General features: G+C 42.0%; 7 protein-coding genes and 1 long non-coding RNA gene across 52 annotated transcripts; 3 read left to right on the top strand and 5 right to left on the bottom strand.

The window, feature by feature from the left end:
* The first annotated feature begins 18567 nt into the window (after positions 1 to 18567).
* PRKAA2 (protein kinase AMP-activated catalytic subunit alpha 2) lies at positions 18568 to 54442 on the top strand. 5 transcript variants are annotated; one of them, XM_073357585.1, is made up of 10 exons: positions 18962 to 23913; positions 28420 to 28528; positions 30929 to 31070; positions 34113 to 34206; positions 35722 to 35866; positions 36827 to 36914; positions 39504 to 39728; positions 42924 to 43428; positions 46040 to 46166; positions 46769 to 54442. In XM_073357585.1, exons 4-10 carry the CDS (start codon positions 34147 to 34149, stop codon positions 47002 to 47004), a joined length of 1386 nt encoding a protein of 461 aa, XP_073213686.1. In that variant the 5' UTR covers positions 18962 to 23913; positions 28420 to 28528; positions 30929 to 31070; positions 34113 to 34146; the 3' UTR covers positions 47005 to 54442. The 5 variants fall into 5 exon arrangements, with proteins under 5 accessions (XP_073213684.1, XP_073213688.1, XP_073213686.1 ...); XM_073357583.1 differs by lacking the exons at positions 18962 to 23913; positions 28420 to 28528 and adding an exon at positions 18568 to 18671 and having other exon boundaries at positions 46769 to 54441; XM_073357584.1 differs by having other exon boundaries at positions 18962 to 28528.
* FYB2 (FYN binding protein 2) lies at positions 34428 to 103112 on the bottom strand. 3 transcript variants are annotated; one of them, XR_012160473.1, is made up of 24 exons: positions 103006 to 103112; positions 93013 to 93799; positions 91612 to 91806; positions 86819 to 86852; positions 76239 to 76339; positions 75313 to 75344; positions 74148 to 74179; positions 72453 to 72543; positions 71936 to 72080; positions 68351 to 68477; positions 68211 to 68254; positions 66756 to 66825; positions 65201 to 65293; positions 62643 to 62671; positions 61610 to 61670; positions 60890 to 60979; positions 58471 to 58567; positions 56834 to 56990; positions 56634 to 56667; positions 56082 to 56166; positions 37586 to 37668; positions 37394 to 37501; positions 36821 to 37100; positions 34428 to 34617 (listed from the first exon to the last, which is right to left on the bottom strand). XR_012160473.1 is itself a non-coding variant. In XM_073357582.1 (20 exons), exons 1-20 carry the CDS (start codon positions 103012 to 103014, stop codon positions 56160 to 56162), a joined length of 2235 nt encoding a protein of 744 aa, XP_073213683.1. In that variant the 5' UTR covers positions 103015 to 103112; the 3' UTR covers positions 54621 to 56159. The 3 variants fall into 3 exon arrangements, 1 of the variants encoding a protein (XP_073213683.1); XR_012160472.1 differs by having other exon boundaries at positions 37394 to 37668; XM_073357582.1 differs by lacking the exons at positions 34428 to 34617; positions 36821 to 37100; positions 37394 to 37501; positions 37586 to 37668 and having other exon boundaries at positions 54621 to 56166.
* Positions 103113 to 117420: 14308 nt separating this feature from the next.
* C8A (complement C8 alpha chain) lies at positions 117421 to 160401 on the top strand. 2 transcript variants are annotated; one of them, XM_073357579.1, is made up of 11 exons: positions 117421 to 117631; positions 120431 to 120527; positions 121794 to 121938; positions 125874 to 126018; positions 129374 to 129563; positions 136614 to 136814; positions 140308 to 140548; positions 148843 to 148971; positions 151116 to 151273; positions 157763 to 157985; positions 159846 to 160401. In XM_073357579.1, the coding sequence occupies exons 1-11, from the start codon at positions 117519 to 117521 to the stop codon at positions 159995 to 159997; spliced, it is 1794 nt and encodes a 597-aa protein (XP_073213680.1). In that variant the 5' UTR covers positions 117421 to 117518; the 3' UTR covers positions 159998 to 160401. The 2 variants fall into 2 exon arrangements, with proteins under 2 accessions (XP_073213680.1, XP_073213682.1); XM_073357581.1 differs by lacking the exon at positions 148843 to 148971.
* A 19143-nt stretch (positions 160402 to 179544) lies between these two features.
* Positions 179545 to 207326, bottom strand: C8B (complement C8 beta chain). Its single transcript, XM_073358256.1, has 12 exons — positions 207235 to 207326; positions 203176 to 203332; positions 201684 to 201825; positions 200072 to 200213; positions 195988 to 196120; positions 190757 to 190954; positions 189707 to 189947; positions 187603 to 187731; positions 186857 to 187020; positions 183878 to 184031; positions 182797 to 182865; positions 179545 to 179871 (listed from the first exon to the last, which is right to left on the bottom strand). The coding sequence occupies exons 1-12, from the start codon at positions 207324 to 207326 to the stop codon at positions 179720 to 179722; spliced, it is 1773 nt and encodes a 590-aa protein (XP_073214357.1). The 3' UTR covers positions 179545 to 179719.
* A 10874-nt stretch (positions 207327 to 218200) lies between these two features.
* DAB1 (DAB adaptor protein 1) lies at positions 218201 to 977110 on the bottom strand. Of its 28 annotated transcripts, XM_073357552.1 has the most exons (20): positions 977014 to 977110; positions 930717 to 930800; positions 589221 to 589292; positions 452761 to 452906; positions 442040 to 442152; positions 402225 to 402427; positions 312552 to 312691; positions 310462 to 310560; positions 278072 to 278203; positions 277137 to 277256; positions 276585 to 276623; positions 275030 to 275095; positions 267884 to 267943; positions 246118 to 246174; positions 241757 to 241819; positions 239798 to 239906; positions 236434 to 236982; positions 233012 to 233139; positions 231910 to 232008; positions 218201 to 221292 (listed from the first exon to the last, which is right to left on the bottom strand). In XM_073357552.1, exons 6-19 carry the CDS (start codon positions 402289 to 402291, stop codon positions 231925 to 231927), a joined length of 1713 nt encoding a protein of 570 aa, XP_073213653.1. In that variant the 5' UTR covers positions 402292 to 402427; positions 442040 to 442152; positions 452761 to 452906; positions 589221 to 589292; positions 930717 to 930800; positions 977014 to 977110; the 3' UTR covers positions 218201 to 221292; positions 231910 to 231924. The 28 variants fall into 28 exon arrangements, with proteins under 28 accessions (XP_073213653.1, XP_073213650.1, XP_073213667.1 ...); XM_073357549.1 differs by lacking the exons at positions 930717 to 930800; positions 977014 to 977110 and adding an exon at positions 893770 to 894029; XM_073357566.1 differs by lacking the exons at positions 930717 to 930800; positions 977014 to 977110 and adding an exon at positions 893770 to 894029 and having other exon boundaries at positions 267890 to 267943.
* On the top strand, positions 249624 to 277527 carry LOC140916233 (uncharacterized). Its single transcript, XR_012160471.1, has 3 exons — positions 249624 to 249841; positions 250956 to 251096; positions 275056 to 277527. It is a non-coding gene; the product is annotated as an uncharacterized lncRNA (long non-coding RNA).
* Positions 977111 to 1058467: 81357 nt separating the features above from the next.
* On the bottom strand, positions 1058468 to 1089111 carry OMA1 (OMA1 zinc metallopeptidase). 3 transcript variants are annotated; one of them, XM_073357546.1, is made up of 9 exons: positions 1089027 to 1089111; positions 1086538 to 1087080; positions 1085180 to 1085408; positions 1083658 to 1083831; positions 1083448 to 1083555; positions 1081028 to 1081156; positions 1075214 to 1075288; positions 1068182 to 1068331; positions 1058468 to 1059083 (listed from the first exon to the last, which is right to left on the bottom strand). In XM_073357546.1, exons 2-9 carry the CDS (start codon positions 1087059 to 1087061, stop codon positions 1058859 to 1058861), a joined length of 1614 nt encoding a protein of 537 aa, XP_073213647.1. In that variant the 5' UTR covers positions 1087062 to 1087080; positions 1089027 to 1089111; the 3' UTR covers positions 1058468 to 1058858. The 3 variants fall into 3 exon arrangements, with proteins under 3 accessions (XP_073213647.1, XP_073213646.1, XP_073213648.1); XM_073357545.1 differs by lacking the exon at positions 1089027 to 1089111 and adding an exon at positions 1088297 to 1089020; XM_073357547.1 differs by lacking the exons at positions 1081028 to 1081156; positions 1089027 to 1089111 and having other exon boundaries at positions 1086538 to 1089020.
* A 24027-nt stretch (positions 1089112 to 1113138) lies between these two features.
* Positions 1113139 to 1153168, bottom strand: LOC140916230 (histone H2A deubiquitinase MYSM1-like). Of its 9 annotated transcripts, none has more exons than XM_073357535.1 (21): positions 1153049 to 1153168; positions 1149668 to 1149743; positions 1149357 to 1149427; positions 1148001 to 1148078; positions 1147844 to 1147870; positions 1147227 to 1147305; positions 1143482 to 1143580; positions 1141797 to 1142575; positions 1140127 to 1140257; positions 1137169 to 1137272; positions 1135659 to 1135736; positions 1133647 to 1133735; positions 1133242 to 1133296; positions 1133105 to 1133155; positions 1132250 to 1132324; positions 1131708 to 1131896; positions 1131311 to 1131443; positions 1128440 to 1128545; positions 1128240 to 1128297; positions 1127157 to 1127189; positions 1113182 to 1114694 (listed from the first exon to the last, which is right to left on the bottom strand). In XM_073357535.1, the coding sequence occupies exons 1-21, from the start codon at positions 1153123 to 1153125 to the stop codon at positions 1113738 to 1113740; spliced, it is 3345 nt and encodes a 1114-aa protein (XP_073213636.1). In that variant the 5' UTR covers positions 1153126 to 1153168; the 3' UTR covers positions 1113182 to 1113737. The 9 variants fall into 9 exon arrangements, with proteins under 9 accessions (XP_073213644.1, XP_073213645.1, XP_073213643.1 ...); XM_073357536.1 differs by having other exon boundaries at positions 1128240 to 1128294; XM_073357541.1 differs by lacking the exon at positions 1113182 to 1114694 and adding an exon at positions 1121915 to 1122939 and having other exon boundaries at positions 1153049 to 1153164.
* Between the last annotated feature and the right edge of the window lie 265 nt (positions 1153169 to 1153433).

Here is a 1153433-nt window from a genome sequence, read left to right as displayed (position 1 = left end):
CCACACAGTCCGTATATTCAAAGCATTCCCCGTCTGGGATCCAGTTTATTAAGTCCTGCACAAAGACTTTCCAGATAGAACTCATACCTACAAAGTCTTCATTCCTGTTTCAATGGGGCCCAGCCCCTCCTTTCTGAGGGTCTGTCTCTCCTTCTAAGTTTACTTCTTTCACCCCAGTCCCACAGCCCCTCCTCCCTAAAGGTCTATCTGCCCTTATCTTCTGTCAGCCTAGCTGCATCTACACTGGGGTTTTTGCCAGCATAATGATGTTCACAGAATGTGTGGGTTTTGTCACACCCCTAAGCAACAAAGCTGTGCCAACAAAGCTTTGTAGTATAGACCTGCCTTTGCAGCACACTGAGGAGCCATAACAAGGTGTAAGAATGTGTAAGTTAGAACAGGGTGAGGGCTACTTTAACTGACACTTCCTTTACATTTTCATGCTAATTGCTTTTCTTGCAGCATTCCCCTCTTCTGACTCCTTGTGTGAGCAACAGCAGCTCAGATGCCCCAGGCTAGTCTACATTACACAGGCTTTGCCAATACAACAGAACCGATCTAGCCCGCTAGTGGAGATGCACCTTCTACTGGCAAAAGGAGTTCCGTTGCCGGTAAAGTTAAACCACCTTCCCAAATTGGCAAAAAGACCCTTTTGCTGATAGAAAGAAAAGGAGTACTCGTGGCACCTGAGAGACTAAGGTGCCACGAGTACTCCTTTTCTTTTTGTGAATACAGACTAACACGGCTGCTACTCTGAAACCTTTTGCTGATGTAAGCTGGATCTACACAGGGGCTTTTGCACGGCTGCTACTCTGAAACCCGCATAGCTGTGTCAGTCAGAGATGTGGGGTTTTTCCATACTGGGGCCCGGACGAGCTTTGTAGTGCAGACCTAGCCACCCATATTCTTAGGTGAGGTGTAAGTTCCACATTAGTGATTAGATGTGACTATAACTATCGCCTCTGAATTTGGCTCACTAAGGGCAGAGGGAGTCTAAGGGCTTGTCTACATGGGGAAATTTATTGACAGAACTATATCAGTATAATTATACCACCATAACTATGCTGATATAACTCCTCATGTTGATATTCCATTTCTGGATTTAGAATGCCTTCTTTTTTTTTGGTTTCGTTTATGTCTCTTTGGAAGTGGTTTAAGCTAATCCCCCCAAAAAGGCACTCAAAATCCCCTAAGGGAGCATCTACATGGTGAGTTATACCAGCATAGCTATAGCAGTATAATTATACTGGTGTAGTTCTGCTGGTAAATTTTCCGAGACAGACAAGCCTAAACTGGTGGAGGAGGCTGGGTGGACATTCTTACATCAGTTTAAAACTGGTTTATAACAGTTTATCTTGAGTTGATTGGAAACTGGCTTTGCAGGGGAAAAAAGGTGAGCCTGGAGAAAACAGGGGGGAGGGATAGCTCAGTGGTTTGAGCATTGGCCTGCTAAACCCAGGGTTGTCAGTTCAATCCTTGAGGGGGCCATTTAGGGATCTGGGGCAAAAATTGGGGATTGGCCCTGCTTTGAGCAGGGGGTTGGACTAGATGATCTCCTGAGGTCCCTTCCAACCCTGATATTCTATGATTTAGCAGATGACATCAGTTTTATGAAGATATGCAGCAAAAGAGAGATAATCTTACAAATTCTGCAAGCAAATAGGTCTTATTATCAATAAATCAAAGAAGAAAGTTATGAAAATTAATTTACCTACCAATGATTTTATCTACGTGGAAAGTGAAGCCTTGAAAACTGTTAATAAGTTACTTTTCTGGGTAGCATCATTGTTGGATGTAAAGGCCAGCATAGGTAAAGCAAGTGCTGTATTTTAAAAACAATATAGTATGGATGTCCAATGTGATAAGCAAAACCAGTAAGATCTTAAGATCTTTAGAAGCAACAACCTGAGCATCCTCCTCTGTAGAGCACAGTCCTGGAAAATTAATATGTCCATCCACCACAAATTGAACAGCTGTCAATGCAGGGGTCTGTGTAGAATATTCCAGGTAAATGGCCTGCTAAAATAAGTAATGAAGAGGGCTGTACATCTATTTACAAAGAAGTACAGAAGAAGTGAGGGGCATAACTGGGACATCTTTTAAGAATAATAGGCTTCCTGAATAAGCATTTATTTAGTGACCCCAGGGCAAGATATTGGAGAGGCCAACCTCCTTAGCACACTAGTGCATACACCAAAGCACAATAATGGCTGAAGCAGAGTAATTACATCTGAATATAAAGGACTTGGAACAACAAGCCCAGGAGAGGGCTGATAGGTACCATTTGACTTCTGCCTGATGCATCTGATGACATGGGAAGAATGATGGTGGTGATGATGATTAGGAACTGGTTTAAGATAAACCATTTTAGCATAACCAGTACAAATCCCTGTGTAGGCATTCTGATTTTGGTTTAAGAGTGACTTCTTTTGGTTTAACTAAATCAGTTTTAAGCTCTGTCTACTTGAGAGAGTTATACCAGTTTAATTTAAGGTGTGATGTTAAACAGATTTAGATGAACTTGTGCAAAAGGTTGTGTGGACATTTATTTTGGTTTAAGGCCTGGTTGGCACTTTAAACATATATCAGCATAGCTATGACAGTCAGAGGTGTGAAACCCCTCATTCCCCCCCCCCCCAAAGACAGAGCTATGCCAACCAAACCCTCAGCATAATAGATACAACTGTGCCCACAGAAAACGGCTTCTGTCAGCACAGCTTCTGTCGGTCGGTGGGGTAGGGTGGGGTGTTCCTATGCTGGCAGAACTCTTTCTGTCAGCATACACTGCATCTATAGTGTAGACATAGCCTAAGTCAATTAGGAATTAGTTTAAACTAAACTCAAATAAGCCAAAATGAGTGTCTATGCCAGGATTGCAGCCATTTAATTAAATCTGTTTCAGAACCATATAGACAAGGCCTAATTAAGTTGCCGCAAACTTGTGGATAAGCAAAGCCTTGAACATTAAGGGTAGAATTTTCTATGCCGTGGAATATGTACAGATGTTCACTCTGTTCCGTGGTAACATCCTGTTAAGTACAGAGATCTGATGATTATATTACTGTATAATGTTTCTCTAAACAAACAGTGTTGTAATGACTATAGTTTTTTTTTGTTTCTGATATTTACATGGCCAGGATTTGTAAACCTGATAAAACCTCCTAAATAAATGAACAGTTAGAGAAAAGAAGAGAGCGAGAAAGAAAAATAGACTTTTCAAAAGAGTTGTATGGCCAATTATTTCTAAAGGGAACTGGGTACCCATGTTCCTCAGGCAGCTTTGAAATTGCCACCTTTAGGGTGTTGGAAGAAGGTGTAAGTGGCAACAACTAGACTTACTCTCCAGACTAGTGATAGTCCCCTTTGAATGTGGCCCTCAGCGCTCAAAATGAGTTCTACCCTAGTGTTGTGTGTTTGCTTTATGGCCTATCCTTTCTTATCAGTTCAACCCAGACCCTTAGATGCAAAAGGCAGCCAAACTCAGCAGGCGCACAGATTCTTCTCACTATCACATGAGGCTTTCTCTTTTAGATTGTAAGCTCTTGGGGGCAAGGACTGCCACTGAGTATACATTTGCACCATTCCTGGCATGGCACTACTGCGATGTAAATGTTAAACTATAATAATGACAGTTCTGTCAATAAATTGGCTATTCTGTCTGCAGTGTCATCACTCACTGTTTTACAAGTGCAACTTAAAGGAACCTTCTGATGCCAGGTTCCAGGTTTGTTCCTTTATATATGACCCTCCTCAGTGATACTGCACTTTCACGAACTAGTCGGCTCATCTGTTTTGCTGGAGCCAGACTGCATTTGTCTCTGCTGTGTGACAGTACGTGAATCACTTGCATGCTCAAGTCTGTGAATCAGGAGCAACACAGCTTCCCTTGAATTTGGAATAAGGTGACTCCTTTTCTCATACACATACTCCATCACCCCTTGTTTACAAAAAAAAGTCCTCACCCTCTTAGTCCGTTCATGTTGGCTAGCAAGCAGAAGAGTCTGCGAGATCAGAGTCTCTCTTTTCCTATTATGCCCAATAGGTACATCCACTGCATATACTGTCTTATGATTTGTGTGTTGCTGGGAAAACAGACATTACCAGATCAATATAGCAGTACCTCTCAAGATCCTACTGAGCCAAGAATTCCTTGATATTGAATAGGATTCCTTATCAAAGCTTTCCATGGTTTTAAAACTTACATTCAAACAAGTTGGTAGGTAGATGCTTAGTTTAAAAAAAAATGCACTAGAGAAACAAGTCAGTCATGAAGAATGAATACAGCATGTCAGAGACATATTTAAAACTAAAGTGACAAAGCAGTATATTGCGGGGAACAATCCTCTGTTATTTTCATGTTATTATTATTAATGTTGTGGTACTGTGTGGGAGCCCCAGTCGTGCAATGGGAGTCCATTGTGGTACATGCTGTACAATCATATAACAAAAGAGATGGCCCCTGCCCCAAAGACCTTATAATCTAAGTAAAGGATGATGAAGACAACCTACTAGGTCTTTTTCATCTCTAATTTCACCAAGCCAAGTCCTGAAGGCCTTAATACTGAATTTCTGAAATTGATGGGAATTTTGCCTGAGTAAAGACTTCAGTAAAGACTTTTTATTCTATGATCTACCCCCAGTAGCATTGTATAAAGGTAAAACCTCAGTAGTTGCTGCATCAGTACACTATATGGGGAAAATTAAGATAAGAAAACAGGAATCAAAGCAAAACTATTTCCCCCTGTTTATTTTCCCCCCTACTGTTACTCACACCTTCTTGTCAACTGATGGAAATGGGCCATCCTGATTATCACTACAAAAGGTTTTTTTTCTCCTGCTGATAATAGCTCATCTTAACTGATCACTCTCATTATAGTGGATACGGCAACACTCATTTTTCATGTTCTCTGTGTGTGTATATATATATATATATCTTCCTACTGTATTGTCCACTGCATGCATCTGATGAAGTGGGTTTTAGTCCATGAAAGCTTAGGCTCAAATAAATTTGTTAGTCTCTAAGGTGCCACAAGTCCTCCTCGTTCTTTTTGCTGATAAAGACTAACACGGCTGTTACTCTGAAATCTGTTCTATTTAGGTTCTTATACTGCTCCCATCACCAATGTAGCTGAGTGCCTTCCAGTAGTGCCTTAAGTGATGTGTCTAACATCTGTCGTCTGTGGATCATTCTCTCTTGCATCCTCTCCAAGGAGATTTGTGTGTGCAGTGGAGAGTTTTGGTTTCGTAGGGTTTTGTCTGGGGATTAAAAAAAATGTACACGCGGCAGTGTGTTTATATTGGAAAAGGCAGGTTGAAAAACTGCACCTTGCGCTTGGCATAGAAAGTGGGGAGATTTGGGATGGGCCTTAGTTCCTGGGAAAGTTTGTTCAACAGCTTCATAGGGAATGTCTACGCTGCAAAAAAAAAAAAAATCCAGCCGCAGCGAGTCTCAGAGCCAGCGTCTGCAGACCTGGCTTCACGCTAGGGTGTGTGGAGATGTTCCCGCGCAGGAAACCCATCCTCCCCTCCCCCAGTTTGAGCTTCTCCAAGTGGCACAGTCCATAGCGCAAGGCCGGTGCGTCCGAGTCGGAAGATTCTGAGACTTGCTGCCGCCGGGTCCTTTTTTGCAATGTAGACACACACATACTGCTCCCCACCCCCCCAACCCACACACTCTGTTTCCTCCACAGGTGAGCTTTACCCTGATGGTAAAATTAATGAAACTAGTACTGGTGTGGAACCACAGTAATGTAAGAATAAAGCCAGGCCTACAGTAGAAACTTTTGCCAGCATAGCAATCTTGTTAATGGTGTGATTTTTTTTTTTTTTTTTTAACATTTCTAGACAAGCATGAGCTCTAGTGTAGATACAATTATACTAGCATAAAAGGGCTTTTGCTGGTCGAGCTTTTTTCATGTGGGGAACAGGCATAAGCTATGCTGACAAAAGCACCGTTGGTGGCCAAACAGGAATGCAAAGCAGCGTCCTCCTTACATGGACTTTCAGATGCATCGTGCCTGAACTAAAAAGAAAAGCTCCATGTACACAACTGACTGACAGCTATAGCGTCTCTCTGTATGTTGACTTCATGAAAGTGTTCGCTCAATGTATTCCAAGCAGTGGAATCAAGTTTGGATTCGCAGTTATTTGTGCACTAGAAACCAATGGTAATCGAATGTAAGTTTCAGTATAAAAGGTCTAGCTGGCAGCCTGGTGTCATTTGCTGTGGTTTGAGACTCCTAGGTCCTAACTGATGGGGCAGAGGAAAGGGAAAACGTGGTGGCATGTTGCAGGTAAAGCGATGAGCAGGAGGCCAGTGTTCCCTCTAATTTTTTACATCCATGTGTGGAATGAATTTTGTTATGTTAAGTTACAAAATTCATGTGGTGGGGGTGGGGCCGAGGGGTTTGGCGTGTGGGAGGGGGCCCAGGGCTGGGGCAGAGTATTGGGTGTGGGGGAAGGGGTGAGGGCTCTGGCTGGGAGGGTGCGGGCTCTGAGGTGGGGCTGGGAATGAGAGGTTCAAGGTGCAGGAGGGGGCTCAGGACTGTGGCAGAGGGTTGGGTGCAGGGGGTGAGGGCTCCAGCTAGGGATGAAGGCTCTGGAGTGGGGCCGGGCACGAGGGGTTTGGGATGCGGGAGGGGGCTCAGGGCTGAGGCAGAGGGTTGGAGTATGGGGGGGGTGCGGGCTCTGGGGAGGGGCCAGGGATGAGGGGTTCAAGATGCAGGAGGGGGCTCAGGCCTGGTGCAGAGGGTTGGGGTACAGGGGGGGGTGCAGGCTCTGGGGTGGGGCCGGGGATGAGAGGTTTGGGGTGCAGGCTGCCCTGGATTTGTGGTGGGGAGAGAGGACTCCCCCCAGCACTCTCTCACCGCAGCAGCTTGGGGCCAGAGTAAAGGTGCCTCTCCTCAGCTGCGGGACTGGGATGGGCTGAGGGAGGGGCTCCTTTACCCGGCATCTGCTGTGGGCCTGGGCAGGGCCGGGCCAGGGGAGGGGCTTCTCTCCCTGGCCGTGGCAAGTCTGGGACGGGGATGGGGACGGGGGGTGCCTCTCCCCCCGCCGCGGCAAGTCTGTGCCAGGGCCGGCGGGAAGGGGCACCTCTCACCACTGCGGCAGGTCCATGCTGGGGGAGAGGCATCTCCCATGCACAGCCGTGAGCCCCTGCGCGGGGCTTTATAGGCCGTTGCGCAGCCGCACAACTTAGAGGGATCTTAGGGCAGGACCCCCTTTTTTTGTTCTGGGTTGTACAGCACCCAGCACAACGTGGTCCTGGTCCATGACTAGGGCCCCTAGGCACTATGCTAATACAACTAATAAATAAATAACAATATTAATAGGAGCAATGCATTGCCTAAAGGGTTTCCCTATGAGCTGGAACACATAATAGTTCCTTCCCATAAAAATAAATGATCACCCTAGTATAACCTTCATACAGTTACTGCACTGGGTTACATGACATGCTGGAAATCATTCTGCAGATGACCATTCCTTTCGATTTTTTGCCTACATTCTTTCTAATGACAGTTCTCCATTGAAGGCCAATATTTTATTATAAAGAGGGTTCAATTTATTAAAGAGGGTTAAATTTCTTTTCAACTAATCATTGGCCAAGTCTACTACCCACTTACCTAAAAAAATGAGGGCCAAATTCATTGGCCGGAAGCCTTTTGTTTTCACTATTGCTTGATTAGTCATTTCTGTCTGGAAAAATCATCCAAACTATCTTCCCCTTCGCCCACATACAGAAAGAAGTGAGCATATTGTAATCTGCTTTGCATAACATGCATCTCTGAGACACTCTTAATAAGCAGACATTAGACACACTGACTTAAAAGATGCAATATGGCATTTGTTGTTGCCTATTTACTGCAAGCGCCAATTCAGCCCTACTGATCAGCAGTCACCTCAGTGGAGGCCCAAACCTGGTCTCATTGAAGCCCATTTGCTGTGGACTTCACTGGGACCAAGATTTGACCTTGAATGATCTAAGCTTCCAGCTGTATGGTTGTGGGGCTGTGTTTGTTTGTACTGGGGAGGGGTGGGGGGTGGGGCTCACTACAAAAGTTCAAGGGAATTCAAATAAATCTGTGTATCCAAAACATTTTTCTCTTTTCCTGATTCAGCAAACTCTGTGAAAACATTCTAGTTTCTATTTATGAACATATCTCCAGAGGCTATTGTTGCTGCTTCTTGGTTTCTTAAAATTACTCCTGAGAGCATTCTAAGGAGGGGAGGGCACTATAATCTTAACCGAGAGAGGAATTGTTTATAATATGCCAGATTTACAAACATGATGAAAACAGATTAGTCGATCTCCTGAGGACAGAGAAAAATGGTCTGAAAAATCAGCTCTGAAAAGATTTTTCATTTACATGACAAATATCCAGTTTTAGGGTGACCAGATGTCCCAATGTTATAGGGACAGTCCTGATATTTGGGGCTTTTTCTTATATAGGCACCTATTACCCACCACCCCCATCCCGATTTTTCACACTTGCTATTTGGTCACCCTATCCAATATGCACTAGAATAAGCCAATCTCTCTGCTGAAGAAGGAAGGTTTCTTTCCCATTGTTGGATCATATTAAAGAAGTTCTCTATTAAAATCACAAATGAGTTTGATTCCCCATCGTTTAAATTCCAGGGTATTACTAATTAAGAGGTCGCTTGGTTTTTGGTACTGTTTCTCTCCCTCTATGTGTGAAACTTGCAAGCTGCTAATTGTGTTAGTACATTCTAAGACAGAGTCTGTTCTCAAAGCAATTCTTTGTAACAACAACTACTCACACAGAGAGAGACTCAAAGCAATACTCTGTAACAACAGAAACAGCATCCAGAGACTCCCCGCCCTTTTGTTGTATTCATCTCACTTTTTTAACAATTGTGATTAAAATAGAGATAGAGGATGTATGTGGATGGATGCTTGGTGTGGATAATAACTGAATGATCAGGGAGGTGCCAGCCTAAGAATCCAGTGTCCATCGGCTGAAGAAGGCGTCAAGTGGAAATAACCAGAGGACCCCCGGAGGACAGACTGGAATCCACCCAACAGCCTGAAGAATGGGAGAACCAAAGAACAAGATAACATCTGGCAGCATTTGTGCTGGAAATGGCCCACCTGATGATCACTTTAGATAAGCTATTACCAGCAGGACAGTGGGGTGGGAGGAGGTATTTTTTCATATTCTCTGTGTATAAATAAAGTCTGCTGCAGTTTCCACGGCATGCATCCGATGAAGTGAGCTGTAGCTCACGAAAGCTCATGCTCAAATAAATTGGTTAGTCTCTAAGGTGCCACAAGTACTCCTTTTCTTTTTGCATCTGGCAGCATGGAACTATCAGGAATGTGCCATCTGCTGAGTGATTCAGCAACAGCATGATGAAGCAATTCCAATAGACTGGCACAGGAAGAAATTCCTATAAAAATGGACTCTGGAAAGTGAGAACTTTGGGGTCTGATTCTGCAAACCAACTTCCAGGAGCACCAGATGAGCATCTGACAAGGCCCTGCTTCCTCCTCATGTCCTGGCCAGTGGCTTGGCATGAGCAACTCTAAGGCTGGTAACTATGATAACAACCTTGCAGAACCTGTGTGTGTGTGCGCGTGTGTATGAATGAATGTGTGAATAAATATGAAATGGAATGGAATGTTATAGCTATAACTAACTGCTTACTATGATTCTTTCTATATTCACAATAAATGTGGCATTTTGCCTTTTCCCCTTTAATAAGATCCTGCTGGTTTTTATTTTATTGGTATAACACCATGAGTGTGAATTAATATAGTTTAATAATCTTAAAAATGCCTATTTCCTGCATTATTCAGAAAGACCCTGATCCAACATACATTGAAGGCAGTGGAAAACCCATTGACTTCAAATGTGTATTGGCTGATATTGCAAAATTATGGTGATGCATAAACATACTAAAGAGCACATGTAAAATAATATCTCTAGTATAATATAGCAGTATCATTGCAATCATTGCACTGCCATTAAGGAGTCTGGAATTCCACAGCACTCATGCACACAGCTAAAATTATCACAAACAATTTTACCTATATACAAGAGAAAGAATTTTTAATATGCCTGACCTGATTTGGGTTTGCTTTTAAAATATGATGGTGAGTGGACAAAGGAAGCATGGTTGAGTGGGCAAATCAGAGGTCCAGAAGTGAGGAGGAATGCCCCAGATTGTATGTGATTTGCATCTCAGTTTCCTGTCAGTAAATGATAATACCTGCTTGACAGGTGTCTTTTGGAATTCAAATTTGCACAGTGCTTTGAGATGCATAGGTGGGAGAGGCCAGAGATTACTAAGCATTAGAAGATAAGTTACTGACCCCCACTCCCTGGCAGAAGCGCTGAGCTGGTGGAATGGGGCAAGCCCACATGCCCCAACCCCACTCCCTAGCAGGAGTGCCAGGCGGGCAGAGCGGGCAAGCCCATGTACCCCAACCCCGCTAAACCCCTGCCTCAACCAAGCTTCACAGTCATCATTGGTGAGTACAGCATTACATTGTTTGTTTAAAATTATTTAAAATTTATATTGTATATGTATATAATGTCTTTTGTCTGGTGAAAAAAATTTCCCTGAAACCTCACCCCCCTATTTACATTAATTCTTATGGGGAAACTGGATTCACTTAACATCGTTTCGCTTAAAGTTGCATTTTTCAGGAACACAACTACAACGTTAAGTGAGGAGTTACTACACATTCATATAGCCTCCCCAGGTGAAAAAAATTTCCCTGAAACCTAACCCCCCTATTTACATTAATTCTTATGGGGAAACTGGATTCACTTAACATAGTTTCGCTTAAAGTTGCATTTTTCAGGAACACAACTACAACGTTAAGTGAGGAGTTACTACACATTCATATAGCCTCCCCAACTTAGATTGCTCTCTTCAGGGAGCCCAGAACCGTAAGCCACGATATAACCTCTCAGCCTCAGCAAGAGAGTTCTGCTGGAGTTTAAACTGTGTGACAGTTCCCTGACATACCAATCTGTCTGCCTAACCAGCAAACGCCTCGATACTCTGCCAGTCTAAACCTTGCCTTGCAGGTAACATTCAGTGAACCCCAGTTCCTGAGTTCCCCAGATGCATCTACCTCTCTGCAGCATTCAGTCCCTCTCCCTGGACACTCACAGCAATTAACCAAGTCTGTTGTCTCCAAAGAGACAGAAAACACACCAAGCAACAGGGCTGAGGATGCATATAACAGCACTGAGGTGGTTTACAGTAAAACTGAAAATAAGTCTATTAATAAAAAACACCGATTTAAATGATACTAAGCAGAAGAAAAACAGCCAGGTCTGGTTACAAACAAAACAAAAATAACATACTTTCTAATGGCTAAATAACTTTAGCAAGCTACAATCTTGGCCTGATTAGCCTTCTCACTCCCACCAAATTTGCAGTGTCTCCAGCCTCTCAGACAGGAGGATCCACCCTTCATAGACACAGAGGGCGCTTTCCCCTTGGTCCCTTAAGTGTTGGATAACTAAGGGGTTCTTTCCTCTTCTTTTCATAGTCCAGTAAACCAGCATTCTTTTGACATGTACACCCCAGACCGAGTTCTTCTTCCCCATGGGTGTGCAGATGCCATGCTGTCTTCCTCATCCACTGGTCAACTTGCTTTTTTCATTGTCTTAATGACTTTGTTCACATTATATGTAAATGTACTTTCATTGTTCTTTGCTTGTAATCCAGCCTTGGAGCCAGATAAATCCATATTCTTGGACAGGGTTGTTTATCAACTGCCACCAAAACATAGGTTAAGAACATATTTCCAGCCCATACATACATCACACAATGATATTCATGACCAGCGTGTCACCAGTTTTACATGATACCTTACAAGACACTGGCTAGATATTCTGACAATAGTGTGTTCGGTGTACCTTTTGCCAGCTGATATAAAGGGACTCTCAGGGTCACAGTGACCACCAAAATCATTTCATGTAAGTCAACAAACAGCCAACAGAGTATAACTTTTGGTTACTACCAGCCAGGTCTGGATTCAAACCAATGATGCAGAAGTGAAAATCTCTATTTTCCATTGCAAGTTACCCCAGAATGCAGTCTCCCAGTGTGGTACTTTAAGGGTCTCATTGACTCCCACTTGACTCCTGAAGTCAATAATAGGCCCTAACGTAACCAAACATAGGAATAAGTCAATAGCCATTAACCTTATAAAGAGCCCTATATTTGCCTGAATAATAAAATAGTTTCCTCTTATTTACTAGACTGATTCACGCAAGATGAAACTATCCTCTCTAAGATAGTGAATGGGGCCCAATGAGAAAAGGGAGCTCCTATTCGCAGACACTTCTGCATGGGTTTTATCATTGGCCCACAGTGTGGAAACAGCTGGTATGTTTTGAATGTTTAATACCTACCACTGAAAACTGAGAACATTTTCAGTTTGGAAAAGAGAATTCAGCAGTCAAAATGCAACTCAGGGAAAGCGACAGTTGAAATTTACTACCCATGGTGCATGCCGCATCTACGTACTTAATAATAATAACAGCTGTAAGACAATCAACCAGGGATCTAAATGAATGCTTGTCTTCTCAACCAAATGTAGGAACATGATTATTTTGAGTCAGTAGCAATACAGACTCTAGTGAGAAGAATATTTCAAATCATGTAATACATCTTCAGGGTTTGTTTGGTTTTTTCCCCCCATGTAATAATATTTTAAAGAAGTCACTCAAACTAAGACTTCTGACACAAAACGCCAGATTAGAGCCCCAAAACAGCAAATCTCTGTGTGCTTAAACTGTTCAAGCAGTGCTTTAATTTTAATTCACATTTGAGAAAGGTTCCTAGCAGATGGAGAAAGTAAGGACCCTATTCATGAAACCTTTGGCGATTTGCCACAAAAATGGCACATTTATTGAGCACAGAGAAAAAATGTGGAATGTGCCTTTTCCACATCAGGAATGCATTTATCCAATTCATAAATCCTTTCCCCTCTCCCCACATCATTCACTAAAATTAAGTAGTTTTGTAGTTTTAAAATTTGTAGTTTGCCACTGGGATTGGGTGGGGCAGGGGGGAGAGGAGAGAAGAGAATGCTTCTCAAAGGGACAAGACCCAAAAAGAGGGAGACTTCAATGTGCTTATTAAACACACACACACACACACACACACACAACAGTATCACATGGATGTTAGGGCAAAACTGGAGACTGCCCAGACCAATTACAGACCACAGGAGCCATAACGAAGCTAACAAGGATGCGAATAACCCATTATCCTAGCAGTCTGCCAATATATTAAAGTATGTTAGAGCAAATGATTCTAAAAAAAGGGCATAAAAGTAATTAGTACAAGATTTTAAAATGTATTATGATCATTTTCTTATATTACAATAGCAGTCCCAGTCAAGCTTGGAGCCCCACTGTACAAGGTGCTGTACATAAAGTAACAGGTACTCCTTGCCCCAAAGAACTTACAGTCTAAACAGACAGGCAAAGGGTGGGAGAAAGGGAGGATTATTATCAATTTGTACAGATGGGGAACCGGGACACACAGAGATTAAGTAACTTTCCCAAGATTGTACAGGAACTCTGTGGCAGAGCTGCAAACTGAAGTGAGATCACCTGAGTCCCAGTCTAGTGCCTTAACCATGAGAACATAAATTATATAAGCTAAACACAGGGCAGGGAGCAAAGAAAATATAGTGGAGAAAAACCAATGAAGTGGGATGCATAAAGCTGTGGGCTTATTCTGCATTCCTGGCTTCTGAATGAAGAAAATGCAGTAAGCTCAAACAAGGCTTGACTTACTGTATGCATGATTGGCCAAATCCTGAAGTCCATTGTCAGTCAAACCCCTAATGAAACTGTGCCTGTGTGGAAAGCAGGGAGGAAAATGCAACTCCTGGCGGCCGGAGTCAGGAACATAGAGGAGTCACCATTGGAAGAATTTGGAATAGCTTGGACTTTTGTTCCTATTTCAGAAAATGGGCAGACCATCCAGGAGACACTGGTGGACATTTCAGTGGCATTTTTTGGCCTACACCTGGAGGAGGAGGAGGACGCTACAGACATGGCAGACTTGAACTGGCTGATGCTGCGCATGACTCTCGGTGTAGCCGCTGATGCCCCTCACAAAGCCTGGCACTTCTGCAGTAGCCACAAGCACAGAGTGATGGAATCCCATCATCTTGTAGGCCTGGGATGACAAGCCGTTGTTCCAGAACTTTCGCATGAAAAAGAATACCACATTTCTGGAGCTTTGTGAGCAGCTTGCCCCAACCTCCAGCATCATGACACATCAATGAGGCTGGCCTTCCTGGTCCAGAAGCAGGTTGCTATAACCACCTGGAAGCTGGCTACCCCAGACTACTACAGGTCAGTTGCTAACCAGTTTGGTGTTGGAAAGTCAACTGTGGGAAAAGCGGGGGCAGAAGTTTCTGAGGCAAGCAGGCGTGTGAGTTACTCAAAGACAGTAGGCATAACCAATAGCCCTGAAGTAATTGCTGGTTTTGAGAATGGGTTTTCCAGACCATGCCAAGGCCATTGATGGGACTCATGTTCATAGTTTGCCTCCCTCAAGGAGCACATGAGTTCATAAACTGCAAAAGATACTACTCTATTGTTATGCAGGCCCTTGTGGTCCATAATCACTGACCTGTGGATGCCAACATGGGCTGTATTGGAACAGTTCCTGATGCCGGAGTTTTCTGCTGATCGGGAGTCTACCTTCATTGTCATGCCAAGACACTATTCTCATCAAATGACATTGTCATAAATAGAGTATCAGTCCCCACTATTATTCTAGGGGAACCTACCTACCTCCTTTTTGCTTGGCTTATGAAACTGTATCCTGATCTCAGAGACCCTGGCAAAAGAAGGATTTATTACACTCTCCGTAGGCATAGAATAGTCATTGAATTTCCATTTGGCAGACTGAAAACCCGCTGGTGCTGCTTACAGACCTGTTTGGATTCCAGTGGCATCCATGACGTCCGCATTATTATGGCTAGCTGTGCTCTTCCCAATCTTTGTGAAGCCAAAGAGGAGCCATTTGCCGCTGAATGGACCTCTGACAGTAATATGGCAGACTCAGTACACTCAGCCAGAAAATGTCCCACCACAGCTGGAGCAGGATGCCTCCAGGCCACAGAACCCAGGGATGCTTTGTGCTCCCACATCATGGACTTCCATGGGCCCAGGGAAGAGGGAGACTAACATGTTTATGGATGTGTTTGTACAACAATAACAACAGTAAATGAAGTACTGTCACTGTACACCATGAATGGCACCCACCCCAGAGCCCGCCCTCAGCTGGAGGCCCCTGCCCCAACCCGGAGCCCCCTCCTGCACCCTGAACTCCTCATTTCTGGCACCACCCCAGAGCCCACACCCCCAGTCGGGGCCCTTACCTCCCTCCCGCACCCCAACCCCCACTTTTGTGAGCATTTATGGCCCACCATACAATTTCCATACCCAGATGTGGCCCTCAGGCCAAAAAGTTTGCCCACCCCTGGTCTTGAACCAACCTGAGAGTGATGCTGCTACAGGAGGTGCCAAAGGATTCAGAAGGAAAGGAAGACATTAGTCTTGTTCATCTAAAGAGCCTATACAGCCTGGTTGCCAACTCTTTTACTCTGCAACGCAAGGGTTTTTTTTTTTTTATTTTTATTTTTTTTAAATGAGTAAGAAAGGGGAAATCGCTAGTAGGGAAAAGGCTAATTAGCAATAAATAAGCATAGCCTTCAGGTGGTTAGTCTGGGTCATAAATGGAGAGTTTAAAATTATCTGTCTAGTTTTTGAGAGCAATTCTAACAAGAATGAGTAAAAATAGTCTACTTGAAACAGCTATGTTAGCTATTATTATATGACATGATTATCTCTGATTGCTTCAGTGTTGAAATGGAAAAGACTCACTAATGTTTATCATTTTTATTACTGGTTTGTTTATGGTGGCACTCACTAGATGAGAGGCGCTTTCCAGCCACTCATGATGAGACAGTCCCTTCCCCAAGGTGCTCACGGCCTCGGGACTGACAGAGATTAGGGGAAAGGGCAGAACACATATGGCTTTTTTATACAGGGCAAGTAGAAGAGGGTCTTCAAAAGAGACTTAGTTGTGGCCAGGGCCGAGTGCAGGCTGTGTGGAAGAAGACTGGATGTGATTCCATGAGAAACTGATAAACTAGGAAGCATGTTTGGGAATGGGGAGAGGCAACATGAAGCTTGACAAAGAGGAAGGGACACAGGTTTGAATGTGGTGACAGGATAGTAACATTTGTTGCTCTAGTGGATGGGGCACCGGTTTGAAGAAGGAAGCGACATGAATCAATGGGCAAGGAAGGCAGCTTTAGCTGCTGCACTGATTTCTGATTATTAATCATTTTCCCCTTCCTGTGCATCATCTTTATTCTGTCATACTAATAGACTGTCCATCTGACAGGAATGCTCCTGCATCCAGGCCATTAAACTATGTCTAAGGCTTGGACAAATGGGTACTACTGGTCATCAAACACTGGCACCAAACTACAAGTTTAAGACTAGGCAATTGGTAACAAAGCAAGTAGTTTGCCGAAATACACACTGCCCCCTCCCCTCCCAGCATATCCCCCCAACCCCTCCCCCACACCTCCAGTCCTGGGCAGTCCAGGCTCGCCTTCCCTCCACAGACTGGCATCAAACCTTTGTGGCTTGGTACCACCTCCCCCGCCCCCCGGCTCAATGCCTTATCCTAGCCCTGCAGCCCCAGCACCCGTATCCCACTGTCGTCACCTAGCACCACTCTTCCCACCCACCCCCAGCTTGGCATCATGCAGTCTTCCTCTTCCACTCTGCGTCCCTTTCTTCCCCCAGCCTGGCACCATGATGCCGCCACCGGACACCTATCCCCACCCCCAGTGGCCTAGCCCCATGCCCTTCTCCTGGCCTGACACTGTGCGATCACCCCTTCGTCCACCTCCCCCAGTCTCCCCCCAGCTTAGCACTGCCCCACTCCCTTCCCCATCATCTTGGCACAGTGTTTCCACCCTCCATTTCACAGTGCTACCCCTTCCTCCCCAGCTTGAATCCCCCCTTCCAACTTGACCCGACGATGTCCCCGTTCCTTGCCTGTCCCTGTGCTGCCCCTGTCCTCTCCCCTACTCTGTCCTGGAATGTGCTGCCTCGGCTCCCAGTCTCACATCTATTTCCCACCCGTCTAGCACAGTACCAGGCCATACTGGGTCAGACCACAGGTCCATCGAGCCCCGTATCCTGTCTCCTGACAGCGCCCAATGCCAGGTGCCCCAGCGGGAATGAACAGAACAGGTAACCAACAAGTGATCCACCCCCTCGCCCATTCCCAGCGCCTGGCACACAGAGGTTAGGGACACCATGCTCCCCTTGACATTCCCCAATACTGACGCTGTGCACTCTGCCTCCCTCCCACCCCTGACACTGTGCCATCCCTCTCCCCTTCCCAAGCCTGGCAGCCACCCCTCAGCGTGGCACTCCCCCCTCCTCCCCCTGGGCACGCACCCTGCTAGCCTGACACTCAGACATTCCTATCCCTGCCCCCAAGCCTGGCACCCACCCCTCAGCCTGGCACCCACCCCTCCTCCCCCTGGGCACGCACCCTGCTAGCCTGACACTCAGACATTCCTATCCCTGCCCCCAAGCCTGGCACCCACCCCTCAGCCTGGCACCCACCCCTCCTCCCCCTGGGCACGCACCCTGCTAGCCTGACACTCAGACATTCCTATCCCTGCCCCCAAGCCTGGCACCCACCCCTCAGCCTGGCACCCACCCCTCCTCCCCCTGGGCACGTACCCTGCTAGCCTGACACTCAGACATTCCTATCCCTGCCCCCAAGCCTGGCACCCACCCCTCAGCCTGGCACCCACCCCTCCTCCCCCTGGGCACGTACCCTGCTAGCCTGACACTCAGACATTCCTATCCCTGCCCCCAAGCCTGGCACCCACCCCTCAGCCTGGCACCCACCCCTCCTCCCCCTGGGCACGTACCCTGCTAGCCTGACACTCAGACATTCCTATCCCTGCCCCCAAGCCTGGCACCCACCCCTCAGCCTGGCACCCACCCCTCCTCCCCCTGGGCACGTACCCTGCTAGCCTGACACTCAGACATTCCTATCCCTGCCCCCAAGCCTGGCACCCACCCCTCAGCCTGGCACCCACCCCTCCTCCCCCTGGGCACGCACCCTGCTAGCCTGACACTCAGACATTCCTATCCCTGCCCCCAAGCCTGGCACCCACCCCTCAGCCTGGCACCCACCCCTCCTCCCCCGGGCACGCACCCTGCAGCCTCCCTCCCTCCCTGACATTCTGCTATTCCTAGCCCCCCCCGCCGCCCCCCAGCCTTGCGCCCACTCTTCAGCGTGGCATTTACCCCTCCTCCCCCTCTGCATGCACCCTGCCTCCCTCCCGGCCAGCCCTTGCGCTATTCCCATCCCCCCAGCCTGGCACCACGCCACCCGGCCCCCTCCCCCGTGCCACCCCCCACGCCCGGGCTGGCATCGCCCTGCCCCGGGCCGCCCCGCTGCCCGCGCCCCCCCGCCCGGCCCTGCTGCATTGTGGTCCCTCCGGCAGCGCGCAGCGAAGATGGCTGAGAGGCAGAAGCACGACGGGCGGGTGAAGATCGGGCACTACGTGCTGGGGGACACCCTCGGCGTCGGCACCTTCGGCAAAGTCAAGAGCTGAGTATCGGGGCTGGGCGCGGCGGCCGCCGCCCGGGCAGGGGGCGCCGGGGAAACGGGATCGCCCGGCGCCGGGCTGGGAGCAGCCCTGGCTTCTGCTCCACGGGCTGGGCAGAGCCGGGCCCCCGCGCCCCCCCCAGCACGGCCCGCACCGGGCAGCCCCCGGCTCCCTTCCCCAGGGCACGCACCGGGCAGCCCCCGCGCCCCCCCAGCACGGCCCGCACCGGGCAGCCCCCGGCTCCCTTCCCCAGGGCACGCACCGGGCAGCCCCCGCGCCCCCCCCAGCACGGCCCGCACCGGGCAGCCCCCGGCTCCCTTCCCCCAGGGCCCGCACCGGGCAGCCCCCGGCTCCCTTCCCCAGGACACGCACCGGGCAGCCCCCGCGCCCCCCCAGCACGGCCCGCACCGGGCAGCCCCCGGCTCCCTTCCCCAGGGCACGCACCGGGCAGCCCCCACACCCCCCCAGCACGGCCCGCACCGGGCAGCCCCCGGCTCCCTTCCCCCAGGGCCCGCACCGGGCAGCCCCCCGGCTCCCTTCCCCAGGACACGCACCGGGCAGCCCCCGCGCCCCCCCAGCACGGCCCGCACCGGGCAGCCCCCGGCTCCCTTCCCCCAGGGCCCGCACCGGGCAGCCCCCCGGCTCCCTTCCCCAGGACACGCACCGGGCAGCCCCCCGGCTCCCTTCCCCCCAGGGCACGCACCGGGCAGCCCCCGGCTCCCTTCCCCCCAGGGCACGCACCGGGGAGCCCCCGGCTCCCTTCCCCCCAGGGCACGCACCGGGGAGCCCCCGGCTCCCTTCCCCCCAGGGCACGCACCGGGGAGCCCCCGGCTCCCTTCCCCCCAGGGCACGCACCGGGCAGCCCCCTCGCTCCCATCCCCCCAGGGCACACACCGGGCAGCCCCCTTGCTTCCTTTTCCAGGTCACGCACCAGGCAGCCCTCTCGCTCCCATCCCCCAGGGCACACACCGGGCAGCCCCTGGCTCCCTTCCCCCAGGGCACCAGCTGTGCAGCCCCCTCGCTCCCTTCCCCAGGGCACGCACTGGGCAGCCCCGTTGCTCTCTTCCCCAGGGCACGCACAGGCAGCCCCCTCGCTCCTTTCCCCAGGGCACGCACTGGGCAGCCCCGTTGCTCTCTTCCCCAGGGCATGCACCGGGCAGCCCCCTCGCTCCTTTCCCCAGGGCACGCACCGGGCAGTCCTCTGTGCATGCTCCATGCAGCCCCTGGCTCCCTTCCCCCAGGGCACCAGCCGTGCAGCCCCATCCCCTTGCCCCAGTGCGCGCCACCCCCCATTTCCTGCCCCGGCACAAGCACAGTGCAGTACCCCTCTTGCCACCAGTGTATACACCGTTCATCCCTCCAGTTCCCTCCACTGGCCTGCACCCTCCCTCTCATGGATGCACTGGGTGAAGTCCTGTCCACTCCCTCTCCTCTCGCCTATGCTCTCTCCCCTCATGTATGCCCCTTTCCTATGTCCAGTGCACCAGGTGAGGCCTGTCCAATCTGTAGGCATGTACTAGGTGAGTTCCTCTTCCCTGTGTCACCCTCACCACTCCAGTGCCTGTACTCCTTCCCTCCCTCCGCTGTGCAGCCTTTCTCTACCCATCATAAACCAGGCCAGGCGGGCAGCGTCTGGAATCCACTTCCTCTGTGCATGCCCGGTACCCTCGCCATAGCCACAGCAGGGGACAGGCTTTCTTGTGGTCGGTTACTACAGCCAGAGACCACAGTGACTGGGATTCCTGTGAAGGGAATCAGACCTGGCAACCGAGGCTGGAAATATTTGCCACGGGCATGTTCAGGCAGCAGCACAATGTCAAGCCACATAGGTAGCAGGCTGAGGCAGCCAGGCATGCTGCAGAGAATTGGCTTGTGAAGCAGGGCAGTGATTAAAGCTGAATGATACCCTCTCTGTTGTTCACCACACAAAAGAGCGTGGCTGTTAGGGTGACCAAATCTCCTGATTTCACAGGGACAGTCCCGATATTCGGGGCTTTTTCTTATATAGGTGCCTGTTACTCCCACCCCCTCCCAATTTTTCACACTTGCTCTCTGGTCACCCTAGTCCTAGTGGGTGTCAACTTGAAGAACTGAATGCTTCCCTCTTCACCTGGCATATGTCCTTCCTAAAGCTGGAGTGTCCCTGCTGCCTGTGGGGCTGGTGGAGAGTGGGGACGCAGGGTAATCCTAGAGAGAAGAGGGTAATTGGGTGTGGGCAGGAAGTTTCAGGGAGATTCAACCCCCGCTCTTCAATAACCACATGCAGCCGTTTCTAACCCTGACCTTTACATTCCTCCTTTGCCTGTGGGTAAGAATAGAGAGTGTTCAAACGTTCGTTCCTCAGTATGGAGGAGATTGGGACCGAAATGGTGACTGAAGGGACCTACCTGTCTTAGCATCTTTGCCCCTGTTGTGTGATATAGATCATCCTTGAGTTCCAGCTGTGTCACCACTGTAGAAGAAGTAGCAGGTGTCATGTTGGGGAATAGGAGCAAGAGCCAAAGATGATTTCATCTCCCTATCCCTAGACAGGGGCTTTGGGTTCAGAACTGTAGCAGAAGGGATGGGGGAGTCAGGGTTGATTTATTCATAGGGATTCCTACAGCAAAGGCTGATTGGTGATCAGTCAGAATTCACCTTGCCCTTTCAAGTCAGATACAAGCTTTCCCTCAGCGCTCTGAAAGACTTGTGAATAAAAGTACATGCACCTTCTTTTTCCCCCTATTAATTCCAACGTTAAGTTGAAGTTTGACTTTTCTCAGGTAACAGTGCCAAAGAAAAATACACAATTCATCTGCTCGCTAAGAAAAAAAAAAGTTCCTCTTCACTCAAAGCCTGGCAAAAGGGGGCCATTTAAATCGTTAAACCATTACTGTACACAATCCTGACTTTCATACACAGCCAGCAGGTTCCAAAAGACATGTGTAAATCAATGGAAACTATTGGGATTTAAGAACAGTTCTTTTCATGGAGTAGTGCCTTATACGTATAATTTTTCTCAGTATTTTGCCGAAAACACCATCCCCTTTTCTAGTGGGAGTTCGGTATATGCAAAGTGGATTTATGGTATCCAAACTGAGATTAAACTACGTGTGCTCTTTGTGTGCTAAATTATAGCAATTTTGATTTAATGGGCACTAAAGTAGCCTGTAATCATTATGTTCTAACAAGAAACATGAAGGAAATTAGATATATTATGAGCTATTGATTCAAGCATATATATATTTTGCATAATTATTTCCTATTCACTAAGAATATGAGATACGTAGTCATTTTACAACCATTTTTCAGGCTGATTTGTTTTTAATAACCCTAGTGATCTGGCACTCGCACTTTGCACAGTGCATTAGGGAAGTCACTGAAGAGTATGCTTTTGGGAGGCAAGAACAAAGATAAGAAAACATAAGGTACCACACAATAATTAAGAGGGGGGGAAAGTGTGGGGATTATCAAGGAGGAAAAAAAGAAGTGGTTTCTTGAAGATGATGGATGGTTTTAAGCAGGGACTGGATTTCGGTTAAAAGAGGAACAGGTAATAGGATCCAGCAAGAGATCCAGGATGGGATGGGTTGAGTGGCTAAAAGGAGTTGTGAGAAGTGTCAAAGACAACAGTGAGATTACAGGTCACAGGGTTTCGTTAGGTGTAGGCAAAATTATAGTGATTAATAATAGCAGTAAACATATTATGGCAGCGCCCAAGAGCCCCAGCCAAGATCACTGCCCCATTGTCCTGGGCACTGTGCAAACAGATCAGAGTCAAACCCTGTGCCAGAGGGCTGACAATGTAGAAGACAAATTAGCCACAAGTAGGGGATGGTGATATAACACACACGCAAATGATTATGATGAAGAATTGGGCAGCTGTGTTAGTTACATGTTTTATTGTTTTTCTTTATAATCGGGGGTGGAGGTAGGGGCAGGAGAGAGGAAGTTAATAGAAGGAAATGAGTTCTCTCACTGTCCCATCAGCTCTTGTGTTCCCGTGGTAGTACTTGCAGAAGCAGTTAAGTGCTTTGACTTTTACTGCATCAGAGAAACCCAGGTGCCTATGAAGTAAAGTTCATACAGAGTTTCTGTGGAGAGCTAGGACATTTGGGGACTTCAGCGTTCATTCAACTTTCATGACTGGTGCAACTTATCGCAAGAGAAATATTGTTTCTTTTCACAACTATTTTTTGCTCAAAATAGCTAAATCAGAAAGGGCCATTTTTTGAAACAGATTTGTTTACATCTCTTCCATGCGCGCCTTGCTAACCGCTTGAGATGCATGTTTGCCATACGCTGACAATAATGCAGTGTTCAATAGCAGAAGTAGGTACTTAAGAAGAGTAACACTATTAATTTTCTTTTGACTTGGCTTCTCTGAGGCTGCAGTCAGCACTGATGACTAGCCCGTGCAGTCATTGTCTTGTAAGAACTGGATGGCTGCTGCTTTTTCTCTCATTATCCTGGTCACTTCCACCACCAGACTAACCTACACTAGCCCAGGCCTTGATAGTCCCAGTGTCACTTCTGTTTGTGTTTGCAGAAATTGGCCGGAATACTCGTCACTAACAGGAAAGTGACTAAAGCCAATTTTAAACACAGCCCTCCCACCTTTCTCGTCTAGGGAATCGAGTGAGCAAATTATTTGGTTTTGTTTGTATTAACTTTCTGAGAAATTCCCCCTCTCTTCCCAATGGCTCATGGCAAATGTCAAGAGCTGAAAGCTCTACGGGGCTTGTGTCAGGCCACTGCAGTCAGGAGAAGACATCTATTGACTCGAATAGGCTTTGCATCAGGCCCTGAACGGGCGTAATAAAGTAAAGGGAGAAGTGCACTGAAAAATGGTGGTGATGCTGATAATCCAGGAGTGTTAGCATTTTTGGGTTCTCTGGGCCCCTCTCTTTAGGAGGAAAAACTACATCAAAAATCTCTGAGTCTCTCCTTTGTGGAGTGTGCCCACACCTTTCCCCCCAAAGGGAGGGCTTTGTGACCCCATGGAGGGGTACATCCTGCCAACCCCAAGGATCTGTGGGTCAAAGTAGCACTACCCCCCCAGGCCTAATGATTGTCTTCCCCTCCACGCACATAGTAAGGTCACCCCATTTCCAATGGCAGCCAATGCTACTATGAAGGTTTGCTGCCACTGACTGAATAGCCCACCCCACTACTGCTCACCTCACGCCTAACAGGGAGGGGAGGTACAGAGGCGAGTTCCAGCAACATTACTTCATGGAGGTTTCCCAGCAGACAACCACCAGGTACCAAAAGAGAATGTGCTACAATACCATCTGCTTCTCACTCTTCCCTTGTTTGTGGAGCCCCACATACGTGATGGTGCAGGGGGATTTCTGCAGTTCTCAAGGGAGTGTACATTGGAGCTGCTGCTCCTTCCATATCACATCACCCCTTCCAAGATATGCTCGTATTATCCCCCCTCCATCAGAATCAGAGGAGGAGAGAACCTTTTGTTTTGGGCTGTGTGTGAGCAAAGGACAGGAACCAATATCCCCCCTCACACAAGAACCTGGGGGAAATTAATTGCAGGATCTACATTTCTAAAACCTATTTCTAATATTAGTGTATGAAAAATTGTTCATGTACTGCGAGCAACAAGTTTCACACCTTCCACTACATGGAATCTAGAAATGTAAGGCTGGAGGGACCTCAAGAAGTCATCAAGTCCAGCCCCCTGCGCTGAGGCAGGACCAAGTAAACTTAGACTATCCCTGACAGGTGCTTCTTAAAAATCTCCAGTGATGGGGTTCCACAACCTCCTTTAGAACCTATTCCAGAGCTTAACTACCCTTATAGTTAGAAACTTTTTCCTAATATCTACCATAAATCTCCATTGCTGCAGATTAAGCAGATTAATACTTGACTAACTCCAGTGGATAGGGAGAACTGTCCTCTTTTTAACAGCCTCTGACAATTGATCACTATCCTCTTTATAACAGCTCTCAACAGCTGTTATCAGGGGCACCCTCATTCTTCTTTTCTCAAGACAAAACATGCCCAGGTTTTATAACCTTTCCTCAGAGATCAGGTTTCTAAACCTTTTATCGTTTTGGTTGCTCGCCTCTGGCCAGTCTCCAGTTTGTCCACATCTTTCCTAAGGAGTGGTGCCCAGGATTGACATGGTACTCCACCTGAGGCCTCCTCACCAGTGCCAGCTAGAGTGGGATAATTACCTGCCATGTCTTACATATGACATTCCTGTTAATACCACCCAGAATGATACAACCCTTTTTAGCAACTGCATCACATTGTTGACTCATATTCAAGTCGTGATCTACTGTAATCCTCAGATCCTTTTCAGCAGTACTGCCCCCTAGCCAGTTATGCCCCACTATGTAGAGGAACACAGACTCCTAACTAGACCCAGTAGCTTAAGATAAAATCATTAGAAAGAACAGAACACAAGCTAACAACTAAAGATCAAATGAAGGCTAGGCACAACAACCTACTAAACGGGGTGGAAAAGTGTGTTTACTCCAGTATGGAAAGATTCCTCTGGCTGGAAACAGCTACATTGGAAACCTGCTGTGTTTAAAAGGCAATTTATAGTCAGTCTTTTGTCTCTCAAGACATGCGTGTAGACTTAACAAGTCACTGGGGAGTGAAACAATAATAGCTCTGTATCTGATGCTTACTGTAAGCAAAAGATGGATTACAAAGCAGACTGTTATTTTTAATTATTGATGTGTTTGAACTTAAAAAAAAAAAAAACCCTGCAAAGATGCATGTTGTTTTTCAGGGATGGAAAGAAGATAAGCTACTCAGTAACATTATTTCTTTAAATACAGTCTTTCAGGCCTGGTCTATCCTTATGAGTGAGGATGGGAGTGATGTAAATACATGGTAGAATATAATATGTCATTTGTATATAAAGGATGGTGCTGAACCTAGGGATGAGATCTGGGTTTTGTTCCTGGCTGTGTCACTTGTGCATGACTGTGACCAAGCTACTTAACTGTGTTGTGCCTCAGTTTCCCCACCCAAAGCAGTTATTTCATTCTTACTGACCACAAGAGATGGGGCATGGTATCATTCTTTAATTTCGGAAAATGGTTTGAGATTCTCCAATAGAAGGTGCTTCTGTGGGCACAGGCAAAGTATTATTTATTATGCATCACACTGTTGAGGTGTGTGATTTGTAGGCCTTAAATGTGGGGTTTCTATTGTCCTACCAAATCATATGTCCTGTGGGCTTATTCATCCCTGATGCAAGGTCTATAGGTATTGATCTGATGTGCTCCATTCCGGCCCCCTTTCTCTCCTCTCCCTCTTCTCATTACACTATTAACCTGTACTCCATGTACATGTTACATTAACCCTGGCTGGAAGAGAGACCAACTTCCTTCCAGAACTATGCCACAAAGGGCCTGGGGAGAATTCTCCCAGGGCAGGGTCACCATAAGTGGCCATACACTGTCCCCCTCACAGATGTAGAAGGGGGGTTGCTTTAGCATAGCGTTTTCTAGAAATTCTGGGCTACAGAGCAGTCCATTAGCAGCATGGCATAGGGTGCTGTAGGAGCTGTAGCTCATGAAAGCTTATGCTCAATTAAATTTGTTAGTCTCTATGGTGCCACAAGTCCTCCTTTTCTTTCTGTGGATACAGACTAACATGGCTGCTACTCTGAAACCTTGGGAAGCTGTAATTTCCAGAATCCCAAGAGATGCAAAGGTGCATCCTAATACTGATGACTGGTATTTTCTACATACTGCACAATGAGAATGACCCTGTTTACCTCAGCCCATAGTTAAATCCCTGACTTGCATGTACAATACAAACTGTAGCATATTGCAGTTCATGCAAAACGGGGCTTTTATTTTCAAGGGTGGCCAAGTGTTTTATTTTTGGGACACTCTTATTGAGGAAAGAATCTCTGGCAGTGTTTATCTCTTCGCTAATAATAATGACCTCCTTCACCCAGAATGGTAACAGCCTTACTGCTCTGTCATTTTCATGCTCTGCTCCTGTCCGCACTCACACACTGCAGTGAGCTTCTAGTGATCTGCTTAAAGCCTTTAAAATGATATGCTGTTAATAAGTTAATGGCAGGGTTTTTACTCCCTGTCTTGTGCTTCAGAATATTATTCTGTGGCCTCCCTGATTACGAATGTCACCGTATCTTTGTGTTTATTGTAAACAAGTTTTCAGTGTAATCTAAAAAAAAAAAAAAATCAAAACCAAAACAAACGAAAACCCCACCTGTGCCCCACCTTTTTAATGTAGTATAAGAAACATTAACAGTTTTGTAACTGTATGTAATCCAACACTGTTAGATAGAAACAGCTGATTATGGCATACTTTAGAAAATACGTATTAGAGTGCATTAAGCAAATTCTCAAGTAGAAATAAATCAGCTTTTAAAAAATGTAGTGATCTTAATCTCTTAAAATATGTCAATGGTTTCATTGGTTTTCCCCGGTTTTAGATTAAATTTTGGATCTCTTTTCATACAGAGAACTCCTTAGATCTGTACTGATTAAGTATAGATTTATTTTAAAGACTTAAATAAAGTTGATTGCTATGGAAGATAGTAAAATAAGTGACATCAACGATAGGAAAGGCACCCACAGCATTTACTAAACGTATGGCAATTAAAGATATGTAGAATCAGGACAAAACTGAGAATTTTCAGTTCAAACGTAATCTCAGTGCTAAAATACAGCTGCGAGTGCGAGAGCTGGATATTTACCAAAAATTTTAGACAGAGAAGTAGATAGTTTTGAAAATAAATGTCTGCGAAAGATTCTGGGCATTGGCCGGAAAGACTTTGTTACAATGAAGAGTTCTGAGAAATCGCCAACTATCAGCTCATTCATTGCCACCAGAATCAGAAGGATACACTGGACATATCTGGGGCACGTACTCCAGCTACCAACACACAGATTCCCACATGAAGGTACTGGTGTAAGGAAACGAGGGCAGTCAAGAGAAATCTGAAGAAGACCTCTTAGAAACAGGGGGCAGAACAGGCCATCTCTGTGCCATAGAAGAGATAGAAGTAGCAGCAAATGACAGAGAGGAATGGAAGATACTAGTTTTTGCCATGTGTTCTAATATAGGCCTGGGAAGTATGTTATGTAATGGTAATTAACTATATGAAGCTAAAAGCAAAATATTAACCAATCCTGCAAAAACGTATACAGGTACTTACGTTTGCATGCTGTGAGTAACTATGGGATGACTTACATGTTGAAATTCTGGCCTCTTTGAAGTCTCAGTGTCAAAAACTCCTATTAACATCCGTTGAGCCAGAATTCCACCCACTCGATGTCAAGTTAAGCATGTGTAAGTCTTTGCAGGATCCTCACCATTTATAAAATTATGGCCAAAAAATGGCGTTAAAGGGTTTCAAGTTGTCAGCTGCAATATAAATGGTAATGCCGAAGGCATTATTGCTATGATATGCAAGGAGCTTCCTATAGATTTAACTTTGTTATAATTTTGCCTTCATACACGCAGAACACTTTGTGGCACAGGCTGTTCAATCATAAGGAATGGGTCTAATTCCGAGTTCTCTCACACCATTTTTAATCTGATGTGATTCCACTAACCTCAGTAGAATTACTCCCAGTTTACATCAGTGTAAGTGAGAGCAAAGTCAGTCCCAATGTGCTCAATAGGAGACAAACAGCATCAACACATTTCTCTCTAACCTGTATTTTTAAAGAATGTACTCAAGTTTGCAGCTGCAGCATCCCCCCTAAAATCAGGGCTTACTACAAGGCTTAAGGACTGATTTCCCACTGCAGTATTCAGGAGCCAAGAAACACAACTGTGGAAACTTCCATTGAATAAAGACTTCTGCAGAATTTGGCCTTTGCTGTTAGTTTGCACAGCGGGAGGATTGCATATAATTATGTAAGTGTGTAAAGTTCTATTTTTAAGACTAGGTTATTTGAGATTTACTCTACCCCTGTGTGACAATGAATATTCGTCCCCGTGATGTATGTATATCTATTTCTGATTAACCTAATCTTTACATGCTGTAAATCCTTGCAACTTAGCCTTGGATATGAGCTCCACAGAGACAGATTGCCCCTTCAGGGACATATTTTTTCAATATTTTTTGTTTAATTTGTTTTTAGCACTTGTGTGCTAAGACTCTATAGGGAAAGTAATCTACCCCAGACTACATAACGGTCTAGAACTTGTCATTATTCTTGATTATATCTTTGTGCTGAACTTAACCCTCGTTCAGAGGGCTAGTTTAAGACCTGTGCATCACGTAAGTCCCATTTAAGCCCTGTAAGTCCACTGAGAGCTTGTCTACACTTATTGGGGGAATTGACGAGCAGCGATCGATGCATCAGCGGTCAATTTAGCGGGTCTAGTGAAGACCCGCTAAATCTAGTGAAGAACTGCTAAATCAACCACAGATTGCTCTCCTGTCGACTCCTGTACTCCACTGGATCGAGAAGGGTAGGGGGAGTCGACGGGAGAGCGTCTCCTGTCAACACTGCATAATGTGGACCCCGTGGTAAGTAGGTCTAAGCTATGTCAATTTGAATTAGGCTATTCACCTAACTCAAATAGTGTAGCTTATATCGAATTTCCCCTGTAGTGTAGACAAGGCCTAAGTGGTACATAAGCCTTGTATTAATCAATTTCTCCCTTGAAGAACTGGAAGCCCTATGTAAAGGCAAGTCCCTTCCTGGCATCCTACTCCCTAGACCAGTGCTACTCAAAGTGTTGGTCTGCGGACCGAGCCACCGGCTGCCGGTCTGCGCGCACAAATTGGGGGGAAAAAAATTGCCGGTCCTCCACATCAGATAGCTTGAGAAGCACTGCCTTAGAGGACACTCTAACTAGAGCTGGTCTGGAATTTTTCAGCAAAACTGAGCGTCAGGCTCCCATGTGAGGGCCCTAACCACTAGGCTATTGTCTGTTCTTAGGGGAAGGCCGAGGGTCATAATATCTCACACTCACAGAAGATTTTAAAGGTCTACTTTTTGTTCTGATGCAGAATGAAAACAGATTTTTACATTACAATTTTTTTTACCAAATGGAATTATTTTCCAGACAGCCCACCGCTAGAGACCACAAGAAAATCCTGAGATTTCCACTAAGTGTTGATTAAGCTTTTGCAAAGATAGATGTCTGTGTAAGGCCTTCAAGACTGGACCCTTTGGTTATGGTGAAAACAGTTTGGGAGAGGTTGGTTGGAGTATTCATCAAGTCCATAGTATGGCATGTGAACATAACCTGTCATTCAGTCTAAATGCATTTTAGCAGCTAAGTATTTTCTAATTCTCACAAGAAGTAGTACATTAAGTGATGACAGAAGGAGGCTGGCTGGCTTAAACTGACAAAAGCTGGGAAATTTCACATTAAGTTAAAAACTCTGAGCCAGATTCTCCTCTCGTGTTACACCACTGTCACCCATGTAAGTGATATGGACCAGTACAACTCAGAGCAGAGTTTGGCTTGCTCTACTGAAGCGCTCGATAAGGCATGCTTGGAAAATCCCAGTATATGATTTATGCAGGGCTTTGTGGGCGAGAGAAAGTAGCTTTAGTTTCCAGAAGGCAGCATAGGAAGGATTAGAAATATGTGTAGTTAGGGGAAGTTTTGCAACATGATGGGAGAGACAGGGTTAACTCCACCCTTTCACCTCCCTAATGGTTTGACGTTCAGTGAGAACGAAGCTGCACTTTAAAATACATAACTAGTCAGAAACTACTTGCTTGTGGATCTCTGGGTAAAACATGTATAGACTTGTCATCCTTCAGTAAAGCTTGCAGGATTTTGAGCACTCTGTATAGAACTTCATAGATAATGCTCAATTCCATTCTCTCCATCCTGAGTGACGATGGGAGGACCTGCTTAGGAGTGAGTGGAAAAAGTGCCTCAGAAACAAGCTCTCTGACCACATAGTTTCCATGTCCATCAGAGCTATGGCCTCTGAAACTTTCTGTAAAGTGGTCAGCTGTGTCCACATTATAAATCCAGGCTTGGGGCCTGGACTGAGGTCACCAGACTCATTTCACACAGGGCCACTCGTCATCTTCAGATGGTAACAACGTGTTTTGGACTTGAATCACTAACCTAGAGGTGATATTCCTTTATTAGTCATCTGAGTCATGGAGTCCAAACACCAGTCCCCTGTGCAGGCCTGGTGGTTCCCAACTTTCAGACAGTTTACCCATCATGACCCTCCTTCCATTGTTCCCTCAGAACCCACCTATGTCAGTAAGCTAAATTACTCCTACAGGTCATTGCATCCTCTTTAGTGACATTCTAATGTTCTCTTTTCATTAGTTGGAGAACACCAGCTGACAGGACATAAAGTAGCCGTAAAAATTTTAAATAGACAGAAAATTCGGAGCTTGGATGTGGTTGGGAAAATCAAGAGAGAAATTCAAAACCTAAAACTCTTTCGGCACCCTCATATTATCAAACTGTAAGTACAATTGCTAGTGTTCTCTGTGTTCATATTGCATTTCAGTTCTATGTTGTGTCAGAGGGAATTCTCTTGAATGCATTTTTGTTTTACTAGCAAATTAAATTACACTTGCAGAAGATGGAAAAGACTGAAATGGTTAGTTTGCATTTTGAGAAGTGTATCGGGGAACAGAGCCAGCTAATTAATATTCTCTAAATAATTCATTCAAGACATTCTTTAGTTTTTTGCAAATAAGTTGACACATCTATTCATTATGGGCCTGTCCCATGCCCACTGAAATCAGCGATTTCAAAGGGCTTTGGATCAGGCTGCCTTTGTGCTGTTCCAGTCATGGACCTACCAAGTTATAAATTAAGGCCTTGATCCTACAAGTCTTATACACATGCTTCACTTTACTTGACTTCAGTGGAATGACTCCCAGTAATATACAAAGCTAAGCAGGTGTGCAGGTTTTTGCTGAGTTAGGGCCCAGTCTTGCGACATTGAAGTCAATAAGAGCAGAGTCAGAGCCTTAGAAAACTATACAGACCAGTTTTGCTGGGAAGTTTGGGGTATTATCTTGGCAATCCCATGCATAGTAAACTTTATTGAATCAAGTTCTACATACTTACACCTGTGTAAGCCCTGTTGTTTTTCAATGGAATGGCAATGGTGACTGAGAACTGAGGGCTACAAGGAACTACCATAGATGTCAATGGGAGTTAGTGTTCTCTCTTCTCTTTTGGCCTGATCCAGCAGTTAATGAGACTTTGAAGTTAATGTGACTTTTGTCTGTGTAATGACTACATGATCAGGCTCTCGAGGTGAAATCCTAGCCCCAAACCAATAGGAGTTCTCCATTAGTGGTCTGGATATCAGAAGACTAAAGTTACCATTTTCTGTTTATGATGTTGAAATTCAGGAAAGAGGTTCCAAAATTGACACTCTGAGGTATCCGAATTTAAGTTGCAAATAGGTAACTGCACTGCAGTAGTTTAGCGTTCTCAGATTAAAAATCCAGAAACCTCCAGGTTTAAATGCACAAATCAAGTTATTATAGTAGCCAGCCATTAAATACATTTGGCATGTCTATAAAATAAAGTGGTTGAATGGCTATTAGAAATATAATTTGTTGTTTAGAGCACTCTTGAAACTGGCATGTCATCTAGTGAGCCTTCCTCTTAGAGGGAAGGGGTCAAATTCTGCTTCCAGTTAATCCACCATAATTCTGAAGTTACTATTGACTTTAATGGAGTTACTCCACAGTATCATTAGCATCTTTGAGAACAGATTGGTACCATTTCATAAATCAGGTAGCAAAAAGTGCTTCTCAAAGAGCAATCTGGCACTCTGAGTCTCAACTGGTTCTCATATATGTCAAAGAGAACAAATTATGGCCTAAAAATTAAATCGCAGTTAACAACATCAATATGGTCTGGGCTAACTAATTGAATCATGAAATGGTATGTTAAAAGAAAATTAGGAAGTGAGAATGGATTACATTTACTTTCCATTTTATTTGATTTTTTTCCCTGTACACAGTAACGAATTATCAGAGACTTTGGTATACTGGATCTCAAACCACCTTAAAGTGTATTAACCCTTATTGATCTTTTGCGGGTTTTACTGAACACGATGTATTTACATGCAGTTTTAAGAAGACAGGAAGTTATTTGTTCACTTCTAGTGTAATGATACAGAACACAAATTCAACTATAAGCAGTGCAAACACAAAATCTGAGTACAAGAAAATGGTTGTGAACCTTAGCTGGTGTTGCTATAAATTTATGTAGCTTCACTGAAGTCAATAAAGTTATGCCAATTTACTCTAGCTGAGAAACTGGAGTGTAATAGGACAGATTCAAACTTTACCTGCCTATAGTACCTAGAGTTCTTTTCTCCTGCATCCGCAGTACAAGAGGGGATGGGGGGAGGGAAGGTTAATATTCCTTTTTTGCTTTTACAGCAATCTCTTAAAACATTGCTGTAAATCTTAGCCAAAATGGAAGTTTGAAAATCAGGTTAGTCCTAAGTGTGGTAAACTAATGTAGCAAAGATTTCAGAGGATTATGTAAAAGCTTAAGAAATAAAGAAGTGAATTTGTGAAACAGATGCTTTCAACAGACCATTGAAATTATATTGAGATTATATTTGTTTGCATCTTGAAATATAAGCAATTGCTTTTCATATATAGAAAGGTTTCAGAGTAACAGCCGTGTTAGTCTATATTCGCAAAAAGAAAAGGAGTACTTGTGGCACCTTAGAGACTAACCAATTTATTAGAGCATAAGCTTTCGTGAGCTACAGCTCACTTCATCAGATGCATATCGTGGAAACTGCAGCAGACTTTATATATACACAGAGAATATGAACCAATACCTCCTCCCACCCCACTGTCCTGCTGGTAATAGCTTATCTAAAGTGATCATCAGGTGGGCCATTTCCAGCACAAATCCAGGTTTTCTCACCCTCCACCCCCCCACACAAATTCACTCTCCTGCTGGTGATAGTCCATCCAAAGTGACAACTCTTTACACAATGTGCATGACAATCAAGTTGGGCTATTTCCTGCACAAATCCAGGTTTTCTCACATCCCCCCCACCCCCATACACACACAAACTCACTCTCCTGCTGGTAATAGCTCATCCAAACTGACCACTCTTCAAGTTTAAATCCAAGTTAAACCAGAACATCTGGGGGGGGGGGTAGGAAAAAACAAGAGGAAACAGGCTCCCTTGCATAATGACTTAGCCACTCCAAGTCTCTATTTAAGCCTAAATTAATAGTATCCAATTTGCAAATGAATTCCAATTCAGCAGTTTCTCACTGGAGTCTGGATTTGAAGTTTTTTTGTTTTAAGATAGTGACCTTCATGTCTGTGATTGCGTGACCAGAGAGATTGAAGTGTTCTCCGACTGGTTTATGAATGTTATAATTCTTGACACAAGATCAAAACAAATGTTTATTTTACAGAAGAAGTTATAATAGTAAACTGTTTAAAAATCTTGCTCTGTTGTTACTAATTAAGTCTTTCTAAATTCTCTCTTTTGTTTTTGAAGATACCAGGTCATCAGCACTCCAACGGATTTTTTCATGGTAATGGAATATGTATCTGGTGGCGAATTGTTTGATTACATCTGTAAGCATGGACGTGTAAGTGACTGTATATTGTCAAGATAAAGATTTGGGTGGGAAAAGGATGGTGCTGCAGAGTAAAATGGTTTTGCAAAATGGGATGCTTTTTAGCTAAATGGAACAAAAATAGTCCTATCCTGAATATCTTGCATTTGGCCTAGAATACAGTTGTATACATCTCTTTGCAACTACTCCATGTTGTGTTACAACATATAAACAAAAAATAAAAACAAGCCAGAAAAATAAGCCAATCAAATAATAAACCTACTGTTAAGTACAAGGAGAATCACTCGTAACTCCCTTACGGATGTCTTGGTAGGTTTCATACAGCCACCAGCCAGGAACAGCAGAACGTATAAGATGGACGAATAAAGGTCTCAGTTAGGATACCGGGAAAGTTCAGGCTACAGTGCTAATGTTCTTCTCTTCCTGTAGGGTCACAAAAGAAATGCATTTTGTACTAACCTATTTCGTATGAGGACACTGATAGGAGAAGTCATTTCCATTGGTCCTTACATTTATGAATACAATTCTGATTTACAGCATGATTTTTTTTTCTCAGTTTATAGAAAATACTTGATCTTTCTAAGTATTAAAGTTAGGCCCTTTCTGGACTTTGACATTTAGAAACGACATTTTTCGTGAAAGAACATTACAAACTGGTCAGTATAAATGACCAGAAACGCACTTTATTTGATCTAATTCCCCATTGCATTCTTCCTAATTATAGAATCATAGAGCTGCTCCATTTTTAACCTCTACAAAGCCACCTACTTCATTCCTCATGGCTGAATTTGTTCCCTGTAGAACATTGTGCAATGCTTTCTCAAGTCTAGATTAAAATCTCCTGTGATAGGACTGCTATTGGTTCCCTTGAGAGACTAGGCCACAGTTTAATAGATTTCACTATTAGGAAGGTCTTTGTCAGTGCTTAATTTGTAATGAAAGAGGTGTTGACGCTCAAAGCAATTTTTTTTTGCATTGACACAGCAAGCCCAGAGGTGCAGGGGCTATAAACTGCCAAGCCAAGATGTGCCGGGGCTCAGCCCTGACACAAATTAAACACAGGTCTTTGTGACAGCCAGTCTAAATTGAAAAGGAGTACTTGTGGCACCTTAGAGACTAACCAATTTATTTGAGCATGAGCTTTCGTGAGCTACAGCTCACTGGATGAAGTGAGCTGTAGCTCACGAAAGCTCATGCTCAAATAAATTGGTTAGTCTCTAAGGTGCCACAAGTACTCCTTTTCTTTTTGCGAATACAGACTAACACGGCTGTTACTCTGAAACCAGTCTAAATTGAGCTTTTCCTAATTTTGTCACACGGCTCCTAGTTATTAGCTTTATTTCAAAGCAGTAATGCAGTATAAAATGCAAGGGGAAAAATCTGCTTTATACATTTGTCTCAGTTTACAGTGTTTTTACTGTAATTTTATCTGTGCATCATAGAGCTTTTCAGCTCACGACGGAGCCAAAGGTGTTTTGCCAAGTGTCGTTTCAGAGAAAGGTTTAACCGTCTCCCGGTGTTTTGTAGGTGGAAGATGCGGAAGCTAGACGCCTTTTCCAGCAGATTCTCTCTGCAGTGGATTACTGTCACAGGCATATGGTTGTCCACAGAGACCTGAAACCAGAGAATGTGCTGCTGGATGCACACATGAATGCCAAGATAGCTGATTTTGGTATGTGACCCCAACAGCATTCCAGAAATGTAGCCAGCTACAAGCCACTTGCTGGAGTGTGTCAACATAACATGCCTTACAGAACTGAGTCAGTTTGCACGGCCATGAACAATTTCATAATTTTAATTGAAGAGTTCATAATCGTAAACACTCACCCTTCAACGAAGACAGGCATTGCTAGTGAGATCTCTTGTGTTTGTAGTATAAACATACATGGGTTTTAGCACAGTGGAGAAACAAGGTAATTTGCAAATTCATCACTGTTTTCAGCGTAATAATTAAAAAAAATTAGCTAACATTCATGGTAGACTCCAATGCAGTAACATCAGGACGGAATTTGTCCCTGTATGACCATAAGAACGGCCACACTGGGTCAGACCAAAGGTCCATCTAGCCTAGTATCCTGTCTTCCAACAGTGGCCAATGCCAGGTACTTCAGAGGGAATGAACAGAACCCGTAATTATCAAGTGATCCATCCCTGTTGCCCATTACCAGCATCCAGCAGACAGAGGCTAGGGACACCATCCCTGCCCATCTTGGCTAATAGCCTTGATGGACCTATGCTCCATGAATGTATCTAAGTTTTGGGGGTTTTTTTGAAGCCTGTTATGTCTAATCTCATGTGCCTACTCCTTTTGTAGAACTATTTGTGTGTTGGGATCACTTCATTTTACACACAAGCAGTGACAGGAGTCTTCAATATGATTTAGAAAGCTAGTTAACAGTCTGAGGCAGCTCACTGCAGATGCATTCTTTCTCCTAGTGATAAGTGATGTGAGAATTATTTGTAATACATAATGCCCCACCATTCCAGAAACCCCCAATTGTTTAATTTTATTATTTCATAATTTCCCCCACTCCTTCCCTTGGTACTCCTCCCGTCATCCTTTTAGAAGCATAGAATTCTCGCTAACCATACATTCAAAGCATGCGTCAATATGCAAGAGTCTTACTTTTAGGGTTGTCGAACATGATGTCAGATGGTGAATTTCTGCGAACCAGCTGTGGCTCCCCAAACTATGCAGCTCCTGAAGTCATCTCCGGAAGGTATAACTTATCATTGAGAAAACCCAGTTGAATGCAAGTGTATGGTCCGGTGTGATTCTTGCATTTGTTCTTGTATTTGAAACTTATTTTGTACTACTGTTAAAGATAGCTGAAGCTCCCCCTCACACGCCTTCATTTTTAAAAGTGGGAGTGAATCTAGTCACAAAGCCTTGTGTCGTTTTCTTTCTATGATTAAAAAAAGAAAACGATCTTTCTAAAAATTGTAAAGAGTTATTAAAAGACATTTGTGGTTTATATACCTAAATAAAGAATTAGGTAAATATATTTTTGACCTGAATCCTTTTCATGTGCAAGGAGTTTCCCTCCCCAAAATTCTTATTCACCTAACATGCTAAATGTTTCATCTGTCTATCTTTAATTTTGTTATGTTGTTAAAGAGAACTAGTCAATGATAGACCAACCAATTTTACCCACCCGCTTCCCAAACCTTAACAATGGTCTCTACCCCTTTTCCATACCTTCCCAGTGGTTCCATCTGAAGAGTCTTATCTTCTGGCTTCTTTTAATCAATTTCTTTTTTCAGAAGAATGGTTGCTGCTGTCATGGGACGGAATGGTCATGACTTCCTGTTAAATAAATGATGAACAAACCTGTGAAGCAGTCACGCCCTACCGAACGGCTGTTATTTGGCATTTCTATAGCACCCTTACCTATTGAAAGCACTGCCCAATCCTGAATTAATCTTCATCACACCCAGATGGAAGTACGACCTTTCCTTTCCCATTTCACAGTTCTGAAAATGGAGTTTCGGAGAAAAACTGATTTGGCCAAGCCCATACAGCAGGCCAGTGACAAAACCAGGATTAGAAGGAAGGATTTCCTAATTTAGAATCTTGCACATATTCTTCATAGCCACCTGTTTTCCGGTCTCGTACCAGTTATTTTTTTATACCATGTCTTGTTTGCATTCATTTTAACAGAAACCGGGTGGCAAAATCGCAGTACACTTTCCCCATATAATTTTTCCTGCTGTATCTCATCTAACAGGCCAAATAAACACAGCATTTTGGTTAATGTGGATTATTTTTGATTAAGTTCCCTGTCACTTATGCCAGTGGAAGTGATGGCAGAGTTCCTTCTGAATTAGGCCCTCCGGAGGACTGAGTTGAGGCAACAACTCCACTTACAGGGATCAGTGAGTCATGCTGGCTGGACACGGGGCAAAGCCAGGAGGTCCACAGCTGCTGCAGCTCCAGAAAGAAGCTGCAAATCAAGGTTGTCCCCACTTCATTTAGTAGAGCCCTAACTGTGCTTTCATTCAAGCAGTATAGAAGAGAGTGTTCTATCAGAGGACAGCAAGAGAAAAGGTACAAGTTATTGCCCTCTAGGTCCCGAAGGATTGCAAGGACTCAACCAATTCAGCTTATTAGCAATGAATAAAAGAAACAAAAACACCATATACGTCTAAACCAGGTTCATCTACTAATCCCCTGACTGTATTGCCTTCCCTTTATCAGGCCTCCCCGCAAACTCCCTCACTGCTGCTCAGCTTCTCATTTTATATCCTGGAAGGGTTTCCCAACCTGCCTTGCTCTTAAAGGGACAGCACCTGTCAGAGTTATCATTACAATGTTTTTCACATAGCATGGAGATTGGTCAGACTACTAGTTCTGTTGTATGACATTGCACATGGATTTATGTAGGAGACCAGAGTATGTGAGCAGATTCAAAATTCACCTTCTGCCATGGCCTGATGAGTAACAAAGCATGAAAGGACAGGTTGTAAGACAGAGTAGATATATCCGCTTGGGTCTAAAATACAAATCCGTGATCATCCTATCAATCTGAGAACCAGCAGAAACACTGGGCCCCCAGAATTGTCAAAAACAAGACCATAAAGGGTGGTATACTTATGCATCTAAATAATTGGCCAGTTTTTTCAAAAAATGCTGAGTACGGAGCTGCTCTCATTGTCCTCAGAAGGAGCTGCTGGGTGACAAGCACTTTTGAAAATAAAGCGAGCTATTTAGGTGCCTGAGTATGGCTGTAGGAGCCCAACTTTTGAAATTTTGGCCAAGGAGGAGCATGCTCACAATGTTACTGAAAAAAATCCAACACGCAGTAATCAAAGCAGTGTATCAAGGGCACCCAAGCTTTGTGATAACCATGCCCACATTAGCAGTTTCCTAGAAGCCTAAGTACTGGATCGGACTTGAATACAAATTTCTTACAGAAAAAATAAATGTACAGAGGTGTAATATTTGCTTGTAGTTATATCTGTCTTGGTGGATGTATAGAAATAGTTGGCTGAGTCCATCAGCCATTGGAACAAGAGAAAAAGCTTTTCACAGAGCTGTTGGGAAGGAAGAGTAAACTTGTTTCCTTGCCTCTTCATTAGCTTCTGTGGGTTGCACCTTCGTGTCTCAGTCTGAGTGAACCAGAGACGCTTCAGTGAGGCTCAGTTTTAGGACACTGGGGTAGGAGTACGAACTGAAGCATTTAGCTTTCAGAGGCCACTTTTAAGCTCCTCTGCTATATTATAACCTCTACTACAAAGCATATAATGCCAATTGGCAAACAGATAAAACATGGAAAGGAAATCTTCTCTGTTGCCTTGACTTTGTTTAGGTTGTATGCTGGGCCTGAGGTGGATATCTGGAGTTGTGGTGTTATTCTCTATGCTCTTCTCTGCGGGACGCTGCCATTTGATGACGAACACGTTCCCACGCTCTTTAAGAAGATCCGTGGAGGTGTTTTCTACATCCCCGAATACCTCAACCGTTCAGTTGCCACTCTCCTCATGCACATGCTGCAGGTTGACCCACTCAAGCGAGCAACCATCAAGGACATAAGGTAACGTCACACATCAGAAGTCACAGCAGAAGCCTGTCTCCTCAAATATACCTTCTTGCATGTGGTGGGCAAGCTGTGTTGCGGACACAAGGCTAGTTGACCCTGAAAACTTACAATGGCAAAGCTACATCTCTCGGGGGTGCGAAAAATCCATACCCCTGAGAAATGTAGCGATGACTACCTAAGCCTGGTGTAGACAGTGCTAAGTTGATGGAAGAATTCTTCTGTTGAACTACCTACTGCATCTCAGGTAGGTATATTAACTACAGTGACGGGAGAACCCCTCCCATCGCTGTAACGAGCGTCTACACTGAAACGCTACAGTGGTGCAGCGGCAGCTTTTTAAGTGTCAACATACCCATAGTTTATGAAGGTTAGTAGGTGCATTTCAGCAAGTAACCGGGACCTTTTCTGTTGCATTAAAAAATGGTCTCAAATACCCTTAACGGTGCTTGGCAAAAGTAGCCACGTGATGCAGTAATGCTAAGAAATTAGCATTCATCTGCCATGTTTTGTTGCTTAATTAAAAAACTTCTCCTTCCTTCTGAATGCAGGTTCAGCATACGGTGTATTTAATATGCAGAGTCACAGCAAAACATGAAAAGATGCATAGACCAAGAATGCAGGATCCACAGCCCGTGCTCTAAAAATGAAACACCTGAAAAATATTCCTTAATGAGGGCAAATGGCTCACCTTTAAATGTAGTATAATTTTCTCATCTAGCAAATGAATAAGCTGGTGCTGTACTTCTGCCTGCTCACATTCCCATATAAATTCAGCTTAATGTGAGCACTGAGGTTTTTTTAGTCCATATTTGGGCCTTTAAATATAATTAAAAATGCCTGTCTGACAGCAGGACTTAAACTGAATAATTTTAGTACGGTGTAAACTAGGAGCATGCTCGATCTTCTGTGAAATACAGAATCATCATTAAATCTAAATGGTGTTTTAAAATAGGTATATAAATGTCACAGCCATCTGAAAGTCCTTGGGTCTTTAATTCGTTTGGAAATGATGGTTTTATAGTGCCACTGCTGTCCTAAAGTGAAAATGGGGCTTTTTTTCCCAAGTCTCTCAGTTTAGTGGCTCTAATGCATCTTAGGGGAGGAGCGCCCATGAGGGGACAACAGGTGGTAATGGGATGTGGCAGATGGGTGACCACTTTGTAGCTACATCAGTGACCAAGAGTCTTTACCGTCTGATGGGTGTTTGGGTCTCAGGCCAGTTCCTAACATACAAATAAAATCACAGTTGCCGTGCCGGACGAACGATATAGGGTTTAGTTCACATGCAGGTGCGATTATTAGGGGTTGGCAGCACACACAGTCCTGTAGGTGTGGGTTTGCATGAGGAATCCCGCCCCACCACCAAAGGCCCCAGCTCTGGGATGCCATCCTACACATTATGTTTACTGCCTTTGAGCTGCATACGACCATCCAATTGCTCCTGGAGGTTTAAAGGAGCAATTTTGTGGCAACGCCATCCCCACACCCAGATTATGCTCTCCAGGGTGTGACCAATGCCTACCACAGGCCATGCGTGAGAGGGAGATGTTAGTGACCACTCCATCCCCATGCAGGAGCAGAGAAACACCCTGATTGTCAACTGTCCCTAAGGCTGAGTTGCCCCATAGTTCCTAATGAAATAACCAGCGATTGCCACGAGTGTTTCCCCAGTCCCACTGCCCTGTGGAGATGGAAGATTGATGCATGCTGAACACCTCCCCTCCCACTCAAAGACTTTGAAAGCATTGGAAAAGGCAGTGGCCACAGTTCATGCCTCATGAAAAACTGAAATCCCAAGGGAGGCCTGTAGCGGGGGGCCTGTCTGCAGACAGCACAGGCGAAATGGGGAGGGAGCAAGGGTGGAGGTGCCTTTTGGAGAGTGGCCTGTCTGTAAACTGAACATCAGCCTGGATTTGTGAACCAAGGCTGTTGTTCACTGATGCGGTGTCACGGGGTCCACTCACCACTGGCAGCACCACCGCCAGGACGCTCTGAGGATTAGCTCTGACCAGCCATTGCACCCTCCTCCCGTGTTGTCTCACCCATCCTGCAGGCCCCTCTTGCTCCAGGAACCACAGCCTCCCCTCCAGCCACAGTCACCCCATGTTCCCCTTTCCAGGGGTAACAAAGTCCCTCTTGACAGATGGGCTCAGGCAGTCTTCCTGCTCACTGCCCTGCTGGTGCCACTTGGTCAGCAGCCGGTCGGGGAACCCAGGCCCACCCTCTACTCCGGGTCCCGTCTCAGGGGCCGCTAGTCAGCAGCCAAGGTCTGCATTCCTATTCCTTGCTACTGTTCCCCTGAACTGTCTCCCACCTTCTTGGCTCCCCCGCCAGCCTCCCTCCTCCCAGGGAGCACCCACACATTACCCTCTATACTCCTGAATACACCTTCGCTTCTCCCAGGAAATGCCTGCAGTGCCCCCATTGCCAACTTCCTAGCTTATATAGGTCTTACTTGGTCCTGCCCAGGAGGCCTGTTCTATTTAAATCCCTGGCTCCGCCTCCAGGTGCAGGTTGGGGAGGTAATTGGCCTACTTGGCCACCTTAACCCTTGCAAGCCTTGTGTCGGGTGGACACCCTATCACATGCAGGAGACCTTGCACACACGCTCATTGCTTTGTTTGGTGTGACTATTTCACACAACTTACAGTCTTGTTGGAAGTTACAACAGAAAGACCAAAAATGGAAACTGTCCTTCGCCCGTCTCGTCAGTATTGTTGTGGTACCTTAATCTGAAGAAAGCATGCACTGGTGTTACCTGTGTGTTGATAAATAATTAATAGTTTGCAGGGCTGTCAAATGAAGGCCTTCGACGAGCATTTTGTTTTCTAGAATATGATAGTAGTGGCCACGCCTGTTTCGAGTTCCACCAAACTCTTGGCCACACTGATGTCTTGTGGCAATGAGTTCCACTGCCTGAATGAAGACTCAGACATCACTAAAAATAATGAACTTGATTGTCAACCAGTGTAAATCATTGTAGCTCTATTGAAACAACAAAGTTTTGCCAGTTTACACCAGCTGAGGGTCTGTCTCGTTGGTTCGACCCCCTTCACCCTCCCCACCACCCCAGGCTGTAGCTCATAGAATGAATCACAGCTAGGTTGCCCATCTGCAAATACAGACTCACGGCTATGCTCGCTCTCTCTCTCTCTCTGTAGTCACAGTTTCATTTCTTTTTCCCCCTAGAGAACACGAGTGGTTTAAACAAGACTTGCCCAGTTACTTGTTTCCAGAGGATCCTTCTTACGATGCTAATGTCATTGATGATGACGCAGTGCGGGAAGTTTGTGAGAAGTTTGAATGCACGGAGTCAGAGGTGATGAACAGCTTGTATAGTGGTGACCCACAAGACCAGCTTGCAGTAGCTTACCACCTTATCATTGACAATCGGAGAATCATGAATCAAGCCAGTGAGTTCTACCTCGCCTCTAGTCCGCCCACTGGCTCATTTATGGATGACAGCACTATGCACATACCTCCGGGGGTGAAACCGCACCCAGAGCGGATGCCTCCTTTAATAGCAGACAGTCCCAAAACACGGTGTCCCTTGGATGCACTGAATACTACCAAGCCAAAATCTCTGACTGTGAAAAAAGCCAAGTGGCATCTAGGAATCCGCAGTCAAAGCAAACCGTATGACATTATGGCTGAAGTGTATCGAGCTATGAAACAGCTGGATTTTGAATGGAAGGTAGGAAATATCAGTGCTTTGTGGCCATTTTCAAGGATCATTTTCTTATAAGTTCTCCTGATCTGAATTGATCAGTGCAGATAGTAAGTATTGTTACAGGATTGTCTGTTTTGAACTATATCATCATCTCTAGTTTATTATTTTTAAACAAACACTCAACCTGAAAAATGCTAGTTGTGGCTAAATAAGCTCCACCTGTATTACTGACATAAAATACTTATAAAATGCATAAAATGCACTTCCTTATTTTAACTCTCTCAGCCTGCCTTGTTGAGCTGTAGGGCTAGCAGGAGCTGGTCATATTTCTAATTTTAGCGACTGAATACCTTGAAACCTCCCCCATGGGTCATAACAATCACATGTCCTGAAACTACACAATCGGTTTCCTTTATTCTCTTCTTAAGGAATATATAGGCTATGTTACTTTGTAGACAAAAGTTCTTTTACTACAAGGGAACTGATTATAGCATTGCACTAGTGAAACTGTACTTCTGGGTGAAGGCACAGCCATGTCTAGCTCATGCTTACAGTCACTTAACGCTTCCCAAACAATGTGCCGGTTGGGGCTGAACTTTCCATGCTTGATTTTTCTTTTTTTGCTTGGTAATATTCTCTTTTAACTGGGTTTTCTGAGATATTGGTGCATGAGATAGGACAGGTATTTTTGCAGTAGCTAGCAATTCAATTTTTCTTGTGCTCAGATAAGTTCTTGCCATTGATTTAACCCTCATTAAGAACTACTGTGCCTGATTCTCCACCGCCTTGTGTAGTCACTTACCTGTGACCATCTGACTCATTAGCCTTTTACAACCACTTTGCACCAGGGTAAATAGCAACACAAGATGGAAGGCAGTGCAGAATCAGGACCATAACCATTGACACGCTGGCATGACGCACCTACGTTTATGCCCAGTAGTTCATTCGAGAATGGTTTACTTAATGGTGTAAAGCGTGTGAACGTTACCATTGCTGCATATGCTACTTTTGAAATGCCAGCATTTAAAAAATCACCCATAATAATGTGTTAAAGTTTCCAACATTTAATTCATTTGTGGGTAGCTATGTGAAATGAGTGGGAAAATGGCTCAGCTCAGGCCACTGCGTGCAGTAACAGAGTCCCATCATTAGAGGCAGCTCAGGACAGGTTTGAAAGCGGATTTACAGATTGTGGCAAGTACAAGTTTTAGTGGTTCCCAAAGGAGTTAACCGAGTGGAACTTTTCTTAGATTATAAATCCAGAATGAACCATTCGATTGTCTAGTCCAGTGGCTCTCAACTACTGTACCCCTTTCAGCAGTCTGATAGGTCTTGCGTACCCCAAGTTTCACCTCACTTAAAAACAACTTGCTTACAAAATCAGACATAAAAATACAAAAGTGTCACAGCACTGAAAATAGCTGACTTTCTCATTTTTATCATAAAACTATAAAATACATCAATTGGAATATAAATATTTTACTTACATTTCAGTGTATAGTTTATATTGCGCTATCTACAAGTCATTGTATGAAATTTTAGTTTGTACTGACTTTGCTAGTGCTTTTTATGTCCCCTGTTGTAAAACTAGGCAAATATCTAGCTAGATGAGTTGACGTAGAAAACTTCTGCATGCCTCCAGGGGTACACGTACCCCTGATTGAGAACCACTGATCTAGTCTGATCTGCATAAGACAGACTGTAGAACTTCTCCCAGTCACCCAAGTAGAGATCCCAATTACTTGTGTTTGACTAAAGCATATCTTCTAAACCTTGGACTATTTTTGAACACAGGTGACTGTATTCATGTTTTACCCTACTCCCTGTTTTGGCAGGCAGAGGGCAGAATAAGGGTGTTTAGTTATATTACCATTTCATTCAACTAATATTTGCTCTCTGAAGTAAATCTGAATGTGTCGCTCTTCTTCCCCAAGAATATTCTCTCTCTGTTCAGTGAATTGATTTGCTGGCATTTCTGGAAGCCTGCTCCCTTTCTCAGTATTATTTATTTGTGTGACAGTAGCACCTAGAGGCCAAGTCCTCGTTGCCCAAGGCATTGTCCAAACATATGACAGAGTCCCTGCCCCAAAGAGCTTACAGCCTAAATAAAGATATTGGGGTCTGTAACAGCTAGCAGCTTTGTTAGATGCACAGCAAGACAGAGAGCTAATGAGCCAAATTTATCCCTCGTGTAGCTCTACAAATGGAAGTGGAATTCTAACCAGAATGAAGTTAGCTAAATAGTTCTGTAGGCGATGAAGTTTTTTCTAGTATTAGGCTTGAGCAATATTGTCCGCACCCTAAGACTAACTCCACAAACACGATTCGCATCCCAACAGACCTGCCATCCATGCAAATCCTTTATAAATAGTGTACAAAAGGAACAGATTGTATTGAGAGTTACACGTGTGGGCTTAGTAGGGTGGCAAGAGAGGTCTGCGCAACCCTAACTGAAAACCACTTAACATAAAAAAGCCCACACACATATTTTAGAAGCAACTAGGATATTTATTTATGTATGTTAAAGCAATCATTCTTTCCAGAGTGTTCTTTTCTTGAAATGTTTCACGCTGGGGAGGTGGGAAATGTTCTACCACCTTGAATTTTATTCCTGAAAGAAAGTTACCTGTTTTAGGTGGTGAACGCCTATCATCTTAGAGTGCGTCGAAAGAATCCGGTGACCGGGAATTATGTGAAAATGAGTTTACAGCTTTACCAGGTTGACAATCGCAGCTATCTTTTGGACTTTAAAAGCATTGATGGTAAGCAGGAAGTGTTGTGGCATGACAGTTGAATCGCATAGAATGGGGAATTTCAAGGGTTTTGTCACTTTCTATTTTCAGACTCTCCTATAGTATCTCTAGTCCACTTGAGTAACTGGTCCATTCATCTCCACTAGCGCAACTGTGACAGTTTAATAGTTCTTTATACTTGCAAAAGGGGAAAAATCAATTCCAGCGAGCCTACCCATTTGTCACTGCACCACATACTTTTCCCTCATCTGCTGCAAATGCATTTTGATCTTAAGTGATCACACACAGCAAAGTGTGTAGAAGTAGCTAGATACCAGAGCACTTATGTATTTTTACTTTATAGAATCTCCCAAGCAGGTACACGCAGCGAGCTTTAATCTAAGACTTCCTTTTCCCCCTCCTAATGTAACACCCATTTTAGCTGGTACACTTCTAGGGTGAAATCCTGGCCCCACTGAAGGTAACAGGAGTTTGGTGACTTCAGCGGAGCCAGAATTTCATTCCTAGCATGGGTGCGCTGTTGATGCAAGTGTTCCTTTCTTGGCCAGGTCCCACCCCCGGGGTAGCAGCTGAGTAGATTTTAAATAACGCTGTTTGTTTGTGCATTTAAGATGATGTCATGGAGCAGAGGTCAGGCTCATCCACACCACAGCGCTCATGCTCTGCGGCTGGCTTGCACAGACCAAGACTGAGTATTGATTCTACCACTGCTGAATTCCAGTCGCTTACTGGATCCCTGACTGGCTCCTTGATGGGGAGCGTGGCCTCTGTTACGCCACGCCTGGGTAGCCACACCATGGATTTTTTTGAAATGTGTGCCAGTCTGATCATGGCATTAGCTCGCTGATGCTCAGTGCTGAGGCACCTGTCCCTCGACACACGTGATTGCACGGAGAATCTGGTCCTAGGTGGTTTCTTTTTCCGTTTGTTTTGTCGTATCTGGGCATAGCGTACGCTGTCGTGCACAAACACTCCCTCCAAACCCAAATACTCCCTTCGGTGGCTCCAGTTGCCATTACAAAGCACTGAGGGAAACTAGAAACAGGTTTGTCTCATTTATTACACTAGTTTCACCACAGTATAAACCAAACTGCTTTTACTAGTGAAGATGAAATGTGAAAAACCGGGCCTGGTTTTAAAACAGTAACTGCATCAGTGAGCAACCCTTCCCGCAGTGCTGCCTGTCTCTACGTATGGAAACTTGGCTGAACCTCAATATCTACAATATGGGTATTCTCTAGTGACATACATATTGTATCCCCTCTGCTAGTCAAGGGGGCTCACTTGCGTGAACCAGATGAGAGGTATAAACAAGTAACTATATTAAACAAAATCCAGCTCTAATAAAACTCCTGCAATATTTACAAACTGATGCCAGCCAATCTCTGTGAACAGCTCTGGCATAAAAACCAGCAGCTGCATGGAGGTTTCTGGGATCTTGGAACATGCAACCCCGTTTTAGATATCAGGTGGCAGAAGTGCAGGGTCACACATGAGGCACGGCTCACGCCCCTCAGAGACCTTCACACATTAAGGCTTTGAATTAGAGAGAGCTGTTTCCCCAGAAGATTTCCCCCTCCCTCCTCCTGCTTTGGGTCTATGGAATAGTCCTGGCCGGGTGGCCTCCTTTTAATGTTCAAGGCTACTTGGTTTTTCCCCCTCTCTGGCCACCAATTGCATTGCACAATATATACTCAACCTGCTTTTGGTCACGTTAGGGCTCCTGTAAATTACTACAAGCCTTGCCTCACCTCCTACCAAATATTTCAGATAGCTGTCTTGTAAGCAGCACAGATTTCTGAGCTGGGGAAAAATTCTTAACTTCTCAGTAGATGAAGCCGATACCAAGGTTTGTGCAACGCTCTGTTTAACATTTCTGGAGCGGGGAGAAATAGTCACTGGTCTCCCTTTCAGGGTATCAGCCCTCCTGAGCAGAAGCAAGTGTTGGGGAGGTAGAGGGACTGGGTGGAGGGAGCCATTAGAACACACTACACTGAAGGTACTTGGTAGGAGCAAAGGAAAAAAGAAACTAGACGAGGGATTTCTGGAGGGAGAGAGCCTGAGAGATTGGTGGGGAGTTGACACTGTCTGGGTGGTATTATCAAGGACAGTGGGGAAGGGGTGGGGGAGGGAGGAGGAGAGAACCACTCCATTCTGCTCCTCACCCCATTAGCTGCCCAGGCCCATCCCAATCCTCGTTCAGCCCATAAGTGACAAATAGTTGGATTGCTTAAGTGGTAGTGGCAATTTTCCTTTGCGAAATGCACAGGCACCTGGGAGTTTCCATAGGGTTTATATTTCAAATGATCTCTCAGAGCAGGTCCTTTTCTTTATCCTTGATCCCTTTCCCAAGTCAGCTGCCAAATGTACCTTACCAGTCCTACAGCGCAGAGGGTCTCCCTCTTGTACTGTTTCAGAATAGTCAGCAGTTAAGTTTCAAAGTGGCGTTCCAGACCGTAGGGCTTTCATGTACTTCTAACACTTAATAGACTGTGACCTTCGCTGCTATAGTGATAAGGCAGGGATGTCTTATAGATTTATTATTTCTTTACTATTGGCTAACTGAAGGATAAGCTTTTGCTAAAATAAAGAGATGGACGTGTAAGGTTAAAAGTTTTGTTACACAAGGGTAAACTCCAGGGATGAACTTTTACCAAAACTTTTTTTTTTTTAAAAATGACTTAGGCTTAATCTAATGGGCACCATTGGCATTTGCCTAGTTTTGCTATGGTATTTAATTCCTATCACCTGACTATCAGAGACCAGGGTCAAACTAATCAAGTCAAGAAACAGACACTGCATGAAAACATTGCCAAAAATCTTGACTGTTTATTTAAAAAAGTAAAAGGAGAATTTTGGCAAGGGGGCTGCTTCTACATTAGTGAAAACGATCATCATTCTACTTGTAAAGCTATTAAAAACAGCCCATAAGGTTCTTTGGCTAGGAACTATTTATTGTGTTATTAAACTCCACTATACATCCTGAAAGTTTCTATAAGAAGCAAGAAAAAATCATCATACATTAGGCCTTTTGTCTTAATTGTTTGAGATAATGTAGACAAATATGGGATATTTTGCTACCTACTGGCTGTTAGTGGGACACTTTCAGCTTAAAAAAAAGTCTAATTTTTAAAAACAAGTTGCCTTACTTTTGTTGCAGATCACACTTTAGACTTACACAAGTGTAACTTTACAACTCTGGCTTTTCCACTATCTGTGCCCATTATTTACTCTGTGCCTGTCTTTCAGGTTAGACAAGAAGAGCAGCGTAGTCTGTTTCAAAATCAATTTCACTGTCAGAGTCCTGTATACAGTACTAGCCCAGTGCTGCAGTATTTGAATTACAAGCCCTGCAGCAGAATGACTGTGCTTTTCAAAGAAACGCAAGGAATGCGTGTCGGGTTCTTTGCTTGTTACATAACCTATTTTTGAAAAAATAAAATATAATACTGTAGGGTGGAGGGATCTCCATGGCTTTGAACCTGTGCCTGGTATTTGTAAAATTTTACAAGCCTTTTGCTTGTGTGTCAGTGATGATGCAAGTCAGTGGAGAATCCAGCCCCCTACCTCTATACACTTGGGGCCAAATGTGATTTCCTTCTGGCCCCTGTAAGTTCATGTCACTTTCGTAATAGGGATTCCAGTTTTGTCCACGCATTGTTTACCTAGCATTTTAAACACAAAAAGTAACAGAACTTTGTTCTTCTGTCGAAAAATACAGTGCTGATAATGTACCTCAGGCTGCTGCAGATCCAGGCCCATGCCTGGAGAAAGTGATGCACATGACCTGCATGTCTGCTCCAAATTTTTTACGACACCTTTGGGGAAAAAACCCTGGGCATGGGGGAAATGGACCTTTCTGATCCATAGAATAGGCCTAATAGGCCTTAACCAGAGCAAGTTTTCAGTTTTAAGGCAGGAAGGGGTAGAATAGTACAGCGGTGGACTACTGGAGGCTGGCAGTAGTTTGGACATTGTAGATGGAGGGCATCTGAGAGGTGAGCAGGGCCTACTACTCATTAGTATCTGAGTCATGACAACATGGCCTCCATCACCACTGCATTGTGCACCATAGTCTTCAATCTGTTTGTCCTTTATTGTCAGGTAGGGAAGTGTTAATTATCCCCACTCGCCTAAGGTAACACACCAAGTCTGTAGGAGAGCAGGGAACTGAACTCTCTTCTCCCACATCCTACATTGGCACCACTAGAGTTCCTTTAAGATGACACACTCCCTTCCTACAGGGTTAGGACATGTGGAATTACTAGGCACTAGGGTAAGACTTACCACTTACATAGCACTTTACATCTTTAAGATACTGTGCAAACATTAACTAATGAATGAAGCCACACAGCCATGCCTTATTGAGTAGGTAGTAATAGAATATCCCAGTTTTACAGATGAAGAAACACTTTCCAAAAGAGGCTAAGCAACTTTTGTACTACAAGTCAACAGAACACATTAGTAGCAACCATATTAGTACTCAGGTGTTCCTAACTGTCAACTCCTATAGTCAATTTACTAGATAACACTGCTCTGCAGAAGGCTTAATAGAGTAGCACCTCTATTAATATAGAACATTAAACTATCCATTCAACTATCTAACCCAACTCAGCTGTATATTTTGCAATCTTTTGAGGAACTGTATTAGTTAATGCTACTCATATAGGACCATGCTTCTGGCATCTAACGATACAGAAGCTGCTGTACTCAGATATAGTTTCAGATGGTCATTAGCCACATCTTTAGCCAACTTTTTGGTTATACTTATGCATTTATCATCATTTGGGCAAGCAGGGTAGATATATTTTAATTATACAGACTTGAACTACTCAAAGTGCAATTTTCAAGCAGTGGATATCTACATTTTGCAAATCACAGGTTTACCGAGATGTCAGAACACTGACATTTTCTAGACTCAAAACTGAACTTTTCAAGATTGAAGGCAGGATTTTTTTTTTTTTTTTTAACGAGACAAGTTAATTTTTACCCAACACTCAACATATTAAAATTTAGTCCTTCCAAAGGTGTACTTTAGGACAGACACACTAACACCGTAGGAAGAAATGACACAGCTTTTTGTCAGTCTCTGCTGTATTCTTATTGTGGTCATACCAATTCATTTACATCAAAACAGAAGAGGTTATCTAGTTTAGACGACCTATCAATCAATTCCTGCCCAATTTACAAAAAAACTCAAGCATCAATGGGGTATTTTATACATCAGATTTAGAAGAAAAATCCATACATTTTACATACAAAATGAATTTGTGCCTTCTACATATGTTAATTGCAGAAAGTCATAATTTCATTTCACTTGGTCTGCAAACAACATGTTTGATTCAGCATCATGCTGACAAGAAATGCATAGAATCTTTATAAATACTTGAAGTGCATTTGTTGTGTTCTCATTTTGGCTCAGTCTTTAACTAGTTTAGTTCTAGAAAGAAATGTCACCCTATTGATAAAAGACACCTGCTCTAATTTCTTTAATATTTTACTTGTAGTGTACAAGGATGCAGTGAAGTGCAACTTAAAATGTACCATCAAGCTACTGCATTCACCCTTCTGTTTTCCCCTCAGTCTTATTTTCAATATTTCCTGTTGCTTATTTAACACTTCCCTTTAGTATGCTTTTGGTTCTTCCCCATCACACATTTGGATATTTATTTTTATAGCTTCTTTTTGTAAGACACACTAGAAGATCATTACTCAGATTTAACATGGACTATAAATGTATTGGTGAGTAAAATGTACCCACTTACCCTATCCCCCCCCCCACACACACGCTTCAAGTCTTCATGGATATTGGTATCAGATTTTTAACCAACACTAAAAAAAAAATCCCACTTTGTGTATGTGTTTGTGTGACTGAACACTGACTCAGTACAAACTAGGATGTTGATATTATATGCAATGGTCTAAGCATTTTATGCACACATCTTTGCCATTGTTAATAATCAGGAGAACTGATCAGCATATCAAAGATCCAAATGGTAAGCGTGAATCATTTTTTCCTATAAAACCAAGTAGTACTCTATTCTCAAGCAAAGTCTTGATGCTCCTGCTGCAGCTGCCTTAACTTATCTTTGTAACTTATTTATAAGACTGTTCATGCTCATCTGTGGTTTTCTGATCTTTTAAAATGTGGGGTGGGGGACAGGGGGAGATAGCATTTCACAAAGCTGTGAAGTAGATACTGCAAACATTGTAATATTTATTCTTGTTGCTGGAAGCCTGTTCGTGTGTTTCATATGTTATAATTGTATATCTTATAGCTTTTTTTTCCCCTTTAGAGTACAAAGCAAAACTGAAAATTACATGACAGCTACAGTGTCCTTGACCCATTATATTAAGACAGATATCCTAAATTCTAAGTAATCTCAGACTAGTACATTGCATTTTCCTATTAATATTTTATTTTAAAGAAAATGGATATTTATGATTCTCTCATTAAAATATTTTAGCTGCTAATATTAAGAGCTCAGACTATAAAGATTTAAAAAAAGGAATGTCAAACATGGGGTTCAGAAGACAAATTCTCTAAAGAGTTTTGTTTTTCTTGGCTTTTCACATTTCATTAACAGAAGAACCAAGAAAGGAAAGGGTTTTGTTTTTTTTTGTTTTTTTAAACTCTTATGATTAAAATATTTTTTGGATAATCGTTATTGTGGAAGGGCACTGAGCATAGTTTCAGTTTTGTTCTTTGTGCACATAATTATGTCTCAGATAATCACAAAAAAGCCTTTTACCTTCCATTTATGGTGTGGAAACTTTGTCTTTGTGTACTGCACTGCATGGGATGCGGTCTCCATGGTTGACATTTGCACTTTAATAAAGTCAGAAGAAAAAAAATGATAGCAACAAATGTTTTAAATATAAACTAGAATATCTCAGTACTGTTGGACTTATGATTAGTCCATTTCCCCCTAGTTGCCAATATCAAGAGACAACTGAGAAAAATTAAGGTTCGCCACACATAAAAGAAAATGAACTTCCCCTTACAGATCAGTTATTTCATAATCATTTTGCCATTGGCTTCAAGGGGCCAGGATCTCACTTTCTGTCCCAGTATTCTTGACGTACCTCATGTTTGGATATTTTAGACCTCAAAATTTCACTGGATTCCATAATATTAATAGCCAAACACCTTAACGGGATGGATGAAATCAATGTGATCTAGTGGTTACTAACAAACACACAGAATCCAACCTTGGCTCCCTGTGCAAAAAGCTGGGGAGGAGCAAGGGGCTGTGGGGCGGGGGAGATCTTGCAACGGCACATCCCTTGATTGCAGGGGAATGGTATAAAAGCTGGTTTGGAAAGCTTGTGATCTGGTTGCAGGCTCTGTTGCAGCACATGGAATGGGTGATCTAGTGGTTTTACATAGTTTGCAACATGCATTTTGATTTCCTCTCAGTTCCTCAGCTTCTTTACATGGTGTTTCCATGGCCACAGAACTGACAACTAAGCCAAAGAAACTTGGGTTCTCTCAGTACCAATAAAATGATGGTTGGCATATTACCAAGAGCATTTGTGTTTTCAGAAAATGGGTGGGAAGTTTATATAGATTTTATTTTAAGTCTTCATCAATTTTCAAACAGAACTACAAAGGGGAGCCATCTCTAAAATAGTTTCCTGTGTGCAACACATTGATGTGATTACAACTAAATGTGTGTATTAAATTTTCCTAATTCACTGGAGTACAAATTAGTATGCACTACAGAAGTTTATGCACAATCAGCCTTTCACATATCAAGTACTATTGTTCAGTACATACAGTTGCCAGAACAGTATGTTGGAATCAGTCGGCAAACTGATGCCTTGTAGAGATGATTTAATTTTGTTTTAACAAGAGAAATAGACACGTTCATTGCAGCCAACACCAACATGAAGCTGTTCTGTAAAAGGACACAATCTATTTTTCTTTTTAATTGCCTTGAAGGGATAGAGTTTCACTAGTGGCATATGCAAAAAGAAAAGGAGGACTTGTGGCACCTTAGAGACTAACCAATTTATTTGAGCATAAGCTTTCATGAGCTACAGGTGATTTAGGGCCCAATCCTGTGATCCTCAGTGTCATGCATTGAAGTCAGTAAAGTACAGGTTGAAGAGGTTTGGATTCAGAGAGTTATGGAATGACACCAGCTCCTCAGCTGGTGTAGATTGTCACGTCTCCATGGGCTCAAGTTGAGGATCTGCCCCAGTAAGTATTTTACAGCTGCACCTTCATTCTATGGTTTGATGGGGTTTTTTGGTTGTTCTGTCAGTTTTAGAACAGATACCTTTGTTACTATATAATGAACTATATATATATATATAAAATGAACAATCCTACACGTAATTTTCTTCTTACTGATTTCAATAAACCAAATAAAAAAATAAAAAAAATTCAGGCCAACAGTGTTCTTAAAAAAAAAAAAAAATTAAGACTCAGATGCATTTGCATTGCTAAAGCCCAAATCTAAGATTCTTATATAAGAAAGCGATAGGCAACTTGCCATAGCAACTTAGCTAAATATAGTTACACTGAAAAGGCGGTAGATGACGGACATAATACAAATTCCAGTCTGTTCTGAAACCAGATGAACACTTCAGCATCACAAGTAGTCCATCTAGATTTTGAGAAGTCTAAATATTTGTGCTGGCAACCTTGCAAAGCTGTGCATGCTTAACTTTTTTTTGTAAGTATGGATGCGGGCCAGCACACTTAATGGTAACCACATGTTAAAATAATAATAAAAATCCCTGTATGTCTACTTCTGAGTAAATGTGAAATATTTGCTCTGTTTTCTTGAAGGTTTCCATGCCAGGCTTGAATTAACTGTGGAGTGAACACAGCATTTTTGTTGTGGCGTGTGCACTTAGCCACGGAAAACATCTATTTCTGAATAAGCCACCCCCTAACAATTTTTAGGACTACTCAGCTTACTGTGTATAAAGGAACAGATTCCAGTCTCAGGTACAGGTATTTCATGCCACAGAATCTTGAAAAACTTTTAATACATACAGGAGACAGAGTTAGAGCCGTAGCGTAATTCTTTTTCTGAGCAGTATTTCCTCATGGTCCTTTAGACTAGAAGTGGATCAGATTCCCCACCTATTCTTTTTAGGACCAGTAACTACATGGTAGACCAAAAGCAAGGCATTACTAGTAGATATAGTCCTCCGTTTTAGGAACAGATTTTAAAAAAAATGGTTAGGACTAGATTGTAAATGCACAAGTGACAGACACTTACCTCTTTCAATGGGAGTAAGGTACCTGTCATTTCTGCCTTTGAAATATGGCCCCAGTAGGCCCAGCAATTTAGCTTTCTAAAGTCAAAAATCAATATAATAAAGTGAATTTTGCATTTAGTGTTTATTTACAAACTACTTTTAAAATTAATATTTCTTAAAGATACAAGTAACTCCTCCATCGCTAATATGGTTTTTAACCCAGCAACAACAGTACCAAATATTTCACAATTCGTTCTCTAGCTCAAATCCAGAAACATAGCTTAGTCATAAGAATCCATAATTTGCATACAAGTGCATCAAAAGTTCCTCAGGAAGTTAACATTTCCAACATCATTAAGAAAGTGACAGTAACAAGACAAATGTCATGTAATCATTATGCACAGTGAATGCCTAGTAAATATTAAGAATCCTACCCTACAAATTCCAAGCTACATACAGTGTAGAAAAATTCACAGGTAAGGTAACTGAATGTCCACCTTTAGGTAGACCTTGTACAAAGTAAGCAACACTAGAAGTAGTGAACAGAGGGATAATTCCCTGAACAAGTTGCACGTGTTACCTGTTGTACATTCAATGGGTGTTTCATCTTTTTAAAATATATAGATCCTTTTAAATGGAAAAAAAAACACACACTTCTAATTTACATTCATATCCGCTTTCCACAATTGGCATGTATAGGCACACCTGCACCATCTTTGGGAAGCTTAAAGCAGATTCTCCACAAGGCTCCACAGGAAGAGGCTGTCCATCAGATGACCAATATTAATGGCTGGCCCACAAAAGAAAAAAAAGTTTTACTGTAATAGGCATCTTGCCAAAATATGCATCGAATTGTCTGTTGCAATGTTGCATTTATATACTTATTTACATCTGATGCTTTTAAACTTTTAATACTAAGCTGAACGTATATAAAAATCTACCACATTGTCAGCAGGCGTAAATTGGCCTAGCTTCCCTGACTTCAATGGCACATCGTCCGTTTACGTCAGTCTAGTATGCTGGCACAGTATATTTCTAGCTGCAGTCAGACTAGCATTAGTACAGCTTTAAGTTGCTGCTTAAAGTTACTACTGCTTAGTATTACAAAGTAGGGAAATATTTGAGTTAAACACTATTTTTATATGAACAAATTAAAACACAAAAACTTTCCCACCAGCAATAGAAGTTTTATATGCCCTCAATACAGCGAGAGTTTCTGACCATAGGAATTGTAAAAACAAATAAATCCAGATTTACCTGAAATCCAAATGCTCCAATAGCACATAGCCATCTAAGGAGGAAAAGAAAATCAATATGCACATGATTCATCTGCAACTTTGTATATTTGCTTGCTGTGCTAGTCACAAACTGCCTGCAGCAACTTTCTAAATATCTTTGTCTCACAAAAGTTGATTAAAACATGATCCCGTGTCGTTAAGCAACCGTTGCAAACTTACATTTGCCCTCAGAATTGCGACATATTACTTGATTCTCTTCTGTGACGTCAATAACATCGAGTTGTTCTCCGGCGGTGATTGGTAAATCAAGTTTTCCTTTGCTTGCGACAGAACAGTGTGCAACTGCTGTGTTGATGATTGTGATTTCCTTATTGTACTAAAAAAATATTATATATATATAAAAATACATCACTACATATTAGGCCCTTTATCTATCTTCTGATCTCAGAACTATAACTATCGAAGATGGAAGTACTTTTGTAAAATAATGATTAAGGTGATTTGGGGGGAGAACTATTACAAGTGTTTAAAGATAGTGAAAACCCAAAGAAGGACAGGAATTCTTAGGGCTGCACACAAAGGAGGATAAATTTAAGTAAATTAAACCACATTTTAAAAAATAAAGTTTCCTCTTAATGCCCGTGTAAGTGTTCAAGACAGTGAGATCAATTACAACTATGGTACAGCCTCCTGGGGGAAGTGATTGAAGTGTCTCATGGGACATTTAAAAATGGACTGAACAACATACTAAATAACGGGCTTTAAGGTGGTACCGTAATCAGATGTGTGCATAGGTTTGATCCAAAAATTCTCCCATTAAAAAACAAAAAAAAACAAAAAAACAAAAACAACCCCCCCACACACACTTCACAACCACACATGACAGAACAAAAATTCTCAGAGGAAACTTAGTCATAACTTGCCATGACACCTTGCAATGATAAGTCTCTAATCCACATTGCAGCTCCTCCCATGGATGGCTGATGTCAGCTCAACTCCTGCCTCTCCATATTAAGAACAGAGGTGTTGCTGAGAGAGATCCTTTCCTGTGCCCTTTGGGAAAGATCTCCTAATTGTGCAGCTACTGGCATCTGTTAGTTTACCATTCCCACTTCCTTCCTAGCAGCAGGACCCTTCCTTCCGAGTGCCTCTCTATTCCCTCCCCAAACAGACTGGCCTCTCCGCTGTGAGAGACACCTAATTTCACCATCCAGAAGACTAGACCAAGTTCCCCGTTGCAGCAGGCAGTTCTTGAATGATGTTAATAATTAAAGCGAATTCATTTGTTACAGAGGACTAGATTCCCAAAGACTCTGCTAGAGCAGAAGCAGCAATCCTACTCTTATAAACCATAGCACGAACTCAGCAGGGCAGCTTATAGCCTACCAAGCCTGTACAGCATTATGGAAAATGTTTATATAAAGGTCCTTTGAATCAGTATCTCCCAGTTTGGTGGGTGCAATCGAGAGGTGGCTCAGGAAAGGGTACCATGTGGGTTAGACTGCACCTGCTGAGTCACTAGAACCAAAAAGCTGGATTAAGGGAGGGAAAGAGGAGCTGATGATTTCTCTGTTCCACCCCTATTCTGGCCCCAGCCAATTCTGAGGCAGCTCTATTCCCACCATCCCCAGCTGGAAAAGATTGTGCGATATACTAGGTTACAAGGGGATTTGTGTGGCCTTTTAAAGGGACTGAACCACAGATCTGGAATATAGGATGCTGCTGACTATCTAGCGTACCATGAATAAAGATTGTTCACTTTCTGTAGTTCATCCTTTAAGTATCGCACATAACCATAGTTGGCCTCTCACACTGCTGATTGTTTTCTTTAAAGAGGAAAGAAAAAGAACACATACCATAAATTTCTCTCTAAATAACTTCTCTTCTTTTGCCACCTTCTTTCTCTTGTCTATGTTATATTTCTTGGCTTTGAAGAAGTTTCTAGAGGAAAGACTGCATCAAGAAGGGAGACATTCTTAGAAGCTCCTTTTTAATCCTTCAGTGAGCGAAGCAGCATGAAACACAGCACAATGCATACAGCAGCACTGAACAATTCTAATTTAGCCTGGAATGAATCATTGCAAGAACAAAGCAAGCGGACTGTGTCAGGGTCTTCTCACAGTGCATATTAAAAACACAAACATATGCAGCTTGGATCAATCTAGGCTTAGTGACAGATTCACTTCACCTGTGTTTTGCATAAAGCTGTGCTTTTTTTTTTTAGGGATACAGTCACGATAGAGCATTTTAAATAGTTTAAGTTAGTAATTTTTATGGAGGTAGGGCAGGAGGAGAATGGGGCAGCTTTCTCCCTTCAGCAATTTCCATTCCCTACCCCGACCCTGCTATTTAAGATTTTATTGGACACTTAAGGCCCTGATCTGCGTAGAGTCCAAATGAAGTCAATGGGACAGAATGTGGGAATGGGAGTCTACATCATTACCCTTTTTAATCAATGGAGAAGCATAGTGCTCTGAAAGCCCCACTTTCCTAGTACACTATCAAATGATGTACAATTAGAAATCAGAAAGGCTACAAAATTAATAAGCCTTTCCAGTCTGAGACTTAAGTGGAGCTATAATAGTTTACACCAGCTCAGGATCTTCCCCTCCACTTGCATTTGAGAGATGTTAAAGATGGTTTGAAAAAGAAATCCAGAATAGTGATCAATTCTGGATCATTAATAAATAGGAAACTATGGAAAAAGGAGTATACCCTTTCCACCTCAATAGCCATTCTAGAACACATTTATTATTAAGTTTTAGTCAATGAAGTTTACCTTTGAAATTCAGTGGTAAATCTCCAGTTAATATTATATGCTTCTATTAACTCAGACGAGGGAATTTTGGGCTCAGTTTTTTTGCAAGGGCTCTCTATAGACTTCAGTGGCATAGGATTAAATGTCCTTTGAGCTTTTAAACACAGGGTGAAATCCCAGCCCCATTGCAACCACTGGCAAAACTCCAATTGTGGGTGAAATCTCGTACCACTGAAGTCAGTCTTGTTTGAGATTAATTTTCTCTAGGTACAAGAAGCGTTGATCCCCATTATTTGGAAAGGAGGGTCATACAGTGTGATGACGATATCAGAATATTCTAAAACTAAAATAAGACACACTTGTAAGTTACTTACCTTCAGCTACTTTCCACCATTCAGTTAAAAAAAATAGGAAATAAGATCCAATATTAGGCAGTTCTTAAAGACTAAGCATTTAAGATCATATTAACAAGATTCTTCATTGATACTTTCAGCCCCTAAAATCTCTATGTCCACGTAACAGAGGAAATCTCATGTTAGTTACATTGCATTTCTTCCTTCAGCCATTACACAAGTCTCAGTAGAAACAGAATAAGAGTGACTGCTAGTCAACATGCTAGGTGATACCTGTGAACGGTCAGCAATGCTTGTTTAAAAGTCCCAGAATATTAGTTGCTATCTAGAGCTGTGCACACGTTTGTATTTGAAGTGAAACTGGAAAGTTTGGGGCATTTCGCTTAAGTTTTCACAGCAGGAAAAGCCAACATTACTGAATGTAGTGTTATTGTGGCCATGTTGGTCCCAGGATATTAGAGAGACAAGGTGCATGAGGTAATTTCTTTTATTGGTCAACTTCTGTTGGTTAGAAAGAGAAGCTTTCAAGCTTACCCAAAGCTCTCACCTTATCTTACATGGTGGGTTAAAGCATCCGTACATCAATGAGCACTAGGGAACTTTTAATGCGTTTCAGCAGGATCTACACAGACAGTTACTGTGCAGCACCCTGGAGGACTAATCCCAGCTTGCCACATGGTACGTGCTTGTGTGGACACTGACTATGTTGTATGCACATCCTAGAGACATCTAAAAAGAGGTAGTTCTTCTGGCCAGTGTTTTCTCCCAGCACAGACCAATCACTGATACTTTGGTCTCAAATGCTTGTTTAAAGAGGTTGTATTTAGGCTGAGGAGCTGTTCCACTACACTGCACAGCATTAGGTAGATATAGTCCTACCTCAACTAGAGAGAAGAGAGGCTACAAAACTTCAGGATAAAACTTTGGGGAAAGAAGGCCCTTGAAGAATTCCCCACTCACACATACACACCAAGGTTATACGTTTCCTTCAAGTCTAGTTTCTGCAAACTTTGGTGGACCGTTTTCATGAAATTTTGCAAAGTGAAAGGATACTCTCTCAGTGTTATCAAAGTCTAATAAAATGCTCTCTCTCAAAGTTTAAATTAACCTTGTACTTAATCGGGAAGAATACATACAATTATAGAAAAAAAGATCTTTCGTTACCTTTCTATATCTTCACTGCTTCTTGTTTGATCTTTATCTTTTGGCATCAGAAATTTTAGCTTCCAATTTTTGTGTTTGTCGTCCTTCTCTCTAGGGGAAAAAAGGAGCAATTGAGGATATTTATAACAATCCTTTTCAAACAGAAGGGCGGCACAAGGATTTTTTATTTAAAGAGATATCGAATTTCACACACCACTGAAACGCAAACACTTAATGCAGGAACCTTGCTGCTTATACCAGTTTACATCAATACTGCTCAATAGTTGAAGAGCAAGAAATGAAGTACATGCTATCTAGTTAAGATTACAGGGAGACATTTTTGCAGAAGGCAAAATGCAGCTACACAAGAGTTGGACTGGGCACATTGGGGATTAAATCCCCATCTCTTATGGATAGTTTCATGAGCCACAAGGAGACAAGGCTTCACTTTACATTGTAGCCAAAAGACAGCACTATGCTAGGGTTCACTTACAACACTTTTAGGATGCCACCTGCCAATTCAGAAACATCCTTTCCTAGAGCACCTGAGCTTTTCCTAGAGAACTCCTATAAATACTGACCCTACCTTGCTTAGCTTATAAAAAGGTACAGTGAAAGTGTCTCTCTGAAGGCCAACATAGTATGCCACAGATTTGTGGAGGAATGTTGCCTGCAGCATAAGAACCTGTTTTGGAGAAATATTACAGTAGTCATCCTCTTTTGTAAAAGTGGGTTACTTACTTTGCATCTTTTTGATCCACATCAATGCCATCATATGCCATGTTTCCTTGGGACACCACCTCTGTTATCAAAACATTCAGCGTAACAGTGAGTCAGAAAACATTCATCTGAGTACGGTATTTGAAACCACTGACTGTAATAAAACTGGGACTGCACCTCGCCTGTCTGAAATGCTATCAATCCAAAGAAACTAAATGTTGTAGCAATGAAGGATTCTCAAGGCAAAAGGAAGGAGACTTCCCCATGAGTAGGCACCGGTGGCTAGGGAGAAAATTAAAAACACCCAAAGACATCTCTAAAAGAGTCATTTGCCTGAGCGCACTGCTCTGGTTGGAAATTTACAGTTCTTGGGATGTAACAGTTGGGATTTCATTCTGCTCTCAACTAGTTTAATGCCATTTAAAAAGAAAATCTATATTTTTTAATGCTAGAAAGGACTATTATGATCACCTATCCCAACTTCCTACATAACACAGGCCAGGAATTTGAACCCAGGTCTCAAGTCCCAGGTTTGTGCCCTAAGCACTGGACCAGACTTTCTAAGGAATTAGCCTCAATTTACTCATGGGACACAGTCAGGCCCTATAAATTATTCTGAGGAATATGGTACATTCGTTCTGATAGGAGGATGAAATTCTAGGGCTCAATTCAGACTCTGTTAAAGTGGAGGCAATCCAGTTGAGTCCACTGGAATCATTCCCATTTGTACCAGATCCAAATCTGGCCTTTTCCCCTTCACGACCCGAAATGGCTTTCACAAAAGATTCTCAAGAACGGTCAGAGGAATCCTGGAGTGCTTTATTGAGCAAGTCAGCTACTGAATCAGTTTACATCTGCGCAAGAATAACCTCGCCTCCATACCCCACCTCAAAACCACAAGTAAAGTGCACACCTATATTAAGTCTTTAAAATTAACACTGCTACATACCAATTTTAGAGCGTTACAGTACACAGTCTATTTTAAAAGAGGCAAGACACCCATACCACCCCTTCCAGGCACATTCCAATGTAATCACACACATACACAGCTTACCTAAGTTTGGTACTGAACTGGACAATATGCTGGAGGGGGCGGTAGGGAGAGAGAGAAAACACATGGAGGAAAAAAAATTAATTTACATACAAACATGTTAAAACAGCTATCTTAGCAGCATGGCAACTGTACCGGTGGCTCAAGGGAAGATTCTACATTGAGGCTCTGGAATGCTACAGGTCTAAGAATAAATTATGTTCTCACGCCCCCTCGTCCCAATGATCCATTAAATCTTTGAAGAGTCAGTCTGTCCTTTTATATTCTGTGTCTCCCTAACATACGTGTGAACATTTTTCAGACCTCCAAAGCTAAGAGGCAGACACACAGTCTAAAATGGTTATTATGGGGACGCCACAATTGAAAGTGCCTTTTCAAAGGCCAGAACATAGAAGAAAGGAAAGAGCTGACACTGGCCAAATATTTCTCCCATACTGGTCAATGAATGCAGCATGCCATGCACCTGTCTGTAAGCTAACATGGAGTTTTATGACGACCTCCTTATTAGGTCTTAATTACAAGATCCACAGCAGCGTTCAGAACTCTTTTCTGTGATACAAGAAGGTATAGTGTGAAAGTTTACGCAACATATGGTAGATCATTAGTATGATCATAATTTAGCAGGTATGGAGCAAGGAGATGCTAAAGAGTGAGGGAACAGAGGAAAGAGTGAGAACGGATTTAAAGAAATGAGGCAAGCATCAGAGCTTTTTACAGAAATAAAAAACCCAAGACCGCCAAAATGATGGATGAGTACCTAAAAGAAGAGAGGACACATACTGTACCTGTGGTTAAAGGCCCACTAAATACCCACACCTTCTCTTTTTAGAAAATGAAGCAGACAAATCAGTTCACGTCCATGTGTGTGTAGATAATATTTTGCACAAGTGCCGGAGTTCAGTCAACTTGCAGCCACTTATCCAACTCTTTCTAAAAGCGGTCTGCTTTCCCTAAATTCAAGTGCTGGATATTAAGAGAAGTTGTGTACATGACAGACAGCTTTCATACTGTAGCTCCCACTACACATTCCCAAAACACAGCTATATTCCTTTAAAGCCAGAAAAAAAATCCCACCAGACATTCTCAGGACCAAAAGAGTATGGCACCATAGTGCACCTGCTTCATCTGACAGTAGGCGTTTTGCAGAGAGGGGTCAAGAGACCTTATGTTCTGCAGCCAACCATCATGCATTCATGAAGTGAGAAACTGACACAAGCCAGCATCTTGAATATGAAGCCAACAGGACTCGAAAGAGTACTAGAAAAAGGTAGACAATATTCCTTCATGTGTCATTAACTTGTTATACCAGAGACTGAATGGTCTCCTCTTTCTGATCAGATACTATTGCCAGCGTGAATGTGAAAGGCAAATCTTCTCCTCTAAGGTACCACCTTTCCCAACCTACAGGTGACACAAGTACACACAGGTCTCTGCGTTGCTAATACCATATTGCTGTGTCTGTCTCCTACAGACATGCAACGTTTTTCAAGGTTTCATCAGCAGTGCAGAGAGAGGAAGTCAGAGCTTTACTTAGCTCTCCACAGAATGTGGTTCAGGTAAGTCATTTTAAAAATAAAGGAGTTGGTTGAGATCAGTGGGTTTTTATGCCAGACTAATCCATGAAGTAGATGGGAGGCTTTCCACGGACTTCAAAATTTCTACTCTGCCGTCCTCCGCCTCTGCCCCAATGATTAGGGTTTAATTCTGTCTCTCAAGGCAAAAAGTGGGGGAAAAGCCATTGATATTGCTGCTCCTAAGAATGATGGATCAGACTAACAGAACCTTGTTCTGACCTCCCACTGATGGAAATCCAGAGTAACTTCCCTGCAGTTATACCATTGTAAATTTGGATCAGAATCAGGCCCAGTGATTTTTGGGGAGGGGGGGGGGAGTCAGATTCCTACTTTCATTACTCAAGAAAGGAACCAAATATCTCATGAGTAAAACAGCTGCCTTAAGAACAATTTAAAAGTCATAGATTAACAGAATGGATGTACTAGTCACATACCCCTAATGGAAAGCATTATCTTTGGATTCTTTAAGGGTGCTAAATAATACACTTACAACACAAGATTTTTTCCCCCTCTTTATGAACTTGAATTTAAGAAGGTTTTTGCCCATCAACTGGAAAAGGAAAATATTAAATCAATTAATTTTTCCTCTTCACTGATTTACATACGTTCAACTTGTTTTGATTACTGGACCACCACCACAACCCAAGCCAATTAGCAGTTTGGAAGGACATAAGCGTCCTCATGCTTCAAGACATTATCCAACCTATGATTTAGGAAGAAACTTGCAGATTATTCCATAATTGATATATTCAGGGTATCTTGCACTTTTTTCTGAAGTGTTTGGTGCTGTCCATTGTGAGAGACAAGATACTGGACCAGATGCACCCTAGGCGTGATCCATTATGGAAATTCCTATGGAACAGCTGGTCATCATAAATGACTTTTTAGGCAGATTTGCCAAACAAGCTATGTCCAGAACTACAAAAAGAAAAAGTGATAGTTTCCAAACATGAACCCAGCAGGAGCTGTTTAGGCAACATTTCTTACCGGCGGTTTTCCTTCATCTTGGCATTCTTCAATTTAGTTATGTCTTTCTTGAAAAACTTCCCAAGTTGCTTTAGTTTTTCTTTTCTATCTGAACTAGGTACGAAGAAAATACATTGGGAAGGAAAAAAAAAAAAAAAAAAAAAGCGTGAGACTTAATGCTGAATGCCCACAAAAGTTGCCATATTGGCAGTGCTAGAGATTATCCTCTATTCAGAAAGCAGGGACTGCACCTTAAGAAGTACTTAGGCCCCAGTCCAGCAAAGCACTTAAGCATGTGCTTAACTCACTGGGGACTACTCACATGCTTAGAGTTAAGCTTAAGTGCTTTGCTGGACTGGGGCCTTCAATCTAAATTCCCTCTTGCATTGGTTTTAGTTCACACATGGGATTTTTCAAAGCCAGTTAGTTACTAATGAAAAAAAAGTCAGTTTCCTCCCCTACCACATTCAGAAATTGAGTGTTTTCGTGGAACTCCAAATCTCGGATAAAAGGAACAGTGCTTTGCTGGGTCCAGTTCCTGGTAGACATTACAGATGGAAGGACAGTCTTGTGGTTAAGGCCAAGCCTGGGAGTCAAACCACCTCTTTCTTTCCAGGCTCCACCACACATCTCTGTCGTGTATGGCCTTGGGCAAGACAAATTCTCTTTATGTCTACAAAAGGGGGAACTGTACTTGCTTATGGCACAGGGGTGTTGCAAAACTTATTTCCCATAGTGGATGTATACTGAGGTGTTTAAGAAGAACCAAGATAGAAGGTACTCGATAAGTAAGTACTAAATACAGCGAGCACAATTCCTTGAGCACTGGCTGCACGCTGTACTGGCAGGAAGACTATCTAAAAGGATGGCCTTGTGGTTACGGCACTGAACTAAGACTCAGGATATTAAGTTTCAATGCCCAGCTCTGCTGTAAACTTCTTTGTCCAAGTCACAATCTATTTCTCCATTTCCCCATCTGCAACGGGAGGATAAGGAAACTTCATTTCTCCTACTATTTAGTATCTATTTAGACAAGGGACTGGCTGTGCATGTATGGCATTTAGCACAATGGACCATGGTCTTGTTTAAATTAAAGGTGCACCTAGAGGCACCAAAGAGCATTGCTATTCCCTCTCTCCCAATCCTCTAGGTTTCAAACTTCCCATATTTTCTCCACACGAAAGATATAAGTTAGGTTTAAACCCAGGTGCAATTACTCCTCACGTCCATAAAGGAGCACTATGCACAAGATAAATAACTCCACATTCTGCTGTATAAAAACCAGACATCAGGTGCACCTTTTAAGCAGTTTTGTGGAGCAATGCCTCACCATTTGCTATAGTCAAGGGCTGAGTCAGCTACACTGTGGAAAGGTGTATGAAGTCTCATTCCACACACAGAGTGATCTTACTGAGCGAATGATTGGAAATGCAGTTAGTAAATGTCAGCTAATGTCAAACAACAAAAATCAATATCCCTTCTACAGTTGTAAAACATGTACTTATATCCAATAGCCAACAGGCACAGTACATAGAAGTGCATTCAGCTGCTTGAAGGCATACAAATGGCAACTCACTCCAGTTTGATTGGATTATAATCCCCATTATGAATATCTTCATATATTTCGTCATACTTGTCTTCTGAAACTTAAAAACAAGACAGATGTATTCACAAATCATTCAATGGTAACAATCTTCAAGGTCTGCTAAACAGAACAAACGGCTCTGGAACAGGAGAACCACTTAGCACTAACTAGGCTATGGCTACACTATGAGCTAGCGGTGGGGATCCCCAGCTCACGTGTAAATAGTCACACTAGCGCACATCTCAGCTAGCATACTAAACACAGAAGTGTGGCTGCCGCAGCACCAGGTAGCTACCAGACTACCAGAACCCTGCTGTCTATGCAAGCTGGGAATCAGACCCCCTAGCTTGTAGCATAAAGTGCAACAAACATTCACAAGAGACTCTTTATTCCCAGATGGAAGCTTGCCACATTGCTGAACGCTCCGCATTGGAGTGGTGCTGATCAATAAAAGAATCTAAGAACACTCATTGTATTTATACATGAGCTAACAGTGGAAAGTTCAACACAGTGCACACGCCGTTCTTTGTAAACTTGTTTTCTTTTTAAAGTGTTAGTGCTCTAGTGGTTAGAAAATGTATTACAATCAGGTGGCTAAAACTGTGCAGTCTAAGGCTTAAACAAATCTTGCATATGAGCTGCAGGGGTAGATTTATTAAGATATCAAAATTCATCCAATGAATGACATTATTAGGATAATATTTGACTAACATGAGATTGCCGTCACATCACACTAGGAATCCCACTAAGAAAAAAAATCTATCACACCACCAGAAAAGTGGTAGGTTTAACGATGGTATTTGTGATTTTGTCTCCCAGTAATATGGATGTGACAACTTTAACTACAATTGCTTAAAATGGATACAGACAGGCGCTTACGGGTGAAATTCATTATAGCAGATCCATATGGCCAAGTGAAGCTTCAACAATATATTGGTGGAAAATCCTGTCCCTGGTTCCATGGGCATGGAGGTTTCCACATGGAGAGGAAACCAGTGCAATTCCGGGCTGGGGGAGGAAGAGGAGGAGGAGGAAGAAAAGAAAGGAATATGGGCAGGTTTTGGAGAGGCCACTCTCAAAGCACTGCAGAGCTATTTAAGGGTTAGATCCAGGATCACCACCGCTATAGAATGCTAAAGTCACAGAGTCTACTCCTGCAGTTAGGCTGCAGTAGCAGCTGCAATGCACAGCTTAGGGGTAAAGGAAGAATTCTTTCCTCATTGTCTTGGCAGAGATCCCAGTGCCCTGCTCACTTTCCTGGGCTGACTGGAAACGTAGCAGAGGACTGGACTGTAGTGTGAGATTCAAGTGCAGCATAGGGCCATATGCAACTCTTTTCTGGGGTGAGCTCCACTCCAGGCACAAGAGGCACCCTTTTAAATGGAGGTATGCCTCAACGTAATGAATGATCCCCAAGTTCAAACTTCCCAACTTTGCCATACTTACAGCTATCTGAAGTGAACGAGCTAAAGGTGTCAGAGGCTTGATTCCTGGAAAATGAAGTATCAAGACAGTTTGATATATCAGTTTACTAGATTGCAGGTTTTAGAAGACATCTCAAAACCCAGTCGTTAGCATGTACTCACACAGCATGCTTTATATCTTCTACATCATCATACACATCCTCTGATGTCTGCATTGGCTTCAGAATCCTTTGGCTTAAAGCCACCATGTCTTCATCTGCTTTCAGGGCACCCACGCACACATAGCGAGCTGAAAATGAAACAGCATCTTGCCTTAGAAGCTCTTCTGATCGCCTACTATCAGGTCAAGGATGATCATCTTTGATGACTCATGTTGGTGTCACAATAAATATGTCAAAAAGAAAAGGAGGACTTGTGGCACCTTAGAGACTAACCAATTTATTAGAGCATAAGCTTTCGTGAGCTACAGCTCACTTCAAGCTATGCTCTAATAAATTGGTTAGTCTCTAAGGTGCCACAAGTCCTCCTTTTCTTTTTGCGAATACAGACTAACACGGCTGTTACTCTGAAACCAATAAATATGTCAGTTGCAGAGGAAGCCAAACTTCCTTAGATCTAGGAGTTAAGAGGGTCTTTGATTGCTCTAAGCTGCTTTGCAAGAAAAGCAAAAAAAAAAAAAAAGAGTCTTAAAGACTTATTTTAGAGATTTACCAGTTTGCTCAGTACCTGAAGCCCTCAACTGTGAAATTTTTCAACTGCAAGAACCAAAATAGGATTTAAAAAAATAAAATAAGATGAGCATTTACTGAAATAAATGAAGAGATTGAATTGTTAGGATCTTTGGAGTGGTTGATATGGTTTAGAGAGTAAGGATTGATAGATTACTTAAGCCTGGGGAATATACCTGCAAATCATGGTAGAAGAAAAAAAAATAAAAAAAAAGTCTCATTTGTGATTTTAGCTGATGTCTATTACACTGAGAACTAGGACAATTAAGTGCGTGAACTGTTTCAGTTAAGTAAAAATATAGACACCAGCTCAACAGACACTCCTCCAACAATGTTAGGTCTAAAGTTGTGCATTTGACCAGTCCAAAAATTATTGGTAAATTTACAAGTATATGTAAGGCTGTACAAAAGTATGGATTTTTTCTGGTTCAAAAGTTGCAGCCACCGTTTGTTGAAGCCGAGGTTTTGGTGTGCTCAGTGCACAACCCATTTGAAAAACAAAAACAGGTTGCCTTTATATACTTGCTTTTAAAATAGATTCACCACCCCTGGGTGCTCACCCACCCATACACTTCAGCACCTTCTTCCAAGGCACGCAGCCTGCCTTCTAAGCAGGGCAACAGCTCAGATATGTCCCAATAGCTCTTGAAGGCAAGCGAGACCAAGAGGTAGCCATACAAATTGGAGTACCGTTGCTACCTCACAAATAGGGGGAAACACCCCCACCCCGACGACCCAAATTTGAGTGCTGTTGCTACCTCATTCACCGATTTGTAACCCCCAACCCCGATCACCCAAATTTGGCTCAGCTGCCTCTGTCATGATGGAGAGAAGCTAGGCCAAATTTGAGGGAATGGTATTACAATCTGGCACACAAGCTTGCAGTGCCAACACCCCTCAAATTTGTGGCAACTGTTAAAAAAAAACAACAAAAAAAAAAAACACAACCCAACAACCACCCTGCGATGTGTGTTCAGAGTTATGGCCCATGATTTTCTTACAGCCTTAAATACTGGTCAAACATTTTAAAGCACTAATTTATTAGAACAACAACAACAAAAAAACCACTAAGACTTTATGTTCTCCAATAGGCTTAGCCTTCGAGAGATACTTATGCCTAATTTCAAAACAAAAGTTAATACAACTCCAGTTCAGTAACTCAGAAAAATATGAAACAATTAAATGGAGTTATGGGGTTTTTTGGTTTGGTTTTGTTGTAAGAAGACGGGCACCATGATGCAAGTCAAAAGATAGGCTGCCACTGCCATCAGGACGTCCTTGCTAGAATGTATTAATATTTGACAGTGATCAAATAATGTAAGTGATCAGTTGACCAGCTTGCCAAGCCTAGTTAGGTCTTGAAGGAGTTTGAAGGAAAAAAAACAGGTTGGATTAAGAAACTTAAGAGACAGAGCCAAAAGCAACTAGTATTTTTAAATGGATGCCTCCATGCTCAGCTGCCACACCAGAAATATGCAACACTGACATTTCTGCCCATATTATGAATTTCATCATAATGCTTCAGAGCAAAATTAACTTCTCACTTTTGGTCTCTCTGATTTTTCAAAAGCACCTAGCATTGGCCGCACTCTGCTCCTATTTACATCAATGGGAGCAGAGATAGGTCAACCTTGAACAATACTAAAAACTCCACCCAAAATTACCTCCAGCCATTCAAGAGATCCGTCATAATCTACAGCTCAATCCTGAACAGTCTCTGTCAATAGCAGCAAAGTTAAGCAGCATGGTTTAAAAATAACATCGCTGTCAGGAATGAATTGAAATAAATTACTTACAGGGAAAGCCAATTTACACTTGGAAGCTACAGAATAAGTTGAAAAAGAAGAAGTATGTTCCCCATTCACTACAAACTAAAGTGGAGTGCGTCTGGCAACTGTATAGCTTAAGATGATAACAGAAGCCCAAACAACGTACTAGCACTTTGGGTCTGCACCATAATGAAGAAAATAAGGGCTCATTCTTTAAATTTTGTAGTCTCATTAGAACTAATCATGCCAGCAAGGGGTGGGGGGTGGAAATTGGCAAACGAAAAACAAACAAAAAAAATTATTTGTATATGTGGTCAATTGAAGCTATTTGGCCTAAGTTTGTGATGAATTTGCCAAATAAATAGTTTCAACCAAAAAAAGCTTACCCTAGATTCACAAGGGGACTTTGGTGCCATTCACAAAACCCAGAGGAGGTGGTAGTAATGAAGCCATCCCCCTTACGCCCAGTAACCTTGCGGTTTGGGCGCTCACCCGGGATGTGGGAGACCCACATTTGAATCCATGCTCTGGAGTAGGATCTTGAACTCAGCTCTTCTCCCTTCCAGCTGAGTGCCCTAACCAACAGCCTATAGCATCATTCTTACTCTCTTCCCCAATGACTATTCAAGGACTCTGGACAAAGTAGAACGGCTTCAACACGACAGACAGAGTCCCACCTCAGAACATCCTTGTGTGATGCTTAGGCCACTTACCTGGTACGTTGGAGACCTGACTTCAAGTGCCAGCTCCAGAGTGGGGATTCAGACCCAGGTTTCCATATCCCAGGTTAGTGCCCTGGTCACTCCATAGAAAGGGGACACCACCAGTTCCAGTTTTGACAGTCTAGCCCTTCATTTCCTTCGCTTTTAACTTAATGCCCAACATAAAAATGCATGGTTTGATATGAAATTTTTCTCTGCTTACTTTTAATTCACTGAAAATTTTTGGTTTTCGTTCAACTCAAACCAAAACTTCCAGAGAGCTGAAAAATCAGTTATTTGCACAACTCTGTTCAACACTCCCAAGTCAGGACAATCTAATTTGAACAGATAGTCTTAAACTACAGAAGTATTAGTGTCCATGCAGCATTCTGTGCTACTGTAACTTAACTGGTTTAAAATTACACGGTAAGTTAGACCAGTGTGACTTTCTCATGCAGACAAGGCCTGAAATATTTTAGGTAATAAAAAAAAAAGTGAACAGAAGTTTGAAGAAAGAGTACAATAAAACAAAGGCAATGTGATACTCACAATGTTCTACTCCATCTTTTGCCAGCCATTTCCCAGTTTGGATGATGTCAGTTGTATCTCCCTGCTTAGCCTGTAGCTTGTTCTTCCTACCTTCATTGCCTTGATGTATTTGTGATTTATGTAGCATGTCCTCACCACCACTAATCTAATGAGAGAAATGTAGATGTGGTTAGTGCAGTGCTTGAATCAGATTCATAATTTACAAGCAACATGAAAAAACATAGCTCAACTAGTAACCCACTATATAGAACAGAGGTATAATAGATTATATGCAACTCAGAAACAGAAATAGTATCGGTCATATTACTAAACATTTATCATCACTGAAGGGAGAAAACAAAGGATTTAAAATTCCATCATCTATCCTCATTTGGGAGACTAAAGACTGCTTCCAATCCCTGGGCCAAGAGTTAGTTTCACTGTGCTTTAAAAACAAAACTGCATCATACCCTAGTCCCTCATTGTCCACCCCAACACTGCACCTAAATATATAAGGGGCACCTCAATGACATATTACCTTGGATGCTTTATTCATTTGCTGTTGCCTCTCTCTACCAAGATCCCATTTCAATTTTTCCTTTTTTTCATCCTCTGTGACTCTTTCAGTGCTGAAATATTAGAAGATACTTACACAAGCCCAGGCTACGATAGATGTGTTACTACATAGCATCTCCCCCCTACTCTACTTGTTAGGAGAGAGATGAGGCTGTATTGTGTAGACAGTATTATATTCCATAATGCCAGCGCTAAAATCTGAGTCAGCTCCAACATGCAGACAGAGCAGATGGTAACCCAGAGCAATAATTTTCAAAGCACTATTCACAATTTGAATGACAGCAAGCCAGGAGGAATGGACTCTTTGATAATGGAAAGCCCATAGACTAGATCCATTGCGGACGATCTCGCCTGGGTGGTTTCATGTGGCTGACCCTGGTCCAGCTTTACAGAAAAAAGTCTTGCCAACTAAAAAAAAAAGTACGGGTTGATGAGAGAAAGATGAGGCAGTCCATAGCCAATGACCTTCTGGGTTATCAAGACCACAACTCCTATCACCTGTCCCATATTTATCTAGTCAGCTTGACTGGTTCACTTTATGTTTAATTCCCAGCACTATATCAGACATATATGAGGATGGGTGAACCAATTCTGACATGTGTTTCTGTTTCAGTGTCCCTCACACACTCCGATTTGGCACAGCTTAGCTCTCCCTCATACAGTCTCCGTCTCCCTCTTTGGTTCCTGACTCCATCAGAACTCTCCAGGACTACACCATCCCTTCCACATTCTCCTCTACAGTTGCCCTCCCATCCTACTACATAATCCCAAAGCCCACTTTCATGTATGTTTACTTGTGAAATCATTTTGGTGTCCCTCTGAACACCCAAGCCACTTTGGTGATGCAATGTCTCTCCTCATTCTATTCCCAAATTGCTTTTTTCCCCTCAGGCACACATTTAACAAAAATAATCCAATTTATCACATGCTACGGCAATCTCCATTAAAGCAAGCAGGTTACCAAGCTACAATAAATTACATTTACTACAGCATTTGAAGTATTTATTTTTACTCTTACAATAATCCAGGGTGAACTTCAAAGTTGCCTTTTTCCTTCATCACATCTAGTTGAAGAGCTGGACAAATAATTCTTAAGTAGAGCCGGTTGGAATATTTTCAATTAAATGAAATTGAAATGTTTTGTGGAGACATCAGTTTGGATGAAAAATTCATTTCAAGTTGTTTTGGATCTGGGTTCAGGGCTCTCTGGTGACTTCTAGAGAGTGATGGGAGACTTCCTAAAGTGCCTGACTGAGAGCAGAGTTTTGTCATCCCAGATCACACACTTGAACCTGGGTCTCCTAGGCTAGAGTGTCAGTCTCTTTCCCGTTCCCACATTAAAAAGTTCACATTTCCCGGGGGAGAGGAAAAGGACATTTTGACAATTCAGCTTTTTGCAAAATCGTTTGAGAGGTTTTGCTTTTGTTCCACTGCAAAACAAAAATGAAGTTTGAAACCTTGAACGCTGCCAGAAAATGCAATTGTATTCACAAGTGTGTTTGTGGAATTTCACTGTATTTCTCAAATAAAATATTCTGTGAATACCTTACAGGTTATTTACCCAGCTCTATTACAGAGTTAAAAAGGTAATTTGCCTTTCCTAAACCTGTTTAGAGGAGCAGAAATAAAAAGTGATTCAAATAAATGAAGAAGTTACCTGGATGAGGCAAACAGAAAAGTTTTCTGCTTCTATTGAAAAAGAAAGTAAAACACCTTCACTTATTATGCCTTGTTCGGCAAGAAGTCAAGCTTTACACAATGCCACTCAATATTTGATATTTTAAAGTGTTTCTCTGTACAAGCAACATTAACCCACGTAGTAGCCCGCATTTAAGCATGAGTTTTATGATTAGCATAAAAGCAGGATCTTTCCCTTCTTTTCTAGCATAAAAGCAGTTTCTGAAAAAGATGTGCATATTGACCTGAGTAACAAAAGAAAGAAAGAAAAAAGAGTCAATGAAATTACTCATGGGAGTAAAATCAAGCATGTGCTGAGGTGCTTGCAAGATTGGGCCTAATCTTTTAAATATTAGTTTTGTTTCGCAAAATATTTCTAAATACAATTTGCTTTTTTGACCATTAGAAATAAAGAAAGCCAAAACTCCTCTCTACTGCATTATAGATAAGCCACTTGAGAGTTTAAAAAAAAAAAAGTGCTTATTTGCTTTATTGAGTGAGGTCCAGTTTCAAATTTTAGCTCTGAACTGAAAAGTGATCAATGTGTCCAGGAAATATCCTCATGTTTCAAGTCTTTTGCCCTCTTGGAATCGGATTTAAGAATTTCAGAGGCGATGGCCCCATCTGATTTCCCTTCATGTGTGACAGAACCAGAAGTCACACCCTTAAGGGATATTTTCTGACACCAGTTCAATTATTTTCTTCCATACCCATCAGACGCTGGCTAAATATGTCGCTGTGGCGAGGAAGCATGAACACAGTTTTTGCCATCAAGCCTTTGAGTAGAGAATTACCAGCACATTCCTATCTTTGACAGAGGTTTACACAGGCATCTCCCTTATGGAATTTTAAAGCTCTCAGAGACTTACTCAAGACCTGTTTGATATAAAACACGCTGTTAAATTCAGATTGTATCACTATTTCTTTAAACATCAGAAGCGTGAGGCTAGGGTTTTCAAAGAGAGCTAAGGAAATTGGTTCCATAGATCCCACAGGATGGGTACATAAGTCTCCAGAGCCCCACAGAACAGCCCATTATGTGAAGGATACAATAGTCACAAGTTTCCAAGGCATCAAAACATAGCACCAGCATGTCTTATAGATTTATCTATAATGTCAGGTGAGGGTTGCAGAAGATGACCTACCTTTTCGTGTTCTCGGATTCCCGTGCTCGATACTAGAATAAAGATTTATAAACCATTACTGCATTTTAGCATGTTCTGGAGATACAATCTTCCACAGTTTCACAGGCTGTAGTTCAGTGGCATTAAAAAGGGAACTGTGGCTATAAAGAAGACTAGCCCACATATTCAGCCAAGGGTACTCTAGGCTACATGGGGGAAAACACCCACTTTTGCAGGGCCCAATGGTCAGTTCCCTGAATGAGGACTGGTTCACACGCTGTCAGCTTAATCTTTTCACGCCCCTTGGATCAAGTACAAGAATTGGCCTGTCCCAAACACAACCCTGAGCAAATAAGTTGTATTCGGTCAAGGAGAAACAGGGAGGAAGAGCCACCAGGAAGGGGAACAAGGAAAAAAAAAAAAAAAGCAGCACAAGAATAAACTTGACAGAACAAACAAGGCAAAGGCTGGGGGGGGGGGGAGAAGAGGGTAATGAAGGTGGCATAAGTCATAAGGGGATGGAAGAGTTCCATGCATTGGAAGTAGCACCTCCCCCCCCCCAAAAAAAAACACAAACAAAACAAAAAGGAGGCTAAAGTCTGCCAAGTTAACGTCTCCTCCTTTGTCCCCTCCTCGACAGTCAAGTGACTTTTTCCATTGCCGTTCTACTTCAGCCCCCTCCCCCCCATCGTGATCCTATAACTCCATCACACACATTTTCAGTCTCACACACACGTCTGTTTCCTTCTAGTGGCAAAGAGGAGAGGTGAGGTTAGGCTGTAAAGCAGGAATATTCCCCTTTAGTCACAAACGGGGCATTTTTGTGAAAAAGGGTAACTCAGACATGCAACAGAGCTTCTAACAGATTAGGAGGAACAATGCCATTTCTTTAAAAAGTAGTTACACCCCACATACTATACCTATATTAATTGGCTTAACAGACTCACAGTCAGCAATATCCTGAATGGCAAACGAGGTTAGAGAGTTCCCAGATTGTTTCACATATGACATGGTTTCTTCATAATTATGTACTTCTTCAGATTCAGCACTAGGGAATGATGAGAGGAAGGGGTGGGGTGGGAGAGTTTTTTTGAAAAACCCTACACAATAAAGAAATGGATCTTGAAGAACTTTGGCATACAATCTATGAGAAATGAATTATTACTGGAATTTCTATCTTAATTAAGAGGCCTGCACTAAGATGCACACCGTCTCATGCTACATCTACTCTAGAAATCATCCATAGGAGAACTTCAGTTGAAATTCACCTTGCCCACATAAAGCCCAAGTTACTGGGCTTTGTGTAGACACAAACCTCCACATATACCCCCATCCCACAACCTGAGTCCAGAACAAAAGGCAGCAGCCATACCTCCCTTAGTGATCAACATTCACTGCACTTGAAGTGAGCTCATGGCCACTTTGCATCACCAAAACCTCTAGACCGAAGCACTAGTGTGCTCTGGAAATTATTCATGACAATCCCCAGTGTATCATTGGGATGAGCCTACAACACGCTACTAGGTTGCTTGTGTGCAGAGTCCACTCTCTGTCATGCTGACCAACAGTATCCCATTGTTTCCTGATACTCCCTCATGGGTCTTTTGTCTTTTACTTAGATTGTAATCTGTTTGTGGCAGGGACTGTCCTTTTGTTTTGCATTTGTACAGCACCGAGCACAACAGGATTTTGGTCTAGGGCTCCTCGGGACTAGGAGAATACAAATACATAATAACGACCACAAGAACAGCAGAGACTTTTGCACTTCAGCATGCAGATTGCTTCTTTGAAGCATGATTAGTTTGTTCGGGTTGCTACGTACTGATAATTCTCGGCAGGGTGCAGGGGTGGGGGTGGGGCCGGGGCCCACTCTGGTGCAGAAGTTTCAGCTCCACCACTGAAATTGAATAGAAGCATTGAACCATAGACATTTTTCCTTTGGATGCAGGGAGTGGAGAAACCCACACAGCTTGAAGTCCAGTTCTAGCAAACTCTCAACCAGTATAAGTGGGAGAGGCTTTGTTGAGAGCACACAGAAAACAGAGGAAGTTTCCTTTTCCGATTTCTGCAAATCAATGCAATTTTCTAGCAAGGTTTTGCACTTGGCATTTTAAAAAGGCCAGAACTGGATAGCTATAGGAGCGTGCACATTGAATGTGAAATAGTGAGGTAAGAACATTAGAAAACTTTTTTCTTTTATTAAAAGCCAACTGACAAGATCCCTTAACACAAGTTTATCAGAAAACCGTTTCTGGAACCCCTAAGATGTCACTATACTGTTATTAAACTTAGTAGGAACAGAGTAAAGATTACGTTTTCCTACTAAGCAGTTAAGCGGGAGGGGAAGGAAATCAGAGGGTAAGAAAAGAAACAAACATTAAAATACTGAAGTCAGTGCTTGAGGTAAAATTAAAAAATAAGTCTGTGCCACAGTTGAACAAAATTTCCCCATCACACCCTGTTCATTTTATTAGCGGATCTACCAGAAATCAAGCCAAACTTGGCAGTATTTAGCTTTCATATGCAGATTGCTCAGTCACTTCATGCATTCATTTCTAATGACCCTATCACTGTGCTACACTCTAGGGATTAAATTACAGCATGGGGAGGGGAGAAGCTCCCTGTGAATGGGTGTGGAGAGCTACTGAGATGGGGTGGGAAGGAAGCAAGTGCACTTTGCATACCCCCCTCCCCCAACACCCTGCCCCCACCCTGGTGCCAGAGCTCTATCCCATCACCCACATCGGTGGCTGGTGCCCTGTGCGCTCCCTCTAGCCTCTGCCCAGGTGCTATTGTCCTGTGCTGTCTCCCACGCTTCCCTGGCAGCTGGTTGGCATGCACCTGCTCCTCTCCCAGGCTGGGCGTCTCCACGGGAGCCTGTGGTGGCTGGAACGCAGGACTGTGAGTCATACTTGCTCCCTAATGGCCAGCCTGATCCCACATACTGCAACTGAGGTTGCCAGTTTTGGTTGGACGTATTCCTGGAGGTTTCACCACAGGACAATCTTTCATTTCTGGAGACTCCAGGACAAATCTTGGAGGGTTGGCAGCCCTAACTGCAGCAGCTGCTCTATCCCTTCCTCCAGGCCCCACTCTTGTCTCTGCCCCCCTTCTGTATGCACACAGGGTGGAGCATAGTCATGTCCTGCTCTTATCTCCAGGAAATATTGTGGAGGCAGAAACAGATTCCTACCCATCTCCCCCAAACATGTCCATTTCAAGAGCTCTAGCCACCCTGTGCTTCCCCCCAGCATCATGCAGGATTTCAGCTGCTGCCCCAATGAATGTCTGCCACAGTGAAATTCACCGTGGTGGACAGGGCTGTGCTAGACCCACTGTGATAAACAGAGCTGTTACTGTATTTACACATGATTATGTAAGTTGATCAGTTAGTGAACTGGTGACTACAGAACGTTCAATCTACAGGGCTGGTGGAAAATGCAAGCAAGCAGCAAAACAATTGCTTGAGAAGAGCCCAGGATCCTGATAAACACTTCAGGACCATTCAGAGATGATGCTCGAGCTATTAGCTGTGAGGATTCTACTCCTGGGGCTCAGCCAAGTTTGAAAACTTGTTTTGCCATACAGGGACCCTGAGAAGACACAGGATCTCTGGCTGGATAAAAATTGATTCCCCCGGCCCCCCACATGCAAAGGTAGTAGCTGTTGGGGGATGTTGTTGGTGAGGTGTTCAGGCTGACAGAAGTATCTAATCCTGCCTGGGCCACCATTACTGATAATTGGGCTTTCGAGGAGCTAAACATGTATAGACTGCTTGTTGTTTTAAAGTTCTCCTCTGTTTTATTCTATTGTTAAGATTAAATAGCCTGTTAAAACCAAAGTATCTGAAGACAGACTCCTGAAGGGAGGAACCACAGGCACTTAATCCAGAGAGGGACGTGCTGGATAAACACAATGCATATACAGGATACTGTAGCCCAGCGTCCAGTCTCAAAATAGTAGAATCACATGATTCCCTTTCCAAAGAGAGGGGGAGTGCATTCAGAGAAGGGACAGATGCAAGCAGCCCTGTAACCACTGCACCTTCACAAATCCACATCCCTAAATGATCATGGTAGGGCCAGGGAACTCATGTGACTTGGTCTACTGATGAGCATAGTTTTGGTTGTGCAAAGCGTCCATGATCTCATTTCAATTTATCATGGGGGCAGGGTGAATTGCAACTCAAGTTGGATAATTTCACTGTTAAATATTAAACAGCCTACTATCTGTATCATATTAGGAGTTCAAAGTAACTAATCTTTGCTGCAATATATTACTTGAACAGTTTAATTTCTAAACAAGAATTATATTGCTAATATACAGTGGAACACGTGGAAAAATAAGTCTCTTCCTGCTTGGCATATACAAGGAAACTTGGTTAATTTATAAACTAATTGCCTCAGTAACATTTAGAATGTGTGTGGTATTTATTGTAATGGATTGAAAACTACAATTACACGCATTAACTTCCCCACTGTGTTATTTAAAATACATGAATTTTCAATTCAGCCATTGTATTCCCTTTGTTTAGTCAAACATGAATAGTCATGAGTAAAAGGTGCTTGCTCATATCAATGTTTGCACCCACAGCGAAATAGATATTTATCCATATATGGTATTTGGTTTTTCACACCAGAGTTGTTCACTCCTTGCCACTACAGTTCCAGTTTTCCAGAAATGCAGCCAAATTACCACGACTTTCTTGTTTATGATGTGATTGATCAACTAAAAGCAAACCGTCAAATAAATGCTGAACCACCAATAGATGTAAGTGTATTTGCATAAGGCTTTTGCAGAGTTGCAAACAGCCAAATCAAAATGTGCACTTTCCACTGGGGTCTGGTTGCGGGGGGGGGGGGGGGCGAGGAGGGGAGAGTATGATTCTATAATTAGATGCTAATCCTAATAAATTTGCACTCCGTGTGCACATGTAAGGTTCAACAGGCAACCTTAAAAATCACAGAATATCAGGGTTGGAAGGGACCTCAGGAGGTCATCTAGTCCAACCCCCTGCTCAAACCAGGACCAATCCCCAACTAAATCATCCCAGCCAGGGCTTTGTCAAGCCTGACCTTAAAAACTTCTAGGGAAGGAGATTCCACCACCTCCCTAGGCAACGCATTCCAGTGTTTCACCACCCTCCTAGTGAAAAAGTTTTTCCTAATATCCAACCTAAACCTCCCCCACTGCAACTTGAGACCAGTACTCCTTGTTCTGTCATCTGCTACCACTGAGAACAGTCTAGAGCCATCCTCTTTGGAACCCCCTTTCAGGTAGTTGAAAGCAGCTATCAAATCCCCCCTCATTCTTCTCTTCTGCAGACTAAACAATCCCAGTTCCCTCAGCCTCTCCTCATAAGTCATGTGTTCCAGTCCCCTAATCATTTTTGTTGCCCTCCGCTGGACTCCTTCCAAATTTTTCCACATCCTTCTTGTAGTGTGGGGCCCCAAAACTGGACACAGATGAGGCTTCACCAATGTCGAATAGAGGGGGAACGATCACGTCCCTCGATCTGCTGGCAATGCCCCTACATATACATCCCAAAATGCCATTGCCAAGAAGGCCAATGAGGGCACACTGTTGACTCATATCCAGCTTCTCGTCCACTGTAACCCCTAGGTCCTTTTCTGCAGAACTGTTGCCTAGCCGCTCGGTCCCTAGTCTGTAGCGGTGCATGGGATTCTTCCATCCTAAGTGCAGGACTCTGTACTTGTCCTTGCTGAACCTCATCAGATTTCTTTTGGCCCAATCCTCTAATTTGTCTAGGGCCCTCTGTATCCTATCCCTATCCTCCAGCGTATCTACCTCTCCTCCCAGTTTAGTGTCATCTGCAGACTTGCTGAGAGTGCAATCCACACCATCCTCCAGATCATTTATGAAGATATTGAACAAAACCGGCCCGAGGACTGACCCTTGGGGCACTCCACTTGATACCGGCTGCCAACTAGACATGGAGCCATTGATCACTACCCCCTTGAGCCTGACAATCTAACCAACTTTCTATCCACCTTACAGTCCATTCATCCAGCCCATACTTCTTTAACTGGCTGGCAAGAATACTGTGGGAGACTGTGTCAAAAGCTTTGCTAAAGTCAAGGAACAACATGTCCACCGCTTTCCCCTCATCCACAGGGACAGTTATCTCGTCATAGAAGGCAATTTGATTAGTCAGGCATGACTTACCCTTGGTGAATCCATGCTGACTGTTCCTGATCACTTTCCTCTCCTCTAAGTGCTTCAGAATGGATTCCTTGAGGACCTGCTCCATGATTTTTCCAGGGACTGAGGTGAGGCTGACTGGCCTGTAGTTCCCAGGATCCTCCTCCTTCCCTTTTTAAAAGATGGGCACTACATTAGCCTTTTTCCAGTCATCTGGGACTTCCCCCGATCGCCATGAGTTTTCAAAGATAATGGTCAATGGCTCTGCAATCACATCCGACAACTCCTTTAGCACTCTCGGATGCAGCGCATTCAGCCCCATGAACTTGTGCTCATCCAGCTTTTCTAAATAGTCCCGAACCACTTCTTTCTCCACAGAGGGCTGGTCACCTCCTCACCAGGCTGTGCTGCCCAGTGCAGTAGTCTGGGATCTGACTTTGTTCATGAAGACAGAGGCAAAAAAGGCATCGAGTATGTTAGCTTTTTCCACATCCTCTGTCACTAGGTTGCCTCCCTCATTCAGTAAGGGGCCCACACTTTCCTTGACTTTCTTCTTGTTGCTAACATACCTGAAGAAACCCTTCTTGCTGCTCTTAACATCTCTTGCCAGCTGCAACTCCAGGTGTTATTTGGCCTTCCTGATTTCACTCCTGCATGCCTGAGCAATATTTTTATACTCTTCCGGGGTCATTTGTCCAATCTTCCACTTCTTATAAGCTTCCTTTTTGTGTTTAAAATCAGCAAGGATTTACTGTTAAGCCAAGCTGGTCATCTGCCATACTTACTATTCTTTGTACACATCGGGATGGTTTGTCCCTGTAACCTCAATAAGGATTCTTTAAAATACAGCCAGCTCTCCTGGACTCCTTTTCCCCTCATGTTATTCTCCCAGGGGATCCTGCCCATCAGTTCCCTGAGGGAGTCAAAGTCTGCTTTTCTGAAGTCCAGGGTCCGTATTCTGCTGCTCTCCTTTCTTCCCTGTGTCAGCATCCTGAACTCGACTATCTCATGGTCACTGCCTCCCAGGTTCCCATCCACTTTTGCTTCCCCTACTAATTCTTCCTGGTTTGTGAGCAGCAGGTCAAGAAGAGCTCTGCCCCAGTTGGTTCCTCCAGCACTTGCACCAGGAAATTGTCCCCTATGCTTTCCAAAAGCTTCCTGGATTGTCTGTGCACTGCTGTATTGCTCTCCCAGCAGATATCAGGGTGATTAAAGTCTCCCCATGAGAACCAGGGCCTGCGATCTAGTAACTTCTGTGAGTTGCCAGAAGAAAGCCTCGTCCACCTCATCCCCCTGGTCCAATGGTCTATAGCAGACTCCCACCACGACATCACCCTTGGTACTCACACTTCTAAACTTAATCCAGAGACAGGTTTTTCTGCAGTTTCATACCAGAGCTCTCAGCAGTCATACTGCTCTCTTACATACAATGCAACTCCCCCACCTTTTCTGCCCTGCCTGTCCTTCCTGAACAGTTTATATCCATCCATGACAGTATTCCAGTCATGTGAGTTATCCCACCAAGTCTCTGTTATTCCAATCTCATCATAATTCCTTGACTGTGCCAGGACTTCCAGTTCTCCCTGCTTGTTTCCCAGGCTTCTTGCATTTGTGTATAGGTACGTGAGATAACTCGTGGATCATTCCTCTTTCTCAGTCTGAGGCAGGAGGCCTGCTCTCTCATGTGCTCCTGCTCGTGCTTCCTCCCGGTATCCCACTTCCCCACCTACCTCAGGGCTTTGGTCTCCTTCCCCCGGTGAACCTAGTTTAAAGCCCTTCTCACTAGGTTAGCCAGCCTGCTTGCGAAGATGCTCTTCCCTCTGTTCGTTAGGTGGAGCCAGTCTCTGCCTAGCACTCCTCCTTCTTGGAACACCATCCCATGGTCAAAGAATCCAAAGCCTTCTCTCCGACACCACCTGCCATTAGTTGACTTCCACGATTCGACGGTCTCTACCCAGGCCTTTTCCTTCCAAGGGGAGGACGGATGAGAAGACCACTTGCGCCTCAAACTCTTTTATCCTTCTTCCCAGAGCCATGTAGTCTGCAGTGATCCGCTCAAGGTCATTCTTGGCAGTATTATTGGTGCCCACGTGGAGAAGCAGGAAGGGGTAGCGATCTGAGGGCTTGATGAGTCTTGGCAGTCTGTCACATCGTAGGAAATCTGGTATTTCCTACCTTTTCAGTGCTTAGTTTTGCAATCTTCATGTTGTTTAACATGGTTTTGTATGTATTTAAAATAAGCAAACTGGAAAAAAAAAATTCCATCACATGGAAACATTAACATCCACATGTGCCATCAGCAGGGTTGGAACCTTTAGGTCTACCACACAGACTGCTGCCACTTGAGCTAAATGTCTAATGGAGAGCAGTAGTAGGTCATCATCCTCTAGGAGGGGGAGGAACTAGCAGAGATAAGACACTTTGCCAGCTGGTTTCAGAGATATTTCCTGGCAGGAATGTTGAGACTCAGGAATCTTGGGTTCCATTCCAGGTTCTGAAGGAGAATGTGCCCCTTTTGCCCTTCCCCATCTACCTACCCACTCCAAGATGGATTCCTTCTGCCCAGCCCAATCTCTTCCCTCCCCAGCCCCCATGGCTCTTCATCAGAGTCCCCTTGTACAGCCAGACTTTCTGGACCGATTCAAGGCCTTGCCTACACTCCAAAAAAGTCCTGGTTTAGCATTTGGTGTAGTTGCACAGATGCTGACCCTTTGAAGCAGGTATTAACCTTGAAAGAATCAACTGATGCAAATCTCAGCTTCTATTGACAACACTTATGGAGTCATCATCAGTATGGAGATTCCAAATGCCAAATTAAGACTATTAATGTGGACACTTGGCCTTAGATTCTCTATTTTTATTTAAGTCTTTGGGCACAGTTCTGCAAGGTACTTAGAACACATGCTTAAACTTTAAGCATACAAGTACCTAGGAATCAGTGTACTGCTCTGGGTTCAAAGAGGTACCTATGAGGTGGCCAGTGTAGAACACGAGCAATACAAATCCCATTCCGAAGATCACACAAGTATAAACAAAAAATACCAAGAGTGGGGAGCAAAATCTCATATATTTTAGGGCTGTGCTTTCTGCATAAACAGAACGAAAGATCAAAATCCTTTTCTGTGGACAGATAAGGAGAACAGTAAACCTCCAGCACCTGCAAATTATGCCAGGTCTGTGTTTCGGCAATAATTCTCAAAGCATTTCATTTCTAAAACATCAAGCTGGAGAATATGGGAAATGAGGGGGGTGGGAGGAGATCACCACACCCATGTGTGTGGGTAACAATCTGCTTTGAAACCAGAAGACAGCTTGTCAGAAAGCATGTCATGTAGTGTTTACTGCAGGCTAAACAAAGGAGCACTAGCAAGAACCAGCTAGATACACACACACACACACACACCTCTAGCCTTTCAATAATGTTCATAGTAAACAGAGGACAGGAGATGAGAACAAGGTCTCCTGGTCTAAGCATAATTTTTTAAAGACTTCTTTTCTGCAAGGTCGGTTCACAAGCCACCTATGAACCTAGCTCTCCCAGGTTCAAACGTCTCCATTTACCACCTCATGACATTCTAAAGACTTTGGGGAATTTTGTAATTTCCTTTCCTCTATTGTTGTAAAGTTTATAGCTTGTGTAAGCTTTAAGTTCTTATTGTATGTGTCTATCAGGACCTTGCCTAAGTATAAGAGGGTAATTTGGTTGCTAGTCATTCATATCTTAGGGCAGGTCTACACTACAGCAGGGAATCCATACTCTGAGATCGATCCAGCAGGTCTAGTAAAAACCCAAAAATCAACTGCAGATCACTCTCCAGTTGACCCCTGTACTCTACCCCCAACAAGAACTCTACTCCCATTGACCTCCCTGGTGTAGGCCCCTGTCATAAATATAAAGGGAAGGGTAAACCCCTTTGAAATCCCTCCTGGCCAGGGGAAAGCTCCTCTCACCTGTAAAGGGTTAAGAAGCTAAAGGTAACCTCGCTGGCACCTGACCAAAATGACCAATGAGGAGACAAGATACTTTCAAAAGCTGGGAGGAGGGAGAGAAACAAAGGGTCTGTGTCTGTCTGTATGCTGCGCTTGCCAGGGACAGAACAGGAATGGAGTCTTAGAACTTTTAGTAAGTAATCTAGCTAGGTATGTGTTAGATTATGATTTCTCTAAATGGCTGAGAAAAGAATTGTGCTGAATAGAATAACTATTTCTGTCTGTGTATCTTTTTTGTAACTTAAGGTTTTGCCTAGAGGAGTTCTCTATGTTTTTGAATCTAATTACCCTGTAAGATATCTACCATCCTGATTTTACAGGGGGGATTTCTTTATTTCTATTTACTTCTATTTTTTATTAAAAGTCTTCTTGTAAAACACTGAATGCTTTTTCATTGTTCTCAGATCCAAGGGTTTGGGTCTGTGGTCACCTATGCAAATTGGTGAGGCTTTTTATCCAACATTTCCCAGGAAAGGGGGGGTGCAAGTGTTGGGAGGATTGTTCATTGTTCTTAAGATCCAAGGGTCTGGATCTGTAGTCACCTAGGCAAATTGGTGAGGCTTTTTACCAAACCTTGTCCAGGAAGTGGGGTGCAAGGTTTTGGGAAGTATTTTGGGGGGAAGGACGCGTCCAAACAGCTCTTCCCCAGTAACCAGTATTAGTTTGGTGGTGGTAGCGGCCAGTCCAAGGTGTAATATTTTGTACCTTGGGGAAGTTTTGACCTAAGCTGGTAAAGATAAGCTTAGGAGGTTTTCATGCAGGTCCCCACATCTGTACCCTAGAGTTCAGAGTGGGGGAGGAACCGTGACAGCCCCACAGTAACTTGACCTAAGGTACGTCGACTCCAGCTACGTTATTCACATAGCTGGAGTTGCATAGCGTAGGTTGACTTACCATGGTTGTGTAGACATGACCTTTGACTCAGCAAATATCTGACACTCTCATTGGAGGCCTATGGTGGTACTTTTCAGACATGTGTGTGTCTGCAAGGAACACCAACTCAATTCACACTGGCAGCAAGGAAAGCCTACTCACTCAAAGACCTGTCCAGGCTATATTCAAAACAGATTATCTAGCGAGAAGGAACTCCCATTATTAATTCCCTCAGCCACCCAGGTCTTCTTGAATAGGAGTTATACCAGTCAGACATGTAATTTAGTGAATCCCCACACATTATACAAAGTGCTTGCTTCAGGAGGATTCTTTCAGTGTCATTTAAATGCAAAAATTGTGCATAATGGAATTATAAAAGTAGCACTTTATTGCTTACAAGTATGTCTCATCTTCAGAAGAGCTTAAAATTCTGACAGGAACTATTGTTTGTTTTAGTGTAAATATATGTTTCTGTAGCCTAAAGTTAAATCCACACACTTACTTTTCAGGAGTCACGTAGTCATCTTCTACAACAGCTGCAAACAAAAACAACAGTGTTTGACAAGTGGCAAACAAAATATGGTTGCTACGACATTCAACACGAGACTACAGTGGAACAAGAGAATGGGCTGAGGAGCACAGTAGTCAGCCTGACAGAGGACCATGTGGCAAAGAAGGGTATTGACACAAGTTTCCAGGTGTAAACATTAAAATTAAGATCTTTTGTCTGTATACCTCTTCCTATGCGCAGTTATTCTGTTTCCCTGGAAAAAGAGGTACTAGTACAGTAATAGGGGATTTGATCATTCGAAATATAGCTAATTGAGTTTGTGATGACCAGGAGAACATGGTGAATTGCCTGCAGGGTGTGAAGGTTGTGGACCTCTCCAAACATCGAGATAGATTTATGGGCTGTGCTGGGGAGGAGCCAGTGGTCGTGGTAGATGTAGGTACCAATGACATACAGAAAGGTAGGAGTGAGGTCCTGGAGGGCAAATTTAGGCTACTAGGAAAGAGATTAAAGTTCAGGACTTCCATGATAGCATTCTCTGAAATGCTTCCAGTTCCACAAAGGGGCAGTTAGACAGGCAGAACTGCAGGCAGGACTGGCTCTAGGCACCAGCCAAGCAAGCACGTGCTTGGGGTGGCACAATTCCAGGGGTGGCATTCCGGCCACCCTTTTTTTTTTGGGTGGGGGGAGGGAAGGAGGAAGTTGTTTTGCGTGGGCAGTTATGCTCTTGGAGCTTGGGGCAGCAAATTTTTTGCTTGGGGTGGCAAAAAACAAAAAAACCAAACAACCTAGAGCCGGCCCTGACTGCAGAGTCTCAATGCGTGGATGAGAAAATGGTGTTCGGAATTTAGGTTTATTAGGAACCGAGGAACCTTTTGGCGAAGGAGGATCCTATACAGGAAGGATGGGTTTCACCTAAACCAAAACCGAACCAGATTGCAGTCATGTAAAATGTAAAAGTCATAGAGGAGTCTTTAAACTAACAGCTGAGGGAAAGCTGACAGATGCGGAGGACCACATGGTTCAGACAGACATCCTTAGAGGAGGCTTTATTAAAGGGGATACTCTATAGCCTAGTAAAGAGGAGAGGAAAAAGTTGATAAAGTACAGATAGGGTCTTAGAAGCTGCCCCACCACCTATTGACTCAGTAGCCTCCAAGACCTTACCCACTCCGTTCCCAAGAACTCAGTTAGACTTCAAAACATGTCACTGAAATTTCTTTGTTTGCATACAATTAAACTACACTTGAGTTGATCAGGCTGAAGCACAGGGGATGGGTACAGGGCATACCAAATATCCAAAAGTTACACAGCAAACCTCTTCCTTTATATACATTTATGGATTGGCTTGGTCACTGTGCTCTGTACAAGCATGACTTATTTTTCCCCCCCTCTTATATTCCAGGCTTATTTACCCACTGTAAATGGTTCCTCAAGTGTTCCCCCTCCCCACCCCATCTTAGTACAGACATTCTGTTTCTAGCTTACTAGTTCATTTACCTCCCTAATCCTATCTCCCAAGAAACGAGGCCTCACCCACCTCCAATTACTCAGATCAAGCCAGGCCTATAGTTGAGACTGAAAAGAAATGAGTCAAATGAAAAAGAATCCCATTCAATTACATCACATAAAATTGGTCAATATTTAGTTGTCTGCCTTCATAAGTGATTGCATACAAACACATGAAGTCTAAATATTAAGATGGGGAACTTGAATACCTGGTATTAAATGAGGATTTTGATGCAACAGGCATCACAGAAACTTGATGGAACAAATGATAATCAGTGGCACACAGTAATCCCAGGCTACAATATATATGGAAATGGCAGAGTAGGTTGGAGAGTGGCCCTATACGTGAAAGAAAGCAGTCAACTATAGTGAAAATCTTATATGAATCAAACTGTACCATAGACTGTTTATGGATAGAAACTCCATTCTTAAACAAGAGGATAGTGGTAGGAATATACACTTCCGATCACCTGACCAGGACAGGGATTTTGAAATGCTCAAGGAGATTAGAAAGGCTACAAAAAACAGAAAACCCAATAATGGGGGATTTCAACTATCCCCATATTGAGTCAACATGGCATTTGTAAAAGGAAATCCTGCCTCACCAATCTATTAGAGTTCTTTGAGGGTGTCAAACATGTAGATAAGGGTGATCTAGTGTACTTGGACTTTCGGAAAGCCTTTGACAAGGTCCCTCACCAAAAGGTGCTTAAGCAGTCACAGGAGAAGAGGGAAGGTCTTCTCATGGATCAGTAACTGGTTAAAAGATAGGAAACAAAGGGTATCAATAAACAGTTTTCACAATAGAGAGGTAAATAGCAGCAGTTCCACAAGGATCTGTATGGAACCAGTGCTGTTCAACATTCATAAATGATATGGAAAAAAGGGGTAAACAGTGAGGTGACAAAATCTGCAGACGATACAAAACTAATCAAGCTAGTTAAGTCCAAAGCAGACTGCAAAGAGTTACAGAGGCATCTCACTAAACTGGATGACTGGGTAAGAAAATGGCAGATGAAAGTCAATGTTGATAAGTGCAGAGTAATGCACGTTGGAAAACAATCCCAACTATACATACAAAATGATGTGGTTTAAATTTGTTGTTTAAACTCAAGAAAGATCTTGGAGTCATCATGGATAGTCCTCTGAACTGCTCAATGTGCAGCAGCAGCAAAAAAAAAAGCAGCTAACAATGTTAGGAACCATTAGGAAAGGGATAGATAATAAGACAGAAAATATCATGCTGCCTCTATATAAATCCATGGTACACCCACACCTTGAATACTTCCTGTAGTTCTGGTTGCTCCATCTCAAAAAAAAAAAAAAAAAAAAAAGATATATTAGAATAGGAAAAAGTTCAGAGAAGGGCAACAAAAATCACGAGGGGCATGGAACAGCTTCCCTTTGAGGAGAGATTAAAAAGACTGGTACTAATCAGCTTGGAAAAGAGGTGAGTAAGGGGGAATATGATAGAGGTCTATAAAAATCATGAGTGGTGTGGATAAAATGAAGGAGGAAGGTGTTATTTACCTATTCATATAAACACAAACTCTGGGTTACCCAATGAAGTTAATAGGCAGCCGGTTTAAAAATCATACATAAGGAAGTAATTCTTCCCACAGGGCATAGCCAACCAGTAGAACTCATTACCAGGGGATGTTGTGAAGACCAAAAGGATAGCTGGATTCAAAACAGAATTAGACAAGTTCATGGATGGAGGACAGGTCCATCAATGGCTATTAGCCAAGATGGTCAAGGACACAACTCCATGCTATCGATGTTGCTAAACGTATGACTGCTAAAAGCTAGAACTGGACGACAGGGGATGGATCACTCAATAAATTGCCCCGTTCTGTTCACTCCCTCAGAAACAGCTGGCACTGGCCAATGGACCATTGGTCTGACCTAGTATGGCCATGGTCTTTTTCTGTAGATAAATAGTTGACCAGCAAAGGGAGATGGCCAAAAAAAAAGGGTATAAGTTTAGTTTTAAAACAAAAGTTTTCAGTAACGTAACAATAGGTTATAATTTTAATGTAATTAGAAGTCAGAAAATGCAAGACAACCTAGGGTTCTTGTGGGAATGGTATTAAAGGTTTCCCAACTTTCTGCAGATATTTGTGCTAGCACTCATCTGAATTAGTGCTCTAAAAATAGCAGCATAGCACATGCTAGCCACCCTGAGTGTGTACACACACACACACACACACACACACACACAGAGTCCAGGAACATTTGCACTCAGGCAACTAGCTCACACCACAATGGCTACACTACTATTTTTAACAGGCTAGCTCAATGAGAGATGGGAATCATGCCACTACATCCAAGTGCAGATGTAAGATAAGAAACTTAGTCAGTAATCCATAGTATCCCACACATACAGTTCCAGTGAGTTAAGTTTACCCCGACAAAAAGTTTTGTTTCTCAACATTTGAGGGTTTAAAGCTTCACCACTGAATTCCAATGAAAAAAAAGATTAATGCACCAACTCCTACTGATTTCATTGTGCATGTCCACAGCTGTATTGTCAGAAGTTTATGGAACTTCCCATTGAAATAGTCAAAAGAGGGATACAAATCAGCTCACATTTTGAGCAGCTAGTTTGCAGTTGTCAGCAATAATAGTCATTATAAAAGAATGCCTAGAAATTACAGCTGGTAGGAAAATGGCCTCTGTCCCATGAGAAATTTTAAGTTGATTTTGGTTCTGAATCTGAAACCCCAGCCCTCCCAAAAAAACTGTCAAAACAAAATCTTGACTCCCTTTCCATCCAAAAGGTCTTTTAAAAAAAAAAATCCACCCTGTTCCTACAAAACATTTCAAGTTAAGGTAGGTATACACTTGCAGTGGCTGGTAGAGTGCAGATGCTACATGCCCAGATAGCATGGGTATAAACAGCAGAGTATATGGTAATGCATGTCTTAGGTGAGTAGAATGCCCTATACGCCTCAGCCCCGGGGTGTATACCCTACATACCCAAACAGTGCCCACTGCAGTGAAAGGCTCTTACAGCAGGGAAGCATAGGGAAAGGCTCTGGCAGCTCCCTTAGGAGCCTTTCCCCACAATTTCCCCTGCTAGAGCCTTTCACTGCCATGTTTGCCCAACACACCAGTGAGCGTGGACACGGACTGCCTTCCGAGGCAGTGAGTAGCTCATGGTGGAGTGTCGCGTAAACAAGGTCTTTGATGAAATGGCATTTTCTGACAGAAAACTTAAAATCAAAGGAGTTTCTAGCAGAGCTGGTTGAAAACCAAGACAAAAAATCTCTTACCTGTTTTGTTTTTTCTGTTGACATGCGGAGCTGACTGCCAGAAGGCACAGAGATTCACTTTTGGGGGCCTTAGAGGTTTCTTTGGAGGGGAACCAAGAGATTCAACTGAAGGAAGTAGTTTAACTTTTGGAGGCTTGCTATCTTTGACATCAAGTTGTCTTTCCGTACCAGCTTGATGGAGGAAAGGTTCTGATGCTGTTTGTAATAAGAGCCACAAGGAGAGAGTCAGTTATTACTTCTCATTTCAAGTAAAAAATGCATGTAGGACTGTGTGCATAAATTGGCAAAAATTGGTAGGAATGTCTAACAGTTTCCTTCCCAGTTAAAATTTGCCTATTCTCATTTTATATGTAGACACTGACTCAGTGTGGGGCCTGATTTTTCAGTGGTGCTATAGAAGGAGTAGAAGTAAGTAGTAGTAAGAAAGCAGAAGGCTCTTTTTCTGTTTCTTCAGAGTGTTATACAATGGAGCCACATTTGAGAGTGATCTGTTTCTTGATTTGTTGTTAAACAAAATTGAATTTTCTGTGCCAATAAGTTTTTCCATTTTCTAGACTTCAGCAGTATAACTTTTTTAAATATGCAGTTCCAGTAAGGTAGCTTTCCAGAGTAAACAGGATTTCATAGAATCGTAGAACTAGAAGGGAACTCGAGAGGGTCATCTAATCCAGTCCCCTGTACTCAAGGCAGGGCTAAGGATTTAATCTTTTCAATATTTTGGCACTAAATCTGAAGCTGATAAAATGAACTTGCTGCTCAATACCTCCTTGGTAGCATGTTTCTTGCTCAAGGGAGCAAGCGCATTCTTAGTTTGGACCTGAACTTCCCAAAGTTGGGGGAAATGTACAGATTGGAGGATTCAAACCAGCTCCATTTTTACTCAAAAGTTAGCTTTATAGAAAATAAATCCCTTAATTTTTTTGCAGAGCGTATGAAACATGAATACCATGGCATAAGAATCCAGCCTGTCCAATGTTCGGTGTAAGGAAGGCAAACTGAAAGGAAGGCAAACTGATTCAAATGAAACACATTCTTCCCCCTTAACCTTGTTTCCAGAACTTGAACCCCGCCCCCTACCCCACAGTCCTCTGCCCCCCCAGCCGAGTTTGAAAGGACCTAGCTAGCCAGTTACTCACCTTCCTTTCTTTTCCTACCAAAATTATTTGTCAGTTTTGTGCACCCCTACATATCAGTTCTCGCCATATCTTGCTACGGCGAAGCACCACTAGAAGAGAGTTCTCTCTGGGAGCCTCCTGTTCAATTCTGCAGCATGTAGGTACCCATCCAAACTGATCCTATATGCTCTCTCTTTTGGATCTGCATTAAAGTTTTCATAGCTGAGCCTCAAAACTGGCAGAATGCCATATAAATACCACGTAAATGTTGAGAGGCTGGATTTACCTTTCAGATACTGAGAGGTCTCACTTGGCTTGTGTGGATCATAAGCAGGCTGAGAGAATCCAGTCACCTTAGGGCTTTGCTCAGTGCTCTTGTAACCTCTGGATGGACGGGGAGGTGATGAAGACTGGGGCAGTACAGGCATTTTGCTGTCTGGGAGAGATCTCTTTTGGGTAGAGAAATCCAGTGCTGGGAAGGAGCAAGTACTTCTCATTTTGTTGCTCTCTGCTCCGAGGGCAGCGTTCAGAACCCCTGGCTGAGCAGAAGGATTCCCACTTACACACGATGGCAGCACTGCACACTTTCTGTCATTCTGAGCTGAAGCACTTTCCCAGATCTGCAGAGTATGATGGAAGGAGTTTAACAGTCCTTCCTCCGAATGTGCATTAACAGCTGCCTGCTGATAAATGCAAGAATTTGGACAGGGTTTCTGCGAATTCCCTCTAGGGGGTGCATCTCCACAAAGGGATCCCTCCAAAGCTTTATTCTTTGTATCTTCATTCTTCCCTGCTAGGTACAAGTTGCCATGCTTGACTCTAGGCAATATTAAAGGTTTGACCTGCATTAGCTCTGAGCTATGCACAGCAAAACCAAGTTGTTCTCTCTTTTGTTCAGACTCCAGCACTTTTCCTTGGTTCAGGATTCTGGGACTGGACACACCCTTAGTGTTGGAGCTTGGTAGATGTACACCTTCTGCAGGAGGCTTCTTGGGTGGTTGTGACACAGTATTTGAAAAATTGGCATCATTTTGAAATTTAGCTCTGAATGCTCTGAAGTCACTTATGCCTTCCTAAAGGTGGGGAAAAGCAGCAGAAAAGGTTATTGGCATTCTCCAAAGAGGCAATTAGTCCAGACGGTTCATTTGGTGGAAAAGTGGATTAAAATGTAATGGCCATTTACAAAAAACATTACATGAATTGCCAAAGGGTGCAAACACCATACCGCTCACCCGAAACTAAACAGAAGACCAATATTAAGTCTCATGTGTTTAAATTTAGACAAGCTACTTCAGCATAAACCCCTCCCCTCGACTTACACAGTCTCCAAAAGGAGTAAAGAGTGACTTTCAGCCACAGAGACAAGGTGGGTCATGTAATAGCTTTTATTGGACCAACTTCTGTTGGAGAGAGACAAGCTTTTGCCAAACAAGGCCACTCCCCCAGAGAAGTAGATCAAATCATGGAACAGGCCATGCAAATACCCCAAGAGAACTTGCTTCAGTGCAAAAATAAAATCCCTTCTGATGACACACTTAGTTGTCACCTCACAGTGGAATCCTTGTGGGGTAATCTGATGAAGTGAGCTGTAGCTCACGAAAGCTCATGCTCAAATAAATTGGTTAGTCTCTAAGGTGCCACAAGTCCTCCTTTTCTTTTTGCAAACAACCACAATCCATACTCAGTGGGGACCCCATCCTCAAACCCCACTTCTGGCTGGCCTCAACCACCACCACAACCTCTCCAAGATCAGCAGCAGCGGCAGGTTCCCCACAACACAGCAATGCAAAGTGGCATGAGACACTGCCAGAACAATATATCTCCACTGCTACAATGATCAACACTTTTCAAGATCCATGGATCCTACACATGCCTATCACAACATGCGGTGTCCCTATAACTATGTGGGTGAAATGAGACAATCACTACACTATTAATGAGGAGTCCTTGTGGCACCTTAGAGACTAACCAATTTGAGCATAAGCTTTCATGAGCTACAGCTCACTTCATCGGATGCATAATAGTTTTATACACACAGACCATGAAAAAAAAAAAAAAACCTCTCATGGTCTGTGTGTATAAAACTATTATGCATCCGATGAAGTGAGCTGTAGCTCACGAAAGCTCATGCTCAAATAAATTGGTTAGTCTCTAAGGTGCCACAAGTCCTCCTTTTCTTTTTACTTATTCTAAAGTCGCTGTTCCAGCCTGCATTTTGCTGTGATGCTGGCAGTCCTTTTCCCAGACCTGGGGAAGAGCTCTGTGGGGCTGGAAAGCACTTCTCTCACACACATAAATTGGTCCAGTAAAAGATATTACCTCACCCACCTTGTCTCTCTCATATCCTGGGATCGACACAGCTACAGGTACACTGGATATGGACCCGCATAGGTGCGGATTGGAAGATAGTTGCTTGGTTACACTCATTACCATCCCGCAAGGTGCCGAACACACCAATATTCCATTGAAGCCAATGGCATGAGAAGACACTCAGACCACACCCCATCAGGGCTGAGGTGAGAGACAAGGGCTTAGGAGTCATTACTAATGAGGGAGGTGGAGATGAGAACTGGGATTCAGGGACCCCTTTGAATGACAGCACAGTGAAAGGAGAGTCCTAGAGGGAGTTTTGAGACAGATGGACACACTATTATTACCAGAGAGACATAGTTAACCAAGCAGCAGCTGAGCCAAAAGATTTCTTCAAATCAAGAGCAAATTTCACGTATACACATCCACCAGGATGTATTTTTGGTAAGAAGGCAGCTGCATACACCAAATAGGAAAACAAGAAGGGAGCTGGTGTAAACTGGTCATAGATCCATTGATTTCAGTTGATCTGCCCCCAAATGAAGACTGACTCATCACTAGTTCCACACCTCATAAGCTAGTACTTTTCAAGTGCTAATTGTTTCAGTTCAATGAAGCGTGGGGGGCAGGGGGCCGATGGAGGTAAGTGCTGGGAACGATACAAGCTAACTGACATTAAGAAAACTATTTTATTTAAGGACATGAAACACAGTCATGTGTGCCTGCTGCTGCCAGGGCACTTAATACCCGTCCACCCACAGACTAGCTTTCTAGAGTCTCCTTCTCAGAAAAGTTTCAGAGTAGCAGCCGTGTTAGTCTGTATCCGCAAAAAGAAAAAGGAGGACTTGTGGCATCTTAGAGACTAACCAATTTATTTGAGCATAAGCTTTCATCGGATGCATGTAGCTGTAGCTCACGAAAGCTTATGCTCAAATAAATTGGTTAGTCTCTAAGATGCCACAAGTCCTCCTTTTTCTTTTTGCGGATACAGACTAACACGGCTGCTACTCTGAAACCTGTTAGAATAAGTGGTAATTCACTCATTCTTTTATCTCAGGTCAGTGCAGCATGGAACTTGTATCAGATTTCCAACACTTTCCTTGATCCTCAGATTTATAATCACCATGTCAAGGTTCCTCCCCCACTCTGAACTCTAGGGTACAGATGTGGGGACCTGCATGAAAAACCTCCTAAGCTTATCTTTACCAGCTTAGGTCAAAACTTCCCCAAGGTACAAAATATTCCACCCGTTGTCCTTGGACTGGCCGCTACCACCACCAAACTAATACTGGTTACTGGGGAAGAGCTGTTTGGATGCGTCCTTCCCCCCAAAATACTTCCCAAAACCTTGCACCGCACTTCCTGGACAAGGTTTGGTAAAAAGCCTCACCAATTTACCTAGGTGACTACAGACCCAGACCCTTGGATCTTAAGAACAATGAACAATCCTCCCAACACTTGCACCCCCCCTTTCCTGGGAAATGTTGGATAAAAAGCCTCACCAATTTGCATAGGTGACCACAGACCCAAACCCTTGGATCTGAGAACAATGAAAAAGCATTCAGTTTCTTACAAGAAGACTTTTAATAAAAATAGAAGTAAATAGAAATGAAGAAATTCCCCCTGTAAAATCAGGATGGTAGATATCTTACAGGGTAATTAGATTCAAAAACATAGAGAACCCCTCTAGGCAAAACCTTAAGTTACAAAAAAGATACACAGACAGAAATAGTTATTCTATTCAGCACAATTCTTTTCTCAGCCATTTAAAGAAATCATAATCTAACACATACCTAGCTAGATTACTTACTAAAAGTTCTAAGACTCCATTCCTGGTCTATCCCCGACAAAGACAAGCATATAAACAGACACAGACCCTTTGTTTCTCTCCCTCCTCCCAGCTTTTGAAAGTATCTTGTCTCCTCATTGGTCATTTTGGTCAGGTGCCAGCGAGGTTACCTTTAGCTTCTTAACCCTTTACAGGTGAGAGGACCTTTCCCCTGGCCAGGAGGGATTTCAAAGGGGTTTACCCTTCCCTTTATATTTATGACATACCACTATTCATTCAGCGTGCCAGATAAACACATAACACGGGGTAGGAAAGGCAAGTTATCCAGGCAGGAGAATATATTTTCAGTAAAAGTCAGTTTTCTACATTTGCCTGAAACATTAACATTAAAAAACACAAAAAAAAAACCCCGAACTTTTTAATTTAAATTTTAAAAAAAGGTGTGGGCAAAGTTTAGTGAACTTTGTAGGTTTGTCCCAGGCATTTTGCTGTCCTATGATGAAAAATAAGGAGTCTGTGATATTTATCTGCAATACACTTTTTGAATTCAGTCCTGAGTAAAACTAAAGAAAGCCGGACGTCAAATTTATGAGCTACTCAAGTCCTTGGACTTGGACTGCTCTATAAAACTTGTTATATACCATGATTACATTAGGTGCACTGCACCAGGTTAACTATTTAGTTCAATGCAAAGAATTGCGATACTTCACAAGAACCTGTCTAATGAGGAAATTGGAAAAAATAATTTAGGACACAACTTCCTTCTTCAGGGTGGGGGCAGGGCAGAGGAAGTGTTTAGACCCTTAACATTAAGGCAGAACAGATGAATAGCATACTGAGGTTTTACTGAATTGTATTTAATTGCACAATTTATTAAACACTGCATTTCTCTTGAATAACCCCTTTCAGTAATATTACTTTCACATAACAGCGTATGATGTAAAGAACCTACTCGCAGAGGAGAGTGAATTGCTTCTATTATATTTCATAATTGGGGCCAGCTGAGTGATTCACTATAAGAAGCCGTACTAGTCTATTATGGAGATTTCCAGAAAGAAAGAAAAACTGACTCACCCCCTGTCCAAGTCACCACACAGAGAGCCACACGTACACCAAACAGACAACGGGACAAAATCAGGTGCCATTGTTTCTGTTGCAGGGGCACCAAGCAGCTGTGTATACTGAAGCAACACCTGAAGGACTTAACACTGTTTATAGCTCCTTAAATGCATTTCAGGTGTTTAATGGTACCAATGAGAAACTGGTTAATACATGAGACATACGCAACCATACATGAGGAAACCAGTATTTTTGTGCTTATAAATGCAATCCGCATGTTAGACAAGACTGGTCTTCTTTGGTACAGTGTACGTAGTTCATTAAACCCACACCTGTTTGTTAACCACCTAATGGTAAAATGGGATGGCAAGAGTTAACGGTTCCGTCTTCTGTTCTGTGTCCTACCTCTCCCCACCCTTGCCTTAATTAAAAAGGATGTGAATACAAATCCCTCTTTCCCTCAGGTTATTTCTCTTGCCTTGAAATGGCAACTATAATTCACTTTGCTTAATTAATTGACAGATTATCTAGTTTCACCCTGGCTTCTTTAAGTGTCTGTGTTCTTTGCTGAACTGCTATTTCCCCCCCACTTTGCAGACATGGGATCTAGGAAGGAAGAGCGATTTTTAAGTGCAGATGTTGTTAAAGCTTTATAATATTTCTAGACTAACTACAGCCATAGTACTTTAGAGACTCTCCAATTCTCCCCACCTTCCCCCTCCCCACACTTCTTGAAAAGGAAACACATATCACAAACCTGGTCAGATTCAGGTAGTTGGCACTTGCTACACTTTGTATGCCCATGAAACACAGACCTAAGAAAGGCACACTTGGCACGACCATACGTACTAGAGCTGGGCAAATTATTTATGAAAAGTTATAACACTTGAGCAGATCTAACATTCCATGCAGGAGGGTGCCTGTTATGAAAACAAGACCAAGTGAACGAGGACATTGTCGAACCTCAAATGTAATAGCAGAGGTAAAGAGACGCAAGCACATGCTAGCTAGACAAATCCTAGAAAGGTCAGTTTCACAATGAAATCCATGGTGGCCCTCCACCCCTACCAACCTACCAGGTATCTTGAGGTTCTTCCCAATATGCGGTCACTTCCTCCCCAAATCCCCATGAATTTCTGGAGTAGAAATAGGAAATAGCCTGAAGCGCACCCTACAATAGCAACCAAAGCACCCTATGTGGTAAGAAAGGAAAACACCGCAGGCAGAGAGCAACCTGCAAAGATTAGCATGGTACTATTGTGATAACTACAAATTTACTCTAATTGGGAGTTCAATTGTAAAAAGTGAATGTAATTTCATAAGATGTTGCAATAATCTATAAAACAACAAATGCTGGTGGAAAGAGTTGCAGAAGGCAGATAAAGAATGAATCAGTCCAAACGAAGAGGCCCGCTGACAGAACTCAAGGACTGCGTTAAGACCATGCTGGGTAAATAAGAAGAGCGTGGAACTAGAAATGGTGAACTAGAATTGAGGTGTTGGAAACTAGACCTGAATAGGAGACAAAATAATTACAGGATATTCCATCCATCACTCCCTTTTGGGGGTCCTTAAGGAAAGACTTCCCCCCTCCACGCCAAAATCAGCAACCGGAGTGAGCTTCACCATTATGGCTGCTGCCATGCCTGTCCCCCCAGGACTCCTAGCCTTCTTCACCCTAATCTTGAGATGTCCTGACCAAATTGGGCCAGAAAGGAAGTCATTTGACACACCCCACCACCTGAGATGTGACCCTGTATCTCTCCTCTGACCCCCGGCAAACTTTTCCTGCCTCACCTTATTTCTATTCTCGTTCCTTCTGCTTAAGACAACATTTTTGCAACAAGCTTACAGCAGCATGACCAGAAAGAAGCAACAGCAATGCCCTAAGCAACCAGGTCCTGCTACAAGTTAACCAGGTTTCAGTGTGACCGATAAGGCCATGGGCTGGGTCGGTGTTTCACCAGCAGCGAGGTTGAAAGTGCATGCGAGTCAACACCAGAGACAGAAGCTGTTTTCTCTGCTTTTGATGTTCTTTTCTCTCCCCTCTCATCAGTATGTTCTAGGATACAGGATTAGATTTCAACAGCAACAGTTCCAGCCCATCTCAGCTAACTTCTCTTTCCTCACAAGGACAGTTATTACAGTCTTTCACACCATCTAAGAGACCGTCAAACAAGGGCAGCTTTCCTTCTAAAAACAAAAACTCTCCAGTGTAAGGGCAAGGGAACAAGAGATGTTGTTAAAATTAAAGCCTTACTTAATATCTTAATTTCAAATGCTTTCACTGTTTTCCCTTCTTTTCTTCATCCTTAATAAAAAAAGGTTAAAGCAGGGGTCAGCGATCTTCAGCATGCAGCCCATCAGAGTAATCTGCTGGCGGGCCGCGGGACGTTTTATTTACATTGACCATCCGCAGGCATAGCCACCGCAGTTCCCAGTGGCTGTGAGTCACTGTTCCCAGCCAATAGGAGCTGCAGGAAGTGGCAGCCAGCACATCCCTGAGGCCCACACCACTTCCCGCAGCTCCCATTGGCTGGGAACAGCGGACCGCGGGCACTGGGAGCTGCAGGGGGCTGTGCCTGAGGACGATCAACGTAACAAAACGTCTCGCAGCCCGCCAGGGGATTACCCTGCTGGGCTGCGGGCCGAAGGCTGCCAACCCCTGGGTTAAAGTGATTTTTAATGGTGTTTGCCATCGTACTATGCAGGTTGAGGTTGCTGTACACCAAACCAGAACCTTCTTTTAAACGGCTTAATGTTGCTCTTCAACTAGGTTATGTTAACACCTTTGGCCCACGTATTAATTTAAATGGCATTTAACAGTAGCCTCAGGGCTCCCTGGAAATCAAGCATTCACAGAGTTAGGGAGCTTCAATTCCAGGCATCAGAGGAGCTTAGAAGTAAAGCCCCCCGCTCCCCTACTTGACAATATAAAACTGCTGCAGGGGGTAAAGGATGTATTTTCCTTTCCAGTTGCCTGTTCTGGGTGAGGATAGGTCTTTTCCTAGGGCTTCCAAGAGCCACAGGAGTGGTACAGAGCTGTCTCCAAAAGATACAAAATGGGAGATGGGTCTCCAGGACCACCAGGTGCCCAAACAGGTAAAGGGCACTGGACTTCCAGGGAATGTTGGGTGGAGAAAGGAGTAGAACTGAGATGTCCTGGTAAGATTCACAGGCCTTTTAGCTATATAAATATCCTCCGGTCAGAATCATGATAATTTCAAACCTGACTGATCAGAGGGGATCCAACACTCACTGCAAACCCTTTGCACAGATTCAGCCTGTGTGACAACAGTCAGTCATACTCAGATGGACCATGTGGCTAACCTCAGTGCAGCCTTAAAACAAAGCAGCACCTCAATGCATAAGTACATTTCTCGATCCAAGCTAGCAGTCCCTCTATACCAAGTCTCCATGTCAGCCCTCTGAGAGCAGATAACAGAGCTCAAGGCTGTGGTCAGAGGCAGCTAGCTATAAATTAGAGCCAGTCAGGCAATGAAAGAGAATTCACCAAGTCACTATATTTAAGAGATTACCAGAAACTTGCAGCAAGTAGTCAGTGAATTATTTGCCCTGCTGTAGTCATAATACGCTTAGCAAGTACAACACCAACTTTAAAAAAAAAAAAAAAAACACACGACATTCTCAGGCTTGAAAGCTATTGATGTTTTACAGCCAGGGAACTGACTTTCCCCTTGCAAATAAATTGCTATTCCAATATAAATACCTCCCAATTAAAAAAAAAAAAAGAAAAAAGAAAAACAAAGGATCTGTCTAAGAAAGAGGAACAGCTAGGGGATTTTGGTGCTGGTAATAGTATCTCGCTAGGCCAGTCTATACACATGAAGAAAAGGAGTACTTGTGGCACCTTAGAGACTAACCAATTTATTTGAGCATGAGCTTTCGTGAGCTACAGCTCACTTCATCAGATGCATACCGTGGAAACTGCAGGAGACATTATATACACACAGAGATCATGAAACAATACCTCCTCCCACCCCACTGTCCTGCTGGTAATAGCTTATCTAAAGTGATCATCAAGTTGGGCCATTTCCAGCACAAATCCAGGTTCTCACCCTCCACCCACACACTCACTCTCCTGCTGGTAATAGCCTATCTAAAGCGACAACTCTCTACACAATGTGCATGATAATCAAGTTGGGCCATTTCCTGCACAAATCCAGGTTCTCTCACCCCCCTCCAAAAAACACTTTAGATAAGCTATTACCAGCAGGACAGTGGGGTGGGAGGAGGTATTGTTTCATGTTCTCTGTGTGTATATAAAGTCTGCTGCAGTTTCCACGGTATGCATCCGATGAAGTGAGCTGTAGCTCACGAAAGCTCATGCTCAAATAAATTGGTTAGTCTCTAAGGTGCCACAAGTACTCCTTTTCTTTTTGCGAATACAGACTAACACGGCTGTTACTCTGAAATCTATACACATGTAGGATAATTGGCAATTTAATATTTTGCTGTAAGAAACCATAACCTCACTCAGACAGTACACATGACAGATTTGAGAGAAAGAACTGCAATCCCCTTTGTGAAAGTTATTGGTTGGTGAAGTCTGAACAGAAAATGGATCAAAGGAGCTCATCTTGTTGGATCCCAACTGCACTCTGACCCTACACGACACACTCAACACAGATAGCTGAAAACTTGCCACATACTTCCCGGACTGCTCTATTTCACAATAAGAGGTGCATCACCTGTTAACTAGCTACCTAGATTTTTCCTGCAAATCCACCCGTGCTTAGATGCAAATGGAGAAGAGGAGCTCAGTACAGGCTGATAATCAGAACTAGGAGAAACAGGCATTGTTAACGGAGAACACAACACCCGCAGCTGAAGTTTCTTCCCCAGCCCCTTAAGTTTCCACCATAGGAGCAGGACAAGAGACCCCAGCTAACCAGAAGAAACACAGAGCAGCCAGGCTGTCTGGGATGCCCTCCTCAGGCAATGCTCAGAAGTTATTTCCACACCTGTTGCCTAGTCACAAAGACAATCACCTGAAACTATAAAGCAGAGCAAGAAAAAGTCAAACAGCAAACATGTCCCAGGGGAATATCCATTAGCCCTAGCATTGCAAAGCCAACAACAATAAAAAACAACACTTACTACTTCCATATCTTCTCAGCTGTCCAACAGCCACAGAGTAGCTCAGCTTTGTAGCATATTTTACTCTCACTGTCTCCAGCCAGCGTTTACAGAGATTCACGTCCTCTCTCCCCAGCAGCTGTTAGCAATTACACTGCAGAGAGCTGAAGAAGTAAAAGCCAAGGGAAGGTGGGGCATGCACAGCACACCTGAGCACCAGTCCTGCAGCACCCAGACCTGGCTCCTCCCTTTCCAGTCCCTCAGGGGCGTGGAGTGCAGAATATCTTCACCTGGAGCCAGCTCCGCCTCACTCAGATGGACCTCCCTGTTCAGAACGTCTAAGGGTCACACCTGGGGCAGTGTGAGTTGTATAGTTGTCTATGGTACCTCAGGACCTTTCACAGCCTCCGCTTCTGAAGTGGCAAGAAGCAGCCCAGGATCAGCACTACAGATATGCAACCTGCGCTCTGCAATGGAGCCACTCGCTAGGCAGCATTTGTCTGCCAAATTGAGAGAGCTTATGTGAGGGCAGGGCAGAGACTAGAGGGAGGGGGTGGAAGGCAGGTGAGTTGTCTGGGGGCAGGAGTTATCAGTGGTGTATGAGTGAGGTTCCAGCTGCAAAGAGCTTGTGTATGAGCCAGGGGTAGGATGCAGAAGGAAGAGATGTGTTGGGAATAATCAGGAGTGGAGTTTAGGGGTTAGGTGGAAGGTTTCAGTTGGTGTATGGGAAGGACAAGATTGAGAGGTAAGAGGGTTCTAGAGGAGTACCCTGATTAGGGAATGGGGGCAGTAGGACGGCCTATGAGTGAGCAGTAGAGAGTTGGGGGCAGGGTGAGTGAGGGGACAAACTAAGTCTCAAAAGGTGTCCATACACCAAGGTAGATCCATTTTCAAACATAGGCTGGCTTGCCACAGTTCAGCAGTTTCCTATCTTCTTGCTGCTGCTGCTAACAATTTGAAAAAAAGCCAGCAACATGCTCTGCTCTGTTTAAGAACCTGTAAACCCCTGCCCTGTGGAGCTAACAATCTAAATACTGGTTTCAGAGTAGCAGCCATGTTAGTCGGTATCTGCAAAAAGAAAGGGAGGACTTGTGGCACCTTAGAGACTAACAAATTTATTTGAGCATAAGCTTTTGTGAGCTTCAGCTCACTTCATCGGATGCATTCAGTGGAAAATACAGTGGGGAGATTTGTATACACAGAGAACATGAAACAATGGGTGTTAACATACACACTGTAGCGATAGTGATCTGGTAAGGTGAGCTATTACCAGCAGGAGAGGGGGGAAGCTTTTGTAGTGATAATCAAGGTGGGCCATTTCCAGCAGTTGACAAGAATGTTTGGGGGAGGGGGGGAATAGTTTTACTTTATGTAATGACCCATCCAGTCCCAGTCTCTATTCAAGCCTAAGTTAATTGTATCCAGTTTGCAAATTAATTCCAATTCAGCAGTCTCTCGTTGGAGTCTTGTTTTGGTTTTTTTTGTTAAAGAATTGCCACTTTTAGGTTTGTAATTGAGTGACCAAAGAGACTGAAGTGTTCTCCAACTGGTTTTTGAATGTTATAATTCTTGACATCTGATTTGTGTCCATTCTTTTACGTAGACTGTCCAGTTTGACCAATGTACATGGCAGAGGGGCATTGCTGGCACATGATGGCATATATCACATTGGTAGAGGTGCAGGTGAACGAGCCTCTGATAGTGTGGCTGATGTGATTAGGCCCTGCATTTGCTGAAGGCCTTGGGTTATATCACTACAAACAGACAGAGTGGTGCCGGAGGAAAGCACTATACCTTCTTATTGCATTTAATTCTGAACCTCAGCAGTGTTCTGCAAATCTTTGTTGTGGCCTTTGCCAAAAACTCTTGTATTGTACAAGAAAGCCTTATGCTATTTTCTGAGGCATCATGCTCTTCCCCCATGAGATCTCTCGTCTCCACCCTCACTCCGTGGATGAGCTGTGTAATGATGGCTCATGGCAGGCAGGAGAACTTATGGGCTGCCATGTGGGGGCTGGATTTCAGAAGAGCTGAACGTGTGCACCTCCAGCTGGAGTCAGCAGGAGGAGCTGCAGTTTCTCACTCCTCTGAAAAAATCAGGCCCCATATTTGATTTTTTTTGGATCCCCAGGACTCATAAGAACATAAGAGCAGCCATACTGGGTCAGACTAAAGGTCTATCTAGCCCCGTCATAAGCTCACATACTCTGAGTTAAGGGTACAGAAGGATCAGTTATGCAATTCAGAAGTTTCCTGAATTGCTGATTCTGCACAAGACATGCAGCCTCCTAATCAGAGGGCTTTACTTTATTTTAAAAACTTCTTTAAATGGAAACAGAATTCCAATTGTGCGTATTACCTAGGAACAGTGCTTCTCCTTAACCATTAGACCCCTACTTCCCTTTAATGCCAGACTTCAATTAATGTCATTGGGAATTCTTGATGAGTAGGACAAGCAGCATTTGCCCCTTCATGTTAGACCCTTCTAGATATATTGGGTGGGATTTTCAAAAGTGTTCAGCATTAGCCAAACTTTACCCCTCATGCTGTTGGTTATAAAACTCCCACTTGTTATCTATCTAGGACAAACTACAGCCAGCGGGATGGTCCTGCCCGGCTTCTGAGCTCCCGGCTGGGGAGGCTAGCCGCCGTCCGTCCCCTGCTGCCTCAGCGTATTTCTGTCCGGGCAGCGGGGCTGCAAGCTCCTGCTGCTCTGAGCAGCATGGTAATGGGGTGGTGGCGTGCATGGTGGGGGGCAAGCGGTCCGGGGGGGCAGTCAGGGGACAGGGGGTGGTTGGATGGGGCGGAGGTTCTGGGGTGGGACAGTCAGGGGTTGGGGAACAGGGGGTTGGATAGGGTGTGAGAATCCAGGGGGGCCTGTTAGGGGTCAGGGGGCAGACAGGGACTAGGGGGTGGGATCCTGGGGGGGGAGCACGGTCAGGGGACAAGGAGCGGGGGGGGGTGTTGGAAGTTCTGAGGGGGGTGGGAAGTGGGAGAGGGCGGGGCCAGGCTGTTTGGGGAGGCACAGCCTTCCCTACCTGGCCCGCCATACAGTTTTTACCCCAATGTGGTCCTCGGGTCAAAAAGGTTGCCTGCCCCGATCTAGGAGGTTCTACATTTGTAGGGACAAATTGTCTGACTCATGCAGAACTCCCCATGGCATTAGCATCTCTGCTTTAGTACTTCACCTGCATGCATCATGCCTTTTGTATTGCTAACTTCTTACCACAATCCCCTTTGGTACCCTTTATTTTTGCATAAAGAAAGACGTGTGTCAGTCCAATCCCAAAGTGAGATGGTTTAATCAGTATGTGAATTCCCAGCTTCAAGGTACACAGTCCAAGACATGGAAAGATTTGGTTGTAAAATACCACCTATGCCACACAGACCTGGGAGGATCCATTAACTAATTACTGCTTGTAAAAAGTGTTATACAGGTGTTAAGTACTTATCAATTATATCCATTTTCCTGAGGAGTAATGGAATGCACAGCAAGACAAGTTATCACTGAATTGGGACTAGAAGCCAGATGCCCTGAATCTATCCTGTGCTCTTATCCTTGGACATCTTATTTCCATTCCATGGTGCTCTGTCAGGCCTTTTCTTTGACACCAATCCTTTCCTCTTTACCAGCAGGAAAAATGAAGGGTACAGATATTGTATTTCATCAGTCCACCAGTCCTATCCATTATAAATCAGACAGCATGACTACTCCTCCTCGAGCATAAATAAGAGCCATCAGAGAGATGACAGCAGACATTTCCCCAGCAGGAAAGAGCTTCTTCCTTCTCACCAGGTAGCAGAGCTTAGTACAAACAAACATCCCCTCTTAACAAGTCTAAATGTATTTCATAGTGAGGTATCTCTGCTTCTTAGTGAGCTATTTATCAGAGTCCTAGGGACACGCCTGTCTTCTGTTATCGTGGGATATATCTTCCCTAGAGAATGGCCTAGAGGGTTCTGTCTTTTGTTTCAACACAGAGCCAATTTTCTTCAGAGCAGCTTTCCCAGGAACAAGACTTGTTAATCCAGCAATTGGAGAATTAACTGCCCCAGCACTCATGAATTCTCCTTTTCCTTTTAACTGATTGGCGACTGTTATCTTTCTCAGTGAGAGAAGTCAATGTTCTCCTTAAGCCCACAGAATGCATATCATAGAAGAGAACTGACCAGGGCTGTACAGTAGCGGTTAACATCTACTCAGCTAAAAGTGATCTTGCAGTGTGACAGCAACTTTATGGGACGTTCATATTTATAAACAAAATGCAGATCTTATCCCTATGTGCCAGTAGATGGCACTCTTTGTATGTACTATAGACAGATACTGCTTTTGGGGTACAACTCAACAATAATGCGCTTTGAGAGTGCAGTACCCTGCCCTTCCATTTATTTTTTCAAATCCAAGTAGAGATCCATTTCTCTCTGTTCTTCACTAAACCCCATTCCAGCCTTCCTGAAACCTGTGCATCAGGTAGAAGGAAAGCCCTGACTGCATTCATTCAGGACGGTCTAACTTTAATGGCACCAGTGTGCCGGAGAATGGGCTGGCTGGGCTACTGCAGCAGATCCTGTGGCATTTAGGGGCTGGCCATACAGGTGGCTGGATGTTCTGAAGTTGCTTAGGCTGTGTGACATATGTCCACACCGTTAAATCATGCTGCATTTGCTAGGCTCTTCAGAAGCTTGTGTGAAGCTTTTAGGGTGGAACATTGTACACTGGTCTCAGTGAAAACAAAAAGCCAGCGTGCTATTGTACATGTTAGTTTGAGCCAGAAGCAAGATGCTTATTAGCTGCATCTTGCCCTTAAGGTAGGTTGAGCATAACATCCATTATATGCCTTAGTACTAAAGTCTTCTAAAAGGCAGAGTAGAGTCATTGATAAGCCAGAGAGATGTATCACCTCATTGCTTTAATTACAAGCTTTATTTGCAGCTACAGTTTGATCAATCCAATGAAGGCAAACTCAGATTTGTGTTCATGTGAAACCAAGTATTTCTTCTCAGCAGCAGCATATCCTTCAAACCAGTACTCTGCTCAGATCACACAGCTAAGAGCGAATAAAGAATAGGAGAGAATATTACAAATATACTGCATATTTGTGCTGAAAATGAAAGAAAATTATCTAGAATTTTACTGCCTTAGGGATCAAAACACTGGAGACCAGGGAGCAGAGAGCAAAATGAGGTATAAATACTGTGAAACACACCTCACTGTGCATGTGTGAAGGTATGTTTGCTCCATGCCTGCAAATCTCTTCTGCATGGATGGGGTTCCCTAGATCTGGAAAGGATGGATGGGGCCAGGACAGGGGAGGACTGGAGATGCTTTCCACTCCAATGTTCTCTTAGAAACCTTCAAGTGCATTGGCAGTGCAAAGGCCACTGGGAGAGTCAGGTGCACCTGGAGTCTAAAGGCGGAGAAGCAGAATGGCAGATCACAGGCAGGTGAAAGGCTTCAGGTCCACCAAGAGAGAGGCAGGACCAGAAAACCACCTTTTACGGAATGTGGAACCAGTAGGAGCAGCGAGCTGGCACCCTCAGCAGGAGAGGATTATGGAAATGGCCCCAAGATAAGAGTAGGAAGGGCTAATGTGGAACAAAGGAGGTGGCTGATGAAAGGAGTGGGTGTTATGAAAAGGGTGCAAAAACAAAAGAGGTGGGTTGCAACCTGTTGAGCTCGGAGTACTCCTGGTGCACGTCTAGAGTTGTGTGTCAGTACCAAAGAGTTAGTCAGGAAACAGTAGCATAAATGCTGCTTAATGGTGCAAATGAATAATCAAGCCACTTGTGACATTCAAACTCTGGATTTTTTTAAATATAGACGTTTCCAAAGAAAGATTAAAAGAATCAGAAATACAGATGAATTGCAAGAGAATTTCACTGGTACAACTGTATTTGTAAGTCTTAAAATACTTTCAGGCTTTTTTGTTTGCACGGCCTCTTCTCTTAATTGGGCAGGCTCTTAATGGAGATGATTGATTGCCCCTTGGGTTGTTCCACCTAACACTTCTATTAATGTGGCATGTAGACTCAAGGGAAAGTATTCAGGGCCAGGTCCTGAATATACACATACACAGTCACATCAGAATGAGTGAGAAGACAATCAGGCTCTGTGCACTCATGTTTGTTCGGGCTGGCTGGGTTCAGCCTGTATTAAATCATTAACTGATCATTGTTAGGTGGGGGTACAGTATAAGGAGGATCATGTTATGACTTTTGTTTTGGGTGGGGAGAGCAAGAGAGACTAAAAGATCTGATATCCCTCCTGCTCCCTACCTGGGACTAGGAAGACTGATGGGGATAAAAAGGCACTTTAAAAGCTGAGAAAGGAAAGTGTTGTTTTCCATTCACAATATCAATGAGATATTTAGAAGTTTTTTCTTCTCACAAAGACTTTTACTAAGAGCTGCTCTAGGCCTTTTGGAAAATCCTCCACGTATCAACTTGTGGCTTCTTCAACAAGGTCCTGGTTACACACACGCACACATTTCTTTTGCACACACAGGTGTTTACTTTTTTCTTGGAAAGGATCATAAGGAAAAAAACTTCAAGAATGACACTTCTCACAGTGTTGACTTCTTTCACAGCCTCATTTGGAGTTTTCAGGTAATGACTGAGTCCTTTTGGGGAAGCTACTGTTCGAGAAACTGGGGGGTTATGACCGATCACTTCATCTCATGGACATAAGAAAGGCAGGCTGCTTAAGATGGCCTTCTAAAGAAAAGGCCAAATTATCCTTTGGACAGAAAAAAAGAGGTGGCGGCAAAGGTGGCCTTAAAATACATTTACGTCTCCTGAATTCTGGCCCAGGCTGAGGGTCTTCTTGGCCCCCCAACACAATGTAGAGCAACCCTCAGGTTGCTCTAAATGGCACCATCGTATAATGGCCCTGTATAGGTCATTATATCAATACCACGTAGCTGGAGTGCAGTGCACGTGGGGTACTCCCAGGAAATGGAAGCCAGGGTAGAGTTTTTACACCAGCTCTAAGGTGCTGGGACATGGCCTAAGATGGGGTATTCAATGGGGGCACGTCAACCCCCTTTAAGGCCCTTTTAAAGTGACTGCTTTAGTCAAGTGATGCCTGGGACATCATTGCTGGAAACATTAGGTTACTGTCATAGTATTAGAGGGTGGGAATAGACTGAAAATTCATAGTCACTCATCATAGCCACAGAAGTAATTGCATGTTGCGTGTGCAGTCACAGACCCCCAAAGGAAGGGGAAAATAGATATTTCCAGAGAATGTTTCCTAAGGTCGTTGCAGGTTTGTGGAAAGGAAAGTGAGCGGAGACTGACAGCTGCAACTGAATAGGTTTCACAAGCTGACAGAGCCGCATGTGTACTGTGTAAATGCACACATTGCCCTAAGAAAAGAGAAGGGCATAGCTGAGGCATTCTAGTGGTATCTGACACCCACATATGGGAAGCAAGAGGAGCTCAGCAAGAGGTGTATTTGAACCCCACTGTGGAGAAGACAAGCACAAGAAGCCCAGTGCAGAGCATGCCTGACCAGAATTTGAGTATCTCAAGTGTCTCATTTTGACATTGCGCAAGTGGGCGAAGCTTATTTTGCGGGTGGAGCTTAGAAGAGTAAAACCACAGGGTTGGTTTTCAGTTTGACCTCTCTCTAACTGATGCCTGCAAACGTATTTCCATCGAGTAGCTTGCCTTATGCTATCCACAGACAAACCTGAGGCATTGCTGGCCTAGAAGAAGGACTTCCTGAAGAAGAGATGGCACTTGCAGTGCTATGGAGCCTGCTGGTCTAAACTTACTATTGCTTGGAAGCTATACCTTAGCGAAATGCTCCATCTAGCTACCTTGCAACAGGGTGCACTACCATATGCAAATTTTGGATGAGTGCAAAATGTTAAGGCCCAAACTCAGGTGCATACAGTTAGGCAAGTTTGCACTGGCTTGGATGTCTCTCCAGCATGCTCCCAAAACAGGAACATGGTAGTTTCTCAGGGTATAAACAAAAGTTTCCAATAAGGAACTCTCCCTGTCTACGTACAAACGAAATCAGAATGAAAGCCCTTTTCTGGGGACCAGTCAGGAAAGCAAAATCTCTTCCTGAGTTTGAGAGAGAAAAGACTAGATAAGCCACTCCTTATTTTCTATCTCCTGTTATCCGTGGTACTTAGGCCCAGTAGGTTAAGAAGCTCCTACTCCATCTGTTCCCCAGACATTTAACAGCTCCATATTTTCGTTCCAAACATCAGCAGGCCTGACACAAAAAAGAAGAGGTTTAATCCTTGGCTCTGCCTAGGTGACCTAGGCCCAGCTAACCAGGCCAAGGAGGGAAATGGTTAGTGTACCTCCTGACACATGTCAATTCCTAATGAGACACCTAAAAGCAACTTGTTTTTCCAGAGATGCTGAGCACCCATAGTTCTGAATGACTTCACTGGGGGCTCAGCATGTTGAAAACCAGGCCATGTTTTTAGGTGCCTAAATATGGATTAAATTGTCTAACTTTAGGCACCAACATGTGGAAATTTTGGCTAAAGTGACCATGTGTGATTCAAGATCATCACATAGGTTTGTTTGGATACAGTGGTGCCTCAATGCCATGATGATGGCTGCACAAAAAACTGCTGATAGGCCAGTCAGACAGAATCTATGAATTCCCCCAAAGTTGTCGGTGGTTACCAAGATTACAGGTCTGGACCAGTGATGGACCCAAATTAAACACCTCACACTGAATTCATCCGATGAAGTGAGCTGTAGCTCAAGAAAGCTTATGCTCAAATAAATTGGTTAGTCTCTAAGGTGCCACTAGTACTCCTTTTCTTTTTGCGAATACAGACTAACACGGCTGCTACTCTGAAACCTCACACTGAAACACTCCAGAACTTTGAAGAAATTTGGAACCTGTGTTGACAGGACTGGCTTTAAAATATAACTCTCATGTAACTATATGTATTGAGCAGCATCAGATTCCAACAGGCTGAAACTGATTCTCAGTGCAGTGTCTTTAGGATGAACAGACTGGTGGCAAGATAGCCCTTTTCATTAAGAGAACGATGTACAGAAATGATTTAACAAACTTGCTGATGCTTTGCGTAGCTGCAGCCTGCAACTATCCTGTGCTGGGCTTCTTCGTTTCTGTCCCAGCACAAAGCATGTCAGAAACCAAAGTCTGCATAAAGAGCATCCAGCAAGTCCTCCATGAAGTATAGTATCTCTACACTCCCTGGAGGACTTGCTGTATATCACTCTCTGCAGAGGGAAGCTCAAAGACTGCGCATCACTTAACCCTCACGTAATGCTACCCAGCTAAAGTGGTGCAGAGCCTTGTGCTGAAGTCACTTTCAGAGATGGATCATTCCTACTAAACCGAGCTTCTAGTTATTTCCGTAGAAAGGTATTCTGTTGCATTTGTTTTCCACTAGAGGGAGTGCTAGGCTCATCTGTCTCTGTCAGGGTTTAGAATCATGGTAACTGTTTAGCTATTTTAAGATGTTTGCAACTTTACTGATCCTAAAAGTAGACAATGTAGATGTTCAATTAAAAAGTATCAAGCTGAAAAGTATTGGTCAGTCCAATCAAAGTTATCACATGATTAATTTCAGAAATTTTAAGAGGAGCTCTATTCAGGCATTGTAGGGAGGGCAATGAAAAAACACAATTAAAAAAAAAAAAAGACTTCTTGAGCTTTGTCTTTTATCTATCCAAGTATCTGTTGTAGGTATTACTAAGGGACTGGTTGTCATAATATGGTCCTGATCCATCAAAGCCCCAAAGCATCTTTAAACTTAAAACATGCAGGAAGTCCCATTGCATGCAAAAGGACAATTCATGTCTTTAAAGTTAAACATGTGCTTGGATGGATCACATACTATGGACATGAACCAAAGCCCATTGAAGTCAATGGAGACCTGTACCCCCACTATTAGACTCCTCACTTGTTGAATCCCATAGAGATCAATTCTTTCTGGACCTCTTCAACATCTACATGCAGCCATTAGATCAGGGGTGGGCAAACTTTTTGAGCCGAGGGCCACATCTAGGTGGGGAAATTGTATGCAGGGCCGGGGCAGGGGGTTGGGGTGCGGGAACAGGTTCAGGGCAAGGGATTGGGCAGAGGAGGGGTGTATGAGGGAGCTCAAGGAAGGGGGTTGGGGTGCAGGGGCCTCAGGGCAGGGAGTTAGGGTGCAGAAGGGGTGTGAGGTGCAGGCAGGGAGTTGTGGGGTGGGGTGCAGGAGGGGTTCAGGCTCCAGCCCTGTGCTGCTTACCTACAGCGGCTCCGGGGTGGCAGCAGCATGCACTGGGGCCAGGACAGGCTCCCTGCCTGCCTTCCCTGGCCCCACACAGCACTGCTCTGGGAAGCGGCCGGCACCACGTCCATGCGCAGACCCTAGAGTGGGGGGCACAGGGCTCCATCCGCTGCCCTTGCCACGCCTCCAGGTACCTCCCCCAAAGCTCCCATTGGCCGCGGTTCCCCGTTCCCAGCAAATGGGAGCTGCAGGGGACGGTGCCTGGAGGCAAGGGCAAACATGAAGCCCTCTGCCCCCCACTCCCCTGGGGCCCCATGGACGTGGTGCTGGCCACTTCTGAGAGTGGTGCGGGGCCTACAGCACCATGGGGGGCAATCCCATGTGCCAGATCCAAAGTCCTGAGGGGCTGGATCCAGCCCACAGACCATAGTTTGCCCACCCCTGCACTAGATAAAATGATCAGGCAACTGGAATCAAGTGCCAGCAAAATGTAGAGGACGGGGTGGTATATTACAGTGAGGCCATTTCCAGCTCGACTTCTCCTTCATCCATACAATCACACCACTGCCACCAAAATGCACAGCCACTGGACAAGATCAGTTCATGGACAAAGAAGAGTTGGCTGAAGCTGAACCTAAGTAAACGGTGATGTGGTGGGCAAGAGGAAGCCTTCTGAAGAGTTAGCAGCCACGGTGCAGTCTGCTTTCATTGAAGGTACACACCACAACTGGTCAATATAGTCTATGCTTTAGTGCTCTTGGATTCCTCACTGCGGCTACGCTCTCATATAGCAGCATCTGTGAACAACACTTTCTACCACCTCCAGTGGACTAGGGGACTGCATCGCATCCTGACGGATAATGACCTGCCCTCAGCTATTCACGTCTTTGTCACCTCTCGGGTGGACTATTGCAATGTAATATACCTGGGCATGAAGCCTTCGGCGCTTAGGAAACTCCAGCTAAAAGAGAATGCTGCAGCGTATCTCCTCAACAACACAGGCTACCACAATGTCAGAAACTGAGAAATGGATGGTCAGGCCTAGTGATTGGTGCATCGGCGGTCAGGCCTAGCGGTCGGGCCTGGGGTTGGAGCCAGGGGTCAGAGCAGGAATCAAGAAGGGGGTTGGAACATGGTTGGAGCAGGAACATGCACAGGGTGGGGCTGGAACAGAAGCAACAAGGGATAGTCTCTCTGAGGTAGCAACGTTGAGCAGACTGGAATGGCTGCTCTCCTTGGGAGCCTATATCCCTGGCCTTGGGGTCACCTAGTTAAACCTTTGCCTGTGGACTGGCTGAGTGCTGGTTGATTGACATGGAGCCCTCAAGCAATCAGGTTTAGGAATGACACAGCAGGCTCAGGCTCAGCAGGACTTGTCAGGCTCAGAAATGACTCATTGCACGCAGGCCCATCAAACCTGTTCTCCACCCTGTACACTGGCTTTCCAGAGAATATTGAATTAAGTTCAAAGTCTTACTCCTTAGCTTCAAGGTTCTCCGTAGCCTTGGCCCAGGATATTAAAAGGCCACCTAAAGCTTTGGGATGAAGACCATGGTTGACAACTCTGTTCCTCTGACACAGTGAAACTCTCAACAATAAGGGTAACGCTCATCTGCTTAGAAGGTAAACCTTTCACAGGGTCCAGTCTGAGACTATGGAATGAACTCCCCCAGGAACTAAGGTCCATCACAAATTCATCACCTTCCACTCTAAGGGCTTGTCTACACTACCCACTGGATCAGCAGGCAGCGATCGATCCAGCGGGGGTCGATTTATCGCATCTAGTATAGACGTGATAAATCAACCACTAAGCGCTCTCCCATCGACTCTAGTACTCCACCAGAACGAGAAGTGCAAGCGGAGTCGACAGGAGAGCGTTAGATCTACTTACCGCGGTGTCTTCACTGCAATAAGTTGACAGCTACGTACATTGACTTCAGCTACGCTATTCACATAGCTGAAGTTGCGGATCTTAGATGGACCCCACACAGTAGTGTAGACAAGCCCTAAGTGCGAGGCACATTTATTTGACATTGCCTTCTCTAACATTAATACATACCAATGTGCATATGTATATAAAAAAAACAACCACCCACACACAACACAACCCGACCAGCAGAAGACACTCCACTGCATACATTTCTCCTCTTGGGGAGAAAATGAGAGCACAAACATGCGACAGATGTTAGGCACATTGCATAATGCAATACTGGAAAGTACTCAGTTACTACAGTGATGAGTGTGGTATAGGAACTAGAAAAGAAGTTGACTTCAGTGGTCTTTAGATCAGTCCTAAATTAGCATCATATTCAGGAATTAAGATTTATAGTATTAAAAATAGTGTACCCCAAAATGTCTATGAAAAAAGTAAGGGTAGTTCTCTCAGAGAATCTGATTCCTTACAGTGGAAGAGATTTGAATACAGTAAAAAATGTAACCCTCAAATACAGAAGTGCTAGTTCTAAATTGCTACACAGAAATTTAATGTTAGTTAGTGTGATATCATCATACCGTAAGCCCAGGCTTTTGTAGGCTTATTGTTTAATACAGCTGTCTTACCATATGTGGCATTCAGGTGATATTTACAAGACTGATGGTTTCTGCATGCAGAAATTAATTCCAGCTGTTGTGGATAAGACACTAGTATTTATGACTGAGCTGGAGACCTGTTGAAGTGAAACAAAATACTATATTGTTATCAGTGAGGAAAAAGAATGATTCCCCCATGCAGCTTGAGCAAAACATTAAGAAAGTAGAGATGCAATTCACACAAGAGCCATCTAAATCTCTTCAACTGGAACAGAGAATAGCAAGGAACACGTGTGATCAAATTTGTTTACACTGAGCTAATCTGCCTCAGATTTTAGGTACACAAGGGCTCTAAATGAAAAGTTATGAGGCTTCTAATTATATGCCAGCAATACAGAGTACCTCAACATCAGGAGAAACTGATTTGGAATAAAAATATTAACATAGTACCTGATCCAGAGCTTCCATTGAAACCAGTGGGAGCTTTTCTATTGACTTCACCAGGTACAGGATCAAGCCCATAGCCTAACCCCGATTTGAGAGTCTTCTTTTATCCCCATTTATCCAGCTTATTGTTTTGTCCCAATCTGAAGCTCTGGGGATACTTTCCTGAAGTTAGACCGTATAAATTGTGCATCTAACGCATTGCCAGCATTTCAAGCAAAGAGGTTCAAAGAATTAGAAACAGCAATCCAACACACAGACAAGTTCAATTCATAATGTTGTAAATGGAATCATAACTGAAAGTGAGATTATATGTAACACCTTGGAAAGCATTTCTTTAATTCCACCTCTAACAGGATGTGCATTGCTTTACCGCTTAAATCTCTCCATATCAATTCGCCCTCTAATAAAAAATAAATAATTGACCAAGCCCAGCAGTTAGAAATTGTTGCACAAACCAGCCCAGCCTTATTTCTAGGAGGCATTCCACAAATAATTTTCATTATATATGGTATGTTTCTGATCTGTTATCATGGAGAAGGCATTTGACTGTGCAAAGCAGCCATTTATATTAAAGGTCGTCAGAACTTTGGGCTGCAGATGGATTTGATAGCTGGGTTCACAGAGCATATAGAATAGAACAGAACTTTAGATTTCAGGTGCATCTTTTTCGTCCCAGATCACTTTAGAAAACAAAGATTTAGATTCCGGTGACGCAGTGACTGCATAGGCAAACCCGACAGCCATTATGAGTCAGGCAATAACTCACCCACATCCTTGGACTCTGGGAACTATTTTATTGAAACAGACAATGGAGAAAAATGAATTGCCATTACCTTTAGTATTCCTTACAGTGCATGGCATTTTCTGTTCCTTGTCACCGAATTCTAGAATATTCAATTTGCCATACTGCCAAACTTCCCCACAGCTAATTATTTTAGTTATCAGAAGCACCAAAAATTACATACAAGTTACAAAATTAAATGAAATAGGAATCCCTCTCCCACAAAATTAGTCAGAGTGCCTGAGGTTGGTCCAATGATCATTTCACTGATAAGTCTTATTTGACTTTAATGTGTAAATAGAAACTTGGTTAAATATATTCCCTTGCCTAATATCTGGGCATTTGTTTAAAAAGAAGGCAATGACCTTCAGAATACATCTTGGGGCCCCGTGATTTGATTTGTGCTTTTGTCAATGATTTACAGTATTCTGCAATGCTCAGAATTGGGAGGTTTTGCTATTCTACCCATCAGCACTGGAACCAAAGGGTCTCCAAGGCAAAGGAAAAACTTGTTTTCAACTATTTTATAGGAAATATTTACATATGTAAAAGAAATGTGGTGGAGCCTGAATGAAGTTTCTCCTCTGATTCTCTGGTTAGCCTATCTAATATCATGTCAGGATACAGTTACAGCACATAGTGAGGTAACAGGATTGCCTTCCCAGAGGTAAGTCTATCTCTATATAATTTAACATACAGCTGTACATTACTGTCTATCTGGCTAGCCCATCAATTCAGTCTCAAATGGAGGCATATGGGCACTGTTATCTGTAAACAGCTACCAGAAAAGAATATTGGCAATCATCCAAATCATAGTCTAGTAATTGGCATTCCTTGTTGTTTGCATAATACTTTATTCTTTTAAGGGAGAATATTCATTCATTTTAAATTTACTGTGCTATATTTGTGTACTTTGGGTTGCTATCTCCTATATATCAAGCTTTATTTATAATTAATATTTTGCTTTCAATTGTAGTGTTTGCAACACTACAGTTATGTCATATTTATGATTTGAATGTTAAACATTATTTGATTTGCTCAACATTGAAATAATGAATTAAATGTCTTTATATTTATTTCCCCATTGTATCTCATTACGATGTCATTGTGGCTTAAAAAAGGAACAAACAAGTGACATTTCTTTAAAGAAAACAGTTTGAAGATAGGAAAAAATATTGGATTTTTCTGCAGCTGTTAATTGCAAACTTGTTTTAAAGGCAAATATGATTTTGAAGGCTCAAAAAAGATATCCGTGATAATTGGAACATGGAGGCAGGGAGGACATAGAAAGGAAATAATGCTTGGTAGAGATACATTTAATTATGAAGGCTTACTCTGGTAATCCCTTTTGAAAGTGAACAAAGCAGAGATTTTTGATGTTTGATGAACTTATCAAACAAGGCAGAATAATGAAAAGGTAAATTTAAAAAGCTAGGTGAAGGTGAGCCAATTAAATACTTTATGAAGTGCTGAAGGGTATAGCCACCAAACCCTTCCGTCAGGACGAATATATGTTTTCTAGGGTGCTCCGTCTTCATGTTTCTGCTGTTTGTCTGCAGATCCAGTGTGTTTTCATCTAGCACACTGATCTGTATCCACAGGCTCCTTTGCTGAGCATTTGTGTGTTTCATTTAGTATTCTCTCTTCTCAAGCTTCTGATGAATCCCTAATGTACCCCATACCTCCTCTAATTATCAGTGTTTCTTTTTGGACCATAGTCTCTTAAGTAAAACAGATTGCTCATTAGTTAATCGCCAAAAATAATCATCATGCTGAGGGTTAGAAATAAACCCACAAAACATGTTTTGAGCTAAGGCAGACACCGCTATTTTGGTACAGTACTCCACAACACAAAACAATGCTTTATCCAAATACAAATTGTAAGATTTGATGGGCAAAAGCTCATAAGTACTGCACTGGGTGATAAGACAAATATTTCCCTGGTGCTATGTATGAGCTTCTTTGAGGATCTGATCCAAAGCCCGTTGAAGTCAATAAGAGTCTTTCAATGGGCTTTGGATCAGGCCTAGAGAGAATTATGTCTGTACACTGAATTTCTGAGCCTTATACAGCACTTTTTTTTTTTTTTTTTTTTTTTTACTCCTTACGTGGCTAAAACTCCCTTTGAGGACAATGAGAGTTTTCTTTGAGTAGGGAGTGAGTGAGTGAGTTTTGAATAAGGCCCTCTATGCCTCAGCCTTAATAGTTGTTGTGTCCTTTCCTTTGGGGGGATTTAGTTTCCCTATATGCTGTAGTGTACAGTGCATTTCAACCATATCATTAAATTAGACTGTAAAATTATAAGGTGGATTCCATATACTCACACGGATATTGTTTGGTTGTGTTATCAGAACACTGGGGCAAATTACTGGTTGGTGCAAATGTGTAGAGCTCTGTTGACTTCAGTGGAGTTTCACTTATTTACACCAGAAGAGAATTTGACCCGTGGTCTTTACAGATTTGAATGGTTATTCTGCTCTCAGTTATACCGATAAAAAGCCAGTGCAATAGACTGATGGCAAAGGGATTTCACAGGCAAAAGGAAGGGTACAATTTAGCCCAATCACATTTAGAATTGTATTGACATGGTTTCATTCCATCTACGCATTTCAGAATCATTTCCAAATTTCCATTAATGTTTTTTTAACTCTGTGTTGACATTGTAATGCCATGTTCATGCACTTGTAATTACATTATCTTGACAATTTGGGGGTGAGATGTGAGAGGAAAAGCGAAAAGTGGAATTCACTCGAAACTTTTATATTTTTGCTATTCCTCCACTTCACTACAGAGTATTTTGCTTTCTTTTTCCTCAATGTAGTAGTTGCACCTCATCCTTTTGCAATACCCTCTCCTACTGGATCTTCTGTGTCTATTGTATTCGTGGCCTCCACCTTTACATTTCCTCTCATATTAATTATATGCTTTCCTTTACAAATTGTCCTCAAAAGAAGCTTCAAGGTCAAAATGCTGTTTGTTATTTTTACTTGGATTCTCAGTGTGAATTCAAATCAGCTTTCTCTTCTGTCTCCAGCATTCTGTTTCTGGTCATATTCTAGAACGTGGGTATAAACCATTATTTATTAGGAGCTTTATGTTTGGTTTTTACAACACCCATTATCACATATACCATACTGGAAAAGGAGGTAATCTATTGGTAGAGCAGGAAACAGGAGATCAAGACATCCAGTTCCTGCTTTTTCTTCTGCCACTGGCAAATTCTATTGGTCAGATTTTTAGCTGGCGCAGCCTGGTGCAGCTCCAATGAGCTCAGTGCAGTTACACTGATTTACACCACCTGTGGTTTGGAGCCAACTCTCCCCAGCAAAAGTTTCTAGTTTCCTCTAAAATCTGTGATTGTATGGAAAATGGATATGATTTTCCTCCTGCTGCTTGGCTCCACAGCTATTATCTCTTCTTAAAACTCCACGCCAAAACTTAGGCCGGTATCATTTACTCTCTTCAGAAGAACCAGCCGAGATGTCAATACTCCAGCTCCTGTGAACTGTCAGCTAAGCCAGTGGTCAGAATGGACTGGTTGCTTTCCTTGCCAAGAGAAAAAAGTAAGTCTCAACCATAATGTATTCACTTATCTTCAGATGTGTCTGATGAGCACGTACACAGATTAATTATATGTATTATGCATATTCATAGTTTCTGAAACATCCAGTAAACTCATCCAAATATGATAAACATTATCTTGTATTAGAAACACGGGGCCTGAGTCTCCTCTCACTTATGCTGGTGTAAATTAGGAGTAATTTAATTGAAGCCAAAAGTGTTAGAAAGGTGCAAAACTGGTGCAAATGAGAGAAGAATCAGGCATGCAATATTTGGCTAATTGTTTTCTTCTTTATTTAGCTGGGTTTTAATTGAATTTCTGTTGACTCAATGCAAATACTCAGATATAAAAACACTTTGGAAAGCATTCTTTGTTCATCAGCTCTGTTTACTCTGATTTTTGTATCATTTCACGTGTTTCTTCATAACTGTTAAGTATTGGTCATAACTTCTATTTTCCACTTATATTATAGGCAGAAAGCAAGAGGTCAAGCATATGGAATGAGAGAGAAAGGAAGAACTATACTCCAGATGGGGTTGCTCTTCCTTTTCTTTTTGTTCAGTTTGATAGGCAGCAGCATCCACCATTAATCTCAGTTGTGATTTTTGTTTGTCTGCATCTGATATTCCTATAGCTCTCACCACATTCCACTCCAAAGCATATGTAACTGGAAAAGCTTAATACCACATCAAAGGCATAGAACAAAGGCACAAGGTCCAGAATTTGGAAAAATTAACTAACTTTGCCAGGTGTTGGGCCTAATGGAACAGGGACAGTTAGTTAAAATGTGTGCAATTAACAGAAAATGAGGACTGGGAAGTTTCTCTGCTCCATCCGAAAGGATTGCAGTATCTGCAGGATGTTGAAATTAATATGTAATCTATTCCACCACTGTTAAAGAGCCGCTTAGTTCAAAATAATAGGTGTTATTCAACTCACACTGGTGTAAATCAGGAGTAACTCCACTGAAGTCAATGGATGTACACCAAATTTACAACAGTGGAAGGAGGGGGAAAAAAAAATCCAGCCCATTGTCTCTCACCTTATTTTCATTCTTGCTAAGCCCTTTAATTTCCATAGTTGGCTGCAGTAATATTTATTTATTCCTAAATAATTAAAACACGTTCTAACAGGTTAATTTGTAAAGGAGATTTGTTTTTACCACTAAATATTTAATCGAAATCTTATAATTTCTGGGTATAAAGTTCTTGTTAATTGGCCAGTTTCTTTGCTTTTTTATTTTATTTTATTATTCAATGTGATTTAGTACAGATACAGAACTTTGCTGCAGCCTGCCAAGTTTAAGGGGAGTAAATGCACTGGTCATTTTTGGGATGAGGCAGCATGCCGAGCAACAGAAACATGTGCAGCAAGCCAACGCTGTGGAAAAGATTTTCAGTGTGAAGAGACAGGTAAGTAAAATGCTATCGGGAATAACAGCAAACGAATTTTGGTCCTGGATGAGATAATCAATGAGAGCAATGGACCAGTACCTCAGCTTCCTCAGTGTAAATTCTCTGGCTAGATTACATTTCCCATGATGCACCACTTTCTCTCCTCATGGTAAGGGAAGGGAATGTGTCCTATGAGTCCCTGGATGTGGTGTATCATGGGAGATGTAGTCTGCCCAGATTTCAGATATTGGCTTAATCACAACCTCTCTCATTTCAGGTATTCGGTTTTTTGATGAAAAATTAAAATTTGTGGAAAACAGATAGCTTTCATGAAAATGTTGTTTTGTCAAAAAACCAAACAAACAATTTTCTATCAAAAAGAGTTTTGACAGAAATTTTTTCTACCAGCACTAGCTACGGTAGAATCAGGAGATCAGGTGGCTGTCCCTGCAAGATTAGGTTGAATCAGTATAGTTTTTACTTACAACACAATAGTGCCAAGTTCTGCTTTCTAGTATATAATACCATTTTAGATGTTAGGAAATATTTGCACCATATCTAGGGACAGATCTTTAGCTGGTGGAAATCAGCATTCCTTTGCAGACATCAATGGAGCGACACCAATTTACTCCAGCGGCAGATATGTCCCTTCATTTTCAGTGGCACAAGTATTCTCAAGTTGTGCCTCCTGCAAACATTCATTTCTGAATATAATTATTGTAACAAATTCCCAAAGCACCTTCTGCAACTTGAAAAGGCAAATCTGTACATTAACCTGACAGAGTTAATTGCACTTAGCCAACTGAAGCAATTTATTCTTGTAGTTCCTATTCAGGAACATGATCTTAGATAATAAACATACTGGAGCATCGCAAAATGAACTTGACAAGATTCCCACACAGTGGATCCATTATTTAGAACTTAGGAGGTGTCCAACCCAGGCTCCACAGTTGTGCTCCACTGCACATTGCCAGGGAAAGTTTTAGGATGGTTTCAAGTTCAAACTCTGCTTTTCTCTAAACAATAAGGCCCAAATCCTGGTCCAAGTAACCCAGATAAGCATTAAGAAGATTTGTAGATGCAGGGAGGGAATAGTCCTTTCTTTCAAGCTATAGTGATATAGCAGAAAGCACTGAAGTAGCCCTTGTGGCTCTTTTGCCCATCGCTGTAGTGAAGAATAGCTAGCAGATCACAGATCCACCAGCTTGCTGGCTCCCTAAATTCCTGCTCAAAGGGGTGCATGGATCCCCATGAATCACAGAGTATATGCCCCCTGCCTAGTCCTCTGGAATCCTGCCCCCTCTCTGCTGCAGGCAGAAGATACCAGTTCTACTCCTGCAATAGCTCATCTCTACCTGGGAGGGAGAGAGAGAGAGGGCAGTGTGACTTCCTAAGACATAAGAATGGCCATACTGGGTCAGACCTAAGGTCCATCTAGCACAGTATCCTGTCTTCTGAAAGTGGCCAATGCCAGGTGTCCCAGAGGGAGTGAATAGTGCAGGTAAGACATTGTAATACATATGAAAAACAATACAGGATATAAATACAGGAATAAAATGGTCAGACACATAGAAGAACATAAATTGTTGCGCAAAAGTCAACATGGTTTCTATAAAGGGAGATCATGTCTTACTAATCTATTAGAGTTCTTTGAGGGGGTCAAACAAACATGTGGACAAGGGGGATCCAGTGGACATAGTGTACTTAGATTTCCAGAAAGCCTTTGACAAGGTCCCTCACCAAAGGCTCTTACGTAAATCAAGTTGTCATAGGTAAGAGGAAAGATCCTTTCATGGACTGAGAACTGGTTAAAAGACAGGGAACAAAGGATAGAAATAAATGGTAAATTTTCAGAATGGAAAGGGGTAACTAGTGGTAGTTCCCCAAGGGTTAGTCCTAGGACCAATCCTATTCAACTTATTCATAAATGATCTGGAGATGGGGTAAACAGTGAGGTGGCAAAGTTTGCAGATGATACTAAATTGCTCAAGATAGTTAAGACCAAAGCAGACTGTGAAGAACTTCGAAAAGATCTCACAAAACTAAGTGATTGGGCAACAAAATGGCAAATGAAATTTAATGTGGATAAATGTAAAGTAATGCACACTGGAAAAAATAACTCCAACTATACATACAATATGACTGGGGCTAATTTAGCTATGACGAATCAGGAGAAAGATCTTGGAGTCATCGTGGATAGTTCTCTGAAGATGTCCACCCAGTGTGCAGCGGCAGTCAAAAATGCTAACGGGATGTTAGGAACCATTAAAAAAGGGATAGAGAATAAGAAGGAGAAGATCTTATTCCCCTTATAGAAATCCATGAATACTGTGTTCAGATGTGGTCCCCTCATCTCAAAAAAGACATACTGGCATTAGAAAAGCTTCAGAAAAGGGCAACAAAAATGATTAGGGGACTGGAACACATGATTTATGAGGAGAGGTCGAGGGAACTAGGATTGTTTAGTCTGCAGAAGAGAAGAATGAGAATGAGAAGAATTTGATAACTGCTTTCAACTACCTGAAAGGGGGCTCCAAAGAGGATGGATCTAGGCTGTTATTAGTGGTAGCAGATGACAGAACAAGGAGTAATGGTCTCAAGTTGCAGTGGGAGAGGTTTAGGTTGGATATTAGGAAACACTATTTCACTAGGAGGGTGGTGAAGCACTGGAATGGGTTACTTAGGGAGGTGGTGGAATCTCCTTCATTTGAAGTTTTTAAGGTCAGGCTTGACAAAGCCCTGGCTGGGATGATTTAGTTGGGGATTGGTCCTGCTTTGAGCAGGGGGTTGGACTAGATGACCTCCTGAGGTCCCTTCCAACCCTGATATTCTATGATGATATGATAGAGGTATATAAAATCATGAGTGGTGTGGAGAAATTGAATAAGGAAAAGTTATTTACTCGTTCCCATAATATAAGAACTAGAGGCCACCAAATGAAATTAATGGGTAGCAGGTTTAAAACAAATAAAAGGAAGCTCTTCTTCACTCAGCGCACGGTCAACCTGTGGAACTCCTTGCCTGAGGAGGTTGTGAAGGCTAGGACTAAAACAGGGTTTAAAAGAGAACTGGATAAATTCATGGAGGTTAAGTCCATTAATGGCTATTAGCCAGGATGGGTAAGGAATGGTGTCCCTAGCCTCTGTTTGTCAGAGGGCGGAGATGGATGGCAGGAGAGAGAGATCACTAGATCACCATCTGTTAGGTTCACTCCCTCTGGGGCACCTGGCATTGGCCACTGTCGGTAGACAGGATACTGGGCTGGATGGACCTTTGGTCTGACCCAGTATAGCCGTTCTTATGTACAGTGGTCACCTTTAATAGTTCCACCATTTGCCAGCCCTGACCACACAGAGGTTTCTGAGATACCAAGCTTTCCCCTGTACATGAATAGGGGTATTGTAAATGCCAGTGTGGGGGGTAACTTAACAAAGGGTGACTTTTTACTGGTGACCACTGTACAGTTTTCTGTGAACAAGACATCAAGTGCACCTTGCCTACTGGCCTCTTGAACCAGAGTAGGTAATTCACCATGAAGGGAAGCAGGTTGCCTATGGCAGCTTAACATCCAGCTGCGGGGAGAAGCTGAGTTACTGGATCCCTGGATGCTCAAGCCATACTGCTACCACAGCCAGGGCTGCCCACACTCAGATGTCTCTCTATGGGCCACCAGTGAAAGAAGATTGTGGTTGTTCTGCACCACCTGTGCCCATGAAGGAGCTTTAGCTGCTAGGGTCTCTGAAGACTCTACGATGACAGAAGCCAGTGTAGACCCTGGAGTGTAATACACTCCTTTTACTGAAATAAATGGAACTTTTGCCTGAATAAGGAGATGCAGGCTCAACCCTTCTTTATGGACTTGTGTCAGTGAACACTTAAACCAAAATTACCTACTTAGACTGAACAAGCATTGTAGAGATGATTAAGAGATTACATGTACATATACACTTCAGGTCGCTGTATAAAACCCCACCTTGTATGTAACGGAGAGCCAGACTGCAGAGATGGGTCTGATGAGAGTAACTGTGAGGATGAAGATATTGAAATCCTCTGTGAAAACCTACAGCCAATTCCTGGGTCTGAAAGAGCAGCCCAAGGGTGAGTAATTAATCTCTATTTGCTGTTCTTTCAGTCAGACCAGGATTACATTTTTATGTTGCTCTTATTCTGTAGTAGCATCATTTCTCTATGAATTGAGCTCTGACAGCATGCATAGTACTGTACAAAACAGAGGAGGAGGATTTTGTCCCAAGGACTTCACAGTCTAAATGGTACAGCAGTGAGTAGCACTGTAGCAGACAGGGCACTGGACTTTGAGTCAACAGACATGGCATCTGATCCAAGTTCTGCATCTGACTCACTCTGGAAGCTTGAACAAATCACTTTAACTGCAGTTTAGACATGCCCAGAGAGGTTAACACCTGCAGCTGACCCATGTCAGCTGGCTCAGTCTCGCAAGACTTAGGCTAGGGGGCTATTTCATTGCAGTGTTGACATTTGGGCTTGGGCTCGGGCTCGGGCTCACCTGGCAGTGTCTCAGAGCCCAGGCTTCAACCCAAGCGTCTACCCCACAATTAAACAGCCCCCTAGCTGGAGCCCTCTGAGCAGGAGTCAGCTGACACAGGCCAGCCACTGGCATTCAGTTGCAGTGTAGACATGCCCTCCATGTTTCTGCTTGCCCCTCAGGGTAATAATAATAATTCCCCACCTTTGTAATGCCCTATTAAGCTATAACTTTCTCTATTTAATGAAAGCAATATATGAAGTGAAATAGAACATTCTGAATGCTAAGTCTGATTGCTTTCCCCACTTTGAAGAATTAAGAGCATTGATTTAGAGCATTCAGGGCCTGTCCTCAGTGTACCTACTTGCAGGAGAAAGTATTGCTTAATCAAATCCTAAACTGATTATGACTGAATTAGGTAAGAAAAAAGTGGAATCTAAGACAGGTAACACTGGCAAATGGCATCATTTAAAGTATATATATATATATATATATATATAAGCTTAGCCTTATGTGAAAGAAAATAGGAGCTACAGTATGAGAATGTGGTCCTTCATCATATAACCACTACATTAACTTGATCCAAAGCTACAGAAGTTGGTGGAAAGACTCCTTATGAGTTAAATGGTGTTGGTGGGGTTTTTTTGGAAGAAGCCCCAAAGGAGTCTATCAAAAGCTTATCAGTCCACATATTTATTTTGTTTTCATTGTCATAGACTACTGTCATTTATATTTCCCTCGGCAAAGCACACAATATTAAGTGTTCAGTATCTTCATAATTGGAAATCATGCCTCACCAATCTATTAGAATTCTTTGAAGGGATCAACATGCCTGTGGACAAGGGGGAAAACCATTGAAGATAGTGTACTTAGATTTTCAGAAAGCCTTTGACCAGGTCCCTGACTAAAGGCTCTTAAGCAAAGTAAGCTGTCATGGGATAAGAGGGAAGGTCCTCTCATGGACTGGTAACTGGTTAAAAGATAGGAAACAAAGGGTAGGAATAAATGGTCGGTTTTCAGAATGGAGAGCGGTAAATAGTGGTGTCCCCCAGTGGTCTGTACTGGGACCAGTCCTATTCAACATATTCATAAATGATCTGGGAAAAAGGGTAAAACGGTGAGGTGGCAAACTTTGCAGATGATACAAAAAACTACTCAGGATAGTTAAGTCCAAGGCAGACTACAAACAGCTACAAAGGGACCTCTGAAAACTGGGTGACTGGGCAACAAAATGGCAGATGAAATTCAATGTGGATAAATGCAAAGTAATGCACATTGGAAAACATAATCCCAACTATACATATAAAATGATGGGGTCTAAATTAGCTGTTGCCACTCAAGAAAGATCTTGTGGATAGTTCTCTGAAAACATCCAGTCAATGGGCAGTGGCAGTCAAAAAAGCGACCAGCATGTTGGGCATCATTAAGAAAGGGCAAGATAATAAGACAGAAAATATCATATTGCCCCTATATAAACCCATGGTACGCCCACATCTTGAATACTGCATGCAGATGTGGTCACTCCATCTCAAAAAAGATATATGAAATTGGAAAAGGTTCAGAAAAGGGCAACAAAAATTAGGGGTATGGAATGGCTTCTGTATGAGGAAAGATTAATAAGACTGGGACTTTTCTGCTTGAAAAAGAGACGACGACAAAGGGGAGATATGATAGAGGTCTATAAAATCATGACTGGTGTGGAGAAAGTAAATAAGGAAGTGTTATTTACTCCTTCTCATAACACAAGAACTAGGGGTCACCAAATGAAATTAATAGGCAGCATGTTTAAAAAAAAAAGAAAAAAGAAATATTTTTTCACAAAACGCAGTCAGTCATTGGAATTCTTTGCCAGAGGATGTTGTGAAGGCCAAGACTAACAGGATTCAAAAAAGAACTAGATAAGTTCATGGAGGATAGGTCCATCAATGGCTATTAGCCAGGATGGGCAGGGATGGTGTCCCTAGATGGTGTTCTGTTTGGCAGAACCTAGGGATGGGCGACAGGGGATGGATCACTTGATGATTACCTGTTCTGTTCATTCCCTCTGGGGCACCTGGCATTGGCCACTGTCGGAAGACAGGACACTGGGCTAGATGGACCTTAGGTCTGACCCAGTATGGCCATTCTTATGTTCTTGAAGAGGATTTCCAGTTCTGAGGAATTTCTTAATGGACATCAGTGTATGCTACTTTCATTTCAGGCTACCAAGTTAGCAAAAAGACATTGACAAACTGAAGGGAATTGAGAGAAGAGAATCTAAAATGGTCAGGGAGCAGGAGGAAATGACTAATATGGAATGACTAAGTGAACCAACTATGAATAATTTGACTAGGTGGGAGCAGTCTACAAATATATGGAGGGTGTTAACACCCAAGGGGAAACAGGTAAATGAGAGAACTAGCAAAAAGTGGTGAAATTGAGAAACAGAACGTTTACTTTGAATACCAGGAACAATTCTGTGACACTGAGATGGATTAGGAGGCTGTGAAATGATTTCCCAAGGGACTTGATGGAAGCCCCACAATTTGGGACATTTTTATAACTCTACCTGACCAAATACTAGAAAATGAACTACAGAGAACCATCTTTTATTGGAAGATAGATGAACTGGATGATTTCATTACTGTCTTCCATCTCTAATTTATGATTCTACCATACTGTCTTTGAAATAACAGGCTATTTGTCTCATTTTTAGTCAGAGAGACAAATCACTTTAGCTTAGTTCCCCCAGGAGAGGGCAAAAATGGAGAGGTGTGGAATCAAAACCTCCCATTTATGAAGTCGAAGATCCTGAGTCATTGCTATCCAAAGCAAACAGAGTCCAGTGTCTGAGAACAGAATGTATGTAAAGTCAAAGGGGGCGGGGGGAGAGAGAAAAGGTAGCGATTTTTCTTGTAGTAGCAAAGAAAGCTATAATTAATTTCTGGATGATGTCTCTTTTCATTAAAGATACAATGTTCTTACACAAGAAGAAATGCAATTTGTATATGATCCTAAGTATTATGGAGGCCAGTGTGAGTACATTTACAATGGAGAATGGCGGGAATTGAAGTATGACTCTGCATGTGAACATTTGTACTATGGGGATGATGAGAAATATTTTAGAAAACCCTACAATTTCCATGTATATCAATTTCTAGTAAGTATTTAAGATGTTAATTTAGAAACATTTTCTCACTAGGAACTGAAGTTTGCCTTAGAGATGTTATGTAGATTTTCTCAGGATATATATTACAGTTATTTGCAGCAGTAGAAAGATAACATTGAAGACCTACTTTCATGGATGAGCAGCCTCATATGCTCTGGGGCTGTTACTGAGATTGTGCATTTTGATACAATAGATTACTAGAGCAATTCCATATGTTTTGGGTCCAGTACTCCCTTCAATCAGGCTCTCCTTCAAATCCTTCCACAACACCCACCTTTTACAACAGTCTCTAAAGCAACAATTTTTTAGTTAACAAGAAGCATTTGCACAACATAGTTATTTTTAAAATCCACACATCAAGGAACTAATGTGATTCTTGCTGCATCACCCAAGCAATCCTATTACTTATTCTGGTTGAGTGGACAAGGCACTGAACTGGGTTTCTGGTCCCAGCTCGGCTATTAACGAACTGTGACACCTTGGACAAGTCACGTCACCCTCTCTGTGCCTCAGTTTCCCCATTTGTTAAATGGGGATGATGATACTTGCCCACTTTTACAGTGCATTGAGATCTGCAGGCTGGATGACAAGTGCCATAGAAGAGCTAAGGCACCTCCCACCCCCACCTCTGTCTGTATAATGCTGGAGCTTTAAAATTCCACCTCTCCTGCTGAGAACTTCCTACACTGCAGGGTAAAGTCATCACTGCCATGGTTAGCAGTTAGTGTGCTTTGACCATTGCTTATCCTAATCCCCGCTTTGTTACTTTTTGCTCCTCCTGTCAGGTTGTTATACCCACTTTTTGTCTATAGCCTCTTTGAGGCAGGGAAGGCCTCTTTGTTACCTCTTTGTACATTTCCCAGCACATGGAGGCAAGAGCTTTTAGGCACTAACACAAAACAAATAACAAACAGGGGAGGAAGGATAATCTAATGGTTAGGGTACTAGTCTAGGAACTATGGAGATTTTGCTCTGCCACAGACTTTCTACGTGAGCTTGGTTAAGTCACTCAGAACCAGATTTTCAAAGATATTTCAGCACCTAAAAATACAGATCAGAGCCTAGCGTGGTTTTCAAAAGCACCTAAGGATTGTAAGAAGGTGCTTTCTTATGCCTAACTCTCTCCATTCATCGTATGCGGGGCCTGGGCACCCAGCTTGAGGCTGAAGATTCCACTGCGTGGCAGGCAGCCTATGAGTTAGGCATTGCAGTGCTGAACAGAGTATCTTTAAGGATCTGGGCCCACAACCCTAAATCCCATTGAAATAGTTTTGAGTTAGATGCTTAACTTGCTTAGGATCTGTAGCATGAGGTCAAACACAGAGAGCCATGCTTTACGCACCTAGTAGAGAACCCTCTCACCAGGAAGGTCCCCCATTTAGTAAGCTCCCCATAGGAAAATATCCTGATCATGTCTGTTAACTGTGGAGAAACAGGAATGCTATAGTCATGCCACAGGGACTTCTGAAAATCCTAGAAGGGACCTGTCTTCATTTTTAGGTGCCTTTGAAAATCTGGCCCTAGCCCTAGGCCATATTTGAAAATGGGTCTTCAGCTTCTAAGTCAATTTTCACCCTTTCAAAAATTTTACTATGCATTCCCACAGAACACACACTTCTTCCTGCAGTGGAGATGGACTTTTAGGCCTGGTCTACCCTGCTACTTTTTAGCACTGCAACTTTCTCACTCAAGGATGTGAAAAAACACCCCCCTGAGTGCTGCAATTTTCAGCGCTGCAAAGTGGCAGTGTAGACAGTGGACCAGCGCTGGGAGCTACTCCCCTTGTGGGGGTGGTTTTTTTACAGCGCTCTCCCAGCACTGGGGCCGCGACTACACAGCCACGTTAAAGCGCTGCCATGGCAGTGCTTAACGTTGCTAATGAAGACATGCCCTCAGATTAATACATTTTAAGGCCAGAAGGGACCACTGTGATCTAGTCTGACCACCTGAACAACACACCCCGCAGGACTTCCCTAAATTAAATTCCTGCTTCAAGTCCAGTTGTTGTGCTCAAACTAGAGCGTATCTTAAACATTTTCAGTCACGAAGAACCATTGGTAAATTGTTCCAATGGTTAGTTGCCCTTGCTGTTAAAAAAATTCCACCTTATTTCCCGTGTGAATTTGTCTAGCTTCAATGTCCAGCCATTGGATCTTGTTTTACCTTGATAATAGAAAGCTCTTCAATCTAGCAGACCAAATTTGTATTCCCATGTAGATATATATAAACTGTGATAAAATCACCCCCTTTCTCTTAGATAAACTAAAGAGATCGAGCTCCTGGAGTCTCTCAGTATATGGCATGCTGTCCAATCCTTTTAATCATTCTCGAGGCTCTTCTCTGAACCCTCTCCAATTTTTCAACATCCTTCCTGAAGTACGGACACCAGAACTGGACCTGGTATTCCTGCAGTGGTCACCCAGTGCCAAATGCAGAAGTAATATAACCTCCTTACTCCTCTCAATATTCCCCTGTTTATACAGCCAAGGATTCCATTAGCTCTTTTGGCTACAGTGTCGCACTTCAGGCTTCTGTTCAGTCCCTGCTTGCCAGGATAGAGTCCATCCTATAAATATGGCTTGTATATTTTGTGCCTAGATGTATGAATTTTGATTTTGGCCATATTGAAAGGCATATTGTTTGCCAGATCCCAGCTTATCAAGCAATCTAGATGGCTCTGTATCAGTGACCAGTTCTATTTGTTATTTACCACTCCCCTGATCTGTGAGTCATCTACAAACTTTAGCAGTCATGACTTCATGTTTTCTTCCAAGTCATTGATAAAAATTTTAAATATTTAGGGCCAAGAATCTGCAGGACTCCAAGAGAAAAAACACCTATTAGATGAAAAGAAAAGGAGGACTTGTGGCACCTTAGAGACTAACCAATTTATTTGAGCATGAGCTTTCGTGAGCTACAGCTCACTTCATCAGATGTTTACCGTGGAAACTGCAGCAGACTTTATATACACACAGAAATCATGAAACAATACCTCCTCCCACCCCACTGTCCTGCTGGTAATAGCTTATCTAAAGTGATCAACAGGTGGGCCATTTCCAGCACAAATCCAGGTTTTCTCACCCTCCACCCCCCCGACACAAATTCACTCTCCTGCTGGTGCTAGCCCATCCAAAGTGACAACTCTTTACATAATCAAGTCGGGCTATTTCCTGCATAGATCAAGGTTTTCTCACATCCCCCCCACCCCCATACACACACAAACTCACTCTCCTGCTGGTAATAGCTCATCTAAACTGACCATTCTCCAGGTTTAAATCCAAGTTAAACCAGAACATCTGGGGGGGGGGGTAGGAAAAAACAAGAGGAAACAGGCTACCTTGCATAATGACTTAGCCACTCCCAGTCTCTATTTAAGCCTAAATTAATAGTATCCAATTTGCAAATGAATTCCAATTCAGCAGTTTCTTGCTGGAGTCTGGATTTGAAGTTTTTTTGTTTTAAGATAGCGACCTTCATGTCTGTGATTGCGTGACCAGAGAGATTGAAGTGTTCTCCGACTGGTTTATGAATGTTATAATTCTTGACATCTGATTTGTGTCCATTTATTCTTTTACGTAGAGACTGTCCAGTTTGACCAATGTACATGGCAGAGGGGCATTGCTGGCACATGATGGCATAGATCACATTGGTGGATGTGCAGGTGAACGAGCCTCTGATAGTGTGGCTGATGTTATTAGGCCCTGTGATGGTGTCCCCTGAATAGATATGTGGGCACAATTGGCAACGGGCTTTGTTGCAAGGATAAGTTCCTGGGTTAGTGGTTCTGTTGTGTGGTATGTGGTTGTTGGTGAGTATTTGCTTCAGGTTGCGGGGCTGTCTGTAGGCAAGGACTGGCCTGTCTCCCAAGACTTGTGAGAGTGTTGGGTCATCCTTTAGGATAGGTTGTAGATCCTTAATAATGCGTTGGAGGGGTTTTAGTTGGGGGCTGAAGGTGACGGCTAGTGGCGTTCTGTTATTTTCTTTGTTAGGCCTGTCCTGTAGTAGGTAACTTCTGGGAACTCTTCTGGCTCTATCAATCTGTTTCTTTACTTCTGCAGGTGGGTATTGTAGTTGTAAGAAAGCTTGACAGAGATCTTGTAGGTGTTTGTCTCTGTCTGAGGGGTTGGAGCAAATGCGGTTGTATCGCAGAGCTTGGCTGTAGACGATGGATCGTGTGGTGTGGTCAGGGTGAAAGCTGGAGGCATGCAGGTAGGAATAGCGGTCAGTAGGTTTACGGTATAGGGTGGTGTTTATGTGGCCATTGTTTATTAGCACTGTAGTGTCCAGGAAGTGGATCTCTTGTGTGGACTGGACCAGGCTGAGGTTGGTGGTGGGATGGAAATTGTTGAAATCATGGTGGAATTCCTCAAGGGCTTCTTTTCCATGGGTCCAGATGATGAAGATGTCATCAATATAGCGCAAGTAGAGTAGGGGCTTTAGGGGACGAGAGCTGAGGAAGCGTTGTTCTAAATCAGCCATAAAAATGTTGGCATACTGTGGGGCCATGCGGGTACCCATAGCAGTGCCGCTGATCTGAAGGTATTGTCACTTTGGATGGGCTAGCACCAGCAGGAGAGTGAATTTGTGTCGGGGGGTGGAGGGTGAGAAAACCTGGATTTGTGCTGGAAATGGCCCACCTGTTGATCACTTTAGATAAGCTATTACCAGCAGGACAGTGGGGTGGGAGGAGGTATTGTTTCATGATTTCTGTGTGTATATAAAGTCTGCTGCAGTTTCCACGGTAAACATCTGATGAAGTGAGCTGTAGCTCACGAAAGCTCATGCTCAAATAAATTGGTTAGTCTCTAAGGTGCCACAAGTACTCCTTTTCTTTTTGCGAATACAGACTAACACGGCTGTTCCTCTGAAACCTATTAGATGACGTTTTCCCCATTTGCAATTATATTGAGAGACGTATCCCATTTTTAATCCATTTAATGTTTGCCGTGTTGCTTGTGTCATTCTAGTTTCTTAATCAAAATGTGGTGCAGTACCAAATGCCTTGCAGAACTCTAAATGCGCTACTTCACTGTAAAGCTCCAAAACGGTATTTTCTCTGTATGCCCCTCAAGATGGCAAGCTATTCTATGCAGAGACTTGTTGCTTTCACTAAAAAATGTTATGCACTGTATAAACTACCAAAAAATTAAAAGAATGTTAAGATTGCAAAGTCAAGCACTAAAAAGTTAAGGAAGCCAGAACTAAGGTTGCCTGTGCAATCTTAATTTGGCCCTCTTGTGTGTAAGCGTTATGCTGCAGTTTATAATTACATGATCACATACCATATTTTCCACAGGATAGAAAATTCAATGCACAGGATGGACGGTGCTCACTTAACAAGCACCTGTTCAATATTTTGTGCCCCAACCCCGAGGGGCTTATTCACTGCATACTATTCAGATAGTGCTCTGAAGAAAGAATTACTAATTTCTTCATGGTCTTTTCTCTGGCACTCATCCCTACAGTATCTGAGTGATTCACAGACATCTATTAAATTATCTTCACAACATCCCTGTGAGGAGGGTAATATTATCCCCATTTTAGAGATGTGGGGTTGAAGTACTGAGATTAAAATCCACAAATTTTGAGTTTAGGAGGACCTAATTTTTCAGAGTACGTAGCATTATAAAGCAGTTCATGTGGTGAAAGCACAGCCCCCCTCCTCCCAGCTCCTCATCCAATTTCCATGTCCCTCACACCACCACCAACTGACACCCTCTTCCTGTTTTCCTCACTAGCTCCCACTCCTCGACCTGGCTCCCTGCCCAACTTGTCCCAACTTCTACTCCCTCTACCCTGCCTCCCCCGCACCAACTCTCAGTCTCAGCTTCCCTTTCTGCTCCCAGTTACAATTTCTTTGCCCAGCCAATCCCAGTTTCTCTCCCGCCCCAGACATCTTGTCCCAGTCTACTCATTTTCCCCCTCCCTGGTCCAGCTTTTTGACCATTGTGTGTTCAGCTCAGAGAGCTTTCTCCTCCACACTGCCTGGGTACCATCGCTGAGGGTCCAAGGCCTGGGCTACATGGGGGTGGGGGCGGGAACCGATCTAAGTTACGCCACTTCAGCTTACATGAATAACGTAGCTGACGTCGATGTACTTAGACCTACTCACTGCGGTGTCTTCACTGCCGCGAGTCTACTGCTGCCGCTCCCCCGGCGACTCTGCCTGCGCGTCTCATGGTGCTGGAGTACAGGAGTCGATGGGAGAGCGCTCGGGGGTCGATTTATCGCGTCTAGACTAGATGCGATAAATCGACCCCCGCTGGATCGATAGTGGCCCACCGATCCCGCGGGTAGTACAGATATACCCGAAGAGAGAGAGACCCCTGCTCTTAGTTCCAGTGCCCAGCATAGACAGCTAGGAGCAGCACTTACAGCAAAAGTCCATCTGAGCCCCTGTAGCCCTGGGATGGACCGTGTTCAGTAACTCTGTGGGAATGGTGCATGCTCATGCTAGGAGCTGTCAGGGGCTCACTGTGGGTGGAATGTGCTTAGATTTTAATTGCTAAAATCTAAGCCATCTCTTCTGAGCAGGTGTTTATAATTTATAATTTAATCTATGGTGTAGATTTTTAAAAGACTCAAAACTTGGTTAAATTGAGTCAGATTTGGCAAAAGGCACATCCCTAACACAAAGGCCACCACCATGCCAAATTTCAAGTCACTGCTCTCAAGTATAGGGGCACTAGAGTTGTTCAAAGAATGTTTTTATTGTGAGCAAAAACAAAAAAAAATTATTTCCCCCTAACCCCATTCTCAGAAACAGTTGAACCATTTTTGATGATATTTTCCAGAAAATATTCAGAGTGAGTTAGGCACCACCTGGGAAAATTTCAGCAAAAACAATTAAGGTTTGGCAAAGTTATAAGCAACTGAAAACAGGGTTTTGTAATGGGAAGTGTCAGACTACTTTAATAATAAGCTGCATTACCTTACCACTGACTTCATTTGGGGCAGGATCAGATACGTCAGCACAGAGAGTTATAGGATAAAGAAGGCAGGTCATAGCTGCAAAAGTAATGCCTCTTCTTTTCATTTCAGGCTCATGCTGATTCTGGATTCTCTGTTGAGTTTTATGATGATTCGAGAGATTTAATTGATGCCATAAAAAAAGATAAATCCACAAATTATGGCTTTACCTTTGGAATAAGTTATGCTAACATACCTCCCCTTTTTGAGCTAGGTTTCAGTTTATCAAAGGGTAAAGGATCCCTGAAGAATTTCACACAGTATAACGAGAAGGTAACAAAATAATGGTGCATGTGTTCTCTCAGTCATGTCTTGTTGCATTGTGCAATTTCAATTTAACTTCTGTTAGTTTATTCCCTTACTTGCATGTTTTTTAAACAATAGTAATCGTACCTTCATTTGTTCATGTAATTGCAAATGTGTCATCATTAGTAATCTTGTTTGTTGGTCTTATTACATTTAAGCAAACAGAATCATTATAATGGGAATAAAATTGAATTACAAAGTATAAGAATAAATGTCATCTTGCCCCTTCCTGTTTCATGGCTATATTAAGTATATAAATAAAGAAATGCTTAAAGTGACAAACAGGGAGGGGAAAATATCAAGATGTTCATCAAAACAGTTGTCCTCAGGGAATGAGCTCCAGTGGCAAATAGATCTTGTTCAATTTAATACAAGCTGCAATATGGTGGTAAATTAAGCTTCTATTGTATCATAAGTTAAAAGTATCTTAGTAAACAAATAGTACTAAATGGAAGTGTTTATTTTTAGTAGAAAGTTTGTATCATGGCCAAATATGTCGTGACTCCCATTTAGATTTAATAATATTAATGATAATATTTTATATTTATACTATGCCTGTGATCTACTTTTCTCTTGGTTAGTGACAAGGAACAGTAAAAGAGAATGATCTTGACAGTGTCCTACTTGAAGTGCTTACAAAACTGCTCTAAGCTGGCACCATTAAAGTATCTAGTTCTTCCTTGTCTAGAGTCACATAATTTTTTTGATGAAAACAATCAGTGATTTTATATCCTCAGAAAATGACTCATTAAAAGGGCTGGGTCACAAGCGTCACTCACCGCACCTCCTGCTGGTTCTCCCAGGGAATAGCTCCACCAGCCTGTGCTCCCATTCCGGTGGTGTCTTCCGCCATCCTATCTCCCACTACACTGCTCACTACCAGATCTACATCTTCCTCTTCATGACTTGGCCCTCCGGCCAGGTCACTAAAGTCCTCCCCTTCTGGGGAATTCAAAGGTCTTCCAGACTCTGCTGTCAGGATGGCATCTCCGACACGTTGTGCCACTATCCAGTGGCTGGTAGGGGAACCAAGGCCTGCCCTCTACACTGGGTTCCAGCTCAGGGATCCTATAACATGCAGCCAAGGCCTATATCTCTTTATTTCCCTGGGCTTCTTCCTACTTCACTGGTTTCTCCCCTCTCTGGGTTTACCAGCATCTTAACTCCTTCCACTTAGTGAATGAGTGAGTAACTGTAGCCTGCCTTCCTACCACCACTGCTTGTGGCCAGCTACTTGGCTATATACTGGACCCCTCCTGCTCCGGCACAGCTGAGCCTACTCATAATTAGTGGCCTGCTCCCTGGCTCCCCCTTCAGGTGCACCTAGGGGATTTAATTGGCCTGCTTGGCCACCTTAACCTCTTCCAAGTCTGTGTGGGGCTGACACCCCATCACAGGCAGGGCAGCCCATTGTGTCAGTTTCTGAGACTTGGAGCAATGGCTCAAACATGAGAGAACTTGCAGGAGAATGCTCTCCAGTCACGTGGACTTTGGGGAACAGCATCCTCTGCCCTCAACAGGAGAACGGCCAGGGTGTCTGCACAGCTGAGACACAGCTAATTAATGCTGAGTAGGGGAAGCAACGCCAGGCACCAGCTGCCATGTGGATTTGTTGATATACTCACTCTTCTCCTCTGCACCCCCTTGCAGAGACATGCTATGAAATGTACTAGGTGTGTGTGTGCACACATGTGACATTGCTATAGAGAAGATACAAGATTCTACTATTAGTACTATCTAAAGAAGGTCTTCTTTAACTTAAGTGGTAAAAGCTTATGTTTTCTGGAGCTGAAGGACCACAGTTCTAGTACCAGGGCCAAGGGGAGAGGAGAGTGTGTATGTGTGTGTTAGCGAGCATGTGTGAGCAATATAGTAATTGCATCTGGGTGTGGCACCTGGATCTTTTACATGGCCCCAAGAATCACATCGACTTTGTTTGGTGGAGTTCCCCTGCAGAGGTTCTCCATTGCTTGGCTGTCCAGCAGAGTGGCCATAACATAGTTTTGCTGTGTAAAGGGAAGTTACCAGGTTAAATCTGGCCACTAGGTTTAGGTTTTACAAAACAAATACATTTTAACAGAACCTAACACCAATAGAAATTATTCAATTTTTAAAAAATATTTCTATTTTTAAGACATATAAACATTCTCTGGAAGCATTGCAATTCCATTATTGAAGCTTTGGGCTAGGCCATAGGAGCCCGCACCAAAATTGACTAAAAATTGTAAAGTGAAACTGACAAGCCGACTTTAATGGTCAAAGCTGAGAGATACGCAAAAGTGAACAAACAGCATAAACAGTGACATGTCAGTTAGATGTTCAATTGTCAAAGGAATTATTTGTAATACAGGAAAGGAGTAGAGCAGCAGTTCTCAAACTGTGGGTCAGGACCCTCTTTGAATGGCGTCACCAGGGGTGGCTTAGACTTGCTGGGGCCTGGGGCTGAAGCCCAAACCCCACTGCCCAGTGCTGAAGCCAAAGCCCAAGGGCTTCAGCTCTGGGTGGCAGGGCTCAGATTGCAAGCCCCCTGACAAGGGGCTGAAGCCTTTGAGTTTCAGCTTTGTACCCCCCACAGCCCGCCCGGAGTGGTGGGGCTTGGGCTTTGGACTCTCTCCTCCGCGGGGCAGTGGGCCTTGGGTGGGCTCAGGCTTCAGTGCCCCTCCTGGGGTTGGGAAGTAATTTTTGTTGTCAGAAAGGGGTCACGGTGCAATGAAGTTTGAGAACCCCTGGAGTAGAGCATCCGATTTACAGGGGAAAAAAGCATAAGGAGCCTATTCTGATTTCACGTATACAGTATTGCGAACGCCAAGTGCACAGGTGCTGGGACTAGAGGTTCCTGGGGGGTGCAGCCACACCCTCTGGCTTGAAGTGGTTTCCATCATATACAGGGTTTGCAGCTTGGTTCGATGGCTCTCAGTACCCCACTATACAAATTGTTCCAGCTCCACTGCCCAGGTGATCAAAAATCATGACTCCAGCTCCCCAAAATCACGAGATTTGCTTTAAAATATGTTAAGAAATAAAATGTATTTTTAGTTTCCTTCTTGTTTTTTGATCCTTTAAGGGACACTTGGGTCACACTTTCAAGCTTTTCTCTGCAACCATAAGAGCTAGAAACTTTTTTTTTAAATGAAAGCTGAGATTTTCTCAGAATCACTTGACTCCAGGAACTGAAGCTGTAAGAAAAAGAGCAGATATTGAGAGATTTGAGATAAAAATCACAAGAGTTGGCAACACTGCTTACCTCCATTCCAGACCAATATATCTCTATTGGCTTCAGTGAGGATACATTAGTGTTCTTTAGTGGAGAATCAGACTCAGACAATGTTCCTTTAGAGGGCTCCCAGCTTGGTGTAAACCCACTGAATGTTTATATCGCTATTCTGCAATGTGGACCCATGCATATTTCTCAGGGAAGAGGCACGTTTCCCTTTTAATGTCTGTTTTGCTTTATCTGCAGAACATAGAATTCATTAGAGCCATAACAAAGGTACAGACAGCGCGGTTCAAAATGAGACGGGATAACATAGTTCTGGATGAAGACGTGCTTCAGTCCCTGATGGCGCTTCCAGAAAGCTACAACTATGGAATGTATGCCCAATTTATTAATGACTACGGTACCCATTTCATGACATCTGGGACCATGGGAGGCATCTTTGAATATATCCTCGTCATTAACAAAGAAGAAATGGATAGAAAAGGTTAGAATAATGCTACAAATTCCATGTCCGTCATTTTATTCTCCGACTGTCCCCCTCTGATTGTTTAATGTTATAAACTGTTCAGACTAACGGCTGGGTTCCTCCCTCTTCATCCTCCCAGGCATGGAGCAATAGTGCTAGCCCGGCTAAAGCAGCACCTACCACCTGAGGATACATATAGCCACTCACCACCTGGCACGTCCTACCCCTGACCCATCTACCTCCACCAAATTCCCCCCCACCACTGCTCACGGGACCAGCTGCCACTGTTCCACACTAGGCTCATGCAGAGCCACTTACACGGACTTTCCACAGTTTGCCCTCCTGTGCAGCAAATCAGCAGCTTCTGAGTAGCATTTGGGCCTTCTGGCCTTAGAGAGCAGGGCCAGGAGTGAGCTCACAGTGGCTAAAATTAGGCACTCTGAGTCACTCCCAGCGCTTTAGTATTCTTGGCTTCAGTACATTTCATAGGTGAGTTAAATATAATGAGTCAAATTCCGCAGCTGGTGTCATTTGGCATAAATGGAATTACACTGATTTACACCAGCTGAGGTTCTGGCCCTAAATCTTTTTTAAAGTACATCTCCTTTTGGTCACTAGGAGGCATGTGAGAAGTTAAACTGGAGGCTCTCTAGGTTTGATTATTTATCTTTTATCCTGCTGTAAGGTGTTAAATAAACCAATAAGTACACCTCACAGTCAGCATGCAGTTCCTGTCCAGCTCATTCATTGTACTGGGGAATCTACATGGCTTTTTCATCTTTTTAATCTTTATATTAGTATGGCTGCTATACGGGAGGCATCATCCCTGTGGACATGAACTCATCTCCAATGTGCTCTCTCAAAACAGGCGAACTCAGAAGACTGAGGTATTCTGTAACCTTGACTCTGAAAAGATGTGACCTGTCAGGGGGTTTTAAAGTTCATGATTAGGGTTTCCCTTTCCAATGGGCTAAACCAGAACCACAAGTCCAAACCTCCCCACACTTTGGGGGTAGTTCCTACATCCAGACTCAATATGGATCCAAATTTTGCAGCTCTCATTACCTCCCAGAAGAAGGACTGTCAATTATCTTTTGCACGACGCCTGGTTAAACAAACAGGTATATCCTGTGGGGATGAAAACAGAGGAAAGTCACCAGCAAGGCATCTTGTTCTACTTTCTTACATCAAAGTTTCCCTTGGCAGTAATTAGTAGTTTTGGCAGGAGTCTGGATTTGTCCAGTACCCTTTCTTGACCGTATCATTCTCCTATAACTTACATATAATGGCGCTGCATCTTTTCCACCAGCTAATTTTGCAACCAATGACTGCCTTGTGTCATCAGCATCTAGGCTTCCCAAATCTGAACCTGTTCTTTTCACATCCTTTTTGCTCTCCCTGGCTTATTACTACAGAAAGGGAGGACAGCACCTGGAGAAAAGTTCATTTATCAGTACAGAGATCGGGATGGGTCCAGAATTCAGTAAGGGATTTCATGTCCATATTCAGAAGCCTGAAGACTTAAATAACTGGCTGCCTGGGAACAAAACAACCACATACAGAGATCCAGAGGAAAGAATGACACTGTCACTCAAACTTCAACAATCAGTGCAGGCCTCAATCATATATGATGGAACCCTTAGTGAGACCTAGTCTAAAAACCAAGCTCTCCTCTGAGAGGGTCGCCATGAGTGACCCAGACACAAGTGTATCAGGATCGACCCCCAAGGACATTCTCTTCACACTGTTGGGGAAAATTGTAGCTTTGATTATACTTGCTAGCACTAAGATCAAGAAAAAAGGCATTACACAGACAGATCAAGATACACTCAAAGGCATTTGTTTGTTCTGAATGTGTGAAAAATGCATTGTACTTGGCCTTACATCTGCCATTTGACACTGGATGGCTTGTAATCTCAGGAATGACAGAGTTCTGCTCACTACAGCTTTCAATCAATGGAGGTGTGCAGGGCTGCATGGTTATGCCTGTAAATTATGTTTATGTAATGTATCATCTGCAGTTTGGATTGCATGCACATCAGTTTCTGGGTAGTTGAAACATAAAGCCTCTTCTAATCAAGAATGAGGATGCAGAACAACATAGTCCTTTGGTACACTCACAAGATTGTTAGTGAAAATGCAAAGTCAACTACCGTGTGATAGATACCACAACCCTTATACATCCAATGATACAAGCAGGCATTAGTCATCTATAGCATCTGTTAGAGGTTCTGCTTTGGTTTCAACCTGGTGGCCTAAGATGGAGACTATGATGAAAGCAATAGTAAAAGACAGCCAGATGCTCAGCTGGTATAAATCAGCTTCATTGACTTCAGTAAGACTATGGCAGTTTATGATTTGGCCTGGAGTAGTTTGGGTATCTACAATGACACATATTCAATGCTCAGAGCCAACCATAGAGAGTGTTACAAAAGAAGTACTTAGCAACAGAAATGATTTGTACAGCTCTCCTGAAGTCTGTGTCCTTATTCTTGGAGACGCTCTGTGTCCTCCACTCCTGGAAGAGTGAGTGACAAAGAGGTGACCAAGATCTTGGCAAGGAAGACTTTAAGAAGCAGACTGCCAAGTTAGAGGAAAGGATTAATCACCAGCAGCTGGACAGGAGCTGTTATTTTACTTTATCTTGTGCTTACTGTGTATCTGAGATGAGATTTACTGCTACAAAGGTGCCCTATTTTAAAAATGAGGGATGTTGGAGTTCTGCAAGAGATAAAAAATGTGCCCCAGAAGAGAGATAATTTTCATTCTAATGTAGGATACTTGTATAATTTCCATTTACAGTGGATACCAGTAAAAACTCAACATTTATCAACTGATAAAGCATTATATCTCATAGGGAATGAAACTGCAGAGTCTCAGATTCCACCACATGGTAATAATTGGTAAGTGTTGATGGTTTAATAGTGACCACTATATGTCATAGAAAGTTACGTAGGCGTCTATATCCTAAAATATCAGTGCAGGGCTTATATTATGCCATACATGGGTACTGGACAGATTTCCTATTGAATGAGGTGGTTCCTCACTATGTTGTTACATGGTGTGTATGAGTCAGATCCTCAGCTGCTGTAAATCAGTACAGCTCAATTGAAATCAGTTGAATTTACACCAGTTGAAGAACTGGCCCTGTACTTTCTTTAAAAAAAAAAACACCAAAAAACGTTATCACTAAAACTTGAGCCACTGAGCTGCATAAACGAGCACTAACTAATACAACTAGTTTGTCCTAACCAATTACTAAGCTATATCCCGATATTACGCCATTTAGAACGAAGGCAAAAATCCCATTGAAGTGGAAATTTGTCTCAATAAGGACTGAGTAAAAATGAATAAGGGTATCAGGATAAGGCACCTTGTGAATCATGCCACCAACATTTTTCATTCCTTCTTTTTAAAATAAATTCTAAATTTATTACACAGCAGAAAAATTGAGTAATTCATTAACAGCTATAACGACATTTTGGGGAGATGCAGTCAGCACAGAATAGTATGGAAAGAGCCTTTTCATATTCTGATTAATTCAAAATGCAGCAATAAATCTCATGAGTAGGACACATTCAACTATCTGAAATTACATCAGATGATAAACAATCATGGTTTCCCCTCCTGCAAAGAGCCAGTATTCTGTATGACCACCCTTTTGCAACAATAACCACTTCAATATTTATCAAGACTGGATCTACAGTATTCGTGACAACCAATTGCAAATTGTATTGACAGACCCTTGCTGAGCATAATTATTCAACAGGAACCATGGTGAATCAATTAATCAGAGTGTATCTCAACTTTAATTTTATGGCACTTCAATGCTGAGATAAGCAATCATTCATGTTGCTTTGAGTGAATGAATTTTATCTGGTTTCAGAGTAGCAGCCGTGTTAGTCTCTATTTGCAAAAAGAAAAGGAGTACTTGTGGCACCTTAGAGACTAACCAATTTATTTGAGCATAAGCTTTCGTGAGCTACAGCTCACTTCATCGGATGCATTCAGTGGAAAATACAGTGGGGAGATTTATATACAGAGAACATGAAACAATGGGTGTTATCATACACACAGTAAGGAGAGTGATCACTTAAGATGAGCTAATACCAGCAGGAGAGCGGGGCCGTGGGGGGGTGGGGGGAGAAAACCTTTTGTAGTGATAATCAAGGTGGGCCATTTCCAGCAGTTGACAAGAACGTCTGAGGAACAGTGGGGGGGGGGGGGAGGGGAGGAAATAAACATGGGGAAATAGTTTTACTTTGTGTAATGACCCATCCACTCCCAGTCTTGACAGAGCCAGAAGAGTACCCAGAAGTCACCTACTACAGGACAGGCCCAAAAAAGAAAATAACAGAACTCCACTAGCCGTCACCTTCAGCCCCCAACTAAAACCTCTCCAACGCATCATCAAGGATCTACAACCTATCCTGAAGGACGACCCATCACTCTCACAGATCTTGGGAGACAGGCCAGTCCTTGCTTACAGACAGCCCCCCAACCTGAAGCAAATACTCACTGGCAACCACACACCACACAACAGAACCACTAACCCAGGAACCTATCCTTGCAACAAAGCCCGTTGCCAACTGTGTCCACATATCTATTCAGGGGACACCATCGTAGGGCCTAATCACATCAGCCACACTATCAGAGGCTCTTTCACCTGCACATCTACCAATGTGATATATGCCATCATGTGCCAGCAATGCCCCTCTGCCATGGTCAAACTGGACAGTCTCTACGTAAAAGAATAAATGGACACAAATCAGATGTCAAGAATTATAACATTCATAAACCAGTCGGAGAACACTTCAATCTCTCTGGTCACTTGATTACAGACCTAAAAGTCGCAATATTACAACAAAAAGACTTCAAAAACAGACTCCAACAAGAGACTGCTGAATTGGAATTAATTTGCAAACTGGATACAATTAACTTAGGCTTGAATAGAGACTGGGAGTGGATGGGTCATATACAAAGTAAAACTATCTCCCCTTGTTTATTCCCCCCTCTTCCCCATTGTTCCTTAGACGTTCTTGTCAACTGCTGGAAATGGCCCATCTTGATTATCACTACAAAAGGTTCCCCCCATCCACGCTCTTGCTGGTAATAGCAGTGATCACTCTCCTTACAGTGTGTATGATAACACCCATTGTTTCATGTTCTCTGTGTATATAAATCTCCACACTGTATTTTCCACTGAATGTATCTGATGAAGGGAATTTTATCTATTTCTGTTTACAATTGTTGAATATTTTACTCCTTGTAATTGAATGCTGCATGTTTACTCTTTCTCAGGGCCCAGGCCTATAATGCAATGAGACCTTCTATTCCTATTGAAGTCAATGAGAAATGAAGGGTTAGGCACTCTCCATCTCCCATCAACTTGAATGGGAGTTCAGGGGGCAGACTGCCTCTCTTGAGGTGCTCAGCATCTCACATGCTCAGGGTCTGATCCTGCACCAGTAAGTCAATGAGCCAGATTCTGGTCTCAATTGTTGCAGGCATGCACAGGTGTGACTCAACTGGAGTTACTCCTTATTCACAGGAGTAGCAGTAGAGAAGAGACTTGTGCTCAACAGCATTTGCTAGTTACTTCAATGGAAGCAAACTCAGGCCTACAGGCCTGTCATAAATATAAAGGGAAGGGTAAAGCCCTTTGAAATCCCTCCTGGCCAGGGGAAAGCTCCTCTCACCTGTAAAGGGTTAAGAAGCTAAAGGTAACCTCGCTGGCACCTGACCAAAATGACCAATGAGGAGACAAGATACTTTCAAAAGCTGGGAGGAGGGAGAGAAACAAAGGGTCTGTGTCTGTCTGTAGTCGTCTTGGCCAGGGACAGAACAGGAATGGAGTCTTAGAACTTTTAGTAAGTAATCTAGCTAGGTATGTGTTAGATTATGATTTCTTTAAATGGCTGAGAAAAGAATTGTGCTGAATAGAATAACTATTTCTGGCTGTGTATCTTTTTTGTAACTTAAGGTTTTGCCTAGAGGAGTTCTCTATGTTTTTTTAATCTAATTACCCTGTAAGATATCTACCATCCTGATTTTACAGGGGGGGGATTTCTTTATTTCTATTTACTTCTATTTTTTATTAAAAGTCTTCTTGTAAAACACTGAATGCTTTTTCATTGTTCTCAGATCCAAGGGTTTGGGTCTGTGGTCACCTATGCAAATTGGTGAGGCTTTTTATCCAACATTTCCCAGGAAAGGGGGGGTGCAAGTGTTGGGAGGATTGTTCATTGTTCTTAAGATCCAAGGGTCTGGGTCTGTAGTCACCTAGGCAAATTGGTGAGGCTTTTTACCAAACCTTGTCCAGGAAGTGGGGTGCAAGGTTTTGGGAAGTATTTTGGGGGGAAGGACGCGTCCAAACAGCTCTTCCCCAGTAACCAGTATTAGTTTGGTGGTGGTAGCGGCCAGTCCAAGGACAACGGGGGGAATATTTTGTACCTTGGGGAAGTTTTGACCTAAGCTGGTAAAGATAAGCTTAGGAGGTTTTTTTCATGCAGGTCCCCACATCTGTACCCTAGAGTTCAGAGTGGGGGAGGAACCGTGACAAGGCCTGATACTGATGAGAGGCAGTGTGGCCTAGTGGGAGGACTGAACTTAGCATCAGGCCACCTATGTTCTATTCCCGCCTTGGCAACCAGCCTGCTGGGTGACCTTGGGCAAGTCTGTTTGCCTCTTTATGCTTCAGTTTCTCGATCTGTAAAATGGGCATAATGATACAGTAAAGTTCTTCATAAAGCACTACTGATTAGAGCCCTGCATGGATACAAAAGCAGCTATCCCTGGTCACGCTAGCGTGTGTATGCAAGTAGCTCACACGGTCCTGGACAGGAGATGCAAAGGAGCGTTGAAGGGACGCTGTGACCAGGGACAGCTGCCAGTGAGCCTGGTGCCCGCCCCAGTGGGCAGGGCTGGGGGGGAGGAGGGGTACAGCCACGCCAGAGGAACTGCTTGCACTGGGCACTGGTTCCTGCAAGCAGCGGCCCGACACGCTGCTGCTTTCACCGCTGTGGTTCCTGGCCCCGTCGCTGGCCATGGTCTCACTCGTTGGCAGTAGAGCCCTGCAACGCTGCAGATATCCACCTTATATCCATGGATACAAATTTTGTATTCACGCAGGGCTCTACTACTGATGAAAAGGGCTATATAAAAGCTAGGTATTATTATCCTGCATTCACTGAAATCAATGGAAGACTTGCCATTAACTTCTGCTGAACTTGCCTTTATAAATATATATGTGTGTGTGTGTGTGTGTGTGTGTGTACACACACACACACACACACACTGAAATTTACACATAACAAAACATTGTTGACCTAAGAAATGTGCCTGCTACTGTACTTTGGTGAAACCACTTCTTTATTTCAGTTCTCTTCTCTACAGCTTGTTCACAGGACTCCAGCTATTTATTTTTTACAATACATACAGCCGTAGTGGTGGTTAACGGTAATATAAGAGCATGCAATAAACCTTCAGTGATTTTCAAAGGATAAACAATTGATACATTTTTATTGAAGTTACTATTCTAGCCAGTCATTTTATCTCACTAGAACAACTCATGCAAATTGACCCAAATGGTATTGTAATTCTGTGGCAGCTATTTTCAGTACGAAGGTTTTTTCAGTATCCGTTCAGTAATGTTTTGTAAAACATTATCTACTGGCCAAAATCTATGGGGCCAGTACTTCAGCTGGTCACTTGAGCTACGTCAATTTATATCAGCTCAGGTTATGATCAATGTATCCCAGGAAGTCATATCTGGCTAAGGCAAAACTCCTATAAAAAGGCAAACGCTCTCTGCAACACTGTCTTCTGACCCTCTATCTAATTATGTAGCTAATATGCCAGTCTCAGTATGCAGATGATTAAGAAGCATATTATGATGTAGGCACCAGATACTCCGTTGCTAAAAATTGGCATAGGTCTATTGACTTTAGTGGGTTTAAATAGAATGTAAACAGATAGAACGGAACCTGACATATGAAGGGACTTCCTAGATTTGAGATTTTTCACTCTTCTTTTAGAAGAAAATCTTTTGGGGCAAGTATTTTGCCCTTTCAGACTTAACAATCACTGACATACCTGAGCCATATATTTGGCTTCCACATCAGAACGACAAAGCCCAGCAAAATCATTTTCACAATGATGGCAATAATTTCTTAGCTTCCACAAATGTGCCATACATAGCTGTATGAATATTTTATTGGTTGATGTGCCCGCAAGTACCACTGGGAAAAAAATAATGCCGTTCTTACCAATAATGACACTGACATTATTGTTTTTCTTGTTTTGTTTTACAGCCATTAGTGCTGAAACAATAAGTTCCTGTTTTGGTCTGTCAGGAGGCCTCATGTACCAAAAGGAAAGAACAGATATATCAATGTCACTATCATACAAAAAGTGTGATAAGGAAGGATTCCTTAAAACTGGTATGATGCCCGAAAAGGGAATACACAGAATATATTTGTTTTACTAGTAAATCTTGAGCTGAATTCACCATTGGTGTAAGTGGATCAAACTGCATTTGTGGAGTTCTTACCCACTGATGTCAGTAATGACTCTGGCCTATTATCCCTGTTGCCATTAGCAGATTTCTGACTACCCTGGATCTGGAGGTGCAAGTGGAGGTTAGGCTATGGTTTAAAGTAGAGATGGATGAAGCTCAAGGGGTTAAATGAACCTCTCAAAATAAATGTTGGGTTGTAGTGTTCACAAAACTAATTCAGATTCACAAACCATTTTCCCTATTATTCTAACTTGTGTTTTTTCAAGGGAGATTCAATTTAACCTCTAACTAAAGGGTAATATGCATTAGGGTTTGAACAACTCCCTGTCCACAACCTCTAAAGCTAGGGTAGTACAAGTGGGCATTCTACATGGTGGGTCAAGATCCTGAACTGGTGTAAATCAGTAATGGAGATACACTGATTTACACCAGCTGAGGAACTTCCCATGTGTTTATTTTGACTAGACCTGAGCAAAAATTGGAATATCCATCTTACAGAAAATTCCAGTATTGCAATATTTACTATTACTCCAAATCAGAACAAAAAGTCAAAAGAGCAAAACTTTTAATGGAACAAAATTTTTCAGTTTGGAAATGTTTTGTTTGGACAATTTTGAATTGAAACAAAACTTTCTGACAGTCTCAAATCAAAATATCATTCTGGGGGACATGGGGCACCCAAACTACAACTCCCATGAGACATCATTGCGCCATACGTAGATGCAGTTTAAGGTCAAACTAAGTCAAAAGTGTATGTTTTGTTTCAATTCAAGAAACCAAAATATTTTAATTTAGATCAAACTGACCCAAAACAAAATATTTTGTTATTTCCCCACTGTGGCAAGGCATCTCACCAGACATAGCACTTCCCCATCTGGTGGTGGCCGGGCTTGGGGTAAGTCAGGCCCACTCTAGACAGTGTTTGTTTTCTCCCTCTGCATTTATTTGTCTGTATTTTCAGGGTAGGCCTCAGGGCAAACCTAAGCAGTGCACCTCCACCAACCAAAAAAGAAACAAATTTACAAACATAGGAACAAAGGGGGAATACCTTTCCCGGCCCCCACACTGTGGGGGGGACGTTGTCCTGTTGTTTCCCCTGGGGTGTCAGTCCTTCCCCTAAACAGGCACTCAATTTTGGTTGTTTACCCTCTGGGGAAGAGAACAGCCTCTCATGCTGGAGAAACCCATCTCCTTGCTGCCACTATCCCTGCAGCAGCTTCTCTCCCTCCTCCCCCCATGAGTTTTAAAAGGTCTCAGGTAGCCCTTAACTGGACTCAGGTGTCCCTAATTGACTTGAGGTAACTCCTTCTCAGCTGATAGGAAAAATGGCTTTTATCAGTCTAGGGCTTCCACCACTCTCTTGCAGCTGTCCAGTCTGACTTTGTCACACCACATAAAATTTCAATTGTGCAGAAAATCCATTTGCTGTAGAAAAAGCATTTCAACAGAACATTCCCAATAGCTCTCATTTCCTCCTTAGAATGTTTCTCTTTCTGCCTATGTCTTCCACAGTCTATTTGATTTTTTTTCCATCTCCAACTATCTCATTTAGACTCAGGGGACCTGAGTACTATTCCCTGATGACGTGATGTGTGTGACCTTGGGCAAGTCTCTTCGCCTCTATTAACCAAGCAAACAAAAATGTGTAGGGGAATAATGGTATTTACCAAGATTTGAAAATGATACAAGTGACAAGTATTGCTATTTTGTACATGGACTGGGGGGTACAAAGATCATATAAAGCCATCTTTGCCCCACATATTGGGTCCTGTGTATATGTCAGAGAGACAAGAGGATCAGAGCCATGGAGTTTAGAAATTCTTTAACTCCTACATCACCATGATTATAGCAGCTAGAATGTTTAACTCATCAGACGCTATCTTGTAATAATGGGGAAGGCTGTTTAGGGCTTGCTCCTAGGCTCATTGAAGTCAATGGCAAATCTCCCATTGACTTTAATGGTGCAGGATCAGGGCCTTAATGGGGGCAAGTGCCTATCCACCGAGTCACACTTTCTACTGTGTGTGGAAATGGTAACTAATATTTAGCTATAACTCAACTTTCCAGATCCTGAAACCAAGCATGCAGTAGTGGAAGATATTATCTCTCGGATTCAAGGTGGAGATGTTGGTTCAAGTGGAGGGCTTTTAAACAGTTGGAATGCCAATATGTATCGTCACTGGGGAAGATCATTAAAATATAATCCTGCTGTTATTGATTTTGAGGTAAGACTTTCTGCAGTTGAAGAAACTCCACCACTATGAGGAATGAAAGTGGAGTAGACCAGATCATTTCATATTTTCATTGTGATCCCATCAGAGAACAAGATTAAATGTAATGAGCCGCTGATCTGGTAACCTCTCAGACCTTCCACAATGGGGAGTGCACTTCTTAGCAACAGCATCAAAGGTGAGACAGACAAGAAGCTTAATGCTGGCTTAGTGCAGAGTTTAGTTTTTGATGTGTCCCTATGCACAACAAAACAGCTTCCCAAGGAATGGTTTTCAGTGGTCACCTAATCACTATTATTCTCATGACAGCTGAAATTTGTGTTCTCCCAGTTAAATAGGGAACCAAAAGGAGACGTGAAGGGATGGGCTCCTCCCCAACACAGCCACTTTGCAGATGCTAATAGAGCTCATAGGCTGTCATAGTGGATGCACCCCATGCAATCCAATGTGGGGAATAAAGACAATTTACAGGTCTGGTGGTCATGCTCATAACCCCCTGCACTTCAATAGACATACCTGCTCCTATGGAGTGGGGTACTGCAGAACTTGGCTTCAAGACATTCCTTTGTCTTGGCTTCTTGCACTGCTTACATGTTGCTCCGCTGCCCTTCGATATCACAGTGTTAGGCACTATATACATAGCAAAATAGGTAGCTATTTCTTCTGCGGTTTTGCCCTCCTGTGGCCATGGAGCAGGATCCAGTATTTCATTCTTAAAGATGAGACAAAATAGCAAAGAGCATAGAGTTTTCTAGTTAGGGTAAACGATATTTTATTGGTTAGATTGTACTGCTGGGGCATAATGAAGCATTTTTACATTTCTTGCCTTTCATACAATTTTATTGCAATGAAATGGGAAACCTAAAAAACTTCTGCAAAACTTAAAACTGCCTACAACCGCCCGCCCCCACAAATGTTAAATGCCACAAGTTAAAAATAGACTCAGATGGATTTACCTTTAATTCAATTCTTGATTAATCACTGCAGCAGTTTAGGGAACTATAATTCTCAAGGGTATTAGCAAATACCTATCTCCTATTTGTTGTAAGTAGTAATACAAAATTTGTCATCAGCAAGAGTGCTAGTTTTAGGCAGTCTTTGCAAAAAAGGTTGCATGTTGAATGCTCTAATTTAGGAGCAAAGTTTATATCTCAACTTGCAACACTGTCAAAGAAGATCAACAAAATAAAAAAAAAATATCCAGAGACAGTTCTGTGCTAGGCTGGTAGAAAAGCTAATCCCACATTTGATGCAACTGCTTCTTTTAATTGAAATAGTAAACAGAATTTGGCCACTGCTTTTCCCAGACTTTAATAAGAGGGAAGGTTCTTTCATGGATCAGTAACTGGTTAAAAGATAGAAAACAAAGGGTAGGAATAAATGGTCAGTTTTCAGCATGGAGAGAGGTAAATAGTGGTGTCCCTCAGGGGTCTGTACTGGGACCAGTGCTGTTCATCATATTCACAAATGATCTGGAAAAAGGGGTAAACAGTGAGGAAGAAAAATTTGTAGATGATACAAAATTGCTCAAGATAGTTCAGTTTCAAAGCTGACTGCGAAGAGTTACAAAGGGATCTCACAAAACTGGGTGACTGGGCAAGAAAATGGCAGATGAAATTCAGTGCTGATAAATGCAAAGTAATGCACATTGGAAAACATAATCCCAACTATACATACAAAATGATGGGGGCTAAGTTAGCTGTTACCACTCAAGAAAGAGATCTTGGAGTCATTGTGGATAGCTCGCTGAAAACATCCGCTCAATTTGCAGTGGCAGTCAAAAAAGCTAACAAAATGTTACAAACCACTAGGAAAGGGATAGATAACAAGATAGAAAATATCATAATACCTCCATATAAATCCATGGTATGCCCACATCTTGAATACTGCATGAAGATCTGGTCATCCCATCTCAAAAAATGTATATTGGAATTGGAAAGGGTGCAGAGAAGGGCAACTAAAATGATTAGGGGTATGGAACAGCTTCCATATGAGGAGAGATTAAAAAGACTGGGGCTTTTCAGCTTGGAAAAGAGACAACTAAGGGGGGATATGATGGAGGGGTATATAATCATGAGTAAGTTTGCAATTTAGTCACAGAGGTCATGGAATCCATTTCTTCAGCCAGTGCCATCTGGGGAGCTGCAGGGTCCCCTGCCGCCTGTCCCCTGGAGCTCCTGGCTGCCCCAAGCGGCAGGGAGGACCCCTGCCACTCCTGACCACAGCAGCGGCAGGAAGGACCCCGGCAGCTCAGAGCCACCAGTGGAGGGGAACCCTGGAGCTCTGAGTCCCAATGGGAGTGAGGGCCCCTGGAGCTCCCAGCCCATGGGCAGATGTCCAGGCTCCTCATTTTGTCATGGATATTTTTAGTAAAAGTCAGGGACAGGTCATTATTGCCTGTGACCTGTCCATGGCTTTTACTAAAAATATCCGTGACAAAATCTTAGCCTTACTCATGACTGGTGTGGAGAAAGTGAATAAGGAAGTGTTATTTACTTCTGCACATAACACAAGAACCTGGGGTCATCCAATGACTTAACAGGCACCAGGTTTAAAACAAACAAAAGGAAGTATTTCTTCGCACAACGCACAGTTAACCTGTGGAACTCATTGCCAGGGGATGGTGTGAAGGCCAAAACTATAACAGGGTTCAAAAAAGAATTAGATAAGTTCATGGAGGATAGGTCCATCAATGGTTATTAGCCATGATGGGCAGCGGTGCATAACCATGCTCTGAAGTGTCCCTCACCTCTGTTTGCCAGAAGCTGGGAATGGGCAACAGGCAGTGGATCACTTGATGATTACCTGTTCTGTTCATTCCCTTTGAAGCACCTGGCATTGGGCACTGTCAGAAGACAGGATGCTGGGCTGAATGGACCATTGGTCTGATCCAGTGTGGCCGTTCTTATGTTCCACTCCATGCCTTTATAAAAAAATCCCCCTTCTTGAAGGCAATGTGGGGATGGCTCTGAGGGATTAGGCATTGTTCTAGTTATAGGAATAAGTAGATCAAGTGCATGAAATACAGAATCTCTGATTTCTAGGTTACCCTGTCATTGTGTTTGCCTGAAACAGTGGGTCAATTCACAAAGTGCACTCACTTGAATTTTACAGCTGTGAATAGATATTCAACTCAAGATGGCTACCTGGGCATTACTTTCCATAACAAAAATCAACAATCCTGTGTTGGCTCAACCAAAAAGGTGTAATCAGAACCCCTGACCAGGCTGGGCCTCCTGGGTTAAGACAGGAGAAATCCTTCCTCCCCTGGTCCCAACTTCACCCAGAAATGGCCCCTGGAAAAAATCATTCAAACCTTTTTATCTTGCCAGCTGAGCGCTGATTGCCTTCAGCCTGCTCCCGGCCCTGCTAGCTGCTGGAGGACCAATTCATGTTGGTCAGACCAGCAGCTGATTCTGGGTGCCCTCTCTAGACAGTTCTTGGAGTTCTAAACACACAGTTTGCTGGCTGTTTGATGGCCTCTGTAAATTAGTAGTCTAGGTCCTGCTGCTTCCGGACAAACAATAAGTGAAATAAAAATCAGGAAAAATCACAACTAAAATTGGAGGGGCCAAAACCAGAACTAGGGTGATCAGATGTTCCGATTTTATAGGGACAGTCCCGATATTTGGAGCTTTTGCTTACATAGGTACCTATTACCCTCCACCCCCTGTCCCGATTTTTCACACTTGCTGTCTAGTCACCCTAACCAGAATGCCCACAAGTCTTGTGTGTCCCATAAAATGGAACAAGGACATTCCAGACAAACTGCCACACCACCCTGAGTGTTTTCAGGAAGGGAGTCATTGAGAGGAGATAGAACAGGAAAGGAGGAGATCAGTGAGGAGGAAAAAGAATTCAGTGTGGTCATACGCTGCAGCTTTTATTTTGTGCCATTGCTATCTCTCAGCGCATCACCGCCTTTGACAAGACATTTTCTTAAAAGGCATGGCTCTGAGTGTGTGGCAGTGGAGGGGGCGTTTCTCTCCTTGCACTTAAGGGTGGAAAATCTTCCATGAGAATTTATAATTGCCAGCCCACTCTGGGACTACAGCTGTGCGAGGAAATGAGGAGCATCTAGGTAATTGTACAGGTATGGAGTCGTGCCACTCCATTGTCATTCCCCTCATTCTAACTTAAAAGCATGTCTGCCTCTGACTTTGGCAACAAAATGTGATAGAAGGTAGAAAGGAACCCAGAAGCAGGAATTATCCACACTATTAGCTGGGTAAACAGGAAATTACAGAACATTCTGCCATATTGACAAAATGGTCTGTTTAAATAGATTTCAGAGTAGCAGCCATGTTAGTCTGTATTCGCAAAAAGAAAAGGAGTACTTGTGGCATCTTAGAGACAAACAAATTTATTTGAACATAAGCTTTTGTGAGCTACAGCTCACTTCATGTGAGCTGTAGCTCACGAAAGCTTATGTTCAAATAAATTTGTTAGTCTCTAAGGTGCCACAAGTACTCCTTTTCTTTTTGTTTAAATAGAAACACTCTCAGTATCAGCTGAGCATTCTGCTGCAGGTTATCCACCCTTCTGTGCAAGTTTTCATCAACTCTGGGCAAAATTTGCTGCAATTTTCTAGTAACTCACTCGGTGACCTCTCAGTTGGCGGCTTTGGGAGCTCTGCAATTGCTTGGGGATCTGGAGTGAGTTCAGATAGCTGCTAAGCACTTGTGTCCACTTGAATGTTCCTCTAGAGCAAGCCCTAGGTAAAGAGGGTAAGGGCAGAATTTCTGAGAGGGGTGAATTGTTGCATAGAAAAGCCCCTAGGGAAAGGAATCCTCATGGTAGTCTTTGCAAGCAGATTACTGCAACTGAAGGGTGTGAAAGTGATTTAATCAAGAAAGTTTCAGTTCCTAAAAGCCAGAAATTTTCTGTTGTGAATGAAGCCACTGACTTTCCTGTTGAAGGATCCAGTGTGGATAGCTTTGAGAAGGTCTCAGATGGAGTGAAAGCTGTTAAGAAAGTTAAACAGTCCCATAACCAAGTGGCTGTGTTTGGCCAACTTGTTGGGGAGACCAGGTTGTTGAGAAAGGAATGTCCCCATGCTAATTCTGTAAGTGAACAGTATGTGTCCCAGGTGAAGAGGGTGCTGGGCTGCCTCAAGGAGGCAGGACCAACAGTAAAAGCTTAAAAGTGTAAGGTGGAGATAATCAGAGAGTGGCCTGTTCCCCAGACCAAGGAACAGGTCCAGGCCTCTATTGGGATAGCGGGGTACTATTGGAGGTTTGTACCCCACTTGAGCTCCCTAACTGCCCCCATCACTGAACTATGTAAGAAGGAGAAGCCAGACGAGCTTATCTTTAGCTCACTCTTATTTGTTAAAGAGTCTTGTGCACATTGTTTTTAAGCAGCATTTTCAAAGCCATGTAGGACTTCCTCAGAAAACCTTTTCTATGCTCTTTGTGTAATAGGAGAAAACCCAGTCTCTGCAACCAGTGTGATCATTTGTGCATGTATCAGTCTCATTCATGTATATGTACACACACACACACACACACATATATATAAAGCCAACCTTGATTTTTAAAATGCACTTTGTTTGAACAGTCATGTCCTTGACAAAATCTATTTTGAAACCTATAAGGGGCAGGATATTAAGTCCAACTTTTGCTACTTTTCGGTGCCTAAAATTAGCTAGCTAAAATACTTATATAGACAGCCAAATGAAAGCCTCCTTTTTCAGGGTGCTGAACATTTCAATAGGAATGGTGGGTCCTTAGCACCGCAGGAAACCAGTTCACTTTCACTTAAGTGGCTAAATATGGACGTTAGGTTCATAGTTTTAGATACCCACATTTCAATCCATTGGCCTAAATACATGGCAGATTTAGATGTTAGTATTTTTAGACTCATGATGTTTTAAATATTTCATATGGTACAATATGTTTTAACTGTAGCATACCGTATCATGGATGTACCTAGTATGTGTGCTTCATACATAGAGATCTATGCGTGTAGTATATATTGATGCTGAACTGATACTGCTTTGATTAAGGTGGTTAGGCTAGAGTTTAGATTAAATGGCATTGAAATGCCACCAGCTGCTACCAAAGGATTCTGATCCAAGATGGCAGAAATCATGCAAAACTCTTGTAAGACTGTGGGTGGGATCATTTAAATATGAATAACAAAATAAGGCCCCTTGTGGTTTTTGATCTGATTTGGGAGCAGAATCAAAGGGATGCACATAAGTCCACGTATTCAAATAATTCCAACACCTCCAAAATTACCAGGGCTTTGGAGAGGAGGTTTCTGGCTCTGGCCCATCTGTAATGTTGTACACAGCCTATATCTATCTGTCTGTAAATTTTTTCTTTAGCTCTGAGGTGTTCTCCAATAAATTTCCAACATGCTATGGCTGTAGTACTTTATAAATTGAACTGTACTCATTAAATTAAATCCCCTTTTTTGTGTACCCACTAAAGCAATTATAATCCATCACTGCCACATTTTCTCTTCTGTTCTATGCAGCTACAACCCATACATGAAATCCTCCGTAGAAGCAACCTTGGTGATATTGAAACAAAAAGGCAAAACCTGAAAAGGGCTTTGGACGATTACTTAACAGAGTTCAACGCCTGCCGCTGTGGCCCTTGTCAGAACAATGCTGAACCCATGCTTCTCGGGGACACCTGTGTTTGTCAGTGTCCACAGGGTTATGAGGGCCCAGCCTGCGAGAAGACCAGACGCAAAGGTAGGGCGACAACATGCATACATGGCGGTGAGGAGGGGGGTGGGAAATAGCAACTGTATTCTCACCCTGGGCAATACTAATCAGCAGCTATTTGAATCCATTCATCAATCAAACCTTCACTTCTAAACCACCTTTCGTGCCAAGCAGTCTTAGGGGCTTTGCAAAAGAGTAAAATTAACTGCTCAAGTAATTATTATAAATAAGCCAGGTTAAACAAGGGAGGCTTTAAAAGCTGGAGAGATGTCAGCACCACAAATTGGCGGAGACAGCAAAGTCTGAGCTGAAGAATAGCAGCCGGCTAACAGCTCTAACAGCCAGCTTTGCCCAGCTCTGTGAGAATCATCAAGGGATCAGTTTTTTTAGGCATGTATATAAGGCATGTGTAGATCACTACAATAAACCAGACTAGATCCTTCTTCTTTTGTGGTTACAAGTGTGATCTCAGACATGTCAGGGAAAGGAATCAATCACCAGCAAGGCTGGGGAAATGTGCAGAACCCGACAGCAGCACTCTGCTGCAGTTGTAAGGTGCACCAGGCTCCATCAAGGAGCCCGTGAAATATGATCTGACTGGAGGTTGGATCGACTCTTCAGTGTCAGACAGAAATAACCGAGGCGGAAATGTGGAAATACCCTTTAAATGGCCCAACACTGATCTCTCACTATGGAAACTGAAAGGAGTCATTATACCCAGATGGTCCTCATTGATCTGTGTGTCACTGGGAGGAACTAGACTTCTAGAGCCATTTGACCCAGGCGTCCTTGAGGTACTGATTTGCAAGAGGTAATGTGACATCTGCTTTTGGACCTCTGCTAATCAGGAAGATACTTGTAGGTATTACAGTGATGGATAACAACGCAAAACCCAGAGTAAGAGAGAGAGAATAGATAGACTGAGAAAGCCATGGCAGAGGCCAGGGGGTGATGCTTGATGCTATCAGCAAAACAGTAGTGACTAGAGGTCAGATTTTAAAAAGCATTTAGACACCTGAAGGTGGAGATAGGCACCTTATGGGATTTTCAAAAGCACCTAAATACCTAACACTGATTGAAATCAATAGGAGTTAGGCCCTGGGCTCACGTCACTGGAAAACTGATGCCTTGGTAATACAGATAGTAAGAGCATATGGGTTCATCAGGACTTCATAGCAAACTTCAGCACAACTGGATTAATACAGTGTCTGTGATACACAAAGAGACCAGTTGAGTAAATAAAAAAAAAATGCAGTGACAGCCCCATCATGTGCTCCCATCAATCTAAAGAGACACCACAATCTATAGTATTGAACTCTGCTGACAAGTAAGAGTATACAGTAATGAAAAAGTCCTGAAATGACCCTTCCACAAAGAATCTCTGCAGCATTTCCCCAAGCAGCATTACTATGATGACCTGCCTGGAACAAGACTGAAACTTTTATCCTTTTGGAGGTGAGACAGATGCATCACCGAGACACGTTGCCAATCACTTTGGAAAGAGAAGCCAAATTGTAACCCAGCAAATTATCAGAGAAGCAGAATAAAAAGCAATGAACTACCAATCTGAATTGGGTAAATATTCTTTAGAAGATCCTATTTTCAAAGTGCCATATAAACATTTATCCTCACAACAACCCTACATGCTAGGTAAGTCTCAAGGATGCAGAGGGAACCAGTGTCAGAGCTAGGATTAGATCTCTGGTCTAAAGAATAAGTTTATCATGGTAGCCTCTGACTTACTCCCATAAGAAACTTCAGTTGACTTTGCACCAGCTCTCAAGTGCAGCATGCCACTGCAATAAAGCAATTTAGCTTTCAGCTGAGACTCACTTACTTGTGAAATGGACCTTATAATCTAATATATTTTTTAAAATCATTTTACAGGCAGTAAGACAAATGGTAGCTGGAGCTGCTGGTCATCCTGGACTCCCTGCCAGTCTGGAACAAAGAGACGTACAAGGCAATGTAATAACCCAGCCCCACAAAATGGTGGAACATGGTGTGCTGGAAAGAGTGTGCAGACGGAGACGTGCTAAGGGCTGGCTATGTCTGGGATAAGTTATGACACTGATTAATGGGAGTATATGTTAGATAGTGGTTTGCATAGTAGGCCATAACTACCACTGGAGTAACCCATCTGAAGTCAGTAGAATTACACTAGTGATAAATCTGGCCTATAGTTTTACATTCACAGGAAGACATAGTGGAGCCACCAAATGAAATCTGAACATTGCCCAATAAATTCTGCAACACACACACAGGGTAGCATTTTACCCTCAATTTGTGATGACAGTTTGCAAGGTGGTGGAGAATCAGGGCAAATGCTTTTTACTGAACAACAATGGGGTTATAAAGTAATAAAACACATTTAGTAAAACAGTTTGCCTAGTAAGCTTCACTAACTGAACTGTTTGTATTTGGAAGACAAATTAAAAGCTCATGATCCTTGAATTGAATGAGTTTTGTGTTGACATGTGTCTCATATAATTTTTATTTCTGTAACAATGCAAGCAAGCTATTTCAGGTTGGTGCACTCAGAACTTTAAGCACAGCATATCTGGCAGGATACTGCTTCCAGTGACTCCAAATGGATTTTTGCTGTCGTTTTCAATGGGAGCAATATTAAGCCCAAAGATGCTAAAGTTCCAGGGTGAAATGTGCGGAGATCAAGGAAGAAGGAGGCATGCCTCGGGGCCCTATTTCACCCTGGGGTGTTCACTACTTCCTACCACCCAACACAGATGTAATGAGGTTAAGTGGTGTCCGTATAAAATAAGTAAGAACTATTAATTATTCCTCAAGAAAGGCTTTTAATAATTTCAACTAAAATAACAGCATAAACAAAACAAGAAAAGGAAAATGAAAGACCAACACTGAATAAGAATTAATACAAAAGGCAGATTATACCAAAGACAAGCACAAGTACAAGTAATATTGTGGACCATTTGCGAGTTCCTGAACAGAGACTCTACATATGCTGGTCCTGGCAGGTTATAATAAAAGCCCCGAAGACAAGCACAGCTAAAACTATTGTTCACCAGCCCTATATTTCTGGTGTTTTTAAAGGCAACATAAAGCTGATGAATGACAGTGCTACACGCATTTTCTAGGGCTATGTAAAAAGACGAGCAATAACACATGCAAAGCTATTATGCATCAGCCATCTACTACTGATTTTATACTATGATATCAATACGACTATGGTCAGTTCAGCTCGAGCAACCAGACTTCTTTACTCCATAGACTTACCCTGCATTTGTCCGAAAAATATGTTACCCTTCAGTCGGCCGTTTTCTGCACTGGCCAGGTACAGACAGTTGAGAAGTGCACGTCCCTTCGGTTCAGGGGGTGTGGGTCAGGTATGACCGACAACACACAAACTCCTGTGCCTTCGTCTTTTTATCTGGTCTGACGGCCGTGTTTTAGAACAGACCAACCAATCAGGGTGGGCCACATTGTTTATGTGAAAAGAAAAGGAGTACTTGTGGTACCTTAGAGACTAACCAATTTATTTGAGCATAAGCTTTCGTGAGCTACAGCTCACTTCATCGGATGCATATGCATCCGATGAAGTGAGCTGTAGCTCACGAAAGCTTATGCTCAAATAAATTGGTTAGTCTCTAAGGTGCCACAAGTACTCCTTTTCTTTTTGCGAATACAGACTAACACGGCTGTTACTCTGAAACCTGTCATTGTTTATGTGGTTGCTCTAATTGTATAATTGATGCATATTTCATTTTTAGGCCTATTTATTTTTTGTAGCCCATTAGATTTTGAATGTGGGTAGTTTTGGACTGATAAGTACATAGGAGTCAGCATAAATCGCTATCTGGTCGCCTCGTTTCCTGACCACAAGTTACAAGTGTAAGCTTTACTTTTTGCAGGGCTTGCATTTTGCAGAATATGGAAGTTTGAGGCCTAACATTTGCAATACTTCTATTTCATTCAAGCTTGACAAGAAGAGTTGTTCAATTTATTCACAAAATGTTAATATAAACTGATAAGGAATAACAAAATCAGAGCCAAATGAAATGGTTCTACAGAGGACATTCCTGTACAAACGAGGCTATTCCTCTTTAAGATCAGTGATGACCCGTCCGTTAGAACACAAGCATTTTATCTCCAAGGCACCCAGAGCTGGAGAAGACGTTAACAGATTTGTTGATTTAAGAGCTTTTTCTGAATGTAAGAGGTAAATCTTAGTGCAAGAATACATACAGTATTGAACTGCATCCAAGACTGCAGAGAGAGTCCACTGATCAGTGCTTCTAAAGAACTGCTGTTAAAACCTGGATGGAAATTGAATAGCACTTAGTTTTACTGTGCTTTTCATTAAAAGGCGGAAAAAAGAGTCATGAATGTGAATCTGGTATTATGAAAAAAACCAAACCCAAGTACAAGGAACAATGCTTGGGAAAGAGGGAGAAAAATGCTATAGTACCATTGTTCGGCAGAAGAAATTGCTTGGTTATTGCTATTCTTTTGGGGAAAGAGAGTTTTCCAATAACATGTCAATGGCGAATTAGGGCCAAGTCCTCAGCTGGCGTAAATCAGTGGAGTAGCTCCATTGACTCAGCAGATTGACACCAGCTGCTCAGCTCGAGCCCCATATTTTTGTGAGTTTGCCAGAAAGACAAACATTTTTCATTTTACCTTGAATTTATTTTTCACTTTTGTTTTCAAAAACTAGAGGCTAGTTTTTTGTAAGAGGGAATGCACTGTTTTGACCTGAACATCCAAAATACAGTTTTCTGTGAAAATGGCAAAATATCTCAACAACATCTACTGGGATACGAATTCATCCATCTGCTCAGAAGTTGCAGCTTTTTGCCATTTTTGCAGAGAAAGGCTATGTTCACCAGGACTGGAGCCACAAACACTAGCTCAGTAATAAATATTTTAAGACCTTCAAATTGTAACTAGCTCCACTCAGGTGGGATACTGAAGGTGTGGGCCCCTTACTGAATGAGGGAGGCAACCTAGTGACAGAGGATGTGGAAAAAGCTAATGTACTCAATGCTTTTTTTGCCTCTGTCTTCACTAACAAGGTCAGCTCCCAGACTGCTGCGCTGGGCATCACAAAATGGGGAAGAGATGGCCAGCCCTCTGTGGAGATAGAGGTGGTTAGGGACTATTTAGAAAAGCTGGATGTGCACAAGTCCATGGGGCCGGACGAGTTGCATCCGAGAGTGCTGAAGGAATTGGCGGCTGTGATTGCAGAGCCATTGGCCATTATCTTTGAAAACTCGTGGCGAACCGGGGAAGTCCCGGATGACTGGAAAAAGGCTAATGTAGTGCCAATCTTTAAAAAAGGGAAGAAGGAGGATCCTGGGAACTACAGGCCAGTCAGCCTCACCTCAGTCCCTGGAAAAATCATGGAGCAGGTCCTCAAAGAATCAATCCTGAAGCACTTGCATGAGAGGAAGGTGATCAGGAACAGCCAGCATGGATTCACCAAGGGAAGGTCATGCCTGACTAATCTAATCGCCTTTTATGATGAGATTACTGGTTCTGTGGATGAAGGGAAAGCAGTGGATGTATTGTTTCTTGACTTTAGCAAAGCTTTTGACACGGTCTCCCACAGTATTCTTGTCAGCAAGTTAAGGAAGTATGGGCTGGATGAATGCACTATAAGGTGGGTAGAAAGCTGGCTAGATTGTCGGGCTCAACAGGTAGTGATCAATGGCTCCGTGTCTAGTTGGCAGCCGGTATCAAGTGGAGTGCCCCAAGGGTCGGTCCTGGGGCCGGTTTTGTTCAATATCTTCATAAATGATCTGGAGGATGGTGTGGATTGCACTCTCAGCAAATTTGCGGATGATACTAAACTGGGAGGAGTGGTAGATACACTGGAGGGGAGGGATAGGATACAGAAGGACCTAGACAAATTGGAGGATTGGGCCAAAAGAAATCTGATGAGGTTCAATAAGGATAAGTGCAGGGTCCTGCACTTAGGATGGAAGAATCCAATGCACCGCTACAGACTAGGGACCGAATGGCTAGGCAGCAGTTCTGCGGAAAAGGACCTAGGGGTGACAGTGGACGAGAAGCTGGATATGAGTCAGCAGTGTGCCCTTGTTGCCAAGAAGAAGAAGGCCAATGGCATTTGGGATGTATAAGTAGGGGCATAGCGAGCAGATCGAGGGACGTGATCGTTCCCTTCTATTCGACATTGGTGAGGCCTCATCTGGAGTACTGTGTCCAGTTTTGGGCCCCACACTACAAGAAGGATGTGGATAAATTGGAGAGAGTCCAGCGAAAGGCAACAAAAATGATTAGGGGTCTAGAACACATGACTTATGAGGAGAGGCTGAGGGAGCTGGGATTGTTTAGCCTGCAGAAGAGAAGAATGAGGGGGGATTTGATAGCTGCTTTCAACTACCTGAAAGGGGGTTCCAAAGAGGATGGCTCTAGACTGTTCTCAATGGTAGCAGATGACAGAACGAGGAGTAATGGTCTCAAGTTGCAGTGGGGGAGGTTTAGATTGGATATTAGGAAAAACTTTTTCACTAAGAGGGTGGTGAAACACTGGAATGCGTTACCTAGGGCGGTGGTAGAATCTCCTTCCTTAGAGGTTTTTAAGGTCAGGCTTGACAAAGCCCTGGCTGGGATGATTTAACTGGGAACTGGTCCTGCTTCGAGCAGGGGGTTGGACTAGATGACCTTCAGGGGTCCCTTCCAACCCTGATATTCTATGATTCTATGATACTGCACCTGTGCAAAACCTGACTGAAACCTTCATGACTGCAGGGGCCTGCCCATGCAACCAGTTGTAGGACTGGGCCTTAGTTTTAAAAATCTATGGCATTATTAATAACAAAGGAATGGCAATTGCGTGTAAATATATGGGGCAATGCAGTTACATTAATCTGGCCCAGTTTTTACCTAATACTGTCCGTTTAGGACTGAATAAATGACTGAAATGAAAGGAACCTAGTAACTGTAGAATGGTTTTTAGCTAGAAGCAATAACTGGGATTCAATTTCAGTTTTCCTGAATGTGTAATATTCTGGGAGAGGGCTCAAGACAAGGTGATGCTGTCACATCATCTTGGAGAAATGCCCCTTCTTGGACAATCACTATACTTCTGTGACAGCTGCCGAATCCCCTGTGTGCTTTAAGCCTCCAAAATCTGAACAGTGCCCATGCACTGTCCCTAGCTTGGGGTCCTGAGAGCTTTGACCCTGTGGTCCAGTTGCTTGACTCTTGGGACTAGTGCTGACCCGCCCTTCCCACGACATCCTCATTGGTTGAACACACCCTCACCCAGAACTCCAGCCATGTGGTCATTCTTGGTCCACAGGTTAACGCTTCAGGAGCATGTGGTAGGAAACACACACACAGACACTTTGCACAGGATTTTAACACCATTGCTCTGTACTCACACAATAAATAAATAAACCTATATAAAATGTCAAACTCTACATGCATTTCCCTGCCTCAGTTTCCACACCACTCCCCAGCATTCTTTGGGCTGGGGTCACAGTTCTCTGGGGGCATTCAGGATCTTTCTCCTGCAATGCATGGCTTGTCTTCTCAGTCATGGAGTTTTTCTCTCTCTCCTGCCAGCTCACCATGCTCTGATCTTGGTTGATCCCCTCAGCTAAATCACTCCTCAGCTATGAAAGCATCCCAGTCTTCTTCCCTCTCCTGCCCAAAACTTCCTGTGTGGCTCTCTGAGTCTTCCCCGACGCATCCATCCTCTGTGAGTTTTAAAGGCTAACATCAGTACCTTGGTTTGTTTGCCCTGCTGCTGCTAATTTTCCACTCTCCAAATCCCTGGCCCTTGTTGAGGGGTTGGGGAGAACTGTTTTCACATGAGAAAAACTTCTCAGCATACCCATTGTGTGGTCAGAGTACATTTGGTAAAACTAACTAATCTCCATTGTCCCTAACCAGATGGGGATGTGCTAGAAACCCTGTCAGCCCATTGTGGATTCCACATTAACATAGAGGCATTCAATGTTACAGCAATTTTTATAGTAACAACTTCATCATATCAACCTGAAGTCCTAAGATTCTCTCTGGAACATATCAAGGGAGACTATGCCAGGCTGGGGAAGATGCTTAAGGAAATCGAGGCTCAGGTGATCTTCAGTGGGATTCTGCCTGTTCCTAGAGAAGGACAACAAAGGTGTGACAAGATTATGATGCTCAAAAGATGGCTCAGGCAGTGGTGCTATAAGGAGGGCTTTGGGATGTTTGGCCACTGGGAAGCATCCATGGTCAGAGGACTGTTCTCTCGGGATGGACATCACCTGAGTAGGGAGGGAAATAGACTTGTAGGATGAAGGATGGCACAACTGATCAAGAGAGCTTTAAACTAGGAATTTAGGGGAGATGGTTGGGAGATGTCCAGGTAATCTCCACGCCAGATTTTCTCTTTGAGAGGGAAGAAAACGAAGTAAGACAGGATACAGCCGTGGGTAGGAGAATGGACATAAGGCAGAAGGGTAGTGTACATACCAATCTAATAGGTAATATTGGCGGTGGAATATCTGTGCCTAATTGGGTAAAGAATCTGAGCGAAGCCAAACAGCAAAAATTAAGATGTTTGTACACCAATGCGAGGAGCCTAGGTAACAAAATGGAGGAACTAGAGCTACGGGTGCAGGAAGTGAAACCAGATATTCTAGGGATACAGAAACATGGTGGAATAGTCGTCATGACTGGACTACAGGTATTGAAGGGAATGTGCTGTTTAGGAAAGACAGAAATAAAGGCAAAGGTGGGGGAGTAGCACTGTATATCAATGATGAGGTAGACTGTAAAGAAATAAGAAGTGATGGAATGGATAAGACAGAGTCTGTCTGGGCAAAAAATCACATTGGGGAAGAAAGCTCCTAGAGCATCCCCTGGGATAGTGCTTGGGGTGTGCTATAGACCGCCGGGATCCAATCTAGATATGGATAGAGACCTCTTTAATGTTTTAAAAGAAGTAAATACTAATGGGAATTGTGTGATCATGGGAGACTTTAACTTCCCAGGTACAGCCTGGAGGACAAGTGCTAATAATAATAATAGGGCTCAGATTTTCCTGGATGTGATAGCTGATGGATTCCTTCACCAAGCAGTTGCTGAATCGACAAGAGGAGATGCCATTTTAGATTTGGTTTTGGTGAGCAGTGAGGACCTCATAGAAGAAATGGTTGTAGGGGACAACCTTGGTTTGAGCGATCATGAGCTAGTTCAGTTCAAACTAAATGGAAGGATAAACAAAAATAGATCTATGACTAGGGTTTTTTATTTCAAAAAGGCTAACTTTAAAAAATTAAGGAAATTAGTTAGGGAAGTGGATTGGACTGAAAAACTTGTGGATCTAAAGGTGGAGGAGGCTTGGAATTACTTTAAGTCAAAATTGCAGAAACTAATCAGAAGCCTGCATCCCAAGAAAGGGGAAAAAATTCATAGGCGGGAGTTGTAGACCAGGCTGGATGAGCAAGCATCTCAGAGAGGTGATTAAGAAAAAGCAGAAAGCCTATAAGGAGTGGAAGATGGAAGGGATTAGCAAGGAAAGCTAACTTACTGAGGACAGAACATGTAGGAATAAAGTGAGAAAGACCAAAAGCCATGCAGAGTTGGACCTTCCAAAGGGAATTAAAAACAATAGTAAAAGGTTCTATAGACGTATAAATAAGAAGAAAACAAAGAAAGAAGAAGTGGGACCGCTTAACACTGAGGATGGAGTGGAGGTTAAGGATAATCTAGGGATGGCCCAATATCTAAACAAATACTTTGCCTCAGTCTTTAATGAGGCTAATGAGCAGCTTGGGGATAATGGTAGGACGAGAAATGGAAATGAGGATATGGAGGTAGACATTACCACATCCGAGGTAGAAGCGAAACACGAACAGCTTAATGGGACTAAATTGGGGGCCCCGGATAATCTTCATCAAGAATATTAAAGGAACTGGCACATGAAATTGCAAGCCCATTAGCAAGAATTTTTAATCAATCTGTAAACTCAGGGGTTGTACCGTATGACTGGAGAATTGCTAACATAGTTCCTATTTTTAAGAAAAGTAAAAAAAGTAATCCGGGTAACTACAGGCCTGTTAGTTTGACATCTGTAGTATGCAAGGTCTTGGAAAAAATTTGAAGGAGAAAGTAGTTAAGGACATTGAAGTCAATGGTAATTGGGACAAAATACAACATGGCTTTACAAAAGGTAGATCGTGTCAAACCAACCTGATCTCCTTCTTTGAGAAGGTAATAGATTTTTTAGACAAAGGGAACCCAGTGGATCTAAGTTATCTCTATTTCAGTAAGGCATTTGATATGGTTCCACATGGAGAATTATGAGCTAAATTGGAAAAGACGGGGATCAATATGAAAATTGAAAGGTGGATAAGGAACTGGTTAAAGGGGAGACTACAGTGGGTCACACTGAAAGGTGAACTGTCAGGCTGGAAGGAGGTTAATAGTGGAGTTCCTCAGGGATCAGTTTTGGGACCAATATTATTTAATCTTTTTATTATTGAACTTGGCACAAAAAGCGGGAATGTGCTAATAAAGTTTGCAGATGACACAAAGCTGAGAGGTATTGCCAATACAGAAAAGGACCAGGATATCATACAGGAAGATCTAGATGACCTTTTAAAATGGAGTAATAGGATGAAATTTAATAGTGAAAAGTGCAAGGTCATGCATTTAGGGATTAATAACAAGAATTTCTGTTATAAACTGGGGATGCATTATTTGGAAGTAACAGAGGAGGAGAAGGACCTCGGAGTATTGGTTGATCACAGGATGACTATGAGCCACCAATGTGATATGGCTGTGAAAAAAGCTAATGCGGTCTTGGGCTGCATCAGGCGAGGTATTTCCAGTAGAGATAAGGAGGTGTTAGTACTGTTATACAAGGCACTGGTGTGACCTCATCTGTAATATTGTGTGCAGTTCTGGTCTCCCATGTTTAAGAAGGATGAATTCAAACTGGAACAGGTACAGAGAAGGGCTACTAGGAGGATCCGAGGAATGGAAAACCTGTCTTATGAAAGGAGACTCAATGAGCTTGGTTCTAACTAAAAGAAGGCTGAGAGGAGATATGATTGCTATCTATAAATGTATCAGAGGGATAAATACCACCGAGGGAGAAGAATTATTTAAGCTCAATACCAATGTGGACACAAGAACAAATGGATATAAACTGGCCATCAGGAAGTTTAGACTCGAAATTAGACGAAGGTTTCTATAACCATCAGGGGAGTGAAGTTCTGGAACAGCCTTCCAAGGGAAGCAGTGGGGACAAAAGACATATCTGGTTTCAAGACAAAGCTTGATAAGTTTATGGAGGAGATGATATGATGGGATAGCCTAATTTTGGCAATTAATAGATCTTCGACTATTAGTGGTAGATATGCCCAATGGCCTGTGATGGGATGTTAGATGGGGTGGGATCTGAGTTACTACAGAGAATTCTTTCCTGGGTGTCTGGCTGGTGAGTCTTGCCCATGTGCTCAGGGTTTAGCTGATTGCCATATTTGGGGTCGGGAAGGAATTTTCCCCCAGGACAGATTGGCAGAGGCCCTGGGGGTTTTTTGCCTTCCTCTGCAGCGTGGGGCATGGGTCACTTGCTGGAGGATTCTCTGCACCTTGAAGTCTTTAAACCACGATTTGAGGACTTCAATAGCTCAGACATAAGTTAGGGGTTTGTTACAGGAGTTGGTGGGTGAGATTCCGTGGCCCGCATTGTTCACGAGGTCAGACTAGATGATCGTGATAGTCCCTTCTGACCTTAAAGTCTATGATTCTAAGTTGTACAGAGCGATTTCTCCAAATGATCACAGATCTACAAAAAAGACTGTTCAACAATCTCCCGATAACAAATGACAGTGAAAAACAGACGCTGAGGTTTTATTCAAATGTCAGTTAGAAGTCTCCTAACTCCCCCGAGGCTTTCCCACTTCATCCAGGGCCCAGACATTCTCAGAACTGAAACTGAGAACTCAGAGAAATGAAATGGAAGTGCAGAGAAAGAGGGAACGTGCCTCTGTGGTCTGTAAAAGATTATGAGAAATTATGCATTTATGATCCAGTCAAAGAAACTAAGATAACCAACAACAAGGAGCCCGGCATGCAAGTTGCAGCAGATGAGATGAGACAAGGAAGAGTAGGTTTCTTACCTAAACTAGTTTCAGAGTGGTAGCCGTGTCAGTGTGTATCAGCAAAAAATAACCGGGAGTACTTGTGGCACCTTAGAGACTAACAAATTTATCTGGGCATAAGCTTTCCCACTTCATCGGAGGCATGCAGTGGAAAATACAGTAGGAAGATATATATACACAGAGAACATGAAAAAATGGGTGTTGCCATACCAACTGTAAGGAGACCAATCAATTAAGGTGGGCTATTATCAGCAAGAGAAAAAAAACTTTTGTAGGATGGCCCATTTCAAACAGTTGACAAGAAGGTGTGAGTAACAGTAGGGAAAAAAATTAGCAGAGACAAACACCTACAAGCTCTCTATCAAGCGTTCTTAAAACTACAATACCCACCTGCTGAAGTGAAGAAACAGATTGACAGAGCCAGAATACCCAGAAGTCACCTACTCCAGGACAGGCCCAACAAAGAAAGTAACAGAATGCCACTAGCTGTCACCTTCAGCCCCCAACTAAATCCTCTCCAGCACATCATCAAGGATCTACAACCTATCCTGAAGGACAATCCTTCACTCTCACAGATCTTGGGAGATAGGCCAGTCCTTGCTTACAGACAGCCCCCCAACCTGAAGCAAATACTCACCAGCAACCACATACCACACAACAAAAACACTAACCCAGGAACCTATCCTTGCAACAAAGCCCATTACCAACTCTGTCCACATATTTATTCAAGGGACACCATCATAGAACCTAATCACATCAGCCACACTATCAGAGGCTCGTTCACCTGCGCATCTACCAATGTGATATATGCCATCATGTGCCCTCTGCCATGTACATTGGCCAAACTGGACAGTCTCTATGCAAAAGAATAAATGGACACAAATCAGACGTCAAGAATTATAACATTCAAAAATCAGTCAGAGAACACTTCAATCTCCCTGGTCACTCAATTTCAGACCTAAAAGTCGCAATTCTCCAACAAAACAACTTCAAAAACAGACTCCAACGAGAAACTGCAGAATCTGAATTCATTTGCAAACTGGACACCATTAAATTAGTCTTGAATAAAAGACTGGGAGTGGATGGGTCATTACACAAAGTAAAAACTATTTCCCCATGCTAATATTTCCCCCCTATTGTTACTCACACCTTCTTGTCAACTGTCTGAAATGGGCCATCCTAATTATCACTACAAAATTTTTTTTTCTCCTGCTGATAATAGCCCACCTTAACTGATTAGTCTCATTACAGTTGATATGGCAACACCCATTTTTTCATGTTCTCTCTCTATATATATCTTCCTACTGTATTTTCCACTGCATGCACCTGATGAAGTGGATTTTAGCCCACGAAAGCTTATGCCCAAATAAATTTGTTAGTTTCTAAGGTGCCACAAGTACTCCTCGTTTTTTACCTAAACTAAAATCTTATAAGGTACATTAAAATAGCATTCCATCCTGCTTTTAATGAATGAATTCTACCCTCCTGCACACTGATATATATTTAATGCTGCTATTTATCCTATATATTTCTTAAGGGATAGCTCTTCAGAGACCTTGTTTATTTCTCTTATAGTTAAATGCTAGACCAGGGGTCAGCAACCTTTCAGAAGTGGTGTGCCCAGTCTTCATTTATTCACTTTAATTTAAGGTTTTGCGTGCCAGTAATACATTTTAACATTTTTAGAAGGTCTTGTGCTATAAGTCTATATATTATATAACTCAACTATTGTCGCATGTAAAGTAAACAAGGTTTTCAAAATGTTTAAGAAGCTTCATTTCAAATTAAATTAAAATGCTGATCTTACGGCGCCAGCCCACTCAGCCTGCTGCCAGCCTGCGGTTCCATTCACCTAGTCCAGCAGCAGGCTGAGCGGGGCCCTGGCTGGCAAGGGGCCAGCAGCCAGAACCCCAGACCAGCAGCAGGCTGAGTGGGGCTGGCGGCCAGGACCCCAGACTGGCAGTGGGTTGAGCGGGGCTGGCAGCCGGAACCCGAGATCGGCAGTGGGCTGAGTGGCTCAGCCCGCTACCGGTCTGGGGTTCCGTCTACCGGCTCCTGCCAGCCAGGGTCCCGGCTGCCAGCCCTGCTCAGCCCACTGCCAGTCTGGGATCCTGGCCCTGCCCACATAGAGTGGGTACCTACCTTTTCCCTGGTTCTAGCCCATTCTCTTCCTCTCTCTCTGCACTGAGCTGAGGGTGGGAGTGTACTGAGCACTGGGCTGGGGGTTGGGATGTAGGGTCTGGCCAGGAGCTAGAATGAGGGAGGGGGCTCAGGGTTGGGGCAGGAGGTTTGGGGGTGGAGTGCTTCCCTGGGCAGCTCCCATTTGGTGAGGGGGTGGGGGTGGGAATGTAGGGGGTGCAAGAGTCAGGACATGGGGTTTGGGGGGGCTGGGTATGTGTGTGTGGGGTGCAGTAGTCAGGGCAGGGGGCTGGAGGTGTGTGAGGGGGTGCAGAAGTCAGGGCAAGAGCTGTGGGGGGGCTGGGTATGTGTGTGGGGGGGTGCTGGAGTTAGGGCTGGGGTCATGGGGGGTGCAGGAGTGAGGGCAGAGGGCTGTGTGTGTGTGTTGGGGGAGTGCAGGGGTCAGGGCAGAGGGCTGGGTGTGTGTGGGGGGGAGTGCAGGGGTCAGAGCAGAGGGTTGGGTGTGTGTGAGGGGGGTGCAGGGATCAGGGCAGAGGGCTGGGTGTGTGTGAGAAGGGTGCAGGGGTGAGGGCAGAGGGCTGGGTGTGTGTGTGGGGGGGTGCAGGGATCAGGGCAGAGGGCTGGGTGTGTGTGGGGGGGAGTGCAGGGGTCAGAGCAGAGGGTTGGGTGTGTGTGAGGGGGGTGCAGGGATCAGGGCAGAGGGCTGGGTGTGTGTGAGAAGGGTGCAGGGGTGAGGGCAGAGGGCTGGGTGTGTGTGTGGGGGGGTGCAGGGGTCAGAGCAGAGGGTTGGGTGTGTGTGTGGGGGGGTGCAGGGGTCAGGGCAGAGGGCTGGGGGTGTGGGCTGCGGTCGTGGGGGTGCTCCCAGTCCCCTGCCCAGAGCGGGTCATGGCAGGGGGCTGTAGGGGATATGCCCTAATTCTACCCCCAGTCCCCATGGCCCCGTCCCCACCTCTTCTCCACCTCCTGCCCAGAGCAGCGAGGGCGGGGCAGCTCCTCTTCTCCCCCTTCCCCCGCAAGGGCCATCAGCTGATCGGGGCCAGGGAGGGAGAGGAGGAGGGGCAGGAACCCCGCACACTGCGGGAAGAGGCAGGGGAGGAGGGAAGCTTGCCTGCCCTGCAGCAGCAGCCAGCAGGACCAAGCTTCTTCACCCTGACGGGGGGTGGGGGCGGACAAGAGCGGGCCGGGGCGGGCAGGATTTTTAATAGCACGCTGCTCCCTGCCGGGTTCCCGGCCTGGGTTCGGCAGTGGGCTGAGCGGGGCGTGGCTGGGACTCGGCAGGCAGCAGGGTGCCATAGGTTGCCGACCTCTGTGCTAGACGGATGATGCTGTGAATAAACAGTCTCAAAATCAAGTAATTTTATGCATGTAAGCCAACGAGTTTATTAACAAAGGGAGGGTAGCAAGCAAGGAACCAGTACACAACAGACAACAGCAAATGATTGATGACAGACAACTTAGTTTGCAAGGTGCAGACCCAAGATAACTGACATATAGAAGAGCAGATAATGGCAGAGCTTCAGACAGAGAACTGTTTTCTCCCTAAAGGTCAATGTCATGCTGACTACCTGACTCTCTGATTCCCTTTGAGGCTGGGTTTTCACAGACACAAGGATCCCCAGCAATATCTGCTCTAAAATTACTGCCTTTCCTTTCTGTATACTGTGCAATACAAATGTACATAAGCAAATGACACATCAAAAAAATTCCCTAGATTCCAGATTCTTTGGGGAGAGCTGTCTCGTGTGTTTGGAAAGCACCTACCACAATGAGGTCATGATCCCTACATTACAAATGTTGCATCATTATCATAAATAAGGAAGTAATAGTTCCACTGATTTCTCAAAGTAGGAAAAGTTAAAACACAACTATACTAGGAGACAAAGAAAGGAGGCAAATGTGGTTGTGTAACTTGGTCAAATTATGGCAATTCTACTGGGCACTTACCAAGAGGTGGAATGTTTTAGTGGTTGTAGCATTATGTCTCCTTCTCCTTCCTGCGAACCTCTTCCCCCTTTCCACTCTCATTTTCTTTCTTACTTTGCTTTATTTAGTTATTTTTTTTAATGCTATATCCAGGATTTGGAGCCTGGATTCTAGGTCCTATTCACTACTCTGCATAGATTTGCCGCTTAATCTTTTTGTGTCTCTGTTATTCTATCTGTAAACTGTGTGAAATAACACTTATCTACTGCACAGAGATGTCATGGAGCTTTATTAATTCTGAAAAGCGCTTGGACAAAGGAGGCTTTGGGGAGAAACTGATTTTTTAATGCAGCTCTGAAGGGCAGAGTTGAAAGGGTAGTGCATTGATGGCCATTCTTTACCTCACCAATATTCCCTCACCAATATGTGGGCCCTCTGCAGAGTCAACAAATGTGTCTTTCTGTGAATATTTGAGAATACTGGTTGCTAGACAGAAATTGGTCTTATTGTACTTAGATTAAGAAAATTAAAGTTATGCTTATTTACTACTAGATATCCCAGGAGAAGTTGGAGCAGTATAATTATATCCATTTGACACAGGAGAAGCTGACCAAGGCTACTGCACTGGGATTAGAACTCAGGGATTCCAAGCCCCTAGTCTTGAGGTCAGATGAGCAGGCCACAGCTACGCCAGTATGGGAGAAGATAAGTAAAGTTTGTCTGTATAGCTAATTATTACAAAAGAAGAGTGCATAGTCTTACCTGGTGAGAAAAAGGTAGAATGAAGGGTGTAAATTGGACACCAAGTTGATTCGCTTGTTCCCCAACCTGTTAGGGGCTGAGAGTATCAAATAGGCTTTGCCCTGGAAAGATGAAATGTGGCTCACATAATTGACTAGCACACCCCTTTAGTAGATTGAGAAACAGCACTTATAGGATCCAGAAGACAAACTAAAAAGACAGACCAGTGTGATGGCCTTCAAGCAAAAAGTAGAAAATTTTAGAGATATCCTCTACACTGACAACCATATTTATAAAAGTAACTGGCACATTTGCATTCACAATTTTTGCACAAGAAAAAAACCTGTATTAGCCATGAGCAAAGGACAATTTCATGTATGAACTGGGAGTTAGCCTTACACTTTACTTATCCAAATGGCACTTGGTTGCTAGTTAACTAGGAGTCCGTGTCTATACTTAAATAACGACAGTGGCACCTCTGTGATGTTTCAGTGTAAACACTCACTACAGCGACAAAAGGGGTTCTCCCATCACCATAGCGAATCCACCTCCCCGAGAGGTGGTAGCTATGTCAACAGATGAATTCTTCTGTCAATATAGTGCTGTCTTCCTTAGGGGTTAGATTGGTTTAACTATGTCACTTGGGGGTGTGAATTTTTCACACCCCTGAGTGATGCAGCTGGATCAACCTAATTTTTCAGTGTAGACCTGGCCTAAGTGTTTGCACATGCCAAAATTGTGCCTGTAAACACAGAAGTGTGCTGAGACTTTTAACAGAACCTGATCCTTGGTCTCCAGCCCAGGAAGCGTCTAAATGGTTTGCTGGGGATATTGTTTTGGGAAATAAGATCTTGGTACATGTAGTTCTATTGTGATCTCAGAGAAGCCCATTTCTCAGAACTGCTAAGAGCTAGTCAAAAGTGAAGAGATGATTGCCACTTACTCTAGATTGGATCCCTGGATGTGAAAGGCCCATTGAGCCAAAACACTGAATGAGCATCACTAAAAAGGACTAGAAAAGTAGAATGAAGGAGCATGCAAACATCCTGTACACAACTGGATTTTTTACTGTAGCTCTCTCATGTTATCATACGTGAAATATTAATACAAATTTCCAGAGAAATCAGAACCACCAAAAAGACTGTAGCATTTATTTAATATGTAGCTAAATGAAGCAATAAAAGCTTTGGAGTAGCAGCCGTGTTAGTCTGTATTCGCAAAAAGAAAAGGAGGACTTGTGGCACCTTAGAGACTAACCAATTTATCTGAGCATAAGCTTTCGTGAGCTACAGCTCGCTTCATCGGATGCATTCAGTGGAAAATACAGTGAGGAGATTTATATACACACAGAACATGAAACAATGGGTGTTTATCATGCACACTGTAAGGAGAGTGATCACTTAAGATGAGCTATTACCAGCAGGAGAGTGGGGGGGGGGGAGTGGACCTTTTGTAGTGACAATCAAGGTGGGCCATTTCCAGCAGTTGACAAGAACGTCTGAGGAACAGTGGGCGGGGGGAGGGAGGAAATAAACATGGGGAAATAGTTTTACTTTGTGTAATGACCCATCCACTCCCAGTCTCTATTCAAACCTAAGTTAATTGTATCCAGTTTGCAAATTAATTCCAATTTAGCAGTCTCTCGTTGGAGTCTGTTTTTGAAGTCTTTTTGTTGAAGAATTGCCACTTTTAGGTCAGAAATCGAGTGACCAGAGAGATTGAAGTGTTCTCCGACTGGTTTATGAATGTTATAATTCTTGACATCTGATTTGTGTCCATTTATTCTTTTACGCAGAGACTGTCCAGTTTGACCAATGTACATGGCAGAGGGGCACTGCTGGCTCATGATGGCATATATCACATTGGTAGATGTGCAGGTGAACGAGCCTCTGATAGTGTGGCTGATGTGATTAGGCCCTGTGATGGTGTCCCCTGAATAGATATGTGGACGCGGTTGGCAATGGGCTTTGTTGCAAGGATAGGTTCCTGGGTTAGTGGTTCTGGTGTGTGGTTGCTGGTGAGTATTTGCTTCAGGTTGGGGGGCTGTCTGTAGGCAAGGACTGGCCTGTCTCCCAAGATTTGTGAGAGCAATGGGTCGTCCTTCAGGATAGGTTGTAGATCCTTGATGATGCGTTGGAGAGGTTTTAGTTGGGGGCTGAAGGTGACGGCTAGTGGCTTGTGCATCATGATTTTTTATTACCCTAGGCCATAATAAATCATAAGTTAGTTCAAAAACCACAAGGACAAAACAAAGTTCTGTCTTTTAAGGGAGAATTCCAAGGCTTACAGGCCCCAAATTGAATCTCCAACAGAAATTATACTTAAATAATCCTGCTGATTTTGAAATATTGGTGTTACCCTTCACCCCAGGCCTGACACACTGATAAAATATTTGTCTGCTCAGTGGATCTTTCGAAGTCAGGTTACAAAGTTTGTTTGTGACTGCAGATGCAGTTGATGGATGGGCATGTGAGCCTCTGATTTGCCTAATTACTCCATCATCATGCTCAGGAAAGCTGTTGAAATACAAAACAGAACACACTCCTGTAGAGCAGGATACCTTGTTAATTTCCATCCTTGGCCTGTTTCGAAGCAGGGAGAACTCAAGTGCGACACTGCATGTTTGCATGCAAGTTGCATGGACACCTGTGAGATGCAACAATGTTGGTTAATCAGGGTTCTGTGTCTAACAGGCATGCTGGTATCCCTTTAAATATATTTTGCTTTGGCTGTGCCCTCTTTGACGGGGACCCTAATGAGCCTCCTGGCAAACTTCCAGCACATAAAAGCGTTAACAGTTACAGCATAAAAACGGAAGCGTTTTTGGGTTGGCAGCTCAATTATGTAGCCCATTATGAGAAGAGTGTTTTCTGCTTTTATATCTGCAACATGTTTTTCCTTTCTTAATGCCGTCACAAAGACCTAGTCCATAACTGTGTAGACAGCATGAGGATTAAAATCAAATGTATGTTCCATTGTTTAAAATGTCAGTGAGCATGAGTTCTTTTTAGCAGAATTGCATAAAGAGAATGCTAGTTAGAAAGGACAGTAAGTGGCAAGGACTGGAAAACCAGACAAAAGAATATTTGCCCTTGCAAATGTTACAAACCTACAACAAATAGGCAAGCAGATAAATATTTGCATATGTTGCCATATTCATAGTTTTGCTGGAACACTGACATGACTATAGTTATTACACAGCATGGTCACCTACAGACTAATGTCTTTGCAAAGGTCATCATCCAATAATGAAGATACAAGAACTGAGTGTTTCTGTCCCATTTCACACAGAATTTGAGTCTTAAGAACCTGGGGCAATCATGATAGGTACATCAGAAATGCATGAAGACAGCTAGTTTGTTTTTGCTATGGTTTGTTTGCTGGCCTCTCTGTATTTCAAATATTTGAACTGGCTGGACTAGCAGTGGGTGTTTTGAAACACTGAGGTGTTCAGGGGGACCAAATAGTGGACCAATTGGCCCACCTTTGTGACAACGAAGGCTAGTTTTGCCATCATTGCTAGTTTTGCCATCATTGTTCCCAAGACAGTGATATTTCTGGAGAATGTAAAGTAGAATGCTGATTGGCTTGCATTATGACCTCATTCTGAGACATCATTTTCCATACACCACTTCCCGTTTGGCCACAACATCCATGGGGTACAGTATTCATTCTGGCATATGGTTTTGCATACTTCAAAATTCATGATTTTAATTTCTTTAATTGCCTTTTGGATATTATGTTCCAGCCTCCTTCTAAATGTATTTGTTCTATGGAAAGCTTATCCCATGTGCAGCCCAAGGTCCTGTGTGCTTCAGCAGTAGCCATGGGAACTATAAGTTGTGGGCTACAGACTGCGGCATGTTGGGAGACTTTCTTGGTTTCTGCCAGGATGTACCCTCTGCCCTCCCAGCAGGAAGTTTCAGCACTGACTGAAGCTGGAAGCACGAGGCAGGCAAGCAGAGAGGTGGCTGCTGGACTGTAATCCTGTTCTGTGTTTCTTTACAGAATAAAGTCTTGCTCTTGTTCCTGGTGGTTTGACTGAGGTGAATACACACTGACACACAATACAGAGCACACAGAGGAGCCTCAGGAGCAGTTTCCCAAAGTTGTGTAAAAAGTCACAAGGCAGATTTCCCCTAGCTTGAATAACTTCATGCTGGGCCAGTGAACAGGACAGGGGGCTACACATGAATAAGAGTACAAATTATTGCACAGGTTAGCGTGTATTTGAGTATTTGAGAGTGTATTTGATGCTTTGGTGTATTTGAGTATTTGAGAGTACTACTCAATTCAATTCTCTTTCCTTCAAAACAATTTCTAATAGGATAAACATCTGACTCAAATTTCACATTAGTTGCTGTTGCTCTGATGCAGATTTTGTTTTTAATTTTCTGCATTTTGCTCAACACGACACAGCTGTCTTCTGAGGAGTCACATCTGCTTTCCTGTGTATGCAAGATAAAATGCCCTTTTCCCTATCTCAGGGGAATCTGAGAACACATTAGATTAAAACTCAAGAAAAATCAACAGGTATCACATAATGCAAGAAATAAAGTTTTGTTTGATTAGCCCATTGAAATGAAGGCCTATAGCAAAGCCACAATATTAAAACAAACAAGGACACTTAATCCTGCAGGACAATTGTCCAGCATGTCAAATCAGAATGACTCATATTAAAAATACGAATCCTGTTCCAATGCCTGTTAGATCTTTCTGTTGACTTCAGTGTGCATTGGATCAGGCCCTTAAAGAGGAATAAAGAGGCTTGATCAAGTCAATTATAATTATCTTCCCACTAACTTTTCAAGGCGGTAGTCATTTTAGTTTATATATTTTTAGTAATTTTCCTTAACACCTAATAGTTTCAACATCTGGCCCAGTGCATGGCTTGCCACCATTTTGTGGGGCAGGGTTATTGCACTGTCTTCTTGTCATCCGTTGTCCTCCAGAGCATGCAGACCAGCTGGACCAGCAACCCCAGTTTCCATCTATAGTAACATCTGGAGAAACCGTGAAGAAAGAAAAGGGTGTCACAACAGAGGTTTCTTTTCAAACAGGGTGCTCCCAGCTCACACAAATCATACCTACATGCAAACACAATACCCCTCGTCCACATTGCTAAGAATATCTTGGACTATTAAAACTGGACAATTATTTAAAGATGCTAATTCTCTATCAATTGTTGATGGTGCTTGTTCAAACTTTGCATTTCATTCAACTGGGAAAATGAAAAGACACAAGGTGATTTTACCTCTTCTGTTTGAGACTAAGGGAGTCTGAGGGAGCTGAAGGACAAAAACTAGGATCACTTTACATTCTGAGGAGTCAGAGGAAGCTGTTAGCAGGTTTATGTTTAAGTAGCAGGTGGCCTACTTTATCTTACTTTTTCTGCCAGACCCCCTCTCTTCAAAACATCCCATTTTGGCCGGGACAGTCCCTTCTTTAAACCCAGGCCCAACTGTCCCGACTTTTTTTTTTTTTTTTTTCCAAAAGGAGGCATTTGTCCCGTTTGCTCTTGCTGACTTGATCAGTTGACAAGAGCAAATAGGACAAATGCCCACTTTTGTCAAAAAAGGTAGGGTGTGGTGCAGAGGAACGTGGAGGCGGGAGAGCAGAGATGCCAGCCCCTTGCAGGGGAGGACACAGAGTTGCGGGGGGTGGGGGGAGGGAGGGAGGGAGAGAGCATTCCAGCATGGGGGGAGGAGTCAGCAGGGTTCCAGCAACTGGGCAACAGCCTCCTGAGGGGGCCCCCGCGGGGTTCCAGCGACCGGGCAACCGCCTCCTGAGGGGGCCCCCGCGGGGTTCCAGGGACCGGGCAACAGCCTCCTGAGGGGGCCCCCGCGGGGTTCCAGGGACCGGGCAACAGCCTCCTGAGGGGGCCCCCGCGGGGTTCCAGGGACCGGGCAACAGCCTCCTGAGGGGACCCCCGCGGGGTTCCAGGGACCGGGCAACAGCCTCCTGAGGGGACCCCCGCGGGGTTCCAGCGACCGGGCAACAGCCTCCTGAGGGGACCCCCGCGGGGTTCCAGCGACCGGGCAACCGCCTCCTGAGGGGGCCCCCGCGGGGTTCCAGGGACCGGGCAACCGCCTCCTGAGGGGGCCCCCGCGGGGTTCCAGGGACCGGGCAACCGCCTCCTGAGGGGGCCCCCGCGGGGTTCCAGCGACCGGGCAACAGCCTCCTGAGGGGACCCCCGCGGGGTTCCAGCGACCGGGAACAGCCTCCTGAGGAGACCCCCGCGGGGTTCCAGCGACCGGGCAACAGCCTCCTGAGGGGACCACCGCCGGGTTCCAGCGACCGGGCAACAGCCTCGCGTGGTGGGTGGGGGTGGGGAGCAGCTGGTGGTGTCACATTTTCTCTTTGGGAAATATGGTCACCTCTTCTTAATCCTGGACATGCAAGTGACACATATTAAACTCTTTAGATTCAGTAAGCCAAACTCAATGCAGGTGAAGTTACATGTTGATAAGTATCTAATGGAGATTTTACTGCTAAGGCATACACAGTAAGCAGACCTGAACAATGTGTAAGTGATAGCAATTAAAGACTGATAGGACTCACTTAGAATTAGCTATGAAGTTGTCCCTGTGCCCTGGGAAATTTTAGCTGAAAATGTATTTCACTCTGGCTTGGATAGGAAACAGTCATTTAGACTGAAAACTGAAGAAATGACTGTAAATGAAGGGCAATGATAAATGGCAATGTACCAAATTACGGGGATCTACTGTAGCTCTGCAGGGATTGATGTAAAAACTAGTCTTATTTAACATTACAATTAATGATCTGAAGGAAATAAATAGCAATTACATTTGCAGATGATATTAAATTGGGAGGAGTTATGAACACTAGTCTGGAGAGAAAAATTATACAAAGGAACCTAGGGACATTAGCACCAGGGGTGGAAAATAACAAAATGAGATTTGACTGGGAAAAATTAAAATGTGCTGTAGTATAGCTGAGGAAGAATAATCTGACACATTTACTCAGTGGAAGGGACAAACTTGGGAAGCAGAGATGCTGGAGGAGACCAAAGGCCCATAATGGACTGCAAAGTAGTCATGAGTTTATAATGGGATATAAGTGCTGGTTTGTGCTGCATATTCAAAATCAGCTCCTCCTCAAAGCACAGAAATAATGATAAGGCTTTGGTGTGAAATCGTGTATAAAATTGCACTGAGTTCTGGACACCACAGCAACAGAAACATACCGCCACACTGGAAGGACTTCTGAGGAAAGGACCAAAGGGATGGATTTATAAGGAAAGATTAAAATCTATCTATCTTTTAATCTTTCCATACTTTGATATACCGTATATACTCATTCATAAGCCGAATTTTTGTAGTAAAAAAGGGAAGCATCAGAGAAGGGGGTCGCCTTATGAACGGGTATAGAGAGCGGGAGAGGTGGGACGCAGCCCCTCCCCCCTACAGAGGGGGCAAGGAGAGGCAGCACAGCCAGCAGAGCCAGAAGGGAAGAGGTGAGGCCAGAGTCTCTCTGCTTCTTGCCACGCTGCTCTCCCCCAAGCCTCCGAAGCAGCTGCAGCTCCGGGGCTGGCAGGCTGCAGCTGCGCCTCCCAGTCTGGCCCGCCGGAGGGCGCTGCAGCCGTGCTGCCCAGCGTTCCGGAGCATCCTCCCCTGGGCCTCCCCAGATAAGGTGGGAAGGGATGGGATGGGGAGAGTGTGGGGGTCCCCAAAATCAGCGGCAAAACTCACCTTGACTTAAATGCTCCAGGCCCTAACAGTTCCGATTCCCAGCCCTGTGCTTTAGCCACTAGGCCATATAGTTCTTAATGATTGCATAAAAAGACCAAAATAACTTACACACATAATCATATGACTGGCCATTCCATTTCAACTCTCCTTTTAGGGTTGTTTTTCTCTTTAACTTGGGATCCACATTTATTTAATCATCTTTCTAATCCCTCTTACCTTTTCTTTCTGTGATCTCACAGGCAGTACCATGATATCCTATAGGACAGATACATTCACAGCGCGTTTCTAGAAGGATAACAGTGAAAGCTGGATTACTGTACTTCACTACAGTATATTATTGTACTGAACATTTCTCTATCGACTCCAGTTTCCATATATGGGTAGGTGAAGAAGCTGCCTCTCTGGGGCAGAGACCATCTTTTCTGTACATGCAAGTGCATCGCCTAGTAGAATGGGGCCCTGATCCCAGAATTCATTGTCTGGGTGTTAATGACAATAGTCATTTGAAAACATCTTTCATGGCAAATTATCCTAAATGGAATGATAAGAGGACTCAAGGCCTAATAAGTTATTTAAACAACTGTAATCACCCGAGGAATCAGTTAAGAGCTATAATCAAACTGGTTGGTACCTGAATCAATAATTTCTGCATTAGACACATTTAGATGATAACCAGATTCTCATCAAGACTTTTGCAGATTCAAATTTGAATTAGGTACTTGAAAAATATCTTCTTTTATTAGCAAAACCCACACACCAAAAATCTCCATTTAGAAAATGTGTTTTTTATTCAATTTAATTACTTTCCCCCAGCATTTTTAAATCATTGTCAGCTTCAAAATGAGGGCAGCTTCCATTAAAAATGGAGGGAAGGAAAGGATACAATACTGAACAATTCTGATGATGATACCAGTACTGAGCACTTATATGGTGTTTTTCATCTTCACAACACAACATTAATTAATGCCGAGACATTAGGATGATGGTAATGATCTTGAAAGCAAAGAAAGAGACTTAAAGACATGAACTTTTCTTCTGATGAATAATTGAGGTGGGAACTGTTTCTTAAATGTAACTGATAAAGACACTTGCTAAAATGGTGTTAATTTGCTGCTGCGGCTAATAAACAATGGAGATTTATGAATGAAATTGCTCTTTTTTAAAATATATTTTCTTTATAATGTTAACCAGGATGAACAGGAGAACGGAATGAACACAGATTACCAGCCAGTTAAGCCTCCTACCTACAGCTCCCCTGTTCGTTTATACTAGAGATGTATTAGACGTGAGATTCTACCTTTCAAAAAGGCAATTCCATTGCCATGACATGGAGCACAATGACAGGAACTGGTCTCCAGCTGAAACTCCACAAGGGCACGCTTCATATTTTCCCTTAGTGTATTTGCATTTGCAAAGTCCGTTGCAGTCACCAGTTCAGACAGGGGTTCTGCCTAAGCAGGAGGGAGAAAAGAGGGGAAGAAACAAGTGTTGTATTCATTCCAAAGGTCAAGATGTTTTCATAAGGTCAGCCCTGCACTGCAAGCTATGGTGGGACCTCAGTTTGTGAACAAAACGTAGGCCCTGTATTAATGAGATTTGTGTTCCGTGGAGATACCAATAAAAGCTTTCTAAAATGGGAACGTATTAGTCCTATCAGCTGTGCAGAGCAGCTACAGCTTTGGGAGAAAGAGCTGGACTTGCCTCTATTTTGTGCATCTTCAGCAGAATAATTATGTTAAGTTCCTGCTGCAGGGACAAATTCTGCCACCAGTTACACTTCTGCACCCCCACGACTATAATGGGCGTGCACACGTGTAAGTGAGGGCACAGACTGAACATCATGGGGTTGCCAAGGGTAGAATTTGATACAGAGTAGAACCAGGTGTAACGGAGAATAGAATTTGCCCCACAGATTCTTCTTGGCAGATGATAACACAGTAGCCAGTAAGAATAAAATCGGAGGATTCCTAAGCTAAGTTTGCATGTTTGGTAGTTACAATCAAAGGATCAGTTCCTCAGTTTGTATCACCTGATGATTCAGCCCAAAGTCATTATTGTAAGCTGAGCAAATTTGCTATGCGTGCCATCAGGACACAGCAAACATGAAGTCCCACAATACCATTTGTACAAGGTCACGTCATTCAGAGGACAAATGCATTTTAAGGAAAAAAGGTACTTTCTTGTTACTGCCCCTGTCTCTCCATTTCTCAACAATGATCTTTGATCCACCTTTTACTTTTTGAATTCATATCATATAAATAAGGAAATGCCTTGAGAATGACCTGCCAAGTGCTTTTAGTAGATGATTTATGAACTGCTTTGCTTTATTTTTTCCCTGTGGAAGCATTTTTAGGACTCATGTTTAGCCGCACACTACTGGTGCTTTTGATCTTCATACTCCTCCAGGATATCAGCAGGCCAAATCCAAATTATACCAATCTGTGGTTTCTACTAGCTGATCTGGTCACTGATATCAGGTTAGAATCTAAAGAGTTAGGAAAAAAACCTAGCCTTAGTTTGTGTTCAGAATTTTCTTTAAATGGGATACTTGGACAAGTACAGACACTGAAATCTCTGGGACTCAATGCAATTATGAAATCATGAGTAGATTACCTGAAACAGTTGATTTTATATCTTCCTTTAAACCTGAGATGAGTTCTAGTTAACAAAGAAATGGATTATATTGTCAAAGCAGAAGATTTGCGTGGGTTGAGGGCAAGCTGAAAACATGGACATTATGTGAAATTTTTATTAAAAAAAGGGGAAAACCAACATAATAATCAGTGCCAAGCCAGAGTGAACTATGAAGCCCTGGAAAAATAAACACCTATTTGACCAATACAGTCAAATGTAGAAAGGGCTGCTCTAAAGCCCGTTGAAGTCAACAGTCTTTCTGTTGGCTCAGGGGGCTTTGGATTAGTCCTTGAATGCGTAGATTGCCAAAGTATTAAACATATTTCCACTAGAGAGAAAATAAACACTAGCTATGGGCTCAATCTAAGGACTTTTATCTGGATCCAGATTTCAAATGAACACCCCAAAGCTCCAGTGGGTTTGAATCAAGGCTTTTGGGTTCAGACTAGAGCAGGCTGAAAAATGGCTTTTTTAAAGAAAATTGTCTGTGAAAGAGAAAAGAACACATTTTCATCAAAAGGTTCCACAGAAAATTTAGACATTTCCATTTTTCTAATTGACAAGTTTCAGTTAAAAAACAAACAAAAAAACCGATATAGGATTTCTGCCACAGTGCCTCATGGGAGTCATAGTTCAGCTGCCTTATGCCCTCATTCTCCTCCCTGGCCCAGGCTCTTTGGCTGGGCTACATCTCCCATGATGCACCACGGTCTCCCCTCTCGCTGAGACATCAGCGCATCCTGGGGAGTCCCTAGCTACAGTGCATCCTGGGAGATGTAGCCTGTGCAGGGGAACCAGGCCTATAGAGGAATATGAGGCACCTAAGCTACAGATCTTATGAGGCACTGAGAGGCGGGGTGCGTGTGTATGTATGTGTGTGTGTATTCCAAATCAACATTTTTCCACTTTTTAGAATACATTTTGGGATTTGAGTGTTAGGTTTTTTTTGACAAAATATATTTTTTTTGTGAAAAACAGACACTTTTCCCCAAAACATTTATTTAACCAAAATCCAATTTTCCACTGAAGAGCAGTCCAACAAAAAACAGCCCTAGTGCAGGGCCATACCCAAGAAGAATATTCTTCTGCCTTCACAATAGTCAACCAAACGTTAAATGAACTAATTGTGACATTCAAAATTATGAGGCTCTACTGACATTTTTTCCTCTTGTTATTTTTCACATTCATGCTCCTCTATACATTCGAGACCTGGCCAAGACTGGAAGTAGGAAAGCCTAGTAAAAATCTATTCTCATGAGATTCTATCTTAGTTTTACAGATTTATGAGCTTTAGATAGTCTGGACAAACAGCCAGACTCTTTGATGCACTCCTTGGTTTTCTGAACCAAACAGAATTGCTACTATACAGTGCATGGTAAATATGGAAGGCAAGGGTAATTCAGAAAAAAAGGAAGGTCATTTTATTACACTCTAATATTAAATGCCATCAGGTATATTTCTAATACAGCACTGCCTAGATTCTTCAAACTTCAATTATCTGACATGCCTTGTTACCTAAAACAGGTCAATTAGTTACTCTGAAAATCTCCCTGATTATTCAAAACCTCACTTATCTGAATGAATTCCAAGTCCCCCATGGCACTCGATTAACTGAGGCTCTATGGTGTATTATTTTCAGTACCTTTAGCTCTATGATTTCAGGATTGTACTGTACTGCATCTCCCCACTCCTGCATTAGCTGAGCAGTTGGCAGATCTTTGTAGGCAAGTGTCGTGATATGCTCACTCCCTCCTCCACGAACAAGGACTATGAAATCTTCCACAACTTGCTTTTGCCTGATGCTGTCTGCAAACAGGGGTAAAGCGACCAGCTCAGCTTTGCTATTTCTTTGTGGATCACAAATAAAATAAAAAGCTAGGAGCAAAGCGGACTCTGCCAGTTACATATCCCATTTAGAAACAAAACGGGAAAGTGACCTTGGTCACAATTATTTATATAGAGCCAAATATCTGGCACTCCCTCTGTCTTAAAAGGGAGTGGTGTCTGAGGGAGGACTTCAAGATTTGGCCCATAGTTTTTCTTTTGACATTACTGTAAATGAAAAAAACCAAACCAACAATAGATGCATTCACAGATTTTAAAGGAAGGAGGGGATCATTTAGCCACAGGGGAAAGAATAATAAACCAGCCTCCCCTTACGGGGGCTATCACTGAAAAGCACCAGAAACTGCAACTAGTGCAGGGTACAGCACCTCTTTCCTGAGTAAAGGACTTGATCCTGCTTCTGTTAAAGTCAATGGTGTGAAATCAAACTCCATAAAACAAAGCCCATTTCCTGCATGCAGATCCATTTTACGTCTGAAATTGAGCATATATTGCTCTCACATAAAAAAGAACATACAAAGCACAAGATTATTTGATGTTTACCTCCAATTTCATTTAAAACAGCCTTACAGCCAGCAGCTGACATTCCCAAACTTATATAAACTCCATAGACATTTCCACCAACTTTAAAGCCATGCTGTGCACAGGACTGGATGTCACTTAAAGAGTAACCTAAAAAACACAGTAAAACAACACATATTTATAAAAACAACACTCCATTTTAAGCACTTTTTGCTGAATTTTTTTGCCTTCCCCCTCCCCCCCAGGGAATTTTTAGGGCCGAATCCTGCTCTAAAAATGGATCTGGTGTCCTCAGCTCCCAGTGACTTTGATGGAGTTGAGTGCTCTCGGGATCAGACCTTTAGTAAAGAAAAAATTTCCTCTCAAGAGTTTATATGTTTTTGCTTGCGGGGCTACATCAAATGTCATGGAATTCCTGGCACAGAGGAAGTGGCACATTACAAATAATGAGCATCATAAAGATATGGTTACCCCTTTTGACCCAAGCCCTGTTGCAAGTTACAGGTTTGCAAATTAACGACTAAGGGCCCAATCCTGCAAACACTTGCCATCGAGCATAGTGCTTACCATGCTGGGTGACTTAAATGAGATTCCTTAGGGCTGTAAACCATGCATTCAGTAGCAAATGTTTGCAGGATTCGGCCCTAAATGAGTTAGCAGTTAAGGTCCCAATTCAGCAGTGTACTTAACCACATGACTTACTTTAACAAATTAGCAGTCCCACTGAAGTTAGACATGTGCTTCAATACCTAGCTGAACTTGGGCCTTAACAAGCAAGGATGATGCACTACCTTCACTTCATCAATGACAGCCTCTCTGCCAGCAATCACATGTGACAGTCACTCACTGCCAGGGAATACTACTAGCACTAAATTAGTGCTCACTGGACTCAATAAAAAGGGATTATCCTAATTAAATTACATTCCAACATTGGCTATAGAACTTATCAAATTGGCAAATAAAGTTAGATTTCAGCTTTAACATCTAACTGGCACCTTGGCAAATCCATCTGATGGACCCTCCATTCACGCTTATATTGTTTATTTTGACTGTAAGATCTTTGATTCAAGGACTGTCTCTTGCAATGTGTATGTATAGTGCCTAATCTCGTGATCAACTGGGGCTTCTAGACACTATTGTAATCCCAGTAATAAACAGTAATAATAATATATTGGTGTTTAGATGTGAGCTTCTAGAAAAAATATATAGCTAGAGATGGGCCCAAAACAAAACCTCAGATCTTGAATACCACTGAAATTCTGAATGCCTGAAATACAGATGTAAGTTCTGTCCCTCTGGCTCAAGTCTAAATATAGCATTACCTACTAACGTACTACTCAACAGAAGAGCAAACAGATAGTGGATCCTGCTGTGTAACACAAAGAGTACATTTGCAAATAGGCACTGAAGGCTGTCCCTGAACCTCCAATGCCAATGGGTAAACAAAATAATGCTGCTCTTGATTATCATCCCACAACTCTCTGTGTTCCACACAAACCCTTGTAAAGGAGCACGAGTCAAACAACTAGAGCAGCATCCGGCAGAAAAGTCACCCAGCAAATGACTGACTGTCTCCTAGATTCCTGCATGCTGGTAAAGTTATGGAGGCTGGAGGAGTTTCACAACTACCATTTGTAAAGCGCTGAATAGAAGAATGTAGGTTTTGATTTTCAAAGCCAACTAGGGATTTAGCCATGGGATTCTCATTCTAGTCAGCTTTGGAAAGATCAACTGCAGGGCCTGGTATGCTGAAGCGATAAGCACCAGCAGCTCCAGCTGAGGTTGATGAAAGCGAAGGGTGTTCAGCACCATTTGAAAATTAGGTCTTTGGTTTACATACAGAAGGGGAAAGCATTATCTTGTTCAGAATCTCTTAGGGATAATGCTACAGACATCAGTGCCCCTGCCTCCAATAGCCTCATCTCACCCCAGGCTTACCCCCTCTCTAGCCACAGAGCCTAATCCCCACAGAGCAGCGTCTGGAGGTTCAGGTAGGACCAATGCTGTGGAGGCGGTAACTGGTTTCCTAGATAGGAATGCGTGTGGCAGCAGAAGTAGTAGATCTGACCCCAAAGCTTTAAGAACTCTCTTTCATTAAATGCTGTATAGTACTGGATACACATACCTGCCTTTTGGAGTTCTTCGCTGTTCACAACTAAAGTATATTCGTAGATGCCGCCAAGAGTAGCTTCAGTAATGTAATGCGTCCCATAATCTCTGTAAAGTTCTCTGTATTCACCATAGCTGTACTCTAAAGGCAGCTGATGGAGTCTCTGCAGGAACTCATAATGGAGCATCAGAGTCCGAGGCTTCAGTTTATAACGGGCAACATCCAGCTCAGAACGGGCATGAATAAATTTGCTGGACTACATGAAATGTAGACACACAACAGCATCCAAGTGAAATGAGGGACATGGTTCTCCATGCAAAGTATGTTACCTCAGTGAGTGTTATATATACTGTCCGTGCATTGTATAAATGGATGTTACTGGTCTGCATTAAACAGCTCACACAAATCTGTATACTCTACATAGATCTTAATTTGTAAAATATGCCATTCCCAACACGTAAAGTGAGGGAGCAATTTTACACAATGGAAACAAAGACATTCCCTCAAACAAACTATTGTCCAACCCAACGTATATCCTTCCCCTCCATACCCCTTTTGGGACAAAAGCCTGGATAATAAAATGGGCTTTCCACTGTGCCCTAAATGCATTCAGACTCAGGTTTGTTTGGGCCATCAAGGGAAACACTTTCAGGAGCTGAGGATCTTTCAATTTAAAAAGGCTTGCAACCTGGATAATCAAATCTAGGCCCCTTATCAGGCTCAAAGCAGGACTCACTGGGTGGAATTCTGTGGGCTGTGTTATGGAAGACGTCACACTAGGTGATCATAGTGGTCCTTTCTGTCCTCAAAAATCAATGAATGTGTGAGTTACCCCAGGTTCTCCTTCTCTCTCTAATGGTGTCTATTGCAGGAGCTTCTCGGGCCCTTGGTGAGCACCACTTCGAACAAAGTGTAGTTCTACTGATTTCCTTGGAGCTAAACTTCAAAAGCTGAGGATCTAGTCCTATATTTTTTTATACACATATACACACATGTACATTTAAACTTCACACCTCAGGTGTTAACTACTAAACTGAGAACAGTTTTAAGTGGAAAGTCACTTACAGTTGCAGAAAACTTTTTCATCCTTTGAATGAACTTCTTGAACCTGTTGTCACTATAACTGTAACCAAGTTCAAACACTCCTGGTATCTTTATTCCAAAGCCAAAGCTAGTCTGCGAAGCTTTTGCCCTGAGGATATTTTCTTCAAAACTTGAATAAGATTCGTATTCAGTCAATGTAAATTCATATTTGCCTTTGGTCTAAACAAAAAGCAAAACCAACACACTTTATTTCTTGCATACTGATTTCATACCTGAAGCAGAGGGAAGATGTCTTGATAGTCTTGCAACAAACATACTTTTGAATTAGTGCTTGCACTTTGAAGATGAAAAGCCTGGTATAATTGCTAATTATTATTATTACGACAATACCCCTTGATTTGCAGTACAGGTTAATAAAATGCAGATGAGAGCTACTGTCTCCTCCGTATTGCAATTGCCTACGTCTTAAAGTCCATGAAAGTTTAAACAAGTTTAAAATTGTGAAAGGAACAAAGCTTGCTTAATAGGCATCACGTATCAAATCACACTAGACAACACACAGCATTAACTTCAATGGGCTTTTAATCAGGCTCTGTATCTTTGATGCCCATTAAAGGTAAATGACAAGTTTGAAAATTACTTGGGTGCCTGCCCTTTCATACAGTACGTTCTGGATATTTTAAAACAATAATACTTATTTGCACTTCTGTAGCCTCCTATAACCATATGACTCCTATAAGCATATGGTGTGGATTGCACCCTCAGCAAGTTTGCAGATGACACTAAACTGGGAGGAGAGGTAGATACGCTGGAGGGTAGGGATAGGATACAGAGGGCCCTAGACAAATTAGAGGATTGGGCCAAAAGAAATCTGATGAGGTTCAACAAGGACAAGTGCAGAGTCCTGCACTTAGGACGGAAGAATCCCATGCACCGCTACAGATTGCACCCTCAGCAAGTTTGCAGATGACACTAAACTGGGAGGAGAGGTAGATACGCTGGAGGGCAGGGATAGGATACAGAGGGCCCTAGACAAATTAGAGGATTGGGCCAAAAGAAATCTGATGAGGTTCAACAAGGACAAGTGCAGAGTCCTGCACTTAGGACGGAAGAATCCCATGCACCGCTACAGACTAGGGACCGAATGGCTAGGCAGAAAAGGACCTAGGGGTTACAGTGGACGAGAAGCTGGATATGAGTCAACCGTGTGCCCTTGTTGCCAAGAAGGCCAATGGCATTTTGGGATGTATAAGTAGGGGCATTGCCAACAGATCGAGGGACGTGATTGTTCCCCTCTATTCAACATTGGTGAGGCCTCATCTGGAGTACTGTGTCCAGTTCTGGGCCCCACACTACAAGAAGGCAGTGGTGAGCAGGAGCCGGTTCGCACCAGTTAGCGCGAACCAGTTATTAAATTTTGAGGCAGTTTTAGAACCAGTTGTTAACCCGCTTCCCTGCAGGGGGCGCTGACGCTTTGATGGGCTCCGGCTGGGAAGTGATGTAATTCCTCCTCCGGCCACCAGGGTCGCTGCGCTGTGGGATCCATGTGGGCTGCTGCCTGGCCCTGAGCACAAGCCCTGTTGCTGTTGCCCCTCCCCTGGCCCCAGGGCTCCCGATGCTGCCTGGTGGGTCCCCGGCTGCTCTGCTGGGCCTGGGCTGCGTCCTGCTGCTCTCCCCGTGAGCACCCACCACCCTGCCTCCAGCCACCCCCGCACCCCCTGCCCGCAGCAGCCCCTGCCGCACCCCCTGCCCGCAGCCAGCCCCGGCACACCCCCTGCCCTACCCGCACCAGCCCCTGCCGCACCCCCTGCCTGCAGCCAGCCCCTGCCTCCAGCCACCCCTGCAGCAGCCCCTGCCGCACCCCCTGCCCGCAGCCAGCCCTGGCACACCCCCTGCCCTACGCGCACCAGCCCTGCCGCACCCCCTCCCTGCAGCCAGCCCCTGTCTCCAGCCACCCCCGCACCCTCTGCCCTGCCTGCAGCCAGCCCCTGCCGCACCCCCTGCCTGCAGCCAGCCCCTGCCTCCAGCCACCCCCGCACCAGCCCCTGCCGCACCCCCTCCCTGCAGCCAGCCCGTCTTCAGCCACCCCCGCACCCCCTGCCCTGCCCGCAGCCAGCCCCTGCTGCACACACCCCTGCCCTTCCCGCAGCCAACCCCTGCTGCACGCACCCCTGCCCTATTTCCAGCCAGCCCTGCACCCCCTGCCTGCAGCCAGCCCCTGCCGCACCCCCTGCCCAGTATCCAGCCAACCCCTGCCACATGCACCCCCTGCCCTGCTCACAGCCAGCTCCTGTCTTCAGCCACCCCCGCACCCTCTGCTCTGCCCACACCAGCCCCTGCCGCACCCCCTGCCCTGCACCCCCTGCCCTGCCTGCAGCCAGCCCCTACCTCCAGTCAGCCCCTGCCCTGTCTCCAGCCACCCCACACCCCCTTGCCTCCAGCCAACCCCGCACCCTCCTGTCTCCAGCCAGCTCCGCACCCCTTGCCCTGCCTGCAGCCAGCTCCGCACCCCCTTGCCTCCAGTCAACCCCGCACCCCCTGCCCTGCCCGCAGGCAGCCCTGCACCCCCTGCCTCCAGCTAGCCCTGCCCCACGCCCCTGTTTGCAGCTGGCCCCACGTCCACTGGTGTCCTGCAGTTCCCAGGGCAGTAACCCTGCACACCTGCTTCAATGAGGGGGGCAGGGAGCAGCTGGCATCCACACATGTGCACACCCTAGGGTGACCGGACAGCAAGTGTGAAAAATCAGGACAGGGGGTGGGGGATAATAGGAGCCTATATAAGAAAAAGACCCAAAATCGGGACTGTCCCTATAAAATCGGGACATCTGGTCACCCTAGCACACCCCCAGGGAGTGGCAGGGCCCCACACATGTGAAACGGAGCTCGTTTCTAGTTCAGGCCCATCTTTTTAAAAAAGAACTTTAGACAGGGTTAACACACACCCATATTTTCCTGGACAGGTCAAATTTTTTGGTTCTTAAATCGCCGTCCGGGAGGAATTTTTAAATTTTAAAAATTACTCCCGGGAAAATACGGATGTATGGTAACCCTATTGGTACAAAAAATACATACTGGGGCACATCCCTTAAATCAGAACTTTTTATAGGGAACCGGTTGTTAAGATTTTGGCAGCTCATCACTGCAAGAAGGATGTGGAAAAATTGGAAAATGTCCAGCGGAGGGCAACAAAAATAATTAGGGGACTGGAACACATGACTTATGAGGGAAGGCTGAGGGAACTGGGATTGTTTAGCCTGCAGAAGAGAAGAATGAGGGGGGATTTGATAGCTGTTTTCAACTACCTGAAAGAGGGTTCCAAAGAGGATGGATCTAGACTGTTCTCAGTGGTAGCAGATGATAGAACGAGGACTAATGGTCTCAAGTTGCAGTGGGGGAGGTTTAGGGTGGATATTAGGAAAACCTTTTTCACTAGGAGGGTGGTGAAACACTGGAATGGGTTACTTAGGGAGGTGGTGGAATCTCCTTCCTTTGAGGTTTTTAAGGTCAGGCTTGACAAAGCCCTGGCTGGGATGATTTAGTTGGGGATTGGTCCTGCTTTGAGCAGGAGGTTGGACTAGATGATCTCCTGAGGTCCCTTCCAACCCTGATATTCTATGATTCTATGACTCACTGCCGGCACGCCCCTGGTGGCTGGGTGTAGCATAGGAAGCTCTCCTCCTTTAGTGCCCTGTGGTGATCAGCTTCTCCTTGCAACTCGGCCAGGTCACACAGAGTCTCACTCCTTCTGGGGTAAGCCAGCAGTCCAACATCCTGTTGAACTTTCAGTCTGAGTCTGGACTCACCAGTCCTTACGCCTGATATCAGGGGGGCTTCACCAGTCCTTACACCTTGCAGGGGGGTTTCCGTTCCACCTTCCCTGGTGGGCTGGTAGGGAAACCCAATGCCCTCCCACTCCCCTGGAGTCCAGACTTGAGTAGGAAGTCAAGGCCTCGCTACACAGACCCCTGGCTGCCTCCCTGGACCACCTCCTGCCTTGCCCAGTCTGCAGCCTTTGCTGCAACCTCTTTCCTGGCTCCCAGTGTATCAGTACCACTCTTCCCAGGCCTCGTCAACGGGCCCACTGCACAGCTTCTTAGCATCTGGTTCTGCTGCAGGAGAGTTTTCTCAACTGACTCAGCAGGAGTCTTCATGCTCCCTGCAGATCCGTCAAGCAGCATACTGAACCCTGGCGTGAGCTCACCAACTCAGCTCCCTGACTCCAGCCAGGCTTCTCACTGAGAGAGACCCAGAGGTCTGCACTCCTTCCTGGTTTACCCCTAACTGAGCCTGGTTCGACCCTTTTAGCTCCTCCCTCCAGCTTTGACACTTACGACAGGTGTAGCAGGGCAAGGCTGATTGCGCCCTCAGATTCTCATTAACCCCTTCAGGCCCAGTGTGGAGTTGGCACATCCCATCACATTTCCTTTCTATCAGAGGACCTCACGGTGCTTTCCTCACACTGCCCCTTGGATGTCAGTATTTTCACACCACTTTTATGAATCAGGTTTTTGAGGCAAAGAGAAAGTAAGGCCCTGATCCCCCACCGTTAAAGTCATTGGGAGTTTTGCCATTGACTTCAATGCGCAGAAGATCAAACCCTACCTGAATTTGCCAAAATTCACATCAGAAATCTTTGGCAGAGCCAGAATTAGGGCCCAGATCCCCTGATTTCCAGTCCTCTGCCTGGACCATGAGATCATCCTTCCCCTGAACATGCAACTCAGTCAAAATAAAGTCTGTGCTGTGTGCAACAGCGAACAATGGTAAAAGTGCCCCACATTGCATGTTACCATGAACACAAATATTTCACTTTCATGATGAACACTGGAATCATTCCTTTCTCCTTCCCCTACAGTTTTATATTTAATAATCGATTTCCTCATATTATGAGCATTACTATTTCAGGCACCCATTGTGTACTGCATCATTATAGAGAATCTCTGAAATCTAGTTCACTTTCTTGCAAGCAAATCAAGGAAACAACAGAACCTAGCTGAGAATTTTGGATGGCTTCATTACAGAAACTTTACTTTTTCATATTTGTGACATTTAGAGAACATATACATGATTATTAGAATATAACAATAACTTATTATGTTCCCTAATATTTTCAAAGTAGGTCAAAATTTAGTCCTAAACCACTTGACCCCAATTCTTGAAATTCATTAAAATGTTATGTGTCGACACGCTGCACTGAAAACTATTGGAAATTTAATTAAAGTTTGCTTGCAGAAAAAATATCTGATTCTTACCTCTGGGGAGTAGCTTTCTACATTGTATGGTTTTCTAAACCTGGTATCCATAATATAATGTGGAGTACACCCCCCAGCATAGTACCTGTGATCAAGAACCAAACCTTCCAGATTGTTCGTGAGGATATTTAACCTGTGTAGGAGGCATAACAGTGAAAAATAACGTTTATAATTTAAGTAGCAGCAAAATATACAATTTGGCTAAGAAAGGCAAGGTTTTTTCCCTATTTCCTTTTGTGCCTGCCTATTTTGTTGCCTAGGGATTCTGTCATCAGAACTTTCCATCTTCTATCATCCACTCTAAGTGGTCTAGGAGAACCTTCCCATCCAACAAGCAAATGAAAGAGGGAGTCATGTTTTGAAACATTGCTGAAGATAATATTAACCACAGAAGAATTACATTCAGTCAGCTGGGACTGACATTATGGCATCATACCATCAGTGCGAGCAACATTTGTATACTTTACCCAGCCAATAAACGTACATGGAATTGAAATTGTGCTGGAAAGTAAGGATTTGGAGTAGCTCTTTCAGGAATGGCAGAAGGGGCAGAGGTGGGCAAAATATACACTAGGCACTGGATTAGATCCTAAATCCATCTGTAAACAGTAAACATGCAGTCTGACAATCTTTTTACGTAGGGAGAATGGCTTTTTTTTGGTGATGGGACCAAGAGTTCTCTCTTATTCACCACCATCACCAAAGGGTGAATCCCAGTGGAATCTCATCTAGACAGTGGTGCACAGTCTCAGGATATGGCGCTAATCTGAATGAGATCATGTTTAAATAGCAGTGAGCATCACTAGAGGAAAAATCACAAAAGAAAAAATACCGATGAAACTGGGAAATCCCCAGAACCTATAACTGTTATGTTGTGCTCCAGGTCTTTGTTAGTCCTCACTTTCCTTAGTTTGGAGTCAAAAAGTTGCATAAAAAGGTCTCCGAAATTGTTAAAATTAGCTTCAATCTTAGAACAAAGTGAAAAGTGGGAAGGTACACTAAAATTATATGACTGAGCAATTGTGGCTTCAAAGAGATGAGAGGCATGTTTCTGTAAGAGTTCAAATTATTTTTTAATTTGTACTACGGTATGAAGCAGTATGAAGCATCAGTGATGACACACACAGCAGTAACATCTTCAGAGAGTTGCACAGAAATGAGCATTTTCCCTTTAATGTGATTTTTACAATATGAAGCAATATTTTTAGGGGGGTGCATGTGAAGTGAGATTAGGGGACTATTTTCCCACAGTAGGATCTTAAAGGCAGTTATCATCCTATAAGAGTTGGATCATATTCAACCACCCCAAAATTCAGGATTGTTTAGTTCTTGGGTGAAATTTTGCGCCCTCTGAAGATGATGGCGAAACATCCATTGGCTTAAATGGGGCCAGGATTTCACCCTGGGAGTTTTGTTTCCATCCATTTCAAATGTAGAGGTCCACTGCAACATATAGATCTGAATCCAGATTCAGATTTTAAGCAGTCCAATGCTCCAGGATGTTTGTGTGACCCTAAGAGCCCTTCAGTGCCCACTGACAAAGAGTTCACTATCACATAACAGCAACTCCTATCAGGCCTGACAAACTCACTATACCTAGCAAATTGCTGTCATAGTATTTATCTCTAAAGAATGTTGTTTAGAGTGTCAAATGAAAGCTTATATCATACTGGTCATCATAAGCATTGCGAGACGTACATATGGTCATTAGTCAAGAAGGTGTATGTATGTACTAAAAATAGGTTTGAACCATGTAAACAGGTAGGGTAGATAAACAAGTTTTTCCCAGACAAAGCAATGTTTATTTACCTGCCTGTCTCCAATGTCTAGCTAGCATTGTGCAAATCAACACAAAGCAAGCTTCATTTGAAAGACAACAGGAAAAGCAAGTTGCCAGGAGAATGAGAAAGACAATATGGCATCAGCACACTGAAGAGCAAAAAGCAGGGGAGAACAACTTTGTCTGGGGGTACACATCATAGGGATACATTCCAAAGGTTTTCTGGAGCCTAAGGAAGAGGAAAGGAACTGAGGGACACTCCTGGCAGAGAGGAGTGAAAAATGAAAAATGTGGATCCCGATTTGACTGAAAATCAGCAATGTATGCAAAAGGACTGAGGGTGAGAAAAATGCTTTAGCCAAAAGACTGTAGCTGGCTAAAGGTATTGTGACAAAGTTCCTGCTCTACATTGGTGGGTCTTGCGCTTATTGGCGGATTTGCTCACCTTGGAGCTTCACGGCAGCCCTCAGCTTGATTGTTTTTCTGAATTCACAGTCCAGGTCGACTCCTCCTGTGTCTGACCAGGAGTTGGGAGGATTTGGGGGGAACCCGGGCCCGCCCTCTACTCCGGGTTCCAGCGCAGGGCCCTGTCGAATGCAGCTGTCCAGAGTGCCTCCTGGAACAGCTGTGTGACAGCTACAACTCCCTGGGCTACTTCCCCATGGCCTCCTCCCAACACCTTCTTTATCCTCACCACAGGACCTTCCTCCTGGTGTCTGATAATGCTTGTACACCTCAGTCCTCCAACAGTCCGTGTTCTCACTCTCAGCTCCTAGTGCCTCTTGCTCCCAGCTCCTCACATGCACACCACAAACTGAAGTGAGCTCCTTTTTAAAACCCAGGTGCCCTGATTAGCCTGCCTTACTTGATTCTAGCAGCTTCTTGATTGGCTGCAGGTGTTCTAATCAGCCCGTCTTAATTGTCTCGAGAAGGTTCCTGATTGTTCTGGAACCTTCCCTGTTACCTTACCCAGGGAAAAGGGACCTACTTAACCTGGGGCTAATATATCTGCCTTCTATTACTCTCCTATAGCCATCTGGCCCGACCCTGTCACAGTATGTTTAATCTCTTCCCAGTGCTTTATATTTTTGTTTTATTTGTAACCAGTTCTGTTTCCACTACCCTTACTCAGCTGTTACTAAAAACTTCTCTTTGTTTTACCAGAAGTAGAATTCAGTGCTGTAATATTAAATTAAGTGTGACTACTCGGTTTAATCAAACAAGCTGGTGCGTACACTGTCTCTCTGCAGATAGCAAATTTCGTAATCTCTGTGAGTGTCAAATGATGGGCTGGATACCCCAGAGGAATGTTCTTCCAGGGACTCGGGAACTTGGGTGCACCAAGTGTTACGTGCAAGGCAAAGTGTGGCCTGGCAGAATCCTGAGAAGTTTGTCTGGGGTGGCTAACAGACTCTGGTGACAGGGAGCTCTCACCTAGTTTAGCACCAGCAAGTCTCTCTTTTGCTAAAGCAGAGGGGTAACAAGGTCACCCATAGGTCTAGGTGCCCCGAGAAAGTGTCCCACTTTGGACACAGGATTTTGATTCAGGCCATTCTATAATTTAATCATGATTTAATTTTCTTTTCAAATATCAACATCCCCACCCAGTGTTTTATTTCAGAGCCAGATATTTAAATAGGTGTCATCCCAGCCTCCTGGAGGCCAGGCGAAATTTTTCATACACATAGAGTAGTTATCAGGCCATATTCTGATCTCGATTACACCCATGTAAATCTGGAGTAACTCCTTTGACTTCAACCCACACAACAACAAAATCCATGATTTCTCAGGTGTCCAATGGTTCAAATAACAATGATCTGTAGATGTTTTAGAAGGTTTGTCGTTCACTACCTACGCACCCAGCTTTGGCACAATTGGCACATTTCCAGAAGAGAATAAGTGAACACACTACCCTACAAAGCAGCTCCCTTCTCATGACTACTGGCAGGCTAACTACCTATGCCATGTGGAGCATTACAACCAGACAATTCATTTAGTGTGTTCATTGCACACACTGATGTTTTTTGGTCTCAGTGACTGTTATTTACTAAGGTTCCAATGAAAACCTTTTCGGGTCAATATGAATTTTTCCAGTGGGCTTTGGATCAGGACCCAAGACCCGTCAATTGTTACAACATTTACAATTTAATATTTAGCAATCTGAGACTACATCAACATATTTTCCTTATCTGAAAGGGAAGTGCAGGGAACTTTAACCATTTCAGGTTACTATATGTCTCCATTCTCAAGAAGTCATTTAATTAAATTTGCTATGTTTGGTTTATGCAAAGGATGCCTACTTACCCTCTTGCCAGATTCTCTATTGCCCAATATTGCTCCATCTTCTGGTTGCATTTTCTATACACCTTTTTACAGTTTTTTTCATCTGACTGATCCCCACAGTCATCATCTCCATTGCAAAGCAACCTCCGTGTAATGCATCTTCCTAAGAGGCAACATTGAAATTGCTTAATTAAGAAGTCCTTTACCATTTTTATTATTAAAAACTACAAAGCCACAGTCGTCACCCCATAAAGCTTATAAACTAATAGAATACAACATGTTGATGAGAGCTGGTTGGAAAATATTTCGTTATCCGCCCTAGAAATTTCTACTTTTCATTAAAAAAAGTCTGAAAACTGCTAAAAAGTGTAAAATGGATACAAGCTGAAAAAAAAGTTAAGTTAGTTTGTTTTTCCAGTGGAAAAATCAAACGCTTTTGATTAGGGCAGAAATTTTCCGCAAAAATTTTTGTTTAGTCAAAAATCCAATTTTCTTCTGAAAAAAAAAATGTCCTTGGAAATTTTTCCACCAGCCCCAATAATAAATAATTATAATTATTTTCTTACGTATATGATCGATTACAAGAACAAATAACTTGAAATTCCAATGAACAAATTTGGGACATTTTAAATGACAGGATTAATTAAAATGAGAGAGGAGCATACTGGCAACACGTTCTTAATAAGAGAAATAACAGACATGAAGGCTGCGTGTCTATCATTTCTTTTATTATTATAATTGCTCTACAGAGACCTCAAAAGAATTCTATGAATCAAGGCAGAGACAGAACAATTTTGTTTTCTCATGCTGTGTTTTCCATCCATAATAAGATCCTTACAACTGAGATGTTAATGAATTATATAAAAATAATACCTCACTCTTATATGATGCTTTTCATAAGTAGGCCTTTAAACACTTCACAATGTTTGATGTATTTATTCTCACAACACTCTTGTGAGCTAGGGAAGTGCTTTTATTCTCATTTTACGGAAGGGGAACTGAGGCACAGAAAGGCTAAATGTTTGGTTTGACCAAATTAAAAAAAAAAATCAGTTTTTCATTTTGCCAAGAAAAAACAAATAATTGTTATTTCCAGTCAGCCGAACTGAAAACTCAATTATTCACCCAGCTCTCGTTATATTTCCCTTAATCTCTTTAGAGGGCTCCACCAGTTCCACCAATGTGATTGTGAAAAGAGAACTAATGAATGCTACAGAACAGTAATTTATATGGGGTAGGCAGAACTGTCACGACTACAACAACAAATCCATATAAAGCTTTTCCCTTATGATCTCAGGCATGTGTAAAAATCATGGGCACATATTTTGCAGCTGCTATCTGACTTTTTGAACCACTTTTATGGCAGCTTTTATTATCAAGACTATTTTTTAATTTCCGACTTTCCAAAACAACTGGATTTTAAAGAGATGCTCGAGATTGGCAGACTGGAACTTGGCCTACATTACAGTTAAAATCACAGTCATTTGCAAATGTGATGTAAGTGCTGATACACTTTGGGCCTCATCCTGGCATACCTTTACTCGGGCAAACCCCATAAAAAAGCAAAAAGCTCTTGTGAGTTCTGTCATTAATTTCAACAGGAGCAGGAGTGTCCCCCAATTCAAGAACTTACCTGTAATCGCACATACAAAGCCTTCGCATCTAACTTTATTTCTGCAAGGACGGTTTGTAACACAATCTTCTGTTTCTTTGTCAGAGTAGTCACACAGGTCTCCATTGAACTGAGAAGGCCGTTCCACATGAGCAAATCTGTACTGTAATGACATAGAAAACATTTACTCACCTGTGTAGAATGGATGAATTTTATGGTTCCTAAATTAAAATACAAACTTCTTGTATTGAGACATATTTGCTATAGGAGTAACACCAAGAAAAATAGTAAATATGGCAGAATTTTGATTTTCTTGCAATGGACCTAATTTAAAAATTAATTTGGGGTAGTTTTCATTTTATTAAACAAGATTTTCCACACTTAGTAGTGTTGGAATAAAAAATATAGTTTTTAGTTTGTCATTAAGATAGATTTTGTTTAAATAGGACTAATTGCTCAGAGTGGGAAAGAATAAGGAAGGGTTCAATGGCATTTCCCTTCTTTCAATTAGAGTTGGTAATGACACCTCTTGTTATTCTCTGTCTATCTGTGTATTTACTAAACCTTCCACACCATTATCAATATTTTCCTGACCACACCCCGTGAGGTAATTCTCTGATCCATCCAATAGATTATCCTTCTGCACCTTTTCCATTTCCTAGACAAACTCGTAACTGAGAGTCTTCACTCCTTACACAGCTGGAGCATCATTACTCCGACTGCAAAGGGCTGAAGCAAGACTGACGTGGGATAGCCACTCTAAGAATGGTTATCTTAACCTGTTAACAAGTGATCCTGTGCACTGTTTAAAACAATGGGATTTTTGCCATTGACTTCATTAGGAACAGGATCTTAGTTTGAAGCTGTTCCATATATAGAAAATGCTCAATGGCAGGTAATGAAAAGAGTCTCCCAGCCCCGTGAGGTGTTGTGTGCCCTCAATTCCCATTCAAATCCAGAGTTGCTGAGAGTGCTTAGCAACTTGCAGGAGCCCTGTGGTCACTGGCCCTATGTGTGAATGCTCCCGCCAAAGGACTATGATCACTTGCTACTTCTTATACAAGACAGGAAAAATTAATGGCCTGTTCCTACACTCCCTTACCGCAGCAAATTTCCATGGAAGTCAATGGTAGCTATGTTTAGATAAAGAATTGCAGGATTGAGCTGACAAAGGTGAACCGGAATTCCAAAGCAAAGGGTTGCAAGCCCCACACGTCCCAATAAAAAGAAGAGTTACTTGCCGGGAACTCTGACATGAATTTCATCCCTGTGCAGGGAAGCCTAGCACAAGGCCTAGACGTGCACTTAAGCCCTAGGAGGTCTCTTGTGATGCTCCCGAGGTACGTAGGTCTTGCACATTGCCTGTGCAGATTCTCCCTGCAGGAGATGTGAGGGGCCATGGGCCAGAGTGACTCCATCACTGAGTCTTTGCAGAGACAATATTATGAAAGACTGTCTTGCCTTTTAGTTTCTCGTATTTCTCATGATTCATATTAAGGTCATTGATACTCACTCTTTTCTTTTGACAGGGGTCACAGGTGCTCCACGATGACCAGCTGGAAAGCACACAGTCAATCGGCTGCGGAGGGTTGTTTACTGATCGGGCCCATCTGCCTTTGGCTAGGCTCACATTGACTCCATTTAGCCGAAGGAGGGGTTCCCTTTCACCACTAAATGTTCACAATGAATACAAACTTGAGTGTGTAGGATTACAAAGCTAGGAGAATGGAACAGAGGCTGTGTGTGTGTGTGTCTCTCTCTCTCTGTCCCTCCACACTAAAACAATCCCTTTGTTGTGCTCTACTAAAATCTTTCATGCAAAATACAGAGTTGGCTACCGATCTCACACTGGGTATACAACTGTGCAGCTCCTGATTTACACTGTTATAACTGAGAGCAGAATCAGGACCATAATGTTTTAATTTGAGTGTCAAAGGGTAAGGTATTATCTAAGTGTAAAACATCACCACACAAACATACTGCTCTGTTCTATTCAGGTTCTCAAATCATGCCCATCACCATGGTCTCAAACAAGGTAATTAATGATACAATCACGACTTGACAAAAATCCTGCAGCTGGATCGTAACTGTAAACACCATGGTCTCTCCTAAAGAATTAGCAAAAATTGATTTTGTAGCAGACTTGTTTATCTAAAGGCCGGACAAAATTCCACTGGAAACTGCATGGGTCGCTTAAAGCAATGGGAGTGCCTGTTGCTGATGGTCCTCCAAGCAGCTTTTACTGTACTTTCCATTTGTGAGAAATGTTGGTATTATTTTTCGCAAAAGTATGTGTGTCTCAGTTTCCCCACTCACTTTTATATTGTTAACCAGTGTGTGAGAATGGGTTAGTTTCTTTTCTGGGACAAAAAGAAAAGGAGTACTTGTGGCACCTTAGAGACTAACCAATTTATTAGAGCATAAGCTTTCATGAGCTACAGCTCACTTCCTCAGATGCATATCGTGGAAACTGCAGCAGGCTTTATATATACACAGAGAATATGAAACAATACCTACTCCCACCCCACTGTCCTGCTGGTAATAGCTTATCTAAAGTGATCATCAGGTGGGCCATTTCCAGCACAAATCCAGGTTTTCTCACCCTCCACCCCCCACACAAATTCACTCTCCTGCTGGTGATAGCCCATCCAAAGTGACAACTCTTTACACAATGTGCATGACAATCAAGTTGGGCTATTTCCTGCACAAATCCAGGTTTTCTCACATCCCCCCCACCCCCATACACACACAAACTCACTCTCCTGCTGGTAATAGCTCATCCAGACTGACCACTCTTCAAGTTAAAATCCAAGTTAAACCAGAACATCTGGGGGAGGGGAGGGGTAGGAAAAAACAAGAGGAAACAGGCTCCCTTGCATAATGACTTAGCCACTCCAAGTCTCTATTTAAGCCTAAATTAATAGTCTCTCTGGTCACGCAATCACAGACATGAAGGTCGCTATCTTAAAACAAAAAAACTTCAAATCCAGACTCCAGCGAGAAACTGCTGAATTGGAATTCATTTGCAAATTGGATACTATTAATTTTGTCAGTTTGGATGAGCTATTACCAGCAGGAGAGTGAGTTTGTGTGTGTATGGGGGTGGGGGGGGATGTGAGAAAACCTGGATTTGTGCAGGAAATAGCCCAACTTGATTGTCATACACATTGTGTAAAGAGTTGTCACTTTGGATGGGCTATCACCAGCAGGAGAGTGAATTTGTGTGGGGGGGTGGAGGGTGAGAAAACCTGGATTTGTGCTGGAAATGGCCCACCTGATGATCACTTTAGATAAGCTATTACCAGCAGGACAGTGGGGTGGGAGTAGGTATTGTTTCATATTCTCTGTGTATATATAAAGCCTGCTGCAGTTTCCACGATATGCATCTGAGGAAGTGAGCTGTACCTCACGAAAGCTTATGCTCTAATAAATTGGTTAGTCTCTAAGGTGCCACAAGTACTCCTTTTCTTTTTGCGAATACAGACTAACACGGCTGTTACTCTGAAACCTGTTTTCTGGGACAGAAGAACAGAAAATGGAGTGAGTGGGTGGGAGTCAAGTAGGCAGGTCAGTGTGGATAAGCGTATGTCATCATATGAATGGAGTTACCTTGAAGATACAATAGAAGACCACCGACCAGGCATTAACTTGTAAAGACTGCCAGCCCAGGGGGGCAGAACATGAAATGGTGTGACTGGAGCTTGAACCAAAGAACTGAGGTGTGAGCAGACTGCAGTAAGAATCCTGCTGTCCAGGGCTAGCTGGTGGGGCTGGAGGGGTGCATGTGTCAATCCTGGATGTTTGGGCACGAGAGAGAGTTTGGGCTGCCAGCCTGCACATGCATGTAGGCTTTGCTTTTCCATTCTACTCTGAGGACACAAATTACTGCATTCCAGTTGTCTAATAAAAGGTGTCTTGTTAGGAAACATCTGTCCTGAGTCTCAGCAAACATCTGCTGGTTGCACAGCTCCAAAGAGGGTAAGTCTCCAACAGGAGCCAAGCTCTTTAAGACCTGTTGAAGGAGTCATGGTGAGAAACAAAGTGCTGAAGTCTGCGACCCAGTCAAAAGTGGAGATCCAGGGCCTAGCACGAAGAAGAGTATACTCCTAAAGAGTCTATGTTAAGGTCTGAGGCCTGGCATGGCTTGTGGATCCATGACACCTACTAATAGCAAACTAAAAATCCCTGTCTTTCTATCAGTAATTTGAAAGTCTCAAGGGCATCTGTACATTTATTCTCACCAGTGACTTTAATGACAAAACAGATGAAATTAATTCATTTTACCAGTGGTTAATCAAAAAGTCAGTCAACCAAGATGACGATTTAGATAAATAATGCAGAATATTTATAGTTGCCGGTGGTGATTTGTTAAAAATGCCAATCACTTCTCTTGGAGAGGTGCTGAGACAAAGTCTGCTCATAGCGATACTGCTGTGAATCCCAGGCAGTTCCACTGACTTCACTACACCGGCTTGACACTGGTGTATCTGGAAGCAGAATTTTACCCACACTGTACAAATCTTTTTTCCAAGTATGAAGACTGGTTTTAAATTAATATCTATAGCCAAGGGCACATTGCACTTTCTCAACTATGGATTAAAAGAATGTGCATATTTTTTTTCAAGAACATTGCAAAGGACTTTTTATTCTAAAACTTAGAGCTCAATTTTGTCTTGAAGGCCTAAGCCCTGATTTGGGGTTGATTGACAACTGCGCCCTCTCTCACCTACAAAAGAGTTCCAGGAACTCCCAGGGAGCACAGTAATTCTATCGTCTCTCCTTGGCTTTTCTGTTTCCTGCAGAGCTTACCAATGCTATTCCCTAAAGGCCTTAGGAGTTTGGGGGGCCTGATGTTAGATGCCTCCTCCACACAACCCACCATCAAGAAGCAAATTGCCCCATCAGTGCCCCCAGCCTCCACTAGCACAAGAAATGCAAAAAAAAATTAAGCTGTGAGGTAGACCCTCCTGTATAGCAAATTATTCTTAATATTGTGCATTCAATATTACATGTAAAAAAGAAAGAGGGGAAAATGATCAGCCAGCTATGTAGTCCAGGTGCTGGGTTTTGTTTATATGAAATGAGGACCAAAAGGTATTAGACCAGTTGAGAAATTTAGGGTCATAGTAGCTAGGTAAAAAAAGGAAAGACCTCTTATATGATCTAATACTCCACCCCCTGGCAAGTACCAATTATATTCAGATAGTAGAAGAGCTATAAAATATTAGCCTATTTTCTTTTGACCCCTAAATCAAGCTTAAATCTAATAATCCTCAAAATGCCCTTGTGAGGTACACATAGTAAATAACTGCACTGCAAACAGATTTTCACTTCATCACAACGTGACTACAACATTTTGGCATGTAAGATTTATTAGACTGGATTATTTTTTTCAAGCCAGTCACTTCATAATATGCTTAAAAACAGTGCCTTTTCTTACTTCACTAGAAACTCCAAAATGGCTTCAGATGACATTCCTTATTCACCATAAAAGGAAAAGCAGACGGTCAGTGTTACATTTCATTATCTATCATGTCATTGCATGGATATTTATTCAAGAACATTCACTTACCTAAAGCAATGCACAGTTAGGAAGCCCAGTACTGCACAAAACAGAAACAGTTTCACTGGGTACAAGAGAAGTATAGTATGCGATATATTCATGATTCTAAGGTAATATCAGCAAATATCACTGGCAATCCTAAGCCACCAGAACTCCAGTTCAGCCTTCTATGGGCTCTGAAAGTGGTTCAAGCAGCAAAGGGTAAATTAGTCGATCTTTTGTTTACCATGTAGAAAAACTATGACCCACCTCCTGACAAATTCACATGACAACCTTTATAGTTGCTAGCACACAGCTTTCTACAGGAAGTTCTGAAAACTCTGTTGGAGAATGTCAGAGAAAATAAAAATCAGCTTAGGAGCAATTTACATTTCTCCTACATTTGTTAGGTTTCCTCAAGGCATTGCTGAAAAAGTAAATATTTCACCAGTAAAGTCACATATTTAAATCTTGCCTTAGAAAATAGTCAATGGGAAGTGACATGAGAGTTAAAAATCTGGCGGCTAGGAGATGGGACGACTGGAAAAATACTTAAAAAACCCCAACCTATCTGTTTGTTGTTGAAAAGGAATGAGAGAGACAAGGCATGGACAGGTTTCTGCTTAATTCTGCAGTGAAACTTTCCATTCCACAGACAAGAGGCCATTTCCTGAGAAGTGCAGGCACTTCACTGGAAGTTAGAAGTGTTTGGCCCTGTTTGGGCCCATGCCACTTGTTGAGTAAGGATTGCAGTATCCAACCCAATTAAATTGCCTTTCTAAAAGAGAGCCTCTAGTTCTATGGAGATCAGATCAGATAACGATAGGGGTCGCTTCTAGCCTTAAAATTTATGAATCATCTTGTATTAAATGTCAGGTTACATAGAAATTGCCTTTTTCCTCATATCTAAGGTTTTACAATGGCTAGGCAAGAGGTGACCTGGGGATAGTATTTATTATGCATAATGGGTTCCATTTTACTCTTACCGTGCTGTTCCACCCCTCTTTTTCCCCTTGTGTAGACTGAGCTCTCTGGGGCAGGAATGGTCTTATTTATGTGTTTGCATAGCACCTTAGTTGACAGCATTGCTGGTTCTGTTTGTTCATGTTTGGTGGCCATCTGGGTGGAATTTAAAGATGCCCTGGGATTCTCAGAAATTATGAGAATGGCCCCACGGTCCTGGTGAACATCTCCTCTCTTAATAAAATAGATCCCAGTGCTGAAGGGATGGATCCTTCTAGGCGCTGCTGAACTCCACCTAGGTAACGAGCACCCTCAATTCTCACTGATTTCAGAAAAGAGTTCAGGGTGCTCAATATCTTGCAGATTTGTGTCCTAAGGCGGCATGTGAGCGACATCTGTGTGCAAAACGGCTGTTGCAGTGGCCTACATAGTCACTTTGGTAATTTGTCTGGGAGCACAATGTAGTAAAATCTCATTCCGCGGGCAAGTTAGTGATAGAAAAGTAAGGGAGGTGTCATTTGAATCGTAAAAATCTACAGAATCATTATTTTAATGGTTTTACCCTCTGTGGTGTGAAAGGGGGAAAACGCTGGCCACTAGCTTCAGGTCCTCTGGTCTGTGGAAATTTTGATAATATACCATCAGAAATGGGTGAAGAGTTGGATATCATTTGAAAGCCCTTTCTCCCACGGACACGAGACGCCTAGAACAATTGTATTGATATATAGTCAAAAAAATATTTACAACTCAACTTTTTTAATGATACTTTAACACAGGGACGCATGTCTGACATAAAAAAAGGCACTGATCTTTGGTAACCCTAAAAAGTTAGCCTTGACATGTAGGACTGAAAACATTTATTCATCAGGTCATCAGCAGTGTCATCTCCTTCCAGGGTGGCACTGCTAGGCACGTTGTCACACTCCTCCTCCTTCATGCTACACTTGCACATCTCTGTACAAGGCAGGCTGCTAGCCAAATATTTCCAGGTTGCTAAGCATTTGGTCTTTCCACATGAGCATTTTATTACCTGAAGGGCTGATTCAGGAACGCATGGTATTTCACATGTAACTGGTGTGATCAGTCCACCCTCCAAGACCCATCTATGCCTGACAGGGGAAGGTAGTTTTGGATGCACTCGACCATCCTGGAGCCATTCCATTGCTTGATAATTTACCCTCTTGCTAGAGGGTATAAATGCATTTCTTGTCAACTTTTCTCTGTTTGTCTGCTTCTTAGAAAATGTAGCTCTGCAAGTGTTGTAATGTTGGTCTTCAAATGGTAAACCTGGTGTATGAACACCTCCAGTGCATTTATGACCAAATCAGGGTCTATCTCAACCATTCCAAGCACTTTCAGAGCAAGGAAAAAGTCTTCAGAGGCTGACTCAGATGCTTCCCAGTAAGATAATTTGATCTTTCCAGCCAACCTTCCAGTAGTGTCACATCCCGAAAGGATGTGGAAGCCTGGCAATGGGGTGACTTTTAATGGTCCGAGTGATACGAACACATCTCTGAGGGATATACAGCGATTCTGTTCCCCAGCCGCAGTCACAAAAATGGAATCTGGCGGAAGTCTGGGGTAATGTTTCACAGAGAGTGCTAGAACATCTGTGTCTTGTGCAAAACTCCAGAGTTCATTAGAAACTCTCTCTCTGTGGCATTGATGGCAAGCAAGATAATTTTAGTGCAAGCCTACACATGGGAACTATGAAGAAACTCCACTGAACAGTGCAAGGCAGCAGCTTCATTACACCAGGCGATGCCAAAATTCTTCAAGCAATTCTTCACATGCAGTACAATTTTTTCAGGTTTGACATCAGCTATGGATCCCTGAATGTCCAACTAGCAGGACAAACTAGTTCTCCATAAAAATTTAGCAGCTGCAAATAGAGTCTTCATATCACTGTTGACATTAGCACTTTCTTCTGCTTTTGATAGTGCCACGTCTTTTGCTGCATTTAAGGATATGTGCTGCAATTCATTTCTGTGGATAGGATTGCTAAAAACTACCCATATCCCACAGTTCATTTTCAATATGTGCGACTGACTGGGCTGTGGGTGGTCAGGCCTAGTGATTGAAACAAGAGTTTGGTCTACTGCTTAGAGATGGGTCCGGGAGAACAGAGTCCATGGATGAGCCAAGGGTCAGCACTGGAGGCACAGTAACTGAATGCCAGAGCCAGTGGGTAACGAGAGTCGTTGGCCAGAGGTGGAGCCAAAGATCAGTACTAGAGGAACAGAAGCTGAATGCTGGAGCTGGAGGATAACCAGAGTCATAGGCCAAAGGATCAAATCCAGAACTGAGAAGCCAGAGAGGAACAGGGGCTGGCACCAGAGCGGAAGGTAGCTGGAACAGGAGCAGGTTTGGAAACAAGGATGGGAACCAGGCAGAAGCATAGACTGGAAGCAGATTGGAGCAGGGCAGATGCAGGGATTAGAAGCAGGAGCAGGCAAGCACAGATGCGAGCATGGTACACATTGAGCTGCTACTGATCTACTGTGGGTGCCAGGCTCAGAAGCAGGGCCGCTAAACAGCAACCAATCAGATGCTGTGGCTACTCTGTCAGTTCCAAGGCAGCACAAGTAGGCTCACTGGTTACCCAGCAGCGAAGTTTGTCAGGGAGCAGGCCAGCAGCTGGTCCGGCCTCTGACAACAAGTGCTTTAAAAGCCTTTCTGCGAAGCGTGAGTTCCTCTTCAATCCCATTCAAAGCATGTATTTCTCTGTACTTAGCCTTTGCGTCAGCCATCGCCACCACTTTTCCATCCATTACAGCCTCTGTGAGGCAATTTATGAACTCCAGCTGAGTTGCACCGTTTTCCGTAGTAAAACCTTTATTTGTTTCTGTTACTTTTACTTTTGCCGCAACACATTACATACATATTTGATGTAGCACTCAATATGATACATGATGTCATACGCGTGGGTGACTCTGGGGTCAATGCACCCACTTTCCAAGCAACGTTCTCACTAAGAATGACTGCTTCATACAGTTTCTCACCTTCTCGCATGTTGAAACTGTGCTTAATGCATGCCTTCAGGCTTCCAGCGTATCACAGAAGCAGGTGTTCTTCTCAAAACATATGCCATCAGACCTACTGTAAGGCGAGTCTTGCACTTGTCCCAACATCTTCAACTTTTTCCTGATGCTTGATTTACGTTCTCTCCAACCTTGTCAAATTCAGCTAATGAGTGCACTTCTTATAGCATGTAAGGTGCCACCAAGCATTGTGTTTAACCAGATCCTCTGTGATGGTATTTACCAAAGATTCAACTACTAGTCCTCTACCTCCTGATGTCCAAAAATGATCCAGATCAAAGTGAAAACAAGGATTTTGTAATAAATTACTTTGGGATTGCAATGAGTTATGTTATGTAATGTATGTTGTGGACCTGTTTGCATACCATTGGTGGATGGATTCCAGTAAATTTCTTGCCGGATGTTGATTCTTAATGGCGACTCATTACAGCTATTTTGGCATAATAAACAAAGATGACAATCAATACCACTGAATTGCTTCTTTTTTGCCGATGAGGGCAAATCAACTGGAAGCACTCCTTCCATTTACAGAAGTCTGTAACCGGTATTCTGTTCTAAGCATTAACTGATATAACACAGCACTGTCAGTTGAGAGCCTTTTGCAAGGGTTGCATGTTTCACATGCCCGTGTTAAAGTATAATTAAAAACATTGCTAAATATTTTCTCAAATATATAGCTACATAATTGTCCCAGGGGTCTCATGTTTGGTACCATTGTGTTTGCGAGAGAAAGGGCTTTTGAATGAGGCTCAACTTGACCCATTTCTGATAAGACTGTATTTTCAACATTTCCATCAACCAGAGGACCTACAGCTAGAGGTGGGGTGAAGTAGCAAGCCCCTCCCCCCCCGACTATGCTGCAGAGGGTGACACCATTGACATTATGATTCGGTAGATTATTACAAATCATATGACACCTCTCTTACCTTTTTATCAATAACTTGCCCAAGGAATTATACATGCTCTCAGACAAACTGGCATAAACTACAATAAATGGTAAAGGAGGAGGAATGATCTGGTGATTCGGTGCTGGATGGGGACTCCAGAGATCTGGGTTCAACGCCTTGCTCTGCCATAGACTTCTTGGGAGACCTGAGACAAGACCCAGAGGGCCAGATTTTCACATGCGCTCTACAGCTCCAGCGTAAGCATCGACATTAATGGCTAGACTTAGTTCAGCTCTCATTTTGGTGCCTAAATGGGAGCTTACTATTGAGATTATAAGCTCTTTAAAACAGACTGTGTCTCACTGCATATGCACACATAAGGCACAGGGGGGACCCTGATCTTGGTTTGGGCTTCTAGGCATTATTGTCACACAAATACTAAATAATATTGGTAAAGTGCTTTTGCTCATATGTGAATGAAAGGTGTCCTATAAAAATTAAGCACATCAATTCTAACAATAGAAATCATAGTTAAAACTAAAATCCAACCTCAGTTTAGTGAACTGGTCTCTTTTGGTTCTCCAGTTACTTATAACTATATTATTCAGCCATGCATCTGAAGCAATCAGCTTCTGCATCTTTAGAACAAAGCAACATAATGTTAATGATTTAACACAGAACAAGCAAAAGTCTTTATGGGAAATGCTCATGAAAATCTGTGGTTATGTTGGCCACCTTTTAACCTAATATCACTGAGCATGGAGACAATGATTAACTCCTCTTTCATCTCTATACATGGAGGACAAATGATTAGGAAAGATGGTCTAGGCTGTTCAGAGTTTTATATCTGTTTCAAATTATGCTGTCTCAATATAAAACAATGTTGTGTTTATCAGATGTAGCTGACTCAACCTTTGACACGATCGATTTGGTTGTTAATCATTGGTGCACAGATAAACCCCATTTACAGGAAAGACCTCTCAGTGTGGGGGTCTGTGTGGGAAGGCAGTATACCATTTAGCAGTAACCATACCAGAGCCAAGATTACAGACATAAGGCATGCAATGTATACTTTAAAACCAACAATTGAGTGCAGAGTGATCTGCACATTAACCACATTTGAGTTACTGGATTAACAGATAAAGAGGGTGGTATTAATCAGAAAGAGATAGAGGTATCCATGTGCTGGCGTTCACCATACACCACTGCACTCTCCAAAGTGGACTTCAAAGCAAAATCAGTCACATACAATAAGAGATGGGCCTAAAATGCAAAATTCAGAGCTGGATCCTCTAAATTTTAACTCATAGAATCATAGAATATCAGGGTTGGAAGGGACCTCAGGAGGTCATCTAGTCCAACACCCTGCTCAAAGCAGGACCAATCCCCAATTTTTGCCCCAGATCCCTAAATGGCCCCCTCAAGGATTGAACTCACAACCCTGGGTTTAGCAGGCCAATGCTCAAACCACTGATTTTTTTAGTGGGCCCAAATACTAAGGAAATGGGTTTTTTTCTTGCCATCAACAAGGCCCGCCATTTAGCCCTAGTTTTTTCCTGCCCTTTACTTTCACGGATATCTCTGACTCTGAATGAACACAGATTTCCTGCTTTCTTAACCCTGGTATTGTTTCCTTTAAATTGGCTGTGATTTCCCTGCCTTGCTGGTAAGGGGTGCTCTGACAAATACAGATGGTGCCTAGAGAGCTATGAAATGGGATTGAAAAGATACCAAATAATACCAGATATTTAAAGATACTTTAAAAATTCTTCTCTTGCTGAAAACTACTTAAAGAGAGTATTTTAAGTCTATTATTCTTTTTGAGAGTTGTCAGGCCCTGATAAGAGATGTTAGGCTTGATAGATGAACCACAAGGCAAACAGTTCCATTGAGATAAGACTATTTAGAGCTGTAAAAACTAATAGGTGGACAGTCGTTTTACTAATGGACCTGATATTCCAGGATGATTTCATTTTGTTACGAGTAATCAGGGAATCGTATCAGGCTATCTCGCCATAGTTCTCATTGTCAGGTTGCTACACGTGGTGATGTATAATTCAGTTTCCACACACCTTCTGACAACAACCACAAGAAGGAAAAAAATACCTTTTTATCTTCTGAGCCAAGCCATTTATTTATCCTAAGTTATTTATGAGACTTACTCCTTTTGCAGTCCTTTATACTTGAGTGCAGGGGACTGGACTAGAAGACTTCTCCAAGTCCCTTCCAGTCCTACACTTCTTTGATTCTATACAGAGCCTGATCCTGCAAATCCTTAATCGTACTTGAGTAAGTCCTACTTAAATAAGGTCTACCCTTGGGAGAGTTTGTAGGACTGGCCCTACAATCAGGAAATCTGTACTGGTGGTATAGGAAAGCAATACCAAACCATAGCCACAATTCTTCACTGAACTTCATGCAGAGTCCCATGGATTTCAATGGGGCTCTACGAGGGCATCATCTCCATGATGAACCCAAATATTCTGCAGAGCAGGTAGTGTAGAGATGCCAGAAGGTACAATACAAATACTTGTGAAAAATGGTATCAGTGAAAAGAGTCACAAATGACTCAGGCTCAGAGAGTCGTTCCAGAGATTTTTTCCAAATATTGCATTTGCTGGTAGCCAAAGAGACTTTTATTTTGTTCATTTACCCTGACACGTTTAGCATTTGGTGGAAAGAAACAGTCACACAACATGGCTTCAAATTTGCTCCATGGCTATTTGAGAGTAGGCATTCTCACTCGCTCCTTTCTGACGACGTTCTCCTAATTGCTAATGTCGTTTTCTAGAAAAGTAATACATATGAAATTGAATTACTCTGTAAAGGACATAAGTCATGTAAAAAAAAAGACACAGTTCAGGAAAAGGACTTGCATGAGAAGCTATGTCATAGCATAGGAAAAAGAAGCAATTATCTTTAGCAACTGTTATCACATTATGGTGGTTAAGATTTCATTGTACGAAACCACCATGGCTATTATAATGCAGTAAAGGTAAAACCATGAATTGCCATCTACCTCACCAATTGCTTTATAAGAATTCACTGACATGGAAAGGGAAATCTGCCAGAACCTTGAGCCTTTGTGATTTTACTGGCTGAGCCTCAAGCCTTCTGCCAGTGACACTCTGACTGCTACATGGATCATGCCCTTAATTAGCACCTGTCAAATGAATATAATTTCCTTATCATTTTATAGAACATATCCAAATGTATTTCTTGGGTTATACTCACATTCTGTTAGTGATCCACCTAGCCCAGATTATAATGTTAGCATTATGCATTGAGTTACTGCAAAAAGAATCAGATTTGTTTATGATATTTTCCCTTTTTGGTAATCTTGCCATAAGATGAGTCATGCTCTTCCACCTTCGTAAAAGGCTTTGAGATCCTTAGAATTTAAGGTACTAGAGAAGTGGAAAAAAATATTATTTCTCACTATATTAACATAACTAGTTACTTAGTTGTATATCAGTTCTTCCTTTGCCATGCTGGGCGTGTTCAGTTACACCTGATAAGGTGCATTGTATTTTATTTCTTAATGAACTCTGCTTCAAGCCTTTATACAGTTGTTATATTTTGCAGATTAGCTCTTCAGTCTTTACTTCACCACAAAACTGTAATTGCACCGTTGCTACCACAGAGTATCTTTCCATTTGTGATGTGTGCTATAGGACTGCTCATCACCCCTAGCCCACATTGGAGTTTTATAATTAAAAATATCTTTGTCTTCCTCCATTAAGTGTTTGCATCTTGTGCAGAACTATAGCAATAGGATGCTTTCAAGTACCTGTATCTCTGAGCAGATTTCTCCTCTCTTGAGGACTCTGTGTTGACTGCCAGGAATCCAACAAATCACTATTAGAAATCCCCTAATAATACATGCAAATACCTAGAAGGTTTTGCTCCTGCTTATCTTTGTGACATAATTTATCTCTTCCAATCCTGAACAAATTCTGAGGGTTTGTTTCCTATACTGTACTTCTGGTTTTTGCCAGTTTTATTTTTGATTCTTTCTTCTTCTTTCACCCTTTTAGATGGAAATTCTCCTCCTACATACGAACTTTAGACTTCTGGAGTCCTCGAGCCTTTGAAAAAATAATTTTAAGACTTTATTGGCTTGTTGATGTTATAATTTGATATTTATTGTGTGGTGCCTAGAGACTCCGATTAGGATTGGGTTTCCATTGTGCTATGCAGTGTACACACATATAATGAAAGACATCCCTTGCCCCAAGGATCTTACAATCTAAGCAAAGAAGGAAGCATATCACCTTATTTGATCTGTGCAGACTGAGATTGGTACATGAAAAAGGGCCATAAACCTGTGTTATGCAGGTGGTCAGACTAGATGACCCAAACGATCCATTCTGGCCTCAAAAATCTATGAAGTCACATGTTAAAAGTGCAAATGTTGGACTGAATTCTCCTCCCACTTACAGCTCTGCAAAATAATTGAAGTAAACAGAGTTTCATGAGTATAAGTGAGTCAAGAATTTGGTCCCTAATGTAAAAAGTTAGGCTGTCACATCAAATTAAGCCAATACCTCTCTTTATTATTGCATTTAAATGGTCAGAACCTAAATTTTACGGCATTTCTCAAGTTTTTATCAAAAGAACTTTCCATGGAAAGTTTACTAATATTTATCTAATATTTAAATACATTGACTGTTATAATTAGATTAGCTTTTGCATGCATTTACTTTAGGAACATGAGCTCGGATTAAACTCTTATCAAACAGTATGCATCCATGTAAGCCATTAATGGCTCAGTATAATCTGCAGGAAGATGGGACACTTCTTTGTTGTTGTTTTCTTTTAGAGGAGAGGAGGCAGCATCAAAACAAGATTTTTTTTTGTGCTTAAATTTCTGTCCCACATATTGTATACTTTGGCATCACTCACTGGACAAAACATGTCAGTTATTCTCCATACGCAGCTCCTGTTACCTTCAATTTTGGTGCTCAGCAATTAAGAAAATCAGGCCAATTTTATTCTGCTGTGAAAATATGGACTTAAGAAGATAAAAACGGCCATACTGGGTCAGACCAAAGATCTATCTAGCCTAATATCCTGTCTTCCAACAGTGGCCAATACCAGGCGCCCCAAAGGGAATGAACAGAACAGATAATCATCAAAGGATCCATCCACTGTCGCCCATTCCCAACTTCTGACAAACAAGAGGCTAGGGACACCATCCCTGCCCATCCTGGCTAATAGCCAATGATGGACCTATCCTCCATGCATTTATCTAGTTACCCTGTTATAGTCTTGGCCTTCACAACATCCCCTGGCAAGGAGTTCCACAGGTTGACCTGGTGCCTCAATACAATAAGGCATCCAGACGTATATATAACGTTAAGCATGTGAAATAAATGGGGCTACTCAACTGCTTAAAATTACACACATGCTTAAGTGCCTTTGGGCACCTCCTTTTGAAAATGTTGGCCATAAAGTCAAACTTTTACTTTCATTATACGGCTTTTGCCTAGCCTAAGAGTTGTCATGATTACATGATTTTTCTGAAGGCTGAAATTTCAGTATGATGATGACTCACAACTTCTCTAGTCATGAACCAGCTTCCGCTTGAGATGGTCTTATACGCCATGGTCTTCCTCATATGATCATATATTTGATTAGATGTGAGATATGGGCCAATATTTTCAAAAATGACTAGTGATGTTGGGTGTCTACCTTAAGAAACCCAAAAAGGGGACTAATTTTTGGAGGGCAGGTCCTCAACACTTCTGGGTACAAGGTCCGCTTAAGGTTGGGCACCCCCAAAAAATCCCTAGTCTTAGATAAGCTTGTCCATGGCAAATTGTACTCAAGAGAAACTCTGGCACCTTTCTGTGAGCAGCTTTCTGCAATGGGCAGAGACTATGGAACAAATTAACTTGAAGGACAATGATTTTTTTAAACATTTTTATTTGTAACAGTATTACATGGTGTGTTACAGAAATTAATGGAAAATTTCTAAAAATTTGTTGGTTTTTTTGTTGAATGCATTACACAAAGTTAAAAATAATGTGTCCATATATGTTAACAAATGGTCATCATCTGAGGTAAAGTTAAAGTAGGTCTAGAAACATACTGCAACAGTCATTTTATCTTTCTCATCTTTATTAAAAAAATATGTGTCAGAATGCAGAAATAAAAATGAATGAAAACCACAGAGTAAACATTTTTGCAAAGAAGGTGCCCAGTACATTATTAGATGATAGGTTTCATCAGACACTTGGATGACTACTGTCTATCAAAATATTTTTCATGACATGTAAAGATCAAGAAACTTCTGGGGATGGTAACAGGATGTTGGGTGGGATTCCCTGGTTTTAAAATTTAAAGTGACAAATTTAGTGCTAGTGAAGGATGAGGGTTTAAACAATTGCACAAGCTGGATCTGTTATTTATCTACAATACTGGTACAGTGCAGACTCCCCACATTCCTCTGCATCTCAACTATCACAAGGAAGGGCAGTCTAGTGATAATAATATGGTAGCTATCAATGTATTTTAAAAAAATATTGGTTAAAAATAAAAAAATGCCCAATGACAATGTGTACTATGGTCTCTCATAAAACTGATCTTAAAATCCCAGCCTCATTTAGTTTGTACTACTTTTCCAATCTGAGCCCTACATATGTAATGTCAGTGGATTCACGGAGTCTTGACTCTGCTTTTCCTTCTCTTTAAACATTTTACTGCATAACTGAAAATGTCTTGACTATGGAAAGCTTTGAATGTTTATGAGGAAACAAAATTATTGTCTTCATGGTTCAATACCGCAAGACAAAACCTAAAAACTGTCGTATCGAGGAAGAAAGTAGCACCACTTATTGAGATCAAAATTATGAAAATATCCTTAAAAAAGAAATGCCCCGTGGAAATATTTTTTTCCTTATTTTAATCCCCAAACCACACAATCCATCTGGTTTTGATTTAACTCCTACAGTTAGAAAACTGTTTGCATCTTTCTTCTGATGTGAAAATATGACTTTGCTACAAGTGTCTCTACATGCCTATGGAATATGCACCAAACAATGACGGACCGGAGGATAAGATCTCTTCTCTGCATGGTCATTAGGTCTACCCATATGTAATATGTCATTCATATATCTTCGGTAACTCACAATTCTCTAGTTTAGCTAATTCAAAAGATCAGACTGGAACCATGAGATTTGGGTGTACATATCAACAATCACCAGTTCATCTTTCAGCTTTCTTTGTTTACAGTAAATATGCCGTCTTCTAAACCATTTTTAGCTTATATAGAGATGAAAGAAAGTAAAAGATTTACAACTCCAGGCCTATTTAAATCAATGACAGAAATATAAATCCTAATGTTTCAAGTTAAAAACAAAATCTGCGCAATAAGCCTAAAAACAGATTAATCAGTTGATTTCTTTAATATTTTTTTTTTAGTGTTAAACCACTAAATTCAATAGACTGTAACTGCATAGGAACACCAGGAAAACACATTTGACCTGTATAACAATTCTCTGTAGGGCAAAAATATATAGATTCTTTATGAAAATCATGTGCTAACATATGAACCCAAACACGGCACGTTTGCTTCATAAATGTAAAAAAAGGAGCTTTTTAATTCTTCTGCTCTGTGTGTAAACAGTTTGATGACTTCCATTTAGAGATTTCAGAATCAAAGAAATGTCTATGAAATGTGTTTTTTTTTTTTTTTAATGTGGAGAATGTATACTTGTGTGGAAAAATCTAGATCATAAAATCTTGCGTTCCCAGCAATTTTACGAGTTGCTGACAAGCAAATTGCTGTTGGCAGAGGCACTCCAGCCTCTCTGCCTATTGTAATAAGCATGTGAAAAAACATATGGGATGCAAAAACCACAAATTGGGTTTGCCACGCCTCCCAAGCACTGCAATTTGCTACCTTCTCTACAGTGTAATGGCATTATTAAAAGAATTTTCATAACATTTATATTTACAAAAAACTGGCAACTTTCATTTGAACTCCTTAAAGCCATTTCCCCTTAAACATTTAAAGAGTTTAACGGTGAGATTTTTTTCAAGTTATAAAATAAAAATCCCATTTGAATTTTCCGATGTACAAAAAGTGATAAAGATGAACAATTTGATCACAGAATCAGTTTGTTGTTCCAAAATTCATGCCGTCATTGTCCCATTTATTAAAGTCTGTTTCGTCTAAAATCCATAAACCAGAATTATACCAGAATTATTTGGCAAATGATTTTTTTCTTCAAAAATGGCACACAGAGAAGAAAACACTTGTCTGCATAGCATTACAGCAGCAAGATAGCGAAGAAATAAAAAATATTCCTTTACTGTACTTTGTTTTATGTGTTTCCTAGGAAATAACATATTTTTCACCTCTTTCATCAATGGGATTTGATGTCCTTTTTCCACCCACAGAATGAGTACTCAAACAGAAAGCAGCAATTCTTCCTCACGATGCGCTATAACTTAAAGGTCCATTTGGCAATGTTTTTCAACCAGGATGGATAATCAACACAGTTTGATTCTGCGGTTTCAAGTTAAGAATCATTTCCATAGGAGGCATTTTGCTGTTAAATTCTGTTACCCATACAAAACAACAGAATAGGAAATACAAAAAAATAACACAGCCTGTCTTTTTTTTTTAAAATATGCCAAGACGGAGGTGAGGTGGGGTGAGGGAGGGGAATATAATGTCAAGAGTAGCCTGATATAAATGACAATGAGAAACATGTCACCATGACATAAAAAGTGCAGACTTGTGCCTGAAAGGCTGTTGAATGATGATGCCACTGCTACATATGGATTCTGATTTTTTTGCTTAAAAGAAAAACAATGGCTAATACTTATTCAATTTCAAATGCCCGTTGTCCAGGTGGGAGGTATCGAAGAGGACAAAAGTTTAAATGAAGAACAAGGAGTAAGATTTCGTACTGTGGGTGCTCAGAACTCAGACGCTCGGCATGGTAAGCGGGGCTCGTTTTTATGTTTGTGCTGCCATAGAAATTTGCCATTCGTTGCCAAAAACTGTCAGGTACGTTTGGTAGGGCAATCCTCTATCCTTTGTCGGACAAGATCAATCGAAATCAAGCATAAGAGCCAAAAGGCCTGTCAGGTTGTAGATTTTCACTTGAGTCTTGAAGCACCACAAGCCTGTAATAATGCTATTTCTTAGGTCTGTTGATCTGGGCGTAGAGAGGTTCTGTTTCCTGAAGACAATAAAAATAAAAATAAGCAGAGATGTCTGAAGACGTTTTTAGAACATCTGCTTGTGAATAGCAATGCATCTAGAGAGAAAACCCAAAGGTAACAGCTAAGGAAATGTTTGCTTGCCTTCATGTGTTGAATGATTATGGCTTCCCAAAGGAATTTTTAAGAAAAAGCAATTCAACATTACATCAGAGAGAAGTTTCAGACATATACTGAGCCTCAATTAAACTTTACCATATGCACTGTACACTGGTTCTCAGGAGGTGTTGGTGAGTATGTGTGTGTGAAGAAATTCAGTAATAATTATATATCTAGATATTCTGAAGTTCATGGGCCAGATCCTTCAGTGGTGCAAATCACCATAACTCCACGGATTTCAGGCTAAGGATCTGGTCCAAACATTACAGCACAAAACATAGCTGGGTATTTTTATATGGTTGATATAGAACTAATGTTTGCTAACAGATAAATTGCTATTGTAAGATGACCTCATGACACTGCAATTAGATTTAAGATGAATAAACTTTACATTTCTACTATATATGTTATGAGTTCCGATATGAAAAACCATGAAAGTTAATTTTGCAGGGGTTAATGATAAGTCTAATTATACCACTACTGAAAGAAAGCATGCTGTTTTGCTCAACAGGTATTTTATTATGAATTTCTTAGAAATAGAAAACTGCCATGTCTTCAGAGTGATATTTCATATATCTGACACTGTGTTTTCTTGATACTATATTCATTCTGGCTGCAAGATATCGTAAGACTGCCCTCTACTTCATTTTCAGAAACTAATCTTTTAAACTGAGAATGACACCTCAAAAGAGAACGAGACAGGCAGAAAGGCTAATTAATGCCACATTGCATTAACTTTCCACACACAATATGATAAATATTCAAATACCATGGTATGAAGTTAAATTTAGCCGTTAGAATCAAATTCACATTACAGAGAGGACAGCAAAAGCTAACATGAAATAAATAAGTTATAGGGTTTGGCAAACTGAACAACTGGCCAATGGGGAATAAGAAAGCTTATTGTGTTGAGTTGGTGGCTACTCATTAGTTGCTAGCCATTACAGTTGCAAAGGTAACCTGCTGAATGTAAACCAACACACGCCTGTCTTCCTGAATCTGCACACACACAGCCTGAAGTATGAACTATCCACATCTCAAATCCTGGCCTCAGTGTAATGCCCAAGCTGCTGGTCTGTGTGCGAGGGAGTTTCTCTGGAGTTAAGAGAAGGAATCCTTCATTCCCATGTGAATTTGCAGGAGTCGAGCTTTTCCATGGATCCTATATAGCCTCAGCCTCAGTGTTGATTGTGCTTTTATGGAGGAACAATGGCTGGCTGGAACCAATTTTCTCACTTTCAGTCACTGCTGTGTCCCCCATTTGCAGAGATCCCACACACATCTAGGCTTCATGGCTCATGGGGATTTCACACTCCTGGTACAAACTCATAAAATCCTGCCCTACTGTTAAACTCTCCATGGCTGCAGACCAGTGGGATGTGGTTTTCCCATAATGTGTGAACTGCTTCCATACATCTCAGTGGAAGCCCATCTGTCTCTCTGTGCCCGTCTTCACTTTACTCCTCAAAACAGCTGTACGTTTCAAAGGTTCGAGCTGTCCCTCTCCTACCCATGCCAACCCCGAGCTAACTATGGCAACTGGTGAACAGTAAGAAAAATCTTCTCCTGAATGATTTGGTTAAGGGGTGAAGCAATTATCTACAGTCAGAAGCACACATATGTTGTGACCTTGAAAAACTGAAGGTACGCAGAAGAGGTGACCAGAAATATGGCTCATATGCTCTGTTCTGAAGAACACCCCACCTGCGCCGAATTTTCATGCACAGTCGACACAGAACTGGCAGAATGATCCTGGCTAGTCCAGAGAAAATCAGTACTAATAACATGAGAAATTTAACGCATGATAGGCCACTCTCCTGGCAGTTGCTGGTCCTGGGGTAGGGGAAAAAAAAGGGACAATTAACCCAGGACAAGAATTCCAGTTATTAAATGCTACAAAGAAAAAAAATCTCTGAAAATGTCGTGTGTGCTTATTAAAGCTGTCCTCAAATAGCTCTAACTTATGCAGATGCACTTAAGTGGCAGATCCACAAGATCTCACCGACCTTGTAATCATATAGGAGATTTACATATATGTCAGGATGAACTCTTCTTCAAGAGTTTCTCCAGCGTATTAGGCATAAAGAGGCAAAACATTAGATGTGCCTAACTTATTACTTTCACCCAGTGTTCATCTGGAACATACATTTAAGGTGGCCAAAGTAATCATAATGCCACTCTGATTTCATTTACATTTTTTTTTCTGTTCTCTCAGAGCCCTGGCAGATAAAGGATGGTGTTAGGCACTTTTGTCTCTCCTCCTTTAATAGGGTTTCCCTTACTAGTGCCAAAGCAAGATTCCAGCTGATCTCCTCAATAAGAAATTCTGTTTTTGTCAGAGACAGAGAATGATCTCCTAAGATTAGTCTGAGAAAATTCAGAGAGTGGTTGTTGACCATACCCAGCAGTGAAGAATTAACAGCAATGCTTTAGAGAGGAGCAAAGGACAGCACAAAGGGACAGAAAGGTCCTGAAAATAAAAAAATAAAAAAAGAAGAGAGGAGAGCAGATTCTAAAGAGCATGCTCATCTCATCCTCTCAAGACCACAGGTAGCCCCTCCTCACAAACACCACACATGTAGGGCTCTGTGGGTGTCCCTGCCAGACAGATGAGGGAAGCAGAAATGAAAAGCGGTCTTCTTACAGAGTGCATTCCTATCAAAACTCAGATGAAATACTACTTAAAGGCAACCAAACTTAATGATTCTCATAGCAGCATTAACCTTTACTCTAAGCTTTCTACCTTCCTCCCAATGAGGGATGGTAGGATATTGGTAACGGCAGAAAGAGCAAATGGGAGAATGACTCTTGAGTGAGGCTCCTGTCAGGGAAAATAGGAGCCTGAAAGTAGCACGGAGGGTTGACAGTTCATGTAGATGTCTTGAACCTCACAGAGTTTTCCCCTTGTATGAGACAGGACGGTTGGACCCAATGGCAATATCAGAAAAATGCTGGAATATCCAGTTCCTATAGGTAGGGCCCTACCAAATTCACGGCCATGAAAAACGCATCATGGACCGTGAAATCTGGTCTCCTCCTGTGAAAGCTGATCTTTTGTGTGCTTTTAGCCTAAACGATACAGATTTCACGGGGGAGAACAGCTTTTCTCAAATTGGGGGTCCTGACCCAAAAGGGAGTTGCGGGGGGGTTGCAAGGTTATTTTAGGGGGTTTGCGGCATTGCCACCCTTACTTCTGCGCTGCCTTCAGAGCTGGGAGGCCGGAGAGTAGCGGCTGTTGGTGGGGTGCCCAGCTCTGAAGGCAGCGCCCCGTCAGGAGCAGTGCAGAAGTAGGGGTGGCAAAACCGTACCATGCCACCCTTACACTGCGCTGCTGCCTTGAGAGCTGGGTGGTTGGGGAGTGGCAGCTGCTGACTGAGGGCTCAGCTCTGCAGACAGCAGGGCAGATGGCTCTGCCTTCAGAGCTGGGCTCCTGGCCAACAGCTGCCGCTCTCCAGCTGCCCAGCTCTGAAGGCAGAGCCACCAGCAGCAGCAGCGCAGAATTTAGGGTAACAGTACTGCAACAACCCCCTCCCTACAGTAACTTTGCGACCCCCCCCCAACTTCTTTTTGGGTCAGGATCCCAACAATTACACCATCGTAAAATTTCAGATTTAAATAGCTGAAATCATGACATTTACTATTTTTAAAATCCCATGACCGTGAAATTGATTAAAATGTACAGTGAATTTGGTAGGGCCCTAACTATAGGGGGAAACTGAGCTTCTGTGCACTGAACAGAAATGGATACTTCTTTTTTATTGCTAAATATTACTTGAAGTGTTCCATTGACATTAAGATGTGCAGTTTATCATAGATGCTTTAAAAAGTGACTCTCCCAATCCATATTTGCAATCAATAATCAAATTAGTGTTTGGCTCAACCCTACTCAGATGCCAGTGTATGGTTACTTATTGTGGACAGTGTCTGTTAAATACAAATGACTGTGATTATAAATGTTCAATGAAAAAGGATATGGGCACCCAAGTCAATTATTTGAGAAAAGGGCCTGGCCTATTAGGAAGTAGGTCCAAAATGTTCAAAGATAGGTGCCTGAAATGAGACATCTAAATCCATATCTGGGAAACTAAAGTAGTACCCTGTATTTAGAGGTGATGAGTGCCAATCTCACTAGGAACTGTGGATATTCAGTACCTCTGAAAATCTGGCCATTTATTTAGGTCCATAACTTTAGGCCCCCAAGTTTAAAGAAGTTTGGCCTACTTACCCTTGATTGCAATGAACAGTATGTTTTTCAAAAAATAACTACATATTTTTGTTGAAGTTATACCTCATACTTCAATATTTCTTTTTAAGGGGTGTTTTTTGTAATAATTGATACCAAAAGCAAACAACATACATTTATTTGGGTGACTGTTCACAGCTCTGGCTTAGAACTGTATCAGCTAACTGGATGTAAACATTATAAACATAATTCCATTTTTAATGTATTACTAATATGTTCTCCTCAAACAAATCAGTTACCGTAGGGCATAATCAACAAGTGTCGGTATCAGGGTGGGTTTGTGATGTGAGAGTATGCACAAGACTTGCGGGTGTTCATTGGCAACTTTCTGCAGTCCTCAAGTGATCATTTCAATATACATTGTACATGTACAATGCTGCATAAAAGATGCATTACATTCTACAGTTGCTGTCCTCTCAGATTTCTTTAACCTCGCTCCTCTCATGCAGATTTTCAGCACAGGGTTTTCCTTCTGGCTAGGTGATCAGTAAGCACAATCTCAGCAGATAAGCTTCATGAAATGAGACTGGACTTTCTGATCATCCAGCCTGTGCTGAGAATCTGCAGCAGAAAAGGGAGGTTAAGGGAATCTGGGAGAACAGCACTCTGGAGTGTAATGTGTCTTTGATACAACATGCTTTGTGTGTATAAAACCCAGATTCAGTAAACCAGGCTCTAAGGGACCTGACAGCAGTCAAAAAGTATAAACCCTGGTGTAATAGAAGGGCTTGTCCTATTCTTCTACTGATGCTTAAGTTATTTCAAAATAACTTCAATTGTGTTTAAATTCCAGTAGCTGTGTAAATTTTACTCCAATCATCTATTTAGTTAATATTATTTGATATTCAGTGTTTTGGATGTTATAGTGACTATATCAGACTGGAAACATTTTCCAATGTCCAACATTTAATTAACTATTAGAATTTTAAAAGGCAAGTCACTTAGTATCTTAGTACAGACAACTGTGAGGACAATCCAGAAAGAAAATCCCACCCTCTTGGTCCTGGTGTAATTTAGGGTTGCTATGTAGAATTGCACTGCTGCTATTTTTTTTCCTGTTCAGGTTCTTTGGAGAATACCATGGTGAAGAGGTGACTGGGCCTGCAAAGGGCAAAATGGGACTCTTCATGATTTCCTTTCAGTGGACGTTCCAGAGTTTACAGCCAACTGCAGGGAAGGAGCTACCACCAACCCTACGAGTTTCTATCTAGGCTCTGATTGAGTTTATTGAATTAAGCTGAACTGATGGATCCTGGAAAGAGGTCTCTGAGATGTTGTGAGTCTATTCTGTTCTGAGATTCCTAATACAATGCCAGAACCTTGAAGTTGATGGAAAGCCAGGGCACGCTGGGCAGCATCAATGTATTATACCCTCTATGGTTCATCATCTTGCTTAGCATGGATTAACAGCTGGCTTATAATAGTCCATCCTGGAACTGATAAACCCAGTAAGTACTTTTGTCAAGGAGGATACATGTTGTTTTCTGACCACCCAGAGATGGAAGCCAGGAGTCAACCAGCTAATTGTTGGACTACTGACATATGTCAGTGATGACAACAGCATCATGAGTTTGACTTATTTCAAGATCTTATAGTTGTCTGCACACACCTCAGACAGCAGTTGCAGAGCTTTTCTAGGAAGGATTGCTCCAGGAGAACGTGATCAGCTCTAGCCACAAATATTTTGAAGATTTGCCGAGAATCACTTCTAAGATTCACATACATGAACACTGGGTAACAAATCATTGCATCCGTATTTGTTCCATTACTTTAAATAGCTTGTGTTGAAATAACCATGGTGCCAAAGAACATCTTACACTTTTTCAGAGCTTGCTCACTGTCAGACCTTACTCTTCTTTAGGAATTAGTCCCAATAGTCCACAAAGGACTGTATTATTTTTGTGGTACTAGGATATCAGGGACTAGGGTTCAGATTCAAATGACCTAGAAGAATTACTTCCACAGTTAACATGTATATTCTTGAGATGCCAGTCATGGATGAACCAAATACATTGATGTCAAAAAGCCAAAGGTCCCTTTGTCCCTTCTCACACTCTTACTTGCATTGACTTTCACCACTGAAACTATCCAGTGTTGCTTGATAATAGATCAATATGCTGATAAAGATTACAAGTCCCTGCTGATGTAGAGTTAGTGGCTGAACTTGAAATATACTGAGGACCAGCAACTTCCGCATCAGTAAGAGTTGCAGGTACTCAACATATCTCAGGATCAGTCCCATACTTTTTATACATGGTGATGGTATCCACAGGGACTAAAGCAGAATAACTGAAAATCCCTTTTCTATTGTCAATACTGCTTTGACTAGGCAACGGAGAAGTAAGATATGTAGCTTATTTTACAGAATTTTAGCTAAACAAATATTTTCTTTTTTCTTCCCCTTTCACTTTGGTAATCTAGAAAGAGAAATAGGATTATGCCACCTCAAGCATAAATCAAAACCCAGCTAATGAAAGCATTCTTTTTATACACTGTTTTTCTCCTCCTTTCTGTACAATCACTTCACAAATTTGCTTTTCTCAACTAGAGAGAAAATGACTGGATTAAATTCTTATTAGGAATAGCTCTGCAGATACTCAAGCTTCCTTTAGCTGTGAAGTCAGGCCTGCCTGCTTTTGGTCTCAAACAACAGTGGGGCAAAGATTTAACTTATCAATAAATACCAGATTTACCTAAGCACTCAACAGCCATTACTAAACAAGTTAGTTGTGACAACAGCTGCTGTGTGATAAGAAGTTGGAAAGATTCAGTTTAAAACTACAAGAGGATGAGAGGAGAAATACAGACATGGAGATAGCAACTGAAAAATGCCAATTTAGTTTAAACGAGAACACCTAAGACTGCAAGGAACTGAGAAACCAAACGGTTAACATAGGAAATAAATCAGATTAAGAAATATCAGTTGGTGACTATACTCTACCTGAATACACTGAGATAGAAGATATTATATGTGCAGAGCTGATTATGAAGATGCTGGGAACAGATAAATTCTGAAATCCCTTCATAATGCATCATAGAATGTTCTGTTCTTGGAAAGGACAAGGTGGGTGAGGTAATGTCTTTTATTGGACCAGCTTCTGCTGGTGAAAGAGACAAGTTTTTGAGCTATACAGAATTCTTCTGGTCTGAAAATGAGTTTTGTGTAGCTCAAAAGCTTGTCGCTTTCACCAACAGAAGCTGGTCCAATAAAAGATATTACCTCACCCACCTTGTATTGCTAATATCCTGGGACCAACACAGCTAAAACAACACTGCAAACAAAATGTTCTTGGGAAGTCCACTCATCCCACTTGTATATTATGCGATTCTTGCAATAAAGAACTAGGTTCTGAAATGACCATGTGATCTCATCTACCTTTTAATGTAAAAAGCCAGCCTCTACACAGACTGTAATCCTAGGTCTTCTTTTGTACTAGAATATGTTTCTCATTACAATGAGGCTAAAAAATGCTTGGCCTGACATATATGCTATTTTACGTGTTGAATTAAAAATTCTCCTTGGAGTCTCTCCAGAACTTAGGCCTTCCCTCCCCCACCCCATCATTGATGATACAATGTTTCTGTGTAAGAGGAACTGATCCTAGCAAGTGGATTTCTTCTAGTCTGCTGTTGAATGGTACTGAATTGAGACCCTATGGTATTTAGATTGTAAGCTCTTTGGGGCAGGGACTGCATTTTTGTTCTGTGTTTGCATACTGTGTACCACAACAGGGCCCTGGTCCATGACTAGAGCCCCTAGACATGACTACAATACAAATAATAAATAACAATGATATTTTATAATGCCCAGAGTTATATGATGTAATGATAATGTGTGTTAACTTGAATAGGTTGAATTGTGAAACATGTACTTTTGGCTAGGCCCAAAATGAATGACAACATTGAAATCAACCAGAAGTTGTGGTTATAATTTGTATCCCTGTAGTGTCTAGGAGCCCTAGTTCTCTCCATTGTGCTTGGCAATATAAAAACAGAACAAAAAGACATCTCTGCCACAAGGAGTGTACAATCTAATGTAGTATGTAACAATCGACTTTGATGGTTGTCACAAGCAACCTGCAGTAGCCTTGATAGCAAAACTTGTATGAAATGCACGAGCCATCTTTGTATCAGTCAACAAACGAGAAGGAGGAACTCTTCATTACTGTCAGATAGTTCTGAAAATTATCTTGACCCTGATAATCATCAATAAACATTTGTTCATAAATCTGTAGATGTACTTTGCAGAGACACTGTAATATGGGGAGAAGGCCCAGATCTTCAACCTCCAATTAAAGTTCACAATGGGGGAATCCTGGAAAGGTACAAAGCTGGCATAGCTGGCTTATTGCCAGCCTCTAGCGGTACCCGACTCCCCAGTGCAGGGGTTGTGTCAATGCTGGCTGGGGCAGAAGGGAGCAGAAAAAGGTGGATCTGAATTACCATGTGGTCCACCAACCCCTGCTGGTGGAATGATCCTTAGGGAGCAACTCTAGCTCATTTAAATTAGCCTTCTGGGTGCTCTGACTTGACCTGTGGTGGATTCTACCACTTGAACATCTTTGGACCCAAATTTAGGGAGGCATAAAGATGGCTTAGAGCCACTTTTGCTTCCCCTCACACTCATCCTTATGCCGCTGAAGACTGGTGTGATGCTTTTTGCACTGCATTATTTATGGTTAGTAAATAGTCGAAATATCCCCAAAATTTACCAAAGCAAAGTTATCTTAAATTCTTTCACCAGATTTAATATATTAAGCAAGTGGGCTCCTAAAGCAACTATTCATTTTCAGAAGAGACAACTTATTTATGCTTAAGATACATAAGTAGCTGTTGAATATAGTGCAGTATCTAGACAAAAATGAAAATTATTCTATCAATGTAAGGGATTTGTTCCAGCAGCAGTGTGCTGAGAAACAGAAGCTATAGTAAGTCACATATTTGAGTGTTAAAAAAATATGAATGACAAAAGAGCACAGCTAATTAAACATATTCTTCAAATCGTAACGTTAAAACATATTTGGATGGAAAGACAATGCTCAACAACCGGAATCACTGTAGCTTCACTGTCTCTTTGCAAAACATATATACTGGACTGCAAATATCTCTGAGTGTCTCACAGAACTTTCACTAAGTGCTACATTTCCAATGTGTTCTGTAAGGAAAAAGATGCAAAGATCATCTCCCCCATATAACTGGATTTAACACTGTTTTGTGTCCTGGTCAAATAATGAAAATCATCATACCTAAAATGTGCATATGTAAAATCGCCATCACTTCCTGATGGTTTTAATTTGACATTGGAGATAAAAAGCCAAAAACTTCAACTTCAGTGTTACATTTTTGATACACAGATGATAATAAATGGAGTTCTTCAACTGCTCTACCACACTGATTTAGGGGGACGTGCGGGCACATCTTTATTTATTTATTTTTTAAAATTCCTTCCAGTGAGCAAGTTGTTTTATTCCACTGAATCTGTTACATCTGTGCAAATACCAGTATCATTTTTATCTAAGATAAACTTCTGCACAACATATTGAGGTTTACTAGTAATAGCTGAAATTTCTGTATTTACTCCCTAAAATTCTGACATCACTTAAAAACAAGTCTGCACTCACAGTACATTTGTTTGAACCAGTGATACTCAGACCTCATGATTCAGGAGCCAAATTAGTGATCAACATTACCCGAAGGAGCCACAGCGGTGTGAACTCATTGTTTCATTTACTACAGTACTATTCATATTTAAACAGTGTGACTGGAAATATCTAATTTATGTGTGTATTTTTTTTTCCTCACAGCAAATAAGTTAATAACTTAATGCAAGTTGATAACTTAAATGGCTAATAACATAGTAAAAGCCTCCTGATCAGTTCATAACTTAGACCGGTTAATAATTAAATCACACACGATTTTAATATCAGGTGCTGCAAAGAGCCGCAGGAGACGCATTAAAAAGCCGCTTGCGGCTCGCCAGTTGCAGAGTATCACTGGTTTAAAGCATGTAGGCAGCTGTAACAGAGAGGTGCACAACGTGAAACACTTAGCAAACGGCAAAAGCCATGCAAACCACTGAGGATGAGGAATAAATAGGGGGTGGGAGTGGAGAGGGAAAGGGAATGATGTAGTAAAGGAAAAATAAATGATGCATCCATGGGAGCGATGGTAGGCATTGGTAAAAGAATAAGTGAACACCTCAAGATGGAAAGAGAAAAAAAGGACAGATACCTACCCCAACCTGCGCTATCTAGCTACCGACCTGTGGACTTATAGTATCACCAGTAGGCTCACCAAATGGATCACTGTTGGAAGAGGCCTGAGATCCATCAGGCTAGAATACAAGAACATAACACCTTTTTTCTCAACAACAGGAAGTGAAAAGGCAGTAAGAGGTTATTTTCATGCTAGGGACACATTCTATCACGTGCAGCTACTGTACGTTTTAAAACACAAAGGGTGAGATCCTACAATTAATGTGCTTTCAAAATTTGCAAGGACTTCAAATGGGTGTTGCATACATAAAGGCACTGATTTAATGCCTGTTGAAGGTGATAAAAGAGATGCCACGACTGCAATAGGCATTGGTCAGACCCAAAATGACTGCAGGCCCAGTCCCTGAAAGCAGATCTTTGACTAAATTCATGAGCAAATCTATGTGAATCAGAGAGAGTCTAATCTTGTGTAATTTATGCCCTCTTCTATCCCCTCTGCATGTAAATTACAGCAATTTGGGCTCTGTCTAGCCTTTCTTTGACTTAAACTCAAAGCCAATTACCAGAGCATTTTATGACATACAATCCCCATTTAGCCAACCTTTGACTTTGGCCCACTGAGTCTCACTAAGTGTAATGGAATCTTAATGGAGAAAAATCATATACTAAAGGCCCACAGGTAAGGTATGTAACAAGAATAGCAACTAGCAAGAAAATGTAAGAATGTGTAAGTCAGTGTGGGCCACAGTGTTTTAACATATATACTCTTACACCTTCTTCTGCTTCCTTGGCATGTATGTTACATCAACCTGAAGTCCCTTACACATCCGTAAGTGGTGTAAGTACTTTTATGGATGTTTGAGGGTAACTAACTTACACCGCTTTACATATCACCTCGGAGTTTGGCTCCTTAATATGAATACATACTATTGTAAATATCTTGTTAATGTTCGATAGCTATCAAACCCATACTTGGAAATGAACGTTCTCTGCAACTTCCCTTAAAAAAAATCCACCAATCCTGTTGAAAAATCTATTTGACATTTCCAGCTAACTTTCAGTTACTCCCTGATATTTTCTAGCTAGAAAAGTCTAGTTAGTATTAGGAGTCATGCTACTCACAGCCTCCTGCTCTTCACTTTTGCTTGGGCTTTCAAACCCCTCTTCGAAGAGGTCATCTGCAGTAGGATCACTGGTATGAGACACGGATGATTTTGATGGAGAACTCTGTCTAGGAGCAGGGGTTGGAGCTAAACAAAGATGACGGCAATAATAATAGGAAATCAATTCATTAAATTTGTTCAGATGGACACACTATTGAAAATCTAGTCATACTTAAACCCCCCAATTATATTATTCCTAAATTGCTTGTTTTCTGCTAAGATGTGTTTTGTAAAATGAAGCAAACAAAATCATAGTCTATAGACTGAAAATTATAACAAAAATGTCACCAACTCCTTATTTTTATTCCGAGCTTTAAATTCATTTACCCCAACATAAGAAAACTCCACAAATCAGTGTTCGAATTCTGTGATTTGAAACAAACAAACTTAATGTAAAACCTATTTCCTCTGTCAGCCTTTTCAGAAACTAGGATGTTTGTTTTTAGACCAGATGGATGTCGGGGGAGTTTTTGACCAAAAAGAAATTTCAAATGCCAAGAAAAAGATATTGATGGTGGATCTTTAGGTAGACTGAAAACACAGGGCTTGTCTATATGGAGAGACAGTGCACGGAAAGCCGGGTTGTAAATCGGCTGCACTCTAGCCTGAAATAGCAGTAGGTCAAAGCACTCTACAGAACGAATAGTGCATGGCAGCAGCATCCACCCAGAATCAAAGAGAATCATAGAAGATTAGGGTTGGAAGAGACCTCAGGAGGTCATCTAGTCCAACCCCCTGCTCAAAGCAGGACCAACCCCAACTAAATCATCCCAGCCAGGGCTTTGTCAAGCCAGGCCTTAAAAACCTCTAAGGATGGAGATTCCACCACCTCCCTAGGTAACCCATTCCAGTGCTTCACCACCCTCCTAGTGAAATAGTGTTTCCTAATATCCACTCTAGACCTCCCCCACTGCAACTTGAGACCATAGCTCCTTGTTATGTCATCTGACACCATTGAAAACAGCCTGGTTCCAACCTCTGGAACTCCCCTTCAGGTAGTTGAAGGCTGCTATTAAATCCCCCCTCACTCTTCTCTTCTGCAGGTTAAATAAGCCCAGTTCCCTCAGCTTCTCCTCATAAGTCATGTGCTCCAGCTCCTTAATCATTTTCGTTGCCTTCCGCTGGACTCTCTCCAATTTGTCCACATCCTTTCTGTAGTGGGGGGCCCCAAACTGGATGCAATACTCCAGATGTGGCCTCACCAATGCCCAATAGAGGGGAATAATCACTTCCCTCAATCTGCTGGCAGCACTCCTACTAATGCAGCCCAATATGCCGTTAGCCTTCTTGGCAACAAGGGCACACTGTTGACTCACATCCAGCTTCTCGTCCACTGTAGCCTCCCGGGTCTTTTTCTGCCAAACTGCTGCTTAGCCAGTTGGTCCCCAGCCTGTAGCGGTGCATGGGATTCTTCCATCCTAAGTGCAGGACTCTGCACTTGTTCTTGTTGAACCTCATCAGATTTCTTTTAGCCCAATCCTCCAATTTGTCTAGGTCACTTTGGACCCTGTCCCTACCCTCCGGCATATCTACCTATCCTCCCAGCTTAGCGTCATCCACAAACTTGCTGAGGGTGTAGTCCATCCCATCATCCAGATCATTAATGAAGATGTTAAACAAAACCGGCCCCAGGACTGACTCCTGGGGCATTCTGCTTGATACCAGCTGCCAACTAGACATCGAGCCGTTGATCACTACTGGTTGAGTCCTACGATCTAGCCAGCTTTCTATCCACCTTATAGTACATTCATCCAATCCATACTTTTTTAACTTGCTGGCAAGAATACCGTGGGGATCGTAACAAAAACTTGCTAAAGTCAAGATATATGACATCCACTGCTTTCCCCATATCCACAGAACCAGTTATCTCATCATCAAAGGCAATCTGATTGGTCAGGCATGACTTGCCCTTCGTGAATCCATGTTGACTGTTCCTGATCACCTTCCTCTCCTCCCAGTGCTTCCAAATGGATTCCTTGAGGACCTGCTCCATGATTTTTCAGCGACTGAGGTGAGGCTGACCGGTTTGTAGTTCCCCGGATTCTCCTTCTTCCCTTTTTTAAAGATGGGCACTATATTTGCCTTTTTCCAATTGTCCGAGACCTCCCCCGATCACCTTGAGTTTTCAAAGATAATGGCCAATGGCTCTGCAATCACATCAGCCAACTCCCTCAGCACCCTTGGATACATTGCAATCGGCCCCATGGACTTGTGTATGTCCAGCTTTTCTAAATAGTCCTTAACCTGTTCTTTCACCACTGAGGGCTGCTCACCTCCTCCCCATACTGTGCTGCCCAGTGCAGCAGTCTGGGAGCTGACCTTGTCTGTGAAGACCAAGGCAAAAAAAGCATTGAGTACTTCAGCTTTTTCCACATCATCTGTCACTAGGTTGCCTCCCCCATTCAGTAAAGGTCCCACACTTTCCCTGACCTTCTTCTGGTTGCTAACATACCTGTAGAAACCCTTCTTGTTACCCTTCACATCCTTTCCTAGCTACAGCTCCAATTGTGCTTTACACCCCTGCATGGTTGAGCAATATTTTTATACTCCTCCCTAGTCATCTGTCCAAGTTTCCACTTCTTGTAAGCTTCCTTTTTGTGTTGTAAGCTCACCGAAGATTTCTCTGTTAAGCCAACCTGGTCACGTGCCATATTTGCTATTCTTTCTGCACATTGGGATGGCTTGCTGGGCTGTTCTCAGTGGTGGCAGATGACAGATTATTTAGTTGGTGTTGGTCCTGCTTTGAGTCTTCTATGATTAGTGTTATTAAGTTCAATCTAGCTTCTATGCAACTCAATAGACACCTGTTGGCTTCCATGGGAGTTAGATCTATACCAGTGTTAGCACTCGTATAATGGAATCTCTTTATAAACAATTTTTTGCAACTCCACAGTATTAGCACATTTATGCACCTAGAGTGAAATTCACTCCAGTACAGAGGGCCTGAAGAAGGCCTATTCAACACTTAAATCCTACTGAAGTCTCCAAAAATACAGCTGGAGTGGGACTTAAAATGGCCCCCTGTAGGGATGAATTTCACGCCTACTGAGTGAATATTTTCTCATCAATATTTTTAATATTTTCCAAACCAGTTTAAATGTGCTTAGTTTAGGCATATTTTGAAGAGCAGACCTATTACTGTTTTATTAAAAATTAAATTTTAGCTTTCAACCTTTGAAGTTGTTGATTTCAATCGCCTCTGTAATTTGTAGCTTAAATCATGTTTCCCTAGCTCCAGGATGCCACTAACAAGCTTGATCTTGCATGAAGATACAAAGCTCACGTGTAGTCCAACATAGTACACCAGAGAAAAGGGAAAAGCTTTGAGGAGACGGTCACATTTGAGGAAGAGACTGTGACTGGAAGGATTTGGGTACTTACGTGAATTTGTAGATGGCGTTGTAGAAGTCACAGGAGTCAAATTTAATTGAGAGATGTCAAAGTCATCACAATCATCTGCATCCTGTGCCATCCCGACTTTGTTAAAATAGCTGGAGAAGGCCTCTGAGGTACAACTGAGGGAAGGCTGGTCTGGTTTTCGTGATGGCACTGGCGGAGGCTGAGCCATCTGGAAATCTTTGAACATTTCTTTTCCCATTTTCTGTCTGGGCCTGTCTGTCTGTGGACTTGATCTGGTGGAATCGCTTGTGGGTGGAACAGTAGCTATGGGAGCAATGGTACCTTGAAACATGGCTGCTTGTAAAGGCATAACAGTTTGTGTTGGCATGAAGGCAGTTGGTTGGAACTGACCAGCTACAGATGGCCATGGTTGCTGGGTAGGAGAAAAAATACCAGGTTGGCCCCATGCTATTGGCTGTCCTCCCTGCATCACCTGAGCAACTGGAGGCTGAGCACTCATGGCCAATTGTTGTTGAACGAGGGGTTGCTGTCCCCAGAAGGAGGGCAGGACAGCTCCCATTGCAACATAACCTTAAAGAATAACAACAGGATTGTTTTAGCGCATGAACATGAACAGCAAGAGGATGTGGTACAGGAAACACTGTTAGTCAAAAATACACAGACTGTGTCAGGAGTCACAGGGACTTTTACCAATTTACATCACTTCCTTAAATGTGTCAATCCTGTGCTCTTGGCAGGTGTGCAAACAGTTCAATAAATAAAGCGTAACTGGACTGACTTTAATAATAATCCTCATCCCCACTCATTAGGGAAAAAAAATTATTTCCCTCCTCCTCAAATCACATGAATCCTCCCCCTTCCCATAAACTAGAGAGAAAAGGTGGCATGTTGGAACACAGTTTGCCTTGAAAATCAGCTAACCTGGGTTTTGGTAGACGAAAGAGTAACGTGAGCGCCAGAGCAGAGGACTCCTCTCAAAAAATGCCATCTTGTGTAACTCTACCCCACTTCTATGCTAGATCCGCAGAGAACAGGAGTCTCTTACAGCCTCACTAAAGAACTCTACCTTGTTAGCTCATGCTATAGCAGCTCATGCGTTTTGCTCTGGAGGTCCCTGATTCAATCCTTAGTATGTTGGCCCAGATGGGAGCCATCAAATTTACCGTTCCGGTTCAAGCCAGACGACGGTTAGCTCAGGGGCCTGCTTTGATTGCAATTGCTACTGTATCTCATGATAATAGAGGTTTTCTCTGAGGGAGGCAGGACTCAAACCATTAAGGCCTTTGTAGAGGAAAACCAACCTTTTAAATTGCACCCAGAAATGGACACAGTGCAGATTATGAAGCACATGGGCTCCCTCTGAGAAGCAACCCTAAGTAAAGGAATGGCTAAATTTCAAATAGTTCATGTTTCTTAGTGGTCTTCAGGCTTGGCACTAAGTAGAACACTTTGCAATAATCCTATCTGAAAGTTACAGATAACTGAGGCAAGATCTATAAAAGATAAAGGCATAACCTCACCAAATACAGATGAAAAAGCACACTTGGCTACTTCAACACCCAGAAGCTGCTAAGCATGCATGCTATGAATTAAGAAAACATACTTGAAAAATTAGAGGTATGTTGTTTTGTATAATAGATGCCAAAAAATTGCGCTGGGTAATAGCTTATAATGAAAACCTTCTAGCTAGGGGAAAGAGTTGAATATTAAAAACTGGAGTCATTAAAACATTCTAACTTTGATTTGACACTGCTCAGACAAAACTTCCCTGTCAAACTAATGGGAATCTTGGCTGAGTCTGGACTGTATGACTAGACCTTTAGTTTGTCATTTACAATTAAAAAGAAAAAAAGCAGATGAATCCAACAGAGTTTTCGACTGTGTTTAATATAAAAGGATTTCTGAAACTCTACCCTGAAAACCTCTATTAAAGAAGAAACTAAGTGACAGCGCTTATGTTTTACTAATACAAAATGATGTTATATTAATACGAGACCCAAGTGCTACATTAATAATTTTAATTTATTGTTAATATTTTACAATGTGGGATCTCTCTTTCCTCTTCTTTTTACTGGTATAGCAGTAGAAAAGAAATCTTTCCTTGACCTATAAGTTTTCCTTACCCTGCTTTTACCTTTTACTTTTGGTTTATTTCTGGGTTTATTGCAATGCAAACTGTAAAGGAGTAAGACAGCAAAACAAAAATCATAAGCAATTGATCTTGGAATCATTTAGCCAAGGAGAACAATAACATAGCTGAATATGTATTTCAACAAATGGTTATGACGGGGAATGTGAAGTAGGAGCCTCCGCAACTTTGTCAGAGCAATGAGGAATTTCCCACTCCATAACCCCAAAACACAGCATTGTAGTTATGACCTTTCTGACGAAAGGACACTGGAGGGTACTTCTTTGGAAGTACATCAGAGTTTTCCATAACCAGTTAACAAACAGGATCAAAGTGCTTATCTGGTTCTATTCCATGTATCAGGTATGTTACTTTCAAGTGCTAACATAATAATGGAACATTGATACAGTAAAAGATTTCCACTGTGTTACATTTCAGGACAGATGATGCCGTACATCATAGCACTGAAGGTGCTAACCATCCAGAAAACTACTGTTGAATGATTCAAGACACTCCTTTTTCTCCTTCCCAAATGGGACGGAATGAGCTGTTTTTGCAATGCTCCCAGCCCCTGGCAGACCAGAGAGCAAGACCAGAAGTCAAACCCACATCTCCTGCATGTCAGTGCAGAATCTTACACAAACTCTGAATTTTGAGCACTTTGAGGAACATAGCAAAGCCTAGCTGAAACGTCACACTTTGGCTACATGGAATAGCTTTAAAAATGGTCACAAATTTTTCATGTTTCTTGCTGTGCCATCATTTACTGTACATAGTTCAGAATGTCTACAGTTATTACTGGAAATTCAAAGCTAAATAACTTTCCCTCTCCTATTACAACAATCGCTTATAGGTATGTAAACTATATACTTGAACTTCCAGAGACTTTTTAGTCCCAGATCTTTCTTTACTTCATTAGATGTTAGCAAACTCAATATACTGAAGGTTCGACTTGGTACTGATTTGGATTTTCTTTGTCCTGAAGTACAGTACTGTAAGACATTACTGTAAGTAAGTACATTACCGTAAGACAGGCTGTACTTTCACATTTCTATAGTGGAAAACTTTTTTTTAACCCTTATGTTTTGGACGTTGAGACATAAAACAGAACAGATACCTGAGTTCCACAGTTTAGTTATTATTTTCAAAATATATTATTATATTTAATATATAATATATATATATAATATATATAATAATATTTTCAAAATAACCAGCCCTAAAATTAGTCTTTAAATAATCCTATCGGGTTCTTACCTGAGGGTACAGCAGCAGTGCTGAAAGGTACAGAACCAAACGTGTCTGTACTAGCAGGAAGTGACTGGCATGAAGATGGGATAAAGGCATCACCTGGAGTTGCAGGAGTCTACAAAATGAGACAGGAATAAAATACAACAGTGACATATCAGCTACTGTTTCTGCCATCAGCAATCGGCATGCACTGAGGTGCCACATCACCTTTATCTCCAAAAAGAGAGATGCAGATGTAAAGAAGCAGCAGGAAAAAGATCATCAGCACCACAAGACAGAAGACAACAGGAAAAGAGAGAAAAAATACAGAACTCTTAGGCCATGAAGAAAAAGAACAATATAACTTGCATAATCATGTATCATGTGCAAATTTCTGACAGCACCTGTTTCTTAAGAAATAGAAGTCTGTGATTCTGAAGCTTAATAGTTTAACTGAGGATTGATGTAAACAACAGACACAGAAAATAATGCAGAAAGGATTTTAAACCAGGGTGAAATTACTGTATTACAGAAGAATGATTAAATATTGCTCCAGTTCATCAATAGGCCTAGAGGCAAAGTCCTGCATGTTAGAAGAAGACTGGTCCCATTGTTAAAGATAAGGATTAGAAGATGGGAGATCTGAACTCTCTTCCTAGATGTGCCACAAAATTCCTTTGTTACCTTACTGCACAGTGCCTCAGTTTCCCTATCTGGAAAAGGAGAATATTAATATTCCCCTATGTCACAATCTGTTTTGAGGCTTAAAAATGAACTGGAAAAATTCTCTATTTCTACTTTATAATGAAAACAGCTTGTTTCAAAGGCTTCCATCTCCTTAAAGTAACACACACATTTTTGTTTTTAACTTGTTTTTAGGTCCTTCTTCCCTCCCTTAGCTGAAGGACTGGGATATGATCTTTGGAGGTTCCAAAGAGTGATGTCATTCAAAGCTGTAACCACATCTGATGCTCTCCTTCCCAAACAACTGAGTTTTAGACAGAGTCCCACACAGCAGATGCCACTGCTAAACGGAAGTGATGGGAGCTGCAGCTCAGGTTACAGCCCTGTATGACATCACCATTCAGATCTCTATTTAAAAAAAAAAAAAAAAAAAGGTTGAGGCCATCCTTGCACATCACAAAGGAGCAGTGCGATGGGGTGTTCAGCCTACACAAGGCCTGAAGGGGTTGTAGTGGCTGGGTAGGCCAATTAACTGCACTGGCTGTATCTGGAGGAAGAGACAGGGAGCAATGAGGATTAATTAAAAAGGAAGCTCAGCTGCACAAGAACAGGAGGGGCCTGCATAAAGCCCAGTAGCTGAGAGGACAATGGGGCTGCAGAGAGAGAGAGAGGCTGCAGTCACTGTTACAGTGACAGATGGCAAGGGAGGAAATCGCCCAGGGATACACGGTAAGGGCTAGGACCCGATTACTTGTTGTAGAGTCCCTGGTCTGGAACCCCTTGTAGAGGGCAGGCCTGAGTTCCCCTACCAGCTACGGGGGAAGTGGCACCATTAGGGCAGTGAAAGAGAAGACTGTGACGGACAGTGGGTCCTGAGAGACATTGATGCATGTGATTTCCCCGGTAGGGGAAAACCACAGTGACCGGACTGGGGGAATCAAGCCATGAAGTGGGAGCAGTTGAGTCCTGAGAGAGCAAGACAGGGGGTGACGGTGTGCAACCGCAGGAAGAGGCATCAGCCTGGCAGAGTTAATCCCCAGACGTGGTCAGAAGGAGATGTGCCAGCGGTGAGTAGAGCACCCCGAGACAAGCAGTGATTGGAGAAAACCATTTTTTTTCCTTTTTGAATATGTTTGCTTCCTAGTTCACCTTTATTTCACTACTGTTTGAAAAAACACTTTGAAATCCTTCATTTTGGAGTGCATGCTACTCACCCTCCTGCATTTCTAGACATGGCTACAGTAAACCTGCTTTTTACCGGCCAGGTAGAAAAAGGCAGGGCAAGTTTCCCTGGGTACTTACTGGGGGAGAGGTTACATCAGGAGGAGTGGACATGTCCCCAAAAAGCTCTAGTTGGGTAACAGCCTGCAAAGAGAAGAATACATCTGTATTTATCCTTTAAGGAGAATCAAGGAAGAGGGTGCCTGAGACTGTAAACAAGTAATGAATTCATATAATCTATCCAAAATAAAGCTATTTATGCCTTGATTGTCCCCTCCGTGGGGACGGACTAGGCCCTGGGGCTGGCTCACAAACCTAGAGGAAGCTCAAACAGCCCCTGGGAAACTCTCTTATGGGGGATCCACCACAGAAGGGGATAGGGTAGAGAGAAAGCATCCACAATGGGGCTATATTCTCTTTCCCCTCTTAGCTTCACTGGGCACAGGGGATGTGTGTATGTCCCATTGCCACCCAACCCTTCCACCATGGCCCCATCTCTGATCTCTCAAGCCCCAGACTACAACCTCTGTGGGGTCCAGGGGAAGTGGGTCGAATGTTGCTATGGAGTTGGCTGAGGCCCCACCTTCCCCATGGGATGAGTGCGGCCTGCACGAGCCCTAGGCGATGAGAGGAGACACAGTTAGGCATTACCACTGGATAGCTCTAAATGCTAGAAATGTTTTACCAGGGACTCCATTTGGAGTTTGGTTTTGAAACAGATCAACCAAAGAGGTCTCTCTCAGTTGGACCAGAAGGGGGAAAACCCATTCATAACATATAGCAGCCTCAGTGGCTGCATAAGCAAAGTATCGGCCGAAGCTCAGACTCAGCACTCACAGAGATGAATTTACACTGGGCAGAGCCACTAGTGACATGGAAACCCAAGCAGTTCTGAGGAAGCCTTGCTTTGACTGTGTCTTCTACAGTACACAAGCCAAAATAGCATGAAACTTGATAGTGATCAAGTATTTACATCTGCCATATAATATTAATGATTCCTCCTGCACCAAACTTCTATGAAAGTATAATTTAAGTATTTTGATCAAAAAGAGCTGCTTGAAGGTATTTAGGTACTGATCGTAAGTGGGATCAGTTGCTGCAGTACTATCCTCCCAAAATTATTTGTATATTTAATTTTTAAAGGAACTTATCACATTTCCTGTTGTATTGCACAAAGTCAGATTACTACTGTATCTGTGCAGTGTGAATTATTGTCCCATTATGAAACAGCCTAGGAAAACAAGATGACATGATAAATTGATGAGTATTCAGAGGAGTGAAATTTATACACAATTAATAGAGCTGGTTGAAATTGTTTAGGTGGGATACTTTTTTCTTTCTGAGAAATAAATTTGCTGGAAATGAAAATTTTTGTTCCTTTCAAAATTTTTCCAGTTTTGTGATGAAAACATGAACCTTCCCAACAAAAAAATGTGTGGTATTTGATTTTTTTTCATTGTGAAACTAGAAAATTCCTGTGAAAATTACCAAAAAAAGGCAGGGGGAATTTTTGTTACTTTAATTTTTTCCCCAAGGAAAATACTCACCATTTTCTGACTAGCTTTAACAATTAATTACTGGTCAAGATTCTGGAGTCAAATTGCCTTCCCCCACCAACCTTATAATTTAGACCAGGGATAGCCCCTGTTTCACCCAACCTCTGAAAAATATCAGGGTAAAAATCTTCATAGTTTCATTTTAAATTTATCTATAGACACACCACTTTGAAGGATTCTGGTGGGAATCCAAAGCTCTGAGCAGCTCCCAGTTCTGACAGTAGTTCTTCCAAAGCTTTATCCTGTATCCTTTATTCAAGTAAGTAACCCCACTGAAGTTATGGGAGTTTTCAGTATAGATTATTCGACAGGCAAAGGTTACAGAGTTTGGGCCATAGTTAAAACCAGAAAGAACCAAAATATTCGGGAACTCCAAATGGTTCTGAGAGCTGAGGTATCCATGGAACTTCCACTGCTCTCCACCTAAAACTCCATGCATGGGAGGTAACAGAGCAAGTAATAACACTTAGGACTTGCATAACTATGGGTGCTCTCCATCAGAGCCACGGGGCAGATGTTGGGGGACTCAGCCAATGGCACTGCACATCTGTTCTGTCAGGGGTAGGGGCCACTGAAGCAAGAAGCCAAACTGGCAGAACAGTTCCTAGCTTCACATGGAAGAGTTTAAAATCTACCCCCTACTTTTCTTACCAAAGGGACATTACAGGGAATGCTCAGAGGGGAATTCAGTGAGGTTTTCCTCCTTTCCTCCACTTCTCCTGTGGCTTCTTCTGGAGCCCAAGAACATGAAAAATCAGGCTTTTAAATTTTAATGGGATTGAACATCCATCTTAACTCTGTTTCTTGTCCCATCCCCCACTTTAGGTGGGATCACAAGGTCTGGAGACAACTTTGCAGCCCTCTAATTCAATAGGAGAGTTGATGATAGGCTTGGAATTCTGCTGAGTTCTAAATCATATAGGGCCATGGGAGTAGCCATGCTTAGCACTTAGGACAGTTGGGCTACATTCTATTTTCTGAATCATCTTACATGAAACAAAAAAAGAGGGCAAATGTTAAAGGTTCTCCTCATATCATCAGCTCCCAGCTTTTTGCCACGAATGATCTTTTAAGGAGGAAGGCTACTAATTCAAAATGCAATAGTTTGAGTGATTTTTATATTTTTCTTATATATGTATTGTTTAAAAAAGAGGCAACGCTACAGTAAATTAGACACTCTCTGCCTTGAATTAGTCTAGCTGCATTAATGGCACTCAGCCTAGGAATGAATTATTTCACATCTCCTCACATTCTGTATTGTGTTAAATAGATCATTTTGTGTTTTGGTGATATGCTAAGACATTTTCCACTAAAGGTCTATATTTCCTTTCAAGAGTGTGAGTGTAATTCTTATAGTCATGGGAATGGGATTTACGCATGTATATGGGGAGAGGATTAGCCCCCTTCATTTTTTAAGGCTGCACTTATTTTCTTGGGTACTAATAGAAGAACTATAGAACTAGTCTCTCCAAGAGAAGAAGCAGATCACTCTAGTACCATGCACAAAATTGCTAACCATTTAATCTTAGCAATGTCTAGAAAAACCTGAATAATAATGATACTCCTAATTTAATCATTTCAGATGAAACTTCATGCCAACCAGCTGCCACCAATGGCTGCGGGGGTTGTGACAATAGCACAGAGTCACTTCCTTCTAAGAACTCTAAATTGCTGTAAAGCTTCTGGCTAGAACCTCCCCCAGCCTCCTCTTGTCTGACTTCCTGCTAGCATTCTAAAGAAACTGTACATGTCCCTTCATAGATGAGACTGTGTGGGTTTTCCCTGCCCACAGGGAAAGATCCTCCAAGCCTTCCTCTCCCACCATAAGGGAGAGAAAGTGAGAAGCAGAGCTGCCAGTGACTGCAAGGGGTACCAGGTAGTGAGACCGTGTCCTGCACTACCCAGGTTGTCAGCCTAGGGGAAGAGTCTATGTAGTGGGCGAGGGGCAGAAGTTTTGATGGAACCCTTATCCCACGATTCATATTAATGTAGCCTAATGTAGAATAATCTACATTAATGAATCTACATTAGAATGAATCCCATGATTCATATTCTAGCCTAATGCAGAATAAGTATAACTGAGAATTTAACACAATGATTCTTTTTGAACTCAAGGTTTCAGCATTTAGTTCAACAGCAGCAGGTCACATAACCACTCTGTGACTGTCACTCTGTAAAATGGAGATAATGATACTTTTCAAAGTGCTTTAAGATGTGTGCACCTGTGGAAATTCATCTCAGATAAAACTCCAAGGAGCTCACGAGAGCCTCTCTGATATCACAGCGATGGGGACTATATAAACCGATTGCTGGATAGAGCACTATTGAGTTGCCATTACTGTTTATGCTAATAAGCCCTTCTACATGGTGACCCCAGAAAAAGAGCAATATATTGGCATGACTGCAACTTTGTGTACAACAGATGCTAGAAAGCTATGTCAGCAAATGTAAATTGTAATTTAGCGTGAAAATAACTTTTGAGGATACTTGTTAGAGAAGCTTAAACTGCAACATTTGAATCTGGATTTCAAATCCCACGAAGTCTGGGATTGTTTGGATGAGGAGTTCTAGTTCTGGATCCTTGCTAGGGCTAAATTCTCTACTGGTCTAAACGAGTACAGCTCTTTTTACATAAATGGAGTTTCAGACATTGGCAGACATTTTGGCAGCTAATCTTTACCTTTCATTGGTTTTAAACAGTTTCACTTTCTGGGTCACCAAACAGATGAATTTTCCAACTATATAATTTCTTTTTAAATTATCCGTACTTGGCATTAGCTACATTCTGGTGCAGCTAAACCCAAATGGAACATTTTCAAATCGCACTAATTCTAGTGGTGATTTCATCTACATTTCCCTTTTGTATTTTTAGTGTCATAACCTTACCTGAGTGACTGTAACAAGATTTTCATCAATATCCAGCAATAAGTTTCCATTCTGCAGCTGTAAAGCATGATTTATGACAATGAAATGAATGATTTATGAAAATGACATGAGTTCTGAGCATGACAATGATAACCTCCATAATTATTGACTTCCCTATGGAAACGAAAACCCTTTCAGTCTTGTAGCAAGCTGCTGTACTCACCTCAAAGATAACAAATCACACGTTTAAAAATGGTGCATTTGAATGCTGCTAACATAGAGTGCAAATATACACGACACTTGCCTGTAGGACACTCTTGTACAACGCCAGTTCTGTCATGTATAAGGCTACATCAGTGCAGACATTAGAAACAGTTACTCTTTAAGGGATTTATAAGTTTAGCTATAAAAATTCATTATGGTGCCCGCTCCTGCTCCCATTGAAGTTAATGGGAATCTTTATTGACTTCACTGGGGGAGGGAGTTGGCATTCTCAGCTAAACAATTTGATAATATACATGTGGGGTAAGAAAAGGCTCTAAAAGCAAATAATATATGCAGCAAAATACAGTGTCTATTTAACTAGGTAAAACTATGGGTTTTGAAAAGTGTATTTATAAATTAATAAATGCATATCTAAGATTACAAATACCCTTTCTATAATCTGCAAGAGAATATTTTTTAAAATGGTGGTATTAATGAATCCAAGATAAATCCAAATCTACAGGGTTGTGTGTAAATGTATGTATAATGGAATATACTAAAAATCCCACTGTTAGCTATAAAAATAATAGCTGATCACCTGACTTAAATGTCATCAGGGGACTAAATTTCAATGTGATAAACATAACTGTTTTAAAGTGGGAGGGGACAAATCAGAATGATTTTTGCAACATAGCGAGAACTACAAGAGCAAATGAATTAAAGTTTAATCTGTGCTCCGTTTAAGAGTGGAGGGGGCCAGAAGATGCCATTCCAGGAAGCTGGAATAACAAAGGCCCAGGAAATGGGCTGACAGCAGAAGAGAGCCAGGAGTCCTGGGGAATTAGGAGTTGGATGTAGGGGAAACCCCAGAACGCTATTCCATTAAGGGCCCGAGATCAGGAGCCCTGTCATGTAGGATTGGACAGGACTCCCTTCTTTTCCAGTCAATCGGGAGGAGCTCTCTGGAGGAGGGCAGTATATAGACTGCTTTCTCCTTCAGAAAAGTAAAGACACTGGCAAGAGAAGGAGGTCAGAGCCAGAAGGCTAAATTCCAGGGAGAGACAGCCATGAGAAGCAGCCCTGTGAAGAGCAGGCTGTGGCTGTGAGTGGATGGCAGAAGAGCCAGAGATAAACGTGAACCTTTGGGCTGCAGTGACAGACTTTATTGGTGGGGCAGTTTGGAAGTGTTTCCCAGCATTACACCAGCCCCAAGCAGAAGGCAGTAGAACTTCTAAGATGCCATGGGGGGAGTTTGTAAGGAAAGAGGGAGCACCCAGGGACAGCTGCTGCAAAGGGAATTCTGGTCATGAGGGACTGCTCAGGAAGTGGCAGCCCTGTTACCTGATGACAAACCCACCAGTCAGCAATTCACTGGAAGTTTAAAAATAGCCTGAAAGGGTGGTTCTCCTGTGTCTCTGATAATAAAATTTGGGCAAAAAGTAATTTCAGATGAAGAAAGTATGACATATTATATATACAGGGCCCAATACTGTAGACTCTGTATATGAGGAATTCCTACTGAAGTTAAGGGAAGCATGAAATCAGGTTTAGGCTATTAGCCCCAGAACCTCACTATAAATCCAGAAAGCATTCTTGATATAAAAATTGAAAGGCTTAGGCCTTGAATAAGGACCTCAGGCTTTAGCCAACAGATTATATTTCTTGATTTTGACCATCACTTCACCTAGTCATCTCTCCCAATTCTTTACAGGTTTTACAATCATGGTAGTTCTGAGTCAGATTCTGCCCTCAGCCATACTCCTGCACCTACACTGATTGCTCTGCAAAACCATTTGAAAAGTAACCATACCATAGCATGGAAGAAACACGTGTGCAGCATAATAACAGACCATTAGTAATAACTTGACAGTGCTACAGTGGGACATCCCTGAAAACAGTTTGCCTATCATGTCACTGCACATCCCCAAGTGCCCAATTATCATGTCGCACTTGGACTACATCCTCCATCAGTTCACGTTCAGCATCACTTACTGTTGAGCAGAGACTTCCAAAAGGTGAAATATTAGTGTCTATTAGAGAGAGCGCGGGAGTGTTCAATAGCAACTTCTCCAGGGTTGCATTAGTGTAACTGAGGACAGAATTTGGCTTATTGAGTCTTTCTTTGGTTAGACATTTCAATACAAAAGGATTTATCTTTATCAGCGAAAGTAAACAATCCTCTCCCACTCGACTATATAAAAAAAGAGAAATCTGGAAAGATGCTTGGTTCCTTGATCTTTCTGTAGAATTCCTGTCTCTGTGGATTTCTCTGTGTCGTGATGTAAAAGCTGCCTTTAATTACTGGAAAATGCATCTTGTCTTACATGAAAACACCGCCACAGCTTATTCAGCAAGGAAAACAAAAGTCAGCTGTAACCACTTAGAGGTGGGCACTGGAAATACTATTAATCCTCATATCTTGGTGGTATTAAACCTTATAGTGAAAGCTGAGTCTTCCCATGTAGACATATGCTGTAGTCTTTTAAACATTAAATATTTAAATCTGGCTTCTTAAAGCAGGCTTTAAACCACTCCAGCTGGCAATGAAACTTCTTGTGACATTTTTCACTCTTCAGTGGATACAAGGGAGCGGAAGGTGCATTATACAGAAGAAAGCCTAGAGACTATGACTACAGAGTTATGCAAGTTGTAGCTTTCATACACCTAAATACAAGAAAGTCACTTCTACACTTTATCTGTTGATGCAGTAGGGGTTGGAAAAGTACTTTGTTGTGTTTCTTGAATTATTGCAAAGATATAGATTTACAGTAGAAGAACTCTGAGGCAGGGACCCCTGTATTGAGGGGCTGGTAAAACACCTTGCAAACCTTGCTACAGAAATAATAGGCCAGGTACTCAGCTGTTGTTAATCAGCATAGCTCCACTGACGTCAATGGACACATGCTGATTTACAACAGCTGAGGACCTAAGTTAATATTTCTGTACTTTGATTATGAATGAGACAGTAACAGTGATGACTCAGGAATCATGGTGTTGAAACTTCAGAGGATGAAAGGAGAGGGAGTGGTCAAAAAGGATGAATAGTGCATGGCAGCTCATCTTATTGTCTAATATAGAGTTCAGTGGGTTAAAATGACAGAATAAAGTACTGTAGGAAGTACAGTAATTAACCAGTAAGGAAAGTAATTTACTTTTTATTTCTTCCTTCTTTCCTCTTAGTGGGTTCTTGAGAATGTCATGAGCACTCCAAAGAGCAGAATATCACTCAGCTAATTCAAGCTGCATAGGTCTGATAAGAGGACAGATGCTTGACACAGCTACTTGTTTGCAAGGGTGGATGTTGAGTCTGAAGGCGTCTGTCTGTACAAGTTGTGATAAGGAACAGACCCTCTGGTTTGGAGTAAATAATTTAAAGTAGCTCTTACATTGAACTGACGTTGCTTGACTGTGTTTCAGCTAACTTTGTATATAAAGTTCAGGAGACTGAAGTGAGTGATGCAAGAAAGCCAGCAGGGCACTAGAAGAAAAGCAAAATGACACCTGGAGACCAAAAAGGCAATACATAGAAGACCAATTCTCGGTAAGACAGGATAAGATTCTCAGTGCCCCAGTTAAAAAGATGCTCTGCCTGAAAATGCCCTGGCAAGGACCTGAACTATTCACATTCTGAAGTTAGCTGGCCACTAAAGTTCATACGTCAAGTCCTTCAGTTTGTATCTTTATGAAATATTTATATCTTGTTAAATATATTTCAAATCAAATGCATATTAAATATTTTAAGCTTTCAGAATTTTCAACATTATATACACAGATGTTTCCTTAAATGGCAATTTACAGTTCAGACTGCTAACAGCTGTAGAAGCAAAATAACTTCTTTCAGCGTCCCCATTGTATATTTTAGAGATGGGCATGAGCCACAATGCTTGAGTCAGGTTCCAAAATTTCTCAAAACTTGAAGTGTTTGCACATCTGGGAGTTTATTTATTATTTATAACCCATTGTAAAAAGCTGAGCCATGTTTAAAGTTGGGTCTGAACTTCCCAAAAGTCCAGGAATGTTTGGATCTGGGATTTTGGTCCAGGCCCATCTCTAGTGAATTCACACACAGGTAAAGATTGTCATATCTTGACGAGCACTCCATGTACCATATTCTTCTCTCAGTTACAGTGGAGTAACTCCACATAGCATATTGCTGCTACTCCGGATTTACACAAGTGTAACCGAGGGCAGAATCTGGCCTACTCTGCCGGTGCAGAATGCAGTTGCTAACCTTAATGGAACAGGTTGCTAAAAGAACTTAGGACCAGATCTTCAACTGCTGTAGGTTGGCTTAGCTCCACAGACTCCAACTGAGCTACATCTATTTAAACCATATGAGTATCTGGCCCAGAGTAACTGCACTAGTTCTCTGATCACTTTCAGGTGCAGTTCAAGTGCTGATGTTTATCTTTAGTTGACTTGGTTCCTGACAGTTTGCTTCTCTCCTTAAACCCTTTCTGCTACGGTCTCTTGTTGTTGGTCCCCTGGGACAAAACTCTCTTTAATGTCCAAAGGAAAGTTCTCCCACTTGAGAGGTCCTTCTTTTGGACATTTCTCACTGGGGGAGTAAACCTGAGCTTGAGCTTGGCAAGATTCAGATCATGATGTAAGATGTATTCAGCTACGTTAGCTTTGGCTTGAATCTCCATCTTTAGAGCATGTCTACACTGCAGCTGGATAGATGCACATGTACCAGCTTTGATCAAGCTATCCTGTTAACAATAGCAGCATAGCCAGGACAGTGCAGGTGATGGCCTGGGCTAGCCATCTGAGCGCAAATCCATCCGAGACGCTAGGTAAGTACTTGGGCGGCCAGCCCATGCCACCACAGCTACAGAGTTATAGTAAGTATGCTAACTCCACCAGCGCTAGTGTGTCTGTGAATCCGAGTTGGAAATTAAACCTCCAGCTGCAGTGCAGCTGTACTCTCAGCCTGTTTCTCTGTTCCTGCCCCCCTCTGCCCCTTTGTTAGTTCACTGGGGATTGCTATGTATAAATGGTGGTTAAAATGTTTTTTGTAAGTAAATGGTATAGCAATAAATGAGGTATGGGGTAAGTTTAAGAGTAATTGACACACTTGGTGGGTTGTTTAAGAAGTGTTTGAGTATAATTATCCTCTCATTTGTTAGTATTTCATACAAAGTAGGCTTCCTCAGATAATCTAAATATGTGTATTGATTCCTTTAGGCTTATTTTATTTCATTTGATTTGAAGCTGAGTTAATTCTGAATTCCCTCTGTGCCATAGGTGTTTATTCTTGATGGAAATGCAATTTGAAAGATTCATTCTAGGTGTTTACCTCTGATAGACTCTAGTCAATCAAGAATCCAAAGTGGTGACTATTATCTGTCATAGAATATCAGGGTTGGAAGGGACCTCAGGAGGTCATCTATTGCTCAAAGCAGGACCAATCCCCATATACAGTACCTAACAACTTCTCCTTCGTTTTTAAGTTTTACTCTCTAGTCTTTAAAAATTCCCTTTTAAGCTATTCTACACAGAGATCTTCCCACACAGAACTAGTCTAAAACAATTATTTTATTTACCTGTTAGAAAATACAAATGGAACTAACATGTGCCTAAAATAACCCTGGTTATTTTGCATCATTACCCCTTCTCCAATTTTCTTTTCTGACTCTTTGAGGCAGACTTTTTTTTCCTTTATTTGTGCAGTGACTGGCCCAATGGCACAGTGACTGGCATTTGCACACTACTGTAATTATTATTAAAAACAGGAATGAGACCAAAACCTCATTTGAATTTGGGGCTTAGATCTGAATATCATATAGCATATTCATAATGGGCTAAACAACTCCTCAAATCTGAACACCCTTGAGGTTGGGAGTGGCTTATGAATTTAGAAAGTGTATTAAAAATGAAGCAGGTTAAAACCTGAAGAGATCTGATAATAAAGAAAGCCCACGTTATCAGGTATTAACCTGTGGTCACCACATTGTTTTTCTTGTATCCCGAGCAAAACAAAAAACACACAAATAGGATGCATCAGTGAACCTCAATATTTAGCGTTTTAAACCGCTAAAATCAGTTTCTTCCTTCCCTTTTTGTATTATCAGAACAATCCATTTTTCATTTACAATGAGTAGTCATGTCACAAATATTAAAAAAAACTTTGGAAGCCCAGAAATGCCACTTAAGCAGTTAAACTAAATGTCACCACATTACTCATGGCTTTAAGAGTTGACACAGCCTGCTTGCCATTTAAATTTATATTTAATATGTACTAACAGGGCTTGATATTCACACTCTAGAAAAATGAGTGTCCTTCTTTAAGTACTGTGCTAACAACACCCCGGAGAGTTCACTTTCACTGTACGTAGCCACTGGAATACAAAGAGAATTTAATATACAGTATTTCTTACCATGTACTGTAGAACAGCCCCTTCTCAGTTGTAGATTTATATACTGTTGCTACCCTGGTGTATGTGTATGAGAGTGTATGCGCATATATATGACAGAGTTTAAATGCCAACACACAAATGAGGTCCAACGTTTTGGTATATACTGTGGCAGATTCTGGCCTGCATCAGATTTCTGTTCAGCACAGGAAGGGGGTGGGAGGTTGAGAGAGTGTAATGGAGCTGATTCTGGCTGAATGTCTCAGGGCTAACCTCAGCCTCAGCTCTAATTCCATTGAGAGTTCTAGACCCCTTCATAGTCTCTACATCAGTGGAGCAGAGCTCTGACATCTTCCCTGCCCCTAAGCTGGGAATGGGAAACAGGCGAAGGGCCCGGACACAGCACATGCACCACACGAGTATTCCCCGATGCCAGGGGAATTCTTGACTGGATGATAGCATGTTTATGGCACCTGTGTGGCATAAAGGGGCCACAGTGTCAGTTCTTGTGTCTGTATTGTGAGTTCCATGACATTTGGTGGCTTTCTTAAGGTTCCAACTGCTAGAGTCATGTGGTGATGTGAGAATCTCTCTCTCTCTCCTTTTTTTTTTTTTGGTACTAAAAGCTAAGCTACAGGCCTATGTGGTTACAGAGAAAAATCTGGAAACATGAAACGACTCCAGTACCCTAAAGACTCAATCTCCCACCCCCAACCAGAGGCAAATAAAAAATAACCCAGAATTGATTATTTTTTAAAAAACACACTTATTTTTAAGCCACTCCTGGTTTTTGAACTCTAGGGATTAGCAGTACTGGAGCCATAACCAGGCTTGAGAATCAAGCCCTTTATTTATCCCAGCAATGTTGAATTCTGCATTAGGGTGATACTTTCCTGAAGTCCATGCATGTGTAATCATATAGGATAAAAAAATGGGGTTTCACATATGTCAATTCATAATAGTGTGGTGTAACGGTTGTATTGGCACTTGTATAGGATGACCTGCACAAGTCTCCAAGGGCGTCATCATGAAATAGTAACGCACTGTATTCGAATACCTTTTACCATGCATTGTGTAATAGGTTTGGACGTGCCTTAATAATTTATGAATACTGTATGAGACGTACCTGTTGAGATGGACTGTATACCTACATTGGGTTAGTGGAATGTTTATTATGCACCTATATTGCTTTAATTCAATGGGGGCTCTTCCCAGGAAGACAAGAAAGGTAAGAAAGAACAGCCTAGCACATACTTGAAAAGACAACTGGAAATCTGTTAGACTTGATGATCCTGCATCCTGTTCCCAAGGAAGTTGCAAGACTTGTTTGGCCACTAGTGCGAACGGACAGACCAAAGGGCTATAAACAGTTAGGCCACGTCTACACTGCACTTTCATCGTTAAAACTTATTTCGCTCAAGGGTGTGAGAAAAACACTGCCTGAATGACAAAGGTTTTAATGATGAAAAGCTCTGGTGTGGACAGCGCTTCAACGGTGGGAGCCACTCTCCTGACGACAAAGTTACTGACCCTTGGTGGGGGTGATTTTATTTTGTCAACGGGAGAGCTCTTTCCCGGTGACAAAGAGCGGCTACACTGTGCAATTTACACCCGCGCGGGACGTAGCCTTATGAGGCCTGGTCTACACTAGAAAATTAACTCTGGTTACCTACGTGTGTCAGTCGTGTGGTGTTTTAAATGTAGACACGCCATTTGCATGTGGGTGTTGGCGTGGCTGGGGGTATGACTGAAAGACTGGTGGATTTAAAACAATGCCCTGTGGGTCTTGGGGTGCCTGTATGCAATTTATATCTACTAGGATACCCAGGTGGAAGATGGATAGACACCTGGTAAATGTAAATGTAAATATAGTCTGGTTTAAGATAGTTTCCTCAGAAAAGCATTAGTTCCAAATAAACAATACTTGGCTTAAAGAAGGCTGTCTGGTCATCGAATGCCAGTGGTCATAGCTTCAGAATCGCAGGTACTGAACCTAACTCAGGTCTGCTGAGTTAATTATGGTCAAACCCAGGCAACTGCAGCCCAAGACCAGCCTGAGAATGGGAGACATGAGTGATTCCACACCAAGAGAGGTGATGGCTCAAGGCCTGACACCGGATCGGGGCAGGGATGCACTCAAAGACACTAGGAGGGGTCAGAGGTGCAGTCAGCCCAGTAACTGTGACAGCCAGCTGGTGACTCCCTTTTCTAGGACCATCCAGGACTGGGGAAGCCCAAAAATGGAGTAATACCACCTTTGCCTTCCATCTTCATATTATGCGCTGATCACTCCAACACTCCACTGCCTCATAGTCACATTGACTTTTATGTAGCAGCAGAAGAATGTTACTCTTTGACAAAGTTATGTTCTATATTATTTCTTAAAGTCACAGAAAATGATACAGCTTAATGTTTACTGCGTAAAGAAAATATAATAATATATAGGAAAACAATGCCAGGTAAACTTCTACCTCTAATTTTCTATTTCTCTGTGTTGGAGTTTTTTTCAGAGGCTAATACAGTGAAAATTCCATCCAGCTTCCATAATGCAGAAACTGGGTGGATGTTTGTGAATCTGCCTTTAAAGTTATCTGAATGCACAGACATTACAATGCATCAGACACCATCATCATTTAATCCTGGAGCATCTGTACAAACACAGAGAGCACTTCAGGGTCACCATTCACTCCTGTCTATGGCTAGTTCCTCCATTAAGCCCAGCCGGGTCATGTCCTGGCATACAGTGTTCTATCACAGTCAGTGATCAGCCTCTACGTCAAACTAACCTTCATTGTGTTTATTTTATTTTCTTATCATCTTCCACGGTACCTCCACCATTATAATCTTTCTGATTGTAGCCAATCCTCTACCATGATTTCACTTGCTATTCTCCTTCTAACTTCATTTGTTTTAAAATCATTCCACTTGACAGCTGCCATCTTTTGAAGAACTCTCATCTCTACTGCCTCCAGCCTTCTGATGTCAGTTGCATTTAATGCAGCTGCTTCCAGCCCACAGAGTGTTAGCACGCTGGTTTGAGAAATTTTCATTTTGGTACCAAACGTGTTTCTATTAGTCCATAATTTCTGCAGTTTCTGTGCAGCAGTTGTAGCTAAGGAACATCTCCTTTTAACCTCATCCTTGATGGCCGAGCCATCCCTTGGGTAGGGTGAATCAGGGTGACTGCTCTGGGCCCCGCGGGCCGGCGCAATTGGCTGTCACGGTCGGTCCCGGAAGACATAGGCACAGGAACTAGGTGTGCGGGCGATGCTGCAGCGCCCCCGAGGTCCCGGCTTCCACCCCTCTATTAAAAATGTTTCAGTGCCACTGCTGGAAGACGAATCCATCACTTCCGCAGGGCCCACCATCTTGTTGGCAGTTAGCGGAAACAGCGCCCGGCTTGGCCATTCACATTTCGGTGCAGAGAGTCCCCAGCCCTGGCCAGAGATCTGAGCTAGCGTAGCGCTGTGACCAACAATAGCCCCGCAGTAGGCATCGTCAACTGCCAGCAGCAGTAGGCAGCCCAGCACCAGCCCAGCTCCGTCCCGCCAGCCCAGCTCCGTCCCGCCAGCCCAGCTCCGTCCCGCCAGCCCAGCTCCGTCCCGCCAGCCCAGATCCGTCCCGCCAGCCCAGATCCATCCCGCCAGCCCAGCTGCCAATGCAGAGCGGGTCCCCCCACACCGGCGGGTGGTGATTTGTCCGGGTCCCGCACCCCGCTAGGGACGGACCTGCTTGATGGACCTGTTGGCACTGATCAAACTTCCTAGGTAAATATAAGGTTCTACTTGTTCTACTACTTCACTGCTGCTGCATTTCAGCACATTATCTATTGTCTCTTTTCAAAGATACAACCAACTCTAAGGAGACAAAGTAGCATAAGTTCAATTTTCCAAGGTTGCAAAGAGTATAAGCATTAATTCAAACATTGTCTGCCAGTTGTATGATGTCACTTGCATAAACTAAGGAGCTTAACTCTAGATCATCCAATGCCATACCCTCCAATTTGTCTAAAATTCTTATTGTCCAGTTTAAAAACATGAAGAAAAGTGATAGTGACTCCATAGAATCACCACATCATATAAGACTTTATTATTAACTTTTGCCATGAACACCACTAAAGGACCTGGTATGATCTATAATGGTCATCTGTTATATGTTGCCATGAGGATGTTAACAGGGGCATGGCTGGTAAATGATGTTAATCAGAAACGGTTACTATACGGGGAGAATTTTTTAAAGCATGAACAACTTAACCATTCAATTAAAAATGAAAAAGTCAATGGAACTGATTCTCATCTCATCTATACCAATGTAAATCACAATTAATCCAAACCAACTCCATAGAAGTCAATGGAAATAGCATGAAATTGAAATCAGGCCCATTGTATCAAGGGGAACTAATTTCTCTTTTGGGCACACATCCTGCAAAATTCCATGTTAAAGAACAAAGCTGGGCAAGCCCAGTGACAGTGAAACGCAGTGCAACTGTAAGTCCAAAATCAGCCCTTCCTTCCTTTCAGGCTATTTCCACATCATCAGATCATTCTCTGTGCTCTCTGTTTGCTTGCTGGTTCCCTGCTGTACATGTGCTACAAGCAATGCAGGCATGGAGACTGATCACAGGGAGTGCTGCTGGGACACACTTGAAGATGTATGAGTAGTATCCTCATGCTGAATGCCTAAATTGAAAGTCACTGAAAGCACTAAGCTAGGAAATAAAACTTGGTGGCAAAGAGCACGATACCATCTCAGTGCTCAGTACTGTGTGATCCTAATTATGGAGGATGCAGTCAGATCTCTGCCTGCCTCACTGTTCCTCTATTGTGTTAAATATACCATTTTTGGCAGAAATATATTTGATTTGCTGAACTTAACATTACAATTCTGTGAGAATTTGTGCAGGTAAATTGCACTTGCTTGGATGTTTATAGAAAGCGAACACAACTTAGGGCACAAGCTCAGCCAAAGGAAATTCATTTGCAGATTTTAAGGGTAAATCTTTTGCAATATTTGCCCAAAACTACTCCCAGGCAACTTCAAGACAGCTACAAGTCCCTGGGCTACTTCGCCCTGGCCTCCTCCCAACACCTTCTTTATTCTCACCACAGGACCTTCCTCCTGATGTCTGATAATGCTTGTACTTCTCAGTCTTCCAGTAGTATGCCTTCTCCCTCTCAGCTTCTTGCACCTCTTGCTCCCAGCTCCTCACACGCACACCACAAACTGAAGTGAGCTCCTTTTTAAAATCCAGGTGCCCTGATTAGCCTGCCTTAATTGATTCTAGCAGCTTCTTGATTGGCCGCAGGTGTTCTAATCAGCCTGTTTGCCTTAATTGTTTCCAGAAAGTTTCTGATTGTTCTGGAACCTTCCTTGTTACCTTACCCAGGGAAAAAGGACCTACTTAACCTGGGGCTAATATATCTGCCTTCTATCACTCTCCTATAGCCATCTGGCCCGACCCTGTCACAAATGGTACTTATCTCTGAAAGGAAAAACTGTGTTTCTTTGAAAATAACAGATCCGTATACTCAAAACTTTACCTTAAATCCTCTAAAAGAAATGCCGGTGTTTTTTGGTTTTGTTTTAACAGTTTCTCTAGGACACATTTGAAATTCAGAAATTACTTTATTTTTGTCTTATTTTTTATGGCCAAAACGTTTTTTTTTTTTACTGTCACGACTTTAAAATTCATTCAACTACACAACTATGAATGTTATACACAGCCGTATATAATTTTGAAGTCAGGAAAAGTATCTGGTAAAATAACCTTGTAATTGAACAAACTTCTAAGAGCTCTTTCTTTGACCTCAATAACTAACATTGTCCAGTAAAGCAGGTTTCTGAAAAAGTGAGATAAGAAAACAGCATCATTTATAATGATGCTTTTTCTACCCAAAACTTTATCACACATCTCCAGAACATATACTCGACATGAATAGGGAAACAGAGAAAGATTACTAAGCAAAGATATGCTAGCTGTTACAGGGTTTTGAGAATGAATGTTGGAGATGGGAAATTTATGGCTTATGGACACATTCAGGATCTGAACTTGCAAATGCAATTGTGCTCTCCCACTGGCACCAAGGGGATTACTCGCATGAGTAAAGATATGCAGGATGGGGCTCTCTGTAGATAACATAAATATAGCAGTCAGAGGCTGCTCAAGATAATCTGCCACCCTAGGCAGAACATCAGCATGCCCGCTCTCTCCTACCACACAGCATGACCCCTGTGTGTATTAACAGTTCCTTTACATGGGTGCCAGGCAGGGCCCAGTAGTCAGGACGTGAAGCTTCCAGCAGGGGTAAAAGGAACAAAGCCCCCTACACTTGAGGATCTGGAGATTGAAGGCAGGAGGAAAATATTGAAAATAAGCCCCCCCTGAGAAAGTCTGGCCCACATGGACTGGATTGAACTGTGGTACTAAACCTGGCTGGATGGGGAAGTGCCCTCCCACATCTTCTTGGGATCGGGTATAAAGGTTTATGGGACCTAAGTGACTCCTGTAAAACTGCACCCACATTTCAAAGGGGATGCCCATGCAGACAGGAGTGACTCCCTGTGACATTCTGACCCTGCCACCTAGGTCAGTTCCCCTTTGGGGATGAGAGAATAGCAAATATAGCAGTGTGCTCCTTTGTAAACAAGCTTCTCTGAAAAGACCTCCACCCTGAGGGGTCAGCAGCCCTGCCCAGCCCCACACTAGGGATCTATCCCCATGAGGACCATGTGCTGCGACTCATGGCATGGGGCTCCACAGGCCCCACCATCCCAGGTGAACCCCTCTGGGTGTCAATCCAAAGTGCACCCTAGGGTGCACAGGAAGTTGCATCAGATCAAGGGGGTTGCAGGAAATCAGGATCTGAGTCCAGAAACAGAGTTTCTGGCCTGAGCCCCGGCCTAGCTAAAGACCTTCCTAAATCGAGGCAAGTGAAATCTTCCCAGTAATCTACATTTTCAGAGAAGACTGGACTTTGAAATCTTTCCCTCTTCTATTGCGTAACAGTAATTGTATCTTGTATGACATCTATGCTAACTTGGTCAATGATGATTATAATTTCCTTATGGTACAATGCTTAATCAAAAGGGAATACTGACATATGTTCAAAATAAATGTAATCCAATTATACACTATCTCTGTCAAGTTTTTAAGATTAAAAAAAATAGTCAACCACTTGGACTGTGAACAGAAATTGATATGCCATTAAAGAAACAAAATTAAAACGATGGTCCAAAGTACTACTAACATCTATTTTGTACATGCATCAGTATTCCTTTCTTATGAAGCATTGTACCATAGGGAAATTATAATCATCGTAGTGTAACAACTACATTACAGAATGTTTACTGAAAGACTTCCAACTCAGTTACTGCTCTCACAATAGGATATAAACAAACTGCACTGATTATAGCACCTTTGAGAAACTAAACATAGCTCACATTGGAAAACTGTCCCTGGGAGGGAAGTGTAGATAAGCTATGGGTGTAGACAATGGCAACAGGAGGAAAGGGGAAAACACTAAATCAAACTGACTGCAAATGGCCAATGTACAAGTGCTATGTCTCTTCAAACAGAAATGCTAGAAGTAATAATAAATCTGTCTTAATGCACGGTGTGTAAAGAAATTGCAATTATTATTTTGAAAATTAGAGCCAACAGTAAATGCTGCTTTTATAAATGATACTCATTTGTGATTTTTTTCCTCTTACTTTTTGCAAAAGTGCTTCCAAAAATCAAAACAACTTGAACAAGGTGAAGTTTTCAGTTTCTCAATTTGTCATATATTCAAATTGAGAAGATGGGTAGCATTTTATAAATCTTAGCACTTTATGTTTCCTCCCACTGAAGATTCTGCCAAGATTTATAATTTTTATTCTATTCCAGATAAAATGGGGGCAAAAACGTTGATTTTAATCCCCCGGATTGCTTCTCAATTAGTATCTCTTATCTTGACTTATGCTAAGAAATGGATTTTCAAACTGGTAGGCATATGTTTAAAAAAACACTCCTCTTTTAACCCTGCCATTCTGTAAAATCCACAAAAATAAAAGACTTTAAAAGAAAATACCAACCTCTTTGTTACAGAGAGTCAAAGAACTCAATTTATTGAGTGAGCACTTTGAGAACCATGTTTGCTAAGGTAAGATCTATTGGTTTAAGGCAGGGGTTCCCAAACTTGGTTAGTGGCTTGTTCAGGGTAAGCCCCTGGCGGGCCACGAGACACTTTGTTTACCTGAGCAGCCGCAGGTACAGCCTCCTGCAGCTCCCAGTGGCCACGGTTCGACATTCCTGGCCAATGGGAGCTGCGGGAATGGCGAACTGTGGCCACTGGGAGCTGCGAGCGGCCCTACCTGCGGACACTCAGGTAAACAAAGTGTCTCACGGCCCACCAGGGGCTTACCCTGAACAAGGTGCAAACCAAGTTTGGGAACCCTGGTTTAAGGTAAAGTCTATTTGCCAACCAAAATAACTTTTATATCAACCTTTGGTATATGGGCTATTTCCCAGGTAGCTAGCACCTGTGCACTTGCTAATTTATTAGGGTTTTGCTGTGGGCAGAAAGAAGCTTCCGGATACTAGGAGACAGGGCAAGTTTGGACTCATCAGTGGATTGGGTCCCACCTCCCTCCCTTCTTTTAGGGAAATCAATCCAACTTCTGAGTCTATCACCTGTAGATCCAGAGTGTTCCAACATTCTTGGGGATGACAATATATAGGTGAAAAGGGTGAAGGAAGACCCTTATTTGTTTGAGGAAGTCTTAACTGGGAGGGATGCAGAGCTCCAAGTCTTAACCCCCACAATCCAGTCTACGACTTGGTACACATCACATATACAGTACGAGGTGCATCCAAAGTTTGCCTAACTATGGCACTATGGTCAGCTTACTAGGAGTGCAAGAGTTGTAAGAATGAAACCAAGAGCATGATAGCTGCTCTTAACTCTAATATGGAGGTAGACGCCACAGAGACTACAAATCCCATTTGTGCTACATCTGCTCATGACAGAAAAATGATATGCATTTGGAAAGAGACTGCCTTTGATTGCTGTCCCATCTATTCCTGCTTCAAGGGGAAAGTGTTCTGTTTCTATAGACTGAAAAGAAAAGGGAACACTCAATTCCCAAAAGGGCTTTCAGGAGCGGAGCCGTCCCGAGTTTCTTATGTTCTTTGTTTTAGCCTTTAGCAAATTAATAGAGGCAACTTCTACTACTAAATAAAGTGTCCTTGTGTGCCTAAATCAGACACAGGTCACCTGGGTCATCTGGCATATAATGAATTTTAGAGGTAAAGGTAATTTGGCCACAAAGAATTCTAGAGATTTATATAACAGGCACAGCCATAAATTACAAAGCTGATGGCAAGTGTCTCAGTGACAAAGAGTCTTATTTAAATTTCCCCTTGGATCCAGCTGGATCACCAGATATTGGGATCCATGTAAACGGTGCCTTCGTACTTAAGGTAAGGGCACCCAGGGGCCATACTGCAGCATATAAAAACACAATATTAGTACTTTCATGGTACTTCTAATCTTCAAAGCAATTACAAATATTAACTAATTATTCTTTTATTGAGTAGAACTTCATGAGCTGCAGGAAACCCATAAGCTGCTCTGTTTACTTCTGAAATAATGTATGTACTGTATTAACATTCCTCCCTTTCCTTTCAAATGCTACTAGCTAAGGGCAAAATCTCGATGAGGGCTTGGCCACTGACATCAATGATATCCAAATCTGGCCCTCTGTTTCAAATCGTGGGTCCTATTTAGGAAGATGACCTTTATGATGACCACGACTTTCTGCCCCATGGTTTAAGGGGGTAAAATTCTGCTCTTTTACCATAGAAAGCTCCCATTGGTGCCTTGTGGAAAAGTCATACAGAATGTAATAGGGAATATTTTTTACAATCACACTATAGAATTTAATAGAAAAGTACATCTCTGCTACAGAAATATACACAATGATTCCAAAAGGCAATAAAATAGGAGATCACTCTATTAAATTCAACAGGTTTTGGAGGTAATTTCTACAAAATCTGATTGGTTTAATCCCCATTAAAATTTACAGGACTTTCCTATAGAATCTGCATAGTTAACGATAGCAATGTTAGTTCTGTGTTGCTACAGGAAAAGCAGTCATAATGGGATTTGTAGGTATCATTAAGAAACACGTCAGAACATAGTGGGGACTAGTTCTCCACTGCTTCACATGTTATATGGTTATTTACACAAGTGCAAAGTAAGTGCAAAAGATTACCATGTCAGACCTTCTTCCTTCCTTTTGCAAAGGTGTAAGTGAATGAACCAAGCGCGAGGCAGTGGAAAATCAGGCCTGTTGGCCTCTATAAGATGAATGAAAAAGACACTTAAAATGTAGCTGAATTTTCTGTGGGATTCCCACAATGTGGAAGTATTTTAATCATGGATAACATCCATGATTTGTAATAGCCATTCAATGGACCTAACACACAGCCCTAGCAAAATAAATGTGACCTCCAATGGCATGACAAAATAATTGTGCCAAACAAGGACAAGATTTTTGCCTCATTTCAATCAGCTGCACCCAGTGCCAGACAACAATGAATGCAGATGCTTTCTAGGATGCTATCTGTCTACTTCTGGATCCAAACTACAGGAAAAACAAATCTAAGTCGACTAAAGACATGACAGCGCAGTGTAAAACATCAGATGCAAGCAGCATATGGTAAGATACACACTGGTAGAGGTCACCTAGCAACACTGCAAGGAAACATGTACAGTGTGACACAAGGCTGATGACATAGGTCACAAAGGGGATGGTATTCACGTGTTGACTGGAAACAAATCACTCTAATGTGGAGAGGCTGTTACAATAATGGCCTTTTGCTACAGTGTGAGTCTCACCACTGAAGACTCCTCACAGCTACATCTCACCTTCAGTGCTGAAACTATACCGCGTTTAGCGCTTCCATTACACACCAGTATTACCATTAGACCTAAAGGCAGTAAATTCACATCGAGCGCATGCTGTCAATGCATACTGCCCACACTGCACAAAAGTACATCAGTCTATAGCAACCACTGACAGAATTTCTAATCCATAGAAGTCCATAGTATGCATCCATTTCTTTCTTTAAAAAAATTCCCATCCACCAAAAATGTTTCATACCCAATATGTGAGGCAGCTGGGAATCAGGCTCTGAATCTTTATATGGCAGTAAGATGAGTTGTTTGAAAGCCTGCATAAAATTGTAAGCAGATAGTTTAGACACATTGATGAAAAAAGTAGGTTTTATTGTGACTTGACTGACAAGCTTAGTGAAGGGTATTTACAGCTTGACTCTTGTTACTAAAAACACCATGACAGGTAAAACCTGACATGTATGTATAATGGGAAGACTGTGGAAAATTATGAGAAAAGGAGCTCATTAAACAACTAGTACTTTTAGATGGGCTAATTTCAAATGCTGAGCCACAATTTCTGAGTGGCGTACACCCCACTTAAAAAAAACATATCATTCGGGGAAAGCCTGATTTGCCTGACATCCATTCTAAACAGGTTTGTCTGGGAAAGGAAGCAGGGAGAGAACAGGGTATACCACAAGATAGGGGTCCTAGGGAGGAAGTTGAAAGCCATGGAAGGAATGTTTAAAGAGGCAGGAGACATGTCTGGGAATGGGGATATATCGGGAGAGCAGGAGCTGCTGCAAAGGGAAAGCAGCAAAGAACTGGAGAGAGAGCACAGGAAACCTAATCCCAGCACTTTACATTTATAAAGAAACCTCTGCCCAGGATGTCTGAGAGGGAGGCTTGTCTACAGAGCTGGGTATGAGGAGATTTGTAATCTGTTATTAGCAAGGCATTCCTTCTGACTTTCTGTGTGAGCTTAGGCAAGTCACCTCACATCTCTGTGCCTTACTTTCATCATCCGTAAATTGGGGATAATGATACTTACCTCACATGCATGCCACGAGACTTAAGGTTGTAAAGACACTACACAACGCAAAGCATTATAATATTCTTGTCTCAAAGCCTATACATACAACCCTAATTAATTAAGCTTTGTAACACAACTGTGAATGAGAGTAGATGTCATCACAATCCTCCTACAGAGGGGCAGACAGATAATACAGAGGGGCTAAGGGCAAATTTTTCAAAAATGTCCAAGTGACTTAGGAGCCTAAGTCTCATTTCCAAAAAAGAGTTGGGAGCCAAGTCTCACTGAAAGACAGTGTAGACTTCTATGTGTAACCCACACGCCTCCTGGATGTGGTGTTCTGTCCCATTTAGTGGCAACGAGAGAGAGAAAGAGAGAGAGATTAATGAGCCTGCTCTACAGCCTTTGCTAACAGGCATATGGATTTTAGCTCATGCAGTAGAGGCTCATGCACTAAGCTCCAGAGATCCCAGGTTTGATCCCGCCCATCAATGACTGGGGTCTGTCTATGTTACATATGTGCTGACATCACTTTTGAAAACTGGATTAGGCTTCTAAATCGCTTAGTGTTACCTTTAATAATTTAAATAAGGTCACACATTGTGCCCTGAGGCAAAACTGTCAACAAAACCAGAATTTTGACTCTCAATCCCCTGTTCCAACAACTGCTGCCTTCCGGATCAATAACCACATGAGACAAAAATACTTGGGTTTGGAAATAGACTCTTGTCTATATTGCCCAGTCCATCCATTTGAGCTCAGGTGAAATCTGCTGCATTTTTATGGAGGGCTGTTTATACAAGTAAGAAGAGGGAATTCAAAATCCCAAATATCTTTTAGAAACTAGAGAAAACTTTCCCCTTATTTCAGCCTTTAAGAAATTAATGGAAGCAAGATTTACTAATAAAGAAAGTGTCCTTGTATGTCTAAATCAAGTAGAGGTGGCTGGGTAATTTGAGCACAAATTGAATTTTAGAGGTTTATGTAATAAGGACAGCTATAAATAGAAAAATAAAATCATGGCAAGCATCTCCATAACAAAGTGTCTTGCATGCAGAAAGATGAGTAATAAAACTAGATGTGTAGTGGAATATTACACAGATTTTAATAGTTGCCTCGGTTTTCTATTTTATAAACCAATAGAAAGGTGAAAGGTCCTGGCTACTTATTTCTTACTTAATGCCTCCATTTTCTTTTTCTTTTCTATGTTATATTAAAGTGCATACTGACACTGTGTTTTTCAGGTCCAATTATTTTGAATTTTACTGAGAACGGGCCAAAGTGAAAGTTAATAACAAACTTCATGGAGTTGAGAGCTGCAATATGTCGTCATGGGCTGAACTCAGAGCCCAGCATCTTAACAAAATCATCCTCTTTACCAGGGTGGTTTTACTGTACAAGCTTTTGTGAAGACTTTAGCAAGAATACTGTACTGTCTTTCATACTGCATGAACCCTAAGCAGAGTCCAATATACAAAGTCAGTCTGAAATGTCATCAACCCCCCACCCCCACCACAAAAACCCCAACTAGAAACTTACATAGAAAATTCTAACACTGGACTCTGAGGAATTTATAACTATTCCTTGCCCACAACAATCTTAATTATTCAACAAGAATTGTCTTACTATATTTAGCCTAGCAACAAGTGGATCACCCACAGTGGATTATTACAAACTATTTAGAGTGGGTTTTATTTCTTTGTTTGATTGTGTGTAACATCTTAGCTCCCACCATCCTCTTTACTTCCCATCTTGCTCTTTGTGCTCAGCCCAAGATGTACAGAAGACATTTTTGTTCTGCACTCTCTTGCCCATGGGCATTTTGGACTTAGAATCCCTTTCCTGACCTTTCATCTTTGCACCTCTGCACTCTTCTGCAAATCCTTCCTCAAAACACACTTTTCCCATGAAGTCTACTAGTCTAAATTGCCTCTCAACCTACCTTTATGCGTAAAACACAAAACCAGCCCAAACCTGTGCAACCCTCAAGATGCATGCCTCATTAACCTCAGCCAGTGCATAATCTTATCACTAAAGCCCCTGTCCTTCCACTCCCCTTACTGTTTGTCATTAGCCCTTTTTCGGGTAAGGATATGGGGACAATTCTACACTGCCTTGCACATGTGCATCTATGGAGAGTGAATGCAAAATGATAACAAGCTGATCTGGTAGCAAGTGACACCCACTTTACACAAGTGCAAATACCTTCACAAGGAACAAGAAAAGGAGGGTCAACCCAGCAGTCTTTATTGGTCTGTAACATGCTGTAAGCTTGCCGCATGGTGGAAATTACACATAGTAATGGTGGGAGGAAAACCTCCCTGTGCTGATTATGGCTAGTAATGACCACGAAAGCAACATGCTAAATACAGCAAAGATTCTGTCAGTTGGAAGATTTGTTAAATGAGGTCCCTTTTTTCAGTCATCTGAGCTTGGACTATTTCCTTCTGGAGCTGCTCACTGTTGTTCAGACCAATAACAATTACCTATATCTCTGTATTGCAATTGTACAGAGGTTACAATATGAAGTTACTAAAGAAGCTGGCTTTATTAAAAACGATTGCTTTCCTGTGCCACATGTTAAGTGGGATTTTTATATAGCTTTTTTCAGTTTACAGAACTGTAATTTTATGCAAGTTCCTGATGTTTGGTCACTGTCTAATTTGAAGCTTCTTCTGCACTCTTTACACATCAGCCTATTGTATTTGCCAGGGGGTGATTCTGAGAGGCTGCAGATGTTGCATCAAGACCCCAAGAATTCTGACTCCTTCTGTCTGTTCCTAATGCTCCTCTCCTCACTTCCAACCCAGCTGGCCCCCGCGTTCACAGTTGTCCTTCACTAATTTAATAAACCTTTATACAATGTACAGTTTTAATTGTAAGTATGGGGGAAGGCAATACAACCCACATCTACTAAGTATGGTGCTCTGTCCCTCTCTAGTGGTGGTTGGGTCAGATACAGAGATTGATAAGCCTACCAGAACTAGCTCTTTCGGATCAAGCTGCAGAGGTTTATACATTTACTGAAAGATTTTGCATTACAAGTGGTTAGAAGGGGGAGCGTGAATAAAAGAGATCAGGAAGGAGGAGGTTGTAGGTATCTGAGTAGGGTGACCTCAATAAATATGTACATATTAAGGGGCCCTAACTGAATGGCTCACCCAGGTTCCCCAGTGGGATTGAACCAGTACTAGTATTGCAGAACATTGAAAATCACAATGCTAGAAGGAACCATACACTCCAGAGAACTATGAGAGTCAAAGCAGTTGTGCCACATACCACCTCTACCTTGTATAAACAGGAAAAATACTTACACTTACAGGTTGACTTTTTGGCACGTCATAAACACCTTCCTTCTTTTGGCTCGTCGGAACCTGTGACAGTAAATCAAATGCACAATCATCATCGAGGTAGGAGTCTGGAAAATTTGCAAGTTGTAGCTAAGTTACCTGTATTTTACAAAAGAATTAAGTCATTCTATGTGACTGAAATCAAGAATGATCCCTTTTAATATAGGGAATGTCTTTCAGAGGAGATGACCATGAGTGGCAAAACTTGGATCTGGTTTTTGAACACCCCAAAGTTGCATCTGGGTATGAATTTCCACGAAGTTAAGGTGCTTTTGCATCCCTCTTCTACATAAGTGTTTGCTTTTTTCTAGGACGGGTCGGGGGGTACAAAATGGGAGTCATGTTTGGGCCAGGGCTCCATTTTCTCCTCAGATGAGCTTTTTTAATGGAGCTATCAGTTCGGCCAGCAGCAATATTAATGTCCTTGCCTCACCTAATTTATTACTGTTAATCAGAAAAAAACAACAACTAGTCTTGGAAGGGTTAAATTTTTATCAGTAAATGCTGTTTTCATCATACACACATGACCCAACGAAAAAATATTTTCATTGATGATGGCTGAAATGTACAAATAGGCAAAGTAAGAAAAATGCTGCTTGAGAACTTATTGGCATTTGACTTAAGGATATTTACTTTTTATATTTTGACAATTTGACAATTGTTGACAATTTGTGTTTTAATGGTGATACAGCTTTAAGTTTTTGAATCTCCATGTCGAACCGTAATTAAATAGCAATTATACGACCCTCACACAATTTCCTGAAACTGAAAATTTAAATAGATAAAAGTTGAAAAAAAAAGCTTAAAAACAAACATGGATATTATCTGTCAAAATAATAAAAAAAAATCATATTTTGCCAAGCCTAGTAAACACCCATATTCCTAGGGTGGGGCTAATCACAGGCCGCTATATAATGTGTGACCTAGCATTCTGCAACTCTTGATGAGAGGGAAAATGTCCTTTCAGAGTCTGGGGCAGCATTTACAGAAGCATAACGAGGGAACTGAAGTCATCGGCCCTTCTCCTGGGCACAGGCTGTTGTACTTTAGTAAGTTTGGGCCCAACTCTCCTCCTATGCTTGACAGTCATGATTTATAATGTGTGAGGAGAAATTCCTCTGATGTCAGTGGAGTTCAGCTACAGCATGAGTGAGAAAGGGATTGGGCACTATCTGCTTATAAAGTAAATCCAAGAGAGCTATGATTTTTATGATCAGTTATGATTTTTTAAATCTGATTGTTTTTTCCTTCTAGAAAACACTGAAAGCCTGTTGTAAATGGGAAATACCAAACTTAATAGTGAAACAAATGTCCTGTACATATAATATACTAGTATCACCTTTATATTGACTATCCTTGTTCTTTGGAAGAAGGTTACGTTTTAGAAGTCAATGAGCTTTACTACTGAAATTAATCCTCACAAATTTAATAAAACATCTTGTAAATCTTTAAATAAATCTATTTTTTTGCCTATATAATATAAGCATGAAGAGAACAAATACTCTGAGAGAGATGATACAGTAGGTCAAGTCCACAATCTTACTGTAAATTTATCAGAAGTTACCTATCCAGTGATATATGGCACAACCTCCAAATTAGTCCAAGAGGGTGTCAGCCCCAACCATTCACACTTTCACAAAGCTCACATTTTATTATAATAGTGTCATTTTCCAAGAAACACTATGCATTTTAAATAAGAAAATATAGAGGAACTCATCAAAAATACCTAAGAGATTTAAGAGCAAAGTCCCATCAAAAGAGAATGGGACATGTTCTCCTAAACCTTTCAGCTGCTTTTTATTCCTATTTCAAGAATTTTCCTATTTCTATTTCAAGAATGACCAATGATAAGTATTTCCCATAGTGCTCTCACTGTGCCCTCCATTCTACTAAAAAATCCATCACATTAGATGTGTGAAGTTAGTAATAATGGAGAAATTCAATTTAAGGGAATCAACCGTCTACCCATTGGCAGACTGCTATGTTGCACCGAAAGATCAGGAACCAAGAATTTTCATTTAACAAGTTGCTTGGAGTTCTGTTATTCCTTGAGAGAGGTACAAACAGTACCTGAGAAGCTGCTGTATCGTTACTAGGATATTTTTCTTGAATGTAAACCAGTGCTGCCCATTACACTCTCTTGTTTTCCTTTCTTCTGGAACAAGGTGATTTGATTCAGCAAAGGTTGCATATACCAATTGTAAAGGCCCTGGTGCGCTGCACTGTGTTCAGTATTTGAACGATTCACCACTCTTTTTTAAAGAAGTTGTAATTTCAATTTTCACTTCTTTCGGGGGAAGAAAAGTTTGGACTCATTCCATTTAAATACCCCCACCCAGGAATCATTAGGGTCTTTGACACCTAGCTCCTAATCATCATATATTTCAATGAAAAAGAACATGATACAACCTTGTGCCCACATCCTACTGAGTCAGGCACCCCTGGAAGTTAGATGTCTTAGCAAACCACAGTGGATCCTGCTGCAGGGCTGTAGAAGATTAAATCAGACCTTCTTGCTTTCCCCTTTCTATCTCACACTTGACAGCGGCATTACCCTACCTTTTACTGAGAGTCACAATCATGGGGTCACATTTAGACTCTTCGGTATCTACCTTATCCCGTGTCCAAGCTCTCGTTAAGTTTTGTGACTCTTCCTTTCAGAACTTCTCTGCAATTTGTCCTCTCCTCTTTCTCCCTACTGCCAAAAGAGTGATCCACACCTTGTTTATTTGTTGCCACAAATAATACTGCCTCCTCCTTTCTGCCCTCCCTTACTCACCTTTTCCTCCTAGACATAACCCTGAAGCTTACAGTCTCTTTTGCCTTCTATAAAAGTGAAGGCTGTGTCTCCTTCGACATCAAAGTTCAGACTTGTTCTATTCTGACTGAACTGCCCTGCCTACAGCTCAGCTCCCATGTATGCCCCACGCATGCAGGAAAATGTTCACTAACCCTTGGGAATACAATTTTGATTCAAATATTAACAAAAAATTTTAAAGAGGTCTTTTTCCCTCAGAAAACCTTTTCATGGGAAAAAATTCCAAAAACACTACTCAAGACTCTGGACCTTTTTCACACTGCCCCTAATACCTGGAACAGTCTCCTCCTTCCTCCTAGTCACTCTCCCTCTTTTCCTCCTAATCGCTCTGAAAATTATTATACTGAACATGTTTTCCAACACTAATCTACTCTGGCAGGGTCACTTTCTGGCTATCCAAACCCCCTTTCCAATATGAGTATATGAAATTATGATGATTACATGAATCACAACATAACTGATCTGAGCTCCCATAAATCATCACGTTTTCCCTTTCCCCTCCCTATCACCATATTCTGCTGTATGCCTATTGTTGCTTAGGCCTTGTCTACACTAAAGGGAAAAGTCAGTTAAGCTATGCAATTTGAGTTAAGTGAATAGCGTAACTCAAATCCACATAGCTTAGATATACTTACCACGGGGTCCATATTATGCAACGTCAACGGGAGACGCTCTCCTGTGAACTCCCCTTAGTCTTCTCGAGCAGGTGGAGTACAGGAGTCGACGGGAGAGCGATCTGCGGTCGATTTAGCGGGTCTTCACTAGACCCGCTAAATCGACCGCTGATGCATCGATAGCCGCAGGTCAATCCTTCGGTAAGTGTAGACAAGCCCTTAGGCCTGGTCTACACTGGGGGAGGAGGGGGGAGGGTTGATCTAAGTTACACAACGTCAGCTATGTGAATAACGTAGCTTAAGTTGACGTACTTAGACCTACTCACTGCGGTGTCTTCACTGCAGTGAGTCTACTGCTGCCGCTCCCCTGTCAACTCTGCCTGCGCCTCTCGTGACGGTGGAGTACAGGAGTTGATGGGAGAGCGCTCGGGGGTTGATTTATTGCATCTAGACTAGAGACAATAAATCGACCCCCGCTGGATTGATCGCTGCCCGCTGATCTGGTGGGTAATATAGACATACCCTTAGACTGCAGGCTCCTTGGAGTACAGACCTTGCCTTCATCTTTGGCTGTAAAGCATCATAAAGATCAGTGATACTATATAAATAATATGAAATTAATTAATAAAGGCCCCAGTCCATAAAAATGATGGCACTAACATAAAACCAGCTGTCGGGTAAGGAAATGTGATGAAAAGTCCAGTACAGAAAGGACTCCTGCATGTTTGGTGGTCAAATCCCACAATAACTAGTGCATTAGAAACACATGGGTAGATTAGATTAGATTAAATACACAGAAAAAGCACACACACACACTTTGGGGTAATGAGTCAAAGAAAGAAATTAATAGAAAAACCATGCCTAATAAGAGAATGCAAGCTCAGTGATATTAAACAGTGGAATGTTATCCCAATAGTGAGATTTAATGTTTAAGTTTTTTATTTAACTAACTACCACTCAGGGACCTTTTGTACTTGGGGGAAAATGAACTCTTTGTACAACGGCCTTAGGTAGCAAAAGCAGGATGGCACCACAAAAAGAAGGGGTGAATAAGACCGAACAAAATGTCTGAGATGGAGGACACTTGTTCCTGGGGAGCCAGCCACCACAGAGAGAAACTGCCTTGAGTCAAAACATCGCTGTGGCCTGTCTGTCTTGTACACTGCTTATTACAGGCAACGAGGATGTGTCATTTCAGAGTGCTTAAGTTACAGGTCAATGAGGAGCTTGCAAGATTCCCATAGTTAAGTATGGACAGAAACAGTAACTTGTAGGAGACAGAAAGAATTAGGCAACAAGGAAGAATCTAGTTCAGAGGAATCTTACTAATGATACTAAACTGACTGGTTCTGAGTTCGTCAAGACCTGTAAAAGAAACAGCTTTTTCAATGATGTAAGTGTAATCGGAAGGTTGTGAGCACCTAGATTTACAGCAGCTAGGGAAATCATAAGGTACATTGAGACTAGAGTGCCATGGCCATTGGAAACTCTACTGTGGTGATACTTCAGTGTTTGTCTATTGCAATAGATAACTAACTAAGATTTGTGGTTAGCTAATCGCAGTGCTAGCCATATTCAGTGTATTGCCTGTAGTAAACGTAGAGAAGTACAAGGGATCACAGGTGAAACTGGCATGATTTTCATTGCCACCACTTAGGAAAGAAAACTTTCACCATGTCCAGCTTCTATCAAATGAAGCCTTGAACAATTCACTGGTGACTCAGAGGGCAGAGGCAGCACTTCCAGATCAATACAGATCTCATCCCTGGTTTACCATCCTTTCTTTCCATTTTAGCAAAACCTTGGAAACACAATGGTTATTCATTCACGTTCTCTAGGTCCCTCAGAACAAATGGTTTTGATTGAGTCTGGTCTGGCTTTCATCGCTCCTGGAAAGGCAACTGCCGTTTGTATGAATGGGCTCCTCTCTCTCATTCTTCTCAACCTCAGTGCCTTGTCTGATACCATTGACCAGGACTCCCTTTCAGCCACCTATTAACACTTCTTAGGGATCTCCTTCACCTTCCTTCCCTGGCTTCACTGATACATTTATGAGGGGAGGGAAAGCTCAGTGGTTTGAGCATTGGCCTGCTAAACCCAGGGTTGTGAATTCAATCCTTGAGGGGGCCATTTAGGGACCTGGGGCAAAAATTGGGGATTGGTCCTGCTTTGAGCAGGGGGTTGGACTAGATGACCTCCTGAGGTTCCTTCCAACCCAGATATTCTATGACTTCTTCAACAGCTCTGCATTTTGGTCACCACCAAGCAAAATATCTTAAGCTGACTGCATGCATTTGATATGAAAATTATGGGGTAAGCAGGAGTATGACACTTACAGAGAGAATTTTAAATAAGGTCACTTTTCAGACAGCAACTACACTTCAAACCATATGTCCTAGCTCAGCAGTTCTCAACCAGGGGTCCAGGGCCCCCTGAGGGGATGTGAGCAGGTTTCAGGAGTCTGCCAAAATAAACAAGAAAGCTGAAGCCCGAGCCCCATCACTCGGGGCTGAAGCCGAAGCCCAAACAACTTAGCTTTGTGGCATGGGGCCCATGGCAATTGCCCTGCTTGCTACCCCCTAACACCGGTCCTGGCTTTTAATCAGCAGGATGTGCAGAAAAGCAGTTCTTGTGGCACAGGTGAGCCGTGGCTATTGCATGTTGGGGGGCCCTCAGAAAGAAAAGGGTTGAGGACCCTGTCCTAGCTTATCTCCAAACTTAACACACTGTGTGTGCAGGAAAATACATTCACCCTGAGTGGCTTTAGCGCACTGGCAGTGGGCTACATAGCCTATTTTAGTTAGTAATGGGAGAACAACACAGCTTTGTAGGCTTAAATGAACATATGAACTTAATGAGCCAATGATTAAATTACAGAATGTGCTAAATCCCACTCATTTACTTGTGTTCCACCTTCTTACTCCTCTCTCTTCTGGCCTAAATCCCATTCTGTTCCTTTGTTCTTCTATTCTTTTCTTCATTCTTTCTTTCATTACTCTCTTTTTTTCTTTTAATTTCCCTCCCCTCCTCCTCCATTCCATCCCAACTTGTGTCTGTTTTTAAAGGTTTGAGTTACAACCAGATCAACCTATACTACATCCCAACAAAATGCTGGGGCACTTTGTAACTCTCCACCCTAAGAAGGATTTATTGGAATCTTGATTTTTCGGTTGTAATTTCTTTTAATAGAACAGAGATCTCTCTGTCTCCAGATATGCTCTTGTTTGTGATTTAAACTGAATTAAATAATCTTTTGATAAGTCCTGCACTGACCCCTGGAGGATGGACTGAATGACAAAAGGGGTATTTTAGATTACCATCAATGGGAGATTTGTCAGAGTACAGAATGCAGGACTGGGCTGTGTGTGTATGTGTATGCATGTTGTAAAACTGGATGCAGTTATAAAAAACATTGCAGATTAAAAGGAAAGAAAGGAATCTACTATTTGTCATACTATACAGAGTGCATAATGTTTAGGACCCTACATCAGTTACCAAAGATAAAGTGGATACATTTTGAAAGCATACTGAGACTGTAAAAATTATTTATGTAACTTGAATGAGGATGAAATGTCATGGTGAATGAAAACTAATAAAAGTGAACTTCAGTCTATGAAATGTGCTTTGCTAAATGTTTGCATTGGGTGCACTAGTAACACAGATGTAGCCATTTTATACCTGATATATGTTTTCTTCTGTTTCAGGCTCACGGATTGGCTCATGTCCAGCCTCAAACACAATGTACTATTACATCAGCCGCCAAAGAGGAAAGGTCAAAGATGAAACAGAAGGGAAAAAAGGCAATTTGGAATTCCAGATTAAAAAAAAAAACAAAACAAAAAAACACAGGCAGGTATTAAGGAAACAGGTTCAAAGTATAGGTTGGCACAACGATAACTGGTTTGCTGGAAAGCACAGAGTTATATTGTTTTATTTTTAATGAAAGAGCAAAAAAACAGACCTGGCTCTTCTTTAATGATTATTAGATCAACTTCCTGCTGCTTTCTCACTAGGGATACAGTCTGAAGCCAGTTTCTGCTCCCATTGAAGTAAACGGGAATTTTGACATGGACTTCAATGGAAGCAGGAACAGGCCTCTGGGCTGCATAGCCATCATTCCCGCCCACACACACATTTATTAGTAGTGAATAAGAAAGCTAAACCAAAACTCAGAGAACAGTTTGATGCTTATGTCACAAGTTTCATAGTAATAGTTTGCTACTTTGCTTTACTTTTTTTAGGTTACAGCTTTACAGTCCTTACTGTTTAGGGTTTTCAAAATAAAACTTTTAGCCAAGTTTTTCAAAAGTGAATAATGATTAAGGTTGTCTCCATTTTGGATGCCTCCTATGGGGCATTTCAACGGGGCCTGATTTTCACTGAAAGCTCACCCTCCTGAAACCAGGCTCCTTTAAAGTGTATTAAGCTGGCATGCATAAATAGAGGCACCTGAAGTCTCTAATTATTTCTGAAAATCTTAGCCTCAAATGAAATAGCATTTCACATTATTAGGATCCTACGTTTCCAGCAAAACATTAGAGTGAGTATGCACAACAGCCGACGTCTTTTTAAAAATCTGACTGACTTGCTGGATGTAAATATATTGGTGTATTTCTAAATTCATCACCTTTTCCATTAAGTTGGAAGAAATCATAGTCTGAATAACGTTGGGCTTTAAAGTTAGGCTCTATTATTTAATAAGACCCAAACTGCGAATACAGCAAATCAACTGGTTACAGTAGTCAATTCCATTTTTCCCCCAATACAAATATTGATGCTCTGGGAGAAATTCTGGCCCCAGGAAAGTCAATGGCAAAACTTCCATTGACTTCCATGGGGCCAGGATTTCACCCTCTTTGTTGTTTTCAAAATAGCTTATGTTTTCGTTACCTTTCCCCCAAAGATGTGTCATTATTTCTGGAGAGAAAACTTTCAATTCAGTTTCTAAATGACATTCTAAACTAGTATTTAATGTTTCCATCCTATATTGTAATATTACATATTAGTATTATTATTTAGAACATAGTCTCTAGTAAATATTCTGCTTTGAGATTTTTCTCCCTCTACTTAAAATGTATTAAGTACTACTCTATTTAAAATGTATTAAAACTCTCCCTCTACTTAAAATGTATTAAAAAGCAGTACTTTGTTACAACGGTAGCCTGTGTCTGAAAATAGGATAATGTATATCTAACTATTTCTGAAACATAATCTGTACAGCTTCAGAAATTACCTGGTACACAGGATCTTCTACATCTTCTTCCAAAATTGTCTACAGCAAAGAGGCCAGGCAGTAAAAGCAAAGAACATAAACAGCAGAGAAACAAGACTGTATTCGGAAATTAAAGGACAGCAAAGAAATGAGCTCATTGTACGTTAAAAATAGATATTTCTTTTTGAGTTTACAGATAACTGTTGTGTTATTGCACAAGGTAACTTTTAATCAAAGCTGCACCTTGTCTGATTTTATTTAAGATGACACATTCTGAAGCAAAATTTGAACTGTGCTACAATTACCAGTCACTCTTAAAACAGATCTACCCAACATGCTGGCTTCCACTAAAATTTGTCACTCTAATTCAAAGCAACACTCCCGATAGGAAATGAGTAGATCATTTCATGTTTCTAAGATTTTCATCTTTCCCAGTATTACAATTTCCATCACTGTTTAACCCTACGTTGACACAGTGAGAGCTGTTGCCTTTCCATTTGTCCGTGTGGAGCATGATCCTGAAACCCCTACCACTATCCTCTGACTGGCAATAAGCTAAGCACACATAGATACCTGGTATACTGCTTGTTCACACTGCTTGTCCTTTTGTGCCTTTTTTTCCATTTCTTCCCTTTGTTTCAATTCATAAATGAGCTGAAACAGGTCTCGCAAGTCCAGAATTACAGGCTCAGCCTATTGAAGCAAAAACAGTAAGTAAATTTTAATAAAGGAAAGACGACTTTTCCCAGGGTCCTGTTGGTAGAACAGTGATAGCTATCTTTCAAGAGAAGGAAATTCACACTGACTTAATTTCTACCTTGTTTATATTAGTTTAGAAAATTGAATCTAGGCTAAGGTTCATTTCTATATAACTAATTATATTTGCAGATTAATGATAATTATACTTATGAGTATTGAAAGCATTGCTTATATTTATTGGTGGTTTCTAATACAACAAAATTAGGGCAGATTTTATGCTAAGTGGCTATTTGTTTTCTATCATTTTCTGTTTAAATGAGTCTACGAATATACGTAAACTTATTTATTTTGGGGGAGGGAGGGATAGCTCAATGGTTTGAGCATTAGCCTGCTAAAGCCAGGGTTGTGGGTTCAATCCTTGAGGGGGCCATTTAGGGATCTGGGGCAAAAATTGGGGATTAGTCCTGCTTTGAGCAGGGGGTTGGACTAGATGACCTCCTGAGGTCCCTTCCAACCCTGATATTCTATGATTCTATGATTTGTATTCCGTCAATGTATCTAGTTTAATTAGAAAGGAAAATAATTACTAATTAGGAGGAATACATCAAGAAAAATTAAGAAGGGTGAAGTACATTCCCTTTTTCTCAGACTGGTATTGCTAATCCTCCATCTAAGAACTTCTTTGCAGACACATTTGACAGCATGTATTTTGCACAAACAAGCTAGCATGCCCTTTTGAACAGCAACATAATAGACATAACTTTCAAAGTGAGTTAAACTATAGAAAATGATAAAGATTTGATACTTACTGCCTGGGCAGTTTTTATTGCCACAAATCTATGATTTCCTTCCTTTCCACACACATATCCAAAGGCTCGGTGGTCTGTGATATCCTTTGCAATGTACGAAATTTCATGAACTGCATGATGGTGCTGTAGTAGCTATTAAAAAAGCATACCAAAACACATCTATAAAAACATTCCATTTAAGCTATAATTTCATTCTCAAGACACACATTTTACCTGTGGCTTCGTATGTCTACCAAATTTTAAAAAGTCATTGCGTCAAAATGAATAGCAATGTTTGGAGAGTGCAATCAGTATGGTACCGAGGTGATCTCTAAACAAGTGTTTTGACCAATTTAAGCATTGTGTTCATGTTTTGCATAAACGTTTCTGCCAATACTTTATGGTGAGAGATAATTCAATAGAAGTATGATATTATTACCTAATTCTGACATATGAAAGTATTCTAGGCACCTTAGCAATTGATTTTATGACTAAAATTTATAAAATAACAAGCACCACCTATCTGATTATCAGGATTATGGCTCCAAGCCTCTTACTGGATCCATATGGGAGGACTTCTATGGCAGCAGAGAGCCACACTGACTGTAGGACTGGGGCCTAAGGCCTGATCTTACTCCCTATGGAATCAATTGCAAAATTATCAGACTATAAAATTGTATTTTTAGAATTTCATTCAGGGAACCTTGGAGCGGCAAAAATTTACTTTTCTAGAAAACTCGTGAAATTTCCCCCCTTTTTGGTTTGAAAAGGGATTGGTTTTTAGTTGACAATGGCCCATTTCTCTCTGAAAAATTTGCAAATTTTATTGCAAAACTGTGTATGAAAGGCCTGTTTTTGATGTCACAAGAAAATATGAAAGCACCCAAATGCATGGCTTTTCATTTTAATTGTGAACATTTCTATACAGCTGTATTTAATGCAGTAAATAAACGAGCATCCTCTTTCAAAGTCCTTCTGAAATAAAAAGGCTTTATAAAGCCTGGTATAAAAGGGGCTGAGACCCCATAGTCTACCTCAGGTCCAGAGACAATATAGGAGCTGCAGAGGCAAATATATAAGCAGCAGTCCCTTTGTCCATGGAAGCGCCAAGCCCATCTCTTTGGACCACGTAGAGAGGAATGCCATGGACGGAGCTAAGAGTACAGAAGAGTAGCACAAGTGATGACCCCTTAAGTGTAACCAAGGGCAAGCCAAGGTTTGCACCAACTGAACCAAACCCCTCTACTACGTCCCCGTCTACACCAATTATTGAGTCAGGGCTACCTCGAGTGTAGACAACTCCTTTATATGTCTGTTCTCAAACTATTTACCTAAAATGATCTACTTGTCTGAATTTCTTACTTCCCACGTCTCCTGCTCTTCACAGTCTAAAAGGGATCTGATCCTCCAGACTGTAAAGAGCAGGAGACATGTAGGAAGTGAGAAGTTCAGATGAGTAGATCATTTTTACAGTCTAAAAAGAATACCACTCTCAACTGCAGACACAACCTCAGAATCTGGAGGATCAGATTCCTGCCCTTTTTGAGAAAAAACACATATGGACAATCAGCCTGGTACCCTGAGCTCTAAACAATCGGTTATGTTTACAGTTTAAAAACATTTTTTGAAATGTGTGAAAACAGAGCGAGTGTGTGTCTGTGTGTGAGAGGGGTGCGAGTGATGAGATTGCTGTAGAAATGGAGAATGAAATTAAAATGGAAATGTAACATATAGGATAGAGATGACTGCTTTTAAGACAAAAGACTGGATATTTTTTCATTTTGTTAGTGTCACACAACTTTTGAGGTTCAAGATGGCTCATGTTCAGGCTAATGGGTGTACTGCCATTGACTTCAATTTGAACAAGGCTGGGTTTTAGATGGCTGTTGTTCATGAGAGATGCCGATTTCCCAATGTGTTAATGATGTAAAACTGACGATGAGATCGTAGTTATATAATATAGGGATATTGATTTTGTTTATTCTCAGCTCAAGTTGCATGCTCTCTGTAACAGTGAAATGAAATGTTCCCCTGTCTCTAAATGCTGTATATTATAGAGAATGTTATCTCAGACTCCTCTTAAATAAAAGTTTTTTATTGATCGCCAGGCAGCATTTTGCACTGAAATTAAACTCGTTCCTGGTAGAATTAGATTTGAAGATTATTCTGATGTGGAGAAATATCATCTACAAGGCAGGACATCAGATGGAGACATTTTAATTTATTTGGAAACCCTCATTAATGGTTCTAAAATCATTACATTTGTAATTGGTGATGATGCTCAATATTGCCTTGGTATCAAAATAAGTAAAGGTGTCTGCAGCTTTATCCTTTTGCATATTTCACTTTATGGAGTGTTTAGAAAGATTGCTCTCAAGAAGTTTTCATTAGTCAGAGAGAGATTCTGAGCACAAGTGTCATAATTTCGTCCAGCCTTGGAACACATACATAAAATGAAATGTTGTGCATACAGTTATACTGAAATGCAGATGAACATAATCATTTGAAATTGTTCTTTTGCAAACCTAGGTGAGTCTATGAGTTACTTGATTTATTTTTTTTAATTTTCAACTAACTTAATCTAAAGTTTTGGCTTAATAAGTATGTGCCTGATTCTTCTCTACCATACACTTACACTGTTGTAGTAAATTGGAAGTAACCCCATTGCGGTCAATGGAGTAAAATCTGTATAAAACTGGAGATCAGAATCGTGTCCTGTAGCTAATCAGATATGGTAGCATTTAACCCCCACTTTGCACTGGTGTAAAGTGATGGAGAATATGGCCAGATGTCTCTCTCTTCTCAAGCAGAAATTAGAAATGGCCAGCAGAACAAAAGAACAGAGTCAGTCTACAAATACATGATCTTTATAGATTGTGATTAATTTAGGAGAATCCACCAGACGCTAATTTAATCTGGCCTGTAAAATATGACTAATCGATGCAAATATTTTCTTTATCCAATGAGTTTTATAATACTGCTTGCATTCAGTTACTACTCTTAAACACTGTTCCATAGCCCCAACCAGAAATGAAACAAAGCCAACCCCCCATCGTTCAGTTGGAGCTGTTGTTCCACACTCAAGTACTCATGCTCACATTCTAATTTTCTCTCTCTCCTTCTCTTTTATCCTCAGGACTTTTATGATGACATAATCCTGCCTCTAGAGGATGATGGGCATATGAAATAAGTATTCCATAATTCACTCAAGGGGTGTTCATCAGACCCCCGTTTATTATCCTCCCTGATACATTACTTCAGCTGTGATTTGACAATTTTACAATATCTTTGCTGAGTGCTTCTATGAGCCATTTACCAATTTATAAATGAAGTATCAAATTGTTTGGAGGGCTGCAGTATGACAGAACAAATTACAGCGATGGCTTAATTTGTATTATGGTTCAATACAGTCAATTAAATTCTGCATAAATTAGAAAGTAATTTGCTTTACCATTTAAGCCTTAGTTGTTTTAAAAAAATCCATTATACATATCGTCAATATTATGGTTCGAGTCTGTATGCAACACTATCCGCAGTACAAAATATACAGGATTCAAAAATACGATAAAAGCATGGATAAGTAGCCACACACAGGATAACGAAGAGTGGTATACACGACTGCTCAGTACTCTAGCTGTTCACAGTACTTGCAGTCTCGCAAGGCTAAGGGGAATGGGACCTCATTAGTACAGCCCTTTTGTTTTCCTTACATTTTTGGACGGATTTTCTGAATTTGAAGTTTAGGAGATAGAGTGGCAAACAGCACTTTAAAAAGCCAGAGAGCTCAGTCACTACCACCATACAAAGCAGGCCTAACCCTGACCTGTGCACGAAGAACAAGTAAACAGGCTTTGCGCAGGGGGTCTCTGAACAGGTTTGGCAGGTGGAGTGGTGGACGGAATCCTCGATGCAAACTATGGTGTAGCAATGGGCCTGTTTCGTCTTTGGTACTGCAATTTAAGGGTCGCTGTAATGTCCACTGACCCTGCGCTCCCCTTCCACAGGCACTTTTGGCCTCTGTACCTACCTAGTCATTATTTTCTCTCCTTTTTCTACAGTCTGTCCTCTGCTTCTGCCCCTTTCCCATATTGCCCCCTCCGTACACCATACTGAATTGATTGAGGTACCTCAGAGATCAGTAGCATTTCTAATTTCCCTCAGGCTGCTTAGAGCCTGTCATAAATTTGTTCACCCTTGATCCTCATCTTGCCCCTTGGATTTCCACGCTCTGGCCTCCAGTTCTCCTGAATCAATTAAGCACTTAGAGAGGCCAGCAATCATGTCAAATATGAGCGTTGGGTGGTGTTACAAAGTCACGGCCATAATATCACTATTCCCTTTTTAATGAGGCTGCCTATTTACTGAGTCCTGGGGCAGAGCAGTAAGACTCCCAATGAGAATTATCCTGCAGGGAAAGCAGCAAAGCATCTTGTAAATGGTGCCCAATCAATAGCAAAAATCACAAATAAAACAATGTTATATTTATATGGACAAGGTCCACAGGGATTTCATATAAAGAACCTTTCATATGAATTAATTTACCCGATAAGCCTGCTTTCAGATCAGTGGTATCAACTGACTCAAATTTATGTGCCATTACTGCCACTTTTAGCTTTGTGAGAGGAGTGAGAGACCTCGTCCACCCATTTTCTATATTTCTATTCCTATTTGATATCTGTCAAGAGCATTTCCTACTCCATTTGAGCCAGCAATCTTTTAAGGCTTTGCAAGAACTACTTCTGCATGCTGGGTGAGATTCACTTGTGCATGGAAGACAAATATAATAAGGTCCTCTGCACCACTTAGGCTTTATTATAGTTTTCTGTTTATAGTTATCTAGCTATACATACATTCTAATGACAACATATATACAATATTAAAAAATTACTTTAAGGGCCACAGTTGCAGAAATGCTCAGAACCTGCAGCTGCCATAAATTTTGACTCAAGTTGTGAGTGCTTAGCACTTCAGAAAATCCGGCCATAAATGTCCAGAGCTCTTACTAAATAAGAATTTCAGAATTTTAACTTGTGGAGTAAAATTATTGCATCCCCTTAGTAACAGGCTTGGTGAACTGGAAATGTAATACCATGTTTTACCACAATTTACGGCACCATGTTAAATTAAAACAATGTGGCACTGCAGTGATTCTGAGATTAAGCCTTGTCTCCACTGCTGCCATCAAGACAAGAGAGGTACAGAAGTTTGGCTAGTTTCTCTTCTAGATGTGAGACTTTGGTACAAATATTGATGCTGCTTTGGTGCACACACATGCATGCACACACACAATCATCTTCCCTAAACACTTTTCACTTCCATCTTTCTAGCAGTCAGTTTAATGAGAGACCTTTTGGATTTGCAGGGTTAAATGCAACAGCAGTTCAAAACATCTATTTCTAGCGTAGGATGGACTAGTGGCTTAAGCAGCAGATTTGAACTACCAAGGTTCTCTAGAATTGCAGGTACAATTAGCAGCCAGCTTTACACCTTTCAGTGACAGAGAGACTGCATTTCATGCAGTTTATGGTATGTAGGTACTTCCTGTAGGTCCTCTATCGACATTTCAGATCCCATTGGTAGGGATTTTCCCTGGTGATCTCCATTAGGGCGCACCAGAGGGCTATGATGACGATGTCCACCTTTTGGCTACCTTCCACCCTAAGGGTGCCTGCATTTCAGTGGTATTATACGTATGCAGTTTCGGGAAAAAATATAACAGCTTCTACATCAGAATTCAAATGTTGGTGAAATGGAAAAGAAATCTGCAAATCAGTTTGCAACATGAACTTTTCAGTGTTGATTTTCTAGAAGTTAGCATTTGGGGTGGCAGATGGAGTGGCAAAGAATTTGCCTATGGAGCTATGTGGTGAGGGAGCAGATGGGGAAGTGCACTGAGCACCGGCTGCAGAAATTCTCCATTTAATGTGAAGTAGTAAAGAGGATTCAGCTTGGTGTATTTCAGAGCTGTAGTTAAACAGTTTAAAAATCACTGACTACAGCACAAAGCAAACATGAGCAGAGGCAGAGCCAGAGTTCCTTCACTGGGAGAGCCAACTGGATTCATCCCTGGCATTTCTCTCTCCATCTCTTTCTGATAGTTTATTGGCACATTCAGTTCAATTCAAGAGCACTCTGGCAACATTTGTTATGTCAACAAAAGTGTAAAAGCAGAGATAGAATCATCTGGTCTCTAACAGAGGCAGCTACAGTCTAAACAGGGAAGGCTTCACAGTGTATTTGGAATATTATTTCCTATGTGAATTTGTCATTGCTGTTGATTTTTGAATTGGTGGCAAGTTGCTCTTCTCCTTTCTCCCAGGGTTAGGCACAGTTTTTGCATCGTTTCTTTTGATTGAATGCTCTTATGTCTGCTAATTTTTCTAATAGTTACACAATAGCTTCCTGGATTGTGTTTGAAGCCCAAGCAAGAAAGGGTGTAAGTAAACAGAACACCCAAATCACACATTTTTTCCACTCACAGATCCAAACAATTTGGTCAGTCACGCTTAAGCTTTCAGCAAACCTGAAAAATACACTTTGATTAAATATCCAACTTTTATTATCTGGGAGGTGTTCCCCCAAATCTTCGAAGTAACAAACGGAGTTATTTATTTGGAATATTACCAGCAACACCTTGCAACTCACAAGAGGAAAAGCCTAGAGAAATGTTGTGGCTAAACAAAATATGAGATGTGGGATAGATCAGAGCTTTAATCTTACCATAAGGAGCATACTTGTAACACTTGAAAAGCAAACAGTAAGCACAAATTGCCGTATATCTAGGAAAGTGTCAGTCTCTTATTTATATACTGAATAAATAACTCCTGAATATCTATGCAAGTATAATCATTCTGCCCAAATACCCAATTCTGCTATATGCTGTGAATACAAAATATATATATAACACCAGGTATATTTGTATGTAACAATGGTGCACTGTATAACTGTGCATATATTTGTGATTAATAATGTAGCACCAGGTACTTGTGGTCTCATTGTTTCATACTCTGCACGTATAGTATATCTTCTATTTGATGCTCTAAACAGGTGGGGAAACTAAGGCATAAAGAGATTACATGCTTTGTCTAAGGCCACACAAGAAATCTGTGGTAGACCCAGCATTAGAACCCAGTCCTCCTGACACCCAGCCCTATGCCTTAATCACAATTCCATGCCATCCTTCCTATATAAGATCATATCCCAACTATTCAGCTATGTGTATTTTACCATTTATATGCTGTAATGCTGGTAAATGCCATGGACACCTGTAACGAGGCCCCTAAAACACAAATACACAGTACTAAATAAAATAAAAAGTACACTTCATTAGATATGATTATCTAGCCCTTTGATGCGATAACATTAAAAATCAATAGGCTAATACAAATAACTGAGTGTGTGGAATGAGATTGTGAATGAGGTGGGATATAGTTCAGGGTTAACAAATGAACAACATATTAAACTTCTATTGACGATTTTTTGGACAAGGTTTCTTTTCAATTTAGCCTTCAGAAAGAAGCATCTCATATTTTAACAGTCAAATAAGCAAACCCAAACGGGAGCCTCTCTTGTGGTCCTGAACATATCAGTATAATATGGTAGGTTTCACATCCTGGCTGAGACACCAGGGATTTACACAGCTCAGAAACAAATAAAAGAGTACAAATTGAACCTGGTAGCACAGAGCAAGAAAAGTGAACAAAGAGCAACATGACAATTTGCAGTTTGATTGCAGCGTGTACCGCAAAATGGGTTTGGAAGCAGGAGTTTTGAGCATGAATATGACTGAACCCTCTCACTGAAAGAGACTGTCTGTTCTGCCGAACATTTGCAAAGCTCTGTGTGGCTGAAACTGAATGGTCCACCATTGAAGCTGTTTGACCCTAAGCCATTCATTCAGTCTTAGCGGACAATAGGTAACAGAATTTCTCCCTTGTGGAAAACAAGCACAGGAGGAAAAAAGGAAGTTGTAACCTTTGGAATGTTCTCCAAGCATGAATGGTGCTCTCTTCAGATGGCTGGCCTTTAAAACATGGCTTCACAATGAAAGGAAAATAAATCTGTCTAATCCCTGAGCCTCTTTAGTAAGGACAGATTTTACCCACAATAACTTGAGGAAAGGCTTTTGCAAATCCTTCTAAAAGGAATTTCAGTGGATATTCTTTATAAACACAAAAATCATACCCGATGTTGCACACTTTCAAATTACACATAAAGAATTGTGTCTGTACCATAAATGAGCATGTAAACCTATTTGGCATCATTAAAAAATGATCAGCTGTTTCAATGGGCTCAACCCTGCAAGCTGCTGAGCACCGTAACCCTGACCCAACAAAGCACTTCAGCACCTGCTTAACTTTAAGCATGTGAGCAGCCCCATGAAAGTCAGTCTCTTTTTCTAGATGACAAGACTGACGCACAAAAATGCTACATCACTTGTCTAAGCTCACACAGAAAGTCTGTGGTAGAACCAAGAAGAGAATCAAATCACCTAATCACCTGTTTAAAGCATGTCCTTCATGCGTTGCTGAATTGAACCCAATATGTACATTCATAGTGGCTCAATGTGTTGAATTAGTCCTCAGAACCCCCTCTGTTAGGTAGGGAAGTTCTGTATTACCCCCATTTTACAGGTGGAAAACTGAGATAAGTTCTTCAGGGCAGGAACTATTGCCTTTATTTGTGTTTGTATATTGCTAAGTACATTGGGGCTGTGAATCTGATTCGGGCCTCTGGGTGCTACCGTGTTAGGGCCTGAAACAAAGGTCATTTTGGATATATCTACACAGCAAAGAAAAACCCGCAGTGGGTCCATGCCAGCCGATTCAGGCTGAGGGGCTGTTTCATTGCTGAGTAGACTTCTGGGCTCAGGCTGGAGCCCGAGCTCTGGGACCTTCCCACTCTGCAGGGTCCTACAGCTCAGGCTCCAGCCCAAGCTCAGAAGTCTACACGGCAATGAAGCAGCCCGAGCTCCGCAAGCCCGAGTCAGCTGGCCCAGGCAGGCCACAGGTTTTTCTCTGTTGTGAAGACATACCCATAGTTAGTCAATGAAGTCAGCGAGGCCTTACTTTGCAAGCACACATCCTAATTGTGATGAATAGGTCTAGCTGATGTCGCTGAAAATTCCAGGAACCTAATTTGAGAAAAAAGAACACTCCTATGATAATATATTTCTGTCTAGCTCTCATAATTTGTAATAATGTCTGACAAAGACCAGATACACATTTAGTTATTGTGCCTTGGCTTGGAAAGCAAATGCTAAATTGCTCATGCAGAAGATCCATTTATGAGATATATGAACTTATGAAAAGAATAAAACAAAACTGGAATGCATACAAGGGCAATTTCATAACATCTCTGCAAAAGTTTTAAAGTTGTTGAGTGTATTGGGGGTAGGAACTAGCTGGCTAAATGTAAAAGCTTTAGCCAATTAGTATTAATTCCAAGTTATATTTAAAATATGTACTTGCAAATATTGTTCAGGGACAAAAGAAATCCTAAAGCACAGAAAGCAAAGTCTCTTTTTGTAGAGCTTTGGAAAACCATATACTACACAGACGTTATATTGCTGGATTTCCTGTGATCGACTGTATTATTTTTCTGTCATTTCTGCCCCAGTTTAAATCGGTTGTTTACATCAGGCTGGTTAGAAGGGCTACATTATGAAAGAGATGATGAATGATGAGTAAAGGGTTACATGACACAGAATAATTAAAAATTATGTATGGGCCCTGGAAAACTGTGGATCCTGGCTTTGCATGAGGACTTCCATAGGCAAGAGGACTTTTGGAGAAAGTCCATAATAATAACAAAAAATACTCTAATGTTTTTGTCTCCAGAACATAAAGGCTCTAATACGTCTGACAGCGAATAGAGATTCTCTTTTACTGCAAGTGGTATGTATAGATGATAGTACAATTAATTATCCTGGACTTGGTGGATGGGGTTGTATTTGGAAGGGTGGTAGCGGAGCTGACTGGGCTGTGTAAACCTACCAAGTCTGTTTGTAGAAAATGACAATCAACCCTTGTTTGGAAGTTTGAGTTAGAAAGAGTCTGGAACCCCCAAACACACACTCCTACTTTACTACAGCCCTGCATGTTACTTCTTCATGGGCCTCCTGGCTAGTGCCAAGAAGCCCCCACCTCTATCAAGTTTTGAAGAGGGGCACCGAGTACCTGGAAAATTCATCCTGATTTTCATACACCCCAAAGTTTGAAGGTAGACAGTTCATCCCTTTATACAAATAAGGCCCGTACCTGAAATATGGATCTGCATTTTGATCACTTCTAAAGTTTAGAGCTGTTCAATTCTGGGGTTCTTGTTCAATGCCATCTCTGTATTAGATATTATACTGACACCTTATATTGCCTTGTCTATGCACTGGATAATATGAAGCACAATGTTCACTTGTAAGAAAGTTTTTTATTGGCTTTGGGGAGGAAATAAGGGGCAAATCCTTGCCCCTATGAAAAGCTGTTGAGGTCTGCAGGGACCTGGGGAAAATCATGCCCCAAGAGGACCACAGCAGCCTCAGGGCTGCCACAGCCCATGACTGCTGCACTCTCCCCTATCATGTACACTGATCATTGGACAGCATAGCCACGAATATGCCAGCCCTGACTCCCTACCTGCTGTGAACAAGCCTCCAAGCCTGGTCTCTCTGATCTCTGGTTATATTTTTCTTTGATATACTCTAGGGATTATGGAGCCCTCTACTGACTGGATGTTGAATCTGGGAGGGATATCCAGTAATGAGCCAGCAGGTTCATTACAGTATCAACATATCTGGATATTTAGACTGGGTTTATCATCCTGGACTGTGAGTGCTTTTCAAGAAGCTATTACTCTTAGGAGGTCTTTTTTTTAACCTTTAGAACAAAAAAGAACAAAAACATTCTTCATCTCATTAAATGGTATTTCATTTACACAAATCACAATGAATTTCTTCATATGACACTTAGGAGGGTTGTTTTTTTTTTTTAAATGCCTATAGATTTAATATATGATACACATCCCCTCCTGGAACTTGTTATTTGAAAAGCTCATCCCTGAAAAGCAGTCTCAGACTCTGCTGATCTGGCACACAAACTTTAAGCCTCAGAGTTTACAAAGAACATAAAAAAAACACTCGGATCGACAGTGTTAAAATTCAGGGTGCACTGGGTGGTCAGCAAGCAGTAACCCTCTTTAACCATAAGATCCAAGTCATAATGTTGGAAAGTAATCTGCAGGAGTCTGCAGAAAAGCAAAAACAGATGAAAGGGAAAAGATGCAGCTGCCATATCTGTAGGCCATGGGTTTGTAGCAGTTCAATTTGACTTTAAAATAGAGCATGTGGGTGAGGCTTCTACGTGGGGGTGAAGGGGGGGTGGGGAAGGCTGGAAAGGCATTATTCACTCATAAAAACCCCACTTCTCTGCAAACCACTATCTTATGTTCTGAATCCATTAAGGTGAAATCGAAAAGGTGGGGAGATTCAGAAGAAAACTTGTTTTACTCTTCCCAAATGTGGAAAGTGACTTTATTCATTACGAAGGAAAAAACAAAACAAAACATATTTCTGAAGAGACCAGAGCATCCTAAATTACTCCTTGGGAGCAGTGTACTGTTCTCTATAGTACGGAATGTGTAAGACATGTTCAACTCTTCATCTGTCTCCAGTGGTTTATTAGCCTTCTAGTGTCAGGCCTCAAAAGAATACAGAACAAACACATCTGCTAACAGCTAAGTGAGATTTCCCTTTAGCTTAATTGCAGAAAGTTGAGTTCTTTTTTCCATGCTACCCATACATGGAAAAACTGCAGAACATGTGTTATGTATGTACTTGCTCATGGATTGTTATCCATGACTTCACTGATGCAAAACTATACTACCAAAAGACATTCTTCTGGTACTCAGTAGAGCTCTATGCAACACAATATACTGTTCCAAATACAGGAATTCTCTGTAAGCTTATGGCATGGTCGTTGACAAAGATAAGAAACAATCTCTTGCAGGATCCTTGATAATTCCAAAACTGGTAAGCTACACCCATAGGACAATACAACGGTCCCTTTGTCTTAGGACATACTGAATAGTAAACAATCATTGGGTTCAGTATGCCTGAGTGTTAGTGATAGACTTTACATGACCATTAACTCTAAAAGGAGTAGTTTGCATATAATACATTTGGCATAGGAACCTGCGGCTTTCAGAATACACAGAACAGTAAATGCTGCCACTTTGTTAATAAGAAATACCTGCAAATTTTTCATACCAATTTATAGTCTGTCCTTCGACTGGAAAACAGGATAAATCCCTGTGATTTATGATTGTAAGTATCAAATGACCTCAGATAAATTCCAGGGTATGAATGGGATTATCACTGTTTCATTTTGTATTGTTTCCACAAATACCTTAACTGGTGAATAGTACATCTGGGGCAAAACCTGTGCGTGTTTTTGTCTGTGTTTTAGCTGAGTCTTAAAGCTAAAAAATAAAACACAATTTTAAAGGGAAACCTCAAAGAAACTCTGAAAAACAACAAAAACCTTTCAAATGCCCCTTTTTAAAAAAGGTTTCTTCTGCCTTATCCAGAGGAGGGAATTTTGGTAGTCTCACTCAGAAGTTGCTTGTCACTTTCTGTTATTACAAATCTATATTTCAATTAAACCAATACAGCCAATTTTAAAGTTCTGCCACACCACTATTCACAAGACAGAGATCTAAGGCTTCCACTCACACATTTAAATGCCCAAAGTTGTTTTTCCCCCTTCTCATTTTCATTTAAACCAGATTTAATGCTCACTTCCACTTTTCAGCCTCTAATTTAAATCTCAAAAGCCAAACTCCAGTTAAACAGTCTGTATGCAGACTTGGCCCAAAAGAAGACATGGATCTTCTGTGTTGCTTCCCCCCCATTCTTTAGCTTTTCTGTTTTATAATCAATGGGTGTCACCCAAGGTCTGCCTTTCAGAATGTCTGTCACACTGTGCTGCCCTCACCTCTTACTTAAATGCAAGCAACAGAGCCTTTTATGGCTTTGATGGAAAAATGCTTGCTTCTATTTCTTAATACCTGTCGCTTTACTCCCCGCCCCCGCCTTTATAACTTGTGTGCACAGCATATGGTTTGTCCTCTTAGTCAAAACTAAATCACCTAATTAATTCAGTCTCAGCACAGTTCAATAACAGGCCTCACACATGTTATGTACTTCAAGGTGCTTTCACTATCCTACAGCATCAATCACATGACTGAATGCGAGATTTTGGCTCATCACATACATCATAAAGCTGTTAGGCCTAGAGACTTTCTCAAATAAAATCTGGATCTGGATCCATGTTTTGAACTCTCCAAAGTTCAGAGATGTTCTGATCTGGGGCCAGAAACCGTTTACAAAATGCCAAAACCCCTCTTTCCCCAAAACTGAGAGGTATGCAGAAATTCAATTTTAGTTCAGACTCATCTCTTTTTATGTTGTTCTCATTAAAGTCAATGGGAACGCTGATGATGACTTCAGTGAGAGAAGGATGCTGCATAGTAGCGAAAGGTGGTAGGCACTAAGGACAAAGAAATAAAGGGACCTCGTGTTTACTAAACATCACTCCTGCTTAGACAGTGTTATTTTTTAGGGCCAGATTCTGTTATCTCATATTCCCTAGCACCTTACTCCTCAAATAGCACTAGGTACTGGTCAGCATAAGTAAAGGTGAAGGATATAGCCCTTAAACACTGATTAGGGCATTATGAATGAATTAGATAGAAAGGTTCAGATTCCAGTGGTCATCATTAAAAAGTTAACATTTATTGACAGTTACATAAACATTTAGCACTGATGTATTTACTGGTATCTGAGGCAGTTGTTTCTTATTCTAAGTAGGAGTAGAAAAAAAATATATGCCAGCAGTCTGACAGTTGTAGACAAATACTGACATTTAACACCAGCAGCTGTCCTTTCTCCCCATTTTCCACAGGGAAATTGATTCAGTATAATAAACTGAATTTGTCCACCACTGAAAGATATTCACTATAATCACTGGGTCAGGTTCTGCCATCAGATTCCACATAGCTCATGCTGACTTCCCTGGGAATTTCAGACGTGTGCCTGAGGGCAGAACTTCGGCCACGGACTTTGCTGCCATTTGGGAGCCAGACCTATCATCAAACAGACTTCAGGTAACTTTAAAAATAAACCTCCTTGTATTCTTCCCAACCTATTACTCTAATGTCTGAGGTCATCTCTCTCTCCTGCATTTGACACTAGCAACAGGAGAGGTTCGAAAGCCAACAAGTTGATGCAAGAAGTCAGAAGTGCTGCCATTGGTATTGCTCTCAGCGGAACAAACAGAAAATTGCAGAGCAACCTACTGTATAAAATGCACTGAATAGAAAGGAAAATCATGGGCACATCTGGGGAGCACTGCTTCACACACTTGTAGAAGAAGAAGCGACTGAGGATTTCAAAAACGAACACAGCTCTTTGTTATGACGCTTGCAGAATGTTTCCCACAGTTCTGGGGAAAAGTTTCACAGGTTCTCAGATGGCCTGCTGTATTAGTATGTCAGCACTTGTGCAACTAAATCCTTTTCTGAGTACTTTGGAATTCATCCACTACAATTCTCTCTCTTTTGGAAATTGGCATGCCAATTTTTTTACTGTGTGTAAACCCTTGTTTGAAGTAGCTCCAGTCAGGGGAAAAGACAGCTGTGTAGTTTAGGTGTTTTAACTGGGTTAACAGCTTTGGGTTCTGAGGAAAGCTAGTATAAATCAGGTAACCAGTGGAGCACTTAATAAAATGTGCACCAAATTTTTGTTGAAAAGGTGCTAGTTATCAATGTCTGAACGCTGGCTATAGAGTTGGCACAGTATTTGTATTACGCTGGTTCTATGCATTACACATAGACCTTCATTACAATAAGAGTTCAATTTTGGGTAACCATGGAAAGAATAAAGCCAAATCCTAGTAGCCAATGAGACAGCTTTCATGAGTGAGAGCAGCCGGATTCCATCTCATACGTTTCACTTAGTGCCAGATCCTTACTGGGTGTAATCTGCCATAGCCTTGTGGAGTTCAAAGGAGCCACGCCAATTCATGCCAAATGTCAGCACTGAGACACCAAAATTAAGCCAGTTAAAAATGTCCCATATTATCCCTTCATCTTTTACTTGTAACTTCTAACATTTTCCCTGCAGAAAAGTTTGCTTCCTAAGGATATTTTATATTAAATCCTACACTACAATATTTCTGTTTTATAGAAGAAATATATTTGTTTTAAATACACTTGCTCTGTACTTACACCAAGATACCCATCAGCAATTTTTTAGTTTGACAACCATGAAAATACAAGCAATTCCCAGTCCTAACAAGGCATCTTCCTCATTCCAACCTTTTGACCTTGTACCTAAGAACTAGTGCTGTGCTCCCAGAGAGACAGGGAAAAAAATAAGAATCCCCTTACATCCAAGATAAAATTCCAAAAGTCCACCCCTCAGAATACAGAGGTTTCCGGAGACCTTTAGAGTTTCTCAAGGGAAAAAAGATGAAGGGTCAGCTGATGACTTCCTTAGTCTCCGTATTTTTCCCTCTTTGCTCATTCTTCAAAGGACTCCATTTTGGCTGTTCCTTTCCCTCTCTCCCTCCTCCTCTCTGCAGTTGCTTTTCTGGTTCCTTATTATCTGTCTCAGCAAATTGTTTCTGACACCTCTTTCTTTTGTTCTCTAACGCTAAGATCCATAACCCCGGAAACTCTTTGTACTGTACTGCATTAATCAAAGTACATGTGATGGACACCATCTTCGCTGATAGACCAAGGATTGAACCAGGGACCTCCTGAGTTAAAAGAGCAAGCTGCTATAGCCCATCTCTGCAGCTGGAGCTGTAACAGAACCAGAATTTCCTTTCCTCAAGAAATTCTGGCATTAAAAAAATATCCAATTCTGCATGAAAAGCCGAAATTTTGAAATTCCCTAAAAAACAAAAAAAAAAAGTCTGAAGATTTTCTTCTTCAGAACTATTGATACATTTCATTTAGTTGTGATTCATTTTAAAAAATGTTTTACAACGTTAAATATACATAAGTAAAACAGAATATCATATTAAATTTAATATTGTAGTATACAAGTCAAAATGAAATTAATCAAAAAGAAACATTTTAACACTATTGTAACCATTTATTTAGTCCTTTTTGTCAATGACAAATTTAGTCGAAAAAGACATGTTCCTGAGAAATGTTCAGATTTTGAAAAAACTGCATCATTTAATGGAAAACTGCTCTATTTACATTTTTCTGACTGGCTATACTCATATCCTCCCTGGACTGGCACAGAGGGGGGCATGTAACACACACTAACCAGTGGGCTGTGCGCACACACACTTCTCAACTTCCCAGGCTCAATTCTGAATCTACCGAAGCTAACGAGAGTTTTGCCATTGACATCAATGGGAAAAAGACCCAGACCCAGTCCGATGTGGGAACTGTGAAAGTGTTGTCGGAGTACTGGATCAGTATCTCCTGTGAAGCTGAACCTTACGTTTTGCAATGCCTCTAGCAAAGCAAACAAAGTGTCTGAAATTCAATTAAAACCTTAATAAATTTATGAAGAGCAAACATGTTCCCTTTTACACTCAGTGTTTTTAATCTTCTAGGCTTCAATTACACTGACATCTCTAGGATACTGTTAAAACACCTCATTTCTTTTAGCAACACGTGCAGTATACATGCCATACAGGTCTACTCGAATGGAGCTTATTGCAGGATTAAGATTTTACAACTTGACAATAAAAAACTGAGTTTACAGTATTTATAAAATATCAAAACTGAGATATCAGTGTTTTATCCCCATGTCAATTAGTCCTGTGAGAAACTGTGTAGTTTCTACACATACTAACATACTTACCTTGTTTTAGCAATCACTCTTTAAATGCTCTGGCCTAACCAAAATTTGAATGGATAACTGTGAGCCACTTTATTAGCTACTCATCCATTTTCTTATGACAACAATATATTTAGCAAATCAGCTGCACCACATTTATAGCTGGAATTTATTGGATACAAGTTTACTGAGGAATTAGAGGGAATTGGAATAACCACTGTTATGACACCCTCTTTTATTATTACCACAGTTATTAATTAAAGATTACATGTGGAAGGTGCAGGGTGACACTTGAATGACAAAAGTTAGGTGTCATTGATGGCCCATTGAAGCCATAAGGTCTCACTGAATCCATGAAATCAATGGGACTGTTCACATTAGTAAGGCAAGGAGCGTTACTCATAAGCAATTTGGTCTGAAATTCTGAAAGGGGTCTAGAAATCAACACTCCATTGAAATACACTGGGAGTTGGATGTTTAACTGCCTTAGTGACTTTTCTGAAAATCCCACCCTTAAAGGTAATTGACAAATAAGCCCACTGAAAACATATGGAACCTCTTGAGAAAAAGACTTTCTTCATAAAATAAACAATGGATTTTAAGAAAAAAATTAAGCATTATATATTACAGAAATTGCAGGTAAAGCTGGAGTAGAAATATTCTACATTCATTACAGAAAGGGCCAACCCACAAGTCCAGATGAGAACATGCCCACAAGTGTTGGTGCAGCTGATAACCAAACCTAAATCTGCATGTGAATTTTGAAAAACAAGGAACTTTATGGGTTCAGCCAAAACTCTGGATCCAAATACACCCAAATACTGGAGGGTTTTTGAAAACTGAATCTGAATTTTTCATTTTGAGGCCATCTCTCTTTCTTCACTATGTGACTGAATTACACAACATTCTCATTATGAAATCCATATTTAGCACCGAGAACTGGTGAAACACATCACCCTGGCTTTGTGCCTATCATAAGCCCTTCTGAAGTATCTTAGATCATCTAAACTCTTTAATGCATCGTCTAGATTTTAAAAGGCTAACCTGAAATGAGTTACAATGATCAATACAGGATATAACTAGTACAGAGGGTTTCCTTAAAACCTTGCCACTGACCAATAAAAAAAGTTTAAATACTATTTGTTAAATGTGTTATTGTTTCCTATTTTAAGTATAGGGAGTACATCAAAAACTGTAAATACCATATGACAGCAAATGCAAAGTTTTTAAGGCACCTATTCTACACATACTAATTAGATACTTTTAGTCCATTTATAACAGGAAATGTTTGTGCCTAACTATTTTATCAAGAGGTTGAAAGAAAGGAACAACGAAACCCACAACTAGTAGGGGAATGCTCATATGTGTTGGAGACAGACCCTTTACTAGTGCTGGAGCTCTCTCTCCCAGGCTATAAGAATGAACACAGACATCACCACTTTCAGAACTACATGAAAAACGAATTTATTCCATTTAGCTTTCCTTCAGCTGACGGACAGACATCACCTTTGGCATGTAAATCTCAAAGGATAAATTAAATTCCATAATAATACCTACATTTCTGGCTGAAGATGCCACAACCACCAGATTTCCAGGAAAGGTAAGAGGCACCTGGGGGACATTTGACAAGAGGTGTCTTGTGCCAAGAACAAGAAGTTTCATCTTGCTGGAATTTTGTTTCAGCTACTTTCAGCTATTATTTGGCAGTTTACCAGCATAATTATGCCATCATTCAAATCTACATGAAAAGCCAAGTAAATAGCGGGGTCATCAACATAAAATGTATCTCAGATTCTACTGTACAATATTTTGCAGCAGTCACAGCACATAAACTTTGAAGAGTTGGTAGGCAACCTGTGGCCAACAGAGCTCAGATGCCATGGTGATGGGCACAGTATAAAAACCTCTACAGATGGACAGAACATTAGAATTGGCCGTATCAGGATTAGAATATGAACTAATCAGAACTGACCAGTCAAAGGTAAACCAGGTTAGAGTGTCCCCAGATTGACAAGCATATGTACCCAAAGGTTACAGAACAGTAGGAATGATCGTTCACTTTTATTTATCAGTATATTACACTTTATACTCTGTGGTGTGGCCAGCACGAAAAAATGAACGGAATTATCTTGTGCTAAATGTTATAGGACAGAAAAACTACTGAAGGGCCTGATTCTGTTGCTCTTACACTGACTAATACCTTTCAATAGACAACTCGTGTAGGAAGATACGATTCAATATGAGAAATAGATGCCAGAGTTGGGTACTGGAGATAATAAGCCTTTATGATTATCTTTCCTAGAGGAGACAGAAGCTTTGATAAGGAATAAATTGGGGGAGTGAGAACAGATAGTTCACAGTTTATGCAGAGCAGTTACTTTCCCCTCCTAACTTTCAGACAGCTAGCCTGAACAAAATGGTGACAGATTTCCTTGACGAAACACGAAAAATACTCTGACAGAAATGAAAAGACTGTATTCATGTATCATTGAAACCCATTCATGAGTTTATAGTCCCCAAGTATTTCAGGAAATGTTACAAATCCACAGCCTGTCCCCAAGTGCCAGATTTTGCATCTGGATCTCAGAGATGCACATTTGAGGAGGCTCAGGAGGACTAATTATTCCAGCAAGTGCATGGAAAAAATAATACAGAATTTGCTTTGATATGTATGTTTTAGATGACAGAATAAGAAAAACTGGTGAAATGGGATGAACCTTCCTATGTTGGGTCAACCTGTGCCCCATTTGGGGGATTTCTCACAATAAATTAGATATAGATATTTAGCCTATCACACCTTTTGGAGGATGGCAAAATCCAAATAAAGAAATGTTTTTGCATGACAGCATCTGATAGAACCAGGATTATATATTGCAGATTATTTAAGCAATTTGCAGTGATTTGCACATCTGTATCTCAGAGAGTTTAAGGATAAAATTATCTCCTCAAAACCAAACAGGGGATTTTGATCTCAGTATGCTTCCCCCTCCTCTTCCTCCGCCAAAAATTGTAAGGATTTTCCCTTGATATCAATGAAACACTGCACATGCAAGAAAAAAGCAACATAGAAGTTGTTGACAAAGAGCAATTTCCTGCAATATCCTGCAATAAAATCCTTACTGAATTAGTTTTAAGTATCTCTGGAGTCCATTAATACCTGAGAGGAGGTGAATGCAAATTGCAACCTTTGGACTCAAGTCTTTTGAAGCTCACCCAGAGGAGAGAATCATTGCCTGCTGATTACCTATTCCCTGATTCTAAAGATCTAAGGCCCACACTGTATAAAGGAGAGACTGAACTTTTCATGTTGTGCTTATCTGAGCAAAAGCTGTCATGAACTTGTAACCACAGGAAAACCCCTGTGGGGGTCTGAAGGACTGATTGCCTACCAGAGAGCCCTTGTTGGAGTAGGGTCTAATCTCTGGTAAGGTTCTTAGCATGTGTATAGGTTCTTTTGTTGTTTATGCTTTCTCTTTAAAGCTTTCACCTAAAAAATAAATGTGCTTGCTTAATAAGAGCTGTGTGGCAATTTATAACTCTGCGCAATTACGCTGTTTATAGCCTCTGAGGAGAAAGCAAAGCGCAGATGCAGTCTGTTAGGCTGTCTGGCTTGCTTGGAATAACTCAGTGCAGGCTTGCAACTTTACAGTCTGGAAAAACCCCAGTGAGAAGGGAGAAAGACATGGGTCTCTGCCCTAGGGAGACAAAGGCTAGGGAGCTGGAAGCATGGGAGACGGTGCCATTGGTGGACTAAGGTGCAGTTGCCCTGAACTGTGACAAAAATATCTTTCACTATATGTATCTAGGAGAAAAATGTTTCCAAAGTCCTACTAAAGCATTAATTTATTATATACTAAATACAATTGTTGATTAATAACATGCAATAAACCAAGATTATTGATATACGAATAAACAATGAGACAAGATGATGTTCAGTTTATGGATCCCATTTTAGTAATGCACATCTAATGATGCATGACTAAGTTATTACAGTAAGATTGTTAATCATAGAATTTAGACAATCATAGACATAGAAGAAATGGTGCTGGTCCTTTCAAATTTCTTCTATCCTGCTAAAAGGGTGGGTGTCCTTTTTTATGTGTGGGGTTGTTTTAAAGAAACTCATGATTCAGTAGATTTCACCCTGCAGAACAGGAGGAATTTTAAAGGGGCAAGAATGTAAGGTATGTATTTGCACTTGCAATAAATGCCTTTTAGTGATTATCCTTGTAAGAAGATAAAAGCCATACTTGTGAAGCCAATGAATGGAGACTTTCCTTTAGCTTAAGTGGCAGAGTTTTGAAAGTCTTTAGTTTAATCCTGTGTTGATGAGTGGGGTATAGTGGACAATTATGATGTCTGAACAGATCGCATACAGCCATAGAACTTAGAGTAGGACTGAACAACAGGTCCGTGGTTTGGTAGTAATTTTGACTGCATATTCCTACATTATTTTAAAGGATATTGTACTCCTCCTTTGGGTGGTTGGTGAGATACAAATAGGAGAAGGCAAGGACATGCCAGTTAAACCAGCTGGATAAACCATGACATGCCAAATAAAACAAACTGTATAAATAAAAAGAAAAGGAGTATTTGTGGCACCTTAGAGACTAACCAATTTATTTGAGCATAAGCTTTAGTGAGCTACAGCTCACTTCATCAGATGCTGTCATAAATATAAAGGGAAGGGTAAACCCCTTTGAAATCCCTCCTGGCCAGGGGAAAGCTCCTCTCACCTGTAAAGGGTTAAGAAGCTAAAGGTAACCTCGCTGGCACCTGACCAAAATGACCAATGAGGAGACAAGATACTTTCAAAAGCTGGGAGGAGGGAGAAAAACAAAGGGTCTGTGTCTGTCTGTATGCTGGTTTCTGCCAGGGATAGACCAGGAATGGAGCCTTAGAACTTTTAGTAAGTAATCTAGCTAGGTATGTGTTAGATTATGATTTCTTTAAATGGCTGAGAAAAGAATTGTGCTGAATAGAATAACTATTTCTGTCTGTGTATCTTTTTTGTAACTTAAGGTTTTGCCTAGAGGGGTTCTCTATGTTTTTGAATCTAATTACCCTGTAAGATATCTACCATCCTGATTTTACAGGGGGGATTTCTTTATTTCTATTTACTTCTATTTTTTATTAAAAGTCTTCTTGTAAAACACTGAATGCTTTTTCATTGTTCTCAGATCCAAGGGTTTGGGTCTGTGGTCACCTATGCAAATTGGTGAGGCTTTTTATCCAACATTTCCCAGGAAAGGGGGAGTGCAAGTGTTGGGAGGATTGTTCATTGTTCTTAAGATCTAAGGGTCTGGGTCTGTAGTCACCTAGGCAAATTGGTGAGGCTTTTTACCAAACCTTGTCCAGGAAGTGGGGTGCAAGGTTTTGGGAAGTATTTTGGGGGGAAGGACGCGTCCAAACAGCTCTTCCCCAGTAACCAGTATTAGTTTGGTGGTGGTAGCGGCCAGTCCAAGGACAACAGGTGGAATATTTTGTACCTTGGGGAAGTTTTGACCTAAGCTGGTAAAGATAAGCTTAGGAGGTTTTTCATGCAGGTCCCCACATCTGTACCCTAGAGTTCAGAATGGGGGAGGAACCTTGACAGATGCATACTGTGGAATGTACAGAAGACGTTTTTATACATACAAACCATGAAAAAATGGGTGATTATCACTACAAAAGGTTTTCTCTCCCCCCACCCCACTCTCCTGCTGGTAATAGCTTATCTAAAGTGATCACTCTCCTTACAATGTGTATGATAATCAAGTTGGGCCATTTCCAGCACAAATCCAGGTTTTCTCCCCCCCCCCCAGCCCCCCAACGCACACACAAACCCACTCTCCTGTTGGTAATAGCTTATCTAAAGTGACGACTCTCCTTACAATGTGTATGATAATCAAGGTGGGCCATTTCCAGCACAAATCCAGGGTTTAACAAGAACGTCTGAGGGGGGGGGGGGTGTAGGAAAAAACAAGGGGAAATAGGTTTCAGAGTAGCAGCCGTGTTAGTCTGTATTCGCAAAAAGAAAAGGAGTACTTGTGGCACCTTAGAGACTAACCAATTTATTTGAGCATGAGCTTTCGTGAGCTACAGCTCACTTCATCGGATGCATACCGTGGAAACTGCAGCAGACTTTATATACACACAGAGAATATGAAACAATACCTTGCATAATGACTTAGCCACTCCCAGTCTCTATTCAAGCCTAAGTTAATTGTATCCAGTTTGCAAATGAATTCCAATTCAGCAGTCTCTCACTGGAGTCTGGATTTGAAGTTTTTCTGTTGTAATATCGCAACTTTCATGTCTGTAATCACGTGACCAGAGAGATTGAAGTGTTCTCCAACTGGTTTATGAATGTTTCAGAGTAACAGCCGTGTTAGTCTGTATTCGCAAAAAGAAAAGGAGGACTTGTGGCACCTTAGAGACTAACCAATAACTCTAACTCTAATAAATTGGTTAGTCTCTAAGGTGCCACAAGTCCTCCTTTTCTTTTTATGAATGTTATAATTCTTGACATCTGATTTGTGTCCATTTATTCTTTTACGTAGAGACTGTCCAGTTTGACCAATGTACATGGCAGAGGGGCATTGCTGGCACATGATGGCATATATCACATTGGTAGATGTGCAGGTGAACGAGCCTCTGATAGTGTGGCGTATGTTATTAGGCCCTGTGATGGTGTGTCCCCTGAATAGATATGTGGGCACAGTTGGCAACGGGCTTTGTTGCAAGGATAGGTTCCTGGGTTAGTGGTTCTGTTGTGTGGTATGTGGTTGCTGGTAAGTATTCGCTTCAGGTTGGGGGGCTGTCTGTAGGCAAGGACTGGCCTGTCTCCCAAGATTTGTGAGAGTGTTGGGTCATCCTTCAATAAATAAAGATTACTGTTCCTCAAATGATCACAGGGAATGATTTTTTAAGTAGTCTTATAAAAATCAAGGTGCAATGTAGACTGCTGCATATAAATAGAGAGCCAAATCCCCATGTGATGTAAACAGAGGTACCTCTGTGACAGATTTATGTTACCAATCTGCCTGGGGCGTCAGGTGATCAAGCTGAGGCCGCAGGATCTTTAGGGAGATGACGGAACACACCACGTAACTGCGTTTTAAAGCTTTATTGATAAAATAATAAAATAACGGGGGAGAGTGCTGCGGGGGGGGGGGGGGGGGGGCGGGCGGAAGGGGGGTTCCCCACGTCACTCAGAGGAAGTGCCCGAAGCCCTAACCCACTTTCATACTCACACCCACACTACCCGAGGCTGGCCAAGCCTGTGTGTAACGTAAGAAGAGAGGGGGAGGGGTGGACAGGAGTTCTTCTCCCGTGCATGGGTCGTCCAGGATTTGCTGTGATCTCCAAATTACTCCAGCTCTCAGAAGGGTTTTAAATTATGGGTTTCTTTGGGCGTTTCATTCCGCGTCCTCTGTTTCTGGTGCTCTTTGTGCCAGTCCAAACCAGCTTTTTGTGGGTTTTTTTGCTTTCCCAAAACACAACGGCCTTCATTGTTTCACCTGTGTCTTTCATCTCTGCAGCCCTGTTTTTTTCTTGGCTAGCTGTGGCTGGGTGAGAGATAAACTTCTCATCTAGCGCTGTGACCTTGGACTGGGGCCAGCGTCTGGACTGGGGCCAGCTTTGGACTGAGCTTGCTAGCTGCAGTGTTGAGTTAACCCGTCCTTTGCTCTCTTTCTCCTTCCTTCTTTGGTCTCTTGCAGCCTGCAAAAGAATCTTTCACTCTTCACTCACACCTTTGACCCTCCCCAAAATGCTTTGCGATGCTTGCAACAGCGTTAGCAACATGCAGTGCTGATCTGCCTTCCCCAGGGGAACCCCTGAGGTTGTGACATTCCCCCCCTTGACCCCGAATCAACATTTTGTTGTAAGGGGGTACCACTTAGGTTTCCACCCTCCCTCTGACACGGTGGCTAGGGTTACGGTTGGCCACCTACATAAACAGCAATATAGCACAAACAAGATTCTTAGAGTGGCAACAATTGCATACGCTAGCCAGTAGTAGCTTTTGGCTGCAGTAGTAACATAGCATAACACATCCCCTGTTGACATAAATGCCCCGGCCGAACGAGTGTGACAAAGGCAGCTTTTTTTAGATTAAACGTGTATTGCAACACTGTAAAGGAGGAGGCATTCGTTTGGAATATGGTTAGTTCCTGGGTGCACGTCAAGGGCAGGAAAACATTGGGTGCAATTCATGAAAAATTAAACACAACACAGTTAGAGATATTAAGCATACTTTGTGTAACTGCAGGCCAATGCACCGAAAAATTTTGCACCTGGGACTGTAACAGCAAATTAAGGGGCACCTTAGGGTCGGTGGTTTTCCAAACACACACAGAGGTATTGGTAAACACATGGGCCTTCGTGGGGGCGTATTCCAAAGCCTCCCCTTCCCAGCAGATGTGTTGACCCATCTCATAAAAGTGGCCTGGCATCTCCCCTTTTTTTTTTTACACATTATTTGGGGGGGCTCCCTAGGCCACAATTGCCAGGTGTTGTCCTTTGCAATCCATACGTGCTGATGGTTAGTGGCCGTGGTTAGCACATACCGCTTAATTGTGTTATTGGGGGAGCCACCTCCCACACGTCGTGATGGACCACCCAATCCTGGATAATATGTGAGGCCACATTTTTAGGAAGCTAAGCCACAATTGCCCTTCCCTGCCAATGAATAATTGACTTTTTTTTTTTTTAAACGATGGTTAATTTTGAACAGTGGTAAAATGAACAAAGGAGGCCCAAAACATAGGGAACCCTAAGATTTTCAGAGAGAAATGCCACCATATATATGCTGTTTTGCCCTGACAAATTTTGAAGTCTTTAAGCAGCAAGAGCGGTTCCACCACTTTTGTTTGGGGTGTTTCTGGGCTTTTGCTATTACTGCCTTGTTTTGCTAACAGAGGAAAAGGGGGAAAAAGCAACAACGTAAATGCACCTATTAGGGAAACTGAGGCACATACAACAACTTTTAAAATGATTAGTTGTTTTGTTCCAGCCCTCCCTGGCTTTCGTTATAGATGTTGTTTGCCTGGTTTAGGAGGTTACAACAACAATATTATATTCCAAGATTAGTAATTGCTATTGCTTGCTAAAGGGCTTTTTATTTTACTTTTACTTCAGGCCACCACAGGAGGAATTGGGTTTGTTTTCATGGGATTCAGGGGAGGTTCGGGGCCATCTACCAGGTATTTTGCTGTGGCCCTGCTGTGTTTATCCAGGGTATGCATTTTTTTTCAAGGCACCTTCTCTTCCGCCTTTCGCCTCCCGGATCCCTAACCAGGATCTGGTTACTTTGACTCGGGTCTGTGCACTCCAGGTGGATGCCGGAGCACTAGGTTTGAGCATGGGTTAGAAAATCATAGAATCATAGAATATCAGGGTTGGAAGGGACCCCAGAAGGTCATCTAGTCCAACCCCCTGCTCAAAGCAGGACCAATTCCCAGTTAAATCATCCCGGCAAGGGCTTTGTCAAGCCTGACCTTAAAAACCTCTAAGGAAGGAGATTCTACCACCTCCCTAGGTAACGCATTCCAGTGTTTCACCACCCTCTTAGTGAAAAAGTTTTTCCTAATATCCAAAAAAAGTTTTTCCTAAAAGTCTTAACATAGGTTTAAAATACAATGTAGACGCTCAAGCCCCGGGTTCCCTAACATGGGTCAGCTGACTTGAGTCCTACTAACGTGGGCTTACATTGCAGTGTAGACTAGTGACATGCTTGATTGCAGGTTCTTAAAGGAGATTAGATGCTGTGAGTATCTCAGCACAGGACACAGCCTTACAGGGAGGCACATGCTAACCATTGACAAATATTTGAAAAGTATGAGTTTCAAGATGGGAGAGAAGCTGTTTAGGTTGGTCCAAGGGATATAAATAGGAGAGGCATAGCAGAGAGGTGTTATTAGTGTTATTTATAGAACTTCTTCTGTAATGCTATAAATGTACTAAATTATTCCACATTTACATCGCAAACTCCTTACAAATTCTTCTCTTATTTTTCCTTGGCGAGAGAAATTCTTCCCATATGATATCCTACCCTACCTCAACCCCCTCCTGGAATAAGATTACTTGGAGGGAGAAAATCCAGATTGCTGGAATTCTGTGTTATTAAAATCAATATTCTTCAATGAACATTAGGTCTGGACCGTACTGAAGTCAGTTATAATGCACAGACAATCATATGCAAGATTTCCAATAGTAATCCAAACACAGCCTTTCATCTATAATGAATTATGGAGCAGTTCCTCTAAATCATCTGTATGGAGTTGGCACTGGAGTTGCCAATTTAAAAAAAAGTGCTAGTTTTGAGCTTCAAATTGATATTTTACTCTGATAAATTAAAATCCAATATGAACCAATAAGACACGAACCATACAGAAGCATACATTTTTCCTGACCGTTTTCTCCTTTTTGTCTGAGATCTGATCTGCTGCCACCACAGCTCATGTAAGAGCAACACAAGCTAATGACAAGAGCCAAGGACTGACATTTTGGAGAACTAAATAACCTTTCCAAACAAATGAGTAATGCGGCCCGAGGTAGCGAATGTAATTAGGGAGGATGAAAGCATCCTCTTCCAGGGAATACCTGGAGGAGAGGGCTTGGGAAAAGGAAACTTTGCCCATACTGTTTTCTCCCCTGTGGAATGAACAGGAGGTTCTGTCCCTAAGCTCCACAGATCTCTGTGTTCCACATGGATGGCAGGGGAATCTGCCTCAGGCAACAGATGCCTGTGCAATCTGCATGTAATCACTCTCTGCATTGGCTCTTCCTTCCCATCCACATGGCAGTGCAGATCAGTTACAACCAAGCAACCATGGTTTCCCCAGCTGTGGCGGCTTAGGCTCACAGGATCCCGCATTAAAGGAGTTATGAGTGTCTTGTTTCAACCCAGTTTCCTCTCTGAGGAGATTTTTCACTATCAGGGGCCTCGCACCTTGCGTTATGGCAGCAGAATCCAGCTACTCAGAGCTGAATTTAGCTCTCCAATCACTAAACCTCGATTACTATACAGCTTTCCGATCACAACTGCCAAAATGACTGCGTCCACCCTTTCTCTATCCTCCGCACTACTCATGAGGCCGCATGAGAAAAACACTAGGTCACTCTTAAATCCTTGTCTCCTGTGCTACCAAAAGCATCATGGAGACAAATCACCAAACTGAACCAGTACATAGGGAGATTTGTTATTACACCTCTACCCCAATATAATGCGACCCGATATAACACGAATTCGGATATAACGCGGTAAAGCAGAGCTCCAGGGGGGGCTGTGTGCTCTGGCGGATCAAAGCAAGTTCGATATAACGCGGTTTCACCTATAACACGCTAAGATTTTTTGGCTCCTGAGGACAGCGTTAAATCAGGGTAGAGGTGTATTAGGGCTGTCAATTAATCGCAGTTAACTCACACGATTAATTCAACAAAATTAATCGCCATTTTAATCACACTGTTAAACAACAGAATACCAACTGAAATTTATTAAATATTTTTGGATGTTTTTCTACATTTTCAAATATATTGATTTCAGTTACAACACAGAATACAAAGTGTACAGTGCTCACTTTATAATATGATTTTTATTACAAATATTTGCACTGTAAAAATGATAAACAAAAGAAATAGTATTTTTCAATTCACCTCATACAAATACTGTAGTACAATCTCTTTATTGTGAAAGTGCAACTTACAAATGTAGGTTTTTTTGGTACATAATTGCACTCAAAAACAAAACAATTCAAAACTTTAGAGCCTACAAGTCCACTCAGTCGTATTTCTTGTTCAGCCAATCATTAAGACAACCAAGTTTGTTTACATTTACAGGAGATAATGCTACCCACTTCTGATTTACAATGTCACCAGAAAGTGAGAAAAGCAGTTTGCACGGAACTTTTGTAGCTGGCATTGCAAGGTATTATGTGCCAGATATGCTAACCATTCATATGCCCCTTCATGCTTCGGCCACCAATGCAGAGGACATGCTTCCAATGCTGACGATGCTCATTAAAAAAAAATGCGCTAATTAAATATGTGACTGAACTCTTTGGGGGAGAACTGTATGTCTCCAGCTCTGTTTTACCTGCATTCTGCCATATATTTCATGTTTTAGTAATCTCGAATGATGACTCAGCACGTTATTCATTTTAAGAACAGATCTGACAAAACACAAAGAAGGTACCAATGTGCGAATTCTAAAGATAGCTACAGCATTTGACCCAAGGTTTAAGAATCTGAAGTGCCTTCCAAAATCTCAGAGGGATGAGGTCTGGAGCATGCTTTCAGAAGTCTTAAAAAAACCAACATTCTGATGCGGAAACTACAGAACCCGAACCACCAAAAAAGAAAATCAGCGTTCTGCTGGTGGCATCTGACTCAGATGATGAAAATGAACATGCTTTGGTCCACACTGCTCTGGGTTGTTATCAAGCAGAACCCATCATCAGCATGGACGCATGTCCTCTGAAATGGTGGTTGAAGCATGAAGGGACATATGAATCTTTTGCGCATCTGGCATGTAAATATCTTGCGGCGCTGTCTACAGCAGTGCCATGCGAACGCCTGACTCATTTTCAGGTGACACTGTAAACAAGAAGCAGGCAGCATTATCTCCTGCAAATGTAAACAAACTTGTTTGTCTAAGTGATTGGCTGAACAAGAAATAGGACTGAGTGGATGTGCAGACTCTAAAGTTTTACATTGTTTTATTTTTGAATATAGGCTTTTTGTACATAATTCTACATTTGTGAGTTCAACTTTTATGATAAAGAGATTGCACTACAGTAATTATATTAGGTGAACTGAAAAAACTATTTCTTGTGATTTTTACAGTGAAAATATTTGTAATAAAAATAAATATAAAGTGAGGACTGTACATTTTGCATTCTGTGTTGTAACTGAAATCAATATATTTGAAAATGTAGAAAGAATCCAAAAATATTTAAATTATATTGTATTCTATATTGTTTAACAATGTGATTAATTGCGCGATTAATCACGATTAATTGTTTTAATCGTTTGACAGCCCTAGTTATTATAGTTGGGGTTGGAACCACGACCTGTTATTAAGGTGGGCCAACACTTACCATTACAAGACCCTGTTTTCAGTTGCTTATAACCTGGCCTAATGTTAACCGCTTGGGTTACAATTTCCCAAGCTGAGGTCTGCCTCAGTCTGATTATCTGGGGAAAACCACAGCCAAAATGGCCCAGCTGTTTCTGAGAACAAAGCCATGGGAAAAACACACTGGTTTGCACATGCTAAAAAATTATGGGTGACCCCTTACATTTCGGAGCAGGGATTTGAAATTTGGAAAGCGGGGGCCTTTGTGCCAGGGATGTGTCTGTGGCCATCTCTGTGGAAATCCACCCACCCTTGGCCAAGTGATGAGCTTTGGAAAAACAGCAGTTGGCTCATGCTCCATAGAGACTTGTTTTAGGCAGTTAAATTATCTGAAGACTCCATCCACACTGGCCGTGCTCTGGCCAGGGCTGGGCATCATGTTCCCTGCAACTGCCGTTCTGGGCTGCTGCAGGCTGCATTGGATCCAGGCACCTGAAATGAAACCAGGGAGCCTGTTTCTTCTTTGCTTTCAATGACCCTTTTCTGCGCATAGGCAGCGTGGAGGAGGAATCCTGATTCCAGTGCAGAGGGGGTCAGAGCTGGACCTGCGGATGGGGTGCAGGTTTGTGACAAGGATCCTGCTCAAGGGTGTCGGAGCCTTCAAAGAAGTGGGGGAGCCGCTCCCCGGTCTCCTCTTCACCCCAACACCGCTCCCCTTAGGGCCCGCCCCGCCTCTTCCCCTGGAGGCCCTACCCCCAGTCAAGCCGGAAGCTGGAGTGGGGCCAGGGAGCCTGCCCCCCAGCCTGAGGAAGGGGTGGGGGCTGAGAGCAGCCCCTGGCTCTGCTCCCCGGGCCTCCCACACGATGGGCAGGTAGAGAGTCCATGGCTCTTACCATGGCTGGGCTGTGGCTCTGAGGGCCCCCCCGGCCAGAGCCAGGTCGGGGACAAAGCTGAGCGGGCAGCTGTGGTGAGCTGGTGCGGAGTCGCACACCCTCCACCTCCATCTGCCCTGGGCAGCCCAGGGGGCGGGGACACAGCCGAGCACTGCTTTCAGCCCCCCCTGTACCGTGGGCAGGTGGTGGGTCCACATGGCTCCCACAACTGCCCGGTTCTTTGGCTGGGCTCCACTCTGGCCTGGCCAGGGGATAGGGTCTGGGGGGAAAGAAGGGGAGTCCGCCATGGTGAAAAGTGGATGAGCCAGCCCGGTACTGCAGCTACTGGGCTGGAGAAGCCTCCATGGAGCCAGTCTACAGACACAGTAACTATGTCTACGTTGCAGATGGCAGTGCGTTTCCTAGCTCAGGTAGACAGACACACACTAGCTCTGCTTGAGCCAACATGTTACGAATACCAGCATAGCAAAGGCTAGCACAGGAGGTGGCTTGGACTAGCCACCTGAATAAAAGCCTACCCAGTCCCCCGGGTACGTAAGTCAGCCAGTTAACCTAAGTTGCTACATTGCTATTTTTAGTGGGCTAGCTTGTGGACAGCTAGCACATGTTGGGGTACCCGAATTGAGAAGAATGCTCCCGGCTACAGTGTAGCTGTATCCTTGGTGGCCTCATAGGGGAAGGAGAATTCCTTCCTCGTCCTTGCCCAATCCTCATCCCGCTCCTCTAGCTACGCGCAGGGCACAGAACGTAAACCTTTGCGATTACTGTAGGACCCAAAGCATATCATGTTATTATTTACCTAATATTTCCATAGCTACCATATTCTTATTTGTGAGCACAATTCTATTTGCTTTGATATCTTCTACACAGAGATAATTCTCTGACAATGGTCAGTCTTTTCTGTTTGTGGCCAACTGTGTGTTTATAAGCAGGTTCTTTATATTCACATTTCTTTGCTGTAAGAACCTTTACTTCTGCTTTCTGAAACTAGGGAATATCATTATTGATAACATCAAACAGTATCATACAATAAGGAGGAAGATGAACTGTTCTTTTTGCTAGAACTACAACACATTTTCCTCCCAAGCAGGAAAAGCTGCATTTTCCTCCCAAGCAAATTGATGGTATTTTCTTCCATTATATTTTAACAATTTTAAAGCAGGTTAAATGTGAAGTGCAAACAACTTATCACAGCAGCTCTTTAGTATGTACTACATCAAGGCTGCCAAAAGACCAGCATATTCACCCTCACCTCTTCAGCCTAAACCAACATGATCTGAATGTAGAGCAGTTATTTGACTCCTCCATCCACAATACCTTATGGGCCCAAACAGAGAACATGTAGGCACATGAGTAACATAACTCATGTTATTAGTTCACTGAGGTTCTCAGGATCAGGCTCTATAACAAACTCTAGTGTAATTCCCTTGCACCTGAGTCAACTAACGGCTTGCTTTGATATATGATAAAGCTTTATCAAGTTTGTCAGATGCTTTATGTGTTCCCATGTTAGTCTGATATTACTGCCCAGCTAGGAAAAGCTTTTATGGATACATCCATCACAAGATTCAAGTTTGTTCCATCATGTGATTATTTTACTTACTCCTGTCTTTTCATCAAAGATTTTGATTCCTCCAAAGGAGACAGTTAAAAATATTTTCTGTTTATGTTCTCCTTTCGAACGAGCCGCAGCAACAATTCCCTGTTGAGACAAAGAATGGTTGGGTTGATTTCACTACTTTTTGTTTTATTTTCTGGTAGGTGCCCACACATCAAAAAGCGGGGGCATCACTTCAGAGGAGCTGAGCACCTGATGCTTCTCTCTGGCTTCTGGGCACGCTCAGCACTTCTCAAAATCAAGCCCAAGCTCTTCCTTACTATATGCAGCCACAATTTAAAGGCCAATCCAGGTTGAGCCTCCCCCTCACCATCGTCTTCTGCCCTTCCCCCCCCGCCGATACTAATTTTCTTCATGTTCCTCACAGCCTGTTCGATGCACGATCCACACAGAAACGTACCAATTCCCTGAGCCATACAGTCCTCCTTGGAATTTGTTCTTATTTGAGCTGAGATTTCTAGGAGGCTTTTTCGCTCTGCAAATTTATTTTTTCTTGCTTAGTTTTTTAATAAGGCAAGAGGGAAAAGGCTCTCTTTTTCATGGAACAGAATGAGCCAACTGACCTTTCATTTTTAAAGAAAGATCTTCTTTACAAGTTCACAATGCCTGGACTGGAAAATGTAGTGCCTTTTCTGTTTATTCTCCTTTTGTCTAGTGGACTTACCCTATTATTGGATTCTTCTGTCCAGTGGGTGGACTTGCTGTTTGTGCATTCTGTATATTATTATAGCTGAAACATAACCTGGCATTCACCTAGCAACTTCTCTTTCCATCTTCAGAGTCCTACTTCTATCAGTTACCAATGCTATCAGCCTAGGATTCAGTGTCACAAATTACATTTGTGAATAAATAAAAATGCTTAGCCTAATGCTTTGCATCTTCAAAATGCTTTACAAACATTAACTAATTAATCCTCATAACTCAAGTATGAAGTCAGTATTATTATCCCCATTTTACAGATAAGGAGACTGATACACAGAAAGGTTAAGTGACCTGCCCAAGGCCATACAGCCACTTAATGTCAGAGCCAGTGCTAAAACTCAGGAGTCGCTGGTTCCCAAGTTCCCCACTCAGACATGAATATTAAAATGAAGAGAATGATTCCCTCACGTTACATGGTGAGAGCTAGGAGCTTAGCTCAAAAGACAAGTATATGCATTTGTGAGACCACCAGCTCTGGATGGAGCTAATTGCCTCACGTTACTTAGGTAAGTCTCTCCATTACGCTAACAGGAATCCAGCATCTTGGAGATATGGAAATGGCATTCCTGTTGGAGAAAGATCAAAAAAGCCTAGCCCGATGTCCTAATAGCCACAGGTCTCCCACACAGCTTGTTGGCAGATGGAACCAAGCAATGAATGGAAAAGGGCCTACATGCAGATAAATCAGATTAGAGTTTTGTGGCAGATGCTGTTTTGAGAAATTAAGGGCCCTCCTTTAAAACAGATTCCCTCTTTCCCCCCATTACAAAATGCTCGTAGCTCTTTTTCAATCTACTTATAAGGAAATATTTACAAAATTGCTGGACCATGAGATGTGTGTTGCACTTCACTACTCATTCATGCTGCTTTATGTCACCTCCTGCTCCTTTCCTTCAGCTTGTCTGTTATCCATCTAGATTGTACAGCTCATCAGGGCAGGGACTGTCTTTTCTAGTTCCGTAAAGTGCCTACCACATTATGGACACTATTTATTGTGTTTTTCTGACTATAAAAACTAGAGATGGGACAACACCTCAAATCTAAGCCCCCATATTTTAGGTGGGGTATTGGGGGGAGAGGGGACACGGGAGGAAAAGAGGAAGTTAGATTAAAAGTCTAGGTTAGAGCCAAAACCACTGCTAGAGCTATCTTGGATTCCTAACATCAGAATGTGAAGCAACTCCCAACTTATCAACATCAGAGTCAGGACCTTGTACAGAACTATCCAAATTCTATTTTATGACAGCTGTGTGTACAGTGGTCTAAGTGAAAGGGAATTTGATCCAATGCCATGGAAGTAAAATGACAGAGTTCAATCTGAAATTCTCCCCACTTGATTCTGTAACACCTAAACATTAAAAGTTACACTGCACCTTGAGTTTCATCATGGAATCTTGGCATAACTTGTCTCCTCGCGCTGCAGAAACCTCATCTATACCAATCAGTTTTGCTTTGTATCGGACACCATCACCTTTAAACCTCTTTATTAAAGTGGCTTCACTGCGATCCTGACCTGAAAAGACAGAAGTGAAAATTTGAAATTCACGTGACCGAAAAGAAAAAAATAAACAAACACTCACAAGTAAGTTTAAGGTTAAATTTATGTTCATGCCTCAGTACCTGAGCATGTGAGTATCTGCATAAAATTAGGAGAAATTTACAAGTGTAATAAAACCTATATTCCTCAAATGTGTACACAGTGGGATTGCAAGTTTATGAAATCTTCTGCATGAAATTTGCCAGCTATGTCAGTTTACAGAAATAAGAGATGAGCCTGAATCAAACCCATACACCTGAACACTTCTGATTAGTGCAGGATGTTGGAAATCTCAATCCAGATCAGAATTTTGCATCTTGAGTCCACCTCTAATAGAGATATGATACTGCCTCTCTGTACTCCAACTTATCCAATTGTACTACTAATATTTGTAATGTCAGGATTTGTATTTTATCCTTTCCATTTCACAAAATCAAAAAAATAAATTACATCGTCTGTCTATACAACTTTGTTGCTCAAAAGTCATAGCAACTACTGCTTCCGGGTACTATTCTTTTTGTTTCTCAATACATAGTAACAACATAAATGTCAACAGGAATTCACACAGAGTCACTCAGAGCCTAGAGGAGGAAATGGTGATTCTTATTAAAAAGGAATTTGCTTTGAGTGAGACAGTTAGGTGCTGAGAGGGCAAACAGAAACAAGTGACAGAGCAAAGCTGAGAATCAAAAAAACTATAACAAACTACGAGAAGGAGAACTTTCTTAGAAAGACAGCAAACAGATGAGCTCCCAAGTGGGGTTATTCCTGAGCATTTACAGAAGCAAGGATAGATTCTGTACCTTGAGTGGTTGGGGAAAATAGCTTTTTGAGAGCTGGTTGAAGACCTTGATCAAGAACCCTGACGTTCTTGATTGGGAATGGTAATACAGCTTTGCGTTTGCGAGCGATTGCAAATGCAAATTAGAGAATATAACAGCAGGAGTCCAACAAACCTAGTGATTATTGAAATGGTGAGTTCCTGAAGAAAGTTCAAAGAAGAAGACAGAATTGAGAGTCTAGACACTGATTGGTTCCAGTAAGAGAAGCGGGCATTTCTAAAAGCAAGCTGCATCAACTACACACAAAATAGCTACTAACGCAAAATAGAAGTGCAGTGCTCCCATTCTTCTGTGAGAATTAGGAGAGTTACACATTCACATGCTGCTTTCCATTTTGCAGAAGCAGGAGAGACTCTGAGAAATTGAATCAGGTGGACCACATCGCTACAAGGTACAAACCAAAAAGAACACAGTAATGTAACAGATAAAGAAAGGCAAGAATATGAGGGTGGGAGAGAAGAGGATAGGAAAAATGAAAACCCATAATGAAATAATGACAGGCCCAAGTGACAGTCTTCAGATACAAATCTGAATCCAAATCTCCACAAAGTTCAGAAGTGTTTGGACCTGAGGTTCTGATTCAGGAACAATCTTTAGCATGCAGTAATTGAACCTGCTCCTGGAAAAGAAAGCAAGGGATAAGGTGAGTCCAGTATGTCCTCACGAGCGACAACTGAAATATCTAAAAGATCTGCGAGGTAAAAACAGATCAGAAAAAGAGTCCAGGTTTTCATTGAGAAATCCAAACCCCAGAACCTTAAAACTTCCAGTTTTCCAATGAAATTTTTTAGATTTTTTGAGAAGTCAAAATTTTCTGCAGGAAAAAAAAAATCCCATTTTCTGACCAGCTTTACTGAGAAAGAAAGATTAAAAGGGCTACATAAAAATTAGATATGCTGAGCACTTCAGTGGCAGAAGTATATGCTTAGAACCTCTGAAAATCAGGTAACTTGCTTAAGTGCCCACCGGTGGATTTATACTCTTATTATTTATTGTTTACATTATGGTAACACCTAGAAGGCCTAGTCATGGATCAAGACCTCATTGTGGTAGGTGCTGTACTAACACAAAATAAAAGGATGATCGCTGGCCCCAAATGACTTATAATCTAAGTAACTAACAATCTAATGTTAGGCACTCTAGGTTGAAAAATCTGGTCTCTGTCTCTTCCGGCTCTGATTTCTATTTTAAAACTTGCATTTGAGCACTTTAAAAAATGACTCTTACAAAGAAAAACTAATAGCTGCTTCTGTGCTATTGGCTGCTAATGTGTAGAATCTAGAGACTTTTTAAAAAGTAATGAATAACTATCAACTCAACTATATTTACATACATTCCAAGCTGATTAGACTTCTTCCCTCAATCTATGATTCGCTAAATCTACATGGTTAAAGTCCTTCTAACATTTTCATCAGGAAAAATACGTAGCGAACATGCACAAGAAAGAACATTTAAAAATGAAGGACTCACTTCGGTTCCTCTTCACCCAGAGTACTCACAAGCACTACAGTTCACACTATGAACAAGTGACCTGCAAAATTCCATGGCAAATATTAGCTCATGGCAAATATTTTATGGCTGAATTATAACCCAAAAAATAAGGGCAATGACAAGCAATCCTTGTCATTTACCTCCCTCCCTCAATTAGGTTTACCTTCTGCTTTCCCAAAAGGGATTAAATAGGGGAATGAGTCTTCATGCTTTTAAATGATATTTGATAAAAGACTAATGGCAGATAGATTATGAGTCAGAAACTGTAAGTAATGTTAAAATTATGGCTTAGGGAAATGCTAAGGCAGATGTCAGTATCGACAGCTAAAGCAATGAAAGAACATTTGCTACACTAAGCCCTGAAAAAACATCTGGATACACAACAATGCGGAGCCAGATCAGTGGGCTTTGCTGCATGCCTGTCACATGTGTAAACAACATGCCTAGTCAATTTTATGTTGCAGTAAATAAAATCCAATTCAAAAAGCATTCACACCAACAGTTTCCAATCTTGTATCTTCATTACAGCAAAAGCAGCTGTTAGTTAATATTAATATTGCCATCAGTCTAAGCTCATAAGTGATCTAGAATGCTTTCTGTATCTGCATCATGATCATTAATTTGTACCCAATTCAGATATTTGTAAATTTATACCCCAGCCTATGATCATTTTTTCTGAATGTACTCTAATTCACAACACGAACAGTCTCACTAACATACATTTTATGGCGCTGTATGCTTACAGGCAACACCCATTTCATTTATGTACATTCAGCATTTATTAAGAAGTGGATACAGCAGAATGAAGTGCTTTTTTGATATATGATGGGGAATGGTCAGCAAATTGAGAATGATGTAGGAACTGTAAAGTGTGCTGGAAATGAAAAATGAGTGAAGACTACAAATTCACGAATAAAAAAACCTGTAGACTTTGTCTAAATTACAAAACCAACCATGCTGCGGGACCTAGTTACGACATGGTATCTATCTATCCCAAGTTCTTACAGTGGTGCCCATCAATGTAGTACCGGAAGTCCTAGTAGTCTCCCAGCATAGTTACCAACATGTTTCTTTCACACAGTGTGGACACGACAGGTCCCTATTTTTACTGTTTTCCCAATTCCTGGTTAAGGCGTAACCTTGTTTCAACTGTATTGCAGTATTATCCTGCTGTAAGCAAGCTCCCCAATGCAGCTGACTTTATAGCATAGATAGGACTTTAGATTTAAGGTAAAGGAATGTCTCATTTGAATGATGGGCACTTATGCAGCAGACAGTCCAGACTCTCATTCAATATGCCACCATTAAAAGGGAACTTTTTAATTCAAGTTCTTGAGCAAGGTCCTCTCTGTTTTAGAAATAGCATAAATAGTGTATACCTGAAGTATGGGGTTGTGATTCTGTTCCTGGCCAATGGGAGCTGTGGAGTTGGCGCTCAGGGTGCGGGCAGCATGTGGAGCCCCCGTGGTCACCCCTACGCATAGAAGCCTGATATACCGGCTGCTTCCAGGAGCTGCACAGAGCCAGGGCAGGAAGGGAGCCTGCCTTAGCCCTGCTGTGCCATCAACCGGACATTTAAGAGCCCGTTCAGTGGAATTACTATGCTGTATTTTATTCTGTACAACAAACAGATCCAGCCTTACTCTCCTTCCCCCCCATCTCTTTCTTTTGCTCCTCCTCAGCCCCCCCACAATCCTCATCCCTTCTTGCACTCATTCACCCCAAATCTTCCACACTACCACTCCCTTCCCATTTGTTTTCTCCTGCTTCTTCTCGGGCCCAAGCTTCCCCATCTGTTTCATGTCTCTCAGTTTTATTGCTCATGTGGACTATGAGAAACTACATAGAGAAGAAAAGGAGTACTTGTGGCACCTTAGAGACTAACCAATTTATTTGAGCATGAGCTTTCGTGAGCTACAGCTCACTTCATCGGATGAAGTGAGCTGTAGCTCACGAAAGCTCATGCTCAAATAAATTGGTTAGTCTCTAAGGTGCCACAAGTACTCCTTTTCTTTTTGCGAATACAGACTAACACGGCTGTTACTCTGAAACCTGTCATTATACATAGAGAAGCTTCAGCCTGTAGTTTTTCACTTCCAGCTATGCCTTCCAGAAAAATGCAAATTATCTTAAAAGGGTGGAAGTTCCCAGATAAACAATAAAGCTTTTAAAGCAAATTGAAGCCTGTTTCAGCTCTCAAAATGTTGCCAGACTATACTGTTCAAATTAAATACAGTTTTAACAAGAGAACATTTCTTTCTACATCACACATCTGCTGAGAACTGAGTATAGGATTCTACAATTCTCCTGCTACAACTGATACTACAAGATGCCTGATTATCATGGAGGGCAGGTTGCTAATTTAGGCTTCAATCCTGCAGATATAGGGGTCTGTCCAGAGCTCATTGCCAGATTGAAGACTTGACAATTATTTTGTTTTACAGGCTGTTAAATGGCTTCAGAATTTAAATGACGTAAGAACAAACTTTTACAAACCCCAAGTCCAAAAAACATTTTTCAAGCATTTGTTCTAAAATCCCACTGTAAACAGCTGTTTGTAAGCAAACATCTGTATTCCTACACAGTAAAACCAAGGATCGAAAATGTAAACTAAAATTGGATTGATTTTTATAACCCAGGCTCAGAAAAATACAAAATGGAAAAAAACATTAAGTCCACACAAATCTGATTCTAAAAATTCATTCACTTTCTATTTCTAAAGATTTCAGAGTTAAGATAGGCAAAAATGTTTTGTTTGCAGCATATGTATTTTAAATTCACAGTGGTCCTTTACTATGTAAATGCATTGGTAATGATCAAGCCTATCCCCATATACGCTGCAGTTCTCCTTTAAGCCAAACTACATGTTCCAGCTGGATCCACTGTTCCCCTGTGACCTTGAATGGTGTGACCTTTGCAGTTGAGTTAGAACATTAAACCTAAACCTCTTTACCCTTTTCACTCAACTGATAAATCCCCAGAGCCTTTCAACATAACTGTGTTTCTGCATCCAAAGTAGAGACATCTTTGTTATCACGGACAGGATTTAAGACTGTTTTATCTAGGTCTATAAATCAACAATAAAAGTAAACAGATAGTTTGCACATGTCTAGTGCATTTTATTCAAGGCACTGTATTTTACAGTAATTAAATTAAGACAAGCAACACCCTGTAAGGTAGATACAGCAACACCCCACATTTTACTACTGGGGAATGGGTGGAACAGAGGTTAAGAATTTGCTAAAAATCACAAAGAAAACCAGTGGCAGAGCCAAAAACGAAATCCAAGGTCCTGCCTCTCAATTCTGTGAGGTTACTGCTACACATGCTCTCTATAAACTGTTATAAAGATCAAGTGAAAAATAAGTTATTGCAGCCAATCCAATTTTAACCATATTAACTTGACAGCAGGCAGTTGAGATGCTTCCAAGACTCCTACCCACAAGAAGTTGTTACTTAAACTTGCTTTAGGATTCTGCCAGCACTGATAGAACAGAACAGGGTTACAATTAGAACAGCATAACAACTGCAGTTGAATACATACTTTGATTTGCAGACTTACTCCAGAACTATGATTTCAGCAGGTAGTATAAAGCTATTTTAACGAATGTACACATTTTTTGACTATTAGACTCCAGCTAATCCACTGAAGATTAGAGATTGACAAAATGGTCATCCGAGGTTTATCCTCCAGCCACTTTACATCAGTTGACAGTATGTATCAGTAGGACTCACACTCAGTTGTGGGCCAGAATATGAAGTCCCACCTGACCTTGGCTCCTGGTCTAACAGAGCTCCATGTTAATGTTGTATCAACGTGCTAACTTTGTATTACATTCTGTACATTCACTTGGAGACTTTGCAAATGGGTGTATTTCATAAGCAGGAATAAAAACAACAAACCATCATAGAAGAAAGCAGTTTTATTGTAGCTTTTTCTTTATGCTAATATACTAGACTAAACAGTGTTTTAACAGCATCCAGTAATCTAAACGGATAACCCTGGAAATGGCTATATTCTTTATTTAAATGTGTATCCCCCCCTCAGGGCATAATGCACATTTCTTGATTTTTAAGTGTATAAAATATATAGTGATGTTATCAGCGAAGTCAATAACATGCCTCCAGGAGTCAATTCTCTGAAGAATGACACACCACTGTCTTTTATACTAAAAAACTGTCAAATTTGTAGTCACCATACTTTCAAATTATAAACTGAAATGACATTTTTATTTTTAGATTTCACAGAGATCTAAACCAATGGCACACAATTGTAAACAGTCTACATTTTCATGGAGACAATTAGCATTTCTACAGCACTGAGGCAGTGAAGAATACAAACAAACACTACAGCTCAGAATGACATCTAAGGCAGTGCATACTGGACATCATAGGTAAAAGAGTTAAATGCTAAGTAAAAGATGTTTCCCATTCAGTGTGTGTATGTATGCCCCCATCCATAGAGGTATACACACACACAAACACACACACACACAGCACAGACCTTCAGCTGGTGTAGACTGTGTAACTATATTAAAGGAAGTTTACTCCAACTGAAACCTGCTGAAGACTTGGTCCACCATTTTTTAACATAATCATGCATTTAAAGTTCAATTGAGCATAAAATTCAATATTCACGTGGAGCTATATGCTCTATATGTTTTCTTTTCTTTTTCTTTTATATACACAATATTACATTAACAGCTCAAATAAAACTCTTACTCTAACAGGAATCTGTCCTGCAGTCAGGCAAGTTTTCCCCATTGATTTCACAGGAATTGGATCCAGAAGAAGCAAGCCGCACAAAATGTTTGTTGAGACTGCAGTATCTTAGAAAACACAGTCCAAATTACTTTCCAGTTTCTTTTTGGTGTGTAAAAGACAGTCTGGTACAGGGAGCTTAAACAATTTTTCAAAACCCACACAAAACAAAAAAAGAAAACAACAAACAGGAAATTTGCGGAATCTTATCAAATTTCCTCGTTTCCCCCTCTAGTGAACTTGTGCATTTCTGGAAGAAGAATTTCTAAATATCTAGATTCTGCATCCACACTAAATTAGTTGGGAACAGGATTGCTAGATGCCATTGTGGTATTTCTAGAATAGCAATATCATTCAAAGACATGGAGATACAGAAAAATGTTTTTTCTCTTAACATATTGGGTTTATTTTAGTTTTATTACTGCAGCAAAGTGAAAATATGTAATTATATTAATATTTGAAAGACAGCAGATAAGTCTTCTCAGTATCTCCTGCACAAAGCTAGACAATAAAGCAGCAAAGCCTTGCACTATATGTGCATAAAGTTTATTTCCTATATCATCAGGATAATTCTTCTCTAACAATGTATTCAAACAGGCTTCCCACAGAATTTGCTGTTCATTATTACAAGGTTATTTAGCATTTAATTTCTACAGTCCATAACATATCTCAGGAGACTATAATATATATTTTATTTTACACACCAGACAAATAAGCTTAGTACTGGGTGGACCTCATGGGCAGAGCACAGGGCTGTCTACCCTGCATGTCCCCTGCCATGTACTTCAGGAGGTGAGGCAAGCCTTGCCACCTGCTTCTCTTGCTTTCTTCTAGCGGCTCCTGCAGTCCCTCAACCCTGGGCCTCTAGAAGTCATCATCAGGCCCTCGTCCTGCGAGCCTCCCTGGCTGCCCACAATGTGCCACACCATGCAACCAGTTTACCTCTGCACTATGTCCAGAAAACATCTGTACATGCTCTTGCTTCACGATATCCACTTCCTCACCCTCATGTCCCACCTGATACCAAGAGGGCTGCCACTGGAGGAGGGCAAGGAACCCCAGTGGGCCAGCCTGTAGTCCACTCTGGTTCCATGGCCCATCGGGCATATTATTTGGCAGCTGCTCCATGGAGCCATGAGCGTAGGCATGTACCTGGAATGGTTCACAAAATCCCCCTGCACGTGTCCCTTCTGCTGTGAGAGGGAGATCCTGGTGCACATCTATGTAGGGTGCATCCAGTTGCAGCCCCTCTTCCTGAACCTCTTACTGAGGTTCCTGCTGCACTTTTCCCTGCACCGCCTGATAAATGCAGTGGGCCCACACAGTCGCAGGACCTCTTTGTCAGTCTCCTCCCTGTGCTGGCCAAGATGGCCACCCATCATACCAGGAGGAAGAAGGTGGATGGGGTGTGTGTGCACCGTGACTGTGGGGCCTATTTCCATTCCCTTGTCCAATCATATCTCCAGGTAGAGTTTCTCTGGGCAGTGTCCACTGACTCCTTAGATGCCTTTGAGGAGCAGTGGGCGCTGTCCAGGTTTCTATGCTTGGTGTCTCCCTCTGGTTCCCTGATTTTTAACTTTTGACTTCACTACCTTAACCTTTAACTGCACTACCATTTCTGCTTTTCATTTGTTGCCCCACGTACTCACTTGTGTCCCTGGCTTACCGGCTCTTCCCCATTAGCTCTTCCCCCATTGGGTGAGCCTAGACTTGCCTGTCCAAGATCTGCATATAATAGTAACACGAATCATTGTTCTAAATGAAGATGTACTTTGAAATGAAAATGAAAAACTTGAATTTAAACTATGTTTTTGAAAGGTAGTTTTAAAGCAACTGAAATAACTATTCATATAGTGAAATGTAATCCAAGACCCCAAAAAGGTTGATAAATTTAAAGGCATGACAGGATTAAAAAGAAACCCAACATTTACCATCTCTCTATGCTCTTACACTATATTCCCTACCAGGGAATGTGAGTGTTACTAGAACCCTTCCAATGCAAAATGTTTCCCTTCCACTCCCAACACGGATCTTCTAACAGTCACCATCGAGCTCCAAGCAAAAGCTACCTGCTTGCGGTAGCGTTAAAAAGTCACCCCTACTGCGATCTGCTTCATTAACAAACAGATATCCCCAAGGTAATGCTACACGAAGCCTCAGCTGCAGCTTCTTCCCTCAGAGTCTTCCACAGGCCCAGGCCCACTCTGCTTGAGGGCTGCTCCCACCTCCTTTACAGTTATGGCGAACTCTAACGAGCCACTCCTGTCCCAGCTTGTCAACAGGATGGAACCTGCAACTCCGTGTAGGGTTCCAACACTTTCTAACAAAGAGAACCACAGGAGACACACACGCATCACCTTCCATCCTCCAGTGGGGGGAAAAAACCTCCATTGACTTAAATGGGAACAGAATTGTGCCCAATGTGAGAATTATTTAAAGAGATCAAAAGAAATTTTGCACTCTCAGTGAACTTCCATTAGGATTAGATTTAAAGTATTACCTGTAAATTTAACCAGAAATACAAGGATATCTATAAAGTTATTTAGCCAATCATCTCAATGATACTTTCCACTTGTTTATCATTGTCTTTCACTGTAAACTCTACTCTAGCTTTATGACATTTTGGATTATTAGTACTTGAACAGAATTACTGTATTCAAATGCATATGGACATCCCAATTTCTGGAACAAAAGATATAATAAATATATAAGCAAGCAGTCATTTCCATTGCTGCATAGACTTGTAACTGATTAAACTATTTCTTACCAGTACAAAGAAGTATTTGTGACTAAGATGAGAGGACAATTCAATTATTTACTGAGAAGGCCTCAGTATAAAATTATACTTGATGACACTTTTAGATAAATCTCAGTGATAGTGAGGTTAGGGTAAGCACATCAGAAGTGACAATGACTGAACACTTACATTCCACAGGTAATGGATGCAAGGATAGATGACAAATCATTCACTTTAATTTTAGTTAAAAGGCTCACTGATTAATTTTATTTTCTTAGATGGACTTTTGAGGGCACAGCATATGGTCACATCCTAAAATGCAGAAATGACCAGAAGCCAGGTGTAATTAAACTTCCTTTCAGGTTCTGTACCATGCAAGTCTTCATAAATCTTGGAAAGCTGTTTTGTCAGGGTGTGCATGGCATAGGCTGTCTTCTCTGATTCAGAAAACAATTTAGCACCCCATATTCTGCAGGGACTTCTACTGAAGTCAGAAGAATTCCCTAGGGTTTAAATAAGAAGTAAGTTTCGCTCATTAGGTTTAGTTAATGTGCCCTCGGGAATTACAGGAAGCTAAACTGGTCAAAAGTTCATTTTAAAATTGATGTAATCTTTCATTGTCAGAGCTTATTAATAAAAAATGATGCCTTATGTACAATACAGGGGATTTCTGCAGACTTTGCTCTTCAAAATCATAATGGAGTTCAACAAAAGAATAATTTATGTCTTCTCTTACCATTTAAAGATAAGTGAAAATACTTTAAAAATAACAAATAGATAACAAATGAAAAATAAATACAGTAGTATTAAAAAGAGCGGGGCAAGTCAGTTCCTTTCTCACCTACCTGCCAGGACCTGAATACCAGTTGTGCATTTCTGATATGACATGTAAAAACAAAGGCCTCAGGAGGTCATCTAGTCCAATCCCCTGCTCAAAGCAGGACCAGCCCCAACCCCAATACCATATTCTCGTGTTCCCTTAATGGATGTGATAATTCCCCAAGGCAGCAGGAAGAGTAAGTTAAGAAGGGGTTCTGTTTAGAGTCAACAAATCTCTCATACATATTCAAAGAGAAAATATATATTTCCTTTGAAAATAGCTAAAAAGCGTAAATTAAATGGCCAAGAAAACAAGATATAGCCCAAAAAGCTGTAACACGAAGACACTGCCCACTGACAAGATTTACATTTTTACCCTCTTTGGCCAATAGCTAGCAGCACCAGTAATTTGTACAATAATGGCAAATAGGACTGTAAAACAAACTGGTTGAAAAAATTGCAAGTGATTTTTTGTTTGGTGAATTTAGCCCTTGTTTTGTGTTTGTGTATCATCTCCAAGCAAGTTGTAAGAGCTGCAAATTTGTTTGAAGAATCCTGTGTGACAAGAAGCTTTCTATCTTATGGCCTGATTGTGAACTGTGAGTATTTGTGATTTGTTTTGGACCAAGTAAATCATGCAGTGTTGTTTCTATTCTCTGACTGGATTAGCTAATCCTAATAAACAATGAAAAATCACTGGGGTTTTGTTTCTTTCAGAGAATGGCTGGACTCGGGGAGGGAGCTGCTGAACTCAGTTTAAACCACTGTCAAAGGCAGCATGCTGGTCCTTTGCCTGCTTCTGTGCTCACTCCACCTCATCTTCTACTAATGTTTACCACGATGCCACTGACAGCAGTACTCCGGTGGCTCTCTGGAGAGTGCCCATTTGGGGAGCTGTGGCAGCAGGATTCTTTCCATTTCTGCCCCTATGGGCAATAAAAAAAAACCCCATAGCACTGCTTTCCTCTGGAAATTGTTAGTGTTTTGCAATCCAATGTTTCGGGAAGAAAATTATTTTCATGTTGGCCTCCCGCTGCCTCTCCAGCATCACAGAATGTCTCTCCCTGCTGGAGAAGCAACAGGAGGCAAAGAGGAAAGCAGCTTTTTCTTGAGACTTTGGGCAAAAAAATGCTGTCAATTTCAAAATTACAACAGTGGCAAAGTGCTTCTTTCAATTTGTTCCTTTCATTTTTGCCTCCCGCTGCTGTTGCTATTGTCGAAGCAGCAGCAGGAGGCAGAAATGAAAAGACTACGGCCGCCACTCGCCCTTGGGCAAAACATCAAGAAGAAGAAAAACACCCCTACAGCAAAAAGAATTCCAGAGGCCAGAAAATGGAGCTTGTGCACCTCTTGTATATGGCACCACAGAGAATCATAACATCACAATAATTGTTTTATTTTTTAGAGCTACATCCACTCACCCTCTGCGCACTCCAAGTGCTAGGGGTGCAATACATATGTTTAAAAACATTTACCATGCAAAAAAATACTTTGTTATAAAAATAATAAAATGCAAAAATAAACACAAATGTCCACTCCAGGGAAAGGGAAAGAAAGGAAGTGAAATTACTAAAAGGAAACCACTGGGGGAAAGAAAGGTTGAGGTGTTTTTTTTGGTTTTTTGTTGGATTTTTTTGAGAGACAGTGACTCGGATTATTGGGGGAATGAGTTTAGCAATATACAGCAAACTAATTCAACTGCCAACCATGCTAAGATGTGAAAGTAGAATCCTAACAGAAGGTTGCTGTACAAGTGAGGATACCTGCTCCGATTAGGATTAAAGTCAAGTTCTCTAATGTTACTTGAGTATATTCAGTTAAAGACTTTAAGAACTAGCATTGCCAACTCAAAATCAGTCTAGTATTTCAGAGGCATCAAAAAGAAATAATGCTGGGAAGGCACAATCTGATTATGGTTGACCAAACCAGTAAGCTTATGGACTACTGCATATTGAACCAGCTCCAAATAATGGACAAGGCTCTGAAAAACATAACTACGATAATCCAGCCAAGTAGTCACAATTGGTTTTGGTACTGTTGTGAGGTCTTTACAGAATATTGCCTGCACAACTAGAAACCGACAACTTCAAACCACTTTCCGTACATGATTTCCCATGGAAAAGCTAACCTTACTTCCTCAGAACAATTCCCATCAATAACAGCATAGGGGAGATGGGAGGAAAAGGAGAAAGCCTCTTCATACCACCAAGCTGTACCCACCACCAAGCCTTTTATTTTCCTGGGATTGAGGATAAGACACCTTTTAGGAGACCAAGTGCCACATCATCCCACCATACACTCATCATATATGGGACAGAGCAGGACAAATTCTGCCTTCACTTGTATCATGCAGCCCGAGATAAGTCATTTGACTGGCAGGGGTGTAACCAAAAGCAGGATTTGGTTGCACAAATTATACACCACAACACTGCCATCTTGAACATGGAGCGATGCACACAACACAGTGATAAAAAGTGGGTTTGGCCTACTGGAAGGCAGGCATGAACAAGGGCAAAGTTCTTCCAGTGTATCTCTCTCTCTAGAAGCAGTATTTAAAAAAAAAAAAAGAAAAAGGAAAAAAAAAAGGAAGATGAGCAATTTAAAGCTGATCAAGGCAGGAATAAAGTGTTCCTTTTCTTCTCTGCATGTGAGAATGCAGCAATTAGTGAAGGCACTCTAGGGATCGGGGGACATAGCAATGGGGGGGTACTCTTCTGTGTACTAGTGGGACGTCATACCAACATTATGAAATCTATTTAGAAACTGTTTATATTTTGCTGTGTGCCAGTAGGTCTTCCATTTTGAGTTTGTAAATGTTGGGGCACTGTGTCTATGATAGATTCTGCTTCAAATGGGTACTATGAATTCTGTTTCCTTTTTTCCTTATTGATTTTTTAAAGAAAGACACACCAATAAAAACAAAAATGTGAAAGCTGTCTATAATGAATAAGTACATCCTCACTTGGGCCCACTCAAATTATGTGCACAAATTTCCACATCTACGGTCCTGTGCGTGCCGAAGCATGTATTTGTGCTCACAAACTGGATTTGTGTTTTAGTTACAGAACGTGTGTGCACAAATGCATTTTGCTAGTGCAAAAAAACAACAACATAGGGTCAGATCCTCAGCTATTGCAAGTCAGCATGGCCGCACTGAAGTCTTAACCTAAAGGTTGATTAATACACAGAACATAGTGCTAATGACAATGAACAGTACAGTAGTTAACAGTGCAAAGCCAACAAGAGGGAGGTGAAAGATAAAGGGCAGCTTATAAACTCGAGCCAAGCCGGGCTCAGGGCCGACCTGCCTGTGGGAGCTGATCTAACTTACACCACCTACCTACAGTCCTTCTGGCAGCCAGAAACAAGGAGGGTATATGGACCCCCCTGTTATGACCCCTGTTTCAGGGGCCAGGAGAGCATGGAATAAGAGGAATCCTAGAGGAGCTGGTTACATTGGCTTTAAGGACATTTTGTGCTGTAAGAGTAAGGCAAGGCAGGTGGAGTGGAGCTACAGGTCTGACCCAATATCCAGATATTTAAGATTAGGATGAAATGTTATTTTCCATTATTATATATACAACTTTTGAGGCTGTCTTATGGTAATAAAAGCTATATGAAAACGAATTTGATTCCTTTGAAGGGCTTGAAAAAAGGTGTGGGGAACTAACTTTATTTCATCTCAAATGCTCCTTGAACAATGGATAAATCAAGTGGGAACTGGATAAAGGAGCTAATGAAGGTGGATAAGATATTATTGTTCTTTCCAGAAATTAAAAAACACCAACAGGTTCTTCTCCCTAAAATGGATAAAGATAAAGCTAACTTTTCCCCTCTCCAGCGTAAAAAGGCACAGTTATGGTATTTCAAAAATAAGATCACTAATAGTTCTTATCCTAGACTTAGATGATGAAAGTTTATGAAACTTGAAAATCATATGTTGTGGTAGATCACATGAACTGCTTAACACCTCCATTTCTTAAAAAATAAAACAGGTTAATTCCAAAAGCTTTACATATGAACTCTTAGGCAGCCAAAGAGTTTTCTAATCTGAGGTCAGTGATGTCCCTTACTGTTGTCTGCATCATATACAATGCTTGTCATTATGTTACTTCAAGGGAATGCAGATAAAACCAGACTGCTGAAATCAACAAGAGCAAGCAGAGTTACAGTATAACCTCAAGGGAAAAAAAATAGAACCTATCTGTATTACTGCAGGATATCAATATTAAGAGACAGGTTTTTTATATTACTTTTTGTGAAAAATTGCTGAGCTTTTCAAGAAAACAAAAATTAGATGCTTCACAGCATAACCCAGTTATTTTGCTACTTTGTCACTTGTGCCACTGTGCTTTCCATGCTATTACTGCCATCAATACTTTTTCAAGAGACAATATTACAGTGCTCAAAATGCTATGATTTCCTTTCTGGAAGCCCTACCAGAGCCACCAGCATAGATCCATCATAGCCCCATGTATTTTCACTAGTTCATACATATCTACTCATTTTCAAACAAAATTGACCACGTCTAATCTTTTGTGAGAAAACAGTCTAATCCGCATGCAAACATTGAATTATTAGTGTGCTATAAACCAGGATATTGCTATGCTAGGTTAGTAGGCTATTAGCTAGGGGATTCTCAGGCATCTTTCATGCAAAGTAGGTCAATTTCTAGCCATATAATTCTGATTATGTCAAAGTATTTATTCATGAGTTTCCTAATTCAGCATACTTCAGAATAAGTCATATTCACTTAAAAAATATTAAATCTAAATTATGGTTGCAATGACCAGGTTATGGTTACTGACCCAGAAAGATTAATCAGTTTCTTCCCATATCCATGTGCTCTATAATAGCAGAATTGTTTTCTTTTACTCTTATCTGTTTTAATGTTTATTATTTATTAATTATTATTATTTCATAAAAGTGAGAAGAATATAAGAGGAGAGGTGAGGGAAATGACATACAGGCTTATCCAGTTAGAATAATTTCCTGTGCCGTAAGCAGGACTACTAGCCTGGACAGAAAATATACTGCAAGGAACATTCCTGCATTAGCTGGGAGATGGGAAAGGCCTACTATCCCATCTAATCTATCTGATTCATAGATCACATAAATATAGGAACCAAGACTCAAGGTGCTCTAAATTACTTCATAAGCAGTAAGCTTCTACAGGTTCACAAGTTTATTCATTCATTGTACCATTCTGCAGTATTCAGATTGCGTGTGGCGTTAACTTGCTTTCTGGAGTTCTTGGTGCCCGCTTAAAGGATTGTATTTGTGATCAACAGCACCCCAGCAAAATGCCCTGCAAACTTCAGGGCTTGTAGAATAAATAGCTTTGGATATTTCTCTCCAGGGAAAGTGCTGCCTACATTTAATCTTCTAATTTCTTACCAACAGCTGCAACAGAGAAATGTACAGCACTATAGAGATTCCTGCTAATAAAAATTATGGGTCAGATTCTTACACCTTTCTACTAGCACAGAAAGACTTTGAAATGATCAGAAGCCTTCCTGAGAATGACCCCTGAGCTAGTGTGGAACTGGCATAAGGGCTCTACACAGGCCCTGCTAAACCCTCACTATAAAGACAGGATCAAGGACATGGCTGGAATGTACTGTACTATGGTATTCTCTGCTTCCCAGGGCCCATGTGGGGGGCAGGGGAAGCAGGATTTAAGTTACTCCTCTCCGAGAGACCTGGCAATCCCCCTGCCAGGTTCCAGAATACAGGAAGCATAAAGGTGATTCAAAGCCCCTTCCCAGTTCCTAAGATAGACCAAATTCACTCCTATAAGTTGAGATATCTTCAGGTGCCCCAGCCACTAAGACAGAAAGGCTCTAAGTCTGAAAAATCATTAATGGACGAGACTCCATAATACATTTAGCATCGAGCTCTTCTATTGTGAGGTTTTAAATACGAAGCCATGTTTCTGGGATCCAGAGAACATAAGGGGCCACATACTGCCCTTGAGAGTTCAATTCTCTGACATCAACAAGAGATGAACAGAGAAATGTGCATTATCCCTACATTTGCTGTAGTAGCCAGGTATGCATACAGCTTTTCTTTTTGCCAATGACCTTTTTAATCAAAGAGGGCATTATGATTTTTAAATACTTTCAATTACCACTGTCCTAATATTAACTTTCTACATTTTATTTTATTTTATTATACATTTTATTTTGCTGGGGTAATCAAACTGAAATCTGTATCCTTTTTGTCTGGTGAGTTCTCATGCTAGGATTTAAATAGTATGTTTTGTTTTCATCGTTAATAGCCTTCCTTAGACCTTTATGTTACTGTCTGTAGGCATTCAATGTTATCTGATTGTTGATTATGTCTATAGTAATTATTTAACTGCCTGCTGCATTGGTTTAAAAGAACATTCACAACAGTGGCTAACAAGGGTAGGGTCAGAACTACTACTTAAATATAATTATTTTAAAATTAAATGCCAATCCTTTCCCACAGCCAGCTACTTACATATCAGCGGGAAGACAAAGAGCTATTCAGTATGAACCATATCAATGGTTTAGCCTGAGCCAGCAGCTCAAGCCACTAATTTAGAGGCTGAAATATTTCTGTTGTGTTCTGTGTATGGATTTTAGTGTTAAACCATTATCAATTTGTAGCAAAGGGTTTTTGTTTTTTTTTAACTAACAACTTGAATATGAAACAAGAAAAAACTGAGACAGATGAGACAAGACATGGAAGACTTGACCCTCAGGACCATAGACTGCCAACTACCAGTTCAAAAACATCGCAAACAACTTTTTAAAAATAAATGTTAAGAACAGAAAGTCCAAAATGTGGCATTTCAGTTTTTTGCATATGCTGTAAATCTACCCAGATACTGCCATGGTGATAGTGTTATTATTGGACACCCAGCTCGATATGACTTGAATATTAAGCATGTTTTGTGGATTTTGCCATATGAGCCAGTAAAATACTTGTTTCTTTTACTGAGAACTGAAAGTGCACTGATATCTTCCCAAGTCTGCAGGATGTCTGAAACAACTGACGGCTGAGACCTGCCCTTGAGTCATTTTTAAAGGGTGTTGTGTGTGTCAGCCTTTTCGCTCTCCCTTTGTTTAGATCGTACGTTTTTAAAGCACCCACTGTATTTTCTGCGATATTTGTACAGAACCTGGTACAATGGGGTTTTGGTGCTATTTTGGGCCTTTGGGCATTGCCACCACACAAATAAACAGTATAACAAATATGGTGCTCTCCATTCATGGAAATCGACAGCAGTGGACAAAACCAGATTTGGGAAATGTTACATTAACTACCCATTTCTCTTTGGTTATAAGATGCAGTTTCCAGACCACAACGAACATTAGCAATGCTTTAAAAGAAGGGAGTTTTGGCAAGAAATAAGCAAAGTACAAAAATTAATCCTGTGCATGCTATTTAAACAATTTCCATGTTTAGAAATACATCTTGGTGTCACTGGCCCTGGAAGAGAAATCAGTACATTCCAATGTGCCAAATTAACTGGGTTTAAAAGAAGGCCTCAGGGTCCTAGGTGAGGAGAGACCTGGTGAGGCAGGGCTGCCTGGAAGGAGAAGATGAGAGCTGGCAGAGACTGTATGTGGGTCCTGGGAGAAAGCTGAAGGCAGGCGAGCAGCAAGAGGGATTTTCTCATTGGCATCCTCAGGCCAAGAGCCAGAGCTGCAGAGGGCTGAAGGTGGAAGGAGCAACAGAGGAAGTTGCCTTCTGGCTCATCAGGGGGAGAGCCAGAGATACGGGCTGGAGAAGGCTGAAGGCAAGGGAGCAGCGGAAGATTTTACCCACTGATTTCGCCCAGGCCAGACACCGGGATCCATTGGGACAGTCAGAAGGCCAGGGAAAGTGAGGGATACTCCTAGCAGGGAGGCTTAGAGGATTCTTTTCGGAAGAGTGAAGCTGCACTCCAGATGGAAGGACTGGGGTGGCTGTCCAGGGGAACAGGGAAGAAGAGGACAGAGTCCAGGCATCACCTAAGGGGCTGGTGTGCTGTATGTGGGACATGGAAGGACAAGATATTGGATTATCTTAATGACTAATTGCACTGGGGGTGATTGACGGATTTTACATTGGGACTTTTGTTATTAACTATTTTGTCTGAAGTTTTAGGAGGGGTACTATTGAGAGAGGAGAGCCTGAAGTGAAGTTATTGGGTTACCTCAGAGGGGAAACTGAGGCAGGGCATTGCAGAGCCATCCTGAGCCATGAGGGGCACTCAGGAGTTGACAGATCTTGTTACCACTAGCAACTAGTGAAAGCAGTTTTGGAGGAAAGTTGGAAACCATCATGTTTGGAAAAAACAGATACTGCTACTAAGTCCTTGTGAAGGATGTGGAATGCCTGTACTATTTTACGAATACAGTAACTCCTCACTTAACGTCGTCCCGGTTAACATTGTTATGTTACTGATCAATTAGAGAACATGCTCATTTAAAGTTGCGCAATGCTCCCTTATAACGTTGTTTGGCAGCCGCCTGCTCTGTCCACTGCTTGCAAAAAGAGCAGCGGGTTGGAGCTAGCTGCTGGTGGGGGCTTGAAACCAGGGTGGACCGGCAGCTCCCTATCAGCTCCCTTAAGTTCCCAGTGCAGCAGCTGCCCAGCACATCATCAACGCCGGGCAGTTCAGCTGTCCCTCCCCCACTGCCCTGTGCTGCTCCTGCCCTCTGCCTTAGAGCTGCCCCTGGGAAGAGAGAAGAGGGGTGCTAATGTCAGAGTGTCCCTCTTCCCCCCTCCCCGCTCCTGCCCCTCATCTCAACAGAGCAGGGGGGGGAAACAGGACAGGGCTCAGGATGGAGGGAGCTTGCTGGCAGCAGCTACTGCCTCAACTTGCTGATCTACTTTAAAAGGCAGTGTACTTAGAGTGGGGTCAGCGTACTTAAAGGGACAATGCGCGTCTCTCAGTGTGTCTCTTTCAGTCTCTCTCTCTCACACACACGGTGTGTGTCTCTGTATCTCTCACTCTCACACACTGCATGTGTCTTTGTCCCTCTCTGCCATGCTGTGTCTCCTGCCTCCATTCCTGCTGCCTTGTAGAGTGTGAGGCTTCATTAACAACAATGTGTTAACCCTTGAGGGCTCAGCCGAGTGCTAGTTCATCATTTCGCAGTAAGGCATTCCCTGGGAAATATCCCACCCTCTGACTCCACCAGCTCATCCAAGCTTCACAATCATAATTACTGTGGACAGGATTAAACTATTTGTGTAAAACTTATTCTGTGTCTGTGTGTGTGTATATATATATTTTTTCCACCAGACAAAAACTATATATATATATATATATAGTTTTTGTCTGGTGAAAAAAATTTCCCTGGAACCTAATCCCCCCAATTTACATTAATTCTTATGGGGAAATTGGATTCACTTAACATTGTTTTGCTTAAAGTAGCATTTTTCAGGAACACAACTACAATGTTAAGTGAGGAATTACTGTACCATATGTTCCATCTGTTTGTCTGATTATCAGCGTGTGATTTGCCTGATGTAAATAAAGAGGAATTCAGGCAGGGGTTACTGGCAGGTATGTAGGAAAGGGACAGCAGATTCAAACAGCCCATTGACTAGTACTTAAAGGACAATGCAGGTGGTATTCACTTTTGAAGGTTTACATCTGACCCTGTCGGAGTTGTACAGGTTGGCTGGTAACCACAGGAGGGGGAATCCAGATGTGAAAAACTGAAACAAAGATCACTGGGGTAGATAAAAAGACATCCCCTGAAGGAGAGGTGAGAGGGAATACCAGACTGTTGAGGAGTAGACTGAACCCCAGTCCCCAGAAATGGGGGTGTCTGGATTAAGCTACCTGAGCCTATCAGGCAGACAGATATACATTCAGACATTTTACTGTGCTGAAAACCCTTTTCTGTTTTATTCCCACTGTTACGATCAGAGGTAGAAGAACCGGGTGGGGGGCAGTGAACAATAGCACCCCTGCAATGATAATATTCTGGGTCCCACTCTGTGTTTCCATCCTCATGCATGTCAGGACACAAACCATGCTGCACAGGGCTCTGTGACTGCTAGGAGCAGAGGCAAGAGCAGGGCCTGGAGGGGCTGCTGCAGTGCCCAGGATTAGGCTGGGGAGCAGGTAGGATCCAGGATGACTGAGCTACCCCCAACAAGACAGACACTCCAACAAGACAGACACAAAGCAGCTACCCCCAACAAGACAGACACTCCAACCTCCTTGCTCCACCCCTGATGCTCCCCTCCCCTTCAAAACAAGTTTGCTTTGTTTTGAAAACCTGTCTTGGGTCACTGTATTCACCACTGGTTACAGCTCCCGAAGAGAAGAATCGCAGATACTTTAACTCAGTCACACCTGCTGAGCAATCATGGTTGGAAATCGGGGTATAGTAGCCGGGTCTACGAGATCTATGAGTGGAAGAATCGTGGCTCCCACCCGAGAGAAGTGAAGGTGCAGGGCCTAGCATCTCTTTGGGTGCACTCAGAGAGATGGGAGAGGAGTCAGAGGCACAGCTAGCCCTGGGAACCATGACAGTCCTAGGTTGGGCTTCCAAGCGTGTTTTAGTCTAAACTGTGCTACAGAATGTTCCAAACTCAGAAGGAAGGAAAAAAAAGATAGTCAAAACAGGTCTTTTCGAACCAACATCTGGGATCCAATGAAACATTCAAGTAACAATGGCCAGAGAGATGAATCAGAGACTGTAGAAAGGACTCTACGTTTTCACTACATTATGAAAATGGAAAATTCCACCGCCTTGCAAGAAAACACTTCCACACACTTCCAGTAGATACACTGCATCTTCTTTTAGCCTTACATGATGTTGCATCTTGTATACCTGTGTAACATGGAATTTTATTTTATAGGTGTCCAGTCATTTACAATGGGATTCAAGTTTTATTATTTAAATTTTAAGGAGAAAACCATCAGAAGGAAATTGTATAATAAGGCATATATCTAATCCATAAATCAAAACAGAAATTCTGCTAACATCATCAGCAATGAGAAAAACTCTTCTGAATACCACAAGAAACCTAAAACTCCACAACTACATAGTTATTATTTGTACTGTGAACAAACACGTTCATACATAATGGGTCGCATTCCCCAGGTACCAAAACCTAAGACATAGCAGAAAAATGCTTATTGTTCATTATAGGTGGGTGGAGAATGGTTACTAGAACAGTAAGTATTTGAGGAGACTCGATTTGTTTTCCAATTACATTACATATAAAATAATTCAGTAAATCTAAAATAATGTGGCAAATATAGAATAATTTAGTATCTGGCTGTAAACTCTGATACTGTTTTTCTTAGAAGGGAATAAACGGCACCAGAATCCAGCAGACACAACTAACTGATTTACAGTTTGCTGTGCGTGTGCTAGGTGTCATTGTTTTATTTTCAGAAAACTAAATTTAAAGGATATGTTATCTGTGGTGAAGAAAGTTCATTATACTGTATGCCTAATTGGGGGAGGGGAGAAGAATTTTTTAAACGCCACAGATATGTATAACTTCCTCATAATGTACATGGTGAGGATTTCATTATCTCAACCAGCTCCAAGTAGAGCCCTCAAAAACTATAGAGTTTAAAATCTACTTGACCAAAAATATGTCTTTAGTGATCGGATAAAGTTAGAGCACTGGTTTCTCTATCAAATATAACACAGATGTCTCATGCTGATAAGTGAAATCCTTTTCACCTGCTTAATGCACAGGTCAACCATCTGGAAGGGTAAGTGTGGAGGAGTTGGTGAAGTAAAATCCATCTTCCACAGTGACCAGTGAGTAGGTCTGCTACATGGCTGCTATTTCAGCCCATGCTGCAGTGTTTCCAGGCTGGTTGCAGAGAGTGTTGAGGTCCCTGGATCCTCAGAAATGCTGGTCCTGTGACCCCCAATGCTGGCCTACTCTCAGCATGGCTTTCTTTTGCCCTAAGTGTGCCAACACAGACTTCTGATGGTACTTAAGGGGTGCATTACAGTTCTCTCTGTGGAATCAATCCTCCTGCAGCATTCCTCCCAAGTAGTCCACTGTGGGGCTTCAGTGGTTCAGAAAGAGTTGTGTGGGCCCTCCTCAGCACTTTAATAATTTATTCACTAATTTGTTTCCTAATCCTACATGCTAACATTCTACAATATGTATGCTGCTTCCCCCAAAAAGGGGCGGGGGGGAAGCAGAAGAATACTGAAGAGAAACTCAAATGGTGAGCCATGCACTTAATACATTTGGATTTCTTTAAAAAAAAAAAAAGATTTAAGGTTTCTCTAAAAAGGAATTACTGACTCAGAAAAATATACAATCTTCAGGAATATATCAAAATCCCTTCTTCACTAATCTAATTCCACCAGGGGTAGTTAAGTAGTCCCCTAAGTAATTTAAACTTCCTTATTTGAAAAAAAATTCATCAACACCCCCTTCTAGCACCCCAGGAGTATGTGCTGGGAACACATCGGTTATGATGTATTTCTCTGTTTGCAGTAGTAATAGGAATAGGTGTTAGTAGCCTGCCAGTTTTTAGCAGTAAATAAACCACTCAGACATAAATAAATTTACCTAGTCTTTCAACTTTTATAAAGCCCACAAAAAGTACTGCAGGTTTCAGAGGTACTAAAAGCTCCAGAATTATAAATGTGGTCTCAGAAAGAGCTGTGCCAAGAAAATGATAGGCTTGGTCTGACACTAATATTACACTTTAAAAGAATACGATGATTCCTTTTCTTTTCCTGCCATATGATACTTTGGTTTCCTAAACCACTTTGCATACGAGACAGGGTGGTAAAATGTCACAAAGGAGGAAGAGAGGGACTACATGATAAATAAGAGAGCCGAGCTCAGGTTGCAGCTAAATTGTAAAGGCTGAAATAACTCAGTTGTTTTTGTGAAAGATGAAAATTCATATCTGACAGAGTTGGCAAGGTCTTCATGGAAAATTTAACCAGCAGACGGGCCCCACATTATTCCTTCCATAATTCTTACCTAACTTTGCTTCAACACCTCAAATTATAGCACCAACTCTCTGGGCAAGTTTTTGCACTGACTCATCATCCTGTCAATCCACTAGCTTTTATTGATGAAGGGGCCCAATCCTGCAAGTTGCTAAGAACCAAGAGATTGAAGTATTCTCCAGCTGGTTTTTGAATGTTATAATTCTTGACGTCTGATTTGTGTCCATTTATTCTTTCACGTGGAGACTGTCCGGTTTGACCAATGTACATGGCAGAGGGGCATTGCTGGCACATGATGGCATATATCACATTGGTAGATGTGCAGGTGAACGAGCCTCTGACAGTGTGGCTGATATGGTTAGGCCCTATGATGGTGTTCCCTGAATAGATATGTGGACACGGTTCAACCTCAGCCTGGACCAGTCCACACAAGAGATCCACTTCCTGGACACTATGGTGCTAATAAGCGATAGTCACATAAACACCACCCTATACCGGAAACATACTGACCACTATTCCTACCTACATGCCTCTAGCTTTCATCCAGACCACACCACACGATCCATTGTCTACAGCCAACCTCTACGATACAACCGCATTTGCTCCAACCCCTCAGACAGAGACAAACATCTACAAGATCTCTATCAAGCATTCTTACAACTACAGTACCTACCTGCTGAAGTGAAGAAACAGATTGACAGAGCCAGAAGAGTACTCAGAAGTCACCTACTACAGGACAGGCCCAACAAAGAAAATAACAGAAAGCCACTAGACATCACCTTCAGCCCCCAACTAAAACCTCTCCCAACGCATCATCAAGGATCTACAACCTATCCTGAAGGACGACCCATCACTCTCACAGATCTTGGGAGACAGGCCAGTCCTTGCTTACAGACAGCCCCCCAACCTGAAGCAAATACTCACAGGCAACCACACACCACACAACAGAACCACTAACCCAGGAACCTATCCTTGCAACAAAGCCTGTTGCCAACTGTGCCCACATATCTATTCAAGGGACACCATCATAGGGCCTAATCACATCAGCCCACTATCAGAGGCTTGTTCACCTGCACATCTACCAATGTGATATAAGCCATCATGTGCCAGCAATGCCCCTCTGCCATGTACATTGGTCAAACTGGACAGTCTCTACATAAAAGAATAAATGGACACAAATCAGATGTCAAAAATTATAACATTCAAAAACCAGCTGGAGAACACTTAAATCTCTTTGGTCACTCAATTACAGACCTAAAAGTTGCAATTCTTCAACAAAAAGACTTCAAAAACAGACTCCAACGAGAGACTGCTGAATTGGAATTAATTTGCAAACTGGATACAATTAACTTAGGCTTGAATAGAGACTGGGAGTTGAAGGGTCATTACACAAAGTAAAACTATTTCCCCTTGTTTATCCCCACCCCCCACTGTCCCTCAGACATTCTTGTCAACTGCTGGAAATGGCCCACCTTGATTATCACTACAAAAAGTCTCCCCCAACCCCCTTCGCCTGCTGGTAATAGCTCACCTTAAGTGATCACTCTCTTTACAGTGTTTATGGTAACACCCATTGTTTCATGTTCTCTATGTATATAAATCTCTCCACTGTACTTTCCACGGAATGCATCCGATGAAGTGAGCTGTAGCTCACGAAAGCTTATGCTCAAATAAATTGGTTAGTCTCTAAGGTGCCACAAGTACTCTTTTTCTTTTTGCGAATACAGACTAACACGGCTGTTACTCTGAAACCTGTCACAAAATGAAACTCATTAATTTTAACCTCTTTATGACTTCACTAGAAGCTCACCCACCTCTCACTTTTCACAGGGCCAATGTGAAGAGTTGGAGAGATTAAGCATTCAAACCTAGCCCTGGTCTACACTAGGACTTTAGGTCGGATTCAGCAGCGTTAAATCGATTTAAACCTGCACCCGTCCACACAGTGAAGCCCTTTATTTCGACTTAAAGGGCTCTTAAAATCGATTTCCTTAGTCCATCCCTGACAAGTGGATTAGCGCTTAAATCGACGTTGCCGGCTCGAATTTGGGGTACTGTGGACACAATTCGATGGTATTGGCCTCCGGGAGCTATCCCAGAGTGCTCCATTCTGACCGCTCTGGACAGCACTCTCAACTCAGATGCACTGGCCAGGTAGACAGGAAAAGAACCGCAAACTTTTGAATCTCATTTCCTGTTTGGCCAGCGTAGCAAGCTGCAGATGACCATGCAGAGCTCATCAGCACAGGTGACCATGATGGAGTCCCAGAATCGCAAAAGAGCTCCAGCATGGACTGAACGGGAGGTACGGGATCTGATCGCTGTTTGGGGAGAGGAATCCGTGCTATCAGAACTCCGTTCCAGTTTTCGAAATGCCAAAACCTTTGTGAAAATCTCCCAGGGCATGAAGGACAGAGGCCATAACAGGGACCCGAAGCAGTGCCGCGTGAAACTGAAGGAGCTGAGGCAAGCCTACCAGAAAACCAGAGAGGCGAACAGCCGCTCTGGGTCAGAGCCCCAAACATGCCGCTTCTATGATGAGCTGCATGCCATTTTAGGGGGTTCAGCCACCACTACCCCAGCCGTGTTGTTTGACTCCTTCAATGGAGATGGAGGCAATACGGAAGTAGGTTTTGGGGACGAAGAAGATGATGATGAGGAGGAGGTTGTAGATAGCTCACAGCAAGCAAGCGGAGAAACCGGTTTTCCCGACAGCCAGGAACTGTTTCTCATCCTAGACCTGGAGCCAGTACCCCCCGAACCCACCCAAGGCTGCCTCCTGGACCCAGCAGGCGGAGAAGGGACCTCTGGTGAGTGTACCTTTTAAAATGCTATACATGGTTTAAAAGCAAGCATGTGAAAGGATTACTTTGCCCTGGCATTTGCGGTTCTCCTAGATGTAGTCCTAAAGCCTTTGCAAAAGGTTTCTGGGGAGGGCAGCCTTATTTCGTCCTTCATGGTAGGACACTTTACCACTCCAGGCCAGTAACATGTACTCGGGAATCACTGTAGAACAAAGCATTGCAGTGTATGTTTGCTGGCATTCAACCAAAATCCGTTCTTTATCTCTCTGTGTTATCCTCAGGAGAGTGAGATATAATTCATGGTCAACTGGTTGAAATAGAGTGCTTTTCTTCAGGGGACACTCAGAGGAGCCCATTCCTGCTGGGCTGTTTGCCTGTGGCTAAACAGAAATGTTCCCCGCTGTTAGCCACAGGGAGGGGGGAAGGTTGAGGGGGTAGTCACGCGGTGGGAGGAGGCAAAATGCGACCTTGTAACGAAAGCACATGTGCTATGTATGTAATGTTAACAGCAAGGTTTACCCTGAAAGAGTGTAGCGACTGTTTTATAAAATGTGTCTTTTTAAATACCGCTGTCCCTTTTTTTTTCTCCACCAGCTGCATGTGTTTCAATGATCACAGGATCTTCTCCTTCCCAGAGGCTAGTGAAGCTTAGAAAGAAAAAAAAAACGCACTCGCGATGAAATGTTCTCCGAGCTCATGCTGTCCTCCCACACTGACAGAGCACAGACGAATGCGTGGAGGCAAATAATGTCAGAGTGCAGGAAAGCACAAAATGACCGGGAGGAGAGGTGGAGGGCTGAAGAGAGTAAGTGGCGGGCTGAAGAGAGTAAGTGGCGGGCTGAAGACAGGGCTGAAGCTCAAATGTGGCAGCAGCGTGATGAGAGGAGGCAGGATTCAATGCTGAGGCTGCTGCAGGACCAAACCAGTATGCTCCAGTGTATGGTTGAGCTGCAGCAAAGGCAGCTGGAGCACAGACTGCCACTACTGCCCCTCTGTAACCAACCGCCCTCCTCCCCAAGTTCCATAGCCTCCACACCCAGACACCCAAGAACGCGGTGGGGGGGCCTCCGGCCAACCAGCCACTCCACCACAGAGGATTGCCCAAAAAAAAGAAGGCTGGCATTCAATAAATTTTAAAGTTGTAAACTTTTAAAGTGCTGTGCTTAAAGTGCTGTGTGGCATTTTCCTTCCCTCCTCCACCACCCCTCCTGGGATACCTTGGTAGTCATCTCCCTATTTGTGTGATGAATGAATAACGAATGCATGACTGTGAAGCAGCAATGACTTTATTGCCTCTGCAAGCAATGATTAAAGGGAGGAGGGGAGGGTGGTTAGCTTACAGGGAAGTAGAGTGAACCAAGGGGCGGGGGGTTTCATTAAGGAGAAACAAACAGAACTTTCACACCGTAGCCTGGCCAGTCATGAAACTGGTTTTCAAAGCTTCTCTGATGCGTACCGCGCCCTCCTGTGCTCTTCTAACCGCCCTGGTGTCTGGCTGCGCGTAACCAGCAGCTAGGCGATTTGCCTCAGCCTCCCACCCCGCCATAAACGTCTCCCCCTTACTCTCACAGATATTGTGGAGCACACAGCAAGCAGTAATAACAGTGGGAATATTGGTTTCGCTGAGGTCTAAGCGAGTCAGTAAACTGCGCCAGCGCGCCTTCAAACGTCCAAATGCACATTCTACCACCATTCTGCACTTGCTCAGCCTGTAGTTGAACAGCTCCTGACTACTGTCCAGGCTGCCTGTGTACGGCTTCATGAGCCATGGCATTAAGGGGTAGGCTGGGTCCCCAAGGATACATATAGGCATTTCAACATCCCCAACAGTTATTTTCTTGTCTGGGAATAAAGTCCCTTCCTGCAGCTTTTGAAACAGACCAGAGTTCCTGAAGATGCGAGCATCATGCACCTTTCCCGGCCATCCCACGTTGATGTTGGTGAAACGTCCCTTGTGATCCACCAGAGCTTGCAGCACTATCGAAAAGTACCCCTTGCGGTTTATGTACTCGGCGACTTGGTGCTCCGGTGCCAAGATAGGGATATGGGTTCCGTCTATAGCCCCACCACAGTTAGGGAATCCCATTGCAGCAAAGCCATCCACTATGACCTGCACATTTCCCAGGGTCACTACCCTTGATATCAGCAGATCTTTGATTGCGTGAGCTACTTGCATCACAGCAGCCCCAACAGTAGATTTGCCCACTCCAAATTGATTCCCAACTGACCGGTAGCTGTCTGGCATTGCAAGCTTCCACAGGGCTATCGCCACTCGCTTCTCAACTGTGAGGGCTGCTCTCATCTTGGTATTCATGCGCTTCAGGGCAGGGGAAAGCAAGTCACAAAGTTCCATGAAAGTGCCCTTACGCATGCGAAAGTTTCGCAGCCACTGGGAATCGTCCCAGACCTGCAACACTATGCGGTCCCACCAGTCTGTGCTTGTTTCCCGAGCCCAGAATCGGCGTTCCACAGCATGAACCTGCCCCATTAGCACCATGATGCATGCATTGGCAGGGCCCATGCTTTCAGAGAAATCTGTGTCCATGTCCTGATCACTCACGGGACCGCGCTGACGTTGCCTCCTCGCCCGGTATCGCGTTGCCATGTTCTGGTGCTGCATATACTGCTGGATAATGCGTGTGGTGGTTAATGTGCTCCTAATTGCCAAAATGAGCTCAGCGGCCTCCATGCTTGCCTTGGTATGGCGTCCGCACAGAAAAAAGGCGCGGAATGATTGTCTGCCGTTGCTCTGACGGAGGGAGGGGCGACTGACAACACGGCTTACAGGGTTGGCTTCAGGGAGCTAAAATCAACAAAGGGTGTGCCTGTACATCAAGGAGTATTTCAGGCAGGACTGCACGGAGGGTTCCAATAAGAAATGGTGCACCTAAGTTATCGTTGTTATTGGAACAAGGAGGTTAGCCTGGCCTCTGATTGATACATGGCTAGATTTACCTCGCTGCACCTTCTCTGTGAGTGACTGCAGTGTGATCTAGACAGGGGAGGAGGCAAATGAGTACAAAACAAATCTGGTCTATTTCTTGTTCTGACCCACTCCATCTATCTTTTACATCTTTGGCTGGCAGCAGACGGTGCAGAAGGACTGCATGCCATCCACATCTCATGGCTGCTTGGCAGAAGATGGTACAGTACGACTGCTAGCCATCTTCATCTCTTGCCTGCCTGGCATAAGATGGTACAATACGACTGCTAGCAATCCTCATCTCTTGCCTGCCTGGCAGAAGATGGTACAGTACAACTGCTAGCAGTCCGTATCGCCTGCCCGCTCACCATAAGACGGTTCAATAGGACTGCAGGACTAAAGAGAATGACCTGGTCAAGTCACTCCAAATTTAGTCCCTGCGCCCATGTCTGCCCAGGCGCTCCCAGCCGACGTGGCCAGGAGCACCTCGGACACGACGAGGACGACTACCAATCGTATTGCACCGTCTGCTGCCAGAAGGCAATGGGTTGCTGCTACTGTGCAGCAAAGCCGTACCGCGTCTGCCAGCACCCAGGAGACATAGGGTGACGGTTACCTGAGCTGGCTCCATGCTTGCCGTGGTATGGTGTCTGCACAGGTAACTCATGAAAAAAGGCGCGAAACGATTGTCTGCCCTTGCTTTCACGGAGGGAGGGAGGGAACGGGGGCCTGACGACACGTACCCAGAACCACCCGCGACAATGTTTTAGCCCCATCAGAGTGCTCCATTGTGAGTGCTCTGGACAGCACTCTCAGATGCCCGATTGTTTGCCATTGCTCTGACGCTGGGAGGGGCGCTTACAGGGTTGGCTTCAGGGAGCTAAAATCAACAAAGGGGGTGGCTTTACATCAAGGAGTATTTCAGGCAGGACTTCACGGAGGGTTCCAATAAGAAATGGTGCACCTAAGTTATTGTCCTTATTGGAACAAGAAGGTTAGCCTGGCCTCTGATTGATACATGGCTAGATTTACCTCGCTGCACCTTCTCTGTAAGTGACTGCAGTGTGATCTAGAAGAATGAGTCCCCTAGACAGGGGAGGGGGGGAAGCAAATGAGTACAAAACAAATCTGGTCTATTTCTTGTTTTGATCCACTCCATCTATCTTTTACATCTTTGGCTGGCAGCAGACGGTGCAGAAGGACTGCATGCCATCCACATCTCATGGCTGCTCGGCAGAAGATGGTACAGTACGACTGCTAGCAGTCCGTATCGCCTGCCCGCTCACCATAAGACGGTTCAATAGGACTGACTGCAGGACTAAAGAGAATGACCTGCTCAAGTCACTCCAAATTTAGTCCCTGCGCCCATGTCTGCCCAGGCGCTCCTGATCGACCTCACAGAGGCGACCAGGAGCACCTCAGACATGACGATGACAGCTACCAGTCGTACTGTACCGTCTGCTGCCGCAAGGCAAGGGGTTGCTGCTACTGTGTAGCAATGCCGTACCGCGTCTGCCAGCACCCAGTAGACATAGGGTGACGGTTACCTGAGCGGGCTCCATGCTTGCCGTGGTATGGCGTCTGCACAGGTAACTCAGGAAAAAAGGCGCGAAATGATTGTCTGCCCTTGCTTTCACGGGGGGAGGGAGGGAACGGGGGCCTGACGATATGTACCCAGAACCACCCGCGACAATGTTTTAGCCCCATCAGGCATTGGGATCTCAACCCAGAATTCCAATGGGCAGCGGAGACTGCGGGAACTGTGGGATAGCTACCCACAGTGCAACGCTCCGGAAGTCGACGCTTGCCTCGGTACTGTGGAAGCGCTCCGCCGAGTTAATGCACTTAATGCACTTAGAGCATTTTCTGTGGGGACACACACACTCGAATATATAAAACCGATTTCTAAAAAACCGACTTCTATAAATTCGACCTAATTTCGTAGTGTAGACATAGCCCTAGGTGAATTTATTTATTGAATTTATGCTCCACTGAGGACACATTTCTGCACACCTTGTTATATGTGGCTGGCAGCACTGCTTTTCCAAGCTATGCAAACACACATGGCAGCAAGCACTTACAAAGTCTCTTCTTCACAGCTCAAAAAGTTCTTGCTCTCTTTCAAATATAGTGCTTAAGTACCGAAAGATGAACTTCAGCCTAATTGTCCCTGGCATTGAGGTATCACTGTTGACAGAAGTTCCATTCCCCTTGCTGCTATTTAGCAGCATGACCCATTTGTGATTTAAGATCAAGGACACCCAGGGTAACTAGAGTTACAGAGCACTAGAGAATTTATTAGGGCTTGCAATTTCTTGTGAATCCCTTTTCTTCAAACAAGATGTTCTCTACAAATAGCTCTTTGTCTAGAGTAATTATTTGGGGATTAGGAAGAGCTAATAAAACCCTGTTGGAAGGCTGGAAGAATTTGAGATGATAACAAGGTTGCAAAGTGCCTGAGGGAGCAGAGACATCTTTCTGATAGCAATTTAATCAACCTTGATTAAAAGAAACATCTACTTGTGCCTTGTGCAATACATGTTGATAAAAGTGTACATTCTAACCGTCAGGCAACCTATTCTATCAGACCCTGGACTGTACGCCTACCACCTCTACTTTTGCTCAACACTGAGAACCAAGAAAGGCTGTGATGGTACTGTACACTTGATAAACAAAATGGTGCAAGTGCTTCTGAAACCAGAAAGATGAAAATCTTATTGAAATACACAGACTGGTGCTTAAACAGACACCCACAGATATGACCATTCTTGAGAGAGAATACCTGATTTATGCCCAATGAAAACCCACTGACCTTAACAGGAATGTATGGGGAGTAACAATTAAATTACATTAGGGACATCTGAACCAGTGTAACTATACTGATGTAGCTATGTCAGTGAAAATCCCTAGTGTAGATACATTGCACTGGTGTAGTATGAGACTTGCCCCAATAAGTTATCAACTCCAATCAGTGGAGTTTCACTTTCCAGGTTGTCCATTGCGTGCACAGTCTCCTCATAACTGGACATAAAAGGACCAGATGATTGGGGAACAACACTGCAGAGATCTTGGCCCTGGTCTTGCATCATTCAACTACAACAGAGTGTACAGAATTTTCTGTAAAGCTACAAGACTCTTAATGAAGTACGTCCTAAGTTACTATCCTTGAAGAAACAGTAATTTATCCCACAAACTCTTCCTCAAGTGCTGAATTAGGAAGGCCTACAATAAACACCACTCTGTTTATCGCTACTATTCCCATAATGTGAAAGCACTGAACTCCAGCCATTTGGGCTCATACATGCCAGATCTGAATATCACTGTAAATATTTCTATTCACTATTTATGTCTCTGGGGAGAAAAAAAACAAGAACGCTGTAGGTACTGATAACCTATGGAAGCTTGAATAATAATGGCTTGTTAGTAATATTCAACTATTTTAATGATTGTAGGTCTTACCCTGACACTAAGCCAGACAATTAAAACATGATTAGGCTAATTTTATCTACTTTTGATACCTAGTTACTTTCATTAAGTTCAGGACTGCTATGCATTAAAAAAGTCATAATACAATCACAAAGCAAATTCTGACTTTTATGTAAATCACTAAAGGAATATGCTGGCCAATCTCATTTAATCAGTACAAATCCTATTGATATTGGTTGATTTTTATATTGTTTAAACAAATCATAGTAAACCACTTCCAATGAGATTCCAGACCTTGCTTTCAAGGAGCTCTAAAATAAGACCAAGGACAATTATACACACTTTACACACATTAAAAATAAACATATTGTAATATTACCTTCTCCAAAATGCAAATAAAGAGTGAGATTCTGATACCCTTACTCCACTATTAGTTTCAATGGAATATTTATGGAGTAAGGTGCTATTTAACATGAGTAAGACTATCAGAATTGGGTCTGATCAGTTTCAGCAACACCAACAGGCTAAAAAAAATTAGCTTCTAAAAGAAAGGCTTCGAAGAGATTGATGTTTTTAAAAACTAAAGAAGGGAATTCAACTGATAGAAAATACTTCTCAAAATAATTAAGTGAATTAATTTAAACCATGATTTTATGCCAATGAGTTAGGAAAACAGCACCAGTGATGCTAAAAAGGAAACATAAAAGATGTCTGACTCCTGGAATCTCTCAATAAATACACTGTGCACATAAAATAATGGGAATACAGTTAAAAGAAAAGGAGTACTTGTGGCACCTTAAGAGACTAACAGATTTATTTGAGCATAAGCTTTCGTGAGCTACAGCTCACTTCATAGGATGCATTCAATAAATAAATAAATTTGTTAGTCTCTAAGGTGCCACAAGTACTCCTTTTCTTTTAGCGAATACAGACTAACACGGCTGCTACTCTGAAACCTGAGAATATAGTGCATGCAATAAACACAAACCACAACTAAATGAAAACGTGCATTTTACATTATGCAACCTATGGCAAAGTATGCCAATTACGTATTACAAATAGCGCTCTCTATCCTACACGCACACCATAAAGTGCAATGATGAAACAAGACGGGCAAGGGTTCTAGCAGACAGCAGGCTCAGACAGCAAGGTGAGCTAACAGTGTGAACAAAGTCCAAAGCAGAACAATGGCAGTTAACTAAAAAGCACAGTAAACACAGATACTTTCCTCCGCCTTACATTGTTTCAAATGACCCTTCAAAACATCTTAAATGATATCAAATAAGGTATGAGATCTTGCAGCATAAAATATTTTCTCTGTTCATAAGACAATTATAAGAAACAGCATAACAAATGGTTATCCAGAAGTTTTTCAATTAACTAATACTTTTCCTATTGTACACCGTAACTCAGTAGGGATAGTTCAGAGCTAAATACACAAGATTATAAAACAGACACTCCAATATCTGACTCAGATGAAAACTTAAACATCTGAGAGAGAAGGGCACTTTGTCACCTTTGCTTAAACTGTTGAGAGTGAAATGACAATAGGTGCACATTATTGCTGGCACAGAAGCCTTGGTAAAGATGGATTACACCAGAGGAAAATTAACAGTTAGTAATTACAGAATGACTTTGGAGGAGAATCTATCTATCTATAAAATAGATAATTCTAACTCTTTTCAAGTCACTTTGTGCTCTATATAAATCAGTTATACCAACATTCCAAGAAGCCTGGATAGTCTCAATTAATATTTTAAACACAGGAAAATAACCAGCACATAAAAGAGACGAATGGGGGAAACAGTCAGTGAGAGGGGAAAATCCCACCCACAGAACTGTTGGAACTAGATCCTTAAGTAGCTTCTTGCATAAATAATTAAGACTAATTTACAGAAACAATTATCATCTACTACATTGACACTAATTGTTCTAGATGGGAAGAGGGCACTATACACTAAAAGCTGTCTCCCTGTTATTTTGGGTATTGGGAACAGCAGGGAACTTTCTCTGGTCTCCCTAATTCCTCCCTGATGTTTTAATATCTCACGACCAATATATACAGAAAGATCCTGGAATTAATTCAGACAACATTTTACTCACAGAATTGGTTGTAGGTTATTGAAAGAAAGTCAAGCATATTTTACTCAGGAAATTCATCCTTTTTTTCCCCTTCATGAAAATACTCTGTCACTCTGCACAAGAAAAATGGTCCAGTGCTAATATTTTATAGATAACAAATAATAAGATTATGTCCTCTTAGATAAATATGAAGAGGGGAGCAGGAGACATAATTATATCCATATTTGGAGTACGGCTTAGTTGAGATAGACAAACTCACGTTCAGTGAATGTTAAATTCTGTGGGAAATTCTTCAAGGAGAAAAGTGAAAGGGTGATGATATAAAAATATTGAAGTTTGGGGAAAGAAAGAGAAAGGGGGAAAAGAGAAGGGAAAAGATTTATGGTCAAATCCGTCTCTCAGTAACATTATCACAAATCCCACTGACGGCAATGGAAGTTATATGAACATATCAGAGGGCAGAATCTGTCCGTTCAACTCAAGGACTCTCTGCCTGATTAAGTTTAAATTAAACTCCCTTCAAGTTGTTTCCCATGTTGACTATCTACATGTAGACAGCAGTCTTTTCTTCACAGTGTGCACTGCCTTCAGGGCAGCAAAGAATGAGAACCCTGAATTCCTTGCACATTAAAGGCTAGTATAAATCCGCAGAGCTCCATTGAATGCAAGGCGCTAACTCCTTCAACTCCCACTCACTTAGCACCTCCCAGAAGTTGCTCAGAACCTTGCAGGATTGGCACCTTGTTTTCAGCAAATAAAAAGGAAAACTTCTGTAGAGAATGGACATCTCCCTGTTATCTGCAGGACAATCAACTAGTGAAAAATACTCCTTAGAGACTGGCTGAAGGACATACACATCATTTGAGGGCATATACAAATACCTGTATTATCTATCTAGAAAGCTTCACAGCAGCAATTAAACCCTCACTTTCCATCTAAATCCTACACTTCTCCAAATTTGGAATGTTCAGATGTTGAGATTGTGGTTCCTTGTCTCTCATACTGCTGTCTGTTTCTGCTAACATTGCCTGGAACAGGCAGTTTCAGGGTTTTGTTTTCTATTTCTGGCTTGTATGAGAACTAGGATGGTGGAAATCTCTACAGATAAGCTGATCACATGAAATTTCTGCCATTTGGGGTAAAACAGATTGTGAGACTTCAGCACCATGGATCCTAAACCCTTGCCCTGTTCCACCCTTAAACCTGAACGCCAAACCATAGTCTAAAGGTTATATCTGCACTACAGTTTATGTCAGCATATTGGTTGTCCCTCATGGGTGTGTGTGTGTGTGTGTGTGTGTGAGAATAAATCACACCCCCGCCCCGCGTGACATAAGTTACACCAATATAAGCACTGGTGTGGACAGCACTGTGCTGGCGGGAGAGCTTCTGCTGCCGACATCGTTTCTATCACTCGTGGGGGAACTCTCTCCCATCCACTTCAAGCAGCTACATTAGAGAGCTTACAGCAGCACCGCTGCATCTAAATGCAATTTCGTTCCAGTCACCGTCTCCTCAGCCAATCTCCAATTAAAATGATAACAACCTGAAAAATGTACCACCAGTACAGATGAATGAGGTCATTTCTTACTAGTGTTTGTATTGAAGCCACTTCAATGTGCTTCAAACTTAAACAAGGCAGTGGAATGGCACGGTAATTTATACAAAGGATGGATTTGCTCATAGCCACGCTAGATGTATCAATTACTATCAACTGCAAGATTAGATTTTGTAGAATATCACAAAAATCGGTGGTCAGACCCTAAAGATGAATGTCGCCGTTTTATTGTTTAGTTACATTCAAATAGCTTACTATCCACCCTTAAGCGGGTAATCAGCATGAACCATACAACTGCAAGAGCAATTGCTTTACCCAACAATAAAAGCTGTAAATATACTAGATTTCTTATATAGCACATCTCTATTGACATGTAGATTTATAGACTAATAAACTAGTAATGATTCTTTATGCTGATTAGTTGAGATATACAAAAATCAGTAAAGATGGTAGCTGTTGAAAGCCGTAACTCTCAGCTGCCCTATATTTCACAGGATGTCTAAGATTCCACCAGATTTTTTAATACTGTGTCCTACTATCTTGCAGTAGTATCTCATTGTTGGGTCTCCCTAAGCTCCTCCCTATGACACATGATGTTACTGGTGATCTGAAAGCCCTTTTTTATGCTCTCTTCTGATGAGAGCTGTGCATGTGACCCATGCAAATTGGGAAGCAGTGCTGACAGGAGGGAGCAGACCCAGGTATCTGAGAGCTGCCCTCCAATAATGCAGTCTAGTGAGTGTCAAGGTGGAAGAAAATGAGGTGGAAAAAATCATACAATGTTTTTTATGGGACAGAGGCATCTAAATGGCACTACGCCATTGTTTTGTAAATAGAAGTCTGATGACTTCTTTTTCAACTATAGTACGTCTGATCAATTTATTGTCACATTCTGATTTAAAACAGAGTGCATGAGAGGATGGAGGGAGTATGTGATACTAGTGAACAAACCTGAGGAGGAGGCTGAAGCTAACGTTTGCACAAATGCTCCTAGGGAGGACCATAAACTGGGAGACTGTGCTGGAAGAGAGCCTATGGGAAGGGAGGACTCCCCACCCAAGGTCAGAGAACTCCACTGAACCTCAGGCTTAGGGAGAGAGGCAGTGATGCTGAAGGCAGAAACCACATATTTGGATAATTACTACCTCAGCACCCCTAGTTCCAGCACCTATGGAAAGAAGTTTCTGTTGCTCTTTTTACATTTCTGTTAACTTGTTTTGATTTGTGTTTATGAACGTTATCCTTTGAATTAAACCCTTGCTCACTGCATTTGTGTTTTGTTTCTGCTCATTCAGTGTACCAGTTTCCCAGAGTATAAAAAGAAGTCTCACATTGACTAATTTGGGGGCTGCAATATTTAACATTTAAAACGAGGCGCAGTAGGTCTCATCTCACCTCATTTGTTCACTAACACAATAAGGCTTTTGTCCTTTGATTGATTCAACAAGTTTATAAAATGCACCATGGGGACTCTCCTCTCAGTGTGACCAGGTGGTGATCAACACCCTGGCAAACTCAGGCCCGTCTTATTTAAGCACCTCTGATTTAGCACTCAGCTTTGAAAAGTCTGGCCATAAATGTCTGATGCTTTTTTGAATCCTATGCAGCTCTTAGCCCCAATTATATCTTCCAGCAGTGAGTTCCATAGGTTAATTATATGTTGTGTTAAAAAAGTAGTTATTTTTATCAACTTTAATTTTATTGATCTTTAGTTTCTTGGTTCATGAGCTATGAGGAAGGGTAAATGGGACTATCCAATTTCTCATCATCTCTTCTCTAAACAAAAGTCCTAATCTTTTTCAGTTTCTCTTCCTTTTCTGAAGTCATTTTAGAGGCTCCTCTTCGGAGCCCTTCAATTTCTGCCAATTTTTTTTTATGAGAAGATGATTCATAGTTTTCAAGCGACTAGAACTAAACATAATATTTTAGGTGAAGCCATACCTTCTACTTATATAATGGTACTATAATATTCACACAGTATTATTTTCTATCCCATTCTGCCAGCATCCTAACATTTTGTTTGTGTGATATAAACCCCTGCCTGGTATCTTCATAGGTTTATTTAAACATACAGAATTATGTGTAGTTTTTACAGAAGCACATGCATTTGTTCTTACCAAGCACTTCCCTCCCTGTTGCCAGGAAGTTTAACATCCAAGATCCTGGAAGTGTTCACACACTAAAGGGGTCTGTATTTTAAGGTTGCAAGAATAATATTCTCTTATTGGGTCACAAAGTTAGTGGTGCTTCTCACTGCCCACCTTCTCAAATTGTTCTTTGGTGTAGCTAATTTAAAACACACCCTTAGAATCACAGAATCATAGAATATTAGGGTTGGAAAAGACCTCAGGAGGTCATCTAGTCCAATCCCCTGCTCAAAGCAGGACCAACACTAACTAAATCATCACAGCCAAGGCTTTGTCAAGCCAGGCCTTAAAAACCTCCAAGGATGGAGATTACACCACCTCCCTAGCACCCCATTCCAGTGCTTCACCTCCCTCCTAGTGAAATAGTGTTTCCTAATATCCAACCTAGACCTCCCCCGCTGCCACTTGAGACCACTGCTTCTTGTTCTGTCATCTGCCGCCGCTGAGAACAGCTGAGCTCCATCCTTTTTGGAACCCCCCCCTTCAGGTAACTGAAGGCTGCTATCAAATCCCCCTCCACACTCTCCTCTTCTGCAGACTAAATAACCCCAGTTCTCTTAGCCTTTCTGCTCCCAAGTCTCAATGAAAGTCAATCTCCTTAGTTTTTCCATAGGATAAAATAAAATTAAATTAAAGTTAAAGAAAAAAGTAATTTGTCACACGATCACTGACGAGAGGGGCATATATTTCAATTTCCTCACAAAAATCTACTCTGACCTTTAATTTCACTACAGCAATTACTCACCATAATTTTTCCAACTGAGGCACTGGTATAAATTTATCAGTAAATATACAGTTATATATTTAGCCCTACGTATAGGAAGGTTCCCTAGCGTATCTTTAAATAATGGCACTGTGGCTTGTGTTTTAACCTAAGACCTTTGCTATGCTCTCGCACAGCAAAACATACAGCTATTACCATGCATCACCAGCCACCAATCTCTTTCCTCATTCCTATTATATTGCCTGCCTAAACGGGTAAGGGTTTCTGCTGCAGGTGATGGCTGTTTTTCTTACTCTCAGTCATCTCTCACCTCTGTGTAGCCTTTTATCTTCTTTTCGTCTCACCTATGGACTCTGAGCAATAGATAAAAGCAGCCAAAAGAAGCAACTCTTTCAAGCTCTGGTAAAGTGTAAGAGCTAAATGCTCCTCTGAGGAGGAACTGATTACATACCACGGCAGGGCAATGGAAAGCAGCCTAGGCAATGGTCACTGTATTCTCCTAATTCCATACATTACTTTCACACGTTCAGGAGTGCTTGACTGAAGGGGGGGAAACTCAAGACAACGCCTGACTGTTTGCTGAGATATGAGCATGTGTTTACAAAACGGAGGGAGAGTGAGGAAGTGAGATGGGCATCAGGTGGGATGGAGCATTAGTAACGGTTGGGGAAAGGAGGAAAAAATGAAGCTAAGCAGGGGTTCATGAGCTGTGCTGGACCTGAGTTACAGTGAGGAAGGAGTGACAGAAGGAAGGTAGAGAAGTAGTTTTGAAGCTGTGTGGGGAATGTGACTGAGAACTGATGCAGTGTGGAGGGAAGACAGGAGGAAAGTGGTTAGGAGTCAACCATTTACTCACTTCCTCTTTCGCCTTGAACGCCTGCACTGCCAAACAGGTAGAGGATCATTCACATAGCTTTCCCTTGACCCCCTCACTCAGCTGTATGGCAGAACTCTCATCAGGCAGGGAATGCCCTCCATTGCTTTGGACATATCTCCTCATCATAAACCCTGGGACGCATTTAACCCATTAACAAGAGCAACATTTTAATATCCACCACAGGATCACATCCCTGTTCCTCCTGTATGTATATAAATAAATGTGTTGGAAAATAAACATGTTTCTCAATAACAAAATATATTTAAAATAAATGGTATACTGTCAATTACTATAAATATTTCACATCACATAATTCAGCAGTCAGGACAAGATTTTCCAGCCTCATCTACAATGGAGAACTAAGCCATTACAAGGTACAATGGATCAACAATAATTCTCTAATATAAGATCACAAAGACTATTTGGCATGTATAAATTGCAAGACCAGGCTAACAAAATCTTCTCTTATCTGTAAACACATCTCTGTCCAGTCTGAAGTGTCACTTAAAAAAATACTTGTAGCCAAGTGCAATAACTGAAAACTTCTGAGATAGCTGATCCCATCTGGGATGGTTCTCAGGGCACCCTGGACTTAGTTACTCCCTGCACCTTGTTACCCCTGCCTCCAGCAAGAGGGACTCTCTCTTGTGATAGCTGGGGGGTCAGCTCCCAAACACCACCAGTCTTTCAGAAACTCAAGCTCTTTCCTCTGAGCTATGCCAGCCTTAACTTTGCCTGGCAGGTTAACAATAGGTGTACTTCAATCCCCGAACCCTACTCAACTGTTCCCCTGTGATATCTAGCCCCAGACACCAGCTAATCACAGAAATCCCAGATCCTCTGCACCCAAATGTGCAATGTACCCCAATTTACCAGTTTGGCCTTAAACCACCACTGCCATAAAGACAGGTTTCAGAGTAACAGCCGTGTTAGTCTGTATTCGCAAAAAGAAAAGGAGTACTTGTGGCACCTTAGAGACTAACCAATTTATTTGCTCAAATAAATTGGTTAGTCTCTAAGGTGCCACAAGTACTCCTTTTCTTCACTGCCATAAAATTCACAGTACTTGTGAGCACTTCTGAAAAACAAACAAACAGAAGTAGGTTTGTAATTAAGAAATCATAAAGATTTAATTAAAAATGAGAGAAAGTGATGGACGTATGTGGTTACAATACAAAACCTGGGTTTACACTTATCAATAGTTGCCTTTCCTATATTATAAAGTAGGTTTTTTCTCCTAAAGTTCAGTCTGTTCTAGAGCTGGATGGTTTCACAAAAACCAGGAGCCAAACAGTCATGAAGGTCCCCTGGTTAAGAGGTTTCCACAGTGAATGAATACACTCTGTTACAGCGAAACAATCTTTTGTCTTTATTCATAGTCAAGGCCATCCTGTTGTCAAGGCCCCCTCCTGTTCCTTTTCCCCTTCAAGTGGTTGGAATCATTTGCAACTGTCTTTGATGGTTTTCCATGAACTGTTCTGGGATGTGACAAGGGTGGACAACAGACACTGGCATTACCTTACTGGCTGACTAGGGAGAGGTGACAACTTTGCCTTGCTGAAATGGGTCACCACTGAGACACGTTACCTCTGGTGACTAATTTTTACTCCAACTCTATAAAGCATATTTTCAGAATAAATAAATTATTCCTTGAACATTATCCGTGTACACATCTCGCAACGATTATGAGTCTTGACAAGTTATGAGCTTTCTATAGATACCTTACATGTTACTCTTCGTGGACAGATATCCTGTCAGACGTGTTTGGTGCAGTGAGTTTGTCAGCCCTGAGGTGAGAGTTGTTTGCAAAGCAGAGGAGTCCCTTTACCTCCTTTGTGTCACACCATCTTTTAAAGGTGAGCTGCAGAGGCTTTCTCCTTGACAAGGCCTGAGTTGAGGATCTTAGGTTTCAATATTTCTCCTGTCCCCACTGACATTACTAGTCCTAAAAAGGTGCATACTTTGCAATCTTCATACTACTAGAGGTGTTGGTATTGTCATCACCCATAGCAGGGATGGACATACACAACCTGAGAGACTGAGGTCTTAGCACAAAACTGATCTTAAACAACATGATTTTAAAATAACATTAATTAGTAATTTTTAAGAACATACATGCATTTTCAGTCATTTGGTTTCTCAATCAGTTTTACATGTATATTTTAAGTGCATTTCAATTTAACTTAAAGAGTCAGTTAAAATGTATCTCATGTCACAGGAAATGTCATAATCAAAGTGGTCTTTATTAATTTCCCCCCGTCTCCATCCCAGGGCTTTGCCCAAATCCTTTTTTTATCTTCACTTTTCAAAAATAAAATCCTTTGCCTTGCAGAACCACAGGGGTAGGAACCTAGTGCCTCGATCACTTAACAGTTTCTAAGGGATGTCAGCAACATCAATGATCTACCCCACTCGGAGGCTTTTCCCCTCTACTTCATTTGTCGTTTGCTGTCAGTAGCACCTTTTCCTCAATCAAGAAGAAAGATGAACAACTGCCTTTGTAGTCAGTTTCAATTCTACTCCATAGATCAGCTAACTAAGAGGGCCACAGCATAGTATAATTGGCATCTTCCATCAGAAGTCTGAGTGTATCTGATGGCTAACTTTTGGCAGCTTTATGTGATCTCAATCCATGCCTGAACTTCGTCTTTCAGTGGAAATGTAGACCAACCAAAATATTTTAATGCCTAGTCTATAATAAAAATTGTATTTAGATTATTATTAGTTACAGAAGCCCCTACTCTTTATGAAAGGTAATAAATGATGCAAAATATGGTCTGGCAAAATACTTATAAAAAGAAGACGAAGCATATAATTTTGATGCATACAGTACAATCAATAAAAAAATAAAGGAAATCCCATATAAATGTGGCTCATTAGTATTAGTTGTAAAGAAAAGGTACAATAGAGATCATTCTTAATTTTGAACTGGTTTGTATTATAATCCTGATCAACAGATCATTTTTTTTAAATCACCCCAAAGCAGTTTCAGATGAAAGCAAAAGATCAGATATTTTATAGGTATTACCGTAATGCAGAATTTAAACTAGGCTGAGTATCACATTTAATCACTAGTGTTGTGTCAGTTAAAGATGCTTAGAAAGGTATTTATTTAAAAATAATAGTTATTAATACTTTGATATGAAATTGATTTTAAAAAGAACAAGTAGTGAAATTTTACACCTCAGTGCATTTCATTTAGTCTCTGTTCAGTGACAGAATTCAATATGACATAGCTCAGAGTGACATCATCAGGATGGAACTGCCACCTGAGGGGCTTATACATCTTTACATTTTTCACAGAAGTGAAATTGAGTGACAGCTCAGTAAGATGCAGCTTTTAACTCAAGCTGGTAGATCGGGAAGTCAATGAAAACATTCGTAGTTTGTTTAGGCCGTTTGGTGACGAATCTTTCCAGAAAAACAGCTGCAACTTCTCAACTAACAAAACACTTTATGCAGGTAACACAACACATCAGAATAGAGAGGGATGCCCCTATTGAGGTTAAAATTATTTAGAGGTTCCATTGGTATCATTTAATAAAGTGGTATAGCATTTTCCTAGAACTATGGTTCTGTAACAATGATGTTGTGTATCTACCCTTCACTGAGTTACTCATAAGAATATGGAACGTGGTAACATACAATCAGCAGAAACTACCTAGAGATATCTTGTCTGAGAAGACCCATCTAAACGGATTTTACTTTTTCTTTATAAATCTAATGTAAGAGATAACCATGAAAGCCTAAATCTGGCCACACTACCCACAATTTTACATCCTCCGAGTTTAGAAGGTTTATATCTGCCATAAATACAGGTACCAGAAGGAAACAAGGGCCTTCTCAAATCAAATATTAAAATTATGAAAGATATTATATTGCTTTGCTGTGCACTGTAAAATGGCTATCGTCATTTCTTGAGGTAGCAGAATTCCACTGGTAGCTGATTGCTTCATTATATTTGTATTTGCTAAACATGTGCCCTTCACTCATGCCTTTAGGGGCATTTACATATTTGAAATAAAGCTTTAAATAAAATATATACTGCTTGCAATAGGCAGCATACACAGATAATTTCTAGACAGTACATTGTGAATCTATGTGTAAAGCACTTTGGGTCACAGGCTCCAAGAGACAGAAGTAAGTTATTCTCTAGTCCATCCCCAAGGATCACTGTGTGAGATTTATACAGCATCTCTATTAATTCTCTATTTAGGTCTGCCGTGAATTCTTCCAGTAACGGGGAATTCAAAAATCTACATCAGCACTCCAGTATATTCCACTGGATTCAGGTCTGCGAAAATATGAAGGCTCACAATATATCAGCATACTCCGCCCTTACCAAGCTGCTGCTGATGAAAAAAAGATTTTATTTGTGGTGTTCCATACTGGCAACTGAAAATAAATTCCTCTCCTACTCCTTCGTATTTATAGGTCAAACCTCCAAAATTACCCCCTATGATATATTATCTCTCATCTCTTCAAATTAACTTATCTTATCTTTTCTGCATACTTTAAAGCTTTCTAAAAAGACTGTCACTTTGTTGCCTTCTTTGAATTTGATGTAAAACAGAATGTAGCACTCCAACCAAAAACTCAGCCATGGTGAATGAATACGACCAATCACCTTACTGAACCTACAATATAACATGTTATTTTACAGATCTCCACTGTGCCATCAACACAGACACCGCTGATTGTTCCAACTCCCTTTGTTCCCTGTCTTTCATCTTCTCTGTTCCCAGAGACTCAAACTGTTACTGCCTTTTGTCGATATAAAGCTTATTGCTTGTAGGAATGATCTAGCTAGATCTAGCACAAGTCTTCCTCAATTTTCTATGCCTTGGACAGGTTATATTTTATATAGTGGCTTCCTAGTATTACTCTGCAGTAATTACTCTGCAGTAACGTCTCTAATACCAGAACAAAGGAAACAAAATGTATTTTCCAGCTCAGTCTCAAAATTAACAAGATGAGGAGAGAGCATCAAGTGAAACACAGCCTCACTCAAAACATACGCAGAAGGCCTGAGACTGCAATCCTAACGATACCATAACAGGTCTCATCTACTATTTCTTATATATGGAGCCTAAATATTACAGTGATAGATGCTGTTACACTCCAAAACCCTAACATTCACCACTGCCATGTAATTAGGATATGTCTTAGACAAAGTATGCTTTGTGAGGTGTCATTCTACAAGTCTTGATCTGCTAGACAGTAATATATCATTGGATTGTATGTGATATCATTGTGTGCAATGTTGGGCTATGTATGTGTTGCTGAAACATGTCCTGAGGTTGAAAACACCCGCAAGCAGCCTTTCAGGTATGACAGTAAAAAAGCCAAACAATGTTAATGGTTTATTGAGGAAATGCACACAAGCACAAGGATTACCCCGGAAACCTATCAGAGATAGCACTACACCACGGGAACTGTTTGACCCAGGTCACAGCAAAAGAACTTTCCAGCAAGTGGGAATATATAAAAGGGGGAAAATGACATTATGGGGGGTCCTCACTCTCCCTACAACAGCACACCTGGAAACATCCGAGGAACAAAGACTGAACTGTGGGAAGCGATGGTCTTAGGCTAGAAGGATTTTTAGCCTGTGTATGAAAACCTGGGAAAGCCAAGGCAACTTGTGCCTTAAGAATCTGCCAGCCTGTTCATCACTCAGGGTGAGAATTTGCTAATTTATATCTTACCTATCTATTGTGTTAAGTTCAGTTTGCGTTTTTTGTTTATTTACTAAGGTAATCTGTTTTGTTCTGTTTGCTATCTCTTATAACCACTTAAAATATGCCTTTTATAGTTAATAAATTTGTTTTATCATTAAACCCAGCTTGTGCAATTTCTAACTAGAGGGGCAAGAAGTTGTGCACATCTCTCTTCACATTGAGGGAGGGCAAATTTTTATAAGCTTGCGTTGTGCGGATTTTTCTATACAGGGCAAATCAATATACCTTTGGGTCTGCTCTCCAAGGGAGGTGGGCACAGGAGTGCTGGAGCAAGTCCCTTAAGCTTAGCTTTCCTAGAGCTGATCTCAAGGTCTGTGTCTTTCTGCAGCTGGGTGTGGCCCTGCCTGTGTGTGTGGTAGAGGAGGCTGAAGAGCCTGTCTCAGCAAGACAGGGTAAACGGGGCTCAGACTGGCGAAACAGGTAAGGCTCAGTGATATCTCAGTACATCAGGTGGCACCTTGAAGTGGGGCACCCCATCACAGATGCATTTGAAATCCATAAATAGAAATAGGAATAATGTGTTGCTAGTTATAACTTTTTTTAAATGTTCACCTCTTATTTCAGTTCAATTTCCTACCATTGGACACAATGTTCAAAGGTGATGAATGGCTATGGGTAAACTGTGACTCAGAGAGAACTACGCTTTACAATGGTGTCAAAGCATAGCTGTTGCTACCACAAAGAGGTCCTAAAATTATTCCCCTCAGGAACTCAATAGGAGAAATCATAAGAAGGATGTGTTCTGCTCAGTTACTTCCAATTCTCCCAATATCTTATCGGGTCCTTGTTGCCAAGATCGGTTATTTTTTTTTAATCAGGGATATAGTAGTATTTACCATTTGTTAATAGATGACAGTGCAACCGGCACTGGACAGAACACAGAGGAAGACACAGACTCTTCTCACAGGACCTGCAGTCTAACTGGAAATTCTACACAAGAGAAACGGTATGCCTCGGATAACCCAATGGAACTTATAAAAGGGCACTGAAGAGTTTGTTTGATTGATTTAACGTCAGTGGGTTAATACTGCTAGGCTTGATGGAGAGCATGTGTTTTAAGAAGAATTTGAACCAAGAAGTCATGTCAAGGCAGTGAGTTTCAGGCTAGTTGACACCAAGGAAGAAGGCTTGGAAGGAAAATACAAAGGGAGTGGACTTGAGTGGAATGAAGGGAGCAAGAATGGGATAACAGAAGAGATTCAGGCAGAGACAGAGTTATGCAGGGCCTTTAGACTAGAGTGAGGATGAGAATCTTGTACTGAATACAGGAGGGAGAGGAAGTTGGTGGAGAGATTCAAAGATGGGACTAACAGTAGTAGGGGGGTAGGAAGATGGTTTTAGGGAGCCAGGAAGGACAGCAAGGTTAGATTGCAATAGTCAAGCTGAGGGATAATCAAAGCATGGAAAAGCATTTTAGCACTAGAATGAAAAGGATGGAGATTTCAGATGATATAGAGAATGAAATGACATGAGTTGGTGGCCACATGGATATGAGATAATAATAGGAGAGAATATCTAGTCAAACTGAATTTGGGCAGAATTGGAACATTCAGGAACAGATCATGGGAAGACAGACAGAAACACAAGATTGAATAGAAAGGGTGAAATATATTTGACAGCAATTTGACAGGGGAAAGTAGTTATCAATGTAGAGGTACGTTGGTTGAACTTGAAGACATGAGAACAGACGAGGGCAGCCAAAGCCAAAGCACAGAGGGAAAAGTGAAGATGATGAGAGACAGAATCATCTCTCCAGATTCTTTTGAGAAAAGCTGACTCAAGACAGGATCCTGAACCACTAAAATCAATGTGAGCAGGAGCAGGATGGCACCATAGGAAGCACCAAAAGGACAAGCAGAGACACAAAAGACCCATGGAAACCCAGGAAAGCAAAGGGAAGATAAGGACTGCTAAGGAGGCAAAAGGAAAATAAGAAGAGAAAAGTAGTCCTTGAACGTGGTCAGCAATAGCTCACTGATGATCTTGATAAAGCAGTTTTGGTAGAGTTGGTGGGGAAAATCCAAATTGTAGGAGATCCAAGAAAACATTAGGAGAGAGGAAATCAAGGCAGCTTTTACAGGCAGTTCACTGTAGTACATATCCCTTAATGAAAGTAATGTATTGCTGTGCCTGAAAATAATATACTGCTGTGTTTGGCCTGTGGTTTTTGTCCTGAACTCAACAATCACACAAGATACTTTTCTTGTAATTACAAAATGCTTCTTCCAATAATCTCAAAATGGCGCTGGCCCTTTTTCACATGAGTGCTGAGCCTCACTAACTGCTGCCTTGAACTACTGTGGGGCTGCTCACACATCATCGTTTTCTATTCCAAGCCACTGCTATTGCTATGTACCTCTAGCCCCCTGAAAAGACAGTGAACTGCATTCCAGAAGCATCACAAACATACAGAGAGAGCAGCTGAGATGAGATACAAATCTGATGCCAAAGGGCAGCAAATAAAATGAGCCAAATCAATTAAACTGGAGGGGGGGGCAATAAGAAATAATGAGAGACAACTAACTCAGGATGCTTTATTTCAGGTCGCTTCACTACAGGAATGACCGTCGCTTTTAATTCTTACCGAGGGAGGAATACTTATTTATGTTATCTACTTGCAACGGCAAAACCATGAAGATTTAACAATCCCTGTACTGGACAATTCCTTTGCCTGTGAATTTGCAAATAAGAAGATTCCTAAATCCCCAAACCACTGATGAGGTTTTTCAGGAACAGTAGATGTAGACTTAAATGAAGAAGCCCCTAGAGAAAGGACTATTAAAGCTCCTAACATTCATGTTTGTTTATTCTTTAGATTCATATTTTTAAAAAAAGATATTATCCCACCTAACAGGTATCCATCCAATGCTCTGGTTGCCCTGACAGAAAATTAACAATAAGAAGTAATTCCCCTGCATCTAGCAGACTCCTCACTCCATCAAAAATAAATTAATAGATAAACCCAGGATAAAAGTTCAATCTATAAATACATACTCCCTGCCTTAAGCCACACACCTCTCAGACACCTGGTAGAGAAGACAGAATTTGCAGCATGACAGGAAAGTATTTAAAAAAAAAAAAAAAAAGTGAATGTCAGACTCAAGATGCCTTCACAGAGAACAAACCCCCACTCCCCTCCCCCGCCGGCTTCTCCCACCTGTTTGGTGCAAGCGAGCCCAAGTCTGAGGACCTCTTCACTTTTTAACAGCAATGGTGTGACACAAGCAGCAGTGTGGCACAGAGACATATGGATATCTAGGTCTGAAACCACTGAAGATATTTACATAGAGATTATAAAAAAATTATAAAAAAAGAATCACAAAGATTTTTTGAGGGCTTGTGGATTTATATAAAAATGTCTGTGATCCCACCCAAAATCATAGCATTTGTAATTTTCTAACAAAACAAATCAAAACTAAAATTCTTTCTTTCGGTTAGAATTGAATGGAAGCAAAAGGGAAATTACCTGCTTTTTTATCTTTGGAGCAATAGGTCAAAGGGGGAATAATAACAATCTGATTGCTGAAAAAGATTTATTTTTCATTCCATTCAATTCCAACTGAAAAGAAAGTTTTTCATTGAGAAGTGATTCAAAATAAACTTTTTCCTTTTGAATGTTGTTGAAAATTAGATTGGAAAATTCTGTGGAAAAGTTGGAACAAAACAAAAGGTTTCATTTGAAATTTTTCCATGGAAAAATAATTCCCTTTTCTTGACCAGCCCTACTTTAACGGTTAAAACAAGTACCTCGAATTCCACCCAGAAACTGACAGCTAACCTGTGCAGCACCCAAAACATCAACACTCCTGACATTCAACTTTACTCAATAAATGGGCTGGCATCTTCAGCACCAAGTTCAATTTCCAAGGAGTCTCAAGCCGCAGCTCTATCCGCAGCACATTACAGTAGCCTATTTTTCAGAGAGTGCAAAATCAAGGATAGAAGTGTGGATGACAAAGCCAATGATATGTCTGCATACAACTGAAACAATTGCACCCACTACACAAAAACGCAGATGGAAAACTGCCTTCTTGGCTTGCACACTGAGAAACAGTTTGGGTCCAGGCAAGACCTAAGCTGCAAATCTTAATGACGCATGGTAGATGCACTCCTTCAGTCAGGGGTGTCACTAAAACACTTCCCAACAGAATCCTGCAATATGACTCGAACCCAACAGGACCCGATTACAAGCATCAGGTCCAGGCCAGGCTGGGTGGGAGACAATCAGACCCCCTCCACCTAGGGTCAGCTTGGATCAGTTCTCCTCCTCCTGCCCATGGGGTTGGTGCAGGAGCAGCTGCATGACCTGCTCCTGTGGGCCACTGCCACCTTGTTCTCACTCTGCAGGCAGCACACACGCAGAGCAGCCGGGGGGCTCGCATGGCCGATGCACCAACCCCAAGGCAGGAGGAGGAATGCTGAACCCAAGGTCAAGAGGCAGCAGCGGTGGCAACTCAGGTTTAGGGGGAAGGGTTGGGATTGGGTCAGGTCGGAAAACAACTCGACCCTCTCGGGCTCAAGTCAAATGGGCTTGGGTCAAGTCGGGCCTCTCCTTTCTAATTCTGCTGGCTGCTTCCTCCAACCTATCGACATCTGTTATACCAAATGGAACTTCAGGCCACCGGACCTCACTGATGCCCCATTCTCTAGCAGACATTCGATCACTCATTCCACGGGGAACTAAGGCCAGGTCCCCAGAGGAGTGTATCTCCACTCACCTCTCTGGTTTACGCTTGCTAAAAATCTGGCCCACAGAGCTGAAGACTTACCACAAGTGAACAGTCCCATTTCTTCTTCTACATTCATATTGAGCAGATGGAAGGACAGCAGGAAATGCTGCTGCTCCCTTGACAAGCAAGCCTTCAGTTCTGATGAACAAATTCCCATACTTAAGTGGGTGTGGTTCAGATGCAATATATCCAAGGGTATTGGAATGTAAGCAAAAACTGACAATAATTAACTTTACGTAGGTAAAATGATCACTCTCAACTCAGGAAAAGTATAGTATTAAGAAGTTTTTGATATGCTGCAAGAATATTTGTAAATAGTTTAGGGACATACCAGAAATTACAGATGAGCTAGTATGTCTGATTTTAAATTCAGAATAACAAGTTTTCTCCAGGCAAAGCAAGTCATCATTATGAAACTGTCAGAAGTTTATTAAAACCCAACTGTATGGTATACCCTAAATGTGCCACATATCTGAAGAAGAAAAGAAAAAACTACCTCAGGAACTGCAGCCGAAGTGATTATTTTTTTGTTTGCTTGTTTTTTACAGAAATTTTGTTACAGAAGTGGCTGAAGTTCATCCTAAATTTGCTCTTAATCTGGTTTGGTTCAGCTGTCATTATTATAGTTCAAATTTTGCAAATGTCCATTACACACAGCAGATGAGTGGGTAATTACCTGTTACTCACAGCCCAGCAGCTATATTCTGAAGAGACACTGACAACTTCAAATCTAACCAATTTTAAAAAATGGATTAAAAGCAGTTCAGGTGCTACACTTGTCCCTGAGTCCCCCTGCCATTTTCCTTGGTTTTACCATCAAATTTTCCTAATTTTCACAAAAGTTTCTCTCCCCCTTGGTATTGTGTTGAGTAATTCACACAAATAACAGGGAAAATAAGACTAGCTAAGGTTCCAGTCCCACAGCTGGATCCACACGGAAATTCATGATGGGAAAAGAGTGAAAACAACTAAAGGTGAAGTGCTAACAAATGGACAAAGAAAATAAATTACTAAAAAAATGAGAACACGTTTGTTTTTCTAATCTATTTAATTTCCATAATCTCAGGGTATTACCTATAACAATAATAGGTACAACATTTTCAGGAAGAAGTGTGAGTTTTAGGATAATCGTGTCTTTTTAACAGGGACCGTGACAAACATTGGATTAAGGAAAGAATGCATATAATGGTTTATTTTACACCAGTTGAGAATGAGCATAACTATACGGTAGCAAAATATTTATGGTGGCATAGGGAAAGCCAAATTTCAACAGCACAAATATTGACAAATTCTGACAGAACCATCCTCTCTTTTTAAGTTCTGGTTTCACAACCCATTTGCTTGCATAGACTGTATGTCTTCTTTAATAAGTATTCCATTAGGTTCATATGTGCTTAGCCACCACCAACTATAAATTGCTATATATCTTCTGTTCCAAAACATTGTGATGTAGGGCTTCCTTTTTACTGGCACATGTTTGATTGGGCTTTTAATGACTCCAATACATTAATTCCAATTATGCTCATATATTACTTCATGTTGGGCCAGTGATCACCAAATTCAGTCAGTCTATTCCCATTATTGTAATTCTTTCCCTCACATGTGATCACAAAATCATACATTTTTAGATTTGAATCCAATCTCCTTGTTGTTCATCATACGCCCACCTAGAATTCAGTCCATTCCACCTCTTCTGTCACATATTTTGCATCCCTATCAATTACATTAACCCTGGAAATTTAAGAATGTTTTTCTCCTCCAATAGCTTTATGGTCTTGCTGCAGTTTGTGGGATTATTTTGTGTCAACGATGCTATTCATGCAATCGTCCCCTGAAGCCAGGCTTAGAAATTTGCACTGAAACTATTAAGAAGTCATCCTGAGCAAATGTAATATGGTATCTCCAAGTAACATTAAAAAGTTAAACCTTCTCGTCAAACGGGAATGAAGTCCAAAAGTAAGAATCCCAACACTCTAGCTATGAATGCCCATGTAAAAAAATCACATTTTACTGAACTGGGCAGTAATTATTATAAACAATCTTATGGCTGTAATTTCGCTGTCTGTACTATAACAGCTATATACACTTTGCATGGGAAAGAACAATGGGCATTTTTATAGAAAAGCAAAAGATGCCAAGATACATTTAATGCATAATGTATGTTCCTTTTACAGAATTATTTGGAAGATTCAGTGTGCATCATATTTGAAGTCACATGCACACACTTTTACAGCATCATTCTGTTTCGCTGTTGGGGGCCATATTTCTTTTTGGACTTGCGGTGCCTCTCTGAGATGCCAACAGAACCAATTCAGTTTCAGATGTCTTCAATATAAAATACCATTCAGTCAACAGAACACTCCAATAAGAGCTTAGATGCAGCTGAGAGACTTAGCCAGTGTCTAGTCAAAATTGGGAATTGGATGACAGCTGGGTGAGACCCAGTCTCAACAATAACGCTTGTGGGTATGGTGAAAGCAACCGGAAAAGCTGGTTGAAATTCTATCAACTCTTTCCACTAAGAGAAGAATGCCCATCATTTGTTATTCAGTCTTTTAAACTGAGGCTCATGTTAGATACTCTGCTGCTCCTAAGTGACCCATTAGCTGTGGCCAAGAATGTTTTTCCACATTTGCAACCTTTCTTTCATATATAGGCCTTCCCACAGGTACCCATGTCACAGACTCCTTGAAATGAGCATTAATGCGCTACCTTGAACAGTTCCTCAAGATCACTCAAAACTTCAGTAACTGTAAATACCTCCTTTTTTAAAGCCAAAATTCACCTTAGTCTGTGAATTACACTGACTTCCAAAGGATTTCCTAGTAATGTTTAGGTGTTTGCTTTGAACTATAAATACCTAAATGGTTTGGGACCTGTCTATTTCTGAGGCAATCTTTGTTAGAATATGCAAGCGCATCGCATGTGTGATGGCCACTGTTTTGACCGACACTGTGAACTGACTCAGGGAACTCCAGAGCTTAAAGTATGAGTCTCTACAGCTTGAGCTAGAGAGCCAACTCTCAAAATGAAATATGTAACAGAACAATATCCTCTGCGAATTGGATACAGAGGGGGACACATAATACACATTGGCCAGTGGGTTACACATGCATTATGGAAAAATGTCTTTCTTGTGTCAGCATAAAACAAGACCTGACCCAATTTTTCATCTCTTTACACCGGAAATTTACAAGAAAAGGTGAGATACAGGATTAGTTGTTCTCATTACCAGGTAACCAACAACGTCTGTGATCATTATAAACAAACATACAATACTGCAAAAACCACAGAAACAAGAAATGTAGAATCCAGTCAAAACATGGAGATCCTGGTCAGTCTTGTTATATTGTAGCCCATCTTGTCAGAAAGGCCTGAATTTTAATGTTCTGCTTATCTATAATGTTTACATTTTAACCCAATGATTTGTGAGAAACCCTTTTTTTATTCTCTGTAGTTATCCACTACTTCCACTGAAATTACAAAAAAAAAAAAAAAAAAAAAAAAAAAGGAGTCTAATGGCATTTAATTGGAACAAAAGCTGTAGTAGAGTAAAATAAAAAACTACATAGCACTAACATGTCACTGTTCAGACCAATATTAAACACTAAATTGACATTCTTTATCAATTTAAGCTACTTTGCCAATTAGGCTCAAATGTCTATAACTGTTTGAATGGAGTGGCCAGTCTTGAAACACAAAAACATTCAAATGAAGATATAGAAATGGGAATGGGAAAATGTCACTGTATAGTTTTAAAAATATACAATAAAACAATGTCTTTCTCAAGCATGCACTTCCTATGAAAATATTTAATACCTAACATGAAAGATAATTTACAATAACTTCTTTTAATGGTTTTGTTATTTCTGGAAATAGCATCTGCCCTGACTTCAGTGGAATTACTTCAGATTTACTTCAGTGTAAATGAGAGAATTTGGCCCATTGGATTTATTCAATAAATCTAGCTGTGCATTTTGGTGTGTGTAGCAGGGTGGTCACCCCCTCTTGCCCTGAAGGGCTGAAAAGCCAGCCCCTGGAGAGGGCTGTGGGCTAGAAGCTGGGCTGATTGGGGAAGTAGCCGCAGCTGGGCCGTGCCCCAATGAGGGCCCAGCTGGCCCTTATAAAGGCTGGGAGCCAGAAGCTCAGGCAGACTCTCTCTGGAGTGAGTGAGGCTTATCTGGGGGAACCTAGAGTGAGGCAGGGCTGGGGAAAAGCCTCAGGAAGCTCTAGGCCAGCAACTCCCCAGCCTGCAGGGCCTGCTCCCAGGCCCATATAGGTATTGGGGTTGCAGAAGGGGCAGCCTGAGGGTGGGTAAAGGCAGCCAGTCCAAACCCCTTGTTGCCTGTGATGATTGGCTTTTACACTGCAATCTGCCCCAGGGTGTGGGGGCTAGATGGTGACTGGCAGTAGCCATGACTGAGGTGATGTGGGGATAGTGGGTGAGGGTTCCCTGGGGTGGGGAGGCAAGGGCATTGGGTCCTGGGAGGGACTGGGGCCAGTGGTAAGGTGGATCACTGGTCTACGGAGGGCGCTCTGGGCTGGAAATGGAGCTAATTCCCAAGGATGACCAGCAGGAGGTGCTGCTGGGTGAGTCTGAATGCTTACAGTGTGTGTTGGTTCCAGTACAGTACTAGTGAACTCAGTATTTAGTTCCATCATCTTAGTTTTGTAAATGACTTGAAGCAATTACTGGTAATTGTTTTGTTAATATGCAACCCCACCAAAGAAACATCAGCTGTGGGCATTCTGACCAGCATTTCAGATGGGACCTAGATATGCTACACACCGCAGAACGCATTCTGATAAATATACTAACAAATCAATTTGGAGTGTGATTTAGCTGCACCACTTTGATCTACAGCGGTAGGATTTAGCGAACAAAAGAAATCTTTGCTCTCTTAGCACTAACTTCCCAGAGAAAAATCAAGAGTGAAGATGCTTGTTATTTAGGTAGTTTTTACTTAGGATGCATCCATTTCACCATCTCACTAAATGTTTGCAAGTTGCAGGTTATATTTTCCACTTAACTGGCAAATCAAATGGAACCTGTCAAGAACAGCTGTTTGAACGACATGTCAATGTGCCCCTTTCCTGCTGATCTATGCTACCATATTGGCAAGGAACTTTTATTCACAGAGGAAGCTACAATTGTTTTTCAGTGCATATGTTCCAGCTACTCAGAACAAAGTTCAAGCTGTTTTTCCATTGTTATTATGGCACTCACCTTCTAGTAATTCATATGAGGTGTCATTGTTCATACAGTACTTCTTAAGTTAGAAGTCCTCTAATTACACTTTTTTTTTTTAACAGTAGACACAGTGTTTCACTTCTGTGGCATGCTTTAACTTGCATAAGGCCATCCTAAACCTAGCTTCTCTGTATGGTAGTGTTAACACTACAAATTCAGGGGACTGGCATACAACATTACACACAAAGCGATCAGATACTGTAATAGTAGTCACTGGTTACAGATCTGTTACATGACAGGACTAGGTTTAATAGCCCTGTTCCAGGACTTGTGACTGGGACCTATTTATATAGGTCTATTACCATAGTATCTGAGCATTTCACAATACTCCCGTGAGGAAGGGAAGTGCTATTATCCCTGCTTTACAGCTGGGAAACTGAGGCGCGCACACACAGTCCAAGTGACGCAGTCGGGGTCACGCAGGACATTTGTGGCAGAACAAGGAACTGAACTCGGGTGTCCTACATTCCAAGCTAACACCCTAACCATCTTTCCGCTCTTAACTAGCGCTTCTGTTGGTCAGACATTCATTACAAACACACAAATTATTAGCTTCACTTCTGCTTTTAACATGTTCACTTGTATTTCTTGCCATTTGCTAGTTTTTGTTTTAAAACTTTCCAAATTTTCTACATATTTTGTAACTCTAGCCTTTTTAAATCTTTGCTTATTAGAAAGACAAATTTTCCTGTTTTCCATATTTAATTACTTTAACTTTTGACCTAAAGCAGGCGAATAAATAGTAGCTGGGCACTTCTGTACCTGTGCACCATTGCAGAACCTCGTTGATTTTAATGGGGCTTTCCTGTAGGTAAATGCGTCTGCCTGCATGCACTCAGCACCTTGCAGAATCAGGGCCTCAGTTGAATCTAAAAGTGCCTGGAGTCCAGAAGGAGGCTCAGCTGCCCTCAGTTCTAGATTTTGGAATTGTTGCCAGCTTTTGCAATTTTATCACATACAGGCTTTTCTACCTGTCTCATAAAAACAATGAAAGACTACCAACAGAGCTGACTGACACTTGGAATTTCCATTCCATGAGAAATTCTGACATTCCTATATGTGTTTTTATTTCGAATCAGAATGAAAAACAGACCACTAACTAAATAAATGTCCTGTGAAATGAAAGTTATTTCAATTGAAAAGTTCAATTTTAATCAACGTGAAACTTTTATTCTGATTTAAACATTTTAAAATTATATATTATAATTTATAATATAAAATAAATGTCAGAACAAAGTCATTTAAAAACAAAACTATGCTTTTTTTCTATTTATCTTCTAAAATAAATGTTGTCAAAATATACATGTTCTTGTGGAAAGTTATGATTTAAGTTAAACAGCATTTGCTAATGGGACATGGTTCCATATAAATCAGCCCTAGCTGCCAACTACTTATTACTCCCTTGTTCAAAATAGATGCCACCTCTGATTAAAAATCTCGAAGACCACCCCAGTCTACTATTTACCCAGGAATTTAATGATAACATCAAATCCTTCCCCAAACAACTCCAAAAGAAACTCTACAACCTCAACCCCCAAAAACCCACCCCACGGACCTGCTACATGTTTTCCAAGACACATAAACAAGGCACCCAGGCAGATCCATCATATCTGGCCCGGGAACTCTTAGGACTCTTAGAAACCATCCTCAGGCCACTCACCCCACCAAAGGACAGCTTCCTCTAGGACACAACCGACTTCCTCCACAAAGTCTGCAACATTAACAACCTCCCTCTGAACCGCATTCTTGCTACTGTGAATGTCATCTCCCTATACACAATATCCGTCACAATGACAGCATCGCTGTCTGCCACAAATATCTATAAGACAATGGACAACACTCAAATATCCAAGCCAAACATGTTGCCACACTCTCTCATTTCATCCTCACCCATAACAATTTTACGTTCAACAACGAACACTTGGCCCAAACTATAGGAACAACCATAGATATTAGGATGGCTTTGCAATATGCCAACCTCTTCACAGGCCACCTTGAGGAAAAATTCCTGGACAAATGCTTCAAGAAACCAATGATGTACCTGAGGTACCATCGATGATATTTTCATCCTCTGGCCAGATGACCTAAACTCCCTCATAGATTTTCACCACAACCTTCACCACCACCACCACCCCCCATTTATTAAACTCTCTAGATAGAACACTCTCTCTCTCTCTCACCAGTATCAACTTCCTGGACACCACAATCAGCTTCAAAAATGGAACCCAACAGACAAGAAACACACTGATCACCTCAGGCTGTGGAGCTGTTTTATTACTGTGTAGATTTTCTAGCTGGGGCAGAAGCCCAAGCTCTAGGACCCTCCCTCCTCGCAGGGTCCTACAGCCTGGGCTCCAGCCCCAGCCCAGAAGTCTACACAGCCCTGTGAGTCCGAGTTGACAGGCACAGGCCAGCTGCAGGTTTTTATTTGCTGTGCAGACATACCCTCTGAGTACTTTCTCCAGACATTAAAAAGAGCTCTGTGTGGAGCGACTTCTTGTCTCTCTCACCAACAGAAGTTGGTTCAATAAGCAATATTACCTCACCAACCTTATCTCCCATTGCTGTCAATGAGGCTGACTCGTAGGATAGGAGGGGACCTCGAGAGGTCATAGAGTCCAGTTCCCTGCACTCAAGGCAGAACTAAGTATTATCTAGACCATCTCTGACAGGTGTTCATCTAACCTGCTCTTAAAAATCTCCAATAATGGAGATTCCAATACCTCTTTGGGCAATTTATTCCAGTGCTTAACTACACTGACAGTTAGGACATTTTTTCTAATGTCCAACATAAACCTCTCTTGCTGCTATTTAAGCCCATTGCTTCTTGTCCTATCCCCAGTGGTTAAGGAGAACAATTTTTCTCCCTCCTCCTTGTAACAACTTTTTACATACTTGAAAACTGTTATGTCCCTCTTCCCCTCAGTCTTCTCTTCTCTAGACTAAACAAACCAATTTTTATAACCTTCCTAATAGGTCATATTTTCTAGAGCTTTAATCATTTTTGTTGTTCTTCTCTGGACTTTCTCCAATTTGTCCACATCTGTCCTGAAATGTGGCGCCCAGAACTGGACACAATACTCCAATTGAGGCCTAATCAGCACGGAGTAGAGTGGAAGAATTACTACTTGTGTCTTGCTCACAACACTCCTGCTATTATATCCCAGAATGATGTTTCTTTTTTTTTTTTTGCAACAGTGTTACACTGTTGGCTTATATTTAGCTTGTGATCCACTGTGACTCCAGATCCCTTTCTGCAGTACTCCTGCCTAGCCAGTCATTTCCCATTTTGTATGTGTGCAACTGACTGTTCCTTCCTAAGGGGAGTACTCTGCATTTGTCCTTATTGAATTTCATCCTATTTACTTCAGACCGGCAAGTCGGTTACCATTTCCCTTCAGTCTATCTGCATATGGAACTGAGGCTGCCCAGTATAAAGATGGCTGCCACCTTCCACTCTTTTCAATAAGACTGAAGCCAAACCCACAGTCAAAACAGCAGCCACTCTATGCTTTTGGAGGAAGGGGGAAGGGGCTATGCAGGGGAACATGAGGGCAGGACAGAGGCTGCAGGGGGGTAGGAGATTAAGGAGAATAGGGTAATGTAAGGAGCAGGAGGGAGACTGAAGTGGTGCAGAAAGAGACAGATGGGGGTGAAATATGGAGAAGGACAGAATGACAACTTCCCCTACCCTGTGGTTAATGGAGGGTAAGAGGAGGGAATTCCCAGTGGAAAGGACACAGTTTTTCATTTGTTTTGAAGGCTGCCTTTTGACCCTTAGGATATGTCCACGGTGAGCTAGAGGTGTGATTCCCCTGATTGCATACATGTTCTCGTGGTAACTCGATAAGAGCGAGCGTGAGTATAAATAGTCGTGTAGCCGCAGTAGCTTCCAAAGATCAAAAAGCAACAACAAAAAGAATCCCCATGTATTTATTTTAGAAAATCTCATGAATGTTGAGGTGTACAACTCATGTTTTTTAAATGAGAGGGTGGCTATGCTGAGGATTGCTATCCCAACCCAGGGCACAGGACTTCAAAGCCCCAGGACTTCAAAGCCACAGGGGACACTTTTTTGAACTGGGCTGCTCCCCCTGCTCTCCTGGCAGCCACCAAACATTCCCTCCCCTGCTCCCTGCAGCTTCCCTCTTTCTCAGGTACTGATGAACTGAAATTCTGATATCCTGGCTATAGAAATCAGTGCTAATATCTTTGCTAATATGGCTGATAAATCATACACAGAACACAAAAGGCTACCCTGAAATGATAAATAAGCCAGGAGCACGTTTCTAAGGACTAACATATTTGGTTTAACATATTCTTGTAAGGAGACTTTTCCCCCTCCAGAGCGTCACAGCTGCTCGGAACAACCAGTCCCCCCTATTTTTCCCTTTTGTAATCCTCCTCCCTGGAAGGCCAGATGTTGAGGTAATCGTCCTTCCTAATGAAAGAGGTCTGGATGCTGCTGGTGGCTAATTCTTTCTGCCAGCCTCGCTCACATGGAGTAGTACGTCATTCGGCGAGTTACGTCACTGACTGCAACAGAACCTCTTACAGAGTGAGATCCTACTCCAGGTGAATGGGGGTGGTGGAATCGGTCTCTTTATGACCATTTCTTGTGCCGACCAGAAAATAAGAGCCTTCCCTGAAGAGCCGAACATGTCCAATCACAGCAGTTGTTTGCCTGGGAGCTAGAATCCAAATTTGGGTCCCCCTACACGATTGGCACCTGCTTACTCCTGCAAACTCAGATCTAAACAGGGCCACCATGCTCTGTTATGGAGTCAGGGCTGCTCACGGGACACTCATGCACTTTGGCAGCCCTGTTATGCCAGCCTGCAACTCAGTCTGAATCTCGTGCATTTTTGGCTGAGCTGCCGAGCTCCTGTAGCAACTAGACGCTGCATGTGCACAGGGTGCCAAAACCTGGAAAGGACGCAGCAGCGGTGGCATCGGTTGATAAGGGCTGCTGGTTCTGAATGGGGAAAAAGGAGGAGGAGAATGAAGTTAAAGAGGGGATTCCAAGAAGAGGGCAGGAGTATGACAAAGCACAGAATGGGGGACAGGGGCTGAAAAGGGATTGGGATAGAATGGGAGAGGCTGATAAGGAGTGGGGGAAACCTTCAGGAGGCTACCTCATATCCCACACCCTCCATGACTACCAGACTTCCACTGCCTCTAAAGTTGCAGGACTCTCACTAGCAGCATTACTCCTAAAGGATGTTATCCACCCCTAGATCAGGAGTGAGGCATGCTGACATGCTAATTCTTCCCATGTATGTATTCTTAGATAACAAGACTAGATGACAATATAATCAGAAGTTCATGTCACCTTAAGTATAATACGAGTAGGGCCTTACCAAATTCACAGCCATGATAAACGCATCACGGACTAGGAAATCTGGTCTCCCTTTGTGAAATCTGGTCTTTTGGGTGCTTTTACTCTATACTATATAGATTTCACAGGGGAGACCAGCATTTCTCAAATTGGGGGTCCTGACCCAAAACAGAGTTGCAGGGGGGGTCGCAAGGTTATTTTAGGGTGGCTGCAGTATTGCTACCCTTATTTCTGTGCTGTCTTCAGAGCCGAGCAGCTGGAGAGCGGCGGCTGTTGGCCGGGGGCCCAGCTCTGAACACAGCACCCCACCAGCAGCACTGCAGAAGTACGGGTGGCAAAACCGTACCATGTCACCCTTACTCTGTGCTGATGGCTTCAGAGGTGGGTGGTCAAAGAATGGTGGCTGCTGACTGAGGGCCCAGGTCTGTAGGCAGCAGCGCAGTAGTAAGGGTGGCAAGACCACACCATGCCACTGCTCTCCAGTTGCCCAGCTCTGACGGCAGCGCCGCCGTCAGCAGCAGCAGCAGCGCAGAAGTAAGGGTAGAAGGACTGTAATCACACCTACAATAACCTTGCAACCCCCCCACAATTCCTTTTTAGGTCAGGACCCCTACAATTACAACACCATGAAATTTTAGATTTAAATAGCTGAAATCAGGAAATTTACTATTTTTAAAATCCTGTGACTGAGAAATCGACCAAAATGCACCGTGAATTTGGTAGGGCCATAAATATGAGACAGACAGGATATTTCAGTTTCAGCCTTCTACAGACAGAAGTAGTAAGAGCAACCGTTAGTCTCCATATGTATCGGTGAGCTAATAATGATTCTTAAAGTCCTGACAAAGTGAATGCATGAATAAGGCACTGAAGTAAGTTAATACTGTGATTATAGCAATTTTTGGAGTTTCACCAAGGTACACTGTTGCAATCCACTTTCATTGTGGTCAGCTACACAAATAAAAATGTCTTTCCTACTAAGGCTAAATACACTCAGATACTTGAGGTTTTAACCACACCCCTTCCTGACATGAAAAAAAAACTCCTTAGGATACAAAGATCTGGCACACTGAAAGTGTTGCACAAGGCTTTTTGTCATGCCCCAGCCATCTACTTTAACGGGAACTGCAAGGCTAAAACTTTGCACAAGGTTTGAAAATGTGAAGATAAAAACAAATTTGTGTTAGATCATGCAACAAACATGCTCTGGTGCCCAACCTTATTACACAGGAGGGCCATATAAACCTAAGCACAACCTTGTGTGAGCCAAATAGATTCTACATATTTTAATAACATTTAAAGTCATTTGTATGGATTTATATTTTAAGTTGTTTCATATGTATTAGACATAATTGTACATATACACAACCTATGTACACATTTGTGTAAAGGAAAATGATGTAAACATGACAAAATGGTAATGAATCAGCTGTTAGTATATTGTGTTGCGGGGGCCTTATGAAATATCTGGTGGGCCATGTACAGCCTGCAGGCTGTAGGTTGGGCACGCTTACTCTACAGGAAAATGAGAGCTGGTGGGGTTCAACCAATTGCTTCATACTATCACCAAGCAATCTTTCCATATCAGGAAATGCACTGTAACTTGGAGAGATCTTATCATAATTGGCAAGGATTTTTCTGTTATCATGGTACAAAAAAACTGATCACAGAATATATTGGATAAAGTCCAGCTACATGCCCAGTTCTGCCCTGGGTGTTAAGAATTCCAGATTTAGGACTTGGAATTTATGAAAAATCTGCATTTTTCCAGTAAATTGGGACAAGTTAATACGTAACTTTATGTTTTCAGGGACATCCATTAATAATTTTACTTAAAACATTTTTTATAAAAGACATGAGTTTTCATTTATTCAAAAACACATCTGCTATGAATTCCAAGATTTCAAGGCATGTCATGCACAATAGGTTAACACAAATCCTAGTTTAAATGCTGACAAAAGGTACTGCTGAATAGTAATGCAATGTCATCTGAATGTTGCTTTGGTCATGTCATCTTAAGCATATTAATGTTTCTCCAATATTAAAATCTAGCTGTCTGAAAATATATTCCCAAGGTTTTTAGTTTACATGAGCACTACTGACAACAGAGAATTCATTATGTTACATTGGTACCATCGTCAATTGAAACTGTTCATAAAAACTTTTGAAATATTAAGGTTTATAGAATATTTAGGAAGGAAATACATAGTTCCATCTTTTACATAGACTGCTTCTTACAGACTATCATGTCTAAATGTTTCAGGTTGTCAACCCTGAATAACTTTGTTACAAAAGAAGTATTTAAAGGGTTTAGAGTTTAATGCAGGCCAATAACCTTGAATATTTTAAAGCAGCAAGTAAGAAGCTTAACCACACTTTTAAGCAAGTCTAAAGAGACATAATTTGAAAGGTGCTTATAGCTACTGCCTCTTTATTTTCAGATTTCAGGCTTTTAGAAACTCTGGTTTAAACCTAAAGGGGAATTTTTTCCCTTTGAACTAGATTACTTGAAATGGAAATTTCACCACTGACCTTGGAGAATTCAATCTCTCCCAAACATCAACTGCTTTGAAAAATTCAGCATGTGTTTGGAGATAATGAGCGTAGTAACAGAAGTGACAAAAGTTGGCCTGCAGATGTTATATGGCAGTTTGTAAAAGACGTTATTATAATTATTTTAAGTCGTCAGCTGGAAACTTACTGTACTGTATACTCTGAAGACACCAAAGAATGCATAATCTTGACCTCTGTAGATGTAAGTGTATTTGATGGTCAATAAATTCACATGACAAGTTTAAAACTATATCTCTGGATTTCTCCACACATTTCTGAAAGCAACATGCCAACTAATCTGCCTTCAGTGTCTTTATCTCTTCAGGATAATTCACTAGCACAGTACCCCTGCTACTTAGCAGCTCAGAAGACTTAAAAGGAAATTCGGCTACAGTATGCCTTATATATTTTAAAAAGGATTTTAACAATGGGTAAAAATCCCACTTATAGTTCCATCCATCCATCCACTGACACCTCATTTTCTCAAGAATTCTTTACAAATTGCTTACCCGGCAAGAAGAGATCTAGGAGCACCATGACAGCATATATGTGGAGGAAGAAATTAGCCCAGCCAGGACCTGAACTCTGAATAACCAAGGCCTCTCTGAAGACTCTCTAGGCCTCAGAGACACATGGGGCAGAAGCCTTCTCAGGCCAGCCTACATGAGCCACCCCACCAAAGGAGGATGGCCAGGAGCAGCAGAGCAGCAGCCAAGTAGTTTTACAAAGCCAATAGCCTGGTGAGGTCATCTGCACTTTTATTTTCCAAAAGGAGGTGTTGCCCACCATGGGAGGGGAACAGGAAGGGTGAAGGGTTTGGGCCACCACCTTCATTCTACCCTTCATGTACCCCACCATCCTTCTGTCATTTGGTCCTCTCGTGACCATACATTCCCTTCCCCAATGTTTATTCTTTCCCTTGCTCCCCCGCTCCTTCCTTACACCTTCATCACCCCTCTGCCCCTAGGTAAAGTACAAATAAAAATATTTAACTAGCAAGACCTGTGCCAATCCCTGCCTCCATCATTTACTTTTATGCTGTATCGCTTTCTCATGTGCTTTTGTATCTTTTAAGCACTGGTCATTCAAAGACTTATGCATGTCTTATGCTGGAATAGTGATATAGATAGGGATATCACAAAAATTAAATATTCATCTCTCCTCTACAGTATCAACAAAAGATGGAGCTGTGATTTGTTTCAACACAGATGGGTTTTATCATTAGCAAACATTTTTTTTAAATCAAGATTAAATCAATGTTGATTTCACCCCCTCCCCACGGGAGTTTTGCCTGAGTAAAGAGTGCAAGAATCAGTACCTAAAATTTGATCTTACAAAGTTTAAACTGGTTTCAAATTTGCTCCAGTATAAAAATTCCTTTATATAATTGGATTGTAGCAAGAGAAGAGCCATCAAGTCTGACTACTTGTTAACAGTGATATTTTTTATAGTCTAGCTTGCATCTGATTATCAGAGAACAGGAAATCACAGATTCTGGTTTCAGAGTAACAGCCGTGTTAGTCTGTATTCGCAAAAAGAAAAGGAGTACTTGTGGCACCTTAGAGACTAACCAATTTATTTGAGCATAAGCTTTCGCGAGCTACAGCTCACTTCATTTATTTGAGCATAAGCTTTCGCGAGCTACAGCTCACTTCATCGGATGAAGTGAGCTGTAGCTCGCGAAAGCTTATGCTCAAATAAATTGGTTAGTCTCTAAGGTGCCACAAGTACTCCTTTTCTTTTTACAGATTCTGGTGTGTCTTGGTGTGTTTGTAGAAATGTCTACCAAATCTTCTGTGTATCTTTTGACTGATGTCATGGCCGTGATTAATTTTTTCCCACCCTCAAATCAAAATCTCTTAAAAGAAGTTATTTTCTTTCAAATTGGAACACAGAGTAAAGATTTTTTTAAATATATATCTTTAATCATATTTAATCACTTTAGGGATATCAAGTCTCAACCAATTGGTTTTTTCAGCAGATGCAAACTCTCCTCTATGATTTCAATATCTTTAGCATGTTAATAGTTTATGTATAAAAATAATGAGGAATTACTTATTTCAGTAACTAATGTACATAATTTTCTAGGTTTTTAAATACATAGTTATTGGCTTATCTTAATTTGCTGAAGTGACTATGCTCTTGAAAACAGTTGTGAGATTATTTAAAGTGAATGAATAATGAAATCACCTGACTTTTTAAAGGTTTGTAAATTCAAAGCAATTTCATTGTTCTCCAGAGAACTACCTGGAATCCTCCTCTCTGCTGGGTGGAATAAGCCCATTTTATCACTAAACCTAAAAATTCATGAGTCTGCGTCAAAAGTGAAATGCACATTGGCATTACAGTGGAACTATCCTGGTTAGTAGTACATTCCAGCATTTGTTAGAAGGTCCTCTTGAAGAGCAAAATCCTGCCTGCCTGACACAAGCAAGTATTCTCAATGAAGTTAGCGGGTATGCCCACATTAGTCAGGTGAGCAGGATTTGGCCTGAAAAGAACATGGATAAATATTAACCTCCTGAGGGCATCATCAAAGCATGCACGTATACCTCACCCACAAAGTATAGTCATTTCTAACATTTTAACTATTTGGATTTCTAATAATGCCTTAAGTCCTCCTTCCTAAGACCTCACAAGTTCATCCATCCTTCTCCACTCCCGCCCTACAGTTAAATTATTTGTCCATACCTTAATCAACTCCTGCCTTGATTATGGTGACCTCCTCTCTGTCCTTGACATCTACAACTTCCCCTCTTATTAGTTCAAAATATGCTGCCATAATAATCTTTCTTGCATGCTTCTGTGGCTACGTCCCTCTGATTCTTCCTTGCACCACCTCCCTCTCACTCTGGATATGAAATGTTGTTCCTGTTTTCAATGCCCTACATCAGTGGTTCTCAACCAGCAGTACACACCCCCCTCATGGTACGAAGAGGTCTTCCAGCGGGTACATGAACTCATCTAGATATTTGCCTAGTTTTACAACAGGCTACATAAAAAGTACTAGCGAAGTCAGTACAAACTAAAATTTCATACAATGACTTGTTTATACTGCTCTGTATACTACACATGGAAATGTAAGTACAATTTATATTCCACTTTATTTATTTATAATTATATGGTAAAAATGAGAATGTAAGCAATTTTTCAGTAAGAGCATGCTCTGACACTTTTGTATTTTGAGGTCTGATTTTGTAAGCAAGAAGTTTTTAAGTGAGGTGAAACTTGGGGATACACAAGACAAATCAGACTCCTGAAAGGGGTGCAGTAGTCTGGAAAGGTTGAGAGCCAGTGCCCTACATCACACATCTCCCACCTATATCTCCAGCCTGCTCTCCATTTTGCACCCCCTTCAATCCACTTCCACTCAACCAGCAATGTCACCTTTGACACCCATATAGTCTCTCACACAAACATCTCCATGTCTCTTCCACATCTCCTAGGGCTTGAACTTTCCCAATTCCTGTTTACCAAGCTACCATCTTCATTTCATTCCAATGTTTTCTTTAAAAAAAAAAGCACAACTAGACTTGTTTTCCTAAGTATTATTCATGAACACAGTAGTGTTCTGAAGATCAGTTCATTAATGTTTGTACAGCACCAAGATATTATGATGAGAGCATCCTAGAAAAGCCCAGGAGAAAAATCAATAATTTTGCATTCAGTGCAGGGTTTGGATGTGTGCAGTAAATAATGCATGAGGCCACACAATGAATGATGAAGATAAAAAGAAACACTGAATAACTACCCATTCAGTTAGCACTGTCTATCCTGTTTGCTGAATTACGTAGGGGTCCTGTGGAAAAAAAGTATGTGATCATGTAATTATGCAATCATAATGCAATCACACAAGGGTGCTCATTTAAGGTTGCACAGACCACTTTAATTCTGGCTTTTCCTGACCTTGGAATGCTTGACTTTGCAACCTTAACATTCTTTTAATGTATTAATTTTTGGATGTAGTACTGTATATGCTCTAGTTAAAGATATTACAAAGAGAAGGAAAGTAAGTGAGACGGAGACTCTGCATGTAGTTTTCAGTTTTGATCTTCAATGCTTCTTTAGAATTTCATATTTTTGACATTTTTAATGTATTCTAGACTCTCTTTCTCAACATCCAATTCTCCTTAAAGGAGTTGATAGCCCATCACATCTTGAAGAGACATTTCAAAACCACTGAATTTATTAAAAAATGGCATTCCTGAAACATCCATAAACACTCCTACAAAATATCAATTTAGCAGATATTGCATATAAATGCATTATAAACATATAACTACATGAATATTAAAATTAAACCCCAATAAAACCAAAACTTATAGTGTGCCAGACTGTTTCTCTGAAATATTCAGTTTACATGTGATTTTGTACATTTCACTTCACCCTACAACTTATGTGAATATCTGAGGCTGGCAGCACAAAGCAAAAGTGGAGTATTAATTCTGTTGCATCAGTAAAATATTACAGATGTTTTTGCCTGCACTTTAATATTTTCAGAATTACATCTATAATATGGTGATGGCTGAGTATTATCTCCCTATTTACTTTGATGCAATTTGACAGTTAAAAATGAAATTAATAACTAACCTCAAAAGACTTATTCTGTTTAATTACTTTTCAGTCCCTGAATCATTCTTTTCACTATATAATCTCTCCTCAAACTAAACTGAAAGAATCTGAGGTGTAATTAGAGAACACACATTAGCTGCTCAACATTTGCTGATTGTTAAACTGCTGCTACACACGGAAAACAAGCTGACTCCAGAGAGAGCTTTCCTTCCATTTGCAGGGGAGACTACTATGAAATATTAATGTTTGTAAACTCAGGGCCAGATCCTTGGGGGCATTTAGACAGCCTTGCACTGCTCCCCTGCAGCAAAGCAGCCCTAAAACCTGTGTAACTGGTGCCAGAAGGATCCAGGCTTCTTGACTATTTGTGCTTACCGCAGACAGTTTAGGGGCACAAGCTGCTCCAATAAACCATAATGGACCTTTAAGGAGTCAGCAGAACTTAGAGTATCTAGGCTGGCCTCGGTTGTATCAGACAATTAGCCTGGGGCAGACTGGTCCAGGATCAGGAAGCACAAAAGTGGCCTGAAGTCAGTCCCCTTTACATCATCTTCCCTACACTTCTTGAATGCAGTTCAGGGTCTGGATGACCATTTTCAATACACACATCAAAATATCTGATACTGATTAGGCATGATTTTCAGAAGATTAGGAGCATGTGCAAAACATGCACGCTAATTCATTCCTAAACTTCTGAAAGTTTAAAGTAAGAAACCCAGATGTCTTAAAAAGGACATCTTAGGTATTCAAAGCCCAACACTACAAGGCATAAGCACCTCCTCTGAAGCGCTGTGCACCTTCAACTCCCAGTGACCTCAAAGAGACTTCATGGGATAAGGATCCCAGGTTTGTAATCTCTTCTGAAGTGGAAAAATTCCCATATTTGACCAGTCTGTCTCCTGCTCTTTAGTCTGGTTTTTTTTGGTCCTGAACCCTATTTTACTTTACCTTCGTATTTAATCTCCACTGTGAAACTGTGGAAATCTTGTCAAGTGCTTGTTGAAAATCAAACTACAACCACTGTATTTCCTTTATCTATTAAGGCAGTAATAGCTTCAAAGAACTCCAGCAGCTTAGTTAAGCATCACCTCCCCTGCTGGAATCTGTTGCTCGCTAGCCTTAAAGAATGGTCATACCAGTGTTTCACATTTTCTGAAGCTCTGATGGTGTGTCTTTGTAGTTAAATGCCAAACTAGTCGTTTTTAAAATCATCGGTTTTGCACAGCATTTCTTATTTTCAGAGCCTGCCTTCGTTTCCTTATTGAAGGCAGATGCTGAGGGATGCTCCACCTCAGACAACTTCCTCCGAGAGTACAGCTAGAGGAGAGCGGGCTCAATCCTGACTGATGCCGACAGGAACGGGAACAAGTCCACCATGAACAGATGTCTAATAAGATAGAGCAAATGGTCTTTGCATAAGAAACTCGGATATTATTTAGCACTCTGCTCTGTCTTCGTTCTTAAGGATGCCCAACTGATTCTTTTATTTATTGTAAATATATTTTATATACCCCATTATTTTATTATGTTATTCTACCAGTTACTGAACGTCTAAAAACCTTGGTCTCCAATCAATACCTGGGCTTGAAATATCATTCTTGTACATCTCCATGGAGACAGAAGTAAATGCACTGTTGTCGTGGTAATGTGTTAGAACTGTGTTTATCAGTATGTAGGTCATACTCATAACCTGCAAGGAGGTCACCAAAGCTATTTATATAAAAGGTTAATGTGCTGACTGTCTCCATATCCACAAAAACTACAGTAAAACCTCTTAGCCCTATGTCAATACCCTTTCGAAATAGCACTTGCCTGCATATAATCTCACAATATAATTTCACTGCAGCATCTACGAAGAGCCAAAGGTGTTTAATGCGTCCTCTTGTGCTTCCCCATCCCACTAGTCTGGGATAACAACTTTTGCCTTTTGTGAAAGAGAAGAGCCCTGTAGAACAGGGATCTGCATCCAGGGAGAGGAGACAAGCTGCAACACAGAACAGATGGTAAACTATGGCCTATATACTCCCGCCTGCCTGCAGTGCAGAGGGGAGAAAAGACTGCATGGTGGCCTAGGGAGAGAACAAACGCCTGAGCTGGATGCTCCCAGATCAGGGACAGAAGGTACACTGGACCATATAGTGACTTAGCAGTCATCTAACTTGGCAGGAATCAAGAATACAAAGAAAAATAAAATTTGTTTTGATTTGAGCCAGAGAACTCTGCTCTGCAGACATGCCACAGTTTCAATCTAGTCTTTTTTTAGACCAATCTTCAAAAGGTGGTGACAATTCAGATACAAAGAAAAGGGATTCTAAAACTAAACTCCATTCTGATGTCCTTATTTGCAGTAAGTAGCACCTTACTTGGCAACAGTCCCACTGAAGTCACTGGGACTATTCACAGATTTACAGATTTTTAAGGCCATAAGGGACCAATATGATCATATAGTCTCAACTCTTGCATAACACAGGCCACAGAATCTCACCAAGTAGTTCCCACATGTGTGACCTACATTGCTAGTTCCTAGATACATGACCTTGCATTTAGGTGTACTAAAATGCATGTTGCTCAAGTGCAATCTTACCATACACTGCAGGTCACGCTGTATACTGTCCTGTCCTTTTCATTATTTTACCACTACGCCGATTTTTGTGTCTTCTGAAAACTTTACCAGCAATAAATTTATGTTTTCTTCTAAATCACAGATAACGATATTGACTAGTATTTGGTGAAGAACAGATCCCCATAGAACCCATCAGAAATGCCCCCATTGGATGATGAGTTATCATTTGCAATTAGTTTTTGAGATCTTTCAGCTAGCAAGCTACTCTATGTGGAATATGTCATTATCCAAGATGAATGATGCTTATTAGTATCTGGCCCTTCCAGGATAGAGATTTTTAGTGAACAACTGGTGATAGACAGCAGAACTATTTTGCGTCTAGGGAAAATACAATTGCTAGTTTTTTTTATGTCAGATAAGCTGCAACATCTTCACTGAACTGGAAAATAAGTATGGGTCTTACCACAGTGATCTATGTTTTAAGCTTGGAACCTTGATTTAAAAAAATGGCTGCATTTTAAAATGATCTAACAGGCTTGGAGACAGCTGACCACTCATTACCAAGTTTTTAAGACCTTGTATACTAGCAAACTAGATCTATCTTATATCTCTAGGTGCAAATCAACCCTCCCATGGAAATATTCATTAGGATGGGAATAGGAGGAGAAAAATTACTCAAAGGCTCTCATCACAAAACGTTTCCTAGATTGATCGGGGGGGGCTGGCCAATCACCACCACCCCACTGCCGCCCTACACAGAACAGGCCCTCAGAACCTGCAACTCTCCCAAGAGTTCACTGGGGGCACAGGCCATCCACACAGAGGAGACTCTGCCTCATAATGGGCTCCTGTGCAGCTCCAACAGTGCTTCCTCCACCTGCCGCTGCTCAGTGACCCTTTCAAAGAGGCCTATCTGAAAAGACTACTGCAGCAGGGTTGCAATATTTGTTTTGGCATATTTCCTTTGGATATGCCTAGGGGAGGATCTACGTCATCGTTTCCAAATCCCATTCCACGTAAGGACTCCAGAACCCGCATAGATCCTTCTGGGGAGGTACAGGGAATGTTGGGAAGACTGCTGCAGAGTGGTCTGACCCTCCCTTGCACATGAAAACAAGAAAACCTCTACAGCGTCCCCTCTGCACTGGGATGGCTCCCAAGTTTCTTAAGGAGTTTTCTCTCAGATCTTAGTCCTTGTCTACACTACAGACTGATGTCGGTATAATGATGTCACTCAGGCACAGTAACCCAACTCCCAGCGTATTCAGCTCTATGTTGACAGGAGGTCTTCTCCTGTCAACATAACTACCATCTCTCGTGGAGGCGGAGTACCTAGGCGGATGCGAGAAGCTCTCCCACTTGCATAGGTAGTGTCTTCACTAAGCATTACAACACTGCAGCACTGCAAGTGTAGATAAGCCCTGCGTCTCATATTGTTTATACCTATGGAAATCTTCTTTATTTTGCATATTTACCATATCTGCCTGGGGTTATTTGGTACTTTAAAAGGTACATAACCAACTGCATGAAAAATCAGGCATGATTTAAAAGATGTGTAAAGTGACTTCGCCAACTTGGAATTTCTACTTTTTTTTAAAAAAAGGAGTTAAAAGCAGTTTCAGGTCCTGCACCTACCCCTGAATTCTCTCCCAATTGTTCTGGTTTTACCATCACATTTTCTTGTTTTTAGTTTGTGTGTTTGTTTTAATTTTCACTCTGTTGTCATGTGAAAGACCTACACAAAAAAAGGAAACAAATGAAGTCGGAAACAGTGAAACTAAACACACAGTGCTGTCAAACGGGCAAAGCCAGCAAACCGAAAAAAACATAGGAACATATTTTTTTAAGGTCTTTACACTAAACTTAGCTATTACCTGTAACAATAGTAGGTTAAAAAAAATCAAAACCATGTGATTTGCCCCCCAATATATATGGTCACTTGTAATTCCAATACGTGTAGTGTGTTTAAGGTTTCAGCCATTCTGCCTTCAGATAACTCAAATATATAACATAGGACCAAACTGGTACATCTCGTGTTACATTTACTGAGTGTGGCCCATAATGGAAACATTGATGATTTACCCAAAGCACATAATCTACAAGAATCATAACCACATCTTTTCTTTATTCCTAAGGAATAAAATGAATGTCAGTTCCTGACACATATATCGTTGTGAGACTGAGCCTGTTATCTAGTCAGGTTCACTCTATAGCTCTTTGAACTCCTAGGATAGGAACAAGTCATATGAAATGGATGAAGGGCTTACAAATTCAGTTACAGCATATATCAAAAGGGCAACGTGTACGTTGACTAGTCCTCATGAATAAGTTACTGTTGTATTCAAAAAGTCTACAGCTTTAAAGGTTAAGATTGTTGTGATTTTTTTTTAACTACTGTGAATGTATTAAGGTATTTAACTAGATGCCTACTTAGGTCTCTGGCTTCTTGGCTATGAGAACTGAAACCAATACGCTTTTCTAGTCATACTTTGCTCTGCATTTGTTTCACCAGAAGTTGATCAATGGATTGACTAATAAACTGTTACTGACACAGTGTGAGCTGTTAGTTACAGCACATGACTGGGAATTGGCAGCCTTAGGTTATGTACCCAGCTCTGCCACTGCTTTGCTCCGTGATCTTGGATAAGTCAGTAAGGGATCAATTCTGTCTTCAGATACACAGCCACAACTATCTTTGCAGTCAATTTAAGCCTCACCCATGTACGGTGAAATACATGGAAGCTTGTTAATTTCCATAAATAATAACCAAATAAAATTTGCAGCTAGCTGACCTTTGCATTGACAATTTTCAAGTTATTTCCTATAAGCAGCCCAGGAATGTACAGCACACTATTGCAGACATGAATATAACAATACCTCTTTATTTCAGGTAAAACTGGAAAGGCTTTCAATACCATCAATGTATTTGGGGACAGAATAGGGCCCTAAACCTGTCTATGCCTCAGCTTTCCCATCTGCAAAGTGGAAACAATTATGCTTCCAATGGGTGTATCGATACTATACTCAGAGCAGGTACCACTGTGAAAGATTCTACCATTCCTAGCAGAATTCCCCATATATGGCTGGAAACAGCACAATCTTTCAAAACAATAGAAATGTTAACGTGCACCCAATGCAACTAGCTTAGCAGGAATATCATTCATTAATATTTTTATTAAGCAAAATTGAAAACTTTGGATGAAAGATGGCATAAAAGTGCTATTAGCAACATGTTTGTCCCCGTGGAATATTTCTTTCTCAGCCACATAAGGATCTAGTCACTAATCCAACCCTTTAGAGGCATTTTAGCTACTAATCTGGATGAATACAGTAATTCTTGCTCAGTTATATTCATTACACGACAGTCTAGTATTTTGGGGGTGGATTTTCTCCTTCTAGAATCCTCTGAACAGAATTTCCCTGATACGCACTGAAGTCTTGATACCAAGCCTGTTGGGAGTCTTTCTACTGATTTCAAATGGCACTGGAACAAGCACAACATTTGCCCAAAAATTTAATTCGCTGGCCTGTCTGATAGCCCTGCCCACACATACCACCCTTTTTTGTGAGATGCTCCAAGCAGGGCTCAACCATGTTTTCTGACCTCATCTATATGTACAGTAAAACCATTTGCAGCACTCGGTCAGCTGGACCCACTGCTGACATTCACTGTCAGCAATAGGTGCATTTCCTAGGGTAGATCCCATCTTATAATGCAGTATTACATTCCTGCATTTTCATCCCCATCTGAATGGGCTATGAGGTCAAATCCTCATTTGGGACATACATTGCAGTAGGCTCCTAATTATTAGTTTCAGGTGCAAGGTTTTGTCTATTTTTACAATACAGAGAAATGATAACATAAGAAAGACTTTTAAGGAAGTTAATCCCACACTGCTCAGACTCTCAACTCCTTTGGCCAAACAACAAAGAAAGGGATCCCTCCCCATCTTTCATAGAGGTGTGTCTCAATTCAGTGCAATTGTAAATGTAGTTTTAAGCAGGATGTCACTCCCTCAACTAAAATTCTTTAATCAGCACAACGGTGTAACCCATTTTGTCTAGACATGATATTTAAAACAGGACCCACACACGCTGAATTTGCAACAGTAATTATTTGATAGCCATTTCTGGTGAATTATATCTATACAATGCCAAGATTAATGATTTTCCCATTCTATTTCCACTTGAGAATGAATTCAGAACGTCTACCAACACTCAAAAGATCTCCAGATAATGCTGTCAGTAACTATTTCACACAAGAGGTTTGTTATAGCAAATCATCTAACCTCAATTAGTATATCATTTAATTTTGTTGTACTTGATCCATAAATTATTGAAAAACTCATGTTCTTACTGTGGGTAAACATAAATAAGTCTATTCCCCATAAACAAAATAAGCTCTTGACAGTGATCCTCTTTGATTTCTCATTAAATAAAATCTACATTTGTTTTTCCAGATACCAGCATGCATCACAGCCATCTACTAACAAAACAGAAAAATAAATCAAAATAAATCACATTACGAAAACTTGGACTATCTCACTACACTGATGGCACTTCAACTGATTTGTTATCAGATCATAATGTGAACAAATTCACCTGTTTTTCATTGTTTACAACACCCATCATTTGTAATGTCTGAAAACTAGACTCAACTTAACATAGGTTATTACTATGCTATTCATGGCACTGTATTACTGTTGACTCTGGACGTTTCGTATTTTAAAAAACGAAAATAAATTTGATAAAATACAGTTACTGACTGATAAAAATATTCAAATCATAAAAAAGAAATATTACTTTAAACTGCAGTTCTAATCTGGATATGAATCTGTAAAAACCGTACCATGGAGTTGCATGTGAATTGCGTCTTGATGACTTCTACCTCAAAAAGGCTCTACTTGCAGTTTTCCTAACTGCCAGCAGCACAATCTTAACTGGTCATCTGAAAGTCAAGCTCTTTTTTCCCCCCAGCTTGTGCATTACCAGCAATGGTGATTCTGGAAGTGGAAGTTAATTAACAATTATATTGAAGAATCACAAGGCAGAATAGAACTCAGCTCACATTCCCCAAAGGAAGTCTGTGAAAAATTATCAGGAAAAAAACATAGTAAGAATCTATTCTTCATTACAATCAGCAGATGTGACTCTGGTTACACCCAGGGAGCAGATCTATTGAGTCAAAAGGTGTCATTTTACAGTCACTTTTTGATAACAGCATTTGAAGCCAGAATACGCAACTGGAAATTCTAAAAGATTACTATGATACATTATATTTCCAGAGAACCTTTCATTAAAGTGCATGGGCTAGTGAAACTATGAAGTGTCAAGCCTGACTCTAAATGAAAAGATCCAGCACAGTGTAACAGCTTACCGGTCCCACGAACAAGTGTAAACATGTCCGGCCATTATACGACCGCCTATCTCCTTCTGCACAAAATTTAGGACCTTCACAAGGCATCACCACCTGTCAGCTCCTGAAAGGATGTGTTGGTTCTGAAAGTGGGAATTCATTACAGAGTAACAACTGTAGGCAGAAAAATGTCCATAGGTGGAAAAGTAATACTGGTGGGACAAAGAATTTGAGCCAGTGGACAAAAACAAAGTAGAATGGATCAGGTATTTAAGAAAGAAAAAGATCAGGGAAAAGAAAAAGTAAGTAAGGTGTCTTCTCCCTATCCTCTCTTTTTCCCTATGTTCCCTCCAAAAAGAGAATGGTGGGCCTGCTAAGGACTCAGTTCTTTATCGGGGTTGTGATTTATGTTTAGTCCTGCCTGAATACAAATAGTCCTTCATTTGGAGAAATGAATCTAGGGGTATATTCATGTTTGGACACAAATAAAATCCAGACTAGATGGAAAGGCAATTTTTTGCCAAAACAAACCCAAAAAATAGGCTATTTTTATGATCCAAAATAATCAATGCAAAGCCTGGGCCTCATGGGTCTGATAAACGCCCATCTCACTAGAGGCTACCTGAAACAGACTTAAGTACTGCAACGTCTCATGCAGCCGCACAAGTATACAGCTGTAGGTAGGAGGAAGGGCAGTGTAGATACAAGTCTAATAGGTTATACTGGTAGTAAAATAACCGTGCCTAATAGGGTACAGAATGTGAGTGAGGCCAAACAGCAAAAATTAAGATGTTTGTACACTAATGCAAGGAGCCTAGGTAACAAAATGGAGGAACTAGAGTTACTGGTGCAGGAAGTGAAACCAGATATTATAGGTATAACAGAGACCTGGTGGAATAGTAGTCATGACTGGGCTACAGGTATTGAAGGGTATGTGCTGTTTAGGAAAGACCGAAATAAAGGTAAAGGTGGTGGAGTAGCACTGTATATCAATGATGAGATAGAATGTAAAGAAATAAGAAGCGATGAAATGGATATGACTGAGTCTGTCTGGGCAATAATTAAATTGGGGAAGAAAACTATTAGAGCCTCCCCTAGGATAGTGCTTGGGGTGTGCTATAGACCACCGGGATCTAATTTGGATATGGATAGAGCCCTTTTTAATGTTTTTAATAAAGTAAATACTAATGGAAACTGTGTGATCATGGGAGACTTTAACTTCCCAGATATAGACTGGAGGATGAGTGCTAGTAATAATAATAGGGCTCAGATTTTCCTAGATGCGATAGCTGATGGATTCCTTCAACAAGTAGTTGCTGAACCGACTAGAGGGGATGCCATTTTAGATCTGGTCTTGGCGAGTAATGAGGATCTCATAGAGGAAATGGTTGTAGGGGATAATCTTGGCTCAAGTGATCATGAGCTAATTCAGTTCAAACTGAATGGAAGGATTAACAAAAATAAATCTGCAACTAGGGTTTTTGATTTCAAAAGGGCTGACCTTCAAAAATTAAGGAAATTAGTTAGGGAAGTGGATTGGACTGAAGAATTTATGGGTTTAAAGGTAGAGGAGGCCTGGGATTATTTTAAATTAAAGCTGCAGAAGCTATCGGAAGCCTGCATCCCAAGAAAGGGGAAAAAATTCATAGGCAGGAGTTGTAGACCAAGCTGGATGAGCAAGCATCTTAGAGAGGTAATTAAGAAAAAGCAGAAAGCATATAGGGAGTGGAAGAAGGGAGGGATCAGTAAGGAAAGCTACCTTATTGAGGTCAGAATATGTAGGGATAAAGTGAGACAGGCTAAAAGTCAAGTAGAGTTGGACCTTGCAAAGGGAATTAAAACCAATAGTAAAAGGTTCTATAGTCATATAAATAGGAAAAAAACAAAGAAAGAAGAAGTGGGACCGCTAAAAACTGAGGATGGAGTGGAGGTCAAGGATAATCTAGGCATGGCCCAATATCTAAACAAATACTTTGCCTCAGTCTTTAATAAGACTAAAGAGGATCTTAGGGATAATGGTAGCATGATAAATGGGAATGAGGATATGGAGGTAGACATCACCATATCTGAGGTAGAAGCGAAACTCAAACAGCTTAATGGGGCTAAATCGGGGGGCCCAGATAATCTTCATCCAAGAATATTAAAAGAATTGGCACAAGAAATTGCAAGCCCATTAGCAAGAATTTTTAATGAATCTGTAAATTCAGGGGTTGTACCATATGATTGGAGAATTGCTAACATAGTTCCTATTTTTAAGAAAGGGAAAAAAAGTGATCCAAGTAATTATAGGCCTGTTAGTTTGACATCTGTAGTATGCAAGGTCTTGGAAAAAATTTTGAAGGAGAAGGTAGTTAAGGACATTGAAGTCAATGGTAAATGGGACAAAATACAACATGGTTTTACAAAAGGTAGATCGTGCCAAACCAACCTGATTTCCTTCTTTGAGAGAGTAACAGATTTTTTAGATAAAGGAAATGCAGTGGATCTAATTTATTTAGATTTTAGTAAGGCGTTTGATACTGTGCCACATGGGGAATTATTAGTTAAATTGGATAAGATGGGCATCAATAGGAAAATTGAAAGGTGGATAGGGAATTGGTTAAAGGGGAGACTACAACGGGTCCTACTGAAAGGTGAACTGTCAAGTTGGAGGGAGGTTACCAGTGGAGTTCCTCAAGGATCAGTTTTGGGACCAATCTTATTTAATCTTTTTATTACTGACCTGGGCACAAAAAGTGGGAGTGTGCTAATAAAGTTTGCAGATGATACAAAGCTGGGAGGTATTGCTAATTTAGAGAAGGACAGGGATACCCTACAGGAGGATCTGGATGACCTTGTAAACTGGAGTAATAGGAATAGGATGAAATTTAATAGTGAGAAGTGTAAGGTCATGCATTTAGGGATTAATAACAAGAATTTTAGTTATAAGCTAGGGACGCATCAACTAGAAGTAACGGAGGAGGAAAAGGACCTTGGAGTATTGGTTGATCATAGGTTGACTATGAGCTGCCAATGTGATATGGCTGTGAAAAAAGCTAATGTCGTCTTGGGATGCATCAGGAGAGGTATTTCCAGTAGGGATAAGGAGGTTTTAGTACCGTTATATAAGGCACTGGTGAGACCTCACCTGGAATACTGTGTGCAGTTCTGGTCTCCCATGTTTAAGAAGGATGAATTCAAACTGGAACAGGTACAGAGAAGGGCTACTAGGATGATCCGAGGAATGGAAAACTTGTCTTATGAAAGGAGACTCAGGGAGCTTGGCTTGTTTAGCCTAACTAAAAGAAGGTTGAGGGGAGATATGATTGCTCTCTATAAATATATCAGAGGGATAAATACCAGAGAGGGAGAGGAATTATTTAAACTCAATACCAATGTGGACACAAGAACAAATGGATATAAACTGGCCACTAGGAAATTTAGATTAGAAATTAGACGAAGGTTTCTAACCATCAGAGGAGTGAAGTTTTGGAATAGCCTTCCGAGGGAAGTAGTGGGGGCAAAAGATCTATCTTGCTTTAAGATTAAACTCGATAAGTTTATGGAGGAGATGGTATGATGGGATAACATGGTTTTGGTAATTAAATATTCATGGTAAATAGGCCCAATGGCCTGTGATGGGTTTTTAGATGGGGTAAGATCCAAGTTACCCGGGAAAGAATTTTCTGTAGTATCTGGCTGATGAATCTTGCCCATATGCTCAGGGTTTAGCTGATCGCCATATTTGGGGTCGGGAAGGAATTTTCCTCCAGGGCAGATTGGAAGGCCCTGGAGGTTTTTCGCCTTCCTCTGTAGCATGGGGCACGGGTCACTTGCTGGAGGATTCTCTGCTCCTTGAGGTCTTCAAACTACAATTTGAGGACTTCAATAGCACAGATATAGGTGTGAGGTCTTTTTTAGGAGTGGTGGGTGAAATTCTGTGGCCTGCATTGTGCAGGAGGTCAGACTAGATGATCATAATGGTCCCTTCTGACCTAAATATCTATGAATCTAAGTAAGCTTCAACTTGAGCATGACCTAGGTTAGAGTTTTCAAAAGCATTCAAGTGACTGAGGAGCCTATCTCTCATTAAGACTAAGCCCTGGTCTACACTACAGAGATAGATCTCAATGTAAGGCGGCTTACGTCGATCCAATTCTAAGTGTCTACACTAAATGTAACTTGCCCACTACCCCGACTTAATAATCCACCACCATGAGAGGGTAGCGCTTGTTGATGTAGTTAGATCGATGCAGTGTCAGTGTAGACATTGCATTGCTTACATCGACTGTTGCTGCCTTCAGAAGCCATCCCACAATGCCCCACACTGACAGTTAAATCGGTGCAAGCGTTCCTGGTGATGATGTGCACCTCCAACACAAGTAGTGTGGACATGCAAAAGCGACGTACTTACTGTGGTGGCTGAATACCGACGTAACTTAGGTCAACTTCATTTTGTAGGGTAGACTTGTCTTTAGGCTCCTAAATGCTTAAGTCACTTTTGAAAAAGAGAGTTAAGAACTGCGATGATGGTCAGCAGTTTAACTAGCAAAAATCATCTAAAAAATGTCAAATACAAAAATGAGTGTGGGAACTGTCAAATTAAGTTTCTTAATTAAAATTGATATGGGCCCAGACTGGTGGATTCAGAATCTGCATCCAAATTTGGTAGTTTGGTTCACCTCCATTAAACTTTTCATTTACATGTCACTGTGTAAGTTAAATTCCACAAGGAGATTTTCCATGTACAGCATTAACACAGATCCTTAACCAAGGCAAACCAGTTCCCAAAAGGGATTATTAAGTCATTTGTAATTCCAAGAGACTGAAGTAAATATTTTATATTTGATTCATGGTCCATAAATATTTACACAGTGGGATTTCTCCATGTACTACAAGACCACAAGTGGTTCACATTTTTATCAAGGATGACTAATAAAAACGTACAATTCCCTACCCCTAGGCTACTAACACCCGGGGCTTATTCACTACTCAGCGAACTAAGGCAATCAAATGATGCAACGAGAAGAACAGTCAGCTTCTAAGTAGCGCAGTCTGAATCATTAATAAATGGGCCTACTCTTGCTATAAAATGTCCAATTTGTGGGGAAGTGACCTACAAGACTGTTTTAATTAGCTATGTGAAATCTCTTCAGGATGCCTTTTAAAATTCCAGCAAGGTCTCTCTAGGTAGTTGCAGCACGGAAGTAATTTACCATACGAGTGGATCACAACCAACAAAGGTATTGAGATTAGGGTTGGTGGTGGGGGATGGCAGAAGTATAATCCTTTCTAATGACATATGGTGCACTGTCAGCTCATGTGACAGAGTGAGATCAAGCGGGGAGGATTGCTGAGGTCAAATTGAAACGAAGGTCCCTGGTTGCTTAGACTCATGACAAGATATGTAGTAAAGAGCAACAGAACAATTACATTGACAAACGCTACACTCATCAGAGTTTGCATACCCCCATCCTAAAGGAAGGCAGTTAAAATCCCTGATGTACACTTGTGGCTGGGAATATGTACAGGTAGCATTTCTACAGCCCATCAAACCCCGGAGGTTTATAATATCAATAGATAAATATTATCACTATTGATTGAAAAAAAGGCAAAATTAGTACTTCACATTTTTAATGGTCTAATTTTCTGAATTCATCAAGGTGATAATGTTGATGTAGGAAATTCAACCACCATTCACGTTACTGTACAGTTTTGCAGCTGTGGTGTATAGCATGTGTTATCCTAAATAAGCAGAACTTTCACATCAGCCTCTGGGAGGATTTTATATATCATATCTTAATAATAATCGCTCAGCGTCGGACAGACATCGTTTTACAAATCAGCTCTAGCAATAATGGAAAGAGAGCAAAAAGATGTGAGAATGACTGAAAAGTTTATAGCAAGAGAAACATTGTCACAATGATGCTTAATGAGGATATTTCAATATACCTTTCCTGTAAGGGAATGAGTTTGCATGACTATAGTACCACACAAAACAACAGCTGTTCCAGATACATAAACAGGGTCTCATAAATTCTGTGACTTTGCAGGAACAGTATTTGTCATTTGGCTCAGCTGTCATAGAACTCCTCCTTCCCACCATGGGAATCCTGTTTCTTGTCGCTATCTACGACACCTGCCTATATCTTTCTCCACCAAAGCCCTGCAGATTGCAACCTCCCACTCCCCATCTCCCAGCAAGGTAAAACAATGATCAATATAGAAGCTGAATTTATTAAGAAGACTTTATGTAACTGTAACAATCAAGGTCCAAACACCCCACGGGGAAAACAAAGGGTCAGAACCACAACTCAATCAACTGATTGTATATATTATTGCACTATAAAAGTGAATCAAGTAAGATATCATACAAAAACTGGTGACACACTGGTCATGAATATCACTGTGTTATGGATGCAAGGATTGTGTTCTGGAAATACGTTTCAGAGTAACAGCCGTGTTAGTCTGTATTTGCAAAAAGAAAAGGAGTACTTGTGGCACCTTAGAGACTAACCAATTTATTTGAGCATAAGCTTTTGTGAGCTACAGCTCACTTCATCGGATACATACTGTGGAAAGTGTAGAGGATCTTTTTATACACACAAAGCATGAAAAAATACCTCACCCCACTCTCCTGCTGGTAACAGCTTATCTAAAGTGATCACTTTCCTTACAATGTGTATGATAATCAAGTTGGGCCATTTCCAGCACAAATCCAGGTTTTCTCTCCCCCCCACCCACAAACCCACTCTCCTGTTGGTAATAGCTTATCTAAAGTGACCACTCTCCTATTACCTATTAGCTATTACCAACAGGAGAGTGGGTTTGTGTGTGGGGGGAGGGGGGAAGGAGGGGGAAAGAAAACCTGGATTTGTGCTGGAAATGGCCCAACTTGATTATCATACACATTGTAAGGAGAGTGATCAATTTAGATAAGCTATTACCAGCAGGAGAGTGGGGTGGGGGGAGGTATTTTTTCATGCTTTGTGTGTATAAAAAGATCCTCTACACTTTCCACAGTATGCATCTGATGAAGTGAGCTGTAGCTCACGAAAGCTTATGCTCAAATAAATTGGTTAGTCTCTAAGGTGCCACAAGTACTCCTTTTCTTTTTAGAAATATGTTAACATATTTTTCGGAGGTAGTGAATAAACAAGCCTGCCTTAGATAAAGGAATGTGGATTCACCTATCTGCCTGGCTTGATTACAGGCGGAGGACAATGAAAGTACATTTACATCTAAGGTAAACAATCAAGGTAACAAGTGATAGAGGGAACATCCTGGTGAGCACACCAGGGGGCCACACCAGAGTCTGAACCCCCAAGAGATCTTTCTGGTTCTTGAGACAAAAACAATGGACTTGGGGAAATATAAGAGGAGCAAAAAGACATTCTAGTTACCCATCACTTAGGGAATGAAGGGGACGGCACTCTTGATTCTGTAAACATTGGATCCTCCAACTGGAAGAGCTGGAGAGGCTGTTAGCTTGATGTAAGTGAGAAAACACAGATCACATCTTGCTAAAGTTAAGTCTTGGACACTAGAAAGCATGTTTTATTTTGTTTTGTTTGTGACCATTTTTGGTGTCTTTTTCTCTTAGTTTCATTTAAATCTATGTTCTTTATCAATAATCTTATACTTTGTTTTATGATACGCCATCTCAGTGCTGTTAAATTGAAGTAAAGACTGAGTCCTTAGCTAAGCTATCAGGCTGATGTGTGTACTATGTCTCTTTGGAGGCTGCAAACTTAATAATTTCCGGGCATATCCAGTGAGGGGGACTGGATAGCTCTGGGGAACTCAGGAACTAGAATTCACTGATTGTTACCTGCAAGGCAAGGTCAAGACTAGCAGAGTCTTGAGGATTTTGCTGGTGAGGTGACCAGACTGGTGTAGCAGGGAGCAGACATGAGATTTAAGCTCCAACGAAGTTATTTCTTGCTGAGGCAGAAAGGTAAGACTGTGGCTTACAGTTCTGGCTAATACTCTGAGGAGAGTGTCCCAGTAGCAAAATTTAGACATATTTGACCCACTGCCTACCCCTCAGAAGTCAATGGAAGCCTTGACATGGACTTCAGTGACCTTTGCAGCAGGACCATTGAAATGGTCTCTATGTACAGAGTGCAGCTGAGGATGTATACTGGATCTTTTCTTCCTAACGATCTCCCTTTTTCTACTCACCAGCCAGAGCCACAGAATATAAATTTGACCTGACAGTGTCTATATCGCTTTAATAATCAGAAGCAGACAAATAAAACCTAAAAGGTCCTGTAGAGATACAAAGCGACATTTTGTTTTATATCTAAGGCAGATTATTCAAATGAAAACAAGTGGAGCTATATTTGAAGGCATTAAAGAAAGGTTAAGAGATCTCAAGAGTGAACAGCACTCAGAAACCTTTTCCAACCATTAACTAATCTCAAGACTTCTTTGCAGCAATATCCCTAATATGATCCGCAGTTGCAGGTTCAGCACAATAACAAGTGTCACATATTTCACCACACAACTCTATCAGTCACCTGACTAAACTAACATCAAATCCCGTTTATATTCAAAGCTAAAATATCCATAAAAATTAAAGGATTTTTTGTTTGTAAAGGAACAAATGAAAGTGGTGTCAGCACGGCTGGCTGTCTAGCCTGTTTTGATTGTCAACTCTTCACCTATGGACCATTTGTCACTATGGGTGCATACAGTACTAGAAAGAAGAGGGTTTGGCTTCCTGCCACTACTATAATGCGGCTAATGCATAATATTAAGAGCAACAACAATCAGTGAATTCAAAGTTATGGCAGAAACCAGGGCAACTGCTCAAATCCGAGGGGCACTATGCAAGAGCAACACAAAAGGCTTAACTTAGGCCCACAGGGTACCACTTCTCTGCTTTTGCTCAAATGTGGACCCACAACTCAGCCCGCCCAATATATTCATATAGTCAACATGGCCAATCCTACAGATCTCAGTTGCAGTGATATAAACAGAGGGCACCAGGCAGTTCCTGAGCTAGGCTGGTCCTATATTATTTAAAATCTTTAAATACTCTTATTAATAAATTCTTTTTATAGTGCCTTAAGTGCATATATGGAATAGGCTGTCAGTGCCTTGCAGAATGTGGGCATCATGAACTCCTGCAAATGAGTAAGCCCATGATAAACTGTACTGCAAGCCCAAGACAATAAATTGTACTTGCATTTTATGTGCCTCTTTACATGTCACTACCACCCTTTGTCCAGGATCACCTTGTATGAGGCAAGTATCGGGAGTAGCCGTGTTAGTCTGTATCCATAAAAACAACAAGGAGTCCGCTGGCACCTTAAAGACTAAATTTGTTAGCGATTCCTCACATTTTCATTTTGTGTCTTTCAAAGTTTTCCATAGACAAGTTTAATTTTAAATGACATTCTCATTTTGTTTTTTGATGAAACTGCATTTTTCAGCAGGAAAATTGTTTAGTAGAAAAATTTCACCTAGTTCTATACATCAAAATAACATTGTAGAATCTCTTGTATTGGCATAATCAGACTACTGTTAATACCAGCTATTTTGAGTAACTTTTTTGTCCAGTATGTAAATCACATTAAAAACTAAGCTGTCAATTTATTATCGCCAATCAAGTCATTACCAGTATCAATCACAGACAGAGTATTTAAATCCATACCCAGTTTTATTTATCTTTTTCCCCACTGGGAATCACAAAAAAACCTAGTTCTGAAACATCCACAATTCTAAGAAATTCAAAAAGTACTAAGGAGGCACTCTGATTTAGGTGGTCAGCATGTACCTCATCTGATTAAAATATATATAATATACATAAAACTGCTATTCAAATTCTAATTTTAGTATTCATGTTATTCAATCAATTTGCAGAAAACAGCTATGCAACACCCAAAATGGGTTGGCAATATCAACTTAATAACCATGTTTTCATTTTTTTCACCTAGTTAATGACAATATTTTGCACTGCTGTAGCACTTTCCACCTGAAGATCTCCATGTGTCTTACAAACATTCATGAATTATGCTTCACAATACTCCTTTGAAATCCAGAAATATTATCACTTTTATAGAGATTGAGAAACTGAGCCAAAGATGGTTTCAGTGGTCTAGCTAAAAACGCAGGGATAACCTATGGTACAGCTGGGAAGACAATTTAGCCTAACCTATGCTTATTCTCTTTCAGTCAGTATAGATCTAAAAATACGCAATACGCAACACACCTATGGAAAGTCTGTCCTGTAAAGCTCTGGAGTTTACAGGTACATACTTGCTTAACACAATATTGTAGGTTGTCTTGTATGCATTAGAATATCAGATTATATTGTGAAAGACGCATATCTCTGCTTTTAAATGGAAGCAGCTGTCAAAACAATAAACACAGACTCACTGAAGTCTTTATAAAGCAAAGACTTATTTCTTCAGAATAGTCATTTCCATTGGATAACTGAACTCAGTGTCTACAAACATAACTTCAGGTTGTGCACTTGCTACTCCCCCTCTGATGTCAGTTAATGAACCTGAAAAACACAGATTTTTCCAAATGTCCATCATATCACACTGTTCTAGGTTAGGGCTCATTTGCTGAGATATACATGATGTGACATGAACCAATGAAAAGTAATGAACAAATCAAGTTTCTTCTCACTTTCCCGACCTAGGATTTGAACAGCTAATACATTACCTGAATTTTATACATAGCCTGTCCAAAAAACCTATTCTACTGTGACCCCAGCAGCTTGCTGGCTGTTATTCAAAGCAGTCAGACTTATACATTCAATACAGAAAATGATTAATTCTGGAGATGTTTTACTGCTGTGCACTGATCACTTTTCAGCCACTTCGCCATGACGGATAAAGGGTAACTCCTGCTAGAGCTGGTCACAGAATATACAACATATTTCATGAATATTCTCATCAGTAATGGCAGTGCGTCCTGTTCACTTACATTTGTGGGGATAAGACTTACAAAGTATTCAACCCCTGAAGATTTGTGAAGATGTTTGTGAATCTAGAAAGTTACATGAATGTTGGCACAAATTACTCATCAAAAAACTCAATCCCTAAGAGAATTATTTGTTATTTCCAAAAGTTTCATCAACTGATTTATGGAGCAGAAGCAACACCATGTGACTTAAATTACCAATCACAAACCACAAATAGAGCAATCACAGTATGTAAACAACCCATATGCCAAAATTTGTGTTTGCCTGAACCATATTCGGTGAATATTAAACAAAGAGATTAGGAGATGTGGAATTCATTGCCAAGAGAAAATAAATATTGTTAGTAATGAATAATTTGACCAGCTCTACTTTCAGCTGTACATCTTGGCAAGGGAGGGGACCTCTTTACATCGACATCATAGGTTTGCCAGCAGTGGGTTGTGCACAGTTGTCCAGCAGCCGGCACACAAGGAGAGGCCCCAGAGGTGGGACTGGAGAGCCAGCCAGCTCCCACAGTGTCTGTTACTGCCATGCCCCCACCCCTCCCTACACGTGTCCCAGACTCTGGGCCAGTGGCAACAGGCAGCAGCACAGGAAGCAAGATCCAGGCAGCAGCAGCATGGAGGAAGCAGCTGGAGCCAGTGAGTAGAGTCAGCGGGGTGCTGCCTGATAGGGATTGCGGTGTGGCCGGGGAGAAAGAGGAGCTGGCTAGGGCTAGTCGAGGGAGCAGTAAGCTGGCAGAGTGAGAGCAAAGAAGCTGAGGGAGCCAAGCAGAGGGCTTGGAGACAGGGCTGGGGAGAGGGGCCCACATGGGATATGACTCTCTAAAGGGAGGCATAGCAAAAAAAAAAAGTTTGGGAACCTGTGATCTACATAATGCCTTCTCAGCTACCACAAAGCTCCAATATTATCTTTCCAAAGCTAAACCATGATGTTTAATGTTTGTCTGTTAAATTAATAATCTCCTTTTATGCATTTAAACCAATAGCTCAAGAGTTCTCATAACAAAGTGTCCAATTTATCTTCTCTCTTCCAAAGCATATAATTCAAGGTGCCTAGTGGACTTCCAAATCTAGCTGGGATTTTGAGGGTCAGGTCCCAGTAGTAGGAAGTCTACCCCAAAAGAAGGTTTAGTGGAGCAAGGCACCCAGAAAAAATCACTACATAAGCAAAAGTACAGATGAATCACCAAAAAGTCATCCGATGAAGTGAGCTGTAGCTCACAAAAGCTTATGCTCAGATAAATTAGTTAGTCTCTAAGGTGCCACAAGTCCTCCTGTTCTTTTTGCAAAAAGTCAGAGAATCTCTCTGTTTGAAGAGCATACAACACACAGTTCCAATGCCCTCCAGTGGGCTAACCTCCAGCAACTGAAACACAGAAATAGCAGGATCTGTACTTTATCCTGGGCTATCCCATAAGAAGTTTTTGAAGCCGGGGTGCTGGTCTTGTAAAATTTGAGTTTCAAATTGGGTCTCAAGTATAAAGAAAGTGAAACTGAGGCTAATTTTTACCCTTGTAGAACATAAAAGAAGGCAAGCAGCACCATGCTAGTCATCACTGCTTCAAGATCATCTTCTTTTTATTATTCACATTGATAAGTACTCACTCAAGTAATCCCACTTCAGTAGTGCTATACAGAGGAGTAAGTATGCACCATTGTGAATAAAGGCTCCGCAACCTGACCCTGAATTTTAACTGTAGGATAGAATGTAAAATTATTATGTGTATTATTTCTTTGTTGTTTGTTTTCTCCTTCCGCTCAGTAATATTGCTTTTACCACAATGCATGCAAAGTCTGGAGGAACATATCCTGTATGTGGTTAATAACGCAGCCAACACAACCCCCTTCACCATAAGCACCGTGGTCTCTCTTAAGAATCCTGTTGTGTTTTATGCAGATCCTTGCATAATATTCAAACTATGAGGATGAGCAGGGCATTTAACCTCTTTTGTTCGGTTCAAGATGACACAAACAAAACAGTTAGTAGAAGAATTATTTGCCAACAAAAGAATATCTAACAAAATAAAAACAGTTTTTGCTAAAAGTGGCTAAACCAATACTTCTGAAGTAAAGAATTTAGATTATCTATTTTGAACAACAAAACAAATACAACACACTTATAAAGTAGAAAACTAATAAAGCATAATGCAGTAACTTAGGGTGTTTCTGCATTTCATTTGTTTTAAGAGTGATATTTTTTGAATACACAAAGAACCAGATCTGATGCTTCCTAGGCAGACAAAACTCTACTGACGTTAACAGCAGTTTGACCTGCACAAGGAGCACAGAATCAGGCATGCTTATGATAAATCGAAGTGTAAAAGAAAACCGGTCTTTCATTAAATATAAAGAGAAGTGGACTTACTACCTTTCTTTTTGGAGTCTTTCTTTGCGCTGGTTTTAACAGCCACTGGAAGTTCTGTCTCAGTTGACATCCTATTATATCCTTAGTCTTCTTCACACAGATCCAGTATCTCAGTCAGGCTCATTTAGAATGGCTCTCCAAGAGAATAACTTAGCCCTTCAGATACTATAACCCAGATAGCTCATCTCATTCACTCCTTTTGAGTGCTGCAAACAAACAAACAAACACTAACCGTCATTTTCTGAGTTAAAAAGAGAAAAAAAGTTGTCAGAGAAATCTAAAATGCTTTCTGGGTCTATAGGATAGTAGGATCTGGGAGATATGGGGAGAAGTCACAGATAACTAACCTACATGAATGTTAGTTTTAAAATTTCATGTTTCCAAAATAAAATGCATTACTTAATTGAGTATATAGATACTAAGTCTTGAGTTTTATCTTTTTGTGAGTGCCCTACCTATGCCCTTACTTTCTTGAGCATATACAGAAAAATAAACCTGATGAGCCAGATTCTTATACCCTTACTCGTGTTGAGAAGCATTTTACTCCACTGGGAATCCTGCTGAGACTTTTCAAATAAGGTGCTACCCAGTGTAGCAGAATCTGTTTTTCTAAGTTTTATTGAAAAGAAAATCATGATAATTCTTAGAACTCAGATAGCAATTTTCCCTTCAATGCACTTTGCAATCACTAACTAATTATTAACCCTAATAATTCAAATGCGATAATATTATCTCAGATGGGACCGAGAGAGAATACAACCTGCTCTCAGTTAGGCATGGTGTGTAATCCAGGAGCAACCCAGAGAATGAATCATGAGACTCAGATTCACAACTCCTCCTCTGCTCCTCCCTTGCCCTGGGGAAGGAGTAAATTACTTCACCTCTTTTCATGGAGTCCCTTATTCACCACTTGCACCTGACCAGCTAATGTGGCTGGTGAATAAGGGGACCTGACCTCAGATTCCTCCCACCAGCGGTCTCTTAGCCCACTAGCTCTGCCATTCTCAACCTTTTTCATACTAGGATACCACATTGCAAGAGGAAAAAGTTTCAGGATCCCACTCCCTTTTAGCCACAGAGAAAGGGAGGGTGGTTGTGACCCTGCTGGAACTGTTCATCACAACCCCCCGATTGAGGACCCTGCATTAGACCATGCTGCCACGCTAAAATGTGTACATGTTATGGTATTCAGTCGACAATGTGACCAGGTTGATCAGTTGGCTAGATCATTGTCTTGACAGCAGCTGTGAGGTTACTGACTGCACTTCGGGACAGACCTTGAGTTGGTGGAATTTAAGTGGGTCATGGAGGGACACAACTAGGGTCCAAAGGTTGAGCAACATTTGCTAGCTAGCTAAATAAGTGTTTTCTTCAGGCTAATTTACAGCAGCTACTTTACTGCTCTCCCTAGCTGGAGAAGGCGAAACAACAATTGCAGCAATCTGAGAAGCAGCAGCAGTTGAAACTGCTGGTTCCCCAGAATGAATGGGCAAGAGGATACTGAGGGGTCTATTCTGGACTGGTTTGGGTTGGACAAGTCATGGAGAACTAAAAGGGGCTATGCACAGAAGGGGAATAACATTATCATAAAACAAAATACATTCCCATTCACAGTACCTTAGTAAATGTTTGTATTGAAGTATGTTCTCAAAATACATATGAATTTTCTATATAACTTTTTCTTTTAAACAAGCCTTAAGGATTCTGTTATTGTAGACATAATCAGGTGAAAAATATGGGCCATATTGTGCCACCCATCCTCAGACTGAGTAGTACCTTACTTTGTCAATGATCCAATTTTCTTCAGCAGAGCTACTGATGGATCAAGGAACAATTCAACTGGAATAAAGCTGGCATAACCTGGCCCTGGGATGGGACTGACAATTCAACAGTCTGAGATTCAACTTTTAGAGATGGGACTGAACCTAAACCTTGGTTCAGATCATACCCAAACCTTGGGGAAATTTGACTCTACCTCTGTAACTGAACCTCGCTGCTTGTGCCCACCTCCATTAACTTTTAATATCACAATGTTTTCATAAATCAAAGGCCAGAAAATAAACATCAGGGTCTTAATTACTATAGGTATAGAGTTATGATAGCCTTGTGGAAAACATAATTTTGTGTATTTCTGTAACAATACAAGCACTACTGCAGATAGTCATATACTCCTTGGCTAAACTGTCAGTTTATCTGTTGCATTGATCAATCTGTAACATTATTCATCTTTTGTACTACAGCAGTATCTATAGGCCCCATACATGATCAGAGTCTCATTTCTGCTAAGTATTCCATTGTGTTGTCCAAACACATAGTGAGACAGTCCCTGCTCTGAAGAGTTTATAGTCTGAATAGACAAGACAAACAAAGGCTGGCAGACAGGAAGAATTATTGTGCTATGTTAAAGATGGGGAACTGAGGCAAAGAGATATAAGCAACTTGTCCAAGGCCACACAGGAAGTCCGTCGCAAAGCCAAGATGCAAAATCAGTCTCTGTCCGGTCTCTTAATGACAAGACAGTCCTTTGGTTATGTCTGCATTGCAATCAAACACCTGTGGTTGGTGTATGCCAGCTGACTCGAGCTCACAGGGCTCAGACTAAGAGGCTGTCTAATTGTGGTGTAGATGTTCAGGCTCGGATTGGTGCCTGGGGTCCCAGAGCCAGATGCAGGGTTTTTTCACGGCAGCGTAAACATTCCTTCCTCTCTATATAGGACTTCCCCTTCTCCCCCAAAAAGCTTTATTCAGGACACACAATTTTGGAATTTCTGTAATGCAATGCCTGCTAAAAAGAAAACAGAGCAACCTATCATTTAAATTGTAAACAGTTTAAACAGTTTGGAAGCATAAACAGAATACACCTTTAGTTTTTAACTATTATGCTTACTCCACTACTTTTGCAAAAATACATCCTGTTGGAGAAGTTAGTGCAAAAGGTGGTCCAGATGGTGCGGGAGGGGCATGATGAATGCAAAGAAGGAATGGGTAGCTTAGCTACTGAGCCATGAAGAATGCAAAGATCTATTTGGAATCTGGACTCCTCATAAAACAGATCTCCAGTGGAATGTCTGCCAGGCCCTCCCCATGGAATATCTGCCCCCAACTACTCTCTTAAGCAGGTACCACGTGCCCCCTTAACAGGATGGCCATCTTTCTCAGTCACTGTGCTGCTGTTGATTTCTGTACTTCTGGTGGAGAAAAGCTGCAGAGGGGCAGAAATGAACACCAGTGATTTGCTGCCTAGGTTATGGCTGGTTATTACACCAGCATGCTGCAAAGAGCTCCATAGCACCACCTCCCCCTCCTGGTTGGTCACTTTCCCAGGTTGTCACCACAGAAGAAGGCTGCCTGTGGTTACCTGGCAAAGGGCTCCATACCTTGTACATGTTTTCCTTCTTATGAGTTCCTTGAACACATTTCTTCATGAATGATGTGTGTTTGCTCCCCTTTGCATAGCAGAAAGGAGCATCTAGTCCAGAGTTCTGAGTATGCAGTGCAAACAAACTTGTAATTATTAACAAGTTTAGTTCTTTGCAATTTAGGAGATTAAAGCTCTTCAAAACTTGGAATGAATTTGACAGTTTAAATCACTTTTCAAAGCAAAGGGTCTGAAGCCACTTGCACTTTTAAATCTCTTTTAACATTTTGAAATGCTTTAATAACATTACATTCTGTGCACTATCTGAAGTGATTTAATATTCCTGAAGTGTGTCAGGGCTTTTTTTCTTTAATGAGCTCTTCAAATCTGTACGAGAATTATATAACATGCAAGGATAGCTGTTCAAAGTCTGCCAAACTGATTTAAAAATATAAAGTTCCTTGCTCCTCCCCTAGAAACTCTAATGAGTAAGTAAAACATGCAAACAAAAAAGAATCTCTACAACGCCATGATGCCTGTTAAAACAACGTCCTCAGAGAACTTTGAAGCCCAAAGGAACTTTAATTACCTTTCCTAGTTAAGGGAAAGCAAAAAGAGGAGATGAAAATAAGTGAATGGCTGATTGGATGAGAGGTCATTCTTGGAATGAAATTTTTCACCAGTTCCATTCCACTAACGTAAGTGTAGGGGATATTTTCACTTAACATTTTCACATTGTTTCCTTAATATTTTCAGCTCAACAGCACTTATTTAAAGTGATAAGGATAATGAAACCAACTGTCAGAGTGCCTGGTTTTTCCACCCTAGGATTTGGGTTTATATTTTATATCTAAACGTTAAAAGAATATAATACATCCTGCAAAATGCACTAAGAGCTACTTTACTAGACAAATGACAAATGATGAACCCATAATTAGCGCCCTACCAAATTCACAGTCCATTTTGGTCAATTTCATAGTCATAGGACTTTAAAAATCATACATGTCATGATTTCAGCTATTTAAATCTGAAATTTCATCATGTTGTAATTGTAGGGGTCCTGACCGCAAAAAGGACTTGGGAGTGGGGGGGTCATAAGGTTATTTTAAGGGGGGTTGCGGTACTTAAAATAACCCTTACATCCGTGCTGCTGCTGGTGGTGGCACTGCCTTCTGAGCTGGGCAGCTGAAGAGCGGAGGCTGCTGGCTGGGATCCCAGCTCTAAAGGCAGAGCAGCGCAGAAGTAAGGATGGCATGGTATCATATTGCCCCCTTACTTCTGCTCTGCTGCCTGCAGAGCTGGGACTGCCCTCTGGCCGCCCAGCTCTGAAGGCGCCGCAGAAGTAAGCGTAGCAATACCGCAACCCCCCTAAAATAATCTTGTGACCCTCCTGCACCTTCCTTTTGGGTTAGGACCCCCAATTTGAGAAACATTGGTCTCCCCCCAGTGAAATCTGTATCGTGTAGGGTAAAAGCACACAAAAGACCAGATTTCACGATCCATGATGCGAGTTTCATGGCTACGAATTTGGTAGGGTCCTACCTACAATAGCAGCCCTCAAAACAAAGAAAACTTCACAGAAGACCAGAGGGAACCCACATTTGTAGGAATTATGCAAGTTTTAATCCCATAAAAAGCCATGTTAATGAACAATAGATGTGTCATCTATTTATGATGGAGTAGCCCAAATCACAGGCGCCAACTTTTCCCTGCGCTTGTGGGTGCTGAACCCTGCCCCCGGCCCCACCCACCCCCACTCCCTCCCCATTCCAACCCCTTCCCCAAAGTCCCCGCCCCAACTCTGCCCCCCCCACCCCTATTGGACCCCTTCCCCAAATCTGCGTCCCGACCCCACCTCTTCCCCGAGCGCACCGCGTTCCCCCTCCTCCCCCCTCCCTCCCAGCGCTTGCTGCTGCTAAACAGCTGTTTCGTGGTGTCAAGCGCTGGGAGCTAGGGGGAGAAGCGAAGCTTGGTGCGCTCAGGGGAGGCGGTGGAGGCAGAGGTGAGCTGGGGCGGGAGGGCGGGGCGGGGAGCTGCCGGTGGGTGCAGAGCACCCACCAATTTTTCCCCGTGGGTGCTCTAACCCCCGAGCACCCACGGAGTCGGCACCTATGGCCCAAATGGTACTGTTTGTACTGCCGTCAAGTAAGATATAGTAGAAACTCAGAGTTACGAACACCAGAGTTACAAACTGACCAGTCAACCACACACCTCATTGGGAACCAGAAATATGCAGTCAGGCAGCAGCAGAGACAAAAAAAAAAAAAAAAAAAAGCAAATACAGTACAGTACTGTGTTAAATGTAATCTACTAAAAAAATAAAGGGAAAGCAGCATTTTTCTTCTGCATAGTAAAGTTTCAAAGCTGTATTAAGTCAATGTTCAGTTGTAAACTTTTGAAAGAACAACCGTAACGTTTTGTTCAGAGTTACAAACATTTCAGAGCTACGAACCATCTCCATTCCCGAGGTGTTCGTAACTCTAAGGTTCTACTGTAAAAATAACAGTCTAGGGCCATTTCCTACCAGAACTTTCATGGGAAAAAGATGTGTATCTCATGCGGCTATCCCAGTGAGCAACATTTTAAATAAACAAACATCTATTTTTGGACAGGTTTACATATTAATTTACTTAAAAATCTAGTCAGGCCATATCCTCCTGATTTGATACATGCTCAAATAAAACAATAGATGCCCATATAAAATCAAATGGCTGAACGTAAACATCTGTAAATTCCAAACTAAACTGCAGTTCAAAATGAGTTCATTGCAGTAATGTCACCTCCTCGCTCAAACTGTAGGTCTTTGTGTAAAGCTGTGTTAGTAAACTTTCATACACTGTCCATATTTCAGCTGTTTATTATCCAGATCAGAATGGCAGTCAATCTGTTCTTCCCGGTAACAGCTTTTATTGTCTCCTCCAATCTAGGTCACTGTTAATAAATACCACAGTCTTCCAACTGTGGGAAGTACTGTGGCATGTGTTTCATCAAAGAGCTGCTTAGAGGAAATAGCATCTCTTCCACTGCTCTCTCTAGTTAAAGACACACAATTTTGTTATCCTTGTTTTTTTAAATCCTATGGTCTTACATTTACCGACTAACAATTTCCTGGTTCTGCCTCACCACTGCCTCAGTCATTATGATGTTATATGCATGCTCCAGATTTTGCTAAAGAAGAGTCATGTGTCTTCACTTTAATAAAATAATGACAATTACTATTCCCCCATTAAGTGCATGCAGCAGTACTATAATCAACATTTTTTTTTTAATTAATTGGCTTCTAATTCTGAGAGGAGTACTGAGCCTGTATCCTGTATTGTTCTTACAACAGCATAATACCTAAAGCTTTAACGAAGGAATTTTTTTAGTTGAAAGAGTAGCAGGAGTTGTACATTTTCTACACTGTAAAACTGATTAAATGCATCATCCTTGGTTTTCTTCCTGTACTTGCAAAAATCAAAATGATCGCCTTCAAATAATTTTTTACTTTCACCCACAAGCTACTAGGCTCAGTGCGGGAATTACGAGGTGACTTCCCTGGCCTGTGTTATGCAGGAGGTCAGACAAGATGGTCAGAATTGTCCTTTCTGGCTTTAATATCTATGAATTTTCTTCAGGGATTCACAATTCAAAATGTAAAGGATTTCCCCATCTGCACAAAAGCTGTTTCATGTCTATCAGCATGAAGGCCAAAAGAAAAAAAAAAAGCCTTTGAAAGGGTTTGTAACTAAGATTGTTTTCACCCAGGTCTTTTGGTTCTCCCCATACCCAAACTGGTGTATGGTAGCTTCCTCCGAGCATCTTCTGGGGAGGAGAAGCCCAGCTCCCCGTCTTGCTTTGACCAAATACTCAAGCTACTACCTTCAGCTCCTGCTTTGCTTCCCTCATGGTTAGAATTCAGTTTCCTTCTCTCTAAGGTGCCCAACTTGGGTGCCCACAAGATAACGGCTATACAGCCAATTCTAGTGGTCTGAAATGAAGTATAATTGGAGAAAGATAAAAAAAATAAAGGGGAAAAAAACGCACAGAACAATTATACAGTAAATGTTCACCAGATAGGAGAAAAAGCTTTGCTAGACAGGCACAAATCTTATGCTATTAAAGCATGGAACTACTATAAAACCTCATGCACATTTGGTAGTCACTGGAGGCACAAATGCACATGCTCTTCATTCTTCCGAAGTCCCCTCACGCTCCTGAGAGAAGCCCTAGAGCTCTTTTCTGGGACAGTCTTGTGGAGTCCCTTAGCAGCTGTTGACCAGAAGATGCCCTATTGAACCCCACCCAGCCCACTTCCACAGATGGTCTCCAGTTTTGTGAGGAGCTTGCTGGAGTAGGCACATATTAAAGCACTACTCTTGTAGAAGATGCACTAAACTAGCCCAGTAGCGAAAATTTAGGGCCTAATCCAAAGCCCACTGAAGTCAACGAGAGTCTTTCCATTAACTTTAACCAAGAGCTAGAAAAGGACGATATGGGAAGGTGAGAGCTTGAGACTCAGACAGAGGGCAGTAGAAATTTGGCAGTGAAGGCAAAAGGAGACTATGAGGTGACAGAAGAAAAAGATGACAGAGGAGGAAAAAAGAACTGAATATGGAGGGGCCTGCGTTCAAGAAACAAATTTTGTAATTGTTACATAAAAAAAGCAAAGACTGCATAAAACGTTGGCTTGTCTGCAAAAGAGAATGATCATGGTTGAACTGTAGGATGTGTTTAGCCTCTTTTTTCCAGTTTTGTCATTTGCCTAATTCTAGGCAGCAGTGAGATAGTCAAACGATGCTGTTGTGGCATTTCAGTATTTAAATAATTTTATTTAAACATTATTTCTTTATAATGCTTAAAAGATATAGCACATATAGTTAAAGGAAAACTTGATATGAGATGTTACAATTGGAAATCCTATAAACAATTTCTTCCCCTCACAAGACAAACACACAACAGTCAAAGTCTTAGGAAGTAAAATGTATACTTTGTGCAGAAAACACGCCTCTGACTTGTTGCAGATTACTTTTTTGTCTTATTTCCTCCCTCAATTTTCATACACTGTGGCAATTTATGACATCCCTTATTTAGTGTTATTATTTATTGATTTGTTTTTCTTATTTAAGTGGCTATTTTTCCTCTAAAATTTTTTAAATGCTTCCTATGCCCCACCCCCAAAATCTTCTACCCTATCCTCTGATCTAAAGAAAATGCATTTGTATTATGCTTTCGTTACCATGACTGTAATAAGACATAATTATCTTTCACAGATGGATCATTCTTACTTAGTCTTCCGATATCAGAGAATTACTTTCTTAGCAATCAGAAGTCATAAAAAATAATCCAATTCACTTATTCGCTTGGGATTCTACATATTCTAGATCCATCTGCAATATGAATATTTATTTATTTTAAAAAAACAGCTACAGAAGGTTCATATAGCTGAACCCAGTAACACATTTTATTAAATTTATTGTCGATTATAATCTGCTACATTATCCTAATGCCAAGGCAAATTTGCAGGCATGTAATCCAGATCTACAACTGATTTTAATGAGTGTAGTCCCACTAAAGTCATTTTGCTTTATGAAGCCAGGATCTATAAAGCAGCCCAATACTAAGATGTTTATTACTATTCCAATGCTTGCAACAATAATTTCCAAAATTCCTCCTGCAGGTCACTCTTCACAATATAAAACTTTACATATTTCTTCACTGGTTTTTCTGTGGAAATATGAAATTTAAATAAGATGGTGGAAATATTTTCTGTTAGAAAATGCTGATTCAGTGAAATTAAATTGTTTTGCCAGAACATATCAATTTCATCAAAATTTTCAACAGGAAATTATCAAAATGTTTCATTTCCATAAGGTAGAAGCACTTCATTTTAAATTGATCAGTTCCAATACAATTAAACATTTCAACAAGATAGAAACAAAATATTTTCATTTTGCAAGAAAATTCTGATATTTTGACTTTCCGTCTCAAATCAGGACAAAGCCATATTTTGAAATCTGAGAATTTGCCCCAGGACAGAAGTTCTGATTTTTGATCAGCTCTAGATTTAAGGAATTCACTCAAAGGTTGACATACAGAATGACCATTTCCCTAGGACAGAGGTGGGCAAACTACGGCCCGCAGGACCCTCCTATCCAGCTCCTGGTCCGGGAAGCTAGCTCCCAACCCTTCCCCAGCTGTCCCCTCTTCCCCACAGCCTCAACTCACTACACCACCGGTGAAATGCTCTGGGCAACAGGGCTGCAAGCTCCTGCTGGGCAGCGCAGCTGCAGAGCCGCGGCCTGACCCGGTGCTCTATGCTGCACAGCGGTGTGCCTGGCTCCAGCCGGGCAGCATGGCTGCCTGTCCTGGTGCTCTGGGCGGCGCGGCTGTAGAGCTGCCAGCCACTGGTACTCCAGGAAGCATGGTAAGGGGGCAGGGAGCAGGGGGGGTTGGATAGAGGGCAGTGGAGTACAGGGGGGTGATCAGGGGCGTGGATAGGGGTTGTGGCGGTCAGAGGGCAGGGAACGGGGGGGTTGAATGGGGGCAGCGGTCCCAGGGGTGCAGTCAGGAAGGGGGGGGTTGGATGTAGCGGCAGAGGGCAGGGATTCCGGGGGCGGTCAGGAGATGGGGGTGTGGACAGGGCAGTAGTCCTGGGGGGGCCGTCAGAGGGCAAAAAGCAGGGGGGGTCGGATAGGGGGCGGGGGCTGGGCCACGCCTGGCTGTTTGGGGAGGCACAGCCTCCCCTAACCAGCCCTCCATATAATTTCGGAAACCCGATGTGGCCCTCAGGCCAAAAAGTTTGCCCACCCCTGCCCTAGGGGGATTTGCAATACACCTGAAAAACACTGTATCTCCAACATAATTTCAATAAAGAATACTTAAAAATTCCAATACTCAGAACACAGGAAAAGCCAGACTGGATCAGATGCCAGGTCCTCTTTGCTTAGCATTCTGTCTCCAATTATGACCAACACAAGATGCTTCACATAAAGCTGTAAGACCCTACAGAAGGCAAATGTAAGACAATCTGTCCCCCACACTAGGTCTCATCCTACTCTCTAATAGTTAGAGATAGGCTTAGATCCTGAAACATGAGGTTTAACATCTCTTCCAAAATTGTTGATATGACTTATAACAACTCTGGATATTCCTGTTATCTTTATAAATGTCCAATCCCCTTTTGAATCCCACTGTTTGGAAATCCATGGCCACTTACTTCCGAGAGTACCGCTCACTACCACGAGTAGCCCCACTGCTTCCAATATCTGACATATCACAGGGCTGACTGCAAGGCAAGAGGGAGTGGAATAAGGAAGAAGCCACTGACTATGGCATACTCGTGCTTGGAAATCTGCTTGGGCTAATACTATTAAAAGCATTACTAACTCCATTCTGTACTTCTACTTCGCTATGAGAGCATGCAACACCCGCTGAGGAAGTAACCTTGTGCTCATGGGGTAGGAGACCCTAGGGAGGTAGAGAGAGGAGTGTGGGCTTGTGCTCTGCACTCCCTCAAGGGATCTCCGGAACCCAGAGGTTGTACTCAGGTCTCAGGCCTCTGCCCGTGGAAGTGAAAAACGCAGCTCCAACTCTGGGTATGTCTATACGGCGAGTGACGAGGCGACTGTAGCCTGGTAAGCCATACCATTGCTAGCTTTAATCTACGCGGCACAGGTGACGACGGGAGTGCAACGGTGGCAGCACAGGCTAGCAACTCAAGTGCATCCCCAGGTTCCCCGTGGGCTTGAATCATGGTGGCACAGGGTTCAGCGCAGGCTAGCCACCTGAGTACCTGCTCATTGGGGAGCCTGGGTATCTACTTGGGTTGCCAGCCCGTGCTGAAGCCCATTCCACCACATCTACACTATTATTGTTATCCATGCTACCTAGAGCAAAGCTAGCATGGGTGTGCCTACCCATGGTACAATCAACACCTTCATCTGCAGTGTAAACATACCCTATGAGGTGAATCTTTACAGTAAATTTCCCCCTCTTATGGGGGTTGTTCTGCAAAAGGGACCTAAATAAAGTATATATCGTTTTTGTAATCTAATGTTCTGTCACCAAGAGCTTAGAAATCAGCACTCACTTCCAGCCATGGTTTTGGGTTTTTTTTCAAAGCTTTTAAAAGGGTATTACAAATAACAAAGATTAGGGCACAAAAAGAAACATACTTAAAAACTCAACATCATCCCTTTTCATTAGAATAGAGAGGGCAAAAAGGCTGTATGCCCAGGGAGCACAGGAAATCCCACAGATTTGGGTAGCATTTTACTATTTTAGGAATGAAACTGAATTAACTGAATGTCTTTTTCATGTCACTTGTATTACCGCAAGACCGCAATATATCTGGACTTTAATATGTCTATACAGCACTGGAAAAAATTCTAATTTCTGCTTTCAGTATAAAAAAAACCAACCAACCAAACACACACAAACAAATACCACCAAGACATACGTTTCACAAATATAGGACCTGAATCTGATCTCGCTTACACTAGTATAAAACTATTGTAACTCCATTAAAGTCAATACAGTCACACTAATATAAAAACATGGAGTTACATCAGCCTATAATAGGGTAACTTCATTGATTTTAATGGAGGCACATCACTATAAACTTGGTGTAACTCCATGAATGTCAGGGGAGTTACACTCATGTGTAGGCGAGATCACAAAATAGCCCTGTAACTCTAGTTTACAATACTGTAATTCTAAAGCAACACAAAAAGCAAATTTGTACATTACCAAAGCTATGTCTGTGGGATATATTTTTTGCAACGCTGAAGAAGAAATATTCATTTGGCAACCACTCAACACCATGAAGAAAAGGAAGGGAAATAAAGACTAAGAAGGGACAAAGAACAAAGTACATAGCCGGGATCACAGCATACTGTAATTAGAGCTGTTAAATGATTACTAAGGCGAAATGGTGTAATCATCATGCTAGAGGAAAGTGCTAAGTAGCCAGTCTGCAACATCTCCAGGGAGAAGGTAAAAGCAATCTCATGGACACTACCCTTTTTTACTTACCATATATACTCATCCATAAGCTGAATTTTTTTAGTAAAAAAGGGAAGCCTCAGAGAAGGGGGTCGGCTTATGAACGGGTATAGAGAGCGGGAGAGGTGGGATACAGCCCCTCCCCCCAACAGAGGGGGCAAAGAGAGGCAGCACAGCCAGCAGCGCCAGAAGGGAAGAGGCAGGGCCAGAGTCTCTCCACTTGCGGCCACGCTGCTCTCCCCGAAGCCTCCGAAGCAGCTGCAGCCGCGCCGCTCGGCCCCGCCCACCAGAGCAGGGTGTGGCCGCACCGCCCCTCTCAGCCCACTGGAACATGCTGCAGCCACACTGCCCAGCCTGCTGGAGCAGCTCCGGCCAGGCCAGAGACATCCTCCCCTGGCCCTCCCCAGATAAGGTGGGAAGGGATGGGATGGGGAGAGTGTGGGGGTCCCGGGCTAGGGGTGGGGTCATGTGGGGGGTGGTCAGAGGGGTTACTCCTCTGACCCCCAGCTTCTCCCCCACCAGCTGCTGTCCCAGCCCATCAGGATAAGCCGCTGGCAGGCCAGGACAGATTGTTTACTTAGGTTTACCTCTGTGCCTGCAGATGCTCGAGGTAAACAAACCATCTCGGCCCGCCAGTGGCTTATCCTGATGGCCCGGAAGCCAAAGTTTGCTGAACCCTGAACTATAGGGTCGGCTTATGAATGGGTCATAAAAATTTTCCATTTTTACTTATCCATCTTGGGGGGGTCAGCTTCTAAACGAACCTGCTTATGATCAAGTATATACGGTACATAAATACTCTTAAAATCAGCCTTCTAAATTCTTAAACTCTCTAAGCCAATTAAAGTCTCATGTCACAACACCTGGACAGCCTTCCCACATTTTGAAGTGGCCAAGTAAGTTGAAGCAAATGTGAACCTATTCACTTCCTACCCTCTGAATAATAGCTGAGTGCAGCTGCCTATATATATATATTATTTCAAGATCATTTTCTCAATGTTACCAGTGAGACTGAACTAAAGATCTGTTTCTTATTCACTTTGGGTGAAATGCAGCCCCACGAAGAAGGCCAGCACAATGCTTGTGCAAAGTCTTACTTCAGCCCTATTTTGAAATAGGATTTAACATGCTGTCTCAGCAGAGAGGTGAATTTCACACTAACTTTCCCAAGCCACATTTTAGTTTTGCTCAGATGGTCCTAAAATTTAGCTTATAAATTGTGCCATTAGCATTGCTGAATATTTTATTTCCTTCCAGCAAAGAAAACAAACTTTCTTAATGTCAACAGTGAAAAATCATGCCATGCTGTTTATATACCACTCCTTTTTTCTATGTGACCATCGTTTCCATTCAGCAGAGTATCAGGAAAACTAATCTGAGTACTTTGTCTCGCTGTAAAGGGATTGATGATTGATTACCACATACCCAAGCACTTATTTCTTACACTGGTTCACAGATTAACAGAGCAAGGGGTAAAATATAAAGAGTTTTCTATGTATATTTGTATACTGGGACATGGAATTTATTCTGACTGTCTGTGCTCATTCTGTGCAGCATAAATAAATATATGTATTTTGAATATTCCAGCAACTGAAATCTACTCACACAATACTTGAGAAAAGTTCACTTTAAGCTCAAATATTCACCAAAAGCAATTTTCCAGTAACCAAAAAATATCACACGTTGTGCTGTGCGCCTTCATTACATAATTCAGCCCGTCAAAATCAGAAACAATGCCAAGTGATTTATGAAACTAACACTGCACAAATCTCAAACATTTTCCCCAAAATAGCTGTTCAAGAATGGCTTTCAGACCAAAAATTAGTTACTAAAGAAATGGGTTAATAATTTCAAATAATAAATAATTAAGAGAACAGCTATCTGCTCACAGATAGTATTTTAACCGAGTTGAAATTCATAAGCAAATTATTTCTGAGTGCATTACACACTTTTTGACATCAGTGGAAATCCAATTTGTGGTAAAAGTGCAAAATGCCTTCATTAAAACCTCCGATTCTAAGCAGTTGCACATTACTGTTATTATTTACGTACAGTATGCTGAAAGTTAACCAGGTGTTTTCCAAACAGAGAAAGACAGCCCTTGTCCCAAAGTGTATGCAGTACAAAAAGATGGACCAAATTTTAATCCTGTGTAAATTTTTGCTTGGGTTATTTTGTTTTGAAATCATTTTATGATTTTCTTATTTATATCATTCACAGTGAAAACATATTGATTATGGCCTTTGAATCTACAAAAAGATGCAGATTCTATGTCCATGAAAAAATTTTACTGAAATCTTCATGTAGTTTGAAAGGTCCACTTCAGACCATGTATTTGCACAATCAGGGCCCAAATGACAAGCCTTGGGGCATATGGAAAGGACTCATAAAACAAACATATTGCCACACTAAAACCTCAAGAGAGATTCCCTGAATTATTATAGTGGAGAAATGTTAAACAGTAAGACAGTTCAGCAAGCTGATAGACCTAGCCAGGTTGGTAGTTTCACCGAAACACACTCTTACTTTCTAAACATATTAAAATCCCGCACACAGTCTGCAGTGAGGAGCCTTTGACTGGGAATGGCAAACCGTGGCCACTGGGAGCTGTGGGCGGCCGTGCCTGAGGACGGCCAATGTAAACACAGTCTTGCAGCCTGCCAGCGGATGACCCTAACGGGCTGCAGGTTACCCACCACTGGTCTAGCAGGTCCTTTCGGCCCCTGGCTCTCTGGGGAGCCTCGTCCCAGCAGCAGCAGCACTGAACTCGCACAATCCTGGGTGCAACGGGAGGAGGAGAGAGGGGAGCTCCTCTTGCACCCTCAACACAGTCAAGCCCACAGTAAATAGGTTTTTTTGTCAAGATACAGAAACATCCTAGAGAATTTACTCTAGAAGAAGAAATAGGATGCTACCGAAATGGCTTTACACTGTACAGAATTTAATAGGGAATAGAATTATTTCTATATTTTTAACAATTCTGTGACATTTTTAAACAGGGATATAATTCCGCATTAAATTCCATAAGATGGAAGGGGTATCAGTTTCTAATAAGAGCTATAGGAAATTAACATAAGGATGTCTTCTCCTCCCAAATATTTCTTCTTTCAAACATCTTTGCTGAGGCTATGGCAAGACAACCCTTCCCAAAGCCCATAATTATACTATGTTGTTCTTTAACCCAGTCTAGAAAAGGAAGTCCAAAGGCCCATCTTTAAAATAATTTTTAAGTACAACAGAGGCATCCCTGAAGTCCAGCACGGGGTTATATATTTTGGATTTTCTTTTAGAGGGGTACAGTGAAGATAACACAGACAAGATTAAGAAGAATAAATAAAATACATATGTCTGGGTCAGAAAAAAAGCCAGATAGAGCTCTGTCATCAGAAAAATGCAACTAAATCCAAGCAGACATCGCACTGAGACTTAGTTAACGTCAACAAATTAATACATTCCATTTTTATGCAGACTAAAACATTTTAGATTAACAGGCCAGCGATGCTCATACGTTCTAACTTTAGCTATCATGAGGGCTATGTGAACCATTAAGTGAGCTAATCTAAATTACACATCCACATGAAAGAGTTTGTATTTTCCAGAAATTAACGTCTCTATATGAACTAGGGTCGGATTCACCGGGGGCACTAAGCCCTCGACACCATTTAAACCTTCTGGATATCTCAATTCATGGATTAAAATCTCTGCAGTATTACACTGTGTATGGGAAAAAAAACTTCATACTATAAATCCTAAAACAAACAGCTGGACACATTATGAAGAGCTTTATAAACAAATGCCCTGAATTGAATTTATGGGCACGCAGGCAGCCAGCGTACATTTGGGGGTGTAACAGATTCCCTTGCTCCTTAAAGGCTTGATCCTGCAATGTGCTCAGCATTCTAGCCCTAATCTAGCAAAGCATTAAGCACTTGCTTAACTTTAAACTCACGAGTAGCCTACCTGATTTCAATGGGACAATTACTCACTTGCTTAAAGTTAAGCATGTGGTTGAGTGCTTTTGCTGGATCAGAGCCAGGGTGCTCAGCACCTTGCAGGATCAAGCCCTTAAGGAGCAAGTAACTGGTCGCATTCTGAAACTGAACAGACTAGATCAAACTGAAAGGCAATCTGATTCAGATCACATTACCACTGCCTAGTTTGGCGGTAAGAAAGATGTGTATGACTAGAGGGAGGTCCACATCTGACAGAACTGGGAGGATTTTCTGGATCTGGCAAAGATAACAGCTGCTCTAGCTGACACTTTCAACATAGGCTTTCAAGCGGAGAGAGCGGCCAAAGGTAACCCCAAACTCAGTCTGACACAGACGATCAATTACAAATGAGTAAATAAACTACCTTGTATTAATGTACCATGCAGGATCTCCCACAGCATCTGGCAAGCTTAAACTGACACAGACTACATATAGGGATCACATCACTGAAATGGAGACATTCGTTGGGTGAAAAAACTGTAGTTGTTTAACAACAGAGTTTCAAGACTAAAGGTGAAAAGTACCTAATCCAGTTAAAGCCAGAGGGAATTTAGCAATGCAGAATTTAATTACCCCATTTGGAATTTGCCAGGACAACTGGGTTAAACATCCCTACTCTTTTGCCATGGGAACTCTAATGACTACTCGTGGTCAAGACCTCGATTTTATTTCTCATTTACAATACAGCACTTTGGCAGCAGAGTGCCCTCTAGCTAATTCATAATGAAGAATGCAACTCCTGAGTTACCAACACATATCCTACAGCACCAATGTGTTCCTTGGAAGCTATCTAGCCATGTACAGTATTAATCAGGCCTGACCTTCCTTAGCTCATGAAATCTAACAGGACTGCTGCACAGTGTAGTAAGGCTGCATTTGTTTTCCAATTAAACCATGTCAGATAAAGTAGCATGCAATAAAATTGTCTCCTATGACTGACTGATTTTAATCCCATAAAATTAACAGCAAGGAATATTAATATTGGCTATGGAAGATATGTAATGTTTATGTTACCCATTTAAATTAAGAATTATAGAAATCAGAGATGAGAAAGACCTTGAAGACCATCTTAACTCATGTTCCTACCAATGTAGAGTTGTTCTTGACATAGTCTTCATCCGATGCACTTTTAGGTGATTCGAGAAATAGGACTTCCATCTCTTCCCTCCAGGGACTATTACACATTCAAATAGATTTCCCCCCCTAATATTCAGCATGAATCACCCTTCCTCAAATTTCAGCTAGGAAACATCTCAAGCAAACCCTCTCTCTCTTTACTGTTCACACCCTTCAAATGCTTGTATCGTTCACAAACAGTAGGTCTACACCACAAAAAGAGGTGTTCTTATCTCGGGTTAGCTAACCCACATTTGCTAACTCAGGTTAAATAGCGGTGAAGACAACTCAGCTTTTAACTCAGGTTAGCAGCTCAAATTAAAGCCTATAGGTAGGGCCCTACCAAATTCGTGGCCGTGAAAACCATGCCACAGACCATGAAATCTGGTCTCCCCCTGTGAAATCTGGTCTTTTGTGTCCTTGTACCCTATACAATACAGATTTCACGGGAGAGACCAAAGTTTCTCAAATTGGGGGTCATGACCCAAAGGGGAGTTTCAGGGGGGTCACAAGGTTATTTTAGGAGGACCGCAGTATTCCCACCCTTACTTCTGTGCTGCCTTCAGAGCTGGGTGGCTGGAGATCAGCGGCTGTTAGCCAGGCACCCAGGTCTGAAGGCAGTGCCCTGCCAGCAGCAGCGCAGAAGTACGGGTAGAGGTACCGCAATCCCCCCTACAATAACCTTGCGACCCCCCACAACTCCTTTTTGGGTCAGGACCCCAACACCGTGAAGTTTCAGATTTAAATAGCTGAAATGATGAAACGTAAAATTTTTAAAATCCCATGACTATGAAATGGACTAAAATGGACCCTGAATTTGGTAGGGCACTACCTATAGAGAAGTCTGGGGTTGAACTTGAGCTGCTATCCTGAGTTAAAAGCCACATTGCTGTGTCTTCACTGCTATTTTAATCTCAGTTAGTTAATGTGGGTTAGTTAACCCAAGATCTGAACACATCTTTTATTAGCAATGTAGACATACCCTTAGTCAAACTACTACTATAAGCATTTAGTCACTCTCTGCACTCTTAAATCACTTCAATGCTTGTTTTAACTCCCCAATTTGATGACAGCTTTCTGATACTGAGATACTCAGAACTGCTTGGTATTCTAGGTGCCATATCACCAGTATCAGGCAGTGCGACAATATCCCCAATGCCTGTGATAAGATGCCTGCATACACAACCTAAAATTTCATTAGTTTTTATTGCTGCCATATTATAGCTAATTTGCTGTTCTACACACATTTAACAAAAAATAAACTGTAAAAAAGATTATACCACTTAGAGATAATCAAAATTTTTCCATCAAAATATTTTGATAGAAAACTGGATTGTCAAGTAGATGAAAATTTTCATGTTAAATGTCTGTAGTTTTTGGCTGAAAATGTTTTGGTTTTTAATAAAAAGTTGAAATTTTCTGTGGAAAAATACTCAGTTTTCCAGCAAGGTCTATGTAAATTGTTTATTCCTCATAATATGCTAACAGCTTGTGCTGATCTTTGTCATACTTGTTAAAGAAATTGCTAGGAAGTCCAGATTGGAGAGCTAGAACCAAAGCCAACATTTTCAAACATGAGTACCCAAAATTAGGTATCTGGATCCATATTTCTTTACTTATTTTGATTTATACATTCATACCATTAAAAGGGTACCTCTGGCTTCTTCTAGGCAATTTCTGGGTTGATTTTCAAAATGTCTTAATGACTCGGGTGCTTTTGAATGAACTATGTCTCTTAAATACACAATTCATTAAACTTGCAAGGCACCTGAATAAATTATCCGGTTTTCATTTGAAGCTGCAGGTGCTCAGGTTTTCTGAAAAAAAGCAAGCCATGCAGTTAGGTGTCTAAATTTAGGAACTCAAGTTTAAACACTTTGGTCCATATTTTCAGCCCAGTGGACACACAATCACAAACTTGTTTTTGAACTCCCAGAAAGCTAGCAGCACAATTAAAATCACTTAGATGTCCAAATGGATGACTACTGGAAGCATGTACAGCTGACACTGTGTGTGTCCACAAATTACAGGTGTAGAGTAGAGTCCAATTTTAAAAACTATGATACACCAAAACAGCTATATCCTACTCACACAAACAGCTAGGTTTATTACAAAAAGCTCAGTATATGCTACACATTCTGCTGCACCAAAACTTCCCGTTTCAAACTTTGGAGCAAAGGGTTCAGTATTTGAATCATGGCTGTCTCGCTCAACTATGAGCTGAACCAAAGCCCCAGATTTAATATCCTCAAACTTTGGGGCAGAGTGAAACCCTGATCCAAACTTTGCTGCACAGCTGCCTCTGTACTAAAAGCACTATAGTCAGTTTGTAATGTGGGTTACTTAGGGTTAAAATCTCCATGATTCCATATTGCTTATTATTTTACACTTATAAAGTCAAGGAGATATGATTTTATTGCTTATAATTCATTTTTACATTAGTCTTCTGCCACTATAACTTCATTCTGCCTTTTCAGATGTTCCTTTTGCTTTCTGAATATTTAAATAGCAAGTCTAATTATCCCTGACTTGATTATCCTCCTCTTTTAAAACCTTTCCAGTGTTATCAACAGTTCAGTTCTTCATTATGTTTAGATTTAAGAAAGCTAATATGCATCACATTCATTAATTCTAGGACAATCTCCAGTATTTCTCTTTTAAAACACATCTGTATCAGATTTCATCTTCAGAGACACTATTGCTGAAATACTGAGAGCATGGCAGGTTGCTCATCACTAAATCTTTTGGATAGAGAAAAATCTAATATAACATGATGTATAGCCCTGAAATCAATAACAAATACTCAATAACTGATGGCATTAGATTAGGTTAAAATAGAAAAGATTATGTTCATCAACCCATGCAGAAATATTGTTTCTTTTAAATTCTCCAAAACAAGTGCCCATTTCTGGCTTTATTTCCAAATTCATTAATAGTAAGCTGGGAAGTGTTGATTTAACATTTTATACTTCCAATTCAATAGTATTTATAGAGAGGTTAGTAGGCCATATAAGTAATAAGCACCAGATTTAGTAACCTCATTTACTTCGACGCTAAGAGCCACTGCCATTTATGATGGAAGACAAAAAGCAAACAATGAATAATCCTTTTTTCCTGACTTTTCAGTTTTTTCCACTCCTATGATTTGCAGGTATTGCTAACATATGATTGATAGGAAAATATTAAGAAAATGCCCATCTACACAAGGCCATTAATTTTACAGTCTGGATAATTATTCTGCAATCTCAATCTGTACAATACTGTACATATATTAGTTTTACGGAAAAACAATAAAAAGTAATGGCCCGATTTTCAGAAGTTCTTTGCACAGCAACTCACTCTGAAGTTAGTAGGATTGCTCAGATTTTCTGAAAATCAGCTCCTTCATTTTCAAAGGTGCTGAGCATCGTCAGCCCCCATTTGCTTCAACAGGCATTGGGGGCACATGGGGCCAGGTTTTCAAAGATTTTCATTACAGCCCTGCACATAAAGATGCAGCTAGGAGCCTAATGAGCTTTGTAAAAACACCTAAAGCACTCTAGGTGCCTAAATCTCATCAACTTCAATTGATTTCAATGAAAATTAAACACCTAGGCAGCTTCAAAACTTTGAAAAATTCCAGGAAGTGTCTATCTGCATCTTTAGGTGCTTCAATGCTTTTGAAAATCTGGCTCTTGCTACCTCTCAGAACATGATCAGCACCTTACTGCACCAGCGCTATACACGGCAGCTGCCTTTCTTTGAGAGCCATGATAGTCACCAGCTCCACAGGGCATAACTGACATCCAAATCAGGGGTGGGGAACCTACGGCCCGTAGACCGGACTCAGCCCGCTGCTTAATTTCATCCGGCCCGTGGCAAGTATTTCTAAAAATACAGACCTATGACAGTAGCCTATGTGGGGGTGGGCGGGGGGGGCAGAGACAACAGTGGGGACAAGGAGTGAGGTGAGCTGCAGGCAACGGCTGTTTAACAGCAATGCTGGGGCAAGATGGAGCCTCCAGCCACTCTAGTGCGTTGTGACCTCTCAACGGCCAGCGCTGGAGCCTGACGGTGCATGCCTCATGTCATAAATATAAAGGGAAGGGTAATCACCTTTAAAATCCCTCCTGGCCAGAGGAAAAATCCTTTCACCTGTAAAGGGTGAAGAAGCTAAAGGTAACCTCGCTGGCACCTGACCAAAATGACCAATGAGGAGACAAGATACTTTCAAAAGCTGGGAGGAGGGAGAAAAACAAAGGGTCTGGGTCTGTCTGTGTGATGTTTTTGCCGGGGACAGAACAGGAATGGAGTCTTTAGTAAGTAATTTAGTAAGTAATCTAGCTAGGTATGTGTTAGATTATGATTTCTTTAAATGGCTGAGAAAATAGCTGTGCTGAATAGAATGAATATTCCTGTCTGTGTGTCTTTTTTGTAATTTAAGGTTTTGCCTAGAGCGATTCTCTGTGTTTAGAATCTAATTACCCTGTAAGGTATTTACCATCCTGATTTTACAGAGGTGATTCTTTTTACTGTTTCTTCTATTAAAATGTTTCTTTCCAAGAACTGATTGCTTTTTTCATTGTTCTAAGATCCAAGGGTTTGGGTCTGTGGTCACTTATGCAACTTGGTGAGGATTCTTATCAAACCTGCCCCAGGAAAGAGGGTGTAAGATTTGGGAGGATTTTGGGGGGAAAGACGTTTCCAAACGGACTCGTTCCCAGTAACTGGTGTTAGACATTTGGTGGTGGCAGCAGAAGTCCAAGGGCAAAAGGTAAAATAGTTTGCACCTTGGGGAAGTTTTAACCTAAGCTGGTAAAAGTAAGCTTAGGGGGGTTTTCATGCAGGTCCCCACGTCTGTACCCTAGAGTTCAGAGTGGGGAAGGAACCTTGACACCTCATCCTCAGCCACGCGTGCTTCCGGCGCTCTAGTGTGGAACAGTCAGTAGTGTCCCTGAGCCCCACATGCCTACTGCGGTGTTCGGGCTGCAAGGATTGCCGTGTGGAAAACTGCTCTCGGACTTAATTTGCAACCTCGGCCATCACACTAAAAAAGTGGGTGAGTTGAACATTTTATATTTATCTCTCTTACAAAAAAAACTAAATTAAGCTGCTTTTTACTTGTGTGTTGCCCATGACTGATTTTTAATGTGGGTCCATGGCCCATGATAGAAAAAAAGGTTCCTCATCCCTGATCTAAATCATCACCATATTGCGGGGTAATTACATGATTTGTCTCTCAAACCACAGTCAAAGCAATTGTTTCTCCATATATTTAGCTTCCCTCTCCACAAACGCATAATTCAGCCCCCTTCCTGTCTCTGCTTTCTATAGACCTTGCTACCTATCTGGAGTGCGCTCTCTTTATCTGTTGTCCACTAATTCGGTTTTATACAGCGTAGGTTTTTAGTAGCAATTTCGTACCCTTACACTCTCTCTTGTAACCAGAGCAATCATTACGCGTTGGCACTTTGAGGCTGATGGGTCTATCCAAGCCAGAACTCCTTGAGCTAACTGTGTACAACTGAACGTTCTCCCAGCATTGACAGTCCTCATTCGAGCCAAGTGTGAAAGGTTTTAAATTAGCTTTCACAGTTTGATTCACAGACAGTAAATGTAAAATGGCACAGGATTAATTTTTCCAACCACACAGTGCTACAACATAGCCCAAAGGCTATTTTAGTTCATTTGCTTTAACTGTTAGGGAAGATTCACAATACATGGAATGCTCCAACAGAGACAGAAGCTCTAAAGGAGATTCAGAGCCTAATATTACCCCCATTAATTAAACCACTGTATGTTTGTCACTAGCTGTTAAAGTGGAAGTCACATCTAGGCCACTTCAGACAAGTCATCTAGTTTAGCATTTATGCTTCTTAGAATGTCATTATATTAATAAAGTATCTCACAGCATTATAATTAGAAGCTTGTGGGCATTTTTATTACAAACCACGTTTTTAGGGGGTTATAAAATCTGTTAACACCGGCTTTGAGCTGTAAAATGCTCCACAAGGTCTGAGCCCTGTAAGGATTATTATGTTTTTCCTAAATTACATACCGAGCTTGGCTTAATCGCAACCTATAATCTGATGGGCAGACACACAGACAGACAGACCCAGGGCCTACCTTAGGGGTGGGCCAGCCAGGTGATCGCCCAGGGCACTTGCGGTCAAGTGGGTGCCATGCAGCGGTGTAGTGTCAGAAATGGCTCTTGGCTGACAGGGGAGCGCTGTGGGGCGTCAGAGGGGGGAACGGGACACCCAGATTTCTCCCTGCTTCCTCCCGGAAGAGGAACATGGGGGAGGGGGGACTTGAGCAGCGATGCACAGATACTGCTCGCCCACCCCAAAGTTCCTTTGAAAGCCCCCAGAGGGCTGTAGGGGGGTAGGTGTGGGGGTGGGGAGCAAAGAACTCCAGGTCACTTTCCCCAGCTGTGCTGTGCGGCGACCAGAGCATCAGGAGCTGCTGCTCTCCTGCTCTCCCCTTAACACAGCCCAGGTGGGGAAAGTGCCCTGATGTCACTCCTCGCTCCCCCTGCTCACAGCCCCCTAGGGGTGCACAAAGGTGGAGCAGTGTTCAAAGGGGGCAACAAGCAGCAATGCCAACAGCTCCGTGCATCCAGGTCAGTTTCCCCGTGTGGGCGCAGAAGGGGGTACAGTGGTTAGGGATGAAAGGGGGGAGTGCAGGGGCTAGGGAGGAGGAGGGGATTGCAGGGGTTAGGGGCAAAGCAGGGGTGGGGAGTCTGGGAAGCCCACGAGTGACAGGGGCAGTGGGGGAGGACACTCACTGGGGCCAGAGGAGCCAAAACACAAGTTCATCCAGGGCATTAATTTTCCCTAAAGCCAGCCCTGGACAGACCTAATAAGACAGTTGACAAGATATAAATTAAAAAGAAAGCTCAGACACTGTACTAAATGTGTGTATGTACATCGTATATACTCGTTCATTAGCCCGTTCGTGTATAAGATGAGCCCCAAAGATGGATAGGTAAAAACAGTAAATAAACTGTATGACCCTTTCATAAGCCAACCCTATATTTCAATGGTTGGCAAAATTTGGCTCCCTGCCCATCAGGGTAAGCCGCTGGCGGATCAGGACGTTTTGTTCACCTGGAGCGTTCAGAGGCACGGAGCCGCTCAGCTCTCAGTGGCCACGGTTTGCCAATCCCAGCCAGTGGGAGCTGCGGGAAGTGGCGCTGCTTCTCATCATCAGTCTCTGTTGTGTCGTCACCAAATGTGGCATAATCTTCTGACCCATCGAGTGCATTGCTGATACAGCATTTCCTAAATTATTTTTCTATCATTTCAGAGGGAATGGACACCCACATGTCCTTGATCCACTGGGCAACCAGACTGATTTTGGGCTTCATAAGATTCCCCCCTTTTGTCAACTTCGCCATGTCTGAGTACATCCATTCAGACCACATTTTGTGTAGCCTGCCTTTAAAGGTTTTGTTCAGGCAGCCAAAGTAATTTTCATATTTTTGGCCACATTTTTCACCTCATCCATCTTGTGTGCCCTGAACATGTCCCAAATGAGCACAGCAGGTTTCTTGAAAAGTGCTCATGGTCTCTTATTCCACACTTTTTCCAGCCACTCAATAGTCCCACTTTCATCCATCCACCCATCCCTTTTCAAGTGCATGTACAATGACACCAGCAGGAAATTTTGTGTTTTTAGGCAAGGTGTTTCTTTTAAAAATAACAACAGGCGGGAGCTTTAATCCATTTGCCAAACACGATAAAACCACAGCAAAATGGATTTTTTCATGGCCATTGGTTTTAATTAAAACTGTTTTTTCCCCAACACCAGTTACCGTTCTGTTGCTTGGAGATCGAATGTCATCGGTGTTTCGTCCATATTTCCTATTTGTGACAGTTCAAATGCATATTCCTTTCGATATTTTATAATAAACCTTTGGAAAGATTTGATTTTTTCTTCCAGATCTCTCGGCAGCTTTTGCACTATCTTTGTTCGCTGACGAAGACAGAGACTATGACGGTTCATGAAGTGAGTACACCAACCTGCTGATGTGACAAACATTGATGGCTTTACTGAGTTGTATTTGTCATCTTTCGACATTTGCAGAGCATGCAGACGAATTCCTGTTCTAGTGACAATGTACCCATTTTGTTGACATTCAACAACCCAATTATTGAGATCTTTTCTCCAGCTCAGGAAATGAAGTGCACCTCGTTGGACATTTTTTCTGGTTTCTTTGCATGTCTTTTAGTGTTGTTTTATTTTTTCGCCATTCTCTTACTTGCTTCTCATTGATACAGAATTCACAAGCAGTTGCGCAATTCTTGTTTGCTTCTGGACATTCAACAACTAAGTCTGAACGCTGCATGATAAGCTGACCTTTTTCCTTTGATTTCACCAGTCTTCATTTTAACTACTACTATGAAAATAGATTATTATTATTGTAGTTATAGATTTTGTAGGACTTTATATAGGAATGTCAGCTGCTTTATCACTGTCAAATTATTATTGTTCTTCGTTTATTTCAAAGCAGCCCTGTAGACTGGCATGTCTGTGGGGATAACAGGCTATTTCAATTTTATTAGAGATTTCCATGGATTCTGCACGTTACATTTTCATATTGGCTTGAGACTTACGAGGTCCATTGGTAGAAATGCATGAAGAGATCAAATTACACAGTAGCGGACTGACACCATTGCTATAGTACTATCGTTCATTGTGTTTTTCTGATTGGCTTGGAAGGCAGAGCATTTTGTGAAATGCATGGGTCAAATGTTATGAGGATCTGCAGCACTGCTCTTTTAGTATTCCTTTCAAGCCAACCTAGTCCACTAAACAAAGTCTTTGCAACTTTAAAAGGCTGCAGTATTGACATCAATAAATGGGTCGGCAAAATTTAGCTCCCAGCCTGTCAGGGTAAGCCACTGGCGGGACGCGACGTTTTGTTTACCTGGAGCGTCTGCAGGCATGGAGCCCTTCAGCTCCCTGTGGCCGCAGTTCGCCGTTCCCAGCCAATGGGAGAGCCACTTCCCGCAGCTCCCATTGGCTGGCAACAGCAAACAGGGAACTGAGGGGCTCCATGCCTGCAGACGCTTCAGGAAAACAAAATGACAATGTATTAGATATTCAATTCAATGATTTCATAGAGTTTAAAATCATCAAATTTTGGTATAGACCCATTTACAAGCCAACCCCCACTCTTTGATGCGTTACTTTTTTACCAAAAATATTTGGCTTATGAACGAATATATACGGTATACATATTTTTACCCCCGTTAAGCAGCAGTGAGAAAGCACTGAAATTTAGAGCTATATGGTTGAATGACCTTTTCCAAAAGTTGCCTCTAAATACATGGCCAAACTTCTAGGTATGCAAAATTTTACAACAGAATTTCTACACACGTAAACTGCCATTTATACACATTCAAATAGGATACATAAGGGCCTCCCATACCTGATTTGCACACACACAAATCAGTTTGTACACAATCAAAAACACCGTTGTGAAAAAACAGTGTGTGCCAAACTTTGGGTGCATAAAATTATATTTGCAATTTCAGAAATAAAAGCTCCATTGAGAATTTGACTGATTCTGCCTACGTAAATGTTGGAGTGCCAAATGAACCTTAAGCCCTGATCCCGAAACATGGTCCGTGTGGAGCAGATTGCACAATCGTAGTTTTATGTACCATGTATGCTATAATAAGTAGGGCCCATGGGCTGGATCAAGTTCAGCATTTCCAGCCTCCACTATGCTTTTATGGTCTAACATCAGACTTCCATGACAGCTCTGATTCTCTGTCACTGAGATCAATGGAATTGTTGACATCTACTTTAAAAGGAGCAAGATAATGCCCCTGCTTGAGCACAGCTTTGCATGCTTCATACTAAAAAAAAAAAAGTCACTGAGGGCCCAATCCTAGGCCAAATGACTTCAGCGGGAGCCTTTCGATTGACTAAAGTGGGCTTTGAATCTGGGCCCCGAAGCAAAAGCTCCCTTTAATCAGAATTATTTTTCAATAGTGACAACATGCATCACAGATGGGAATAAACTTCTCTTGATGTGTAAACAGTATTTATAGTAAAATGTTCAATGTGAATTTATAAAGTTGTTAATTATTTCACATGTACAGATGGACTCAAGCAGCAAAATTCAGATTCAGATTTCACACACCTTGGGCAGGGAGGTGTCAGATCTAGCACATTATAAAAAGAAATCTGAATTTTGCACATGGACCTATATTCAGAGCTTGGGACATTCCTATCTAGATTTATCACTCAGGTACTTCTCTAATATAGGTAGTTCTGATTAGATTCAAGTATTACCCTAGGTTTACGAAGATCTTCTGCCTTGTGCTGCAAATTACAGGTTTGCTTTATGTAGATCATAAATAATCACTTACAACTGATTTTTCAAAACAATCCCTTTTACATTTGCTTAGGAACCCTGTTCATTAGAAAACTGCATTTAGGTTCTCACTATTTACATTTTTTTAATATATTAGAAAATAAATATCCACATGCAATATTCAGTGCAATATATTTATATAATGCATGAAACTTTATCACGTTTTCCAAACATGAGCTCAATCTTGCGACTGCCTTTGTCCAGGCAGACCCTTACGTTGTGAAAGGCGACAGCGTACTCAACGGCAGTGCAGGCCTGCCAATGAAGAGACAAATTGCAGAATCAGAGCCTTACTGTGTATTGTAGCTAGAATACTGTATAGAAAGTATGCTAACTAGAACGTAACAGTTTCATTAAATATTTAAGGTATAGCAACTACCTTTTTTTTAAAAAAAGTTTTTAAAAGCCCAGTTTCTGACAGAGAGAATATTCTTAAATCCTATTAACACAATTTTAATTCTCTGATCCCTTGCTGACATTTACATAGATATTTTCAGTAAGATTAAACTAACAATGACACTTATCCTGCAAGCTGCTCCAAATGGGCACACCTGTGCAACCCTCATTGACTTAGATGAGCTGGAACAGGGAACTAGCCATCAGAATTCATCACATGTTTGGAGCCTGCCTATTACATGGGAATAGGGCTTAAATTCTCAGAGATTATTTCCTGGAGACCCCCCATCCCACATCCCGCATTTGGGGTTGCAGGCTTCAGCTATGGGGCAGCGGATCTCAGGGCTCAAGTCCCATGGGGGGAGGCACTGGGACTTGGAGCTTTAGTCCTGTGGGGGAGGCGTGGGCTGCTCTGCTCCAGTGGGCTCCAGCTCAATTGAAGTCCTGCATGGGAACAGAGAAACTGACTTTACACCAAGTGCTGTTAAAAGCAGAACTGAGAAAATAATGGTTTGTTGTTGTTTTGCTTATGGTTTTTTAGTTATTGTTATCTTAGGTTTAACTCCTAACTACAAGAGGTATAAAAATTTCAGACAAATGTGATTTTTGAAGCCCTGTGCCTTTATATATTTTTCAGCCCACGTATTTTTTGCCTTGTCACTTTAGTGATAAATACATTTCAAAATGCAGATTCCTCTCAAAATTATCTTGCAAAACTGGAAAGAATTTATCAGTTTAGCTGTTAGGATACACACAGAATACTTGACAGTTAAGCTTGGATGTATTACTGCAAAACGTGTGTAATTTACATAAATATTCAAAGAAATGGTCATGTCTTTTTGGTCACTGTACACTCACTCTGTTGCTAACAGACGTTAGAATCACCAAACAACTCTTCACATGAGATGTGTCATATGTACATGAATATTTATACTTATGTGCTCAGCTGTTATGAAGCTTTGAATTCCATCCCACTGTTTGTCAATACTGTAATGTAACTCATCTGTCTATATAATGAAAGTGTATGTATGTCCTTTTATTTTTTTAAAATCAACCTAGAAATAGCATAATAAAATATAAGAACATTTTAAAAACTACAGATTTTCAACAGGACTGAATGGCCAGTGGATAGGTAATGGGATACCAACCCTTTCACCTACAGGTTAACAGTTTAATTCCCCCAAGTTCAGCAGTGACTGGAAGTTGTTACCCCCGACAGCTGCTTAATGCCTGAAATGAGTTTGTGGTCTCACTCCTGTTTCTAATTAATTAGTGTCCACATCAGCAAATTAACTGGCAATTTTAGAAGAGAGGACAATGTATTGAATGGGCATGGAAAGAAGTTACTCACCTCAAGCAGTTATGATAGTGCTTGGACATGCGTGTCCCTATGGGTGCTCAGCTGTAGGTGACTCCCAAGCAGTACCTATATTGTAGGGCTGCGGCTTTGGAGTCGAATCACTTACAAATGACAATTCTATGGAGCCAAAGATGGCATCAGAGGTGGAGTCCCCAGTAATCGCATAATGTTCTACGAAGGTATGGACTAATGCCTAGGTCACCATTCTACAGATTTCTGAGATAGGGACATTCTTGAGGAAGGCAACAGAAGAGGAGACCACTCTTTTGGAGAGAGTGCAACCACCAGCTGGAGGTGTCATGCTGCAAACCTCATAACATTTTTTAAAATGGTTCGAGACCCATTTGGAGAGTCTCTGTGCTGATATTGCTGAGCCCCTGGATCTCTTCACAATAGAAAGGAAAAGCTTAGATGACTTCCTAAAAGCCTTTGTCCTATCTAGGTAAAAGGCCAGGGCTCTCTTAATGGCTAGTGTGTGAAGTATGGTCTCCCTGTTATCATGGTGAGGCTTGGGATAAAAGGTCAGGAGGTGAATCAGTTGGTTTATATGAAAAGGAGAGGTAACCTTGGGGATGAACTTCAGGTGCGGTCTGAGTGTGACCTTGTCCCGAAAGAATAGAGAGGATGTGCCATCAGTACGGCTATTTCCCCTATTCTCCTCAGCGAGGTGATTGCCACCAGGAACGGCATTTTCATCAACAAGTGTGTGAGCGAACAAGTAGCCATGGGTTCAAAGGGAGGGTCTAGTCAGGCTTTTCAACACTAGGCTCAAGTGCCATGTACAGCAGGGATGTCGGGGTTGGGGGGGAAAAGGTTTACTATATCCCTGAGGAATCCTTTTGTAGTTGGGTGTGAGAGCACTGAGTACCCCTCCAATTATCAATCAAACCAAGCCTTTGATTCAGTGAATCACCGTGTCCTCTGTACTGTACTTTCTAAGATTGGATGTCCTGATAAATACATCAACGTCCTAAAATTGCTTCATGATAACATGAAAACAACTGTTCTGAGCAGCACTGGCTCCCAGAGCGAACCTTTCAAAGTACAAACAGGAGTCAAACAGGGCTGTATCACACTCCAACCATGTCTGCGGTTTTTATTACCGTCATTCTTTACCTAATTGCTGGGAAGTTTACAGCTGGTGTTGAAATCATTTACAGAATGGACGGAAAGCTGTTCAGGCTCTCCTGAATGCCAAGAGTAAGATCTCCACAATATCTATTGTGGAACTTCAGTATGCTGATGACAACGCAATCTTTGCCCACTCTGAGAAAGATCTTCAAACTATTTTGGATGTGTTTGCCAATGCTTACACATGTCTTGGTTTCACTCTTAATATCAAGAAGACTAAAGTGCTCGATCAACCCTCTCCAAATGAGGTATTACATGCCCCATCTATCAAAAATCAATGGAGTGGCACTGGAGAATGTCGATCATTTCCTCTACCTTGGAAGTCATCTTTCATCCAAGGCAGATATTGATTCAGAAATTCAACATCGCCTGAGCTGTGCCAGTGTAGCTTTTTCTCGTTTATGGCACAGGGTTTTTGAAGATCACGACATTCGAACAGACACCAAGCTTCTTGTTTATCAAGCCATTATTCTCCCAACACTGTTGTAATGAGTCCGAAACTTGGACAACCTATAGACACCACTTCAAAGTCCTTGAGAGGCACCATCAATGCTGCCTTCGTAAGATTCTGAAGATGCAACAGGAAGACAGGCACACCAATATTAGTGTTCTGGAAGAGGCAAAGACCACCAGTATTGAGGCAATGATCATCCGTCAGCAATTCCGCTGGATTGGTCATGTTGTCCGGATGCCAGACCATCACCTCCCAAAACAGGTTCTGTTCGCTCAGCTGAAGGAAGGGCACCGTAACAAGGGTGGACAACAGAAGCACTATAAGGACTTGCTGAAGGACAACCTAAAAAAGTGTAATATTGACACTGACACTTGCCCAGGATCACTTAAAATGGAGTGAAGTCCTACGTGATGGTCCCCTGCATTTTGAACTTGCTCGCCTACAAGCTGAAGAGGACAAGAGGTGCAGGACAAAGGAGAGACTGGCTTCCAGTCATGATCAACAGTCTCCTGCTGAGCCTTAAAACATCTGCCCTCATTGTAATAGAACTTGTGGTTAAAGGACTGGCTTTATTAGCCACCTGAGGACCCATAACTCCCATGGAATATGATCATACTGGGTAACAAGTGATCGCCCATCATCATGACTTATCAGTGGAAGGCTGCTATAGCAGCTAGGTGAACTCTTAGTGAGCTGAGAGATAGTCCTGATCTTTTGGGAGTCAGTACATAGTGTAGGACCCTTAGGAAAATAGCAGATGTCAGGGAAATTTGTTGGGAATTGCACCAAATCCGAAACCTGGGCCACTTTTGCAGGTATGTGAGACATGTAATGGATTTTCTACTGGGCCGTAACACTACCTGACCTCCTCCAAGCAGGAGCTTGCTATCCACTGGAAATATGAAGGAGCTAAGCCTTGAGGTGGAGTATCCCCCAGGTTGGGATGGAGAAGGTTGGAAGGATATCGGCACCAGCTGTGACACATAAGGGAACTAGGTCTGTTTCGGCCAGGTGGGAGCAATCACTAGGACAAGCTTCTTTTCTTTTTCTTTTTAAAAGGACTTTTGACAGAAGGGGAAACCGGGGAAAGGCACAGAGAAGGTCCTTGTGCCATGGAAGAAGAAGGGAGTCGCCCAGAGAGTGCTGTCCTATCCCTGTTCTGGAGCAATAGTGTGGACATTTCTTGTTCAGGTAAGTGGAGAACAGGTCTTAGCTGGTGTCCCCCACCGCCTGAACCGGCTGTGAAGCACTGGTGGATTTATCTCCCATTTGTGGTTGTGAGGGAACTTGTGACTGAGACTACTGGGTTTTGGACTCCAGGAAGGTAGGCTGCTGATAGCATGATGGTGTGGTAAATGCACCAGTTCCATAATTTCAATGCTTCTGCAGAAAGGGAGGTAAACCTGGCTCCTTCCTTGTGTGTGTATTCCCTTGATCAGTGGAAGGAAATGGGTACAGGCATTCCTGACCACCCCAAGTTCCAGGAGAATGATGTGGAGAGACATATCCATGGGTGTCCATTTGCTTTGTGTTTTAAGGACATTTAGATGTGCATCCCATCCTATAAGGGATGCATCGGTGATGAGAAGTAACAACAGGGAAGTTTGAGAAAAAGGAATCCCATTTTTCCACCAGTCCAGGGAGTTTTTGACCTGGTGGGTAGCAACAGAGGTTTGTCTGATCTGTTTCTGTTTGGTCTGTAGAATGAGATTAACCATATCTGGAGACACTGCATGAGAAGTCTGGCATGAGGTAGCACTGCTGTGCCTGCCGCCATATGCCCCAGGAGTTGGAGAGAGTATCTGGCTGAAATTTGAGGACTTTTGTACGTTCTCTATGAGCATGGCCAAGATGAGGAACCTGTGTTGAGGCAGGAGCGCTCTGGCCTGTCTCGAGTTGAGGTTGGTCCCTATGAACTCTGGGCGCTGTATAAGGGTGAAGGTTGATTACTGGATGTTGATCTGTAGATCCAGTTCCGTGAACAAGTCTACTGCAGTTTTAGTAATCTGGCAGGCCTCACTGAAGGAGTGGGCTCTGAGGAGATAATCATCCATGTAGGGGGAGATCATGACCCCTTGGGAGTGTAGGTGAGCAGCCACTTCTGAGAGGACCTTGGAGAATACTCTAGGAGCTGATGATTGTCCGAAGGGGAGTACTCTGTACTGGTAGTGGTCTTGTCCTAGGGTAAATCTGAGGAACTGTCTATGGGATGGTAGGATTGAAACATGGAAATAAGCATCCTGAAGGTCGAGGGCTGAAAACCAGTCCCCCTGTTCCAATGCTGGAATAATGGCCACTAGAGTGATCATCTTGAATTTTTGAACCTTGACAAACTTGTTGAGTACTCTGAGGTCTAGTATGGGTCTGAACCTCCCTTCTTCTTGGGTATCAGGAAATAGGTTAGAGAGAAAACCTTTGCCTTGTAGACGGTGAGGTACTGGTTCTATGGCTCTTACCTGGAGGAGGAGATCTATTTTTTGTCATCATAAACTCTTGTGAGAACAGTACCTGAAGAGAGACAGGGAAGGGTGTTGTGGAGGTGAGAGGGAGGTAAAGTAGGTGGAGTACCCATTGCAAATGATTTTCAGAACCCTTCAGTCTGATATTATATGTTCCCAGGTGCTGCAGAACAGGGCAAGCCGGTAACCAAATGGGTGGGACAGATTGGTCAGGTGTAGTGGTTGAGGGGAGTGGTCATTTCGACCAATAAGTCAAAATTGATGGTCTGAGGCTGATGGTTGCGAAGTGGAAAGCTGTGGGCCTGATGGTTTGCATGTGGAGAATCTGGATTTCCTTCTCTGAGGTTAGTAGAAGCGTTGAGTTGGGAATTGTGAAGTATGGGATTTAGATTGAAACTGCAGACTACATTTTCTCTTTTGTCCAGGAGTATAGATCCCTAATGAGTGGAGAGTGGCCCTGGAATCATTAAGGGTATGGAGGGACATGTCAATCTTTTCAGCAAATAACTTGGTGCCTTCCAAGGGAAGGTCTTCTACAGTCATTTGCACTTTCTTAGGGAAGCCAGATAGGTGTAACGATGCTGCTCACCACATAACCACTTCAGTGGAGATGGACCAGGCTGCTCTGCTGGGTGAATCAAGGGCTCATTGGAACATTGCGTTGGCTACTAGTTGTCCCTCTTGGACAATAGCTCAGAACTGGTCACAGTGTGACTCTGGGAGTTGTTCAATAAAACTGCTGCGCTTTGAATAATTGACACTCATATTTCACCTTTAATGCTTAATAATTTGAAATTCTAAATTGCAATGTGGCAGAGGAATAGGCCTTTCTCCTGAAGAGGTCCAGGCATTTCCAATCCCTATCATAGGGGGTGGATCTCATTTGGTGCCAGTGGCCCCAGGAGTTTACGGTGTCTACGCCGACAGAATTAGGGGAAGCGTGAGAAAAATGAATTCCATCTCCTTAGCTGGGACGTAATATTTTATATTGGCCCGTTTACACATAGGTATCACAGATCCTGGGGTTCTGTCATATAGCCTTGGCTGGGTCCAGAAGGGCCTCATTGATAGGGCCTCACTCATATTCTGGAGCACGAGGAAAAGTGCAGGATGTTGAGGAGATTGTGATGAATATCTGCAGTGTGTTTGCCACCCTTTTTGCCAAGTCCTGGAAGAGCCAGAAATCATTGGCTAAGGATGGGGCGGGGGGGCATCACTGCCTCATCTGGAGAGGAGGAAAATATGTTAGTTCTTGGTGTAACTTCCTCCTCTACTCTGCCCTCCTGTTCCTCCATGATTTCCTCTGGAGTTTCAGAGGCTCTGGATGCCATGGCAGAGGGAAAACATCTCACAGGCTCACAGTGAGTCAGGCTGGAAGCCTGGCAAGTGTAGGTTCAATATGCCATCCAGGGATCCAAACAGGGCCAATGAGATGGTGGATAGAGTCTGATGGTGGTGCCCATGGCTGGCCAAACCATTGTGGTGGCAGAACAAGTTGAGGATATGTATGTGGAGCCTGTTGATAACGGGAGGGAGCATGGGAGGAGTGGTAAGAGATGACGTTCTCTCTCTCACTGTCTGAGTCACCACTAGAAAGCGGAGAGGCATGGCAGGGTACTGAAGAAGTTTCCCGTGTTTGGAGAAGACCTGGTACCAAAGGGGAGACTCTTGTATATCAGATACCCTGAGCTCTCTCAAGTACTGGAACTCCTGTGGTGCCGACCAATCCGCTGGTGATATAGAGGGAGTCAGGGATTCCACCCGCACCCAACACTCTGGGGCTGGATGGGTCACAGTTGACGGTACCCAAGGTACAACGTGTACCAGCAGCATCTTCTTAACACTGTGCTCCCTGATCCTGTTTTTGTTCACTGGTACCACTGGCTCAGTGCCTGTGCCCATCAGGTCTTTGGGTGCCTCAACGGTATGTGCTGCTCCAGATCCTCATAAGCTACGGTACTGTGCTTGGACTGTCTCACTATCAAGGGTATGGATGATACCAAGTGTGCCAGTGATCTTTTACAGCTAGCTCAGTGCTCACTCTGGGGGCTCACAGCTCTCTTTCAGATGTCTTACAAGAGGGGTCCGCAGCTTATTTCTTCAACTCATAGTCCCTGGATGTTGATGGATGTTGGGAAGATTCGTGCTTCCTGGGTGAGTCTTGGCACGGATCCAGGGAAAGCGGAAGGGCTGCATCCATCAGGATGATCTTCTGCCTCAATTTCCTGTCCTTTCGAGACCTGGATTTAAGTTGCTGAAAGAGACCACACTTCTGCAGAATATGGCCTCCCCCAAGGTAATGAATGCAGTGGGAGTGTTTATCTGCTACAGGGATGGACTCCTTACAAGTGAGGCACTTCTTGATGCCCAGTGAACCGGGCATACCCCAGTGTGGGAAGGGGTCCCCAACAAAAGGGGGAAAATAAAAGGGCTTTTGTTTTTTGAAGAGAAAATAAGGAATAAACTAAAACTCAGTCTGAAGGGGCTAACTAGCTACTAAAAATGCTAAAAAAAAAAAAAGAGAGAGAAAAACAAACCATTGCAAACGGACTGCTAATGGCTCCATCTCCAGCCAGGAGCAGTTTAGAAGGAACTGGGGAGGGTTAGCCTGCGCATGCTGGTTAGCCTCATGATGGGGTACAAGGGCAGACAGTGCATGGTGGGCCAAATGGCCACTGCTACCAAAGTTCTCCAATCAGCAGCACAAGCACACCTACAGTGAAGCATCCGTAGGACAGATACTCAAATAAATGACCCACCCACTTACCTAGACAGACAGGTTCCTGTAAGTCATCATATAAGGGAGAGGTTCTGAATTTCAATATGCAGTATTGGATGTGTTTTAAATATATGGTGTACCTATGCTCCTAAATGACACCCATTTATTCAACAGCATACAGTACGTACTCTTCAACATATATTTATTTAGGTACTGTGTTTGAGACTTTCAAAGTAGTGTAGAGGAGTTAGCCACACATCTTCCATTAAAATTCACTAGGCTAAATGCAGGGCTAAATCGCTTGCATGGCTTTAAAAATCTCAACCTGTACAGTTGGGGTTTTGATACAATACATATGAGCTACACAGTGTATGGTATGTACACAATTACACAATCTGCTGTACTGCACGCTTTAGTGCTGTATTCTTAAATGATCATGTGAATTTTGAGGTAATAACTAATTCTGATTTCTGCTATATACTTAAATTATCCATGTATTGATAAAAGGGTGTTTCAATACGATCAAAGAGACTTCTCTTAAAAATGTTCACTGTGTCCTTGAAGAAATCCATACTCTAAACAAGCACCCCACCTGGGTATCACACTCTCTCATTAGGGATAACACCCACAGCTGCAAATATGTGCATTTTTAAATGTAATGTAGACATTACATTAGTTGGAAGAAGGCCCTTAGGGCTCCAAAATATGGAAAGTAATTTATTTATCTTTAATTCACCCAATCTAAAACATTCCCAACACTAAATAATTACCTTTCAATATGATGATTAAAATAGCTATTTTTATTCTAAGGGCTTGTCTTCACTATCAGCATAAGTCACCTAAGTTACACTACTCCAGCTATGTGAATAACGTAGCTGGAGTCGACATAGCTCAGGTCGACTTAACATAGTGTCTTCACTGCGCTGCACTGATAGGAGATGCTCTACAGTTGACTTACCTTACTTTTCTCGGGGAGGTGGAATACCGGAGTTGACCAGAGAGTGCTCTGCCATTGATTTAACGGGTCTAGTAAGACCTGCTAAATCAACACCCGATGCATCAATTGCAGCAGTGAAGACAAGTCCTCAGTGTATCTAGGGAAGTTGTTAGGGCTGTTATCAATCTGCGTGTTTCCTTACAGTGCACCAAAAGTGTATGCTTTAACATTTCTCTCTCAAATGAAATTGTATGTGTTGCCTTTCTGATGTTATTATGAAGACCAACACTTACTTGCAATAGCACCAACCATTTTACTAGTGGTGGATAGCATTATCTGAAAAATAATCTAAGGTGTGTTGAAACTCCAGAGCCTCAATAACTTATCTTCAATCTCATTACTGGAAAAATGAGCCTGGAAAATTATTCTCATTTATATGATATTGCTCTACTTTGCAAATGTGACATGCATCTCCAACCCTTATCTAAGATTCTCTGACTAGTAATGTAACTTCTCAGATTAGCCACTGAAACAGTACAGTATCAGCACACCATGGATTATTCATTGCAGAATGCTATTCACAGTGAATAAGACGGTCCATGCTATTGGAGGTAAAGAAAGAACCAAATGACCTATTTTTCATTTGAAAGCCAGTACAAGGCAGATAAGAAGGAACAAGCATTTATATACTGTGCATATCCATAAATATTGTACAAAACCATATAAACTATATTTGTTTTATGTAGTCTCATCATTTCCGTGTTCTCCTCATCTGTTTGTTGCGTCCACCTATTGTCTCTCATCTTAGACTGTAAGGTCTTTGGGGCAGGGACCATATCTTTGTAATGTATTTGTGCAGATTCAACCAGAAAAGGGTCCTGATCCATGACTTAAGTCCACAGGCGATACCAGATACAAATAATAACTGTTATTACTCAGACTTACCCTCACACCCACAATTAGATACATCAATGAGAATCTTCAGCAAAGATAAGGGAAGCTCACTTATAAGCTCACAGCCTGAAGAGGAGAGTGAACAGAGAAGCCTGCAATTCCCACTGAATCAAGTGCAACTCAAAGAGCCCCTTTATGCCAACTGGAAAAGGGGCTGGAGTACATAAACTGGCACAGCTCCATTAACTTCAGTGGAGCTACTGTGATTTACACCAGAGAAAGATCGGTCCTGTTGTGTAGAATTCCTTCATTCACTCAGTTAAATCATGTTTGTCAGCAATTACATAGCTCTAATGTGTGCATAAAGCTATTCTGGGCCTGTTGATTACCGGGACATCCACGCCAACACAGTGAAATAGAAAGATACAAAGCAAGTAACTCAAGTGCTAAAAAAAAAAGTTATGCATTTGATGTGTATGCTTGATCTCTGGCTAAATAAAACATAGTAGCAAGTCATGCTTCTACCAAAACACCATCTAAAGTTCTAGTGTGTGACTAAATTAGTTGCTGTTCTCCGAATTTCATCCTAGGCAGCATTTCTTCTCAGTTTTATTCTGGAACAATACAATTCAAAATAAAACTCAACACGTTAAGTGGTAAAGATAGAAGAATAGGCTGAGCTTCGGAAAAGTTTATTTTTCTTTCTCTGAAATACAGCACTACTTCTGTGTGTACGCTAGCCGCAGCACTGGTTTATTTCAGTGCTCTGTAAAAATTACCAGTCTTGGGAGAAAACCTTCAACTCCACTTGGTGCTCCTCCTCACAGTGCTAGCAAAAGCATCAGCCCTTCTTAGACAACCCATAAAAAGCAGCAGTGCAAATCCTGCCAACTCCTGCTCGATGTTCTACTTGCGTGATTTGTTATTACCCGGTGCAGCAACACCTTTTACGAATATCAATTTGCTCACTGCACAGATTTTAGAGACCACAGTGTAAAAGCAAAGGCTCCCTTCACATTATCTGTTTGTCTTCTGTGCCAAGAAACTGCTTCCTCTCTGTCGCTAATAAGCTTTTCTTATTGTGGTTCATCTTAAAAATGAATCATCATAAATTTGAAAATACAAATCTTTGGTCAATTCTGTGGTGAGAATTCATTTATTATGAGACCACATGATGCAGAGCTATGCCTTTTATCTGAACAGGGCATATTTTTTCACTTTGTTTTGATTCCACATTTGAAAATTGGTCCCATATATTCTTCACCAGACCCAAAACTTTACTGATTTGTTCACTGAAACATTAAATGCCAACTAGAAGCCAGGCAGACAAATAAAATCATTTACCAGTTTAATGTCTGGAGTTTCTTGTCTAAGGAAAGAGAAGTACAGTTTTAGGAGTGATGAGAATCCACATCTGAGATCAAAATCCATTAGCTTTAATCCTTTTGATCCTTAGCTCAAGCTGAAAGTCAAAAGACTTCCTACAGTGGTTAATTTTTAGATGTAATTTTAGAAAATGGTTGACTTTTCTGATTTTGAAAGGGCATTACATCCTTCATGCATTGACCAGACTCAGGTTATGCATTGATTGTGATCAGTGATTTTCTGCATCACTTGCTAGTGCGGGAAAAACAGGCCATATACTTACATTCCCCATAATGCATCATTTTCTCTCTAAACAGTGGCAGCAAACAGGCACATCCAATACTGTATTACTTTCTTCTCTCATTCATGACGATGTCACACCCAGGCACTGTGATTCTGAAAAAGAAGCATTTCCCAGGTTCTAAGGATAGAGGTACCCCAACCAATCCATCATGCTTTGTGTGCTAATGATAGACTCATGCATAAGCAGTGAGAGGCAGCAGGCATGAAAAGAAGTGAATCAACTGTCAACGGTTGTGATCTGAAGGACTGCAAGGCTGTGATTAGAATTTTCAATCAGGGCTTCCACAATTCATCATGCTACCAAGGAAAGAACATTTTTATAGGCATGTTCCTTCATCAGTCCTTTCTGCTATTAGCATAACGAGTTCTAGGGCACACACAAAAAATGTATCAGATCTTGCTGCCTTACAGTTAAAAGCATGTATATTTGAATCTTTAGAGAGGAGAGAGTAAAAGACATTTGAGGGCAGCGTAACTATCATTTCCTGTTTGCATACACAAAACTGAAATAAGATGCTCTATACATAGTACAGCATTTCAGCTGAAATAAAGCAAAATGCATGCTTCTCCCTCCACACACATCCTTCTGCTGCAGTCATGTTTCTAGACAGCTATGTTGAAAGTACCTCAGAATGTTTGATCTCGCTGCCGTTGGGGGATATCAAGAAGAATACAATCTAACAGAAATCCTTATTCAGAACTTGTTTACATGCTCTATGCAACTCTGAGAAATGCAAGGACAGAGTTCTTCACAAAGAAAGCACACTCATAGCCTAACTACACAAAACTGCTTTCAGTATCCAATGTAGTCAGACCAAAGCCATACTTCTCAAAATAAAAAAAGGGTTGCCATGCTAATTCAGAGTGTGTGTATATAAATTCACAGTAACCACTGGTAGGGTCTAATTTTGAGTCAGTACTTGGAATACTAATGCAAACTATGTTCCATTTAGAGAAGAGAAGGATGATTGTGTGATTTAGAAGGTCTGGATTCAATTTCCAGCTCTCTCTATGACCTTGGGCAAATCATTTAATCTCTTGGTGCCTCAGTTCTCCATCTGTAAAATGGAATATCTCCCTACTGCACACAAGAGTTGTAAGAATGAATTCATTAATCTGTGAGGCATTCCAGTACTGTGATGATGGACATCAAGAGAAGACCATAACCCTGCACTAAGATTTGGGCTGACCGATGCTTGTGTGCCCATGGAGGCCTTCTGACTTCAGCAGGGTGCCATGTAGTATAAGGATCTGTCTGAGTGGATCTCACTGCAGAGTCAGTGTCTAAGAATCTAAATAGGTAGGGAGATAACCAAAGATCAGCCATTTACTAATGCATGCAAATAAAGCATTAAGTTTTAAGCTGAAATTTTCACATTAAATCACAAGTAACATATATTAAAAACACTTTATGCATGTATATAATTAATGCCTTTAAGATCTTGTCCTCATTTGGAAAATTGAAAAGACACTAGGCATTTTTTTAAAGTTACAAACAATTAATAAAATAAAGCCATTTATTTCAAATAGCTAACTGGAATCATTTAATCTTAAAATGGAGGCAAAAAATCATTTTTCTACACAACATCTAATTTAAAAATATTGCAACAGTATTCATACAGCAAACTGATGCACATGAATTAAAACACTGAAGAGTCTATTTTCCCTCTTGGTCAACGTACAGGAATTCCTTTGAGATCTACAGGTGTTAAGCATATGAATTAAGGAGAAACTTTCCCACTTGGATATGATTGCTGCTTGTCTCCAAACCCCAACAAATATGTTTTTGATCATATTTTTATTTCAGCTTGCAGTCAGCAGATACTCTTTAAATTGTTACCTGGGCATGTCTGTGTCTTGGTTTGATTCTTGACTGTGTTAATTTCTTACGGAACAATAATTTGTGAAAGCATAGATTTTTATAGGTAGATGTTTCAGAATTATTAATCATTAAAAGCTTTTTATGTGCTAACTTCTAAATAATTTTTGTACTGGTTATCATGTTAAAACTATAATGTCTTAATTGTTTTTCCATTGAGGAAGAAATTAACAGATACTGCAAATTATCTGGCCTTGGTCCTGCAATGACTCAATGTGGGCAAGCTCTTTTGCCCACACTGAATCCCGCCGTAAGCGAAACAGGAAGCTCTAGTTGGGCACAGGAGATCCAACCTCATAGAGCTCATTACAGGACTGAGGTCTTAGAAGGGAGGGTAGGGGGGAAACACAGCTATAGTAGGATATGCTGGACACCTAGAAAGAAGAACTGTTTACATCAGCTAAAAGGTCAGCCTGTCTGACATCTCTCCGTGGATGTCTAGTCACCAGCTCAAGCTCAATATGGCTAAAATAGAGCTCCTAATCTTTACCCTAAGCCTTTCCCTGCCACCTCTTTTCTTGATCACTGTGGACAACCCCACCATCCTGCCTGCAACTCAGGCCCATAACCTGGGTGTATCTTTGTCTTGGTCTTCTCTCTCGGTACTCACATGCAGCCTGTCTAAATCTTACAGATTAAATTTTTGCACAACATCTCTAAAATACAGCCTTTCCTATCCATCCTCACTTCTAAAACTCTCATCCAGGCTCTCATCTCACATCTCGAGTATTGCAACATCCTCTGGCCTTGACAACTGCAATCTTGCCACACCCATATCCATTCAGAATGCTGCTGCAAAAAAACACTGTCTTAGCCAGTTGCTTTGATCATCTCACTCCCTCTCTTTGAATCCCTCCACTGCCCTTCCTTCTCTACTGGATCAAGCATAAAATGCTTGTCTTCACTTTCAAGGCCTTTCATGGCCTATGCCAACCGTATACCTATCATTCACTATTGAAATGTCAATTCTCACCTCCCACTGGCCAATGATGCCAGCTCACTTGTGAAATACTTGAGAATGCACCTTTGTGCTTTCTCTCTTGCTGTCCCTCACACCTTATAAGCATCCACAAAGCTACCTCATTATCATCCTTCAAATCCCTCCTCAAACCTTTCCTTTGCCATAATGCCTATAAAAAACATGACAGTGGTTAAGCCACAGGTGTGCCGAGACTACTGCCTAGCATACTGACCAATACTGTTTCATTGCTTCCTTCTTCTCCCCCATCTGTCTGTATCCATCTGTTGTCTCTTATCTTATATGAGATTTTAAGCTCTTTGGGCAAGGATTTTTGTTCCGTCTTTGTATGGCACCTAGCATAATGTAGTTCTGATCCATGACTGGGGCTCCTACGTGCTACAAAAATACAAATAAATAAATAAATAAATAAATGTTTGCGATACATCTGCATTCTAACACCCACGACTAAAACCTTGCAGACATGTTCAAGACATTGTTAAGAATCATTTCAACCTGATTTCATCCTACAAATCTCAAATCTAATCTCCATTCCAGACACGATAAAAAAATGGAAAATGGCCTAAAAATTGAATCTCTATTTCCATTCATTGTAAAACAACACTTATAGAGAAAACACACTATAGATACAACAAATCCTCTCCTTTTGGTAATCCTTACTCGTAATCTTCTAGGGACCTATTTTCACTTTTCCCTTGGCATTCACATCTCTCAGCATTTGCCAACTGCTGCAGATCATTTCACCCAGTGAGCGGCTGCATATTCAGCTATTTATTCAGGGAAGATAGCATTAAAAATGTATGAGTGTGAACTGCCACGAAAGAGGAGGTTTGGACTTCAACACATTTTAACATAGGCTCCAGTATAGGTCACATGTAAATCACCTAGAGGTTCATTTTTAGCCATTACTCCTGAGGGAATTCTGCGCCAAAAATATAAAAATTATGGACACCATATTGCAAAATCCTGCAAATTTTATTTGTGAATAAATAAACATGGCTCCAGCATGGCAGTTGGGAGCACAGGCCACTGGCTGCATTAAGATGGGAGATCACCCTGAAGGCCCCACCTCCCCCAGAACAGGGACTCGGCAGTGAAGCTGCACCTGACTCTGACACAGTGCACGGGCTGGACCTGCCCCAGAAACACCCCAGGGCCTTGCCTCTCTGTGCCAGGCACACCAGGTGTGGGTAGGCAGGATCCAAGTGTGTAGGGGCTTAGTGTAAGGGGATCTAGGTGTGGGGTGAGAGGTTTATGTGTGGGGCAATCTGGGTGCGGGTGGCTCAGTGTGAGATCTAGATGCACAGGGGCTCGTTGGGGGGTTTCAGGTGTGGGCAATGGGACTCTGCAGGGGATCCAGGTGAAGGTGGTTGGGGCTCAGCAGGGGGGGGTCTGGGTGTGGGGAGATGGGAGCCCAGATGCTGGGGGAGTGGGGCTTGATGGGGTGGGGGTCTGGGTGTGGGGGCTCAGCAAAGGGGTCCAGGTGTATGGGGGGTAGGGCTTGTCAGGTGAAGGTTCAATGGGCCTGCTTAATGGGGAAGCCCCTGCTGCTACTGAGGGGATGCCGCATGCTGGGCTCCTCTTTATCCCGCGATTCCCCTAACCCCTTTTCTTCTCCATCCCCCTCCCCTCACTCCCACATTCCCCTCCCCCTGCCCTTTCCACCCCCCCACGAGTAAGCCATAGAAAGAAATCATTGTAGGCCACTGTAGATACCCATGTACATTTATTATGGGCTATTTAAACAGCTAGATAAATAACTGCTAATGTATATTTTATTTAGCTAGTTAAATGTCACCTAATAAACACACACGAATATCTACAGTGAGGTGATTCAGCATAAAATATCTATGGCCAAGCCCAGTAAGGTCATTGAAACTAACCCAGCAGCAGTTCCACTGACACAGAAGACAGGCTGGCTTGCCAGAGTGGGCCAAGTAACACAATATACTAACATGTTTTAAAACAACTCTCTGCGCTGGGGAGTTGTGGGGCAGTCCAGAAGAAAGGAGACCAGGAAAAGAGCTCTTTGAAATGAGCTTCGTATTCCCTGTTATCCCCAGCTACCTGTCCAGCATCTCTTCCCTCTCTTCCTCCCTCCCCCACTTCCCTCATGATCACCGGTGTGTGACCACACACCCTGCCACTGTTCCTGCTGCCTCTTGGTCTGGGAGAGAGCACGCTTGCACAGCTGAAAAGTAGGAGATGGACAGGTCTCAGCAACCTGGATGCTCATCAAAATAAATACGAATTCGTATTCACCTGTGTGTGCCTCTATTATCCTAAATTTGAGAGAAGAATATTCCCCTTGTCTGAGCTCTAGATTGGACCCTGTGAGACAAGAAGTCATCTGTGAGACACTGAAAAAGACCCCACTCCAATCAATGTATTTTATGGAAAGATCCTCTAATGTATTTCTGTTTTTCACAGGTGGCTGCATTCCAGCTGTGTTTAATTGTATACAACTTGTGAAACTATTGTAACAACTTCAATCCTGAAGTAACAAGAACATAAAATAGGCCAGACCTTAGTAGGCTTGCCCAAGTAAACCAATCCTGATAAACAGATTGCATCACTCTTCAAAAATGGTGACCACTGTTGAGCAAAGATTTTTAGTGTCTTCTGGAGGTTTAAAATACCAGAAGGGCCTAATCTGTTTGCTTCCTGAAGACTTCACACCACTTTTAGGAGCTCAGGAGCCTTTAGGATTGTAAAAATAAATAAATCTCACCACTGGAGAAATTGCATATGAAGTTAAAGTTTCATACAAATATCACATAATCATCAGTGTTCACTGTTTTCAGTGCGTGGGGGGGAGGAGAGACAGTTTCCACAGGTGAAAAACTGATAAAGACCAAAAAATGTGGCTATAGTTACTAAATGGACAAAGTTAACCCTCAAAAAAGTTAGGAGAAATGCAGTTTTATCCCTTTGTGAAATCTCCTGATGTTGGCAGTGAAAACCAGTATTTACTGTCTGACCTCCCTGCCCCCACAAAAAAAAATATCACAAATAAATATCAGGCATGCAAATAAATACTTACGAAGTGGTCATATAAAACTGTCAGTGGTTTCTCTAGGATTTGTTCTTTAGCTAAGAACCACACCATTAGCATTTCCAAATACACTAAATACAAAGAGACTCAGACCTCCTGTTCTGGCATGTAAGTAAGACTGTGACACATTTGTCTGGCAGCCAACATTACAATTTACATGTACTAGAAAGCAACATATAAGGGTCCTGTTTATGATTAAAATATTTCAAACTACAAGTACAAGACAACCTGCTGCTGATAAAGAACTTGCAATGCCCTTCCTCTGAATTTTTGTATACTTCATATGCAGTTCTTTTGCAGTCAAAGTGTTTTAACAAAAATGATTCTCGCCTTATTCTTTGTCTAACCTTAACAGAACCCTGATATCATGTAAGTTTCAGAACGACTATATACATTGTGGATAGTAAGTCATTTTCGAGTATGCTAGCATTCTCAAAAAGTATTTTGATTTGCATCTATGACCTTTACAGCTAATGACTGATCTGTGCATCTTAGTTACAAAAACAGATACCCTCATTTCACCTTATGTTCCTGTCCCCTTTATGTTCCTTAAAACAAATAAATCAGTATGTTACCTGATTTAAGTACTTAACTGCCAGTCATTTTGCTCTTTCCCTTTTCTCCCTCAGTCCAGCCTCCATAACCTCAGTGATGAAGAGCGGTGGTTAAATTTTAACGATATGTAGCACCCAGAGTGATAAGCTAAGTTATGTAGCACCCAGAGTGATAAGCTGAGTTAATAGTTATAAACAAATAACACAGTTCACCATAACACCGTAAAATAGGTTATTTGCCTCTGTGTACATTTTTGCAGAGCCAATCAAGATACTGGTGCTTTTTATTAATGCAATACCATTAGTACTTAATGGTGGAAAGCACAGGAGAGCAATATACAGCTTACAAATAAGAGTAAAATGTGAAAATCTTAACAATACAGGTTTATCCTCCTCATGAATTACCTATGCAGTTTGTTCTATTATATAAGACCCATTGTTACCACATCTGCAAATTACTTCCCTGATCTATTAACTAGAATGGTAGAAATGCATTTTTCTGTCTTATTTCCTGGAACAAGCAGAATACATCTGTCTAAACTGTTAAGTCTAAACCAGTAACAAGGCCAAGATATTTCCAGAACATAATCATCAACTCCCTAAAAATATACAAAAGAATGGTTGGAGAACAGGGGGGTGATTTAACTACTGCATTGACAGTACAATCTGAATGTACATGAGGAATTAATAAAGATCTGGAAGGATTTTTCTAGACTTACTCCAGATCTCTCCAGGTAAGAATACTCTGTAATGTTCTATAGGACCTAAAGAACAACCTAAGGACACCACAAAACTCGTACATGTAATTATAAGAACTACAAACATTCTTTGTAACTTAGCTACTCCAAAGCACAGATTTCTGTCACAGCCCTAGCACCCCGACCCCTTGCTCCCTGCAAAAGGTAACGCCCTACTCATCTGGCTTTGTGGTTGCACATCACAGTTTCTAACAATGTTTGATAAATAACAGAACTATTTTTTATTTAAGTGTATCCACCCTCCCCAATCTGTCTTTCTTGTGGAAGGTGGTTCATAATTAAACAAAGCCTATGAGTTAAAAAGGTCTTACAGTCTGGAGGATCATGAGAGAAAAGGATGGAAGTCTCTTTTATATGCCATTAATTCTGAGAATTGAGGACAACACCTGATATGGCTGGTAAATAGCAGAAGCTATTCCCATTATGTTCTCATTAATAATGCACCACTTGCTATGAAAACCTGTGGTAAATCATGTTTAAATTACTGCACGATAGATATTTAAGTAACATTAAGATTTTGACACAAACAACAAAAGCAAGGAAATTAAGTCTGACATTCCAGCTTTATCTCATCCCGTTGCTGCCTAAGCATTCTAGCCACATGCATGGCTGGCAAAGCCCCATGGCCTTTATTCACTTAAAGTTCTTGGTGTGGAAACCAATCCAGTTTTAACAAGAGCTCCCACCTGTCAGGCTGGATTAGTCTTCATGTCTCCCCATCTCATCTCAAATCCTCTACACATCACTGAGCCCTGACTCTAGAGAAAACTTTACAGGTGAAATTCTGTCCCCACTGCCTTCAGTGTGCTTCAGACGTGTTCCAGAGCCCTGCAAAATCACTGAGAGTATATCCATTGATATCAGTGATCTCTGGATCAGGTTCTTTGCATTTTATATGAAGAAGACCACCTCATCTTCATTATAATGGCTCCTTGCTGAAAAGCTGATATAATGCCTCCCTCAGCCCCTTCTGCTCCTCACTGGCTCCCTGATCCACTGCACCCTTTTTTCCAGTCTAAGTCACCCACAGGATTTTCTACCACTTCTACCCCCTGGAGCAAAGGCCCACTCAACAGAGTCCTAAGCAGGTACCTTCTGATGAGAAATCTCCCTATCCTCCTTGCGTACTCTTCAGTTGCTTAAGCCATTGACCGTACCACTCAGGAACACAGAATCCCTGAACCATGCAGCCTCCCATGGCTTTCTGCTCTGTGGAGCTATCGATCCCCACAAAAGCACGCAGAATGGCAAAAGGAGAAACTATGATAGCAAAATGGTGGAGTTGTGCTGTATCTGAAAAACAGGGAAATTATACAGCCGTATAGGCGGCTGCATAATTGCATAGGTCTGAGGCCTTGTGTTCTCAGTGTGCATGTGTACGCATGTATGTTTAGCTCCCATGAAAGCTCAGTGAAATTGTGTGTATGTATTGTGACAAAGTTTCTGCTCTACCTTGGGTGGGTCTTGCGCTTATTGGCGGATTTGCTCACCTTGGAGCTTCACGGCAGCCCTCAGCTTGGCCGTTTTTCTGAACCCACAGTGCAGGTCGACTCCTCCTGTGTCTGACCAGGAGTTGGGAGGATTTGGGGGGAACCCGGGCCCGCCCTCTACTCCAGGTTCCAGCCCAGGGCCCTGTGGAATGCAGCTGTCTAGAGTGCCTCTTGGAACAGCTGTGCGACAGCTACAACTCCCTGGGCTACTTCACCATGGCCTCCTCCCAACACCTTCTTTATCCTCACCATAGGACCTTCCTCCTGGTGTCTGATAATGCTTGTACACCTCAGTCCTCCAACAGTCCACGTTCTCACTCTCAGCTCCTAGCGCCTCTTGCTCCCAGGTCCTCACACACACACCACAAACTGAAGTGAGCTCCTTTTTAAAACCCAGGTGCCCTGATTAGCCTGCCTTACTTGATTCTAGCAGCTTCTTGATTGGCTGCAGGTGTTCTAATCAGCCTGTCTTGTCTCGAGAAGATTCCTGATTGTTCTGGAACCTTCCCTGTTACCTTACCCAGGGAAAAGGGACCTACTTAGCCTGGGGCTAATATATCTGTCTTCTATTACTCTCCTACAGCCATTTAGCTCGACCCTGTCACAGTATGTATATCAAGAGTAAAACTTACCACTCTGATCTAAAATCAGCCTTGAATTACCTCAGATTGCTCATTACTTGAAAGTAGTGTTTTTGTGAGAAGAGAAGGGAAAGAGAGGAAAAGAAAAAAGAAAAAGAAAAGAAAGACCCTCACAAAAACTATAATTAGGGCCCTACCAAATTCACGGTCCGTTTTGGTCAATTTCACAGTTATAGGATTTTTAGAAGGGCAGATTTCATGATTTCAGCTACTTAAATCTGAAGTTTCACAGTGTTGTAATTGTAGGGGTCCTGACCCAAAAAGGAGTTGTGGGGGGGGGATTGCAATGCTATTGTAGGGGGGAGTTGTGGTACTGCTACCATTACTTCTGTGCTGCTGCTGGCGGCGGTGCTGCCTTCACAGCGGGGCAGCTGGAGAGCGGCGGCTGCCAGCTGGGATCCCAGCTCTGAAGGCAGAGCCACCGCCAGCAGCCGCGCAGAAGTAAGGATGGCACGGCCTGGTCTTGCCACCCTTACTTCCGCACTGCTGCCTGCTGAGCTGGGCTCTCAGCCAAAAGCCGCCACTCTCCAGCCACCCAGCTCTGAAGGCAGCAGTGCAGAATTAAGGGCAGCAATACCCCGCAACCCCCCTAAAATAACCTTGCGACCCCCCTGCAACTTCCTTTTGGGTGAGGATCCCAAATTTGAGAAACGCTGGTCTCCATGAAATCTGTATAGAGTAGGGTAAAAGCACAAAAAAGTCCAGATTTCACAGGGGGAGACCAGATTTCACAGTCCGCGATGCATTTTTCATAGCCGTGAATTTGGCAGGGCCCTAACTATAAGGAAAATGACACAAACAAGCCATTCTAAGACACTGGGAATCACAGGGTATGTCTACACTGCAGGGGAAATAAAAAACAAACCCTGGGGCAGCAGGTCTCAGAGCCCAGTTCAATTGACTCAAGTTGGCACCACAGGGCTCAAAAGAGCCACATATTCCCATGTAGGCTACAGCCCGAACTCTGACATGCTCCCCTCATCACTGAGTTTCCGAGCCTGGGCTCCAGCCTCAGCCTGAACGTCTTTACTCCTATTTTTTTTTTTGCCTTGTAGCATAAGCCCAGCGAGCCCGAGTCAGCTGACTCAGGCTCTGAGATTTGCTGACGCAGTGGTTTTTTTTGTTTGTTTGTTGTTTGTTTTGCAGTGCAGATGTACCGTAGGGGCCGAAGTCCCACTGAAAGTCATCGGGACTTAGACTCCTAAGCTACATGGCCATTTTTGAAAACTGTATCCAGGAAGTATGAATTAACAAATCAGTTCAGGATTTTGAAAAGACTTAGAATTGTGCCCCTATAGATGGTGCTCTTTTTCACCTGTTTTCATACAGTGCACACAGAACTCACCTCTAACCACGCTGAAGTGGGGAGTAGCACCCGAGATACAATCCACCCTGTGCTCAGGTCCCTACAGAGGGAGTCCACACACTCCAATCTCAGTACTCTCCACGCAGGCCATCAACCATGTGTGCGGGGCAGGTCTTTTTTCAGGTCTGCAACAGAAATCAGTGGGAATAGGGTATACTTATCAGAAAGCAGAATTTGGCCTTTAACATAAAAACAAGTAATAAAAAACTTTTTCAAACTTGCCTGTGCAACCTTAATCCAGACCCCTTATGTGCATGTATTAAGATACAGCCTCTAATTACAGGATTATTATACTATTTCTTTTCTGCAAGGGACAACCCTCTATTAAATTATGCATTTTCTGATTACAACTGTTCAGAGCCTGATGCTGGAGAAGCTTCAAGTGGAGAAAAGACCACAGGAAAAAGTGTCAGGTAATCCTGAGATAGCGCCATGCTCTACCACGCACGGAAGATTTCATTCTGAATCTTCTCCATATGCTGTTTGATTGGAAGATTTTTTTTCCCTAGGGATCAGCTTCAGAGACAGATGCATTTTTCTTACCTGCCTCATTTTAATTAGTTGTATAGATCTGTCAGTTTTAATATTATGGTTTATTAAAATTTAATCCCACAGTCAAGGATGGAAGGGACCCAAATGCATAAGCAAAAACCCATGAAGGTCCACAGCAAGCCACCCATCGGCCTGCTACTTTTCCTAAGAGTCTGCTCTCACACAAGACACATGAAATCACACAGGTCACACATAAGAAAATGGATGGCTTACAGCCCTGAAGGACTCCATGGAGAACGAGAGCTTTTTACAAGTCAAATGAATGTGCTGAAAAGCTACCTCGCAGGTCCCAGCTGTCTATATGGAAGAAAGATCTGCAGCTGCACAACAATGGCCTTCTGAAGTTTCAAGCATTTCTCAGGCATAAGAAAGATGATGTTGTACTGAAGCATAAAATTGGTATGGTAAAGCAGCCTCATAAAATTTTATTTAACCGGTCAGTCACCTGGGGTGAGTAACTTTGTGAGTAAAATATTCATTTATTCGTCATAATCAACAATATATTAGGATTATCTAATGGCAAGGAAAAGCCAATCTCACTGACATCACAGGAGTCATCTAATACCCAAAGTTTTAAATTTGGATAAGAACATAAGAATGGCCATACTGGGTCAGACGAAAGGTCCATTCAGTCCAGTATCCTGTCTACTGACAATGGCCAATGCCAGGTGCCCCAGAGGGAGTGAACCTAACAGGTAATGATTTAGTGACCTCTCTCCTGCCATCCATCTCCACCTTCTGACAAACGGAGGCTAGGGACACCATTCCTTACCTATCCTGGCTAATAGCCATTAATGGATTTAACCTCCATGAATTTATCCAGTTCTCTTTTAAACCCTGTTATAGTCCTAGTCTTCACAACCTCCTCAGGCAAGGAGTACCACAGGTTGACTGTCTGCTGAGTGAAGAACTTCCTTTTGTTTTAAACCTGCTACCCATTAATTTCATTTGTTGGCCCCTAGTTCTTATATTATGGGAACAAGTAAATAACTTTTCCTTATTCACTTTCTCCACACCACTCATGATTTTATATACCTCTATCATATCCCCCCTTAGTCTCCTCTTTTCCAAGCTGAAAAGTCCTAGCCTCTTTAATCTCTCCTGATATGGCACCCCTTCCAAACCCTTAATCATTTTAGTTGCCCTTTTCTGAACCTTTTCTAATGCCAGTATATCTTTTTTGCGATGAGGGGACCACATCTGTACGCAGTATTCAAGATGTGGGCGTACCATGGATTTATATAAGGGCAATAAGATATTCTCCGTCTTATTCTCTATCCCTTTTTTAATGATTCCTAACATCCCGTTTGCTTTTTTGACCGCCGCTGCACGCTGCATGGACGTCTTCAGAGAACTATCCACAATGACTCCAAGATCCTTCTCCTGATTCGTCATAGCTAAATTAGCCCCCATCATATTGTACGTATAGTTGGGGTTATTTTTTCCAATGTGCTTTACTTTACATTTATCCACATTAAATTTCATTTGCCATTTTGTTGCCCAATCACTTAGTTTTGTGAGATCTTTTTGAAGTTTTTCACAGTCTGCTTTGGTCTTAACTATTTTCAGCAGTTTAGTATCATCTGCAAACTTTGCCACCTCACTGTTTACCCCATCTCCAGATCATTTATGAATAAGTTGATTGGTCCTAAGACTGACCCTCGGGGAACACCACTAGTTACTCCTCTCCATTCTGAAAATTAATTCTTACCCTTTGTTCCCTGTCTTTTAACCAGTTCTCAATCCATGAAAGGATCTTCCCTCTTATCCCATTTAACTTAATTTACATACGAGCCTTTGGTGAGGGACTCTGTCAAAGGCTTTCTGGAAATCTAAGTACACTATGTCCACACGATCGCCCTTGTCCACATGTTTGTTGACCCCCTCAAAGAACTCTAATAGATCAGTAAGACATAATCTCCCTTTTCAGAAACCATGTTGACTTTTACGCAACAATTTATGTTCTTCTATGTGTCTGACCATTTTATTCTTTCCTATTGTTTCAATTAATTTGCCCAGTACTGAAGTTAGACTTACCGGTCTGTAATTGCCAGGATCACCTCTAGAGCCCATCTTAAATATTGGTATTACATTAGCTATCTTCCAGTCATTGGGTACAGTAGCTGATTTAAAGGACAGGTTACAAACCATAGTTAATAGTTCCTCAATTTCACATTTGAGTTCTTTCAGAACTCTTGGGTGAATGCCATCTGGTCCCAGTGACTTGTTACTGTTAAGTTTCTCAATTAATTCCAAAACCTCCTCTAATGACACTTCAATCTGTGACAATTCCTCAGATTTGTCACCTACAAAAGACGGCTCAGGTTTGGGAACCTCCCTAACATCCTCAGCCGTGAAGACTGAAGCAACAAATTCATTTAGTTTCTCTGCAAAGACTTTATCATCTTTAAGTGCTCCTTTTGCAACTCGAACGTCCGGGGCCCCACTGGTTGTTTAGCAGGCTTCCTGCTTCTGATGTCCTTAAAAAACATTTTGTTATTACCTTTTGAGTTTTTGGCTAGCTGTTCTTCAAACTCCTTTTTGGCTTTTCTTATTACATTTTTACATTTAATTTGGGAGTGTTTATGCTCCTTTCTATTTACCTCACTAGGATTTGACTTCCACTTTTTAAAAGATGTCTTTTTATCTCTCACTGCTTCTTTTTCATGGTTGTTCAGCCACGGTGGCTCTTTTTTACTTCTTTTACTGTGTTTTTTTAATTTGAGGTATACATTTAAGTTGAGCCTCTATTATGGTGTCTTTGAAAAGTGTCCATGCAGCTTGCAGGGATTTCACTCTAGTCACTGTACCTTTTAATTTCTGTTTAACTAACCTCCTCATTTTTGCATAGTTCCCCTTTCTGAAATTAAATGCCACAGTGTTGGGCTGTTGAGGTGTTCTTCCCACCACAGGAATGTTAAATGTTATTATATTATGGTCACTATTTCCAAGCGGTCCGGTTACAGTTACCTCTTGGACCAGATCCTACGCTCCAGTCAGGACTACATCGAGAGTTGCCTCTCCCCTTGTGGGTTCCTGTACCAGCTACTCCAAGAAGCCGTCATTTAAAGTATCGAGAAATTTTGTCTTTGCATTTCGTCCTGAGGTGACAGGTACCCAGTCAATATGTGGATAATTGAAATCCCCCACTATTACTGAGTTTTTTATTTTCTTAGCCTCTCTAATCTCCCTTAGCATTTCATCGTCACTATCGCTGTCCTGGTCAGGTGGTCGATAATAGATCCCTACTGTTATATTCTTATTAGAACATGGAATTACTATCCATAGAGATTCTATGGAAAATGTGGATTCACTTGAGATTTTTATTTCATTTGATTCTACATTTCCTTTCAGATATAGTGCCACTCCCCCTGCACCGCACGACCTGTTCTGTCCTTCCGATATATTTTGTACCCCGGAATGATTGTGTCCCATTGATTGTCCTCACTCCACCAGGTTTCTGTGATGCCTACTACATCAATATCCTCCTTTAACATGAGGCACTCTAGTTCACCCATCTTATTATTTAGACTTCTAGCATTTGTGTACACACACTTTAAAAACTTGTCACTGTTTATTTGTCTGCCCTTTTCTGATGTGTCAGATTCTTTATGTGAATGTGTCTCGTCTGATCTGGCCCATACTTTATCCTCTTCCATCCCCTCCTCCTGACTAAAACCTAGAGAATCTCTTTCAACAGACTCTCCTCTAAGAGAAGTCTCTGACCGACCCACGTGCGCCTCTGCAGCAATCGGCTTTCCCCCATCTCTCAGTTTAAAAACTGCCCTTCAACCTTTTTAACGTTAAGTGCCAGCAAATGAGCCTCTAAGCATGAACAGGTGTTAGATAATCACATCCTAACACAATGCAAGGAAGAGAAGCATGGGAAAGTTTTCACCAGATATAAATGAATTATATTGCAGCAGAAGCCTGAAGTCTCCATTACAGTGAATTGTCTCACCTGCCCGCACTGCACAGTCTCAGAAGCAATTCTTTAAAAAAAAGTTTGTGGTGGACAGGAAGGGTGTGAATGGGCTCTAGTATTTGTATTTCAGAACCTCTGATTTGTTTGTACAAAATTCATTATTAGTTTGTCTACAGGTTATATTAATGCTCCAGGGAATCATATATGGGGCTGAAATGCCACAAGATCCAGTGTGTTTGAAAATCCCAACCCTAATGTTTAAAAGATTTAGCCCATTCAATTGATTAGCACACTGTTAAATTGTTGTGCATGTGAGTTAACAGTTATAAAAGCTGCATTCTGCACCCAACAGAAAGTGGATGGGTGGTACATTTAATCATCAATAATTCCAGTTTGAAAGTCGTTCTGATGAACAGAATACTATATGTTAATAGCACACCACACTTAGGGTGGATAGAATATTTTACTCTTCACTCTCTTATATCGTGGGCTGTTTTTTCTAGATTTTCTTCCATGTTATACTTTTGAAATGGGCTGTGACATCCTGTTGATTGGAAGTCTTGAGAGATAAAAATGGTAAGAAATACTTTTTTTAAAAAAAAAGGCTCCATTCTTTTAAATGATTAATTTTATTTCTTTTGAAAACCATTTTTCTGGGTGCCCAAACCAGGATATTTCTTTGTAAATGTTGCATATTGTTTTGAAACCACCAAGCAGACCTCATGAGCTCTTTCTAGTAGAACACAGAAATAGTATATGGGCAAAAACTTTTCATTGAGGTTCTTTAAAAAAAAAATCACTTTCAGGCAGCCATTATTGACAATAACCACAAAACTCTCAGAGTCAGAAGTACACCATACACTGAGCCCGACATCTGACTTGGTGTTCACAGGTAAGCACATTACTCATCTGCAGTTCTACTGTCCGCTGAAAATTAATGTGACTCCTTTCACATTAAAAACCATCACCTTTATCCATTGATTTGCACACTACGGTAACTCTTTTTATAGGCTCAAGTAACTCTCCTCTATGGAAAAACCCAGACGCAGATCAAGAAACACTGAGGTTTCTCTCAGAGAGTTTCCTATAGTTCTGCCAAATGGGTAGATTTGGCCACTAAATTCTATGGGTCCCTCCAAGGCGGGGGGGGGGAGGGGGGGAGAAGCCGGGGGAAACTGTGATGCCTCCTGATAAGATTCATTCTAACAGGTCTGCCCTGCCAGTTGTTGCCTATGGACTACCCCAGCACAGAAGATGCTCCAGTCATGAGTTATCAAGCTGCATTAATTTCCAAGTGGATTCTTCATAAGGGTAAGGTGGTGGCTGTACCTTTCCCAGGACCTTTCACTCTCTCACACACTCATAGATCTCTCTGGGGCTGGGGGAAAGGAGTGATACATCAGTCCGCTGACTTCCTCTTCTGCAAGGGCAGACAAAGATTCACATCTCCGGATATGAAGCCACATGGCGCCATCTGGTCCACAGTGAATACATTTATCTCCAAACTATTCTTAAATAACAATATCGGACATGAAACTAGAGAAATATTTTTCCCTTGAAATATTTAAAGCCACAACAGTAGAACAATTTTCTATGTTGATCAGTGCAAAGTAACGCACATTGGAAAACATAACCTCAACAATACAGACAAAATGGTGTGGTCTAAATTAGCTGTTTCCACTCAAAAAAGAGATCTTGGTGTCATTGTGCATAGTTCTCTGAAATTGTCTGCCCAATGTGCAGTGACAGTGAAAAAAAGATAACAGAATGTTAGGAACCATAGGAAAGGGACAGACAATAAGACTGAAAATACCATAATGCCACTGTATAAATCCATAGTATCCCCACACTTTGAAAACTGTGTGCTGTTCTGGTCACCCCATCTCAAAAAAAAGATATATTCGAATAGGAAAATGTGCAGAGAAGGGCAAAAAAAGTGATAAGGGGTCTGGAACAGCTTCCTTATGAGGAGAGATTAAAAAGACTGGGAACTGTTCAGCTAAGAAAAGAGATGACTGGGGGGGGGGGTATGATAAAGGTCTAGAAAATCATGAATGGTGCAGAGAAAGTGAATGAGGAAGTGTTGTTTACCCCTTCACATAACAAAAGAACCAGGGGTCACCCAATGAAATTAATAGGCAGCAGCTTTAAAACCAACGTAAGGAGGTACTCCTTCCCACAACAGAGTCACCCTGTGCAAAGCGTTGCCACGGGTTATAGTGAAGGTCAGAAGTATAACTGGGTTGAAAAAAGAATTAGATAAGTTCATAGAGGATAGGTCCAGCCATGGCTATTAGCCAGGATGGTCTGGGATGCAACCCCATGCTGTGGGTGTCCCTAAACCTCTGACTGCCAGAAGCTGGGACTGGATGACAACTTGTCATCTGTTCCTGTCCATTGAAGCACCTGGCACCAGCCACTGGTGAAAGACAAGATACTGGGCTAGAAGGACCAGTAAGTCTCACCCGGTATGGTCATTCCTGTGTAATTATGGGCACATCTTCGCTGGCAACGTTAAAGCCACTACCGCAGCTTGTGCAGTCACAGCACACCTCTGGGAGACAGCTCTCCCAGCACTCTAAAAAAACCAAATGCACGAGGAGTGCGGCTTCTAGCGCTAGTACACTCTCCACACTGGCACGTGACAGCGGCTGAAACTTGCAGCGCTCGGGGGGGGTGCTTTTGGACACAACTGAGCAAGGAAGTTGCAGCGCTGTAAAGTGCCAGGGTAGACAAGACCTACGTTTAACAAGTTTTTAGTAGAAAAGTAAAAATAATTTCTTCAGTATAGCATACAACCACACTTAGCAAACTTCCCTGCAAGAAATTGAAACCATTCACACTCCCCTTTTAACCTCACTGTGTGTTGTTGAAAGGCTAACCATCTTAATGCAGATGTTTTCCATAAAACCCTGCTCCAGTAATTGTTCACATGCTGGAGGGACACACCCCATACTTTGGCAAATACTGATATAGACCTTCGTAATATGATGCTTTCTCTCTTTTCTTACATGCTTTGGGAACAATGAAATGGTTAATAATATTTACATTTAAAGGATTATTACTGGCAGTTGAGTTAATGCCCATGAAAATGAATGGGACAATTCACACATTGGAGCTACTGTTTCAGGGTCTCTATAGATTCAGGCAGACATTGCCACGCCATTTGTACCTGAGGCACATTTTGAAGTCTTTCCCTGCAATCACAAACACTGAAGACTTACTGAGATGCTGCAGAACAATTAAGATGTCTGACCCATGAAAAGTCCTTCAAGGAGGCAAGTTCCACACTTTGAGAAATGTGGGTGTACAGTGTTAAAAATAATTTGTAGTTCTGCACTTTCACCAATAGATGATGCCAGCAATTTCAACACTTTACTTAGTCTAAGAAAATTATGTATATATGTATGTATGTATATAAAATATAAAAAAGGAAAAGGAAATATTTTTGAACTGGTGTCAGTCTAAGTTCTAAGGAATTCCAGCTGCCTGTGACTTCTTCCTTGTTGTATTTTTATTATGATGAGAAGGGACATACACATAATATTAATATTTTATCTTCTAATATTACTTATATTCTATAAAACATGAGATAAAGATAAACAAGATCATAAGCACAGAGAAAGAAAGGAAAATAAATAAAAAGTACGCAAGGAACGGAAAGAGAAGGTAAGAATATTACTCCCATATAATCCTTATAAACTTTTTAAAATTAATTAGCACTATTTGTTCACACTACATGTTAAAAACTGTGCTGAAGAGTCTAAGATATTTTTCTACACAGCCTTTTCTACATTGCCCATTGTGTGCTCACAGCACAGTCTTTTGCTCACAGCAGCATCTAAGAATGCTATTATTAACTGTAAACCACTGAAAATGTGCTCCCCAGATACTAATGTCATCCTCTTAGAGTGGGTGGAGAAGACTTTCTCTGTTCTTTCATATTTACAAGCCAACAGTACATCTCAACGCACAATGCATCCATTCATAGAATCATAGAATATCAGGATTGGAAGGGACCTCAGGAGGTCATCTAGTCCAACCCCCTGCTCAAAGCAGGGCCAATCCCCAATTTCTGCCCCAAATCCCTAAATGGCCCCCTCAAGGATTGAACTCACAACCCTCGGTTTAGCAGGCCAATGCTCAAACCACTGAGCTATCCCTCCCCCCATATGTACTGCTTTATCCACAACAGCTATCTTCTTATGGGGAGTGACGTTGGAATCATTATGACCCCAGGAGAGACCCAAAGATAAAAGATACGAAGGCAGCCTTGTGTATAAACAGTGTTATCTCAGGCAGCAAGCCTTAAATTCTTTATGAGACAATCTAATGGAAATGATTTTGCCTCCTTCAAGTCTGAAGTACACAGGTCTACTTTGTGCAGTAACACTGATCTCTGCAACTAGAGGGTGAACGTTTCAGCCCTGACAGAACGGTTTACTAGCATCAAAACTAGAGCTGGTCCAAAATCCCCGTTTTCTAGGAAAGTGCAAAATAGACTGACATTCCTTCTTGGTCCTAATGGACGGAGCATTAGTGATTGGAGCTGAAGGGGATGATGTGAGGTTTTCTGCAAAGCCCTTTGAATAAAGTGCAGAGAGGGGCAACAAAAATTATTAGGAGTATGGAGCAGCTTCCATATAAAGAGAAATTAAAAAAACTGGAACTATTCATCTTAGAAAAGAGATGACAAAGGGGGAATATGATACAGGTCAATGAAAGTAGGAATGGTGTTCAGAAAGTGAATAACGAAGTGTAATTTACCCCTTCACAAAACACAAGAACTGGGGGCCACTTAATACAATTAATAGGCAGTAGGTTTAAGAAAAACATAAGGAAGTACTTCTTCACACAACACATAGTCAACATGTGGAACTAGTTGTCATGGAACGTTGTGAAGGGCAAAAGTATAACTGGGTTCAAAAAATAATTAGATACGTTCTTGGAGCCTAGGTCCCTTAATGGCTCTGGGTATCCCTACACCTCTGATTGCCAAAAGCTGGGACTGGATGATAGGGATGGTTCACTCAAAGTTGTCCTGTTCTGTTCATTCTCTCTGAAGCATCTGGCACTGGCCACTCGTCAGAGACAGGATAGTGGGCAAGATGTACCATTGGTCTGATCCAGTATGGCTGTTTTTATGGTGACTCAACAAGTCAACCCTTTGCATTTTACAGTACAAAATGCATTTTCTGAATGGTGGGGGAGGAAGAGGGAACCTGTAGATATCAGGGGAGCACCACCCTGGTTTGGATAGCAAGGAATTTGGGATTGAGATTGTGCTGTCACGCCAAGACATTATTGCAGGAAACCACACTCCAAAACAGCTGCATTCCCACTGCGTTATCTGATACAGTAAAGCCAGTCCTTACTTTTATGTAGATGACGACTTAACATAGGAGGTAGGATCCAGGTCCTTGCAGAATCTTGCAGCACCAAATATTCCATTTGCATAACACCTTTTATCTAGGCATCTTTTAATGAGGCAATTCATCACCGATGAGGATTTCAGACAAAGTTCTGAAATACATGGTAGTCTCTAAACTACCTCTCAAAGTTCTGCTTTGCTATATCTTAGCCACCTCAAAACAGCACAAACACCACGGCATGAGACTACAATGACGCAGATAAAACCTAGAAACTACAGTTCCCAGACTGTACTCTGTAATAATGAAATGGGACTTATTCAGTCTCAGACAGTGATGTCAAATGTGACCCAAAACTAATTTCATAGAGGGCAGCACAATTTTTACTGGTTCCCTGAGGCTCATTTCTCCTGCTTAAACCAGTTTTCCAAGTTACCTTGGGAAACACCAAAATTTCATAGGAAAAGATTGCCAGGTCTGTTTCTGGGGAGTAACAAAACACATTGTGCATCATCCAGCATAGAAATATCAGATTTTAAAAATCACTGTGGAGCAGTAGGAGAGAATCTAGTACAATCCAGTAAAAGAGAGCAAAATAATATGAACTGTATAAAGAATATATACGTGTCCCCAAAATAGCCAATAACCCACCTGAGATGTGGGAGACCAGTTTCAAATCCCTGCTCTGCTTGATTTAGAGTAAGGAATTGAACGGAATTCTCTCCCATTCCAGGTGAGGACCCAAACCACCAGGTTACAGGGTAGTCTAGGGTAGATCTCTCTCAGGCTATGTATCCACTATGAGCTAGGGGTGTGATTCCCACATCACATAGATATACCTGCGCTAAGAATAGTTGCACTGACAGAGCAGCAGCAAGCAGTGACACAGGCTAGCTGTACTGAGTACTGTCCCACCTCAACCCCATGTACACCACACAGCTAGCCCATGCTGCCGCTGCCTATCCTACCCTGGCTACACTACTACTTTTAGCACACTAGCTCACGGAGAGCTACTGTGAGTACGTCTACATGAGCTGTGAATCACACGTCCAGCTCCAAGTGTAGACATATCCTTAACCTCTCCTGTGAAGCAGTTCAACTTTGTATAAATAATTAAATATTCAAAGAGTAGTTATCAATAATTTGCAGTCAACCTGGAGGGATAAATCTAGTGGGGTCCCGCAGGGGTCTGTCCTGGGTTTGGTACTATTCAATATTTTCATTGACGGCTTGGATAATGGAGTAGACAGTATGCTTATAACACTTGCAGGTGGCAGTAAACTGGGAGGCATTGCCAGCATTTTGGAGGACAAGATTAGAATTTAAAATGACCTTGACAAAATCAAGAACTGGTCTGAAATGAACAAGATGAAATTCAATAAAGCCCAGATGCAAAAATCTATGTTTAGGAATTAAAAATCAAATGCATAACTGCAGAATGAGGAATAAATGGCTAGGTGGTAATACTGCTGAAAAGGATCGGGGGTTATAGTGGCTACAAATTAAATATGAGTCAACAGTGCAATGCAGTTACAAAAAAGGCAAATATTCTGGGGGTATTAACAGGAATGTCAGACGTAAGATACAAGAGGTAATTGCCTCACTCTGCTCAGCACTGGTGAGGCATCAACTGAAGGACTGTATCCAGGTTTGAGCGCCATACTTTAGGCAAGATGTAAATAAGCTGGAGAGAGTCCAGAGGAGAGCAACAAAAATGATACAAGATTTAGAAAAGCTGACCAATGAGGAAAGGTTAAAAAAATGGGGCATAGTCTTAAGAAAAGGCTGAGGGGGAACGTGGTAAGAGTCTTCAAATATATTAAGGACTGTTATAGAGAGGACAGTGATCAATCATTCTCCATGCCCACTGAACAAAAGACAAGAAGCAATTGGCTTAATCTGCAACAAGGGAGATTTAGGTTAGATATCAGGAAAAAAACTTCTAATTAAAAGGACAAGTAACCCTTGGAAAAGGCTTCCAAGGGAGGTTGTGGTAACAACAGGTTGGACAACCACCTGTCATAGATATCTAGGTAGGCTTAGTCCTGCCTCAGCATTGAGGCTGGGCTAGATTACCTCTCAAGGTCCTTCCAGCCCTCCATTTCTATGATTCTATAACTGAGCCAGAGAAAAACAGAGATTGACTCTAAAGCCTAGTGTTAGGGCACTTACTTGAGATGTAGGAGACCCAAGTCCAAGTTCTGTGCTAAGCAGGAACATGAATTCAAATCTCCCGTGTCTTAGGTGAGTGCCCTAAACAGCAGGCTATTGGCTGTAAAGGGGTGAAGTTTTTCTACAAAAAAGGTCTGGATTTCAGATGCTAGGGTAGGGGTTACCTCAGCAGCTGACCTGACGTATGCTCCTGCCTCCAGGAAAGGGTTCATAGCGGAGATCCCCAAGCGGAGGACGGCGCTTTTCTCTGGCTCATCAATTAGGCACCTAGGGGCTCAGATTAATGGGAGTTAGGTGCCTAAATACCTTTCCTCAGCATTTCATTTAGGCAGCTCCCTGCTCAACTTGCTGGCTTCTCAAAATCCCTTTCTTAGGCACCTAACTCAGGGCTGAGAATTCCACTAGGTGGTGGGGTGCCTAGGGGTTATGCATTACAATGCCTAAGATCCTTACTGGATGTAAGACTCTGAGATAGCAAATTACTTAGGCACAGGCATAACTTTACGCTTGTGAGTAGTTCCCACTGAAGTCAATAGGACTACTCCCAACCCAACGTTCTTTGCTGGAGCAGGGCCAAAGTTCCACAGACACAGGGGCTGGGCCAGTGGATCCCAACTGCAAAGAGCCACCAGCTATTTCCATCCACCCATAAGAGTCCTAAGACTGTTTTAGTGGTTGTGGAGCAGTTATTAGGGTTGTTCCACATGTTGTGTCTTGATCATCTTGCAGTAAATCCAGCAACTCAAGCTTGGCACAGTGGGATTTGCTCAATGGCAATTCTCACTTTTCTCTGAAAAGCAACATGTACCCAAACCGATCACCATCTGCTATAAATGTAACATAGCAACAATGGGCCTGATCCTTAGCTGATGTAAATCAGCAGAGTTCTATTGATTTCAAAGGAGCTGCACCAAATTACATCAACTGCGAATCTCACCCAATCTCTCTATGACTGGGAATCTAAGGACCACCTGATGTATCAGACTAGATCAGTCAAATGGTCCATCTCAAATGGTCCCTCCAGCACTACTCAACACGGAACCTTCATCAAAAGGCAAAAATCATGGATCTGACCACTTGTGAAATGATACATGGAAATGGCAGAGAAGAGAGTATTTCCTACCCTTCTGCAATCATCCTTGTGACATTTGATTACCTTATCCTATCAGGCACAAATACCAATGTTGTTAGTGAGCATAAAATGATCCCTCTTAAATTCAGCACAGTATTTATATTCCTGCAGGCTGACTCCACACTGTGTGGGGAAGCATTGCCCGTTGATTTGTTTGCTACTAAGATTTAATTTAAAAATATTAACATTCAAGCTTTCTAATAAGGTACAGAAGACTAGGAACCTGGTGTGAAATTGCCAACGGGACTGTGTAACAGTCACTGACTAGCTTAGAACCAACTAATATACAAGGAGCAACATTATCACAGGAAGGAATTCCTCAGTCCACACCACCTTTACCATGATGAAGAGGGAGAAATACAGATTAAGGAAAGATTGCTAATTTCATGGTACGGTAGTTAGGACACAAGATGAATTTATATCTATCAAGTCAATCTCATCTTGCAATAAAGAAATATTAATTTGTTGATATACTTTATATCTAAGAGTGAAGAAAATCTGGCATAAAAGGCAGTAAGAAAGGAAATCATGTAACTGCATATTTTATTACATAAAGGAGTGAACTGTAAAATTGAAATATTAATAAAATATTTGCTGCATTGACTGTTGCTTAACTAAATAGCAGTATACTTTTATGAAGATCAGCTGGATCGCATTAAAGTTTAAAAATAGTTCGCCGTTTTCATAATTACCTTTAAGCTTGGCTTAATCACATTCATAACTCTCGAAATCCCACTTCCTGAATTCCCTAATGGAGCGATGCCCTGAGGTGCAAGCTATCGGAACATTAGCAGCCCACCAAAGTTAACTTTGCACTGAACAAAGATTAAGGGGAAGCAAACATCACCAAAGCCTTTAGCAAAATACAGTATTTTTAAACTGTTTGTGTTTAAGGTTTACACAAGGAAGTAAAAAGAGAATAAAATTGAAGATACAAACCATAATTGAGTAAAAATATTTGCATCCTTATAAATGCAGTGCTGATTCCCCCCTCCCCCCCTTGGATACAGGTCAGTGCTTATGAGGACTAAAGGAGTGGTATAAATATAACGCAGAGTTCAAGCAACATATCCTGTGTTAACTTGCCAAAAATCACATCATATGAGTCAGCTGTCAAGGCCACCCTTTGGGCAGAAATACTGGAAACTGGTCAAATTACAAACACATTGTCCACTTCTGAGTGGGACCTCAATCCTGCAGGCTGCTGAGCATTCTGGGCCTGATCCAGAAAAGTATGTAAGCATCCAAAGTATCCCACTGAAGTTCAAGTTTACAGTTCAAGTTAGAATCTGCCCTATTTCAGGAACGTTTTAGTAGGCCTAACTGTACCTTCAGGTATACAAATGCAACTCCCATCAGGTTCAGTGGGAGTTGCAACTCAGGCACCATGATCAGAAGTGACTTTTTTTCTTTTAATGTAGTTACACATTTTCTCTCATTTTTTTTCCTACAGTCCCTACACTGAACACTGAAGCAAAGTATAATTCTTTGGGTTGAAAAGTACCCAATAGGTTTTCTATTATTTCTGAAGTAACCAATCTTGTTTATATTTTAACATTTCATGACAACTTTGTACAGTAAAAGGCAAACAACATTTAGGACATTCATTCAATTCCACAGTCGTTCAAATTCCGTCTTCAGTTTCAAATGTGCATATTTAAAGTCTCTGCATCTCCAAATTCTAAACATGAAGCTACAGGCCGATATTCTTATTTATTTGTCCAAAACGATATACTTAAATTAACTGGAAAAAATGTTCTTGGTAGCTCTACATAACAGGTTTAATTAAGATAGTTGTGGGTTTACAAAGCTGTTAAACTTTATAATGCACAGTAAACAAGCAGAATGTCTTCAGCCAACAACAATAAGTATTACAGCAGGCATAATTGTAGAGACATCCCTATAAGATATGATAAAAGGAAGATAGATTTGAGCAATAAACAAAAACTTTAGATACCCAGAATATAGTGATACTGACAAATCAATGGCAAATTGGTAATACTTGATGTATGTGGAAACCTATTAAGTTTAAATAATGCCGTACTGGTTTACAATTTTCCAAAAACATAAAAAGTTTTATTTTTCTTAAGATCTATTTCTCTATTCTACATCTTCCTTTTCAACATTTTTGGGGTTTCCTGTAAATGATCTCTTACAGGATGTGGGGCCGGCCCCCGAAATCAAGTGGGTTATTAATCTTACCAAAACCCTGAAAGGAAATATTTTATTGTATCATTGTGACAGTTTTGGGAATATGTCTGCATCAATTTATGAATCTCATTTAGTTCTGTGAGCATCTTTTATTATTGTAAACCTACAGTGTGGATTAGAACTTCCCTTTTCTGTATGACCCTACTGCGTGTGTCTTACGTTGAGAACCTATTTGAACTGGTATGTTTGTAGCCTGATGCGCTGCATAGCAAGCCCAAAAAAGGAAGGCATGTTTCTCACCTAATGGAGACCTAACAAAAAAGAATCATCTGCTGGCTGCCAAAACTACTGGCTTGCTAATTACTCTTATGTGCTTTAGTAACCTTTTATGCCCAGCAGCCCACAAGGACTGGTGGTTCTGGAGAATGGAAAATCCACAATGGGAAGCTAGAAGGAGAAAGTGTGCTTTTAAAAAGAGAGACACTCTCTAGCAAGGGACAGACCATAACCAGAAGATGGAGCAGTATGGCCCTGACTTCCCTGAAGGATACTGACCAGAACCCAAAAGTCACTTAGGAGTTGCAAGAACACTGGAGAGAGGGAATTGAGTTTGGGTGTTTGCTGGTTTTCCAGAGATCTGTAACTCTCATCTGCTTTCTAAGGCTACGGCTACACTACAGGGCTTATAGGAGCACAGCTGCACCACTGTAGCGTAGCTAGTGCAGACGCTCTAAGCCGACAGGAGAGAGCTCTTCCATCGATTTAATTACACCAGCTCCCATGAGTGGCGGTGGCTATGTCGGCAGGACGAGCTCTCCTGCCAACACAGTGCTTTCCACACCGGTGCATAAGTCCGTGTAACTTACATCGCTCCGGGGGTGGCTTATTCACGTAATTTATACCAACGTACGCTGTAGTGTGTATGCAGCCTCAGAGTAATGTGTGATGTTTAAGATGTTACTTTACAAAGCCTGTGTTCTTTGCTTTGCCCATCATGTGGTCCCCAAAGCGTTAAAACTGTAAATTGGAGTGAGGTGGAATGGGGGACAGCACGCATAAGCTGCTAGGGAGACTTGGTCTCAGGACCCCACATCACAGTTAGAAAGGCTGTACTCTGGGACCGTGTCTGATAGTATGTCTACACAGCAAAGAAAAGCCCACGGCTGGTTCGTGCCAGCTGACTCAGGCTCAAGGGGCTCAGGCTGAGGGGCTGCAGCCTAAGCTCTGGGAGCCACCCATCTCGCAAGGTCCTAGAGCCAAGGCTTCAGCCCGAGCCCAGGCATCTGCACGGCAATGAAACGTCCCTACAGCCCAAGCCCCAGGAGCAAAAGTCAGCTAGCACGTGCCAGCCATGGGTGTCTAGTTGCTATGTAGACACACTGTAAGACACCAGAGCTAGGGACAGTGGCCAGATGCTGCTCAGATTCAGAAGGATTTGAAGGCTGGGTTCAACACTACAGACTGGTGAACATTCACAAGAGGGGACTCAACCAAGCTATAGCAATCATCCAAAGTCAATTATGATAAAGTGTCCCTTGTATGCTGTTGAGAAATAAAGTAGCTTTGTGCTACAAAAAGCACTTTTATGAGGCTCTGTATTCTTCCTTTATATTGTTAATATAAACAAAAAAGCATAAAAAACAAGCAGTGGCATTAATAACTGAGGGAATCGGCTTGCTATCAAGACGAAACAAAGATATTATCCACATTCAGATACAAATCAATACTGTGATTAATGTTTTCATTAATGGCTTGGATAATAGAGTGGTTAGGATGCTTATAAAATTTGCGAACGACACCAAGATGGGAGGGATTGCAAGCACTTTAGAGGATAGGATTAGAATTCAAAATGTCCTTGGCAAATTAGAGAATTGGTCTGAAATCAACAAGGTGAAATTTAGTAGAGACAAGTGAAAAATACTACTCTAAAAAAAATCAAATTCACAACTACAAAATGGGGAATAATTGGCTATGTGGTAATACTGCTGAAAAGGATGGAGGGTTATAGTGAATCACAAACGTAACATGAGCCAACAGTGTGATGTAGTTGCAAAAATGACAAATATTGTTGTGGGTGGTATTAACAGGAGTGTCATATGTAAGACACAGGAAGTAACTGTCCCATTTTACTTGGAACTGTGAGGCCACAGCTGGGGTACTGTGTCCAGTTGCGAGTACCACATTTTAGGAAAGATGTGGACAAACTGGTGAGTCCAGAGGAGAGCAACAAAAATGATAAAAAGCTTAGAAAACCTCACAGACTAATAGACATTAAGGTCAGAAGGGACCATCATGAACATCTAGTCTAAGAGCCTGCACATTGAAGGCCACAGAACCTGACCCACCCACTCCTGTAATAGACCCCCTGACCTCTGGCTGAGTTACTGAAGTCTTCAAATCATGGTTTAAAGACGTCAAGTTACAGAGAATCCACCGGTTTCAGAGTAGCAGCCGTGTTAGTCTGTATTCGCAAAAAGAAAAGGAGGACTTGTGGCACCTTAGAGACTAACCAATTTATTAGAGCATAAGCTTTCGTGAGCTACAGCTCACTTCCATTTACACTAGTTTAAACCTGCAAGTAACCCATACCCCATACTGCAGAGGAAGGCGAAAAAGCCCCAGAGTCTCTGCCAATCTGACTCGGGGGGAAATTCCTTCCCAACACCAAATATGGAAATCAATTAGACCCTGATCACATGGGCAAGACCCACCAGCCAGACATCTGACAAAGAATTCTCTGTCGTCTCATAGCATCCCCACCATAAACATATCAAGCTCAATCTTGAAGCCAGTTAGGTTTTTGTTCCCACTGCTCCCCTTGGAAGGCTGCTCCAGAACTTCACTCCTCTGATGGTTAGAAACCTTTGCCTAATTTCAAGCCTAAACTTGTTGATGGCCAGTTTATATCCATTACATCCTCTCCCTCCCTGGTATTTATCCCTCTGATATATTTATAGAGAACAATCACATCTCCCCTGAGCCTTCTTTTGGTTAGGGTAAACAAGCCAAGCTCTTTGAGTCTTCTTTCATAACGCAGATTTTCCATTCCTCGGCTCCTCCTAGTAGCCCTTCTCTACATCTGTTCCAGTTTGAATTCACTGACCTTAAACATGGAAGACCAGAACTGCACACAGTATTCCAGATGAGGTCTCACCGGTGCCTTGTACAATAGTAGTAACACTTCCCTGTCTCTACTGGAAATACCTCGCCTGATGCATCCTAGAACTGCATTAGCCTTTTTCACGGCTGCATCACATTGTCGGTTCATAGTCATCCTGTGATCAACCAATACACCCAGGTCTTTCTGCTCCTCTGTCACTTCCAACTGATACATCCCCAGCTTATAGCAAAAATTCTTGTTGTTAGTCCCTAAATTTATGACCTTGCATTTTGCACTATTAAATTTCATCCCATTTCTACTAGTCCAGTTTACAAGGTCATCCAGGTCTTCTTGTATGATATTCCTCTTCCGAATTGGCTATAATTCCCAATTTTGTGTCATCCACAAATTGTATTAGTACGCTCTCACTTATTGTGCCAAGGTCAGTAATGTTAAAATAAGATTGGTCCCAAGACCAATCCCTCACCCAGTCCCTGAGCAACTCCACTAGTAACCCCAGGTTGGTCTGGCACGATCTACTTTTTGTAAAACCATGCTGTTTTTTATCCCAATTACCGTTAACCTCTATGTCCTTAATTACTTTCTCTTTCAAAATTTGTTCCAAGACCTTGCATACAATTGAGGTCAAAATAACAGACTTGTAGTTTCCCAGATCACTTTTTCCCCCTTTTCTTAAAAATAGGGACTATATTAGCAATTTCCCAGTCATAGGGTATGACCCCTGAGTTTAGAGATTCATTAAAAATCCTTTCTATTGGGCTTGCAATTTCATGTGCCAGCTCCTTTAATATTCTTGGATGGAGATTATCCAGGCCCCTCCCGCCGATTTAGTCCCATTAAACTGTTTGAGTTGGACATCCACCTCAGATGTGGTCATTTCTACCTTTCTATCCTTGTTCACATTAGCCACCCTGCCACTACCCCAAGCTCCTCATTAATCTCATTAAAACTGAGGCAAAGTATTTGTTTAGGTGTTGGGCCATACCTGAATTTTCTTTAATCTTCATCCCATCCTCAGTGTTTAGTGATCGCACTTCTTCTTTCCTTGTTTTCATCTTATTTATATGGCTATAGAACCTTTTACTATTGATTTTAATTCCCTTTGCAAGGTCCAGCTCTGCTTGGCTTTTGGCAGTTCTCATTTTATCCCTACACTTTCTGACCTCCAAGAGGTAGCTTTCCTTGCTGATCCCTCCGACGTTCCCCTCCTTGTAGGCTTTCTGCCTTCTCTTAATCATCTGTCTGAGATGCTTGCTCATCCATCTTAGTCTGCAACCCTTCCTATGAATCTTTCCCCCTTGCTTGGGATGGAGGCTGACCCGACCTATGAAGAAAGGTTAAAATAACTGGGCATGTTAGTCTTGAGAAAGGAAGACTGGGGGGCGGGGGGGGGGGGAACCTGATAATAGTCTTCAAACACATTAAAGGCTGTTATAAAGAGGATGGTGATCAATTGCTCTCCATGTCCACTGAAGGCAGGACAAGTAGTAATTGGCTTAATCTGCAGCAAATGAGACTTAGGTTAGATAACAGTACAAACTTTCCAACCGTAAGGTAGCTAAGCTCTGTAATAGGTTTCCAATGGAATTTGTGGTTGTGAAACCCCCATCACTGTAGGTTTTAAAGAACTGGTTAGATAAACACCTTTCAGAAATGATCTAGGTTTACTTAGTACTGTTTCATTACAGGGGGCTGGACTTGAGGACCTCTTGAGATTCCTTCCAGCTCTATATTTATACAATTCTATGACAAGCAACTCCAGTGGGTTTGACGTTATTTCTTTATCATCTGTTTTCTGAAAAATATCCTCCAAATCTATTTTTACACAGATTTTGCACTGATTGCTCATTAAGGTAAAGCGCATCTTGCAACTATAGGGCCATTTTCTGATAACATCTAAATCTAAAGTTCTGCAAAATCAGTAGTATGCCTGCTAAAAACATAAAAACAAGCGCACATGGGAAGCAAGTCTAAGCGGAAAAACAATTGAAAATAGTTGGCAGATTTTCAGAGACATGTTTTTAAGGGCACAAGAGCAAACTATCCCACTGAATAGGAAAGACAGGAAAGATAGCAATAGACCACCATGGCTCATCCAGGAGATCTTCAATGGTCTAAAAATCAAAAAAAGAGTCCTACAAAAAGTGGACACTAGGTCAAATTACAAAGGATGAATATAAACGAACAACACAAGTATGTAGGGATAAAATTAGAAAGCCAAAGGCACAAAACACGATCTAACTAACTAGAGACATAAAGGGTAACAAGAAAACATTCTACAAATACATTAGAAGCAAGACGAAGACCAAGGACAGGGTAGTCCCATTACTCAATGGAAGGAGCGGGGGGGGGGGGGGACAATAACAGAAAATGTTTAAATGGCAGAGGTTCTTAATGACTTCTTTGTTTCAGTTTTCACCAAAAAGCTTGGCGGTGATTAGATGTCTAACATAGTGAATACCAGTGAAAATGAGGTAGGATCAGAGGCTAAAATAGAGAAAGAACAAGTTAAAAATTACTTAGACAAGTTAGATGTGTTCAAGTCACCAGGGCCTGATGAAATGCATCCTAGAATACTCAAGGAAGTGACTGAGGAGATATCTGAGCCATTAGCGATTATTTTTGAAAAGTCATGGAAGATGGCAGAGATTCCAGAAGACTGGAAAAGGGCAAATATAGTGCCAATCTATAAAAAGGGAAATAGGGATAACCCAAGGAATTACAGACCAGTCAGCTTATCTTCTGTACCCGGAAAGATAATGGAGCAAATAATTAAGCAATCAATTTGCAAACATCTAGAAGATAATAAGGTGATAAGTAACAGTCAGCATGGATTTGTCAAGAACAGATCATGTCAAACCAACCTGATAGCTTTCTTTGAGAGGGTAACAAGCCTTGTGGATAGGGGGGAAGCAGTAGACATGGTATATCTTGACTTTAGTAAAGCTTTCAATACAGTCTCAAATGACCTTCTCATAAACAAACTAGGGAAATGCAATCTAGATGGAGCTATTGTAAGGTGGGTGCAAAACTGGTTGGAAAACCATCCCCAGAGAGTAGTTATCAGTGGTTCACAGTCATGCTGGAATGGCATAATGAGTGGGGTCCCGCACGGATCAGTTCTGGGTCTGGGTCTGTTCAATATCTTCATCAATGACTTAGCTAATGGCAGAGAGTACACTTATAAAGTTTGTTGACAATATCAAGCTGGGAGGGGTTGCAAGTGCTTTGGAGGATAGAATTAAAATTCAAAATGATCTGGATAAACTGAAGAAATGGTCTGAAGCAAATAGGATGAAATTCAATAAGGACAAATGCAAAGTACTCCACTTAGGAAGGAACAATCAGTTGCACACATACAAAATGGGAAATGACTGCCTAGGAAGGAGTACTTCGGAAAGGGATCTGGAGGTCATAGTGCTAAAGCTAAATATGAGTCAACAGTGTAACAGTGTTGCAAAAAAAGCAAACATCATCCTGGGATGTATTAGCAGGAGAGTTGTAAGCAAGATATGAGACATAATTCTTCCGCTCTACTCCGTGCTGATTAGGCCTCAACTGGAGTATTGTGTCCAGTTCTGGGTGCTATATTTCAGGAAAGATGTGGACAAACTGGAGGAAGTCCAGAGATGAGCAACAAAAATGATTAAAAGTCTAGAAAACATGACCTTTAAGGGAAGATTGAAAAAACTGGGTTTGTTTAGTCTGGAGAAGAGAAGACTGAGAGGGGACATGGTAACAGTTTTCAAGTACATAAAAGGTTCTTACAAGGAGGAGGGAGAAAAATTGTTCTTCTTAACCTCTGAGGATAGGACAAAAAGCAATGGCTTAAATTGCAGCCCCCTCTCCCCTTTCCCTCCTGCTTGCTCCTCTTCATCCCCTCTCCCCGTGCCCACCACTCACTCCTCTCCGCCCTTCCTCCCCCTGCGAGCGGTGGGCGGGGCCTTGGAGGTAAGAGGCCGAGCGTAGGGGCCAAAGGGAGGATTGCAGGCAGAGCAGAGGTCGGTACATGATCCGAGCATCAGGGCCCACAAAAAATTAATCCGGTCCTGAACATGCATGGTAGGATTATTTGATTCAATACAATATAAATTAGGTCAGACTCCTCTTTGGAGAGCTCTAGGTCCACTAAATTTCTATTCATTTGCCTTTGGGTTTGGGGAATCACAAGACTCTCAAGAAACTTCTGTTCCCCTACCCACCAGAGTAATCAACATTTGCTGAAAAAAACTGAACACTGCTGCTTGACAATATCTGGAGAACAGAGAGCAAACCATCCGTTCACAGATATCTCTGTACAGTAAAGAGAGCAGCTCATACATCAGTACCTATTTAATAGTGCAAATGAACCAATAACTGGGTATGTTTGTAGCCTCAGGTATCAGACTATCCTACTTTTGATATGATGGACCTCCTGAGGAAGCATAAGCCTCCTTTCTCTCCACTAAGCTAACTGCAATGGGATGATGGGAAGGGCAGGTGCTGCCCTGAGACTGTGGGAGGGGGATGGAAATTGAGAAGAATCCTGATTTTGTCGCCAGCACCTGTCAAACTGAGATGCTAACTAATGCACGGGGGAGTAATCCGCTGCAAGGAAAGGGGTGAAGTAAGTAAGCCAGACTCTCCCAAAAGCAAGGGATGGGGCAACAAGGCAACAGGGACAGAGTCAGAAGGGTCTCCACTTGGAGCAGCACAGCTACATGCTTCCCTTTACTCAGGACAACTGCAAAGCTATAACTGCACTTGGATCCGCTACCCTGAGTCCATGTGGAGTCCCATGGAGGGGTCTGTGCTAGGATTAGGCCTATGACTGTATGCATGGCAAATAAAAAAAATATACAGTAGTTATTTATACAAACTACTTTTAAGTGGATTCTCATAACATTTGCTATCACCACAGTGAAAAAACCCTCAAATAGAAGAACAGCAATTTTATGCATTACATTGTTAAAATGTCTGAACACTGCTTACACCTTTAGCATCTGAAAATGTATGATGGTTGACTGTCCGAGATGAGATACACAGATGACATTGCATATAATAATGTGACAGCTTTTCTGCATCCCACTATGCTGACCTTTTCATTTTACAAAGGATGGGGCAATAACAATTCTACTTCTTTTAAGCAGAATTGATTTATGGATAAAATTATTAAGCCAAGGCCATGAAATGTAATTTTATTTAACACAGCCTGGGCAAAATCTTGTATTATTGGAAAAGTATGGAGTTTAGTTCTGTGTGTCCCCTTTTAAACCTGTTTAAATTTCATTCTTTTTAATCTATTTAACTATTTGTGGGAGGGTTAAATATTTTTATTTAAAATGGTTAGTGAAATGTTCATATTGTTAATCAATATTCATCAGTAAGTCTTGTATTATTGTTGAAATAGAGAACTGCTATACAAAGGAAGAAGGCATTTTGCAAAATGGCACTTGAGGTTTAAATTGGTGAAATCCTACTCAATATCTAGCTTCTTAAACATGTTTAATTGAATACATGATAATATGCAAAAAATATGCACATAGCTGATTTATAGGTATAAAGAGAGGTCAGACTGAGAGGCTAAGGTCCCTTTTACACAACCTTGAATGCACTTAATGCTGGTGGAAAAGACCTGACAGTCTAGAAAAGTGAAGTTTATCCCCAGAAAAGGAACAGTACAGTCTTCTTCGCCCCACCCTATCGTACTAACATGCCTCAACCTTGCACCAGAAGGGCTGAGGTGAGATGATAGTTCAGTCTCCATGCTCATTCAGTCCTTGTCCTCTTTGATATTACTTCCAGCCAAATCTCCAGTCAATTATAGCATTTTTGCAATGCAGACACCTGGCAGTGAGGAAAGAGGTTTGGACCACCAACTCATTTCACACAGGCCAATGAACACATTGCACAGCTACCAGACAATCTTTTATACAATCTGCCTTTCACACAGAAGTGAGAGGAAGGATGGTCCACTAGTTAGGATGCAAGCCTGGATCCTAAGAGGAATGGGTTCAATTCCCTGCTCCACGCAGAGACTTCCTGTGTGATCTTGGGCAAATCTGTCTGTGCCTCAATTTTGCATGTGTAAAATGGTGATATTACTATTTCCTTACCTCACAAGGATGCTGTGAAGATAAATACATTAAAGAGTGTGAGGCACTCAAGTACTATAGTAATAGAGCCATGTAAGTAGCTACGGCAGACAGAACAATTTTTGGTCACTACTTACCTGCACAGGATATGAACGTGTGATTGAGAAGTGACACGCTCTATATCCCAAAATAAATGGCAGGATTGTCAAAAGTTCTGCATATCCAACAGTCCCTCTTAACTTCAGTAAGCGTGGCCAAGAAAGCAGCACTTTTGAAAATCAGGCTACTTACTTCTGTGACTAAATATAGATTTAGGAGCCTAACTTTAGCCATCATTTTAAAAAAACCTTTGCTCCCATTATTATTCCCTGGAACCATCCACACTTTCCCAAACATAAATTTTATTGTAATTATATAGGTTCTTGTAAACAATATTTAACTGTTGTTGACATATCTTCAGGAGAATCCCGTATTAGCAGGGCAGGTTGGCTGCAGTTAGTCAGCATATTTCATCAAACAGAAACCAACAGACTTTTCTGACAGACCAAAACCTTGCAATACTTAAAACCCAAAGAGTCAGAAAGACAGACAGAAAGAAAGAGATTCACTTAGCCTCTGGGGATGGGATGGGATGGGTTGGCAGACCTATCAAGTTAGTGTCTCCTCATCATAGATGAGCTCAATGCTGAAGTCATCTAAGTACTGCCAACTCTAGTGATATTTTCACGAGTGATGGGATTTCAGAGGGTTATGGAGTTCATCTTGCACTGTCACAAGCATCAGCCCTGCCAGAAGCCAGCTATATCTCTCCCCACTGCTCACTGTTATCACAGGATGGGAGGGGGAAGGAGGGAGCAAAGAGCCCAGCAGTTCAGTGCAAATCTTTAACCTCCTCCCCACTGCCCTCCTATGGGGGCAGGGGGAGGGCACATCTGCTCCTCTGCCTCCAGCACCTGGGCTGGGAAGAGGAAGCGGAAACCCTGCTGCAGCCCCCCACCCCCACCCCCCAGGTCTGGGAGAGGGGGGTGAAGAGCTCAGGAGGAGCAGAGGTGAGGCTGGTGGGCGTGTGTGTCACTGAACTGAGCAGGGGCTGAACTGATGGTGGAGGTTGCAGGAAACTGAACTGAGGGGCATGGGAGCGAACGGGGTAGGTGGGCTGAACTGAGGGGGCCACCAGAAAGGGACAGAACTCACGGAGAGCCAGGGTGACAAAATTAATTGCTGAGCAGGGGATGGCAGATGTGGGGATGAGAGCTCCTGTAATGGGGGTCAAAATCACCCTACTTAATAAATCTGACAGAGTGGTAAACACCAATTGTCACACACAGGGGATAGGCAGAGTTCAAAAATCAAAAGAGAGACCAAAAATACAATATGATCTCTTTTTTTTTTTTTTTTAAATCTTGATGTTTTGGGTGGGTTCAGCTTATGACTTTGATCTCCTGAGGATGGCAATATGGTTGTCATGTGTTTTGCATGAGTGAGATTATGGGACAGGACCTGACGATAGCATCAGCAAGTGTATGGTGGACAGTAATAAGCATGTTATAAATAAATGGTTATTTAGACACATATCTGTCCAATAACCTCTTGGCAGCTTAAAAGAACAACTAAACCTGATGTACTTTTAAATGAACAGTTTGCCCAAGTAAGTTCAAGAGAGACAGAGGGAAATCTAATCAAAAGTTGCCAAGGACATGTTTTAATGAACAAGAAAGGGTAGAGTATTCCATAACTGCTGGCCCTTGACTCTAAAGGATCTGCCTCCTCTACCTTCTTGACTCTACCTGCATTGTGGCTTGCTCACAGTGTCAAGTAGACTGTGAAATCCACAATGAGGTTTAAATGCTTAACTTTAAGTGCCTAAATCCAAAATTTTGATCCTCAAAACCACTGCTCAGCTGCCACTTAACCTTCAGGCACCTAAATACCCTAGGGGCCTGCATTTCCTAAAGCACCTAATTTCTGTTGGTGGGCATGCCCAAAGCCTCCTAAGTCCTCCAACAGAATGCTCAAACTACACATTTACCTACTTATATTCACTGGCACAGACACTGAGACCCAGGGCTCCCAAGAGACTGCTCTAACCACTGGGCTAGAGAGTCATTCACTCACTCTATCACCCAATGACTATTTAAATATTTCACACAAAGAGGAGCAGCTTCAACCCTAGAGACTGACACACACACAGCTTCTCACCCTCCCCCCCCTCCCCCGCCTCCTCCACCTCCGCAGAATACCCTATAATCCAGTATTTAGGGCAGGAAGGTAGGAGGCTGCGGTCCAAGTCCCTGCTCTGAATGAGACACGGTGGAAATTTGATCCTGAATCTCCCATATCCCAGGTGAATGGTCTACCCACGTGGCTCTCAGGTATAAAGGGGCACAATCACTGGTTTTCTTGAGAAAGGGTTGACCGGGTTTAGGTGTTTAACTCTAGCTGGGGGTTCCTGGCTAGGCACCCCTCCAGTCCAGAATCAGGGGGCTAATTCCTTTGGAGGTGTGGGGTTTAGGCCACACCCCTCTTCTCAGCATTTCCTATTGGCTAGTTTAGACAGCTCCCAGTATCAGTATGCTGGCTTTTGCAAATCCCATTCTTAGACATCTAACTCTCTGCTAGCATTGAACAGGGTGCCTGGGCATCTAACTTGGGGCTGGGAATTCCACTGGGCAGCAGGGCACCTACAGATAGGTGCTGTAATACTAAGCCTCAGTCCCCTTTGTGGCTCTAGCCCTAACTGGCTCAGCACAACCTGCTCAATCTGATGCTACTACTTTTGATGCCCTGTAGCTGCCTCAAGTCAATATCCTTGGCTGTTAGTGTCACTTCATAATGTGGGGCCACAGGTCAAGGGGCACGCACTGGATCTTTCACAAGCTGAGCTAAAAAAAGAAAATCAATTTCAATCCTTGTAAGATGAAACCACTGATGTGTGTGAGCACTGAAGTCCAGAAGGCAGATCCTACCAGGAGACATGAGGGTGGCTGTCTTCATCCATATCTTGAGGGGCTGTTAAAGGGAGAGCAGTGCAAATGTACAGTCCACGGACTAAATTCTTTCTATACCACTGGGGACAATATGTTTTGAACTCATATGCCATGGTGATTAAATGCACTGTGAGACAAAAGAATAGTTGGAAGAAAATCCAGTATATATTTAAGGAAAGTGTGTAATGCATATAATTAGAGAAACTAAAGACAACTGTGTAAACTAGATGCTAATTTCACCTGCAGTTTCACTTCAGAAGTCTGAAAATGTGCCTTTTCGCTCTCTGTTTTAATTTCTATTTCAGATATCAACTGCATTTAGACCACGCAACAAAAAAAATCTCTTAAGGGTCTCTGCAAAACAATGTACATCTCCAGTATCTGAATGAATATCAATCCAATGTTTACCAATAATTTCCTTTTTGCTTAAGTGAGTATAGCAGCAAGAAAAAGAAAAACAGTAAGCAATACAATTATGAAATGATTGAAGAAAATATTGTGTCTTGCAATGGAAACATACTGTGAATCAGCTTCAGAGATGAGCTTCGTCAACCACAAGGGTTTTTCTGTTTGAGTAGTTGAAAACAATAAAGGTGATTAAGTGTTTTAGTTGCGTATTCAGAATTTAAGCAAATGGAAGAAAAATCCCCTTTTAAAAAAGAATTTGGCTTTTAAAACTATTTTGATGAAGAATCTAAAGTTTAGTTTATTGTACTGAAATGCACAACAGAACACAACTTTACAATGAAACAAATGCTTACCAGTGATCTACAAGTGCCAGGATTAATAAAAAACAATAGAACAAAACATTCTTGTTCAGATGACTGCTCTGCCCTACCCCCTCCCATAATTTTATTATTATTATTTATATTGTGGGGGCGCTTAGGGGCTCCAGTCTTGGATCAGGACTCCATTGTGCTAGGTGGTCTACAAACAGATCAAAAAACAATTACTCCTGCCCCAAAGACTGAACACACTCCAAAATGTCCCAGTGAATCTCCCTGAGATTTTTCCCAAACATCCAAACTGCCATTTCTTTCACGACCTAATGCATTCCAAACGTGAATCAAGCCAATGGGAACACCCTACTGTAGTTAAGAGCTTGAGATCACAGTATTCTGAACACTAATTCACTTAAGAGCATACATTAAAACCTCTCTGGTTAATCCAAATGGACTTCTTCCCACAGTTCTTATTAGGTCTTACTATGAAACATTTTATCCAATTCCATTTAAGGAACCTCTGTATTAAAGCCAATTTTCACTTTTTTTTTTTTTTTTTAAACTCAGCTCCTTGACTGTGCATTGTTGGAACTGCAAGGAATTTGGAATCTCTCATCTTGTCTGTAATTTAAAAAAGGACACTAATAATGAGAATAGGGGATGCTTGCTATGTTATGCATTAGCAGAGAGCTCTCAGAAAGGGTGCAAACTTTCAACATGAACATTTTGACCCCTTACTCCTGAGTAACCTTTATGCAGGTATACAGGCCAATTGCAGAATCAGGCCTTTAGGAGAGGAGGAGCTTTAAATCAGGGGGCTTAGTTTCAACCATAATGTTATGGACTGCCAGGGGACCCAGGCTACCGGGGATAGCCCTATTACGCAGAACCATCGATATTTAAGCAACTCAGTGAAGTCGGCATTTCCACTCCTCCCTTAGGTTCTAAATATTTCCACAATAAATTTCCACCAGACAATCCCGTTTGCGGTTGCTTTTCAACTCACAATACGTCTTCCCAGAAAAAAAAAAATACACACACAGCGGAGTGCTTTTAAAATGCGCCCTCAGCTAACACGCTCCTTATTTAAAAATACTGTGGACAGCAGCAATTCATTCAGGAGGCGCATTATCAAAAAGACAGATTGCAGGTGTAAGATCATCTCCGACCAGGCATCAGTGTGTACACGGGCTGCAAGCCCCAAGGAACCGGAGCACAGACACGAACAAGGCGGCTCATTTCAATTTGTACTTTTAGGAGGGTTTATCGGGGGGGGGGCAGTGGGATTGCTTGCAAAAGCGCGTTTCAAAACCAGAAACAAAGCTCGGGATATGGGCTGGGCAATTCCCTCACCAACAGCCCCCGGGAAGCCCCAAACGCTGGCAACACAACGGTGCGCAACAGCGCACGCAAGACAAGCGGCGTCTCGGTGCGGGGCTGTCACAATAACATGGCCGTGCGTGGCGAGCTCATTGAACCAGAGGGTCACACACGCAGCTTCCCCCCCGCCCCCCGCGTCCGCAGCGCTTCGTCAGGAGCCCGGGGATCCTCAAAAAAAAAAAAAAATCACTCCTCCAGTCACGCTGGTTGTTGGCTTTCCTCTCTGCTTGGACTCCGGGGTGAGGCTGGCGTTGCTGTGGGTTTGGTTGGGGCCGGGCACCTCTGGGACACGAGATTTCATACAGCACCTTGGGGGTTTCCAGGGATCGCTTAAAAGCTGGGACAGAAAATGCCGCTTGTTCTGGTGCGGGCGGGGGAAAGGGGGGGGGAGCAAAGGGGGCTTTGCAGCGTGCAAATGATGGGTAAAAACTGCTGCCAAAGGCTGGAGAAGCAAGAAATGCTAGTTGTCCTGTAATGGGGGGGGGCGCTAGAAAGGCACTCCTGTCCACCCCACCTGCCCCCCCCCCCGCAGCAATAGGGTGCCCTCTGCCCCACATCCCATCCCTTCCACACGCAGAGGCAACCTGACCTCCCCACTCACCAAGGAGGCAGTGCCTGGGGCCGCCCGCCCTCCTTCCACGGGGGCAACCAGCCAACTCTTCCGGGGAGCAACCAGAAGGCACCCCCTCCTTGCCCCCTCTCTCCATCACAACTGCACGTGGCAGCTGCCACCCAACTCCAGCATGGCAATATCCGGGCAACCCCTTCCCTCTGTCTCTCTCTCTCTCCCCCCCCCCCCCCCCCCCCCGGTCCATCCCGCTCCCAAAGTCCCGCCCCCGTCCCCAGACGGAGAGACCACTGCAACAGACAGGGAGAGCCCGCAGCTGTTATTCCCGCGGAGGGGAGGCTGCACTTCTCGTTGCTCTTGCTATTCGGCGCCACCCAGGAGAAGCCCCCGCCCCGCTGTGCACGTCTCTGGGAACACACCCGGACGGCGCGCACAAGCGTCTCCCCCATGCCCTCCCCTCCCCCCGGTCCCCAACACCCACCCCCCCCCGTTTGCTTGGGGGCAGAGAGAGACTCGCAGCACTAACCTGCCGCGGCAAACCTCGGCGTCCCGCTGCGCCCCGCCGCGCACGTGGCTCGGCCGCCCCGGGGGAGCCGCTTCCCCGGGAGCCTGCCCCCGCCGACCCCCGTCCGCGCGCAGCCCAGCCCAGAGGCGGGAGACGGGGGCTGGGGGAGGAGATGATCCAGGGTCGCCGCCGCCTCCTCTCCCGAGGGTGGGGGTGTCCTGCGGGGGGGTGGGGGGTGCGCAAAGCGGTTCTCAGTCTCCCCGCTGGGGAGGGAAGCATCGCTGCTCCCAAACTGTCTTCCCCTCCCCTCTTCCCCCCCCCGGCTGTTGTGCTCTCCCGTGCCCCCCCCGGGCCGGTGCACAGCGGGTAAGGCACCAGCCCGGGGCCACGCTGCAGGGCCTGGCCCCCAACGCGGGGCAGGGCGGGCGGCGAAGCAGCGCGGGCATCTCCCTCCAGCCCCTCGCACAGCCCGCCCCCTCCTCCTGCCCAGCCGCGCTCGGCCCTACCCCACAAGTTCTGCAGCTCCCACCCACAGCCGCCTCTCGTCTTGCCTCACTAAACAGGCAGCTGCCGGGTGCCCCCCGCGTCCCAGGCGCTCCCACCCCGGCGAGGGTGCAGGGCGGTGCCGGGGCCACGGCGGTGGCCGCCAGCTGTCTCTTGTCCGTGCAAGGCTTCGAAGGGCCGCCACGGCCACGACAGGGCTGAGCGATGCAAGAGCCCGAGCAGGGCAGCTAGGCCAGCCCTGGGCCAGTGCAGGATGCTCCCCCACGCCCCTTAGGGGCCCTAGGCATTCAACAACAAGGGAGAGCCTTTTGCACGCTTCTTCCCAATGCGGCAGCCATCTCTCCCCCCTCCTTTCGGGGGGAGGCGAAATCTGAACCAAACAGCCAATGTTGGGCCTCGCCCTGGCAAACATCCGACAAGAAACAAGTTTCTTGGAAAGCTGCGTGGTGTTGCTGCCGCCACACAGGGCCTGCTCTTCAGAAGACCCCGTAATAGCTACTGCTAATGGGGTGGTTTTTCCCTCCTGGCTTCTCTCAGTCACCCATGAAAATTTAATGAGGCATTAAGGGCTGTTACCTTCAGAGTCAATGGGTAAGCATATTTAGCCTAATGCACTTGCTGCCGAGCCCATAGGTCTATTGCAAGCAGATCAAGTCAGAGGGAGACACTCCTTTCAACACACAATTCACGACCCATTAAACTTATTCTGTGATAACAGCTTCTGTACAAACGTAGACCCATACAAAACAGAGGTGTCATGCACTTCCTGAAAAAGATTTACATACAGAGGAGAAGTACATTCCGGAGGTTAGTTCCTCTTCCCGATAATTTACCAGGTTTATCTCCAATCGAGGCAAAAAAGGAGATCTACCACAGCTAACCAGGTAAATTGCAAAAGGAAAAACAATTCTAAGTCACAAAGGTTTGGATCTTTCTCCCATTGAAGTCAATGGGGAAATTCCCCGAACAGAATAACTAATCAGATTCAAAATTATAAACAATATCTTACCTTTATAGCCCCTTTCATCTTAAAAGATCCAACTGCACACCACCAAATTAGCAAACTCATAATCAAAAATACACAAAGGGAAAACATATATACTTCTCCCACTAGTGAAATACAGTTTTTTCTGAGGCAAATATGACAACTGTTAAAAAGGGCAAGGGAGTTCCCGTCTAGGAGTTCAAGAGAAGACTTGAAGAATACCATACCCAAATGAAACTGCAGGAGGAATTTAGATAGGCAGAGTGCAAGAAGTAAATACCGTAAATACATTAAAATATGTGAAACCCACTATTTCAAAACTCTTGAATTATATTATATATATATATATAATATACATAGCATATATTTCTATAGCACCCATCACAGTAGTATCCAGTCTGTTATATTTTAAATGACTGTTATAATAGTACAGTAACCCTTGTAATGTATTTGATAAATTACAATACTTTTCAAAAGCCATATCCCAGTTGTCAGACTTTCCATTTAAAAACTTGTATTCTCACCATCTACTTTTACCACAAAACTACTTTCCACAGTTCCATTCACTTGAGAAACTACAGATGGGATTATCAATGGAGCCTCAGGGAGCATACACCTGCAGACCTTTGTCTGTGACGGTATCTAGTAGCAATAAGTCTTCCCTTCAGTGAGGACTTCACCTCAATAAGGAATGCATAAACAGTCCAAAGACAGCAACTAAAAGTCACATTTCAAGTAACTTCTTAGGACTATGTATTGCACCGTTTGTATTTGACTATGATTGTTTTTCATAAAAGGTATTAAAATATAAGAAATCAGTTGTGGATTCTAGAGTCCTCAAAATGCATGCTTCAGATTAGTCAATGCAATAGTGAACAAGATGCCCCACATGAAGCTTGCCCTTACACACTGATCAGGAAGTTGTATCTGCCATGTAGCCAGCCTGTCACAAGTCTTTTACGTACGGGAAGGATGCTAGATGTTGAGGCCATCATGTTTACATTACAAAATTATGTCAACCTACTTTACATTGGCATACAGCCACCGCAGTTATTAAATTGCTTCTGTGTGTTCACACTTGGCTTCTTGTGTCAGTGATAAGAAAAGGAGGACTTGTGGCACCTTAGAGACTAACCAATTTATTAGAGCATAAGCTTTCGTGAGCTACAGCTCACTTCCTCAGATGCATATCGTCCACGATATGCATCTGAGGAAGTGAGCTGTAGCTCACGAAAGCTTATGCTCTAATAAATTGGTTAGTCTCTAAGGTGCCACAAGTCCTCCTTTTCTTTTTGCGAATACAGACTAACACGGCTGCTACTCTGAAATGTGTCAGTGATGCACATCCTCACCAGAAACACTTGTATTGATTGTATTGTTGGAGGACTCTTGAAAGCCAGTAACGGGCAACGTAAGCAACACAGTGTCTACACTGACACAGTGTCAATCTCATTACATCAACTGTGACTCTATGCCACTCGGGAGGTGGTGTTACTAAATCGGTATAGAGAGGCACTTACATCAGAGAGAACCCAAAAAAAGTGAAGACACTTTCACAGCTAGGTCGATGCAAGGCAGCTTACATCGACCTAACCACGTAGCATAGACCAGGCCTCAGTAACAATAGTAACACCACTTTGGATAAAAATAGTTAATTCTATTCTCATTGCTGAAATGTATGGATGCAAGTCACACTTCCTTACAATATGTTTTTAAATATAAAAGAATGTAATTGCTCACCAGATTGTAATATGAATGCAAATGAACTTGCTGTAATTATACTTTGCAATTGTCTACTTTAAAAACTAAGAAAATAGAACAAATCAAAAAGTAATTTGAACTGCAATTCTTCATTGTACTCCTGCAATATGCAAAAGTTACCATAAGCAACCTGTTTTGTTTTAATGTAAAATATTTTTAGTTTATAACGTTGTATCACAGGTACCCGACTGAGACCATTTTAATGGTCACAGATTTTTTTCCAAGTGAACAATGTGACAAAGACATGAGATACAAAAACATAATTAATTCAGTTTGAGGGAGTCTGAAAGTGCTTGTTAATCTTTTTCTAGGAACCTTAAGTAAATTCAACATTCCTCCATTCTATATTCTAATCACACTTTATACCATCACAGAGTTACCCCTAAAAAAAAAAGATTAATAGATAAACCCACAACAATCTATACAATACAGGCCAAAGGAGAGGTTATTCCATAGCAGAGTGTGCCCAGTTAGAGGAATTAAGAGACCCTAATCAGGAATGCCTAACCTAGACAACGCTATTATAATTGCATAATATGAAGATATGAAACTAATTAAGTGATACTGTAAACAGACTTTTGATGTGCTGAACAGTTGTCATAGGTAAGGTCCAGGTCCTCTGTGTAGTACTCTTTTTCTCTTATAGCACTTAATGATCAATAGAGTTACCGAAAGGCAAGCAGGACTTCCTCCTCAATGTTCTGTTAAGTTTAAAACAAAGAGGTAAGGATCCATCATAGCACTTTTTTCTCTCGTAAGGACTGGTAGAGAGAGTGATGGATCCAAGGTAAAGCCAAAGGCACTGAACACACACTCTTATCTGGCAGATAATGGAATGTTCTTGTCACTTACAGGTGACTGGCAATGATTTTTTTTTTAATTAGACTTGTGCTCTTTTTTGTTTCTTTGTGATACACAAAAAGGTCTCAAAGGCTCCCTGCCCTCTCCTTTACTTTCCAAAAAGAGAAAAAAATCTGTCTATTTTTCTTAAACATTAGAAGTAGCAGGAATGTCAAATCTCATATTCCCGGATTTTGCTAGAGGGCTTCTTGAGGTTTTAGAGCATGTTTACTATAAATAAAACTCTTACCAATTTTAATGGTGCAAGATGAGACCCTAACACTTTAACTGAAGGGTTTAAGGCTGTAGAATCTTTAACAAAATCATCTTTTATCCAGAATGTTAAAAAGTCACTGAAGTTATGAAAGTGTTAAAAAATACAGAGTTGTAAACAGTCTCACTAAAAATCTCTTCCCCTCTAAAATGCTTAGTTTTCACACTCTGATCTTATGATGCCACAATTTCACTAGTTCTCCAGTCATTGTAGAGCTGTTTGGGATTCTCTTTCTAAAAGTCTTTTTCAATAGAAGCTGAAGTTTCCACAAAATCCCAATTTTCCATGAGAAAATTGATTTTTCCACAAAATTTTCAATTTTCTGTCAATATGCCATCAAGGTTAGCCAAATCAAAACGTTCTGGTTTGTCAAATCAAGTTGAAATGTTTCGTTTCAGGTCAGTTCAACATTAATATATGTCCACCTGAGCTGATGATGTAACTCATGGGAGGTGCAGTTCAGGTGCCTCATTCCTCTCATTCTCTTCTACCGGATAGGCTTTCAAGCAGGACTACATCTCCCAGGATGAACCTGAAACGATGCACTGAAAACGTCAAAGCAAAATGTTTTGACACGTCCAAACCTAACTTAAGAAATTTCTGTTCTATGAAAAATTTTGATTTTTCAACTTTTCACTCTGATTCAGGATGAAAAAACAGGAAATTCCCGTATTTCAACCTGAGGGACAGAAATTCTGATTTTGACCAGCACTACTTCCGAGGCAGACAACACCAGAATTTCTAAAGTAAAAAATAAGTAGAACCACAATTCTTCCCTGCCCCCCACTCCAGTTTTCTTTTTGAAAGGGGATATAAGGATACCATTTCAGGCCTGTTTAATATGTTTAATATAGCATAAGGAACGAAAAATGGGGAGAAATCTATTTTTTTTTATTTTGCAGGTCATTTTTAACATAAGGCTCCTTGCAGCTTTAAGGGAGTCCGTAGCCTCCATGGGTAAGCTATGGGCTATTTTTAGAAATGCTTTCCTCTTCCCTGCTGCTGCGCTAAATACTCATTCAGACAACATGGGAAATAAACAATAGTCCCAATCCTCATGATCCAGTGTTCCTGCAGACCACCAATGAAGTCCAACTAGCACAGAATGCTGCAGCAGCCTGTCTTCTGCTCTCTGCCTGACTTCCCACAGAATTTCAAATCAATCTAAAGGTCTCAGTCAGAGGTGAAAGCAAGAGCCTGTGCGCTGTACCGGAGCGGATTGGCTTCCCCAGGCGGCAATTTAAAGGGCCTGGGGCTCCCAGCAGTGGCTGGAGCCCCGGGCCCTTTAAATTGCCTCCAGAGCCCTGCTGCCAGAGCCGTGGGGAAGCGGCGGCGGGGCTTGGGTGGTGATTTAAAGGGCCCGGGGCTCCTGCCCCAGCTACTGACCCGGGCCCTTTAAATAGCTGCCGGAGTGGCAGCAGGGCTCCAGGGACGATTTAAAGAGTCCGGGGCTCCAGTTGCCGCTACCACCCCGGGTCCTTTAAATCGTCCCTGGAGCCTGCCGGTAGCGATGGTGGGGCTCTGGCGGCTATTTAAAGGGCCCGAGGCTAAGGACATTTCAGAGCATGGCTTTGCACCCCTGCCCATTGTGGCTAATAGCCATTGATGGACCTAACCTCCATGACCTTATCTAGTTCTTTTTTGAACCCTGTTATAGTCTTGGCTTTCACAACATTCCCCTGACTTCCATATTCACTTTCCCCACACCAGTCATGTTTTTATAGACCTCTGTTATATCCCTCCTTAGTCATCTCTTTTCCGAGCTGAAAAGTCCCAGTCTTATTAATCTCTCCTCATATGGATGCTGTTCCACACCCGTAATCATTTTTGTTGCTCTTTTCCGTACCTTTTCCAATTCCAACATATCTTTTTTGAGATGGGGCAACCAGATCTGCATGCAGTATTCAAGATGTAGGTGTACCATGGATTTATACAGAGGCAATATGATATTTTCTGTCTTATCTATCCCTTTCCTAATGATTCCCAACATTGTTAGCTTTTTTGACTGCTGCTGCACACTGAATGGATGTTTTCAGAGAACTATCCACAATGCCTCCAAGATCTCTTTGAGTGGTAACAGCTAATTTAGACCCCATCATTTTATATGTCTAGTTGGGATTATGTTTTCCAATGTACATTTGCTTTGCATTCAGCTATGTGCTGATGGTACATACCTAGCCTATCCCATAATTCATACCACCATGGCTGCACTCAATCAGAACTAGTCTGAGGTATGTCTACATGAGCTAGAAATTACACCTCCAACTCCAGCATAGACATGTATTAAACGAGCACCTAAAGCTCTGAGATGAAACCTGTGGTCACGACTTCCCTCCCCAGCACAATGGAACTCACAACAATACGAGTAAAGTTCATCTGTGCAGTGTCCAGTCAAAAACTGTGCAATGAACTAATGGACCATCTCAAACCTCATCATCTTCTGCTCCAAGTGCAAGAGGCAATTTCTTTGACCTTGTCTTCTCTAAAAACACATAGGAACTTGTATACTAAAAACAAATAACTGACCAAAACAAGAAACTCCACTACACACATGGGGTTCTCTCATTGGCATACCTAATCCACCTCCTTGAGAGGCAGTAGCTAGGTCGATGGAAGAATTCTTCCGTCAGCTTACTGCTGTCTAAACTGCGAGTTAGGTCACTCGGGGTGTGGCTTTTTCTGTAATAGACCAGACATCAGTGCGGCTCTCTGAGGGTGAAGGGATACACTAACTTAACAAGGGAAAACATTGAAATTGATGCTACACAAATAGCTGTCAAAGGCACATAGTACACAAACTGAGAAAATAGAGCAGCCATTCCTCTTTCTCATACAAGAGTTCTAATACATGTAGGTGTTCTAATGTAACTATGTGGTATGGGAAAGTTTTCTGATGCAAGGGCGATTTTTAAAGTCAAAGGTGGCTCTTTCAAAACTTGTGTAAATTTGAGTAGATATAACTTATTTCATTAAAAACATTTCCTAGTCGAAAAAGATGTAAAAGTTTTGTCAGAAAATGCTGATTAGACAAAACTAAAACCATTTAATGGGAATGTGTCAATTCCATTGAAACCTTTAATGCAAAGCGGGTAGGCTGAGCCACCAGCCAACCTGCCTGCTTTCCGCGTTGCTCAGTTCCCCAGGCTGTCTGCCTCATGGGCTGCCAGACTCCCCGGCTCCCCCTTTGTCCACTGCCCATGAGACCCTGGCAGCATGAGGAGCTAGACAGACTGGCAGCTCGCAAGGTACAGCAGCCCAGGAAGCAGTGCATACTGGTAGCCTAGGACTAGAGGCAGGCAGTCCAAGGTGTGGGACATCCTGCCGGTTGGGCAGAGAGGGATGTGGGCAGCCCCCAGCCAGGGAGCTGCGGGAGCAGGGAAGCCCAGAAACTCACCACATGGGCAGATGAGGATCTGGGAATTCCTAGAAGCCCAGAAATTGGGGCAGCCCACCAGGTGAGCAAAGGGAGCTGGGCAGCTTGCCAGCAGAGCAGATGGAGAGCTGGGGAGCCTGGCTACCTGTTTTGCGAGCAGAAGCGGAGGACAGCAGCCCAAGGTAAGGGAATGCATCAGTGTTTGAAAAACAAAATATTTTGGAATGTCATCCAGCAAAAAAAAAACAACCTCTGATTTTGTCTTTTCATGTATCCTGATTTGGGATGGATTTTTTTTTTAAACACATATTTTTTGTGGACAAACGCTGTTTCCTAGCCAGCTCTAAACTGGTCATTCTACTTACTATTTTCTTTAGAACTATACAATTATCAGAATCTTCAGGAATGCAGACTGTGTTTTACTCTCTTCGCCATGTCCTCTCCTCAGCATTATCTTGGCTGTGATATTTATAATGGGAAGGTACCAGTTGTTTATTAATCAGTCTGGCAACTGCTTCTTACTCCTCATCTCACAATCCTTCTCCCAATCAACTTTAGTTAATTTATCAATGCAGCTTTTCTGTGGTGACTAATAAAATGGATCTCTCTCACATCCAGCTCTATGTCATTAGCTATACACACACACCACACTCTCTCAGGTATCCTTCCCACAGATTTTAAAAGCGCGGCCCCAATCCTGCAAACACTTACACATGTGCTTGACTTTACTGCTACAAGGAGTCCCAATGACTTCATGCCTGAGTGTTTGCAGGATCAGGACCTAGATGTATAGTAAATGAAAAATGATTTGTTTCTAAAAGTAACTTTTGATGGGAGTCACATAGACTTTAGCAGTTTCTTTAGGAAAAATCAGACTCAACCTGTGTTTCATAATGAAAGAATCTAATCAAAACACCACTAAAATCAAAGGCTGTACTACTCACACCCACCCACTTGTCTCTAAATAATCAAATGGATTTGGCCTTCCAATAGGTTTAAGTTCAGTTATGCATCTTACAACAGGTCTGCAGTTTCTTTAAGGGAGCTCATTATAGATGTCAGCATTAAGGAGTTAAATCACAGCGAGAGTTCTGGATCAGGTTTTCTGATTCCCTGAGAAACACTTAGCTTCCATCTCACACATAAATTAATCATCTGAAGCTGATCTTATTTAGGCATGGAGCCTAAGAAAGGAGCTGTTTCCTTTCAGAGTGAAACAAATGAGGACCATTTGCCTGAAAGACAGGAAGGGGAGCTCTGGAGAGCCAACAACTACTCTACTTGTTTCTTTTAGAGTCTAGCTACATCAAAGGATTAGCTAGAGACCTTTCTAGTTTGGGCATATTTTGGTTATATATAAAAAAAGTATTAAGAAACCTAAAACTCCAGAGAGGGTTTTCTCTTACTTAACCCAAGACCCCTGCTGACTTTCTGTCCATCTGTACAGGCCCTTAGATTTGCTGCAGAGGTAAGGTTGCGTGGTGGTATGTCATCCCCTTGCAGAAGACTGAGCTGAGCAAAACTCAAACTCCTGAAAGCCAGGAAATACATAACTAAGGTTGTTCATGTACCCTTAACTCTGCCCTCTTTCGGCAGTGCCCCAATACACTCTGTTAACGTACATATCTTTGCTCTGCCAACCCCACAGTTGCTGAACTATACAGACTCTTCACCTTCTTTTACAACTCATCCACTCTCACCTACAGGATTCCATCTAAAACTATTAAAAAAGAAAAAACAAGCAAACAAAAAAGATTGCCCACACCACCTTCCCTCCGGTCCCCTGAAGCTGGCAGTAGCCAATGGGAATTACTGACATACATTGGAGGTGCAGTCAGTTGGAACTGCCTGGTAAAGGTGTGTTTGTGATAGGAGGATTTGTGAGGACTGCTTACAGCTGGGTGACAGCTGTGATGATGATATGGGGAGATGTATGTTTTGCCCCCTCCAATGTGTGTGAGCAAAGGGAAGAGGTGCATGTGTACCTTAAGGATCCAGAATGCACCATTTGAATGCAGAAATGCATAGGTTATATCAGTAGCAGGGCACAGGGCTTTTATTATGAAAGATGTTGTCAGCAGTGAGGTGGAATATGACAGGACTCTAATGCTTTAATCACGGTTAAGTGTAAGTGTGGGTTGAGCTGTAAGTACGAATAAGGGACTTGTAAAAGTCTGTGAAGTGGTTCTTAAATTGTGCACCGGTGGTGTTCTTTCTTGGGAGCTGGCTAAGTGCGTGAGTGTATGCCAGGATCTGGAATCTCCTGAATCTTTTAGTGCCAATGGCCAGTATAGTGTCCAGGGGCTAGTCAAATACAGAGATATTCTCAAACAACCAATCCAAGGCATTCCTACCACGCACCCTCACTGCCCGGCCTCTTGGCAGTCACAACCCCTCTCCCTGTCTCTCCAGTACCCACAAAGTCCTCTGTCTCTGTTTCTTCCCCACCCAGTATAACAACACTGTTGGTCAGATACCAACTGCTCACTATTCTGCTGTGTTCAGAGTAAACCTTCCCATAGAATAAAAACACGTTATAATGTAACAGAGACAACTTGTACTAAGTAACGTGAGTTATTAAGTCTTTATTGCACAGGTGTACAAAAGGTTCAGACTAGAAACACCACTGGCAGGATGTTCACCAAGGCAATGGCATTGGCATATTCCCTCAAACTATTCAAGCAAGCAGACAGTTGCTGCATAGAAACCCTCTCACCGTTTTGTTTTCCCTTTTTCGGTGCATGTGCGCTGTAATCCTTCCAGACTGCACATCTACGCAAGCAAAGATGTGAACATGTTCACAATTTGGGTCTTCCAAAGACTTAGTGGGTGCCTTGGGTAAAAATTGACAGATTGAGACTGTTTTGACCTGCATCACATCAATAGTTCGATATCTGAGCAAACAAAACAAAAAACGAACCAAACAAAACCCTATCCTACCTTGAAACTTTTTGAAAAATTGCTAGGGGGGGCTTATAGCTCCACAACTTCGGAGTTCAAATGACCCCAAATTTGGGTCACTAACCCTACTCTGCACCCTTCTGAGGCACGCCAAATTTCAAAGGAATCCAACTAAGCATCTCGATTTTAGAGGACTTTAAAAGGCCGATCTTGAAACAGAAGTTGTGATGCAATCTTTACTATAGTGGTGCTACCATGCCACTATAATTAGGAGCTAGTCTAACGTCAGCCTGTGCAAATGGTCAGCTTTTAAATCACTAAGCAATAAAACACAGGGATACTTTTACTGCACACAAAGAATGTCCATTAATAATAATGGAAATTAGATACCCCTCCAGGAGGAAAATATCTCATTTTCATTAAACTATTGGATACATCTGGGGCTGTGGTAGTAATAAAGAGATACTGAGCAATATTAGAGAGAATCTGAGAAATGTCTGAGAAGGATTTCTGAGTGCCACTTCCAAAGAATCCAAAAGGATTCTAAAAATGAGAGACAGACACATTTATTACATTTTACCAGATTCAAGGATGATTTCCGACCTGGCATTCAAATATTTGAACAGTGAATCAGCCGTTATCTCTGCTGTTAAGATCTTACTAAAAAAGACCAACGCATAGAATATCCTTGGCCAACTCAGGCTTCAGCTTCCTCAAAGAACCACTTTCCATATTTGCTGATATTATAGCCCACAGCAGGATCATCTTGATCACTCTGGAGAAGCTGTACATGAGTAGCTCCACACATGATGATGGCTTAAGTTTAATAGGCTCCTCTAAGTCAATTAGGTACTGAGTGGAAAAAAAATCCCTATCTTCTCCATTATCCATAGCTATAGTAGCTCACTTGCCATTTCCCCTCTTATCCATTATCTTTTACCACTGCAGTCTGTCCTCAGTCACCTAATTAGTTCCTCAGCCATTCAATAGTTATATTAATAGTGATGTGGTACTGTATCCAGTGCTTTTCTCAACTGGAAAGAAATTATATCTTTCATTTCAATCTTGTCTACCTTCTCTTGTTTCACTAAAACTTTACTATAGAACTCATGTTATCAGACATGAGCATTCTCTGAAAGGTCCTTATGAGACAAGCTCACAGATGTTGGTCTGTAGGTTACAAAAAGGGTACAGTGCTGGACTAACGTGGCATCCTTGTAATCTCAAATGATGAGGGTCTCTGTAGAAAAAAAACATGGTGCTCTTCCTAGTAAAATGATGAGTCTAACTCTGTAGCCTTCTGGCAACGACACGACTAGAAGAGGCGGACGGCAAGCATTGAGCATCCAATGCTATCTGGTGAAAACCAGACGGGAGATCAAGGAAGCATGCAGGCACATGTTGGACCCACTGGATTCGTATTAAAAATGAAATTGAGACCTGTAAGTTCCTTTTAAAACCCTAAGTTCTTTTGAATCCTCAGTATGATCCAGAGGATGGTATTGCACACCTCTTCTATGATGTATAGAATGACTTGTTTCATTTGCACAGTCACAGCTGTTCATTGGTCCCTTAATTCACCTCCGTGAAGACAGTGTGATCTTGCGGTTAGGCCATGCGGTAGGGAGTCGTTGGCTTGATTGAAGTCCCAGCTCTGTCAGTTAACCAGCTGTGTGACCTAGGGTAAGCCACTCTGTGCCTCTGTTTCCCCATCTCTCTCACAGGGGTATTATGAGGCTCACTCAATCTTTGTGAATCTTCAGTAGAAAGTGCTACACAGGCACTAAGTGTTACTAATATGTGCTTCTATTGATATTCTATTTTTCCTCCAGGGTTTGCAAACAGGACCTTATAATTGACTATGCTAGTTTCTGTTAGCCTCCGTTAACCATTTAAAGACATTAATAAACACACACATGGTGAGGACTGTTTCCTCAGATGCAAACAAATCTACTTAGACAGCTCCATTTTACAGTCTGAAGTTGCCAGTCTCAAATCAGTTTCCAGCTAGCTGGCAGGGGACAGAAGTGCACCTTGCCAAGGAGGGTTTTTGCAAGCACTGGAATTCGTAAAAGCACTAGGGATTACAAACCACATTGTTTCACACATGCCCATCAAAGAGCCTGTAATTCTTCTTGCGAAACACCAGCTTCTTCAGAAATCCAAATGGTTTCATATTTGAAACCCTCTTTGGCAAGGCACATTTCCACTCACTGCCAATTAACTACAGGTTTCAGAGGAACAGCCGTGTTAGTCTGTATTCGCAAAAAGAAAAGGAGTACTTGTGGCACCTTAGAGACTAACCAATTTATTTGAGCATGAGCTTTCGTGAGCTACAGCTCACTTCATCAGATGTTTACCGTGGAAACTGCAGCAGACTTTATATACACACAGAAATCATGAAACAATACCTCCTCCCACCCCACTGTCCTGCTGGTAATAGCTTATCTAAAGTGATCAACAGGTGGGCCATTTCCAGCACAAATCCAGGTTTTCTCACCCTCCACCCCCCCACACAAATTCACTCTCCTGCTGGTGCTAGCCCATCCAAAGTGACAACTCTTTACATAATCAAGTCGGGCTATTTCCTGCATAGATCAAGGTTTTCTCACATCCCCCCCACCCCCATACACACACAAACTCACTCTCCTGCTGGTAATAGCTCATCTAAACTGACCATTCTCCAGGTTTAAATCCAAGTTAAACCAGAACATCTGGGGGGGGGGGGGGTAGGAAAAAACAAGGAAAAACCAAGGTAGCCTGTTTCCTCTTGTTTTTTCCTACCCCCCCCCCCCCAGATGTTCTGGTTTAACTTGGATTTAAACCTGGAGAATGGTCAGTTTAGATGAGCTATTACCAGCAGGAGAGTGAGTTTGTGTGTGTATGGGGGTGGGGGGGATGTGAGAAAACCTTGATCTATGCAGGAAATAGCCCGACTTGATTATGTAAAGAGTTGTCACTTTGGATGGGCTAGCACCAGCAGGAGAGTGAATTTGTGTGGGGGGGTGGAGGGTGAGAAAACCTGGATTTGTGCTGGAAATGGCCCACCTGTTGATCACTTTAGATAAGCTATTACCAGCAGGACAGTGGGGTGGGAGGAGGTATTGTTTCATGATTTCTGTGTGTATATAAAGTCTGCTGCAGTTTCCACGGTAAACATCTGATGAAGTGAGCTGTAGCTCACGAAAGCTCATGCTCAAATAAATTGGTTAGTCTCTAAGGTGCCACAAGTACTCCTTTTCAATTAACTACAAACTCATTTAAGATGAGCAACTTCACTGTCGGCCTCCAACAGAGAACATGCTCCTGAGGATGATCTGGCATGTAATAAACACTTCTTGCTACCATGTTTAAGCTCATCTTCGATAGTTGGCAATCCACAGCTAGCTGTGATGTTCCACACAGAAAAGAAGCCATTCATTCAATATCCTCTCTTTCTAGTAAACGTCACTGGATCAAGATTTTATACTCTGAGCACATAACTGACTCTCTTATTTGCAGAACTTCCCGTGTTCTGCGTTATTTTGGGGAGTACTTACAATAAACAGAACATAGGTAAACAAACAGAAAAGGGAAGGGTAATAACTATTGCTATAACTCACCAAGTCATGCTGTGCTCTTCTTCCAGGCCCTAAGCAGAGGGTCCAGATCATCCGTTCCCACAGTGAAACCCTCAGGACAGCACACAGGGGGAGGAAATCTCCATGAGGATCCCCAAGGAGAGTATCTTCCCTATCGTTCCACTAGATCAGTTCTGACCTCCCACAAATAACCAGTGGGACTATTTCCTGACCTAAATCCTCAATACTGGAGGACCCACAGGAGGCCATGGCCATCCGTGTGGAGGCTCTGTGGCTGTGCCCCAGCACCATGCCTCTGTACTGGCTGTGGCCCCCAGAGCACAAGGGACATTGCAGCCATGCTTCTGGGGGCTCTCCCTAGCTGCTGTGAGCTCCCCAGAACTCCTGCTGGGTGATCCACACTAGTCAATGCAGATGAGAGCTGCGTTCTCCTTTCTGATTAAGCTCTGCAGAGCACGCGCGTGTGTGTATGTTTTCCTATCCCAACCCTCACACTACCATCAGCCTGCCCATTCCTTCCGCTGACCCACTCGGTCTCTAAATCCATCCTCATCACAAACCAAAAATCACGCAGCACCCTCCACAGCGTCCAAAGGAGAGCGTTGAGGAGCGGTCTGTGGAGGCAGAAGAATCCTTACTTCCATCCGCAGAGAGTCCCATCTATGCACAGTTACAGAGGATAAGAATTGGGCCAGTGTTCCTCAGACTAACATTGTATCCAATACTGCAATGAGAAAAAAGGCTTCTATTGACAACAATGGGAGATTTCATGGACAAAGTCTGGCCTCTAGTACACTACTTACTAGCCTCAACAAAACACAATCATCTATCCAGGGAGACAACAGGCAATGTTTTAAAGAGAAAAATGTACACTAGAGTTTCAATATGAACATCCTGGCCACTTAAGAAATGCACACAGCACCTACAGTATTTTCAGGTACATCCATTTGCTTACACAGATATCTGCATGAATGCATACATAATGTAGTTGTTAAAAAGCTTTTCAAAGACTGAAGAAGCATCGAATAATAACGAAGCATTACTTCACACAATTTTCGTGTTGAAGTTGCTATGTAACATATTAGTTATAGGTCTTGCCAGTTCTTTGCCCCATCTGACAGTTAGCAAACCTGGTTAACTAAGCTGTGCAGTATTTCTTTTTATTCCTTGCTCAATCTATACAATTGTACAACTTTACTTTGTACTCCTCTAGCTTATTATTAAGCAATCATCTGCTTTGGTAACCAGTAAATATAATCAAAATTCTTTGCATTTCAGATCCACTAAACATTTTCTAGTCTCTGAAATATAAATATATCTTGCTTTTTGCTTTTCAATCAACTACTTAAATCCTGGAGATTCTAAGAGACCTCTTTTGGTGTGACCTCTTCTGCAATCTTGACAGCACAAGACCGTCATGCCGCAGTAAAAATCATTGTCACAAAAAAATATCATATTTAGGGTAACATCCAGCACACCAGTTCTGTCAAAACCATGATCATTCAAATCACAGACAGTAACTAGTAAGCGAATAATATACTTTTTTGGTTCTTAGGCCATATTCAATTTTTTCCCCCCTTTATATTCTCCTTGCAATATTTAGACTGGGTAGAGAGTTTTAAACATGTCAATGACATAAACAAACATTTAAGTGGCCAGTCTACCTCGGGCTCTGTTCTTGTCACATCTCAAAAGCTTAACATGGTTGGATCTGGTCAGTAATCGGACCTCCAAGGAAAACCTAAGTGCTGAAGTAAGTGGCACTGGTTATTCAGTAGGTGGCACTCCAACCTCAGTCTAGACCTGAATAAATGTCCCAGGATGGTGTTAGGACCACTGTTGCTGTAGGTGCCAGCTTCTGAATAAGACCAAGTATCTGCTCTTACTTCTGATAGGCATACAAAAAGATTCCATGGCATTTTTCGTAACCCTAGAGTTTTAACCTTAATGTCTTGGCCAATTCTAGACTGGGTGAGCACATCATCTACCTAACCTTCCCCCTATAGTTTCCACTACAGAGATTATTCCTGATTTCTCCCACCTTAAAACGGCTGTAGAGAGTGCGGTCACAGAATGGTTGCTGCATCTCAGTGGAAGCATCATTACAATGGTGGGTGACTGTCCTCAATGCACTGCATAGAATTTTCAGAAAGATTTTGTCTCATTTGAGATAAAAGCACCACATAAATCTAAATTGCTATTATTAACACCCAAGATTGCTATTAATATGAAATCAATTTGTAAAAAGTTTTCAAATGATAGCATTAAAAAGAATGTGATAGCGTCCCAACTTACTATCCATTCTTATTTTCCTTGCCCTCATCCTTCTCATTTCTGCCTCCTTGTATCCTAGCTCCTCATGTTGTTCTTAATCTTACCTTACAGTGTTATCTTTTTCCAGGCAGGGTCGTAATTTATTCTGTACAATGCCATGTTCATATATAATTCATAAATACAATAATAATATAAAACTCCAAATACCATAGACACCCTACATTTAAATAATTATTATTTGTATCTTATAATAGCATTTAGAAGTGCCAATCAGATTGGGGATTCATTATGCAAGGTGTTAAGATATATAGCAAAAGACAATCCTTCACGCAAAAGAGCTTATAACATTGGTTTAAGACATGATCTAACATGTATGGCAAAAATCCTCACTTTGTATTTTAATTTATTGTCTTGCAGAAGTGCTGAGAAGTGCCAATTTAGGTTTCTAGGTTACTTAGGGTAAACTTTTCAAAAGTACCAAAGTGACTTGCTCACGCAGGAATTGTGTGGCAGAAACAGGAATTAAACCCAGATCTTGAGTCCCAACATCCACTCCCATGAGAGCATTCTTGTTTTCTAAAAATTTTAACAATTAAGCCTTTTAAAATGATTACTTAAGGTGAGTATCATCAAGTGCCTCTAAGCTTCTATATCCTTTACACACTATATTTCCACCAGCCAGTTTTGCAGGTTGCTAGTTAATCAATTCTTCTCCTGCATTTCGAATAGTAATTCAGATTTTTAAAGCTGAATCAGTATTTTTCCAAATCAGGATGAGACTGTAAATAAATAAATAGCGACAGCAGATCATCTAGGCCCAATCCTAGGGGTCAGAGTCTAATCTTGGCTGCACAGCATGCATTATTACCTCTCTCAAAAGTCTCACGGCTACAAACGTCAGGGCCGGCTCCAGGCAGCAGCGTTGCAAGCAGGTGCTTGGGGCGGCAGTTGGAAAGGGGTGGCAGAGTTTCCGCGCCGGCGGCAATTCGGTGGCAGCGTCTCCCTTTTGCCGTCCACGGTGGCAGTTTTTTTCACTGCTTGGGGCGGCAAAAACTGTAGAGCTGGCCCTGACAAATGTGCACCTGAGATTAGAATCTGGACACGAAAAGTCTATTGAAAATGGATAATAATGGCAGTGTCAGTGTCCAAAGATTGTGACAAGGAGCCAAGCTATTAACTTAGAATGAACAGAAATCCCAACTATTGTTAAGGTAAGCCATCCATTCCATTCTAAATCCCCCTCTTTATTTAGTTGTTCACAACTGTCTCAAAGATAAATTCCCTGTCTGCTGAAGTAAGTCTCAGCCTAAAAGTAAGTTTGAACAGAAGCCACTGAATTGTTTTGAGTTATAAGAGTAAGGAAAAATTCCTTCTTTTATTAAAAAAAATAGTAATTCTGTCTCTCTCTGGTTTGATAATGTAAAGAAGTCTTCCTTTTTAGAGTTCAAACACATCATAGACGTGGTCCTTAGTGAAGGATGGGATCTTAATTTTTTAATCAAACTTGGCTAAGACATCAGAAATGATCAATAGCACTGAATAGTTATTGTCTGCTGAAACAAAAGCGTTTGTAAATGAGTACTATACATTTTCAGCATAACTCTGCAGCCGGTTACTAAGTAAGGTCCCAATCCTACAGAGACTTAACACACACGCTTAACTTTATGCACTATGCACACTCCCCATTGAAGTCACTGGGATTACTTGCAGTGCATAAATTAAGCACGAGCATAATTATTTGCAGGAATAAGGCCTAAATAGGCTTACACCCGTACATGGGGCTAGGAGACACCTAGACTTTGGGTTCACACGGGCACCGCTCCTCTTTTCCTCTCCTCCTAAGCTATTGACACCTTCATGTCTTCCCCCCGCTTCCAAACCCCCTTGGATTTTCTCATAACAAGCTACATGGCACCACTAGCTGCTGCTCTGCCTCTGACTTAATGTTGGAATTGGACCCTTCTGAATACAGAACCCAGATTCCGAGAATCCTTCCTTGATGCGACACTGGCAACTGCTTTTGCTTTGAGCTAGTGCACTAAGGTGCAGTGTGCTTTCTATGTGGTGGCCGCGTTAGTCTGTACCAGCAAAAGCGACGAGGAGTCCTTGTGGCACCTGAGAGACTAACGAATTTATTTGGGGATAACCTTTCATGGGCTAGAACCCACTTTACCTGCACATTTACCAATGTGATCTGCGCCACCGTGTGCCAGCCGTGCCCCTCTGCCAGGTACACTGGCCAAACCGGACAGTCTCTACGCAAAAGAATAAATGGACACAAATCTGACATCAGGAATTATAACATTCAAAAATCAGTAGGAGAACACTTCAATCTCCCTGGTCACTCAATAACAGACCTAAAAGTGGCAATTCTTCAACAAAACAACTTCAAAAACAAACTCCAACGTGAAACTGCAGAACTGGAATTAATTTGCAAACTGGACACCATCAAATTAGGCCTGAATAAAGACTGGGAGTGGTTGGGTCATTACAAACCCTAAACCGAATTTCCCCCTACTGTTACACACACCTTCTTGCCAACTGTTTGAAATGGGCCACTCTCATTACCACTACAAAAATTATTTTTCCTCCCTTGGTATCTTACTGTTAATTGAATTGTCGCATTAGACTGACCTCACACTTGGTAAGGCAACTCCCATCTGTTCATGTATTTATCACTCCATTCATCTGATGAAGTGGGTTTTAGCCCACAAAAGCTTATGACCAAATAAATTTGTTCGTCTCTAAGGTGCCACAAGGACTCCTCGTCGTTTATGCTTTTTATGAAACACCACTGTGCGTACTGTTCAAGCCAACCACCGGGCTTCAGAAGGAGACAAAAACACTGACCTTTTCATCACATGAACAATACGACATATTAGATGTGATACAGATGCCAAGTAGCATTCTGTAGAGATTACAATTATTTTTGTGCTTCATGCTATGGACACAAAACCCAATAAGTCATAGAAAAATCTATTCTGGGAGTCTAGAGTAGCCTCATGCACTCGCTAGTACTGCATACGCTAGGCAGTGAGCTTCATGTCTCTTCCCCAGGAATACCCACCAATGGGGAAAATACGCGCCTCTAACTGTGTATTAGCATTCATGGAATTCAAGGAACATCGTTCCATCAGTGAGGACATTGTGGTGGGGTCTGGCTGAAAAACAACAACAACAACAAAACAGTGGATCTTCTGGGAAGTCTGTGCAGATCCATCCCCCTCACAAGGGTCTCTGGGACCCCACCTCCCAGCAGCCCTTTGGAGCCAAGTGAACCTGGCCTTTGTGCCTATACCTTTCCCTCTTTCCAAAATGGTGTACAAGCAAGGACAGATTAAATCCATGCTTTGCAGAGAGGCGCATTCGCCAGCTGCCCGCTCTAGATGGAAGGTCCATTCACTGTGTCTAGCTCATGCCACAAAAGGTGTGGCTGCCCTGTCCACAGATGTGAAAGGTTTTCTGTCTCCACTTTACTCTCTTCTGTGCTTGTAGTGAAAGAAAACACAGTGAAGTGCTGGCTGACTCTCTTTTTGAAATCTGGGAACATGAGTCACTAGGTTTGCTGAGCCGTAAGTAGATGATCAAACAATGGAATGAACACCTCACCACTATTCCAACACTCATGCACTATAATTTAATTTCTTAAACTTGGTCTCTCCTACTGCCAACCTAAGATAAAATATGATGAAGGAAATAAACTGTTGCATTCAGCCAACTTCTTTGTTGATTCAGCCATACCCAAGTTCAGACATAGAATAAGATTTTATATTTTTCACAATTTAACATGAATATGATTGACAGTATGTATTTAGAGCATTTCACCTTGTACCATAGTCCCAGCTTCTCTTGTTCACAAAATTTTTATCCCTTCATTTTTATAATATGGTAGCTCCTGCAAGACCCACTTAGGATCAGGGCCCCATTGTATTAGGTACTACACAAACATATATACTGCCCCCCTCCCCATGAGCTTACAGTTCAAGAGAACAAAATCTTAGCAACGAACCATAGGAGATGACATCGTTTCTTTATTTCTGCAAATAAAGATTCTGCATGCTGTTGGGAGACAGCATGAAACAATGGAATGTGCACAGGTCAGGGACGCAGGAATTCTTCATGCTAATCAAAAGCTCTGCCACTGACTCACTCTGTGGCTTGAGGCCTATCACTTCACTTCTCTCCTTCAATCGCCCCATATTAATTTTACCTACTTAGATCTCAATCCTGAGCCAATGACAAGTCAATGGTAGTTTAGGCAGTGACATCAACAGAAGCAGGATCAGGTCCTTACCTCAAAAGCGTGTTCTGAGGATGAATTAGTTAATGACTAACATATAAAGCACATATAAGTTCTAATAATATCTAGTGATAGTATCAGACATAAAGTGAAGGTATTTTTAAGATAGAAAGTGCTAACTATAGAGTTTAAATGAAAAACCACTTAAAAAAACCATACTTCCATTTTAAACTTTTATCTACTATTGAGCCAAGTAACACCTTGTACTAGGTTTCAGAGTAGCAGCCGTGTTAGTCTGTATTTGCAAAAAGAAAAGGAGTACTTGTGGCACCTTAGAGACTAACCAATTTATTTGAGCATAAGCTTTCGTGAGCTACAGCTCACTTCATCAGATGCATTCACCTTATACTAATGTCACTGAAAGAGGTTAAAGAAAAAAATAAACTCCACTTTTTCAGTGTATTTACTTAGTGCATTTACAAGTACTTTACGTATAGTCACTTTCACCATTTCCTTCATTATATGTATTAAAGTAGCACCTGTGGGTCCCAACTGAGATCAGGGCCTCTTTACGTTAAGCGCTATACAAGGAGAGAAAAGGGTTGGAAAAAGAAAATATTATTATCCCCATTATACTAACAAGGGGATAGTGAGATTAAGTGACAAGGTCACACAAGAAGCCTATGTAGCTGGAAATAGAACCTAGATCTACTGAGTCCTAGTCAAGGGCCTTAACCACAAGTCTATCCTGCTATTATATAAGCCCCAATCCTGCAAAGATTTATGCACATGCTTAACTTGGCACCTTGTGTGTCGACCTTCAATGGGACTGTTCACAGTACATAAAGTTGAGAGCATTCACAAGTGGCTGTAGGATCAAGATCCTAGGCGGTTTCTCCTCTTGCTTTTTTGGGCCCTTCTTGGAGCAAAAGGCAAACAGGAAAACATTAACAAAAATACAGGATTGTAAAACCACAAATATTAGCAGCACCTGAAATGCCCCCAACTTAAAAAAAAAAAAGACTATGTTTCAAGTTGATGGTGTTGGTTTAACTGTTTTCCCTGTCTTGGTGCTTGAATGCACATTATAATTCAAACATGACTTACAGCACAGTTTAACTATAATCTTATGGGAAAGGTCTCCTTTTGGTAAAAAGTAAGAAGGATGGAATACACTTAATTTATTGCTTAGGAGTACAAGGGCTTTAAGTGATATATTAAAGAAGTTTTAAAAAATGAAAAACTGAAACAAGGTTAAGAGAAAACAAGCATCCTCTCCCTTGAAATAGTCAAATGACAAGTCTGGTTATTCCTAAGGTCATCAAGGCCAAATGTGAGTGATGACCTTCATTAATTCAAGCTTTGTGCTTTTGTTAGGGGACTGTTGCTAATGCATCTGCTCCTCTCAATTTGGGCTGTTTTGGTAACAAAGCACCCAGTGATCATCTAAACCTCATTTGAAGCGCCTGTGAACAATTCATTATATCAATATAACAACAGATGAGGAGTAGAGATACTAATAAATAGGTTGTTGAGCAGCTTTTGCTGCCAAGGTTGCTTTATGCAGCAAGAAAATGTTCCCTCCACCCAAAAAAATGGCACTCACTGGGGAGCTGCACTGAGACAGTGGGATCTGTTCCACAACCTGTCAGTACACACATCTGGCATAGGATAAGCACATAAATTAAAATCCCCTCTCTAAACAGTTGCTGAATTTGTGTTCAGTAAATCTGAGAGAGTCCAGCATGATCTGAAACAATTTGTTCTTCGTTCAAATAGCATGAATGTTCTTCAGCTAAGGGTGGCTTTGAAAAAATCTGGGTAATGATTTCTACTAGCTGGGCTTCATAGGATTTAAAATAGATTTGTATAAAGCTGCATATAAAAATAAGGAATTGGTCAACACCTTTAATTATATTTGTACATGATGTAGTTACAGCTAATGTCTGAACTTTTGCTTTTATTAATGCTGTAGTTTAAGAAAATATGGATTTAAAAAAAACCAAAGATTTTGCTACATTTAACATTTACTCAGTCATATTTTATTTAGTCACATTTTACCAATGTCAATGGAAACCAAAGATCAATTGCAATAAAAAGTGTGATTTGTTGATCAGAATCATTGCACAACACAATTTAGTGCAGGTCTTAGAGTACAGTGTATATGGGGAACAATACATTCCCAGGGGTTTGATACCTAACTGGTGAAATACTATACATAGGACAGTTCAGCTACTATGCTTGAAATATGACAAAACTAGACACATTTTATGTTACCAACAGTATACTGTAAAACTACTGTGGAAACGGAGCAGTGTGCATGTTAAAACACAGGATTCAGAGGCCTCAATTTGTGCTGGAGCAGCCTTGCAGCCTCTCCAATTTTGGAAGCTGGCATGACCATGTTAGGGCAGCCCAAGTTGTGCCTTTGATTCAGTGGTTTCAGCCGATGTTGTGCAAAGAGACCAAAGGGAAATTCTGAATTGAGCCCAGAGTCAGGAGATCTGGGGTCTGCTCCTAGCTCTGCCAGTCTTCCTCTGTGAGCCTGGGAAAGTCACTTAAGCCAAGATCCTCAAAGATATTTAGGAGTCAGAAGTTAGGCACCTAAGTATCTCTTCCGTCTCTATTTTTTCATCTATAAAATGGGAGCAATAGTACCTAGCTACTCCACAGACATTGTTGAGACACCTAATTCATCAGCACTGATAAAGGGCTTCAAGATCTTCAGACTGAATGTGCAATTAGCTATTACTATTAAATATCTAGCTCTTACAAAAGTGGTGAAATGTTTATTACTATTACTAGGAGGCATACAAAATCTACACTGAAATTTCTCATGGACATCAAACTGTATTGTATGAACAGGCAATTTAACATGTATCACAATTTTGATCACTTTAGATAAAGAATGTAAAATAAAAATAAATGGACAGCAATTACGTATCATCCTCCATGAGAAAGAATTTCTTCAGCAAATGAATTATTATGGCCAGTATAAAAAATTTCAGATCAATATTACAGACTCATGGGGGGGAAAAATCATAATTCTCACTCTTAAAGGTACTCATCAATGCTTTCTTCTAACAGCCATATTAAAAATGGATTTTGAAAAACAAGTAGCTGTCCTTAAATCCTGTTCTATCAATAATAAAAAGGCTTTTTTTCAGATTCACAGTTGTCTGATTGAAAGTTGAGGAACCAAAGTAGAAATAAAGGTATAGAAAAGCGATATGGCCAATAGCTTTATAAATATGGTTTTCATAAATGGTTCCAACTCAGAATCCATCGACAAACCAGAATCCATCAGTCTCTCTCCCATAGAGTTTATCTGTAACAAAACCTATAATGCTACACTACATTGTGGTTTAGCAAATGTGAAATTAAGGCTGTATTTAGAGTTGTTGAGCATTCCCTTATATCACTGAAGTGTAGACAAATTTGCTTTTTATGAAAACACTAAGTACCATTCTAAACATCTGAAATTATGTCTGAAGGACAGTAATTTGAAACTTTCCATTGATCCAAAAATCAATGTAAGCAAGAAACTTAAGGTTTTTTTAATTAATAGTCTCCTGCCCCTAACCCCATCATGGGGTAGCTATGATAGAAATAAACACTGCATGTGAACAAGTATAATCATGTGTAGTTGGGGTATTTTAGTCAGACAAGTGCTCGGATCTCATCTACTTGAAACTGCCTTATACATGAAAGATGTCCATTGATGGCTAGCTGCTTAACTGACTGAGTATATATGATCAGCTACCTCTCAGACTTAAACTGTTATCTGATTTGTCTTCAAAAACAAAATTTATGATGTTCAGGGGACAGCATATTGTAAGAACATCTGGAATAACGTACAATAAACATCATCTGGGCTACAGGAAAATGTGTTCCCACCTGATCAGCAACAACTGAGTCAAATGTTGGAGAATCAGTCCAGTTTGACCAATCCATTTTATTGTTTGTATTATTTTACTACCATATATGTAATTAAAAATAAAAAGATAATTTGTTTTGGTGAGATAGTATTGTAAATTACTTGAGTTAAACTAAAATCTCTAAGGAGAAAATGAGTTCATGAAAATAAATTATAGTGGGAATACTTGCTAAGACTACCAAGAAAAACGGGAATCACGATACACTTTTCTGTGGGAGCATTTGATCATTACATCTGAATCTTTTCAGGACACGCTATGCTATGTTGGATGTGGCTTTGCAAGAAGGATGGAAGAGTAAAACAGGAAATGAAAACTGAAAAAATTTCATTTCGACTCGTATCAAAATGAATTTTTTTCACTTCAAAATGAATGCAAATTATTTTCCCCATTTTCAATTGAACTGAAACAAAAACAAAAACAAAAAAAAGGAAAAATTGGAAACTTCTGAATGATACAAAACATCATTTGTGAATTTTTTGTATTGTTCAAAAAAGTCATTTTTCATTAAAAAATAAGGTTAAAAAATTTCTACCACCTCTAACATCCACTTATGGTCTTCACCTGCTAGTACAGCACAGCATAACTTTGTTTGAGGATAATAACACGAGATTTCAGCTACAGGCTTACACAAAAAGGCCTCCAAATTTGCTGCAAATAGTATTTTACATTTTCAGTGTACTGCACATTTTATGTCAATTTCACCCTTGCTTGGGAGCCTATTTAAGGCTATTGACAAAAATATTTCTACATTTCTTTGGCTGGGTTAAAAGCCGGTTTCAGCACAAAAGGTTTTTTTTCCTAATAGAAGGCTGGAGGGCAACTTTGCCACTTAATCTTTCCCTGAATATGGCCACTTAGCAGGTTGCTTGGGGTAAACAGTGGAAGGGGGAGCCCTGGTGGCAACGGACCAACTATAAGCCTATTTCAGAGTAACAGCCGTGTTAGTCTGTATTCGCAAAAAGAAAAGGAGTACTTGTGGCACCTTAGAGACTAACCAATTTATTTGAGCATAAGCTTTCGTGAGCTACAGCTCACTTCATCGGATGCTTACTGTGGAAAGTGTAGAAGATCTTTTATATACACAAAGCATAAAAAAATACCTCCCCCCACCCCACTCTCCTGCTGGCAATAGCTTATCTAAAGTGACCACTCTCCTTACAATGTGTATGATAATCAAGGTGGGCCATTTCCAGCACAAATCCAGGGTTTAACAAGAACGTCTGAGGTGGAGGGGTTAGGAAAAAACAAGGGGAAATAGGTTACCTTGCATAATGACTTAGCCACTCGCAGTCTCTATTCAAGCCTAAGTTAATTGTATCCAATTTGCAAATGAATTCCAATTCAACAGTCTCTCGCTGGAGTCTGTTTTTGAAGTTTTTTTGTTGAAGAATTGCAACTTTCATGTCTGTAATCGCGTGACCAGAGAGATTGAAGTGTTCTCCAACTGGTTTATGAATGTTATAATTCTTGACATCTGATTTGTGTCCATTTATTCTTTTACGTAGAGACTGTCCAGTTTGACCAATGTACATGGCAGAGGGGCATTGCTGGCACATGACGGCATATATCACATTGGTGGATGTGCAGGTGAACAAGCCTCTGATAGTGTGGCTGATGTTATTAGGCCCTCTGATGGTGTCCCCTGAATAGATATGTGGGCACAGTTGGCAACGGGCTCTGTTGCAAGGATAGATTCCTGGGTTAGTGGTTCTGTTGTGTGGTATGTGGTTGCTGGTGAGTATTTGCTTCAGGTTGGGGGGCTGTCTGGTGTGTGTGTGTGTGTGTGTGTGTGTGTGAGAGAGAGAGAGAGAGAGAGATCTCCTGATCCTTTAAATGCCCTGGGAGGAGAGAGGGGGATGCTTCCCTGACGCCAATTCTTCTCCCTGCTTTAGAGATCTGGAAAAAGGCAATCTTGCACCGGCTATATTTCACCCACTGTCTGGATATCCATTGTTGTACCTGTTTATCAAAAGATAGTTTAGAAGGTAGTAGTTGGGGAAACTGAGGTGGAGGGTGTGGTGGAAAGAGACATCATCTGCTAGTGAGTCAAAAGGAGGGATCTAGGCATGTATGCAACCTCTCTCTGGTTTGATTTTGTTTGGCTTTACTCACCCTCTCTCCTACCCCATCTCAGTCATTAATATACCAGCTAACAAAGATTACTCCGGCAGTAATTTTGGGAATCCCAACGTACCCAACGTGACAGCGACTGCAGTCTGCTGGTATTTTTACCACCATGACATCTAGATTAGCTCTGAGCAGGACTGAACCATAATGTGCTAAAAATGCTAGTACTCTGACTTCTTTCCAGCTCCTCTCACCACTGCAGCTGCAATAGTGGAAAATGGTAAGAAGAATTTCAGTGCAGACACAGGCAAAGGGCGATATCGTCCCCTTCTATGCAAAACCGCGCGGAAGGGGGAAATCTGGTACAACAACTATGAGTCTTCACTTGGGGGTATTCACCCCTAAAAAGGAGGGATAAGGGGCAAGGAGCATAGCCTTCCAACTGTAGAGTACAAGAATCTGTGGGGAGAATCCTAGTCCCATCTTTTCCGATTTTGGGACATCCATGTGGACAGTATAGTCCTTTGCATGCTCTCTTAGGCTCTCTCTCCCCTCCCTTTGATGCATGGAGTGCTATCCCTACCACCTCATCTCTGTTTGTGGTTGTGTACCCCTGCTCCCTGCAAGAATAGTAGAAGCTGGAGCTGGTGGGGAATTTTTCAACTGAATGTTTGTTTTTTGTCGGAAAATGCCAGTGGAGAGGAACATTTCGTCTGGAAGGTTGCTCGGGTCCAGGGTGTAATTTCTGGTTAAAACCAGATAAAGAGAGCCTAGAATGTGGGAGAGCCAGGTTCAAACCCCGCCTCTGAAGTAGGGAGTGCAGGGTCTTGAATCTGAGTCTCCCACAACAATGCCCTAACCACTGGGCTGTTGCAGGAGACTGGGTATCTTGCAAAAGATTTTAAAAGGTCCTACTTTCATTGCAATGTGGAATCAAAACAAATTTCAAAACCTCAACATTTTTCACAAAACAGTTATTTTTTTCCAGCTAGCCCTAGTAGAAGTCACAGACTGCAAGTTAATGCTGCAATAAGCAGCACTAGAGGGCAGGATTCCACTGGTCACACGGAGTGACATAGGAGCATGTTGACTAATGCTTCTTCCTACCCCTACCGTCTATGCCGGGGTGGCCAACCTGTGGCTCCGGAGCCCCATGCGGCTCTTCAGACGTTAATATGCGGCTCCTTGTACAGGCACCGAATCCGGGGCTGGAGCGACAGGCGCCAACTTTCCAATGTGCTGGGGGGTGCTCACTGCTCAACCCCTGGCTCTGCCACAGGCCCTGCCCCCACTCCACCCCTTCCCATCCCCTCCCCTGAGCCTGCAGTGCCCTCGCTCCCCATCCCCCAAGCCTCCTGCATGCCACTAAACAGCTGATCAGGAGGTGCGGGGAGGGAGGGAGGGAGGGGGAGGCGCTGATCGGTGTGGCAGCCGGTGGGTGGCAGCTGATGGGGGGCTGTTGACGTACTACTGGGGCTCTTTGGCAATGTACATTGGTAAATTCTGGATCCTTCTCAGGCTCCGGTTGGCCACCCCTGGCCTATGCTTTCACCCCCACCACGAATGCTCCAAGAATTCTCACAAAGCCCCAATGAAGATTTGTTTATGCCGCGTCCCCCACTTGCTTGGAAGCAAAAACCACGCCCAAAAGGTCTGCGGCCACTTCACAGCCACATTGTGCTCCCCCTGTGCCACAGAACAGAAAGGAGACTCTGATTCTGTGTTTCTGAATGCTACCCATGTTATTGCTGCCCTAGGTCTGCTGTCACCTGTTTCTCCGCCTTTGTCAATTATTATTAAACATTTGTGTGTATATATATATATATATATATATATATATATATATATATATATATAGCGTTGTTGTGGCCATGTTGGTCCCAGGATATTAGAGAGACAAGGTAGGCGAAGCAATAGTTTTTACTGGACCAGCTTCTGTTTGTGACAGAGACAAGTTTTCAAGCTACAAGCTACGCAGAGCTCTTCTTCAGATCTGGGAAAGGTACTCCTTGTATTCAGCTATGTGTCTGTCTAATTTGTGTATACAGCCCCATAGGCCTGCATAGAATTTAGCTATGGATATTTACCATCCCATAAACCTTTACAGAAGTGTTTGTAGTAGTCACTATTCTTTGAATTAGGACTCAGGCAATAAAGGTAACTACTGGAAATGGTAAGGATCATGGGTTTAATGGCGCACAGAGTACCCAGTGTTGCAAGAGCAATCTTTTTAAAAGTTATCTTTCTATCCGTTTGACGTACTGCGTGGGAGTTCTGCATGCAAAATGATAATGGGATTTCACCTTAATTAGTGTTTGGTAATGCAGTTTGGTGACTTGTAGGAAGTTTCATGAGTTTGATCTACTGTTGAAGGAATAAGACCTAATTCTATCAATTTTAAGCTATTAGAAAACAGATACAACATTCCCTTTCAGGACACAGTTGTTCTAATTTTAACACCTGGATCCATGAATGACACTATAAAGATTCCATTTGTTAAAATATTAATATAAATATCTGCACGTAAGGGGGAAATAATTAGGTAGTTTTATCTCTTATGACAGAGGAAAAAACCGTTAAAAATTACTTACTTCACTTTAGATAGGCATTGTACGTTAGCTATAAGGAATCCACAGTTCACATGAAAGTGCAATGATAAAAAATGCAGATGCTATGAAACATTTATAGAGAAAGTGCAGGGGAATATGTAGTCTCGAATATGAAATGACATTTTGGCATAGAACAGATCTCCCACAGGGCAGTTTTGAAACTTCTAGAAATTCTTAAAGTGACATCTTTCAAAATGGACAATCATCAAATACACCTAAGTCGTTACCTTAAAGTGTTTTACTGACAAGATAAACTGAGAATAGGCTAAAATTAACTACCCCGTTTTACAGCGTATAGACCTGATTCTGCAGCCCTTACTCATTGAAGGAGTTCTTACTCATGTGAGCAGTCCCATTGACTTCAGCAAGACTACTTGCATGAGATGTATTGTGCGGAAACATAAAACTGTTATTACAACTAAGACAAAGAAAGAGTAAGTGACTTTCCCAAGGGCAAGGAGCCAGTAGCAGAGGGGGATTTACCAGGAAAGGAGCACCACAGAGATAAATATAGAATTTCAGCAAAGTACAAAAAACTATGGACACAAACAAACCAAAACTAACATGAACCAAACAAAGTCAAGAAAAAGGACAAAGTCAAATCAGAAACCTGCCTCATACATGCAACCATCCAAAGCAAGAGCAAGCCACATTAGCAACTTGCAAAAAGGAAAACTGAAACAACCTTACAGCTTGCTGGGGTACTCGTGTTATCACCTACAGCAGTGGGAGGGGGGAGGGGGGAAATACCTGACTGTATAACAGAACACGCATGGTGATTGCTTCCTTTTCTGTGGGCTTTGGCTCTGGTGCATTGGATAAGTACCGTATTCTGGCAATACCAGTAGATGGCTTTTAATTTTCTGAAAGAGGTTTTAATCTGCTTTTGTAAAATAAAATAAAAGTGATTTGTATTTAGAATTCTTCCATTGAAAGGGAGGCAGTTGACAAGCCCTAAACCCACCCTCACTGAATTCATTTTTTATTTTCAATCACATTGCTCTCTGCATCCTATTAAAAAAAAAGATATAAATTCTCTTCACAAAGGAGGACTGCAACCATATTATTTTAAATAAAATGCTCAACTTTATGATCTTAAAAACACAAAGCTAATACTCTGGGTTCTTCCCTGATCTCTTTTTGCATATTATCTAATCTTTGCTTTTCTCTTCCATTCCTCTGTGCAGACCAATTGCTAAAATGTACAAGAATCTTGGAGCACTCAAGTGCAGTACTTCTGAACATTGCAACATTTCATTTGCCTGCCAGATTAGAGCAGACATCTAGAGCAGGGGTGGCCAACCTGAGTGTGAGAAGGAGCCAAAATTTAGCAATGTACATTGCCAAAGAGCCACAGTAATAAGTCAGCAGCCCCCACATCAGCTCCCCACCCCTCGCTCCCAGGGCCTCCCACCCACTGGCAGCCCTGCCAATCAGTGCCTCCCCCCCCCTTTCCCCTCCCCCCCCAATCAGCTGTTCCATGGAGTTCAGGAGGCTCTGGGGGGGAGTGGGAGGAGCGAGGGCATGGCGGACTCGGGGGGTGGGGGCGGGAAGGGGTGGAGTGGGGGCAGGGCCTGCGGCAGAGCCAGGGGTTGAGCAGTGAGCACCCCCTGGCCCATTGGAAAGTTGGCGCTTATAGCTCCAGCCCCGGAGTCAGTGCCTACACAAGGAGCCGCATATTAACTTCTGAAGAGCCGCATGGGGCTCCGGAGCCACAGGTTGGCCACCCCTGATCTAGAGGGAAAGGATGGCATTGCACAACCAAAATACAATGGGTAGAGTTAATTTTAGGCACTCTACATCATCTGGCTATTGTTTCTTGGAGATAAAAGTATCCACAACATTTCACAATCCACATCCTGAGTCACTTTTTTATTTTATGAATGGAATTATGAATGCAGAGTTCTGACTTCATGGGATCTTACACAACTTCCCAAACTGGATACGAACTACTGGTTCATCAAGTCTGGTATTCCATCTTCTGCAGTGGACAATTGTTGATGCTTCAAAGGGAGTCAAAATGCAATTGTACAATTGCTGTGAATGGAGGAAAAAATGTACAGCCAAAAGGTTCCTTACGATGACAGTATGTCATTAAACACCAGGAAGGGAACAGAATTGTAAGGAGTTTGCACCCTTACAGCAATTGAATGCAAAAGAATTAAAATTTGGCAACCATAGCTCTCATCACTACACACCCTTATAGCAACCAATGTTTCTTTTGCAACAGATATTTACTCAAGACTATCTCAGATATTTGTGTACTCTTAGAGCATGTCTACACTACAGACTTGAGTTGACCTATGTTAGGTTGACTTAGAGCCACCACAGTAATTACTGTGGTGACCGATGTCCACACTACCCTCAGTCGGTGGCAGGCGTCATCCTCACGAGTGCTTCCAGAGTGTGGGGGCTGGGAGCCAGGGCTCTCCGTTCCATGCAGCTCCCCACCAGGAGGCCAGCTACCCCCGGGCTCTTGGCTCCCTTCACCCAGCTGAGAATGGGGGCCAGTCACTGGGGCTTCTTGCCTCCTTGAGCAGGGAACCAGGGGCATCCTGCCCGGATTTCTTGTTAATTTCATGGCTCCAGGATGGAGCACTGAAATTGACAAGACAACCAAAAGCTAGTTTGCATCCTCCTAACTGCGTACTGTAGACCAGGCCTTAGTATTCTCTGATGTATAGTTTCTCAACTGGTAGGAAATTGTCACAGCTCCATTGAAGTTAATGAAGGCAAGACAATTTACATCAGCTGAGGATCTGTCCCAATGTTTACATATGTATTTATCTTGTTTAATTCTTTCATACTTTTAGCGTGAATTTAGGTTTCCAAAATGTGCTTACCTGCTAGACCTGGAGCCTAAAGCAGCCTTGAGCAGGACAAGCTTTCCCTTCATTGTATCTCAACCCATTTTGCCATTGCTTTCAAGAGGAACAGGACTTACTTTATTATTATTATTTATATAAAAAAAGAAACTATTTTGAATACAGTGTGCACTGAGCTAGCTTCTGATGTGGTGTAAATCCTGAGTAACTCCACTGATTTCAATGATGCTGGGACTACATTGATGTAACTCAAAACAGAATGTGATCCATCTCTGTCACGACTAGAATTCTGCTAACTCAAAAATAGAACTGACTACAGATGAAAGGCTTTGAGCTATATTAGTTTACATAGTTCTATGTGTAACCCACACACCTACTGGGTATGGTGTTCTGTCCCCTCTAGTGGCACTGAGACAGAGACAGAAAGAGATTAATGAGTCTGCCTTACAGGCTTAGCTAAACAGCCAGTTGGCTTTTTGCTCATGCGGTAGAGGCTTATACATTAAGCTCCAGAGATCCCAGGTTCGATCCAGCTCACTGACATCCAGGGTTTGTCGGCATTACATATGCACAAACCAAACATAACTAGGCTGACTTCACTGTGCTCTTAAATGCAATGATGGTCGTGAATTTTTACATCTTCTCTGTTATTAATGGCTTACATGTAATAATTGTGATATTATTTCAGCTTCCTATGAAAGTACAATATTAATAGAAATGGAAAACTAAAATATAAAAAAGACAGATTCATAAAATATCCCATAATGCAGATTTGCTTCCCTTCCTGCAAGCAAAGAATTGAATGTGATCTCACAGAATTAGTTATTTAGAATGCTAAAGGTAATATTTGTGTTTTAGGAGCTAAGAAGAAAGACGTTCAGCTATAGGTAGGGATTCTCTACACTCCAGTATTTCCTAGGAATAGCCTAATGGGAAAGGTCTCTAATTTGTTTAACTCTCTTATTTTTTTGAAAATAAATGGAAAGAAAATCTCTCATTTAGTGGGTTTCTGAAAATGTTATTTTCACTGTCAAAGCTAGGATGCCAAATGAAGCATCAGGAAAAGCAGAATCTCACATCTGTCATATAGGGATGGTGTGCAGATAACAGATTAGGAGGTTTGAGCTAAAATTAGGCCAACACTAAAGCCTCAGACACTGGACTTCAGAATCTGAGCCTGGTTCTGAATTTGTTGCTGAGCCCATCCCTGTAATTGCCTGAACCAAAACCCAGCTCCAAACATACTCAGACTTTGTGGTGGGGAGTAGTTTGGAGACAGGATCCGTATCTGAATTTTGCCTCTTGGGATCGTCTTCGGCACTGAAGACGGCCAGAGCTGTGACTGGATACTCTTCATAACTACCAGCCAAACACACCATACATTTATGTGGCTTCCTCTCCAACTTCATAGAGTCATGCACCCAGCGCTTCCCCCGGGAACCCACACATGAAGAGAATTTCCAATGCATGTATCAGCAGACCAGAGGTATCTGCTTGTTGAACCACTGTAGTAAAGGTAAAATGATAATCTTGGTCCTCATGCACACTCACGTAAAAATGGACTAACATCATTGACTTTATTGGGGTCACTTAAGGTTTACACCAACAAACATGGGAGCAGCATTTAGGCCATGGGTACTGCTTTGTGTGGTTCAACAGGGCGTATTTGACCTGTGGACTCAACTTTGGCCTCTTGAGCTTTAAAAATGCCTCCCCCACTTCTGTAAAGTATGTTTTGCAATTAAATAAGAAGATGTGCCACATAAAACTGTTCAGAAGGGCTTCTTTGCTTTCCCCAGAAGCTTCTTTAGTTTATAAGCTCCCTTATTACAGAGCTATTAAAAACTTTAATGATTTAAATGGCACTGTAGATTTCAGGCAAATCATTTCCCTCCCCTAGCCAGTTCTAGACCTACAGGCTACTCATGTAGAAGTTATAGGAATTCTTCAATAAATGTTTGATGGTATTCAATTTAATATTTTTATTTTAGCTAGAAATTTCTCAGCAAATATTAAAGCTTTTGCAAAAAAATTAAAAAATCACCTACTAAGACGTAACTAATACTTATTTTAGCCCCAGGCAATATTTTAAATATCGTTGGCTCTATAATCACATTAACTTTTAATACTATCAAGCTCAGATAAATCATTTTTGCATCCTGTTTCTTCCTATAGGCCCTGGATGCCATCTGAATAGCAAAATGCAATTCCATTTTTGGGATTATTATCCGATGAGATAAAGACATTTAAGAAAGAACACATTGCAAAAGCCACACTAGTAGAAAGCTCAGTGAGGTAAACATCTGACCCTTATGGGTAAACACCTCTTCTAATTTGATTCTATTTATAGGTCAGCTAGTTTTATTTTGAGACACAAGAGATTTACTAGGGAAATTCATTACTGCCACTCACTCCGATTTTCTTTCTCAATATAATTAAGCTTTGCTAATTGTCTATCATGATTAAAATCATTCCAATAACAACCTTGTTTCCTCTTTTGGCTGTGCTCCAAACTCTTAATAGCTCTTGTTTGAGGGCAGTTCATCCTGTACATTGCTTAACTTGAGAAACTTCTTATAGCCACACACTTGGGGTGAAATCCTGGCCCCACCAGAGCCAGTGGGAGTTTTGCTGGTGACTTCATTGGGACCAAAATTTCACCCTGGGATTCTGCAAGGGGAAGAAGACTGATATGCCAGAAAAAAGTGACCAACAGTTGTATTTCAGATAGAAAGCAAAATTAAAAGACTGATCCAAATTCATTCTTATGGGTAGAACAAATGACTTCCTAGCATAGAAAAAGATGGTCTGTGGATGTTGGAATGAATTATTACTCTGGGGCTTTATTAGCCTCTTGGCAATACAGAGCAGATGTAAGAAGTAGAAATTCTGCTGGAATGATGGAGGAAGGAGAGGGAAAGAGAGGAGAGGAGAGGAGAATGCTTTTCATAGCATTCATTCCTGTTCTGCAGCTTCAGCCCTCTCAGTGAAAAACGAAAGGGAGGAATGGATGCAGGTGTGGGCAGTGGGTCAAAGGTAGCATGGCTCTTGAGTGAAACGTGGTGCCAGATGGAAGAGGGGCCCCAAAAGCAGCTTGGTGGGAATGCCCTGTTGAGACTCCACGAAGCCAGGGACAGGATGTAAGATGAATCCTTGCCCCCTTCATACACTCATATATCTCCTATCCTGAAGACTGGAACTCAGGAGATGTGTGTTCAGTTCTTGCTTCTGCTACAGACTTCCCATGTTTGGCCTTGGACAAATCTCTTAATCTCTCTGCACCTCAGCTCCCCATCAGTAAAATGGGGATGATAATGCTTCCTTTCACGTACCCTTTGTTTAGATTGTAAGTTCTTTGGGAAAGGGCCTCTCTCTCATGCGTTTGCACATTGCCTAGCCCTATATCAGGTGATACTGTAATACAAACAAACAACAGACCATGCTGAGTATTTAATAGTAAGTTTTCCCCTGTAATGTTTTTTTTTCCCCTGTGGCAGCAGACAATTTGGCCTTTTGTCATTATTCTATTAAGTAAGGAGAAGGTCTTATCAAAGATTAAGTGTGTAATAAAGTGGTCATCAACGGGTTAAGTGGGTTACTCAGAGTACTATGGGTTGGAGCCATGCTCCACCCATCCCTTATTTTCTGTTTTTGTTCATGTGTGTTCCCCCCCCCCCCGCACTCTGTACATAGTTGAATAAAGCAGCCCTCCCAGCCTGCAGTACTTTAAGTAAAGAGTGTTTCTCTGTGCAGTGGCAGAGCCAGGTTTTAGAACCGGGGGGTGATGGGTCAATGATGGTGCCACTTTCAATTATACCTATTGCCAGCAGTGGAAGCAGGCTCCCTAGTCAATGGGTGTGTCTCAGTTCAGGGCACCAGCACCTGTATTTCCCCTCTGTGGTGTAGCAAGGGCTCCAGGCTCCTTAGCCACCTCTCCTCCTCCTGAGCTGGGTTTCTCTAGGCTGCACAGTTCCCTGCCTACACGGTGAGTTACCCACTCTAAACAGGGCTGCATTCGTGCTTTACTTTCTCTTCAAAGGCTAGGAACAGGTTAATTGTCCACAGTTATAAGTTACCACACAGCTCTTTCTAAGCAAGCACATTTATTCTTAAGGTGAAAGCATTACAGAGAAAACACATTTAAACATTAAAAGAGCCTACACACATACTAAACCCCCCCTCCCAGATATCACACCAAAATCCAACCAGGGCTCTGGCAGGTGTCAGTCCTTAAAACCTTTTTGCAAGTATTGGGCCTGCCCCCTTGGACTGAAGGTTCTGTCCACTTCCTGGATCAGTTTAAACTCAGGCTATTTATCCAAAAGTCCTTTGTTTGTTTGTTTGTTTGTTGTTCTCCAGAGAATCCAGTTTGCACCAGTATATGTGAGGATGTGAGGGAGATTCCCAAACATGAGCCATTCTTTTTAGATGAGAAATCTGAGGAACTGTCCTAGATTGAGGTGTCATTGGAGGAGGTTTTGGAACAAATAAATAAACTAAACAGTAATAAGTCACAGGACCAGATGGTATTCACCCAAGAGTTCTGAAGGAACTCAAATGTGAAATTGCAGAACTACTAACTATACTCTGTAATCTATCATTTAATCAGCTTCTGTACCAAATGACTGGAGGACAGCTAATGTGATGCCAATTTTTAAAAAGGGCTCCAAAGGTGATCCCAGCAATTACAGGCTGGTAAGCCTGATTTCAGTACCAGGAAAACTGGTTGAAACAATAGTCAAGAACAATATTGTCAGACACATAGATGAACATAATTTGTTGGGGAAGAGTCAACATGGTTTTTGTAAAGGGAAATCATGCCTCACAAATCTGCTAGAATTCGTGGAGGGGGTCAACAAGCATGTGGACAAGGGGGATCCGGTGGATATAGTGTACTTAGATTTTCAGAAAGCCTTTGACAAGGACCCTAACCAAAGGCTGTTAAGCAAAGTAACCTGTCATGGGATAAGAGGGAAGAGCCTCTCATGGATTGGTAACAAGATAGGAAACAAAGGGTAGGAATAAATGGTCAGTTTTCAGAATGGAGAGAAGTAAATAGTGGTGTCCCCCAGGGGTCTGTAGTGGGACCAGTCCTAGTCAACATATTCATAAATGATCTGGGAAAACGGGTAAACACTGAGGTGGCAAAATTTGCCAATGATACAAAACTACTCAAGATAGTTAAGTCCCAGGCAGCCTGTGAAGAGCTACAAAAGGATCTCTCAAAACTGGGTGACTGGGCAACAAAATGGCAGATGAAATTCAGTGTGGATAAATGCAAAGTAATACACGTTGGAAAACATAATCCCAACTATACATATAAAATGATGGGGTCTAAATTAGCTGTTACCACTCAAGAAAGATCTTGGAGTCATTGTGGATAGTTCTCTGAAAACATCCACTCAATGTGCAGCGGCAGTCAAAAGAGCAAACAGAATGTTGGGAATCATTAAGCAAAGATAATAAGACAGAAAATATCATATTGCCTCTATATGAATCCATGATACACCCACATCTTGAATACTGCATGGATATATTGGAATTCAAAGTGTTTCAGAAAAGGGCAACAAAAATGATTAGGGGTATGGAACAGCTTCCATATGAGAAGAGATTAATCAGACTGGGACTTTTCAGCTTGGAAAAGAGATGACAAAGGGGGGATCTGATAGACGTCTATAAAATCATGTCTGTTGTGGAGAGAGTAAAGAAGGAAGTGTTATTTACTCCCTCTCATAACACAAGAACTAGAGGTCACCAAATGAAATTAATAGGCAGCAGGTTTAAAACAAACAAAAGGAAATATTTCTTCACCCAATGCACAGTCAACCTATGGAACTCTTTGCCAGAGGATGTTGTGAAGTCCAAGACTATAACAGGGTTCAAAAAAGAATTAGATAATTTCATGGGGGGATAGGTCCATCCATGCTATTAGTGAGGATGGGCAGGTATTTGTCCCTAGCCTCTGTTTTCCAGAAGCTGGGAAATGAGCGACAGGAAATGTATCACTTGATGATTACCTGTTCATTCCCTCTGGGGCACCTGGCAGAAGACAGGATACTGGGCTAGATGGACCTTTGATCTGACCCAGTATGGCTGTTCTTATGAGCCTCTCCAGGTGGTGGAGCCTCTCTGGAGGTGTTACAACCTGAGGGAATTTAAACATGTGCCAGGTTGCAATGCCCAGAGCAGGGAGCCGGGCCCAATCCCATCACTAGTACTGAGAGATCCCTTTTCAAAACTAGTGATGAGGAAAAACATAAGAATGGCAATTTATGGGGAAATTGAGGAGTTTAAGGCAGGAAATGAAGATTGGCAGCAATATATGGAAAGATTGGGCTAGTATTTTCTTGCAAATGAGATTATCGATAAGGACAAACAAAGCAATTTTCCTCAGTGTCTGTGGCAGTAAAACCTGCTGCCTTTTAAGGAGTTTGTTACAACCTCATAAGAAGATAAGAGTTTAGAGGACAGAGCACTACATGCAAAAGCCAAGCATTATCGTGGAACGTTTCAAGTTTCATAGTGGAACGAAGAGGCAAGGTGAAAGTGTAGCTGTGTATGCAGCCATGCTAAAAAGATTAACAGAATATTGCTCATTCGGAAATGTCCTAGGGGATATGCTGAAAACAGATTGTTTTGTAGCATTAGTAATGAGAGAATTCAGACAAGTGCTGGTGGAAAACTTATAGAAACTAAATAGAAAGTAAGCGGGGGAGGGGGGAGCATGGCCCCAACCCATAATACTCTGAATAATCCAGTTAACTCCTTGATGACCACTTTATAACAAAGTGCAATGCATGGTGTGGGCTAATCAGTTCACATCAAAATGCACTGGGCCAAAGCTTGTCCTACATACACTGAATTAAACGGAAGCTTTGCACTAGTGTAATTAAGGGTAGAATTTGGCTCTCTACATATGCAGAATTGCACATCTTCTCTTATCACAGATCAAGCAGTGTGTGTACTGAAGACTAGATTAATCTCCAGTATAGAGAGTTAGGGTCAGATTCTCTCTCTCACTCCAATGTAAATAGGTGAATGTAGATACAAACTTGTAAATCTACTATAGAGAAGAGCAGAATCACTGCCTCATTCTTAATTGTTATTGGAAGCACTGTTTTTCCTTCAGAAAGAAAAATAAGCATGTACACCGTGGGAACAATGGCACAGACTTGATCAGTTTAAAACTCTTCATTAGCTTCCATGTCAAATGTCTTTCATACGCTGTGCCTTCCAGCTCAGTGCTCAGTTTCAGTTTGACTGAAGGAAAATTAAGTCTGCCAATCTTGCAACATCTCTTGGCACAAAGGTCAACACATCAGAAAATAAAGTCATTGGCAGAAATTTAAAATACCCTACATTTATTCCAAGGTTTTACTTCCTCTCATGCACACTAGATTGAAAATGTATTGCAAAGCCCTTGCAATGCCATATCATTCTTGTCATTTTTATATGCACAGAGTTCTGATTTGCCATTATTTGAAATCGGAAGGACGGGGGTGAGGAAAGGGACTGCGAGACAGGTGTCTCCTATGGGGAGCTCTTTGCTCCAGGATTTTCTTCTTCCTTTGGTTTGATGGCACCCAAGTCTGACAACCTTCAGGGCAAACTGCCACGGTTACTGAAAGAGGCAGTGTTAGGGGTAAAAAGAAAAGGAGTACTAGTGGCACCTTAGAGACTAACCAATTTATTTGAGCATAAGCTTTTGTGAGCTACAGCTCACTTCATCAGCTGTAGCTCATGAAAGCTTATGCTCAAATAAATTGGTTAGTCTCTAAGGTGCCACAAGTACTCCTTTTCTTTTTGCGAATACAGACCAACACGACTGCTACTCTGAAACCAGTGTTAGGGGTTGAGAGTTCCTTTGGGATTCACAGATTTTATTCCTCAAATTCTTTTGAGTTGACATTTGGTCATTTTTAAGGTCTGTTTTAACATATGACTTTGTAAACCGGTACTGTATAGATGACTCCAAGCTGCCATGTGCACAATGAAAAATAAATGCAATAAATACAACACTTTAGGGGGAAGACTGGCATGGTGGGGTGTGACCAGTAGTCTAAAGGGAGCGAAAATTCTGTTTGGTTGACTTCTTTCCTGGATTTGTTAAAGGGGAAGAGCTAATCACTGGTCTTCAGCAATGGCAGAAGAAGGGGAGGAGAGGTATGGAGAGAAGCAGTGAAGGGCTGAGTGCCTGTGAAGAGTTGCCTATTGCAACCTGGGAGCAGCATGACAGGGATTACAATGTACTTGCTAAATTTACACAGGGGGAGAAGTTTGGCATCAAAACTCTGAGCATATCAAGTGCATCTGTAATTTTATGGGCATGGTCCACTCATCAGTTATGATTTCTAGGGTAGAGAAGTCTCTGTCCATAAGAAATTGGTCAGGAAACCTTGCAGATATAGGCTCTTGTGAATTTTGCAGTATCTTCTATTTCCAGCCCAACCAAAAGTTGCGCAAGGACAGATTTTTCTTGGGTTATTTTGGTTCATGCAGGTCTAGTGCCACTGGACTCAGAAAACAGAGGAAAATGCAAGGGAAAATAATGAGGCCACAAGTTATCTGAACATTTTCAAATTTGAGAAAAATTTGTTCTTCCAATTTGACTCTTCAACCGATGCTTCCACAATATACTTTTTTTTTTTTCTGGGAGCAGCCTCCTCTGTTTTGCATCGTCAACGAGAAATCATCATGTTCACTTTTTTAGTTTTGCTCTGTACTAGTGACATTAAGTCATGTCTCTAGTTTTGTTTGTTTTAAACACAAGTGTGAAGAGTTTACTTAGGATTTGAATGGTGAGACAGCATGATCTCATGGACAGAGCACTAGACTAGGACGCAGAAAACCTGGATTCTGTTCCCAGCTCTGCCACTGGTCTGTTAAGTGACCTTGGGCAAGTCTTTTTCACCTCTCTGTGCCTCAGTTTCAGTATCATGGGGACAATGATATCTTTGTAAAGCGCTTCTAGAGGTATGGATGAAAATCATCATCATCCTTACATTCTGCCTTTGTATGTGGCTGCCATGGAAGACAAAGACACTCAGCTTTCATTGAAAGTACAGAAGCCAGTATTTTTGAAGCATTTTAAAAAAGATACTTTTCCCATTCAACCCTCGGAAGCTGAAATGGACATCTTTCTCCTAACAGATTGTGCTGTTTTACCTTCACTGTCTGCATACACTGACATACATTTCCTTTTATCTTAGATGTGTGTGTGGGGAAAATGTTTGCTTTTAACCACTTATTCTTGTTGAAAAACAGAGAGGGAACGATGGAACTTTAAGATGACACAGAAAAGGTTCACACGCAAACAAGCGGATCAGATTTTTGGAGTAAAGCACTACTCTTCACTTTCAACCTGTAAAGTAAATATTAGTATCAACAAGGCCAAAGTAAAAAGCCACATGCAGAAGAATGAGCAGCTATGCCTCACTTATTCCAGAAGCAAATCAAAGTGAATATTCCAGTGTGTGCATGTACATTTGCTCTCCTGTACTTGTTAACAAAACCAGAAGACCTAGATATTTGATTAGTTCTCCTTTTTGTGTTAAAAATAATTGTCAGTGTCATTTCTAGTTCGGTAGAAAGAGACTTTTTAGATCTAAGTCCTTTAGTCAGAACACAGCCTGAAAAAAGGTGCACAGATATGTCTGGATGTAACCTACTAAAATAGGCTGAATGCTGAAGCTCATGTTTTGGGACTGCACTGCAAGCAATTATTAGATTAGATATGCTAAAAAAAAAAAATCTATGGGGATTAATGAACCAAAAATAGGTAATGTCTTTCCAACTCATCAATTAACAGACTTCCCTTGTTAATAATGTTCCTGTTTAATACCCTGACCTAGACTTTTTACAAAATTGCAGTGTAGATATTCAGGCTTGGGCTGGAGCCCTAAATCTGAGGCCCTTCCTATCATGGGGTCTCAGAGCTGGGCTGCAGCCCTCGTCCAAACATCTACACGGCAATTTTATAGCCCTGGAGCTTGAGCCCCACGAGCCCAAGCCAGCTGTCCCAGGCCATATGCAGCTGTGGGTCTTCATCACAGTGTACACATACCCTTTGCCACCAAGCTTAGCTATTGGTTGAACAGAAGCCAAGTGTATCTGCACATTTCTACTATGCCCCTCCTATTAACTATATCCATGCAGTGAAAATGAGATGTAGACACATTTGTTCGGTGTTTTGCTCATGCTCAGTGATCTACTGCATATCACAAGTTAAACAGGAAAAATACACCTGACAGCAGAATTTTGCCCTTATTAAAGTAAGGAAAAGTTAATGTACTACAAAGTACATGGGGTACTTGTGTGCTGCCTTCACTGTAGGTTAGAAATGAAGCACAATGAATATGCTTCCCATTAATGATACATTATCCACTTTGAATGGTCCGTAGGCATAAGGCTTGTCCACTGTACTCTTTACAATATGTCTGCTACTGTAATACAGGGGAACTCTAGGGTTTATTAATTAAACAAGAAAAAAGTGTGTCTCCCTTTTTAAAATTCACCTAACGCCGCCCCAGTACATTAAAATGTATCTGAAGCAATTCAAACCGTTCTAAGCAATTTACATTCTAGTGGAGTATTTTAATGAAAATGTGTCACATTTTGTCACTGTACATCATTTAAAGGAAGACTGCCACCTTAAAAATCCACATTTTCATTATGACTTTTTGCTGCTTTGTTAAGAGTAATTCCCGAGTTGACCGAAAGCAGGAGCGTGCAATGTTTTCTCTGATTTTGCAGTGTGTGGGCTACTGACAAAAATGTGTTCATGGTTTCACCCGTTCCCAGAAATAGTCTGTCAGTTAGTTTGCCCTGGTTGGGTGGGTCTGTCATACACTAGGGACCTTATTCAGAAAACACTCCAACTGGGGTCAGTAGACTCAGATTAGGGACTATAGGATTGGTCCCCAAGTGTGGGAAGTCATGGCACTATGTGTATAAATTGGCTGTACCCTACTGTAATATTTTCCTTCCATCCTTGCAGTGCTCCTTTATTAATTAGTGGCATGAAAGCACCTACACGTAATATACATGACAACATACTTTGCATAATGGTGAAATGAAAGAGTAGCTCCTTCGGAATTCAAGGAACGGCCTTTGAAGTGTAAATAGATAAAGATAATCAAATTCAAATGAGATTAAAATTAACAGACTATCAACCAAGTGACACTATTAATAAATGTCCACAACAGGCAGGGACAGAAAGGATTCTGAAAAGACCAAATGTAATTTAATTAAACAAATGGGAGCACAGGAGAGTAACCATAATGAATAGCCACATGAAAAAGTGGAATAAGAATTTAGCCAATAATGGAATCTATATTACTCACTGTATAAAATGATCCATATCAGATTTCCTCCACATTTACACAGTAAAATACATCCTAGGTAAATGTGTTGGATTTAATTGTAGCCTCTTGTTTTAAAATGGTTTGGACATTAGGCAATGTATATTTCCTCCTTAGTAGTAATAAATGAGGTTTTATTGTATCTATTTATATGGTTCCCATTACAATAGTATCTGTGTGGTCTTCAGAACATCCCTGTGAGGTCATGCAATGCTATTATCTCGATTTTACAGATGGGGAACTGAGGCATAGATGGATTAAGTGACTTGTCCAAGGTCTGTGGCAGATCAAGAAATTGAACCTGACTATCTCAGTCCCATGCAGTCACCTTAACAACTGGACCAGCATTCCTCACATATTAAATTAAACAGAAAGGTCACTCAGACATAGGTGCTCTAACGAGGGGTGCTGCCGCATCCCCTGGCTTGAAGAGGTTTCCATTATATACAGGCAAAAAGAAAAGGAGTACTTGTGGCACCTTAGAGACTAACCAATTTATTTGAGCATGAGCTTTCGTGAGCTACAGCTCACTTCATCGGATGCATACTGTGGAAACTGCAGCAGACATTATATACACACAGAGATCATGAAACAATACCTCCTCCCACCCCACTTTCCTGCTGGTAATAGCTTATCTAAAGTGATCATCAAGTTGGGCCATTTCCAGCACAAATCCAGGTTTTCTCACCCTCCGCCCCCACCACACAAACTCACTCTCCTGCTGGTAATAGCCCATCCAAAGTGACAACTCTCTTCACAATGTGTATGATAATCAAGGTGGGCCATTTCCTGCACAAATCCAGGTTCTCTCACTCCCTCACCCCCCTCCAAAAACCACACACACAAACTCACTCTCCTGCTGGTAATAGCTTATCCAAAGTGACCACTCTCCCTACAATGTGCATGATAATCAAGGTGAGCCATTTCCAGCACAAATCCAGGCTCTCTCACCCCCCCCCTTTTCCCGGGGACACACACACACACACAAACTCACTCTCCTGCTGGCAATAGCTCATCCAAACTGACCACTCTCCAAGTTTAAATCCAAGTTTAACCAGAACGTCTGTGTGTGTGGGGGGGGGGTAGGAAAAAACAAGGGGAAATAGGCTAGGGAGAGTGGTCACTTTGGATGAGCTATTACCAGCAGGAGAGTGAGTTTGTGTGTGTATGGGGGTGGGGGGGGGGTGAGAAAACCTGGATTTGTGCTGGAAATGGCCCAACTTGATGATCACTTTAGATAAGCTATTACCAGCAGGAAAGTGGGGTGGGAGGAGGTATTGTTTCATGGTCTCTGTGTATATAATGTCTACTGCAGTTTCCACGGTATGCATCCGATGAAGTGAGCTGTAGCTCACGAAAGCTCATGCTCAAATAAATGGGTTAGTCTCTAAGGTGCCACAAGTACTCCTTTTCTTTTTGCGAATACAGACTAACACGGCTGTTACTCTGAAACCTGCCATTATATACGGGGTTTACAGTTTGGTTCAATGGCTCTCAGCACCCCCACTACACAAATTGTTGCAGCACCCCTGCTCTTAGATAATTCATATAGTGCTGAGAGAGCACCTTCTAACAAGCAGACTCAGGCTGGCATGAGTGTCTGTTGAGATCAAGCATGAAGAGTGAGAGAGATCTGGAGAGAGTAGAGCTGCTCAAATCATATTTCTTATAACTCAAATAATTTTCCCTTCAAACCAGCAGGCTCTTTATTCTAACCATGGTTTACAGTGATTCCTGCTGATGAAGACTAGATCTACTGAATAGTTACGTGGCCATCTTAAAAGGGTGTCTAGTTCTTGCCTGTAGATATTCAAGACTGTACATAAATTGGCTATTTGTGCAACAGCATGCTGATCTGAGCATCCAAATATAGGATTTGCTATCTTATTAAGGCAGCAGAGTTTGAAAATTGGGCTCCTCACAGTAATTCTTGATCTGGTTGTAGCTAGTTTTTGTAGTTAATCAAGAGATAGACACGTGCTGTTCTCCACAGAAACACCAGGAGAGCTAGTGCTACGCAAATTAGTGCCTTTATTCTCAATTTGACACCCATGTAACCGCAGAGAACACAGACCTGCTCCTGGCTGCACATGGCAGCATTCTGTTCAGAACAGCATTTGGGGATACGTCTACACTGCAGACTATGTCCAGGTCCGCGGGACCCACCCTCATGGACCCGGTGTTTCCAAGCCCGCGTTCGAGTGTCCACGCTGCATTGTAAACCTGGGTTTACAATTGTTGCACCTGAGTCTCACAGGCATGTTAATAATGCACTATACTTTGACCTGGGTCTGCAGCTTGACCTGTGTCCACATTGCAAAATGACAGGCCTTGGACCCAAGTCACAGCAGAAATTGGGCTCTGACATATACCCTAAGCAGGGACCTAGGACATGGGTCTTGAATACTTCCTGATGTAGGTCAGACTGATCTGCGTGTGGCCGCTTCGGCTCAAAACTGATTCAGAGTCTGGGCTTAGTGTGTAGTGTAGACCTACCCTGAGGAGACTCGAATTGCTGTGTGAAAGACTACTGTCGGAACGCTCTAGCCACACCCATCACCCTTATATAAAAATGGCAGCTGCTCCATACTACAGACCAAGGATGGGTTGACACAGCAAAACATTGCTGGCATAGCTAGACCAGCAAACCCTCATCGTGTAGACCCAGCTGATACTGGCAAAAAAGGGCTTTTGTTAATATAGCACGCCAGTTCTCTGGGAAAAAAGTTAGATCGGCAAAAGCACTTTCAAGCTGGCATACAGTTTGTCTACACTAGGATTTCTGCTGGTGTAAAAAAGTTGCCAAAACCGCCCACAGACCCCGAACTCACATTACTATGCCAGCAAAAGTTTCTAGTATAGACCTGTTCAGAAAATGAGAGGTTGTTTTCCCTACTCTGTCACAAAAATATTTCTGAAAGCAACCTGTGCAGAAAAGTTGGCCATTGAAATTCCTGTCACCTGAGCACTATATTATGTGGCAGTTGGCTCTCCTTTGTAATCTTTGTTTTCCATATTACTCTATCAATCAACTGGTTTGATTCGGACCATGTTTGTGTCTACACACTTGAATCATCATCTCCAGGTGCTAGGTGGGTTTACCTTGCCAGAAAGGGGTAGAATTGCAAAGGCAATACAGGACAAAACCTAATATTTCAGTGGCAGGAAAAAAACCTTAATTAAATGGTGATTAAACATGAATCAACCTTAATGTTTCGTGTACAAACCCCACAATCACAAAGGAAAATGTATATTTCTTTGGGCACCCCCTTTTCCCCATGATGGGTGGCATAGATAACAGCAATGGGGCTGCCTGGGAGTAGTGGGAAACAGTAGTGTCTGTTTTCTGTGGGACAACCAGAACCTCCCAGTTCATTAGACACCATCCCTGGCCCAGGAGGAGAATTAGAACAGCAGCTTCAGAAACAGTCTATGAAAAGGAGGAGCAATACAAGGATAGGCCATTCTGCCATTACGTGCAAAGGAGGATTTTATTTATTTGCTTTCATCAGGTTCCAGGCCTTGCCCCTTCCCACATTGCTTCTTCTTCACCTTAGGGATGCCATGATATGACTAATGATACCTCGCTAGAAAAATCATTCCTGACTCTATTCTGCTTCTGCTGCTTGCTTGGCCCTGAGACAGAATCTATTCATGATTCACGCAGATATGGCTGTTGTACCAAGTATTCATTTTATTGCTGTTAGGGTACGCAGGATAGGTTTCGCTAAGAAAATAATTTCCACATTCAACTCACGGACAATGGAGCCAGACAAAGTGACTCTTACAGTCACTGAATGGGAAGATTCAAAATCTCACTTGAAATAAACACGATTTTTAAAGGTTTATTACGAGGGACTTTAACTGAGAGCTTGTTCAGCTGGTCAATAATTTGTGCAATGTTGCAAATATTAATTACAGCAGGAGCGTACAAAATGCAATATATCTTAGCTGAATAATGCATTCTAAGCAAGTACCCATTAGCGATATGATTATGCACCAGAGCACCTCATTAAGTCTTTGACTCTCTGGCATCCATCTAATCAAGACAATTGTGCATCATTGTCATGCTTCTCAACTATGACACAACTTGCCAGGCTTGGAAGGGGGTAACTTGTGAAAACATCAAAGGCATCGCTACCAATAACAGGGTAACAAATGTGAAAGGCTCCATATGTTTAAAAGACTTTAAAGAGGGAATGTTTAAAAACATACTGCAAATACTGCAATTCTGGGATGCTGATATTCTCCATGAAGGGGAGACAGACAGACACACACATCCCTTCAGGAATGGCAGAGTACAAGAGTCAATTTGTTCCCCTCTATGTACACACAACTCTTGGTAATCATACTGAGAGTTATGTGCATGTACTAAGAGTGGATTTTAGAGAGTTGGAAACAGAAATGCCTTTAATCCTAATAAATGTATATGCCTTGCCTGTTTTTTGCATTATTTAATAAAACAGCATTGTCTAATTTGAGCCAATGGAGAGAATAGCTGGGAAATTTGAAACATGAAAGAAAACAATATTTCTTCACACAGAATATGGATAGTCTGTGGAACTTATTGGCACAGGACATCTGAGAGACCTACACTGTAAATGCATTTTTTAAATGGCAAAATCATATTATAGAATCATAGAAAAACAGAAGTGTAGGGCTGAAAGGGACCCTGAGAAGTGATCAAGTCCAACCCCCTGTACTGAGCCAGGATCAAGTAAACCTAGACCAGGGTGGCCAACCTGAGCCTGAGAAGGATCCAGAATTTACCAATGTACATTGTCAAAGAGCCACAGTAACAGGTCAGCAGCCCCCCATCAGCTCCCGCCCTGCTCCCAGCACCTCCCACCCACTGGCAGCCCCACCAATCAGCACCTCACCCTCCCTCCCCACACCTCCAGATCAGCTGTTAACGTAGAGTGCAGGAGGCTGGGGGGGGAGGGGAGAGGAGTGAGGGCACAGCAGGCTCAGGGGAGGGGGCGGGAAGGGGTGGAGTGGGGGCGGGAAGGGGTGGAGTGTGGGCAGGGCCTGTGGCAGAGCCAGGGGTTGAGCAGTGAGCACCCCCCGGCCCATTGGAAAGTTGGCGCCTGTAGCTCCAGACCCAGAGTTGGTGCCTACACAAGGAGCCGCATATTAACTTCTGAAGAGCCGCATGGGGCTCCGGAGCCACAGCCTGGCCACCCCTGACCTAGACCATCCTTGACAGGTATTTGTCCAACGTCTTCTTAAAAACCTCCAGTGATGAGGATTCAATGACCTCATTTGGAAGCCTATTCCAGAGCTCAGCTACCCTTATCATTTGGAAGTTTTTTTCCTAATATCTACCCTAAATCTCTTTTGCAGCAGATTAAGCCAATTACTTCTTGTCCTACTTTCAGTGGACATGGAGAATGACTGATCACCATTGTCTTTATAACAGCCCTTAACTCTTACATATAAAATAAATATTGGGTGCTTTTCATTTGCAGAGCTCTTTCCAACCATTAGCTAATCTAGCTAATAAGTAGTTACCCAAAAACCGACAGATGCATATTAAGATATGGGTAACTGCATCTCATCTATAGAGTCGAAGTTAAACCATGCAGGGTTAGGAAGGAATTTGTCCCTCCCAATATATATCAACAATTGTCTACTAAAACACTGTAATTTGTTACATTCTGGAGCATGTTCTAATGGGAAATGTATTGAGATCTAAATAACATCATTCATTAATACGGATTATGCAGTTCCCACCCACACCTACATCATTTTAAGGTAGCACGAGTCATTTTAGTGCAACATGCAATCATCACTGACACACTCCACATAAAATGTCAATTAAAAAACCAAACAGGTTAATACACACTTCTTCAGATGTAAAACTATCACCTTGCCACTCTTTATACTTCATCTGATTTTAAAAAAATGTAACCTGACTTTTATATAAGTAAAACTGGACATAGAAACTGAAAAGTAATCCATGTGTGTCTATTTGAAAATGACAGTCACTAGAAACATCAGACTAAAGAGATATGAAAGAGAAATGAGCCTTAGATACATTGCGCTGTTTGATTCCATTCCTGTGATTAAAAGCAATGTATACAGTGCCGTCAATGCATACAGCACTTTACAAAGATAGAACAAGCCTGGGCCTAAGCAGAGAGGGCACTGAGAAGCATTGCCTTGGTGAAAGCAGCATCCCTTTTACTAAACTATTGGAGAGGAGGAAGCCAGAAATAAAGATTAATGTCTTGTCCCAAGTGGATTATTTCAAACCTTATAAAATCAAATTCATTCCCCTAATGTATTCACGAGGTTTAGAGAGAGATCAACACTGATAGGTGTTACTTTAACTCTTCGAGCTATGTGTGATCACACAGAATGCAGGAGCCTTGATACTGCACAAGTTTTCATCATATCATTGCATCCTTCCTTTGTGCTAGTCGGGATACTTTAATGTAACAACAGACTCCACATGTCTGTCTTCCTGATCAACCCCCTATAGAGACTAAGAAGTATTTCTTATTAGGTAAGAAGTTGATGGTGCAGCAGGAATATCTCAGAAGTTTCAGTAATATAACAGGTTTCAGAGTAGCAGCCGTGTTAGTCTGTATTCGCAAAAAGAACAGGAGGACTTGTGGCGCCTTAGAGACTAACAAATTTATTAGGAGACTAATCTGGATCTGGTTTCTCAGCAGAACAGCTCTTTGTTGGTTTATAACCCATAATTAAATGCCATTTATACCTTTTACATGCTATAAAAATTGAAATCTCTTTCGTTGTTGTTGAAGATAAATCACTACAGAAAATGAATAGACGTTGTGCGTATGATTCATCTGCAGTGCTGCTGTGCCACAATGGGGAAGCAGGAGATAAATTCACCGCTGCTACCCATATTTGGAGCGAAGCTGGCTCACTGCTGCCTGTCCTCGGGCAAAGAGGGTCTGTGGATACCTTAGATCATTGTGACTCCCCTAGGCAAACTTTCTACCACTGGGACCCTTGATCCTGGGTCATACCAATGAGAGCAGGCATAAACCAGGGGTAGATCAAGCCCCATATTGATAGAGTTATGGTATTATTGAATCCTTTGATCCCTAATCCCATTAGGATTGCTTGACAATGGGGGTGGGGCTAACTCAGCGAGAACAGGAGTTTAAAAACCAGATGAGCTAGTGAACAGGAGCAGCAAACAGGGGAGTTTCCCGAGGGAGTTTCAAGAGGGAGTGAGAGAGCCAGATACACCTAAACATTCTCTAAATGTAGACCAATAAACACCCCCTTAAAAAAATAAAAATACAAAAATTAAAAAAAAAAAACCCCTGCAAGAGTAAAAATAAGGCAGGCAGAAATCCAGCAGCAGAGGGGGAGCTATCTGGTTTATTGCACTGAATGCAGCATGTATGACTACCTGTCTTGTGGGCAGATGGCATGAGTGCACATTCAGTGCAAGCAACTCACGGCCTTCTGAGACTTAATACAGGCTCTTGGGCACAGAGTGGCTGAGCTGGAGGAGCTAAAGGAGACAGAGAGGTACATATATGAGATGTTCTGGGACACAGTAGAGCGGTCCCACCCCCGGTCTGACAGCTTCTGTGCTGTTGAGCAGGATGAAAGTCTCGGGGAAGGAGAACATCAAGCTGGAGTAGAGAGAAACATTCTCATAGATAAGGAGACTCCTTACAGATGATGTCATGGTATGCTCTCACACTGTTCCAGTTATTAGGTAGAGCCAGGTAATCGTAACTGGGGATTCAATTGTTAGAAATATAGTGAATTGGGTTTGTGATGACCAGGAGAACTGCATGGCAAATTGCTTGCAGGGTGTGAAGATTGTGAACCTCTCGAGACATCTAGACAGACTTATGTGCAGTGTTGGGGAGCAGCCAGTGGTTGTGGTAGATGTAGGTACCAATGACCTAAGGAAAGGTAGGCGAGGCCAAATTTATGCTGCTAGGAAAGAGATTAAAAAGTCCAGGACCTCCATGATAGCATTCTCTGAAATGCTTCTGTAACCCTCACAACTCCTGGGTGTGGTGATCTGTCCCATCTAGTGGCACCCAGACCACTTAGAGAGATTATGAGTCTGCTCTACACCTTTAGCTAACAGCCAGTTGGCTTTTAGCTCATGCAGTAGAGGCTCATGCATTTAGCTCCACAGGTCCCAGGTTTGATCCCACCTGCCGCCGACTGGGTCTGTTGGTGTTACAGTTCCAGTCCATACGCAGGACCAGTTAGACAGGCAAAACTGCAGGGTTTCAATGTGTGGATGAGACAATGGTGTTCAGAAGACGGATTTAGATATATTAAAAACTGGGGAACCTTTTGGAAAAGGAGGTACCTATACAGAAAGGATGGGCTCCTAAACCAAAACAGAACCAGACTGCTGGCATATAAAATTTAAAAAGTTGTGGAGGAGTTTTTAAACTAAGGGTTGGGGGAAAGCCAACAGGTGCAGAGGAGCACAGGGTTCAGACAGACACATCCCTTAGGGGAAGATTTATTAATGGGGCTCAGACGCTGTGCATCATTCTTCAAGGGCATGGATAACATCCTCCTATCAATCTCTAATAAGGTCCAGTTTCCTGCAGTGGTACAGACTCGTTCCACTCTACTTTCTTTGTTAAAAACAAAACTAATCAGTAAACGTCTTATTCTGGAATATTATAGATTGTCTTCATATACTACATTATCAGCCACCAGATACTATAATGGCGTAGCTACTACTGAACCTACCAAGGGAATAGTGGAAGCTTCATCTCCTCCACCCCTGCCTCCCACCTGCCTTTTGTCCTCCTTTGAGTGTGTATAAACTTATATTTCTGAACATGACAATTTTGGCTGCCAAAACTGACAATGAAAAATCGAAAGTCAAATAACTCCTATTAGTCTGCCAAAGGTTGATGGAACTGGTATTCTATTTTCCCACTGTGAAAGTCTACCACTCCTAAGAGCTGACAGGAACATGGACTTCTCGTATGACCCATTTATAGTAACACATGACAATGTGGTTTTACAATGTGCACACTGAAGCACTGTCCATGATTTACAAAGAGCTCTGTGATACAATTTCTAGATCTCATGGCAAGATAACATTGAGAGAGGAGGATTAGAAATGCCTGAACAGGTAAGAAGTTGATTTTTCCCCCCAATATGATAGATAATTCTTAGATAGTATAGCACCAATACTGTATTAAATGTGTAAAATAAGCTTTTAGGGTCACTGTATATTGTGAAAAATTACTAATTCCAGAAAAGAAGAGTGAAAGTGTCAGGTTTTGTTTTATTTTCCTACCAGCCCACCTTTTCCCCATGTTCAAGTTGGCTAAGCTTTTCACATATCCCAAACAGTACAAAAGCAAATTAGATAGTCTTCTGCTTCCATGCATGGATCTAAGCATGAGAGAGAACTGCTAGACACAAGGAACAATATGAAACATACCACAAGAATCCATGTGTAACAGATTTGGGGCTGCTCTGTAATAAATTATGAACATTGTATGTTGACCTGGTTATTGGGATATTTACCATATGAATATATTGGGACTGTCAGGAAAAACAAGCAAGGAGGAAGAGAATGGGTTTAGATAGCCAGCCCTCAGCAAACACTTAAAAGTTTTATTAGCTTTGATGATTTTAACTCCTGCTCAAGCCAACCATAACTGATTTTGACTAGAAGGGCCAAAGCCCAGGAACATAGATGAACAAAAGAACTGTGGCAGTTTCAAAAGGAACTCTATCAAGAGAGGAGTGGTAGTTGCTCATGGGAACCAGACAGACAGAATCCTGCTGGGGGTGTCTGAAGAAGGTCGGCCTGCCTAAGTTACCAGCAGGGGATGGTAAGCCTTTAGGTAAGGTAGACATGCGTGCACATTGTTTAAAAATCTTCTCTAAAAGCTTTGCTCCTACCGCTAAAATAAACAATACTTACGTTTTGAGAAGGCTGCATGATTACTGTGCACCACTGGTCACTCTCCTGAAGGGAAGACTGTCAGAACTGCAGGATAAGAATGGTCTCAGAGTGGGAGAACTGTGAAATTCCACCTCAGGAGAGGTAAAAGCACAAGGATTGACACCTTAAGGGGTACACTCAAAGAGACCAGAGGGGAGAGAGCTGTGAGTGGCTTGGTAACCATGCTAGCATGCCACCCATAATTCCAAAATATATTTTATGTGGCAATACTACAAGCATGCATTAGATGCTTCGGCAGTATTAATTTTCTTTGCTGTTTAGTATGTTATGCCCATAGTCCACAAAAGCAAAAGTATATGGCCAATTCAGTTCTCCATTTTTCAAGACTCTAATAAAATTTACAATTTTTGTTTTCTTTTACCCCACTTGCTGTTTAACTCTCAAACAGACATCCAACAGAATTCCTTGTTCCTGAAGATACAACATGAGGAAATGGTAAATACAAACACTGCTCCTATTACATAGGATACACACATATACAGGACATACCTAGTATTATGTTTGTGCATATGTCTTGATCACTGCTTTTGTCTGCTGGCATAATCAAGTATTAAATACTAAAGACTTTTAATCCTTTTGGCTACACTCACACATCCTTTAGCATAACAAAGCTTAATACAAGTCGTTATACAGGAGCTCTTATAAAGATTGAATCCAGTAAGTTACGACACAATGTTTAAGAAAGAGAACACGATCAGTTACTTTACCTGCTACATATACACTAATTTTGCAAAGCCTATATAGTTTGCTTATACTTTGGTGATACAGACTTTATGGGCATACAGATAATAGGCTTTCAGGAACCATATAATTATTTAGCAAGCCAGGTACTATTACAGAACATAAGATATGAAAACACTTCTTAATATATACATTCCTCCTTACAGAGAGCGAGAGAGAAAGACAGGGTAATATTGACAAAATTTTATGTGAAAAGTCAGCCACTTCAGACTCATTAATTTCTCCAGCTTTCACCATCAGATCACTTAGCCAAAAACACACACAAACACACCTCAGACCAAATCTTTTTCATTCTTGACCTGCTGCACTGAGCTAATTAAATACCACTGATTTCAATGGGAGCAGAGGTCAGCCAATTCCTAGCTCTTTTGAAAAAAACCATTTCCAAAATATTGCATGAGGGTTTAGTTGCACAACTCCACTGACGTCACTATGAAGCAAGTCTCTGAAGTCCCATGTAACACTGGAAGATATGTACTTATACTGAAATATGCAGAGGCCAAATTGTCACAGAGGCCAAGCTGTCATACCTTAAACTTTGTCACCACTCAAATATCATCTTTATTTTAATCACTTCATTTCTTACACTCTGTGCACTCCTTAATATTACCTAATTCATGAAATGCCCACAATAGTACTCTTAGCAGCAAGACTGTCATGCTATATTTTATTTTTAAAGTCATTAGAGCTGATAGGAGAATAAAATTTCTGTTTCATAGGAAATTCTGGCATTTCAAAATTTGTTTTCATTCTGCATTGGAACAAAAAGTCAAAATGTCTAAATTTACTACAGAACAAACATTCCAAAAAGTTTCTATTCAGAAGTATCAAAACATTTTGTTTTGATAATGTTGAAACATTTCAATAATGTCAAAATATTTTGTTTTGATAGTGATGCAACATTGTGACGACCTGCTTCCCCTCTGGTGAAGAACTGCCACATATAACATCTGTCAACCTCTGGAACTCCTTGCCAGAGGGTATTGTGAAGGCCAATACTATAACGGCGTTCAAAAGGGAGCTAGATAGATTCATGGAAGATAGCCACTGATGAACCAATTAGCCAGGATGGGCAGGAATGGTGTCCCTAGCCTCTGTTTGCCAGAAGCTGGGATTGGGTGACAGGGCATGGAACACTTTATGATAAGCTGTCTGTTCATTCCCTTTGGGGCACCTGCCATTGTCCACTGTCAGAGGACAGGATACTGGGCTTGATGGACCTTTGGTCTGACCCAGTATGGCCATTCTTATGTAACATATCCTATATGCTTGGTGACTCTTTGCCTGGTACCTTTGCTGCCACTCTCTGTCTCTTTAAGAATTAGAGTTAACAAGGTTTAGTCTTTTCTCCCCAAAAACTGGTAACCCAGAGACAGACTCTAGCATGTGACAATTATTATGTAGTGTCACTTTGAGAAGTGGCAGTCAGATGCCTAAATGACTTAGTCGCACATATCAGGCTTAGGCTTAGAGCTAGTGAAAAGAAAGTAGCTTATTTATTATATTAAGAACAAATACACTCTAACATGGAACTAGAAGCATTAAGAAATACAGTTGTTTTTTATACACAAAACCTGCTCATCTTACATATCTATGTAAGTCTACCTTGAGCTTTGAATTATTTACAAATATACATACACATTGTGCCACGACCTGTCTGTGTCCGACATCACCTCTCAGCACCAATCCTCGCTATCAATCTACTGGGATGGTTTTGGGAGTCCGTCATTTTCTCTGAGGAATCAATCCTCTCCAAAGCCCACCACAATCTACCTACGTGGGAAGCAGCAGTTGGTCCAATGAAACATATTACCTCATTCATCTTGTCTCTCTAATAGCCTGGGACCATCACGGCTACAAGACTGCATACAAAGTTAAAATTAAACATTTTCACCTTATCAAAACAAAACAATTTGACATCAAAATGAAGTCTTAATATTGTCAAAGCAAAATGAGAAAGCCGAAGTGATTCATTTTTACTTTTCCCCTTTGAAAATTTCATTAGCATCTACATGTTCCCACAAAATGTTTTGACTGAAGAAAATGCATTTTCTGACAGAAAATTGATCCACTGAAAATGTTTCAACTATGCAAATTTGATGCTGGTGATTTCTTAGAAAGCCCAGCCACACCTCCTCCATTTCATTTCCTTCAGTTTTTCCTTCCCTTTCCTTCAGGCAGATGTTCATACAAAAGTATAGTTTTATGCTCCAATCCAAAGCCCACACATGTCAATGGAAAGACTCATTGATTTCAACAGGCTTTGGATCAGTCCCTTAACGTTTAGACTCTGAAAACCTATTTATGTTCTTGCAGAGGATCTCTACAAGAACCACTCACTGTTTCCCTCAAATGGTCAATTCATTAATTTTCTTCATTTTTTTACTTACCAGGAAGTAGCTGCTTCAAGGACTAATCCTTTTGTCCATGGTATCAAGCCTGTGCAAGTCTTATTAATGATATAATGCTTCTGATTTTTTACCTGGAAACATTTCAGTAGGAAATCTGTACTGACCAATTGTTTTTGGTAAATCACTGAACTGAGGAGACATTAAAAAACATGTTTATGATTTTAAATGATATTTTAAGTAGGATTTTAGTGGTAGAACTAGCCATAAAGCAGGGATTTAAATGGTAATTCTGCATGAATAACTAGCTGATTCAAACTTATATTTATTAGGACAATTGCGTTCTGGGATTCAGAGTTAGACTAATATAATGACAAGTGATTTAAAAGCATATATGTGTATAAAATAGACATGAAGAGATGACAGATGACGTCTTGGTTGGCAGGTAAGAAAAACTTTTTGCTATTGTGTCTGTGAAATCCTTTATGTAGATTTTATAGTGATGACTAATTTCAGCAAGTAATGTTATATTTGATTATGGCACTCAAACTATTTTGTTCAATTACTTAATTTTTTTAACAAAAGAGACAGAAAGGCAAACTGAACTATTGGATCCATAATACATGACAACCACTACAAAAAAAAATTAAAAAGGAATGCAATTATAATTAAAAAACCTATCTGACATACATAACCAGATCCAGTATATGATCACCTTTTTTTTTTTTTCCAAATTTCCTTGTACGTATTCTTGGGTAACCCTGAGAGGCGATATAGGTTTTCAGATCAAATACAGGTGGGCAGATCCTCGCAGATGACAATAGGGTACCTGTGTGAAACCCTCTCAGCTCTTAGCAGGACTCATGCAGATCTGATGGCTTTAAGGCCTGACTCAATGGCCACTGAAGTCAACAGACAGATTCCCATTGATTTTAATGGATGCTGGATCATGCCCTTAGTTGGCAAGAGATAAGAAATCAGCTGCAGATGAGGACAATGTCTAATAAATAATCAGAGAATGCAGTTTTAAAAGTAAATGTATTTGCCAAAGTTAAAATTCACCTGGATACCCTTTTCCTTTTATTTTCTGCCAAAATTTGAACAAGTAAGTTCTAGACACTCGAATGGTATAAGAAAGTGGGTTGTAAGTGTGTATGCCTCAGTATTTGCAACCTCAAGCATTCAAAAATCATGAATGAGGCCTCATGCGATTTTATTAATATCATGATTTTTAAGCCAAAGAAGTATATTTTGGGTTCTTTTTAAGCATGCCTCCCAGTCTTGAGAAGTTTAGGGTTCATGTCTGCAAGCTTTACTCTGCAACCATGAGGGCTAGACACGTTATTATTTTAATTTAATTGAAAAATGAGATTCTCACAGAATAACATGATTCCAGGAGCTGGGGCTTTAACAGAAACACCCGAAATTATGAAAGTTGGCAAGAAAGTATTCACAAAGAAAATGATATATTTGTTATGGAGTGAGGAAGGTGGCAGCAGAAGGCACATTGCTTGACAATACAGGCATACATGGTTCCCCAAAACACTCACCAGTGCCTTGGCACAGAGGCAAGTACATGAGCCAGACAGTGGTCTGACTTCATCCTTCATAGCAAGCTGGGCATGTTATTGCTTCCTGTAAATGTGATGAGATTAAATTAAAATCATCACCTCGGCAACGAAGCTTAGAATTGCCTCACTTTTCTAGGAATGCTAGACTGAGCAAGGTGTGTGTGGGCCAGAAAGAAAAAAGGCTTCCTTAATCCTGTTTATTTGCTATCTTCTCCAACAGCTCAAATGTCATGCTCATCCAACCGAAGAAGACAAATAATATCATATGATTTAGGTGACCAATGACAGGTGACGTATCCAACGCACATTTTAACTATACTGTACAGGATAGTCAAAGTAATATGTTGATAATCAAGTAAAAAAAAATCAATTGAAAAATGACTTTTTTTTTAATCTAAATTTGCTGTATTTATCTATCCACAGTGAAATGCAAGGCTCTGTGAAGGTGTAGGAATTCACCAGACAGGAGTTCATTGCACAATGGGTCCTAAATATACAGAGGATGAAACTTCTGGACTTTTGAGCAAAAGCCTGGAACTTAAATCAACTGATTATGCATAGTGTAGACCAAAAAAAACCCAAAAACCAAAACAAAACAAAACAAAAAAAACCCAACAACCCACCACCCAACCGACCAAAAACAGCATTAAATGTCCTGTAAACTATTGATTCAACATACAAACAAAGGCTGAGTTACAAAGCAAAAATGCTAGCACCAGGTTTTGAAAACTAATTTCTCAAGGCTTTCTAGGTGTGGAAGCACAATGTGGTTTTTTGTTTTGTTTTTTTATTCAGGCACTAGAATGTTAGATTTCTTTGCCATTTTGAGGAGTTTCTACACAAAAGTATTGCAGCACTGTTTCCTTTAGTGTATCAAATAAGAAAGTTTTGACTTTAAATCAATAGAAAAGCTCAGAGTACTAAATACAGAACATAATAGATTATGCAGAAAATGATCCTTGAAAAATTTTGCTCACTCTATACAGCAAGATTTTATTTTCTCTGAGACTGCAGGTCTTAGCTCATTAAATGTCAATATTTTGGTCTATTACTCCAGTTTGTACTGTGGTACTGAGCCTATACATCTGACATGGGTAAATGTGAATAGTTAGATTGTGGGTTTAGTAATAAAAAAAAATACAATCAGGTCCTGGATCTTCAGTAAGAAGGGAAGTTGTTGTTCTTTCCACAATGTCAGGAAATTAACCTATGCAGAAACTATGTCACATAGAAGAATTTCATAGTACAGAAAGTCAAAAAAGATAAAAATCGAAAATCAAATTACTACAACTGCCACTAAGCTATTACACTGCAGATATTAAACACTCAGACACTCACATGACTACCATCCGGCTGTAAATCACACTTCCAGACAGTTCATTTAATGAGCAGTGTTTGAGAAGACAATCTGTTTTGGATTAAATTAAATACACTCTCTCTCTCTCTCTCACAGCCCAGCCCCCCCCCCCCCCCCGCCAGGCTAATCCAAGCTATTAATTTTAAATCACTAACAACTTGAGATTTTCAGTTTCAAAAACCAACAAGGGGGAGCTATGGCTTACTTTAATATTGTACCTATACCGGGCCTCTACTATAAAGCTGGACTATGGCCAAGACGCACGTACTGTAATGAGGGTTTAGTTGAGAATTTCTATTAATTACAGTGTTATAACCATGGATTTATGTTACAGTACATATTTTCTGACTTGAAACACACTATGTAAGATGTAAACAATACACACAGCCTCCTTCCAACAGTTCCTATGTTTGTGTCATCCTGACAGAGCTGTATTGTAACAAGTAGCTGGGTTCTACCTTGTACCCTTGTATCTATCCTTGTACCTTGGACGGGCAGATGACACCCTTAGTGTGAAATTAGCACGTTCTCCCAGATGTGCACTTTACCCAACCTCCCCCCCAATTTCATCCCATCCATCCCCACTTTCAAAAACGTGACTGAAAAAGCCCCTTATGATTATCAATCATTTGTATTATGGTAGCACCCAGCAACCCCAATCAAGATAGGGACCCCATCATGCTAGGAGCTGCCACACACATAGCAAAAGAAAGTCCCTGATGTAAAGAGTTTTAATTATGTTATTAACTCATGTTAATTGCAGCTTTAATCACACTATTAAACAACAGAATTGAAATTACCAATTGAAATTAAATATTTCGGATGCTTTTCTACATTTTCAAATATATTGATTTCAATTACAGCACAGAATACAAAGTGTACAGTGCTCAGTTTATATTATATTTTATTACAAATATTTGCACTGTAAAAATGAATTGAAAAATACTATTTCTTTTGTTTATCACCTCATACAAGTACTGCAGTGAAATCTCTTTATTGTGAAAGTGCAACTTACAAATGTAGTTTTTTTTGTTACATAACTGCACTCAAAACCAAAACATGGTAAAACTTTAGCACCTACAAGTCCACTCAGTCCTACTTCTTGTTCAGCCAATCGCTAAGACAAACAAGTTTGTTTACTTTTATGGGAGATAACACTGCCCGCTTATTATTTACAATGTCACCAGAAAATGAGAACAGGCATTCGCACTACACTTTTGTAGCCAGCATTGCAAGGTATTTTTGGGCCAGATATGCTAAAGGTTTGTATGCCTTTTCATGCTTCAGTCACCATTCCAGAAGACATGCTTCCATGCTGATGATGCTTGTTAAAAATATGTATATATGTTAATTAAATTTGTGATTGTACCCTGACTGCCCCCAGAACCGGGCAGGAGGGTCTTGTGGGCCACCATAGTGGGTGCCCACCCCACTCCTAAGAGCCAGAGGCACCTGCCGGGAGGCGAGGTGGGGAGTCCCGGAGGTGCTTACCTGGGGCAGCTCCCAGGAAGCATCCGGCAGGTCCCTCTGGCTCCTACGGGTGGGGAAGCGTAGCTAGGGGGGAGCAGGGGGAGCGGCCGCTTCCCCACTGATCACATCAAAAGTGGCGCCTTAGGCACCAACTCCCTGGATGCTCCGGGGCTGGAGCACCCACGGGGAGAATTTGGTGGATGAGGAGCACCCACTGGCAGCTCCCCGCCCCGTGCCCGGCCCCAGCTCACCTCAGCTCTGCTCTGCCCTCTCCCCTGAATGCACCACCCCACTCTGCTTCTCCGCCCCCCGGCTTCCCGCAAATCAGCTGTTCGGCGGGAAGCTTGGAGGGCTGAGAAGCAGGTGGCGGCTTCCCACTCAGGCCAAGGGTGGCGGAGGTGAGCTGAGGCGGGAAGCGGTTCCCCTGCGTGCGCCCCCCAAGTTACCTGCTGCGACGCAGGCAGCCCTTCTCGCGCCCCCCACCCCCACCCCAGCTCACCTCTGCTCTGCCTCCCTGGGCCTGAGCATGAAGCTGCCGCCTGCTTCTGAGCCCGGTGGGAACCGGCTCCAGCTCACCACTGGGCATAGCCCTATGCTATTTAAACAGTGAACTTCAGATTGGTAAGCAGGATGGTATAACACTGTCTTCTCTACTAAATGAAGGTCATAAGGAACTGCTGCTATCATGCAAAAGCCTAGACAGTCCCTACATAGTCCCAGAAGCTATCAAGGGCACCATTTCAGAGCCTGATAAATCAAGTTAGCGAGCATCTAAGAATGTTCAGCCAGATGGATCACTTGAATGGCTAAGTAGCCTAATGCATCTTTTTGAGAAAAGATATTGGCTTGTGCAATGAAACAGATAATGGACTGTTCCATGGAAATTGTTAGGTCTTTACATTAGGGGGCTGCAGGAACCCATCTTCCTCAGGATCTAGGAAAACCTGAATATCTTTGCCTTTGCATTTATATTTTCATGAGCTTCTTTTCCTTCAAAGAGCCATATATAGAACTGAAACGAGGAAAAGGCTGGTCCGCTCATACCATTCCCACCATTCAGGAACAGAAGCGCTGTGATAAGACCGGATCTAGTGTTTTTGCAGCACTATAAATCACTCCATGAGGCAGTTTATAAAAGCATCAACAAATAGTAGGGCATGTGAACTTACCCCATGTGGATGGGAAAGAGAGTTGTTCTTCAAAATTCTATTTTGAAATGAGAACTATTTTTTGAATTATACCAATAATGCATACTTTGTAGTAATTGCTACCCAGATGGGTATACGGATATCATTAAAATCAGGTTTGTTTGTTTGGGAAGTGGGGAAGTCAGAACAGGTGGATGAGAGGAAAGCGTGTCCCACAACTAGAAAGGATTCTCATATTTATTAGGTATATAATACACTCCACTCCAAGCAGAAATCTCTCTCTCTCTCTGTTTACAGATGTGACATTAGCTCATGATTTATGAGATTCAGTGAATCACTGATATTCCTCGCCAAGCAGATGGCCTCACAAACTGAGCTGTCAGAGCAGTGGAAAAGGGTGGTGGAGAATGGAGCTGAAAACAGCAGGGAAATAAGTAACATTAGAGGAGGAGGGATGGACAGTCTCGTGTCACTCAGTGTAATTTTCTGAAATAAAGCTGCTGGAACTGGTCAGAAAGATGGCTCTGGTGGCAGTTAAGTAGGGGAATGGATGACGCAATAGTAGAAATTCTCCAGGGGGATTGGCAGGAGTGACCCAGAAGGAGGAAGAGGCAGGGGTTGTATAGTAAGAATGGGGCAAGGGAGCGGAAGCTTGTGCTGGGCACAGATCCAGGATCCAAAATAAGTGACATCAAAAATAGCTGAAATTAGCATTAGAATTGTGGCGCTATAGTTCCACCTCTAAGTCCCTGTGACTGCACAAAACTGTGAGCTTTACTCTCATGGTTTCTGAGGACACCAGAACCCCTTGATGGGATTAGAGCTCTGTCATTCACAGCTGCCTGCTATATATTCTGTATGTAAACAAAGGGAATGCATGTAAAGAACTACAGTAATGTATTCAAATATTTGTATATAAATCAAAGTGAGTCCCAAAGCTGCAGGAGTTTGAATAAATGCTTGAATCGTGAACAGCTGAGAGGAAACTCCAACTCCTTGACTGAGTAAATTAGCCAAAACACAAACAAAAAACAGAGGAATGATCAGTATGTCAAATACGTTTTGTTTATCAATGCACAGGCTTCTTCGGACAGTCAGGGACTGTGTCTAAGTGTTTGTGTGGTGCCTGATACAATGGGACCCCAATCATGACTGGGGTATAACAACAAATTACTTGCTATTCATACAACTTCAATATGAGCTAGGATTGGGCTACTTCTTTGTGGTCATATTGTTAACAAACAGTATTTTTTGGTAAAAATGTATAAACTTGATTATCTGCCAACTTTTAATTCTCTTAATATCACTGTGCTCTCGATTGCAGCAAGGCAGAAAGGTTTAAAAACTGGGCGTAGGAATCCTTTTGATCTTCCACAACTTGCTCACAGATCTGTCTACCAGGAAAAGAATCACCTTCATCATGAAAATGTGTTAGTAATACACACACACATTATTAACTGAAGTTATTTTCATTTCTTGCCCTGGAGTCATCATTAGAGAAGATTAAACATGCATAAACCAATCTCTTGAATTAGTAAATGTCAAATGTCACCTTGTTGTAACTAAACATTTTTAAATCCAATTTTTTTTTTGTTTTAAAAAACAGATCTTGTTGAGACGGCAATGCGGCAATTCCACAACCATTTTTATAGCTGTCGATTTATATTTTAAGAATCCATTGCAGTGGCGATGCCAAATGAGCTCTCCAAGTTACATATCTTGTTTGTTTTGAATGTTATTTTATACCTATAAAATCTCTCTGTGGGTTTGAAAAGAACATCAAGAGAGGGACTAATGCACCCCAGACACTCAGAGCTTGTTCTGTAAATTACAGTCTTTCTTGGGGCGGGAAGGGGGGTGGAAGGGAGATCTGCAAGAAATCTACACTATACAAGGAAATATTTCCAGGATCTGGCGGAACCTAAGAGACTACCTACCAGTGTGTACACAGAAGCAGAGATTTTTTTAGAAATTTTTTTGTACAAGTACCAGCAAATGCAATCTCAAAGATTATTACTACATACAAAATATTTCAAGCTCTATTTTGATCTCATAAATGTAGGAGTCCAATTAAGAATTTAATGACTGATATTTCTGTATATTAGTAATGGCTGTCATGACTATACATTTATTAAAAAAAATCAAAGCCACTTTTTATTTTAAACTAAGAGGGAACTTGTACAATTCACTGGACTGGTCTGTCTAGTTATGTCCCTGCTTAGTGGCTGATCCCAGCAACTATGACGACCTGCTACTTACAGCTAAAAGAGTTCTACTGGAACTCCGGTGGTGTTTTTGGTGCTGAAGCCCCATGGGTTGGAGCTAACACTGATGACTGTGCAGTCTGCAAGTCTGCTTTTACTAATACAGTGGAGTCGCGTCTTACGCAGGGGGGTTAGGTTCTAAAGTCAGTGTGCAAGGCGAAAATCGTGTATAGTCAAAATTACCCTTGAAAATCCCTTAAATCTCCCATAAAGTACAGTATACTGTACACAACCCTGTACAGTAATGTATACAGTAATGTACAGTATATAATAAAGAATACATATGCAAAATATAAATTTTACAGTACTGTATTTTTAATTACAGGGGGTCATCAGGGCTTGATGTCAATCCAGAAGATGGAGGTGACGGAGAGCAAGTCGTAGACGAAGCGCTTGGCTCTGGTTCAGCTTGAGAAGTTGAATGCGTAGGCTCATTTGCTGCTGGTTGTTTTTCCTTGAAAAACAGGGTGATCGGCAACTGTCGCTGTTGTCTCTTGAGCTGCTCAAACATTTTGTGAACAGTCCAGGAGCAATTCATTTTAATCCTTGTTAGGATTAATATTTTTTGCCTCCACAAAACAAAAAGAAAGGAACAAAAGAACATCTCTGTTTCCTGGGGGACATCCCCTCAGCAACAGCAAAAGGAATACTTTCCCACTGCTTAAGCAGCCAACCTAAACAGCAGAGGGAAGAAAAAACATTGAGGATTTTACTGGCCTGACAAAAGAATTAGGTGAGATATAGGTGCCATCCATTACAAGGCAAAAAATCATTCATGAGCACTTGTGAGTTGACTAGACTAATCATAAGTCATTATATAGGATACAATGGTACTATCTGGTCCCCAATGAGCAAGGGGTTAACCTCAACTCACCACCACATGTGACCAGACCTGTCATTGCTCCAAGTCCCACTGGAAGGGTGTGGTATAATTAGGAAAGAGAACCCAGATTTTCTGACTCCCATTCCTGTGCTTTAAAAAACTCAAGACCATCTTCTTCTCTCTTTAAAGGTCCCCAAATTAATGTACAGGTTACTCTATTAATAGGTTACTAATTGTGGGACAATGGCTCCATCAAGAAGACGTTTTTTTTTAAAGTAAGGAATGCAGCTAATTATTTATTGAACTGATTGTCAAAGTCCTACCATTATGGGTTTTACAGTTATTAAATCACCTGGTTGGATCAAGCATCAGAGCAGGGGCAAACCTGAGCCTGAAAGTAGCCTCGGAGTTCATAGCCAAGTTCCAGGCAAGTTCCAGGCTAAGGCTGAGATCAAAGATGCCCGGTCAGAAGGGAGTGGGAGAAGGGCCCCTGACCAGATTGTTGCCAAGGTTGCTTCCCCCTCCCACCCCCCACCACCCGCACATACTAAACCAGTTCTTCTGGGCAGGGACCAGTATTTTATGTACAGCAAATAGATTTCCAACGACTGAGAGATTAAACGTCAACTATCCTTTGTTATTTTTTTGCCACCAGTCTTTGGAATTTTCAACCCAGCATGGAGACCATTCAAAAACGCAACACATAGGGTTCACAATCTCATACATCCAGTTCTGAACTGTTAAAGTAACTGTGTGTGTGTATACATGAACACACTTGCTTATTATGTACACACAAACACACCCCAAATTAAAATACCTTCAGGCCATAATTATTTTCTTTTCTTGCTGCAGAGGTAGCCAGCAGCCACCTTTCAGGCAAAACCCATATGGGGCGACATTTTCACACATCACCTAAGGGACTGAGGCACTCAAATCCCAATGACATTAAATGGGAGGTGGGCACCTAACTCCCTTAGGCTGCTTTGAAAATCCCAGCCTGATACAACATCTGCAGCATGTTTCCATTTCTCACTGCTCTCAACCTCCAGTGTGGTGTTTACTTACAGCTTGACCAAGCTCCTATTAAGAGCAATGGAAAACTTTCTGGCAGCTGGATCAGGCCATTACAGACAACCAGCAAGGCTTTATTCTCTGCACACAACAGAACAATACATTAACAGCAAAATAATAGTCCAGTTAGTTACTGATGAAAAGAAATCCTTTAGCATTCTTATGACATCCGCATTACTATCAGTTGCATTTTGCATGATTAATGGAAAGAGCAATGAAATTTAAATAATGGCGTAATTGTATTTAAAGTATTACAGTTACTGCATTGCCGAGAAAAGCACATGAACAGAGTTAACTTGGGTGATCTGCTCAGAGCACCCGAGTTATCCATGCCCAGATGTGGGCAAGCAGCCACACTGGAAAGCCATACTACAATTACTGTGTCCTCACTGGTGCTGTACTCACTTGTGTCACTAGAACTTCTGGGAGCATATTCCAGGGTTCTTTATGGGGCAGTAAGTTGAACAGCTCTCTGCTCCTTTCCCAGGGGATTGTGGGAGCAATTGTGTGTCCTTCTGGGCACATGGGAGGGATTATGTGAAGGCACTGGAGGATTGTGAGCAGACAAGTGAGTTCGCCTAGATCCTCATTGCAAAGTGGGTGGGTTATCAGCCCGAGTGAAAGTGGCACCTGAGCTCTAACCCAAACCCCAAGCCAGGCCAGACAGACTGTGTTGAAAGCCTCACAGGAGTGAGAGGGTTGTGTGTGGGGACAGGAGAGGAGTGAAGGGCAACATATCAGTAAGAGCCCGAGTGAATTCTGCAGTGAAGACATGGTCCTAGATATACATTTCATACATACCTTGAGGCTGTGATTCTCAAAGCTGACTAAAAGATTTGGGTGCCCAATTCTCATTACATTTATATGGAAACTGGACATCCAAATCCACTATGTGTCTTTGACTAAGCAAAGCAACTGAAAGACAAGGCTCTGTAGTAATTGTTGCAAGGTTCTTTAGGCTATAGACTTGCATTTCCAAATGTGCTGTAATACATAAGCAGGGCAGTATGAGTTAAAGACAAAAGCAGTAGTTTTGTTGCTGAAATTTCAAGCTCTCAATTTGACATTTTATTGTACTTTTACAATTTGGGTCAAATTCAGTCTTTGCTTACGCATACTTGACTTCCACTGAAGTCAATAGGAGCTACTGAAGGACACCTCTGTGCCTTTTATTTTTAACGATAGCACTAAAAAAGGTTTTAAAAGGATTTAAAAGAATGGTTTCCAGACAGCTCCATTTCAGTATTTGAAAAGGGGACTTTCACAATGAAACAAACTGGAAAAGGAATAATATTTATGCAAAGAGAAAAATCACTTGGTCAGCATTTCCTTTTGTTCTCTTTGCTGTCACTGATGACAGTGATTTTAATTAGGGGCTTCTTTTGCCACCTAACAGTCCCTTTCACTTTAATGAGCCAGAGCAGATATAATCCTACCTCTGTAACAGTCAATTGCCACAGAAAGCACTGTGATGTTACAAATTCAAAATTATGGGGCAATTCACCTCCCTGAAGAGCGGAAGCTCCTAAAGCTTCCATGAGCCCACAAAATAGAGTTTAAGTGGCCTTTGCCTGGATCCTTGCACAGGGATGAATTTCACCCTTTGACTTTAGTGTAGGATGAAACAGGAGAAGATGGAGGTGGGAGAGGAAAATCCCCATTTTAATCACAACAGACCTGATCCAAAGCCCACTGAATTCCACAGCAGCCTTTCCATTAACTTCAATAGGGTTTGGATCAGGCCCAACTTGCATTGCTAAGAACCCGAATGGAATAGAACAGGGCCACAGCTCCCAAATTGAAGCTAAATCCTAGGGGATGAACAACTTTCCATCCCCATTATAAACATTTTAAAACAATAAAACAGCATTGCACAATTTAGAAACTTTTTACTATTATTTTAGAATGGAAAATAGAATAATATCTCCCCCTCAACCACTCCCAAACATTAACCCACAACGCGAAATTCTGGAGTAAATAGTTTTGGAGCCTTAGGAGCTTTGCTTTATGGCTTGGTAAGCTGCCTGTATTCTGAAGTTCTATGTTTTCACTACATGCATGAGTTTTTAGGCAGCAAAAGCTGGCTCTGCCCTGTCTGTTAATACCCCAAGATAAATCAACAGCTATCATGGTCTATGATATCATGGGTGTTGAGAGAAGGACTAAGTTACAAGCTGTGCAAAGCTCTCTTCAAGCATCCTCTTCAATTAAGGCCTGATCTGATGCTCACAAAAATCAATGGGAGTCTTTCCATTTACTTCAATGGGTGCTAGATCAAGCCTTTAAAATTCACGTTTAGTTCACACGGGCCAAAGCAGTGATCGAGGGCACAGATTTAAGTAGGACACCCCAATTTGCTTTAGCTCCATGTGTGTTCCTTAAGGGCACCTCTACCCTACTATGACTGCCAAACTGTTCAAGGAAGTCATGCTGCAGTTTTGGTGTCACCTCTTCGAACATGTATATGTGCCCTGCATAGTCTGGGGCCCTACACCTGGCATGTGGTGGCCCCAATGAATCCCTCACCTCCCCCATAGGGCCATTAGAAACAGCCTCCCTTCCTATGAAAAATTACAGCTCTGCTTAACTTTATGTACCGCGAGTTGTCCCACTAAACTCTGGGAGACCACTCAGACTGTGTAAAGCTAAGCAGGTGTGCAAGTCCTTGCAGGATCATAAATTCAAAAATGTTGATTCAGAAATGTTTTTTGAAGTGCCAACTATTATGTTTCACAAAAGTATAGAAGAGGAATAAAAATGCAAACAAAGAGCAGCTGATAAAGCAATTAGAAGGACTTCACTTATCAATGATCATGGTCCAGAGACCTCCAAGGACTGCCTTGATCTAATACAACTGAAATCAGTGGGAGTTTTGTTGTTTACTTTAATGGTGCAGGATCAGGCCCTTGCCAATGCTCTTCATTGCTTAAAAACAAAACACAGAAAAACAGCAAGAAAACAGTTGATGGGTCAGGGAAGCTCCGTCTCTAGCATCTCACAGAACTAGGATGTATAACAGTGGTTTCAGAGTCTTTCATAGCCCTATTTGGGATTTGCAAAGCTGTCGGGATAAGGTTCAGCAAGGGTCCATAGCCTTGTGAAAATCCCTTCCTCTGACAATCACATTACCTCCTTACCTCTTGAAGGATAATATTTCATTCACTTTTCTGTGTCCTTTATAAATGTGTGAAGTGACAGAATTAGATCCAAGACACCTGGTTGGAGACTCCTTAGGTGGTGCGGTTCACTGGCATAAAAGGTGTTACTCCATGCTGGTGGCGAATAGCTTCCTGCTACTATTCTTTCTGCTCCCTGCTCTACTGTACAGAGATTAATGCAGAATTAACAAACAGCAAATTTGTGTCTACACTAGAGAACTGAAACGTTCTCAGCTGAACAGGCGAGATAGGATGGGTTTAAGCTCAAATGGTTCAGTGGGTCCACATTAGCAGTGCTGCTCTGTGTTCTGAGTAGTGCGGTGTGAATAACTGATTTTTTGGTTCAGCCACTAACTCAAACCTTTTTTTTAAATTTGCTTTGGGCTGACCTGAACCAAAAAAATTTGGAATATTTTGGTGAAATGAAAAAGTTGAAAAATTTGTGTTTCGGATTGAATGATAAATTTCATTTGACTCAAAACTGGATGTTGCATTTTAATTTCAAGGTTTTAAAAACTGTTTTAATGGGTCGGGGTAAATAAAATTTGAGAGAAATTCCAAAATAACTTTTGTTTTGAAAAAGGATTTAAGTTTCTGAAATGCCAAACCAAAATATTTCAACATTAAAAAAAAAATTTCCTCCCAACCAAAACAATTAACTGAAATCAACCTAAATTCACAAATTCTTTCAGTTGCCCTGAATCTGTATTTTTTTGGAGGGAAAAGTGTTCACATTAAAATGTTCCCCCCAGGTCTAGTTCTGAGCCATCCAGGCTGTTCTAAACCATTTCAATTGCAGTACCTTCAGGGTATGCAGTTCACATTTCTGGTGTAGCTCCCAGAAAGAAGGAATTCTGGGAAACATCAGACCACTACCTCTGCAGGACTATTTAAGCTGTTTGTGCTATATTCCCAGTGACCTCCATCCATCCATACCAGCATTAAAACAGTGCAGACTGAATCAACAAGTCCACTCCAAATGGTACTTGTCATGCATGGAAACCAATTAGTATGTCTGTGTGTTGACATGATATTTTATGAGCATGCTAGGAGACCAAACAACAACATTCTCTTTGTAGTCATTGACAGAGTTACCTCTGTACCTTCTGGGCAAAACTATGCTTTTCAGCAATCCTTGAGGGGGCCATTTAGGGATCTGGGGCAAAAATTAGGGATTGGTCCTGCTTTGAGCAGGGGGTTGGACTAGATGATCTCCTGAGGTCCCTTCCAATCTTGATATTGTATGTTCTGAAGTTTCATAGAATATCAAGTGATTATACCAGACAGCTAGGAGTTAGAACTTCTAAGGCCTAGTCTACACTATGGGGTTAGGTTGAATTTAGCCACGTTTGGTCAATTTTAAAATGAATGTGTCCACATAACCAACCCTGTTCTGTCGACTTAAAGTGCTCTTTAAATTGACTTCTGTACTCCTCCCCGGTGAGGGGAGTAGCACTAAAATTGACCTAGCTGGGTCGAATTTGGGGTAGTGTGGACACAAATCGATGGTATTGGCCTCCGGGAGCTATCCCAGACTGCTCCATTGTAACTGCTCTGGACAGCACTTTGAACTCTGATGCACTAGCCAGGTACACAGGAAAAGCCCCGGGAACTTTTGAATTTCATTTCCTGTTTGGTCGGCGTGGTGAACTCAGCAGCACAGGTGAACATGCAGTCCCCCCCAGAATCACAAATGAGCTCCAGCATGGACATAGAGGGAGACACTGGATATGATTGCTGTATGGAGAGAAGCATCTGTGCAGGCAGAACTCTGATCAAAAGAGGAAATGCAAATACAAATATATTTGCCAAAATCTCACAGGACATGTTGGAGAGAGGCTACAACAGGGACACACAGCAGTGCCATGTGAAAGTTAAGGAGCTGAGGCAAGCCTCCCAAAAGACAAAGGAGGCAAATGGTTGCTCCGGGTCAGAGCCCCATACGTGCTGCTTCTATGATCAACTGCATGGTGTTCTAGGAGGGGACCCTACCATACCCCACCACTGTCCATGGACACCTGCAAGGGAGGATTTTGTGGATGAGGAAGAGGAGGAGGAGAATGCACAGCAGGCAAGCGGTGAATCCGTTCTCCTCGGCAGCCAGGACCTTTTCATCACTCTGGAGCCAATACCCTCCAAAGGTGGGATCCCCGACCCTGAAGCTGGAGAAGTCACCTCTGGTTAGTTCACATTTGTAACTATGGTACAGGGTTTAAAAGCAATAGTGTTTAATGTTTGATTTGCCCTGAAGAACTGGGATGCATTCGCAGCCAGTACAGTTACTGGAAAAGTCTGTTAACATGTCTGGGGGATGGAGTGGGAATCCTCCAGGGACATCTCCATGAAGGTCTCCTGGAGGTACTCTGAAAGCATTCTGGAATCATTGCAGCACAAAGCATGGCAGCAAATGGTCCTGGGATTTGGTTGCAACATTCGGTCTATATCTTTCTGTGTTAGCCTTAGGAGAGTGAGATCGTTCATGGTCTCCTGGTTGAAATAGGGAAATTTTTGTAAGGGAACAGTTAAAGGACCCCGTTCATGCTGGGCTGTTTGCGCTTGGTTAAAAGGGATCATCCTGGAGAATAGCCACGCGGTGGGGTCGGGGGAGATGTGTGCTGCACATCCACCTGAAAACTTCAGCCCCTCCTTTTATATGTGAAACCCAACCCATTGCTTGCTATGGGAAAGGATGGCACTGCAGTTTGAAACCATTCCCACATGTTCTGAGTAAGAAGCCAACCCCGCGTACCCTTTGCCTTACCATGGCTGCATGGAAACCGAATTCTGTTGCCCAGCCATGTATGATGTGTCACCATACCAGCAGGCGCTCAATATAAAAGGCAAAATGCAACCTTGTACCTAAAGCACATGTGCTGTCTGCTGTGAATTGCTTGATTCACTGTAAAAAAAGAGTCTCCCTTTTGTTCTCAGAAATGTATCTTAAATTTTACTCTCCCTTTTTATCTTCCCCCAGGTGCAAATGTTTCTAGGCTCCCCCTATCATCTCTGTCCCTGAGGTTATCACAGATTAGAAGGCGAAAAAAATGCACTCATGATTACATGTTTTCCGAGCTCATGCAGTCCTTCTGCACTAATAGGGCACAGTTGAATGCATGGAGGCATTCAGTGTTAGAGGCTAGGAAAGCATTAAGTGAGTGCGAAGAGCGGAGGCAGGAGCACAAAGAGCAGAGGCAGGAGGCGATGCTAAGGCTAATGAGGGAGCAAACGGACATGATGAAGCATCTGGTGCAGCTGCAGGAAAGCCAACAAGAGCACAGCCCCCCGCTGTATCCATTGTATAACCGCTTGACCTCCTCCCCAAGTTCCATATCCTCCTCACCCAGACGCCCAAGAGCATATGGGGGAGGCGGGGGTGGGAAGGCTCCGGGCTCCCAGACACTCCACTCCTGAGGATGGCCCAAGCAACAGAAGGCTGTCATTCAAACAAACAGTTTGATTTGTAGTGTGGCTACAATAAGCCATGTGGCCTTGTCCTTCCCTCCTCCTGCACCCCACCCTGGCTACCTTGTCAGTTATCTCCCTTTTTTTTTAATTAGTAAAGAAAGAATGCATGGTTTCAAAACAATACTTTACTTTGAAGGGGGGGGGAGGATGGTTGGCTTATAGGGAATTAAAATCAACAAAGGGGGCAGGTTTGCATCAAGGAGAAATACACACAACTGTCACACTGAAGCCTGGCCAGTCATGAAACTGGTTTTCAAAGCCTCCCTGATGCGCAGTGTGCCTAGCTGTGCTCTTCTAATCGCCCTGGTATCTGGATGCTCAAAATCGGACACCAGGCAATTTGCATCAACCTCCCACCCTGCCATAAACATCTCCCCCTTACTCTCACAGGTATTATGGAGCACACAGCAAACAGCAATAACAATGGGAATGTTGGTTGCACTGAGGTCTGACCTAGTCAGCAAACAGCGCCAGAGAGCTTTTAAACATCCAAAGGCACATTCTACCACCATTCTGCACTTGCTCAGCCTATAAGTTGAACTGTTCCTTACTACTGTCCAAGCTGCCTGTGTACGGCTTCATGAGCCATGGGAGCAAGGGGTAGGCTGGGTCCCCAAGGATAACTATTGGCATTTCAACATCCCCAATGGTAATTTTCTGGTTTGAGAAATGCGAGTGTCATGCACCTTTCCCGGCCATCCCACACTGATGTTGGTGAAACATCCCTTGTGATCCACCAGTGCTTGCAGCACCATTGAGAAGTACCCCTTGCAGTTTATGTACTGTTGGCAAGGTGGTCCAGTGCCAAGATAGGGATATGCGTTTGGTCTATCGCCCCACCACAGTTAGGGAAACCCATTGCAGCAAAGCCATCCACTATGACCTGCACATTTCCCAGAGTCACTACCCTTGATAACAGAACGTCAATGATTGCATTGGCTACTTGGATCACAGCAGCCCCAACAGTAGATTTGTCCACTCCAAATTGATTACCGACTGACCAGCAGCAGTCAGGCATAGCAAGCTTCCACAGGGCTACCACCACTCGCTTCTCAGCTGTCAGAGCAGCTCTCATCTTGGTATTCCTGTGCTTCAGGGCAGAGGAAAGTAACTCACAGAGTTCCAGGAAAGTGGCCTTACACATGCAAAAGTTTCGCAGCCACTGTGAATCATCCCATATCTGCAACACTATGCGGTCCCACCAGTCTGTGCTTGTTTGCCGGGCCCAGAATTGGCATTCCACTGTATCAACCAGCCCCACTGCCACTATGATGTCCCAATTGCCACAACCCATGCTTTCAGGAATGTCTGTGTCCATGTCCTTGTCAAAATTGTTCTCGTGCTGGTGTCTCTTAGCCTGATTCTGCACATACTCCAGGATAATGCGTGAGGTGTTTACAATGCTCACAACAGCAGCAGTGAGCTGAGCTGGCTCCATGCTTGCTGTGGTATGGCGTCTGCAGGAGACCAGAGTTGCAGCGGAAGTGGTTGACGACAACATGGAGAAATTTGCTACTGAGACACTGAGCTCATTTACAAGACCAGGAGAGCAGAGTTGCAGCAGAAGCAGTGGATGATGACGGTTAGCAGTCATACTGCACCGTCTGCTGACAGCAGCACCCAGGACACAACAGCACCGGTGATGGTGAGCTGAGCTGCGCGGGCTCCATGCTTGCCGTGGTATGGCATCTGCATGGAAAAAAGCCGCAAAACGATGGTCTGCCATTGCTTTCACGGAGGGAGGGGCAACTGACGATATGTACCCAAAACCACCCATGGCAATGTTTTTGCCCCATCAGGCACTGGGAGCTTAGCCCAGAATTCCAATGGGTGGCAGAGACTGTGGGAACCGTGGGATAGCTACCCACAGTGCACCGCTCCATAAGTCGATGCTAGCCACGGTAGTGAGGATGCACTCCGCTGACTTAATGTGCTTAGTGTGGACATACACAATCGACTATATAAACTTGGTTTCTAAAAATTCACTTCTATAAAATCGACCTAATTTCATAGTGTAAACATACTCTAAGTTAGAGCTGGGTGAACTTTTTAAGACACATAGAATATTCAACAGATAATACAGTTTCAGTCAACCCAATGCTATTTGCAAAATGTGGTGGGGGTCGGGGTGGTTTTCCTTCTTGCCCTATAATCTTTAACCTAGTGGTTAGGGCACTCATCTGGGATATAGGAGACCCAGGTTCAAATCCCCACTCTGGAACAGACTTGAAATGGACTTTTACAATTCAACAACAATTTGAAAAAAAAATTCATATTTGTTTTGACCAAAACCCAACCATTTTTTTTTCAGTTCTTCGGAACTTCTATGAAACCAAAAGTATTCGCCAAGCTGTATTCTATATTCTGTTTCCAGTTTTGCCACTGACTCACTCGGAGATCTTTAACAAGCCACATGATCTCTGCTGCCTCAGTTTCCCCATAAGTAAAATGGATATAATAATACTTATCTACCTCAGAGATGTAGGCTTAGTATTTGAAAAAATTATGGAATCTTTAAATTAAAAAGTCCTTATAGTAATGCAAATTGTATCCTATATAATATATAAGCTGCTGAACATTACTGTTAAAATTATATGTACCTTGCTAAAAACTTGTGTTACAAAAAATCCTGCAAAATAAGTCTAGACACAAATGAAATTATAGCCAGTTTATATACAGAAAAGTTAAGCATCAGTAACTTAGGAAAACCCTGCAATATTTGATAGCGAGTGTTATTTGACTAAAATTTAGAAACCGATCTAAAGTGTAAGTAAATGTAATCCTTAGTTTGTATCTTCAAAGTCACCTAAGGTGTTTTTATATGACAGATAATATTATCACTGCTTGGCATTAAAATGGTCTTGTGCATTTTCAAGATCCCTTTTAAAAATAAATGCTTCAGATTCACCAACATATTGCAAAAAGTAACTCAATTTGTTAAGAAAAGTTACACCCTGTATTAAAAGGAGCTCACCTGACTTGGTCAAACTAAACAGAAACCACAGCATGCCTGAATGCAGAGCTTCATATGAGCACTATGGATGGACCAGGACCAGAACCTGAATCTTACGGGCAAGCCTCTCAAATTTTTGTGAGGATTAGATTCAATTTCCTATTTTGAAACCCACTGCTATGGTTTTGATTTGGACCCAGATCCAAACTTAAAAGATTTACTTAAGATAGTGGCCATCCCACAAGAACAAAGTTCACTTAAGATCTGCTATTGGAACTTGAAATCTGGAATAACAGATAAGATTCTAGCACTGATCCCTAGCTATGATTCAGTGTTTAACCCAAACTCTGAATCCTACTCTAAGCTTAACGTGGCTCTGAAAACCATGACCTTGGCCCATTTCTAGTTTATATACCCAGATCATATAACAACAAGTACCGATATTGAGGCTTGATCCTGCACTCTTCATCGAGGCAAAACTCCCATTGAGCATGGTGGGAGTTTTGCCTAATATAGAGAGAAGAATTGGGTCATTACTAAGGAACCCTATACTGTAGGTTAAATCATCATCATCAGATACTGCAAATTGCCTAAGGAGCAAGGACTTGGTTCACGCCTAGGACTGCAAATTGCCTGGCCACTCCAAGGAGGACAATGTGTTGTGATTGCCTCCACTTTTATCCCCGTTTAACTTCTGTTAAGGGCTCTGTAAGATCCCCCCTGACAGAAGCTGCCTGGGACATGTAGGGAATCAGCACATCCTCTGTGCACCATGTTTTCATCCTCTGCCAAACTAGCCCTTACCACTTTCCAGCCTTTGCTAGCTATTTCCAGGCTCCCCAGTGCAGCAGAGGCAGCTGGAGGCTTAAGGTCAATGTAACCTCCTTCAAGCAGACTTTCTATCACCAGCAGTAAATCATCCCAGCATTTCCTCAGCTGTCACCTGGGTCTCATTTTCAGTGGCCTCCAGTTAACAAATAGCAAGCTACTCTGTGGTAAAATATTGTAAAATAAATAACTAATCTGCAGTGATCTAGATCTTCACATTAATACCATTGCACACAAGGACCACTCCGAATTTCACAGAGACAGGAGGGGTAGGACACCAATTCCTTTATTCCCCCAAACCAAGCCTCTATAAATGGACTAACTCTCCATTTGATGTTAACAGCATGGAGCCTATGTGCCAAAGTTGTGCCATTCTTATTTCATCCAGTAGGGAATAGAAGTACGTTACCATTCTCACAAATTTGTTACCACACTGCAATCTAATCTGGTTTACTATTAGTTGACAACTTAATTTTCTATGTGACCTCATAAAGACTGAGCTATGGGAGATCAATAGGGTTAAGATTTTCTCACAGGTTTTTGTAAAAGTCTTGGACAAAGATCATGGGCAATAAACAAAAAATTCACCGACGTCTGTAACCCGTCCTTGACCTTTACTAAAAATACCCTTGGCGCAGGACTAACAGTTCGAGCACTGCTGGGGGCCCACTGCCGACCACTGCTCCAGCCCTGCTGCTCCTCCTGCAGTGCTGACTCAGCCTGTCTGCTGCTCTGGTGTGGGGACTGGCCCTGCTCTGGTCCTGGTGACTGCTGCTCTAGCCCCAGGGGCTGACCCGGCCTCAGGCCCCTGCTCCGGCGGCCCCAGGGGCTGACCCGGCCCCTGCTCCGGCAGCTCTGGGCCACTGATCCAGTTCTGAGGACTGCTCCAACCCCCGGGTCACTGCTCCTGTGGTGGACACTGACCGCTGGCCTGGCCCCTCCACTTACTCCTTGGCAGGGGCTGCAGTGGGCTGAAGACAAAGGTGTCAGAGAGGTCCACTGAAATCATAGAATCGGCGACAAATCAACTACCCAAGATTACTTTCAAGTCATGTTATTTTACTACAGCTCTGTGTAAACTTAAGAGAATCATCAGCATGCCTCTTAACCAACTTTCTGAATAGACTAGCTCATCTGAAAGCTGGTATTTATTTTCAGTTCTTTCAAATACATATCATTCATACAAACATTAATCTCAGACTTTTCCTAATCACCGCAATATGCTACTGCCCATTTTTGGTGCACTTATTTTGTAAATTCCTATTTGTTCACAAGCATTTACATATCAGAAAAGCCTAATCAAAACCTTCCCTATTTCCACATCAGCTCTCTGTTACAGATATTTTACTAATCAGGAAGCCATACATAAAATCAAAATGTATTTGTTTTCTTACATAAGCCTATTCTAGCAATAGAATGTAAAAAGTTAGAACACTGATTGACAGACAAGTGGAGGAAGTTGTAATAGCTGGAATGATTTATTTCATAATGTTTTGAGGCAGTGTAAATAACCTTTAAGTGTCTCTTCTGCCCTAATTTGCATGAGTAATTGACAGCTCATGAGATATAAAAAAAACCAAAACAACAAATGACAAAACTAAAATTAAGACAACTCAAGGGATTTTGGTCCAAACACAGATCTTGGGAAAGTGGCTCATATTAGCAGATCTTCCTAGAAACAGCACACTACACAGACATTTTGCTTAGGCCACAATTAGGCAAGAGTGGATTAATTCTGCAGTATTTTAAACCCATTGAAACTTTATGGGTTTCCAAGTTGCGCTGCAACAGTACTGGGTTTGCACTCCACTCAGGAGTAACTGTGGAGCTCACCATGTAAGAACAACATGCTGAGAGCACCATATAATGGAAATAGGATGAAATCTATCCCAACCTACAAGGTCTTCCACATTAGTGGCCTCCTGTGGAAACGTTCTGTGAATCACATCTGGAGCCGCCACACAGGGAGTCCTCCACAAGCAACACAAATAGACCAGCATGAAGGGCAAAGTTGGGGCAAGCCAGGTGAGGGCGGGGCTGTTACATCCCCAATTAAGCAAATTCACAAAAAACCTAAATGTTTACTAGCCCTGAATTTTAGAATTTACCAGTGAGCAGCACAGGCTTGGTTGAGGGCATCTAGAAGAGACAGTGATTCAGCATATCTCCAGGTAAGCTTCCACTCTGTCGTTCCACGTGCAACTCAGAGATGTCCTCCTTCAGGAACTCCCGGAGAGGGCAGCAGTGCACCAGTGGAAGGATGGTCCTGTGGTTAGGGCACTAGCCTAGCGCTTGGCAGATCTGGATACAAGTTTATTTCCACCACAGACTTCTTGTGTCACCTTGGGCAAGTCATTTAGCCTCTCAGAGGCTCAGTTTTCCCTCTGGAAAATGGGGATAATGGAAAGGTCTCCTCTAGATGTACTGGGAGAATACATATATTAATGTTTGTGCGGGGCCACACGAATACCTTCATTAGATACCAATTGTCGGGTGACTCAAGCCCTACTTGATGTAGCAGTTTTGGAGATAGATTTCTGGCATTTTTCTAGCACGTTATATGCATGGGATGAAAGGCTTCTGCTGTTTTCCATGCAGCCTGAGTGGTGGACCAAGGTAGCAGGAGAATTACACAGAAAGGTGGATGGAGGGGAGGGAGGAAAGCAGCCAAGGGAAGATAATTGCAAGTACCAGTGCATTAGTTATGTTGCATATATTTAATGTAATTAGTATTAATAAGCTGTCAGTTGGAAGATGTCGTTGTTAAAAGGTAGGCTTCAACAAGGGAAAATGAAAACTGAACTCCTACATGCATTAGTCTACATTCATTTATTCTGCTATCTCTGAAGTTCAGCTTCAGTGATCCAAGTCTAACAAAAGCACAAGTTCAAGGAGTCAACTTGGTGGTACTGAAAGCTTTAATTAATCAAAGGAAATTGAAAATTGTTTTAAATTTAAATTTTAAATGAGTCTATTGATTAATCAGAGGAATATTTGGACTCTCCCTTTACTAGGACAAGCAGCACTAATACCGATAACAGACATGTTCAGGAAGTGTTTGAACGCTAATGCAGGTGTCCCCAAAAATCGCAATAATCTCAAACTAAACTTTTAGAATCAGATTTCGCTCCATAGCCTCATATGGGCCTCAGGACAAGAATTTGCATCTGAAATGCTCAAACACTGTGTTCAAATATTACAATCTCAACATTCATTGTCTGTGACTAATCTCCAATATTCCTAAAATTCCACACTTGTGTAGCACTTTTCCATCCATAGATCTCAAAGCCATCTAGAGAAGAGAGAAAGTACCATTATTCCCAGGAGCAGTGCAGTTGGACACTTGGTCTATGGGAGAATTTTGACGCAGCCCTTCTTGATGTCAAGAAACCTTTTGTCCTTCCTGGTACAAAGCAGGCTAGCAGATTCCCATTCCCAGTTTTAATTTAACCAGACATCCTATAGATATTATGTATTGAGCATTAAGGGAACCACCCTGGGAAGATACATAATGTACATAGTTGAGACATGCACATAAAGCTATCTACTTGTCAGTCATCCATTGCAGGCACTCAAGAGTCTCTTCATTATGAAAAGTGTTGTCCACCAGCTGCCCCTTCAATTCAAAGGAAACAGCAGAGAATGGGAAAATTCCCTTGTTCATGTCATTTAAAATGGAAATGTTCCTTCCTTGCCATTTAAACCATCTGCCAAATGCAGATGTATGCTGACTGCAACAATTGGTACATTTTTGCACTACAGACATTGGAACAATCTGTAATAACCACACTCCAGTTAATTTTAGACTTTATAAAAAAATAATATTGAGCGTACAAAAACTAGAACTGATTTAAGTGGAGCTCTGGTCATGTTTAATTAGTCAATAGCAGATCAGCTCATGGAGATGACGTTTCTGAAATGCAAAAGGATGGTAGCATTTCCAAACATGCAAAACATGCTGTTTTCTGACATCAGCCAATAAAACAAAAGTTAGCACCTTGCAATCAAATCAACTACAAGAACATTCAATAACCATGGTATTGTCATAGATCCGCCTCCTGCAATCTGACCCATATGCCTGCACAGGGTCACAGGGAAGAGAAGGGGGCTCTGCAGAGGCCTGGGGAATCTAGACTGTGTGGAACAGATTAGAGCTTTGGTATGCACCACACTACCCTTTGTCCATTGCTATGTTTAGTATTGTTTTACAACTATTATTTGTATTGCAGCAGCAGCAAAGGGCCCCAATTAGAGATCAAGGCCTCATTGTTCTAGGCACCATACAAACACAACAAAAAGATAATGTCTGCCCCCCAAAGAATTTACAATCTACCAACACAGTACCATTCATTGTAGAACCCACTAGTTTAAGAGTATGCCAACTTTTTTTACAGTAAACCTTGTCCTTCGAGGGCTTCATAACTCATCTATGAAAGTGAGTTCCTGAAGAGAACTCAGCCTGGGAACTATATTTTTGTTGTTTTCTTTCTTTCTTTCTTCCTTCCTCCCCCAACCACCAAGTTAAAAAAAATAAAACCAAACAATTCTGCTGTTTTTAAGTGCAATGAATGTTAAAGAGAACACTACTTCCCTTCAAACACTTTCCCATGTCCTTGTAGAATTCAACATTTCAAACAAGGCTTTAATAAGTGATAATCCATTCCATGTTCAACTCTCATTGAGTAGTCAACTCACAGAATTGCAAAGGAGAGAGGAAGAAGGCCTACAAGATATTGTCGCTGCTAAAATGCGTTCCATATTATGGAAACAGTTGAGATCTCGGCTCTACTTTGCTGTACTGGAGATATTTACCTTGACACTTAGCTACTAAAATGCAGTAACTATACTTTACACAAGAAACTTGGCTATATATTGAGGCAAATTCACCTTTGTTCTTAACACTGACTTTGACATTGTGGTTTGAATTCTGGACCCACTAAAGTCAATGACTTGAATCCAATTGATTTCAATGGAGCCAGGATTTCATCCTGTATGTTTTTAAGTGTATTTATTGAGACAGTAGAAAGCAATAGTTTTTTCCGGACCATTACAGCTTATTGGGTCAGCTCTCTAACATTTCCACAAGAAAGTTCTTGCTTTTCTTAAGAAGAATGGACCTAAATATCAACCTATTTAAAATATTATGGTGCAATAGAGTCAGGAAATCTAAAAGTAAGCTTTTTGGTTGCATTTTTTCCTAACCAGCACAGCACACATGGAATGTTAAACAAAATACACCCATTATTCATGGAGGCTAAATGAGACAGATCCACTGATCCTAGATGGAAAAGTCTGAAAAACTATCTGTTCAGAAATCATTCTGTTGATACTATTTTGTGGATGTTTCCCTCCTGCCCTCTCTCTCTTTTTTTAAACTGTGAAGGACATCTTCACCAAAAATATGATTGTTGTGTAGGAATTTGTCCTCTCCACCTATGCCTTGCTTGTTTGAAGGTCATAATTTTCAGTTTGTGAAATCATAATTATCTCTCTAGCAAGTTATTGTGATGTCATAAATGGAGGATTATGATGCCTTGAATGAAAGGAGAAGCAGCAGGAGAAAATGAACTCTTAAGAAAGAAAGAACTTGTTTTCCTGAAAAGAGAAATACAGTAGAGAAAATATATATCAGCAGAATTATCTCTAAATAGACTATTTTCCATGAGGTGTCAGTGAACCCTTCAGAATAGAATGGTAATTTTCTGGCTTTGTCAATTTAATACAAACCCTCAACTTTATTTTACCACAATAATATAATAGAGCCTTGCTACTTTGCTAGTATACACACCATGGCATTCTTATAGAAAATGAAACTGTCTCTCTGCCATTCTTAGCAAAAACCTAATAGACAAGGTTCATAGCGAGGTCTCACTTTCCTGAGACTTCATTACTGTTAGAGCATATGCCACAGGATATTTACTACTATGTCACCAAGTATTAGAAATAAAATTAAAAAATACTTTTCAAAGGGATAACGTATATTATCCTTGTTCCTATTTTGTTATTATTATGTTTGTTTGCTAATTTTAATCACAAAAGTCAGTAACTTACAATGGGTGATACCCTATTTCCATTGAGTCAATGGGAGTTTCACTGTGGGCCCCACACAAAGCCTTGCTTTCATTTAAGCACCACATATTTCTTGGAAAATAGGTCTTAGCGGGGACTTGAGTGAGTCACTGACCTTGGTCAGGCTCTCTGAACTGAATTTCACCCAATATGGACAATAAACAAATCAGACATGGGTATTCTGAATGCCAGTATTTTGAGTAAAGCCATAAACATTCCATATATCATGTTTAGGAATAAGTGGATTTTTATGGGTTTCAGAGTAACAGCCGTGTTAGTCTATTCGCAAAAAGAAAAGGAGGACTTGTGGCACCTTAGAGACTAACCAATTTATTTGAGCATGAGCTTTCGTGAGCTACAGCTCACTTCATCAGATGCAACCGATGCAAGCTGTAGCTCACAAAAGCTCATGCTCAAATAAATTGGTTAGTCTCTAAGGTGCCACAAGTCCTCCTTTTCTTTTTGGATTTCTATGGTCACCATAAATACTTATGTCTCTCTTAGACTACTGTGCACGAAATAAAGCAGGTCATAATTTTACTGTATGCAATGATAAAGTATTAAAGGATTGAGCCATACTGTGAATTCATAAAGAATTCAGTTAAAAAAAAAAAAGACCTAACAGTGTGATTACATGGTTCTAGCATCAATGCTGATTTTAGGTACGTTTCTGGCCTGCAATATAGAGGATCAAAACCATCAATATACTGTAACTATTTAGCAACTAAGCAAAAGCCTTTCTATGCAAGAGCCAAAATAGCCTGAAAAACCAGAAAAAGGTTGTTCAGTGTCACTTGACACGGATACTTACACAAGACTGCCATAATTCAGAGTACAATAGGTAATTTCATCTACACAGAAATATTAGATTTCCAAAACTGTATCACAGCAACAGCAGCCTAAACCTTCTGGCTGCAGACATCAGCAGCCGAGAGGAAAATGAAGAGGGGATTAAAGCACAGCAGCTGCAGTGCCAGAGGCACATGGCCCTAGGAATACTCTGGGAGAGCAAAGGACACACCCACTCATCTAAATCATTAGCAACAACATATGGTAGGCTGCTGTTTGCATTTTCCTATTGTGACTGTATTGTTTGCACCATAGGTATAACTAAATTAAGACAAACCCAGTTTTAGACATGTACAGATCCTCATAAGACACAGAATTCTAAGTCATAAAGGATGTATCCAGCCAGCCAGGCACCTGGTCTTTGGCAGCCTTCTCTGGGCTTGGCGCTGTCTTCTGAGCACTCTGCAGTGAGCTGTCCATGGTCCTGCTGCTGTGCATCCAGTGCTCCCTCATCAAGCTCCACATGGCATCTGAATGCTGCTCTGCTGCTTGTCTTTTATCTGGACCTTCTGGCCCTTTATTGGCTGCTCCAGCAGCCCCTCTAATTGGCTGCTCTTTTGCAGCCACTCTAGACTGCCTAGGGGACTTCCCTCTGCTCTATTCTGGGGCAGGGTGATGCAGGGCCACGAGACCTCCAGCAGGGGGCCTCCGGACTTAGTCCACCCTGCCACACCTTCATCTGAACAACTCCGATCCTTAACAGATTTTCTCTTCACAATACCTGTTAACTGAGGAGCATTATCCCCATTTTACAGATGAGGCACAGGGTAGATTAAGTAATTTGCCTAAAGTCACACAGGAATTCTGTATAAAAGCCAGGAATTAAACATTTCTTCCGGCTCCTAATCCAGCCACTTATCCATCAGGACACACTGCCTACATCTCTAAAGCTTCTACTAATGGTAGACACAGGAACCCCTTAGCATTGACTCTACTGGTAGCTATCTGCTATCTTTGATCCTTTCGAGAAAGTTGAGCATTTTGCTTCAGTCAGTGGTTTACAAAGCATCTGCCCCCATTTGTGCAAATATATTATTCCAACATATGTTAAGCATCATTAGTTATCAAGGCAATGAGCACTTTATATATACTTATACTAAATTCTGGAGCAAGTAAATGCACCTTTGTCCACTGGCAAGTTGTATGTATTTGCTTCTTGAAAAGCAGTTATTTTGATAAATAGATGTATAAGAACCACATGCACTTTGCAAACAAAATATAAGGAAAAAAACAGGTAATGTGGGACAGATTTTGGCTCCAGAGGCCCTGAGGAATGCCCCATTAGCAATTTCATACATTGCATTTATAACTATTACAATCATTTAGATGACACTGTAAATTTATGCATCACTGTCATAAATATAAAGGGAAGGGTAAACACCTTTAAATCCCTCCTGGCCAGAGGAAGAAACCCTTTCACCTGTAAAGGGTTAAGAAGCTAGGATAACCTCGCTGGCACCTGACCAAAATGACCAACGAGGAGACATGATACTTTCAAAGCTGGTGGGGGGGAAACAAAGGGTTCTATCTGTCTGTGTGTTGCTTTTGCCAGGACCAGAGCAGGAATGCAGGTCAGAACTCCTGTAAAGAGTTAATAAGCAATCTAGTTAGATATGCGTTAGGTTCTGTTTTGTTTAAATGGCAGATAAAATAAGCTGTGCTGAATGGAATGTATATTCTTGTTTTTGTGTCTTTTTGTAACTTAAGGTTTTGCCTAGAAGGATTCTCTATGTTTTGAATCTGATTACCCTGAAAGGTATTTACCATCCTGATTTTACAGAGGTGATTCTTTTATTTTTTCTTTAATTAAAATTGTTCTTTTAAGAACCTGATTGCTTTTTCATTGTTCTTAAGAGCCAAGGGTTTGGGTCTGTGTTCACCTATGCAAATTGGTGAGGATTTTTATCAAGCCTTCCCCAGGAAAGGGGGTGTAGGGCCTGGGGGGATATTTTGGAGGGAAGACATCTCCAAGTGGGCTCTTTTCCTGTTATTTTTGTCAGACGCTTGGTGGTGGCAGCAATAAGGTCCAGGGACAAAAGGTAAAATAGTTTGTACCTTGGAGAAGTTTTAACCTAAGTGGCTAAAAATAAGCTTAGGGGGTTTTTCATGCAGGTCCCCACATCTGTACCCTAGAGTTCAGAGTGGGGACGGAACCTTGACGATCACATTACAAACTTAGGCCCAAATCCTGCACACCTCACTCTTGTGAGCAGCCCCATCAGCCTCAATGAAATTACTTCCATGAATGATGCAAACAGGACTGAGTTAATAGAATCATGGGGTTCCCAGGGACCTCAAAGTTCATCTAATCCAGCCCTCTGCCAAGATACAGGATTTGTTGTGTCTAAACCATTCAAGACAGATAATCCAGTCTCCTTTTGAAAACCTCCAGTGAAGGAGCTTCCACAACCTCCCTAGGCATTTGTCCCATTGTCTTACTGTTCTTACAGTTAGGAAGTTTTTCTTGAGATCAAATTAAGACATGTTTCTTGCCGGATGAGTTTACAACCTGAAGCTGTGATCTTGTAAAGACCTCCATATAAAAAGACCCACAAAATCAATGGGACTCCCCACAAATACAAAGATCTGTCTGCATGGTGCTCCTGGAAGGATCAGGGTCAAAGAGACTGATCCTGTAAACTAACTCACTGAGTAGCCCCCCAAGAAGTGGCAACTCATGTAATTTAGGTTGTACAGGATTGGAGTAAGACCAGAGAAACACAGGAAGGATGCTAGACAACCGTTCAACTAAAGGAAGGATGGGGGGAGGGCCTTATTGATGATGAGAAGACAATATACTGTGGGAATAATTGCTTGGAAATAATGTGGACAGCATGGCATGAACATAGAGAAAGAGTGAAATATATTCCCCTCTAATCAGCACTGGTGAGGCCACACCTGGAGTATTGCATCCAGTTTTAGTTCCCCCACTACAGAAGGGATGTGGACAAATTGGAGAGTCCAGCAGCGCGCAATGAAAATGATTAGGGGGCTGGGGCACATAACTTACAAGGAGAGGCTGAGGGAACTGGAGTTATTTAGTCTGCAGGAGAGTGTGTGTGTGTGGGAATTTGATAGCAGCCTTCAACTACCTGAAAGGGGGGGGGGGTCCAAAGAGGATGGAGCTAGGCTGTTCTCAGTGGTGGCAGATGACAGAACAAGAAGCAATGGTCTCAAGTTGCAGTGGGGGAGGTCTAGGTTGCACATTAGGAAACACTATTTCACTAGGAGGGTGGTGAAGCACTGGAATGGGTTACCTAGGGAGGTGGTGTAATCTTCATCCTTAGAGGTTTTTAAGGTCAGGCTTGACAAAGCCCTGGCTGGGATGATTTAGTTGGTGTTGGTCCTGCTTTGAGCAGGGGATTGGACTAGATGACCTCCTGAGGTCTCTTCCAACCCTAATATTCTTTGACTATATAAGTCTATGCTTCAACCACACTGTCAAAACGATGGTTTAAATATTCACACTCCTCTAGCATTTAACCCATTTTTTACCTATCCAGAGGTGACATGAACAAACGTCATCCCCATCACAAGGTTTTTAGGCTTGAAATATTAGATATCATCATCATAATGACCCAGAGCAACATCTCATAAGAAATGACACAAGAGTTAGTGGCATGACTGTGCAGTTAACCTCTGTCACCTCTGTATTTAGCTGACTGAGTATATTCCTTAACAAGGCACTTTGATTTATGTAGGAGTCATTTGCCTTCATAATAAATTTATTAAATGATCTCTTTTTTTCTTTCAGATTTGTCATGTGAAACGTGGTAATTGGTGTTTAAACCTGCACTGGCATGTCATGAAATGAGCTCAAACAATGTTCCATGTTCTTCGCTCTCCTTATCATAAGGAGGCTCGGTTATCAGCATTAACACAGACAGCAAGGATGAAGAGGGAAGGAGAGAAAGCGGCTAAGGAGCTGGAGAGATCCTTGAGCGGAGAAGCTAAATAGTGAAATTTACAGGAAATGGATAACATATGTCTTTCACTCTCTTGATGAGGAGAAGTGTCATATAAACTGCATAGCACTATTATACATTGTTAGGTTAAAGTGTGCAGTTATTTTAGCACTATTATTTCCTTACTGAGTGTTATTCATTATCACCTACTTCAGTAATTTTTAACATACTTTTACCTTTTAACAACACTCTCAGCCTGTGTGTGTGTTTTGAGGGTGATGAGAGGAAGCTGAAAAAAGATTTTAACTACTAAAAGGTTTGTGACTTAGAACTGTCAACCCACCATCTTTTATACCCTATTAGTGGGTGTAATTCAAAACCCTAGATGTCAACATGCGCACAGTTTGGAAAATTCAACATCTGAACCTAGATGTGAATTTTGCAATCGGTGTATATTCATAAAGGTCTTCCTACTTCCAAACACCCAGAACTGACAACTCTGGAGTACTGGAAATCTAGACCTAGATCCAAACATTGTGTCTTGAGTCCATCTCTAACTATTACAGAGAGATGAATCGAGAAACAATTGCAACAGTCTACATTGAAAAGCAAATTCCTTCTGCCATTTGAGTCAATCATTGTAACTGTATCTTGTAGAAGTCAGTTCCCAGTGCTGTAATTTTCCCTCCCCCCCCCTTTTTTTTTTGCCATAAGCTATTGTTGATTGGTGTCAACACTACAAACAAACAGAGACTCCAAAATAAGGCACAAATGATAGAAAATAGTATGGATTATTTTCTGCGGTCTTCGAGGCAGCAAAATTCTCACAAAAACCAGCAGGAATTCTGCTCCATAAAGGTTTTCAGAATCTGGACCTATGGTGTTGAGAGAAAAAAAAGACAAGATTTCTTTTTTTTTTTTTCAGAATAATTTACTGAGTTTACTGGTATAACTACCAGTATATTCCCATCTCATCTCATTATCTCATTCCTGTTCTATAAGTGCAATTTTGCATTAGTTGCTTGGTTGGTTTTCATTCTAACTTGAATAATTTGGGTGGAATAATATTTAGAGTTTAATTACCTATATAAAATTTACTTGGCTAAAAGAATGTTAGAAAAGAAAAATGTATTGGGAAATGTATTTAACCTAAGAGGATTGCCTTACTTGTGCAATAAATTATAAATCTATTGCTTAACTAAAAATACTTGAAATGCTAAGATAAGAAAACTCTGAAATATGTTGCAATATAAAATTTACAACTGATCTTAAAAAATCATGATAACCTGAACTATTAAGTTCTGTAATTTATATGTATATTTTAGTTTTTTTCATGTGTTATATATTTGTAAGGGTCTCATTTACATCTTGATTAGATCAATGATCACATAAAGCAGCATTTAGGTTTTGTTAGAAGCTGAAATGACTGAAAGGTAACACAATCAGGAAGTTGTTACATTCTAAAACAAAGACCACAAGATGTTAATGCATTTGTGTTTTAACTCATGAGCGTTTAAGACTTCTTCAGTTTTTGTGCAGGCAACTGCAGCACTTGATGCTGTATTACATCGGACCTTAATTAAGATAATAGTCTCAGATTTTCAGAAGCACTGAGCACCTCCAGTTCTCATCCACTTCAGTTGAAGACGTGGGTCTTTAATGAATGGATCATTAACATGGGCTTTTCTAAATAGGCGTCTTAGCAGCAAAGTCTAATGACAGAGGAGACTAAACAGGCAAAACCGACACATATTGGTGCACTGAGAGGAAAACTTATTGCAGTAGGTAAAGACTATGAAAAAATCTATTTCCACAGATGGTACTCAGTGCCCTGCTTGCTTTGAGGCATCTACATTCTCCTTTGGTTACTCCAAAGCTCAACATTTAAAATGCGTTTCTTGCGACCCGATTCCAGCACTTCAATGAATAGCTGTGATCAGGAAGCACACACTGGATACTGTAATGCAAACTATGATTAATATCACCAGAGGATCTAGGTGCCCATCATCAGAGGATCTAGATGAAATTTTACACCAGTTAAAGAAGAAAAATTGCATCACAAGCATTAGAACCCAATACTTTATGACCTTCTACAGCAGCTGAGCAGTCTCCTTGAAGGGGTCCAAGATGATGAATAGCACCCAGCAGATTAAATGTCTGCAGGAGCCAGTGGCTACCATTATTTGAAAGGCTGGAAGAAGAGACACATCCTACATCTCACCCTGGATGTGGTCAGGCTGGGATTCTGCTATATTTCCAGCAGGATTGAAGTCTGGAAACAAGTCTCTTTTGCCAAGAAGGCCCTTAATCTAAAAGCGAATGAAATAAATGAGCACGGAAAACTCTTCAGGTTGCTTTAGAAGTCCCATGCCCCCTGCTGTTATTTTCTTGGGGGGAAGAAAATTATAAACATAATAGTTTGCCTTTCCAAAGGCAAAGTACAGACAGCCACTAAGTAATCCTCACCACACTTCCATTCACTAGGTAGGGAAGTATTATTAACCGCACTTTACAAAGTGGGGAGAAACAGATAGATCTTGTATTATATTCTATGTAGGTTCTGATACTGTGCTCATCACCATAGTACCTTCCAATGGTGCTTAAAACACATCTGTCACATGTTGTCCATTCTCTCATCCTCTCTCAGGGGAGGAGTGTGTGCAGTGGAATGTCTTGTTCTGATAGTGGGTTTTATATATGATGTATGTTGTGATGCATTTCTGTTAAAGGAGGCAAGATCAAAGAAATATACCCAAATGCCAGCAACAACATCTTAAGTCACCAGCAGAATCTAGAACACTGGCTCCCAGCCCTATGGCCAGTCATAGAATCATAGAATCATAGAATATCAGGGTTGGAAGGGACCTCAGGAGGTCATCTAGTCCAACCCCCTGCTCAAAAGCAGGACCCATACCCAATTAAATCATCCCAGCCAGGGCTTTGTCAAGCCTGACCTTAAAAACTTCTAAGGAAGGAGATTCCACCACCTCCCTAGGCAACGCATTCCAGTGTTTCACCACCCTCATAGTGAAAAAGTTTTTCCTAATATCCAACCTAAACCTCCCCCACTGCAACTTGAGACCATTACTCCTTGTCCTGACCTCTTCCACCACTGAGAATAGCCTAGAACTATCCTCTCTGGAACTACCTCTCAGGTAGTTGAAAGCAGCTATCAAATCCCCCCTCATTCTTCTCTTCCGCAGACTAAACAATCCCAGTTCCCTCAGCCTCTCCTCATAACTCATGTGTTCCAGACCTGTAATAATTTTTGTTGCCCTTTGCTGGACACTCTCCAATTTATCCACATCCTTCTTGTAGTGTGGGGCCCAAAACTGGACACAGTACTCCAGATGAGGCCTCACCAATGTCGAATAGAGGAGGACGATCACGTCCCTCGATCTGCTCGCTATGCCCCTACTTATACATCCCAAAATGCCATTGGCCTTCTTGGCAACAAGGGCACACTGCTGGCTCATATCCAGCTTCTCGTCCACTGTCACCCCTAGGTCCTTTTCCGCAGAACTGCTGCCTAGACATTCGGTCCCTAGTCTGTAGCTGTGCATTGGGTTCTTCCGTCCTAAGTGCAGGACCCTGCACTTTATCCTTATTGAACCTCATCAGATTTCTTTTGGCCCAATCCTCCAATTTGTCTAGGTCCCTCTGTATCCTATCCCTGCCCTCCAGCGTATCTACCACTCCTCCCAGTTTAGTATCATCCGCAAATTTGCTGAGAGTGCAATCCACACCATCCTCCAGATCATTTATGAAGATATTGAACAAAACCGGCCCCAGGACCGACACCTGGGGCACTCCACTTGACACCGGCTGCCAACTAGACATGGAGCCATTGATTACTACCCGTTGAGCCCGACAATCTAGCCAACTTTCTACCCATAGTGCATTCATCCAGCCCATACTTCCTTAACTTGCTGACAAGAATACTGTGGGAGACTGTGTCAAAAGCTTTGCTAAAGTCAAGATACAATACATCCACTGCTTTCCCTTCATCCACAGAACAGAGTAATCTCATCATAGAAGGCGATAAGATTAGTCAGGCATGACCTTCCCTTGGTGAATCCATGCTGACTGTTCCTGATCACTTTCCTCTCATGTAAGTGCTTCAGGATTGATTCTTTGAGGACCTGCTCCATGATTTTTCCAGGGACTGAGGTGAGGCTGACTGGCCTGTAGTTCCCAGGATCCTCCTTCTTCCCTTTTTTAAAGATTGGCACTACATTAGCCTTTTTCCAGTCATCCGGGACTTCCCCCGTTTGCCACGAGTTTTCAAAGATAATGGCCAATGGCTCTGCAATCACAGCCGCCAGTTCCTTTAGCACTCTCGGATGCAACTCATCTGGCCCCATGGACTTGTGCTCGTCCAGTTTTTCTAAATAGTCCCTAACCACCTCTTTCTCCACAGAGGGCTGGCCATCTATTCCCCATGTTGTGATGCCCAGCATAGCAGTCTGGGAGCTGACCTTGTTCGTGAAGACAGAGGCAAAAAAAGCATTGAGTACATTAGCTTTTTCCACATCCTCCATCACTAGGTTGCCTCCCTCATTCATTAAGGGGCCCACACTTTCCTTGGCTTTCTTCTTGTTGCCAACATACCTGAAGAAACCCTTCTTGTTACTCTTAACATCTCTCGCTAGCTGCAGCTCCAGGTGCGATTTGGCCCTCCTAATTTCATTCCTACATGCCCGAGCAATATTTTTATACTCTTCCCTGGTCATATGTCCAACCTTCCACTTCTTGTAAGCTTCTTTTTTATGCTTACAAGTCAGTTCCTTAGACCCTTTGTTTCCAGTTGTACTATCCCTCAGTGGATGCATACATGGGAAACTGCTAACATTAGAGGGGAAAAATAATATTTTATTAGCAGGTCTAACTGTAATTCAGAAACTGCACATTTTCTATTTTGTGCAAAACTCTCTAGCCATTAGGATTTATTTAATATATTTGTAATTTGCTGGCCTGGGGATGAGGCACTGGACTGGGATTCAGGTGACCTGGTTTCAATTCCTGGCTCTGCCACAGACTTCCTCTGTGACTTTGGATCAAACACAATCTCTCAGTGCCTTAGCTCCATATCTGACAATAGAAATAACACCACCACTTCCCTTTCTCCTATACTTTGTCTATCTTGTCTATTTAGACTGTAAGCTCTTTCTTTCATTGTTCGTTTGTACAACATCTAGTGCAACCTTTAGTGGACCCTCTGGGAACTAATGTGATACAAATTAACCATAATTTCATCAAAATATGGTAATGAAATATTGTACTTATTTTCAGCACCATTACAGCTGATAGCTAATGATCAGAACTGGTTGAAATTTTTCTGTGAAAATAATATTTTTATTTAAGTTTTCATGGAAAATTCATTCCGCAACACAGCTGATTCAAAAATTGTGACATTTTGACAAAAAAGAAAAGGGTTTTTTTGGAAAACATGCTCCCATTTTTCTACCAGGAGTACTAATTTTATGTTGAGACTGGATAAGCATTCCCTACGGCCAATAGCTTGCCAGTTTCAATTCTATTCCACATAAGTTTTTATACCCACCTCACAACCATAGTATCTGAGTGCCTTCCAGTGGTGTATTAGGCAACTGTCACGTCACTCATCTTCTCTCATCTTCATCATTCCCACCCTGGGAGTGGCGGGGAGGGAAATTGTTTGTGAATTGTGGTGTTTTGTTTTGGTAGGGTTTATTTTGAAATGTACATGTTGGTCTGTGCTTATGTTAGAGAAGGCAGGTTGAAGTGCACCTTGCACTTGGAGTGGAAGCTGGTGAGGATGGGAATGGTCCTTGGTTCTCATGCAGTTCATTTCACAGTCTCCAGCTGCCCTCCGAGAAAGCTGTCCCACCACAGATGATATTTACCCTTATGGTAGAAAGTTCCAGGGTACCTGAGGAGTGGAGCTGTCAAGCACAGTCTTCATCCTGGAGCTTTAGGGGATCTTTTAGCTATGCTGGGCTCAGGCCATTGACCACCTTGAAGATAAAGACCAAGATGTGTACTGAGCTAATCTGATCAAAAGAATTGGCCTGGTAGGCAAGGGGGAAAAATACCCTCCACCTCTACTCACAGCGGTGCTTGGAGGGAGAATAGTCAAAATCCGGCCACTGGATCTAAGAAGAGAGTTTTGTTCAGAGTCAGAAGCTTTTTTTCTGATAAAACCTCTTAAATCAACAAACAGTTTAATCTCAGATGATTTTTCTTATTGTGGTTTAGATACAGTGTAAGACGAAAGACACTGGCAGAGATTTACAATATTTAATCTCCAGCACACCATTTATCCAGCATTCATAATTATGTGAAATTATATATACATATATATAAACAAACAGATGTTACATGACTACTGGCTGCTTTGTAAATTCTTAGGACAAATTTTACCCATCAGGAATTTGTTTCTCTGAAGCTCTGCCATCTGCTTAGCCACAGTCGTTATACCCATAATTCCTTCTACGCTCGTTTCAAAATAAAAGGTTTTTAAAAAAATCAATACCTCTAACAAGCTTCAATTTAATTAAGAGGATGACAGGTATAGATAAAAGGTCGAAGTTTATTTCTTATCATAATGGTGTTTCTGCCTAGGCTACTGCACTGCTGTTATTACTGATACGCACACATCTGCTCCCCCAAAAATATCTATATAATGAGGATTAGGGTCAGCAACATGATATACATTAGCACCTGAGGAAAGGGAGGAAATGTCACTTTGAGCCCCAAGAAAGTGAACTGATGGCACAGGAATTCACCCCACAAAATTCCCTTTTTCTGCAAGACCCTTCCACACTTGACAGTAGTACTTAATTATATCTTGGCCGCTGTAGGAGAGACATGGAAGAATTAAAACATGTGGAGAGGGCTGTGTGTAACCCTCTGGTGAGTGTATGTGACAGTTTCCCCTCTGAGCTGATCTACAGAGGATATGAGTGGTTACAGTCCCCAACTACAGAGCTTTAGCTCAAGACGTAGTAGCTCATACTTTCAGTCTGAGTCCCTGGTTCAATTCCCGGTGTGTCAGCCAATATGAGGTCTGTCACGTAAGTGATGACTCATCTGGGATTCAAATGACTGCCTTATGAAATATACTCAAGAGACCAAACAGCTAATGTCAGTCAGGTTTATCAATATGATATAGGAAAAAAGTTCTATATGATACCAGTCTCTGAAGAGCAGTTCTGAGCAGCAGCGTTACATTCACCTTATGCAGAAGGCGTGCTCCCCTAAGTTACATCCCTAAAGCCATCTTTTTATACCCTACTTGTTTACCAGTAAAAGGTATGATATACATCACCTGAAACTGGATTCAATTAATCAGCTTTTTATCTTGTTTTTTTCTGACACCCGGGTGTATCCCTTTATCTTTTGTTCTGAACCCAGGCATTCCAGGTCACCATGCACCCTTATCTTCCTTCTGGCTACATGCATAGCAGGTACTATGGGGCGTGAAGACACCTCCCCCACCTGTACCAGCATAAATAGGTATGTGAAGATACTTGCCTTTCCATTGCTACAAGGAAACAAGTATATATCCTGATACTGACAGCTTTACTATCTATATAAGCCAAAGCTTACATCAGATAATGCAAAGTGTTTGGGATACTTAGCATAAGCAAACAAGATTATAATCAAGGTACAGGCCAATTTGGACTATATAACTGCTAAATTAATGCTTAATAATATGTATACTTAAATGCTTGGAAAATATATTGTGGGTAGTATTGTCAGCATAATATAGATGTATACTAGCCAGCAGATATAAGTCAACAGCATCTCTAAAGGCACAAACAATGATACATGTTTGTTTTGTTTAACCACTGTGTATGCATTCTGAGCTCTACCTAGTATGCTTTATAAATCTCTAGAACTAAATAAACTATGTTACCAAATGACTTTCTATGCAGAAGTATTTATAAAACCATAGCTGTGGTTTAAAATGTGATATATACAAAAATCTCTCAGTATGATACTTTATAACTCAATGTTTAAATACACACAAAAAGTCTATAGGTGAGATAGCAACTACATACTCCACATACACTTTCAGTTATACCCTGTGATGCTGGCAAACCAGGTGCCAGCTCATGCCAAGGTCCTCAGGCCTCACTTGAATACTGCCAAATGCATAGATGGAGTCAGTCTGGTGCAATCTGGGTGTTAATATTGTTAAAATAAGTATTAGAGTTATAAAAATGTTCTTAGTGTTTAGACTTTATTGAATGGTTGTAAAATTGATCCCTGCATTCATCTCACTTATAACATCTATATCCCCTATTGTAAGGTCACATTTGATCATCCGCATTGTAAACCTCTAATTGTGTGAATCACCAGACAAGAGAGAGACACTAAATAGTGTGACATGCTGGCCTCCACCAGAAGGTAGTATGTCCTGCCCCACAAGCAAAGCACATCAATACCATACAAACTATTATGGAACATCAAAGAGAACAACAAGTCTTTGTTTATTGTTCTCCCCTTACCCCCAAACGATGAGAAGACATGCAAGTGAATTCCTTCCATCAGCTGAATTTTTAATTCGAAGCGGAACGGGGAAGGGATAAAAAACCCCTAACAAGGAGGAACTGCATCCTTGTGTTGCTTGGACTCTGAAGGGCAAGAATTACTGAGCATAAGCAAAAAAATCCCCAGTGCTTAGCCTGGGTTAGCCCTAAAGGGCATATAGAGCTTGCTGATCAAAGAAGCTTCTATTACTTTTTGAAAGTTAAGATTGGAATTCATTTGTTTATCTGCTTTAACCTTGTAATTAACTCTCATTTCCTTTTCCTATATAATCAATCTTTAGACAGTTTATTATAAAATTGGCTACAAACGTCTTTGGTATGAGAGCTAAAGTGCAACTGGCCTGAAGTAAGTGACTAGTCCTTTGGGAGTGGGAGTAACCTGAATATTGCTGTGATCATTGGTGTAAGGACCATTGATCACAAAGGTATGCTTACTTGGGTGGCAAGACAAATCGGAATACCCCAGGGAACCATCTGTGTCCTGGGGCTGTTATAGTGTCTGATGAGTTGAAACATTGATAATTGGTTGGTGAAATCTTAGTACAGAACTCACAGCCAATCTGGGGTATGTGTCCTGTTTCCTAACAGTCTGGCCTGAGGCTGGTACTTATGCTCTTAAGCCCCTGCAGGACACCTTGACACACCCTTCAAGCTTTCAATTGGTATAAAACAAAACATTGAACTCCCAAGTGTCAATGCTCAATTTAAAAGTTATAAAAGGTACTTTATATTTCAGTCAAGACCTGACAGACCTAGTCTCCAAGTGGTGTAAATCAGGGGTAGGTGTAGTTCCATTTACTTCAGTGAAGCTATGCTGATTTACACCAGCTGACTATCTGGCTTGGTGTATTCATCAAAAAAATAAAGAGGCCAAAGTAGCCAAAAATTCCTTAAAATGAGGCATGCCACTGAGTAAAATAAAACTCTAGATGCTACTTGTACATACATTTCTATTTCTTCTTTTCCATACGCACACACACTTCTCTTTAATGGGGATTCTCTTTTCATTTTATTAAATTGAACAGCAAGATCCCAAAGTTACATTAAAGCACAGTTGCCAACTCTAAACAACATTATGACCCCTAATTCTGCATTTATTTCCATCTACTTCTGTCCTTCCTTTTAAGGCCCTGTTTCTCCAACGGGCTCTGCAGAGAGCCCATTAACTTCAGTGTAACTCTGAGTGGGTGCAAAGGTCTGCTCACACAAACCACTTATAGGATGGTGCCCAAATTCAGAACACACCTCCTGCTTGGAAACTGGGACAATTTCCCCCTTTTAGCCCCTTTTTCAACCTCTGTGCAGACCTGACGCAGAATGAGCAGATCCAGTTCAGCATCAACAAAACCCTTCTCAGTACAGAAGCTCCCAGTAAGGGAAGTAAACACAAACACAATAAACAATATATAGATGGGTACACTGCAATCCAGTAAATTACCGAAGGTATTGTTTATATAGAACCTTTTGTTCTAGAAAGATCCTTAACTGTCATTTTCCTTGCCATGCACTGCAATACAATCTATCTCGTTTCACAGCCAAAAGTGCCTCTATATCCTTTTGTCTTCTTTTCTTCAGCAGCTCAACTATTCTTTTGAGACACACAGGGTAAGTATCAACAGGTGTGATGGAGCGTAAAAAGGTGTGAGCCTGTGATTCCATAAAAGACCATATGAGCATGACGTATGGGCAGGGAAGGCATAATTCTCAGCCAAGAACATTGGAACATCTGTCTGCCTTCAGCTTGTTCACCTATGGTAAAGGCTACATACTATCATTAATCCAGCTGTGCAAAGCATTAACGTTTAAAAATAAAACAGTAGCTTTTGGGGCTACACAAGGCAAGATTTTTACTTCTTTGAATTAAGCAGAATGATGCATGTTTGAAATATAAGAAGCAAAAAAAAAAAAAAAAGAGTTCCTCCCACTCTTTGACCTTGCACAGGAGATCTTTTCAGATCAGAGCAATTATAAGCTACACTTAACATGGCTGAGTTTCATATGAAGAGGCCAGCATTGCTCAGAAACTGTTCCACATGATAACTGCAATCGCTGTGTTTTGGCTGAATACATTTTGGGCAATATCAAGCCATTGGTTTTTTTAAACTAGATTTCCCATTAATTTCGTCGAGGAGGTGACCTAAAAGTAAAGTCAAAAGGCCACCATCACTGGAGCTGGGGAAAAATTTTTGGACAAATAGTTTATTTACAAAAAAATGCAGTTTCAGGTCAACACAGTGTTCAGGAAATCAACATGAATTTGCTAAATGATTTCAGCCAAAAAAATGTTTCAAATTCACAAAACCAGAGGAGGAGGGAATATGAATATTAAATATATTAATTGGAGCAGGAATTGGAACCAAGGTATCCCCCCTGCCAGCTGGGTGCCCTGACCACCAGGATCACCACAGAATCATTCCCACTGACTCTGTCTGTTTCAATTAATATGTCGTTGTTTATGCAAAGTGAATCAGCTTCAAAATTCAGCTATCCGGTGTTTGTCCCTCAAAAACTATTCATCTGGAATCTGTATAACCGTTCCTCTACTCCCTCTGTCGCAGTGAACTCTCCCATTTAATTTGTAATGTGTAATATGAAATTATTTGTGATGTGTGTGGAGCCCCACTGTCCACATCCAGAGGTGCTGGCACAATTTTTACAGTGTGGGTGCTGAAGGTGGAAACCATGTATTTGGGTTGTTATTACTACTTCAAGCCAGGGGGTGCGGGAGCACCCCTAGACCCAGCACCTCTGTCCACATCCTTAATTCCAGCAAGGCATCACTTTCTTTCCCACCACCCACTGGCAAAAGCCGGAAATCTAGACCTACATGGGAGACAGGTAGTTCTATCATTTGTTCATTCTCTGGACCTCTTTCTAAGAGAAAGGTGCCTTCTTGAACCATCTGTTCATCCAGTCCTCCTCTATGTGGTTCTCAGAATGCTTCATTTGGAAGACCAGCAGCCCATGGACCACTGATGTGCGATAGACACAACTAGCTTGAGAACCTCTGTCATATGTAACAAAAAGCTTTCGAGGCTGAAAAATGGATGGAAATACAAGCAGTGGGAGTTCTTTATAGCCGTTTCTAAAAATTCTGAAGTTGAAGATGTCTTGGGAGGAAGCAGGTCCCTAGCAGCACAAAAAATGTTAACACAGATGTTGCAGAAACACAGGGCTCTTCAATGGCCGCAGTTATTCACTCCAGATGTCCCACTTTCTAGCTGCAAAAAGGTTAGGGTAGTAATAACCTAGCTATTCTTTTCACAGGCAGCATTGCTGTGAGAAATAAAAGCTCAGTGAAAACCTCCACTCACTGTACAACAGTGGTAAAAAAAGGCAAACAAAAGTGAAGATGTACAAAGGATGGGATAGAATGTACAAACAATGGGATAGAAAATAACAGTGAAAAGTAGTACAATGCCATAATGTAAGTCCACCTCACCCAGAATACTTGGTTCAGTTCTTGTCACCCTTTCACAAAACAATGTACCAGAAATAAAAGGGGTTCAGGGAAGAGCAACCAAAATTATTAGAGGCAAGGAAAGATATGTGGGGAAAGACTTGAAAAGACTGCTTAGTTTAGAGAGGAGACAAATAAGAGGGGACAGGACCAAGGTATACATGAAAATGAATAGTCTAGAGAAAAGTAAACTGAGTTCTCCAATCTACCCTCCTTCCATACAAAAACTGGAGAAAGACAATGAGATTGAAAGGCAGCAAATTTAAAACTGATAACAGGAAATGCTTTTTAACAAGAAAAACCTAAATGAAAAAAACCATCTCGCATTAACCTGTGGAACTCACTGACATTTGATATGACTGAAGAGTTTAGTAAAATTCAATAAAGGATAGACACCTACGGTGGACAATGAGAACATCCACAGTTACATTTGATAAGATCTTTTAAAAAGGAGATATAAACTCTCATGCTTCAGGGGATAACCAGCCAGTAACAGACAAGGGTTAGAAATAAATTTCTTGCATTGGAAGGTTATTCCATCACTGTCCACTACAGAGTTTCCTGCTTCTTTGAAGCACCTGGTGCTGGCCACCATCAGAGACAGGATACTGAACTGGATGGACCACAGATCTGATCCAGTCTGGCAATTCCTATATGACTATATAAACACATATTCATGTCCTCTATTGCTGTGTTATGTCACAATTAAGTTGTTAATTCCTCAGGACAGGGACCTCTCTTATTTGTTCAACAAAGCGCTAAGCTCTTCTGTGGCACTGCATAAAGTTGTAAATTAACTGCAATAAGTCACATGCTTTCCCATTGTCATTAGATCATCCATGTCTGGATTTCTGGGTTTGACAGAATTCTAGCCGCGGCAGAATCAAGTTGCTAGCCCATAAGTTTCCAGTTATATCTTTGATCTCAGGATGAACTCCTCAGAGAAAAAAACAACTTTGTGGTAGATTTCCACTTTAGGCACAGCCCTAAGCAAGGGATGGTATATATGTTTCACAACCCTAAGAGAAGCCTCAGCTGGCATCTCAAAGATACCAATGGGACCACTTGTAGAGTACAGTACTACTCAGCAGCAGTAAGACTGGCAGAATCTGACTTCAACTAATTCACCAGCAACACAACTTTATACAGTAAGAATCTGAAAGCTGGCAAAACTCCATCTTTTTTCCCATTTCCACATCTACAAGCAAAGCTGAGAGTCAGCAGTGAACAGGGAAGAAGGGGCTAAGGATCTTAAAATATTCTCTCCGTTTTGGTGCATTAAAAAAAGAAGAAGAAGAAAGAAATTCCATGACATTCCCACATCAGCTGTATAATGCTCCTCTGTGAATCAAACTCTCTAGTTTTATTCCAGACATGCTCCCCTTTAGCAAGCAATTCAAGGCCATACATTCCAAGACTTGATAAAAATTTGAAAACAAGACTGAGAGTAGGTTTCATTTTGTGGTTTGAAGAAGTTAAATGGAGTGAACAGTAGAGGCTCACAGTAGGAAATGATAGACTTCACTGCCTTGAAACTAATTTGTCAGACATCTACCAGCATTACCTTCAATGGGAAACAGACTGCTAGAGTACACAGGTAAGAGACATTATTAAATATAGAAAACTGCATTAACATATAATTAATGGTAGGAGTTAAACACACAACATCATACAAAATTAAAGGAACACATAATCAATGGGGGGGCTTTAGGACACTATTTACTGCTTGGTAAGCTCATCGCCACTGTGCTTAAGTTTTATAGCCCTTAGGGCATGTAAAATCATTACCCACTTTTGAGCCTCTTTTGACCATTGCATCTTACTCTGTAAACTCCCTTTATTCTGTAGCGTTAACCCAGAGCCTTAGCATTATTGCTATAATTGAAATCCAGGTTAACGGAGAACTCTTTAAAAGGAATAACCACACAGGAGGCTGCTATGATGTAAAATTCCCCAAGCTAAGTTTGGTCTCATTTATTAAAACATTTTCCTGGAGCACACCTGAGGGAAAGGTACCTATATCTCTTCATTACATTTATATACATGACCTCTAGAGGTCCTCTACCACAGCTTCCATCATTTACAGCTCCAGAGAGACTGTACAGAAGTCTATGACCTCCAAATCCTTGTATGGTCCTAGGAGAAGATTCCAAATAGGAACCTCTGGGAAGCAGTCTGCTTTCCAAGGGTGACTCCTAGATGTATTTTGCTGCTCCACGAGAATTTGATGTAGTTCACCCCTGCCTACAATTGCCAGGAAACTATGTCAGCCCCTTGCTAGCAAAAATGAGCCCTAAACATTGATAACAAATAGGTTAATGTGAGTGTGGAGCGCTGCCTCTGCTGGGTATAATCAGAACTGCTCACTTGTGTGTCACAGGCTCTGTAGTGCTATCAAGTACAGGAGAGTCTTCTTTAGTACAAAGAATAGGAACTTGTGTTTTTAAAGCAGACAGATCTGAGTTCTATCCTTACAGTTACCAGAGAGTTCTGAACGGGCCCTGAATGCAACATTGTGAAGTGCTAGATGGACACAGGCGGTTTCCGCTGACATAGCTGGAACTGAACAGGGTCCAGAAGGCAGATCCCTGAGAGACTGCAGTAAACCTGCAGGTCTGGGAGACTCTGCACTGCAATCACCAGCTGTGACTTCTAGCAGCAGACTGTGAACTTTCACTCAAAAATTCTGGTGGCTTCTTGGATCCTCAAACGACTTGGATTCTTTTAGGCCCAAGGGATGCTATACTGAGCGCACACTTTTGTTTTCAAGTCTGCAGGACTTTGCAAGCTAAATCTAAAATGGTACAATAGCACTAAAAATCTGAGTACTCTGTTTCCTCAGATGCTCTGATCTGCTGTCTAAGCTACTTGCGCAATCTAGGCCACTCTTGTGGCTATACTTCTCTCTCCTCGCTTCTTCTATGCTACGTGCAACTGCAGTCCTCATTAGGCTTCTCTCTGTCACTCTGAAAAGCACTCTCAGCTTCCATGTTCTACTCCAGTTCTCTCCCAGCTTCCCTCTTCCACACCTATTAGCCCTCAGCTTCCTCTTTCATGGTCTGCTACCTGGGAAACCTCAGATACAGTGGGATTTTATTTTAAAGCTAAAAAAAGATCATCTGCCCAGTAGGACTCCATCAGCTCCCTTGAAATGAAACCTCAGCTCTTCAGATCATTCCCATCCTTTGTTTGCTCCCTCGCTTAGAAACATGGGACTTTACACCAATTAAAATACTCTGTGCCAAGCAGCAATAATGATCCATTTCCCACAGTTCCTCACACCAATTTGAGATGCCCTTTTATTTGTTCCATCTTATTCTGGGTATTTCATTATCTCCTCTGAATGCTCGAGGCACAAATACAGGAACATATTGCCTTAATATTTAAGTTTATATCCCCTTCTGTCACACAAATGGAATAAAGCTAGATCTCCTTAAGGCCAGATATTGGCTTAATACATTTAGAGACCATTATGATCATGTTGTCTGACCTACGTAACAGAGGCCACGGAATCTCAGCCAGCGATACCAGCTTCAAGCCCAGAACAAGATCAACTGAGTTACAGAGTTTTTAAAAGTCAAAATGTCCAATCCTGATTGGCCGTGCACAAGAGGGGTGTGGGAGAAGAGAAGGCATGATGCTTGCACCGCAGCAAGTCACAATATCGCTTGGGAGTGAACCTACTGCTACATGCCAGCACCACCAGCTGTTCTAGAACCCCAAAAAGAGTGGGGGAGGGTGGGGCCACGGTCTCACGCCTCTCTCCCCATACCAGCCAGCAGAGCTCATCAGTTACAGATAGGAGACTATGCCATTGAGGAAGGCACTTTTCTAGGGCCCCCACAAGAAGAATTCAGCGGCACCAGCTGGAACTCTGCCTGTTTCAGCCCTTCTTCCTTCAGCTCATTTAAAGCACTTTTCATCCATAGATCTCAAAGCCTTTCACAGAGGAGGGAAGTTTCATTATCTTCATTTTACAGATGAGGAAATTGAGGGACCGCGAGGTGAGGTGATTTGCACAAATGGTTTGTGCTGTGGGCCCTCATCACAGTATGTGAGCACCTTCCGTTGATAAAGAACAAGTGTGGCATCGAATCAAATACAGACCCCTTCAAACAAAGCCCCACAGAGCCTGTTTCAAGGATGGTCAGTAGCACTGAAGAGACGGCTTTGGGCCTGGACGATGCTGATGTTTATTATAGTGGTACCTAAGGACCCACCAAGAAGGGGGCCCCATTGTGTTCTACAGTCCCGCCTTGGAGACCTTACTGACTAAACAGACAGAGATGGGATGGGGGGAGAGGTAGGAGTCACAGGCAGGGGGAACAATATGAAGGCAGCAGTTCCTTTATTTGGTGGGTTTGGTTCAGAAGAAAGAAAAGTGACTGGAGCAAACAGCCAATATATATATAAAACAGGCTGTCTGATGATGTGAGGTGGTACAAGGGTTTGCTTGGTGTGAAGACAGTACGATTCCATAACTCACATGTTACCTCGAAGGAGTGCCTCTGAAACCATTACACAACACCACCATATATATATTCTGTATATACCACAGAAGGTACAGAAAATGCTACATAACAAGTGCTTTAAAGAGTTTTTTAGTGTTGTTGAGGCTGTGTTTCATAACGTTCTTTGCTACCACTGGCAGGCTGGGAGGAGAGTAGTGAGTGGTCAGGGGAAGGCAGAGAGTTACACCTGCCATCTTCACACATAGGGCTCTCAAGCAGCTGTGTGTCTGAGCCATTCCAGCAGTTCCTGTACACCCATGTGCTCCTGCGCTGTAACAATGGGAACTGCAGCTACTCGCCCAAGGCAGCTGTCAGTGCAGACCCAGACCAGGCTCTCACATGGGAGAGTGTGCAAGGAGCCTCCTCTCACACTTTGCGCAGGCTTGCCACAGTCCCAGTCCCTGAGCCTGGAGAAGCACAGAGACCACTTCTTCTGAATTAGCTCGGGTGGTGCACATCCCCGGCCTCTGGGAGCAGTGAGGAGGGAGGGCACAGGCCTGCTCCACACTGTGACAGCTCACAGGCCAGGCACACCATGGGGAGCGCTGGAGGCTGCAGCTTCCTAAAGGCTGCACAACAGGAAGTTCCAGGATGGATTGTGCCTCCCGCCAGGGTAGTTCACCTCTGCACAACCCTGTACTCTGGTCTGTACTGCAAATGGCACAAAATAGACCAGAATGTGGCAATGGCAGCAACCCAGGTAAACAGCCCCCACTTTAGCACCTGCACAGAAGGGTCTAGTTTCTACTAGGTTTTACCTTGTTCCTTGTAATTTAAAAAAGTTACTAAAGTTCTTATGCCATTTGTGAAATGTTGTGCGATAACATGCTTAAGCCATGGGGATTCTTCCATTCTCCCAAAGACACAACAGCGAACAGCATCATCTTCCCTTTGCTTTCAGCTGCAAATGATCAACACATAATACAGCCTATGAAAGCAACGGTTCTTTTTCTCTGCTTGTGTGGCCAGAGAAGAGAGGAGCTCCATGTGATGGTGAATGAGATATTAAAGTGGATATATATGACAGAATGAAAGACTTGTAGCTTTCCTAATAGCCAAGGTTGCTAATTAAAACTGTTTTGGAAGAACTGCGACTAGCATATTATTCAGCCAGCTATATGTTATAAATAAGAATCACAAACTGACGTGAATAGCTTTCATATGTCAGTTGAATAAATAGATTTGATTGTGCCTTTTAAAATCGCATATCCAGACACAGAAGGTAGACAATTGAGAATTGCTTGGATATTCTCCTTTATCAAATAGCAATTATTTATTATACTGTATGCACTATGCAGTATCATTTCTTTCTCTTGTTTTCCAATTTATTTTTTTTCATCTTAAACCAGGGCTGTTTATACTCTTTCACAGGATGTGTTTAGTTGAGGATCTAGGTGGCAATGCAGCCGTGTATGAGACATCTACGTTATTGAGAGTGGTGATATCAAATGTACCTACTAAAGAATATCACAGGATGGAATAATGGAGCTGGAGAAAAATTGACTAGACTGCAGAAAAATAGATACACTGATTTCTTTCCTTCCAGCCGCAGTTACAAAGGGCACTCAAAATGCAACATGTTTATTACAGAGAATATTCACAGGATATTTATTGTCAGCAAATGCTAATTAAAAAAAACCCCAAAGCTAAAACTATTGAGAACATCTGCTGACATCAGCAGTCCTGTTATCATCAGTGAACACCCCAAAATGACTTTTACCATCAGCCACAAGTTTACAGGGTTATTGGTTTGTTTTAAATAGAATTACCTCTGTCCTGTATGAAAAATTCCTTCCAACCATGAAGACTAGATCCCACTCACAGCCACCATGTCTTGCTCACTGTTTAAAACAAAGTAAATGAACACCAATTAGAAAAATGACATTTACTATTCCAGAGTTCTGATGAATTTCAAGTCATATGCAAATCCTCATACAAAATCAAGATTTAGGGTCAACTTTCACATAGGAGGTCGCAGGAGGCTCATTGTGTTCTATAGACAGATCAATGTTACAATATACCTAAGATAAGAATACTGCAATTGCAATAGTCTTAAGAAATACAGTGTATAAATAACTATACCTTATTTAAGAGTGCAAAAATATTTGGCTAGAATTTGCCCTGTAATGATACAGTGTTTGACCTTATTTTCCCCCTATTTTCCTCTGTAACTAAACAGTATCACAATATTCCCTAGGCCAGTGGTTCTCAACCTTTTTCCTTATCAGGACTCGTCCCCTTACCTCTCCAACCCTCCTTCCCCATAACCCGGACTTCTCTCCCATTTAGCAACATAGGAAGAGCTTTGTGGTTGCAATCCCCTGACATTTGTTTGGGTTTTCCACACTGAAAACCCATGCCCTAGGGATTCCCTATACTTCAGCAGGCCTGCCACAGGCTTTGCCTTCTCTCCTCTGCCAAGGGATAAATTGTTGGCTGGAGGGCCAGTGATAGGAGCACAAGAGGCTGCAGACAGGGCCCCTCTGAGCTCTGGCTCTCTCTTCTCCCTTCCCAAAACTATGTTCCGCTGTCTCCTCTGCCCCCTCCATTGGTCATAAGTGCTTGGAGAGTAGGAGCAACAAAAGGCCGCAAGAGCAAATGCTTCCCCTGTCACTGAACTCTTTGTTCTGGTTCAGAGAGCTCATTCCTTAGACAAGCACTGACCCAGGGTATGCAAAACCTTTCACCAGAGCAAGATGGCAGGTAACTAAGGCCTTGTCTACTCAGAAAAGTTGCACTGTTTTAATTATAGCAGTGACGTTAAAGCAATACAATCAACCTAATGGGGATGCAGTTATACATGTATTTACCCTGTTACTGCTTATTCTTATGGGAAGGGGAATACGCTATACTGGGATAAGGCGCTTTTAGAACAGTATAACTGTGTCCACACTAGGCGTCACATTCCTATAAAAACCTCATGATAAAAATTCACAGTGACAAAGTTATGCCGGTACAAAAATTGTGTGAAGAGCAGACCTAGGTACAGGGAATATCGAAAATACTGTTCAATGCTGGAAGTGTTCACTGAATTTCAGTGGGAATTGGGGAGCTAATTAGGCTCCTTTGAAATTCACAGCCATAACATCACCTAGGCTGTGTCTATACTTGGAAAGCTTTTGCCGGCATAGCTATGTCAGCTAGGAGTAGGATTTTTACCGACAGAGCTTTGTCAGCAAAAACACTGAGGGTAGGTGCAATTTTGCTGGTGTAATTTATGTCACTTGGGGAAACTGGAGTAAGCTGTACCAGCCAAAGTTCAGTTTTGCTGCTATCGCTGCATCAAAGCCTGTTAGTGCAGCATAGCTCCAGCTGCAGTGACTAAATTGTGACTTTGTTAGATCAGCCACTGTCCATGTTCCCTTTAATGCTACAGTGCTAAATGCCATACTTCTTCTTGTCTTGGTCCTCCTGATAGACTCAGGCTGGTGAAGCTGTAACCTTTGTGTATTTATTTCATCATGTAAATTAGCAGGTTTTCGCTGTTGCGGAATTATGTTTGCCAATAAAAAGGAGAATTCTTTGCTAGGCTGAAAGAGTTTGCTGGCTAAACATTGATTTTGAAGGCTTGGCTGCACCGACTGGATATTAACGTTCTTGTTTACCTCTCCCTTCTGTTTCTGACTTCTTGCCTATGAATTTAAATAACATTTAAGCCACCTTTACTCGGGCACAAACTTCTATTTTACAATAAACCCTAACCAGGTAACAGCAATATAAATCAATGTTAAGAGCAGATCCAGGGCTACGTGCTCCGTCCCACAGGTGGGGAAAGACTGCTGGATACATGCCATGAGCAGAACACAGATGAGTGGCATCCTGATTCCTCCCCCTGTGAGGAGGAGCTGGAGGCTGCACAAAGAAGCAAGGGCATACAGATATCAGTTCCTGTGGAGCCCTATGGTATACAATACAGATCAGGGAAATGGTGTCTCCCCATGGAGGGCCCTCACTCTTCTCACCAGCAAGTGGTCTTTAGTCCCCTGCCACACTTGCACCTCCTCCACCCTTTGAAGGGGGCAGAAGGTGTGGTGGGACAGTAAATAATGCTCAGTGTGGCATAAACTGCTTTCTGGCTATCTGAAAAGTATTGATAGGAGAGCCTGTCACAAGAGTGACAGCTCCAGGGCTCTATCTCCCTCCAGACCTGACAGAGCTCCCCCCAAACCTGTGGAACCCCCACCCTCTTTTACAGAGAAGTTTCCTGCTGCTTTGGGGTCCTATGTTCCTTTACCCTCTCCCATGTTCATCTCCACATCACACATCTGGCCTTTCACCTCCATCACCACCATTATTTCAATGGGAGCTACAAGGGTCAAAGAGAAGGTTCTGGTCCTTTAAGTGCAAGCTGAAATTATTTTTTAAAAATACAACCTTTAGGGAGTGAGAGCAGCTACAGAAAAGAAACAATGGATGGTAAGGACAAAGGGGATCAAATTCCAACAGTGTTGTTTTTCAAAGTGATTCTAAAAATGATATTGTGAGGTTCAATGTTTATTGTCTCTCAAGGAATCTACATTACATATGCTCCGTTTACAATGTTTTCCTCCTCCCCTACTTCTAGTTCTGCAGGCTCAACTGGGATCTAAAAGACAAGCTGTAGTCTTTCTGGCTTTCATACCACCACCGTAATATGAAGATTATACAATCAGAATTTAGTTAACATTTCTTTTGCTAAAACAAAAGCCACAGTAGAACGCAGTTCAATCCTACAGATGTATGTAAACTTATGTATAAACCTTATTTTCCTTGCTAAAGCAAGCAGATGTGACTGAATACACAAAAAGGACAAGATGCCATTTTAAAACAAAGTCACTTTGCTTGCCAGACCTGTACTTGAAATTAAGAGCTTTGAGAACCCTGGACAGAGATGTTCTCTGATTGGCAGTCAGTGATGTCATACCAGTGTCAATTACAGAAAGTAATGCCTGTATTTACTTTTTAAAAGAAATAATTATCTCTCTGAAATTGCAATAAGACACTCAGGACATCCCATTTCCAAGGGATTACACTGCACTTTTCAGGTAGTTAAAAGTTGCTGAGCCTTTTGACCTTGTGCCTTACTGGAGGCATTATCACACAGGAATGCACTGCTTGTCATGTGTGTCTTATTGCTTAAATAAAGGTCGGCCATTCAGCAATCTGATCTGCTGACATCAGGTTCCTCTGGCATGAACTGTTACAAGAAAATAACATGTATGTAATAAATTACACTATTAATTTGTTTATTATTTCATCTGGGAGATGGGATACATAAATAAAATTAAGAAACACTAGGGAAAATGTATGTCAAGCTCGAATAAAGGCATTTCTCAGGTCATTGCCTTAAACAGACATTTCATGCTAGGATAATGCTTACATAAGAAAAGTAAATCTTTGAACATTACAAATCTGAAGTCACTAGAGCTAATCATCACACCAGATGAGACCCTGGTTTGCTTTATCATAATAGTGTTCAACGTATAATGAAAATTAGGCAAGGTGAAAATTGATACCAAGAGCTCTTTTTAACAGCTAAGAAGTTAACACTATTAAATTGAAAATCAATATACGGTCCAAGTATTGATCAACAGAGCAGTGGCCTTTGGGATCTTGCCTCCGTGGAATGAATACCTTACAATCATTAGAGAAATTGTATCTCTACAAATATTTGTACATCTGCATTCGTTTATCTTGCATGATTAAATACAGACTGCTTCTGTTCTTCCTCTTTATCCTCTGGGGAAATTTATCATCAAAATTATTGTACAGTAGTCATTACTCTATCTTCACTTATAACCTGCCCTACATATTATTTTGGGCTGAAAAAATGATGCTTTGTGTAGTATTTCCTATAATAGTCTTAATCATTACATTTAAAAGATTGCTATACGGCAGCTTACACTGCATTAGAGAGAAATAAAGCGGAAGTCCATAGCTAAATGTTACAATTCTTATTCGGCTTTTGTTCCACAAATCATAACAATGCAATATTTCAATTCCTTAAAAGCTTTCCCTCACTAATTATGGAGACTCAGGGTTTTAGCCTCCTGCTCAGAAAGGGACACCTAGTGGCTTCTGTCTGATTTAGCTGGATAGTAGGGAAAGTAGGTGGCAAACAGAAGAAAGCTAGAAGGCAGTCTGCAATCAATTCAGAGGTAGGTAGGTGCCTTAAATCAATTTCATAGGGACCACACTCAGCTGCAAAAACCAGGCCGGTAAACAAAAAGGTAAAATATATTTTGCTATCTTTGTTTTACATTTTTGTTTAGGACAAAGAAAGAACAACAGATAGGGAGAGGAAGCAAGGTCTAGTGGTTAAAGTGAGTCAGATGATCTGGCCTTGATTCGCAGCCAATGATTTGATGTGTGACCTTGGGCAAATGATTGGACTACCCTCTGCCTAATTTACCCATGTGTAAATTGGGGATAATAATGCTTTGCTCACAGTGATGCCTAAGGCTAGATTAATTAAGGTTTATGAAGTGTTTTGAGATCCTTGTATAGAATAATGCAAAGTATTATTATGGTTTTAAAAGTGATGAATAGCATATATAAAAAGATTTAAAATAACTTCCCTTCTGAGCTTCTGGGAAAAGATTTTTTAATATTAATCTGAAACTAAGGATACAGTCATTCTTGAAACACAGAACCCTAATAGCAAGGACAGAAGGAATTCTTGAAGAAGGACAGAAGGAATTCTTCACGTATTATAATTGATGAATATGCCTAGAGTAATATAAGGCCCACTGCAGATGCTCCATGTGCTAAATTCCTATTGGCTTTATGAACAAATAAAGGCTGCAGGAATTAACCCACAGGGTCATCAATAAACAGAATGTGCAACTTCCATTAACTAGTTAATGGGTCATATTTTATAACACCAGCAAATGCAATGGGGCTGTTACTATAAGCAACTAACACTGAGGAGAATATTTTTCCAGAGTTTTAATATACCAAATTCATAACAGAGTCTGCAGGTCTTTGTTGAGTCTTTGCTTTTATCAGTACTCAACTTCATCTGCCATTGTGTAGTCTGTTCACACAGCATTATTAAGTTCCTCTGAAGTTCCTCCGCCTTCTCTGGACTTGATAAACCTAAATATCTGTGTGCCATCTGCAGATTTGGCCACCTCACTGCTCATCCTCCATTCCACATCATTAATAAGTTTATTAAACAACACTGGAACTAACGAGGCCTCCTGCTGTTGACTTCTAACCATGAAGAAAAGTGCCCATTTATTACTACTGTTTCTTGATTTTCAGCCTCTTTTTGATCCATGACAATACTTTGCCTTTCACCCTACTACTTATTTAGTAGCTTCTTAAGAAAGACCTTACCAAAGGCCTTTTGAAAGTCTAAATAATTATATACACCAATTCTCCTTTATCCACTATTTTACTGACATGTTCTGAGACTAATAGATTAATGAGACATGATTTTCTTCTGTAGAAGCCATGTCAGTTAGATCCTATCATATCATGATCTTCCAGGTGTATTGTTTTTTTTAATCATCATTTAGCCAGTTTACCAAGTACAGATGAAAGGCTTACTGGTCTGTAATGAGCCCTGGATCATCTTTGTTTCTTTTCTTCTTGCCATTCTCCCCTTTCCATCTCCCAAGCAGCCGGTCCTTGGCATCTTTGCAAAGGACATGGAGGAAGGAAGACAATGTGAGGAGGAAGGTGCTGAGCTAGAGCTAATCTCTTAGTCACTGGGACCAGGAAGTGCCCTGCAACCTGACACATAAGAGGTTTCAGAATGGTAGAAGTCAAGGTTGAGATCAGTTGCTTCCTTTTCCTTGATTTCATCATTGGACTTAAGGCATACAAATTAGTCTTCAGTTTTTTCCTTTTAACCACTGATAATTTGTAAACCAAGACACCGGACGCCAGCAAATGTTCCAGAACCATCCTGATCAATCTTTTTAAAGAGCCTCCTATAACTGAAGGGACTGTGCTAATTAGCCATGCAGCACCCTAGAGAGGCAAATGAATACATGTAAACCTCACAGCTGGAAAGACATCCAACACCATATAATAGGAGTTCTTCAATGCCAAAAATGATACTCACTCTTTTCCAGCAAAGTATGCTATTAATTTTAACGGGGTTTTCATGGCAGATCCTGTTTGGGGGGCATGATATTTTCTGTGTCCTTTTGCCCTATGCTGCCATTTTACGTGTATAAAAAGCTGCAGACTTGCAATCAGCTGCAAAGATGGTCAGCAGCAGTAGAGATCTCACCCAAGGGGACTCTACCCTGGGCTCAGGGATGTGTGAAGATCTCCAGTTGCAGGGCTCCAGATGATCAGGGACAATTGTAGGTAAGTCAGGGTTATGGCCAGTGGACCCACACACTACACAAATACATTGAGCTAAAACTTCCAGATGAGAGGGAGCAGCAGGGCATCATCAAGTGTGCCATCCTAATGTAATAGCAGTCCCAAGCCCCCTTCTGCGTGTAGCAAAAAAAATGTGTGTGGTTTTACTCCATTCCCAGAATTTGGCCCCAAAAGTTTAATGAGATTCTTATAGAGCCAATAGGTCCACACACAGATTTTTTTGTTTTCTTTTGGTGGGTCTATTAGTGGGAAAAATTGGTCTCCCCAAATCATACAGGGCAACCCAACAATCAAAAGAACTACAGACAGCCTGAAACCCAATTGCAACACACACACTGAACAAAGAGAGGACAGAGTTAAGCCGACGTTGTGGGTGTTTTTTTGTTTGTTAGATTATTTGTTTTGGGGTCTTTAAGTAGCATTTTAATTCTTTGACTTAGTGAGAACATTTAATATGGCTTGTTTGTGTTCTACGACACTGATGCTGCTGGGGGTTCTCTTCTGCTTTAAATACCAATATTATCTGTGTCTAGAGTATACACAGATAAGGCCTACCTACCGCAAGAGTATGAAAACAATCAAAATTAAATTTTAAAAATATGTATGCCTTACCTGAAAGGTCCTTCTAGAAAATGGTGCATGGGGAGTACGCTTGGAACAACATGAAGACAATGCTCACGGTCAGCATTCCAGGATGCTTATTCAAATGGAGACCAGACCATAACATGGTTCTGTACCCATTATTTTTCAGATACTTTTTGGCATTACGAAGTTAAAACTTTCTTACTTTAAAATATATCATGCATTAGATTATTAGTAACAATTTTAGCTGTTTAAGACAACTTTCCTTAGGGCTTGCCGTTTTACTGTTATGAACTTTTGCCGGTGGAATGAAACCCAGGCTGATCACGGCACAACTTATAAGGGGACAAATATTTTCATATTTATCTGCTAACACCACAGCACAGCTTTTCCCAAGAATTTCCTGCACATTAGCAGTATTACAGTGTCATTTTTTAGGCAATCCATGTAGGATTAAGTTCCTGCCTATATTTGGGAAATTTTCCAAATAAACCTGGTTCAACGCTACCAGTATTAGCAGCATGGGACACTCTAGAGTGGATGGGCTGTCCACATTTTTAATACTGTTCATCAGATGGGCACTGATCAGGGTTATATAACGGGGTGTTGAAACCGTGGAAGTAGCAGCGTGTACATGAGACCAGCCATCATAAAGCCAATGGAGCAACTGCGATAGCAACAATTGGAAAGTTTTAGAAAGACACAAATCCTGGTCTCTTGCACCAAGCCAGGAGATCTGGGTTCTGTTCCACAATTTTGCTGTGTGACCTTGTGGGGAGACGAATGTCTTCATGTTTATCAAGCGCTATAAGATCCTGCTATAGACTTGCAAAGTAGTCTTCCTAATGATAACAGCACTCTCTTTTTAGCAGTGGAACAGCACACATTCATTTCTCCGAAAAAGTGGTGGTGCGTAGTCTGCTTCATGAGTGACATGCACTAATGGAACCAATATCAAGGAATAATGTGCTCCCATTAGCACATGTAGCTGTGAAATAACATTTTTTTTAAACACATTGGGCCCAATTCTCCTCTCATCTTCACTGATGCTACTCCATTACATTTAATGAAGTTACTCATCATTTGTACCTCTGAAAGTCAGAGAAAACTCATTCCTGAGTAGTGTCACCCAATGCCAGAAATTGCAATGGGGCAGGAAGTTGGGTCATCACCATCTCCAATGGATAGCTTCCAAAGTGGCGCTCTATAAATGTTTAGAAAAGGTAGTTGTGAATTAGTTCCATGTAAATATTATTGATTCTACTATAAATTTTGATTGTGAATTGCTATTTGTTAAGTTTTATTGCAACACATCTTGTATATAGGGGAGGCCTATTTTCATCTCATTTATACTGGTGTAAATGAGGAGTATTTCCAAATAAATGAATGAAGCTGTACTATAATTATTAGTAGTACAGAGGAGTGTGTCACTGGGTACTCACTCACCACAGGTGGTGCCTCCTCCTGGCTGTTCTGGGGATTAGCTCTCTTCCAGTTCCGACACCTGCCCATGAAGGATCTCCCCCATGTTGTCCTCTCTCTCACCCTGTGGTCCCTCTCACAACGGGCGGTGCAGCTTCCTCTTTGTGACTCAGCCCTCCAGATAGGTCACTGTGGGGTTTATTCTTCCAAGATATCGCGTCTCACTGGATTCACTGTCCAGGCAATACCACTCCATCAGTGGCTGGTAGGGAATCCTGGGCCTGCCCACTACTCCAGGTTCCAGCCCAGGGACCCTATAACATGCAGCCAAGGTCTCCTCAGTCCCTGACCTTGCTGCTCTCTTCCTAGGCTGCTTCCTACCCATCTCTCACAGGCTCTCTTTTCCACCCTTCTCTCTTTCGGGTATGCCCTTCCCTCAGGGCCAGGCTCCTTTTCTTTCCCTGGATTCATCCCCTTCCCTTTCTAATGCACTAAGGATAGCTACAGACTTCCTCACTGCAGCCATTTCTCTTGCCAGCTTCCTGGCTTTATACTAGCCCAGGACATACCTGCTCAGCTGGGCCCTATCTTCCAGTCAGGGATTGTTTCTCCAGCCTAATCCCCTCATGTATGGCCCAGCACACTAAGCAGCCCTTTCCCCAGCCACTCCGGGACCGGTGCAGGGTGAACACTGGATCACAAAGTGCCTGTTGTACTAGACGCTGTGAAAACACATAGCGAGAGACAGTGCCTGCCCCTCCCTGTGCTAAGACCTTATCCTCTAAACACACAAGATAGACAAAGGGTGGAAGGGGAAACAGAGGCACGGAGAGATGAAGTGAGGCCACACAGCAGCTTGGTGGCAGAACCTGGAGTAGAACCAATGGCTGTAAGGCCAGCATCAGGCTTTTGTAATAATAACATGATGAGATCGCCACCTTCGGTTATTTTCAGCAGAACACTTTTACGCTCCCACACTGATCAAACACTCATGTAAAATCTGTATTGGTCATACCAGCCATGACTCTGCTCACATACACATGACACCAGCATTAGTCCAGTGATTGTACGAAGTCACTCCTGACTGACAACAGTATCAGAAGAGTATCAGGCCCACAGGGAAAATCCACATTGTCTAATAAGCTGCAAATAATGAGAGACCATTGTATGAAACTGAATTCTTGCTGATTATATGTTTAATTACCAGTTGTGATTATTTTATATTGACATTTCTGTGCAGTACATATCTAGTTTTAATCTACAGCCAGGGGATGGGAGTTCTTGCAACAATTGTAATTTTACATTATAACTTTAAAAAAAAACCTTTCGGTAAATGTATAATTGTTTTTTAACTTTAAGATTCTTTCATTTAAACTTAAATGCAGGCAACACAAAGGCCCATTCCAATGTGGGACAATTACTTTGTCAATGTATAATGGAAACCTTGCTTGCCAGAAAGTGGTCCTTTAGCACTTGTGAAATGTGCATGCAGAATTCTAAACCATAGGACAAGTCACCCTTCACTAACAGGTACCACACCACAATATTTGAGATGACACTGTTATTTCTTATGCTAAGTTTAGGGAAACCCTGGAATCTCTCTCACACCTCTGCATAGTAACTGTTAATAAGTTTTAGCTCTTTAATAGTGATCATATATGAATCAATTTGTTTAGATCGTATCACTCCTCAAGAGGAGAAGTCGAAGATCTCACATGATTAGCTGGAGTTGGCCACTCTGAAGAGGTCCCACTAGATGTAGTCAGAAAATGGGGATTTCTTCCACAGAAAATGTAGAGGAAAACACACACACATCATTTTCCTCAAAGCTTTGCATGGGAAATTTAGACTTTTTAGCAAAAATTAAAAATGTAAAATATTTCTGTTTTGGAAATGCCACTGCAGTGCCTCCTGGAAGTTAAGCATCAGAGGGGTCGCCGTGTTAGTCTGGATCTGTAAAAGTGGATGGGCTGTCCACATTTTTAACACTGTTCATCAGATCTTTTTAAGCTCTTCTATTTCTTTGTAACTGCCTTCCAATGTGGCACAAAATCCCCACTAGAAAATAAACATCAGAATAACGAGCTTTCCTTATTTAATTCACCAAATCGGCACAATAAGCTCATGTTTGAACAAAAAATAAAGAGGGAACTTGCTGCTGTGCCAGAACAGCAGCACAATCAATTTTAATTAGCATTGCTCATTGTGGGAAATGATAAGGTATCAGTCATAGTAATTGGTGGTGTTGACAATTAGTCAAAGTCATAAACATCTCAAGACCTAGGACAAAAAAAGGCTTGCTGAATTTTAAAGATTTGGATAGGGAAAAGCTTACTATGAAATTCCTTAATTTTTGCATAGCCTGAACACATTGCTTGGATTTCTGATCTGTTAGTTTTCCCCCAGAACACAAGAGCTGTAACACAACATATCCAAACATGACAAGCACTTGATCAGTGGGGCTTTCTATTTCAATTTGCTGTAAGCCAGGTGGCTTTTAACACATCGCCCTTCCATCTCCTCATGTAGCTTAACTGCTGAACAGGGCTATGTCCCCACTTATGGATCATTCCTTTGGTTTCCATTCACCCTATGCGAGATTCACTTTCCAAACCAAGCCAGATCTGGTTAGTCATTTGCAGGACTGAGTGGATCAGAAATTGCTCCCAGCTGATAGAAATGCCTTCAGTAAGTGAACTGGAACAATTCCACATCCAATATGCTCCCATGCTGGAAAATAAGCTTTTTATGTGCATAGACCTAGAGGTGGAAGTCATCCATACAGCTAATTAAATATAAGCAACTGCTGCTTTCAGGTAGTTCCAGGACCACATCTCTTCAGGGTCAACATTAGCAATTGCTTAGGTTTATTAGAAGCTCAGATGTCATTCAAAGCTCATGATAACTGATCAACAAACAAAACTGTGCTAAACAAAAATATTTAGGTCTATATACTGGTCTCATTTATACTCCTCCTAACCCACTGGCCTCTGCCTATATGGGCTTGTCTTCTCTGAAATAGATAGTATACTCGAGCTGGCCTTGCTTGAGTGAGAGTGACCACACTGCAAAGCTACATTCAAACCTCACAGAGTGACTGCATTAACAGCTAGGTCCAAAGTCAGCAGCCCTGGAGCTTCAACCTTTAGCCCATCACAACCCAGCTAGCTGGAGCTTAAAACCCCATTTAACTTGAGCTAGAGATTTGTGGGGGGGGGGGGGGGGCCCAGGGTCGGGTGAGGAGCAAAACTCAAGTTATAGCTCGAGCTAATACTGCAGTGAAGACACGCTCTCTAAATTCACTATGTAACTACCTGCAGAAACAGAACTTGCATTTGAAATGATGGCCCATGGTTCTGTTATGCAACAGAATAAAGCAGAGAGAGACTACTTGTATTGCCCTTGTGATGCTTGCCAGAGGTACACAGGCTTGCAAGGCACGTCACCACAACCTGTCCTTAGCATGAAGCAGTCTGCGGTGGATCAACTCCTTGACACCACCAGCCTCTGGCAACACAAGCACTGGCTTCTGGACCCCCACAAGCCTCGCTCTTCCTGCACAGGTTAGAGACACGCCATCCTCTGAGCCCCCCGAATGTACCCTGTAGCATCTAGCCCCTTATCCACTGAACGCTCACAGAATCATCCCAAATGAACAGTACACACCAACTTGTAAAGTTCAGCTGAGGACCATCACTTTGCTTAACACTACAACACTTAGGTATATTTACAATGAAAACACTGATAAGTTTCTTATCAAAGAACAGAGATTCAAATGACAGTGAGTAAGAATATTGGAAACAAATGGTTACATACAAACCAAAATCTTGACACGCTTTCTACAGTCTAAACTTAACAAGTAATGTCCTGTCTAAAAAAGTTTCTCACCCACAGTTGTCTCCAGGGTTTTCAACCAAGCCTGGCTAAGACCCGTTTTTCATGAGGCAAACTCGCCATCAGTTTACTTCCTCAGAGAAGGGTGATGGAGTGTCTTCTTAGCCCCCAAATATGGTACAGCAAATCTTTGATATGCATTTCCAGATAGGGTCCCCCACCCACCTCTGTTTTTCTCTTCCCGTTAGTTTCTTTCTTTAAAGTTCTCACAATACTTCATTTGCATTTGGTTCAGACTGGTGAGCGGCGACCAATTATGAACCACACAATGCTTATTGAACATATTTTAAATATATATATAAATATATATATGTATATATATATATGTATAAAATAGGTTTAAATATTTTATATTCAATAATATAAATATTAAATAATATTTAATATATTAAATAAAATATGTATAAATATGTTTATATATGTATAAAATATGTTCATATTTTATACATATATAAAATATGAACATATTTTAAATATATATACATAACTTCTTACATAGTATATGCACATGCATTTTACAAGGATATTGGTAAGAACATACTGGGTCAGACCAAAGGTCCATCTAGCCCTGTATCCTGTCTTCCGACAGTAGCCAATGCCAGTTGCCCCAGATAGAATGAACAGAACAGGTCATCATCAAGTGATCCATCCCGTCGCCCATTTCCAGCTTCTGGCAAACAGAGGCTAGGGACACCATCCCTGTCCAGATGATGACCATAGTGACACAGACTTTTCTTAGAGACCTCACATGACATGCTTTTGGTGAGCTGCAATGCTAATACCAGACTCAGGAGATTCCTGTAACCTCTATGCACTCCCCCCATGCCCCCCGCCAGTTGGCACAAAGAGGTTCCTGGGTCACAGTGCTTAATTCAGAAGAGAATTGGACGATTTTACATGTCAGTGGTCAAGTAAAGCCATAAGATTTTTATACAGATTAAAAACAGCAAAAAGGTGGATGGCTTCTATTATCCACATTTTTCAGATGGGAACAAGTAAGACACACAGGAAGTGAGTGTCTGAGTCCAGGAGTTTTTTGTCTACTAAAATGAAATATTACTGTAATATCCCTGATCTGTGAAGGACTTTGATCCACTGATGGGTGGTGGTGCACTTAATGCCTTTGTCCTACAACACCTCATGATGACATGCTTTCGAATTAGATTAAGCAACCTGTAACGTATACTGACAAAGGTTCTGCTAAATTAAGGGACTTTCTGATCGCTCACTCTAAATGGCTGAGAATTTTTAGGTGCCACATGAATTTGTTAATGTTTGTTTTCCAAAGAAACCTCAGTTACATTTCAATTTATTCCCCCTCACCTCCACCTTCCCCTTCATTTACTGCAAATTTTGATGCATAACAAAATGACAAACACTTTCTGGTGCTGCCACGTTTCAAAAATAGCTCAGCCGCCTTGCATAACATGTGACTCATTTATTCTTTTACCCAGTTTAATATATTGCTACAATCCAAATCAGGCAAAAATGACAAGATATTTTCTTCTGACATAGATACTTGCTACCAAGACATGGACATTTTTTTCCTCCAGTTTATGACACCTGCCACTCACCATCACTAAGCACATATAATTATGTTGTTATAAAGACAGTGTAAATCTCTCTAATGACACAATGGGAGAAAGCCTGCTTGCCTGCCTCCCTCACCAAGGAGCACTATTGCCATAAGTGCCAAAGTACAAGACTCCCCAGCAAAACAATTTAGATTAAAAGCAAAGAAACTCTGACTTACATTCCCACCTCAAGACACCCCCTCAGGCAAAAACCTGAATAAGAAGAGAGGCCTTGCAACTGTGCTCTGAAAGATAAACACTATTTTCAAGGTCAATTTCCTATGACATTCAGTGCTCATCATTTTCTGCCCAGCTTCATAGATTATCATTTGAAATGGATTTATACCTTCCCTGTATTAGTTTGCACTTCATTTAAAAGTGTGGGTTTGGATTTGTTTCTCTGCTTCATACACACAAGCTGTAACAAGACCACAAGGCTCAGCTGGGTTTCAATTGACTAAAATGACTATTCAGTAACGCAGCATGTTATAAACGCCAAAGCAAATCAAGAGGAGTCGGGCACACCGTTTCTTCCCCACTGTTAGTGATATTGTTTTAGACGGGATATCTTGTCTTTTTTTTTATGTTGTGGAGCTTTGATTTTCAAGAAAATGTTTTAATAGCCTCTAATAGAAAACAAAAAGTTGTATTTAGCACTTCTCCAAGATTTGAAATTCCTCTTGCAGACTGGCAGCACGCTCACTTTAGGTAAGATTAAAGCTGACAGAGATGAAACTGTGCTGGCCCACGTCCCTGGGCTTGCTCCAGGGCCTCTAATCTGCATTTCATCACGATGTGAGCACATGTTCCCATTATTGGTACACTCATCTGCATCACTCTGAATGTTAATCACATGCTAACCCAATTTCCTCAACGAATTTATTACTTACTGTTCATTAAAGTTCATGAAACCTAATGTGAGCCCGAAATAAGCAGAACAACCTTAACAAGTAGTTCTTAGCTACAGAGAAACTCAGACTCGGTAATATAAGCCCCAGGGTCTAACACTTAAAATGTATATATCAAACTCTTTCATATATTCCTTATGTGCACAAACGTGTGTGTGTATGTGGGCGGGGCGGGGCAGGGCAGGGCTGGGGGCTGAAAGACTATAATAGTATTACAGTTGGCATTCTTGATAGGGTCCTGATTAGCCAATCAAAAGTCCTTGCTTTAACTCTTAGCTTCAGTGAATTGACAGGGAGCATACTAAAGGGTGAAGCCAGAAAGGATGTTTTGTCCTGCTTTTCCTCAGGAATTATTTATTCCTAGTGGCTCTGATCCTTCCACCACATGCTTAACATTAAACACGTAACTAGTCCCATGGATTTCAATGAGACTGCTATCAAGCTTAGGAGTTAAGCCCAGGCATAAGCTTGGGGACTGTGTCTTCTGAATAAGAATCATAGACTATCAGGGTTGGAAGGGACCTCAGGAGGTCATCTAGTCCAATCCCCTCCTCAAAGCAGGACCAATCCCCAATTTTTGCCCCAGATCCCTAAATGGCCCCCTCAAGGATTGAACTCACAACCCTGAGTTTAGCAAGCCAAATGCTCAAACCACTGAGCTATCCTTCCCCCCAAAGGAGACAATACAAAACAGAACTAATGAAATGGGAGTTTTTTAGAGCGCATCAAACTTGAATAGATTTATTCTATGGTATTTTAGATCACTTTAGCCATGTTCTCATATCTTCTGTGACCAAATACATATGCTCGGCAATTACTCAAGTGGAACAGAGTTTTTGGAAAGATGTGATGCAGGAAAATCGGCCTAATAAATGGGAACCCACCTGTCTTCATTACTAGAAATGTGTCTGCTGCACAATCTCAATAAATGACAAAGGTAAACATAACAGCAGCATCTGTGCGGTATCCATGGCAAGTCTGACTGATAAGAACATACACTGGAAAGTACATACTTTTTGATGCAACAATCGCCACTGAAGGTGTCCTAACTCTCTTGACACACCAGGATTGGAAAGCTACATGGAACCACATGACATTTCAAGGGAAACACTAGCACAAAAATGGGCTTGGAAAGAGCATTTCAGGCAGGGAAAACTGTGACTGACAAATTTTCTGTGCCTAAGAGATTTCACAGGATGCAAGGTATTCAGGCGGGCACTTAAGTGCATGCTTAACTTTAAATGCTTGAGTAGCTCCATTGGAGTCAACGGCACTACTTACATGCTTAAAATTAAGTGTATGCTTAAATGTACTGCTGAATCAGATCTCAAAGCAGTTGCATTTGATTCTCTCTCTTTGGAAGGAGGCAATGAAATGTATTCTAATCAACAGTTACAATAATCATTGGTGTCTACATCACTAATGAATTCTGTGCATTTTAAATCATCTGAATTTCTTACAACAATCCCTCAAAATCGTGTGAGCACACCTCTACAACCATGTTGAGTCCCCAGTGTAAAGGGCTAAAACACTCCAAAAGATTTTATGATTGAAATATTCAATCAGATAATACTAGTGCTAGGATAATGAAGCCTTTGGAGGATTTGTTTCATCAAGGGTAAAATAATTTTCAAAGAAGCAAACGTCTCTGGGGGAAAAAAATACACCGACTTCTTGCCAAAGAGGATTATTTCTACAAACCAGAAAACGACACCTGTTGGCAGTTTAATGCTAATGTGAAGTCTGTTTCTAGGCTAAAAATTATGCATCAAGAGAAATATAAATATAATTTTTGTTCACAGCTGTGTAAACGAAAACACATCTGTTAAGAAAAGGAGTTACAGATGTCTATTATCCATTATTCAAAATTTCCACAGCTACTGAATTAATCTCTGTTGAAATTAGAAATTTACTATTTTTTTAATTAAATCAATTTGCATTTTGTGGCTAATTAAATAATAGAAAACCATAGAGAGGAAGGACGGTTTTGTGATTAAGGTGCTGGACTAGGACTCAAGAGATCATGACTCAATTCTTGATACTGCCACAGCTTTCCTAAGTGATCCTGGAGTTACTCCCTCTGGGCCTCAGCTCTTCATTTGTAAAAAGGGGCTAGTAATATCTCCACTTAGGGTGACCAGATAGCAAGTGTGAAAAATCAGGACAGGGGGTGGGGGGTAATAGAAGCCCATATAAAAAAAAAAGCCCCAAATATCGGGACTGTCCCTATAAAATCGGGACATCTGGTCACCCTTCCTCCGCTCTCCCACTCTGTCTTATCTATTAGACTGTAAACTCTTCAGGGAAGGGACTCCCTCTTACTATGTGAGCACACAGTTCTTACCACAATAGGGCATCAATCTGAGCTGGAGTTTGTTGGTACTGTTCTAATATAAATTAATGACAACTACCACTACCCATGACCTTTAGCATATAACATTAGTACAACATATTGGTGGAGCATATCGCCATCATTTTGTGTGGCACGGGGTACTATGCAAGGAGTGTAAAATAGTGATTAGACTAAACATCTGGGATTCAGGACTTCTGGCTGGGATGATTGAACCTTGGCAGTTCTTTGTGAAAAGAAGAGACGCAGAGAAAGAGTCTCTATCATGCATAAAGAGTCTCTATCATGCGTAATATCTGTCTCTCAGGGAATGAAGAAAATCTTTCGATTAATATGATTCAAATCTAAAGGGGATTTTTCCTCCTGAAAAGTACTCTGTTTGCAAGGCAAATCCCAAATCTTAAGTCTTAGAGTCAGCACAGAGTTACTGTATTGTACGCCAACATTGCCCATGGTACATGATCCCTTGGTATTTTGAATTCAGTACAAGACATTGTTAGACACAACAGGCTCTGCTTTTGGCCTAGTTTCTTCCTTTTCCTATGTTGTTCTATAAAGCGTGGTATTATAGAACATTGTATTTTCACAATCAGGGGAGAAATTCTGATTCCATTTAAGTTAAGTGAGTTTTGCTACTTGAATTCAGTGGCCAGGATTTCACCCCAGATCTTTATTGTTGGGACTGTAGAATGTGTGAGATTTACATATGAATGATCAGAAAATAGGGTTTATTTATCTTGGAAAGGAAAATGTGTAGAGGGAACTTAAAGGGATTATTTTTGAGTACAGTAAAAACTAAGCAATACCTCCCCTCCCCTTTTATTGTCACATCAGAGTGCAAAAAGGTGACTTGAAAGGAATGGAAGGGACAATTAACACACAAAGAAAATACTTCTTCACATAGTATGTAGCCTAGACACCGTCATGATGGGTTTCTAGATATTAAGGTGACGATCACCTTAGAAATCCATGGAGAGATACACACACTTCACAGAATGTGTGGATTTTACTGGGATTTTCAAGAGGCCTTGATAACTTTTATAACCCATAAGAATATTTATAACTATACATAGTTTATAGGAGTAATAAAGTGTTTTAGGACATAAGCAGGAATAAAGAAGCAATTTAGCATCCCTCCATGTACAGGACTGTACAATTGCCAGATACATCATAGGAGATTTTTACCTTCCTCTGAAGCACCAGGAGTTGCCCATTGTCAAAGGCAAGTTTACAGGACTTGATGGGTCAATGATTTCTTACAGTCAGGCAAAACCTATGTTCTGCTTCTCTGTTAATTATCCTTCAAACAAATTACCTACAGGGATATTTTCTCTGTTCGATGTTTTAACGTTCATTAAGAGCTCTTATGGTCTCTGTGTCTCTATATGTATTTATTCAGAAGTGTACTACATGAATTCACTTGGTCACATTTTCAAAAAGTTGCAGTATATTTTTATTACCTGTTTTACATTAGACAAGCATGAAATGTAATGGTTACTGTTGGATACAACAACACAATTTTACTATAGTAATTAGTCAATGCTTGTACAGTGATTTGAAGCTGTAAACCACTATAAGTGCTCAGTATTATTTGGTACATTCTGTATAAAATGTTCTAACCTTCTGAATGCAACTCACAAAATGAGTTGTTATTCTGTGTGCAAGATGCATTATGTTAACCAAGTTTTCATCATAGAATCATAGGACTCAAGAGGCCATCTAGTCCAGTCCCCTGCACTCATGGCAGGACTAAATATTATCTAGACCATTCCTGACAGGTGTTTGTCTAACCTGCTCTTAAATACCTCCAATGATGGAGATTCCACAACCTCCCTAGGCAATTTATTCCAGTGCTTAACACCCTGAAAGTTAGGAAGTTTTTCCTAATGTCCAACCTAAACTGCCCTTGCTGCAATTTAAGCCCATTGCTTCTTGTCCTATCCTCAGAGGTTAAGGAGACTAATTCTTCTCCCTCCTCCTTGTAATAACCTTTTATGTACTTGAAAACCGTTATGTCCCCTCTCAGTCTTTTCTGTTCCAGACTAAACAAATCCAGTTTTTTCAATCTTCCCTCATAGGTCATGTTTTCTAGACCTTTAATCATTTTTGTTGCTCTTCTCTGGACTCTCTCCAATTTGTTCACATCCTTCCTGAAATGTGGCACCCAGAACTGGACACAATACTCCAGTTGAGGCCTGAGTAGAGCGGAAGAATTGCCTCTTGTGTCTTGCTTACAACACTCCTGCTAATACATCCGAGAATGATGTTTGCTTTTTTTGCAACAGTGTTACACTATTGACTCATATTTAGCTTGTGGTTCACAATGACCCCCAGATCCCTTTCTGCAGTACTCCTTCCTAGGCAGTCATTTCCTGTTTTATATGTGTGCAACTGATTGTTCCCTCCTAAACGGAGTACTTTGCATTTGTCCTTATTGCATTTCATCCTATTTACTTCAAATCATTTCTCCAGTTTGTCCAGATCATTTTGAATTTTAATCCTATCCTGCAAAGAACTTGCAACCACTCCTATCTTGGTATCATCCGCAAACTTTATAAGTGTACTCTCTCTAACATTATCTAAATCATTGATGAAAATGTTGAACAGAACCAGACCCAAAACTGATCCCTGAGGACCCCACTCATTATGCTCTTCCAGCATGACTGTGAACCAGTGATAACTACTCTCTGGGAATGGTTTTCCAACCAGTTTTGCACCCACCTTATAGTAGCTCCATCTAGGTTGCATTTCCCTAGTTTGTTTATGAGAAGGTTGTGTGAGACAGTATTGAAAGCTTTACTAAAGTCAAGATATACCACATCTACCGCTTCCCCCCACCCATCCATAAGGCTTGTTACTCTGTCAAAGAAAGCTGTCAGGTTGGTTTGACACGATTTGTTCTTGACAAATCCATACTGACTGTCACTTATCACCTTATTATCTTCTAGATGTTTGCAAATTGAGTGCTTAAACATTTACTCCATTATCTTTCCGGGTACTGAAGTTAAACTGACTGGTCTGTAATTCCCCGGGTTGTCCTTATTTCCTTTTTTATAAATTGGCACTATATTTGCCCCTTTCCAGTCTTCTGAAATCTCTCCCGTCTCCCATGACTTTTCAAAGATAATCGCTAATGGCTCAGATATCTCCTCAGTCACTGCCTTGAGTATTCTAGGATGTATTTCATCAGGCCCTGGTGACTTGAAGACATCTAACTTGTCTAAGTAATTTTTAACTTGTTTTTTTCCTATTTTAACCTCTGATCCTACCTCATTTTCACTGGCATTCACTATGTTAGACATCTAATCACCACCAACCTTCTTGGTGAAAACCGAAACAAAGAAGTCATTAAGAACCTCTGCTATTTCCACATTTTCTGTTATTATTCCCCGCTCCTTCCATCGAGTAACAGGACTACCCTGGCCTTGGTCTTCCTTTGCTTCTAATGTACTTGTAGAATGTTTTCTTGTTACCCTTTACGTCTCTAGGTAATTTGATCTTGTTTTGTGCCTTGGCCTTTCTAATTTTGTCCCTACATACTTGTATTTGTTGATATTCATTATTTTCGTCATTATGGAACCTTTATACTGGCACAGCATTCATTTAACTTCTATAACAACTATTAGTTTCAGGAAATTGTCTGGAATCTGAAGCCCTGGGAAGGACTAATAAATGGACAGCAAAATAAACACGGGCTAAAGCAGAATAAGCCATTTGTTGGACACCCTTTCGTTAGGCAGTCATTTTTCTGTTCAGAAAAGCTTCTCTCAAACCAAAAACATGAAATGGGGTGGGGGAGGGAGGAGTAAAGTATGACTAAGATGGAAGAAATATAGGAATAGAAACAAAAACGTGGGAATATTATAATAAATCAAAATCTGAGTCATTTTATCTTAGAGTGAACACATTAAAGACTGTAACGTTGGCAAGCAGAGTGAGAGGAGAGTTAAATTAAACCCTCAGCTCTGGATCCAGACTTTCTGTCTCAGCTCTGCTTTATATATATGGTCTGGTAATATCTGTAGAAAGACTACATGACACAGGTAAAACTGTGTGTGATCAAAGCAACCTGCTAAGAGGAAATGTGTTTGCCTTTGCATCCACCAGGATCTCAAGGGAGAACTACCAAAAGGAACTCCTAACACTAGAGTCTTGGAAGGTGCAGGAGGATTGTTGGAATCATTTTTGAAACTTGTTTCCTTAAAACTTGGATCTTGCCACCCAGTGAGGCAATGAAACAATAGTAAGCGCCATATACTCTTTTGCTCCACTCTAGACTCAAATGGCTGATGCTAACATGCCCCAGGTCTTTACAAAGTTCAGGCTGGAGGTAAGCACATCCAGGATTGTACACTCAAAGGCTTCACCTACACTAGGAGCTAGGGGTGTGACTCCCAGCTCACACAGACACACATGCGAGCTCTCATTGGTCTAGCATGTGACAAATACTTGTGTAGCCCCTAGGGTTGCCATCTGTCCAGGTTTTCACAGCATCATCACTTTTCTGAGGTAGCTGTTCTGGGAAATCTGTAACAGTGGTCAGCACACACTGCGAGCGGTCCAGTTTCAGGGGCTCAGGATCATCCCAGGAGTCCTGGGTTTTTTTGTACCTCAAGGGAGGCAACCCTAGTAGCCATGGTAGCATGGGCAGCAGTGGCACAGGCTAGCCATGCGATAGCTCACGCTGCCATGAATGCTACAGCAGCTGCACAACTATGTATGCTTTGTGTGCCAGCCCGTTGAGAGACAGTGTGAGTATGCCTACATGAGCTGGGAATCACACGCACAGCTCCAAGACATACCCAAAATGACAGAAGGAATAGGAAGATCTAAAAAAATGTATGTGTATAATACAATACAGAATTGAGGAGTGCGTGTGAGTGACAAAACTAATCCTATAGGTAAGTCAGTCAATAAAACTAGGATCGCCACATAGAGGAATTGCTGGTAAAATCCAGCATTTGAAAATAGAAATCATTTATTTTATGGAAACCATCCAAAATAGGAACACAGCCACAGCTGGGTTCTCGCTGATATTATACTGATGACCAATGGCTCTGGGTAGCCTATATGCAAAAGTTCTGGTGTCTGTGGAGGCTCCCCTCATCCCAAGCCACTTGAAGGAAGACAAGTGAGGAACAGGACAGCCAGAATGGGGAAGAGTCCTGAAAGGTTCTGTTAACTGTGGAGTGAAAGCTATGAAGGTGGCATCTAGGGAATTTGAAAGAATGACTGTGATAAACATAACTGTCCAAAACACTCTGTGACAGAATTCAAATCCTGCTCTCTGCTTCTCTTTGGAAAAGAATCTCCATTGTTATGATCACTGTGGTGTTTAAGTTATTCACTCAGAAGGAGCCAGCCCTGGCTTTTTCATATTGATAACACACCCCTAGAGAAAAACACAGTTGACTGTAGGCCCTTTCTTGAAAGGTCACACAAGCTCCATTGAGAGATGCTAACAAGATGTTGTTCAAATAGAATCAAGAGAATGACACAGTTTACAGAGGATGGAAAGGATTTCTTTTTATGATCACAGTGAATGTACAGTTCATTGTACACAATCTCTTATGAGGCTTCACTCCAATCCCTAAGGGGCACTTTCTACATCCAAATAATCCCCTTTGTGTAGCTCAGTACAAATGGGCCTCTCTTTGCCCAAGAGAGGTTGAAACTGGAACAGCAGCAATGTTGCAGGGTAGGACTGAAGTGAATTGGCTGAGCTCCATGGGAAAGCTTACATATTAGTTGTTCCCACCATACCTGGCTCTGGCTATCACTTATTTATGTATAGTACAGTAGTTTGCAAAGGCCCCAGTCATGACTGGGACTCCCTTGTGTTCCATAACACATAGAATAAAAATGTTCTTACCTCAAGGAACTTATAGTCTAAATTGGGGTGGGCAACCGGCAGCCTGGGCACCACATCTGCCTCACAGGATCGTTTTATTTGACCTGCCCATTCGTGGCTGGTGAAAATATTTTTGAGGGACTGTAGCCATAGGCGGGCCTGGATGGGCCATGGCCCAACTGATTAATACTCAGGCCTATCTACATCTTATCACCAGGTACAGTGTTTCAAGTGAGGGGAATTATGGGGGGTTCAGAGTGGAACAGAATCTGGGCATGGAAACAGGAGTCCATGCTCCAACTGGCAACACCATTAACCCAACCACCTCTCCATTCCTCACATGGGAGGGGTTCCGCACCATGCTACCCTGCTCTGGTTAATGCCTTCCCATTGGCTCTCATCTCCCATTGCCAGTCTGATTGTGGCCAGCTCCCCTCCCTCTCCAGCCCTTGGGAGAATCAGGGCACAGTTCTGACAATGGGGAGGTATTAGCCAGAGCTGGGGATGGAGTCGCAGCCTGTGCTGATGGGGAAGCGGAGTTGAGCTGAGAGAGATGAGGCAGCAACCACTTTACTAAGACAGTGAGCTGGCTCAATCTTAAATGTTCTCCCTCTGTATGGCCTGCCAAAGAGTTTTAGTGGATTTTGTGGCCTTCTGTCACTTAAAGTTGCTAATTCCTGAAGCAGAGACAAGATATAACAGGTGGATGCAGATCACAAATGTGGCAGAGGGAAGGTGGAAGACAAGGGTACATAAGGTTGCAGAGGTAAAGGAACATAAGATAGCTCATGTTCTTAGCTAAACATGCAATTGGGACGTTTTCATGGTGGATTGTTGTTTTCAACTAAAAAAAAGACAGATGGACAAGAGATACTAATGAATCACTAACAGGCCACAGGTCTAGCCATTAACCCTCAGCAGCTTACCCTGGACATCATGGCAGACTGTAGCCCAGTGGGCTAGTTTGTTTTCATTATATTCTGCTTTGCATTATATTCAGCAGTAATGCAAGTAACCTACAGATCTGTATCCTGTAAGACATTAGCTTCAGCAAGTTAGCGTAAGGTTTGAGACCTATGATTGTTGAACAGATAAATGGCCCAATGGAAAAAACCCAAGTATTTGGGGAGCTGAAAATAGCGTTTAAGGGGAAGTTCTGACCACAGGTACATAATTCAACCACAGAAGTGTCTTGGCAATGAACTGACGTAGATAACAGATACATGAGATACATTTAAAGCTAGCCTGCTTGCTTGCCTATATATATTATATATATATATATGTATATATATTTTTTCCTTATAAGTTTCTTATAGGTTTGATTATTTGTTTTATTATAATAGGTTTATATTAGGATATATTTTGGCTGTAACACAAGGGACCTGCCGTTCCAACATTAGAGAGGTGAGGAAATACAAATAAGGAGAAGGGAAAAATCCCGTACTGAATATGCATTGAACATAATGGCGTCAGTGTAAAATATTATAAAAGTGGCATCCCAGCCCAGGGGCGGTAGGAGAGAGAGATGTAGTCCTTGGGAGGTGCCAGAATGATGGCCACTGGAGATGATGGGGAAGGTGATGGTGATGAGGAAGATGATGGCTAACATTTCAGGTTGTTCTACAAGGATGGTGTGAGTATATGGATGTGTAGATGTACATTCTGTAGTACCTCTATCTATCTTACTAAGTTGGAGTGTTTGTGACTGTGCTAAATGTATTAATAAACTATATTTGTAAATATAAAAGAGTTCCTATATTATGAGTGTTGCAACTGTGCAGAGTTCCCAACTATATAATAATTTTAATACTGGACCTGATCTTGGAGCAAGAACTGGTCAACCCTCGAGGTGACAACTGGGGATTCTTAAGTAATCAATATAATGAATACATAATCTAAGATCAGGCTACACAGAGGTGGATCTTAAGGAAGGATTTGAAGGTGGACAGAATAGTGGCTATACAAAATGATTTGGGGAGCACAAAGAGCTGTGAGGGGGAAGGTGCTTTTGGGAGAAGTGGCTGAGTCTGGGTGGCTGCCATCATTGCAGAAGTAAAATGGGTACATCGTCACAGTGGGTTAAATCTGGACAAGTGGAGGGATTTCAATTACAAAGGGCCTACAAGCTAAGGACCAGAAGTTTGTGTCTGATATGGCGGAGAAGGGTGGTTCTAACATGATCAAAATGATGAGATAGGAAGGCAATTCTGGCAGCAATATTTTGAATGGACTTAAGAGGACAAGACAACAATGGTCAAGGTGCGTTAGGCCCTTTCTTTCATATACACCAAATGCACATAAAATAAAATAAAATAAATATTGTAAGAATAAAAAGATTAGCATTAACGTTTTAGACCGTAAGTAGTCTTTTTATGGTGACTCTGCTCTTTTCCCATGGCTATTACAGATAAAGAAATTTTGCTTGCAAGAGCTGTGAAATAGGTTCAGCTACAGTATAGGACCCTAAATAGCTTTACGCCATTCCATCAAGTTTACTGCTGCACTTCTGTTTCATTAATCCACCAGAGAAGCTTTACTGGATTCCCCACACAAACATATTTGCTGAACAAATCATGTGCACAAAAAAGGCATCTGCTTACAAATGAAATAGGTAGTATCTGACCAGAGAAACTGTACAGGCGTTCAAAATAGATGATACAAGCAGAAACCTTTACAGAAGAAAGATGACTATAAACACAATTAATATTTTAAAATCTATACAGTTTTTTATAAGCTTTTGTCTAAGTCCCAGAAGAGTAATAGGCTGTAAGAATGGCCATGTACATGATGGAAAGAGAAACTGCACATCTCATACTTCTTTAAATCTTATTATGCTAGGTAGCACATCTGTAATCTAGCACAATCCCTAGTAGAAGCGATCTGATATAATAGTGATATTGATAAATTATATTCTGTTCATATTGCTAGGGTGCCTGCAATGTGTTAAAATGCCTGGAGGATCAATGAGCTACTCTCATAATGTATAGAGAGAAATCTTGTGTCTGTCTAGAGACAGTTTCTCTTCTAATGGAGTATGGTTGGAGGGTGTCTGTTTAATTCATGTATTTAACTCTTGATCTCCATCACTTCACAGTGTTTCTGTGCTAACTGCAATATATAGAAGCCATTAGGCAACAGGACTAAGATTGACTTTTCTTCTTTCAAGAATTACACAGAAGGATGGGAACAACTCAGGCTCATTAACGTATGTGAAAGAGTTCGCATGGCTGGCAGTAGCAAAAGAGAGTCCAGCAGCCAGCAGAGAGGTTTAATTTTAAACCTTAGATAAAGGCAACAAAAGGAATATCTATATTTCACTGTGACATCTTTGAGTGTCCAATACGCAGCTAAGCTAGCACTTCTACATGATGACAACCTATAATCCTGTGCGTTTAATAAAAAGATAACAGGTATTTTAATTATCGGTCATCTATGTAACAGTAGTGCTAGAGACCAACCAAGAATGCGGCTCACTGTGCTAGGCAGTGCATGAACAAGAGTAGTAGACCATACCGTAATGAACTATTTGTTAGCATGTTACTGCTCTCTGCTGCAAGGAATCAACATTGCACAAGTTTGTGCCATAAACCCTACACTAACTGACATTCTCCTTTAGCTCAAGGGATAGGGAATTGTACTTCTGGATCCTGAGGACCTGCACTCTATCTCCACTATCCCTGTGATGTTCTGGCTGTGCAACACAGCAACCACCATGATGTCACCTAGGTAGCCAGCGATATATTGCCATATATTCTATATTGTCACATAAAAATGTTATGTTGCAGCTAAGGTAGGACTTGCAATTCAAACCATTATTACTGATGAACAGCAAATGTTCAAACCTGAGGAAATCCACCTGCTAAGTTAAAATATAAAATCCCCACAACGAGCTTACACACCCCATTCGCTACAATGCATCCACAGACTGAACCTTTGGGGCTGTGCTGGGATGTCTGCAGGTGAGAAGTGTGAGCAGGTCCCTACACAGGAAAAACTGGGTCCTGCAACCAGGAGGGAACAGTGAAGCTAAAGGTTGAGGAGTTTTCTTGTTCCTGTGAGGACTTAAAACTCCTGAAGAGTAAATGTCCAAATGAGATGCAGGTCTCCCCTTTGAAGGCAAACACCCTCATCAGTCCCTAACTTCACAAGTTCCCTTACTCTCACCAGCATTTCCTGGTCAGCCAATCAGAGATCCCCACTGCCTAACCCTCAGATGCTCCAAACAACAACAAAAAACCCAACCAGCTCTCCATAGTCTCCTGCCTCCACACGCTTTCCATCCTGACACATTCTGGCTCCTCCTACATGTCCCATCTTGGCTCCCCTCACCCTCCAAAACAATCTATCACCCCCACACCTGCCCATCCCCCTGACTTCTTTCACTGCCCTGCCAATACTCCATCTCCTCTAGGCCCAGGTACTCAGGGGGGAGTGAACTGCTCCACTTGAAGTGGTGAGCAGGGAAGAATGATGATTGAGCCCACATTCATTCCCTGGGCTGCTCAGGAGGTGGTGCAGCCATGCTTTGCCCCTTACGCAGTGAAAAATGTAAAGTTACAGTCCAGCCCTGAACAGTTAGAAACAGCAACACCTTCCACTCTTCCCATCCCCCTCTCTCACTGGAACACCCAGCAACAGCTAGGCACCAGGGCAAATCCTTAAGGGGAGCAGAGTGGGGCAGTGGGAGGTCAAGTGCTGGAGGTGGAGGACAGAGCACAAGCACTTCCTTGGTTTCTCCTGCCAACAGACATGCCATGCCTCACTGGAGGTGGGGATCTGGTGTTAGGAGCCACAGCACATACAGTGCAGCTGGGGATCTCTTCTTGCCGAGTATCACATCTCTGCTCAAGAGTGGCAATCTGCAGAGACAATGTAATGAGGGAGGATTCACGATTTTATTCTCACTTTATGCCTTCTGCATCACATATAATTGAAAGGCAGGATATATAATGAATCTCTTCTATTTAAACTACAGAAAATTAGCATTTTGCAACCCCCTCCAAATATTTTACACATTTTGATCAACCCTGACATTACGCAAGGTCTCGGTGGGAATACCTCAGAGACATGGGGAGGAGAGAAAAAGGAGTGTAACAGGCACACATGGTTATGTTACAAATATTCTCCTAGCTAGAAACTTTGAAAAATGTCAGCTATCAAGGAGCATATGTTAGATCTGCCCCTGAATAGTCACAGAACACTACATTTACAAACAGAGAAAACCAATTTTAAAATCGCTCAGTACATTTGCATGCAGTGTCTGTAGAAAGTCTTAAAATCAAGATTAATAGGAACATTTTAACATCAGGGCCCAGATGATAGGAAGAAGAAGGGCAGACTACACAGCCAATGAGCTGTGTAGAAGATCAGCAGCAAATGGATGCTGGATGGATTTACATAAGCAGTAAAGACTGAAAAATGGCACACAGTCTCCCTAATAAAAAGAACATGATGTTAATGTTGTGCTGGGAAGGCAAAATTTTCTAGATTTACTGTGATCCGCAGCAAGGTTAGACAAAGCCAGCTGAAAGTAGTTCCAAATCTTACATCTCCACAACTGCCAAAGATGATAATCATAAGTGTTTGTCACATTAGCCCAAAAGGAAAGCACTGTCTAATCTCTCAAAACCCACAAGAATTACAACCCTTAAACCTTTGGGATTCTTTGGCTTTTTTTCCAGGCTGAAACGGGAAAAATGGAGACCCCCAGATAGCTTTTCAGTTTCATCAATTGTTTCCATGATGAAGGCTTTTTAGAAGCAAAGATTATAACAGTCAAAGGCCTAGCCGGTGTCTTTCTCACTGATGCAAAATACATTATTCATCCTAAGTAAGAGGTGTCTGTAGAGACAGGACTGGAGAGCTGTGGCTTTTGAAGCTTAATGCTTCAGTTTATCAGGTAAATGAACCTGTAGAATGATCAGCCACCCTTCAAAACCCCTTCAATATCCCAATGATATATGCCCCAAATTTTCTCTCAGATTTCCTAACCTTTTTAATGAGAGAAAAGGTCTCAGTTGTAGAAATATTCAGTGTCCTCTATTGCCATCTGCAAGTTTAAAGTATATATTATATATAAATAAATGCATTAAAAAAATCAATAGCTTTCTCTCCTGCTAGCCTGTTATCAGGTCAGTGCAAGAGGCTGAGAGATCAGTATACCGTGGTAAGAAATATTTCTCTGCACTTAGCCCACTGCAATTCAATCTCGGTAAAGAACGAAAACCCAGAATGCTGTCATGAGGCAAATATACTACTAAGAAATCCTAATATTCCTCCTGTTTCACACCATTCAGCTGAAGGGTGGGTGGAAAGATAAGAGCTACAATTTTTCTAGTGTTAAAAAGGTGAAGTATTTTATTCCTCTTTTTTGTACCAGTGTATTTCCTCCAGTGAACATCATCCTGAAAGCGTTACGTAGATCAACGGATAAAGACCTTGAGTGTGATCCTGCAACAAAACTCTCAGTGTATTCAAAGTTGGGCACCGAGCATATTACAACACACAGTATCCTTTTTTATGTTATTGAGTGGGTTAAATGCATCTAGTAAAGGAGTACTTGTGGCACCTTAGAGACTAACCAATTTATTTGAGCATAAGCTTTCGTGAGCTACAGCTCACTTCATATCCGACACCGGTCCATGGACCACCACTTTGAGTAGCACTGCTTTAGAGTGCAATCGAGTTCCTTGGCTATTATAGAGAACTTTATTATGAATAGCGACTCGTTTCCAAGCATCACTTCATAAACAGCACAAGTGTCTTAACTAAAGGGAATTGTTATTGATCTCTGGGCATCCTAAACTCAGTAAAACATTGCAAGAGAATTGTTTTTGAATGAAACAGTCATTTAAATGCCATTAATTTTATATCTGTCATTCCTGTTTTACTACACTTGATCCCTAAATTGAGGACTTTAATGCCTTTTATGCCACTTTGGGATTTTGATTCAGATTTGAAGGCTTGGAAGTGGCTTTTTTTTTTTTTTTTTGCAGACCAGTACATTATCATTGGGACTGCCGGTGGCTACAGGTTGTTTGTAAATTTTATATTACAAATAAAATGAGGGATGAAATCTTAATATTTGTCATCTATACAAGCACAATGTTTCTTCCCACTCTCATTATTATTTCAAAAGTATTTTTAGCTGTCAAATTTAGTGCCAACATGCAGCAGACGCACTGACAGAGATACATAACTGTTATATTTTTCGTGACCTGAAATGCATTTCAAGATGGGATTTTTATGACTGTTTATAAAACTGACCATAAAAAATAAAGCTTAATAAGTCATAAAAAAAAACCCCAACAACCCTATGTTAAAGAATTAGGTTTTGACAAAAGTGAGATTTATTAACTACTGATGCCATGCCCCTTTTGCAGGGTACTGTATTGCAGATTTAATAGCGTGAAATTGCACAGGATTCTTCTCTTAGAGGGAGGATCTGGAAGGATGCTATAACGGGGCCATTGCTACTGACAGTGTATGGATATTTCCCTTCAGCTTATGCCAGAGATCCCGCTGCTTCAAAAATTCAAGGGCCGTGTTCAAATTGCAACACAGAAAATGTTTGGTCATCCCCTCTGAAAGGTGTATGTTACAGGGTAAAAACCTAAATGTGTGCCACCAACCAGAGGCAGAAGCTGAGCTGTAACTGGAATAGTCACCTTACTTAGTTCCAACTGGGGGCCTAAACCTACATTTCTTGGGAGATTTAACTTCCCAAGGAATGCATCCTAAATGTGTTACATCATCAAGACAGTATGGGGTGATTTTAAAATGGAGTGTTAGCCTTATATATGAATTGCCTGGCTTGTGTCATAACCTTAACATACTAAAATGTATTTTTATTTTTCACATGCAAGAACCTCCCCTTAATTGTCTATATACAGCATTTAAATAGCTCATTGTGCTGTTGAATTCTTCATTTAAATGGTTTGTGTCTTTATTGGATAATCTCTTACATGTGCTTCATTATATCAATAACAGTAGGAAATTATTGATTTTTCTGAAGCCATTAAGTTCAATTAGCTTTACAATTCAAATGGAAAAAGATGGTAAATTACCTTTACTTGATAAAAACAGTAAGAAAAAAAGGCTAATACCCTAATTTGTGATGTATGCAAGTTAAGTGGTAAAGGTAAAACAAACAAATGTATATTAGCATAACAGCTCTAATCAGCACCATCCAGCATTTAAAACTGGCATCATTATGCCTAGTGGACTGTGTAGTAATAAGTAGTTGTGATGTAGTTTACCCACTTAATCTCGTGAATATATTAAAGCAGAATAAATAATAAGCAATGGAAAGAAAGGGCAGAAAAACATTTGAGACAAATTAAGCTGCCACTCATCCTAGGCATGAACATACACTGTAGGTCTGTCCAAAAAGAGTTAGTTCTAAATTTCAATCTCAGACTCAAAGAGTTATAATGTATTTAAAGGGTTCTCTCCTAGCTAAAAACCAATGTGATACTATGCTAATTTTGTTAGTCTGCCTCTCCTCTCACAGGCCATTCACTGCCCCCTACTGGACTGGATGTCAGATTTGACAAGTTCATCAGATAATGTTGCCTAGTATTGCCCTTAATCTCCAGAGGTATTAATCCCAATAGCATTACAATAGTAGTATTACACAGCATGAAAATATCACAGGTTACTGCTAGTACAACATGATAAGGGGAGGTGGAATATTTTTCTACAACAAAATGTGTGCAATAATCAACTAATCTCTTCTCATCTCTTCCCTGCTTCTAAGCCCACACCACAAACTGCCATTGGCTGCTTCTACAGTTGAAAAAATAGGAGTTGTGCCACTCCATTGATGGTATTAGTAGTGAAAGCTGTAGTATCGACTGTGCTCAGGAAGTGGTAAAAATGCCTGAGCCCTGCCCAGCCCACAATGGCACGAATCAAGACCCCAATTCAGCAAGGCTCCTAAGCACATTTACCTTTATGCACGGGTAGCCCCAATGAAGTCACTTGGGGTCCAAATGCATATAATTTTGCAGAATTGGAGGTGGAGAATATCCACATACTAATTTTAACGAACCAATTCTGCCATTAAAAAGAGTAAATATGACATCAATGAATTGCCATCCGTAATAAGAATTGGTCTTTTACAAATAGAGAAAGCTGATAAGCAGAAGAACAGTATTTACATTCAAAAGACAATGCACCACTGTTACTGTAAAAATATCACTTCAACCCTGAAAGTTTGATATGGACTCACCATAAGTGACAGCATTTTACCTATTTTTCTTTTTTACATTTCAGAAAAATAGCCATGTGCTATCCAATTGCTAAATACAGCTCTCGGGTTGTAGGGAAGTGCGCCTTAGTGGTAAACAGAAGTGCTGGACTGGCGTTCTAACAGATATAAGCAAGTTTCTCGACAGCAATGTCTCAGTGTAGCTTCTATCAGACCGATGTTTATAAAATTCATGCCATTGGAATTAAGACCCCTGGGTTAAGAAGCAAGTCTGATTTTTTAAAAAAAATCTATTAAAGCAGAGGCTAGCGTATAGTCATTCATCCCCACCTAATAAAGTGGATTTTACTTATGTTATAGAACATTTTTTGCTGTGCTTCTCAAACACCACATAAAATCTCAAACTAGAGATTACAATGATGACAAATACAGTAAAACTGAGAATGCTGTGAACAAAATAAGCCCTTCTTCAATAAGATTTGTGGTTGTTTTGGGAAAGGCTTAGTTTGACATTTAAAGAAGTTTACTATGAAACACGGTGAATTCTAATGTTTAATTTCAATTATTATTCCTAGAAGATTACAGCAGTGGCAAGTCACACACTACAGCTTTTAAATATTTTTTGTTATTAAAAATATAGTTTCTTCTTTTTAGTTTTACTGTGGGGCTGAAAAGAATTCTGTAACAAGCTTTGCCTTGTCATCTCTAATGTAGATTTAGATGCAACGGAGTGGCCTTTTTAAAATTTGACTTGTGGCCTCATGCCATCGCTGATTATACAATACCAAAGGGATCTATAAAACCCAGGTTTATGAAATTGCAGCTTTGGGTGTGACATTAGGCAACACATTTCCTCATGTCTTCTAATCAATCCTGCACGACTCCAAGAGTCCTCAACATCTATGTTGAAGGAACTCAGAGCCTCACGAGGGGCATTCAGTAGCTAGCAGGATTGGGATAATGATTTGTAAGTCCCCAGGAAAGCTCTTGTGTTATGAAGTCCTTGTGCTGAATGCTATTCCAGTTCCCGACTGCAGACATAGTATTGATTTCTTTAGTGACAGCAATCAGTACATAATGAGAGAACAACAAAGCAACCGTCCATCCAGACACAAACCCACAATCAGATATAATCTGGAGGTTCAGTGCTGATTTAATTTCTACTGACCCAGCTATTTGGTTTAGCTTGGTGTTTTGTTTAGGGATTAGAGTTCAGCTGAGGTTCAACAGTAATACTTAGCATTATTATAGTGTTCATCTTCAAGGCATTTTGCAAACAGCAAGAAAACCACTCTCCCCCCCCCTTCCCTCCCCCCCGGCCTATCACCTTATAAAAGAGTTGCAACTTCCAATATGGCTTTTTTTTTTTTTTTTAAATAGCAGGAAGACTCCTTTGCACTTACCTTGCTCAATTTCACTCTCACTTCACTCTATACCTCACCTCTCAAGCTTTTTCTTCCCATTCGTCTCCCCCTGTCACGGCATATCTAGCCTCAAGAAACTTTATTGTTTAACATACAAAAGAGATGCCCTGGTTTTCCAACAGGAGAGCGTGAAGTGTGAACTGAGAAGGGATGTGTTCCAACAGGAGGCTTTGGAAGACGTTGAGAAGATGTGGTTAGCTTATTTTATTTTATGTGACAGTTTAGAAGGAAAAGAAGCCTCTGCCTATAGAATTCTAGGCCATCAACATTTTCCATGTAATCAGAGCAGAGCAAAGTCTCAATTGTCTTTTCAGGCAAAGGGACCATGAAAAGAGAGACAGGGAAAGATGAACTGTGACAAAACATACCCCATTTCTCTCCTCCATCCATTCATTTTAATGACAGATTTGAAAAAGTGAGAATCATAAAATAAAATTAAGATAACTCTGCTAGATTTGGATACATTCATTCATGTTGCGAGGTGCACAGCACAACAGAAAAAATATATACATGGGTGAAAATTATTGTCCACATTTTACAGATGGAGAAACAGATATGAAGAGGTTAATTGCCTTAGCCAGGGTCATACCAAAAGCCTGTTGGAGAGCCAGAAATGGAACCTATGTCTTCTGAGTCACCTTGAACATATTGCCACCTCATTGGTGGTCCAGGTTCCAGTACAGAGAGGCACAGTTTAGGTAAACTGCAGATCCAAATTCTAAGTGTGTTTACGGCATTCCAGATCTAGGGCTCTGGTTGAGGCCCATCTCTAGTCAAAACCATGCAAAACTTGTCCTTTCAAGACAAAACCAGATGAAACTCAATAGTGTTTACTGAGTTTGGAGAATTCCTTTTGAACCTGGGCTTGTCTATACTTATGGCTAGATTGGCACTGCTGCGATTGATACAGTGGTATCAATTTATCAGGTCTGGGGAAGACCTGCTAAGTTGATGGCAGACAACTCTTCCGTGGATTCCTGTACTCCAGCTCCCGGAGAAGAGTAAGGTAAGTCAGCGGGAGAGTGTCTCCCATATAGACACCGTGGTAGGTGGATCTAACTACGTCCACTTCAGTTATGTTTTTCATGTAACTGAAGAAGCATAACTTAGATCAATTTACCATGGTAGTGTACACAAGGCCTGAAACTCAAAGGTAACCATCAGGCATTGTGATCATGGGCAGATTAACTGGGTCCACATGAACCCCTGAAACTCCAAGCCTGTGAATTTTGCACAGCTCAAGTGCAAATGAAATGTATGTTTAATTTTTTTGCCTCATCATTTTATTCCACTTCCCCACTATGATCACACTATTGTTTTCTTCAGTAACTGCAATCATACTTAATGGGAAAACAGAAAAGCATCCATCCCAGATTTTCAAATTCATCAACAGACATCTTTTGGAGTTCAGTATTGATTTAATTTGTAATAAACATTTCCAGTTTTAATCATGGATATTGTTGCTTCTTTAGATGTCCGAAAAATATTTCCCATTTCACTTTTTAAAAGAGGTTATGGATAAGAATTGATTTCCAGATGTTAAGTTGCAATGCCAATATCCAGTGGGTTTCCGCATGCAGCAAGTGTGAAATTCAGATGGGTAATGATAAAAAAGATATAATAAAAGAGATATTTTTCAGATACAAATGCATGAGAAAATGTATATTTTTCTGATTAGTTCCTGATTAACCTCTGCTAGTTTTTCATATTATGCGAAATATTTTTCAAGAATAGATCTCTGTGCTTTAAGAATGAACCTCTGATTGTCTATGAGGTTATTGCACTTTCATGTACAAGTAGAGAGGAAGGAGGAACTTGTGGCGAAAGCACTAAACTGGGACTCATGATCCAGTTTCAATTCCCATTGGCTCCACCAAACTTGTGTGCATCTCTCTGTGCATCAATTCCCTATCTGTAAAATGAGAAGAACAGTAAAACCCCTTCACACATTACAGCTACATACGCGGGGGTGCATACATTAATGCTACTTTTCTCTCTATCTTACAGAGGAACATAAGAACGGCCATACTGGGTCAGACCAAAGGTCCATCTAGCCCAGTATCCTGTCTTCCGACAGTGGCCAATGCCAGGTGCCCACAGGGAATGAACAAAACAGGTAATCATCAAATGATTCATCCCCTGTCACCCATTCCCAGCTTCTGGCAAACAGAGGCCAGGGACACCATCCCTGCCCATCCTGGCTAGTAGCCATCTTATCTGTTTGGTCCCTGGTCCTGCCATTTACGATGCTGGGGCAGACATCAGTGGGGCTCTTGTCAATTACATTATATATTACAACATAAAGGCCTTAGATTGCAATATATTCAGGGCAGAGATACTTTTACTATGTAAAAAGAAAAGGAGCACTTGTGGCACCTTAGAGACTAACAAATTTATTTGAGCATAAGCTTTCGTGAGCTACAGCTCACTTCATCGGATGCATTCAGTGGAAAATACAGTGGGGAGATTTCTATACACAGAGAACATGAAACAATGGGTGTTACCATACACACTGTAACAAGAGTGATCAGGTAAGGTGAGCTATTACCAGCAGGAGAGCGGGGGGGAGAAAAACTTTTATAGTGATAATCAAGGTGGGCCATTTCCAACAGTTGACAAGAACGTCTGAGGAACAGCGGGGGTGGGGGGGACTAAATATGGGGAAATAGTTTTACTTTGTGTAATGACCCATCCACTCCCAGTCTCTATTCAAGCCTAAGTGAATTGTATCCAGTTTGCAAATTAATTCCAATTCAGCAGTCTGTCGTTGGAGTCTGTTTTTGAAGTCTTTTTGTTGAAGAATTGCAACTTTTAGGTCTGTAATCGAGTGACCAGAGAGATTGAAGTGTTCTCTGACTGGTTTTTGAATGTTATAATTCTTGACGTCTGATTTGTGTCCATTTATTCTTTTATGTAGAGACTGTCCAGTTTGACCAATGTACATGGCAGAGGGGCATTGCTGGCACATGATCGCATAGATCGCATTGGTAGATGTGCAGGTGAAAGAGCCTCTGATAGTGTGGCTGATGTTATTAGGCCCTATGATGGTGTCCCCTGAATAGATATGTGTACACAGTTGGCAACGGGCTTTATTGCCTAGCACAATGTGGTCCTAATTTCCACTGAGGCCTCTATTTGCTACTGCATACAACTAAAACCCCTCCAACGCATTATTAAGGATCTACAACCTATCCTGAAGGATGACCCAATACTCTCACAAATCTTGGGAGACAGGCCAGTCCTTGCCTACAGACAGCCCTCCAACCTGAAGCAAATACTCACCAACAACCACATACCACACAACAGAACCACTAACCCAGGAACCTATCCTTGCAACAAAGCCCGTTGCCAACTGTGCCCACATATCTATTCAGGGGACACCATCACAGGGCCTAATAACATCAGCCACACTATCAGAGGCTCGTTCACCTGCACATCCACCAATGTGATATATGCCGTCATGTGCCAGCAATACCCCTCTGCCATGTACATTGGTCAAACTGGACAGTCTCTACGTAAAAGAATAAATGGACACAAATCAGATGTCAAGAATTATAACATTCATAAACCAGTCGGAGAACACTTCAATCTCTCTGGTCACGCAATCACAGACATGAAGGTCACTATCTTAAAACAAAAAAACTTCAAATCCAGACTCCAGCGAGAAACTGCTGAATTGGAATTCATTTGCAAATTGGATACTATTAATTTAGGCTTAAATAGAGACTGGGAGTGGCTAAGTCATTATGCAAGGTAGCCTATTTCCCCTTGTTTTTTCCTACCCCCCCCCCCCCGCCCAGACGTTCTGGTTAAACTTGGATTTATGCTGGAAATGGCCCACCTTGATTATCATACACATTGTAAGGAGAGTGGTCAGCTTGGATGAGCTATTACCAGCAGGAGAGTGAGTTTGTGTATGTGTGTGTGTGGGGGGGGGGGGGTGAGAAAACCTGGATTTGTGCTGGAAATGGCCCACCTTGATTATCATACACATTGTAAAGAGAGTGGTCACTTTAGATAAGCTATTACCAGCAGGAGAGTGGGGTGGGAGGAGGTATTGTTTCATGGTCTCTGTGTATATAATGTCTTCTGCAGTTTCCACAGTATGCATCCGATGAAGTGAGCTGTAGCTCACGAAAGCTTATGCTCAAATAAATTGGTTAGTCTCTAAGGTGCCACAAGTACTCCTTTTCTGTTTTTTAAAGAAAATCCTGTTACTAACAAGTATCTGCCTAATTAGCTAGGTCCATATATTAATTATTAGAGCTTGTGGCTTTGCTACTCAGCCAAGATTTATCACCCTCTCTTATGCATGTCTTAAACAAACAGAAAGGGTACAGCACATCCTAAGAAGGATTTTGTGTTGAATCAACTGTAACCACAGGTCAGCCAAGAATAGTTTTTCTATTGTGGCCAATGTAATTCCACTGGGATGTAGTTCAAGTGGCTCCCAACTAGGGTGACCCAACAGCAAGCGTGAAAAATCGGGACAGGGGGGTGGGGGGTGATAGGGGCCTATATAAGACAAAAGCTCCAAATATCGGGACTGTCCCTATAAAATTGGGACATCTGGTCACCCCCGCAACTCAGTTGCCCATGGGGAATGCAATATATCGACGTTTACTGCTGTTGAGTTCAGAAAGTAAGACTATAATATAATCCTGTCAGGAGCTTTAACAAATACTATATGGGGCTTCCAGAATGGCAAAGGCAATAGATTCAAACTGACGTTCCAAAAAAAGTTTTACCTGCAGATACCATCTCCAGAAACCATGCTCATGTCAGTATGTGTCCTCTAGCATCTCTAAGGATTTAAATGTGTATGTTTGAAAGACATGCCGCTCTCCAAATGACGGAACTCTTGAAGAGTGCCCGCTGCATGTCTAAACATTTTCATGAGAGTCATAAGTAGAAATGATCCTGGTAAAGGCTTTAATGGAAATGTAACTTGAACTCAGTCGGATGGAATTATGTCCCTGTAATGCCCATCTGTAAATTTAACAGTTCCGTGATGTTGATGCAAACCCTTACACCTACATAGCCTATGCATATATTTAAGGCTCCCAGCAGGTATGGATTTACTGCCTAGTATTCATCCCTCCTTAGCAATAATATCCATTAGCTGTTAGTTTTTGTTTTGACTCAGTGTTTAGGAATCAGCAGGGCGATAAAGCTATTTAAATGGAAATACGATTCAAATGCACAATCACCTGAGTCAAACATGAACAGGACCTGCTCTTTAACATTTTTCATACAATAGCTGCCTTTTTCCTCATTAAATGCAGAAATCTGATTAACATTTAGATCACATGTGCTTTCCTTATGGCAATTAGGACTAGATGCTAGAGTTGTGTTAAACTATGGAGGATTTTTATACTTTATCATGAAGGAAAGAACAAAGAACCTCCAAAACAGTACATCTGGTCCTTTTCACTGCCTTGATTATATTCGCACTCTCAAGGACAAATATAACTTTAAAAAGAGAATTCTGCAGGGAAAAACTTAGTGAGAAATAAAATGGACACTCACATGAGCCTAGCTTTGTAATCTAGTACAATGGCTAGAAAAACAAACGATAATACTGTACATTCATTGGCAACATACAGCGTAATCTCTTAGAATGTTTAAACAGTTACGGATTAGAAAACATCTGTTGTAAAATTGCACTGGTAACGAGACTTTTTTTGTTCTGGTGCAAAAATAAATAAAAAAATCCGCAATTCAGAAGGTTCAATTCCTGTTACAAAGGACCAAACATCAGCCACTCTGAAAGTGCTGTAATTTATATAAAGGTGAGCTGATTTCTGAAGTCCAAGGCATATATATTAGTTTGCTTAGGTCATGCTGTGACACACTTCACAGAATATTAAGCTATTTGTAGGGCACTAAAGTACAGGTCAGATTTTTGAAACTTGAGTTAGAATCAGTATTAAAAAAAAAAGCGTGAAGTATCTTTGTCGTACAAGAAGAAATATGTACATTGCTGCTACAGTCTGATTTCTTAATAGTCCCCAAAGGACTAGTCATTTCAATGTAGCATTTTGCAAGTTTAAATTCCACTGTAGTTAGGAGGGTTCTAGAACTGTGCATTTCAGGCAGCCATATACTGGCACTATTGATTCCTCATGGCCTGCCTGCAGTTTGCAGTTCCAATGGTTTGCTCGATCAATTGGATCAGAACAGCAAATTAATTCTTTGCACTAATGCAACACCCAGAGAGCGCAGCAGAACTGAAGGCTAATAAAGCGGTTGCATGTTTCAGACACTTTATTAAAGATGATCAGCAAAGAAAAGTTAGTTGGGTTCATGCCACATTTCCTTCTTTCCAGTGTACGGTGTGAAGGGGGCCAGGAAGGTTTCTCTTTTCTGCTTCCTTTTAACATCCCACATGACACCTCAGTCATCCAGTACATTCTTCAACAAAACCAAGGAAGGACAAGATTTTATGTTCCGTATATTTGTACGTTTAAAAATAACAAAGGAAGGGGGAGAGAAGCCAAAAGCCTTCTTCACACAAGACACAGAGGCAAAAAATAAAATAAAATAAAAAGCACAAGCCCATTCCCCCTTTTTGCAGGTCATCCTTAAGCTTTCGTTCAAGCTGACAGTCCTTCCATAGGCAAAGGCTGTATTGACTTCTGTGGAGGACACGGCTGCGGACAGACTTTGATTAAATGCAAACACAGGACTGCATACCAATCAACACACATCTTTTAGTATTATCTCCTTAATAGGCTGGCATCTGGAGGGCTTTGGTATACAGCCTTCTGGTTCCAGTAGGTAAGGTAGAACAGCCCTGTCATTTCCCCCAGTACCTGGAGTGCTACATATATGACCGCTACATCTAACAGGAAGATGCTGGAGCAAGGAATCTTAATTTTGAGAGACTGAACGCTAATTGATGGTCAGCGCAGCGAGATTTAATGGAGGTGATTCACTTCCTCAGTGACTGCTCTTAGTTAATGCTATTGTTGGGTAATGAACTGTCTTTTTAAAACACACAAACTAACAAAGACAAATAAATAAAACAAAGAAAACAAACCATCACATGATGCAGATGTCCAGTGAGGAAGAGCTATCCCTGAAACCCCTCCCACATGAATAGTCTGGTGAATGCCTACTTCCCACACACTCTGTATTCCTCAGACACTAATTAGTGTTACTTCAGGAGCTGTGAATCATGGAAGAATCCTCTCTTTGTTCAAGAGATGTTAGTGTGATAAATCAGGCTCTGAGCCTGCAAATATTTACACATGAGTAATTTTGCACCCACTGAATCTATTTTGAGGGTTTGAGAGGAATGTAAATTGTGGATTGTGTTGGCCTTCTGCACAGGGCTGAATTTCAACCTAAATGAATGAGGAGACAGAGGAAGAACTAAAAAGGCTCAGAAATCTACATACAGTAGAATCTCACTAATCTTTACACTTTATAATCTCTACTCAAAAACTGGCAGTTTCTCCTTGGCTCTCGGTATAAGATTTAACAGCATTGCCCTGTGATGAGCTTTCATATTACCACAGACGACATGATTTACTTTTACACAATATATGACTGTATATTTCCTAGTCCACTCTGCAGAAGTAACAAATGATAAAACGATGCAACTGTTAACATGAATGGGGCTGGATCCCCCTCAGCACAGGTACAGAACGATTTACATCTCTGTGCCAGGTAAGAACTGATGAACAGAACAGTGAGAACGAAACAGTAAAAGCTTGCTGAGACACCTCAAAGTTACTTCTGTCTAGTACCAAGAATAATGTCTAGCAGGGGAACAGAGTTAAAAGTCTGGTCTCAACAACTGATTCTATTCAACAGAAAATCTGGGAGTGTGAAAAGTTAGTTCTAAGATGTGATGTCTCTAGGTACTGGAACTTGTTCAATCTGTCTCTTGCTTTCTATTGACTCTAAACCCCTATTCCACCAAAACTGGTCAAATTTTAGCAGTTTAGTTTGGGGGAGGAGGCAAAATATCCAAGTTTCATTTAAAAACAGTAAATAAACTGGGCATTTCATAATAACTTTCACAAACCCTTCTACACAGGGCTGGCTCCAGGCAGCAGCGTTCCAAGCAGGTGCTTGGGGCGGCAGTTGGAAAGGGGCGGCAGAGTTTCCGCGCCGGCGGCAATTCGGCAGCAGCTCCTCCCTTTTGCCATCCACGGCGGCAGTTTTTCCCACTGCTTGGGGCGGCAAAATCTGTAGAGCTGGCCCTGCTTATACAGCTTCACTTCAGCTAAATGCTGCCCTGTATGCTGATGAGGAACCTCCGACCCCCACTCCCCAGCTCCTTCAACCCTGCTGGCAGTTGTAAGTTAATTCCTAGGCCGTTTTCACTCACCAACCCTCTTGGATATGATATTTTTCCTGCAAGTCCCACCATTTCCTGTACCTCATATTCTTGTGATTGGTAGCCTAGAAATAACTGAGCTAGATCCTTCTGTCCGGCCTTCTGCCCCAATTTATGTTGCTTAGCAAAAGAAGCATCACTGGGAACTGGTGAACAAGGCGACCAGCCCATTGCTTAACACTCACTTGCCATCAAAAAAACCAGCATCCAAGAACTGATGAACTATTATTTATGAACCAAGCTCTAAACTAGTATCAAACAGTTCACTGAAAACAGCTGGATCCAGTTCCCATGAGGTGCTGGGTGACTCTGCAAAGTACAAAGCGCACTCAACTTCCACTGAAGACCGTGGGAAGTGGGGGTAGCTCGGCACCTCTCTGGTTCTGCCCTAACATACAACTGTTTGAAATCAATAGGCACTTACAGTAATTTTCTGTTACAACAGCACATCACATGGCAAACAAATCCCTCCAGTGGAGTAGATAGATTGTTCATAGCAATAAGAAAGTTATCATTTAATCTTTCCTGCAGAATGGATCCAAAACAAAGCCATACAGAATTACAAGGAAGCTTCTCGCTACAAGTGAGAGAGCACAGCAGCAATGAAGGATGGAGGCAAGGGGGAGCTGGGCTCTCTGACTTTTCCTGCTCTCCCAACCCCACTGAAGCCAGCAGATCCCACTAAGACCTTGTCTTCACTAGGAGAAAAAGGAGTGTTCTTAACTCAAGGGAGGACAAAGTATACCACAGCCTCCTCCACCAATCTTTAGCTCAACCTGCTAAATCCTGTGAAAACTACCAGCTGCCTTGTCTGCACTCAGATTTTACCTGGTGTTGGCTAACTCAATTTAAGAACACACCTTTTTTTCCTAGTGAAGGCCTCAGGAACACCTGGTCCTCACAAGTGCTCTGTGTATGGCCCCAGCCCCTTGTTCTTTTGGAAGTCAGAAGCCAGAGCAGCAGGGAGGGAGAGGCAGACAGAGAAGTGCAAAAGGCTTCATGAAGTCCACTGGGGACTTCATTATTGCAACTGTTTCTTGGGGAAGGCACTCAGATATTATACTGATGGGTAGCAGAATCAAACCCGATGACAGACAAATAGGAACCATCATGACTACATTTGTACATTGCCTAGAACAATGGTGCCCCCACCTATTTGGAGCTTCTCGGCACTATTGTAACAGACACAATGAATAATACAAAGAATTGTGTAAACCTCCAAAAGCACTGGGTGTGGTTGGCCAGATACTCAGCTAGTGTAAACGCCACTGAAGTCAATGGAGCTATGCAGATTTACACTAGCAGAGGATGTGGCCCAGTACACCTAGCCTTTTAACGACTGCTTTGTGAGCATCTCTAAGCCAGTCCAAGTAGTGTAAATGCTGCTACTTCTTTGGGGAAGCAACCATTAGGAGAAAGGGAAGGCAACTTACTTTCACCACTCTGAGAATCTTTATTTTCTCTTCTTGAAGAAGGCAAAACTTTCAGCAGGAACACAGCTACAACGTGCCTCTAGAGATCACTGCAGTACACAGCAAGCTTGGATCAGAGGCCTCACTCTCAAAGCATGCCTTTTACAATGGAACATTTAGAGACTTGCTCAATTTAACAATGAAAATTAAGGTCAATGAAAGGGTCACACGCACTAAGTTCATCACTGCAGCTTCGTCTCCCTCTATATGCAAATACGCCAGGGATGAGACACTGCCAGGAAAGTTAGAAAATATTCACAAGGACAAGGGGCACTATAATAAATTACCATTGCCAATGATGTTAGTGGGATGTCAGCTCTTCATTTTCTCATCTAATGTCAGGTTTCTCCCCCATTGAAGCTAATAGTAAATCCCTACTTGCTTCAATAGGAGTCAGGTCAGTCCCTTCGTTTGCAAAGCACCAACTCTGGTTCTACCCGCATTTCTAGCGGTGGTATATTTACACTAGGAAAAGAGAAAGAAGCCCATCACTGTGCAGACTTCAGTATCTTGGGCACAGGCTCTCTGGCAGAATTTCGTATGTTCATGAGGAAGCAGTGTACGTGTAAACTCCCTAAGGATATAGAGACTTGGACGGTAGTGCCCTACCAAATTCACAGTCCATTTTGGTCAATTTCACGCTCATAGGATTTTAAAAATCATAAATGTCATGATTTCAGCTATTTAAATCTGAAATTTCAGGGTGTTGTAATTGTAGGGGTCCTCACCCCAAAAGGAGGTAGGGATGTGTGTGTGGGGGGGAGGGGTTCTCAAGATTATTGAGGGGGGAGAGGTTGCGGTACTGCTACCCTGATTTCTGCCCTGCTGCTGGCGGCGGCACGGCCTTCAGAGCTGGGCGGCTGGAGAGAGGTGGCTGCTCACTGGGAACCCAGCTCTGAAGGCAGCGCCGCCGTCAGCAGCTGCGCAGAGGGAAGGATGGCACGGTGTGGTCTTGCCACCCTTACTTCTCTGCTGCTGCCTGCAGAGCTGGGCCCTCAGTCAGCAGCCGCCGCTCTCTGGCTGCCCAGCTCTGAAGGCAGCGCGGAAGTAAGGGTGGCAATACCCCAACTCCTCCTAAAATAACCTTGTGACTCCCCTGCAACTCCCTTTTGGGTCAGGACCCCAATTTGAGAAACACTGGTCTCCCCCATGAAATCTGTATAGTATAGGGTAAAAGCACACAAGAGACCAAATTTCATGGGGCAGACCAGATTTCACTGTCTGTGACGAGTTTTTCATGGCGGTGAATTTGGTAGGGCCCTGCTCATTATATTACCGATTAACGGGAGCATCACAGAAAGTGAAAACGAGGCCCATATATCGCAACCCAGATTGCTAGATGCAAGGATGACTGGAGTTCTATAAATAGACATTGCACTATCCCTACTCATTTATCCCTTCAAATAACATTTTCAGTTGTCGTATGCATTACCATAAATATACAGATCTGAAAAATCACTGCCCATGTCCCAATTGAGACTGCTCGAGCTTCCCTGTTTCCGCAAAAGACACCACAACTTCCCTTGCCCTCACCTTAAAGGTTTGATGAATTTATGAGCAGGCACTTGCCATAAGAATAAACTCCAGAAAGCTTCCTCTTGAGATCGACACGCATGACCTTCAGTTCATATGGCCTGCCATATACACTCCCCGATCCATGTTGGAACCGTTAGATATCTATGGAAGTTCAGCACGGATGCAGCCCATTATCCTTAGAATAGTGATGTTTTTCAGACTTATAGCCCAGTGAGGATTCAGGAGGATGTACATCCAGAGTAGCGAGGGGAGATAAGGAAGATTTACCAATGGCTTCCTTTGTGGGAAAGTTTGCATCTCAACTTGTCTTAGCGAAAGATCTAATTAGTGTACTGCAAAAATAAATTTGGATTACAGACAAAAATATTTTATTTAGCTACACCACTGCAGGTTCACAACTCTACCCAATGTAGACATAATGGGCTATCTCCTGGTTATGATAAATGTGGCTGGTCAAAACAAATATTATTCCTTTCACATGTGATTCCCACTGATGCCTTGCTTTAAAAAGACACATCAGAGGTGATGATTTGTATCAGGAAGCACCAGTAGTGCATTTTGTCCCACATGCCTGGTAAGTTATGAAGCATGGAAATAGTTAACAGAGGAGCATAAGCTTCCCAATTTTGCAGAAGTTTAATCCAAGTTTGCAATACATATAACTTCTTTATTTCAGTTCCCACTGGGAGACTGATCAAACATGCAGGAAATTTAGGAGTATTCCAAAGACAGTCAATTTTTTAGTGTATACAAAATCTGAAAGTCAGCTTCTCCTTGGGTGGACGGTGTTGACTGACTGTCAGCAATCTGACTGATAGAAGAGACAGGCACCAGCAACGAATTGTAATTTTAGCCAATTATCTGGACAAGAAAATGCAAAGTTTTTTTATTTGGCCCCAGCCTGTATTAAAATCCAGCAGTTGTGGTTGTTAGTATTAAAGCTAAATTTTAGCATTTTAGCTAAATTTAGATTTTAATCGGTTATTTTAAAAAACTTTAATGCACTTAAAAGTGCTTATGAAAGGTGGTGAATTGACAGCCCGGGATACTGAAATCACTGGCTTGTCCTACACTTAGAAGTTAGGTCGACATAATTGCATCAGTCCAGGGGTGCTGTTTTTTTCAGAATTCTGACCAATGTAGCTATGCCATCCTAACCCCAGCATAGATGTGGCTGCGTCAAAGGAAGAATGCTTCCATTGATGTAGTTACTGTCATTTTGGGATGGGGGTAGGGGGTGGAGTGTTCCTAGACTGGTGGAAAAACCCCTTCCATTAGCATAGGCTGTGACTACACTATGGAGTTATAAATCACAGAATATCAGGGTTGGAAGGGACCTCAGGAGGTCATCTAGTCCAACCCCCTGCTCAAAGCAGGACCAATCCCCAATTTTTGGCCCAGATCCCTAAATGGCCCCCTCAAGGATTGAACTCACAACCCTGGCTTTAGCAAGCCAATGCTCAAACCACTGAGCTATCCCTCCCCCTCCACTGTGCTATGTTAGCATAGTAGCTAAAATACTGTGGTTTCTGTAGTGTAGATGGACCCTCTTAATTCAAAGAATGTTTGCACAGCAAAACCATGAGCCACACCATGCCCAGTGGCACTGCAAGTTTCCCTTCACTTGGCCTGTTGATGAGCCTTACCCTGACCTGGAAGAGCGAGTTGTACAGGTGAGAGCTTTATTGTAGTGCCCGTGGCCATTCAGTCCTTTTGGTGCAGCAAGGGTGCCAGTTGTGCCAGTGATTTTGCCATGTAAACATCTGTCTGCTAGGAAGTGGACTGAGACCATGAATTAATTTAACAAAGGACAGCAAAACACATGCTGTAAAGTCTTTACAGACAGGTTCCTTTTTTAAGACAGCTACGGTGATGACAAAGAATTTTCAATTTATTTCCAGCAGGATAATTTCCCAGTGACATCAATACTCACTAAAACATTTAAAACAATTTATATACTCTTTATCCTCACTAGAAAGGAAACAGCCTTTAAAAGCTGGTTACAAACTATAATTACACTAATTCTCTGCATCTGGCATTCGAAAGAACCCAAATTAAACACCACAGAACACCTCAAGTGCATCCGTAGTGCAATGAAGGTGGAATTAGCTCCAAATTAAATGGGATATCTTCCAAGAACTTTGAACAATGATTCAGAACATTTCTAGATTATTGCACAGATTATTCCTGCTAGGAAAATACATGTATTTGGGAGATCAGTTTAATACTCCTTAACCCCATTTTGACTAGAATGGAACTTGATTACAAAATCCTGGATCCAAACACCTTAAACATTGGCGACATTCTGGTGTGAATCACAAGCCAATGAAGTGAGCTGTAGCTCACGAAAGCTTATGCTCAAATAAATTGGTTAGTCTCTAAGGTGCCACAAGTATTCCTTTTCTTTTTGCGAATACCGACTAACACGGCTGTTACTCTGAAACAAGCCATACTTTGTAGTTTGAGCCCCTAATTTTAGAATAATCTTTTATTTCAGAGTAAATACAAGGCATTATTTCCTCAATACTGCCACAGAGGAAGCAGCAACCCCTTAAGGCTGCAGAACGGTCACCATTCTAACCCTCTGAAAATTGCTTGGGGTGCATACACGTCATTTGTCACCAAGCTCAAAGTGCACAGCTAAGGGAGGCTGCAGAGAGCATGCTTCTGTGGCTATCTGAGCTACCAAGTGCAAAAAGAACTATCTAGTGCAGGTGCCCCATGGCCATTGAGGAAGTGCTGATATGCTTTGCTGAATTGGGGGCTCAGTTCAAAGGCCTGAACCCTACTCTTGAGCACTTTTGGAACTATTTCACAGTCTACATAAGGGCCAGGAACAGTTTAAGCCCCTTCATTCGGGGGACCAAATGGGCAGTTCTTTTCATGCTCCCCAGAGGGTGTAGAACACCCCATAGGCAGCGTGGGAAGGATGCAGGGTCTGTGAAGGGGGACTGAGACACAGGGAGGAAGGAATGTAGGCAGCTCACAAAAGGCAATGTCAATAGGCATTCCCTTGTGTGCGCTGGGGAGTTCGGGGGCAGGCGGGGGGGAAGTTCTGCCTCCCTGCAAGCCCCCTGGGGCACTGCTGCCCCACACAGCTGCCAGTGCAGGACTGTGCTCAAATTGGCAGCTGCCTGAAGGCCCTTCCAGACCCAGAAAGGTACATAGCAAATATGATTCAGAAGACTGACAAAACAAAACAAAGAGTGCTCACCCTTGCAGCCAGAGATTTTGTTTGTGTCTCTCTGAATTGCATTAAGGTACATGGGAGCATCGCCAGCAATATATTGGTAAAACACTTGCAGCGCACCATATTTTATCAGTTTTGCAAGTCCTCTTGGTTTCTACATTGCTTTTTATAAAAAGTCACCCTATTACTTGCACAAACATAACAATAGCCAATAGGGTTTAAGAGGATAAATAGCTGCAGGAAACAAACTGGGGAAAGAAAGCATCAGAGCTGCTCTTCCAGTTTCCTGGGTGGAAGCCGCCACGTTCGGAAAGTCCTGACTCTGACCGCACACTGCAACACTTCGTCTTGAAGACAATGTTTGCAAGACTGTGGCAAGTAACCACGAGTCTTTACAATAAACAGATTCATTTTAATGAACATGATCAATACACTGCTCAGCATTCCGGTACATGTAAGCGTACAACAGAAACCATGAGTGGTCCAGGAGCACAGGGAAAAAAACTGGCTGCGCTCTGCTGCATCTTCTCTGACTCTGTCTCACGCAGATAACAAAAGCTATGTACATTATTGCAAATGCAGCCTCCTGGTCCTTTCTACAGCATTCAGATAATTTCATATGATTTATATTTCATTCTCCTATGTTTGCTTTAATATTGTTTGCTTTAATGCACTGATGGTAACATTTGCAATGAAGGCATCAACCTTTCTCGCTTGCTTTTAGCTGCGTTGGGCGTAATACAATCATGGAGGTTATTTTCCTACATCTCTTGTTTCTCTGGCTTTGTCTGTCCCAAAGCCTTATCTTACTTTACCATGAATTGTTCACCTTGCTTATCTGTCTGTGCTCTTAGCTCAAGCAGAGTTAGTGCATGTCTGTCTACCCAAGCTGGGAAACATTCTCCAACTGCAGTGTAGAGGTACCCTTAATGCAGTCAGAAGTACAGTACTTTGCTTACCTCCTCCACTGTAACTCCTTGTTTCCCAGTTCTGTAACATCAATTTTTTTAAAATCATACTGCAAATTCCCTGGCCCAAGATTTGTATATATAAAGTGCATACAATTCCTTGTGTCGTTTCAATACTCATGACGAAAAATTACTTCCAGTCTTTCTACTGAAGTTCTGTTCTCTAAAGTTTCACCTACTATTCTTGGTAAACAAAAGGAGATTAGCCCTTTGAGCACTACTGGATCTAAAAAAGCCTCTACCAAATCCACAATTTATTACGTTCCTGTTTCTAGGCAGTGAACGCTCCTAAAATGTGACAAGGATTAATTAGGTATTTGTAAATTACTGCTGAGTATTCCCATTTCAAATACATTTCTAGATGGCCCTTTATCTAGTCCCTTAGAAGTGTTTTGGTATCTCTACTATGAAGTCAAATTTACAAATCAACGCTTTACTTAATCCTTCACTAAGATCAGGCTCAATATTGTAGTAATACCTTTCAACTCCATCCATACCTTCCCTGTTGTGAAATAATCAAATGCAGTTTTCCACAATCTCAATTCTATTGTATAAATTCTATTCCTTCAGTGTTCTAAGATGGAATGGGTCAGGTTCTAGAGTTTGGGCATAGTTTAAACATTTTAATTTTCTCAACCACCCTTTTGGGCATGTTCCTTTTGATTTCCTTCAGCATTTTCTTTTCAAGTCCTAGGAGATTGATATCAGTTTCTCTCTCTTTTTGCGACAGTAACTGAGACCAAGAATTTTATTTTATTTTTTAACATATGTCTTTAGGCCCTAATTAATCAATCCATCCCTATACAGCAAATCATCTAAGCACAAGCTTAAGTGCTGTATTAGGTCCTTAGTCAATTATTCTGGCCAGGCCTTACAGGCTCTGACGACTGGCTCTCACGGATTTGAAAAATGCCTTATTTGTCTCTCTCTCTTGTGCAAGCTTCCTTTCACTCCACATTTGTTTTTCTTTACATATTTATTCTCCATCTTTGATTCGTAATCTTCCTCACCACCAATAAGTTTTATTCTTCCATATTTTGATTACTTTTTATTCTTCCATGTTCATCTACATTGGATGTTTTAATGCTTTGCATGCTTTCAGCTAGATGAGACTCATAACTCAAACATACAACACTTTATTGTCCAGCACTTATTATCGTAGTTTACCTGTCTGCCCTTCACATTTTCCCCTCTTCATTTCTTCTATTTTTTCCAAAGTTTGTTCCATTGAACTCTCACCCTTATTTCCCCCTTTTTGGTCTTATTATATATCCATCTAGCTAAGGCATTTCTAAGGCACTCATCACCACCGATCTAAATGCCAATTAATTAAATTACAGTCAGTATTCTTTAGCTATCCGCTCACCTCTTCATCCAATTGTGCCTATGCACTACTCAAAAGTAAAGGTCATACACTGCCCTTAATCCGTTTGCTCAACTCCCAGTGGAGCCTAGGGTGACTTATTCTACACAAGGTCTTAGAGTCTGTCACCCTATTATGAGAATGTTTTATTACAGATGAAGTGAGACCAACAAAGAACTGAATCAGGGCTCATTTCTCCATTATGCTAGGCATTGTACAAACATTTATTAAATGGACAGTCATGCCATGCTGCTTACAGTAGAAATCCCCAATCCTGCAATAAATTCCATGTATGCAGGCCCCTTCACCTATACAGAGCCCACTGACATCAAATATGATATGAAGGACTTAATATATTAACAAATTCTTATCATATAGAAGTCAGAAGGACTACATAGGCGCAGGGATCTGTCTATCCGTATGGAGCTCACTGCAGGCTCAAGTTTTACAATAGGTGTATGTGGGAGGGGGAAACGGGAGGTTGAAATGGGAAGAGAAGGGGGATGGGCATCACAATACATATCTTGGAACAGTGAACACTGGCCACGGCTTGCCAGCTAGGAAGAAACCTAGAGCACTACCTGCTGGATTACGCATCATCGAAGCACCTACAGTATTCTCTTCACAGAGTTTTTTTTTTCCTCTTTTGTTCGCGCTTTGTTTTAAATTCCATCCTTCTCCCTCCCCTGCAAACAAGTAAAGGAGAATTTCAAACTGAGGGGAAGGTACTGTTCACCAAATGATTGCAGAAGGTTCATCATCTTGCATTAGCACCTTTATATGAAATTAGCCATTTTCTGTCATTTCATATCAACATCCTATCATATCAACACTCATTTTAGTTGGCAATATATGAAAATAAATCATATTAGCAGCGTCTTCATTGCTCGTGAAAACAAATCCTTATCTGATGATAATACAATATGAGAGGAATTTGTTAATATCATAAATCTTTCATATTACAAGTACTAATTCAAAGCTGCATTTTCTGCCTTCGCAGACTCACTTTCAAGATTGTCTGGAAGTATTAGAGAATGGTATGATTTTTGTGATTGTGAGTAAGGTCCTGCTTGTCTTTAGGGTCACCTTAGGTTTTGACAAACAGGAGAAAGTTCCTTTTGGGAGGAAATGTCCTATTAGCTACACCATTCTGCCTCTCGGATAATAAGGGCTATCAGTCTTCATGCCTGAAGGCATAAATTAAATGGATCACCAGGTAGGGTCAGGAAGAAATTTCCTACATGATATTGTACAATTCTAAGAGTTTTAGGTTTTATTCTGAAGCACCTGGCATTAGACAGTATTGGAGATAGGATATCAGAATAGGTAGGTTGCTGGTCTGTTCCAATATGGCAGTTCTCTTTTTATCATTCCTTTGAGATATCAAGCTAGGTGAAATGGTCCTCTTTGATCCAAATTTTGCAGCTAGAAACTGGATGACCACACCGAGCTACCACACATGGAGTAGCATGGCCCTGGACTAACTCCAGAGACAGTTTCACAGTCACCAGAAGTGCTATCAGGAAAGTGGCCAAGAGACTGTATAAAAACAAGTGTAAGAATCGGCCACCAGGGTTAGGGTTGGGGGAATTGTGGGGTTTGGCATCTAGGCCTTGCACCTGCCAAGATAGCAGGAGTTCATTCAACCCTTTGATCAACAGAGAGATGCTGTGCAAAAATTATCTTTGAACTACATCTCTGGGCTTCCATTTGCTTGCAGCTACAGATGGTCATGAGTCACAAAGTTGTAATCTGGATTGGAAGAAACAGTGACTCTGAGATATGGGGAGCTGCTTTATATCAAGTTTCGTCATGTCTCTGTTAGACTCTTCTGTCCAACTGTATTTGTTTATTTTTTATCATTAGGCAGTTGATATCTGGACATATTTGACAGGAAAACATAATATTGAGGGGAAATATCACTTTATTCATAGATTCATAGATTCATAGATATTTAGGCCAGAAGGGACCATTATGATCATCTAGTCTGACCTCCTGCACAATGCAGGCCACAGAATTTCACCCACCACTCCTAAAAAAGACCTCACACCTATATCTGTGCTATTGAAGTCCTCAAATTGTAGTTTGAAGACCTCAAGGAGCAGAGAATCCTCCAGCAAGTGACCCGTGCCCCATGCTACAGAGGAAGGCGAAAAACCTCCAGGGCCTTCCAATCTGCCCTGGAGGAAAATTCCTTCCCGACCCCAAATATGGCGATCAGCTAAACCCTGAGCATATGGGCAAGATTCATCAGCCAGATACTACAGAAAATTCTTTCCCGGGTAACTTGGATCTTACCCCATCTAAAAACCCATCACAGGCCATTGGGCCTATTTACCATGAATATTTAATTACCAAAACCATGTTATCCCATCATACCATCTCCTCCATAAACTTATCGAGTTTAATCTTAAAGCAAGATAGATCTTTTGCCCCCACTACTTCCCTTGGAAGGCTATTCCAAAACTTCACTCCTCTGATGGTTAGAAACCTTCGTCTAATTTCTAATCTAAATTTCCTAGTGGCCAGTTTATATCCATTTGTTCTTGTGTCCACATTGGTACTGAGTTTAAATAATTCCTCTCCCTCTCTGGTATTTATCCCTCTGATATATTTATAGAGAGCAATCATATCTCCCCTCAACCTTCTTTTAGTTAGGCTAAACAAGCCAAGCTCCCTGAGTCTCCTTTCATAAGACAAGTTTTCCATTCCTCGGATCATCCTAGTAGCCCTTCTCTGTACCTGTTCCAGTTTGAATTCATCCTTCTTAAACATGGGAGACCAGAACTGCACACAGTATTCCAGGTGAGGTCTCACCAGTGCCTTATATAACAGTACTAAAACCTCCTTATCCCTACTGGAAATACCTCTCCTGATGCATCCCAAGATGACATTAGCTTTTTTCACAGCCATATCACATTGGCAGCTCATAGTCATCCTATGATCAACCAATACTCCAAGGTCCTTTTCCTCCTCCGTTACTTCTAGTTGATGCGTCCCTAGCTTATAACTAAAATTCTTGTTATTAATCCCTAAATGCATGACCTTACACTTCTCACTATTAAATTTCATCCTATTCCTATTACTCCAGTTTACAAGGTCATCCAGATCCTCCTGTAGGGTATCCCTGTCCTTCTCTAAATTAGCAATACCTCCCAGCTTTGTATCATCTGCAAACTTTATTAGCACACTCCCACTTTTTGTGCCCAGGTCAGTAATAAAAAGATTAAATAAGATTGGTCCCAAAACTGATCCTTGAGGAACTCCACTGGTAACCTCCCTCCAACTTGACAGTTCACCTTTCAGTAGGACCTGTTGTAGTCTCCCCTTTAACCAATTCCCTATCCACCTTTCAATTTTCCTATTGATGCCCATCTTATCCAATTTAACTAATAATTCCCCATGTGGCACAGTATCAAACGCCTTACTAAAATCTAAGTAAATTAGATCCACTGCGTTTCCTTTATCTAAAAAATCTGTTACTCTCTCAAAGAAGGAGATCAGGTTGGTTTCGCACGATCTACCTTTTGTAAAACCATGTTGTATTTTGTCCCATTTACCATTGACTTCAATGTCCTTAACTACCTTCTCCTTCAAAATTTTTTCCAAGACCTTGCATACTACAGATGTCAAACTAACAGGCCTATAATTACTTGGATCACTTTTTTTCCCTTTCTTAAAAATAGGAACTATGTTAGCAATTCTCCAATCATACGGTACAACCCCTGAGTTTACAGATTCATTAAAAATTCTTGCTAATGGGCTTGCAATTTCTTGTGCCAATTCTTTTAATATTCTTGGATGAAGATTATCTGGGCCCCCCGATTTAGTCCCATTAAGCTGTTTGAGTTTCGCTTCTACCTCAGATATGGTGATGTCTACCTCCATATCCTCATTCCCATTTATCATGCTACCATTATCCCTAAGATCCTCTTTAGTCTTATTAAAGACTGAGGCAAAGTATTTGTTTAGATATTGGGCCATGCCTAGATTATCCTTGACCTCCACTCCATCCTCAGTTTTTAGCGGTCCCACTTCTTCTTTCTTTGTTTTCTTCCTATTTATATGACTATAGAACCTTTTACTATTGGTTTTAATTCCCTTTGCAAGGTCCAACTCTACTTGACTTTTAGCCTGTCTCACTTTATCCCTACATATTCTGACCTCAATAAGGTAGCTTTCCTTACTGATCCCTCCCTTCTTCCACTCCCTATATGCTTTCTGCTTTTTCTTAATTACCTCTCTAAAATGCTTGCTCATCCTGCTTGGTCTACAACTCCTGCCTATGAATTTTTTCCCCTTTCTTGGGATGCAGGCTTCCGATAGCTTCTGCAGCTTTAATTTAAAATAATCCCAGGCCTCCTCTACCTTTAAACCCATAAATTCTTCAGTCCAATCCACTTCCCTAACTAATTTCCTTAATTTTTGAAAGTCAGCCCTTTTGAAATCAAAAACCCTAGTTGCAGATTTATTTTTGTTAATCCTTCCATTCAGTTTGAACTGAATTAGCTCATGATCACTTGAGCCAAGATTATCCCCTACAACCATTTCCTCTATGAGGTCCTCATTACTCACCAAGACCAAATCTAAAATGGCATCCCCTCTAGTCGGTTCAGCAACTACTTGCTGAAGGAATCCATCAGCTATCGCATCTAGGAAAATCTGAGCCCTATTATTATTACTAGCACTCGTCCTCCAGTCTATATCTGGGAAGTTAAAGTCTCCCATGATCACACAGTTTCCATTAGTATTTACTTTATTAAAAACATTAAAAAGGGCTCTATCCAGATCCAAATTAGATCCCGGCGGTCTATAGCACACCCCAAGCACTATCCCGGGGAGGCTCTAATAGTTTTCTTCCCCAATTTAATTGTTGCCCAGACAGACTCAGTCATATCCATTTCATCGCTTCTTATTTCTTTACATTCTATCTCATCATTGATATACAGTGCTACTCCACCACCTTTACCTTTATTTCGGTCTTTCCTAAACAGCACATACCCTTCAATACCTGTAGCCCAGTCATGACTACTATTCCACCAGGTCTCTGTTATACCTATAATATCTGGTTTCACTTCCTGCACCAGTAACTCTAGTTCCTCCATTTTGTTACCTAGGCTCCTTGCATTAGTGTACAAACATCTTAATTTTTGCTGTTTGGCCTCACTCACATTCTGTACCCTATTAGGCACGGTTATTTTACTACCAGTATAACCTATTAGACTTGTATCTACACTGCCCTTCCTCCTACCTACAGCTGTATCCACTCTTACTTCATTTTCTTTCCACTCTATGCTAAATTCTGGCGTGGAGATTACCTGGACATCTCCCAACCATCTCCCCCAAATTCCTAGTTTAAAGCTCTCTTAATCAGTTGTGCCAGCCTCCATCCTAGAAGTCTATTTCCTTCCCTACTCAGATGAAGTCCATCCCGAGAGAACTGTCCTCTATCCATGAATGCCTCCCAATGACCATACATCCCAAAGCCCTCCTTATAGCACCACTGCCTAAGCCATCTATTGATAGTCATAATCTTGTCACACCTTTGTTGCCCTTCTCTAGGAACAGGCAGAATCCCACTAAAGATCACCTGAGCCTCAATTTCCTTAAGCGTCCTCCCCAGCCTAGCATAGTCTCCCTTAATACTTTCCAGCGAGAATCTAGCCGTATCATTTGTTCCCACATGAAGGATAATTAGGGGATTCTTTCCCGCTCCCTTTAGAATCCTTTTCAACCTCAGGTCTACATCCCGTATCTTAGCACCTGGAAGACAGCACACCCTCCTATTTTCTGGATCAGCTCTGGTTACAGGCCTATCTATTCTTCTCAGTAAAGAGTCCCCAATCACATAGACCTGCCTTTTCCTAGTGACGGTGCTATTCTCCAGTCTATCCCCTGTTCCCTCTGGCTGCAAGTTCTTTCCATTCCCATTCTCCCTTGTAATCCTTTTTAACCCATCCTGTATCCTCCTGGGGCTCATATTTGGTGTAATCTCCATTAACTCTTCCCCTTTTCCTATAGGACTAACCGCTCTTCTCTTCTTCCTTGCCCTGTCACCTTCAGTGACTACCTGCTGAGCCCCTTCTTCATTTTCCAACTCTGCAAACCTATTCTGAAGCTCTATTTCTCCTTCACTAGCCCGTCTTTTCCTCTGCCTAGTTCTTTTAGTCACATGCTTCCACTGACCACTTTCCTCACCCAGTCTCCCCTCAGAATTCCCTAGTCCTGCTTCCATCTGCAAGTCTGAGCTTTTCCCTTCAGATACCTCATGTATTTGCTCCATAATCTGCTCAAACCCCTTCCTAAACTCTACCAGACTTTCCACCTGCATCTCCAAACCTCTGATCTTTTCCTCCATCAGCTCTATCAGATGGCATTTCATGCAGACAAAACTCTTACCAGGTGCCCCCTCCAGGATCATGTACATACCACAGCTTCCACATCCAGTCATCTTCATTGTGTCATTTGCTACATGGGTCACTCCCACTGCCACCTCTGAATCTGTCATAGCCTTCCCACCTAAATCCTGTTAATCTGGGAAACACAAACCACACCAAAACACCACCACCCACAGCAAAACCAAACCCCACACAAGCACCACAAGACAAACTTTAGATCCAAGTGCTGCAGTAGTTAAAAGGTTTTTTTCTTAATTGGAAGTAAAAATGCCTGTTTGACCTTTGTGTGGTGTACAAAAATATATCTCATACTTAACTGACCAGAAGTGCTGGGTTTATGTCCTAATACTGTAAAGGGAAGTGCTGCAAAAGGGTCAGCCTTATCTTTTGTGTCAAGTGCATAAGTTCATCTACCCTAAAAGAATATCACACACTAACCAAATTCAGGTATTTATATATCTAAATTAAACCCTCCAATTCCCTCCTCTGTTTAAAAAACAAAACAAAACAAAGAAAAGCTATAGTACCTCATAGTGTTTCTAAGGATTTGTAATCAAAACGAAGGTGGATGGGGGAAGAGGGGATCAAAGCCTTTGCAGTAATATGCGTACAGTGGATAATTATCTTAATACATTATCCAGCGGTAATGAGCACAATAAACCAGAAATGTGTTTTACAGGTCTGTATTCATACTGACTGGCTAAATACAGGGGATTAAGCTAAGTGCAAATCTTGGTTTAGATGGATGTTGTTTTTCCTCAAGAAAGGGAGAGCTCTAGCAAATGAATGGCTGTTCTCAGAAGGATTCCTATATAAACTCTGTTCCATTGCTGTTCTTTTAGCGTGATCCTTCAAACCTGTATTGCAAGGCTGGATGACTGTTTCAGGAGGCTGTGTGTTTCTGATAGGTTGTATTTTTAATCCTACCTCACTGAAGGAACTCAAGCATCAAGGAAGGAAATTGTGGCTGTAGGAAGGTGATCATTTTATTGTACTTCTTGAAGCACTTCGTAATTTCGAGCCAAATTCTCCCTTTGCTTTCACTGCCGCTACCCTGAATGAAGTTCCTGGATTGGCTCCTGTGCAAATAATGGGAGAATTTGGCCCTTTGGTGGAACTGGTACACCTGAATGGCAGCGACTTTAAAAAAATCATGAAAGGCTCAATCTCAAGACCTCTCTGTCGCTGTTGGCTCCATCCCTTAGCTGTGCAGTTGAAAGGGAAGCTGGCCTGGGACTCTGTGTCTGTTATTTTATGCTGAAAGCAGAATCTTTAGTCCTTTCTAAGTACTGGTGAGAACATCAGTGTAAATTTCTGCTGGCCTTTCATGAGAGACAGGAGCAGGACTACATCTTTCAGATGCTGCCAAACTCAATTTGTAGAGCCCTGAAGAAAAACTCACCTTCCAGGGACTGAGTGATGACAACTAACTTGATCATCCAGTTATTAAGGATTAGCTTGGGACCGTCTCATTAGCAGACCAGTATCATTGTATCTATCAACCTAATGTCGCCACCTCTCGTAAAAGTTACTCTGCCTAGCAATGGTGTATATTTTCTGCCCACTATTGCACGTGGTGCAAGGAATTCTGAGACAGTACAGTCCAGATTTAGATTTGGTGCTCCATCTTTAGTGAGAACTTCTCTGTTTGAAACATGAGAAAACAGTGGTGGAGTAAGCAATTTGAAATTTGTATACACACTGACTAACCATAACCTCTCAGAACAGGCATGTATTACACAGAGTAAGACCACAAAAGTCGTATTCTGAGTGGTGCCGAGCACCTATAATTTCTTCCAATTCAATAGCTCGAACCATAGCAGGTTAGCTGACAATGTCACAATAAAGTGGTGTGGTGAAGAACAAAAGTAATGTCCTCAGGAAGTTAAATGTTTACAATATGCTATACGTGGGATTCACCTCTATCTGGAGGAGACACATTGCAATGGAGCTAAATCATCAGCATTTTTACTGCTTGTCTCACATCTCGCCAGCAGACTGATGGAAGGAATTCACCCAAACTTCATATGAGTGAGTACATGTAATTAAGGGTTTGTTTCTTCTAAAATCGCTGGAAAACTGTTTGACAATAGTACTGACTAGATTTAATTTAAGAACACAACAAACAAGCCGCTGTGATGTGTGCTGGCATTAATTCATCCAGTTAAACTTTTTATCAACCGATAGCAGAAAAACTCACCCCATTCTGTTTAAATATCTGTATATGTGTAAATATTCACAAATAAAAAACAGCCAGGTTCTGATCTTGGTTACCATGGTATAAACTTCCCCAATAGAATTCTTCCAGATTTAAGCCACTACAAAGGAGGTCAAAAGCTAACCTTTAATTTCTGCTCAATGTACATACAGAAAAGCCGGTAAAGCAACAATCCCTTTTATTCCCCTGCCATTTTTATATGCTGAGTAGGATCAAGTTAATTTTAGCCAGTGCTGAAATGGTTAATCCTCCTGATAGAGATGTGAAAATCTGGAACCATTTTAAACCTCAATACCACATACTGCCTTAGGGATCACAGAGTGCTAAAGCCTAAGATAAAAAGCCCTGACACGGATTATTGACGGTTTACCTTTTAATGAGCAGCTTGGATTGATTTTATTTCCCTCCTGAGTTGTTGGCTTTGCCTTGTTTCCACCCATGATGTCATGATTAACAAAACACACACATACACAAACTGAAGCTTCATAGATGAATAATTGCAAAGCTATGAAAACTAGCATAGGTATTAAAAAGAAACCTATGCCAGATCCTCTTGACCATAAGAACAGGTTGACTCATTGACTTCAACAGCTTGATACTTCTTCTTTTAAAGGAAATGGGCCTAGTCTTAAAAGGAGAGCAGAGGTTGGTTCTTCATTTGTACTCGGTTTTAAAAGTATTTTACCCTGCTGCAGCTGGAGAGAGATGTCACAAAAGACCCAGGTCAATGGAAAACACTCTTGGGGATTTCAGATGTATTTTTCAGTGTTTTTGTTGAAACAAACTTGCCAACCCAACAATAAAATAATGGAACAAACACCCTTATGGGCTGACTACATTCCCTTCAACTAGCTTAAATCTTAAACTTCAAAAGGGGGAGAAAAATCTATAAACACAAACTATCACCCAGAGAGCTTTTATATCACCTCTTCTATTCAGGTTCTAGCTACTAGAGCTGTCTGGAAAATGGAAATCCATTCCCTGAAAATATTCAGTGTTCCTTGTAAGTTTTTTCTACCCTGAATCAGGATGAAAAGTGAAAGTAAAAAAAGAGGATTTCCAGTGAAATTCCACTTTGAGAGAGCAGAAACCAAATTTTCCATCTTGTCTGTTTCCTGCCTGGAAGATTCTTGTTAATTCACTTTTTCCCTGCCAGCAAGAGCCTTCCAAGCAGGCAGCCATCATTTTCATTTTTCCAGTGCCAGAACTTTTTGTTTTTTTCCAAAATTTAAATTCTCCCACGGAAAATTTTGGTTTTTGAGAAGAGGGTGTTTTCCAATGGAATATTCCTGATCTGCTCCGCTGGCATGGCACCTATTGCTGTGGTACAAGAGTGTCCCATCCTTCAAGGCAGGCTTGGGCAACTATTAGTTGCCCAGTAGGCTAATTGTTATAGTCAACAAAGGAAGAGGGGTGGCGCCAATCCCAGCAGTGGTGACTCCATTATTATTTATTTACTGTGTTGTATTATGGTCCTGCCTCTGAGCACAGTCATGAATTAGGACCTTTGGGCTAGGTGCTGTGAAAACACATAACAGAACAAACTGGCATAGCCCGATTGCAGTTGGAGGTAGGCAGACTTACCAAAGCTCAGGATCTGGCCCTGAATATGCTGGTTGAGGGCACTTAGAGCAGCTGCTGGTATCCTCTAAGGCCGTGAGTGAGTGGGTGCTGAATGACAGCACCACTTCCTTCACCGGGGCAGTTCCAGCAGCTGTGACTACGGATGACCTTTTGTGTCTGACGTGGACAGGAGGAAAGACTGGAGAGCGTGAACTTGAGGGGCTCTAGATTTCAAAAGTCTACAGGCTTCAGTATTTCCTGGAACTAAAATACCCCCGAAGATGCTGACCTTCTTTCTACCATGATGCCTATAGTGAATTGCCAATTGATAATGGCTTACAAGACTGAGTTTGCTGCGGGAGCGGACTGCCTCTTACTATGTATTTGTACCAAACCTTGCACATTGGGGCCCTGATATGATTAGAGCGGACAGTAAGCAGATTTTGCCTTTCTTTTTAAATTGCTGAATTGTGTATATATTTGCTTGTTGCGTGTTTTCGGGCTTTTTTGGGGGAGGCAGGGGAGGGCTTCTACTTTTTTTGTTTTGTTTTTTGTTTAATTTCCCACAGGAGAGCATGATTGGCTCTTAGTTGCGCGATCCTCTTCTCTGCACATGACAGAGCTAAAAAAAGTTTAAAAGGCTGCTTTCGGTTTGATTTAGTGTGTTAAAGCCCAAGGGTTGGCAGTAGGAAAACCCAGGCCCTCCCACTCCTCCGGGTTACAACCCAGGGCCTGGGAGCAGGCAGTTCAGGTGTACGACAGTTCAGCCTATTCCTGGGTTACTCCCTACCACATCCCTGACTCTCCAGAAGCATGCTGAAGGCCTGGCTAATGGCCCACAACATGTCCCAAAGGGTATCAAGAGGTTACCTTCCTCGCTCACCAGCTTATGCTCAGCTCTCTCTTCTGCAGTGGCTTGCAGCTCTGAGTTAAGGTCCCCTTCAGGGCAGTGTGGGGCTCCGACTGGATTCCTGCAGGAGCTCTCAGTGAAGGTCTGCTCCCTTGCCCCGATCACCCTGACTGAGTTGTGCTGCTCCCTTTTAAGCTCCACCTCCACTGAGAGCGTACACACATAAGGCACAGCCGGGTGAAGCAGCCTGTAACCAGAGCTGCTCCTTAACCTCCCTGTTCCCCAGTGTGGGGTTTGTACGCCCCAGCACAGCTGCAGAATATCTGTCTAGTCACCAGTATTAGAACGCACCATTCTCCTACCAAATGAGGCATCCAAAAAAATGGGAAAATGGGACAAATAAAAGAAACCTCACCTTCTGTCACCACCTGAAATTCACCTGGTGATATTAAATGCACCCAGACAGAGCCACTGGGGAAAAGACAAGGAGTCTTGTGACGTTAGGGAGAATTTCTATCCAAGTAAGCCAGCACAATATATTTGTTAACATTTAACGTGAGGGAGGGAAAATTTCCTGTCACACACACACACACACACAGAGACACGCACACACACACACGTTGTGCCTTGTAATTGAGCTTGTGGAAGTATTTTTAAAACCTTCAAGTCCTCTGTGTATCAGTAGTTCGTGCCAAAACACAAGCAATAGTGTTTATGCCCCATGTTATGTCTCACTGCACAGTTCATCCCAATCCAGGCATAAACGACCACTGCCAAAGCAACACTGATTTGCACCCACATCACAGCTGGCTCTGGGCCAGTCACAGGCCCTACACAGTAACTATATGTACATTACTCAGGCCAAGAGTATGAGTGATCTAAGCAGGTAGGGTACATAGTAATTGGTGGGAAGTATGGACGTGGAGTCCATGCTACAGCCATTGACCTTGGGACACCACTCTGCAATGCTGTGATTGTTCCCTGTTTCCCTGCTGGTCATAGTTTCGGGGGCAAAAATAAACCAGAATTTGCATCCAGATTCTCAGCATCCAGATTCTCAGTGTATGGATCTCCACTGAACTCAATAGAGCTACACTGATTTACACCAGCTGAAGAAGTGGTTCCATCTCAGGATTTAGGATAATGAAAAAGAACCTAGAGTTAATGCCAAACAAAATAAACATTTTTTGTCCCTATTTTCTTTAAACAGTGAAAGAATATGGTTATGCATGAACAGAGTCCCCCAGCGTTTGACAGAGCTTGATAGGACAAGGAGGAATTAGATGATTGCCTTAGTGCTGGCAGCTATTGACTATACAGTGGAACAGAAGAGTTGCAGATAAGGAAGTGAGAAAATGCAGTGTCATGCAAATAAGACAACCCCAATTTTTTCAGCCACAGACACTGTGGAACTCCCTTACGAATGTGGTCCAGCAATTTTCCGTCACCACTTGTATGGTCTGTATTTCAGATAGAAGCACCTAATGAAAGCAAAGAGATTTATACTATTTTTTTTAATCAGCACTCTCTGTATAGGCTAAGCAATACAAAGCGAGCTACAGTAATTCCTCGCTTAAAGTCATCCCGGTTAAAGTTTAGTTATTAAGTCGCTGTCCTATTACAGAACACGCTCAATCAAAATTGTGCCATGTTCAGTTAGAATGGCCTCCACCCCAGCACCTCCCACCCGCTGGCAGGCCCCGCGGATCAGTGCATCCCCCCTCCCTCTCCACTCCTCCCACCTGCCACAATCAGCTGTTTCATGGCGTGCAGGAGGCTGGGAGGGAGGAGTGAGGACGCAGTGTGCTCAGGAAAGGGGGCGGAATTGGGCAGGAAGAAGCAGGGCGGGGGTGGAGTGGCGGCGGGGAGAGATGGGGCCTGGGGCCTTGCAGGGGGATAGAGCACCCCCTGACCGTTTGAAAAGTCAGCGCCTGTGGCCCCAGAAGCCTATGGCTGTCTCCAGCTCTGCAAGGATTTACAGGCCCAGTGCCTCTGCATTGTATGTCTTGAGCGTACCGTGAAACCTGGCAGATTGGTTCCCTTAGGAGGTGACTGGTCTCCCCAGCACCCCACAGGGTGGGGGGCGTTCAGTGACTAACTGGAGCAGGCATTTGTGTGATCTGCTGCTCAGAGGCTAGCAGACACATCCCCATTGGGTGCTGGGGAAGGATGCAGCACAGCGTCCCTTCCTTTGTGCTGTCACTTGCCTGCTCTGCCTGGCTCCTGTAATGGGCCCAACCCTGCAGAGCTTGCATAGGGAGGACTCTGCAGGCCTAGGAGTGGGGGTGTTGTTGGCCCATACCCTCACCAAAGCTCTGGAGCCAGAGGATATTCACTTACCTACTCACAGCTGTGAGAGTCAAACCACGTATACTGTCTTTTGTCTGGCAAAAAAAAATTCCCTGGAACCTAACCCCCCCCCCATTTACATTAATTCTTATGGGGAAATTGGATTCGCTTAACATCATTTCACTTAAAGTCACATTTTTCAGGAAGATAACAACAACGTTAAGTGAGAAGTTATTGTCTTAAGAAACATAACAATGGGAGTGAGCAAATGAATATTTTAACTGTGGCATCTAGATGTTTTTTATGCTGAAAATTGCATATCTTCATATGAGATATTTCTGCGGGGGTTATACATATCTACACACACAGTCGTTTGCAGTTCTGCATGTAAAATGTACAAACACACACACAATCCTAATCAATGAGCTGCTGCTGTTCAATATAAAGGTCTTGTTGATTTTCATGGGAGCAGGAACTGTCCAATAGAGAGTCAGATAATTTTTTATTGTTTTTAAAGTATAAGAACATTTTCACAACTAATTAGCATTTGCACATGCCACATGTTGGCAAAGGTAGCAATGGCCCGTGCAAATAAGTGTGGATATTTGCACCATATATTTAAAACGACACCAAGCAGCCAAGCACAGAAGGGGCTAAGGAAGGTTCTAAGCAGAAGCTCCACAATGAAAGAAACAGATGACTGTTAGGAATAACTCTTTTTCCTTATACTCTCAGAGACCACGATGTGGAGGGTCAGGCTTAGTGGTTGGCGCAGCAGCAGCCAGGCCTACCGATCAGTGCAGTGGCAGCCAGTCCAGGAACTGCAGCCAAAGGTTGGAGCCAAAGTCAGGAGTCAAGAGCAGGTTTGAAACAAAGCAAGAGCAGGGTTGGGAACTGGGCTGGAGCAGGCTACGCCCTGCGGAATCTGTCACCGTTATCAGGCAGAGGAGAGTTCCATGCCATGAATGATGTTGGTCAGAATAAGCTGCTGTTTCTCTCCGCAAGGACTTGCCCTGAGAGTCACCAGACCAGCTCCTGGTTCTTGAATTGTCTGGAGCTTAGCACAGGAATGACTCATCACTGCATGTGGCTTAAATCAGGCTCTAGTGCAGGGAAGACTCATCACCCCATATATTCTATTAAAATTACTTGGTCAATGTTAAGTCAAAGCAACTTTCTGTGCTTTAAGGGGGAAAAAAAGACAACCACACAGAGCAAAGGGCAGTCCAATAGCTAAGTCCTCATTTTAGGGCATGGTACTTAGAGTGACTGTGTACATAATTATGGACACACATCATGCCAACAGTTGCAAGCACACTTCCCTAAAAATCGGTGCTAGAAGTTTAAAGCATTCAAGATTCTTTATGAAACAATTTGTTTTTTCAGTCCAAAATTGGTTTTACAGTTTAATATTTGTGCATATTAGGGAGATTTCATTTGTAAATATTTCATAAATGTACAGTGTGTGTATTTTATATATCCATTCACACAATACATAGATATAGTGTGTATATTTCAGATACACACAGACTAAAGCATACATATGAATATTTTTTTCTTGAAGTAGTATCAACAGAAGTGGTCCTTTTTTTCTGTATGCCAAATGAAAAGTTATTTTTAGAGGATATAATTCCCACCTGAATAAATGTAGATTCTGAAGTGCATCTGTCATTTGTCATTAATGCTGACCTGGCATTTTCCCAAGATTATACTACATAGTACCCGATTCAATTAAAATACAGCTAGCCCTCTAGGAAAGCTTTGGAAAATCTGCTTTTCTGTATTTCCATGGGGCAAATTCAATGCTATATATGTTGTCAAATTGGACCCTGTGGACTCATTTTAGCATATTGGGTCTGCTGCCTTTTCTCCGTGGGTTAAGGATATGGAGAGCTATAAAGCAGAGGAGATCCTGGGCAGTATTTTTTTCTTAAATCAGCGAGTCAGATATTTTAAAAAACCAAGCATATTCCTTAGTTGTACAACAATCAATAATACATTCCGATAGGAAGTTACTAGAGCAAAAAGATGCAATAAATTCCTCTTTCTACCCCACGTACTGCCAGGCAGCATCATTGTCCTAACAAGCTAAACTGTGGACGTATTTTAAACATCAAGAAACATATGGGTCAGGACAAGGTCTTCTTTGTTTAATTAAAACATTTTCTTTATTAATATTCAATTACATGTGGCTCACTGCCAGTCAGACAGAGAAGCTACTCCATAGTCAACACATCAAAAGGCTCCCTACATGTTCTCTGGAAACCTCTGATACCCAACAAGCAAGACAAAGAATTAGACACTGAAGTTAAGGACGATTCAGGATTCCACAGCTAGGATATGTGGGGTGGGTGTGGGTGTGGGTGAGAGGAGTTAAAAATTATGAAATGCTGAATATAAAACTGTTGCCTGATTCAGCTAGAACAACTCTGTGGACATGTGTTAGCAACTACACATTTCCCCCCTTCTTGAATATTCATCTGCAAAGAGATATTTTCATGGGTTGGTATTTTCAAAGGCACTTCAGGTACCAAAGTAAGTGGCCTGATTTTCAAGAGAGCTTAGACCCCTGCTAGCGAACAGCCAGTATCTAAACAGTCAAATTTCTGAGGAAGTTTGTCCTCTCCCCTACTCCCTCCCCCACAAGAATAGATTCTAGGAAGTGAAGACAATAATGGCTGCTGAGGCACCACTAGAAATGACCTGAGGAGAAGAGGAGACAAAGAAGATGGTTTGATACAGAAGCTGCGGGATGTACATCATCTTTGAATAAGTATCTGAGGGAATCTACTTATGCAAAAATGGTACCTGAGAGAGCTCATGGCAGAGAAAATCCAAGGATCAGAGATGGATCTAGAGATGATGATGTAATTAGGACCGGGATTTGAAGGTATAATGCAGGAAAGGAGAGAAGATGTGATACAGACAATTTAAGATTTATGGAGACATGTTGAACAAAAGAACCTAGAGGGTGGACTGCTACAAGAGAAGGGTGATCCACGGAAGAACATGACCACTAGGACAAGGCAGAGGAAGAGACCAGCTAATGATGGAGAAAATCAAGTTGAGTAACAGGTTTGCTGCACTGGGGAATGAGGAGGAAAAACAGGCAGAAGATGGGATGGCAAGGAAGAAAAGAAGGGAAGCTAGTCTCTACAGAAGAGATAGAGGAGACAGCCAGGGACCAGAGTCTAAGGGAAAATGAGTACAATGTACAGGGGACAGAGAGAAAACAAAAATGTCAGGAACCAAAATCAGGAAGAGACAGGCTTGTGCAATTGAAGACTCTATACTTAGTAGAACCGACAGGCCTGTTACCAGATCCAGAGAACAGAAGAATGTGCTCTCTGCCAGGAACAACAAGATGAGACATGGATGTGAGGCTGAAAAGGATCTTAATAGGAGGGGGGAAAATCCACTCTGAAAAATCCACTCAGTGACCCTGCTGCATGTCTGGGTGAATGACACTGCTCGATTCCCACTGGCATGGATCAAGGATGATTACACTTGGCTGGGTAAGACGCTTAAAAGAAGTGGAAGCTCAAATGATCTTCAGTGGAATACTTCTGGTCCCCAGAAGGAGGGCAAAAGTGTGACAAGATAATGAAGATCAACAGATGGTTCCAGGATTGGAGGTATGAGGAAAGTTTTGGGATGATCAACCATTTGGGGGGCATTCACAGAAGGAAGATTTTTCTTGAATGATAGACTCCACTTGAGTCTTCATTTCGAAGAGGGCAAACAGTGGAAAATTAAGGGACTTCATATAAGTCAACTGAAGAGCTCAAGGACTTAAATGTGGAGGAGGCCTGGAATTTCTTCAAATCAACTATACAAAAAATATCTGAAATTTGCACCCCAAACAAGGGGAAAACACTTGCAGGGAAAGCCTCCAAACCCAGCTGGATGAATAACCACCTCAAAAAGGTTATTAAGAGTAAGCAGAGAGTCTCTAGGGAATGAAAAAAGATGTTGATCAGCAAAGAAAGCTACAACTTGGAGGTTAGAAAATTTTAAGAATAAAGTGAGAATTGCTAAAAGTCAAGTTGAATTAACTCTTGCCAGGAAAATTAAAATAATAATTTTTTTTAGTTATCAATATAAAAAGAATAAGGATAAATGAGATTACTAAATTAATACTTTGTCTCAGTGTTCAGTACAGATGATAATATGGAACATGGGCATGAAGTAGGATGGGTGATGGAAATGAGTGTATAGTAATGGAAAATTACCACATCTCAGGTGGAAGAAAAAACTTAAAAGAGCTTAATGAGCTCAAACTGTGGAGACCGGATAATTTCCATCCCAGATTACTGAAAGAACTGGCATGTGAAATAGCTTTAGTCAAAATCCTTGCTACCAAACTGACAATCTATTTAGGGTTACTACCATTGGACTGGGAAATAGCTAATGTACCTATATCTAAGGAAGGGGCCGGGGGGAAAGTGGTCCAGGCAATTACGGACCTCTTAGTCTGACCCCAGTAGCATGCAAAGTTTTAGAACAAATTGCAAAAGAAAGAATAAATTAAATTAATGGAAGTAAACGTTAAAGGATATGTAATGCAACATAGATCTACCAAAGGTAGATCATGCCAGACTAATCTGATTTCCTTCTTTGAGAAAATAACTGATTTTTTAGATAGGCAAAATGCAGTAGATCTAATATACCTGGACTTCAGTAAAGTATTTGATATGGTACCTCATGGGAAATTAGTTAAATAAGAGAAGACGGGGATTAGTACAAGAACTGTTAGATGGATAAGGAACTAGCTAAAGGAAAGAAGGCAACAGACTCTGCTGAAAGGTGAACTATTGAACTGGAGAGAGGTTACTAATGGAATTCCTCAAGAATCGGTCTTGAGACCAATCTTATGCAATATTTGTATTAATGACCTTGGCAAAAAGAGTAGGAGTGTGCTAATGAAATTTGCTGATGATTCAAAGTTGGGAGGATTGTAAATACAGAGGAAGATCAGAATATTATACAGGACGATCTGGATGACCTGAAAACTGGAATGACAGAAATAGATGAAATTCCATAGTACAAAGTGCAAGATGATTGTGCACCTAGCCTCTAATAAGAATTTCTGCTGCAAGCTGGGGGGGTTCATCAGTTGGAAGTGACATAGGAAAAGAGAGACCCAGGTGTGTGGATCAATCACAGGATGACTATGAGCTACCAATGGGATGTGGCTGTGCAAAAGACATACATGATCCTAGGATGTATCCGGCAAGGCATTTCCAAAAGTAGGCTGACCAGATATCAAGTGTGAAAAATTGGGATGGGGGTGGAGGGGTAATAGGCACCTATATAAGACCAAGCCCTAAATATCAGGACTGATCCTATAAAATCAGGACATCTGGTCACCCTATTCCAAAAGAGAAGGAGAAATAATAATAATAATGCTATTGCACAAGGCACTGGTAAGACCTCATTTGGAATGCTGTCTACAGTTCTGGTCACCCACATGCAAGAAAGATAAATTCAAACTTGAACAGGTGCAAAGAAGAGCTAGTAGGATGATCATGGGACTGGAGGGCTTAATCTTATGAGAGGCAACTGAAGGAGTTTGGCTAGTTTAGCTTAGCAAAAAGAAGGCTGAGAAGGGATTGATTGTTCCCTATAAATACATCGGGGGCAGGGGGGACATTAATTTTGGTTGTTGGGTTTAGTGTGAGGGTGCTGGGTAGTGTTGGTGGCCTGTGATATACAGGAGGTCAGACTAGAGGATCTGGTGAGCCATTCTGGTCTTCAGCTCTGTGACTCCCATTAGCCTCAGTAAGAGATGTAGGATGCTCGGCCCTTTTGAAATCTCACAACCGATTTAGGTGCCTAAATTTGAATCTAGAACCCTAATTTTAGGTTATTTCTTAAAATCACTATGACTCTGCAAATGTAGCCATGATCCTGAGCAAACTTTTCACTGTTCCCAACACACCCCTTATCAGTGCAGAAAATGGTATATAATGGTACATACACAAAAACAATACTGATTTTGCTCAGGTAAGGACTGCAGAATTTGGTCCTGATGGCTCACGGTACAGATATAAAATGCAATAAGACAAGGAATTCTGTGAAACTGACTTGTCTAAGTGCGACTCCCATGGCTACTCAGACCTTTCTGTCAGCAATGGAAAGAACACAGATCCTCCTCTTTCAAAAGCACAGGCCCCACCACTTGAGCAAAAGGAGAATAACCATTAGTCATTAGCAGTAGATAGCACACAATCAAGTGGTTCTGCACATATCCTATGGAGGGCAGGGGTAAAACATACAATCTAGCCACAGTTTATTGGAGGCAGGTCATTATTTTGACCAACTTATTTTGAGCAGGGATCACTCATACTGACTGATCTTCATTTGTAAGACCCAAAAGGTCACTTAGGTTTCTTTTTTCATCTTGGGGGGAGGGTGGAATAAAGGTTACTAATCTGCTTAGATGTGAACATCCCTCTCCCATACCACATTTGAATATAGCATTTTAGTCATTTTCTTAAAGCTCCTCTTCTCCCTCCCAACCCACCCAGTGTCACTCACTGTTCTGACTCAATGCTTGAAGCTCAGCACTGCCTCTCTCTGACTGACAAGAGGTGCTGCCTCAGGCATACAGATTGAGCCTGACCAAAAAAAAAAAAAAAAAAGGTTGGTTTTCTAGTAGTTTGGCATGCTAGATTAAATTATTCCTCTGGCAATATCTGGCCTGTTGGCTATATATCTGACAGCCCACTGCTAAATTATTGATGGAAAACATGCGGATCCTAAATATCCAGTCAAGACATGTTGATATCTAAAATATCAATCTGTAAAATTGTGTGCAACTTTGAAAAAAAGGGGAGAAAAGATAAACAAATATGATCCTGGTACAACTTAGTATTAAAATAGGCCAAACTCAGATCTGATATACATACTGTTGACCTCAGTGGAGTCACTCATTTGTGTTAGGTTTGAATTTGGCTTATGAAACAATAAAGCAGGATCTTTATTTTGATCAGAGTTCTAGGAATATCCCAACTTAAACTTTGTAAATCAGAATGAAGAAATTTAGAGCAATAGAACATATATCTGCACCAACCCCATGCTGAGGGAGTATAAAAATATTTAAAATCTCTAATTTCTATGATTGAAAAAATGTATTTTGATCTTGATAGGACCAGCAGGGCACTTGACTTCAAAGTCCACTAGCTAGATCCCACCCTTGGGTTAGATGATCAGTGAAATTAAATACAGTGCTTAATCAAAAGTTAATGTCTGTGATTTATCAAAAGGTCAGTCTTCTTTTTGTAAGCTTCCCACTTCAAAATATCTCCCTCCCAAACAGACAAGTCTGCATTCCTCTCAGAATCATCTCTTGCTTCTCTTTCTAGATAGTGTGACTAAGATCATTTATCATTACTGATGTTCACTGTATACTGTATGTCAGTTTCTGATCAATAAGAGATTTACAGTCCCATAGACAGATGTTTTAGGAAGTCTTCTTGTTTTTGAAATATCAAGTCTAATTTTGTTGTTGTAACAATAGGTTTTAAGTCAAACCCACTTTCAAGTGGTTATGCTTGATAGTGTGTGAGAGAGCATGGTCTTGTTCACAGAGATTTAGTTCTGCAGTCATACCCAGTGCTTGTTACATTAATTTTATCTGTTATTTCATTAGTACAAGCTCTGAAAGATGGTAATTAAGTCTCTGAAGACAGACATTTATTTGCTTCTATACAAAGCCAGGAGGAGATTCTATAAATGTTATTTATATATATTTAAAAATATAAGCCTTTACTAGATTTTTTCCTCCAACAGGAGACTGGAAATGTTATTTCAAGCTTTCTGATACAACGATACTTTCGTGTTACATAGCATCTTCTTTATGTGACAACCCGGGATGTAAGGTGTATGTCTACTACTATATTGTCAAATTGGGGAAGAAACGCTGCCTACACTAGTGATATAGGAGACAAATTTAGAGGGTAGGTGCTAAAAGAGGGGTAAGGCTTCACACCTAATCTGATGCTAAATGCTGGGATTGGTAATGAAGTGGGGTTACATTAACTATACACCCACATTATAGCTTCTGCCAAAAACATCACTGTTTTACCTCAGATAATATCACTACAAATATACATTGTTCACTTTATGGTTACTTTTGACAGATTATGGTTAGTAATTGGAAAAGTGTTTCATGAAAATTTGCACACATTTTTAGCCAAGCCATTTTTTGGGTCAATTCACAACTCATGAAAGGATGAAGGCTTTGAGCAATCAGAAGAAGAATTGTTCAGTGGTTAGGGTGCTTGTCTGAGACTTGGGAGACTGGTGGACAGGGAACTGAACCCCAACGACTTCCTGTGTGAGCTTGGGTCACTGAGCCTCAGTTACTCATCTGTAAAATGGGAGTGAATAATTTCCTACTTCACAGGGGTTATGTGAGGATAAATACATTCAAGATTGTCTCTTGCTCAGATACTACGATAAGAGAGCCATATAGGTACCAAAGATAGATATTAAAATGCCAATTTTCATAGATCTGTAATGAGAGAGAAAAACTCATTACACAAAAACTGTGTGTGAATTTTTGAGGAGGAGCAGAGGAGAAGATGGTCACTGCCTTTTCCTCTTGAGGCTTCTTGCTGTACAGGACTGACCACAAGACTGGGAGCCCTTACCTCCAATTATTATTTCTGCCCATTCCCACGAACTGGTTCTCAAGATAACTTTACCATTTACACTGCACTCTACAACTATCATTTGGGCAGGCCTCAAAAGGTTCCTCTGAAGTATGTAAATATAGTTCTACCCATTTTACAGACAGAAAAACTATGGCACAGACACAGTTAACACCCAAGATCAAACAGTAGAGCAATATCAAACAAGGGTGAGAAGTCAGGTCTTGTGCATGCCAGTCTTCATAGTTGCCAACATTGTAAAAACCTTTTCCAAACTCTAAAAAAATTTGCACTCCATTTCAGTCAAGGAAAATTTCGCACCGATTGCTGTAATTTTGTGGAATTTTGGAAATTGGCAAATTTCATTTAACAAGAAAAAATATCAGGAATGTTCCACCCAATCTGAAATGTCAAATCAGACATTGACAAAAATGTAGAGAACTTAAACTCTTCATGACCGGTTACAGAGTAGCAGTCGTGTTAGTCTGTATCTGCAAAAGGAAAAGGAGTACTTGTGGCACCTCAGAGACTAACAAATTTATTTGAGCATAATCTTTCGTGAGCTACAGCTTACTTCATCGGATGCATTCAGTGGAAAATGAAGTGGGGAGATTTATATACACAGAGAACATGAAACACTGTAACGAGAGTGATCTGGTAAGGTGAGCTATTACCATCAGGGGAACGGGGGGGTGGGGGGGAGGGGGGTAGTGGAGAAACATTTTGTAGCGATAATCAAGGTGGGCCATTTCCAGCAGTTGACAAGAACGTCTGAGGAAGAGTGTGTGTGTGTGGGGGGGGGAATAAACATGGGGGAATAGTTTTACTTTGTGTAATGACCCATCCACTCCCAGTCTTTATTCAAGCCTAAGTTAATTGTGTCCAGTTTGCAAATTAATTCCAATTCAGCAGTCTCTCGTTGGAGTCTGTTTTTGAAGTTTTTTGGTTGAAGAATTGCCACTTTTAGGTCTGTAATCGAGTGACCAAAGAGATTGAAGTGTTCTCCGACTGGTTTTTGAATGTTATAATTCTTGACGTCTGATTTGTGTCCATTTCTTTTATTAATACTAGGACAGCCATCAGTTAATGCCGTAACAGCTTTGGCTATGCATTTCTGGCTTTTGTATATTTTAGTCACACACCAAACATGTTTTATATATTTTCTCTTTTGTGCAATGAATTTTAATAAAACTAGCAAAAGAATTGAGAAAGCAGCTAATTTTCCTACATGCCTCTGGCAAACAAGAAAAACTCAAGACTAAGTTGAGAGATATCTTTCTAGTACTGCAAATTCATTTTCCATAACAAGAAACTCATCTTCCCGAGAAGCCTGTAGTTCAAAGATAAAGATGAAAAGATGTTGTTTTATCATAATGACAAGTATCTGCATCCATATTTATTTTGTGCTCCAACAGCAGTTTGCTGTGTGTATTGTCATGGTACATTGAAAAGTAGGAAAATATTTCTCTATTTAAAGAATCAGAGGATAAAGGAAAAAGCACCACTGGGGAAAATAGCATAACACAATCATTGAGTATCCCTAGGAAAATATCTGACCCACATAGATAGAATTGGGAATCTGCCTTGTATGCTTGTAGCTGCTGTTTAATGTGACGCCATCTTTCATTAGCTAGGCCCTGAATTTTAACAAGTGCTCACCTGGCATTCTTCAGATGAGCAATTTTAATCTTGCCCCACATATGAAAACATCTTCTATGAAAGAGAATTAGAGAACTGTGTTAAAATGTCCCATGTACATTTTTACTTCCCATAGTATCCTGGATTTTATGCTATGTAGCTATTGGTTCAATGACATTTGCATGATTAAGGAGTGGATCTTTTGTGAGCATCAAATGAATTTTGCGAGAGAGACCTGCAAGTTTTGAATCCTACAGGCTAATCTGGAGTTTGGTCAGAATGTACATCTAAACAATTCAGGATAACTCTTTCCGGTAAATAACTTAATCACTTTTCAGATAAAATTCAGAATGACTGGTATGGAAATGTCTCACTTGTCTGTTGCACATATACATGTCAGATAGCATTATGTTAGTGGTTTAACTTTCCCCTTGTTTTTAAACTACAGTGGGGTTATCTTTTCACCTTCTTGTTTAAATCAATTCCAAATGTGTCAGTATCACGGCTTCTACTGCAGATTAATAGAATCAGCCAAAAGGATAGCTGACATTTTTGTTGCCATAGAAACTGGTCATGTTACACGGCTTGCTTAGCTCCCATTTGCCATACATCTAGGCAGCTATTGAACACACTCCCCTTTTGTTTCACAAGGAATTACATTAAAATATTAAAATATAATTCCATCCTACTTTAGTCCCCATTCTGTAGAAAAGAGGATTATAGAATATTAAGATACATCCTAAGGAAAGTGCAAAGTGATGATAATATTGCTGTATGGCTTATGTGCATTCCAGATAAAAAGGAAAGGAAAATACAAGTGGAGTAAATTACCCCAGAGCCTACAGTCTAGCTTTTCTTCATTCAAATATTACTCACAACTTCAAATAGATAGGCTTTTCCTCACTGAACCTCAAAGTGGATGTACTTCAAGTTTGATTGCGGAAAACAAAAACAAAAAAAGACATTAGTGACAATATTTTTAAATGCATCATCAAATTTTTCCAACTTAGCAGTGCTGAGGAGGTTCTGTGTTATCAGGCTTCCTTTCCACAGATGCATCAAAGCCCCAAGAGAAAACCACTCACATAGAATTAAGATGTGAAGTTTCAGCATTTAGTGATGCAGTGTATATGTATATTATGCCAGAGGGCACAGTGAACTTGAGAAAAAGCAAACCAATGTCTAAAAATTCCATGCTGGCAGGGTCCTGTCAAAACCACTGGTGAGATTTATAGTAATTCTTGTTAATTGGTAGGATCCCAACTGCTTGGTGCTGGGATTACTGTGTGGGGTGGGAATGCTGGAAATGAATTTAGTGACATTATTTATCATCTTCTCTTACTTAATGTTTATATTGTGGTGGCACCTCAAGGACACAACCAGGTTGAGTGCCATTGTGCTAGGTGCTGTACAAACAGATCGTCAGGGATGGCACCTGCTCCAAAGAGCTACCTTTCCCATAAAGCAGCATCGGTTATCCCCCCGAATCTAATCATCCAGTGTCCACAAACCTGTGCTTGCTGCTTTTATTTGAAGACTGAAAAAGGTCACAAAGCTCTTCTCCAATTTAAATAATCCCAACACCACATTGGAAGAAGATCCCTGGAGCATGAGATGGGGTTATTTTTTGTGATCAGATTATATTGTTTGATATTGTATCCCTCATAACAGGTTTCCTATGACTGAGAACAGGGCTGGGGCAGGCATTGCTGGACCTCTTTCCAGAGTTGCTTAGATACTACGGTACAGAGTGCCATGATACATAAAGCTGGTAGGCTTACATAGAATCCTTCCCACCTTCCATATTTCTAAGCATGGTCACAAAGAGGGAACGCTCAGTTGCTTTTCATTCCAGCAGCTAAGTGTGCAACTCCTCATGCCAGAATTCATATTATGGAATTCATATCAAGAACATGCGAGGAGTGAATGAAAGAGGTCAGATATTAAGAGGAAGTTCTGCCAGAAATGAAGGGTATAACGTGAGTCCTACCCAACAGCACACTATAACCTTTGACACAGAAAATATGTAAACCCTCTGTCAATCCTTTATTCTTGGCAGCTTAGCTTTACCCTGCATCCAGAGCACAGCCCAAACCACAAGTTTGTGCTGGTAGATCAGTTCAGGTTTTTAAATGGAGACGGTACTAAGGAAAGGAATACTGAATTGTCTGGAGGATACTGGAGTTCCCTGAACTGGGGATGAGAAGGAAACCCAGATGACCTACGTTTACTGCAGATAACCCAGCTGGCCTTACTACAGTTCCACAAAAGACCAAAAGCACTTCAACTTGTGCATGTCTCAGTAAAAACACTGACCACAAAGGCCAGATTGTGGCTGGCCCTTATATGGCTGAATGGTGCAGGAAGGGAAGATATAAAAAGCCACGCTGCTTGGTGAGGCCTATATAAAGGCCCATATCAGAATTGCAGCCCTTGTGCCAGTGGAGTGTGGCAGCTGTTCCTAAAGCTACATCTACACTTAATGCTACAGTGGCACTCAGTGCTTCAGCGTAGATACTCTCTACAGTGACAGGAGGGGGTCTCCCATCTCTGTAGTTAATCCACCTCCCCCAGAGGTGATAGCTAGGTCAACGGAAGAATTCTTCTGCCACTCAGCCATGTCTAGCCTGGGGGTTAGGTTGGCATAGCTACATATCTCAGGGGTATAGATATTTCACATCCCTGAGAGAAGTAACTATACCGATGGAAGTTCAGAGTAGACCTGCCCTGAGATTCCTCCCTCCCCCTCACTAAGAGCAACTGGGATGATAGGAGTGGGGAGTAAGTGGAACCATGGCTCCTCCCTCCTTGTATCCCAGTCAGAATTGGCAACACCAGAGGGGGAGCAGGTCGGAATCCCTTTAGGAGGCGTAGTAAAGTTATACCCCTCCCCAGTGCAAGCAGGAAACCCCAACAGGCGCTGTGCCTCTGTGGGGAAGTGCAGCTCCACACTATTCCCTCCCCACCCAGCCAGTGCAGGGCTGTGTCAAAAAGCCACAAAATGATTCACACGACAGAACTGTGACCCAGCTGTATCTTTCAAAAGTGCTGAGTTTTAATAGGATTGTAAAGGGGAGGGGGGAGGGTGATGTTTGTTGAACAATGTGTGTTTCTGGGGAAGCTGCTTGTTGTTTTGAATTTCCTGGGTTTGACTAATTTTGCATGCCCGATGGCATCAGCATGTTGAGTTATGCAATGTAGCAAGCTGTCGCACTGCAAAAAGCATGACGTATCATCCCAGTGATGCATGAAATTAAAAAGATGTGGTTTGCTGGGTCAACCAGAGATAAACCAGACTTGCTTTTCAATCGGTCTACTTTTAATCATATTTAAACCTTGCAAGGAATATAAAAAGATTATTTAAATACCAGCTGATCCAGTAATGGTAAATAATTGCAACTATCCACAGTTACAAGTGGGCAGAGCTGGTCTCAGTATCTGCAGATCTCTACTAGGACAGAGATATAGAAAAATTCAAGTTACTCATTGCCAAATGTCACCTTGCCAGGCATAGATTCACAAACCTGGACCCCCGTCTGGCAGGGGGACATTGGACTCATGTAGTTTGCATGAGGGGCCCAGTCACTTGTGAGAGCTGTGTTGCGCCACGGAGACTGGAGAGCCCATCCTCAGTGACAGCAACATTCCAGCACTGATACTGGTCACACACCCGGGTGCACTCGGGAGCACAGTGGGCCAGAAGCATCACTACACAGCTGCTTCCCTTAGCGGACTCTGCAGATGGCTGTTTTCAAATGGTCAACAAGAGCCGTACTGGGATGGAGACGGAGCATGGAGGGAAAAAATCCCTAAAATTACCCCACTTCCCCATTCATCATCTCTCTGCCCAACTCAGTGAAGCCTCCCACTTGCTTCTATTGGCCACTCTTGCTAGAAGAGGAGAACTTGAGGTAATGTTTGATGCCTATCCCTATATTTAGACCCTAGTGACCTAAAGGGAAGAGGGTGCGCATCAGGCAGCAGCCAGTCCATGCCTGATCTCAGAGTGTCAACCACAGAACGATCAGGAGCTTGTGCATGCCTGCTGCTCCCTACAGACCAACTGGCTCGCTACGTGGCTATCACCACACCAGAGCAGTGATGAAAGGCAAGGTCAAGATAGTGAACCATGATAGGACAGGCCCATAGGGCTCAGATTATGAGACTTCATCACAGTGCTGTGGCCAGTATTTCATATTTGTTGGGAAGCAACAGCTTGTTTCAAATATTAAGTATCTCTCTTAGGTTAGGAGTGTAGGTTCTCCTTTGCTGGCTGCCTGTTGTGTAAGTTCCTGCAGCGATGAGGCTGTGTTTCTCTAAAGGAAGCGTATGCACCCGAGTCTCAAACCTTTGATTCACTGTGGGAGGGACCTTTCACCTAGATTGGATCCTAGCCCCATTTAGTAATAATAAATCCCTGTATCTAGCAATGGTTTACATTTCAGTACGAAGTGGGAATGGATGTACCCAGAAAAAGAACTCCATTGACTCCTTGCAGCAAGAATTCGTTCTGTAAGACGCATGATACAGCTGAGAAATGCAGTAGAAGAAACAAAGAGTAGAGGGTTACTAGAAAACTATTATGCCATTAGGAATAAGCCAACCTGCCCAGTGCCTAACCTCACGCTTTGGGGAGATTCTTCAGGTCACCAGGACAACCTTCAAAACTGTCAGACTTTCAGCAGGGCTGGAGGTTATGAAAGTGGCATTGAATGAACAGAGAAGAAAGGCCATAATGTATAGATCCTATCCAGACAGGCCATACAGACACATCCTGAATTAAACTCAGCAGTTGACTTCACTTACAATAGGAGAGCATGCTCCAGATTTTAAAAACGGTGTTTACTTGGAGCCAATGTTACTGTATTCTTGAAGAGAGAAAGCAGGTTGGGAGAGTGGGCAGAGGCTCAACTAGGAGGAAAATAAAGCTTTCCAGTTTCTTATTGTAGGTCAGTATGGATTATACTTAGACAATACTTACTCCTGCCATGAGTGCAGGGGACTAGACTAGATGATCTCTCAAGGTCCCTTCCAGTCTTATGATTCTATGATTTAGATAATATGGGCAGCAGTCGGCAGAGATGCAACAGACTCATTGGCTGTCCTCCTGGAACACGGTATATTTCTTCAGGACAGCTGTCATGGAGGAATATGTTTTCTTATCTTAAACACTTATTAAAGTAGCTATCTTAAAATGAGTTTCGAACCCTATTTTGGAATGAGGATGTGGAGGTAAATGTCACACAACCATAAATTTGCTATTTTTGACACTTAAAAATGTAACAGCCTTTGTATCCATTACATTGATACAAATTAACAGATTTCAGGGCAAAATGAGAACTAGTTCTCTTCCACCACGTTTGCACCCTTTGTTAATCGTTATCACACAAATAGGCAATTGCTCACAAAAGATTCTTTGCAGGGGTATATCATCTCTCCTAGCTGGGCCAACACGAGCCCTGTGCACCACTCCAATCCACAAAATAGGGCTAGGTGGGACTTAATATGGTGTCTTGTGCTTGGTTTCTGCAAAGGGTGAAAATACCCCCTTCATAAACACCTGTCTTCGTGTGTCATCTGCATTATGTCTACACTGCATGCTTCTTCTGGCAGTGTATAAAGTATATGTGCATGTAGGCCCCCTTGCGCTGGTATAAATAGCAGTGTAGGCATGGCTCGGACAAGCAGAGTAAAGACATGGCTGCAGGTATGTATGTGAGCACATCCCCTGTGTGCCTCTTTACTCCTCTAACCCGTGCCTCCCTGTCTACACTGCTACTTTTAGCAGTGCAGTGTCCTGCTACTTCCTGGCTGCTGGAGACTTTTTCTGCCACAGGGAAAAGACTGCAGCAGCGGGCAAAGGTTCTGGCAGTGTGGGAGGCAGTGGGGAAAGGCTCCGGCATGTGGGTTTCCCCACTGCCTCCCCCTTCCAGAACTTTTCCCTCCCATAGTGGCTGCTGAAGCCTTTCCCCACTGGCAGGAGTCTTTCATTGGCACATGTCGCTACACGCTGCAGTATCAATGCTTTTCACTGCAGTGTGTAGCTACATGTGGTTGCCGTCAGTGGTGCATAGTGTAGATGTAGCCCCAGAGTATTTGTTAATTGCAATATTCATCACTCTCCTGTTTAAAGAGTTCCAGTCATGCAATCAGGGAGGGGGGAAAAATAAGAGTTCTACCACATAACTTACCAGCCTGGTCCATAGTCCACTGAAATCAAGGGAATTATTCCATTGACTTCAGTGGGCTCTGGATCAGGCCCTCTGTTACCGATTGCATTAGGCAAATAGTGAAGTGAACTGTTTGGTAACAACCGATAGGCTGAAGTGTGTTGACAAACTACTCATCAAATGATTCAAAATTGCCTAGGACACCCAGTCATGTGCTCGGTGCTGTACAAACAGACCAAAAAAGGCAGTCCGTGACCCAAAGAGACAATGGATGAATACACACAGACTGACAGCAAGTACAGGGACAAAACTGAGGCCATACTGGTGAGCATGATAGGAAGTGGTGTCAGCACACCAGCAACCTAACCATTGTCACTGCAAAGGAGAGTTTTAAGGGAGGACTTGAAGGAGACCAATGAAGTGTGTGATGGGGTGAAGCTCCCCATTTCATGCGAAAAAGAGTTAAAGGCCCAGTTGGTTCATTTTACTTGGGTGATGATTAGGGAGTTACCTGTCGGCAAGAGATGGGGGGACTAATGAAGGATCAGATGATAACTCAGACATGTGGGCCTTAGAAATAGGTTGAGAGTGTTCAGTCAAGGAAGAAGCCACAGGTAACAGTGAGGCAGGCTAGCTCCCGTGAAGGGACAAAGCACTAAAGACTGTTGGAGGCTGGATGGGCAACCTGAGAAGACTGACACTAGAGCTGGTGAAAGGTAGTGGAACCCCAGGAACAGGTTGAGCAAAGTGCCCAGAGGATAGGTTGAGTCTTTGGACTACACTTGGACATTGTTACTCTGAAAGCAATCTGAACTAGCTGCTTCTCAGCCAGAGGGGTGAGTGGAGCGCAAAGGCGGGTGCAAAGAGGGGAAGAAGACCTGCAATGCTACTTCCCAACATGAGGGGTGCCCTTGAGGCAAGGACACACTATTATGAAGTGTCTTTTTTAATGTAAAGTACCTTCCAAGCGTGGGGGCAGCATGGGATAAAGCATGCATGAGCTTGTCTGAAAATTTAACCAGTGGATGATGGAGGCCAGCATCAAGGGCCTGTCAATAGTGAAGGAGAGATAAGCCATGAAAGGCCTAAAAAGTAAAGACTAGAAGCTTATGTTTGAAGTAAGGAAGAGAAGCCAGTGGAGGGATGACATCAAATGACAGGCTAGGAAAATGACCTTTGCAGCAGCATTCTGCATGGATATGAGCATTTGTCAGAAAAAAGGAATAATTAGCCATTAGAACAACTTACCTAGGGTTGTATTCTCCATGCCTTTAAACTGAGATTGGACTTTTCATTCAATTGGGAGTCTGGTTTGACGCAGGAATTACTAGGTGAGATTCTCTGTAGGCTGCATTAGGCGGAAGGTCACACTAGATCAGTGGTGGTATAGAAACAGTGTATACATTCTGTGTTGTAGGAGAAGAGGTAGTTAGGAGATTGTGTTGCAACACCTCCATTGGAAAATCCTTACCTGATCATTACAAATGTTTCTTTGGGAGAGCTGAGACAGGACAGCTGACTGCTAATGCAAATTCCTTTTGGATAATTACTTTGAAAGAAAACAGCACGGGGGAGTTAAGAGTAAAGATGGATCTGAGCTGTGAGACAAACTGGCATACACAGCATACTGCACAACAGTGATACAGAGGAGAAATTTTGGCCAAGGACATTAATGTAAACTCGTTCCTGCAGGGGAAAGTGCTAGAGCAGTTTAAAACACACAGATCACAGACAAGAACTTGGAAATTGAAAACTCCTGTCCAAACAAACCAACAAACGCAACCCAAATCAAAACCAACCAATCACACAGAGGCTGCTGGAGAGATCTCAATTTATTGACCTGTAAAAGATGAAAGAACTGTCATCCTTGTCAAGATGTGAACATGAGATTTCAGGGTGTATAGGTGCTGCAATCCTCAAACGTAAACACTAACTGCTGGATCGTAACGGACCCCTACCCATTACATTACATTACAACGTTACAGTTGGGAAGGAGCATCTGACTCGGTGCAGCCCCCAGTAGGTACCAGCCACAATTGTAGCTCCCGCACTTGGGGACAAAAATAACAATTCTCTGCTATTTCAGTGACCTGGCTCTTACAAACCAGACCTAACAGAACTGTTGACTGTGCAAGGCACATTGGCATTGCTTAGTCAAAGACACTCGCTGTCATTTGGTGATTTACTCTCTTATGGCTCTGCAAATACGTTCACAGTTTACTTACATTAACAGAACGGTGCACCTGGCCTTGATTTACAGGATACTGGGTTTTATACTTTTGAAAACGTCACCTTCTTACACAGCCAGCCTGCTCCTTGTTGGTATTCAAAGTCAGAACTGTTTAATTTAGTCACAGAAATAATTGTTTTCTACTGTCACACCCTGCAGAGGCTACACATTTCAGAGAGTCCACTGGACTCTTTTCTAGCTCCTGCATCTTCAAGAGAATTGTTACCTAAGTTCCATTTGTCCGCACACCTGTGAAAGCCCATTGTCTTCATACGCCTGTGTTCCCTCAGTGAAGGCAAAAAGGTTGCACAGGTGCAACTGAGAGCAGAGTGTGGCCTTCTGAGCTTGTATTACGGGGGATCATGCAGGAGCTTTTCTTAGAGCTTAGCCTCACTTTTTCAGATCCCATATTGAGTTTCTAGGGCTGGGAGTGTGTGGTAACACCCTGTCACTTGTGAACTGAGTCTAGCTGATATTCAGCTCTTGGTGCCACAATACCATTTTTATGAAGTCACTTCCCAGAGCAGAAATTCACTTCAAAATATTGAAGAACAACTAAATAACTTTAGGCTACAATGTTTCATTGTCTAGACCAGGGGTGGGCAACCTTTCAGAAGTGGTGTGCCAAGTCCCCATTTATTCACTTTAATTTAAGGTTTCGCATGCCAGTAATACATTTTAACGTTTTTTAGAAGGTCTCTCTCTATAAGTCTATATATTATATAACTCAACTATTGTCGCATGTAAAAAGGTTTTCAAAATGTTCAAGAAGCTTCATTTAAAATTAAATTAAAATGCTGATCTTACGCCGCTGGGCCGCTCAGCCTGTTGCTGGCCTGCGGTTTCGTTCACCTAGGCCGGCAGCAGGCTGAGCGGGGCCTGCGGCTGGAACCCCAGACTGGCAGTGGGTTGAGCGGGGCTGGCAGCCGGAACCCGAGATCGGCAGTGGGCTGAGTGGCTCAGCCCGCTGCCGGTCTGGGGTTCCATCCGCCGGCTCCTGCCAGCCAGGGTCCTGGCTGCCAGCCCGGAGTCCCAGCCCTGTCCACATAGAGTAGGTACCTGCCTTCTCCCTGGTTCTAGCCATTCTCTTCCTCTCTTTGCGCTGAGATGAGGGTGGGAGTGTGCTGAGAACAGGGCTGGGAGTGAAGGAGCTGGCTGGGGGTTGGGGTGCAGGGTTTGGCCATGAGCTAGAATGAGGGAGGGGGCTCACAGTTGGGGCAGGAGGTTTGGGTTTGGAGCGCTTACCTGGGCAGCTCCCATTTGGTGCAATGGATGCAGGTGGGAATGTGGGTGTGTGTGTATGCAGGAGCTCCTGTTTGGTGCTCAAGGTGGGAGTGGGGATGTGGGGCGGCTGAGTCAGGGCATGGGGTGTGGGGCGGCTGGAGGTGTGTGAGAAGGGTGCAGGAGTCAGGGCTGGGGTTGTGGGGGGTTCAGGGGTGAGGGCAGAGGGCTGGGGGGTGTGGGCTGGGGTCGTGGGGGTGCTCCCAGCCCCCTGCCCTGAGTGGCTCATGGCAGGGGGCTGGAGGGGATATGCCCTGATTCCACCTCTTTCCCCAAGGTCCCCGGAGCAGAGAGCGCACTGTGGCTCCGCTTTTATCTCTCCCCCTCCGTAGCAAGGGCCGTCAGCTGATTGGCCACAGGGAGGGAGAGAAGGAGGGGCAGGAACCCTGCACGCTGGGGGAAGAGGCTGGGGGAGGGGGAAGCTTGCCTGCCCTGCAAGGAGAGCGCGGTGGGCGGAAAAGAGCAGGCCGGGCTGGGACGGATTTTTAGTGGTACGCTGCTGTCTGCCTGGGTCCAGCAGACAGCAGCGTACCATTAAAAATTGGCACGTGTGCCACAGGTTGCCGAGCCCTGGTCTAGATTGTCTTCATCTTCCCACCGGCTTCGGTTACCTCCCTCCCGCACCCCCCCTCTTCCAATGGCAGGTTTGGATCCATGTGCCAGAGCCAGATTCTGATCCAAACTACACCTGTGTAAATGAGGAGTCCCTCCAATGACTTCAGGTTTCACAAATTAAATATTAAAAGAAACTCCTTCAATTATCCCAGTTACATGATCACATTAGATTTCACTCCACACATGTTATTTATGTTGTGCCAAGTATAATCCTAACCAGAAATAGAATATAAATAACGTAGAATCCCCATTTGGTTTTCTTAAATGGTTCAGTCCCATATCACTGGGAGCTTTGCAATGTGCAAAATAATTAGCAGCTAGGTAGCTGCTTAAGCACAATTTAAAGTACAAAAGAAAACACTAACAAACCTGGAAACCCTGGACGCCCCATCATCTCAGGCATTGGCACTCTCAATGAAGGACTGTCTGGATATGTGGACTCTACTCAGGCCCTACGACACCAGCACTCCCAGCTATCTCCGTGACACCACCGATTTCCTGAGAAAACTACAATGCATTGGTGATATTCCAGAAAACACCATCCTAGCCACCACGGATGTAGAGGCTCTCTACACAAGCATCCCACACACAGATGGAATACAAGCGGTCAGGAACAGTATCCCTGATGATGTCACAGCACAACTGATTGCTGAGCTCTGTAACTTTATCCTCAAGCACAATTATTTCAAATTTGGTGACAATATTTACCTCCAGACCAGTGGCACCGCTATAGGCACCCGCATGGCCCCACAATATGCCAACATTTTTATGGCTGACCTGGAACAACGCTTCCTCAGCTCTTGTCTACTCACGCCCCTTCTCCACCTACGTTACATTGATGACATCTTCATCATCTGGACCCATGGGAAGGAAACCCTGGAAGAATTCCACCTCAATTTCAACAGCTTCCACCCCACCATCAACCTCAGCCTGGACCAGTCTACACGGGAGGTCCACTTCCTAGACACCACGGTGCAAATAAGTGACGGTCACGTTAACACCATCCTATACTGAAAACCCACCGACCGCTATGCCTACCTTTATGCCTCCAGCTTCCATCCCAAACACACCACACAATCCATTGTCTGCAGCCAAGCGCTGAGGTACAACCGCATTTGCTCCAACCCCTCAGACAAAGACCAACACCTACAAGATCTTCACCAAGCATTCTCAAAACTATGATACCCACGCGAGGAAATAAGGAAACAGATCAACAGAGCCAGACGTGTACCCAGAAGCCTCCTGCTGCAAGACAAGCCCAAGAAAGAAACCAACAGAACTCCACTGGCCATCACTCAGCTAAAACCTCTCCAACACATCATCAGTGATCTACAACCCATCCTGTACAACAATCCCTCACTTTCACAGGCCTTGGGAGGCAGGCCAGTCCTTGCTCACAGACAACCTGCCAACCTGAAGCATATTCTCACCAGCAACTACACACCACACCATAGTAACTCTAACTCAGGAACCAATCCATGCAACAAACCTCGACGCCAACTCTGCCCACATATCTACACCAGCGACACCGTTACAGGACCTAACCAGATCAGCCACACCATCACCCGTTCATTCACCTGCATGTCCGTCAATATAATATACGCCATCATGTGCCAGCAATGCCCCTCTGCTATGTACACAGGCCAAACTGGACGGTCCCTATGTAAAAGGATAAATGGACACAAATCAGATATAAGGAATGGCAATATACAAAAACCTGTAGGAGAACACTTCAATGTTCCTGGACACACAACAGCAGATCTAAAGGTAGCCATCCTGCAGCAAAAAAACGTCCAGACCAGACTTCAAAGAGAAACTGCTGAACTTCAGTTCATTTGCAAATTTGAAACCATCAGCTCAGGATTAAACACAGACTGTGAATGGCTCACCAACTACAAAAGCAGTTTCTCCTCTCTTGATGTTCACATCTCAACTGCTAGAAGAGGGCCCCATCCTCCCTGATTGAACTAACCTCGTTATCCCTAGCCTGATTCTTGCTTGCATATTTCTACCTGCCTCTGGAAATGTCCACTACATGCATCCGACAAAGTGGGTATTCACCCACAAAAGCTCATGTTCCGATATGTCTGTTAGTCTATAAGGTGCCACAGGACTCCTTGCCACTTTTACAGATCCACACTAACTTGGCTACCCCTCTGATGCTTGACTAACATAAGTGTCTTGCTAATCAGGAGTGGGTTGCTATGATTAATGGTTTTTGTTCTGTAAATGTTAAGGTGGTTGCATTGCAGGGGTTTCAGTGCTGCATTGTGACATGACACTGTGTCAGTCACAACACTGGTAAGGAGGGAAAAAAGAGGCCTGAACTTTGGTTCTGAGCTTCTAGAATTCAAAGCTCTAAGGAGATATACGCAGATGGATTGACTCCCTGCTTCCATTTAATAGTCTTAATATCTCTTACTACAGTAGTTGTCAACCCAAAGTTACCCGAGACAAAAGTTTCAAGAGCATGGCCATTCTATTCTGTTCTATACAGGTGTACCCATCATCCCTGTAGTAGCTGAGTGCCTTTGAATGGTCAAACCCTCATCATAATGCATTTATTAGAGTAGAAACTGCAGAAGCAGAGTGACCAGACTTGAGGTCCATATTTCAAATTAACAACATTTGTCATTTCAAATGTAGAAATGAAGGAAAATTAGGGACGTAACAGGGACTGTATGACAACTTTTGCATTAACAGGAGGCTAAACGAGCACTGTTTGAAATAACAGTTGATTAAGTACCTTAAAGTGCATATTCAATATGATAAGATCCTTTTTCTTTTAAATCACAAATAAAGTTACTGAAATGAGAAGTGTTACGTTATAAAGGAATTTCTTGCGAGACGGGATACACTTCATAATATTGCAGTTAGTGTGTTATATTAAATGCTGCTTATATGTTTTATTGAAATTCAAACCTCTTGCTAGTGTTTTGTTTAACAATACAAAAGCTTATGATTCACAGCCTTTTACATAACAGACATATTAATGAGTTCCTGCATATTTTATTGCTTTGTATTATTCTAAAAGCCATTCACCCATTTCCCCTGATTGTCAGTTATGGCAAAAGCATAATAATTTTTTTCCTCTGAATTTAATGGCTGCAAAGCGAGTTAAAGACTTACCAAACTAATTTCCCCAGCTACCTGTTGCCCATTAAACTTAATCCATTTTTCTTACTATACTATTCCAAAATCATGTAGACCCAGAGGACCACCCCACCCCTGCATATCGTTTTCCTCCAAACATCAGAGGGTAAATTCTACCCTCAGATATTTGTATGTGTTCCTAGTCAAGTAGATGGGAGTTCTGCATGTATATGAGGCCTTAATTATGTCTAATAATGGAAATCTCCTACTATCAATACATGAGTGACTGAAATGATTCCTGCTTGTTTAGGCTAGATAGATAAACAGCTTCATCTTACTCATTAACCAACCAACCAGATGAGAGAGAGTTGTGTGATACCTGGGGTGAGAACTCTGCACAGAACTCACAACCTAGGAGGGGAGGCTCTGATGGCTAAGATGTTCTAACTTGGACATCTAAAGTTTGGCACCTAAATCTGTATTTGGGCACCTATATAAGTGGCCCATTTTTCAAAGTCAGTGGCTGTGAAATTCCCTTCCTAATTCAAGTTTATATTGCCTGGCATCTTGAACTCTGAGTGTATGAATGATTGACGAGCAGCTGCAAACTAGGCTGCAGGTTAAAAGTCTACACTGTTGCAGCAAATTATCAGAACACTTGGACTGCTATTATACCTACAAGTATTTTCCTGGAGGGTATGAATCATGTGTATGTTCTGCTTCTCCGTAAGGCTATTAAATTGTTGTTTCTACACGAACTCACTATGTGCACCTTCCTTGGGGTACACGGGCCATTAAGGGAAGACTGAAGTCCTGCCAGTTCCTACAAGCAAGTTTATATATAAGAAGGATGTTTGAAAATATTCGGAAATAGTGTCATGTAAATGGCTTCTATTAGAACCAGGAGGCAGAAATGTTACGAGCAGAGAGTACTCAACGCCAGGTGTACCTCAACATTTTTCATCTTGTCAGATACTTATTTTCTCTGCAGCACCAACTGCATAAATCCTACTGAGAATCTGGCATGAATTCAGGCACAATCGAGCCAGAACAGCTTGGTAACATTAGGGGAAGAGGAAGAGGAGAAACAGATTTTGCTCAGTCTTTTTGGAGATGATTTAATGCAGTGTAGAAACAGGGAGCTAGAGGTCCTCAAATGTAATATAATCAATATCCATTGTTGTAACTGTATAGAAATGTTTGCACATGGATGTTTGTAACAAGATGCAAAAATAGCACTTTTTGCATCTGTTTACAATCCAGAAATGGAACAGGATGAAATGTGATCTGAAGTATTCTAATGCACCAAGACACACAGGATCCAAAACACAAAGCATTCAATAAGTGTTTAGAACTATATATGAGAGCAATCCTCTTCTACAGAATGGGTGCAGTAGTATGTGTGTAGGGCCAGCTCCTCTAGTGGTTAGCACACCTGACCTTCACCCCCTCTCTCTCAGGGTTGGTATTGGTGCCTGATTCCTGACCACAGGCCAGGAGTGTTTTGAGCCTCTCTCTCTGCATCTAGACCTTTGCTTTTAAGTGGGACGTGGTAAGGTGATCCAGACCCTCCCTCTCCACTGGGTCCCAGCCCAGAGCCCTGTGGAAAATAACACCAGCAGATTCCCTCCCTGTCGAGAGTCCAGGTCTGCTGCCTGGGTCTACTTCCTACCTATGTGCTCCTTCAATTTGCGGCATAGCCCCTATAATCCAAATAGCTACACACAAAGTCCAAATGAGCAGGACCCTGCTTGTTAGGGTTGCCAGTTGTGGTTGGATGTATTTCTGGAGATTTTGTCACATGACTTAATCTTTAATACAGCAAGGGCAGCAGCACTGCAAGTTTCCCCACTACAATGCCAATATCTCAACTCAGACTTGGAAGGAAAATCCTTAGGTGTGAAAAATTACCGCAGCACGCTGGGCCAATTCAGTGCTGCTTCTCTGTGCTGAGATGGCCTACAAGGGTGCCAGTAATTAGGGTGCTGTGTGGGTGTATGTGAAACCCTGTCTGCTTCAAACTGGGCTAGAACCAGCCAACTGCTTTCAGATGGTCTCAGCTTCTATACACTAGCAGCTTTGGATGGATTTGTAAGTGAATGGTGATGTGCTTTAGGAAGTGTGTGGGTGAAAGATTTTCTTCCCCAAACACTCTGGGGAGAAGACTGTCATTGTCATCGTCATGGCTTCCTGTTCGCTAACTAGCAGAAAACTTGCATGGTGATGGCTGTTAACCTCATATTGTGTCTTGAGTTTTGCAGGTGCTAAGCACCTGGAGGTTTGGAGAGTTTATTTTGCCCACAGCTCACCTGAATGACTTGTTATTTAGCAAAATATGGGTAAATTCATAACACACAGAGTCAGAAGCACTCACCACCCTTCAAAAGGCTCTTTGCTTTAACAACCTGTGCTAACTTTAGACCTTACCTCAGTTAGATTTCTAGCATCCATAATCTCATTACATCAGCATGACACCTTGCCTGATTCACAACAAAGGCTCATTTTCATAAGCCGAAATTCTATATAGTGATTTCATACAATATCTTATTACATCGGTATCTCATTAAGCACTGTGCATCATTTTTTTCTAAAATGCATTGAATCAGGACAAACTAGTGGGTGTATCTGTTTGAGGCTCTGGTGGGCAACAGTCCATTTTCTTAGTCTAAATCCAGCAGATCACAGATTTTCCTACCTATCACTTGAGAGGACTTTTAGGGCACTTATCTCCATCTTATCTCAGGGTCACCTTTATCCAATCCATTCTATTGAAGATGCTACTCAAAATCAGAGGAAAACTTGATCTTGAGGAACTGACTTGAACCACCAAATCTTTGGCAGTTGGAGCAAGAATCCGTAGTGGATCCTTACTGTGGGGAGGTTGAGCATGGATGAGGTCAGTAACATGACATGAACATAGGTAAGAAGTAGAAGGGAGAAAGAAGAGTGCAAAGTTTATGATAACTATCCAAACCACCCAAACATTTGAGCTTGGTCCATCGCTACTTCTAACTTGTGCAGTGCCTGAACTTGTGATTCTAGGAATACAAACCCCAGTAAAATGGAAGTGAGTCCACTGCATGTCCAATCGAGTCTGAGCTTCAGGCATTGACATAACACCTCTAAGTAGATACAGTATTTTGAAAAAGAGTAAAGTGTGCCCTCTTAGCTATGGATTACTTTTTTAAATGAGGAAAAACAGCTAGTGAGGTACTGTCCTGTCGCTGTAACTAGTTGCACGTGGGACTTACAGAAACTTTCTACCATGTTTTTAATTTTACTCTCTCTAGTGAATATATGTTTAGCAACTGCATTTATAATTAGTGTTTTTGTCACTTAACGTTTGCCAGTTCTGCCATCAATTATTGGATTAAAAACATTTATTATTCTCAATATATTATTAGTTTATTATGGCTCATTGCTTTAAAATACTTTGCTTAATCCTTTGTAGGTCCTTAAACACAAATATGGCAGCTATTAGTAACCTCTTCAGTCAGGCATAAAATTGTACCCACTGCCTCATAAACAATGGAGTGCTTTGGAAAGATTAAATCAGTGTATACAGCTGTGAAAGAGGCCATTAGGAAATACATTATCATTCTGTTTTAGTGTTATTTTGTTTGCCACTCTGGTCTTGTCAAATCTGTCAATTATCTATGTTCTTCTCTCCATAAATAGAAGATGTCACCTCACCATGTCCAGTGGAAATCATCCATCAAGAACACTTCATTTAAGGTACAATTACATCTCCGAGCCTCCTACCCGTACACTAGTATCTATTATTTGTATTTCAACCAAGAGAAGCCCGATAATGTTGCCTTAAAGTTGAATATACAGGAGGACCTTGATGACTCCTTCCTGAAACCAGGGAAAAACCCAAACCAACTCTTCCATTGTAAGCGTTAACATTTATTGCAGCATGAAGATCAAATGAGTTGTCAGAGCTGCAGCACATTCCACACTGTGGATTTGAAAAATGGCAAGCAGGGTGCTGTGCATGCCAGTGGTTTGCAACATGTAGCTTCTTCTAGATGTGTAGGCCAATTAAACACACATTATGTAAAACTGATTGCAGCTCCTATTGAGCCTAGAGAAGATTCCTATATTTTGTGGGTGCACATTTCAATACCCCCCCCCCAAAGTTTAGCAAATAAACCCACTTCAGCAAGTGCTTTGAAGAATGGTGGAACAATGGCTGCCCAGTTAAATATTTGTTCTGTTTCAGTGATTTTTCTGTGGAGTTTTCCTACCAATCTGGTCTACCAGATTATTTTACCTAAATCTATAATCCCATTGAAAATCGTCAGGTGAGACACTTCCATTCTATTCCATACTCAACATTGCAGCAAGCTCTGTACAGAGCTAAAACGGAGTGACAGAAACATACAATGCACCATTCAGCAAACCAAAGAATAGGCTCAAACATGAAGGAGCTAACCCAGGAAATTTAAAATGACATAACTCATGGAGAGTTGTCAGGCATCCGGTTTTCGACCGGAACACCCAGTCGAAAAGGGATCCTGGTGGCTCCGGTCGGCACCACTGACCGGGCCGTTAAAAGTCCGGTCGGGGGTGCAGTGGGGGCCCCAGGGCTAAGGCAGGCTCCCTGCCTGCCCTAGCTCCACGCAGCTCCCGGAAGCAGCCACCAGGTCCCTCCGGCCCTTAAGTGCAAGAGTGGCCACAGAGGCTCCATGCACTGGCACCAGCCCAAGTACCAGCCCCACAGCTCTCATTCGCCGGGAACCATGACAAAGCGGAGCTGGGGGCACGGCTCCTGCGGGCACGAGGGCAACGCAGGGAGCCTCCCTGGCCATACGTGCATCTAGGGGCTGCAGGGACCTGGCGGCCGCTTCCTGGGAGCCACAGTAAGTGCCACCTGGACCTCAAACCCCTCATCCCCCCCCGCACCCCAGACTCTTCCTGCACCCAAACTCCTCCCGGAGCCCGCACCCCCCCACACACCCCAACCCCCTGTTCCAGCCCAGAGCCCCCTCCTTCAGCCCAAACCCCTCATCCCGGCCCCACCCCAGAGCCCACGCCCCCTCCCTTGCTCTGAACCCCTCAGCCCCAGCCCGGAGCCCTCTCCTGCACACCAAACCCCTCATCCCTAACCCCATCCCAGAGCCTGCAGCTCCCCCCCACCCCGCCCCGCACAGCCCAACCCCCGACCCAGCCCAGAGCCCTCTCCCACAACCTGAACCCCTCATTTTTGGCTCTACCCAGAGCCCACACCCCCGGCCCAGAGCCCATATGCCCTGCCCACACCCCAACCCCCTGCCCCAGCCCAAAGCCCTCTCCCACACCTCAAACCCTTCATCCCTGGCCCTGCCCCCTTCCTGCACCCCAACCCCCTGCCCCAGCCTGGTGAAAGTGAGTGAGGGTGGAGGGATGGAGTGAGCAGGGGCAGGGCCTCGGAGAAGGGGCACAGCAAGGGGCAGGGCAGGGGTGTTAGGTTTTGTGCCATTAGAAAGTTGGCAACCCTAAACTACTGTGAAATTTCAGTGATAGTTTTCAGTCTCCTCCCAGTAACCACTGGGGCTCACTCGACACCCTCCAGGGGAGGGGAGCTAGGTACAGGGTGGGGAAGGGGGAATGACAACTTGCATTCTTGCCCTGCAACACACACGTGGAAAAAATAATATCTCCTGGTGTTGCACTCATTTGCTTCAGCTCAGTATTTCTCCTGCAGTGACCTAAGCATTGATCTGTGCAGTGGGGTGTCCTGCAGTGCAACTAAGGAAATTAGTAAAGCAAACCAAAGCCAAATATCTTCTCCAACAAATTCTACAACAAATTCTAACTGAATGGCTAATCAGTCCAGCTCTCACAGTTTCTCCCTCCCTCCCGCCCCAGAAACTTACATTGTTAATGAGGAAAACATTAAATAAAAAGGGAAGGGAAAGTAGAAAGCTAGTTAAAAATATCCAGAGCCATTTGAAATGAAGAGGTCACCGATGTTCAACTCCTCTCCAAATGTGGCCCACAGTAAAGCTGCTCAGAATTACCCCCATCGAAAATTTCAACTTTTCAGCCAGAATTTCAAAACTGAACACTTTTGGCCGAAAACTAAACATTTCAATTTGGCAATGTCATCACAGTGCCTTGTAGGAGTTGTAGTTCTTCCAATCTATGGTCTGGCTGGACTACATCTCCAGTGATGCACCACGGTCTACCCTCTTACTCAGCCATCATGGTGCATCATGAGATTCCCTGGACTAGTGAATCAAAAAGCCCCTGGTGGCGAGAGCAGAAGAAAGGGAGGCACCAGCAAACACATTGGATAGAAATTCAGTGACATAATGGGTTTCCACCTTCTTGTTCTTGTCTTTCTTGTTCCCCCTCACTCCTTCCATAAGCTCCCTCTGTTGTGCTCTAGAATGTATGGCATTTACTCATCCCTGCTCTAATCAGTCAGCATTAGATCCAACACCCAGCCTTCCTTAACAATTATCCTTTCAGAGTACCCCACACAGCAACAGCTAGTTGACTCTAGCCAGCTCGCTTTTTAATTATGAACCTTGTCAGCTGCTGAGGAAATTCAAAACAGAAATATTTTAAATATGCATTATACATAATCCATCCTTGCTGCTAAAACAATTTTTGCATATTAAAATATTAACAACTACTTCATCATTTTTATATCACATAATACATTTCCATGTCTCCTCCTATTCCAGAACAAGCTGCAGAGAATTAGATTTGTGACTCAAGATCAAATGTCAAATGGCTCCCAAACCTCAACATTTATCCTCAGATATTTTAGGGGTCAGGGTAATGTTCAGAGGCAGATTCCCAGACCCAAATCCACCCATAAGGTTTTGGTCTCTTGGATGGATCTAAAACCCAAAGAGGCCTGTTTTCCAGATATGGTCAGATTCTGCCCAACATGGCGGAAAGCTCAAGAGATCAGCTGCCTTTTGAGGTTCCCACCATTTGGGGCTGGAATCTCCATCTGTCTTTTGTCCTTAGGCTTTTCTATTGTACTCATCACGAAACAGATAATTATAGCTGCATGGTGGCACAATGTGATTTAGCTGATTTTAAATCTAATTTTACACCTTAGCCTTTGTTCGGTTCACACCTGCACTCTGAACACTAGCCTAAACTTAATCCAGATCCACACACCTTGCCCTCTCTCTGTTAACAAGAAAAATCCTCCTGCGATCAGGCTGTTGTAGCTCAAAAGTATCCTGCAGGTGGTTGCAAGAAATGGGAGCAAGCCAGCAGGCCTTCTTAGTATCTCAGATGGAATATTCCCTGGGCAGTATTAATTGTGCGTGTCACTATGGAATTACTTTCCCTAGATATGTGCATAGCCCAGTGAATGAGAGGGCAAGGATAAATAGGAGTAAACTGTTTTCCCCAGATGAAGAGTGAAGGGTAACCCATAGGACATTATCTGGACTGGTATTTAAATGGGGTCCAGGCATACTAAGCTAAAGTCCTGACGCTGGATACTTGGTTAGATTCCAGTCTCAATTACCTACGTATATCTCCACAGTAATCCCACTCAGTTTAGTGTAGTTACTCCAGGTTTGCACAAGCATAATTAAGAGCAAAATCTCATGAGATCAGTTATGGTGGATTAAATGTACTAAATAAAGCACAAACCCTTCCACTTCTTAAGACACTAGTACACTAAGAAAGTTCGGGGAGCTCTGATTTCTCTAGATTAATCAGTATCAGCAAGGGGGGATATTGCATATGAGACAGGGGAAAACTGAACTCCCATTCCACGACGAGTCCATTCATTTAGTGTGATTTAAACGAATTTAGCAATGGTCATGTTTGTGCAGACTGTGGTGCGGTGGTGCCCCACCCCCTGAGAAGAAGGGCTGAACCAGGCCAGGGAGGCTGCGCAGACCTGCAGGAGCCAATTAGAGAAGGCCTGGGGAGAGCCAATCAGGGCCGGCCTAGGCCCTATATAAAGGCTGCCTAGCAAAGGGTGCTCCAGAACAGACAGAGCTAATTTCCAGTGGGAGGCACAGCGGTGGTGAGTCCCAACCCTGTCACACGGACAAACTTATTTTTCCTCACTAACACTTAGGATCTGTTTGCTCAGACATACAGTACACAAGCCAGCCATTTCTCATAGGACAGTAAGATTTGGAAATTAAAATATTTGGGTTGTGAGGCTTTGAACAGCAAGGGGACTGGCATCTCTGCAGTAGATGTCAAACTTACATGAACTCGGATATGTCTTCCTCATGAAAACTGGTCACTTGTGTCAATCTCCTAGGAAGGGAATAGCTGAACTGAAATCCAATGTTGAGTTCTCAGAAGTAAGTTCAATGTATAAATAGTATAGTGTATTCTGCAGCACGTACACACATTCTCACATCCCCAACATTTCTAAAGCACTGAATGGGGGTTTACACACAGATAAACGATTACAACCACAAACGGGTAACTGTGGAGTCCTCTTTTTGGAAGCTCATTTATTTAAGGAAGCTTGTGCAATGGCCAGGGGTGAAAGTAACATAAGGCTTACCGGTACAGGGGCCCAGCTCTGGGCTCCCAGAAGGGGCGGGGCCTCAGGTGGAAGGGGCAGGACTGGGGGGTCAGCCTCCTCCAGCCAGCCATTCTGTGTTTCCCGGCCTGCACCCATCCAGGGCTCCGGCAGCGATTTAAAGGGCCAGGGGCTCCAGCCGCTGCCATGATAGCGGTGGCTGGGAGCCCCAGGCCCATTTAAAATGCCAGACCCTGGGGCAGCTGCAACTTTTGCTCCCCCACTGTTGGCGGCCCTGCCAGTAGGATGCCTACTTCTTACTGGGATACTGTACCAGCCCACTTTCACCTCTGGCAATGGCCCTTGGCTCTGTAACTTACATGCAATCAGTATCCCTCACTATAAATGACATTGTACAGCCCTAGCATGGATGGGAGGGTGGGTTCATATCGAAGTCCACAGGCCAGAGGGGAACATGTTAGGGGGAGGTCTATTGTGAATACACAAAAAATACTGATTCATGAATGCAACACTCTGAAAATGTTGTGTGTGCAAGTCAAAGCTGCCTTGAGACAAGTTAATTTTATTTCATGGCCACTCACAAAAATATGGCAGGTTATTCCTACAGATGCTGACCCAGTAATATTGGGGTAACTTTAATAAAAGGGGCTTTCTTTAAGGGACTGTGCCAGTGTAGTTTTTGAAAGACTGAGTTAAAGGGATGGTTGGAACATGGAGAGAAGTGTTTTCATGAAATTAAATGCAACCAGACCACAGTTGTTTTTGGAGCCAACATTCCCCTGCAGTGTTGGAAACTCAAACACACTGCAGCATGGCATTAGTGCATGAGAATCGGGACGTGAAACTTAGCAAACTATGCAAGGGGACTGAAAGACAAACAGGAAATAACATGGATAGCAAAAATTAAGAGACTTTTTAAAAATTCTTCTGGCAGAATTCCATTCTTAGCAATGGAAGATGATACCAGTCACCGAGATGAGGACATTTTCTGTGTATTAATAGGTGCACCACAGTCTGCCTCTCTTTTGCACAATGTGGTGCTTTGTATTATTATATAATTTATAGGTTTGGGGTTTTGTTCAAGATTTGCCCTAGTTCCCAACAAGAAAACACAATGAGGTAGAGAGTTTGTGTCATCCTTCCTCCTCATTCTTCCCCTCATGCCCACCCCCATCTTGTATGCACTGGTTTCCCCAGACTGGAGAGTGGGGAAAGAGGGTTCCTACTCACAGCAGCGGACACACAATAGAGTTATGCCTGTCCAAGATGTGGGGAAGAGTGAAGTGTGGCTATGAAGAAGAGATACCACTCTGACCTGGGGAGTTGAGGGGGACAGTGAAGAGATGTTGCGTGAGAGCACTGGTGCTGTCCATTGACCAAGAGTAAGACAATAGATGATGGATGAATGGGCAGCCAATAGGGAGCTGACTGGTTAAATGTTCCCAGGAGCTTTATCATTTCATGTTTTTTAACCTTGTAATTTAGATTTGGTTGCATATGAGAGGAAAATAAATGTACAGATACGAGTGGAATCAAACGACCTGCATATGGGCTCTATCCAGGGTTTTCAATGTAAGTTATGCCTGAGCGTAAATTAAATTTCAGTAACAAGTACATAAATCAGCCATTTGAAACACACAAAGTAAGAAGGGAATCTATGGGTTCCAACTGAGAACAAGAGTCAGAGAAAACACAACACCTCAGCTCAGTGCTAAAGAAAGCCTTTGATAAACTAACAATAAACGTGAGCATATAGCTGTAGGTAAGAACAAGTAATGTCAATCTGATCCAAACATGGATTTCCATTAATGAAGGGGAGGATCTGCTGGAAAGAAAAAAGGAAGCTCTAAGAGTAGAAGTGGGATGGCTCAAATTTATACTGTTCTAAAAAAAAGGGGGGGGGTCTACTTTCTAAACTCTTTCAGCACAGCCCAAGAAAGGGTGTCCAGATTGCTTTATAGCATAGCAGTCTTCTTTTAAAAGACGGTGAGATTTTCAGTAAGTATTGGTGCATTCCAGATTTTTTTTAAAGGAATAATTCATCCTGGGTGAGTAAGGTGATTTCCAGATTTAAAAAAAAAAGGAATGATTCTAAGTTCAGGCCATCAATATATTTAAATTCCCAAATTGCGCTCATGCTCATACTTCAGCACTTTCAGATGCTAAGTGTAATCTCTACAACACATAGTGAGTGTCTTGGAGTAGTTGTGAATGATATTTGGGGTAAGGACCTAAACATGCTTGCCTCTTTGTCTTGTGGGAGAAGGTACCTGTAATTTGGTCAATATGGTGGAAAAAATCACGGAGATAATTAGGGATATTTGGACAGGTCCAGCACAAGAGGCAAAGTCACGTGTAGCATTCCAGTTCCACCAACAAATGTCTGGGTTAAAAACAACCACCACTAATATGGAAGTGCAAAGGGTGAAGTTATAGAACCGTAACAAACTGTCCATTGCAGATAACGGATACAGTAACTTGGTCAATCACATGCAAGGGGGAGTCAGGACTAAACCCATGGACCTTGGTCTCCAAAGCAGAAGCCTCTTGCAAAAAAGTGAAAACAATTCCTGTAAATGTTACAGTAGGTCCCTTATTCCCTCTGTGGGCCGATTACTAGGGGACATCACCACACTCACTCATGCAGACAAAGCTACTATGGTGCATTGATGGAAAAATATATTTATATTGGGTTTCTAAATGGGATGGAGGAACATGGAAAGATTTAGCAAATTTAAAGATGTATCCTATGCCTTATCTGAGATGCAAAGACTGAGCTCTTACCCACAGAATCTTGGAGGAATGTCTACACTATAAAGTAGTGTCTGTGGGGCATAGGCTTGTAGACTCGGTGATTCCACACTTTTGCTTCAGCATCCACGCTGCATTGTAAACATGGGGTTACAACTGCTGGACCTGGGTTTCAGTCATGCTAACACATCTCTACTGCACTACGTAGACCTTCTAACTCAGGTCTGTGGCTTGCCATGTATCCACACTGTAAAATGACAGGGCTTGAATCTGAGTCTTAGTGGGACTTGGGCTCTGAGCCAACCCCCTAGCAGGGTCCTAGGACCAGGATCCTGAGTGCTTACTGACCCAAGTCAGACTTATTTAAGTGGGAAGAAAGGATGCTTTGGGCTCAAACCTGAGTCAAAGCCTGGGGTTAGTGTGGAATCATAGAATCATAGAATATCAGTGTTGGAAGGGACCTCAGGAGGTCATCTAGTCCAACCCCCTGCTCAAAAGCAGGACCCATCCCCAATTAAATCATCCCAGCCAGGGCTTTGTCAAGCCTGACCTTAAAAACTTCTAAGGAAGGAGATTCCACCACCTCCCTAGGCAACGCATTCCAGTGTTTCACCATCCTCCTAGTGAAAAAGTTTTTCCTAATATCCAACCTAAACCTCCCCCACTGCAACTTGAGACCATTACTCCTTGTCCTGTCCTCTTCCACCACTGAGAATAGTCTAGAACCATCCTCTCTGGAACTACCTCTCAGGTAGTTGAAAGCAGTTATCAAATCCCCCCTCATTCTTCTCTTCCGCAGACTAAACAATCCCAGTTCCCTCAGCCTCTCCTCATAAGTCATGTGTTCCAGACCCCTAATCATTTTTGTTGCCCTTCGCTGGACTCTCTCCAATTTATCCACATCCTTCTTGTAGTGTGGGGCCCAAAACTGGACACAGTACTCCAGATGAGGCCTCACCAATGTCGAATAGAGGGGGACGATCACGTCCCTCGATCTGCTCGCTATGCCTCTACTTATACATCCCAAAATGCCATTGGCCTTCTTGGCAACAAGGGCACACTGCTGACTCATATCCAGCTTCTCGTCCACTGTCACCCCTAGGTCCTTTTCCGCAGAACTGCTGCCTAGCCATTCGGTCCCTAGTCTGTAGCTGTGCATTGGGTTCTTCCGTCCTAAGTGCAGGACCCTGCACTTATCCTTATTGAACCTCATCAGATTTCTTTTGGCCCAATCCTCCAATTTGTCTAGGTCCCTCTGTATCCTATTCCTGCCCTCCAGCGTATCTACCACTCCTCCCAGTTTAGTATCAATCACCCTCAAAGTATGTCAACACTTGAAACATTACAGCAGCACAGCTGCACCAGTGTAGACACCTATTACAGCAACAGAAGGGGTTCTTCCATCACTGTAGCAAATCCACCTCTCAAGAGAGAGGTTGTAGCTGGGTCAACAGAAGAATTCTTCCATCAACCTAATAATGTCTACACTGGAGCTTAGGTCAGCTTAATTACATTGCACAGGTCGTAAAACATTGTTTACAGGCCTGAGTGATGTAGTTAAGCTGACCTCCACTTTGTAGTGTAGACCAGCCCTTAGTGTCTAGGAGTTCTACTTTCAATGTGTCAAGCAACAGAGCAGCACAAGGTAAGTAGACATGGAGGTAGAGGAAAGTATGGCTCCAGGCTGGCATTTTCAACACAGCCTCAGAGAGCTAAGCACCCAACACTCACTGACTTCCAACTGGAGTTGGGTGCCCACTCCCATAGGCCCATTTGAGAATCCCAGCCTCAACATCCTCCAAATCTCTGCCTATATCAGTTTGTGGTGGGGCGGTGTCCCACCCCCCTGAGAAGAAGGGCTGAACCAGGCCAGAGAGGCTGCGCAGACCCACAGCCAATCAGAGAAGGCCTGGGGAGAGCCAATCAGGGCTCGCATAGGCCCTATATAAAGGCTGCCTAGTAAAGAGAGAGACTGTCTCTCCCTGGTGGTCAAGGGAAGAGGACTGGCTCCTGAGCTGAAAGGTAGCACCTTGGACAGAGCAGTGCTGGGGAAGGGCAGAAGGAGCTGGGGAACTCCAGCCAAGGAAAACCCCAGGCTGCTGGCCTAGCTACAAAGGGCCAGGCAGGTGCATAGGGCAGAAGGGGAAGCGGCCCAGGGATAATAGTAGGGCAAGGGGAGAGAAGGAGGGCAGAGAGGCTGCCGCTAAAGTGTCCCTGAGTCAGGACCCAGAGTAGCGGGTGGGCCTGTGTGCCCCTCCCCCCCTCCACCTTGTACTACACCTGGCTGAAGAGGATCGTGGCCTGATCCTGGCTGTGGCTGGTCCCTGCAACAAGGGGGCGAGACACTGAGGCTGCAGCCGGCCACTACAGCAGGTGTAGATTGTGGACCACTAATAACACAAAACCCCCAGAAGGGGGCTAGACTGGAGCAGTGGGCACTGCCGGAGGGCAGTGTCCTGAAGAGGATGCTGCCGTGCGAGGAACAACACAGGTCCAGATGCTGGCAGGGCGAGAGAAGGATGAGACACCACCAGCAGAGGGCACTCCGCACTGGACAGAGCTAATTCCCTGAGGTGCCAGTGGGAGGCGCTGGGGGGGCGAGTCCCAACCCTGTCACACTGTTCCCTCATCCACTGCATGCAGTAATGTCTCCGTTCCAAGTTCCAGTCGAATGGAACTCTGACAATGGAGTATTTGTGCTGCAGACGAGAGCAACTGCAAAAGACTTGAAGGCAGTAGCTTTTGGTGTCTCAGGAGCATGAGCAGACTGTGATGAGTCAAATCTCTGCATTATGCAGTGAAGCCAGTCGCTCTTGGCACTTCGTGATATGCCGCTCTTGATTGTTAATCTTTGTTGCCAAATACTGAACACATGCTGTTGTCTGCCTTTGATCCCACAGGTATCTCTGGTATAGTCTAAAGGCAGGAAATCAAGAGACTTATGTGTGTAATCCACAGTCAAGTAATGAGTATGTGTTTAGCCAAACCTAACATACTGGGCTAGAAGCACTGAGATGCTTACAGTGGTGTGAATGTTACTTCCTAACTGCACAGCAGTTATTAAAAAGCCAGCATTTTCTAACAGTTGCAACATAGTGGTCTCATATTACCTATACTTCAAATACCAGATCTGTGGTGAACTGTTGGCAAATAGTGACTTTCCACTGTCTTCTATTTATATCTCAGTGGTGAACATTATATTTCATTAATGTGGTCACTGCCACCATTCATCCACATTGAAGATATACATACAGTGTATGATGTAACTTCCTATTGTATGTAAAACCTATACCTCAAATGAGGGGAAAATGAAACTACTCAAGAAATCCCTTTTCTTCTCCCCCCCCCCACTTAAAAATACAGGTTGTACAAACACAGTAAGGTCAAAATTGTATCTTTTTTGTTTGCTTCTGCATCAAATGCTTAATTCTACAGAACTATTTTGTGATTATATGGGCTACAAACTGTGCCATGATTTTATTTTTTAAAAAAATAGACCCCCACCTCTTTCAATAAGCAGTAATGTTTTAGAACTGGATTAATAATACTGAAAGATAATGGTACAAGTGTCCAGAGGCTTTACAGCCCCTGCAGATACCAAACACAGAACTGTAAATGCAATCTATAATATTCAGCACAGTGGCAACTCTAAAGCTGTCATTTTGCTGGACTTCCAAAAACAAACAATGCATATGCCATGAGAAAAAGGACACACTCCATCTGGTAGCTCAATCTATCATTGCCCTCCTGAAACAGAGTACCAGATATAATGCAGGCTGGAATGCCTCACTAAAGGGATGGTTTCATCCTTTAGTCTCAAAATTAAAGATGGTGTTTGAACTAAAGCACCATATCTGAACACAACAAAATCCAGGGTCCTAATTCTCTGCTGGAATAACTCCATTGACTTCAGTAGAGTTACCCCACCAGAGAATTGGGCCCCAAATCTGGATCAGACTTTGCAAAAGATGGGCTAGACCAAAACACTTGACCTCAAAACAGCAGAACTTTGAGGATTCCAAAAGCCAGGGTCTGAATGAAAATTTTTCACCTTGACCCATTTCTAGTCTCAATTTTAAAAAAGCTGAGAGAGCTAAATATCAGTAAATTGATTTTAAAACAAAACTATTTATCAAACTACACAACCGATCTTCCTGCATTCGTGCAAAATATACAGAAAAAGTACCCTGCACTGGTATTTCCACTGCTCACAACACAGAGAATACTAACCCTCAGTTCAAGTGGGAGAGGTACAGCAGGTTGCATACAGTTTGTCACTATGATTCTTTGCTATTTGACAAAGCCATGGGAGCAGCAGTCACTCTGTGGTATGGGTTTTTGTTGTCTTTCCTGTAGACCCAAGGTATCTTAACGCTCTTTCCCTCTGCAGAGCAATCCAATCCCTTAATCGTGAAAAAGGGAGAGTCTGGAAAAAGCTGTGCTCAATGCTTGTTCATGAGAGGTTCTTCCTGCCTCGGCTGGCTAGCTAGCTAGTACACTTCTGTTTCACTAACTATACTTAGGTTTCTGATTTACTATAAACTAACACATAGCTTGTTGACCAAGTGGATTCAATACAGTAACCAAGGCACAAATACCCTCACCCTACAACCATCTTCTGTCACACACATGCAATTTCCATTGTGTATCAGACATAGTCCCATAGCTAAAGTGATAAGATTTACAACTAGAAAGCTAATTTCAGTCCCCAAATGCACAAATCATATACACAAAGTCTTTTCCAGCTGAAATTCTGCATGCTATTTATTATTACTGGGGGTAAAATTTTCAAATGCAAAGTGACTTTAGCACTCAGGAACCTAAGTCTCACTGAAAATCATTACCGTAAGCATTTGTGAGGCATGCAAAGTTAAACAGTGACTGGTATTTTTATTTTCGGTAAAGGTCTTTTTTGCCATCAAATATCTCAAGCAGAGTTGTGTAGGAATTCCAAATGTCCTACAGTTGAACTAGTGCAGAGGGGTATGTTGAATTATGCTGGGTGGGGGGAAAAAAAAACAAAACTTCTTGGTGTTACATAAAATCTCCACAAAGGTTACAGCTTTCATGAGGTGTCCATAACATTTGTAAATTTCATGATCTATTGCAAGGGAATTACAGGCACCATAAGTGAATCCTCTTTTGTAAGACCCATGCTCCAGATAAAAAACTTACAAATTCTGTACTTGGGCTCCAGCAAAATTTACTAGCTCCACAGAAGGAGAGATACCCTGTAAGTCTTACCAGTTCTGCAGAAACTGCTGCAAAGCTTATCAATCCTGCAATAGTTTCAGTTATGCCCCTATCTCTGCTTCTACTTCATTTATACGGAGAATCCAAAGAGAAACAAACAGTTTCTCTACTAAACACAATTTTGACCTACTCTACTATCTGTATGGTTCAAACCCTCCTCCGATCTGAGAATTCCTGTCAATTTTCTTTCAGGTCAAGTTCCTGTGCAGAGAATTAATTGAAAAAAACATGGGATTGATCTGATAATTTTCAGAAATGGCATTTAAGATACACCATGGAGGTATGTGTTGTGTTGGTGGCACCATGAACAGCGCGCTGACTACTGACCAGGTGAGCTCCCCTCAAAATGCTGCCATCTGCAGGGTGGGAGGAGACTGGGAGAAGTTCCAGGGGTCTATTTCCTGTGCCCCTGAACTAGAAGTTGGGGAAAGAAACATGCCAGGGATCCCCTCATCCAGCTAGAGTGGGGGTCTTTAAGAGCTTCTGGGTCCCCACCTTCTCCCTGTTGCCCTACCTTTCCCCCTCCTTGAGCAAAAGAAGGGGATGATGGAATGGCACTGGGAGAGGCTGTGTTTACATATTTTAAACTTGCACTCATGGAACTATTCATTCTACACACAGGGAAAAAATAGAGTGAACATTGGCTGTAACATTCATCAAATTCAAACCCATTTTAACTGGAACACTCATAGGGGACTTCAGTCTGAGGCTATTTCCCTGCCACATTGCAACTTCTTATTTCCAGCTGTTCTGGCTGTAGAGCAGTTAAATAAGCTGCTGCAAGGATCTTTCTTTATGTATTTTTAATAGTGTGAAAAGGGTATCTTGTAGAAAAAAGTCCATTCTCCTCTTCAAAAGTGGTTGAATTGACGGACAACTTTTTTTGTTTTTTAAATTCACTTGTTGGCAGATACTAAGTCTGAAAAATTTCAACTCAAAGACAAAAGTTTCAAAAAAGATAGAGATTAAAATGGAAACCATTATATAATGGCAACTCTGCCAGTTGCTACCACATCCACTATTAAATATATATATATTTATTAATTACCATCTGACTTGTACACAACAGGGGCCTAAATGTTTTCACATCTCCACCATCCCCCCTAGGAAAAGGAACAAAAGCTCTCCTCCCCTCCCCCACAGAGTAAAGCCACTTACTTAAGAAGAATCAACTCTAGGTGGCTCATTTCCTAGAGACACAGCTGGGTCCATTTGACAATTCAGTTCTTAAGTGGTAATTCCATCATTACCTTTCTCTTATGTCCTGAAAGACAGAATTTACCTACTGTAATTGCAAAAGACCATATCCTCACTGATGACAATACATGGTGGGTAATACGCTCATGAAGTGAGATGAATTGAACTCTCAGCTGGTAACAGACCCATAACCAGGATCATTAATCACACAGTAAGTTCCAGGCACATCTATTGGCAGTAATGGACTTCACACTGGAAAAATCCAACTCCTACTGCCAAGAGGTTAAAGGAGGGGGGCATTCTTCTTTATGAAAGTGGTGTTTCCCTAAGGAGCAGCAGCCTCAGAAAATATGACTGTCCTCTCCTATTTCCCATCCTTCCGCTTAAAGGCCTGGATGAGATTGCACAAATTAATACAAGCTGTTGACTCTTTTTTTTTAAAATTAGAGGAACTTAGGGATATATTGAATCTCAATGACCAGGATAAATGAGCAAAAATATAAAACTGTTGGAGAAAATGGAGGCTAATACATGGATCACTGTCTTTTAATTTTCTAACATAATATAAAAGCTTTTTTGCATGAACAATTATACATCAGCCATGCTCAACTTGAGCACAGTTCTACATATGATCATACCACTAACACCAAGCTAGCACAGTGTTTAGATAAGATGAGCTCATGGATGAAGTATCCAAACCACAACATGAGCAACCCATGGTTGAAGCTGAACTCAAGCAAGATGGAGGATCTGATGGAAGGCAGAGGAAAGAACTGCATCCTCCTTTGGTTGCGAGTACATATCCACAATGGGTCAATTCCATCTATAGGTTAGAAGTGCTACTGGATTCCCCGCTGGTGAATCCATAGCAGCACCCACAAATATTGCTTTCTACCATCTCCAGTTGGCTAAAAGACTCCATCCTAGCCTGGTAGATGATGTCTTGGCCTCAGTTATACATGCCTTCATAACCTTCCTTCTGGGCTACAGCAATGCGATAAACCTGGTCATGAAACCATCAGCCCCAAACTCCAATGAGTACAGAACCCAGGAGTACATCTAAGTGATGCAGGCTATAGCAAGCAGATGAGAACTCTCTCTGCTTCTCTCTATGCCGGCTTCCTATAAAATACTGAATCAAGTTCAAAGTCTTGGTCCTTATCTTCAAGGTGCTCAAAGGCCTGGGTCAAGTATATCTAAAAGACCGCCTATATCTCCAGGATGAAGACTATGGTTGACACCTTTGCTCCTCTAGTATAGTAGAGCTCTCTAAAATAAAACTCTACAGTAAGGGTAAAACAGGTCTGTCTTTTACAGACAATTCTCAAAAAAGAATTAGAAACTCTGGAACAAACTCCCCCAGGAAGTACAGACCATCCTAAACCTCCACCACCTTCCATTCCAAGTTCAAGATGCACATCTTCAACCTGCTTCTTTTACCACACACACCCCGCAGTGTGTACATTTAAAAACAAAACAATACACTGCACACACAACTGTTCCCTTGGGGAGAGGATGAGAGAGAGAACAAGCCACATGTGACAAATGCTAGTCCTATTACTCAATGCACTGTTGGAAAGTGCTCAGATACCACTGTGATGAGGGAAGAATAAGAAGCTCTGTAGAACAGAATAGACTAGACTAGCACGTACTCCACATATTCAGTTTTAGGAGAATAATGACCTAACTGAAAGTATTAAGGAAAAAAATGTGCTTGTTTTTAAAGTAATAATTGGTAGCTTGTTGTTGCAGTATTTAAACTCTAGAAAGTGCCAAGTTAAATTGGTTCATTTAATAAATCATATTTTAATCTAGCAAATGTGTTTGTTTGTCCTGGAATTTAGAATTAGCTAGATGCATTTCATTGGCTCATTTGTCCTGTATTATAAAACAATTATGTTTTTTGTAATAAATTACTACCATGGAGTTTCAGAGTAACAAATTGTTTACTTAATTTAATATAAAAATTTCTCACTTTTTTGTAGAGTGCATAATCTTAGAACACAGCTGGTGGTGAACTGAAGGTTGCAAAGGAAAACATTTGTGTCATTCCAATATACAAAATAAATAAGATCTGAAGCAAGCTAACTGCATTCCCTCAGATTACTCTTTTGCACTTTAGTGTCATTCTCAATTTAAGTTTTTGATTTTTGTTTTTCATAAAATCAACTAGCTAGGAACAGGCAGAATCATTCTAACATGACATGACTAACACAACCAGACATGTGTCATAGCAATGAATGACTCATCAGACGGGGAAAATTCAAGAAGATGCAGTTTGCCAGCATACAATACCTGACCTTTACACTCCCCCCAAGTTACTGCACATACACATCTCAAACACATTTTTCTTTTATTTAAAAGAAAAAAAGAACCAACAACTTGCCAAAGGGGGGAAAGAGATGTGGTATTTAGTCAGCACTGGCATTTTCTGATGAGTCACAAAAAGCACTGGTAAGTGAAATCCCAACCTTCCTGCACATTTCACTGGAAATTCCAGAGTTCTAATCCTTCCCCTAACACGGATTTTTCGGAGGCCTTGGATAAGTGACTTAAGCTTGTTGCCTCACTTTCTCCCTCTGTATAAGGACGGTAAGAGTGATCTACCTTATATGGCTACTGTGAGGATTAATTAGTTAATGTCTGTAAAGTGCTTTCAAGATGTAATGCACAAAGCAGTTTTAAGTATTATTACGGATCCATCTGCCATTACTTTAATTTTTATTTAACCAGTCAACATACTGCCTTAGCATTACTAAATCTGCAGTGCAAACTTAAAGCTCCCTCTAATAATACTAAGTGAGGAGAAATATCAAAGGTAGCCCTGGTTTAAGTATACAGAGGAAACGGGACAGAGAGACGGGAGGGCTTCAGTTTACTAGGGCGATTAAATTTCTTTTTGAATTCTTGTGGTTATTAAGGGCCAGATCTTGAAACTGGGCTGTTCCCACATGAAGCCACATTGAAATCAACGGTGCTGCACACACGTCCGCTCACACATTACAACTTTCAGCATAGGGGCCCAATTATTTATAATGTTACTCGTTATACTATACATTTGAAATTTTCCTTTAACTACTTATATCTTATAAACATCAATAAGGACATAACACGGGGGAGGGGGAATAACATGAAGATGGTAAACAGAATTCTGATGGTGATAAATTGCCCACATATAGCGGATGATCTGATTTAAACACAAAGGGTAGACTAGTATCTGCGGGACTGATCAGTGTTTCATTTATAATTATGTGCATTTTTAAGCAATTAATCCAATCCAAATTTGAGCCAGCATGCAGAGAACAAGAAAAATTCTGCCATAAATAACTGCTATTTTTCCCCCTGTTGGACCTGCTACAAACAGTATACATTATTCTCACTGTACTGAAAGGTAGCTAGAAGAAGAAGCCAGACAGCTCGGAAGTCATATCTAAAAGAGATGAGAGAAGATTGTTAAAAGAAAGAAGGGAAATGAAGAAAGATCTGTATGCCAGAATGAATAGAGAATTTGTGCATGTCAGTGAAAACAAAGAGGAACAGAAGACCAGGGGAAGCAATGTTGAGCCCGTCAAGAAAAGCAAGGAAGAAAACCAAAGCTTAAAAATACTAGGAAGAAAGATGAAAGACGGGGAATGACAGAGCTATACTGGATAAAAATAGAAATGAAAGAGCTACTGCAGCAAAGACTATTGGGAAACATGAAGGATTTTTATGCCAAGCTTTACTACATCATTTGACTTTCCCACCTTCCCACCCACAAGTGCCTGATGCCCAGGAAACCATGAGGCCCTCCCACTGCAGGAAAAGGGTACACTGGAGGAAAGCAGGCAGAAAGTTAGAAAGCATAAGGATGCCATTTGATGGTTTTCGACCGGGTTAGAAATAGCTCAAGGAGTTTTCAGAATCCATGATAAGAATGGGGAGGTACCACAGAGAGGAGAATGCAACAGCACCATTGCTTCTGGAGGAGACAGCACTCAAAGGGCACTGACTCAAAATGGGTCAGGGACCCTGGGAAATTACATTTCTAAGAGTAAGCCAGGTTGCTGAAGGGCTCACAGTCTTAGGGCTGCTTGGAAGGGAATGCTCTCTGAATGGCAGCTCTACCCACTTGCCTGCCTTTTGGGGAAGAGCAGCCAATGGCACTGCTGCGTGGGGCAGGCCGAGTTCTCTCTTTCTCGCCCCTGGACCACTCCGGAGCCACCACCATTCTCACAGGAGGGGAGGGGAAAGGAGGGAGCAGAAAGAGCCCGGCAGCTCCGCTCCCACCTCCTGCATTCCCTGCTGTGAGCAACGGGATGGCTCCTTTGCTTCTCCCTGCAACACCCAGCATGTGCTGGGGGAGAGGGGACTCTGCCAGAGAGGGAGGCGCAGAGTCCAGGAGGGGCAGAGGGGAGGCTGATGGAATAGAACGGATGTGGAGGCTAGGAAGGGCAGCAGGGAGTTTAGTGACTCAGCTTTGCCACAGGCAAGGATTGGCAGGGCAGAGAGGTGTCCTGATCACTCGGGACTAGGAGTGGCTGCAGAGCTTCTGCATCATCTATATACCATGGAGCGATGTACCCTGGAGGTACATACACAAGCTTTAAGGCCAAGACAAGGCAGCAGCACAGGATGAAACAGCCACACCACACCAGAGAATCCAGCCCAAAAGCTTATTGTACTGATGCAGAGTCAGAATTGTTAGTATTGCTATGGGGTCATTATTGTTCTATCAATCCTCCTTTTTCTTGCACAGGAATTAATTAGAGAGAGCTGGATCCTCAGCTGGTGTAAATGGTCTTGTCTCCTGACTTCGTCCGAGCTATGACATCGTACACAAAGCTGAAGATCTGGCCCAGACTGTCTATGAAATCTCTGCCTAGGAAACAGTGGTTTCCCCAAAGGGTTAAAAGCCCTTCCCTTTCTCCCTCTTTGACATGCTAGCAATTCCTCCCCCCCAATACATAGGATGGAAACTGATGAGACTGTTTGGGTTTCTATGGACAGACTTGGCACTCTGTTCACTTCTCCCATATCAAAATGACCTGTAGAATTTAACACAGATGAAGCCAATAGGTTTCTATAGGAATTGCTCTAAAAACAGGGAGAAATTAACAGAGAATGATCTCCTTTCTCGAGGTTCCTCCCCACGTCCCTCTTTTAAAAGCATTCTATAGCAGGGACATATTTCTGCAATGAATTCTACTGGGTTGTTCAAAAAAACACCACCGCCACACTTATTACAATAAGTTTATTGTCTTCTATTAAAACCTATAGGACTTTTCCTTTGGGGTCACTTGAAATGCAATAATCACAGTTACTTGAACTTCTCACATGAAGACTTCACGGAGCTTCTGACACGCTCGTCAGTGGGTCATAGAGGATGCAGGGAGGGGGTTTCTAAACCCTATGGAATCTATGGAGGAGAAAGTAGCACTGATCCTTTAGGCTACCTCTCTCTGGTGCTGCCCAGCTTCTGCCCTCCCCGCTGGCATCACAGCTTCACTAGGAACTATGCTGTTCATGCTGCGTGATAACCCTCTTCCCAAAGGGCTGCCGCACAGAGCAGGAGTTCATGCTGCTGCTGCTACTAGAAGGGAGCATTAATATATAAATCAGGAGGGTGGATGGTCCTTTGCTTAACCCTTATTGCCCAACACACAGCACCATGCAAGGTAAGGAGTGGGGGGCTTGGGGGAGCTCTCAGGAAAGGGCGAGCATGAACTGGAGGTGCTGCTTCCACTATTCTCTGCTCCTTGCATCTACTCCTGCTTTTTCTCCCCCTGCCTGTGTAGATAGAGCGGAACATCTGGCTAACTATTAATAGTGGATTGGTCAGGGCTAGTGTGAAAGAGTCTCATTATACACATTAGGTCCATTATTTACATGATTCTATGGTATCACACATCCCGCCCCCACCCTTGTATTTATTTTTTTGATGATTAACGTGCCATTCTTATTTCCTCTGCACAGGTCGTAGTTGTCTGTTGTAACTTAGTAAAAACATAAGGAGAAGGGAATTCTAAAATATATTGTATGTACGTATAAAACCAGATTCTGATCTGTCCCTCAGCTGTTTGATTTTTGGGGAATGGAGAGGAAAGCATTTGCAGAGAGGGTGCTTTTCAATAAATCATAATTAATTATACCTGCACACAAAAGTTTTGGCACACAATTAGGGGACTAATTATATTGACGCTGGCATGGCCTATTTAAATGGACACACACGCCCCCAGATCTGCCTGGTTGTTCCGTTTTTTTTATTTAGGTACACAGTCAGCGGGTTTTTGTGTGTGTGTTTTTGTTTTTTGGGTTTTTTTTTGTTTTTGCTATAAAGCACCACCTGTTGAAAATTTTAAAGCAACTGCAAATGCATGCCTAATTAATCATGTAATTGCCATTGTTACAGGGGCACCTTTTTGAAAATGTAGCCATCATAATGCTTTGATGACATAAAAAGAGCACGAAAGAATTCAGATATACAAAGGCTCTCAACCTTGCATACTTTTGCAGAATTTTATTGTGCGAACTGTCCTCAGCTCCCATTATAGGCTCTGAGAAGCAAGGGCACTCGGAAACTTTCAGGAGCTGCTGAGTGTCATCCAGGAATGGCCTCGTTAAAACTTAAAGAAAATTGCAATCACTTTTTCTTGTGGGATAGGAATATTTAAGCAGAGTCTATTGTCTGATAGTGATTAATGCAAGTAGGACTTGTCTACATGGGGAGATTTTGCTAGTTATGTTGTTATAGTTATACAGATACTACCACTGTGTGGACAGTCTGAACAGTCTCATTCCATATAAGAGTTGTTTTTTTCTGTTTAGTTTAAACCCTTCCTAAGTGTAGGGTTGCCAGGTGTCCAGTTTTCAACTGGAACACCCGGTGGCTCTGGCCAGCACATGCAAGCTCCCTACCTGGCTCCACATGGTTCCCCGGAAGCGGCGACGTCCCTAGGCGCAGGGGCAGGCAGGGTGGCTCTGTGCGTTGCTCCCGCCTTGAGCACCAGCTCCGCGGTTCCCATTGCCCGGGAACCACGGCCAATGGGAGCTGCAGGGATGGCATCTGCGGACAGGGTAGCACGCAGAGCCCCCTGGCCCCTGCGCCTAGGAGCCAGACATGCCAGCCACTTTGGGAGCCACCTGAAGTAAGTGCACCCCACACCCTCTCCCGCACCCCATCTCCCTGCCCCAGTCCTGAGCCCCCTCCCACACCCAAACTCCCTCCTGGAGCCTGCACCCCAAACCCCTGTCTCAGCCCAGAACCCCCTCCCAGAGCCCGCATCCCTTCCTGTACCCCAACCCCCCACCCAAAGCCCCCTCCCACACCACAAATCCCTCCCATGACCCAACCCCCTACCCCACCTTGGAACCCCCTCCCACACACCAAACCCCTTGGCCCCAGCCCGGAGCCCCCTCCTGCACCTCATCCCCAGCCCCACCCCAGAGCCCACATCCCCAGACTGAGTCCTCACCCCCCTGCCCCAGCCTGGAGCCCCCTCCCACATCCTGAATCCCTCATTTCTGGCCCCACCCCAGAGCCCACACCCCTACCCCAGAGCCCCCTCCCACACTCCGAACTCCTAGGCCCCACGCCCCAGCCCAGAACCCCCTCCTGCATCCCAAACCTTGCCCAGACCCACCCTGGAGCCCTCACCCCCTCCCACACCCTAATCCCCTACCCCAGCCTGATGAAAACGAGTGAGTGAGGGTGGAGGAGAGCGAGCGACAGAGGGAGGGGGAATGGAGCGAGCAGGGGTGGGACCTCAGAGAAGGGGCGGGGCCTTGGAGATGAGGTGGGACAAGGGGGCAGGGCCAGGCAAGGGTGTTCATTTTGTGCAGTTAGAAAGTTGGCAACCCTACCCAAGCAGCATAATTACTGAAGGAAAAGGTCCTCTTATAGCAGAATAAGAGTGTTCACAGGTGAAGATTATACAAGTATAGCTTTCCTCTGTAGAGAAGACCTACGAATACTGCTGTCCAGTATTCTATCTGGTGTACTCTATCTTACTGCCCCTAAATCCTTCAAAGCACTTTTACAGAGGGATGAACAAATGGATCTAAACTTTCTCCCAAACGAGAAACAGTTTGAAGGTAAAAAGAATGAACTTAATTTGATTGTTTCCTAATTTTTTATGAGGAAACCTCTGGCTAGGGCTGGGAGCAGACATTCAGAAATGGAAGAAGAAAGTTTCTCCTTGTGGCATTTCCAACCCAGTTTTGCAGACTCAAGAATTTTGGATTAGGTTTGAACAAACCAAAAAATTTTTGGTGATTATCCAATGGAGCCTGCAAGCATTGGGATGTTTTTTCCAATCACTATGTTTCTGCTTATTAGAATACCATCAGGGCTTTTCAGTGAATGGCCAATTTTATGTCCAGTTATAAAACAGTGGCTTTTCTATATCCGTATTTAAAAGTAAAACCGTACTGCTCAGTGTCACCTACTAAAAAGAGCAGTGGATGGATTTTATGCTTGGCTTGGTCATTGACCTGCTGGGTGATCTAGGGCAAGTCACTTCACCCCTCTGACCCTCAGTTTCCTCACCTGTTAAACACGGGGTAATGATGCGGACGTCCTTGGGAAAGTGCTTTGAGATCTACTGATGAAAAGTGCTATGTCAGAGCTAGGTAGTATTATATTGTACATTTTAAGCACGGGGCACAGGGTATACATGCATGAAACCAGTTGAACATATCAACAGCTTCATGCCAAATCTCTCATATTTGCATATTTGCTCATATTCGCAGCCTGACGAAATAGAGATTGGGATTTTCTCAGACATCATATACTGGAATAGCGAGTACACTACCCTGGCCTATGTTTGATTGTATTGTTGTGGAGGAATCTACTAATCTGTTCCCTATGTGGCATTCCCATTAAATGCAGTGGAGCTGTGTACATGTGGAGGTGATAGGGTTATTGGCTAAAGCACCAAAGAGCAGCATCTCAGCCTAATATCTAGAGCTTTTTGTAGATAACAGGCATTTTGTGCTCATCACTGCCTTCTCTCACAGCAGTTACACTTTTTAAAATATTAAAGCTTTTACAGCTGGATATAAGACAGCCTTGATTAATCCTTTCAGAGAGCAAGAGTTAATGTACAAAGATAGCTGCATTCAGGGCTTTTTGAAAGTTCTAACAGTCTTCTTAGTTAAAGGTAAAGAACTTTTTTAAAATGACATCCAGTACTGGCAGAGAATACTAATGCCGCAGTACACAGGATAGTTTGCTAGAAATTTTAAAAGGGTCTGGTATCACTTTTCTGTTTCGGAACAGAAAGCTGGACCATGCAGAGGTGGGGGAGGATGAGTCTGGAATGTCAACTCAAGTGTAGTTGAAAGGATGTCTCTATGATTTTTGCCCAAGAGCTTTCTGCTTCTTCATTGCACAAAAACACCCAACAAACCAAAACAAAACAAAATCAGTTTTTACAAGCCTCCAGGGTCTCTCACATGATATTCTGTAGAATATAAACTCTCACATTAAGCATAAAATGATAACAAATGAAAAACTTCCCCTCTGGACCATAAAAATCTCTCTGCAGTATACACATGTAGTACAACAGACCAACCATGTATTACATAAGTCTCGTGGCACCAGAGCAAGAATGCTGCTTACAGCAGGACAGTCCTTTCTGGACCGAATGTGCCTTATTCAAATTCCACAAGTGATGGGTGAACTGTGAGTCCAGAGAACAACCAAATGGTGAAAGCGGCACCCGAAAATGGCATGGATGTCCCCAGTTTCGGATGGCGGGGAAGGCCCACTTGTAAATCTTAATGTGCCCAGCCTCTCAAAGGGGAAAAAAAGGCACCAGATAGAAATTGCGACTTGCCCCATTTTGCCAAATGTAGCAGATGTTTCCTTGATGGTTACATAAGCATTCAGAAAAGAAAAGCCCTTGATTCAGACTAAGGGACATGTCTGGTTTAGTTGGGCATTAGCTACTTGCCCCCAGTTACACCCACCCTACAATCCCACTGTAGTCTGAAGGCACAATCTAGCCCCAAACTTGCGGAATTAGGAAGCAGTGTGACTAAGAGATGTGAGTAGGAAAATGGATTGTAGACGGTAGAAACAGCCTAGACAAAAGGCCCATCAGAAAATGTGAACATATTAAATCCAGTATTTACGGGGGATGTTAATGTGACAACTCCCCAAGGAGTACAGAAAGAGCTGGCTGCTGTTGGGAGACAATCCACTAGAGAAAGTAATCTCCACTGAAAGAGTACCAGAAGCCCAAACACTACATTGAGGCTTTGTCTACACTAGACAAAGGGGTGGGGGGGAAATGGACAAAAGTTTCACTGCGAGAAGTGCCGGGGTGGACAGCACTATGTTGGCAGGAGATGCTCTCCCGCCGACATAACTACTGCCACTCGTTAGAGATGGTTTAATTATGCCAGTGGGAGAGCTCTCTCCCACTGGCATAGCGTGGCTACACGGGAGACCTTACAGCGGCGCAGCTGCGGTGGTACAGCTGTGCCACTGTAAGGTCTGTAGTGTAGACAAAGCCTTAGTCATACCAGAGCAAACCCTGGTTCCATGGGAGTGTCCAGAATCTTTATCTTAGTTATATCACAGGCCTCTCTCACCGTGGTGTGTAAGCTCTGGGTGGAATCTAATTTGGCCCAGAGTGTCTTCTGGTTTCTTCTGATATTTGTGCTGTGCTTTTATGTTGAATAGCTGACACAATGGCCAAATGTGATTAAATGGGCTTAGATTGAAAGAAAAAGAAATAAAAGCCTCCTGAAGGACCCCCAGGGGCAATGGGTTGGCAAGCGTGTGGGGCAGGATATTTAGATGGAAGCACAACTGGTAACAATCCCAGCACTGAAGGGCAGTGTCAGAATCTGAATGAGGAGCTTGGTCGTGACAAACAACTGACAGACCTTCTCATTCTCAGAAACAGGGATCAACTGTTATTGTTCTCAGGTTTCTGTACGGATGCTATAGTTCAACACAAGTAAAGCTTGGGGGTGGGGGAAATAGGAGACAGTATAATTCAATTATCTCCATCACTTCAAATGGCTGATTGGGAGCCATCACTCAGAAAGCCATCCAGATTTCAAGAGGTGGCTAATCACCTCTCTCTCTCTCTCTCTCTCTCTCTCTCTCTCTCTAATTCTGTCAAAGAAGGGCTAAATTAGGGAATGACAATTTGCAAAGCAGGAATGTATTCTCTCCTAAATCAGGTCTGGAATAGCCATGAGATGAACTCTGATAATGCAGTCTGCAAACCCTGAGAGCCAAAGCTGGGCAAAAATGTTTAATATGGTCAAATCCTTTAATCCTCATATCTGCTGATGCAGAAATGGAATATTTCTACCATTTATTACCAGAAACATTATTTTCCAATTCCATCAATGTAGCCGGAAGATCTTATGCAGCAAGGACGGTGGAGGCTTGCATTTCCTTAGCTGGACCATTTTGATTCTAATTTATTTAGACACAAAGCAATATATCCAAAATAAACAGCTCTATATTTCTTTAAAGAAGAAGAAAGTCTTATTTCATCAATTCGTCTAGAACTTTTTACCTTCTTCTTCGCAATCCTGTAAAGTTCAGTAAGTTGAATTGCCCCCAAAAGCTTAGAAATTAATCAGTCATGCAATGAAAGAAAGAGCCTTCTCTTTCCCATAATACAAGAAAATTAAATATCATTAACCGGCTTCAGGCTAATACAGTGAAAATTGATCGATCCCTCCCTTTTCACACTGTCCTATATCACAAGCGCAATGAGGTCAGTTGATAAGGGCTAGTAAATTTTGAACAAATAAAAGGAAATACTTCTATAAAGCCAGTCTATAGAATTTTCTGTTACAGGAGGCCATCAGGTAAAACGCTGTGGCTGGATTTATAAAGGCTGGATGATGTTTTGATCAACAATATCTGCCAAGAGAAGGGGATGGGCTGGGGGACAACACCAGAGGGAGACGGGAGTGGAATATGGTAATGGTGATTAAAATTTCATACTTCAGGGCACAAAACAACAGGAATCAGGAAGGCTTTCCTCACATTGCATTGCACATATTGGCTAGCTGTGTTATTTGCAGTTGGAGGTACATCTTCCTCTGAAGCATCAGGGACTGGCCACAGCAGGATTGTGGACTTAACGTATAATACTTTACTACTTGCCTAGCAATTTATATCTTCAAAGTGCTGTTCTGAGAGTAACTAAGGAATCCACATAGCACCCCAGTGCAGTCAGGTAGCATCATATCCTGCATTTTACAGATGGGAAAAACTGTAGCACAATATACTGGTCCAGGGCAATGTAGCAAGTTTGAGTGGGGATTAAATTTACTGACTGAGTTCCTGGCTCACAGTCCAAAGCCAAATCCACTAAGCCATACTGCCTCTCACAGATAAACAGTCAGACCTGGTATGGCAAAGCCTATTTTCCTAAGATTCTGGTGATACAATGCTGCTTTGATTCATTCCCACAGCTCGTGAGTACAGATGAGAAAAGATGGACTGATCACAAGTAAAAAGTTAGTATTTATTAGCAGTTCATAACAACTATTATAATACATTATTCCCTACTCTCTGCTACTTAGATTTTAAACTCTTTGGGGGACTCATAGACTTTAAGATCAGAAGGGACCATTGTGATCATCTAGTCTGACCCCCTGCACACTGCAGGCCAAAGAACCTCACCCACCCACTCCTGTAATAGCCCCTTAACCTCAAGCTGAGTTACTAAAGTCCTGAAACCATGGTTTTAAAAGACTTCAAGTTACAGAGAATTCACAGGTTTCAGAGGAACAGCCGTGTTAGTCTGTATTCGCAAAAAGAAAAGGAGTACTTGTGGCACCTTAGAGACTAACCAATTTATTTGAGCATGAGCTTTCGTGAGCTGTAGCTCACGAAAGCTCATGCTCAAATAAATTGGTTAGTCTCTAAGGTGCCACAAGTACTCCTTTTCTTTTTTAGAGAATTCACAATTCACACTAGATTAAACCTGCAAGTAGCCCGTGCCCCATGCAGCAGGGGAAGGTGGAAAAACCCCTATGGTCCCTGCCAATCTGACCCGGGGCAAAATTCGGGACTGTCTTTTTGTTCTGTGTTTGTGCAGCGCCTAAGTGTCTTGGTCCATAACTAGGATTTCTAGGTGCTACAAAAATACAAATAATGGTAAATAACAATTCCCAGTGTATCTTCTTTTACTTGCACCAAACCTCTTGGATTCTAAATTGGGATTTTCAGAAGCGTCAAGTGAGTCAGGAGAACAAGTGTAATTGAAAATCAACAGGATTTGTGCTCCTAAGTCACTTTAAAAAAAACAAAACAAACCAAAAAAACCACCTCAACCTAAACTTTGGGGGCAAAGCTTGTCTGTATCTTTGTGCTTTTTACAATACCGAACACATTATTGGTGCTAAACACAGAATTATTAGTAACAAACAACTACAGTTAAAGATACAAGGAAGGCGATGTAATATCTTTTATTGGACCAAATTCTGTTGGTGAGAGAGACAAGCTTTCGAGCTTACATGGAGCTCTTCTTCTGGTCTGGGAAATATATTCAGTGCCATACTGCTAAATACCAGCTGGAACAGATTGTTTAGCATAAGTAGTTAACACATATTTCAAGGAACCATTCAAAGTAGCCTGTTAACACCCCTCCAGTCACAGGGGGGGAAAGTAAGGGAGGTGGGGGGGAACGGTAGCTGTCCATGTCTCTGTTCAGTCCATGATTTTCTCCCTACCTCCCGCTCTGACTGGAGAGGTGTTAACAGGCCACTTCCCCTTGAATGGTCCCTTGGAATATGTGGTAACTACTTATACTAAATAACAGGTTTCAGAGTAGCAGCCGTGTTAGTCTGTATCCGCAAAAAGAAAAGGAGGACTTGTGGCACCTTAGAGACTAACAGATTTATTTGAGCTGTAGCTCACAAAAGCTGATGCTCAAATAAATTTGTCTCTAAGGTGCCACAAGTCCTCCTTTTCTTTTTACTTATACTAAACAATCTGTTCCATCTTCTATTTAGCTGTGGCACTCTGAATATGTTTCCCAGACCTGAAGACGAGTTCAGTGTTAGCTCGAAAGAAGTTGGTCCAGTAAAAAGATATTACCTCACCCACCTTGTCGCTCCAACATCCAGGGACTGACATGGCTACAACACCACTGCATGAAACAGTGATAGGTGTGCCTTTGAAAATCTCTGACCCAGTCTTCCCCAGCCATTATTACTAAAATGCACTGAATTCATTTCTCACAGATGTCCTCGATGGTGCTCACAGGTGATCAAACAAAATCCTAAGCCCAAGAAAATAATTTTCTAATTTTCTATACAAGCCAATGCTAAATCAGAAACATCCTGGTTCATTAAGGAGCAAGTCAGAGGCATTCGCTCCAGAGTCCCGAGATGAAGGATTAACATTCGGGGGAAGCACTTAATTTTCACAGATGTAGTGGGCAACCAAATGACAAATTCATAAATGCGCAATTGATTTTGATGAATCAATGCATTATGGAATTTATCAGGGACTGCAGACATTTTACAATCTGATCTATAGAAAAGGGAAACATGGAGAGTAAACAGAAGTATGTGATCATCCACACTTTGATTTGAGAGAGCCATAAAACCTTTTACTGTTCCAAACATTTCTAAGATAACAGCAGTTTCTGTTTTTCATCCAAAAGGTGGCTGCACTCCTTCAGCAATGATACATTCCTCACATGTATACCTCACAAGGGCCTGATGCGACAAACTTCACTCTCAGGGGTAGTCCCATGAAGTCAATAAGGTTACTTACTTTAGTATGCAATAAAGGCAGGATCTGCCCTTTCTGGTGCAAAGTAAAAGATTCTATATACATAAAAATATCTACATATCAACAGTGAAGAAATTGTTAGAAAAAATATGTTTTTTGTTAACATTATCTTTATCACGTTATTAAATTCTAACTTAAGGTGGTTCAAGGGAATTATCTAAAATAAAAATATGTTTCTCTTCTAATGAAGAAACCTTCATTTTACAACAGGCAAGGGCAAAACTGATGCACAAGAGAGGTTACCTCTTGGGAAAAAAAATACAGGTGTGACAGTCTTTGCTTCCCATAGAATATTGTTACGTGGACAAGAAAATCAAATACTTCACTTACCTTATGTTTCAATCACTCATTGTCTATCAAATATCATATTATGCATCTTGATTATGCTGTTATCAGGAGCAATGTTGAAACAGCCATTGTTAAAGCTAATTCAAAATGCTTTCTCCGCTGGCATCTGCATACATTTCTTTGTACATTAGGATGGGGAAAGTTTATGGTGGGTGACTGACTCCAAGGCTGATTTAACATTTGCTATCAGACAGAAATGCACATTCACAAATACACTGAGACTAGTAAATTATCCCTGTTTTCTATTCCCAAGGCCCCCTGTCTGTAAAGAAAACTATTTACATTTGCCATCAGATTGATACGCAAACTAGTAGTAAACAAACCATGACTCTACATTGCATTTCCCAGAGTGCCGTCCATATGGGAAGTCATTAGTTTTGGCCTTTTGGGGACAGATTTATCAAAAGAGACATTTTACTCCAAGCCTAGTTTTACTATTAGACCGGCATGTAGATCTTCATGAACCAGCAAGATTGTTGACCAGCTGCAGGAATGCTTATCTCTACTGACTATGAGCAAGGTTTTGTGCAGACTTGGCAATCACTGTCTCCTAGTTCCCCCTTCACCCCCACATATGTTATAGGCAACCGAACACAAGGGTTTGGGAAGAAATGCACTCTCTATTTTAACTATAGCGCTACTTATCACACATGCTATGTTAACTAGTGAACCATGGTGGGAAGAGTCACCATATGGCACCCTAACCCAAAATGAAATAGCCAAAAGGGTTAAGCGTACATTTTACTGAATAAAGCAAATCTAACAACCCCAGTTATATACCACCTGAAATCTGAGTTAAACAAAGCATTAGAATTCAGAATTTAAAAATCGCAGTTTGGAGAAACACCAGAGTAAATTAATTAAAGTTAGATCATGCCTTGGACTGCACCTTGCCCAGGGGAGTAAGATCCCCTCTTATAGCTCTGTGCAACCAACCCAGACCTTGGGTCCAGGCACATCACCCCACCATCAGGATGGAGGGGTGCCAGGGCCAAATTTCCAGCTTCGCTCAGGGGCCAGAGCTTGTGAGTCCCTGTCCCTCCCCTCGTTCATTGTGCCCCTCGGTGCCTGGGTGAAATTTAATGGCCTGGGATACATAGGAGTTCCGGCTAGATGATCTAATGGTCCCTTCTGACCTTAAACTCTATAAATCCATGGCTGTGTGCTGATGCAGGAGTACCAGGGAATTAGTTAGAAGCTGCAGTGCCATAGTCTAAGAACAAAGTCACTGAGTGTGAAGATGAAAAAGGCATTCACTGGGTAAAGCATGAACAGAGGGCTCGAGCTTGATAAATCAATGGGAGCTGTAAGAGCTGAATACCACTCAGGATCAGGTCCATAAATAGGAAAGACGTATTGTATGTGTTTTAGTGAAGGAGTGGCGTAGATTCTGAGCCCTGGACTAAAGACAAGTTGATCTGTAATTTGATAGGCTGCTCTCTTTGTTAGCCTGCCGGCTATTGTTAGCCTGCTGGTTGTTCTATGCCTCCTTGGTTAGCTTGACCCCAGATTAAGTCTCTGCCCCAAATGTTTTTGTAGACCTTGGAGCAGCTAGGCAGGAATACAGAAATCAAACCAAAATAGAATCAATCGCCACATTAAACAACAGCTTTTCATTATGCCATTATAAACAAGAGGGAAACAAACACTTTGGACTAACTATAGCCCATTTTGCACGGCAGCACTTTAACACAACTCAAGAGTTTAGGATAGCCTTAATTCACTTTGCTTTTCATCAGAAATCAATGCAAAGGACCGGATTCTGATCTGACTTACGCCAGGATAAATCAGGTGTAGGTCCACTGAAGTTAATTGACTTCCTCTGAAGTTCCAGCTTGGCTGGGACAGTGTAAGGTTTTAAAATGGAGGTCTCGGCTATTGCTGCAAGACTTTGGGGCAGATTTGCTCCTCATTATCTGCAGCCCTGAGCCATCCAGGAAAAGAACTAGAAGCTCAAGTTGCTCTGCTCTGTGGCTCCTCACTCTCTCCAGAAAAACAGTCATTAAGGCAAACCCAACTTTGGAGCCACTAGCTGTTTTAATGGAACTATCTAATTCTTTTCCTGGAGGGGGAGGAGCTCAACAGCCCAGGCCAGTTTCGATCAGTCTAGTCAAGCCATCAGTTCTACCAGCCAGAGGCACCTGCTTCTCTGCACTGGAAAGAGTGACTCCTCCACTCCTTGGCCCACTGAAGTCAATGGAAAGACTCTCAATAACTTCAGAGGGATTTGGCTCAGCTCCAGAGTGTGTGGCTCCTCTCCCAGCAACCACCAGGTCCAGGCCAGAATCATCGAGTCCCCCATTCCCACCTACCCCCAAACCGCTCCCCAGGGACTCTCTCTGCTGCTTCTCCCTGAGTAACTGCATGCACACACCCCAGAGCCTTGGCTTCTTTGAGGAACTGTCCCAGTTTTATTTTTAAATATTAGCCACTATAGGAGAAAATTCTATATTAGACCACATTTGACAGATAAAGAAGAACTGATCAAAGAACTAAAAATTAATAGTAGTTTATGTACAAATGATCACGACTTGATCACATGTATAATGTGCAAACAGAATAAAGTCCACACTGGTAATCATAATATAGATACTTGGTGCTTTAAAAGGGCCAGTTTCACAAAGCTGCAAACAATTGGCCAAATCAGCTGAGAGGAAGAATTTAATCAGAAAAATGTGAATGATAATTGGGAATTGTTTAAGAACACTTTACTAGATGCCAAAAACCCCACAATCTATACAGGTTCTTTTTGTTTTTTGTTTTTAAAAAAGCTAGTTTAGATAAGTGAAGGCAGCTATACAAATAATATATAACAAATGGAAGAAATGGGAAGTTGATAGTAATGAATATAAATCAGAAGTTAGGAATTGGAGAAAATTGATAATGGAAACAAATGAACAGAAGTAGAAATCGATAGTCAGCAGAATTAAGGTCAATAAGGAATTTTTTAAAAGTATATTAGGCACAAAAAGAATCCTAACAATGCTACTGGTCCATTACTAAATGGAAATGATCAAATTATCAATAATAATGCAGAACAAGCAAAAGTGCTCAATAAATATTTCTGTTCTATATTTGGGAAAAATACCAGATTATGTAATCATATCATTCAATGATAACACTCTTTCATTCCAATAGTATCTCAGGAGGATGTTGAACAGTAGCTACTAAAGTTACTTCTTAAAATCAGCAGGACCAGAAAACTTGCATCCACAGTTTTAAAAGAGTTGGCCGAGGAGCTTGCTGGACCATTAGTGTTGATTTTTAATAAGGTTTGGGACACCAGGGAAATTCCAGAAGACGGGAAGAAACTTAATGTTGTACCGCTTTTTTAAAAAGGGTAAACTGGACGCCTGTCAGTCTGACATTGATGCCTGCAAAGATAATGGAGAGGCTGATGCAAGACTTGATTAATAAAGACTTAAAGGACAGTAAAATAATTAATGCCAATGAACCTGGATTTATGGAAACTAGATCCTGTCAAACTAACTTGATATCTTTTTTGATTTGAAGTGTGGTTGATAACGGTAATACTTTTGGAAAGCATTTGTCTTAGTACCACACAACATTATTATTAAACAACTAGAATGTAAAATGAACATGGCACACATTAAATGGATTAAAAACTAGCTAATGGACAGGTCTCAAAGTGTAACTGTAAATCACAAATCGTCATCAAGTGGGAGTGCTACTACTGGGATGCCACAGGGATCAGTTCTTGACCCCACACAATTTAATATTTTTATTAATAACTTGGAAGAAAACTTAAAATCATCACTGATAATGTTTGCCGATGACACAAAAATGGGGAAATGATAGATAAGAGGACAGGTCGCTGATACAGAGTGACAAGCAAAGCAAACAAGAAAACCATATGCATTTTAATACAGCTAAATGTAAATGCATGCATAGGAACAAAGAATGTAGGCCATACCTGCAGGATGGGGACTCTATACTGGGAAGCACTGACTTTGAAAGAGATTAGGGGGGTGTGACAGATAATCAGCTGAACATCAGGTCCCAGTGTAATGCTGTGTCCAAAAAGGCTAATGCAATCTTTGGATACATAAATGGGGGAACCTGGAGTAGGAGTAGAGAGGTTATTTGACCCCTGTATTTGGCACTGGTGTGATCTCTACTGGAATATCCTGTCCAGTTTTGGTGTCCACAGTTGAAGAAGGATGTTGAGAAATTGGAGAGGGTTCAGAGAAGAGCCACGACAACAATTAAAGGTTAGAAAATGTGCCATATAGTGCTAGACTCAAGGAGCTCAATCTATTTAGCTTAACAAAGAGAAGGTTAAGGGGTGACTTGATCACAGTTCATAAGAACAAGGGGAACAAATATTTGGAAAGGGGCTCTTCAATCTAGCAGACAAAGGTCTAACACAATCCAAAGGCTAGAAGTTGAAGCTGGACAAATTCAGATTGGAAATAAGGTGCACATTTTTGATGGTGAGAGTAATTAGCCATTGGATCCATTTACCAAAGGTTGTGGTAGATTCTCCATCCCCGGCCATTTTTAAATTAAGACTGGATATTTTTTGAAGAGATCTGCTCTAGGAGTTATTTGGGGGAAGTTCTACGGCCTGTGTTATACAGGTGGTACAACAAGGTGATCTGGCTTTGGAGTCGATGGATCTATGCAGTATTAAAACACCAATTTGAGATTAGAAACAGGCCCAATGTCAGTGACTGACAGAAGAAGGAAACAGTCGTGCTTTTGAAGTTAATGAATTGGTTTTGATAACCGTTTTCTAATAAAAGACATTCAGTTCAGTCAATCTGTTGCAATCCTGAGTTTGTCATTTTACCACTGTCATGTTATTAGATACTATCAAGCAGACGAGAACAAGTTGCATGAACTAAAATAAGTGTAAGTTTAAAGAGTAAATTAGCTCACAAATTTGTGGATCAGGTTATTAAGTGAAAGAGAAACTTATGTCAAGGTGGAAGGAATTAGAATTTGAATTTTAACCAGAAGAGCATATTTGCAGCTGATATTCTGATGAATATTTTATTTTTAATAAACCTTCCTATCACATTCACTCAAAAGTCTTTCGAAGGACGGATCAGTAAGCAAATCTGAAATAAAAACAGTGTTCTGAAAAATGAAAAACAAAAAACCCTTCAGCGCTCAAACTCCCTCGTGAATAATAGGCAAAAGGAAATAAGAAAACTTAGTATAAAAAAAGAAGACGTAGGATGAATAAATAAGAGACTTATTTGATAGGAAGAAATTGGGTATCTTGTCTTCGTAATTCTGGCTGCTTAAAAATGTTGTGCCATAAGCAGATTTTCCTGACTGCACATCCCTTACTGAATGCATAGGAGTTCAGCCTCAATACCAAACTCAAACTGAAACCTTACAAATGGTTCTTCAACATCAACATAAACCAGAGGACTGGCTACAGAATATTAGGTGTATCCATGTGATTTTGACAAAACCGGTGTACTCAGAGCAGTATAAGGTCCAATGCTTCGGTATATTCAGGAACTCCCTCTTCCAGTTTACAAAGGATAATGTCCATTTTCACCTTCAAAAAGGGTAGGTAATTATAAATACATTCCTTTTACTCATGATATTTGAAGATACTAATTGTTGCCCATGGGAGAGAGTTTAATTATTTCTGACGAATAGCCACGGCACGGAATCAGGAGAACATGACAGGAAGAGTACAGAAACTGTGTTCTAGTGCTTAATTGCATGTCTAGCTTGCCTTTTCATCCTGAAAAATCTGGCATTGATTTTTTCTCCCTCCCAAATGATTTCACAAGATAGTCAGTTTAGCAATACAAAGTGCATCCAATTCAAAAAGCATCACGACTCCTTTGGCCAGGGCACCTACGATTTCCTATCACATATAAGCAAATCAAAATGTAGATTGCTATGCAACTCAGCAGCAGGATAGCTTGGGCTTGTCAGTTTGACACTGGTTTGAACAGACGAGGGCATTCAGTGACAGCTGCCTCTCAACCATCATGCAGAACACACTCACAGCGGAAAGGCAAATGGAATAGACAATGCAATTCAAAACATCAAGGCTTTATGACCTTTAGTAAGTAGAAATGCTAGTATATACTGATCCATCTAGAAACAGGAATTGCCATACCATTAGACCAGCAGTCCATCTAGCTCAGCCGTCTGTCTGTGGCAGCAGTCAGGAACAAGGGCTTCTGAGGAAGTGCAAAGTTGACACTTATGGAATATCTTGTTCATAAGTTTCTTCCTAGTCCCCATCTGTTAGGGTTTGCCTTATGACCTGCAGCATCAGGGTTTATAATCCTTTTTTTTTTTAAATTCTATTTAACTTGTCTTTGGATGTTCTTAATACCCAGCTACATTTCTAACACTGAATTTTGTTTGGTAATATGCATTTACAAAAGCCAATATTTATTTTAAATGATCGTTTTACCATGTATTTGTCCAAAGTATTTTGCTGGTAGTATCAATTGCTCCAGAAGCTGAACTGCAATGTTCCACATGTGACAAAAGATCTCTGATGAATTACCTAGACTCCCTGTACAATCTATCTATGAGCAAAATTATGATGCCATCTGTAGGGGATGGTGCTGCAGTCAGACCTCCTCCTCCACTGGAGGTTTGTGTGTATATACATTGCAGGACTGGGTTTGTGTATGTGGATGTATACCTGATACCAGACTCTAACAAGTTAACATAGTAGCAGATTTTCTTTAGAGGAAATCAAATAAGAAATACACCTCAGTACTCACATGTCTGTCAGTTTCACAATCATGCTCTAGAAAATTGTACGTTTCACAAACGTTTCTTACATTCTCCCATAGCAACCATAAAAATAAAGCAAAGAAAGCAAATGCCATATATTCTTACATGACTTTGCATCATCATCATTCTACAACCAATTACTCCTCAGAAATGTTTCTATTTTTTTTTTCCATTTTGAGAATGATTGTTCCTGAATTATGATAAAAAGATGAAAATGGGAGAATTGTGATGGTAGGAATAACGTGGAGCAACAGAATTTGTCTCGTCAGTCTAAAATCCTAAGAAAATGGGTGTCTGGTATGGTAACATATGGTATTTTATCAGAAAATATTGCAACATTACGAAGGGCCCAATCCTGAAAGCACTCTGGGGAAGTCTGGAACCTCGCTGAGTGTCAGGGCCAGGCTTGGAGCAGATGTACAGGGATTCAGTTCCTCCCCTCCCCTTAGAGTTGCCAGGGGTCCAGTTTTCGACCAGAATGCGCGGTCAAAAAAGGGACCCTGGCAACTCTGGTTGGCACCTCCAACTGGGCCGTTAAAAGTCCGGTTGGCAGCACAGTGGGGGCCCGGAGCTAAGGCAGGCTCCCTGCCTGCCCTAGGTCTGCACGGCTTCCAGAAGTGGCCGCCAGGTCCCTGCAGCCCCTAGACGCATGGGCAGCCAAGGAGGCTCTATGTACTGCCCTCACCCTGAGGGCCGGCTCCACAGCTCCCATTGGCCGGAAACCACAACCAATGGGGGAGCTATGGGGGCGGCGCCTGCGCCCACAGGGGCGATGCATGGAACATGAAACTTTTTCACTAGGAGGGTGGTGAAACACTGGAATGAGTTACCTAGGGAGGTGGTGGAATCTCCTTCCTTAGAAGTTTTTTAAGGTCAGGCTTGACAAAGCCCTGGCAGCGATGATTTAATTGGGGATCGGTCCTGGTTTGAGCAGGGGGTTGGACTAGATGACCTCCTGAGGTCCCTTCCAACCCTTGATATTCTATGATTCTATGATCCGTGGCCGCCCATGCATCCAAGTGCTGCAGAGACCTGGCGGCTGCTTCCCGGGAGCCGCCATAAACTTCACCAGGACCCGGCACCCTGAACCCTCTCCTGCACCCCAACCCTGTGCCGCAGCCCAGTGTCCCCTCCTGTACCAAAACTCCTGCCCAGAGCCTACCCCCCACAACACCCTGCTCCAGCCCCTCCTCTATCCCAAACCCCTCATCCCCAGCCCCACCCCAGAGCCCACACCCCAACCCCCTGCCCCAGCCCGGTGAAAGCGAGTTAGGGTGGCGGAGAGTGAGCAACGGAGGGAGGGGGGATGGAGAGAGCGGGGCAGAGCCTTGGAGAAGGGGCGGGGCAGGAGTTGTGTGCGATTAGAAAGTTGGCAGCCCTGTCTCCCCTACATACATACAGCCTGAAACATAGCTCCTGAAGAGCAGCACATTGTGGAAGCTACTCCAGTCCAATGGCTAAAGTAGCCAGGCCCTTATATGTCTACCTGCAGAGAGGGGGCATGCTGCAAGCAGCAGCAAATAACGTATGCTCAACTCCTCCAGCCCACTGCTAAGGGGCGCTCCATAACCAGGGAGGACGGGGCTGGAGGTAGGACAAGAAGTAACGGGCTTAATCTGTAGCAAGGGCACTTAGGTTAGGTATTAGGGAAAACTTTCTAACTATAAAGATAGTTAAGCACTGGAACAGGCTTTGAAGAGAGGTGGTGGAATCCCCGACATAGGAGGTATTTAAGAACAGGTTAGACGAACACCTGTCAAGGATGGTCTAGGTGTACTTGGACCTGATTCAGTGCAGAGGGCTCTTCCAGCCTCTTCCCTTCCAGCCCTCATTTTTATTATTCTGTAAACAAATAGTAAACAATGATAAAAAGGATATTCTTTTAAAAGTATGCTTTGATGGGAGTTCCATACATGGTCTGTTTCTGGATTAGATCAAAACCTGTATTTGGAGTCATGCTTTCATACTGTATGCATTAGTTAGTACCTCAAACGTACTGCAGCATAAGAAGCATGTGATGGGGCAATAGCAAAGGTGACATTTTCTAGCAAACAGCATAACATACCACACAAACATACTGTAACTAATCTGTAAGCCATCTAAAGGATAAAAAATCAAAACCTCCTGCTCCTATGGTACAAGTATCTTTCAGACGAGTTAAAGGAGAATCTTCATATGCCTATACTGCTCACAGCCAATGACACTTAGTTGCAAAGTTCTGATTCCACCTACACATCAACCAGTGGAACACAAATTACAGTTTGCTTAAAGGTTCAATAACCTACAACCTCTGCCTTCAAACTCCCTCGTACACACCTCAAAATGTTAATAATAAACATAATTATAGCCTAATCTGTAGTGAAATTCCATAGTGTCTGTGCATCACCCCATGCTTTTTTACTATTAAACTTCAATTGAGAAACCATTGCACAGGGAAACACTTGTAGGTAGCACTACTCACATAATTGCCAGTGGAGAACCAGATGCAGAAAAGAGAGGAGGAGATAAAGTTTAAGTCTCCTTTGTTTGTAAACTCAATTCTGCAATGAACATAATCCACCTCCATTGGTGGTCAGCTCAAGGGAGGGAAATCCAGGCTGACACAGGAAATGTGGGGAACTCAGGCTGATCAAATCATGCTAAAATAGTATACACAAACCTTCATTTGAATTCCAAATAGCTGGTCAAATTGAATGTGCTGCTATGCCAGGCACATTTTAGCTCACATAAAGGACTGGGGAATGAGTATCGTTTATAGGAATTCCCACGTTGTGCACAGGCAAGGATACTGATGTTCAAACAAGAATCATGCTTGTATGATACTCATCACTTCTAAAATGCTATTTGTTACTCTTTTTTTAGATTTACATTCTTTGGGGCATGGATCCTCCACTGGATTTGGGCCCTACCAACATTTAAATCTTTAACAATAATGGTAAGTTCTAAAAGTTCCTGTCCTCTTATCAGGGAGTAAAAAGCATTACTATGGGAATGAAGCAACCAGTTACATACAAAGTGGACAGTGCAAAAACATCCTCTAGGCCGAAATTTGTTTGCATGAACTATTTGCCAAATACATGCGAACAATTAATGCAGTCACAAAAATCAAGATTAATTCACAAAATTCACCAAGAGGAAAAAAAAAAAGGGCGCAATTCATCAGATGATTTATTTTTAATGACCCATATGACCAGCTCTAAATTAGAGAAATTCTTCAAGAATAACCTTATCCCCTTTCAGAGAAAACCTGGGTTGAAATTTGACAAGACTTGCCACCATGGTTCCTCAGTTTAGGTGGTATATGATTTCTTCCTTTGTTCATAGTCTCATCAGAGAATATACCTGAAGCACCAGCTCTTTGTGCTACTCTACAGACCATCCCTTCTGCCCCCATACTTGGTTAAACATTTTGCAACCCTCTGATGAAAGGGGCTGTGGCAGTACAAAGTCTATGGAGTGTTAATTATTGTTTCTTGGCGCTAAGAAACCAGTGTGTTCATTAGCATGAGGCCTCTCAGTAGAGAACAAGAGGATCTTGATTCTGTTCTCTCTCTCTCTCTCCAACCATCTGTAACTAAAAATAATTGCTTCGAGTTCTTTGAAGTTCAATCTGCACCAACAATCACTCTGACCTATTATTTCTTTTTATCCTTATCCTTCTCTCCCACAAAAAAAAACAAAAAAACAAAAAAACACAACCTTTGTCAAACCTTCGCTATCATAAGCCTTACTTAATAAGGTACCTGTTTTACTAAAATCCTTCCAATCCATAAAACGGGGGTTTGCATTGTAACCCAATGAAAAAAAACCCCACAAAACATTGTCATGCTGCTTTTGATCGCTTTTCCCCCCATTTCATTCTCCATATTCCAAAATCCTTCAGATGTTCTGTTACAATGCTTGTCAGTTCAGAGACCACCAAAGACAGTGCAGATCACATATGAATAAGCTTTCTGTGAAAAATTCAGTCAGGAGAGCTGGAAACCTGCATGTGCAAAGTCTCAAGCTTTGCTCTTCCTCCTTCTCCTCTTCATTCCTTTGTTGTTAATCTATTATCTGGGTTATTCATCTCCTGGTTTACATTTTGTTTAGTTTTACAGCATAGCAAATCCAGCTCAAACGATCAATTTTCATTGTTTCAGAGAAACAGGGAATTTAGAGAAGGAAAAAGACCATTCACCTGCCAATGCAAGATTTATTCCTTACAGTACATACAATATTTTCTCCAGTCTGGCTATTAAATTTCCCTGTGATGTGGCTCACACTGTCCTCTTCCCTGGCATGATGCTGCCCACATGCAAACCAAAGTTGAAATTACTTTTCTCAGTGGCACACCTCATTACAAACACACATTTGATTTCCTTCCTTCTATCACACTTAGGGGGTCGTCTACACTACAGAGTTAGGCTGGCTTAACTATACCACAAAGGGCTGTGGTTATAGGTTATACCCAGCGCCATATAATGAAACCAACCTAAACCCCCAGTGTAGACACTGCTATGGCAATGGAAGAATTCTTCTATTGGCCGAGCTACCACCTCTCGGAGATGTGGATTTACTATAGTGATGGAAGAACCCCTTCTGTCACTGCAGCATCTACACTACAGCCGTGCAGTTGCAGTGCTCTGGCTGTACTGCTGTAGCATTTCTAGTGTAGACCTACCCATACCTTGCATACTTCAAAACTGACTCTCATTTTGTTTTGTTTTTTGCCCAAGTTTCTTATAATTTCACATTTTTGCCAGTAGGGAGGAGATCTGTTGGATGGGTCGTGGGGAAAGCTGCACAGGTGGCGGCTGGGTCCAGGAATTAGAAGGTTTGGGGAGGAAATTATTAAAGAGATTCATCTTATGACATAGTGCCAGCTTTCTAAAGAGTCCCTGATCTGCTTACAGTAGAGATATGTTTGTAGAAGATTACAATTTAGAGATGCTCCCTCATAAAGTACAGTATTATGAGCATAGGAATTTGGCGATGGGCCCTGGAGACGGAGGATCTACATTTTAAATAGAATGACAAATTATTTTATTTTTTTATTGTTAGTAGCAAGACTTTGTATTGCACTTTATTGGGAAAATGTGACTTCCCCTATGGGATTGTGGTATAGTAAAATATGGATTGTCCTTGTAGTGAAATTTTTTTTTTTACAACGAGTGTGTACATAAGAGAAGAATAAAGAGAGGATGGGTATTTAGAAATTTGGTCACCCTTTTTAGCGTATTCAGAAGAGGCTCCCCAACCAGCAAGCCAGAATCTTTAGCCAGATTCTTTGAGTGGTAACCTGTACCTGAACAAGTAATGTACAATGTAGAATGTTAAATGTTTTATTGCCAGGCCTATTCCACACTAGAATTTTATATCAGTATAATTAGGTCTTTGAGGGGTTTGAAAAATCCACATCCCTGAGAGGTGTAACTATACCAACCTAATCCCCACTGGAGACAGTGCTAGGATGAATTGACGGAACAATTCTGTTGACCTAGCTAAAGCCTCTCAGGGAGGCAGATTACCTATGCCTACAGGAGAATCACTCCTGTCGGTGTAGGTAGCGTGTACATTGAAATGCTACAGCAGCACCTCTATAGTATTTTAAGGAGAGACAAGCCCTACATTTACTATTTTAAACTTTTTATTAAGATATCTCTTCTCTCTTTTCTGGAAGTCTTCTCAGTCTGAAGAGGTCATTAACTTGTAGATTACTTCCTTTTCCAGCTCATTAATGAAGAGGTTAAATAAGACTGGCCCGAACGCCTCTCCCTGTAAACCCCACCAGACGCCTCTTCTCAATGCAATTCTCTGCGAACCATCAGTCTGCTTTTGCTTACAGTCTCTTAACCTGATCTCATACTGCTATCCTAGCTAAACGGATTTGTCAAGTTGATTTCATGAAACAATATCAAGTACTTTACAATATATGTTATAATTTGTAGCAGAAGAGAATATAAGTGTGTGATTGTTTTTAAAAGAAATATTCTTTCTTAGCAGGATTTATTCTTCATAAACCCATGTTGCTTATTGAACTTAGTTCCATTAGCTTCTATAAATTCAGTGGTTTAATCTCCTTTATTTTACTCATGATTGAAGTTACTTTTCAAATAGGTAACTGCTAGGAACGCTCTACCTTCCTTTTTAAAAAAATGTATAGGATATTTGCTTCTCTTCCATCTTCCAATAATTACATACTTTTTACTACATACGTGTGTGTGTGGGGGGGGGTATTTTTGTTCCGTTTTAGTTTTTGTGACACAGTAGCTGTCAGGGGTCCTTCCCCACTCTGAACTCTAGGGTACAGATGTGGGGACCTGCATGAAAGACCCCCTAAGCTTATTTCTACCAGCTTAGGTTAAAATTTCCCCAAGGCACAAAGTCTTTGCCCTTGGATTAGGTAAACACTGCCACCACCACCAAGTGATTTAACAAGCAATCAGGGAAAGGACCACTTGGAGTTCCTATTTCCCCAAAATATCCCCCAAGCCCTTACACCACCTTTCCTGGGGAGGCTTGAGAATAAACAAGATGAGTATAGACCAGCCTTGGATTTTTATGACCCAAAAAACCCTATCAGATTCTTAAAAAACAGAACTTTATTAGAAGAACAAAAAAAGATAAGAGAACAACTCTGTAAGATCAGAATGGAAGATAATCTTACAGGCAGTCAGATTCAAAACAGACAATCCCTCTAGGCAAAACCTTAAGTTACAAAAAGACACAAAAACAGGAATACACATTTCCTCCAGCACAGTGAATTTCACAAGCCAAAACAAAGAAAACCTAATGCATTTTCTAGCTAGATTACTTACTTACTTTACAGGAGTTGGAGGGCTTGCATCCTTGATCGGCTCCTGGTAAAGATATCATACAGACAGACAAAAGCCTTTCCCCCGCCTCCAGATTCGAAAGTATCTTGCCCCCTCATTGGTCATTTTGGGTCAGGTGTCAGCCAGGTTACCTGAGCTTCTTAACCCTTTACAGGTAAAGGGACTTTGCCTCTGGCCAGGAGGGATTTTATAGCACTCTATACAGAAAGGTGGTTACCCTTCCCTTTATATTTATGACAGTAGCTTTGGTAAAGAATTCCCTTAAAGTGAAGTTTACTGCTCTGCAGATGGCCAGCATAACATCTATGCATCATTTAGGATTTATCTAATCTTGGGAGTGGGGGGAGGTATATTTTTAAATCAAGTTAGCTAAATTAAACTAGTTTAACTCAATTGAAACTACCACTTACCACTAATGTAGACAAAGGCTAACATGTTTAGCTCTTCCCTTGGCTTTATCTTGATCAGTTTAGATGTGTGAAAGTACAATTGCTTTGTCTTGGCTGGAGTTTTAGAATGTGTGAATTAGATCAAGCTAGGTAACTCGATCTAACATTACACCTCTAAATTCTAGTCTAGACAAGGCTCTTGTACAGGTGGCCCACTGCAAAGCTGTAAATTCAACCTCTCATGCCCTGTGAATGCATATTATCTAGACTTGCTCATCTCCTATTGGTCTTTTTCCTGGTCTGCATGTATATTTTTTAAATGATTTCAGCGTCTATGGGTTATCATTAAATTCACCTCCCTCCTCCATTTATTAACAAAGCTACTCTCCCTCTAGAACTTATTTTCTCCTGATATACTGTATTTCTAGAAAAGCTTCTCATCCTCCTTTTTGCTGATGTTAACTCTCCCTTGCTGCCCTTATCTTACCTTTGTGAGTCTCACCTGACTGTATATTGCTATGTCACGACCTTGTCTATTTCCAATACAATATTTTTAACCTCAGGTGTCTGAACAGCCCCTCTTTAAGCCATTCAGGCTGTTGACTGGTCCTTCCATTCATTGCCCCCTGCTAGTTACATTTCTTAATTCTCCAAAATGTAGCTTCTTGAAATCTAACACACTTGCTGTTGGTGCATTCTGTAAACCCACTCCTTCCCAGGCTGAATTAATGCAGCTTTTATCTCTAGTTTTCATTTCCCTCTTTTTTCGTGGTTGAGCAAGCCACATCTTGTACAATTTCCCCAGCTGTATCTACAAAGGCACTGAACTCGATACAGATATGGCATATTCCGTCATAGCTATTAACCCATTATCTTGTAAGTGGCTTCTCTATCACTTGCTTCAGGGATCCGTCTCATCATTTCACTGAGCTTTTGTCTCCCCACTCCACCCCTCTTTAGGCTGATAAATGGGATGCAATATATAGTTTTTTAATAATTACTTACACAATGTTGGAAAACCCACTGTGCTTAGCAAACAAGTTAATTGAGCCTATAGTGGAATCAAATGTAAATATAAACACAAAAGAAGTGAATGGGAGTACGAAGACTTTAAAACGCTGGGATGAGAACCCTGGTAACTACAGCAGTAGTCATCTAAGCCAGGTGAGTCTTACGTGTTGTTTCCCTAAGCAGTATGCACAATATTAGCTTTTTATTTTTTTTCCTGATAGCTGCTCTAATTTGGATAAAAGCCTTCAGTTTGGGAGCGTCTCTGGTGTACAGTGAAGAGAAGCAATGAAGACAAGACCTTGAAATGAAAGGATGGCTGGCTATCTACATCACAACAGCGAATCTCTAGCACGTACTTTGGGGATAGGGAAGCTACAGCCAGATTACATTACTGTCGGATGTTCATTTAAAAACCGCTTGTCCTCTTTGGCCTATTGCAATCTCGATAGCTTTCAACAAGTAACTACTCTGCTGATTGTAAAGAAATAATGCCTCAGTTCCTTTGGTGACCTTTTTAAACTTCAGCAGTGTGGCTAATGCTTGGCTCTAGTTCAAATAGGCTTGTAGCATCTATCCTCTCTATTCCTTTCAGAGTTTCTGTACACTTCCTCTCTTGATCTCCTCCCCTCCCTGCTCAAAGGATACAGCCCTAGCTTCTGTACATTTTTGAATATTTATAATGATGCCTCGCCGAGCAGGGTCACCTGTCCTTATGATGATACATTAACTGAGCCCATTAACTTGACACAAAAATGCAGACAGTTTTGGACTTCGCAAACACTCAGGCAGAGACAGGTTATCCAATATAGATTTACTGCTTAGTGAGTGCAAGATATACCCCTTGAAGTCTTGATGGGCATCAGCCTATCCTCCAGCAATTACGGATACCAATTAGCACCTACACCTTCCATAAGAGATAGCAACAATGTAATCAATTGACTATTCCTCCAATCAGCGGCTTAGCTAAGTAGGAGTCTTTTTTTTTTTTTAAATGAGAGCTTGCTTTCAAATCAGTCAGGAACAGTTCTACTGCACTGAATAGTGCACAAAACCAGGGTCCTCAATGGATGCTCTTCCAGTCTATAATCTGGGCCCAGATCCCCAACTGCAATGGGTGAAGTTCTCTCAGTTCTATTCCAGTACCTAATGCTGAACAAAAATGATTTACTCTACAGTTCATCCAGCTCATTGCTAAGTATAGGGGTGCCATCCCTGATGAAGGCCAGCCTGTCCTTGACCCGTGTGCGTGGGTACAATGGAAAAATAGAGTGAACAGTGATATCCACATCCCCTGTACTCCCCTTGCAAGAACCAGGGCCAATATCTGTTTCAGGAGAACATGGGAAATGTTTTGGCTGGTTATCATGTCCTTATTGTTAAATAGCACACCAATGTAAAGAACACTCTTGAATACTGCAGAGCCAATGTCTTAATCACTCCGTTTCTGAAGGAAGATGCTCACGTTCGAACACAGTTATGGAGTTTGGGAATTTAGCTGAATATCTGATGATGCCAGCTGCAAACTGTGAAACTGCCCAGGTACACCAGCATTGAAGATGTGTTCCATTTGTATTTCAATACGTAATAGAGCAAACTGCATGTAATAAGCTTAACACTAAAATACCAGGGGTTATTTAAAGGTCATGCCCAAGATCTTGTACCTCAGGATAAAGGAACCTCATGCACTCTAGTGGCGAGCTTCTGAATCATTCAGATCTAAAGGCTGGGAACCTGCAGGGCCATTTTCCCATGGACTTTAGTATAAAGAATACTAATAAACCGCAGTAAGAGGCTGACTGTGTTCTACCACCATTTCACAAACGCCACTTTTCCCACTGCACAAATACGATCTTGAAATCTCTCTTTAAAAAAATTGTGCCATAAAGCAGAAATCCCTTAGGGTCCCTTTATTTATCCATACCATGTTCACGATCATCTGAGCAATTTACAAAAAACTCCGTGAAGCCAGAATGTTAGGCACCTAGGCACTTTAGAAAAATCCCTCCAGGTGCCTTCCTGCATCTTAAGGCACCTAACTACCTTCAAAAATCTGACCTGAGTGCTTAACAATCTTCTGTAAGGTAGAGGAGTGCCCCTTTTAAAGATAGGTAACTGGTGCACAAAGAGGGTAAATGCCCAAGGTCACACAGGGAAGTCTGTGATGGAAGTAGGAATCCAGGTCTCTCAAATCCTAGACTAGTGCCCAGCCCACTCAACCACCCTTATAGCTGTAATACATCTGTCCACACCCAGCTTTTTTCTCCTCTTGGGGATTGAGTGTTTGCCCTACAGCACACCAAGGCCATGTCAGCTTGAGGGAGAGATATTAGTTTCAGAACCTAAATTGAGGGTGAGTCTGTACTTAAACCGCTTCAGCACTTCAGTGTAGACTCTCACAACAGTGACTGAAGGGATTCTCCTGACACTATATCCTCCTCCCCAAGAGGTAGTAGCTACGTTGATGGAAGAATTCTTCTGTCAACCTCACACCGGAGTTAGCTTGGCATAGCTACATTTCTCTGGGGTGTGGATTTTCACACTCCTGACAGACATGCTATGCCAGTGTAAGTTTTCAGTGTACACCAGCCCTCAGATCCCCGGCATACTAAAAGTACTGCACTGCTACTACATCCCAAGGCTGGCCCTATTTTATTTGATCTTAAAATTTTCTAAGCCATTCCCCTTGCTACAGTTGAGAGAGAGTGAGTTTTGTCACTAGTAAGCTACTGAAATTTCATACTTTAGGACATCAAAGCATGAATGATGTCTTTAAAATATTTCTTTTAATAAGATAAAGTGGAAAAAATTGAAAGAACATTATCCCTTCAGGTCATTGGATACCAAATTCTGCAAAAACAAAAAACCTCTCTCTTTTGGCTGTGGGTCAATGCTGCAGACAGACACCACATATTTTCTTAAGGACATGTCAAAGCATTTTATATCCATGATTTAAAGTCGGAGTGGCTAACACGCAAATGTGAGACAAAGGAAATCCTACACTGAATTTTGTGAAGGTATGCTTTGGGGAAATGCATCCTAATGCAGAAGGATTTAAATTTCCACTGAGCTTCTTTACCAGCTATTTTGCTGTGTGATATTAAATGGTTGTAAACTGGAACAGCACAATGATACATGGTCTCTAAAGAGAATTTTAGGTTACTCCACTGACTTCCTTAAACTAGTCTCTAGTCTGCCAAGATGCTTGCTTCCAAGGACAGCGTTTGAAGTTCTAATGCCAATTGTAAAGTCAGCATCATGTTCCTTGTGTTGAGAGACTATTTTCCAAATCCACAGTGTTGACATTTGCTCCTGAAGCAGGTGAAAACAATCCATGCTATTCCCATTAGATTAAAAAGCAGAAATATCTTGTGGAGTCATGGCCATATTGTTGGCCAAGTTAAACAGCCAACGTAAAAGCTTGTGGGGTGACAAGGTCTGATATTACTATATGTATCACCGCTGCAGACAGGAACTGCTCTGTATGGAATACAAGGCTCCAAGGCTCATCTCAGCAACACAGCATGTCTGTGTGTGCGTGCTCGTTTTTGTGCACATGGAGAGGGAGTATGGTCTGGTGAATACTGCAACAGAATGGGACTTGAGGCACCTGGCTCCGCCATTGCCCAGTATGTGATGTTGGCCATGTCACTTCCCCCCAGCTCTGTGTCCCTGTTTCCTTCTCCCCCTCTTTGTCTTGTCTACTTAGGTTGTAAATCTTGGTGGCAGGAACTGTCTATTCATATGTGTTTGTACAGGATAGAGCAATGGGGCCCCAATCTCAGCGGTGTCCACGGGGCACTGCCATAATATTAACAGGTATCGTTGCACACACCTCATCTGTGCATGTAACACCCGACGTGTGCATGCACAGTGGTTATTTCTACGCAAACATGGCCACTTGGGCACCTAACTGACCAAGTAAATGCACAAATACCCAACCTGCACATGCACAGTGGGTACTTAAGGGTCTTTTATATCTTTGCCTTGCCACAGGAGGTCACCAAGCAAAAACACCTGTTGGTAGATGTTTTAAAAAGGGAAGGGCAATATGCCTGATGGGCCAATGGCCATTATAGAATGAAAAGAAAAACAAGACACACCTTGGCTTGGCTGGAGCCTGGAAATCTCATGTCAATGTAAAATGGATTAAATCAAGCTGTGTCTGGAGCTGTTTGCTCCCTGCAGTTCCTTAGAGCTCTCTGCAGCCTCTCTCGTTCTATGTGCCACCCATGCTGGACTGACACCTCATAATTGACTGTAATCCAATCAGCAGAGAGAGCGGATTTTAGCTGAGTTTTTCTAATTCACCATTCGTACTGAACTTTCACTTTCAGCATGCACATACATATCCCACCCTCTTATGCAATATGTAACAGCAACTGTAATGTGCAATTATAATATGGGCTGATAACACAATTAATCCAAACTTCAAAATGTATTCGATAAACTCCTTCACAAGCCTCTCTGATTACTCTAAATGTGTACATTCATGCTGCCACATCTTACCTAACAGTTATCAATCTCCTTTTCTGCAATATCAGAATGAGTTATAATGAATCTGCCAGTTGCAGATGGTACAGAAAACCAGGGTACCTTATTCTCTTTAAAAGCAAATCCTGCACAAACTCACTCATCCTCTCCCAAAAAGAAAGGAGCATTTGTTTATGTAATGTGAACATAAAATTGATTCAGTCCACTGTTTGTGGCTACAACAATATGGACAAACCTCATGCTCCAAGGCATGGGCTGATCATCTACAGTTGTTGGGAAAGAATTTTTCTTCCATGTGCATTTCTGCCCAAATGGGCAGAAGCTCCAGGGGATTTCTTTTTTTTAAAGCATTCCTCCAAAGTGTCAGACGTAGGACACTTCTGGATCAGATGGACCAATGACTCAATGCAGTAAGGCAAATTCTATATTTTTATCTATCCTATTAGATTACTCAGATGGCTCCCCAAGTCTTTGCCTCTCTAACAAACATTACCAGCATGGCTGAAAGATCTATTCACTGGCCCCTAAATAATCCTTTTGAGTTTGATTTTAACACAACATTCTCATTCTGAACCTCATTTTCCTAGTCCATGGGTCTGATATGGCACCAGTGGTTAGAACTTTCTCTCAGACTGCTGTGATTTTTAAATGGGGGATTTTCACACTCATGCTAGGTCATTTATCTAATTGTATTTGAAAGGTTTAGGTTATCAGCACTCTACTGAGCAAACAGCAGACAGCTCGTACACTTGGAGGGGCTTTGTTCCCTTATTTTTCACACACAGATTTCAATAAAATTCTTAACTCCCCAAGATAGCACATTATAGGTCTGGGTACTGTGACAGGGTCGGGCCAGATGGCTATAGGAGAGTAATTTTTTTTTGGTGGATTTTATTGTATTTTGTATTTTATTAAATACAGTTACACAAAGGAGGAGCCCATTTATTCATTTTCCTCACTGCGCAGTCTGGCATTTGGATTGGTGATCTTGATAGCAAGCTGAGCTGTTTGCTCTACAATTACTTTGCGGTTCTTGGAGGAAAAATTGTGAGCAATCTAAGCACAAGAAGACTTGTTACTCATCATCAGCACCTATATTAGCCCCATGCTAAGTAGGTCCCTTTTTCCTGGGTAAGGTAACAGGGAAGGTTCGAGAACAATCAGGAACCTTCTGGAGACAATTAAGACAGGCTGATTAGAACACCTGCAGCCAATCAAGAAGGTGCTAGAATCAAGTAAGGAAGGCTAATCAGGGCACCTGGGTTTTAAAAAGGAGCTCACTTCAGTTTGTGGTGTGCGTGTGAGGAGCTGGGAGCAAGAGGCACTAGGAGCTGAGAGTGAGAACGCGGACTATTGGAGGACTGAGGTGTACAAGTATCATCAGACACCAGGAGGAAGGTCCTGTGCTGAGGATAAAGAAGGTGTTGGGAGGAGGCCATGGGGAAGTAGCCCAGGGAGTTGTAGCTGTCGCACAGCTGTTCCAGGAGGCACTCTAGACAGCTGCATTCCACAGGGCCCTGGGCTGGAACCCGGAGTAGAGGGCGGGCCCGGGTTCCCCCCAAATCCTCCCAACTCCTGGTTAGACACAGGAGGAGTTGACCTGGACTGTGAGTTCAGAAAAAAGGCCAGGCTGAGGGCTGCCGTGAAGCTCCAAGGCGAGCAAATCCGCCAATAAGTGCGAGACCCACCAAGGTAGAGCAGGAACTTTGTCACAATACCAATCACAACTCACAACATTTAGGTATCTAGAAGGTGAGATTATCTACCATAAGGATTATACCAGTAACTGGGTTTTGCTAGTATTTCAGCTCAGTGTCATCATTTATGTATCTCTCTCTCTCTCTCAAAGGAATGAGCATATGGAATAGGGATGACAGGCAAGGCTAGTGATGCATATAGCAAAATGATATTAAGAGACAAATAGATTTTGTGTTAAGGGGGCGGGGACAGACTGACAAAACAGGACAGTGTGGTTGAAATAAATCAACAGGGAACAGATGTGTGGGACCAAATGGCCTTTTCCTTTACAGTACAGCAATTTGTTATTTCCTTATGTCTCCAGAACCCACCCAACAGCACAGCATTAAAAATGCAAGGCCCAATCTGATGTGTAGCAGGCTGATGTGTTTGGAGAGGTGCAACCATTCTATTGACATATGTCCTTCTGCCCACAGAGCGAGGTTGTGGGACAGGGCAATGCTCTCTCCCCATCCTCTGCTGCCCCCGAAACTGCTGAGACCCACTCTTTTTTCAGTGTTCAACCTATATTTTATTCCAAAACTCCTCCACCAACACCACCACAGTGCACCACCACAATGTTTAATCCCTGCTTCTTTCAGTCCCTCTTTACTATGGCCCTGGGAGGAAAAGAGATCTTGAGAGCTTTTTCAGTCTGAACTCAGCTAGCCTTGTTCCTGTTGTCATTCATTCATTTGTCAGTATTCCTTCCCTCATACCACTTCCTTCCTGGTTTTTATCAGGTTAACCAGCGGAGGACTAATTAGTTCTGTAGCCCCCCCTCCCCCTTCTGATTAGCTAATTGCTCAATCAGCCATCACTGGGAAAATTAATTCAGACTACAGTGATCAGAGTGCTGACCCACCTGTCAGGACTCGGCATTCTGTTGCAACTGAAACATTTGCCGGCCAAGGGGTATCACATGTAGCATATAATAAATTAATCCTATTTTGAGTAGTAAGAGGAACAGAAGCTGCACCTCACATTGGCCGCCCACAGAGGGGCAGGAAAGGAGAGTGCCTAGATGATGAGAACAGGCCAGTTTTCGTACTGATTCTGTTTGACACTAAGAGCATTTCAGGAATTTATCTGATGCAGCTTGGGGCCAGATATTACCCATGGTTTTCAGTACAGCTGCTTGGGACTTTTCTATCAAAATAATTTTTCAACAGAAATTAAGAGTTTTCACAAAATCAAAATTCTTATTTCATATGAAGTTGGTTTGACCCAAATTGGAACATTTCAATTTGTTGAACTGCATTGAAATATTTCATTTAGAGTCTGTTCAGTATTAATCTGTATCAGCCGTGGTGCTCATGTCCCATACTCCCCTATAGGCTGGGCTCCTTTGCCAGATTACATCTCCCAGGATGTACCCTGGTCTCCCTTCTGACTGAGCCACATGGTGCAACATGAGAGTCACATGATTGAGTGCAGTTGTTAAAGAACAGGCCCTTTTTTGGAAAAATGTTTGAAAAATTTCAGCCAGCTCTATACCTGACCATGGAACTCCACTGACTGTCTTACATGTCTGAGTGGGAGAAAAGCATTAACCCAGGGGTCCTTGACTGTCAGAGGGCCCCAATCACCCATGATGCTCAGGGACTAGTGAGATCACACCTAGTGCTCTCTCTGCACACCTCCATCTCTACGCCTTCCTATGCATGCAGTGCAAAGAGCCTGGCTCTTCTTGGAAGCAACCTGGTATTACGTGTTCTCATCCAGTTGTTGATGTTTGGATCCTACAATCCTGCTCATGGTGGTCTTCAGCCTTAAAAATAAAAGGAATGAAAGGAAGTGAGTTTCAGCACAAGCCCACTGTCTGAGAGCAGGAGGGAAAGAGATGGATCACCTAAAAGATGGGGTTTCTTCACTAAGTTTGTCAGAGGACACACAGGTAATTTGCTGCTCTGCTTTCACTAGTTGGGCCTGCTGCAACCAAATGTGATTTCTACAGAGCAAGGCGAAGGTCTGATCTTGCAGAACGTGGAGACACCGAACACGTTCTGTGGCACAGTCAAACCTTGAAATACCAACTTAGCAGCCTACGAAAACAACTTCTGAAAGCTTCTCAAACAGCAGCCAAACAGGTTTGTGCTGCTATAGGAACATCCTAATTTGCATGAAATGTAAACACACACATAAAAAAAGTCATCCTGTTTGTTCTGACACTGTTCTGAAAATAGCCCACGTTCTCTCAGTCACTCTCACTCTCTGAACCTGCAGCACAGTCTTGAAATGGCTGCAGCAAAAAAAGCAGAACGCCGGATGGAAGCCTAACACAATCCACTGTGACAAGAGTCTTCCAAACTGTTGTTGGGGACCATTCAAGCGGCAAAACATTAAATGTTTCTATTATTTAGTGCATGCAGCTGGTTAAACTAAACAACATAGCAGGCTAATGGGAACATGGGAATAACTGGGTCAGCCAAAGAAGGTGTGAACCCAAAATTAAAAAAACCCAGCAGGAAGCCACCAGATTTGCATGTATTATGAATGCAAACTTTGCTTTTCTTCTTCTAATATCAAGTGTAGATTTAGGAAGAAATGGTCTGTGTTATCTCCATTTAAGGGTTATTAAGGGAATTTCATCCAGCCCAAAGGATCTGTGCAAAACCCACCACGCCAGTTAAGCCCCCAAGATCCCCTGTGCAAGGGAAGGTAGGAAGTCCAGGAAGAGTGGTTGTGCAGAGAGGAATGCCTGCATGCCCTATGTAATGCCAACAGACCCCGGTCATCAGCAGGCGGGATTGAACCGGGGGCCTCTGGAGCTTAGTGCATGAGTGTCTACCGGATGAGCTAAAAGCCAACTAACTCTTAGCTAAGGCTGTAGAGCAGACTCATTTAACTCTCTAAGTGGTCTTGGTGCTACTAGATGGGACAGAACACCACACCCCCCGCTCACAGTGAAGGGGGACTCTGTGTAAGCTACCTGTAGGCCAAGGTGGAGGGAAGTCAGGGGAGGATCCACAGATCCAGCATCCCAAGCCCCTGATATAGAGCATGTTGAAGGCAATGGCTGGTTTTGAAGGCCATAGGAAATAAGGACTGCAGAATTATTGCTGGAGTTTAGTGCAGGAGTGGCGGAATTGAAACACCCTGAAACTGCTAAACATTTCACACGTCTACATAACTGTTTTTATAGTCTTTGGAAAGTGATACTTCCAGGGGGATTTGCATCCATCCCACATTTCCTCCACAGGGCCTTGTTTTTGGCCAGAACCGTTCAGTGTTTAGGACTATTTCCAAAAACCTAAATCTCTTGTGCTGTTTGTGAAGCTAGCAAAGCATCCTGTTGCTGCCATGTCTCACCTTCAGGGAGATTAGGAGGAAGGAGAGGAACACCACCACATATTGTAGGCTTAATGCCAGGAATATGCCCAACCTGGAGGTTAATTAGACTTCAGAATAGTCTCAAAGGAAGTGGGTGAACGCTGCAGTGCTTGAGTCACTTGGAATGGGACTGGACAAAGCCTTAAACAACATATGGAACTGGCAAGGGGATGGAGAACAGCAGATGACCTAGTAAGTCTTTCCATTTGTAATTTCTCAGATTTTATGATTCTTTATACACTGAACGCACTGCCTGAGTAATGCAGTCCCCACTGACCTGCAGACTTCCAGGGTTCTGATACTACTCAGTCCTTTTAGAGCTCTTCAACAGAGCAGATGTAATTTCTTTTACACATATTTTACTCCCTCTCTCTTCTGGTAAAATAAAGTTATGCCCCAAAAGATTCTCCATTCTGTTATACAGTAATTCTAGTGTAGTTTGTTCCTCACCTGACTAAAGGCGATCTATTTATAGCCAACATTTCTTCTTGGGTTGCAAGTACAGTTATGAGGAGAACAGAAGTTCTGTTTTGAGAAGGATTTTGAGATTTCAAAATTCGGCTTCATTCTGACTAAAACAAAAACTGAAAATTTTGAAATTCTCCACGAAGGAAAAATTCCAGAAAAAAATAATTTTGGGTTGATTGAAATGTTTTGCTTTGACAAAACCAAAATATTTTATTTCAATTTTCACTTTATTTTGTATTATTATATAAAATGAGAACATTTAAACAAAAAATCATTTCAAAACAAAATATTAGAACATTTCACTCCAAAAATGTCAAAACATCCTCTTTCACCACTGTTGGAACTTTTTTCCTGCTGATTTTCTTCTGAACCCAGATACCAGCATAATTTGGATTTTGAAATTAGTGTTTTGATTTCAATGGAATATGGTTCTGTTGAGTTTTCTCCAACCAGTTCTAGCTGCATGTTAGCTAATATTGTCACTCAGGTCAATGTGTTGACATACAACTGCCTTCTAAATGACACAGATTGGCATTTGCATGGTGTTCAACCCTTCTTTTTGAAAAGGGAAGCCTTTTGAGATTAATTCTCATACCATTCACTTCACACAATGGGAGAACATTTTCCAGTTCATTATTTTTCCAGTCCATTGTGTATTTTCTGATTATATGTGTCTGCTAAGGTAAGCAAATAAGATGTGAAAGACCTATTTCTGCTAAATCAAATGTATGACAAAGCTTCTTTTCATCTTTTTTTCTCTGTAAAGGTTGCCTACTTACCACATGAGACGTAATGGCCTTGAGCCTCAAGTTTTAAAGTGTTGGAGAAAATAAGAGCTTAACATTCACAGTCAGAAAACTACCAAGAGAAACAAAGTCTCATGCTGCCTCTGCTCTGAGCCTGAGCGAGGAAAACTTGTAATTCTAATATGGGAGACTATAACTAGACACTTCTTGTTGCTTTTTAAAAAATAGGAATAATTCCAAAGTAAATTGATTATGAAGCCAATAGCTGGTGTTATCTTAATAGGATACCCAATCCTTCATATGGATGCTCAGAAATACAAAGGCTCATAAATTTTAGAGCTGGTTAGAAAACAGATTTTTCATCCTGAAAACAATTTGAGATTAAAAAAAAATCCAAATCAAGACCAAAAAAAAAAAAGCCAAAAACTAAATGAAATTTGAAAACAAAATATTTGGGGTAAAAAATGTTTCCTAAAAATAAATCTGAAATGTTTCATTTTGATTTCGACCCTTTTACTTTATTTTATATTAAAAATAACTTTGAAACAAAAAGTCATTTTGAAACGAGAAACCCAAACCTCTCATTTAAAAAATGTTGACATTTCTCCCCCTAATATCTTTTAAAAAACATTTAATTGAAATCAAAATAATTTCACACACACAATATATTGGTTTAATGGAAAAGTCATTTTCCCATGGAAAACTAGGTGAACATTTTTTGACCCACTCTAATCAATACCCGATGTGCTGAGTCCTTTGGAAAATCTGGCCCCAGTTACATCTACTGAGCTGAAAATTCCAGCCTCCCGCCTGCATACTTAGACTTGAATTGCACTCGCCAGCATTGCAGCGATTTTCAAAGGTGCTCAGCATTGGCTTTATTCTGCCCCTACTCATGTCAATGGGAGTTTTACCAACAACTTCAATGACAGTAAACCCACACCGAGTGCTCCTCAAGTTCCCACCCTGTGAATGTGCGCCTATATTTGGGTATATGCCTTCTCCTTTTATATCTGAAAGTGAGAGGCTATAATCAAAACTCTGTGGAGAAAAGAAACTCCAGTCTGAACCCTCTGATTCATCCTTACGTTCAGTCCTCCCAGAGACTGCAAAATATGAAAGCAGTGCAATTAAAAAGTAAGTTGAAGCAGAAGTAGAGAGGGCGTGAAACAGGTGAGAGAGCAAATTGAACTGCATTTGGCATACTGATAAATATGCATGAGCCAATTGCAACCAACCTCAGTGCTCAGTAAAACAAAGCAGTCATGCAGTGAATTCCCATTAGAAGTGGCCTATGCTGTATTAAGAAAGTGGATGCTTAGAGTCATAGACTGGCATTGAGTCACACCCACTGACAGTTCCACAGTGCAAAATGAGGATGTTAGCTGGAGATGGAAAAGATCATTTGCGCTCTAATGTATTTCAATAGGAAAGGACAGCAGCTAGGTTATGAGCTACATGATTTATAGAAGGCATATAATAGAAGAGAAAAAACTTCCGGAAGATCTAATACATGGATATAACAATGAGGTAACAACATGAGGAGAGGATGGACTAACCATTTTCATTTGGACTGTATGCACTGTGTACTTTTGACGAGACCTTCTAAACTGGAATTTGTGTTCTAACTGTCTAGAAGCCTGAGGCTCTTTTGATTCTTTGCAAGTTAAATAACGTAATATTAGTGAGCGAAATGAATAAAAATTTTATAGCTATGGATAAAATTTATTATAATTGTACATAAATGTTAATGCATTAGCTTGTTAAGGATAAACATTTGTATAATTTAAATGATTATATTTCCTTCTTGAGTATGTTAGTGACAAAAACAGAAAGGTTTTCTTAAAAAAAAAAAAAAAACCAAAAGAAAAGGATAAAGAATAGGGTATCTTAAGACCACAGACTCCATCCCAGGAGCACAACACACATTAAACTGATGCTACATTTGATTTGAGCCAAAAGGCCAAGAAGTAATGTTATGGCTCATAATGTTTTAATACATTACAGGGCACAGATTCTATTTATGTGTTTAAAAAATATTTAACATTGCAATGGATATGCTGAGAGGAAACTATCATCTATACACACAACTACCCCCAGATTTAAACTAGAAACAAGTCCGCCTACTATGTGGAATAAATTTTAAAATGACACTGGACATTTTCTTGAACTCCGAATTACTGGCAGTCAAGATGCTATGCCAGACGGACTGACAAATCCGGAAAGTGAGCAGGATCCTAAATAAGTGGATAGATAACAGAAGAAACTATTTATTGTCCCCGATCGCAGGGGCTTTAGCACTGCTCAGGGTTAGCTGACTTTCACTTCATTCAACATTTACAAAACGTATTGTTAACGGAGAGAGTCCCTATACAAATATAAGAGTTACTGAGAAATAAGTTATTACAATCTCTTTCAAATGAAGTCTGAAACCTCAAAAGTCTGCTGCTGCTCTTGCATACTTTCTTTATTATTCATAGAGTACTTTTCCTGGGCAGCTTGGAGAGCCCAGCACTGTACCCACAAGGCTACCATTTTTCTGGTTAAAAATATTCTTATTCATCCCAGAATTCTTTAAGTTATCACAGAGCTGCAGCTTTCTAGGGCATTTGACACTGTCCTGAGGTAGCAAGTGTACAGGGGCATGTGATCTAGGAATGGGAAACATCAGTAGAATTAAGCTCTGCCTGTTAGTGTGCGTATGTTTACTCGCATGCAAAGTATCAGGGATACGAGCTTTCATCCCTCAGATCTCTTCTTCAGAAAGCAGTATTTCTTCAAGCACTTCTCAGAACTCTTTGGAAATGGGAAGCCATAGAAACTTGCACATCATGGTTTAAAAAAAGGGAGTGAAGAGTGAGGCGGCAACCATTTGCTGATGATGCAACAATATCAAGTACAGTAAGGGTATGAGGAGCTTCAGATGGACCTAACAAAACTAAGTAAAGGGGCAGCAGCATAGTGACATGCAAATCTTGATGTTGAAAAATGCAAGGTAAGGCTTACTGAAAGCAATAATATAAAGCACTCCTGAATATTTCTGGGTTGCAATTTAACCATAACCTCTCAGGAAAAGGAGCTCAGTGTCCTGGACAACTAATTAAAAAACTTCTACTCATGGCGTAGTGATGGCTAAAAAGTAAACAAAAACATTACACTTCAAAAAGAATGGGACAGAAAAGAATACTGAAAATATGATGCAATTATATAAATGAACAGTAGACCCACACCTCGAATACCATGCTTACTACTGCTGAAGGAAGTGTAGTAGAATTAGGAGAAGTCCATAGATGGAGGAAATTAGAGGTGAGGAAGGGCTTTTGTATGAAGCAAGATTGGAATTGTTGGGTTTGGAGAGCAGAAGAATAAAAGGGGACATCACAGAAGTAAGTGAAATAAAGAATGGTTAAATTGGGTGTTCTTAGTTACCTTCTGTCATAATCCAAGAACAAGGAGACATACAATGAATGGCAGTGAATTTAAACGGATAAAGAACCACTTTTAAAAAATAACCCCTATGCAGTTAACCTATGGAACTCATTTTGCAAAGTTCTGTCACCAACAGGACCAAGCCCAATGACCCAGACACAAAGCTCCAACTGAGATCTACTCTCACAGAAGAGGGAACTGGCAATGTAGCTGTATGCCACCTTTACATTCCCCCTCCCTATGCTGGTCCCTAGGGCTGCTGTGTCTCAGTGGGCCCTAAGCACAAGTTAGAGCAGTCTTAAGGTTGCTTATCCCACCAGTTATGGGCTCCTAGGGACAATTATGCTGGCTGGGCATTGTATCCCATCTCTAGCACATCTCTTTTACCAGAAAGGTGTTGGGTGCATGGAACCAGCTACACCAGGTTTACATCTTCCAGAGATTCCCATACACCAGGGGAATCCCTAGCCACCCACCTAAGGCACCTTTGTGGTCTCTCTGCCCAGCCTCAGTGGCACAAATGGACCATGGTTCTTACCCTAAGTGTCCAAAAGCTTAGGATACAAATATATAAGAGGTATGAATCCTCAAGCTTCAGAGCATAATCCTGTTAATAACTGATGGGAGTTCTGCCCCACAGGCAAGTTATTTCATAACTGGATATTACAGGAATTCTCTAAAGACCCTCCTCAGAAGCTTCTGGTATTGGCTTCTGTTGAGGAGAGGAAACCACACTAGTTGGTCCTATTGATCACTTCCTGTTCCTTTGCTTTCTTCTTTTGATAAGTAAATAGAAAAAATAAAAACTGTTAAACATATACAGTAACCATAACGTAGGATCACTGATATTACTTATCAGAGAATGTTCTATTCTTGTAAAAAGGTCTGCAGCAGGGGCCTTGCCCTTTGGCTGGAGAGCCTGAGGCTAAGCCAAGCCTAATTACAGGACAAGCCACATCTGTAAGCAGTCAGGTGATTCCTCTATAAAAGGAGCCGGGCTTAAGTGCTGACAGCGCCCAGCTGGGAGCTGGAGGGAGCTGCAATTAGATACCTGCGGCTGTACCGTGTCAGCTGACTCGATCTTGCAAGGCTCGGGCTACAGGGCTGTTTAAATTGTCATATAGAAGTTTGGGCTCGAGCTCTAGCCCGACCTCTGGGACCATCCCACCTTGCAGGTCCAAGAGCCCAGGCTCCAGGCCAAGCATCCACACTGCAACTGAACAGCTCCTTAGCCTGAGTCAGCTGCCATGGGCCAGCTGCGGGTTTTTAATTCCAGTGTAGACATACCTTGAGTCAAAAGGAGAGTCGGAGTAGGAAATGAAGCTCAGAGCAGGGAAGAAAAATTTCCAAAAGGTCCCTGAGTCAGGCTGAACCCAAGTACTGACTGAGGAAGAGCCCCAGAGAGGGAGGAAGGATTTGTTTTGCGTTAAACACATTTGGGGATTTTTAGATCATGCTACTGTGACCCCGGAATGGGTAGACTAAAGACTGCCCTAGTCAGAGGGCTGTGTCGCTGGATGAGTGACTGGCACAGAAACCACCAGGATGACCACTGGCAGGAGATGCTAGCCCTGTGAGAGAACTGTGATACTCTGCCTGACCACAAGGGCATGCTTAGTGGTGAGTGAACTTGATTACAAGGTCATAAATTATCAATATGAAATATAAGCATAATTATTACTAACAGTCATTTTATAGTTTCCTAAATCCATCATATGCTACCCTGACACAGACACTTACAGCTACTATACATGTATGGAAAAAACCTGTATTATTCCTACTTATTTATAAGCTAAAACCCAGCCTAGAAGAAACCACACACCAGGATCTGGCCAAGTTTAGAATCTATGGACCTGATCCAACCACCACTGAAATGGTTTGGAGTCTTGCGATTTACTTTAGTGACAGTTGGATCAGATAGTATGCGTCCATTCATGCAGAAAGTTTAGCACAAACATATTGTCAAGAGAGGGATCCAATCACTAGAAAACGTACTATAGGAAGAAATTCTGTATTGGCAGGGAGATGGATAAAATAACCAAATGCCTTTTCCTTTCAAAGGTCTTTTCCTTTTCTGATTTCCATTATTCATGTGACTTCAAGGATGTCTTGAATGCAGAAATGGAAAGGTAAACCTTACCCTCATGACAGAAAATGCAGCATCCCCTTGTTAACAGAAGGTGAAAATGTTAACGTAGTAGTAATTGTCCTACCGCACTGGAATCACCCCATGCTAGCACTGAATCAAAATATTTATATTTTCACTAATATGGCAAGAAAGGTGCTAAGATGATTGTCCTTTTTTGGCTCATGCTAATGAAAATTAATACTAATAAAATCAGAACAAAAATTATGAGTACAACAGAAAATTGCTAATGTGATGGGATAACTGGTCAGGAGAGGAAAATTGACGCAGTTATCCAGTACCTTTGTGTTCGCTCTCCTCAGCAACACTCACAGAGAAGAGCAGGATGGCGCCTATGTGCATAGGCATTAAGCAGCTTAGCCCTGGTTGACACTTGAAAATTTTAGTGGTACAACTATTTCAGTTAGGAGTGTGTGTTTTTTTACCCCAAACATTTATCCTGGTAAAAGTCCTAGTGTGGATACAGTGATACCAGTATAAAGATGACTTATCCCAGTATAGACTATTCCTTTTCCCATATGGGAATAGCTATACCAGCATAAAGCACCTTTATACTGGTATCACTGTATCCACGCTAGGTGGGTTGTACCACTTTATATATGGGTACCTCTACATTTGATCTGGGAGGTGTGATTCCCAGCTCACAAAGATGTAACCACATTAGTTCTGCTTGAGGTAGTGCCTACAAATAGCAGTGTGTCCACAGGAAAACACTTGGTCTAGCTAGAATAACAATGCTGCCTGACCCCCCGGGGTAAGTAATCAGGTAGCTGTGGACACACCGCTATTTTTAGATGCTGGGAATCAGACCTCCCAGATCAAATGCAGATGTACTCTATACCAGTATAGTTAAAGCAGAACAACTCTCTAGTGCACACATGACTTTAGTTACCATAAAGCAAGTCAGCCTGCATAACAACACTACCTCAATGGATTGATCTGGTCTCCCACTCAGATACTAATAAATGGAGTTATTCTTTCGCTGAAATGCGAGAGGCCTGTGTTTTTGATTTTGGTATTGGGTTCAGTCCCATATGATGAGTATTGTATCTTATGTGTGCAGTTGTCTTTTGTCAATCTTGTTGCCACTCAGGGTGACCATCTTTTAAAAAGGCAAAATTGGGACACATGCAGGAGGCCCCTCCTCCCAATGGCCCCACTCTCCCCCACTCCTCCTCTTCCCCCCAAGGCACTGCCCTCATCCAGGCCGGAAACTGGAGCTGCGCTATAGTAAAAGCTTCCCAGGGAGCCCAGGCCACTATGGAGAGCCCTGGACCCTCCACCTGCCCTGAGCAGGGAGGCCCGAGAGCAGCCCATAGCCCATGTCCCTGCCCCCAGAGGCATGTTGCCCAGGGCAGGTGGAGGGTCTGGGGGCTCCCTATAGCAGCCTGGCTCTGGCTTTTGGCCTGGCCAGGACCTCAGGGGGAGAAGGGGGCAGGGCCTCATGGCAAGCGGGGGCTACGGCCCACCTTAGCTCCCCTCTCCGGGAAGAGACTGGTGCTATCCCTGAGCCTCAGGCAGGTACAGAGTGGTGCCTCAGGGAATCCAGGACAAATGCTGTCCCAGAGTCATTTAGACTAGGACCGGGACTTAACTCTGCATTTCAGGACTGTCCCGCCCAATCTGGGATGGGTGATCACCCTACTCCCAACGTGTGTTCAACTCACTAGCCCACACTCCCTGTGGAGAATATTACACTGTAAAATATATTTTCTTTTCTTACTTAAAGAAATATTGTGGATGTCATGATTTGAAACAGCCCAGCCTCTCTGGCCTGCTGGAGGGGTTAAAAACATATGGAAACAACAATAGTCTGTAACTAGGCTTATAATAATAACCAAACTTTACAACCTAATGATCAAACTTGAGAGTTCACTTTGACTGACATATGACTGACATTGGTCCTTTATATTTCATTCACATGCAAAACAACACAAAGTGAATTTCCCATCAACACAATCACTGAAAATCACAAGCTTGGGTGACATTAACAGTCAAACCAAGCTAAATGCACTTGCCACCCACATATCACCTTATACACATCTCCTCTCACCCTGCTTCCCCTCTACAGCAAACACCATTTCATTTCCAATAATAGGAATCATACTTGAGAATTTTAATCTCAGACAGAACCAGTACAATTTTCTCAAGAGTTTCAGAGCTGATGCTACTTGCTATGAAACTTCATGTTTTTAGGTTTCAGAGTAACAGCCGTGTTAGTCTGTATTTGCAAAAAGAAAAGGAGTACTTGTGGCACCTTAGAGACTAACCAATTTATTTGAGCATAAGCTTTTTTTATGTTTTTAGGTTGAGGGTTTTTTGGTTTTGGCTTACAAAGCAGAATCAAAATAAACTTTTATGATAAGAACTTGGATGCAATGATAATTACTGTATCCATATCACCCTTCCGCAATTCAAAGCAAACACTAAAGGTATGTGTAAATAAGACAGATCAAAGATCTAGTTTAGTTATGTGCTATTATTCTAATAGGAGAGTTAGACACCCAATACCCAGCTGACATCAATGGGGGTTGGCCATCTATGTCCCATTTGTATCTCTTAAAATCTATTGTTAAGTGTGCTTTTCAGTATTTTTAACAATTATTTATTATAAAATATTGAAATGATACATAATAGAAAAAATAAATGTCCAAATTTATTTACACACAATGTTGTCTGGAATTGTTGTGACGGGTTGGATCACAGAAACCCCTTTGGGACTGCCACCTGATCTGCTGGGACTACCTCTAAGCCCGTTTTCCCTGGCAGCTTGGGACTTCAGTGCCCTGCCTGGTTGTGCCAGACACGCTAACCTGCTACAAACACAGACCCAGGTCTGAATTACGTCTCCCAAAAGCTGCAGGCTAAACTGAAAACAGCTTAAGAAGTGCTCCTGTCTCCAGCACTCAGTTGCCCAGCTCCCAATGGGGTCCAAACCCCAGATAAATCCATTTTACCCTGTGTAACAAGGCCTTCGCTTGCCCTCGCACAAATCAGTCAGAGACCTCCCCCAAGTGCAATCACCAGTGCTTCTTTTATTAACAGTGTCAGCTCCCACCACCTTCTACTTATAGACAGTTGTATACCAGCAACCTGGGGGACAGCTAGCTTCTCCAGCCAGCAGGGATACACAGCCTGAGACCCTTCCCTTCCCATCAGCTTTACATAGCACCCTGTCTTGTAAGGCCCGCAGGTGCTCCTCTTTCACCAGTTAGGCATGGCATATTCAGCCAGCCCCAATTAATCCTTCTTAATTGGAGCTGGGCTAACAGGGGCCTGGCTAAGGGCCTCCTGGCCAGCACCCTGTTACACCCCGTATAAAGCTTATACAGGGTAAACTCATAAATTGTTTGCCCTCTATAACACTGATAGAGAGATATGCCCAGCTGTTTGCCGCCCCTTCCCCCCCCCCCCCCCATATTAATACATACTCTGGGTTAATTAATAAGTAAAAAGTGATTCTATTAAATACAAAAAGTAGGATTTAAATGGTTCCAAGTAATAACAGACAGAAGAAAGTGAATTGCCAAGCAAAATAAAATAAAACACGCAAGTCTAAGCCTAATACAGTAAGAAAACTGAATACAGATAAAATCGCACCCTCAGAGATGTTTCAATAAGCTTCTATTAGCATAATTCTTATAAGGTCTCTAAAGTGAATGCAGATAATCAAACCCCAGATGAAACACTTGACAGCCAGACCTAAAGCATTCCTGACCAGAGTAAAGAAAGAATTTGCCTATAACATCATGGGGGATCCTCTCTCTCCTCAGTGGGATGAAGGGCCATGTGCCTTCTATTGGCTCTCATTTCACTTCTGATGCCAATTCAAGACCTTCATTTGGAGCCTAAGTCTGATTTTTTTAAAGAGAGATTTAGGTATTTAGGAGCCTAAGTTTCAATGAAAGTCAGTGGGACTCAGACTCCTACAGGCCACATTTTCCAAAGGTATTTAGGCCCCCAAAGATGCAGAAAGACCCCTGGTGGACTTTTCAAACCTGCATAAGCTGGCAATATGTCTAACTCCCTTTTAAATCCATGAGAAATAGGTGCCTGACCTGTTTAGGAACTTTTGAAAAAGAAATCTGCATCTTTAGGCACCTAAATACCTTTGAAAATATGGTCCAAAGTGCCTACCTCACTTCTGAAAATAGAACTTTGGGGGGATATTTCAAAAATGCCCAAGTGTTCTCAGTTGTAGAGCTCCTCAATGCAATGAAGAACCAGATCAAATGAGTCTAATCAATAGTCTGATGGATTTTTGAACAAATTCCACCTATTTGCTAAAGGTTTCCCACCATAACCAAAGTTTACAGTGAACACAAACACCAACACGGCTGGAGAGAAGAATTCTCTATTAAGTCAACTCTGAATTTAAGCATGCATCTCTAATTCACCTGTGCAGCACTTCAGCATTCCTTGGATGGCTACTATGGGAACCCCCTAGATTAGACAGAGATGTTGAAATTGGTCAAATTAATCCATAGAGACAGAAAACAAAACAAAGAAAAGGTCAGCTCTGTGTTCTGAGGCTGTCACAGAACTGGACTTTACCTGGGAGATGCTATGATGCAGACAGAGAAGGGTAAGTAGAAGGTGGCCCCATGAAGCCTGAATTACTTACACTCAATATAAGCTGCAAATTTGTCGTTTTCCTTTGGTGTGTCAATAAGCCATCTGCTTGTGAACCACACAGATTGGCTCCTGGACCAACAAGACTGCTATCAGTCTCAACAGAGTGTAAAAGCAGCAGAATATCAGCAGAAACAACAGGCACCTCTCATCTTGTATCCAAAGTTATCATAACTAATGATAACAAAATGTTTGGAAGAGAGATTAAACCCTGTGCTCCAAGGCTTAAGCCAAATCTCTAACTATTTGAGATCAGCAGGAGACTTCCACCTTCCTCTGAAGCCACTGGGCCTGGCTACTGTCAGACTAGGTGGACCCTGGCTCTGAACCACTATGGCAGTTCCTGTTCTTACATTAACGTAAGAAAGAGGAGAATCAGAAGCAGTTGGCAGGAGTAGCAAAAAATCCTCTACCCAGTGAAAATGGGCGTGCAATTAAAAAAAAATGGCTGAGGAAAGGGCAGTTGGGTCAATCTAAGCCCACTCATGTTCCCATCTCTGGTCAGGCACAGCTTTCATTCCTGGTAGATGAAACACTTTACACTGACTGACAGTTCTTAAAGATGGGACACTCATCTTTTTCCAGAAAAAAATAGCTTTGTATACGGCATATTTCCCTTTTGACAACCTTTTTGTTCTGACTTCAGTACAGAGTGTGAGCAATATAAATAAACAAAGCTGCCTCTTCCCCAGATTTCTTCTTAGATAAACTAGTTTGCTGGGGAGGGCCACCTCTCCCCTAGCACAGAAAATGAAAAATGTAATCTATATAGCTAACCCCGTCTGATAAGAGGAGACATTTATTACACTTGTCCACAGTCTTAGAGGAATTGGCATGTTTGTGCATAATTTAGTTAATACTGCCACGAGTTCATTGTTATAGACAGAACATCTATTTTAATGATTATAGAGAGAGAGCTTGAGTTTTCAATCTGCTACTCTATTTCCAAAGAGGAAAATAATGTAAATAGCTATAAGAAAAACAGGATATAAATAATGGGGCCCAGGGTAGGATTTGTCATCTGCCAGAAATAATTGTTTCTTTTATACTGAAAACTCAATGTGCCTTTTTTAAAAGGGGTCCTCCTCCTTGTCAGTGATGCTCTTGCCTACCTCTAGGATCCGTATCTTGGCCACCCTTTCAATAGCTATAATATCCCAAACAAGAATGGCTTTTGAACCCATAGACATTGCTCGGTAAAGGCCTGATGCCTACCACTTTCTGAGAGAATCATTGTGAGATGAACATGCTCAGGATTTGGTAGAGTCAGGATCTAGCAACAAGTACCGATGCATATAAATTAAAGCCAAATTCAAAGTAGAAATACGGCATACATTTTTAACAGCAAGGGTGATTAACCATTGGAACAAACTACCAGAGGAAGTGGTGGCTTCTCCATCTCTTGATGTCTTCGAATCAAGACTGAATGCCTTTCTAGTAGTTATGGTTTAGTCAAACCCAAGTTAGTGGGCTCAATACAGAGGTAACTGGGTAAAATTCTATGGCCTGTGCTATGTAAAGGAGATCAGACTAGATGATCTAAGGGTCTCTTCTGGCTTTAAAAATCTATGAATAATCAAGAGGCTGAACCATGAGGTACTCCTAAACCCCATGAGGTACTCCTAAAACTGATCAGTCTCCTGCACAAAACATTCCCAGCCATGTGCATAAACTCCTGAATTGTTTCTCAGAACACTGCCAGTGATGGTTGTCCTATGTGCTGTAAACTTGTACACATTTAGTGCAGTATCTCTACATATTAAAGTTGTGCATGATTCATATACAACAAATGTTCCAATTAAAATGACAAGAACTTGTATATATGTAGTACCTTCCACTGAAAAATCTCAGTGATTTACAAATACTATTTCTCACAACACTCCTGTGAGGCAGAAGCCATGGGGCAGATCCTCAGATAGTGAAAATTGGTGTCACTTTACTAACTTCAGTGGAGCAACACAAACATTTAGATTTATATCACCTGAAGATTGAGCTCTTTGTCCAAGATCACGCAGGAAGAGTCAGGAGTGCAACCCACAACTTTGGACACACAGTCCTGTGCTTAATCCACAAAACCATTCATGTTCCTCTATACCATGAACAGAAGAGACATAATTTAAAACAAAGGGCCAGATCATCAGCTGATGTGAACTGGAATAGCTCCACTGACATCCCCAGCTGAGAATATGGCTGGCTTGAAGTGTAACTTTCCCTTCTGCTGTAAAAAGTGATTGACAAGCTTGAGGGGAAAAACAGTCTCATACAAAGCTGCTTCTTGAATGGAATGTTCTATGATGTTTTAATGGAGATGAATCTGTACCTGGGTTTTATTTATTTCACTTATGTTGTGAATGATTCAAATATGCAGAACTACTCCCTGTGCTTTGATTACTTCTGTGTAATTTTTTTAGTAACAGCTTCAGAACTGTTTAACCCTGGTAACACTTAGTTCCCTTTCCAATAGGCTCCTGGGCTTGCTGTCTCTTCTTGGTCTATAAGTCTGTTACCCTTAAGAACTGAAGAAAACCTCAAAGTCTTTCAGGATGAAGTGCAAATATTCACGGTCTTAAAACCAAGAACCAAGGTATGGCACTGATGGGAGGAACAGTTGGTGAACAGTTGGTGAATGGATATTTTTATGCAAGGAATGCCTGAAGCAAAAAGAGCGGGAAAAAAAACTGTAGAGTCTTTTTTTTATTATTTTAATTTAACATTTAAAGTCTGTTCTTTTAACATCATAAATAAAGGGCTCTGTGCAATTTGCCCTGGAAAAATTGTTCATAATTGTTGAATTGGGAAACAAAAGGGCCTTCAATGGAGATTTTACATTATTCTAAAATGAGCACAAGGATATTCTGAATTAATTTTTACATCTCCATATTGCCACTGTATATATTTCCAGAGAGAGAACATTCAACTCTTTGAAAAATGCAGTGTGTGTTTAAGACCCACCATTTTCTGGAGAACACTCGTAATTATTAGAAACCCCATCAATAGTTACAAGACCTTATTATATATATTTTAATGTTTCTTATGTGCAGCCCTCATTGAAAAGCCCAGTCTTTTTCAGCGAGGACACATAACAACAAGCCTTTGCTTAATGAAGCAATCATACCTTATATTCTGGATCCAAATTCCTTCCGTTTCTTACAAATTATGGGGTATGAACAGTTAGGTGTGCAACTCCCATTAGCATTAATGGGAGCTGTGAAACTAATACTTGCCACATCTGAGTTGAGAATGCACCCCAGTTGTCCCACCTGTTTTATGGATTTATGTTTTATGCTATAAAAAATTAACTTCACTTGACAAATTATTTATTTCCAGTCTACATAATGCTGTATGTAAAATCTCAACAGGCTTTACTAAATAACATATTAATGCATACAAGCTAAAACAGGAAGATCATCACTGGGAGCTGCTGTCATGCTCATTTTTTGCTGCACTTTCTGTTTAAGTCTTTTTTTCCAGCAGTAAAGAACAGCAGCATATTTGTTCCACCTTCAATATTTTGTGCCTGGATTGGATCTCACTGACACTGCTATAAATCAGGAGTCATACCACGGCAGTCAAATGAGTTATAATGGTGTAAACACAGAGACAAAGAGAGTAGTCAGCCCTTAAATCTTTACTGGATTGAACATTGTGCTCTTGCTCATTAGAAGCAAGAGGAAGACCAAGGACAGGGTAGGCCCATTACTCAACGAGGAGGGGGGGAAATAACAGAAAACATGGACATGGCAGAGATGCTTAATGACTTCTTCTTTTCACCAAGAAGGTTGGTGGTGATTGGATGTCTAACATAGTGAATGCCAGTGAAAATGAGGTAGGATCAGAAGAGACTAAAATAGGGAAAGAACAAGCTAAAAATTACTTGGACAAAGTAGATATCTTCAAGTCACCAGGGCCTGATGAAATGCATCCTAGAATACTCAAGGAGCTGACTGGGGAGATATCTGAGCCATTAGCGATTATCTTTGAGAAGTCATGGGAGACAGGAGAGATTCCAGATGACTGGAAAAGGGCAAATATAGTGCCCATTTGCAAAAAGGGAAATAAGGACAACCCAGGAAATTACAGACCGGTTAGCTTAACTTCTGAACCTGGAAAGTTAATGGAGCAAATAATTAAGCAATCAATTAGATGATGATAAGTAACAGTGAGCATGGATTTGTCAAAAAACAAATTGTGTCAAACCAACCTGATAGTTTTCTTTGACTGGGTAACAAGCCTTGTGGATAGGAGGGAAGGGCTAGACATGGTATATATTGACTTTCGTAAAGCTTTTGATACTGTCTCGCATGACCTTCTCATAAACAAACTAGGGAAATGCAACCTAGATGGAGCTATTATATGGTGGGTGCAAAACTAGTTGGAAAACCGTTCCCAGAGAGTAGTTATCAGTGGTTCACAGTCATGCTGGAAGAGCATAATGAGTGGGGTTCCGCAAGGATCAGTTCTCAGTCCAGTTCTGTTCAATATCTTCATCAATGATTTAGATAATGTCATGCAGAGTACACTTATAAAGTTTGTGGATGAGACCAAGCTGGGAGGGGTTGCAAGTGCTTTGGAGGATAGGATTAAAATTCAAAATGATCTGGACAAACTGGAGAAATGCTCTGACGTAAATTGGATGAAATTCAATAAGGACAAATGCAAAGTACTCCATTTAGGAAGGAACAATCAGATGCACACATACAAAATGGGAAATGACTGCCTAGGAAGGAGTACAAAGGGATCTGGGGGTCATAGTGAGTCAACAGTGCAACACTGTTGCAAAAAAAGTGAACATCATTCTGGGATGTATTAGCAGGAGTGTTGTAAGCAAGACACAAGAGGCAATTCTTCCGCTCTACTCAGGCCTCAACTGGAGTATTGTATCCAGTTCTGGGTGCCACATTTCAGGAAGGATGTGGACAAATTGGAGAGAGTCCAGAGAAGAGCAACAAAAATGATTAAAGGTCTAGAAAACATGACCTAAGAAGGAAGACTGAAAAAACTGGGTTTGTTTAGTCTGGAAAAGAGAAGACAGAGGGGACATAACAGTTTTCAAGTATGTAAAAGGTTGTTACAAAGAGGAGGAAGAAAATTTTTGTTTCTTAACCTCTGAGGTAAGACAAGAAGCAATGGGCTTAAAATGAAGCAAGGGATGTTTAGGTTGGACATTAGGAAAAACTTCCTAACTCTCAGGGTTGTTAAGCTCTGGAATAAACTGCCTAGGGAGGTTGGGGAATCTCCATCATTGGGGATTTTTAAGAGCAGGTTAGACAAACACGTCAGGAATGGTAGAATTAGTCCTGCCATGCGTGCAGGGAACTGGACTAAGTGACCTTTCGAGGTCCCTTCCAGTTCTATGTTCTATGTGTACAAGGGTGATCCCATGGGTATAGTGTACTTGGACAAGGTCTCTCACCAAAGGCTTTTAAGCAAAGAAAACAGTCATGGGATAAGAGGGAAGATCCTCTCATGGATCAGTAACTAGTTAAAAGATAGGAAGCAAAAGGTAGGAACAAATGGTTAGTTTTCACAGTGGAGAGAGGCAAATAGTAGGGTCCTCCAAGGATCTGTACTGGGAACTGTGATACTCAACATATTTATTAATGATCTGGAGAAAGAGGTAAGCAGTGAGGTGGCAAAGTATGGAGACAGTACAAAATTATTCAAGATAGTTAAGTCCAAAGCTGACTGCAAAGAGTTACAAAAGGATCTCTGAAGGGGTGACAAAATGTCAGATTAAATTCAGTGTTGTTAAATGCAAAGTAATGCACATTGGAAAACATAATCCTAACTATACATTCAAAGTGATGTGGTCTAAATTAGCTGTTACCTCTCAAGAAAGATCTGGGAATAATCATGGATAGTTCTCTGAAAACATCTCCTCAATGAGCAATGGCAGTCAAAAATGCTAACGAGGTTAAGAACCATTAGCAAAGGGATAGATAATATGATGTTGCACTCTATATGTTTATGGAATGTGCTTTATGCTAGATATGCCATGTAACATATCTTTGCAAAGGTTATGATCTACTGAATATATTTATCCTATTTGTATGCGTGTATCATTTTTATATCTAAAGTTACAAGCATTGGCTCTATGCTTGTACTTGAAGTGTTTGCTGTAGGAAACACATAAGAGAGGTTAGGCCAACATATCGTGAAGGGTCCATTCAAGTAATTGGAAGTACTTAATTAACAATGGACTTTGGGAAATGCCAATCCACATCTGAGCTTTCCTGGGAACATTCAAACTAACATGTAAACAATGGTGTTGGCCTGCAAAAAGCTGAATTATTCATGGACATGTGACTTGCCCAGGTGGCTACAAACTCCATCTTGTTGCTGTGATTTTGCACAGAAGAACAAAGGGGTTTCCACCCACAAGAGAGAGACTATAAAAGGCCCTGGAAGCCTCTCCAAATTTTGTCTTCAGCTGGCTCAAGAGATGGCCTCTCCACCCCAAAGAGATGCCTGAAAGAAACTGGAACAAAGGACTGTAACTATGGGGATGATTGCTGGACCCAGGCCATAAATTACAATTTTGGTCTGAAAAGGATTGTACCTGAGATAACATCTAGGGTGAATAGTTAGTATTTGTAACAAGATCCTTAGTGTATTAAGTTACCTGGCGTGTTTTGTTTTATTTTACTTAGTAACTTACCTTGTTCCATCTGTTATTACTTGAAGTTATTACCGAGAAGCCCCTGGGCTAAGTGAATCTTAGTTTCTGTGAACTGCAGGGAGGCATGACCCAACTTCTTGGTCTGTGCTGGAGCCAACTGGTGTGTCTAGCTCAGCAAGACGGGAGTGGAGGGAAGCCTTTTCTGGCAGGTGGTTTGTTCTCAGTGGTATAGTGACAGTCTTGAGGGAGTTTCTGTGACCCCCAACCCATCACAGATAATAATAAATAAATAAATAAGGACAGTATCATAATGCCACTATATAAATACATTGTACACCTGCACCTTGAATACTGCACGCAGATCTGGTCTGGTCCCGTCTCAAAAAAAGATATATTAGAAGTGGAAAAAATACATAGAAGGGTAACAACAATTATTAGGGGTCTGGAACAGCTTCATCTGAGGAGAGATTAAAAAGACTGGGATTGTTCAGCTTAGAAAAGAGATGCCTAAGTGGGGATATGAGAGAGGTCTATAAAATCATGATGGGTGCAGAGAAAGTGAATAGGGAAGTGTTATTTACTGCTTCACATAACACAAGAACCATGGGTCACCCTATGAAATTAATCAGTGGCAGATTTAAAACAAACATAAGGAAATACTTCTTCACCACAACAGTCAACCCGTGGAACTCATTGCCAAGGGATGTTGTGAAAGCCAAAAGAGATGGGTAAAACAGGTTTAGAAAAGTTCAGATATCTACAGTCTACCTGTGTAGATCCAAGCATCTAAGCTGCCTTTCGGAGGCGTTACCTAGGGAAAGCGTTTGTAAAGAGCTCTGGTTCACCACCAGGTGGTGGTCGGAGGGGAGCAATCAGAAAAAAATCTTCTTTATGCTTTTCTGTACGAAGGAATTAAAATACATCATCAAGGATCTTATGGATTTGTGCATTTTTGGTAATAAACTCAAAACTAGCCAGGCAAGCTAATGTCAAGGACACACATAGGGTTGTGTGTTGGACAAATGCTGAGTGATTAGAGCCTCTATTTAAAAAAAAATTTCAGGGGAATCTTTTCTGGATTTGTAAGTAAATGGTACATTTGAGAATTAAATTTTTCCACAGTTGGAAAAGGAAAGAGGGCAGCTCTGCTTGCCAAACAAACTGTGGGGAGGAAGGAGAAAGAAAGGCTCTCTCTTTGGGTACACTACACAGCAAATGAAGTTCGATGTGACGGAGAGACTGCCGAGACTCATCAAGCCCTCGGATCGCTACCCCTTCCTGCTTCTCCACGTGGACACCAATGATACTGCCAAGAATGACCTTGAGCGGATCACTGCGGACTACATGGCTCTGGGAAGAAGGATAAAGGAGTTGGAGGCGCAAGTGGTGTTCTTGTCCATCCTCCCCATGGAAGGAAAAGGCCTGGGTAGGGACCGTCGAATCGTGGAAGTCAATGAATGGCTACGCAGGTGGTGTCGGAGAGAAGGCTTTGAATTCTTTGACCATGGGATGGTGTTCCATGAAGGAGGAGTGCTGGGCAGAGACGGGCTCCACCTAACGAAGAGAGGGAAGAGCATCTTTGCGAGCAGGCTCGCTAACCTAGTGAGGAGGGCTTTAAAACTAGGTTCACCGGGGGAAGGAGACCAAAGCCCTGAGGTAAGTGGGAAAGCGGGATACCGGGAGGAAGCACAGGCAGGAATGTCTGTGAGGGGAGGGCTCCTGCCTCATACTGGGAATGAGGGGCGATCAACAGGTTATCTCAAGTGCTTATATACAAATGCACAAAGCCTTGGAAACAAGCAGGGAGAACTGGAGGTCCTGGTGATGTCAGGGAACTATGACGTGATTGGAATAACAGAGAATTGGTGGGATAACTCACATGACCGGAGTACTGTCATGGATGGTTATAAACTGTTCAGGAAGGACAGGCAGGGCAGAAAAGGTGGGGGAGTAGCACTGTATGTAAGGGAGCAGTATGACTGCTCAGAGCTCCGGTACGAAACTGTAGAAAAACCTGAGTGTCTCTGGATTAAGTTTAGAAGTGTGTGCAACAAGAGTGATGTAGTGGTGGGAGTCTGCTATAGACCACCGGACCAGGGGGATGAGGTAGATGAGGCTTTCTTCCAGCAGCTCGCAGAAGCTACTAGATCGCATGCCCTGATTCTCATGGGTGACTTTAATTTTCCTGATATCTGCTGGGAGAGCAATACAGCGGTGCATAGACAATCCAGGAAGTTCTTGGAAAGCGTAGGGGACAATTTCCTGGTGCAAGTGCTAGAGGAGCCAACTAGGGGGGGCGCTTTTCTTGACCTGCTGCTCACAAACCGGGTAGAATTAGTGGGGGAAGCAAAAGTGGATGGGAATCTGGGAGGCAGTGACCATGAGTTGGTTGAGTTCAGGATCCTGACGCAGGGAAGAAAGGTAAGCAGCAGGATACGGACCCTGGACTTCAGGAAAGGAAAGGAAAGGAGTCCAGGAGAGCTGGCTGTATTTCAAGGAATCCCTGTTGAGGTTACAGGGACAAACCATCCCAATGAGTCGAAAGAATAGTAAATATGGCAGGCGACCAGCTTGGCTTAATGGTGAAATCCTAGCGGATCTTAAACATAAAAAAGAAGCTTACAAGAAGTGGAAGGTTGGACATATGACCAGGGAAGAGTATAAAAATATTGCTCGGGCATGTAGGAATCATATCAGGAGGGCCAAATCGCACCTGGAGCTGCAGCTAGCAAGAGATGTCAAGAGTAACAAGAGGGGTTTCTTCAGGTATGTTGGCAACAAGAAGAAAGCCAAGGAAAGTGTGGGCCCCTTACTGAATGAGGGAGGCAACCTAGTGACAGAGGATGTGGAAAAAGCTAATGTACTCAATGCTTTTTTTGCCTCTGTTTTCACTAACAAGGTCAGCTCCCAGACTGCTGCGCTGGGCATCACAAAATGGGGAAGAGATGGCCAGCCCTCTGTGGAGATAGAGGTGGTTAGGGACTATTTAGAAAAGCTGGACTGCACAAGTCCATGGGGCCGGACGAGTTGCATCCGAGAGTGCTGAAGGAATTGGCGGCTGTGATTGCAGAGCCATTGGCCACTATCTTTGAAAACTTGTGGCGAACCGGGGAAGTCCCGGATGACTGGAAAAAGGCTAATGTAGTGCCAATCTTTAAAAAAGGGAAGAAGGAGGATCCTGGGAACTACAGGCCAGTCAGCCTCACCTCAGTCCCTGGAAAAATCATGGAGCAGGTCCTCAAAGAATCAATCCTGAAGCACTTGCACGAGAGTAAAGTGATCAGGAACAGCCAGCATGGATTCACCAAGGGAAGGTCATGCCTGACTAATCTAATCGCCTTTTATGATGAGATTACTGGTTCTGTGGATGAAGGGAAAGCAGTGGATGTATTGTTTCTTGACTTTAGCAAAGCTTTTGACACGGTCTCCCACAGTATTCTTGTCAGCAAGTTACGGAAGTATGGGCTGGATGAATGCACTATAAAGTGGGTAGAAAGCTGGCTAGATTGTCAGGCTCAACGGGTAGTGATCAATGGCTCCATGTCTAGTTGGCAGCCGGTATCAAGTGGAGTGCCCCAAGGATCGGTTCTGGGGCCGGTTTTGTTCAATATCTTCATAAATGATCTGGAGGATGGTGTGGATTGCACTCTCAGCAAATTTGCGGATGATACTAAACTGGGAGGAGTGGTAGATACGCTGGAGGGGAGGGATAGGATACAGAGGGACCTAGACAAAATGGAAGATTGGGCCAAAAGAAATCTGATGAGGTTCAATAAGGATAAGTGCAGGGTCCTGCACTTAGGATGGAAGAATCCAATGCACCGCTACAGACTAGGGACCGAATGGCTAGGCAGCAGTTCTGCGGAAAAGGACCTAGGGGTGACAGTGGACGAGAAGCTGGATATGAGTCAGCAGTGTGCCCTTGTTGCCAAGAAGGCCAATGGCATTTTGGGATGTATAAGTAGGGGCATAGCGAGCAGATCGAGGGATGTGATCGTTCCCCTCTATTCGACATTGGTGAGGCCTCATCTGGAGTACTGTGTCCAGTTTTGGGCCCCACACTACAAGAAGGATGTGGATAAATTGGAGAGAGTCCCGCAAAGGGCAACAAAAATGATTAGGGGTCTAGAACACATGACTTATGAGGAGAGGCTGAGGGAGCTGGGATTGTTTAGCCTGCAGAAGAGAAGAATGAGGGGGGATTTGATAGCTGCTTTCAACTACCTGAAAGGGGGTTCCAAAGAGGATGGCTCTAGACTGTTCTCAATGGTAGCAGATGACAGAATGAGGAGTAATGGTCTCAAGTTGCAGTGGGGGAGGTTTAGACTGGATATTAGGAAAAACTTTTTCACTATGAGGGTGGTGAAACACTGGAATGCGTTACCCAGGGAGGTGGTAGAATCTCCTTCCTTAGAGGTTTTTAAGGTCAGGCTTGACAAAGCCCTGGCTGGGATGATTTAACTGGGAATTGGTCCTGCTTCAAGCAGGGGGTTGGACTAGATGACCTTCTGGGGTCCCTTCCAACCCTGATATTCTATGATTCTATAAGTTGTGAATGTAGCACGGTTAGCAATAGTAGTCAGGGGATGGTGGCACAGACCCCAGAGTAGTTTAGCGACCTCAATACCAGCCCGCCAGAGACCCTGGGTACATACTCAGATTGCTAGCCCACTTGGACGGCCGTGCCACCATGTCTTCACTACAACTGTTACTCACAGTAGCTAGGTGAAAGCACATGTGAATATGCCTACCCTCACTGCAATCACACCTTCCTTTGCTGTGCAGATGGACCCAGTATGATTCCTAACTAGAGAAGAGTAATACTTCCACAAATAATTGTGGGCATTTGTTAAAGTTAATGCACAGATTTTATTTGAACAGGATCCACTCCCCTTTTTATTCATTTTTGGCAAACATTCAGACCTCACAAGTGAATTTTTGTTTGCAGAAATCTTAGTGGAAAGACAAAATGTCATAGATGATCATGCAAATATATACTAACATAGGTTTTCAAGCGGAAAGTGTTCACACAGCCATCTTGTGCATATGGAAGACACCCAGCTGGGGAGCACACACAAACACTGTTAGTGAAATCTGACCCTATTGAAGCCAGTGACAATTTTACTCTGGATTTCAACAGGGTCAAGATGTCACTCCATGTATTTTAAAAAAGGAGGACTTGTGGCACCTTAGAGACTAACAAATTTATTTGAGCGTAAGCTTTCGTGAGCTACAGAAGTGAGCTGTAGCTCACGAAAGCTTATGCTCAAATAAATGTGTTAGTCTCTAAGATGCCACAAGTCCTCCTTTTCTTTTTACGAATACAGACTAACACGGTTGCTACTCTGGAACCATGTATTTTAAGTAACTTATGACATGATGAGAATGACTAATGCTCATAGCAATAGTTGTAGCAAATAGCTTGCAAACACTCCATAGATGAAATAGGTTTGCATAAAACACTTCCCAGATAACTTTGCATAACAGAGACATTTGTAAAAATCAACACCTGTTCAAGGATAAATCACAACCACATAAAGGAGAATAAGTTGTTCTTTGCCTTGCATAGTGCTATTCCTGCAGTGATGTTGTGGGGAAGAAATAAAGGAAGAAATTCCCTTATCAAAATGCATACCTATTTTATACTGATTAGATTAGGATACACATAAACGCCCTATCAAAATACATATTATATATATTGTTGTGTACTCTGGTTTTATTTTTATTTTCCATGTTGAGACTTGTGGTTTTGAACCTATCTGTCTACAGTTACATTTAAAATTACAGCAAATTGTAGAGCTGTAATTTCAAAGAGCTGTCTGTGTTCTCTCTGTGCACTAGCTCTCCGTGGATTTTTCATTTCAAACGCCATTTACAGCATGTGGCCCTGATTCCACAGAGTCAGCACATACCCTTAATGCTAAGAATTGTTACATATACCCAGACAATATACATATGCAGCTACAGATTTCATTACATATACTATAGTACATTAGGGTAGCCAGATGTCCTAATTTTATAGGGACAGTCCCGATTTTGGGCGCTTTTTCTTATATAGGTACCTATTATCCCCCACCCTCGTCCTGATTTTTTTACACTTGCTGTCTGGTCACCCTACATTACTGTACACAGGCAATGAATATTAAGTACAGTTTCATTGTACTGTCATTAAAATCTGTATTGACGGCAAACAAGTCACATTTCTTCTTCTCTAAAAACATGTAATTTTGCTGTTATTTGCATGTTTTCTTCAAGACACATTGGACACAATTTGCCTTTCATTACACAAACCCTGCTGACAGCAAAATCACATATCTCTGACACACAAAGGAAAGAAGAAATAGTTAACATATTTTGGAGAAAGGACAGGGAAAGTGGAGTTGCTCTAAGGGAAACAGGGTAAATATAATATGGGTATATAGCAGTTGTTTTGATGCACATATGAACCAGTGTAGCATCTATATTGTCAAGACACAAAGGGCACATTTCAGTTAAAGGCTTGTTAATTTCCTATAATTTACATTCATATTGCAGTGTTACAGAAGGAATTTATATTTAGTACTTTTTTTCTAAAAAGGTCTGAGGATTCCTGATGCAAGCATGTATTAAAATTTAAATCATGAGCCTACTACATTTGGCAGTACATATTTTAAGTTCTGACATGCAGACAGTGTTGCACAAGGGCCTGCTTCTGATGCTACATTAGTCTGGTTAATTTATTATTGAGATGCCCAGTAGCAGAGGCATTGTAACATCCAGCTAAATGACAGAGCTAATTTTCCATTTCTTTATAATCAAGATGAACCTAAATCAAAGCCCCGCCTCCGAACACCCTTGATCTTTGGAAAAGTCAGAGTCAGAGCTAAACTCCTGTTCAGGGGTGCACAGCCCCAGTGGAATCAGTGAACAATTTACATCACCTGGATATCTGTCCCCACGTCTCTTTCTAATTTTAATCCACAGTGTAAATGAATACGTATACACATTCTATAGATACTTAAGCAGTGCCTGCCCAGATTGACGGTCTTCTAGTCCAGCGGTTCTCAACCAAGTCTTCCAAGGGGTACATCAACTCATCTAGATATTGCCTATTTTTACAACAGGCTACATAAAAAGCACTAGCGAAGTCAGTACAAACTGAAATTTCACACAGTCAATGACTTGTTTATAGTGCTCTAAATACTATACACTGAAATGTAAGTACAATATTTATATTTCAATTTATTTATTTTATAATTATATGGTAAAGAACGTAAGCAATTGTTCAATAATAATGCACTGTGACACTTGTATTTTTATGTCTGATTTTGTAAGCAAGTACACCTCTACCCCGATATAACGCAACCCGATATAACACAAATTCGGATAGAACACGGTAAAGCAGTGCACTGGGGGGCGAGGCTGCGTGCTCCAGCAGATCACCGCGTCAGCATGTCTGGCTCCAACACACTGCTCTGAGTGGCATGTTAAGGGTGCTGGACCAGGGGGTTGGATAAAGGGCAGAGGGTCTCAGTGGACAGTCAGGAGCCAGGGAGCAGGGGGGGTTGGATAGTTCGCAGGTTCTGGGGGCGGGACAGTCAGGGGATGGGGGCATTGGATAGGGCATGGAAGTCCTGGGGGGCCTGTCAGGGGGCGGGGGTGTGGATGGGGGTGGGGCAGTCAGGGGATAGGGAGCAGGGGGGTTGGGTAGGGGGTAGGGTGCTGGGGGTGATTAGGGATGGGGCGGTCTCTGGAGGGGGCAGTCAGGGGACAAGGAGCACGGGGGCTTAGATGGGGGTGGGGTCTTGGGAGGGGTGGTTAGGGGAAGGGGGTCTCTGGAGGGGGTAGACAGGGGACAAGGAGCCTGGGGGGGGTTGGATGGGTCGGGGTTCTGATGGGTCAGTCAGGGGGCGGGAAGAAGTGGGGGTCGGATAGGGTCCGGGGCTAGGCTGTTTGGGGAAGCACAGCCTTCCCTACCCGGCAAGTTCAATGTAACGCAGTTTCATCTATAAAGCGGTAAGATTTTTTGGCTCCTGAGGACTGCGTTATATTGGGGTAGAGGTGTAGTTTTACATTAGGTGAAACTTGGGGTACGCAAGACAAATAACTAGTCTGGAAAGGTTGAGAGCCAATGCTCTGGTCTGAAAGGTATCTGATAATAGCGGCCTATATTAGATGCTTCAGAGAAGGGGGCCGGGAGGAAGAGCAGGAAGGACAACCTATCATGTACCCGGAAACCTGTATTTTGACAAGGAAGAATGATAAAATGGTACCACTGGCAGATTAATGCATGACAACATTGACAGTATACAGACTGGAGATGGGCTCACAACAAAATTCCAGCTCCAGAAAGCCACAAACTTTTTTGTTTGTTTGTTAGGGCATAGGAAGGAGGGGTGTTCAAAATCCATGGCTGTGTATCCATTTTGCATATGGCTCCTATACTTAGAATGGTCCTGACCAGAACAGCAAATCCACATGTCCCAAAGTTTTCAGTGTCTGCAGTGCAGAATAGGATGTACCAGTTTGGGCCAACCTGTAATATAAACATAGATCATTGGATGAGCATGTAGATCATCAGGGAGGCCTATCCGCCCTCTTCCTCCTCCTCAGTTTCCTGTTCAGTACATCTCCTGAATCAGCATGACTTTTAAACTACAAAAGAAGTTAATAAAGCAGCTGCGGCTACACGGACCCCATCAGGGCCAGCAGAAGCTCAGTCTGAGTGCGCACACAGCTTGAGTGTTCAGAGTAAAGTGCTCCTGTATTCTGTGCCTATACTCTTCGCTCTACTGCGGTGCTTCAGACTGTGAAGCTGATTCATAGAGATTGAAACACACACTGAAAACTCATTTTCTTCCATCCATCTTTAACTGAGCTATTTCAATAGTAACTCCTCTTAAAAAAGAAAAGAAAAGAAGAAAAAAGCTAGCGCACGAACACTCAATTTCAGTAACGGAAATGTAACCATGAAGGGGAAGCTGGGACTAGTTTCTGTTTTGATTATGAGGCTTCATTAAGAAAACTAGAACTCTCCATGTTGGATGTACGTAACAGACCATACTTGGTCTCTATACAAGGAGCCACCTTCAAACCCTCTATCAGCTGACATCAGACATCTACACTCTGTGGTCAACAACGCTTGTCTCGTCCATCTGCTGCCGCTTTCCATTGCAGCCTTTCTTCCTTTTTCAGCTCCCTTCACCCCTCCTTACTCTACCAACCACATCATTACAATGGGGCCCTGGGCACTAGCATAATATGAATAATTATCACCTAGTGCATATGCTAACATCCCTCAGAAATATTTCCAATGCGCTGTGTAACGTGCTCTCTAAGCAGCAGGATATGAAAGAAACTGTGTACCACATAAACAAATGAGGGGGGTTAAACATTAGCGAAATATTAACAACAGTGACCTATCAACTGCAGCAAATACTTCAGTGCAGATCGATGAGCCAGCAATGACACCAATGAGGGCAGCTATGTACGACTGCTAGAAAACACATGCTGCACACAGCCAGAAAGATCACACACAAGCTTCAGTGTTGGACTCCTTGAGATCAACCTCCTTCATTAAAAATGTAAGCATTTAAGGCTGCCGGCCCATTTGTTATTCAGGAATTACATGTTCAGACAGAAAGAAAAGGAGGACTTGTGGCACCTTAGAGACTAACCAATTTATTAGAGCATAAGCTTTCGTGAGCTACAGCTCACTTCCTCAGATCTGAGGAAGTGAGCTGTAGCTCACGAAAGCTTATGCTCTAATAAATTGGTTAGTCTCTAAGGTGCCACAAGTCCTCCTTTTCTTTTTGCGAATACAGACTAACACGGCTGTTACTCTGAAACATGTTCAGACAGACCGACCACAAAATGACAGGTACTTTGCGCAGCCAAGCAGGAGCCGCTGCGTTAGGTGCCCAGTTCCCCTGCTTCCACGGTCTCTTTGGGCTCAACCCCCTATTCAGTCTAGGCCCCCTGCTTGAGAACGCAATAGAACTGTGCGTGATTTGTTCTCCTCTGCACACTTTTTGCTCCACATGGGCACCACATGCCTTTAGGGTTGGAATTTTCAACGTAGGTCCCAATTCAGAAAAGTGCTTCAGCGGAAGTTCAAGTCCATCCCTATTTAGCGTGTGCCTAATTTGAAATATGCGCTTAAACTCATGCTTAAATCAATGGGATTTAAGTGCTTTCTTAAACAGGAGTATAGTTGTAACGGCAGTGCACTCCAGGTCAATGGTTATTATCGTACATATTACCCATCACGGGAGTATGAATTCATACACCTGGGAGCCCAAGGAACAAACTGTCTCATTTGGAGAGGCGTGGGGCTGGAAATCCAGATGAGGTTAAAATAAATTGACCTCATCTTGCTCATTGGGAAATTAAAACATATTAGCTACTTTTCCCTCAATATCCCTCGATTCTGCTGCTTTTCTATCACAAAGGCTCCCAAGGCTGCATACATGTGTACGTCCCCTTCGGAAACAGCTACACCATCACCCTTGAGGGAGGAACTGACACACAGCAGTCCAAGGAGTTAACAGGCTCTTAAGGACCATGGTTTGATTTTAGTACTGCTGATCAGAGCAGGAATTACAAGAGCAATCAGCAGCAGATTTCCAGAGCTCAAGGCAACAGATGAGTAGAGCTGCACTTTGAAGTGATTATTTCCAAAAGGGGAAAGGGGCGAGCACAAAAAGGTAGTAATAAATAATAGAGCACCCTTTAATAATAAACAATGATTAACAGTAATAATAAAGCACCCTTTCACTACTGAGCTAATGCAGCAATCAATGGACTGAGAGAACTCATGGAGGCATTGAACAAATCAGTGAATGTTGACAGCTATGCAGGGCAGGTACAATTACCAAGGTGCTGGGACACAGCAGAAAGAATGGATGGAAGAGATTGGATGGAAGAGAGCAATGATTTTGTCATTGGCACAGAACAAAAGTCTAGCAGTTTTTAATTCAGGTAGAGTTTGCATTAAAAATCTCAATGGGATCTTTACCTAAATAAGGACTAAGGACTTCAGGATTGGGCCCATCTTGGCTTACTGATCAGATCTTGTGGCTATAGGGCAAAATTCTGCCCTAATTTACAGCTCACGCAATTCCATTGTCTTCTGTGGGCTTGCACATAAGTCAATACTGTATGGAGTATAAGTCACAACAGAAAGTGATTTTATCATCATGCATCTCATTTGAAGAGGAATCCTAAGACAGAAAAAAAAATGTTACAGAACAGATGAAATTCATGATGAAACCTGAACCGTTGCTTCATGTTGTCTAAAAGCGGAGACCCTTCTTCTGTACCCATCTCGCTACATTAGCTTATATTTTGGAAATGTTTTATGTTTTGGACAAACCTGAATTTCAAATTTCTTCTTTGCTTTTAACCTGTAATAAGTGATGGTACAGGCATTAAAAAATTTAGAATCCTTCAGCAGTCTCTTCAAAACCAGAGCCCACGTACAAAAAGAGTTCAGATACCCCGTCTCCTTCATCTGAGGGGAAAGCTTGCCTAAGGCACAAACAAAGCTTCAAATTGATTTAATTTAAAATTTCAAAGTGCTGTATGCTGCTCACCTTCCGACTGCCATCTGCTTTTTTGGCTTGCAATGACATCGAGCGCATTTGTACTGTGTTTGTTCAAGCAAGTCCATCAGTAAAATATTAATTTTCCGAGTCTGAATTTTGTATGCTTTAAAAGCCACCCTAACATATCAATAAGGCTGAGCAGCGAAATATAATACATTATCTTGCAAAGTTTAAACATTGCAATCTTTCCCAGCCTGATATAGCTAGAGTACAGCACATTATCTCCTTGGACTGTTTCTTCATATTTATTTGTATACCCCAAACACAACATGCCTGATCCTGATGGGTACCTTTCAATATTACTATAATATAGAATTCTAAATTAAGTTATAAAGTAAAAAAAGGTCATTATTTCGTAGATTATATAATCTAAGACTAGGAAAGCTAGGGCCATATTCTGATCTGAGTTGAGTTACACCAATACAAACGCTCCATTGTTTTCAATGGAGTTACTTTGGATTTGTGCCAGTTTAACTCGGCTCAGAATCTGGACCCTTCTGGCTGTTGTCTTGACACCACCCCTAAATCTTCCTGCTCTTTCTTCTCTTCTTGTTTAGAATTGTTCTTTCAAAAAAAAAAGCAGAAAAGGGCAGACTAGGCACTCTCCAATACGTCATCAACCTAAAGTGAAGTGCTGCAATGTGCCCACATGAGGCTACATCTGCAAATGCACTAAAATTAAATAAATTCTTTGTTTGGCCTTTATACTCTAAGTACTGATCATTCTCATTCCTCCAGAATCTCCTAACCCTAACATTCACATTCAGAATTAGAAACAGGCCGGGGTCACAATTAAATATCCAACACCACGAGCTTTGGAGAAAACTGCAGTTTTGGTCCATCTCTGCTGAGCTTCCAGCAGCATACGAAGTCCTTGACTATACCGGGAAACTATATTGTGTTAGAACACATTAACTGAGATGATATTAAATAGTGTTGACAAGGACTATTGTGTTTAACATTGTGTCAGCTGGCTGTGGTTAACCCTATACTTAATGTTAAGCACAACAGTTCTTGTCCAGAGAGAGAGTAAAATCCTGGCTTTACAGTCAGTGGTATTTTTGCTATTTACTGTAATGGAACAAGCATTTCACCTTGAGTGTTTAACGCTGCATTAGTTAACACACGTTCTATTGTGATGTAGTATTCCAGTGTAGACAAGGTCTTAACTAAGGGATAAAGTGTAGACGACACAAATAGGACAAATATGAACTGAAACAAAGGACATCTGCAGTTTCTTTATAGAAGATGGTTTCAATCTTCACTAAACTCTAATACACACTACAGGATAAATAGACCTGTAGCAATCACCAAAGCCATGTACACTTTGAGATGGAATGCAGCCCTAGATGCATAAGGCTATCTATAAATCGAGGCATTCGTATCCTGTCCATCACCATGGTATCTGAATGCTCTATTAAAATTATATAACTCCATATGAGTGGTCAAATAATCACTTGATTTTTCCCCTCTCTTCTTTGCACTGGTACATCCTGCATGGTAGAGAAGAAGCAGGACTGCAGAGAATGCAGTAAAAATTCTTTATTTGATATGCAGGACACTCTAGGAAGTTCCTGTCAAGGAAAGGTAAGAGCTGGCCCTCATGGAACAGATTGCTGATTAACACTTCAGCCAAGGGCAGGGAAGATTTTCAGGAGCTTTAGGTCTATCCCACATCTTGAAAGTGGATTGGAGGATGACCAACAAACACACACACACACACACACACACAGTGTACGGGCTGCATATAAATTACAGTGCTGTGATTCAGTACCATGCAACAGTACATAATAATGCAACATGATCTCATGAATTGATACAGAAATCCTTGCACGGTATCATGGCATCAGAACACAGCTATTCTGTATAATACAGTGTTACATAAAAAGACAGAGAAATGTACTATGCAGGGTAGCTGTAGCCGTGGTGGTCCCAGGATATTAGCGAGACAAGGTGGGTGAGGTAATCTCTCTTATTGGACCAACTTCACTTGGTGAGAGAGACAAGAAGTTGGTAAAATAAGACATATTATCTCATCCGCCTTGTCTCTCTAGATAAATTCAGAGAAGCTGTATACAGAACACCCATATATTTATTTTTCATTTCTGATATGCAGTGTTTGTTCTCTGTAATCTCCCCAAATCTAACTTCTCTGCGTACAAACGAATTCCAGAATCCTCACTATGCAGAGGCACTCACTATTGGAGTTCTACCCTATACACATAGCCTACATAACCCAAGCTCCCTTTGAACAAATTATACATTTCTGATCCAAAGCTAAACGAAGTAAATGGAAAGAGTCCCAAGGTATATGATGGACTTTGGATTAGTCCTATGAGAGCAAACTAAGCTCTTAGATTCTGAACACTTTGCCTCAATTACTATCTTAACCTTCATCTTCTTTTAAGCTCATCTCCTTCAAAACTGGTAGTCAGTTAAGCGTATTTGCAAGTTTCAGCAACAATTTACCTCAGTTTGAAAACAGATACCTAAGCATCCCAACGTATATTTTATTTATGACAGGTCTTTGTTTTTAAAAACCTTTTAGCTACAATTCCACAAAATATTTTTTAAAAATAATTATTTTAGATTTATTTCAAGATGCTCGGAACCTTGGTTCTTATGGAAGATGCTGAATTAACAGCACTGAAGACGTACGTCCTTAGTCCAGCAATGACACAGGCAGAAGCATCTTACATTGCATTGCAAACATGCCTCAAACTTGTCCTGGAGGGATCATGGCCAGTGCTCAGGTAAAATGGTAAGTTTATCTCCATGTCAAGTCAACACTTGCCTTCTGGGCTGAGGTTGCCAATAAGGATGCCAGTTCATTTGCTATATAGATGCCTGTCTACTGTGCATTGGACTTAAACCACCAATTGATTTCACACACGCCACCACAAAGCTGTTAGCCAGTCTTTTAGATGAGACATACATCTGAGATCCTGATCACGTGGATCATTTCAGATCCCACAGCTCTTTTCACAGGAATGCTTCTTAGACATGCTGTACTTCTTCAATTCCAGTTTAGGTAATCTTATTTGGCCTAGACCCGCCTAGACCAGATTTGAGTAGTGACCTATTATTAATTATTTAAAATGCTCACCGTGTTCTCTGCTCGGTGCAAGACAAAGACGATGAGACAGTCCCTACACAGAGGTGCTTACAATACAAGTAGTGAGACAACAAAAAATACACTGGAGACCAAAACAAATGTTCTATTTTTTTCATGGGTTGGGTGCGGGTGTGTTTTGTCAATGGGGGATAACATTTGTGGGCTTTGCAGAAGCAGTGAGTACTAGGAAGGAATTTGAAAGTAGAAAGGGTGGGTGCTAGAGATGCTAGTCTAGGTATACACCAAATGTTTTTGTTGAATCTATTTTTGCCACTGCTGTCTGAGTCAGAGATTACAAAATAATAAAAAGCTATTGTCATGTCCCTCAAAATGATCAACCAAGGGGAAACCCCCTCTCCCCAGAGATGCCTTACAAACAGATTCCAACTGTCAGGTCTTCCCTTGACTCCAGAGATGATGTGACACAGATGTTGTCAACTGTGTCAGGCAGTATTTTGAGTGAAGTGCCTTTAAGGGTGATTTTTTAATATACATTTAAATCTCCCATCAGGTTACATGACATTGGCATTCTCCAATCTGGATTCTTTACTCTGCAACACTTGTCTGGTGATATAAAAAGCAAAAACATGATGTGGGGGAGGAAGAAACTCCAGGTCCACAGAGAGGGAGAAAACATTGCTAGGAACTACAGTAGTCTCCACTGGGAAATTTGCAGATTGCTAGGGTAACACAAAGAACACATCAAGGCTTAGGGAAATGAAGCTGCTTAGGCTCTGCTCCCCTCCCATTGCTGATCTAGGGTCCTTTGTTCCATGAGAGAGAGGGAGAATATCTGGCTCAATGTAAGTAAATGGCTAGCTACTGTACCAATAAAGATATATAAGAAACATGTTTAAAGGATATTAGCTAATCGTTAGGGCTAACTGCAGCAAGAACAGTTAATAAACGGTCTTGAACTAGTCTTTTGGACGTCAGTGAACGTTTGAAGTGAGAGTTACACAGAAGACCAGCCGATTGTCATGTGTGCAGATTGACTGATTGTAAATGAGCAGGTGAGAAGAGAAATGGTTCTTTGTTATGGAAGAGTAAGAATAACGGACAACGGACGTAGGACTAGAAGGGACTTTATGGGTCAGTGTGTTCAGTCCCCTCCTATCACAGGTAACCCCACCATATAATCATTGCTAAAAAGAGCTGATTAAAGAGAGCCCATCTCAAGCTGACAAGTGCCCCCAACAGAGTGAGGGACTGAGGCTGAAATTCATCACCACACACAGATCTAGCAAAAAGCTTATGTGCCACTTACACATCACACTTAAACCTTGTTCTCGCTTTTCGCATAGGAATAAAATTCATGCACAGCGATCAAGATTTAGAAGTTAGTTTAACATTTGACCTGTTGCACTGTAAAAAAAAAAAAAGTTTCTTTCCTTTTTTCACAAGAATCTTTCTTCTAGTTAGGTATGACATTGGAATTTTAACGGTGCTTAGCATTGGGTTATGTTCTACTTCTTTGCCCAACCATCAATACAACAGTATTTTATATAAAAAGACAATGAACATGAACTGATTATGATGTACGTGTCACTGTAGTGCCTACAGGCCCATACGGAGATCAAAACCATAGGTGCTGTACAAACACATAGTAAGGGGCAGTCCCTGTACTGAAGAACTTACAGTCCACATGGACAAGACATACAGAAAGGTAGGACGTGAAAAAAGAGACACAGAGAGATGAAGCAATTTGCCCGAGTCACAGCAGGTCAGTGGAAAAGCCAGGATGAGCCCAGCTCTTCTTATTCCCAGGTCAGCATTCAGTTCACAGTACCACCCACCTGTGACCTCTTGCACCACTAACTTGTCACTTTCACATGCACAACAGCTGTGGGGAAGGGAGGCTTGTACACAGATGTGAACATCTGCAGATGCAACCAAGACATGTGCAGGATACACACACACACACACACGTGTGTGTTTCACCCCAAACAGCTCTGTTTGTGTAAATACAAAGTCATTATATATGCAAATGTGATGATTTTGTGGGCAGAGCCTTCAGGGCATCACAGTTTATATAAAAACAGGAGAATCTATGTTTTACAAGGCATTCAGATATTACAGTGATGGGGATAGTATAAAAATCTGGCAGACATGCATTTAATATTATTAATATTTAATTTAAAGCAGGCTTTATTAGCACCGTGCTACAAAGCCAACCTGTTCCTGTTCCCTATGCACTGATGAGGCTCTCACTTTGTTGCTGAACAAATAGTTCTTGTACAAACACAAACAGTTCTCCTTCAAAGACAATATATAGCAATATCTGGTCATTAGACCTAGGCCTAAAGAAGAAATATTGTTCTGGATTCTGCTCTTTCCCACTTCCTCCCCACCCTAATGGAGTTAACATAAAATGGCAACTGGAGTTGAACTTTCCCTGAATGGGTTTGTAGTAACAAATCTGCAATCAATGTTGTTTTTCCAAAAAAAAAAATAAAATATCTCATTTTATCAATTCAGAGATTGACTAAACTTAAAAGCTTTTATCCAAATCCCCTGAATGTTGATGGTTCAGATAAAACAGAACTCTGGTCCAAAGCAACCCTGATTTGCGTGAATTTCTATTTTGTATTATTCTTTACGAGGATTATTTTGTAAAACTGACATCGACCTGTTTTTGTCTAACTTTGCCCATGACTGTGTATGTTTCAAAGGCTGTTTCAATCTAAATACCATGTAGCCAAAGAACCCATCTCATGCTGTGTAGGCTATCCGAGGATGGAAGTCGGGGGTAATGTACATGCATGCATATAAAAATAAATTCCAAAGAGCGCTTTCTGGATACCAAGAAATAACATAATATTGTGGCTCCATTCAACAAAATGATATAGGGTGTGTGTGTATGTGTGTGTGTGTGTGTGTGTGTGTGTGTGAAGCTTAAGCAGCACTTTTTATGCCAGTATAAGAACCACTAATGAAAAAGAGCCCATTGTTAGTGAGAGAGGGAGTAAATGTGTTGACATTACATTTTAGAACCAGAGAAATGCTAGAACTGGAACTACAAAATAGGATTTCTTAAAAGCTTTTTCTAAATGCTCCTTGCAGATGCCTACTTATTCTTTCCTAATCACTTCAAAGCAATCCTTAGCCTTGCAATCAAGTAAATCCAAAGCAATTAGAAAGTAGATCTACACAGCAAGACCAAACTATGTTTATAGAGGTATTCTGTAAAATGGTTCCGTGTATATTTTCCTTGGAATGGCATTATTTGTATTTTAAAAAGTGTTTGTTTTTAATAAAAAAAGAAAAATTTTACCATGACAAATAGATAAGTTACATCTCTGGAGTGTGAGATTATATTGCAGTTTGCCAGCACAACCAGTTCAGCACTGCCCTGGTAAATGCTTATAAATTTTAGTGAACAATCCGGGGGTAGGGGTGGGGGAGTCATCTGCGTTGAGTCATGCTACAATAGCAGCAGCCACTGTACTATAATAGCGGCTTACTTATGTCAAAAAAACAAAAACAACTTTACATTTTCTGCTCCACCTCCCCGGTGGCCTTGTTTTGCTAGCTCGCCAATTGACATTTTCATGCAGGCAAGCCCATGAAATGTAAAACACATTCTTGCCTTACCCCAGTGAAGCTCTTACTACAAGAGGAGCTGAGCTATGCCGAACTGAGACATGGTTATTTCATTGTGATGCAAATAAATGTAACAATTAAGAATATAATTTTAGAAGATGTCAGTAGCATAATTACTGAAACGGCTTCCAGCCAATTAAGCAGTAGGTGAATTAGCCCATTTAATTGGGTTTGCAGTTTCGACTGCAAGGTGCTTTATGCTTTGTGTTCTGTCAACATTTTGCTGAACTATGTGTTAATAATTCTGATCCCCCAGATGTTATTTAGGAAGTAAATTTGGTGGAGAGTACAAAGGACCGCTGCTTAAAAGGTTGCATATACTCAACAAGCTGTGCTCCCAGATCTGTAGGTAAATTGACTTCAGTGGGAGTCCCACATGAGAAAGTTGAAGCCCTTTGTTTTTCCCACAAACCAATGGCACGTATTCTATCGTCCTGAAGGTGAAACAAGGAATTGCTTCAAGATTCTGCAATTAAAAATCTTTTAAAAAATTCTTAATAAGAAAATGACGGTGACAATGAAAAAAGTGACAGCGTGAGATTATTCACAGTATAAAATGAGAAGCTTGTTGCACTCAACTGAAAAAAATATTCATCTCTTCCTTGGAAGACTGCTGTGCATCAGCTAATATCCGTTATTAGCAGACGAGCACTGAACACAATAGTCCCAGCTAAGACGTGAAAATGCAACCACTCATGGGTTAGCAGAGAAGTGCTTCATGGCTACCCTAAGGAAGCACAAGATAGACACACTAACATTAAGACTGAAGATTACGCTGTTGATGACAATAACTGCATACAAATGGCTGATTGCACTGAACCCTGCTTCACAGGAAAAGATTAGTTTGAGACCTAAAAATCCTCATTTAGAAGGGGATTGATGAGAATGAGAGGCAAACTAATGTGACAGTATATGGCTATTAGCCCCAGAAAGAGAGGGAGAGACAGAGATAAAGAATGTATGAGATACTCTTCTTACACTACAGCTGGATCTTTTTATTTTACTTTCAAATCCTCACTCTAATGCAGAGAAGCTCTTTGATTTAGTTTTTGAGAACTCTGGGAATAAGTTGCAGCTCTTGAGTTACTAAATCTCTGTTTGGGAGGTTAGTCTAACATTGCTCCATGGCAAAAACAAACAAGTTTGCATGGTGTTGTCAGGAGGGCTCTGGCTTCCTCAGCCATGGGATCCTGTTCTGAGAAGGACTGCTGAGCAGAGATGGGATCCGCCAGTCTAAGAAGTGAAGAATATCTTCCAGTACAGATTGGCTAACCTAGTGAGGTGGGCTTTAACTGGGTACAACAGGAACAGGAGACAAACCCACAGTAAGTCCAAAACTTGGAGACTTGGGTGAAGTGTTAGAATCTTGAGAGAACATGGGAAATCTCAGCATGGACAAAAGAGAGACAAGAGGAAATCTAGAAGGGAAATCTAGTAAACACAGTAGATGCCTGTATACCATTGATACTCAGACCTCAGTGGTTCAGGACCCAAATTATCGATCAACATTACCCGAAAATACCACAGCAATATGCATTCATCGTTTCTTTTACTATTTATATATATGCAAATGACTGACCACGTATTCTACAATTGGTTAATAACATAGCAAAAGCATTCTGATTGGTAAATGATTTAAATGACACAGTGTTTTAATATCACGTGCTGCGAAGAGCCACAGCAGACACATTAAAGAGTTGCCTGGAGCTCCCGAGTCTCAGTCTGAGCATCACTGCTGTATACTAATGCAAGAAGTATGGGGAATAAACAGGAAGAACTAGAAATACTAGTGAATAATCACAATTAAAACATAACCAGCATCACAGAAATTTGGTGGGCTAATTCATGTGACTTGAATATCGGCATAGTACAGCTTGCTTAGGAGGGACAGGCAGGGGGAAAAGGGAGGAGCTGTTGCCTTCTATATCAAAGATGTAAACACTTGCACGGAGGTTGAATAGAAGCGGAAGGCAGACCAGTTGAAAGTCTCTGGGTAAGGATAAAAGGGGTAAAAAACAAAGGTGAGGTCATGGTAGGAGTCTACTATAGACCATCTAACCAGGAAGAAGAGGTCAGCGAGGCTTTTTTTTTTTTTTTTAGCTCAACTAACAAAATCATGCAACACACATTGGTGGGCATGGGAGACTTCAACTACCCAGACATCTATTAGGAAAATAATACAACAGGGCACAAATTATCCAACAAGTTCTTGGAATGCATTAGAGACAGCCTTTTACAGATAGCGAAGTAAACGACCAGAGGAAAGGCTATTCTGGATTTGATTCTAACAACTAGGGAGGACAGTAGCTGAAAATCTGAAGGTGGAAGGCAGATTGGGTGAAAGTAATCATGAAATGATGAGTTCACGATTCTAAGGAGTGGCACAAGGGGAAAACAGCGGAATAAAGGCAATAGACTTCAAGAAGGCAAACCTTCGCAAACTCAGAAAATCGGTAGGTAAGAACCTGTGGGAAGCAAGTCTAAGGGGGAAAAAAGAGTTCAGGAGAGCTGGTAGTTTTTAAGAGAGACATTATTAAGAGCACAAGAGCAAACTATCTCAGTGCACAGGAAAGACAGGAAGTATGGTACGGGGACACACTAGCATAATTAGGAGGTCTTCAATGACTTGAAACTCAAAAAAGAATTGTACAAGAAGTGGAAACTAGGTAAATTACAAAGGATGAATACAGAGAGAGAGAGAGAAAACTCCACAAGCACGTAGGGAGAAAATTAGGAAGGCCAAGGCACAAAATGAGGTTAAACTAGCTAGGGCTATAAAGGGTAACAAGAAAACATTTTACAAATACATGAGAAGCAAGAAGACATCCAAGGTAAGAGTAGGTCCATTACTAAATGAGGAGGAAAACCGACAGAAAGTGCAGTGATGGCCAAAGCATTGTATGCCTTTTTTGTTTCAGTTTTCACCAAAGAAGCTATCATTAATCGGACAACTAACATAGTGAACATCAGTGTAAATGGGCCAGGATCTGAGGCTAATATAGGAAAAGAACAACTTAAGAATTACTTAGACAAGTTAGATGTCTTCAGGTCAGATGGGCCCGAGGGAATACTTGAAGAACCGGCTGAAGAGATCTGTGAGCCACTAGCGATTATTGAATTCATGGAGGACAAGAGAGAGTTTCCAGAGGACTTGAAAAGGGCCAATAAAGTACCTCTCTATAAAAAGGGAGATAAGAACAATCTAGGGAATTATAAAGCAGTCAGCTTAACTTTGGTACCGGAAAGATATTGGAGCAAACAACACACAAATGTATAAGCACCTAGAAAAAAATAAGGTGACAAGTAAGAGTCAACATGGACTTGACAAGAAAAAATCATGTCAAACCAACCTAATAACCTTCTTTGACAGGGTAGCAAGCCTGGTGGATGGAGGGGATGCAGTAGATGTGCTATATTTCAACTTTAGTAAGTCTTTTGATACTGTCTCATGTAACCTTCTCAAAAACACATTAGAGAAACATAGCCTAGATGAATCTACGGTAAAGTGTGTGCATGACTGGCTGTAAAACCATACTCGGAGTAGTTATCAATGGTACACAATCGAGCTGGAAGGGCATACCGAGTGGGGTCCCAAGGGATCTGTCCTGGGTCTGGTTCTATCTTCATAAATTATTTGGATAATGGCAGAGTGTACACTTATAAAGTTTGTGGATTATACCAAGATGAGGGAGGTTGCAAGTGCTTTTGATGATTGGATTAGAATTCAGAATTGATGTTGATAAACTGGAGCAATGGTCTGTATTAAATAGGATGAAATTCCACAAGGACAAATGCAACATTTTATACTTAGGAAAGAGTAAATCAATTGCACAAATACAAAATGGGAAATGACTGCCTAGAAAGGGAGTACTGCAGAAAAGGATCTGGGGGTTATAGTGGATCACAAACTAAATATGAGCTGACAATCTAATACTGTTGTGTAAAAGCGAATGTCATTCTGGGACGTATTAGCAGGAGTGTTGTAAGCATGACACAAGAAGTAATTTTTCCACTCTACTTAGCACTAATAAGGCCTCAGCAGGAGTATTGTGTCCAGTTTTGGGCATCGCACCTCAGGAAAGATGTGGACAAATTGGAGAAAGTCCAGAGGAGGGCAACAAAAATTATTAAAAGTCTAGAAAACATAATCTATGAGGAAAGATTAAAAAAAGTGGGTTTCTTTAGTTTGGAGAAGAGAAGACTGAGGGGGGACATGATAACAGTCTTCAAGCACATAATAGGTTGTTATAAATGGGAGGTTCATAAATTGTTTTTCTTAACCACTGAGGACAAGACAAGGAGTAATGGGCTTAAATTTCAGCAAGAGAGATTTAGGTTAGACATCAGGGAAACTTCCTAACTGTACAGGTAGTTAAGCACTGGAACACATTATGTAGGAAGGTTGTGGAATCTCTGTCATTGGAGGTTTTTAAGATCAGGTTAGACCACCAGTCCCCAAACTTTTGAGGGTCACCCCCGACAGGACCAGGAGCTGGGCCATGGCTCCGTGTTGCGTGGGGGGACGCAGACAGGAGTAAGGGGGCCGAGGTGGAGCCGCACCTAGGAGAGGGTGCAGCTCCACTTGCGGGCCCACTCCCAGCCTCGGTCCCAGGCTGGGAACGGAACCATAGCCAGCAGCCAAGGCTAGGGGTGGGGCCGGGAGCGGAGCCAAGCCCAGGCTGGGGACAGGGCCAGGCGCAGGGCCGGGGACAGGGCTGGGGGTGGGACCAGAGCAGACTTGGGGGTGTGGAGAGGCTGGGTGGTGCTCCCTCTCTGCCCCACACAGGGGCTGGCCTGGGTCCCAGCAGGCATTCCTCCATGCCCCCATGACAGGGCACGCCACACAGTTTGGGAATTTCTGAGTTAGACAAACACTTGTCAGAAATAGTCTAGATAATACTTAGCCCTGCATCAGTTCAGGAGACTGTCCTAGGCCCTAGAATCTAGATGACATATTGAGGTCCCTTCCAGTCCTACATTTCAATGATTCTATGTCCATGGAACTCACTGGGCACACTTTTTTGCAATGATAAGTACTTACATTTCTCAGGTAAACTAAAAGATCGAAACCTTGCTTTAGGTTTGTTAGAGAGACAGGGTCTCCAGTGTTCAAAGATCAGGAGACCTAGGTTCTATCCCCATCTCTTCTATTCACTTGCTTTATGACCTTGAACAAGTTACTAGAACTCCCCACTCCTCAGTTTCCCCGTTCATAAAATTAGAATAAATCAGTGACCCGCCTTTGACAAACACTTGAGATCCTTGCGTAAAGGGCGCTCTGCAGCAGTAGTAGTATTTATAATTAACAGCAGAGTTATTATACTATTAATAACACTCAGCAGTCATAGAATGCTTTTCATCTTCAGCTTTACACGCATTAATTAAAGTCATCTTCTGATATTTAGAATGTCTTTCTCTTTTTCATTCTACTTTCCCCATTCTCTGTATTATAGGATAACAAGGAGAAAAACTATGAGCTTGAAGCAATTCGATGCTGAATATTTTACTTTGTAGGGAGTACGTTTATAATTTTCAGTGTGAGAAGCTGTCCTACTTTTGACAAATTTACCTCAGGGGGTTTTCCAAGATACCAGAGTGGATATACACTCCTCCTTTTCAAAGATATTCTGCATAACTGAGCAGCATACAGACAGCTTTTCCATAGGTTTCTTACCTTCCCTACTTTCTCTGATGTGGGATTATCAGATATTGCTGTAGGGTGCATGTGAGCTTTCAAAATGTCTCAGCAGTTAGTACAATAAGAACGGAAATGCAAAATGCTCCCCCTCACTATGCTTCATTTCATCCAAAATTTCATTCCAGTAGCAATATTGCCAGGCAGCGTGTCCCATATTTAGTCCTCATTAGACATTACCCAACTTGAAAATAAAAGATGTAGTCTTTTTTTCCCCATGATGTAAATGGGGTAAGATTTCTCCATTACTGCACAAATAGAAGAATTGCTTACTTTGTCATTTCTTTTTGTCCAGGACAAACGAGCAACCTCTCTTCCTCTCTTTGACAGGCAGCTCAGCAGTCAATGAACGTCTCCAGTTTGGGCTCCCTCTAGCCAGACAGGTCAAGCCTTTTCTATTGTCACCCCAGGATTTTCAGGGAGGAAACTTAGTATTGCATTAGGAAATAAAGAGTAGAGGGACTTGACTCCTGGGTGGGCTGTCTGGGTGTAGTAATGCATGCTTTGTGATGTGCTGGTGCCTGGGATTTTGATATATTGGTCTGTCGGTTGGATTGTATCACAGTTCACCCGAGAGTCTTTCCATTATGTATTTTAATTGCATTGAAGGACTTATTCCATTACATCTTTTTAATACTAGAGTTTGGTAGGCACTATATTAAATCTAAATAAATAATGGCACTACACAAAATGTTAGGCTGCTGTGCTGGTGAAATCAGGGTACAGGAAAACACTCATTGGTAAGAAATCCTATTTTTGGGCATGCTGTTTTCTACCAGTACAGGATTAATAGGATCTGAACAGCTGTCCCTGAGAGACAAAACACACCTTGCGAGTGTGCGTGTGTGTGGGGGGGAACGGGAGAGGGGGCAACAAAAGACCAATGCTAATAGAACTGATCCAAAGTACTGAGACCCATTTCTGCCATCAAACTACAAGAGCTCAGTGGGGGGAAAAAGTACAATGCCTACCCTGCCATATCCTGGACAAAAACGAGAAAGGGTGTATCAACAAGCTCTGCTAAATACAGCCACACAGTTCACAAAGGACACAATGGGTGAAGGGTCACTGCAGAGAGCAGAGCATGTGGACAGCTTAGTAAATGGACTTCTCTGTTCTGTACCAGTTGGAGCTTCTTAAGGGCCTGTGGCTTTATTCTTAAGTATAATGAGTTGCAGTAAATGAGCTGGGCAGGCATGGACGTGGTCAGGTCTGAATATGATAGGGCAGGATACAGTTTTCTGACCAGACACAGATGGACTTAGATGTTTCTTGATGTCATGGCTATATGTGTGTTCAACAGAATTAAGGAGACTAACAGTAACCCAAGACAGAAAACCAATATAATCTATGAGCAGATGCTCTCAACAGAGGCGGTTGTTACAGAGAAAGAGAACTCTTCAAAGTGCTTCGCGCGTCCGGTCAGTACCACCTCGGTCTTCTGGGTTCAGCTTCAGACAGCTGTTCTTCATCCAGGTGCTGATTTCTGCTAGGCCCAGGGATAGCTAGGATGATGCTGCAGTTAGAAAGCTGGGTATCATCCATTTATTGCAGACACCTAAGCCCTTTTTACCTCACTAGCTCCTCATAGAATTTAAAATGAGAGGAGGAGGAGGAGGAGGATCGAGTGAAGAGCCAGCTCTCTGCACAGGCACAGAGAGTATGCCTACACTGCAATTAAAAATCCATGGCTGACCCATGCCCACTGACTCGGGCTCCCAGGGCTTGGCTTGAATGGGCTGTTCAGCTGCAGTGTAGACATGGGCGCTCAGGCTAGGGGTTGGGCTCTAGGATCCTGCGACACTGGAGAGTCCCAGAGCCCAGCTGCAGCGTAAGCCCCAATATCTACACAGTAATTAAACAGCCCCATAGCCCGAGCCCAAGTCAAGAGGCCTGGGCTTGGGCTGAGGGGTTGTTTAATTGCGGTCAGTAGCAGGCCCAGGCCACCGGCGGGTGTCTAACTGCAGTATGGACGTACCCTAAGAACCGTAATTGCTGAAAGAGTTGTTCAGCAGCTCTGGGGACTCCTAGGAGAATTGGGTTTGCAATACATGATCAGATTTGATCGGAGACTCATCCCCAGATGCTTCTATTATTAAGGATGTGCGTGTTGCATAAGGTACACACAGTACTGCCCAACTGAGTCACAGCCCTTTCAAAATTCCCTTGGCAAGCCCCCGAGTGTTCCACTCAAAGATACCCTTTTCGAGAGATGTTGGCCTCTAATGGAATGGATGGCAGTTCAACGCGTGCTGTTACAGAGCAGTGAGTCTGGGGACAGCTAAACAAGTACCATGGGTTGCTTTAGCTAATTTGCTTAGTCATATCATCATCATCATCATCTGTACAAGCAGGATCTCCCAGCAAGCATTAACTATCATGCTGGAGAGGAGCCAGCAAATGTTTTCTCCTTCTTGAACCTTCTCGAAACAGAGCAAGGCAGCCTTCTCCCATTCTACCACAGACCGTATTTTAAGAGACTCTGCCATACCCTTCATATGAGAGTTCCACTCCTTTGATGCAACCTTCCTGGATAATTCTGGGAGAAAGGAAAAAAGAGACAGGAGTAGAAGCAGTAGCCTATCGTTCTCTGGAAAATACTCAGCACAGATCCCCAAGTTGCTTCTCGAACATCAGGACAAGGAAAATCCTAGTGGGGAACCAAGTCTTAGAGTGAGGCTAAAACAAACCATCTGGTTGAGCCATATGACTGGCTGGGCAAGATAATCCTCACCAGACCTGAAGCCACTTAAGGGAAGAGGTTCTGGAGTAATTTAATGCTATGACCAGGCCCCCATGTACTGCCAAATGAACTGTAACTGAAGGGCCCCTTCTGCCTTAGACTGGAGACTTTCCCTAGGCTGTGCTGGCAAGTAGCAGTGGAGACGTAGCCTGGCACTTTGATCTGCCTCAGGAAGCTGCTGCTCTGGCTGCCATGCCTGGGGCAGCATCACAATGGAAGCAGAAGGAACCTATGAGGAAGGCCCGCCTTATGCCGAAGCAGCGGGCGTACTTTCAGGCTCTTCTGTTCTTTGAATGAGGGATCCCTCTTGCCCATGCTGCCCACCATAGCAAAGGAATTTTAAGTGGGTGTGGGGGGGAAATGGAGGAAAAGAGCTTTAAATAACTTCAATGAAAAATAAAAAAAAAAAGTGTCGGGGTTGCGTCTGCTGTCTCGCTCTTCAGTGAAGTGGAAGACATTATAATATAGGAGTAACAGAATCACCTCAGAACTCACAAATCTTCAGTTCAGAGGATGATTGAAAACTACCAAGGAAATGTAAATCCCTTGCTGACTCATTCTGGCTCATTATGCTTGGTCTGACCTGCTGTACTCTTTATATCAGTTATTTTCTGGCAAGGAGACTGAATTAGTACCTGCTAAGCTGTCCAAAATATACTATAACCAACCCCCTCAGCATTTAATTAGGGCCCAATCTTGCAAGATACTGAGCATCTCTTGCACGCTGCTATGTGTTCTCTACCACCCCTAAAGACAGCAGGAGCTGATCGGTTCTGCAAACATCTGTCTGTCCCTTCGTGATGGAAAATTAACACAAACATCTCAAAATATATCTGATTGTGCATATGCACAGCTCAGCTCCATTATGAAATGGGATTTTTTGTGTGTAAAGAAAGCAAATGTATTATTTTGTGCAGAAGTACTGGATAACTAGATACAGTTAGGGTAATTTTATCTCATTCATCATACTGAAAGCAGTTATTTATTCTAGTTTTTACATAAAAAACTATAACAGCAAAGATCACCTCTCAGTGAAATTCCATCTGTATCTTTGTCAGATCTTAAGACAGGAAGGTATTACAGTGGTAGACTCTAATTACGCCTTCTCAGCACATACTTGCCCCTTGAGGTAAAGATAACATGAATTCTTTATTGTGCTCTATTTCAATGTCCAAAGATTAGCATATTTCACCACCTTTATAAATTATACAGTTTCCAGCATTTCCTGCATTTAAAGCCCACAACTAGAATTTATTTTGCCATTAATTTTAAATATGACAGATGCTGGCTTTTCAAGGCACTGGAAGTACATGGCCTTGTATACTGTACCGTAAGTCCGGTGAAACAGCCCACATAACTGTCTATTGAATTTACTGGCTAATAATTCAATTTATTGCCCCCCAAAACAATAATATAGCTATAATACTCCCACTAGCCTAGTCCCCAGGGCAGCAAATTTACTCTGGTCTCCCTAACTGGTTGATAACATTTAAATGCCAGTCAGTCACTAATCCGTTGCTACTCCATCCTCCGAGAGCTGCTTTATTGAACACTGTAATTGCCTGGATGTTGTTTTTCATTTCTGTAGCTGTTGCTGTTAATTAAATATTTTGTGGAAAGCTCCCCGTGACAGTTCTTACTGCATTCTTAATATCTGATAAGATACACGGTCTGTACCTGCTGCATTCTGCTGATACTCTTGTCCTAGATTCAAACTCCCAAAACCCTGAAGAAATGACACACTTTCAGTGAAATTCACTATTAAAAGATTGAGGGGATCTTAATGAAATAGATGCATATGCCATGTCTCTTAGATCACTGCTGCTAGCAATGGCAGGATGTGCCTCTGGACTAAAAGGTTTGCCTAGTTTCTCTGCCTGAATAGTGAAGATGTGCACTCCATTTCAATGGCAGTAGTGGTAATGAGAATGGCTCATTTCAAACAGTTGACAAGGAGGTGTGAGTAACAGTAGGGGAACATTAGTATGAGGTAAATTAAGTTTAGGTTTTGTAATGACCCAACCACTCCCAGTCTTTATTCAGACCTAATGTGATGGTGTCCAGTTCGCAATGCCCCTCTGCCATGTACACTGGCCAAACCGGACAGTCCCTACGCAAAAGAATAAATGGACACAAATCTGACATCAGGAATTATAACATTCAAAAGTGAGTAGGAGAACACTTTCAATCTCCCTGGTTACTCAATAAAAGACCTAAAAGTGGCAATTCTTCAACAAAAAGCTTCAAAAACAGACTCCAATGTGAAACTGCAGAACTGGAATTAATTTGCAGACAGGACACCATCACGTTAGGCCTCAATAAAGACTGGGAGCGGTTGGGTCATTACAAACCCTAAACCTAAATTTCCCCCTTACTGTTACTCACACCTTCTTGTTAACTGTTTGAAACGGACAACTTTCATTACCACTACAAAAGTTATTTTTCCTCCCTTGGTATCCTACTGATAATTGAATTGTCTTGTTAGACTGACCTCACACTTGGTAAGGCAACTCCTATCTTTACACGGATTTATACCTGCTCCTGTATTTTCCACTCCATGCATCTGATGAAGTGGGTTCTAGCCCTTGAAAGCTTATGCCCAAATAAATTTGTTAGTCTCTAAGGTGCCACAAAGACTCCTCGTTGTTTTTGTGGAATCTCTGTCATTGGAGGATTTTAAGAACCAGTGAGACAAACACCTAACATGGACCATCTAGATAATACTTAGTCCTGCCTCAGTGAAAGGGGCTGGACTAGATAACCTGTCAAGGTCCTTTCCAATCTTACATTTCTATTATTTTATTATTATAATTATTCTATATACTCCTTGTTTTGGGTTTTAATTTCTGTAATTAAAATGTCTAGCTGCCACAGCAACAGACACGACAAAAATATGTACTGTATAATCATAATAGTAATTAAAACTCCAAAATAGCTAAATTCCAGGGCAGTGATTAGATGTTTAGGAGATTGGAAAGGAGATACAAAACCTTTTGCATTTAAATACAGCTCAGGAAGGGAATTGGTGTAACTGTTTCCAGTTGATGGCTGAATGGTGTTCTGACTGAAATGAATGTGAAGGATCTTTTTCCGGTTCCTAGTGGACAGGTAACAAAGCAGCAGTATGGGTGGTACCTTATGGGCAGTTTCAACAAAGCAGCTAAGGAGTAAAGAGACATGGAAAGCGGCATACCCTTTTGTCCTAAGAATCCCTTCCAGGACAGGACTAAAGCACTTCCACTGCCCATGCTAGGCTTCTATAGATACATGGAAAACATAGTGCTTGTGCACATGTTCACGTAACACACTCTACAGGGCTAACACATACATTTATTAGTCTCTAAGGTGCCACAAGTCCTCCTTTTCTTTTTGCGAATACAGACTAACACGGCTGCTACTCTGAAACCTGTCATTCTACAGGGCTGTGATTTCTAAAGTGCATGAATGTGTTGCTCATTAATTGGTCTGTGTAGACCCTGCTGGTGTGCACTAAAAATTCCTTGGTGTGCTTTACCATAAATACTGTTTGAAACAGCACTAAGTTAAAGTGCACCAACAAGACAAATTAATGTGCAACCCATTGGTGCACTTTATCAATCACTCCTCTGCAGAGTGTACTCCTCCACATGTAAAGAAGCCCTTAGGTGGTGCCTTCAAAGCAGCAAATTCCCTTCTGAAAGTAGCGCCATAATCAGTTTAGCCCAGACAGCAATTTGGAACATAAAGACAATTTGGACCATAAAAATGAAAACAAAATCCACTGCCTACATATCCAGTGCAGCCCCCTTTTTTTGTGCCTCCCGCACTGTAATATCATTCACACAAATGCTTCCAGGACTTCCAATTCCATAATTAATATTACAGCCTAGTGATGAAGATAGGACCTGGCATCTCCTGCAGGAGTTGTCAAATTAGAGGGGGGAAGTGCCCACCCAACTTAAATGATGGGCATTTCTGTGTTTGGAGCGGTTTCTTAGGGCTATCTATGGCATCTCTAATCATGAAGAGTGCTGGCAGCAAGCCTGTTTTGGCAATCCCTGTCAAGGGGGAACAAACTGATTAACAGATAAACAGCAGAAAGCAAAGAACCTGGCAATAGAAACTATAAGGAACCAGGCTCAGGAGTAGTGGAGAGAGGGGTTGTTCAACAGGGATGGTGGAAGGCCTCTTACTGCTTCTAATTTGCAGAGGTTTAGGCCTGGTCTATGCTAAGTAATTAGGCCCATATAACTGGTGAAAAATCCACACTCCTGCACGACACAGTAAAACTGACCTAATCCCCAGTGCAGACAGCACTAGGTTGATGGGAGAATCGTCCAGTCAACCTAACTACTGTCTCTTGGAGAGGTGGGATTACCTACGCTGATGGCAGAGGGAGTGTCCTGTCGGCAGAGGGAGTGTCTTTGCTGAAGCACTACAAGCTTTTTGGGTGGAGACGAGCCCAAAATGGAGAAACCAGCTCTGAAGGGGTCAGATTTGCTGCTGATACCAAACTATGGGGGTTCATCAATACAGAACAGAGCAGCAAGCAAATGTCAAACGGGATTCAGATCCATTAAGTGACTGGAGTGAAACTGGGCTAAAACTGAATATTGAGGAATGCAAGCCGATAAAAAATTAAAATAATAATTGGATGTTCAATGATGGGAAATGCATTACAACATTTGGGAGAGTGAATGGTGTTGCTCAGCCAATGGCTAAAATGTTTGAACTGGTCAATTAACTCAAGATGAAGCAAGCTACTGTAATAGACAAGAGAGAAACTCCAGCAAACAGGCAGCAGTCTTATATGGACAATATCTGTCCAAAAGCCAGACCTTGGATGGAATCTGCAGCCAAGGTACAAGGGGGAAAGGAATATAAGAAAGTGTGAGTGTGTATATATATATATACTTATTATAATACAGCCCATTGTTGCACAGTGGGACCGTGACATCAGAAGAGATGGGGAACCTGGGACTGTAACATCACAATATACAGAGAATCACTGCTGATATGGGTGAGTTCTCATGAAGGGAGGGAACCCAGAGACAAAAAGAGAGAGACAAACAGACAGAGTGTGAGCAAGCACATGCACAGATACTTTGCATTTATCTTGCCCACCACTTTTCATCCCAGGATCTCAAAGAGCTTTACAAACACCCATCAGCTAAGCTTCACAGCCCTCTGGGAGGTAGGAAAGTATTAGTACCCCCATTTTACAGACATGGAAAATGAAGCAGAGAAAAATTTAATGATTTGCTCAGTTTCACAGTGAGGTAATGGTAGGGCTTGAACACAACCCGAGATCGCTTCAGGCAGAAGTCCTGAACTGGCGCTGCTTCATAGCACCCACAGTAGTCAATGGCCCCAGAATAACTCAGGGACTTAGCCACTGATGACAGCCACCTGGCCAACTTCCTAAGGGTTAAAAGCACTAGTTCCAAATGGATATACTTGGGATGTGTTCAGCTGTAAGCAAAAGAAAATGACCTCAAAGGATCCCCTCTGTGCTCTTGACCAGAACTTTGGAACAAGCAAAGAAAGGCTCTTCAATAATCACTGCAGGTTTTACATAAGTACATGCTGGGACAGGATATTTGGGGGTGTTTAGCTGATTCCAGGCTGTCTGAATCTATTCAATAAAGCTGGCTGGCAATGCTTTAAATTAATACTGAGTCTTAGTGTATTAATTCCAGGCTTCCATTGATCTGGGATACGACACAGAGTCCTTAATCTAGTTATTTCTCCCACTACAGCAGAATTTGTTATGAAGATTTAGCTTGAAAATATGTAATTTATACAGAGGAAATCCTTTTGATCTGTGCTGTAATTTAAAATACAGCAGACTGTTTGTGTTGACTTATTTTCACAGTCCTTTTTGGAAATAAGACACTATTAAAGATAAATACTAATAATCCTTTCATCTAAGGACCTCAAAGCACTTTACAGATCTGAAGTAAGTCTGGGAGATGGGTTTTGCTATATCCAATTTGCAGATGTGTACATTGAGACAGAGCGAAATTAAAGTCAAAGTTTTCAAAAGCTGGGTGCCCAAAGTTGTGCAGGTAACGTTAGGCACCTGAATTTTCAGAAGAAAATGGTACTACTTGTGTAGGAGAAAGGCAGCATGTAAGTGTGATTGGGCAGCCTGCTCTCTTTGCAGGCAGTTAGCAGGGATGACAAGCATCCGAGAGAGAGATTTAAGAAGCTCTGAGACATCTCCATGGTGCTACAATAAGAGACTGACCGACATAGTCAATAGGGATGATAATTCTTCCCTACTGCACAGGAGTGCCATGAGGGTAAATTAGTGTGTTGGAGGTGCTTGGATACTTATTAATAGGGGTCATAGACGTACTTGGATAAGAGGGTGAGCTGTGCCCTAACCCAAAGGGCCTGAGAGAAACACAGATGTTTCTACTGAACATAAAAGATGCATCAGCTACTGATGTGCGAGAGAGGGTGGGAAGGCAGAGACTGGCTCCTAAGGTTGAGTTCTTGCATAGCTAGAGGGAAGCAAAAGTGAGTCTGAGTCAGATCTGCCTTAAATAGCTCAACCAAAACCCCAGGAAGGAATCTGAATGACATTTACAAGAGACTTCAAAGTAGGTTCCCCACTAAACAATTCCTTCCAAATCCAACAGTTGCTGCCACTCATCCACCAGAACAGCAATTCTACCCAACAGCTCTCCATTGCCCCAAGTCCATCTGTTCGCTCTCCCTCACCTAGAGTCTGCTGCAGCCAAATTTCAGTGGTGTTTTAGAAACAGTCCATTATGTCAATGTGGGCAACCATAAGCCAATACACAGACTGTTGAGGACTGCAAAATGACTCAGCTCCCTGGAGGTCTATGTGCCTTGAACATTGTTGATAAGAACACTGTGGCTTGGCATTATTGGATTGCATGTGCCAAATACCTACAGTCCATCTGTTCTTCCCTAGCCTCTCAGCATCTTATAGAACTGGCTTCTCTGTTGCCCCCAGGTCCAGGTCGGTCTCCTCTCCTCAGCATCCCTTCTCCAGCTGAGCACTTTGAAACTACTGCTGGTGGTGGTCCTGCTTGGTCAGTAGCGGAGACTCCCACCTTTCCCTTCTGGCTGCTCAGCCCTACACCTCCATAGTACCTGATCCAACTACCTTGGGTTCTCTCGTTGGATGCAGAAAACAAGCTCAGGGGAGGGAGCGAACCAAGTGACTGACTGACTGGCAGGAGATGGTGAGGGAGTCTCAGCAACTATCCTTGCCCATCCTGGTGACAGGTTCTCCAGCCTTTCTGGTTTAACAAGGAAACTGGGAAGTGAGTCACAAAGCTGGAAGACAGACAGGTGGGGCCTGAGGATAATGCTGAAGCTGAACGCAACTAATACCTACAGCTCTGTGAGATAACTGCTGGGCTCCATCAGAAGGTCCAACACACCTGTTTAATCTCACACTGAAGACCAGAGCTGGGGTCACATTCAAGACTGTTGAGACATAGCAGAAGGCAGATAGGGTACAGCCAAATATATGCTGTGCTGCAGATTAGCAATGGCACCAACAGGTGACACCTCTAGTGCAGGTCTGCCAGCTGGGGTCAGGTCAAGGGGTATTGGGAAGAAAGGTCTGGGAAACAGAGTCACCATCACTCACTTCAGTGGGGTGGCGTATCACCAGCAATACACTTTCATAAAGAAATCCATCCTGAGGAGAGTGCTATGGGTCTAAGAGGTTCCCTCAGTGGAAAACATAGGGACTGGGATAAACACACCTTACCTGGCAGGACAGAGGAAAATCCTGGGTCAGAATCAGACTAGTTTTTTAATTCTGAATTCAATAACACAAAACTGGATTGGTTTAAATTGGAATGGAGCCAGACATGCCTATTTGACTCTAGTTTATGTCACTGCTGCTCATTCTGCCATTCAAGCTTTACAAGTAAGTTTTCAATAAGTCGTTTGGCGTCCAGTTTACGCCCTCGTACTTCATAGGCATCTATGTCCCTTCTACCAAATAATTTCAGGCAACAATTGGGGGCTACTGTTTCCATGCCTGAACCTAAATGCTATAATCAGAAATAGTTTATATACCCCTGCACTTCAGTCACTCATTTGCATTAAACAGAGCAAAGACCAGGATTTGCAGGGGTGATAGATGCTAATGTGTGTAAAATAATCATGCTGTGCTGACTTGTCATGAATTGTGACGTATGGTTGCCATTGTTTCCAGTGGAGATGGTGGGGGGAAATCATTTACCATGATTGAAGGTCAACCTGACATGCCCAAGATGAAACATCAGTACCACTGTACACGTTGCCTTTCCTTATATATCAACATGATTTTGAAGGTGAATCATGTGGGCTTTCAAAAAAGTCTGTGGTATAATTGTCTTTTGTTCTTATGCAAATTATGTCATCTAAGATCTGGTGCTATTGATGGCAACCTGCTTTATCTTCTCACTCCTCTGACAATTCATAGCTGCAGCATACAGATGTTGGTTTATTATGTACACCATTAATTCAATTTACTCTTCAGGGTGGTAGGGATTTTTAGCAGTTACTCTGACATTCTGTACTTAGAAGCTATGGAATTCAGGGCCAAGAGAGAAAGGCAATTTAAGCTTTCATCACACTTTTTAAAACTTCTCTCGTTTCAAAGACTGGCTTGCAGCCGATTTAATGATGTTAAACTTGGAAACAAAACAGTTTGCACAAAATAAGCAAATGAGATCTACACCTTGAAATAAATACAGTAATAAGTGGAAAGAACTCATTTTCTCATTGTCAATGCAAGATTTTTAGAAATTGGTTGTATCTTGAAGCCCAGAAATGCCCTCATAGAGTACACATCTAATTAAAAGCCTGATCTTGCAAAGTGCTGAGCACCTTCAACTCCCTCTGTTGGAGTTGAAGGTACACAGGATCTGGTCCTGTGCTTTATAACGCTAGCCTCTACTCTATTAATCCTGGCTTTGTTTAACAGCTATACAGACGTGTCAATATTGCAAAAAGTTAATTTGTTTAGATTCAGTAAGTTACACACTATTTACCACCAAACAACAAATCGGAGCACACACGCTGTGCAAGTCACTTTTGAAACTGAAGTTGTGACAATAATGTATTACATTAGAACTGCTAAAGCTTCCAGTGGGATAATGTTTTTTAAACATAGACAGTGCAATGGGCTGAACTTATAAACAATAGGATTTATTAAAGACACCATTCAGAAAAAGCACTGCACACATCAAAAACTAGAGGAGGGTCAAATCCACAAAATGCTACCACTTCCCGTCAACCATAAGAGAAAGATGGGAGTTGAAATACAATGGGACTTAGATCTGAACTAAGATCCCTGACTGTGGATTCCAAAATGAATCTTCACAAGAAGATTGTGTAAACCGCCATTGCTTTTGCCAATATGTGCTACAAATAAGTCCAGTGGTTTTGCTGTTCATGAAACTCTTGGTTTGTGCTCACTAGAACTAGACAAATAGTGAAAAAAAATACATATTTGGGATTCCGAATTTCTTTCAGTTCAGCCATGGTCCTACCCAATCTTTGCCTACTTTTCTGTGTTGAGTTGTACCTTCTACAACAAGTAATCTAATAGAAATCAGTCAAACTACCCTTCGAGTGAAGATTACTCAACATGAATAAGGGTGGCAGAATTGGGTCCTAAGATATTGAGGCAGGCCCCTCCTCCCTAGTAATTCTCAAAGCTATACTACCATCATCATCAAAACATACTAAACGTTCAAAGAAACATGTACATCAGAGTGCTGAATGAACACTTGCAATTATTGCCCTTGTAGAAAGGATGTAAATAAGTTTATTAATACAAATATTTCTCAGTGATATTTCTTTGATCAGGTTGTTTTCAAGCATTTCAAGAGCAAGTTTCCTTCCACTTCAGGGCCAAGACTGACCTTACTCAAGGAAAAAACAAACAACAAAAAAGTAACCTCAATTGGGAGCTTTGCTTGAGTAAAGATTCAGGATTGCCACTTTTCTAATTCCTGGTAACTGCACCCCCGAGTCCCCATCCTCTGCCCCACACTCTTCCCCAAGGCCCTGTCTCCATTCACTGCCCCTTTTCCAGAGGTCCCGCCCTCTTCTCTGCCTCTTCCCTGGAAGCCCCCACCCCGTCACTCGCTCCTCTCTCACTCTCCTTGGTCACTCACTGGATTGTCTAAAGAAGCCTGCCTACAGGTAGGAGATAGCCCTGGTTGAGCAGGGGTTGGGCAGGTTAATGACCCAGCCCCTCCCCCTGCCCAACTGTAACCAGGCTTTTGGTTCAGGTGCCATTTAGGGTTACCAGGTCCCCAAAAACCTGGTGCCTGGCAACGCTAAACGGCACCTGGGCACTGATGCTAAAAAACGGATTATCTGGGTAAAGACAGGATGGGTGGCAACTCTAGAAGGGTCTTAAATATTTAAAGCTTGGAAAAAGCATCAAAACTCTGTTTTTGAAAGAAAGATTAGCAAGGGCGCAGCAGTGAGAATAACCGCTCTCAAAACATAACAGCTAGGGATTGTTTGCCACTTGAAAAGGGCTCAGGTTTAAAGCTGTCATTTTATCTGGCTGGCTAGCCAACTTTTTCCTCCAAAAATGCCCAGCCCACACAGTGTTTTTGGTTTAGTTGTGGTCTATGAAAGATACATTTGAACACCACAGAAAGTATTCATTCATAGCTGTTGACTGCCCCAGACTTACTGAGGCTGTGTGAAGAAGAGTTAGTGACATGTGATACAAGGGATGTTTTCTGGAGCAAGGAAGACTCTTCCCCCCGCCCCCCACACCCCCGAGGGCCGACATCACTAGGGACTTTCACTGCCAGAGACTGGCAGGGTTTGCAGTCCTGAAAAACAGCATGCCAACTCAGTTGATATGGGATAGCACTTGCATTTATTCTTGATTCCTTAGGGATAGTTCCCAGCTTGGGCACCTGAACCATGTTATTTGCCCTTGTTCAGTGACCCTGTTGACTACAGGTGCTTCTTGTACAATTATTTATTCTTCTTAGTCATCAAAACTTCAGTCTTTTTAACCTTAGGTGTAATGTCTTGGGGCTCGGTGAATAGTGGATCAAAAGAACAGTAACAGCATGTGCTCTGCAGCAGGTTTTATCTTCTGCAATTCAGGCTTGACTTGAGAATGCAGCTAAATGGAATCAGCTCACATGGGGTCTCAAAGATCAAGGACCTGGTAAATCCCAAATGTGAACATGGGATCAATCTGAATAAGGATGGCTGCCTCCCCATACTCTGAGCACAAATACGTCTTCATCTAGACTCTGCTCACATGCTGAACTCCATCCACATCAGGTTTAAATTCTCCCTTTTGACAGTGGCAGACTGCTCCCTGCCCCATGTAAATTGTTGACCAAAGTCACAGACTTTATTAATTTTATTAAAAAAATTAGTGAATTAGGCATGAAATGTGACCTTTATACAAGCATAATGAAGACACATGGTCTTGATTTTATGTCTCCACACATAAAGCGATCACAACCATGTGATGTTTGTCACAATGGTGTTTTAAATACCGCTTTCCTCCACCCCCCCACCCCCCCAAAAAAAACAGAACAAAAGACTTGCCCTCAATATTTCTAAAAGAAAGAATGCTAATATCTTACATGTATCTAGTCCTTTCATCCCAAAGAAAATACTTTACAAGTTATAAGGCCAGGAACACTTTACCTATCCCTGGGATGGAATGCAGCACCAGTTTAACAGCACAGCAACACTATGAAACAATTTAGGAGAAGCAATGAAGGACAATACCACAGCTAATTGAAAGTACTGGGGGAATTTAGGCCTGCAGAATACAATTACCCAAACTGGAATTTGTCCAGGACATGAGGTCCAACAACCCATTTCTTGTCAAATGTGCCAGAAGATCATTAATGAGCACAAATGGCAAGGACCTGTTTTATGTCCCATATGGTGGGGCTTTTTAAAAGAAGAAATCCATTGAGCAATGTGGCTGTAATATGTATATAGTAGCCCTGTTCAATACATTGCAACCCATTAAGAGTGTGACATTTGTCAGTCTAAAAGCTAAGTACACATCTGGCAAACTTTAATTTGTTTACAAAACTCTGCTCTGCAAGAGTCTTAACTCTGAATAAACTCTAATCAATTTAATCAAACTTCTGTGAGCCCAGAGAGCATTGGAGTGATATTTTATTTGTGGGGGAAAAAAGAAACCCTTGGTAAATAATGAAATTGTTTTCAGCCCAGCAGCTGGAACTGCATTAGGAAAAGTAGAGCTTTCAGTTCCTCCAAGTTGACTTGTAGTCAACCCCAAGACTGTGCATGATTACTGTAGTTCTCAAAGGCATCAGAATGTAGAATTATTTTGTTTAGAAGTAAAGCTGTTATTTTTCTCTTCCCTCTCCCTGTCTGGACAGACACCACAATCTCCTCTCTATTGAAAATCATCACTGGAATTAAATAGATGGAGTCTGTGAAGAGCAACTCTCTTTTATGTTCTCTGATAGAGTGTAGGTTTCAGAGTAGCAGCCGTGTTAGTCTGTATTCGCAAAAAGAAAAGGAGGGAGGACTTGTGGCACCTTAGAGACTAACCAATTTATTTGAGCATAAGCTTTCATGAGCTACAGCTCTCCTTCATCGGATGCATAAAGTGGAAAATACAGTGAGGAGATTTATATACACACAGACCATGAAAAAATGGGTGTTTATCATACACATTGTAAGGAGAGTGATCACTTAAGATGAGCTATTACCAGCAGGAGAGTGGGGTCGGGGGAGAGAAAACCTTTTGAAGTGATAATCAAGGTGGGCCATCAAGGGTCTGTTCCTCAGACGTTCTTGTTAACTACTGGAAATGGCCCACCTTGATTATCCCTTCAAAAGGTTTTCTCTCCCCTCACCCCACTCTCCTGCTGGTAATAGCTCATCTTAAGTGATCACTCTCCTTACAATGTGTATGATAAACACCCATTTTTTCATGGTCTGTGTGTATATAAATCTCCTCACTGTATTTTCCACTTTATGCATCCAATGAAGTGAGCTGTAGCTCATGAAAGCTTATGCTCAAATAAATTGGTTAGTCTCTAAGGTGCCACAAGTCCTCCTTTTCTTGATAGAGTGTAATGTCTTTGGGATTCTAGCACCACCACCACCTAGAGCCAAATTTCCCCTTTAGTTATGCATGGCAGAAATCAATGGAAATCGACAGAACTCAATGGAGCTGCACAATTGAAATTTAGGGCGGAATCCAGCTGCTGGCACTTATTTAGTGCCTTACATTTTCTAACCACAGTGTAAACGTAACCTGCATGCTTTATACTGCAGCATTTGACTGTCTCCCAGGGAAAGGGAGAGAAGCCGTAGGAAGGAGACATGGATCTTACTTGGATATTATGTGTCTCTCGCACACACGCAAAGAACAGGGCAGGGAAACTCAGCTAGAAGGATCCAGAAACATTCAGAACAGGGTGTGGCAGTTGCTCAGTAGCTACTTCTCTCCCTCCCTTGAGCCCTATCCTCTGCCCACCTTTATTTTTCTTTATTTCCATCCCTCTTAACACCATTCCCTCGTGTCTGGGGCAACTTCCATTTTCTTATGTCCCCATAGTGGTCTTGTTATCCTCTTCCAAATGACCCGCTTAAGACTTGCTATGCTCAGCTAGTTTCCTAATCTGCACACAAGTTCCTGACCATAAACGAAACAATATGCAAGAAATATTGGGTAATATTTACAATGTATTGGTATAGTTAAGGTGGTACAACCATCCTAGTGTGGATACTGTTATAACAGTGTAATTGTGCTTATACTCGTATCGCTTATTCCCACAAGGTAAGAGGAATAAGCTATACTGGTATAAGGCACCATATAAATATAGAAGACAGAGTGAGTGCATCCAGCATAATTCAATCTATACTAATACTTTGCATCAGTGTAACTATACTGGTTACAAAAACAAACTAACCAAAAAAAAAAAGATCAGTCTTACCCAATATAATTATACCAGTTAGAAAACGGTCTATAGGTCAGGCATAAGTCAAAGAGGCACTTTTGAAAATTGTGCCTATTGCATACAAATTAAAACTACTATCAGAGCTGGTCAAAAAAAAATAAAAGAAGGAATAATAATTGCAATTATTTTTTTAAATTAGTGGTTTGCATTTCACAGGATTTAAAATGAGAAATTGAAAATGAGTCCACAACATTTGTAACCAAACATTTAATCAAAGGTTCCAATTAATATTGCCAGAAATGATGCTTTCTTATAGGAAAACTAAAATTTCAGTAATGTGAACAAATATTTTGATAAAAGTTATCAATAAAAGAAAAAAATCACAAAAAATAGAAAATATCCACACAGTCCACAATTTTTCACTCAAAGCATTAATTTTTAAAAATGGCCATAGTCTAACAAAAACAAAATAAAAACTACTTTGTGTGAAAAATGTCAACCACTTCTATTACCAATCTGACCGGTTTTCCTTTGGGGTAGGGTGAAACACACTCCCAATATCTACTTTCCCATCTCCTTTATTGCTGTTCTCCTTTCACTCCTCAGGCCCTTTTCCTACCATCAGCTGTTACTATTGGTTTTCTGTCTGACTTGGAGAGTAAATTCCATTGGGCCAGGACCTTGGTCTTTTTGTGTCTCTGTAAAATGGCATAGCACTGCCAGCATGATGTAAATACAAAACTATACTGAAATGTCTTCCTCTAAATATGCTTTTATATATAAAGAATTCAAATGTTACCAAGAATTTGCAGAAACCACAGCAGCTAATATAAGTTATTAGACATGGGTGAAATTGTAATTTAGACCCTTATAGGACCTTTCTTTCATTCTTTTTATGTTCATGCAGCTGTCAAGATAACTGAAGTTGTCCTACTGGAATGGAAGTTGACCCCTTTCAGGTATGTGATTTTCTGAGAACAATGGGCTCTCTCCCCATCCCCCATACCTTTCTATAGGTGGCATTCAGCCAAGAAATCTGTATTTGACTGGGGTAGGACTTTTCTAAAATAAATTGTGTGTGACTACAAATCTGTCAGATTATTATTCATTTGTTTACTTGGTGCTGACAGTGTGCTCCATACACTGAAAAAAATGAAGACAATCCCAGTCTTAAAAAGTGTCCAGTCTAAAAGAAAAAGAATGCCTTGTGGTTAGAGCACAAGATTGGGAATCAAGGCACCCGAGTTTTATTCTAGACTTTGTATCAACCTTGGAGAAGTAACTTTATCCTTCTGTACTTCAGTTTCCTGTTTGTAAACTAGTGATATTTAATTCTCACCTAAACTCTAGGGATACTTGAGACACAATTAATTAATGTTAAAGTACTTTGAGATCCTTATACAGAAGGCACTTTAGAAGTGCAACAAATTACCATTCCTTGCTGTAGCCCTTTTCACTTTCTCTTCATTTTTTAAATGAGCTGCATACACTCATGTAGTTTACTTTGTACTTAAATTTGTTAACTTTTGTTATATAAAAGAGCCAATAATGGAGAAGATCTTGGAGTTTCAACTTACTAAAAGTACATCGATGTCACTACATTTTCCTACCATTAACCTTTCCATGGCCATGGACGTTCGGTCTGCATACACTCATTTGGCAGGCAAAGTGGAAAATTGCCATCAGGGTAAGATCTTAAAGGAAAGTCCTCATGCAGAAGACAAAAGGAGAATATTTATTAAAATTGATGTCATAATGCCATAGTGCATGGAGCTATAAAAACTTTAAAGTTTGCAATTTAGAGGCATTATTTATGTCCTCTAATTCCCATATCAGCAAAAGTTACTGTACCTGTTCTTTTAAGACTCCTGGAAGCAAGCACCACAAACCATGACCAGCATTAGTCTGTAAGATGACCACCCAAGACCCTGAAAAATACTGAGATAGAAATACAGCCACACATTTGCCTCTTTCTACCACTAATGGCTTGTGAGTTGCAGGAAGAAAGGAAAATCAGGGAGAACTGGAAAAGAAAAGAGAATGTTATGCCCACTATAAAATATCTGATCTTATGCAATTTTACCCAGTACTATTTACCTTATTGTTGGCATGCTTTGTTACGCTATATTGCTCATGCTACCAAATAGCTCTGTAGTATCCTGTTCGGTATGCCTTGTCCATTGAAACATCTTGGATGGAATTCTACTTCCATTGAAGCCATTGGGAGTTTTACCATCGACTTTAATGGGACCAGGATTTCACATATTGTCTCTAAAGAGGGGTTTCAATTCATGTCCACCCAAGGTTCTGGAATTTTGGTTTAGGTCTTTATCAAATGCAGCTACATAAGGATACTGCCAAATAATCTGAACATGCACCCCCACGCGCTGCCTTGATTAATCAATTTACTACAATTATATACAGGACAGTCTCATAAGCAAACTAGAGAAATGTGTTCTAGATGTTCACAACTGGTCAAAAGACCATACTCAAAGAGTAGTTATCAATGGTTTGTTGTCAAACCGGGAGGGCATATCTAATGGGATCCTGCAGGAGTCAGTCCTGGGTCTGGTTCTATTCAATATTTTGACTTGGCTAATGGAGTGGAGAGTATGCTTGTAAAATCTGCAGATAACACCAAGCCGTGAGAGGTTGCAAGCACTTTGGAGGACAGGATTAGAATTCAAAATGACCTTGGTAAATTGGAGATTCGGTCTGAAATCAACAAGACAAAATTAATCAAAAGACTAACACAAAGTACTATAGTTAGGATGGAAAAATCAAATACATAACTACAAAATGGGGACATAGCTGACTAGGCAGTAGTATTGCTGAAAAGGATCTGGAGGTTATAGTGGATCACAAACTGAATATGAATTAATTTGATGTAGTTGTGAAAAAGGCTAATATTTTGTGATTATTAGCAGAAGTGTTACATGTTGTCATAAATATAAAGGGAAGGGTAAACACCTTTAAAATCCCTCCTGGCCAGAGGAAAAACCCTCTCATCTGTAAAGGGTTAAGAAGCCAGGATAACCTCGCTGGCACCTGACCAAAATGACCAATGAGGAGACAAGATACTTTCAAAAGCTGGGGGGAGGGAGAAACAAAGCCTATCTCTCTCTGTCTGTGTGATGCTTTTGTCGGGGACAGACCAGGAATGGAGTCTTAGAACTTGGTAAGCTAGATATGCATTAGATTCTGTTTTCTTTAAATGGCTGAGAAAATAAGCTGTGCTGAATGGAATGGATATTCCTGTTTTTGTGTCTTTTTGTAACTTAAGGTTTTGCCTAGAGAGATTCTCTATGTTTTGAATTTAATTACCCTGTACGGTATTTACCATCCTGATTTTACAGAGGTGATTCTTTTTACTTTTTCTTCTATTAAAATTGTTCTTTTAAGAACCTGATTGTTTTTTCATTGTTCTTAAGATCCAAGGGTTTGGGTCTGTGTTCACCTATGCAAATTAGTGAGGATTTTCATCAAACCTTCCCCAGGAAAGGGGGTGTAGGGTTTGGGAGGATTTTGAGGGGAAAGATGTTTCCAAACGGGCTCTTTCCCGGTTATATATCTGTTAGACGTTTGGTGGTGGCAGTGATAAAGTTTGTACCTTGGGGAAGTTTTAACCTAAACTGGTAAAAATAAGCTTAGGGAGTTTTCATGCAGGTCCCCACATCTGTATCCTAGAGTTCAGAGTGGGGAAGGAACCTTGACACATGTATATTACAATATTAGGAAAAACTTTTTCACTAAGAGGGTGGTGAAGCACTGGAATGCGTTACCTAGGGAGGTGGTGGAATCTCCTTCCTTTGAGGTTTTTAAGGTCAGGCTTGACAAAGCCCTGGCTGGGATGATTTAGTTGGGATTGGTCCTGCTTTGAGCAGGGGTTTGGACTAGATGACCTCCTGAGGTCCCTTCCAATCCTGATATTCTATGTTTCTATGCAAGACACAGGAAGTAATTGTCCCTCTCTACTTGGCATCGGTGAAGCCTCAGATGGAGTACTGGGTCCAATTCTGGGCACAATGTGTTAAGAAAGATGTGGAAAAATTGGAGAGAGTGTCCAGAGGAGAGCAAGAGCAACAACAACAAAGATAAAAGGTTTAAAAAATTTGACCAATGAGGAAAGGTTAAAAAAAGAGGCTGTGTTAGTCTTGAGAACTTGATAACAGCCTTCAAATATCTTAAGGATTGTTATAAAGAGAAGGGGGGGGGGGTCAATTATTCTCTGAGTTCACTGAAAGTAGGACAAGACATAATGGGCTTAATCTCCAGCGAGGGAGGTTTAGGTTAGGTATTAGGAAAAACTTTAACCATAAGGGTAGTTAAATTATGGAACAGCCTTCTAAGGGAGGTTGTGGAATCCACATCATTGGATGTTTTTAAGAACAGGCTGAGCAAACACCCATCAGAGATGGTCTAGGCTGACTTGGTCCTGCCTCAATGAGAGGGCTGGACTTGATGACCTCTTGAGGTCTCTTCCAGCCCTACATTTCTATAATACACTTTGCTGTTCCATTTTTCCAAAGGGAGTTGGTGCACTCAGTGTGCTTGGCTTTGCAAGCTTGTTGCTCTGTCTGCTCAGCAGGCTGCCCTTTAGCATGCTCCATCTGGCAGATCTATGTTGACACCCTTCTGCCACTGTGCGCTGCTAGATGTATAATAGTAACCATCTCCCAACTCCATTGCTACAAGTACTTGCCCCAAGAGAATGGACTAGCAAACTGCTATTCCCTCTTAACGTTTGAAGGGAAAGGAAAGATATTGGGGTTCTCTTTCTGGAGGCCAGTTAGCATGGTTTCTGCCTTGCATGTACATTAACTGTGCCACTAAAGCTTTTTACAACTAGCCTCAACACAGCTTTACCCTAGAGGTCTTGGATCTGCTCTACATCTAAATTTAACTTCTTAATTCTTCCCAGTAACATCCGAGGCATGCTTTACGAAGAGCTGGAGTACATTTGATCATTCTGACATCATTAATGTGCCTGTCATCCTTGCCCATCACATCATTGCATTCTAAAGAGGCTTTCCTGTCTGTCTGCATTTCAGATTACACCTGTTTCCATCCCAAATCTAATCCTGTAGCTCTGATAGCTCTTCACTCACCCTAGTCCTTCAACTATTGTGGCAGTCTGTTGATGTCATTTTTACTGACTCCTATCAACCTCATCTGAAATGCAAAGAACAGGACAGGCTAAATCTTCACCTGGGTATGTGTGCTTCCTAAAATTGGCAGTAGATGTCCTCACTATTACATGATCTGATTTACATTTTTTAATGCATGTGTGTGTGGGGGGGGAAGGGTTTCCATGTTAGTATTAAATAATTTCTTTATTTTAAAACATAAGCCTTTCCAAGTCACTCTTCCCTGTAGCACACAATACTCCAGTGAGGTAGGGAAAATATTTTTCTCCCGACCTAACTGAGGCATAGAGAGATTTTACTGACTTACCCAAGATCACAAAAGAAGTCTGTGGCAGAGTTGGAAACTGAAGCCTGGCCTAGTAATGTCTTAACCATACTAGTTCCAGACTAGTAATACCTTACCCATATAGTAGTGGCTTCACCTCCCTCTATTAAAGTGAAGAGGGGTACAGTATGAAAACCTAAACAGACAGATTAGGCAGATGAACAGAGTCTGGAAATAACTATTAGATACACTTGGAGCTACATGTCATTCACCTATGGTTGAAAACTAGCTCTCTCTTTTGATGGAGGGTGGCTGATTGTCAGCCTGATGCACTCTTTCCTCTTGGTATGTGAAGGGATTTAGAAAGCCGGCTAAGTTCTCCCCACTAGCATTGTCAAGAAGCCAAGTAGAAGGGTAAGGGGATGAGGAGAATGCAGGCATTGTAGTCCTTTCTTTAGCTCATAGAAGAATAGGGAGACATAGTAGGTCTTCCTTAACACTGTGTAGGTAAAGGAGGAGATGTTTCCATTGACTATGGCTTGCATAAGAACAGAAATACCCTGTAATATCTCTCTATTCATCATATTACAGAAAACAGACTCATAGAATATTACAGTTGGAAGAGACCTCAGGAGGTCATCTAGTCCAATCTCCTACTCAAAGCAGGACCAACCCCAACTAAATCATCCCAGCCAGGGCTTCCATCAAGCCAGACCTTAAAAACCGCTAAGGATAGAGATTCCACTACCTCCCTAGTTAACCCATTCCAGTGCTTCACCACCCTCTTAGTGAAATAGTTTTTCCTAATATCCAACCTAGACCTTCCCCACTGCAACTTGAGACCATTGCTCCTTGTTCTGTCATCTGCCACCACTGAGAACAGCCAAGCTCCATCCTCTTTGGAACCCCCCTTCAGGTAGTTGAAGACTGCTATCAAATTCCCCCCCATTCTTCTCAGAGAAGAATAGCTAAATCAAATGCAACATGTTTTACTTTTTAACTACACGAACCCTATATAGTTCTAGGAAGTTTTAAACAATTAGCTGAGTAACATTTGTGAACAAAAAGCTGTTTCTGAAATCAGCTGCTCTTAAGATAACTAATGAAAAATCTACTTACACTGTCAGCCAGTCAAAGAGATAGCAGTGACCTTAATTTGCCATTGAGATCTTTGGTGGGATTAAAAAATATTTTCCTCAAATATCTTAGAAGTACAGGATACTTGCCTAATGAGCTAGAGGGCTCAAGCCCACAGGTGCCACATTAATTACAAAGGGATATTTAATAAAGAAGACCATAATTATCTAGCCCAGGCATTTGAAGAATTAACAAGCCTTGATAATGAAGGGAAGTGAGAAAGGAAAGAGAAATTCATGGTCTCATCTATACACTGAAAAATCATCACTACAGAAACAGATTTTGTTCATTCATATCTGGTATTTCGAAAGTCTGTCTGTCTGTTAAAATGCCAGATTTCACACATTGCTATTATTGTCAATGGCATTAACTGGGAAAGAGAGAAAGTAATCCAATTTAATTCCCGAAACTAGGTATATATATATATATATATATATATACACACACACACATATACACATATACACACACAATAATGGAAGAATACACCCAGGACAGACATCCCATAATTTGTCAAGCTGCGAATTTTGTATATGGTCTGCACAATAATTCCAAGAGTGTCTGAACAGCGATGCCATCCCCATACAGCAAATGTTTCATTTGACAGTGCAAAGAACAGCAAATAAATACTTAGATGCCCCTAGAGTGGCCCTTTGCACAGCTTCTGTTAATAACTGAGCTTTGTATACAACACCACACAGGTTTATTTGTGATATAGATTTTCTTGGTAGAGGAATTTTTACCTCTTCATTGAAAACTATTGAAGATATTTTAAATTCGATACACCAACAAAAATAAAAGCCACCATTACAGGAAGACCGAGTCTCCTTGCAAATATATGCAAATACCTGTGTAGAACAAAGCAATTTACATGTGCCCAAAGCCTCAAAGTGAAAGTATTTGCTTTGATCAAAGCTTATAATGGGATTTATCTGTAGGGCATAAAAACAATGTTTGCCTTAAAGAAAACAGCAGTGGCTTTAGATCACTGCAATGAGACCCTTTTTCCATTGTAGCATTGCTGTTTGCAACATTATTAAGGTTGTGTGAGTACTTCCATTATAATTCTCTATTTCCAGGGGCTTATAATTTGCCTGTAAAATGTCTCTATAGACTTATACATGGCACATAAGACCTTAGCCTGGGAGCTAAACATTTTTTTCTTAATCAAACTGTTAAAAAAAATCAAACCATTTGTTTGGTTTAAAATTAGTGGTGTCTGAGCTGAATTCTGTCAAGATTCTGTTTTGATTTAAAGTAGGGCTAAGCAAAAAAACTTTCCTAGTGAAATGTGAAAATAGCTTGCAAGTAATAAAAAAAAAAGTAATTCTTATATTTTTTAGATTCCTGAACAATAGCTGACAAATAACTCACACAAATATAAAATAGTCTGTTCAAAACTTCCTGACGGCAGCAAGATTTTCCTTCCTACTTCGGCCAATAAAAATTCACTTAATGCTAAGTGAATGGTTTGAAGAAACCCAACAAGAAGTACAAAACTCTGATAGCCTGGTACTGAGATTCCCAAATGAAAGTTCCATTCTACTAGAAAATGGAAGTCTTCAATTATTTTGTCCAAACAATACAAAGAATTTGCAGCATCACTGAATTGGTAACGCACACAAAACTCATGCATTGCTCGCTGGAAGGTTTGCTGTGGCTCTCAAACATTTTAGCAAATGCAGGCAAACATTCAGTGAATCTGAGCAGTATTTCAAGTAGAGCCGAGCCAAATTTTAGGGGAAAACACACACACACACACTAACAAAAGTTTTGACCCAAAACTAGGTAAAATTTGCAGGTTTCTGCTGTTACTGTAAGTTTCTGCAAACCAATAGGAAGCCAAATGGAAAGTCTGAAAATACTTTGGGCCACATGGTGCAAATTCTCCACAGGCAAACACCCACTGAAGTCAAAGGGAGTTCCAAGGGAGTTCTGAGCATAGAGGGATCTTAGAATTGTAGGTACCTACTGGCATCTTTTTATTTTTATCTCCAACAGAGTGTGTGTTCAGGGAAGAATGACATCTTCGATTCAGTATTTACTAGATCTGGTCACTTAATGACACACTGTAGATATACACACACACCATACATGCATACCAAAAACCTTATAATGAATATATGCAATGCTGACTTTTCTATTTCAGTCACCATGAACAGTAGAAGACAATAGGCCGAATTCTTCCCGAGGGATGCACCCTGTAAGATCACGCACTTCAGTGGTTATAGCCCAGGAGCAGAATTTTGTCCAGTAACCACAAGCCGTTTCATTAGCATAACGTCTGCATTTTGCACGTTATGGATGTTATTATATATGGTAAGTTTCAGCTATCACTTAGTTAACTATGCTTTACAACTGCTTCACATGCATACATAGACTGCTCAGAGGCAGGAAGGAATAATTGCTTACGCATAAGTACCTCAACAGGCAATTAATTGCCGTATGGTGAAATAGCAATAATGAATAGGATTCATTTTAATTTTAATACTGTGTGAGACACATATTAAGTACACTCGTATGTATACATCAGTAACAAATAGCACTTGGCTTTACATCTGCTACTTATTATTACATCAGATATCCAAAAGCTTAACTCTTTTAATAAAGAGAGAGAGAGAGGGAGACCATTTTTTAAAAATACCATTGCAATCATGTTAAAACTAGGATTAAATCCTAATAAGGAGAGATAGCTGCGATTTTTTATGCTCCTAGCATCCTAAAGCACTGGCAACGTGTAAAATAATAGACTTTAATACTGTCATGCTGCTTCCCACCACTCAGGCATTCAAATAATTCAGCCATAACCTAGTTACAGATGAGTCTTCTGATGGCTCTGACACTTCCATTTTCACTTTCCCAGTTCTGATGCGTCTCATCATTAAAGCAACTCTACTCTGTAATTTTTGTTAAACGACTCCCAGCAACAGAGCCAAGGAAAATGACTCAACTTTTATTTTGACCTTATAAAACCATCTAATTGGCATGGGGCCTTCAGGCCATGTTAGTTTCTATTGGATTGAAAGCTATACCCAGAACCACAAAAAAAAAAACAAAAAAAAAACCTCTTACACCTTATGCTCCAGTATAATTGGTTCATGCAGCAGTTTTAAAGTTTTTCCACAGTTTGGTTTCTGGCAAATTAAAAAAAAAACTATTAACATACACTGGCTACTGCCAATGTTCTTCAGAATATTTTGTTAGATTTAGGGCCTAGTGTTAATCATTTTAGATAGAGAATGTATTTGAATTGAATTTATATTACTCCTAAATTAATGCATACAAGGAAAGATGTTAACACAAAGATTTAGTACTTTTTAACCTTGAAACTGTGTCATATAATAGATATGGATTCATCTTTATTATACAGAAAAATGAGAAAATACGTCCACTACCGAATTGTTATACAACAGAATTATAATATAGGTGATAACCATTTAAACAGTATGGTGACACAGCATGTTTGCTTTAAAAGCTTACAAAAATCAATGATAATATTCATCTTGGTTAGACTCATTCTTTCTAATTAAAGAGACAATGTCAAAGAGAGGTTTTCAATAGTTCAAGTTCTAATTCTTATGCCTCTCAATTGTCTGGAATATCCTCTTAGTACCTCTCTTACTGGTATAAGCTTAAAAAACACCATTCTATAATCATGTCCATATTCAATCAAATAATGATTTTGCACGTGTGTTTTCAATGGCACCAAAGTTGTTCTTGTGCTTTTAATTGTGTTTGTTACAGTGTAAGACGCATAAGATGGACTCAGCTGGTAAGGCTCGGTTTGTCTCTCTTCGCTATTGACCCATTCTAAGCAGATACTAGGGGTGAAATTCTATCCTCATTGAAGTCAATAGCAAAGCTCCCATTTACCTCATTGGAGCCAGGATTTCACCCTGTTTTCCTAAGTGAAAAGAGGCTATCCAGCATGCAGGGAAAGAGAGGGGAATGTTTTCTAGCCAAGGATGCAAGGAGACAACAGAAGAAATAGCACAGTGGGAACCATTGTGAAGGAAAGTTGGCAGGAGCTTTTTTTCAAAAGGAAGCACTTAGAGAGAAAATGGGAGTGTAGTGAGGAAATACAGGGAGGCGACTGTCAGGAGTGGAGGCACCAGGGGGATCTAGAGAACGTCATAGGATTTTTTTTACACCTTAAGCATTCACACAAGCCATGCAGAAGACCTGTTTGAGTTTAGAAACCAGCCTTTTGCCTGGACTGACAGGGCAATCCCTGGAGCAGCTTACCATACATCCCTATTCTTCTACCATCCCCATTGAGGATATCGCCAACAATGACTGATACGTTCTAGATCCAGGCTTTTATAGAATACAATTAACTTGTATTCCCTTTCCTGGTTAACAGGCATCTGTCTGTAATAAAAAGCCCTGCATATACCATAAATACCCTTCAAAAACCTTGTACACTGTTAGAATATCCTCCCCTCGTGCCTGCTGTCATTTAACCATGATAGAATATATGGTCTTTCAATACTTCCCCTTCAGATCCTTTGTCATTTTTCCTTCTTTGATGAATCCCCCCACCCATTTGGGGGCGGGGGGGAGTAAACTGAATGGTGCATATTGAACACTGTATTCAAAGTGTGGGTGTGTTCTGGCTTCTTGACATGATGCATCTGCACACATATGCTGTACTGCATTGGCTTTTCTTGAAAACACATGGACTTGTGAGCTCAAATGTCACAGTGATGTGGGTGTTAAGAACACCTAGGTAGAAGAGGGGGTCATCGTTTGTATGGTATCCACTATCACTCACAGGTCTCTGTAGGCATGGCTGCTTTACAAATATCGCCTCTACTTGAATTTTCAGATTATGTTGCTCCAGAATTAACAACCTGCATTATACCAAAATGAATATTGTTTGTTATTTCCTTCCCACATTTTTAACCTGGATTCATTGGTCTTTTTATTTCTGTTCTCACTGCGGTTATTTGGGACCTTCCATTTTCTACAAGTTCTGCTCAAACTGCCACGAGTCACGGTCTACAGAAAGAACAGGCCTCCTCTTTTCTTTGCTGTATGAGCCATGCAATCCAGAGAAGTGTTCTTGATCCAAAAAAATTTTTTTTTCTCTCAACTGTTACAGAAAAGAACATATGAGGGGATAACCTCCTCCTTCTGAAGTGGGACAGGCAATAGAATCAAATCAGTCACCAAACATTTTGGCACCCTCTATCCCATGTTCTCAGCCTCTCCAATTTCTTCTCCTCTTCTGAAAAGGCAAGTCAGCTCCCTGGAGAAGGCATCAACGGGAAAAGCTATATGGGGTCAGCTCCACAATCAGGAACCCCACTATTACGCGACCACAGTCCAGGCTAATAGAAAGGGTGAGAACTCAAGAATCCCTCCATCATCAGCTGTTTCCCTCATGCTCATGGACAAGAATCCCTAGATAGCACCCTTATGATACTGATGAGGAGAGTGGCCGATGATGTACCAAGAACTCTGGGATTTCAAAAGAGAAAAAGATTTTGCCATTGCCTTGTAATATCTTTTATCATAAAGGGAAACCAAATAGTTTGCTTTGTAATCTATTAGCATCATCCCATATTGTTTCACAGTAAAGTTGGAGTAAATCATATGGTTTGCAGGCAGACACCTGATACAACAGACCCTCACTAATACACACTAGTGCCTGGGAGCCCCCCAGTGTGTATTACTGAATTTTGCAAATTTGCAAATAAACACAATAAAAACCTCAGTGATCATGCACCACAAAGCTTATTTCATTCACTTATTTGACAAATGTAGTTAGTTCAGTTAATACTTCACAGTAAACACGTAGGGGAAGAATGATGATCTTGAAGAAAAGGGGGTTGGGGACGGCCCTACAGAGAGACTGGAAGACAGGGAACCTGGGTTTTATTCCCAGCCATACCAGAGATGTCTTGCAACATTTGGACAAGTCCCTTAACCTTAGTTGGTATCCCAGTCTGTAAAAAGGGGAGAATACCACTCATCTGGCAGGGGTGTTGAGAGGCTAAATTCATAAGGCTTTGGAAAGTGCTTGGAGAGCCTCAGGAATAGGAAGTGCTATTATTAATTATTATTATTATTGTTGTTGTCACACATTCTACAGTATATTTTATAAGTTATGAAAGCTCAATAATATGAGGGCTCTCTACATTCATCTGCTCTTAAATCTTTGCTGAAAAGAGAGGAAAAAAATAGTGTGTGATCTATGAACTATGTGAATTAGAAAGACTCTATTGTATTCCTTCTAACGAGCAGAATTCTAATCTTTACCAGGTTATCATCAATAGCCATCCTTTGTGTTTCACACATCCACAGAGCATAAAATAACTGCAAAACACACCACCTCCATTAATTCAGAATGAAAGCAAACTGAGTTACCCAAAGGATGTCCTTTTAAAAAATACAATAAAAAAAGATTTCCCCCATACATGATATTACATAACAGCCAATTAAGCAAATCTACCCATCTTAGAATTTTATACTGCCATGCATCACTTTCGCATCTGAGCGCCTTCCATGGAAAATCAACAGCAAAGCCCCTAGTGGTCTTCCTGAGGTCTCTACCTCCCTTCCCTTTCATCAGGATAAAAACAACTTGGGGTATTTTTGTTGGTCTGAGCTGATTGTAACACAAACACATCGGGGTAAAACCAGGGTAAAGTTATCCAAATAGAGATTATCTGCCGCTTCAAATATCAGGCAAATTTTAAAAAAAAAACAGTAGTTCCTATCTGCAATATTTGTACTGAATTAAACTTTCAAAACACAGCAAAAGATCATGCCAAAATGCATATGAAATGCACACTCCAAAATGCCCGAGTTGGAACTAAACTCTTACTCTATAAATTCAGATCCAATCATACCAGGACAATATATCCAAGGGGCTTGATTTATTAACTTCCCAAATCCTTCTTTTCTATGGATTTGTGTATTTTTAATATATCTTGGAGATAAGCTATTAACGTTGGCATTATTTCTGAAATGGTATCCATTGTCCTGCTGTATATTACAAAATGCCAAGCACCTCATAGGCCTGTGCAACTTCTAGCTACTGGCACCTCCAGCGACTTATAAAACCCATTGTATCTTACTGGACACTGACACAAAAAGATCTGACCTCATAGAGCAAAGATGTGTCCAAAAAGGCAAAGAATGGCAAGAAAAGAGTATTATTTTCTTCGACCTGCAAAAAAGTTTTATAAAGAATAAAGGGGTATGTGTTTGTGATAGCATAAGCTCTGGGAATGAAAGCCAATAGTTTAAAAAGGAAGGGTTGCATGTCCTCTCAGGGTAAAAATAGAAGTCACAAGTTGAAGTCAATACAATAGAAGTCACAAGTTGCTCAAGACAGTGAGTGGTATTCAGACAACCACTTCCCCTCATTAACATGCTATTAGGCCAGACGGGATGAATCCCTCCACTACAAATATTCTTTATCCTCTGAATTCCTAACAAATGACAAGGAAAGGAGGACTCTCAGGCTGGCAGATTTCCTGAATGTACTTAGAATCATTAACAGGTCTCTCCTTGCTGCCTGCTGTCACCTTCCCACAGAGGGAACACATGTCCTGAAACAAATTGTACTAAGAGTAGAAACATGAAAGTCCAGGGAGATGTAAAGGGGAGCCAAGACCTATCATTTCTCCGGGGGCGGGGCGGGGGAGTGAGGGAGGCAAATTCTCTGACTATGCATGGCTCTCTAAGACAAGAGCACTGACCAGAACACTGTACCCTCTCAAATGAGACAGGGACTGGCAAAGTTGGACATGTAGCAGCTCACCAGACTATGTAAGTAGGGAGAGCACCCGGGAATACTTTACAGATGTAGTCGGTACAGCTGAGTAATTGGTAGGAAATATTTAATGAATTTCACCTCTTTTCTGTCTGCAAGGTGTCTGTGAACAGTATGATTTTCTTAACATGCTTCCAACAAACGTTGAATAGTACCTGAAGATAGAATAAGTTTGTGACTATGTCTATTTCTTGGTCTGTGGCTCGTTTGCAAGCATATGATCATGAGTATTAGATACCTTTGTCTCTTTAAGTGGGTAGGTAATATCTTTTATTGGACCAACCTCTGCTGGTGAGAGAGACAAGCTTCCGAGCTGTGTGTGGCTTGTCTCTCTCACCAACAGAAGTTGGTCCAATAGAAGATATCACCTCACCCACCTTATTTTCCTACTATCCTGGGACTAACAACTACCACTACACTGCATATTAGATATGTCCTATCAGGTCAGCCATGTAGTTCTGTTTCCTGAGTTAGAAAGATAACTCTCACAGGCAGGTTTCCAGGGTGAATCCTCACAATTACCAACTTCTGGGGAGTGTTTGGCAATATTTCTGTTTCTGTGACCATTCCAAATGTACATTTGTGGAAAACGTAGGCAGCCCTTAGCAGGAACATAGAATACTCACACACTAGAGCAGCCTTTGCAAAAGATTACACTGTAATACTACATGTATCAGATGTTCAGCTGCAAAGCAAGGACACACTATCTTGAACCTTCTCAACATACAGACTTCAATATTTCTTCCCTCATCAACACCAATATTATTTAGCCAAATAGTTAATCGAGCTCCATATTACATATTTGTATTGACAAAATAAATTAATATAGTACCATGACTGTACTACCAATGGTAACAGCAAAATTTAAACAACATGCTCTCCTTTCTCCTCTTTCCACTTCTGTTCAGTCCAGCCTTCCTGCAGGAGACAAAGCACTAAAATACAGAATCTTCTTGCATGGTACTTACTGCAAACTCTGCAAATCCTGCTTCGCAGGCCTACATGGAAATTTTACTTTTTAAGATCTCCATTGCATTGCTGTACCCCTCTTAGCTGTATGAAAAAAGCCAAGGTGTGCGTCTAGCATGCACAATCTATTGTACATGCCCTGTATGTGCAACTGGTAGGTACAGAACACGCTTGCTATACCACACCCCCCTAAAAGTGTTATTTCATATGCAATTACTTATAAATCTACATGGAGTTGCTTGGTGGACCGTTGATTCTGTCCAGCCAGCAACTCCAAATTCACTCCTGCCTTGAGGGGATTTATCTTGCTATTCAGCAAGGATACCCAACCAGGGACCTGATCCAATACTCAAGTCTTCCACTGATTTCCACAGGCTCTGGCGCAGGCCCCAAATTTGCTGAGTTCCAAGTATAAATCTATGGCATGTTTTTCCGTTTCCAGAGAGTTGGACACAGCTGGTCCTTGTCACCAAGGTTGTTTGATTGGCATTGATTAGTTGACAGATGAGCCTGAAAAGGCAGCTGTCAGTGACCTTGAGCTGAGCACCATTTCGCACAAAGACCTTAAATACACCAATGAGGCTACCCTGCTGGATCAGTTTGGAATCACTGTTGCTGCTAACTGATCTGGTCAGGCAAGAAGCAGCGTACGTTGGTTCGATCATATTCAACAAAACTAAGTTCCTAGCCGTTTCCATCAAGCAGCCTCCAACACTCCATTACAACCAGCTCAGTATTAACCTGTCCAGATTGGATATTGAGCAGGTGGCTAGTGTCAAATACTTGGGAATCATAGACAGTGCTGGAGGATGCTCAAAAAACGTGGATGCTCGTATGGTAACAGCCATCTCCATGTTCCAGGTCCATCAATGGCCTCTGTGGAGCCAATGTGGCAAAAAGCTTTCTATAAAGCTGCATATCTACAGAACCATACCAACTTTATTGCATGGCAGTGAAACGTGAGCACTGAGGAAGGCTGAAGAACACAGGATTGACATTTTCAATTCTCATCATCTTTGTCAACTGCTCCATATCAAGAGGCAACACAAGATCAGCAATGAGGCTATTCATAGCCGAACCCAGCAACTGCCTCCACCAACAATGATTCGTGTTTGGTGGCTTTTTTGGTAAAGACATAACATTAGGATGGGAGACCAATGAAATAAAAAGCACATTTACCAAGGAATACTAGGCAATCATGTGATCACCTAAAGCTTCAGTAGCACAATAAGGTCACCAGTGATGGGCATAAACTGAACATCCAGCCAAACCATCTCTAGAACCTAGCTAGAGATTGATACTAGAGGTGTTCGATCTGTAAGAAGGTTCTGTCCCTTTAGGATTTGCCTCAATGGGGATGATGACATAGAAGTCTAATTTTGACTTAGCTTACTGTATGATGAAGTAGGAGCATAAATGAGTCTATTACATATTCCAATTAGATCTATTTCCTAAGCTCTAAAACACTTTCAGACTAATCAAGACGACAGTTGATTCAAGGCATTAAATAGTTGCTCACCACAGAAAGTATCCTGAGGTACCATAACTCACCTGAAGTCCACATGGCTGAGCATGTGAGTGTGATACTGTTCATTATGCATGCATGTGGTTGTGTGTAGTAACAGAAAACAGACACTGGCTGGGTAAGCAAAATTTCACCAAAATAAGACTTTTTTTCCCTTTCTGCCTTTGGCGTGAAGGGTCAAATGAGAAAGTGCATAGAGTGAATACTGTGGAAATGTGTGTATTTGGGCATTCTCTGTTACTAATACAGTCTTCAGAGGACCTATCTTCACATTGCAATATGATGTTTATATTAAGGGAGGACACAATGGGCAAATTTGCACCCGAGGAGCCTATGAGCATGTTTTGCACACATTTGTGTGCAAAACATTACACGTGCAAGTGGGCTACTTGTGCACTTACTTATTCTGCATGTGCAATGGTTGCATGAAATGCTGGGAAATACAATTTGAGCACCTAAATTTGGAAAAACTTCCCTGCTTGTGGCAACAGAATTTTTTTTTTTAATTAATGGAGTGCTACACATGTATTATTGGATGGTTCTCTATATTCCTTCTTCCATTGTACAATGAACACCAGTAAAAGCTTTTATCACTCTTAAAACTGAGCTCCATCCTAGCCCCTCAGTGAAATGTAACAGGTGTGCTTCAAAGTAGCGGCTATATCAAACCTGTGAGTATATATCTTTCCAAATGTCAGATTTTCACGATCACACACTACATTCTCTTAGGCTTCCTGCTGCACTGCCAATAAATGCATAGTCCACAATAATTTTTAAGGGCATGCATTTTCAATTGCATAAATAATACATGGACTAACTAGGAAACATACACTTACTCGCTACCTTGTGGGAGACCCATATTTGATACACATGTGCTTTGGGACTGCAGGGTCTAAGCTTGTCACAGCAGTAGCAGTCTGGGATAAATAATCATCTCAACATACAGAGACAGAATGCACAACGACCACTTAATTAACATTAATGAGAGTTACACAGCAGAGTCCTCTACCTTGCATTGAGTCAGGGAGGTGGCTAGCTCAGATCTCAATGGGAATAACCACAGAACAGTGCTGTGCAGTACGCAAGTGCAGCTGTGAAAAAGCAGGTAAAACAAAAAAAATGTTTGTGGAAAAATGGCCAATCACACAAGAGTGGGTGAAAAAAAAGCTCCCACATTCTGCATTATTTTCACTTCCTATGGAGCTGACTAGACATCTCAGGAATGTTTGTGAAGTTTTCTACTGCCAAAATGAATGTGAAAACAGTGACTTGGGAGGAGAACTGTCAAATTCTGAGACATGACCAGAAGCTTTCCCACTGTTAGACAAAAGCGGAGATTAGCTTTCATAGCATCTCACCTAATTTTTTTCTCATTGTAATATTACATTCTGCATTGGGACATCTGGTCCCACTGTGGGAAGGTGATAGAGACTAGCTGCATGAGGCCAGTTGGTTCAGGAATCCTGCTAGTTTTTCACTTTTACTTTGTTAGGGACTCACTGGAAACCAAATGTCAAGCATCTTGCCATCCACAGATGCGTTAGGCATGAAAAATGGTTGTTTGTCACCTATTGCTCTGTGCAATTAATCAGACTGAAAAAGACGGGCACTAGTTAGTTTTAAAATGACATCAATGCATGACTGTTTAACTTCCCTGGACAAATAGATCCCCTTGTCTAAAATGGTCTTCCTATTCATTTCCAGGTTCAAACAAACATACAATCTACACAGCTAATCTGTCACTGATAAAGTCACATGAAGTTTAAATACATTGTCTGGCAGCTACTTATCTTTGGAAGACAATGCCTCTATTAATGTGGACAGTCTGGCTCTGATCCTGCTAATATGGAGTTTAGATCAATGAAATGCCAATGACTTCAATAGTTATTCCTAGTTTAAACATAAGAGAGATCAAAATCAGATCTATAATTGACACCATGCCCATGGCTCCCCAGAGTTCGCCTTCTTCAGTCCATTTTTGACTCTTATTCTCACTAGTATACTATACTATATCTAAAAGCCCTTGTATTACACAGGACACTCTAGTAAACAGTCTCACAGGCGCTATCCATATGTGGGTTTCTGACAGAAAGGTTGCCTTAATTATTGTGAACAAATGCTAAAACTACATTGCCAAAAAGCATTTGCTTATCATTAGTTACAAGCCAGTTATTATGATTTGAGATAGGTTAGAGCTAACATGTTTGGATATGTACCTGAAATTTCCCAAAATTCAGGGGAGTTCAGGTCAGTTCATTATAGAGAAAAGAATCAACTGGAAGTGTCTGAGCAAGATCCTGATCGAATCTTCCACAGCATTGGTAAGGATTCGGATCTGGGATTTTGGTTTGGGCTCAGTTCTAAATTACTCCCAGTGTAGGAACTGTCATGGGGTCACTCATCACACTGGCACCTCCTGCTCGGGCGGTCTGGGAATTAGCTCAGTCCCAGCAGGTGGGCCCTCGGGCGGTGACGGCCCTGCTGTCCTTGCCTCTGTCTGCAGACCTGTTACGGCTTCTCTCTCTCTGCATCTGCTTCGTGGCATAGACGCTCTGGCCATGTCACCATCCAGTTCCCCCCCCACCCCCGTTCCGGGGGACTCTTCCAATAAGAGTCCAGCCACTTCTCACAGCGGCTTGGCAGTTCACAGCCTGGCTGCTCCTTCAGTGGCTAGTGGGGGCAGGGGGGGCCAGGCCCACCCACTGCTCCGGGTCCCAGCCCAGGGACCTTGCAAACAGCAGCTTCCTCCTGCCTCTTCCTTCCAGCTCACGATCTCTATTCCCTGGGCCACTTCCCTGCAGCCTCAGTTCCTTCTGCTCTTGTCCCTGGCTCCAGATCCTTTGCCCTCTTCCCAGGGCCTAGAGCCAGTAAGTCCGGCAGCCCATCAGGAGCCCTCTAGGAAACCAGTCTTCTCCCTAGGGCTACCTGCAGAAGACTAACTCGGTCTGGTCTGCAACTTCCTTTTATATGGGCCAGCTGGGCCCTGACTGGCTGTTTCCCCTACAGCCACTCCTTTGGCTGCCTATAGCTCAGCCTTCCTAGGCTGGTTTTAACCCTCGCAGGGCCAGTGTGGGGCAGGTGCCCCATCACAGGAACAAAAACCAAAAAGTTACTTACCCAACCATTTTATTTGGTACTAATCAGCCACCAATGGCCTATAAAGCTTAATGCAGCTACACAAAACAAAGATAAAAGAAAAATGAAAAACAAAACCAAACCACAAAGACAAGCTTCTCTTCTGTTGCAAGTTGTCAGAAGAACAGTAAGGAGGAATGGAACAAAGATTTCTAACTCCTCTCCTGGTGTGGTGAATTCAGTATAACAACCTATGTAGAACATATCAGTAAATTTCAAAACATTGTTCAAGCTGTCTGGGAGTCCATCAGTCAGTGGGCATGTATCAATTTGCCATGGAAAAGGAGGGAAAAATTCTGAAGCCATTTTAAACAAAGCTTTAAGGAAAAAAAAATCTGTGAGAGATGAGAGAAACAGTTTGCAAGCGCAAGACTGTCCGATATCACGGCCATTGTCGTTTACACAGAGCGCTAAGGGTGTTTGACAAAGTTTTGGCTTTTTAATACTTAAAGCAGTCATTTCCTGAACTGCAACAACAAAAGGAATTACATACTGCACTGGGACCAATAGACATGTACATCAACTTCTCGAATTTGTACATGTCCTAAATCTCTGCCATTCACAATTCCTAGAGGTCACTAACCCATGTATAAAGGAGTGCAGTGTATATGGTCAATGTGTGTGATATGCACACACACCAGAACTCTCTCAGTTGCAGGACTCATGGGTTGGAAGCAGCAATTCTTCCAGCCCAGGGAGCTCAACCCCTAGGCAGGAGGAAAAAAATGACACTGCAACAATGAGGAGCCATGGGTCTGGATACTTAGGGGTCTTTTAAGACACACCCTAGGCAGGCTCTTCAGCATTCCCCTCTTCTTGAGGCTTTAGCTTGTCAGGCAAGGAAACCCAGGCCCAGCTTCTGTGGCTTCTTTGCCTGCCTGGAATTTGAGCAAATGAAACAAGACCAATTGGTTGTCTAGCTGTGCTGTGGCATCTTTTCCACTTCCTGCTCAAGTGCCTGATCCAAAGCCCAGTGAAACGGATGGTTGCGTTTCCATTCATGTCAATGTGCCTTGGATCAGAGCCTGAGCTCCCCAGGCAAAACAAATAAACAAAGGCTTCCAGTCCCAGACACTGCTTCCCTCCCCACTCCCTCTTTCACTCACGTATAAACCAAAACCTTGGAAGTGAGACTGAAAGAGCACACAAGTGTAGGTTAAAACTACAAAGATTAATTCCATACACATTGCAATAGAGTGTGGACCAGCTTCAGGGACTCAGCGGCAAGGCACAATGAGCCAGCTCCAAGATCCTGTGATAAGAGCGAGATGAGCTCTTCAGCTCACAAATTGCATGTATAGCGCTGAGGCATTATTGTACTTGGTACAATCATTCCCATCCCAGTTGAACAAGAGCAAACAAGCTCAAGGAATTCACATATTTGGAGTCAGACATGTGCCAGACACCAGCCCTTGGAATGTAGATTTTACAAACTACTGGAAATAACTACAAAACAAGGCATTTTGTACATATCTACTAAGGAATATAAGGGTTCGTGCTCTACGTTACTATGGAGGTAACAATGGATACAACCACAGGGACTGATATTCTAGCTCTATATTTTAAGGAAAGATATATTTTACAAATTCTTCATCATGGAAAAGGTGAAAGGCATTGCCTACAAGGGACCACAGTGGAGACGGTGACATCTGAAATCAGGTGGGCCATCCTGATACAGTATGGCTATTTTCTCGAGGTTTGGTCCTTTTTCGTCTGCTGGTTTCCTTTTTGCTCCACTCTGAGGTTTGTGTAGAACTCTGGAGAAACAAAACAAGCACTGCCCAGCATACCTGCTCTAGACTAGTTACCTCTGGGAGCGCATCATCAAGTATAATCACGTCAAAATACCTACCTGATATAGCTGGTTGGGAATTTTTCATTGGAAAAAGCAGTTTCTGCAAAACATAATTTCAATTTAGCTAGAAGTTTAATTTTCTTGACGGAAAAATCATAAAGTGAAATGTTTCATTTTTGGTCAAGTTGATCCAAATTAGAAAATTTTGTTCCACTGAAATGTCCAAAACAGGTTTCGTTTCAAATCAGTTTAAGAAAACATTAAACTGAATTACCCCATCAGAGCATTAACTAATGGGAGTTGTAGTTCATACACTCATTCTCTCTTATGGGTTGGGCTCCCGGGAGCACTACGTCTTCCATAATGCAATGTGGATTCTTCACTGACCAAGGTGTGTGGTGCACCATGAGAGTCATATGACTTTCGGCATCATGGGAGAGAATGCCTGGCCAATAAAGGAGCATCAGACTCCCGAACTACAACTCCCATTGGCCAATGCACCATGAAAGGAAAACACAGTTCAACATTCAACTCACTCAAAAATAAGTGTTTGGGGTCAGTTCAACAAATTGAAATGAAAAACATTTTGATTTCAGAATGCTGATTTGTTGTTGCAAGTGAAAATGTCAAAAACATTTCATTTTGATGTTTCTGAACGGATTGTTTTTTAAACTTACATTCTATGAAAAATTTTGAAGTTTCAACTCTCCTTACTGATTTGCGATTAAAATAAATGTTGACACGTCAGAGCTTTCTGTGGGGCAGAAAGTACACATTTTGCTCACTCTACTATTTAGGTTCTCATTGCAGTATCTCAGCTCCTCACATATATGAATGAATTTATCCTCACAAAACTCCTGTGAGGTAGGGAAGTAGAAATCCCAAATTTATTGTCTATCTGTCTACATCTCTTTTAAGGTTTTATACTGCCACCCATCACCACACTATTTGAGTGCCTTCCACGTACAAAATGGAGACAGATTAAATGAGTTGTCCAAGTCACACAATGAGTGTGTGGCAGATCTGGGAATCAGATCTCTTGAGGCCCAGATCCAGTGCTTTAACCACAAGACCATATAGCAATTTGAGCAAACTGGCTGACTTTTTATCCAAATTTAGATTAATGACATTGATAATACAATCCACTGAGAGAGGATTAACAGTGGCAGTTTTACTTTATGAAAGATCTGGTCTGAGCCCTGTTTTTACACACAATCCCTGACTTTGCTTTAATGGTATATTTATAGATTATGTTTTTCACCTTCGGTAGAATCTGGAAAAAAATAGCATTAGATAGGCTGAAACTATTTAACACCATACAGCAACAATATTCCCCCCCCCCACAATATGATAAACAACAGTAACAGTGAGGAATATGTAACCTTTAGAGGAGAAAGTTAGGGCCTATAGAATGTAACGTGACCTGGACACTGGTTCCACCGGAAAAGAAGAGACCTCTCCCTCCCATCTTTTAATTTCTCCAAAATTATTTTGCTGGTTTCTGTGACTGGATACCAAGCTCTTTGCAAATGCTTCAATTCACTTAGAGTGTGAAAGATGCAGGAAAGGAATGGAACAAGTTCTGGAAGGCAGCCGCCAAAGCTGTTAGCTAAAATTGATTGTTTTATGTAACAGGGAAGAGTGTACTACACATTTCATGTGTTTACAGTGAAAGGTCTCTTTGTCCTGTAATCTCTATTTAGTTTATAAAAGCTCAAATCCTCTTTTATCTTTTATAAATAGGAGACAAAGGCCTTCACTAATCCAGGTGTTAAAACAGAGTGTATTTCTGCCAATTAGATTGCTTTGATGTAACTCAAGGAATATAGGGGAAGTAATCTATATCTTGGGCAGTGAACTTTCAGCACTGCTGTCAAGACTAAATGAATATCTGATCTGTTGGAAAACGTTTAGGGGTTATTGCTGACATGGTATTAATGTAGAACTCCGTAAGAATTATTAACAGTTAGAATTTCCTACCTGAATAGTGAAATTCCTTCTGAAAATACTACTTTCATTTTTTAATTGACATACTTTGTATTAAGCTTGATACTGAAACAAAAGAAAAAAAAACCCTGCTGAAATGTATAAGCACTCCCTTTGGAAAACCAGGGTAAAAAACTCCTCACCAAGAGGTTATTTTTATATAAAGGTCTGAAAGCACTTGAGTAAAGCTAGAAAACTCAGACTGCTCAATTTCCATCACTCATGAGAACAAACATATTGTTTTGAGGTTAATAGAACACTGACTTTCCAATGCTGCTGACTGAACTAAGAGACACAGTTATGGTAAATGGCACATGCTATTATTTCAACTTTTATCTGTACCTTGATTCTCTTAAGGCAGCAGAAGTTAGAGAATGAGTTGTGGTCAGAGCAAGAGACTGGGATTCAGAACTTTTGGGTCTTGCTCTTTGCTGGGATATTGACTGTTTGTGTTCTTTGGTCAAGTCACTTGGGTCAAGATTTTTACTAGTGACTAGTTGTGTGTGCCTCAAGGTTTGGCTACCCACAATGAGACACATTAAAAGAGGCCTGATTTTCAGAGGGTGGATACTCACCACTTCTTGAAGAGAAGGACACTTTAAGGATCTCTATTTGCACTCTCAAAAGTTGAGGCACCCACGATCACTGATCACTTTTGAAAATCCTGGTCCAGGTCTTCTTCAGGCCCAACTCCCATTGACTTCAGCACTGTGGAACCAGGCACTTAATGTGTCTATACCATTCTTTATTCTAGGTGTTTGTGGTGCATATTGAGATCCTCAGATGAAAGAAGTTTGGAGAGTGCAAAGTATTGCTAGAAAATTCCAATATAGGTCCAAAGAGTTTTCCCTTCCAAATAACTTCCCTGGCAAGTTAATAATTCAATGTAGGTTTTATGGCAGTCCCTTCATCTTTTTTTTTTTTTTAAATCATGCTGGAAGATGAAGGAGCCAAAACTTCACTTTGGTAAAGATGAAGATCATATCATTTAGAGAAGCTCAGAAAAATGCTTTCACAGACTCCATTGTAAATGTTGTGCTATAAATTACCACAAGCTTCTCTGGTAATCTGCCTGCACCATTAAAGGTTTATATTTTAAAGCAAGGATAATGGTAGAAGTGTCAAGATCCCTGCTAAATAAACATGCTTGAAGAAAAAAAAATCCCAGAAGTGTAATGAAAAGTAATGCATCATTGTCTACTTCTGTGTGTGTGTGTGTTCTGGCACTGTAAAGAGGCAAAGAGTTTCTGCATAGCATTTTTGAGAGAGATCAAGAACTTGGATACAAAGATACAAAGCGATTCATCTGTGTGTCCATTTAATGATATGCCACCTCATATAAGTCCCTAGCACCAAGTACCTAAACAAATGCCTAACTTTCACCATGTGAGTAGTCCCATTAAAGTCAAGGATTTACCTCACAGTATTCAGGCCATAAATCCTCCTCCTCCTAAAGAAAAACAAAACAAAAAGTAACCCATGACTGCAAATATAAAAAGTTGTCCTATAAAGGAAAAAGGACACTTCAGACCCCAAAAGTGAATGGAGCTCCTCTCTCAACCAGGCAGTTAGCTGTAAGATACGGTTGCTCTAAAACAAAAGCCTGATCCCACTGTAAATTCCAATGGAAAACAACGGGAGTTTAGCCAGAGTGAGGACTGCAAGGTTGGACCCAAAGGGGCTCAGATTCAACAGTAATGGGCATGACATTTGAAAGACAGGCAGACTCATTCACTCACTCTGTGGCAAAGGTGCACGGTTATATTGTTAGGACTTGAGAACTCTATGCCGCATGGTACTGGAGAACTAAAATGTACAAATAACTTTGAAGGGCTACAACACCAAAGAAATCCCTACAGATGCTTTTGGGTTCCTATGCAATTAATCTTCCTATGAACATACCTTCCTATATAATGAATGCTAGGTCCTGTTTATTTTTGTATATTTCCACATGTTCCCTTTACAGATATTTTCTTCTTTTATACTATTCCCTTACATCTGTACTAAAACAATGGGACAGAAGAGCTCTGGTGGGGATGGAGAGGAGAAAGGGCTGTATTGCCCACTTGAGGCTGGGACACCAGGCTGTGGAGAGCTTTTTAGGCCTTGGTTACAAGACTTTTTTGTTCACAGCTGAAAGATTCTAAATGTCTTTCTTCCTTCCTTCCTTCCCGACTTCCCTCCTTCCTGATTTCTGGTCGCTTCTTCTTCCTATGAGAAGCAGAAGGGAGTGGAAAGGGTTCAGCCCACTCCATGGTTCCAGGTTAAGGAAATAAGGAAGACGAAGGATGGTGGATCCAGCACAGTTTTGAATAGGGAATGGTGAGCGACAACCTCTTTCATGTCTTGGGCTGGAATTTTCAAAGACGCCAACCTCAGGTGCCTAACCTCAGCCTTGATTGCAGAGAGTCTGACCATCTTTAGGAAATGCTCCGAACCTTCCTCTTTGAAAATGTATTGCCGTCATAAGAATGATGAATACTCAGTGATAATTTGTGCTGGGGCTTGCCAGGGCTCAACCCCAGCACCTCTAGGCTCAGTAGTTCATAGCCCTGGCACCTCTGGGCTTGCCACGTCTGTCATGAAAGTAAAAAATATTTGCTTGAGCCCCAGCACCTCTTTCATTACAAATTAAGCACTACCAACATTGACACCCTTGGTATCTCCCAGACGCCCCCCCCCCCCCACACACACAGAAAACAAAAAACAAACAAACACCAAACCAACCCACACAACCCTTCCTCACGCAGTATTTTTAATCCAAAGAGAATGACATGCAAGAGACTCCATGAAGTCCATTAGGGACTTAGCTATTGCTATTGATTTTACGTGGAAGGCATTCGGATACTATGGTGATTGATGGCAATATGAATCCCTTAGTTAGGCAGACAAAGAAAATCGTAGAGCTGTTCAAGGTTAACCAGAATCGAAAAATCATTCTATAGCTCAAGGTAGTAGGTTGAGCCTGAGGTTTGGTGATTTGTAGCACTGAAGTGTCAACATTTCTGTCACGAATCAGGTTACTTACCCAGCTCCAATGGCCCCACTCACTCGGTAACACTGGTTTATAACTTGAGGCAATTCATTTTACAATCTCAAGGGGGATAAAGAGGTAACAATGTCTGCAGATACATCAAACACCTTTTTTTAAATTTCGTGTGACTTCAATACTCAAGACATACCCAACTGGCAGCACTGGAAGGTTTCTGATTATCCACAGAATGGATGGCTGGAAGCAATAGGACACACTTCCCCACAAACAGTACTGCCCTGCCAATGTACTTAACTCTGATCAAAAGGGACCACCACGAGGGATCAGAGGGTATGTTTCTTTCCTTGATCCACTTCTGCAATCCTTGGCCCATCTGCTGAGATTGCTAACAAGCTTTGGAATTAGTGCCAACTTTTGTGGTGGATTTGAAGATGTGCACACTTGCATAATGGGAACTGGAGTGAGGCCAACAAACTTATTTCAATAGTCCACTGCCCATCAGGCAGTAACAGCTTCAAGTCATTACCATCCGGAGTGAATTTGAACCAGAAACTTAGAACGGAAAGGCTCTGGTTCCTGGGCTAAACACACTGAGCCTAAAGGTCACTTTTAAATAATTTACAAAAAAAACCCACTCTGTTCCTGGTAAATATGAGTTATTTTAGGAGCCAGAACTGACCTACTGGCAAAGCCGGGTCAGGTTGCTTGCATTGCACCGGCCCGCATACACTCGGACTCTGGGTAGTGCCGTCAGTGACCCAGCTTCCTGAGTATTAAAATAGATCAACTTATATTAAACATTAAAAAAATCAATTAACAGTTTTAACTGGGGTTCACTAGTTCAAATCATTTCAGTATTCGCTGGTGGATTGTCATCTTGGGCATTGTGCATGACATTTGCAATCTCTTAGCCTTTTATTGGTAACATTTCAGCAGAGTAATAGGGGGAGTCATGAGCATCACTCTCTGCTGAAAATATATCCCTTGCTGCAGGAAAGGGACAACTGACAAATGGCAAACCAGGCCATCATTAACCTGCAATTAAGCTCAGAGCTTGAAAACAACCTTGGATCCTGACTGGGCTCAATTTTTCTGCTATAAGATATGAATGTTTCCTTTCCAGTAACTCCCATTTACATCAATACCAGAGCTGGAGAATCGGATTCAACTATGTTAGTGGGAAGGAGAGCGTGAGAAAGGGAGATCACACTTGTGTTTTCTGGGGTGATTTTCATATACCTGCAAAGGAGAGAAAATATGAATGAGAATTACAGTCTTCCTGCCACAAGCAAGGACTGTATGACAGGGGAAGGGATAACTTAATACTTGCCCTATTCTGTTCACTCCCTCTGATGCATTTGGTGCCGGCCACTGTTGGAAAACAGAATATTGGGCTAGATGGTCCATTGGTTTGACCTAGTCTGGCCATTCTTATGCTCTTAGTCTGCAGTATAAGTGTAACTGGAGAAAGAGTATCAAGTTTCAGGAGAGGATCTTAAAACTAGCGACAGACCACGGGGTCAGCAATGCAAGCCTAGGGCTGATGTGTGGAAATTGTTTCTGTCCCAGCCAAGTACAGCAGATCCTTGCTAAGTATGTTTACAATATAAAAATGGACAATGCAATATGCCATCGTATCTGACCCAAGCTATGGAAGGCATTATGTTTGAAAATTAAGTAGCAGGGCAACAACTCATTAGATATAAGATGGGCACATGGCTAGGGGTGCCACTGTTGCAGGGATACGTGTGAAATCAGCAGACTAAAGAACAGTGCCATGCATTTTCTAGAAAAATATTGTCAAAAAACAGCAAAGCCTTGGCAGTAATTGGATCCTCCTTGACCACCTTTCATCAAGTCTAATTTAGCACATAGGAAATGGATCGTGACACCTAGCTGTTAATAAATTCCCTTCCACATGTGGCATACACTTCTGATGGCAGGAGTTGCTACTCAAATTCCCCCTCAGTTGCTACACATAATAAGTCACGCTTTGCCCATTTAATTTTCTCCTCTCCTCCCAGATAGTGTTATGGCTCAGCCACTTTATATATCTTTCTCTGTGCAGTCAGGTTTTGCTTTCCAGCTTGTCAGAAGAGAAGACAAACCCCAATGTTACCATGTCCTTATCTTTCCTTCTCCATATCCATTCTCTCTTGCTCATTCTCTCAGCTAACAAGGCTGGAGCAAAAAGAAAAGGAGTACTTGTGGCACCTTAAAGACTAACCAATTTATTTGAGCATGAGCTTTCGTGAGCTACAGTCACAAAAGCTCATGCTCAAATAAATTGGTTAGTCTCTAAGGTGCCACAAGTACTCCTTTTCTTTTTGTGAATACAGACTAACACGGCTGTTACTCTGAAACCTAAAGGCTGGAGCAGAGAGTGCAAATAGCTCAGCAGGTGTTGGAAGTGTTCGTGTAAAAGGAAAAAAAGCCCCAACTGCTATACTGCTGATGGGTATTTCCTCATTAATCTGCTTTGTTACACCCATTGGCTGCATGGAGAAAGACTGACATTGCTTGAACATTTCTCCTCTTGCTTGCTGCTTGTTACTAGCTGTTCTGTTGTACCCTGTGTCTGACCTTCCTGGGGAGTACCAAACCAAGACGACAAGGCAAAAACAGGGGCGCATTCTGCTGTAAAGAGCAAATGCCCTTCTTCACCTGGGAGGACAACTCAGATATTTTGCAAAAGGCTGAAATGTAAGGACAACACTGCCCAAGGACAGCTGTAACACATGCCTGTGCCATTTAGTCACTTGATTTTTTTTTTCCCACCCAGTGTATTTAATAGATGCGTCCCAGTCTGACATGACACGCGTGTGATCTCTGACATTTTCCCACCAACCCTTCCACTGCCGGGAAGACCATAAACTAAGAACCTGTAGTTTTACCAAAAAAACAGCAGTACTTGTAAATACTTCCATAGTTAAACCAGCCAACCAAAATCAGAACCTAGTGGATGCTTGTCTTGACTAAGGACTACAAAATTGAGCCCTTAAAGAGAATCAAAAACCAAGAAAAAAAATATACAGAAACAATTTCCCTCTGCCTGTATTTTGCCGTGTTCTCTTAGCTGTGATTGAACATTAGTGGACTTTTGCTTTCACAGCCCAGTTTTCTTGTGCTTGATCTGACAACGGAGTCACATCCTCTGCTTATAGCATCATGATGTCTTTAGACACAAGTGTGATATGCTGCAACAAATTCACCATTATAATTTCACAGAAGGAACAAACAGGACTAAAGGATGGGCTGTGAGGAAAGCACCTTCTTTAAGGGCTGGTTTACAAACCTTTGGTACTGATTAGCAAACAAAATATATGAAAAAAAAGTGTGTGAGATATACAAACATACATGTTGAGATCTTATCAATTGGCAGACTTCCCCAGGGTGGAAAGTTCTTTTTTTAAAGAAACAAAGGTCATGTTTTCAAGATAATAAAATATCATGGAAAGTGACAAAGGAAAATGGTTTCCTCAAAAGCTCTTTGACCTTCTGAAAAATAAATTTTGAATTATTCTCATCTCACAGCACTAAACCTTTTAGCACTTACAAAACTGACATTATACTGTACTAATATAAGGAAAAATTAGAAGAAGTTTTCTTTACGCATAATGGCATATTTTATGCTGTCCTAATTAGCCTAGTTCTTTTTTCATATAAATAGTCACTTACGCAGAACAGTCTGCAATCCTGCTTTACTTATGAGCCAGGTAGACACGGGACAGTTTTGCTTTAAGAGAGGGATCGTATCATTTTGAAAGGAGAAACAGTTACAATATACTTGATATCCTGGTGTGAAACTGCCATCAGAGCAAATCTACGGAGCATCATTGGTATCTGTGAGTAAAAAATCTGTTCTCAGTGGCAACACACACACACGCAGCTACTACTGAAGATCCCAGGAAATATGCTTGTGCAACCATAGACAGAAGCTGGCCCTAATGTAGCCAAGTCTCTTTAGAAGGAAGCAAACTTAACAAAAGGGATGCTTGATAAAGACATCACAGTAATCTGGAAACTCAGCTCATTCACAGTGTCTCTACCCATTTGGACAACAGCGAGTAAGATGTGTCAATAGCATTTTGTCTTGTATGTAAAATAGATTTCCATTCATATATAAAATACAATGTCATTTCAAGGGCACAAACTAATTCTAGGTAGAACTAGTTCATTGCTAAGGGCAAGGATTTTTTTATATACATCTGTAAACACACACAGGAAATTAGCAAACAGTAGGGAAGGATTAAGAGAAAAGGGATAAAGGTTAGTGGGTCAGCGTTAGAGAATTTTTTTTAAAAAGGAAGGCTAAGATATTTCTGCATGTGCCTAATTTTAAGCACAGGTGGTCTCATTGAAGTCAATGAGTTAAAGTTAGGCATGTGCTGACATACCATACCAAATCAGGGCCTAAAACAATAGCGGGAAAAAAAAGAAAAAAGAAAAAAAAAAAAAAAACCATGCAACTTAAAAAAATACTAATGAACAAAATGTGATATTAGGCACAGGTTAGTTAACAAAAGAATAGGAATAAATCAATAAGTAGGTTAAAAGTACCTATGCATATTAAGTAGTCAGGGAGCACAGTGACTGAGAGGGACTAACAATGGCTAGCGGAGGGATTGTTTAAAGGAAGTTTGTATATATTTTTTAATGGTTGTATAAAGAAACACACACCACGTGTGCAAGGCATCACCCTAGCACTAGCCCCTTCACGCTGCATCAGGCTCTACTGGCCAGGTCTCTGCTTGTTTTACCCCCTCCCCTCCGATTTTAGGTCTTTTCTATAAAGGTCGTGGTCTTGCAAACACTTGAGCTCAAGTGACAACTCACAGGCATAAGGCCACTTGGGCGTGTAAACGTGTTTGTCTACAAATTACAGGCGGTGGTCTGAACTCGGGAGGCTCGCCCGGGCCTCCACCAGCGCCACAGCCGCCACACGGGATTTTAGCAATCTGTCTTACGCCTGCTAGCATGAGTCGGTCTTCCTGGGCGGGGAGGCTCACTCCCAGCTGCAGTGTAGACGTACCCTAAGTGTTTGGAGGAGCCAGACCTCAAACTGAGATCTTCAGGGGAGGGAATGTCTCTTCCTTTGCATCTTTACATGGCCTCTGGGTGCTATGGAAATAAGTTGGCTGTAATTATTTGTTATTCAGAAAAGCGGAGCTTGTGGAATGACTTTCCGTTTAACCCTGAAAAAACAGGCATCAGAGAGAGACGGCGCACAATAGACAGTAAATCATGGCAGTATAAATGAGGGTTCAAAATACTCTCAGGAATCACACTCAGATTGTTTAACAAAGGGAGGAAGTCTGTTTCCAAATAAATTAGCTAGTTAACAAGTGTAGATCACAACAGAGTAAAATATTTCACATAAAATATACTCAACTGTCAGTATCACAGTCAGTCAATACAGGTGTCCTGTCACCATTTACAGCATGACAGGATGCAGCCTCCAAATACTGAACCGATGAGGAATTTTTCACCTGGTGTTCGCTGTTTATTAACATGTGGGTTAAAGGGGTTGGTACAGTATGTGACCCAGCTGTCCCAATACCCATACCTGTAAACCATTAAGATGGGATTCTCTATTGCTGCAGTTCATTCTGAGGTCAACTCTGTAGCTCTGCTGATCATTAAAATAAGAAATTATAGCCCTGAAACTTTGACCAATGGAGACACCATCCCTATCTCTGAGAGAAACTTCCCCAGGATTGTTTTCTTTGAAGGGAAGTGGGAGGTTTACTCACTGATACTTTCCATAGAAATCTCCATTAGGGATTAGCCAAATTGTTTCAGCAATATCCTAACTGTAATGGAACATTACACATTACTAATGGATGACATGCTTTCCCATGGAAGTTGTCAGAGGCTAGCCAGATCTCCAGGTCGTATTCCTAGCTCTCCTATACACTTGCTGTGTAATATGAAACAAATCACTTAATATAACAGTGCCACAGACAATCTATAAAATGGGCATATGACCACCAGTGCCATGAGGCCTTATTAATTGACTAACATTTCCGTGGTCCTTTGAAATTCTTAGTTATAAGTCATTATTCATTTTTGGGTCAGAATGATTCGCTTGCTCAAAGACATCTTTTCCCACTCCTTCCTCTTCCTCCAAGTTTGTCTGAATATATAACAGACTAGACAAACACTACATGTTACCTTTGCCAATTAATTAGAATGTTAAAACTAGCCACAGACACCACATTTAATTAGTTTTGTTTGAATTTTGAAGCTTCTGCATATGTTGGGTTACACTACAGAGTCATCAGTGGTAAGTCAATTCAAATACTAGATCATGTCCTTATTGCACAATGAACAAATTGGCAGCCATATTACATACCACATCCTGCACATTTTGACTTGCAACAGATAGTGGACGAGGACTGGGTGAGCAGTGCAGACTAGGAACGTCCTCAGACGTTCTTGTCAACTGCTGGAAATGGCCCACCTTGATTATCACTACAAAAAGGTTCCGCCCCCCCCCCGCTCTCCTGCTGGTAATAGCTCACCTTACCTGATCACTCTCGTTACAGTGTGTATGGCAACACCCATTGTTTCATGTTCTCTGTGTATATAAATCTCCCCATTGTATTTTCCACTGAATGCATCCAATGAAGTGAACTGTAGCTCATGAAAGCTTATGTTCAAATAAATTTGTTAGTATCTAAGGTGCCACAAGTCCTCCTTTTCTTTTTAGGAAGAGATAAGAGGATGATTTAACCATACCCATGACCATAGAAAAAATATATAGTGAATTACTTTCATGCATGTTTGATGACCCACAAACAGCACAGGTAATAACTATACTGACTTCCACAGAAAACCCTGGCTTCCGCATTAGTTCTAGCTTTCAATTTTGCACCATCCACCACAACCTCATACAGTGTTTGTTATCAAAATGCTGACATATGAGTGGGAACCATTCCGTCTAATGAGTATGTGTATATTTGCTAGAATCCCCAGGAGGTTCCCGTAAATGAGGTGCTCACTTCAATGAACCTATCATGGTAATTAATAAGCTCACTAAGTAGACTCTGCTGCCGAAGGAAAGATAAACAGAATTCAAGGAAGCAGAGATACGATGGCAGAAAAGATTTTCATAAATATTATTTTAAAAAAATACACAGAAGGGGGCGGGGGGGGGGAGAGAGAGAGAGAGAGAGAGACTGACTTTAAAAAAAAAGGGAATGGTTTAAAAAAAAAAAAAAAAAAGACAAAATGCCAAGAAACAGCCAACGAGATACAGCGAGCTCCCCTAGGTTGGCAAGGAGATTATATATCTATACTTGAGCCAGGGCAGCAAAGCCTAATACATAAAATAATCCTCCACTTTCTACGCAGGCTTTTTTTATTTGTGCTGAATTCTCATTCTCAAAAGTCAGCTTCCGTGCTTCTTATATTTTACCCACTGTGAAATGAGGATTGCTTCCTATGAATTGTATTAACCACCGTTTCTTTTTGTTAAATGGTGACTTCTTTCCAATTTTGTCAATAAATTGGATTCACAAAATGAGGTACAGCATTCTTGAGGATCATTAAAAAAACGCAATTATGACAACTATTGAAAAAATATTAAGGGTTAGGAAGACATTAACACATTATCGCTGGGGGAGTAATTTTTTAGATAGATACCATAGGCTTGGTGTTTTTCCTTTATGATATGCTGGCCAAAACATCATTCAAAATATGAGTAAATAAGCCATTTCCACTGTAATGTTGCAAAATGGCAATGTATTACTGCAGAGATCTGTATAAAAAGGAAACAGTGTGTGCATTTGATGGGCGTTAATTCTGATTCTGTATAGCTCTTTTAGGCTTACTCCTTAAAATTGCTATATGTCTAGAACTTCTGGGAGCGCTCATCCAGATCTTCCTCCTTTTCCCCCCAGCTCCCACATGTGCTTTGAACACTAGCAAGTTGGCTAAGTCCAGTGGCCCCCTGGAAGAGTTATCCAGGGTTGTACTGTACATAGTTAATAAATATTATACGTATTATTCATTCACTCATGCTGTGGATAAAGACAACTATTTCAAGTATCACCTAAAACCAAGCAGATGATGCAATATTTCACCTTTAATGTTTGCAGACAGTCACGTGTGAGAAAACTCCTCAATAGACGTGGCTTGTACAAAATGTGCAAGGAGACAGCAGTATTGTTTGTGACGTGCAGCTTCTCCCTCAGGAAAGTGAGAAGCATGTCACCATGTTATACTCTGGCTTTTCAACCTATGGATGCCAGGTTGGGATAGGCCTTTAGTTCAGTGACCTGTACGCTACATACGATAATGCCACAAAGGGCTGAAAATCTCACAGTAATTGCACGTTGCAACCTATGCTGGAAAGGCACATGGCATTTATGGGTTATATGGAATTGCCACTTCAGGCAAACAGACACGGACACCCACATTTTGGTAGTCTCAGTAGCTAGGTTCCCAACTAGCCCACCATTACAGATAGGTGCAATGGCAGAAACAACAAGTTGCCTGGAGGGTTGGAAGGTTCAATGCTGCCCAAATATTCAGTGGCATGAAGACATGGCCAGGATGCCCAGAGTGATTGGGCATCTCCCCATTGCATCTCCCCAACTCACAGAATTCCTATGGAGCTCTGAGCAGATCTAACACTTCTCTCCCTTTGCTGGAATCCCTACAGAGCACGCTGTAAGTAACACAGCCTGCCCTCTCTTACGTTGACTCCCTTCTGTGCAAAAAGCAGTCTCGTTGATGCAATGGGGAATTATTTGCAGGTGTGTGTGTGTGTGTGTAAAAAGAATCTAGCCCGTACTCTAGGTTATGTCTGGGTTACAATTCAAGAAGACTTGGAAGTCCATTCTGGATCTCACAGCGGAAAAAAAACCACAAGGTAGATAAAAAAATCTTAGAGACCCACACACGGCCATCGGGATGGTATAGGTTGGAAATGAACTGCACTTGGCAAAACAAAGATCTGGGAACCCACCCCACAGTCAGACTTGCACATTCAATAATGCAACAGGATAAGAAGTGAGTCCTTTATCACAAGGAGATCATCACCCCTACATTTTACAGCTACTTTTTTCCCTTCAAGGAAAAGGAAGAATCAAACCCTGCATGTCTGAGTCACACATGCACCTGCATCACTTGCTAACAAAAATATTTCCCCCCGCCCCCACCATCAACACTGCAGGGCCACTATAACCTGCCGCAAGAGCAAGGTGTATTCTATCCTGTCTCATGTGTCTTCAGCCTAATTGCCGGCTAAATTCCTACTCTGAATATTTCCCGTTTGTGACAGTTGGCAATGCTATATGGAACAGAAGGCACACCTGGATTCCTTGGATACCAGGTTTCAGTTGCAAAGCTAGCCATTAGGACAACCTTGTTCCGAGTTGTAAAACAGAGCTCATTTGATGTAGAAGTCATAGATGGAGAGAAAATAAATACAAAACACCGAAATTAGTATGTAGTAGAGACTTTTCTTAGCATGACCACACTTTAAAGTACCATGTTACAGCTCTGCTTGGGAATAGTCTCAAAGTAATGGTGTAGTTCTGCAGGGATTTGAAAGTGAGACGACCGCCTTCCTTCATGTCCGTGAAGCCATGAAGCTTAATCACTCCAGCGCATGAAAAGTAAACAAGGGAACTCTCCTTCTGGATCTCTCTAGGTATGTATACTGTATGTTAAAGACTTTTAATTTTCTTTGGCAAGGAAAGTTCCAACCCCGGCCTCCCTTTTTAAGGCCCATTCTCAAAGAGCAATTGAGGCTGTTTCCCTTCTGCTTAAGTCAGTACAGAAGCAGCTCTTTGGGGCAGGGACTGTCTTTTTGTTCTGTTTGTACAGCGCCTAGCACAATGGGGTCCTGGTCCATAAGCTTGTAGGTGCTACAATAATAACTAATAGGTTGAGACAAGACCAAAGCTCTATGCCTATATTTTGAACGGTTTCGTGTCCTCAGGAAGTCTGATGAGGTCAGTATAAAGTTTTGGACTCAGTTTCCAATGGACAAACTCTTTGAACCCCGACTTCCCCACTACCCAACTTCTATGGTCTCTTCTCCCCAGTGTGCAGGATATGAGTCACTGTTTAGTGCTGCTGCCTGCTTGGCATGTGTTTCCTCGGAGGATGGCAGAATTTGTGCATGAAACTAACATTTCTAGGTCACATCTTGTCCTATCTTCTAACTTTCCTCTTCCTTCTGTACCACCAAACAGGTGGGAGCACCCATGTCCTAGAACGCAGGTGGAGATGTGCAAAGACATTTCAGTGCTTGTGAAAGAAGACAGCATGACTTCACTCTGCTAGCTCAGAATGAAACACATGGCAATTCTGCCTCCAATTTGTATGCATTCTCCACTCTATTGAAGGCACTTCTTGAGCAAGCAAAAACACAACTTGATTTTAGCAAATTCCAATAGTTTATGCCCAATTCAGAGAAAATATTAGGGACTGACCATGAATTTCAAACACTGCCCACAGCTGTGTGAATTTTGCACTGAGAAATGTTTGCACCGAGATTTCCAGAAGGTGAAGACTACTGTTGTACTTTAGTCTCAAGGCCAAATCTTGCTTTCAGATACACAGGAAGGAGCTGTGTGCACATATTCCAATTCAGAATTTGGCCTTTGGCCGTTGCCTATTGAATGGTAGTTTATGATTTTCAGTTCAGAAATCCATTGCCTACAGTGGAGTTGGACCAGCTTCCCCCCAGGCTGTGTTTGGCCCAGGATGACTAAATATTGTACATTCAAGAATATAAGGAGGGTAGCCGTGTTTGTCTGTATCCACCAAAAACAATGAGTCCAGTGACACCTTAAAGACTAACAGATTTATTTGGACATAAGCATTATTTGGGTAAAAAACCCACTTCTTCAGATGTATGGAATGAAAATTACAGATATCGGCGTATATACATGTCTCCATGCATCTGAAGAATTTTTTTTTAACCTACAAAAGCTTATGCCCAAATAACTCTGTTAGTCTTTAAGGTGCCACTGGACTCCTTGTTTTTATTCAAGAATATCATTTTTCTGATTGTTCTGGTTTAATTATTTATCCCTCATCACTCAGAACCAAGCAGAGGGAACCCCTCTAGGGGACCACCAGCAACCAGTGCAGATGGTCCCACGTACACCGCTCTTCCACACAAGCCATAAGGGTTTGGGGAGAAAGAATCTCTCAAGGGTACAGAGACTCCCCCTTATCTCTGACAGGAGCCAGGACAGATGCAATGAATGAGGCCACATCGGACTCTGGTGATGTCATCAGAACCCGCTTTATTTCTCCCCTCTGTTTATTGTCTGTTACAACCTTCTCCCTGACCCTTCCCAGTTCCTGAATTACAGACTCACGCCCCCGACCTTCCAGGCTCCTCTCCATCATTCATTTCTCTCTTCTCTCTGTCTCCTCAACGTCGCTCTTCCCTTACTCCTGTGCTCCCGTTAACTTTGTTTCAAAATTTGTTCCAGTTTTATTTTAATAAATATTAAATATTAATAAATTTTCAGTCCAACTTGATTTTTCAAATAGCTTTTCAGTTTGCTGAAAAATTCAAAAAACATTTGTTTTGGGTTATCCCCCCCGCCATACCTTTTTTAAACATCAGCCATCAAACCAAAACAAATCATGTATTTACACAAATCTAGTCACAAGAGTCAAGGTATTTGATACTTTTCTTAAAGCTTCAGCTCTGTGATTATGGGAGACTCTCAGTTTTCCTTTTTTTTTTTAAGTTAATTTTCTAGCTCCCATTGTTAGGGAGCAACAAGGAGTCCGGTGGCATCTTAAAGACTAACAGATTTATTTGGGCATAAGCTTTCGTGGGTAAAAAACCCACTTCTTCAGATGCAGAAAGTTTATGCCCAAATAAATGTGTTAGTCTTTAAGGTGCCACTGGACTCCTTGTTGTTGTTGTGGATACAGACTAACATGGCTCCCCCTCTGATAATTGTTAGGGAGGAAATCTTGGGGTTGTGGGGAAGCCCTCCCGAATGTCTCAAACAACTGAAAGCTAATAAGAATCCAAAAATTCATTATTTTTTTAAATTTCATTAATTTTGAACACATGGGGTTAACAATAAAGAGCAAGTGGAATACAAACTCAAAAGGAAAGGGATGGGGGGAGAAACTAAACCGTCTCTGTTGCTGTTTCAGAGTCAGATCTAACTCAAGGACAATGACCACAAGCTGCCCTTGTCTGAGGAAAAAGGCACTACACAGCATCAACAACTTTGAAAAACCTTTGGTCTGCATTTCGATAGATATGGGCAGAATTACCTTTAAACAGAACATTCTTCAAAGCTTTCTGTGATGCACTGAGGTGAATCTTTATTGAACTGTAATTGGATTTACAGGGGCAAGTGGTTCTGCTCTTCAGAAACTAAATAAATGATGAACATAGGACACGGGGGCGGGGGGGGGGGGAGGAATTCCCACTTCAGTAGCTGTTTACTGGGCAGTAGATTTTTGGGAGTGAGTCTGAGAACCAGTATCTACTGACCTCCTCTTCTGGAACAAACAAACAATTAATTTTGGATTGACATCTTTCTTGTTTTTGGAGAGTTTAAAAATTCCCTGTCAAAACTATAATATCTTGTAAGAACAATGGAACGGACCTCAAGATGTATTTTACTGTAGAACTTCATAACTAGAGCTGGGCAAATAACAGATTTTTTTCAGTTTGCTGACAATCCAAAAAAATAAAAAAAAAAATCTGTTCAGATCAAACAAAAATTGAAATTTTTTGGAGAGTCAGAGAAAAAATGTTTTGGAATGTTTGATTTCCACAAAAATGAAATAATTTCTTTTGGATTTTGACCATTAAAATATTTTTGATTTAAAAAAAATATTAGTGACCTTCAAAACAAAAGTAATTTTGAATTGAAATTTTTAATTTAAAATGTTAAATCAAACATTTTTATGTCCTTTTTAAAGGTTTTTTCAACCAAAACAATTCTGTGAAATCAGTACAGAACTATTGAAATGTTTCAGTGTTGCTGAATGTGTATTTTTGCACCAAAAAACCAAAAATCTTTTGCTGAAAAAAGTTTGCCTCAACCTCCCACTGCAGAACAAAAACAGCTTTAACTGATTCACCATACATCTTGGCACATACCAATGTCATCTATGTTCTCCTAGCCAAAGCCTCATCGGTTCTAAGGTCTACATGTTGGGAATGAGTAATGGAGGGGAATCTCTTCATAACTTTAGAAAGTCAGTAAAGGATTCATTTTAGTTACTGTGCTATGATGTAGCTCAATTTTAGCATGCCCCAAAACAGTTAAGGAAACCGATCCAGTGGTTCCAATAGGATACAAGATACTTTTTACACTAAGCTATTCTTGGTGCTAAGTCCCCTATCTTATGGGTCAATGTGATTTTTATTTTTAATTAATTAAATTTATTTATTTAGAGATTGGGTCATGGAGATGAATTGCTAATCTGAAAAACAGCCAAAATGTCCAATTATCCGTTCTTTGCAAGTTTTGCGGTTTTCTCTGTCAGGCATAAATGGTGATCTGGAAAAGATATTCACAAGCAGTTTTTGTGACGCAAAACCCCAGCATTCTCAATTGTCAGATCTGAAGAGGTATTTTACAGGACTGTTGCCCAATAGTATGCAGGGACTGCATAAAGAGATTCCCTAAGTGAAAGACCAAACTGTCCACAGATAAACATCCTGAGTGCCTGTCTTGTCGCTGGTTAAAATATCCTATAATGAGATACCATGGCAAGGGGGGGCTTACGCCAAAATACTTTCTAATTTCCTTTGATTAAAAGTTTTAAAACTGCAAAGATTCTTTTTTTCCCTTTATAAAATATTGAAGTTATTGATTTTTTTTCAACTATCATCGTAATAAGAAATAGAAAAACATACATCTCCTTTGCTAGTAGCCAAAAATCAAATCAGCACAAAAAAAAAACCCTTGCAGAATGCAAATAGTGTATACGTTCATAAAATCAGTCTAAGCTAAAATGCCATCCTATGAATAGTAAAATATGACAATGTATCTTTTTTGACCCTTTCTACTGACTGCATCATATCTGCTACAGGTCACTTCAGATTTGACGAGTATTCAAATATGTATGTTAAAATATACACAGCCATAAGGGAAACAAATATATGTGTGCTTCAAATGTGGCACCAGATGAAATTGAATCTCAATTTGTCATTAATATGGAATCATCACTCAGTGCAATGTGAAAAGTCCACGGGAAATTCAGCGCATACCTTTTGAAGGGCTAATCCATTACAAGGACTGAAATTGACATGTAATATATATAAAAAAACCACCCTTAAAGATTGTAGTTGAGCAGCAGAGGAACTAACTTGGCAAAGTAAAAAAGCATCACAGATATATTAGATATCATCTGACGTCAACTAATTTAGTGACATGCTTCTAGATTTCAGGCTAATCTTACACCAGCTTAAACTCTGAATCTGTTTATCCCAAGTGCTAAGTTTAGCCCAACGGCTATAACTTTTAGCCTCTGTCCCAGTCTTAAGTATCGTACAAGAAACAAAAGGAGGACAAACTATTATACTTATGGTTTTTCTTATTACACTTGATTCCTACAGAAATTCTATGTGACACAGGACAGATGTAGTAACCGCACATGGCATTCAGTTCTTCTAATATCGGAAACTGCACGCCAATATTTGGAGGGATTGACAGGCCATGTATTTGAAAGCAACCTATGACCAGTCATTATTTTAACACAGACTGTTCAGGTGGGAAAATTAGCACTGAATAGTCTACAGGCAACTTGGAGAATATTAATAATAATGAGGCTTGTAAAGCATCTGCCATTTCACACTCTCTGATATGGGTACCGGCCTCTCAGGAAAGGTGGTGGGTTAGGGAAGAGGCACACTGGAGATAAAGAAAGATGCCAAGCGGAGGAAAATCAGACACCAAGTGCTGGAGATACTGATGCACACAGTCAGTACACATTACACTGGAAGAAAGCTCAGGAAAAGTGATACGGGTATAGGACAAAATCCTGCAAGACAGTGTATTAGCACCCCCACAAGAGAAAATCATAGAATGATAAAAGCAAAGACTGGGATTTTCGTGTGCATTGTTATAAATGTCTGTTCAAATATAAATGTTGGATCAGGAATACGCATTGTTGTAGCTGTGATGCTCCCGGGATATTAGAGAGAGAAGGTGAGTGAGGTAATATCTTTTATTGGACTAACTTCTTTTGGTCAGAGAGACAAGCTTTCGAGGAACACACATTTGATATTCATTTTTGTATCAAATCCATTGGAGATTTGGTGCAGGAACAGTTCATCCTTCCCTTGAAATGCTGCCAAAACTCAATAGGACCTTAGGTTATCTGACATAGAAGTTACAGTCACGCAAGATACTGTGGCCCAGGATAGCTTTAATGTCCAACACCTTGGGAGTTTAAAAAAAAAAAAAGTTCTGGATTTTGAATTTGTGCAACTGGCTCATTTTAGGCTCAATCCTTGTTTTTTTTCTTTTCTGTTCTCTGATCCACTTTAGTCCTTCATATACAGAAAAGTATCACAGTTCTCCACCAGCAGGTTTTTCCCAGGCCTCTAGATTTCAGGTATCAGAGGTGGCAAACAGTTTGAAAAAGTCTTTGAATCTTCTGTTTTAGGTGTTTCTAATGTCCCTTTCACCAAGTTATCCAAGTGCCACAGAAGTCAAATTATTTACCATTCAGTATATTCTTATCTCCTCTCTATCTGTATCCTTCCCTCACGCTGTCCTTTCTCCCCATCTGTCTCCTTACTTTCTTTTCTCCTAAGCCCCATCACATGCTGACCTTATGAAGGGGTGGTTATTGGAGCAAAGGTTTAGCAAAGAATTTCAGTCTGATCAATATCAGCTTTGGGCTCAATCTAATTTATTTCCACAGTCAGGTTCTGCCACTGAGAATGCTCTGCCTCTAGTTCCTGGGAGTCTGAACATGACATGGCTGGCAGATAGACAGGTCCTAACCAGTACAAGATCTTGGAGATTAGGATCAGGACTGAGTTTGATTTGAAAGTGACCTGGAGAGAGCAGAGCACCAAAGTGATATAGTCTCTATATAGTTTCTGCGGAAAAGGACCTAGGGGTGACAGTGGACGAGAAGCTGGATATGAGTCAGCAGTGTGCCCTTGTTGCCAAGAAGGCCAATGGCATTTTGGGCTGTATAAGTAGGGGCATAGCCAGCAGATCGAGGGACGTGATCGTTCCCCTCTATTCGACATTGGTGAGGCCTCATCTGGAGTACTGTGTCCAGTTTTGGCCCCACACTACAAGAAGGATGTGGATAAATTGGAGAGAGTCCAGCGAAGGGCAACAAAAATGATTAGGGGTCTGGAACACATGACTTATGAGGAGAGGCTGAGGGAACTGGGATTGTTTAGCCTGCAGAAGAGAAGAATGAGGGGGGATTTGATAGCTGCTTTCAACTACCTGAAAGGGGGTTCCAAAGAGGATGGCTCTAGACTGTTCTCAATGGTAGCAGATGACAGAACGAGGAGTAATGGTCTCAAGTTGCAGTGGGGGAAGTTTAGATTGGATATTAGGAAAAACTTTTTCACTAAGAGGGTGGTGAAACACTGGAATGCGTTACCTAGGGAGGTGGTAGAATCTCCTTCCTTAGAGGTTTTTAAGGTCAGGCTTGACAAAGCCCTGGCTGGGATGATTTAACTGGGAATTGGTCCTGCTTCAAGCAGGGGGTTGGACTAGATGACCTTCTGGGGTCCCTTCCAACCCTGATATTCTATGATTCTATGATAGTCAGACTGGCCTTTGATACTTAAGAGGATGGCCACTGCATGATGCCCAAATTGTAGCTTCTGTGTGGTACCCGTATTAAACCCCCATGTAGGGAGAGTTGCAGATAACCAGCCTCAAGGAGAGGAAGATGTGGATCGTAGAGGCAAGGTGCTAACTGGAAAGAAGAGGTCAATCTCCTGATCAGCTGAAGGTGGTAAAAGGCATTCCTCCCTACACATCAGTGTGTGTCCATGTGTCAAGGCTGGGTACTACCTTTACAAATGGCAGCTGAACGACCTCAGTCATTGGTCATATCCACTTATTGACAAGCTCTTCAAAAGTATTTCCTTCTGCTTAACATCATTGTTTCTGCCTTCCTTAGATTTACTCTAGCCAAATAATGCCTTTCACTTGGACTATGTTCAGCCCCTTTTGTGATCGCTTTCTACAAACATTGCCGTGTACTAGTTTACAGCCAGAAATGTTCATGAAAACAGCACATTTAAGCAGGTTGTCAAGAACATTTCCAGGAAGAGACTTGCTCTCATAAAAATAGAGTATTCTCACCAGCAGCTGAGTCTGCTTTTCCAATCAGAGAACAGAAATAATATCACCATGTGGAAAATGCCATTTAACCAGCACAGCCTGAATTTTGGATATCAAAAACTTGCAACAAAATGCTCTAACCAGCAGAAATTATTCAACAAGCAATTTCAAATGAATATATTGAAGAAAACTGGACACTGCTCATGGACAATTCACAAATAGGGTTGAATTGATCCCATTTAATATTCTGTACCAATTCTCAAGCTCACTAAATAGTAAACACACTGCACAAAGTTGAGTTCTCCTAGCTTCCCATTTAAATCACCTGAAGCACCAGATTTATGTTCGAGGTAAATCCAATCCTGAATTTCCTGTTGACAGTTCCCATTATTGGAAGGGTGCCATACTGAAAACCTTGGTCAGACAGCAATCTAAACAACAGGGATTGAATAGAATCATCTGACAAAATGTCCTAATGCATCAAAGCAACTGTTCCCCTTTAGGGAACTAGTGTAGATGTGTATTTGTAGGGATAGTGAAAAAAATTTTTTTTTAAATATATTCTTTTTTCCAATCAAAAAATGGGGTTTTCCAATGAAATTTTCTCCAAGAAAAGGTAGATTTCAACAGAATTTTCCATTGGGAAAACCAAAATGAAATGTTTCCCATGGACCTGAATACAAATATTTTGTTCCAGGCTGACATTAATCATCTCTGTATCTGCCTGAGCTTCTGCAGTGCCTGACTGGCCTTGTCGTTCTGGGTCCTTTATGCCCCAGTACACTCAGACAGAACTACAGCTCAGCCACAAGAGGTGGCCATTGTGCTCTGTCAGAGACAAAGTGCAGTCGGGAAGTATAATCTATGGGGGAGAATGGAGGCCTAATAAGGACCCAGAACTACAATGCCAGTGAGGCACCATAGCAGTTCAGGTGGATGCAGAGTCAGTGTCAACTACAATAGGATGCATTTTGAGGTTTCTAAATAGATTTTCTTTTTTTAACTTTTCCTTTTGTGAAAAAAGTTTCAGTATTTCAAATTTTTGCCCAAGTTGGAATGAAATTAAAAAACAAAACAAAAACCCTTTGAAATATCAGAATTTCCCATTGGATGAAAATTACTTTTTTTCAGATCAGCTCTACATGTACGTTTAGGAGTCACTATTTTAATTTGGAGCAAGGGAACACAATCGCCACATACGGGTCTCACATCTTCAGCTACTTGCCAAAGCTTTTAATATTATTGCGAATCAGTTAGTCTTTCTTCCATTTTATTTCTAAAAAGATTAAAAGTTTTCACCTTTTTTAACTAAGTAAATTACATATTATAACATCCTGTTTGGGAAGGGAGCACTTATGGAAGAGTTTAGCTTAACGTGCCATGCTTAAAAGATCTTATTTTAATAAGGTGAGAAAGGGGACTTGATCTGCTATGGAAACAACATAGGCTAGTGTCCTTAAAGAGCCATTAAAGCCTCACAAAGTCATGAAAAAACTTCTGTTTAGGATCAATTCTGCTTGTATATCATGTGTTTCACAGTCTGCCCTCATTCCTTTACTGAGGCTAGGGAATGCCAGAAACTATAGAATTAATAACTGTCAGCTTTGTAGCCCAGAATAAGAACTCAACCCTCTGATTTTGGTTCGAAACACAGGAAGGAGGCTATTTTTCAATCCTGGTTCAGATGCTGTGGAAATCTTGCAAAAATAGATGTTCTCACATGATTTCAGCTAGAGATGCTATTTTGGACCAAAATCTCACAAGACTAGCTCCACTGAATCCAAAACCCAATGTGGATCTCACCCATCTAATTAATAAGAATTGAAAAGGGCCTGAACTAGAATTTAATTGACCAGGTCTTGGACCCTGCTCCGTGGAGGAAACTCAGGGAAAGTGCTGAGGACAGGCAGGAAAGTACTCCACAAACAGCTATCAGCAACCTCTCATCTTTAAGCCCTTGGGAATCTGCCACCTTGTTAATGCACCTGCGGGGCGGGGATCTGAGCTGCATTAGCAGCTACAAAACTGCTGCCCTCACTCTGGTCAGGATCTTCTACAGGGACCAAACTAAGGGAAAGGAGTAAAGGGGCTCAGGGGGGACCATCAGTGGGCTCTAGTGGGATTTCCCCTTTTGTCTTTTAGGGGTGGAGTTGTCAGGAAAGTTAAGGGTGAAAAATAAAACAGGTGCAGAGAAAAGGAGGGAGCGGAGACAGCACACATTGTGAACTGTGGCAGATTTATCCATCTCTGACCAGATAGGGAATTAACAGGAAAGAGGAGTGAAGTGGGCAACCTAGGAGATGGGAGAATGGAGTGGGGTTACTGTTAATTTTAAAAATCTCATCCCATTACCAACCCCCTAAGAGAAAAGTGGTGGGTCCCCTTGACAGGTAAGTCTCTAATTAAATTACTGACAGGGATGTGTTTGCTCCATCGGACACATCAGATCTAAAAAGGTGTATTTGGTCTGGGTGTATTTGTATTAACATTTCCACATAAACCTCCTTTCTTGTAAACCCCTGACAGGATCCCCTTGGCTCCCTTCAAAAGATTGGGGACTATCAATGTTTTTTCTACTCTTGGTGGAAGTGAATATTCCTTTACAAGAGCTCTAGCCACACGCAGAGGGGGAATTCTTAATATTCAGCTTTTGGGAGAATATTATTGTGTGTTACCAAAAAAGCCTAATTATTTTTTAAAATAATAAATCTCTGTTTAACACTCCCAGGACTTCAAAACAGTTTTAAAATAATGGTGTTTTGCTGAGGAGAAAAGGCCTGTGAAATTTAATCCATAATAGGATAGATGGGATTCTTTATCACTGGATGAGTTTAACTTAGAAATGGAAAGATTTGCTCGAGCTCTGTGAGACGTTATGGACTCAGTGTAGGAATTACTGGAAGAAATCCTCTGGCCTGTGTTATGCAGGTCAGACTAGATGCCATAATGATCCCTTCTTGCACCTATGACTCTTTGCAACTGCTTTGTGTTACTGAAACAGTGCAAAAGCCAATAGATTTAGAACCCTGAGGATTCTCCCTGCTTAAAGGGACATTTTCCCTCTCCCAATTAGCTCATATTGGCTGGATTAGAGGGTCTGGCCCCATGTCTCTACAGTGGGCAAAACCAAACCCTGAATCCAAATCATCGGGTTTCAAAATCCAGATCTGAACTCCCCCAAACTGGAAGATATTCTAGATTTGGCCCGCTACAGAGAGTGGTTTGAGCTGCTAACTTGGATCCAGATCTAAAGAGTTTGTTTTGAGTCCACCTCACTAGGAATACTTGCGGGAAAGGAAGCTTATGCTAGTCATTCCCCACCTAAAATTGTAATACTCCACGACATCTCAATCATCTTCACGGCAATTAACAGGAATGCCACAAAGGACAATTATTTTGGTGGGCTCATCATGCCAGGTTTACATGCGCTTGCATATTAAGCTAAGGAGCTGTCTGAAGGGTGGTTCTAATGGCAGAGCACAGTGGTACTGAGTGAAAGAACAAGAAAGCTGCACACAAAGAGTATAATGTATCTGAATTTTAGGGCCTGTCTACACTACCGTGCAAGTTCAGACTACGGGGTATGAATAACACTGTGCACAAAAAAGTGCTGCACTGTAATTCCCCCATGTGGATGCTGCAGGCATGACCTAAAAGGTTCCTACTGTAGTCCTGTTTGAAAGTGGACTGTGTTAATGTGAACAAAACAGGAACCTTTTAGTTCGCACCCACAGTGTCCACAAGGGGGAAGTTACAATACAGCACTTTTGTGCGTACTACTATGCCCCCGTAGTCCAAACTGCAGGGCAGTGTAGCCATGTTCTCAGAGTTATTTTGTATTTATGACATCAGACCTCTTCTTTAGAATGTCTGTTACACAATACACTTCCCTGTGGTGTTAATTCTGCTGGTAAATACAGCTTTGAAATATCCAGTCTCATTAGTATGCTTCTGAAATCCACAATGCATAAGGAACAAATGCTGGGCTGGCCCAGAGACCTAGCAATCAAGCTCTGCTTGGTCATACAGGAGACCCCGCTTTGATGCTATATCCTTTGCTCCCTAAATGTTTGAATCTGCAGTCTTTACCCATGCAGAGTAGCACTTCAGCACTTGAGTAGAGCTGGTTGTGATGGGTTGGACCCCTTTGGGAAGTCACTTGATGTGCTGAGATACCACTGAGTCTACCTGTTCTGCTAGCATGGGCCCCCTTTTTACCTGTCTTGCTGAGCTAGGCTCTTAAAACCTCCTCTAACACACATTCAGGCAGGGGCACACCCAGCTGCAGATCAGCTCTGGGAAGACTCAGTTTAAGGGACTTGCTCCAACACTCAGATGTCCACCTTCCTTGGAGTACAGACCCAAAGACAGAATATATTTGCCTCTTCCCTCAATGTGGAAGAGGGTATGCACAATTTCTCGCCCCCCACCCCACCCCGTTAGAAATCACAAACTGGGTTGTATTACAAACCAGAAATAAATGTATTAACTATAACAGGCGTATTTTAAGTAGTTAAGGAGGTAGCAGAGAAAACAAGGCAGATTACGAAGAAAATGAAACAGAGCTCACAAACTAAGCTTAATACACTAAAGAAACTGGTTACATGTGAGTTCTCACCCTAAATGTGGTTCTAATAATCATCTTCACAGGCCAGATGCCCTTCCAGCCTGGGTCCAGTTCTTTCCCCCTGTTCAGTCTTAGTTGTTTCCAGCAGTCATTTTGTGTGGAGTAGCCCACTCCACCCTTAAATAGGATTTGTATAAGGCGGGAGTCCTTTGTTTCCTAGTTTGACCCCCCTTCCCTAACAGTGGAAAGTTACAAGGAGTGCCAGGAAATGTTTTAGTATCAGGTGACAAGACCACCTGACTCTGTAGGGACCTTGTAGACATTCCTCACAGGCTGACCCACACGTTCACAGGAAGACTAAGCTCTTTTACAGCCAATAGTCCTTGTTGATGGGCCATGCATCCTGTGTGGATTTTCCATTCTTGTACCTGAAGTGTTCGCAGTGGGTGTCACCCGAAGTAGCATAGTTGAAATACAGATACATAGTCAATATTCTTAATTTCAGATACAGAAATAATGCATACAAATAGGATAATCACATTCAGTAAATCATAACCTTTCCAAGGATCTCTCACATGAGCCATTCTGTATAAAGTATATCTCAGTTATGTCATATTCAGGTCATAAGCATATTTTCATAAAGAATACGGAGTGAAATGTCACACTGGTCAAAAATATTGGAATGAAAAATGTTTGTATCAAAAAAATGACCTTTTTTTCTGAAATCAAAAATTATGTCATTTTCAACTGCATTGGAAAAAACACAATATAGGGTTTGTTTTTTCCTTCCATTTTTTGGTTTATCAGGGTTCCTCCTCCCCACAACTTTGTCCCCTTCCTGCCTCACCTTTTTCAGTGGCAAAAATTTTAAATGAAACTATGGAAGGAAAAGGGGGGGGGAAGGGATGAGAAATGAAAAACTGGAAGTTCAAAACCGAATTTTTTTTGTTAGAAATTCTCTCAAAAGTTTAGAGAAAATAAAAAAAAGGTCCTTTTTGAAATATGCAGAATGAAAATGGCTTCAAAATTTTCACAATCCTCCCACCCTGGTTTTTGGCTAGCTCTACACACCAGTAGGACCAACACCTATCGGAGTAAGTAGGGGTAGCAGACTCTTGTATTGACGGGGTACCTCATTTCATGCAGTGATCTTTCAACCAGCTGATGAAAGAGTTTCCAGGAGAAGTTTATCAAATCATTCATTAGAGCTAGTCAGAACATTTTTGACAAAATGAAATGTTGCCAAATAATGCTGTTTTGTTGAAGCCTAAACGTTTTATGGAGATGCATCAGTGTCAACTAATTTTTCATAGGAAAGGTAGGTAGGTGTGGGTGTGTCTCCTACATCCCAGTGCCCCAACCACCAATATACACACCCCTTCCCAAATCAAAAAGTTCAGGTTTCTGTCCAAACGATGGACATTTCAACACAATTCTATTTTTGCAAAAACATTTGAAAGGGTTTGGTTTTGTTCCAATGTGGAATGCCAACAAGTTTAGAAATCTGAAAAGTTGTTGCCAAACATAAATCGTCAATGCCTGGTCAGTTTTGCCATACACCCAGAAACATGGTAGCCTTGGTGCAGGACCTTTAAGCTGACAGTGGCAGATCCATAGCACTAGAGAGAGATCAAGAGCCTTATTATCCGCAGGAGATAACTTCAGAATGGATTGTATCTGATTGCAAGGAGATAATGTGTTTAGTACAGGACTGTTACATATTGGGGCGAGGGGGGGTTAATATATTAAACTTTAAAAATTTCCAAATATTGGAATTCCATTTTTAGAGTATGTAACACACTCACAGACAAGTATGTCAGCTATAAATCAAAACAGAACTGTGCAAATTAGGTTTCATAGCATCTTGAGTAATGTATTAGATCTTAAGGGCTAGTCTACACTAGAATTGCCACAGCAGCGCAGCTATACCGATGTAGCTGAGCCGCTGGAATGCTGTTAGTGTAGACACTCTATGCCGACAGGAGAGAGCTCTCCCATCGGTATAAATTATTCCACCTTCTCGAGTGGCGGCAGCTAGGTCAGCGGGAGAGCATCTCCCACCAACATAGCACTGTCCACACGGGTGCTTAGATTGGTGTAATTTACATCACACGGGGGATGACTTTTCCCCACCCCTCAGCCACTTAAGTTATATCAAAGTAAGCACTAGTGTGTACAAGCCCTAAGTCTTAACAAAACACAATGCTGGTTCTGATACAGTGGTTAAGACACATAATACTACAATGCTTTGGTAACAAGACAAGAGCTGCTATAGTCTGCTCGCATCCTTTGTGCTGATCCCAGGAAGAAGGGGCCTCTGGCAATTGCTCAAGGGAGCCGATGAAATGATCTATTTTGTTGGCACATTCCCAGTTCTTTAGACAGATTACGGTCTCGGATGTCACTCCACTGGCACTGCTGTTCTTCTAGAACCCCTTCCCAATGCTTCTGGTCTTTGCCAGCTATTTACCGCGTCCGAAGGGCTCTATTGCTTGGAACACCTCAACCATATCACGCTACTCCATGCAGGAACTACAAGAAATCATGAATCGGGCTTCTGCATTCATCTTATCAAATACAGATGCATCTTCTCTTTAGGTCAACATCACAGGAAAAGGGAAAGAGGTGGAAACTTCATGTAAACAAGTCCTTCTGCCTAATTCATTAGGAGTTGGCCATCTTCCATACATAGCCAAGAGCACAGGCACCACCCAAACCTCTGCCATAAACAAAAACAAGAGCCATATATACAGAGTGAATATCTAGAGTCCATGCTTTCTAGGGCCCATGCCAAAGAACATTGGGCTCAGAAATCATAGTTGGCTTGGAAGGTGCCAGTTCGTAAAAGCCCAGAAAGGTTCCACAGCCAGCGCCCGCAGAGTTACAATTACTGATGAAGAGATCTCTTAGAGGTTAGGCCTGCACTAGTCCAGGCTAAAACAGCTGTGTCATGTAAACAGCAGTTAATGTACTCTTAGGATGGCAGAACTAGCTTACCAATGCATATCACCATGCCATCAAGGAACTGACCTCCCATCAACTCACATTTGTTCCACACCTGCACAACCTTCCTATGTCCCTTTGACCGGGACATAGACAGTTGCATATTGCTACACCATTGAGCCTTCTGTATTTCTCACATGGCTCCCCTGGAAGAGAGTGCAAGATGAGGATTCTTTTTTAAAAAAAGGAGTTTCCAATCAAAATACATTCATTTTTCATTTTCTCAGAGCTATTATGGCTAGACGATTGCAATTATTTTTGCTTATAATGATTTCTCATGTTCATTCACTGATGGAAGTAAAATCATCTAGTGGTGCTTCTGACTCTCTCTCTTTTGTGGATGGAACAGTCTGTGAACTCACTTATTTTAAAAACAGACCCCAGACAGGAATTACCTGGATCATCGCCTCCTTAGCAATATGGTCTCCTGTGTAACTGGGGGAAGGAAGTGTTATTTTCTCCTGTCATCTTAACGTGTTTAATTTCAGGGCATCAGTGAGAACAAAGAATCTTATTGGCAGCATTAGATTCTTTAAACATGCCTGATATTTATACTCCAGGAGGAAGATAAATAGTTGAGGGGGGATTTATTAGAACTCTGATACTGGAAAAAGGGTGAGAACTGGCTGCTCCGTTCTATTGTTTAAGCTTATACTACCAAAAAATGCTCTCAAAAAGGTCATTCATGAAAGCAGCAGGCACCCATTTCAAATCAGTCAATAATTGCTTTGTACTGAGGCATTAATACAATTTTTATCTGCAGGAAGTTGTCTTTAATGTTGAGATTCCATTTTGTTTGTGGTTTTTTAAGCCACTGAAAGCATTCAGACAAGTTGAGCAGAGCAGACAGGAATTGGGCTTTGTGATCTTATCAGGTTTTCTAAGGTATTACTTTACATTTTGGGAATCTCTACCGGTTCTGATAATACTTTCTCCAATTTCTGAATAAAACTTTTCGATTGCAGTAGATTACAATTCATTACTGGAACAGTTTCACCGCTTGCTGTTACAGTTGCGTCTCTTTGTTCCCCTTTTTAATTTACATATTTGCCTAAGCATGTAAAGATTAAGTAATCAAGTTTTGCTCCTGGAATTTACCAGGCATTGAGTCTATCTCCAGCCTACATGCAGGCCACAGGACTAGAACACAACCTTTCTTTGCCCCAGTTTGGGACTATAGGATGTGTAAGTTGAGACCCAGTATCGACAGCCCATCTTCAATGGCCTCTCCAAAATCTGCAGGGAATGCAGAGGTCCCTCATGCCCTTTGTGCTCAACCCTCCACCTCCAAGGAGTAATGGGCTTAACTTGTGTAGAGGACCTTGTACGAGTCATTTTCATTGAACGTGAAATGCTTTGTTAGAAGCATTAGCAAAAATTATTCAAATCAAGGGCATCAATTCTGCATATTTAGACCGAACATTCAGAATGCAGGAACAAAAAAAGGTGTCATGGGATAAAACAATATTACAATGTATGGCATTGTGGGTTTGGGTTTTTTGTTGTTGTTTTTTTTTAAACTGTCTAGTCAAACTAGTCAATTACCAGTGGGATCAGAGGGTAATATTCACAATGACAACAGCACCTCCTTTGTCAGCCTTTTTGATTATGATGTCAGAGTTGTTTCTGAGGCTGTGGATTGCATTGTGTTCTGCACAGCTGAGGTTATGGGGCAAGTGATGCTACTTTTCCACAATTTCAGCCCGTGCACGTCGACAGAAGCACTCTATGTAGAAGTCCAGTCTGTTGATTCGACCTTCAGGAGGAGTCCAGCTAGAATCCTTCTTTTTGTAGTGTTGGTAGGAAGGTCTCTGTGGATTAGTATGTTGTTCAGGGGTGTGTTGGAAATATTCCTTGAGTCGGAGACGTTGAAAATAGGATTTTAGGTCACCACAGAACTGTATCATGTTTGTCCATTGTCTACAGCCAAGCTCTACAATACAACCACATTTGCTCCAACCCCTCAGACAGAGACAAAAGCCTACAAGATCTCTATCAAGCATTCTTACAACTACAATACCCACCTGCTGAAGTGAAGAAACAGATTGACCGAGCCAGAAGAATACCCAGAAGTCACCTACTAAAGGACAGGCCCAACAAAGAAAATAACAGAACACCACTAGTCGTCACCTTCAGACCCCAACTAAAACCTCTCCAACGCATCGTCAAGGATCTACAACCTATCCTGAAGGACGACCCATCACTCTCACAAATCTTGGGAGACAGGCCAGTCCTTGCCTACAGACAGCCCCCCAACCTGAAGCAAATACTCACCAGCAACCACACACCACACACCAGAACCACTAACCCAGGAACCTATCCTTGCAACAAAGCCCGTTGCCAACTGTACCCACTTATCTATTCAGGGGACACCATCATAGGGCCTAATCACATCAGACACACTATCAGAGGCTCGTTCACCTGTACATCTACCAATGTGATATATGCCATCATGTGCCAGCAATGCCCCTCTGCCATGTACATTGGTCAAACTGGACCGTCTCTACTTAAAAGACTAAGTGGACACAAATCAGATGTCAAGAATTATAACATTCATAAACCAGTCGGAGAACACTTCAATCTCTCTGGTCACTCGATTACAGACTTAAAAGTGGCAATTCTTCAACAAAAAAACTTCAAAAACAGACTCCAACGAGAGACTGCTGAATTGGAATTAATTTGCAAATTGGATACAATTAACTTAGGCTTGAATAGAGACTGGGAGTGGTTGAGTCATTACACAAAGTAAAACTATTTCCCCTTGTTTAGTCCCCCCCCCCACTGTTCCTCAGACCTTCTTGTCAACTGCTGGAAATGGCCCACCTTGATTATCACTACAAAGGGTTTTCTCCCCACCCCCCACTCTCCTGCTGGTAATAGCTCATCTTAAGTGATCACTCTCCTTACAGTGCATGATAAACACCCATTTTTTCATGGTCTGTGTGTATATAAATCTCCTCACTGTATTTTCCACTGAATGCATCCGATGAAGTGAGCTGTAGCTCATGAAAGCTTATGCTCAAATAAACTGGTCAGTCTCTAAGGTGCCACAAGTACTCCTTTTCTTTTTGCGAATACAGACTAACACGGCTGCTACTCTGAAACCAGCTATTCCAAAGCACCTACTAACACTTCCCTTCTGTCGAAGGCATAATTCACTACACCTAGTTCTTTTCCTTTTCAAAGCCTAAAAAGAAATATTTTAAATAATAAGAAAATGGTACTAAATGACAAAGTGGGGGGGGGGGGGGATATCCACTATAATATAAACTGCTGGTGTGATAGAAGACTTATGGTGGAATGGAGCAATATTTAATACATGCTACATTCGAGACTGAACGTGTCCGATACCTAGCAGAACAAATTAAAATGGACTTTCAATACTAAGCAGTTTGACTCAGCAGGTTTTCACTTAAAACAAAGTTCTAAGATATAAAATAAGCTAGGAAGTTATTCTGGTAAAATATCCACACACCATTTGGGTCTTGCTGAACACTAGGTAGGGCTTGTGGGCTTACTGAGCCTTCTGGTGCCAGCTGGTCTTATTAACAAATTGAATCCTTATCTGATTTAGTCATTTGTCCACTGCTCTTCCAGTGTATTGACCATCAGAATCATCAGAACAAGCTATGGATCAAGTAATATGGACTTTATATAATATACATTTTCACAGGGTAAAAGATTGCATCATCCTGGCCAGAAAGTTCCTGAACTGGATATAGCACATATTACAAATTTAATTTCATGTTGGTGGCATTTATTTGATTACAAATTTCAACGGCTATTTTCTCTGAGGCTCCTAATCCACAGCTATTCAACCTGACACACCGTTTCACAGCATCATGCTATATGGAGTAGCTTTAAACTGACAACTGGAGCATGTGGTGTCAGGAGCTCACAAAGATCAGAAGAATCAAGAATTATTGAAAGGTGTCAGCACAGGCAGAGGAGGTGGCGGGATCCAGTTGAAGAAGTTCGTCTAAATCACTGTTTACCACAAAAATCTACTCTTTTTGGGGCAGGCTTTTTCTGATAAATATCAGCTTAATCCTCAAACTGGAAGCTTCAGTTACGGGATTAACGTCAACCAATATCCAGCATAATAGAAAGCAAAACTACTTTCCTTACGGAGATGCTAAATCAGCCTCTCGCCGCTGATTTTTCTGGCATCACAGAGACAGGCTAACTACCCTGCGGGGGAGCAGTGGAAGATTCCTCATTTCAAGCACATAAAAGGTTGTTACAAGGAGGAGGGAGAAAAATTGTTCTCCTTAACCTCGGAGGATAGGACAAGAAGCAATAGGCTTAAATTGCAGCAAGGGCTGTTTAGGTTGGACATTAGGAAGAAATTTCTGTCAGGGTGGTTAAGCACTGGAATAAATTGCCTAGGGAGGTTGTGGAATCTCCATCATTAGAGATTTAAGAGCAGGTTAGACAAACACCTGTCAGGGATAGACTAGATAATACTTAGTCCTGCCACGAGTGCAGGGAACTGGACTAGATGACCTCTCGAGGTCCCTTCCAGTCCTACAATCCTATGATTCTATGCTGTGTGTAAGAAGAGACTTTTGCAAACAATAGAAATCACAGGATTAACATGCAGATTTTTTTAACGTGTCCTGTGCTACATACAAGTGAAATGCATGGCAAATCTATGTATGTTCACGAATCTCACCAAAAGCTGTAGACAAGGAGGAAACACGTGCACAGAGAGAGAGAGCACGCATGCTAGCTAGCTGTGACAGATATGGAAATTTACTGCACTATCTTTGACAAACCTAACTGAATTAAGTTTAAGTATTTTTGGGGTCCATTCCACTAAATGCAAAAATTACTGTATTACTGTGTAGTGGGTCTGTATATAACCTTTCCACCGGGAAGATGTGATGTGAGGCCCAAACTACCTTGAACAATGTGCCAGACAAGAAAGGACTTTTGGCACAATACATGTGAAGTGGATTTCCTGGGAAATATCTACCAGGCGGTGAATGCAAATACCCAGCCTTTCAAAGTGAGGAGTGCATCTTTGTTTGCTGATCACCTGTTACATGTGGGATTGCCAACTTCCCATCACAGAAAAATCGAACACCCTTCCCTGAGGCCCTTCCCCTTCTCTGAGGCCCCACTCACCACTCATTCCAGCCCCTCTCCCTCCATTGTTTGCTCTCTCCCACCCTTGCTCATTTTTTACCAGGCTGGGGCAGGGGGTTGGGGTATGGGAGGAGGTGAGGGGGTCCGGCTGGAGGTGCAGGCTCTGGGGCCAGTGATGAGGCATTTGGGGTGCAACAGGGGGCTCCAGGATGGAGCTAGGATGCAGGATGGGGAGGGCGTATGAATTCTGGCTGGGGGTGCAGGCTCTGGGGTGGGGCTGAGGGGTTTGGCATGCAGGAGGGGTCTCTCAGCTGGGGCAGGGAGTTGGGGTGTGGAAGGGGGTACGGGCTCTGAGCAGTGAGTACAAGCTCTGGGGTGAGACCAGAAATAAGGGGTACAGGGTGCAGGAGTGGTCTCCCGGCTGGGGTAGGGGTTTGGGGAGTGGAAGGGAATTTGGGTGAGTGAGGGGGTTCAGGGCTGGGGCAGGGACAGGGAGTTTGGGTGCAACCTCCGGGCGGTGCTTACCTCAGGTGGCTCCCACGAAGTGGCCAGCATGTCCGTCCACCTCGGGGGCGACCAGGTGGCTCTGTGTGCTGCCCCCGCCTGCAGGTGCCACACCCACAGCTCCCAGCCAATGGGAGCTTAGGAGCTGGCACGCAGGGTGGGGGCAGCGCACGGAGCTTCTATGGCCATGTGGCCACCCCAGAGCTGGAGGGACATGCTGGCCACTTCCCAGGAACTGTGCTGTGGAACCAGGCAGGGAGCCTGCCAGTCCCACTGTGCCGCCAACTGGACTTTTAACGGCCTGGTCAGCAGCTGACCAGAGGTGCCAGGGTCCCTTTTTGACCGGTTGTTCTAGTCGAAAACCAGAAACCTGGCAACTCTAGTTACAAGAGGCCAAGATCAAAGGTCCAAGATGTAGAGGAGAAAGACTGAACTATTCATGGTTGTTCTTGTTCTGAAACCAAGACAGTTATAAACTTGTAACCATGGGGAAAACCCAGTTGTGGTTTCTGAAGAACTGACTCCCAGCAAAGTCCAAGGCTGGGGCAGGGATGACCTCTGGTAAGCTTTTTGCATGCATGTAGGTTCTTTTAAACATGTTTTCTCTGAAATGATTTCACCTTAAGAATAAATGTGCTTGTTTATAAAGAGTTGTGTGGTAACTTATAATTTTGGGAAATTACTTCTTTCTTAACCTCTGAAGAGATAGCAAAGCACAGACGCTGGCCTGTAAGGCAGTCTGGCTTGCTGGGGATATCACAGGGCAGGCAGGGAAACTCCAGTCTGGAAAACCCCCAGTCAGGAGGAAGACACCCCAAGATCTCTGTCTAAGTGAGGTGATGGAGACCTAGAGTGGATGCCCTAAAGGGACCATGGAGGGGGAACAGAAGTGCAGTTGCCTTAAACTGCAACATATGCTCCTTTTTTCTTTCTTACAAAAGAAGATTCTCCTTATGGTTCAGTATTTCAAAGGTACAGTGACATGTTAACTCAGTAAAGCAGTATAGAGAAGCCGCAACAACACCCCAGAGCAACTCTCTCTCTAGTGAAGTGATTCTTCCTCTCCAGGGAAATGAGTTCACCCTCTGGCAGAAAACTGAGACGTGAACCAGAGAAATTGAAAAAAAAAAAAAAAAAAAAAAAAAAACCACTAACGCCTAGGGCACTAATCAAGTCCTGCAGAGGAAAAGGAACCCTTTAAACAAGTAAGTAGGCTCTTAACTCTTTCTTTTCAACTTTTTAAAAAGGAAGTCTTGCACTTTTCGACCACTCAGATGAATGAGACTTGGAGCTACTGTAGATGGTGCTGTGTGAGGGAAATTCATTCTCTGGCAATCAAACACCACCTGCTTTTTGGGGGCATAGCTTAGGTCAGCAAAGATTATGCCCCTTGATATACTGACAGGGATTTTACAATCTCTACGAGACTGACTCAACCCATCCCTCCTGCTTTTATAAAACATCTCAAAGGCTTCATTATTTTAAAAATTCAAAGGGGTTTTAATATGACCATATTTATCACCTTCAGCCCTTCAGGTTAGAATAGAGATGGTTTATCAACATGTTCTTGCTCTACTTTAAAAAGTATCTGTATGTCAGACAGCACCGTAAATGCCTTGTCTAGAGGTAGGGAGTGTGCTACATAAAAATCAATATTATATCACCTCCAGAGACAAGGGTCAAAACCTCACCACACAAATGGAAGCATAGAGAGCATAACCGAGACCCTGCATCAGAAGAGACGTTAGGAGCACAGCAAGGGGATCTGCATGTCATAATTGTGGCGAAGTTGTGCAGGGCAATCTACAACACCACACTATGGCATGTGTTTCAAACTTCACTATTGCATGAGTCACACAACTCCCATTGAAATTACTGGGAGTTGTGTGGCTCAATCTCTTAGGCTAAGATTTCAGTGCTGCCTATCTGTTGGCACCATGCCCAGTTCTGGAAGCTATAAAACTCAGTTTCCCACTTCAAAGAGCAGGCAAATGCAGCTCCACAACTAAAAAAAACAAAACAAGAAACATACTATAGAAAGTCAACCACTGCAAACCCTACTCAGCACTTTCCTTACTGTATATCTTTATCATAAAATAATAATAATGTGTAGTAAGAAATGCCAGCTTGCATTTTGGATGCACTATTTTGCCTTCAAACTCACACAAACCCCTCCCACTGAAGCGAATTTCAGTCATGTGCATATGTGAGGCCAGAATATGACCTTTAATGTGCTGAATATGCAAACATTTTACAAGACTTAATGAACTTGCACAACCTATGGTAACTGAATTCAAAAACTTAAATGACTTTACCATCCTACAGAGATATTTGGGGGAAATGGATAAACTTTGTTGTTGTTTTTGTTTTGTTTTTTTGTGGGGTTTTATTGTTTTTTGGTTTTTTTTGGTTTGGTTGGTTTTTGGGGTTTTTTTTTCTTTTTTTTTTTTTTAAACACACAAAAATGTCAAAGTGGAAAATATGTTGAAGAGGAGTTTTTCCACAAATTTGTGTACTCTGCAGAAAAGGTCTGATTCATTCTCTTCCTGCTCTAATATATTTATTAATTCTTTTAATTATATGTGCAGTACATTTCATGACCACCACACAAATACCTGGGGAATGTTATTTTACTATCTAGACATTTCAAATGTGAGACTGAAAAAGGAACAAACTAAAATGGGTTTGTGACCTTTTATAGAATATGTCCAAGTAGAGTAGGCAAAAGCACTGGCTACCCTGAAAATGTTAAGACTCCCATCGGCAACAACAGGCCTAAGATTTCACCTGGTGACTTTAGGTTTTGAAGGACAATCTATTAACTGGAAGTATGAAGAACCAAGTACTGTATTTTACAAGTCTGGGGGGGTGGGAGAGAGGTTATTGGTAGGTTTTAAACTTTGGGAGGTGTCTAGATCTGAGGACGTTCCCAAACCAGTCGTCTTTTATTCCAAGGACATCACTAAAGCAGAAAAATTTAAGATCTGCACTTGAACCCAGATCGGATTTGGGAGTCTCTAGATAGACAGAACTAGAACCCCAAATCCCAATCCTCCAAATGTAGGGTCATGCAGTGGTCTGAAACTCACGGATCCAAATTTGGTGACTTGGGCATATGCTCATTTTGTAAGTGAAACAACTGGAAAATACTGGGCCAGATTCTCCTCTAGCATAGTCTGTGGTAAATAAAAGTTAAGTCCACTGAAGTCAATGGAGTGATGTAATACTGGTGTAAGATAGAGAAGAATTAGACCTATCGTGTTTTTATCCCATATTTCCAACCCCGTTCTGACTTCATGGACTAAGAACATGTTCAAGAAATAGTCCCATTTGAATTGCAGGCTTCTAGGTGTACTGGTACTAGAGAATTATTTTATCGCCTTTTCTGAGTAATATGCAATGAAATCTTGATCATAATTTTCTTTCAAGCTGCACTGTTAAAAATTTTGTCAGCTGCTTTGAAATGCTCTTTGCTTTTCTGGCCTGGCTTCTGGCAATCTAAGTGGCTGTCATCACTGTAGGAGCAAGCCGGCTTGATAAGATTATAATTTTGTTTACATTGTGCTATATGATGCCATGCTGAGTACAGTGCAAGGAAAATGGCAATTGACAGCATGCAATGCATGTGTTCACTAAAACGTGAGGTTCCTTTCTTCTTTTCTTCCTTAGAATTGCTTGGTTTGGGCTGTTGTTCTTAATGGCAAAGAACAACATGGGTTAACACATTTCTTTGCTTGAACTTGTTGCAATAAAACCTATAATGGTCTTTTCTCACACCGAATCAGATATATGCAACATTCAGAAAACAGCTATTTATGGAAGCTGGAATACAATAGTAAGGCTGCAAGTCATCTCCTGCAAACAAAGTATCAGAAGTAAATTTGGCTATTGCGCACTTCTAGACTGACGAGAGCAAGGCAACAGGATCTAGAGCTAGGAACTGCAGTTTTCTCAACTTCCCAGCTCTGACTTGCTTTAGGCAGGTTACTTAGCCTGTCTGCGTTTCAGTTTCCTCTGCTGTAAAATGGGGATAACACTGCCTGCCTTAACAGGGAGTCAGGAGACGGTTAGCATTTGTACATCACTACGTAAATGCTCAATATTTCTGCAGCAGTCACTATTACTTTTGGGGATGGTTATGATGTGGTGGTTGAGACTATGTTATCAAACTTACAGCTGCAGAGGACTCTCCACTCCACCACGACAATGCTCCAGCAAAGAGTGGTGTGGAGTATAAATTGCTTCTGAGAAATCAAGGTGTCTCCTGCCTTTAGCCTAGTCCTGGTGAAGACACATCAGAGGTTTCCTGTTTAGTCAGGAAGAGGGGGAACCTATGTTTCCCTCTAGCTCCCTGCAGAAAGGCACACATATCAGTTGTGCCTCCTTCCGTCCCTCCCAGCTGGCACAGCAGAGCTGACAAGTATCTGTGCAAAGGACAAAGTTGCACACTGGTCCTAGGACTTTGCAGTGGAATACAGTGGATAGTGTTATGGGGTCAAACTATAGGCAGGATGACGAATCGTTGTGAGTTAGGGTGAAGGAGGAGCAGAGGGCTGTTTTCACATTGCACAGAATGTTTCTTCTGGTTAGTTAACAAGAAGGGTCTCTGAATGGAGTTACCTCAAGTCCTCTTCGTAGGCAGGTTAGAATGGGCACCGCACTCCCAGGGTTCTGTTGAGATACAGACAATCCCCCTGCCAAGATTTAGCCTCAGCAGTAATGCATCAACTAGATAACGCTATAAAAACAGACATAAGAGGAAAGATTACAAGTCAATTCTATACTGTAGGAAAAGGGTGTTGTCCCTTTAAAAAGTCAGTCCCCTAGTAGAGCTCACATGTTTTAAAAGACACCAGATGCCAGTCAGAGCAGCAGTACACAGCTAGGCCAGGCACATCTGTGTGTATTTAGTAAACATGTAGGGTTTTGGAGACCTGTGTGGTTTCTTCATATTGCAGCGTGTAAGCCAGGGTCTGCATGAACTCATGAATCTCACTTGCTAAGCAGGGTAGGGATATGGAGTGGCGTGTTAAAGGGACATTCATTAGACTTTCACACCACAAGGTGGGAAACTGAGGCGAATGCCACTGGCCAACGTACTGGGGGAGGGTGTTTGCTAATGGGTTCATGGTTTCAAATTGTGGTTGTGGTGTTTTCCTGAATTAACGCTGGGTTCCCTTTCCCTTTTAATAAAAGTTCTCTTTTGTTCTACACAGTCTCTGGGCTTTCCTGAGCATATAGCGCTGCAGCGGTGTTGCTGTAGCCGCTTAGTGAAGACACTACCTACGCCGATGGGAGAGTTTCCCCCATCAGCCTAGGTACTTCACCTCCCCCAGAGGCAGTAGCTATGTCGACAGGAGAAGCCCTCCCATTGAAATAGCACCGTCTACACCAGGAGTTGGGTAGGTAGAACGCTGTCACTCAGGGATGTGGATTTTTCACACCCCTGAGCAGTGCAGTTATACCAACGTAAGTCCGTAGCGTAGACCAAGCCTCAGTGTTTGCGAGTGCAGAAATGTTGCCGCTTTGGGTATATCTACACCGCAAAGAAAAACCTGCAGCTGGACCAGGCCCGCCAACTTGGGTTCACAGGTTCGGGCTGCGGGGCTGTTTAGTTGCTGTGTAGACTTCCTTCCAGAATCGGGCTGGAGCCTAAGCTCTGGAGTCCTCCCATTCCCCAGGGTCCTAGAGCTCGCCTCCAGTCCAAGGCTGGAAGCCTACACAGCAATGAAACTGCCCCGCAACCCGAGCCGGAGTTGGCTGGTATGGGCCAGCCACAGGTATTTCTTTGCTGTGTAGACATACCCTAAGAGGTGGCCAAGAGTTGTGTTTATTTTTCCCAGATCACTGCGTGGCGGCTCGAGCCAGTTCTGTTTTGTATGGTTCAGAGGAGCAGGCTTACAAATGTAAAGAGCAAAAGACAACAGTTTTCTTCACAGACCGAATGCTGATGGTGGCAGTGTTAAAAGAAGGAGAGAGAATGCATCGTCATAATGTTGTCCTATTTGGTTAAATAACAGATGTGACACTTCTGTCACAGGATAATAGAAACTATTAGATAAATTAGACCTTCCCCTGCCGCATGCAGGATTGGCTCTTTTGCTGTGTGTTTTCCAATATTTGGGTTCAGAACAAAAAAATTAACCAACCAGGAGTTCCCTGGTAGAATTTTCAAATGGCTGTGTGAGGAAAGTATACGGATTCCATTAAGAAAGCCAGGAGTCTCTGGGCATAACCACCCACATACATTGCTTCGAGAACTGACACTGCAGTCCAGACAGGTTTTCTTTTCTGTTGGCCAATCTTGTAGCCTGACATGAGAAATTGTCAAATGTAGATCTCATAGATTAGGACAGTCTCCATTGTAATGGGAAAAGGGGACATTGTACCATGCAAAGAAAAAAAGCATCATTAGAATGTGTTTTGTTTTGTTTCTTCCAGCCATCGTCAATTTGCTAAGCTGGAGTAAAATGCATCACCGAAGGCTCACTTCAGGCCTTATTGACCCATATGACAGTCAATGCAGTGCATGAGTCTCCAAGCATGACTAGGGGCTTAAAGAATGGGACCTACGACCACCAAGACAAGAGAAATAAAAGTTTAGGCAAGACAAGCTTGTCCTTTCTCAACGTGAAAGAGCCCAGCTTGATGTAGCTTCAAGTAAATTTGTAAAACAGCATGTTATTGGCAGTGGTGTTTTGTTATTTGGAAGACAATAAAAAGCATCAGAATGAACTAAGAGAACATCAAAACATTATTTGCTCATTAATGGAATCAACGCCACTGCATGATTTAATGGTCACAGATTTTAGGATATATCAGTGTCATTCACTTAAGACTCTGCCAATTTTGTAATTTAGTAAGATTATTTAGGAATATATTTCATCTAATTCCCATAGTTAAGGGATCGAGTGAGGTGATTCTGGCTGTGTCTGCTTTTCCTAATGAATGGAGACAATACCGATGTGAGTTGTACCTTATTCATCCATTCAAATGCAGAGTAGTTCAGCAGCTGAGTAGAGAAATCGCTGCTGGACTGAGGTACCAAACATCACACTTAGGCTATGGGTACACTGGAGAGCTTACACTGGTGCGGCTGAGCGGCTCTAAGCTCTCTAGTGTAGCCGCTCTAAGATGATGGGCGAGAGCTCTCCTCTAGCTTAATTAACTGCGGCTCCTGCAAGAGGCTGTAGCTATGTATGCAGGAGAAACTCTCCCGCCGACAGCACGGTCCACACCAACGCTTAAATCAGCGTGAAGTTATGTCGGTCTAGGGGGTGGTTAATTCCCACCCCTGAGTGACATACCTTTTGTTGACTTAAGCTGTAGTGTACCCAATAGCTTTAGAGAAGTCTCCCTCTAAACCCCTCTCCCCCTTTAAAAGTTCCCGTTGCATTTTTGTGCAGTAATTATTTCCAGTTCCATTTTGTAAAGTGAGCTAAGCAGAAACTGCAATCAGCATTTACCAGGTGTCAGCAAATAATGTGGCAAACATCCTAGCTGGAAATGCAGTTGCTCATAATGATAGCCCCTTGCTTCTAGGGGAAAAATAGTACTAACCTAGTGCATCCCCATTTTCAAAATTCTAGTATTGTTCTGTGTTCAGTCTCCAGCATCAAAAGCTGGACAAGCCAGAAACAACTTGCGTTTTAGCTTAGGCAAGGATTAATTGATTTAGTATTTTCATGATGATAGTTGCATCTTGCAAAATTAGGGCTAAATCCTGGCTTTGTTCCCAGAAGATAGCACGGCATGGGCCAAAAGAGCAGAAAAATATGTGCAACAATGTGTGTCAAACGCGGCAGCAATCTGTGCTTGCTTTGCACCAGTAGCAGGGGACAGGAAAGTGTGATGTCAGAGCATCTAACAGTTCCTACAGCTGGCTAGGCACACAAGAAATTGCACAGAGAATGTTTTAGGAACATTAGGAGTCAGTACATACACAAAAAAGCCCCACTATAGTTTGTAGATACTAACTAAACACAATAGGAAACTGTACAGGAAGGATCCATGCCAGATTGTAGCGAGCAGCAGAAGCCAGTAGCTGCCACTTGATCAGCGGATATTGGAAATGCAAAGCCAAATGCACACCACTGGAAAGGCAACTGGATAGCATCTCTGTTAAGCACACAATCCATTTACTGACACCCTCACAGCCAGACACGTGAACATAAACACAAAGCAAACAGGAGTCGTCATGGTTGTTGTGGTAGAAAAGAGCAGGCTGGAGGGCTTGCACCCAACACGGCACAAAGGGAGTAGAAATCGGCAGATGGCTTGCTCCAGAGGTACAAAAGTATTTCCCCCTCAAAAATCAACATGCAAAGCCATCCTCCACACCAACGGCAACTTGAGAGCACACAAAATGATATCATGGCAGCCAGGTGATCACCTCTGGGTCTAGATGTGGTCAGGAGCACCCACCTTACACCTGGTCTGACTGGCAACAACAGAATCGGGGATAGACAGAGATGCAGAGAGGAAGCAGTTGTGAATGGACTATGAGGGAGCATTCCATGGAAAAAGAAGAAGAATCACATCAAAATAAGTAGTTGTGTAGGTGTACTTGCATCCACAGTCACCAAGAAGATGGTGCCACAGAGTTGAAAAAAAGATAGCGCTCCCATAGTTAAACCAAGAGAGACAAAAATAAAGACACATGCAACTGATCAACAATCCACTGACCTCACCCATACAGTAAAAAGAAAAAGGAGGACTCGTGGCACCTTAGAGACTAATAAATTTATTAGACCATAAGCTTTTGAAAGCTTATGCTCGAATACATTTGTTAGTCTCTAAGGTACCATGAGTCCTCCTTTTTCTTTTTACGGATACAGACTAACACGGCTGCTACTCTGACACCCATACAGTAAGCACTGGTTCCAAAACACACGCAGCTAAGCCCGCCCTCACAGCAAAAACATGCATGCCAGCGCTTGCTCTGTTTTATATGTTAAATCGATCAAACCAGAGATGAATGATCCAGTAGTACTGAAAGTGCTCTTTGATTTAGACTACATTTTGCACCCCATCTGGGCAAGTGGTGAGCAGACAAGCCATAGGGCTGTTGGATACACAAAAACGAGGTGTTGTACCCACCACTCCAATTACAGCCAGACACATGCAGAGCTACTAACGATAATGGCTCACTTCCCCACACAACAGGAGTTTAGCAGAAGCCCTACAATCGCTGAGTCTAAAATTGTGCTACCCATTACAACGGCCTGTTCTCTCCTGCATTACTGCTCAGGAACAGTAGCTATGCCAAATCAGGATGGAAGGTAAGGAAGCTAGAAAGGAGGCTGCATGGGTTATGGCTGTTGCCTGGAACTAGAAAGAGCTGTGGCATATGCTGCCATCTCCTATTTCTCTGCACCCCATACCCAACAACCTGTCTCCTTGCAGTCCCCACATTCAGATTCTGCTCCTCAGCTGGTCTGGGGGACTGGTGCAGGAAATTCTGTACCAGTATAGTGATCCTATTTGAAGGCTGCATTAGTTAATCACTGGAATGCGCCTTTAACAGCATAATAAGGTAGTTGATCACAATGCACTGTGCTTTAATACAATTTGATACTCATTCTGAACGGTTAGACATCGTGTCTCATGAAACCGTATACTTATCAGGTGTTGAAGTGAACTAATGGTGGAGACATTGAAAAGGACATACTCTTGCTCTCAACAGGAGTTCTTTTGTGCACTGACATTTAAGAACAAGTCAAAGTTGCCCTCTGTTATGAGCAAGAGGTTTACTAAAACCCCACACTTACATATTTTCTGCTAACTTCAGATTTTTTTTGTGGGGGAGGACAATCAGGTATTGCCTTTCAGAAGCTGCATGATCATCCCCTTCAGACAGTTTGGTTTTGTGAATGTGACATTGACCTGGGTACTCTGGTCACGTTTTTGCCCATAATTATTAATTTTGGAGGTTTAGACATATCCAAGAATTAAAGCATGAGCATTTTATTTGAAACCTTAGGTTCACGTTCTCTCTCAGTTGATACATTATAATGAATTTCGTGATTCCTGCTTTGTCCCTAATGAATGCTTGTTCTCTTCTTGATGCCAACACCCACTTTGACAGAAACACCCAGAACAGGATAGCAGAAGTGTTGAATATCAGGATTTACGCTGAATTTTTGGAGGGATTTGAAGGCTGGAATTATAGGCTCTGTATCCTCTTACCATGAACCTCAAGGTTACCAATTCACACTAAGTCAATAGTTGCCAGAAATTATCATCATCATCATCATCTAATAACTGTACAGAGATGTATGAGAACTGAATTTCAGTGGAAAAATGTCCATTGTCAAAACAGAAAAAAACAAACAAACAAAAACCCCACATCATCATCACAGCTTGTACCCTCGCTGGCAGTCTCATCTAATATGTAAAGAATTGACACAACTATCTGTCAACCCCAGAGCAACATCAGCAAACACAAGCAAGGTTAAAATAGCTAAGGTTCATACAGTATCTGTTCTATGAATAATGAAAGGACTTCAGTCACTGTGAGTTTGAGGCAGTACTAAATTTGTGCAACAGAAAATGCAATTTTCAAGAATTTTCTCCATGGGGACCAGTGTGTATAAGGGTCATTAGTACAGTTGGTTAAAAGTTTTCATCTAAAATTGGCTTTTCAACCACAGTGAAAAAACTTTTCACAGAAAAGTTTCAGTTTCGTCAATTTTTTTAAATGAAAATCTGTAACCCCAAAAGATTTCAGAAATCAAAAATTGTTACTGAAACAGCAAAGTTTGTTTGTATTTTCAACCAAAAAAAGTTCATGGAGAATTTTGAAAAAAAGATTTTCAATGAAAATTTGCTTAAAAAAAGTTATGGCTTTCTTGGCCAACTTATATGTATTATTAGAAATTCTGCTTGGAGTTGATGAAGAAAACTGAAAAAATTGAATCTCTAAACGTTAACATCCCATTCATGTTTTCTAATCAAGCCAAGCTTAAATTAACTTACCCTCCCCAAAAAAATCTGTCTCATGGTGGTTAACATTATCTGCAAGTAGCACCTTCGAGACTAACAAATTTATTTGATTCTGCTCAAATAAATTTGTTAGTCTCTAAGGTGCCACAAGTACTCCTTTTCTTTTTGCGAATACAGACTAACACGGCTGCTACTCTGAAACCTGTCATTATCTGCAAGGACAGAATACCCTAAACAATCTAGTGTAGTATTTATCTGTGATGTGTATATTTACCCACAGTTATTAAAAGCCAACTTGGTTTTTATTTGCTCCCATATGTCAAATACATAAAGGAGAGTATACTTACACTGTTCTTCACACAATACTATTTGCGATCCATGGAGAGTCACGCTCAGTGCTCTGGGTCAGGAGTCCCATTTACAGCAGAATGCAACAACAGAGGTTGTGGCTTGGTTAGCCTATCACTCCACAGAACAATAGAATAGTTTCGTGATAAATGTAAGTTCTGTAAATCATCGCTTCAGACCCAGACTAAGGATGCACCACTTCAAGTTCTCTTTTCAGAACCTGATTCTTTCCCCTTATTTATTGTAAACAGAATGATCTTTCCTTTCACTGTATGCATATACTCCCCAAAAGTGCTTTGTTTTCTTCTCAGGCTCTTCATTCTCTTCAGACACCCAGGAATGGTCTTGATCTCAATACAAAATGTCACTGTAACCATATAGAAGTTCAAAGTGGTGGACAGGGTGGAAGCTCAGTGGTGCTGTAAGCTGATGCTCTAGCATCTTGTCCCTCGAGACAATGGAGTTTAAATTTAGTTTAGATCAAAAGGGCATGCATATGAATGGTGGCTCATGGCTTGACTCAGCAAGGCGCTGGGCACCCTGGCCCTGATCCAGCAAAGCACTTAAGTACACAATTAACTCTAAAAAATGTGAATATTGAATTCAGTGTGAGTCTTCAAGTGCTTAAAGTCAAGGATTGAGCCCCTAGACCCTAATCATCTTCTGCCATATTACCACCACATACTTTGGTACAGTAAGTCACAGCTGCTAGTCTCTGGTCAGGAAAGAGCCCATAGCAGCGTAGTGTTTTCTGCACCATGAATGAGAGGCACTGCCAAACCTGTATTTGGGAATTTGACAGCCCAGACTATCCCTGGTCCTACCCAATGCCAGCAAGTGTCTTCCACTTAAATAAAAATACAGACGCTCCACTTGCTGCTGTATTGTTTCTCTTTCCTGACAATACCTTTTCCAGCGTCCAGCACAAAGCCACTGCACACTGACCATCTGCGAAGTTGGTCATGCCTGTCCTCATGACACTGATTTGTAGCACAGAGCATGCTGCACTGCATCACTGGTCTTATTTTCTTGGTCACAGTCGGTCGGACACGCCTACTGGCTGTTGTCTAGAGCCATCATTTTTTATAACTGCCAACAGCTCTAAGAAGCCTGATTACGATCTATTGTCTCCCCGTCCAAAAATAATAATAATAATAAAAAAAACTGCATTAAAAAAAATAAAAGCAAAACATTAACTGCATTACAAAGATGTGAAGCACGTATATTACCAGTGCTCTATCATCAAGAGTCCAATGTCATATCCTTGTAGAAATAATAAAACCACTAGCAAATGTCTTAACATACTATAAATAGCAAACAGACTCAAGATGTGAGAACAAAGAAAAGCCACATTCAATGTCATCAGTCCAATTATAGAAACCATTTTCATTTCCAGCCCTTAAACTATGCTATAGCTGGTCAGAACATATTTTAAAGAAAAGGCTATTTTCCACTGGGGACAGTGGCAAAGGATTTGAGGCTTCTGCATCCACTTGGAAATTGTGAGTTAAACACATTTCCTAGCAAATGTGCACTTTTTGGTGTTCAAATTCCATTCATGCTGTCCCTGTAAGGCTGGAGAAAAGGAGAAATTAAAGTGACATTTAACTCGCGCCCGCAAGCCAGCTAATCAGATGTAGCAAGGAAGCTAAGCAGTGTTAGAAGAATTGGGGGGGGGGGTGGAAGATGAGAGTAATATCAAATATCAGTTGGCGATGGAGGGAGACCTGTGGTTGAGAAATGATGATGGAATTAGTCCAGAAGATGCTTAATGAATAAGAGGAGCAATAGGTGCTGAGAATAAGGCAGTCAACACAGAGGAATAGGTTTGCGGAAGAGCGTTGAAGTACACAGAAGGGATGCTGAAGAGGAACAGAGCACACAGCCTGGGGACAGGCCAGAAAGCGAGAGAGAAAAGGAAAAGAAGAATGAGGAAGGGGTCTCGGTAGCTGAGATATGAGGCCTGACAGCAGAGGAAAATCAAAGCAGAGAGCCAGGCAGCAGAAGCTTGAGAAGCAAGGTCTTGGAGACAGAGAGAGAGATTCAGAGGTAGAAGACAGCACTGCCCCGAAGAAGTAAAAGAGGAGGAGGAGGAGGAGGAGGAGGAACACCTGGTAAAGAAAGTCAGTCATGGCTAATGGAGCACTGTGAAGTGCTCTGACCCATCAAGTCAAGAGTGCTGTAGGTCAAAATCATAAAACAAAAACGCACCCTCACACACAGTTTTCATTCCACCAGATGTAATAATAACCAACAATATTAATGTATAGTACTTAGCATCCGCTGCACATTTTCAAAGTGGTGTATAAATACTCACTCTTCATCACACCCTGTGTGGTAAACATTATCCCCCCTCTTACAAAATGAAAACAAATGTGCTCCACTATAAAAATAGGTTTTGAAATTTCTCAGTTCCTTCTCAAATCAAAACAAGGGTTTTAGGGTCCTTATGGAAGCCCCAATACATTTTGGGATCCATATTGTTAGAGAGATTTTCTCAAATAAGTCTAAATAAATTATTTTGATTATGGTATAAGCTCATAGTAATAAATTAAATAAAACTTCAGACATTACTGTGAAATACCTGTTTGCAAGTGTATTTCCCACCGCCCTATGGAGGGCATAGTAAGGACAAACCTTGCCTTAAATTGCACCACTGCAAGCCCAGCAAATTCAATTAGAGGAATTTTTGTGGGCTTTTTAAAATGACAAATCCAGTGCTCATGGGCACTTAAAGCCTTTAGTTTATTTTTCTCCAAGACTTGCCTTTCAAAAACCAAGGTACCATATGATTCTGCTTCTGAGGTCAGTGCACAACTCTGTTCTTCTTCTTGTCCATGGTAATGTAGTTCTGATCTTTTCTCTCCTTTAAGTATATAATGTGCCTTAAGGTATGTGTTAATTAATACGATGCATCTCTTTTCAACTGCTTGATGAAGCAAAGTATCTATTTAAACTGTGATACACTTTGTCTATGTTTATTCAACAGTCTCTCTCTTGGAATTTTTGTGAATTAATCAAGGTGAGTGGTCCCTAAACAAGGGACTGCAAAGCAATCCCTATCAGAATCTTACCTTTTTACTATGCTACATCCATTTAAAACCTGACTTTTACAAAGGTGAAGTACAAATGTTATAGCAGTGCATTGGGATATAAATGGAGAGGTAAAAAGGCTATATTTTAAAGTGATGTTGATGTACAAAAAACCAGTCTTTATCCTCCTCAACCCACCAAGACATTTGTAGTGCTGTAAAACTTCACACACATGAAAATGCAGTCAAATCATAATAAAAAACATCCTTTTAAAAGTCTCAGATAAATTGTGTTGGTGGGTGGGAGCTCCCAAACCTCCCAATCCACCAAACCTCCCAGTCCTGAGGGAATTCACCCTCCCCCTTACTGCCACAAATTCTGCCATCTTCCGACAGCAGCAAATGTCTTGGAAATGGTACAAGGTGGAAACTTCTGCTTCCTTTCACCAGCTACACCCACTGCAAGTGGCCCATGCTGTGGAATGTGGGTCTTCTAAGGAAGAGGCAAGTGACTCGGCCAACGATGTTATTTAGCACCTGGGCCTGACAAATTAATGGGGCCATCGCACAATGATGAACTGGGCCCCTTATTCGGATTTTAAAAGTCCATACTTTTCTAGAGAAAATATTAATTAGCTGTCAAGCCTACAATTTGCATTCCATCTTTAGCTCAAAATGGTATAAGACAAGTATAATGGAAACACTGACAAAGCTTTAACTAGAGCTGCAGCTCCACTGGGTGCCACTTTAATAACTTTTTAATCTCATTTCTAAATACACCAGTTAATTTAAAAGGAAAACATAACAAAACCCAGAGTTCCCCTTTGTTTCTAAAGCTTCACAAAATTAAACACACATTTTATTCAAGTCACAGAACATGAGCGCATAAAGCAGGGATATAGCTGGCTGGGTGACACTCAAAACTCATTTCACTTTATATCATAACCATTTCTAAACACTATGCGATGCACACTCTAAAGATGTTGTTTCTCCTTTATCTATTTAAGACCGAGGAAACAATGCTTTAATCTCAATCATTTCTAATTTTCCATTACTCAAGTTTCACTCTGATATATATCTTTTTTTTAAAAAAAGAAAAAGGAGAAAATGTTAATTGAATAAGGAAAGCAGATTCTACAACTGTGTGACTTGCAAAATGGGATTATTGACATTTTATCTAATACAAGGTACCTAAAATATCGACTCAAATTTAGTTGTCTTGACAAACTGAAAATTCCAGGATCAGTTATAGAGGGAGGAAGGATACTAGAAATCCATTGCATAAATAAAGTACTTGCATTTGAACTGGGAGTTTGGCAGCACCTTAAAAGGACTTCAGTTTGGGAGGTACAGGTTCTAGAGCAACCTATCTTATACACATGGCTACACTTATCTCCGGAGCGATCAATCCAGCAGGGGTTGATTTATTGCGTCCAGTGAAGACGCGATAAATCGACTGCCGAGTGCTCTCCCATCAACTCCAGTACTCCACCAGAGCGAGAAGCGTGGGTGGAGTTGATGGGGGAACGGCAGCAGTTGACCTACTTCAGTGAAGACACCACGGTAAGTAGATCTAAGTATGCTGACTTCAGCTACGTTATTCACATAGCTGAAGTTGCGTAACTTAGATCGTCCCCTGCCCCTAGTGTAGACCAGGCCTTATATACCCTCCCTACCCTACCTCTGTAGTATCTGAGAGTCTTTTAATGTATTTATCCACATAACACACCTGTACAGTGGGGAAGTCCTCTTATCCTCATTTTACAGATAGCAAACTGTGGGAAAGACAGACTAAGTGACTTGCCCAAGGTCACAGAAAAAGTCTATGCTAGAGCAGGAAAGTGAACTTGTTCTTCTGAGCCCCAGGCTAGCACCCTAACTACTGCTGAGATGGGCAGAAACGTAGGCATAAAGGAGCAAGGGAGACTAGTTAATTACCATTTCCATTTAAGCCAAAACATGTTCTTATAACCATAACCAGGAATGAGGCACCTGTTATGTTGAGAACCACTAGTTTCTTTACCATTGTGGGTTGCATATGAAGCTCTCTACGCGTCATGTGGGCCACATCTACACAATATATACACACACACACTCTATCTGTTTGTCCCTGAGGATGTCACATAGGCCACAGCTGTGTGTTGATTGGGCTGCAAATGGCCCATGAGTTAAGAACAACTGTGATAAAACAAACTTGTATTATACTGACCTTTACTGGACAAAATTGCACTTTGTGCCTGTAAAATATACAGTGTAGACTGATAGTAAAGAGAGATCTGTGTAAGCTCAAAAGTTTATTTTGTCTCTTTCACAACAGAAGTTGGGTGTCTCTCTAATATCCTGGGACTAACATGGCTACTACAACACCTTAAACTTAAGAGTAAGGCACAGTGTAATTTGAAATGGGGTGGTGGGAAGGAGAAGACCTTATAAGGATGAGGGAGAAAGGTCCATAGGTGTCCTCCCTGTGAAGTGTTTTGAAATTACTTCCCACTGGACGTAATCTGTAACATCCCAAAGGCAAAAAATTATTCTTCAGAAATAGAGGTCATCCATGGCTGGGAAATTGAGCAGTACTCGGAGGAGCAGGGAAGGAAACTGCCAAAGAGGTAGAGAAATCACCACAATCCTATCACCACTTTGGAGTTAGTGTAAAAAGGGGCTCTCAAGAACCTTCTCCAGCTAATCAGTGATTCTGGGTTTTGTAGAATCGTGAAAACATTTATACACATCCAAAATTAAAATGATTGTATATACATAGTTAATTGTGTGCATGTTTACACTGAACATTTGACTTTAACTTCACTCTTTGTTGGGTTCCCCTCACCTCCACCTTGACTTGAATTGTCTCAGAACAAAGTCCAAATGAGGCAGCTGTTCTAAACAGGAAGAGACAGATGTAATGGTTTCCCTAGCAATGGGTACCATGTGGTTTCCCTAGCAACAAGATCCACTGGAAAACTCCCAGAGCAGCTTTGACCCTCAGTCAGGTTCTTCTTTCACGTTAGCGGCTCACAGATTATCTAGTTGGGTGTTAACAGGAGGAACTGAAAAATGAAAGTGCTGGAATTCCTTCCCAAGTGTTCCTTTGGTCTCACATACACAGTGTGTGCCATGCTCAAAGAATAGTCTGTTTTGGAGAACATGGCATTCTTCCGAATTACAAAAAAATCTATATTTTTGGCTAATAAATCTTGTGTATACAGAAATCTATGCCAGGTTGTGTCATAGATTTGAAACTGCTTCTGTCTACTCATTGTAAATACTTTTTAATCTCTCATTGCTGATTCTGTTCTTTAATCTGGGCTGACAACTCGGCAGCTGAAACAATGTGAAAAAAAGCGATTGTATGATCATTGGGAACCTAAGGGGCTGGGAAACCTTTTCTGTTTCCAATGACATTTTCACAATCCTGTTTGCAAATACTGGACCACATGTGTGGCTATGCAAAGCAGAAGATAGCACAATGTGCCAAGCTGGGAGCCAAGCCCATGTGTGGGGAGGGCAGAAGATCTACTGTATATATGAAAAAAAAAAAAAAAAACCAATCAAGGCTATAACTCAGAGGTTCTCAAACTGGGGGGTCAGGACCCCTCAAGGGGTTGCGAGGTTATTACGGGGGGAGGGTCGCAATCTGTTAGCCCCACCCCAAACCCCCCTTTGCTTCCAGCATTTATAATAGTGTTAAAAGTATTTTTAAAAGTGTTTTTAATTTATAAGGGAGGTCGCACTCAGAGGCTTGCTGTGTGAAAGGGATCAGCACTACAAAAGTTTGAGAACCACTGCCATAGCTGTTCCTTAGAGGAAGAAAATAACTAACCAGAGACCGATTCAAAACCCAGTCAAATACAGCCTTATCACAGAAAACAGCCCTTATCATTCCAGAGACCAACAGCCAGCACATTATGGAGCAGTGATGTGGCATTCTCCCATTGAAGAGAACATGACTGAACAGACCACTGTATCCTATGCCAGCTTCAGGATTGATTTATACTGTACCCCAACATGGTGCATATATCAGGAATGTAAGCTTGAATCTTAGAGACAAAAGTCATGAACCATGATAGAAAGGCACACAGCTGACAGGTGTAGTCACAAGCTCCCATCAGACATGAAAGAAAGAAAGAAAGAAAGAAAGCCTTCCTTGAAACTGCTGTTTTATGATTGCCTGACCACAGCTACATATCAAGCAGTGAGGAATTGATCAGCTTATACAGGGACTTTGTGGTACAAATCCTTGTACTACAAAGTCCCTGTATAATTTCCTTCTACATCAAAATTATTCCCATCTTCCACACAAGATGAACACATGAAATTGGGCCTAGTTTGGGAGTAGGAAACTGCACTGATGGGAGGTGCATGGCCACACTACCTCCCTGCTTAACCCCTCTCTAGGTTCATGTTGTACCAAATGCCTAACTGGAACCAACTGCGCCAGAACTGTGACAGCAGTATCACCCAGGCAGATTTCAGCAGGTATGATGGCCACCATTTTGCTTGACACACCAGGGACTGAATCAGGGACTTGCTGAGCTAAAAGTATAGATCTCTACAGTGACAGCTAATAAATCAGCTTCTGTAGCTATGAGCGGTAAGAGATGGCCCTATCTTTTGTGGCTCAGGCACAAAAGGGAACACATAACCATGCTGAGCAGTGGGTTAAAGTTCCCCCAGTTAGACTAGGCTTATCCCAAAAGTTGGAGGCCCACAGCAGTTTGTTATCTTGGGTAAGCTTCACTTTATGTGAAGGATGGCATCTTGGCCAACAGCAGAAGTCTAAATGGGGCCTTCCAGAGTTAAAAACTTGAGTCTCTAAATCTTGAATTAAAAGAACAAGGTTTTGGGTTAGCAGTATAACACTCACATTCTCTGTGGATTGGGCAAAGAAATGGACACAAGCCCCACTGACCAGTGACATACACCAGCAAGCCAGGGGTTTTGTCCTCAATTAAAACATTGGGCACTTGAAACTGTTTATTAGCCATCAGTCCTGCATTTAACATCACAACCTAAGGCTGGGAACTTTTACTCAAAAAACTTTTACTCAAAAAAACCAAGCATGTCCTTGCAACCTGAGGGAGAAAAAGGGAAGAAAGATACTTTAGATTCACAACATTGCTGGATCTGGTTTAGAGAGATTACTTCCAGACTTTTTTTTTTTAAATGGAATCCTTCACCACTTCAAAATACCATGTTCACACAAAACACTCTCACTTCCAAGATCATCTCCTTGGAAGGAGCCATTGTCCCACACATCTCAAGTTTGCAATCATTTATGTCCATCTCTGAATTTTAAGTTTGTCTGTAACAGAATTCAGAGTAAAAGCCGTGTTAGTCTGTATTCGCAAAAAGAAAAGGAGTACTTGTGGCACCTTAGAGACTAACCAATTTATCTGAGCATGAGCTTTCGTGAGCTACAGCTCACTTCATCGGATTGCATGAAGTGAGCTGTAGCTCACGAAAGCTCATGCTCAGATAAATTGGTTAGTCTCTAAGGTGCCACAAGTACTCCTTTTCTTTCTGTAACAGAAGTTATTCTACTCAACAAGCTAATTTTTCAAAGGGTCCTAAATCCAGATTCCCCATCTGCACACACAACTGTGCGTGAACAACAACATCTGCAAGGATTTATGCATTCAAATCAAGTAGCTATAGCTACTGGATTTTTTGTATGCTCATTCTTGGATGTTCACACAAATTATTACACTAAACAGCATCTTTAAAGATTTTATGTTTGGCTGGATTTTCTATCTATGTATTTATTACCCAGTAGTTTGAATTGCTTTATTTCCAAAAATACAAACAGCAAGCCAGAACAAATCAAGTTCTGAAGAAAAGAACGTGAAGAAAACGGTAGTTAGGATTTCATATTTTCCTTCCCCAGCTAGTGAGTCTTCACACTGGTTTAAAGTATCAATGGACTCCAATTTCCACAGCTGACAGAACCATAAATGTAAGGGGAAGAGAGAAGCAAGAGTTGGAAATGTCGCTTTCAACCCTTCTGTTTATTTAAAAAAAAAAAACCAAGCATTGCTTCTTTCAGGCTCAAGCACTGTTAGAGAGAACAGGAACAAATGCCCAGAAGTAGCAGGAAGGCCACACCTCCTCTGTTCCCATCTCAAGTTAAAAAACATTTGTATATTTACTGGGATTTACAGTGGAGAATCTCATTTGCTGGAAAATAATTATGGGAGATTAAGGCAAGGATATATTTTTAGACCAAAGCTTGAGGATTTAGCCACATGGTTCCTACGAAAACTAATAGGGGCTCCGCAGAAAAATCCTCTCAGGGAGGGTTGAAATTTTAGAGTACAGAAGATAGCCAAACGTTAGTGTGTATTCTACATGATTTTAAGCGTCCCTACAGCATGACCATATTCAGTGGCAGGTTTCTCAATTCTAGGTTGTTGGATTTTTGTTTGTTTTAATTGCAACGAAAGGTGTAGAGGTTAATTCTGCTCTCAGTGAGATCAACAGGAGTCTTACCACCAATTTCCATGGGAACAGGAGTTGGAATTTTGTGCTAAAGGGAAAAAAAAATTAAAAAAAAAAATCAAGCCTTAGGATCAGCGCCTAACCCATATTGCAAAAGAAAGTTATGCACGGTTAATATTAAATGAAAGCCATGCGTTAATTGCAGGGGCACAGGAGAAGTCTGTAACAGGTGATCATTTCTTCTCTTGCTTCATTTTGCATTCCTGAGTTTGCACAGTCCATATTATATAAATACACACACACACACTCTGCACTTAGACTTTATGTGGCAAGTTTCAACCTGGGGCAGACAGTAATGGTAGGGTTGCCAACTTTCTAATTGCACAAACTGAACACTCCTGCCCTGCCTGCTCCCTGAAGCCCTGCCCCCCACTCACTCCAGCCCCCCCTCTCCGTTGCTCGCTTTCCCCCACCATCACTCACTTTCACTGGGCTAGGGCAGGAGTTTGGGGTGCAGCAGGGGGTGAGGGCTCCAGCTGGGGGTGCGGGCTCTGGATTAGGGCTGGGGATGAAGGGTTTGTGGTGCAGGAGGGGGCTCTGGGTTGGGACCAAGGGACTTGGAGTGTGGGAGGGGGTTCAGGGTTGGGGCACAGGAGGAGGTGCAGGATACAAGCTCCGGGAGGGAGTTTGGTTGCGGGAGGAGGTTCAGGGTGTGAGCTCCAGCCAGGCGGCATTACCTCAGTTGGCTCCCAGTTGGCAGTGCAGCCGGGCTAAGGCAGGCTCCCTGCCTGCCCTGGCTCTGCGCTGCTCCCAGAAGCGGCTGGCATGTCCAGCCCTAGGAGACGGCGCGGCCAGGTGGCTCTGCACAGTGCACACTGCCCAGGCTTGCAGGTGCTGCCCCCTCAACTCCCATTGGCTGTGGTTCTTGGCCAATGGGAGTTGCAGAGCCGGCAGGGCCAGTGCACGGAGCCTCCCTGGGGGCTGCAGGGACATGTCACTGCTTCTGGGAGCTGCATAGAGACAGGGAAGGCAGGGAGCCTGCCTTAGCCCTGCTGTCTGGACTTTTAATGGCCCGGTCAGTGGTGCTGACCAGAGCCACCAGGGTCCCTTTTCGACTGGGTGTTCTGGTCAAAAACCAGACACCTGGCAACCCTAAGTAATGGCCACTTTATACCTCACTGTGAATAAGGTTTTATAATAAAGCTTCTAACATGGCCTTAACATAATACATACTTTCATAGAGATTTCAAACATAGATCTCAAAACACTGTGGAAAAATAGCTAAATGTTGTCATTCTTATTTCAGAGATGGGGGGAATTAGGGAACAGAAAAGATAAGTGACTTGCCCAAGGTCGCTCATCAAGTCAGTCACAAAGTCAGGAACAGGATGATTGGAAGAATGGTCTTGTGGTTATACCACTGTACCTTATCTCAGAAAAAAAATCTGGTATAGTTCCCAGCTCAGACGTGGGCCTACAAATTTACCCTAATTAGGAGTTCAACTGTAAAGACTGAGTGTCAACTCATAAGATGTCACAATAATGTATAACAAATATTGATGGGAAGAGGTATGAAAGGGAGACAGAAAAACTGAATTAGTCCAAAGAAAAGGCCTACTGCTATAACACAAGGGCTGTGTTAAAATCACGCTTAGCAAACAAGAAGAGTGTGGAACCAGAAATCAGTGTACCAAAATTACTGTAAAAAAATTAGGCCTAACTGGTAAACAAAATAACCAGGGCATGGTCTATTCCACCCATCTCTATCTTTATAGGTCCTTAAAGAAAGACTTTGGGAGAAAAACTGGCTACTGGAACAAGCTTCATTATCATTGCTCCCATCCCCATAATCTCCTGGGATTCCAAGCCTCACTGATCCTGAGAGATGTCCTGATCAGATGGGGCCAGAGAGAGAGAGGGACACAGATGACATTGCCACATTGCTAGTTCCAGCTAAATCCCAAATACCACCTGGGATTAAACAGGATTGGCCTTTAACAGCAACAGTGCTAACCCATCTCAACTAACTTCTTCTCTTTTCTCCTAAAAGGGCAGTTATCACCATCTTTGATATCATCAACGAGACTGTCAAACCAGGGGGGCCGGAGAGTGGGAAGGCATTCCTTCTAATAAAAACTCCCTCCAGCTCAAGGGAACAAGGGATGTTAAAAATAAAATAAAAACCTTATTTAAAGCATTTGAAATAGGAAGTATTAACTGTTTTTCCCTATCTTTAATAAAAAGGGTAAAAGGATATTTAAGGTGTGTTCGCTATGGTACTAAGTGGGCTGAGGTCTCTCTATACCAAACCCCGAACTTTGTTTAACACTGTTTAATGTTGGACAGTGACTGGGTAAGCCTGAAACCTTTGGCTCATATAATGTATTTAAATTATAGAACGGACTTGCTGTGGAATCTTCTGTTCAGATCGTTATACAGCACACCATGGTACGTCAATGCCTTCCTCATGGTAGCAGAGTCATAACTTAGAAAAATCCATTTAATTTCTCTGGGCCTCAGTTCTGCATCTGTAAAATGGGAATAGCAATGCTTCCCTACCGAGGAGGGATGATGTAAGAATTAATCCACTAGGGCATGAGAGAGACAGATACTACAGTGACTATAGAATAACATGGATAGAACAGAATGCAAAACTCCTAACTCTCAGAACACAGCTACCCCATACGGTGCCTCTGAGAGGTCAGGAAATTGGGCTCATCTCCATCCCTAAGGTTAATGTGTGTCTATAACAATGAAGTAAAGTACTGTGGCTGAGCCACAGCAAAAGACTTACATTTTCATCTGTATTTTGCACAGGAGAAAACTCTTCCGCCAAGCTGCACCACAGTCTATTGCCTACCTGACCTACAAACCACCAGGCACCTATTCCGAGTGCTTGCTTGTTAGCTGCTGTAGCAGCAAGAAAGGGCTCAGAACCTGGCTTTCAGACAAACGAGTCCAAAAGAAATTCCCTTCCACATTTTATTTGTTTGTGTGAGGAGTTCACTGGATCTGATAAGGGATATTAAATGGCCTTCTCAGTCTGACAGCAAAGAACAACACTAATGGGAGTCCCAAATCATACAGTTGGTAATATACTGTACTTATAAAACAGGAACATCTAGATGCCAGAACCGTGCCATGACCTATATTTCCTGCAAACCTATTTTCTTCTTTGTTGGATATATGGAAAGAGTCCAAATGCTTTTTAAGTTCCCCTTCTTTCTGCAAGAGCAGGGGTTCTCAACCATTTTCCCCTTTCTTTTTAACCTCCCCCTCCCCCATGCTAAATAAACCCTATGGCCCATCAGTGCCATAACAACTGGGTTTTCTGCATATAAAACCCAGGGCCAGCATTATGGGGTAGCAAGCAAGCCAATTGCCTGGGGCTCCATGCCACAGGGGGCCCTGTGAAGCTAAGTTGCTCAGGCATCAGCTTCAGTCCCAGGTGGCAGGGCTGGGGCTTTCAACCCCATGCGGTGCAGCTTTGGCTTTCTGCGCTGGGCCTCAATGAGTCTAATGCTGGCCCTGCTTGGTGGCCCCCCGGGGGCCCCAGAGCCCTTGCTGAGAACCACTATGCTAGAGGTTCTCCTTACCTCAACACTCATTTTTCCTGACCCCAACCTCCCCTCCCATCCTTTACAGCACTCGAAGCATGAATTATTTTCAGTTCAGTTGTATATTATAAGCACCGAATACCAAGAAGCTGTGTTTGTGTTTAGGCTGCAGTAACTGTCTGTTGGCAGTATTATATCTCTGGTGACAGATTCAGGGGTGGCCACAGACCAAAGGGACCAGGAGACAAACAAACAGTATCCTTCCATCTCCAAGTGGATAGTCTCGTTTTTTGGATTAAACTGCCCTTATCTATGTGCATGTGAAGAAGCCTAGATTACCACTATCCATACTCTTCCTCCATAGATAAAGTAAGACCTTTATCCTCCCCAGTTGCAAATACAGTACTAGAGAATTACACCCATTACCAAAAAAACAAGTTAATGACAAGAATTTCAAAAAGAGCTTAAGAGAGTTAGGGGTATATGGAGCTAAATGGGCACCTAACTCAGGTGCCTTTGAAACCACACAGAGACAGAAAAAAAGAGGAACAGCAGCAAGATAAAGAGAAGAATGAAAATGCTTAGGTGGACCCCCATTCTGGGTATTTTCTTTTTGCTTGAAGGGAGGGTGGCAATCGATAGGTGAGAGGTTCAGGATTCAAGAGAGTGAACATTTTTCCTTAGTTGTACCTCCAAAAGAAGCTCCCCACTCTTATCATTCCTCCTTATGCTGTATCCTGCAGCATATATATTATGCTTCAATAGTTGGCCAAACACTTGAAAAGATTTCCTTTCTGTTCAACAAACTCGCTCTCCTGTTTCTGCCGACCAGCCTGTCAATTGCAAGTGCATTACCTGAGGCAGCATCTCTGGATATTGAACAGCTGAAGTGGACTTTATTCCAAAGCCATTTCACGTTTGTTGGGTGCCTCCCACCCAGAAACAAAACAAAAACAAAACCAGTGTTGCGTCACAACACCCACTTGTCTCTGGAAAATTTAAAATTTCCCAGCCTTCTCACTTGCCCCATCTGCTCCTCTCAGTTCATTCGGATTGGTTTTAGTCCGTGTGTCTGCTGCAGCGCCAAGAAAACTGCAGCATCACTGCAAGCTTCCCTGCCACGAAGACATGCCAAGCTCATGTCAAATTCAACCTCATTCAAAAAAAAGAACAAGGTCACTCTGTCTAATTCTGTTGGCGCTCTTCTCCTGGAGAAATAAGTAGGAGAAGCAGCAACCTGACTTCAAACTGAATCTCTGGAATTAAATCCTCAGATACCAGCTTTTTGCCCCCCCTAGATATGGGCCCAAACCAAAACCCCACAACAAATGCCTCCATACTAGGGGGAAGTGTCTGTACTTTGTGCCTCAGCACCTATCTTACTCCTTTATTATTCCTCCCAGTAACCTGGAGAAGAAAACCAAAATTTCTTAAGCTTATTCAGCACTCTCCTTCTCAACTACAAGTATGATTATTTATTCATTGACAGTAGCATCTTTTGTATGTTAGCCACTTTCCGAAACACCCAAGGAACGCACAAACAGACACCATTTAGGGGGAAAAGAATAAGAAAAATAAACAATTTATGAACCATTTGATACAAGTCAAACTGATTTTCTTTAAGTAGAACAGGAGTGAGTGTGAAATCCTGGCTCCATCAAAGTTTGTGGCAAGGACTGCAGTCCTGCCACTAACTTTAATGAAGCCAGGATTTCACCCTAGGTTTTTAAGAGGAATTTAAATGGGGGCAAGTAGGGGCCTTTTAGATGAGCTTAGAGAGATCACCATGCATAGGGGGCTGAATTGAAGAAGGCACAAAAATCTAGAAGCATTGGCTCTCTCTTTTACCAGGGACCACCAGGTTAATGGCAGGTCAACAATGCAAGCTTCCTTGTGAGACACCGGTTCAGAAACTGATTCAGCACTCATTTCTGATCCACTGAAGACTGTTCCCTGCGCAGGGTCATGTCTGCAATCTACTCATGGGTACTCACATCTCCATTTGGGCTCACAGTCACCGAGTTTCTTTTTGACTGTCGAGGCCCAATAAGCTCAAGATCTCAAAGCAAAAAAATCAAAGTTAGCAAACTTCATCCGGTGTCATTGTCAACTTGAGTCAGCCCAGGTTCATGCAAAACCAGGCCTTATGTTCGTGCACAAGCTCATGAACCTTACCAACCCTTTAACAAGCCTCCATTCAGGACCAAGTTTGTAACAAAACAGAAAATCACTCAAGTTTTGCTTATTTGGAGGTTTTGTACCGAAAGTTTCCCAAATCTCTAGAAGTCCTCGTCCCCTGTCGTCCCCCCTCCCCCCACAACAAAAGAACCCAGCTGCAACCAGGCTTCCCCTTCAAAAAAAACCCAAAAAACACACATATCTATTGTGGCTGACTCCTCATTGTGGAGTTCAGAGATGGCAGAAGGAACATGGTCTCTTTCTGACATTCCCCCGAGAGATATTCATGTAGCCTAAACTCAGCTAATTTGGATTCCTCTTGAATAAGTTTTTGTTTGGGTCATGGAAGAGCTACTGCAAATAAAGGAGATGCTTCATTCATTTACAGCATTTAGTACATGTATACATGTAGTATACCATTAAGATCTTGCCTTGGCACTTAGCTGGAGGATGCTATAGGTCTAGTTTTCTTCTGGCTGGTTCTGACCCAACCTCATACATAGTGAGGAGGTGAGAAAGTAGCAGAGGTAATTTCATCTTGCTTCAGCGGGGGAAGCAACCAGCTATGCTGACAAATTTTCTGTGCTTTTAGGGCAGGATCAAAGTTCATGGCTCTACTGGCATACAGATCACCAGGTTATATGCGGGAAATACCAAAGAGTTCAGAGCATCGTATCGGACAGGTCAGCATGTGTACTCCTTGAAGCAATGCCCTTGTTGGGCATTCCCAAGAGGGTCAAGAAGATCCCATCGTATACTGAACTTAGCCAATACTTAAGTCACCCCTACTCGTTTTCTGACCATCACCCGGCACATTTCACTTCTTGAATTATTCCCACACCTTTCTCTTTTGCCTCATCACCAAGGAGACTAAAGGACTTTGGATTGTCATTTCGGTGGTGCTCTTACTGGTTCTGACACTGCAGAGGTATATCCTGCCCATAGTCAACTCACCAAGAGCAAACATCAATTAGATGGGGCTCAAAATTCGAAGGCTATAGAGTCTAGCTGTTTCTTGGGACTGCAGACCATTGTGATTTGAAGATGATCTCTGGGAGTTCAAGCATTTGGGAACGAACTGGATCTGAGAGGAAGTCTGATCTTCCTCTCTATGTCATACTAGTAACAATACCATGGCACACAGAAAAGCTATGACTGAGGCAAAGATACTGTTTGCTATGGGTCACTGGCATCATGAATTACAATCTAGCTGAACTCTTTCAGGGTACCTGCACTGAGACACGAAATGGATAGTCATAAAGCCATTATAATGGTGAGTGTGCAACAAGGTCCCCCCAAATCCACCTCCTTTCCTTCTTATCCTGGACCCCCACTATTTGTTTTCTTGTTTACAGATCCTTTTAAGTTATTGTGTTCATATAGTTTCTACAGTGCTTTTATTGTGCTGATAGCCAGTACACTAAGCACTGCAGGATGTGCAATAAGTTTATCAGAATATAACAGTAAATATCTGCAAGGCAGTTTCACAAACTTTTTTTAAAAAACCATACATTCTGTATGAAATGGTATATAGAAAAAAAAGCTTTCCCCTTTAGCTCCAGTAAAGTGCACAATTAATAGGCTGTCAAATTAGACATGTTTGGCATTAACTCCATTAATGTTAGGCCATTTAACTGACCTTTATTATACTGGCATTGGTAGTATATTCTCCTCAGTGTTCATTCATATCTTCTGCTAATGTTAATGAGATTTAGATGTTCACATAAAAAGCGGAATATTCTCCTATATCTTTAAAAAAGAAGGTCACCAACTACACTGCTTCCATAACATCCTTAACAGCTAGTCACAAAGTTGCATTGAATTCAGAGTCATTCAGCAGCCATCTGGGAATAAATGGAGCAGAAAGTGAAAGTTAGCAAGGCAACTGCTGGGCTAAAACAGATTAAATACAAAGAGAGCTGAAGGGATGGTAGAGGTGAAGAGGATGGGAGGAAACCTAAGCCCTAGGTACACTATGTAATGTATCACGCACTTGTGACTAGTAGACAAAGTGGGAGGAGACACACTAGGAATCTTATCAAAACAAAGAAAAGTTAACTCCATAGACTGATATGTCAGAATTCCCTTTTGGATAGAGGAGTACACGGTAGGATGCATACATAGATATTGCTTTTCAAATTCTGGAGACGTGAATGTGTTCAACTTCCCTCTACTGGAGAGAATCAGAACTGTGCAAGTGTGTCATTGGCCCTATATGCCTGATAGCCAACAGATCATCCTTCTACACCTCAACTGGTACGAGCCTGTGATTCTGAATAGGAAGTTTTAAGTGGTATCATCAATGTGAAATTCCTAGTGGCCACGGTATATACAGCATGATGACACCAATGAAGTCCTTGGTGGTTACAGATTTGTTCCACTGTGTAATAAAGAGAAAAATGTCAAACCAAATATGTAGTAGATTTTTAATGGGGACCAACAATGTGCTTATTTCTCTTTGATTACATCCATTAAAGCAAATTCACATTACAATATTTGATTTTTTGCTGCTTTTTAAAATGTTGTAAAAAGTAAATTAAATTCTATGCGTGCACTGAAATAAAGCTCTATAGGCAGTACAGTCTGGAACAAATGCCTTACCACTAAATTCGTCTTTTATTGTACCTAACCGATGTTTATTGGTATAGCCTGGATCCCAGCAATAGTTCATGCTACTGAATGGATAGGAAATATTTTGGTATTTTGCAATTTAGAAAACTACATTAACAACTAAATTACAACTCAGGTAAGATGCAATAAAATGTGACCCTACAACTAAACTCAAACTCTTTCCAGAGTCAGGATGAACTGGCAGAACAATAAACTTTGGGGGCATCAGTGACCATCAGCCTATATCGTTCTTCTGATCGGGGAAAGGTTAGAAACTAGATAACCTGAGCTTGTGCGCAGTAAGCTACAAAGGAAAGAAGACCTGGCTACCCTCCATCACCAAGACACAGTTGAACTGGGTCTCTCAGGACATTGATAACGGTATAGGTGACTTTTTAGATCTAGGTAACCATGCAAATATGGCTCAGACTGAAAATAATCAAAGTTAGTTGCAATCTGCCAGCTATTCAGTGGCTTATGTACTGTTGTCAACTCTTATGGTTTTATCAAAAGTCATGATACTCGGTGTTTTTATGAAGCCCTGGCTCCTGGAGTCATGTGATTACCAGAGACAGTCAGCTTTTATTGAAAATAATTAAAAAGTAAGTTTCTATTTCTCCTGGGAAAGGAGAAAAGGTTGGAAATGTGACCCAAGTAGTCCCTAAAGGCTCAAACCAGAAGACGAGGAAAAAGAACCCAAAATGTATTATCTTTTATAGTCTCATGGTTTTTAAGCAGATTTTGTGACTTTTGTGAACTGGCATGATTTTTGGATTGGCAACACTGCCTATGTGAATCGGTGGGTCCTCTTGGTGCCTCTAGTGCACGATAGATTAACATACCTCATCACGGCGGGCAGGAAATGAGATCCTAGGTGGCCAATTAAGCAAACGAACAAAGGATTGGACAGATATGAACTATTTTAGCCTTAGCAGTGGTCCTCCAAAAGCTTGTGTTGAGGTACCTTAGTTCACATTGCGGGTAAGCTTGTGCTGTCTGGGTAAGCTCTCTTCAGGGGATAAACAGAGGACTTTAGTCTCCAAGGCTGTCATTCCAGCAGCTTTCACCAACACCCGATTTAAAAAAAAAAAGCTTTAAATAAATTCAGCAGAGCTATTCTGCAAATTTCCAGCAGAGAGATAAGGTCAGCTAGAGAGGGACATGGAAATACACAGCAAGATCATTTACCAAGAACAAACAAATACTCTTTCAGTCCAGGAAGCAGAACATCACGCTGTCAAACAAACAGCAGGGGAAAGGCTTGTGTCAAAGAGTTACAATATCATCTCTCACGATCTTAAAGTAATACAGTCACAGTTCAAGAGCAGCTGCACCTGTATTTCCCCTCAGAAAGGGGACCCACTCACAGGCTTCCAGCTCCCCAGAGATTGCCTTTCTAGGTGGAGACCTGCATCTCTTCCCTTCTGACCAGGGTCCTTCCAGGCTGCACAGTTCCCTGCCTTCACTGTGTATGGTTTCTCTCTCTCTCTTAAAATAAAAAACAAACAAACAAACCACCTTGTACCAGATCCCACCTAGAAGATTCCTGGGTTCAACCTTCCACGGTCATCTTGGTCAACGCTGAACTGAATCCGAACAGACCATGGTAGATGCAGACATATAATGCACAAATGGAAAAAAATCAAGAACTCCCCAGCATGCAAGCGTAGCTCCCCACGAGAGACCAAACACACCACCACACACTGCCCAAATTATAAATATGAAGGCGGCATGACTGCTAAATTCTGCTACTCCCGATGGAGCCATTTGGCTCCACCAGCGTCAGGTGAAATTGTAGTTGCTGCTCTACACCAGCCGTACGAAAGGAGAAGGAAGAACTGTGTTATTCCCAGCACAAGCAGGCTGCCCACAGATACGCGCTTGCTTTCTCTTCAGAGACGGTTAAGCGGTGTAATAAGGTTATAAGTTGTCACACAGCACTTCCTATGCAAGCCTGCTTTATTCTTAAAGTAAAAAGCATTATAGAGAAAACATAATAAAAAAACAGACAAATAAAAGAACCTACGTGCATGCTAATAAGCATACCAAACATCACCCTAAAATGGACTCTGGCAGGATAAGTCCCTCAGCACCCTCACCGAACAGGATTCTTTGTGGTCACCAGGTCATCACAGCTTCAGCTCAAAACAAGCACTCCTAGTATGTTCAGTTCACCCTTTATACCGATGCGGGGGGGAGGGGGTCTCTGACCTGGAGTTTCTAGAAGCAGGTAATTAGTACACAATGGGTCTCTCTCCCCAGGGGTTGGCTTCAGAGGGGAGAATTTGCATTCCCCTCACCCTAAGGTATTTCCCTAGGAAATCCATTTCACATATTGTTCCCAAAAGACCTTTGAAGTTCCTCATACCTTCCAGAGATTGCATTAGTCTTGCCTTCCTGCTACAGAAGTTCCATACTCTCACAATCGTACATAAACATTTGCATTTTTTATACAATGAACTCCAAAGACGTTAAACTTGATTCAGTGAAGTTCCTTCAGCATTGCAGGAAATTGTCTGTCTGTCACAAATATTACAGCTCTTTCGATGTTTCCATTTTTAAGAAAATTCACTTTTTCCTCCTAAAATAATCTTGCATTTATCATGAGTAGGTGAGTAAAATGAATATATACCCAGGTATATTCTAGTTAGAATTTCAGAAGGTCTTTGTGGTTAGATATACTTCTACTCTATGGGTCTGATCCTGCTCCAGTTGAAACCAACAGCAAGGCTCTCACTGATTTCAATGGGATGGAACAAATCCCTCATTCATCAATGTTAGAGAAGGGCTCGGATCAAAAGCACAGATCCCAGCACTTCTCAGAACTGCAGAAGTTCATATCTGGATCCAAACTTTGTATCTCTCGTCTGTCCTAAAATGTGTTTAAGTAAAAAAAGTGTCTGTCGTCATGACTACAATGGAATAAATTCCTTTATTTCTGCAGCCATGGAAAAAGTTGCATTCATTTTCTATCCTTAACCTGTTTACTAATCAAAGTTGGCCAGGATAACACCTCTGTTTCCAACACTGAGAGCTATTTTCCCAGAGCCACTATTTTTAAAATTAAAAAAAAAAACTATTAGAGATCAGAACCAGACTTAACACGGGGAAAGAGTATCCCATATCTACCTACTGTGGGGTTCTTACACATTTATCTGAAGCACCTGGTGTTGGCCACTGTTAGAGACAGGGTACTGGACCAGATGGACCCACTGCTCTGATCCAGTCTGTCAGTTCCTATCTTCTGATTCCTCCCTACCCCATGTGTAACTGTCTGGATCCAATAAAAGCAGGGGATTCAGGGGATGCTTTTTCTATATGGTATTTAGCATAGGTAGCCCAAAATGAAAATTTAACACAGCTTAGTTTTGGGGAAGTGATATTCCTACATTGATGGAAAAAACTCTTCCACCAGCATAGGCTGCGGCTGCACTATGTGATTATTTCAGCACAGTTACGACAATGTAGCTATGGCTGTATAGTCCCCATAATGTAGACAAATCCCAATGTAATGTATCCTAATGTAAGCCACTCCAACGCAAATGAATGTTCACATAGGGGTTTGCAGGATTTTAACTGTATTGGTTAAGAAGAAAAAAATCCATTTAAGTTATCTGTACAGATTAGTTGTACTGATCTAAGCCTATGAGGGAGGGAGGGAGGGTGTACTAAAGTGTATGCTCACTATAAACAACCCTGAACAGGTTTTATATAGCCTTTCATCCTCCAGAAAGATCAAATCTCATGCTGGAAAAAGCATAATAAGACTTAAGTTAATATGTTCAGTAATGAGTTACCACCATAGAGAGTACTTGATCATCTTAGTTTCCACCTGGTTTGCAGTAAACTACCTCAGTGCGTGTAAAATGGAATGAAGAAAAGAAATATTAAAAATGATAGATTGTGATTAAACTAAGTCACAATTCAAATGGCACAATTAGTGGAAAAAATGATGTTTGAAGCCACTTAACTCACCGTCCTCCTTACACTGGATAGGCTACTCCATAAGTTATTTGTTCCTATTCCCACACCCTTTTATTCCCAAAGACTCTATTAATGTAAAATGATCCCCAGCCTGCTGTGCCACATGGCAGCATAATGCCCACGAGGCATGAAACATTATAGATCACAGCTTTACACCTGGCCAACATAATATATTCATCAAGTTCTCCCAAGCAATGGATGCATTCGTTGTTGTTGTGGGCCAAACCACAGAGAGACAGATGGAATGAGCATTTTATTTACATATGAAGTCTCTAAACCTATCCACTTGATTTATGACAGATAGAACCTGCCCTTACACAGTCATGGAGGATGCCAGAGATAGGCTTATTTTATAACTGCTTGCCCTACATTAGGAAGCATGGTTTTCTCCCACTCTCCCAAATGGCCATGGATATTTCTTCTAATATTTTGTTCAAAAATTATTTGGCCATTAGTATGTCTTTAAAAGTTTGGAGCTGGGATTTTGGTTCAAATGTCTCCATCTCTTTGGGTTAGAACTTTTCAACTCAGACCCATCGGTACTTTAAAGCTACTCCTACAGAAAGATGAATAGGATCAATAGACTCATCCAAACAGTCTCAGCTGATTAAACTGAAATCCTCTCGCTGTTGCGGAAGCAACCTACACTTGTGTGTAGCAGGCTTGAGTGTTCCGCTATGTTCTGTTCTGGAGGGCTAACACCCCTGAATTCAGAAAGCATAAGTCTCCTGGAACCAAGTCCTGGCGGCAATGGAGAAGCAGTTAAAGACAAGACAGCTGAAAAATATATTAAAAAAGTGGAGTAATGTAACTCCTAGACATATTTAAAGGATTCAAGACTGTAGAACTCCTTGTAAACTTTAATAGCTTTGGAAAGGTTTTCATATACTGATTTCATCACTTGGGTTGCCCCAGGACTAATGGAATAAACAGCAACGTTTTGCAGTGGGGGAAGAGTATTAGCCCTTTGGAGGACACATTGGGGTTTCACCTAGATATTAACATGAAGGGTGCATTAGAAGCAAGGCATTTGCATTATATGCCCCTATTTCGTGCCCTCCCCCCCCCCCTTTTTTTTTTTAAGTCAGCTATGATAGTTTCCTTGGTACTGAAAGATGCCACACATGACCTCACCTCATGGAGGCAATTTTTCTTTATTTAAAACGTAATTAAACCGGCTTCTCCATTTTTAAAACTGCTCTGCCAACTTCTTTGGCGATTTTCTTACATTGATTTTCCAAGACAAAACAGACGACGCAAAGTAGACCATGCGAAGTAGAAGTGGATGAGAAGCTGGATATGAGTCAGCAGTGTGCCCTTGTTGCCAAGAAGGCCAATGGCATTTTGGGATGTATAAGTAGGGGCATAGCGAGCAGATCGAGGGATGTGATCGTCCCCCTCTATTCGACATTGGTGAGGCCTCATCTGGAGTACTGTGTCCAGTTTTGGGCCCCACACTACAAGAAGGATGTGGATAAATTGGAGAGAGTCCAGCGAAGGGCAATAAAAATGATTAGGGGTCTGGAACACATGACTTATGAGGAGAGGCTGAGGGAACTGGGATTGTTTAGTCTGCAGAAGAGAAGAATGAGGGGGGATTTGATAGCTGCTTTCAACTACCTGAGAGGTGGTTCTAGACTATTCTCAGTGGTAGAAGAGGACAGGACAAGGAGTAATGGTCTCAAGTTGCAGTGGGGGAGGTTTAGGTTGGATACTAGGAAAAACTTTTTCACTAGGAGGGTGGTGAAACACTGGAATGTGTTACCTAGGGAGGTGGTAGAATCTCCTTCCTTAGAGGTTTTTAAGGTCAGGCTTGACAAAGCCCTGGCTGGGGTGATTTAATTGGGGATTGGTCCTGCTTTGAGCAGGGGATTGGACTAGATGACCTCCTGAGGTCCCTTCCAACCCTGATATTCTATGATTCTAAGTACAAAAAGGTAAATGACTTCCAGCATGTATGTTTCTAAATACCACATGCTTCATGGGATCGCCAATAGAATTATGCAGATGTACAGCTTGTCAAAGCTGCTAGACCAGAAAACACAAAACCAGAAAATACTACATCCACATAACATGGTAGGGTGGGAATAACAGCAATAAAATAGAAGACATACATGAATAGGGAGAGGAGGGAAGAAGGGACCCAATGATGGGGAAAAGAGGAGGGGTTAGGAGACATGGAGGCCTGGCATTATTTGAGCCATCTCACCAATGTTAATAAAGCTATGTATTAAAATTTGGATGCAGATTTATTTTCTTCTGAGTGCTCATCACTGAGAAATGACCTTTTAGAGGGAACTGTAGCACTTTCATAAGTGGACTGAAAGGTTGGTTTGGGAGTGTTGGCTTACTCCGAGAGTTCTAAAAGCAGTCCTCCTGAGTGAATCACAATGGACACGAGCGTCAGCGTGGTAGCATTATTAGTCTGTATCAGCAAAAACAACGAGGAGCCCTTGCGGCACCTTAGAGACTATATTTGTTAGTCAAGGACTCCTTGTTGTTTTTACAATGGACACAGTATCCCTGAGCCTCCACAGTCAGCATAGTGGGGGTAGTCGGGGGGAGGGGGTGAGAAGAGAAGAAAAGGCAGATATTTTTCCTCTTTCAGAACTAATCCCTGGTTCTGTACAATAGCAACACCTTTTTAAATAGGGCTGTCATAAATATAAAGAGAAGGGTAAACCCCTTTAAAATCCCTCCTGGCCAGAGGAAAAATCCTCTTACCTGTAAAGGGTTAAGAAGCTAAAGGTAACCTCGCTGGCACCTGACCGAAATGACCAATGAGGAGACAAGATACTTTCAAAGGCTGGGAGGAGGGAGAAAAACAAAGGATCTGTGTCTGTCTGTATACTGCTTTTGCCGGGGACAGAACAGGAATGGAGGCTTAGAACTTTTAGTAAGTAATCTAGCTAGGTATGTGTTAGATTATGATTTCTTTAAATGGCTGAGAAAAGAGCTATGCTGAATAGAATGACTATTCCTGTCTGTGTGTCTTTTTTGTAACTTTAGATTCAAAACATAGAGAATCCCTCTAGGCAAAACCTTATTACCCTGTTAGATATCTACCATCCTGATTTTACAGAGGTGATTCCATTACTTCTATTAAAAGTCCTCTTCTAAGGAAACTGAATGCTTTTTCATTGTTCTAAGGTCCAAGGGTTTGGGTCTGTGGTCACCTATGCAAATTGGTGAGGATTTTTACCAAACCTCCCCCAGGAAGTGGGGTGCAAGGATTGCGAGGATTTTGGGGGGAAAGAAGTGTCCAAACTCCATTTTTTTCAGGAACCCAGATAAAGTTTGGTGGTGGCAGTGGACATCCAAGAGCAAAGGGTAAAATTAATTTGTACCTTGGGGAAGTTTTAACCTAAGATGGTAAAAGTAAGCTTAGGAGGTTTTCATGCAGGTCCCAACATCTGTACCCTAGAGTTCAGAGTGGGGAAGGAACCTTGACGAGGGCCTTTCATCTCAAAGGCACTTTACAGTAGAAGGACTATCACTTCATCTACCAATAAAATGCAATCTTCTTCTCAGGCGAAATGACAAAATTGCTTAACAGTCCCAGAATCACTACACAGGAGTTTAGGGCAGACAGTGAAGGATACCATGTTCAACTGAAACAGAAAGGTGAATTTAGGTAAGAAGAATGTAGTTATCTAACCTGGATTTTGGCCAAGACATCTGCTCTTGCAAAAAGTGCCATATTAGTCATTGAAATGAGCCATTGGAAAGACTTGTGTGTTGACGCAATCCACTGTAAAGGCTACTTGAGAATTATGATGGCGGCTTGTGTCACTGTGTGATACTTAGCAATGTTAACTGCATGCATTTCCAGACAGCCAAACTAACACCACACATTCAAAGAACATCATGTCTAATATGATGTAACTGGAAAGTTGGGTGGGCAAGCCCTTGCACAGAATTTAGAAAAAGGAAAGGAAATTAAGTCAAAAAGGAAGAACCATAAACTAATGCTCATTGTTTAGAGTTTCTTCAGACAAGCAGTGGAGAACAAAAAAGGCTCCTGGATACACAGAGATGTATGCCATGCATATCAGGAGAGCAATGGGCTCTTAGGCTGGCACACACATTAATGACAGCAACTTATTCAGAGGGAAAGCAAACCACTGACTCCATTCTTAACTCAAGCTTTCAAATAAGATGTAAGACATAATCCTGGCCATTTGTTATTAAAAACCCCAAGATTTTTTTTGCAAGATTAAAAATGTTAGCTAACATATCCTGGCCAATATCCAACTTGGATAATTACATTCTGTTGCCTAAAATTCCCCCTATGACTTCAAATGGATTTGTTTTTCTTCATTTCTCTTCCCCAAACCTCCTCTGGTAAAATGTTGCTAGTCCAGAATGGCTGCTCTTTTCCACTCCAGGGGTGCATGAATTTCAACAGTGGGCAATCCCTGCATAGAATCAGTATACATCTCCTGGATGAAAGGCACTATAAGCAGATTCTGATGCCTTCATTCACATTGAAGAGTATTTTATTCCAGGAGTAATCCCATTGATTTAAAGGGGATTTCTTGTGCAGTAAAAGTACAACATAGCAAAAAGTACGTACCAATCAGGCCTTGTATAAGTAATGGGCCACGTCCTCAGCTGGAGTAAACTGATGTAGCTCCACTGAGTTTAATTGAGCTATGCTAATTTACACCAGCTGAAGATATGGCCCATTAGTTATTGTTAATCTATGTTGTCATCTCTAAGTATAGCAGGGTATTGAAGATGCTACATGCACTAACATAGAGGCACCAAGGAACTAGGTAAGGGCATCAGAAATGATTCTGCTTACTTTTGACTGGCTTGCAAAATCATGTTATGAAATCTACAAACTAATTTTCTATTATTTTTGTTATACATACCACCATAATCAGTGCTGTTTAACATAACATCTGGAAAAGGGGGGTAAACAATGAAGAGGCAAAATTTGCAGACAATACCAAATTACTCAAGATGATCAAGTCCAAAGCAGACTGCAAGGAGTTACAAAGAGATCTCACAAAACTGGGTGACTGGGCAAGAAAATAGCAGATGAAATTCAATGTTGACAAATGCAAAGCATGCCCATTGAAAAACAAAATCCCAACTACACATACAAAATGATGGGCCCTAAAAAAAAGCTGTTACCACTCAAGAAAGATCTTGGAGTCACAGTGGATAGTTCTCAGAAATCATCTGCTCAATGTGGAGTGGCAGTCAAAAGCTAACAGAACATTAGCAACCATTAGGAAAGGGATAGATAAGACAGCAGTGAATATCATAATGCCACTATATAAATCCATGGTATGCCCACACCTTGAATACCGCATGCAGTTCCGGTCGCACCATCTCAAAAAAAATATATTGGAATTGGAAAAGGTACAGAGAAGGGCAACAGAAATTACTAGGAATATGGAACCTCTCCTCATATGGAAGCCACTTAAAAGACTGGGACTTTTCAGCTTGGAAAAAGAGATGACTAAGGGTATATGATAGAGTTCTACAAATTCATGAATAGTGTGGAGAAAGTGAATAAGAAAGCTATTATTTACTCCTTCACATAAAACAAGAACCAGGGGTCACCCAATGATATGACTAGGCAGCAGGTTTAAAACAAACACACAACTCACAATCAACCCGTAGAACTTGTTGCCAGGGGATACTGTGAAGGCCCAAACTATAACTGGATTAAATAAAGAATGAGAGAAGTTCTTGGAGGAGGTCTATCAGTAGCTATTGGCCAAGGTGGTCAGGGATGCAACCCTATGCTGTGGGTGTCCCTAGCCTCTGACTGCCAGAAGCTGGAAGTGGACTACAGGAGACGGATCTCTCAGTAATTGCCCTGTTCTGTTCATTCCCTCTGAAGCACCTGGCATTGGCCACTGTTGGAAGACAGAATACTTGGCTAGATGGACCATTGGTTTGACCCAGTATGACCATTCTTGTAACTGTGCACGGCACTTTAAAGACAAAACTGAAAGGTCCCACTGTGACACTGCACCCCAGATTTTTCAGAGTGATATTAATTATTCTTATTATAGGATTATAGTATAATAATGATGTATTTTATGCAAGACAGGTTGTGTAAGGTGTTATTGGAAAAGTTATGATTTGCTGAATAAGATTATTCAATTTGTATACATGTATCATTTTTGTATTTGAAGTTATAAATATTGACTATGTATCTGCACTTCAAATGTAGTTACACCTGGGCAACGCCCACTAAACAAGAGGCTTTCAGTCTAGATAGCTGGCAGGGAAGGGCCTATTCAGGACAATGAGCCATTAGGGAAAAATAGGCCTTGGGAGAAGCTCACCACCTGGTGAGACTTCCTGAGAACACTCCAGACAGCCTGTAAGTGATGGCTGCTATGTCTCTACAAGGACATGTGACCAGGCCACATGTTGCTGGACTCCATCTTGGGATGTCCGTATTTTTCCATAAACCCATCTGGGAACCAAGTTTTGAAAGAAAGTGTTCCCGCCATATGCTAAAGCTATATAAGGCAGGGAGTGACATCATCTGTTCTTCCCTGGAAGTGCTGGATTTCCTAGGATTTCTAGCCTGTGTATGAAGACCTGAAAAATCCAAGCTGTAAAACTAATGCAGCTTGTGCCTTAAGAATCTACAAGTCTGCCGGTACCCTCCGTTCGGATATGAACTAGCAGATTCTCACCCTATCTGTCTAGTATATTAATTTTAGTTTGCGTTTTTGTTTGTTTGCTAGGTAATCTGCTTTGATCTGTTTGCTATCCCTTATAATCACTTTGTAGTTAATAAATTTATTTTAGGTTTTAATCTAAACCAGTGAATTTGGAGTGAAGCATGTGGGAATCTTAGCTCAGAGAGGCTGAAGTGTTTATGAAGGTGACTAGGCCAATTTCATGCTATCCCAATACCGGGCTGTCTGAGAACCAGTCCTAACATCAACACAAGTTACAGCAGCCCTCAAGCTGCTCTTATTAAGAAGAGATTGCCAACAACTCCAGCTGCTGGGGATTCAGGAGGGCACTTTTCCTCAGCCACACTCCTAAGCAAGGAGAGGACATTCTTGGGGGTCTGGTTGTGAGTTTTAAGGCAGTTTTTCCCCAAACAGAGCAGTGCAAAGCAGCCCTAGCACACCTGAGCAGCTGGTCTTATTTTATCAAGTGATGTGCAAACATTAACAAGTAGTGTTACAATGAAGTGATGCATCTGTCCATTTATAAGCTTAATTTGTTCATCAAGAGAAACATAATTCCAAAATTGTTTCTTTAACTGTTCTGTTTCATCAATGGCCTGAACAGGATCGGAATAAAGATCCGAACAGGATATGAATAAGATAACTCTTTGCCTTTTTTCTCCTCCCTTCTTTTACAAACAAACAAAAAACCCTATACTCCAGATAAAGTAGAGCTTGAATTACTCTACTCTAAGATGGTCTAGGCATTCCTGCATGCAAATTGATAGAAAATTAGCATTACTGCAGTTACTGAAGCCCTGGATTAAAGATATTTAAAAATGGAAGGATTCCCCCCCGCCCCCCCTGAACAGCAAATGCCTCCCTCTTCAAATCTGGTTTATATAGGTAACATTCCAACTCTCCATCAGTTTGCTAGAACTGATTATTACATAAGTAAAATAGGAGAGCACTTACTGTCCCTCTGCAATAAATATCTGTCACCCTAAGCAATGCCACTCTCCAATCAATGAGAGGATCTGTACTCCAAAGGTTTATGTGGAGCAATGTTTGGTACGCAAGCATTTGACTGATCAGGCCAAACTCACACTTCAGACAAATTACACGTACAGTAGAACCTCAGAGCTACGAACACCTCTGGAACGGAGATTGTTCGTAACTCTGAACAAAACATTATGGTGGTTCTTTCAAAAGTTTACATCTGAACACTGACTTAATGCAGCTTTGAAACTTTACTATGTAGAAGAAAAATGCCGCATTGTAACCATCTTAATTCAAATGAAACTGTATCACCAACAGACCCTGGTTGTCAGCGGGTGGATGGGGTCTCTGGAGCTTAGTGCACGAGCCTCTACTGCATGAGCTAAAAGCCATATGGCTAGTAGCTAGCGCTGTAGGGCAGACTCATTAATCTCTCTCTAAGTGGTCTCAGTGCCACTAGATGGGACCGAACACCACAACCAGGAGGTGTATGGATTATAAAACAAGCACAGAAACAGTTTCCTTACCTTGTCAATTTTTAACCCCCCCCCTTTTTTTAAAGTAGTTTACCTTTAATACTGTACTGTGTTTGCCTTTTGGGGGGGTGGGGGGGAAGAGGGTCTCTGTTGCAGCCTGATTGCAAACTCCCTGTTCCAAATGAGGTGTGTGGACGACCAGTCAGTTTGTAGTAACTCTGGTGTTCCTAACTCTGAGGTTCTACTGTATGAGATTTCTGCTTCTTGTTTGGACCAAATAGATAGTTCTGCCTTATTTCTACAGGTTCCACATTATTAAAATGACTATATTCATTTGCAAAAAAAAAAAAACAAAAGCTGCAATTACAGAGAAATAAGCAAACCCTCTTCACCTCCACTCAAAACTAGCGATTTAGCACTGAAGGTAAGTGGCTTAGTTCTGGGTCTGTTCTTTACACCTCAAAATTATGAAGTATGGATGTGGTGGGAGACTGCTGTACTACACGTACTTGCCTATATCATGACTGACTTCAATGCCACCTCTCAATGAAAGCACTAAACACACAATACAGTTTGCCTCAGAATAAATCCTAATAGCTCATAAATTGCCTGTACAGTAATCCCTTTGGAATCTTCTCTTTTATCCTGAGTTTCCTTTTTTTTTTCTCCTTTGTTACATTATAGAAACAAGATAATAAACAGTACAGAGAAGAAAATGATGTTATGTACCAATGTTCATCTGCAGAACATACAGTCAAGCATATACTTCACTTTCAATCTATTTTTAAAAAGGCTTCAGGACCTGTTGCACTAAAAAAAGTGGGGGGTGGGAATATGAATTAAAATATTTTTCTTTCACTTTTTAGACATGGGTTTTAGATTTGTCCCTGGCATAAAAGCTACAAGAAGTTGACATATAAAATGGGAGAGGGTGGGGGGGACTTCAGTCTAGATTGTTTAAATCCAGTGTTGTTATTTCCCACAGAATTACTTAAATCTATTGAAGACGAAGCTGCAGTGTTGGAGGGTTATTTGCTCCAAGGACCTTTTTAATATGGCTGTATTGTAATACTGCAGTGCAAAAACCTCTCTAGTCATAAAGAGAAATTTAGCTCAGAAGCAGAACTTGTGAGCACTGAAAAATGCTTTTTGCTTTAATTTGTATTCATTTAATAACGGTGTTACTTAACAAGATCAGTTAAAATGACTGTCCTCAAAAGGCATAACACTGTAACCTCCTCTTATGAGACTCCTTGGGCACTGAAGTAAAATTCACTTGTCCAAACCAAATAACCAAAGCAAGCAGTGGCATTACAAAGAACATATTTAAAAGGAGGAAAGTCTTTAGTAACAGACAAGAAGATTTGTTTTAAAACAAAAGGGGAAAAAAGCAGGAAGCCAACTAAAATACATATTTCACTGCCTTTGAAAATGAATTATCCCCTGACAAATAGCAATGCACTTGTCATCTCACTTTAAGACAAAAATCAAATTAAGGAGAAGCCACTGAATCTACACATATTAGGAAAGAGCTATTGAAATCTGGGTGTCTACTGTACCACATTACTAGTCAAATTCCATATACTCAAGCATAATTATTTTCTTACAAAGTTATGCCTAATTGGCCACTAACCCAATTGATTAATCATCTAAATTTTAAGGAGGCATCAAGAAGCTGTCTGAAAGGCAGCAAAGTGTTTATTTAAGTACTAATATGAAGCCAGTCTGTGACAGCTGGTTCTAGTTGCCCCTGTTAGGATGTACACACATAGGTAGGCAGACAGGAAAAGAACGTTAGAGGGTCACCTAATCTGGAAATCAACAAGCCCTGTGGTCTGAGGACAATCTCCACAATTCTAAGTAAATTGTTAGTTTCCAGCAATGGAAGCATTAAATTATTTTGAGTGTGATAGAGAGGGTCCTTTAAGCAGACATATCATTCTCATTTCCGCATCTGTGTAATAAAATGTCCATTTCCTTGAGTCTTAACCCTTATGGTAAAAGCAGAGGATAAATGCCATGCAGTCAAATGTGACAAATACCAGCATTTTGACAGGTCTTTAAGCAAAAAAACAAAACTTTGAGTTAAAGCCCATGTATTTCTCTCAAATGGAAGTTAATAGGATTCAGGCACAGAAGTGTAATTGGCAAATAAGATACTACATTATGCACTGCTTAAAGCAAAGCCTTCCTGATCAAGACTTTTCTATATCCCCCTTTCTCCCACAACACACCCACCCATCAATTTTAGATTTAAAAAACAAAAAACCTTTGGACACGTATGGGCAGACCCACTAACAGGATCCCCCTAAGAACAGGTTCTGTGGGCTAAGAATGGTAACATGCTGTAAGGTCCAGAAATAAATACAAGCAATTAAAGGATTTGGGGGAGTGAAATACCACCAGATGGAAATTAAACACTGACAAGACATTTGGATCTTTCCCCGCCACCTCCCCTGTAATGTCTTCATTACAGCAATCAAATAAAATACCTTCTCCTACCTTGAGCCACTGCTGCTCCCTGATCAGCCCCCCACTCATCCTCTTGTTGCAGGGGAAAAAAGGCTCCCCCCTTTTGTTGTCAGTTCTTTTTCTCAAGGGGGTCTCTGTGTGTCTGCCTGCGGGCAGTAGATCCCTCCAAACGAAGTCTCGGAAAGGGGTATCCCAGGGAGCAAATCCTCAGCAGTTTCAGTTCAGTGAGAGCACCTCAATAACATCAGCCGAGACCGTGCTCGTACTCTGCAGGCCACATCGTTCCTGCCGTCTGCATCACTACCACATTTCTCCTAATACTGGGGCCTCCCCGCATTTCACCACCTAGTGTGTCACGTGTGCGCTGCTGAACAGTAACACTTTTATGTGAATACCCTTAATCATTCCCTTGGTCCGTCTCGCTTCAGCACACTATCTGTGGCTCAGCGGGTACAGCAAACAAGCATTCAACCACCTGGACGGTGCACTTACACCCTTCATTAGGATCTGCACCTAAAGGTATCAAAAGTCACCTGAAGGGACCAGGTGCACCCAATTCATCACACTGGAACAAATTCAGCACTCTCACAGTTCCCACTAACTAAAATGGGATTTGCATGGAAAGGTAGAAACTGAACCTTAATCTATCCAGATGCTAAAAGAGCTGGGGTAACCCTAGGCACTCAGAACACCGCATATGTCCTGCCCTGGGCTCTTCATTGATCACTCTCTAGTCACCCACTCTACTGTGTTGTTAGTTGCACCTGTACAAAAGTGTTGCCCATTTTTCTTTCTTTTTTAATTTCCATGTTCTGTGACATTTTGTGGCTTGACAAGGCATTTTAAAGTGTGACTTCTATCACATGGTTTTGATTTTAACCCTATAATGATAATGCCCTATCTAGTGCTCATCATCTTGGTCTCTCAGTGCCTTGCAAGAATGTATAATGCCAGCAAAATGGAACAATTTATCAAATGTCTATTTTGATCTCCTCCTGAACCTGGAGCATGTATTAAGAGGATCTTTTTTGTTCCCCTTCCTCCAGCATTAGCCACTGGGTTAATCCATTCCCCTCACCCCCCCCCCCCCACACATCTCTCTCTCTCTCTCTTACACACACACACACATACACACACACCCCTTCCTCCTCTTTCCATTTCTTCCTTCTTTCCCATGTCTCAACCCCTCTCCAGAAGATGGTGGTTTTTGAGGAAAGCTATGGAAAAAAAGTTGGGCTTTACACATTGTCCTGAAGGTGGCAAGATTGGTCATCATTCCAATCTGCATTAGGATGTTTTACAGCCCAAGGCCAGATGCAGAGAATGCAAAATCTTTTGTGACACACCCCCAGTTGGTCGGGCACTCTGTCCCCATCTTGTGATGTCCGGGCCCCTGGTAAGGATTGAAAACCTGCTACAGCCTTGGCTAACAGAGCTGAGTCTTTTAGCTGATGCAGTAGAGGCTCATGGTCTAAGAGTCAGAGATCCCAACTTTGATCTCTGCTGCCAGTGACCCACCCTGGGATGGGGGCATGGTTTTACATTTTATTGGCATGATCATATCTTTTATTCAGTCATTTCTGCTTGACAATCTGACTGGGGGTCCTGCTCTCCTTGTGGTTTGTGGGCATGGTGATCACTTGCTGTAACTGCTGGTAAATACATTCAGAGAAATGAAGCCTTCCACATCTGCTATATACTTTTGAGTTGCTACTTATAGCACTGTCAGGCAGAACATTCCCTTTGTCCATGGCCTGTTTCTATGTATTTAATTTAATAACTCTAACCTCTAATCACCTCTTTCCATGCAGGGGGGTGATAATCAGTCAGGCAAGAATGGTTAAAAAAGGAAATAAGTACAAATTTCCTAGTCTTCCTATTCATACCCAACAGTCTTGCTGGGCTGTAACAAACAGTAACATTAATTTCTGGCAAGGAACAAACTCTTTACCATAACTAAATACATTCGTGGGTACACTGTGAGCTTGAAAAGGGCATGACTGAGACATGCACATTGGAGGTTTTTGCTAATTCTAGGAGATCAAGCTTGTAATAGCTAGAAAAACGTGACCATTAAACTGCCTTGCATATTTCTTCATAAGTATAGATCTTCAAAGCATGGCTGGTTGCTGAACCCTTAGAAGTGAAAGCAAGAGAGCATTAACCTTCTTGGAGGGGTTAATAGTAGGCACTGACTGTAGTGGATTATAACAGAGTTGTTAGCCTTATGTAACCATGACCCACACATGACCGAGGCCAGGAGAAAAAGGTTCAGTCTCTTATCAGCACTCCTCTGTCACATATGTATTACAGGAGGAATAGCTCTTCCTGCTTTATAGGCTTCTTTGATGCATACCCTGAGCCATCTGACAATGGCTGCCTCAGAGATTTTGTTACCCTTAACTGCTGGCTGATAAAGTACAAATAAAGCTGTTAAATGTCTTATTGATTGTGTGTAATTGAGATATAACTTTAGTGCCCTTCTTACATTGTGCTTATGCCATTCAATTGCTTTGGGGTACTTTGAATTAGGACAGAATGGTGGTAGTGATATTGCCTGGAAATAAACGTTCACTCACAGGATGAAGACTGGATCCATTCTGCCTCCCACCATGTCTTTGTGAAAGGTACAATTATTGAACATTCATAGAAAGAATCTCCAAATCAGATATCCTTTTTGTCAAAGTTACAGTGTCTAGAAGGGATAAGAAACATGAATCTGCACTTTAAGGTTCAAAAGAAGGGAGTTTTGTAGGCTTGGAATACCCAAATTAGCTTCCTTGGGGGAAATCTATCAAATACTAAAGTGATAGAATAAAACCAGAACTGTGGTCTTCTAGTTAAGGCCCTGGACTGCTACTCAGAATACTTGAGTTCGGGTCCCAGCTCCAACACAGACTTTCCTCAGTATTATGTTGAGCGAGTTGCTCTCTTTACCTCATTTCTAATATGGGAATAATAATTATTTCCTGCCTTCAAGGGTGTTGTGTGGATGAATTCATTTGTGTGTGTGTATGGAGTTCAGATAGTAGGACAATATGGTCATATAAACAGATGGATAAATGCTAGTTTTATGAGGATTTCAAGCAATAAATTTTGGGTTCCTTTTATCAGGAACACTTGCAATAGCAGAGAGGCAATTCTTTAGTATATTCAGATTCAAGCCCAGGAATAGGGCATTTTAACAAAAGTTCAAGATGCTTTAGATCTTTGCGTTTCAGGTTTATATCAGCATCAGAACTGAAATTTCAGCCAAATTCCATTGTAGCTCAGCCTTATGGATTTCCTTCTTGCCACTAGCAAGTCCTCCACCACCTCCACCTCCACCACTTCCACCCTCCCTCTATCTCCTCTGAGTGTCCACGTAGTCAGCTTTAGTTGGGCCAAAGTTAGGCCCTCGGCAAGAAAGCTGACTTGAACCAGCAGGTGCACTTGAGGAAACTGTCATCACTTATGCTTGTATATTGGTTTCCCACAAACTTTAACAAACCTGCCTTCAATACAGATTTGGAAGCTGGAGAGGTTACCAGAGCCCCGAAGCCACTGGAGGGAGGTAACAGCCACTAACAAGGGAGGTAATGAAACTTCTTTCTTTGAGGAAATGGTGGCCACATCTGTTCCTCAGTTCATGCCTAGGGTTGCAGATTCATAGTTATGTCTTAAGAGTGCACATCTCTAACTGTTGGTCAGGTTTCACCACATCCTTCAGCAGGGATGCTATTGCTGCTCTAACCTTCACTGCCTAATTTGCCAGTCTCATGAGACCTGCAGCACACTGAAGTGACTGCAGACATATGAGGTGCCTTGTCTTACCCGCCTGATAATTAGGAGTGCCCTGTGGTGATCATAAGGAGAAAGGCTGCCTGTATGTCTCAAAGAAAGCCCCATAACAGAAACATTGACAAAATTCAAAATATACATAAAGGTCATTTCCAAGTCAACACTAAGATGTATGGGGCCTGAGCTGCTAGACAAAAGCAGAGGATGTTTCTTTAGCAATGACTAAAGCTGAATGCAGGTTAAGTTAAACAAGTGGAACTGTGCACGGCTGCCCATGTAGCTGAGTTTCTTCCAGCCTAACTCCAACTGTTCAGTTCCTCTGGTGTCCTGTCCATTACCGTCCCTCCAGAGACCATAGGCCCACTGACCCCAGTTCCACTAATGGTACAGCTTCCCTATTTTATAAACATGAGAAACAAATTGACACCCAGACCCCAGCCCATGTCCTTTTGGCCAGAGGTTATGCTAGCACATAGCCAAATTGGAGTTTCATCTTTACCACAGATTAAGCTGGTTACATTGTCTTTGAGATAGTTTGGTTTCCTCAAAAGGCAACCACACCAGAAGTGACCTATCTTTGACTCCCTCTCACCTGTCTCCTAGCCTAGCAGACTAGCTCTGTGTGGATTCTCCTCCCTCCCTGTTGGGTTGGCCACTGGATGGTTCTGTGTCTCAGTGCTGAGATGAGCTGTTTCTCTGTAGGTGCTCTGTGGGTGTTGGGTCTGCAGGCTCATAAGTGATCTGAAGGAACAGGAAGCATTTGTCTCTTTTGTGTAGTCACCTCTTATGACCTGGGTGCCACTGCCCCGTCATGAACACCTTTTGTCCCTTCCTTCTGGTGTCTCTCTAATGATCCTCTCAGAAGTGTGTCTCTGGGATCAGTAAGTCCTTGACTGACGCGTTGTACTCTCAGTGCCTGTGTTGCCGATTCTTGGCCATCTCCTCTTGGCGGTGTCCCATCCTTCTGGATCCAAGAGGTCTCCCCTCACTGGTTTTTTGGTTCTTCATCCCATCAGTGCCTATGCTGGACTGAACTGTTTTGGCACCCCGGTGATGGGGTTATTCCTGTATACAAAAACTACTAAATGGGGCTGAGCCACAGGAAAACAGCCTGGTGTAACAGTCTTAGCTGTTTTCACAGTTTATTCTACTTTAACTGCCACATCTCCTCCACAGCATGCCCACAGAGGAATGGTAAACACCCATTTGCATGCAAATCCTTTGGATTCTTCCAAGGCAAAATTTGTCCGTGACTAGTGTCTGGAATGCCATCTCTCACAAAGTGAGCCCTCAGTTTGCCAGTCACTGACTTGCTTCTTGTATTAAGCAGGGCATCAGCCTCCCAAAAGTGTGAATACTAGTCCACTAATCAAGTATCATTTTCCTTTATGGTAAATTGGTCTGCTCCCAACTTTTTGCATGGTTGGCAGTGCAGCTCTTGTGGTAACAGTGTATCATTCTGCTGGCAGTTATCATAGGACCAGCAGGTGTCCCCCTTCTACCAAGGAGCAGAGCTATGTATTTATTCCCAGCGAGCTAACACACTTTTAAGTCCATACAAGACAGCAGTCAAAGCCCAGGTGTGAGGCACAAGTTTTAGATGACATTCTTACGTAACAAGGGAGAGACAGCAGCTCTCTGTACTCTAAATATGGTTCCATCCTGCACACACAACTCATCTTTCATTTGAAAATACAGTTCTGCTCCTACCAGTACTTGGCTTTTGTCTTCTAGCCACTCTGTTAGTATCGTTCTCTAGACTGCCTATAGTTCGATGTCCTTTTCCATAGCTTCTGATTTCCATCAGCTTCGCTGTTGAAACTGGGTACGTATCCTCTGCTCAAGGTATCAGCTAACACCATCCTGGACAATATCTGACCTCTAGCAGGTAGTGCTGGCGGAGCATCAATATGCGCTGCAATATCTTTGGAGCACGAAGAAGGAACTTTGCCACGACTGTCTCTAGGGTTTTATAGTCTGATTGCACTCTTACTGGGTGGCCATAGGGGTGCTTATGGAATTCCTTCACTCAAAGTACCACAACCAGAAGCTTTTTGTATTTGGGCACGCCACTGGTCACTCTCTGACAGGGCTCTGCTGGCATAAGCAACCAGCTTCTGCTACACCCAGTCCTCTTTCTGAAGCATCACATTGGAGTGTCAGTGGCTGTCCTGGCTGGCAGTGCTTCAGGACAGGGGCATTTGTTTCAGTGTGACTGCTGTTGGGGACCTGCCCAGTCCCATTCAACATACTGCCTTGTGAGCTGATGTATAGGTTACGCTACTGCAGCCAAGTGTGGACAGGAAAATCATCATGAAGCACTGTAAAATCCCTGTCACTTCCCCTGGAGCTGCCATGTCTCTGACTGCCTTAATCTTATTGGGATTTCATTTCTATCCATTTGCTGTGAGTGGACGTCCAGTTTGTCACCTCATGCTGTTTGAGTTGCCTTTTCCGTTCTTTTCCCGGGATCTCTGTAGAAAAGCTCATAGTTTTCTGTCATGGTCTCATTCAGCTTCTGTATCATTGCTCCCTTCACCTACAGACAAGGGTATTATCTGCAATTATTTTCATCCAAGGCAGTCATTCCCGTGCCTGGGTCTGTCTCTTCTCTGGAACACCTCTGGTGGTGGGTTTATGCCCATCAACATCTGTGGCCATCTGTAATAACCAAATGGTGTTGCAAAGGTTGTCAGCACGCTGGACACTATCCATATTTATGTATCAAAACCCGTTCTTCACAGCACAAAGCATAAAGATTCTGGCTTTGGAAAGTTCTGGCAAGATGTCTTCAGTTGTGGACAGTGGATAGTAGAATCTTTTCAATGCCCAGCTCAGTGTCTTCGGGTCTATGCAGGTGCATAATTTGCCTGATGGCTTCTTTACCATCACTATGCTGCTTATGCCAGACTGTACTGGCCTCTACAGGTCCTATGATACCCCTGCTCTGCAGACTTTCAAGCTCCTTGCATATTGGCTTATGTAGCGTCATTGGAATTTTCCTTCATGGTAAGCACAGAGGTTCCACTGTGGGGTCTATGTCTAGTCAAGCTTTTTTTAGAGGCACCTTTCATTTTTGAAAACCCACCCATATGCTTTTAAAATAGCCTCCATTGTCCATAGGGCTCCTCGTTTGGTGTCTTGCACTGCAGCTATAAAATTCTGACACTGCACCCTGATCAGACCCAGGGCTTGTGTGGCTGTCTTCCCCAAGAGGGGTCTGCGAATCTTATCCACCACCCCCACAAACTTCCGTTGATACCATCTGTTATTTTTTCGGTTATTTTTTGGGATGAGGTCACATTTTCCTACAAGCTGCATTATGCTATCACGGTATCTTATTAGAGTGCACCTGCTCTTTGCAATGGGTGTTTTGGAGTCCTATTCCTCTGGAGAAATCCCATGACAGAAGGTCCCACTATCCAGCTGAAATCACACAGTGTGTTTACCTATACACATTGTTGCACGCCCAGGGGTTGGTACTGTCCCTTGTTGCTTTTCTGTCCCGAAAGCCTGAATCTGATATGCTCTCAGACTCAACAAGAGTCATGTAATCATTGCTGCCTGATATGCCATCTCCCTCTCGTACAGGTCTGACTGGCTCTTTCTGGGATCATCCCCTGCTCTTCAACACCCTGCTAAAATGGTTCGACTTGCCACGCTCCTTGCAATGCTATCATATGCAGGGCATTTCTCCTTTCATCACTCCTGCTGTCTCCCACAGGAAGTTCACACTCTGGGTGGGGTTAGGGCATCTCACTCTGGGTAGGGAACGCTGGCCACCTGCTCTCCTTTGCTGTTGTCTCACTGCATGTATTTCTGGAGGTGGCATGTGCCCTAGGGCTTTCATCCTCTCTTGAGGCTTCTTCTGTACACCCCATGCGTGAGCATCTGCCTAAATGTGAGAGCCTTCCCAGAGTAGCCACTCCTGCAGGGTGACCCCAAGTGCTACAGACCGTCCTGTCTCAAATCAGGGAGTCTGTCAAGTTCCCAAAATTGCAAGCAGCAGCCAGTGTGCATAAGGCAGTAACACAGGAAGTCTATCTCCTCCCTCCCCTTCGGATTGGTCTCTAGTGAAAAACCTGTGTCATTCTGCTTTGGGGAGCAATAGGTCCCCAAGGCTCCTAGACTCCTATGAGACTTGAGGCACTGGTGAGCTTCAGAGTGATGCAGACCTCTCTTCCTTGCTCTGCAATAGGGTAAAACAACAGTTCTACTTTCCTGCTGCTGTCAACCTCCTGCATGACCAGGTTTGTGTACAGCTTGAATGCCTTCTCCCCCCGGATCTATTGCTGGGCTCGGTTTGTGTCTGCAAAATCCAGGGCTTTGGGGAGCTTCAGACCAAGTTCGATGGCTCACACTGCCAGCTGCTGGACTGCAGAGAATTCACAGCTTACACTCTGCCACCATGTTTCTCTAGCAATGATTGAAGCTGAATTCAGGTTAAGTGGAACAAGTGAAGCTTTAAATAAATCCTGTGCACTGCTCTGTCCTTGTACCTGAGTTGCTTCCAGACTAACTCCATCACTTCCCCAGTTCTCTTAGGGTCCAGTCCCTAACAGTCCCTGGAGGGAACATGGGCCCTCTGACTCCAGTTCCACTGATCATGACAGAGTGGGAGAGAAGGACTTAGGGCTGGTCAAAAGCTTCTCACTGAAACTATGTTTGATAGAAATTTGGGTTTTTGACAAGATGAAGTTCTGTGCAGAAAGTATCTGCTTTCCTTGAACATTTTCAGTTTGTCAGAAAGCCCCCAAACCTGAAAATTATCATCTGAAAGCCAACATTTTTCAATTTTTTGTGGGGGTGGTGGTTAAATTTTCAGAAAGAGAGACTGCGTGTGTGTATTTTTTTTTCTGACCAGCTCCAGCGAGAGGTTACATTTCAATGTGGTCCCAGTGCAGATAGAGGAGGAGGAGAAACCTCTGGCTTGAGCCAATGCATGATTGAGTCAAGTGGTCCCCTGCCCAAACCCTTGCACTGCTTATATCTAAACCCAACTCTTGACTGTTTTAATTGAGTCCTACTGTTAACACTTGACAGATATTTTGTGAAGGCATGATTTTTGTTTTCCTTTTCTTTTGCTGAGAGGATGAGGAACACGAAGAACAAAGTTATGAACCAGAGAGAAGAATTTGAAGAGGAGGAAGAAAAAGAACATGTACCCCCTATTAGCCAAACTACTGAACTGAGAGAGATAGGGTGATCTAATGATCTGAGTAAGGAACATTTGGGTTCTAAATCTAGCTTAGCTGCCCCCCTGTGTAGCATCAAGGCCCACATTTTTGAAGGTATTTAAGGTGCTACAACACCTAACTGATTTAAGAGCTTAAGTTTTATTTTCAAAAGTGACTTGGGCACTTACATGCCCAAGGGCTTGCCTACAGGAGCAATTGGTTTGTGGCCAGCTGGGGTATGAATCTACCCCATGCTAGCCTGCTGCAGACTGTCCACGTGTACGCTGCATAACTAGAGTACTCCACGTCAGCAAGTTCCATAGGGAAACTTAGTCTGCAGAAGGCCCATGAAGGGTAGATTCATACCCCAGCTTGCCATGAACCAATTGTTCAGGCAGGCAAGCCCTTAGTCTCACAGAAAGGCATGTAGGAATCTAAATCCCACTGACTAAAGCCTAAAACTTAGGTTGACCTACCTACATTCCTCAGGGTGTGAAAAATTCACACTTGAGACACATAGTTAAGCTAGCCTAAGCTGAGGTACGGACACCACTAGGTGATGGAAGAATTCTTCTGTCAGCCTAGCTACTGCATCTCGAGGGGGTGGATTTACTCCAGCAATGGACACCCCCCTCCCCGGCAAAACCCTGTGCAAAACGGGTATAACACTTACCTGCCTCACAAACAACTGGAGAGATGAATGAGTTACTGTAAATAACACCTGTTGATATTGTGACACGCTAAGTAATATTACTTAATTCCTTCTGAAAATTAGGCATTCCAGCCTAAAATCCCCACAGACGTGCCAATAATAATGTCTCTTTATGATGCGGCACCGTAATATTTACATAGCAGCATCACACACTAGGGCCCAAGGCACAGCTTTCTACTCCAGAGTCCATGTATATTATCTCTTGCAATGCCTCTGAGTCAGCTGGGAACTGTGCAGTGCCACAAACAGCTGGGCAAGCAAAGGGGCAAACCCCAAAAGAAGCAGCAGGCCCAGTGGATGCAGCAGTGCACAGCTGCACTGAGGAACTGATTGTACTCATCACAAAGCAGACAGCGTTTGAAATGGAAAGGCAGGGAAAATGTGACTGTCGTGTCACCCAGCATTACAGGAAAAGTCACTCTGGACAACAGGGAAGCAAGAGGCATGCCGTGCTGACTTTGTTTTGTTTCACTATTGTTCAGCTCATCTCAGAGGTTCATTTAGTTGGTACTAAAAAAAAAAAAAAATCTCACACAACACTGAGACATTTAAAAACAAAAGACCCTAATTCTGTTCTCCCTACCTCAGAGACCTTCATCTGCACATGAAAGGAGAGCAGATTATCAGATCCAAGTTCTATCTTGTGGGCCTGGAAGCAGAATTTTGCCCGTTATATTTTGCGAGGGACTCCATTGGTGGAAATTAATAAAAGCCTCAAGGACACACTGCAGACTAATTTTATTGTTTCCTTTCATAATCAGGCATGACTGAGAAAGCCACAGTTCACCTGTACGTTACTTTATAGGTTACATCCTCCGCTGGGGAGTTGTATCGGACCCGCTCAGGGTCAGGCCTGACGAGTTACCGCTACACCTCTGTTCTGTCACTGGCTGACATGATCCCACAATCCTCTATTTTCCAATTTTATACCTTCTGAACAGGGCTGTTTGCAAGTGCCTGGCAGTCTTTAACCTCTACCAAAAGAGTGGGTTGGACTATCTTCTCAACTATCCCATCCCATTTGTCTGTTGTGTCCTGACTATAAGCTCTCTAGTACAACAACTATTTTTTGACAGGGCCCAGATATCCCTGATTGGGGTTCCGAGGTGTTACCATAATACACAACCATCATCATTAGCCCCACCACACCACATACCTGAGAGGACACAACTCTCATTATTATATTATCTGTGCACACAACACCTAGTTCTTACATCAAATTTTTCATCTATAGATCTCAAGGAGCTTTTCAAAAAGTAACAACATCCCTATTTTACAGATGGAGAAACTGAGGCACGAAGTGGTGAAGTGATTTGCCCTGATCACATAGTACCAACGGCAAAAATGGGAATAGAACCCAGGTGGCATGTAGTTCTTTTTTCCATGTTATATATCTCTATGACCTGTAATATATTTTTTATTTGACATGGGATAGCAGGGGGATCTCTGTTTCCACAGAACTTCTCTTTTATTTGTCATTTTCAGGTATCCTGTAGGATCTGGAATACAATCAAGCAAGTGGACTTTCTGCCCACCCCATCGTAAGTTGTTTTTGGATGATGCTAGTATATTCCTCTCAGCTCTTTCAATGCATAGTCTTTAAGTTCTGAACTTCTATTACTACCCAGCTAGTCACTGTCTCAGACGTTGTTGTTCTTCTCTTCATAAACAGTTGGCTTTTTGTTGGTGAGGAATAGCTACCAGGTTCTATCACACAGGGCGGGTGAAAAAAATCACTGTATTTTCCAGACAAATGCAATATTTGAAGTGAGATACCTGGGATACCACCTGACTTACCTTGACCAATCATCATCCAACTGTAATATTGAGGATCAAATATTTTCAGAGAAGTGTTCGTGGTCACTCCATAAAATTTAAAAATGCATGCTTCAAACTCATTTCAACAATAAATGAATGCCAAAAAAAAAATCTGCTCATGGATATTCTCTGAAGATAAGAAGGCTAAATTCAGCAGGTACTTTATTTGCAGTGAATTATTCGCTTAGCTCTAATTGGCAGTTGCTGAACCTTTACACAGTGTTCTGTGGTAAACAGAAAATCAAGCATATGCAAAGCAAAACAGCATCAAAAGTCAAAGTAATCTCCAAGGGAGATAACTTCAATGCCAGATGTAGACAAATGGAATTATTTACAATATAACATTATCATTTGCAATGATATTTTATTCATTATTTAATCACACACTGAGTCTACCTCAGTGCCTGTGGAAGACTATTTAGCTATTTTGTTCCATCTTTCACCTGCCATGTATAGACTTAAATTATGTGATTTATTTAACATTCTTTGTATACATCCAACAGACTCCTGTCTCACACGAGTGTAAATCTTGCTCGTTTCCCCTCCTGGTAATAGCAGATACACAGATTTCAAGGCTGCAAAATATTCATAGATGAAACGGCCCAGCATACATGACTCCACATCACTTTGATCTCTCAATAGCTGGCTGGCATGTCTCCCTCCAGAGTCCTTGCTCTTACTGAGAGCAAATAAATACATTCAAATAAAGTTAAGGTGGAGGACCTGTGTATACTGTGGCAAACTGGGACTTAGATTCTGCAGCACCATGAACTCGCTGGGTTCCATGGCAAACTGAACATTCCACAATGCAGCATGCATGGGACTAGAGAGGTTTTTCATTGAATTTGACATTGGCATGACCACCACCAGTGATTCTGTAAAATGCCATACAAGATAATAAAAAAAATCCTTTCACTTGTGAATGTTTTCCATTCATTTAAATTTGGTGCAGCATTTAGTACGGACAATTGGGAGCTGAGAAGGGGGGTGCTGCACTAAATGCCACAGCAGGCTGGAGAGACAGTCATTTTTGTCTCGAGGTAAAATGTGAAGCAACTAGGATTGGGACCAGGCTCTTTGCCATTATAGGAGTGTGGGGCCTTTGTCCTCTTTCTACTGGTGCTCTCGTATGGATATGCTCATGAGACTGGTTCCCAATATTCATTCCAGTATTCAGCACAACCTCAAGTGGCTCATTAATTATTTACGATTATAGTGATGTGTATCAATTTAACGTCTCTGCGTTTTCTTGGAAACCCCAGACTTAAGGAGATTTCTGTTCAGAAATTACCCCAGGCTGAGCACAGGTTCAGGGCTGAAATCATTTTAACTTTGGGGAGAGGATAGTTAAATCAATTCTCCTGATACATCAGTCATTTTGAAAGTAAAAAATGGGGCTCGACCCTGAACTCGTGCACATCAATGAAGACAATGGAGCGAGGCTAACTTACAACCAACCAGTTGAGGATCTCGCCCAGCATGTGTGAGATCCCTCAATAGCTGCATAGGCTCAGAGATAATGTAGGAACTAATCTAATTAATGTTTTTAAGCTGTTCTATAAATGCTAAGTATTGTTCATATTAACACCCTTTGCGGTAAAAGGAGCAGTGAGGATGCTCAAACCTTCAGAGCCGGTCAGCAGCACACAGGGTCAGACCAATAGGATCAGACCATACATGACATGCCGGTGTGTCAATCGACTGGACTGGTTAGCTATGACGCAGGTTAGCTCTGGCAGCAATAGGGAAAGCATGGGTAAAAGCTCCAGGGTTCTGTGATTATTGCATGTTCCAGCTGCGAGTGCATCCCAGGTGGAGCAATTTTGCATTTGGTTCCTTGCTCTTTCTGCTGACAGTGTACTCGATTGTACACCCCCACTGGAACAATTACACGCACTGTCTCCTTCCCTCTATGCTTTGTCTCAGCTAATACAAATGTTTGTAAATATTAATTGTCTCACAAAGAAAGAATATTTTCAGATGGTGGGTGGTAGTTGAAAATGAGCATTTTGTACTGGAAGAATGAGCAAATCTTACTAAACAAATACAAATCTACAGGCTACATTCAAACTACCCTATTATGCACATTATGGGGAATGTCATACTCAGTTTGACTTAATATTGCAAACTCAGCTGATCCGGTGATGCCACTCCTATTTGTAGCACAACAGAAGCAATATTAGCTTCATTTACTGTCGGTGATTTCACAAATGATTGAAATTTCTCCAATAGCTCATTCCCACCTTCCTCATTCAAGGCATATGCAGAGCAGACTGAGAACTTAACACACACAGTCTGACACTGACAAATGTCTGTTTTGAGCACTTCAGGTTTTAGGAACATCTTTCACACACATCAGAATAAAAAAATACAAAGTAAGAGAAGCATTAATTAATGCATATCAAACAGACTTGACAGGGCTATAATTTAAGTATAAAGATGCCTGAAGAATAGTGATTCAATATTTTAGTTCTTTACCCACTTTTGTATAATCATACAGACCTGAAAAATATGCAGTCTCTCTCTTCTTCTCCATCTGCTATATTTTATCTTTCCACTCCGGTTTGCAAGGCTGCCATGGCATCGTCTGTGAAAAGACTTAACATATAAATTGCTCAGTGAGTTGAAAAAGAAGAAGCGCTTGCAAACAAGCCACCGATTTGGTATCCTGTTTCCTAATTCCAGCAACAGAAAGCAGCATCGGGTCCTTGAGCAATGGACACTACAAAGACTCATGTTTCCTGAGAGACAGCATGATATGCTATTACTGGGGTTCACTAATTTTGTAGTTCTTCAAGGATCATTCCATATTATAGCCATGTAAAAAAGCTCAGCTATTCTCAAAAAGAGAAGAGGCAAAGGGGTCTCAATCACTAGTGACTTAAATCATTAGCGACCAGTGTCAAGATTGAGCTACAACACTGACTTCAATATGGATGAGCACCCAAGAGTCTGGATGTTATTCTGACCCTTATATGACTCTTGGACTACAAGTCTTGAGAGGTAACATCTCATGAGATTTCTGGTACTCCTTGTTTAAAGTCACACCAGAACCCAGAAATGCAGATGGACATGAAAATAAGAGGATAAAAGTTAACCAATCCTTTTGAATCTCAAAAGTTTCTAGTTAGGTTCAATTATGGTATTTTGGGGATACGATGTTGAAAAGAGACAAACACGTAGATGGATTAGATGTTATTTTATTCAAAGTGGTGAGTCTATCACCAATGAACAACCTGGAGACTACTGAGTTGCAGGCAGGAGCAGAGAGAGATACGTGTAGTTACAACAGATGTAATTACTTTATTAGCAATAGCCTGGAAGTGACCCAGAGAGCTAGCACTACATCTGGGTGCAGAAACCTGTAGTATAAATTATTTAATTGCCTTCCAGCACATCTCCCATCCTTTAATGTCAAAAACACATATTGTAATACTGAAAAGCTCAATGAGGCCTGACATTTGACTTTAGTGGAGGTCAGACAGCCCACCAGAAAGTCTGAGCTTGTTGAGAAGATTATGCTGGCTTTCTTTTAATATGCTTTGATTCGTTCTCCTCTGTCTCTAAATTTGCCCCCTTTCTCCCCTTTGGCTTTAGGCTTGGCCTTTTTCTTATTTTCTTTGACTCATTATTGGTCCTTTTCTCTTCCCTTCAACTTTATTTTTTTTTAAACTATTTATTTAGAAGTCTTATTTTTATTCACATTATGCCCAAACATTTGTCTTTGTTTCAACAGAATGGCTGACTTGCCATTCAAAATTTCTCGACCAGTGTAAACTGCTCAGATCATCTGCACCGAGTCAAATTCATTAAGGGCAGCTGCCCACATACCAGATGAGCCCTTGCACTGTGAAAAGGAAGCTCATTCTTCCTGACTTCCACAACAGCAGTCTGCAGCCTCTTCTGTGAGGATGACCAAAATTTCTGCCGGGGGCTCCGTTTCCACTGCCCGTACGCTAGTTCAGCTATCCTCTTCCGCACATTTAACACTGAGGCCTTCAGATCCACAATATTTTCAGGTCAGCCCATTACTGAGCTATCATCAGTAAGCTGTTCCTCACTTGAATGTGGTGACACAGGGAGCGGAAGTTCATTCTCAGCACTGCTATTCTGACAACACTATCACTATTTCTGTTGTGATACTTTCTCTTTCTTCCTGGTAATTTTTCACCCTTCTAAGCGTTCCCATGATGTGTCATGGCAGCTTTGTCATTTTATCTGCTGTTCCCATTTCACCAAGGAATGTCACCTGATTCTTTCTTACCACAATCTACATTCACAGAATCAGGCACTGTCAGTTTTGTAACCCAGTCCATTGTGTAGCTCTCCTCTTTCGCTGGTTTTTTTTCAATATAAATCACCTTCTGCTTTGAAGAGCTACATCATGCGTCACACTATTTGACATTCATATTCTTGAATAAAGTACATTTTAAGGTGTGCCAGAGTGTTTTACTGTGTCTTCAATACATCACTTTTCATTCTTTGACCGCTCACCCCAGAGTCTTTGGCCAGAGTTGCTTCAGCTGTCTGTGTTGTTTCAGAGCGGGAGCCGTGTTAGTTTTTGTCTGTGTTGTGATCCTCAGAGTTTTTCTGTTGAACCTGTCAAAATTGATCTTTGCAGGCTCATGTTAATCTGCACAATCCCTTCCGGTGTTCCATATTCACACACACACACACACGGAATCACGTATCTTATTTTCCATGGCATAAATGAGGAAATTTATTTGTTATTCATCATAGAATATCAGGGTTGGAAGGGACCTCAGGAGGTCATCTAGTCCAACCCCCTGCTCAAAGCAGGGCCAATCCCCAATTAAATCATCCCAGCCAGGGCTTTGTCAAGCCTGACCTTAAAAACCTCAAAGGAAGGAGATTCCACCACCTCCCCAGGTAACCCATTCCAGTGTTTCACCACCCTCCTAGTGAAAAAGTTTTTCCTAATATCCAACCTAAACTTCCCCCACTGCAACTTGAGACCATTACTCCTTGTTCTGTCATCAGCTACCACTGAGAACAGTCTAGATCCATCCTCTTTGGAACCCCCTTTCGGGTAGTTGAAAGCAGCTATCAAATCCCCCCTCATTCTTCTCTTCCGCAGACTAAACAATCCCAGTTCCCTCAGCCTCTCCTCATAAGTCATGTGTTCCAGTCCCCTAATCATTTTTGTTGCCCTCCGCACGTATCACGTATACGAAGCCTGATACAACTGAAAACTGCTCCAAATGGCTGATCCATTTTGACCACACTGACTTGCTAGCAAAGTTAAACATTTTGAAGATATTTTCAGAAATATCAGATTCTTTGCTCTATAAAAATAGCATTCTGAATGCCTCTGTGGTCCGGAGTGTTAATTAAGATCCAGGGTTCTGATCTGGCTTATTATAACCAGAGGGCCAGCTGTGAAATTCAGATCTGGGTTTGGATTTCAAAACCCTCAAAGTTGGTCAGGAGTGCTGGGACCAGAGTTGCATCTCAGACTCCTCTGTATTCAAAATATAAAACTCCATGCTTTGTTCTGCTTCTGCTCTGCCTCTTTCCCCATATCGTGGTTTACCATTGTAATGACAGTGTGACACAGAGAAATAATGGCAAGAGAACAACCTTATTTTCTGATCCAAGTCACATGACATGGGACAAGGTTCCAAGAGTCATACAACAGGGCACTGATGACTTTTACAGATCAAAGAGAGTACGGCAGTGGGAAGTGCTTGGAGAAGGATGATTTTATGAACAGAGTGCCATGTAAATTGTATTAAAATCAGGGCTTTGGAGCGGAGCCCAAAGCTGAAGCGTGGAGCAGCTCCGGAGCAGTGGAGCTGCAGGTTTTTGCCTGGAGCTGGAGCGGAGCCGGAGCACAGCTCAAAAGCTCTGATGAAAATACATGATTTTAAGATTTTATTCTGGGTTCTCTTTTTAATTCAGTTGTCACCTATTTTTCACATAAGAGCACAGTTAGTTTGAGAGCCATGCCCTGTGATTTTCAAAATAAACTGGAATACCTGGAATTGTGCTGGAAATGGCCCACTTTGATTATCATACACATTGTAAGGAGAGCGATCACTTTAGATAAGCTATTACCAGCAGGAGAGTGGGGTGGAGGGAGAGAAAAACCTTTTGAAGTGATAAACACCCATTTTTTCATGATCTGTGTGTATAAAAACATCCTCACTGCATTTTCCACTTTTATGCATCCAATGAAGTGGGCTGTAGCTCACAAAAGCTTATGCTCAAATAAATTGGTTAGTCTCTAAGATGCCACAAGTCCTCCTTTTCTTTTTGCAAAATAAATTTGTATTTGTATTAAATAAGGTACTTTCCTGGGGCCCAGTCTTACAAACAATGACTTCAATGGCACTACATGCATGAGGAAAGTTACTCTCACACACAATGCAAGGTTGGGTCCTGGGTCTGGGGTGATTAAGCACCCAATATGGAAGGCTGTTTTAGATTTTATACTTGTTGCTATGGTAGCTACAAAACCTGCTGCTGATAAAAACTTGACAAATCTCTCTTCACTCAAAACACCCTAGAATAAAGGTTAAAAATCAACAGTTATAGGACTATTGAAGAATTGTGAATTAGTGGCTTCTTTTATTTTGGAAAATATAAAACAAATGGAAGAAAAGAAGCATTTAATGTCTCCTCTGAGCCTCAGTTGTGCTAATACTAAATTATGTGCCGTCTATAAAGGTCTTTTAGAACAAAAAGACTTGAAAATCCCTTATAAATAATGTAAATGATTTATATAATTACATTAGAATGCAATATACTCATTATCTTTTTCAAAATAATTTCAGAAGTGACAGCATGCTATAAGCTGCAGTAACTGCAATTTCTGGTCGGAGATGAGATGCACACTAAACAGTGGTAACCCTGAAACAAATGAAAATATGTTTGCGGGGAGGGTGGTTAAATAAAAAACGCTTTCCAACTAATTTTACTGTTTATGTTTCATATAATTTGCAGGAACAGGCTGCCAGGGTTAAGGTAGCAAATTCCTCTCTGTGGCCCCAATCCTCCACTGGAGGCATGTAGACCCTTACATCCACACAGCCTCATTGACTTCGAGATCCCTGGTGTTCCTTCTCAGTGACAAAACCATTTTCAACAGGCAGCCTTGAATGTGAGCATAGCCCCTGTTAGCACTACCAACATTTGGAATTTTACTACAGGCTTTGAGCTCCTACAGGAAACGAATGCATGCGGAGTTATTAAACCACTAAGAACAGTGGGCTTAAGTGAATCTTTGGAAGGATACACATCTCCCAAGAAGAACAGGAATACTTGTGGCACCTTAGAGACTAACAAATTTATTTGCGCATAAGCTTTCGTGGGCTACAACCCACTTCATTGGATGCATGCAGTGGAAAATACAGTAGGACGATTTTATATACACAGAGAACATGAAACAATGGGTGTTACCATGCACACTATAACAAGAGTGATCAGTTAAGGTGAGCTATTACCAGCAGCAGAGAAAATAAACTTTTTGTAGTGATAATCAAGATGGACCATTTCCAGCAGTTGGCAAGGAACAGTTGGGGTGGGGGCGGATAAACATGGGGAAATAGTTTTACTTTGTGTAATGACACATCCCCATCTTTATTCAAGCCTAATGTAATGGAGTCCAGTTTACAAATTAATTCCAATTCAGCAGTCTCTCGTTGGAGTCTGTTTTTGAAGTTCTTTTGTTGTAATATTGCTCCCAAGATTTTCCTTACTGTAACTTTGAAATGTTTTGTAGCTACTTCCATTTCCTTATAATGGCTCAACTAAAAAGACAACATAGGAACATATTGAATTGCCACACTGGATCAGACCAGTGGGTCCACCTCATCCGGGATCCTGTCTCCACTTGGCCTGAACTTGGTACGTCAAAGGGTTCAGATAACCTTGCAGTAGGCAATTATGGAATAGTCTGCCCATTAGGAAGTTGCTTCTTGACTCCCTGTAACACTATGGTACCGACCTCTCGCAAATACACACCCCCTTGGTCAGGTGTGTGTGCCTGCAATCACTCAGTTTGTGGAATAGGGTGGCATCCACCTCTTGCGAGCACCCCGCCCCTCTTAGTCGATGGTTTCTTCAGTGGGTTTTAAGTCACTCAGCCCTCTGGCCGAGTCTCAGACACTGTCTGTAGATGGAACAGAACACCCCCCTCCTGGAGTATACAGTCTTTACCCTCTCCTGGTCCAGTATGGGGCCAGACCCCAAGGGCTTCCTCCCTAGAGACACTGTCTTGGCAGCCCCCCTGGGCTGAGTCCTTACTCAGTCCCAGCACCTAGTCCTTCTTAGCTCCCCTAGTCCCTGCCCGCACTGAGCTATCCGTGGTCTTGCTGCTCTTTCAGCCAGCCAGGAATCAGGTCCTCTTTTCCAGCTCCAGGCAGCAACTGACTCACTTACTCTGCTGCTTCTTTTATATGGCCCTCGTAGCCCTGATTGCCTGCTCCTGCAGCCCCTCTGATTGGCTGCTTCCCCTGACGCCATTCTAGGCTGCTTGGAGAACTTCTCTTCCATGCTTTTCTGGGACAGGGCGTGGCAGGACCCCGAGGCCTCCAACAGGGGGCCTATTGGCCTAGTCCACCCCCTCAAACCCCAATTATTTAGATGTTGATTTATGCCCTGTAGCATGAAGCAAAAATTTAGGAATTCTAAAAAAAACAGATAAATTCACCATTAACATTGTTACAACTTCTTTTAAATTACTGGTTTCAGAGTAATATGCAAACTAGATACCATTAACTTGGGTTTGAATAGAGACTGGGAGTGGCTGGGTCATTACACATATTGAATCTATTTCCCTATGTTAAGTATCCTAACGCCTTCTTGTCAACTGTCTAAATGGGCCATCTTGATTATCACTACAAAAGTTTTTTTCTCCTGCTGATAATAGCTCATCTTAATTAATAGCCTCTTACAGTTTGTATGGCAACTTCTACCTTCTCTGTATGTATATATATATCTTCTTACTATATGTTCCATTCTATGCATCCGATGAAGTGGGCTGTAGCCCACGAAAGCTTATGCTCTAATAAATTTGTTAGTCTCCGAGGTGCCCCAAGTACTCCTGTTCTTTCTTTAAATTACTGTGATGCAAACAAATACATGAGAGAAGGAGGGTGAAGAAATATCTTTTATTGGACCAACTGCTGTTGGAAAAAGGGACAAACTTTTGAGCTTCACAGAGCTCTTCTTCAGGGCTTACGAAAACTAGAGTGTCCAAGCTAACTACAAGGTGAAATAGACTGTTAAACCTAAGGGGTTCAGACGTCGTAGGAGACCATTTAAAATTAAGAGGGCAATTAACACTTCTGCAGTCATAGGACTATGGAGAATTAGTAGGCAGTAGAGTGTCTTACAAGTTGTTATAATGGGCCATAAAACCAGTGTCTCTGTTAAGTCCATGGTTTTCATGTCCAGCAGAATTAGAATTTAAGTTCCCAGGCTTGTCTTCTGAAGATGTTGTGCAGATTTCCTTTAAGGACAAGGACTGAGATATCAAATATGGAGCAATCGCTTTGTGAAAAAGTGGCTACCCATGGGGATAGGGTGTTTTTGTCTTTTATAATTTTTTTATGCGAGTTCATTCAAGAGCATAGCTATTGTCTGGTTTCACCCACATAGTTGTTGTTGAGACATCAAATGTATGAAGCAGTTCCAGAATAAAAGTCCTCTCTGTCAATATCACATTTCAATCCATTATGATGCTCACAGAAAACTAAATCAAAACTTTATAATGCACAAGTTATTGGGTCATAGGCTCTTTTGGATCTGATAATCTGTCAATGGAAGTGTCACAAACATAACTGAAATCAGAAACAAGCTTAAGCCACAAAGATTGAAACTGGATCAGGTTCCAAACTTCCTTGAAGCAAATGCGTTCAAATCTAGAGTGTGGAGTTGGGCCTGTCTCTCACTGAAATCAATCAAGGTTTTTTTCCCCAATATCAGTACTGTACTATAAATTTCCATGACACTATAGTTAAGTCACATTAAAATTTGTACGTTGTTGAATAAATATATAATAAATATATTTTCATAGAGCATTGCTCAGAAAACAAATAAATGTAGTACCTATCAGATGTTTTAAACTACCGGTGACTTTAGTAAGCTGCAAGGAAGGAGTTTCCAGATTGAGGGCTATGTAGAGAAAGACACCAACATTCACAGGGTTGAACTGATGCTGTACACCCTGTATAAATAGCAGCAGAGCAACTGCAGAATGTATGGTGTTGTAGAAGAAGAGTGATGTGTGGGAAGTCCAGTAAAATAGCACACAGAAAGTCCCAAAGCCACTGTGGACATAAACTACTCCATGTTTTCCTTGCTTCTTCCTCTTAAATTGGCAGTTGCTTAGCATTGGCTGAAATGAATTACTGAAGCCCTAGATGGAGCCAGGCATGGTATTGTGCATTTTTCCCCACACAACTCTGCCAGCTCACCTCAGTTCTGAACTTTGGTACCCCTACGAGTTCACTCCTGGACCTTTTCTGTGCAGAGACTGCCAATATGCCTGTATTTTATACTGCAGACAAATAGCTACTAAAGACTAGCTCATTACCACCAAGCTTATTTTACTTGTGACCCTAGGACAATTTTAAACCCATGGTTTCAGAGACGAACGATGACTGCATTAATCTACTGCACCATGTATCCATCCCAGAGCAAAATGAGCAACATCTGATATACTGAACAACTGGAAGCCAACACAGCATACCCCAATACAAGTCAATTATGAGAAGATTGGGTTAAAATCCTAGGACAGGAAACCTTTTGAATCAATTGTTACCAATGAATGGTCCCTGCTGGAAGAGCTCCAAATAAGCATTGCAGCAATCCAGCCAGGATGTTGCAAAGGCATGGATAAGTAATTCAACATCCATTTAGGAGAGGTGGTAAATGCAGCACTACACTGTTCTGAGATAATCAAATATCAGCACAGTTGCCAGGCTGTCATGATCATTAAAATACAGTCTCAATTTCATGAGCACTCCCAGGTTTTTCATCCATTGAGGCGGAAATAATATTGATCACTTGGAAGAATTAATATTTTGCATTTACAAACCTCTTTCATCCAAGAACTTCACTCAATACGGACTAAATACTGCCTTAAGAGCTTAATATGCAATTCCTAGTGATTTTATCCTGAATAATACAGGATATAGTTTTATCCTGTATATATAGTGGAACCTGCTAGTAGTGAACCAAAAAATCCTCTCTTTGACCGGTTGTAATGGAGCGACTAAATGATATTTATACTATATTTGTGTAGTATCCTTAAAATGCTAGGAATTAATGCAGCAATATATGATACTACAGATTAAAATGAATGTTCTATTGTAAACTTCAAGCTTTCTTTTGATCATGATATTCTGTAAATTGAATTCTCCACAGTGAAGCTCTGGATCATTGGCTGGGGCCTCTGTGAGCTACCATTATAAAAATAACACCACCATCACTGTCATGCTTTTATTCCAGAGCACATACAGAAACGCAGATGTCAAGGATAATAAATTGCTAACAATGGGCAAAGTATATGAACATGGCCCTGAAGAGCAGGTCCACATCAAATGACTCGCTTCTGTAGATACTTAATAAGGACAATGTTGTAAATACAGGGACACAACAGTAGCAGCAAAGTCTACTCTTCTGATCCTCTCTCTCTCACACACACTCACACACCAAGAGGACAGTCTCACTGTTATGACAAGACTGACAGAATGACTGGACTATGCAGTGTTGTCACATGACTGAATTCCAGCAAGATTAGCCAGTGACTGAGCAATCATGACCTGCTCAACTTCCATAGTAGAAAAATGAAGATGATAAAAACAATGAAAAAAGACAACTGCCCCCATCACAAGTGATAACTCCTTCAAAATAAGGATATCATCTTCTTCCACGCAACAGATAATGACTTGCAGTCAGGGAGGAACTCACTATCCAGGGGAAATAAGGCAAAAGAGTAAAAGGCATTTTTAAATAAATTAAGAAGCCAAAGCTACTCAGCCAACCTTATTAAAAAAGAATCATTCACCTCACGAGGGCCATCACTTGGGGACCACACAGAGATGGCCCAGAAATAGTTGTACTAAGTCTCTTCAATACATTATTGAAAAATGGGAGGGACAGTTAATGTCTTGCTATTCTGCTTATAGATTGAGGGTAAAAGTTACTCTTGTCACCAAGACAGACAGGCACGTATATTTTCCACTTGTGACATATTCAACAATAGCTGCTCTAAACCACATTACCATTAGCCAGTGTTCACAAACAGTAGCTCATAGGAAAGGTAATGAGTGCTAAACGAAATCTAACAATGCATTATCAAACAGCAATTCCTTTAACACATTTCCATTATATAGCAAACCCCAATGCCCGAGCCAGCAAAATAAGGTCAAGGGAATAGTCAAAGTTGGCAAAGCAGGGTCTGAGAACTACTATTATTACACAAGGCAACTCTGAAATTATTGGGAGTTGCTGATGGAATGAAAGTGCCATCTAGACCAAAGGTGACCACAAAGCCAATAAATCCAACTTGAACAATTCCAGCAGCAAGGGCAGAAGAGCAAGGAAATAGAGCGAGAGAAACAGAGGCTTTGCAAAAAGGGTTGAATGAGTAATATGCCAAGTGAAACAGAGTGTACTAAATAAAGAAATAAAATGTTGCAGCAAACACATCCCCTACCTCAAATATGGATGCTGGAATCACAGAAAGCCCACAGTGAGTCACTTCACAGCCGCTTGGGAAAGAAAATTGATACACAAAACCTTGTGGCCGCTCATGGATGCCTATAAAAAAGCACTCCTCAAAAAGGTGTAAAAACAATGCACAAAAACAGATGACGCAAGGTTTAAAGTGGAAGGAGGTTGGTTTTTCAGAAAAATGCACTATGACAAGCTTCAGATAGCATATTGCAGTGGTGTTTAATAACTCTCCTAAGAACTTCTGATGGTTTTGCTTGCATCAAATACCTGACCTTCCACAAGGTGGCAGTTTTTGGTGGATAGCACTTAATATTTTAATGGGCAACTATTGATGTTATTTCGATTCACATAAGAGGACTGGTGCTTTCATAAAGGTCAATAATAATGCTCTGCTGTAAACAAAGCGAAAAGGGATTAGAGCAGCTCACTGAAGTGTTATTTCAGCTGTTTGAGTAAAGATCAGTTAAACTTTACTATTATTTCCTGCTGGTCATTTGAGGCAACCTACCACAGCAGTTAAAAGCTTAAATCTGTGTCTAAAGCTCTTAGTAAGAGACTACCCCGCCTTTCCACAGCTCCCAGGCCACAGCAGAGCCCATAACTTAGTCTTTCACAAATCCTCAGCAGAGCAACAGAAAAATCAAAAATACAACTTATTGAAGCAGGTCCAGAAACCCCCAGATGGCAAGCTATTGCAACAGTCATAAGAAAGAAATAACACAACTCAGTAAAAATAAAGCTTACACAGCTATTACTAAACCCACCGAATAAAACCCTTTCAAACTAAAAAAAACTACTCAGCAGAGAGCAAATGGAAATGAAAATCCTCCAGAAACTCACAGCATGGACCAGTGTTCATGTACAGTATACTCTTCCCTAATGAATATTTACAAGGAGCACAAAGCAACCTGAACTCTGAATATTCTGACTTTCTGGGGTTTCAGTCAGAAGTATGAGCGATCCTTTAATACAGGGATTTGAGTGGTGTTTTATACCAGTATGCAGACAGAATAAACATTGGGAAATACATGCGCTTCCTTAAACACGCTCCAAATGATAAACCATTACACATTAGGTCAAACTTTATGGCCCATGCAGGACCCTTACCCACCTCATAGCATAACTCTGTGCTGGCCTGATTCTGTTACCAAAGAGACACAGAAGGAGCATCCTCTAAGAAGGAGAGAAAGGGCTGTACGTGTCTGGGGACTTGCAGACGGAGCACCACAAACTGTTAATCCGTGAGGGGCATTGCAGGGACTCATGAGGAGCCTAGGCTACTCCCTCCCTGGCTTCCCCTCCTACCGTCTCTCAGGAGATCTTTGGGCTGATGGGCAGCCTTTCCTAGTGAACGGTGCATTGTCAAAGAGGAATGGAGGCAGCTGAGCAAAGCCACTCTTTCTGGCTGGGAATCCCCCACTGGCAGAGTTCCTTGCTCCATGTAGGGATGCCAAGAGTAGCATCATCATTTCCCAGAGTAACTCCCTTCCACCACCCCCACTGCTATATCATGGTCTTCTTCACTAAAGAGAAAGGCGAGTCTTGGCAGCCATTAGAGATGCAGACCTCCTTCCTCAGGATGTAACTAGTGTTTCACAGGCATGAAACTCTGGACCAGCCACAAAATTGTGGCAGGACTCTGTACTCATTGAGTGTCAACCCAACATGAAGGCCAAGGACTGGAAGACCATGGTTTCAGAACAGGCTTGAGGCCCATAATCCGGGCAGTGTGTGGGGAGCTTTGTACTGCCCTTGCTGTATTATTTCTATTTATAAACAGATCTCCACTTTCTGGGGCTGTCACCTTTCACCATCAGTCTATTCCCTTTAAAGCAGGAAGAAATGAAGTTGTATAAAAAACATTAGAAGAAGAAAAAAGATAAAGACTGTGAAGACTAAATTAGAGCTTGAAGCAAAATATAAAGGTTGAAGCAGGTTCTTATGTTACTCAGCATTAACAGGAAAGCACCCATGAATGTGGTAAAAACATTATAGTTAATGCCCACCATCAATCTGTCCTGGCAGGTGCATTATTTCTCGTTCCAGGGTTCATCATAATGAATTCTGGTTCTCATTTCCCTGTGTTTGCTGTACCTAACTGTGCCTTTTCTTAATGCAAAAGGTTTGTATTTGAACAGTCCATCCTGAAATGCAAACTTTTCATTTTCCATTCATTTCAATTGAAAGGTATAAGGTCTTTATGGTATTGCAGGATGGATTGCTTAAACAAATGCTGACTTCTCTAATCTGGTCAGGGAAAGGCAATTTCCCCTTTTCAGTGTGTTTGCCATAAGCTTGAAGAAAAGGATAAGACAGCAATGCAGATTTTTTAAAGAAAAAACAGTTCTCACAAGCGGTGCCTTCATATTTGCATGGACAGCACCTTGCACACATTGTGGGCAATACAAATAAATACATGAAAGTAATTACCATCAGTATGCAGGGAACAATATTTTGATCTGTGGTTCCTCCAACAAAATCAAAATCATATATGTCCGTTATTTTATTAGTGGGATTTTTAATTTTAAAGCTGTTTAAAAATACATATTTATTGCATGGTTGCCATATTTTCTAAATTCTTCAAGAAGCAATCACAACATTTTCACAAATCCATGGTTGTATATGTAGGCTAAGATCCCTGGCTAAACCAAACACATTTGACATTAGGAAAAATCCTCAGGACCTTCTGCTGCAAAACACATACCTCTAGCATTGATACAAACAGAGAATCCCTGTTATTAGATAGACTAACACTAGGGCTTTTACCCTGTATGAACTAACCATTAGAGGGCAACAATCACATACACTTGTGAAAGTCTGACATTCCTGCAGAGGATGAAAATAACCATTGGCCTTTGTGGGTCTATTCACCTAGCTTGGGCTTTAGTTAAGTGGCAGAGTAGAGAATGAAATATGTAATTTAGGATGTGATTCTGCAACATTTATTCACATGTAGTAGTATTTGGGGTTCACAAGAGTTCAAATCCAACAGTCAGGTACTTGGGTGAGCAGGACAGACATTCTATCCGATAAGGAAAGCAATTCTCGGAACAATAGCTCATGCGTTACAATATACAGACCTGAGTTCAGATTCAATTTGAAGAAGAAAAATATCTTAGAGCTTTTGCACCCTCAACTCAAATCAACACATTATAATACTAGTTCTGATTGCCATCATCTGACACACAGGAAAGGAAAGCAAAAACAGAAGATAAAGTATTCAGTGCAAGATGCATTCCCCCATTTCCATAGCCCTCCCCCGCCCCCCGCAAGTATAAATTCAAAGTGCTTTACATATCCAACCACCACTGCACACTTCTTTCCCTCAGCTCATCGGCTGGCGACTAGCTCTGTGCCATTCACTTCATTTTTAATGGGTTCACTATTTCCACAAGTCCAGTAACAGCACAACTCTTATTCCTCTCTTCCGTTCCCCCACCCCCATCCTGTTTAGAAATCTATTTGTTTAAGGTGTCATTTTCCACAGCACATTGTAGGTGTTGAGACCAACAGACATTTAAAATGTAGATCACTACATCTATGTCACAAGGGATTGCACATCGGATTTCATACGTTCTACCTCAACGCAGATCATAGACCTAGTTAATGCTGATCACAGACTGGACAATGATGAGCACTGAATCAACCTGAATGGCACACCACAGCATGGGATGCAAGTTTCAAGAAGTATGTACATGGTATGAATAGTCGGCGATCCCTTGAGGTCGAGGATAATCTCTTTCACAGGTTTTATTTTTCATGGGTCCTTTGGTGACTGAGGAGTCCAATCCTTGAGCCACAGGCTCATTGGCAGACACTGCAGGTGGTGTTGGAAGACAGGGTTAGGCCACGATTGCTGTGTGACAGTTGTCCTTCCTTTCTTTTCTGGCATTTTTCTGCGATCAGGGCAGGGCTCCTCCACCACATCAAGGTGGCAGGCCAAGGAGAAGAAATGATCCGAATAAGCCAAACCTCTAATAAGTCAACAGTTAATATATAGGACCTCTCTTTGCTCACCCCCTCTCCCATACAAGGGTAAATCCATACACAGCAGGTTTTTAGTGAAATTTGTGCCTGTGCAACGTGCTGGATTAAAAGCAAGAGAGACCAGAGAGGTAGAGTTATCCCCAGAAAGGGTGTACGGTATGGAGACACGCACCCCACCACTTGCTGCTGTACCTCAAACTAGGATTTACATGACCAGCTGTGGCCATGAGGAAGCGGTTTAATCTTCATAGATATGGCCAAACAGATGTTGAAGAAGTACTTACCAACCCCAAATCAATGCAAATACTGAACACAGTTTGAGTAAGTGGTCCTCTAACTTGGCTTATCTACCACCACATCCTTTGTGGAGTCTCTGCTGGATTGAGAGTAGCAGCCGTGTTAGTCTGTATTCGCAAAAAGAAAAGGAGGATTTGTGGCACCTTAGAGACAAGTACTCCTTTTCTTTCTGCTGGATTGGCTACTCTTTTCAAATCACTTGTACTCCAGAGCTTTCCTGGGGTCCGAGGTACACAGTACATACCAGAACATCAGGAAAAACCCCAGAGTTCCATATATGAACACAGTAGTCAGTCCAGCAGACTTTGCTAGGCTTGCCACTGTGTATTTTGTCTTGAATACAAATCAGATCCATCTAGGAGCTGAACATAAACGATGAACATGCCGCTATATCACATCATTACAACTATTCTGTCACTTTATATTACATCACCATCTCACGTTATCATCATGATACGGTAAGACAGATGAGACACTATTTCATGTCGACCACGAGAGCCGGTCCAGCTTCAACTTTGGTTGTGTGTTCAAGTGAGTAAATACTGTATAAAACTGATCACTACTCCTTTTTCTTATGTTTCGCTGAGATATTGTTCATTATGAATAAGCCCTTCGTACCTTATGATGTTGTTGTTTATTCAGAAAAAGGTAAAAAAGCAAATATCAAGATTTAAACAAACAACAACAACAGGATAAAAACAAGGAAAAAAGGACTTTAAAAAACCCTTTAACATTGTCCCTTAACATTCACTCTCCCTCTTTGAGTCCTACTTAGAACACAGTAATGATGGTACAGTCCAGTCATCTTTTTATATTTGTCAGATCCTATTTTCCCCACTTAGTACTAACTGTATTCATTCGGTGTTGCCTCAATCCTTAATTCATTGCTCTGTGCTTCAAACTGAACAAATGATCATTTAAAATGGAACACTGCAGCAGGGTTCTTCCTTAGAGATTTTTCCCAGGCCTCTGGGAGCACTCTGATTTTGGCAGGGGTCGAGTAGAGCAAGAAATAAATATGGGAGCCCTGACCTTTAAATCATGTTCTCCAACCACAAGACTCCAATATGGGAGGCACTGGAATGCTCTGGACCGTCAACTTCATAAAGTTTCTTGAACATTACTATTTAGAACCTTGAGGCATTTTCTTGAGTGTGTGTGGGGGAGAACAGGTTCAGAATTCTCTTTACTAGTTTGTTCCATGGGCTATGTAGCCAGGAGAGACCCATGACATAAGAATGTGTACTACTGAGGTAAAATGGACATGTAAAAGATCTGTTCTGAGCCAATTCATCAGTGGATAGTGATTTGACTGTATCTGACACAAAACAAAATAGACTAAGGCAACCTTGAGGAGTTTCCTTTCCTTCTAGATGTGATTCTAACATTCTCCTGGCTTAACTTCATTTCAAGTAAATGGAACTTGCCCTTCTGTTTACTTTGAAGTCCCCACACATCCGCATTGTTGTTCTTTCATAAATTAAATATTCCACTGCTGTATCTGATTAAGTGGTGTCAACCATCTGTAAACAATACACTTTGGCTAAGTTATGCCTCAGAAGAACTCAATTAATAGGAAAAAAACCTCTTTAAGGAGCGTATGTGGATTAAATTGGTTAATATGGTTTTAAATAACAAAGAGACCTCCTGGCACTTTAAGCAAAGAGTTTGCAAAACCACAATGCATTTTTTGCATAAAGTTTATATGTTAGCAAATGTGTTTTGAGCCTCTACTACTTCAGTGACAGGCATGATCGAAGTGTTTCTTTCTGAAGTCAGGATGCAAGCTTGCTACTCTGGTGACAGCCCTGAGTTTACAGTCTTTCTAGAACACTCTTCAGACCTATCTTGGCTTTTTTGTTTGGTTAGTTTAAATTCAAATGTAACAGTTGCATTCTTATTAATAATCATTGTACTTACAATACTTGTATAGTACCATTCAATGGAGGATCACAAAGTGCTTTATAGATAGCAAGCCTCACAACATCCCCAGGAGGTTCTGCTCTGCAAGTAAGTACCAACATTTCTATTTTACAAATGTGAAAACTGCAGTTCATAAAGGTTACACGATTTGCCCAAGGACAGACAGTAGCTAAACTTCTGATCCTACAAAGATCTGTGCACATGCTTCACTTTACTCGCTGCTCATAGTCCCACTGAAGTCAATGGAGCTGAAGTAACTGAGCCATGAATACTAGGCGATCTGAGTCCCCATTCTTTTTTATCACTAATCACTTGATCACTCTTAAAAGTTGGCACACTACTCATTGATGGAGCAGTTCAAGCAGCCATTAGGTGATGTCCCAGAAAATTAAGCTTTTTTCTTATCAATTTGATAAAATACAAATGCAGATAAGGTGAATGCAATTTTAGGATATCTGCTGTAGCTATAAAAATGGAATATGCTTCTTCTGTAGAAGGCTCAATTATTTGATCAACATGTATTTTTAATACATGACAACTGCGGCACCGACATGACTGTGAATAATTAAACAAGTTTTCAGCTGGAGAAGTGAAAAATAAGAGCATCCCCAAAGGCCTAAAATAACATTCATCTTTGTCATTAACTAAAAAGGGAGCTAACATATTTGATAAAATTTCATCTACAAAATGTGCATTGGGGCTGAGGCCAAGTTTCATCCAAAAATATTAACGTAACAGACATTTATAAACCTATTTAAGGATATGTGCAGTTGTTATAACAGGAAAAGAAAATGACCATTATAGCACTGCTACTTGATACCATTAAAATATATACACATTTGCACAGTTCATAAATATATACTTATGTTTTATAAACAGAGTCGACAATTTACTTGTGCTGAGAAATGGATTTTTCCTATTGTGATACTGATGGCTGACAGCTTACACATGCAGCAAAACCTCAAACACCAAGGAGTATTTATGTAGGGCCCAATCCTATCCATTGAAAACAGTTGTCTGGGCTTATATTGTACTGGAAGTACTTTTATATATTCAGAAAACAGGTTGGTTAAAAAACGTGAAAGCTTGTCTCTTTCACCAACAGATGTTGGTCCAAGAAAAGATATTACCTTGCTGCGCTGGGGTACAACTTACCACTGTGGCGCCTCTTGCTGGCTATCCCGGGGATTAGCTCTGCTCGCCAGGGCCCCCTCCTCTGGTGGTGCCTCACCAACGTCACTTTTGTTCCAAGACCTGCACACTCCCAGGACTGCGGCATCCTCTTCAGTGATATTGCCCTCCCAGTTGTGCCACAATCTCTGTTCCCCCCTTCCGGGGGACCTGCAATCTCTCTCCAGCCACTCCCTCAGTGGCAACTGCAGTCCATTGTCCCATGCATCTTCCCATGCATCTCCAATACCCTCTTCTGCCCTTACCTCAGGGCCTCAATCTGCAGGCCCTAGCAGCTAGCCAAGAGCTCTCTCTAGCTCCCCCGGTCCCTGCTTGCAGCACTGCTCTGTCCCAGGTGCTGGCGCTCCTGCCTCATACTAAGAGCCTGGGCTTCTCCCCTCAAGCTCCAATCAGCTACTGAACTCTGCTTTGCCCTTCAGCCCTTCTTATATGAGCCTGCCAGGGCATGATTAGCTGCTCCTCACAGCACCTTTCCTATTGGCTGCTTTCTGCGTAGCCTCCTAGGGCTCCATTAAGCCCCACAGGCCAGTGTGGGGCAGACGCCCCATCACACTTACCCACCTTGTCTCTCTAATATCCTGGGACCAACACAGCCACAACCACACTGCATACACTTACTCCTGAGACATATGGCATTTTTTTTCAACTTCATTTTGTGCTCTTTGAAACTGTTGACCCAGCAGGAAGTAAAAGCTTCAGTTTAAAAGACAGGTACCTGCATGGATAGCCATACTACGAGATGCCCCACACCATCGCAGTCATGGGCCTCAGGCTTGACCTGAAAATATCATTGCTAGAATGAACAGGCCAGTTCATTCTCCATGTTCATGCAATCACAGAGATTATTAGTAGTAGAGGGAACATATTAGGCCATTTATTTCATCCCTCTGTGAGTGCAGGATTGCTCCCCACTCTCACTCACTCTGCTTCTAGTTTGTCTGTCACTCCCACCCCTGTCCCAAATAGGTTTTCCAGTATTGCCTGCTTATATTTCCTTTTAACTGATCAACTTATTTCTCTCCCCCACTTCTTCAAACCTCTCACTGAGCCATTCAATCTTTCCTCTACCTGCCATTCCTCTCAGTGCTCCCTCACTCACTCATTTCTCTGTCTTTCCCTGTCCACATCCATCTTCCTGTTCAAGTCTTTGCCATCAGTCACAACTCGCTCTTCTTGCTGCCCTTCCTCCAAGCCCTTTGTCAAACTCCATACTGATATTAACACCTACCCTTGCTTTTACTACACATTGTCATCATAACGCTGACTACACTTACTAGGAGGCAGGAGGGTACTTCCTTGGTTATCATTCTGGACTTCGGTAATACAAACAGAAGAACTGAGTTCACAGAACCTTTCTAAAGCTTCCATAAGTACATTTCACACCCAGGAACACAGTTTAAGATCCCTAATTTATGCTAAATCTCAAAATGCAGCATAACGGAACAAGAGCTGCGCTTCAGATCAGAGTTGTCTCTTGTCCAGATTTATGAGACAGAGAAAATGTAGAACACAGCCAACTTCAGAATACAATTTCTATTTCTCATCAGTTTATTCATCTAAAATTAAATGAAACAAAAGCCAAAGTCAAGGTACATTTTAAAGGTGGATGCTTTCTGATGATTTTCTACCCGATGTGGATATATTTTTAATTCTATTTTTCCCTTGCTAAAATGCCATTTTGAACCCAATTTAATATAAATAGAAGAATGATCAAAGATCAGACTCTGCCTAGAGTCTACTTATGTGTTGTTTCTGATATGGGTCAGCCCACAAGCATATTAACAGTATATCAGGTAGCATGCACAGTAGAACTGATTAGCCAGCCAGTTCAATAGGATAAATTTATGGAAATTCCTCTGACTACTTTAGACTGTTTTTCATACTGAATATGTTGGAATATCTTAGTTGATAATACTGTCCTCCAAGTATATGGTGGGATATTTACAGTCTAGTGTTAGGAGTCTGTGGCATTTTTGCGGAGCTGTATTCTTCAAAGCAGTTGTTAAAAATGCTTTAAACATTAAAAAATAAATCACATCATGCTTTAAAAAGCAAAAAGAGCATCCCTAGTTTACTTTCAGCTATGGACTCAAATTAGTGCTTAATGCACACTGAAAACCATGGTTGCATACATGATCTCAGAACTGTGTACTGAAGAATTAAAGCTAAGTAACTGTGAATCACAGGGACATCATGTTGATCTTTAGGGTTTCTGGTGACAGTATAAAGTGAATAGAGTTCAAGTGTTTTCAGATATCACCTGAATCCTGGGATATGGTTCTAACCTTTTTTAGCTTTCTTATTTTATGTTCCAAGTGAGATATTGACAATTAAGGACTACTTAAAGGGGTGTGATCAGAGCTCAGGACTGGAAGCCAGGAACTCCTGAACGATAGTCCGCGCTCCGACAGATAGATGTAGACAAAGTGGAAAAAGTCCAGAAGAGAGCCGCCATAATAAGATTTAGAAAACACAATCTATGAGGAACGGTTGAAAGATTTTGGCATGATTCGTCTAGAAGACTGAAGGTGGGGAAGGAGATAGGGTAACAGTCTTCAAATATGTTAAACATTGTTATAGAGGATGATGATTAATTATTCATCATCTCCACTGAAGGTAGAACAAGTACTAATCGACAATCTGCATCAAGGGAGATTTAGGTTGGACATCTTTCCAAGTATAAGGGTAGTTAAGTACTGGAACAGGTTGCCTAAGGAGGTTGTGGAATCCTTGTCACTAGAGGTTTTTAAGGACAGGTTAGATGAACATCTGTCAGGGATGGTCTAAGGACATTTAGTCCTGTCTCAGCATAGAGTGGATTAGATGTCCTCTTATAGAATGACCATGTTTCCCCAAAGGGAAAAAACAGGACATTGTGTGCGGCTGGCCCAAGCCGTTCGTCTGAGCTTCCCTCTCCCCCCGACGAAAGAGAAATTTACAAGTGTTAATCGTCATAAACCAGTTCATCCAAGTACAACTGATTTCTATTGAACTGTGCTTAAAGAAACTTCGAAGCTAAATAAATATTTTTTGAAAGAAGGTTGAGGGGAATCACAGCTCAATACCCTAATACTGAAACAACTTTACACACTGTCAATACTGCCATTGACTTCAATACAACTACTTACTGCACATAAAGGTAAATCCATGTCTTTGCAGGATTAGGTAATTCTAACCTCTGTTATTAAAGTATCTGCCACATTCCAAACTGAATAATAAGGCAGACTCTGAGTTCCCACATTCCACCAACAGTCCATCTTCTCTATTGTTGCCACCTTCCAAAATGAGCTACACTTTTTATAAGGAACAGCAAAAACAAGGTAAAAGCTCACACTCACTCACTTTTAATCATACTTGCCAATTACAGAGATGTTTTTGTAATGTCAGTCAATTAACTAAATAGGATAGCCACGTATTTTTATGTAACTCATCCTTCAGACTGTATTGCATTACATTAGCTTATATGACTTGACAGTGCAGACTCTTGGCAGGTGTTATCATGGTAGAAAACGTTAGCAGAATAACTGGTCTGCATTTGAAAAATTAAAAAAAGGCTATTACAAAAAATACTGTTGCTCATGGAGAAAGCTTGAATAATGAAAGTAGGACTTGTAACACCAAGCTAAGAAAACAGTGGCAAGTCTGCAATTCTTAATTTGTGCTAACCCCTTGACTCTAGCAGGTCTGGGGTTTCTGACAGCAAATGTCAATGCATTTAGCATTAAATTCACATGCTAAATGCATTAGCATTATGATATGCTAATGAGAGTATTCATGGTCCTGGCAAGCAAGTCAAATATTTCCTTTATCTGGATGTTTATTACTCCTGGGGTGGAAGCATTTCAACATTAATAATATTAAAAAATTGTAATGGTCCCTATTTAGTGAAAGTAAAATCACCTGCCTGGATTTAATTGTGTTTTCCCCCTCTTTTCAATTGCCGACAGAGGTATGAAATGTGACTATAATTAGAATCTTAGCAGCGGCTCATTTATATGGAAGTTGGGAGTATGAAGATCTAATATTTTGTTTTATTATTCCTCAACTGTTTGATTTAAAATTTAAGGATTTTATTAAATGGTAAATAAAAGCTACATAATAAAGGCAGTTTAGCCCTGTAGTGATTCTGACCCATTTGTTCAGAGGTTTAGGAGGAAAGAGAAGCAGAAATAGAAGGAATGGGTATTCAGAGGGTATTAAGAAGGTGACAATTCTTCTGGCAATACATTACTGAAATATGACATTAATGTATATCCATGCTTTAGCCCAATAAATATCCAACAGAGGCAGTTATGCAGATACATGTAAAACAGCAATGTACATAACAGTACTAACATGTTTATGTTCTATCACAATGCATAGACCTACATAGTGGTTATTCCCTAAAATTAACATTCCTAAAACAAATTCCACGTAAATTAAACAAGTATTTTCAGTTATTCTCTAACATATAGATACAGAATACTTCAGGTCAAATAATTGACCCTGGATGGCTTACAATTCCCTTCGCCAGTTCCTGCCACATCTGAGATTGCTAGAATAAATGTCTGAGATAACAGGAATTTATTACTACTGCCCCCAAAAGGCAAAGATTATGCATGACCTACACAGAGGCTATGCTGCTATTATGTGGAATGTAGGGGTCACTGCATTAGAGTGATGGCTCCCCAGTTCTGCCTAACCACTACATATCATATAGTATCTCTCTGTCTCTTATTTGTCAATATATCTCTATCTTATTTGTCAATATAAGTTGTTGATTAAGACATAGTACTACAAATACTTCAGTTTTGTTGTTGGTGTTTTTTAATTAGTGCAGTTAGTCATCTGTGTTAAACCTGGAGATCTTTGCAAGCCATAAACATGAGTCAGGCTAGTGATATGGTGACCACAGAACAACCACTCACATTCAAATCTGGCCTCTGATGGGATCCAGAGGCAAAGTCGCTTGTGGCACCTAAGCTGGATTTGCAACTCTGGCAAATCAGGCAATTGTCTAAGGAAGCAAAATACATGGTGCATGAAAATGTCCTATTAGCAGGCTTGGAAGGATTCGATTTTTGTTGGCAAATGTTGGGAAACATCAATTTCACTATATGCACAAAGTGACAAAAATATTTCCATCGATGATCATCCAAATGTGCAGCTTGGCAAAGTAAGAAAAATGTTGCTGGAGAACTTAAGAGTTTGGTTGAAGGATATTTACTTTGAATATTTTGGAGTTGTGATGTTAATATTGTGTCTTAATAGTTATAAAACCATAATATATTGGCTCTCAATGTCTACCACAACTGAAAATTTAAATCAATACAAGAAAATACTTAAAAACATCAATATTCTCCATTATAATTAAAAAACTAAAATTTGCATTCTGCCAAGCCTACCTGTAAATGGCACACATTGTCAAGTTTGCCCAGGGCAGCAGAAACCCTCCAGTTGACACTGGGTGGCACCACTCTTGAATAGCCCTAAGGAAAAAAGATTCACAGATCAGTTTTAAAAAAAAGAAGGTAGACAAGTGACCTTACCGCCATCCCAATTACCCACATCGGTACAATGGTGACCTGGAATTAAGGAGTGGGTGAAAATCAATTGCTATTATTCATCAGTCTGAAAAATAAATAGAAAATGTGTATCTAAACCAAAATGGAACAGGTTTTATATGAGATGGGGCAGGAAGGGAAGTTATCCTGCACTATGATTTTCAGAACAAATTTATTTTGTTACTCACAGCTGACAAAGCATCACTAAGACATGCTGCTGCTTTCAGTTTCTACCTGTCAGACTGCATTCCAACCCCCCAGATGCCTTAGCCTGGGAAATTCAGAGAGACAGTTTTGTGATAGAAAAAAGAAATCAGCACCTGAAATTTCACAGATAAAAAAGCAGAGGGAAATATCATCACTTGCCCCCTATTTCCTCCGCGCCTCCCCATTACCACCCCCGCTCTCCTAGACACAGCCTACTGGCAATGCAGTAGTTAACCCCTGCCCCTCACATTTCTACTCTCCAGCTTCAGCTACACTACACACCAGAGTCAGCAGCATGCAGTGTACACATAGCTATGTGCTGCAGTGAAAAGCAAGTTGCATGCACCTGTCAATGAAGACTGTGGCAGCAGGGAAAGGTTTCAGCATCTCCCCACCAGCGGAATCTTTCCCAGTGGCAGGGAAGGTTTCCAGCTGCAGGGAGCTGCTGGAGCCTTTTCCTACTGCTGGACTTCTTTCCTGAGATGGGGAAAAACTCTAGCAGTGGGGTGGCAGCAAGACATTACGCTGCTAAAACAGCAGTGTAGCCAGGCAGGCACAGCTTGGGTGAGTAGACAGCCATGAAGGATACATACTCACATCCATACCTACACCCTTCAGGTAGGTCTTTACTCACCTAAGCCCTGCTTCTCTAGCTACACCGCTATTTATACCCACGCTAGGGGGACTTTGCGGGTAAGCACACTACATGATGACAATAGAAGTGTGCTGTGTAGACATACCCGCTAATGCTGTATTCAAGGTGAAGCACACGATGGGAACATAATTCCGACAGAGCACAGCACTGGCAGGAAAAGATTATGACAAGAAAAATATGGGGATTTTTCCTAAATTTACCAATTTTAGTTACTGGGCTTTTTCAGACTAATGCCCAGCTTAAAAGCATCCTTCATTCTTGACAGTGAATGGAGCAATAGAGTTTGTCATTATACTTATCCTCTCTCATTATAAAAACTGTATCAAGATGTAGGACCAGCACAATGACAGTAACCCCTCCTCATTAGCCACTGTGAATTGCAATCTGCATAAGACAGCTTTTTCAACCTCTAAAAAAATATATACATTTAAATGTCAAAGAGGGGCAAAAGATGGAGGGGCTGTCTCCCGGAATCTATTTCAAAATTAATACAGTGGAAGGTGTGGGATGAAAAAGATCTCTTGCTAGTTCCATGCCATGGAAAAAAGAGTAAGTCCAGCAACTACATTAGTCAGCATTCTATCAGGTAATTTGAATATAAAAGCAAGAGCCCTGTAAAAAGGAGTGTATGCTTCAGCGATAATCCCGGTATACTGCACTTCCCACTTCCATTAGCAGGCACAATGTTCCCCTTAAGCTTATCACTTTCTCTACAGGTGTGTCACCCTCCAAAATCTCCCACCAATTGCCTGTTAAGATGTTTCTCTATTTCTCTGATGACTCCAGCCACAGATTCACCTTTGCAAGTCAGTTGCTCTAGCAAGTCCTGGCTTTTCACTAGCAAAGGTGTCCCCCCCCCCCAAGAACTGTCACGAACTACTTTCCAAAGTTACTGCCATTAAGGTCAGTAGGAGTCTCCCTTTCCCCCCGCACCATGCTGAAGATTCACTCCAGTGCATTTCTCTACTTTATGAGAAGTGACTTTGTATTAGAGATGGTACTGAACTAAAACTCTAGATCTAAATGTTGGAAAAGTTTAGATCCAGAGCCAAGCTTTTGAGGCTAACGACCATTGGTACTTCCTCACAAATCATAGACTAATGGGGGGTGGGGGTCGCCTCGGCAGACCAGTCAGCGTAGCGATTGGAGTACCTGTCTTCCTGCCCCTGCTTCGGTCATCAAAGTGCCTTAGTCTTTAAGGCAGGGTGGTAGGGGGACCCAGGCCCACCCACTCCAGTAGGTCCCAGCCTAGGGCCCTGTCATAAATATAAAGGGAAGGGTAAACCCCTTTGAAATCCCTCCTGGCCAGGGGAAAGCTCCTCTCACCTGTAAAGGGTTAAGAAGCTAAAGGTAACCTCGCTGGCACCTGACCAAAATGACCAATGAGGAGACAAGATACTTTCAAAAGCTGGGAGGAGGGAGAGAAACAAAGGGTCTGTCTGTCTGTCTATATGCTGGTTTCTGCCGGGGATAGACCAGGAATGGAGTCTTAGAACTTTTAATAAGTAATCTAGGTAGGTATGTGTTAGATTATGATTTCTTTAAATGGCTGAGAAAAGGATTGTGCTGAATAGAATAACCATTTCTGTCTGTGTATCTTTTTTGTAACTTAAGGTTTTGGCTAGAGGGGTTCTCTATGTTTTTGAATCTAATTACCCTGTAAGATATCTACCATCCTGATTTTACAGGGGGAATTTCTTTATTTCTATTTACTTCTATTTTTATTAAAAGTCTTCTTGTAAGAAAACTGAATGCTTTTTCATTGTTCTCAGATCCAAGGGTTTGGGTCTGTGGTCACCTATGCAAATTGGTGAGGCTTTTTATTCAACATTTCCCAGGAAAGGGGGGGTGCAAGTGTTGGGAGGATTGTTCATTGTTCTTAAGATCCAAGGGTCTGGGTCTGTAGTCACCTAGGCAAATTGGTGAGGCTTTTTACCAAACCTGGTCCAGGAAGTGGGGTGCAAGGTTTTGGGAAGTATTTTGGGGGGAAGGACGCATCCAAACAGCTCTTCCCCAGTAACCAGTATTAGTTTGGTGGTGGTAGCGGCCAATCCAAGGACAACGGGTGGAATATTTTGTACCTTGGGGAAGTTTTGACCTAAACTGGTAAAGATAAGCTTAGGAGGTTTTTCATGCAGGTCCCCACATCTGTACCCTAGAGTTCAGAGTGGGGGAGGAACTTTGACAGGCCCTGTGTAAGTCACCCCTGGATAGGGGTCCTCCCAGTAGGGAGTCTACATTCACTGCTCTGGGCTACTTCCTACTGTTACCCCTTTAGTTTGGTGACTTCTTAGTTGTGCCCCTTCGTGGACCCTGGGTGGCATACCGCTGCGGTCCCAGGTTCCTCCAGATGGGGCAGCTGTAAGTTTGGTGTGCTTTGATCATCCAGGTTCCTCTCAGGCTGGGTGCTCCTAAGCCTCTTTCTCCATCTCCTTTGGCCAGGAAGACACTGCTTGGTCCCTGGTGGCTGCCTCAGCTGGCAGACTAATGATGCTTCCTTAAGGCAGGGAGGCAACTAGTGCCTACCTCTTCACCAGTCAGCCCAAAACTGAGCCAGGCTCCCTCCTTTTCTCTCCCCTCAAGGCCTGGCATTGGCTGCAGGTAAAACAGGGCGGGGCTAGCTGGGCCCCAAAGGCTCTCCTTAACCTCTGTTGCGTTGGTGGGTGGTTCTTCTGCTTCACCTCAGAGACTAATATTTTTCATGAGAGGTACAAGGTAGATGAGGTAAAATCTTTATTGGACCAGCTTCTGCTGGTGAAAGAGATTCTCTTATCCTGGGACCAACATGGCTACAAAGCCATTGCAAGTATTTGTCATGTTAGAGATGGACTCAGGAAGAAAGTGTTGTGTCCACATATTCTTATGGAGCCAAGACTTTATGTGCTAATGGCCAAATTTAGCCTGGAGTAATTGGGCACAACTCTCAGAGTCTCCAGGCCAAACTCAGTAAGAGTATAAAATGATTATGTAAATTGCACATTGGGTGTAAGTGCCAAAGTAGTGTCATTTGCACTGATCTTGCACTAAGTGGGCATGCTAAATAATGTAACTTATCTAGCAGCATGGAAGTGGGCAAACTAACAGGAAGAGCAAGACCATGTAAGATAAAAAGGAGCCTCCCTCAATATCCACCAGCACTGGAATTTACATTGAACCATTCCACCGTCTACACCACTCTGTGGTACATAACTCTAGCGATGTTAGAAATACCTGCACAGACATCCAGTCATTGTCTAAAATGGCAAAGTGTCTGCTTATGCCAAGGCTGAACTTCAGTGTGTACTTGACTCAACTAGCTAGCATTAGTCAACACATACCAGTTGGCCTGCATCACTTGACTGGGTTAGTATCAGCCATTTTTGTGGCAGTGTTAAATTACTGGATCTGATGTCATCAGTTAGAGGCATCATGCAGAAATACCACTCTCTCTCTTGTGGAGACATGCACACAATGCATGTCACCCTGCTCTAAGAGCAACGTGAATATACAGCACCGCTATGATTGTTAAAGTAATGGATTTTCATTTTCTTAGACTACTGTTAAGGGTAATGGAGCACTTCTGAGAAATGTCATCTTGAAAAGTAATCAATTACCTTAATGGCAAAAGTAACATGAATTTCTCTGGACAATTACTGCCTGCCCCCGGCCCCCAGTCCAATCCCCCAACTCTTCCTTTGGTCTCGGAGGTCTGAGACTCGCACTGGAAAATATATTTGAATGTTTAGCCTCAATTAAAACTATCGGTCTAGTGTACAACATTCACTGCTGGCCTGCAGTTTCAGCAAGAAGCTATGCATTAACTTGTCAATTCAAAATGTAACTGCTTGGTGCACTGTACTGCCTGCAAGGATGGTTTCAGAAAGCTCGGAAGCAAACATAGGTAATATCATTATGAAAACCGTAAGGTTCTGTTCAGTAAAGAAGCTATGCAGGTGTTCCATGACTTCCTCATGGTTCTTTTAACAAGGCTACAAGTTCAGTTTGGTTAGATCAATTCAACAATATTTGCATTTATAAAAATAGACCAAGAGGTATGCAGCAGGAAGAGGGAATTTAGGCAAACACATCCACACACACTAAAAAGCAAGTACAGGAAGGGAAAATAATGGGGGAGGCTCTATCAGAACTAATCCCACCTTCAGAGATGCAAAGTCCTCTGCAAATGACCTACAAGCTGTAAGTAATTGTGGATGCACCTGCATCTGGACCCAGGAAATGGTATGGCACTACAGAGGTCACTTAGAGTAGACCACAACAACACTAGATAACTGTGCTAGATAAATGTCAATTAAGAGCATCCATGTTCTAAAACTTTGTTTGCTGATTGGACAGGACACTGCTATTGTAGATCATGCCTAGATTGTAACTTAACTCTAACACTATTCTATAGCCATTAAAACTTGACAACAGTTAGGCTGCTATAATGCAGAGACCACTGCCTATCATGTTGACCAATATCATCTCATTGCTTCATTGTACTAACCTAGTCAATCTGTCTGGATACATCTTTGGCTTTGCAAAATTCAGAGCCCCTCAGTGCCCGAGAGCCCATTGTTCTATCACTTCTGTCAGGCCTGACATACACACTACACACACATTGCTGTCATTAATTGTAAAGAGTGCTATGTGAAGTATCAGAGGAAAGCTGATGACACACCAGTCATTAATATAATTACACACCACCTGTACATATATCGTGCAAAAAGTAACGTATGTGTGCTGGAAATATGGTCCTAAAATATGTGTTCAGGGCAGAGTTGATAAAGTAGTTTGTCCTTGTCAAGGTTCCTCCCCCACTCTGAACTCTAGGGTACAGATGTGGGGACCTGCATGAAAAACCTCCTAAGCTTATCTTTACCAGCTTAGGTCAAAACTTCCCCAAGGTACAAAATATTCCACCCGTTGTCCTTGGACTGGCCGCTACCACCACCAAACTAATACTGGTTACTGGGGAAGAGCTGTTTGGACGCGTCCTTCCCCCCAAAATACTTCCCAAAACCTTGCACCCCACTTCCTGGACAAGGTTTGGTAAAAAGCCTCACCAATTTGCCTAGGTGACTACAGACCCAGACCCTTGGATCTTAAGAACAATGAACAATCCTCCCAACACTTGCACCCCCCCTTTCCTGGGAAATGTTGGATAAAAAGCCTCACCAATTTGCATAGGTGACCACAGACCCAAACCCTTGGATCTGAGAACAATGAAAAAGCATTCAGTTTTTTTTACAAGACGACTTTTAATAAAAAATAGAAGTAAATAGAAATAAAGAAATCCCCCCTGTAAAATCAGGATGGTAGATATCTTACAGGGTAATTAGATTCAAAACCATAGAGAACCCCTCTAGGCAAAACCTTAAGTTACAAAAAAGATACACAGACAGAAATAGTTATTCTATTCAGCACAATTCTTTTCTCAGCCATTTAAAGAAATCATAATCTAACACATACCGAGCTAGATTACTTACTAAAAGTTCTAAGACTCCATTCCTGGTCTATCCCCGGCAAAGACCCAGCATACAGACAGACACAGACCCTTTGTTTCTCTCCCTCCTCCCAGCTTTTGAAAGTATCTTGTCTCCTCATTGGTCATTTTGGTCAGGTGCCAGCGAGGTTACCTTTAGCTTCTTAACCCTTTACAGGTAAGAGGAGCTTTCCCCTGGCCAGGAGGGATTTCAAAGGGGTTTACCCTTCCCTTTATATTTATGACACGCCCCCCAAATCACAGCTAGGGTGAAACACTGGCTGGGATTTCTTCCTGGAGCTCTAGGAAAAACAGAGTTAATAAGACACATGCATCTCTAAATATACTACCAAGTACATAAACACTAACAATATTTTCCACGTCTCAAGGACGATTTTAACCAGTTGATTCTGGGAAACTTTCATGGGAGAGTGAATCAGCCACTTTGTTAGAAGCTCCTGAGATGTGTTGGATGTCGAAATCAAAATCTTGGAGAGCTAAACTCCACCGAAGAAGTTTTTTGTTAGTTTCCTTGACGGTGTGAAGCCACTTCAGTGCAGCATGGTCGGTTTGCAGGTGGAAACGCCGTCCCCAAACATATGGGCGTAGCTTTTCCAGAGCGTAGACAATGGCATAACATTCTTTTTCACTGACTGACCAGTTGCTTTCCCTCTCAGACAGTTTTTTGCTGAGAAACACTACAGGGTGGAATTCTTGATCAGGTCCTTTCTGCATTAAAACTGCTCCCACACCACGCTCGGACGCATCTGTGGTTACTAGGAACGGTTTGTCAAAGTCTGGGGTCCTTAGTACAGGGTCAGACATGAGTGTCGCTTTAAGCTTGTTAAAGGCCTTCTGACACTTTCCGGTCCACTGAACAGCATTTGGCTGTTTCTTTTTGGTTAGGTCTGTCAGTGGGGCAGCGATTTGGCTGTAGTGCGGTACAAACCGTCTGTAATAACCGGCCAAGCCTAAGAAGGATTGAACCTGTTTCTTTGACTTTGGGACAGGCCACTTTTGGATAGCATCCACTTTGGCCTGTAGGGGGCTGATAGTTCCTTGACCCACCTGGTGTCCAAGGTAAGTCACTCTGTTTAGGCCTATTTGACACTTCTTAGCCTTAACAGTTAGTCCTGCCTCCCTTATGCGCTCAAGGACTTTTTGTAGATGTTCCAGGTGGTCTGCCCAGGAATCCGAAAATATGGCCACATCGTCAAGGTAGGCGACTGCATATTCTCCTAATCCCGCTAGGAGACCATCTACAAGTCTTTGGAAAGTGGCGGGTGCATTTCGCAGCCCGAAAGGGAGTACATTAAATTCATACAGCCCGAGATGTGTGATGAAGGCTGACCTTTCCTTGGCAGATTCATCTAGCGGTACCTGCCAGTACCCCTTGGTTAAGTCCAAGGTAGAGATGAACTGGGCCCGTCCCAGTTTCTCTAATAGTTCATCAGTGCGTGGCATTGGATAGTTGTCTGGGCGAGTTACAGCATTTAGCTTACGGTAGTCCACGCAAAAACGTATTTCCCCATCTGGTTTGGGAACTAGAACCACTGGAGATGCCCATGCACTTTCAGAGGGGCGGATTACACCCATCTGTAACATATCCTGGATCTCCCGTTCTATAGCAGTTTTAGCTTGAGGACACACCCGGTAAGGTTGGACCCTAATTGGGTGAGCATTACCTGTGTCAATGGAGTGGTATGCCCGTTCAGTCAGTCCTGGGGTGGCTGAGAACGTTGGCGCGTAGCTAGTGCACAGCTCCTGGATCTGCTGTCGCTGCATACGCCCAAGGGTCATGGAGAGGTTCACCTCTTCCACACCACCAGCACATTTCCCTTCATAGTAGACACCTTCAGGCCACTCAGCGTCGTCTCCTCCCTGGGCTGTAAACTGACAAACCTTTAATTCTCTGGAATAAAAGGGCTTTAGAGAATTAATATGGTACACCTTAGGCTTTCGGTTGGAGGTGGGGAATGCTATGAGATAATTAACAGCTCCCAGGCGCTCCTGGACCAGGAATGGCCCTTCCCACGATGCTTCCATTTTATGGGCCTGGAGCGCCTTTAAGACCATGACCTGGTCTCCTACTTTGAAGGAACGCTCTCTGGCATGTTTATCATACCAGGCTTTTTGCTCTTTTTGAGCATCCTGTAAGTTCTCTAGCAAGGGCTAAAGAGGTTCGGAGGGTGTTTTGTAGGTTGGTTACAAAGTCCAGAATGTTAGTTCCTGGAAAAGGTGTAAATCCCTCCCATTGCTGCTTCACCAACTGCAATGGCCCCTTAACCTCACGGCCATATACAAGTTCAAATGGGGAAAACCCTAAACTGGGATGTGGTACAGCTCTGTAGGCAAATAGCAACTGCTGCAATACTAGGTCCCAATCATTGGAGTGCTAATTTACGAATTTACGTATCATGGCCCCCAAAGTTCCATTAAACTTCTCCACCATGCCATTTGTTTGATGATGGTAAGGAGTGGCAACCAAGTGATTTACCCCATGAGCTTCCCAAAGGTTTTTCATAGTTCCTGCCAGGAAATTAGTCCCTCCATCTGTGAGGATGTCGGAGGGCCAACCTACCCTGGCAAAAATGTCTGCTAGTGCCTGGCACACACTTTTAGCCCTGGTGTTGCTTAGAGCTACTGCTTCCGGCCATCGGGTGGCAAAATCCATGAAAGTCAGTGTGTACTGCTTTCCTCTGGGTGTCTTTTTCGGAAAAGGACCCAGAATATCCACAGCTACTCGCTGAAATGGAACTTCAATGATGGGGAGTGGTTGTAGAGGGGCTTTGACCTGGTCTTGGGGTTTTCCCACTCTTTGGCACACCTCACAAGACTGGACATAGGTAGAAACATCCTTGCCCATTCCCTCCCAGTGGAATGACCCCCCCAAACGGTCTTTGGTCCTGTTCACCCCAGCATGGCCACTAGGGTGATTGTGGGCTAAGCTCAAGAGCTTGGCCCGGTATTTAGTTGGAACTACCAACTGTCTCTGAGGATGCCAGTCTTCCTGGTGTCCACCAGAAAGAGTTTCCTTGTATAAAAGTCCTCTTTCTATAACAAACCTGGATCAATTAGAAGAGCTGAGAGGCGGTGGGTTGCTCCGTGCCGCCGTCCAAGCTCTCTGGAGGCTTTCATCGGCTTCCTGTTCGGTCTGGAACTGTTCCCTTGATGCTGGAGACATCAGTTCCTCATGGGATTGTGGACCTAGGCTTGGTCCCTCTGGAAGCGATATCGGGGATGGAGCTGTTTCTGTTGACTGTGAACCGCTCTCCGCTGGTGCACTATGTTGGGATTCAGGCTCCGGCTGAGCCTCTTGTGTAGGGTTATCGGCTGCTGCCAGTTCAGGTTCGGTGGGGCCCTCTGGTGTTGAGGTTGCAAGTACTGGATTCAGTGCTGACACGGGGTCTGGTGTTGGTTGTTCGGCTGGTTCCGGTTCTGGGACTGGTTCCGTCTGGGTCTCTGGGACTGGATCCACTATTGCTGTTGCAGACATTGGCCTGGGGTCCGGGTCCATCACCTCTGACCGGGTCCTGATAGAAGTTTCCGGAACAGAGCTAGGCCTCACGGCTTGTTTAGCCTGGCTGCGGGTGACCGTTCCCACCCTCTTGGCCTGCTTCACATGCTTGGCCAAGTCTTCCCCCAACAGCATGGGGATAGGATAATCATCATAGACTGCAAAAGTCCACATTCCTGACCAGCCCTTGTACTGGACAGGCAACTTGGCTGTAGGCAAATTGAAAGAGTTGGACTTGAAGGGTTGAATCGTCACTTGGATCTCTGGGTTGATTAAATTGGGGTCCACTAAGGAAGCATGGATAGCTGACACTTGTGCTCCGGTGTCCCTCCACGCGGTGACCTTCTTCCCGCCCACACTCACAGTTTCCCTCCGCTCCAAGGGTATCTGGGAGGTATCTGGGCCTGCGGACCTCTGGTGTGATTCCGGTGCAATGAACTGTAATCTGTTGGGGTTCTTGGGGCAGTTGGCCTTTACATGCCCCAGCTCATTACATTTAAAACATCGTCCAGCTGACGGGTCACTGGGGCGAGGAGGGTTGCTGGAGAACGGGGTGGTGGGACGATAAGGGGTCTGGAGGGTTCTTTGGGAGGTAGGTGGGGCTTTGGGGCGGCCCCCGGTAATAGGGTGTGGTCTGGGGTGGTCCCTTCTGGTCTCCGTTCCAACTGCGACCAGTTTTCTTCTTCTCTGCCACCTCCACCCATCTGGCTCCAATCTCTCCTGCCTCGATTACAGTTTTGGGTTTCCCATCTAGGATGTATCTTTCTATTTCCTCAGGAACACCCTCTAAGAATTGTTCCATTTGCATTAGGAAGGGCAAATTTACTGGAGAGTCAACACTTGCTCCTGATATCCAGGCATCCCAATGTTTCACAATGTGGTAGGCATGTCGGGTAAATGACATGTCTGGTTTCCACCTTAGGGCTCTGAACCTCCGACGAGACTGCTCGGGTGTTATCCCCATTCTGACTCTTGCCTTGGATTTAAACAGTTCATACTTGTTCATGTGTTCTTTAGGCATTTCAGCTGCCACCTCAGCTAAGGGTCCACTGAGCTGCGGCCTCAGCTCTACCATGTATTGGTCAGTAGAGATGTTGTACCCAAGGCAGGCCCTTTCTAAGTTTTCTAAGAAGGCCTCAGTATCATCACCTGCCTTGTAGGTGGGGAACTTTCTGGGATGGGAAGTGGTACTTGGAGAAGGATTGCTAGGGTTTGTTGGGATATTCCGCTGAGCCTTTATCTTCTCCACCTCCTCCACATGCTTCCTCTCTTTTTCCTTCTCCTCCTCCACATGCTTCCTCTCTTTTTCCTTCTCCTCCAATTCTTTGGCCCTTGCTTCCATTTTCAGCCACATGAGTTCTTTCTGTCTTTCATGTTCCCTTTGTTTTTCCGCAGCCGGAAATCTGGCTAATTCCAGCTTTTGTTGAGTCGTGGATTTTGTCATTCTAACCTCTCTGTTTTTAACTAACTTTACACCCAAGGTTTAGAAATAAACAAACAAAACTTGGCTGTAAAATTTTGCTGTGCTGGAATAGAATATCTATTCTCTGATAGTGATTGTCAGCCTACAGAAAAAGACAATTCCCTTGTCTCTGCTCTGGGCCCAAATCAAAGCATAAAACCTCCAACTACTTGGAAACCTGCTTACCAGCAGCCCAAAGGAAAAAAAAAATTCCTTTTCAAACCTGTGCTCCTTGTAAAACAAAAAAATCAAAATCCTAAAAAAAACCCCTGCCACTTTTGTCTCCAGGCAAATGGGTAGAACACACACCCCCTATTTACTTTTAGGAAGAAAAGAAAAAAAAACAAACTCTGGGTTGGAAGACTGAATTTCCCTGCAGGAGTTAAGTACCCTGCCTCCAGGCAAAGAAAACCTGCAATTCACAAAGATAATCCCCTTTTGTCTCTGCTTGGCCACAAAGCAGAGAAAAACCAAGCTGCTTTCAGTTTCAGCTGCTTTCTGGACTTCCTTTCCACAGGAAAAAAAAATTCCTTTTTAAAATCTGTATTTCTAGTTCAAAAAATCTCAACTGGATCTCAAAATGATTTCAGGTTAATCCCACCACTATGTCACCATGTCAAGGTTCCTCCCCCACTCTGAACTCTAGGGTACAGATGTGGGGACCTGCATGAAAAACCTCCTAAGCTTATCTTTACCAGCTTAGGTCAAAACTTCCCCAAGGTACAAAATATTCCACCCTTTGTCCTTGGACTGGCCGCTACCACCACCAAACTAATACTGGTTACTGGGGAAGAGCTGGTTGGACGCGTCCTTCCCCACAAAATACTTCCCAAAACCTTGCACCGCACTTCCTGGACAAGGTTTGGTAAAAAGCCTCACCAATTTGCCTAGGTGACTACAGACCCAGACCCTTGGATCTTAAGAACAATGAACAATCCTCCCAACACTTGCACCCCCCCTTTCCTGGGAAATGTTGGATAAAAAGCCTCACCAATTTGCATAGGTGACCACAGACCCAAACCCTTGGATCTGAGAACAATGAAAAAGCATTCAGTTTTTTTTACAAGAAGACTTTTAATAAAAAATAGAAGTAAATAGAAATAAAGAAATCCCCCCTGTAAAATTAGGATGGTAGATATCTTACAGGGTAATTAGATTCAAAAACATAGAGAACCCCTCTAGGCAAAACCTTAAGTTACAAAAAAGATACACAGACAGAAATAGTTATTCTATTCAGCACAATTCTTTTCTCAGCCATTTAAAGAAATCATAATCTAACACATACCTAGCTAGATTACTTACTAAAAGTTCTAAGACTCCATTCCTGGTCTATCCCTGGCAAAGACCCAGCATACAGACAGACACAGACCCTTTGTTTCTCTCCCTCCTCCCAGCTTTTGAAAGTATCTTGTCTCCTCATTGGTCATTTTGGTCAGGTGCCAGCGAGGTTACCTTTAGCTTCTTAACCCTTTACAGGTGAGAGGAGCTTTCCCCTGGCCAGGAGGGATTTCAAAGGGGTTTACCCTTCCCTTTATATTTATGACAGTCCTAGACAAAGGAATGTTGATTTGCATGTGTCTCTAATGTAAATTGAGCATGGTGATGCCAGAGCCAGTGGGCAGTTCTTGCATCTGAGGTAAACACCAGTTATCAGGAGGTTGAGGAAACAGTATGGTGTCAACACACCAGAGGACATCCCACAGTCTGAACGTCAGAGGGTCATCTTAACTCTGGAGACGAAGACAATGAACTTTGGGGAACATAAACAGAAGCAAAAGGGCATCTTGTTAAAATCCATTAATGAGGGAACAAAGGTCCCTTACGTCCCATGAATGGTGGAGGCCCCAGCCACGTGGGGCTGTTGACACTAAGTGGCAGCTGTAGTGAGAACACTGCCTTAGATAAGGATTGTAACCTATTAAGTTTTAGCCACCAGAAAGCATAATTATATTTGTTTTATATGTAACCATTTTCTGTTTCTATTCTCTCTCTCCTTAGTATCACTTAAAGCTCTATTCTTTATTAATCAAAATTAATAAAATTATTCTTGTTTTATTATAAATCCATGAGATGTGCATCCTCAGCCGAGCCAACGGGCTGGTGGGTATCCTGTCTCTTTGAAGACGGCTGACTTGGCATTTCTGTGGTCAGGAGCAAAGAGACGCTTCTGGGAAGTTCGGGAACTGAAATATGCCAAGCGTTAACCTGCCAGGCAAAGTTAGAACGGGCAGCACGTTAAGGGGTTTGTTTGGCTGGCTAAGAGGCTGGGGTGGCAGGGAGCTGTCACACAGTGTAGCCCCAACAAATTCGTCTTTTGCTAAGGCAGAAGGTGACAAAGTTCTGGATGCCCTAAGAAAGTGTCATTGTTGTACTTAGATTGTAAGCTGTTTGGGGTGGGGGCTGTGTTTTTAGAACTCCTAGCACAATGGTTTCCTGGTCCATGCGTGGAACTCCTAGTTGCTATGCTAAAACAAATAGTATAAACAAAATACCAAGTTAGAACAGACATTCCTAATGATGTAAGACAACCATGGACCGGCACAGTTAGGACTGAACGGAAGATGGGTCCTCTGACATTGCCACAGTTTACCGCTCCCTGTCATTAATCTCTGCTCCTCACATAAAGAGTCAGACAGTTCTGCTCTGTGTGTTTGTTACCAAATGTATTAATTTTCAGAAAGAAAAAAAAATGGATACAGTGATTTTCATTTTACTACCAATGCTATCTGTTGTCATTTTAATGTGAAAGATCTTATTAAACAAGAAGAGTTCACAAAACACTTTGAAGCAGGTGCATGTGCTGTCCCACATGAATTATGTAGCTCAGTGTGATAAATTGAGCAAGCTGACAATACACCAATAATCTGCTTCCTTTCAGATAATCAAGCACCTTTTACTGGTCCACAGGGCATCCGTGACAGCTTCAAGAAATGTTCTAAAAGGCTTTATAAATCTCAATGCAAATGTAGAAGATAAGACCTAGACCTTTCCCCAAGAAGCAAATGTCCATCCAAAGTTGGCAGATCAATGGGAGTGAGTGGGGAGGCTTGAATAGAATCCAATGATATAATTACATAGTAAATTCTAAGATAAATTATCTAGGTTTGAATTTTCCTAGTTATCTTCATATTTTGTATAAGCATTTCCAACACCTAGTGTCTAATTGGTTTTTCCAGGACATTTTTGATTAAGGCAGTTGGTAAGATATGAAAATTCTGCCACTTGCCTTTATACTCACAAGAGAAGCAAGGTTTCAGAGTAACAGCCATGTTAGTCTGTATCCGCAAAAAGAAAAGGAGTACTTGTGGCACCTTAGAGACTAACCAATTTATTTGAGCATAAGCTTTCGTGAGCTACAGCTCACTTCATCGGATGCATACTGTAGAAAATAGAGAAGATGTTTTTATACACACAAACCATGCAAAAGAAGCCAATGTGTTGGAAAAGTTATGCATCAATGTCTTAAAGATGACCCACCGAAGGGGGAAAAAAGGAGTGAGTTTGTGCCCCTTTGTTTCTTTATGCTTCATAAAGAAGGTCCAAATTTTTTTTTCTTGAAAATATCCAGTTTTGCCTTAGCTATTTTGGCTGGTTGACTCTTTTGAAGCCCAGAGTTGGAGAGTGGGAGATTTCTCTGTCCTGAACTGAAGGGGCAGTGATACTGAGTTGGTCAAAAAGATCTTTTCACCTTATTGGTTTTGGACATCTGAGTTATCTAATAGTTTACAAAAAGTTTTAAGCTGTCTGACTAACAAGTGCTTCTCCTCACAATGGCTCAGTTTTCTCTTTGTTCTTGTACTAATAATTTCTCTAGGGAAAAAAAAAGAGTAGAAGCTACCTGAATTTCTAATGTAAACAATAAACGGGGAAAGACAGAGTTTCTTTGCACATCAAAAAGGACACCGGCACTTTTTCCTTTTGCAGAGAAACTTTAAGCAATTCTACATGCCAGACCAGAAAACCAAATCAGTAAAACTAGGGGTTAATTAAACCAGGGATCTCATCATTTGCTGCTCCCCGTGAGGCACTCAACTAATGAGTTGTTAGCCGCAGACTGCAGTAATATAGGTTGTTCATCTGTTTTTCCATTTGTCAAGGTTCCTCCCCCACTCTGAACGCTAGGGTACAGATGTGGGGACCTGCATGAAAACCTCCTAAGCTTATCTTTACCAGCTTAGGTCAAAACTTCCCCAAGGTACAAAATATTCCACCCTTTGTCCTTGGATTGGCCACTACCACCACCAAACAAATACTGGTTACTGGGGAAGAGCTGTTTGGAAACGTCTTTCCCCCCAAAATACTTCCCAAAACCTTGCACCGCACTTCCTGGACAAGGTTTGGTAAAAAGCCTCACCAATTTGCCTAGGTGACTACAGACCCAGACCCTTGGATCTTAAGAACAATGAACAATCCTCCCAACACTTGCACCCCCCCTTTCCTGGGAAATGTTGGATAAAAAGCCTCACCAATTTGCATAGGTGACCACAGACCCAAACCCTTGGATCTGAGAACAATGAAAAAGCATTCAGTTTTCTTACAAGAAGACTTTTAATAGAAATAGGAGTAAATAGAAGTAAAGAAATCCCCTCTGTAAAATCAGGATGGTAGATACCTTACAGGGTAATTAGATTCAAAACATAGAGAACCCCTCTAGGCAAAACCTTAAGTTAAAAAAAGATACACAGACAGAAATAGTTATTCTATTCAGCACAATTCTTTTCTCAGTCATTTAAAGAAATCATAATCTAACACATACCTAGCTAGATTACTTACTAAAAGTTCTAAGACTCCATTCCTGGTTTATCCCCGGCAAAAGGAGCATACAGACAGACACAGACCCTTTGTTTCTCTCCCTCCTCCCAGCTTTTGAAAGTATCTTATCTCCTCATTGGTCATTTTGGTCAGGTGCCAGCGAGGTTACCTTTAGCTTCTTAACCCTTTACAGGTGAGAGGAATTTGCCTCTGGCCAGGAGGGATTTTTAAGGGGTTTACCCTTCCCTTTATATTTATGACACCATCTCTAGTTCAGAATTTTCCAAACACTGTAGATGCTTAAACATGCTATTAGTAGGCATGAAAGGGGTTTATTTGACTGGCTGATGGAAACAGTCACTACAAAGCTTAGCCAGAGAAAATGCTACTCAGTATTCAGCTATTCAATTAAGTTATTTTGCTTTAAAGAAAGGTTTTTGTTGGATCTACAAACCTTTTCAATCTCAAAATACTAAAAGAGTGGTGTGAAGTGGGGGTGTGGGGATTTGAGGCTGATTTAGAAAGGTCTGGTCGTCTCTTTTCTGTTTCCACGTCACCTGTGAGGCCCCCACGCAATTCCACTTCAAATTAGAGGTTCAAACGCATTCAGACAACTTTGTAAAAAACTCAGGTGATGTTTTTTACTCAGGAGTCGAAACTCCACTCCTCCTCCCAAACTCCATTCAACCGCCTTCTCGGACTGTCTTCCTCCCAACACTAGCTGTGTGTTCCACAAAATTCAACCACCGCTCACTTTAGTTTATCAGAGCCACTCATTTATCCTCAACATATTCTATCGTAGCCTCTGGCAACCCCAATTGAGATCAGGGCCCCACAGTGTTAGGTGCTGCACACTCGCATGATAAGAGACAGTCCCCACCCACCGACTAAGTGACTGTCTCAAGGCCTCACCAGATGTTTGTGGCAGAGTTGAGAACTCGGCTCTCCTGAGTCTCAGTCCAGTGCCTCGACTACAATCTCTTTCCCCACACTGTCATTATAGTCATCTGTGTCTCCTTCATTCACTGGTGGCTTTCATCCCCACTCATTGGTGTCAGGCCAGAGGACTAGGGATCTTCAACCTCTCTGGCCTTTGGGGATAGAGGTAACCTCAGGCCACCTGGTCTCAGGGAGGCAGCATGAGCAAGTTGTGAGAGCTCTCTTCTAGCATCCAACTCACTCTCCCTGCTCTAGAGGTGCAGCGGGCACAGCAAGTGGAACAAATCAAAGCAGGCTTCAAATTGGCCCAAAAGCAAATGTCTGAGTTGCCCAGTGGTCCAACCCAGCTACGAAAGACAAGCAGCCTTTTATTTAAGCAGATTTTTAAATTGCATGTACATGTGGCAACTTTAGCGGAGTTCTCTACCTTGACAATGAGGTCACCAAAAATCATAATCTGGCCTTTGTTATCCCCTTGGGTCACGACAATGTGATCTTCCAACCCTAGATCTGGTAAACACTGAAAATGAACTCCTGGCTGCTCTTAAACCAGTTTCCAACCCTAAATTCTTGAAACCTAAGCATCCCACCTCCACCCAAGTCTGACTGGAGCCCCAGAGTGCCTTCAGTGTTTTCAGAATCCAGACCAAGCAATGCTTACCATTACTGCATCCTTGTCTGCCATGCAACCAGCCTAATATTCTGCCACCTACTGGAGTGACTAAAGGACAAAGTTCACAGCACACAGCCGAAGAGGTGGTGTTCCTAATTACTCTCAACCCTACTGAGCACTGGAGCAGCATTATGGAGATGCTGCATCAAAAATGCCTGTAAAGTAACTTTCTAAAGAATTCTTTAAAATCGTCACAATTGCAATAATCACCCTCTATCATCATAAAAGGAAATAGACTCCAGGCTCAAACTACCAACAGTCAAATCAACTCCTCAGCAGCATGTTCATCATGCAGATAAATAGCCATTTTCAGCAACATTTTATGGCACTATACATTTTGCAGTTTGAACCCATATAAAGCAATAAGAAATCAGAAGTACAAGTTACCCTCTCATCTTGATCTATAAGCAAAACACGTTCGACAATCCTTTGAACTGCTTAACCCCTCTTCACTTTAGTAATGTTTTAATCTTATTTCTGTTCCAAATTATACATGTAAAATAAAATATTCATTTACATCTATGATGTGAATCCAAGAGAAAAGAGCATGTTAACTTTCTATGGTTCTTCAGCAACAAAACTAAGCAATTACTTTGAATAATAAAGAAGGCATTTGTGGATTAATTTAAGAATTCCTACTAAATGAGGGAAGGGGCTTTTTGTTATGTTTGTACAGTGCCTAGCACAGTGGGGCTGGATCTTCTAAGCACTACCACATTACAAATAATTGATAATACTAAGCAGCCTTCTTCCCAATATGGATTTCAACTAACCTTGGAAATATATCTAGGGTGTCCATCTGGTGGTACTTTACAAAATATTTTGGTGCTTCTTTTCAAACAAGTTATGGCTTGTATTTTTAGAGGCAAAAATCAGTTTTTATTCAGTTTAAAAACAAAAACAAAACAAAAAACACATGGTACCCCTGCTTGCTTGGAGTGGCACTCTGTCCCCCCTCTAGTGGTGATTAGGCGAGCTAGAGATTGATGTGCCTGCTACAGACTTGGCTAAGAGTTGTGTTTTAGTTGGGGCAGTAGAGGCTCATGCATTTAGCTCCAGAGGTCCCAGGTTTAATCCCCACTGCTGATGCCCCTTTGTGTGTCAGCGTTACAAGTGGGGGCCCATACTGGGAAGTCTCTGAAGCTCAGAGACACGCTTCCCTGCCCAGGGGGAGTATGTATCCATTGCCTGATCCAAGTAGCACGCTGTCTCCCTCTAGTGGTGGTCTATGCCAGATAGAGATTGATGTGCCTGCTACATGGCTAAGAGACACGTCTTTTACCTCACGCAGTACAGGCTCATGCATTTAGCTCAAGAGGTCCCAGATTTGATCCCTGTTGCCGATGCCCCTGTGTGGGTCGGCGTTACACTCACATTAAATTTATATGAAAAATTGATCTTTTGTAAGACTATACCACCCAGGAGTGAGCTTCTAGCAAACATGACAGGTCTTTGAAGCCCACAAATGTTTTCTGCGACATTGTTCCATTTTTCATACTTTTGAGATATAATTGTATTTAATGACTTTAGGCCTTCTCACAAATTTTTATGCCTGTGTGTGTCATTAATCACATGCATGAATGCTTGTTGGATTGGAATTTTACAGTGAAATCAGTGAGTTTTGCCATTAGCTTCACTCGAGCAGGATCAAGTCTAGATTAAAGGTCTAGAAAACATGACCTATGAGGGAAGACTGAAAAAAATGGGTTTGTTTAGTGTGGAGAAGAGAAGACTGTGGGGGGACATGATAAGAGTTTTCCAGTACATAAAGTTGTTACAAGGAGGAGGGAGAAAAATTGTTCTTCTTAATCTCTGAGGAGAGGACAAGAAGCAATGAGCTTAAATTGCAGCAAGGGTGGTTTAGGTTGGATATTCAGTAAAACTTCCTAACTGTCAGGGTAGTTAAGCACGGTAATAAATTGCCTAGGGAGGCTGTAGAATCTCTATCACTGGAAATTTTTAAGAGCAGGTTAGACAAACACATGTGGGGGTGGTTTAGATAATACTTAGCCCTATCATGAGTGCAGGGGACTGGATTAGATGACCTCTTGAGGTCCCTTCCAGTCCTATGAGTCTATGAAATCCACATTGCCTCAAGAGTGCATGTCTATCTAAGCTCTATACACTAACTATTAAAACTACAGCAATCTGCATTAATGCTAACAGTCCTGCCCTTCATAAAAAAAAAGTTATCTGGCTGAAGATCTCCAGATAACCTGAACAAAACAAAAACAAAACAAAATAAGAATAAAATCAACATTCAACCATAATCTTTAATGGACAACTTCTTTGGGCAGTGATCCAAAAACTAATTGAACTTTGTTGCTAATGGACAACCAGTGGGAACAAACTTCATCAGTCAAGGCACTCAGCTAAGAACACCCAGCCGCAAACTTTAGAATGTGCAATCTAATAAAGTGTACATTTTTAATGGTGAGAGTAATTAACCATGGGAACAATTTATAAAGCGTCATGGTGGATTCTCAGTCACTGAATTTTCAAATCAAGATAGGATGTTTTTTCTAAAAGATCTGCTCTAGGAATTATCTTGGGGAAGTTCTATGGCCTGTGTCATATACGAAGTCAGTCTAGATTATCACAGTGATTCTTTCTGGACTTAGAATCTATGAAATGTCTCCATTTCTGAAATCCAACCCTCCCATATCCAACATACCAGCATCACTTTGGCCTTCAGTCTCAGCCAGTTTCTGAGTGTCATGTAAAGAAGATGGTCTTGCACCTATATGGATTCTTTGGGGCATTTTAAGATTTCCATTCTGAAGGAGACTTTTCCAAGATTCAGTATATGTAAATAGACTTTGTCTGTGTCTCTCCCCTTTTGTCTCTCCTGTGTAAATTCTCTAATGTAGTTTGAGGTATCTCTTGTATAAGAGATGTATAAGTAGGGGCATAGCGAGCAGATCGAGGGACGTGATCATCCCCCTCTATTCGACATTGGTGAGGCCTCATCTGGAGTACTGTGTCCAGTTTTGGGCCCCACACTACAAGAAGGATGTGGATAAATTGGAAAGAGTCCAGCGAAGAGCAACAAAAATGATTAGGGGTCTGGAACACATGACTTATGAGGAGAGGCTGAGGGAACTGGGATTGTTTAGTCTGCGGAAGAGAAGAATGAGAGGGGATTTGATAGCTGCTTTCAACTACCTGAGAGGTGGTTCCAGAGAGGATGGTTCTAGACTATTCTCAGTGGTGGAAGAGGACAGGACAAGGAGTAATGGTCTCAAGTTGCAGTGGGGGAGGTTTAGGTTGGATATTAGGAAAAACTTTTTCACTAGGAGGGTGGTGAAACACTGGAATGCGTTGCCTAGGGAGGTGGTAGAAATCTCCTTCCTTAGAAGTTTTTTAAGGTCAGGCTTGACAAAGCCCTGGCTGGGATGATTTAATTGGGGATTGGTCCTGCTTTGAGCAGGGGATTGGACTAGATGACCTCCTGAGGTCCCTTCCAACCCTGATAGTCTATGATTCTATGATATTCTATGATTCTTCAGATTAAAGTTTTTCCCCCACATTCACTGCATGTAAATGGACCACTGTGTAGATTCTCTGATGTTTTGAAATATACTTCCCAAGGAAAGCTTTTCCCACATTTCTAACACATAAGTGCTGTCTGACTTTCTGGTGAGCAGCAATATTTATCTTGCATCTTTCCATTGTGGTTCCTCTGCTTCCTTTCAGTTTTATCTGACATTTTTATTACTGACCTTTGCACAAAAACTGGGCGTGTGCTAATAAAATTTGCAGATGACACAAAGCTGGGAGGCATTGCCAATACAAAGAAGGACCAGAATACCATACAAGAAGATCTGGACAACCTTGAAAACTGGACTAATAGAAATGGGATGAAATTTAATAGTGCAAAGTGCAAGGTCATGCATTTAGGCACTACCAACAAGAATTTTTGCTAGAAACTGGGGATTTATCAGTTGCAAGCAACAGAGGAGGAGAAAGAACTGGGTGTATTGGTTGATCACAGGATGAGCCACCAGTGTGATGCAGCCATGAAAAAGGCTAATGCAGTCCTGGGACACTCAGGTAAGGTATTTTCAGTAGGGACAGGGAAGTGTTAGTGCCATTATGCAAGGCACTGGTGAGACCTCATCTGGAATTCTGTGTGCAGTTCTAGTCTCCCATGTTTAAGAACAATGAATTCAAACTGGAACAGGTATAGAGAAAGGCTACTAGGATGATCTCAAGAATGGAAAGCCTACCTTATGAAAGGAGACTCAAAGAGCTTGGCTTGTTTAGCCTAACCAAAAGAAAGCTGAGGGGAGATATGACTGCTCTCTATAAATATATCAGAGGGATAAATACCAGGGAAGGAGGGAGGGGGAGTTATTTAAATTAAACACCAATGTGGACACAAGAACAAATGGATATAAACTGGCCATCAACAAGTTTAGGCATGAAATTAGATGAAGGTTTCTAACCATCAGAGGAATGAAATTCTGAAACAGCCTTCCAAGGAGCAGTGGGGGCAAAAAAACTAACTTGTTTCAAGAGTGAGCTTGCTCAGTTTATGGTAGGGATGGCATGATGAGACAGCCTACAATGGCATGTAGCAGATCTGCAACTGCTAGCAGTAAATATCGACAACAGCGGATTAGTCTGACACAAGGTTAGGAAGGCTCTGAGTTACTGCAGAGAATTCTTTCCGAGATATCTGCCTGGTAGGTCTTGCCCACATGCTCAGGGTCTAACTGATAGCCATATTTGGGGTCAGGAAGGAATTTTCTCCCAGGTCAGATTGGCAGAGACCCTGAAGGGGTTTTGCCTTTCTCTGCAGCATGGGGTATGTGTCATTTGCAGGTCTAAAACTAGTGTAAATGGTGGCTTCTCTGTAACTTGAAGTCTAAATCATGATTTGAGGATGTCAGTAATTCAGCCAGAGTTTATGAGTCTATTACCAGAGTGGGTGAGCGAGGTTCTGTGGCCTGAAATGTGCAGAAGGTCAGAGTAGATGCTCATGATGGTCCCTTCTGGCCTTAAAGTCTATGACTCCTGCAGTTTTTTCACTCTTCAGCGATCATCGGAAAAGCCTCTTTTCTGATTTCCGCCTCTCCACTTCCTGCCACTAACATCTTGTGTGCTGTTAGTAGTAACTTCCTCATGGTACTTCTTCACGTTTTCATTCCTAATCATGCCATGTGATCAGAGGTCTCACCTCAAGTCTTAGATAATTCTTGATTTAGATGTACCTTTCAGTTTGGATATCCCAATGAGGGGAAAGGTCTGATTCATCCGGTCCAAATAAAAGCTTTTTCTGTCATTCTACTAGCGCCTTCCATTCCTGATACACTAGAATAGAAAAATCTTTATCCGTTTTATTGTTACTTTTGCCTTACTAAAAGATGTAAAAGCCTAGCCCCCTATATTTGCTTTTATGGGGTTTTATCAGATTTCAGTTGCTTTTGATTTAAATTCTGAGCATAGCAAATGTCCTTCCAAAATATTTAGTTATTTAATTTTAGTGGGTATTCAAAATTAGTCGTGTTTTGGGAGGGAGGAAACGGAACTGGGCCCCCATGTTGAGCAAAATTGTTCCTGCTATGAAAACTTATGATTTTAGCAGCTAAATTCTTCATTTAGTGCAATAACGGAAAGTTTGAGCAGCTACAGAAATTAAGTGAAATTGCAGGAAATGAAACAAAAAATGTTCTATAATTTTGCATAGCCCTAGTTTTAACCTAAACCTGTGTCTTGGTATGAATCACAGTCCTTATTCAGTAGCTACAACTATAGACACAAATTCACAAGCTTCCATACAGCTGCAGTGCCAGCTTGATCTGATTTATCTTAACAAGGACCCCACCCTGCCTGGAATTCTACATAGGACACAGACACCGAAGGTTGAAGAATAAATTGCAAGTAAACTTACAAACAAAAAACCCTAAAACTTCTTATATTACAGTAGGCAAACTAGAACACAGCATCCTACTAAAGAGATCACAAGCACGTTGAACAAGTACTAACCCCAAATGAGGACAGGTTTTTTAGCTCAACTTAGCTTAAGAAATCTATATTTTTAGAGGAAGGATTATTTCTGGGACCCAGACTGTATCTGACTGTTAGTACTGCAGACAAAAAGAAAAACAGCAACCAAGTCAATCGGGGGGGGGAGGGGGAGGGGAGGGAAGGTTCCTAGCATGGATCAGTGCTCCACACAGACTGTATCCCTTAGAATACAGAGCTGGTTGGAAATGTGATTTTTCATCTCCCTATGGAAAACTTGGATGAAAATGAGTATCTTCATTCTTGTCAAAATTTTCACTGGAAATTTTTCATTTTTTGCTGTAAAACCCCATTCAAAAAGGGGAAATACAATATCAGGGTTGGAAGGGACCTCAGGAGGTCATCTAATCTAATCCCCTGCTCAAAGCAGGACCAAATCCCCAATTTTTGCCCCAGATCACTAAATGGTCCCCTCAAGGATTAAACTCACAACCCTGCATTTAGCAAGCCAATGCTCAAACCACTGAGCTATCCCTCCCCTCCAAAGCTTTGGCCCCACAATAGTTTGGAAAAACGTACAGAAGCATAGGAATGAGGTATAAGGAGCAGAGCACATCTGCCTCACCTCAGGCTGTAGCTGGACATTTTTCAAGCTCTCAAGATTATCTCAACCACCTCAGGCTCTCTGGCAGTGCGATCAGGAAAGTGAAATTGAATTGTTCTGGTTAGAATGTGAATAAGCAAATTTAACTGAGAGCTACTCGAGTATTTCTTGATGCAGAGATAATGACAACTTTGCATTTGTTGCCTTTTAGTTCAGAAGAAGAATAAAGCATGTCTCGTCCATCACCTTCTTTGTCTTTATGGTTAGGATGCTTTGGAACCAGGCCAGCTCTTTTAGCATGTACTCACAGGAAGTACTGTAGGTATTTAAAACAAACCCAACTTTAAAATGGGTAAAGGGAAAACTTAATTCAGTTTAAACAGTGTTTAATTAACCTGTGGAACTTGCTACCACAGGATAGTACTGAGGGAATCGCACAGTGCTTCTATGATTAAGAATAGCACCTGCAGATACACTAGCTAGAAGGATATTGCAACTTACTGTCCATCAGCATGCTTTAGGGCATAAGCTGAGCACCAGCTTGGGGCAGAAAGAAATCCCCTACCCACCTTGGCTGTAAGCATTGCAGTTAGATGCATCAGCAGGGTTTTCTGCCTTCTTCATAGGCATTTAGTATTGACCAGTGACAAATGAAGGATTCTGGACTAAAGGGATCATTGATCTGTCCCAGTATTACATGTTAGCCCTTCCAAACTAGGGTGTGAAGGCTGCACTTTTCTGCTGTTAGACTAGAGTATATTGACTTCTCAACACCACATCTACACAATTTCAAGCCCTACTTGGCTACCATGTGTACCCCATAAGGCTAACTTGCCTTTATTATACACTGCCTTTATTAGATTCAGCAGGAATGCAAGGAACCTACAGGCCTGTATCCTGTAAGACATTGACTTCAGCGGTTAACATAAGACTTGAGGCCTCTGAACTCTGTCACAGATAAACAGCCTCAACAGTAACCCCTAAGTTTGGGGGATCTGGAAATAAAGTGCAAGATGGAATTTTGTCCATAATGACATCAGCCAACCACCGAAACATGAGCTAACACCAGCTTTTGGAAAGAACATCCAACCATAAGACTGCCACAGCAACAAATTGGCATATATGATAATAAGTTGAAATCATTAATATATTAACCTGTAGAAGAAGGACACTAGCATTAGTAGGATGAGGAAATACAAATAAGGAAGAAGGGAGAAAGCCCTACTGAATATGCATTAGATATAGTGGCATCAGCGTAACATATTATAAAAGTTACAGCTCAGCGTGTGGACAGTGAGAGATGTCGCCGTTGGGAGTTGCCAAAATGATGGCCGCTAGTGGTGATGAAGAAGATAATGGCTAACATTTCAGATTGTTCTCATAGACTTTAAGGTCAGAAGGGACCATCGTGATCATCTAGTCTGACCCCCTGAACACTGCAGGACACAAAATCTCATCCACTCCTGAAATAGACCGCAACCACTGGCTGAGTTACTGAAGTCCTCATATCATGGTTCAAAGACTTAAAGGTACAGAGGATTCACCATTTAAACTAGATTAAACCTGCAAGTGACCCATGCCCCTTGCTGCAGAGGAAGGCAAAAAAACCCCCAGGGTCTCAGTTAATCTGACCCAGGGGAAAATTCCTTTGTGACCCCAAATATGGAGAGCAGTAAGACCCTGAGCATGTTACTAAGACCCACCAGACAGATACCTGGGAAAGAATTCTCTGTAGTAACTCAGAGCCCTCCCATCTAGTGCCCTGTCTCTAGAAGTTGGGGTTTTTTTCTACTGGCAGTTGCTGATGGGATGGTGTGAGTATGGATGTTCAGAAGTACTTTCTGTGTTCTCTATCTCTGCCTTACTGAGCTGGAGTGTTTGTGACTGTGCCAAAAATGCACTAATAAACTATTTGTAAATATAGAAAAGTTCCTCTAGTGCATAGCTGCAACACTCACACATCACGGATTCCCAACAATATAATAATTTGAATAATACTGGGCCTGATCTTGGGACAAGAATGTGTCAACCCTCGAAGTGATAACTGGGTATTCTTAAATAATCAATATAATTAATACATAATCTGTACATCAAGCATACATGTAAACTGAGACTATCTTAATCTTTTTCTCTCTCATTTCCATCTATAGTTTTTTGTTCATTTGTTCAGCTTTATAAAGCTGATCTCAGAAGGTTAGGAGGTGAAACCTTAATCATCTAACTTAACTCCTTTGTTGCTATAGCTGCTGTTTAAAAAGTAGAGTGGAACAAGCTCCGAGCACTGCCAGACAGGTTGGGTTTCCATATTTTTCTGGAATTTCAGAAGAAGGTTGGCAAAACCACTAGAATTCAACCAGGGCACATTCACTGCAAACAGAGAACCAGCAGTGAAATAGTTCAGCAGATCATTGTTGGCCTTGGAAAACCGGAATGTACACTTTCAATTTCTCTGAGAAGGTCTAAAATTGAACATTTACTGTGCACCTTTCCTTGTGAAGTAACTCCTGAGGGTTTCTAATTGATTAATGAACCAGTGTCAGCTTTTCTTCCAAAAGAGGCCAGATCCCTTACCTACCTGAAAATTTAAGATGAAAAGTAAGAAATCCCTATCTATACTATTTAAGCATACAATTCTCTCTTCCTGTTCTTACCTCTCTCTCTCTGTCCCTGTATACTGCACTTTCACAAGTTAATAGTGGTTTTAGAGTAGCACATTATGATATCAAATCATTGTCTTTGTCTTGTGTTTCTCCTTCCCCTCCCCCATACTTTAATGCCACACATTCTATTCTTTGAGCATAATTCTCCCAGAGCTATTAATAATATTCTTCAATCTGTCCATTTCTGGCCTGGAAAGAAAGGCAATTTTAGGAAAATTCAGGTTTTTCCTAAAGTTTAGTAGAGAAAAGCTGAACCAGGAAAGGAAAGATGTGTTCATCCTATGCTACAAATAACATTCTACATCAAATGAGTAACCAAAAATAAAGCTCCCTGAGGTACATTTGCTAGCTCAGACATGAGAACATCTTTAGCATATAAACACAGAGCGTAGATTGAAATATTTCTGTGTGTGAAAATAATAAAGGCTATAATTAGCCTGCTTCTTGGGGTGGATTATATTTTTCTAAATACTTCAACTTTCAGCTATTCCCACTGAAAACATTGGTGCACGATGGGGTTTGTACAAAAGTACCACAGGGTGGTAACTGGAAGAAATGTAAAATGCCTGCCTTAAACATACTAATGTAAGCTAGTCATGGTAAAAGCTGAAAACTTGTGCCAATTAACTCATCCTACTTTGTATCAAATAATGTAAATGTCCACAACCAGTATGAGGGGAAGGATGACTCAATGGTTTGGGCACTGGTTTAGGACCCATGTCCAATTCCCTGCTTTGCCATGGACTTACCGTGTGATATTGGGAGAGTCACCTGGGCCCAGATTTTTAAAGCTTCCTGGTACTCGATGTTGCAATGCCTGACTGATTTAAATCCCATTGACCGTTCATGAGATTTTGGATCTGAAGTGCCTAAATCCCTTTTGAAATGAGATTTAGTCTCCCAATCAACTAGGCAGTGCAACGCTGAGCATCGCAATCCCGTAATACAGTTGAAACATAAAACACTGTAAAATTGAATACACAGTTAGATTGTGGAACTCATTGCCACAATATATAGTTGAATATATATATATTCAGACATGTATATAGCTAATGAAGACATCCACAGTTGCTAGGTTAATACATACAGGATATAAATCCCAATGCACCAGAACATAAACCATCCATAATTGAAAGAGTCCAGAAGAAACTTCCCCTATGGGTGAGTTATTTCATACTTGTGTACCCTTCTCTGAAAAACTTGCAGCTGGCTTCTGTCCGAGACAGGATTCTGGGCTAGATCGAGCTCTGGTCTGATCCAGTATTGGAATTCCTGGGTTCACGGTTAATTCTTTAGGGCTTAAAAACCACCTCATAAAAATGCTTATTTTCTCCTTGTAGCATCTTTCCCACTTAGAAATACCTGTCTCATATCATATGAAATCCTCTGTGTTCAGCATTAAAATAAATCAGAAACTGGAATCAGTAAATTCACCTAACATACATGCAGCCTATTCATTCAACAAACCCCCTGAACAGAAATAATGCCAGTGTCTAATTTAGATATGGCTCAGAGGCATGGTATTCAAATAAGCATTTTTTATTTTAATTCAGACATGGTGTGCATCCTTTGCTGAGATTCTCCTTTTGCAACATGTCAGCAGGAGACAATGTATTCAGCTCCATAATTATGTACTTCTCTACAATCACATAGCATTAGGTACAAAATCACCACACTGCTGGGGGAAAAAAAGCCTGAAATGCTAATTAGTTCCCAAATTAACATTGATTTGATTTAATGTTGTATAACGATTTACAGCTGATATGTAGGAGAGAACTTCACATTCAAACATGCTCAAAGGGTTGTGTTTTAAATAACATCGTGTAGCCTACACAGGGTGCTCGCTATGTTCATATATGAAGAGGTAACTTGCTCAAAATAAATTAAGCATGAAGACTCAATTGCTATGTCATCCAGCAAAAACAAGCCTTTTGGGACCATGACTACCAAATGAAAGTAGAGCATAATTATCAACTTTTTTGTGTGCTGCATCACGTGGTGAACAAATGAGGGGATCCAATTCCAAACCTCACGCCCTTTCCTGTCATTGACACTACAACTGAAAAGTGGAAATCAAAACAAGTGTTCATTCTAATAATACTTTGTACTTCTATAGAACACTCCATTCAAGAATCTAAAAGTGCTTTAAATAACAATGAATTTGGCCTCGTAATACATGTAAGGAAGCATGTAAATAAAATTATTCCCCTTTTATAAATGTAACCCTTCTGCCTGTCAGAGTTGGCAGCAACAAGGGCTGGGTTCAGTATCTAGGGGTTCCATTCCAATAACACAATGCAAAACTGGCTCGAGCCCCACCCAGTGACCTGAGACAAATATATACCAACCCCGCTGTGAGCCTCCAAGAGGCAATACTTCCCCTCTTGCAAGCACATAGTCCGAGTGTAGCAAAAAGCCTTTTAATAACAGAGAGAAACAATGTGGCATTATGTTGGGGAAACACCACCAACAGGATTCATAACACAACCCATGAGCAAAAAACCCACCCCAAGCAAATTGGGGCATGTCCTTTCCCTTTGGTTCTTGAGTCCAGCAACCCAAAATCATCCAAAGTCCCAAAAGTCCAACAACCCAAAAGTCTCTGTCCCTGGTCAGGGCAGCCCCAGAGTTCAAAAGTTTATCTGCAGAGTTTTATCTCCCAACCTGGGTGGAGATTGTGGGGAGGTTAAGGGGCACCTTACGTGGTCCCAAGCTGATGGCCCCTCCTCTCCATTGGGCTCCACTCTGCCAGCCACCCCATGAGCTGCTCTACGCATCCAACAAACTGCTCTGCTCCACCAGCCACTCCGCTCGCTGCCCCACAAACTGCTCCACCATATATCTTCAGACTCCCCCACTACTTAACACAATGCTCAGGGATTGCAGCTCTTTTGCGATTTCGGCTTGTAGTAGGGGAGCCTCAGTGCTGGTGCACCATTAGACCAAGGTGAATTCAGCTCAGCAGCCTGTAACTAGACTCCTAATGGAAGCAAAATTAGCTCTGACATCCCACAGTGGAGAGAGGAAGAAGAAGTGCAATTAGCATGTAAAGGGGCCCATACCACCAAGTATTAATACCTATCCCCAGTCTCTCTCAATTCACAGAGTTTTGGAACCCATGTCCCTTGCCTAGCAAGTGCTCCTTAGTTGATGGCGAGTCCCTCCATCATAACAAAAGGCTAAGTACAGTTCCACTGTCCTTGATTCCCATAATCAGGGTAATAACAAGTTATTCTTCCTGCCCCAATAACAGAGACACTGGGGATCCCACAGCAGCCAAAGTGACCATTTGGGCAGCTATGGCCTCATTCTTGGCGGGGTGGGTGTGCTTATGCAAATGAAATCAGCCCCTGAAGTTCTTTTCCACAACTTGCCACACCTCACCACCAGATGTCAGGGTGGAGCTCATCCTGACTCTGCTTACATAAATATGGGGTGAAATCCTGGCCCTCATTAGTCAATGGGAGTTTTGGACATCAAGACAGAGAGGCATTACCAGGATGTTAAGAGGGAGCCATTTGTACCTGCAGCAGGGGATGTGAGCACTAACACTGGATACTCCAGAATTCAGGGGAATTTTCAAAGGGGAATTTTAAGCAGGGCAGGAGTTCTGAAAATTCCATGGCTGATCTAGGTGTCCTGAGTCAAGATGAGTGCTCCGTCACTAGGATTTTCAAAAGACAGTTGTCACAGTAGTTAATGGTTCTTAGTAACTCATGTGTCCAGCTAATAACAAATGCAAAAACGTGTCCCTTCTATGCTCTGCACTCCCAAGCACTGAGGAGGAAGACAAGCAGGCTCCACACGGTGACCACTGCTTACCAAGAGGAATCTACTCAGACCCAGGAAACATACACAACATCAATAATGTCAATACTGCTGGGATGGCTAAGAACAATCTCTTATATTATGACTGCTCTGGCTAGCTACAGGAGAAATATTGCAGAAAAGAAATGTACTCCAGATAAAGGAGCAATTGCAGCTCACTGTGTCCCAACAATACCACCATGCCAGGGACCATCCATTACCTGTTTCAAAATGGTGATCACTGGTCCTAGATGAGCTAGGGGTCAGTCACCCCATTATGGTAAGTTCTGATATGCTGGGTACTTAACCATTGGAATGGGTTACCTAGAGATATGGGTGGATTCTTTATCACTTTAAGCCTTTACTTCAAGATAGGATGTCTTTCTAAAAAGAGGCTTTAGCTCAGCCAGAGCTTATAGCTTGATATGGGACTCTCTGGGTGGAATTCTTTGGCCTGGGTTATTCAGGTGGTCACACTAGATGATCAGAATGATCTTATGATCTTAAACAAAAAATAAATACATCTGAGTATGATCTACTAATGGGCCATAGCACGGGAGAATAGTTGGGGTATTCCCTCTGAACTAGACAAGTACTGAGGTTGTCCATAGACATGACCTTTACCCAAGCTCTGCTATACTCATTTCTGGTACCTTTTGCAGAAGCTGTTTTCTCAGATGGCTGCGTAAGGAAACCACTGCAATGCAGTATAGAAGCAGTAGAAAAATACAGATCAGCCAGGTTACTCGTCATCTTCACCAGAAGGTGGGCTTACCCTGCTGCTCTATGGCAGCAGTGCAAGATGTGGTGGCTTTAGAGGAATTGGAGAACGGAGGGGAGGGTGGAGGGGGGACATCATCAGGCAAAGAGCTGGACAATGGTAGCATTGATTTGAATAAAAAAATTCCAGTTTTGAATATGATTTAAGTCAAGAAGGAATTTTCCCCTGTTGCATATTGGGCAGGGGGCTTGGGTGGGGCTCTCTATAGTGGTTCATGTTCCAGATCAATGAGCAGGACTGACCTGTTAGGATTACATGAGTGAGATCCCAAATGATCAGTTTCCTGAGATTCTAATGGTCATTGACAGACCCTGCTCCTACTTTCCTCCATGTATTTATGTTGCCATGTATGAACCAATACCTAATTTTCCTGCATCATGTAGTTATAACGTTAACATCTGGGGATGTGGGGGCTCCTCTCCTACAAGAAGAGAGGCTACTCCGTAAAGTGTGTCAGCCACCGTTTTGGGACTGTATAAAGGACCTCCATTGCTGAAAGCAGACGTCTCCACAGCTTCAGCTAAAGTTCCAGGCACTATAGGTAGGAGCTGTCACAGACTTACACTATCTGGGAACTGGTCACAGAGGGCATGTCTACTCTGCCATTAAAAACCCATGGTTGGCCCATGCCAGCTGACTCAGGCTTGCGGGGCTTGGGCTAAGAGGTTGTTTAATTGAGGTGTAGATATTTGGGCTTGGGGTGCAGCCCAGGCTCTAGAAACCTGCAAGATGTGTCTCTATTGCATTTAAACAGCCCCTTAGCTTGAGTCCAGGTCAGCTGGCACAGGCCAGCCACAGGTGTCTAATTGCTGTGTAGACACGGAGCAAACACTGACTGATGGGGTATATACATCCTCTGGAAAAAAGGCAGCTCACCCCAAACAGCAAAGCCCACAGAAGTGCAAATGCCAGATGAGCATATGCTCTGTGGCAGCCATTATGCTGAGATTAACAAATGGGACTGACCAGGGATCTCTGGATCTGAATGCAAGAGTCTCTAGCAATTCAGCTCAAGAGGAGACTTACGACAGACTTACATGGATTCCGTGGATGCCAGACTCCGTGGATTAGGTACAACATACGCTAACAAATGGGTTACAGTCCTTACTCTGAGTAATCCTTATCAATACAACTAGTCCTTACTTAGATAACAAGCCCAAAGGGAATCTATGGGACTGTATGCATGAGTAAGGGATTTCAGGATCAGACCCAGTGTTTTTATATATGTCATGAAATGAAACTCTTGGACAAATATGTATACACCCCCCCCAAATTATTTTTATTTGTCATCATGTTTTGAAACCTGGTTTGAAAATATGCTTTCTGATTCCTTTATGCTAATTTGGCATTTATTAACAAAACATGTACTGATATAAAATTATACTCAGGCCAACGCAGCAAGTGTTCAAATGATGGCAACAGAATTTAATGATAAACTGATATTTACTGGTGTGAAAAACTAGATGCAAAATAAGGCTGGCATTTCTGCTATTCATAGTTTAGGATTAATTTTATTAAACAATTTTGCAGTTTTCTGGTTCACTGAGTACATGTTTTCTGCCCAAGAAGAGGAGTGTAGTGTATCTGGCTAGCTTAACCAATATATTTGCTGCAGTGTCAGCATTCAAGCAGCACTTGCCCAGTGATACACTTATTTTATTATAGTTCAGTCCTTTAAATATATCTGTTTGGTCCAATCTCATCTGGATTGTTTGGCTCAGTGAGCCATTCAGTTCACATACAGCATATTGTGCATAATGTAATTGTTAAATGTTATAAATTAATATCTGAATAGGAACCTGAATAGGAAAAGCTAAAGAAATAGAGGAAGAGAGGGGAGGCATTATTAAAAAGGGTGACAGTTCAGTCTTCAGAAGCGCCACAACCAATTTGTATTGCGGAATTCTGGACCATTTTTAGAATGCTTTTGGGCATGGAGACTTAACTTTTTTCAATTATTTTTCCCTCAGCACTCAATTTATTTCACTTTGTATTATTACTTTATCCCTGGACAGTGGTTTAATAAACTGAGATTAACTCTAAGTGACTTAGGCCAATATTCACCCCACAGAGAAATTCATTCCTCTGCACAGGATAAGATCAAGAAACACAAGCCCTCAGAAGTGGGACTTAAGCGGTGTGTAGGCCTGTGCTAGCCCTCTGCATGGAACCTCTTCACCCTTTCATGAAGCAGGCCCACAGAAGTCCTTATGCACTATTTATGGCTTATATGCATTGAGCCTGTAGCAGGCTCTCTGCAGTAGGATGACTGTCACCCTTAATCAGTCCCTGTACAGCCTCTAATGCTAATATGATCTCACATCCTCCCCCAGCTTCTTGTCAATATTGGAAAGGAAACACCTATGCTTTTTTTCATTCATCACACAATGAAATGGACAGCCAACACACTAGTACCAACTGAATCCGTACATCCCCCAGGCTGCTGACTGTGCTGTAATATGCCCCTTTCAGGCCACCGTACAATTGTAGACCACAGAAACCCCAGCTATGCCGGTAGAATCAGTCAGTAGTTCAAGAGCCATTAGGGAGTGTAAAGAGTTACCGGAGATTTACCGGTGACGTAGCACTGGTCTTGGTCCAACGTGTGTGCCTAGATATATTTCCCGCAGGACAATATACTTGTAAGAATGGTTGTCCAATGGGAAATAAACCTCCTGATAAAACTGTTCATGTTTATAGTACTATGAATATAGGTAATGACCCCATCTCCTGTCTCTGGCATGGGTCGTCAGCAGGGTTTGAACCACCACTACCAAAGCACAGACCTCTACCACTTGAGATAAAGAAGTAACTGTTAACTAGCAGCAGCACTAGGGAGTTATGTCTACACTGTGATTAGTCACCCATGGTGGGCCCATGCCAGCTGACTCGGGCTAAAGGGCTCGGGCACGGGGCAGTTTAATTGCGGTGTACATGTCAGGCTTGAGTTGAAGCCTGAGCTTTGGCACTTTCCCATCTTTCAGGGGGATAGAGCCCAGGCTCCAGGCCGAGCACAAATGTCTACAGCACATTTAAACAGCACCTGATCCTGAGCCTTGTGAACCTGAGTCAGCTGGCACAGGCCAGCAGTGGGTATCTAACCACAGTATAGACATATCCTAGTAGGCCACCCATTAATGCGGGGGTGGGGACATGACACTTTGAACCACCCATGCAGCTCCAACTAAAGTCAAGAGGAGCTGCACATCTACATCCCAAAAGCAGAATTTAGCCCTTGGGGCGTCAGCTCCTGGGGGCAGGGACTTGTGCCCATCTTTTGTGTTCTGTACTGCAGTGAGAGCACAGCTGTAGCTCAACACATAATAGAAATCACTGTATGTTTTTTGTCTGAACCCAATCTCCTCAGACAAGTGTTACAGCTTTTATCCAGTGCCAGTTATAGGCAGGCAAATGGGAAGAGCAAACTGACATGGTGTGCTTGGCCCTTGAATCTTTCAGAGAAGAAAGAGAAAGCCTTTAAATGCAAACCAGGTTCTCCAGAGTTTAGCTTGTGATTGCAGAATAAATGCAATATATTTAGCTATGTCTTTGGAATTACTGGTGGATGGTAATCTGCATTAGTGCAGACTGCTGAGGAGAAACAGCAGCAGACCATGGCTGAGCTAGCAGGGAGACTGAGCAGTCTTTAATTCCTACAGAAGGGGTTCTGCTGAAATCAGAGGAGAGGTCAATCATGGGACACACGTCATGAAAGAACTTGTATCGCTAGTGTCTTGGTTCTCGACTGAGGAGACAGGATTGTAATTCCCAGTGGCGCTACTCCCTTAGCTTTCGCAAGCGCATTTGCCGTTTAATTGTTAGATGATAAACACAGAATTAAAAATTCAGAAGACTCTAAAGCCTTTCTCTGGGAACCCAGCTGGTTCAGTCTTCAGTGGGACTCTGTTTAGGGGGCCCTCAGACTAAACACTTCTTGAACCGAAGAATTAAGTTCTGAGGCATTTTTAAAGGTCAGTCACCCTTGGTTTTCCCCGCAATCTCTCTGCTTTTGCAAAAACAAGAGAGTCAGGGTCCATAATTGTCCAAAGTGTCTCTTTTTTTTTTTAATGGAAATCTGGGGGGCAAGCTTAGTGTCTCCTGTGATGACATCAAAATGGGAGTCCCCAAGATCTCCTTCATGGCAACAGCCTGGGGCTGACTGGGAACAGAGAGAGGACAGGAGTAAGCACCAGCCCCTCCCAGAGGTGTCCCCACTGCTCCAAGCTCTATGGAGATACTTAGCAGCAGAAGAGTGCAAATCCCCAAGGCTATGGAAACAAGCAGGCAGTAAGCTCCCACTGGCCAGCCATCTGCCTATCCAGAGGGGACTGCTGAGCAGAAGCTGCAGCCTCCCCTTCAAACACTCCTCCCTGACAATGCAGCTGGGAGAGCTTTGGCTAAAGCAATCCCCTCTGCTCCCTCTCTCCTGTGCAGCCACCACTGTTCTCCTTAGAAGTGGGGCAGCCCTTTGAAGATGGAGATAACAAGGGGAGATTTCAAGCTGTGACTGGTCTCCAAACCTCCCCCCACCAAAAACAAACAAACCGTACACTGAGCTTTTCAAAGCTGTGCATCCAAATTCTCTAAACAACTCCCATTAATTTCAATAGGAAATATGCAGCTTTGCAAATATCACCTATATTTTTAAAAAATTGTATCCGTATTGGGCAAGACCCTGCTTCTTAGTATTTTTGCTAAGTGATGGGTAGAGAAAGTGACACATTCAATGCCCCAATGAGCCAAGTCACTAGGTCTCAAACGGTCTTTACAGATTTCTGCTCATTATTGCAGAGTGCAGCACTAAAAATAAAATCCAATTTCTGAATGCTTCGATTTTCTGTTGTGTAAACAGTTAGCAACAGAATCAAATCTTTGTATTTTTATACAACAGCAAGAGGAAGCCATTTAACATTGTCCAGCTGCCTGCCACGGATATTCAACTGAAAGTTCATTGCCAATTCGGACACGGAGTAAATATTCCTTGTTTCATGTAATTAAACGAAGAGACTTTTTGTAACAGAGTCAGCACCGACACTGAGCTGTACATTTAGAAGTTTACATATGTTCAGGGCCTGCTCAGACAATGCTGTCAATTGTAGAGGCACAGGACACCTCCACCCCACTGGGGATAGATTAATCATGATTGCTAGTGCTACTTTTCCTGCCTAGGCTCCCACACCACATGGTGCTCAGAATGAGCCACTTCATGCCAAAAAAAGCTCTGCAATGAGCCTGCTGGGGAATCAATGCCTATTTTTTATCATGACCTGGACAGGATGCATTGTATGTTCCCCCATCTCCTGTTTAACAGGAAATTAACCTCCAATCCCTACCTAATCCACCCCCACCACTGCCCACTTCTGTGACAGTAGGCATTTTTCTTAAAGCACCAGTTCCTGGCATCTATTGATTACATGAGAATCTCAGCTTTCATTTACAAGAAGAATTATGTTTCTAGCTCACATGATTGTGGAGAAAGGCCTGAAAGCAGGACCTGAGTGCAACCTCTAGACTCAGGAACCAGAAGGCAAATTGATTTTAAAGTCAATCTCTTGATTTTCTGGCACCTGCCTCATAATTTTTTTTGAATGCAAGAGGTTGGTTGACAATACAGTTGAAAGTGTCCAGAACTAGAATGCAGTGTCTTCCCCTAGTGGAGTGGTGCAACAGCATGGGCTAGTTAGACTCGAGGTCGCACACACAACCCTCAACCTGAGGACAAGCAGGGCAGGGGGTGGAAATCAAATGGCTTCAAAGGGAGTCCCAAATGTGCTTAAACCAGTCCTGCTTTTATTAACAGAATCAATTACTCTGAATAGGTCCCTGCAGCAGGGGTAGGAAGGAGGGTCCTAGAGGTTAGGGCACTAGCTAGGTCTTTGAAGACCCAAGTTCAACACCCTTCTCCACCACAAACAGATTAAGTGACATGTCCGAGGTCACAAAGGAAGTGTCTTTCCTGACAAAAAAGGGGGCAGTGGGTTCCACTAAACAACAAACAGAGAAGTTAACTTGCTGCAAAATCCTAGCAGAGACCAGGGACTTGCAATTTTTATCATAAGGTAGCTAGGTGAGGTCACACTTGACTTCTACCACCACCAACAAGGATTGACCTTGCTTAGTTTACTTCCTGGTAAGTCTGCAGTGCATCGTCTCTACAAGGATTTTCCAACAGGAGTGTTAATTATCCCACAGTAAAAACAAACTTTTTTAGTGGTGAAGACAAACACTATGTCCCTCAGTGCCTCAATTTCTCATCTGTAACATGGGGATGTTTCATAGAGTTGGGTGAATAATTTATTTTTCCATTCACTGGTAGGTTTGAAAAATTGAAAACAAAGTTGTTTGATTCAACCCAAATTTGAAAATTCTAAAAAAAGTTTGGGGAATCCAAAAATTCTATTTAGGGTTGAGTAAAACATATTTGACCCATAGCCTTCTAAAAACACCTAGAAACAAAATGTTATGAAATGAGTAAGACCCATGTTCGAATCCTTTCTCCACATCAGGCAGAAGGGGGACTTGGACCCAAACTTCTCACATCCCAAGTGCGTAACTTAACCACTGGACTAAAGCCTATAAAGCAAGGCACCACCTCCTGCTCCTCCTTCAGCTATTTGGCAAGTGGCACCTCAGTACCTAAAATTAATTCAGGCTGAAACTATTTGCCAAACTTATGTCAAATTTGCTATTAGTTTCAGAGCCCCCAAAATGCATTTTTTGGCAAATTTACTATTCACCAAAAAAAAAAAATTCACCCATCTATGGATGTTTGTACTTCCTTACCTCACAGAGGTATTGGGAAAGGATTGAGAGGCTCTCTGATGCTACAAGAGTGGGGCCATATAAGTCCCTAAAAATAGGTGGTGCGTGTTTTATTTTACTATTAATTAACACTTGTGTTTTGTAATACCTTCCACAGCACTTTCAAGCCTACCAGCCAGGTGCAGCATCCAGGAAAAGAAAAGGACATTGCATAGACAGGCCGAGATAATTATGTTTTTTCTATGGCTTGATGGATACGAACCAAGGCAGAGTTGAGTTTAGAACTATAGTGTCCCCATTTGGAGTTAGAAATTGCAGCAATGATTACTAATAGGCCTCGGTGAAGTGTAAAAAATTATGTTGATTAGTCTCCAGCAGTGCCATTCCACTTTTGCAAAAGAGCCTGAAGTAAAATGAGAGCAAGAGATTGTCCCTTGCTGGGTTAGCGGAAGAATTCAAATTCTACAGCATGCTGGGTAACTATGTATAAAACCAGTACCTGTGACAAAGGCTCCCAGCTGAGAACGTGTGTACTTGTAGCCTGTTTCCTGCACACAAACTCTAGAATGTACTTATGGTCCATTTTAACCAATTGTTTTTTCTAATTGTGTACATCAGTGTGTTCAACTATTTTATAACAGTAGCAACAGAATCTTCTGGCGGAGCAGCTGCTAACAGTGAAATACAAAAAGAAGAAGAAGAAGAAAAAAACCCTTGTTTTTGCCTGCAATCCTGTATGAGAGAGGTATTGCTGAGACATGGCCTCATAGCATTTTCCTCCATCAGATAAGGGAGGGAAGACTGAGTCTTTTTGATTTTTACCTTAGAAATATCAGCAATACCAAGTCACGGCTTCCCTGTTTTTACTGGATTCTCTAGAGCAGTAGTTCTCAACCAGAGGTCTGGGGCCCCCTGGGAGGCCACGAGCAGGTTTCAGGGATTCTGCCAAGCATGGCCAGCGTTACACTCACTAGGGCCCAGGGCAGAACGTCAAAGAGCCGCTGCGCAGGCCTGCAGCCCCGGGCCCTGATCCCCAACACCTGGTGCTGAAGCCAAAGCCTGAGCAATTTAGCCCTGGCTTTTATGGAGAAAAACAGTTGTTGTGGCATAGGTGGGTCGTGGAGTTTTTATAGCATGGTGGGTGAAAAAGCTCTAGAAAACTGGAGTTGGAGCCCTGTCACCCTTCTAGTGAAAAGGATATTGAGTTACTCACAAAGGGAACTTTTTATCCCAAGAACTTGGCAGGAAAAGTAGTAAGTAGGGATGGATTTGTGATGGAGGCACTGGGCAAGGGGATTCAGAAGAAGCGGGTTCAATTCCAGCTAAGCCGCAGCCTTCCTGTATGACCTTGGACAATTAATTTAGGACCTGATTTTGTTAAGCAACCACCGTTCCCAAGGCCAATCCGGATGCTCAAGCACTTCTGAAAATTAGCCCTTTAATCTCTGTGACTAGAGTTCAGTGGGGATAATAATATTTCACTGCCTCACAGGGATAGTGCAAGGATAAGGTTATTAGTATTTGTGATACTCAGATTCTGTGGTCCCCAGCGCCATAGTGATACAGACATAGATAAACAGGTATCCACTAAAAACAGAGCATTGTGAACGGTCTGCCTGAACACCCCCCTCACCTCTCCATTGCTCAGATTTCAGCCAGCTGTAATATCACAATCCCCACTAATTCTCCAGTCATACAGCAAAGACAAAAGTCAGGACTTGTATTTCTAATATTCAAAAAACAAGCAGAAAAAAGCTTTTTTTTTTTTATAAAAAACCTATTGAATTGCTCTTTATAAATCATAGCTGAGTAAAATAAAAAGGGAGTGACGAGGGTTACAATTTCTTTTTTGCCTAGCAGTTCATCTTTAAGAGCAAACCTTATTGTACAAAAAAACCCAAATGCACAGAGGGCCTTAAAGATTAGCTGCTGCTATCATTGTGAAATATTTTGAATAGTAAAGTTTGCTTTGTGCTGGAAGTTAAGCTAGCAATTGGAATGGTTAATCTTCAATCACTGGTTATGCAACATATATCAGGGAAAGTATTAACTATACAGATAAAATACAAGAGGAGTCCAAGATCAAGATTCTATCCTCACCACCACTGGGACACTCCACTTCATCTGCCATGTATAGCCTAATGATGAAACATTTCTCAGCACTTCCTTGGAGTCAATGGGGCTCTGACAATTTAAACCAGATGAGGACCTGCCTACATGGCTTTGGCAAAACTCCTTCCCGAACAAAAACCAAACAGCACCTCCCCCTCCAAAATCATGTGCTAGTATAACACCTAGCAAAAACATTCAATGCATTAACTCATTGCTACATACTCAGACAAGAGCACTGATGTCCATAAGCAGGGAAGGGCATTTAGAAGCAGCATGAAAGAGGGTCTGAAGTGTTCTCTGCCCCAAAGCTCAAGGCTTCCTTTCTTCTTTTTCCATCTTCTCTACTTCCCTTTTTTAATTTGAGAGTGTACAGAAACTGCACACTCAGCATTTGCCATCCATTCCCCTCCTCCCCTCCCCCCCCCCCCCCAAAAAACCCTGTTCCTCATCTTTCTTTAGCTTTAATCAAACCTGCTGCTGACCATCAGGCAGTTCCCTGAACTGGAAACAGTATTTGAATGGAGAAATGAAGCCAGCATGGATCACCGTCCCTTCAGTGAAAAAGACCCTTCAACAGGTGACTTTGTGAAAATTCAGAAGTGGAATGATAAAAGCCTCTGGCATAGCTAGCTGGCAATCTTTCTGAGTTACTTTGGGGGAGAGAGGGAGCTGGCTGGCTAATTAGCTATTTTTTTCTTCTTTGCACAATGCTATCTAAATATGCCTGTGTATCTAACTTTCCACGCTCACATGCTATAACTACATTGTGCGATAAAACCCTACAAGAACTGTTTTCTTCACAAATACACACGCGAGACCACCTTCATATTGGTTTATTCACAGTCCTGCAATCCCTACCCAACAAGGCAGTGTGACAGGCGGACTGTCAATAACCCCCACCCTGCCATTACCTTAAAAGAGAAAGGCTTAGGCTTCTTCATGCCTGCCTACACACCAGTCACTTTCAAGCTCTGGAACAGGATGTTCCCTGCCTGCTGTGATGATCTGCTTTTTTCCCCACAGGGTGACTGCTGATGTCTCTGCTTTGCTCTTACCTTGTTGTATGCCTGAAAATATATGGAGACTAGCTAAATGTCTGATCTGACTGTATGACAGGCAAGCATACACTCTTGGTGACCAGAGTTCCGATTTGTTATCTCTCAGGACAGGCATAACACTTAAAAACGGAGTCTGATTTTAAGCCGGTCTCTAGGAGCACAAAACTGCTACACACAAAATAATGGTGTTTAGTCATTGAGGCAGTGGCCCAACCTTGTAACTTTTAGGTCTGGGTATTCACCTGGGATGTGGGAGACCATTGGTTCAATTCCCTCATCTGCCTGAGGAGGCAAAAGGATTTGAACAGGAGTCCCCCGTCTCTCAGGGGAGTGCTCTAATAACTGAGCTATGGAGGGACTCATTCTCTCTAGCCCCAGTGATATTTAATCAATATAATTAAAGTGGAACAACTTCAGCAGGCGAGATTGATGCATATCTGAATATCTCAGTATCCAGTGATTAGAACATTCATCTCAGAGGCAGGGAACCTCTCTTCAAATCCTTTCCCCTCATCAGGCAGAGGGAGACTTGAACCAGGGGTCGCCAACATCCCAGTAAGTACCCTAACCAGTTGGTCAGAAATTCTGAGATGGCTTTGCTGGTTGGCCTCCTTCTCCAGCCATTTTGTGCAGAACTAGGCAGCATCTAAGAACACCTAGCAGATCAGACCCTTCACGTATGATAAGTGCTCATCCACCTAATTTCCCCCAATTTGTGTATCATGCTGGGGCACAGATGGGAGATAGGTGTCCAGATGCCTAGAGTGAGGCAGCAATGCACACAGCCAGAGGCAGAAACTTAGGTACATAGGGAACTTGTCCAGCAAAATTTAGGCACTGAGTGAGCTTAGGCACCTAAAGGGTGAGGCAGCAGCCACGCTGGGGTTTTGTGGATCACAGTGGTGCCTAAAAACGGGTCTTAGACTCCTAAGTGCATCTGAGCCCACACTCCTGCCCTGAAGAGTCTAAAACAGGACCTGGCATTTGAGCCTGCAGTTAGTTGCAGGTGGCGTTAATTGTGCCCACCAATTAGCATCCAGCTTGAATGCTATTTAAAAATGAAGTCCACGAATGTGGGTGCCTAAAATGAGGCACCTAAATCCATAATTATGAACTTAAATAAAAGTGTCCTCATTTTCAGAGGTGCTAAGCACTGGGAAACAGGCATGCCGCATGTCTTCAAATCTGGGCCCAGCTATTTAGATGACCAGGCATGACGTTAGACGCCCAAGGCTAAACACTTATGGGCCTTAAACCTTTTTAGCTTGAGCCTTGTCTAAATGATCTAATGTGTTGTTTGATGACTCTCTTATAGCTGTTACCTGACATGGACTTACCTTCCGACAGCAAACTAAATGCTCACACTACATACTTCCAGGTGGCTTTTGTGCATAACACAACAGCTAATGTGTGCGTGTGCCATGATGGAAATACTACACCTGCTCATCTGTCTATACGCTCATTGTCCTTTGCTGGTTGGCTTGCAGAGGTTATAACTAGAACTGGGGTTTGCGACTCATCCATTTAGGTTGTGGCTAGAGACCCAAGCTCCGCCGTGAGAGAACGAGGAAGTTAGAATCAGCCTTTTGTTCTAGCCCTTTTCCATGTTAAGGTGGAGCCAATCACTTTCACTGAAGGGTTGTCAGTGAGATATTTCATAGAGCTCACAAGTAGTTACTCAGGGTCACCTTAGCCAGGGAATGGCCTTTGGGAGGCAGGGCCATAGATTCCTGGTTTTTGGAGAGGGTTACTGATGGTGCTATGGCTGCGGCATGCTCCCTGCCAGCAAAATGCCTTCAGATGCGCCAGCCCTTATGCAGAGCAGCCAATGTGGCTGCAGTGATAGGCACTCTGGTCTCACAAACATAGCACCGGCCTGAGAGCAGGAGATGGCTGCATTCTAATCACAGCTCTAGCACCGGCTCTGTTTGGGGTCTCCCTCAAATCACTCAGGCCTCTGAATCTGGGTGCCCCACTTCAGCCACCTCAGCCTCGATTGTCAGAGGTGCTGAGCACCAACAACTCCCCTTGAAGGCAACGGGAGCTGAGTTTGGCTCAGCGCCTATGAGAAAAGAAAAAATCAGACCCAATGAACTTCCTGTTAGTCACCTGAAAAGTTAAGTCATCTAAAAATCAACACATTGGACTTGATCTTTCTGTCTTCAGTTTACCTATCTGTAAAATGCAGCTAATGCCTGTCTCATAGGGATGTTATGAGGAATACATTGTTAATATATGCACCTCCTTTTACATACCTTCTGATTACACTGTAGTGTAATTTTCTTCATCTCTCATGCATGTTGTCAAGCATTTTTTTCCCCTGCAGCAAAGCTTACTCAAATTCATCTGGAATTTTTTACACCACTATTCTATTTGCATGCTAATCAGTGAAGCCTAGCAGAAGGAGACTGCTCAAGCTGTGCTCTCAAAGAGGTACCTTAGCTTGTGTAGAGTTAGAGGTTCCTATGTGGATTTCTATTTCCCTGTGCTCAGATTGGTAACACCAAAGATGAGATTGAATTTCTCAACTCATGGGTGAAATATTGAAAAGAAGTGATCATTTTAACATCTGTGGTTTATTAATGTTTAAAAAAATGATATCAATTCACCATAACTCAGGCCTCTTTCAGACCTCTGCAGTTACCAAGATAAACAGACCACACTTTGATCAGTTCTAACTAGATGATAAATACATATATCTACTACAGGCAGATGTGAAATCCATTTCTTTTCATGAGATTAATAGAAAATCTGTTGAAATCTGATAAAAAAAATAAGCTTTTTGCTGACACAAATAACTTAAAATCTTTAAAAAGAGAAAGTGAACATTGCTCCATTCCTTAATATAAATAGTGTCTGATTCAAATTCAGTAGCGAATGTTCAGATCATTTTCCTCTATAAAATATTGTATACCAATTGTATTCAGCACATGGGGGTTTCACAGTTAGGCAACATCTGCGCAAATATATTAAATGCAATCAGTGCCTGGCCTTGCACTCCAATTGGGTTCATGTTACCAAGTTTGGACAAAGATCTGAATTCTCCCAATATTTGGGGTCTTTGGGTACAGATTGTTAATTCAATCTGATCTCAATCATGGCCTCATGCAAGGAAGAGCGGACATCAGGATAACTCAGGAAAGCCAACAGAAATGTACAGAGGGATGCCATTGTGCCTCCTTTAGATTGTGGCATATGCCTAGAGAGCTGGACACTGATTATGCCTAATATGTACCAGCCAGTGTAGTAATGAGTTACCCAACTTGTCACTCACTTGAGTGCAGGATTGCAATCCTGCCCACCCTGCTACTGTGCGTGAAGCTCCTAACACTGCACAACGGCATGGAGGACAGGAATTCACTCTGAATGTAGGGGGTACTTTCTTTGGAAAGAAAAGACCATCTGGCTGTGAGGGCACTAATCTAAGATTTGAGAGACTTTAGAGTCAATTCCTTGCTCTGCCATAGACTTCCTGTGTGACCTTGGGCAAATCATTTTGCCCCTAGGTGCCTCAATACCCCATCTGTAAAATAGGGATAATAGCACTTCCCTATCTTATAGGGATGTTGTGAGGATAAATCCATTATGAATTATGAGGTGCACGAGATACTACAGTAAGAGTGGCCATATGGGAATCCTGAGTGCTGTTACAAAGCTAACAGCAGTTCCAAGAAGCAAGTCTCTGTTTCACAATTGGATTTTATTCTTCTGCCTATCTAGCAGACCAGAAGATCCGCAGCAAACAGCTCCTAATACTAAACTGCTTCCTTCCAGCTGCACTCCCATCAAATGTCTCTTCCTGAAGGGATTCATGTCCAGGCAAACCTTCAAATATCTCTCCTAGATAACAGATCAGGCTACTGACTTAACATGAATGATTAAAAAAGATATTTCACTGAAGTTAACTATTGTTTGTGTTAGAGACGGGAGGTTTAATGGAGAAGGCATTTTTTGAAATTCTTCTGTTGTATTCTGCCGTAGATTTGTGATTTAGTCTCTCGTTTGCAAATGAATTTAATGTTGAGAAGTAGTGCTGGGGACTGGGATTCCTACTGAAGAAAGGAAGCAGCACTTGAAACACCAATGCCAAATTCCCTCAACTCTAGTGGTGAGAAGACCGGTCTCCTTGGTTAATGCAGTCCCCCTGCTACATCGGTGCTGAAACTAGGAGTGCTACCGCATTCCCTACCTTCAAGTGGTTTTCATCATATACGAGGTTTACAGTTTGGTTCAGCGGCTCTCAGCACCCCCACTACACAAATTGTTCCAGCACCTCTGCCCAGCTCTCTCTGTTGAGATTGCAAAGGACATGGTTGGCAACAGCTTTCGTGATGTGAGCACCTATCCTCGGGTATCTCTGGGCTGAGACCTCTAAGCTCATTTCACTTGAGGCAGATCCCCATGTAGTCATAAAATGGCAATGCACACCTTCTAGTTGCTTTCAAATCAGTTCCCTCAAAGTTGAAATCCTGTGTATCCAGTGACGTTGTGTTCGTTCAACAAAGCCATCTGTAATTTCTGTAACCCTGAGAATGGAAATATGCAAGTGTCCTTCATGTAAAATGAAATCCTTAAGCCACATGGATATTTCATATACCCACACACACAAGACAACTTAAAACTTACAAGATCCATCTTAATAGGCGTTTTCCCTTGATGCATGTTGAAAATAGCTCTCTCTTTGAATATATTATTGAAATACTTTAAAGGTGACTTACATCTCAGCTGTCCTAGATTATTTCTTCCCCTTTCCTGATTTCTGAGAATCCAAACGGATGCCGTTCAAGGAATGTTAAATGCCATCCACAAGTCAGAGACAACACAAGCGACCATAAACTCTGGAAAAGCAGAACAGAGGCAGCATTTGAGCCTGCCACAAAGCCAGCTGAAAAACAGAGACCAAAAACCTTCCAAGCTCCTGACTGAAAGGGTCTGTTCCCCAGTGACAAAAATAGTTTTCTGCAGCCTTCATTCAGGCACAGGCATTTGCAAATGGGATCATTGTACTGGTGGGTGTCAGTTCTTAGATCAGATTAAATAGATAGAAACATCTGGAGCTACAGCCAAGGGACAGAGCAACAACTGGAGAGTGAATGTTGGTAACCTCAGTGAAACACTGTACTTGAAGTAAACTGAAGTAATTCCTTATATGTCTTAACCACTGTGTAAAGAGCGAGAAGACACTAGTGGGCATTCAGCTGAAGTAGTAACCATCCCTTGGCTGTAGAGGCACCGGGAACTCAGATCATCTGTAACCAAAGAATTATCTTGAAAAAAACCCAGCAAGTGTGTACTTAGCAAATTCCTCCCCCCCCCCTTGTATTATCTCTAGATATATTGTGTCTGATTTTGATCTCATGCCAATGTAATGTCATTGACCTCAGTGGAGTTACACCAGTGTAAGTGTGATCAGAACCAGACCCATTGTATTTAGCTTTAATTTAAAAATAAATGAATTTTCCAGAACAGTGACAGCATTGACCTTACATATTATCCAAATAGAAATTTTAATGAAACAAGTATAACACTGAGTATAGTTATAATAGATATGCAAATATTGGTCTTTTCTTAAAGGTCTCCCTGTCCAGTCACATGGGTCTTTCCTGCATATGTGGCGGGTGAGCTCAGCATGCATTTATTAGAGTCACAGAGAAAAGAGAGCAGTGCATTGTCACAGGGAATTAGATTTTCATTCCAGGAGAATTCTGCTTCTGGAGCTCTCACTCTAATAGTGATCGCAGGAGAGCTGTGTAGTTTGTTCCCTTCTAAATTTCTTCTTGCTAAGAGCAGCAGCACGTTTTCCTCTGGCACTTGAGACTTTAAACGAGAACAGAAAATCATTTTATTTTAATTGTGCTCAGCCAAACAAGATATAGTTGTGGGGAACAATTCACATGGACCGTGACTCTTCCAAAAACGTACAAGCCAATTAAAACAAAACAATGATGTCTCCCAAGTAGACTGGCCCCAGCAGACCCAAATTACATTTTGCTTATTGCAGAGTTCAAAGACACTGGAAAGTGAACAGAAGGCGATAACTTGGCCTAGATTTATGCATGAGAGTACAAAGGTTATAAAATAGAAGGGTTTGAAAAGCAATCAGAGCTACCAACTGAGAGAAGTTTAAAAATAACAGCCTAAAACAAGAAGCTTCAAAATACAAGTCAAATTAAAATCCCTAAAACTAGTTAAAATGTTAGTTTAAAAGTATGTTCTGTTATCCGAATCACATTATCTGTCCATTAGCTGAAAACACATTATCTGGCTGCTGCATCTGACTAAGGATTTTCTGTAACCCCTATTGCCTAAGGGCCAGATTTGTAAAGATCTTTAGGTGCCTAAAGATGCAGATAAGCACCTAGGCCCAGACCTCAAAGGTATTTAGGCACCGATCTCCCACTGAAATCAGTGACTTGTCAGAAAAGTTGAGCACCCACTTTTCCACTGGAAGTCAATAGGACATGCCAAGCCCAAGCTCTGCACGTCTGAAAAATCAAGACCTACAAGCCAGATTTTCCACCAAGCTCTGTTCCCATCTAGACACCAAACATCTGGCCATAAAGTGTCACAATGAGAGCTGCTGGGTTTGAGCACTTTCCAACATCTGGCCTCTAATGAACTGCCAAAATGGGAGATGAGGTATTGAAAAGTCACCTGAAAATCGGGCCCCATGAGCCTATAATCATGGCCGTATTTTGTGTGACAAGAGTCGCATTTTAAAAAGCAGCGTCAGTATACGTGCACGTATGTATCATTAGCGTATATAAAGATTGACATCTAGTGGAATATAATAATAGTGTCTGTTGTATTGTTCATAAATGTGGAGGGTCTATAAAGATGTTATGCATGGGAAAGGGCTCTACGGGGGCAGCAAACAACACTGTGCGATGAAATAGAGCCCAGGGTGGGGATCAGCCCAGGAGCTCGGTTATTAAGACATTACATTTTGTCAGAATGTGAGATTTTACATTTCTAATCTGCTTAGAGCTTGTGGTAAATCCAACAAAAGTCAATCCGGACATCAGTGTGCACCACGGTTAGAGCACAACGAGCCCACTCCTTACACCAGCCAGGCAGAATTGCATTCTGTGATACCACCGAGAGGGCACGCCTGTCAAAGGGGCACACAGCACTGGCCCTGCCGCCTGGGCACCAGCAATGGAGCATGCCAGGAGAAGCAGGCTGCACTGTATAAGGGGTGTGGTAGTGGGCATACTCTAGGAGGCATTCCAACTTCCTGGCACTTCCCTTTGGGCAGTGCAGCTTCCTATGGCCTCTGGGCTTAATAGGGCAAATCTAGACTCCGTAAATAAATAATAAAAAGACTTAGTAGTTGGATTTGGGAGGGAAAAAAGGGAGTGTCTTAATTCCAATCATCATCAAGCACCCCCAAAATGTGAAACAATGACACAGCCCCGTCCCAAAGCGCATGCAATCTGAATTCAGCAGGACATAACACATGAGGGCCATAAAGAGACAAAAGCAGGGGAAGGTCAAAGGTAATGAGCACAAGGTCACACATCTATTGAGTGAAGCATGGACACTTCTTGATGATTCCAGTGACTTATGTAGCCTGTCCTCCTTGGCGAGAGCAGCTGGCACTTGTGTAAAGTGCCTCTGTGTAACATAGATTTCACACTGTGACATTAAAGGGGTAAGAGTTCAGATTGCAGCAGCTGACCTCTGAAATAGAACTGAAAGGAACTACCATGTTCAGAGTCGGTGTCCTGCAAGAACCAATTGACTGTATGCACTCTGTGCTTCTGAGGTATGAGTAATAAACTCCGTCAAACAATCTAGTTGTCTGGTGGTTGTTATGCATATAGCCCCATAATAAGCCACAGCAGATTAGACCTTTGAGGTGATGTCAAGGTTCCTTCCCCACTCTGAACTCTAAGAAACAGGTGTGGGGACCTGCATGAAAGACCCCCTAAGCTTATTCTTACCAGCTTAGGTTAAAAACTTCCCCAAGGTACAAACTTTGCCTTGTCCTTGAACAGTATACTGCCACCACCAAGTGTTTTAAACAAAGAACAGGGAAAGAGCCCACTTGGAGATGTCTTCCCCCAAAATACCCCCCCAAGCCCTACACCCCCTTTCCTGGGGAAGGCTTGATAAGAATCCTCACCAACTGGTACAGGTGAACACAGACCCAAATCTTTGGATCTTAAGAAGAATGAAAAAGCAATCAGGTTTTTAAAAGAAGAATTTTAATTAAAGAAAAGGTAAAAGAATCACCTCTGTAAAATCAGGATGATAAATACCTTACAGGGTAATCAGATTCAAAACATAGAGAATCCCTCTAGGCAAAACCTTAAGTTACAAAAAGACACAAAAACAGGAATATACATTCCCTCCAGCACAGCTTATTTTACCAGCCATTAAACAAAAGAAAATCTAATGCATTTTCTAGCTAGATTACTTACTAACTTAACAGGAGTTGGAAGGCTTGCATTTCTGATCTGTTCCCGGCAAAAGCATCACACAGACAGACAGAACCCTTTGTTTCCCACCCCCTTCCAGATTTGAAAGTATCTTGTCCCCTCGTTGGTCATTTTGGGTCACGTACCAGCGAGGTTACCTTAGCTTCTTACCCCTGTGCAGGTGAAAGGATTTTGCCTCTGGTCAGGAGGGATTTTATAGCACTGTATACAGAAAGGTGGTTACCCTTCCCTTTATATTTATGACAGGTGACAAGGTCCTACCCCAACAAGCTTACTGCAAACAACAGATGCATGCATTTCAGATAGTAAAGAAATCTATACCACAGTGACAGCAGAATATCATAGACACGAGGAATGACAGAGGTACAGTATTAGGGCATAGCTCATCCCCTACTGGTTTTGACTTATGCTGCCCCTGCCCTCACCCTCTTTTGGCTCCTCTCTCTCAGTGTATAGGCATACTTTGGTATCGCCTCTCCTCAGAAAAGTGGTCCTTGGAGCCTACCCATCATCCCTTCTCTCTTTCACTCCCCAATGCTAAGCTCCTTGCATCCATCATTCACAATCACAGCATTGATTCTCTCTCCTGAAACTCACTCCATCTAGTTCCCACTCAAAGTCCCTCTTCCCAGCTAAATGGTGGGTTCTCTCCTCTGTCCTGGGCTTCCTTCGTCTTTCTGCTGCCTCGAATACTGTTGATCACGCTCTTCTTAATACCCTGTCCTGTGTTGCTTTCACAGCACCATCCATTCATGGTGTTCCCCCTACCTCTCTGGCCACTCTTTCAGCATATCCACTCTGTCCCTGACCCACTCCTCTCTTCATTCTATACTTTTTCTCCATGGCTTTCTCCTTACATTTTTCACTACTGTCACTATGCTGATAACTCAACTCTGCTTCTCCAACCCTGTCCCACATACGTAAGTCTCTCCAATATATCATCCGGGATGACCCACTGCCGTCTCAAGGACAACATGGACAAAACTGAGCTCCTAGTTCTTCACATCCTACACCCTCCCACTCCTTTCTCCATTACCAGAGACAACCCCCATCACCTTCCTCTTCTCTCAAGCTAGCAATGTCAGCATCACTTTCATTCTTCCCTCACCTCCTTCCCACACATGCACAGGCTGACAAGATTTAGTGAACTCCCTTCACCACAACATTTTAAAAGCAACCCTGTCCTTCTGTTTTATCAACTCAAACATTTGACTGTGCCCTTGTCATCTCTCTCTTGACTGCTGTAACTCCTTCCCTTTGGCCACCCATAATCACTTGTCTCCAGTCCATCCTTGTCAGAGCTTGTTGCTCTCTCTGTGAATTGCTTCCTTGGCTTCCACTGCAACACGTTTAAACTCCCAGTCCTTGCCTGTTGGTGCAACTCAGACCCAGTCTACATATTGGATCCCATCTCCTATTATATCCCTCCTTGCTCCTTCAGCTCTGCCAGTAGGGACCATCTTGACATGTATGTCTTGTACTGTCCTGAGCTCATTATCATCACTTCATAAATTCTAAACAGCAAAGTGCCTTGATCTGTTTCAGGACGAGTGACCACAACACAAAAAGGTTGTGTAAGGAGTGTTGTATGGGACTGTTTGGCATCTACAGAAACCTTGTTGTGAAGAGGTGCAATCCAACCTATTGTTTTGGAGCAAGTTTAATGCCTAAGGTTTAGTTTTATTGGTGGAATTGTCCTTTTCTTTTGCAAAATTAGTGACTTGATACATCAAGAATTTTTCAGCTGTGTAGCTGCAGGTGCTGTTTAAAAGTATCTGGTTTTATGTGCATTGTAATTTTCATTTAAAACATGTGGTTTTTGGGTTGCCGTGAAGTTTCTCCTGCTGTGGGGAAGGGAACACCTAGGATCCAGGCTATCGCTAAACCAAGAAAGGGTTAGCTACACATCACCTCATCATAGATTTTGCTAGCCAATCAAGATTGATTTTGGGGGGTGCAGAACAAGGTGAGCTGAATCAACCTGAATTGTTTCCACATGCACTTCTCACATCCTTTTGATGTGCTTCGTAAGCTGGTTGGCAGATGCTTAGAAAAGCAGTTTATATTTTGTTAAAATTATTCAATCACATCAGCTAGCTGTTATCTCTCTCTAAATCCCCAATTAGAGTAGTGCAAGTAGACCCAGGGAGGCCGACCTCTTTATCGGTGCAAACCCCATAGAATTCCAGGGTCAGTGTGGGGCTTGGGGTGTGCCCATGATGATCATCTTTCAGCATCAGGGTGTGACAGATGTGCAATTGCTATGTAATAATGTTATGAACACTGACACCTGGTCAATGTGGGGAAGTTATTGTATATTGGGGTATAAGAGTTTACTGTATGAATGCACTGATCTACCTTAATAGTGGGCTGTGGGAAGAACAAACAGGAAGAAGACAATGGCTCCAATAAGGACACCCTAACACACATCTGGAAAACTCTAGGCAAAGCTATCAACTTCAAGGACCTTGCATCCTGTCACCAAGGAAGATACAAGCTTGTTTTGCCAGGCTGGGAACATGGAGATCAAAAGAGATGGAATAACTTTAAAGGGGACTGTCCCTGAATCATGTGAGAGAAATGGTTTGTGAATTAAGGGAACAGACTATGCCAACCAGACCCTAGAGGTCCCAGGGTGTCTATAGGAAGCTTAGATCTACCACAAGATGGTTAGACACCTGGTAAGCTGGAACTGCATGTTGGCTACTTCACTTTTTTTAAGATCTGTTTTCTCTTAAATACTTGTGTTCTAAATAATACCTTTGTTTTAGAAGGCTGTTTGGTCACAGCTTAATATGACCATTGCTCTGGTAAGGAACAGACTTGCAAGTACTGGACATAAATCAGACCACCTGGGTGACCAGATGTCCCATTTTTATAGGGACAGTTCTGTTTTTGGAACTTTTTCTTATATAGGCGCCTATTACCCCTTACCCCCTCTCCCATTTTTCCCCACAGTTGCTATCTGGTCAACCTAGCCTGAGGTAATCGTGGTTGATATAGGGGGAGCTGCAGCCTAACACCCAGTCTGAACATATGAAAATCGTGTGATTCCACCCCCTACAGAGGGGGTGGCCACAGACTGCATAGGGAGTGCACCCAGAGGTGTAATTAGCCTGGTAATTTTGGTACAATTCCATCACCATGGAACCTCAAAGCCTTTCAAAGGCCTAGAATTTAAAAAACAAAGTCTAGTATCTCACATTCTGAGGTTCTCTCCCTGATTCCCCCCTATAGGAATTTCATACCACACCTGCTGCTCTTTACCTTTAGGAGCACACCCCTTTTGAAGCTTTTAAGCTCCTCCTTAGCTTATATTTGCAGTTGCTTTTCTTTTACGTTAACTCTTCCTTGGCTCCCGAGCATCATGGCTCTGAGAATACACACATCTTGAGAAGAAGAAACACCCTTCTTGGTTTATAAGAGGAGGTAGCTACCTCCTACCACATTGCTGTCAGCACTGAAGATGGTACTAGGGAGCAGATCCTGGTAAATATCTTCCCAGGTCCAAGTTGGCAGCAATCTACCACAGACCATGGCTAAGCAAGGGTCTTCATTAGAAGTAACACAAAAGAATTTGCTCTTCAACCTGAGCAGATCTCAGAGGCATTTCAAAACCCCAAGCCTCACTTTTTAAGGAGCATAAAAGATGTTAGCACCCCAAAACCCAGTGTGCTTGGGTGCCCAACTCCTTTAGGCACCTTTGAAAAATTCCTTCCTAAACAGATTTGACAGAGGTCACATCTGCTGTTCTAACAAAAGAAAATTCATTATTATAAAAGGAGAGCTACAAAAAAGGAAAGTCAGGCTACAGCTGCAATATCATAATCGTCTAATTCGGCTGGAACAGAAATTAGTCACAGGACCTGCTGTCTAGGATAGGTTTGCCAAAGACGACTCAGCAAATTTTATTTACGGTGCAAAGCGAACAAAAACAACACTTAACAGGAATAATAAAATAAAGGTGTCACAGGGCACACCGCTCACAGTGCCTCCCGCTGGTCATTCTGGGAATTAGCTCATTCAGTCAACATGCTCTTCCACAGCTTGCACACCATTGTTCTATCTAGCCCCACACTCTGCCCCACCCCCCCATCAGGAATCACAGCATCCTCTCCATGACCCAGCCTTCTGGCTAGGTCACTCAACGTTCCCCCTTCCAGGGTGTATATTCCTCAGCAATCCTAGGCGGTCTTCCCATTCACTCCCTCAGTACCACTCCTGCAGTGGCTGGTAGGAGAACCCAGGCCCCCTTCTCTGGGTTCCAACCCAGGGACTCTCAGCTTAGCAGTCCTGGCTTCCTCTCTCTACTCTCACTGCTCCTTTCCTAGGCTGCTGCCTAGGTCCCCTTCTCTTTCTTGGTCTACCAATTCTCAAAGCCTCCTTCCTCTTCCCAGAGAGCGACTACAGCCTGCAGTCTCCAGTCCAGCCCAGCCCTCCTCACCTTCTTCTAGGAGAATCTGCCCTTTCCTAGTAGCCCTCATTAGCTCCCATTTCCTTTCTTTATATGTCCTGCCCAGCTCATTCCTCCACAGCTAGGCTCCCTTACTCACTCAGGGGATTATTTGCCTGCCTCATTCCCCTCAGCTGGGGTTAATCAGCTCGTTTCTTGACCCTCATTAACTCTTTCAGCAAGTGGTATATAACCCATCACAGAAGGGTAGGGTTGCCATCTTTCTACTTGCATAAAACCAAACATCCTTGCCCTGCCCCTATCCTGCCCCTCCATTGAGACTCTGCCCAGGCCCCGCCCATTCTCAGAGGCCCGCCCCCTCTCACTCCACCCCCACCCTCACTCAATTGCTTAAATTCACCAGGCTGGCTCAGGGGGCTGGAGTGAGGGAGGGGGTGTGGGCTCTGAGCTCTGATGTGGGGCTAGGGATGAGGGACTTGGGGTGCAAGAAGGGGCTCTGGGGTGGGGCTCCAACTGGGGGTTTGGGCTCTGATGTGGGGCCAGGGATGAGGGATTTGGAGATGTAGGAGGGGGCTGCAGACTAGGGGTGTGGGTTCCAGGGTGGGGCCAGAAATGAGGGGTTCAGGGTGCGGGAGGGGGCTCTGAGTTTGGGCAGGAGGTTGGGGTGTGAGGGCTCTGGCTGGGGGTACAGACTCTGGACTGGGGATGGGGGTGTGGGGTGTAGGAGGATGCTCTGGGCTGGGACTGAGGGGTTGGGAGGAGGATCACTCAGGTTGCGCTTACACAAATCAGAATGAGCATGGAGGAGTGTCCTGGCCAAATTCTGTCCTGACATACGTGCTATATTGCAGCCCCACTGACTTCAATATGATTTCACAGAATCAACATCAAGGAATTTGCTTCTATAAGATGAAAAGGGAGCAACTGATCTTGGTAAGGAGAGAAATGAGACTCCTACCCTTCCTCCCTGGTTCTCAGGAATCCGTAAGCAAAAACAAACTAGGACATGGGACAAAAATTATCCAGTCAGAGGAGGTGAACAAAAGTACATGAGTGGTGTATGCTGTTTTGGGCTTCTAAAGAAGCACTTCTATAACAGGGTCTTACCAATACCCCATTTCCACATTTAACCTGTTTCCCCATTTCTACAGTTAAATAAAGCTGCCACAACTGGTGTTTTGTAATTATTCTCCCCTTTTGCGGACAAGTTTAACAACATAAAACAGTTCAACTTAAACTAGAAATTCCCAGTCTTCTTCTACGGTTCAGCAGCTCATTGTGATCCTCCTGCGCTCCTTATTACCCCTCTTAAGGGCTTTGGCTCCTGCCAGGCCTTTCCCTTTCCCCAGCTACAAAATTTACTCAACAAAGGAAAAAGAACTGAGTCCATAATCCTGCAACCTCCTACATAGAGGCAGATGCCTGGGCCTCCGAGAAGCCCCACGGATCGCAGTGAGCTCTGCATAGGTGCAGGAGGTCTACCCACACATATAGGGTGAAAATCCTGCTCCCACTGAAGTGAAGGGAAGTTTTTCCGTGGACTTCAACAAAGCCAGGATCTCACCCATAAACTTGCAGGATTAGGGCCCTTTTCACAACAGAATGCATTGAAGGAATGATGCATATAAATGAACTTTTATTAGAACCACATTTTAATCACCTTTATCTCTGCAGAAACTTTTCCAGATATCTCCCTTCTACACCCCCCACCCACAAAAAAATTAGCAGAGAGTAACAGTGGGAGAAGATCATACACTATCACCAGCACTGAAAGCAGGTATTTACAGCAGTGAGGAGACCAAAGCTGGCTATATTTCGCAGTCATTATTATTATTATTGTGTTCCCTGATCTTGCACAGGCCACAAAACTAAGATGAAGATGTTTTGCACAGACAGGTGCAGTCAGTGCTGTGATTAATCAAGCCATAATTAGGGACCTGTCAGCAGGAGCTAAATATATGTTCTGGGACTTCAACATTGCTAGAAAATTTGTAGATGGAAAACTTGCTAGGCAGGAAATTCATAAAAATACAGAATCTTGGGAGGATGATGAGAAGAAATTATTTCCTCAGATTGTGATGATGGCAAGAGTTTCACTATTGCTCTGCATCTCTAAATATTTTGTCTTTATGCTCATTTTTGCACCTTTAATGTCATTTGACTATGTGGTTGTAATAGGTCAGTCCCACCCTCCAATCAGTAAAATAGACACAATTTCAGCATCAACAGCAGATTTATTGTTTTCCTTTTGTAGGCCATGTTGGTTCCATCCCATGGAGAGAGGGCCGGCTCCAGGCACCAGCGAAGGAAGCAGGTGCCTGGGGCGGCCAATAGAAAGGGGTGGCACTCGGTGCATTATCGGGGCGGCACGTCCAGGTCTTCAGCAGCAAGTCCTTCATTCCCTCTCTTCCTCTTTGGCGGCAATTTGGTGGCAGCTCAATCGGGTTTTTCTTTTTTTTCTTCGCTGCTTGGGGCGGCAAAAAAGCTGGAGCCGGCCCTGCATGGAGAAACCCAGAAGAGGTCAAAACACACGCCGTAAATTCAACAGACCTCATTCTCCAAGGCCTTGTGCTCTGCATGGTCATTTACAGATGGGCAGAGTGCAAATAAAATGATGCCACTCTTGTGAGTTAGTGGAGAGCTGAACTTTAGGAGCATTTTATACCCACTGGGCACACTGTAACTGACTGTACAAGGCAGTGAAGAGACAAGCCCTGTGATTTCATATTGACTGCAGTTCTGATTTCCCTGCCAGTGAAGGGTGGGGAGTCCCTTCCCTGGAGTGGGCAGGGGGCATTAGCTCTCGCAGCTATTGAACTGACAGGTGCCCTCCCATAGGCCTGGCAGAAGCTGGACAAATGCATGTATATGGGACCCTGCAGAGAAGACAGTGCAGAAGACAAAAGTGACTAAATCACCACTTCAGCAAAATGATTATGCAGGTGCCAGAAGAACAGTGTAGATGGACTCAAGATGGAGTCCCTGAAATGAAGTAGTGGAGTTTCAGAGGAGTAAGGAAACAGTGGTGTATGGGAAATCCATGTAAGTTAATGCTACATTGCAAGGGGTGAGGCTTCACAGAGCAGCTCTTCGTTGGAGAGGATGAGGCTGATGCCAATGGTCACAATCACCCTTGCACAGATTTTAAACACATTTGGTTGGGTTTTCTACTCACACATCCCCTCCCCAGACTGTTTCTGAGGAGACGCTCCATCCTGATGTGAATTTGATCCTTGATTTTACATTGCAAGACTCATTTTCTTTTTAAACCATCTCTGACTGATGTTAAAATGTGTACTGCTTGGCATGTGCCCTGACAACATGATTCATGAATCTGGAGGCTGTGAGTGATGTGTAATCAATATTGTGATTATATTCTAGAATGCACTTCTTGTTGTGGGTTTTGCTAGACTATGTACAATAAAAGGCTTCAAAAAATAAAAAAACACTGCTCCATAGAGAAGTCGGAGGGTTACAGATTCATGCCCTGGAATTTCTGTACTTTGATTCTCTGTTTATTGAGGTGAAAAATACAATTATATTATTGAATCAACAGAATTTTATTTTAAAATGAATGCTGGTTAAAAATGTGCGCAGATGGGATTCTGATTGCACTCAGAGTTTTATTAAACATGAGGGGAAGTGGCCTAATGTCATTTTAATTGTAGCTGCTCTTGGTGAGCACTATCAATGATTAATCAATCAATCAAAGGAGAAAGTGTGGAGAGGGGGATAAGGAGGAATCGATGGGCAGGAAAGGATGCGAAGTAAGACCGACTTTGAATCAATGGTGTTGCTACTCATTCAGTTAGGCTGGTGACTGGGGAGTGCTCTTTGCATGAGCTCACTACCAGTGCAAAGAGATTGCTTCACAACAAAGACATTTCATCACTTTTTATTTATATTGATCTTGCAGCAAAGAGTCCGGGGATTCCCACAAGGCTGGGAAGAAAGATCTTCTCTTCTTTTCTCAGAGTCACGACAAATCCTGCATGATGAACTTTGTCCTCTCAAAAGAAAGGAAGGGGCAGAGGATCGGAACTACCCAATCTGCCTGCTGGTAAGGAGTGAGATGGACGGAAGGAAAGTAAGTGTCAGGCTGAGCAAAGGGAAGGAAGGTGGGAGGGGGTCAGTGTTGCGAAAGCTGGGGCACTATTTAGCATGATGAAAGTTGTATTCATTTTTGTTGAATGGAACTAGAACGTCAGGAGCATTTTACATGAGATGGCAGCCTGAACCGATGCAAATCCTGGGTGGCCCATTTGATCCCATGCGGAGCTGCAGCTAAATACCTCATCTGAACCCATCTTGAAACTAAGGGCATGTCTACATGTACCATGCTGCAGCAGCACGGTTGTACTGATGCAGCTATGACACCGCAGCGCTTCTGGTGAAGATGCTCTGTGCCGATGGGAGACAGCTCTCCCCTCAGCCTAATAAAACCACCTCCATCAACGGCAGAAGCTACGTTGGTGAGAGAAGCTCTCCGGCAGACATAGCTCTGTGCACATGAGCGCTTATGTCAATGTAACTTATGTCGCTCGGGGAGGGCGGGGGGGTATTCACACTCCTGAGCAACATAAGTTATGCCAACATAGGCTGTGGTATAGACACAGCCTTAGACTTGTCTCTGTTGAGAACTGACCTGTCACCCAACCCATCACAGATGCTTCAGAGCTGAGAATTTGCATCTGAATTGCTCCACTTTCCAGGTACACTCTCGCCCTCCCCCAAAAATTAAGATACTGCAGATTTTAGATCCTAGTTCAAGTTCCGGTCTAAACTAGATTTGAATTTAAGGCCTCAGAGGGGAGGATCCCTTCTTCAAGCAAAGCACTAAAAAACTGGTGGAATAGTAGTCAAGACTGGAGTATGGGTATTGAAGGGTATGTGCTGTTTAGGAAAGACAGAAATAAAGGCAAAGGTGGTGGAGTAGCATTGTATATCAATGATGAGGTAGAATGTAAAGAAATAAGAAGTGATGGAATGGATAAGACAGAGTCCATCTGGGCAAAAATCACATTGGGGAAGAAAACTATTAGAGCCTCCCCTGGCATAGTGCTTGGGGTGTGCTATAGACCGCCGGGATCTAATTTGGATATGGATAGAGCCCTTTTTAATGTTTTTAATAAAGTAAATACTAATGGAAACTGCGTGATCATGGGAGACTTTAACTTCCCAGATACAGACTGGAGGACGAGTGCTAGTAATAATAATAGGGCTCAGATTTTCCTAGATGCGATAGCTAATGGATTCCTTCACCAAGTAGTTGCTGAACCAACTAGAGGGGATGCCATTTTAGATTTGGTTTTGGTGAGTAGTGAGGACCTCATTAAAGAAGTGGTTGTAGGGGATAATCTTGGTTCAAGTGATCATGAGCTAATTCAGTTCAAACTGAATGGAAGGATTAACAAAAATAAATCTGCAACTAGGGTTTTTGATTTCAAAAGGGCTGACTTTCAAAAATTAAGGAAATTAGTTAGGGAAGTGGATTGGACTGAAGAACTTATGGATCTAAAGGTAGAGGAGGCCTGGGATTACTTTAAATCAAAGCTGCAGAAGCTGCATCCCAAGAAAGGGGAAAAAATTCATAGGCAGGAGTTGTAGACCAAACTGGATGAGCAAGCATCTCAGAGAGGTGATTAAGAAAAAGCAGAAAGCATACAGGGAGTGGAAGATGGGAGGGATCAGCAAGGAAAGCTACCTTATTGAGGTCAGAACATGTAGGGATAAAGTGAGACAGGCTAAAAGTCAAGTAGAGTTGGACCTTGCAAAGGGAATTAAAACCAATAGTAAAAGGTTCTATAGCCATATAAATAAGAAGAAAACAAAGAAAGAAGAAGTGGGACTGCTGAACACTGAGGATGGAGTGGAGGTTAAGGATAATCTAGGCATGGCCCAATATCTAAACAAATACTTTGCCTCAGTCTTTAATAAGGCTAAAGAGGATCTTAGGGATAACAGTAGCATGACAAATGGGAATGAGGATATGGAGGTAGATATTACCATATCTGAGGTAGAAGCGAAACTCAAACAGCTTAATGGGACTAAACCGGGGGGCCCAGATAATCTTCATCCAAGAATATTAAAAGAATTGGCATCCGAAATTGCAAACCCATTAGCAAGAATTTTTAATGAATCTGTAAACTCAGGAGTTGTACCGTATGATAGGAACTATGTTAGCAATTCTCCAATTTTTAAGAAAGGGAAAAAAAGTGATCTGGGTAACTTACAGGCCTGTTAGTTTGACATCTGTAATATGCAACATCTTGGAAAAATTTTTGAAGGAGAAAGTAGTTAAGGACATTGAAGTCAATGATAAATGGGACAAAATACAACATGGTTGAACAAAAGGTAGATTGTGCCAAACCAACCTGATCTCCTTCTTTGAGAAAGTAACAGATTTTTTAGACAAAGGAAACGCAGTGGATCTAATTTACCTAGATTTCAGTAAGGCGTTTGATACTGTGCCACATGGGGAATTATTAGTTAAATTGGAAAAGAGGGGATCAATATGAACATTGAAAGTTGGATAAGGAATTGGTTAAAAGGGGGGACTACAACGGGTCCTACTGAAAGGTGAACTGGCAGGCTGGAGGGAGGTTACCAGTGGAGTTCCTCAAGGATCAGTTTTGGGACCAATCTTATTTAATCTTTTTATTACTGACCTTGGCACAAAAAGTGGGAGCGTGCTAATAAAGTTTGCGGATGATACAAAGCTGGGAGGTATTGCCAATTTAGAGAAGGACTGAGATATCATACAGGAGGATCTGGATGACCTTGTAAACTGGAGTAATAGTCATAGGATGAAATTTAATAGTGAGAAGTGTAAGGTTATGCATTTACGGATTAATAACAAGAATTTTAGTTATAAGTTGGGGATGCATCAATTAGAAGTAATGGAGGAGGAGAAGGACCTTGGAGTATTGGTTGATCATAGGATGACTGAGCCACCAATGTGGTGTGGCCGTGAAAAAAGCTAATGCGGTCTTGGGATGCATCAGGCGAGGTATTTCCAGTAGGGATAAGGAGGTTTTAGTACCGTTATACAAGGCACTGGTGAGACCTCACCTGGAATACTGTGTGCAGTTCTGGTCTCCCATGTTTAAGAAGGATGAATTCAAACTGGAACAGGTACAGAGAAGGGCTACTAAGATGATCCGAGGAATGGAAAACCTGTTTTATGAAAGGACACTCAAGGAGCTTGGCTTGTTTAGCCTAACTAAAAGAAGGTTGAGGGGAGATATGATTGCTCTCTATAAATATATTAGAGGGATAAATACTGGAGAGGGAGAGGAATTATTTAAGCTCAGTACCAATGTGGACACAAGAACAAATGGATATAAACTGGCCACCAGGAAGTTTAGACTTGAAATTAGACGAAGGTTTCTAACCATCAGAGGAGTGAAGTTTTGGAATAGCCTTCCAAGGGAAGCAGTGGGGGCAAAAAATCTATCTGGCTTTAAAATTAAACTCGATAAGTTTATGGAGGAGATGGTATGATGGGATAACATGATTTTGGTAATTAATTGATCTTTAAATATTCATGGTAAATAGGCCTAATGGCCTGTGATGGGATGTTAGATGGGGTGGGATCTGAGTTATCGAGGAAAGAATTTTCTGTAGTATCTGGCTGGTGAATCTTGCCCATAAGCTCAGGGTTTAGCTGATCGCCATATTTGGGGTCGGGAAGGAATTTTCCTCCAGGGCAGATTGGAAGAGGCCCTGGAGGTTTTTCGCCTTCTCTGTAGCATGGGGCACTGGTCACTTGCTGGAGGATTCTCTGCTCCTTGAAGTCTTTAAACCACAATTTGAGGACTTCAATAGCTCAGACATAGGTGAAGTTTTTCGCAGGAGTGGGTCGGTGAGATTCTGTGGCCTGCGTTGTGCAGGAGGTCAGACTAGATGATCATAATGGTCCCTTCTGACCTTAGTATCTATGAATCTATGGTGAGCTAGAAAAAAATGAATTTTCTTCTAAACAGTGGTGCTTTTTCAAGGAATCTATAACACTGGGACAAAGAGGAGGGTGCAGAAACTGCAGAAAGGTCAGTGATAATGATTATTCCACTTTTAAAACAGTTAGACAAATGAGCCATTGAACAGTCTAATCTGATGGTGGTTTCCTGCCACAAGCTTTGCAGCTTGTTATTCTGAAATTCACTGATATATCACTAATAACAGCCACAGTGTTGATTTGTAAGGCAAGCAATACTGACATAATTCTTTTCAGCAACATCTAACTTCTTCCACTTAGTGAAGCTTAGGAGGAAAAACAAAAAAGATGAGCCACATAACCCAGGCTTCCCACGTGACAGCTTGTTGAATGTCGCAAAATATAATATAGCAAGCCAAAGCTTGCTTTATTTGGAATCTGGTTTATGGTCAAGTAAACAAAAAGCTTGGAATTTCTGTATATCAATTTAATTGAATTTATTTGTAAGATATTGCAGTATTTTATTCAGTATTCTTGGCCTTGTGCCATGCTACCCTAAGGAAATTGAAAAGATGCCATCTAGTTTTTTGAAATAATACATAAGATATTTAAGGGAGCTCACTTCACAGAGGTGGAGGTTTTTATTTTTTCAAAAAATCATTTCTAGTCTTCAGATAATAATTGTATAGGGTTAGAAGGGCTTGAGATATAATTTATGATGCTGTGAGTTTCTCCTACTTCCAAAGAGTGCAACTTTTTAAAGAGAAGGCTCAGCAGAGTCCTCCAAAGAGCTGCAGTATCTAAGAACCCAGTTCAGGAAATAACAACATGCTTAGCTTTAAACACGTATTTAAATCTCACTGAGGTCAGTGGGACTAATGGATGCACTTAACTGGAATCCTGAATATAGATCTTGCCCTGAATGAGGGCCTTAGCTTTGTCACTCATAATGTTGCATCAGCTTAACGCGCTACACGCAACACCTGTCTAATGAGCCAAAACACTGAGCTGCATTGCAGGAACAGTCCTGAATTCAAATTAACTTTAATTTGCATTATGAAAGGTAAAAATTTCTATGGTAACCTAATGTCTTGACACTGTACCAAATTGATAGGAGTGTGAATAGCAGTACCACCATCAGGGAAGAAATTGAAAACCAGGTACTAAAGCAGCCAGCTGCCTTCTCTGCACAGGTGGGCATCTTACTTTATGCCCACATTCTCTTGTACATGAGACAGGGTGAGGAAGGATTCTGGTCCCAATCAAGTCAAATGGTGACAGCACAACCCAGAGTGGACATTTAACGGTGATGAATATGTCCCAAACATGTGTCCCCAGCCCCCTGTTAAAGAGATGTCATTGAAAACAAGGCTGAAAATTAGAAAAATTAATTAGAAAAGTGTAATCACATATTATACCGCAGCTGTGTTATTTAGGCTGTAATATAGTCCCTGTTAAATGACAAGGAAACGTGAAGGATTTACAGATACAGGCACTCATCTTGTGGAGTAGTGGCTCTCAGACTGTGGGTGATGACGGACTTCTGAGAGCGCTGATGGTTCACAGATATGCTTCTGTCATTATGATGCAGGGTCTGCCAAGCAAGGTCACTTTCTCACCAGGACTCTTAGGGTTTCCAAAGGCTTTTTGGACCTTGTAGCTATTGAAACAGAAACCCAAAAATCGCTATTCCCCCCATGGCATGGCTTTGTTGGGTGTTTAAGGTTGGAGTTCTGCTGTGAGCAAATTTACAGGTGACAGCTCTGACAGAGAGGTATCAAACACACAGCAGGACAGAAATCAAGCTGCAAAGTAACCTGGAGAGATTAGGGCAGTGGGAGTTGTGGTGGGCCATAATGGAAGATTCCAGAGTAAGGGCAAGTCCTGTACCACAGGGAGAAGAAATTAACAGCAGTGACACAAAATTAATGCCCCTCTTTCTGCCTTTTAAGTGAGCTTATTTTCATCTTTTTTCATAATATTTATTTCCTTTGTATTCACGTGCTTTGGCTTTTTTATGCAGCTAGGCCCTAGGATCTCTGGAAGAAAGGTGTGGAACTGGGAGGCTCTGAACTTCTTGGCTAAGAAGTGGCTGACACTAGGAAAAGCAACTTGCACTAGTAATTTGAGTGCCCTTTTTAAAAAAAGGCCTCCACCCTTTCTCTGCTATGGCTCATTGCATTCCCAGCTATAAACAAAAGCAGTATCTTGTGTCCCTCTCTTGGGAAGTTTGAGTGCTATTTCCATTAATTCAGCAAAGTGAAGTCCTGGCAGACTGGTGGTTGGCCACAGTAGCAGAAAGAGAATGAGGGTTTTGAAAGCATGGCTGACAACACAATAGTGAGGTCTTTGTATTCCCTTGTCATCTCGATCAGTGACTTTCAAAGCAAACTTGCTCCATGTACAAGATTTGTCATCTAATTGCTACCACTGCATGCTCAAACTCATAGCAGATAATCAAGATCCACCCCCACACTCCCTTCCCCAAGATCTGGGCAAACTGGTTCAGGCCAAATAAGAACTGGCACAAAATATCAGGTCAGTTATCACTCAACACTGCTCATTGGCCTCTGTCCAATGAAATGGTAATCTCATTTGCTCAGCAATTCACTTCACATTAAAATCCACCATCACAGCTGTAATGGTTATTGAGAGTCTCTGTAGAATGGCCAAGGCCTAAAGTGGAAAGGAGAGACTCATCTCTGTTGTGGTGTCGCTGCAAGTCAGTGGAGGCAGGGGAGAGAAGCGGACACTTGCCTAGATGCTTGTCCTGTTCTGAGGATAGAGGACTTCAGTTTCCAATGCTCCTGCCTGAGCACCACTCACGAGCCCTACATTTAGTACTGCGTGTTCTAGGAATCCAACCTGCCTATTTGAAAATGCCCAGGCCTCGCCACCTGCTTCAGTGCTGGGCGCATGCCTCTTTACTCCACAGTGATTAAATACAAACAACAAAAAACAAAACCAAAGTCCCGCTCCACTGAGGGAGGAGTTACGGACTCTGGTCCGTCCTGGGCTGAGTATCAATCTGAAAAGTAGTGCAAGTGGCGTGTTAGTCCTTCAGCTATGGTGCATGTGGGATGAAGAAGCAGGAGGGGGACTATGTATCAATGATATTCTCCTTGCCAAAGCCATGTGTGCTAACTTTGGAGCTTCTCCAGTGCTCCTTGAAATCAAAGGTAGCCTTTCTATGGACTGACTTCAATGGCCGCTGGACCAGGCCCTAAAGGTTCAGATGGTGTCTGGTGTTTGTGGGATCTAAGTAAACCTGACTTGACCTTTTGCCCCTCTCTCCTTTTGCCAGTAAGTGCTGTGATTTAATTGGCTATCCATGGCTCAGAGGAGAACCTTCTGCCAGGTGCACCTCCATAGACAGTGGATACCAGGGTGAAATGATATTAGTAAAGGAAAAAAGGAGAAACCCCACACAAAAGACTTTCTGCAACAGCATCATTTTATGAAAGTAGCTCATCAGCACCAAAGGATTCGTTTTAGCCACCTCTGTGGGGGAGAAATTGCATTTTCCCCCCATATAAATATATATGGGAAGAGACACCATTTCAAGAGAGTCTGCATCAACAGAGCAGGAGTGTAATGGCGGGGAAGGAAATGGACTTAAAAGGAAGGTTAAAAAAAAACAACCAAGGCTCCTGCCAATCTGACCTGGGGAAAAATTCCTTCTTGATCCCCAGTCTGATCATCAGTTATGCCTTGAGCATGTGGGCAAGAGACACAGGCCAGACATCTAACACAAAGGATTCTCTGTACCCCTCAACCCCCACCCACCACCCGCTTTAACGTCTCTAGCTGTGGCTAATCTCTGATGCTTCAAAGGACAGCAAATCAGTATCCCCCCCACCCTATCCTAAAATACAATTATGTATCAGGGTGAAAAATATTCCTTCCTGACCCCAGCAGGTGACCAGCTGAAGCCTGAAGCATGAGATTTAGTTATAGTCATCTTCTTAATGCAGAGTTGCAAGTGTTATGAGCATGTGGAGGGCAAAGGCAGCAATCCGGTTCTCTCCATGGCCCATGAAGGAAGGACATGAACAGGGGGGTTCACAGACTCCCAGGCCAGAAGGAACCTCTAGAACCATCCAGCCCAACAGACTGCAGAATTTCTCCCAGAAGTTGAATTCAAATATATCTTTTAGAAAGATATCGAATCTTGTCTTAAAGATGCCAAGCGATGGTAAGTCCACCACCATCCTGGTAAGCTCTTTGAATGTTTATTTACCTGCCCTGATGGGAAACCGCATCTTATTTCAAAGCTGAATTTATCCAACTTCAAGTTCCAGCTATTGGATCTTGTTATACCTTTGTCTGCAAAGTTGAAAAGCCCACCCCCTCCCACTGCATTGCTCAGATCTCCATTGTATGTGTAAGCCCCTAAACCCAGTGATCAAGTTATGCCTCAACCGTCTCTTCAATACTTTGAATATGTTTAGCTCCTTGAGCCTCACATTGTAAGGCTTGTTGTCCAAACTTTGGATCATTTTTGCAGCCCTCCTTTGAACTCTCTCCGGTATTTCCATATCCTTCCTGAAGAGTGGACCCCAGAACTGGACACAGTATTCTAGTCATGATCTTACCAATACTGTGGACAGAGGCAAGATCATTTCTCTATTTCTACTTGATAGTCCCCTTTTTATACACCCAAGGATCACATTAGCCCTTTTTGCCACAGCATTGCATTGAGAGCTCATGTTGCAGAGATTATCTCTGGTGACTCCCAAGAACTTCTGAGTCACTGCTTTCCAAGACAGTCTCCTATCCAGTAGGTATAACCTGCCTTCTTGAGAATGGCCACACTGGGTCAGACCAATGGCCCATCTAGCCCTGTATTCTGTCTTCTGACAATAGACAACGCAGGCTGCTTCAAATGGAATGAACAATCATCAAGTGATCCTTCCCATGCCATTCAGTCCCAGCTTATGGCAGTCAGAGGCTGAGGGACACCCAGAGCATGGGGTATTGTCTCTGACCATCTTGGCTAATAGCCATTGATGGGCCTATCCCCCAGGAACTTAACATTCTTTTTTAAATCCAGTAATAGTTTTTTTGCCTTCACTACATTCCCCGACAATGAGTTCCATGGGTTGACTGTGTGTTGTGTGAAGCAGTCGTTCCTTTTGTTTGTTTTAAACCTGCTGCCTATTGATTTCATTGGGTGACCCCCTGGTTCTTGTGTTATGTGACGGGGTCAACAACACTTCCTCATTCACTTTCTCCACACCCGTCATCGTTTTATAGACATTTATCACGTTCCCCCCGCCCCCCGCACTTAGTCCTCTCTTTTCCACGCTGAACAGTCCCAGATTTTTTATTGACTTCTCTGGCGGAAACTGTCCCGTACCCTTAATCGTGTTTGTTTTCCCTTCTCCATACCCTTTTAATTCCTCATCTATCTTTTTTGAGATGGGGTGACCAGAACTGCACGTAGTATTCAAGGCCTGGGCAGACCATGGATTTATATAGTGGCATGATATTTACTGTCTTGTTATCTATGCCGTTCCTAATGGTTCCTAACATTCTGTTAGCTTTTTGACAGCCTGTCATATATATAAAGGGAAGGGTCACCACCTTTCTGTATACAGTGCTATAAAATCCCTCCTGGCCAGAGGCAAAATCCTTTCACCTGTAAAGGGTTAAGAAGCTAAGGTAACCTCGCTGGCACCTTACTCAAAATGACCAATGAGAGGACAAAATACTTTCAAATCTGGAGCAGGGGGAACAAAGGGTCTCTCTGTCTGTGTGATGCTTTTGCTGAGAACAGATCAGGAATGCAGCCTCACAACCCCTGTTAGTAAGTAATCTAGCTAGAAATGCGTTAGATTTCCTTTTGTTTAATGGCTGGTAAAATAAGCTGTGCTGAATGGAATGTATATTCCTGCTTTTATGTCTTTTTGTAACTTAAGGTTTTGCCTAGAGGGATTCTCTATGTTTTGAATCTGATTACCCTGTAAGGTATTTACCATCCTGATTTTACAGAGGTGATTCTTTTACCTTTTCTTTAATTAAAATTCTTCTTTTAAAAACCTGATTGCTTTTTCATTGTTCTTAAGATCTAAGGGGTAGGGTCTGTGTTCACCTGTACCAGTTGGTGAGGATTCTGATCAAGCCTTCCCCAGGAAAGGGGGTGTAGGGCTTGGGGGAAGATGTCTCCAAGTGGGCTCTTTCCCTGGTCTTTGTGTAAGACACTTGGTGGTGGCAGCATACAGTTCAAGAACAAGGCAAAGTTTGTACCTTGGAAAAGTTTTTAACTTAAGCTGGTAAGAATAAGCTTAGGGGGTCTTTCATGCAGGTCCCCACATCTGTACCCTAGAGTTGAAAGTGGGGAAGAAACCTTGACACAACCACTTCACATTGAGCAGATGGTTTCAGAGAACTATCCACAATGACTGTTTCTTGAGTGCTCATAGCTACTTTAGACCCCAGCATTTTATTTATGAGAGAGAGAGAGAGAGATTAGAAAAAACAATGTGCATTACTTTGCAAAACTGAATTTCATTTGCCATTTTGCTGCCCAGTCACTCAGTTTTGTGAATTCTTTTGTAGCTCTTTGCAGTCTGCTTTGGACTTAAATATCTTGAGTAATTTTGTATCATCTGCAAACTTTTCCACCTCCCCATTTATCCTTTTTTCCAGCTCATTTTTGAATATGTTGAACAGCACTGGTCCCAGTACAGACCCCTGGGGGACAACACTATTTACCTCTCTCCATTTTGAAAACTGACCATTTATTCCTACCCTTTGTTTCCTATCTTTTAATCATTTACGGATCCATGAGAGGATCTTCCCTCTTATCCCATGATTGCTTAGTTTGCTTAAGAGCCTTTGGTGAGGGACCTTGTCAAAGGCCTTCTAAAAATCTCAGTACACTATATCCACTGGATTCCTCCTTGTCCACATGTTTGCTGACCCCCTCAAAGAATTCCAGTAGATTGGCGAGGCATGATTTCCCTTTACAAGAAGTGCTGATTCTTCTTCAACAAATCATGTTCATCTACGTGTCTGATAATTCTGTTCTTTACTATAGTTTCCACCAATTTGCCTGGTATTGAAGTTATGCTTACTGGCCTATATTTGCCAGGATCGTCTCCGGAGCCTTTTTTAAAAATTGGTGCCACAATCTGCCAGGCATCTAGTATAGAAGCTAATTTAAGTGATTGGTTACATACCAGTTAACAGTTCTCCAATTTCATATTTCAGTTCCCTCAGAACTCTTGGGTGAATACCATCTGGTCCTGGTGACTTATTACTGTTTAGTTTATCAATTTGCTCCAAAATCTCCTCTATTGACACCTCAATCTGGGACAGTTCCTCAGATTTCTCACCTAAAAAGAATGGCTCAGGTGTGGGAATCTCCCTCACATCCTTTGCAGTGGCTATCAATGCTCCTTTCTATTTTCCTCAGTAGGGCTAAACTTTCAGTTTTTAAAGGATGCGTTTTGCCTCTAACCACTTTTTACTTCGCTGTTTAGACAGGGTGGCTTTTTTTTTTTTTGGTCCTCTTACTAATTTTTTTATTTGAGGCATATATTTAATTTGAGCCTTTATTATGGTGTTTTTTTAAAGTTTCCATGCAGCTTGCAGGCATTTCACTCTTGTGACTGTTCTTTTTAATTTCCATTTAACTAGCAACCTCATTTTTGTGTAGTTCTCCTTCATGAAGTTAAATGCTTCTTTGGTATTTCCCCCTCCACAAGGATGTTCAATTTAGTTATATTCAGCAATTCACTTTTTGCACCTCTCGGACCAGATCCTGTGTTCCATTTAGGACTGAATCAAGAATTGCCTCTTCCCATGTGGGTTACAGGACTAGCTTCTTCAAGAAGCACTCATTAAATGGTGTCTAGAAACTTTGTATCTGCGTCCCATCCAGAAGTGATGTGTAACCAGTGAATATGGGGATAGCTCAATAACGGGGGATTTAACTTTCTAGTTTTATATCCTCTCTAATATCCCTGAGCACTTCACAATCACCAGCTTGGTCAGGTGATCAGTAGTATATTCCTACTGCTATACTCATATTATTCAAGCATAGAATTTCTATCCATAGAGATTCTAAGGTACAGTTTGATTCATTTAAGATTTCTACTCTATGCTTTCTTTCACATACAGTGCCACTCCCCCACCAGCACAATATATTCTGTCATTCCTCTATATTTTGTACCCTGGTATTACAGTGTCCTATTGATTGTTATCATTCCATCAAGTTTCTGTGATGCCTATTTTAATCAATGTCCTCATTTAATACCAAGCACTCAAGTTCACTCACCTTAGTATTTAGACTTCTAGCATTCGCATACAAGGTACTTATAAAATCTGTCAAAAAGCATTTCAGAAAATGCCACCATGGATGCCCTGGACTTTAATCTCTTAGGTTCCTAGCAACCTAAAGTTGCCCTCCAGGACCCCTATCTTTGCTTATGTCATAGGTACCTACATGTACCAAAACCACCGGTTCCTCCCAGCACTGCACGTGAGTCTGCCTAGATGTCTGAAGAGATCCACAAACTTCGTAATCAGCAGGCTTTCACCCTGCTGTTCTCCCAATCATCTATATGTCTAATGATCAAATCCCCCATTACTATTACCTGTCTCTACCCAATAACTGGGATTCCCTCCCTTGGAGAAGTATCCTCAGTGTGAGAGGATACCATGACATCCTCTGGAAGGAGGGTCCCAATTATGGGATTGTTTCCCTCCGCTCCAGTTTGATGTTCTCCTTCCTCAAGACTTTCATCCTTCCTAATAGCACAGAGGCTGTCAGACCAGGGGTGGGACCTCAATACTGTATCCCAGAAAGTCCCATCTATGTTCCCAGATGTATTTCCTGGCAGGTGGCAGTATTAAAATGTATTTTGTTGGATTGTAACCATATAAATAGGTGATTTAGATCACTCTAACGGTAACCTGTCCTCCTCATTATTTACTACCCCACCAATCTTTGTGTCATCTGCAAACTTTAAGAGCAAAGATTTTTACATCATCAGCTAGATTGTTAATAAAAATATTAGATAATGTTGGCCCAATAACTGATCTCTGGGGAACCCCACTAGAAACAGCCTCAGTCATTGATATCATCCTATTAACAATTACATTTTGTGATCTGTCTATAAACCATTTTAACCCATCTTGTAGGTGTGCTGTTAATGCCATCTAATGTATGTTTTTAATCAACGTGTCATGATGTACTAAGTCAAATGCCTTAGAGAAATCCAAGTATACAATATCAGCACAGTTACCTTATTAACAAGACCGGTAATCCTTTCAGAAAAAGGCAATGGGTTGGTTTGATGAGACCTACCTTCCAGGAAACCATGCTGATTGGCATTAATTATATGTTTAGCTTCTAATTCTTTCTTTGAGTCTTGAAGAAATTATTTTACCTGGGATCGATGTCAGGCTAGCCAGTTTACAGTTCCCTGGGTCATTCTTTTTAAACATTGGCGCTTCACTGCCAGTCCTCCAATCCATTGGATCTTCCCAGTTTTCAAAGATCTGTTAAAGATTAACTTGAGTGGCTCAGAGCACTCTTCGGCTAGTTCATTTAAGACTTCTGGGTGCAAGTTATCTGGGCTTGTTGATTTGAAAATGTTTAATTTTAGTGGATTCCGTTTCACATCCTCTTTTGCTACAGATGGTAAACTTTCGGTTCTATCCGCAGCATCATATGGGATGGACACATCCTCCTCCTTTGTTCCAAATACAGAACAGAAATCTCTTTTGAACACTTCAGCCTTTTCTACATCACTATTTACAATTTTGCCATCTGCGTCTAGCAGAGGACCTATGCCTAACCGAAGGGTTTTGTTTGTTCCTAATATGTTTCCTTATTGTCTTTAACCTTATAGGTCATTGATATTTGATTGATTCCTTTAGCTTCCCTTATCACTTACATTTTTAATTTGTAACTTATAGTCACTGATATTTACTTCTTCATTTGTCCATCCTTTATATATTGATTTCTTATGTTTATATTGCTACCACTGTAGAAGTAATCATAATAATCAGAAAATCATTTGCTAGTGTTTTGTTCTAAATATCTATATGGTAGGGCTTCCATCACTTCTCTTTGGAAATGGACCAGTGACAAATCTTTTGTAAATTAGAAAACCTATTAGGCTTTTGGGTGGGCTTTTATCACAGGAGATGCTAAATAAAACAACTTCTTTGGTACAAAAGACAACTTCTTATACCTCTGTCCCTAAAATTAGAGTCTAGTAAAGCTATATTTAGGCATCCAATGAAAAGTTATGATTTTCAGAAGTGCTGAATACCCGTAGATCTCACTGAGTGAAAACTGGGACCCATATTCAAGTGCCTAAATACAGATTTTTGTGCCTAATTTTAGGCACCAAAGTTTGAAAGCTTTAAAGTTCTGGTCCATGTAAAGTCCTTTTTAAACTGAACACTGCAGTAGCACCTAGACCAAGTAGAGAAGAACAGGGTGCCAAAAGAACTTCCTAGAACACCTTTACACATCTCCAAATTACAAAGACATACGGTACCTAGCAGTGATTAAACGACTGTATACAAACTACTGTCCAATGAATAATGTTTCCACTTATAGGTCCTTAATAATAATACACTAATATGCATGCAACAATACGATGGAGTGAATACATTAATTAAATGCTAGTCAACATGACTAACACAAATACTAAATTGGGCAGAATTTCAATACAAAATGTTTAATATGTGGTGATTAATTTGTTCTCTATGTGTTTACATATTTATAGTTAATTAAAATTACTTGCACCAATAAAGAATTCCTCAGAAGTCCACTCCAGTGGAGAGCATAACTGGTGGAGCCCATGTTCTCGTAATTTAAATTGTCCTGGGGATGAGTTTTTAATTTGCCATAAATAGTTTATGCTGCATCCTTTATTCCTGTATTATTCATTTTCCAGTTAAATCCAAGGCCAGTGGTGTCTTTGGGGAAGAGATTAAGGACAGACATAAGCAAGGAAATATGTTCTTTACCCCACCATTCAGACTGCTTCTGGAAAGCATGTAAGGAAACTCCTGTACATTGACAGCCTTTGGGAGGGGCTACAGCTGCGTGGGAAAATGGTTTTCCCAGGATAAAAAAAAATCCTAAATGTTTGTGAACCAAAAAAGTTTTAACTTCTGGTCTCTACAGAAACATTCCATTTCAAAATGATTGAAATGGTTCATTTCAATTTGAACCATTTTTTAATTTAATTTTATTTTTTTACCATAAATTACATTTTGAAATGAAAAGTTCTTTCAAACAAACAAACAAACAAAAAATCAGAACTTTTCATTTTGAAAATGTTGACATGGGATGTTCTTGACAACTTGGAACTTTTTTTTAAAAAAATGGAAAATTCGTTGAAACCACAAAAAGTTTCAATTTAAACAAATCAGCATTTTTCAATGACAAAATGCTTAACTGAAAAATTGTCAAATAGGCACATTCCCTGAATTAAGCAACATTTTTAATCCATGGCTCTTACACTCCTAACATATTTTAAATCTCTCAATTTTTGGACAGTCTACAAGAGAACATGCACATAGTACTTCCTGGTGAATATCCACCTTGCTGAGAAATAGATACAGTATCTACATTAGACAGTCTAATGTTAACTTCTATTTTTAATCTGAAGAAGTATCTTGACAAAAGCACATTGCATGCCATGATCCAAGCCCAGTACAGTCAATGGGAGGTTTTCCATTGATTTCAAAGGGCTTTAGATCAGCACCTGAAATATAAAGGCGGAAAAACTAATGTGGAACCCCAAGTGGTTTGGTTTCAAATAAGCCAAGTATAGTTTGGCTCCTTTAAACATGAAGCTCTTTCAAATTTACTGATCCTTTTCCCTGCTTCCTTCTCCATCCTCTCCAGATCCTTCCCTTTCCCCCAGTCTGACAAGAGACAGTTCTCCAGATGACCAGCAGGCTCGTCTCTTCATCATGTTCCTCTCTCAATAAACTCACCTACCTTTGGCAAGATCCCATTGAGTCCATCATGGAGTATGTCAGCAAGTCTGTCACAGCTGAGCCAGTTTAGAGGCATCCTAGCAAATTAATTAATAATATATTTTTTAAAAAAACCCAACAGAATTCCATTCCCATTATTCTGAAATTTCTCCTGGTCAACCAGATGCGCAAGCCTATTGTGTGATCTTCCACAAAGGAACTGACAAGAACAGAGTCCCCAATTATTAACCTTCCCACATGTTTCCATAGTTTGTGACAAGACAATGCAATAAACTTGAAGGTAATCAAAAAGCAATTTTGTAGTAGTAAGCTTAAGATGACAAACCTTTTCTTTTGTAAATAAATCACCATTATTCCTTCATGGTTCCCACTTGACAGGTGTGTTTCCTTAGTAACAGAGTGCTTAACAGGGGCTGTGTGTGAACATTATCCCTTTAGCCATAAAGAGGAGACAATGGGACGAAAAGTGGTCCCCCTCCCTTCATTGGACTGTGATTTAAAATATTTATCAATAAGATAATCTTAGGAGACAAGGAGTGATTTTTTGCAGCACACGTGCGCTAGTCTCCAGCATTCCATTTGTGCATTTAGTGGTGCTGATGGACTCTAAGGGGTCTCAGACTCCATACCTACACTAAATTTAACACTCTCTGATGTTTGTTCAATAGCTCGGCTAATGGTAAGGTCAGCTGTCTTATAAATTATTGAGCAGATTAACAGTGTTAGGGCTACAGTATAAATAAAGGATGTGCACTAGACAAAGACATACAGTGTGTCTGGCTCAAAGACAAAAGAATGAACAGACAGAAGGAAAGGTTAATTCGCCGTGGATACATGTGGGGTGCTTCTGCTCTATTTTATTCTGTAATTCAGGGACTACGGCAGCTTTGCTACTGTGTTTGGCTCTGGCTACCTAGGACCCAATGCTGCACAGCGCTGTGCGCTCTCAACTTGCATTTAGGATCAGTCCGATACACACGTGAACGCAAGCCCCTCTTGTTATCTACGCTCAGTGGTCTCCTGGTTCTATTCCATCACACATCAACATGTTAACTGCACCCCTTCACTGTACTGCCCATCTATGCAATTATTCCTTTATCATGTATTCTTTTGACGGGGACACAACTTTTCCAACAGCAGCATAAAATGGTGCAGGGCAGATTGATTTTTAAAGGTCTAGTCTTTCAACTGATCTTCTACTATTCTCCTTCTCTTCAGCTGCTGCATTTCAAATCCTTATCGGATATCTGTATAAGCAGGACATCAGCATAGGAGTGCCATGCGGAGCCAGCACATCAATGACTTGTTTAGATCAGATATTGGGGAAGCCAGCTTTTCTCTATTCTGATGTTGATATACCAGTATGTGACTTTAGTGCTCATGAAAGGTATCAAATTGACGTCCCTACAGAGTCCTCTATTTATTCACAGAACATATACAACACGGGCAGGAGTAGGGCTGGCTTCGCTACTATGTCACTAGCATGCCTCCACCCTCAACTGATCAGACCAGTGGGAGAGGGCAGTTTGACTTCAGTGGTCCATCCAGTCCTCAGCCTCTCTACTGAGGCTGCTAGAAAATGGGCCACTTGAGGGATTTTCTGCAATGTGCTCTTACCTGCTGGGAACTGGGCTGAGTTTGGCCAGCTCATGTCACACAGGATACCAAAGAGCCATCAGCTAGCAAAAACCTTCAGTCACTACCAACCTGGGGTGGTTTCAACTAACGACCTACACTGAAATCCTGGCTCCACTGAAGTCAATAGGAGTTTTGCCATTGACTTCAATGGGGCCAGAATTTCACCTCTAAATTTGAAAAGCTCTTTATCCATATTGCCCATCCACTCCATCAGTGGCATCAAGTTTAGCCAGAACCACATGGAGGCATAAACATGCAAATCAACTGGGGGGAAATGGAGTTTTGGAGGTAAAACAATAACATGCACTGATAATGAGACCCATTCCTTTAATCCTGGAAATTAAGCTGGTCTTTCCTTTTAATATTCTGAAAAATATAACTTGCTAAATCTGAATTACAAGCTTAATAACATACTTGCCCAAACATTCTTGGATGAACTATCAGTTTGGAAGAGACACCAGATTAAATTAATCAGAAAACATGTTGCAGAGTAATTTAGAAAATATTAAAATGTCAAACTCTCTCCAAATCCTTCCTGTGACGTGCAAGAGAAGATATTGTTGTTCAACTCAATAATTCCATAGCATGTTTTTCCCCCTTGTCTTCCTCCCCATATTATCTTCTCTTATAATTGTCTTTTGCTACAGGAGAGAAGCAAACGGATCCAGTATTAAACATTTTCTCCTGAAGTGCTGAGTCCTTTGCCTTTACTCTCATCAGGTCTGAAGAGATTTTTCAGGAAGCCATAGATGACTTCTCCCCAAATACAACCTCCATCTTCCCAAACAATGGGCACTCCCCCCAAGGGTTACATTTGGTTCCCCTTCCTCTCTGGTACATGTGAAAGGGGTTGCACAAGATTTAAGGGAGAGTAGACTCTGCCCGTCAATCTTTGGCGCCTAAAATGAGAAAAGTTTGCCTGTGAGGAAATAGCACACAACATTAGAGGGTTAAATTCGACAGATGTATCTGCAAAAAAAATTTACTGTTTGTGCCAGCTTCAAGAGCTGCAGTGCAGATTTGTGCATTCACTTCTGGAAATTTGCATTAGCAATAATCAGATGGAAAAGGGTGAACCTGCAAGAATGACATTTCCCTCTGCATTTAAGAAACCAGGTACACAAGCTATTTCCTTTCATTTTTCTTAAGATTGTGTTCAGTTTGTCATAGCCCTTGATGTCTGCAAACACTGTGAAATTAACAGTTTACCTGCCATTTAGACTGCTTTATTATTAATAACTAGCACATTGATCTGGTTTACAATGTATATTTATTGTTAGAATGGAAAAGGTTATTCCTGTTGCTAAAAAAAATAACTAGGAATCACGCATTCTGGACTATATTCCTGGCTCTGCCCCAGCCTTCCTGTGTTAATGTGAGCAGGTCACCTAACCTATCTAAGTTTCCTCTCATTTGTAAATCATGAATATTTATACTAAAGTACATAACAGGGCAGTGTGAGAACTAATTCACTAATGTATATAAAAAGTGCTAGAACCAGAGAGAAGACTCTTCACACCTGCAAAGTATATTATAAATTCATTTTAAGGCAGCAGAAGGTAACCCGTGTTAGAATTTGACCAGCACACAACTTACAACTAGGGTAGCATACCCAGGACCTTAATTTTAAATACACAGCGTGCTCCACGGAATTTTATTAGGCTGTTGGGTCTCTACTGACTCTGAGAGAAGAGCACCAATATCGAGTCATTACTAACACAGATTCGTGCAGCACCTAAGATTTCATGAGAAATCTTTCATCTACATAGCAATCAGGCCTATTTCTGCTTAGTTTACAAAATCCAATAAGGACACCAATGGCAAAAGTGTGGCTGGAAATTATTTCATTCAACATTCTTTGATGAGGTCTCCCATCCTCCTCCACAAACCCTCCCTAGTCTCCCACAACTACTACCTAGTTCTACTTGTCTCCAGGGTAGTACTCATCCAACAGGAAGAGTTTCCAAGATTTTCATCTCAGTCTTGTTGCTTCATAACAGGCTATCCCTCCGGTGACAAGTATCAACCTTCCAGAATAAGGCTCTTAAAATCTCTACTCAGCCCCTACAGGAGGTAGTATGTGAACTGCAGTCTAGGGGCAGGCATTCAACCCCTTTCTGAGCACCACCCAAACTGGGGATGCAGAGAAGGTGAGGGAGGAGAAACGTGCCTGGGTACTTGCTAGTCTCCCACTCTCCACGTCTAAGACTGTGACTCAGAAGGATTTTTCCCTCAAAGACCAAAAGAAAGAGGTATGAAGATGATCTCAGGTTTCTCCCTTAAACCAGCTTCTTTATTCAGAGACTATAGTAAGAGCACCAGCGGTGAAGCTTTCTTAAACCTGAATTAAAGAACATTTGGAAGGTACTATACTCACAGAGACTTCCACCTGATTTACATAGCTCCTGTTCAACCATAATATCAGACACCAGCAAACTCTCCTTATCTGCAGTTTTACAGCCTATAATCTCCCATGGAGGCAGCCGCGGAGCTCCCTCTGCTGGGGAGCGAGCCACTCCCTTTACCAGGCCAACTCAGTTCAGCTGCATCTGTCTGATTGTCTCAGGTCAGAGAAAAAATAAAAGGAGTACTTGTGGCACCTTAGAGACTAACCAATTTATTTGAGCATGAGTTTTCGTGAGCTACAGCTCACTTCATCAGATGCATGCCGTGGAAACTGCAGCAGACTTTATTTATACACAGAGAATATGAAAAAATACCTCCTCCCACCCCACTGTCCTGCTGGTAATAGCTTATCTAAAGTGATCATCAGGTGGGCCATTTCCAGCACAAATCCAGGTTTTCTCACCCTCCACCCCCCACACACAAATTCACTCTCCTGCTGGTGATAGCCCATCCAAAGTGACAACTCTTTACACAATGTGCATGATAATAAAGTTGGGCCATTTCCTGCACAAATCCAGGTTCTCTCACCCCCTCACCCCCCTCCCAAAAAACACACACACAAACTCACTATCCTGCTGGTAATAGCTCATCCAAAGTGACCATTCTCCCTACAATGTGCATAATTAAGGTGGGCCATTTCCAGCACAAATCCAGGTTTTCTCACATCCCCCCCACCCCCATACACACACAAACTCACTCTCCTGCTGGTAATAGCTCATCCAAACTGACCACTCTCCAAGTTTAAATCCAAGTTAAACCAGAACATCTGGGGGGGGGGGTAGGAAAAAACAAGAGGAAATAGGCTACCTTGCATAATGACTTAGCCACTCCCAGTCTCTATTTAAGCCTAAATTAATAGTATCCAATTTGCAAATGAATTCCAATTCAGCAGTTTCTCGCTGGAGTCTCGATTTGAAGTTTTTTTGTTTTAAGATAGCGACCTTCATGTCTGTGATTGCGTGACCAGAGAGATTGAAGTGTTCTCCGACTGGTTTATGAATGTTATAATTCTTGACATCTGATTTGTGTCCATTTATTCTTTTACGTAGAGACTGTCCAGTTTGACCAATGTACATGGCAGAGGGGCATTGCTGGCACATGATGGCATATATCACATTGGTGGATGTGCAGGTATACTAGCCTCTGATAGTGTGGCTGATGTTATTAGGCCCTGTGATGGTGTCCCCTGAATAGATATGTGGGCACAATTGGCAACGGGCTTTGTTGCAAGGATAAGTTCCTGGGTTAGTGGTTCTGTTGTGTGGTATGTGGTTGTTGGTGAGTATTTGCTTCAGGTTGCGGGGCTGTCTGTAGGCAAGGACTGGCCTGTCTCCCAAGTTTTGTGAGAGTGTTGGGTCATCCTTTAGGATAGGTTGTAGATCCTTAATAATGCGTTGGAGGGGTTTTAGTTGGGGGCTGAAGGTGACGGCTAGTGGCGTTCTGTTATTTTCTTTGTTAGGCCTGTCCTGTAGTAGGTAACTTCTGGGAACTCTTCTGGCTCTATCAATCTGTTTCTTTACTTCAGCAGGAGGGTATTGTAGTTGTAAGAAAGCTTGACAGAGATCTTGTAGGTGTTTGTCTCTGTCTGAGGGGTTGGAGCAAATGCGGTTGTATCACAGAGCTTGGCTGTAGACGATGGATCGTGTGGTGTGGTCAGGGTGAAAGCTGGAGGCATGCAGGTAGGAATAGCGGTCAGTAGGTTTCCGGTATAGGGTGGTGTCTATGTGACCATTGTTTATTAGCACTGTAGTGTCCAGGAAGTGGATCTCTTGTGTGGACTGGACCAGGCTGAGGTTGGTGGTGGGATGGAAATTGTTGAAATCATGGTGGAATTCCTCAAGGGCTTCTTTTCCATGGGTCCAGATGATGAAGATGTCATCAATATAGCGCAAATAGAGTAGGGGCTTTAGGGGACGAGAGCTGAGGAAGCGTTGTTCTAAATCAGCCATAAAAATGTTGGCATACTGTGGGGCCATGCGGGTACCCATAGCAGTGCCGCTGATCTGAAGGTATACATTGTCCCCAAATGTGAAGTAGTTATGGGTAAGGACAAAGTCACAAAGTTCAGCCACCAGGTTAGCCGTGACATTATCGGGGATAGTGTTCCTGATGGCTTGTAGTCCATCTTTGTGTGGAATGTTGGTGTAGAGGGCTTCTACATCCATAGTGGCCAGGATGGTGTTATCAGGAAGATCACCGACGGATTGAAGTTTCCTTAGGAAGTCAGTGGTGTCTCGAAGGTAGCTGGGAGTGCTGGTAGCGTAGGGCCTGAGGAGGGAGTCTACATAGCCAGACAATCCTGCTGTCAGGGTGCCAATGCCTGAGATGATGGGGCGCCCAGGATTTCCAGGTTTATGGATCTTGGGTAGTAGATAGAATATCCCAGGTCGGGGTTCCAGGGGTGTGTCTGTGCGGATTTGATCTTGTGCTTTTTCAGGAAGTTTCTTGAGCAAATGCTGTAGTTGCTTTTGGTAACTCTCAGTGGGATCAGAGGGTAATGGCTTGTAGAAACTCGTGTTGGAGAGCTGCCGAGCAGTCTCTTGTTCATATTCCGACCTATTCATGATGACAACAGCACCTCCTTTGTCAGCCTTTTTGATTATGATGTCAGAGTTGTTTCTGAGGCTGTGGATGGCATTGTGTTCTGCACGGCTGAGGTTATGGGGCAAGTGATGCTGCTTTTCCACAATTTCAGCCCGTGCATGTCGGCGGAAGCACTCTATGTAGAAGTCCAGTCTGCTGTTTCGACCTTCAGGAGGAGTCCACCTAGAATCCCTCTTTCTGTAGTGTTGGTAGGGAGGTCTCTGTGGATTAGTATGTTATTCAGAGGTATTTTGGAAATATTCCTTGAGTCGGAGACGTCGAAAATAGGATTCTAGGTCACCACAGAACTGTATCATGTTCGTGGGGGTGGAGGGGCAGAAGGAAAGGCCCCGAGATAGAACAGCTGCTTCTGCTGGGCTGAGATTATAGTTGGATAGGTTAACAATATTGCTAGGTGGGTTGAGGGAACCATTGCTGTGGCCCCTTGTAGCATGTAGTAGTTTAGAAAGTTTAGCATCCTTTTTCTTTTGTAGAGAAGCAAAGTGTGCATTGTAAATGGCTTGTCTAGTTTTAGTAAAATCCAGCCACGAGGAAGCAGGAAATGGCCCAACTTTATTATCATGCACATTGTGTAAAGAGTTGTCACTTTGGATGGGCTATCACCAGCAGAAGAGTGAATTTGTGGGGGGGGGGGGGGTGGAGGGTGGGAAAACCTGGATTTGTGCTGGAAATGGCCCACCTGATGATCACTTTAGATAAGCTATTACCAGCAGGACAGTGGGGTTGGAGGAGGTATTTTTTCATATTCTCTGTGTATAAATAAAGTCTGCTGCAGTTTCCACGGCATGCATCTCATGAAGTGAGCTGTAGCTCACGAAAGCTCATGCTCAAATAAATTGGTTAGTCTCTAAGGTGCCACAAGTACTCCTTTTCTTTTTGCGAATACAGACTAACACGGCTGTTACTCTGAAATCAGGTCAGAGAGGCCTTCCCAACGGGGACTATTAACCCCGTACTGGGATTTAGCCCAAAAAACCTCACACCATCATTTGGTTTCGTGGGGCCTGTATGGCAGGGTTGAGGGACCTACTTTCTCAGGGTATGAATTATCTGCTGCTTCCTCACAGAGCGTATTGTCAGCACATCATTGTGTTGTATTGCTCAGCAGGTCTAAGTGGATACACACAGCACAGGTGACCAGCTGTCCCGGGATTATAATAAAATGTGAATTAACTCCCACTTTCAGAATATTCCAGTGAGACATTCACAGACATTAAGGCCAAAAGGGACCATCATGATCACCTAGTTTGACCTTCTGTACATTATAGGCCATAGAACCTCATCCACCCACTTCTGTAATAGACCCCTAAACTTTGACTACGTTACTGAAGTCCTCAAATCATGGTTTATCAAGTTACACAGAATCCACCATTTACTGGAGCTCAAACCAGCAAGTGACCCATCCCCACACTACAGAGGAAGGTGAAAAATCCACAGACTCTCTGCCAATCTGACCTGGGAAAAGATTTCTTCCCCACCCCAAATATGGCAATCAGTTAGACCCTGTGACAGATTCTGAAAATAGGAACAGAAACAGCAAGATTTTTTGCTCCTGATAAACAATGCTGTACATTTCCACCCTCAAGCATAGACATTTCCAACTTTTTGTTAAAGATTCTGCGGGGTGCAGTCCAATAGGATTGCCTGAACTAATAGTCACTGTAATTAGAGTGATCATTAGAGAGCACTCAATACACTGTGGCCAAAATTCTCAGACTTATGTGCCTAAACTAGGCACCAAAATCCACATTTAGCCAGCTGAATAAGTGGCCTGTTTTCCTAGGGGTATGTCTACACTGCAATTAAAACCCTGTATCTGACTCATGCCAGCTGACTCGGGCTTACAAGGCTCAGGTTAAGGGGCTGTTTAATTGTAGTGTAGGTGGTCAGGCTTGGACGGGTGCCCAAACACTAGGACCCTGAGAGGTGGGTAGGTTCCAGAGCTCAGGCTGCTAAGCCTGACATCTACACCACAATTAAACAGCCCCTTACCCCAAACCCCAGTCACTCGGCACAAGCCAATGGCAGGTATCTAATTGCACTGCAGTGTAGATCTACCTAAAGGGGCTAAAAACCTGTAGCTCCCATAGAAGTAATTTGCTTAACATCTCTGAAACTCAGCTGACTAAACGCCCGCTTCACTAATGCATCTCTTTTCAGGAAAGCGCCTCAGTGCTGATCCGAACTGGGGCCTTATTTAAGGAACTAAATGTGGATTTATAGCCCAGATCTTCAAAGGTATTCAGTGGGAGTTATGTGCCTAAATACCTTTGAATATCTAATTTGGGCCCCCAAGTTAAAACAGTTTGGCCTATCATCACATACTTCTGCATTTCAATAAGGCAGAGGAACTTCTCTCTCATACTCAGCAAATAAGATATTTTTTTGCATAGTAAAGCCCTCTAGTCAGTGTGTGAAGACAAGGGTGTTCCCATAGATCTGTTACAGAATATCTAAAGTATTTTAACTGCCAAACTAGAAAGAAGAGTCTGCCAAGAAAAGGGAACAATTTCCCAAACTGTGTTCCTGGGGTAAAGGCTTGTCATGCTACCTGAAGCCATGAAAACAAAACAGAAAATATAATTATGCATTAACATGCACCAAGCAGTGTGTTCATAGACAATTGTCTGCATAGCATGCCTTGAGTTGTGTAATAAGACCAAGTGGGTTGTACCACCCAAGAAATATCGTAATTCCTCTCAAATGAGCTGCCCTGAGAGTTGTATTGTAGTTATGAAATGGAATTTATACATAAAAATAATAAAACAGCATTGACTAAGTGCTTATTATTGATATGGATGTGAACAATGGAAGCCAACCAGAAGGGTCCACTATGGCCTTGTGGATAAAACAAAGGCTTTGTGGGAATTGTGAGATTTGTGTTCTATTTCTGTAAACTGCCAGGGCCTAGGGAGCCTACCTAGTGGGTGGAGCAGGACCTTGCATGGTGGCTGTGCTGGCAGTTAAGGTAATGACAAGCAGAGGTCCAGGGATCAGGCACCAGTCCAAGGTTGAAGTCAGAGTTAAGGTCAAGGTAAAGGCACAAACCAGAGTCAGAAGCCAAAGCTGGAGTCATAGTCAGAGACGTAGTCAAGAGTCAGAGCCAGGAGCCAGAAATTGGAATGGGGCTGGGGCAGGAGCAGGGACAAGGACTGAAAGCAGCTACAGCAGGAAGTGGCAGTGAGACCAGGGTAAGCGCAGCTGCAGGCACAGTACACACTGAGTAGCTGCTCTTCTATTGCAAGGCTCAAGTACCAGACCGCGGGCTCCCCTGGCTAATCTGGAGGTGCAACCGTTTGGAAGGGGCTCATTGGGCTCAAGTGAGCTTGCTGGGCTGCCTGCCAATTTTCACTCAGCCGCAGAGCGCTCTCTGACAAACTCCCTGCACTCCTGTTTCTCTGCCTGCAGAATGGAAACACAAGCGGTGAAGAAAAGAGATAAAGGGTGAGAGGGGACACAGACACAGGCAGGTGAAGTGGCTTGCTCAGCCATTCTGTGGCTGAGCCAGAAATAGCACCCCTGTCCCCTGATTGCCACCCCTGTGCCCTATCCATTAAACCACGCTCTCCCCTCACAGTAAGTGGCTTTTGCACTCACGCCAGGAGGAAGGTCCTGCCTGTGTCATGGTGCAGGGGCACTACTGGATCCCCAATGAGCACGTGATTAACCCAGGTCAGCTTCCCCCTTCTTTTACATAGCGAATGAATTTTTTGCTAGCCACATCCCCCTATTGAGGGAATGCCCTGCCCATCTATGCATTATTTTTATCTATCAAGATCTTGCAAGATCCCCATCACTGTAGTGTCCGAGCATCCCGCAGTCTTCAATGGATTTATTCTCACAGCAACTTGGTGAGATGGAGAAGTGCAATTATCCCCATTTTACAGAGGGGGAACTGAGCAAAGAGAGACAAAGGGCAGGTCTACACTAGAAGTACTAGACTGGTGAAGCCGCGCCACTGTAACACAACTGATGAAGACGTTCTATGCAGACGGGAGAGCGTTCTCCTGTCAGCATCATTGCCCCACCTCTGCGAGAAGCGGAAGCTATGTCGGCGGAAGATGATCTCCCACTGACATAGTGCTAATGTGGACAGCGCTTAGGTCACCATAACTTATGTCACTCAAGGGGGTGTCTTTTTCACACCCCTAAGTGATGTAAGTTAGATCAACTTAAGCAATAGAGCAGACCTGCCTGAAGACCCGGATTTGTAAAAATATCTAGGCACTGCAGCACTCAGGTTTCCAATGCCTAACTGGTTTAGGAGCCTAAATTTCATTGTTTAAAAGGGATTGAAGCACTAAATCCCTTTAGAAAAATGCAATTTAGTCCTGGTCTACACTGTGGAGGGCTCGATCTAAGTTACACAGATTCAGCTATGTGAATAACATCGCTGAAGTCGACGTACTTAGATCTACTCAGCGCCTCTCGCTCTGGTGGAGTACCGGAGTTGATGGGAGAGTGCTCAGCTAGACACGATAAATCAACCCCCGCTGGGATCGATCGCTGCCCGTCGATCCTGTGGTTAATATAGACAAGCCCTAAGGCTTCTAAGTCAAGCATTGCAATGCTGAACACTACAAGGCCTGCATACCTTTACAAATCTGGGCCTTCACCATTTGCCCAAGGCAACACAGGAAAGCTTTGATAAAGCAGGGATTTGAACCTGGGGCTCCGAAGTCCCACAACAGCATCCTAGGCACTGGACCATCCTTCCCAGAATTGCCAAATTCTAGAGGAAATGCTTATAGAAATGACCTCTCAGCAAGCAGAAGGTGCAAGGAAGCATGGGTGTTTAGACATAAGTAATCAGTACACTTACTCTAACTTAACTCCTCTCAACTGGAGGGCCAGACATGGATAAACCAAGTACTGATTAACAAAGTCTGACTGTAATTTATGTACCTGCAAAACCTTCCCTTTGTGAACACAAGTAAATTAAATTGCTTGTTGCACCTGGGAACAGATGGCTGATTCCATATCCTTTTTGGGCCTTGCAGTCCAGAGGACATAACTGAGGGCATCCTTACACTAAAGGAGTAGGGAGCAGGGACTGGTTTGTGAATATGAAAAATGGACAAACTATGACATTTTGGCACATAAATGAAAACTGTTAAGCACTAGGAATAGCTTATCAAAACACAGAAGGAGGAGCCTATGCATTTTGTGAGCCAGGCCAGCTGTGAAAAGCAAAGATCTTTGAAAAGCCAGCCTCGAGGATTTGTTTTCCTAAACCAACTAAAATCATCTGTCTTTTTAAATATAACTTTTGTGAAACATAAAGGAAAATCAGAAAGTAACGTTGAAAGCATTCCATGCCCTATTAATTTTATTATGCAAATCCGCTCCCCAAATGATAGTTTTATTCTGAATTAGCACAAGATCCGTCATTATCCCTCAATGTAAAGAGAGGAGGCTCAAGAAGTGAAGCAAAATGTTCTTGTTTGGATTATTATTTTAATATGGCAATATGGTCTGTAGGTGATTTTTAAAGCAGAATGTTTGCATAGCAAATCCTGAGCGATTCCTTCCCAGAGGCTGGTCAGTGTTGGCAACATTTATTTCTTTCTCTTTTGTAAATAAATGTGGAGCAGAAATCAGTCTAGTCTGACTTAAAACTAGTAAGCAGATTTTGAGAAAAGGATAACAAAAGCGCTATTCTCCTTTTCCAGCCATCTGCCTCCTTACCCGATAACACAACATCAAAGGAAGGGGGGAAGTACAAAGGCAAAGACTGAAAACTTGCTCAGTGCACAAGGAAAATGTATTATTTTGACAACCTTATTGATTTAACACTAATTAATCTGCCATAGATGATTTTTTAATTGTGCGCTCATGCACATACGTGCACACACACACACATATTTGTTTGCAACTGTTAAATTATGCACCCAAACATATGATTTAAATAGCTGTAAGAAATTCTCCAGCGTTCCATACTGTAATTCTTGTGGAGTCAGATGTGATGTCTGAATTTTCCAAGGAAATTTTGAAGAGCGGGTTTGACAAACACCTGTCAGGGATGGTCTAGATAATACTTAGTCCTGAAGGCAGGGGACTGGACTAGAAGACCTCTCAAGGTCCCTTCCAGTCCTACGATACTATGATTCTATGAATGTACTTAGTTGTACTAAGTCAATCTCTCTGAGTCCCAGTAAAATCATAGCTTCAGTGGCATCAGGTTATGGCCCAACAAATTAGACTTACAATCACCTAATAATGACTACCACAGCATAAAAATAATCATAGAATCATAGAATATCAGGGTTGGAAGGGACCCCAGAAGGTCATCTAGTCCAACCCCCTGCTCAAAGCAGGACCAATTCCCAGTTAAATCATCCCAGCCAGGGCTTTGTCAAGCCTGACCTTAAAAACCTCTAAGGAAGGAGATTCTACCACCTCCCTAGGTAACACATTCCAGTGTTTCACCACCCTCTTAGTGAAAAAGTTTTTCCTAATATCCAATCTAAACCTCCCCCACTGCAACTTGAAAATTAGCACAGTTTTAATCATAGAGAAACAAATTAACTCAATCAGGCAATAATCTAGGAACAAAAAATGTAGGCCATATTTACAGAATGGGGACTCTATCCTGGAAAGCAGTGACTCTGAAAAAGATTGGGGATCAAGGTAGCCAATCAGTTGAACATGAGCTCTCAGTGTGACTCTGTGGCCAAACGGGCTGATGCAATGCTTGGATGTATAAACAGGGAATATAGAATAGGAGTAGATAAATTACATTTCTTCTGTGTTAGACACTGGTGTGAACGCTACTGGAATACTGTGTCCAGTTCTGGTGTCCAGAATTCAAGAAGGATGTTGTTAAATTGGAGAGGATTCAGACAAGAGCCAGAAGAATGATTAACAGATTGGATGACATACCTTATAGTGCTAGACTCAAGGAGATCAATCTATTTATCTTAACAAAAAGAAGGTTAAGGGGTGACTTGATCACAGCTTATAAATTCCTACATGGGAAACAAAAATTTGTCCAAAAATGGACTCCTCAGTATAACAGACAAAGGTATAACACAATCCAATGGCTGGAAGTGAAAGCTAGACAAAGTCAGACTGGAAATAAAGCGTACATTTTTAACAGTTAGGTAATTAACCACTGGAACAATTTATCAAGAGTTGGTGGATTCTCCATCACTGACAATTTAAAAATCAATATTTGACGTTTTTTCTAAAAGATATGCCCTAATTCCAACAGGAATTAATTCAGGGAAGACCTCTGGCCTGTGGTATACAGGAGATGAGCCTAGACAATCACAGTGGTCCCTTCTTGTTTTATAATCAATGGATCGATAAAACAATGCAGCAGAAAATCTCCTTTCTCCCTTTAGGAACATACACTCCAACCTCTTCCCCAAGCCCTATCAAATTATTATTTGTCTTACAGTCGTCTCTAGAAAGTCCAGCTGAGATCAGGGTCCCAGTGTATGAGGCACTGCATGGATAGAACACAAGAGATAGCTCCTGACACAAAAAACTTAGCCCCAGATCCACAAAGGTATTTAGGCTCCTAACTTCAATTGAAATCGATGGAATGGGCCTTACAAACTAAATAGAAAAGAGACAAATAGGCTACAGAGAGGTGAAGTGACTTGCTCAACCCAAGAATTGGACCTGTCTCTTCTGACTGCTAACCCAGTCCTGTATCCACTAAAGTTATCCCATGCTGCCTCCCCTAACAAATGACTTTTCCAGTGACCCCAGATGGAAGGTCCCATGTCAGGATACAGGGACACTAGCAGATCCACACTGAACAAATGACTAACCCCAGCTCAGCTTCCTCCTTCACTCGCACAAGTGCTATATGCCAGGCCACACAGGAGACATAAGGGGTCAGGTCGGGAGCATACCTTCAGGAAGGCTGATCCCACACCCAAAAGCCATAGGATGAACCAGGGCCCCGAGCTTTTCTGTTTACTTCTTCAGTATTGCTGTGGCACAAACCTTTGAAGAAAAGACCTTGCTGACTGCAACTGTTTTTTCTCCATGTTATGTCATTTCATTACCTTAGGCTGTGCCCCTTTAGAATCCCCGCAAAAAGCCTCCCGTCGCTTTCATATTGGCACTTGTATCCTTAGCAATATGCAGGTGTTATGATTTTAAAATACAATGCCAAGAAGTGGTGGTTTGACTGCCATGAAGACGGAAGTGCTCTATTTATCCATGGAATAGCTATCATAAAGGCAGTGATACTGCCCTCTCCACTGTGCTCAGGAAGGAGGGGAGGCTGACATCTCTAAATAGAACAAGGAGTACTTGTGGCACCTTAGAGACTAAGAAATTTATTTGTTAGTCTCTACAGTGCCACAAGTACTCCTTGTTCTTTTTGCTGATACAGGCTAACATGGCTGCCACTCTGATCTCTGAATAGGGGGGATGGGTATATATTATCTCAAAACCCAGCACTACCTGGAACTTTTGTTGGCAGTGTAAGAATTGAGGAATGGTTCAGTCTTCATGGCCCATTCCTCAATTCTTACACTGCCAACAAAAGTTCCAGGTAGTGCTGGGTTTTGAGATAATATATACCCATCCCCACACTCCCGTATGTGTCCCTTGGGAACTCAAGACTACCATTTATTGTCTCATTGAGAGGGGCTTTGTTGTTCACAGTGGCTGTTTCCTTATCACCAAAAGCTATAAGAACTTTCTGGATACCTAAATTTTACAGCTCTGTTAACTATTTTATTATTGAAGACCACAACATTGTCCATGTTTCACCAAAGGAAAAAGACAAGTAAATTTCTCAATTATCAAGACAATTCAGCACTCTCAATATATCATTATGAAGCTGTTAACAGAAATGCTACATTTTCATTATCTAAAAACCTATTTATCCCTAATGAGCTGTTAAACCTACGGGTAAAATTCTGCTTTCAGTTATACCGGTGTAAAATCTGTAATCCATTCAGTGCCTGTGGACTTATACTGGCGTCAGTAAGAACAGAATTTGGCCCCAAAACGCTTGTGTTTGACTTTATAATCTGCTGCCTACCCTCATAAAGTCATTATTCACAAGTAGTGATCAATCACTAACCATAATACTGGAAGGGGGAAGGAGGCATCTAGGGAGCAATGCTCCCTTCTCTTGAAAAGAATGCTTTAAAAGTAACACAATGGAGAAAAAAACTAGAAATAGTTTTTATTCGAAACAGGATGGAATAAATGCACATTTCAAAGGAAATTTAAGCTGTTTTGTAGCACAGCCACTGATGAGCAACTACATAAGAATTTGTCAGGAAAGAAAGTGAAACTGATCGACTTTTCAATCCTTCCTTTAAAAAAAAATAAGGGCAGCTGTCTAGAAGGAAATTGACCCAAGAGGAAGAATGCAATACAGGGGGAATTAGCAAAGTCCCTGATTTAGCAAAGTACCTAAGTACATGCTTAACTTTAAGCACATTCCCCTAAAATAAATTGTATACCCTAATACATCTCAGACCTGAACCCCATGTTACTTAAACCCAGATGAAAGCAACTTTAAACACTCACCTTTTCCAACAGTAGTTTTAAACCACAGTTCCCAATATTTTGCCAGGGATAATTCTCCAGACAAGATGAGGATGTAGGGAGTGCCAGAACCCTCAGGCATCAGAGGATCATGGGTGAGTTCAGGGGCGTTATAGAATATTTTTATACCATTCATTCAGAGTCTCAAAGATTTGGATGAACAGCTAGGAGTTTGGATGCTTAATCAAAGCTAGGGCTGGGTCGGATACCCTGATTCAGACTAAATATCTTATTTCACAAGTAACCCCACTGAAGCTAATGGGACTACTTTTAGAGTAAGGTGCTACCTAGCATCAGAGTCTGGTTCCCAAAGAGGGCCCCGCACAATGCCCAAAAATCTTCCCTTCCTTCTCCAAACAGGTTATTCAGGCCTGGCATTATTTTCCTTGTAGGAGATTTGCTTTACCTATCTATATATCTTAAATACTTATATGGCTACCATTAGCATAATATCTGAATGCCTCACAATTGGAGCTGAGCAAAAATTGGCATTTCTGTCCCACAGGAAATTAAACTTTTTTTTTTCATTCCAAATTGGGACAAAAAATCAAAATACCAAAATATTATAAGAAACAAAAAGTTAAAAAAAAAAAAAGTTTGATTCAGAAATGGTGAAGCAGATGCTTTCAGCATTTTTCATCAAAATGAAACATTTCGACATTCCTGAATCAAAACTTTGCATTTTGATTTGTTGAACTGACCAGAAATGTTTTGTTTCAAATATTAAACATTCAGTTGTGTTTCCCTGTGTTGCTTTGCTCCATGGGAGACGTAGTTTCGGTGCCTGATCCCGCCTTCCCCCTGCGGTGGGCCAGGCTCCCTCACCAGACTACTTCTTCCATCATGCACCTGCAATCATGTGATTCCTAGGATGCATCGCATTGCTCAGAGGCAAGACTGGGTTCCATCACAGGAGATGTAGGTCAGCTGGGGAGGCCCTGCCCACAGCAGAGAATAGGGGCACAAACTACAGCTCCCAATGCGTCACACTAGGGAAATGTAGTTTACTGTTGCAAGGACTATAAACAAAATATTTCCGGTCAGTTTCAGCATCGGAAATATTTCAAATAGGGTCAAACTGACCCCAAATATTTTGTTTCTGGAAAGAAAACTGAATTTTTGGCAAAATCAAAAGTTTCCTGTGGAAAATCATTCCAAAAGAAAACACCTCTCTACTCAAAATCTTTAACAAATTTATCCTCACCCCTCCCCCATGAGGTAGGGAAGCAGTTATACCATTTTACAGATAAAGAACTGAAACATAGAGAAACCAAGTGACTTGCCCAGGTATATTGGAAGTCTGTTAGAGAGAACAGAACCTGCATCTCCTAAGTGAGCACCCTAACTGACTATCCTTCCTCTCCTGGGGTTGTGGAGCAGAGCAGGTCCATCTCCCTCCTGATGTCTTTCTCAGAAGACAGAAAGTCCTTTCTTTCCCCTCCAGTGCGTTCATGGGACATCTTATCTTCCTTCTTCCTGTGGCTGGGGGTTACTGATTGGCTTAAGTCTTTTCCCTTCTCCAGTCCACAAAATCTTTTTCTTGTCACCCTTTTTTCTTCTCTCTTTTTTCTGCATTTGTGTCTTCTGCTTCTCTGTAACCTCCCCTCACTCTCCCACCCATCTTTTCTTCCACTCCCTTTTCCCTCACATTTCTCCCTTCCATTTCTGTATCCTTCTGCTGTGTCTGCATGCGCACACAAACGTGAGTGGAGAGTGTGTGTAGGAGGGGGAGCATTCTCTCACTCCAGTGCGGAGCCTTAGCTCCAGCTTGCTGTGTGGAGCAAGCAGCAGACTGAGAGCTGCCCCTCTGTCAGCATCTCCTTGGTGTCTGAATGCACAGAGAGGCTAAGGCAGGGATCATAGAATCAGAATATCAGGGTTGGAAGGAACCTCAGGAGGTCATCTAGTCCAACCCCCTGCTCAAAGCAGGACCAATTCTCAATTTTTGCCCCAGATCCCTAAATGGCCCCCTCAAGGGTTGAACTCACAATCCTGGGTTTAGCAGGCCAATGCTCAAACCACTGAGCTATCCCTCCCCCTCAAAGCAACTGTGGCCCGTACGGGGAAGGAACTCAGGCTTCTCAGCCAGCCGCCTAGGACTGTCTGGACCTGGATTTAAAATCCTGGAAAAGGGAGGTTGGCAAGATGTGTTGATTTGACTTTCTGACTATAAAGAGGAAGATGATTCTACAACCATGGGGCATAAAGCTCAAACCCCAGGTTGTGAGAAAGGAGGACACAGCAGTAAATCAAGCTTTGAAAAATAGTCTGGTCCAGCATTATTGAGGGCTTTATAAGTGAACAAAAGCATTTTAAAATCAATATGAAATGTCATTGGTAACCATCAAATAGATTTTAGGACTGCAACTGTCCCTGAGCTTGGCATCTCTTGAGCAGAGACTATCACTCAAGCAATGATTTGCGATACCACAAATGGAGACTGGTATGAAACCACCAAACTAATGGTTATCGAGGACTTTGGGGAAGGTTTGGCCGGAAGTCTCCAAAGTCTGGTGCAATAAATACACAGTATCATATACTCTTCTTCTCCACACCCCCAAATCATTCCAACACCAGTTTGCTCTAGAGTACCACATATGCCTTATACCAGCATTTGTTTCCTCATCTCTAACCTGAGAGAACTCACACAAATTCTGAATGGGCTTCTGAATGGCATCTCTATTTTATCAATCACTCTGATCTGTTCCTAAACACCTAACAAATCCACTTTAGCCTGTACATTTTTTCACTTACTTTCCCACATTTCTGTTGAGTAGATTGAGAAGCAGGCCGCATAGACAATAGCTTTTACTTTAATTTATAAGGTTAAATCCGTCATTTCCCACCAGAATTCTATCACATTTATTTAAAAATGTGGGGGTAGCTGTTCTGAGTCCCAATATTGATATACCAATGATTTATACAAGGAAGGTTCAAGCATCCAGTTTTAATTTATCTTGGACTAGTGCTTGGAGAATGCAGTATCCAATACTATGTCCTTTGACAAATGTATATAGACACTGGATCCCAGTGGTAGCTTTAAGAAATGGGTCTGTTTTGTGCATCATCCTGGAAATGCCTAAAACCAGTGCTCCACATGATAGTGCTTTTATATATTTTCATGGTGTACTGTCATTTCTTTCGTGGGGAAAGGATTTAAAAAATCAAGCTGAGAAGCTGCAAAGCTTCATTTATTGTTAAATAATAATTTAAAAAAAAACTCACTGCCAATTTCACCTTTCAAGTAAAACTCTCTGTCTGAGTTTGTCTCTGGAAATTCTTCAGCAATGGTGTGGTGGTGTGGAATATGCTCGGACATCAAAGCTACAAATCCCCTTTTGGGTGCATGTTCCAATAAGAAGCAGGAATCTTTTCGTTTGCCTGGGATATAGCTATGTGCCTAATTTTACCATAAATATTGTACAACTGGGTTACACTGATTTAATGGCAGTTAAATAAGAAAGATTGCAAACTAAAGTGCCAGCCCTGTAATCCTCATGCATCCAGAATGCCCAATGAAGTTGTGGATGCCCTGTGACCATACCACTGAACAGCATCAAGATTCATCTTGAGACTTATTGGACACCTGGCTATTGCATTTGAGCTTCAGATTTTCCCTTTCCAATGTGATTAATATTAAGCAATAAAGGGGGGGGGTCTAGCACAAGCGCAGCAGGACAGAACTTACAAATTGTCTGTGACATGTAAAATGCAGACAGATGTACAGGGATTGCCATTAGGACGCTGACATTTACCATTTGGAAGCACTTAGCGTTACCATGGTATTAAAGGTACTTTAGGGCACTGCAGTAGCTGTGTGTACACACGCTTGTCAGAGGAGTCTGGAGGCATCTGCTCATTAATGTCTGGGTGTTTCGGGCTCCCAAGTGGCCACACAATAGGTTAGAATCACTCATACTCCATGGTACCCCAGGGAGGGATTCACCTTTGCTTGATTTCTCTTGCTGTTTTCCAGTGGGCAGCTCTGATCATTGCTAGAGGCTGTACTAGGAAGCTGGCTGTTGGATGCTGCATTGGGGATGTTCTGACTTAGAGCACCCCCATGTCTGCATCTGCTCCCCAATAAATACTGTTCTCCAAACTAGTTAGTTGGAGACACTTTATTTACTTGTAGATGACCCACTGGGCACCCAGACTTTCTACCAGCGGGAAGTGGAGTGAATCAGGCTGGGTCAACGAGTAAAGAAATACATTAGTCCAAAGAACAAGAGATTGGGATCAGACATTAAAGTGGAGCACTTTATAGTACAGCACTGCACAGCAATATGCCTAGCCTGCTGGCTAGTCCAGGAAAACACTGCTGTATGTGTACTTGACTAGGTCTTGGCATTATCATTAAATTCTCCAGACAGTCTCAGTGCACCTCTGCGGAGATGTCATGGTGTCAAAACGAAATGAGACTATTTAAATGCAAGACTACGGAGGAGGTGGTACAATGGAAAAGCAAAACTAAGTCAATGTAACTCCACAGGGAGCATGTTATGGCATGAAAGAGAAATAAAACAATGCAAATGTAGGTTACACTGGACTTAAATAGCCCACTGAGGCTGGGATCTGGAGTTTAATTTATGTGGGCTTTGAGTTTAATTTGTAATATATACCTTGAGTCAGATGTGTTGTGATACCAAAAAGCTATTTACTAAAATTAACATGCACCAAGATAGGTTAGTGTTTCATTCAGGGATTGATCTAAACCGAGAAAGGCAAAGACCATGAGAGATAAGTTTGGCACTTCATCCTACGTAGGTGGCAGTAGTACAAGAGATGAGTGATATAGATCACATGCTCCTGAGTCCTTGGGCACAGGCCCAGAAAGATGTTGACAAATGCATTGGAATTCAGAGAAGAGCAAACCAAAAATAAATGATTAAGGGGATAGCGGATCTGATATGAGGAAAGAGAACCTGGAAGGGGACTGCAGGATGAGAATTAGTATTTCAAGGACTTGAAAGATGCAAAGAAAATGTGGGTTTGTTTAGCACAGCCCAGGACTCTAAGTGGCAGCGAGGGCACAAAATTGAGAAAAAAAAGAGAAGGTAGGAACTGTGACGGGTTGGATCACAGAAACCCCCTTGGGGCTGCCAACTGATGTGCCAAGACTACTTCTGCCCCTGCTTTCCCTGCCAGCTTGGGACTCCAGCACCCTGTCTTGTTGAGCCAGACATGCCAGTCTGCTGTAAACCCAGACCCAGGGTCTGAACCACATGCCCCAAAGCTTCAGACTTAATTGAAAGCAGCTTAAGAAGTGTTCCTGTCTTTAACACTCAGATGCTCAACTCCCAGTGGGGTCCAAACCCCAAATAAATCCATTTAACCTTGTATAAAGCTTATACAGGGTAAACTCATAGATTGTTTGCCCTCTATAACACTGATAGAGAGATATGCACAGCTGTTTGCCGTGCCCCCCCACCCTCAGGTATTAATACATACTCTGGGTTAATTAATAAGTAAAAAGTGATTTTATTAAATACAGAAAGTAGGATTTAACTAGTTCCAAGTAGTAACAGACAGAATAAAGTGAATTACCAAGAAAAATAAAATAAAACATGCAAGTCTAAGTCTAGTACAGTAATAAAACTGAATACAGATAAAATCTCACCCTCAGAGATGTTTCAATAAGTTTCTTTCACAGACTGGAAGCCTTCCTAGTCTGAGCACAATCCTTTCCCCTGGTACAGCCCTTGTTCCAGCTCAAGTGGTAGCTAGGGGATTTCTCATGATGGCCACCCCATTTGTTCTGTTCCACCCACTTGTATATCTTTTGCATAAAGTGGGAATCTTTTGTCCCTCTGAGTTCCCACCTTCCTTCTCAATGGAAAAGCACCAGGTTACAGATGGATTCCAGTTCAGGTGACATGATCACATGTCACTGTAAGACTTCATTACCCACTTGCCAGCCCACAGGTACACAGGAAGACTTATAAGTAAAACAGAGCCATCTACAGACAATTGTCCTGGTTGATGGGAGCCATTAAGATTCCAAACCACCATTAATGGCCCACACTTTGCATAACGACAATAGGACCTCAGAGTTATATTTCATATTTCTAGTTTCAGATACAAGAGTGATACATTTATACAAATAGGACAACCACACTCAGTAGATTATAAGCTTTGTAATGATCCCTTACAAGAGACCTTTTGCATGAAGCATATTCCAGTTACATTATATTCACACTCATTAGCATATTTTTATAAAACCATATAGAGTGCAACATCACGGGAATATTTTTGTATAAGTGAGCTCTGTTGGGATCTCCCAATGGAAGCAGAGGAGATGTCATTTAAAGCTAGACAGTTCCACATATACAGCAGTAATATAAATATATTTAAATAGCACCTCCTGACAAGGGACCCAAAGCATTTTACAAATCTCTAATGAATTAAGCTTCAAAGCATCCCTACAAGACAGGAAAATATTTTTTATCCTCACTTCACCAATGGGGAAATTGAGGTTCAGGAAGACTCAGTGACTAAACTAAAATCCCACAGGAAGTCTCTGTTGGAACCAGGGATAGAGCCCAGATATCCACACCTGTGTGTTAAGCACAAGATCATGCCATATGGAAAGGATGAAGAGATGCTATCATTGAACTTATACTGGGGCCAAAGACTTGTTGTGACACTTTGTGAAATGATCCTGCATCACTGCAGCAGCACTTCTACGCTGCAAAAAAAACCCCAACAACAACAACCAAAACCTGTGGCAGCAATCACAGGTCAACAGATTTGGGCTCACATTAGGGAGCTAAAAATTGCAGTTTAGATGTCAGCACTTGGGCTGGAGCACAGGCTCTGAGATCCTCCCCCCTTGCTGGGTTGCAGAGCCCAGGCTATAGGCCAAGCAGGAATGTCTATGCTGCTATTTTTAGCCCCCAGCACAAGCCCAAATCCATTGACTTGGGCTGAGACCCTCTGCCGCAGAGTGGGGTTGGGTTTTTTTGCAGTGCAGATGTGCAGTGTAAACGAACAAAGGCGCCAAAGGAACCTTTATGGTCTATTGCATTAATGGTCACTGAGGGAGCCTTTAATCCAAAACCTGTTGATAGAAGGGAATGTTTATCAATATGTCCTTACAGAGCATTTCATCAGTGGTAACCAGCCCTACTGCAAAATCCCCAGGAAATTTTGGCTGGTAAGTACTTACTGCCCCCACATAGCAGGTGCTTTTTAAAATTAAATATGTCGGACATTGTCTTTCAAAAAATATTGAAAGCAATTAGTCCAGATTAGGGATCAGAGATCAGGATATTTGTACTATCAATTATAGTTTAAAGCAGTTTTTTCACAATATTTAAAGAGGCAGACATGAGAAGGTAATGACTAAGAAAGTGGAGAGAGGTGGTATGGGGGGAGAGATAGCTCAATGGGGGGAGGGATAGCTCAGTAGTTTGAGCATTGGCCTGCTAAACCCAGGGTTGTGAGTTCAATCCTTGACGGGGTCATTTAGGGATCTGGGGCAAAAATTGGGGATTGGTCCTGCTTTGAGCACGGGGTTGAACTAGATGACCTCCTGAGGTCCCTTCCAACCCTGATATTTTATGACTTCTATGTAGTGAGTGAGAAGGTAACTCTTACTGCACTTTCTGAGGGGTTGGGTACAAGAAGGAAGAAATCCTAAGATTTTCAGAGATGGAGCCTCACCTGTTTTGATTCTGACAGAGTTAGGTCCTGTTTTTGTTTTGCTGTGATCGCATGCTTGCTTAGATAATCAGAATCCTGCTCCTTCTTGGCTAGCATTTATTTGTTGTGCTTAAGATTTACCACCACATCATCACAAGCCTGCAATATACCATTCTAGAGATGCTCAGAATAATTCCATGGTCTTATCCTTTTCTGAAGGAACCACTGACAGATCCTTAACTCACACGTAGAGACAGTCCTTTCCCAAAGAACTTACAATCTAACTAGAAAAGACAGACAAAAAGTCACAGGGGCAACAGAGGCAAAGTGGTTTGTCCATGGTCACACAGGAGATCAGTAGCAGAGGGAGGAATACAGCTCAAGTCTTCTGAGCCCCAGGCCACTGCCATATCCAAAGGGCTATATTATCTCCCTTTACAAAACCCACAAGGAACTTCATTAGAACCTATTCAGTGACTTCATTTCAGGCCCAGCATTTCCCCTTCTAACTGGCAAGGCCTGCTATCAGCTTTAGCTAGCCTATTTCCAACCCATCGAAAGATCCGACTCTCAGGAAAGATTCTAATCTCTGGGTGCCTGACAGTTATAAATGATGTGTGCTGCCCCTCTGTCAGGCTGCTCGCTTGGTAACTGATGAGCTGGTGTCCTGCAGGGCAGAGTCCATGTATTTAGCAAATGACAAAACAGCTATGGCGATCGAATCTGTGTGGATAGTAAGAAAAGCAAATACAGGTTTTACACTAAATGCATATGACAGATAGATTCATCTTCCCGTGCTCTCCTGTGATTCAAACATTTTCATTCAGAATACATATGTAATTCAAGGATTTTCTCTGAATTTATTCTTGTTTACAGGAACTCTGAAGCAGTGAGCTTCCAAGTGCCTGAAAATGACAAAGTACTATACTTCGCTCCAGGGGAGGATTTTAGTCCATATCCGAATTAAGTCCATAGCACCCTCTTGCCTGCTGCAATAAATAAAGGAAAGGCTTTGATTTGGCTGGACAGCAGTGTAAATCAAAGGCAGAAGAGGGAACAAACCCAGCTACCTGGCATTTATGAAATGAGCAAAAGTGAGAGGTGGTTCTGTTTTCTCTCATCCCGGGGACATTGGCTCTGTCAAACCAGGGCCATACCTCTCTAGTGCACCTCATCTGGAGGGACATCACTCATTTTAGCCCCATGTTCCACACAAATCTGGTGTCCCCTCACTTTTATGGTTGAAATTTATTTACAGAAGAATTTTAAAAAATCATGACTCTGCAGATACAGAAAGTTATTGACACTGACGGAGTGAATCCCACAGCATTTTAAGTTTCCTAAGGCTATATCCACACTTATGGCAGTGTGTAGTGTACATACACTGCACACATACCCAGCAATGTAGATGCGGGAGGGGAGGGGGCACTGCTTAGGTGAGTAAAGACATGCCAGAATCTTAGGGTGATACCCTACATGGCTCTCTGCATGCTCCAGCAGTGCCTCCCAGGACTACACTGCTATTTTTAGCCATGTAGTGTCCCTCTGCCTCCCCGCTGCCAGAGCCTGGCTGGAGCACCCATGAAAAAAATAGTGGGTGCTCAGCACCCACCAGCCACAGCTGAGTGGGGATGCAGCCAAACATCTGATAGGCGGCGCCGTCAAACAGCTGTTCGGCGCTTTCAGGAGGTTGGAGACCAGCAAGCAGCAGGCGGAGTGGGGAGGGGAAGAGGCGGAGCGAAGGTGGGGCCTTGGGGTAGAAGAGGCAGAGTGGGGGGGTGGGGCTTCTGGGCAGAATGGGGGTGGAGCACCCCCAGGGAAAAGTAAAAGTTAGCACCTATGACTGCGACATGTAGCTACACAGCACTGCATGTGGATACATCCTGCTTTTCCTTGTGACATTTAGCTAGATGTGCCCTACATGCTGCCATCAGTATAGACAAGGCCTTAGAGAATGATATTTTTTGTCTCTCTCATGTTGTTCCTTTGCACCCTATATATGGGCCTTGACAGGTTGAGAATTATGACCAGATATGTTCACATCCAGCTGATCTTTTATCTGAACTGACATCTATTTACAACCCTAAATCTATAGAGTTTTACACCATACATCATAAACAAACTAGGGAAATACAACCTAGATGGAGCTACTATAAGGTGGGTGCATAACTGGTTGGAAAACCTTTCCCAGAAAGTAATCAGTGGTTCACAGTCAAGCTGGAAGGGCATATCGCATGGAGTCCTGTAGTGATCAGTTCTGAATCCCGTTCTGTTCTATATCTTCATCAATGATTTAGATAATGGCATACAGAGTACACTTATAAAGTTTGTGGATGATACCAAGCTGGGAGGTGTTGCAAGTGCTTTGGAGGATAGGATTAAAATTCAAAATGATCTGGACAAACTGGAGAAATAGTCTGAAGTAAATAAGATGAAATTCAATGAGGACAAATGCAAAGTACTCCAGTTAGGAAGGAACAGTCTGCTGCGCACATACAAAATGGAAAATGGCTCCCTAGGAAGGAGTACTGCAGAAAGGGATCTTGGGGCCATAGTGGATCACAAGCTAAGTAAGAGTCAACAGTGTAACACTGTTGCAAAAAAAGCAAACATCATTGTGGGCTGTATTAGCAGGAGTGTTGTGAACAAGACTCAAGAAGCAATTCTTCTTCTCCACTCCATGCTGATTAGGCCTCAACTGGAATATTGTGTCCAGTTCTGGGCGCCACATTTCAGGAAAGATGTGGTCGAATTGTAGAAAGTTCAGAGAAGAGCAACAAAAATGATTAAAGGTCTAGAAAACATGACCTATGCGATTGAAAAAACAGTGTTTGTTTAGTCTGGAGAAGAGAAGACTGAAGGGGGACATGATAACAGTTTTCAAGCACATAAAAAGTTGTGAAAAGGAGGAGGGAGAAAAATTGTTCTCCTTAACCTCTCAGGATAGGCCAAGAAGCAATGGGCTTAAATTGCAGCAAAGGCAATTTAGGAAGTTTTTCCTAATGTCCAAACTAACTGTCAGAGTGGTTAAACACTGGAATAAAGTGCCAAGGGAGGTTCTGGAATCTCCATCATGGAGGTTTTTAAAAGCAGATTAGACAAACACCTGTCAGGGATGGTCTAGATAATACTTAGTCCTGCACTGAGTGCAGGGGACTTGACCAGAAGACCTCTCGAGGTCCCTTCCAGTCCTATGAGTCTATGCCCATCAACATGGTATCTGACCATCTGAGTCCACAAAGTTTCAAATGACTTGAATAGTCCTAGGTTTGTAGTTTTCTTTGGTGTTTAATTTGGGTGATTTTTCTCTCTATTGCTTCAAAAATAGAAAAGTAAATGAGCTAAAAGGTCTAATGAACTTGTCTTGGTGTCTATAGTTTCTTTGATCAAGTAAAACAGGTAGCAAAGCTGGAGTGACAAGCTGGAGTGGCAGCCAGACACTGCATTATAATTGCACAGCTATGAACTCACGTAGCTAGTGTAGGATGCTGGGATTACAGTGTGCATCAGCAAATTAATCTGAAGCATTTTCAAATCCATTTTTATTAAAAATATTTATTTTCCTTCTATTTTGCACCCCCTTCATAATTTAAAACTAATATAAATACAGAAGCAGGCAACCCTACTGGAAATCCAATATCTCCTCCACCTTCATCCAGCATGGGCTGAATCAGAAGAACCGAGTCGTATGGGTCACTAGTTTTGGATTCATAGTCTAGCAAAGGACTCTCTCTTTCCTTTGTGTAGATGGGTTTTCTGACCCAGCGTGAAGATATTAGATTGGGTTCAGCCCTGGAATAAGCAACTGTAACAGTGAGCCATGCCTTTGTGACCTCGCTGTTACTCATTACATCAGAGGTTCTCAAACTGTGGTCCATGGACTACCAGTGGTCCGCAAGCTCCATTCAGGTGGTCCGTGGATAGTTCCCTCTAAGGTGCGCACCTGGGCAGCTGCACACGAGTGCAGGCGTGGCTCCACAAATTAGGTACCTGGACCTTGGAGAAGACACACATGTAAGGTGAGGTGGTGGCCTTGGGGGCAATAGGGGGTGGATGGGAGGGGGCAGTGGGGTGAGAAGAGGGGGTGGGGGAATTTGGGATGTGCAGGGCTGCGACGGCCAGAGAAAGAGGCAACTTTCCCCAGCTCCAGGGCTGTGGCTGCCAGGGAAAGATGGCCCTTCTTCCCAGCCTCAGCTCTGTGGCTGCTGCGGTGGGGGAGAGACCCCCCCTCTCCTTCCCAGCCCCTGCTTGGGGGCTGCCATGGCTGGGGAGAGAGGGCACATCCATCGCATTAGAAAGGTAAGACTATGGATATTAAAATATGAGTTGTGTGCTTTTATTTGTAGAACAAAAAAAGGTTATTATTGTTGTTTTTTATATAGTGCTTTTACCCAAAGCACTTTACAATAGTTAGCTAACGGTACAAATGACATTTGGATAGATTATTAAGTGGTCCACTAAGACCCTCAGCAATTTTCAAGTGGTCCACAAAAATAAAGTTTGAGAACCACTGCATTAGACTGTTATAGTGAATAGTGCTAATGGCTTTCACATTGGGCATCACTGATGTATAAGTACTCAGGGTGAAATGCTTCACAGGGAGAGTCCCACATGTTATGCAGTAACTGCATCCAGAGAACCATTCAGGGTTACTCTTCTTTGGCTGGGATTTAAGTTTCTTTTGGGTTGCAAAGTCAGCCAAGGGAGGCTAAATGCCCAGACTCATCCCTCCAAGCTCTGTGGTCTCCAAGCACTACCCTTATCTATGTGTTTTCCCACATAAAACGTGCCCAGGCCAAGGGAAGAAAAGAGGAACAGGTTGTGAGATGTGTGTAAAGTCCTGGAGATAGAGGTACAAGACAGCTGCTTTTGGAAATAGGGCAGAGGTGGGTCATCTGAGACTTCTGCTTTACAGGGCTACTGCATGCAGCCTTTTACAACCTCTGTTCCAAGAAACAACCTGTGAACATTTTGCAAATAAATTAAACTCAGAAAATACCTGATTCCACATCACCAATTTTTGCTCCAAATGGGAAATGACTTTAAAGGCCCTGGTATCTGCTACTGCTGGGCAATAATATCAGGGAATGAATACACTCACTCTTAAAAGCTTGATTTGGTCCAGCATTCTACCTCTTCAACAGCTCCGGCTGTTGAAACTAGATCACCCCCACATTTTGTTTGCTACGCTCAGTGCTCATAGAATACTGATCAGATTCAAGGTCTTTTTTCTCATTATTAAGCTCTTCCACAATACTGGTCCAAGATAATGATGAGAACAATTCTGTGTGTGTGTGTGAATTATCTCCTTCATCATCTATGTTCCTCAGAAACTATGCAGCACTATACTTCTGCTCTCAAAGTTTTGATCCTAGGAGTCAGAAATCCAGAAATATGGAACCTGCTTCCAGCAGAGAGCAGCATGACGATAGAACTCAACTACTTTCATAGCTCATTTCAAAACCCATTTCTTTACTTTAGCTCTACACAACAATGACCAAGAAAAGAAGGAAGCTAGAGGAAAGAGAAGGAAGAGGTGGCTGTGCCAAAAATAAAGATAAATAAATAAAACAAGCCTTCTGCCGTTGTGCAAAAAAGGAACAAACAGAACCACAAGGTAGTTGATTATGGTGATGTTCTGTACAGTGATCAGGCACTATGGTGATAAGCATGGTACACATGCCAAGAAAGGTATGATGGGATACTAAATATTGTAGTGTAACCCACTGGTGAATGTGTATGTCACTTCCCCCCTGTGCCTCATCCACAGAGAATATAAGTTCATTTCAGCACCAACTAAGGAACCATAGCTCACAGTGAAGCAGCTCACATGTTTAGGTCTGAAGGGCCCAGTTCAGTCCCAGTTTAGTAGGTAGCTGTCACCAGCGGCGTATTAATGCCTAGGCCAACAAGGCCTAGGCCTAGGGTGGCAAATTTGCAGGGGCAGCAAATTTATAATAGCATCCAGAGGCTGCTTTCCCCGGTGCCGGTTTGTGCCCTCTGCCCCTGGCCCCACCCCAACTCCATCCCTTTCCCGCCCCCCTCCCTGCCCCTATTGGTCCCCTTCCCCAAAGCTCCGCCCCAGCCCCACCTCCTCTCCCGAGCGCTCAGCGTTCCCCCCCCTTCCGCCCTCCTTCATGAACCTGTTTCGCACACAAGCACTAGCGGGGAGAAGCAGGACCCGGCGGCCTGCTCAGGGAAGGCGGCGGAAGCGAGCTGTGCAGAGGGGGCGGGGGGCGGCAATTATTTCTGGGCCTAGGGCCTGCAAAATCATTAATCCGCCACTGGCTGTCACAGTAGCACAAAATGATAAAGGCATAGCAAGCACTAAAGCTTTCTGCAAACCAATCCAAACTCCAGCCTCAGGATTAGTATGTTGTTACACGGCGTCATCATGCATCTTCCTCTCACTGAATGTGTAATGTTTAAGTCTCACGAAATATCAAACCAATATGATTGTGATGTGAAACGGCAGCAGTGCAGGAATGTGCAAAGATCCTTCATCTTGTATAGAAAATAATGAATGGCCTTTGGGGCACATTAGCTTCCTTATAGTTAATATAACCACCACCACTACAGATGAATGTTCCAGCTCAGTCAAATGAAATAAATCAATGCCCTCTGTATACTTTTTTGGGGATGTTTTCCTTCCTCAGTGGCTAATTATTGAAGATTGTTCTAAACCCGACTACATGCTTCCGTCCCGCTTACTCACGCTAAAATATCGTCTGTCCAGGAGATCACAATCAGCTGATACTGACAAGCGGAAGAGAAGCATGAAAGAGAGAAAGAGGAATATAGTTTATGGGAGGAAGAAAAAGAGCTGTAAGGACTGGAAGTTTTGCCAGTGATTTCAGTGTTGAGAACAAAATTGGACCTTGCTGACTGGAGGATTTTGTTGCGTTGCATTTCCCTGACAGAGGGGAAGTACAGACCAATGTAACCCCATCTGTACAGCCGATGACTGAATAGGACGGCATAGCAGCTGAGCATGCAACATAAAGGTGAGAGTAGGCAGCACTGGCTCCAGCTGTTCACCTGAGTTTTGAACTGCTTTAAGGATTATGTGCTCATCTGTTTAAGGATCTTCAGAAAACAGAGCGGCTCACTCCAGCCTTACAGTGTGGAGTAATTTCTCCTTTCACATGGCGATTTCTGAAACCTAACTGACATCTGCCCAGTCACTCCAAATATCAGGCATTGCTCCCTCCCATTGACTCTTGCCTTTTACTTAATGAATACATCAAATCAAATAAAAAAGCAGTGAGCACTACACACCAACCCTATGAAATGTGAACAGTGCAACCTAATTTCATCTAGTACTGTACCAGCTGGGGTGGCAGTCTTAAGGGACTTCCCTCCCCCGAAGTGTCTGCTCTCTCTTGTATTGTGTAAGAAGCACATAGTAGACAGGGAAGTAAAAGAGTCTTTGAAATATAGCTGTCTCTGGTATGTTAATTCTCTCCGCACCTCAGTGATGCATCAGTTGAATGCATAATATGTATATCTGTCTTCTTTGGCCCCAATTACCACAGTACTGAGTGCCTCCTAGTCTTTAATGGATTTATCTTCACAATCACCCTCTGACATAGGGAACTACTATGATCCTTATTTTATAGAAGGGGAACTGAGGCACAGCAGGGCTAAGTGACTTGCCCAAGGTCACATAGGAAGGTTGTGGCAGAGCAGGGAATTGACTCTAGGTTTCCTGAGTCCAAGGCAAGTCCCTAGCCATGGGGCCATCCTTTCCCTTGGCAAGCAAATAGGATAAATGCCAGATTTATGCAATTTATTTGAAGGTGAAAGTCTATGAGGTCAGAAACAGAAAACTGCCCTGCACTAGCCTGAAAGGGCCAGATTTTCTAAAGAACTCAGCTCCCATTTACCCACGTAAATGGTCAGATTTTGAAAGGGGCTCAGGACCCAGCAGTTCCCATTAAGAATATTGGGAGCCATTGGATACTACGACCTATTGAAAATCTGCCCCTAATCTCCCTGGAGCAGAGACCCTGCCTTACACGTTGGATACAGGGCAACGCCCATGGTCAGCGCTCAATAAAAACAAAAGTCTCTGGTCCTCATGTATTTTCCTTCTTTTGTGGGATAAAAAAGGAGTAGGGGCTCAGCAACGGTGCATGCTTAACTTTTTGCACATGCAATTTTCTATACAGTCAGAGACTCCGTCATGAACATTTCTGACAAGAAAGGGTGAGACTAGATGGCCAGCAGCCTGCTGCAAAGATTCCTCCTGTCAGAGGAAGGAGGGGCTAACTGTTGCCTTCCCTGCAACAGAGCCAAGGGGAACACACTAGCTCAAAGCCAGCATTTTTCAAGTTTACGCTAACACGCGAATCTCTCCTTTAAACCCATGTAACAGTGAAAGGGAAAATCATCTTGGTAATTTAACAAAGCCAGACTGAAAATGAAGGTGTTACAATGCATCTGTTACAAGACAGGCCACAGCAGCCAAACTGCCATCGTGTGGTTCACAAATCATGCTGCTGCAACTCTGCTAGAGTATTCCTTCATAATTTATTCTACACACGTATGGAATAAATCTGAGGACAATATATTCCAGACAGGAATAAAGAGCTTTGGTTCTCTGGAGTCTAAATATCCAATATAGATCAATGTTGCTAGAGGGAAAAAGAGAGAAATTTAATTACCTCAAGCCTTAGCTTGAATGCAGAGAATGGTGCGGGGGGAGGAAGTGTTTGGACAGGGGCAGAAGTCAACTAAATGCCAATGTTATTTGTATGCGACTATCTGATAAAGAGGAAACAGGATCCAACATGAACATGAAAGAATATTCTTAAAGTTTGGAAAGGATAATGCTGTTGAGCGCTGGGTTGAATTGAGTCCTACATGCACGGCCTAGACAAAACAGAGAGCAAAGGCATTGAAAGATTCCATTTCTGTGGCAAGTATTTGCATCCTTCATGGTCCCTGGGGTTCCCCTCTTTAGCCATTATAGAAAGGTTGGGAGGAGGGGCTGCTGATTATTTGCAACTATGAAGTATCACCCATGACACAGATGCAAGAATATTGGAGCCTGCTGAAGGATTTCCAAGCTCATCAGGTGCTTTAGCACATTTAGCAGGTGCCAGTAGCTTTTGCTGCTACCATATGTTGCTTGCGCCTTCCTCTCACACTGATTTGAGGATGGTGGAAGGTTGCTTTTCCTGTTCTGTTTCTCTGGTTATCAATGAATATTCTACCTGTGATTACAGAGAAGGTCAATGTGATGAGAACATGATGGAATTGCAGCTGCCCTGTGTACACCATCAACTGAACTCTAGTGCCATCTAATGAGCAGGAGAGACTAGAAAACCTTTCACTTCTATGGTGGAATGTACCAAATATCATATGGAAAATAGTGTTTTTAACCCCTTTGTTAAAAACAAAAGAAATAACGGTCAAACTCTGTCCAATATATTCAGGCCCTTACACCTCCTCTTTCCAGTGAAAACTTAAGCTTCAGTAAAAGCTGAGAAGAAAGAGGCTAGATCAAGAAATAAAGCACAGTTTGGAGTTTGGTGCATGTTTTGGAATCTATCATTGAAAATGCTGTCAGCCACAAGTATTATTATTGTAGTAATCAGTCCACTAGGAACTTAACTCTCCAAGAGGTACAACTGGTAAGAAAAAACAATACCTAATTTTACATTTGTTTATCGCTCTCTGACCCCAAACAACAAAAATCGTGGATGGAAGAAAATTATACTGGCAATTATATTGCACTCACAAAAGTATCATAATTATCAACCAAAATACTTTGTTGTTTGGGTTTGTTTAGCTAACAGCCTGGCTACAGTCAACATGACATTTTAATTTGATAAATTTGAACAACCTGAAAGAAAAGATTCAGGAAAGGATTTTGTGATAGTTGATGGGAGACTAACTCATGAGTAGACACTGCAAGATTTCACCCTGTGTTTAAAAAACAAATATCACACACTCTACTTTGGATGTGTATGCTCCAGTTATTGTACCAATGACTGTGCCTGAATTCTCTCTAATGGGTAAACTCTGTACCTGGGTGCTGTGGTGTGAAGAGACATCATGTACCATGTGCTAATGAAGCCATAATACCTGTGGAGAAAATTATATCTGAAACATCAAATTAGTGGGGACTGAACATCTAGAGGATTAATAACAGGTTTTTAAGCCTTTCACCCCTAGGTCACAGGCTCAATTTCAGCCTCGGTTGGTAGCTATAATGAATTTGCACACTGCAGACAACAGACAATTCATATATATCTTCCTTAGGGAGCCAGGCTGAGAACACAGTCCTTCGAATAGCAAGGACATTGGCCTCTACCCAGCGTACAGGGCCAGCTCTAGGCACCAGCAAAGCAAGCACGTGCTTGGGGTGGCACATTTCCAGGGGCGGCGTTCCGGCCATCCCTTTTTTCATCCCCAGCCCCGCTCAGTCAACCAATGAGCCCTTGCGTGGGGTGGGGCAGCAGGCTCAGTGCAGGGGTCCCAGCCCGGGGGCGGTCCCTGCCTTGGCCCCCCACTGCCAGGGGCGCGGGGCGATGTGGCTCCTCCCCCTCTGCCCGCCCCTGCTGCATGTGTCACAAGCGGCAGAGGAGCCAGAGTCGAGCAGAGCGGAGCCTGGGATTGGGGCAGGACCCACAGCCAATAAGGGACCCGCTGCCCCAGGTGGCACGGCACTGGGCGGGCGCCTCGGTCCGCCCCACTCCCCACGGCTGACCCACCCCAGCTGCTCTATCGGTTACTGTCCCCTCTGCGGGAGTGGGGCCAGGTCTGAGATCGGGCTGGAGGCCCACGGGCGGGATGTACAGTCCCAAGCAACTCACTCCAAACACTGCTATAGCATTAAGCATTCTTTTAACATTACCAGTATCAGTGGCTTCCGGTGAGCGCACTTTCCCAAAACTGAAATGACTAAAAAATTATTTGAGGTCCGCCATGTCACAAAATCGTTTGTCAGGACTCGCATTAATTTCAACTGAAAGTGCCATTGCAAAAAATTTAGATTTCACTGAATTATTAAAAGACTTCACAAATATAAAAACCAGAAAAATTTAGTTCATATAAATTCTTTTAATTTATGAGAAACTGGGCGCACTGGAAAACACTAACATTATTCATTATAGTGTATAGTTGAACCCAAATGGTTTGTAATTGTGATTTTGTTAAAATTAAATCAGTACACTCGTAGGAAATTGTTTTATTTCGCTAACTACAAATTCTCTGTTTTAATTTTTTATATTTTAAACAGTCCAAAACAAAACAAAAACACACATTGCAAAGTGCAAACATGTGTAAAAGCAAAAAGAAAAGGGGGGATGGCCAAAAAATTTTTTGCTTGGGATGCCTGTCATAAATATAAAGGGAAGGGTAAAACCCTTTGAAATCCCTCCTGGCCAGGGGAAAGCTCCTCTCACCTGTAAAGGGTTAAGAAGCTAAAGGTAACCTCGCTGGCACCTGACCAAAATGACCAATGAGGAGACAAGATACTTTCAAAAGCTGGGAGGAGGGAGAGAAACAAAGGGTCTGTGTCTGTCTGTAGTCGTCTTGGCCGGGGACAGAACAGGAATGGAGTCTTAGAACTTTTAGTAAGTAATCTAGCTAGGTATGTGTTAGATTATGATTTCTTTAAATGGCTGAGAAAAGAATTGTGCTGAATAGAATAACTACTTCTGTCTGTGTATCTTTTTTGTAACTTAAGGTTTTGCCTAGAGGGGTTCTCTATGTTTTTGAATCTAATTACCCTGTAAGATATCTACCATCCTGATTTTACAGGGGGGATTTCTTTATTTCTATTTACTTCTATTTTTTATTAAAAGTCTTCTTGTAAAACACTGAATGCTTTTTCATTGTTCTCAGATCCAAGGGTTTGGGTCTGTGGTCACCTATGCAAATTGGTGAGGCTTTTTACCAAACCTTGTCCAGGAAGTGGGGTGCAAGGTTTTGGGAAGTATTTTGGGGGGAAGGACGCGTCCAAACAGCTCTTCCCCAGTAACCAGTATTAGTTTGGTGGTGGTAGCGGCCAGTCCAAGGTGTAATATTTTGTACCTTGGGGAAGTTTTGACCTAAGCTGGTAAAGATAAGCTTAGGAGGTTTTTCATGCAGGTCCCCACATCTGTACCCTAGAGTTCAGAGTGGGGGAGGAACCATGACAATGGCAAAAAACCTAGCTACTCTGGCAGGGCCAACTCTATCAGACACAGCCAGGAATAGCATGAAAGTCAAATAGATTGAGCAGCTGCCTGCAATAAGTCCAGAAAACAGCAAGGGACAGCAGAGACTCGTGTCTGTAGCACCAGAAGAGTTGTCTTAAGGCTTGTTCTTGCCCAGATCAGCTCCCTACCCTCAGCAGCCGAGCATGAGGGGCCAAAACCAGATAGAACCTGCAGACCCACTCTCCCATCCTTTGGCCTGCAGAGGAGGCCAACCTGGCCATCAGCTTGTTCTCTGGCTCTTCTCCTTCCCCCTGGGCAGGGACATGCACAGGAATTTAAATTTGATAGCTTTTGGAGGGGTATGTTCTGTGCCCCCTGACCCGGCTCCAGAGCCAGAGGAATTATGTGCCCCCACCAATTTTGGTGGGGGCTGTGTTCCTGTTTGCGCCCCCACCCATGCACACCCCTGCCCCTGGGGAGAGAGAGGAGATGTATGAGGGGCTGAATGTGAAAGCGGGGAGAGAGAGAGTGAGGGGAAGGCTGGGGAGAAGGGGATGAAGGAATGTGAAAGGGTGGGTTAGAGGGCGGGAGCCAGTGTGAATGAGCAAAAATACGACCCAACGCAGTAAGCTGGAAGAGAAAAGATGGAGTGGGAGATAGAGCTGGACATTTGGAAGAGAGTGGAGTGAACGAAAGAATCCCTGAAAAACCGAAACTGTTAAAAGAAAAAACCACCAATTTTACATTTTGTCCTGAGCCCCTTATTCTGTGTCTGCTACCTGAGAAGGAGAATTCCTTCAGCTCACAGCTCCATAAGCCAGTAACTAAATGCCAATGCTAAGAAGTCAAAAAATCATGAATCAGATCCCAAAAATCATGCATGTTTCTTTTAAATAATGAATTTGGGGTTCTTTTTATTAGCTTACTAGTTTCTGAGCCTTTAGGGTTCACTTCCTTCATCTCTCTTCTTTGCAAGCATGAGGGCTAAAAACTTAATAATAAAGTATTATTTTTTAAAGAAAGTTGAGATTTTCATGAAGTCACTGGATTCTAGCAGCTGGGGCTTTAAGTAAAACACCAAATATTTGAGACTTGTGATAAAATTTGCAAGGGTTGGCACCAACTTTCCCTCACTTATTTACACAGCTAGTATGTTACAGACTGACTGAAAGTCATTAACTTCTGATGGCTCTTCAGTAACCCAGGTGACAGAACTTAGTGGCCTCACCGACTTCTCATTTTTCAAGGATTCACATCACAAAAAAATAGACTCAATACCCCCCTCCTTTTTTGTCAGTTTTAGCAAAGGCCAATAGCTGAATGAGGATGGAGGCCAAATTAACCATTCGCCCTCAGGAGTGGTCCCTCCAGCCCAGTGCTGAGGCTCAACAGGGAGTAGCATGGAGAACGTTGGCCATACGATAGCTACTTAGTGGCCAGAAGATTGGAATGGTGTCACGCTGGCGTTTAACCCCAGCATATTTAAAGACTAACAGCTACAAAGCCTTTTACAGCTGATAGAGGGTGGCCAGGTTAGACAAAAAATGGAGGTTAAAAGACCTTTATGGAATGACCTTACTCAAGAATTAAAAATGTTTTTACACTATGTTTGAAAAACCATCACAATGAATCGAGATGACATTTATCGCCAGGAAAAACTGGGTAAAATTATCTTTGACATGAGGAGAGAGGCAACTGTACATGCTTAATGACCCACAAATATTTATTTGCTAGAACAACAGCTGAGCATCGGGTGAGCAATAAAATTGAAGATTTTTTTTTAAAGTCTTAATACAATTTCAAGGCATATTGACTAATTCCAGCATTCTGTTACTCATTTTTGACGGCGTGTTTTCTATACAAACACTTTTTAAAAGGTGTCTGAACAATAATCAAAGCCCAGGACGGAAAAAGCTGCATGAATGATGTCACCAATGAGATCTATTTCCTTTAGCAACTTGCATTCCTGTTACATGCATTCTCCATAGACGGAGAGAAGAGGAAATGGTAAAATCAAAAGCTGGGCTGTTCACAAGCATTTCATTACCCAGGATGGGTAATCAAGTTCAGAAAAACCACTAAACCCCTCCCTGCAACTTGTGACACCTTGGGCCCAGTATTCAGACTACACATGTATAGCTCCCATTGACTGAGCTGGAGTTGTGGGCACTCAGCACACCCTACAAGAAGGCCCAAAGTTGTCAAGATTCAGTAACTGGGGCACCCAAAAATCAATGGCCACTTTTAACAAATTTTGGTTTCCATGTCAGAGTTCAAAAAGAAGAAGAAGTTATTCACTTTGTGCAGTAATGACAGTTCTTCAAGATTTGTGTCCCTGCGGTTGCTCCATTTTAGGTGTCGGTGTCTCGCTGCACAGGAGACTGGAGATTTTAGGTAGCAGCACTCAGTCAGGGCTTGTGCGCGCAGCAGCTGTCTCACAGTATCGTTGGTGCCTCTTATAGTGCACACACAACCTGACCCCCTCCCTTCCTTCTCTACTGCGGAGTCTGATAGCAAAAACTCTGAAGTAGAGGGGAGGAGGGTGGGTAGTGGAGCACCCACAGGGACACACATTTCGAAGAACCATCGTTACTGCACAAGGTGAGTAACTTCTTCTTCTTTGAGTAGTGTCCCTGTGGGTGCTCCGCTTTAGGTGTCTGTAGAGCAGTGCCCCCCTGTGGATGGTAGGGGCTTCGAAGTTATATGTTTAGTGGTCGAGAGCACAGTAAGACCAACTATGGTGTCTGACATAGCCCCTTGGGTGATGGCATAGTGTTTAGCAAAGATGTGCTCTGATGCCCAAGTGGCAGCTCTACATCCATCTATTAAGGGGACATTGTTTAGGAAGGCTATTGATGTAGCCGTAGCATGTGTAGAATGAGATCTGATGCCCGAGGCTCTTTATTGTGTAGTTGGTAGCAGGTTTGGACACAGGTGGAGATCTCTGGGTCGAATTTGCACAATCCTTGGATCATTCTGTTGTGGAGATAAAACAGTCTAGGTGATTTCCGGAAAGGTTTGGTTCTGTTTAAATAGAACGGTATGGCTCGTCTGATATCCAGTGTGCGGAGGGTGGCCTCTTGAGAATCTCTGTGTGGGTTAGGGTAGAATGTGGATAAGTATCGTTTGGTTTATGTGGAAGGATGTAGCTACTTTCAGCAAAAATTTCGGGTGAGGTCGAAGTATGATTTTGTCTTTGGTGAATACAGTGTAGGGAGGTTCAGCCATCAGTGCTCCTATTTCGCTGATCCTTCTGGCTGACAGTGATGGCCACCAGAAACGTGACCTTCATTGACATATGTAGGAGAGAGCAGGTTGCTAGTGGCTCAAAGGGTGGTCTGGTCAGACATCTGAGTACATGATTCAGGTCCCATGGTGGTGTAGGTTGTCGAACTTCCGGAAACATGTTCTGTATACCCACTAGGAAGCGTCTCATAATTGGGTGAGCAAAGACTGATGTCCCCTCTATCTTATCGTGAAAGGCCGTAATGGCCACTAGATGTACTTTAACTGAGCTTATGGTTAAACCAGATTCTTTGAGTTCTAGTATATAGTCTAATACAGTAGGTAGAGGCACCATGACCGAATCTGTTTGTTTTTTTGTTAGCACCACATCGAGAGTCTCTTCCACTTCTGGAGGGAAGTATTTCTAGTGGTAGATTGTCTGCTGCTTAGTCTGAACAGTCTAGTTCTCCATGTTGGAACTATGTAGGAGCCATGCTTTGAAGTGGAACTTCTCTGGATTGGGATGGAGTGTTCAGCCCTCATTCTGTGACAGAAGATCTGCTCGTAAGGGAAGCGTTTGTGGAGTACACACTGCCAGGTGTGACAGGTAAGGGAACCAAGTCTGTCTGGGCCAGGTGGGGACAATCAGGATGATGTGTGCTCTGTCGGTCCATATCTTGTGAATGACTCGTGAGATTAGAGGTATTGGTGGGAATGCGTATAGGAGTGATGTGTTCCAAAATATGAGGAAGGCATCCCCTAGTGATTAGGGTGTTAGACCCACTCTGGAGCAGAAGAGTGGGCACTTGTGGTTTGTTGTTGATGCAAATAGATCTATTGTTGGGTAGCCCCATTTCTGGAATATCATTTTGAGGACAAGGTCGTGTATTTCCCATTCGTGTTCCTCTGAGAAGTGTCTGCTTAGTGTGTCCACTGTTGTGTTCTGGCACCCCAGTAGGTCAGATGTTGTGATGTTTATGTTGTTGCGGATACACCAATTCCATAAGTTCAGGGCTTCTGTGCATAGAGAATGGGAGTGAGCTCCTCCTTGAGGATTGATATAGAACATGCATGCAATGTAGTCAGTTAATATGCAAATTTATTTGTTCTGCATGATTGGCAGGAAGTGACAGCATGCGTTGTATACTACTCTGAGCTCTAGGAGGTTGATGTGAAGTTGAGTTTCCATCACCGACCACTTGCCCTGTATGGTGTGGTGGTCCAAATGAGCACCCCAACCTATCAGTGACATGTCTGTTGTGATAGTGAGTGATGGAGGGTCCTGTTGAAAGGGTATCTGTGCAAACATTTTCTGGTTCCGTCCACAAGCGTAAAGACATGATGGCCTTTGGAGGCAATGTGATGCTTTTGCTTAGCTGTGTTTGCTGGGCATATACACAGTGCTCAACCAGCCCTAAAGACAGTGCATGTGGAGTCTTGCGTGCTTACAACGAAGGTCGTGGCTGCCATATGTCCCAGAAGCTGAAGGCAAGTCCTCACTGACATTTGTGGACTGGTGGTAATCATAGAAATGAGTGTGTTCATTGTCATGAACCTGTGGTTTGGTAGCATTGCCTTGGCTTGTATGGAGTCGAGGTAGGCTCATATGATCTCCAGGCATTGTGTCGGGGTTAGAGTTGATTTCTTTGACTTTATCTGCAACCCTAGCTTGTGGAATAGCTCTGTGGTTATTTGTACCATGGGTGTCACCTGAAAGGTATGACCTGGGAAGAGTAGGCAGTCATCCAAGTACGGGAAGATCAGCACCCCTCTTCGTCGTAATTGTGTGGCTACTACCATGAGTGTTTTTGAAAAAATTCAAGGAGCAATGGAGAGGCCAAAGGGTAGGATTTGGTATTGGTAGTGGTTGGATCCTACCGTGAATGTCAAGAATTGTCTGTGGGCCGGGTGTATGGTGATATGAAAATATGCGCCTTGAAGGCTGAGAGCTGAAAACCAGTCCCCCCCGTCTAGCGCTGGTATGATTGTGGCCAAGGTGACCATTTTGAACATGTGGTTTCAGACAAATTTGTTTAGCTTCCGAAGATCTAAGATGGGTCTCCATCCACTGCTTTTCTTTTTGGTGAGGAAATAGTTTGAGTAGAAACCCTTCCCCTCGTGTTGATTCGGAACTTGTTCCACAGCACCCATGTGTAGGAGGTGGTCCATTTCCTGTTGTAGGAGATGCTCGTGAGAGGGGTCCCTGACGAGGGACAGGGAAGGAGGGAGGGTGGGTGGTATGGAGAGGAAGGGGATGGCATAACCAGATCTTATGATCTCCAGTACCCATTGGTCTGTTGTTATAGATGCCCAAGCATGGTAAAAAGGGCATAAGAGGTGGCCAAAAGCTTGGGTAGGAGTGTCTGATAGGGCTATAGTCTGTGGGAAGTCATTCAGACCCTTGATTAAGGCTTCAAAATTGAGGCTTGGTTGTGGATGGTTGAGAAGACGAGGCCTGGTGTTGCAGGGTGCTACGTCTTTGAGGTGGTTGTTTATTCCAGTTATGGTCAAAATGTCACTGTTGTGGGTGGTAGAAAGACGTCTCTTGTTCTTTGATATGGTGTATATCGGCGTTGTTTGTTAGGCAGGGTGTATATGCTTAAGGTAGGTAATGTAGCTCGAGAGTCCCTCATTGTATGTAAGACTTCATCTGTTTTAGAGGAAAAGAGTTTTTTGCGGTCAAAAGGGAGGTCCTCCACCTTCAGCTGTAGTTCTTTTGGGATTTCTGATGCATGCAACCAGGATGCTCTGTGCACCACCACTGCTGTGGCAGTTGTTCGTATGGCTGTGTCTGCCACATCCATTGAGGCCTATAGGGCCGTGCAGGCTATTATCTGTCCCTCAGTCATGATGGTCTTGAGCTGGGGACGTTTGTCTTCAGGAAGATCCTTTAAGAGTTCCTGCATTTGCCATGGTTAGAGAAGTCAATTTGCCAAGAGGGTGGAATAGTTGGCCACCCTGAATGGGAGTGGGGTGGAGGAGTATGTTTTACAACCGAAGAGGTCTAGACTTTTATGTTCCTTGTCCTGTGTGGAACAGAACTGGGGTTGTTTGCTGCAGTGATTGACAGCTTCTACCACTAGAGAGTTGGGATGTGGGTGGGAGAAAAGAAAGTCCATCCCTTTAACTGGGATGGCCTGGCATTGTGTCCAAGGATTTTTCTCACAACTAGGAAGAGAATGTGAAGAAAAATGTAGAAATTGGTTAAAAGAAAACCCTATTTCTACTGCTACTCTAAAAAACTAAAACTGAAGAGAAAGAAAAAGAAAAAGAAAACAAAAACTTTTTTTAAAAAAAATAACTAAGTAGAGTCCAATTAAACTCTTTCCGCTAAAACTATGACGTAAACGATTTTTTTCTAGAGATTTTCGAAGAGGTAGCATTGCCACTGAGCTGCGATTGCAGCTGAGGACATAGAGAAGGAACTGAGGGGTCAGGTTGTGCACTCTACAAGAGGTACCAATGACACCGGGAGACAGCTGCTGGGCGCACATGCCCCGACCGAACACTGCTACCTAAAATCTCCGATCTCGGTGCAGGGATGCACCGACACCTACATGGAGCACCCACAAGGACACTACTCGAAGAAGAACACTTGATTGCCTTTACAAAGGGTTTTGAGATGCATGTAGGGCCATATTCTCAGCTGGGAGGCAGCCCCTTTGCGGATTCAGGTGCTGGTTTAGGGGATGTGGCTGGAGCAAAAGGTGGTAGGACGAAGGTCTTCACTATAACCCATTTATCTCCAGCAGCTCCTTGGAACCAATTTCAACCAGTGTAATTTAGAACACCGTCTGCAAATTATGCTGAGAGTAAAGGAATAGGAGAGCAAAGAAGGTAAGCTTTCCACTGCCCTTACCCTTCCTGAGCTGTGCTGTGCTCTACAGCCTGAAAAGTACTATGCAAATACACTGCATCATCATCAATGGTGACTTTATCAGAGTTCTGCATTTGCAGTCAGGTTTTCAGTTATGTATATTTTTCTTTTCCAATTAATGTGAAGTGAGGTGGAATCAGTCTTTTTTTTTTTTCTTTAAAAAAAAAATAGAGATACACTGGCTTTGAAGCCATAAATGTTAAATATTTTCAGCAAACAACTCTGCTGGTTTATAGAGCTGAATGGACAATGGTAATTACATTTTTCTAAAGAAAGAAGGAAAAAGTTTTCATTTTCTGATTTTTTGATAAAACCCCCCAGAATTGGGCTTTAAAACTAAAAACAGCTCACACATGAATCCTTATTCCCACAGTTTACATAATGGACAAATACTTTCAATGCTGCTGATGCATGAACCACCATAAAACTAGGTTAATTTCAGCTCCTTTATATGTCGTGGAAGTGGTGGGGGAGGGAGGAGAGGGAAATCAAGGTTGCCAACTGGAAAAGAACATAATTACTACTGACATATTTTGTATTGAAGGATCTAAGACAGTTTTGAGGAGCGGATAGAGGAAAAAATTTAAAACAAAGAAAGGAGTACACCAGTCCCTTTAAAGAACTTCCTTTTGTTTACATCTTGAGGTTATAAATAGGGCTGTCGATTAATCACAGTTAACTCAACTCAAAAAAATGAATTGTGATTAAAAAATGAATCGCGATTAATCACACTGTTAATCAGTAGAATATCAATTGAAATGTGTTAAATATTTTGGATGTTTTTCTGCATTTTCAAATATATTGATTTCTATTACAACAAAGCATACATTGCTCACTTAATATTTAGTTTTTATTACAAATATTTCTTTTCATTTTTATAGAGCAAATAGTATTTTTCAATTCACCTCACACAAGTACTGTAGTGCAATCTCTTTATCATGAAAGTGTAACTTGCAAATGTAGATTTTTTGTTACATAACTGCACTCAAAAACAAAACAATGTAAAACTTTAGAGCCTATAAGTCCACTCAGGCATACTTCTTGTTCAGCCAATCACTAAGACAAACAAACTTGTTTACATTTACGGGAGATAATGCTGCCTGCTTCTTATTCACGTCACCTGAAGGTGAACAGGCGTTCGCATGGCACTTCTTTAGCCAGCGTTGCAAAGTATTTACATGTCAAATATGCTAAATGTTTGTATGCCCCTTCATGCTTTGGCCACCATTCCAGAGGACATGCTTCCATGCTGATGATGCTCGTTAAAAAAAATGCATTAATTAAATTTGACACCATTAGCTCAGGATTAAACAAAGACTGTGAATGGCTAACTAACTACAAAAGCAGTTTCTCCTCCCTTGGTGTTCACACCCCAACTGTTACAAGAGGGCCTCATCCTCCCTGATTGAACTAACCTTGTTATCCCTAGCCTGATTCTTGCTTGCATATTTCTACCTGCCTCTGGAAATTTCCACTACATGCATCTGATGAAGTGGGTATTCACCCACGAAAGCTTATGCTCCAATATGTCTGTTAGTCTATGAGGTGCCACAGGACTCTTTGCCACTTTTAATTAAAGTTGTGACTGAACTCCTGGGTGGAGAATTGTGTGTCTCCTGTTCTGTTTTACCTGCATTCTGCCACATATTTCATGTTACAGTAGTCTTGGATGATGACCCAGCACATGTTCGTTTTAGGAACACTTTCACAGCAGATTTGACAGAATGCAAAGAAGATACCAATGTGAGATTTCTAAAAATAGCTACAGCACTCGACCCAAGGTTTAAGACTCTGAAGTGCCTTCCAAAATCTGAGAGGGATGAGGTATAGTGCATGTTTTCAGAAGACTTAAAAGAGCAACACTCAGATGCAGAAACTACAGAACCAAAACCACCAAAAAGGAAAATCAACCTTCTGCTGGTGGCATCTGACTCAGATGATGAAAATGAGCATGCTTTGGATCGTTATCGAGCAGCACCCTGTCATCAGCATGGACGCATGTCCTCTGGAATGGTGGTTGAAGCATGAAGGGACATATGAGCCTTTACTGCAGCTGGCACATAAATATTTTTCAACGCTGGCTACAACAGTGCCATGTGAACGCCTGTTCTCACTTTCAGGTGACACTGGAAACAAGAAGCGGACAGCGTTATCTCCTGCAAATTGTAACCAAACTTGTTCGTCTGAGCGATTGGCTGAAGTAGGACTGAGTGGACTTGTAGGTGCTAAAGTTTTACATTATTTTATTTTTGAATGCAGCTATTTTTTGGTACATAATTCTACATTTTAAGTTCAACTTTCACGATAAAGAGATTACACTACAGTACTTGTATTAGGTGAATTGAAAAACGCTATTTCTTTTGTTTTTTACAGTGCAAATAATTGCAATCAAAAATAAAGTGAGCACTGTACACTTTGTATTCTGTGTTGTAATTGAAATCAATATATTTGAAAATGTAAAATATTAAACAATAATAGAATACTATTTATTTGAACAGTGTGATTAATTGTGATTAATTTTTTTAATCACTTGACAGCCCTAGTTAAAAGGTTTTAAAGGTATCGTCACCACACTGAAATTAGGATTGTTGAATTCAGAAGAGAAAAGATGTTTTCAAGCATAACATTTAGACAACGGAGATACAGAGCAGAGAGATCACAGTGTCAGGATGTAAAGAACTTTCACGCAAGTTTTTAACAAATAAGCATTTGTAATTCTTTATCAGTACTTACTATTTCATTAACTATTTTTCCCCACTCCCTGTGGCAACGGCACAATAATCAGCAGAAATTCTTGTCAATTCCAGCCACATCTGTACAATATGGTAAGGCATTTTTAAAATGTATACTAAGTCAAAATGCTAAATTATTTCAATACAGCAAACTCTTTTCTCTTCGACCAACTACTGTACACAAATAGACACACCAGCTTGTGCTGTGACCCACACTGACCTAGCAGAAAATACAGGACTTGTGGAGTGGGTACAGCTCAGAGTGGAAAAGAGTCTGATGCAGCTCAGAATTCTAAATGAAGCTTTAAATACATACTAGTATTTATACTACAATATTCATTTTCTAAATGAAATTACTGGGTTCCTTCCCGACAGTGATTAAGATCAGATAACCTGCTCAAAGACCACTAACGTGCTTTTTAATGACAATGATTCGACTATTCAAACATACTTGGTTTTGAAATGAAAACTTGTAGCATTCTAGCCATTAAATATTACTTAAGACATACGGTAAACGTTTAATTCTGAGTACAGGGGAGGAAAAAATTGGTCTCGATAAACACAAGATATGCTTTTGTGGTTTGTCAGCCCTGTTTCTCCTCAGTAGTCAAACCACACACGTGGGTACACATGGAAAGAATCCTCCGTTCAACATGCATTATAATTTGCTGTAATAATCCATGTTTAAAAACAGAACAAGTGTGCAGTAACCAGCTTGTTTATCATGTTGTACAATAGAATCCTTCCCTACAGTAGTAAGTCTGATACACCGCAGAGAAGAGCATGCCTTTCTGAAGCACAGAAAGACACGGTTACATCATACTAATTTCTAGACACTTCAAGTCTTTATTTAAAAAGCAAAAACAAACAAAGAAAACAAAAGCCAATGCACTGCACACCTACAGAGCTTTAGACCCAGGTATCTCCAGAGGCTTTTCAAGCAGCATAGTGCCACCATGGCAGACAGGGAAGCATTGCAATTTTACGGATGGGGAAACAAAGGCAGAGAGAGGTTAAAGCTAAAAATTTTGAAGTGGACTCGGATTTTGAGTGCCCAATTTGATATTCCCTAGGCCTGATTTTCTTGAAGTGTTGAGCACATGCAACTCCTGCAGAAGCTCTAAGAACTAAGGAGCTTTGACAAGTCAGCCATCTCTCAAGAACTGAGCAGACAAAATCAGAAGCCACTTTTAAAAAAACATTTGGGCTTAGGTTACTCGCTCTAGGTCACAGAAGTCTATGACAGCAGTGCCAGGAATAGAATCCAGCGTTGTCTCACTCTCTGCTTAACCACTAAACCATCCTTCCTTTCGGTGAATGTAATGCTCATTGAAGATGGCATTTCAACTGTACTGGAAACAGAAGCCTTCCTTTAGGTTCAGCCTGGGCAGTGGCACCAATTCACTTCCACCCTTTTCTGGAGAATCATAGAATATCAGGGTTGGAAGGGACCCCAGAAGGTCATCTAGTCCAACCTCCTGCTCGAAGCAGGACCAATTCCCAGTTAAATCATCCCAGCCAGGGCTTTGTCAAGCCTGACCTTAAAAACTTGTAAGGAAGGAGATTCGATCACTTCCCTAGGTAACGCATTCCAGTGTTTCACCACCCTCCTAATGAAAAAGTTTTTCCTAATATCCAACCTAAACCTCCCCCACTGCAACTTGAGACCATTACTCCTCGTTCTGTCATCTGCTGCCACTGAGAACAGTCTAGAGCCATCCTCTTTGGAACCCCCTTTCAGGTAGTTGAAAGCAGCTATCAAATCCCCCCTCATTCTTCTCTTCTGCAGGCTAAACAATCCCAGCTCCCTCAGCCTCTCCTCATAAGTCATGTGTTCCACACCCCTAATCATTTTTGTTGCCCTTCGCTGGACTCTCTCCAATTTATCCACATCCTTCTTGTAGTGTGGGGCCCAAAACTGGACACAGTACTCCAGATGAGGCCTCACCAATGTCGAATAGAAGGGAACGATCACGTCCCTCGATCTGCTCGCTATGCCCCTACTTATACATCCCAAAATGCCATTGGCCTTCTTGGCAACAAGGACACACTGCTGACTCATATCCAGCTTCTCATCCACTGTCACCCCTAGGTCCTTTTCCGCAGAACTGCTGCCTAGCCATTCGGCCCCTAGTCTGTAGCGGTGCATTGGATTCTTCCGTCCTAAGTGCAGGACCCTGCACTTATCCTTATTGAACCTCATCCGATTTCTTTTGGCCCAATCCTCCAATTTGTCTAGGTCCTTCTGTATCCTATCCCTCCCCTCCAGCGTATCTACCACTCCTCCCAGTTTAGTATCATCCGCAAATTTGCTGAGAGTGCAATCTACACCATCCTCCAGATCATTTATGAAGATATTGAACAAAACCGGCCCCAGGACCGACCCCTGGGGCACTCCACTTGACACCGGCTGCCAACTAGACATGGAGCCATTGATCACTACCCGTTGAGCCCGACAATCTAGCCAGCTTTCTACCCACCTTATAGTGCATTCATCCAGCCCATACTTCCTTAACTTGCTGACAAGAATACTGTGGGAGACCGTGTCAAAAGCTTTGCTAAAGTCAAGAAACAATACATCCACTGCTTTCCCTTCATCCACAGAACCAGTAATCTCATCATAAAAGGCGATTAGATTAGTCAGGCATGACCTTCCCTTGGTGAATCCATGCTGGCTGTTCCTGATCACTTTCCTCTCATGCAAGTGCTTCAGGATTGATTCTTTGAGGACCTGCTCCATGATTTTTCCAGGGACTGAGGTGAGGTTGACTGGCCTGTAGTTCCCAGGATCCTCCTTCTTCCCTTTTTTAAAGATTGGCACTGCATTAGCCTTTTTCCAGTCATCCGGGACTTCCCCCGTTCGCCACGAGTTTTCAAAGATAATGGCCAATGGCTCTGCAATCCCAGCCGCCAATTCCTTCAGCACTCTCGAATGCAACTCGTCCGGCCCCATGGACTTGTGCACGTCCAGCTTTTCTAAATAGTCCCTAACCACCTCTATCACCACAGAGGGCTGGCCATCTCTTCCCCATTTTGTGATGCCCAGCGCAGCAGTCTGGGAGCTGACCTTGTTAGTGAAAACAGAGGCAAAAAAAGCATTGAGTACATTAGCTTTTTCCACATCCTCTGTCACTAGGTTGCCTCCCTCATTCAGTAAGGGGCCCACACTTTCCTTGGCTTTCTTCTTGTTGCCAACATACCTGAAGAAACCCTTAGAAGGCAGAAAGGAAGGTGATGGGGAGAGAGACTGAGTTATCCAAGTCATGGTCTGCCTGCCAAGAATCTCAACAGGGTGTCAGCTGCAATTGGGGTTTATGTGATGTGGCCCTTCTTGCATTAGAAACTAGACTGAGCCGAACAACTCATCTCAGATATTTTTAGGGGAAAACTGTTACACTAAATAAACTGATTTTAAAAGGGCAGATTTAGAAATAGTACAAGAAAAAGCAAGGTTAATTCTGACAATTCTCTTGTGCCCCTGATTTGCTGTTGCTAAGATTCCAAGTAACACCTTCTTGTGAAGCATGCCCCAGTATCTATGCTGCATATAAAAAAAATGTATTAATGTAGGTAATTTAACACTATGATTTAGATTTTAAAAACACAAAAATTTAAAGTCATGATTCCCACCGGAGCTGTAATTTGGCCACACTGTATGCATGTGAAGGAACACCGTGCAAAATCCTGCATTACTTCTATGAAGTTCAGTTTATGTCTTCATATATGTAATACATAGCCAAGCTAGGCTTGCTGTGGGAATCATGATATTGAATTCTTGACTTCCTTGTTTGGAGTCTCAACCACAGCACTAACAGCCATTAGGATCGGTTTCTTTAGTGGGGTTAGGCAGAGGGGAAAAAACAATGAGGCCTTCAGAGACTGGTCAGGGTCCACTGAAGGTAATGAACCGTTAAGGATTATTCAAGGTTTGTGCAGATAGCTGAGCATATTAACCAAATATGCACATCTCCAAACCTCTGCAGGAGCACCTAGCAGTGGACCACGTGCACTGCATGTTAATATGTAGTTTTCAAATAGCAATCACCTCAATTTGTTTGAAAGAAAATGATTTTAGAAACAATGGAGCTGAGGATAGAACTCCTGGGTTCTATTCCCAGCATTCCCACTGACTTGCTGTGTAGCCTTTATCTGACTGTGACCCAGTTTCTCCAACTAGAAAACAGGTAAATAGTTTACCTATACAGGTGTTTTGAGAGGCTTATTATTATTTGTGATCTGCTTTGAGTGATCTAGAAATACCAGTTACTAGCCCTTGCTAAATCCACGCCACATCTGAAGTTTTAGAAAAATTAAATATGGATTAGAAAGCAAAAAGTGGTGATTTTTTTTAACATTCATTAGAAAACCATCTGAATAGAATTTCACCAACTCTTCCTCTCTCCACCCACTAAGAAAATCCTATGAACTGAGAGTATGTATAAGAAATTTCAGCACAGTGAGAATTTAAGACAGTTAAGCGTCTGAAGATTGGGGATTATATCAGAAGAGCCTTTTCAACAGAAGTGCAACACTACAGAAGAGCTTCAGGAGGACAGACAGTAAAATAATCTGAGCTTGCACGTTTGTGGTTCTTTTTACTGATGTCAAACAGAGTTTCAAAACAAAATGCATTTTTAGCAAGTACTTTGCTTTGGTTTCCCAGTATTTATAAATATTTCACATCAAGATAGGTATTATTTAAAACAAGCCAAATGTGAAAAAATAAAAAGTTATAATAAAAATAGCTTCTTGTAAGACTGACTTGTGTGCATGTCTTCTGCTTGTCAAATTTCTCAACACTCCTGGTAAGGTAAATGCATAATAAATTTAGTATTGTGTAGAAGGTAGAAACATTTTTACCAATCTGTCTCAATTTTACATGCTACACTCTTCCTCCTGTGACAACATTCATCTTTCAGTACTGAGTTCCTTTCTCTTGAATTCCAACTTCTTTCTTTCACTGAAGTCCACTAAACTATCCAATTGCAGCACAAGGGTTTTACAGCTAGTTAGAAGTTGGTACTTGCAATATTTTTCTTAGTGGAAGTATATTTTAAAATTAACTCCACAAGGATTTAGAATTACAGTTTCTTTAACAAATAAAAGAAAAAGGGCCAGTGTAGATTTTGCTCAAGGCTCTTGGACCTTTGGAAAACATCATCTTTTAATTTCATCTATTTTTGTATGGGCAAGAAAGTATTTTAAATTTAAATAAAAATTCTACAGGGGTTTAGGCAAATGCAGTGTATAGGTTTTAGAAATCACTTAGACATAAGGCTAACAAGAGGCAGACTCAAGAGACACAGGCTTTGGACATCCTAATTCTTTATGCAAAAATGAAGAAATCTTTTAAAAGCACTTGACAAAGTGTTAGAATAGGATCAATGTGCAAAATACAGATCTAGATTTTGAACACCTCGACTTCAGATGCTGGTTCAGGCTCATCTTTTTATGATAAGCAAGGCATTTATACACAGGAGTTTAAAGAACTCTTACTTATTGAATACCAGAATTTGTATCTCAAACATTCACCAGCATAACACTTAAGCCACCTAAACTGGACCAATAAAGTAGAAATACAATAGTTCTGTAGCTTATTTACTATGCATTTTTAAATATAAATGTATGAACTCTACTAAAAAGTTCTCTAGGTTCTCCCTCATCTTCCCTGACATAAAATCATGTTGTATGTCAATGAGAAGGACAGGATAACAAAATAAGCTTTGACACTGTGGTGGGAGGGAAAAAGCATAGGGGTCTTGACTATACAGTTTAAGTTATAAAATCTACAGGGAAATCTAAATGGTGTGTTTTTCTGTTTACCTTCAGGTGACAATGTCCAAATGCCTTAACACATTGCTGAACATCTGTTACATAAACTCCTGTCACAAAGAATAAAAATGGATGGATGGATGGATAATGGTCAGGCTGGACCTTCTGCCTGTTGCCAGTGGCGTCTTGCATACAAATTTTAAAATAGCTTGCAAGTACTATGCAGTCAATCTAAAAATACATAATCTGGCCTGGAAAACATCAGTGCAGTCAACCTTGCCCATTCAGCCCCTTCACCCCCAAACAGAGATGTTAGATGGCTCAAAGGACCCAAGTGCTTTGGATTAAGTCAGCAAATAAACTATTGTTCACAAACTCTTTATCAGACTCTGTGCCAACAACCAGTGCTGAATATGGTCTTTTCAAAAAAGTCTGCGTTCCAACGAAACTAAAAGAAATTGTGCTTTGTGTGGTACATTCTAAAATTTCAGTTCTCCCCTTTATTATAAACAAGTACATTCAAATTCTATCTGTACCATGTGATGTGATGCACATTGTCAAACATCCTAATAAAATCCTGCAGTTTTCCCACTTACCACATAGGAAAGCATCAGTAATTTTCTTCTTGAACTTTAATTAAAAAATGGATCCCAAAACAATACATACAGTTAGATCATACATTTCAATCAGTAAAAGAAAGGGATTTCTTCCTCTTCTGTTCACTGTATCATTCTTTTAGTTCAGTAAGATTAGCACACTATATTTTCATGAATTGGAAAGCAAGAGCCTATCAACCAGCTGAAAATAAACATGATGTGCTGGCTGTGCTTCATGGAAGGCCTAGCTAAAGGGAAGAAAGGTCAGTCCATCATGAAAGAACAAAGAATAAAATAAATTTGTAGCAGGGAACTTCTTGGGGAGGGGATTCTTAGCGTCACATTACAATGCTCTGTCTGGTTCTGGACTTTTTCCTAACCTCATCAAATGAGGCTGCACAGCCTGCTAGTTTAACTCCCAAGCTGGCAAGGAAACGAAGGAAGATTGGCTCCCCAAACTTACATGAGTTGAAGCAACAGAGAAATCTTCTGCCTTCCACCTATATAAACCCTGATAAGGGGCTCCTCAAATCAAGTTTGGCATTAGGGACTCCACGTAGGTTAGCCAATGAGGGGAGGTCACATTCCTCTATTCAATCTGACAAGCTCACTGTACAATGGGGCAGAGGCATAGCCTCATACTTTCCCAAACTTCATTTTGGTGGCATCTCCTTCAAGTTTCCTTCTTTACCTGATCAACTCCAAACAAGGCCTTGCACTGGGAACTGCACTCATCATCCATTCTTCCCCCAGCAACTCCAAGTAATCATCTCCCCAGTATGAGGGACAGACTTGAGAGACAGACTTCTAAACTAGCATTAGATAGCAGTTTCCTAAGGAGAAATAAACTTTCAAAGGTGCATCCTCTGTATAGCTTAGAAGTTTCATAGGATTTGACCACTTAATTTATAGAGTACCAATCACTAACATTCAAGCGCTGATCTGTCCAGACCAGCTGCCTCTGAAGCGAATCTGGCCTTTGAAGAAGCATCTTGATTGTTTAAAGAGACACTATTTTAAGCAATCACTTGCAAAATAGCCCAGTGCTACAAGTGACAGTTCTTACTGATTTTTAAAAGGAAAAAGATTCCCTTGTATGTTTTCTGACTTCATTTTTCAATACAATTCTGTACAACCCTTTTGGATTGCTTTGAAGTGAAACGGTGAAACAACCCGTATTCTAAAGTGCCTTTAAAAGATATTAAATAAGAAAAATCCCAGCAGAAAGCCATCCAATTAGGCCATTTTATTGCTTCTTTTCTATTTGTGCAAATGGATTGTACAGAGATTTTTGCCCCACAACTGAAGTGATTTATGTTTAGCATCCCTTCTTGAATAAGAGTCTCAACTCCAATACACTGCTCTCTTGTATGTGGGAGAGTTCCTCATTGCACTGAGTGGGAGATCACCACAAGTTTGGGAACACAGAATACTGGTAGCTTGATCTACATTGTGATACAGAAAAATAAGTTTCCTTCAATTGATTTTCGGCACCATGGAAGTACAAACATGATTTGTAGCTGTCTGTCCATTTTATCGTCTCAAAAGGATCAAAAGTCTTGCAGGAAAAAAATCTGTTCAGTGAACTGTTTGTAAAGTTTTTCAGGTGAATGTTTTTCCCTTCAGTTTGTCGGTTCCTTTTTAACTGCAAAAGTTATTGGAATCTTTTCCTCCTTTTGAGCAGAAGGAAAGTCCACTTTTGGCTTTGCAAGATCATGTTCAGTAGCATTCTGGCCTTCTTTATCCTTAGATGCTTCCAGAAGATGCTGCATGTTAAGTTTGAAAATGAGGCGAGGGTCTGGTCCAGGAAGAGAGGGGCAATTGCAGCTCTCTCTTATTTTAAGCGCCTATGAAAACAAGCAGAAGAAATCAAATCAACTTACTAAAATACTGTTGTAGGTAAAAACAATTTTGGAGCATGCAGTTTAGTGCATGACAGTCAGTCCCTTAGCTTTCTAGTATGAATTGTATTTGCTAGTTATATGTTGGTGACTTCAGTATTAGGTCTATATACATATTATCTGACAATTTATCGAGGGAAAGCAAGACTCGGGACAGAAGAGCCATTAATACGGTAAAAGATACTGTTTCTAAGGAGAATGTTTTCTCAGCCAGCTCCATGAAGAATGGATACTTTAAGAGGCATGGTACCATGGTGTTAACTCTATACAGCATTGAAAATCCACAAAACTCCTGTAATTTAACAAAACAATGTAAAGTCATAATACATTCTAATATTTAGTACCGATCATTATCATGGCCACTTTCATATCTGCTGTTAAATGCTTCTTAGCCTTACTGAAAGAAAGCAGAACACACACTTGATGGGCAAATGACCACCCAGTTGCATTTTTAATCCTTGCATCAGAAAGTTTATTCCCTTTTTGTTTTATTCTATTCGTCCCGATTCTCTTCCTAATCTCATGTTCCAGAAGAGTTCTTGTCAGAGTTTCCTTGAGTTACTTACAGCTAAATGCTGCCCTAGCCATTGGGCTGGGTGTTATGGAGAAACTACAGAAAATAGTGGCTTAGACCCAGAGTGAGAGAAGAGAAAGTTCATACTGCAGATCCTTTAAAAAAAAAAAAATTCACCCTTGGGTTAGGTATACTACAGACTAGAATAGCCACATTCAGTTTTGCAATGTGAAGTGTATGTATGTGGACACAGCGGCTTGTCCTCCTCCCTCACCTACCTGTTCAGTAGATATACTGCCCTGCTACTAACATAGTGAGCAAGGGCTGCCTTATATGATTCCTTATATACCTACAGGGAGGGAAGGATTTGCCCCAATTTGAAATTCATTCAGATCCTTCCAATAGAGGCAGTACGTACAGATGACTTCTGCAGTTTTTAAAAGAAAAGTCTAGCCTAATAGCTCCTCTTTCAAAGAGGTTCTGAAACCATGTTTTTCTAACGAAAATCCTTTCAGTGCAATAAACTGATATCTCTGGAACTTGCTTAGAAACAAATGGAATTTAATAGCTCCAACTGGCCTTTAGAAAAAGGCACATTCCAGAGACATGACAAGTGTTTCTCATCTGCGCTATCTGATAATTTCTGGTTGAAATATAGTATCTGAATCATCACAAACACAACTTTGGGCTTAGGGCTTCATAGACTCCTCTCAGTTATATCTTTTTATTTAATAAAAGAAAGTTAAGTTCAACATTTGTTGTTTTGCAAGCTAATCACCCAAATGTTCCCTACATTTTATCATACATATCAACCCAGTTCTGCTTTAGTAACCAATCAATTTCAAAACTGATATTTATAATGACAGATTAAGAGTTTTCTCTTGTTCTCTTGCAGAACATGAGCTGCTGCAAGACTACATTAATGTCAAGCAACATTATTCAAGGCAAGTAGAAATATAAAGATTTACATTGTATCTTGAAAAGGGCAAAGTAATCCTCTTTAAATTAATTTAGCAGTTTTAAATCTCTGGTTTTCTTGGCTATGTAATGCCTATCTTCCTTCCTTGGGTTCACTTATCTAAAATATAGGAGTTAACAACATCAAGAATTATATACAATATTCTTACCCTGCAGAGGCCTCTACTTTCTTATTACACAAAGCAGCTGGAGGTGCATGATTAAAACACACCAATTCACAGTCCATAAAAAACAAAATGAAGTCTACTGTTATGACAGTTGAAAGGCTATGTTTAGCATAGGCCTTCCTGTTAAAGACAGAGCTGCATCCACATTCTAGTGAGTGAGTGATTTTTGCAATGATTTTGCATGTGGATATTTGTCCTTGGCACAGAGGATCCAGTTCTATTTAGTGGATGCTCTTTCCTAAGCTCAGTTGGCTCCTGCTATTTTTTTTTTAATGCAAATAATGTACTCAATGCAGCAGAATCATTAAAATGTTCAAGAAGCCTACAATGTATTCTTTCTGAAAGATAAAGCCTCCCAATGCCTACCTTCAATATCACTATCATAACTTCTAATAATTTGGGGTTGCTCAAGAAACTCCATTTCCACCATCCAATCCAGCTAATTTAGTTGTAAGGATCATGCATAGACATTCCTAATTAAAGGCATACAATTTACCACTGTGATTACCTCAGAAGGCCTTACTAACGGACTGACAATGACAGTGGTACCCAGTGATCTGACAGTCCTTTTAATACAAAGTATTATTTATTAGACCAAATGCATTTCAGAGAAAACCAGTTCTTAAAACAATCAAACAGACTGTACACATATCTCGGTACGAAACCATCTTCCACATGGGAATCCTGGTAGGCATAATTCTCCTACAGACCACCAAGGCCTCTAGGGTCAGTTCATTCCCTTAGCTCAAACCATTCTCTCCCTCAGCCTCAGAGAGAGAGTTCTTTAAGAGCTGTTTAGTCCTTTTGATCTCCCACTACTGTCCCTCTTCCCCAAGACCAAATCACATTTTAATTGATTACAGCCCTTTGATCTGTTAGGTTATGTTTACATAACTTCTGTAAGCGAGCCTCCCAGCCTGGGTCAACAGTTTCAGGCTAGCCAGGCTCTGCCTTGTGCTCAAATAGCTGAGCAGGGAGCACTTTGAAGTTGCACCTTGGGCTGAAGCTTGGCCTCTGAAGGGGGAGAGGGGGGATGTGTTTGAGAGCCCAAGCTGCAACATCGAAGTGCTGCCAAATATTATTTTTAGAGCACTAGCATGAGCCCCGCTAGCATGAGTCTGTTGACCGAGCTGGGGCGCTCGCTTCTGTGGACTGTGTAGACATACCCCTATTTCACAGCCTTGGCAAAACAAGGCATATGACTTGTTGGAGGCAGAATGTAAGATCCACAAAACCGGATTGTTTTTCAAGTGTGCATGGAGAGCGGGGAGTGTCCTTTCCTGGGGTCACTCCCTTTTTGGCAACAGTCCTCCTGGAATAAAAGCATTCTAAGTGTGCAGTAAACATTTCATTACTCCAGTGTAATACAGTCTCTCTCAGTAACTATGTTACACAGCTCCATGGCTGTCACAACCACCTTTAAAGGGAAAGCTGCAGGAAAAGATGTGTCCAAGTTGCTTTAGCATTTTCATCATAGATTGAAAAGTTTTCACCAGCAATTGGATACAATGACATTCCAGGGGAGGCGGGTGAAAGAAAATAACCTTTTTTCTAATATGTTTTCTAAAACTATCATCTCTCAAAACGGCACTCTTGTAACAGCCTATTTGTTCTGGGCCTGAAGTAGACACTCGTGTGTGTGTCAGGTCTAAGTACAGTATTCTCTCTCTCTCTCTCATTTAGAAAATGTTACTGTCAAGCTTGTTAACTTCATAAAATGTAGAGGCCAATTCAATTACACCAGCTAGTAAAATATTTGCCTTTACTTCATGTCACAGACAAAATGAAATCCTGGAAAATGAATAGTGCTTGTATAGTATATACACAGGGCTTGTACATATTTTCTTGTACTTCACTTTTACCTTTATGTTCAAATAATCTGTTTGCTATAGTTGAGAACCCTAAAATAATTACAAATTCATAAGCATGAGTCACTTATGCATTCCAATTCTGATTTTACTAAACTCACAAGATTGAGAAAAGAGGATTGGGGTTGGGGGAGGAAGGGAAAAAAAAAAAATCTTGCACAGAATTACATATCCCTCCAAGAGACTGTTGTATATCCAAGGACTGTGCGCAGTATGGCAGCTCAAAAAGAGGGCAAATATAATGGATATTAGACAAATTGGTCACCAAAACATAGAACACTGAAGTTTGTGTTGCAGAATCAAGCTTCCAATTTTATTACTTGGAAATTTAAAGTTAATTGTAAATAAAATACATGTTATAGGTTTTGAATATTTGTATTTGGAGTTCTACATTTCAGATGCAATTTTCATGTTGGGTTACAGTACTAGTTCTCTAAACTACCCTCATAATAATAGAAGCAGCTATAAGACCCAGATCCCATCCTGCTCAGAGGCAAGTTATGACGTATATATTCAAAATGCTGTACTGTGTCATCATGTGAAAGTATTTTGAAATGGTTATACTATTAAGTGACAAAAGGTTGATGTATGTATCTGTTCTCCAATTTTCCATATATGCATTCTAGTTACTATTATAATTTATGTTAATAATTAGGCTACATACTTGAAGTATCCTAAGCATAACAGATAATTCTAAGTATATAAAACAAACTTTACCATGAAATTATTTACAGATTTAAAAAAAACAGTTCTAATGGCTCCTTTTGTCAGTCTGTATGCAGCTGGTTTGCACTAATAGTTGTCTTACTATCTTAGAAAGTAACAAAATCATTCAAGTTAATAGCAAACAATGTAGGTTTTTGGGCCTTAAAAGATACAGTAAGCAATTCTAGACTAAGAATGATCAATTCCAGATTTCTAGTACTATAGACATTTCATTCCCTGAGATAGCTTTGGATCACATCATTGTAAAGTGCAATGTCATCATCTAAAGAAAAACCTTTCCTATGGTATGATGAGAATGCAGAGCAATTTATTGTTGTCTTGCTCAGAAAGTATGCTAAGAAACACAGTAACATTATCAAAGTGTCCTTTAAAATTAACTGTTTTCTTTCACTGCCATTTGGTTGTCTGGAAAAAAATTTCTAATCTGAATGGTTGAGTAGTAGGTAACGATTGGCAGGGTCACTTTAGTTGAGGTACTATCAAAAAATGAATACAGATATAGAGTTCACCATCCCCATTTTGAATTTTGCTTACTCTCAGTATAACTGATAGTATATTTTCTCTTTAGCCTCATGTTACCATAACAAATAAACCTTCCAAGAGATTTACTCACACACTTTCCCAGTAGTGTATCTTGTTTTCCATTGCTTGGTGTATGAACAATACTGAGCATATCATATGGACACCTGTAGTGTGGCAATGCTGCAACAAGAAGCTGTTGCTGGTAAATAAAACCTGGCTTTAATAGACTAGCACTGAAAACAACATTCCCATTTTTCTTCTAGCTCCTCACACAGTTCTCTAGATTGGGGAGAAACGGGCACCAGCTCAAACAGAACCAATTATTACCTCTGCCTATAATTCTTTCTAGCTGTTGTGCATCAGCTCCACTTATCCACTGAACTCTTCTCGAGGGCACAAAGCCCTTACGCCTGCTTCCCCTCCCCACTCCATGCATGTTTGAGGTGGAATGCAAATTCTGCTCCTCTTCCTCAAATATCATTGGGGGAAGATGACTTCAAGACCTCCCCCACCCAACCTGCCTGATGGCTGCTCTTTTCAGGGGCTGGGGAAAGCAGGAAGGGTTACTCCACCTGGCAAACTACAAGAGATCAAGCAGTGATAAAATAAATGCCAACGCTCTCCAAGGGCATAAGAAAACCTTTTTTGCTCTTAGATTTTAATGTCCTGCACCAGACCAAGCAGTAATTCACTACCAGCCCGCAAGCCTTCAGGTATGTTAGCAACAAGAAGAAAGTCAAGGAAAGTGTGGGCCCCTTACTGAATGAGAGAGGCAACCTAGTGACAGAGGATGTGGAAAAAGCTAATGTACTCAATGTCTTTTTTGCCTCCGTCTTCACGAACAAGGTCAGCTCCCAGACTACTGCACTGGGCAGCACAGCATGGGGAGGAGGTGACCAGCCCTCTGCGGAGAAAGAAGTGGTTCGGGACTATTTAGAAAAGCTGGATGAGCACCAGTCCATTGGGCCGGATGCACTGCATCCGAGAGTGCTAAAGGAGTTGGCAGATGTGATTACAGAGCCATTGGCCATTATCTTTGAAAACTCATGACAATCGGGGGAGGTCCCGGACGACTGGAAAAAGGCTAATGTAGTGCCCATCTTTAAAAAAGGGAAGGAGGAGGATCCTGGGAACTACAGGCCAGTCAGCCTCACCTCAGTCCCTGGAAAAATCATGGAGCAGGTCCTCAAGGAATCCATTCTGAAGCACTTAGAAGAGAGGAAAGTGATCAGGGTCAGCATGGATTCACCAAGGGCAAGTCATGCTTGACTCATCTAATTGCCTTCTATGACAAGATAACTGGCTCTGTGGATGACGGGAAAGCGGTGGACGTGTTGTTCCTTGACTTTAGCAAAGCTTTTGACACGGTCTCCCACAGTATTCTTGCCAGCAAGTTAAAGTAGTATGGGCTGGATGAATGGACTATAAGGTGGATAGAAAGCTGGCTAGATTGTCGGGCTCAATGGGTAGTGATCAATGGCTCCATGTCTAGTTGGCAGCCGGTATCTAGTGGAGTGCCCCAAGGGTCAGTCCTTGGGCCGGTTTTGTTCAATATCTTCATAAATGATCTGAAGGATGGTGTGGATTGCACCCTCAGCAAGTCTGCAGACGACACTAAACTGGGAGGAGAGGTAGATACACTGGAGGGTAGAGATAGGATACAGAGGGACCTAGACAAATTGGAGGATTGGGCCAAAAGAAATCTGATGAGATTCAACAAGGACAAGTGCAGAGTCCTGCACTTAGGACGGAAGAACCCCATGCACCGCTACAGACTAGGGACCGAACGGCTCGGCAGCAGTTCTGCAGAAAAGGACCTAGGGGTTACAGTGGACGAGAAGCTGGATATGAGTCAACAGTGTGCCCTTGCTGCCAAGAAGGCCAATGGCATTTTGGGATGTATACGTAGGGGCATTGCCAGCAGATCGAGGGACATGATCGTTCCCCTCTATTCGACATTGGTGAGGCCTCATCTGGAGTACTGTGTCCAGTTTTGGGACCCACACTACAAGAAGGATGTGGAAAAATTGGAAAACGTCCAGCGGAGGGCAACAAAAATTATTAGGGGACTGGAACACATGACTTATAAGGAGAAGCTGAGGGAACTGGGATTGTTTAGTCTGCGGAAGAGAAGAATGAGGGGGGATTTGATACTGCTTTCAACTACCTGAAAGGGGGTTCTAAAGAGGATGGATCTAGACTGTTCTCAGTGGTAGCTGATGACAGAACAAGGAGTAATGGTTTCAAGTTGCAGTGGGGGAGGTTTAGATTGGATATTAGGAAAAACTTTTACACTAGGAGGGTGGTGAAACACTGGAATGCATTACCTAGGGAGGTGGTCGAATCTCCTTCCTTTGAAGTTTTTAAGGTCAGGCTTGACAAAGCCCTGGCTGGGATGATTTAGTTGGGGATTGGTCCTGCTTTGAGCAGGGGGTTGGACTAGATGACCTCCTGAGGTCCCTTCCAACCCTGATATTCTATGATTCTATGAAGCCTGCTGGTACTTTAAAAAATAAAAAATCATGATCTCTGTTCCTTTGGTACTGATCTATCTATAACGAGGGCTCCAAGAACACTGTACACATCTTCATTTTCCACTTCAGCTATTGTGATAGGATTTTATAACATTCCTATTATAATCTGCTCACAACTTAAAGACCACAGAGCTATTTTGGTGATGCAGGGTAGGTTATTTTGAAAAGAAGCTGTCTAGATATCCTTCAATCTCCCACCTGCAACCGCTATTTTGGCTCATGCCATCATTTAGCACACTAATTGCACTTTCTCCAATTGAAAGAAAGTCTTCTCTTTCTGAAAGTTCTATGGAAACAGAGTATTTTTATGATCCCCAGGCTAATAAATCTCCAATAGTCAGAGTCTGGCAGCAAGAAAAGATTGCAAGTGATAGCTAGCTAGTTGTACAAAATATGCAGCAACCACTTGTTTTGGGATGAAGTAGTAAGTTTCAAAAAGCAGCTCATTTTGTTGGAAAAAGAGGAGTTGTGACTGGAATAGATTTGCTGCTGCAAAGGGTAACAGCAGACAGAAAGCCTTTACTTAGCTTTAAAAAATGCCCTATGTAATTATCTATATTTCTGGAGAAAGCGGACCCTGTTTGATAATGGAACACAAGCCTAGATCACACAGAACAGAACAGTTTTCAGCTACAATGCTGACACCTGGGTAATGGGGGCTTTCTGGTTCAGCCACCAGTGGTTGGGTAATTGAGCAAATTAAAAGGATCCGCAAGCAGTTACCTACTTGGCATTCCTATTAGAGGACATTTGAAAGAAAGAAAGAAAGAACAAAAAGCAGACTCCAGATGGATGGGCAATTGTGAGAATTAGCTCCATTTCCTTAGAGTGGGGTAGAACTGGCTCTCTAATGTGATGGAACAGCTAAAGAGAACTAAAAACAAAAGCAAGCTGCAAAATCTACAGAGGCCATGATTACTATGGATATTAAGAAACCTTTTACTGGGGATCTTAGGCAAAGCTGTTCATGCCCTCTTCAGTGAGAGAAAATGGGGAAGCATGGCTTACTCTGTGTGATAACCTAGGTCCTAGGACTTGTAGCTAAAGGAAGTGGAAACGAGAACTTGTCTACTCGAGCACTTTTGTTGATAAAGCTTTTATCAGTCGGGGTAACAAAGTTTCACCGACAAAAGTGCCAGCGTGAACAGCACTATGTTGGCAGGAGACACTCTCCTGCCAACATAGCTACTCTACTCGTTAGGGGTGGTTTAATCATGCCAGGAGGAGAGCTCTCTCCTGCTGGAATAAAGGGGCTATACAGGAGACCTTACAGCAGCGCAGCAATACATCTGTGTTACTGTAAGGTCTGTAGTGCAGACAAAGCCTTAGTGTCCCAACCTGACTTCTGGTTTCCAGCACAGGTACAAGATGCCACAGAAGACCTAAGTTACTTTGTCAAGCCTGTATTTATTAAAGGGAAGAGCCATTAACAAAACAAAAATGTTAAATCTTAATCACAATGTACATTTCATCTAAAGATAGCTGAGAACCCTACAGAGTAATTACACTTTACCTATGCTGCTTTAATTTTTCTTCACCTAATGGAAGTCCTGAGTAGGTTAGTATTTTATAATGGAATGTTTCTGCAAGGAAAAAGGGCAAGATAAATGTGATGCTATGAAATTAGCTCATAAATCAACACTAAAGTAACGTTCTAACAACCTTTTGCCGGGGGGGGGGGGGGGGAAGAGGTGGGGAGGAGGAGACGACACTTCTCTCAACATTCTCTGCTCACCTCTGGTATAAGCCGGTTCAAGTGTTCAGCTCTGTTTTCATGAGAAGGGTGTGTGGAGAGCCATTCTGGTAATTTACGCTGCCCTTGAATGGTCTCTACTAATTCCATCTGCTGCCAAAACACAGTGCTTGCTCTTACATCCACACAAGCCTAAAAGTAAAAAGGAAATATCACTGTACTATAATTCTCAGAAACACGTTTTAAATTAGAATTCTCCAAAGCTCCTTTGACTGCATCCCTCACATGAACACAAGAAATGGCTATACTTGGTCACACCAGTGGTCCATCTAGCTCAGTAGCCTGTCTTCCAACAGTGGCCAATACCAGATGCTTCAGAGAGAATGAACAGAACAGGCAATCATCAAGTGATCCATCCCCTATCATCCACTCCCAGCTTTCAGCAAACAGAGGCTAGGAACACTCAGAGGGTAGGGTTGCATCCCTAACCATTTTGGCTAATAGCCATTGATGGAGCTATCCTCCATGAACTTATCCAGTTCTTTTTTTGAATCCTGTTACAGTTTTGGCCTTCACACCATCCCCTGGCAATGAGTTCCAAAATCTGACTGTGTGTTGTATGAAGAAGTGCTTCCTTTTGTTTGTTTTAAACCTGCTGCCTATTAATTTCATTGGGTGACCCCTGATTCTTGTGTTACGTGAATGAGTAAATAACACTTCCTTATTCACTTTCTCCACACCCGTCATGATTTTATTGACTTATCTCTGTCATCTGTATTCTAGGCTGAACAGTCCGTCTTTTTAATCTCTCCTCCTAAGAGGTTATTTCATATGCCTAATCATTTTTGTTGTCCTTCTCTGCACCTTTTCCAATTCTACTATATTATATCTTTTTTGAGATGGGGTGACAAGAACTGCACGCAGTATTCAAGATTCTATGGTACAGTTATGGTACATGGACTAGAATAAATGCTGAAACTTTAAGGGAAAAAATTAAACTACTTCACTAGAGCCAGAAAATGGGCAGGTGGGAATGTCAGGTCATGCTCAGTGAGCCAGATTCAACCCTGATGTTAACTCCGGGGGCGGGAACAGTTACAGAAAAGATGAGAAGTCTCTCAGGACTGAAGACTGGTACACTTCAAGGACACACTGGGCCCAATACTTCATTCACACCTGTGTAACTCATTGACTTTGATAGAATTACTCCTAAATTACACAGAGTTAGTGAGAGGGGGACCAGGCACAGAAATGGTTAATCAGAAAAAGAAGTTATTATATATTTCACTTTGTTTTAATTTACCATAAACAGCTCTGCACTCTTTTTTCTTTTAGTAACAGTTGCTACGCATAATACCTCAGAAGAACAAATTAATCACCCTCACAGATTCACACAAATCTACAGAGAGAAGGTCGCTTTTTCCACCTCAGTATTTGTGAAAACAGCAACCACCAGAATGCCCTTAGAGAAAGTTCAGAGACTGGGGAGAATTTCTGCAGGAGAACGAAGGGAAGGTGTAACACCCAATTTTTTGGCCTTCTACTCAGAGGACCTTCTGCTGTGCTATTTCTAGTGCTTGTGACAATAGGGATGACTTTGAAGTACAGGTAACCTGCTGTATCAAACATGACCATGCTAATTCTTTTTTTTTTTTTTTAATTTCCCATCCCAGAAAAACAGCATCCAAAAGGTATGTCACCAACGAGGTGCAGAAGGATAAGATTCACCAACCAAAGAAGTAAAAAACCCAACAGCCACATCTTTCACTGCAATCTAGATGCCAGCCTGAATAGCTTATAAGATAAGGGTTGAAGTTTGCCTCGCATTATGACTGGGCAAATTTAAAATGCCTCAATAAGCAGAGCTATTGCTGCATCACTGGCATAATTTGTCATATACTCTGAAATACAGCAAACTGCACAAGTGGCAGCAGAGTAAATGTTCATGCTTTAGAGAAAGATGAATGCCATGTACTATGGAAAATGAAGGGATTATTTTTCCTGTAAATTTGGAAATAATTTTTTTCGTTTTTGTAATGACTTTATGAGAAACAGAAGTGAAACAACACTGTATATGAAACAGACAAAGTGTGCACATGTGTACAGTGGATAACAATTATGTTAGTGAAAGGAATGCCATCTGGTTTAAGCACCTGACCTTGGGAATACTTTACACAGCAGTATGACGATAATGAAGGAACTGTGGTAACAGCTGCAATACAGAAGGGATGGAAACAGAGTTACCAGAAAACTACTTCCACAAAAAGTTGCAGCAAGGAAATCTATTATTTATATTGTGATAACACAATGCCTAGGAACTCCAATCATCATAAAAAGCCTGATGAAAAAAATCTTAAGTTTATGTGCAGTCAGAGGTCTTAACACCTAGCTAATTTGGGGCATACCCATACTATACTATCAGTTTGTTAAAGTGTCCTGGAGTGTAAATATAGATAGATATTAGAAAATCACATCTGAATACGCTGTATGGAGCAATGGTTGTCAAACAAAAGTGACAATTGTCTTAGATAGCTAAATATTTGTAGTAAAATTCAGAATTTAAGGTGTTTCCTATCGTAATACTGTAGGTACTTCGGCTATCTTATTTACTTCAGGGGGATTCTCACTTTCTCCACCCAGGACCTTCAAAGCAGCCAAAGGACAGTGGATTGAGGTCATGCCAAGAATATGTCTGGTCAACGACAACAGCAGATGAGTTTTTTGGGTGGGTGGTGCTTGTGAAGGTTGTTCAGCTGCTGGCTGGCAAATGGGAGGGGGATTGTTTCAGCAATTCCTGTCTCCCCCCAATTCCCATGCTGTTCTCTACTTCAGGGAAACACTGAGCACTGAATAGTTTTTAGAGGACCACCACCATCCACTGGGCAGCATAAAGATAATGCCAAAAAAGTGCTCTAGTCAAAATATAAGCTATGAGGGCAGAGGTACCAGGGGAGAGTAAGTCAGACAAGGTTTATTAAGTGAGGACAGAATGCTACGGTCATGAAGCCTATTTATATTATTACTGATTTATAGGTGGCTGTAGGACAGTAAACAAACTTGACTGTGCAGCCAGCAGACCCTGATAGTACAGTATGAGATAGTGTGTGGGATTCAGTATAGGGGTATTATTAGCATGAATTTGGGATGACCAAATTTCTCGTGAGCATGGAAGCCATGAGTTAGTTTTAAAAGTTGCTCTCAAAACTCATGACAATAAAACCGGTTTTGTTTGGGTCTCATATTTTACAACAGTAATTGTTTGTTTTCTCCACCCTGCTTACATGTATGTATGTATGTATGTAACCCTGCACCACTTCCCTCACCCCCATCCCTTTGCTTTTAGATTGTAAGGTCTTTGGAACAGGGACCATTTCTTCCTATTTGTTTGTACAGCACCTAGCAAATTTGGAGCTCATCCATACTATAAATATTTCCAAGTGTTTAAATGTAAAGATCAATGTGATTAGTATATTTGTGTATATTATCTAAAAATTATCTATGTTTCTTCAGTAAGTCACTATGCTGAAATTCTGTGAACATATGATCTCTTGTAACCTGCCACAAGTAAAAACTAATGATATATACAGCTGGAAATTAGGAACCTCATCTTCCCATATGGATATGGAGTGTCTGAGATATTGAACAGTAAACATCACTTATAGAAGACCAAAGTCTTACACCACAGCCTCTATATACTTGTATTTTCCTGCTATACATTCATGTGAAAAAAGGAACAGCTATGTATCTTTGTTTTTGTATGTTTTTTAAAATAAAAGCTTGCAATAAACTGCTCAAAGATTTGGAATATCAATATTTTTGTTCAAGATGTATTAGTGGTGAGAACACTGGTGAGAAAGTTGAGGTACAAGGCAACAAGCTATGTAATTAAGGAATTATTCTCTGGAAACCATAATCACATGTGCGATATTAGATGTGTTTATGTGTACAAACACAAATAATGACACACTCTCTCTTAATCCTGCTGCTGTGATAGGGACATTTCTTTTTAACTCTAACTTCAGAAAACTTATTTGTAGGGTAAAGTTCAGAGGAAAATGGATCATGAGAATGACTATAACAGGGACTAAATGCAACTGGCACCCAGGTTATAGAAAATTCTCATGAGTGAGGTACATATCACTGTCTTCATTATTAGGTGCTTGTGTACAAAAAAGCACATTTTAGTGGTTCAAAAACAAAAGTAGGAATTAGGATTGGATTTAGTCATGACAGCCACATACTTGCTGTACTATTCTGGGAAAGTTGCTTTCACCTCTGTGTGTCAGTGTTTGTAAGGCACTTACCATAGCATCTTCCTTTCAAAGATGTCAGAAATAAAAGTTTGCAGTAAACTGCTCGAAGATTTGGAATGTTAATATTTTTGTTAGAGATGGATTAATGGTCAGAACGCAGAAGAAAGAGCCTAGGTGCAAGGTAACAAGCTATTTATTAAGGAATTATTTTCTAGAGACCATAATCACATGTGTGATATTAGAAGTGTGTGTGTATGTATGTGTGTACTAAGTCTTCGTAAATTAGTGTTAAAAGGAGATGTCCCTACTGCAGCAGAAGGATTAAAAGTGTGTGTGTCATCATCTGGTGTTAGTTTCTGGTATAACCACTACATGCTTCAAAGCAATGAGGTCTTTGCCCCAGAGAGCTAGATATCAATTACCTTTTCCCTAAATATATTTCCGAGACCTGTGTCCTCACCTGTAACCTATTAAAACCACAAATAAAAGTGCAATCTCAACTATAGGAAATAAGAAACTCAGAATGATAGAAGATTCAAAAAGGTCAAACTGCAAAAAGCAGAATTCTCTTACTATGATATATTAGCACTAGATGGTGCTGTTGACATAGTTATCCAACTTAGCTCCAAAAACACTAAATGGATAGGTAAAGCCGAAAGGTCTTGCTTAATTTATTAACTAAATCCCTCTAAGGATAAAAGTGTGAATTGGTAGAGAGATTATGAAATAAACTATGAGTACTTTACAAAGAGCATTAAAGCCTCATGTTAAAAAGGAGCTGCATCATTTAAATTCCACATAGAAGTATGAAACCCATCTCTCGCACATATAAAGCAGCTGATATATTAAAAGTGATTTATAAATAAACTGGCACCACTGAAAAAATACGACTATGTTTATTTTAAATCTTGAAACCAAACAAAAAACTGATCTGAATTTTAAGTTATAAAGCATTATATAAACCATAATTACTAGCTATCATATCTCTAGTGATACAATCAATCACAATACAGAAAAATTTAAAACCACCCTTGCTTACTTACATTATCTACTCTGATAATGATATACTGAAACTCAAGTGCACTACAGATTAGTAAAACAATCTTCAATAACTTTTGTAACAGACAGAAGCTAAGTAAAATACTGTATATCAAAAGCCAATGGATGGAGTTTGTAATCTACATTGCCAGATATACTTCCATGTATATTACCTATGATAGGGAACTTCTTGGTTTTCACTTGTTTAAGAATAAGTTAGTGACACCCAGTTTTATGAACTCCACTATTATTATAGGTTTCAGAGTAACAGCCATGTTAGTCTGTATTCGCAAAAAGAAAAAGGAGTACTTGTGGCACCTTAGAGACTAACCAATTTATTAGAGCATAAGCTTTCGTGAGCTACAGCTCACTTCATCAGATGCATATCGTGGAAACTGCAGCAGACTTTATATATACACAGAGAATATGAAACAATACCTCCTCCCACCCCACTGTCCTGCTGGTAATAGCTTATCTAAAGTGATTATCAGGTGGGCCATTTCCAGCACAAATCCAGGTTTTCTCACCCTCCACCCCCCCACACAAATTCACTCTCCTGCTGGTGATAGCCCATCCAAAGTGACAACTCTTTACACAATGTGCATGACAATCAAGTTGGGCTATTTCCTGCACAAATCCAGGTTTTCTCACATCCCCTATGTCCTATGCAGGGGACACCATCACAGGGCCTAATAACATCAGCCACACTATCAGAGGCTCGTTCACCTGCACATCCACCAATGTGATATATGCCATCATGTGCCAGCAATGCCCCTCTGCCATGTACATTGGTCAAACTGGACAGTCTCTACGTAAAAGAATAAATGGACACAAATCAGATGTCAAGAATTATAACATTCATAAACCAGTCGGAGAACACTTCAATCTCTCTGGTCACGCAATCACAGACATGAAGGTCGCTATCTTAAAACAAAAAAACTTCAAATCCAGACTCCAGCGAGAAACTGCTGAATTGGAATTCATTTGCAAATTGGATACTATTAATTTAGGCTTAAATAGAGACTGGGAGTGGCTAAGTCATTATGCAAGGTAGCCTGTTTCCTCTTGTTTTTTCCTACCCCCCCCCCCCCCGCCCAGATGTTCTGGTTTAACTTGGATTTAAACTTGAAGAGTGGTCAGTTTGGATGAGCTATTACCAGCAGGAGAGTGAGTTTGTGTGTATGGGGGTGGGGGGATGTGAGAAAACCTGGATTTGTGCAGGAAATAGCCCAACTTGATTGTCATGCACATTGTGTAAAGAGTTGTCACTTTGGATGGGCTATCACCAGCAGGAGAGTGAATTTGTGTGGGGGGGTGGAGGGTGAGAAAACCTGGATTTGTGCTGGAAATGGCCCACCTGATAATCACTTTAGATAAGCTATTACCAGCAGGACAGTGGGGTGGGAGGAGGTATTGTTTCATATTCTCTGTGTATATATAAAGTCTGCTGCAGTTTCCACGATATGCATCTGATGAAGTGAGCTGTAGCTCACGAAAGCTTATGCTCTAATAAATTGGTTAGTCTCTAAGGTGCCACAAGTACTCCTTTTCTTTTTACTATTATTGTACTTTTAGCAAAAATGCCCTTTTGTTTTCCAGTTGACTAGTAAACTATTATGTTTTCCCTTAATGTCATTAAACACCTATTTGACTAAAATTTGGGGGATTCCTAGACTGCAAAATTAAAGTTTACCTGTCCATGAATTGTCATTTGTAAACAGCTTATTCCAATAATAAATTAAACAGAAGAACTATTTGGCTAGTAAGAACCAATTTTAGTTACCTTTGCAGCAAACTGAAGTCCAACTTTGTCAGCTTCAGCCTCCAGGGTCCTGTTATATGGCCTATCAAATAAAAACTGAAAGAGAAACATGTCAAAGGCTTGATCATAATTCTTGGTTTCACCGATTTATGAAGTCATTAACATTTTGTATATTTTTTAACCTGCTCATAAGAAAAGCTGGATGGGGTTCATCATTATATTAATTACCTGTATATGACAAGTAAGCAGTTTTAATCCTTGTCTAGCATAGTATATTCTTTCCATCAGAACTCAATCCATGTATTCACCTGGGAAATTCACATATTTCTCAAGGAAAAGGAGTAAATGCACTTCTAAAGCACCTTTCATTAGCTGATCTCAGAGCATTTTAAAAGCAGTTTAAGGGACACTATCAATTTAGCTAGTCAATTTTAGAAAGGGAAGTAAAGGCAGTTCAGGTACTAGCCTAGGATGTGATGCCCCTCCTAACCACATCAATTTTGTGGATTTACGATTACATTTGTCTGTTTTAAAAAGTGTTTTATCTCCCCTATGGCTGTGTGGAAGATCCACACAAACAGAGGAAACAAACGGATTATGCATAAACAGGAGACAAACTTTTATCGTATCTTTGAATTAATGTCACTTTAGGTTTTGCTTGTAACTGTAGTAGGTAAAAGTTTCAGGGAGAAATGGGATTTTTAAATTGTCTGTGTCTTTAAGCCTTGTATGACATACCCGAGGGTAAGTACGTATGGTATGGGAAACAAGACAGTCCACAGTATCCGACACTACCATAAACCATAAGAGATCAATGCCCCTTCATGATTATACTCCCAATACAGGGCATAAATGCTCCTTGAGAAATCCAAGAGATGAAGATATTAATCTGGCCTGCTCCCACTCCATTAACCCTAGTGATGTAAATGACATTGCACAAAGACACTGTTTTGCCAGACAAAGATCCAGTTATACAACCTCCAATCTTCTAGAATATGCATCTTATGAAGATTCACATAGTCATGTGCTAGTAAAACAGGTTACAGTAAAGATTTACATGCCCTGTTGAAGCAGATTGCTGTTCTGAGTGAACTTTGCTCCTGTTCTATAGGCATTATGACATCACTCTCTGAGCTGAGTATCAATTGGGAAATTCCAACTAGAGAGAGGGAGCGTTACAAGTTTATTGCAGGGTTCTTTCAGCTCCATCACTGGATGAGTAAGAGCTGGAAAGCATTTGGGATCAAGCCATTGGTGAGGCCTCATCTGGAGTACTGTGTCCAGTTTTGGGCCCCACACTACAAGAAGGATGTGGATAAATTGGAAAGAGTCCAGCGAAGGGCAACAAAAATGATTAGGGGTCTGGAACACATGACTTATGAGGAGAGGCTGAGGGAGCTGGGATTGTTTAGCCTGCAGAAGAGAAGAATGAGGGGGGATTTGATAGCTGCTTTCAACTACCTGAAAGGGGGTTCCAAAGAGGATGGCTCTAGACTGTTCTCAATGGTAGCAGATGACAGAATGAGGAGTAATGGTCTCAAGTTGCAGTGGGGGAGGTTTAGATTGGATATTAGGAAAAACTTTTTCACTAAGAGGGTGGTGAAACACTTGGAATGCGTTACCTAGGGAGGTGGTAGAATCTCCTTCCTTAGAGGTTTTTAAGGTCAGGCTTGACAAAGCCCTGGCTGGGATGATTTAACTGGGAATTGGTCCTGCTTCGAGCAGGGGGTTGGACTAGATGACCTTCTGGGGTCCCTTCCAACCCTGAGATTCTATGATTCTATGAAGAAAGAAGTGTTCTAGAACTGTAACTGCCACAACAGAAGAGCATCAAGGAAGTGGGCCTGGCAACTTGTACACCATGAGGAAACCGAGGCACTAGTTCTTTTATTGAAGCAGCATGGATAATCCTGTTTTATTCAGCAAATCTAGGTAAAATGAGCCAAGTAACTAAATTTTCCTGCATCTTTACAGAGATGTAAACTGACAGGCATTTTTGGATTATTTTTAGGATGTCTGTATGTCTCCCACTCCACCCTATCCCCCTCCCCCCAAAAAAGCTTTACAAGAATAGGATACATATTGTGACAAAGTTCCTGCTCTACCTTGGTGGGTCTTGCGCTTATTGGCGGATTTGCTCGCCTTGGAGCTTCACGGCAGCCCTCAGCTTGGCCGTTTTTCTGAACCCACAATCCAGGTCGACTCCTCCTGTGTCTGACCAGGAGTTGGGAGGATTTGGGGGGAACCCGGGCCCGCCCTCTACTCCGGGTTCCAGCCCAGGGCCCTGTGGAATGCAGCTGTCCAGAGTGCCTCCTGGAACAGCTGTGCAACAGCTACAACTCCCTGGGCTACTTCCCCATGGCCTCCTCCCAACACCTTCTTTATCCTCACCACAGGACCTTCCTCCTGGTGTCTGATAATGCTTGTACACCTCAGTCCTCCAACAGTCTGCGTTCTCACTCTCAGTTCCTAGTGCCTCTTGCTCCCAGGTCCTCACACACACACCACAGACTGAAGTGAGCTCCTTTTTAAAACCCAGGTGCCCTGATTAGCCTTCCTTTCTTTATTCTAGCACCTTCTTGATTGGCTGCAGGTGTTCTAATCAGCCTGTCTTAATTGTCTCCAGAAGGTTCCTGATTGTTCTCGAACCTTCCTGTTACCTTACCCAGGGAAAAGGGACCTACTTAGCCTGGGGCTAATATATCTGCCTTCTGTTACTCTCCTATAGCCATCTGGCCCGACCCTGTCACAATATATTGGCTTGTGTTTGTGCAAAGGCTCTGGGAAACATAATATAAGGCAACCCAAGCTGATCCACTCAGAGTAAATAAAAGCAAATTCCATGTTTTATAAGGAAGGAGAGGACAGTTCAATTCCAACACCAAAGCCTTTCTTACCAAGTCTAGATATTGCAATGATAGATAACACAGAAAACTTGAGACAAATACGTACAGGGAATATTTATTTCCATTTCATTGAACAGTTTCCCCAGGTACAGAGAAGCACACATAATCATTTAGAGGACAGGAGATTCTTCTAGGTGTGTGTGGTCTTTCATATCTTTCTGAATCACCATTAAAAAAAAAAGAGGGAGGATAATAAGCTTGATGGGTCACCTGTGTGTGCCATGACACTCCCAGTTTCTATTTTGTGTCTCACAAATGGACAAGATGATCACTTGCAGCACTGACTTGAGTAAAGCTCTACAAAAAGGCAATTTTTCATCTGTTCATCATGGTCACTTGTTATTTTTTGTTTTGGTGATTTTACTGCAATTTTTAGTCAGGGGCTTCTAGGCATCAAGGAGGTTGTCTCGCAGCCCCCCCCCCAAAAAAAAAAAAAGCTATACAAGTCTGAGAGAGAGGAAAATTTGATTATTCTTTACCGAAACAGGGGTGGGAGAGCTGAAAGTTATCTTAATCACTTGCAGAAATTTTAATGAATTCTGGATGCTTGTTTTTCTAATGGCTGCTGTATAGAACAAAGGAGATGCAAGGTAGGGGGGAATATAACACTACAAGGATCTGCACTAAAACTCTATTATCCCCAGAATGTTTCTGGATCTGTTGTCACCAAGCAATATGGTGTCCCCATTAGACCTAAAATACGTCCCAGTACTGCCCATCCAATTACGGTTATACTCTGAAGAATTACTAAAAATGGCAACAGGGTATTCCATATTTATTGTGTTCCAATGATTATCTCAAATTTTGCTTAATTTACAGGAGATGCTTTCTTAAATGCCTGCCCTGCAAAATTGGTGGAATAAGAATAAGCAACCTTGTTAAGAAAGAGATTTTCTTTTCTGCTTCTGCCTAATAAGCCTCGGCAGTAACTACATGAAGCAGCTAAGTGGATGGGCCTCAAGGCATTTAATTGACAGATGAATACCTGCAGCCGTTGACAAATGATTTGATTATGTGTTATTGTTTTTTTAAACTTATGGACATGTTGGAATGAAAGAAGATCTGCCAACTTTCCCTTCAAAACTACCTGACAGAAATTAAACAGAGCGACTGATATGGATTTACAGACATTGACAATGGTTATGTGTGTTAAAGAGGAAGTCCCATACACCTTAAAAATCTCGACACCTCAGTTAGCTCAGGAAATACAAACCATGTGTTAGAGAATAGGGAGGGGAGGGAAGAGAGAAAAAGGGGAAAAAGGGGGGGAAAAAACGTTCTGGTAAGTATCACAGCTAGATGCTGAGCGGAAGCAGGAGGATTTTGCAAGGACATGGCTGAATCCAGGATGAAAGATTGTGCTTTTAACAAACTTCCCTTTAACAAAAGCCTATCTCCCTACCCAACTAGTTCTAAAGTAGCCTTAGACTGTGGAATAAAGTTTTGCAATTTGCTTTTACCTCAGCTGTCTCTCTCCATATTCCACGTTGAATAAATTTTATTTTACTTAAGCCAAGAGTCAGAATTTGAAACTATCTGGAGTTATTGCTAGGGTAAGAGATCCCAACCACTGAAGGACAAGAACACTTTTGTAGTGCAAGCATAAAAAATTGGCCCTGGACAGAGAAGGTCAGGACAGAAAACTACTGATGTAGGGGTCGGAGAATAAATCTAATATACGTTCTTGGTCGAAGACACAATTCAATCCCACAAGGCGCATGTCATGATACCCCAAAACGTGAGAAAGGCCTTAAGAGCAAGAAACAAGTTTGAGAGGTTGACAGGGAGCTAGGTCTCAGAGACCAAACAATGGGCTTTTGTCAGAGTCCAGTCACAATAACTCAACATTTCCTCAAACTTTGGTCTTTAGATCATTTGCTGGCATTCAGTGCTGGCTTTTAAGATGCTTCTACAAACATCCAGCCTCTGTTATAATAATTTATGTTCAAAGCCTATAGCTCCCAGACTGATGGGTAGATATTACAGCACAGACTGGTTATATTTGTTTTGAAGAACCACTGGGTAACAGGAAAAGAATCACAGGCAATATAAGAGTCTTTATTCCAAGGCTGATAAAAATGTTATGACATATGCAAAATTCCCCCAAAAACTTACATAAGAAGTAGCTGAATAACTGGCAGACGCACACAATGAATTAGTTATCAGGAAGAATGTGGCAGCACACAAACTCCAAGTTTTATTTTATTGGTATTTATGTTGGAGGGACTACATACATTTCACTGGGTTCTTTATAGTGCGCTATTGGCTTTAAAACTGGATTTAGATCCTGAATTTTGTTAAATTAGAAGCCTGTTTCCCACCAAAAACAAACATCCATAAACACAGTCATTTCACATAATTCTTTCTGACAAACTAAAGAAAACAGCTGTCAAATGCAGAAAAATAGTACCTCAAATGTCAATTATTTTGAAAAAGCAAACTAAGATTAAATGGGACATTGAACATCCCAGAGGTTCTAATTCACAAGTGCTAATATGCTGTAGATTAGTTCTGTAGGCTGACCCTCTGCTACGCAATTTGGAATTGGGCTCTTCCCAAGCTAAAAACAGTAAATTCTTTACTAAATATTTGAAATATTACAAGGGTCAAGTCACAATACAGCATCAGATGAAGCAGAAATATTAGAAATTTATAAAATTTATACAGCTCCCTCAAAAAAACCCAAATCCTTATTATACAGTTATAACTCTTAGCTCTCCCCTCTTACACACAGAGTTGGGTGGCACAGTCATACTCCAGTACTACAAATGGAATGTTTTCCAAATGACTAAGAAATGACAACTTACCCGAATAATAGCAGAAAGTATATTCAGCTGCACTTATAGAAAAAGTGTCACAGTGCGTAGCATACAGAACCAGGTATTAAATAAATGAAGCAAGTACAACAATACCACTGCCTCCACCTTACCTCCTGCAACTTAGTCTGGATCCACTGGCCTACAACTGCCAAACTATCTCGAGGACAGACTGCCCAAATCATAGTGAGCAAGATAAGCGACAGGAAATCCAAGAAATGTACCAGACTGGCTTTCTCTGCCTAAAAACAAAAACAGTGAAGTTTTCAATAATTTACCCTTGGATCTTGCTTGCATGCATTATTTCTGAATTTGAGAAAGATAGTTCTTTTCTATCTTAGGTACATATATGCCATCACAGAATGGGATAACCCTTTAAGAAAAGAGGACTTGGCCCCAACTGCGAATAATTCGCTGTCTCCTAGGTGAGAGGTTTTAAGCCAGGTATCAGGTGATAGCCTGCAGACAACCTGGTCCTCAAATAAAAGACCAACAAGCAACAGAAAGCACATAGGCGTCTGCAGGAGACCCAGTGACAGGGAAAAAAAAGACTAGAAACAGGTTCTCCCTACCAGCCTAGTTGAAGATAGAAAGTGTGTGGGCAGGGACAGGATCCTTATGTGGATGGGGCTTTAGAAGAAGTCAGGCATCCAGACTTGGCTTTACTGTTTTGATTTGTGTTGGACTATTTTGGCGACAAACACATCCCTGAAAAAATGGATTGAAATTCTTCTGCTGTCGGAAGCTTTACTTGACGTACTGGCCAGCGAGTGGTCCACCAGCTTACAGTCCTTGATCATTGTAATATGAGCACTTCTCAATCTAACATATTTATCCACACAATACCTCTGTGAGGTAGGGAAGTGATATCCCTGTTTTACAAATGAGGGCTGAGACACAGAGCAACTAAGTGACCTGCCCAAGTTCACACAAGGAATCTGTAGCAGAGAAGGGACTTGACTTCAATTCTACCAAGATGCAGGCTAGAGCCCTAACCGCTAAGACCACCTTCCTCCCAAATTCCATCAGTCTTGCCAAAGTTAATCTTTAAATTCAATTCTGTTACAATGTAAAGCTATTCCAATAGTTAGAGCTATTGTTTCTCTCTCTCAAAAACTGCAGCTCTCATGTCTCTGTTCTCCTTTTCATAGGTGCAATGCTATCAAAAACGGGTAACTCAACATAACTTCTCCCTCCCAAGTAATAGCCCCAAGGGAATACTGCTATCCCTTGTTACATTTGTTCCCCAAATGCACTAATCACAGTTGTATAGCAACTTTCCACTAAATGAATTAGAACTATTAAAACTCCTAGTCATGACTATTTTTCAGATGAATTTAGCCCTTTTCTGTATATGATCATATGCAAATCTGTTGCGTGGGTCACAATTCTTTTCTTTGCTTAGTGAACAGTTTGTGCGAGATTTGGGTATTCACTCCAGGAAACTGGTTACCTAAGTCACATGGTAACTCGGGTTCTGATTGGATGACTGAGGCTTTATAACAACAAGAGGATAAGTTCCCTTTTTTCTTACACAAAATTAGCCATGAATATTTTTAACTGTTCAAATAACAACAAGCACTTCTGGCATGAATCTTCTTGTTCACCAAAATGTTTGCAGGTGCCAGTGAAACAAATCAGCTGGTTTGTTTGCAAATGCTTTTGAGAGCTATCTACCTAGCTCTAGAATAACCCTGGAAAATTATGGGGAGTTTTATGTTGAAAGTTTATGGGTTTTGAGACTGGATGGGAAAGTACAGATATAAAAGACTGCAGACGTTGCATTAAAAGAAAGGAATGATTGTGGGTACAGATGCAGCTACACCTTATAATGACATGATTTTTCTGTTTCGACAATCAGCAGTGTGGATAACATATACTCATCTACAACAACTTGGGCCAAGATTTTATTCCCAACCTGTTTTTTCAAAGCTGGACCTGCAAAATGTGAAAGATTATTATACCCATTTTGTGCATGAAAACTGGTGATAAACTACCAGTTCATCCATGAACACATTAGGGCTTGGGATATATGCAAGGTGGTACATGTTCACATTTGCAAGCACACTCAGTTATCTGCAAACGGAGTCAGACTTTAGGTCCCATGAAGACTCATCCAACAATCCTAAAAACTAACTATGGAATTTTAGGGCTTTGCTACTGAATTGCAAGTATCATGTAATTCAGAAGACATTTTAAATACATCTATGGATTCAACATGTTTAGAAGGACAAAGGGCCCAATTTTGTAAAGTGGTGAGCAACTGCAATTCCCAAAGCCTGCATATCTCAGGGTCAAAGCCTAACTGCTATTTCGTAATGGAATGGAAGCCTCTCTTAGGGACTGATCCTGCCAACATTCACTAGCAGGTCTAGTGCGAACATTGATTAAATTGGCACAGTTATATGTGCAGGATCAGGACAGTCAACCTTTAAACCAAATTCTTTCTTCAGTTTGAGGAAGCAGCCTGAGACTTTGGTTTATATATTAACTTGGGGTTTTTCTGTTTATTTTTTTAAAAAGAGGTACTTACTGCATGTCCCAATACAGCATGAGCTATTTCATGGCCCAAAATGAAAGAGAGCTGGTGAATATCTGACACCGCATTTAGCAAACCAGTGAAAACAAATACTTGTCCATTCTGTGAGCAAAAAGAAAAAACACATCATAATATAGCATAGGAACTGTGTAAACAAGTTGCATTCTTCAATATTGCTTACCTTTGCTTTTGGATTTTACTTACTGGAAGCACAAAAGCATTTATGCCTGGTTCTTCCACCACATGGATAACCCACTTGAACTCCGAGACCTGCGGGATGTCCTGGTTGCTTTCAGATAGATGACCAATAACTTTTTTCACTACCTGATAGCGAGGGTCTGTCTCAGATAACATCTCATTTTTAAACTGTTCCATCCACTGAAAGAGACAATTTGTTGAGGTCTATACAGAATAAAGAATGCAGTCTGGAGGCTAGCTGTTACACTTACATGCTGTATCAGCGTACCACAGTAAAAGTTTTGTTCCAAACAATATATTAATAATCCAGTTCTCATATACTCTTATATACCAAGTCAATCATCCAAGGAAAGCAGTAGAGCTCAGTTTTTCACAATTCTATGCTAATTATTTTGTATCAGATGTAATAAAATTGAACATTTATATATGCTGCCAAGTAGTATTTCCATTTACACCAAATGCTTGGATATTAATTAGGCTATATTAGTACAAAAATCACTGACCAATGTGGGGAGAGAGCAGAAGGAAGCTGGCTGCAGGACACTGACGCTGCCTCACAGACAATTCAGAGAAGCTTTGTGCAGAAGTAGGATCATGCATGCCCTAGAGCCGTGGTTCTTAACCAGGGGTCCGGGGCCCCCTGGGAGATCCCAAGCAGGTTTCAGAGGGCCACCAAGCTGGCCAGTATTAGACTCGCTAGGGCCCAGGGCAGAAAGCCAAAGCCCCGCTGCATGGGTCTGAAGCTCAGGGCCTTGAGCCCTACCATCTGGGGCTGAAGCCAAAGCCTGATCAATATAGCTCCACAGGGGCCCCTGGGGCATGGGGCCCTGGACAATTCCCCAGCTTGCTACCCCCTAATACCGGCCCTGGCTTTTATATGCAGAAAAAGAGTTGTTGTGATACAGGTAGGTGGTGGAGTTTTTATAGCATGTTGGGGGTAGGGGGCTTCAGAAAAAAGAAGACTGAGAACCCCTGCCCGAGAGTACTCTGATCAAATCCCCAAAAAAGGCTCAAGAGTGGTTAGGAAACTTAGGCAGGGAACAGCACATAGGTATTTTATTTTTACTTAGATTTTTCTCTCTGGTGTGCTATCTAACATAACGAGTAATAATGTTAGAAATCATTGTAAAGACTGTTTTATATGTTTTAATTATCATGTGATCCTGGAGAAGTAAACTATAAATCAAAGTGCCCACAAGGTTGAAGCTTTGGGAAAGTGTGTGTTTAAACTAGTGGGGTGGCTTGGGGGAATCTGCACTGATGTGGGGGCTTAGGACAGCCAAAAGATAACAGATCAAGTCTGTGCCCAGGAAACATGCCTGTGTAGCCAAAGAAAGAGACCGTGCTGGAGCCTACCCAGACAAAGGGAAGTTTAAGAGCAGATGGGTCCAATATGTCAGTACGCAAACAGAAGGCTAGTGAGTGGCCAGAAGGGGGAGCCCGACCAGGGTTGTGAGACACATCAATGAACAGGAACATGGTTTGTGTGTGTGTGAAATGGGGAGGGCTTCTTTTCTTTCAAACTCACCATATCATACTCCATCTGGGACAATTCCCTAAAATGTTCCTTCCCAAATACCAACAGTCGAGCACGCCCAGTGATTGGTGTCTCCTCCAAGTGAGTAAAATAAAACATAATAAATAAAACCACAAAGCTACACAGACCCACAACTATCTTCCATTTGTTTTTTCTTGCACTTTCTTTAAAAAGTTCCCGTTTGTTAGGAGGCAGTGCCTTCCACCATTTTCTGATGCTCCTGCAAGACACAAACATTGTACATTGTAAAGTGAGTACAGTGCCTCACACAAGTGAGGAGAGGCTGTATACATTAACATTTGTAAAGTGCTAGGATATCCTTGGATGAAAGAGTCGAGAATCATTAAATAGTATGTATTCTGTCAGTTCAGTGCAATATTTCCTTCAAGGAACAGGAATGCCTCACAAGGTAGATTCTTCCTTTTTTTAATAGGAACTATTCTAACTGTATCTTTTTGATCTGGTTAAAAAAAAGCATGTTGGGATTTTTTTGTTTAAGAACATCTGAAGGAAGGATTTTTCACCCTGGTACTCCTTCCATGGATTTGCAAGACACAATCAGCAAGGGCTGATCAAAAATAAGTGCATACAAAAGGATGCACATATTGAATCTCACTGCGCATATGAGAGAGAATGAATTTCTATTTCTATGCAGGAGCTGCACAGTCAGAATCCAACTTAAACCACGTGGTATATTTGTACATTCAGCTTAGGCTGCAGCCAGGGAGAATGAGCAACCCACTTTATCTCCAGCCTGAAGTCAACAGGTCAGAATTGTGTCAGCAGCAGTAGCTACTCTCCTGCTTGTTGTGGAGAAGAGGACAGGTGAGGTACGCCCAAGTTTTTGGCTTCTGCTTTTGCCTCGGACCACATCTCTGGCAAACATGATGTCTACTCTTTCAGTAGATAGATGCCACGATATTTTGGCTTTGCCAAACATATCACTGGCCATTATGGCCTTGATTTTCATTGAGGGTGCTCAGCAAAAATAAGTGTTTATTTTGTTAGGACCTGAATAAATAGCGATTGATTGTTATGGTCTGAAACTGGTGCATTTTCTAAAACAAAACCACAGGAGAGAGGTCCTCCCAGTTTATAACCATTTTAGTCTGATTAGTGTATGGACTCTATTGTGGTTTGAAAGTTGTGATAAAAACAAAATTTAAAAAAAAAAAAAATTCAACCCTAACTCCAAATCCTGCAAAGCTTTACACAAATGTTCAACTTTACACACACTGAGTAGTCCCATTAACATTAATGAGATTACTCACTGTGCATAACAGTAAACACATACATAAGTCTTTGAAGGATAGGGTCTTACTCTAAGAGAAAATAAAATAGTATTTTACCTTCCAAGAATGATAGCAAATAGCTTCTGAGCCGGTTTAAGAATAATCCACAATAGAGGCACTGGAGCAGCCTGAAATGATGATGATGTGTGAAAAAGCCTGATGATCTGAACATCCCAAGCAGGAACGCGATTTGGGGACTGAACTGGAGCAAGACTTCGAAATAATGCAAGTTCTTCCACTAACGGCTGAGAGGTTAGGAAACAAGGACTTCTACAGCTACTGAATACGTTTGTGCACATTTCTATATTCTTGGCATTCAAAAAACATCTTTGGCTTTTATTAATAAATTTTCTGTAGAAGTTAGAGCTTCCAATCATAAAACAATAGCTGGTGTTGCTACTTATATCTAGTCGCTTACATTTATCCACTATGTGACTTCTTTGAATCTGGCGATGTCCATTCAAAGCTTCAACTGAAGACCTATAAAGATTATTGCACTTTGCTTGATGACTGGCCAAAGAAGTTAAGCGAAATAAAATGCAGTTCCTACCAGCTATCTTTAGGCTGCAGATAGCATTCATTTCTCTTTTGTTTATTCACCTTGAAACAAAAGAAACATTATTGTAGAGATCTTAAAAATATAAGAACTAAAGCAATTCCTGAGTTATGAATTCACTTTAGCTGAACAGAAATATCCTATTTCTTGTTTGCCAAGTCTCAGAATTACTACCCTGTCTTCTATTATGCACTTGTTACAACACTGTTTTAAACTGCACAAAAAGATATTAAACTTTGCAACTGAAAGTGCAGGAAAGATATTCCTCGTGGTCTCTTTTTCTTAAAGACAAGATTAAAATGATTGTATTCGGAAGATGTAAAAACTCGTAACAATAAGGTTATGTGGATTTTGCTCTTTATTTTGAATATTTGTATCCTTTACTGTCAGGAGGAGAAATACTTTTTGTTATCTAGTTTTGAATTTATAAAATGCACCTATCATGCTTTTTAGGTGCATGTACTATCCTGCAGAAAACAAAGCTGATGCAATGTCAACTGACAGACACACAACCTCCCTCAGAGAAGTTAATTGCCACTAAACCAGCTCTCCACAAGGAAAAACCTTACTGAACAATTAAGGTATGCTGCTGCAATATGCTTTGTATATCAATAATTTGGGTGTTATCAGAACTGGTACGGAAGCCCAGGCTCTTCACTGTTCATTCAAAAAGACAGCAAAAGATCCCATATACTTCATAGACTACTGACTTTTTACACTTCAGTCAAGGAGGCAACTATCACTTCCTCTATGTGTTACTCTTCTGCAAGCTATCCTAATAAACACGGTGCATAACTGCAGGTCCATTTGATGTGAACCTTAAAAAAAAAAAAAAATTCTGCAGTTGTGCTAGTCAAAGTGCAAGAATGAGCAAAGACTTCAAAACTACTAAGAACTTAATCTGCAACATTATAAAGGAAGTTTATTTTGCACAAGGGAGGAGCCTGTCCCATCAAGCTTCATTGTTAATATTAAAGCAGTTTAGCACCTAGACACTAGGTTTCAGAGTGCTAGCCATGTTAGTCTGTATCAGCAAAAACACCAAGGCGTCCTTGTGGCACCTTAAAGACGAACAAATTTATTTGGGCATACGCTTTCGTGGGCTAAAACCCACTTCATCAGAAGCATGGAGTGAAAAATACAGTAAGCAATTTATATTTACACACACACACAGATATACATATACATACATACGTTTTATATATATATATACACACACACACACACAGAGAGCACATGAAAAGATGGGAGTTGCCTTACCAGTGGGGGGGTCAGTGCTAACAAGGCCAATTCAATTAAGGTGGAAGTGGCCTAGTCTCAACAGATGACAAGAAGAGGTGAATATCAAGAGTGAAAACTACTTTTGTAGGCATTTTAGGAATCCTTAGGAGATACACTTATAAATAGATACTATGACAGGGCCACCTGAGTAACACACTACTAGGCTTGGGAGGAGTTGGTTTTTCCATTAGTAAATGTTGATTTCGTCATACACGTGTGAACCAACCAAAAACATACTTCCATTGATTAACCCCCCCATTTAGAGAAGCAAGGTAAGAACACTGCTGCGTGGGGACGTAGCAGCGTCTGAGGGAAGGCTATTTACTGCGTACGCGCGCCAAGCAACGGTGACGGTTTGTGTTTTAAAGCTTTCCCCTTTTCGAATCCCAACGGCCACTGCCGTGAAAGAATTCCCGCCTGACCCCGCCCTGGTGACAATGTAAACCCGCCCACAGGAAACGCTGAAAGAGACACGTGATCCGTGATGCAGCCTGAAGCCGGGCCTGGGTCAGCCCGGCACAGGCTCGGACCCCCACCACGCGAGAGGGTCTCCCGGCGCCCGCGGGAGCGCCCCCCAGCGAGGCCCAGCCGCGCTGACACGTCACGGTCTGGACGGGACGGAGCCGAGGGCGGAGATCCGGCCCCGCTGAGTGGGCGGCTCGCTCGGGCCCGCCTGGGCGCCGCAGCGCGAGGAGCGCCCCGTACTCACCGCCTCAGGAAGTGGAGATGGGGCCGCCCTGAGCCACGCGGGGCCCCGCCCCACATTCCCCCTGGCTCCGCCTTCGACTGGCAAGGCGCCATGACGACGAAGCCAGCGGCTCTCGTCGCCCCGCCCCCTGCCTCTGTCTTCACAATCGCCCCGCCTCATCCGAGTCTCGTTTTGCTATATTCGAGCCGCCCACTCCGCTGTGGCCCCGCCCCCTGACCTGAAAGCTCCGCCCCATCCCTTGTTCCGCCTGCGGGAGGCTTCCCCCCCTCCCATTTTCCATCTAAACGGAGAGATTTGGAGGGACCCCCTCACCTACAGCCAGAGGGAGCACCTGCTGCCCTGCCCCCTTTGTGGGGAAGGGAGGGGCCGGACAAGGGGGGGGCGCACCCGGGGAGTCGAGAGCAGACAGCTGTGACACCCCCACCCCATCCCACCCCTCCCTGCAGCCGCACTCTGTCTGCTGGGGCCGTGCACCCGCTTATCTCCAAGGCTGCCATCCACTGGGCCTCCTCATCCACCCCCCCCCTTCACTGCAACTCCAGGGCCTATGCACTCTGCCCCCAGGCCTAGCCTCTCACCCCCACACCTGGCTACTGCACCCCCAGGCTCCCCCCCGGCGCCTCCTTCCTCCCCACTCCGCCTCACTGCACTCCCTTTCCCCCCTCCCCCCAAAGCCCACTCTATCCCCAAGCAAAGGGATGGTGGTTAGGAGCGATGCAGCAGACAGGGGTCTCACAGGGGAGGGGCGTGGAGGAGAGGAGGGATGTGGGGCAGGGGAAGCCTCATGGGGGAGGGGAATTTTGGTAAGGGAGGGGTGGAGTGGAGGAGAGGAGGGACTCACCAGGAAGTGGCAGACAGTGGGGACCTTGGGGAAGGGCAGAGCAGGGACAGGAAGAGGTGAAGTGCAGGCGGGTTCACCACAGGCCAGCATCTGGTGGCAGGTCAGCAGAGGCTGCACCAGGGGAGGTTTAGCCTCTCCTGGCCTATTATACCCGCTGCCCATGCCCAACGTGCAGTTTCCTGCCACCTAGGAAGCACATTTTAACTTGCGGATACCAATTTGTTAGTCTCTAAGGTGCCGCAAGTCCTCCTTTTCTTTTTGCGGATACAGACTAACACGGCTGCTACTCTGAAACCTGTCAACAGCACCCAAACTTCCTCTGCCTAAGGAACTAGGGATGTGTCCTGAAAGGCAGGTGCTGCACGTGCCTTGCCATCTGAATGGGTGCAAGTGGAAGGTATGTGATAATGACAGGGTCGGTGCCTACTGCACGGCAGCTCATGCGGACAGGCATGAGGCCTCTGTGTGGAAACAAAGGGCTTGTCCCTGGAAAAGGTGTGAAAGCCCAGCTCTTGGTCCCACTGCCTCCCTGACAGAGCTGCAGGCACTTTGCAATCACCCTGCTCGCTACATGCCATAAATTTCATTTTAGGATGTTTTTTTTTCTTCTGGCATCTACTGAGGCTTTTTTGATTCCCTGAGCTGCCCCCTCATCCCTGACTCTTCTGTCTTCACTACCAACCTGAAGGCCATGTTGCTGTGACAGTCCTCCCTCCCAGCAAGAACAGAAGCATATAGTTCCTTCTTGAGGGTTGTAGTCAGCACTTCCATCATGTCTGTCTAGGCCAGGACCTTCTGTGGTGACACTAGTCAGCCTGGTTGCTAGAAAGCCAGGAAGAATGAAATGGTCTTCTCTGTGTCCAGCAGATTCAATAAAGAATTTCCTTGATAATCAATACTATCAAATTCTGTCTACTCTACCACAGGGGACCCCAGGGGATGAAATTGCAACTCATCAGGCAGGGCTTGGTTGTTGGGCTTTTTTGTTTTTTGATTGTCAACTCCATTCCTGAAACCAACCTGGGGAATTGTTGCCGATTGACACAAGTCTCTTCCTGCACCCAAAGGCTGAGCATGCCCCAGTTAGTCAAGGAGCAAAGAACTGATCCTCAAACTTGCATATCCGTGTGCAGTATCTTCAGGAACTACTTACCTGCTTTATATTTCCTAGACTCGTTCTATTTCCCTGCCTTTCTTGCTCTTCTCATCTAGCTCAGGCCTCCTCTCTGTCCCTCAACACACATAAGAGTTTTTTACTTTACATCACTGAGACTCTCAAACAAACTGTCTCCATCTTTCCATGTCACTGACTTTCCATCTTATTTCATATTTCAACTGAAATCATGTATTTTCTCCTTTCCATATTTCTTACTCTCTCCTCTGCTATTATTTGTCTCTCTGATTGTATCATTGAACTGTGTCTGGCATATGGGGTGTAGGAATGGCACAAATAAGGGCCTGATTTTTCATGTCTGGCTCACCTAAAGCTGTTAATGTAGGAGTTTGGAGCGTACAAGGAATACAAGATTGGGTCCTAAAGTCCTATTATGCTCTCTGCATTTCTAAAAATGTCCATGAATGGCATTCCTACTCATTAAAATTCCAAAGCAGACAAGCAGCAAATATAGCACAGATAATTACAGGATATCTCTATCATATACCAACACTAAATGTCTCCTTATGTGAAAATCTGGCATATATAGTTGCACAATTGGATAGTATTAAGTGCTGGTTTTCTATAAATAGGTAGCTAGATCAAAAGCCATTATAGACATTTATACAGTAGTTGCTCTTGAATTTTAATGAACATACATGCATAGTAACTTTTGTCTGAGGACCTCAAAGAGCTTAAAAAGGTTGGGTAAATATTATCCCTATTTTACAGGTGGAAGGACTGAGGTTAAGGCCCAAAATCTGGCCCCAGCACGTACACTTCACCCTTGTGAAGAAGGACAGCAAGAAGGCTGTGCACCAAATGACTCCCAATTAAGCCCTATTTTGATGCAATAACTGGCATATAGGCTTTATGCTGGCTCTCTGCACAGGAGTGAAATTCACTTAGCCTAGGAAGCTGGGTTGTATGTCAGGAGTGCCCTGGGGCATGGAGCTGCTCCTCATCTGGTATTTCTTTAGGGATGGAATCTTTTCTGAAGCACCTATTATCCCTGTACATGGTGGAGTGGAAATTGCCAACAAATCCTCATAAAAAGCAGTTCCCATACCCTTTTCTTGTCCCAAAATCCTTTTTGCAGGTCAGTGGTGTGTGTGTGGGTGGGAGGGGGGTCTTGGAGCAAAACTTCATGACTTACAGGATATCCACTTCCCACTGCTTATGCTCTCCGAATCCTGCCCCTATGCACCAGAATCACAGGATCCATTTTAAGCAGGATAGGGCAAGTGACTTGTCCAAGGTGATCCTCGGGCAAAATTGGGACTAGACCTGATTCCAAGTCATTAGGTCAAAATACTAGAAAACCTGGCTCCCTTGTCCAATTTACTGTTTACCCTGTTGCCAGGCAGTAGCTGAATGGGGTCCTTGCAGTTCAGTTTCCTATTTGAAGCAGAAATTGGCAATGTGGAGTCAGGTGTTTTTCCAGTATGATTTGTTTATTTACAAAATGTATACACATTCTATTTTCTTGAACAGAAGTGGTAACAGACTGCACAAAAATCCCTTTTGCAGAAACCTCAGGCAAGGCACCACTGCCCTGTCCCTAAAAAGAAGCTGTGTTGGACCTCTGTCTCTCTGGCCTCTCACAAAACAAAAGTTCTCACTTCCTGACCTAAACCCTGAGTTTTACACCTGGGAAACATAACTCAAAGCTTCTCCTCTGTGGCCACAGGCTTTCAAAGGTGAGCCTGCGGGTTTACACAAAGGAATCTCCCAGCATTAAAAGCCAGACAAAAGAGAATGGTTTAATTAACTCACACAATCATCTTCATGTGGATTCAGGTGCTTGGCAAGCCATGAGCACCTTTTGGTATAAATATTAAAATCTGAAAACAGATTTGTGGGCCCCAGACCTGCAAACACTTAGGACTTGTCTATGTAGATACTGGAATAACTTTCCTAAGGTGTGAATTTAAACCAATTATACCAATATCACTCCATGTGTGGACTCTCTTATTCCAGATGCATCCGATGAAGTGAGCTGTAGCTCACAAAAGCTTGTGCTCAAATAAATTTGTTAGTCTCTAAGGTGCCACAAGTACTCCTTTTCTTATTCCAGAATAAGAGCACCTTTTTCAGTTTAATTTATGCTGCTTTGGAAGGGGTTTATTGGTTTAATTATACCAGTATAGTCATACCGGTAGAACTGGTTACATTTTCCCATGTAGACAAGCCCTTATGTACATGAGTAACTTTGTTCATGTGAGTAGTCACATTGAATTCAATGGTACTGCTCACGTGCATAAAATGACTCATATCATGTTTGAAGATTGGGGCCCCTTTGATGCACTGAGTTTCTGTTTCATCATGTCTTGTCTTTTTGAATAGAAGGAAAATTGGGTGGGAGAAAGAGGAACAGCATTATAACATTTGCACTTATTTTTCTTACCAATCCCTTCATTGTGTGCAATTTATTTTATTTTCTATCCCATCTGTAAAACATCAAATGCAATAAAAATCATTGTAAACAACCTACCTATAAACAGACCTTAAAAAACAGATAATTTTCTGCATTTCCAGCAGGAGGGATTCTCTAATGTTTTTATCAAAACTCTTCCCTTCCCCATATTTTTCACCTTCACAAGTAAAGGGGTGTAATTTATAATGTGCAATGATCTAGTTCATATAAATAACTGTAGAATTTGTTTCTGTTTTTATCATAATCAGTAAAATACTTAGCATTTATACAGAAATTTTCATTTCTCACAGGACATCACAAAAATAAATAACTAATATTAGTCAGAAGGGATGGTTTAGTGATCCAAGTATTGGAGTGATCCACGCCCCATTCCCTGGTATCAGGGTTCAAATTGTAGCAGGTTCAGTGAAGCCCTACATCCTTCTGAAGGTGAATTTCATACCACTTAGGGTATGTCTTCACTGCACAGCTAACCCAGGTGTTTCGCGCCCAGGTCTGAGCACATAGGTTAGCCTGGCCTAGGTGAGAGCATCCCCATAGCAAAGCCCTACCTGGGTTACTGTGTCATCATTGTTTCTGCACTAACTCCTGTGTGTCTGGGGGCATATCTCATAGTTATTTGTGCTGAGACACTAAGATTCTTTCCCAGTTAGTTGCATCAACTGCAGAAGAACTTGCCTTTTCTTTGGAGGAAATTTGTGGGAAGGGTCTTATTGGGATCCAGGAAGTGGGTGGGCGAAGCCCGAACACTGCTAAAGGATCCCCCGCCCCCCCCCCCAGCCTAAGAGGGGGGTCCACAGGACCTAAAAAACCAAATAATTACGGGGGACAACTAATGAACAACAGGGACAGGAGTGCGGTCAAAAGGTCAAACAAAGGGAACCGGACGGTGACACCGAGCAGAGAACCCCGGACAGCGCCCACTGTTCCTCAAAGGCGTCAAGGGAATCAGTGTACGCCGCCCAGAGGAACTCTGCCCGGAGGTGTGAAGGACGGAGGATCGGAAATAGGCCCCACAGTCACAGGAGACTCCATCAGCCAACCTCCTCACCCTGGTTTTATAGATGGCCACTTTAGCCAGGGCCAGGAGGAGGTTGACCAGGAGGTCCCGTGACTTAGTGGGGACACAGACAGGGAGTGCATAGATAAGGAGGTGAGGGGAAAAGTGCAACCAAAATCTTAACAAAATATTCATGAGGAGCCAGAATAGGGGCTGCAGCCTGGCGCACTCTAGGTAGATGTGCGCCAGGGTTTCCCTCACACCGCAAAAGGGGCAGATGTCCAGGATTGGGGTGAACCGCGCCAAGTACATGCCCGTGCTCACGGCCCCGTGAAGGAGCTGCCAACTGATATCCCCAGCGGGCCTTGGGACTAAGGTGGAATATAGGCCGGCCCACCGGGGCTCCTTACCCTCTAGAGGTGGCAGGACGTCCCGCCACTTTGTGTCGGGGCAGGACGCGAGGGTGAGGACATGAAGGATGTGGAGCACGAGCGTGTATAGATGTTTCCTTGGCGCCGTCTGGAAACAGACCGGCTGCAACTCATGTCGCTGGCTCATGGTGAAGGGGCGGGGGGGGGGGTCGGTCGGGTCCACGGGGCAGGGGCCTGATGAAAAGGTCCAGAGGGCCTGGCGCGGAGGGTGGGCGGGGCACGCCCTCCCTTAGGACCCAGTCGAGGTAAACCCGAGCAGCGGGCAGCAAAGAGGCCCTAACCTCCTGAAGTACGCACCAGGGAGTACGAGGCCTGGAGAGCCCCATGCGCTGAGCGAGCATCAGGGGATCCAGCCAGTCTCCCCGGTCGTAGTCCAGGAGGTCTCCGACTCTGGTGACTTGTGCCAGGACCAACCTCTGGCGCACCAAGGGGGACTCCGCCACCTGCACACGGAGCTGGGGGTTGTGTAGAAGGGGCTCTGCGAGGAGATCTTCCCCCACGGAGGCCGCCACGGACCTGGTCGCTGTGAACAGTTTCCAGGTCCGGAGGAGGTCCTGGTGGAAGACCTCTCGGATGGAGATAAAGGAGCTGCCGGTCATATCGGAGCCCCCGAAAGCGGCGCAGGAAGGCGTGTGCCGGTACGCTTCACGCCAGACTACCTGCACCATAAAGGAACCTCTGCAGGGCCTGGAGGCGGAAGACATGGACCTGAGTGCGGAGACACTTCAGGCCCTGCCCTCCCTCCTCCAGGGGTAGATGGTGGGAAGGGTAGCAGAGGATTATAAATGCTTAAGTAATTTTGTCTGCATCCTCATTGCTGCAAAGTGGATGGGTTCCAGCCTGAGTTAAAATGGAGCCTGGTCTGTAACCTGTGCCCACATGCCAAGTAAACCAGCCCAAGCTTAAAGCACTTCCCTACCCAGGTCAGAGGGTTTTTCTGTGTGGCTAATAGGTGGGGTTGGGCTAAAACTTGAGTAATAACCCAGGTTTACTGTGCAGTGAAGACTTAAGCTTCCTGTCATTTGGTCAAGCCTTTTAGAAATGGAAGTCCTGTGTATTTCATGTGGACCTTAAAGCTCCCATGGCACCTTTCGTAGGTGTAAAGATTTCCCAACATATCCTCTCCTGACACACCTGTGCAATTTATTGTACACCAGCTGCCATCCTGGCTGTTATCCTCTAATGAAGAGATGGCCATATTTCAAGGGGGTTGTTAGGTATTTAGTTGGTTTATTATTTATTATATGAGTTATTAATAATTAATTATTATCTGAGTCTTCTATACTGGAAAGAAGAAAGTAAAATCAAAATCCCTGGAGTTAATATAAAGATGAAGTTTGTCACAGAGCTCCATCCACCCAAAACAACTAGGTTCCAAAAAGTATTCCTTGTAAAATGTGTCATACAATTGAATACAGTACTTTTGTTTCCATCATATCTGTAGGGAGATACTTTGAGAGATCCATGACCTATGGGTAAGGCTACAATTTAGTCATGGAGGTTGCAGAAGTCACAGAATCCATGGCTTCCAGTGACCTCCATGACTTCAGCCTGCAGTGGTCAGGAGCTGCAGGGTCCCCTGCCACCTGCAGGGGTAGGGAGCTGTGGGCTACCTCCGCTGCCTCTGGTGGCTCTTGGAGCTCCAAACCGCTGCGGGTGGCAGGGTACCCTGCAGCTCCCGGCTGCCGCAGGCGGTGCAGGAACCCCTGAGCTCCCAGCCACTGTGGGTGGCAGAGAATCCCCAGAGCTGCCAGTGATGGGGGAACCTCACAGCTCCCAGCCACCGTGGGGGAACCCCTGAGCTCCCGGTAGCCACGGGCCCCCAGAGCTGCGGGTGGCAGGGGTAACCTGCAGCTCATGCCCCCCAGGGGTGGCAGGGGCACTCCCAACCGCCATGGCCACAGGAGAATCCCTGAGCTCCCAGCTGCCGTGGGCCCCTGGAGCTGCAGGCTGGGTGTACCCCACAGCTTCTGGCTGACACAGGAGACAGGGGCACCCCACAAATCCTGGCCCCCATTGGCAGTGGGGGACCCCTGAGCTGCAGGTATGGGGACCCACAGATCCTTATTTTGTCATGGATAGTTTTAGTCAAAGTCACAGACAGGTCACGGCTTCTGTGAATTTTTCTTTTTTGCTCGTGACCTGTCCGAGACTTTGACTAAAACTATCCGTGACAAAATCCTAGCCTTATGTTTGAAGTGAGGTGATGGGAAAAAGTAAGTAAGATGAAGTCCAGCATCGAATGTTGCTTACAGGCAATTTAGCACAAATCATCAGACAGCTGAATATCCAGATCTGATGATCACTGTATATTAAGAGCCAAATCCTCAGATGTTGTAAATCGGTGTATCTCTAATGACATGAAAATGGTGTTATGCCAATTTATATCAGCTGAGGATATGGCCCTAAATGTTTTTATTGTCCAGTTTCTGATTCTTGCTTGTAGCGTATAGATCTTTTTCAAAATAGTGGAGTTGGTTATTAAGACTTTCTCAGTGGAAGCAGTAACCATCTTAACATCCTTATACACTAAGGTCCATAAAATGCATAATATATTTTCAAGTATTAAAGGAAGGAGAGATGGATAATTTCAAATCCCAGGTGTACTGGAGTCTTCATTCAAATAAGTGTTCTGTCAGAACTGATCCAATTACCTTCCAGTTGTTCTACATTGCTCCTCTGGGGGCAACTAGCTCAGCAAAAATGCAGAGATTTCTCATTTCAAGTCTTGTGGGGACAGACATTTATTTCAAATAAAATGTGTCTGAGAAATAATGGGTGCAAATGTCACCAGTTCTGTAGGGTCCCTATATAAAATGTCTGTGGGAGATTACAAATTCATTCTTGTTCAATCTTTCATTTAGATAATAGCGATATCTCTCTCCACAATTGTTTCTGTGGTACTGAAGTGTGCTGGAGTAAGACTGCATGAGTGCTAACCCCGCAGGGAGAGAGAGGACTTTCATGAAAATGAGATGTGGATCTTGTCAAGCTATTCAGTGTGTGCAACATTTTATCCAGACAAACCATGGGCTGAGGAATTCTGCTTGGGCTGGCAAATAATAATTGTAAAAATTGGGGAAGTTGAGTTTTCCTGCTCTGACAGGCATTTGTAATGACTCAAGATTAATTTTTGCATAAAAAAGAGGTAATTGCAATAGTTAAAGATTTATAAAAACCCTGAGGCAGATCAATGGGAATGCTTTGAAAAGGATACTTATACCTGCATGAGGAGGATTATCAGTTTAATAGCATTAACCAGACCAATTAAGGAGAAAGGGAGTATGGGCCCATTTGTTAGTTCTTCACTTATCTTGTAAAGAAGTGGTTTAAATACCTATGTGATATAAATTATTTTGTTTTTATCAGTATAAATTCCTGAGTATTAACTACTTTGTGGAGGGCCTATACCTCATTATTTATTACTATTATAAAATACATCTAGGTGTATTAGTGCTCTATCTCACATGTAATGAGATGAGGGGGAAGATTCTCCAGGGTGTTGTGACTGCTTTGCATCACATTGTAGGCTTAATCTGGCCATAAACCCAGTTTAAATAGCTCAGAGGAGATCACCACAGGGCCAATCTACATTGCCCCACAGTTTAGAGGTGTGAATAACCACTCACACCAAAGTGCTGGGCTGTAATTCCCCCCCCCCCCCCCCCCCCCGTGTAGACCCTGAAGGCTTGAACATAAAGGTACCTAGTTAGCACTAATGAATATTTCTACATTAGCGCAAACTAGGAGCCTTTACATTCATGCCCACAGTGACCACACAGGGGAGGAGTACCCATTTTTCATGTTCTGTGTGTATATAAAACTCCTCACTGTATTTTCCACTGAATGCATCCGATGAAGTGAGCTGTAGCTCACGAAAGCTTATGCTCAAATAAATTGGTTAGTCTCTAAGGTGCCACAAGTCCTCCTTTTCTTTTTGCGAATACCGACTACCACGGCTGTTACTCTGAAACCACACAGGGGAACTACAGTGCAGCACTTTGGTGTGCTGGAGTCTGAACTGTGGGGCAGTGTAGACATGCCCTCAGCGCCAGGGAACACGGTGGGAAAAAAGGAGGCCTGGCTAGGATTCTCCTGTGCCATTTGTCCCAGAGGATGGCAGCACTCTGTAGCACAGCAGCCTGGTGTACATTGGGGCAGCCTGCCTGACCACAATGTAGGCTCAAGGGCCAAGACAGAGCTTTCTCAGGGGCCAATCCAGGACTGGGGAATGAAATTCCACGGGAACTAAAGACCATCACAAACCTCAGCGTCTTCTGCTCCAAGTGCAAGTTACCTTTCTTTGACCTTGTCAGGAAGCTGGGGCTGCAGCAGAGTCAGTCTCCAGGCAGACTAACAAGCGCAGCTGGCCTGAAGTATGCTGCCTGCTTGGCGACTCCACCTGCTTGGTTGGAAGAGTCAACAAACCAGCTCCTAAGCCCGGTTTAAGAGAGAGCCTGAATAGAAGAGAGTGTACAGAGGAGCACAAGGGTCAGGGTAGAGCTAAGGAGAAGTTTAAGTTAGTGGTTCTCACCCAGCAGTACACGTACCCTTGGGAGTATGCAGAGGTCTTCCAGGGGGTACATAAACTCATCTAGATATTTGCCTACTTTTACAACAGACTACATAAAAAGCACTAGCGAAGTCAGTACAAACTAAAATTTCATACAGACAATGACTTGTTTATACTGATCTGTATACTATACACTGAAATGTAAGTACAATATTTATATTCCAGTTGGTTTATTTTATAATTATATGGTCAAAATGAGAAAGTCAGCAATTTTTCAGGAATAGTGTGCTGTGACACTTTTGAATTTTTATGTCTGATTTTGTAACAAGAAGTTTTTAAGTGATGTGAAACTTGGGGTATGCAAAACAAATCAGACTCCTGAAAGGGGTACCGTACTCTCGAAATGTTGAGAGCCCACTGTTTTAAGTCACCTTTGCAGTGACCCATTTTGCCCTCTGAGCACTTTGGCTGCACCCAAGAGTCTGAACCTGAGACCCCTCCCCAGAAAAGCTTACAGCCAAACCAGGCAAGTACAATAAGGGAGAGCAGTTTAAAAACAAGAAGACATGGAAACATAGTCAATGAGAGAGTGATATAGCAAGGTAATGGAAAAGTGAGTTTGAAGGAAGACAGAGAACGTGGCTGGTGCACAGGAAAACAGAGACTACACCCAGTGTAGGAGGCAGCCTAAAAGAAGGTGAAAACCAAGGATGGAAGGGTGCATTAAGAAGAAAAGGATGCAAAGGTCAAGAAAGCTGTGCAGGCTGAAGTGAAAGCAGAGGCGTAAATAGTTGTGTGGTTGGGCACAACCTTGAATTTGATGCAGAAGGAAAGAGGAAGCCAGTGTAGTGAATTAGAGTAGGGGTGGCATTGTCAACTATTGAGAAGAAAATAGAGGATAAATGTTGATCCAATTATATTTGGACCTTTTCTGCCACTGAAAAGAATGCATATTCTTTTTATTCACACAGGGTCTTTACTCTGCAAGATCTGAAACTTATCAAGAGTTTATATTATCCTTAGAAAGAGTTTCAGGCAGGAACATCAGCAGTAGGCAGAAGGTCAAGCAAATTGAACATCAAGGACCATTACAGTGAAATATTCAATCTGCCATATGTGGAAAAGATAATATACAGCCTGAGAGGCAATGTGACTGGAGCAGCAGGAGAGGAATGAGAACTTAGCAAGGGCATTTGGGAAGTATGTTGAGTTTATTAAAGTCCTCTTCCTCTGGTAGCTTTACATGGCTTTACTCCAATTAGAATGACATAATTCACAGAGGTGTTCTCTGTGCTACAATTAATCTCTCTGTTCTTTTGAATAATTGGTGACATATATGGCATCACCCCCACTTGAGTACCTTAGCGCTTTTCCTGTCATGGAGCGCCACACAGAGACCATTGGTCCACAATGACATATAAAGAAATAACTGACCACAACCCATATGTTTTAGTCAGTGGTTATTTGCTAATTTATAATAGCATGGATGATACTGTATGAATGTCTTGTCTCTACCCTAAAAAAGACGAAAGCTCCCAAAATACCACTAGAGTTGCTCAAAATATTTTGTTTTATCTGCTAGGATCTTCCACGTGATACAACTTGGTCAGCTGTATGCTTCTACTCAGCCATTGCCATGGCTAATTGTTGTTCATACTGTTTTTATTACTGATACTAATCATTCATCAGTGGAAATCAGATCACTAAGGAAATGTGGTTTGGTGCTGTCCCCCCATGCTACATATGAGGACTCAGAACACAAAGGTTAAAAACTGATTCACCAAAAATTACTCAGCAAGCCAGTTACAGGGGTAGGAAGAAAATCCCAAACTCCTAATTCTCAGCCCCAAACAATAGTGAAAACGGCCTCGCTTTTTAGAAATTCTGTTCCTAACTATACCCATGCAACCCTATTGAAAAAAACTGGGTATAATCGCATGGATAGAATTGAGAGCAGAATTTGGGCCCTAATATTTAACTGATCATTGGTCTGATTTATTCCTCTCCCTCATTCGGAAAATTGCCCCCAATTCCTTTGTAATAAGCCAAACTCTATGTTAGCCGACGGCCAAGGATGTTTGGTGAGGTGCCAGCTATGCCCGTTTATACCATCCGTGACTTTAACCGCTAGGACACACTGTCCCTTCGCGGCGGGCAGCCCGGGCTAGGCTGACGGATGCCCCAAGGTCCTAACCACCCGTGACTTTAACTGCTAGAGCTCAGAGCTCCTTCGCAGCGGGCAGTCAATACTGACTGACAGGTGCCCCAATGGCAGCACTAAGAGCCTCTCCACACCCGTGACTTTAACTGCTAGAGCTCAGAGCTCCTTCGCAGCGGGCAGCCAGGATTGACTGACAGGTGCCCCAAGAGTTTGCCCCGTGGAGGCGGCACAACTCAACGCTAGGCTCTTAGTACTCTCACCTAATGGCCAGGCTTTAGAGCCAAAACGGCTGAGGTTCTTTAATTGTGTTGGCTGCTTTACAGTAAACCAGAGAAAACAAGTCAGGCTTATGCATAAATGGTTACCAAAATTTATTAAGCTAGATTCTAATCATGTGGTTACAAAATTGCTAGTGGCCTACTTATTTAAATGTAGAGATGTTACACACACAAACAAGTTACAAAACTGAAGCCACAATCCCAAAGAAAGAAAACAAAATATAGAGCTCTATTTCAAAATATGTGTACACTAAAGATAGGAGATCAGGTGTGGGTGCTTCTTACCCTCCTTGCATCTCTCGATTCCAGCAGTGCCAAGCCAGGATCGGTCACTCAATTCCGCGGAAAGACGAATAAGGGACAAGGCGTAGGGACCCTCTTAGCTGCAGAAGCCTTGGGAGGCTGTCACTTATCTGACCAGCAGATAGATGGTGAAAGCACTCAAAAATCATGGTGCTGTAGGTCCCCTACTTATACCTCTGTACTCCTTTATTCTCTTTCTCCTTTCTTATGCCAAATTGAGGCTGGTCTGTCGGGGTGACGCCAGCTTTTGCAAGAGTAGTTTACACTTGCAAGGGAGAGAAACAATAAGTTTCGACTACTGGACATTTCTTTTATCAGGGTAAATATTTTCCCACCTAGGATGTTGGTGTGTGTGCATCACGCTATTTAGTAGGGGCTAAGAGCCATGTCTGTCACAGGGCCTCTGCCTGCTGTGAACTTAATCGTTGTATCTGTTCCCAGAGGCACATTGTAGCAGCACACCTGTGCTTTCACAGCTTCAAAGGCTGTGCTGGAATATATGTTAAGTGCCCTGTTCCTGCTTCCTCCTGTGTTTCCAGCAATGCTGGTCTGAGGGGGGGGGTGGGGCTGGCTGTCTGGCTACATTCCACCCCCTGATGCACCACACTACATCCCAGATTGCAAGGTGGCGGTGATGCCAGCACCTCTTGCCCTCCTTGGGGAAATCTAGAAATACCCAACAACCAAATTAGAGGATGAGGGTTCGCGGAATTGGGTAGGATCCCTTTTTAGCTCTAGGTATCTGATTTGTGTGGAGGAAAGAGCAGTTTGAATCAAACGCTTCATAATACATAAAGTTACACAAAAAACAATTACAATAATTAAAATGGTTAAAACAGTATTCACAACCGAATGTAAAAACGGGGAGAGGGAGAATCCCAAGTGTTGAGCTAACCATTGCATCCATGAGGTTTGTCCATTCTCAGCCACTGCATGTAGTGGTACAAATTCAATTCCCAGTCCATTGGTTGAATCTAGCAAGGTGCACATCCAGCAATTTGTAGCACCAGCAGCTGAGGCGATGGTTTGGATTGCTCCCCGAAGAGGATGTTCTGGTATTGCCAAGGTGACTGGAGCCAACAGAAGGATCATGAGGGCTTGCAGGAACATATCTCTGGTGGGTCGTGTTCTAGCTAAAAAACTTATTTTAAAACCAAAAGCAAAAATTACACCTGCTATTATAAGTAATGGCAAATATATCAACAGTCCATAGTAGTCTCTAGTGATCAAACAGGTCTGCTGCATGGTCCATTTTGCTGACAGGTTAGCTGGCAGGTTGCTCGGAACCATGGGACCATTCCTGCAATAAATCACATGGTCAGCCGGTCTTGGATGCGATCCAAGCCTCTGTAATGGTTATTAGCCTTTTATCAGCATTTAAGGCACTCCATACACCTTTCTCTTTATAGGCATGCAAAACGCAGGTAAAGGTTCCCAGGGCTGGGTGTTTAATCACAACAGTATCTCCGGGAGCATACTTGGAACTGTGCAGTGGTGTTCTGGCAGGGGAGATAGCTTTCCCTGTAGGGAAGAATCCCCTGCTGATTGGACTTCCTGTAGGAGTCTGTCTGTTGTTTAATCTCTGCACCACTTCGTCCAGTCTGTCTCCCCATGTGCCATCAGTAGGCTTCAAGTGATTCTTTAGCAACCCATTCCATCGCTCGACCATGCCATTAGATTGAGGTCGATATGGAAGGTGGAAGGTCCATTGGACTCCATGGTTAAGGGTCCATTCCCTTTCAAGTTTATTCTTAAAATGCGAACCATTATCTGATTGGATTTCTTGAGGCATTGGGACAATTGCTGTTAAGCGGTTTAGTCCCATAACTGTGGACAACCCTGTTGCCAATCGGGTTGGATATGCAAAACCAATCCCTGAAACAATTTCTACTCCAGTCAAGATGTATTTCCACCTCTGCCTTGTAGTGGGCAGTGGTCCGACATAGTCGACCTGCCAGGTTGCCCATAGTGTTTTTCCATCTCTTAGCCTGGCAAACCTTTGTCCTTCTGCTATATGTTTTCTAGTCTCAGCACAAATAGTGCAGGCTTGCACCAGGTCTCTAGCCTGTCTGTGGGTGATAGGCCACCCCCTGATATGTGCTTGCCGCACTAACTCATCACTTCCTGTGTGTCCTAAATTATCATGTAACCATGAATATAAGCGTTCCCATTCTACTTGTGTGGTAAAGAGCTGGGCAGCTGCATCGGCTAAATTGTTTAACTGTGCAGCTGGGGTATTATTCCTCTGATGAGCTGAGACATGTCCTATAGACAGGGGTTGTTGCAGGGCATGCTGATATAACCACTTCCAGTATTCCAGTCCCCAGACTGGTTTACCTCCTATTTCCCAGTGGTTATTTTTCCAGTTAGTGATCCACTGAGTGGCACCTGCCCATACCGCATAGGAGTCCGTATATACTGCGGTGGCTCCTGCTTCACAGGCCAGTTTAATTGCAGCCAATTCTGCAAGTTGTGCTGACCCATCAATTTCAGCAGTTAGGGGTGCTGCAGAGGTGTCTGCAGGCACTGCTGCAGCTTTTCCCTTCCATTTTCCTTTTACCAGCCTGGCACTGCCATCAGTGAACCATACTCCCTCAGGCTTAGAAGGATCAAATGGGGCAGCATCCTTAATGGGAGAATGCTGTGGAGGTAGGCGGTATTCATCAGGCATTCCTACTTTCCATAGGGATTCCTGAATCATAGTGGGGTTTTGTGCAGTGTCTGCACTCCCTACCCTGTGGTGTATGTAAAGTGCCCATCTTTGGATAGTCATCTTTTGTGCTACACCAGGTGGTAACTCTTTCCCTTCCAATATAGGTTTAATGATTGGAAGAGGAGTGTGAATTGTGATGTCCTTATCCTGAGTTAATTCCTCAGTTTCTCTCAAGGCTGTGTAAGCTGCCAGAAGCACCTTCTCATAAGGTGTGTAGTTAGCCTGTGACCCTTGCCATGACTTGGAACCAAACTGAATTGGTCGTCTGGGAGCAGTGTCACTGTCTTGCCAGAGAGCATAAGAGATTCCAGTGGCTCCCACAGTTAGGTACAAATGGAATGGGGCTTCAGGATGTATGGGACACAGAGCCTGATAGGTGTGTATCTCCCCTATCAGTTGCCTGAGGGTTTCCTCATGGGCAGGAGCCCATTCCCAGGCAGCACTTTTCTTTAACAAATTGTACAATGGTCTGGCTATAATGGCAAAGCCAGGTACATGTTTTCTCCAAAACCCCAGGGTTCCCAAAATCTGTCTCAATTGATCTAGCTCTTGCACAGTGTCATTAGGCACAGACCTCCTACCTCCCATCCATACAGTACCTAAGAATTTTATCTCTTGGGAGGGACCTTGGCATTTCTCAGCTGGTAACTCTAAATTAAGGGCTTCTAGTGCTCCTTTGATTTGATTCATAGCCTCCTGTACCTCTTCTGGGGTTTTCCCACCTATTAAGATGTCATCAATGTATTGCACAGTTTGTACATTGGGTGGCAGGATAAGGTCATCTAGGACCTTTGCCAGTGCCCCATGGCAAATAGTGGGTGAGTGTTTAAACCCTTGTGGCATTTGGGTAAAAGTGTATTGTACACCTTTCCAAGTAAAAGCAAATCTTTCCTGGTCAGCTGGTTGCAAAGGGACCATGAAGAACATGTCCTTTACATCTAATACTGCTAGCCAGGGTTTATCCCAGGTTTGTATGGTGTTTACAATATCTGTTATGCTAGGGACTGCTGCAGTTAATGGTCCAGTGTTACTGTTTAGCTTCCTATAGTCTATAGTAAGTCTCCATTTGCCATTTGGTTTCTTGATGGGCCACACAGGAGAATTAAAGCGAGAGTGGGTACGAATTAAAATTCCTCGCTGTTCCAAATCTTTGATCAGGTCAGTAACAGGGCTTATGGCCTCAGCTGGGACATTATACTGCTTTGTGTTTGTTACTGTTGAGGGCGGGAGAGCAGGCGTACTGCTAAGTAAGTTTACAGAATAGTGGGGAGGGCTTTCCTCTTCCAGGTGGGTGGCATGAGGAACAGAACTGACTCCAAAAGCCCATCTTTCCCCATTAATCCTTCCCTTCTTTCCTCTTAAAACGTCCATGCCCAGTATGTTGGCATTGCCCAAAATCACCTCATATTTTCGGGGCTGATGGTGGGGTTGCAATGGGATATCCAGTTTTATCTTAACTAATGGGTAAGTTATGGTACTGCCATTTACCCCTGTAACAAGTACCTGTTTCCCGCCAGTAGGTGGCGAGCCCTGAAAACTTTCTCGCTTAATCATGGACCTTTGAGCCCCTGTGTCCATTAAGAAAGGAATAATGTGTTTGTCATTTACAGTTACATGTATCCGGGGGTCTTTTGCTGTTGTTTTCTCCTCTTTGGATTTAAGCTGGTTTATTAGGAGAGGAGATTGACCCCCGCAAGCTAGTTTCCCTGCTCTGGTAACTCTTGTAGTTGCTGCAGCAATGGAGTATACCGGGTGTCTGCAGGTGGGGAAAGAGGAGAGAGCTGCAGAGATGCACTGGGAGTAGCATTAGTTGTCTCCCAGTCAGCTCTTTTAAAGGTGGTTAATAATTTTAGCCGCTCTGTGGGCAGTCCATTTATCACATCTCTGGGATAACCTAAAGCCAGACATTGTCTCCACAACTTGGCTCTAAGCTCCTTTTCCTCCTGGGTTGGCTCTCGCTTGTTTTTATGTCCTTTAGATGGTGCCCCCTTGTTTCCCTGAAGGGAACGCATCTTAGCTTTGCCTGTCAGTGCTCTGATGTCTCCGAATTCTCTAAAGTATGACACCAGAAGGTTTAGCAGTGCCCGAAAGGTACTGTTATGTGCTGCAGCTTCTGATCTAAGGGACAGTGCCATAGCCCTGTGGTTACTCGGAACTCCCTTAAGCAGGGGTCTGAGATCATCTACATCTACCTGACCCTCCCATGGGCTTTCATAGGCTAACTCTTGAGGGTTTTGGCCAAGCATGCTAATGACAGCCACAGTTAATAGAGCTGTTTTTACCTCATCTATGTTGGTCCAGTGCATTACTGTGGGTTCATCTCGGTCTGCTGGGTAAATTCCTCTTGCCCATTGACAAGCCAGAGACCAAAGTGTTTTAGGGGTGTTCCCCTCTGAATGTTCCAGGAATATTCCTGCACCTAAGTTAAGGCGCTCAGTTTCTTGGGCTGTCAGGCGTATATATCCACCCCCAGTGTCCCAGAGGCAGACCAGCCACTCTATTATACCTTCCTCAGGCTTTTTAGCAAAATCTCCCTGGATTGTTTTTAACTCCATGGGAGTATATTGGCGGGTGGTAATTTTGGTAAAGTGTGTTGGAGCTTTACTCCCTTTTCCCTTTTTACCTCCCTTCTTTGTTTTTGAAGAGGTGGATGGATAATTGTCATCCCCTTCTTCATCCAGCTCTGCCCCACTCAAATTTTCCTCATGTTCTTCTGATTTGTGATGTGTGATAGCTGGTCTTAATTTTACAGAGGGACCTTCCTCCTCAGAGGAGGGGGACTCATTTGCTGAATCCCAAATGTCTCCATCCCATTCCTCAGGGTCTAGCCAGAGAGCAGTCTCAACTTTAGCCCGGTTGATACTGCGTGTTTTAGTCTCCAGCTTTTCCCTTCGTTCTATCCCTTCTTTCTCAATTAAGGGAAGTAATCTTTTCTGAAGATGTTCCATATCCCTATTCAGTGTTCTTACTCTGGTATCTAAATTCTGGCATTCCTGGCGCAGTGTGTCCCTTTCCTGTTGCAGCCTATTAAATTCTATTGCCAGACTATGATAATCCTTACAGGCAGCTTGCCAAATGTTAGTAAGCAGCCATATACAAGCACCTTTTCCTTTCCCTTTCTTCATCTTGCAGGCAGTTCTCCACTTACAGAAATGCTGCCAGATCTCTGCTGGTTTTCCCCAATATTTCTCCAGCAGTTCTTTGCTCCACAGAGGATTTCCCCATCCCTCTTGGGTCAAACTTTTCTCTAGCTCAGAGAATTCTGTGGTGTTTATCATGACTGGTTTCATTGTGTTACTGTAGTGCAGCCTATATCACAATCCTGTTCGTGACGCCAATTTCTGTTAGCCGACGGCCAAGGATGTTTGGTGAGGTGCCAGCTATGCCCGTTTATACCATCCGTGACTTTAACCGCTAGGACACACTGTCCCTTCGCGGCGGGCAGCCCGGGCTAGGCTGACGGATGCCCCAAGGTCCTAACCACCCGTGACTTTAACTGCTAGAGCTCAGAGCTCCTTCACAGCGGGCAGTCAATACTGACTGACAGGTGCCCCAATGGCAGCACTAAGAGCCTCTCCACACCCGTGACTTTAACTGCTAGAGCTCAGAGCTCCTTCGCAGCGGGCAGCCAGGATTGACTGACAGGTGCCCCAAGAGTTTGCCCCGTGGAGGCGGCACAACTCAACGCTAGGCTCTTAGTACTCTCACCTAATGGCCAGGCTTTAGAGCCAAAACGGCTGAGGTTCTTTAATTGTGTTGGCTGCTTTACAGTAAACCAGAGAAAACAAGTCAGGCTTATGCATAAATGGTTACCAAAATTTATTAAGCTAGATTCTAATCATGTGGTTACAAAATTGCTAGTGGCCTACTTATTTAAATGTAGAGATGTTACACACACAAACAAGTTACAAAACTGAAGCCACAATCCCAAAGAAAGAAAACAAAATATAGAGCTCTATTTCAAAATATGTGTACACTAAAGATAGGAGATCAGGTGTGGGTGCTTCTTACCCTCCTTGCATCTCTCGATTCCAGCGGTGCCAAGCCAGGATCGGTCACTCAATTCCGCGGAAAGACGAATAAGGGACAAGGCGTAGGGACCCTCTTAGCTGCAGAAGCCTTGGGAGGCTGTCACTTATCTGACCAGCAGATAGATAGTGAAAGCACTCAAAAATCATGGTGCTGTAGGTCCCCTACTTATACCTCTGTACTCCTTTATTCTCTTTCTCCTTTCTTATGCCAAATTGAGGCTGGTCTGTCGGGGTGACGCCAGCTTTTGCAAGAGTAGTTTACACTTGCAAGGGAGAGAAACAATAAGTTTCGACTACTGGACATTTCTTTTATCAGGGTAAATATTTTCCCACCTAGGATGTTGGTGTGTGTGCATCACGCTATTTAGTAGGGGCTAAGAGCCATGTCTGTCACAGGGCCTCTGCCTGCTGTGAGCTTAATCGTTGTATCTGTTCCCAGAGGCACATTGTAGCAGCACACCTGTGCTTTCACAGCTTCAAAGGCTGTGCTGGAATATATGTTAAGTGCCCTGTTCCTGCTTCCTCCTGTGTTTCCAGCAATGCTGGTCTGGGGGGGGGGGGGGGGCTGTCTGTCTGGCTACACGCTAGTAATGGAAAACGTCACTGGCATAACATGAAGCAGAGTCCAAAAAACCCTGGGACAGGTGCATTTCAGGATTTGATCCCTTTGAAGAAATGCAGCTCCTCTAGTAGTAAGGGAGTACACGTGTTCTGAGTGCTACAAAGCTTCAAGTAAGGCCCAATCCTGAGAATTTTGATATTATTAGGAGCTGGGTGAAACCTTGTTGTGCATTGAGTTAAAATTTGTGTGAACACACCCTACACTTAAGGTAGTTGTAGAAACAGTTAAAGGGCTACACCTAAAACAAGGTCTAATAGAGTCTGCCCAGAAACAAGCACTAGCTAGTGGGTGGAGGGTTGCCCTTGGTACTGGTCTGAGCAGGTGTGTGTGAGAGAAGGCAGAACAGACAAAATTGGGAGACCGAGGGACAGCCAAACAGCCAGAAGGAGCAGCTGAAAACATGGCGTCTGACCCTGGAAGAAACCTAAAGAGAGGTTTTTGGATCAGTGGTGCAGGCCGAATACGGTGTTCTTGGTGCTGTAAGCAAAAGAAGCCTCTTCCTGCTACTTGATTCCTTCTGTGTTCAGAGACAAAGGACTTTGTACATTCTTTGTAAATATACAAAACTGTATCAAAAGAAATACCTGACTGTCACCAATTTCTACTCCCAACTGGAACATCCCTAGGGCCCCAAGCATTAAGGAGCCATTCAGGTACTAAAAAAGAGCGGGATCAAGCCCTAACAGTCTCAGATTTCCACTGGCTCACTTTGGTGAAATTCTGGTGGTTGGTATAAACTGTTGGAATCCAGTTGATAAAACTGTACGAAATTCCCACAGTAAGTTAAACAATTTGATATGAATCCAATAATTTCCTCAGGATTTTAATAGTGTTGCATCTTCCTTTGTTATATTCTTGTGGAAGAAATAATCCAAGAACAGATTTTCAAGTGCTCAACATTCACAATGGGGGCCAGATTTTTCATAAAAACAGCCCTGATGCTGATGGCCAAATTTTTTTAAAAAGTCAACATCCAGCCCAGATCAGTGGGTGTAAAGGGGTTGCACTAGTTGAAATTCCACCCCTTTAAAGCCATCCAGCCTGCCAGTTGGGCTGACATTCTTAGGCATAGAGTATGTATATAGATGCAAGAAAAATAATAGCCAAACTCCAGTAAACTGGAGTTGTAATGTAAATAATGCCACTAAATTCACCCACCGTGAAATTTACCCAGCTGCTTTGGGCTACCAAAGGTCCCTAATGCAACAGAACTACTGTGGCTTCATCGGAGTGGGCAACATGGAGTGAACCTGCAAGGAAACTCTGAAACACTTGCATGTGGCAGAGATGGAATCCACATAAACCAGTGTGGATGTGCCTATGGAGAGTTGGCGGGGTGGCCATTGGATTCACAATCACCTGCAGTGGCCACAAATCCTCATACAAGGGATGCTTGGGGTTTGTAACCCCTATTTTTCAGCTCACAGGCTGAAGAAGTGGCTGTTATTGCACTCCCAATTCCTGCATTACTAAGGCTGTGCGCGCATAAGAGAGAGAGTTTAATCTGCATCATACGAACAGCCCAGATATAATGTTATAGTAGTAACGGATGTGGTTCAGGCAACTACTACTAGAATATAGGTCTTTTATCTCTGATTTTCTAGGTCAAATCCATTCTCGTAGTGATTGGTGGGGTTCACATCTAGTGGCTATGCTTTGGCCTGTACTAGAAATGGGTTTGGTGATGGCAATCCAGTTCCAAGTGAACCGGTCTCTCTGTCATAAAAAAGAAAAAACTGCTACAACTGGCACCCTTGGGGGAAATGTCAGAAAAGAAGTCGAAGATCAAACGGGCATGGAGACTGCACAACTTCATCATCCCGTAAGACGGTCCTCCTGGCTGCGACCCCTTGGTAAGGCAATGCCAGGACTGCTTTGCCCCTGCCCGTGTTGCACATTTTCTGTGGAAGAAAGGAGGACTCCAAGAGATATCAAGTATCTCCAAAGTTAAGGGATGCTCAGGTTCAGATTTTTAGTTCAGCTCATTATACAGAGCAAGGCCAATCACAAAGTTTGGGTATGGAGCGAGGCTAGTCTCAGAACTTACCTATAGTGTGGGGGAATTCTGATCTGGGGATTTAGTTCAGGCCCATCTCTGGTTATTATTTAACATTTATACTGCAGTGGTATTTAAAGACCACAAACAGGTTGGACTCTGCTGTGCGAGGCAGTGCACAAGCATATTAATAAATGATAGTCCCAGCCCCAAAATTCTTAATATTTGAATTGTGTATTGATGTTTCTGGCAGGATGATACAAAATCTAATGTCATATTGGTGGAAAAACGTGAAATAAATATGGAAACTGGAATGCGTTACCTAGGGAGGTGGTAGAATCTTCTTCCTTAGAGGTTTTTAAGGTCAGGCTTGACAAAGCCCTGGCTGGGATGATTTAACTGGGAATTGGTCCTGCTTCGAGCAGGGGGTTGGACTAGATGACCTTCTGGGGTCCCTTCCAACCCTGATATTCTATGATTCTAAATAATATGCATCTGCTTTCAAGCTTTACTGTATTACAACAATTGCAGTCAGTTGGTCTTTCTGTAATAAAGCCCAGTTGGTTCTTACAAATAAGTGAAAAACAACAGCATTTAGCTCCTATATAGCAATTTTTATCCATATATCTCAAAGCAGTTTCAAAGTAGGGAAGGGTCAGTATCATCTCCATCACAGATGGGGAAACTGAGGAACAGAAAGGTGTAGTAACTTGTCCTATGTCACACAGCAGGTCACTGGCAAAGCTGGAAATAGAACCCAGTCCCTGATGCCCATTCGAGTATCCAATCCCATGGCCACACTAAGTACCATCATTTTTTTCCTGGGCATTGGACTTTTCATGTGTCTTTAGTAAACAATTATCCACAGGAGCCACACAACAATGGATGGTTATTTGGTTTGCAAAACAGTGAAATTGAGGGCAGATTATGTGAATCAGATGGCTGACCCTGTTGGAACGCCTGCTTGAAGTGATCATGTTTTGAAAGAAATCTAATTAGGCTGATAGAACTTTAGATGTCCATCAGCAGCCCAGAGAATGCACCAATTCTGCCAGTATTCCAACATTTAAGAACTACCATTATTCCCTCCCCACCCCCATTTTTTCCCTTCTTTCCCTTTGTCCTTTAAGGTGATGATGCTACATAGCAAAAGATTTTGTATAGTGGTAGGTGACTAGTGTCCAATTCTGATGTCTTGGCCAAGTTCCGGGTTGGGTAATTACGTTCTGCTTACCTCAGTTTCCCCTACAGCTTGAATGAGGTAAAGGTCTCTTCACACCTTGTCCTAAAACATTGTGTGGTATTGCTGTGGGCTGTTAAACAGTGAAGAATACCTTTTCCTATTGGAACTGCAAGGGACGTTTGGATAGAGAGAAACCAATGACCAGAGTTGGAATTTGGCCAGGAAAGCAAGGTTAGCTCTCCCACTCTTAGAAAAAGTGCCAGTGAATCTGTAATGACTACAAGTGGTAAGACCCTCATTGGAAAGCATGTGCGGGATTAGAGCACAAGGTTGTCTGATCAACTTTGAATTTCAGAATATTTGCACCTGGAAAATTATGTTTTATATTCCTTCGACAAATGAGTCAGCACAGAAGGCTGTGATACCGTAAGTCTGGAAGGTTTCAGAGTAGCAGCCGTGTTAGTCTGGAAGAGATCACAAATTTTGTTTTGTTTTGTTTTTGGTGGAATTTATTAAGTTTAAAGTTGGTGAAAACAAAAAAGTTCCAGCAACTTCATCAAAGATAGTAACTTTAAAAATGTCATTGAAAACAGAAAGCCAACCCTAATTATACAAGTGAGTCAGACAGCACATATTCAAGCTTCAGCACCTGACTGTGCAAAAAAAAAAAAGTCCTCATAAAATGTTTAAACAAGTTTAACAGGCTCTTTAGTAATACAAATGTAGGTATTATAAATTACGCTAAATAGCTAGGTTAGGAAGTACAAATAACTTTCTTGTCCCCTTAAAAATACAACTATACAATTGGAAAACTTTGGGCTAAGGTGCTCATCTTTTCTTTTCAGGTGATTTTGATAATCAACTCTCAAATTAATTTATACTAGTTAATACCACTTTACTAATCTAAGCTCATTTAGGATTTTAGAAAACGATTGTTTTAAAACTAGAAATAAAAAATACCCCAGCCTCCCCACACAAACATTGAATAATCTTGCCATTTCTGCTTCCTTCTCATCAAAGTCTTAATTTCTGTCTTCAGATTAAGGCAGCTATGAGTTCTGTCCTCGTCTCATTTCACCCATCTCCTTGATCTCGACCTTCTCATACTTCCCGGTCCGCCTCCTGGTAATAACCAGTACAGTAATCCCAGCAATAATAGTCAATATCACTACTGCTAACACAGCAATAACGCCAGCAGTCAGACGTTTCATAGAAAACTCTGGTGGCTTTTCATCCACATAGTAAATTAAAATTCCTTCCACATCCAAAGGCTCTCCGTTAACGGAGAGGTTAAACGCATTACTGCGGTGAAATATGGAGTCAAGTTTAACATCTTTTTCAAAGTAATAAGCCACATCAGCTATATCGACATCTCCGTTGGATTTCTGGGAAGCATTTTGCTTCAGGTCAATATGGATGAATGGGTATTCATACTCAATGGTAGTGATGTACTTTGGATGCAGCTTGTATCTGTTCTGAATGATTTGTCTCAGACCATTTGCCACTTCAGAAGCATGGAAAGCTTTAGACCTCTCCTTGTGTTTCAGTTTGATGAAGATCCAGTTAGTTCTGACTAGTTCATTGCATTTTAGGTTTTTGTCACCCTTATCAGTTCTTCTCACCCCAGCAGAGTTCACGCACCAGCAGGTGTCGGTCTGATTGCACTGCCTGGCTTTGAAGATACCACTGTTCTCACAGTCTGGATTGTAAACTCCATCATTGTCTAAAAAGCCATGCTCAGGTTTAGAGAAGCGCCTGCCCTTTGCGGAGCTCATTTCTGCCTTCATCAGTAGGCATTTTGAAGTCAACACTGAACAATTCACTCTTTGACTTGAACCCACCAATGTGCAGAAGCAGTTCCCAGATGTGTCTTCAGTGCATACAGCCCGTCTGTTGGTTGCACAGATACAGTTCTTCTGGGTAGATGATGATGCAGCTGCCAAGATCAAAACCAGCACAACTCCAAATCTAGATTCCATGTTCAAGGGAGAAAGAGAGGAAGAAGCCTGTGGGAAGAAATGGCAAGGGCTGTCTGAAAACTAAGCCCACTGACAGCCAGTCTCTTCGTTTTTGTGTACTGGTGAGCCACTCCCTATTACTCAACCCAAATCAGACCTGCTGGACAGGTTCTGCTCACAAACAACTGGTCTCTGGCAATACAGAAAACCCACAGAGAAGTCAGCGAGCTGCACCTTCTTCAATTATACCTTCAGGGAGTGGCAGTTACTCCCCACCATTCCACCCTGCCTCCCTCCCTCCTGCTGAACAAGGAAACACGACAGGCAAACAACACACACCCCAATATAAAACGTGGCTCATCCAAACACAGAAATGCCATTGGGCCTGCCCTGTGGGTCAGAAAACACAAACACAGTTTTTTAAGATAATGTGAGTGTGCCTGAACCCCTTCTTTCTGTCTCTGTTTCCATCTCCTAAATGTATAAACTCAGTTAGGGCCCTGTGCAGATGGGAACTGGATCAAGGAAACACACAAAAGGGAGGACAGCAACCCACGCTGGTGTTTGTGGAAGCCTCACTGCCCTGATATTATGGGGGAGAAGTGCCATAATTAGAGATGGGATGAGGGATGTCACAATTCAGGGCAACAGCACATGTATTTCCCTTCTATGGTCCAGCAAAGGCATCAACTCATAGGTTTCTGGATCCCCAGCTGTTGCTTCTCTTGGGCTGAGACACGCATCTCTCCCACTCCTGACTGAGGTATTTTCAGGCTATACAGCTCCCTGCCTATAGTCCAGCAAAGTCAGACAGCCTAAGCAGGCCTGCTTTACTTTTCTCCTCAGAAACAGTAAACAGTGTAATTGCCACAGTTAACAGACAGCTCTTCCTACGCAAGCATATTTACTCTTAAGGAAAAAGCATGACAGAGAAAACATTAAAAACAATAAAAAAACCTACCTGCATTCTAAGCTTACCAGTGATCACCCCCTGACTCCAAGGACTCTGGCAGGTGAACAGTCCTTCAAACCACACCAAGGGGTTTTCTTGTGGTTACAAGTTCATAACCCCTACAGCTCAGAACCAGAACACAGAACAGACAAGTCTTTCCAGCCCTTCTCAGGAAGGATTGGCAGCACGCCTTAGACCAAAGGTCTTGCCCATTTGCTGAATCAGAATGAAGGCCTTGAGTCAGTTTTAACTCAGCTATTTACTCAAAACTCCTTTCTTTGTTGGTCCCTGCAGAATCCAGTGTGAACTGGTGTATGCAAGCCTCCCTCCAGGTGGTGGTAGCTCTCTGGAGATGTTACAACCTGAATGAATTTGCTTACCCACCCCCACTCTTCTTAGTTTTTGGAGGGCTGTGATCTCCCTCCCCCATGGAATTACATACAATCCTTGGCCCACAACGATGCATAAACTTAATTCAATATGGTTTGTCCAGGATATTGCACAAAATTGCCTTCGCTGTCACATCTCCCCCTAAAGAAGTGGGTACAACTAAGGTGCCTGACAGCAGCCTAGGGGAGTGCACTGTCTTAATTCCTGGACAGGCTGAGTCTGTAAATGGCATTTTTGCCCTTACCTTTTATAATTTCATATAGTAAATATTTTGCAAGCAAGCCAGCATACGTCCTTCAAAATTCCATAGTGTCACTCGTCCACCAGTCTGTACAATTTCCCTCTTTAGAGCCTCTGGGACTGAACTCTCACATGGCCCTTCTCACCCCTCAACCTGTGGGTGTAAGTTTGAGATGGGGTTCTCTCACTCTCATCTGATTTCTAGGGAGTGTGTGTGGTGTCTCTTTGTCTCCCAAAGGATTTGCTGCCCCAACTATGGGTTGAGGTTCCCCACCCTGACAAACAAGGAAGAGCCTGACAGAGGCAGCACCACATTCCGTCCAGACTGAGCACACCACGGCAACAGGAACCGTGGACAGCTCAACAGCTAGAGCAGAAGCTGCAGCTGGAGAAGAAACACAGCCGCTAGAAGACTGGGATCAAGAGGTAGCAGACCAGGAGCACCAGTGCTAATATAAGAGAGAAGAGAAAGAGAACCATTTTGCACTAGTTTAAGATGAGGGAGGCTGCGGCTGCAAGGTAGGCAAGGGGCCAGAGGACGCTGCCTGCCTGACAAAACACATCTGATCCCTCAAGAACACGCACGGGAAGGGTGAGCTACTGAGACACTGCATGTAGGAAGGTGTCATTGTTTTGTACGAGAGGTACTCTCCTGTGCTTTATCTGTTAAGTAAAGAGCATAAAGTGGAGTAACTGAACAAAGTGTGTGCGTTGACCGTTTACAACTGCTGGGTGCCCCTGAGGGAGTTAAACTGTAAACCAGAAGCTTCACACCTTTTTGGTGGAGGTCTGAGAGAGGGGAGTACTGAAGGGTTAGCGCTGGACCTAGGAGGGCTAGGCAGTTGGATGGCAGGCTAAAGCACTCAGAGGGGGTGCCGGTTAGAAGGTCTACGGCCTGAGCGCGTGACTAGGGACCACAAGGTTGGGGCAGCGGCAGGACTCCGTTGAGGTTCCAGGAGCTTAATGCACCCCAGGGCATTCAGAGCACAGAGGCTTGGATTCCCCTCAGAGCAGTCCTGATCGGCAGCTAGGAAGGGGTGCTCATTAGGATCTGTGTCGGGGCGATGATACCGCAGGCAGGAGAAGCGGATGGGTGGACCAGCCCTCAGTCTCCTTGGCATGGCAAATACCATTTGGATAATACTGCTCCTAGGAACATCAGCTCCCATGCTTACGCTGTCTTTGGTGATGGGGTACTAGCCCCAGGAATGAACAATGGAGTGAGGAGCAGTATGGCTCCAAAAGGAGCTGTGCTGCCAAGGACAGGGCTAGGCTGGCAGAACCACAGAGAGATAGGTCTGACTAATGCTTCCTTTTCTCTTGGATCCCTGGACTCCACTGTCTCCTCCATGATCACACAATCTGCTCCTCCTCTGAAGGGAGCACAAAGCAGTAATGCGGCCATCGTTTCCCAATCCTCTGTCTTGCAGCTCCCGTGCAGTTGTATTGTCTGGTTTCTTATTGCTTGGGGATTTCAGTTTTGTTTTGCTATACCAAAAGTTCCTTTTACTCTGCTCCAACAAAATCCCAGAGCAGCTGCAATGTCAAATCGATGCTGGGTTGACAGTTTCTGCAGTTGCAGATTATACTTTCATTTCTAAAACAGCTGGGGCATTCCTTCCTTCTAGCAAGGATGGTTTCTGCCCCTCCTACTTCCCTTTGATATACTATTTAGCCCAAGCCAATAAAACATACAAAAACTTTCACACTTGTTCTGTTACCTTATAGAGTGGTTGATATTGTCATGGCAGTTTCTGGAGATACTCAAATTTCTGATGGTGGGGTAATTGCTCTGTGGGCAATGTTCCAAATTACTTAACAATCCACCCTACACGAGTCACTGTTTTCACATCTTCCTACTGCTGCCAGTAGAGGTCAGACGTTCGACTTGCTCATTGCCCGCAGAGTTGATTAAGCACAAATGCCTGAAACTGAGATATGCTGAGCAGCTTGTGCAAGATGCTGAGCACCCTCAGGCACTCCGTAACTCACAGGAATGGGTCCTGGAAAAAACCCATATTCAAACTCTACCTCCACAGGGGTTTTCCCAGAGCCTGCCCTTTATTTAATTTAAGGCATTGTAAATAGTGGATGAATTATTAGGAAGCTACAGTGGTTGCCAATTCATATTTACAACCAAATATGGGCCTAAACCAAACCAGCAGTTCCAAATACCCTTAACCTTTAAGGAAACTCAGACCTGGAGCTGAAATTGGTGGCTTAGCCCTCTCTCTATCTGGAATTGAATAAGAACAATTGTTATAAAATACAGTGTAGAGAATAATCCTTCATTGCCAGGCAGATGAAGTAGGTAAATTCCTAGATTTACTCCTGTTTCCTGTACTGGCTCATTTTGTGACCTTGAGCAAGTCACTGCACTGCTCTGTGTCTCAGTTTTTCCCTCTGTAAAATGAAAATAGTATCTACATGCCTTTGGAAAGAACTTTGAGACCTACATGTGAAATTGCTAAGTAGTAGTATTTCCAACTCTAATTTCATATATTTTTTTTATAATATATGTAGTGTGGTTTGTTCCAGTTCTTCTCTCCTGGTATTCAGTCTCTTGCTAAGCCATGTTGCTTCTTCCTCTTTAATATCACTGATATCTACCTTCTTTTCACTCCCCTCCCACATTACTAAAGCTGTTGCCCATGGTTTGGTCATGTGTCCGTGATTACTGTAACCTCCTTCACAGCCTTCCATCTTCAGTCCATTGAAAATACTGCAAATGAAGCCATCCTCCTCTCCAGCCACTCCAAACTTATCACCCATCTCCTCAAATCCATCCCTTAGCTAGCTTCCTGTCTCTTACTACAGCACCTTCACTCGCCCTGCCTGCATCTCTGCTCTCATTTCCTCAAACACCTCTACTTGCACTCCACACTCCTCCCCAGCCTCTCACCTTTGACTCTTTTACCCGGCCACCTTGGAAGAGTCTCCCAGTCAACTCAGTGCACCACCTCCGTGACCAGTTCTTTTAGGTGCATTTCCTTCTTTAGCCTCGCCGACCCTCTCTCCTCACCCTTCCTTTCTTAGCCATGTCTTGTCTTCCACTTGTCTTGTTTCTTTTATGTTATAAACTCCGGTTTTTTTGTTTTCATTCTGGAGTTTTTTAACTCCGAGATCTCCTCAACTGGTGTCAACTGTCAGCCCTTGACTTCAATGGAGCTATAATGTACATGAGTTGAGAATCTGCCCACAAGTGTAAAAATATAATTAGGAAAGTCAAAAAAGAATTTGAAGAACAGCTAGCCAAAGACTCAAAAAGTAATAGAATTTTTTTTTTAAAGTATATCAGAAGCAGGAAGCCTGCTAAACAACCAGTGGAGACACTGGATGATTGAGATGCTAAAGGAGCTCTCGAGGATGATAAGGCCATTGCGGAGAAACTAAATGAATTATTTGCATCAGTCTTCACGGCTGAGGATATGAGGGAGATTCCCAAACCTGAGCCGTTCTTTTTAGGTGACAAATCTGAGGAACTGTCCTACATTGAGGTGTCATTAGAGGAGGTTTTAGAACAAATTGATAAACTAAACAGTCATAAGTCACCAGGACCAGATGGTATTTACCAAAGAATTCCGAAAGAACTCTCACGTGAAACTGCAGAAATACTAACTAGTCTGCAACCTATCATTTAAATCAGCTTCTGTACCAAATGACTGGAGGATAGTTAATATGACACCAACTTTTAAAAAGGGCTCCAGGGGTGATCCTGGCAATTACAGGCCAGTAAGCCTGACTTCAGTACCAGTTTAATGGTTGAAACTATAATAAAGAACAAAAACGTCAGACACATAGATGAATGTAATTTGTTGGGGGTAGTCAACATGGTTTTTGTAAAGGGAAATCATGCCTCAACAATCTACTAGAATTCTCTGAGGGGGTCAAAAAGCATGTGGACAAGGAGTAATCCAGTGGATATAGTGTACTTAGATTTTCAGAAAGCCTTTGACAAGGTTCCTCATCAAAGGATCTTAAGCAAAGTAAGCTGTCATGGGATAAGAGGAAAGGTCCTCCCATGGACTAGTAACTGGTTAAAAGATAGGAAACAAAGGGTAGGAATAAATGCTGAGTTTTCAGAATCGAGGGGGGGAAATAGTGGTATCCCACACAGGTCTGTACTGGGCCCAGTCCTATTTAACGTATTCATAAATGATCTGGAAAAGGGGGTAAACAGTGAGGTGGCAAAATTTGCAGATGATACAAAACTACTCAAGATAGTTGACAAGTTTGATAGTTGACAAAACAAACAAAAGGAAGTATACTTTCACACAACACACAGTCAGTCTGTGGAACTCTTTGCCAGAGGATGTTGTGAAGGCCAAGACTATAACCAGGTTCAAAAAAGAACTAGATAAGTTCACGGAGGATAGCTCCACTAATGGCTATTAGCCAGGACGGGCAGGGATGGTGTCTGTTTGCCAGAAGCTGGGAATGGGCAACAGGGAAAGGATCACTTGATTACTGGTTCTGTTCATTCCCTCTGGGGCACCTAGAATTGGCCACTGTCGGAAGACAGAATACTGGGCTAGATGATCTTTTGGTCTGACCCAGTATGGCTGCTCTTATGAGTTTGTAAAGTGCCGTATAAATGTAGCGTTCTGCCACTTTTTAATAATACTTTGCTCATACATATCATCTAATGATCTCAAAGGGTATGTCTTCACAGCAAAGAAAAACTCACGGCTGGCCCATACCCACCAACTCAGGCCTGGAGGGCTTGGGCCTCAGGGCTGTTTCATTGCTGTATAGACTTCAGGGCTCGGGCTGGAGCTCAGGTTCTGGAACCCTCCCACCTTGCAGTGTCCTAGAGCAAGGGCTCCAGCCTGAGTCCGGAAGTCTACACAGCAATGAAACAGCTCCACAGCCCAAGCCCGAGTCGGCTAGCCCGGGCCAGCTATGGGTGTCTAGCTGCTGTGTAGAAACCTTAATGGACTTACCCTTATGCCAGATTTTATTGGTAGGTATTATCCCCATTTTACAGGTAAGGAAACTGAAACACAAAGAAGTTAAGTGGTTTGCCCAAGGTCACATAGACAGGAGAGCTACAGATAACTGGAAAAGATGCCTGATACTGGAGGAGTACAGCAGTGGTGGAACTACTGATAGTCTAGCCCCCTACCTGTGGGAAGATCTTTATTGCCTTTGTCATTTATTATATTGAAAATTACATTTGTTGCCTCCCCCATCAGTAGGTGGCCAGGTGCAGAAATATTTTGCCCCGTAACATTATGGGACAGAAGAGGTAATCAGTGACGGACACATCAGCCAAACTCCTTGAGATGCAAAACAGTCTGGGGAAGGGGAGAATTCTATTTTTAACTTTCATGATAGATTTACATAACGTACCAAAATAATCAGACCACTGCACAAAATTTTGCTGCATGTAAGTGGGGATAGAAGAGGGGACAGAAAAACTGCTTCATTTAAGATTTTTATCTCAAAAAAAAAAAAATCAGTATCTGATGTGCCTTCTCTCTGTCATAAAACCATCCAAGTTTCCTCTTTTGGACCCATACTAGAATAAGCCCAGGTACTAAAAGAATCAACCATTTAGTTCAGCAAACGCTAATTAACTAACTAACTAATCTTGTAGGAAATGTACACAGAATTATTTCTGCAATGTTTTCTGCTTCCATGGGAACACTTTCTCTTCCTGCTTCTAAATCTCAGACATAGGGCACTAGGGTCTATATTAAACAGCAAGACACTTCCAATACAAATGACCAGAATATTTTAATCTAGGCCACTAAATACTTTGTTCAGCATCAAACAGAATTTCAGAGTTCACAACCACCTACTGCCATAGCGCTGAATCTATGGAACTATATGAAAACACCCTGCAAACATATTTCCTTTCCTGGCTTATTCGGCAATCAGCGGCAAGAGCACAGTAGGCTTCCCTTTCCCGACCCATTGGTGCATCATTGCCTCTACATTCCTTCTTGTGGTATGCTTTGCCCTCTCCCAGTGCGGCTTTCCTTCTATCTTCGTCTCTTTCCATTCCACAACTCCTATACCTTCTTCTCTGATCCAGTTCCCAGTTAGATCAGCCGAATTTATGCCAGGATTACTTCCTGGTGAAAAAAGACCATCATAGAAAATGTATCTATTATCTATCACCCCAATCAGACCTGCCCTAAAGGATTACAGGATAACTTTCCAAAGAAGACAGTCAAAAGAATGAAAGACTAAATGAAAGAAGCAAAACTATCCCAATCTACAGCCCATAAAAACTAATAACCAGTTAATAATTTGTCTTATACACACTGGATAGAATGATTTCTTGATATCGTCTCACCCAGCTTGGGACAAAACTCTTATTTCAGATCAGCTCAATTTCATTTAATGAATTCCCACCCAGGACTGGGAGTCTTGAGAACAGGGTTCGGTTCCTGCCTCTATTACATGCTTGAGGAAGGATGGTCCGATGGTTTGAGCATTAGCCTAGGACTTGGGAGATTGCAGTTCAATCACTTGCTTTACCACAGACTTCTTATGTGACCTTGAGCAAATCACTTAGCCTCTCTGTTCCTCAGTTCCCATCTGTTAAATGATGATAATAGCATTTTCTTACCTCACAAGGGTGTTAGGATAAATCCATTAAAAAGATTGTGAGGTGCTCAGATACTACGGTGATAGGGGTCATATAAATACCAAAGATCGACTTCTTAGACCCTAGGCAAGTCTCCACGATCTCTGTGCCATCTATAAAATGGGAACACTTCCATCATTACCGTAATTATTTACATTGCAGTAGCACCCATAATAAGCCCTGATCAGAATCAGGGTCCCACTGTGCTAGGCGCTATACAAAAGACAGCCCATGCCCCAATTACCTTATATTCTAAAAAGACAAAAAGTAAATAGAAGGTGGAGAGAATTGATACACTATCGAAACAAAGCAATCAGGGTGATAGCATATTAGAACCAAGTGTGTTTCTGATTCCCCTTCTCTCACACTCAGTTTTTAATGTAGTACAAAAACTTCAAAGATTTTATGGGAAGGGATTGGTGGAAAGAAGGAACAATCAGGCCTAACTAACATTCCAAAAACACTAATATCCTCAGGTAGGAAATGCTATATTAAAGTATTATATTTTTAGTTAAATATATCAGTGTAACAGAGCTCCATCTACTGGTGCTTATCAAACTTATGTGAATCACATCATTTTTAGTGCTAATTTGTGCTTCATTGCCAATTCTTAAGTTATTTCAAGAGAAAGGGAACTATTACAAACACATAATACAGCTCTAGGGTTACTTGATACACAATCTTTCAGTGAAAGAACATTCTAAAAATAGCTACCAGGAATACTAACCATGTCTGAGCAACATGTAAACGTGTATAACTTCTCATGGGCAATGACAGTACTGTGCATGAATTCCTTCAACTTAAACAGTTTTCCTAGGAAATTAACTTCTTATTTATTTTGGGGTTTTTAAGATATTGATGTACAAGTGAAGTACATGGTATAAAGCCCTGTGAATAAATACTGCAAACAATTGGGTCTTTAAAACTTAGAACAACAGCCAAATACACATGTAAGTATATATGTACTCAGTGCGCACACACAGGATTCATGGTAGTTACAACATATACAGTGGATGAAGAGAGCTTGTCATTTTCATTTCCCAAAGGAGAGGTGTTTCATAATATTGCAGTGAGCTCAGCTGATCATAGCATCAAGACAGATTCAATTTAAAGTACTTCGGTCAACTTGGTTTTAGTTGTTGAGTATTTCAGTTTAAATTGGGTCTTCTAAGATGTTGCTTACTAATTTCTTCTCTCTTCTGAGCAAGTGATCATGGCAAAATAGGACAGGTTATAAAAGATTAAATAGCACACTCTAGCACAGTCATACTGAAAACATGGTGCTTGTCAGAAAAATGTCTGGGTAAAAAAATAGAGATTTCTTAGTAAAAAGAAATTATTCCCTATCCGTGTTTCAAGTCAGAATGAGAAAGATATGTTTTTACTATTTTTTAAAGTCATATTAGCACTGCATAGCTGACAACACTAAGGAAGAGTGAACTGCGTTCTCTTCTGGTTCACATACATACAACTGTTAACTATTACTACAAATGCTGCACTTATTACTTGTTTGCAGTGTTGTTGTAGCCTTATGGTCCCAGGATATGACAGGGAGAAGATGGGCAAAGTAATAACTTTTACTGGACCAATTACTGCCCGTGAAACAAAATACATTTATTACTGGCTACAATGCACGAACCAGAAAAAAAACAGCTTGGATTTTAGATCCAGGATTAAGTGTGCACCAATAGCAGTTAAAACCATTTTTTCTACAAGTATACTGAGCAAATTTGGACCCTAATTCTACTTATAAACTGAGTGAACAGGTCTCTGGGCACGCACAAGAGTCCACTCATGAGAATGGGATTGCAGGATCGGAGTGTTGATGTGCAAGTCAGAGCGACTCAGACTCTACAATTTAAAACATCCTGTACCCAAAACGTCTTAGTTGACACTGTATATATGACTCTTTTAAATCAAGTGTACATCATTTTTAATGTTTTTTGCTCACTTTAATCATTCAAAAGGGGGCAGCGCAACCAGCAAACTTAGTTTCCATTATTTTAGCAGTACTGTCTCACAGTATTTTTTTTTTTTTTTAAGTGACGGGAAACATAACACCCAGAACAAAGACACGACGTCTACCACGTACTGCAGTTATACTTGTGGTTCAAGTATTTTGACAAATGATTTTGTTTCTACAAATAACTATTTACAACGTATTTTAGTACAGATATATACAATATGACTTTTTTATAGAGTAACGTATAAAACCACTGAAAACTGCAACAATACTTGATAAAGGAATACTCCAAAATTTAAACTGAGGGAGATGGGAAATCTCTTTTGTGAGCAAGATGTGTAGTCTACAGCTAGAAATACTGAGAGCCATGCAATACTTTCATTTAAGAAAGAGGAGAGAGATGGCATTTCACATTACATGCAATCTAGGGGAAATAAAAGGTCCACAGATTGGATCAATGTGTGCGTGTATACGTATATAAGGATTGCACTGCTTTTAAACTGATAGACTTTACATATCACACTAGAATCCAAAGCCTCTTATCTGCAGATTTACACAGTGCAAAAAGTTCTCTAATATTATTAAGACAATAGGTCTTGAATACAGCCTGGAAAGAGTTTCTAGTTATGTATGTCCATGTTTTTTCTAAAATTAGGTTCTGCATTGTCCATTTTGAAATGAAAAGGGACTAAACTCCATTTTAGAAAACACAACAACAGCTGATTTTACCTTCTTGGAAACAGGTATCTACTTGGGATGTGATCCCACAATATTAAAGTTTTGCAATCCTCACTTTTAATTGTTAAAATAGTTTTTTTTTCCCCTAAGTGCACAGAACAAGATGAAGTTAAGATGTAAATCTGAAATACTTTAAATTGCATTTTTGTTACACAGGGCCAGATAGAAAATTAAAATGTACATTTTATAGGGTGACTAGATCCCATAAACACAGGGATAATCAAAGTTCTTGGTTACTCTCTGTTTTCAAACATCTCAGACATTTTGGCCAAGATATTCTTCACATACAGTGGTAAGTGTACACTCATCAACAGTTTGCCCATGATTCAGGAAGAAATCCACCACTGCATATCCTTCTACAACAATTTACACACCGTGATACAGCCAATAATATGTTTAGAAGTTACGATTTCCGATAACAGTATTTCTCTTGAGATTCAATTACAAATCATTCTGCTTACCTGGCACTAATTTATCTGAATATATAATTGTATGAATGTATAATTGTATCAGAAGCCAATATGAACATTGTAGTTACTTGTTAAATTGCTATTGTAAAGAGACACATGTGCACTTCATTTTCTTTTCTGTTATGCAGTTGCGACAAACATTTTTCTGGCGGCTACAATACAGCGCTAGATTTTGCCATATCGCATTAACCTGTGAGAACCAGAAGCTATTGTTTCCATTCGAAACAATGGCAACTGAAAATGACAAATCATGATGATCTGATAGAACAAGATAGCACTGTGTCTCTGTAACATGGAAGATAGAAAGGAAAGAGTGCAACATGCAATAACCAGAACTTATTGTTTCCACTGAAAACAGTGACAACAAGAAGTGACAAATAAGTATGACCTGCTACCCTTATTTCCATGTATTATGGAAGGTGGGGAAGGATATGCCAGAAAAAAATTGTCTGTAGTGGGTCAGAAAGAAACAGAATGGATTAAACTGAGCAGAGAAAAAGTATAGAGTAGATACCAGGAAAATTAGTATCAACTAGACTATAATCTTTGCAGTGATAGAGTGGTATACATCTCATCTGCAGAATTATGCAAACACAGATGACACAAAGCACTACGGGACAAATTCTTCCCTCTGATGTACACATCTAACTCTCAATACAATGTGTATCTGAGGACAGAATGAAGGCCAAAATTCCATTTTCAAAGACTTAGAGGAGGGACCCTCTCCTTTAGGCACAAAACCAGTGTTCTGTATTTCAGCTTGTCCTTCCCAATGATAGGTTGCTGGCCAACTGATAACCCAAAGTTTGTGATACTATTCGATAAATTTTCAGAATGTAAAAAATAAAAATTTCATATGTAATCAGAAAACATTTGTTAGAGGTTTTCTAAATGTCTTTTAGAACCATTACACTATTTGAAATACTGGATTATGTCCCTATTGTTGTCAACTGAGACAATAACTTTGAAAGAGGAACAATGGATATTAGTCCATACAACTGAAATTTCAACACTGAAAAAGCCATCACACTGGCAATTCATTTGGGGACATGTTCTTATTTTCTTCAGTTGTATTATTCTGCTTCTCACTTTTGTAGCTAGAAAGGAATAAGTTTTCTATCTGAGTCAAGAATTCTTCAGCAATGAAGCAGTTCGTTACCTTGCCCAGAGTCTTCCTCATACACTCCAAAAGCTAGTATAAAAGAAAATTATTATTAAATTCAGAAACACATAACTGCTCAACTTAGAAGTTTCAGTAGAAAAAACTGAAGAAACTGTTTTGTCTTTCTAGCTGATAAATGCTGTAAAAGTAAACCTTGATTCATTTGGCAAGTTTGCAGAAACCGTTAATATAAAAAGTGTATACAGAGATTACCATAAAGAAACAGATCAGTGATCCCTTTTAGTCTGGGGCCCTGACTCAGATAGTTCCCTATACCAACTGCTTCAGAGGAAAGCCAAGCACAACTGGATCAACTGTGCTTAAGGGAACAATTATTTCTGACATTAGCTGGTGATCAGTTTGTGTTCAATAATTGGCTATGAAATAATAATCTTTGCAACACAGGACTTGCATTATTCTATAGACAATTATGCACAGGATTCTTCACCATAAATCATACAATAGTTAAATGCAAAAGATCTTTCTGCCAATTCAATTTTAGATTTAAATTGTTTATGAACAGTCATGTTGAGAGAAAAAAATAAATGAGAGTAATTATTGCATGTCTTCTGTTTATATGACTTTTGCTTTGAGCAAATTTTCTGTCTTGTTTATACAATTAATGTTACATATTAAATTATTTAGAACTTCATAAAAATGATTACACTGATTGGAAAACAAATTCTCACATATGCACGACAAATATGGTGCAACACCATTTTAAGAATAGGATAAAGGACTTAGGAGACTAATTCTCTCAATGTGCAACAACTCTTGTTGACATTAATAGCAGTCAAACAAGCAGAGAAGAGGAAATAATTTGCTTTTTTCCTCCTTTTAATTAAGGTTAAAACTTCAAATATTGCTTTAATCATTGGCCTCAACTCCAAAAATGAAGTCAACAGCAAGTTTGGAAACATAACACAACCTTATTTTCATAGTTATGGTAAATAAAATTATGAGCTGCAATATAAAAGATATTTATTGCAACTGACCTAAAATTGTGATTTTCATAGCTAAGATTATAGATGTTTCAGATTACTCCAAAAGAAATGACATTTTAAAAATTTAAATGCTTACTTTTTGCAAACAGGTCAGGTCAGAATCCCTGTGAAAGATTTTATCCATGGGGACACTGCTATTGGAAGAAATATAAAAAGTCTTGGTTGGATGAAATGGACAAATCTGTTTTCTATTGAAATACTAATAATAAATACATAAAAATTGTAAATTGGCTTATCTTAAAAACAAGTATATTGCAAGCAAACACACACACATACCTAGGAGAGAGCCTGTATTTTTCGATTATCCATCTTGTTTTTTCAAACACTAATTCCCACTGAGGTTCTTCCAACATCTGATGTACTTCAAACTTGTAAGGCAGGCCTGTAAATCATTAAAACATGATTACTCCCTGGTTCCCTTATACCTGCCACTCCTCTTCAAATCTGGAAGCAATCTCCTTCCTTCCTTGCAACTGTTCATAATTTACTTATGCTTGTTGCAGCAACAATAACTTGCAAACCTATTACTTACCAAAACTAAGCAGGTTGAAGTGACACTGTCAGCTAGTTTAAGGCTTCAAATTTAAGTTTGGTAGAAAAACAGTTTTTTTCATTAAATTATACCACATTTTTGTTTGGGGTTAAACTTTCGAAACAAAATATCTCTGCAAAAGAATAGTAAAACAGCAAAACTAAACATTTTATAATTTATCTCCCCTTTTTTTTATTTTTAAGGTCACATTTCTCATCTCTTGGCTAGTGTCCCAGTGTTCCCTGTGGATTAAACCACATGGGTAATATGTATTCTTTTTTATTCACAAGTAAGGTGTGGTGGCTGATACTATGGTGACGGACTGTTACCTGAGTTTGGGGGGAGGGTAAGAGAGAGTAAGGAAAGTTAAGTTTCTAAGCAAGAAATTCAGTTTTAAAACTTCTAGTTACATTACTGAGGATGGGCACAGATGAACCAACCTAAAAAGCAATATACATAGAATGCAAGAGGATGACTACTAGCCCACAAATCAGTTACCAGATAACCTGAGTGAAGACAGTAAATTCTAGTAAACATTAAAAATAAGCCTTTTCAGGACCACAAGAATATGATGAACTGATTCGCACACCTTCATTCAAAACCTCAAAGAAAAAGAAGGCAATACCTACAATTTACTATGTGAAAACACCTCAGATTTGAAAAAATGTTCAGTCAGTGCAAAATGGACTTTCAAGAGCAAGAATGTTCATCCACTCAAATAGTTATCACTGATGTGAAACTTCAATTTCTGTCCATTTCCCATGAACTCACATATTTTTGCCACAACAGAACATAGCTGCACCAGAGTTAAATATGAAAAAAAACCCCCAATGAATAATGCAATTATTAGAGTGCTTCGCAAACCCTTACGGAATCACTGAGGCATCATGAAAGACACAGAAAAATATACTATGTATCTAATATTGTGATTTATTTAATTAACAGGAACAATTGTACAGAAAGAAACAGATTTGTTTTTTAAGACCTGTGTATGAATTATGTTTCTATATGTACGAACTGGGAAGGTGGCCACATAGTTAATATTCCATATAAGATGCCAGTGTTTGATTTCCAAAAGGTTACATTTAAGAAAAATGTATTTACTCCTTGTACTATATCTATTTGCCACCTGAAAACAAGTCGTCTCCACAATTTATGGTAACAAAAAGACGACAACAACTAAGGCCAGGTATCAGTCACAGGCACTTTAGCTCTAAGTCATAGGAAAGTCAAGATGGCAGGACCAGGGTTACTCTAAGTGACGCTGTCAGTATGATAATCAAGGAGTACCACAAAAAGGTCATCTACACTCTGCCCACAGCACTGGGAAGCACATTCCAGGTGGTTGGTCTGTCCTCACTACAGGCCATTATAAAACATGAGGGAAGTGTCAGATCTATCTATCTTCCCCAACACTGCAAGATTCAAGTCCCTGATGTTTGGAGGCAAAGGCTGAGTTAGGGGGCAGCATTTATGAACAGTGGAACAGGAAAAATTAATTCTACTAATGGACTGCTATCCTGTGACTTTGCCTCAGATCAGCAAGGGAGTAAACACAGGAAACAGATCAATTCTTATAGTCCTTGTAATTTTTTTTTTTTTTACAAAGTGTCTCTAGTAATTTTTTTAAAAAGGGACATGAGATGAAAATAAATGAAAGGCTAAATGAAAGGTGTCTTCATGGAATGGGATTCAGATTCTTCTGTGAGGTGTTAGTGGGTTTTTCCATCAACATTTTGCCTCCCTACATGCTATTTATTAGTTATCAAAATATCCAAGTCAAGAATTGATAAATTTAAGGGATACTTCCTAGCCAAAAGAATAAACCTACCAATCAGAGTTGATATGTGAGACTGGGTGGACTGGAGCAAACCTGCAAGGTCTATGGGCAACATCCTTATAAGTAGCCCATTCTGTACTGCTGGAAAGGGGAAGAGAGCTGGGATTCCTGCCAAGTTATCAATCCCGGAATCTGTTTAGGACTACATCTTTTCATATTAACCTCTGGCTGATAGGTATGATTAGCGTGAACCCCCTTTGCACACCAAATTCCCAACTGCTGAAAAGGAGCCTCATGTTATTCTACCCCTTCATCAATCTCTCTTCCTTGCTTCTCCACCCCTCTTTCTAGATCTCTGTGATAGGCATGGAGGGAGGAGGACCACACTATGTCTGCTCATAGTTTTCTGAAGCAGCAGAGTGAAAGTGACATAATTCTTAAGGGTTTCACTGGTGTCCACAGAGTTCTGAATACCAAGAGAGAAACTGACCAGTCTTGATAACTTCACTTGGCTGTGATTTGGGAAACCTATGAGCAGCAACAGAGACAATACATATCTGTATGCAGCCAAGAGGACAACACTAGATCTCTGTATACTTAGAAGTATTTCTTTACAGTCATGAGGTCACAAAATACTAATGGTTTTTTAAAGTGAAAGTGAGATTATGCAGGAACTGATGGTTTGAGCCCCTCCATTTGCCAGGGAAAGCTGCCCAACTTCAGAGATGAGAGAATCCTTCAAACCCTTGTTCAAATGTTGAGAATATAAATGTTCCATCTAAAATCCTGGAGGATCAAGAGGAGTGGGGTAAAAGTAATTAGTTCAGATACTTACGGTATGAGCCATCAGAACTAATTTCATCACTAATAACCAGACAAGTAATCTGGGAATATGGAAGAGGATTATTTCGGTTATAAGGACTTATGATCATTCCAATGAACATTGCCCCACCTCTGGAGAAATAACTCTAAATGAAGGAAAAAATAAAATAGTTAATATATTTTCTAAGTGCAATACAAACTCCTCTTCCGACTATCTTTTATATTAAAAAACAGAAGGTAAATAATTAAACAATCTCTAAATTAACCACTGTAAGACACTGTAAAGCTAAAAATCAATTTACAACCAAAATGATTTTCAATTGTGAAACCCAGAACCATTACTGCATTAAACATATTAAATTATAAATACTAGAAATGAAAAGTTTTTTTAACATACACACAAAGAGTACCTGATATTTAGCCTGCGTGTCAATATCTCGTATCGAAGGGTTGGGGTCAAATGCAGGGTGAGAGTGGTACCATCCAATAACACTGTACCCTCTAACAGCCAAGGTTTCTGAGGCCTGAGTTTGAGACACTGGATCCATCTCACACTGTAGTCCTGTACTGAGACTATTGCATGGTTCTGCTGCACAAATCTGTAAATAACATCCCCATATGTAGAAATGGAAACAGAGTGAAAACATTTAAACCAATCATAAATCAATGTTAAATACTAAATTATTTTATGCAAACGTAGAAGAGATATGACAGCCAGATATTTTTACAAGATCTTAAATTTTGTAATGTCAAGATTACAATAATTAACTTTTCAAATTTCAACTTTTTAATATTAAAGAACAACTAATTCAATAATCTGTAGGACATTAACTCTTGAATACATGTTTTTTAATATAAGGCATTTAACCAATACTTTTAGTGAAATGCAGAATGAACACTGACCCCCCCCACCACCCAAAAAAAAAAATAACAAAAAAACCCAACAACTTACTTCAACAATTCTATCAGCTTCAGAGTATCTTCCCCCTAACAGGCCTATTACTTCTGCCATAGAAACATGAGCATGCTAAAGATATATAATATGAACACATTACTTAAAATATTTGTTAAAATATCCATTTTCAGAACTGCTGCTAATCTTGGATTTACATTATAAAACACTGTCTTCACAGGTTCTTTCACAGTAAGGTTTAGAAGGAAAACAGAGAACAATAAAGACTCTGAAATACTTTGTGTTTCAATTTAAAGTAAATAAATAAAGATTATCTTTGCCACCCATCTAAGTATTAAGTCTGTGTGAGGTGCTCTTAGTTGGAGAAACTGTCACCATTTAACACCAGGAACGCTGTGTCAAAACTGAGAAGACTTTGGCCTGGCCTGGCATACTTTGTTATTATAAAGGGAATACACAAATACTGAATCATCTTCTGGACTGCTAGGCAAATAGAGTAATGATCCCAATGGATTCCAAAGTGGCAACATGCACACTGAAGAGATGTTTCTTTTGGAGCAACTGCTATCACAGAAGATGGATATCCTGGGAGAAATGGAACTGCGTACGGATCTGATACTACTCTTATTTAAGTCAGTGACAACTCTCCAGTGACTTCATCTGGAACAAGAATAGGCATAAACAGCCATTCATGTTGGTAGACAACTTTCATAAACTATGGTTATTATTACAGTAAAATATATAGACACAACCCTAAAGAGATGCAGCAGTTTGGGATTTCTCCTGTAGTAGACTCTTACTTTTAGTTCTCAATGGGAAGGAAACTAATGAGAAAAGTGGGGCTATATCAAAATATATACTTCAGTCCATTATAAAACAATGCTTAATCCTTACCAAGTCCATTATTAAAAGTGCTTCTGAAGCCACTTTCACCTGAAATGGTTCCTGAAATGACAAACAATAATGAGTACCAGAGACATCCTGTAAGTAAATAAATGAATGTTCTTGATTATTCATGAATATGTACTTACTCGTTTTTCTTCAGTGAAGAAACAGCAAGGTATCAGCTGAAAGGGATCAAAGGAACTACAAAATGAAAGAAAATTTCTCTAAAGATAAGGACAATCAATGAAAAAAAGTCTTTAAATAAATCACATTTTCTCCCAACAGCTCCTTTTTTGTTGGAATTGCTCATTCCCCCACTCCAGTGACTGCTCCCCAATTACTGGAATTTTGCGATTTACACCCATGAATTTCAACGGTAAAGTTTTGTAATTTACAACTGTGATGTCAGACTTTTAAAAAATCTAGATTGCAAAGCACATATGTCTACATAGTAATGATTCACAACATTTAGGTTTGAATTTATGCAAGCCAATTATTATCTCTATTTCCAAAAGAGATATTGTAGAGCAAACAGCACACAAGAAGAAAACCTTTTTATTTGTCTTGATCCTTTAGAAGGTTTCGCAGGTTTAAGTTTCTCCTCCACTCTCCTTCTTGCTAGCTCCTCAGCAGAGAGATGCTAAAAAACAAATTTTATCAGTAATGATTGCCAAGCTCCTTCAAAATACCTAGATTCTGGGCACTAATTTGCACCCTGCCATGCTAGCAGCTTTTGTTATTGGATCACTCATCATGCACTGAAGCAGCCAGAATATACCGTGCAGTGTGAAAATAGTGACAGAGACATTAGGACATAGATCTGTTTTTGCAGGAAGATGGAAGAGACTCTTCCTATCATCCCCCAAGGCTTGATCTAGTCAGAGTTCAAGTAATGGCATCCACATCTCACACAAGCCTTCACTGTCAAATGTATGTGCAAGTACCACCTCCATTATAATCAGCTGGTCAAAACTTTCTCAAAGCAGTTCCTCTTTGGTGCTGAAATTTTCCACATTGTCTCAACCTAAAGATCATTCTTTGCAGGAAATGGTAGATGCAGCAGCCAAAGCCATTGAAACATTTTAGTTATTAGAGCCCATGCTTGCCTCAATCATGAAGTGTGGCTGTCTTGTGAGTGACATTTTGTACATACATAACTCAATGGCAGAAAAGTGGATTTTGTTTAAACTGCATGTGTTCTCTAGGTTTCAATGAGATCTAATAAACAAATTGAGTTTGAAAGAAAGTAGTTCAATAATTTTGATGTCATTAATGTCACACATTTTTCTCCACACAGAAAGAGTAGGATTATCTGTTAATTTTCTCTGCTCATTCTAAGGTTTAGAACACGAGGAGTGTGGATGCACAGTAGACAATTTTCTGTTTAGTCTAAATTGACTTTGAATGTTGATGGCTCTGCGAAGTACTTCAGTGTCATCTAAACTTGCAAACACTTCAAAAAACTCTGGAAAATCTTACAGTTTGGGATATCATACAATTTTGGGGAGGGGAATGGCGGGGATGGCACTGTTCACATTTCCTGAACTCTATCCCTAGAGGAATAAATACAGGGCTGGAAACCTAAAAGGCCTAAATTTTCTTTCCACCTCAGCTAGCCTTAATAAAGTCACAGTAAACAGTGTAAGAATCAGGACTGAAACCATGACTGCTAGGTCTAGTCAACTAAAACAGTTCTTCCGAGGTACATCACAAACGCTCTATTTTTTCCCCAAGATAACCACTCACTGAAACTGTTATAAAGCCCCCACTGTCTTAGAGCTAAAAACCCAGGGTAAAGGTGGGAACTGGTCAGTCACACATCTATCACCTCTCTCTTTCTTGTGCAACATATAAAACTCAGTACGTGATGTAAAAAAACTGTGTAACATAGTACATAGTCTTCAGGTTGGTTTATTTTTGAAGTCACTATAAAAGATCTACAAAGCAAGGCAAGCATCAAATAAGTTTTATTTGTTACGAAGAATGTTTAAAATAAGCAATCTGAAAATTTTTTTTTTTTTTTTTTTTTTTTTAAGATAAACTCATACTCTTATTGTTGACAATTTGGAATAAAGAGCCACCATATTGTAAGGTATAAGCACAAAAGAGCACAAACTCAGCTCCCAGCCTTAACTCTGCTTTTCCAGATTTATGAATGCTTGATATTTCAACCTTAATGTTGAATTAAAGCTACATTTTTTATAAACAAAAGATTTATATGATGTGAAATGAAGAGCAACTTTTCACTGAATGAGAGTAAGACTGATGAAATCTGCAAATTAAAATAAGAAACATTATGGCCATGCCATGACATAGTGTATGCTTTATAGTATAGCTGTACGAGTTTGGGACATGCATACTCAAAAGTACATTCCCCATGATATTAGCACAGTTGCCTAACAGTTGCTCCAATATTATTTTCAAATCATGGTTTCAAAAAGAACAAATGTAATTTTAATGCTTATTATGCAATCATTTTTCTACTGCCTTTGATGAGATACCATCTGATAAATGGTTAGCAAGAACCGTATCTACCAGAACAGTTTAAAAATACAAGAGTTACCTCAAATGTCTGTCCTTCTAAATCCTTGGCATCACACCAGTTTCCCCAGGGGTCTCGCACACGCCGTCTTCTTGTACGCTGTAGGAAGAAGATAAAATACTAGTCAAACATCATCAATCCATGCACGTCAAAGCACTGACATTTGCTGAATTTAATCAGCCATAAAATGACATCCAAATGGCCAGTGGCTCATAAGCATTATGACTCCCACAACAATCCCACTGAATAACACAGAACTCTTTACTTTGGTTTATACTCAACAGTTGGCAACCTTTCTAGAAATAAATCCGGAAAGGTTTTCCTTAAGCGGTACAGTAAATACCTGAGTAAAGATCCATGGATCCATCCAGCTAGTACAAACAGCATGGTTTATTATATGTGGACTTGGAAGATTTCTCTCTTTTTTTCCAATTTCAAGAAATATTGATTTTTATTTTTAAATTTTTAAGAGTTTTTATTTTTACAGTTATGGGAAATTGGGCGGTGGGAGGATAGAGTTGGAGTTAGGCCAGCACTGACACTACGTCTACATGGGGCTCCTTGTGTGGCCGAGGGGCCCAAGATACTGAGGCGCTAGGTACCAGGGAGGCCTGGAGAAACAAAGACCCTTAGCTAAGGCTCCAAGGACAATGACGAGCCCCTGGCTGCAGGGAAGGCCACAATTCCTGCCAGAACAGCCCCCGCACTCCTGGTTGCTGAGTGAATGAGTGAGCAGGGCCGTGACAACAGAGCTGTAGGTGACTCCCTGTGCTGCCACATTACAGGTGACACCCATTCCCTGCAGGCGCATGGTGTGGGGAAGGCTGCGATCATGGCAGGGCAGAGCAGAGACACCCAGACAGAACCACAAGGGGAGGTGGAAGATGAGCTGCCAGCTACAAGGAAACCATACTGTTGCCAAACGGCCCTGCCCCCAAGCAGGACTTCAGCCTTCCCTGCACCTGCAGGGATCAAGCATCATCAGCCATGCAAGAAGCTCTCTGCAGCTTCGCTGTCAAGACCCGCTCACTCCCATAACAGCACCACTGCAGAAGGCTCAATCTATGGTGCCACAGACCCAATACTACCCAATCCCTGCAAGCACAAGGTGCAGGAGCGGGAGGCTGCACTTGCATCAGCTGTTACTTATGGATATTTTTTTATCAGTTTCAGTGTGTCAGCTGAAATCAACATTTATGGACATCAATTTAAATCGAATACTGCCAAGACTAAGTATACTGGTAAATAATTGCAAATCGTGATGCAAACAGTATTGAGTATGGCTCATGCTTTCTGCATAACATTTTTTATTTCATATATGGATTTTCTTTTCTGTCAATAGAATAGTAATTAGGACAGGTCTGACAAAGAGTAACACTGGTGCTAAAGCAGACACTTGACTCAAAGAACGCTCAGGAAAGTGATTGAAGCTGAATGGGTTAAGAAGAAATTCAGAGAGATGCCCTGTATCGAAAGTGAAAGCTGAAGAGGCCCTATCACTGACACATGCAACTTTTTATTTTCATCTTACCATGGACTGCAAACGCTGAGCAAGCTGGTATGCTTCTATGGTGTCTTTGCCTTCTTTGGATCGTGTTTTGTCAGCGGGTTGTGGTCTGTTATACACAGCCTGTTCTATAGGAATGCAGAGCGCACATGTTATTTCCCACTAATCCTGGTAAATAAAAATTCCATATTTAATAAAAATCTCAACGAGGAGGTATTACTCTATGATAAAGCAATAGTATAGTCATCTGGTCCTCACTCAGCAGCATACCAACTTTAAGAAAGGAAAACTTTGTTCTTATCTGTGATTTTTCTTTCTAAGACCCACCGTGTCCAGCAGTCTGTACGGTGCGGCATTCTCCCTCCTCCAACGGTTGGAGGCAGAACAAAGATTCACGCACAGCTAGGGGCCAAGATCACCACCTGGGGAGAATCCCAGAATGATGGCTTCCAAAGCTGAAAATTACTAGCTGTGGGGCCAATATGAGTCAATCAAGAGTATGGGGGTCTTTTCCTTTACTATCTTTTTTCTCATCCTTGCCAGTAGAGGTACGTGGAGAAAGCCATAAAGTAAGCATTAGGGCCACCTTTGAGACGGAACATTGATTCCTTCCCTTGAGGCAAAGATCTGTGATTGGAGCCCTGAACTTTTTCTACACCTCCTGAAATAGAGAAAGATTCAAGCTCCAGGTCCTTCCTGCTGAGCCTTTATGTGGATAGCTTAGAGGGGGGAAGATAACTCTCTGAGAAAGTCAAAAAATGTATCACTTCCTTGTGGACGGACAAAGATTTAGTTCCTTGTTGGCTGATGTATGCAACTGTAGTGGTGTCATCAGCTGTGAGATACACGAGGCTGGTGCACTGGCTTTTGAAAGTAGAGGAGGGTTAGCCTGATGATCCTGAGCTCTAGCTCATTTATATACCTCTTCTTCTCCAAACTGGACAAAGTCCCGTGAGCCACTGTCCTGTTGAGGAATGCTCCCCATGTATGAAAGTTTGCTGTGATGGTGATCATGAATTTCACCAGTTCTGATACTGGACACACTGTTGGAATCTTTAAGGATGATTCAGTCCACCACTTGAGGGAGGAAGTGATTCACTTTGGAACTGTGATTCTCTGTTTCTGATTGATTGCAATTTCTTCCTATGATAAGAGAAAATCATCTAAGCTTCCTTAGATGAAATCTGGTCTGCTGTAGAGTATCTACACATGGAACTAGCATACTGAGGAGCTGTATCAAGGACTTCTAGGGATGTCTGATGACCACATGACACTTGGTGAATTAAAGAGGTCTCCTGTTGTCTCTCCTCTGAAATGGTGTCTATGATCACTCCTAAAAGCAAAAGTCACTGAAATAGCTAGAGAAGAGTCTTCTGCATGTTCATCAGAAACCCATCGTCCCAGATGCAGGTTACAATCTCCTGTAGATGCTGAAGGGCGATCTGATAGTCTCCTTTTCAGGTACTTGTCCAAAGCAGGGAGAAACATATACCCCCTTTCTCTGAGAATGCAAGACCACCAGGATCTTTGTGAAGACTCGTGGGGCTGACATTAGTAAGAATGGGGGGAGCCCTGTACTGAAAATGCTTCCCATTATAACAGAAGGGCAGAAATTTCCAGTGACTCGCCCTGATTATCACATGAAGGTAAGCCTCCTTGAGATTTACTGAAGTCATTAAATACTGGAGTGATAGAGTTGTAATGATAGACTTTAGTGTTTTCAATCAGAACTTCAGAGACCCGGTGGATTTGCTGAAGGATTTGAGATCTAAGATGGCTCATGTCCCCATTCTTTAGGGTCACTAGAGTACCAAGTACACCCCATAAAATCTGTCTTGTTGGTTCCAGCTATACCGCCCTAATGCCAAGAAGGCTTTTACTTTTTGGTGTTTGGTTAAGTTGTTTGATCTGGGAAATTTGAATGTATCTCTGGGGAACTGCTAAGTTTGATGGCATAACCCTGTAGAATTGCCTGTAGCATCCATTTGTCCAAAGTACATGTCTCCCATATCTGGATAAATTTCTGAAGCCTCTTCCCAAGTTAAGAGGTCTTCTTGGAAGTGGGGCCCCAGACATGGTCTGAAGCAAACCTTGCTTAGAAACCCATAGTTCTAGGAGTCTCCAGTTAGTCAAATTCAAGACGTTTTTGCTAGTCCAATCCTGAAGGCTTTGCTACAACAAGGAGACCCCATGTTTGCCCAGGAGTGGAGGCAGAGAACTCAAGTTATCCACAAAGAGGCTGTCCTGGCCCCAGGCTGGCTGTCAATCTTTGTTCTGCCATCAACCAACAGAGTGAGGAGGAACATTGCATGGTACAGACTGTAGGACATGAGGAGGGGCTCTGAGAATTATGTACGTTCACGCACAAGACACCTGTGGTTCCTTCAAACTATATACCAGGTTAGCTAAAGAAACAGGTTAAACTGCTAGTTTTCAATAAGTTATGCTTCTCCCATCTTATGAGAAAGTGCAGTCAATAAATAAAATCCGTACTTGAAGATACCAAGTATTTTGAAAATTTAAAAGCAAATCAAAAGCACAATTTATTTTCTTTCAGAAGGTCTATAATCTTAGAGCCAGAGTCTGCAACCTTGATACCTACTAGTACCTACTCTTACAAGTAGCCCATTAGGATTTACATGATGACAGGGTTGGGAGGTCAAACAGGTCACAATGCCATTATGTGAGGTATCTGCCCCAAAGAGCTTACATGAAACAAGGGTGACTGGAGACTTCAGAGAAAAAGGGAGATGGAATGAAGACTACCCACATGTATAGTTTTGATTGGACTGAATGCAGAAGGTACTCAGCAATGAATTTAACTCGAAAAATTCTTTTGAAAAATACAATTTTTTCTCTCCCTTGATTTTTATATCTCATGTAACATACACAGCTTATCAAAATGGTTTCTGACCAATTACAGATATTGTTAACATCGTGGTTATAATTTGAATGGATGCAGATTAAAATGTTTTTTTTTACCACAACCAAAGTTAATTGCTCCTATTAACTCCAGGTACGTGTGTATCCGTCCAATACAGTTAACATCACCACAGTTCTTAAGGCCTGGCCGTACTGAAGTCTTATTCAGGTATTTAGGTTTACATCGCTCCCTAAAATAAACCATAGAACATTTTCAAACAAAAAGAAAATGGATCAGTAAAAAGAAAAAAGATAGCTTAATTGTCCTGTGAAGCCATTTGAATTTCCTTGTATTTTTTCTACAGGAATTATTGGAAGATTCTGACTATTTAACATGTGTAGCACTCTGACAAAGAATGCTAGTGGTATCAGGCTTATAATCACCCCCAAAAAGCTACTCATGAAGTAGGATTGTACTGTTTGAGTGGTTGTTTTCTAAAGTACATTCTATGAAAAACAAAATATGGAATAGTCAGAGTATTCATACAGATATCTAAGTTTAATAAAAAAATGCAAATTTATGATGGTGTTTGAGGCTGTGCAGATTTATTCAAATACATGCATAGGGAAAAAGATATCCCCACACAGCATAAAATATAAGCCCTGGAAATGAATGGTGCCAGGGAGCAGCAAGTTATTGAAATGAAATGATCTTGTTAAAATAAAATACTTGTGTCCATTCCGTGTCACATGTTCTACTGTATTAAACAATTATTTTAGTAACTGCATAAACAACTTGTAGGTTAATGTGGGATAATCCTGTTTTTTATCTTTCATGCACATTTACTGCTTTGAAGTCTGTCAAAAATTTCCCTAGAAATATGGGAGCTTACAACTACTCCAGAACTAGTGAATAGGTTATCAATTTATAAGGCAATTAAACTAGAGCTGAGAGAATATTGTAATATTTTTAAAGTGAGTACAGTTAAACTCAGAAAACAAAGCTACAGGAGAACAAATTGCACGGCAAATTAGCCTGTCATAGTAAAAACATGGGTTCCTTAAAATGGTTTCATGAAGATATACTGTACAATATTCAAGACTCTGAATAGTGCTCCCTGTTGAGAAGAACCCATTTTAAAAATGGTTTTGATTATCACTTTTTGCTCTAACATAGCCACTAAAGAGTTTCTATTTCTATAAATTCTATAAATTCAGTCTCCTACCTGTCCCAGACTGAAGAACAGACACACATTACCGACATCACTAGAGAACAACTTGCGTGGGAATTTTATGTAAGGTCTGAAGGACAGGATCCAGAATATAGAAGACATATACCAGACCCATGAATATATTGTGATATGCATCCCATCTACATACCATTACTGTGTGATAATAACTGCAAAGTAGTGCACTAACCAGTATTACTCTATTTTCTCTTTCCTCTTTTGGTGTAATACGCTAAATTGACAAAACTGGAGAAAGAATTCTAGAATAAATTCTAGCCATGTGTTTTGAAAATGGACACCCATTTTCATAATGCTTCAAAACTTTTTAATTGTTGAAATGTAGAATGTTCCTTTATATTTAAGAAAAAAGGGAAGAGGGGAGGGATACCCCATCCACAGCCAATGCTGTTACTTCTCAATCTTGTGAAAACAGCTAAAATATCAGCATTTTGGCAGCATTCTGAGCTAGGCCATTAATTCCATGACTGTTCTAACTGCATCAAAACAGCACATCAGCAGCCTTAATCACATATGTTATAAAATGAAATCAATTTATCTTACCACTGATCTAAAATGTAATTTCTAATTTTCAGATAGCGCTCTGGTGTTTTGGCCTGACGTCCCTCAAAAAATTCTGGAATAGCTTGCTTTTCTTCTCCCAGAATGATATTTCTATCAATTTCCACTTCTTGATCAGGTGGCTTAAGCTCCTCTGCTTCTTCTTGATTTTCTTCATCCAATTGGCAAGAAGGATGGAAAAGCATTTCATTATTAACTAAGTCCTTCTGCTCTTCATTAAGTTCTTGATCAACTAATTGCTTGGTGTCATCAAAGGTCCCTTTCCTGTCTTGCTCACTTTTCTCTGTAAATTCATTAAATTGCAGATAAACTGATTTCACAGATTCATCACCATTCACGCTCTGTTTCTCAGAGCATGTGGCTGCAATGTCTGGAAACTCCAGTGCTTCTACCTTGCCTTGCTCGGCCTTTTGAAAGTTGTCTTCTGCAAACTGGGGAATTGCAAAATTGTATCCAGCAGACCAAAAAGTGTGTTCTCTTCCTCTGGTTTCTTGAATTGGACTCTTCGGAATATCAGTTAATTTAGATTTGCCAGGTTCCGGTGGGGGTGCATGAGAAAGCAGCTCATCCATTTCATCCGTGATATCTACTTCTTCATCATCCGATAGCTTTTCAATTTTCACTACATTCAGGTTGGGGTCTGCACGGCCCCTCAGGTTTGCCGGTGCCCATGCCACCACCTTCTCTCCTTCATCCTCAACAGGAAGACTATTGCTGCTATACTGACTTTGTTCCTCTTTTTCAGAGTCATCAGTTTTTGCCTTAAAGTATAAATGGATTATAAGAAAAATTAAGCATACCCCAATAATGAAGTTTAAATGTAAAAGAACACTATTAAAATCAATGGCATAATCAATTTGGTTCAGTCTAGAGGGATCATTAAGTTTTATGTATTAATTTACAAAGCTTGCCTTTGTCAAATTGGGTTCAACGTTCAATTTTCATGATGTTCTCCTTCAAAGGGCAGTCCTATATTTCATTATTTTATACTTATATATATAAAAAAGGGATTAAGACAGGACTGACTGGCAAAGCTTCCAGAATTGTGGACATCTAGCATTACAGTTAGCATTCATCGGCTAATTCATCTTCTCTCAGCTCATTTTACTTATAAGAAACTATACATTAAGGAAATCATCTTCAGGTTTTTCTTACTGATTTTTGTTTTAAAAAGTAAAACATTGAAAAAATGCAGACTTTAAGGAACTTATGCAGCATTATAGATGTGCATGACACTTTATATTCAAAATAAGACCGGTCCAAAGGATATTAATGTATGTATTTATTAGTAGCTAAAGTACACACAATTGTCTTTTAAAAAAAGGTCCCAGAAGAGTTCAACTGGCAGTCGGAAATTACATTACACTGGACAGTTGCAACTTCTAAGTAGTCAGAGGCCAATCTGTTTTCAGTCTAGCAATATACTCCAAGTATGTGGGTGTCCAATAAAACAAACCATATTGTTTATTGCTTGTTAGAGCATTTAAAATTCCCAACAAGATTAGAATAATTCCAAACCAAGTCAAATTTCAGATTTAAAAATCAGCAGATAAGCAATATTTCAATGATAATATCCCATAAATGCATGTTTGCATTCAAAATATATGATAGGAGCATACTTGCCTCACTGCCTTTTTTACTAACAGAAAATGACATTTCATGTTTACCTTGTTCTTAAAGTATTGCCTGGCATAGCTCTTTACTTGTAGAACAGTGCGACTTCCAATCAACTTGGCAATTTTTGTCCATCTTCGGCCAAATTTAGCCTAGTGTGACAAAACGAATTAAAATCAACCAATCTTTTCTACATCTAGGTATCATTCTTTATGTAAGAAGAAAGTTTTACAGAAGTAATTATTTATTAGAAATAAAAAATACTACTCGATCCTTGCGAAAAGTCCCATTACCTAGACACTGGACAGCCAGAAATTATGTTTAAGCAGTAAGTGTTATTAATTCACTGCCCCGATCTTGAAAGCACTAAAAAACATAATGCTTACTACCTTGAGGAGTCCCACTGAAGCTAATTAAGCATTTGCAGGACTGGGTCATGCATTTGTGTAATACTGTAGTATTCTGCATTCCACTCTTGCACACAAAAGAGCTCAACTTACTCGAAGTCTGAACCACAACTTAAATCTGCATCTAAGTTGCTTAAATTAAAAGTTTCCTCAGAGAGGCGTTCACAGCATACAATAGCTTGCTACAAAATCAACTGACCTTTTTCCCTTTTAAGAGTTAAATACTGAATTATAGAAGTCTCATTAAATTAAAACACTACTCTAAATTTAAATAAGCCTTTTGGAACTCTGGTCCTGCTCCTTCCAAACAGGTCCATAGTTGAACATACCCACCTCATGCCATTTCTTAACTACACTGTATATAAAAAGTAAAAACCCAAAAGTTCATGTATGTGACATCCATTCCAAATCCTCTGAATGAATAAAAGACCAGATTTAGACTCTGATCTCGCAAAGATTTATGCACATGCTTAATTTTATGCACTTAGTGTCCCACCAAAGTCAATGGAACTACTCACAGAATTAAGAATATACGTTGAGTTTCTGCAGGATCGGGGTCTTTAATTATGCACAAAAGGCAATGCTAATGCAACCTCAAGATTAAGATTTTTCAAACTTTAAAATATGGTTCTACTTGAAAACGATTAAAAGCTGCATTGGGGGAAATCAAAATTTATTGTGGCCCCATGTCAAATGTGCTCATTTTAAAGTGAAAAGATTATTTTTCCTAACTGCCAGTCCAACACATTTACCCCAGGTTCTAAAAGTCAAACTCGGTTCTTTCCTTTACATACATTACCACCTATAACAGATAGATATACAGCAGGCCTAATTCTGCCCATGCCAAATTCTTCCATTGAGTCTAAATGCAAATTGACACATATGTATCTGTGCTAGACTGAGGGTGTTATAATATCAGATGAGTGAATCTAATCAGGAAGGCTGCATTGGTTCACGTTAAAGGTGAATGCTTACTATGAAGCTAAGTCCCCAACAACGTTCCCTCTAATTTTTTCCACCCATATACGGAATAAATTTTGTTATGTGCACCAAGGTAATGTGCGGACGTGCACCACCAGTAGAAATAAAAAACCTAGATATAATATATATATTTTTTAAAAGTTACCAATAGGGATAACTACTCCAGCCAGGACAAGACAGGCATTTTAGAATTCACTACTCAAAGAATTCAATTTAAGTGTAAGAGAGAAATAAAAATTATGAAATGCACAGACCAGTCAAAAAACTAAAATAACACACTTTGAAAGACTATAATTACAGAGAATATAAGTGTACTGCAGGAAGTACCAAGAAGTAACAACAACAGGTGTGTGACACAGACTGTGCGTGCTGACTGCTAGGGAAGTTTCTGAAAGACTCCCGTACACAGTTTCTCTTTAAGGCACTCACTGAAAGCTCTCCTCCTCCTGAACCATGTCTCCCCTCCCCCACTCTGCAGAAGTGGGGTACATGGGCAGGGGGAGAGACAGTGTGAGTGAGTAAGTGAGTGTGTGTGTGTGCTGGCTGCTGCAGAAGTCTCTGAGAGACGTGTGCTGTCTCTTTAAGGCACTCACTCACCTGAAGGCTTGTTCAGACCTCAGAGCTGCTGTAAGTTCTGAGCCCTGTCCCCTCTACCCTGCTCTGTGGAGATGGGGTACAGGGGCTGGGGGATACCCTGACATAAGCACCTTCCTTCCCCCCCACTCTGCACAGCCAGCAGGAGGGTCCCAGGAGCAGCTGCAGGAGCAATGTGGCTGCAAAGCAGTGGGGGTGGAGGGGCACCTGAATACAAGCTGCTGGCTGGAAGTGCCTGGCTCTGCTAATCAACTGCATGGCACTTGAATCTCTCCTGGGCAGATGTCCAACTGCACAACTTACAGGGAACACAGGCCCCCAGTTATTCAAGAAGCTCCCCATTAGAGGACCCAGGCACCGTTGCAGGTCTGGGGTCTGAAGTTCCCATGTAGGGAGGCATAATACTTTGCATCCATCTAAATACTGTTTAAGTAGTATTACTTTCAATATTCTATAGCAATATGATTTTCAAAGTCAAAGTAGGCCCATTAAAAAGCCATGTCCACTACAACATTCAAAGGCACTGCTTGTAAAGGGCTGTTTGCTTGACAAAATACAACTTTCTATACCCCGCTATTTTAGTTGGAGATGTTTAAAAGAAAGTTACAAGAGTTAGAATTTTTTTAATGGCGAAAATTTATTTTTTACATTGTCTTTATAAGAAAAAATTGATTCAATATTTTTTCTCAAACTTTCAAGACAATATTAATGTTTTGAAGAAACCAGGGCTGAAAAACTTTCACCTGTCAGGCTGATGTTTGCTAAAGTTATGAACAACATGAGATTAGAATAGAAATGCTACAGCAGCCTTTACTTTAGCTGCTGTTAGTGCACCTTCTATTATATTACATATATACAAGCTTTCAAAAGAAAAGCATGCTTACAAAAATCATTAGACGTAATCATTGCAATGACACTACAAGGACACAACTTGCAATCATCCATCCAAGTAGTAATTAAAACTAATTCTGACGTGTTTTACATGTCAGATTAGATATATCATCCAAAAAACAGCAAAGCCCTCTGTTTTCAAGCAACGAGCTAGCAAAGCCTTGTTAAAATCAATGAGACTGTGAAGGTCCAGGGATTCACCCACCTGGATCTCCTCGTATTGTCAGGGGCCTGTGTCTGTTTATTGTCGTTTTTTCGCAGAGCAATAGGTAAGAGAAAAATAGTTTTAGAAAATCTGACTGGAAGTCACAAAAATTAGCAGGACGATTCAGGGATTGGTGTATTTATTACATATGTTATAGTAATGTCTAGAGGCAACAACCAGGCTGGGGAACCACTGTGTTGTACTCTTTACCAACATATAAAAAAAAGCTCCAAAGTGCGTATATTAGTGTCTGAGGAAAAAAATCAGTTTTTTTCAGTTTACTAGATTTCAGGGCACCCCTTCACGTTTGACACTTCCTTTGTAAACTACAGCACTGCTATTGTAACACTGCAATAGACAAATCAGTAGCCCGTGGGACAGTCTAAGGCCCAAATCCTGCAACTGGATCTGGGCAGGCAGACCCTTGTGGACAAACCAAGCTGTGTTGATTTCGATGGAGATTCGCAAGCTATGTGACTGTGTGACCAAGGTCTGAGTGTGCCTGATTTACTATTCCACTGTTAGCAATTGGAAATTATTTTTAACAAGTTAAAAATGAAAAATTAGCAACTTAGTGCGCTGCAATTATTTTTATTTTGCAATGAGAACTCCATTCATTTTTTATGAAAAAGGGTTAATATTGCATTTTTTTTTAAATTAAGCTAGTTTTTTTGGTTTGTTTTTTACAGAAAACTGAACACTGAAAAATACAATATTTACCAGTCCTTGTTCAAATAGCTCTTTTTCTTCGATTGTCCACTTTAGTGAGCAGCTAGTTGATTTTGTCGGTGAGCGAACCCTAAAAGAATAAGAAAATGGAAGTGCCTTTTTAATGAATGTGCATCTCCAAAAGATTGCAACAATTTCTGAAATGTGGATTATATTTCTTCAATGGAAACTTATAGGATTTGTTTTAAACGTTTATACTCTTGATGAGAGAACTAATTCTTCCAGGTTTTTGTATTACAGAAGCTAATTCAAGGCAGCACAACACCCATCCACAACTTATTTTGCAGAGGTTGGATGGAGGGGAGAATGTGGGGGACACATGCAACAAGGAAACTGCAAGCACTAGGAAGCCAACTGTAATTGTTCTTTTTTGTGATGTGGACATGTGTCCTTCAGAAATCCAATTAATTTAATACAGGCCATTTAACGGTCAAATGGCAATGTCTGTCAGGTTGACAATGTCCCTTTAACTATCTTACACAAGTAAAGAAACAAGACTAAATGTTAAAGGGGAGGTAAAACTGACTTTTTATGCTAGTGTTCTGTAACTTAACATAAATGAAAAAGAGCACTTAAAAATACAACTCAATTATTCAAAAAGTACCTACATGACTTTTCCCGTTTTCTTATGTGGACTGTAAAACAAAAAAAATAACGGTGACTGCTGATCATCTAAGCAAATATATATTTTAAAGAAAGTCTCATTCCTGCCCCAAATTTCTACTATTTAATCATTTCTTCCGCCCTCCCCAAAAGCAATTTTACCTTTTCACAGATTTTTTGTCACCTTCCTTTTGATCAAGCCATATTTTTTCTGGAAGCGATTTATTAGATAAGTAATACCTGTAATCTTTACTAAGGAATTTTTGGATACACAGAACAGAACTATATACACACAAAAATTCTGATAAAATTGTCACCGGTTTAAAATACTATTGAGTTAAACAAAGGAGGAAGTGACTGTTTGACTTAGAAATAATGTGAGTATGTTGTTTACAAATAAACTAGACATTCTGCTTCCTCCACAGCCTGTTTTCCCTTATGACTTTGACACAGTAGTAGGACATTTTCTTCTCATCAATGTCAAACGCCACAGCCTTTTTGCAATTCAAATCTGAATAATTTATTCCCATGGCAAAAACATTCTGTACTGACATTTTGTTGTTCCTCTGTAAAGTACTTCACTTCAAAGGAAAAAGGACAGGAAAACAGAGGTAACTCACATTTGTTAATAGGGTCACCAACTATTTGGGATTAAGTATCTCAGCAACATTAGGAGCTCTCATATTGTCAAGAAGCGTGAAGTGTTTCTCAGAAGTGGCATTAAAAGAGCTCTTGCAATGAATGGGTATTTTTTACCACTCAAGATATGAGTGAATGTGAAGTGAAAAAATCAGGAGACTCATGAAGTTTGGGGCACCTGAACTTTATGGATGTGTATATGAAAATTCCCTTGAAATAAAATACTTTGCAGTTATATAGACTCTGTCATCTGAGAAATGAAATGTGCTTTTTATGCATTAATAATCCTCACAACACCCATATGAGGTATTACTACCAAACCCATTTTAAAGATGGGAAATGGGCACAAAAAGGCTAAGGGTACATCTACGCTGAAAAGAAAAACCTGTGACACCAAGTCTCAGAACCCAGATTAATTGACTCAGGCTTATGGAGCTAGGGCTGAGGGGCTAAAAATAGCAGTGTAGAAGTTTCCCACAACCCGTAAGGAGGGAGGTCTCAGAGCCTGGGCTCCAGCCCAAGTAGGACCGTCTACACTGCTATTTTTATCTCCGCAACATGAGCTCCATGAGCCCGAGTCAATTGACCCAGGCTCTGAAAGTCGGTGTTCCAGGTCTTTCATTGCAGTGTGGACGTACCCTATGAGACTCGCCAAAGCCTGAGGAAGCTGAGGGTTGCAGAGTGGCTGAACAGGGTACTGAATTCAGGTGTACTATCTCATACTTCCATGCTCTAACTACTGGAGCACAATGCTTCAAGTTCAGTAAACACTAATCTCTTTAAAAAGAATCCACTATATATCTGCTTCCTACTAGGACAGAGGATTTTATTTTGCCCTAAGAAAGGAACAGACATATAAGCAATTTGATAAAAGGATACTCTTCTTCCAACAACATTTTCTCAATCACGGCCCTGTTCTCTTCACTAATGTTGCTATCCAGTGTCCATGGCTGGAAATGACAGACATTTTTCAATTATCTTCTTTGACACACAAATATCTAATACTTCCTCTAAAGCAAAACCAATCACAGGTTGATTTTTTTTTTTTTTTAGAAAAGATAAAAACATTAATTTATGTTCTCAAGTGGCTGGGGAAGAAATACAAAGTTTTGAAAATCTCTGTGAAAGATATACCATTCATTTAAAACAGACAAACAAACCAAAAAGACTATTTCCTATAAACTACTTACAAGGCTGTTATCTGTTCTCCAAGATGAATCAAGGTAGTGATCTTGCAATAAGCCAGAAGCTATGTTTTCATAGTCTCTGTAATAAAATTTTCAATCATTTTAAAGAAGGAAAAAAAGTTTTGAAAGTTCATATAGTCAGTAATGCAAACACTTTAAAAGAAAACAGGTAACCTTGTCAGAACTGACATAAAAATTTGGACTTTTATAGTGTTACTTGTATTCATTAACATAAGAATGACAGAGAGATTCTAAAATTAAAAGGGGTCACTTATATTTTGTAGAAATATTATGTAGGGCTAGCCTTTCATAAGTTTTCCATTGGGCAAAGTGTAAATGGCCCCCTCACAGAAAGGGACCTAACCTTTTCTTCAATATTTTTCAAACTGTTAGGGCTCTTACTATCTCTCCCTTCATGCTGTAGAATTATGCATAAAGTATCAGCAAAATCAATTTCTGTTTTACTGAAAAGTTAAAAATTTTCTTCCAAAAAAGACTGAAAACAAAGTGGGAGCAAAGCTGTGAAGTATAAAAACACAACACAGGCAACAGAGTCTCGTAGTTGCTAGAAGACAGAAGTTTTATTTTCAGCTGTCACTGCCTTCTTGTGTGATCCTCATTTAACCTCTCTATCCCTCAATTTCCCCATCTGTAAAATAGGAATAATAACCCCCTTGGTAAAGGTGCAAGATCCCTGGAGGAAAGGTGCTATTTTAGAAAAATGTAATTCTTAAGGAAAATCAAATATCAGTCTTTAATAAAAAACAAATAAACAAGACTGATAACCTTCACATGTACTAGTATTTAGGGCTCAGCTGTACAATGATATACCTCATGGCATTAATACTTTAAGAAATCCAGAAACAAGTCCTATGGTTATAGAAGCTCTCATTTTAGTATGCTGCATATGTATGCTAAGTAAGGTAGTGGAAGGAACACTTTCGACTAATAAGCTTTTTTTTTTTTTTTGGTTTAGCTGCATTAAGTAAGAAATATTACTGTAATTGAGAGGAAAAAGGACAATTCCTCAGAGAACTGTTTTGGAAAATATTATGTATTCTTAAAAGCTTTTACATTCCCCTTCAGAAAGGGACAAATCTTCTGAAAGTATTCTGAGTTTAAGATGCTGCTGCTGTATGAAAAATAAACACATCAGCATTTGATTCACTTAGAAGCCATCACTTGAGGTTGATGATGAGGGTAAAGTAGCATCACCTTCCGCTAAGCATAAAAAATTGCACTGAGATTACAAAAGGAGAAAGAGACTGAGGACTGTGGGGTCCCAATGCACATGCAAATCCTTTCAATAAAGGGAAAGCAAAATCCTAAAGTGCCTGGACTTCCTTTATGATCATAAAAAGTAACAACGAGTAAAGAGTTTTTTAAACTTCTCCATCTCTTTCAATGATTCTGTGAAAAACTATTAGCTCATTTACCCCAACATCCTGTCACTCCAGGATTGTTATATCTGTCGTTGCTTTGTCCAGTGTAATCCTGTCATTCTCAGGGCAGGTCTACACATAAAAAGCAGCAGCAGCGTAGCTGCACTGATGTAGCACATTTTTGAGAATGCTATTATGCTTCTCCTGTTGGTGTAATCCTCCTCCTTGAGAGGCAGTAGCTATGTTGATAGGAGAAGCTCTCCTGTCAACATAGTGCTGTCTACGCCAGGGGTTAGGTCAGTACAACTGCATCACTCAGAGGTGTAGATTTTTCACACCCTGAGTGACATAGTTATACTGATATAAGTTTGTCGTCTAGACCAGGCCTAAGTGAGGCAATTACTATCGCCCTGGGGAAATTACCATACAAACTAATATTTTACTGCTGAAAAACGTTCCCTGATATTCAGCATAAGAGTTACTTAGTTCAACTTCATCTAATTACTAGGAAACTCACCCTTCCCTGAAAACAATTATTAGCCACATGCCCCCCTGAAGTGCTGCTGAAAACAGTTTAACTGCTAAACAAGACTAAACTCTTTTCTCCCACCAGTTCCAGGTACCCCAATGCAGACAATATATCAGTTTCTTAGAGTGGAGAAAGCTCTAATTACAGGTCCCCTTCGTACATACTTTAAAAAAAAAATTCAACTACCTACATAAAATACATTTGACCCAGGACAATCTTTTCAGGACATATACAAAAAATGTGATTTTAGGCATCAGAAAATTTGAGAACCATGAAGATGGGCAATGCATGCAATACACACCCCAGGTTACAAACATCCCACATGGGCTCCTTATACAAAACAGTTTTATTTTATAAAGCACCTGTCACACACACTATGGCTTGGTCTATACTAAAAAGTTATATTGGCATAGATGTCTCAGTTAGGGGTGTGAAAAAACACACCCCTGACTGAGGTATCCATGCCAACAAAACCCCACTAGGGATGCAGCCATGTTGACAAAGGAGGGCTTCTATTGACATAGCTAACTTTATTCCAGGAGGTGGTGTTCTATGCAGACAGAAAAACTTGTGTTGGCAAAGGTCATCTCTATACTACAGGACTATGCCTCAATAGTTATGCCGGTGTAGTGTAGACATACTCTTCATCCCAAAGTTGCTCTGGAGTGTTCAGCATAGATGCAGAAGCAGCTTATTAATATGAGCAAGAGAAAAATTAAGAAGTCTAAAACAGGAAAGGTGAGACAAGTGAAGCAGAGCTACAAATGGGCAGGTCATATTCAGTTTTGCCAACTCTCACGTCTTGCTATATTTTTTCATAAAGCCCCAGCTTCTGGATTCACGTGCTTAGCTCAAAACCTCTCCTCCCCTTTGAAATCAGAGGGGACGTTTCTAACCCTCATGGTTGCGCCCAAAGCTCGAAAACGTGACCTGAGTGGCCCCCTGAAGGCTCAGAAACCAGCCAGTAAACACAACTGGCCCAGAATGGATTGTTCTTTTTCAAAATCGTTACTTTCACACCTATGGGGTCTGAGGCCTGACTCCGGCTTTTCACACGCCTGGGGCAGGCAATGGCGTTTCTATGGCACCTTCTGCCCCCAAGCGCTCTCCACCGGGGCCACTGACACACCGAAGCGCAGGGCCCGGGGAGGGAGGGGGACGCTCTGGCCCCCCCCGACGGGCTGGGCCATGGGAGGATGCCGTGGCCCTGCCGTCCCGGGGGAGAGGCCAGTTCCCACCCGGGCATCCCCTCGCCCGTGCGCTGTCCAGCCAGCCAGCCCGCCTCGGAGCGAGGGGCGCCCGGGGCCTGCAGCCGCGAGGGGGCTGAAGAGGAGGGAGCCCCGATCTCCCCACAGGGGGCAGGGCGCGGAGGGAGTCTCCCCGCGCGGGTGAGCGGTGTCTCGGGGGAGGGGAGGGGAGGGGACGAGAGCCGAGCTCTCCCGGGGGCGGAGTCTCCCCTCCCCCACCGCTCACCCCCGCAGCGCCCCGCCGGCCGCGGCTGCCGCCGCATCCCCTTCGACATCCACATCCGCCTCCTCCGCGGCCGCCATGGTTCCGCCGCGGCCGCCGTCTGATCGCGCGAGACAGGCGGGGCCACAGGACCACCCCCTCTCCCGCACGTCCGCCCCCCCCCCACCCGATGCAACTGAGCAGGCGCAACACTTTGAGCATGCGCAGGACAACGCTTGAAGCCGTGCCCGATGCTCACAGTGCCCTTCCATGATTCTCTTTCTACCCTCTTCGCTCCCTGAGTCAGTATCTGACTCTCCTCGCCTGGCGGAGGAGAGGGGGGAGGGGCAAACACCGGGGGAAAGGGGAGCGACGCCCTAAGGGAAGGGGAGGAGAGGGGCAAATACCC

This window comes from Lepidochelys kempii, chromosome 8, assembly GCF_965140265.1.
Source record: "Lepidochelys kempii isolate rLepKem1 chromosome 8, rLepKem1.hap2, whole genome shotgun sequence".
NCBI classification, from domain to species: Eukaryota; Metazoa; Chordata; order Testudines; family Cheloniidae; genus Lepidochelys; species Lepidochelys kempii.
This window is presented reverse-complemented; position numbering and strand designations above follow the sequence as displayed.

What these genes read in the sequence shown, in the direction of transcription:
- PRKAA2 (XM_073357583.1), top strand. Translation starts at nt 18,578, where the DNA reads ATGGCTGAGAGGCAGAAGCACGACGGGCGGGTGAAGATCGGGCACTAC. An exon ending in TGCCAAGATAGCTGATTTTG is followed by an intron (nt 35,867 to 36,826) that starts GTATGTGACCCC and finishes TCTTACTTTTAG; the next exon opens with GGTTGTCGAACATGATGTCA. An exon ending in AGCTGGATTTTGAATGGAAG is followed by an intron (nt 43,429 to 46,039) that starts GTAGGAAATATC and finishes TACCTGTTTTAG; the next exon opens with GTGGTGAACGCCTATCATCT.
- FYB2 (XM_073357582.1), bottom strand. An exon ending in CATTCAGGATATTGCTGACT is followed by an intron (nt 75,345 to 76,238) that starts GTGAGTCTGTTA and finishes TCTTTATTCTAG; the next exon opens with TATCGAGCACGGGAATCCGA. An exon ending in AAGATGAAGGAAAACCGCCG is followed by an intron (nt 62,672 to 65,200) that starts GTAAGAAATGTT and finishes CGCCCCCTCCAG; the next exon opens with CATATTGTCCAGTTCAGTAC.
- C8A (XM_073357579.1), top strand. Translation starts at nt 117,519, where the DNA reads ATGTGGTGGAGCCTGAATGAAGTTTCTCCTCTGATTCTCTGGTTAGCC. An exon ending in ACAGGATTGCCTTCCCAGAG is followed by an intron (nt 117,632 to 120,430) that starts GTAAGTCTATCT and finishes TACTCTCTTCAG; the next exon opens with AAGAACCAGCCGAGATGTCA. An exon ending in GGAAGGATTCCTTAAAACTG is followed by an intron (nt 148,972 to 151,115) that starts GTATGATGCCCG and finishes TCAACTTTCCAG; the next exon opens with ATCCTGAAACCAAGCATGCA.
- C8B (XM_073358256.1), bottom strand. Translation starts at nt 207,326, where the DNA reads ATGAATATATCGCATACTATACTTCTCTTGTACCCAGTGAAACTGTTT. An exon ending in CTTTGTATGTGCGATTACAG is followed by an intron (nt 200,214 to 201,683) that starts GTAAGTTCTTGA and finishes GTTGCCTCTTAG; the next exon opens with GAAGATGCATTACACGGAGG. An exon ending in TGAGATCACAGAAAGAAAAG is followed by an intron (nt 179,872 to 182,796) that starts GTAAGAGGGATT and finishes CGGTTTCTCCAG; the next exon opens with ATGTTACTATAGATGGAAAC.
- DAB1 (XM_073357552.1), bottom strand. Translation starts at nt 402,291, where the DNA reads ATGTCAACTGAGACAGAACTTCCAGTGGCTGTTAAAACCAGCGCAAAG. An exon ending in GAAAGACTCCAAAAAGAAAG is followed by an intron (nt 312,692 to 402,224) that starts GTAGTAAGTCCA and finishes CTGTCTTTTCAG; the next exon opens with GTCAGGATCGCAGTGAAGCC. An exon ending in CAAAAAGTCAACCTGTAAGT is followed by an intron (nt 246,175 to 267,883) that starts GTAAGTATTTTT and finishes CATGCTTTACAG; the next exon opens with CTGCAGAATGGAAACTTATT.
- OMA1 (XM_073357546.1), bottom strand. Translation starts at nt 1,087,061, where the DNA reads ATGAATGCTATCTGCAGCCTAAAGATAGCTGGTAGGAACTGCATTTTA. An exon ending in ATGCTGTATTGGGACATGCA is followed by an intron (nt 1,081,157 to 1,083,447) that starts GTAAGTACCTCT and finishes TTTTGTTTTTAG; the next exon opens with GCAGAGAAAGCCAGTCTGGT. An exon ending in TCCAGACTAAGTTGCAGGAG is followed by an intron (nt 1,075,289 to 1,081,027) that starts GTAAGGTGGAGG and finishes TTTCTCTTTCAG; the next exon opens with TTTTTATTTGATAGGCCATA.
- LOC140916230 (XM_073357535.1), bottom strand. Translation starts at nt 1,153,125, where the DNA reads ATGGCGGCCGCGGAGGAGGCGGATGTGGATGTCGAAGGGGATGCGGCG. An exon ending in GGATCAAGACAAATAAAAAG is followed by an intron (nt 1,133,297 to 1,133,646) that starts GTTTTCTTCTTG and finishes TTCATTTTGTAG; the next exon opens with TTCCTTTGATCCCTTTCAGC. An exon ending in ACCTGACCTGTTTGCAAAAA is followed by an intron (nt 1,127,190 to 1,128,239) that starts GTAAGCATTTAA and finishes CTTTTATACTAG; the next exon opens with CTTTTGGAGTGTATGAGGAA.